At 46.5% G+C, this 1,153,433-nt stretch overlaps 13 protein-coding genes, 2 non-coding genes and 1 pseudogene across 30 annotated transcripts; 5 read left to right on the top strand and 11 right to left on the bottom strand.

Annotated features, from left to right (window-relative positions):
* Window positions 1–11,657: 11,657 nt before the first annotated feature.
* On the bottom strand, window positions 11,658–50,388 carry LOC135896839 (zinc finger protein 425-like). Of its 4 annotated transcripts, none has more exons than XM_065425322.1 (6): window positions 50,315–50,388; window positions 47,826–49,600; window positions 43,978–44,181; window positions 35,068–35,188; window positions 28,001–28,372; window positions 11,658–17,804 (listed from the first exon to the last, which is right to left on the bottom strand). In XM_065425322.1, the coding sequence occupies exons 2-6, from the start codon at window positions 49,529–49,531 to the stop codon at window positions 17,553–17,555; spliced, it is 2,655 nt and encodes an 884-aa protein (XP_065281394.1). In that variant the 5' UTR covers window positions 49,532–49,600; window positions 50,315–50,388; the 3' UTR covers window positions 11,658–17,552. The 4 variants fall into 4 exon arrangements, with proteins under 4 accessions (XP_065281394.1, XP_065281392.1, XP_065281393.1 ...); XM_065425320.1 differs by lacking the exon at window positions 50,315–50,388 and adding an exon at window positions 50,007–50,152; XM_065425321.1 differs by lacking the exon at window positions 50,315–50,388 and adding an exon at window positions 49,745–49,869.
* LOC135896838 (uncharacterized) lies at window positions 50,087–209,574 on the top strand. Of its 2 annotated transcripts, XM_065425317.1 has the most exons (16): window positions 50,087–50,226; window positions 61,172–61,466; window positions 72,269–72,378; window positions 102,322–102,481; window positions 105,796–105,959; window positions 116,752–117,016; window positions 128,111–128,176; window positions 140,384–140,724; window positions 150,399–150,573; window positions 156,971–157,112; window positions 162,204–162,389; window positions 164,142–164,409; window positions 171,117–171,329; window positions 178,715–178,934; window positions 187,045–187,208; window positions 204,736–209,574. In XM_065425317.1, the coding sequence occupies exons 2-16, from the start codon at window positions 61,223–61,225 to the stop codon at window positions 204,943–204,945; spliced, it is 2,928 nt and encodes a 975-aa protein (XP_065281389.1). In that variant the 5' UTR covers window positions 50,087–50,226; window positions 61,172–61,222; the 3' UTR covers window positions 204,946–209,574. The 2 variants fall into 2 exon arrangements, with proteins under 2 accessions (XP_065281389.1, XP_065281390.1); XM_065425318.1 differs by lacking the exon at window positions 128,111–128,176.
* LOC135896841 (uncharacterized) lies at window positions 64,660–67,019 on the bottom strand (annotated as a pseudogene).
* TRNAA-CGC (transfer RNA alanine (anticodon CGC)) lies at window positions 81,012–81,086 on the bottom strand. The gene has a single exon. It is a non-coding gene; the product is annotated as a tRNA-Ala (tRNA).
* Window positions 209,575–218,734: 9,160 nt separating the features above from the next.
* mRpL36 (mitochondrial ribosomal protein L36) lies at window positions 218,735–219,696 on the bottom strand. The gene is made up of 2 exons (XM_065425310.1): window positions 219,688–219,696; window positions 218,735–219,192 (listed from the first exon to the last, which is right to left on the bottom strand). Exons 1-2 carry the CDS (start codon window positions 219,694–219,696, stop codon window positions 218,803–218,805), a joined length of 399 nt encoding a protein of 132 aa, XP_065281382.1. The 3' UTR covers window positions 218,735–218,802.
* A 277-nt stretch (window positions 219,697–219,973) lies between these two features.
* Window positions 219,974–232,028, top strand: ND-13A (NADH dehydrogenase (ubiquinone) 13 kDa A subunit). Its single transcript, XM_065425342.1, has 4 exons — window positions 219,974–220,236; window positions 220,457–220,510; window positions 227,277–227,399; window positions 231,901–232,028. The coding sequence occupies exons 1-4, from the start codon at window positions 220,105–220,107 to the stop codon at window positions 231,973–231,975; spliced, it is 384 nt and encodes a 127-aa protein (XP_065281414.1). The 5' UTR covers window positions 219,974–220,104; the 3' UTR covers window positions 231,976–232,028.
* A 9,705-nt stretch (window positions 232,029–241,733) lies between these two features.
* LOC135896850 (F-box/LRR-repeat protein 12-like) lies at window positions 241,734–248,582 on the bottom strand. Of its 3 annotated transcripts, none has more exons than XM_065425343.1 (2): window positions 248,372–248,582; window positions 241,734–244,462 (listed from the first exon to the last, which is right to left on the bottom strand). In XM_065425343.1, exons 1-2 carry the CDS (start codon window positions 248,461–248,463, stop codon window positions 243,553–243,555), a joined length of 1,002 nt encoding a protein of 333 aa, XP_065281415.1. In that variant the 5' UTR covers window positions 248,464–248,582; the 3' UTR covers window positions 241,734–243,552. The 3 variants fall into 3 exon arrangements, 1 of the variants encoding a protein (XP_065281415.1); XR_011508629.1 differs by lacking the exon at window positions 248,372–248,582 and adding an exon at window positions 247,441–248,187 and having other exon boundaries at window positions 244,325–244,462; XR_011508630.1 differs by lacking the exon at window positions 248,372–248,582 and adding an exon at window positions 247,483–248,187 and having other exon boundaries at window positions 244,326–244,462.
* A 35,730-nt stretch (window positions 248,583–284,312) lies between these two features.
* On the bottom strand, window positions 284,313–372,264 carry Cpsf5 (cleavage and polyadenylation specificity factor subunit 5). 3 transcript variants are annotated; one of them, XM_065425340.1, is made up of 9 exons: window positions 372,106–372,264; window positions 348,191–348,328; window positions 312,039–312,239; window positions 310,689–310,752; window positions 308,204–308,293; window positions 307,108–307,163; window positions 300,479–300,554; window positions 299,121–299,235; window positions 284,313–284,571 (listed from the first exon to the last, which is right to left on the bottom strand). In XM_065425340.1, exons 2-8 carry the CDS (start codon window positions 348,280–348,282, stop codon window positions 299,125–299,127), a joined length of 690 nt encoding a protein of 229 aa, XP_065281412.1. In that variant the 5' UTR covers window positions 348,283–348,328; window positions 372,106–372,264; the 3' UTR covers window positions 284,313–284,571; window positions 299,121–299,124. The 3 variants fall into 3 exon arrangements, with proteins under 3 accessions (XP_065281412.1, XP_065281410.1, XP_065281411.1); XM_065425338.1 differs by lacking the exons at window positions 348,191–348,328; window positions 372,106–372,264 and adding an exon at window positions 312,406–312,607; XM_065425339.1 differs by lacking the exons at window positions 307,108–307,163; window positions 348,191–348,328; window positions 372,106–372,264 and adding an exon at window positions 312,406–312,602.
* On the top strand, window positions 314,392–724,627 carry MYPT-75D (Myosin phosphatase targeting subunit 75D). Of its 6 annotated transcripts, XR_010562827.1 has the most exons (17): window positions 314,392–314,713; window positions 411,318–411,438; window positions 507,957–508,071; window positions 561,630–561,668; window positions 619,449–619,559; window positions 633,352–633,634; window positions 694,563–694,633; window positions 696,198–696,343; window positions 703,501–703,604; window positions 707,177–707,301; window positions 707,403–707,528; window positions 708,299–708,374; window positions 710,572–710,689; window positions 711,149–711,260; window positions 716,510–716,815; window positions 718,262–720,976; window positions 721,771–724,627. XR_010562827.1 is itself a non-coding variant. In XM_065425335.1 (15 exons), exons 5-15 carry the CDS (start codon window positions 633,379–633,381, stop codon window positions 718,598–718,600), a joined length of 1,779 nt encoding a protein of 592 aa, XP_065281407.1. In that variant the 5' UTR covers window positions 314,392–314,713; window positions 411,318–411,438; window positions 507,957–508,071; window positions 619,449–619,559; window positions 633,352–633,378; the 3' UTR covers window positions 718,601–721,047. The 6 variants fall into 6 exon arrangements, 1 of the variants encoding a protein (XP_065281407.1); XR_010562826.1 differs by lacking the exon at window positions 561,630–561,668; XR_010562829.2 differs by lacking the exons at window positions 314,392–314,713; window positions 411,318–411,438 and adding an exon at window positions 493,937–494,080.
* On the top strand, window positions 375,466–378,153 carry LOC135896842 (uncharacterized). Its single transcript, XM_065425327.1, has 6 exons — window positions 375,466–375,750; window positions 375,811–375,919; window positions 376,565–376,702; window positions 376,791–376,860; window positions 377,025–377,138; window positions 377,912–378,153. Exons 1-5 carry the CDS (start codon window positions 375,470–375,472, stop codon window positions 377,072–377,074), a joined length of 648 nt encoding a protein of 215 aa, XP_065281399.1. The 5' UTR covers window positions 375,466–375,469; the 3' UTR covers window positions 377,075–377,138; window positions 377,912–378,153.
* Window positions 724,628–724,766: 139 nt separating the features above from the next.
* Window positions 724,767–736,998, bottom strand: Tcs3 (Probable tRNA N6-adenosine threonylcarbamoyltransferase Tcs3). Of its 2 annotated transcripts, none has more exons than XR_010562831.1 (12): window positions 736,727–736,998; window positions 736,381–736,500; window positions 736,158–736,259; window positions 735,761–735,834; window positions 733,528–733,623; window positions 731,391–731,440; window positions 731,245–731,323; window positions 731,035–731,134; window positions 730,874–730,930; window positions 729,858–729,933; window positions 726,819–726,936; window positions 724,767–724,872 (listed from the first exon to the last, which is right to left on the bottom strand). XR_010562831.1 is itself a non-coding variant. In XM_065425337.1 (12 exons), exons 1-12 carry the CDS (start codon window positions 736,839–736,841, stop codon window positions 724,833–724,835), a joined length of 1,008 nt encoding a protein of 335 aa, XP_065281409.1. In that variant the 5' UTR covers window positions 736,842–736,998; the 3' UTR covers window positions 724,767–724,832. The 2 variants fall into 2 exon arrangements, 1 of the variants encoding a protein (XP_065281409.1); XM_065425337.1 differs by having other exon boundaries at window positions 726,819–726,917.
* A 280-nt stretch (window positions 736,999–737,278) lies between these two features.
* On the top strand, window positions 737,279–792,268 carry LOC135896832 (meckelin). Of its 2 annotated transcripts, XM_065425312.1 has the most exons (30): window positions 737,279–737,549; window positions 740,620–740,708; window positions 744,255–744,354; window positions 744,499–744,583; window positions 744,666–744,732; window positions 748,247–748,327; window positions 748,850–748,912; window positions 749,056–749,192; window positions 751,174–751,279; window positions 751,366–751,452; window positions 751,588–751,650; window positions 751,978–752,035; window positions 752,137–752,226; window positions 752,796–752,934; window positions 754,082–754,190; window positions 756,462–756,518; window positions 762,441–762,539; window positions 763,035–763,133; window positions 764,335–764,421; window positions 764,962–765,108; window positions 768,308–768,496; window positions 769,525–769,665; window positions 772,646–772,726; window positions 777,976–778,092; window positions 778,355–778,471; window positions 778,944–778,974; window positions 779,778–779,866; window positions 780,080–780,182; window positions 785,235–785,377; window positions 792,130–792,268. In XM_065425312.1, the coding sequence occupies exons 1-30, from the start codon at window positions 737,372–737,374 to the stop codon at window positions 792,208–792,210; spliced, it is 3,033 nt and encodes a 1,010-aa protein (XP_065281384.1). In that variant the 5' UTR covers window positions 737,279–737,371; the 3' UTR covers window positions 792,211–792,268. The 2 variants fall into 2 exon arrangements, with proteins under 2 accessions (XP_065281384.1, XP_065281385.1); XM_065425313.1 differs by lacking the exon at window positions 748,850–748,912.
* Window positions 792,073–821,691, bottom strand: LOC135896833 (luciferin 4-monooxygenase-like). Its single transcript, XM_065425314.1, has 12 exons — window positions 821,483–821,691; window positions 817,300–817,486; window positions 814,092–814,299; window positions 811,514–811,620; window positions 808,564–808,766; window positions 807,862–808,027; window positions 805,382–805,553; window positions 804,112–804,212; window positions 803,851–803,995; window positions 798,314–798,571; window positions 797,111–797,293; window positions 792,073–792,292 (listed from the first exon to the last, which is right to left on the bottom strand). The coding sequence occupies exons 2-11, from the start codon at window positions 817,468–817,470 to the stop codon at window positions 797,160–797,162; spliced, it is 1,665 nt and encodes a 554-aa protein (XP_065281386.1). The 5' UTR covers window positions 817,471–817,486; window positions 821,483–821,691; the 3' UTR covers window positions 792,073–792,292; window positions 797,111–797,159.
* TRNAS-CGA (transfer RNA serine (anticodon CGA)) lies at window positions 794,748–794,820 on the bottom strand. The gene has a single exon. It is a non-coding gene; the product is annotated as a tRNA-Ser (tRNA).
* Window positions 821,692–843,746: 22,055 nt separating the features above from the next.
* Window positions 843,747–902,534, bottom strand: LOC135896837 (uncharacterized). Its single transcript, XM_065425316.1, has 10 exons — window positions 902,056–902,534; window positions 892,730–892,937; window positions 883,654–883,760; window positions 876,447–876,640; window positions 865,156–865,327; window positions 860,302–860,473; window positions 858,233–858,330; window positions 853,977–854,121; window positions 852,500–852,757; window positions 843,747–844,979 (listed from the first exon to the last, which is right to left on the bottom strand). Exons 1-10 carry the CDS (start codon window positions 902,188–902,190, stop codon window positions 844,843–844,845), a joined length of 1,626 nt encoding a protein of 541 aa, XP_065281388.1. The 5' UTR covers window positions 902,191–902,534; the 3' UTR covers window positions 843,747–844,842.
* Window positions 902,535–926,482: 23,948 nt separating this feature from the next.
* On the bottom strand, window positions 926,483–947,676 carry LOC135896834 (CKLF-like MARVEL transmembrane domain-containing protein 8). The gene is made up of 5 exons (XM_065425315.1): window positions 947,462–947,676; window positions 940,535–940,738; window positions 937,370–937,468; window positions 934,123–934,266; window positions 926,483–926,627 (listed from the first exon to the last, which is right to left on the bottom strand). Exons 1-4 carry the CDS (start codon window positions 947,582–947,584, stop codon window positions 934,195–934,197), a joined length of 498 nt encoding a protein of 165 aa, XP_065281387.1. The 5' UTR covers window positions 947,585–947,676; the 3' UTR covers window positions 926,483–926,627; window positions 934,123–934,194.
* Between the last annotated feature and the right edge of the window lie 205,757 nt (window positions 947,677–1,153,433).

Below are 1,153,433 nucleotides of genomic sequence, written 5' to 3' on the forward strand. Positions count from 1 at the left end.
TACATAGACAAAAAACAGCGCGTAGACGAAAAAGTACTCTATTTGCAGAATAAGACGTAATTCGATTCCTATTCTGTTCCAGGCAAAAGACACTTAATTCCATTCCCATTCCATCCCTCCAAGCGTTGTCCCCATTCCATTCCAGGGTCGCGAAAATGTCGAATGATTCCGCAGGCATATTCCAATTCTGGAGTGGTAACTCTACAACACTGGAGCGCATATAGTAATATGCAATGGCTGCAAATCTGAACAGGTTATTTTGAAAGCTTTGTACATTTCAATGTTCTCTGTTCTTATTTACATTTAAGCTGAAGCCATTTAAAGAATTGATTTTAATGCAAACTGAAAAAAAAAAGAAAACGAAGGCATTCTGGGAAGATGGTAATAACACTAGTAAGAATGTGCGATTCCTGTGTCATAATGAGATTAAAAACGATCCCTAGAGTTTTCATTGTATATAAAACCGCAATTGCTGAATTACACATATTTAATAAGTAGGGGTGTGCGAATATTCGAAACTTTCAAATAACGAATCAAATAGTGTACTATTCGATTTGGTCTTTGAATGAAATAGTTGCTATTCATAAGTGCGAATGTTTTCGAATACATTTTGTATACTTCAAAGCGTCAACTGTGCCCCATTAAACATAAAATTGAGCAAAAGTACAGTAAGTTTCAATCCTGCCGGCATAGCATAAACACAAAACATGGACTTGCATAGGGGAGCAGGAGGAGGAGGAGAGGATGTAGTCTGTAAGTGTCCACGTAGTCCATTTCGTCTGCTACTGAAGTGCTGATTAGCTGGGGGTGCCTATTTCTTTCCGACATAGAACCAGGCCCAGCCAATCAGCAGCACATGAAATGGATATGTCCAGAAGGTGGAGACTTACAGGAAGCCCCTCGCCACCCCACCACTCCCGGCTACGTTACTTCGGTAGCTATACTTTACAGGCTATACATACAGCGATCATTCGCACTTTTTCAAGAGTCCTGTGCATGCGAAGAAACTTGAGGAAACTACTTGTTTGCTCCTAATGCTCCATTTGGGCATTTAATAAAGAACGCTGTATAACATGCTTGGTAATGGCATAAACTTGCGAACTTTAATACTAGGATGTGAACATCGTTTTATATCAATTGTGATAATGGCTGTTCATTATTTGAAAACTATTCTAAAACTGCATTAGTAACACCTTGATGAGGGCTAGTTGGCTTGTATCTAGAACCGACGTTCAACAGCGAATAAAAAAACTTTGCCTTTAAGAGTGGAGCATGACAGCATTCAAAGATCCCCAACTGCTTCTCACGTTTCCCAGAAACTGGAATTTATGTAACTGTAATGTTTACCGGGAAACGCTGGCATCTAACGCTATGCATGAAAGCTAGATTTTCTACAGCCGCGCCAAACAAAGTACATCATTTTCAGGTTTCTGTTATTGTTTCGCACATTTAATATTTAAGCCTAAGAAGACATAACATAAAAGGCATGCGCTGTCACTGTTTTGTTTCATTACATTTGTTTGTGGGCTGTTATTCTCAAGATTCCGAGGAATAACTTTGTCAAGAATGCAAGACAAGGTGTGAGCAACTTTAGTGACAGAATGGAGTGGCGATATAACCCGCACATACCGCACGTCCTATAGTAAGGCATGGCATATAGGTATGAATACCTAAATAGATACGGTAATTTTTGCTCATGGACAACTCCGCCAGCACCGACACTAGATTTTCTGTGACATGGGGCCGTTAATGCTATCTCGTTACAATCCCATAATTTTAGACACTCACTCTCCTCTAATAAGACGCCAGTCTTTGCTTAGATGTAGCTTTAGAATGCTAAAATGCATGAAAGACACATATAGTGCGTTTCGAAAGACACTGCGTCCACCATTGCCAGTTAATTCAGGCACTCAAGGTGATACCCGCTATGTTAAATGCTAACTGCAACAAAATTTACTTTGGCTAAACTTGTTATAAATTAGTAGTATGTGCCACTAAAGCAATCCTGGCAAAGCTACAGGGTTGCTAATGGCACAGTTTTCTTATTAGCAGCCTTTAAACAGCACCTGGGTAGACGACGCGTGCACCTGGTGGTTGTCACTATGACGCAAGTACCAGTACACTACCTCCAAGATATTTCAATGCAGGACCGCCTTATCCCGAGGATCATGCCTCAAAGTCGCATGCTTTAGGCCATGAGTCACTTCCTGCGAGCAGTATCGACGGCATTTCTTTTTTTCAGTTTTGGTATCAAAAATGACTATTTTTTACGTTTTCGAAATGCTTCCGCCTGTATTTCAGGCGTTAAATTTTTCACGGTGGCTCCTTTATATCTACATATTAAACTAGGCTGCTTATACGGTCACAAATTTTGTTGCAGTTGGCCTTTAATCGGTGACCAAAATTGTTTATTTTCTGCAGGGTCAACGCTCAAACGCAAAATGCAACTGCAAGCAAAAAGTAACTGCCCTATTCACCATTTCCCACAGACCGTTACCAACACTTTACTAAATGTTTATATCTGTAAGAATGAATCCCAACCAAATAACTCAATTTTTCGCCTTGCTAATGCAAGAGATTCACATTTGCATGAAGGTCAAGTTCGTCTTGCCCACGGTTGTATGCTGCGTGATGTTGCGCACGATGGATATCGCTGTGGCTCAGGTCTGTTGCTTTTGCCGTTGAAATGCAATATGAACGACGGCTGCAGGCAACGCCACGACGCAACGAGGAAGCAGCTCGATATGCTTGGTCATCTGTTTCTGCCGACAGTTGTGCCATGACCTCTTTTGTGCCAATTTCTGAACACGATTTCCGGGATAGAGCGTGCATACTAGACATCACAGCTAAAACACCGTGCCTTAAACAACTAACCACAGGGAGTCTTCTTATATTAGCGCTTCCTGGGGCACCGGATTACATTCAGGTGACTTTTCGACAGTGCGATAGCCAACACCACGTAGGAGAGGGTGGTACAACATATGGAAACAGTAACACAGTCTTATTTTGTGTCGAGATGAAGCGGCGATGGGCATGCAAAACAAGCCAAGCAGCGCCTAACAAGGTGAAGATTTGCTCCATCGCAACACTCAGAGGAGCGATGATGTAGGGAAGCGCTTACGTGGCCAGCCGGTATCGCATTGACTAGTTGCTCGAAGCACTTCCGCGCGACGAGTGACGGATTCTAGATTTCCAGAAACGAGCGATCGAGCAACAAGAACGAGCGATTTGGTCGCGCAATGGCCGATTTCATTGCTCGAAGCCGTTGCTTGTCACTGCCGCGCACAAAATTGCTCACATTGGGTTTGGGCTTCAATGAAACACATCTACAGATGACCTGCACTTTATATTGCATTAACAGTTATGCGATACTTTGTGGCATACATATGTGCAGAGGCTACAGAAATTTAGGTCCAAGACTTCGTGCAATTATTTAAATATACACATAGGTGCTCACCAACACAAAATGCGTTACCAAGAGTATGCCTAAAATACGCATGAGGTTGTTCTACAGACAGTAGATTGCGCTACGCATTAATTTATCATGTTTCTTGCATTAACATAACGTGATATTTGATGGTGCAATGAATACGACGAAAACAGAAAAACCTTGAAAGTGTGTTTTTTGTTTAGTTCCTTTTTTTTTTTTCAGACGCGAGCTAGTCATGGCCATGGAAGAGCAACTAATTGACCTGGTAGGCCTGACGTTTGGGATAATACAGCTGCCTTACTTAGTAACAGTTACTGCGTCTTGCATTTATCTTTCTTTATTTGTTTGTTCAAGACAGATTTACAAGAAATAAAACTTAAGAGGTCTTGGCCAAAGGCTTCAGTTGCCTGACTGGGCCGAGCCACCCTTAAAGCTGCAGTAGTATCTGGCAACTAAGACAAATTAGTAACGAATACTGTGCCTTTTACAATTAATAAACATTAATAATATTTGGGGTTTTACGTGCCAAAACCACTTTCTGATTATGAGGCACGCCGTAGTGGAGGACTCCGGAAATTTTGACCACCTGGGGTTCTTTAATGTGCACCTAAACCTAAGCACACGGGTGTTTTCGCATTTCGCCTCCATCGAAATGCGGCCGCCGTGGCCGGGATTCGATCCCGCGACCTCGTGCTCAGCAGCCCAACACCATAGCCACTGAGCAACCACGGCGGGTAATTAATAAACATTCTAACTACATTCAGTAACATGTTAGTCACATACGCATCAATTAAGAGTTAAAGGTTCTCCTGCAGTAGCTCGGTGTTGGCCAATGTTATTGGCCCTTGGTGATCGGACGTCAGCCAATGTTGGGCCACTGTCAATACCCAAGGTCGGGTCTCTTTATGGCCTCAGTTTGGACCTTTTGCCAAGCATTTTTGTCCCGTTCAGTACATATGTGCATGACACCTGCACCACTCTTGACTTCTTACCATTTAGCCTTTAGTTCGCCTGGATGGCATTGAGTCAATTTTGGCAAGATGTGTTCACTCATGTATGATGTGCTGGGCAAAGGGACTGCAGTTACAGGTAAAAAAGCACAAAAATAAAGAATGCACCCTGCCCGCACAGTTGAGTACACATCAATGTATCTGTGGGTGCGGTTCTACCCACGGCAAGCTTTCCCACTTTTACTTATTGCGAAAGGGATGGAAATTTCGATCACACAAGTACACGCTGAATATTCGCAGTCTTGGAACACTGAAGCAAAAAAAAAAAAAAGAGACCTAGATATTCCAAAACCAATACGCAAGTGCACCTCTGTAATTACAGGGCATAACCATAGATTTTTCACTAGTTTTTGCATGCAATGCTGCAATGCCAGGCTTTCAAAACAGGAGAAGGGAGGGGGTGGGGGGGACAACGCAACTTGAATTGTATGGCAACCTGTCTGTGCCACCGGCAAAGTGTCAAAGGATGCACACTTCTGTTCTCTCGGGACAGCAGACCATGACAGGGGAACGTGTTCTCGGAAGATATTAATCCTCATATTTATGGCACATTGGGCTGGTCCTTTTCGAGTGCCACAGAGTGATTTCGCTCTGGCAGCATGCATCATATTTGACTGGTTAAAATCAAGCACTTTGAACACATTCGGCTTGTTCTTTAAGAGCGCCCATATCCAGCTAAAGTGCTCGGAGGCACTCTCACCTTCGACCTGGGGGTGCGACAGAGATTTGGCGGAGTTCCGGTCACGTGGTTCCTGTAGCTTCCGTTGTTGTCATGGCATCTGCTGCAGCAGTGTGTTGATGCCTGTGCAACTTGGTTGTTTGGAATAGAAGACGCAAACACAAGTTTCCTTTTCTGGCCTCAGATTGCTCTGGCGAACAGCTGCACGTTTGGCTTGGTCACGCTTTCTCTGGCTCCAATCAAGAGTAGGCTCCGCATCGTTGCAATCCAAGTTAGAGAACAGTAGGCACAGCCGAATGTGCCATTAGATTCGCCTTGAAGAAACTGACTTTCATATCTGGTTGACTCCGTTGAGCCACATGAACTGTTCAGTCCTGCCCCCCCCCCCCCCCCCCCCAATCACCATGGAGTGCCAAGTGATAGAGTGCTTTTCTGCACCCCCAACAAAAATGGAGAATTATGCTTGCGCCGTCGCTGCATGTCATTCACAAGCTATGCCGAAATACAAACATCAAATCAGGTAGACAGTGTGAGACGACGATGCAACAACATGACGAGGACATGTTTGATCCAATGTTTTAGATTCTCGATTCGTGTAGGGGGAAGAATGGTGGGGAGAGGCGTTTGCAGAGAGAGGAACTGTACATATGTAATATACATGCCACAGTACAGATATGCAAGTACATTTAAGGCTTCTATATCATGTCACAGTGACACATACCCCTTCTGGGGAATCGGCCAGGAATGGGTACATACCAGTGGTGCACATGAAGTGGCCCAAGAATGGTGGCAGATCAAATACAAGAAATTTCAAAGAAGCAATTGAATGTAATGTCCTATTCCATTAAGAGGTCTGTGTGCACTTATTAATACCAATGAGATGTTACACTTTTTTTTTTTTAGGCGACTGCTACTACATATAATTTTTTAGATTGCTTGTGGCAGATGGTACTACTTCAGTCCTTGAGCTGGATTACTTCAAAAGGTGGACATTACTTTAATGAGAAATCAAATTGAATAATCAACTAATTAAAGATATTAAGTACTTTACAACACATACATTTTGCAATTAATTGTAGCCAGTGAGTTTGCAAGGCACCATGATCACTCGAATGCACCTTTGTTTGTGAAACAGCACCGACAAATGACTTAGGCATTGGTGTCTCGCATGGGAGAACATGATTAATTTGGATGAACCTCAATACCTCAGCATGTCACATTCCTTGCATTTCGGCTAGCCGGCTTATTGTATAGAAGGTGCGATAAATGGCATTTTATGTTTGTACTACTACAGTGTGTTGCAGTTTTTTTGTTACCAAAAAGTGTTGAAATACAACGTACATGCTTCTTATTGAATGGATAAAATAAAATGACGAGTCATGCTTATATCCTCTACTCATACTATATAAGAAGCTACTTGCACTTAAGGAAAATGCAACCAAGAGTTTCAGCCACAGTCACCGCAGTTTAATAAAAACAGTACATGACAAATGTTACTTGAAGGCACTTGGATCACAATTCAGTTGCACAAAAGGACTAGGTCAATGAAGATATGAGACTCCATGAATCACCTTTGCAAAGATATGCAGTAAAGTGCAACTTAAAACAAAAGCAACTAAAACACCACTGAAATAGTAAAGGGGATCAAAAACACATATGGTGCCCACAAGATCAACATTCTTACATAAAGACTAAGCACAAGAACTACAAACAGCATCGCTAGTACTAATAGTGCTCACCGTAGCAGAATTCCTTTTTCTATGAAACATTTCCAACATAGCTCAATTAGACTTTTGACAAAAATAATCAAGCCTTAGCCAAAAAATGCATTTCTTTTGACACTGTGAAAAAAATACACACATAGCTGCCCTCAAAACCGATTAAGTGATGCAATTTTGTGGCATAAAATGCTAGCAGAAACTACTGAATCTAACTTAAAACAGCACACATCTCCTGATTCGAAACAAACAAAACAAAGGCAAGAGCTGTCCTCTTAGTTGCTATTTGAGATGACTACCACTCTTATAAAGGCAGGGATTAGCACAAGAGCCTATGATGTTCAAACCCCCAGACTGAACTAAACCAACTTCTAAGGCTCAACATTGCATCAAAAACTACTTTTGATCAAACACATACAAAAAAAGTTCATAAAAGCATTGGTAAAAACTGAATTTATGCAGGGCAAGGTGCCACCTTTCTTTGGCCTCTTGACATTAATGTGTACATCATCACTGCCAGTTGAAGTCAAGCTCTTGTGGCAGTATACAAGTTTACCTTTCACTAGATTTTTTTTTCCTCTACTGCAAGACACCTCGGTGTCTGCTTTACACCATTAACTGAATGTGTGGCATGTAAGCCCTCATTTTGTGTAGCCAGTAAAAACCTCGCAGGGGTTTCTACAGATTTTCCCAAATTCAAAAGGACTCGCCTTGAATTAAATGAGCTGTCTTGATCTTCTAAACCTCTGTGTCTACAACTATTAATTACAATTTAACTGCAACTGAAACAATTTACTTCACAAAATGATGCAAAATAAAAGAAAGATTCGATCTACTTGGCTAAAACCAGCCTGGTATGCAAACACTCTTTTAAAAAGCTTAGTAGCAAAAGTACACGTAACAACAGGTGGATAAATCTCACACAACAGCACAGAAGTTAGATTGTCACCAGAAGCAAGGCTAAAATGCAAGTCTAAAACAATGAAACAAACAACAAATAATGACTTTATTGTACAGGTCACTGCAATCACTCTTCAGCTCTGTTGAACTGATAGCTAGCTTGTCAAAAGCCGTACACACACTGAGCAAAAAGGGATAAGAAAGCATGAAAGCTTTAAAGTTTAAGTGTGTCCATCAGCTTAGTGACTAATATTGTGACACTTGGTAGAAGACAGAGTTACGTCACATAGCAAGATAGGTAAGCCAAATGTACTGTGATGTGAGCTAAAAAGCCAAGGACCAAGTTTTCAAGCAAAGAAACTCCTGTCAAATGTTCTCACGTTTACGTTTCCGATTCCAACGTAAAAAAACTTGGCGCAGTCAAATAATTAGTTTTTCAAGCTCACAAAATTACACAGACATTACATTGAACACAGAGGTCGCCACTTTGAGAACACTAAACACTGAACTACCACCATGAGAACTACCTGCAATTAAGTAGCATCAGCTTCCGAAGGCAGTTAGAGCGTGAAATAACCGCATGTAGAGAATTCAAAACAGATGAAGTGTGATCAACCAAGGTGCTGAGATAAAACTAAAAGAAAGAAAAAAATGTCAATTTTAGAAACCTGAAGAAAATGTTGAAGTACTTTAGCATAACGAGAAATGATAGTATGTTGAAGATTACTTGTTCAAAAGTTTTGTCTAACAGCTCGTGTGCTACGCATACTATTGGTTAATGGTTAAATGCAGCTAAGACTGCACCTTCAATACAAGAGATAAAAAAAATTAAGGAAGGCATAATGCCAAAGCAAGGCTTTGGAACTCACCATTCAGTTACTAACAATTTGGCAGCAAGCTCTAACGAGTGGAGTGCACCGCCACCCCTCAACTGAACAAGACGCTATGCTTCTAAAGAACTGCTGTGCAGTGTCAATGAAGCACAGTGACTGCTTCGGTCAGGGGGCAGCTCTGCCATCAACTTGCTGAAGTCGAGATGGAGCATCGAGTGGAGGTACATTCTAGAATACGGGGACAAGAGTGCACACTCACATCCCAACTCCAGGAATGGAAAACAGCGTTCAGCTGCTGAACTTTACTCTTCAGTAGTTTCAACAAGCCACAGAAAAAAAATGTGTGACATAAGGTGCAAGTAGGAGCCTGCTATGGCTCCTGCTTTCACGTTGTCCACGTTTTGCTCATCGTCTTGAATTTCCATCTCCCACCTTCCCCGTGTTTTCCCTGGATAAGGTGCAAGTGTTACTTTTGCATTAGGATTCACCAGTGCTTGCATGTTGTAGCTGCACAAGGTACAACACGCACAGTGAATCATTCAGAGAAAAAACATGCATGATTCTACATAATGCACTGACACAGAGTTTATGCCACCGTACATTTAAAAAAAAATCTTGACAAACCATGCATTTCACATACTTTACTGGTGCTAAAAGAAACAGAATAGTGCACGACACTGTTGCTATATGGCAGCCAAAAATAGAATTGGAGGAACCCTCAACAAGCAGCTAAGAGTATTACTGCAACCAAGTGAATCACATAACACTAAAGGGGGGGGGGGTGAACATGCAGGAAGAAATAGTAGAAAAAAAAAAAAGAGCATGGAATGGTAGTCTTGTTATAAAAAAAAATTAGATAGATTCAAAGATTGACTAGAAATGACTACAAAGCAAGCCTACCAAATACTACCACCAAAATGCAAATCTACAACAACCCACAAAACCAATTCATAATTGTTATAGTGACGAAAAAGCATAACAAAAGATTAACGTACTACATGTCACCACTCAGCTGTTCCCACCCAATTATACAAACCACTTCTGTCCATCCTAAAATAACACTGTGAAATTTTAAATGGGCTACATTTTAAAGTGCCATCATGTAGCCAAATGCTGTTATTGGTCTGGTACTCTTGCCTTTCATGTACTACTGCAGTGTTACTATTTATTAGTGCCTTTTCGTTTGCCTTTGAGTTCCACTTGGACATGGTACTAAAATTTGGCAAATTATACATCTAATTGAATTTATTGGCTCCAGATGGTAACATAATCGCCAACCTTTTGCATTAAAATTCATTGTTGTCTTTTATCACAACTTTCATACCAAAAGAAGCTCTAAAAAGTAATATGACAAGCATCATTTCACGCTCACAAGCAGGAGAGGGCCAAAGAAGAGGGGCAACACAAGGACGAGTGCTTTCTAACAACTGGTTTTATTTTCGAAGAACTTCCTGCCTAAATACCCACAGATCTGCGTGATCTAGTCAAACAGAGCACGCCTACAGCGCATATAACTCTTGTGATAAAATGCCGTGGACCAAAGCCACCCTGTCAACATAAAAACATCAAGGCGCATTTAACAAGCACTTACGATGAACATACGTTATAGATGTGATGACAACAGCGAATTTTCTTTATCCAGCAATGAAACAGAAGGATGGCTGATGCATTTTTCCTTTTGTTTTTCAATCCAGTGCGCTTCCACAATTTCTCTCGCGATTTGATTCTTATGCTTATACGAAATTATGGTGCTACTAAGACACGGTGAGCAATCGCGTTCTTGACAATGCATAGCCAAATGCATACCAGGGCGACCTTTCCAACTAGATAAGTGTTCCCTTAGTCTCGTGTTGATGCATCTCGAAGCCTGCCCTACATCAACACGAGACTAAGGGAACACTTATCTAGTCTGAAAGGTCATCCTGGTATGCATTTGGTTATGCATTGTCAAGAACAGATTGCTTACCGTGTCTTAGTAGCACCGTAATTTTGTATAGGCATAAGAATCAAACCGCGAGAGAAATTGTGGAAGTGCACTGGATTGAAAAACAAAAGGAAAAATGCATCAGCCATCCTTCTGTTTCATTGCTGGATAAAGAAAATTCGCTGTTGTCATCACATATATAACGTATGTTCATCGTAAGTGCTTGTTACATGTGCCTTGATGTTTTTATGTTGACTGGGTGGCTTTGGTCCATGGCATTTTATCTCAAGAGTTATATGCGCTATAGGCATGCTCTATTTGACTAGATCACGCAGATCTGTAGGTATTTAAGCAGGAAGTTCTTCGAAAATAAAACCAGTTGTTAGAAAGCGCTCGTCCTTGTGTTGCCACTCTTCTTTGTCCCTGTCTGTTTGCGCACAAAAAAGTTGTTAAATAATGAATCTGTTCCAACTAGGCTGACTCGCAGTTATGCTTAAGAAGAGTTGCACAGTTTTCTAGCTTCCTTGATATGTACCAAACACCAATTGCATAGCAGTTGACTGCCCACTGCCTCGAATGATGTCTCGCTATAGCAAACTTGATGTTGGGTGCCTGGAACTCGTTGTCCTGGTTATAGTGCGTGGCCTCCTGGCCTTATCTCCACTGCACTTGCACTTCGCATAAGCATGTATCTGGATTTTATTGTTGATGCAATCACTAGGCCCCTGCCTCCCGAGTTGGAGGCCGTATATTTTGCTGCTGCCACAACAGCTTTGTATCTGCTTCAACTCAATGCACTAAACCTTAAGCCAACAAATCACCAGGCCTCCAACTCCCAAGCTCAAAGCACTGAATTTTGCTTCTGCAATCAGTCGGCCTCTGCATTTCCAGCATGAACCTCTGGGCTACGCTGCTGATGTAAGTTAGCTTCGTGAAAGTGCACCCAGGCATGTTGTCTTCGAGCACAGCAGAATATCACTGGCCTCTCTTCAACAATGCGTCAAGTGAACTGCTCCCTCTCTGCAGCAGCCTGTTGATACCAAGTGGTTTGGCAGAGCTACGCTGCTTTATGAGAAGTGCCTATCTTGTAGCAAGCACAGCTGCTATATCCCAAGCACATATAGTAGTGCCACATGATCCGTTTTTCACCAGCTACACGCTCCTTTTTAAGCAATTACACAAGTGCACACATGCTGTGTAACCATTCTCTCTCTCCCTAGCTGTGCGCTTCTGTGTGATCATGCAACCAACAAGCTGAAAGTATGGCAACAACTAACCAAAATGTGTGCAAAAACAGAATATACCTCTAATGAACAGTACTGTGGAAATCCTTCCTATGTTACTGTGAAGCTGTATATGGCTAGCCGATTCATCTGTCTGTCTATAGGTCGCCTGTGCACCGAAAACTCCTCCAGTGCAACCCCATGTGCATGAAAAAAGAAAGAGAAAGAGAGAGGTGCTTGATTAGCCAACACCACCTAGATAGCACAAGGCCCGTTTACTCCAATCCATGACGTCATGCTACTTGGCCTGAAGTTTTTATTGACAAGGCTGGCGTGATGAAAGCGGTGACATCAAAATTACTGTTGCCTACTTGAGAGCATCCCTATTAGATTTTATGGCAGTCAGGCCAGATAACATGACGTCATGGATCAGAGTGAAAACGCCCTGTGCTACCTAGGTGGTGTTGGATTAGCTGCGCCAGTATTGACATTGTTGCTCTCCGTCGCAGCCGAGCGCATGCACAGCAGTTTCTCTCCGGCTCTGAAATGGGTAGGCCACGTGTCATATATACTCCTGAGGAGCAGGCAGCTTTCTATCAGCAACGCCCGGGGCAGAACCAGGAATGAGCTCGTCTGTGCCGTGCCGATGCTGCACTCCGGGCACAAGAACAGGCTCGTGCAGCCCAGCGCAAGCAGCAACTGCATACCGAGGATCCAGCAGCCTACCAAGTCGTCGTCTAATGAACCATCAGGATTATTCCAGTGATAAACACTGGGGCCGCACATTTCAGCTTCGCTGTTTAACCATCTGTATGAAGTGCTTGGGTGGTGACTCTTTTCCTGGAGAACTGAAACTACTGCTTAGGCACAAGCACATTTTGCTGGGGCACCTATTAGCAGACAGTGGTATAAAAGAAGCTAGTACCACAAGTGCTGTAACCAAGGATGATGCACTAGTGCATTAAGTAATTAAATATGACTACACTTACAACTACCAATATGGTCAGCTACACCAGAAAACAAATACATCCAGTAGGCTGGTACTTCCAGCATTTGTTAATGAACCCCACTGCCTGGGAGATACTCACGTTCAACTGTTACCCCTTCAACTAACAGAAAGGACAACTGGAGACCCATTACTATCACAGGCTCTAGCAATGGCCTCAGGTAAACTACCTTTGCTGCAGGTCCTCTCACATATTCTACAACCAAACCTGTATCTAAATATATGTACAGTGCGGCAATACAGGACAGATGATCAGAGGCCGATACACAGCACTCATTGACCCGGTGTTTCTATACTGTACAAATAATCAAAATGCCACACCAACATAGCCACTACCCCTCAGTACAATATCCCGGTGCAGCCCACTTGCCCATACATCTCACACTGTGACAAATTTAACTACAATTTAATTTGTCACTGATGGTCATTCCTGTGCCTTGGGAACAATTTCTGGGGTGACAGCCCCAGAATTACAACCTGCTGTTAGCTTCCTCAGCTCTGTGATATAAAAAAACTGGAAAGTGACTTATGTAGTAGCTGGTTATGCTGGGCAAAAGTCTTTGCAAAAACATGGGTGTTCCATTGGCATCTAGGGCTGTAATTATGCAATGAATCTATCTCAATGCTGTTCCTTTTCATGCTTTGTCGGTAGTCTGAACAACGCTCCTCCCACATTATCACTGTGATTGCCAATTGTGAACGGTGGATGATAAGGAAGGAATAGAATGGAATGAAAGGAATTCTTAAACTACACTGGCCCTGCCCTATAAAATCGGGGGACACTGTTTGTGGCTCATCAAATACCAAAAGGGCGCAGTACGGAATGAACTGGATCATATCAAGATAAGAAACTGTCAGGAACAGCAGACACAAGCACACAGCAGCCTGGCTGACGTGACACCAGCTTTATGTACCACACAGCAGTGAATCCATAGTCAACATCAGATGATGGCCAAGAGTGCCCAATATTCAAGAAATGCCTGTTGCCTCCTTACCAAGCAAATAGAATGCAGAGCATTTAGAGTCGGGCACATGCAGTGTCTCAGTGCCCAGGCCACAAAGTAACCAGTGCATTCCAGTTTGCAACAGAGACATAATCTAGACTGGGGGCAAAAACTGTGGTCTCTGCAAGCAGAACTAAAACTGCTTTTGTGGAGTGCCCCTCACAGCAGATAGCAAGAACTAATCACATTTTCCAGGGATAACTTCTTCAGGTTGTAGCAATGCCATTGCAGAATAAACATGCAAATCGTTGGTGTGCAGCAGTTGCGTACTTGTCACTTTTTTTTTTTTTAACAAAACATCTGAAATATAAAGGATAGCCCAACTTTAACGCTACAACTAAAACTAGGAATCCACAGAATAATTACAGGATTCATATTATAGAGCTGTAGAGCCAAGAGCTATGGCAGATTCAGACAGCATGAATGGCAAAATGGAATGCTTCAGCTGCATCCAACATATCACCTAGCCTTTTCTTGTTCTAATTACCTTCCTTGACATCATATATGGTGTTGTTTGCAGCATTTAATCTGCTCACCAAATGCCAAGAACTTCTAGAATTTTAGTCCATGAACCATAAGAGAGCTCTTTCATTAAGTAATCTGCTTATGTACTTACTTGATTCTCGGATACATGCTTTTGGGGGAAGGAGAGGAGGGATTTACTAAAATGAAATGCAGATTAGAAGTATAAAACAATGTTACACTAGCTGCTGTACGCTGTCGTTAGCATTAGGCCTGGCCCACAGAAGATTTTCCTGCACGCAAAAAGACACCATGCAGGCTGCGCACCATTGCTGTGTGCAACCGGTGCATCTACCAAACAGATGCAAAGCACCAGTGTGGCTAATGCAGTGTGTTCACTGCAAATGGTATGCTGACAATAACAAACTGCCTCACCGTAACTGGTTTTCCACTGTTACCACTGTTAACTGTTACCATACAGACAGTAGTTGGGAGTTAGTAGTTCAAATATTAATTGCATGACTAGCTACTGTTAAGGCCCTCCACTGATGGATTTAAACATCTCAACCACGGTTGGAAAGCACTGCCATGTGTTTGTCATACATTTTATTTAATTATTTATTTATTTATTATTATTTGAGTGTGCATGTGGCTCCACTCAGAGCTAGAAGTAGTGCCACAGATACACAAATACATAGACAAGCATAAAACTTGAGCATGGGTATGTGCGAATTGTGGACAAAGCCTTACCATGCTCCTGCATGACTTGTGAAAGCATATACAGTCGCCGACTGATTTTTCAGACTTGCAGGGGGCTGCAAAAATGTCTGAATAAACAGGTAGTCCAAAAAAAAAAGGGGGGGGGGGAGGGAACTTCAATGGTAAAATCAAATTGGTTGCTCTTTAGAATGCCAAGGGTAGGAAAAATTTGCTGAATTTCCCCCCATGTATTGCATCATTGAAATAATAGACAGCTTTAGCAGAGTGCTGCTGACAGTCTAATCTGCTCACGTTTCATGCATTCAGGCAGTGCAGAGAACTGAACTTTTGATAAGCACGTCATTCCCCGCCTCCCAGAAGGGCGAGCAACGCGCAGTCAGTTTGGCTGCAAACCAACAAAGAGACAAAGTTTAAACATCATCACGCTTTGCTTAATCGGCCCTGCAGTGGAGCATTTGGCAGTCTGCTGCTGGTATGAAAACTGTGCACATGCACACTGGTGTTCCTGCTGGGCAGCTGTGTGAAAATTGCAAGGATACACTAGGCTTAGCAGAGTGAAATGTATATGCACAGCTAATGCTTTCTATTATTTACTTGAAATACCGCGATGGTCGAGACAGCAGATGCATTTCCAAATTGCCTGTCACGCAGTCCAATGTGTGCTGTGCATTATTGTGAAGTGCAGGCAAATGTGTGCGACTTTGGCTGTTTGATGCAATCAGGTTAGACTGTGTTGCGCAAATTCATTTGTGGCTCTCTGCCGACATGCAAGCTTTTGCTGTTCTGTCTAGTCAGCACACAAACTTGCCACATGTTCATGGTACTAGCCAGCAGCAGATTGGCAGTGATCTGTGATCTTTGCTTATACAGCTAGTTTAGCCTGTGCACGTGATCACAAGTGTGACTGTCAAATAGGTCTACTGGTGCGAAGATACTAGTGGCGAGCTTCTTGAGATGGCTTGCCGTTATTCAGCTGGCGGCAAATTTTTGTCAAGGCCATACTGCCTACACACATACGCCTAATCAGCCCCACTTTGATATGATCCAGTGGTGAACATTTAGTGTAGACACTCTGGCAAAAATCTCCTAGTGACAGCCTTACAGCATTCTAAAAGTCATGTAATCACATCGCCAACAAAAGTGGCATATGGGGGACAACCTGATTGGCAGCAACTTTGTTCATGGCCACCATATCTGTGATGCACATCATCTCCAAAAAATTGAGTTACACCATATGGCATCCACACTTTCAGAGGCTGTTATACAGCAGTTAAATGGAAAACATGGCAGTGTCATGAGGAAATCCGAATAATCAACCAGGTCTGAAAAATCTATTGGAATCATAAGATTTCTGTGTGCAAGTCAAAGGGTGTATACTAAAACTGTGGAAGTTGAATTTTTCCTTATGTTCAAAATTGGGTGACCATTTTGATTGAGGGTGTCACATTTTTCTCCCTCTCTAGTCATTCAATTTAGGCACACACTGCATTCAATGGCACTCTACAACAGAGCGGGTATGGCACTCATGGAGTGCAGAAAAAGAGTCCGTGATGCACTGCGATTTGTGACAGCCCCTTCTTTCTGTGGCTATCTTGTGCTGCAACTGATAACAGTTTAGACAAAGCAACAATGCTTAAAGCGAAATGGGATGCTCACTGTTTTCCATGGAGCAGCACTATCATCACAGATCTGACAAACATGGTTTCTCTCATCCACGGTGAGAAAGGGAGGCAGCTGAACTATAGCACATGCTAGTTTTCTGAAGGTGTGTTATCAAAGCAAGGCACATGCAGCAATTAGAAACAGAAGAATCATAGAAAGGGCACCATGAATGGCAAGCCACACCAAGGTTCTGTGAATGTAGATAAATAAACAGTGTGTCAGCGCCATAAAGGTGGTTTCCATAAGGACATTGGTTGCAGCCTTTGCTATAAACCTTGACTATACAGCCACTGTGTAACACCAAATGAAGAACACTGAAGAATAACGCACATCCTGACAGCCTTTTCTACAATAACACAGTAATGAAAGGAAAAGTTGGCGTCCACTTTACAGTAGTATGAAGCTATTAAAAAAAAAAGATCAAGTGAATTCTGTGTGAATTTTTGCAGCTTTCCACAAAATTCATTTTCTTTATATGCTCTTGAAAAGAGCATTACCCTCTCACCGCATGTCTTTAGCATCTCACCACAGAGAGGGAAAGAGAAAAACTAAAGGAATAAAGAAAGCCATGAGCTTACCTAAAATAGGAAAGCTGCTAAAGTGCGACAACCATACTAACCAGCACTTCTGTACGACAGAAGTGGAAAATCTTGCTTCTAGTTCTACAGCACGCATAGCTCAACGACTTCTATGCATTGAGCTAACATGTGTCTGCTTTAACTCTGGGATGGACCTCCTGACACCCAAAGCACACACAAGGTGACGGAAATACGGCAGGTCATGCATAACCGCCTGTTTTGCTCTGGAATTAAGCAGACGTGGTGATGCGGTGGTATGCATTACATGTTATGCAGACTTATCTGAGGTGTGTTAGTTATTTTGGCAGCGTTCTGTGATATTAAATGGTGCTTAAATGTTGCAAACAGGCCCAAGAGTACAATTGAAGCAAAAGAAAGAGCTTAGCTTGAAAGTAGTAGTGGTTCATGAAGCAGACTGTGCAAAGCCAACAATGTCTCCCAAGGTGAGCGCCGAGGAAAGGTTTGGTGTCTGTTCGACAGAAGCTGGTGCTGAGGCTCCATTTAGCGACTGTGCCTCTGAAGAACTATGATCAGATAGGTGGGCTTTGTAGTTGTCTTCACGCACAGTCCGGAATGAACACAAAGGGCATGCAAAGAGCAAGCTGTCACTTTGACCTGGATGCTTGCGATGCAGGTGGCTCTTGAATGTACTGGACTGCAGGCAAAGGAAGAAAACACAATGATAATTCATTTGCATTACATATATGGCAATGTGACACTTATAAACTGGGACAAGCTAAGTGACAAAGATTTACAGTGCCTTCCCATGTAGCCTAACATATATTCTGGGATTTTACGTGCCAAAACCACAATCTGACTATGAAGCATGCCATAGTGGGGGACTCCGAATTAATTTTGACCATCTGGGGTTCTTTAATGTGCCCCTAAATCAAAGTACATGAGTGTTTTTGCAGTCAGCTCCCATCAGAATAAAGTCACCGCGGCCAGCAGCACAATGCCATATCCACAGTGCTACTGCAGTGCATTTTTGCATAACGATAGCTTGCAGTACACAAAATTGCATTCTGCAATCACAAGAGCTTTTCCACAACACTACTTTATGCAAACTAAAATAGAAGACACAGAGCACAGATAAACTATCTGCATCTTTGATGCACTGTACCTAAAACGAAAGTACAAAACTGGCCTCGGAGCCAACATGAAGCCAACAGTCCCTATCCAGCACTGATAACCTTTCATGTGCAAAATAGATGCATATTGTTAAAAAAAACATCCTCAGGCAAAAATCTGAACTTCCGTTGATTCAATCCTGATGGGACTGCCAAAACTCCGTCAGGTCGAATGAAACAAAAGGCAGAAAAAAGCTGAAACATGTCGTTTATTCACTTGCAGGGTGTCTACCAAGTTGACGTTTTCAAATTCCTTGAGTTTTCAGGTTTTCCCTGCGTGCCTTTGCAACATTTCCTGAGTAACACTGAACTTTGTTTTATGTTGAGATGGGCTGACACCACGTAGCACGATGCTGTCACTCTCTGGTAAGCATATTAAAAAATAAAAATAAAACGACTTAATACAGTTTGAATAGTAAGGAGTAGTGTTTATTTTATTCAAAAAAGAAAACAGAAAGGAGGGGTTACAAAAACGCACAACGAATAAAATATCTTCGAAAAATATGGTAAAATCCATTGCAAATTGAGTCAAACATTTTCAAATACGAATAAAAAGAGATGCATGCAAAAGCAAAAATTTTTGAAAATGAGCTATTTCTATCAATTGATAGCAAGCTCATTGGTGCAAGGCCCAAACTTTGTCACAAGTGAGATTCTCTCAGCAGCTGGAAAGTCAACCTCAACTGTCCTGACATAGCCTCACCCGTGCACGATGCCTCAGTGTTGCGTTTCGCTGCTTTAAAGAGCGTATTATGGTTTGGACGAGGAACAACTGCATCTAGGTGTCAGTTAATACTTTGCTTTCTGAGCTCAAGCTCCGTCAAAGAGGAGGCGGCACACTTCCTTTCCTGTTCATTTCGCAATGCATTGGTCCTTTCTGTTCTCGTCGTCGTTCTGCTGCGCGTTCGCCCTAAAGATTATTTGAAGCATCCTCTTGGTCACTTGTAAAGTCAACGTTCCATTTTTCGGGCTCCCTAGGGGCCGCAGAAATGTCCGACAAAATGAATGCATGTCTTTTACTGCCCTTAAGGACTCAAGCCACAGGTACGCCCGAGAAAGCTCTGAAGGCCTGGCAGTACACTCTTTAGGCATATCGGTGCTCATACTGTGACAGGAGATGGCGGGTGCACGCGTGTATAGTTGAAGAATACGTACTGTGTCCCGTGACAATGTGAGTGAGTGAGTGAGTGAGTGAGTGAGTGAGTGAGTGAGTGAGTGAGTGAGTGAGTGAGAGTGAGTGAGTGAGTGAGCGAGTGAGTGAGTGAATAAACTTTATTGCAGGTCCAGTGAGGACGCGAACTCGTTGCACACCCGGCTAGTCTCACGTCGGGACCGGCAGGTCTAGCCCACCGGCCCGGTCGCGGGCACGCAATTGCCCCTTGCTACACTTGTTAAGCTTCACCGCAATACTTTCGTGTATGCTTTACCACGTAACACTGGTGCACTGAGGCGAAGCTGAGTTTAGGAAACCGGCATTATGCAACGTGCAGTGCTTTCCGAGCTTCAAAGCTAATCGCGAGGATTACAAAGGCGCAGTCGGTGCCATTGCTGACAGCGGCAAATTCTTTCGATGAAAAATAGGGCACCGAACGGCAAGAACCTTAATAGCGAACATCGAAGCAGCTAGGCCTAGCATTCCCGCGGTGGTGGCTACGGCTACCAGCGGATCTGCGTGCGATGGCGCCGGTTCGAGGAAGCGAGATAATCAAAACAGCGGTGGTGGCTTTGATTATTGCCGATTCGGACATTCGGCCACGGCAAAAAAAATCTGGAAAATCAGACGGCGAAGGGCTCTTGCATTCGAAATTTCAGTGTTCATTGACTCTATGGGGTAAGTGGTGGTGCCATGAAGCCGTCCGCATTATCGGGCATGTCCCGAAAATCGGGCGTCCGGAAAATCGGTCGTTGACTGTACATTGGCAACTCCTCCAGCCGACGACACAGCGTCGAAGACGATTCGTTATGATTCCTATATTTTCCTCGAGCCAGCATTAGCGCGACTTTCGTTCCCTTTAAATAAAATTACAGCTAATTTTGTCTGATAGAAGCACAAATTCCCTGAGTTTTCCTTGAGTATTTCCAGAATATTAAATATCCCTGAGAATTCCCGGTTTTCCTGGTTGGTAGACACCCTGAACGTTTCCCTGAATGGCATTTGCAGGTTATGTGAGCAGAAATACAGAACACAAGCCAGTAGAAGCGCAATTGATATGATCACATTTCATACGATTTCAGGCACCAATTTAAGGTAGAAGGCAACTTCGAGACATTTGCGTTGGCTGCCGCTGCCGCTCCTGCGGTCACTTCAGCGACGAATGCAGAGATAATTGACACTGCTGGTGGCCCCATTGAGCATGAAGAGCCAGTAGATGAAGAGCCACGTGAAGTGCCAACTATGGTGCAGACGCGGAGTACCTACGCCTGCTGCGAAATAAGGTTGAATGCATGGGCGGCGACCAAGACCTCATGCAATGCTTGGTCAAATTAGGGCACGAGTTGCTCACATCCGGTAAGAACTTTATACAGCCAAAGCTCACTGCCTTGTTCGCACCTGAATAAAGTTTTGCTTCACTGAATATACTGTATTTTGACTTCCTTGGAGTTATGGTGCAATAGAAGCTCGACTACTTTAGCTTTCCTCGAGTGGTCGCTTATATCAAATTACTGCTTACAACTAATTTTTTTGCCGTCCCGCTGACTTCGTTATAATGAGGGATTATATTATAATGACGTTCCTGATGGAGCCATGGCCAGTACAACATCTTTAGAGACATTTACCTGCCATAAATTCTGCTACTTGTGTGCATGCACAGAGTTTATTGTTAAATCTGCTGCAAACAAGGAAATACAAACCCACACAGAAAGAACAAATTACCTACGCTTAGGGTTATTCGTTTTTGGGTTTTATATTTTTTCAAATTCGGGGGGTAAACATCGGGCGTTATTTTTCGGCTTGGTAATCGGGGAGAAATCAGGTTTTTTGTGGAAAAATTCCGCAATTCGGGTTTTATCGGGTTAAATTTGCAAACAAATAATTTATTCGATTTGCTCTAACCAGTGGGTAACAATTAGGGCTAGATTTCGGGCTGCTTTCAAGAAAATATTGCAAAATTTGGCGTTTCTTTGGTAATGAATTATTACTCGCAGTGAGAGGCAACGGTCAGTTTTAAGAAAAGAAACATTTTATTCACGAGGGCTGGTCATCGACGTTCTACACGTTCTTATTAACATACATAATCATCTGCATGCGCAACATCTCGGTTTCCATACGAGACCTGTCTGGTCTCTGCAGGTACCTTAGCTGAGAGAACGTTCGCTCAACGTCACAGCTGCCATTAGCTAGGCACAACAATGATAACGCTACATTTGCTAGCCTTGGGTAACGCACAGTTGCGTTGTTCCAAAAGTCCATCACTTCAACACCTTCATTTGTGGGGCTTGCTTCCAGCAAGTACTGGTTGAACTCCTCGCGAAGGAAGCCTACATAGTCCATCACGGAATTAAAGAGAAGTCAGTAGTCATCAAACGACTGACTCAGCAGCCGCTTCTGGAACGGATCGAGTACGGCTCCCAGTTTCCACAATGTCAACTGGTTTTCTTCTTTGCCAGAGACGTTCCGTTTCAAAGTGAAGTCCCATTTTGTGGATATTTTGGCGCAAAACTCTTCACAACAAGTTTTTACTAATATGGCACTGCACTTAGGCAACATAGACAAAACACCTTTCGCCCGATCACTTTTACCGATCATCGTGGAAAGCTCGTTGACAGTCTGCTGTAGCTTGACGCTTACGAGGTGATCGAAGCTTGGCATGAGGAGTTCTCTGCTTTCAAGCGTTTTCTGGACATCTAAAAGAGGCTCAAGTGCATCTCTAATTAAGACTGCCTTTGCATAAAGAACCTCTTTTTCAGAAAGTATCGCTTGAATAGCTTCCGCTTTGGTGCTATCATGCGAGCATTCAACGAGTTCTGTTAATGAGCTCTACATTTCTATGATGACAACAAGCGCTTTGTAGAAGCTTTGCCATCTGTTCGGAACTACAGAAGGAGGCTTCTTTGCATCAGCGCCAAACAGGCTATTAGAGGCACATATTTCGATGTACTTTTGGTGCAGCTTGTTAGCGTGCTTAAATAATGCTCCGAACTTGATCACTGCGGATCGAACATAAGACACGCAAGGTGACGAAATTGCATGGTCAACGCTCACATGGATCAAATGGGCTAAGTCCTTTACATGCAAGATGTGGATCGCTTCAGCTTCGCAGATCTCACGTACCATTTTTCACATGTACTCCGCGGAATCTGTGGCTACGGCTACAACATCCTTCCACGTCTTGCCCACAGTAAGGAGAGCCTTGCCGACTACCCGGGCCACTGTGTAGCTGTTCGAAGCATTAACTCTGTCGACGTCGACTAAACAAACCTGCGTCTTTTTTGCTTTTTGACTATAATAGCACAGCAGAGTGTTAATGGTAGGCACTCCGGTTATGTCAGGGGATTCGTCGACGATAACACTCACTTTAACGGCTTGCATATCATCACGGATTTTCGCCATGTCCTTGTCAAAAGCTTCTTTCAGGTATTTAATCCGAAGTCGTTGTCTAGTCGGCATAGTTTTAGCGGCCTTGCAGTATTTGCGTACGAAATCCCCCAGAGGTCCGTCCGCCTTATGCATGCTGATTCCACTGTATGCCAGGGCACGAACGAAGTCGTGAATCACGCCATCTGCTTCATTTTCTTTAGCACGCTGCCTACAGAAAACATCAAAGAGCTGAGATGTTCCCACCTTTTCAGCTTCTTGGACCGCCATCTTCAAATTCTTATGACGCGATGACGTGAGATGCTCGCGAATTCGGTCGTAGGGCTTCTTCACTGGATCGGTGACCATCTCGGTGTTGCAGTACTTGCACACCAGCGCGTGACTGCCTTCAGAGTCTTTTGTTGTAGTCTGTATATCCTCGTGTTCTTTGCACCAATCATCCAATGTCTTTCGTTTTCTTCCCATCGTGAACGCTAGTCAGCAGTGTTGCGAATGCACGACGTGTAAATATCGCTGCTGCGCATGCCCAAGCTGGAGGCGCTGTGTTCGGGACTCCGACGTTAGATGGCGCCACGGGGCCTGCAGTCAACGATTGTCTGTCTGTCGGCCACTTTGGCCGCCTCTCGCCTGCGCGCCAACTGGAGGCACAGCAATTCCGTGGGCACAGTTGTTTCAGAAATCGGGAAAAATAGGGTTTTAACCTATATTTTAGGAACCCGTTCGGGATGCAAAAATCGGGTAAAATCGGGTTTTACCCGAAAACGAACAACCCTACCTACGCTGCAAGCTATGCACACTTGCTGTTAAATAAAACAAGCCATGTAAAGGTTGTTCTGATGATGTATCGTTATTCCCATTCAAGCTAATGAGTATTGTACTAAACGCACTGTTATGCATAAGTAATAAACATAAGGCCAAAATTGCCTTTCTGTCGCAATCATGGTCAAGTTTAGGCAAGTCAGAGGCTTATGCACATTCTGTTACCCCGACATCCCATTTTCTTAGCACCTTTCTGCATCCTGGCAAAGCTCTCATTTCTACCACCTATATTGTCATTACAAACAAAATAATGCATCATGTATACTCAAACCTCCTTTTAACAAAATGAAATTGTCCTGCCAATGGCTACAATGAACTAGATTTGACTCTGAAACCCAAAAATACCCAACCGTTGGACACCGATACAATGCTTTCCACGGGGTTTGGCACTCGTTCACTGCAGCAGTTCAAAACTCCTATGTCCCCACGTTGAATACACTGTCGAGCAATACTGCTCTTTTTCACCACCCCGCGTAGCTGCACACCTATGCATCAGCATCAGCTCACTATTAGCGGCGAGAAATTGGAGTGGCGCCCTCTTGCGAGTGACGTCACGGCCAGGACGCCGCTCACTCCGGCTCACTCGGCGGTCGCGCGCACTCGTTGCCTTCGTGTACGCTTAGGGTATGGGTGGCTCGAGCCATAGTTCTTGAAGGATATGTCGAGTTCTTTCTGCTGCCATGCCTGAACCACTGTTCCTTCTTCAAAAGCGTGTGAGTCGAGAAAGTTTGCAGCTTGGATATCGCAAACTATGTAGCACTGAAGGGCTCTACTGGTTTTGCAATGCATATATTCGCCGTGTCTGTCCATAAATTTTGCGTAAAAAAAGAATGTCTGCAAATTCAATACGCGAAGTTGTGTACGATCCTTCACTAAATACGTAACATTCCTTTAGTACTTTGCAATGAGAGACATTTTACATGGAAGAAAAATCTTGGTACTATTTGGTGTCAACGTACGTGTTGTCTATGTTAGAAAGACACTGCCCTGCAAAGCTCTCATTATGATTCTTATTACTCTGGTGAGTTGTTCTTGTCAAATATAGGCACTTTATTAATGCGTAAAAGAATGAGGCGCGCATTTCGTACGAAAAAGTTTGCTACTACTTTCACCACTCTCTGAAACAAGCCCCCATGAAACGAATTGCTCATGACTGCTGACACGACAGCATGTCATGTAGATTATTACATAGTTAATTCACAAATACCATAGAAGCAATCACCTGAAAGAAAAGTGTTGTGGTTAAGATCAAGAGCCAATTAATAGCAAGCGATGAAATGTTTCATGGTGACCCTCAGTAGCCTTTATCGACAATATGGCGCTGACCTCAAACAACAGTAGCAACAGACTGTACTTATGATCATTGATCGTGAAACCCATCAGTGCCGTACAAGTTTGAATTGAAACCATAAAGCAGTTTTTTACAGCACCAGTTGCAATGCCTAAACTATACTCGAGTACTGCAGCGCAGCTTAGGCTGCCTAGAAAAGGAAAATTGAAGCACCTTCTGCTTCACCATTTCTCGATCCAGCGTTGTTTAACTCTACAACCGGAGAACTATTAGCTTCGTCAGTACATAAAAGAGAACCTCGCAAAACTTTGTGAGGAAGACACAACAAGCCTTACATATTTCACTTGATTTTTTACCCTCCACCCGGGAATTATATTTTCAATATGTCCGATACTACTAATGAATGACGGTTCGGCTTCTTTCTGGCTGCAGCCATACAGTCCAAAACGCATATTTCACTAAAAAATTTGGGCAGAGCGGCCTGTGTCAGATCGCCAAACAGATTCGTCATGTATATTCCTCAAGCAACAAACACCAGTAAATTGCTCAAGTAAGTTGAACGTGTAGCACGGTAAAGGGAATATATATTGGCACATTCCTTTTCGTATTCTGCAAACAGCTGTAAGACTCAATTAACTTTACTTCAAAAAACCGCTATTAAACACGCGAGAAACCGCCTAATTTTGAGAAGTAGTTGAAGAAGCAAATGGGGCTGGTAGAATGTAAACTGCAGTGTTACTTAAGCCCCAGTCTTACTGCCGAGTGTTTCTGTGAAGAAATGCAAAAATTCTATATTATACCATGAACTTCTTGTCGTGAGCAAACCTGTTGTGGCAGATTAAAATAGAGGTAAATGTTGTACAAGTCATACATAGCCAGTGTTTGTGACATATTTGTTGCACCGCTGCAGGCATAGTATCATAACTGGATTCTTATATGCCATGTTTTTGCGGTTGTCGATCCGCGCATGAAAAAGCCGCACTTGGCTGGTCTGCGCTCGTTCGGCTGGCACTGTAGTGTTGCCTTTGCCGTCTAAGAAACAAGCTCTTTGAATACATTTTCCCAAATGAAGACGTTGTAAAGATATATTTGAGACTGCCATAAGTATACAAGCAGAGGGAACGAGAGCGCACAAATGAAATCACAGCAGAAGGCGCCAGGATACCCCCTGAACTGCAGCAGACGACAAGCGTGAGTACTTGCCCTGACGTCACGTGAGAGGCGCTCGCAGCCCCCCTGTAGTTCGTTCTCGGGGCTAATAGCACTCCTCCACTGACCTCTCTCTCTTGCGTGCATCTGGTTGCGCGAGCTGTGCCATGCCCCGTGGCTACGTGCAGCGGTGCAAAAGATTCGTGTATTCACTTCCGCATGCCACGCAGGCAGGTGCAGCGGGGTGTGGCCTCCGAGATCTCCCCAGTGCAATCTCGGTGGTTACGTGCAGGTCGCGCCATGCTGTGTGGCTATGTACAGCGGTGCAGAGAATTAAGGCTCATTCACACCGGCGACTTGAGGAGGTCGCACGACCATTTGCGACTCGCTATCAAGAAGCGACCAAAGGCGACTGATGTTCACACTGGCAAGCCCGGCTGAGCGCGACCCGCAAGTCGCAATACCGGAGATTATCGTTCTCAGGGAGAACTCACGAAATCTACGCGGAATTTGCCGCGATGCGGGAGGAGGCGGGATGTAGACATATGAAAGATCACTTCCGGTGTGCCACTGATTGGTTTATCACTTTTGCGACCACGGTCGCGCGACTGAAAAATCGCGCAGAGAGCGACTGGCCCAAAATGGTCGCTTTGCTACCAACTTGGTCGCGCGACCACTGCCAGTCGCCGGTGGGAATGAGGCCTTAGTGCATTCATGTCTCTCTTTCTCTATGCTGTGCCACGCACGCAGCAGCAGCAGCTGGATTTGGCCTCAGAGACCTCCAAGGGCAATCTCGAAGGTCATGCCCAGGCCGTGCATTCACTTCTTCCTCTCCCTGTGATGCGCTGCGTGGGCTAGCAGCTGGGCGTGGCCTCATAGATCGCACTGGCATGGAGGCAGTCTCGGAGGCCATGAGCTGGCCGAAGTTCGCTTGCCTCTTCGATCACACAGTAGAGCGCCGTGTTGTGTGCCACATGCTGCTCGACAGTGATGAGCCAAGTGGAAAGCAGGCACGATAGACCACAATGGAACAGAAGTTTAGGCCCGTAGAAATGTACAGAAGAGCTCTGATTTCTGAGCAGACACACCAGTGAGCAAATGCACAGGGCAGATAACTTCTGCTCAATAATTCCCAGTCATTCAATAAGTATGGCTCACTTTTCAGCAGCCCATGTAGGAATTTAGTGTTTTGATTTATATGGCAAGTCTCGCTATGTTTGCATGCTCTTGGATCACATTTCTCTCCTTCAACGAATACATTGTGCAAGCATCTGTTGACATGCTAGTCCTTTGATTTATTACTGACATGTGGTGTCCCACATAACTGAAAGCAGTTGTTACTCATTTACAATGTCCTGAGTTGTCCAGATGTGCATTACACAGACAGCATCAGAGATTCCAAATAAATGTATATAAGCCTAATTTCACATCAAATTGGCTACATGCAAGCTTCATATTTCCATTTTTATAGAAATGACGAAATATTTTACATTTGATTGAATATTCGGAGGCTCTTTTTCTTCAATAATCATGTTTGATTTAATTTAGAGCTTTTGCTATTCGAACATGCCCACTATTTACATATGTAGATAACTACAGGGAAGCTGTACTATCATAATAGTAAATAGTAGGCAATGGCACTGGCCAATTACTACAAATGTGGTGAGGTGGCACACAGCTAGAAAATTAATCAAAACAAACTCAATACAGACTCTGCTAAATGTTGGACAACTTCCTAACAGTTGCAACCCCCAATGTTGCCACTAACATTCTTGCGAATGAGGCCTAATAGGCTTGAGGTACATATACATGTAATTGTGTGAACCACACAAAATCTTTTAAGATCAACCTTTCTGCATGAACAACAAAAGAAAAAGGGGGAACAATGAATGAAAATCAGGCGAGGAGAAAGTTCAGCAACCCACCTGGATGCAGGCATAAGGGCAGTGTGGGCACTTGTAGGGCTTGGTACCAGAGTGACGCATCTTATGCCTGCGCAGTGAGTTGTGGTCACCGGTGCGGTACTCGCAGAGGTTGCAAGCAAATGGCTTTTCCCCGGTGTGCTGGCGGAGGTGCATCTTGAGTGAGCTCTGTGATGATGCCCGGTGACCACAGTAGGAACAGAGGAACGGGCGCAGCTTTCTATGAACGGAGTCGCGGTGCAGCTGAAGCAGGCGTCGTACACGGAAGCACCTCCCGCATTCAGAGCATGCCTCTGCTGGCAATGAGTTGGTGCTACCATTTCCCTGAGCTGTTGCCACAGCTGACCACTGGCCCGAACCCTGCCTGTGGATTGCCTGCAATGTCAGGAGCATATAGCATACCATTATCTGTTATGTTCTCTGAATAAAATAATAACATCTTTCATTTGAAAGCAGTACTGCCTGCTATGAAAGAATGGTACAGGGACAATAAATGCAAATGCTGAATGGCACTAAGGTAAATTAGGTAAATAAGAACTGCAACTTTCTTGTCCAAATTGTCAAAAACAGATGTAAATTGTTTTCTACAACACCTTATGACCTTACAGCATACACGTGTTTAGGTGATTGTTGTGTCTTCAAGTACGCAGTAGCCTACTTGCCAAAACACATGTTTATTGCCACTTGCAACACCACAGAAAAGAACCACAAGGCACTTACGTGGCCGTCTTATATAGCTATACACAGCTACTAATCAGTGTCATCACAGACACACACACAGGCACGTGCATTATATCTCAGATACAACAATTCAAGACCTCAGCGACGTAAGAGTGCCACTACAAGTTCTATCTAAGGGGTGATGACACAACAGTGATCACCAGCGTTACAGAATTTTTTTCCATTGATTCTATTCAGTTAATATCCACTATCTCGGCGATAGTGGAGGCACAGTTTTGTGCAAGCCAATGGCAAAAGACAAAAAGAAAGAAAAATAAGAAATATCATTACAATATTTGTGTTCATCATATTAAAAGTGCAGCTCCACTGACTACACTTCATTGAAGAATTTCTTGCTGAGCTAGCTGGTGAATCATTACATGCACATTACACATGGACAGATACACACAAGAAAAAATACAAGTCTCTGGTTCATTGTTCATTTTCTCTGTTTTTCTTGTGTGCATGCCTATTCTTGTCTAATGTTAATGCATTAGCTTTTAAAGGGACCGACAACTGATGTTTATCGGATCCATGTTTTTTTTTATGTAACCATGTTTTCCTTACGTATTCATGACGTAAAGCATAGTGTCAAGGGTGCCCAGTCTTGCAGTGAGTACATCAAAAAAGCAAAAGAATATTTTTTATAGAAGCTTTTATACACAAACATGATCATGTAACACTGTGCCAAAAGCAGTGATAAGTGAATACAATAGTGATTGTATGCTGGCATGTGAGTGAAATTGACAATAGGGGCAGTCCCAGCATAAGAAATTTACCTTTTGCTTATCAAGGTGATCTTCATGCAAATCATGCTTTCAAAACAGTTGAAATATTGCTACAGAAATATATACATGTATTTTTCTATTTTCTGTCAAGCTGTATTTTATGTTCTGGTCATTTCAAAAAGCCAAATCAAGTACCGCTAGTAGCGCTTGTTTGGCAGTACGAACATGGATGTACGAGTTTTGTATCTCGCCAGAAGATAAAACCATAGACAAAACAGGGAATTAGCAAGCTCCTACATGTACAAAACAACTCATGCACTACTAGCCTACTACAGTATTAGCAGTTGTAGGCTCTAAAAATAGACACACAGACAGCACCACTCTCAGAGTCAGTGTGGGGTGAAAACTTCTTTGTGACGTTCATGTCATTCCTGTTTGCTACAGTACTGCCTGCAATGGCCTTCCAAATACATGCAGAGATTCCACTTATGCCACCACTGTCAAGAGTGTGTGTGGGGACCCCATACAAATTACCAAGAGCCAAAGCTCTGCAACAATGCTGTGGTTAGTGTATCCAGCTCCCAAATGTACATTATATTAGCCATGGGGTATGAGTTGGTGAGAACTCTTAGCTTTCTCTGCCCTTTGACAAGGGTGAAGCTGAGGACGATGATTATTACCATGACATGATAATGACGACTTCATGATGATGGGCGGAAGGAAGGAGGGGCAAACATAGCATACCTTTTCATGCTTTTAAAAGCTGTCACAGTAAAGCATGTTGCAGTTAATGTCACCTCACTTTGTGTACACCAATCAGTGATCTTGTAGAGCAGCTCTAAAGTTAGTATAAAGACTGTTGTAGCATGCAGTTTGATGCAGCTTTGTTTACAGATTCATGGCCTCCTCTATTTTTTTTGTGCCTGCCGAACGCACCCTCCGCGGCAGTCGGCGCACTTCGGTTTGTTACGCTACTGAATGCCGAGTGGTGGCGCTAGTCACGTTGGGGTCGTGTGCGTTCGTCTTCCGCGGCTGCACCACGTTGGCGGCCAGTCGCATGCGAGTATTTTGATCATTGTACAGTGGCAATTCAATCTCTTTGGCTCGCACGTGCAAAAAACTAAAGCTTCCTGGTTTGCGTTGTTATGACAGCACTGCTTAGGCACTGCTTCGTGCTTTAGGGACCGAAAATCGGCGACGCTCAACGCATGCTGATCCACCTGTCCCGTTCCACCGGTGAGCCAAGAATTTTGTGATTTTGTGTGTTATTTGTAGCCTGCACAAAGTCCTATATCTGTCTGTGGCGTACTGTGTGTACAATTCGAATATTTGTGGGCACATTTTCTCAGACTGACAGATCTTAGTTTTGTTATTGCGCTGAGCACGCTCGACGAATTTGTGTGGTTGCATTGAAAATTTTAAGCATGCGACTGTAATATCGAACGCATTGTTAAACCGCTGACCATTGCCTTGCAGGATTTAATGGCATACTGCTGTGTGCCGCTTTGCCGCTCAGATGGGAAAAGCAAGATTCCAGGCATCTCTTTCCACGAGATTCCGGCAGACATGGCGCTACGGGAACAGTGGTTGAGAGCCATACGGAGGGACAACTGGGTGCCGAACACTACTTCGAATTATTCAAGAGTATGTAGCCGGCACTTCAAGGAAACCGACTTTGCGGAGGGCAAGCGGCGCCGTCTCAAGAAAGGTGTAGTGCCCTCCTTGTTTCCGGAATACCCTTCATACATGAAGCCAAGGCAGTTTCAAGAAAGGGATACAGAAAGCATCAAGAAGAGGGCGTTTCCGAAAACCAAAGAAAAGGAACCTGAACCGGCTACAAAACGGCAGAAGTTGCAGGATGGCACAGATGCAGAAATGTCGGAGCACAACTGTCAAGAGGCCAGCCCGTCGGCTTATCCAGAAAGAGATGAACAGGCAAGACCTGAAAACGAAAAGGAATTACAGGAGGCTTCAAATAGCACAGATGCAAAGTTTTCACATCAAGCAACGCAAGTAAACGTTGGAGTATCTAGCCTACTTGCAACTGAAAGAACAAGATGGAAACGCAGAGAAAGGGATCTGAAAAAGCAGGTTGAAAAGCTTCGACATACAGTTGACCAGTACAAAACAGAGCTTGAAAAAATGAAAAATGATTGCAATTTTGGTGATCTGCAGTACATTCGCCAGCAGGCTGAAGAGAAGCATATTTCAGCTGTGTTTTTATTGGATCAAATTGTTAACTTTCGCCGAAAAAAGCCAACTTGGACTGAAGACGTAGTGCGCCACTGCATCGTACTACGCCACCTGTCAACAAAAGCTTATGAGCACACAAGGAGGGAAATGCTATTCAAGCTACCTAGCAGAAGCACCCTTCTGAATTACCTTGGGAGCAGCTCGGGCGAGACAGGTGTCAACCACCTAGTGCAAGCAAGACTGAAGGCTGAATTAGAAAAGCTGGATGCACCCCAATCTAGAACCTGCTCACTAATAGTAGATGAGATGCGGATAAAGCCGAAGCTTCAGTATAATAAGCAGCGAGATTGCTTTGTCGGTCAAGTCGACATGGGCATAGCAAGTGCACCTGACAGTGAGCTTGTTTTGGCAAACTCCTTGCTATGCTTTATCATAAATGGGCTCAGCACTACTTATAAGATTCCCGTTTCATACTTTTTTACGAAAGGGCTAAGTGGCTGTCAGCTGTCAAGGTTGCTTCTCTATGTAATGAAAGAAGTAGAAGAAGTAGGGTTCCGTATAGTACGCTTGGTGACAGATAACCATAAAGTCAACGTAAGTGCAATGAAAGAGCTCTGCGGTGGGTTTTTGACCTACAGAATTCCCCACCCATGCAATCCCGACCGAGAACTTTTCCTAAGCTTTGACTACTGTCACATAATGAAAAATGTGCGGTCCCAGTTTCTGTCACGAGACCTCGGCAAAGCTGGCGAGGTGTCTTCATCCCACCTAAAGAAACTGTATGAAATGCAGAAAGCATGGATTGTCAAGCCAGTAAGGAATTTGAGCAGGAAACATGTCTATCCAAACAATATTGAGAAAATGAATGTTAAGAGGGCAGTGGAAGTATTCTCTTCAGATGTTACTTCAGCACTCGAAGTTCTCGTGAAGCAAGCTGGCCATAGCTGCCATCCTGCTTTTGCTGGTGCAGGACCGACAATAACCTTTATGAGAAATATATATCGATGGTTCATTTTGCATGACACAAGTAACACCATGCAACATGTCCAGCAATGCTTTCCGGATGTGCGGCACTACGACAGCCCAGATGATGATCGCCTTGAGTGGCTAGAAGTTACGTTTCCCTTGTACATGGAGGAATTGAAGAGAAATACATCATCTCCTCGTGGATTCCTTACGACTGAAACATATGAAGCGCTGCTGCTCACGACATACTCCACTGTTCATTGTGTCCGCTTCCTTCTCACGAGAGAAAATTTCGGTTTTGTGTTAACAAGGAAGTTTAGCAGTGACCCCATCGAGTCATTGTTTGGGACACTCAGGCGGTCGGTCGGTTGCAATGACCAGTTGGATGTCCGTTCTGCAATCTCGGGGCTAGAAAAAGTTTTGAAGACGGGCATCGCAGCTGTGTCGCAGGACAGTAACGCTCTTTGCGCTGAAGAGCCTGGACCATCTAAGGGGGTTTTACTTGAAACTCCACAGGTGTCGAAGAGCTCAGCTGAGCTTCCAAAGCAAGCTGTAAATGTACTGGAAGATCTCAGGCGGCCAAATGTGGCAAAGTTTGCAACACTGCAAGTGTCAGCAACGGTTTATGTTGCCGGATATATTGCCCGTGTAGTTAAAGAGCATATTGAATGTGACAGCTGCAGTGCAATCGTCACCAAGCCTTTGACTAAACAGCCACTTCAGATGTTTACTTTTCACCAGGACAGAGGTGGATTGTTATACCCTTCAGACAACCTGCTCCACGTCCTAGAGACCCTGCGGATATTTGTCCAGACAGCACTTCAACACTGCCCAATGCTTCACAAACCTCTGCAAACGCTCTTAGATGCAGCTGTACCAGCTGTTTCTAAGTCTGGCTTTCTTCATTGCCCCAACACCCAGCACCACCATGATGTAGCTAAGTTGGTGTGCTCAAGATTTATAAAGCCGCTACTAGTGAACTATGCCTTTGCTGCCACTGACAAGAGTGACATCTACAAAACTTTCTTCCAGAAGCCAGTGTCGAGAAAATATGTCAAGTTGTGAACTGCTGATGCTTCACTCTGTTTCCTTTCCATGCTGGGAATAATTTTATTTCTTGTTTTGCTTAGAAATAAAAAGTTTGGTTTTTCTGTCTGACGTGCTTGCAGTGCTTAGGTACCAAAAATGATGCTCACGATCCTGACAAGATGAGCACACGTTCCTGACAAGAAGCAGCCAGCTTGAAACATGAATTATTCGCGAACGCTGATAAATTGCTCAGGAAATGCACAGAAAAATGCGCAACCTGCCTCACGAGCGGCGCGCGACCACCGCTCCGCCGCTGAAACTGCATGCGCAGCACCCCAACGTGAGTGGCGCCCCCACCGCGATGAGTGGCGGCCCCGCGCAACTGTATTGACGGCGCGCCCCCTTTGTTCGCTCCTTGATCCGGCAGGCACAGAGAAAATAAAGGAGGCCATGACAGATTTGAAGTTATAATGCATTTTTAAACTGCAAGCACTGTGTTGAATTCTATCAACATAAAGCAAAATTTTAATTTTCCCCATAACCTTATGACACATTTTGGTTGGTTGTTGGTCCCTTTAAACTTGACATCATCTGCAGTGTAATATCAGACATATGAGCCCATCTGTTGAATGAAGCAAAATTACTGTAATATGTGGAAGAAAAAGGCGATGCTGCCCACATACACAACTTGCCTGCTTTTGGAGTTTTATAAGTACACAGCAGACTCCCCTTCAAACGGCCTCTTCACCAAAACCCGTCGGAAATTTTGATTGCACTGAAGTTGTAAAGCACTATCCAGAGTGTTCTAAATAGCAAGAACTTTTCAAATCATGATGTTTAAGGTTGCAAAACTGTAAAGTGGGTTATGAGAAATGCTGTAGTGAAAGGCTCCATATTTAGTAATAGTTAAACAAAAGCAAACAAAATATTGAAAGATGATGGTGCAAGGAGACAAAATACCCTTTGTGCAGTAGGGGCTCTCTCTTACTTCCTTGACCTGAACCTCCAAGCAACATTGCCCTCCTCCCTTTTTTCCCCATTTGGAGCTGAGGGCCCACATGACATTTACATCACGACCCCATCTTCCTTTCTTTTCTCTCACTCTCTTCTTTTCTTGCTGCACAGTACAGCATGGGTGGCGGCTTTGCGCATTCTACTTTTCACAAGGATGCCCTTAGTTGTCGGCATTGTTGCTGGCCGCACATGTGGCATAGACACCAGTGACAATGCTTCTGCTGCCAGGGAGAGAGGCTCTTCCTGGAAAGGGCATCAATATGCTCTCATGTGATTGAGGTCTATCATTTAGTATGTGTACGTATGGATACCAAGCTTAATACATTTACACTCATATCAAATTGCATAGGTGCGCTAACATTCCTAGAAAAAGTTCTGCACATCATGCACTCACTCTGTACATGCTCAGCAAGCTATTACCTTGTGGTTTCGAAGCTGCTTTCCAGTTTTAAAGCCTTTGCCGCAGACATCGCAAAGGAAAGGCCGCTCCTCCCCATGAGTGCGCTTGTGTAGGTTTTCCAGCTTGCTCAGACTGTACGTGCTGCACCAGAGGCAACAGTTTTTTCAAGTCACAAAGTGACTTTCAGGGGAAAACAGTGAGGGGAAACAAGGACTGAGATACACATAAAATGAGTGCTGTCCATCGACAAGAGTTGATAGAAAGTGCTTGTATTGTATGTATTTCAGTCCCTGTTTCTTGCCCTGTTTTCCACTATTCACGCAATACCACAGTATCACATCCTTTTGCAGTTCACACAGTGTATAGACCATATATTGAATAAAGTCTTGGACTTTGAATAGAAAGCAATGCTTTCAAGTGCAACTGGCTAATTAATAGACCAGAGGTAGATGCAATGTAAGTAATGGATAAAACAGCTATGTTGTAAAAGATCCAGGGGGGCAAAATGAGGAAGAGTGGGGGGGGGGGGAAGGGGGGGCTTAGTGGCTTTTAAAATGTTATTTCAGTTCCTGTGTCCTGTGCTGCCCTCATTTCTACCAGCTGTCCCAACTAAATGTTACCAAAATTAAGAAAATAATGATTGCTTTATGCAAACGGCACTGACTGCATGTTCATGAAAGTTGTTCGTGTTAGTCACGAGTACACTTTCCATTTTGTGGAAATAAGTAAGTTTTATTCATTAACTTTTTATTAGCTTACTTAATTAAAAATATGTAAATTCAAAAGTAGTGGACGTTGCAAAGTGACTGATAACAATTTTAAGCAACCTATGTTTTGTGTGGTCCTGTTCTGTCAAAAAAAAAAGAAAGTCTGCAATATCTTAAAAATACCGTGTGACAATGCACCTACGTGCCAGAGACTACAACATACAACATAAACCGCATCAAATAAAGCCTAGGCTACCACACTGCGAATGAATGGCCATGCCCTTTCCCCAATGCCCCTGTCAGTAGTCTCAGGCGCACATCTTTAGTTCGCATCAAATGTAAACGCCTAGCTTTGTATGTGTTCAATATTAACCAGTATATATGACGATGAGTTTTACATCTGGGACTGCTGCTACCAGTGTTCCGACTCCGAAATTGGAATGACTCTGGAATCATTGCACATTTTCGCAACCCCGGAATGGAATGGCAATGGAATTACATCTTTTTCCAAAAATAGGGCACTTCTTTGTCAAAGTATGCAGAAGAACTAACCAGCCCACATTCAAACATTGGTAAGTCAGGGCCTAGAATCTAACAATAAAGCAGTATTTTAAGATGCCTTGGCAGATTACAAGCAAGGTACATATATAAGCAATGTGCCTACTACAATTCTGTCCTTATAGACTGAGTTGCTCTGAAGTTTGCCTCGATTCTTCGCGTAACCGCGGCTCTATGCCGTTGGTATCCTTTGTGTGGAACTACGGCAGTGGCATACCCCCCCCCCCTTGTGCATAGTTATTTTTTTTTTTACCTTGGTGGTGACTTCGCCCCGGCCGCCTGCTGTCTCCCCACCTTTCACTTTTGTTTATGCTTCTGTCCCCATCGGTGACTCGAACGCACATTCGAAAAAGCACTTCTCTAAGTTGTGATGCGTACTGATGCTGGTGCAATGCTTGTGTTCACAGCAAGCTTTCGCATACCAGCTTGCGCACCGTCTCACCTTGTACTCCTACCCCAACCCTTTTGCAATCCTGTCCCCCTTGTCTAGACACATGGATGCCTTTGCCCGAAACTCTGTCAACAAAGGTGTGCAGGTAAGCGCAGCACATAGTCGTACATGATGAACGGCACACCCTCTCCCTCCATACAGAGAGAGACAGAGAGAATAAACTTTTGAAAGCATTGGTTCAAGAAGCCAGCAGAAGCAGGAGAGGCCATATAACTGCTGCCATGGCGGCGCCTCCCCGAGCCACGATGCGACGATTTACGCCGACGGAAAATGCACGTTCACTCTGTTCTAGGGAGCTCTGTTCTAGGGTGGGTGGGTGAAGGTGGGGGGGGGGGGGGGGGGGAGGTTCGGGTGGCACTGCCGCTGCGCTGGCGCCTGCTGCTGGCTAGAGAAGCCCAATGGTTCATTCCGTAGCTTGCTCATACTGTGAATCCTAGACAATGCTTCAAAGCATGCCCCTCGGCTTTCTGTGCTAACACCCCCACCCTCCTTTCCAGCCTTCTATTACAAATTAAAAGCACTTCGATAACGCACTGCCACACTGACTCCTGTGCCAAGTGGCTCATGCACGCAGTAAATCTGCCAACATGGGACATTGGAAAAGTTTTTAAAAAATTACCTGAGAAGAAAACAAACAAGTTGCATGCTGCAAGCTTTGCTCCAAAACTATACATGCTGGAGTTGAAGTTTCATCTAATTTGATTTGGCACCTAAAAAGAAAGCATAAAAGTGAGTACATGCAACAAGAGAAGGAGTTGGTAACCCAGCCGAAGATAACTTCAGCCTTCCCCGCTGGGTACAGCTCTGTGCCTGTTCATCAAAAGGCTGCTCTTGACGACGCCATAACCGACATGATTTACACTGACATGGAGCCCTTTCGCGTTGTCGAGAGGGAGGCATTCACACAATTTGTAACGGTAAGTTTGACAATATTATAAGCTGCCTTTCAACAAAGTAACTGCTTTGTATTCTTTCAGATTCAGGTTGCCGTCCCGGGCTACAAGTTGCCATCGCGGGATGACCTCAGAGAGAAGTTCCTGCCCAGGAAAGTATCAACACCGCAGACCAAAATATTGTTCTTTGGCGAGTGTGGAGCATGTCTGTATCACACTAGAAGTGTGGACGTCGCGGTCTACGGAGGGCTTCCTTGCTGTCAAAGCAACATTCGTGGACAGCAACTTCACGGCTCACATGTTCCTCCTCAGGTTCCCTCACCTGGCGGCAACTCACACAGCTGCTCAGATCTGCTCCGAGTATGACGCAGTGTTGCTGCAGTGGAACATCACTGACAAGGTGAAATATGTATTTTCATACAATGTCCTCTCCGTTAACTTTTTTATTTCATTTTCCAGGTCCTTCGTGTGGTGACAGATAATGTTTCATCAATGATAAAGACTGAATAGGACGATGATGCTGACAATTTTGACAACTGCCCGGAACACTTAACCAAGGAGCTTTTATGCGAGTTCCATCAGTTGGAGAAATTTCGATTTGGCTGCACCGCCCACAGCCAGTAGCTTGCCGTAAAAGATCGTCATCTGGCAGCTATGCGCTATTAAATAACATATTGGTTTCATGTTTCGTGCATTGATACATTACTTATTTATTACTATATTCATGAACAATTGTTCAAGAGAAGCTTCGTTAAGTAATGTGCCATGAATGCATGCACAAAGAATGTATGAATATAATAATTGCAGTTTGAAAAGTAAGGGCAGACAGCTGTGCTTATTACAGCCTCAGTGTTTTAAAGCTTTATTATGCAACTACCCCCAGCTCATGTCTAGCCAAATTTTCGACCGTGCTTCGCTTTTTCGTCTTAGGGATTCGTGGTACATTTGCTGCCGTGGCCAAGGTCACAAACGCTGCTTCCCATCAAATAGTGGCTGTGGATCATTTTTCTGCCGCAGGCCAGGGACCAAGCTTACGCGATTTCGAGGTCTGCTCTCACCATGACAATCAACTGTTCTGAAATACCACTAAAGACAAACAAAAACAAAACTGGCACACCATGTAAAGAACACCCACAGTGTGCTGAAGTTACATTTTAAAAGATTTGGATTTGGTTGATTCCTGGTTCAAGCCATTTTTGTCTTATTGTATTTTGTGCTCCTTGCTATTTTTCTCCTTTCGTGATCTCCCTCTCCTTCTTTATTTTGGATTACAACCCCCCCTCCGCCCAGGAATGTCGCTCCTTCTAGTACAAAGCGCTCTGCCCCTAAATACAGTTGGTTGGTACATATGACCAGTCAGCAAGGCTGCAGTCTGCTGCTAGTATGTTTATTTTAATTATGAAGCCCATTTCATTAATAAAATACCAGCTGTTGTGCCATAGCCATGACATTATGTGCATGACATTTATCTCTCTCTAAAGAATAGGAAGGTGCTGCCTATGCATTAATGTTCACTCATTTTATTGTAGCGCTGGAGAAAACGCATTTGTCAGTCCCCACTTTATTTTGCCTAATGCAGTCTTGAAGAGAGTCAGTGCGTTGAGTGCAATACCGTATGAGATTGCATATGTCATCATTTTATTTCTAAAACTATTGCACATTGCACGTTTGCTGTTTGTGCTACCTGTACTTGCAGTGACAATATTCACTAATTGTCGTTCTAGCTTTATTTTAGGACTCAAATGCTGAGGAAGTCGTACAAAAATGCAGCACCATCTTTGCATCAATATGCAAGAGCACCGCCGACACGGAAGGTGTATTGAATGTGGCCAGTGTGCATTTGAAAACTCACAATGCGATGAGGTGGAACTTGCAGTTGTGAATGATGAGAACACTCATTAACACTTGTTCGAGTTATCCAGGCCTAACAGAAACTCTGCACGCGTGCAAGAAGGCTAAAGTGTCTAAATATGAACTGATGCTGGCAACAGCTTGATTGAGCTTCTCTCCCATGTAGAGGAAGCCGCGATTGCTGCAGAAAAAGCACGAGATAGTCGGGCTTTTGCTTCCTGCGTTGCAAATAACGAAGTTTCCCTTGCGGATACCTTAAAGGGCCCCTTACCAGGTCTGGCCATTTTGAGCTGACAAGCACAGAGCATACAATGCGCACCAACGATCACGTTTGTAAAGACTAACATCGCTACGCCCCGCAGAAAGGTCTGAAATTTCAATATGAATGCCGTTTTCCTTTCTCCTCGCGGCCACTGCGCTCCAAGCCGGACAGTGATGTTGCTTGTGGTGACATGCGACTTCGAGAATTATCCGAGGCACCATCTGTTATTTGTGTGCTAATGCTTGAATTCAGGAATTGAACTATAGAGAAATAATAAAACACACAAACGGAATGTATGCATGTTTTTTGCTTTACTTCGCACCGAAACAAGAAAGATGCACTTCTGCTTTGTCTGCTTGTTCCCACGGTCGTGCAGTCACATGCGCATACACCGAAACTATGCCATTTTCTACCGTGTTGCAGCGCGTGATCATGCTCTGCGATCCACTTGTTCTGCCTCAGTATTCGTGTAGCACTGAATTATACCACTAGTAATGTGTCCTTGTGCACAGCACACAACATTGTGTGCTGCGCGAATGAGACAACAGCTCGTATGTGACGCTGTCAGCGGAAGTGGGTTAAAAAAAGAAAAAGAAAAAAAAAAAACGAAAAAGGGGGAAAAAATGCGAGGAGAAAAAGAAAAGAATGAATGCGGGACCTGTGACGTCTGCGTCACACGTTCCTCGAGCTACAGTATGGGAGAATGCAGGGACGAAATTTCACTTGCAGAGGCTAGACGGGGCGAGTGGAGAGAGTGTCTTGCTTGGCAGTGGAGCCCGTCTGCTGAAATCATGGGTTCGCGGCACTGAAATATTTCTCTCTCGGCTATTAATGAGCCGATTTGAAAAATTTTTGCGGCAGAACACTGCCTAAAGGACATGTAACAACTTGCAGCATATGACAAAAACTTGCTATGGGGCCTGATGAGGGGCCCTTTAAGCAAAGGCACCCTTCTTTACAAAGAGGTGGCTGGAGGCCTACAGCTTAGCCTGGAGAAGTAGTTAGCAAGCACATGGACTGAGTCTGCTTTTTTTGATGGGTGCCCTCCTAGACCCATGGTTTAACTGTTCTTGGTGTTCAGCTGCAACAACCGAGCAGATGCGTTCTGCTGTGCTCGGGAGGAGGCCTTTTTTGGGGGGCAGGACAGTACCAGCACCATCTCGAATGCAGACTATGAAGCAGGGCCAAGCAGACTAATGTTTAAAAACATCGGGCAAAATGAAAATGCCCACAAAGACAACATGCCTGGATCCATTGCAGGGGAAATTTCTCTTTACCTTACAGAGGGAACTTGCAGAGACACGGTTAAGCCCCTGACTTATTGGAAAGCGAATGCTAGTCACTGTCTTTTGCTTTCCCCCCTCACAAGGGTAGTTTTCACTGTGAATGCGACGTCAGCTGATGTGGAACGGGTGTTTCCTACAGCATCCCTATTAATGACAGCGAAGCAAAATCGGCTGTCAAGCCCCTCTTTTGAGCAGCTCATGTTTGTGAAGCACTACACATAGTTAGGTAGAGGGCAATTGTTATCACTTTTTATTTATTTTTAGAACTAACCGTTGAAGCAGCCGCCCTTTACACTTCGGGTTTTGAAAACTAAATGGCGAAGCGCCCATTTCGCTCATGACATTTTGTTGCAAAATTTCGATGAATAAAACCAAAATAAAGCTTCTTTTTGCACCTTGCACTGCTTGCGACCTTTATTGCAGCATTTAAAGATGACAAGGACACCTAAGCAAAAATATGCGATGTCGTCATTTTAGCATTAACACATTTAAGCTTAAACAATATTAAAACATCGCAAGCTATTAAAGCATGCTGACCATGCAAATACTATAGGTAGCAGGAGAACTGCCCCTATGGGAATTAGTAGGGTGGTTGTAGTACTGTATGATATATGTCATCAAGCCACTACCCCTTGACTTTGGTAATGTGTTTTGCGTATTTTTGCGGTTCATAATGCGTCTGATGACATCAGCTTTATGGTGCCTTTAACGGTAACTCGATAAAACTACCAAGATGCATTTCCTACGTTGAGGAATTAGAGGAATGGAATTGAACTACCCGGCCATTCCTGGAGTGGGAATGGGTGAAGTGTTTTCGCTCTGAGGAATTGTAAGGAATGGAATTGGAATGGCATGGTGGCACCCATTCTACAACACTGGCTGCTACTGCTGGTGCGCAGACATGCCGTGTGGTGCATTTAAAAATTTTCCAGGATTTCTTTTTTTGTTATAAAAGATGTCTGCACAAGATCCAGGTTTCTTAAGTGCTGTTATCAGTCATTTATTGACACCTTCCACAACTTTCTCATGGACCCCATATCGATTAGGTTAGCTAAAAGTTAGCCAATTAAACAGGAATTACATAATTATTCCTGTATAATTTAATAAAGGTACAAATGACTAGCATGAACAATGCCCATCACCATACATAGAACATCATTTGCATAACTCCTCTGTTATATTTTAATTGGAACAGCAAGTAGATACTTTTCTGCACTAAGAAGATACTACTTTCAACTTGTTGCTAGAACACAGTGGAGCACATTTGAAAATTGAACAAATAAAATATAGATGTGAGGACAAATGTCACATTCAACACGTCTACTCTGCAAAGGATGTTTGCAGTATAATAGGGCATGGCCACCTAGCTTGAGCTAAGGTCAAGAAATATACTAATGCAATCTAAGTGGGAATGAACAACGTAATATCAGCAGTCATCCTTGACAACTTCTAGCATTTTGTTTATTTACTTAAGCACAATTTTCAAAATACATTGTTTAAACATTTGTACGTCATCACCTTTCCTTCTTCTTCTTTTTTTTCTTTACTTTTTATAGTGGGCAAGCTAAAGCGAAATGTTGGCATGTGGCAGGTGGCTTGCACAAGGTGTGCACGCGCTCCGGGTGACCCGAAAGCCCGTACCAGACCTGGCCCACAGGATGTGCTCAGGCAGCCCGACATCATATCGATTTGGGCTCGGGCTGGGCTCAGGCCACTGTGTCATTCTGTTAGGCAGGGCGTGCCTGGCCACGCACAGAGCCCAACTCAAACCCAGAATATGGATATTATTGGAGAAATGCCCTTGAGCCCAACATGCAGAATTTGTTTGAAGAATTTGAAAATACCTGTTTAAAGCCCGAGTCACTGGACAACTTGTTGTTCTTGCTAGTTAGTTACGATGTGGCTGTGTGTGTTTTCCGAATATAGTAGTCTTTGCGTGTTTAATTAGTTCTTAATTCAACATGGTAAATAACATTTAATTAAATCTGAAAAATTATTTAGTCCTTTTAACAAAGTCTCACAATGTCGGGCAGGGTCCAGCGGGCCCGGAAATACGGCCCGTGCACAACTCTAGCTAGCATGTCACTACTGTACTGTCCCTTAACATGGTACAAACTAATCAATCCAGTTCTTTATCAGACCTGATGAACCCAGTAAGGTGACAGAAAGTTCATTATGTTGGTGGCTGCTATAATGGTGGTGTCAGCCACAGCTCGGGCATGACACTGCATGCGCGTGCTGCCTACATTATTTGCTAAGTGATGCACAAGAACAGAGCTATATCACAAATTTTTTCCAGCCATCAAAAATAATCAGTGCTTTGTAGCTTTAATGGGGTTTCCAGGGTCTGCAGACAGTAAAAGTGATTCCTTCATGGCGTGTTTGAAAGCAGTGCTGTCATGATGAACTAGATGGCCTTGCAAGGTATATTCAGAATATTGCACGTCTTGCATTCAAGACAAAAAGAAATGTGTACATTGAAAATAGAACAATGCAAACAGTCAGGTTCAGCATCTTCAACAATAGTGTACCACTTCCTTAAATAAAATTTCAGACCAGGAAGCTCAGTTAATTATTCTTCATAAGCTGCTTATGTGGAGTGTAAGAAATACCCAGAGTTGCACGTTATTACAAGAAGCGTAGCAATATTTTTGTGCACATCCAAGTGAAAAGGCACATGTCACATTCTGTGCTCAATTGGTAGTCACATTTTGTGGTTTGCTGAAACAACTATGAAAGGCAGGGAGGATAAATAATATATTGATGCCAATACTTTGTGACCTTCTGCTCATGCAAGCAAATAGGTCTTTTTGTATCCCTTTTGTACTTTGCATCTCATTTTAACTTTTTGTCGAGTCATGTGTAACAATAAGCACATAATTGAAATTGCAATAATGTTGAATAAAGAAGGCACTGAAATACCGGAAGTCACACTGGTCACACTGATGAAGCTCCATGTCGCACAAGTGATGCCTCCAAAGATGCCCAGTCATGGTGCGCCATCGAAGACAGACCACTGAGCACTCAGGACAGGCGAAGTCTGGTGTGTCAGCTCGGTGACATTTAATATGATATTCCAGATTTTCCAGCTCACGGAACCGAACATTGCAGCCCTTACGCTCACAGCTGCAGGAAAAGAAGAGGAGGCAAGGAAAATATATAAAATTGACTGAATTATTACATATTAAAGAGGAGAAAAGATTATTTATTGTCTCAAACAGCAGTAAAATTGATTGAAGCCCTAGGTAAAAAGGAAGACAAGCATAAGGGCAAGCACTGAAATCAATTTATTGAACAAATGCCACATGTTTATTCATTTTGGTTATGAAGACTATCAAAACGTAATGAAAAGAAAAAGACCTGTGAGCCTAAAGGTAGCAGTAACAAGGCTATGATATATACGGCTTTCCATAAGGCATTATTTCATGCCTACATAAGACGAAACTTATCAATGATGGACACTACTTATTTACTTAATGTAATGGAATAATATCTGGTGCTGCTACTTAACTACGTTGGCTGCATTGATGATGAGATATTGTACAGCAAAATATTATTTGCTCAAACATAAACTGAACTCAAGTTTTTATGCGATATTTTTACAGCAAGGCCCTCCCAATGACCACTGCTACCAACAACGAAAATTTCAGTACCATGAACTTCAGTAAATGCGAATTTCTGTTGTATAAACTTTTTCTGCAACAATGTCCAGCCTCACCTGCCAGTTAATTCCTGCACTTCTTAGCTCCAAATTGCTGCTTTAAAGGATCCCTGAAGCACTTCACTAAATAATCATATATGGCCTCACTATTAAAGGTCATTGTCTCAAAAATCTCATGCCACAAAACTTTTTCGACTCCTTCACCTATAAGTGGAGTCATACCCAACTTTCTCTATTCATCTCTGCCAGCACAATGAAGATACACAGTGGAGAGGCCAAGAGAGTAAAGCCCCGGCCTAATGTTGAGTGTCGCAGCAGCGAAAGGGCTCGTTGCAGCACCCCATGGCGGCTGTGGTAGACTACGCTACGCAGCACGCTGCTGCCATCTCAGAAGCCACAGGCAGCTGACCCAGCTATGCGCAGTACAAAGATTAAGTTATTTTTCTGTCTTTTTGAGATTGCATCCATTTATTTTTAATTTCTTTACCAAAAAATTAGCAACTATGTATTACTGGGAATGCTCTCATGATCACGAAATCAGTCAATAGGATTGGTGGGCCAGCTGCTTTCGATGACACTGCATGAAAACATTGCAGAAGCGAGAGCAAGTGATCTTTTGCTGGTTTTGACATGATATTGTGAATTCCCTGCTGCATGCAGTGCAGCAATATTTGGCTCACATGTTCATGGCAGCCTTTAGAACAGATCGGCAGTGTTTTCTATGTTCAAGAAGTGTTTCAAGGCCCCTTTAAGTGCATGGACCCTAAAGCAATAGTTAAATATATTATTTGTTGCAGCTCTGTGGTGGCTATAATGTGGGCATTGAACTAAGATGGTTACATACCAACTTTTATAGAGTGCTGTAACAACAGCACCACCATAGTGGATGTGGCCTTTGAACACTTAATCATCAGCAAGCAGGAAACCATATTCTAGTTGTGTACAAGGAATTTGACACATCCACCGTCAGCAATGTCTGATATGAGTATAAAATGCACAACTGGGGGTGTATGCTGTAAGAGTCCAGCTAGTTGACTGCCCATTTCGGCTGCTGCTGATTGACAGAAGCTGTACGAGCAAGAAGGAAACGAGCACTCCTTGCCTATCTCCTTCTTGCTCGTACAACTCCAGCCAATTTGCGGCGATCAAAATGGCCAGTCGACTTGGTAGACTCTTACAGAATACCCCCCCTGGAGCCAATTATATTATTTCTGCAAGACAGTAAAGGTGCGTACTTTCGAAAAATGTAATATATGTCTGTGTCTTTGAATGCAAGTTAATGGGGCACTAAAAAGGAATATTAAGTCAACCTGTATTAATAAATTACATTCTTGTAATAGTAAACAGCCACTCTTACTGCGAGAAGAAATTTTGCGAGTCAGAAAAAATTCAGACAGGTGGCAATAACACTTTGAGGTTCTCACACCAGCTCACTATGAGGCTATGGATTTTGAAAGTGCCTACTCAAGTCTAGCTAATTGTTTATCAGTGAAGGAGCATTACATTACATTCTAAAGCAATCAACTAAGCAATTTAAGTTTCTCTGTGCCCAGTATGGCTTTAAATAGGGAGTTTTAGCTTGTCCAGTACTTTGGTTAACACAGGCAGACTGGGCGTTTTATCGGGGGGGGGGGGTGGGGGAGGGGGGGGGGGTAGGCGTAAACGTGAGTGGCCAGAGTGGTGCAGCCACCTGGTAGGGCAGAGCTCAACCAGACGAACAATGATCTAATACTGCAGTAATGAAGTGCATTCTTTTTCATTGCTAGTCTAAATTTTCGCAGAGGCGTAATTATGTCACGATTCGCCACTGCCGAAAACTTGGATCAGCAGTGAAGTAGAATAAAGCTGGTCGATACAATGTTAGATCTGTGTTTGTGTGGTTCAGCTGTGCCCCAAGAGGTGAGAGCGCCTGTCAAGCCACTCACATTTACGCCTCCCACCCATCCGCTAAGACGCCCAGTCCGCCTGCGTTTACCGGAACGCCAGACAAGCTAAACCTCTCTAATGTCATCAGTACTTTCTTAACAATGAAATGAAAAATGCAGTCGAGTGCGGCAGATAATTAGATGGGATAATGAGATTAAGAAATTAGTTAGAATAGTATGCGTTCAGTTCACACAAGCCAGGATAACTGAAAGATTGCTGGGTGGATGTCTTCTGTGTTTCAGCGAATAAGCGGACTGCGATGACTACTTTTCTTTGTGAAAGCAAGCTCGTGTATGTACGTTTCGCATGAAGAAACTTTCATTTGACTGAACGCCTTTTCGAGATGTTCTAAGTTTGTTGGAGTTGTACTGTACCTATACTTATAACAGTAGCATTACCAAAGTTGGGCACATAACCACATGCAATGTAATACAAATTTAGATACAGCTTTCTGAATGATCAACAAAAGCATGGTCATACTCTTAATGATAGCAGCTGAAAAAATGAAAGTCTAATTTTTAAAATTTTGTATTTCATGCCCAGTGGCAACGATGGCATCAGTATCATGTCTCAGATATGGCGATTTTGTTGACATATTGGGGCTTTGTGCAGCAAAGATAGCGAATAGTTGCCATGTTGAGTCTTTGCATACTTTTGACCTTAACGGGAATGGGAGGAGGATATACTTTGCCTCGACAGAGGATGCACACGCGTTCCCTGTTTGGCAGTGAGTGTGCCTTCCGGTGGGATCATGGGCACATGCAGACCTCCTATTGCACGCAAAAGATGCTAGGTCGCGGATTGTGACCCAAGAGTGCAGCCAAGCTGGCACGATATACCATCCATTGCATACTTTTGAATGTAGTACAACCATTATTTATCAACAATTCTGATCATATGCTGCAAGAATCACAGATGCCTTAGGAAGTTGGTGAAAGGAAGTTCATTGTGGTGTAGCCAATAATTTTTTTTTAATCTCATTAAGCCTCTACTCATGGTAGAGCTGCCTATTTTGAGTCCCAGAGGTGTAATATACCTACCTATCCAGCTTAGCTGAGTATTTCTCTTCAGTATCCTTTTAAAGAATAAAAGAAAAGCCAACTGAAAACAGTGCAACATTAAATACAATGTTCCGAGTGCATTCACAATAGCATGTTTAGAAAAGCAGGAAGTGCAAACTTACATAAAGCTTCCCTGTTCCCTGTTGATCTTTTGCCTCCAAGCCATCTGAGAGGAGGATATTGCCGAGTCACTCGTCTCATGTGGCAACGTCTTACGGCACTCTTCTTTCTTCTTTGGTGTTGTACAAATGGGCTTGACAGCCTGCTTCAGTGAACCAACGGCAACCTGACATGGAGGCCCAGCTCTGAACTCTGGTAGTGCAGGTGCAGGCTGCTTTGGGGCAGTATCTTGGGAGGGTGCAGACTCAAGTAATGTCACTTCTTCAGCTGGAGTGGAAGCTCGCATCTGGTCAGGCTGGTTAGTGTAGATCCACTCCAAGCGTATCTTTTTGGACTTTGCCTGGTGGGCTTGACTTAAATGACGACAACAATCATCAAGTGTGAAAAAGCCACGCCGGCACTTGCCACAAAGAAATCGCTTCTCTGCACGATTTATTGGTTGTTGACAGTTTTGTTGAACAGACTTTCTCTGCATAGCAGGGGCAAATTTCTTGTTGCCTTGACGATGGGACTCTGCATGTTTAATGGCTTCAATTTTTGATTCGTGGAGGAAAAGGCAAACCTTGCAACGATAGCAAACAACCTGTTCAACAAGGTTTGCAGCAGAAAAATTCTTCTTAGCAGCTTTTTGTGCAGCGTGCTCATTTTGCGCACTTTTTGGAATGGCGGTTTGAATAAGGTCTTGTCTTCTACTGTTGTCCAGGTCCTCAGAAGCAACAGGCTGAGGTAACTTTGAAGATATTGAGGCTGGAGGAGGAACTAAATTTCCAGTTTTATTCAATGAGTCACATAAAAGGCTTGAGGCTCCCTCAGCCGTAAGTTGCCTCTGTGTGTCGGAGAAAGATGGCTTGTTTAGTACCATATGCTGCATACTTGCCATATCACTAGAGTTTGTGTGACTGGCTGCTTTCAAAGAGCTGTTACTTGACCTTTCTTCTTGTACTGTGTGCACCTGTTGCGAGCATGGAATGTTACAATTTGATTTTGCAGTGCAATACAGGGCATCATCCAATAACCCATTTAGTGAAGATGGCTGTTCGGATGAAACGCTGTTATTTGGAATGTTTAAGAGTGGAATGCATGAGTATTGCTGGTAAGCAGATGTGATACTGTCAACGTCAAGCACTGCCTCTGTTGGCGCCATGTGCTGAACATCAATTCCAAGAGATGGCAACGATTCAGCAGGAGAGAGGTTTGACCTCTGGATGTCGCAATAAGAATATGTGGCTTCCGTTTGGTAACCATGATGCCGAGATTGTTCATTGATGTCGTGAATTTTAGTGCCGTCAACATGGTATGTTGCAACATTTTGACTTAAGCTGACTTGCATGTCATCGATATGCTTCTCCGAGGACGCTGCAGCACGAGGCGCCTCTGGGCTTGTCTGAGTGTTGGTCATCTGCGCCAGAAGTGCCCACAACTGCAAACCACCTCCGGCACGAAGCCCCGGTCGCAGCTCGGATACCGGTGGCAGGGCACCTGTTGACTGGGTGTCGGACGTGCTTGGGCCCAACATTCCGTTGGAAAGCCAAGTCGGTATAGATGAAATATGAAAGGTGCCATTCTGACTGCATGTTGTAGGAGTGCCCCCCGAGACGTTGGCTACTGAAGATTCGAAGTTTTCAAGGCAATGTGCAATTTGTGAAGCTTGACTAGATGCGGAAATATCGCAGTTGAGGATATCGGTTGACGACGCTCCAAAATCCATTGATGAGATTCTGCACAAGCTCTTGTAATTAGAGGCTTTTAAGCTTTACCTTCATGCTGCACTTGGCACCTGAAAGATGAAATGTCGTGTTCAGAATGACAGCCACAGTGACGACAATCTCAGTGAAGTAGTCTGCTATTAGTGGAGGTATCTCGCCTATGCACTCTCGATGCGATTTAACATTTTATAACAAGCCATAAATGAACTACACACGTTCGATTAGGAAGTACATCATCGGCACACGATCTCACATGCTCTACGCGCTGAGGGAAATTCAAAACCGCGGCACTGATTCCGTAAGCCTACGAGCACCTCGTCTAGAGGCTAGGGAGGTGAGCCCAATAAATAGGGAACGATAAGCACTAGTTTTGAATTTGTACAACATGCACAAGGAGAAAGTTCAATGCATCGGCAAGTAAAAAAATTGGCCCACAAGTGCACGTCTTTTATTTACAAGCAAAATAAATTTTGTTACCTAAGGTGCATGGTCGCGTATAGTCTCTACAGGGGTTCCAAATTTCATCCAATATGCCCAAGAAAAATGTGGTTGGGCTATCCAAATAAGAGCCATCCAATGAAAATTCGAGAAATAACCGCCATACCAAGGCAACGCTGCAATTCGCCTACTTTCAGCCAATGGAGTAAATGTGCGACAACACAACCAAGAAACAGCAATGGCGTCGGAGCGTGCGCAGGTAAGCTCAGGATGCAAAAATTCTGCCTTTATTGATCTTTAAACGAAGTCATCTGGGTCTCAAAATTAAAACATACACTTAAACATACAAACGATCGGTTTTCTGGTCATTCCAGTCAACTATATTGGCGTAAACACACCATACGGCCATGGCGGAAAGAGTATTATACCCTCACACCAAAGGCGTTTCTGAAAATAACCTCGACTCAAGACAAGAAATTTCGCTTCTATGGCCGGCGGATTGACGTCTGCTCCTACTCGGCGGTTTCAATTTGTGGTTGTAATAAAGTAGCTTAAACTTTAGGCGGAATTTGTTAAGTTATTGTTGTGAAACTACATTATATACGTTCTGTTTGTACAAGTAGTCGAGGAAAACGTGACTAGGCCTACATTATCGCTTTATCGCCATAGCTGCATGACATTTCAGTGTGTGTTGGTCCACAGCCTGTTTACTGTGCATCACTATTTTTACCGTTTCATTCTCGTGTGCTAAATTTAGAATTGTTGGCAGTTTTTGTTTCTTGTGGGGTAATGCAACTGCACATAGCAGTGACTTCAAACATATGCTGTGGACGTCCCTGTTTTGCTTTTGTTCGGTGTCGTGTTGCTCCATTCACTGGCAGGCTAGTAGTGCGTCTTTCGTAGCCTCACGCTTCTCACTATATTGTAACTTCTGAGGTAAATTTCTGTGAACCATTTGCCCTCACCAGCCTTCTTGTGACCGATGGGATAATACGAAGTCAGCGCCGTGTGTCTTTATAGTTGTACTGTAGCACGTCACCGTAATAGTGTGGAGTTCAGCTGTTGTGCTATTTCTGAGAACCTCGGATACCACCAATAGTTTACTTTCACTTGACATTCGTGCCTCGACAACGTTTCATTAATTGTGCTGGTGTGCATATTCTCTACGCTAGCACTTCATATTCTTGTTTGTATAAGATACTGGCCATGTTTTAATAAAGCAAGTGTTAACGTGCACAGGTGGTGCGTTTTTTTGAGTAGTTTGCATTTACGAGCAATGCAGACAAACATCGTGATTTGTTTACGAAAGCTAGTGCAAGTAGATGCAGATGCTGTGACCCACGTGCAGTGTGTGGAAATATCGTGGTTTCTGTTTCAACGCGAGCTCGTTTGGTGCTGTCCACACGAGTTCGGGACTACGTCAAATGGCGAAGCATGGGAATGCCCACGTGTGCCCTATCACCAGGTATTAAAGGAAACCAGTGATCCTGACCTGGTAACGCATAGAGCGATGCTCCGTTATAGCCCGACTTGCATACTGCTGCGTGCAACCGTTCTTTTTTCATTCTACACGGACTTGCGTTGTTACATGTGTTGAGACAACATATTTTCGCGTGGCACTTCCGGTAATAAATTAAATTTTGCAGTTTAATTTTACACTGAATACCGTATTTAACATGACAGTCTTAGCATTCAAGTGTCTGCACAGCACACAGCAGTAACTTTTTACGTCTCATGTTGACCTTGATAAAAAAATGTATCCGAAAGCCTGATTGTTGCTTTTCTGAATTCTCCCCCAGTTGATCTCTTCAACGCGATTATTTAAATATGTGAAACCAAATACTGTGTCGATTCCTAAAAACGTAAGCCTGAGCATGCGCTTTTAGCACTTATGATGCTTCTGTGAGAACTGTGGGTATTGGACACCTCTGAATTTGTCAACTTCTGCTTGCCACAGTAACGGTGGTCACAGTTTATTTTAAACAGCTGATGGAAGAAAATTTGATGCTGGAAATTTTTATGTACTGATATCTGGTGCATGTCTACAAAATCAAATCCTAATCATTTGTCTCGCCGCACCACCTTTCAGTCCTGAAAGAACTATAATTCTTTCAAAACTGAAAGGCAGTGTAGTGAGACAAATTATAGGTCTATCAGGACTGAAAGGTGGTGTAGTGAGACAAATTATTAACATCTGAATTTGTACATATGCACCAGATATCGGTACATAAAAGCATTCTAAGCATCAAATTTTCTTCCATCAGCTGTAGCTGTGGCTATTTGAAAGCCGTGCATTGTTGCTCATAGAGATTACACCTGTTCTTTCGTGCAGACTAGCGAATGAAATTTATATTCAAGGTAGCCTATCATGGTACTAGTTACATTTTGTTGGCTGATGTAACTATGTTAATATTTCAACTATACAAGATGTCTTAGTGAAAACAATGAGTGAATTCTTGTTAATTAGTCTATTATGCATTTCATTTTTTTGCAAGTGATGTCCGTCTTTTCAAGTAGGCCAGCTCATGGACTAGAATTAGAATTGTGCTATCTGCCGCAGAAAATTTTAAACAGATTTTGAAGGTGTTCACTGAAATACTCTGCATTAGCACCTGCTACATTTGCAGTCTGTTCTCACTAGTAAAGCTGGTGGTATGGCCTTTAGGGGTGGTGAAGAATTGATTGAAATGAGAGTAGAAATGATACGTGAACCTGACCTGGGTATTGTACGAGTTTTATTCCTTTTGGTCATCAAACAAAAAGCAAGAAAAAAAAATGGCATTTTTGCTTTGGCAGAGCCAGGAGTTGCTGAAGAATAATGGCTGACTTGGTGAATATTTAAATTCAAGAGTTTCACTGTGCTACCTTGATGGCCATGAAGTTATCTCTAGCATTTGTGTGTGCACGTATGTGTGCATATGTTGATGCTGCAGTTCATTAAGTTAGGCTCCAGACTACCATTCAGTTGATATGTCATTAAAATATAATTGTGCTAAGTATAGCAAGGGCTACTGTATTATATTTCATTGTGATTAAGTGAGAAGAGCCAGGACATTTAAGACACTGTTGTGCTCATTGACAGGTACTGAAGTTTTTCGTAGAGTGGTGCTATGTTTATGACGCATTCTGCCTCTGCCTGGAGACAAGTACACTGCATGGGTCGTGCATGCACAAGCTTGGAGTGTACTTTGTTGGTTTCCTGGGAGGCACGCCTAGGCCTCAAGGAAATTCAGCTTTTCTTTCTTTTTTTGTGGGGGGGGGATATACGGTCTTTGTTTAGTCTTTACTTCTCTCGCGCTGGTTCTTTAGGCCCGCTCATAAAGTACTTGCCTGCCTTGGTGGCTATGGCATTCTACTTCTAAACGAGGTCATCGGCTTTATTTCTTGCCACTATGATGGCATTCCAATGGCGGTGCAATGCGGGAACACTCGTTCACCAAGCTTTCAGTGCACATAAAGAGCACCAGGTGGTCAAAATTAATCTGGAGTCCTTCACTGTTTTTCACATCCCCTTGTTGCTTTGAGACATTAAACCATATCACTCAGTCATTGCTCATGGAGAGCTAGATGTTCCTTGGATGCCTTGACTCTAAGTTGCTGTGAAGGCTGTACTTTACATTGCATGTAACTTCTTTGATGGTGCATATAACTAGGGCCGTATTCTCAAACATTCGCCTTCTGTGATAGTTTCGCCGCTGCTATAGTCTCGTTCAATAAATCAAGTGACTGCTTACTCGTGACGTCAGCGTGCACTATCAATACACGCTGTCGAACGCTTCACATCACATGAGAGAGCGCACCATGCGAGTGCAGAGCGGCTCGGGTGTGTTCTTTTCGAGTGTAGTGGCCACAGTGCGGGTTCTGCTCACTGACTACGGTTGGTTACGGCTGCTTTAGGTAAAATAAATTGAATAAAGAAGTGTGAAATGTGTTATTTTAAATGAATCAACAAATATCGTCGCGAAACAATGCGTGTAAGGCGCCACCAATAAGGCTACTATAAGCCACCACCTACCTTGTCTCTACTACACTCCACCACCAACCAAACGCCAAAAGACGTGTTCGTTAATTCAGTATATGTCAGGAGCACCCATCGAAACCATGACATTAAAATGACATAGGCCGGAACTACTATACTACACTGTTTATTTTCCGGTTTTGCTAAAACTGCCAATCGGCGCACGCTGTTGGCGGAGGCGTGGCCAAGGCGATAGTTTCGCGGAAGGCGAATGTTTCAGAATATGGGCCCTATTCACTGAAGAGCAGCTTACATTTTGCTTTGTTTAAACTATAACAAACACTTGCTTTAACTGCCAATTGTGTAGCCTACGACAGCCTTATACACAAAATTGTACTCAATGTCTGTCATATATTTCAAGTTAGTGCAAAAAAGAGCCTTTAGGGTTTGTTTACACCATTAAAAGTGCTTATGTTAAAAAAACTCTGCAAGTGAAGTATTTGGGTGTTACACTCAGGAGTAACTTAAGTTGGGAACCCCATATAGATAATATTTATTATAATGCACTAAAAAAGCTGGTATTTTTAAAATGTATACTACTTCATGCGTCACCCACTGTAAAGTTAACAGCATACAAAGCCCTCATCAGGTCAAAATTGGAATATGCGGTCCTAATCTGGAGTCCGTATCAACAATATTTAATTTAATATATAGAAAGGGTGCAGAACTTAGCCTTGAGGTTTATCTATTCTACCTATTCGCGTCTCTCAAGCGTATCTGTCCTTCGCGATAGGGCAAAGATGAAAAAACTTGATTATCATAGAATGGTGTCCAGATTAAAATTTAATTATCAGCTTTACCAAGGTCAACTTAATATACCGCGTGAACATCACATAACTGAGCTGTCCATGCATTTGACTGTACACAATAAAACAGTTAGGCAACCATTTATTTACCTTAACATACATCAATATTCCCCATTACCTCATGCTATATCAATATGGAATAAATGACCACAAGTAGTTCATGCTTATACAACACAATCGTTCGTTCATATTGTGAATAATTTTTCTCTCGATTAGTAGCTGCACACAATGAAGAAAATTAATGAATTCTCGTGTGTGTGTTGTATTAAAATGAGGTAAAATGCTGAACGTGGTGAACTGTTGTGTGTGCATGCAATGTCACTGCTTTGTTGTCGAGTTTTGAACTACAACTATTGTTCTTACTTCATATTTATTGTTGATAGTTCAAAGTTGGAGATGCTGATGTCCCTGTATTTTTTTCGTTATTCTGTATTTTTCGATTTCTAGTCTTGTTTATTACCATTGATGTTACCACTCCTGCTTGGGCCCAAATAGGGCCTGCAGTATTTTAATATAAATAAATAAATAAAGTTCTCCCAGAAACCCATAAACAAGCTAGCGGAATACCTAACGATGACAGGGTTGCAACTGAGCCCAGAGAAAACAATTCACCCTCACCTAGGGGAAGGAAACTAGTTGTGCCAAGGTGCATTTCTTTATCTGGGTGGCATACAACTTCAGAGAACAACTGAGTTGACAGTCCAGATTCTGGGCAAACTAGAAGCCAGAAAGCCAACCTTCGAGAGCCTGCTCACGAAAGGACTGTGTGGGATAACTGGTTTCCCAAAACACGCCAAGGTAGAACTCTTCTAGTACTATAGGCTACCTAAGCTCAAAGCAATCGTGTGATTCAATGAAAGAAAACTGTAGGTGTACAACATCTACAGAGTCTGGCAGTAGTTTCCACTTGCATCACGGGACCTTGCTTGGGAACTGGAAGCCCATATCACGAGAATGGCACTTTAGGAAGATGTAGAAGTTTCATTACCAATCTGATGACGAGGGAACACAGTCCTGAAAGCCAGTTGAGAGCCCAAAGTATCAATGAAGAAACTTCGTTGAACAATGGCTCTGACTGTGCACAGATGCTGCTTGGAACCGGATGACTTTCACAGCTAGCTGTGGTGGCTACTGCTGACACTACAAGATACCTTAAGTTTGTGATAACAATTGTGTGACAGCAGTCTGAGCACAATTGAGATTGAACTTCAAGACATCTATGCTGTAGAGCGGTAAAAGGCAGCTTATGGGAAAAGTAAAGTAATGGTATACACATCCCTTGATGCCTTAAAGGAACCCTTAAATGATTTTGTCAGCTGTGTACAAATGTACTGAGTTGGTAGGATAGGTCCTTGTGACTGCCAAGGGTCAGATTGAAGTGCACTGCGCACACTGTGTAATTATTATTTGTTTCAAACGTCTGCATCACTACAGATTGTAGTGACAATGCTTTTCATGTTTTCACCCTCCTTTGCCCATTCTACGTAGAATGGGTGAGTAATGTCACTCAGAAGAGCAATCTGATTGGCTTTCCACGTAACATTATCAGCAATACTTCAGCTGTGCCATAGAACTAAGCTTCCTTATTATAGCATTGTAATGCAGTAATGTTTATACCTGTAGAAATATTTACACAAATGCAACAAATCTTTCTTTTTCAAACCAATGGTGCACTGATGTTGAGTATGTGGGTTGCCTGCGAGAGAAGGAATTGAATAAAGAGTTTCTTCCAAAATGCTGGAGACTGGCTAGGTTGCACAGAGGAAGGCAAGAAAGAATGCAACAAAAGTGTAGTGGTATTATTAGAAAAATCAAAAGTGCAAGAAAGACACTGTATGAAGAAGTGTCCAACTAGTCCACCTATCCGTCCTAAAAGTGTTGTAATAGCTGCTGGTGGGACATGGAGGAGTTAAGTCATAGGAGCATGGGTGCAGCAGTCTCTTCTGGCAGCAGAAACACATAGTACCAGCACTAGTGCTCCTATTCTTGCACTGCAGGTGTATGCAAAAAGTAAACTGCAGCAACCGCATGCTGTAGGAGATGCGAACACTGCAAGAAACTTAATTTTGACACCACCAACACCACAGTAGTAAGAAAAACTGTCAGCCAATCGCGCCTTTCTCTTTTTTTCCCCCCACATGCGCATGGGGTTGCGCTGGAGGGGTTTTTGGCATACAGGTGACAGAGGGATGGACAGACGAATCGGCTAGCCATATACAGCTTCGCTGTGAAAAATTTCTGGCTCCATTTAAGGGTACTGGCAGGAACACACCATAGAAAGGCAACAGAGGATGAGGTCTCTGCTGTAAATTAAGCATGGCTTGCAGCCGGGTGGCCCACCTGAATTGTGTATCAGGACATGTGAGCAACCTTGGCAATGAGGCACTAACTATATGCATTAATGAGGCACTTCGTATTCAAGTATGTCCTCTGCCAAGGTTTGAGCAACCCTGTCCATTTATCATGTATAACAGTGGGAAGGACTAAGGAAGCAAGTGAAATGCATTGTGCGAGACGATACCTGTGATTCCTCATCCCATACCAAAGGGAATTCCCCCCAAAGCACAAATTTTGGTACGCAAGGCATGCATTGGCTTTAGCCTAGCTGAAGATATCCTAGTCAAGTTGTTGGGTGGTAGACTTCCTTTAAATTGGAAAAACATTAGATTCAAGGGCCCTTAAAACTCCTTGAAAATAAATTTGCTCCTTGAATTCCTTGGGAAACTGGGATTGCTGATGGCTTTGGACATTCAAAGTAACAAACTCTGCATACGGGCTATGCCATTGACACTGTCTATTGGGGAACATTCCTTATTTTTGACAGTGTGGCTAAATGATTGCAATGGGGCATGTAGACAGCCACCAATGACAGGCTTGTTTAAATCATTGTTGCCATCGTGGAGCTAGACAAAGCCAGCTCAAGAAATCAAGTCGTGCCAGTTTTCTGTTCTTTTTGCTGGTTGGTTCACACCACTGCCATCATGGCTCCATTTAACGCTCTAGGCTCTAGAAATGCCTGACGGAAAGTAAGTTTCAGCCATTTGGCTTGAGCATCATTGAGTATCATTGGCCGAAGACAAACACTGCTAAAAAATCATGCCAGAAGGCAATTGACATTATTATCCTAATATAAATCTCATCGCTGTCTTATATTGACATTTAAAGCAAAGAGTGACTAGGTAATTACTATTCATTAATGCCACGGGAAGCATCACCAAATTTCCTCTCCCCTCCTGCCTGCTTTTTATTTACAGGAGTACTGATATGACATTTCTCACTCGTCATTCTTTTGCATTACATGCAGGTCTGAATATTTGATGCCCTAGAGGAATAGTGGCAAGCATTGGAATGACCTTAATAATTTACTATGGCCAAGGTTGGGCATTGTCTAAAAATGTTTTGCTTAGTTAATGAGAAATTTTTGATTGCATAATTAATTAATGAACTTTGTTGACTTACCATGCGCGAGCTCAATAAACCAAGAAAACTGATTATTTACAGTTGAAACTTGATTTAACGAAGTGATGACCGCACTCGAATTATTTCGTCCAATCGGGAAGTTCGGAAAATTGAGTATGGGATTTTTCGGTCCTGCAAAATCTAAAATGGTAACGTAGTGACACCCAAAAGGTACCGCAGTGTTCTATTCACCGTTAACCCACACCTGCGCATGTAAAAAGTCTGCAAGGGCGGCCGAACTACCGCTGTCCCTAGCGCTATCTGGTATGTAAGAACGCTAGTGACTGCTTAGCTCACTGTTCCGTGCATGGGCGCTGCGTGCCGCCTCATCAAAATAAAGCTAGGGCCATGGCTAGGGTGCCCAGATGTTTTAACACGATGGCGTTAGAGTGCACACTCGAAGAAAAACATGTCTGTGTCAATATTAGAAAGAAATCACAGCTTTTTTACTCATTTATTTCTGGAAAAGCTTCGTTAAATTGAGTTTAATGCAAGCTAGTTTTGTGAATTCGGGTTGAGAACATTTAACCTTAAGGGTACTTGTCGGGGAGTGGAAATTTCTTCGTTAGATTGGGAACTTCATAAAATCGAGCTTCGTTAGATCGAGCTTTAACTATATATAGACAAAGTTTGTAGAAAAATACAAACCATGCTATTTGAAACAACAGTCACACTTTTCACTCACACTTTTCAGTCACACTTTTCGTGCATGGACAAATCCAAGCATATCAAGCTCATTTAGGTCTAAGTGAAAGTCCACTTATGGAGGCGAAGCTTGTTAATCTTCTCTGGTAAGAAAGTTCCTTTGCCTACTAACAGTCATGCTGTACTGCACTGAAAAAAGGCAACTGCATGGCATATTTTTCCTGTGCTAGCTTGAAGTGCAGTGTAACTGGGTGTTTTCTTTCTTGAGACTGTGGGAAAAGATTTGTGAGGCGATGCCCCTTAATGTATGTGCTGCATAATTTCGCTAACTCTGTATTTCGTCATAAACTAAAACAAGTGCCCCCAGAAACTAAACTTCATGAATACAAATCACTCATCAGGCCAAAAATGGAATACGCGTGCACCGTCTGGGATCCGCATAATAAACACAATATTAATGCACTGGAAATGATTCAGTGGGAAGCAGTTAGGTTTATTTTTTCCAAGTACCGTATAACTGACTCACCAACAACTATCATTTACGATTTTTGTATACAGACATTACAACTATGACAGAAAATTCTAAGGATTAAATTTCTTTTTCTACTCAAAAATAACACTCTCAATCCATCCTGCCCCATATGCCCGACCATTAGCTGCAAGACAAACCAGAGATCACCACTCTGAATCCTTAACTCCCTAACAAACAAGAACCAATGCCTTCAAATTTTCCTTTTTTCCCCCATACTATTAAAGAATGGAACACACTACCATTATCATTCTTAAGCAGCACTGACTCAATTGATCTGATTAATTTTTGATCTGTTAATTTCGCAACAGAGATGTCAGTGTTTTGTTTGTTTTCTTCTGAATGATGTGTGATTATTCTGTGTAATTTTACCACTCCTGCTTGGGCCCGCATGGGCCTGCAGTATTTTGTAAATAAATAAATAAATAAATAAATAAGTAAATAAATGAAGAGTCCCTCAGCAGGCTCTGTTGGAAAATTTGGTTGTATGCAATTGTGAAACACCACCAAGGGAGAATTTTATTGCAAGAATTCTAATGTGCTCTATAGTAGCCGATATATAAACAGATGGAATGTTTGCCGAAGGGGCAAGCAGCACTATTGAGGAGGAAAGCATACAAACTTTAGTTAGAATTTTCAGCTATTTTTGCAGTGTGCATTGGTATGATATTTCCAGACACTATAGTTACCTCATGACCTACGCACCACATTTGCTTGTTTACAATGCCTTTAACCTCTTCAGGAGCCCTTTATTACTGTACACATTCCACACCTTTCCTAAAAGGTGTTGCAGGGCTCCTTCAGTGCATGGACTTGCATAGTCATTTTAGCCTCCGAGTGTCGCACAGTATACAATACTGTTCTGCTCTCGCAGTTTATGGTTGCTTGCTTTCTGTGGGTTTACAGAATTTTAATGCAATTAGCATTCTACGGGAACTTCAGCATTTTTCGGTATTATGTCTCCTTCTAACCTCTGTCACGCCAACTTAAGTCATTTGAGTATGTGCCTGAATAGACAATTTGAAAAGTAAAAAAATTTCAATAAATTATGGAGTTTTACATGCCAAAACCACGACCTGATTATGAGGCACGTCGTAGTAGGGGTCTCCGGAAATTTGGACCACCCAGGTTTCTTTAATGTGCGCCTAAATCTAAGCACACGGGTGTTTTCGCATTTTGCCCCCATCGAAATGCGGCCGCCGTGGCCAGGATTCAATCCCGCGGCCTCGTGCTTACCAGCCCAACACCATAGCCGCTAAGCAACCACGGCGGGTAATTTGGAAATAATTGGGCAATTGGGTATGCAAAACTGGGCATGTGCCGTTGGGTATGTGCCGCTCTTCGATTAAAAAACAAAAAGAAGAAGCGTGAGAGTGGATCCCAGCCACTCCACATGCCTCATCAAGCTCATTGATAAACACTCCGCACTTGTGCATATCACAGCTCTGTCTGCGCCTTTCACATTATCACTTTCATGATTATAATTGTCGCAGTAATCATCATCATAATGATCAGCATAACATATAAAACATATCCCCCATCACCAATTACACACCCGTCATAAAAAATATTGCTAATCGCATTAATGTTGCCAATCATCTAAAAAAAATTGATGTGCTGCCATTTTTTTTTTTTTTTTGCAAGCTTGTGCCAATAACTTCTATGTGTGTAGTGGTGTATTCTCAACATTGATATCGGGCTTGTTTGTTTGTTTGTTTGTTTTCCCTGCCCATTTATTTCTTTTCAGGCAGCAATGGCTGGGGCTACTGACACTGTGCTGTAGCTGCTTGCTGGGCGGATGGAGGACTTGGCACCACAGCTGGGTGGCATACTTGTTGGTGACACCAGCAGCGATGAGCCCAACTCACAGAGCACACTGTATTCTGGCGGCATCAGTGTCCCTGTGACCTTGGTGGTTTCGGGTGGCCTCCCTGACCAAGCAGATATGGAAACCCACAGCAGTGCCATGTTGTCCACTCTAGCACTACATACTGATGATGGTTGTGGCCCAGCAACACAATTTTTTCTTGAGCAACTAGCTGGTAAGAAGCAGAATGTTGACCACAAGTATGCTGCTAGGCTTAAATGTGACAATTATGTTGGGCTGCATAAATTTTAAATAGTGCAAGAGCTTCTGCTCATTAAGGGAACCAAAACATATGACTTTAGAATGTCTGGGAAGTATGGCATATACATAATATTATGTTAGCAGCAGAGAATGTGTTGCATGAACGTTGTATTAAATGAGGTTAGAATGTAGGGCAGTATCGACATACAACAAATGTGTGTTTTAGAATGCGTGCATTGAGCAAGTTGCCGCTTCATTGTGTGTGCACCAAAAGAGTTTGGTAGAAATATAGAGAGACATGTCTTAGGGGACCAAGGACGGCAATAACTGGATACGTGAGACATGTATCATTCAGTGCCATAAAATCTGGTCTCATCAACTTCTGGTCAACTAATCTTAACAGTTAAAAGGAATGGAGATGTTTACCCAGCTGTAGTTTAAAGCCGATGCCAGATGTGATGTGCATGAGTTGCACCCCTCCTTATCCCGCTCCAGGGAAGAGCATGTTATGCAGCACGCCAACTTTTAAGTGGGTCAAATATGAGGGGAAATAGAGCACACAGAGGAGAGTGTCACTGCCCCAGGCAAGTGAGAAGGTCTTGAGCGTTGATTGAAAAACGTTGCGAACCTGTTCCGGTAGCTCAGTGGCTATGGCATTCGACTGAGAATGAGAGTGTGGGCTCGAACGTCTTGAAGTAGAATATAAAAATGCTCATGTACAGCTGATTGTAAAGGCTTTAAAAGCACAGAATTCACACAAATGTGTAATTCAAGTGAGCAATGTGATATTTGTACAGGGATGTATCCTGCCCTGAAGGCAGATGAAGTGGCTGTGACGAAATTTCATTTTCTCACAAAGTTCTCGTTTCTACAACTTCTTTGAGAGTACTTAGATTTAGGCGTACACTAAAGAGACATGAAAGAAAAACACTGAGTTTAGGCTGAATATGTATTATGTCAAAACTCTATTTTCATTAATACAGTGGATTTTCTTTAAACGGAACTTCAATGACCAGTGAAATTGGCTCCGTTTATCAGGAGTTCCATTTACTGAGAGACAAAGCTTGAGCTTTGCATAAGTACAAAATCTACCAACCATGAGGATGGTGTTCCTTTTAAGCAGCAGTTCCATTTAAGTGATTTGCATTTATCGAGGTTCCACTGTATTGCAGTAAGAGTTTGATTACTGGAAGAGAAAATGAAAAACGAACTCTCATTTTTAAAATTTCGCACTGAAAATGCACTGTCGGTCTGTTGGTGTAATTTCATGGATAGATTTCTTAAGTCCCCTCCTCAGGGTATCGGAACGAGAAAGCAATTAAGGTGCATTTCCTGTACATGTGCTTTACATTCTTTAGGATGCCAATGTGCTGGAATTGGTGATGTTTGTTGGGAAAAACATAATGCAAAGATTCTAGATGAATGACAGGTTATTCAGATGCATTGCGCAGTTAACATCAATCCCTTGCAGTCATTGCATGCAAGTTGGCTGCCCTGTAGCAAAGGAAATGTTCTAACAGTCTGCACATGGATTCACGTCAGGTGGGCCATTGGCATAGCCTTCCAGCCATGTCACTTTGGCATGTGTGGTGCTGCAGGAAATTTGCTGTTGCACTCTGCTCATTTGTAAGCGTGATCCACTGGCCAGACTGTGAAAATGGTGGTGAACTGCACCCTCCCTGCTGCATTTATCGGTTTCAAATAGTGCAAAGTTGAGTCTCCTGGTAGTAAATGCACGAAGCCATTTAATTTGGCTGTCTCATTTGTGCTTTCATGAATGTTTTGAAGACAGGTGAGAATTAATACATGAGAATCTGTTGCAGGTGCTGCATGTCGCAAAAAAGGAACCATATGTGTTGACTTCGTATGCAGCGCACAAGGAGTTGTTGATGCAGCTTCCCTGCAGTGTTAAATTCACGAGACCTCAGGTTGCAAGCAACTGTTGCGAAACGTATCAATTTTCTTTACGGATAACGTCTCGGAACGGTGGCCCCTGAACATTGACATGAACATGTTATGGACAAAATCACTGGCTAGTATGGGTCTTCAGATTGTCTGGCTGTCCGACTCTGGTGTGTTAATTTACACTGGGATACATTTGAACTTGGGCGTTGTGCTACAGAGATCATCAGTAAGTCTAACAAAGAGATTGCTTACAGAGAGAATGTGGAGGCATAATTTTGTCGCTTTGCCATTCATTTGCTTGATAGCATTAGTCAAGTTTTTGTCCACATTCCCTCACTCCATGCTGTTGCTAATTGTTGATACCCAAACACCTGTTCTTCCTTCGTTTATTTGGGAAGTAGTTTCGCACGCAGTGTGTGTTCCGCAAGCTTTTTACTTAATCACATATTTTATTGTTGCTTCAAGTAACTTCAAGACCTGTAAATTTATTTGTATGGCAGTTTTGATTTTAAAAACATCAGTAAAAGTATCAGAAACTTGACATTATTGCTTGCTTTTGGTTTCAGCATGGATACCTTGTCCCAGTGAATGCGTATACCTTTTTCTGTTGAACACCAAAATAATGGCATAAATGAAGCCTGAATACACAGAAAAGCACATAAGACAAGTTATACTTTCCAGTGACAGCATTACTCGGTGTGCTAAGTGGTGACTTGTTCTGTCCAGTTAATTTCTTCGCCTGCCACCATGTTGAACCACTGTGCTTTCAAAGTTGTAGCGTAAGCCTACAGTGCATCTGCACCTATTGAGGCTCTTCTTGCTTACTTCTTTATACGAGTTTTCTTGTTAGTATAAAATGTAAGACCTGATTGATGTTTAGCGAAACACTGAACAAATTGAACACTTGTTATCCAGGAAATATATGATAGCCAGGGAATAGTACCTATCTGGAACATATCAGCGAGGTTCTAGGAGTCAGCTGTCATTATTTGTACAAACAAATGGGGAAGAACCTAGTGGTTAGTGTTGCCATCTGAACAAACAAGCAAAAAAAAATATATATATATATATATATACAAAATTAAGATACTTTAAAGATAATTAAAATTGAATAAAGTTTTGTTGGGTAAGGTATGCTTGGGGTCTGCTGCTCTGAAGGGTTTATCTGCTTATTGTCCCAACTTAAATATGGCCAAGAATTGAAAAATAATGAAATGCTTTTCGCAAGTAGTAGTAGTATAAGACTTTCATTCAGCCAAAAATTACAGGCCGAGCATATCGACCGCCTGGGCGGCCAGTCGACGCTGTTCTTCTTCACCTTCAGCGCCAAGCCAGTCGAGCCAGGTGGTGATGGAAAGCGAAGGGGGAGGGTAGGAACTTGATTGCTGAGCAGTCGGACAGTAGAATAGGCAATGGGATAGGTCTGCATAAGTAGACGGGCAGTTGGGACAGGAGGGGTCGGAGCGATAGCGTTAGAGAAAGAGGCGGGAAGGGGTAACCAGTGCATTCATTTGGATGTGCCGCAGAAGGCGAGCCTCCGGCACAGTGAGTGATGGATGAGGGGGAGGGTAGAGGCGCTTGTCGAGACGGAGCTGGAGGTAAACTTCCTTGATAGTGCGGCGCAGGGAGAGTCCCCCAGAATCCTGCGAGGGCCCCGACCAGGGGATCAACGGTGCCCGGTTAAAAACATCACGGGCGAGCTGATGGGCCAGCTCATTGCCGTCAATCCCCGAATGCCCAGGGACCCAGCGGAGGAAAACGGTGGAAGGTTGCAGTGCGGAGACCGCTCGTTCGACCTCTTGTTGGAGTGAATGGGGTAGGGTGCGGTTCTGTATGTGGCGAATGGCGGCTTGGGAGTCGGTGTATATCGTGTACTCTGGGAGCGAGGGCAGGGAGGGAAATGATTGTAGGGCATGTACAATGGCAAGGACCTCGAGAGAGAGTGCATCCGGAGGGTGTAGGTACGGCCCACTCGTGTGAGTTTCAGGTGCTGGGAGGTGGGGATGGTAGATAGCGTAGCCACAGGAACCTCGAGGGGCTATGAAAGAGGCATCCGTGTAGGCTACTCCCTGGGTAGTAAAGAGGGGGGAATGAAGCTGCGCGGCCGCGTGACGACGGCCGGCATGCAGGACAGGGGACATATTAGACGGGAGGGGGAGAATGCGAAGATTGGGCGCCGGGGTGGATTTTGGAGAGGTAAAGGAGGAAACGGGAATGGGAGAGATACCCGCCTGGGCCAGTAACCACTGACCCTGACGGGTAAGAGAAAGCCGGGCAAGCTGGGAGTCACGGTGGAGAGAGAGAAGAGAACGAAGAGGGTGGAAGAGGCCTGTGGCAAAGAGCTTAGCAGTGGAGGTGGTGATAGGGAGGTTGAGAGCTGCCTTGTAGAGGCCAACAAGGGCGGTTTCGAGGGTGTTAAGCTGAGTGTGGGTGAAGGAAACGTAAGGCACAAAGTACAGGAACTTGTTGAGGGCGAGCGCATGGGCAACTCGGCACGCATGAGCCTCGTGGAGGCCCGAGCGCCGAGTGACCACGCGCCGCAGGAGGTGAGTTACCGAGTGACAAGTCCTGACCGCGTGGTGTAGGGCTTGCACATTCTTGGCTGCATGTAACGGGAAGCCAAGAACTTTGCATTGGGGGACAACAGGAATGGGAGAGCCGGAAAGATGTAGGGAGATTAGGGCGTTGTGGGAGCGCTGGTATGAGGAGTAGTTAAGAAGGAGAAGCTCGGATTTCTCCGGAGCAGGTGACAAGCCAGCAGTGGGGAGAAAGGAGTTGATGAGATCGAGGCCACGTTGCAGGGTGTCCTGTACGTGACCGGGAGAACCAGACGAACACCAGAGGGTGATGTCGTCGGCATAAAAGATGTGGTGGAGGTCAGGAATCTGGGCTAGTTGGGAGGCGAGAGGGGTCATAGCAAGATTAAAAAGGATAGGAGAGAGAACAGCACCTTGAGGAGTGCCACGGGTGAGCGGGTGGGGATCGGACAGATGTGTGTCCACTCGGAAACGAGCCACTCGGTTAGAGAGAAAGGAGCGGAGATAAGAGTACATGCGGTGTCCGCAGTCTAGGGAGGAGATCTGAAGACAGGATATGGTCGTGGCACACACCATCGAAGGCCTTGCGGACATCAACAGTCACAAGAGCGTGGATCTGGCTGGGATTGGGTGAGAGAAAGGTGTGCTGGAGGATCAGGAACATGTCCTGTGCACAGACGCGCCGTCGAAAGCCGATAAGAGAGTGGGGGAAGAAATCTTTCGCTTCAATAAGATCAGAGAGGCGAGTCAAAGCCATTCGCTCAAGGGTCTTGCCAACACACGACGTCAAGGAGATAGGGCGAAGGTTAGAAAGGGAGGGAGGTTTGTCCGGCTTCGGAATCATAGAAATAAGAGAGGATGTCCAAGCGCTCGGCAAGCAGCCGCTGTCCCAGGCATTGTTGAAAGTCTGAAGGAGGAATTCCTTGGAGTGGTCGGGGAGGTTGCGGAGTGTAGTGTATGTGATGGTATCCTCACCGGGAGCCGAGCGAGAAGCATTAGCAGCCAGGGCAGCTTCGAGCTCCCGGAGAGTGAAAGGGCGGTCGAGGTCTGGGTTAGGATCGCCAGAGTAGGCTGGGTAGGAAGGTGTGAGAGGGGGTAGGAGATACAAAGAAGTGAGCTTGTCAAAGACCTCGGAGGGAGTCCCCTGAGTGAGGGCTTTTGCTAGAGTGGGAGCAAGTGCAGGCTTCGTACCTAAGAAAGATTTAAAAAGGGACCACGTGGATCGCGAGTGTAATGCAGAATCGAGGCCGTCACAAAGCGCACTCCAACGAGAATGCTCGAGGGACGTGCCATGGGCGACTATCTCGGCCCGCAGAGCAGCAATCCGAGAGGAGAGTTGGGCATTCTTGGGTTGGGAGCGCAAAGAACGTTGGAGACGTTTCATCCGACGCCATAAACGGAGAAAGTGAGGATCCGGGTCTGGGATAGGATGCCGTGAGCGAACGCGACGGCTACTGGTCGAAAGCGCAGCGGAGATGCGCGACGTCCAGTCATCGTAAGATTCAAAGGAGGCGGAAAGGAGATTAGTGCGAAATGCGTGCCAGTCAGTGTGAGTGGTTGAGTGCGATCGAGGGATGTGGGAAAGTGAAGCGGTAATATGAATGAGGAAATGGTCGCTGAGGAGTGTTTCAGCTGTGACCTGCCAGTGAAAGGAAAGGGAGCCCCGAGAGAAAGAGAGGTCGGGTGTCGTGGAGCGCTGTGAGACAGTGCCCGCTCGAGTAGGGGAGCCAGGGGTATTAAGAAGGGTGAGGTGGCGTTCCTGGGCAAGACAGTGGAGAAGGCGGCCGGGCTTGAGGGTCTGGGGGTAGCCCCAGAGCGTGTGAGGGGCGTTAAAATCGCCCCCAAGGAGGAGATGGGTGGTGGCGGGAATAGAATGAAGGAACTTGCCCAAGGCAGTGAACAAAGAGGATGTGGCAGGGGGATTATAGAAAGACATAAAGGCGAGTGAGATGCGCGATGAAGGTCGGTAATACACAACACCAACTAAATATTTACGGAGGCTGGAGGGGATATCAAGTGGCTCGACGAGGACGTCGCTGCGTACATAAATGGACGCAAGCGGCGTGCCCGTCGTGGCATGGTAGGCGCGGTAACCTGGGACGGTGCGGGCCGTCCGAGTCTCCTGGATAAGGAGAAAATGGGGCAGGGAAGGGCGGGTGAGGAGATACTGGTGGAGGGGGGTCTTATTGTGGCGAAGGTTTCGACAGTTCCACTGCACAATCTCGAGGTCCTCTCCAGGCGCCATGTTTACGATAGATTAGAGGTAGAAGAGTTTGCGGGGACACGTTCCTTCTTTTTGGCCGGGGGCAGTGACTCCTGGAGGGAGCCCAGCATAGAAGCGAATGATTCCAATTGCTTGGACTGGGTTTGGAGGGTGGCGAGGATCTGGACAATCGAAGTTTCGAGCTGAAGCAAGCGAGTGTGGTGTGCGGTGGTGGTGGTTTCTACCAGGTCAGCCAATGGGGCGACCTGGGCGTTAGGGGACGGGGTGATGAGCGTGGCAAGGTGCTCATTTAGCTTGGTAAGCTGGGATGTAAGAGAGGAGGTTGTTGTCTTTAGGGTTTGTGTCAATGCGTGGATTTGCTGTTGTAAATCTTGGGAGATGCGCTGTTGTTCGCGCTGGTGACGCTCAAGCATTGTGAGCCGGAGATCGAAGGAGCGGTTCTCGTCAGTCAGGGATGGCGAGGGTATAGTAGAGGAAGAAAGGGATGCTTGCACCGAGGGCCCTTTGACTATAGCGGCGTAGGAGCCTGGAGGTGATGGAGCCTGACTTGACGGAGATGCATGATTAGCGAAGGAGGCGGAGGAAGGGGTGGGCTTCGTGGCCCTGCGCAAAGCTGTGCGACGGAGAAACGCGGCTTTGGCACACTCGCGTTGTTTAGCGAGGAGGAAGGGGCAGGTGGGGTCGAGAGAGGGATGTGTGTTTACCTGGCAATGAATGCACCATGGTTGGGCACACGCGTGAGCGGTAGGATCTGCGGGTAGGGGTGCAGCACAGCGGCGGCACTTGGCCGGAACGTCGTGCTGAGGGCATTGGTGAGCACGGTGTCCCAGAGCAAGACAACGGGTGCATGTGGGGGGCTTAGGCTTATGAGGGCGGCATCGGAAAGCGACGCGTTTAAAATATACGAAGTGGGGTATGACGGTGCCAGCGAAGGTTATGAGCACTGATTCTGTGCTGCCCATCATACGAGCAGCGAGAATATCAGTCGTGTATGATTCAAGGTCATGCATGAGCTGAGTAGGAGTAAAGTGACCACCAACGTTATGAATGACGCCGAGGCAGGAAATGGGAGGATTGGGGGCATATGTTTTGACGGTGATTGGCTTACCGTGGAGCTGAAGATGCGTGAGAGAAAGTAGGAGTTGGGCGGTGAGAGGGGAGTGTGTTTTCAGAAATACAAGGCTCTGAGCTGGCTTGGCCTGAAGGGTGATCTCCGCGCTGGTTTTGGAGGAGAGATGTGCGGCGGAGACGATGGCGGCAAGCAAGTCGTAAAGAGGAAGCTTGGGAGTGAGGGTACCGGGCGGAAGCTGTATCCCAACTGAGATGAGCTCGGTGCGAGGGCGGGCGGCGGAGGCAGGTTTGCGGCTGGTACTGACGGTGCTCCAGCCGCTTTCTAATGATGGCGTATTATGGTCGTTGTCTGGGGACGACGTGAAATCCATCTCCGCCGACGAGTCGTCAGCCGGATACACAGGGGTCAAGGAGGTAGGGGCGACAGAAACACATCTCGAAACATTGGGAATGACGTTGGTGGGCGTAGAGTTTGCACTGTCCAGCACGGCAGAAGTGGTGGATCCGGTGGGAGCGGCTGCAACAAGCGCGTTCAGCTGCGATTCTGATGTCTGATTGCAGCACTTTACAACAGGCGCCAATGTGGCCGGAATAGACGCGGCGGCATCCGTGGCGGCGACGGTGAACGCTGCAGGCTGCGACACGTTTAGTGGTCCGAGACTCTTGGCGTCGCTGACAGCGTGGAACTTGGTCGTAGGAGGCATTGAGGCGACGAACGCCGACTGCGACGCGGCGGTCGAGTCAGAGCTCTCAGCGTTGCTCACAGCGTTGAACGTGGCCGGAATATGCACGGTGGCGTGTGCGGAGTGCAGGAACGCAGCCGGTTGAGGCAGGGCTGCCGGCTTAGAATTAGGCACGTCGCTGGTAACATTCAGCGTTGACAGAGTAGGCTCAGTGGCACCGGCGGCGGTAGAAGAGGAGGCCAGCGGGGCATTGGTGGCTGTCGGCTGGCGGGTCTTCGTGAGACGCTGCATGTCAGAGGTGCAGGCGCGGCGAGTTAGGGCTAGCGCGGCGCCGCGCCGCTTCGTAGATTTGGAGGGGCCTGGAGGGCCAGCCTGGCGTCGGACCGGGAGTCGTATGGTGTCCACTTGTGGCGGAAGTCTTCGTGAAAAGATGAAGAGTAGACCCAGGGGCGGGCAAGGCCCTGGACCGGGCCAAGGACGGGTGAAAACGGAGCACGATATGCAGCCAGATAACCAGAGTGGCGCCACCTCGTATTCTCTCCGCAAGTACCAATCAATATATGATGATAGATGTTCGTGCTAGTCATTAGTTTTTTTTTGTCATTGTGGACAAATAAGTTTAGTTAGTTGACTTTTAAATCGCATAATCGATAAGGCATCAAGGCAAAATTTGTGGATGAGGTCAAGAAATTACCAATAACGGTGCTTGCAGCAACCTAGGTATTGCTTGGTCCTTTTATCAAAAAATAAATAAATAAATAAAGGAAATGAAAAAAAAAGAAAGCCGTGAAATTTGTTAAGTACTATGTGAAAATGCGTAGGAGCACTGGTGGTTGCAGCAAGGTAAACCTCGTAAAAAATGAGCTTAGTCTATGGCAGTGGGAATGAGAGGCCATGCGCTATTTTCCCGGCGCGTTGGAAGCTTTCGATGCGCATCTCCGGACCTTATCAAACGCAAAGCTTTGATTTGTACACACATATGATGCACAGTGTACTAGGTGACAAGCTTGTTGAGAGTGCTGTTTTCGTTGCAGCATGGTGGATGCATTGTCACATGGTTTCTTTCTTTTTAAGCAGTAAAAAAAACATGCAGGACCCAAATTACCCTAAGGGCCCCTGCACCATATTTTAAGGCTGCCATTGTTGCTCTAGACCTTTTCTCAGCATGTCGAAGTATGTGAAGCAAAAATAGTTAGGATAAATTAATGCATACAAACCCAAGTTTTTGGTTGCAGAATATACAAAGAAAAGCAGGATAACCCTTGGCTCGAATCTTTGTTTCTCTGGATGCTACATTTTACTTTCCGATTATGTGGTCGTGTGACGCCCAATAGTTGCATAGCATCGGTGTTACGTAAAGGAAATTGATGTGCCATGGATGCCAGGCCTTCTAACCTAGTTCACGATGTCACCATAGCCTCCGTGACCGGGCTTCGCACATTCAGACCTTCAAGGCCATCGCGTCACTTCAATAGTTACAACACCTCCCATGAGGCAGCCATTACGTTTTAACTAATGAATACATTGCCACATAACGATGTCATGTTTGCCGCACAGAGTTCACAAAATTGCCGCATCGTAAAGCTGCTTAAGGTATCATCCAACAAGCTTTCTCGGGATTGTTGCAGGGTGCCTTTGAATGGTGTTATCAGTAATTTATTGATATCTCCATCTTTTTCGTTGATGGCTTATTGATGAGGAAAGGTAATTAAAAGTTTAGTATCTAAACTTATTTTTGCATAACAGAAGGTACTCATGACAAGTGTGAACAAGGCCTATCACTATACAGTGGATGCCGCTCGCATAAAGCCTTTTGTTATTTTTTAAATCTTGGCAACATATAGTTGGGATAATTGATATCTAGTATTTTGGAATGACAAGCTCATCCTTTAGTTAATATCAGGGTATGGGACCCTTCATCCTCTCCTACCCCCTGGGCACCTCATTGCCTCGCAGCCCCTCAGGGCCATAATTTGTAACAATAATTTTGGTTTTCTATTCTTCGTTTTTAATCCATTGGGCCGAGTGGCCAACCGCTGAGATAAAATTGTCATGAGGTCACCTTAACCCGAGCCATTCGCAGAGAGCCAAATGAATGGAAGATAGAAAAAATAGCATACGAGTTGTCCTGTTTTTTTTAACTATGTATGGCACTGTACTGGGGTGCCTCCTAGGGCAGGGAGTGGGTGGGCTGATTTCATACAGCATTATTCTTTGTGAGGCAGGGTCAGCCAAGGGGACATTTTTGTGGAGCAGTGTTTTTCCGTATGAACTACATGATTTGATGGTGCCATAACTGCAAATATCTCTCCTCCACCCCCACCCCCCTTATATGTCTTTTCCCTTTTTTTTCCAGATGGCCAGACACGCCTAAAAACTGCAGATGGGCATATGTTGGAAGTTGACATTGACCCAGGAACTGTTGGCCTTGTTCAAGGGAATTCTGGGGTTCCTGTGCTACTCCAGGTTGTGATATTTTGTCATCTCTGAATATGTTGAACTGTTTCAGAATGTTGTCTTCTTGAAACAAGCATAAATACAGATGTGCTATGTTGTAATGCTAGAATATTTTTATTGATATCAATTTTCTTTTTAATCATGTATGTGCCTGATCACACAGTGCAAATGGTTTAGGTTGCTCGACAGAAATATTTGTCACTAGAAGACAAACTTTTTTGGCAAAAAAGAACTGCAAAGTGTAACGAAAAGCCACATAGTCACTAAAAGCACACTTGTTGTTCACCACTGCAACTAAGGAACTCGCATTGTGCACAAACTTTTGTTATACAGTTAGCTTCCAAGGTTGTTCAATTAAAACTTTTGTAGAGATTAACTTGTGTGAGACTCACCCGGCAAGCATCAGTCAAAGAAAGGGATGGTAATTTTGGGCTTTATGGCTCACTATAAAAGCTATGGGTGCATTCATTGACTTTCCGTCAAAGTGCAGAGAAAGCTTCAGAGCCACGTTGCCAACAAACGCAGGTTTGTTGCAATGATCCACTTCCAATGATGCACCCAAGATGGACTTCGGTATATGAGTTGTGGGTTACGGGCAAAAAGGGCACGACTGCTGCTCTCGATTGACTGGGTAGTGGTTGACCGAGTTGCCAAGTTTGTGGCAGTGAAGGTCCCACATTCAACCCTCGCAGCCCTGTGAAGTGTCTACTGTGATGAAGAAGTGCTTTGTAGTTAAGTGCTTAGACTTGGGGGCTGAGAAGACACCTGGAGGGTGATCACAGGAAGGGCAACCAAGGTTCATTCTAGCAACGTGTGTTTGCACAAGACTCGACCCTGGGAGGGAGATGTGTAGGAAAGTAGCTCTGGTGCGCTAGCTATGCCTGCCATGTTCCCACCATGGCAGCGTATCCCCAGAGATAAAGTTTGGCGAATGGTGGTTGATACATGCAAACGGTATGAGGTACAGGGATGCACCTCGATCCTAACATTTTTTTTTTTTTAATTTGAAGCACTTTGCTTTTTACCGAGGGATTGTGTGCAAACCCAGATCCCCCAGAGCAGTAGCTCGATGATCTATCAGGCTGCAGACGGAGGTGTAAAATCAGTAAGTGCTTATCAGCGAGCAATAATTATCAACCGTACCATTCTCCTGTTATGAAAGCTAGTGCTTCGAAATGATTGGCGAGTGTTTCCCTTTGCATAGCAAGAGCTTGCTTATAAAAGCGAAAGCAGTGGCACATACACCAGTTTCATTCATGGATTCGTGGTGAGAACTCAGTGCTGCTGAAGAGAATGTGTAAGAGAAGCAGCATGCTGAGCAAGTGAGGCATAGCTATAGCACAAAGCAAAGGGCAGAGTGAGAGCATGTCCTGGTGTGGCAATGTGTGGCCGAGCGCAAGAGGTATACAGCAATGAGTGACCAAGCAGATCAGCATTACCTGGTGGAAAAGTGGGAAGCAAGGAGTGGGGGATAGGGGTGATAATGGAAGACTGGCAGGAAGGCCATCTCAAACGAATGTGTGCAGCTAAAGCGCAGCGAACAACGAAGCGATGTGGTAAAGCAATAAAGTATAGCTATGTTCTATAATTGTGTAGTGCGGCGCAAGTAAAGCCCCAAATAATGCTTTGCGTAACCCGGTTCCAACATGATGTGGACCTAAGCAACTTATTAAAGCAAAGTTTTCTTTTCAAACCCTCCTGGACTTACCAGATCGTGGCTGCTGGGTGCTGCTGCTGTCTAGCTCAATAGCTCATACTTAAAAAAAAAAAAAAAAATATGTGCCTGATGGTAGGATAAAACCTTGGTCCCCCAGTGTAGCAGCTCAGTGCTGTATTCATTAGGCCACAATCATGCATGTACTTATATCGTGCCAGTATGAACTAGCTCTTGGAGGTGATTACCTTGTGTGTCACATTGTGTAGCATGGGTGCATGAGAGCACATGTGCGCACGCCAGTTTCCTTTATGCCAAAGACGTAGAATAAAATGGGCAAATTTATAGCAGTTGATTAACCGCTTCATGAAAACTTAGCTTTACATCGATTCCAAGATGTGTGTTGGATCTGCATACATTTTTTTGTGAGTGTTGGTGGCAGTATAAATCAGAGCAACACCTCTATTTCTATTAAATTTTTTACAGCGCAACCAAGGGGTTAGAATATGTAACACGAAAAATATGGGAACAAAAGGAAGGTGTCAGTATGCTCAATAAGACCTTTGGGATCTATATAAAATATTACTCATTGAAAAGATTAACATTGTAGTGATCTGTAAAAAGTAATCCACAGTACTGGAAATGCAGGGTACTTAGCAAAACTGAGTTCAAATTTATCTAAAATGTGATGTATTGAAAGCAAGTGTGAGAAATGTTCTGCTAAGAAGCAGATTCATTGTTTAGATGAAGAATTGCAATGACTTCAAGTGAGGATGGCTGTTCACATTGTGTGATGTTCAGAGGCAAATATTTTTATTTAATGGAAATCATTAAGTGCGAGCTTGGGTGTCTCTGAATGCAGGACAGTAGAAATGAAACTTGCAGCATGTGACTGGTTTTAGAGAAAAGGTGATACTGGGTGAGGTTCAAGAAGAGTGCCAACGATGGTATGCATCAGCTACTTCTCATTGAACGACTACCACATGTTTGCTCCACAACCATGGTTGGGCTGATGCTCAAGGAGACAATGGATGAAGCTTGTGTACACTTGAAAAGCATTTAGTCTTACAATTGCGACCAACAAGCAAAGTCGCTTATTGTGCAAAAAATGCTTAGTGATTCCTCACAGAGAGTGTGTTAGGTGAAGAGGAATTTCCAACTTACCAACTGGAGACGGGGGATATGACAGTGAGTGAGCGGAATTGGTTGGAGGGCATCGACACATGCTTTTTGCACAGTACTAAAGAGGCATGGGTCAGCCTCATAGGATTTGGTGTTGCTGTTCAGGTAGCAATGCTACCGGTGTTTCATACAATGACCATTTTTCATCTACCAACTTGCCACTTGCTGAATGGGAGGCTTCACTAATGGTAAAGACAACCGTTTTGAAGTGCGCAAACTCAGCCTCCTTCTCTGAGGGAAATTGTATGCATCTTCGTCATCAGTCTATTTATGTCCACTCCAGGAGTGCTATAACGTAAAGATATTCCAAACTTTTCTATTCCAATTCTGCACTCGGCCCTCCGCGATTGGTCAAAAACTTGCTTGGACCACCCCCACTTTGCCTGTCTGTCACGCGACGTCACGAAAACCGCGATAGCTCCCCATCTGATATGACGTGTACCCATTGATTATACATGATTGGACCGAACAAAAGAAAAATAGTTATTTCTGATTTGACCCATTTTCGCCATTGGACTTCGGCTATTAGTAAAAAGATTTAGGGCTGCACTCGCTTTACCTGCCTGTCACGCGACGTCACAAAACTGCAAAAACTCACTACGTCAAATCGACGTGTACGTGTTAAAGATGCATTAATATGCCAAACAAAACTGAATTTTTTTTTTCTTTATAGCCGCAGGCTTCCTCGTTCTGAAAGGACTAAAAGATGACTGCCGCCGATCGCTCAGGCACCGGCTACTCGCACCTGCCAGAGAGCATGAGTTAGTCGCGCACAATAAAACTTTTAGCGTGGCCGTGTAAAATTTTTGAGCACTTTTGGCATGTCTACAAGATTGCTCTGCTAACTCTTCTATAGTGACCTCCTATAAATGAGGACAGCGTTTGATTGGTCTCTTCAGACAACCCTACGGGTCACCGCCTGATGCTTGCGTCAGCGGTTGCACAACTTTGACGTCAAGAGGTTTGAGTAAAAACATATTCGAATAGTTTCACGTTATAGGGTCCCAGGACAAAGGCTGATGACCAGCAATCTCCAATTACCTCTATCTTGGGCCATCTGACCCCATCTTATGCTTGCAAATTTTATAATTTAAAGTGTGAACTTTCGAACATGGTCTAGTTGGTATGACACTTTCGATTGTTTGAGCGTGTAGACAGTGAAGACAAACTTTGTGCTTACTTTCTTGTCCTTGTTGTCTAGGGGCTTATACAATACAAAGTATTTCATAATTTCATCGCATCACCTAGTTCTTCGCCATCGTTAACTGCGCTTTCCTTCTCTTGGCACCCATTCTGTAACTCAGATAGATTACTGGTTACCCACCCTATGCATTACATGGCTTGTCCAACTCCATTTCTTCCTCTTAACAACTTTTTCTGGCATCGCGGTCATGGGGGATGACCGCCTTTTCTGCATTTTTTTTTTCTCTTGAAGCACACGAGTCTCGCATAACAACTTTCAAACAGTGCACTTTTTCAAGCTTCTTCTACTTCAAGAGCACTAGCACCCTGCCTTTGGACTCCTGTGTCATGTGTGATAACATTTTTTCCTGATCCTGACGACCTCCATGACATAATATGTGCTGTATCTAAAAGTCTTCTATGGAAAGAAACTTAAGTGCTGTTCTCACTAGCTTGCAAGCATGGGATACCATATTTTATCCATGGAAAGTTCATATTGTGGAGGAAATGAAGCACTAGACTCCATTGTTACTCCTTATACAGTCTGCCATGTTAGTGAAGATGGTGTCCACCTGGAGTGACCACCTTGCTTGAAGGGTCTTAAAGGGCTGGTTTTTATAAATATAGCTTGCTGTGTAGTATAAGGAGTTTTGTGGTAATACAATCGCACCATGATAGTTTCACAGGCGGTGACAAATCAAATGACAACGATTTTGACATTGAAGTTCATGATACAATCAACTAGAGCATGCAAAGAAAGCTTTGACACAAGAAAAGCGCTGTGTGGGAGTCTCCGGGTGGAGGGTCTGATGAAGATTGAGGGGCTGATGAAGATTATGTTCCTCTCATGTCTGCGGAGGGGCCTATAATGAGTCAGTCCTAAAAATTCAACAGTGTTGAACCATTTATAGGCAATGGCTGAGTGCCGTGATTGGAATACCAATTTTCAAAACCAAATCAAGTCAAATTGAAAGGGAAGTTTTATAGCCAGTTTTTGAAGTACCAGTTTTCTCTCCTGATTTGAAACTGGCTAAGGTGCCTATCTTTAGTCTTACTGGCAACGACCATTTGAAGGTTGTTTTGGGAGAAATCATGCAATGGTTCTGTGGAGGCATATTGTTTAGGCACTTGAGCATGTTCACGAGAGGGGGCAGCCTGAGTGAGGAGAGCCCCTGCCAGTAAGTGCAGTGAATAAGAGGAAAGGCATTGCATTTCACAGGCGACCGACCAATGAGACCTGGTTATTGTACTGTATGTGGCAAGATAAAAACTTGGGAGTAATGCGATATAAGGTGCAAGACAGAGAGGAGTGCAGTCAGAGGATAGCTTCCCTGAGGTGTTCCAGCATAGTAGCAGTCTACAGGAAGCAGCAGAAAGAACACGCTGCACGTCAACAAGCTGGGATAGATGATGATGATGGAATGCTTAATTTAAAAAAATGCACACTCTATTCACATGACCTTTGTAGGACATTTTAAGTCTGGGAGAGATTTCCGATATTTTTCTTTTGGGCATGAACAGCCCTTAACTCACTTTTTTTTTTTTTTTTTTTGCAGTCTCTCCACCAGCATAGACGAGAAAAATGCTTTCCTTTCTCTAGGGGTGGAGAGGGGGCTACAACACTGATTTCGTCTAGATTCCAGAATGTTGTTGCGTCAGCTGTAAATTTAAAAAGCATAACCTGTAACAGCAGCCTCATTGATTTTGCAGTTTAAAGGTGGATAAGTGCAGCGTGAACTTGCTTGTTGATTACAGTCACCAGCAGAGTAAATTGGCAGTTCCCACATATATTTGGGAATAAATTATAAGTGTTCTTCAATGTTTACTAAAATGTCTTCACTGCCATTCTGTGTAGCTCAATGCACACTTACGCATTGGACGCCCTGGTCTCATTTTGTTTGCTTAAATTAGTTCTCACAAATCAACTCTGCAGAAACACGCAAGATGGAAGGAAGGTCTTGAAAGTAAAACTTGTCATCCACTTGATTGTAACAAGAAGGTGCAAAGGAAACCCAACCGGGGTTCAAGAACGAGCTTCACAGTTCAAAGAAAATTAGTTCTGGTTCGTAGATCGAACCCGTAACTAATCCCTTTTTGGGGCATTCGCTCCCCGAGCCAAGACAAATTTTTCTTCAGCTGCAAAGCCTCCTCTCTGAGAAATCTGCATTGGGTTTTCTTTGTTGCTTTGTGCTACAGTGGGTTGGATGACAATTTTCTCTTTCATTAACTTCTTTCTCTACACTCAGCTGCTAGTCTTAGTGACTTATTCGCTTCTGTGTAGCTCAATGTTCCTTGATCAACGTGTGATTTTGTACCATTTTGCACCCTTTACTTCTCTCTCAACACATGGCTACTTTTTTTGCTGACTTCTTCACTTCTTGCCTCTTGTTTTGCTTCTCTATTTGACCACCTATCCAGTGGCACGCACCTATTCTAGGGGACCGGCCAAGAATGTTCACATACCCAGTGCCACGTGCCTAATTGTTCACACACGTGGCCCAAGTTGCTGTATAGTTTGCAAGAAAGCAGCTAACAGCCAGCAGCTGCAAAGTGGGGGGAAAGAGACAAAGAAAGCTTTGGCTTAAAAAGTGATGGTTCATTGCAAAGGACATCTTTTGAGGATCTTTGATAGTGCTGCAAAATACTTCAACATATTTCTCTTAGTTGAAAATGAAGATATTAGTAAGGGCAAAAGTAAGGATAAGTAAGGGCAAAAACAGGATAACTTCAATGAATAAAAAAAAGAGCAAAAGCAAAAGATACTGGCAACTTTTGTTCAGTCATATGAAGTTCTCTATTGACAAAACGTTACATAAAGTCTAGACGTCAGTGTTACATGATAAGCATGGAGCCGCACCGATCTGTAGCCTCAGTTATGATTAGAGCCCATACTACTGCCACAGGCATGCTTCAGCATTTTTGTAAGCACAAAAGAAAGAGTAATGACAACTATTGGCCAGCCCCAAAGTATGGGTTCACCAATCGCAGGCCAACTTGGTCAGACACAACTCTACAGGTGTGGCCTTATCTTGTTTGCAGTACTTGTGGTCAACAAGTACACACCTACACAACTAATAGGAAAACACAGCTAGCAAAACAAATAAACATCATCTTCTCTCCTCCCAGCTGCAACATCTTTACAGTTCTGAACTTTTCCTGTCTATAAATTCAGCATGGGCATTATGTCGTTCACTACAACAGCATTCAACTGCAGTGTAATGCCATTAACTGGCATCAGACTTCACCGGAGTCAGACTGTTAAATCGAAACTTTTTCATTCTGGTTTCTGTTGTGGTTCAATGAAAACAGTTCATTTCCAGTTCAACTCTGGAGCAAAAGAAATATCGTTGAGTCTGGTTTAAGCCGGTATATGTTGGTTTGCAAAACCTAAGAGTACAGTAAAACCTCGTTAATACATAGTTTGTAGGGGAAGTGAATCAGGTACACACTAAGTGATGTACTAATTAACAGCTAATGGCAGATATGTAGCTGTAGACTTACCAATAAAAAAAAAAGTGTTAATTCTTACTCAAACACACCTGCAGACAAGTCTTATTTGCTAGCATGCATAAAAGGAAATTGTGAACTTTCACTTGTCACCGTGATGTCCTTGCACCAACGATGGCACCCTCAAACTCTGCAAGGCTGTGAGCCAGTTTCTCCATCAGGCCTTGCTTCTCTATGAACGCCCTCGTGACGGTCAATGCACTAGCCATGTTTGATACGGAAGGGACATCTATGTCGTCATTCATGACGACGCCGTGGAAGCACTAGAAGCTATGGGAGCAGGAAACCTTGTCATAGCTACCACGTTTTGACGTCACTATCGGTGGCGACTGCAGTCCGGGAAAAGTCCATGCGCCACATTTTTGCTATCTATGGTCTGCGCACATGGCATTTCGCTGATTACAAGCTTGTACACACCAAAAAATGAATTAACTACTATGCACTAGCCGCTTGGTATGCATTGATTGACTTAACCAATCTATCAGGTTCAGTGTAGACAGGGCGGGGGATTCATCGCGACTATATTTAACCAGAGTTATTAAGTGGGTACATATTAACGAGGTTTTACTGTAATTTCAGGAAAACAGCAGTTTATTTTGTATAACAGCTCAACAGTGCTACTGAGCTGCACAAAACAACTGAAAAAAAAGCTATGCTTGCTGTTCTTCATCCCGTAAGTAGTTAAAAAAGTGGCACTGTGGAAGCACTGTGTTATTTCTAATCTAGCTTCTTCAGTTTTCATACCAGCTTGACTAAGCGCGGCGGTCTAGTTAAGAAGTGCTTCTTTCAGCAAATATAACAAACAGCTGTTCCAACTAGATGTTGCCAAAAATGAAAAAATAGCGGAGGGACTTATGTAAACGGTGTTTACAGTATGCTGACGGGATTTTATGCTAGTCACATACATCATCATGTGCACAAATAAGTTTAATTAGTTTTCTTTTAAATGACATAATCGATAAGAGAAGAAAGGAAACCTAGGGTCCTGATTTTTTATTAGTCATATTATAAGAAGCCAGCAAACAATGACACAAAGGACAGCATAAGGTAAATTAACTGCAGTTCTTTATTGAAATAAAGAAATTATAAATAAATGAAAAGTGGATAAAAATACAACTGGCCCGCAGGTGGGATACGAACCCACATCTTTGCATTGCGCGTGCAATGCTCTTACCAATTGAGCTACCGCGGCACCGTTTTCCCATCCAAATTCTGGGGTATTCATGTTTATCTTCTAGAACTAACCCTTGGAGTGTCAACCAGCGCCATCACATGCCGCCTTGGCGGCGGATCTTGGAACACCCTTTCTGCCGCAGGCGTCACTTCTACGTGTACTTTTTGGGTGAAGGCAACTAGTCAGTCAGTAAGGGGTTGTAAGAAATTGTGGAGGATATTAATTATGGCTGATAACGGGATTTAAAGCAACATAAGAACATAGCCACAGTTTTGCATCTGTCTGATGATTGGTCGGTTAATATACCGCAAGATATGTTAGTGTTTATGCATATTAACAATGCATCAGCGTTTATAACTACTGCAAATTGGCCAACGAAGTTAGTGCGAGTGAGCACACCTTTGTTCTGCATAATAAGACAGTATATAACTGCATAACACCTGTACATATGGTGTAGACTGCTGGGTATCTCTAAAGCACATAGACCTCTTAATGGAGTAGTGCATGATATTGAATGGCTTATTTTATTAAGCGAAAGCTTTAGATGGCTCATGGGACAAAAATTTGTCCGTCCGGTGTTATGGCACCAAAATTCAGTGGCACCAAAATTGGGGGTTAAATCCACAGCCTTTGGCGTTAATTAAGGGACAGTTCATCAAGATATAGTTAATTCGACACCACGTACCCGAGCACACGAGGGTTGGAACCTCTCGCGTGTAGCCGTGCACGGCTTAGCCGTGTCTGGGGAAAGGGGGATCCTGGAGGTTGAGCCGATGCTGGGTGCTTGGACCTTTAAGGCCCCCCGGCGGAGGCAACACACCTCTTTGGCCTCTGCTTTGCATAGACGGCACCTCCAGACTGACCCACCTGTAGGAAATCGGCAGTCGCCTTTTCCTGTGTCTCTCTTCCTACAACCTTCGTCTTTCCCTTAGTACTTTCCACCATTCCTCTCTCCTTCTCTCTTCTATTTACTTCCTTCTCCTTGGCGGCAAGGGTTAACCTGGTGTATGTATCCAACCTTGGGTATTTTATATTGGGTTATAGTGGCTACGTACAGCTGGCGTCTGCGTTTCCTCCTGGACTCGTGGCATCTCCTTGTTGGGCTCGGTGGTGGGCGGCTGGCGTAGCTGCTGAAATTAAATTATTCTGCATGGCTAAGACGTCATTCCCCCCCCTTTCCGATCTTTCAAAAAGAGGACGCGCCGAAGAGACTTTTCAGCTATTCAGCCAGCGCAAAGAACTTTCCCCCGCTTTCTTGTGATACACGGTGAAGATCCCGAAAAGACAGGTTGAACTATCTCACCTTTCATCGTAGCTAAATGCCTTACCGACACACTAGGTGCTGGCTACAAAGTGACGATAATGAGCAGTGGCGACCTTCTTCTTGGGGTCCGCGACACTCAACAGCATGGCAAACTCTCTAATCTCCTAGCATTCCGTAATGTGGCAATCACCATTACTCCCCACCGATCATTGAAGACATGCAAAGGAGTCATCTCTGATGAAGAGCTATTGAGCCTAAGCGAGAAAGAGCTCCTGGAGGGCTGGAAAGAACACAATGTTATCCAAGTTCAAAGAATAAAGATCAAGCAAGACAACCAAGATATTCTTACTAAGCATCTCATCCTTACCTTTGCATCGAGCATGCTACCAGAAACCCTAGAAACGGGATATACCAAAATTAGAGTCGGGCCTTACATCCCGAACAACCCCCGAAGATGCTTCAAGTGTCAGAGATATGGCCATGGTTCGCAAAGCTGCCGTGGCCGACTAACCTGTGCAAAGTGTGGCGAACACGAACACGACTCAAACAACTGTAATGGCACACTCCGCTGTCCCAACTGTGATGGTGGACAACCAGCATACTCTAGAACTTGCCCTACATGGAAAAAAGAAAAAGACATAATCACAATGAAAATCAAAGAAAACATCTCTTCTCAAGAAACGCGTAAACGTGTTTCCTTTTTCCATACCTCAGGGTATGCTGGTGCGGCGCGCAAGGGGGCAACGTCGCAGCAGACTCCGGCTCCGGCCCAGCCCACAACGAGTGTGGTTGCGGCATTGCCACCAGCCCCCCTGGCGTCAGCAGCCAGCGCTGCTGTGCCGTCCCTAAAGGAGGGCCTATCGACCTCTGGGTCGGTGGCCTCGAAGGCCCTGCTTTTCAAGGCAAGGCCTACTCTGAAAACTCCCCGCTCATGTGAGCGGAACTCCTGCGGCTCCCAAGAGTCGATGGACACAATCCCGAGCCAGAAGGCGCATCTACCGCCTCGGGAGCGGCGTGAGTCTCGCGATCGCTCCAAGAAAGACAAAACCCATACCATAATCACGAGGCTTGAAAAGGCTCCGTAAGTCATTTCTCTAACTTGACTCCTCTTGACACACAGCATAAAAACAAGAACAATATGGCTACACAAATAATACACTGGAACGTTAGAGGTCTTATCCACAACCTTGATGACATTAAAGAACTCTTACACAAACATAACTCAAAGGTGCTCTGTGTTCAGGAGATGCATCTTAAATGCACACAAACAAACTTTCTTTGTCAGTACGCCATCTACCGTAAAGACTGCAACGAGGCGAATACCTCCTCTGGCGGTGTAGCAATAGTTGTAGACAAGTCCGTAGCTTGTCACCAGGTCGCCCTTCAGACGCCCCTTGAGGCAGTGTCAATTCGGGCAATTCTTTTTAATAAATTGATCACCGTATGTTGCTTATACATACCCCCAATTTTCATCTGGAAAAAAGTGATTATTATAACGTAATTGACCAGCTTCCGGACCCTTACATACTCGCAGGCAATTTTAACGCCCACCACACCATGTAGGGAGACTCGTGATGTGACGCGAGAGGTCGTTTCATTGAAAATTTTCTCGTGAACTCCGGTGCATGCCTCTTCAACAAGAAGGAGACAACTTATTATAATATTCGTAATAATTCATATTCATCGACAGACCTGTCTATTGGCTCGGCTTCAATTTTCCCGGACTTGCAATGGCATGTAATAAAAAATCCCTATAGAAGTGACCACTTCCCTGTAATGTTAAATTCAATGCCTCAACATGAATGCCCCCTACATACACCCCGGTGGAAACTAGCCTCTGCCAAATGGAATGATTTTAAGGAAGCAACTTACTTATAACGAGAACTTATCACTGGTTTTAACATAGACAATGCAGTAGCATATTTTACTTGTTTTATAATCGACGCAGCTGAAAAGTTCATTCCCCAAACACAAGGTCATTCTTGTAAAAGACGGGTCCCCTGGTGGAACGAACGGTGCAGACAGGCACGAAAGAAACAAAACAAAGCGTGGGATTTGCTACGTCGCTCCCCAACTGCAGAAAACCTCATAGAATTTAAACTGACAAAGTCACAAGGGAGGCGCACGCGGAGACAGGCAAGGAGAGCTAGCTGGGAGAGGTTTCTCTCGGGCAACACATCCTACACTCAAGAATCTAAAGTTTGGAGTGGTGTAAGGACAATAAAGGGGCAACAAATCCACCCTCTGCCCTTAGTGGACGACCACTTGGGACCTTGGGACCTTGGAGGACCAGGCGAACGCTCTGGGCGAACACTCCGAACATGTATCAAGCTCCACACATTACACAAAATCATTCCTCAAATATAAACACTTAGCTGAACTTAACACACGTGATCGTAAATGCCGTCCGGATGAACCATATAACCGTCTTTTTAACATTGCCGAGCTTAAAGCTGCATTCAGCACATGTAGAAGCTCTGCATCGAGAGCTGATAGAATCATCTATGACATGATTAAGAACTTACACGAAGACACACACATGACACTTCTGGCACCTTTCAACTCTGGGCTGCCGGATACCTCCCATCATCATAGAAGGAAGCTATTGTTATTCCTGTCTTGAAGCTGGGTAACGACCCTTCCCTGGCGGCAAGTTATCGCCCGATAGCTCTTACAAGTTGTCTTTGTAAGCTATTTGAAAAAATGAGTAATCGTAGACTTATACATTCCCTTGAACTGAACAATATGCTTGATCCCTATCAGTGTGGCTTCAGAGAAGAGCGGTCCACAACTGATCATCTTGTACACATTGAAGCAAATATCCGCGATGCATTTGTACATAAACAGTTCTTCTTATCGATATTCCTCGATATGGAAAAGGCGTACGACATGGCGTGGCGATACGGGATCTTGCGAGACTTGTCGGGCATGGGCATCCGTGGAAATATGCTAAACATAATAGAAAGCTATCTGTCCAAACGTACCTTCCGCGTGCAAATCGGCAATGTATTGACGCGACCTTTTATACAAGAAAATGGTGTACCTCAAGGAGGTGTGCTTAGCTGCACGCTCTTTATCGTGAAAATGAACACCCTTCGTGCTTCATTACTGCCAGCCATATTTTATTCTGTTTACGTAGATGATATACAAATAGGTTTCAAATCCTGCAACCTTGCAGTGTGTGAGAGGCAAGTACAACAGGGCTTGAACAAAGTATCTAAATGGGCAGACGAAAACGGATTTAAAGTGAACCCGAACAAAAGTTCGTGTGCTTTTCACAAGAAAGAGAGGGATCGTTGCAGATCCCAATATCGAAATGTATGGCCAGCAAATCCCTGTGAACAAAGAGCACAAGTTCTTAGGTATCATACTTGACTCGAAACTAACATTTATTCCACACATAAAGTATCTCAAGGTGAAATGCTTAAAAACAATGAACTTACTGAAAATTTTATCCCATACAACATGGGGCAGCAACAGAAAATGTTTGATGAATCTTCACAAAAGCCTCATTCGATCACGATTGGACTACGGTGCCATGATTTATCATTCTGCAGACCCGAGCGCGCTAAAGATGCTAGATCCGGTTCACCATTTAGGAATCCGACTGGCCACTGGCGCTTTCAGAACAAGTCCCATTAAAAGTTTGTATGTAGAATCAAATGAGTGGTCACTCCATCTCCAGAGAACATACATCAGCCAAACATATTTCCTGAAAGTCCACTCTAATCCTCAAAATCCGTGTTTTAATACCCTTAACGATATTACAGATGATACACTCTTTCGTAATCGTTCCTCTGTAAGACAGCCCTTTTCACTTCGTGTGAGGGAGCTTAGTGTTGAAATAGATGTCCAAATCCTCAACCATCGCCTAATGCCTCCAACTAAGCTGCCACCTCCTTGGGAGTGGCAGATGATACAATGCGATATATCTTTCATGCAATTTACAAAACATGCTCCAGAGATTGAAATCCAAATGCATTTCCGGGAGCTCCAATACAAACACTCCTGCATGGAGTTCTACACAGACGCATCGAAGTCACGCGAGGGGGTGTCCTATGCAGCCGTCGACCGATCCTTCTCAGAATCCGATGTACTGCATCCGGAAACAAGCATCTTTACGGCTGAGGCCTACGCACTGTTGTCGGCTGTAAAGCACATAAGGAAAACAAAACAAAAGATCTGTTATATATGCGGACTCCCTAAGCGATGTGAAGGCTTTGATGTCATTTTGTAAGCACAAAAATCCAGTAATCAATGAACTATATTCCGTCCTCTGTAAAGCATATATATATATAACCAGCATGTCATCATATGCTGGGTGCCGGGTCATAGGGGCATTGAAGGTAACATTCTGGCGGACCAGATGGCCACATCAATTGCATCCTATTTTGTTCATCCTACCGCTGCAGTCCCTGTCACAGATCTGAGGCCCTTCTTGCACAGGAAACTGCGAAACTACTGGCAACGCTTGTGGGACAGGGAAACAAATAATAAGCTGCACGTAATAAAGCCACAATTAGGGTTCTGGCCTTCTGCAATAAAATCACGCCGGACAGATGTCCTATTCTGTCATCTTAGAATGGGACACACATTTGGCAGCCGTAACTTTTTACTCACCGGAAATGACCCTCCAACCTGTGGGAGATGCAGGGAGAGGCTGACCGTCCTCCACGTCCTCCTGGAGTGTGGGAAAGCCGAATCTGAGAGAAGGAGACATTTTTACTTAGCATACCGTCAACACATTCCTCTTCATCCTGTAATGTTTCTCGGTCCAGAACCGCTTTTTAATACAAACACAGTCCTAGGTTTCCTGAGAGATGTTGTCCTACACGTTATTAGTCCCATACATTCGTAGCGCTTCCTCTCTTGAGAGGATTCCGCTGTGATAGTCATACTGTATAGCACATGCCTCCAGGCCCTTGTGTTTCAAGGGCTCTGGCGAGGCAGTAGTGCTCCAGGTAATTTTACCATCTCGCATATCTTTTATAATGCATCATTCTCTCACGATTGATTTTATTGCTCATAGAACATGTCATTACCATCGACATAATCTTATAACAGATGGATTTTACGCACTCTAGAGCGACTATTTTTAAGGCCCCTTTACAGCCACGTCTCATCAACCTCATTGAACTCATAACTACACTGCGAATTCATCAACACTGGCTTGGCGCTCTTTGGCCATACCTGGCCCTTGCGCCAATAAAAACCACACATTCATTCATTCATTCACTCATTCAAGATATAGTTAATTAAGGCACTTGAACCCAAGACCTTTGGTGTTATTCAAGGGACAGTTAAGATATTGTAAATAAAACTAGTGCCCACAACCTTTAGTGGGAGTCGAAACCATTTGGAGATATGAGCGAACTGGCCATATCTCCAAGTTGGATTCCAATTGACACCATGAAGGTTGAGAGTGGAACCCAGTACCTTAGGTGTTAATTAAGGCACTCGAACGCTCAACCTTTGGTGGAAGTTGAACCCACTTGGATATATGGGCGAACTGGCGATATCTCCAAGTTAGATTCTAATTGACATCGGGAAGGCGGAGAGTCGAAACCACAACCTTTGGTGTTAAAGGGACCCTGAAACGATTTTGACGATTTTCTACAAACATACTGAGTCGTTAGAGTAGGTCCTTATGATCATTAATTGACACATCTAAGTGCTCCGCGTAAAACATGTAATTTATTACAAGGTTTTAAAAATGCACATCGCTGCCGATCTCAGCACACTGCTCGGTGGAATTTTAAGCCGCCCCTACTCATATGACAAAAATCGCCCATATGACGTCAGTGGGGCGAGCTATCCAATTGGCTGACCAGAGTGCGTGATCAATAATTTTTCCAACTTCATGGCAAACAAATGATGTTTGTAATAGTTGGAATGTTAGTTCATTTGTTTTTATAAAAAGAAAGTAACATAAAGAGAATGCACAAGAACAATCTTTCAGTACACTTGAGCACTTCCGGCACACAGCAAGTGTCGTCTGCTTGGGTTACAGCGTGCTCCGTTTTTGACAAGAGCTCCGCGGACAGTGTCGGCCTGTCTTTTCACGAGCGCTATGATTCGACTTTGTTGCATTGTGGACTGCAAACGTAGCAACTGGCAATATGTCAAGCTGCGACATCGTGTCCCTCTGCAAGCCAGTAGATGAGCGGACTGGCTGCAGCGCATTGGACAGCCGCTATCCGATGGGCACCAGGATTTGCTTGATTGCGACCGTCACTTTACACCGGAAGATTACTAACACAATAGCGTTTCGCGAGTCCAGCATTAGGCTAAACGCAAGCACAAGGGGACAGGGCCTGGCCGTGTCCCGTTGCGTGTCGCTTCAGGGGATGAACAGAAGCGCAAATGTGAATGGTCTGCACGGTGCAGCCACCTGGTGGCATAGAGCTCAACCACACACAATAGCAGTAACAACATGTATTCTTCTTTGCTGCTGGTGTAAATTTTTGCAGGAGTGTAATCGTTAACACGTTGTTTTTGTAAATGTTTAAAATGTTTAACTCTTGGTTACAGCAATATTAGCTCTATCTTTGGTTGGTTAAGCTCTGCGCCAACGGGTGGCTGAACCGTGGAGACTGATCAGGCAGCTCACGTACGTCCACGCTAAAATTCCCTCATCAGCTTGAGTTTATGCCTTCACCGTTCCGTCGAAACGCTCTGCTAGTGTGTGATAACCGGAATACCAGACACGTTCGGCGCTACGACAAAATGCTCGCAACGCACGCTGCTTCGATAGCTCTCACTTGGGGTTGACGGCCAAGCCGGTAGCGGAGACATTTCGCGCGGGCTCCAAAACAACCGGAAGTGGACGATGTGACGTCGCATCGTGACGCAGAACCAGTGAAGGCGGAGCTTAGCCTCGATCGCTCGGCGAACTAGTTGAGGAGGAAAAGCATGGCTAGGGAGGAGGGTAACTTGTAATCGCTTGTAGCTCCATTAATACGTAACGCTTCACTTAAATTGTGGTGCGAATGTTCTACTTAAGCTGTACCCTACGCGTCTACAAAATTTGTCAGAACCGTTTCAGGGGCCCTTTAAGACGAAGTTCATTAAGGCACTCGAACCCACGACCCAACATAGAGATATGGGCAAACTGGCCATATCTCCAAGTTGGATTCCAATTGACTTTGTGAAGGACGAGAGTCGGACCCACTGCCTTTGGTGTTAATTAAGGTGAAGTTAATTAAGGTATGCTTAATTAAGCTAGAGTTCATTAAAGCACTTGAACTTATGACCTTTGGAGGGAAAAAAGTAATACAAAGTTACAACGCCTTAGACTGAAAATGTCAATAAATGTAATGAATGTCTTGTGAGCGGGCAGGCTTTTGCCTTCATCCTCTTTAGCGTATGCTAAAGTGACTGTCAACTTTTTGTTTTCTTAATTTGGGCTGCCCCATTTTAAGAAAATGTGCAGTGCATCCATTTATTGGATATGATTGGCAATGTTAATTTGATTGGAAATCTTTTTTATGATAAGTGTGTAATTGGTGATGATATGTTGCATATGTTAGGATGATTATTATGATAAACATTGTGTCCCCATGCCATCCATGAAACACAAAACCTTATGGGCACGTCATCTGACGCATGAAGTGGCAATCTCGCTGCCAACCACAATGCCGAAAGATACCACTACACAGTATGTCTTGTGGTAATCACTGCACAACAGTTTAAACTCCGCAGCAACCGCCGCTATCCATGGTATCGTGGCTGCAACTTAGTTGTAATGGCTATCCATCGCAGATTTATTAAGCAGCCACGCTCATTGTGAATTTGTCTCTTGTGGATGGGGTGCTATCGCTTCAATGTAATGCCCATGGTATCACCTTGGCACATCCCTTCTGGGAGATTGGCCAGGAATGGACACATACCAGTATCAGATACACATTGCCAAAGTTGTGTTGAGTTTTCGGGCACATAGCCAGTGGCACCATACCTAGTGACATAAGTTCTCTACTAGTCCAGACAGCAGCCAGCAGCATGTTGTCTCTTCAGGCAGAAACCCAGTGGCCCATGTTGTCTGTTTGGCAAAACAGCAGCCAGCGCATACTTAGTAGTCAAAGCTAGTAGACAACTTGGGTCACTGGGCTTGGGAAAGAGTTTAGATACTGCAAACTGGGTGAAGTTCCCAAAGAATGCTAATCATTTGATTGTTTGTTTGTTTGTTTGTTTGTTTGTTTGTTGAACCTTGCAGGCCCAAAGGGCATTGTGCAAGGCGAGTTACAAGATCAAAATGAATAACAGTGAACAGGGGGCCAACATTAGGCATTGCATGATTACAAAACATTACAAAATAAATCAGAATTAACAAAATAAACATAGACAATATGGAATATAAATATATGTAGACACATACAATAAATATAAGTACATAAAAGAGAGAAGCCTAGCATGGTACATGATACAGGCTAGTATGGTGCAAAGTATACATGGATTCTCCTAGCAGTACAAGCTATACACATGCTCATGGAAAGAAACATGATTTGTTAATGATGCAGTCGAATCGGGAAGATCATTCCAGAGTGATGTCACGCGTGGGAGTGCAGGTGAATTGAAAGCTTTTGTACCTCCGAAAATGCATGAAAAACTAACATGATTATGCAAATGCCTAGGCGTGCGCAGTGGAGTGCTAAGCAGCAGGGGTGAAGGCCTGTCTTTGTAGGTGTACTTGTGTAACAAGCACCAAAGTGAGACCAAGCAGCGATTTTCTCAAAGGCATGAGAATGTTTTCTTTTTTCATTTCACACATACTGGGTTGTTAGTTATAGTTGTTGGAGATAAACCTTGCAGCTCTGTTTTGTATTGTATCTAATTTTGTGATCAGATAGCTCTGGTGCGGCGACCTTATCAGAGATGCAAATTCAAATTGGGGCGTACATAGGTTACCTAAGCCAATTTACGGACATGAGCAGGCAATTTTTTCATGTTCCGGCAGAGATCATGAAGTGAGTGGGAGGCTTTAGCACAGACAGACGTAGTATGGTCAGGGCAGGTTTGGTGTCAAATGCCGAGGTATTTGCTTTAGCACAGACAGACGTAGTATGGTCAGGGCAGGGCAGGTTTGGTGTCAAATGAATGCCGAGGTATTTGCATTGAAAAGTGTGTATGCGCCATTGGATGCTCCATGCTCCAGCTTATGTAGATGCTTCCATCAGTTGGAGAGAGCACTTCCTCTCTGGACTGATGTGCGGGCGTATGAAGGACTGATGCAGGCGTATGCAGTGCTTTTGCAGGGAGGGTGGGGGGGAGGGGGGGGCTCATGCGTAGTTATGCTACTCCAACAAGCACTACGATGATGACCAGTGAGCTCTCTTTGGAAAAGTATGTAATTTTGAGCAACAAAGTAGTGTCAGATAGTGAACCTTTGTTCTGCTTTCCAAACAATAGACTACTACATCAAACCTGTTAAGTATAATGTTGGGTAATAGATGCATCTAAAATGCACAGACCTCTTAGTAAAAAAAAAAAAAGAAATGCACTTATAATAATGATTCAAGTACCAACAAAATTCCTTTGTTATAACCAATTTACACAAAAAAAAAATACGGAGGGGACAGTCATCAAAGAATTTTATTTAGACAGAAAAGAGTACAGTGGAACCCACTTGTGACATTACTGGTTTTAACAATACTCAGGTGCAACAATAAGCAGCAATGGTGGTGAACTCTTGCATGTATTCTATGGCCTACCTACAATTATGTTCCCATGCTCTGGTATTGCTTATAACAATTAAATCTGGCTACTGGGTGTTTGCTCCGAAAGAAAAGGAACGTGCAATCATGAAAAAAGAGAGAGAGAGAGCCGCTGCTATGGCCTGTGTGCCGCACATGCCTTTGCTGCATTGCCAGCCTCGCGCGCCGCTGTCCAATCTTCCTTCCACCCCCTGAAACATGAGTTGACAACGCTGATGGGGGTTGGCAAGGGCTGTCCACTCGTGTTTCAGAGGGATGGACAAAAGACAGAGGCAGAGGGGTATGGAGGTGAATGCAATGGCTCACATTGTTATATCGTTATATTGTATTGTTATAAGTGGGTTCGACTGTGCAATCAATTAGTGGCCTGGGAACATTGTAGTAAGTAGTTCATTTTACCATAAAACACACACAATCGTTCATGGTGCCACGGCTGTCTTTTGTTGTATCCGATATTGTGTTAAAGCAGGTATTGTCTTAAATGAGTTCCAAATGTAGCTCATGATTTTCAACAGCTTCCTTGGTTTTTTCACGTGTCTAATATTTGGCCTCCCCTTTCTTTGGGCCACTGACTATGGACCATTTTGGCACAAGGGGCATAGAAGAGTTAAATTTATTTACATATGTTTCGCATTTCTGTCTGCTTCCACCTCTCCTCACCATTCTTCTCTCGACTAACATCAAACATTACCTTTGTCCTTGTGACATTTCTGCTTCGTCGTCTCGCATTGTACATCCACATGAACTGCTACTTGCATTTTGGCATAGCTTGTGAACAGTGAAGTACATGAACACATACGTTACATGTCATTAATGTTGGGATCTGTGCAATGCATAAACACAAACATAAACTTTGCATGAGATGACACATTTCATTGAGTTAAAATAAAGACAATTGTACACATTGAGATATTTATGCATATAGCATTTAATTAACCAGTTTATTAACAAATTTTTTGTTTCACATAGGTTGCAACATATATGTTTGATCAGCATAATTTGCAAGTATTTAAGTCTCTTTACGTAGAATTTAATTAAGATGTTTGAAGGAAGCTTTTCCCAATGTTGATTCCTACAGGCACGTTGGATGTTCCATAATTTGATAATTCTTGCTGACACTTAGTTTAGACAGCCAGTATATACATAGGTCATTAGAGAACTATTTGGTAACCACCAATTTCAAATGTTCATTAGTGTATTACTAACATACCTGCCTTGTAATGGCACTATGCAGAAAGCTGCAATAATGATGCTGTCACTTCTAAACTGGGGTCACGCTTGTGTGTAATTAAAAACGAGGTAGCATGTTTGAAGCGCAAGTGCAGGTAATGCATGGATGAAAAGCACCAGAGAAGGCACCCAGCCTGAACTGAAAATTATCATTATTATTATTATTATTATTATTATTATTGTTGTTGTTGTTGTTGTTGTTGTTGTTTCAATTTTCTTATTGAGTAAGAAAAGTCAGCATTCCAGTTCTGTACAGTTCGCTCTTTTTATTTTGTTTTTATTTTTTTCTGTTTGGCTTCGGTTCGATACCCTGTTCATGGCAGCCATTAGCTGTACTGCTGACTGCCATGTCGACATCCAATAGCTTGACGTGCAACAGCTTCAACACTCACACTTTGAACCAACCGACAGGATGCAGCGAACATCTCTCTCTCCAACAAGTGTAATACCTGGCACTCAGGGCAGCACCAACTATAGCTAATAGTTGACAATCAGGAGACTTCGATTACTAGTAACAGTGGCCATTTCTGGGAAAGGATGCAGAGACATGACTGCGCAAGTAGACGTGAACCCTTGTCCGAGTGATGCAATGATTAGAAGCAAAATGAGATTTCATTACTCTATATAAGGTTGTTATTACAAAATGGAATGTACTGGAAGAGGTCCCAGAGTCGGAGATGGAATTTATACCTCCTATACATGGTATATACTAAAAGGAAAGTAACTTAGTTATAGCAACAACAGTAAAACAAAAACGATTGTAAAAACAAACTAAAAAAGAAAACAATTATAGAAACATACTAGAACACAAATTTAAAAAAGTTGTACAACAAAACTTAATTAATATACAATAAATGTGAACAAATTGAACAGAACAGCAGCATGTTTTAACAATTCCACAATTAGCTTTCCTTATGCTCAGTATTGACTGCCTTCTTATCATGGAAAACTGGGAGACACCACAACCACTTCAAACACTAAGTGAGAGCCTCTTACCGTCGTGTACTTAGATTTAGGTGCACAATAAAGACCCGCAAGTGGCCAAAAATTAATCTGGAGCCCCACAACAATGTGCCTCATAATCAGACCATGGTTTTGCAATGTAAAACCCCAGAATTTAATTTAACTAATTTGGGAACTGAAAGCTAATATAACTATAACAGAATTAAATGAGCAGCCCCCCCCCCCCCCCCCCCACACACACACAGTGGAACCTTGTTGATACAGTTCTGTTGCATACAATTTTCCTAAGCCAACATTGATGATCGACAACAACAGAAAATGACCCAATACAGGTACACTTCTTTTCTTTTCTTTTCTTTTCTTTTTTTTTTTACCAGTTCATATGTTCTCGAAAAACATGAACTTTCGGCACCAGCATTCAGTATATCGCCAAACTGCTATCGTATGATACGTTTTCTGGCTGCTAGACCCCATGTAAACAAGAAAAGGCACAACATGCACACAATCAAGAACAGTAGCCCCCCGCTGCAGCAGCTTTCCCGCAATACTTGCCTGCCTGGCTCACGTCATAAAGCCGGCGTCAGTTTCTCATCTGGAACCAGCAAGTCTACTCGTGGGTTGGTGCACACTGCGTTCACCAACACTACTGCAGTAAGCATCTTCACCCTATCTATTTGACACCACATGGGGCGTAGTGCCATTGGAATCGTACTGCATCCTTTTAATAGCTGATAACCTAAATATACCACCGTTTCCTGCTGCAGGTGGCACAAAGTGAGTGTCATTTTTCTTGCTGGCGGCATTATCGGCATTGTATTCTGGCGTCGCCCACCAGCTCAATTTCGTTTGTTTTCTGTCGCTGTCTTAAAGCACTATGCAATAGGATAACAAAATCGTGTGTATCGGGTCGTTTGGGCCCCACCAGCTAGAAGTGCGTTGAAGTCTTATGCTGTAACGATTTGCACAATGCTTCCCATTACGTAGATGGCAGCTAAGTTGTCTGTGAAATTTTTTTTGTGACTTTGGATTGTAACTTTCCCTGGTTAGTGTGTGTTTTTATCTCATTTTTCTCCCAAATGTATGAATGAGGTTCTGCTGTATATAGCTTTTTCTCACTGATTATGTACATCCAGAGATTGTCAGTTTCCTACATGTCTGCTATAGGGAAGGGGGGGCTAGAACGTGCTCAGTGATGGTGCAGATGGCAGTGCCTATGCAGCCAGCCTGTAAGGTGTCTATAAGAACAATGACAAGGTGAAAGAGAAATGAAAGAATTCAAGCTATACAAATTTGTGTGCCCTTATCTTTTTGAGACAAGTGTACTAGCTACCACAGGCTAAGAAAAACACCAAGCAGCACAAAAAGATAGAGCTCACAATTTGGAACTGTGCTGGGCTTGCCTTGGAGTTGCCATGTTAGCAGCCAAACATAAAATAGAAGCAACCGAATTTACTGTCGCATGTTCACATAGAGCTCCAAATGTACATGCGTGTGCATCCATTTCTAAGCATACAAAATACAATGGGTTCCAAGCTATTAACGGTAGCAAAAAAATATAAAATACAACAGGAAGAAAAAGAGAGCTCTCCCACACAGAACGTGCTGGACCTCCTTTCCTTTAAACTGTTGAAGAGTGTATTAAACCCCCCTCCCCATTAAAAAAATTTAACAAGCAAAACAAAGCAAGGCTACAGATTTTAAGTGGTCACATTGCTAAAGAAATTTGAACTGCTTGCTCAATTTTAATCAAATTTGTGGGCACGCTTACGAGCAATACTGAAGGGCTCTTGGCAATATTCATTATTCTAGAATATTTTCCAAGGTGTTATGGCTCTTGAACATTCACCTGGCTGTGTTTAGTGAGAAACGTTTTCATTCCATGATTTTGACAAAGTTTAGCATTCTTGTGCATATACAATATTACATTCTAAAAAGAGTTTGTGCCCATTGGGGCATATGTATGGTCCACAAAAATCTATTTTGTGTGCCTTTCCTTTATTGTATGCCGAGTAGTTCCAGGTAATGAACAGCATGCATTTTTTCAGTGTGACAGCATTCTTGACAGGAAAGTAGTAAGTGCAGAGTTACAGAGATTTCAAGAAAGAAAACGTAAGCAAGACAGGTGACACTTATTATTCGGGGACAAAGATACACCCCAAACGGTGCAAACTTTTTTTAGAGTGCAGGAAAACGGTACTGTAGAATCTATTTTTTTATATTTCACAAATTTTTCTAAGTTTATATGAGTGGCACTGTCAGTGTAACCTTTTGCATAAAATTGTGCCCAGGTATAGAATTCTGCATTGTTTTGTGGCATTTGCTTCAAGCATTCTTTCTTTTTTCTTTTTTGCCACATTTAGGTGTCGAGTACACTGACTCTCACATGTAACAAGCACTGCTGGTTGCTTTTATCCAGGTGACTTGTTTTGTGTTTGCCAGAAACTATTCCCAAATTTTCTCTGCCTTCACTTAGGTCCATTGTCACTTAGGTCCACTTAGGTTCATTCACCTTGGGAGCAGCCGAGTAGCTCAGTGACTACTATGGCACGTAAAAAGTCATCATCATCATCATCAGCCTGATTACGCCCACTGCAGGGCAAAGGCCTCTCCCATACTTCTCCAACAACCCCGGTCATGTACTAATTGTGGCCATGCCGTGCCTGCAAACTTCTTAATCTCATCCGCCCACCTAACTTTCTGCCGCCCCCTGCTACGCATCCCTTCCCTTGGGATCCAGTCCGTAACCCTTAATGACCATCGGTTTGAAAGTATGAAAGCATAAATAATTTTTTTTTAAATGCTCATTCTAGTTGAGACGTCCTGCAATGGCATCAGCCATATTTTTCACCTTGTCTCAGTTAAGGTTTTGTCATTCTGAAACAAAGGTGTGCGCTTGGAGAATAGGCTTGTTTCCAGTGTATGGAGTTATTTGGCTACTCTGATAAAATCCAAGTAGAAGTTAACAAAAGAAAGTAGTCCCCCGGCAAGCTGTTATTATTCCAAAAAACGTAATAACTCAAAGGTTTTAGTCTTGGCACATCTATCATAATACCTCCATAGGTAACAGAATAATACCATCGTGTACTGTGATGATGCGCCGATAAAAAAAGCCAAGGAAACACTGGAACATGCTCGGGGCATTGCTCATTCCACGCACTCTTCATGCACACTAGGGAGCTACAACTTACAGCATGCACCATGGCAACACCAGCATAGCGCAAGTTATGGCGAGATTGATCAATGTCTACAGTGCTTAGATTTGTAGGCACATGCACGAAACCTCGTTGAATATGAATAAATGTGCAAATGCATAAATGAAGCATTGTAAGGCTGGCATAACACCAAACACCAAGGCTGGCATAGCCTAAAGAAACAGTTGCGATGGCACCAACAATACGGCAGCATTCACACAGACTCCGGCTGAGGGTAGCTGAACGTGCACAAGAAGTCAAACTGAGTCCTAGCAAAAGAATGTGATGTCAAGAAGAAAAGATGTCTCATTTATGAGAGCCGAACAAAATATCAGCTGAGACAGAGATGTTGGAATGTGATGGCAATGAAGACATTAATGAGCCATTCGTCTAATCCATCATGCTTGACTTGTTTTGATCCGATATTCTCAACGTAAGGGATATTCACTGATTTTAGAACTAGCTTCTGTGTTGACTAAGGAAGGACCGAGCGTTTTACTGCTCAACAATAAATTTTTGCTTACCGCTACATATTGGTTGCAGACAAAAATAAGAAAGTTACTTCAACCAAAATTTGTCCTTGTGAACTGAACAGTGATTGTGGACTGTCAACGCAAGAACTTATTATTTTGAGCCCTAATTTGCCTCAGCGCATTATACACCAGGTTATGAACTACTGTCCAGAAAATATGGTACACAGCCAGGAGGCCTCGTTTTACCAAAGAGGCCCATACTAAGGCCTTAGTTCCACCAGAAGCAATAAATTTTATTTCCTCCTTGCCCTCCTCTTGATTCTTTTGCTGTACTTTATGAGCCAGTTAAGCATGCCAACCTACCATGATTTAAACCTTTAAAGAATTGGAATAAAGGAGGGAGACTTTTCCAGGGAAATCCATAGTTCAATGGTGATTTGCATAGTAATGAGTGCTCTTTATATGCTACAGTAACTTGTTCAATGAGCTGAAAGGGTCCCTCACTAGGTTTGGACTTTGCAAGCAAAAAAGTGTATTGTGTAGATCATGTTGTGGCGATCATATCGGCAAAGTGTTGCGCTGATGTATGCTGCGAAAGCAGTTGAAAACGAAAGCCTTTGTAGCCCTTCACTTCAGAAAACTCTACCACCCTGCTGGCAGGAACAACATTGCAACTCGTGCATTCATGTCATGCATCCCACCTGCAGCACATAAATAGGCAGTAGCAGTGTGAACTCTGAGATTCTTGTTGTACACAGAGCATGTAGAACTCCCACCAGAAATTTGCCATACAGCATTAGAATGGAAGAGAGCCAGAGAAAAAAAATCACCAACAATTACGATACTCCGTAATGTGAAATTTGAGCACAGCTCTATATGTGCTTTCATTTCTCAATATTATTGGCTGGCACAGACAATCTGTCACATGTGGCATGTTGCAGATGGAGCGAAGTGTCGTGCAACTGCATTGCTTGTGGGGAATCGCAAGAGCATGTGTGTGAGTGATGCTTGGGCGCGATTCACAGCAGCTGCCGCGGACAACCTCCGCTCATGCAGTGCTTTGTTTCCATACGAATGACGCGCACTACTCTGGCGCCATCTCATAGCCATCGCCGCTTCAAAGCCCCTTGTGCTAGCAGCACGGCACTGCGCTTTTCTTCTCACACTCTTGCCATAGCCTCCTCCTCCACTTTCCTCCTTACGCTCTCTTCGCTCTCGCAGGTTTCCCCCCTCCCCCTTATGCCCCACTGCACTCCGCAGTCGCTGTGCTCGTTTGCTCGGTTTCGAAGTAGGGCGCTGACGCTCGCCGCAGGAACGGGCACCTAGGAGCTGCACTCTAAAACAAAACAGGAGGCAAAGGTCATAGAAAAAAGTGTCATGGGCCCTCGGCTCCTCCAAGGGAAAGTGCAGCGGACGAGTGTTGCTTGTGTATGCTGATCAAGGCATTGGTGGAGAGCCCGTTCTGTGGGGAAGGGTAGCTCACATTATCACCTTGCAAATTAAAAGCTTTAGCTACAAGAGGTATCTTCCTCCTGTCCAACACATTTCTCAAGTCGTGTATGGCCAAGGCTGCCATTTGGTAATCTGGTTTTTATTTGTTTGATGGTCCTACAGTCCTCAACAAGCCTTCAGTGATGCTTTTAACATTTCCATTAAAAAGAAAAATAATTTTTTTTTTTTTTAAGGGAACGAGGTTCGGCGATTTGAACTTGCTGAACGTTGCCATAGAGCAGCAGTTTCAAGAACAAGAGGAAAGAGTTTTTTCTTTGTGTTTGGAAGCCTTGCAGGCAAATAACACAAGATCAGTAAAGTTGGAGAGAATTATTTAAAACATAATTTTTTTAATGGTTCTGGTAGTTTTGTTTATGCTCGAATGGCAAAATTTTATGATGGCCCCCCATCCTATTGCTGCTTGCAATTCCTAATTCCAGGATACCTGTGCAGGTGTTACAGAAATTGATGTTTATTGCAAATCTTACACGGTAATATTTTGACGCTGGTAATGCATTGTGTTTTGCCATGCATGTTGCTCTTATAGCCTGTTTTGCAGCCTTTTGATACATATTAACATTTTCAACCCTAGCTCAAGTTAAATCATTGTGTCTATATTTTTAGATTAATCATTTCTCTGCTGGTTCTCATGCAATGATATGCAGGAGATAGAAGCAAAAATCTACTTCACGGCAATTCTGTGTGCAACTATCAAATCTTTGTGCAGATCAGGACAGTCGCAAGGTTGTGCCAGTTTGCTTTGATGTGCAATTGTGAAAAAAGTGAAAAGGGTTGCAATATGTACAAGCACATTTGTAACTGTTGTGGTGGCTTCTACTCTCTGCACGGCTTAATTCTGCAGCAATTTGACTGCTCATTTTTCATCATGCTGAAGAGGTGCAGCAGATTTCCAAGAATAGTGGAAGCTACATGTGGCATGATGTACAGTTGAACTTCGGTATCACAAATCTTGATTTAGCACTCTCGACTTTGTTGAGGACGAATTATTTGTGTGCGTAATTTAATGTAATTCTGTACTGCAGTTTTGGTTTAACGAAGTTCTCGTGCATCATGTGCACATACCAAGGCTTCATGACAAGTAAAAAAGAAAAGAGGACAGGTCAGATGGATTTCATCATTTCTGCACTTCATTCCACGCACAAATGTTTCTGGTTAGTGTAATCAAGGTGCCCTCCACCATTTGTTGTCCCAGTAAGAAACCATGCGCTTTCTGCACCTTGTGAAGGCATCAGCAGTTTGGGAGGCTCAGTATGCAATATAGGGGAAAAAAATGAGTTGCGATATTTTGTTCTTTATACTGAAAGTAGCTCAGAGAAGAGGCCTTTTCTCTCTTTAGCAGCAACCATATGTATGAAAAATACCCCTGAGTGACGTAATTTTTGGTTGGCATCATCCAGTGTTGTCAGTGCAGTCATTTTGCTCTGCCGTGTAAGTGTAATTGTACTTGTACTTGTGGGTGAAATCTGGTCTGTGTGGTGATTGAATGAAGTCGGATCTTCATGTTGTGCATATTGCACTGGTTTTTGTGCAGAGTGATGTGGACACACTGATAAAATACATCAGAAACACATTCCATGTTGTTGCCGGCTTTTACTATCTCTAGTGGTGCCAAGAAAGCACTTTTCTTAGCGCAGTGAGAGCTCAGTTTGTTGCTACTGGCAGTCTCTGTGACAACCTTTGCAGAATTATATATTGCTCATAATGTGTAATAGATATAGTCATACCTTAATATAACAAACACAGATATAATGAAATATATTTAAATGTGTTTGTCACCTATGTCAGCATGTAATTACTATATGCATATAACATATACTCCATATAATGAACGTAGTTTAATGTTGTATTTTTCATTAATGAGGTGAGATAGTATTTCACTACAGTATTTCAAGCAAACAAAGAGATTAAAGTACCTTTGGCTTCTAGTGGTGCGCTTGGCAACATCTAACAGTGGTTTCAGCTATTACACATTGCCTGCGACACAGCTTTGCTCTCTCCTGCATAGTCAAAGGCCACCCATGGTAGCATTATGCCTTCAACACAATGCTACCATGGGTGTGCCTTCTGTTGAAATTATCATGCACAGTTCTTGCAGAATTTTATTCACAAATCCTTAATGACATGGTTTTAGCCACCAGTAGTGTTCTAGGATGCTTTGTGGAATTTTTCCTACTCCTGCCGTAAAATTATCTAATTAGTGAAATTTTTGTAATGATGTTTTGAATGAATGTATCACTTTGTTATATAGATGTCCTTCTGATGCAATTATTTGAGAAATGTCTATCATGACCAACTAGCGCTGTGATGAGTTATAGTCCTTAATCATAATTGTTGGACTGCAAAGCAAGAATGCAGCTGAAGTCGGGTAACTTAAAGGGGCACTAAAGAGGAATAATAAGTTTAGCTGTATTAGTAATTTATGCTTTTGCAATAGCAATATGACCAGTCTCACCATGAGAGGGGATTTGGTAAGCCAGAAAAGATGTAGAAATGAAAGACAAGTAGTGGTGCCACGGTGAAGTTCCAGCACCAGTTTACCCTGACTTCGTGGATTTTGACAGCATCTACTCGAGTCTACTTAACGGTTTAAGCAAAGTACTTCATTGCATTTAAAAAATAGCCATGTACTCAACTTACCAAGCTTGAAGAGATTTCCTGTGCCAAACAACCCTGAAACCAGAAAATGTGCTTAAATCTGTGACAGCACAGTGACATACCAGAGCAGAGGTTTCGACACAAAACACAAGGAAGGGAAGTTTGCCTTTCACTTTCTCCAGTAATTGACCAATCTTTTCCCACCAAGGTAATGAAAATAGAGTTTGAAATGAATACCTTACTAGTGTTCCCCTTTATGTCTCTTCACTTACCTAAAGCCTTGTATTCATGTTTCTGTGCCATAAATGCTTCCAGGTTTCACCTGATGGGACATTACTCCAGAGAGATGATGTGCAGATAGCATTGGCAGCATCGGGCGCAGTGGCTGATAACTCCACTGACAGCACAGAGGAACAACGCGAGGGAGCTGGCAGCTCTACACCTTGTGAAGACTCGGAAGAACCCATGTTTCAAGGTTGTTGCACTTACTTACTGGATAATGGCAGAGGGATAGCTACTACTGGCCAGCTCACTAAGATTTCATTCAGACTACTTAAGACGATATTGCCACCTGTAGGCATGTTATGCACACTTTAATTGGGAGTATTTTTTCACAGGCAAAGAAATGATATTTAAAAGCAAAATTAGAAACTGCAAAAAAAAGGAAGTTGATGAAACAGAAAGCCATGTTGGTGTGCACTGCATTTGCTAGTGTTTGCGACGTGACGTCCACGTCAAATCTTCATGAATTCTATTTGTTGGATATTTAAAAGGATAATTGTTGTGAAATATGGCTGCATAAACTTTTCATTGCATAACTGAATTGCTAAAATTAGTCAGTGCTATGGCGAAAAGAAGTTCATGTTTACTCACTGTAGGCAGAACTTCCCCTCAAATAAAACTGCTTCATATTTTTGAGTTTATTGTGCCACTCAAAGGTACTAACACAAAAGCTGCCTTGTAATGGCTGTGCTTATATAATAGCCACAGTGCCAACTTTTGAACTTGTATTACGTGATGCACGTGGTTGAAAGGATGTTCCACATCCACTGCCAAGGCTGTGACTCATGCTGGCTAACACTCTTACAGCACAAATACTCCCACATAATCCCATGCTCCCACATACACAAATACGTAAGAAAGTTGATGGTAGGATGGCTGCCAAGGCAGCTTAATAGTAAAGCAACACACGCATAATGTGGAAGATGTGGGTTCAGATCCAGCCTGTGGCATGTTGTCTTTTTGTCTACTTTCATTTCCCTTTTTCTTATTATTTCTACATTTGAATTAAAAATAACAGTTAATTGCCCCTATGCTTTTCCTGGCTTCATTGTTTGCTTCGCATGGTTGTTCCACTCAAGAACCATGTACGAAAGACGTTCCAAACATAAGTTTCATCCTTTATTTTCACATAGAAACTTTATTGCCCCCCCCCCCCCAAAAAAAAAATACACCATGGCATCATGAACTATACACCTTGCACTATTTTTCCACATCGTCACCACTGACATTGAGACATTTGTGATAGTGTGCAATCAGTTTCGGGAAACCACTCTGGTAAAACATGGCGCCCTGCGATGCAAGGTCTGAGACATGACCTCTTCACCATATACAATCAGTAGGCATTCATGGATGACGAACACACTAGTCCCAGATGCACATTCATACCGGATAACAGCACGCACTTCCATGGGCAACCACATTGTCAGCACACATCTGTCTGCCATCGTGATTTGTACTTGACTAACCTTGGGCATGCTGGTCTGCTGCTACTCTCTCTTCCTCGGCGCTCTGCGCATGCGTCACTCCTCCTCCGCTGACGCTCCTTGCGTTGTTGAACCAGCAATGGTCGGGGATTCTTACAGCGATTGTTTGTTTCACCTGGTGTACCATCTTCTCTTTCAAAAAATGAAAAAAATTACTTTTGAAACGTCCCTTGTAATAAAGCAAATAGATCCAAACTCTTGGGTAGGCATACCTTTTGGCTATTGTAAAAATGTGACTGCTGATGAAATCGCTGCTTTGTATTGGTTATTGCTTGGTGTTGAGTAGGTCTACAATTGCTGTTAACTTCTGTTTAACTACCTTGAAGTATTATTGCTTGTTCCTTCTTTAAGATGTGTGAAAGTCGCACGAGCAGTTTGATTTGACAGGTGAAATAGCCTTTATGTGGTGATAATACAGTAAAACATTATATTAGTAAAGAAACCAGAATGCGACTAAAAGGATTTTTGCAATGTTATGGATAAGTAAGGGCCATTCTAGAGAACCTTAATTTAGGCTATAATAAATAAATAAATAAATAATAAATAAAAAATGGCTGTGGCTTAGGTAAGGTTAAGCCCAGGATGCGAAGCATACTAGCCTTTATTTTAGTTGTTGAACCACTGTTTAGCCTGGTGAACTGCTGTTGCTTGGCTATATTTGGTTCGGCTAGACGAAGAAACAACTCATGCATTACTTCTTCGCCTTCAAGAGTGGAACGCGACAGCGTTCCCGTCGACCCGCCAAGGGGTGTAAGACAATGGGCTACAGGGCAGCGACTACGCGCCCCGCATTGGACGCGGTGAGCGTCGAGCAAAGCAGCGTTCGGCGCGGCAACGAAATGTGCGCCTGAGCAAGAGACGCACGCCTTAGAAACAGCGCGTTTCTAAGGCAACACCGCATTCACTAGAGGCGCTTTTGTACCGCTTTGAAGCGTTGTACTCGTGGCTCAGTGGTAGCGTCTCCGTCCCACACTCCGGAGACCCTGGTTCGATTCCCACCCAGCCCGTCTTGCAAGAGTTGAGCCAAAGCCACTTCTCCTCTGTCGTGACGTCACGGTGTCACGTGATTTCATGGTCACCGCCGCGCCTGAGGAGCTGGGTTGAGCCCTCGTAATATGCTTCGCATAATAATAAATTTGCTTCTTTCTTGCATGAATAGATTGCATTAATGAGTAACACAGGTGATTCTTCAGCTTCATTCACAGAAGGTCATGCAGTTGCATAGTGATCCATGTTGACAGAGTTAATATGTATAAGTTTTCATTTTACAGTGAAGCTGTATACCTCTACCGTCCAAGGAAATTTTCCTGTTGTTGTTGGCAGGGTAAGCAAAAAACTCCCCATATGTAGGCCGATCCCGGAGATAGTGCAATGCCGGGCCGACCTGCGGCGGAGGTGAAGCAGGCGTTAAGCACTCCCCATACATTGGCCAATCCCAAAGATAGTGCAATGCCGAGCCAACTCGGGACGGAAGTGAAGCAGACGTTAAGCACTCCCCATACGTGGGCCGATCCCGAAGATAGTGCAATGCCGGGCTTACCCGTGGCGGAGGTGCAGTTCGCCATTAAGGGACCCACATACACAGCTTCGCTGGTCATCCTTCATAGAGTGGAAGGGCACTAAGTTTTTTAATCTCGTGGAGTATGCTGCAGTATAGTTGTTAGTGATGAGAGTTTTAAGACGTTCACCATGAAAGCATAACCAGCATGACTTGTCGTTCACACTGCCCAGTTGAAAAAGAAATCCATATGCACCATAACTCCCACATCCAGTAATCCCATATGATTTGAGACTATACAGGGTCGTTATATAAAGCCAATACTTTCATATGGGTTGTTATGGTGTGCAAGTCTTTTCAATAGGGCAGTTCTGCTTTCTTTGTGAACTCTCATGGAATACTTGACGTTTCTGAGTATAGCTGGCAGCCACGTTGCATGCATTTGTGTTCACTGTTCACAGTGCAAGCAAGCAGGTATTTATTTCTGTGTGGCTCCTCGTAACTCTATAACCCATTCTTTTCTAGATGGGGAGCCGATGCCTCTACAAATGTACCTCCAGGTGGGTAAGGAAGCAGCTGATGAGAACAGTGCCTCCATGGAGGATGTTGTCCAGGCAAATACTGGCACTGCTGTTGCCATTGTCACTCCTGATGGTGATGAATCGGATGCTGATGAACTGCCAACGCCTGTGAGTGTGTTTCTTTTACTGGGTTAAGCTTGTTACTTTTGCAGGATTGATCTGGGTTCATGTAAAAAAACTCCCTCATAATGACCTAAACATTGAATATATCGAATCAGAGCATGCGACTGTCACTCTCCAAGAAAATACGTCATTCGCCGTCTCAAGTGCGGGAGAAAAAAATTATGCACGCACTGTGGGAATCTATGTATGCGAAGCTTTCTGGGCTGTTTGCTTTGACTTAAGATAATTAGTGGTGATGTGGACAGCAAATGTTTAATTGCTTCAACGTTTAGTCCAATATGAGAATGGTGAATTGATGCTAAATGTTGCCTTGTGTTCACCATTGCTGTTTGTCTATGTAGTCCACAGAATGCACACCGAGACATGTTTGTTTGAGGCGTTGCTGTCCATCATTGTTCATAACTCCTGAGAGGCTTGAACATTGTCATTGTCTCACATGGCACATCACATCGCAGCAGAGGTGTTGGCAGTATTACGAGGCTGTACATGTCGAAACCACAATTGGATTATGAGGCACGCCGTGTAGTGGCCGACTCCGGATTGGTGTTCTTTAATGTGCACCTAAACCTAAGTGCACGAGCATTCTTATAGTTAAACCTCCATATAACAAAGTCGGTAAAATTGGCAATTTGCTTCGGTGTATCGAAATTTCGTTGTATTAGAATTTTACTCTTTTTGTGTGTGTGTGTGTGTGTGTGTGTGTGTGTGTGTGTGTGTGTGTGTGTGTGTGTGTGTGTGTGTGTGTGTGTGTGTGTGTGTGTGTGTACAGTTGCCAATAAATTTTTCTGACACGGAGAGGGCCCGCAGAACTTTCGAATGATTGAGCAATCGAAAAAAGCAAATTTGAATGAGAAAACAATCCATTTTGATAAATTTGGTAGTCGGCGATGAATGATATGGTTTCATGCCACAACAGCGATGTCTTCACATCCGCGGTACGAATTAAGCGATGCTATCCACACTTTCGCGTGCACTCTGCCTCTGCGGCTGATAGCATCGCCCGCACTGGGACGACACCATCGGGAAAAGCGCCGGCAGCGGGAAGCGAATGCTTTGTCTGCCTCTCGCTCCAACAGGTCACCGAAACTCAACATTAGACAACCTCCAATACTAAATGCGCAGAAAGGTAGCTTACATGGTGCCACCCTGTCTCGGCATGCCCACTCTTTGCACACGTGGCAGATTACCTCTAAAAAAGGGTGTGCAGCTGCGTATGCGTACAGCTGTGCTTACAGTTATGCGCAGCCACAGCCATGACATGTGCCAACAATGTCGCCTTTTCTCTGTCCCGCTCTTCCCCCTTGTGTGGGGACTGCGAATGAAAAGGGGGCAAGCCTGTTATTCACTCGTTTCGTGACTGCACCAGTTCCACCAATACTGCCCTTTCTCTGTCTCTTCTCCCTGCCCCCTCTCTACCATTCTAACTACATTTCCTCAGGACTTTCGCGTTAGTAGAAGGGTAAGATAAGCACTGCAGTTTCTGCAATGCTTATGCAAGGGGTCACGGATAACTACAGCTGTCAAGGGGGTAGTGTGATGACGTCCAGGGAGCTCCAGAGGGCATTGTGCACATGCGACTCAATGGCAAGGCTCAAGCTAATTTCTCGCGTCGCGTTACCTCTCTGATACTCTCCTTCCATATATGTACATACTCTGAACCACTCCAGGGCACGGTGTGCAGGACAGCAGCAGCAGCAGCAGTGGAAAAGTCTGAGGGAAAAGCAAAGAAAGCTTCACTTTAAAAAATCAGACATAGCATCGAGAACACCGTTCTTAGTGATGCTGAGAAACAGCTCAAGGCATAGGTGAAAATTACTGCTTGCTATGCGTAGTCTTATTCTCAATAAATGAATTCCTTGCTTGTTTTCTTTTCTCCACTGAAAATAAATTTGTTTGCAGTCGAACCTCAGTATAATATATATATAAATAATGAACTATTGAATATGAAGAAGTTAATATAAAATTTGGTTGGTCATGCTTGAATTCAATGGAGTACTCTCCTGCTACTTTCAATCCCAGATATATCAAACTTGAAAGAGATCATAAAATAGTTTATACACGGTAGATCATTCGAAAGATGAAATATGCCTATCTGAAGCCGGAGACTTCCATACTTCTTATCTAACACCTCTGCACATCTCGGGACAGTTTCCCGAAATCATGAAAAACAGGAATTTACCAATTTGCTTCTCCAAGGCCATGTTGAACATACAAAAGTTTACTTATTTTTTGCAAGTGAATGTCGCAAGTCGCTCATGCTACGAAATGGTCCAGGATACCTTTGCTGCCCTGTCAGAGGCACCCAATCTGCGTTTATTTCGCATAGACCTGATCGCAACTTTTTTTCCCACCAATATATGCGTGTATGCTTATAATGAATATCGAATGTAACGAAAGTATTTTCGTAGCCAATGTGATTTCGTTATTACCAAGTTTGACTTATCATAAACGTATCCAAGAAGTTAAAGTTCATTGTAGGCAAGTTTGGGTATGCAGTCGAACTCACAACAATATTCAAGTGCCACGAAAACTCTATTGTTATAACTGATAATTGTTATAATTGGGTTGCATGAAAAAACAATCAAAATAGAGGGATGGTAGAGCTGTTGTGAGAAGGCTCTAAGGGGCGGTGGGGAGGTCAGTGCCCCGCCACAGCACCCTCCTCCATCCGGCTGCTGATTCTGTTCACTTGTTTAACTGTCTTACTCTGCTTCCTGCATGCTCTGATCACTTGTAACAAGCCGCAGCTGTTGGCGTTCAAGAATGGAAATGCAAGTGGGGTCACAGGCTGCAAGCGACATGCGGGCTCCGCTGAGGCATCGCTTTGGTGGCCCCAAAAGGGGCCGTTTAATAAATGCAGAAAATTTGCCGCATCATCCTATCAGCTTGAGAAATCCAGAAGAAATGCGACTCGCCACATACTTCTCACTGGCTTGCATGAGAAAACCCCGTGTCTGTCAGCCTTGCTTGCTTTACGCGAAGCTTGCCGACGTCCTTCTCCAAGGCATCCAGGTGCTCCACGTAGTGCAGCGCAAGGTCACTCGTGAAAACGAAGCCCCGGATGAACTGAATCATCTGCAGGACCTCCTGCGGGGACAACATTGAGAAAGCCTGCCCTACCACCATCATCGCTGCTGTCATCACTGTCACTGTCTGATGCAGGCATGTTCACGACAGTCGCCTCCTCAGTTAGAAGTTCTGATGCTTCTAATGCATCGTCCACATTTAGAAACCTTTAGGGTCCACCAGCAATCTCGTTGACTGTGGACCAGAGTTCAGGCACTGAGAAACCGCTAGTAGAGGACCTATTCCACCTCCTTATAGGCACCTTGTCGAACACGTTTACGCTTGTTGTCTGTTGAGCAGCTTTCTTTGTCAAACTTCTCTGCCAAGCGGATGATTGTCGACACTGTTGGTTGAGATAGTCCATACTTATTGACCAAGTAACTCACTTTTTTTAACCGTCCTTGTAGTCATTTGTGATACTGTTCTTTGTTTCCAAATCTATTGTAGTGCATTTTCTTTTCACCAGCAACGTCGTGCATTGCCGATGATCGGCGGGCAGGTCAGCCAGCTTCCGTTTCGGCGGCGAGTCAAACAAGGATGAGAAAACATGTGGCCAGGAACAACTTTAATGCAACCAACAAAGATAAGCACGAGCGATTCAATAAATACATTGGCATAACTGCACAGATTGCCATAGAATGCGGGGCCAGCAAGCAAGCTGAGAGCAGCAGCACAGTTGGTGCAGTCCATTTGTGTTACTCTGATACACCGATGAGGACTTAGTGAGAAACTCTTACGACACTATTTCAGACCCTATAAGATCAGCCGATGTATTGGCGCACTGGACTATGAGGTAGCGCCAGACAGTATTTCGCAATCGCAGAGCGGCGCTGCACACTACCTGAAGTTGTCCACGTAGTGCATCTTAAAGGGACACTAAAGGTTACCACAAAGTCAAGTTAAAGTGGTAGAGCAATGTTCTAGAGCGTCTAAGGCGTCAATATAATCGCGAACAGAGCTTTAGTAACCGAGAAATTGAGGTAAATGCATGACATGATTTGAGACCCCCCAGCGACATTCCGGTACTAGCCCGATGACGAAAGCACTCCTCATAATTTGTGTTACTAATGCTCAACTACTCGTATTAAAGATATCATTTCATTCGATTATAAGACGGAAGAAAATGCTACTTGTCTACGTCTACTCGATTCTAAGAAAAAATACCATTTTGATGTTATCCTTCCGTAGTATGGGTGGTCAAAAGGTTTCGTTTTCGCTCGACTCTGCGAGCTAGACTCTGTGCCGCGCACGCTTTGGAGTTTCAGTAGTTTCGTTATCGCGTCGTGCTGTGCGGGTTCTGCTGGCTCGCGAAACTTTCATTTGGAGCAAGCAGCGAGAATGCCACGTCCATGTGATGTCGTGGGAAGCCCTCGTTGTTTTCCTGCTCCGGAGAACCGGTGTCGAGGCCGCCGTCGTAGTACGCAACGACGCTGGCAGTGCGAGCCCTCAGCAGCAGGTTGCGCTCGTCAGTGCTGAAATCCCTGAAGTTGAGCCCAGCATCGCGAGCCAATCTGTCGTTGTCAGGGTCCATTGCGACGAACGCCGAAGTTTGCGTCATAGAATGAAGTACCAGCTTATGGTCGCACGTTTCTCCTTCCACTAGCCACCATACTCCCGCTTTCGCTCTGCTGTCGGCTCTGTCTTGGCTCTGTTTCTGGCCGCGCGCTTGCGTTTTGCGCAGAAAAGCCGTAGCGCCGCCTGCGGACGCCATTCTACTCACCGATGGCGCAATGTCACTATGAGACCATGATGTCAGTACTCCTTGATCGGAGGGCGGGCGATTTGAACTGTGCTAAAGGTACGCGGACGCTTCAGAACGCATTTTCTCTTAAAATAAGTCTCTGCTTGGCAAGAAACAAGCGTTTCGAGGTTTCTGGGATGGTATTTCAACAGTCCACGTTGACTTACTAGTAACCTTTAGTGTCCCTTTAAGCCTTTCTACGCCCGCTAACGAACTGAGGGACTTTCTTTGTTGCTTTGTTGTTGTCGTGGTTTCTTTATTATGCTTGGTTTTGTTTTCTCTTTCGGGTTTGTAGCATCGTGACAGTGCTTTTTATGGGGGAGGTATTGACACATGTACAGTCAAACCTCGATATAACGAACACGCATATAACGAATTATTGAATATATCGAACTCTTCCGAAATATTTTTGTCAAACACATGTATTTTTAACTTCCTATAGCGAACGCAATTTGGCATAAAACGGATACAACGAACTTCGCGACGCCAAGCCCTACCTCACTTTAATAGTAGGTGGCAGGCTTCGTTGCACTACAGGTGTGTTGTGCGGCGCAGCAAACGTTCAGGACTACCTCGCAGGCGCTGACAGCTCCACAGATGCCACGTCGTCATCGAGAGTTGACAGCCAAAGAAATCGTCCGCGTCTCACAACCGCTGACAGCGCCGCTTCAGCAGCGGCGTGATCGAATGTTGCTTTTGCGTTTTAGTGTTAGCAGTGGCGTGGCCGTCGTAGCGTTGTGTGGAGGCTCTTTCGGTGGTCGTGTCGAGTGCGGTGCGCGAGTGTGCGTAGTGCTGTGATGGCGATGAATGTGAAAAAAAGAGTGGCACTGACGTTAAAGACCATGCTCGAGATTATTCAACGTGCAGTGCTATTGAGGGCAGTGGGTTTGCCCTTGTTGAGTGTTTGCAAACTGTGGAACAGGGCGTGATACGGTATGCGATCAACACCAAGAAGCAGGCCGCGATAACGCAGTTTTTTGTGCGTAAATAAATGAACGTGACCCAAGTAAGCATCGTTCGAGTTGCTGTGCCTTCTCTGATTGAATTTTGCTCCTCTCGCATGTATTTTTTACGAAATTTTATATTACGAATTATGGATATAGCGAACTAATTTGCGAATTTTTAACTGTTCGTTATAACGAGGTTTCACTGTATTTGTTTATCTTTCTCAGCTGACCGTTTTTCACCGTCTAACAAACGTTATCGCTCAACGCAGGACTCACCCGCATGTATTGGAAGTTTGTCGAATGTTATCAATGGTTCTATTCTCTGTCTTTTTTCACCAAACCTTGTGTGATCTGATCGTACATGCGACGCAGATTGAGTAGTACTTTCTGGAAGATATGCTTATACATTCGATGACTCATGCATAAAAGCCGACACGCTTGACCTGCTGATCAGATTTCCATCGATCGCCGACTGTGTTTGCCGCTATCATTGTCCTTTGAGTGTGGCCTATTTTTCTGGGCATAGGTTCACTCAATAAAGAGTTAGTTTCACGATTCACAGTTTTGCTATTGTGTCCTTAACCATTACTACCACATGACAATATTTAACAATTTTTTGTGCATAAGCTTGTTTGTTATAACTGGGTTTTACTGTAACATAGGTATGTGTGTATTATATGTGACTTCATTATAACATATTTACACTGTATTCTTATACCAATTCCAATTAACATGATTTGTTTCTTTGACTGCTTTGTCATGTGTATCATTTTTGGAGCATTTTGCACTCAGTTTGAGATTCTGAGCAAAATGGAATTTAAGGGAAAATGCAGAAATGTACGGGGGGTTTTATGTTGTATGCGAGCATTTCGATGAGGGCAGAATGCAAAGCACTCGTGTACTAAGATTTGGGGGGTTTAAAAAAAACTATAAGAGGCCAAAATCAATCAAGAGACATCTACTGTAAAATATTATAGTCCTAATATTGTGTTGGGATGTTTAGTGACCCTAATCAATTAATGAATCAATACAGTCAATCATGTGTTGTGTAAGAATGCCTCTCAGCACATCTCTTGTTAATTCATAAGAGTTCATAATTTATAAGAGAGCTTAGCGAAGAAATGGATGTCCCAATTCTCGAACATTGCTTAATGCCTCCAGCTAAACTACTACTGACTGCCCTGGGAGTGGCAGGTGATATATTTTGATGTATCCTTTGTAGAGGTCACAAAGCACGCTCCTGACCTCGAAATTGCTATGCATTTCCGCGAACTTCAATCGAAGTACTGCTGTTCCATATTCTACACAGACGCGTCAAAATCACATTCTGGTGTATCTTACGCTGCTGTTGGTCCCTCTTTTTCTAAATCTGATGTTTTGAACCCCCTAATGAGTATCTTCACTGCAGAAGCCTATGCTGTACTGTCTGCAGTAAAACATATAAAGAAATTAAAACTTGACAGAGCAATAACATTCACAGACTCGTTAAGTCTCGTAAAAGCGCTGATCTCTTTACAAAAGTTTACAAATACGGTTTTCATTGAACTTTACTCACTCTTATGCAGCATTTATTTATCATATAGACATGTAATAATATGCTGGGTACCTGGCCATAGAGGCATGGAGGCTAATGTACTAGCTGACAAAATGGCCACATCACTCGCATCACTAGCTATTAATCCTACGGCTACTGTCCCTGTCACAGATCTGAAGCCTTTCTTGCGTAAGAAACTGCGAGACTACTGGCAACGCATGTGCGACGCGGAAACAAATAATAAGCTCCACGTGATAAAGCCACAGTTAGGATTCTGGCCCTCTGCAACAAAATCATGCCGAACAGATGTCCTATTCTGTCATCTCAGAATAGGACACACATTTGGTACCCATAATTTTCCACTCACCGTAAATGACCCTCCAACCTGTGGTATATGCGGTGAGAGGCTGACCGTTCTCCATGTCCTCCTGGAATGTGGGGAAGCCAAATGTGAGAGAAAGAGACATTTTTTCTTAGCATACCGGCAGCACATTCCTCTTCATCCTGTAATGTTCTTTGGTCCAGAGCCGCTTTTTAATACAAACACAGTCCTAGGTTTCCTCAGAGATGTTGTCTTATATGTTATTAGTCCCATGCATTCGTAGCGCTTCCTCTCTTCAGAGGATGCCGCTGCGATAGTCATACTATATAGCACTATATAGCACATGGCTCCAGGCTCTTTTGTTTCAAGGGCTCTGGTGAGGCAGTTGTGCTGAAGCAAATTTTGCATCTTTGATGGTCTGTATATCCTATCATTCTTCTGAAATGCAGTGTAAGGCTTATAGTACCCGTCATTAGTCATCGCCATAGTCTTATTGCACGTAGATTTTACGCACTTTACAGTGACTATTCTTTAGGCCCCTTTACAGCCACGTCACATCAACTTCATAAAACCCATCACTCCACAGCGAAATCACTAACACTTGCGTGGTGCTCTTTGGCCATACCTGGCCCTTGCACCAATGAAAACCACACATTCATTCATTCATTCATTCATTTATAAATTTTGCACAGAAATTTTCACCCTGTTGGTCTTTCCAAGTGTTAAAAGTGTTCATTGCATTTTTGGCCAGCAGCAGTGCGTGTGTGAGCTAGCATATTAAAGTAGCATATTTGGTAAGTGCATGAGTATTTAGTTGACAGAAATGCCATATGGGCAAACTTTAATTGTGCATTGTGCACCTCATTGAGATGTTTGACAAATTTTGTGTTCCACTTTTTTGCTTTTGTACGTAGGTATCGATTTCGTAATTGTGGTATGAAGCCTCAATACCTCAATAGCATCACCAATAATTAATTACTACACCTTTTATATGGCCCATTCTTAACACACATCAAGTGCAGTGCAGCTTTGGGTGTGAAAAGGAGACTCATCACATTACCAAAAGGGGAGATGGCAGTCACATACAGTCACCTACAACTTGAGAGCCCACTAGTCGGCCCGGTGCAGTGGTTAAACCATTGAGGGTTTTTGCCATACATGTACGGCACCACTCTTGTGTTTTATATTTTGTGTGTATTCGACACCACTGGTTGTTGAGAGGTGCTGCCATCTCTGTGGAGTTTCCCAAAGTGATATAAAATTGTGTTTCCACTCACTAGTGCACACAACTCGACTTGCTTATCTCCAAGCACATGATCATGTGGTCACGAGCACGTCGTCTACTACCTCCAAAGTCTATGTGGAGGAGATGCTATTGTGTTTTACAGCCGCCGCTATCACATTTCCAGTGGCCCGGTGCATCACAGCTCAGAGATATTAATCAGTTTTCTTTTTCTTTGCCTTTGCTTGCAGTTCACATATTCCTGTTCACTGCAATGTGTGCAGTTGTGATTTCAGTATGGCCGCACGCGGTGCCTCTTCTTGCTGTGACTACTTGAGCGTTTCTTCCTAGTCATTCCTGACGCATTTGTTCTTACGATGAAACATCTTTTTAAGACTGCAAATTGATAGCCATAAAATTTGCTAGACATTTTTCTTGACGTCTTACTGTATATCATATTTGTGTGTACTGTTGGTGCGAGTAAAGCGTTTTTGAGACAAAATATTGTTTGCAAATAAATTATTGCGGTATTTGTGAGTTTTCAGTCATTTCCTTCTACTACTGGAAACTGTAATGAAAAAATTGTGCAGATCCTACACACTGTGGGAATCTATGTTATGTGAAGCATACTCCAGGCACCTGGCTATCTAGCATTGTTTGGGGTTCCGCAAAAAGATACTAGGTGTTTCTGCAAATTGAATAATTGTGAGATGACAGTGGCATGACGACAAATGTTGTAGACGATCATGTGACAGCAATGGCAGGGTCTCTATGACAGCTTTTCGACGCGAGCCTACGACATGGCGATTATTGGGTTCTACACGAATTGTGATGTCATCAGCGACTATATATTGTATGATTGTATGTACCTGTGGCTATTTCATGTGGTGTATGTTAAAAGGACGACGGCATGTGTACTTCTGTAAATAAATGTTAGAACTGGGCAATCATGAATTCTGTACAACGTTGTACAGTATTTATGTAGCGTAAGCTCCTACAAGGAAATACTAGGCAAAGTGGGCCAGTGCCAATGATGGTGTATCAGTGTATCATGGCTTCTCAGAGCATGGGCTGTCACAAGGAAAGAAGATGACTAAGTGGCACAGGGTGCTCACACCAAGATAGTGCAGTCTAACATGGCACCTCAAAGCATGAGCTGTCACAAGGAAATAAGATGGCAGTGACATGGGTTAGAAACACCAAGTGTTTCAAAGCTTTGGTACGCGAGAAACGGGTGTGCAATCGTGGCCTAATGGTTAGAGCACTCGGCTACTGTGCTTGACGGCAGAGGTGCGATTCTCACATCAGTCACACATTATTTAATTATTCTTGAAGTGAGGGGAGTCAGCAACGTACCTTCTGCAATGTGCTAAGAATGAATGAAAGAATGCTTCGCATTAAAAATTGACCACAGGGGCCCGGTTTCCGCAAAAAAAAAAAATATGGACCACAAAGGGTTAAAGGCCATACCATGATTGTGTCGTTGAAAGGTGCCAAATCAGTTTTTCCACTTATGTGCTTCTCTTTGAAATGCAGGGGTACACGCTCTCCTCTCTTTTTCTGTTGAGTGTTGAATGGAGTCTGCTTTTGGCAGCATGTTCATAGTACCCATCGGTGGTGTCTGGTACTGTGAAACCACAACAGGTTTTGATAACATAATGAGTCTCTTATTTTTACATTCAAAGCCGCAGTTTACTTGGTGCACATTTTGAGCTGGCTGCATTAAAAGGTAACATATTTATTTATTTGTTGTGCTCTCTGGAATTGAGGCTCCATAGCATAATTACTGGGTCAATGGATATCCAATAAAGCAATAAATATGAGTCAATCTCTGTGCTCCTTTAACATGGTGTCCACACCTAGAACTGAAGTAAGGTGTATCTGGCACTTCCCTGCTTCTTAGCAGCACCACTAATATGATGTATTGTGCACCTGCTCTTTGCAGACTGTTGTTCGACGTGTAGAGCGAGTGGAACGTCTGGAGGATTTTATGGATGTGGTGACTACGTATCACTGCAAGTTCTGTAGCTTCTCCTGTGCCTGGCGCTCTGGACTTATGTCCCACTTCAGGAGTTGCCACGTGGCCCCATCATCAGGCAGCAGCCTCGATCCCATTGAGCGACCTGTTAACAGCAGACCCGCAGTAAAGCCAGCATCCAAAACTGTCCGAGCAGGCAGCAATGCAGTGGCTTTTGCCCTGACTACAACGGGTGAGAACCTACCACGAGTGCCCGCTCATGGTCAGGATATCCAATTTGTCTTCACAATAAATTTTGAAGCACCAACGACAAATTATTGTAGTGCCTCCCCACTCCCTCTCTCTCTCTCTCTCTCCCTCTCTCTCTCTCTCTCCCTCTCTCTCTCTCTCTCTCATTTTGCCATATTGTGCCATCCAGGGTGCCCAATCCTGGATGGCTATGCAGAACGGGCTGGGGAACATTTCTTATATTAACTTTTTTATTTGTAGTCATGATCGTGTTTATGTAGCCCTATGCTGAAAGGTTTGGTAAGCGAATGCAATTGCAATTGCACTCTGGCATGAGAACAACTGACTACATAAGTGACTGTAGCCGCAAGAAAGTAACGTTTTATCACCGCAATAATTATGTGGCTCAGGTTTTCAAACTGTTGAATTATTTCTACAGTAATATAATGGGTGTTTCATATAACTTCAACCAAGCTTTTTAAAAATATGCGGAGACGATTGAGACCAATGGTATATTGTTCATCTTCTTAGTTTGCTTGGTGTTACTTCTTGGTTAGCTTACATCTTTTTTGTGTAGTCTGCTGTGATAAAAATCAGAACCATGTAAGACTTGACAAAACTTGTAGCTCCAGTCGAGGACATTCCCCATCACCCTTTTGCTTTCTATATGTAGCAGAAAAATATAGCATGCCCCCCATGTTTGCGATCAGAAGAAAATGAGATGTGCAGCATATACCTTCACAGAAAGGAAGCTTTCATAGTGATAGCGGTGCTTTGATGTTGCCATTTGTACTTCATTGGTTACAGATGCCAAGCACACAGGGGCAGTATTCTTGCGCGATCACATTTAGAGATACTGACATCACTTTCACGAGATTTTGCCTGTTGTGTGACTCTTAATTGAACTTGTCAAAGTGTGTGGCCGACGGCGTTCCTGGCACTGTGCACAGATAGCAAGCTTGGCACAGTACTAGAGACGTAGGTGGCTATATAGGCTGATGCATCTGGTGCCGATTCATGCGAAATTCCACTAAAGTGATAGTTGATTGCCTGAGAATGCTGTTCTGTGTAGTCAAAGTTGAGCACAAGATGAGCCCACAGTAACCTTCATGGAAACATGCTCTGTCACCATCTTGTGATGGCAATGATACTGCCTCTGACGGCTCTGACGGTAGGCTGTTACCAAAGCCGCGAACGCGATTTAGGTTTCGTATCCAATTGTAACGTGCAGGCGACTTTTGAACCCATTTTCTAGAAAAAGAAAAGATGTGCATTAGATTCAGGTAAATACAGTACATGTTTGGTGGCAGGAACAAGTTCCAAGTAGTTCTGCAGATACATGTATAGCAGCAGTTAAACATTCGAAAAACAAACTTTTTCAGAACAAAGTGGTACCTAGTATCGCTCTGGAGGTGCTGCAACCTTTTGTGAAGTCTAAAAAATTTCTTATTGTGTTGTGCCACCCCATGGCTTGGTCCAGAACTGATATTTTGCTTCAATCTATGGTGGTTACTACCATGGTAGTTAGGAGTACTCTCACTTGGCCAAGTTTACTGCTGCGTGCTCTTGCTTGCACTTGCACACTTTATATACAGCATTCTCGTGCATGTCGTTTTGAGTACTTGGCATTGACAAAACTGATATTTATCTTGTTTTTTTATCACTCAAACCATCTGAGGTGCTTACCTGCATGACTTTCCTGTAGGCGTGTGACTATTTTGTTTACAGGTGAGCACACGCAAGGTGGTGATACTGTGATGGGTGTGTCTCTTTTACCAAGATGTGTGAGATCTGATAGAATCTCATCTACCAATCAAACAATTGGTTACTGCAAGTTTTTCATTTGCTTCATGTTTTTTATGGGTACCCCCCACTGAGTTTGCTTGTAGACGCTCACATGGCATGCCTTGCTATTGCTATATAAGCACGTGCCTGAGGCTGTATTCTGTAATGAAACACCTTATTTCCCATTCATGTGGTCCTTCATCATTGATTCAGACATTGCTTGAAGACTGCCGCACCACCCTCTTTGCTGGGATCGCCCCATTGGCACAACACATTATGAATTTAAAGAATGAAATGGAGTTTAACAAAAAACAGGCCTAAGTTTTAAACCTATTTAAAATATAAAAATAAGTTGTGTTAACTTTAATACATTTGTAAAATTATTATGCTAGTTTATCCATGTATTCAACAAAAAAAAACTATGTATAAATACGCACACACAAAATTTTGTCGCTTTAATGTTACCAAGACATTCTTTTTTTTCTGGAAATAAGTCACTATAAAAAATTTAAGTGAGCAATTAAAAGAATACAACTTTGGGTGGGGGGGACATTTCTAAAAAAGAAATGTTACCTTCAAAAGTTAAGAGTATGATGTCTCTTTAGACTGTCGACATCCTGTTCGATTCTATCAATATAGAGCATATTTGTTAAATTTTCACCACACTCTAATCACACATTTTGGTCATTTTGTCCCTTGATGTGCCATTAATTGAGAAGTAATAGGATATCTATATTCAAAATGTCAAGTACCATCTGTCAACTTGCAGCAAAACGCCATCCGTCATCTTGGTTAAGGCATGGCAAAACAAAACTGTTCGCTCTATAGCATGGGTACCTGCATAGCTGCTGCTTTCACCTTTGTTCTGTGGTGTCCTTCCACTGCTATTTGCTGCTAATGCTAAGCGTGGGCAGGGGTGGGACTCCTGCACCGAGCTGCGCCAGAACGGCTTCGGCATGTGTGCTCTGGCAGTGCTCGTGAACGGCAAGCAGAGTCATTCTCCAAAAAAGAGTGCAGCCGTTCGCGTCCCACACAGTTTCTCGTAATTTTCGTGCTTCTGGCAAGGGGCTGGAATGCAAGCGACTGCTCCCACATTTCGACGCTGTGGTCAGAACGGCCAGTGCAAATGTATTTAGAGTGTACTAGAATACGGTTGAGTGCGCCGAGCAGTGCAGCGCTCCCTAGCTGAGGTGCAAAACAACAAAAAGTAGGCTGAAGATGCCGTGAGCAAACTAGATATTAGGGACGTGCGTGCTGCAGTCTGTTCAATTGGCTGGCGTCTCTGTCCCCAGTTTCGATTGCAGCTCTCTGGGTCCGCGTTGAGATGTGGTGACCCAGAAGTTACATTTTTTCTCGCTACCATAATGAGCATCGGCATGGGAATATATAGTTCAATCGTAGTGCCACCGATGTTTTCCACTTTACAGGAAAGCATGTGCCGTGCCAGCCACTCAACCCACTCTTCCATATTCTGGTACACTATAGCTACAAAATTCGCTACACGTCATGTTGTACCTGTCTTAGGGGATGTTACTGAAATGCCCTTGAGCCTAGAACTTGATAGAAGTCTTAAGCAGGCAAAGAACAAGTACATAGTAAGGATTGATGCAGAAGGAAGTTTCTCTAAGCAGAAACAGCCAACAAATGCAGGTGAAACCACTTGTCAAGACAAGGTTGCAGAAGAAAAGAAAATGTTAGAAGAACAAGTGGCTGCAAGCAGGGCACTCCTCGCAAGTGCAGAAGAGAGGATTAGCACAGCAATGCAATGTAAAGATATGGTTAAGGTTCAAAGTGGCCATACTCTTCTAACAAAAGGCAACTCCAGCTTGGAGCTTGCACTCTCAAAGCTTCAAGAGGCGGAAAAACAGATTTAACGCGAAAAAAAAAATGAAGTATTAGGTGCTTTCTAATCGCTATAGTCTGTTAGAGATGGCTTTCAATAAACCATAATAATTCGCTTATTCTGGCTTCTTTGTACATTTTGTTGGTGAAGCACATTTCCAGGCATTTCACCCACACTGTTGAGACATGAAACACGTATTTATAAACAATGACCTGGACTACTTTCCAAAATTTTTGACTCACTATTGCAGAATGCAAGTATTTGGTGATGGCTACCACTGATGAAAAATCTACTGGCACTATTATCAAAATTTGCATGCACTAGAAGGTTTCAGTACCGGGGTAATCTGCTCCAAAATTCAGATTGTACTGCTCCAAACTGCTTCAAAATGAAATTTTACCCGCTCCCAATAGCTATAAAATGAAATTTAGCCTGCTCCAAGCTTCTCAAAAATGAAATTTTGTCTCCTCTTAACTGGTCTAAAATGCAATTTTACTTGCTCCAAAAATTGCTCAAAATGGCTTTGGGCTGTCCCAACCCTACAAAGGGATCCGTGGTAACGTTGGCAACAACCTAGGGCATCTCTCTGTCTCTCTCTCAGCAATGGCCATACAAAATAAGGAAATAAAATCAAATGTTTCTTGCTAAAGTGTGACCAATGCCAACAATGTTGCACACCTGGTGCTGCATTTAGCACATAACAGCAGCATTTAACTTGCATCCTATTTCCTCATATCTTTACTGTGACTAGCATAATACATTTTCCCACCTCACCTCTGAAAAAAAAAAAAGATTCACCGACGATTATAATACTCCCTAATGTGAAATTGGATTGCAGCCCTATATGTGTTTTCATTAGCTGATATATTGAGGCAAAGAATTTGAGTGAGACATGTAGCAGAGACAGAGCAGTGTCGGCTTTTATAGATGACTCCTCAAAGGTGCAAGTGTAATCGCTGGTGCCGCATGGCTTCCAGAGAGTGCTACACAATTCGTGTCGCAATATGCCGTATTGCTCAGTGGCTATGGTGTTGGGCTACTGAGCACGAAGTCGCAAGATCGAATCCCGGCCACGGCGGCCGCATTTCGATGGGGGGCGAAATGCGAAAACACCCGTGTACAGTGAAACCTCGTTAAACCGTAGTCAGCCGGAGCTCGGAAAAAGTACATACTAAACGGTAGTACTGTTTAAGCGAAATAGCATGAGATCGCCCACTTACCTGTCGATAACGGAACTCAGAGAGAGTGCGATGAAAGGGGAAAAAACATGCAGTATTTATTCACTTCGCGGGACGTAAGTGTTATTTTCGTTTGATGTCGCGGCGGCCTAGCATGACGACAGCGGCCTCAAACTTACTGAAGCTGCGTGCCAGCTTCTCAGCCAGCCCCCCTCTTCTCGGCAAACACTCGCACGGCACGACAGATTCCTCGTTGGCGTTACGTATTCTCCGTGCACGCGCGCAGTAGTGCTGCATAAGTCCCGTGGTGCCTTTTTCATTGCCGGGTGCCGGAGTTCGGAAAACTTTTCGTTTGGAATAGTTACGTTATCGCGCCCCTGTTCTTGCGATGATCGCATTCACGAGGCTGACGTAACGCGCAGCTTCTGCCACTGTCTGAATAGCCCGTGCTGTCGATTTCCGTGTCGTCCTCATCACTGTCGCTAGTTGACACTTCGGCAACAACAGCGGCAACGATGGTGAATAGTCGAACCTCGTAGCCAACATCTCTTCGCGGTCGCAGCAGCGCTGCCGAGCAACTTCGCATTCCAAATGCCACACACTGTAGTCAACAGCAGATCCATGTCGCAGGCCAGCGCCGACTTCTTCGTGTCACGTTCGGTAGCACGGACGATGTCTAATTTTTCTTCTATGCTGAGCACCCGGCGTCTTTTTTATCCTAGCTTTGACATGACGCGAGTCCTCGCTTGCACGACGCCACAACGCTCTCTGGCATGGCGTCCATGCGGCGTCGAAATGATGTTGATGTTGATGCGGCTTCACATGCAAACGCACAGGGCGCTTGGAGGCCGTTGTACCGATCTCTGAGGCTTGTTGTTCTGCCGGGCCGCCCGATGGAGACGACGCACCGCCATGTTTGCGCGACGAAAAGTGGAAACGCTACGTTTTAACCGATGCGTACGCAATAAGCTGGTACGGTTAATGCGGATACAAAATACATTATGTTCAATGGCCGCTGAGTCGGGGAATTGACTTTACTACTTTTAAACCGAAACTACTGTTTAAGCGGGTACGGTTTAACGAGGTTTTACTGTACTTAGGTTTAGATGCACGTTAAAGAAGCCCAGGTGGTGCGTTAAAGAACCCCGAGCTAGTGCGTTATCTGCCGCACCCCTGTCAAAGTATCACATCGCGTTTGGTCTTAGTTGGAAACAAGCTGCGATAGCTGCTGTCTTAGCGTTGATAAAGTGCATCTTTTTTTTTTTGCCACAAAACTTATCATAACAAAAGTGAATTGACGTCAGTGCAAACGTTTAAAGGAAAGGTGCATTTTGTTTCATCCCAGTCGCCATGTCTTTCTCTAATGAGCAGAAGGTAAACATGATCCTTACCTTGGCATCTGCAAATGACAACAAGAGGAAGGCCGCAAATATATATATCAGTCATGGAAGTGTGGCGGTAGACCAAACATAGTAACTATCATCAGTAATGAGGAAATCCTGAGACAAACCGGCAGCTTCAAGAAGCAACGGTGGAGGACTCCATCTTTGAATCCTAGCCTATACACAGATGTTCTAGCATGTATGGTCTCAAACCCTCATGCTAGCATGTGGGACGTGGCCGCCCAGATACCGATTTCCAAATTATCAGTTTGGACGATTCTAAATGACAACCTTTCACCCATACTATCTTGACCAGCACCAATGCTTAGAAGATAGGAACTTGTAGAATCGTCTAGATTTCTCTCATTGGGTCCTCACAAAAGGCCATGGGCCACCGGACTTTTTGAGCAATATCATGTGCACAGATGAAGCCAATTTTCGCAAGAGTGTGCCTAGATAAATTTGCGTAATGCACACTATTGGAGGAACTCCAATCTACACTGGGTTAAGCGCAGTCAGCACCAGTACCAGTGGTCGCTCAGTGTGTGGTTCGGAATTTACGCCGGTGCTATCGTCGGTCCAATCTTCTTCAATAACACACTGACTGGACAGCGTTACGTGAACGAAATCCTTGGAGTGGTGGATGAGTTTTTCAGGGAAGTCCCGCTGTCATGTCTTCCACTTCTCTGGTATCATCAAGATATGGCACCCGGACACAGCAGCAGCCAAGCGCGAAACTGGCTGGATACGACTTTTATGCGCAATAAATTGGAAGGCACGGGCCTGTAAATTGGGTGGCTAGATCACCTGACCTCTCCCCACTTGGTTTCTTTCTTTGGGGTTATGTGAAAGGCCGTGCTTACGTGATCGAGACAGACCTCATATTAGTTAAAGGCAAGGATAACAGATGTCTGCTGTAGAATTCCGGCATCGGTCATCAAGAAAGCCACTGAAGAAGTGATAAAACGGACACGTTACTGCGTAGCTGCAAAAGGGAGACCTCTTCGAACACGTCCTCTAGGCTGGTGTTCAGTGGAGCTTACGAATCATAGATAATAAGGGCACACTGAAATCTGATAGTTTTCTTTTTGTGTAGACATCCTGATATCCAATTCAGCTCATTTAGAAGTGGTATATTTACTTTCTTGAACGCATCGGTTTTGCCTTTTCTCTACTCGTTGGTCGCTTCCCAGTCTGTTTATTTCGCTTTTATTTTTTTATACGAACCTGTTTTTGCAGTACGTATACACTTTCATGAAAAATAAAATGCTCACTTTAATTTGGATTTGGTCCGAAGCAAGTTTCCGGCCCGAAACATAGACCCTTTTCATGCTTACAAACAGAGTTCCCACAAGACTTCCGGTTAAGCCCTCAGGAGCAACACAAGTTAGAATAGACTATAAACTTACAGGACCCTCCAGCTGGTACAAGTTTTGTTGAGGAGTTGGAGTGTTTGACAATGAATTCTATTGTTAAGTGCAAGAAAAAAAAAAAAAGCCCACGCATGAGTTCGACGCATGCTGGATGTTCTTTATATCTGAAAACATCAAGAATATGTGCCTACAGTATACTTTGTGGCAAAATAATTCTTTTTTCTTGGTTAACTGGACTCTCGACAATGGCTGACCAGAAGTTCTCTGTGGTCCTGAATGCACTGCTGCTATATCGCCGATGAAAAAGGGCTATGGACGTCAGACTCTGGAGTTTTGCAAGACGCGTAGTGCCACCTGCCGGTGCGAAGAGGCAGTAATTGAGTAGTGCGAAGCCCGATTCCCTTGCTAAGTTTCCTATGCAGCTAGCGACTATGAAACAACGATTTAACTAGATTTTGGTCCATATTGCGCGTGTTTTGCGCATTTAACACCCAGACAGAGAGCTATGAATTTCTGCACTAGTCGAACGTGCCGCCGAACTGCCATAAAGCGCTTGCTGGCTCAATTTTCGGACTGATGGAGGAAACGACGGCAACCGCGATAGCTCCGCGTGCTGCGAAGAAACGCCGCAATCAACGCTACTGTTGCGTTGTAAATTGCCATAAACATGAAGGGCGGAATGACAATGTTCAGTTTTACCGATTTCCATCGCGATCGTATGAAGAGGAAAGGCGAGAGCACTGGATATGGGCCGTTCAACCTGTTCGGTAATCGGATTACTTGCATTCCCCACAACACAGCGGCTCGCATGAGAAAGTGCAACAATTTTGTTCTTCTGTAATTGTGTTGCGTAGCCCTGACGGAGGACCGTGGTAACCAAGCGTAAACTCAAGAACTTGCAGCCGCCACTTCGTTGGTAACAGAAAAAACAATGTTGCGAACCATCCTGCTTATGTGCCATCAATATCTCCACCTTTTAGCAGATGTCCGCCTTCCACTTGACTCAAAAAATGAAACAGAGAGATTTGGCAGGTCAGCTTAACCAAGCATTTTGGTTCGTTTATGAATTCAAAATCCTGTCCTTGAGCATAGTTGTATCGTGAGCTCATTTCTACTTTCGGTATTTTGGATGTCCTGTGCCGATACAACAAGCACGCTTCGCAATGTGCTGATCCTGCTCGACGCGCATTTTTCAAATGTGAGAAATGAAGTTGCTTTAGGAGCACTGGACGAGTAATTGCAAAGTAACGCATGTGTGTAAAGAAAAAAACGTCGCATTTATTTACATTCATTTGTGCGCACTTGTTGCTCGAAGCGTCTGCGAAAAGTTCAAATTAAGGTACGAGCGATGCTGTAGCTCCTGCAAGAAAGAAAGATGCAGCGTGTAGGCACTGTAGGAAGCTTCCTTTGTTATGATCGCATGCTGTTTGCTGCCTTGGAAAACGTTTTCTGTTTGCTACCCTGGGAAAGGCTATGAAAGGATTTACTCTCTGTAAATAATTGCGAGACATAACATTACGATAAAATACATAAAAATATAGGAGATACTTGAGTCTTGTGTACAGGACATATTCATTATGAACCAATTTGAACTGCTTAGATTTTTATGCTGATATGCCTATAGACAAACCTGATGCTCTTTGTACTTGCGAGTTGCAGCACGCCGAAATTACACTTGAGACTTTATTTTATATTGTACACGTACTTCACCCTGCTGAGCTTCCTTTCCGAAGCGTGGATGGGCGGATGACGCTTTCCAGGTCCTTGATTTTTAGGAAACCGAGCCTCAACACAAACGAAAGAGAAGGGTCCATTGTGGCCTATGCACCTTCGCTTGCGGACAGCTCTCCTTGCACAACTCAGTTCGCCCCAAGGCTCCGATGGGGGCGCTGGTGACGGGTTTTTCTGCAGCGCCGCCTGGGCAGAGTCTGAGGTCTATAGCTTCGCATGCACACTTTCGATGTGGTGCGAGGAAAGCCGGGATTTCGAACAATTCTATATATACCTATCACATTGCTTTTCGCATTTTGTGCGTGGTCAGAGCAGCGCTTCGGCCGCATTATCGAGGGGCTTTTGTTATCAGCGTGATCAGTCAGCCTTGAGATACGGATAATACGTGTGGCATAGAAAGTAGAGGAAGGGACAGCTGCTAAGCCACGAAACCTGCTGTTGGTGCTCCTTCCATATCCTTATCAAGTTGATGAGCTGTCTCTTCGGGTTCGCAACAGGCGATGCAATTGCTTTGTCAGCTTATTTGAGGGTGCTCCTTTATGATGCGGGTTAGAGTGCACTCGCATGGTTTTCTTCATACTTCGTGAGGCCCTTTTTTTTTTCTTTCTCCACCTCCTTTCTCTTTTTCTTCTTTTTTTTTTCCGGGAAAATCTTGTGCGCCACTAGCACGTCGCTTAAAACACCACAGTTAGATGTTATTTTGGGGTGTCTACAAATACCTCATTAACACTTCGGAAATTAGGGCAGTCTTCTTGAGTTAGACAATTAATTGCAATTACCGAATTAAATCTCAATAACGAAAGAATTACTGGCAGCTACTCCACTGTACTGGAAACTAAGTTTTCTTCAAATGACACAACTGCTCTTTTTTTTTTTTAAGTATTGGTGCATGATAGTTGGGGAACGCTATAATGCACTCAGTAACCGAAATGAGGCCAAGCCGGAATCACTAGAAATCAGAATCAGTAGCAGTCATGTACAGGAGTGCTTACACTTGGGCTTACAGAAAAAGAAAAGAAAAAAAAAAGACAGAGAGGCTGCAGTTTCACCGGAAAGGTGGAGTTATTAGTGATAGCCAGGTATGTGACAATTACACGAAGGAAGATTACACCACCGAGAGGACTCGGGCTGTGAAATTGAACGGTCCCCTACTATGGAGGTCTTGTATGTACTGATATAGCGCCATCACTTCAGCACTAAATTCTTCGAGGTCACGCAAAGCTTCTTCAAGTACAGGAAATGTGTGCATGTGCGTGCGTGCGTGCGTGCATGCGCGCGCGCGTGTGTGTGTGTGTGTGTGTGTGTGTGTGTGTGTGTGCGTATATATATATATATATATATATATATATATATATATATATATATATATATATATATATATATATGGAGTTTGGAAAGCTGGTCAGCACCCCCCCTTCTCGGGAACAATGAAAACTCTCCGCCTATGGAAGTCGCAATGTCACGGTGATCCGGTTTGGGAACTGTAGTGTTGCATCACCACCCTTTTTTGCATCTCTTCAGTTTTACCAAACCTCTAACGGTAAAAGTGGCTGTTTTGCTATTTCAGTAACATAATTTACTGATAGAGCTAACTTGAATATTCATTTTTGGTCTACGTTCAGAGCCCCTCACCACGCCTCGTGTTGAACTAGAAGTTGTAAAGCACCATTCAGGGAGTGCTTTACCACAAGAACAGAGTTTAGTGGTAGCTTTGATAGAAGCAAATTAAACGTAGCAAGGCCATGATGGGAGGTGGCAAGCTCTCCAAATTGAAGTATTCATTTTAATTATATTCTAAATTTCCAGGTCCTGGTTTGAACACTGCTGTTGCTGGCGCTGCTACTGGTGCAGGAGCTGAGCCAAGCATAGAAGGTATCACTGTGTTATCACTTTGATAGGGTACGGAGTGTATGTTATGTGGAGCCCATACAATTAAACATCGATAAAGGCAAATACCGTTAATTCGACCTCAGTTGAATTTTCGCTTAAATCGGATGCACTGGAAAGTTTCGGTGAGAAACTTTACATTGGGGGGCTGTGGAAGGAAAACGTGTTTAGTTCAAATGCGAAAGCATGCTGCGTCAATTAAATCAACCCCCACCAGCACGCCTTCATGCATGGAGCGGTTACTAAAAGCTTGAAAATAAGAAATTCAGCAGACAGGGCTACTGCATCCCTAGGCGTAAAAATGCTTTATGTTGCTTAGTGACCAACCCTCCTGTCACCCCTAAAGCCATCCATTCATGTTTGTTTTGTTCGAGCCACCGAGAACAGATCTGCAGAACTTGTTCTTTGTTGTCTTACACTGAGGTAGTGTTAAAACGTGTTGATGCTCTTCCCCGCATGTTGGTTGAGTCATGCTTCAGAGCAAGAAAAAAAAAAGACATTGTAGGCTACTTCAAAAATTAAAGAAAGATACGAATTCATACATATTAGCACCGTTACGAATTCACCCCTTCGATGATATCGTTACATCGTGGTGATACGAAGCGAAAGTAGCCACACTTTAGCATCCACTCTGCCTTCGTAGTTTATAGTGTCGCCCGCAGTAGGACGATGCTATTATGAGAAGCTCCTTCAGTGGAGAGTGAATTCTTTGTCTGCCTCTCGTTTAACGCATCTCCGCAGCTCGACATTACGCAACATCTAGTGCTAAACACGCAGTACTAAACAGACGGGGAGACAGCACACATGATGCCGCAGCTTCTCAACATGCCCACTGTTTGCACACGCAGCAGATTACCTCTAAAAACTCATCCTCTAAAATAGGGTGCATGAGCTGCACATGAGCTCATCATCATCATCATCATCATCAGCCTGGTTACGCCCACTGTAGGGCAAAGGCCTCTCCCATACTTCTCCAACTACCCCGGTCATATACTATTTGTGGCCATGTTGTCCCTGCAAACTTCCTAATGTCATCCGCCCACCTAACTTTCTGCCGCCCCCTGTTACGCTTCCCTTCCCTTGGAATCCACTCCGTAACCTTTAATGACCATCGGTTATCTTCCCTCCTAATTACATGTCCTGCCCATGCCCATTTCCTTTTCTTGATTCAACTAAGACGTCATTTACTAGCGTTTGTTCCCTCACCCAATCTGCCCTTTTCTTATCCCTTAACATTACACCTATCATTCTTCTTTCCATAGCTCGTTGTGTCATCCTCAATTTAAGTAGAACCCTTTTTGTAAGCCTCCAGGTTTCTGCCCCATAGGCGAGTACTGGTAAGACACAGCTGTTATACACTTTTTTCTTGAGGGATAATGGCAACCTGCTGTTCATGATCTGAGAATGCCTGCCAAACGCACCCCAGCCCATTCTTATTCTTCTGATTATTACAGTCTCATGATCTGGGTCCGCGACCACTACCTGCCCTAAGTAGATGTATTCCCTTGCCACTTCCAGTGCCTCGCTACCTATCGTAAACTGCTGTTCTCTTCCGATACTGTTAAACACTACTTTAGTTTTCTGCAGATTAATTTTTAGACCCACCCTTCTGCCTTCTACTTTGCCTCAAGGTCAGTGAGCATGCCTTGCAATTGGTCCCCTGAGTTACTAAGCAAGGCAATATCATCAGCGAATCTCAAGTTTCTAAGGTATTCTCCATTAACTCTTATCCCCAATTCTTCCCAATCCAGGTCTCTGAATATCTCCTGTAAACACGCTGTGAATAGCATTGGAGAGTATCTCCCTGCCTCACGCCTTTCTTTATTGGGATTTGTTGCTTTCTTTATGGAGGACTACGGTTGCTGTGGAGCCGCTATAGATATCTTTCAGTATTTTTACATACGGCTCGTCTACACCCTGATTCCGTAATGCCTCCATGACTGCTGAGATTTCGACTGAATCAAACACTTTTTCGTCATGAATGAAAGCTATATATAAGGGTTGGTTATATTCCACACATTTCTCTATCACCTGATTGATAGTGTGAATATGGTCTGTTGTTGAGTAGCCTTTACGGAATCCTGCCTGGTCGTTTGGTTGACAGAAGTCTAAGGTGTTCCTGATTCTATTTGTGATTACTTTAGTAAATACTTTGTAGGCAACGGACAGTAAGCGGGCATATGCGCTCAGCTGCACTGAAAGCCACGGCTGGGTTAGAAAAAAAGTCCCGCAGGAGCCTGTTCCCCCCCCCCCCCCCTCCATTGAGTGCATGTGGTTGCGTCGCTGCGAGCGAGCTCCCCTCTCGCTTTTCCTCTTGCTTGCACAGGAAGACAGCGCTCATCAAGCTACCGTCCTTCACAGCTCATCCTTGTACTCTTTCACTGACACCCAAAGCTCAATACAGCTTGTGGGGTGCTATCCAATCCTGGTCATGGTGGCGGCATTTCGATGGGAGTGAATTGCAAAAACACCTGCCAACTGTGCATCAGGTGCACGTTAAAGAACCCCAGGTGGTAAAAAAATATCCAGAGTTCCTCACTACGTACTACGTGCCTCATAATCATATCATGGTTTTGGTACGTAAAACCCCAGAATGTAGCGCTGCCCCGCTTTGACAGTCAATCTTGTCAGCATAGAGCTTGATTTGAGAGGTGTGTTCGCAAGCAGCCACTTGTAATTCAACCATTTGACCATCTGCTTCCACAGAAGGTTCCATTTGTTGTCTCTGTATTCCTTCACAGTGGCAGTGTAATTTTATTATATTGAGATCATGTATAAACATACTTCGTTATATTGAGGTTCTAAAGACTGTTTTCTGTACAGTTGCCGTCAGATTTTTCACACTCCAGAAATTCGTACTTGGTGGACGTTCCGGACTTCATAAATGTACTGTCAGGGTTCCCATGGAGCTAATGCGTTTTTGTGACTGATTTTCTGGACTAAATTGCTTATTCCGAGCCATGCTACCATGGAGGAAGAAAATAGATAGGAGGGAGCATCGCACAACATGATTGAAGCCAAAACCTGTCTGCCAAACACGTGACTGCAAATCAAATCGCGCGGTTGATTTTAGTGTTCCCGCTCTGCAAGCAAAGCCATGGCAGGGCAATCGAACAAGCGCGCACTGAATAAAAACTACTGGCATAGTTACTTGGAACCAAACGTCTCTTCAAATCTCAATTCCTGCTCTGTGATCTCGATGCAAGAGGTCGCGTGTTGGGTCACCACATTCTCTTCACAGAGCGTTTACTTACCAAGACTGGCTGCGTTGCACTTTCTTGTCCTCAAATGAATTCCATTCGTGCCAACAACGATAAGTTTTTTTACTGGTTTCATCTCAATTTCACTAGGCTGATTTAAACATGCATGGTTTAGTAGTGGAGGCGCTATAGGCGAGCAAGCGGTTCCAATCAATGCTTTTTCTTGGCACGAATGTCTTGAAACACCATTTAGGCAAGCACCTTGCATGGTATAACGACCGTAATTTGGTGTTCGATGCAAGATGATCTAGGTGTACTGGGAGGATTCAAAACACTAAACTGTAATTTTTCTTTTATATTTCGTGAAAGGTGCACGAGGTGAGAAACGCTACCCTAACGATCACAAAGCTTCAGTGTTTTCCTTATGAAGAGACATTGAAAGCATATTAAAACAGATGCAAGCGTGTGGGGAAGCCAACTGCAGGCGATGAATGCTTCAAGCGGGACTTATGTTCCATGTCTCACGCAGTGTCCCCAACACAAAGGGTATACTACAGCTTTGACCGTGTTGTAGACATTTATAACAAATGTTTTGGTTATGCTGGAGAAAGAGATATACATTAAAGCATGATTAAACCATGCTGACCATATGGTTAATGTTGTGTCATTACGGATGTTCCGGGAAATACCAGTAATGTGGACAGTCAGTGCTATTGCAACACATGTATGATTCATATGTAAACGTCGCAAAACGTATAAAGGTTTGTTGTAAAATTATATGAAGTTCCAATTGTGTCGTACCAACTTCCCCAAGCATCTACTTTAGCAGTGATATAAAAGTTTGAAGAGCCAAATGTGTGGAGGGTATTTTTCTTAGGGAAAGTCAAGATTCTTAACAGCTGTACACACTTGCACAATGCAATTTATCAATGACTATGACAGGTGAACACATTGGTGTATATGACGAGCTCTAGCACAAATTTGATATTCACAATTGAAACGTTACAAAATCACGTCCTCAACCCAAACAGAATTGACGCAAGCACAAGTGCGACTCGTGATTCAAGAAAAATTTTGGGCCGGACCATTTTTACGGTAGTGGATTAGCCAGCGAAGCTGTTGATCACAGACCCAGCAAGTATGGCCAAGCTTCGCATCCAAAAACATTCCTTTTATTTTGGAATTCACCTCAGTGATTTCGAAGGAGGTGGCACCTCATGCTTCTGCCACTTGGATGCAGGTTCAAACGATGTAACTTGACGCTTACGAGCGGCCTCCAGTGCGTAATCTTCATTGGTAGCTTGCGCTCGATGCTGACGATTAGACTCTCGCATCTGCTCTCGCTGACGTTCTTCAGAAGCAAGGTCACTGGTCACATTCTCCTCTTTTGCACGGGCACATTGTCGTTGGTCATAGTCGCACCTCTGCTTTCGATGCCTCTCCTCATACTCGGCTTGTTCTTGGGCTGTGCGCACAATCCATGGTCTTTGCACTTTTCCCTTTTTTTTTTTAATTGCAACTGTTGCAATGGTCTACCTCTGCAATGTACAATCCAGTTCTTACACACCGCGACGGCTACCGCGGTGCATATCCCCATGTTTTCCCGCCACAACTGCTGCACCATTGTATTGAGGGCAGGTGACAGCAACGGCTGCCAGCATGGGTGCGCCACTGTACAGGTGCGCGTGGTGAAATCACGTGTCCTTTCTTTTTTCAGCGCCGTACTAGTGTTCGTTATCTTTTTTTGTTCACTTTACAGACGTTAGCCAGCCCAGATACAGCCCTACGAGACCACGCAGTGCCATCTTTTTTGTTCACTTTACAAACGTTAGCCAGCCCTGATAACTCTCTCTTTCTCTTCCTCCTCCCCCCCCCCTCCCACGACACCAGGCATACGGCTCTTTCATACAGGTCCGCCAGGTAAACAGCGTCACTGTAATAAATATAAAACTGTGATAGCATGCATACCTAATTAACGTGTTTGATCGATCGGCAAAAAAAACGACTGCCTGTGCTCAGATGCCTGTGCTCAGATCACAGGCTCTAGAAATTAGCAGCAGGGGTTATACCTTGCAATGAAATCAAAGCGAGCCACGCGAACCGTTCACTGGAAACAGTAGGGAAAAGCAGATTTGGCCATGTGAACCGACCAGCCTACTTGAAAGGCTGACCTTCCCTAGCGAAACAAAGGAAGCCGCGCGAACTGAACAGTTAACTGGAAACAGTAGCGCAAAGCAGAGCTGGCCGCGCGAAAGGAAGAGCCTACTTGAAAGGTAGATACAACGTGATTTTTAAGAGCGCGAAGAAAATCGAGCCATGGACTGAACAGTTTACTGCAAACAGTAGCGCAAAGCAAAGCTTGCTGCCCGAACCGAAGAGCTCACTTGATAAGTAGGTACTACGTGATTTTCCACAGTGCGAAGCAAAGCGAGCCAAGCGAACCATTTACTGGAAACGGTAGCGAAAAACAAATTTGGCTGCAAGTGCACAGAGAGCAAGCGCGACCGGCTCCGCGAACGAAGAATCGTGCTCTGGAACTGTCGTCTGTTGAACCGGAAGCGCCCAACTGACACTGCGTTCGTGAGCCTGTATGAGTTTATGCCTCACCTATTTTCCACTGCCTTGAGCAGGCTTAGCTTCCAGTGGCTCGCTCGATAGCCTTCAAGATTGGGAGGCGCATGCTATCAATAGAGAGTGTGCACCATCCTCCCATCTTGGAGGCCATGCCCGTTCTTCCTTAGCTGATGAAATGCTCCAGGGGATGGCACTTTTTTTTTCGGTCAGCACTATCGTCACAATCACTTAGTGCAGGATAAGTTTTTAAGTCTCAGTTGCTATTTTGCACGTGGTGTGTCCACTGAGTAGGTGCGTCTTGGAGACGTTATCACATCTTTGTGTGTGTTTGTGCGGCCTTGCATTTGTGTGATCAGGAACACCTCCTGTGCCTTTGCGGGAGCCAAGTGGTACAAAGTGGCTTGTTTCTTCTACCTCCACGGCGATCTCCCCCAACGGAGATTGCCAACGCGGTGACACTCTTGTCGACTGCATACAGAGACAACGTCACTCTTGCACAAATCCAAGCAAATCTGGGCCGCTATCTTGTACGCATTCGAAAAGCCGAAGTTGGGATTTGCCTCACGCAATTGATATCGGTCCAAACTGGAAAATTGCATGAGGCGAAACCGAACGTCGGTTTTTCAAACGCATACAAGATAGTGGCCCTGATCGCCTCCAAGTGTAGCATGAGGCAAGGCTTTATTAGAGATTTTTTTTAAGCCATTCTAACGCTACGGTCACACTTCGTCTCAGAGCAGGCGGAAGTGGCAAAAACTTTACAAAGTACGCCCGCCTAGGCAGCCAAATGAGTGGAAAACCAGGTGGTGAGCCTGATTGGTCTCGGACCGATTTTTTTCACCACGGCAAATCGGAAAGCCGCTCCGCTTCACCGGAAGCTGCACCAGCATGTAAACATCCTGTTGTAAAATTTAACATCTTCCGTTTTCATTGTCCATTTTAGGAAAAACACCTAGCTGAAAGTCAATGAATGAACATACGGCTTGAAATGGTGTGATGAATAGTGCGACCATGTAGACAAACCTACGTCGACTAGATGGATGTCAGCGAAAGCGGCAGTGGTTTCCACTGCAGCGGCAAAGCAAATGTGAACATCTTGGACATGCGTGGAAAAGATTTTCTGCTCGCTTTGGCCTTTACGCCCTCTTGCCGCTTTCCAAGTATGAACGTAGCCCAAGTCTCTCTCTCTCTCGCTCGCACATGTGTGTGTGTGTGTGTGTGTGTGTGTGTGTGTGTGTGTGTGAGAGAGAGAGAGAGAGTTCAGTACCCACGAGGTCCTGAAAATCAGTTGGCAACTGTAGAAGAGAGGTTCTAAAAACAAGTTAAATACTTCATTATATTGAGAACTTCATTTAAATTGAAGTTTGTTTTTTTATATTTAGGTTTAAATGTATATACTTTAAATATAAGATATAATGAAATCATAAGAAGCCAACAAACATGGACACGATATAACGAAAGTATCTTTATGTCAGATGAAACTACGGTGTAATGAGGTTTAATTGCATGCAGATGAAAGTCAAGCCTTCCATGTTGGTTTAATTTTTATTTTATTTTTTCAGATGCAGTACATTTATTAGAATCTATGTGAAGTGAAGCTTTCTTGAAGCAGTAAATGGAATGAAATGCTTGTATTTCTTCAATTGTTATTTATTTTAAGTATACCACCCACTTGGCCAATCTCCCATTGTGGGTATGTACCATATAGTATAGACATCGTCATTATCAACACGGAGTGATCATCTCAAATAGCTAGTTGACATAGGTTTGATATAAGTATATGTCCAATTTTTTTCCCATTGGATTAGAGCATTGGGATGCCATGCTAGGGAGCCAAAGTTCGATCCCAACGTTGAGCATGTAAGGTTCTTCTCTCTCTCTCTGTAAGTGTGACCTATTTGGCAAGACAGCAGCAATCGAGTAGCAGCCCATGGTCAGGGAAGTCCAACAGGGTTCACAAAGAAAGCTTCACTTAAATATTCAGTTTGCTGTGGTTTGTAACCACACATTATTTATTCATTGTATTAAAAAGATGCTTATTACTACTGGTAAACTTCTGGTACCATTGACGTGACCTGCTCAATGTGCTACAAAAGAGATTACACTATTTAAGAAATATGAATCATTAGGCTCAGTTCTGAAATCTATAGCATGGTCTTTTTCTCTCTGGCAGAATGTACTTTCAGCACTGCAGTGACTTTGACTATACAGTCAAGCTAGTTTATAACAAACTCAGTTCATTATATGTGAACTCGCCCTTAGATATGTGCAAAAATTAACGATGCTGAACCTGACATCTGCAGTTACAATTCGACACCACTTTGGTCTGAAAATCGGATTTTCGGTGTAATTATTTTCATTCCCAGCACTTTGCCCGCACTTAGCTGGAAGTTTCCATTAAAAACATTGTCTAAAGAACAAAATCATAAGCCATTCCACTCTGTGAAGGTAGTTGACCAGCGAAGCTGTTTAGCATATGCATGGAGGTGACACAAAATTTTGAACAAAAGTACGAACTGATTTATTGCCTTGATGGTCATTGTGACGAAAGGTACGCACATTCATTTATTGTCCTGATCGGTGTTCATTATTTCACTTGCAACTGCAATCACATTTTTTGGTAATGTCAAATCGATGCACGTACTCTGCTGGGTGGTCGGTTGGGCCAGATCAGTGTGGCATCCCAAGGGATATGTCTGCAACACGGAACACATAAACCGCTCCCTTTTTGGTACCAAGAGATCCACATTAAAATCACTGACAATGACAACGGGGATAGTGTCATCGCAGCTAATGCACGCAAAGTGAGTATTTCACTCTGAACTGCAATCACATTTTTGATAATGTTAAATTGGTGCATGTACGCCGCTGGGTTGTTGGTTGAGCCGGATTGGTGTGGCATCGCAAGGGATATGTCTGCAACACATGCGTAAACCGCTCTCTTTTCGGTACCGGCACATCCACAGTGAGACCACCGACAACGACAACAGGGGTAGTGTCTTTGCAGCTAACTCACACAAAGTGAGTGTCCGTGAACCTTATGGGACTATAAGTCGATGCACTTTTTGCTTGCAATAACCACGGAAAATGTCCCGAAGAACATGCACCCCATGCACAATGTCGAGTGAAGAAAATGCCGCACGAGAACGATTCTCAAAAACCACGGCCTACGGGAAGGGGTGCTCTTCGTAGACACCGCATGTTACCCCCAAAACTGGGACGACAGTGGTGGTGTCGGCGCTGACAAAGGTAACTCCCTCTTCGCAATGGCGGTCGTATGCACGGAAGGAAAGACCATAACTGCGGGCTCCGTAAGAACCAGATTGTCGGAGGCAGCGGAAGAAACGGCAATCGCATTGGCTGTAATCAAGAATCGGCAACAATACAAAACAATAATCAGCGAATCCAAGACGGCTATTAGGAACTTCACAAAGGGCTGGGTGTCCACCGAGGCGGCCAAAATCCTGAACCACAGAGCAGAAGACTTTAAGAATGGCAAAATTACACCCAAATACCTCAAATGGATCCTGGCACATATGGGAGAAGTAACCACGAATGCCCCTCCAAACCTCAACGAGAAGGCCCACCGAGCCACGCGAAAACTAACCCACCGCTGCACGGACAGTGACGGCCCAACACCCCGCAACCCCCAGAGAAGAGGGAAGGACTGCGCGGAGGTGATGGAGAACACGGAGGAGGTGACGACGAAGAAGCGATAAAAGACGATAGGGACAGACTGGTCACATACCACGACCTACTGACACACTACACGAAACAAAGAGAAGCATACACACAACCCCACGAACAACTCGACAGGTCTCAAGAAACAGATTGGAGAAGGTTGCAAACGAGAACGTTTCGAAACCCAGTACACTTAAACAGAGTAAATTCAACACAACACCCAGACGGGAGCTGCAAGCTTTGCAAGCACGAACACGCAGACATGGCACACATCTTATGGAAATGCACAGAGATCAAATCAGTATATGTAGAGGACAACATAGAACTGGACCTTCTCAAGGAGTGATGGCTAAGCGCTCTGACTAGCTCGGAACTAGACGACCAACTATGGGCTATCCAGCGGGCCCAGGCAGCGGTGGAAAAGCTATGCCTCACCGCACATGATGCCTGGCTGTCCTGAGTCCGGGCTGGCAACCTCGCAGGACGTTTTCCCATTAAAGCTTTTTCCGTCCGTCCGTTTTGCTTGCTTATGGGAGTATGAGCCATTGCTCACGATGCTGTGAGCCATTGATGATGACATTTTTCTACACTGTTCTGTATGTTGTATTCATGATTAGGAAGAATTTAAGCACTGTTCGATTCACTTTGCTGAGTGCTTGTAGCCTTTGCCTTGGGGGCTATGAGCCATTACATTTTTTGCTTGCTTACGGGAGCATGAATGCTTACAGGGGTATGAGCCACTGATGAGGATATTTTCTGTTCACGGAAAATAGAAATACACGGAACCCTAGCCATATACAGCTTCACTGTAAAATGTGGCATTGTAGCTCTTTCAAAACAGCACCCAGCCAGTTCCAATAACCTGTCATTTCGAAACTATAAGCGCAGCTGCCACCATATTTTCTTCAAAAGCTTGTGATATATTTCGCTATCAAGAAGACACAAGTGAATTCTGCATACAATAGCGAGGCGTTCTAGTTGGCTGGAAGTGGAAACAACTGTGGCATGCTGACATTTTGCAAAGGTCTCACCGTTATGGCTGCAGTAGCAGCCACATATGCACCAAGAGTTGGGAAGTTAAGTTTTATGTGTTGTTTCGGCCAGAAAAGTATGAAGTTCAAAAGAGAGTACCATTGCAAACCATTATTAGCAACGATGTAAACGTAGCATCGACGAACTGTGATCTGACAATGGCATAGTAACCGCTAAATCAGCAACTTAGTGCGGTAGCAACCATCGTATCGTATTCACGCCAACTCAGGCCGCATGAACATCGACAGCAACGATAAGATAGCAACGCTTGAGCCTTACTTGAGTGGCCGTTAATTGAAATTGCCCAAATAGACGCATAATGCACGCAATGCCACATGGAGAACTGCCTAGAAATGAGAGTGCCATCATCCTGGCTTCCAAGATTGCACGTGCTATCACACGAAGAACTACGTAAAGTGTGCCACTGCCGTGGCCTCCAAGATAGTACCAGCGTGCGCACCAGTGCTATCTTGGAGGCTGCTGTTGCCGTACGCTGTACTGCCTTGCCCTGAAGCAGTCTGGAGACATGCCTTGAAAGTATGGTTACCCTAGCATGGGTGAAAGCGAGCGACTTTCCTCGCATCATCTAAAATCTCTGCACGCTGCTCGCATTGTCGTCACAGTTGGACTGGAGCAGCTGAGGGGCACGCTGCCATGTGCCCAGTTCAGTCGTGCTTCTTTACTTCGGAACTTGTGCCCTCCTTTTAACGCGGGCGGTTTAAAGAGTTCGTTTTAAGAGTACAGTGCTTTTGAAAATATTCCTTATATATGGATGCAGTTTCAATAGGCAGGGTCAAAAAACATAGATGCAGTGAAATGTGGTAGTTATTAACAATAATTTGTTATATCTGGGATCGGTATAAGTGGCTTTGAGTGGATTACTTCAATGCAAGAAAAAAAGTTTTACCATTTCCCGTAGCCTTCAAGGGTCCATAAAGCCTTGCTCATTAACGTTTTCCGCGCGGATTTTCTTTCTACTTGCGGTATCACCCGTTCAGCTTGTTCACTACTAACTTATGTGTGGCCTAGACTTTTTGCTGCCACAGCAAACTCTTCAGCCATTGGTGCAGAGAATCACAATAGTTAGGGGTGTTAGCTCGTCATGCTGTGAAAATCAGGTGAAAAAGTACAATGTGACGATGAAGGGCTTCAAAAAACTCGTACGTATATGGAGGTCTGTCACTGCTAGGCACATTCAGTGAGAAAAAGTAAAGGTTTGGGGGGGGGGGTACAGAAAACAATTTTGTTGAAATTGGCTGTTGTGCTTTTCCACACTCGCCTGTGATAGAGCTCTCATGAAGAAGCCATGATACCCATTTTTCGAGCTTAATTATGCATTGCATGTTAAGTCACACGTGTCCCACAACAAGCTGGAAAAATTCATTGAAAGGTCATTTACCTCTCCTGCAAAAACTTGTGTATAGCTCATTACTGATCCTAGATGCCTCATCTAGTGAAGAACCAGAATACTATTCTCCGTCAAGGCCGGGCAGCCTGTTTCCAGGAACCTTTTGGTTCATTCCTCATTACGAACTGTACATGGTGAGCAAGTGGCTGAGGCTAGCAGCTTGTGGTGTATAATAATTACACACTCCTCTGCTTATTGAAAGGCAACATACGAAATGTGTGCACACAGATAAAATGTATAAAAGCAGTTTCTGTTGCCTCAGTTGACTTGCACCATATGCCTGCTTGTCTGCTGCAGTTGACACTGGTGCTACGCAGCCTGCAGTGACTGGTCCAGAGGAGCCTCCTCAGCCTCCCACCAGCACACCAGCCAACACGCAAGTCAGTGAAACTACATCAAAGCTGGCTACTGACACCGTACGCAGTCGTGCTCCTATGGATGCTTCCTTAGTGCTGGAGAGTGCACTGGCAAGTATGGTGTCCACTGGCAGCAGTGAAGTGCTGCCAAGTGGTAGCAGCCTGCTCCCAAGGGGTGAGGATGGTCAACCAGTGCCAGCCCAAGAGAGACACATTTTCATCTGTGGACAGTGCAGTCATGGCTTTGGCTCCCTGGATGAATGCAAGGAGCACATGGTTGAGGTGTATATTGCCCTATTTCCTATAATGTGTCCTTTTTTCTCTCCTTTTTACAGTGCACATTGTGAAGGTGCAGGTTGCTCAGTTTGCTGCTGATTTTCTTGAAAAGAGTTTTTATGTTTCTATGCAGACTCATCTTGATTTATGTTCCCAGTCAGTGAAGACTTCATTATGAGCTTGCTCACCTTAGTGTGCTCTCTTGCTGACTTACTGGTGGATTCAGAGTGCAATTTCATATTGCGAGATCATCGTGCTTAGCAGTGATGAAACTTGCCTAGGGCACTAAAAGGTGACCTGATTTTTTCACATGAGCAGTAGACATCATTGCAATTGGCCACTGAGCAGATCCTGAGCCTCTTCGATTTTCAGAGTTCTGGCAGCCCGCTGGCAGCCAGATGGCAGCCAGCTAGTTCCGGTTCTGATAAGAAGTCACGTGGGCTGGGATCCGAAGACAACCCGAACCTGCCCGAAGTTTGCAAAATCGAACGTTGGTACAGCTGGGTAAATGTAAACATGCTACCAGCATGGCAGCGCCCGGCGAGGTCGGCGCGCGCTCGGCGTAGTCGGCCCAGTTATGCGTTGCCAACTTGAAAATATATAGTTGCGTTCAGTGATACGACCACTTTCGCATGATTTCGCGCAAGCTCGGCGCAGTACGCACACTGGGCCAACCTCGCCTTGCGCAGCGCAACAGATGGCCTCCGACACGGCGGATGACAAGGCGCGAAATCGCGCCTAAAGGGACACTAAAGGTTACCAGAAAGTCAAGTTAAAGTGGTAGAGCAATGTTCTAGAACGTCTAAGGCGTCAGTATAATCGCGAACAGAGCTTTAGTAACCGAGAAATTGAGGTAAATGCATGACACGATTTGAGACCCCCCAGCGACATTCCGGTACTAAACCGATGACGAAAGGTCTCCCCGTAATTTATGTTACTAATACTCAACTACTCGTATTAAAAATATCATTTCATTCGATTATAAGACGGAAGAAAATGATACTTGTCTACGTCTACTCGATTCTAACAAAAACTAAGATTTTGACGTTACCCTTCTGTAGTATGGGTGGTCGAAAGGTTTCGTTTTCGCTCGACTCTGCGCGCACGACTCTGCGCCGCGCACGCTTTGGAGTTTCAGTACTTTCGTTATCGCGTCGTGCTGTGAGGGTTCTGCTGGCTCGCGAAACTTTCATTTGGAACAAGCAGCGAGAATGCCACGTCCATGTGATGTCGTGGGAAGCCCTCGTTGCTTTCTCGCTCCGGAGAGCCGGTGTCGAGGCCGCCGTCGTAGTACGCAACGACGCCGGCAGTGCGAGCCCTCAGCAGCAGGTCGCGCTCGTCGGTGCTCAAATCGCTGAAGTTGAGCCCACCATCGCGAGCCAATCTGTCGGTGTCAGGGTCCATTGCGACGAGCGTCGAAGTTTGCGTTATAGAATGAAGTACCAGCTTATGGGCGTCTTGCGCTGGAGCTTGAGGTATAGTAGCGGCGCCTGGTGGCGGTGCGGGAAACGACATCTGGGTCGGCTGTGGCGAAGCACGTTTCTAGGTCGAGTTTTGCGTCGATTCGCACTTTTTTATGCCCTGTTGCGAGTGCGAAAGGCTCGTCACTTCTCACAGACCACGCCGACCACGCTGCGAGCTCGCCGCAGCCTATAGTTTAACGAAAACGGACTTTCCGTGTGCCGTGGGACGTAATGTGGGACGTAATTAGTTTCTCCTTCCGCTAGCCACCATGCTTTCGCTCTGCTGTCGGCTCTGTCTTGGCTCTGTTTCTGGCCGCGCGTTTGCGTTTTGCACAGAAAAGCCGTAGCGCCGTCTGCGGACGCCGTTCTACTCACCGATGGTGCAACGTCACTATAAGACCATGATGTCAGTTCTCCTCGATCAAAGGGCGGGCGATTTGAACTGCGCTAGAGGTACGCGGACGCTTCAGAACGCATTTTCTCTTAAAATAAGTCTCTCCTTGCCACGAAACAAGCGTTTCGAGGTTTCTGTGATGGTATTTCAACAGTCCACGTTGACTTAATAGTAACCTTTAGTGTCCCTTTAAGTGATTGTATACTTGAAAGCGATAGCTTGAGGATCCCTGCTCGCAGCGATCACATCGCCGATTAACGAGTTGGCGTTGTGTCTTCACAAGACATGAAAAAGCAGGTTATCGGGTACGTCTCATACGCATAAAATTTCGTGCCGACCTGCTTGGGCTTCGATTTCAGAAATCGAAGCCCAAATTTCAGAATCGTTGTGGCTGATGGTGCTTCTCATTTTGACCCTAAGGAGCTGGGGACGCGGCTGGCGCATGAAAATGCACGCCATCTGTGACCAGCGAAATGTTTCACACGAAAAACAGCATTGGTCACGATCATGAGAGCAATACGCCAATTTACATGTGTCTAATGTACTGAGTGCAATCAGGGTATTCTTAGATCAGCGGCCTGCAGTTCGAACACATATTGGTTTTGAGCTGCCACCTAAGCATACGCGGAGAGACGGAGCGAACACGGACTAGCTGCAAATTAAGCCTTCACTAACTGCAGAAAAAGGAGATACATACATACCCAAGATATGTGAAAAGGAACGCCACCAGAGAAAGACGAACCCAAAATGTACCGCAATGTGTGAATGAGCGTCTACAACTTGCGTGGAACACGATGCAGATAGCATGCATACATGAGAGCGCGACGTGCCAGCTGATCACCGCGAAGAAGCCTTCAGGGGACACACACGCATACACACACAAAAGCTTCAAACGGTTCACCACGGCTCGTATCACACCACTTCGCTATGCGGAACAGAGCGTTAGCACCTGAAAAGGTAACGCTAGACGTAAAGAAATCCGAAGATGACCGTAAACAGTTGGCTGAGCAAGGTAAATTTAAGTCCTCAAGCGCCCACGTTGCAATCCGTGAAGTTCCTGTAAAGATGGCGGCGAGCGCCCATCACCTCTTTCACTCGTCTGTCAGCCAGAGAACTTCCAGAAAGCAGCCAGACCAAAATCGTCCTGGCAGGTTCTGGCATCCTGCGGGTAGCCAGAACCGTCCAGCCCGAGCAAAACGAACGCCTGGTGGAAGTGCGTCGCGCGGTGGGCGGGGCAACCCGAAAAAACGAAAATGCTCTGGCTGGCTCTGTCAGCCCGCGGGTAGCCAGAAGTGGAAAATCAAAGAAGCCCCCTGTCTTGCTTGTTCCGTCGCCTTCTATCTTTTGACATTTCCTCTAAGCACGTAGTAGCCACCCAGTGGGGCAAAATACATTTGCTTGGATTTCTTGAAGTTGCCAAGGCAGGACAGATCTTGGGGAAACAGGAAAGCACTCTTACAATCTGCCTGCAGGGGTACTGACCTGCAAACCTTTCCCAGCCCGCTGCAGCTGTTTCGATAGACCTGCGGGGGTAGCGACCTTCAAACCCTTCCCGGCCCGCTGCGATGAGTCGCGTTTGAGAGCCAACAATGCGCCTCCTGTGGACAGCCAACCGCGCCGGCAAGTCTAGCCACGTTCGACAGACCGAGTATTGTTAGTTGATTTGCTGTCGCCTTCATGGTCTACTTGGAGCAAGAGAACTCCTGGAAAAGGTGTTTTGCGGTGCTTTCTCACGGGTTCTAGAAATCGTCACAATCGATTGACAGACGCGGCGGCTAGCTGGAATCAAGAGACGCCAGCTGGGATCAAGCATGACAACCCATGTCTACGAGAACCCTCTCAACTCGGTGTGTTCAGTGAAACCAAAGTGCGGAAGTAAGTGTATGAACCCTCCCCTTCAAAGGCGGGTCCTTACAATTACGACGACTTTGGACATTCCGATTGGACGAAGGTTGGACGGCAGTTTTCCCTCACCTAGGGATCTAGCGAGGACAGAGGGTTTTTAAGCAGTTGTTTTCGACTGCTTGATGTGCTCGGCGTGGTTCGTGCTGTGTGCTTGGTGCTTGTTGTGTCGGCAGCGGCAGGCAAGCGGGGGGCCCCGACCAGCGAACGCGCGTCGAGCGCCGGCGCAGCGAAGGAGACTCGGAGCTACTGCTCCCGATGAAAACCGGAACGACGACTCAGCCGACCCGCAGCCGTTTATTCTAATAAAGGCTTCACACGCCAGATGACACCTCCTGATTGGTCCAAGCTCGTCACATGACAGAAGGGGGGGGAAGGGGAGCCATCTAGCTAAACAACTACAAAACATACATGTACGATGACACAGAGATCTGACAGGGGGCGACACTGTACTACATCATCCCCCCCTGGAAACAAAGTAAGCATACAGTGAAACGCGCACACAAGACGCGCACTTAAGTTCAAAGGCAATTTCAGTTCGTTCCCGCCCAAGTTCACATACACGTGCACCAGTCTTGGGCACCAAAACACAGGCAGTCACTCAAACAAAGTCTGACAAGGAACATGGCACAAAACTCACTGCACCGCAACAAGGAGCACTGTATACCTGTGTTAATGAAACGTGTTGACTGTCTCCTAAGTGTCACAGCGAGGCCCCTAGCCGTGGTATTTCGAAGACGGCAATACGCTCTACACTATAGAAACAAAATCATTGAGCCACGGAGGCCGTTTTTTGTCACAATGAGGACGCGTGCGTACCTCAGAAGAACTTTGGGGGTTGCGACGCGTATTGGTCGACTTTAAAGACCTAGTCGTCCCACTAGTATTTACCTCCCTCTGGTTGGACAATTGAATGTAGTTGTTGCTCAAAGCTGGAGAGGGTTGCCCAGGAAGCTCCTCTCGACGTCCTAACAAGTCCTGGGAGGCTACCGATTCCCCCACGGAATCAGAGACGACTGCTGACTGTGTAAACTCGGAAGTGATACAGTCAGACGGACTACTTAACTGAAGCTTATGAAAAGACGATGTCATGACAGACGAGTCATCGGAATGACTATCCAGGTTTGAGTACGAGTACAAAAGATCTTTATCACTTGTACACAATGTACTACCTGCTGGATCCTTCATCACTAGGGTTAACTTAGACACATGCCACGTCTTCCCATCACTGAGTAGAAAAGTAGATGGTCCTACCTGGGCCTTGACTTTACGAGGTTTACTGTACTTAAAAAATCCTTTCCTCTTAAATCTTATTCTGACGGTGTCTCCCACCTTGATACGAGTTGCCTGAGCACCTCTACGTTTGTCTACGTACTGTTCAGTCTGCCACTGTTTCTGCAAGACCCTTTCTTGAACGTGAGGCACAAGACTGTCCTGTTCCCGTAGATCTACACAGAGCCGCATGGTTCCATCCTTCTTGCGCACCACCACAAGTGGAGACACCCACTCAGAAGCCTCGACGCGCTCGATGACGTCGCAGTCCTCGAGACGTCGCAATTCATGTGTGACCTGGTCACGGAGAGCCAGGGGTAGTCGGCACAACTTTGAAGATACTGGTTTCGCATCTTGCTGCTGATGAATTCGGTGCACAAAGTTGTTGACGAGACCGAACTCGTCACTGGAGAGGTGATCATAACCCGGAGGTACACCTGTGGGGCTCTGTACTGAAGGAAGCGATGGTAGACGACATGTCAGCGACGTACCGTCGATCTGTATGCCCAAGCGTTGGATGGCGTCTAAACCCAGCAGTGATGTTCCTGTAGTCATTACGTGGAACGTGACGGAGCATGACCTTTGGAAAAACTGGACAGTGGCTTGAAACAGGCCTTGAATGTCGATGCGTTGCTTGGAGAAATTTTTCAAGTCCACTGTTGTTTGTGACAGTCTGTGCTGTCGACCAAAGTGCTTTCCAAAATCTTCGGCCGTCATCAATGAGACAGACGCTCCCGTATCCACCGGCAGTCGCATGGAGACGCCATTCACTATGACCGGAACTTCCAAATCTTTTTTAGTTTCAAAAGCGCTTACCGTCAAGACAGACGCGGACGGCTGCCCTGCAGAAGTTGAAGACATCGTCTCTGCGGTAGAGACGTGTTGAACAGTACAGGTTTTTCAGCATACTGATGCAAAATGGCCCAACGTGTGGCAGGCGTTGCACCGCCGGTTCCTTGCTGGACAATTCCTCTACGTTGCAATGTTTCGTGCTGCCACACCGATCGCATGCACCACGGTTCCCGGAGGAGCCATGTGCGAAATGTCGGCCCTCTTGGCGGCCTCCCGGACTACGTCGGCCATCTTGGCGGCCTCCCGGACTACGTCGGCCATCTTGGCAGCCTCACGGACTACGTCGGCCATCTTCATGGCCTCCTGGACTACGATGGCCATCTTGGCCTGTCGACGGAACGCCAAGTTGAGATGCCTCGATTCTTCGTACATTTTCGTTGCTGAACGCGCGGTTCGCTCGATACAAGGCTTCTAAAGAGCGTCCAATTTCTTCTGCCTTGTCCAGGGACAGGGTTTCGCCATGAGCTAATAACTTTTCGCAAACGCTGGCGTTCGCTACCCCATGTATTATTTGGTCTCGGACGCGCTCGTTGTAGGTTGTGCCGAAGTTGCACTGTACCGCCTTCTCCTTCAATGCAGTCACGAATTCCAGGAATCCTTCTCCCTCGAACTGCCTTCGACTGGCGAATTCGTGCCTTTCCGCCAGGACATTTGTTGACGCGGCGAACAGCCGGTCAAGCCACTGCAAGAGTCTCGGAAACTCTGATGCTGGCGAGACCGCATCACTTGACGTTGACGCTGCGCCGGTCAGCTGCCTTGCTGCTTCGCTTGAATCTGACGCTGCGCTGGTTAACTGCCTTGCTGCTTCCTGCTCCTCGTCTGCAAAGTACTTCCGTTGTCCCTCACGCCCGAGAGCGCTGACGAACGCGGACGCTCGTCGCGCGTCCGTCCAGTCGCCACTGCCGGCCGCTTCGAGATGGGCCTGAAAAATTTGTTTCCAGCGATACCAGGGAATTAACGGTGGGCCGGGCACTTCAAGAAAAACGGGAAGGTTCGCCGTAATAGCTATGCTGGGTAACGTGCAGGAGGCAAGCCGGAGCTCGCCGTAGGAATGGGCAAGGAAGAACAAAGGGGGCGAGAAGGCCTAGGCTCGGAAGCCTCGCGACGCCAAGTGCGTCGGCGGCGTTTGCAGGCCGTGCCGACACGTAAAGAACGCTTCACTTACGAAGCTCGTTGGTTTCCCGGGGCTTCGGTCGGAACCGCTGCGGGAATCCCATCCTCGTCGCCAAAAGATGTTGTGTCGGCAGCGGCAGGCAAGCGGGGGGCCCCGACCAGCGAACACGCGTCGAGCGCCGGCGCAGCGAAGGAGACTCGGAGCTACTGCTCCCGATGAAAACCGGAACCACGACTCAGCCGACCCGCGGCCGTTTATTCTAATAAAGGCTTCACACGCCAGATGACACCTCCTGATTGGTCCAAGCTCGTCACATGACAGAAGGGGGGGGGAGGGGAGCCATCTAGCTAAACAACTACAAAACATACATGTACGATGACACAGAGATCTGACAGGGGGCGACACTATGCTACAGTGCTTCTTCTTTCGTACTCCATTTGGGAGTCATGCTAGACTGATGAAATGTATATCCTGCCTTAATGTAAATATTGTAAATAAATCCCGTAGTCCTCGTTCTCTATGAGACCAAGTTGCTCCCTACAACCACGTCCCAAGCGTGGGTGAGTTGGACGATGGCATGGGCCAGCTACCACGTTTCATGCCAGACTACAACCCGTACAACTGGTTGCCAGTCATGGGATTGTCCTCCAACTCTTACAGCACAAATGGCACAGTGGACGTGTTGGGGTAGGCTTGGATCACACCACTTGCATACAGCGCCCCCTGTGACTGGCATTGCTCTGCTGCAGTGTACTAGAAGGGGGTAGTTTGTTCAGGGGTGGCACAAGCCATGTATTGCCATGAGGCCGAAAGTGTGGAAAAGTCCGGCACTTGGATGCCAGCCCATCCGACAGCAGTGCTGCCACCGCCAGGAACCGTCGCATAGGGTTTCCCGTTGCTCATTCCTGCTGCTGTCAGTTGTGTTAGTTGTTCGCCGCTAGCGTATGCATCAAACTTTGTGTTGTTTGTGTTTTTTGCAGTTTATGTAGTTCAAACGACGCATTCGTTTAAAATAAAAGCTTGCTTTTCCCTGAGGGGTACCAGTTTTAATTAAACACAGCGGTTGTTGCCACAATATAAAGATCTGATTGCAGTATAAAGTATTGGATTACATTTAATTATCCAGCTTTGAAATGCATGTAAGTGAAGCTTACTAATAATTAATTAATTACCAATTGCTGATCTAAAATTAATTAATTAGCCAGATGTTAATTACTCGTATATTTGGTTAATTAATCTTTAATCAGAACTAAGTGTGCTGTTTGCATTACTTGTATTACCTTGAATAATAGAGTAATTATGTAAATAATAATTTTGATTAATCACTTTTGCTATCTCCAACAGAGCGTTGATCCTGGGACTTCTAGAAATTAAGTAGACAATCTCTTTACAGAATATCCATGTATTGTTTGAGGGACATTTGAGGCTACGTGCAGTGCGCCACCGAAAGCGCCATCTCGTTTCTCTAGAACAAACTGCTCCGTGAGAAACATCAATACTACCCTCGCAGTCTTGAACCCTACACTGAAATTATGTTTTCAGCCGCTCTTGTAAAGGAATACTTGCCAAGAGATACCTATGTATACTTGCATATCAAACAACTCAAACATTTCATGCTCAAAATTTTGTGTTGGCATTCCTTTACACAAGTACAGTCGACCAAAAAAGTTTACGGACCAAGAGACTTGACAAAAAGCAGAATATCTCCGCAGCCTCCAAATGCAGCCTGGTATTTCCATTTCCAGCCTTTACTGGTATATGAGAACAATATTGTGATGTACAGTTTTACCGGCTGCTTTTAAAGGCAGCTCGTATATTTAGCATTTTCTGAGACCCCGTGGTCCGTAAACTTTTTTGGTCGACTGTACATGTTAACAATGTTTTACTATGTATATTTTGTGAATAAGAATATCAAAAAGGACAGTTTCAAATACATACCTGTTGGATAATGACACTCTTTGTCACTACCTGTATAACTATGTAAACCTTCATGGCTAGTGGAGTACCACATTTTCCAAATGTTGATCAGCAACCGTTGCTGGAAAACAACTTCATCCGGTTTTATGAAAGAGGTTATCTTATGTTTAGATACCTCTGGTCATGAGGGCATTTCTTTTGAGGCTCCCTGGCATTTCAATATGCATTGGTGGGCTTTTTAAATATTTCGGTTAAAAAATGGCCAACGATTACAATACTCCTTATTGTGAAATTTTACCGCAGCTATATACGTTTTTTTCATTTCGCAATGTATTGAGGCAGAGAATTAGAGACCGAAATCGCCACACCGACTGGCAGTAGGCCAGTGCCATCAGTGCTTTTGCAGAGGGAGGGGCAGTATGGGAACGCTGGCATGAGGAGCGGCATCGGAGCCAGCTGTGGAAGACAACGAATGTGTGAACAGTGGCACGAGCTCATTTGCCCGGTTACGCCGAGAAACGCCGAAGCTCAACCCAGGAAAGGGCGCCTAAGATCTGCGCTCTTAAAATTCCCCAGTAATGCTGTAATCTGTAATCGTCGCTCCACAGCTGTATAACTTGGCAGGTAATGTTGCGCAATCCAAAACTAGTGCATCCTAGGAAGTAACAAACTGATTGTAATTTTCCTCGCTTCTCAAGGTGCCTGCTTTCTGGTGTCTGGAAATTTCTGCTTGAATGTGGTTGTGACTTTAAAGTGCCCTTTGCAGGTACATGACTTAAAAGTTGCTGCTGAGTGTGGTGTAGAGTCAAAGAAGACTGCAACTGGCCGCAAGCGAGGCCGGCCACGAGTTATGCCTGAACTATCCAGCAGTGCATCTGGCACATCCTGCACAGCTACTACTGGCTCTGATGTGATCGAAGGTGCATTACAGTCTGTTGATGGTAAGTTTCAAGGCACGAATGCTGTGTACAGTTGAATAAATATCTGTACTACCAAATTAGCAGAACATACAAACTATTGTTGTGAAAATTTATGACTGTGGAATCAACCAAGAAAAAGAAAACGATGGCAGATTGAGCATCACGGCAGTTGAATTCTTGCACTTTACAAGCTGCTGCTCGGAAAAATCATCAGTATGACTACATACCAATAAGTCCATTTTGTTAAACGCGTAAAGAATGAGTGTCATTAACTGTGCAGTTTGACATGCCTGATGAAAACAAGTCTGGTTGTAGAAATATTGGTCCCAGTAATATTCCTTGTTCAACGCTGTTGATCACTTCATTCCTCAAAATGCTTGTGCACTTTGATTTTTGTGATATTCCTTGTTCAACGCTGTTGATCACTTCATTCCTCAAAATGCTTGTGCACTTCGATATATGTGATATTCCTTGTTCAATGCTGTTGATCACTTCATTCCTCAAAATTCTTGTGCACTGATTTATGCACACGTTAAAGGGCCCCTCACCAGATCCCATTAGATATTTTGTTTAGTATATTTTGGAAATTGTAAGGCACCACCTATGAAGGATTTTACCGAAAGAGTTTTCAGATATATTTTATTAGACAAAATAAGACGCATACAGGTAATTACAAATATATGTACTATTTCACGTACCTTACACTATTTTTTCACATAGTCCCCACACCGGTTCAGACATTTGTCCCGTCGTCGCACTAAATTTGAGATGCCCTTTTGTCAGTCAGCAACGCACACAGCCTCCCTGAACGCTCATTGTCATGCAAGTCTTCACGGCCTTTTGTAAACTCACAACACCATCACATCACACTTCTCAAAGCAAGACACCTTTCCCTATATATGGGCTGCATTTTCCTGTGCATTTCGATGGGCATTCATTCCTTGCTCCATAGCGAATCACTCTTCGTTGCTCATACGCAGTGGACGTCTGAAGCACAACTGCAATCTTCAACAACTGACAGCAGTGTTGTGCTGTGATCAGTCGAAGGAAGGTCCACCGCTGGGAGTGGATATGCTGACTCCGCATATACAGCCGTGATTTGACTAAAAAGAAAAATAGGGGCAAAGACTTTCTGATTTGCCCTCATAAAAAATTTTTTGCGTGTGATCTTGACTGTGCCTGGAAGTGGGGCTCCCTCAAGAGGAAGAGTTTGCAAGCTTTTGTTTAAATTTCAGCTGTTTTTGCACTATGCATCGTTTTAATAGTTTGCAGACTGGATTATCAGAGCATGATCTATGCACTACGCCTGGCTGTTTGCAATGTCCAGATCTGGTGAGGGTCCCTTTGGAGAACCCTATGTGGTCAAAATTAAACCGGAGTTCCTTTCTACGGTATGCCTCATGATCAGATTGTGGCTTTGTCATGCAATATTCAAGAGTTCAACTTGAAGCCTCTATCTTCCTTTCAACTTCTGTCTTGTTTGGATGCTCTTGTCTAGTAAGAGAGTAGTGAGCTCAGTTCACACAGCTATTATTCACATTCTTATTGTCTTGCGCTTTCCCAAGCTGTGAACATTAGCAGCAAATTATGCTTTTACTATGACAGGAGTTAAATGATTAAAATTTGGTTCTTCTTCACCATCAGTACATCCATCCTTTCTATTACACTGATGAGGATGACTCATTGACCATGGCGGCGGCCATCATCATTATTCTACCGTTGTCAGGCCACATCCTCAGACTCACCCTTTCATAGAGTGAAGAAAAAGATCACTTCGCTGACCAATGTCATTGCATTACATTACTCGAAGCCCCAGCAAACTGGCTTATGTAGCGTAACGTTTTGACCCACACGGTAGTGCCGGTGACCACACCTCTATTCTATCTCATCAAACAGTGAATCGCAACAAAATACCTCCATATACATACATTTAAACCTCTATATAACGAAGTTGGCTAAATGAGCAGTTTTTGTTATATCTAAATTTTGTTCTGTTGAAATTCGACCTTTTATGTAAATAACTACCATTGCCGATAAATTTTGCTCACATGGAAAGCGGCACCTTTTTTTTTCTTTTTTTTTAATCAGGCAATCGGAAAAAAAGTAAATTTGAATGAGCAAATGAATTCATTTTGTTCAATTTGAGATTTGACAACAGAAAGATACGTTTCATGCCGTGTTGATGATATCACAGTAGAATGACACTATCATAAAAACTGGCTGTAGCGTTGGGTGAATGCTTTGTCTGCCTCTCGCTTCAATGCGTCTCCAAAACACGAGGTTATGTAACCTCCAGTACAAAAATACCTGGGAAGATGCTGCATGCGGTGCCACATCATCTTGGCAGGCCCACTCGCACACGCAACAGATTACCACTAAAACTGGGCTTGCGGGCTGTGTATGCGCTCATCCACACTGACGCATGCACAGAAAAGGAGACACGTGCAGACCTGCCCTCACCTCCCCTCCTCCATGCATACTTGATCGCATTACTGCGATCTTGCTTCCCTCTCCTCCCCCTTTCCTGTTGCTCCTATGGGAGACTCTGCTCATCAGGCCATGATCCTTCTTTTACCCTCGCATGCTTTCACTCGTACCCAAAGCATACAGCGCGAGGGATGGGATGTTACCGCACTTGGACTTTACGCAGCACATGACGCTGCTCTGCTTCAGGGGTCCCTCTGGGTCGTGCGGCATGCAATTTGAGAGGTGTATTCACAAGCAGCTGCTTGTAATTCAACCATTTGAGCGTCAGCGTCTACGGAAGTTTCCATTTATTGTCTCGATATTCCTTCGCAGCGGCAGTGATATTTCATTATATTGAAATAATGTATGAACACATCGTTATAGTATTGAGATTTAACTGTAGCTGGCTCACCGGTATGTAAAAGCACACAGATAAGTTAATAGAATAGTGCATGATATTCAATATACAAACATAACACCTAAGATGTTGCAACACATTATGAACATTGGCAGAATGCGGTAAAGGTAGCTTACACACTTAAAATAAAGCTGCCCACCACTCTCACTGGAACTCGTGCTTATACAGCAATGTGCACTTGGGAGCCAAATGTGCTAACCTGGGCTATCTCGCAACACTCACTGTTGGTAATCTGTGCAGGGCTTTGGGCACCATACAGATCCTGAGCGTTCTGTGTCTGCAATGTCTGCATATATTTCAGACGCCACAACGTCCACCACAGTAGTAGCAGATGAGGATGACAATGTGTGCATTGCAGAGAAGTCCTTGAGAACAGTATTCTTTCTGAAAGCATGCTGCTGACGCAGTAAATGAGTTCAGTGCCAAAGAAATTGCTGAATAGTCTTCTTTGGCTCTTTCAGCCATTTTCGTGATCGGCAGGCAACCAGACTGTTGCTGCTGAGGGCGCATGTTCTCGCATAAATGAGTCTCGAATGCCAACTAGCTCTTAGAGATACACTTGTTGTCGTATTAGAGCTTTGTGGTGTCTGAAGGTTTAGATGCTGTGGTCGGTGGGGGTGCTGTGTCATGTTTCTCCACTGCTTGGGGTGACAGTTGCGGGCCTGTTTGTCGCTGATGTCCGCTGTATGTCGCTTGTCAAGCTGTGCCGTTTCATCTTGCCGGATCACCAAAGGTGCACTGAGACCGACTCCCTTAGTGCATGGGATCCGCATGATTTTAAAGCATATAGTCGAAGGAGTATCTGGCCTTCATGGAGTAAAGTGGATAAGAAAGCGCAGATGCACAGCCATTGTCCTGCCATTCTCGTCACACTGTCGAAATTCTCTTGTGTTCATATTGTCTTGCTCATGCTACCATTGTCATCATGCTGACATGCCATCTACCAAAACATGTCAATGATAATATGTCAAAGACTAAGTTCTTTTTCCTGTTAATTTCTTTTTCTGCTATTGCAACTCATCTAGGCAATAAGATAGTACAGGGTCTGTCCCTAAAGTTCATGCAAGGAGTATTCAAAGAAGTGGGAGAGGGTGTAGTGGAGCCGCTTTATCATTTTCTCCACTCTAAAGGACCTGGCTGAGCTCTAGTGTGAGGCGGCCTGCTGTTTGACAAGGCGGAATTTTATGTGTGCACTTTTTATTGCGGTAGCATTTACATGGACACTCCAGGTGAATTTTCGCTGTCGTTGTCACCGTGAGGTTCCGCATGAAGTCCAAGTGTGATAAGATAACGGATGCGCGCCGTCTGGTGTAGGTGCAAGGGAAAGCATGCGAGAATGAGCCGAGGAGGATGGTGGCTTGGTGCAGCGGTGTCTTCTCCCAGGAGCAAGGGAGGAAGGTGGGGAGGGGGCGCGCCAACTTTTCATGCGGGGCGAGGGTAGGGGGGGGGGTAGTGCGCACCCTATCTTGGAGGTAATTTGCAGTGGGTTCGAAGGCTTGCTGACCCGAGATAGCTGATGGCGTTGGGTGCGCGGTGTTTTCGCGTGCCTAGTTTGCATTGAAGTGAAACAGCACAAAGAGGAGTTAGCTTGCCGTTGCTGCCGCTCTTTATCACGCTAATGTTCTGACAGTAAATGGCCACAGTCATCGATTGAAATCTGTTCATGTCTGCCTGTGCGAACGTAATACTGCATTTGTTAATTTAATTAGTACGTCAATGTTTGCAGCAGTTCATATGATCAATAAGACTACTAACCTTACTTTATATAGCTGTCCAATAATTTCCTATCGCAATCAGTGCTTCACCTTTTGGGGGAAACTGGAACTCATTTTGTCGAAATGGAGGTGAATGAACGGACAGAACAAATTATCAGTATCAAGTTTATTGTGAAATTGGGCAATAATGGTGCAGAAGTTAATCAGATGTTGCAAAAGGCCTATGGAAAAGATGCCCGAAGGGGAAGAACTGTGTTCAAGCGTGTCCAGGTGTTTTCGGGAAGGCCATGAAGACACCAAGGACAATGCAAGGTCAGGACGCCCCTCCACTATGTGCCAAGATGAAAACGCCGATTGTGTGCGTTGTCTTATGCTCAGAGACTGCCAAATGACTGTTAGAATTATAGCAAAAGCACTTGGTTTGGGAAGCTCGTCCATTCACTGGATTTCAGCTGAAAATTTGGAAATGAAAGGTTTGCACCAAGATGGTGCCAGGTCTGCAGACTCCTGAGCTAAAGTTATGTTCCATTGATTGAAAAACATCAGGTGACTGTGATGAATTCTTTCAAAGGGTCGTCACTGGCTACAAAACTTTTACGATTATGACATCAAGTTGAAGTTGGAGACCAAGGGCAGTTTCTTGCTTCCCAAATGCAAACTGGTGCTCCAGGGGCACCATTTCGAGGACGTGACAACAATTCAAAAGGAAACGATATTGCTTCTCAAGTGCTTAACAGAAGAAGACTTCCAAGGATGCTTCCAGCAGTGGAAGAGATGGAGCCAGGGTATTTATCTGATGGGTAGCACAGTCAAATGCCTTTGTGAGGGAGTGCTCGGGACCTTCAAAATTCTTCACTATACAGGTCACTCGTGAAGATTACGCGCTGTTAAAGCAGGTTAAGCATGTTCAATAACAGAGAGCCTTTATTTTACATAAGTTTAAGAGGGACATAGTGAAATAAGTTACTTTTTTGTTGTGTGTGAACACTTCATTTGACTGAATGTGCGACTGCAGCTGACCTTATTCATTGCACAGAGGTTCATGGCATGCTTGACTGACCATTGCTATGACCATGACCATCGCTGTGACCATGACCCTCGCTCTCATATCTCTTGCTGTCAGAATTTTTGGTCTGTCTACTTGCTCTTCATCAGTGCTTCCTTCATTGACATTCATGCCCTTTGCACCATAGATGGCTTTGATGGCATTGTCAGTCATCAGTTACGGTTACATCATATCATTATCAACTGCAACATGTTCGTCAGACATCGCACTCTCTGGTGTGTGAGAACAAACAGCATACCAGTTGAGCAATCGCTGGAGCCATGCAACGGAACTATAACACTCGCTCGCATTGGTACAATTATCAAGTGTGCTGTTAGTGCTGCCTCCTTGGCTGTTTGATGTGGTGCTCATAATTTTTAAGTAACAAATCAGCTACTGGGGACAGCTAAATTCCTTCATTGTACAGGCAAATTCGTTGTAGTGGTTTTCATTATGGAGGCATTCAATATACATGTAGAAGATAGGAATTTGGCTGGGACATAATCAATCCTTCGTTATACAGGCCATTTTATTGTAGAGATGTTCGACTGTATTTTGAACATGGTGTACTTTACAGTTGGTGAAATGAATTTTTTTAATGAACTGTACAAACTTTTGGTACAGATACTGTATATGGCTGGCTGTGAATCCAGGGTTGGAAGAAGCTAGTGAAAAGGACATTCTCGTGTGATTTACTGTTAATCCTTTTGTGCCATCCTTGATATGTCTAAAGTAAATGTTTCTGTCTGTCTGTCACTCTCTCTTTTGTATTAGATGGGGATTTGGATGATGGCAGCAATGAAGCACTTGGCAAGCGTAGAGTACGTCCTCCCAAGAACCTCGAGGAAGACTACTTAGTAGCTCCAGCTAGAAGGCGGCGTGCAAAGAAAGAAAATGCTGCTGAGAGGCAATACAGGCAAGTAGTTTACTGATAGCTGGCCTCACAGATTGCACTTGACATGATCAACACCTCCACTGTTCAGCTAGGTAATGGTTGAGCACTGTTGAGCATTTAAAACTACCTTAATTACGCTCAATAGATTACAAAGAAAGTTAATAAACACCCAAAAGATTGTTTTTCACCCTATAAGAAAGTGATGGTGTCACTAGGGCTGGCGAGGAAAGACTGCCTGTCCTACGCTTTCAGTCTTATGGCTTCCAACCCAGCTGTCCTTCTACAGGCCTGAAAAACATAACTTCATACCTCACAGAGACATCGCTGTCCTACTTCTAAGGGCCAGTGAAACAAGAACATTAGTAAGCAAAAGGCCTGTTACCTTCCTAAAAGAAAGTCCGATTGTGTGTTGGTGTAGTGCATGCAGCACACTCCCCGTATGGTGTCAGCTGTTTGTTGGATGCCACCAGTAAGTAATGCTGACTGTAAATGCACAAATTCTGTTGTAGGTCTGAAGAGATTTTCACAGCCACATTTCTCTTCACCTCGACTTCGTGTACCCTGCTCTCTGCACTGGGGAAACTTTGTATAATCACCTCAATTGCCCAGTTGTTGTGGATAGCTTGTTATCTTTAAGCAGAACGACATTACTTTAGTTCAAGTTAAGGTTTGCTTCTTGCCACATTTAGCACTGCTGCAAAGTAGTTAGATATGCTGTATGTTAGCGCTTGCAAAACTTATTAGCCATGTTTTGAAACTTTACTGCTTTTAGAAGTTGCTTGTGTCTAATTTTCTGGTTCCCGTAGACATGCTTCCATGTTTCTGGGTTAAAGGTGACTCTGGAAAATAGGTGGTGGAACCTTCAGGATTAAACAAAGCAGGAGTTAAGGGCCTTTGATGTCCACAACTTTTGACAAGAAAGGTTAAAGATTATCACGCATAAGCCAATGATGGCATGACTTCTTGAACATTGAGTCGAGAATCGGACGTGCACTGCTGATCATTTGCTTCTATGCACTGTCCATATGTGATGCTTACGGTGGATTGAATCATCATCATGAGCCTGTTCATGTCTACTGCAGGACTAAGATCTCTCCCAGCGACCTTCAAATATCTCTGTCTTGTCCAGCTTATTCAATCTTATGCCTGCAATCTTCCTAATTTCATCACACCACCTCATTCCCTGTCGTCCTTGATTTTGAATCCCTTCCCTCGGAGCCCATTCTATAACTAATAGACCATTGATAATCTGCCCTACGCATTACATGGCCTGGTCAGCTCAATTTTTTAAAATATTGGCTACCCCTGTTTGCTCTCTAATCCACACAGTTGTTTTCTTTTCTATTAATGTTCGGCCTAACATTTTTTATTCCATCCATCATTGTGCGATCCTTAACTTTTTGAGTTTCTTTGTTAACTTCCAAGTCAAGTTTCTACCCCATGTGTTAGTATGGATATAATGTAATGATTGTACACTATTCTTTTCAAGGATAGTGGTAAGCTGACAGTCATGCCATGGTAATGCCTGCCATATGCTCTCCAACTCATTTTTATTCTTCTGTAAATTTGCTTCTCGTGATCAGGCCCCCTCTCAGTAATTGACCTAGATAAACATACTCTTGCGCAGATTCTAGAGGCTCAATGTCAATCATGAATTGTTGTTCTCTTGTCAGGCTATTGAACAGTACCTTTGTCTTCTGCATATTAATCTTCTACCCTACTCTCTTACACTTCGTTGGATAAGGTGCTCAATCATTTGTTGCAAGTTGTCTCTAGTGTTGCCGAACAGGACAATGTCATCTGCAAACCATAGGTTGCCGAGACATTTGCCATTGAGCTTTACTGCTAATCTTTCCTGGTCTTATAGCTTGAATACTTCATATCAGCTTGCAGTGAATAGCATTGAAGCAATTGTGTTTCCTTGCTTAACCCCTTTCTTGATTGGTATTTTTCAGCTTTTGTTGTGGACAATTACGGTAGCTATGGAGTCTGTAGAGATTTGCTAAGATAGTCTCTTATGCTTCCTTTAATCTTTGGATTAAATATCCATTTGCAACCATTTCTTGCAATTAACTTACCATTTTATGTGTGATCAATGCTATTTGCTTCAATTTGAAGTTCACTGCATGCTCCCATACAGTACATTTTACAGTAGGAGCATATTACCTTGACGGGTCCTCGCTCTGATGGGAACCTTCAGAAGTCATTTGCAATACTTGAAGTGTCCATTGATTTGATTGCCTCAGTGTGCACTACATGAAGGCCTAAGCAAGTGAAGATCACTTTCTAGCACTTGTTGCTGGCAATACTACCTCTCCTTCAGCGGTAGGTAATCATCCAGGGACCGAAAATATTACATTTGTTACACAAGACGGTGGATTGGGGGATGAGCTGTAGGAAAGCATAAAAAAATCTTTAGAGAGGCATTGTATGTTCCCCGCTGCATGGAATTGAGTAATACTCAGCTCGGTTGCTCACAGAAGCAGTCTCTCGAATCTAGTGTGATTTATTTACCTTGCTCAAAGAGTTTTTCAGGGCCCCTTAAAGCAAGCATATATGTGCAGAAAATTAACTGACCTGACCCTCAACAGTGAAGCGTTTGGATTTGGAAAAGGAGTCTCATAACTGTTAGGTGCAGCCAGTAGTGTAAGGGGTATCTCATCGTAAAGTGTTTCAGTATTTAGCTTGCGTGAACATGAAAGAGAATTCTCGAAACAATGCAAGACCTCGTTGTTAGTATGGCTTCAGGTATTTTTCTGACTACGTGAGCACACCTGTTTTACTCCATTTGTTCATTATTTTTTGCCTGTGTACTATTAGATGCTGTTTCCTGTCTGCATAACTTTGTGATGTATGTGTTCCTAGCTTAACCTTTCGCCAGAATGCACTTTGCCAGAAAATGGTCAAGAAACTTTAGTCAGGCATGTATATGTAGTGCAAAGTTTTGTGAGCCCTCGAGAGGGGTTTCACATTCATTGCTCGCTGACAGGCAGCGGACAGCAGAGGTAATTGTGGGCTGTTTATGTTTCTCAGCACTGTCTTACGCAGAAAACGGAACTAAATGTATTTTTCAGCTTTTAGTGCGGACAATGTCAACAAAGGAAATAAAATATTGAGAAATTTTGATGTGTGTGCAGTGGCTATATTTTTGCATTGTGCAGTAGAAATGGCCTAATTTTAAGTAGGGCTGGTACCACAATGTTAGAAGCATTCCTTATGCGATTTGCTGTATAAAAAAAAAAAATGTGTGCCACTGGTTCTTTTTTTTTTTTTCACGGCAGCAAACACCATTGACAACATTTGTAGCCTGCGCATCATGAATGCAAATCTTTTATGAAAAGTTAGCGTAAGATCTGTTTCATAATCAAAAAAGAGGCCAATTATAATTAGCAGCGCAGTGCTTTCTTCCACCAAGATACAATGACACTGACCAAAATAAAACTGTCTCGCGACCGAAGCGCACAGGAGCTCTAGTATGGTGCCCCTTGATACAAGCACTAAAATATAGCATTCTAATGCTTCCAAAGTAACTTTTTGGGTGCTAATAATATAGTCGGCAATTGTCAACTACAGCGGATAATATTCCTGGATAAAAAAATGCTATAACATGCCTCCTACATTGCTTGCGCTGCAAACCGTGCAAGCGTTACCAAGGCGAAGCAGTGTCACATGACCCAACTTTCGACACAAAAACAACGGCAGTGCCCGCACTTTCAGTGGTAGCCCTCGCACCCAATATGAGCGCTGTGCCACTGGTACCACGGCACATTTCCTTTTTTAGACGATCAGCAACGGAGCCAAAACATTGTGGCAGCTGCAGTGCAACAGCAACCCAGTACTTCGTGTCGCAGCAAAGTCCAAGAACTGACTTTTTACTTACGCTATCCACAAGTTATTAACTGAAACATTCTTCATGAGTAATTTGACTAATTATTTGGAAAATATTTACCGCAGATATTATAAATAGCCGAGGCAGTCGGCAACATTCGTGAGGGACTATATTGATGGTAGACACCACGCCTCTGTCACTGTTCTGCAAAAAAGGAATGTATTACAAGCAGTTATTTAGGACATCAGGAACTATACAAGTATTTATGTAGTGTTTTACAATACTAATCCTATATATCTGTAATATAACTGACGCTGAAGCACAGAAACGACATTGCATTGTACACTATGTGGTGCCTTAGCCTACCTTACAGCTCTCGCTGCAGTGCAAGTTTATTTTAAATTGGAGTATAGGGATGGGTCAAGCTTTCGCAGTGACTTGCCTTTTGAACTTGCTGGCCTCTCTGGACACAACAGATCTCTTCCAAAGATGTGTCCTGCTTTACAGTGTGAATGATATGTTTTGTTTAAGAGAGCGTCTCCATTGAAGCAAATTCTTCTTGTCACATGCTCTTTGCACCACAGGTAACCTGGAATAGACCTCTTATGGCACAAGCTAGCAATTTCCTGCTTGAAAATCTCTGAAAGTGTTAGGCTCTCAGTTGCTGCCTTTTGTTCACGTCAGTTTCAAAGGTTCTGACTTTGGGGAATATTTCTTTGTCTTCATTAAGATTCAGGAGGGTGAAGCATAGCAGTGGTCATTCCTCTTCATGTCATTAAAGAAAGTTGAGGTCTCAACATTTGTTTTTTTCCGAGCTGTGCTGCTGGAACCATTCTAGTGGCGTGGTTTGCTCAATTTTCTCCTATTCAGCAATGGTGCAAAGCAAGTGTATGCAGTTAACTGTCGCTCCCATACCAGACTGGATCAAAATCTGCAGGAGAGCCTTTGCTGGTTCATTAGAGGCATCACATTTGCGTTTCTCGTAGACCCGATCTCAATTCCGCCCCCCACCCCCCCACCTTTACCCTCCCGATGCAATCAGCGTGTATGCTTATAAATAAATATTGTATATAATGAAAGCATTTTCTTATTGGGTGGTACTTTGTTATGATGAGGTTCAACTGCACATTAAGCATAATCTCAGTTTGAAAGTTGTTAAAAATAAGGACCAGCATTGCACTTTCGCGGCTTTGCATAATCCAATAAAAAGGGTAGTATGTACTTGCTTTTCACCTACCGTATTTTCTTTTGCATGCTGGACCCAATGTCCCCTTTCATTCTAGGTGCGGGGAACGCAGTTGTGGTTACCGTTTCCGTACTGAAAGCAGCCTTGAATATCATGGGCGGTGCCATACACCCACTGGCACCCGACCATACCGCTGTCCAGAGTGTGGGGAACAGAGAGACCATTGGCGCAGCCTTGCTATGCATCTTTGGAGAAGTCACATGCTGGACTTGGACTTGCACAGGTGCATGTTACTTGTGCCAAATGCACTGAGTTTTGCCGTGCAGTGGCTTTTAGTTGAAACCAGAAGTCACCTTTGGCTAAAACATTTCTTGTTCCTGACTTGCCTGCAGTTACTTCACTTCATGCATGCCTGGTTTCATTTTATAGTTGAAATTGCATACCTAACCTCAAGCCCTGATCTGTAGTGTGATTTCGTGTTGGGTGCTTTCATGCTGCTCAACAGAGGAAGGCGACTACATTTATGATTTTGCTGTTAAACAGAATTAAAATGGGAAGACTTGCAGATGAGTTTATATTAGGAGAACAGTTCTTCCCTTGTACTATTTACTGGAAGTGATTTACTCTGAAGTGAAGTTTACCTTAGGGTAGAAGGGGACAAAATATTATTGAGTATGCCAAGCCATGCGTAGGCATTCTTGGGCAGTGTTAGAATTCTTGCTAGGTGCCTCAAATTTTGTGTAGTGGGACTGTGCATAGCACTGTTCAGCACTTTGAGAATTGCACTTGGCACTAACAAATTGAACATTTGCATGCAGCCTCTTGTTTCGAGACAGAACACAAAATGCAGAAAGGTCATCTGAAGGTTGTTTGTGTGCTCTCGTTATAGTGTATGGAATGGGGCAGTGTGCCGTCTGTATGGAAAAACTATGGGAGAACTGGGGACGCTTCTGTGATGACGCCACCAGTAGGGCGCTGCGATCAACCGGCGTGCCTAGTGCGCGAAATTTAAACACATTGTGCAAAACTTTCTGTATTTATAAGCTAAAATGCTCTCAAAACACAACTTAAATTCTTATAATTTGCAAAAAATAAATGATACAAACTGTTAAAATACATCAATAACGCCATCAATGCTTGCACGTTTCCGACTACAGATCATGCAGTCTGCATCGTCTGCTCAGCCAATGGCTGAGCGTTTCGGTTGCAGAAGACAGAAAGAAAAACTAGTCTACTCGGTCCGTTCAGCTAGCACGCATATGTTTTTAGTATTTCGAAACATACGATGATAAGAAGCCCGGAAGGAGCACCTGCACTGTGCCTGGTGGGTTGCATGGGATTCCTTTCATGTTGCGTCAGCCAGAAAGGAGGTTGCCATGTTTCACTGAATAAAACAAAGAAATGCGCACGTACATACACATACACAGATATTTAGAAATGCAGTGTTTCCCGAGCACATAAAGAATGTGCAAACGCGGCAGGAAAAACCACAGCAAGTAATCAGCGAGCTCCGTACGTACATGTGAACGTACATGCATGACCTCCGCGACCACAATAACTGCCAATCCCGGAGGTCCTGTGTTGCACCATTATTTTCCCTCTTGCCAGCAATGACTCCTAGCTGCAGTGACAGGTGGCGCTGCAGTAGACTGGTGTTCTCCCACACTCCCGGCCGTCATCGAAAAAAGAGCCACGTTTTCGCCTCCGGACGACACAGTACCCTATTCGAGTACACCATACTCTCGTTAACAGATTATTCAGAAACATGTGTTGTCTAAATTGCACGATTCAGTGGCATATTTTTGGTGTTCTCCACCCTGAATGTATAAGCCAGGAAACTGTCTTAAATCAGAATATATCAGCTAGGTCCGGCTGCTTTATGCACATTTACTTTTTTACTCGTGCATCAGCTGCACTGAAAGTATTCAGACCCAAATTTAAAAGGAAAGAAATGTGTTGCCCTTACATGAGAATGTAAAGTATTGTATAATAGCATGGTGAAGTGTGGCTAAAATGGATTCTTCTCAATTTGCAGGTGTGCTCAGTGCGAGTACCGGACATTCAGTGCTTTCAAACTTGAGAACCACGCACGAATTCATAGTGAGGAGCGTGACTTCACATGTGCCCAGTGCGGAAAGGGTTTCAAGCAGCTCTCACAGCTACGTAACCATCATGTTGTGCATTTGGACCGCAAGAACACACCACATAAACGTTGGTACAGCCAGCAGACCTGTGAACTGTGTCAGCGCACATTCTCGGACTCCAAATGTTTACGCAAGCACCATCAAGCAGTTCATGGAAAGGTAGTGTCACGGAATGTTCTTTGAAATGCATCTGCACAACTCTTAATGTCTTCTGCTCACTCGATTATTCTGGACCTTAGTTAATTTCTGAAGTTTTCTTGGGTGCCATAATTTTAGATGCATAAAATGCTGGTTAATGAAGCCAAAGCAAACAGTGCATTTTGTTTGCTTGATTTGCTGCCACACTGTTTGGGTCAAACAGTACACCACTTTAGTATTTTCCAATTCTGCACCAAACATCTGAAGGGCAGATGCTCCATATTTTGTGTTGACATACTGGATGGAAGGCAGCACAAGTTACCAGTCAAGTTGGGCTCTGAAAATGTAGTAGTAATTTGCCTTTCTATACACTTAGTAAAAGTACTTGGAAGTATGCTTGCATGATTAACAGAGGTGCACATTTTTTCTGTGGTCTACAATTCAAGTTTCAAGTGCCACTCTGAGGGAGGCCTTATTAAGGACCATAACCCATTAGTATTGAACCACAATTTATCTTAAAGTATAGAGAACAAATATTAAAGTTGTTTTTTCTGCAATGAAATGTAGGGAGTATACATCTGTGTTGAATTGTAATGGCACTTATGTGCATATATAATGCTTTACCAATATCAAAGAAAAGTTTTTTTTCTCCCTCTCCCTTTTTCTGTTCCATTAGTAGTCTTTAGAAATTACATTTAAAAAAAAAACAAGGTCAAATACTGTTTTTGGTGGTATCTGGATGTTTACTTATGAGCACACTTTTACATTGCACCGACAGCTAAGCAGAGACAGTGCACCTTAGAGCTCATATCCATGAAAGGTTTTTATTTCTCCACATTTGTAAGATGTGCACACATTAGACACTTGTATGGAATTTGCGGTGAACACACGCTGAGAAGCTCACTAAGGCCATGTACAGCTGCTCTCTGGCTATTAGCCCCGAGAATGAACTACAGGGGCGCTGCAAGTGCTGCTCGCGTGACGTGAGGACACGGACTCGTGCCTGTCGTCTGCTGCTGTACGGAAGCTTTCTGCGGTGTTTTCGTTTGTACGCTCTCGTTCCCTCTGCTTGTATATTTATGGCAGTCGTCTCAAATATATTTTTGCAACGTCTTCATTCGCAAAAATTTATTCGAAGAGCTTATTTCTTAGACGACAGTGCAGCTCTCAATTGCAACGCTACAGTGCCAGCTGAAGGAGCGCAGACCAGCCCATTGCGGGCTTTTCATGCACAAATCGACAACCGCGAAAACATAGCATATAAGAATCCAGTTATTATACCATATCTGCCGCGGTGCAACAACTATGTCATAAATGCTAGCTATATACGACTTCTACAATTGTTACCTGGGTTTCAATCAGTTGCTTAATGGCTATGGTGTTAGGCTGCTAAGCACGAGGACGCGGGATCGAATCCCAGCCACGGCGGCCGGATTTCGATGGAGGTGAAATGCGAAAACACCTGTGTACTTAGATTTAGGTGCACGTTAAAGAACCCCAGGTGGTCCAAATTTCCTGAGTCCCTCACTACGGCACATGATAAGAAAGAGGTCTTGGCACGTAGAACCCCATAGTTTAATTCTTCATTTATTTTAATCTGCTAAAACAGGTTTTCATGACGAGTAGTTTATGGTATATATTGAATTTTCGCATTTCTTCACAGAAACGCACGGCAGTAACACGACGACTTAACACTGCAGTTAATATTCCGCCAGCACCACTTGCTTTTCTAACTGCTTATCAAAATTAGGCGGTTAATCGCGTGTTTATTTTAAATCGCGATAATTTGAAGTAAAGCTAACGGAGACTTACAGGTGTTTTCAGAATACGAAAAGGAATGTACCAATATATATTCCCTTTTTTGTGCTACACGTTCAACTGACTTGAGCAATTTACTAGTGTTTGTTGCTTGAGGAATAGACATGACGAATCTGTTTGGCGAACTAATACAGGCCATTCGGCCCAAATTTTTTAGTGAAATATGCCTTTTGGACCGTATGAATGCAGCCAGAAAGAAGCCGAAGCGCCATTCATTAGTAGTATGGGACATGTTGAAGATATCAGTATTCTCCAGTGGAGGGTCAAAAATCAAGTGAAATATGTAACGCTTGTGGTAAATCCATTATGAAGGTTTGTGAGGTTCTCTTTTATGTACTGACGAAGCGAATAGTTCTCCATTTGTATAATTAAACAGTGCTGGATCGAGACATGGTGAGGCAGAAAGTGCTTAAATTTTCCTTTTCTAGGCACCCTAAGCTACGCTATAGTACCTCGAGTATATTTTAGGCATTGCAATTGACGCTGTAAAAGACTGCTTCATGGTTTCAGTTCGAAGTTGTCGTGAACTGCAGGGTTTCGCAAACAATGCCTGCCTCGCCATAACGACAGTCTGTTGCTACCGTGGCGTGAGGGGTGTGCCATATTGCTGATAAAAGCTACTGAGTGCCACCACGAAATATTTCATCGCTTGCATTTGATTGGCTCTCGTTTTTAACCACGAAACTTTTCTTTCGAGTGATTGCTGTAATGGTACTTGTGAATTAATTATATATGAAAATACTCTACATATGATTCGCCGTCATGTTAGCAGCCTTGAGCAATTCGTTTTATGAGGGCCTGTTTCAGAGAGCGGTGAAAGTGGGAGTAATCTTTTTCATATGAAATGCACACCTAACTCTTTCTTTTACGCATTAATAAGTGGCCTTATCTAACTATACTCGTCAGAGTAATAAGAATCATGATGACAGCTTCCCTGGGCAGCGTTTTTCTAACACGGATAACATGTTGACACCAATGACCTTCCTTTGTGTAAAATGCAATAGCTCTCATAGCTAAGCCCTAAGGTAATGTTAAATGTTTAGCGAAGCATCATACACAACTTCGACATTATTTTTACGCAAAATTCATGGACCAACAGGGCTCATACATGATTTGCGAAATCAGTACACCCCTTCAACGCTACATAGCTTGCGATATCCAAGCCACACATTTTCTCGACTAACGCGCTTTTGGAGAAGGAACTGCGATTCAGGCTTGGCAGCAGAAAGAAGCTGGCACATCTTTCATTAACCCTTTCGCTGTCAGACCTTTCTGGTCGTGACGCACCCCCAGTGTCGGCTTTGTTTCAGGGAACATGCATAACAGGAAATGAACATAGCAATTTATTTTTTATTATGATTGGTATACAAATAACATAGTCAATGCAATATGCACATTTCAGTGTTCTGCAGCTGTTGTTAGTAAACATCATCATCATCAGCCTGACCATAACATCCGTTCAGCATCCGAATCTGACGATGTGGAACTCACCTCTTCCTCGCATGAGACTCTGTCCAAGTCCGAATCCGAGCTCGGCTCGTATTCTGAATCGGAATTGAGCCACCGCTCCAATGAGCAGACGAAGCTCCTGTGCGCTCAGCCATCCGAAAGTAACCATGCGCAGAGAGGATGCACAGCCGCCCACCCAACAGAGAGAAATGGGATGTTGTGTGATCAAGAAGACAGAGGGAGATGGAAAAAGGCTAAAACAAAGTTTGAAGGGCTTTACTGCTGCAAGTCGGAAGCGAGGGTGCGGCGAGAGAGCGAAAGCAGCAATCAAGTCGCTCTTTTCGGAGAGGCAACGGCGCGTGCCCCTGAACTTTACGCACCGTAGCAGGCACACCAACAGAAGAAAAATAAGAACCTTCAAACCAGCAGAGATGGCAGAACAACCCTTGAACCCATAACCACACGCGCGACGCATGATACAGCGAACCCAGAGCCACCGCGCCACTCAGCAAAGAGAGAGGGGCGAGTGGCAGTCGCACCGTACTCTTCAATACATGTACTAACACAGGTCGAGGCGGAAATACGAACTTATAAAAAGAGTCAACAGATGGCGTGGCCAGTCCAGGAGCGCCAGCTTTGTGTTCAGGCGTGAAATTTTTAACGTACAATAGAGAATGTACCGGTAGGTGAGTGACACTGTGTGGGGGAAGCGCGAAGATGTATGGGTACGTCCGTGACAGCGAAAGAGTCAAGTACGGCTCGAATCACTCACACCCCAAGCACGCACCAAGAAAATGAGCGCGCGCGGCAGCCGAGCAAGCCAAAGCGAGCGGCGTTCTGGCCGGGACATCACTCGCGAGAGGGCGCCACTCCGAGTTCTCGCCGCTAATGGAAAAACAGGCTGACATTTTTCAGAGCGTTGCAGGACCAGTATACCACCAGTAGTGCAAAAGGTTAACTCCATTGTTAGCAAATTGCAAACATGCTTCGAAGTATAGGTAAGTGAAGATGTCAAAGGAGCAGCAAGGGTTTATGCTCTTGGCAGTTTTTGCATCTGGCCTCTATGTGCAGGAGTGAAGTGCGATCACTCCTGTTAACTACTACATCGGAAGTAGTGACTCTGATAGACAGTGTTGAGTAGACTTCACTGTTCACACAACCAGACACTGAAAAGTTTCATTTTTGGTGGGGCATTCACTAACGACTTGGGGAAGCAGTGTCAAAAAAGATAAGCATGCTTCTGATTGTTGTATAGTGTGGAAAACAACCTTATGTGCCTCTGTACCCAAAGCTATAGAGCCAAAATGCGCTGCTTAGTTATTCCAGAAGTTCATAGTCATCCATGAGTCCACGAATAAAAAAAATATTAATAAAAAGTAAAATAAAATAAATTAGTGCCTTAGTACTGAACAGGAATGAAGAATTCTACTATGTGAAGATGGTAATGGTCAGGGTGTTATTTAATACTGCATTGCATTTTATAAGCTTTGGACGGTAGCCACAAGTTAGAGAGCAACCATAAGAAATTTCTCTTTCTAAGCTCATACTGGCCTTTGTGGGTTCACTGAACACATGCGAAGCACTGAGTTATGTCACATGTAGGATGTCACACATATGGTATTGATGTGACAAATTGGACATGTTGGTACATATTTGAAAAAGCGGCGGCGCTACAAAGAAAGACATGGACGGAGACAGGACTACAAGGACGAGCATTGAACTTCCAACAATATGATTGTAAATGGTTCACGAAAATATAGATGCTGTCCGAGCTAGAGGTTATCATCTGCGCATGAGTAAATATGCCAGCTCTTTGTCTGCAAGGGTTCCATCACCGTGATGTAGCCGGTGCTCTTCATCCTGCACAGCTTTGCATCGAGTCAAAACGAATATGTATACTGTTTGCTGCAAGTGCTCAGAATGAAACCAAAGCCGCTGTTAATGCAATCATGGTTGGCAACTGCGCAGTTTTGAAGGCAACGGCCGGCGCACGCACTGAGTCAAAACGAAACTACTGCTTACCGCAGCCGCTGCAGATGAAACCGCGGTTGATATCTACGCAGCCATGAAGGCTTGTGACTGACGCGCATACAGAGTCAATATGAAGCTGTTGTTTGCGCAAACGGTGCCAGAGAAACGACGGCTGCTATTCATGGATGGCAACCTTGCAGTTCTGGAGGCATGCAGCCAGCACGTGCAGAGTCAGAACGAAAGTACTGTTTGCCGCAAGCGCTGTGGACAAAACAAATTAATCTAACATGAACCATTATGCAGGTATTGTTTGGTTCAGCCAAACTCCTGCAGGGACTGCTAGACACTGAGGCTTAGAGGGGCTATGTTTGCAAGAGTAACATAGTGCAGGCATGAACGTGTGTGCACCAATGGCGTGAACAGTGCCAGTGCCTGTAACAGTTATGGCTTCTGAAGTTGACAATGTGGCAATCTCGCAGATCGCAGACTGAGCACAACTGGGCTTGTCGCAGTAGTAGTTTACAATTGGAACAACAATGCTGCATAAGCGCCAAGAAGGAAAAGCTAAAAGCCAACAGAAGTTTTTGAGGGGCCATTTTAAGCCGACCCATAGGGAGAACTTAGTCCAGGAACCACATAAACCAGCAGTGTTCACATACGGTGCAGCTTATAGTGCTGTGGCTATCTTAAATCTCTCTCTCTCTCTTTCTCTCTCTCTCTCTGTCTTTCCAAGCAACGTGACAGCACTAAAAAATTTTGAGCTAGCTGGGTGAAGTCCCCGATTTCGTCCTTGTGCATCGATGTGTGCATTGGAAATAGGTGAAGTGTTCAGAAGGGCTCGAATAAAGCAAAAAAATGCTGAGTCATTGACACTGCTATGCAATTTTTCTCTCCTCCCCCCTTCATCTGGCTTATTTATTTCATGCCTCCATTTTTTAGTCATTCTCTTTGTGCAGTTTATATTAGGGTACACCTGGAATATTGGAATTTAGTTTCTGTGGGTCACCTTCGTTAATCTGTTGCCAGGTTTTCATAGTCCACTCGTATTTGTCTTAAGTGGAGTCAACTGTTTCTTTTTGATGGGACGGTAAAACTGCGCGAAAAAACAAGGACAAACGAAAGAAACAACACACCACAAGCGTTTTCTACCCAGTGGATGAGAAGCTAGAACTAACAATGTCCACAGTATGTGTTAGCCGGTAACATGGTTGTAAGCTTCAGCCAAAATTTTGAAAAAGACAAGCTAAAGGTGTTTTGTGATATCACTGTTGGTTGCAAGGCTTTAGTTGTACGCCAGATTTTGACTGCTTTATGTTGGGCATTTGATTACATTTGCCTTTCGAGAGGGGGGGGGGGTATTGCTCTTTTCTTCATGCAATTTTCATGGAACATGTTGCCAGTGTTGTTACTCCTGGTTATTACTATAGTGATTGCGGTTTCACGTTATGGCAACTGGTGTCAATGGGGACTTAGCGTGTAAACAATTGCAGGTGAAGCCATATGTGTGCTCGTTCTGTGGCCACATGTCTGCACGCAAGGCCATGTTACAACTGCACCTCCGCCAGCACACAGGGGAGAAGCCATTTGCATGCAACCTGTGCGAGTACCGCACAGGCGACCACAATTCACTGCGCAGGCACAAAATGCGCCACTCCGGTACCAAGCCGTACAAGTGCCCACACTGCCCTTACGCCTGCATCCAGGTGGGTTGCTCAGTATTTTCTTTTTCATTTTTCAGCTTTACTGCATATATGGTCATCAGTTATATTCGTCTATTTATTTTTCTCATTGTGCCCCGCTGTCTATTTCGAACAGGTGCACAAGAATGTTAGCTATTCTAATCTGTCCTAGAGCAAACACAGGCCTAGCCATAGTTTGTTGGTAGCGCAGGCAAGAATAACTGCTGTAACTGCCGCGTTTGATTGTTCTTCACTTGCCAGGTAGTGCAAGATTTAGTCTGTATGAATCCATGTGAAAAAAATAATAATAAGGAAATTTCGTCACACTGTACCAGTAAGTATAATGGGCAGTTTTAGATGTTTCACTGTGGACATATTGCCAGAATTTAACTGTATGCAATGCTTCGATGAAAAAACGTACTGAAATGAATGAATCAGAAAAACTGTTACTAAGTCGGATAACATTCTGATGAAACAATAGTGTGATGCATGGCAGAGCAACACTAAGGTAAATTAATCCTTTGCCATTTTTATTTATTTGCGTATTTGTTTGCTTATTTGCTCTGCAGTTTGAAGTTGTGATCCAGGAAGTGCACTTTTTACAAAGTACAATTTTAACAAAAGTAGCTTAAATATAGTTTATTACTAATCATATAGTAGAAGTAAAGCCTTCTGCATGGCTTTCTCTATAGACCTTTTTCCCAGTCTTAAAGGGACACTAAAGTGAAAAATGATTTCTTCTGCATCAGTAAATTACTGTTCTACAACACTAAAAACACCACTCTTACAACGCTAAGGCGTTGTATGCCAGAAAAAGCGTAAGAACGAAATACGGGTGGCGACGCCTACTTATCTCTTTCGGGACCGCCCAAAAGAAGGCAATTCTGAGACATGCTTGAAAATATTTTTTTATTCAATGAAATTTTTGCACTATCCTGTTGAAACATGCATCAAAATGAAGCTAAGTGATTGGACTTTTATTGCAGAAAAATTGAAATGAATAAATAGTATACATAACAGAAAGAAAATCTGAAAATGCAAATTTTTTTCTTCAAGTAAACAAACAAAAAAGTTGGAAATTGTTGCATATAAAAGTAAAAAGCAGCACTAAAGAAATTCCAGAATATACAAAATGTGCTAAAATACCTCTATGGCAACTTTGAGGCAAAAAAACTTTGCAAGTTTATGTATTTGTGTGTGTGTGTGTGTGTGTGTGTGTGTGTGTGTGTGTGTGTGTGTGTGTGTGTGTGTGTGTGTGTGTGTGTGTGTGTTCTCACACCACTGTTCACCACTCACTTCTGTGCACCCTACCCTCTCTGTGCCACTCAAGGAAGCAGTTCCGCGAAGCATTGAAGCAAAAATGTGTGTTGCAGTCACTGCAGAAAACAGTAGTCTTGGCCTCATTCTTGGTTTGTCAATAGCAAAGTTTACAATTTTTGCGTCTCTCCACTTTTTGGGGCTTCTGAAGTGGAGGCTTTGCAGGTGGTGGTGGAGGAGCACGAGTTTGCTTGGCTCCTTCAAGATGAAGAAGCTGTTGCACCAGTTCCTCCCTGAAAGCTAAATGGTCAAAGGAAGCATTTCTGGCCAGCTCAGGGACTTCTGGATGTAATTTGCGATGTTCTTGGAATAGTGTGAAACTATTCACGCATGCTATGTCGATGCAGTGGAAGAAGAGAGTCTTCCACCAGCGGACACTGCGCACCAGTACATTGTAGTAGCCAATCATCTGATCTGATTTGTCCACTCCAAGCATTCCAGAATTGTAATCGTGAATTAGCAAAGGCTTTGGGATAGAAATTTGGGTCCAGGTATTTCCACTTCTTTGTCTTCTTTTTGCGGTGACTGTCTCGTTGGCTGTGTGCATTGTGCTCATCATGTTTACTACGCGTCAGTCTTTCCATTGAAGATAGAGAATTTCTTGGTTGCACAACCATCTAATTTAACCTCGTTGAGCTTACCTTTCCCAGCGCGTGTCTTTCAATTCAGCAGGGAATCACCGGCGGTCTTTTCGCGTAGTCCCGCAAGCCAATCTTTTCCGATCCGAGGAGGTGACTGAACAGGTGTATGGAGGTTTAAAAAATTATCCATAAATATGTTGTAGCCCTGATCAAAGTGTTCTGCACACAGCTGGCAAACTACATCAAAAGCCAACCCGTGGGGCCCTGGCTGCTCGCGCTTGGCTGTGTATACAGCAAACTGCACTGTATACCCGGTGACCGGGTCCGCAAGAACCCACAGCTTATAGCCCTGCTTGGTCACTTTATCCTTGATGTACTGCTGTATCCCTGATCTCCCTTTCGATTTCACCATGCGCTCATCCACATAGAGGTCTCGATGAGGCTTAAATAGCTTTGCCGACACTTTATTCATGTGCTGTAGAAGCCACCACACCAAGCGAAGCTTTCCTTTTGACAGCTGGGTTACATCGTCCAAGTCGGCGACATGTAGCATCGCAAGCAGTGCTATGAAGCGACGCTGCGGCATAATTCGTGGTGGCAGCAGACCACTATAGATGCTTCCCACATTCCAGTACAGCTTGATTCGTGGTGCTTTCAAGATGCCCATGTAGATTATGAGGCCAATGAACTTTCTCATTTCACTTGTAGTGACTCTCTTCCCAAGACCTATCGGGACGGGCATGAGTGGGCTTCTCCAAGGTCTTCGTGTAAGCATATTTATTGGTGTTCTCGCAAACAGTCTGGTTAACTTCGGCCGAGAAAAACAGGAAAAAGAAGTCCTGGGCGGTCAGGAATCTCTTTGTGGTGCTTCGGAGTGCCACACCCACATCTTCGATCAGATGCACACCAGGTTCCTGCTTGGGAGAAAACTGAATACGCTTCTACCGCAGGGGCAGGATGTCGTTCCCGTAGGTTGTGGAAACCCTACCAAACACAGAAAAATAATGAGAACATATAGTGATCCCGCGTAAATACTCAAGAGCGAGCAGAAAGCAAAGCTAAATACTCACCTTCGGACACTAGTTGACGGTCCAGGATATCGCGACGCTGGATCACTCTCTGAACTGAAATCAGAGCTTGAGAATTCATCTTCGGACTCTTCGCTACTCGTTGTATCAGAAAAATCCGCAGTCCAAGCAGCTGAATCACACGACAGACGCTTCTTTCTTCGCGCGGCCTGACGTGACGTCGACGCCATGCTTCTCAATCTCGGCCGCCGCTGCGCCCAAAATTAAAATCTCTCCTACGTCGCCGCTTGCCGCGAGAGAGGCAAATTGCACAAAAACGAAAACTACAGATGTGAAACTACCCCACTAGATGGCGACACGTGTTCCACCGCGAAAATTTCGCGTTTCAGAGCGCGCGCAATTTGATCGTGCATTTTTGCACTATATCCGGACCGCGGTCCCGAAAGAGTTAAGTTCCTGCATCTGGGGGCTGTGAGGTCTTGGATTTTTATGCTGTTTTCTAGGGCCTACTAATTATATATAGCGGTACAGATTGACTACATTGTGTTCTGAAGGAACGAAATATTAAACATGGCAAGTTTCGGGAACCTTTATTCAGCCAATGCGGCCCAAATGCAAAAACACACTTTGGAATCCTTGACGTCACGCTGGGGTTTCGGCGCTGGGGTTTCGGCGCGAAATTCATATACTGATACTTGGACCTTCATTTTCTTATGTAATGATCAAACTATTTTTTTGAAATGACTGCCTGCAGGGTTCTCAAACAATGCTTCATTAGTCTAAGCTGATTTATTGTTTCGCTTTAAGGTCCCTTTAAAGAGGAAAGCAACAGAAGCGCAGGGGAGCATGAGTGCATTGCCATGTTTGTCCTCTCACAGGAATGTGTGATTCAAGTAGCTTTCTCTTTCCATGTTATGATGCCTGGTGATGCCCTAAAAAAATCTAAAATTTTTTTGCACACGTGTAACAGAAGCCAATTTTGAAGGCCTTGCTCTTGTGTACTGCAAGTACCGGAAGTGATTTCAGGAGCTGGAAATATGTCATGTTGCCATGTGTTGTCAATGGTCAGCCCGAGATGGCCTGTGCAAGCGTTCTCTGGTTTGTGTTGCTTTTATCGCGCGAGTTGAAGAATTGCAGGCACAAATCAATAAATTGAAATTTCAAGTTAATTAAATCCTTGGGTTTTACATGCCGAAGCTGCAATACAATTACAAGGCATGTCACAGTGGCGCACTCTGGATTAATTTTGACCACCTGGGGTTCTGTAACGTGCAACTAAATCTACATACGCAAGCATTTTGCATTTCGCCTCCAATGAAATGCAGCCATCACAGCCAGGATCAAACCTACGACATCGAGCTCAGCAGTGAAATGCCATAGCCACTAAGCTACTGTGGCGGGACAAATTTTGGGTTGAAATGTGTGTTGAGAGCCCAGTTTTATTGTGTGCATAACCATATTGGCCGCTATATTCTCAGGTATCAATGTCCCCGAAAGCCTTCATCATACACTGTGGGACGATAAATCGGACATGAGCATATTTCATGGCAGATAAGATTTTGTGGGCAAGACGTCTAATCAGGAGCCCCCAACTATGGCATTAATTATAGCCCATGTGTTTGCGTGAAACAATAAACCTTGTAATTTAATTTATTCCTAAACTGGTGGTAGTCTTGGAATTCCATGGAAATGTCTTGAGCATTTACCAGCTTGAGTTCCTCAATTCACTCATGAATTCACTAGTAAAGTGAAGGAAAAATTTATTAGTTAAATGTGCTCACTGGCAATAATCACAGAATTTCGGAATATCCTCAGCGGTGGCTTCGTGGCTATGGCATTGCAGTGCTGAGCACACGGTCACAGGTTTAATTCCTTGCTGCTACGGCTGAATTCCAGTGATAGAATGCAAAAACACTCATGTACCATGCTTTGGGCGTGTGTTGGAAGAACTCATGGTGGCCGAAATTAATCATCAGCCCTCCAGTACAGCATCCCTCATGACCCACTGTGCGTGCTGATGTGAAACTTGGCAAGGTTGAATAAATAATTTTTTTCTGTTGAGTCATCTACTTTTAATAACTTCATTTGTTACTGCAATATAGTTGAAACTCGATTTAACCCTTTGAGGGTCGAATTATTTTGAAGAAAACTTTCCCGGGTGGTCAAATTATTTTATTGCAGATATTGAATGTACAAGATGTATAAAGTCGGGAATAAATAGTAAAAAAAATTAGGGAACAGTATTTTGGTGTCGGCATCACTCAGAACTGCAATATGTTCAATTGTATTTTAGAGTGTGGTACTCCTTGAAACACGAGTCTCCGTGCAGCCGCAGAGAGCGAGAATACCTCATGAGCGGTGGTGATAAACGAGCTAAGAGCCGTGCCAATCAAGATAGAAATCAACTTCCGCCGCCCCTGTGATAGCGTGCCGACAAAGATAAAAATCACGCTTCGCGCGCCTCCGTTGCGGCGGAACCGAAACCGCGAAAGCGCGTTGCCGCTGAGAGCGAGAATACCCCGCGAGCGGCGGTTATAAACAAGCTAAGAGCAGCGCCAATCAAGATAGAAATCAACTTCCACAGCATTTGCAAAAGAGTGCCGACAAAGAGAAAAATGACGTTTCGCGCGTTTCCGTTGCGATCACGCGGCGAAACCGAAACCGCAAAAGGGGTGTGGCCGCAGTCTGCGCGACGCGCTGAAGCTTGAAGTCAGTTCCGTTTATCTCCCCAAGAAGGTAGCACAAATTTCAAATGCTTTTTGTAAGACCTAAGAGGTGGCAGCACCTCCCAGTAAGCGTGCATCGTCATTATGTCGCGAAATTTCAAACGGAGGGTCAAAACCGTACCCGTACGGCGAAGACCTTGCGGGACAGAAAACCGCCGCCGTACATGTGCGGCAAAAACCGTCAAAGGGTTAACAAAGTGATGACCATGCTCGAATTATTTCGTTAAATCGGGAAGTTTGTAAAATCAAGAAAAGAATTTTTCGGCCCTTCAAAATCTAAAATTGTAATGTAGAGAGACGCAACAGCTACCGCGGCATTGTATGTGCCGCTAATCCAGCCATCTGTTGCATAAAACCATGAAATAACACAAGCAAAAACAACAGCCATCCCTACCGAGGCGGTGTTGAGTCTGCTGTTCCGCGCATGACTGCGGCATGCAACCTCATCAAAATGAAGTTATGGCCGTGACCGTGGCACCTAGATGTTCTAACGCGATAGTTTTAAAGCGCATGCTGATGAATAACCCATCTGTGTCAAAATTAGAAAGAAATGAACACTTCTTTCACACATTTACTTCAGGAAAGACTTCGTTAAATCGAGTTAGGCCAAATTAGTTTCGTTAATTTGGGTTGATGACAACATTGAACCCTATGGGTACCTGTCGGGGAATAGAAATTTCTTCATTAGATCGGGAACTTTGTAAAATCGGGTTTCGTTGGATCAAGTTTTAACTGTACTGTGAATAGTGACTATGCTTTAATGCTGTATTCAAAAGGCTGTACTTGTCCAAGGTAGCATTTATGGGTGCGTAATGACTAGCTCAACTGATCCAAAATTAAGTGATTGTTGCACAGCTTTGAAAAATAATTGGTTTGCATGGTCTGTCCTTTCTTTCTTTCTTTCTTCCTTTCTTTCTTTCTTTCCTTCTTTCTTTCTTTCTTTATTTATTTATTTATTTAGTTAAATGCCAATCAACATGCCCCTCCTGCCCCCCCTTCCCTTTATTCCTTTGTAAGTTACTTTTTTTTTAATTTAGCATTCGCATAGCATCACTTTTATATGCACGTATCGTGCATTTTATTGTTCTCACTTGTTGCAGCAGCTCAGTGGCTATGGTGTTCTGATGCTTAGCATGAGTTTATGGGTTCGATTCCCAGCCGTGGTGGCTCCATTTCAGTGAGGGCAAAATGCTAGAATGCTTGTATACTTGCATCATATGGGTCCACATTAAAGAACCCCAGGCAGTTAAAATTAGTCTGGAGCTCTCCACTATGGTGTACCTCATAACCCACTACGCAGTTTCAGGATGTTAAACCTTATAATTTAATTTTATGAATGAATGTATATGAATGAATAAAATGTGCCACACTGCAAAAAAAAAGAAAGAAAAAAGATGGCAAGGAACTACTCTTGCTGTTTACGGCCATGCACCCAGTCGCCATCGCCACCAATTTGAAAGAACACTTCTCTTTTTCGTGCAGCAGCGCGTCGCCAAAATGACACTCAGCACACTGTAGTGCACTTGCTCAAAATGTACGTTAGTTTGTCTGTGGGATGGGTATTACTTATAGGCATGCTCACTCTATGTAGGGATATTACAATGCGTCCAGAACAGACTCTTTTCTTTTTTGCTTTCATGGTAATGTGCTCAACCAGTTATACTCTAGTGTGTTGATGTACCCAAATTTCCTACAACTGTGTAAGCTGAGCTACATAAAGCTTCTTCTTCTTGATCTTCTTTTTTTTTTTTTTCCAGGCTATCTCGTACAAGATGCACATGAAAAACAAGCATCCTGGTTTGGATGGATTGTATGCCTGTTCACTATGCAGTTTTCGTTCAGTAAGCAAGGAGAACTACACCAACCACATGTCAGACCATAAACGAGGTTTCCTTGCCGTGCCTGCTCAGCTTTCCAGTCCGAGCACAGCCAACTCTACAGCTAGCACTGAGGGCGAAGGACTGCAGTTGCCTGAAGGTACATGGCAAGCAGTGCTGAGTGATAAATTTGTCTGCTCCATTTGTGTGGGCAGAACCTTATTGTAAAAGGTCCCCTAATTTTGTGATAAAACTTCATAGAATAGTAACAAACATGGTATGTTTACTATACAGTAGAACTACCCTGAAACATTTCTTATGGAAGTATGAAAAAACATAATGCACCATCTGGAAAAATTTAACATCCGATAACGCTTGCAGCAGCATTATAAATGAGGCAAAAAGCTGCTCTCGCTCAAAACTTTATGTGAATAGAAAGTAACCAATTATTGAAAACCTGCTGATTAATGCTCGTTATCTCTGCTTGACAGTACGGCTGAACATCAAATAGTTCTATTTCATGCATTTGCAGCTGTAAATCGCTTAAGTGAAGCTTGTGATTTTCATCTGGCACTTGGGTCAAATATTCAATAATAACAGCATCTTTTCAAGCAGTCGCAACCCTTTTCAGTTTCTACGCAGCAATGTGTGTCAATGTTACCATGCAGCGTATCAAATACCATGACAGCATACGCAGATGAGACTGTGGAGCAACCACTTGGGCATCATTCCGCTTCCTCTTAGCTTTTGACATCGTCAGCCATGTTGAAATCAGCAACTGGTTACCATCTCAACATGGTGTTGGCATCCTACTGTGCCACTCAGCAATACTAGAAAATGAGTGTTTTCAGCGGCAACATGTGGGTGTTAATGTAGGTGCCACTGATGGACGATACTGCGGCGGCGGTGTGCTGTCGCAGTTTTTGGATGTCACAACCGGGGAGTCAAACGTAACAAACATGAAGCTAATATGCATGACCCTGTAATATATAAACAGTACCATTGCTTCAAAGCTTAAGAGCTGGGAAAAGACAACTAACAGGACTATATCAAGGAGATTCTACTGTAACAGGTGACTCCTTTTAGTGGAAATGGATGGAAACAACTTTATTTTGAATCCGGCAAATTTGACGACCCGAGCTCAGGTCTCCCATGAGGGGACTTCGAGGTCGTGCCTCGTCGCCGCCTCTCGGGCTTGCTGGACAGCCCACTCTTGTGTCTTGAGGTTGGTGCTGCGCAGAGCGGTGGCCCACTTCAACGCAAGAGCCTCTGGAGCTACTGCCATTGTAGCTGATGTAACACAACACTCCCACAACATGTGTGACTGCGTCGCTCTAGTTTCCTGATATAATTTGCAAAGAGCAGTCGGGTATTGGGGGGGGGGAAATGTGCTGCAGTCGCACCGGACTGGGAAATGTTTGTGTTTGCAATTGTCGTCAGATGAATGCCTGGCGACGTTTCAGCATGGGGTGAGGTGGGGGCAGCAACGGCCTGCCTAGCTGGTAGTGCTTGGTGATGTCATTGTACCTGACTAGGCGTTCTCACGTGTTTTGAACTAGGAGTTCTGAACTCGAAGAGGCGGACTCCGATTCTGCGCGGCGAGTCAGTTCTTGCGCAGAGCGGTGTGCTACCTCGTTCAAGTTAGTGGAAACAGAATTTTTAGAGAAGAAAATTTGAGCATTATGACAATTACACATCACTACTTCTCCCATGCTTTAATTGAGCAGTATATGGGCAAGCAGCCATTGCAAGGCATTAATTAACAATAATTTTTAATGTTATAATTACCCATCTTAAGGCTCATGTTACCACGGCTGTATTGCAAAAGGGGTGGTGCAATGGGAAGCTAAAGCAATTTACATAGCTTTAACGGTGTCATTTGTTGTTGAGATATTTGTCAATTAAAAGTCACATTTCTTCATTCCGATTCCAAAAGGAAACATAATGAGCATGCACATTTGCTTTCTTTAGGCCACCTTGTATTTCCTTAAGCTCACTGTCGGCGACAGACCATCGCTTGCAGTACAACTGTACAGTGATCACAGTAAAATGCTTTGCATTATGACCACACCAAGCATCATGTGATCAGTGCCTATGATGCTTATTTACTGCCCAGTTTCAGAATTTGAGCAAGGCCATGCGAATTTTCATTAAAAGTTATTACGGCAAAGAACGAGGCTCTTAATATCGTGAAAGCTGTGCTATCCTCTTGCAGGGTGCCCCTGCAATACTATCATAGCAACATAAGCCTTAAAGCCAGTAATTCAAGAATTAAGCAATTTAGTTAGTTAATGAACGAACTGTGATAGCTACTCACCTATCAAGTATTGTTGCATTAACAGAACAAGTGGTAAAAAAAACATTCTTGATGCAGTTAAATTCTTCTAATTTATTTATTTATTTGTTTTTCACTAATGGCTCATCAGTCATTAAAGCCTGGTCAAAGAAGACAGAGGATCACAGGAAGATAAAGAATTCAACAGTGGTTGAACGAGGGAAGTCGCTGGGGCCAATGTTTTGACAAGCGTGCGTGTCTTTATTAAGGCATAGAAGTATTGTTCGAAGATGGTGAGAGGTCCCTTTGTCGAAACATTGGTTCAACCACTTTTGATCACTGTAGAGCCCGGTGTAATCTAAAGCATTTTATTATGCATTTACGCCATTTCTTATGAGGAACCAGTATGTACCCAGGGCTTGTGCACCTCCTTGAAATCCTTGAAATACAGAAAAAGAGGTTCAAGGACCCTTAAAACTCCTTGATAATAAATGCGGTCCTGGAATTTATATAAAACTGGGGTTAAGGTCGGCGTTTGAACATTCAAAGCAACAAACTCCGCATAGGGACTATGCCATGGACACTGTCTATCAAAAAAGAACGCTAGATTAGTCTCTTTTGAGAGTGTCACTAAACAGCATGCCCACAGCCACCAACAACGGACTTGTTACCATTACCATTGTGTAGCTTGACAAAGCCAGATGAAGAAACCAAGCCATTCCACCATTTTTTTGTTTTGCTAGTTGGTTCACACCACAACCATCATGGCTCTACAGGTTGTTACACGTAACATGAGCCAAACTTTTAAAAACATGCAAATGCGACGTAGCTGGACTGCATGAAGGTATTGTTGTTTGCTGTTGCCTTGGAGATACTCATATTATTTTTTAGCATATCATCGAATGAGATAATTAGTCTTAATTAAGTAATCAATTTCTCAATTATTATAATTAGATGAAACGTGTCAATGAGAAAATTGTAGAGCAACATGAAAAACTCCCCATACAGCTTTCTGTTGCTCAACAAGCGCTGCATACAAGTGCTTTTCTGAGTGTAGAAGAAGCCTGTGAATACACGCAAAATGGCCATGCGACTTGCCGCTCGAGGCACTTCGCGTGTACTCGTGGGCTTCTTTCACGCTCGAAAAAACAGTTTTATGTGGCACAAATTGAGCAACAGAAAGCTGTATCAGGAATTTTTCATGCTACTGTACAATTTTCTTATTTACACTTTTCATCTAACTATAATAATTACAAGTTAATTAAGACTAGTTATCTAATTAGGGCAGAATGCAAAAAATAACCTACGCACCTCCAAGTGCCAGCAAACAAATTACATTGGTTCTGACCAGATACGTGGCATTTGCATATTTTAAATGTTAGACTCCAGTTAAATGAAGCACCCTGTATTCTTGAGCCCTAGGCTGTAGAAAAGCGTGGCGGAAAGTTAGTTTCAGCCATTTGGCATTAACACAAGTATGCGTGACTGAAGTGAGACACTACTAAACATCGTGCCAAAAGGCAATTGACGTCATTATGATGGGAAAATGAACTTATAAAAGTGACTTTAAGAGCTTTAGGTGTGTGTCCAACTCACCATCTGCTTTCAGTTAAAGGGACACTAAAGGCAAATGCTAAGTCGACATGGACTGTTTAAACACCATTCCAGAGACATCGCAACGCTTGTTTCGTGCCAAGAAAGGTCTTCGTTTACGAAAAAATTGCATTTGAAGGGTCGAATACCTTTTTCGAAATTTAAATCTCCCGCCACCCAACCGGGGGAGTGGTGATGTTGCATACGCCATCACGTCTCCTTGCTGCCGTTGGTGAGTAAAATGGCGCCCGGCAGACGGCGGCACCAAGCTATAGTGGCTAGAAGTTGTCACCGTAACCGAGCCAAGATAGAGCGGCGGATTCACCATCCACAACTGCTTTTTGGTCAAGTGGCGTAGACCGTTCGGGCATTCCGCGACATCACATGGAAATTTAATTCTCTGCTACTAGAAGCTTGTGCGAGTTTCAAAAGTCAGCAAAATCAGCGCAGCACTACGCGATCAGGAAAGTTGAAATGCGAAAGCATGGGCAGCGTAGAGACTAGCAAAAACAAAACCTTTCAACCACCCGCGTCATTGTCAATGGAAATTTCAATGAGTTCCTTTCTCTAAACATGAAATGGGACTAGAGAAGTAGCAATTTATTTCAATTCATAATACAATATGATGTTTTTCTGCAAGGAGTAGTTGAGTGCAAGTGACAGAATTTAACTCGGGAGTGCTTTCGTCATCGGGCAAGTGCTTGAATGTCCCGGGGGAGTCTCTAACCATGTCCTGCATTTACCTCGATTTCTCGATTAAGGCTCTGTTCATGATAATATTGGCGCCTTACAGATTCTCGCGCACTAATCTATCACTTTAGCTTGACTTAGTATTTGCTCTTTGGGCATGGCGGCCACATTTCGATGGAGGCGAAATGCGAAAACACCCGTGTATTTAGATTTAGGTGCACGTTAAGAACCCCAGGTGGTCGAAATTCCCGGAGTCCTCCACTACACCGTGCCTCTTAATCAGAAAGTGGTTTTGGTACATAAAACCCTGTAATTTAATTTTTTAAGTATTTGCCTTTAGTGTCCCTTTAAGTGAAAGTAGATTTCATTATCTTTTAGTGTATGTGTACGAATATGGTTTCTTCCCTCGCCTTGAATTGTGGCCTGTAGCTTCCTTGAAATCGTTGAACTGTCCTTGAATTTTGAGTCATATGTTCTGTACGAACCCTGTGTACCTCTTCTTGGTTTACTATTTTAATAGCATATAACTTAAAAGTATACAAAACCCAATGTATCTTATCTGCTCTTGAGAATCTGGTACAATATCTGGTGAATACAGTAAAAGCTCATTATAACAAAACAGGATATAACAAACTAATGGATATAATGAAGCAATCGTTATTCCCCTTGAAATTCAAATAGGTGCCCATGTATTGAAAACCTTGTTTTAACAAAGCTAAAATTTCCTTACAATGGGTATAACGAATCTTTCTTTAAAGTGCAGCTCTTTGGTGCCCATTCCTGCATTTTGCGGCGCCGTTGTGCGTCGCCATAACCAGCTCTGTAGCCAGGGCCAGTGCGCTGCTCTAGCTGCGCGCACTCCTGGCGCCATCTCTCGCGGACGGCGCGAGCCTTGCTCTCTTTGCTCGTCCAATGCCACCCATGTGCGGCGGCAATCACAGCACCGGCTCAGTGGCGGCTGATCTCGATGATGTTCTGCTGCCCAAGCCGAAACGCATAGCCGCCGTTCACCACTGTGTCTACCCCTTCCCCCCTCCTCTCCTCCGTTTGCTGTGGCTGGTACGAAATGTTCCGCACCAGACGGATTGTTCGAGGCCCACAGATGGCTTATAGTATAATCTGTCTCCCTATATAAGTAGTTTATTCTTAGCCAGTTCTTTCTGAGCCGTGAGTGAGGCAACCGGTGGAAGTCCTTCGTCTGCCGCTGCTGCTAAACGAGCTGCCCGAGCAGAGTCCCAGCGCCGTCGCTGCCATAATCCAGAGGTGCGCTACGCCGAACCAGGCATTGGTGCAGCAAGTCTAGCATATATCCATCTATTTCTCCGACCACAAAGCTACCTTCATGACAATCCAAGAACTGGGAGTGGAGTGTTTCTTGAAGAAGTGAAGAATAAAAAGTTGTAACTGCACATACATGTCTTGCTCGAATTATTTGCCTCAGTGTATAGAAAATCCGAAACAGCTGAAGAGCTGCGCTCAAATTTTGCTTTAGGAAGTAACGTAATCGTTGCCATCCCCCCCCCCCCCCAACACACACACAACGAGCATTTACTTATCATTTTGGTACCCGTCAGGTCAACGTCATAACATGCGACGTTCGCGTTTTCCGGCCTCCCTTTTCCCATGGAACTGGTGGACTCTTCCGCTCTTCCACTGCCTGCGTGGGGCAGCGCCGACTGGGGTTTTGTTGTTGCTTGTCATTGCCTCCATGCGCATCAACATCAGTGTTTCTATCGGTTCGTTCGTGCAAGTTCCCGCCGTCAGAAAGGAGATGGACGACGGCAAATGGAAGCATAAAACTATATCAATTGAGCAGAAGGTGGCTATGCTGAAAGCCGTCGAGTCCAGCTTGAAGAAGGAAAGAAGTGGCCGGTCATTTCGACATAGCGTTGAGCACACTGTCGATGATTTTGAGTCGCAAAGAAGCTGTCACCAGTGCTGTCGCATGGGCGTAAAAGGTGACAGAAAGAAGCTGCGAGCCACCGCTTTCGAAGCTGTAGAGAAGGCGGTCTTCAAGTGATTTTTGGACGCAAGAGCAAGCGGCACTCCTGTGAGTGGGGCACTGTTGTGGCACAAAGCGAGGGACATCGTGTGCATCATGGGGCACGACTATATTGTGGAGAGTGTAGGCTGGCTGCAGCGTTTCAAGGAGCGGCACGACATCGTCGGCAGGGCTGTCAGCGGGGAAGCGCAGTCCGTCCACCGCGAAGCTGCAGTGGTGTGGGTGGAGACAAACGTTGGACAGCTGCTAAAAAAATACAGTGCCAAGGATTTGTTCAACGTGGATAAGACAGCCCTGTTCAACCAGATGGTGCCACAAAAAACCTTGGCCCTCGAAGGTAAACGCTTCCAGGGCGGTAAGCAGAGCAAGGTCTGCATAACCGTGTTGCTTTGTGCCAACATGGGTGGGTCGGAAAAGGTGCCAGCCCTCGTTGTCTGCAAAAGTGTGTCACCATGATGCTTCAAAGGCAAACGAAAGCTCTAAGTGAGTTATGTGTCCAACCGAAAGGCTTGGATGACTAGAGAAATTTTCGCACATTGGCTGTGAGAGTGGGACGAACCGCTGGGCAAGCTGAACCGGAAGATATGCCTCAAACTAGACAACTGCATGGCCCCCTACACTGCCGCTGTGCTCAAAAACATCGAGCTATGCTTCTTGCCGCCAAACTGCACTGCATTTGTGCAACCCCCCGACCAAGTAGTTATCATGAACTAAGTCGGGCTACCGCAAGCGTGTTTTCGACTAGATTCTGCTCAATATGAGCATGAAGCGCTAGTCCACTATCAACTTGTACATGGCGATCGAGATGCTACAGGCTGCTTGGATGGCTGTACCGGCAAACACAATCGCCTATTGCTTCCGGCATGCCTCATTTGGCGTCAGCAGCGGCAGTTGCAGCGAAGATCTCGGTGCTGCCACCAATGAAAGTGCCGCGGGCGACCAAGCCTTAGCGTCGGGGGACGCTCTCCTTGACGTCGGCGTTGTGCCCGACTGCACCACCTTCTGCACGTACGTCAGTGCCGATGCTAACGCGGTGACAACGAAAGAGCAAACGGAGGCAGAAATTGTACGTGCGGTGACGGAGATGCCTAATGACGACAGCGACGAACGTGTCCACGACACCCTGGAGCCTAATATTGGCGAACCCAACGTTCCGACACCCGCACAAGCGCTGGATACGACAAACCTACTGCGCTGCTTCTTTGGCGCTCACGATGACTGCGAGGACAGGCGCGAAATAGCGGCTTCAGCTGAAAAATCCATCATTCACCTGAAGAAGATGAAGGACATGTTTTTCTGCGAAGTGAGCCGCCAGCTGGTATGCTGTTGATCGATCAGTGATGAGCCGTTTGGTGAGAATAAAGTAGCAATTCCTTACTGTCTTCTTCTCACTTGCCGTCTCCCCCCCTCTCCCGCGCGACGGCTGTTTTCTCTTTCGCATGGCAGGCTGCTGTGAGATTTGGTGGTGAGTACATCCTCTCCTGCTTGCTAATTGTGAAGAGAAATGGATAGTGACTATAACGAACTAGTGGTTATAACGAAGTAATTATGACCCCCCCCCCTTCGACTTCGTTATAACGAGGTTTTACTGTATTTTTGGACATACACTAAATTCAACATTAAAATTGATTTGGAGTGTACCAGGTTCAGTGAAGTGAAGTGATCTGTTCTGTTCATGCACCTCAGCTATTAATATTTGTTTTTCTGCAGGCACCCTGCAGCAGCTGGAAGGTATTCTACCGGGCAACTTAAATGCAGCTCAACTCATCTATAGCTGTTTAAGTGCCCTACAGCAGGAAGGGGGATCTGCCAACCTGCCTCCTGGTGTAACTACATACTCAACTGGTGATGGCACACAGACAATCACTATACAGGTATAAAAAAATATATATATATAAATATATATATGTATATATAGTAAAGTGTTGTGAAGTTCGTTAAGTGCACAATTCACATTTAAGGACTGCGAGATACACTAGACATTCAGTCAGTTGTGTCTGTCTGCTGTGCAGGTTTATGTTCAGTGGTTAAGCAGTGGAATTCATGCATCTCCGTGGACTATGTCAGGGTGTGATTTATGCTATATGCTACTATGAAATCCTAATTTTAGTCAATAAGATGGCCTGTGAAGCCTATTATGAAATGCCCGATTGTATTCAAGGGAATTGCTTCGTAGATTTTTGTTCCAGCCAACATTTTTTTAGTGGTGCTTGTATAACTAATTATTCACAAACACATGTTAACTGCGGCAGACTTTTCTTATTGTCACTCCTACTAAGCTGAAAGCCATGGTGGCATAATGATGCTGTGATGTTCCTTCCCACAGCATGTCATCGTACTGGTCTTCTATATTGGAGCAGTGCCATTGTCCCCCACTAACGTAGATACTGTAGTTCCACCACCATACAAACAATGAGATTTCTTAGTTTTTTATCGTTGGGCCTTGCTGCAGCTACTAAAAAAATAATGAATGAAAGCAACTTGACCTACATAGATATATATTTCATCAATGCTTGCACAGAATAGAAAAACCTCTATAATTTGGATTTCACAAAATGGGAAGAAATATCCTAATTTTTCCAAACATCAAATTATGGAATCAACCAAGAAAACAATATGCAAGTCTTTTGTGCATCAGCATGCTTTACTTTAGTCAACGAATGTGTTATTTCTGTTCATATTTTGCATAAAATCTGCATGAAAACTGCTTCATCATCTACTGAAACATGAGGTCTGAAAACGTGTTGGGAGAACTTGTACAAAATTTTTATAGAACATTGAGGCCTGTTCATCTTTATTCAAATAGACATGCTTTTTATTCTCAAATATTTTTCCTACTTCATCGCCAGCAGTGGCATAGCCAGAAATTTCGTTCGGTGGGAGGGCTCACTTTGTAGCTCGGCCTCCTCCATATAGAAATAGTCGAGGGATCAAATACGTTAAACATGAATATTAACTGCATTACCATTGCCAAAGATGCTGCAAATGAATTCTTGAACGATATACACTGCCAAGACAAGCAAAATATGTACTTTTCATAAAAGGGTATACTCCTATGTCTCAAAATTGTGCCCGAAATAACTGATATCAATGCTTCCCTGTTTTCTGTATATTTAATAAGTAAAGCACGAACTTCAGAACTAAGCCGCACGAACTTTAGAACTATGACACACAAACTTTAGAACTATATCACTTTGAAAACAGCATAGCAGTGCATGCTTCTGATGTGAAAAATGTAAAGGCAATGAAATGACTAAGTTAAGGACAAATATTTTAATAAAACTTTGTTAGCCTCCTTGCCTTTCTCTCTGTCATTGAAGAACCTTGTTTACATTTTTGTACATATGCAACAACCAGGGGAAAATCTCAATGATGCTATCCTTTGTTAGAATGTATGCGTAGGAACAGCTGTCACCGGTCGTGTATTGCCAGTAATTGCACCAAAATTATAGTCTAAACAGAGAGCACATATACAAAGCAGGAGTTCTGCAAAATATGCGAGGGCGAGTCAAATGAAAGTGAGCCAATGCGAATATATGACCAACGGGGTACTTTATTTAAAATAGTCTCCATGAGCATTTCGACAGTTGTCCCACTGACTAACGAGTCTCATAATTCCCATCTCGTAAAACTCCTTGGGTTGCTTCAAAAGATCTGTAATTGTCTCTTTCATGTCATCGTCCGACACTAGTCTGGTTCCCTTGAGCAATTTCTTTCAAATGCTCCCAAATGTGGAAGTCCCAAGGCAACAGGTCTGGACTGTATGGCGGATGTTGAAGCGTTTCCCACTTGAACTTTGCCAGTTTTGTATTAACCACATCAGCGACGTGGGGTCAGGCAATGTTGGGGAGCAAGATGATCCCATTGCTCAAATTTCCACGTCATTTGTTGTTGATTGCAACACGCAGCTGATCCGACGTTTCACAATATCGAAAACAATTGATAGTCTCTCCAGGTTTAGGAAATTCGATCAATAATGGCCCCTGACGATCGAAAAAAAGTTAACAACTTTCCGGCAGAAATGACCGCCTTTGCTTTCCTTGGGGGTGGTGAATTCAAATGTTTCCAGTGTAAGCTTTGCCATAGTATTTCAGGCTAGTAGTAGCGGCACCATGATTAGTCCCCGGTCACATTCGCAGATAAAAAGTCATCACCCTCATTGTGATACTGGATTAGATGAGTCAAGGCAGAACCGAACTTCTCCGTCTTTTGGCGATGGTTCAAAATCTTGAGCATCCATTGCGCACACAAGAGCCGATAACCGAGATGTTCATGAATTATGGTGTGACCCGAGCCATGACTTATGTTCACACGCCCTGTCAATTCATCTATGCTTATCCTCTGTTCTTGTCTAATCAGCCTTTGCAATTGCATTGGGGGTGATTGCACGGTGGCTTTTGCCTGGCCATGGATCGTCTTTGCAACTTTCACGTCCTTCTTTGAACCGTTTGCTCCAATGCTTCACAGTGGCCAATGAAGTGCAACGTGCAATGCACACGGCAGCCATACGGCGACTAATTTCTTTTTGGGAAACATTGTCATCTGTCAAAAACCACACCACACCACGCTGTTCAACTTTTGGAGTGTTCATTGTGTCACACAACCATGTTCAACCCAGTGTATGAGAGCATTAAAGAACATTTATCCTCACCCCTGCATGTCACTTTTGTAAATGAGATGCCTATATGTTATGTGCATGCCCCGCAAATGATGAGCCGAACCGTTATTGCACGGGGTGGGTTGGCTCATTTTCATGAAAGCATGTTGGCTACAATCGAATGCCTAATTTGAGGACCTAGTGTTGCTATCGAAGGAATATCAAAGAAAATGTGAGACGCTTGGTCCACAAAGAACTATACGCATACTGCTCGGTATCCTACAATGGTGAGACAAAATTTTTCGGAGAGGTTGCGCTCAAGCGAACGCTTTGCAATCCGTCGAGTCCCCGCAGTGCTGGCAGCGAGCGACTATGCAAGGCTGCGCTCAAGCGAACGTGTTGCTATCTGTCGAGCCCCCACAATGCTGGCGGCGAGTGACTATACACTGTTTCTTTTTCTCGCCTGCTAGCCAAAAAGCGTCCAATACTTTGCCAGGGCAAAATCCAGTCGGCCAGAGAAAAACGAATGCGCCATCGAAGTGAGTGGTCGATGCAGCATGAGGAAAACGCATGCGCTCTGGCTGGATCGGCAGCTCGCGGGTAGCGGGAACAAAAAAAATAGAGAGAAGAAAAAGAGGCTCAATGTGTCCTCGCGAATAAAGGTCCAAGTAGAAAAATAAATAAGAACTTAGTTACTTTTGCTGACTTTAGTGTCTTAACATGATGCTTTGGCGCAGGGGGAAAAAATGTTGATATTCTTTTCTGTGACATGACGGCACAAATGAACCACCAGCTTCGTCTCATCGGACCTCGCTGCATGCTTTGTGAACTTGTGTGACAGTATGTTGATTTGGCGTGTCCGTTTGTATGGTTCGATGTACGACTTTAGAAAACCCAATGCAGCTTTGGCGTCAAATGTTTACAACAGCATCAAACCCACAAAGTTCCGAATTGAAAATCTAAAGCACGACTTTGTAAATGTCATTGCAACTTTCACATCAGAAGGTTATCAGAACTTTGTCCCCATAATGTTTCAGAATTGAAATCCAAGCACTCCGTAGATTCGGCGGCCTTTGCGAGATGCTGCAACGAGCCCGCTCGCCATCAAAAGGCCCTTGAACCTTTGTGTTTGGTGGGGCTCCTTGCATTATGATATGTGACTCCCGATGCATGGGCAGTGCCGCGAAACCCAGCCCGTTTTCGCAATGTTCGCGCTAAAATGTCTTTTTGAGCGTGAAAAAGACATTCTAGACAAAATCTAGCATGATTTCCAGCGCCCGGAGTTGTTTTGGTCCCCACCCACCCCTGGCTACGCCCCTGATCGCAAGTGGGTCAGTTGCCAAGAAGTTGTCCATTGTGATGTAGTTGGCAAACAAAACTATACCGTATAGACTTGTGTAAGGGCCACACTTGTTTTTTCTCAATTCTGACGAGGTGTGACCTTTACACGGGACCGAAACCTTTTGTTTAAAGTGGTGCCGCTGTAGCCGGCAATTTGTGCGCACCCAGATCGCTGGACATACCATTGCGTCAGAGGTCAAGGCACAGCTCTCACCACCTAGTAGCGGCATGCGGAAGTATGCGGTGAACAAAAATTTGCTGATACGTTCACATGGCATCGGGCCACCAACTGCAATTGCTTCCTCGTTGGACTTTTTTCTTTTTTCCCAAATTTCGGGCTGCCATGTTGGGGGTGCGGCACTTACACGAGTCTATAGGGTAGAATAGACTTTGGTTAATTCGATTCCAGTTAATTAGTTTTTTCAGCTAATTTGATCCGAACCAAAGGTGCCAGCTAGCACCCATGCATTTTTATGGGTCAAAATGTTTCTTGTGTCGATCATAAAGTTGGCCCTTGCCAAATGATTTGAACCTCACTGGTCAGCGTGCATGTGCCTGCTGGCCCCAATGGTAGCGCTTCAAAAATGATAGCGAAACTGAAAATGAAAAATGAAACTGATAGCGCTTCAAAAATGTGCAAGTTGGATGTGGCTACTGTCTGTGTTGGTCAAGCTGGTAAAGGAGGAAGCTGGTTGGCACCATGTAACATAGTCAGATTGTAGCATATGAGCGCGAGCGCACACTCAAGCCCTGTCATGCACAAAGCGAATACTGCACATGCACACTACATTTGCATGTAGCTAGCGGTATGCTACGTAGCATAGATACTCGTAGCCGCTGCGAGGTGCTGCGATGAGTTCACTGGCTAAGTGCACTGAGACTCGCTGAGGACAACCATGTTTGGCTTACGTTTGGTGCATCATAGGCGCCAAAATCGGAAGTAGTGGCCATGTCTACATTCACATTCAAAAAGAAAATTTGAACTGCATGCCACTGTGACATATAGAAGGGCGGAACGTTGTGAGCATGCCCCACGAAGGCCGTGTTTGATTGTCAATAACTCCAGTCCTGCTGAATGCATTGAAGTACTTTTTGTGGCAAAGTATTTCTGAAACAGCATTTTTTAACTTGAAATGGATTTCTCCCCTTAGATAAAATGTGGTTCAGGGCCTCTTTATTTACAAATGTTTTATTCAAAAGATTGTACATGCCAAGCTAGCTGCAACAGTCCTACATGCGTCATTGGACGAATTGGAGTAGTGGTTAATCTAGGCATTGGCCCCAAAATTATTTGCAGTTCTAATAAATAGAGTTGAGAAATGCAGAATATCAAATGCAGTGAACTGCAAGGAGGGTGGCGACATATTGTGTTTCATAGACAGCAGTGAAAAGCTATCCGAAATAGACGACGATGGAAGCTAAATGTATAGAAATTTTAAATTCATGTCGATAAACTCTGCAGGTTTCATCTTACTTCTGATTGCCATTATTGGAGGCATGCTACTTTTCTTCTATGTTATATATATATGAACGAACTAATCCTTGTTTGGAGCAGGTATTTAATAAGTCTTTAGAAGTGCAGGTGCACATACAAATACAAACGTTCCGTTCAACATTTCTGTCCAGAATCATTGTTTATCAAGAGTGAATTTACAAGCATCGGTGTTCAATTTATACATTTTCGTTTGTGGGCAATGCCTATGGCTAAAATTTTTAAGCTGGACAATATGAGAACTCTGAATAAGGTCACAGTATTATCTGTAAAATTGGAGAGAATGCATAAGCCTGGTAAACATCTGTATGTACAGTCGACCAAAAAAGTTTACGGACCACCGGGTCTCAGAAAATGCTAAATATACGAGCTGCCTTTAAAAGTAGCCATTAAAACCATACATCACAATGTTGTTCGCATATACCAGTAAAGGCTGGAAATGGGAATACCAGGCTGCATTTGGAGGCTGCGGAGATATTCCGCTTTTTGTCAGGTCTCTTGGTCCGTAAACATTTTTGGTCGACTGTACATTTATGAACAAAAAAAGGAAGGCAGCAAAATTCCTGTTGGGGGAGAATACATTAAAAACAAGCATGCATTTATTGCGCTCACACACATAAAAAATGGGGGAAGAGGGGAAGAGGTAGAACAGCACAGCTCATGGAATGCAGAAAGGAGGGGGACACGTGTGAGCATGACCAACAAAGGAGGTGTTCTGGTTTCTATCTCTCTCTCTGTGTGGGTGCTGGTAAGGGTGCAAGGGTCCTGCGGCTGATACTGAAGGAATGCAAAATCACATTTTATGATGTGAGGAGTGGCAAGCCTCAGAAAGATGGTCCAGCTTTTATGTGTTTAATGTCACTGCATTTGTAGCAGGCATCAAGAAGACAGTCGTACAGAACCATACTGTGCCCACTATCTGCTCCAGAGTTGCACAAACTGCCTAAATTGAACACAGATGCTTGTAAACTTGCTCTTAACAAAGGCCGGTCCCCAACCAGGACACTCCCACAACTCACGAATCCGGCAACATTGATGCCTTCAGGTAGCATGTGTGGGTTTATTGACCAGTTGCCTTCACCCAAAAAAATCACATTCTCGTGATGCCTGCAGCAGAAAGGATGTTCCACATCCGCCACCAAGGTCTGCGAGTGGTGGCACTGGCTGACACTCCCAGGGGTCTACTAGGAAACATAAATACCTAAGAAAGTCGATGGGGAAACAGCACCATGGTAGCTCAATTGGTAGAGCATCGCACGCAAAATGCAAAGGTTGTGGGATCGTTCCCCACCTGCAGCAAGTTGTTTTTTCATCCACTTTCATTTCCATTAATTTATCGTTTCTGTATTTATTAAGCACAAGTAATTTCCCCTATGTTGTCCTTGGTGTCCTTGTTTGCTGGCTTCTTATGATATGACTAATAAAAATCGGGCCCCTCGGTTAACCCCCTCTCTTCTCGTTTATTATCACTGATAGTAATGTAGGATGTATACTCCAACAGCATGGGAGCTTATTAAACCCATATAGAAACAAAGCCATAGATGATAGTGGCAAAATTCTGCTGACACCTGTTAACAGCTGCCTCACATGTTGGTTATCCATACTTGATACAGTTAGGTCTTTAGTGCTGCCACTGTGTGGTGGAGTGACCATTGCAGCACCCTCTGCCTCTCCAGGATGATATAAAAAAGCACAAAGGGTCACTGCATATGCTGCACTGTGTCGTTTGGCGTGTTGTGACACCATGTACCCGAGCACACAAGGGTTAGATCCTCTCGCGTGTCACCGTAATAGGTAGTTGCCTTTTCCAGTCTTTTCCTCTCACTTTCCACCTCGCCTGTTTGTCTCCTCCTCATTCTGGTCCCGTCGTTTAGCGCTGTTTGAATTTTATTGTTCTCACTTCATTTACTTGCAATTCTTCAGGCAGCAAGGGTTAACCTGGTGTAGTTCATCCAACCTTGAATCTATTATATTAGGCTATAGTACCTATGCACAGCTGGCGTCTGCGTTTGCTTCGGGTCTCGCAGCGTCCCCTTGTTGGGCTCGGTGGTGGGTGGCTGGTATAGCTGCCAAAATATAATAAGTTATTGATGGCTTTAAGCACCTTTCCCTGACTTCCTGAACGCCCTCTTTCAAAAAGAGGGTGCACCGAAGCAACTGTTCAATTTTTTGCCCAATGCAAGGAATCCTTCCCGCGCTACCACGTCATACATAGTCAGTGCCCCGATAAACAGTAAGAACCCTTTCACCATTCACCGTTGCGAAAGTTCTCGCCAACATGCTATGTCCTGGATACAAAATCACTAAAATGGCTAGCGGCGAACTACTGCTTGAACTATGTGACCAGCTCCGACATGAAAAGATTCCAAATATTCCAGTTTTTGGTGGTGTCGAAATCACAGTGACACCACATCGCTCTATGAACACATCCAGAGGTGTGGTATCAGACGCTGATCTTTTGAATCTGAGTGAAGAAGAACTACTCGAAGGATGGAAGGAACAGGATGTTGTCAAAGTGCAAAGAATAACGATCAAGCGTGACAACAAAGAAATTCCTACAAAACATCTCATTCTCACCTTTGCTACAAGTATACTGCCAGAATCTCTCGATACAGGATACACAAAAACACGAGTAAGACCATACATTCCAAATCCGCGTAGATGTTTCAAATGTCAAAGATTTGGCCATGGCTCACAAAGCTGCCGAGGCCATCTCACTTGCGCAAAATGTGGTCAAGAGCACGCTTCCGACAACTGCAATGGCACGCCTCACTGTGTGAACTGCGACGGTGATCACTCCACATATTCCCGATCATGTCCGACATAGAAAAAAGAAAAGGATATTATTACACTGTAAGTTAAAGAGAACATAGCATTTCAAGAAGTGCAGAAACGTGCTTCATTCATTCATACCGTAGGCTATGTTGGTGCGGCGTGTAAGGGGGCAACACCGCAGCAGACTCCGGCATCTGCCCGGCCCACAAAGTGTGGCCGTGGATGTGCCACCAGCCCCCTGAGCGATAGCAGCCAGCGCTGCTTCGCCGTCACTGAAAGAGGGCCCATCGACCTCAAAGTTAGTAGGCACGAAGGTTTCATCTGTGCAGGTGAGGGCCTTGACGACAAACGCGCCGTTCGCAAAAGTGAACGTCCAGTGCCTCTCAAGAGGCAATGGACACTACTCCAAGCCAGATGGCGCAGCAAGCGCTGAAGGACCGCCGTCAGTCTCAGGTCTGCGGCAAGAAAGACAAACTCTGCATTGCGGGGCCCGAAAAAGGCCCTGTAATCTAAATCACCTTTCCTCTCTAAACACACAGCATATACTCTCTCCTTACTATGGAGACACAAATATTACAATAGAATGTCAGGGGACTCCTGCCTAACTTCTATGATGTCAAGGAACTCCTGCATAAATATAATCCAAAGGTGCTGTGTTTCCAAGAGGCCCATTTAAAACTTACACAGACAGGCTTTCTACCACAATTTAACATTTTCCGCAAAGACCGTGACGATGCTTTCGCTTCGTCCGGTGGTGTCACGATTATAGTTGATAAGCGTGTAGCGTGTCAGGCCTTGAAACTCTGAACGCCTCTTGAGGCAGTTGTGGTTTGAGCCTTACTGTTAGGAAAACTTGTGACAATCTCTTCTGTATACATACCACCAAGCTATCGACTCCAAAGAACAGAATTTCTTAGTCTAATCGATGAGCTGCCTGAGCACTACATACTCGTTGGGGATTTCAACGCGCACCATACTCTCTGGGGAGACTCTTCATGCGATATCAGAGGCCACCTAATAGAATATTTTCTTTTCTTAAGGTACATGCTTTTTAAATAAAAAGGAGCCGACATTCTATAGCACAGCACATGGCACATACTCTGCGATAGATTTAGCTATCTGCTCTGCCACACTTGTACCATGCCTAGAATGGGAGGTGGTTAAAAACCCATATGGGAGTGATCATTTTCCCATCTGCCTCAAAACTTTAGAACAAAATGAATTCCTCCCACACCTCCCTCAATGGAAAGTTGCATCTGCATATTGGGAAAAAACTTAGCAAATCACCCAGATGCAGCGAAATGCTTTTAAAAAATTTAGTGTGAACGATGCTATTGCTTATTTTACCGCTTTTATAATTGACGCTGCAATAGAGTGCATTCCACAAACGAAGTGAACTACAAAAAAGAGGCACGTGCCGTGGTGGAATGATCATTGCAAGAATGCGTGTAAGGAGCAAAAAAAAGCCTGGCGTTTACTACGTCAGTCTCCAACGGCAGAAAACCTCATCAACTTTAAGCACGTGAAATCCAAAGGCAGATGAACCCGTCATATCGCTAAAAGAGAAAGCTGGGGAAAATACGTCGCAAGCATAAATTCCTATACGCAAGAAGCAAGTCTGGAACAGGCTAAGAAAATTAATTAGTTGACAAGCCCACAATATGCCTTTGGTTGATGATCAAGGCTACAGCCTTCAAGAGCAGGTGACCACTCTGGGACAACATTTAGAGCGAGTTTCTAGCTCTGCGAACTACTCACAGTCATTCCTGAAACATAAACAGATAGCTGAAAGTAAGGCACTGAACCGTAAAGGTAGCCGAACTGAACCGTACAACCATCCTTTTAGCATTGCCGAGTTCAGAGCTTCCTCGAACAGCTGCGCGAAATTGGCACCAGGAGGCGACAGAATCGTACATAATGGTAAAACATCTTCACCCTGACACGCAGATGGCTCTGTTGTCTATTTTCAGCATTATCTGGGAAACAGCAGAAATTCCATTGGCATCGAAAGAGGCGATTGTAGTCCCTGTCTTGAAACAAGGTAAAGATGCGTCCTCTGTGGCAAGCTACCGGCCCATAGCACTCACAAGTTGTTTATGTAAACTCTTTGAAAAAATGATGAATCACAGGCTTTTACACTTCCTTGAATCAAACAAGCTCTTTGACCCATACCAGTGTGGTTTTAGGGAAGGCCGATCGACGACAGACCACCTCATTTACATTGAACCATATAATCACGATGCTTTCATACACAAACAGTTCTTTCTTTCTGTGTTCTTAGACATGAAAAAGGCTTACGATACCATGTGGCGATATGTAATTCTACGTGACTTATCGGAAATGGGCATCTGCGGAAAAATGCTTAATGTAATCGAAAGCTATTTGGTAATGTTCTCTCGAGACCATTTCTACAGGAAACTTGGGTACCGCAGGGTGACATGCTTAGCTGCACACTTTTTATCATGAAAATGAATTCCTTGCGCTCATCAATACCGCATAGTATATTTTATTCAGTATATGTTGATGACGTTCAGATTGGATTTAAGTCATGTAATCTCGCTATCTGTGAGCGACAAGTACAGCTTTGTCTAAAGAAGGTGTCTCTAAGTGGGCCGATGAAAATGGCTCACGCTCAATGTAAGCAAGAGCACCTGTCTTCTTTTCACACAAAAAAGAGGTCTCGTAGCAAATCCTGAAGTTGAACTTAAGGGGCAGCACATACCTGTGAGCACCGAACACAAATTTCTAGGCGTAATTTTAGACACGAAATTAACCTTTATTTCACACCTGAAGTACCTCAGAAACAAATGCCTAACAACCATGAACATTCTTAATATTTTGTCACACACAACATGGGGTAGCGATAAGAAATGCATCATGAACCTTTACAAGAGCCTCATTCGAACACGCTTAGATTATGGGGCAATAGTTTATCAATCGGCTAGCTCTAGTGCATTGAAGATGCTGGATTCTGTCCATCACCAAGGTATGCGCCTGGCGACCGGTGCCTTCAGGACAAGTCCTGTGGAGAGTCTACGTTGAAACTAATGAGTGGGCGCTTCATTTTCAGAGGTCGTACTCAAGTTTCATGTACTTTCTGAAGGCAAATGCAAGCTGCGAACATCCCTCTTACCCAAGTGTAAACAACATGACATCTGCAACTTTATTTAATAATCAACCGGCAGTTAAAGAACCCTTCTCACTGCATGTACGGAAACTGAGTCAAGAAATGGATGTTCCACTTTTTGAAAATCCTCTAATGGCTCCTGTCATGCTATATCCGCCGTGGCAATGGCAGCTCGTTGAGTGTGATACTTTGTTCGCTGAAATAACTAAGAACGCTCCCCAGGTACACATTGAAATGCACTTTCTAGAACTTCAGTCAAAGTACTCTTGCCAAGAATTTTACACAGATGCCTCAAAGTCGCATGCTGGTGTTTTGTATGCAGCTGTCGGCCCATCATTTTCAGAATCTAACGTCCTGCACCTGGAAACAAGCATATTCACTGCTGAGGCATATGCTGTACTGACAGCTGTTAAACATACCGAGAAAACAAAATTGCAAAATCTATTATATTCACAGACTCTCTTAGTGTCATAAAATCTCTAATGTCACTCCAGAAACGCAGCAATCCTGTACTCAATGAGCTATATTCGTTCCTGTGCACAACATAAACATCTAATCAGCACGTCATAGTATGTGTGGTACCTGGGCACAGAGGCATTAAGGGCAACATGCTTGCAGATGAAATTGCCACATCCATTGCAACGAAAGCTGGTAACTGCTGTGTAGGTATTCCTGCCTCAGACTTAAAGCCATTTTTGCGCAAAAAACTTAGAAGGAATTGGCAACAGAAGTGGGACACCGAATCCCCCAATAAACTCCATTTGATTGGGCCACAATTAGGAAATTTGCTACCGATAACAAAAATACGGCGAATCGAGGTCTTTTTCTACTGCTTTAGTATAGGTCATACGTATGGCACACACTCTTATCTCTTGACCGGTAGTGAACCTGCTATATGCTGTAGATGTGGCGAGGTACTAACCGTCCTCCATGTCTTGCTGGAGTGCAGAGAAATGGAAGCTGAAAGGAAAAAACACTTCCCTCTAGCCTACCGACAGAATATACCTTTTCATCTGCAATGTTGCTTGGTGCTGACCCATTTTTTCGCAGAAAATCAGATTTTAACTTTCTGCAAGATGTTAATTCATTGCAAGTTATAGGCCGAAGAGATTCGTAGCACAGCATCTTACCAGAGGCTGTTGCTGCAATAGTAGCATTTGGTAGAGCATGTGCCTACAGGCCCTTGCATTTAAGGGCGTCATTGAGGCAATAGTGCTATTGACATTTATATATTTTATTACCTCATTGCATCAGAGCATATCTTTTAAATTCGTAGAACATCTGAAAAGTTATTGTGACAATTTCAATAGATACAAATTTATTTTACCACTGTTTTTAGGCCCCTATACAGCCAGGTTACATTGTTATAGCCAACCATGATGCCATTGGTCATTATTTGCATCACTGACTACATTAAAACATTGCTTGGCGCTCTTTGGCCATGACTGGCCCTTGCGCCATAAAACACCACATATCATCATCATCATCATACTGTACTGTGTGGTCATATCTCTATTTCCTGCTACTTTCCTATTGTGTCACACTTTGTACTAAGCGAAGTCCGGTGCAACTGCGCTTTGAATAAATTGGTCCAAAATCTATACACTGCAGTCAAGACCATGAAAAACTTTGAATAATGCAATATTTTGAATAAAATTATTGTATTTTAAATAAAGTTTTTACTTTTTCAGTAGTAATTTTGAGGGTTAAAAGCCACAGTGTTTGGTTTGTGCCGTTTGCAAGTGCCATCTCATCAATTCGAAATTACTACATGAAGTTTTCTGTCCAGATGCTCGACTTCAGCAACATTGTAGTGGTGGACTTCAGAGCAGTTTTTTATATTGCCTCCTGGACCATGTCAATGTCGTTCATTGCTGCGCTGATGCCTTGTGCTCAGTGATATGCAAGTTTACATGAAATGTTGGTGATAGCAACGTATGCAATAAGTTGTTTACTTGAGTTTAAAGGGACACTGAAGGCAAATACTAAGTCGACGTGGACTGTTTAAATACCATGCTAGAAACCTCACAACGCTTGTTTCGTGCCAAGGAAAGACTTAGTTTACGAGAATATTGCATCTGAAGGGTGCGAATACCTTTTAAGACATTCAGGTCTTCGCCACCGAACCGGAGGAGTGGTGACATTGCATACACTATCACCACCCTTTGCTGTTGTCGGTGAGTAAAATGGCGCCCGACAGACGGGTGTACTGAGTCAAGTCAGAGAGGTGGATTCGCCGCTGCATCTGCTTTTTGGTCAAGTGGCATAGACCATTCGGGAATCCCGCGACATCACGTTGAAGTTGAATTCTCTGTTACTTGGAGTTTGTGCAAGTTTCGCAAGCCAGCAAAACCAGCGCAGCACTATGTGGTGATTACTGAAACGCGAAAGCATGGGCAGCCTCGGAGTCGAGCGAAAAGGAAACCTTTCGACTGCCTGTGTCGTTGTCAAGAGTAATTTCAAGCAGTTATTTTTTCTAAAAAGGAAATAGAACTGACACGTTGCGTTTTATTTCGTCTTATAATACAATGCAAGGATGTTTTGTGCAACCAGTGGTTGAGTATTAGTGACATAATTTAACTGAGGAGTGCTTTCGTCACCGGGCAAGTACTTGAATGTCTCGGGGGAGTCTCTAATCATGTTCTGAATTTACCTCAATTTCTCGGTTATTAAGGCTCTGTTCGCGATAATATTGACGCCTTAGAGATTCTAGAGCACTAATCCGTCACTTTAGCTTGACTTAATATTTACCTTTAGTGTCCCTTTAACCCTCCAGATTCCCTTTGACTTTCTTAGTGCAGCAATGACGAATCCAAAAAAATTAGTAAAACCGGAGAGCATCGTGCCTCCTTACTTAGTGCATTTTGCACAAACCAAGGAGCAAATTACTTTTTGGCTGCAGCCATATCAAGTCGATAATGTCTTTCAAAGTGTCTTGGTGCATAGCTGATTTTCTGAAAAAGATGGCTGTTCTTCTGTTTCTCCTGTTCCAAAGTGCTAGTTTTTATAATCCTCAACAGAGCAGGTAGTGAAAAGCAGTAAGTTGAGCAACTGACTGGTGCAGTGCATGTAGAGCCTGGATGTGCATTTTTTGCAGACAGCAGCTTGTACTCCATTCACTCCACCGGCTTGAGCTGACATCATCAGATCCTTAACAACAAGGGCTGTCCTTGTTGATTCAGTATATTGAAACAAAACAAAAAAACGCTAAACATTTTTTTCTGCAAGAGCCCCTGCCACTTTTGACTTGTGCGGGAACAAAACCTAGAGGAAGTACCTCAGTGCTTTCTGTTCCTTATTTAGATGTCTAACTCAAATAGTCAGTTGTGTGGTCCAAAATAGTGGTTGTTTTGTTCACCAATACCAAAAAACAGCATGCATCATTGACCTTTGAGGCAAGGTGTTCCCTAATGAGGTTAGCAGAAATTTATACAGTTTGGTTCTGTATTTAGTAAATATAGAAGAGCACAACGTGAAACACGGACAAAGAAAGAGGATGGTACGAGCGCCTCTTTCGTTGTCCGTGTCCCAGGTTGCGCTCCTTTATATTTACTGAATAGGCATTAACAAGCCCAGCTGTACTGGTTTTGTATTGTTGGACTTAGATAAAGGCAGTGCTAGGACAGCTCTTAAGGTGGTCATTAAAGAGGCCCTGGACCACTTTTTATTGAAGTCGAGAAATGCACTTGAAGTTAAATTAGACTGTGTCAGAAATACTTTGCCACAAGAAGTTCTCCAATGCATTTAGCAGAAGCGGAGTTAATGGCAATCACACATACCATTTGTGATGCTTTCACTCCTTCAATGAGATTTGCACTGCAAAAGCTTCAGCAGAGTGGGGTGTGCCTACAATGCTCCACCTACTGAACAACACTGTTGCGCGCAGTTCAAGTTTAATTTTGGATGTTCACGTAGGCGCTAGTGTTCCCAATTTTGGCGTCTACGACGGCCAAATGCAGTTGTCCTCAGCAAGCCGCAATGTAATCGGCCAGCGAATTTGTCACGGCACACCGTGACAGCCGCACTATCTATGCTACATAGCAGACTGCAGCTACATGCAACTGCAGTGTTTGCTTTGTGCACCACAAGGCTTGAGTGCATGCTCGCACTCATATGCTCCTGTCTGGCTGTGCTATGAACTGGCTTTGTCCTGCACCAGCTTGGCCAACGGATAGTTGCCACATCCAACTTGCGCATTTTGAAGCACTATCAATAGCTAATTACGAAGCGAAGTATGTGAAGGCGTCTGACCAGAAGCAGCCAGGAGTGAGCTCATGCTGGCAAGTGTGCATGTGGGCTGACCTTAAATTTCTCCTTGTTTGAGGCTAGTTGACTATTCAGAACTAGTCCTAATTACCCAGACCAGGTGGCTACGACACTGATAAACAGGGTGGCCAAAGTTTAGTGCTTATGCGGATGGCTGCGGCCGAGCGTGAGCAGACGATAGTCAGATTCTTCTGGAAGTACATAATTATCGAAATTCGAAAGCAGATCTTCGCTTACTCCAGACTGTTTAATAAACCGCGCCAATAAATTACACAGTAACAGTAGGAAGAGGTGCTCTGATCCAAACACCCTTCTTGATTGATGTCAGTTATTGGCCAATGGCAGCCGTGTATGGGAATCTGCTATATTACGAAATAAAGCATACAGAAAAGAGCGAGAAGCAGACTTCTGTTGAAAAGAAAGTGTTTGAAAGAAAGGCAACTTAGCACTCTGCTCACGAGATCCACACGCAGCGCATGACTCCAAAGTTTAACTGAGATGTTCACAGCAGCATGTGCTGTCCGCGGACTGGGTTTTTTCACCAAGCCCGAGGGGTGGTTCGGGCCACTTTGCAGACTTCACTACTCAAGTCATCGGCACACATAAGCAAAAGTGCTCAGAAATTTCCTTCATTACCCTTGGAAATGGTGCTTAAGTTTAACAGTCCACTGTCCTTATGGCTATGAAAGGACACCCTTGATGTCCATGAAAAAAAAAAAAACAGTTTTAACAATAGGCACTAGTTTCCTCTTGTTTTCATTGAATTGTGACTCTCGAGTAGTGGCAAGTAGCGCAGGATTAATGGGGATATAGGAGCAATGAAACGCAAAGCCATGGTTTCGTAACAACTAACCAGAACAATTTACCTGTGAAGTTATAGCTCGCATCGTCCGTTTGATCAATTAGACAAGGAATGCTGACTGAAAAAGTCTTCAAAAACAAAGATCAGCTGTCGCTTGTGCTATTTTGCTCTTTCATAGAAATCAAACGTTTCTAACATGGTTCCAGTGAGTAAATGATCTTGTCGCAAGGGCTCTGGCCCAGATGGCTGCCTTTTACCAAATCCACAGAAGAGGACACAAACTCGCAGTAAGCTTCCTTTAGAAAGGCAGAATAACTCAGCTATTGATATTAGTTGAACCTCATCAGCTTAGACTTTCATGTTATGTTATAATCTCACATATGCAATGTAAAGCATGCAGAAATATTGAATGAAGCAGCAGCACTTGCACTGAAAATAATATTTAAGCTTGAATTGCTGAAAAAGAGGCATTGCTTGCGTTTTATGCCCCAGTGCCACTGTCAAGTGAAGGATGCAGTGCCATCATTTTGTTTTTTATTATTGTTAGTTGTCGCCTAGCAGTCAGTTCTCACAGGGAAAGATGTAGCAGCGGCACTTGGAGAGAAATAATAGAATGGCATCATATTTGCTTGAGTACAAATTGCAGCTGCTGCACAGGCGATAGGCCATACACGAATAAATACAGTATGTGGGCCACGTGTTGACCAACAGAGGGACTGACTTGATTGGCAGAAGAAGTCTTGCAATCTGGAATATGCTAAAAAAAAAGAGCCCTGCTTTATATGGTAACTTAGTTGCTACTCCTTTTTGCCACTGCCGCCCTGTCTGTAAAAGCATTCCAAGTCAAGTATGCCTGGGGTAAGACTTGCCATAGGAGTTCAGTTCAGTTTCTGTGTGTTTTTACCTTTGTTACATGTGCAGTCACCTTTAATTAAAGTTCAGCACTAGTGTGTATTCTTGAGCACTTCTTATTGTTCAATGTGCATGTGCAATGGGTCCAGGTTCCCTCATCCACAGCAGGAGATGACAGCGGATCATCACTTCTGGCAACACCATCTGAACAAGACCAGTTCTATTTGACAGTACAACAACAGGAAGATGGAAGTATGGCCTACCTGAGTGGGGAGGGATTTTCGTCACAGGGAGCTGATATGGACGACGATGCTGCAGGCCTCAAGATCAGTGCTGTGCACTTCACAGGAAGCAGATAATGCTGTTTCAAAGGCTCCTATACCCTGGAACTGCTGCATGTGAACTGAAACAGGCCCAGAGTGCGGAAACTCAACTTTCACATCTGCATCATCATCGTTAGAAGCTTGATGCTCATGCAAACAGCATCTGTTGACGCCATGTGCAGCTTCTGTACTGCAGGCCTCACAGTTGTGCCATGAGTTCAGTTCAGTCTGTGATTAGGTTGTGATGGTGTGCTTTATGAGTACTATGGGGCTGCATTTTAACACATTTTTCTTTTGTGGTAGAACTGGAATGGTGGGCTTTGACCCCAAGTGCTGTGAAGCAGATTTTTTTTCCTCTTAAGCTGTCAGGCAGCCCATTGTTTTTACTTGTCTACAGATTTTTTGAATGAGGATGCTATTGCCAATTTCTTGCATGATAATTCAGACGAGCCTCTGGTTCAGCCAGACCAACAATTTCTGTTTTTATTTGCTAGATGAGCAATTGTTGTTTACTATAGAAACTAGCAGAAAGTATAGTATGCTAATTGTTTGAACAGTTGCTTGGAAAATGATGCATTGTACTATGATGCTGCTCTATATCACGTGGTGTAGTATGCATGAAAGGAAAAGCCCTACTCCGCAGTAACAATGAAAAAGTTTTGTAAATAGAGCATTGCGTGGGTTTCATCAGAATAATGCTAGTTTATTTTTTTGCTCGTTTTTGTTGACTATTAAATGTTGCTTATTTCAGATAGCCAGCGATAGAATTTTTTAACAAATGCTACAGGCTACTTTTCATGGTAGAGTGTACTGCGTGCCAGCTCATATTTACGTGTATTAGAGAGGTTTAGCTGAGCATTTAGCTTGCCACAACTGTTCAGGGGAAATGTCAGTGCATGTGCGTACAATGTTCATGCCAGCAGTGTAAGGTAGAAGAACACTGCCCTCATTCCGCTGCCGAAACAGTTGAGGAGAGCGTGGTAGTACGTCCACTTGGCTTCGTCATTTCGCAGCCAAGCTAACAGCGCGTTGCTAGCTTTTCTGGGAGATACCTTCATGAAAAATTCGATATCAATGCAGTTATCTGCAGTGCCCAAGTGTGTGAAAAGTGAACAGAGCAGACCGTAAGCAGCACTCAGCTATAACTGTCTGTCATGTGCAACTGAGCTGTCCAGTAGGCTTGAGTCATTGCTGGAATGTGGACTTTTAAGCTAGCACTCTACCAGAAAGGAACTAGTATAGCATATAATGAATGCCTTTTTGGTAATTTTTAATGTTACCATTGTTGCATTTTTTATTTCTTTGTTTGTTTGTTTGTTTGTTCCTTAGTAGAGCAAAGCAAATACTTCTGAAGTAAAGGCTTTGATGATGTTTTACAAACAATTTTGATAAATCTGTACTGGAGCTCAGCTTTGCAGTGTCCTTTTACATGTTGCGCTCTCACAAATTGCATCGACTAGCCATATTACATTGTGGAACTCGTTTGACGATGCATGCCGTCAGGCGAGCTTGTACTGGATATTTAAAATTGCAAAGCATAAACCAACACACAAGAAAAGAAAATGGAACACTGTGTTGAACTCACTGTGCTATGCTTTATGTCTGACGTTTGTCTCTTGTTCAACCTAGCATTTGTGTAATGCTTATATTTTACTATTTGTTATGTATTCAGTGTTGTGCAGCATGAGGTGGATATGATGTGAACACTGGAACACTGCAGCAGAACATGGCTTCCCAGTTGAGACAGATGGAGCAACTTGCACCGCTGCAAAAGTTTTATTTCCCTGCAAGGGAAGCTGATGTTGCCAGCAAAAGTTCGAGCAGTGATAGCATCACTGTGATGTGAAGAAATGCATTCATATGCCTACAGAATGTGTTTCACTGCTTCAAATTTATTATCATTATAATGAGCAAAATATAACAAGTATGTAGAGCAACAGTAGTTGCCCCCTTCCCCCTCCCCTTTCCTATTTCTTTACTTGAGCCTTGATTTTTGGGAACTTCTCAGTTTTGAATTTCCATATTTCAAATTTCAACCACTGTTAGAAACATGGTACTGTGGAAAATTTTTGTTGCAGCTGGCCTTTAAGTAATAATTAGCAATTCTATAGACGCTTTGCAGCATAGATGCAGCCACATTTGCTCACATGGGCATGCTAATGTAAGCGGCCTTGTGCTTGGAAAGGCTGGTCACGGAGCTGCAGTACGGCAGAGGAAGAGTAATACTTTTCAAAAACACTACTAAATCGATGACCCTTCGACCAACTGTACGTCAATCTAATAATGTACAGAACATGCAGTTAACAATTCCGAGGCGCCATCTCAGCATTTTTTATCAAGTGATATTAATTGTGAGGTGTATGCTGTGCATGATGAATTAGTTTCTTCACCGATAAAGGGCTTTTTACCAATGAATATAAGACTCAACAACTCTGGGCTTGCCTGGACATGAAAACTCATTAGCTGCACTGCATGTGTTTTACCTTTCGGAGGCATTTCATGATCTGTTGACATACACGATTTGCCTCGGTCTGCTTGGCAGAGCATGCTTGCGTCTTATCTACTTGGTATTGATACTATGGTTAACCATGCAGAAAGTTGCAAAACTCATTTCAGGACTCTTTATATGCCATATGCTATGGATATATAGCTTGGAGCACATCAGCAAGTGACAGCAGTTGGATGCCATCATCACAGCTATATTAATTAAACTACACTCGATCAGCGTGTATCCTTCATTGACTGTTGGAGTGGGAGCTAAGCAAGGTTTAAATAGGAAAGCAGCATGCTTTGGAATATACTGGAGCTAGCCTTAGGCGCTTCATTCCTTTATAGTTAGTAAAATGCATTTCACCCTCTATCTCTATTTCTAGGCAGTTGCACCTGTCTCCAAATAATGCAACTATTGTGGGTTTAAGAGTATTCTTGGTCAGTACAGAAAGGCGAGTTGTAACAGTTGAACTACTCGCTGCCATGGATAAGCCATACCATCGATACAGTATTGCCGCCCTAATGTTTCTTCAATTGCAACGTGTTTAAGGTGGAAAGAAATTTCCTATATGTAGTATTATTGCACTGATCATATGCGCATAACTGTGTAGAAATAGTGCAAAAGTCACGGAAAGCGATGCAAGAGTAGCGCTCGGCTGCGTACCATGCATAATTCTACTGTACATAGAGATGTCATTTTCACGATGCATAGTGATACAGAAGCCAAAATTGGTCATTTCTATGTAGGTCCGCAAATCCTTGGCTACGATTTTGTTGGGTCGCCTTTTTTGATGCTAATGCCTTTCGGCGCTTTTCGCTTTAGTGGGTAGTCAAGAAACGCTCCACACCGGGTGGAGCTTCGCTTGGCTACTCACAAACGCGAAGGAAAACGGCATTACTACAAACTCCTGCCCCTGCACTGCTGGATGAACTTATCTATTTATAGTAAGCAGCCATCTTTATGCAGCAAATGACGATGGCCTTTGCTCAGGCATGAGCTCTGTGTTTTGGTAAGGCCATCAATGCGTGTTGGTGGGCTTACACGAGAATACCAGACCGAGTCTCGGCTACCCCTCATTACAACTTCTTTTCTCTCACAGTGCCTGCCTGTATATATTTATTATCCTTTTTCTACAATGCAATTGCAGCAAGCATAGCTTTTTCTCCAACTCATTATATTTCCTTATCAAATGCCCCCCCCCCCCCCCCCACACACACACACACAGACACAGCGGATGGTAAACTGCACATCCAGTTGCCTTTGCCACACATTTTAGCCTTGCACAAGGCCGAAAATGGAAGGAGGTGTGCATGCAACTGGTGTTGCCGTCTCATTTCCAATGTGCAAACTGCTTGCTGCAAAGTGTTTATAGCATGGATTGTTTCTGTTGGCCATGGATTAAATGACCTTGCTCTGGCTGTGTTGGGTTTTGTCACCTGGAGACAGAATCTGTTTTGAAAATTACATTGATGAGAATGTAGTAGCAATGAGTGCTTGGTGCAACTTGATATTGTTATGTGGTGCATTGTGTTATGTGCGCATTGGCGCAAGTGGCGAAGAACTTTTGATTTTGTATGCAACTACAAAAGCTTTGTTCAAAAGCATGCCTACATGATTCAGTAGATCAGTTCCCCATTGTTTTCTCTAGTGCTGGATACAGGAAACAGCACAGCGAGGGTGGTTATGGCAGTTTACTAGACTGAAATGTAGTGTATGAAAAAAAAAAGGGACATACAGGTTAACACATTCTAGATTGATGTCTGTGGTAACTCACTTCAAAGGTATAGGTTGTATAAAAAACCCATATCTAGGACAACATAGCATTGTATTTGTGTTTGGAGCTGTACTAGCACAAATATTATGGCACTCTTGTACTAACAATAATGTGAATAGGTGCTGTCCTGTCATGAAATGTTGACATGGCTTCTAGGAATCTTCCAATGACCGAGCTTATAGGTCTAGTCTTTACAAGAGTGTACATATGTGTACATTAAACAAATTTCATTTTCATAATGCTGTTCTGCAGCTCTCCACATGTATTAGTGACATGCTGTAGACCCCTAGTTTTTCTTCCATGTTTCAAAGCGGTTAAGATGTATCGTGCCAGTTCTTGCTTAAATGTGGAGCTGGAAAATTGCAATCTTTGTATGAAAATAAACCTATTGGGTTGATTATTTGTTTTGTTCAGTCAGCCGAGTTTCTGCACCTTTTTGTGTGAAGACTTAAGTGTGCCTGAAACGCCTTTGTATGAAACCTGAGCAGGGGTTATAGCGATGAGCTGCAGCCATGCGAGGTCAACTACCCACCTGCTGGCAGTTAAAAAATATGGTGAGGAGGAACCCTCGTTTTGAAAAGGGGAGCTATCATTACCTTGTCGCTTTCTAGCTCCATGCACTTTGTAAGACTACAAAACTTCATCGAGACATTAGCAACTTCATGCTCTGTCTACAAAATGTGTTTACTCTTAAAGATTGAAGGGTAGTTCAAGGCCCCTTTGTGTGAAAAATTAGCATCTGAAGTCTGTTGCCAATTGCTGTGTGATAAACGAGTTGGTTGCTTTGCTCCTGCTGATGCCAGAGGCTTGCAGTTGCTTGCAGAGCTATTCACACAGCGGCCAAGCTTGCCATGTTTCGAAGGTCAAAACTGAGTGGAGGGAAATGACTTGTTGCTATATTCAAGGCGTGCTTCCAAATATATATAATGCAAGGCGACTTTGCGGAGTATATGTGATGATGATAATGATTTATTGGCATCGCCTTTAAAACGAGGCGATGACAGTCGCCTAGTCTGCTTGAGTTAATCAGGTATGCTATACATGCTTTTCATTCTAGCATTATTGTATACATATTAATCTTTTTTCTCTTCCTCAAAACTTCGATACCTACCTTGTACCACTACCTATGCCTGCAACAGATCTGGTCATATCAATCTTTTCGCAGCTTTTTTCCCATAAACGCTCTAAATGTATCTTACTTATCTCAACTGCTGACCAGTTGTTTACGTACACTTTAAATCCAAGCACTTATGGAACGTGTTGTTAGATATGGTGCCGTTTCCTGAGGCTACTTCAAGTTCCCCAGACCACATCGAATCGCAGCACAGCTAATTGAGGAATGCAGAAGCAGGAAAGCACATTCCAGAGGAGCGCCCGAGCAAACAAGTTGAAGGCCACAAGACACGTGCAAACAAGTTTGCGGCCCCCAGGTCGTGTGCCGCCGAGGAGCTATTCTCTGCTTGACTCTTCCAGAAAGCGAGGGGATAGCACGGCATTGTTGGAAGTAAAGTGGGTGCCAAACCAAGACGGCGGTAATGCGCCGTGACAGCCGGACGTGCCGGGAAGGCCCAAGCCTACCCCTCTTCGCCTTTGAAGAAGGCATTTGCCACCACTGCAGAGCCATACCACCGGGAGCAGGTGGGCCCTCGGACAATGGGGCATGAGCGCCCCCACTTCTCCTCCTTCGAAGAAGCGCATTGCAGGTCTGCGAGGCAAGACCGCAGAGAGCCGCCGGGTGTGACAACGCGATACGGGCGCCAACCATTGGCTGGAAATGGCGTCATCTGAGCGGACTCTCCCATTGGTCGAACGTGACGCGACTTCCAGTCCTCGAAGGGTTTAAAAGAAGCATTCCAGAGAGACCAGAGCATTCCCTGATTCACCTCTCTCGAACTTCTTGCCGCGGGCCGCAGCGTCCGAGTTGCTGCCGGCCCGTAATGACTGTACGACTGTTACTTGTCTCTCACCTCTCTGTATATAATGTAAAATAAACCCCCCCAAGTTTGGTTTTTTTCATCCCGAAGTCCGTCCCTCAACCCCTACAGTGCACATTGCCTATGGGTCTCACAGGGTGAATACCTTCTTTCAATTAGGATGCAGCAGACACATGACTCATCTTGTCAATATTTGCTCTGGTATGTTCTTTTTGTTAAACAACCAGCTTGAGCCTCAAATAAAAAGGCACTGCAATAGCAAGACACTGCATGTTGTTAATAATAATAATAATCTCTGTTCTTACAGAATGAGAGCGGAAGTAAGGGTTCAAAAGCTGCATGCTGCGGCTTGAGAAAACCTTATTATGCCCCACATGACAGTGTGGCGTGGAAACAGCTTAGGCTTGACAAGCGTACAGAAATACTGAAAACATTGGAACACACACTGAATTTGCAAATATACAAGAGTAAAAATACTTACAGTAGGGATCAGTACGAAAATATGCATGCAAAATAAGAGTAGGATTCAGCTTTTTCAATCCTTTTCGAAAGTTCGGCATAATTATTGTGGTCTTCAGTTTATATATATATATAATCTGTTTGTTTCATTACATACATATTTCAAAATTAACTTTCACCAGCTTTTCCTAGTGGATATTTTTTCACGTTGAAGCTTACCCGTTTTTTTTCTTTGGTAAATATTTGATTCACTAATTTTGTCGATGCTGAAACATTATCTGACTGCAGATGCTGCTTTTACCAACACTAGTTTCATCCAATACACAGAATAACTTCATTTTCAAAAAGTAGTCTGGAAAGCAATCCAGGAATCACGATTGTGTGCATTTGATATTCGAACACAAATGGAATGAAACTTTATTTGTGACATTACATGGAAGAACAATTCAACACACTTTTGTACTAAGCGAAGCTGTTAAGTGGAGTTCCACGACGGTTTTAATGCAGCAGGAGTAAAAGCCGGTGAAGTGGCAGCATCAATTGTCAGTCAAAGAACAGCCAGCAATACAACCTGCATCGGAGACTTGAATTTGCTGTAAGGTGTAATTATCAAGGGATAAAAAACAGTCACCTTGCATACTCCTCTTTCGAATAGACAACTTACAGCAATTTATCTTAGCCTTTTCAGGCAATGTGTTCACCAAGGTTGTGCCTCAACAACAAAGGCACTGATGAAAGTGACATTTAAAATGTGTTGCATCTTAATACACTTCTGATTTTAATTGTGCTGCAAGTTTGAATGGCGTGTGCAGAATGGTTTAGTAAAGAGTGGGAATGTAGGCAGTTTGGTGTTTTTACTCTGTGTGAGTATTTCAATGTATGCAGCTGGTTCACTTCTTTCATTGTTTTTCACAATTCGTTGCACCAGGCGCAATTTTCCAAGTGACTGGAGAGGTGCTTTTCAAGCCTGCTGGACATGAAATAGTTGATGTTTTTATATCTGATGTTACTGTACGAGTTTTTGCAAGTAGTCCATATTCTCTAAACATGACAAAACACACTAAAGGATCGAAAATTGTTAAATAAATTTGCAACTGTTTGCTTTTTGTGAGTTTGAAAATGTAGGAAATGCAGTTGAGGCAAGTTTTAAATTAACAGAATCAGTTAGCACCAAAAAGGGTTAGACATTAATCTTCAATTTTTGTTTCTCATGTTTGTTCTACTGGCCCATGTTGGAGGTAAATTGGGAGGGGTCCAAATAAAATAATATTTTGGGTGTATCGCATCTGAGCCTTTTGGCTGAGATCAGTTTTAGTATCTGTTCATACAAATGCAATTGCGACTTTTTTTTTTATTTGAACTTTTTTTAATGTGCATGTTAAGTGTAGTGTGTCTTAACTCACAATAAGATCTTTCTTTCTTTCTTTCTTTCTTCATTTATTCAAGACATTCCTTACATAAATGCCTTGGGGGACGCGACAAAAGGCACTGAACAAGCCTGACTGGGCCTCGCCACCCTTGGCAGCTGTGGTCACACAAGCACATAAATTAATAACAAAAAGTGTAAAATACAATAGCCGCAATTTGAAACACGGTAAAACTTAAGTGTTCTTCCTTCCTTTTTTTTTTTATTACGTCAGTAACATAAGTACAGATACAGTCAGATACATTGTACAGGTATGTCGAAACAACAGTCGTCCGAATACAGAAAATATATCGGAATTTCACAATGAAAAGTCAAGATACAGAGCAAGCGGAAACCACCTAGGATCAGACCAGCATGATTTTTAGTCTGCGTTAAGAAAAACATTTCTGAGCATTTTTCTGAAAATGCACTGAGGTAGCTGTAATGAGTGCTTCAGCTATTTCCGGATATTCGTTTAGAAGGTCTGGTATCATAAAACTTAGTTTTTGATCGCCATATTTTGTATGAGAATGTGGCCTGGGTATTAAATTATTTCATAGGCAGTACGGACCAGGCTTCACTTGATATTTGGTTTGGAAAGGTGTTGTTTGGTGCTGATGCAATATTTCTAGGGCCAGTTTATACAATTTCTGAATAGGCAGTATTTTATTTCATTTAAAGAAGGGTGTGGTGTCTTCAGAAAGTTCTGCATTTCTGATTGCACGCACCGCTCACTTTTGCAAGGAAAAAAGACTGTCTAGGTTGGTCTTGGTCGTTGTTGACCATACTAAGAAACAGTAACATAACCGGGAATGAAATAGCGCATAGTATATCTGCCTTTTCACCGCAGACAGGATATAATATCTTACTTTATTTAAGATTCTGTTTATTTAAGTTCAGCTCGCCCTAGCTCACTTCGGAGCTTGTTAACGTGAGGCGTCCATGAGAGGTTTTCTTGAAATGTCACCCCCAAAAATCTAACTGATACAGATTGTTCGATGGTAATGTTCTGAAATTTTACATCTAAGTTTACAGCCGGGTGGTTTCCTAGAGTAAATATTTCGTTTTACTGATGTTTTATTGAAGTCTATTAGATTGAAGCCACAAATCCAGACCTGTTAGCCATTCGTTAGATCGATGAAATACCTCTCTTACATGAGCACCTGAGAAGAATACATTCGTATCATCTGCATATAAAATTAACTTTGTATTTTTGTTCATGTTTACAATATCGTTAATGTATAATAAAAATAATGTTGGTCCTAGTAATGATCCCTGTGGTACGCCAAATTTTACTAGTTTTAAGTCCAAGTTTACGCCATTTGTACATGCAAATTGAGCTCTCGAAGTTAAGTAGCTTTTTATCAAATACCAAGCTTTGCCACTTATTCCATATGATGGCAATTTCTTTAAGAGCGCATCGTGTTGGACACAGTCAAAAGCCTTTCTAAAATCCAGAAATATTTCCAGGGTAACTATTTTCCTTTCAATGTTGTTTAGTATGTGCTCCTTTATTTCAAGAAGTGCACTTTCAGATGACTTGTTTCTCCTAAACCCGAATTGTTCGCTTACTATTATGTTGTTTGCCGTCAGAAAGCCAGAAAGTCTTATGTATTATGCTCTCCGCTATCTTTGCAAAGTTAGGAAGCACTGATATTGGTCTGTAACGGTTCTTGTCTTTAACGGAACCACCTTTGTGTATTACGGCCACACGGGCTAGCTTCATTGCGTTTGGGAACACTGCAGTTGAAAGAATAAGGTTTAGAATGTGCATAAGGCGGATGCTTACCATCTGTGCGACAGCTTTCAGTGGTCTAGCTTTAATATCGTGAGCTCCAGCGGCGCAATCATTTTTTAAAGCCAATATGACATCAGTTATCTCATATTAATCAGTGGGTAACATAAATATAGTATTTTGGCAGTGTGTTTTCACAAAATGTTTGCAAGGTATTTTAGCGCAGTCATCTGCGGAAGCACCCACATTAATAAAGTGTTCGTTAAACAAGTTTGCGACCTAGCCTCAGAGATTCATTTTTTTTTATATAATAAAGCTAATTGAATGGAATTTTAGTTTCTCCGTCTTTCATGGTTATTTTCCAAACTTCCTGTTGATGGGAAAACAACGGTCTCTTGTGCAAGGTTCGGGCTTCGTACCAGGCCTTGGAGAGTGTTATAAAATAACTTTTATTGCTCCTTTTAAACAATTGCAAATAAGCTCACAATTTTTCTTTTATCTTTATTATTTAAAGAATATAATGTTAATGTCACCTGTAGTTATCGAGAACATTAATCAGTGGTTTCCTAAAATGCACAAAACCAGAATTGCAGCAAATTAAAATAAAACCTGAATATTTGCATTCTATGCATCATTGTGCGTATTCATGAAAAATTTGGCAGAGATTGAGCCACATGAGGTACAAGTATTTTGTGCACAAGTGCATACACAGCATAATATAGGAAAAAAGAGAAAAACGAAGTTGAAAGTTTCAAAACATGCTATTACTATTACGGATTACCAATTTGCATGAAATTAGGCCAGAACGCAGACCAGTGTTTCCAGAAGTGTAAAGCATCAAAATTGTCCTGCTATATAGGTGGTATCCTCAGGACCCTTGCAAGCTTCTTCCTAGCCAGGCTTTCTTTGCTACACTGCAGTGATGAGATTTAGTTTCAGCTGCCTGTGTTTCAGATATTATTTTTTCTTCTCTAGTCGTTCCGAGTGAACAACTCCCAAGTTGGAAGAATGCCGAACACCTGTGGAACCTCCTCCGTCTTAGTGGCCTTTCTTGAACCACAATATGGCTATAGAAGTGACCATCTCCATAACAGTGTACGACGCAAATCTTGTTTTGGGGCACGGCAACCGAGTTTTGCTGTTTAGAGACTCGGCTGCATTTTGGGGTTTGCCCTGAATACAGCAAAACAGCTTTTCACTTGTCAGTGTCTCATATGCAGGAAGCATAGCCCATCACCTGAGCACTGGTGAAAATGGAAAATGAGCTGGTACCAGCTCAACCATGGCTGGCGCTCGTTTGTTGTTGCATCAAGAAAGCTTGCTTATCTGGGCAAAACTTGCAGTTGTGAGCTTCATCAGTTGAGCATGAGTGTAAGGATGAAGCTTCTACAGCTACGGTGCCTCAATTAGAAGCATTTTTCAGTCTTTTCTTGTTGGAGAAATGCCTTGAATTTTTCACGCATAAAAATAGAATGTTGAAGCGTAATTTTTCCATCACAACGTCAACAAAAAAATAAAAAAGCAAATGGGATTTTTTTTTTTAACCTGCATCTCCCCTTAAAGGCAAAATGCAGGCCTCTGTATAAAGCTTGCATATAGTGATGCAAATGAATACACTAGGGTATAGCAAAGGGATCGCACCAGATATAGTAAAACATTTGCGAGGCCTTGGGTACAGTTCAAGCAGTGACAAAACATATTCATAGGACTTCTGGAAGGTGTGCTACAGCTTCACTGTTTTTGATACCTGCAAATGTATTTTTTATTGTTCTGAACCGAAACCGCTGAACTATGCGAGTGAAAGTAATTCAGCTACAAATGAAGATCTGAGCAAGAAGGCAGACAAAGTGTGCAAAGCTTATATATTAGAAGCACTGAAGTAAATAATAAAATATTTTGCCGTAGTTCGAAGTGTTCACTACATTGTATGTTAGGCACATTTTTAATGTTACCAGCAAGTGTTTCATCAAAATACTGAATTATCGGCGATATGATTGATGCGGTGCTACTGCTATTATCCAAATTGGCTACATTGGATGCATTGTCGAATGCTTTTGCTTTATGAATGTCTGCAACAATGATGGTACGCAGTTATGCTGAACTTCTATCATCACATACAGTAGACGTCCGTTATTCGACTCCTGTTATTTCGATTTTTCGGTTAGTGCGATCCTAGCCAAAGGTCCCGGCTGGCGCCCATGCATCTAAGGGCCGCCCAATCTTTCGTTATTTCGAAGCTAAGATTGTCTTTCGCTGGATAATTCAAACTTGACCAGTCAGCATGCACGTGCCTGACATCTAGATTATCCCAATAGCGAGCCCTTTAATGGTAGCTTCTGTCTCGGCGGATATGGGGGACAGTGAATGTATAAATCACGTGTAAATTAACACAAGTCGTCTCCCGTCGAAAACGCCTATTTTCGGCCTACTCTAGGAAGCTTTTCAAGCGAGAAGCATAGCTCACAATGTCTGATTTTGGTATTTACCCGATTATAAGACGCGCTTTTTTTTTTCAGGAAAATTGTGGCGCCTGCACAGTGCCGATCGGACACGATACCAAAACCGCCTTGGCGGCGTTCAGATGCTTTACCGCATATCATACATTTCTTGCGGCGAAGCTGACTTTAAGAAACTGGTCGTCGTTCTGCAACACGTATTAGACCCACGCCCATTTTTCTCGCTACAAGATCGCGTGCGCTTGAGACTTCTACTTTGTTTAGAAGCTTTAATGCCATTTATACGTTAGTTATCTGCTTTGGACACATATAAAGTGGGTGCGCGTTTGATTCGGGGGCGGAGGGGGGGAACTGCTGCCAAATGGATCAGCGGTGTGTTTCAATGTTTTTCTGCATCTTGTTTAATTCGAACCGCCGGGTAATTCTGTTTTGTCGGTCCCGTCAAGGTAGAATTAACAGAAGTTTAGTATATATCCAATTTTATTATGAGCATTGTGCCTTCGGGGGATATCTTTCATCTAAACCCAGTCATTCCGTCTAGAGAGGAAACATTGTAACTGTATTGAAACCTTGGCATTCTTACTGTCCCACTTGCTAGCCATGTTGTGCAGAAGCCCCCATTTTTCGCATTGTGTACAAGGTACCCACAAAGTACAAGTTTTTGGAGCATAGGATTTAAGAAAAAGAATTTTTTTGCAGCTTACACAGCCACCTTCAAAATCAAAGGTGCAGTGAATACTTCCGCATACTACTACCACATTGTTTACCGTATCTTAAATTGTGGGGTTTAACATCCCAAAATTGCACAGAGGGACGCTGTAGTGAAAGGCTAAGGATTAATTCGGACTACCTGGACTTAATATGCACCCAATGCATGGTACGCGAGCATTCTTTCATTCCACCATCAGAATGCCATAGCCACTGAGCGACTGCATTGGGTACACTTATTTTCAGGTTCAGTGGGAAAGCCCAGAGTAAATTTTGTAGATATGGACTCTGAATACTGTTGCAGTCAAGTGTATAAAGCAAACAGTATACTTTAACCAAAACTATTTCCAAGACTACCATAGAAGGCAAAGCTGGTATACTAAATATGCTCGCATAGCACCAAATGCTTGCTGCTACAAACCTACAGCTTGACATACAGCTTAATAGATGAACTGAAGCGCACGATGGCTCCACACTCAAGTGCAAGCAACATTTTGTTTCTGCGAGGGCAGTGGATATATAGGTGAGAGGTGTTTGGTTCTTCCTAAAGTTCCTCCATGATACAGGGTCATTTTTTTTTTTTGCAAATTACTGTGCAGTGACTACAGGGCACTGAAATACACACTGTAATAAAGCCTGAAACATGTCCGTTTTTTATAGTGCACACGGTGCAGCATGAAATAGATTTGCAGATAGACATCAGCAAAATATATTGCAAAGTAGTTACAAGGTCAACCCAGTTGCAATACGAAGGACACAGTGCGCGGGGAAAGATATTACAGGTGGCACAACGTTGTTGCTATCCTTTGTACTATACTAGCAATTTCAATGTTGTTTTGAAATAAATATGGTACAAGCAGAACTTATGGCTTTGTAATGCCTAAAGCAAACGTGAGGTTTAATGCACATGTAATTACATTGCTCTGTCAATCTAAAAATTTTTTCTTGGACCATGCGTCTTGTGAGTTATTATCCAGAAGTGACGTTCGTCAGGCAGACGCTGTCTTTGCTTGTGCCTTCCATGCGTCTTGCAGAGCACATACCAACGATCGTCCCCTTTCTTGAAGTAGCAATCTTTGCATCGTTTCGTGAGGACGTCCATATCTTTAAATGTCCTCACTGCAACTTGCAATGGAAATTCTGCTATGTGCGGGCGAGTGAAAGAGCTGTCCCGATGGCCGACACTTGCAGCGAGGACGCTGAACTTTCGCACAACTGTGCTTGAATTGGTATTGAGACGGCGCGCAACGCTGAGCACGACCGCCGAGCGCTGAAGCAAAGACGTCATGGCGGCAGTAGAATTGCACGGACTTACACCTGCCTGAAACAAACGAAAGGAAAATCAACCACAAGATTACACAAATTCGAATTCTGGCCGCCAAGTGACAAAGTGAACCAACCAGGAAAATTAACCTCTTGGTCGCATTTCACAAGCTAGAATGCGGCCTGCAGAAATGAATGCTTTAGTGCCCTTTCACATAAAAGTAAATGTACTAGGTGCACTGTCTTGCCGCTTTGGCGCCGAAAAAGTCTGGCGTATCAACAAGCAAAGGATTACCTAGTATACATAGTGTTATCACCAAACATGTATAAAGTGGTCAGTCTAGCAACGGCAGCGCTAGTCTAAATGCCTGTCGGTAGGATGCTTGCTCTCTACTCGTGCTATTTCAGTACAACGTACCTGTGCTAGACTCTACCCTTCTAGCTGTGAACAGCTCAGCAGCACGCTTCGAGCTGAGACCACACACTACCAAACACAGCAGACCGCGCTCTTCACCTCCTCAACGATCTTCAACCATCTCCACATAACACTCACACATGCCATGCATGCCACACATGCAGCTGCGACTTGGCTAGTCAGCTGGCTGGCTTTGACTTAAATAATTCAATTGCCTGCCATTTGCAGTAGTGAAACAGCAAGTATAAAAAATTATTAGTTGGTTCTGCTACATTGCAGTATACATTTTATATTGCTTGTTAAATAAGTGCAAACGTATGTTCGGCACTTCGCACTTAGGGCATACATTGGGCTGATTTTGGTCTTCGCCTCGTCGCCAACTTTCTTCGCTTTGTCAGTTTCGGCTTCGGCCGCTTGTTAGCTGGAAGCCCTGGGAGTGGTTTTTTACGCGTTTTTGCATAGAGTTCGTGGTTTTTTGGCTAGCGTTGGTAGCGTTGGTGTCGTTGCTTCCGGTTGTGCAGTTCGCCACAGAGATTGCAGAGACCCGCAGAGGTCATGTATTCATGCATGCGAAATCCGTCGAAATTTGTTCAAGCGACACAGCGCTTGGCTATTCATTGTCGTTCAAGTTCTAATGTTGTGAAAGATGTGGAGCCTCCCAAGGATCCTGTAACGCATACTGGGCAGGTAACCGAGCGAAATCGTTTATGTATTTTTTTGTTGGCTTAGTCATTTCATTAATGCAGCTTGGAGCTTCGGCCTTGCGTGACATTTATGGTAAACAGTTAGTGCCCGTTGTTTAGCGCTCAGAAAGGATCGCGCGCGGGGTCAGTGGTCAGAAGTGAAACCCAACGGTTCTTGTGCTCCCGACCTTGTGGAAACTTATCAAACATCTTTCATTTTTCAGCACTGGGATAAGGATGATTATCGACTAGCTCGCTTTATGGACACCCCTAAACAGGTGAGATATACATGCAGCCACCGTTAATTATGATTAAGAGTTGTAATTATCTTTAAATTAAGAGCGCGAACTACTGGGACACGAGCTAAGGCACAAGACAGGACATGGCACTACACAAGCTAAGGCTCAAGAAAAGACAGGACACGGCGCTACGTGCAACTAGTTGCAAGTAGCGCCATGTTCTGTCGCCAGTACGCGCCCTGAATTTAACCATGCTTCCATACCAACTCGCCCATTTTTCATGTTTGATCAGTTGTAATTTGTGTTGGTTCTGATTGTGCTTAAGCTACTTCCATTAAATATTTGTGCTTTCCACCTTGAGAACTGCGGAGTTGAACATGTATTCGTGATCTTTCTAAACTGAAGTTTGCAGGAGAATTAAATGGTTGTGGTACAGTACATTAAGTAAGCATCTGCAAGTCATTACCAACATTTTACCACTATCCTTGTAAAGTTCGTGAACATTCTAATTTCACCCATGGGACTTTAAAATCCTGGAAGCTTAAAAAAGATGTTATGGTCTCAAGCTGCTTCACTGGAGAGATGTTCGACACCTGCACAAGCTCAACCATTTCACGAGGTGCTGCACCCTGCCATTCATTTCAGCAGTGCAGCAATGGTGCCCTCTGAACCTCACCTTTCGGTTCAGAATGTGCAGGGTTGGTTCACAATTTTGCTGCACCCTTTCTACTGTCGGTGCTGGCTTGGTGCAGTCCCACAGGTGTGAAGTAGCAGCACAGCACACATGCGCAAGCGTCCTTGAAACCCCACTTGTGTGTGTGCTGTGTCTACGCAAGCGCGGGGTGCAGTTACGCCTTAGGAGCCAATCATGCCAGCAGTTCAGGACCTCTCAAAGTAACACACTCAGTGCGCATTAGTCGGACAAAGCATAATGCCTGCACCATATCTGCACCTTGGCATTCATTTCGAGTAACGAGCTGCACCACAGAAATTGAGGTGCACTAATTCTGAACTTCTCTTGAACTGCTGTGAACTGCTTCACAGTGATGCAGGCGAATCGAACAAACCTGCCAATGCTGTCGTCAGCATGACTTTCTTGATACAGACGTGCGACAATGCCTCGCCACAGCCATTGCAGGGAGGGCACGCTAGAAACATAATTCAGCTGTAAAACTGCACAGTTGCTGTCCTTTTACTCCTTGACATCATTATTTATAGCTGATTTATCTGTTTAAATTTTTGTAAAATTGTGACAACAGGATGTCTGATATATGGCATAAGTTCCAAGCCCAGCGTAACTTCCTCACATACTTGGAAGAAGTGGCAACAGTATTGGTGATTTGAGCTGGTAAACAGCCATGCACTAGCATTTTAGCAAGCTAACTCTTTCATTAGCAACATAGTGTGACATGTGTGCTTCAACTTCAGCATACATAGGGTTCAGCACAGCTCCTTGAACATCCTGAGCCTATAGAGAATTAACTTCCAGAACTGGCAGCAAATTGGTAGGTGGCTGTTTGGCTTAAGAATGTAGAAGAACATGGTATCAGTGGTGTCTGGAAAAAAGTATAACAAGCAAGTCTACAACTCCACTCATTTGCCAGTGTAACAATGCTGTATTTGGCATGCCCTTGTTGAAGATAAGCTGGTAAAGGCCACACATAGCATCCTTTTGAGTCATATATATTGCACATTACACGCCTGAATTCGATGTCATAAATGGGGCTACACTTTAGTGTGAACTCGTGGCAATGAATCAAAACTTATGTTGAATTCGAATGGCGGAGTCGGAGCAGCCGACGGACTCCGCGAGCGAGCACTCGACTCTGGCGTAGAGCAACGCCTCCAAATCCGCGAGTGGAACACAACCTGCGCCGCCGGAGCAAGGCGGAAGCGGAACTTCTATCGCCAAGTTACCCAGGATGCCTTGCGTGTTGTCATTTCCTTCCGCTGTTTGCTCCCAGCACTGCCGCACCGGTCACTTGTCCCTTCAGCGCCGTTCACCTGTTGTTTTTTCAAAAGTGCGGAATGGATATCTCGCCAAGCGTGCAGCAGCTTTTGCTTCCTCGCGAGTCGTGACCAGTGGCGCCTCCCAGCAGACAAACGTGGTAAAGGAAATACGTCACGCAGAGTTCCGGTCCACTCCGCCGATTTTGGCGGAGCATCTTTTTCTGCTCCACGGAGTGACTCCCACTCTGAATCCACTCCGACTCTCTCATTGGAACACCTTACTCCCGCCCTCACTCTGTCATTGGAACAAACTTGCTCCGAAACGAGCAGAAAAACTTGCTCCGACTCCGCCATTGGAATTCAACATAATTCGCTCACTTACAAACTGCACATCTAATGCAAGCACTCACTGCAACTACCACCACAATAAAATAAACTTGGGGCCCGTATTTTGTAAGTACATGTATTCCATTTCTGCTATGCTTATTATCATCCATTGCACCAAGTGGACGATCATGGCCGTTTCCAGGGCGAGGCCTCTTCATGACGAAGGGCAGAAGAAAAAGCATTGGAAAATGAAAATCATTACACAATACAGCCCTTGCTCTTCCTTGTGCACATTTTTTGTTATACAATGCACAATTACTTGACATAGTTGTACCAACCATTTTGCCTTTCACAAATGCAGCCAATTCATCGTACTTTATAGCTCTGCCAACACTTGTAAACATCTCAGTATGATAACATAGCATGCACTGAAGTGCGAATGACTGCTAATTAGACATTATTATTAGAATTAGCTCTGCTGTGGTATCTTACTTTTGACACTGCAGCAGTGCTTCCAAAAGTTGACGCCTCAGAACTGAGGAATGTTTCTGTGGCTACACATGAATACAATTTTAATGCATTCATATTTTTGTTTGTTAGCAAAATTGAGGGCTTCACCTGGTGACAAAATTTTTCACCATAAATATATGCCTCAGCGGCATTTAATGTGGATTAATACCAAAAGCAACACTCCATTTTGCCATTAATCACCTGTGACCCGAATACAGCTATAGGTCATAATCACTTTTCAAGCTTGTTCTTGTCTACTGGTATGTTACAAACATGAGAAACTTTTTTTTTTCCATTTATATACCACAGTTAGCTGCCAAAAGCTGCATTTTTCATGTACGAGGAAGAGAACCATCTCCTCATGTTTGCTATGGTAAAAACTAAATATAATTGTCTAAGTGCAGAGATGAAGACGGAACTTCCTGTAGTACATTGCCATGTTGCTGCTGCATCCTGGATTTTCATGCAGTCTCAGAGAGTTCGAAACACACTTGATAGTTGCTTTCCGCTGTCTGTGAGAACAGAGAAGTCTAGATCAATTTAATGTCAAATTTCTCAAATTGGATGGCCGCAATATAAGTAAACAACTTATGTACTTTTCCACATGCACCGGACTTCATGTCCAGAATGAATATTCAGAGTAATCGCTGCCGAGTGAATTAAAAAAAAAGGAAATTCCAGGCAACGTGCAATATGTTGTACAAGGGGGTCTTAGGAGGTTCAAGATATTCAGGTGTGACATGTTGCGTTCCATTGTGTAGGAATAGTAAGACATTTGTACCCTATGCAGTTTTTACTTGTACATTTTTGTCGGGACATACATTTGTGCACCAAATCTAGCTTGTGAGCATTGTGCACTTTGTTTCTGAAGATGCACATGGGTAAGACGGTGGTAAAATATTTCGCCAGCAATAATGCACTGAAGGAGCACTCGGATGGGTATGGTGGTGCACTGAAACTGTTTGTTCATTTTTATTTTTGTAACAAATTAAGAGTGTGGGAAGTAAGGCACCAAGGCAACCAGTAGGCAAGCTCTCTCAAGTAACAAAGAACCTAATAAATAAACGACAAAGAATGAAAGTTTCTAACTGAAGAGATAAGGTAGAATTCGCGGAACTGTCAAAGCTGATCAACAAGGACAAAATAAGGTATATTCCAAATTATAATGTGACAAAGACTGAGGAAGCAGTAAAAAATGGACGCAGCATGAAATCAGTGAGAAGGAAGCTTGGCATAGGACAAACCAAGATGTGTGCATTGAAAGATAAGCAGGGTAATGTCATCAGCAATCTCGAAAATATAGTAAAAGCAGCGGAAGAATTCTGTACTGACCTGTACAGTACCCATAGGAGCCATGATACCTCCATTCAAAGTAGTGATGAACAGATTGCAGAAACTCCTTGTATAACTAGCGATGAGGTTAGAAGTGCCTTGCAAGACATGAAACGGGGAAAAGTGGCAGGAGAAGATGGAATAACAGTCGATTTAATCAACGATAGAAAAGACACTATGCTTTAAAAACTGGCACCCCTCTATACGAACTATCTATAGACTTCAAGGCTCCTAGAGAAATGGAAGAATGCCAACATTATACTAATCCACAAAAAGGGAGATGTTAAAGAATTGAAAAGTTATAGGCCCGTTAGCTTACTCCCAGTGTTATATAAAATATTCACCAGGATAATTTCCCATAGTATAAGAGCAACACTGGACTTTAGTCAACCAAAGGAACAGGCTGGCTTCAGGAAGGGTTACTCTACAATGAATCACATTCATGTCATTAATCAGGCTATCGAGAAATCCGCAGAATACAATCAGCCTCTCTATATGGCTTTCATAGATTACGAAAGGAATTTGATTCAGTAGAGACACCAGCAGTCATAGAGGCATTACTTAATCAAGGAGTACAGGATGCTTATGTAAATATCTGAAAAAATATCTACAGATTCCACAGCTACCTTAATTCTCCACAAGAAAAGTAGGAAGATACCTATAAAGAAAGGGGTCAGACTAGGAGAAATAATCTCTCTAATGCTATTCACTGCGTGCTTGGAAGAAGTATGCAAGCTATTAAACTGGGAAGGCTTATGAGTGAGGATCAACGGCGAATATCTCGGCAATCTTAGGTTTGCGGATGACATTGTCCTGTTCACTAACACAGGAGACGAGTTACAACAAATGATTGAGGATCTTAACAGAGAGAGTCTAAGACTGGGGCTGAAGATTAATATGCAGAAGACAAAGATAATGATGAATAGCCGAGCAAGGGAACAGGAGTTCAGGATCACCAGTCAGCCTGTAGAGGCTGTGAAGGAGTATGTTTACCTAGGTCAATTACTCACAGGGAAAACCCTGATCACGCGAAGGAAATATTACACAAGAATAAAAATGGGTTGGAGTGCATATGGCAGACAATGTCAGCTCCTGACTGGAAGCTTACCATTGTGATTGAAAAGAAAGGTGTACAATCAGTGCATTTTATCGTTGCTGACATATGGGGCAGAAACTTGGAGTCTAACAAAGAAGCTTGAGAAAAAACTAAGGGCCATAGAGCGATGGAACGAAGAATGGTAGGCATAATGTTAAGAGACAGAAGGAGAACGGTTTGGATCAGAGAGCAAACGGGAATAGCCAATATTCTACTTGACATTAAGAGAAAAAAATGGAGCTGGGCAGGTCGTTTAATGCATAGGTTAAATAACCGGTGGACCATTAGGGTTACAGGGTAGGTGCCAAGAGAAGGGAAGCACAGTTGAAGATGGTAGAAGACTGGGTGGGGCGATGAAATTAGGAAATTCGTGGGCACTAGTTGGAATCGGTTAGTGCAGAACAGGGGTAATTGGAGATCGCAGGGAGAGGCCTTTGTCCTGCAGTGGACATAAAATGGCTGCTGCTGCTGCTGATGATGATGATAATAATGATAATAAAGAGTGTGTAAGCCATCTGACACACTGCCAAGTCGGGACATATTGGCGCAAAAAGATTGTGCCAGCAAGACATCGCGAGCACAGAGAGCGGAAGCATGGCAAAGATTTGCAAAGTGATGGTGGCAAATAATCAAATCCCATCTGTTTAGTCAGGACTGCTCACCTTGCCAGTTTGTGTACCTCCAGCCGCTGCTGTAACGGTGTGAGCAGATTCAGTTCATATTTGAAAAAGGTGTGCCAACACTAGGCATACTGCAGTTTAATTCTACACATAGTGGCTGCTGGACAGTAAGGAGGGGAGTAGTTGACCTACAGTCTGTGAAGTGGAAAAATGTATATTTTTTAAATATTACATAAAAGACCACATACACACTTTTTTCTATCAAGCATCTACAAAATAACATTTGAACAGTGCATGTCAATGCTTTTGCTTTTTAACATGCATATGTTGCACTTGGCTGCAAAGCCTAATTATTGAACATCTCCATTTCATGCTCAGAAGTGAAGTTTTTAGGTTGTTCCTGATACAGTGTTCTTAATTTAGCCTTTTTTTGAAAAAACTAATATGCTCAGCAGCACAAGCTTTTTTATATTTTTGCAGTGGCCAATGGAATGTTCAATTTAGCCAACAATTTATGCAGGTGAAAGCACAAGTCGCCTGGGAAAAAACGATTTCTTGCAAAATTGTTTTGACTGTCTGCCAGACCAATTTGCAACAGTTGTTTTGTTTCGCTCTCAACCTTTCTGAGACACTGGCCAAACTGATTCAGAACAGTTTCACCAATTCGCTCTGGTGCAGGTTTAGCCACAAAATGTAAAGAATGAGAACACTGATTTCAGATCGCATTGTTCTATTTTGACAAAAATCAGTACTAGGTATGGTTTGACACCCTTGTGATGTAACATAGGGAAATTCACTTGTACCACTATATTAAATCACCTTGGTTGACAACTGGGTAATGAGAGGTCTTTGACGGACTGCTTTGTCCTGCATTGGACCTTTAATCGCACTGCTGCTGATTATGAGGATGATGATGACTATAGCATTGAGATTGCCACTGACCAGCCTTTTGTTTGCCTTATTTTTTCAGATAAACCCAAATTTTGCCATCAAGTTGATTGCAGAAGTTCCTCCCAAGGCAGTCAGCACCCGTACGACATGGTGTGATGGCGGCAGTGGGGCCCTTGGCCATCCCAGAGTTTTTATAAATTTGGTTAGCTTTTCATTCTGCTTTATTATGACTTGGTAGAGACAAAAGACAATGCAGCAGAATTGTTGTGCAATTAACACTATAGGTGCCCTTTGTGAAGCAGCCAGATGCTGTCTTGAAGGCACACTAAAGATGATCTTATGCTTAATTTATTTGCTGCTCAAAAATTTGATTTAGGTTTCCCTACGTCATGTTTTCAATTATTAACTTCAAGCAAGACATGAACCAATGGTTGAGGTGATTGAGGGTGTTACTTATTGCAGCAAGTGCTACCAGAGCCATGAGATGCCTTCAGCTTGGCCCAACTTCGTTATGCCAGTTTAGCTAGTTGGTCAAAATAGAGGTGGCTAAGGATATACCTGCGCATGAAGCACATGGCTCCTTCCATGAGTGAAGTCTCTCACGAGTGCACTTATGAAGAATGACGTTGGGAGTATTGCTTTTGCATGTTTAGAAAAACACCAACCCATAAACTATTTATTCTGGTGTGTAGAAATGCCAGCTCCCATGTACATTCCTGCACATTTAAACTTACGACATGATTTCGCATATACTTCTAAGCATGGAGTCATGTGACCATTTAGTTTCTGGATCATACGCCACAGGAGGCTGTACTGAAGGGAACCAAGGCAAATTTTTCATAAGCCATTTGTCGGCGTGCTACTTAAGAGCAGTGGTGTCATGACCGGTTATTCTTGTATCGTTCTGAAGCCTCACAGATGCAGATATGGAAAAATTGGCAGAAGTTCGCTTTCTGTTGAAAAGAAATGAAACGTGGTTGCAATTTGTTTCAACATAGCCTACAAAAATGGTAAGTTATCAACTAACCTCGCGATTTATTGATCCATGGGGTTTAACATCCCAAAGCAACACCGAGGGTATGGGAGACGCTGTAGAGGAGGGCTCTGGAAACCTCCTGGGTTTGTTCAATGTGAACCTAAATCTAAATACACGTGTTATCGCATTTTGTCCTAACCGAAATGCAGCTGCCATGGCTGATGATAAAACTTGCGACCTCATGCTCAGCATCAGAATGTCATAGCTACTGCGTTAACGTGGTTGGTCAACCACATCCACACACATTATTCTCGTGGCTCAGCAGTTCACACGAGCACCAAAGAAGTCGTGAGCAGCCTCCTCGCTTACTGCATTTTATAAATTAGGTAAATAAAAGCTCTGCACCTTGGTAGGATGGTACATCAGTGACCTATTTAAGATGGTCTACAGCATACATACAAAATTCAAGTTCACTTTGACCCTTCAAGAGGTGTTCACATGGGGTACATTTCCTGGGGATAGGAGATCCCACACAAGCAACCAGGATACATGCAACTGCTGGGCACTTATCTCTCCCTAGGTTTGTAGCTCTTGAACAAATGCTACCCCTTGTCAGCCGAGAACTCTGCTGGGCTGCACTGCTTAGTGAAGACATGACAGGATGCACTCTTCTTGTAGTGGGAAAATGGATTTCTCACTCTTGTAAATACCTCCTTAAGGCCTATGTCAACAAAGGCCACTCTGTGGCAGTGTGGCTATGGAGGCAAATCATGTCGTGTTGTTCGGGCACATTAGTTGTTGTTAAATATTGCGATTGTATTTTGTGTAATTGCAGTATGCCCCGCAAGTGTAGCCTGTATTGCAATATTTTTATTATACCACATGCCACAGCACACAGTGAACATGACAATGTCCAGGTATAAGTACATATACACGTCCACAAAGGTTTTCAGAATGTGGAAACCACAAAAACGCCATAGCACTGTTTAGTTACTTAAGGATGCAACTGGCACCTAATGAGTGCATTCTGCACTTGTGTGTAGAGCTTAAGCAGCACATTTCTTGAATTGTTGGCAGCTGATAGCTTAAAAGGGGATGTTGTGGACGCAGTGACTATCTTCTGTACCATACAGCAGTGATCCATTGCTGAAGGAGCGCTCCCACTTATTAGGATGGCTAGAGAACATGCAAAATGTGTCTAGAAATTTTTGTATGTTTGCACAGTTCAGTAAGCAGCACTTGATGGACATGTTATCAAGCATTAAGTATGAAGGAAACATCATATATGCCTGCAACTGCTGCATGAAAATGTTGAACAGTCTTGCCCCAAAGATTGAAGCACTGACAGCAATATCAAAGTTTATTGTTGTGCCTGAATTCCTCCAACAGAGTTCTAATTATATGCGGGTGCAACATATTGGTGTGATGCAGCATGCAAGACAACTGCTTCTGGGCAGAAGCAACAGAGCCTAGGCAGCTACCAGGCGTCTCAGTGCTGTTGGAATGAGGAACACCGCCAGTAGCATTGCAGGCGTCGCATTTCGATGGTGTATGAGATGAGACCAAAAGAAAACTGCCAGCGTTTATAGCTTTGAAGTGTACTGTTCTTTCTGCTTGGACTACTTCATGCACCACTGTGTAGTATATGCACACAGCTGCTCAGCAGGAACGTGTTTTTGCGCATAGCACTCCTGCCAGTAGTCAGAGGCAGAACGCTGCCCTGGCTCCTCTGCAGAGTATTTTGTGCGGAGCATGAGGGTGCATTCAATTTGCCGTCTCGTTTTTGCAGCCAAATTCACTGTGCGCCTATCGAAACCTAACCCTCCACATGCAGGCCATGCATATGCCCGATACTATGACAGCGTGACGACATCGGTGGTGATGGCGCGAATGCACCTTGAACATTAATACAATTGCTATCGCAATAAAACTGGCTTCACTACATGGAGTGAAGTTGAATCTGGCAAGCTCTTAAAAGCTGTTGGAACATTTTAGCACACTTTGTTGTGGATAGAGCACACTGCAAAATAAAAATGCAGTTAATACCTGCAGATACGTAATAAAACATTCAAAACACAGTCGACAGTGAACAATGCATTAATGAAAACTGTTGTTGCATCTTTCCCGGCTTTGCAATGCTGTGTACAGGTGGCTCACAGCATATACAAGAACAGCCAGTCATTGTTATTTGGCAATATAGGCACTACTACCTTTGTGGAAAGCAGTGATTAGTGTCTTAAAAAGCTATATAGTAGTATCACTACAATCTTCCCCTTGCTGTACAGAAATTTGGGTGGTACACTTGAACTTGACTGATTTTTCTGGCACCTTAAAATTATTTTCTTTCAAACAATTTCATACTATTTTGGCCATCAAGGTATGCAGTTTTTTACTGAATGGCAAGCCATCTCTCGTCTTATAGCAGCAGTTGGTATTACAGAGATAACTGCAACTTGTGCACCTGAATTGATGCAGCTGTGCAAGTTTCTTGGAATATTCAGCCTCTTCAGAAACTTATTACGCATAGTATGTATTGGGTACAGGGACACACAAGGATGAGGTGGCTTGTACAGTTGCGGAAGAGACTTCGTACTGATTTGTGTGCATCTCATGCCATGATTTGAGCTAACCTGCATGAAAATCATGACGGGAATTGGGAAAGGCTAAAGCAAGACAAAGGCTGCATGAGCCTATTCCCAAGAACCCTCACCCCATGCCCAAGGTATAGTGTGAGGGTTCTTGGGAATAGTCTCATGCAGCCTGTCCTCTGTCTGTCCAAATCTGTCCCTATGGAGTATAGGACAAGGCATGTATGAGCTTCAGTTAAACTGAAGATGTCGTAGCTAAGTGGCGAGCATACATCGTGAAAAGGAGAAAGGGAACTGTTGCTGAAGAAGGCTGCAAATGATAAGACACCACATCAGCCACCATAGTTCAGTGCACGATATACAGGTGTGTGCAAGGCTCGAAAATATCCTGAATGATATACGGATGCCATGCATCCATAGCTCCATCCCAGGCCATTTCCAGATGAGTCATCCAATCCTTGTGGGACTTCACCCTCAGAGCCAGCCTAACCAGATGACAGTAAAGCACTCAAACCATTTCCCTTACCCTGCCAACCATTACCCCAGCAATTAAGACTATAGTGCCAGGCCAAAGGCACCTGCTTTGGCCTCATTCAGAAGGAGCCAACATTCTGATGAAGTGTTCAAGTGGTTCCTACTGCAGAGTTGAGAGCATGCTGAAGATCCATGCCACAGGAAACCTGTCCATATGGAACGTTCAGCCACTCGCCAGAGCAATCCGAGGCTAAAAGCAGAAACACGTTAGCACTGCTTCTGTCGTATACAAACATGAAATCGCAAAGCATGCACTCACAAAACTCCCCACTGAAAAAGCTGCAGCACATGCATGCCAACAATGGAAGTTGCAGCAGTCTTGTGGCTTGAACTCTGTCGGAGCGGAGCAATGAACCAGGCACATGCTATGCATGCTGCAAGAGCATCTTAAAATGCTCAAAAGCAACCAGTCAGACGTACCAATAATGAGGCATGCAGCTGTCCTATCGTGTAGCTGTGCTTATTGAGCCAAATTCACAGCAACAAGTGCACATACTCGTGCTCATGTATGGCCTATTTAAAGGACTTTATATTTCTGGACACACCCTGTGTGTCATTTTCTGCAACACCTTGAAACTCTTGGCCTTTTTTTTTTTTTCCCGCAGGATGCACCTGGCAACCACACCTGCGGCTACTGTGGTCTCCGATTCTACCAGGATCACTCATCAAAGGGTCACTAGGAATGAGGATTGTACGACCTTATTAGGCAGAATAATAACCTTGTTATATGAAACATTTCTGTGTTGTCTTTTTTTCCATATAGTGTACAAGGACAACAGGAGATTTGTGTGCTGTCCAGAGGACAAATTCTTGACATATTTGCCACTGGTAGTGTTCCACGTTACTAAAGATAATTTGCAAGGTGCTGATGTTGTGTTAAAATTGTCATGGTTCTGTAATTTTAATCTTTGTCTAGCTGAGAACTTTTCAGCTCTCGAAGAATTTTGTCAGCATTTTCCTTTGCTTAATCATAACTGTGACGAGGTGTGTGTGTGTGTGTGTGTGTGTGTGTGTGTGTGTGTGTGTGTGTGTGTGTGTGTGTGTGTGTGTGTGTGTGTGTGAGAGAGAGAGAGAGACAATTGGTGCATGTTACATGGGCCATGTGAGTTTTGTGTGCACTGTCTGTCTGAGCATAGTATACATTATGTCAACCTGTAGTTGACATTAAATTTGTTAGAATCTAGATATAGAGGAATATGGGCAAGCATAGTTTACTGCGTGAGATAACTATAAAGGAATTTACAACCAATTTCTAAAAACCTTTTTCTGTACCACTAAGAAAAGCTTATTTTTACTTTATTAATTGAGCTTATTTAAATTTTCTTAATTGATTTTTTTTACTTTATTAAATGTCTGCATATCCCAGCAACACTGATAACTGAAAGCAATGAAAATACCAATGAGCTACAAAAACTAAAAACAATACATATTCTTCTTTAAAAACATTTGCCATTCTTACTAGTTATTGCACCATGGGCACTCACAAACATGATCGTAATACACAGATCAGTTAACTTTAGGGCACTAATCTGGGACAGTGACTTATGGAGAAAAAATGCTGCGTGGAAGGATTTCAGTGCAGTGTGCAGCTTCAGGTGCTCAAGGTTTTGTGCAATTCTTGTGCAATTCATTTAGTGCACATATTTTCTGGGATTAAAATAGGGCATACATAATTTGATATCAATGGTTTGACTGCTATTAAAGAACATGCTTCTTTCCAAACAGAACACACAGCTCCAAAATGCATGTTTGCCAACATGCTTAATAAACACTCCCATATGATACATCTAAACCAAGGAATAAATGGCCTTACAATGTGCTTACGATACCAAATACCTCGGCCAATGATTATGGCTCAATGAGCTGCGTCAGTGGCTGTGTCCGCTAAAACCTAAGATCCCCGCTGTCTTGATCTCGCGCAAGCAGCATTGCCCTGTCAACTTGTACCTCCTGCTTCAGTTGCTCTTGATGGGTCGAACGGTTGTATTTCGTTCGCATGCAGGAGAGGTGACGGCACGCTCATCGCTTGGCACTCATCAGAGATCCCCTGTCAGCCCACTCCTATGGAATGTTGTCATTCATTCATTGCTTGATCTCGACCTTCCTGAGGGCGTCCACATACAGGCCTATGCGCATGACACCGTTATCCTCCTTACTGGCAGCTCGCGTTTTCAACTGCAGGCCTTCGCGAAATCGGTCCTTACCTTGGTCTGTAATTGGTCTCGACAGAACAAGGTCCAAATCAGGTTTTTTTTTTCTTTTTTAACAACGGTCACGTTGGAACGTCAAAACGGCAGCCATCCATCCGACTGGCTGGCGCCTTCTTGCAGTGCAAAAAGGCGCCAGCCAGTCTTGGTTTGGTGTGGTTGCTTGGTGTGGTTTTTGACAATAAACTTAATGTCTTTGCCCACATTGAATATATTAAATCTAAATCTGAGGCATTGGCTGTTGGATTACTAAATTTTATCCGATTAAATTGTACGCTCCCTCTGGCAATTATTTGTCAGCTGTATAGACTGTCAGCTGTATGAAATCAAGAAAAAGAAATGGGCATGGGCAGGACATGTAATGAGGAGGGAAGATAACCGATGGTCATTAAGGGTTACGGACTGGATTCCAAGGGAAGGGAAGCGTAGCAGGGGGCGGCAGAAAGTTAGGTGGGCGGATGAGATTAAGAAGTTTGCAGGGACGGCATGGCCACATTTAGTACATGACCGGGGTTGTTGGAGAAATATGGGAGAGGCCTTTGCCGTGCAGTGGGCGTAACAAGGCTGATGATGATGATGATGTACAGACAGGCTTTGCTACCTGCAGTTGCATACGCGTCCTCAGTTTGGTGGCCTCCCTTCCCCTCCGTTCACCTCACCATGCATGTCCTATTGGCCTAGCGGTCCCTTCTCGTTGCCATGACGGGCGCCTATCAAACGACGCATACGTCGGCTCTCCATGTCCTGGCCAATTGCCCTCCACTAACTGTGGAATTGGACCGCTCGGCGGCGGAGTTTTCTCTATTCACACTTCGCCAGGCGACACATTATGGCCCTGCAGCTTTCACACCCCACTTAATCAACTTTCCCTGCGACCTTTGGAAGGAGCACCCTGATGACAAAGTCCGGTTTCCCTTAATCGCCTCACCTCTGGGACCCTGTAACGTAAAACTATTTCCAATATGTTTTTATTCCAATCTCCTGACATCACATTTGCGTTAACGCACACGCTCTCCTCGTTTATAGGAAGTCACTGTTGTTTGCTTTAAAAACGAATAACATTGCCAACACAGAGTGGCTTGTCTTATCTGATTGGCTGACAAGAGGCGAGGAGCACGCTCAAGAGGAGAGGGGTGCGATGGGGCCGAACCAGTGCACTGAAAATCTATAACCGGATGAAGAGGGTGGTGCTGGCGTCTGTAATTGGTCCGCTTTCCCTTACTTAGCTTGCGGTGGCTGGTCGAAAATTGCGGCGGCATGCAACGAAAGGTTAAGAATGCCGCTAAAACGGATCCTTGGCAAAGAATAGTTGGCAGAACGAGGTTGTAAACATGCCAAAAGTGCTCAAAGATGTTACGCGGCCACACAAAAAGCTTTATTGTATGCAAGTAAACCCATGCTCTCAGGATGGTGCGAGTAGCCAGTGCCTGCTGCGGCAGCCATCTTTTATTCCTTTTCGGAATGGGGCAGCGTGTGCCTATTCAGAAAACTCAGTTCAGCATGTTAATGCATCTTCAACGCATACACGTCAATTTGACGTGGCAAGTTCTCACGGTTTTGTGACGTCACGTGACAGGCAGGTGAAGTGGGTGTCGCCCGAAAACTTTTGACCAATAGCCGAGCGCTAATGGCGAAAAGGCGTCGAATCATGAACAACCATTTTTCTTTTTTCTTTCCAGTCATGCATAGTCAGTGTGTTCACTTCATATCGGAAGGGGAGCTATCGCGGTTTTCGTGACGTCGCGTGACAGACAGGCAAAGTGTGGGTGGTTCAAAAAAGTTTTTGACCAATGGCGGAGGGCTCATTGCAGAATTGGAATAGAAAAGTTTGGAATAGCTTTACGTTACAGCGCCCCTGAACAAGCCAATTTGCTTTCCCGGGTTCCCGTTCATCATGTTTACACGGATGGTGCCTTCACCACCACCACAGCAGGCACCGCATTCCTAGCACTTGATCGGTGTGGCCGTGTCGTCTGTGTGAACAAGTTCAGCAAAGTTGTTAATGCCTCTAGTGCGTTCGGCACTGAGATGTGTGCATTTGAGGAGGCCTTCGCACATATAGCTACCCTGCAAAGCACCGTATACTTGTACACTGACTGTCTCTCGCTACTTCTGACTTTGTCGCGGTGCGGGTGAACAGATGCAGCAAGTCAGGAGCGCGCTACGTTCCCTGTTACGGCATGATCCTGTTTCCTGTTATTTCACGTACCAGGAAATCGGGGCGTGCTCGGTAATGAGCGTGCCGACAGCGCCGCTTCGTCTGCGTGCTCTACTGGTGCTCTTCGGACAAGGGCTTTCTCCATTCGATTGATTCGAACGAGATTTTATGTGGTTGCCATGAATCAGTGGCACCAATACTGGCAGAGGGAGGGGAAGGGCACCTGCCTTTACACATGGGTCAGCAGTGTCCATTCTATACCCTGCTAGTTCCCCCCAAACCGCTTACTTGTCCAATTATTGACTGGGCATGGGCACTTTCCCTATTACTTACGCAGTTTCCTACTCGAAGCCACAAATTTGTGTGCGTGCGGTGCAGGGTGCGAGGTGGTGCAGCATTATTTTTCCACGTGCCCTCGCACTGCGCCAATAGCCGCTCAACTATGCTCCGAATCTCAAATTCAACAAGTGACGCCGTCGGCGTACCTTTCTTTTCTTCAAAACAAACGGCAGCGAGCCTTGCTTCTACAGTTAGCTCATGCCATTGTCAGTTCTGTGCCTATGCACCCCATCATATCTGCTTTTCCGGATGGCTCCTAATTCCTCTTGCTCTCCCATGGCCTCTCTCTGTCTCCCCTTCCTTTCTCTCGCGATATTTTATTCATTCATGTTTTCATATTACTTTCACATGTTTGTTTGCTATCATCTGCAGTGCTCATGCCTACTGTGGTGGGGTCTCTACCCCGCATCACATGACGCTAACTGCATGCTACATCTACGTTACCTTCCCTTCCTTTCCCCCTCTTCATTGCCTTCTTGCCACCCCTCTGCTGCTGCATATCATACTGCCTTACGTTGCTTGTTGGCACACATTTTTAATATCTGCCTGCTCGGTGGATGCCTTGGCTACTCGTGCTATCTGGCTTGCAGGCATATTAGCAGACAATGATGCTCCCAGCCAGGCCACCTGCACACGGAGCCTTGCGATGTACTTGGACCCCCCACAGCACGGATTGCATTTGCACACACTGTTCTGCTCTCTCTGGACTGAAGATGGCCGCTCCCCTTCTCTCTGGACTGTAGATGGCCGTCTTAAATCTTCAACATATCTGCAATAAACTTGCAGAATCATAAAGCATGCACATCACTGCCGAAGCTTAGCATTTAATGTAACCTATAGGAGCACGTTCTTCGGTGGATCCGTGCTGCCCTTTACTCGCGGCCTATTCCTTCTTCATACTCTGCTCTGCCTTCCATAAGTGGCTTCAGCTCCGCAAACCTTTATTTTTTATTTTTTATTGGCTTTTGTCTCTAAAAATCTCTTTTGGATTGTCAGCATGGACGATGCCTTTCCATTTATGTTACGATTGTTTTTTCAGCCCGTTATACCTTCGGGTGGTGCAGGCTTACCCTCACATTTCTTTTTATGTTCCTTTTCGTATTGGGGGAACAAACTTGGCAATGATTATGGCCAGTACAAGCACCATCACACACTATAGCGAAGTAGGTGCAATAAGCTTGCTTGCAATACCAAATATAAAAATTTGCTCTTCTAAACGCCTTTTATGTTGACCCTATTAGTTCCAAGTTCCTAGCTGTGCACCTAGTCACTCTGAAATAAAAGCATTCAAGTACTATGGTTTGCATACACATTTATTGTAGGTGTCATATATACATGTATCACAGCTAAGTTGTATAGTGATGAAGCGAGGGCACTAAGCACTAAACTGATGGCACAGTAGCAATGTCAGCTAGCATAGAAATGCAAATGTTTGCTTGAACCGACAGAAATAACCTACAGAGAGCTGTTGTACATCAATTATTGCGACTTGAACCAATTGCTAAACACCAATCTTAAAAGGAAAGTTGCGTGCCTGCTAGAGTTAGTTCAGAGTACCACAAAAGCTTTCATAGGAACTTAACACACAGTAAAAGTGGCATTACAAGGCTTATTCATTGCGTGAAGCTGCCCACTATCCACATGCACTGTAACACAACGTAAAAGATGGTGGCAGGTCACCAAAAACCTCAATGAAACAGTACCAGCATAGACAACAGAAAAATACAGCCATCACTATCCTGTTCATCAATACACTAGTGAATTCGGCTATTCCAGCTCTTCTAGACTTCATGGTGAGACAACCAACTAAACTGCACATCCTTTCTCACAAAAACTGCTCACACACGCAGTGCTACGCTCTGCAGCACAACACTTGCACCAAGTGAGAACCACGTCCACAACAGCTGAGAGCGCCAGTGTATCCAAACACTATTCCAAGTATCTCTTCAATATGTTAATACCAGCACGATATGTATACTCAAATAACATGCATGGGATAACATGTACATATACAATCTATGCACAGATTCTGCATAAAGGAAGTAAATAAGCTGAGCAGATCAGTGTAACCAACGTGCAAAAAAAAGGGGGGGGGGGGGACTGATGCAGACCAGTTCAAGCAAAAGTGAACAGAAACAGCAGAAACAACAGTTTCAATAAGCATTCATTCTTACCATTTAAACTACATAGTCAAACTTTAAAAAAGTTTTCCAAGCTATGCCACTACAAATGCATCTTTACAAACGATCTTTGCCAGGGCACTTCCAGCAGCATCATTTCATTTGTTGACACTTCTTATGCCTTCGGCAGGTTGTTGAAAGGCACACAATTGCATAATTGGCTTTTGAATGGTTTGAAATGCATAGACCACACATGCAAACCATTATAACAATCTCTTTTGAGTTTTCACTTATGTGCACAGACAACTTCATAAAAGCTTTATTCCTTTTCTATTGTAGCTGTGGGCTACAGATATCATAACAGGGACCAATACTAAACATTCGGACAGGATGTTTCGACTCTAGGTGTAAGCGTACACTCTCACTTGAACTTCATTGTGTATCACAGATCCTGGATGCTTTTCAAGGTGGTTTTCCCAAGATCAATTTTTCAATCGTCAGCTTCAGAAGTTCAGCCAAAGCTAGATATTTTTCTTTCAGGGGGATGCAACAAATAAGCTTAAATATCAACTATTTATTATTACCAGACTATCTACACTCTGTAGGGTCTCCTTTCGTTGATTTTGAATAAATACTAAAAATTCTATCATCTAGTTATGCCGAACAACTTGCAGAGACTGTAAATAGTCCTAATTCTTCCGCAGCACCTCAGTCAACATTTTTTTGACAGTACAATTTTGGCTTGAAGATATAACTGGAGAAGAGGCTGCATTACATGAAGCAACTTCTTTTATTGATAATCTTAACAAGAAAAACAAGTCCTGGTATTGACTGCCACCATGCAATTCACTGAACCTCGAGAAGAAAAAACTGCTTTTCTTGCAAAGTTATATATATATTAGATGATTTGACTTGTTGCCTTAATATGTGATTTCTGCAATGTGGAATGAAGTTCTACAGCAACACCTTGCACGCCATTTGAACATAAGTGGGACACATGATGCCTACTAGCAGATGGTCGAATAAGAACTGCCATTTGCTGCAACAGAAAATTCTATGCACCCACTGACAAAATGCAATGCGTATATATAAAAAAAAATTGTGGGGTTTTATAAAGCAAAACCACAATCTGATTATGAGGCATGTCATAGTGGGGCACTCCAGATGAATTTTGATCACCCGAGTTCCACTAACGTGCACCTAAACCCAAGTGCACGAGGGATTTTGCATTCCGCCCCCCTCAAAATGTAGCCACCAGGAATCAAACCAATGACCTTGTGCTTCACAGCACAATGCCATAGCCACCAAGCTACCATTGCAGGCTTGGGGAGCTTTAGAAGGCCAGCTTATGTTTGCACACTTACTGCAAAAAATACACATCATTAGGCATAAAGTTTTTTTCAGTGGCAACCACCCAGCTCTGGCTAAATATGCTATAAGTTATGACTGCCACAGCACAATTGCAGAATGAGAAAAAAAAATGGCAGGACCTATGTCACAATGAATGTTGACGTTAATGCGATTAGCATCAAGCGATGTAGCAAGCCATAGCATCAAGCGATGTAGCAAGCCACCATATTGCAACAGCTGAAATGCATCATGTATTAGTTGCGTACTGCAGCCGGGCTCTTCTCTCACGCTTCCCTCAGAACAAGCTGCGCCATCTAGCCGATTACACCGGTGGCACGCCAATGTATGCTAATGCTGATACTTAATCCCTCGCTCAGCACAGGCATTCATGACACAGCTCTGAAGCATCAGGCTACTGTGCTCAAGAAATTTGTGTGACACAGGTTCTATTCTCCCCAGCACTGGAGATATTTGAAAGGTTCTTTTTTTAACTAAAGAGCAGCATAAAGAGGCTAATAATGCTAATCACATTAATAGTTCGGCAAAATTTTGATGATACCAAAATCCTAAAATTAGTTTTTCTGCAGTACATGCCCCACAAAGCTTGCAGACATTGTAAAAATGTGGCTAGCAAGTGGATCTACATAGGAAAGGTATTCTGAACAGTTTGGTTTTACATTTGCTTAGTTATGACATTAAAGACATCACTTATATTACAAAGCTACTCTGCAATGACCACACACTCCAATCTTTAGGCTGCACCAATAAGCTTGGGCCTCCTCACCAAAGTTCATAGTCCAAAGACCAGAACATCAGAAATCCTTGTGCTTAGTGTTATATACAATGCTCAAAAAAGCATAAAAGTAACACACTCAACACTAAACTACATGAGCTAGGTTTACCCTGTACAACACAGAACCAAGGAACCACAAAAGGGATGTCAACACTACAGGCTTTGATGTTGACCTGGGGTAAGCAATAAGTGATGACAAACTGCATATTGTACCATGCACCACAAAGCGCCACAGCTTCTTGCACAATGTTTGCAGCAAGAGTGGCTGGTGCACTTACAGCCAATGCTTTTCATTAAAAACTGCATATTGTTAAAGGTTAAAAAAAAGTATGGGTTAAGGTGTGCACTGCACCCTGGCTGAGGCTAACAACTACATTAAGGCAGACATGTCTGCCTAGACTTTGGTAAAGACATCACCCCTTGGTTTTTAGCAGCAGACACCTTGAACGAAGTATAAATGCAGCCAAAAAACAGCACCCTCAAAACATGGTGCATTCTTCGAGAAGTCCTTGGCTGACCAGTGGAAGACCAAACAGGTGTTATTGTGTCTCAGTAGCTGTTCCAACACAGCACACAGGCTCTTGTTTTGCTCAAGGCTTAGATTTAAAAGTGATTTTTTTTTTCGAATGGACCTTTCACTTGAAATACAGCAAAGTGCACAACTTGATTATGAATAATAAATGGCGGCAATGTGGCCTCCAAAGCCAGGGAAAGGCAGAAATGAAAAGGCAATCAGGTTTACGCTTCATTTGCTTCCACCCTGTCTCTTTTTCATGCTCCACACTGTAGGCAGATTACTTTCTAGTTGGCGCATATTAAAATATTTCATGCTGCATTATCCCTTTGATTCCTTGCACTCTGATCACTCAACCATTTCACACCATAAGTGGGGAAGTAGTGAATAATTAATAAATAGACATGGCTTCTCAAATGGACGAACACACAAATGCTTGCATGTGTAAGGGCCAAAGCCTACAACACATATGGTCAGCTTCCCACACGGACACAAACACACAGGACCAAAATATATGCAGCAGCAGCTGCTACAACAGCTGCATACAAAAGCAATCAACATATGTTGCTGTGCGCAACATTTACTGCACATTGTTTTCTTAACAAAGTTATGAAGCCTGTGAGACTATTGTTCCCACAGGTCCTACTTCAATGAGGCCCTGCAATGAGTAGTATAAATAAGCAAAATCTAAAAGATGCCAGTTCATCGTTTGCCTTCAAACAACATTACAACACTGGCATTCTCAACACTGTAAAAAGAAAGTTACAATATGAGTCAAAAATTATAGATCAGTGAACTTTGATGCCACCAAACACACTATAAATAGCAGGAAAAGAAATGGTTAGCAAGCTGTTGCACAAAAAAATTGCTATAAATTTTCATCACAAGAAATTTCACCAGTGGCTTCTTGTACAAAATGCCAGTTGCAAAACGGCTTTATGTCATATGGACACTTAGTGCTGGCCTGCCAGCTACTTGTGAAGTTCCTGTCAGAAATAATAGATGCAATATTGAACTGCACATACACGGCATGTAACACATAAATACACAGATAGCAATGCAATGGTACTTGTATGGACAATGTTGTGGTATATCCTTCACTCCCTCGCCACACACAGTAAAATCAATCTGGCTTAGGCTGACAAGCTAAAATGACCGAAGAGGTGGGACATATACCTTTCAAGAGTCACAGTTTTCGAAGGTCGAGCATGTACATGCTATAACTGGAAAAAGTTGCTTACAAAAATATAACAATAAAGATATTACAAAAATAAAATGAAAGGTGAATAAAATTCTATACTTTCTTTGCTAAACCTTGCTCTTAGCTTATGCCTGTCTTGTGCACAGGTCACGTTACATATAAATGTAAATGCATTCTAGCACAAGAATAAAAGAATAAGCTATATAAGACACAAACTAATATGCAAACACAAATAACAATAAATAAAAGTGCGGCTACAACATGCAGAGGTAGGCAAATACATAAAACACCTCTGAAGAAACACTCAAGATTCACTGTTTGTCAATGACTGTGGCCACACTCTTCTCTAAGCAATAAAAATTTTCACCTCAGCTACAGTGCTGAAGTACCTTAAGTAGACATTTCGATGTAACAAACACAGTGACTTTCCTTTCTTACTCTGAACCTCAGCAGATGATCACACATTAAATGTTCAAGTTTGTGATCGGCAGCCAAGCATGTGGTGTTAGTTACCAAGCGCAGCTGTACTGGACTACAAATGCAATTTCACCACAGAGATTCAGTGCCTTTCAAGGCAGTAGAGGTGAGCAATATGCTGCAGTTAATGGTAATCAGATTCAGCCCAGATGCGTGCAATATTTTTCATGCTACACAAGCATAAAGTATAAAGAGTACAACAATTTAAACAATCCTGGATTCAAAGCACTTGTTATGCGGCTGTGTGATAATGTCTTCATGTTGCTTTTACACATACATGGCACAGTACCATGCTCATAGCTCTGAAAACCAAATATCTACAGCTTCTGATCCAACCAAAGTGCCAAAGTTAATACTGAACACCTCAATTCAAGGACAAATCCATGCCACTTCAGTGAAGCGACCACTCTGACACTGCAGCTGTACTTTTCCCTTGGTCATGGAGACAGCAGCAAGATGCACATTATCAGAAAATGAATAAAGGGAAATCAGACATCCACCTGTTCGTAGCAATTGCTACAAAGGAAACCCATACGGGTTCCTCAAAAGGAAAGCCTCATAGTTGAAGAAAAATTCATCCTAGTCCGGGACGAAAATTATCAGAAAATGTGCTATAACAGCACTGCATTGTGTGATAACACTAGAGGCACAAGCACTTCTTTCCTTTTTCCAATGCATTTTGCAAGTCTTGTGCTGCTATATGGCGGCAGTGTCAGCCAATGAGATGGTTACAAACATGGCCTTTCCATTAGCCTTTTTTTTTTCACGCCCTGGTATCAAGAAACCATTTCAGGGTCCCTTTGATGTAGCATAACAATGCTGCATCCAGTTTCTCTAGTAAGAAGCAAACTGTCTCTTGTCTGATCGGGATAGTCAACACCAGCTAAAGCCAATAGTTTGCACTATTACTCTAAATGAGCCCACTTCTTGGTGCCTGTATGGGCCACATGAAAAGTGTTGGTTCGGGCAAATTGTCATGGATACTGGTGTCCCTCCGGCCCTCTTCAATGTCTCAAACAATTATACTTCTGTGAGCTACCTAGCACACGAGGCACTCTTTAAGGTTGGCATTGCAGTCAGGCAGGACATGCTGCCTCTTCAATCTTGTAGTCGCAACCGGTCCACAGAATGGTTGCAGCCAACCCCCAGGTGAAAGCGCACTCCATCCACAAGAACTGTGCAGCCCGGTGGCACCTGCTTGGCAATTAGGGGACTATCTCCAATATCAATAAGTGTGTTCTCCAAGTTCAGCCACTGCAGCTGTGGGAAAACATCAACCAGCACCTTCATTGTCTGCACAGTAACCCTTGTGCTAAAGAGACAAAGCTCCTGTAATGAAAAGCACTTTCCTTTGGAGAGGTGCAAAGCGCCGATATCAGTAACTGCTGTGCTACCAACATACAATCTTTCCAGTGCAAATGCATTTTCGGCAATTGTGCGGATTGCCTCATCTGTGATCTTAGTGCCATCAAGGGCCAAGGTTTTCAAGTTATGGCCACGGCTTACAACCAATGCCACACCTGTGTCCCGGATGTCCTCACAGTATTCCAGGTACAGCTCGCGAAGGTTTGGGAGCTGTGTGACAAAGGGAATGTCCTGGTCTGAGACACACCAACAAAAGCTCAAGTCGAGAATGCTCAGGTTACGAATGGCCAAAAGCGAGAAGAACTGGTCCACTTGAAAAAAAGAGTGGCGAAGTGAAAGGGTCTTGAGAGTGGGTGGGAGGTCTCCCACAGTTACAGGGGCAAAGTCATCGAGAGTTGTTAAAAGAGCACTCTTGATGACAAGGGTGGACAAGTAAGGGCAGTGGGCTCGAAGGTCACGCAGAGCTCCTGGAGACAGGAAGAGCCCACAGTGCAAGAAGCTCGACACGTACAACCACCGAACAGAGTCTGTTAGCACTGAGGCCAGCCTGTCCATCTGCACTGAGCTGATTTCAGGTGCGCTGGCATCCACGCATGTCCACAGGGCTTGGCTCCGTGAGAGACCATACCAACGGCGGCAAACCCTGCCAGGGACACAGAAGTGTTGCACTTAGCTCATCACTGTCCGATATAATGCATTCACAACAATCACACACATCTTGTGCCCCTTCAGAATTGCTCTGGCTAAAGTAGAAGCAACAAGTGCATGAACAATGAGCAGTTATTAGAATATCTGCTCTCCTTTTTTTTTTTTTTCGCAATCTTACCAAGGAACAGACAATGAAGCCAGCAAAAGCACAGGGCAAATTAATAATGTTTAATTGAAATGCAGAAATAATAAAGCAAACTGAAATGAAAATGAACAAAAAGATAACTTGCCGCAGGTGGGGACTGAACCCACATTTTCTGCATTATGCGTATAGTGCTTTATCAATTAAGCTACCATGGCACCATTCTCACAGCCAGTTTCTTGAGTATTTGTGTAGGTGTGTAAGATTAGCTCTGGGAGTGTTAGCCAGTGCCACTAACGGCCTCAGGTGGCAGATCATTTTACCTCAGGTGTCATATAGTATGTCAATTTAGAAGCAGGCCAACTAGGCCCTTGTATGATACCTCATGGCATCAAGACTACCAAATTCAAGGCCCTCGTTATGCGATGAACGAAAAGAATAAGGGGTTCCGATGGCTTGACTTTTTTGCTAGTCGGAACTACCCAAAGTGGCTTCAAGTTCAGACGGACATTGAGATCACCCAATTCAGAGCTTTATCTCTGTATGCGACTGCCATTCAACACTTCTCTCATGTATACAAAACAAAGCTCTGAATTCACAGCACGACACAGAAGTTATCATAAGCACATCAATATTTCTTAGAACATATTTACATCAGTGTCATATGCAGTCTTGACCTATCTCATATGTGTGAGGACATGAGAAGGACATTCATTTTTCTTTTGAGTAGGAAATTCTTTGACATACGGTAAAACAAACAGTATAGCCATTTGAAATACCGTATAGCCTTGGTAAAGCAAAATCACTAAATTCAAAATTTAACAGCGTAGATAAATGTGCACATTCTTCAGGCTGAATTATTAACAATGTAGTGGTGAAAGACTCAGCACAGTATGAATGACAAAACTGCAAGACCAAGCCTCCCCCCAAAAAATGTCTTTTGTGTTTGTTCATTCAGCTTGTATATACAGGACTGTGAAGATGCCACCATTGCAGTATGGTGGGGTTTTTTCACCATGCACCACCCAGGGACAAAAAGCAGCTTTCTGACACTGATGCCTGCTGATGAGCAGGGTTGGCTCAAAAGGAGGTTGAGGGGTGGCAGCCGATCCCCCAATATTTCTGCTGCCCTCCCATCGACCCCCCTACCTCCTTAGAGCATGGTGTGCTAATAGAGTGCCCTCCTGTACCCCCAACAAAAATGCAAAATCATGCTGTACCCACCACCCCGAGCAGAAAAATGCTAGTGCTACAGCTGCTGCTAAGTCAGGAAAACATAATCCTGGTCTGTTAAAACATTGGGGATTAGGCAGTTGTAATGCAGCAAGCCAAGTCAAAAGATTTGATGCCAGAATTGAAAAAAAAAATTCGGGGCAGTGGATGACTCCACAAATGCAAACCGGGAAGAATGCAACTGCTCCTCTAGATTGAGAAAGGGCCCATAAGACAGACAAGAACTCTTCAGAAAAATACCAATGGCTTAGAAAGAAAGCAGTTTTGCATAACAATGTAATAACAAGCATATATGTTATGATTCTCCCACCAACCATTAGCACAATCAGGGCTTGCCATGCTCCGAACCAGAGTGAAACAAGCTCATCTAAAATGTTTGCATCAATTAATTCATAACCAGCTCCAAGATTGACTCGCCAAAATGTATCTCCTTTTCACAGTCTCGTGCATCACGTCAACAACATCCTTAAACCTTAAGCCACAATGACACTTTCAATATTCATTTTTTCCATGTGCAGTTCAATAGTGGAACCACCTTGATCCTCTGATTGCTAAATGCATGTCACTAACCACTTTTATCAGTATGATGGATGATGTAATTGATAAAAACCACTAACAGTTTCTTTCCTAATATTACATAACTAAATGGTATTGTGTAGATTCTGTGCAGAAAAACTGTAGATTTTTTGTGCACTACTACTTTCACCAGATATTGAATTGTTACTCAGCTACACTAGAATAAGACATTGTATTAGCTGCCTTATTATTTCTAATTATTGTTGTGAATAGCATTCTGTTAATATTCCGGAGTCCTCCACTACGGCGTGCCTCATAATCAGAAAGTGGTTTTGGCATGTAAAACCCCATAATTTTTAAAGCATTCTGTTAATATTAACCTTTGTTTGTGTATACAGTACTGTCCACCTGCCTTGATTTTACATGAGCCTGGCAGTATTGAAAATAAATAAATAAAATAAATAAATAAATAATAGAATGGTAGATTATGACATTGGGAGAGGCACAAGTGGACTGACTCGGTAAACACTGTACATATCTTCCCACCCCCTTTCTTTTCCAGCTAAATAAAACTTTCAATAAAACTAAAAGAATAACCATGCACTTCCATGCCTTTTTGAATTTCTCTCATTATTGTAGCTGTCTTGAGATTCCGCTGCTTTTATTTTGTACTAGGGACATCCTTACATTGAGGATTTACAATATCTTACAGCACTTTTATATGTAAGGCATTTCCAACTATTCATATATAATACCAACGCTTTCAATGTCCCTATGAAGGTATGCATACACACCGACTGACATAACGGGTCGTTATGCTGAGCAAGAAGTCGCGGGTTCCCCAACGCATGGTCCCGGCAGCCGCCCGATTCGGACGGGATGCAAAAACGCTCTAGTGCACGGTAAACCACTAAATGATCGAAATTAACGCGGAAGCCTCCACGACTGCATCCCCTTTGTAGCCCACTGTGCAGCTTCGGGAAACACCACGATTTTCTCTCAGTTTGACATGGACGCGGCTAAGTGCTCAGACTTTCACGACGCATTCACAATGCAATGCATAAGGACATATTGACACTCACGTTGCCACTGTTCACACTGGTCACACGAGGACAATGGCGCACCTGAATACAGTTGAGTTTCCCTAGGCTCGATACCGGTGAATTCGACCATGTTCAAACTTTCCAAAGGGCATCCGCAAGCGGTAAATACTCTGATAATAATTTTAATCGATTTACGTCCCGTAGTTCATGAACTTAAGAAAGTCAACTGCGTTGCACTTAATTCAGCGGGAAATGACCACGGTTCTGCTGAGAGCCAAGTCGCATGTATGAAACTGCCGTTGAACTCTTGAGAAGCAGTATTGCATCAAGGACATTAAATTGACTATCTCCCAGCCCTAAAGAATAGCAATGCCCTAAGGAATAGCAATGACTTGCGCTTCGATTGCGAGTGGCTCCGCCCACTCTATCGCTAGCAAATAAACCACGATTAGGAGTCGCACGGCTTCAATCTAGAACAGAGCAGTTCAAGCAAACGGGTAATCGCTTCAACGCCTATCAATCGGCGACTTCTCATGGATTACTACTGATACCACTGAATGCTCCCACAAGCCGCGAATTTTTTTGTTGACATTTGACTGCGCTAGGCGGCACCCCCTTCCGCAATTTTTTTCAGACGGCACAGTTAGATCGCTCCACGATGCAACGCCAAGAGCAATTTCAACACGAACAACAACACGAATTAGATCGCAGCAGTGTGCGAAAGGCGAACAAGGGCAGGCAGGACTACGCCTTGCTGAGACACTATAACAAAGGCTGCACACATGCACACACGTTCAGTATGCTAGTGCTCTAAGATTTGGTCATTTTTAGAAATAATACTGCTGCATACATAATTTAACTGGTGCAGCTGGTTTTACACCGGCTTTTAATTTTACGGTTCAAGACGGCTTTCGCAATGCGCCTCTTGGCAGCATGCTGGCAAGTCGAAACGATTGATCTGACCGCTCACCTTCCAACTTTGCATAGATCAGAGAACTTCAAGAGCCTAAATATCTGCAGAAGCACCACGTCGGGCAGTCCATCTGCATCGAATGCTGTCATGATACTGATTCCACGTATACGAAAAATCACATGTTGAATGAGAACGAAATTATTTGTAGACACAGCGAGGGCAATGTAGATAACACATAAAAGTTACATTTCCACGTGGCGCCCTCTCGCGGTTCTCCATCTTTCGCTAATACGCCAACCCGCCGTTTGGGCACAGCACCGGTGCAGGGACAGCGGGGACAGCCGTAGAATGGTTCCAACGTCCAAATACAAAGAGGTTTTGTAAATATATAACCTCCTTATTTCAATATTTACAAGAAACTCTATGGTGGTGGCTTTGGATGGCCCAACACCATTGCCACACTGCAGAAAAATCGACCTCGCTGAACTTGCGTATTGGCTAAATATATTGATACGGGAGCTGGACGTTTTCCATACAAAAATTTAACGTTTTCGTGGGTGAAACACAGACACTTGCGGAATGTTCAAGATAAGGAGGTTTTGAGCTTTATCGGCACATTTTATGTTGACATCAACCGCATGGCCAGGCTCTTGCGGAACTATGCGTGTGCAACAATATATAGTAAGATCCAACGCCTATGGAATATCAACTGCTGTCCGTATACATCTACAACTGCAGTGTACTAGTACACTGTATATACAACAATTCCTTACTAAAGTTTCCCCATTGAGTTTCATACAATTGTATGAAACTCTGAGTTTCACGATCATTCGCTCCTACATGCAGTGGCGTAGCTAGGTCACGTGGTACCCGGGGCCCTCAGGTCTTCTGTCACCTCCACCCCTCCCCCGCTGGGTGTAGCCGGCGGAAAGAGGGGTGTCTTCAGACGTATATAACCCCCCCCCCCCCCCAACTGGCGTAGCAACAGGGGGTCCGGGAGGCCGTGGGCCCCGGGTGCACGAGGCCAGCAGGGGGGGGGGGGGGTCATATACGTCTGAAGACACCCGAAAATTGTCGATATCCGCGCCTCCCTCGACTACACCCCTGGGGGGGTGACAGAAGAGCTAAGGGCCCCGGGTGCCAGACAACCTAGCTACGCCACTGCCCCCCCCCCTCCCTCACTGGCCCCTTGCATCCGGGGCCCACGGCCCCCCGGCCCCCCCTGTTGCTACGCCACTGCCTACATGTGTGTTTTCATCCTTCTTGGACAGGCTTGTAAATCGTAATGTAAGAAAAAATGAAGCAGGATGTACGTGATGTAAAATGAATTCTGAAAACTCTCGCCCATCTCGGTTTCAATTGTACACTCTGGGAGGAACCGCATGAATTAAGACAACAAAGATCAATTTTATAATAGTTACTGAAACTGGCAACACATTCGAGCCCTCACGTGCTGAGGAAGGTCGTGTTACGTACACAACCGAACAGCGCACGCCGACTGTCTGAAGCAAAACAGCCACTGCATTTTGCAGTGAAGTGGTAGCACGGAACTATGCCGAGCGTAGCGCAGGGGCCAATGTTATAAATTGAGGCTATAAAAAGGCTATAAAAAGTATGTTGTAGGCTGCTTCCGTATGCGAGGACACCCACGACGAGGTATTGGACGCTGCAAACATTTCAAAATAATTTTAATTTGCTATGTCGCACTAGGCTTAAAACACTGACATCAGTCAGACATAACGCCGCAAGCACCGCAGCTTTATTGCAGCCTGCGTCCGTGTCTTCCGCTGCTGACGTGTGATGATGACCATGGCAGTGCCGATGAAGGCACGATGAAGATGACGATGAAGTTGGCGATACATCACTTCTTCCCCTCTTACAGGTCCAAGCGTTCAGGAGGCCGTCGCTGTCGGGTCGATCTTCGTAACGGTGGCGGGCTATCCGTCTGGGCCACTTCTGGACTATGTCGCAACGTGATTGGAGTGCTATCTGCAGGGTTTACGGCTACCCTCTGTGTCGAGAAAGAGTCTGAGACAGTTCGACGTCTCACCTGGTCCAAGTGTCGCCGCTGAATTCCTTTCCCGGAATCAACAGTGACCATTCTGGACCCCAGTTGATCTCGCACTACTCCTGGTATCCACCTGCGACGACTTGTTCGGAAATCGCGCATCCAGACTGGGTCACCTGCCTGAACTGGAGACCCTCCAACTCGTGGTTGGATTTCTGGTGACCTTTCATCGGGAGCGATACAGTCCAGCTTTGTTCTTATTTGGTACCCCAATAAGAGTTCCGCCGGCGACTTTCCATCCTTGACGGGCGTTCGGCGATATCGACATAAAACCCGCGCTTTGCGTATTTTGAGGTCTATTCCGGGGTTCTTCTTTAGTCCTTCCTTGAGCGTACGCACAGCTCGTTCGGCTAACCCATTCGACTGTGGATGATAAGGGGCTGTTGTGAGTTGTTGCACATTGTTCCGTGCCAGAAACTCACGAAAAACTTTGCCCACAAATTGTGGTCCGTTATCAGAAACAAAGGTTTTTGGAAGGCCGAACCGTGCAAATATTGATCTTAGCGCGTTGGCCGTGGTTTGCGAAGTGGCAGTTTTCATTGGAATGGCTTCCATCCATTTCGTTTCCGAGTCGACGACGACTAAGACCATTTGTCCGTCCAACGGGCCTGCGAAATCTGCGTGCAGCCGGCTCCACCTTTCCCCGGTGGCTGGCCAGGCCAAAGGTATCTGTGCTGGTGGCATCGCTGAAGCCTGCGCACATGTGGAACATGAGTTCACCAGTCGCTCTATGTCGGAATCCAGTCCCGGATACCAAAACAACGTTCTCGCTGTGGTTTTCATGGCTGTCATGCCGGGGTGTGTCTCGTGCAAAAGCCGCAACACACGCCTTGCCGCCGCCAGGGGTAGAACAATGCGATGTCCCCAGTACACTAAATTGTGGCTGACTGTAAGCTCTGTTCTTCTGTTGAAGTACGGCCGGAGAAGCTCATGGCCCTGCGGAAGATATGACGGCCATCCCTGGGAAATCCATTTTTTAACTTGCAGAACTTGTCTTTAACTTGTCTTGTCTTTCTTTCTTGTCTTGTCTTGTCTTTAACTTTAACTTGTCTCGATTAGTCAGATGTTCAACCTCGCGGGCGCAAAGCGCTGTTTCCTCAAGAGAGTGGGCATACAAAACGTACTCGTCGGCAGCAAAGTCCCGCGGCTCCTCCATTACTGGCAAGGGCAACCGACTGAGGGCATCAGCATTGGAATGGTCACTGCCCTTCCGGTACTGCAATGTGTAGTTGTAGTTGCCAAGAAACAAGGCCCAACGCTGTATTCTTGCGGCCGCCATCGGTGGTATGGCTTTACCTGGATTGAATAAACCAGTAAGAGGCTTGTGGTCTGTTACTAAGACGAACTGATGTCCGTACAGGTAGTCTTTAAACCGGGCGACGCCGAATACCAGTGCCAAAGCTTCTTTTTCTAACTGCGAGTAATTGCGCTCGCTCTTGGTAAGTGTCCTGGACCGTAATCCGATGGGGTAGTCAACACCATTCACGCGGTGCGACAAAACGGCCCCAATGCCTACTGGTGATGCATCGCACTCCAGCCGCAGTGGCTTATCCGGGTCGAAGTGAGCCAGAAACTTGGAAGCCACAATTGCCTGCTTAACTTGCTGAAATGCTTTCTCCTGTTCCTGGCTCCATTGCCACTTCACTCCTTTGGATAAGAGAGCATGTAGCGGAGCTAGCATGGTGGCCAGATTGGGCAGGAACTTGCCATAGTAATTTATGAGACCGAGAAAAGCTTTCAGCTCACTCACCGACGTGGGCTTTGGGACTTCAACAACGGCTTTGATATTGTCGTCCTTCGGTCGCAGACCCTTCGCGTCGATACGATGACCGAGAAATGTGACTTCGTCTTGCCGAAACTTGCACTTTCCCTTGTTCAGTCGGAGACCATACTCCCGCAGCCGCTGCAGCACGGTTTTGAGCCTAGATGAATCATGTTTTTTCTCGGCGATGATAATGTCATCCAGGTACACCTGCACTCCAGGAATATCCCCCAGCAGTCCGTCCATTCGCCTTTGGAATATGGCTGGAGCAGAACTTACGCCAAACGGTAATCTGTTAAAACAAAAGAGACCCTTCTGGGTGTTGAGGACTGTTATCTTCTTTGCTTCCTCATCCAATGGCAACTGGTTGTAGGCTTGACGCAAATCCAAGGTCGTGAATACTTCGCCACCGTTTAACCTAGCAAAAATGCCGTCCACTCGAGGCAACGGGTATTGTTCTACCACAATGGCCGCATTCACAGTCATACGGAAGTCTCCACACAGTCGGAGGGACCCATCGCCCTTCAAAACGGGTACCACAGGGGTTGCCCATTCAGCGGTTTTTACCGGCGTCAAAACGCCTTCCGCGACCAGCTGATCCAACGATTCAGACATCTTATCTCTGAGAGCGTAGGGTACAGTACGGGCCTTAAAGAACCGTGGACACGCGTTTTCTTTCAATTGAAATGTGACCGGTGGTCCTTTGCACAGGCCGAGTCCCGGAGCAAACACGTCGGCATATTCGTCAAGCAGCTGTTGCAGACCTGCGCTGGCAGCCTGTATTCCAGCCGGTTGCAGATTCGCTACCACATTCGACAACATTGCCACTCCAACTTCATTAAATGCTTTGATGGTGTCTCTGCCGCACAAAGATGGTCCGGAGCGGTCGACCACTATGACAGTACCAGGAATATCTTTCCCGTCGCACGTAGCGGTCATGCTAAGCTGGCCGACAACTGGAAGTTCTCCCAAGAGACAAGAGAGCTTGAGCTGTGAACTCTCCAACGGAGGCCAGAGCTGCTTGTACTTGCGGAACACCGTTACGGGAATGACGCTTACAGGTGACCCCGTGTCCACCAACATAGTGAGCGGAACGTTATTCCAACTGATGTCCTTGTAAATAGGACTAACCTTGCGGATACTGGCTGCGTGATGGAGAACCGCTGTAATCGTGTTCAAGGCGTCGTTGTCGTCCGAGCTTGTGTCCTCTCCGGCTGCCATGGCGTACGAACCCTGGCGCCGTTGTCTTGCTGGATAAGATCCCTGCCGACGGTCACTATTTGTGCTAGTCAGGCACATCCGACGTAGATGTCCTCGTTTTCCACACCGGTGGCACACCGCGCGAAGGTGTTTGCACTCGTCCTCAGCATGCGATTCTTCACACCTTCCACACACGTCGCGTTGTTCCGGCTTGGGACGTCGCTTCGAGGAATGGCTCTTTTGTCGGGCAAAATGTACTTCTGAGTGCGCCGAGTTCATGCTCCTGGCATTTTCAACAGCTCTCTGTGCCGAGACAGCAAAGTCTTCAGCCTCTTCTAAGGTGAGCTTCCGTCGCGTCAGTAAATGGTACCGAACGTCTTCATCCAGCACTCCGCAAACGATTCGATCCCTCAACATGCGCTCCAATGACGTGCCGAAGTTACACTTCTCCGCTAGGCGTCGAATGTCCGCAATGATCGAAGTCCTGAGCAGCTTCCCCGTCTTGTTGCGAACGCATGAAGAAAGCATAACTTGCAGCGATCTCGTTGACCTCCGGAGCATAGTGATCTTCCAGATACCCGACGACTTCCTCATAGCTCAGTTCATTCACCTTTTTTGGTTGACACCGGCCCTGCACCACACGCACTGCACTGTCCGTGAGCGAAGCGATGAGCAGCGCTCGCTTCTTCGTTGGGTCCACGATGCTATGAGCCTCAAAGTACGCCTCCAGGCGAACGCGATACGTAGGCCACGTACCTTCTGCATCGGCAAATTCCAGTGGCCGTCCAGCACTCATGCTGACGCGGGTCTTCTCACCTAGCGACGCTAGGCCTCGTCGCCACTGCTATGTCGCACTAGGCTTAAAACACTGACATCAGTCAGACATAACGCCGCAAGCACCGCAGCTTTATTGCAGCCTGCGTCCGTGTGTTCCGCTGCTGACGTGTGATGATGACCATGGCGGTGCCGATGAAGGCACGATGAAGATGACGATGAAGTTGGCGATACATCATAATTCAGCTCCAAAAAGTCATTAAAAGCTCCTTCTCGTAGTAGAGACCCATCGCTAGCGCGGCATTTATGACGTCACAGCGGAGGAACCAAAATATTGACGTCATAGCGCACTAGCACAAAAACGTGACGTATGATGAGTAGCGATGAAATGCCGATTACGGAGCCTCCTGAGCCGAGCGACAGAGCATAGTAGGAGTAGATTTTAATGAACAGAAAGGAGGAGAGGTCGGCCTGGAGAGCGTGTCCCTGCTACTCCTCACTGGGGAAAGGGGAAGTGGGAAATACAGGGAAAGGTAGGTGGCGGGTGATTATGTTATGGTACAATGAGATACTTATACACGTTGTCCAATATGCGGGTGCGCACTGAAGACGCATACACGTAAGGGTAATCTTGTCCATCCAAAAGTAATATTGTCCCAAAAAGTTATTGCGCAAACACATTTAGTACTGACTGCACGTCTCACAGCTTCTAAAGGCGATCGTCTAGACCAGTCTCACTTAAAAAGTTCAAAAGTGATTTAATGGCACGTTGGGCACAGTGAACACTCCTCCACGCGCCCAAAAGCTTTTCTTCTGAAAAGGGGCGGGAGTCCAAGCTGTCAACTATTGATTTGAGTGTTCTTCGTTCGGCCGCATATTGAGGGCACACACAAAGTACGTGAGCTATTGTCTCGAGAGTGTGACAGACGCTACATTCAGAGTCCCGTGCTTGTCCAATCTTGTGAAGGTATCGGCGGGTGTATGCCACACCCAGCCGTAATCGATGAATGACTGTTTCCTGGCTTCTCCGCAACCGAAGTGGAAGCCGGAATTGTAATCCAGCGTCAAGTCTATGAAGGCGCTCTTGTCGATGTTGGGGGTTGTCCCAATGTCGTGCCGTAGAAGTTTTAAGGGATGTATGGAGCAAGGCGTTAATGTCATACCGGGAAAAATTAATTTTTATAATAGTTCCGTCAGTGTGCGCCTTTTTTGCTTCCGCGTCAGCCTGTTTGTTTCCAGCTATTCCACAATGGCCAGGAATCCACTGCAGCACGATGGTATGCCCGGAGTGAGACGCCTCAGCAAGTAGAGACATGATGTCATGAACCAGAGGACTATATGCGGTTCTGTCACTCATATAATTGCTGATGAGTTGCAGTGCTGGTTTTGAGTCACAGAACACTGTCCACTTCTCGAGACTCTGTTGCAGTATGCAGCGAACTGCTTCTCGAACTCCGGTCAACTCAGCTGCTGTAGACGACGTCCTGTGTCCTATCTTGAATCGTTGTGCGATCCCCATTCCTGGCACCGTGTAGGCCGCCGCGGAAGAGGTCTGTGTCACAGAACCATCTGTAAAAACATGTTCGTAATATCTATACATGTAAGCAATGTATGATAGCGCGAAATGATGATGATGATGATGAAGCCTCAGGTAATGGTACAATTAAACCCACTGAGGGGGATAGGCCACGAATCGGGTGGTAATATGTCTCAATACATAAAATAAAATAAATTGGTTAATAAATAAACAACTCGAAAAAAAAGAAAGGAAAACAAATAATCCAAGATGTAAAATAAACTATGAATACATGAGATGAAATATTGATCAATACTATAGTAAGCCTTGCGTTGATAGGAATGTTAAAAAAAAGAAGGATATACTTAAACTTGAGTAAGTTAAATTATGAATAGTATAGTAAGATTTGAACTGTGAATTTGTGCTTTTACTTTTTGAATTTCTAAACTGCAGTAGAAATAAATCAATTCTTCAAACTAAAAACTATTAACAAGGCATTCTTTTTGTGCCACATAGGGAATTATAAAGGGCTAGGCAAACGTTCCTGTGGCTATATGCCAAAACTGTTGCTCCAAGGGAGAGTATAACAGTGCTGCTTAAAGGTAATCCTAAATTTTGAAGTGGGATTTCTAGACATAGTTTTCGATGATTAGAAAACCGCTGGCATGATAATAAAAAATAATCTATATTTTCTGGTTCATTGCAGAGGTACCGCCAGACCACATCTGTGCAAGTAAAAATTAAGTGATCACCCGCCGTGGTTGCTCAGTGGCTATGGTGTTGGGCTGCTGAGCACGAGGTCGCGGGATCGAATCTCGGCCACGGCGGCCGCATTTCGATGGGGGCGAAATGCGAAAACACCCGTGTGCTTAGATTTAGGTGCACGTTAAAGAACCCCAGGTGGTCGAAATTTCCGGAGTCCTCCACTACGGCGTGCCTCATAATCAGAAAGTGGTTTTGGCACGTAAAACCCCAAATATTATTATTATTAAAAATTAAGTGATGGAATACGGCAACGCAGCCTAGTTAATGAAACTTCAAATTTCCGGTTAGGACACCATTGCCGGTTGCAAGAATAATTTAAGTGTAAAAAATCTGAAGATTTTGCTAATGACAGAACTTTTTTGTACTCGCTCAAAGAAAATCTCCGATATCTGGCTGCAGTAATGTGCGCAGTTGCCGGCAGCACAAATAGCACAGGACCTGCTAAAGAAGCTCTTGCTAAGGAATCGGCTTTTTCATTTATGTCAATGTCTAGTGGCCAGGGACCCATACTATATGCACTAAACTTAAGTGAGGTGGAGCTAATGAATAAAACGTGTTTCCAGTTGGCGACTTTGTAGACGCAGTAAGTGCGCTGCATACAGATAGAGAATCTGTGACGATAATAACTCTTGTAATATGAATGGGTAATTTCCGCAAGGCAAGAACTATTGCCAGAAGTTCGGCATGAAAAACTGATGTGTAATGGTAGGCGAAGTGAAAAAGACCAATTGAGGGATGGTGAGTAGATACCCACACCTGCCTTCTCTTCACACGAAGAAGCATCGGTCGCAATTGCGTTTATTTTGAAACGGGCCAAATAATCTTGTAAACGGTCATTCAAATATGTTGTGGGCAGAAATTTCGCATTGTGTGGAAAAATGTCTGCAAATCCAATTTTCAGTGACCCTGGAGACCTATGGAGCGGAATTATTTCTCTAAGGCGAACATTTAAAGGTGCTAATTGCGCTTGCACAAATACAATTTGCGGTGTATGGAACCGTGACCACGTGGTCTCAAAAAATGGACCTGGTTTACTAATAAATGCATATTGCCCACGTCGTAGCGAAGAATCATAAGCTCTTAAGTAGGTTTGAAGCGTAAGCATGCGGAATCGTGTGTGAAGAGTAGGTAGGCGCGCTTCCTGGTATAATACATTATTAGCAACGAATTTAGGAAGACCTAAACATAGTCGAAGAGCTTCTCTTTCTAATAGAACAAATGCTTGAGCCCAGCAAGCGGCATCTTCGACTTCTTCGTTATTCCAGGGATTGAGAGTCTCACCGTTGGCTTTGCCATCGTCCAGAGTGGAACTTGGGGTATGTCATACGGTTGGAAGTCCGATGGCAATAAGTCTTGCTGCGACAACGCGGCTTCTGAGTAGGCAGACACAGACCGTACGCTTGTGATGTTCGTAAGTGGATGAATCCTGTGTCTGGTCAGTAGCCTTAGGTGCACTCGCAATGGCTCATGTTGCAGATAAACTCGAGCTGAGCACGCACGTGCCTCTGCAATCGTGCCCCAAGTAGACGCACATAGTGGTGGTCCAAGGCAAATTCTCAGTGCGCGAGCCTGAGCACTTTCAAGTGTGCGTACAGCAGTTGTACAAATCCGAGAAAGTACAGGCGCACTGTAGCGGAAGTAGCCAACGAAAAGTTCCTGGTAGAGCTGCAGAAGAGATGACTTGGATGGGCCCCATAATTTTTCAGACATATGTCGAATGATCTGAGTAAAGCTGTCTAGCTTTTTTCTTAATCCAGAGAGGTGCTTCGACCAAGATAAGTCACGGTCGATGATGACTCCGAGAAACTTGTAGTGGGTTACTGAAGGTATAATCTTCCCATCAATCATAACGGGGTAGCAGGCCATTGACTTCCGTGTAAATGCCATGGACACACTATTTTCCGGTGAGAGCTGCAGTCCGCGACTGTTTAGGTATGTCGACGTTATCGACACCGCGCGCTGCAGCTTCGTTTGCACTTGCAAGCGCGTTAAGCTCGTGGTCCATATACAGATGTCGTCTGCGTACACAGAGACCGAGACTGTGCCTGCATGTTCTTTGACCAGTCCAATAAGAACGATATTAAATAAGGTTGGACTCAATACACCTCCTTGAGGCACTCCACGATAGACGGGGTGGTTCTTTGTTTCACCGTCTGGAGTTGTCATGAATATCGTTCTCTCTTGAAGATATTCATGACATCATGACATATTGACATATGGCATCATGACATATGAAGATATTCATGATATCCATGACAGATATTCATCACATGGCTATCCATTGATGCATACGTCCCCCGACGCCACATTCTTCTAGGGCATTTAAAACTGCATCATGTAGAACGTTGTCAAAAGCACCCTTGATATCTAGAAAGACAGCAGCCGTTAATCGACGGCGACGTTTCTGATGTTCAACAGTTGTTACTAGGTCAAGACGCTGTCGATTGACGACCTACCCTTTCGGAAACCTGTCATTGCGTCTGGATATATATTACGTTTCTCCAAAAACCACTCCAGGCGCGTCAAAACCATGCGTTCTATGGTTTTACCTATGCAACTGGCAAGCGCCACAGGTCTGTAGGAAAGCATAGCATGGGGTGTCTTGCCTGGTTTCGATAATGCCACGATTTTGCTTGTCTTCCAGTGTGCAGGCCCAGTTCCCGAGGACCAAGAGAGATTGTATAAAGCCAGGAGCTCTTCAGTCGCTCGAGTGCCTAGATGGCGCAAGGTAGAATAGGTAATGCCATCAGGACCAGGCGCACTTGAGTGTCTTGAAGAGGAAATCGCTGCACGTAGCTCTTGCAGCGTGAATGGGAGGTCGAGACGATCGTCCATTGTTGGAAAAGCACACCTGAGCACTGAAGCTATCGATGTTGTAGATCCAGAGCGGTGTATGCAGAAATCTTCCGCGATTTCCTTCTCACTGCGCGTCTGCATGATAGCCAAAGCTCGGAAGGGACGTAGCTGTTGTGGAGGAGATGGTAGTGCTCGTACAACATGCCATATTGTGGACAACGGTTTTCGTGGGCCCAGGTTGGTGCAAAAGGACCTCCAACGTTGTCTGTCGAGCTTGTCTAAGTATCTTTGAATTTTCTTTTGCACACGGCGTGCCGTCCTAAAGTCTGATATCAATTTAGTTCGCCTGTATCCTCTCGGCGCGACGTCGGACTGCCCGCAGCTCTTCATATATAACGTCAACGGATGTTTTTGAATTTGATGTTTGGATGATGCGTGTTGTTGCGTGCATTGCTGCTCTAATGCGCTCTTCAATCTCTTTCGGTGAAATTACACAGTTGCAGGATTCTTCTAGCTTGTTCTGAAAATCATCCCAGTCAGTGCGTCGCGTATGAGAACTTGGAAGTCTTGTAAACAATCTCAGTTGTACATAAGTAGGTAGGTGATCACTGCCATACGTTTCAGCATCTGTGCACCAGGCAGCAGAAGACGAAAGGCATCGTGAAGCGATAGCTAAATCGAGGCAACTGCTGTACGTTGTGCCACGAAGAAATGTTGGTGAGCCATCGTTCAGGATGTCAAGATCATGGCTGCTTGTGAAGTTAAGAAGTTGTCTTCCTCGAAAATTTGTGATCCTACTACCCCAAAGATGGTGGTGCGCGTTGAAATCACCTACAATAATATGAGGTCCTTGGCAAGAGTCAAGAACAAGTTTCAGGTGTCCAGAGTCAAATCTTCCCCTTGGAGAAATATAGCCACCGATGATCGAGATTATCCGGCACTTTAGCTTCAGTGTTATAGAGACGTACTCGTTGCTGCTATGCACCGGGACTTGGTTTAGCGAATACGTGAGGTCACATCGCACACATAGTAAAACTTTGCTAGTATTTCCACTTGTCCCAGACGCGAATTGTTCATATCCAGAGAGTCTAAATGGCGATGTCATATTCGGCTCGCATATTACGATAACTGGAAACCGATGCTTGAGCACTCTCTGTTTAAAATCTCCCAGGCGACCCCGTAGACCTCATGCGTTCCACTGGAATATTACGGAACCGCTTATCCTTTCCTGTAGTGACAACCTTGAAGTTGATGATGCCATGGCGTTTACTAGCTTTTATACAGCAGCAAGCACTGGTTCTAGTGCGTCGAGAATTTGCACCGCAGCCTTGGCAACGGGCGTCTTAACTCCGATGAGCAGCATTCGCAAGGAACGAATCAACTGTGCAAGCATTGCCTTGATTTGCCCATCCGACGATGAAGGTTCATGTTCACGCTGGCGTTCCGGCTGCACTTCTGTACTCCGAGATGGCAGGGAAGGCCATATAGTAGTGTCCTTGGTGTTCAGAAGAGTAGACGTGGTTAAAGGTGGCTCTGACGTTTGAGAAGTAGCAGGAGCGCGCGACGACTTTTCCTGGAGTACAGGTTGTCCTGTTGTCGATGCTGATCTCCTTCTGCGATTACGTGAGCGCCTCTGGCGGCGGTGGACCTTGGTAGCCGCTTCTCTGTGCGTAGAGCGATCTCGTACCATTTTTCTTAGCACGGAATTTTCAGTCTTTAATTTTGGACAGTCCTTCGACGTTGCCTTGCCACCACAGTGCGGACATGTCATCTTGTTCACACACACAGCATTTACATGCCCGATTTTCTGGCATTTACCGCACTGCACGGGCCTAGGGATGTATGGACGGACAGGATATCGCACATAACCCACTTTAACATGTGTTGGTATAAGGTCTCTCCCTCAAAAATGAGTTTTATGCACCTCGACCGTGCAAGACGGTGTGTGTCTGTGATATGGACAGTTGAGGAGATTAGCGTTGGGAGATCGTCATTATCAATATCTGTATCGACATAGTAGATAACACCGGCGGTGGGGCTGCCTCCACGTACGATGAATGAGCGGACAAGTATATTTCGTAGATCAGTTACAGCTTTCAAAGTGTCGAGGATGGTTCGTGTAGTCACATCAACAGTAAGTATATTTCTTCTGGGATTAATTCGGACCTCTCTGATTTTCCCTGGAGCCAGCCTCTCGGGATAGGCAGTGAGAGTTTGCCTATTGAGGGAATTGAGGTTGCCTGTAGCAGCGACGGGGATGTAGGCGATTGTGTACGCTTGCTGTGTGGGCGGCTTATTGTAGTTAAGCTCACTCACGCTTGATGTCCTACGAAGTTTCCTCTTCAACCGACGATTTGTGACCTCGGTATATCCGCCGTCAGAATCCATGTCGTCGATGTCTGAGCAGCTCGATGACCTTGGCAGAGTCGCGTTGAGGTGGTCGAGCGCAGCAGACCGACTTGCAGCTTGAAGGCCAGCCCCCAACCTTGGCGGCAGAGGAGGCGGAACGTCCGTCATTGCTTTTGATATCGTACCCGCCTCGGGGGCGTCGGCACGCACAAATTTAACCGAAAAAACCAGAGTGAAGCAGGACTAGCAGCTGATCAAGAACTCGTCTGCTTCGTCTTCCTATTTCTGCGTATACTTCCTCTCGACAGAGCATAGCCTCCACTATGACCGAGCTACAGGCATATGAAATCCTTTCTTCATGCAAAGAAGGGGTAAGGCGTGCAAACACGGACACAGGAGAGAAGTGGACAACGCCGCACGGCGGCCCGCAAACGGAAAACTGCGTGCGGCGAGTTGCCTTGCCGTTAATGTGGACAGGCCTTTCAGGTTGAGTAAGACTAGCCGGCCGAGTCCGAAAGGGGCCAGGATATGCGGCTTTCGTGTTGTCCGCTTCTCTCCTCTTGTGTCCGTGTCTGAACGCAGTTGCCCCTTCTTTGCATTATGAATCCTAACCAACTATAGCTCAGCTTCCTGTCATTCTAAAAATCCTTTCTCTATGCTACTGGCTTCTAGAACACTAACCGAGCTAACCCTGGCCCCTGCGCTAACCGAGACATGCACAGCGCTGTCGCGGAGAGCAGTTGACGTAGCATGTGCCACACGCATAGTTCGGTAGCTCGGAGCGGTCTCACGTTCGCTTGGCGTTTCTCAATGTGTAAAGGCCCGTCCACGTTACCGGCCCGGAAACTCGTCGTTTGCCGTTCGCGGGCCCCCGTGCGACGGTGGTTTTGCTCGCGAACGGCGAGATTTCCTTGCCGTAGAGAGGATGGCGTCCGGGACCCATTTATGCGGCAGCCGTACGGCGAAGCGATCAATCAGCGACCGAGGAGTGGTCACTCTGGCACCGACGGCAGCTTCACCGCCGCTGATCGTTCGGCGCCGCCGATATCGTCGCTAGGCCTTTTCCGGTTCACTTCAAAGCTAAAGCTTACGGCGCCTCGGAATGAATCACCGACTCTCACAAGTCACAATATTTTCTTACCGTTGTTGTCGCTCTTCGCAATAATTATAACAATCGCGACATGCACTTCGAATCGCCAGTTGTTTACCTCTGCTGGCAGAGCACGCGTATGCGCGAGCAGACGACGCATCATAATTTTACGTCACCATTTTTGTGACCCACGTGACCAAGCCGTGTTGTAATTCCGCTCCTATGACGTCATAGCATCACCCGGAGCCCAGAAACCGAAATCGCTCGGTATAATAATGCTATTATTAAATTATTTATCGGGTATATATGAATCCCGCGGTGTGTATCGTGCTTCCTGAAGCAGTACGCAACGCTTGAATTGAAGAACGCATGAACGAAAATTTTCATGTCTCCACCTCTTTAAAACAAGACTAAACATTAGGTAATGACAGAAATTGAATGCCAATAAGCAAGCATGTCTAATGCGTTTTCTTTCAGATTTTTACGAGGAGTTACTTTCTCTCTGTTCTTTCCTCTTTAAGTCCCCTAGCCCCAAGGCGCTGAGTCATGCTCGTTTCGTTTCGTTTCTTAAACACTGGCGCATAACCAATATGGGGGATTGGCCAAGCAGGCGGTTTTCCGTACGGTTATAAATAAAGTAAAACTAGATTTGAACACGTGAGACTAAAGAACTGTAAGAAGTGCAATGAAAATATTGTTAAGAATTTTGAAAAATAAGTGAACATAAAGAAATGAAATAATAGAAATAATTCATGATTTTAGAAATTCAGCAAGGTAATCTTTCTGTCTCTCTAAAAAAATTGTAAACTGCAAGAAAAGCATCCCTGTGGCTGGATCCCAGTGAAGTCGCCACAAAAGAAAGAATGGTTGGTGAGGTGAGCGATAGCCCAAGTTTGCTAAATGATCTTTCTAAGAGTTTTCGTTGTCTTAGAAAGCGGCGGCACGAAAGAAAGTAATGTTCGATAGATTCAGGTGCACTGCAAAAAGAACATAGAGGGGACATAGCGAGGTCAGACACCACCTCGGTATAGACGATCCAATCGAAAACATCGGAAATTTTTTAGACGAAAAGTCTGACCAGCAGCAAACCAAGTTTCCTGTAAAATAATAATATTTGGAGAATATGTAGAAGTAACATCATAATTCTGTTGCTGCGGAAAGTATGGAACGACAGTTCCACTGAATTACTGTTAATGTTCCTATAGTGAATAAATCCGAGCAACAGAGACTGCTTACTCTAAAACGCTCTTTTAAGAAGGCCTTCTTAGTCGGAATCTCTCGAACGTACTTTTTTGCCTTGGAGTTGGTGGGAGAGCTAGACTTTTTCTGTATCGGTGACTTTGTTCATTTAAGAGATCGGGGGTCCATATCTACATCTTGATTTTCCATGTCGGAGAGACAGAAGTGGTCAACTTTCTCATAAGTTGGTGGCTTTGATGAATCGTTATTACTCAATAGCTGCGCGGTCGATATTTTAATAGGTGGATTCCGCGGTAGACCCGATACCTGATCCGCAATGTTGGCTTTATCGGTTTGTTGAAGCGACGCAGATAGTTGTGAGGACAGCAGCTGAACAAGGGAGTCGGTGAGATTTGTCACAATGAGCTCCATTGCTTTCTCCAACGCCTTTTCTACGGAAGCTGCCACAGCCTGAGATTGAGCTTTCCATAAACTGTGTTTGACGGGCAGTTATACCAGCATACGCTTGAGTCCTACTCTGAATTTCTCCAATGGCCTCACGACGAGAGCATCGACGTCTTTCAATTATTTCGAGGATATGCACTTCTTTTGACCTTGCAGTGCAGTTAGGCTCATATGCAGGGTGAAGCCCACTGCAAAGGCAGCAGGACTCATTTCGTGAAGAACAGTCCTTTGAATTATCGCCGTCTCCACAAGTCCGGCATCGTGTGTTGGACCTGCAACCTTTTATGGTGTGCCCAAACCTCCAGCACTTTAGAGTGCACGGGGTGATAGAGGCTCAACTCGGTGTATAAGTGGCCATGCCTTGATTTCCGATGTGCGGTTCATTCCAGCAAATGTAGCAATGACTGTTTCTGTGGTCATGCGCTTATTATCAACGACACGGCTGCAACGATACACAGAAATCACGCCTGCCGCTGGAAACATTTCCAAAATACCTGCGGGACATAGACTTATGTCGACACCGCGTACTAGGCCTTTGGAACATGCAAGGTGATGAGGAATGAAACTGCACACCGGTGTTGTGCCATACTACGAGCACCACGTGGCAACCACGAGGTGACGGGAGCTGCCATTCTGCGAGCATAACGTGGCTACCACGAGGCGACGAGAGCTCCCACTTCTCCGCGACGAATAAAGAATTCGAAACGGGAGGCGACTTCAAGAAGCGCCAAGCCATCTCCGCGGCGCCCAGCCATCTCCGCGACGAATCAAGAATTCAACGCGGGCGAGGTCATCACCCTGCCCCGCCTGGTCCCTGCCGACGAGAACTCGCCAAAACCGGTTCCTGCCGATGAGGGGTTGCCGAAGGGATTTAAGGGAGAACCGGCCCATTGTGAGAACAGAGAGTCGCTTGCAGCCGCCCAGTCGGCCTGATGCGCTCCGATTGCTACCTGTACGATATATCATCCACTATCTGTAAATATTGTCTAAAGTTTTTCGTTTCTTCTTCGTCTGCGGAAAGAGTCCGTCTTTCGTCCTCAACGCCGAAGTCACAACACCGGATGAGTCGCAAAAACATCGCACTTCAGTAAATCTTGAACACAAATTATTGTCTGACGAACAGCAAATAATGCCCCCTCAGCCAAACTGTCGAACCTCGGTGATTTGTTGAAAATTGGCCGAGGCCATCCAAAATTTGGTTTGAATTGCCTTGGGATTTTTCATGCGAATCACTCCGCCATCACTCGGAACCAAAGCCACGGGTAAGCTGCTTGTCCCACTGCGTAAGAAAAGCTCCACCAGCAAATCAAAGGGAGGAATAGAAGCCGACCAGGTGGAAGCCTCCTGGCCTGGCGATGATAGAGAAATTGCAGAGAAATAGGAAATTACTCTGGCAAGTTAACAGATATTGGAACAAAAGGCTAAAAAACAATTAGGTAAAAGACACAGATCAAAAGAAAACCGCCAGCTACTTGACCAGAACCAGCGTCGTGAGCTCGAATCGCTTCGAAGCATGGAGCGCGACCCAAAACGTTTGCAACCCAAAATGGTTGCAGAAAATAGTGCCTCTTCCTCTTCACACACACACACACACTCTCTCTTATCTCTCTATCTCATTGAGAAATTGAGAAAATACTGGACCAAAGCGGACCAAAAGCGCAATTTTTCTTGTTTGACATATTATTTCAGAAAATTTCTACGGTGTATTGGCGCTTAAATAATTTTTGTGTAATGCAAAGCTCCGGGTCAATTCAGAAAACAATTGCACTAAACAAATCGATATTGGTGTTACCAGGAAAAAATGGTCAGTTTGGAAGATTTTTCTCAGAATGCGGGACTCCTAAGGAACTTTTTGACTGAAGTTACCGATAACCTTTGCATGTTGAAGACGAATCCTAGGTTCAGTAGGCGAAGTTGTGAAGCTTTAGGCTCTAAAATAATTTTCGTTTAATTATCATTTTTTTGCAGGACTATCTTTCGCGTACTTGAGCAAACTTTGAAAGCACGTCACATCAGAATAACTTTTTTTTTCAGCAAGATCGCGGGAAATCACCGTGAGCACGGTAGTAAATAGCCATGATTTTTTAAAGCGAAATTCGAGATGTCGAGCGACACGTCCGGGACATTACTTAGCGTGGAATGACTCTTAGCTATGTTTTTGTTTTGATACGTCGCCGACGCCTCTTCGTGTCTGAAACAAGCGAAGCTCAGCAAATCCAGCAGTCGCCGACCGCGCCCAAACCACGGGACAAACCAGCTGTTGCATTAATTTCTTAAGCTTTGCATTCATAAGAGAGAGAAAGCAAGGATAGGAAAGGCAGGGAGGTCAACCAGAAGAGCCCCCGGTTTGCTACCCTACACTGGGGGTGGGGAAAAGGGGAATAGAAAGAGGAGAAAAGGGAGAGAGTAAGCACTGAATGCGTGTGGGAGGGACACTATAAACGGTCTCTAAAGCAGGCGCACTTTCAAGTATTGCACTAGTGCCCGAATCGCTTTTCGTGCATGCATAACAATGTAAAGAAAGTGTATGTCATATAGTGCAGCACATCTGCACATCTTTCTCAATAAACGGAACTCCTGTTAATCGGAACATATTTCTCCGATCCGTTGAGGTTCCGTTTAACAAGATTACGCTGTATATTTTCACTGAGTATCGCAAGTTTTCAATTCAGTAACCCCATAGAAACATGTTATGTGCCGCAACACTGCGCATACTAGAAGTCTTTAAAAAAAGCCGACGAGTGTGTTTGCCTTCCTGTTCAGCGCTGGCCTATCTCTTATCATTTAGGGCCATGGCGGATTTCAATCTTCAAAGCAAAGGCGCAGATGCACGCTCAGCGCTGGGACCGCTCGGTATTTTTTATTTTTTTGCGATGTGCGTGCAAGCTTGCATTCTTTCGAAACACGATTAAGAGCACTGCCACCCAGACGCGCAAGAAAGCAGTTAAACAATTTTTTTTTTACTTCGCGGGCTTTTTTCAAATAGCACACTCTTGGACATTGTCAAATTCCGCACTATTGTCGAATTTGCCATCTTGTCAACTCTGATTGGCCCAGAGGGCTGCTGCGGCCTCTCTGATTGGCTCAGAATGCCACCATTACAGAATTTGACAATATGGCGGGATTTGACCATTTCCAGAATAGTATCCCAGAAAAAAAAAACCGTGTAAAAGATAACGCAAAGAAAACATGTAAAGAAAACTCTGCGCTGGCTACTTTCCTGTCGAGAATGCTATGTCACGCTAATAACGCGCATGCCGCTCGTGACGATTATTGTCGCGGGACAAGCTACCCTTTTAAGTTTACACCCTTTGAGTCGTATCTTGCCACACAACAATAAACGTCATCTGTCTTGTCCGCATTTCCTTTCTTTAACGCTGCGAGCCTGGTACTTCCTAGTAACGAACGGCATGCGCGTTATCAGCATGGCGTAGCATTGCCGACAGGAAAGTAGCGGGCGCGGCGTTTTCAAGAAAGGAAACGCCAGCAAGGCAGACGACGATTATTGTTGTGTGGCAGATACACACCTCAAAGGGTGCAAACGTTTTAAGAGTGCACGTTTAAAGGTGTACGAAGGGTATATTTTGCCTAATAATGGTCTAGGCGTGTTTTATTGTGGCATACACTCTAAGAAAAATCCCGGGGAAAACGGGAGTAACTGCGCCGTTAGTCCTAAAAAGGGCGCTTTCGTCCCTCAAAGGACTAACTGCATGAATGTGCGTGCCGTGTGCAAATTTCGGAGAGTAAGTGTTTAGTGCCTGCTCGGAAAGAGAGCAATGGGAGGACGAACGGCAACAGTTAAGTCGTTCTCGGGCATTTCTCGGAGCTAATACCGGACTTCGAGGATCGCGTGGCGAAGCCGTTACGGCCCCCGCCTTCATTTTTTTTTCACGCTTTTTTTTCTTTTTTGCGGCGCGGCGCACTTCCACTGACGGCGTCGCGAGCTAGCTGTTGCGATTGTCTCGTTCCGCGCAGCACACGATTTTGCGCGCTGTGCACGAGGACACCTGACTAGCAGTACAAGACTGTGCTACACGAATACTGAGGCAAACAAACGGATCACAGAGCATGATCCCGCGCTGGAACACGGTAGAAAATGACGTAGTTTCGGTGTCTGCGCACATGACTGCACGACCTGGGAACAAGCAGACGAAATGGAAGTACATATATGTCTTGCTGCGGTGCGAAGTAAAACAAAAACACGCAGACATTCAATTTTTGTTTTATTTTTCTAAGCTTTAATTCGTCTATTCTAGCAACATATTACACAAATAACAGATGCTGGCTTGAATAATTCTAGAAGTCACGTGTCACCACGAGCGACGTCACAGCGCGAACAAGTGTACGTAGGCGCACTGACCCCTAGCACATGTACGTCATCCTCCGGCTTGGAGCGCGGCGGCCGCGAGAAGGGAAAAGGGAGTTCGGTTTGAAATATGACATCTTTCCGCGGAGCATAGCGATGTAATACTTAGCAGACACGATTGTTATTGCGCGTTGTATGTTCTGGACTTGTCAGCTCAAAATGGCCACACCTGGTGAGGGGCCATTTAAGAGGAAAAAAAAAGCGCCAACAGAGAACATAAAAAGACACTCGCGCCTATGTGGGCTATGTGTACACTTGCTTTCGTTTTTTTTTTTTTTTCAGGGCGCCGGTTGTAGGATTTTGGGGCAGTCATAGTAGGCAAATGTTTTGTGGTACGCTTATTACTCTTTTATCTGTTATCAACGCGTTCAAGTTTATGCGGCATATGAAGCGCTGCATAAATTCGGATAAATAAACATGTCCTAGTAGCCTTCCAAGAAGTCGAAGCAGTACATCAAAAACACGCAACATGTACTCCAATACAGTTCGGTATATTTATTAATATTATTCGCATCGCATGTGCATGACAATAGATATACCAGGAGGGAAATGTGCAAAAATGAAATATACGAGATATTGATGGTTCAGATATTGAATGTTGCTACGAACATCAGCGAATGAATTTCATTACCTGCCTATGTAATGTTAATAAAGTCAAGCATATTGAAGTGTTTGAAGAGCTGATTCATGCTTAAAGAACACCACAAATCGCTGAGATAAAATGGCATTGCTTATCGCACAAAACAGCTCACAGCTTTCACCCCCCCCCCTTCTTTTTTACGTTTGAATGACAAGGCATGAGGCAGGGCATGTACTGGGGCGTTTCCGCACTTCCCCTTAAATTTCTCCCATCGCACCCTAACCCCTAATCGAGAGATACAATCGACCAATATTTGCGAGCTATGCTCAGACCTAGCCAACTTGCAACACATGCTTTGGCGGTGGCCCGCGTTACGCGACGGCGTCACGTCGTCCAAATGGGAAGCTACCCTAGGCAGCCCCGATCTTGAAGCACGGCTGTCCATCGGGCCCGCGACGCAACAGACAGGCTCGGTCATTCTGTACCAACGTGAGAGCGGCCCGCTACGTGCTAACGCGCGTTCCGAAGGACCAGAATAAAGTTTTCCCACACCATACCATACTGTCATGTACTCAAGTGGAACAAGCTAACGCCACAGAAAATCCGTTAGCGTGGATTTAATTTATGCTTATTCATCTTTAATTTGCTATATAATCGCAGTTACGCTTCCATGCGGCTCAACATGTCAAGTGATAAAGTCACGTGGTGCAACGTTGTCACAACGAAAGTCCCTTTATGAGCTTTAAAAGCCGATCTATGGACTTTAGTCACAACGTGCTATACAACACGTCTCCGTGCCCTTCCCTTCGCTCGCGATCCTCCTCCGGACAGCCATCCTGGTTATAGTTACTCTATATGGCTCCCACCATATACGGCAATTTTAATCTTCGACATCTGGAGAAGCTTGACAGACAGCGTTGGAGGGCTTTTTGTGGATCCCTAGATCCAAGACAGCCTCTATCTAATATCTGGCGGGTCATACGAAGTCTCCAGGCAACTCCACAACAAGGACACCCATGGGCGTCTTGCGCTGGAGTTTCAGGTATAGTAGCGGCGCCTGGTGGCGGCGCGGGAAACGACATCTGGGTCGTACCAGCTTGGGTCGTATTGAGCCCTGGCTGTGGCGAAGCACGTTTCTAGGCCGAGCTTTGCGTCGATTCGCACTTTTTTCTGCCCTGTTGCGAGTGCGAAAAGGCTCGTCACTTCTCACGACCACGCCGACCACGCTGCGAGCTTGCCGCAGCCTATAGTTTAACGAAAACAAACTCTCCGTGTGCCGTGAGACGTAATGCTGGGAGCAGAAGGAATCGGTGACGCCGATCCGGAGAGACCTAGCCCAGCCTCGAAAAGGCGTCACCGTCATTACTTCTGCGTCGTGGGCTGCCATGAACAAGAAGGCCTGAATCCCAACATCAGATTCTACCGTTTTCCTTCAAGGCCTCACGAAGTGGATCGTCGGGCGCGCTGCCTAGCTGCAGTTCGTCGCGCTGAGTAAGCGAAACTTCGCGCCATGCTGACTGCTTCGCCTGTCTTGAAGCTTGTTGGATTATCTGCGTTCTAAATTTCGGTCTTTGGCACCTACAATCCCTACAGCAGATCGACATAGCAGCAGGCATGGCTGGTAATTCACGATTCGAGACCCGGCCACAGCGACAATTAACAATTCGACCGATCACGAAGTGGTGAAGTGACCAGGCGTGTGCAAATGACCACAAATGGCCGGGCTGATTCGATGACAATTCACTGCCCCACAACGAGCAGCACAGGTTAGAGAGATAAATGTGCTCATACTCGACCTCAAGCCAGCATGTTGAGGCAGCGCAGCAAGGTAGTATTGATTACAGCAGATCGATGTTCGAGCGCTGTCATTAAAAGCTACATCAAGCGAGCAGCGCACGAGCTCGCGCTGCAGCGCGATGCATTGCATCAGTTATTACCAGTTACTAAAAGGGACAGATGGCCGCTACCACAACGCAGGCATAACTACTTGTTTAGCGGCATGCAGTCAACAAAGATTGCAGGAGGCCCGCCGTTTCGCGGCATGTCGAAAGACCGCTGCCGTCGCGGCGCGTACGATCGTGCGCTCGAGCAGTTCGTACATCGCGGCGCGTACCGTCGTGTGCTCGAGCAGTTCCGTACACATGATGCCTGCTTATCGCTGCGGTGAATTCATTTATAGCAAGCATTTCCTCGCGTTTGTGCGCCTGAATCTAGCAGCGTGCAAACCTTACCTGAAGTTCCACTTCGTACGCGACTCGCTTCACTTGCGATTGACACCGCGCTAAAACTTTGCCGCTTAATTCTTGAACGGCGTACACGTATTCGGCACTGCATAATTTAATTCTTGTCATTACGCAGCGTGCCACCCCTGAACAAATCTTCGGCGCCCGATATTCGCTGCAGGCCGTGAGACAACACAACCGAAAGTAACGGGTCCATATTGTAAACGTGCTTTCCGAAGCAGACGACCGAGCTTCGTACGACCCATTTTAGGACAGAGGGCGCTTTTTAGCACCTTTTTCGCAGCGCCCTCTGGGCAATGCAAGAGCCCCATTCCGTGCGGTGGCTCTACATCAACGCCGGACCGAATTGGAGGTAGCAGACGACTACTGTAAACTCATTGTGGACGCATCTAATGCAGTGACTTCATCCCTTGTCACCACCGTGCCCCCGTCACCTGATGAGCGATTCGAAGTACCGTTTACGATGCAAGAGCTTGACGCTGCGATTTCGGTCTCTCGACGCTCATCGGCACCAGGACCAGACAGAATCACGTACGCTGCACTCTGCCATCTTGGCACCGAATCACGACCTCTTCTTCTCTTTTTATAATACGAAGTGGGAAACAGGAAATGTTCTAGATTGTTAGAAATGCAGTCGCGTTGTAGCGCTGCTCAAACCAGGAAAGTGCCCTGACGAGCTTTCCTCCTACAGACCGATAGCCTTAGCCAGTTGCGTCGGCAAAGTAATGAAAAGAATGGTCTTGTCAAGACTGGAATGGTTTCTAGAGAAAAATAATTGCTTTCCTGATTTTATGCACGGATTTAGAAGAGGCCGTTCTTCTACTGACGGTGTTATCGACTTGGGGCGCTATTCTGGACATTCCGCCATTTTCTTTGATGCGTGACGTAGGCGCGACGCAAACAAAATGGCGCTGGTGGCCCAGTTTTGCTAACGTAACGTGACGCCAACTTGACGTTTTGCCTAAGAAACTAAAATGAAGGCACTGAATGTAGCGTTATCGGTAAAGCAAAACAGTTTTCCTCCGCAGTAAAAATAAAGCAGCTATCTCAAAGCGTATGATTATTCCGTCGAAAGCGCTTCTCGCTTCCGTCGTCTGCTGCGTACAAGCCATCGTCTGCTTCAATAGCTAGGATGCGTGTCCCCGGAAAATGGAATGAGTCATCGCATGTTGGTGCCAACGCGCTTGTTTTCTTTCTTGAGACAACATACGCGACCTACCAGTGGTGATGCCCGCACGTTCTAGGCCACGTTATCGCTATTTCGTGAAACGCAAGTGACTCAGCCCGACTCAGCTGGCTGAGGAACGGCCGAATATCACTGATAGCGTTGCGCGCGCCAGAGATATCCACTAGAGCGACGCAAGCGCCGGCGCTGCCATCTCTTGTTCATTTCGCTGGTTTCTCGCACCGCGGGAGGAAACTTCAAGGCGCCGCCTTGCGTACATTTCTTTTTATAAATTAGAAAGAGGCCGTTGTCGTAACGTCAGATTGTGCGAAAAAGCATTAATCTCGATTACAATACAGATGCAGCAGTGAAAAGTGGACAACATTGCTGAAAGTTTGCTATATTCAACCAATATTATTTCGCATAAACGCGTTCTTTTAAAAAACGATGGCCCCAAACACAAATGCCAACATCACCCGAGAGCGATGCAAATACTATGAGCACGCGTTATGAACAAAAGATTTTCGTGGCGCCAAACGACGGGGAAAATGTGGCGATACGCATTCCTCTCGGCTGCCATTGCATATGGCTGCCCATTAACATAATTCGCGCGGCTCGTCGCAGCCAAAATTATGGCGGAAAATCTCAGCAATGGCGGCCCAGCGCAACGTCACGCATCGTCAAAATGACGATTACGAAACAGCCCTTCCTGTGACGCTCCTCACGAGATATTCCTTCAGCCAATCAGCAAGCTGGCATGGCGCATATCTTGAATCGCCACCACATATTCGCGCAATTGCAGATGCATTGCACTGGCGTCTGCACGCTACCTCTCACATTCTTTTTGAAGCACTAACATCACAATATATCTGCCAAGGACCAAAAAAATGTATTAGTCCATAAAATTTGCAGCTCCACGTCACGTTTCGTCATCTTGATGAAAACGCAAAATGACATTTCGCAAAACTTCCGTTTCCCGGCAAAAATTTCAAGGCACGTGAGCTCGCCACAGCCAATAAGAGAGTAAACATGGCGGATAATGGCGGCTGTGCAGCCGCCATGCGTGTCCAGAATAGAACCCTTGGTCTCCACTGTTGAACAGGAAAGAAGTCGCCGTCGGTTAGTTGGAGCTGTTTTTCTGGATATTAAGGGTGCATACGACAATGTACTCCATTATGCAATCCTTGATGCACTGGAAGATTTAGACGTCGGTGGCCGGCTATATGCATGGATTGTAAGCTACCTCAGTGGCCGCACGGTGTATATGTCGACAAGTGATGGTGACACCGGACAGTACCATATACATCGAGGTGTTCCACAAGGGGGAGTTCTCAGTCCAATTCTTTTCAATGTTGCATTGGTTGGCCTTGCATCCGAACTTCCTAGCACGGTGAAGATTAGCACATATGCGGACGACATATGCATATGGGCATCTGGAGCCACCCGTTCCCAAATGCGTGCTAGGCTTCAACGTGCAGTGACAATCACAGCTATCTTCGGCGTCAAGGCCTCCAACTCTCAACAGAAAAATGTTCCGTGATTACATTCACGCGAAAACGAATGACCAGGTATCCGATCATTGTTAACGGAGTAGCGATACCTGCGGTTACACACCACAGATTCCTTGGCTTAGTCATAGACCGGGGATTATCTTGGTCAAGACACGTCGCCGCACTTAAGTCAAAGCTGAAGAGTTTTCACGTCCTTCGCGTCGTTGCAGGAACAAGATGGGGCCCCTCGGAGTCGTCATTACTCCAATTTTACCAAGCACTATTCGTAGGGTACATACGGTGCAGCATGCCGGCGCTCTCAAGCATGGGACTTAGCTGTGCGCACGAGCTGGAGAGCATTCAAGCTCAAGCATATATTGCGCACATGTTTGGGCCTCCCACGATGAACGTCAACCAATGGAACAATAGCGGAAGCTCGTGCTTGTCCTTTTGGGGTATACTTGCTCTGCGAGCCTCTTCGAATGTACCTTCGCGTGTTGACCCGACACAGGCACCATCCTCCGTCATCACTCCCTACTACCCACCCAGGTTTCCAGCTTTTCACGGACTATATCGCGCCATCAGAGTGTTTCGCCGTCAAGATTTTCTCCCGACTGTATTCCGAGAATACCCCCGTGGGTTATGCCTAAACCTGTCGTTACATTGCAGATCCCCGGAATTACTAAAAATTCATCCGTTGCATCTATTGGCCTCAGGCAACACACCCTGTTGCACATTTCTGCAAAGTACGGAGATACTGTACACGTGTATACCGATGGCTCTGTCACACGTCATATGCCTCCACTGCAGCCTTCGTCATTCCACATATGATCATCGCTCGGCGGTTTAAACTAGACCATAGCTCAACATCAACTGCCGCAGAACTTGTTGCTATCCGGGAGGCACTTCGATTTTTCTCCGAGGAGCCTCCTCACGCATGGACGATATTCTGCGATTGCAAGCCAGCTCTTCAAACGATTCACTGTGTCCTCAGACGGGGCCCGTATTATTCTATGGCTATAGAAATTACAGAGCGTCTCGACCTAGCAACTAGAAATGGCCACAATGTCACCTTTCAGTGGATACCCTCACACTGTGGCCTGATCGGGAACGAACAGACAGACGCTGAAGCGAAAACTGCTTTAGATAATGCTTGTGAAGTACGCATTCCGTTCTCAAGAACAGACACAAACGCTCTACTTCGTCGCGTAAACCGCAACTCTACGTTGTAACACTGGACCCAACCAGATCGACGACACAAGCGATTACACAAATGGGACCTTTCGTATGCCTCACAAGTTCAAAAGAAGCCACACGAGCATTGTGCTCCGGATTCGCCTTGGTGTCGCATTTACCAACCGACATAGGATAGGTGCCAGTGATACTAGCCCAAACTGTGAATGCTGCGAGGTGCCAGAAACACTTGAACATATATTTTGCGCGTGTCCCGCGCACGCGCAAGAACGACAGCAACTTGTCTCTTCCATTGCAAAGATCCATAAGAGACCGCTATCAGACGAGTTTCTTTTAGGTCCTTGGCCTAATGCAAACAGCGCAGCCCTGGTAACAAGAGCCGCGATAGCTTTTCTCCAAGCCACTGGGCTGGACGCACGACTTTATAGATGCCACAACTCTGTGAATTTGTATATACGCATCTCTTCCTTATATATCATCATTCATCAGCCCTTTCCCTCCCCGTCCCTTTTCCCCAGTTTCCCCAGTGTAGAGTAGCAGGCCAGAGCAAGTTATAGCTCAGGCCGACCTATCTGCCTTTCTGTAAATAAATTTCCCTCTCTCTCTCTTGGTTTACCACGATAGGTCACGGGCATCACAGCGACCACAAAGCCATAATTACTCTGGTCACGAAATAAACGTAAATACAAAATGAACACAATAGGTCTATTTCTGTTATATTGTTCTACTCTTTCTCTATATTTATATACAGCTCCGCTGGTTATCCACCGGCCTTCACCGAGTGGAATGGCTCCGAATTTGTTACTTCGTGCTGTAGCAAGAGACATGTACTTCCGTTTCGTTTACTTGTTCCAACGTTGCGATCATGCTTTTATCCTCTCGTGCCTGTCTCAGTGCTCGCGATTGTGGCACTGACTTGTACCGCTCATCGAGCATTCTCGTGCAGAGCACGCAAAATTGTCCGCAACGCGAAACGAAAGAAACGCAACAGCTCGCGCACTCGCCTCCTGAAATCATGGGTTCGTGGCACTTCAAATCTCTCTTCTGCATTAGTAAATTACCGTTGTACAACACCAAAGAACACCACTCATGGATTTTTGATGAAAATTGGCACAAATGTTTAGACTGTCTCCTTGATGCTTCCATAAAAGTTGCAGAGCGATACATTGGGAACATTTTTACTCAATTTTTATTGAGCAGAATTTTTCTCCCTCTTACTTTCTGGAGAGCTTGGGGAACTTTAAAAAAAAAAGTGATAGAAGGCTTGTTAAGTATTGACTGCATAGCTAAATGCATGCTGAAGGTCGTGACCACGATCGGCTTTATTACGAGTAATAAAGCCGGTCGTGGTCGCGACACTCTTGCATTTTTTTTTTTCGAACACAAATTTTTTGGAGTGCCATATTTTATGTTACCTTCACATCAAGCACACTTTCAGGGTAGACGAATAGCCATATCGCAAACTTGCAAAGGGTTAAGATACGAAAGCGAGAATGTCACGACCTGCTTTGCAGCCCAAGGGACGTAGAAAAAAAAAAAAAAGAAAAAACGATTATGTTATACGGTAACAAAGAAATCAGCTCCAGAAAGTGAGCAGAAACAGCAGAAAAAAACTTTTGAGAAAAACGGCTCTCAGTTTCACCTTCTCTTCAGTTCTCTAAAAGGAACCAAATTTGTAGCCTTTGGGGTGTTTTGTGATGTGGGGCTTCTTGTACATGTGGCCAGAGGCCACATCTACAAGTGACCTTTATAATTTTTTGACCTTCGAGGTCACCAATGTGACCTTCAATCATTTGCTTTTTGTGCGCTTGTTTCTGTATTGAGGAGATCGCTGAAGCGGCAAATTTGAAGACGGAGAAATGCGCTTTCCAACGAGACCAAGATGGTGGCGCTCGGTCGCGCCGTTCCGGAGATATTGCGGCTTGAAAAACGCTGTTCCCGATTTCCGCGTGATTTTTCGCCACCTTGGCTGATAAAACGAATCTTTTAGAGCACTTCTAAGCGGTTTACAGCGATGATATTTAGGTGTCAGATAGAAAAAGGGTTATAGAAATTGAAAATGTGATTTTCAAAAAATCTACTTTTCGGCAATTTTTCGCGATGCGAAAGCCGCGTCCCCCCTTAATGACCTAACTCGAAAAATTCTTGCAGCAGAACACTTCTTCGAGGGCACGTAACAACGTCCAATGGATGACCAAAACTTCCTATGTGGCCTGGTAAGGGACCCATTAAGTGCGGGTGTCCAAGTGTAGAACCATACTGAAAAAAACCTATACCTACCGTTCCCCCCATTCTTTTTATTTCAAGCCCTACAACCCTTCAAGCACTTTTGCTCGATTTGCAGAGGTTCACACTTGCCAAACATGCGAAAAACAGATTCTGACATCTGCGATTGCAAAAGAAGCGCTTGGAGAACACGTGCCTCAAACTACGCATTGAAAACTCTGTTTTTACTTGCACTTCTCAGCAGAGTATTTCAAGTGTTCAAATAATAAATATCAAACATCCATAGAAGCAAGCTCAACTGTACATTATGAACTTCTTTACTGCATCTGTACACGGCACCAATGATACGGAACAGGAAAGCAGCAAGACATTTCTGACGAATGAATTTTTTTTCTCAAAAAATTTTTTGTCTGGCAAGCCGAAGATGCCGCCCCGAGTCCAAGGACTTCGAGCCGCCACCTGAGGCAACCACAACAAAAACTGCCGGACCATTCATTAATAAAGTTTCTCCTTAACAAATGCTTCAAAATCACTCGAGCCAGAAAACTGCTTTTAAGCTGCTACATGCAAAAGTTCCCACACACAGAATGCCATGCAAAAGCAATTTCCTTGGGGCCCAAGTGCGCAAGGAAAGCAATGCTTCAGTTGTACAGAGACATGTATGCATTCCTTCCTTGTCATGTGCTTGGGTTGCAACGAAATTACTTTTGTGATTCGAGCTCTGACTTGTGCTAGCACGATCAGCAAGAGGGGCAACAAGGGATCCTTTGAACAGAGTGTTTCAGAGCAAGCTGGTGTCAACAAGGATATTTGAAACATGTCACAAAAGGCCTTCATATTAGCAACTGATTTGGTTTGAAGAATGCTATCAAGATACACAGGTACTGTGACAATTTCCAAACAGCAGCTGGTCAAAAACGAAGGGAGTTTTGGTAGATCTGGGTGTCTTGCTTTTACTCCGGCACCTGTAGAGGATTTGGTTACATCAAGGATGACAAGTATTGTGAAGAGTTTACAACTATTATTAAAGGGGGAGTGCTCTGCTTCAGCACCCAAGCTAGATTTGGTTAGAGACAAACAATGTCGCCAAGGTTCACATACTGTGACGAGTTCATAACAGCTGTCACCATCATGCCAAAATAAAGAGGTCTCGTATTTCACTCAGCACCAACAGCCTTGTGCCTGGCCATTCAATCCACACCTTTAATTTCAAAAGCTTGTTGGATGTTGATGACAACACACAGTAAAAATTTAAAAGGTGCTTAAAAAGAAAAAAAAGCAAGTGGAGGAAGAAAATACAGTGGAAAGCAAAATGTGTTGTCACCAAAATGCTTGGATTGAGTGCCAAACCGCAACAATAGGAGATTCAGCTATTACAAACAATAAGCAGATAAGTTCTGTGGAAATTTGCAAGGTCATGAATGGAAGGTTGTACAAGACTTCATAGTCATCGTCTAGATACAGTGGACACTTACTATAAAGCAGGTATTTTTGTAAACTACGATTCTGAACTTTCTCAAGGTCTTGTATAAATTTTTCGTGTAACACCATGCCAGTCAAGTGGACGACAAATTTTTGATCCTGTCCTTTCAGCTTTGATCTGTCCTTTTGTGTGCTGGCACCACTAGTTTGCTCTGAAACATGCTCTGGTTAAAGGTTGCATTTTTTACATGTACGAAACACTATAGTACACAATGGGCCAATTCAACAAGGACACAAGCTAAGTGACATTGCTGTATTGGTCAGGCAGCAGTCAAAAGTGCTGTCAAACAAGGATCAACTTTAGTTACCTAGTAGGCAAGGCTTTATATTCACTATTGTCATGACAGTTGCTTGACACAGTTAAAGCCCTGTTACAAAATATGGTAGTTTAAATGTGGAAACATCTGAACTTTTGTGGAATGAAAGCTGGGTCACAACTGAACATTTTTTAGAAAGGCAGCACAAAATACACATCTGACAAGGCTATATTTTTCTGGAGACATCCTATTTCAATGTAAATCCAGATGTTCCTTTCTGCTGCTCACACTTTACTGCAGATTTCAAAAACAAGATTACTCCACAGAAAACATGCAAACTGCAAAGCACAATCTCTGGACACACAATTTTTGGGCAAGTCAACAGAGATTTCATGCCACATCTTGCATCCACCCATCAGAACGGTGTAGAGTAACTACTAATTACAACCAAGCAAGTGACAAAAGGAATGGCATGTAATGCTTTATAGCTGTTAGAAATGTGCCACATATAAAAAAGGAAGTTGCTAGAACATGACCAGGAGCAAGGAGATACCATGGCACCATATACCAGTACATACATCCAAAAATAGAAAGTTGGATCAGAAGTATGTGCTTTTAGTGGCGATGCTCAATGCTTCATTTTCTGTGGCAAAAATTACCAGTTAAGTTTCAGCTCTGTTTCTAAATTTGTTTTTATTTTTTAAAGAAAAGGCAACATTTTCATCTACCTGACAGCTCTGTATACTACCAGCAGCAGTCACTGAAACTGTCACAGAAGCTCACCTCTGCAGAAACCACATGATCATGAAGTAATCAAATATTGACATAACATACACAAAAACATAATAATGCACTGTTCACCTATATGCAATAAACAAGTCAATGGCTTAACATGCAGTGGCTAATTTGTTGCAGTCGCTGCAACAAATTATTGAATTCTAAATATAGAGTTTGAGAATGGCAAAAGCAGACAATTTTGCCAATGGCAGAGTTTTTAATGTATAAGCATGCAAGTGCTGCTTTATCTGTTCAACTGGATCATGTCTGTGCACTGGGATAAGAATCCCAAACACATAATTTTGTAGTTGATTCACGCATTTATCATTCTTGTTTCAAATGGCCTACAAGCATCAGCAGGCTCGAAATGTATTTCAGTGCTTTTTGAAGTTCTTTGTAGGATCAGTGGCCCACTATGCCCCACACTGCCATCGGCAAAAGTTTCATGAGCAAAGGATCCAAGACAAAGCATTATTTATTTGTATCAAATGCATCTGCCCTCCAACTGAGAGGTGCAGTGGATGCTTTGCTGTACGACCATCACACTGTTCCAAATTTCAAACAGCGGGGCAAAGTTGCTTGAAAATAAATGTTTTTTCTTACTAATTTCATGCTTCAAGAACTAGCGTGATCGGCTGTACAGTCATACCTTGTTCACATGTACATGGTACACCGATATGAAAGGAACACTAGATTTGCGTTTAAACCGATAATTTCCCTTGTTCGTGCGCCGAAATAAAAAGGTAAATAATGTGGGATATCCACAACACAAGAACTGCGTAAGAAACAGCAGTGAGTGAGGCTCCAACTACCATGTTTGCAAGGATTGCTGTCATGACACAAATAAAGTGTTCCCTTTTTCATACTGGCAGAGACTGTACATCAGCGAATATCAATTACTGAAAAGTGGTGGTTTTTCATTTTTACGACAGTGAACTACACCAACAAAATCAACAAACATGGCAGGGAAAAAAAAACAATATCCTTCGTTAGGAAATGATTCACTTCAGACGTATACAACAGCATAATGTGTAAACTGCAGTCAAGCAAAGTACTGCTCAGTGACGTGAATACTCCACATTTTAATTAGGTGCGTGTGAATATAAAAAAATTTGAATATTAATCAAATACGAATACTTAGCATCAGATATCAAATCAAATAATGATATGCAGATGCATTTATTAGCAAGTTGGTTTATTTTAACATGTTGGAATATTGCAATTACACTGTCCAAAAAATTAAATTAGTAAGTCATTATACTAAAAGACTGGATTTGGCTGACGTTAGCTTTGGAAAACTGAGTAATTTCTATTAGTTGTCTGTTCTTGGCAACCTGCGCCTTATACCGCATCGATTTCCTGCTAACTCGGAGGCAGTTGACACTGTACCAGTCGTCACTCATCACATTTGCTGTCAAGCAACAAGCCCAGGATTGTGGGTGGAACTGCAAAAAAGAGTGCACCCTTGCCGTTTGCAAATCCGTGTCCCTTGCTATTGAGAGGCTGGCTTTCCTGCATAGCTTAGACGTCCTGTGGCTAAGCTTGTTTTAAGGGCGAAATTTCGCCAGGAGCATGAAATTGTTGTGGAATTCAGCACAAGGCCGGACACACTTTCTTAGATTAGATAGAAATAAATGCCAAGAACCTTGTTTGTTGCCGCAAAGCCAGCAATATAGTCGATTTGGTTCGAATATTCGTATCCAGTTAAATATTCGAAAATTTCCAATACCTAGTTTTCGAATCTGGTACGAATATTAAACTATAATATTCGATAATTTTCGAAATTTTCGAATATTCACACACCCCTAATTTTGATGCATGTGATGAACAATAAAAAAAAAGCTGACCAAAGTTACACAAATGCTGGGAATGACTTCAGCGCAAAGCAGGTACTATTGTGGACAATCTCCTCGACTTGCACAGAAAAAGACCTCTTGTTGCCTTGTCAGTGAAAATTCCGAGTAAAGAAAAAAAAAAAACAGCTCATACTCGATGCTGTTTGCTGCTGATGCAAACATGCGCTGTCGAGACTCCAAAACCACTTTTTCATAGATAATATGACAGAAAAGTGTTAAAAACAGCAAGCAACATATGATGCATGTGCAGAAAGGCTTGGCAGATTTGCTGGCTGTTGCTTAACAGCCTTCAAATGCTATCCCATGGGATAAAATTGATGAACATGCACACATACTCTGCTTAGCACATGAACAAAGCTTTGGACAAATAATGCACCTCTATACTCTATTGTATTCATATGGGAGGTTGTGAATACAATCAGCACACTCCTGTAGTGCAACCACACAGACACTGGCTGTGCAATCCTTCCAAATAAGCAAATGTGCACTTGCATGGTGCTCCTCCACAGCATGCAAATATGTGTGCTTTGGTGAAGACAGTTGCACAGCAACATGCCGCATGAAAAACAATAGGGTCTAGCATTCACTGCTTGCCTCTAGCTGGCATGCATGCTGAACCACTTCACTCGGATAGCCATACTTTTGAAACATCTGTTTACCACTTGAACTCGGCACCAAAAACAATCTAAAATTGTGAGGAAGAGCGATGGTGGAGGTGACTTGATCCACACTGGGTGAAAAAGGAAAGCCTCAGCATAAAGCCAACATTTTGACAGCAGGACTTTTTTTTTCATCAGGGCATCAGGGTTTCTTACAAGGACAAGTCCGCTGGTCGAAATGACTGCTTCAGGATTCGAGGCTTCCAGTTTCACAACAATAATGTAATGATTTCTCCAAAACTTGCATTAGGAAAGAACAATATCCTGTCTTCAATTTGAAATTATCCCATTTATGTTATTTTAAACACCATTGCATATAGCTGTCTGAAGAGATACCTTATTTTATTTCAGAGCTGTAACCTTACTATATCTTCCATGACTTCCATAAATTTGCGACTAAAAAAGCAAGGCACATATGTACTTATCAATAGTCTACTCTCATCAGTCACAAAAATTTGACATTCCATTTTCAAGAGTTTAATTAACCACTTCAATGACATGGAAAGGTTATCATCCGAGCTGAAGTTCCTCTTGAAGCTTTCAGCTGGTGTCAGTCTTGCCATATTGCTCAATCCAACTATCTACACAAACCTAAACACCACAACCATGCTTCCACAAGTGAAACTCAAGCAATGCTAATACTTGCTCATCTTATGCATTTGTGAGGCAAGTTAATAAAAGCTGAGTCGCATATTAATAAGTTATGTGCAAAGCATGTTGTGCAGTCAACACAATTTACTAGCACTTAAATACCAACGACTAATGGTACACCGCAGAAAAGCACACACAGCAACACACTTCCTGTAAACAAACTAAATTACACAATTCCAGTAAAGTATAGAATGCTTCAACGTGCAGATGTATGTGCCTTGATGAAAATGGAAAAGAAATAATGATTTATGGGAGCATGTGCATTTTGTGCCACCAAGAGGAAGAAACGCAGAACATGACACCAGCAACAGCTGGACTAGGTGCAATAGTTTCCACCACACTGGGCAGAACAGACAATTGGAAAGATGCACTATGCAGAATCAGCATAAACAGCAACACAAACAAGCAAAATAAATTGGGATCTCTCACACACACAGAAGAAGCGCAATGTAAAAACACAGTGTTGGTAATAATGCTCAATTTACAGATTGCTATGTCTACCTGGAACATGCCAACATTGCAATGTTAAACATAGAAATGTTCTGGCTTGTTCGTGCTCACATTTATGCTGAATGCACAGGCATCTGCTATATACAGGCACATGTCCCCAACTACTTTTTTCAGGCATGTTAGGCATAAGATACTCTGCACAACTAGTTTGAGCTGCAATCTGCTTGATCATCTGCATTCTGAGTTAGTGCTTTCAATCTCAAGGAGGAATGCAGCAGGCCCATTAGAATCATTTATGCTTTCTGAACTAGTTCAGGAGATTATGCTATTTGTTTAACCAGTCCAGCAAGGCAGCATCTGCAGGCCGCATTCATTTCATACAGTGCACATTTCCTGTACATATGCAGAAGAAATACTGCAGGTCTTGTGTATGAGGTGGCGAGCTCGCATGTTCTACACGAGCACGAAAAGTGCAGGTAAAATCAAGTGAACCTGGTACTAGGTTGATAACAGGCAATTCCTTTAGTCCATTCATGTTAACACAACATTTTCCACACATTTTCAGTCACAATCACTTATGCGTGTGCAAATAAAGGAACAAGAAAAATAAGCAGCATGACGATCTGGAGCAGATGCTGTAAAGCTAAAGCTTAGTAAGTATCTTTACACATTTATTCTAATACGAAATAAAATAGCTGGAGTGCTCTGGCTGGTGAAGCTGGCTGCAAATGAGTGGGCGCACTGGAGATGTGCTGGGCATGACGTCCCTTACTCATGGATGATAACAGAAGCCTTTATGAGAGCTCCCTATGGCCAGACTGATGTGTGAAATGCCAGAAGAGAAAGTTTTCTTTTGAGACGTCCAATTTCATTATTCACAAATAGATGAAGTTGAATCTGGAAAAAATATAGAGAAACATTAGCAACAAACCAAGCTGAAGTACCACAACTTCATTTCACAATAAGCTAGCATTGTAGTTGAAGCTACAGCTGGTGTTAGCCAATCAAAAGCACAATCATGCAAATGAATGTGTGCACATGCGAAGTGCATGTCCACACGAAGAGTTCAGTTTTGAGTGCTTGAGCACACCTCATAGTTGCCTCGCTACAGTGCGAGACACAGAAAAAAACTGCAGACTCCTAAGCCACTGCTGACATGAGTCTGCATACAGTTGCCCATAAGAAGGAAACCTGACAACACCATAACACAGCTTGAAAGGTTACAATGCCAAAGTTTAGATGTTCCATTAATTCTTTGCGAGAGTGATTTAGGACTAACAGAACCAAATCACTTGTCCGGGGCCAGTATAAGGTAACAATTTTATTCCAGGGATATTCCTTTTTGTGCTTCGTCAGTGGTCCGAACGGTGCTTCACCCAGATTATTACCATGGTCGTCTAGCCGTGAACCGTAGGTGATAAAGAGATAGAAATGAGTGGAAAAAAAAAAACAACCTTACATTATAGCAAACCTGACTTCTTTTTGTTTAGCTTGTTCACCTCTCAAGTTGCAGCTTTCAGGCAAATGAATAGATCGCAATACCAGTATGTGACCACGTTTGGCCTACCCCTGTTATGCCATGCTATACACGATTCCTTGCGATTCCAACAGGATTTTACCATAGGCTGGTTCCACGTACAAGAACTGTGCAACACAGAGTGGATGCAGCAGAGCTCTTTATCAGTGCCACCAGAAGCTGGTCCTGCATTACATCCCGTGCCGACACACCACTTGCAGCCTTCACTCACCATTCACTGTTTCACTGTCTGCACTTACATGTCAGCTACCAGAGGCAAGAACCACATGGATGCATCAAACGAATGAGTAACCTCTATTGAGCAGGCCTTTAAAGCTGCATTAGTTTGCAAACTAGCTGGCATTTTTGCTTGCAGACCAAATACCCATTATAATAGCTGTAGCATATGACAAGCAACTGTAAGTACAATATTACTGAACTCATAACTGCAAGCTTTTGCAGACAATACCATAACTGCACTGCAGTACTGTCTAATCAATGAATGCTCTATGATGGCTTTAGCAAATGATGTAATGTTAGAGGAGGTTATAAATTGCAAGCTTCCTTTTTGTTCGCAGCCAACTTTTGTGCTCTGAAATTAGTCGAATCCCGGGACAATGAAGTTCACTTCACAACGAAGACTTTTTCACTCCTCGCCAATGTCCCATAGAACACAGTGCATCGAAATTCCCTCCAAAACAAACTACTTCGCGGACACATTTTCACTTCAACAAAGTTTTTACGGAGCAGACATGGGCTAAATTATTTTGACTGTAGCTCATCGAAACCCCTAAAACTGTTTTTTCATGCCTTGGCAAACTATCGACCTTGATAGCATAAAAAAAAAAAAAAAACGCACACAAACTGGAGCTGCTTGGGCCATGATGCAATGTAAACGAAACAGAAAGCTGCCATGCCGCGTTGGTGATGCAATGCACTTTTATGGAGGAGCATCTGAATTCCGAGAAAACATTTTGGGTCATATTGCTAAAAAAATGGTGCACATACAAATAAACATGCAATAATTTTATTTTTATAGTATTTCTAATTGTCCATTTTTCTACAACGTTTCGTGAAAATGGCTAAGATGTACAACACCAATTACTATATGAAGTAGCGGTTGCGAGGTGAAATTCCAGTAGGGTGCAACGAGGCGTTTGGGCGATGCATGCTTGATAACGAACGATTGCCTGCCATTTGGTCATTGTCTCTCGAAGCTGTTGGATCGTTAGCTGAAGCTGGTCGCAGCTGGCAAAGAAAAAAAAAAAATGCTTTTGTCGCTAGAAGAAAAGCCCTGAAGTTATCGCCCAGGCTCAAGCTGGGAAGCAAAAATCAGTCACCACGGAACAATTTGGAATTCTGGCGAGCTCTCTTTTGACAATATTGAAGGACAAGGATGCTATAGCCAAAGCGCCTGCTTCAGGGACATCAGCAAAGCACAAGAAAGTGACTCAGCCGGTGCACGAGGCCTTGGACAAGGCAGTTTACACCTGGTTCGTGGAGATGCGGGCAAAGAAAATCACCCTTAGCGGTGATACTGTGCGGCAAAAAGCGCTGGGTTATGTCTGTGCGCTAGGAATAGATGACTAAGGCCAGCGTAAGTTGGCTGCACAGATTCAAGTCCCGCCACAGCATCATCGGCAAAGTTTTGTGCGGTGAAGCCACTTCGATGGATTGTGATGTCATCATTACGTGGATGTAAGCCAGCCTCGCAGGCATCCTGAAAGACTACGTACACCACTGGATATTTATAATGCCGATGAGACCGGGCTCTCCTACGAGATGCTGCCCACCAGGACCCTACATTTTAAGCGGCTGCGCTACCATGGAGGAAAGCACAGTAAGAAGAGAATAACCGTGTTCCTGTGCGCTAATATGGGCAGTTTGGACAAGTGGCAGCTTTTGGTCACTGGAAAAAGTGCCAAACCAACCTGCTCCAAAGGAAATCTGAGCCTTCCCGTGAAGTACATGGCTAACACTTGGGCGTGGATGACCTGAGCTATTTTCGGACAGTGGATCGAAGTCTTCGACCGGGACATGGGCAGTGTTAAGAACGGCCTGCTGACGTGCAAGTTTTGCCAGCCAGTTGCGACAGCAGGCGTCAACTTTTCCTGGAACGCCACCGCAAACCTCTAGCCACGGCGTCACCAAGTCGACTGTGTGTGGAGAACAATACGCGCATCCTCGACTTTCCGTCGCTGGAGCCAAGATGAGTGTGACGAAGCAGGCTTTGTGTCGGAACACGACACCGCCTACCCGGTCTGCCGCGAGCAGGGGAGTCCCCGAGGGAACGTAGTTCGAGGCCCCTTCCCACGCGCCGTTCGAGACGCAAGACAATGGGCAACCGGCCGCGCTGTGGGGGTCAACTCGGGGAATAAAAGGTACCTTTCCTGACGTAAGCCCCGAGTTCGGCGAAGACCACCTGACCTCAGTTGAGGACCATGAACCTGTGCGGCAATGTGTGTGTGTGTAATCCCTCGTGCAGAGAGGTGACTCATTTACGATGACTGGTCGAACGTTTCCCTCCCCTTGGGATCGAGGGAGGACCGAGTGTTTATAAACTGCTGTTGTGCGGCTGCTCGCGTGTACTTTCTCTTGCAGTCATGCTAGACTGATGAACAGCAACGTCCTTAAGTAGATACTGTAAATAAACCCATATTCCTCGTTCTAGATGAGAAGCAGTCCATCTCTTCATCAACGTTCTCAGCGTGGATAAGTTGGACGACGGCATGGGCCAGCTACTATTTAATTCATGCCCGACTCCAATCTTGACAGCAGGCAAGGCCGAAAGGTTTGTCTACTTTTAGACATTCGTTCAGCCCACATTATAGAGGACGCCGAGCTAGCAAACGTGCAGTTAAAAATTTTCCCCATGGAACTGCACCTCTGTCATTTAACCCCTCGACCAAGGGGTCACCCAGAGCGTCAAGTGGGCCTACCGTGAGCGCCTTATTCAAAGGCTGCTTCTGAACACGCAGTTGGGCCGCCAAACCGAAACGGAACTCTTTATGGCGCCCAAAACGATTGCTGCTTCGTGGTGCGCAACAAGAAGCCCCATAATCTGCAACTGCTTCTGCCATGCTGGGTTCACTGTGCAGGTTGCCGAGACTCCAGACCCTGAGAATGAAGGTAGCGACGGAGACGGGTTGCCGTCTGATGAAGTCGCAGCCGTGTGGGCAGCCCTGCAGGAAAGTGGAGATGTGCCCGCCGATGTACATCCCACCGACTAGCGTGTGGTGGTGCGCGAAGAATTGACAGACCAAGAAATCTTGAAGAGCGTCTGGGAAGACTGCTTCGTCGGACGAAGATGAAATAGCCGCGCAACGTGAGCCAGGACCACAGATTACATTGCAGGTCATGGATGCATTCGATACTATTAGGCATTGCATCGGGTCCCAGGACGATGATGAGGCAGTGGCTCTGCTGGTGGCGTGCGAGAGTCGCGTTGTGCCACCGCTTGGCAAGAAGTGCAAACAAGCTAAGCTGACCTATTTATGGAATTAAAGCTTGCTTTTTGCGTCAGCGAGTCACGTGTCACCTATGTATTTGATAATGTATCATGACAACGAATTTCTGTGACAACACAATTTTTCGCGTGCCCCACCAATTTTTTTGTAGCAGGATTCAACTGTGTTCAAATATCTTTGTAGTGGTTCTCCAAGCAATGAACTTTTTTTCCCATACAACCTGCTGAATGCCGCAACTCTGAACCCATGTTTTTATTCCTAGCATGTTAATGGAAACTATTAACCATGGATAGACATTTTTGTTGTTTGGGCTCATGCATACAGTGCCAGCAAAATTCAAGATGTGTAATATGGAAAACAGAACTGCAGATGACAAACTATGCAGATGCAGACTGACAAATCTATCTGAAGACCCATTTCGAATCTTTTAAACGAGAAATAGGGTTGTAAGCAACTGGACATTGCCAAGCAGGCTCCTGCTCAAAAATAATGAGCAGCTCCAACCCTATCACTTTCAGTCCTTATTGAGACAAATCCCAATTAATGACAGATTTTAGGAGCACTGAGAGAGCTGCCTAATCTTGGAGGTCATGCTGAGGCGCCATACTGATTCTTAACATTCCAGCTTCTGCATCATTCCTGGTGAGCGGTAAGGCTGTTTTTTTTTTACAGTGAAGCTGTTAGAACTTCGCTGCGTTTCTCTTGACATCCGCAGCTTCACTGAGATGGGGGAGAGAGAGCTGAGAGAATGAAAGCAGAGCATAAAAACAGCATTGCGATGTGGCAAGGATGGGTGGAGCCTATCGAGGGAGAAGGAGCGGTGGGGCGGGGACATAGGTGGCGTGACGTCATTGCTCTCCGATAAAAACCCAAGCGCTTGATTCGCGGTCCTCTTTCTTGCAGTGGTAAAAAAATTATGCGTGGCTCTGCTATCACAAACACCAGACACCAGCGGAGGTGGGGGAAGCGCAGCAAAAGTTAAAGTGTGCGGTTTGGCCCTACTTTACTGGCCTTCCCGCAGCTTTGCTGGTCTCTGGTGTTTGCAATAACAGAGCCACACATTTTTCTTTCTTTTTTTTAGTTTTGGGAGCAAAATAGTTTGTTAGCTTTTTAGCATGCATGTACTCGTACTTAAAACTAACTTTTGCACAGAGACTGTTCTATATTTACAATATCTAAAACAGTAATTTCTATGCAGTCCAAAACTTGGTTGCAGTTGGCCTTTTTGTGTTCTCGTACTCAAGCTTAGCTCATTGTGAATTTTCATAAACGAATAAATTTCCCTTTGTATGTCCTTAAGGGAGGAACTGGGCCTTGAGCAATACCATAATTGATATTGCTGCTACAGAAATGAAATTTGTAGGCAATATGTAACTTATAGTGCTTGATGCAAATATGTAATTAGTTTTTCTCTATATAATGAGAAAAATATTTTATAGAATTTTTCCTATTCCCATGTTTCGGTATGACTGGCAGAAAATGTTTCGCAGTAAGAAATGTAATAGTTACGCGAACATATTCCTGAACGCTCAAGGAGTGCATTAAGCATTATCTCAAGTATCTACCTTTGTTCTATCCAAAGTTACAAAAGTTCAAAGTTTTAACTTGACATGCAATATATATTTTCTTTAACTTCCTCACAATTTCGATATGCTTCAAGGTGCAGAAATGTGGTATTACAGACTTATTGCACTCCCAGGAGCCTAGCTATCAGATAAAGCAAAAATGATTCAAATTGGATGATTAGACAAGTAACTATGCCTCTTGAAAAATTGATTGCGAAAAAAAAAAGAGGAAAAAACTAGTCACAATGTGAAAAAAGCCTCTTATTCTCCTGGATGCATGAAATTGTCATAGCCAATGTCTCAGAAGGCTCCAGGGGAATAATCTGAATGGGGATTTCCTCACTGCCACCTCTTTGCAGCTGCTTGAAAAGCTGCCAAGGACAGTCCCTTTCTCTCCGCACTAACAACCTGCCGACACTCCTATTTAGGGGAGACACAGCTATTGATATAATATTCATCTTTAATCAATACTAATGAAGCTTTCCAACCGTATTAATATTTTTGTGCCTATTTTAAATATGTAATTCTTTTCCCAATAGGCCATTCACTCCTGAAGATAAATGAAATTCATTGCTCATTTGCAGAAATAGAAAAATAACCGCGCTACAAAAATTCATATTGGCACATGCCTAGTACTAGAAAGCATAAGAAACGCAATAGTAGGAATACAGTCGAACACGGATATATCGAACTCGAAGGGGATCGCGAATTAATTCGATATATCAAAAATTCGATATAAAAAATACAGGCCCAGAGACTTTACCTGTGGCGGACGATGACCTACCGATCGGCGCATTCAAGAATGACAACTATTTCCGCACACACGACGCAACGTAATTCTTTATTTGCGTGAAAAAAAATCGCTTATGTTGGTCTGCTTCTTCGCCTTGCAAATGAAATTAAAGACGCCAACCTCGATCTTATCGAGGCCGTTCAGGTGCGAAAGCCCGGTTCCTTCCATGTCGCCGCAACAACGGCGAATCAAGCTGAACGCTGCCGCCACTTCAGCGGCGGAGTACGAGCGTGTAGCCGCGTCCTCGTCCAAACGATCTTCTTCGCCACTCGAGCTGTCAGCCTGGGTCCCTCCGACTGCAGCTACAATATCCTCATCGGCGAAGCTCGCAACAGCCTGAACATTGCTGTCAACGTTCACATAATTGTCAGCAGACACTTCGGCTGGAACGGCAGCCGGGAAAGGGGACGACAACTCGCGAAACGCGTCGTCCATGCACTCGTTGTCGCCGTCGCCGTCTTCGCAGGTTTCAGGAAGTTTGGCTGTCACGAGGCCTGCCTTCCGGAAGCAGTTGGCCACAGTATCCTGCTTCACGTCTCTCCAGGCGCCCGTCATCATTTGAATGGCCCCCAGCAGGTCAACCTTAAGCTCGGTGCCCATGCGGAGGTTCACCAAAAGCCTATCAATGAGTCGCCTCCTGTAGCCGACCTTGAACGACTTAATGATGCCCTGGTCGAGCGGCTGCAACTTTGCTGTCGTGTTCGCCGGCAGAAACTTGAGCGCGATGTTTTCGAGCTTGCAGGTGGTGTGATGGGCCGAGCAGTTATCGACGAGGAGGCAAGCGTGACGCCCCGATTTGCCCAGTTCGACGTCCCACGCTTGCAGCCATTCTGTGAACAGCTGACGCGTCATCCACGCCTTCTTATTGAAGGCGTAGCGAACGGGGAGCTGCTTACAGTTTTAGAAGCAGCGCGGTGCCCTTGCTTTGCCAATCACAAAGGGCTGGAGCTTTTGAGAGCCATCCATGCTAGCAGCGAGCAGAACGCTCACGCGGACTTTGCTCATCTTGCCCCCGTGACACGTGCTGCCCCGGACGTCGAGCGTCTTGCTGGGCAGCATCTGCCAAAACAACCCGGTCTCGTCAGCGTTGAAGATTTCCGCGGATGAAAACTTCGCGCAAATTTCCGGCCATTCCTTCGAAATCCACTGCTGGATATCCTGGCTCATGACGGCTTCGTTTTCCCCAGAAATGGTTTTGCCAACTATCTTATGGCGGTTCTTAAACCTCTGCAGCCACCCTGTGTTGTCGGCGAAGTTGTCATCACCGAGTGCAGCGGCAAACCATTTGGCTTTAGCCATTAGCATTGGGCCATCCACCGGAATGTTCTTAGCCCGCACCTCTAAAAACCACGCATAGAGGGCCTTTTCAACTTTCTCGTGGGCAGGAGCGCGCACACGACAAGCTCCCGACGTTCGTAACTTCGCCGCTTTCGACTTTATGTCCGCCTTGTTTTTTTAACAAGGTGCTTAGAGTGCTCTGAGGAATCCCGAAGTCGTCTGCCACCGTCGCACTTTTCTCGCCCGCCTCAACACGCTGAATGGCTTTCAGCTTTGTCGCAAAGTCCAGGTTCTTGTGCTTCTTGACACTGCTTGTGCTTGCTGCGGCCATTGCTTCCGCGTCAGCTCACCACGATCCAGTCACACGTGTCTTGAGACGCACGCAAAACAATAATGAACACGAAACACAAGAACGCGCACAAAACAAAAAAATTCACGTGCGCAGCCACCGCCAACAAAGCGCTCGCGATGGCCACCTCCGAGGCCAACAGCGACGTACGAAAGGCACGAGTTGTGGTTGGCTGAGCAAAACTCGTGAAAAAGCAACAAGAAAAAAAAAAAAAAGGCAAAAGGAGGAGGCCACCGCCGCCTTCGTTCCTGGCTACCTTTTCCGAGCCGATCACTATGGTTACGCGGGGGAAGGATGAGAGACATTGGGAGAGAGAAAAATAAAAGCAGTTCCGCAAGCAGGGTGTTGCCGCAAGTCGGAGAGCGTGCGCAGCGGGAGTACCGTCTGAGCCTCCCTCCCTCTCGCTCTCACATTTTCCGAGCCTTTCGGGGGAGGCGCGGAGCACGCGGGTGCAGCGAGTGCCGAGATCACGCGGTGTTCTATATATCCAATGGCGGTTAAAAATATTGTTTGATATAAACGTACGAATTTCTATACTTTTACACAGAATTTTCAAGGGGATAATTTACGAGTTCGATACAGACAATAATTCGATATATGTGGGTTCGATATATCCGTGTTCGACTGTACTTTTTTGATATAACTAATATCAGTAACTCTATAGCAATTCAATCTTCACTGTTCCAAATGTGGGTTCCCTACTGTCTGATCTAAAGCAGAACTGAAAACTTTTAAGTATAAATTGCAAAATCTGTTCCTACCATTGTGTATTTTGAAAACCCAGCTACGAGCCACAACAAAAATTATGGCTCGACCTGCCTTGAAGGCAGAGATATCGCTGCCGCAAATCAGCAAGAAGTCAAGAATCGGTACTTTGAGAAAACGAGGGGAAAAAAAAAGAACATTCACTCAAAGTGCAGAATCAAAAGTGCAGAAGGAATTTTACAATATTTTGCAGTGAAAGTGGCTAAAAGCCACCAGGAATGTAGTCGCTCTTACCATGGCCACCCAAATCAAAAACATCGTTTAGTGCCGCTCGCCGATTCCCGGTTGCTTGCATCGCACGCGCGGCAAGGTTGCCGTTCACGCGGATCGAGCACCACGCCGACGCGACATCGCCGCAGCACGCGCACACGTAATAACGATCTTTACGGCGAGGCCATATTCCCGTTCACTTATGCATGCTGTAACAATACCGCCACACACCTTGCACTTGACAAACGACATCACTGCGTTCACGGAGTCCTGTTGACGATAGCGAAGCCTGCCTCGGTGTAGACTGGTGTGGCCGCAACGCCGTCGGTGCGAGTGAGCAAAGTCAACTTCCGCTTTGTTGCTGGCATTGAAGCAAGAACTTAGTTTTTTTAAGCATTCATCTCCCTCTGCAGTGGATCCGCACGCTGCAACATTGCAGCGTCACGCCGAACGCGGCCGCTGCTCGGAACACTTTCACTCTGTGAGCTGGCTAGGCTTGCTTCGGCATCGTACGCGGCTTCAGCATCACTTGCAGTCGGCGGCGGACTATTCTCGATGTCCTCTGAATGAATGGAACGCTTTTGAAAGCTATAAGCTGATCGCTTCTTTTTGCTTAACTTGTGCCTCGTGGCGAACTTCCCCAGTGGATCAGACATTGTTGCACACTTGTCACAAACCTACGGCATGCACCGTCGCGTCGTCTGCGCAATGGAGCAGACGACAGGAACCTCGCGCAGCCAGCGAACGGGATTGCGCGTTTTGACTTTTTTCTTCCCGGATTTTAACGTCCAGGCAAGCTGGCTGAGTCACTTTTGGCGGGAGATTGAAAAAGAAAGGCTCCTCTTCTTAACGAGACCAAGATGGCTGCGATCGTGCCGTAGAAAAAGAGCTACGCGCCATGATAAAAAAGGGTTATTTATGCGCATAATTCAGCTGACAGCAATGATATAAATTGATATTGCGAGTAAAATACTCTTCCGTGAGATGGGAAACTTGGTGAATTAAAGGATAGTAGCTATAGGTATTGAAAATGTCATTTTCAAAAAAATAGATTTTCTCTCAATTTTTTTTTGCCTCGGAACCCTTGAACCCCCTATTGATTAAACTTGGTGAAAATGTATTATGTGCTTTCACTTATGAACTTGCAATATCCCAAAAACCCAAAGTGTCAACTCAGATTTACTGACTTATCCAGAGTGTTATAGTTGCTGTCAGTTCAGCTTCCAACCAAGGTTGTAACATGCTCAAATAGAAATTTACTGATTGGCCTATATGCAGTAAATTAGCCATTTTATGTGATGAAAGTATGCTGAATTAGCACACAGGACATGCCAAAGTGAATACAACACAAAAATCAAGGACAAGGACTTACAGTCAAAACCTGCGACTCCGAAATTCTTGCGACAATGAAATATTTTTGCATACCCGGCAAGCGTTCATAAGATTCAGTGCATTTCGTACCTCTTGACAACGAAATGACCCTATACTACAACCCAACATCAACGAAATTTGCGATACCGTAACCCCACATTTCACCTATTCGCGCAAGGCTAGCAGGCTCCAGAATATGCTCAAATGCAATTGCTTAGCACTAAGATTGCATAATATACTACCACATTACACTTGCGTGGGAACCACCATTTTTGTTCACAAAAACAACCAAGCGCTGGAACACATCATGGCTGCTATCTTGTTTGTTAATCACTCGTTTGAAGTGGCAGCATGTTGCTACCGACGTGACGATGGTTTTTGCACAGCTAGTGCAGTGCACAATGTGCACCTTGGCAAGAAAAACGCAGCGAAAACAAGGAAATCAACGTCCCGCCGACTTGGAATTGTTAATGACGCTTGGGATGGCGGTTGTAGCATGGAGTGCCACACATCGGGCTTTGATTGAGCGCTCGGTTGCCCGGGAAGATGCATTCCTTGCTTCAAGAACGCTGGTTTTGGTGCAAACAGGCCATAATCTCGATTGACTGCTTTCGGGTATACGAGATACGACCACTTTTGCACTCGGCACCGGACGCGTCGGTGCCTACGGGCGACAGCATGCGCTGGAGCGATGCTGCTGCATGCTTGGAGCGCTGTTGCTCTGCATCCAGTGCCGAGTTACGCGAAATCTCACAATGATCCTATCTCCGAAAGCAATTGACCGAGAACACTGCCCCATGGCAGTGCTGCCACTGCTGATCGACGCATGCGGCGCACTTTGTACTGTCGGCAATGCCGGTTCTATATCCTGTGGGGATGCGCGACCCTCGCGCCTCCCCTGATGTTTTTCCCGCACAGCGCGTCTCCTGTAGTGCGGCTTCGCCGCACACGCGGCGGTCCGAGTGGTACAGGCGCAGTGCGAGAGATGGCGCTAGTGTTGCGCGCCGCGAGGTTTCTTGGGCGCCGAAAGGAAGGCGCTTGCTCTCTTGGGTTCGGGACGGGAAGCGTGCCGCACGTGCAGCAATGCTCTTCCCCGGCGGGTCGCCGAAGCAGTGCGGACATCCCGCGCGCGCGGCGACCGATGCATCTGCGAGACCGCCTCGCGTGGCCGCCTTCGAACGCGCCACGATTCGCGTGCACTATGCACGCGAACAACCCGGCGTTGGGATCCAGCATGGGGCGAACATATTCGCTCACGAGGACGCGGTGAGTCGGACTTCTAGATTTGTCGCGCGCCCATCGGCATGTTTTGTGGATAGCAACTCGGCTAGCAGGCACTGATGTATGAAAGGTGCAATAAATGCCCTTGTGACTGTTTGCACTACTGTGTTGTCGTTCCTTTGTCCCAAGAGTACGGTGGGAGAAATCCCACATCAGAACCCACAATCCTCAAACTAGCTTGCTAATGTAAGCTAACGAAATTTTGACAGTAAAGTTTTGTTCTGCGACGCATTACCTATCTGTGCTGTTTCATTCCGCAACAACGGAATTCTTGCAAAAGTGAATTTCTTCGCATTCCCCGCAGATTCCATTATTGTGAGGTTCAACTGTATCACTAACGATTTTCTACAATGAAATAATCAGCTAAGTAAACTTAATCATGTGCTCACAAAACAGGCATACTTTGGCACTTCTGACAGCGGCAGAAACATATTAGACCCTGTGCCGTATAATAGATGTGGTAAAACAATGATAACATATTAATTTGTGAGTAAAACAAAACAACCAATTTATTTATTAGCTAAGCAATCGGTCTCTATACCCACATCCAAGCATCTTACGCACGCCATAAAGAACATTCCCACACAAAACCAGTTCGCCTGCCCTGCTAGGCCTATTTTTCATCATGTGGCGCAGGGTTTAAGCTAAAGTGTGCAGTTTGGCTAATACAACCCTAATCTGCTACATTACTGCAATAAGGATGACCAGCACCTTGACCACGAACTTATTACGTGATCAAAAGTGCAAGAAGTACTAATGGGCTTTACTTATCCGTTTTTGAGAACATGTGTTTTGTGAGCACAGAACTTTTAATATGTGAAGCAGGAAATCGGTTATTTGAATTTTATGAAGCGAATAAATGAAGATAAAATGTCTATAATGGCACAATCAATGCATTTTTATTCAGGCAAAAAACTTCTGGCAATAAGGGGGTTAAGAAAAAATTTTTGATTTTTACATGACCATAGACAGTAACTGTGCTAAATAACTGAAACAATTTTATTTTTGCAGTACGTAGTTTTCCCCCCTCAGTGTAAAAAAGTTGGAACTCTACATTAACATGCCAATGCATACCTGCCAAACTGAACTTTATAATTAGTAAAAATCCTGAAGATATGAAATGTGGCATTGAGGATAAGCAGATGGCATGTATTTATTTAAAAGCTTGCTCTCAGCATCCAGATCGTCAGATACGTACACATTTTATTAACTATTATTTACTTTAAAACACAGCATACAAGCAGCAGCAAGCTTGGAAGAGCAGGGACTGACAGCATTGTTTTTTCATACTTTTTCAGCTGCAAATTTTCTATGCTTCAGGAACTTATCCAACTAAATAATCAGAATAAACTTGCTCATAGCAAACACCTTTCTGTTATACTCATATGGTATTTTGCATTGCTACTAGAGGGCCAGCACAAGTACCACCACAATTTTTTTTTTCATGCTTTTATCAATCTTGCACTGCCCCATTTTCAACAGCTTTAAAACATCTTCACAAATAGAACTTAGTTTTCGTAAAATTTGATGCAACATTCGTAATAATGAGCCCCAATTTCTGAAATTCACAAGAATTTAAGGAGAGATGGCAGGTGTGACAACACATCAGAAGGATAATGCAGGTTAGTTGACCAGGAGTGTGGGAGAGAGAGAAAAGCATAACCTTAAAAATTTACATATGTGGTCTCTAACCAGTTTTCTTTGACAGTAAAAATTCAAGCATGATCAATTGAGACATTAGCACAGTACAAGCACAGGGATCGTTCGCCAATAAGCAGTTTTTCACATTTGCAGCAACCTGGACTCTCACCGTCAAGATCTGTTAAAGGGACACTAAAGGCAAATACTAAGTCGACGTGGACTGTTTAAATACCATTCCAGAAACTTCGCACTGCTTGTTTTGTGCCAAGAAAGGACTTAGTTTACGAGAGAATTGCATTTGAAAGGTTCGAATACCTTTCTCGAAATTCAAATCTCCCGCCACCCAACCGGGGGAGTGGTGACGTTGCATGCGCCATCACCGCCCTTTGCTGCTGTCGGTGAGTAAAACGGCACTCAACAGACTGCGGCATCGAGCTATGGTGGCTAGAAGTTGTCACCGTAACCGAGCCAAGACAGAGCGACGGATACGCCCATGCAGCTGCTTTTCGGTCAAGTGGCGTAGACCGTTCGGGCATTCCGGGTCATCACATGGAAGTTGAATTCTCCACTACTAGCAGTTCACGCGAGTTTCGCAGGCCAGCAAAACCAGCGCAGCACTACGCAATCAGTAAAGTATTGAAATGAGAAATCGAGGGCGGCGCAGAGTCGAGCGAAAAGGAAACCTTTCGACTGCCCGTGCTGTTGTCAACGGAAATTTCAATGAGTTCTTTTTTCTAAACATGAAATGGGACTGGACAAGTAGCATTTTATTTCATCTTATAATACAATATGAGGATGTTTTTTTGCAACGAGTAATTGAGCACTTGTGACAGAATTTAACTCAGGAGTGCTTTCGTCATCAGGCAAGTGCTTGAATGTCCCTGGGGAGTCTAATCATGTCCTGCATTTACCTCAATTTCTTGATTATTAAGGCTCTGTTTGCGATAATATTGACGCCTTACAGATTCTCGAGCACTAATCCATCACTTTAGCTTGACTTAGTATTTGCCTTTAGTGTCCCTTTAAAGACTACACTTTTCAATACTAACCCAAACTTTCGATGATGCACACTACTATCTATTCTCAACGTTGCCATAAGGAGGCTATCATTTTGAAAGAACAGTGCGCAATAATGATGGTCTATGTTACACTGAAATTCCCAGCAGTTTATGTGAATTGAGATGAAAAGAGGCAATGCCTATGCAGTCACCTGCTTAAAGCCTGCGGGAGGCTGGAGATGATGGGGCCATATCCTTGCGCATTGTCGTAGAGCTCAAACAATGGTGCAGCCACCAACTTGTAGTTTTTAGGGACTGCAAAAAGCGCTGCAAAACAAAAGGCATGGCTGCAATGTATGTATTTATCCTTGACCAAAATGAGGCATTTTGATGTCATCATACACAGTTGGCAGCTACATGTGAACAGCCTGCACGAAGAGGCTGTTCAAACATTGACAACACAAAAGAATTTGTCCTTGCAGCTTAAGGAGTCACTTAGAAAGTTCCAGTTTTCTGCGATGCAATGTTTTGTAGTGTACAAATCAGCACATCACATTTGCTTGAAACCAGATTGATATATTAAATCACATGAATCTTGTGAGGCCAGCATAAGGTCAAGTAAATATGGTAACAAGCCCTGTCTGGACAAGCTATTGCAATGACCTCAAGAGTCCTTGAAAAAGAGAGAGCACGCTGCTTCTTGCAAGCAATTGTTGCACAAACTCTGTCGCCCTCGCACAGTTACAATATATTCTAGAATATGGGAAGTATAATTCAAATGAAATGCAGATGTGATATTCAGACTTTGCATGATACAGGAAGTATCAAACAAAGGTGTATGCAATATATGAAAATATCAATGCATGAACAAGGCAAGTTGCAACCTGAATTTACTGTGAATTCTTAAAAATTGCCTTAAAATGTTCATCAGTTCACAAATGCAAACATTCACACAATTTACGACATTACAAGACACTGCTAATACATTTTCAGATATAGACAAATACTACTAAACAAAAGTGCGACTATACTAATGCTCTGTGATGCTGCAGTGCCATCCGATTTCCAGACTAGCATGACCATCATTGTTATCTTAATTCTTTCCTTTTCTTTTCAACCACTGCTTTCCAGAGTTCTGTGTGGCTTGACCTCAGTGGCTGTTGAAGGCATGGCAATATTAATTTTGGAACATGCGACCAAGTTAGTACAGTACTGTACATCAATGCTTGCTGCTGCAATGGAACAGGGATAAGTCCTGCTCTGCAGACAGTTCATTACAGAGCTCGGGGAGGGTACTCGTGGAGACTGCACAATAAGAACTTGGTCACCGTATCCCTACACGAACAGTATAGACTGTACTTAGGCCAGCACTAGCTCGAGAGAAAAACTGAAACAGAGCGAAACCCCTAAGTTCCATTCAACATTTCTTAATTTGAACCCGCCACCTCGAGCTCAGCAGTGCAATGCCATAGGCACTGGGCTACTAAAGCCGCTGATGTATGTGTATTGTAGGTAGTAAGACAGGTGAAATGTGACAGATGCTGTAAATTGAGGAAAAAAGAAGTCTTACCCTTTTCAGGAAGCTGAACAAGGTACAGCCTTTTATGTTCTTTGGGCTTTGTGATATGCGGTGGAACATAGGGGTACTGAAAAGCCACAAGTTATCCGTTGAATCATAAAGGGCACAGGCAACAGACACTGAAGCAAAATGCAGTTCAACAAGTGAAATTTATTTAAAAAGAGCATATTGCAATAGCCACAAACTGAAGCATTAATTTTAAAATCTCAAATGAAATCCTAGTTCGGTACAAGGATTAAGAGGATGACTAAAGAGCTTCAAGCTATGTATGGTAATTCCCACATGCAAGCAAGTGCACACACATACACACAAATAAATGTGTTAAATAGAGCAAAAAAAGGCTAAACTAGAGGTCGTGCTGCACTGCCTAGACTAATGAGGCGAGATACTTGCAAGAACTTTCAATGGCAAGACGACCATATGTTTCAAGATGCAGCGCACGAAACAATGCACACAGCAGTAGCAACATCACTGAGCCCACAGATAACGATGATGTGGTGATTTTCGGCACAAGGGCCAGCTTACAGATGCAGTAATGAATGTGCCATCAGGATTTAAATGCATAAGTCCAGGCTTGCAAGCCCATATGCCACGTAGAGCTTGCCTATATCTATAATTTAAAATATGCAAGATTTACGTAACAAATCTTGCCTAGAGCCACATAGCTTAGGAGCTTCTAATGGTTTAGGAACTGGTGAAGCACTTGTTTCTCTCCTCCTGCTGCCAGCTCCCTCTCTGGTGGCTGTGAGAGAGGAGGATGGCAGTCTCCTTCCATGCCAGCACTCGCACTGCTGGAGACAACACACAGGACGAATTGGCCTACATGCATAGCCGCCTATGCTACCGCAACAAATATGCCACTTAAAGATTCTGTTCTCCATGGAATGTTACTTAAATATCCTTATTGCAAGAACATACAACTTCAAGTGCACTATTCCTTAATGGGAAGCTGGAACACTTTTTGAAAAAAAAAAAAAATGAGTTGTGTACGGCATTCTACAGTTTTGAGTTCCCTGAACACGAATATCTGGTTTTAAATGGGCGGAAACAAGCGCAAACGGCTGTTTTTTCATGAAAACGCGCACCAGCGCCTCAGGGTATCGCGCGAACGCCGCTGTTGCCCGTGATTGGTCGGGGCCGCTGTGACGTCACTCGCGGCAGTCGCCGGTCGGCGCCGCCGTTTCAGAGCGTAAGCACGCTGTTCTGTTCTGGCTCCATAGCCGAGTTGTAAGCATTTTGGAACGTTCTCGCCGTCTCGGACAGCTTGTATTTTCGGCGTACATATTCGAACCGACAGCCGATATGGAAAACGATGGCGGCAACGACGATGTTGAGTGTGTCAAAAGCGAGAGTGATGTGTGCACCTTCTCGCGCGTTGGAAATCTTAGCTGGTACGTATTTTTTTTTTTTCATGTAGCTGCACGTTCCAATGACGGGATAAATAATGCGCTAATGTGTCACTGGGAACTTGCTGCTGGAAGAATGCCGAAGCACTAACTTCTCATTAGATTGTAAACACGGGTGCAATTCCGCGATGCCAAGCACCTTGCCGCTGCTTGTCTAAGGTCCCGTGGTTTTCTGAGCGTTGATACATGATCGCGAACATAAGTGCCGCGTTTCAAAGCGCGCACATGCAGTGCTGCGAGGTACAGTCATGGAAGTCGCTTATCATACACATCCAGAGATGGCCAGAGGTATTATATGTGCAATATTCATACTATGGTTCAACGACTTTGCGATTGTGGCTCAATTAAGAATCGGTATGCGTGCTCCATGCTAGTGATGACATAAAGATATTAGGCAGTTTTAGCACCGCCGTGTGGTAAACACGATAACTGCAAGCGTACGTCGAATGTCACTAGGCAAGCCTATACTCCATTTCATACCTCAGGTGCAACGCTATGGAAGCTACGCACGAAGTCCGGTCACCAAAATTTATTACTGCGCGCGTTTCCGTCTATGCTTCGCAGCGTGCCAGTGGTGTTTGCTCGCGCGAGCATGCATGTGAACCTGCCGCGACGGGCTGCAATTAAGAAATGCCGAAAAGAAAATTGATTTAAAAGAACGTGTTAGCAGCCGTATTGTTTCTATGGGTAAATTCTTTTCTTTTTCATTCAGAACTGAGCTTATATAGGAAAAATTTTCTCAAAAATCGGGTCAAGAAACACCAAACTTTTTCTAAGTGCGAACGCAGCCACTGCAAGAAGTATCTCAAGCCTCCACAGCGTTGCACCTGATGTATGAAACGGAGTATAGCAACGTCAGCAACAATGCGTTTCCGCATTTGTCGTAAGGCTATCTGGCTATCGCGGAAATGGTCCGAGCACAGCACAGTTGATTTCGTCGGCACAAACTTATCTCTCCTCACTGCACTGCGCTGCAAGCTTCTTGTGCTTCGGGAACCTGTGAAACACCACATCGTCTCGCCCGCCTGTGTTCGTGCAGCCAAATGCTGCACAGAACGAGGGCATGTTGGGCGCCCTTGGCTGTAGGCACTCACGCAGCACCGAAGGAAAGAACAGTTTACGAAAATCGCAAAAGAAAACAAACGTGAGCGGCGGCGGCGGCGGCGGCAAATCTCTCGTAGCGTCGTTCAGTAAAGCGCAGGACGGAAAGAGGCATGCCAACACATGCCAACACATGCCAGCACGCCGGTCCGGCAGCTCGGTCCCCACGCGTGACATCACTCTCGCCGGTTCTTTCCTCTGGCAACCACCTCACCCGGCGCTCCGGGAAGCGATGGGGGCGTGTCCGCAGGGGTGATTTAGAAAGTGATTTCCGCCCCTTATATTAACAAAACGAAGAAAAAAATTTCGGAACCGTAAATTATTAGGTCTGTTCTTCCCAATCCCAGCAATTCATGGAAATTGAAAACCGTTTCAGCTTCCCTTTAAAGGGCCCCTGAAACGGTCCGGGCAAATTTTGTAGAGCGTAGGGTACAGCATAAGTAGAACATTCGCACCACAATTTAAGTGAAGCGTTACGTATTAATGGAGCTACGAGCAATTAGAAGTTACCCTCTTTCCTAGCCATGCTTTTCCTCCTCAACTCGTTCACCCAGCGATCAGCGCTAAGCTCTGCCTTCACTTGTTCTGCATCACGATGCGACGTCACATTGTCCACTTCCGGTTGTTTTGGAGCCCGACCCCGCCCGCGCGACACCTCTCCGCTAGCCGCTTGGCCGGTGACCTCAAGCGAGAGCTATTGAAGCAGTGTGCCTTGCGAGCATTCTGTCGTAGCGCACAATGTGTCTGGTATTCCGGTAACCACAGGCAAGCTGGTCATTTCGGCAAATGGCTGGAGGTAAAAACTCAAGCTGATGAAGGAACTTCGGTGTAGACGTACGTGAGCGGCCTGATCGGTCTGCACGGTCCAGCCACTTGTTGGTGCAGCGCTTAACCAGCCACACAAATCGCTAATAGTGCTCTAACCAAGCGTAAAACATTTTAAACATTTATGAAAACAATGTGTTGATGATTACACTCCTGCGATAAATACACACCAGCAGCAAAGAAGAATACACTTCGTTACTGCTGCTGTGTATGGTTGAGCTCTGTGCCACCAGGTGGCTGCACCGTGCAGACCATTCACATTTGCGCTTCTGCTCATCCCATTACGGCACAGTCAAGTGGCCAGACCCTGTTCCCTTGTGCTTGCGTTTACCCTAATACTGGACTCGCAAAACGCTATTGCGTTAGTAATCCTCTGGTGTAAATTGACGGACACAAACGCGCAAATCCTGGCGCCGATCGGATAGCGGCAGTTCGATGCGCAGCAGCCAGTTCGCTCGTATGCTGCCTTGCAGAGGGGCACGATGTCGCAGCTTGACATGTTACCAGTCGCTACATTTGCAGTCCACAAGGCAACAAAGTCGAATCATAGTGCTTGCGAAAAGACAGACCGACTCTGACCGCGGAGCTCTCGTAAAAATAGAGTACGTTGCAACACAAGGAGACGACACTTGCTGTGTGCCGAAGTGCTTAAGTGCACTGAAAGATTGTTCTTGTGCATTTTCTTTATGTTACTTTCTTTATAAAACAACAAATGAACTAACATTGTAACTATTACGAACATCATTTGTTTACCATAAAGTTGAAAAAATTATCGATCACGCGCCCTAGTCAGCCAATCGGATAGCGCGCCCCACTGATGTCATATGGGTGATTTTTGTCAAATGGGTAGGGGCGGCTCAAAATTCCGCCGAGCAGTGTGCGGCGATCGGCAACGATGTGCATTTTTTAAAACCTTATAATAAATTACACGCTTTACGCGGAGCACTTAGATGTGCTCAAAAGGACCTACACTAACGACTCAGTACGTTGGTAGAAAATCGTCAAGATCGTTTCAGGGTCCCTTTAAAAACCTTTAAGGCTGAGACATATAAATAATTGAGAAAAATTATTATTTACCGTCAATATGCAAAGCGTACCGAGAATAAGCATAATCAATGAAAAGAAAACATTTCGCATTAACTTTTTCAGCAATAGGAAGGAAACACTAGGCAGCAAATGAAGTAGGCTTCACCTCAAGCCTTAACTGCCTTCGCTTCGAATTTGTACCTATATGTGAACCATAGGTGAACATTTCACTTGCTTTACATCACTTGTGTGACACCACTTCAGCCGAAGATCTTGCATAGGTCAGTCTGCTCTGACTGCTTTCAAAAGAAAGCAAATTGTGTTCCAAACTTGTGTGTCACCCTGTGTTCGTGCACTAAACCAACAAACATCTAGGAACTCCAACACCGGAACTCTGCAAGAACAAAAAATGATTTTTTTTTCTTCTGGTGTGTTGAAAGTAAGCAACACTCCTCCATAAGGCTCCATTGAATAGCTTTCTAGAAGCATTCAGCTATTCACTTACATTGACAATTATTGTCAATGGTTCCTGAACAGTATTTTATATTCACGCTAGCCGTTTCTAGCTCATATGAATCTTGCGTGCACACACGTGTTTGTTCGGTTAATGTAAACACTGACAGTAACAATGTTTTCCAATGAGCACAACACACAATATTGCAGACAAATGTTGCAGTTGTTCCATAAAAGGCAATTCGTGTGTTTTAAGGTGAATGGAAAGAATCCCACTGCGATTTTCTAAAGACATGAAAGAGAAACAGCATTGCCATTATTCACCCAGTTCGTTCACCCTCCTTTTGAAAGAAAGCTGGGGCAAGCGGGCTTGAGCTAGTGCCTATATTCGCAGCCACACATTTCTCTCTGTCAACACCTTGCCACATAAAAGCTGCCTCTTTCAAACTAGAATGGCACAACAGTTAAAAAAGTGGCAATGGCATCAGTTTAACTACAGGAGAGCTGCTGCAACAATGAACTCCGTACATCTGTGCCGTACATTTCCACTGTACGTTTAATTGCCAAGACTCGACAAGTCTGCAAAATGTGCACTGCCAGGCAATAGTAGCGTACCAAGTAAAATAAAGTGTATGTCTATTCACTGCAGACACTGCCATTGTAACCCTGAATTTGAAAACTGCATCGTAATTTCCAAACACTGAGAACAGCTTACATGTGAAATCGTAGAGGCTGACAAGATACAGCGGCTGGGCGACCTTTGCATCAGCATGCCGTCTATTGCCCTCAGAAAAAACAAAATCAACTATCTGGCTGTGATGCAATAGGGGCTCATGTGTGACAATGCAAAAGTAGTTTTTTCATTACTTTTGCTCATGTATATAGTTCTGGCGATTTCGGAAATAAAGATCAGTTGAAATCAGCATCTGTGTTGTGTTCTTCCTTCAGCCATCTTTTGCGCTGTGCAAACCTGTTGATATTGAATCACCAACTCGCCCAAGCTTCCACCTTATCAAGTATGAAGCATAGGAGAAGGTTTTCCACCGCACATCTGAGGGAGTTTTCATTGCTTTACAAGCGGTGCCATTTACACACCTCTGATGATGACAGAGTACATGAACTACATGAAAATAAATCAATGAAATTATTTTTATTATTTTCTAGAAGTACAGTACAGCTGACTATTATAAGAGCTGACACCATTAAGCCAACTTGTCCAATAAGCTGTACACTTAAAGGGACAATAAAGGCAAATATGAAGTCAAGCTAAAGTGATATATTAGTGCGCGAGAATCTCTAAGGCATCAATATTATTGCGAACAGAGCCTTAATAATAGAGAAATTGAGGTAAATGCAGGACATGGTTAAGCCTCCCCGCCCAAGACATTGAAGCACTCCTCAGTTAAATTTTGTCACTAGTACTCAACCATTCCTTGCAAAAAATATGCCTGTATTGTATTATAGGATGAAATAAAATGCTACTTGTCCAGTTCTATTTCATTAAAAAAAAAAAGAACTCATTGAAATTACCCCTCACAACGATGCGGGCAATAGAACGTTTCATTTTTGGTTGACTCCGCGCCGTCCACACTTTCGCGTTTCACTAGTTTCGTTATCGCACAGTGCTGTGCTGGTTTTGCTAACTTGCGAAACTTGCAATAACTGCAAGTAGCAGAGAACTAAACTTCCATATGATGTCACGGGATGCCTGAATGGTCTATGCCACTTGACCAAAAAGCAGCTGCAGCAGCAAATCCACTGCTCTGTCTTGGCTCGGTAGCGTTGTCTGTCGGGCAGGGTTTCACTCACCGACGGCAGGAAAGGATGGTGATGTATGCAACGTCACCACTGCCCTGACTGGGTGGCTGGAGATGTGAATTTCGAAAAAGGCATTCAGACCCTTCAGATGCAATTTTCTCGTAAACTAAGTCTTTTCTTGGCGCGAAACAAGCGTTGCGAGGTTTCTGGAATGGTAGTTAAACAGTTCAGCTAGACTTAGTATTTGCCTTTAGTGTTCCTTTAAGGGGCATGTTTTAGTTTTTCATAGATTCAGCCTACTTCTGTTGAGCTGAACTTAAGCTTAACTTGAGCTGAACTTGGAATGATTTCCAATGCCCCAAGTATTGCACCTTACAGAGAAACTATTGCAACGATAATGACATAAGTTGTAGCAAGTAGTATTATCACCATCAACCTATTTTTATGAATACTGCAGGACGAAGGACACCCCCAGCAATCTACAATAACCACTGTCGTGTGCCAGCTGATACCATGTTACGCCTGCAAACTTCGTAATGCATGCAGTACACTGCAGGACAAATTATAAAGCCCAATATATACTTTTCCATGCATAAATCAAGTCATCAGCGCAACAATGCTAGTAACTGTACAAACCTTTAGTTTATCAAATGCCAGCCCCATTGCAACACAATCCTCAGAAATGCTAAGGCTAGAAACTAACTTAGGCAGTCCAGTGTTCATAATAATGAGCCATATAGCAAACAAGAATGTTAAGCGAGTGGCTCTGGTGAAAAAGGTGGCTACACAAATCACACACTTCACAATGGGTGGGCATGTCAATGGTGTTACACAAGGCTCAACAATGGAAATATTTTGAGGTCATGATGCAAGCTACTCTTCTACTGCAACCATACTGACATTTTCGGACAGTTGCATCCTGTTTTGGCAATGTCCACCAAAAAGGAAACATTTTTGCAGCATTCTGTGGTATGAGCCAGTCAAGTCCAGTCACAGCCATGCACACATTATAATGTAAAGGGTTGGCTGAGTAGCAGTAGTAGCAAGCCACTATTGCTTAGGCAAGCCAGTTGGAGGAAATTTCTCAGCAGCAATCATTGGACCATTCAAACAGTACATTTACTTGACTACGATAAGTTAGTCTAACCTGCGGGGGTTCAAAGTTTGGACGCCACCAGTTGCCAACAGTGTCTTCTATGACCCAATCCTGCTTTACACCATCTTGCCGGCCCAGGATCTGCACAATAACCCAAGTATTATGCTGTCAACCAAATCTTTTGATACACACGACTTTGACATGCAATAACAAGGCATGCATTGAATGTCTTATGCTACAGCTAATAACAGATAGTAACATCCCAGGCATAACGCCGAGTCAGCAGCCACTTGTGTCAGACTTCTGCAGACGCAGCATTTAAGCGCACACAAAGCTGTGAATGCGTGCTTCTGCAAAGGGCCAAGGTTGGTTCAGATTGCAGGAGCATGAATTTGCAGCGACTGTGAACGAAACAATTTTTCAACAAGAGTGCAAGCTGGGCCAGTTGGTACATACATGTATGAAGAAATAGCGCTTTTGAAAGGGGAAAAGATGACAGACACGAGCGCCAACTATCGACCATGTTTATTCGTATAGTGAAAGGCTACTTTTATGCGGTCCTCACCGAGAACATGACATGTTTACCAATTCACAATCAAGATACCACAACTCTTTCCTGAGCTAAGATACGGAGGGTTCATTGAGGCAGGTATTGCCAAACTTGTTGATAAAATAAAAATATCTGACGTCTTTTCTTCCCGTTTTCTTTTCAAGATGATCCATCTGCATTCACAAACATGCACATGGATAGAAAAGTGGCTACAAGGCACACCAGAGAATTTGCATGTTCTCGTAATCTGTCACACAAGGGCCTGCATGACCAATACAGAAGCAGTCACATAAAGGCATTTTGCAAACAATTTCCTTGGCACATGTCATGTAGGAATGGGCATGCTTTTCTTGTCACAGGGTTTTGTTCTTTTGTTGCCTTGGTTGAGCTTCCTGCAAAGAGTGGATAATTTATTGGGAACACTGAACAGGAGCCTCGCACCTGCCTTCTGTTAGACCTATAAACATTATGGTTGCTGGTCAGTGTTCATGTCTGCAGTTTTTTTCTAGCCCTGTTCAAAAGCGTTGTTCCCTCACCTCAATTTTTGAACCATGTCATTTCAGGAATGAATGCACCACAATATGCTGCTCTACACAATGACAGTGGAAAATACCAAAATATCAATTTTAATCTCATTATACCAAGCGGCTGCTATGTAAAATACTTGCTATGTAATTAATCCACCAAGCAGTGAATACACACACACAATGCACCTTCGAATTGCACTATGACAAGAATTATGATGTACAGGCAAGTAATATTGTTATAGAATATATTTTGTTAAGACATCAGGAGGGGAAAAAAAAGTGTATGTGGGGGTGGGGGGAGGGGGTAATGCGTATGGGGCGAGAATTCTTTTTAAAATTTGCATGTCTTATTTTGGCTGCTTTGACAGCACTGCTACAATGTTACTAAATTCTACAAGCAACAGCATCCTTGAAGTTCCAAGTCAGAAAAATGACTTCAGCCCAAAACAAAACTTGACAAATGTACAACAGGATGGCAAGTCACTACCACTAGGTCCCTATTGATTTTACCTCTAGGTGATGATTTAATCATTACCTAGGGGCGAATCATCAGTAGGGGCATAGTTGCAATTGCTTTCCATCCTGTTGTATTACCCTTAGGTGATGACTTCGCTTATAAGTCCATAATCCTTTAACTCAGCATCACTGCACAATAAAAATCACTATTAACACACCAATTCATCCTAAATGTTGAAACAGGTAACACCATGGCACTTTCTGGCACCTTACAGTGTTGGCAAATGGCTCTCATGCAGAGGTGCACTAGCACCATTGCATAGTAGGGCACCACAGATGCCAAGATGCAATTATTCTTCATGACAAGAATAAGAAGTGCACAAGGTGTCACTGGTGCAGTTTGCCCTTGACACTATGACTGCAGCAAACATCTATCGTGTAGTGTTTGCACAACCGCAATGTTGTTCGAGACATAGCTGCTGTGCTGAGTACCAGCACAGCAGTTGCATATTGTTGCCGTATGTCCGAGTGCCAACAAATAGACAAAAAGTTCCAAACGTTGCCGACGAACGCACAGCTCTGCTGATGATAGCACAAATGTATAAAAGCAGCTTGCCAAGTATTAAGCGCAATTTATTAACGTAACTGGATCAAATGTATTTCTTTCGTTTCTTTTTTTAAAGAAGGAGAAATACTTTGATTCACACTGGGAACAAATTGATGGACTGGTTTCATCACCTAGTTAAGATGTGTAACATATTACTTCATGTGGGCTAATTAATGAACAGGGATACATTTCTTTCCCTGTAAGAAAAAATTGCACATTTTGTTTTTTTTAATAGAATGTTCACAGAAGCTACGACAGGACACTCAATATTCCAGTAACTGGCATGAAAAAAATTGAGGCCAGAAAAACAAACAAATGGTTTCTTTTGGAATGTTAGCTGTCAAATAGCCAAGGCAAGGAGTAATCTTGTAGTTATTACATTTCCTGAATACCCACCTCAGTCATGAGTCGTTTTAGCCCCTCCACTTCATCTTCTCCCATGTTGAGTTCCCCGCCAGGTCTACAACAGTATAAAGGGATAGTGAGTGCAGATGCAACATGGGTGCATGTCCTGAACAAAAATATGCCAACAATGGAAACTTCTTCACTGCCACGAATGAGCACGAATATCAAGAATCATAGATGCATCCTATATCTCATACCTCCTAACTTCTCTTAAATATTAGGGCAAAGAATAAACAAATGCTTGGCATCCCAAAGCAACACTGGAATTATGGGCCTTAGTGGAGAGCGCCGGATTAATTCAGACCAACCGAGGTTCTGCAACGTGCATCTAAACCCAAGCACACAAGTATTTTTGCATCTCCCAATGGAATGGCAGCTGCTATCGAGGTGACTCGAACTCACGCTCAGTAGCAAAACACCATTACCACTGAGCCACTCTGGCGTATCAGTTTCATGGACAATAACGAAAATCTAGTAAATCCATACAGAAAAGCATGCACATCTATGGCGCTAGTTGGTTAGTGTGTGATGGTTTTATTTACATTAATGAATAAACAGCCTGGATCGCCAAACTCGCCCAAGTTAGCACCTTTCTCAGGCTTGCCAATTAACCTCATGAAGTTCAAGTGGCAGACTCTCATGAGCAAAGTCAGCTGGGGTAGCTACCCTCCCCAAAGCAGAACCCCTCTCGCAATGCCTCAACCATAACCTCCAAGGGACATTCCGCCTGTGCCATTACCCCCCCAAGTATACAGAATATTAATAGCATAGTGATAAGTTGCTCCTTAGCTTGATCAGCCTAGTTTCAGCAGCACCTTGGAAGCTGCAACTATGCCACCCACAATGAGCGCAGCTGCTCCACAGGATGATGCACAGAGCTGTAGCTTAGACAGATTGTTAGTTAACATGCTGTGCGACACTTCAAGCTTTTGAAAGACATTTGTCATACACTGGCAGCATTTCAAGCAGTCAGCTTTTCGATAAATAAGGGATGCTGAAAAAGGTTGTTCGGTGTCTCATTCTTTCAATGCATTGGGAGACAACAGCACCTTGTGAGGCTCGCAAAAACGCCACAATGCCAGGAATATTGGCAAATTCATCAGAACGGTGCAGGTGCCACTCACAATGAAAGGCCAGACAAACGACGGTGTTTGAACTTGCCTGCATAGGACGTTAAGCAGTTGGACTTGTATCTTGCTCTTATCACCGACTAAGTGCTATAGAACAGATATTTCTTGTGTTTTAAGAAGGGAAAAAAAAGTTCTTTAATGCGCCGCAAGTACGAGCCGAGTTGGTTCGCACAAACTCAGCAAGAGCACAACCTGTGTGGACACTACTTACAATTTGAAAAATGTGGTTCCCAGTTGTAATAGCAATACGTGAGGGAGACCATGCTCGTGGACCAGCAGGACACCCTCGACGGACCGCCGCATGCCAATCTTCTCAAACTCTTCCCGCATGCGCTGGAACCGCGCCGGCACAGAACTGTCTCGTTCATATAGCGCCTCTTTCGTGCCGAACGTATAGTTCGTGAGAGGATACCTTAAAGAAGGAAAACATGGCGTTTACACATGAGCATGAGACCTTAAACATGCACCAAGGACACTATGCGATTAGAGAAATGTATCGTGTCGTTTACTCCCGTGGCACCTATTGTCCCGGCGCCCACAGTAACATGCCAGTATTAGGATGATAATAAACTACTCACAGGTTGACAGTTCGGTTCAGTGTGAAGTTTAGTAGGTTAGACGGATTGGATCCCAAGTACTTTCCTGTGTATTGACTCTGTGGCGCGCTTTTGGGCCAGCCGGCTGAACCTGAGCGGCTTATATGCGTCGCCATTTTGAAGCTGTTCACAGACTCACGCACGCGCCTGGCTCCTGGCGGATGCAAACTTGTGTGCCAACAACTTCTGGGCGCCAGACGGCGGTACAAGCTGTTCAAAACCGAAACCGTCATGTTGCCACGTGAAAGCGTTTATTTAATAACCGAGGTTTTAAATTTTTACAGGATCACTTGAAGACAAGCTAAACATTATAAGATGCCGTAGAATTTGTTTGTTTTTAGTGCATTAAAAATGTCGAGTCTAATGGGTGGTTAAATACAAAAATAAACTGCGCTCAACCAATAGTTATAAAAGACAAATTATTGCTCTATACATTATAATAATAATATTGAATAAAGCTTTACTTATACGACGACATCACTACATAGCAACACTAACTGAAATAAAAAAAAAACGATATTATTGAATACCTTGCAAACTTGTTAAGAGATGGCGCGACCATCGGTAAACAAAAGACGCACGGGGCGATATGGCGGTTCCGGCGATAAATCCCCGCCGGCGATGTGTCTCAAGTTCAGGCGGCTTTTCATGGTTAATAAGTTACGGGCAGCTCTAGTGGAAGAGCGGCAGGGGAAGAAAATCAATACGCGTTCTGTGCATACTTCACAGCCGCCGCAGGCAGCTGGCAGCTAGATATTCCAGAACAGCTTTTACGAAATATTTCAGGCAGAGAGTTCAAATCTTATGAATGCGAAGATTTTCGAAATATGCTCCCGCGCTGCATAGAGCAGCATTGTCTTGAGATTAAAAAGAAAAAAAAGGTTTTTTTATTCCTTCGAATTACTGGCCAAGCTTTCTAAATGGTGCACCTGTTGGCGCTACCTGTGAACGTGGTTCGGCGCGCCTCCAGTCATCATATGCGTAACCATTTAGGTATCGATATGGTAGCCTGGAAGAACATGTCATTAATCACACTTCTATTCTACGGATCATTGACTTTTTTTTCCCTTTTTTTTTCTTTTTCCCCACTGCACATGGAACTCGCTACTTTGTTGACGTTTTCGTATATCTGATTCGTTTCGCTTATGGTATCCTAATATAGCAATCAATCTCGATAGCGCACTGACAATCAAAGAAATTCTCGCAATTGCTTCTTTTTTTCCGGATTGGCGTAATTTTGTATTCAATTATCCATTTTTCGCATCGCGTGACGTGTGTGGAAATCGAGAAGCGGGCAAGTGAGAAAGCGGAAGATGCTGTGACATTTGACGATACATTTTTGACACGCTTAAAACGGTTGCGCCTTTTGAGGTGTATATTTGTCCTACACCAATAATCGTCATTTGCCTCACTTGCGTTTCCTTTTTTCAAAACGTGGCAGCGCTCGCTATACTTTCCTGTCGAGAATGCTATGTCACGCTGATAACGCGCATGCCATTCGTGACTAGGGAGTACCGGGCTCGCAGCGTTAAAGAAAGCAAATGTGGGCAAGACAGATGACGATTATCGTTGTGGAGCAAGATAAGCCCCAAAGGCTGAAATTTTTTAAAGAGTGTTTATGGGTATACGCACTCCTAAAATGATTGCACCCTTTGGGGTGTATAATTGTCCCACAACGATAACTGTCATCTGCCTTGCTTGCGTTTCCTTTCTTAAAGACTTGGCGCTCGCTACTTTCCTGTCGAGAATGCTGTGTCACACTGATAACGCGCAAGCTGTTCGTGACTTGGAAGTACCGGGCTCGCAGCGTTGAAGAAAGAAAATATGGGCAAGACAGATCATTATTGTTGTAGGACAAGATAAGCCCCAAAGGATGCAACTGTTTTAAGAGTGTACCTGGTGTATCTTTCACTGACGCACTCTGATTGGCGCTAGCAGACGCTGCCGCGCAAGCGGTAGCAGACGACGCAGCTAGCGCGCGGTATTCGTCCGCTCAACCACCACCAGATGACACCGCCGTCAAAATGGCGCCGCAGGCATTTTTCGGTACTGTATGAGTCGGTGGTCGATGCGGCAGGTTGGCTCGCGCTACTCCGTCAGTCGTTTCCTTGTGAGTTCGGCCCAGTCCGCCGTCAAAGTTGTCGCAAGAGTTGCGCCCAGTGTTTTGCGAGGACGGTGCGGCGTCGGAAGTGCGTGACAGTGTTTCTGCAAGCATTTGAAAACTGTGTCCGTCAAGTACAGTCTCCGTTGCTAACCCTAACAAAAAGAAACAAACGGCAGCGGCTCTTAGGTAAGTCATGGATGAAGAGGGGGAGGGGGGGGGGGGGTATCAGAAAAGAAAGTTTTTAACTTCAGCGAAAAGTTACATTCTGAGAGCAATATTTTGTTGAATGTCGCCTAGTGGGAACGCGATGCGGATGTGCTCTCGTAGCGTAGTTTTGTTCGAAGCAAAACGTTTCGCAAGTGTGTGAGCAGCGCCTGAAGAAAGTTCTGTGGTGGCAGTTGGGGAAGTACGTGCCGCTTGGCCACAGGTGGTCGTACTACAGGTATTGAGTTGGCTTCGTCCAAGTCGCCTTCGCTCTTGGAACGGGACATGGTTGTTACCAGTTTTGTTGACTGCTATTCAGGAAACATCACTACGTGGTTACGACAACGGCAGTGTTTTTCGATGAGATGTTCTAGCCTCCACTGAACCAAGGTGATGTGTAATAATCTCGCGTGAGCAAACACCGGGTAGACCGCCGTTGTATCTGCTCGTACGCCTTTCTTTTCCTGTGAATAATTCCGGGGACAAGTAACGTGGCGTGGGTTCGACCATGTTTCATTTAGCGTGGCGGCCAAGTTGTCGGCATTAGTTCTCGGAGTTCTGTAGAACAAATAAAGAGAAGAATGAAATAAACGCTACTTCAAGGTAGGCGCCTTTTCTGCGCAAACCACCTGGCACTTAACCTCTGTTGTTTAAATCCCATGGACGCTTTTGTTCCACAGATATACAGGTTGTTGAGCTGGTGATATTCGCAAGGAGCTAGCGCGTTATCGCTTGGGTTGATTTTGATGCGTGACCATCGCTTTTGAGTGCTGCACGAAATCTGTTTCGCGGTGTTGGTAAAGCAAGCAAGCCGTTGTATTCACTGTAATATTGCACCAAAGTATGCCTGCCGTTTGTATAAAATGCGGGGAAATTTCGTTTACAAATGAGGCATTGATCGTTTTCGTTCGCACAGTAATGTTCGGATAACCTATGGTGTGGACGTTGTCTTTCCTGACTGCAAGTACCGCTTGCAACATTTGCCGACGTCACTACTTCAGTATTCCCCCCTAAATCGTTCAGGTCGCTGTGCTCGCGGCTGTGTAGCCGTGTAATCTGGCGGCATATAACATTTCATCTATGCCCTGTCTGTACCCCCCCTGTTTGTCACCCCTCCCCCCCCCCCCCACACACACGCACACCTTTATATGTGTGGTAAGCGCGCTGGTTTAGTACGATGGCTTTTTTAAGGCCTGAACGAGAAAAGCTTTTGAAGTACACTGACAAGAGTATGTTAGAATAATATATAAACGCAGCGTACGCGCGAATTGTCGCATTGTCTACATCTTTTCTAAATCATCGGTACAGAGTTACATGTCAATCAATATTTAGCTCCATGGTGTTAAAATAGGTTACGTTACCCATTATAACACCATGCTTAGCTCTGCGCCGTCGTGCACAACTGCGTGCGTATTTTAACGTCTGACCGGCTGCGTAGGCAACGCTTAAGAGACCGGGCAGAGGAGAATACTATAGGCCCGGAATAGTACAGGTATGGTAGTACAGGTTGCGCAACCAGATACGCGATTTCAGTAAAGCCGCCTTTCCATTATTTTTTTTTTTCATTTTCAATTTTGCTGTTTTGTCTCGTACCATTAATGATTGGTCGACGGGCTGTCGGCTGTGCGTCAACCACTCGCTGCTGTGAGCGTCCAGGGTGAATGGGCTTAAACAGGCTGTTGGCGCCGCTTCGCAGCAGGTCGTGCCTTGAATTGGTAAGGGCTTCACACAAGGCTGGCAACGTCTATTGTCCCGGCACTCGCGTTCTATTGGCGCTCGGAAGTCACGTGACAAACTGCCGGGAAAAAGAAGCCTGCAAGTGCCCAAGAGCCTGCAGATGTGCCCTATAACCTAACCAAACCTCTCGTGAGCCTGTAGGAGGCGAGTGCCGTGAGAAATTCGTTTCAGAAATTTTCCCGACTGCCGGCAGAATAGACGCTGCGCTTAAGGCTCGTACCGTCTGGCGAGAACCATTCCCGCGCATCAAGACTCTTGTGATCTCGAGATACCTATAGGGCCGGTGGCTGCGTACATCTTGAGCGTTTGGGACACCGTAGTTGTTAATGCCGGCAGTCTGCGCTGCTGTTCCGCGGCACTTATGACAGCTCGTCGATCTCGCGACTCCACACCATTAGTGGCCGTATGCGCATCTCAAGCACCGAACGCACAATCGGCACAACCTTGCGGCCTACTGCGCGCACGTGTAGCGTCGTCGGACGGCGCCCGAGGGCAACATCGCGCTGTGCCTGCTGGGCGACCGATTTGGACGTGTTGTGCCTTCTTTCTGGCAGCACGGCGGCGATAGATCTTGAGGCGCGTCAGACCCGGCTGACATGGAACACTGTCTTCGGCGTTGCGCGACTGCGTTACATCCGCGAGATGTCGACGGTGGTGTTCGTGGGAGCAGCCCGAGATGGTGACGCCTTTGAATTTGGCCTCAATGTGCGTTTTTCCATTGTCTGCACAACAGAGTAGCGCTGTTCGTGCTGGTGCAAGCATGTGTGCTTCAGTAAGCGCGCTCGGATTGTAGCTGTCAGCTCGCCCGTTCACGTGCGCCCCCCCCCTTCCCCCCGCATTCCTTGTAGCGTCGCGAGCTCTTTCTTCTTCAACACTTGTATTGTTATACGGTTAGTTGCGCGCATTGAGACGAAGTACGAGTCTTAATGGGCACTGGCTGCGAAAAGGACCCCTCCCTTAATCGCTGATGGCTTTGATTGTATGTGTTGTGCTCCTCCCACGTGTGATTAAGGTCGAGTGGGTTTTAGGGAAATGAACGGGATGTGCTTTCTTGGTTGCCCAACTGGTGCCACCAAACTTTTTTTTGCAATTGTCAGGTTTCCGTACGGTTTCCCACGGCATACTACCGTGTTATTTCATGCGTCGTCCGTCTGGCGTGTGCTTCTATACAGGACAAGGTTCCTCCTGACAGTGTGTCTTTCTGGAAGCTTGGTGTTGCGATCATTTTTGAATCCGGATAAGGAGCGAGCACGACCAGTATGTACATATGTTAAATTTTCTGAAGCACTGGGAGAATTCAGCAGTGCCTTCAGAGGAACGCCACTCAGTGTAATGCTTGTATGTGTATTGTTGCGGCTCGAGGAGGCGTTTGGGCCAGGAATCCACCCTGCACAGAGATGAGCACGTCTAGTGGTAGGAATGAAGGAAAAAGTGGTTATTTTACATTACTTACACTCGCTCCAGATACAAAAGCCCACTCGATGTAGGAGCGCATTGAACGACCGAGTTCACATCGGAACACGTCAGCACGCTCGCACTGCACCAAAAGTCTCTGCTTTTACAACCGTCGTCTTCCCTGAGACTGGACTAGGGAATCTGATGACTGTATCTCGGCCTATCACTATCGTCGAATCGGTCGCATGGCACCGCCGAACTCCACATCCGGTGTTGCACCGTGGCTGCCGCATATGGCGCGAGCGTGTAGCAGCCTGGGAATCCGAGGTTGACGCTGTTCCCGCGGTAGCCTTCGACATTGTGGTCAATTAGTTCAGCTTGTCAGGTGGAGCGAACCTCGCGGCAGTTGTCGCCTCGAAGTGAGCCCCTTTGGTTGCACGTCAGTCTATTTCGTGCCCCGCGTCGTCAGGGCGCGCGCTGATGAAAGGACTGCCTCGTGGAAAACGTCTAAGGATTGCTCATCGCCGTATTGAGACGTAACAGTATGTGAGCGCGCGATTTGATCTGTGCGGAACTGAAACACCGCCCGTAATGCGCGACGGCATACTTTCTTTTTTTTTTAGGCAACGCGATGATTGTGTTAAAGAACAGTGCATAACGGCGGGTGGGCTCCGTTGCCGATATTGTTGAGCCGGGCAGCTTGTGAGAAGCGGGCCACTTTGCGTGCGTTCGAGAGTTGGCACGTCACGCGCGCCCCCTTTCGCACGACGCTCTCGTCGGGCCACGAGGATCACCTTGAAAACGGCGCACCGAAAACCACGTACGGCTGTGCCCATGGCTATTCCGCGCGGTTTCTCGCCAGTAGTTTCGCTCGACTTTCTTGCGACTTAATCGCGGGGATTTCCTTCGCTGCCGTTAGCCATCAGTCCGGCGGGCGAGTATCGGAAACGGCGCGTAGCAGAGGGAGTCTGGGTCAAGAGAAAGCAACCGGGAGTGCCTCGCCCTGCGTGGCCGCGTTTTCCTTGTTCCGTTATGCAAGACGCCGTGCCTGATTAGGCCGGCGGCGCCGAACCCCCGAGGCTCTGTTGTCGGCGCACTGCCGCCGGTAATAAACGGGCGCCGACCAGTTTAGCGCCGGCATTGCCACCCGCAATGCAGCGCCGCCTTTTGTCCCGCGCTGCGTGTGCACGTAGCGCCTCATGCGGCGAGGCCGGAACCGCGTTTGGAGAACCCCTACAAGTTCATGCCAAATCGTGGACATGTGTGTGTGTGAGTGTGTCGGCCGCTGAACGAGAACGGCGTGGTTTTCCATTTCCTACGCACGAAGTCACGTATCGCCCATTTGGCCAAGTACTTGCTATTCAGGGGTGGGTTCCGTTCGTAAGATGTGCTTGTCTGTGGCCGGCACATTCGCTGACACCATTGGCCGGCCCGACTTCTTACATAGCCAAGGGGCCCGTCCATTAGTAATCAGATATTTTGAACGGAAAAGGTATGCGTATTTCACACCTGGGTAAAAATGAGCAGTAATGTCAAGAATTTTCCGTCAAGTATTTTTTTTTATCCCAGTTCATTTTATACATTTATGTGTTAGCAGTGAGTGAACGAAATTTTATTTCAAAATATTTATTCAGAAAAAAAAAAGATATTGTTTGCGTAACATGTTGTGGAGCGAAATCATTGCTTTGAGAAAAATAAAATAGTTCTCAAACCATGTAGATGACGTGAAAGAAAAAGTTTCGGGCATCCCTTTTGTCGCCGCTCCTAGAGTTTAAAAATATGAATATTGCACAACTAAGTATAAGAATACTAGGGTGCGATCTTGTACGCGTTCCAAAATAGAACGGAGGTGGTTCGTTCCAACGAGCCAAATACGATTCGTCAGTTTGAACCTTGCCGAACGCCATGACGTCAATTGTGACGTGATATCTGCTGTCGATCATTCCGTGTCGTCTGCTATCGGACGAACGGAACGGAACATACCGCCTATTTCGTGACGAAAAGAACGAACCGCCTCCGTTCTATTTTGGAACGCGTACAAGATCGCACCCCTAGTTACTAGTTACAAGAATAGAATCATTTATAGCAAAAGTGACTTCTGAAACCAATGTAATGTAGTTTCGGTTTCACACACACACACACAAACACACAGTGTGTTTCAGCGAACACTTCGAAATTTTTTTAAAGGTTGCCTGTGGCAGATAGCTCCATTATAGTTTATGATCCAGTGTACTCGAAGCGGCGGACACTTGCACAAAAAAATTGAAATGCGAAATCAAGTGATTAACGAGAATTCACTAATTAACGTTTTAACTCATTACATTACGGCCCATATTGCAATTTACGAATTCTAGCACTGGACTTCGCGAGGCGGATCCACTAGGAACGAATTCTCAGGACGACACCAGTTTCGAGATATAAATTCCTGACACGACGGCCGCATTTCTATGGAGGCGAAATGCGAAAACACCCGTGTACTTAGATTTAGGTGCACGTTAAAGAACCCCAGGTGGTATAAATTTCCGGAGTCCTCCACTACGGCGTGCCTCATAATCAGAAAGTGGTTTTGGCACGTAAAACCCCATAATTTGATTTAAATAGAAATTTCTGAACTTTGTGGAGAAATGCATTGGCGTTCCAGTTACTTGTGTGCTTCAGTGCATGAAACGACGTTTTGTTAATAAATTAACTGGAACGCCAGTGCATTTATCCGCAAAGTTAGGGAATTTATCTCGAAACTGGTGTCATCTTGAAAATTCGTTCCAAGTGGATCCGCCTTGCGAACTCCACGCCTAGAATTCGTAAATTGCAATGTGGGCCGTAACGTAATTAGTTAAAGCATAATTAGTGACTCTTTATTAATTAGTCGATTAGCGATGTCAATTTTTTGTGCAAGTGTTGTCCGCCGTTTCGAGTAGACCAGCTCCTGAATTGGAATTGTGATATCTGCCACAGGAAACTTTAAAACGTTTTTGAAAGTTTTCGCTGAAACACCCTGTATATCTGCTTCCTGCAAGAAAATTGGCATCTGAATGTGGCGTCACGTTTTAAACGACGTTGCAACTTTTCTCTAGTAGGATACAACTAAGAAAAACAGCAGTTGGCAACCAAGGCACACTGACCGCAGGGGGTTTGTGTTACTCCGCCAGCCAATCACAGAAGCAAATAAAATCGTCATGCGACCATTTGAATATGGCGTCGTACTTGATACCTCCGGAGCGTCTGCTGTTCACGAAGATCCTTTTCATCAGTGGAAGCGATGAGGTGTGCAACACACATGGACAAAATGTATGGAGTCTGAGCATTTCACACTTCAAAAGTCCGCGGTACAGTTAATTTCACTGCTGACTCCGTTTTACTCATGAAACTTCACTGCCAACTGAAGTGTTATACAGTTATAACTGTACAGTTACAGCTATAACTGTAACAAACTAGCCCTAAAGTACGTAAATTTAGCACAAAACAGCGCCCTTATAATCGCAGGATTTCGCACCGACCAAACTCAGACTTTGGATGTGAACCGTGACGCACCTTATGACAGTGTGTAAGACAGTTGGTATTGCAGAGATGGAGACTTCAATTTATGCACCTGAATGATTACAGCCGCACGAGCTTCTTGGGAGTACTCAACCTCGTTGAAAGCATCATGCGTAAAAGCGCTGTTTTCTTCGTCAGAGATGGCGACACGCTGACGCGTTTTTGCTGGATGACTGCACATGACAGGAAAATCAGTAGTTCTTCAAGCGTCCCGTTTGGATTAATACCGGGACCATAGCGCTTAGGTTACACGGGCAAGGAAGAACAAGGACGGGTGCCATCATGTCGTCCGTCCTTGTCCCCGTCACCTATGCTCCCAATAACTGTGCTAGATGCCCGTTTAATTTTTTTTTAGCCTGTCTCCAAATCTCACCAGGACTAGCAAATGGCGTGAGAGTAATTTTGAATGTTGTTACCTCGCAGTATTTCTGACTGGAATTCAGGATTTTTTTCTTCAGGAAAATAAATTCTGGCTATGAGGGGTTAAGACGTGAAATGAAGGTAGTGGACAGTGAAACAGGCACCCGGCCACAAAATATTACGGACCGTGAAATCTGAGAACAAAGCTGAATACTTCCCCAAGCTCATAACGCAGCCAGACATTTCGGGCCTCGACCAGAATATAACAACATTGTCGTATACAGTTTTACTGGCTACTGCTGCAGGCTGCTCGGGACTTGAACGTTTTCTGAGATCCCGCAGTCCGTAAACTTTGTGCCTGGGTGTTGTAAGAGTTGGGGTCGGGCATGAAAGAAGTGGTAGCTGGCCCATGTCGTCGTCCGACTCATCCACACTGAGGACGTTGTTGAAGGGAGGGACTTGTTCTAATCGAGAACGAGGAATATGAGATTTATTTGCAATATCTACATGAAGGGTAAAGAACGTTACAGTTCATCAGTCTAGCATGACTGAAAGAGAGCACACCAAGCAGCCGTAAACAGCTGCTTAAAAACACTCTGTCCTGCCTAGATCCCTAGGTGAGGGAAAACTGCCGTTCAACCTTCGACCAATGGGAGCGTCCAAAGTTACCGTAGTCGACCCGCCTTTGAGGGGGAGGGTTCACACACTTCCTTCCGCACTTGTTTCACTGAACACACCGAGGTGAGAAGGTTCCCGTAGACGGGTTGATACGCTTGACAAAGCAGGCGCCTCTTGATTTCAGAGTTGACCCCGCAGTTAGACGTCGCGTTTGTGCATTGACTGTGGCGATTTCTGGGGCTCGTGAGAAAGCACCGCTAAACACCCTTTTCTAGGAGTTCCCTTGCTTCAAGTAGACCGTGAAGGCGACAGCGAATCAACTAACAATACTCGGTCCGCCGAACGTTGCTAGACATGCTGGCGCCGTGGGGCTGTCGAGGAGGCGCATTGTTGTCTTTACAAAGCGAGTCGTCGCAGCGGGCCGGGAAAGTTTTGCAGATCGGTACTCCGGCAGGCCGATCGTAACAGTGTACATAACTGCCAACCTTCCCGAAATTTTCGTAACGTTTATGAATTCGAGCTCTTTCTACGATTTTACGAATGTTTTGTGAACTTTTTTGAAAGATGGGTTCAGTTCAAAGTTGCGGAAACATGGGGCTGCGCAAAAGAATGCATACAAGGAAAAAAGTTTGACACTATGTCGTCCTATTGTGGCAGCACTTCGAGCAAGTTTATTCGGAGAAGTTCCTTAAGCTGGGCGAAATCGGCAGCAACAAAGTCGTCGGGAGCGTCAGTGATATAAAAATTGTGTAATATTCAGTCAAAGTAAATCATCGTTATTAAAGTGCACGTGTATCCTATAAAAGGTTCAGAGCAAACGTGTCACGGCCACGGAAGAGTCATGAGCGGCCCTACAAATCTTACGCACGCTCACGCCTCAACTTAAAGGGAAAAATCACGTTCGCAGCATCATTGCTAATAATCGTCCTCAGTGTATCTCTGCGAACGGCAGTTACTATATAGCTTGTAAATGGAGGGTCGATCGTCTTCATTCGTCCGTCGCACTTCGATTCATGCGGGCGCGACGCAGCGTAAAATGACCAACCTATGCTGGAAGTTATATGTAGCTGTGATTAAACAACGATCATATATGATGGTTGCTAGAGTGCTCTTCTGAACCTTTATAAGTAGTGGTTAGAATGCTCATCGATGTCTTGTCAAGGCTCCTAACCACTACGCCACGGCCGCTTTGCGCTACGTATACTGTCGTGAGCAATACGAGCGGGAACAGAGGAGTGCGTGTCAGTCAGCCTCGAACCCTGCTGGCGATTCGTGGCGGCCGCCGTCGGAAACAAAGCGGAAAGGTGGACGCTGTTTTAATAACTGTTGGCGCTACCAGCATGCGTCTGTTTATACTAAGTGCAGAACATCGCCACCGCACATTGATAAAGCTGTTTGATATTGCGGTTACGGATGGCTTTGTGCACCGAAGCGTGGCCAATAGCAGCACTGTTTTGAAGCGTAAACATTCCAGAGCTGCTTCCCTGGGAAATCTGTTCGTCTGTAACGCTGGGCACTATGTACTCCATAAGGTATACATGATGTCCCATAGGGGTATATATGAATATACCTTACGCTAAACAAAGGAACAGGCGCTTAAAAGATGCGCTCCCAAAAAGAAAAAAGCATTACTGGAAAAAAAAATGGTCACTGCGCACGTAGCCGTCTTATCGGCTATCGGCGGCCGGTGAAATACCGTAAGCTGCCGTTTTCGACAAACGCAGGCGCGGTGGGAGTGCCAACAGTTAGCGGAAGAGCGCCCCCCTTTCCCCTCTGTTTTCGACAGCGCCATCCGCGTATCGCGCTAACTCGGTTTCGAGGCTATTTGCCACGCGTTCGCGTGTTCCCGCTCATATTGCTCACGATAGTACATATGCTTGTAATGAGTGCCAACGTGATCGACGAAGTTGTTGCCCTGCAGCGCGCTCTTCCTTCGCTCCACCTCTGTTTGCGTTGCGCTGTACGTGCTCTCTACGGTATTCGAGGGTTCATGAATCAAATGTGATAAAAAAAAAAAAAGCGCTGAAAGGCTAACTTGGCAATGGTCACCCGCTCGGAGGTTTCGCTATGTGCACGGCGCGCGGAAGGTCTCGGAGGCTATGCCAGACGTGTCTTGCACATCCTGTTTGCCAGTGGACGCTGCTACAGTGTGCGTCGAGAGTCACTGAACTCGAGGCGTCCTTTGATACGCGTCGGCTGTATGCATGCTCGCTGCACATTTAAATTGCGGGAGAGGCTCTTATAGTTCGCAGGGGTGCTTGGGGTGTCCTCAAGATCACGGGGGGTCCTCTAAAAGTATTGAGGAGTAGGGAGCTCATAAGTGCCGTTCGTAGTGATTGTGTTAGGGAAGCAAAGGGTAACGACCAGATGGCGGCAACGGTGCCCCGAAGTACACTATGGTATGTCGCATTTGTAGTTTAACTCTTCGCTGCGATGTTATATTTGTATTCAAAAAGGGCCGCGTAGCTTTTCCTTCATTTTTAAACATTTACATCATGGCGACAAAAGCTTTATCCGCTTTCCGTTTCAACAAGGGGGAAATCAAACTGCACAATCGCAGTCGTCGAAGCTGCAATGATTAAACACTGAATTTCCAGTCGCCTCCCTACCGAGAGAGGGAATTTGCTTTCACAGCTGCCCACACCTTGTTCACATGCAACGGACTCGCGCGCACTTGACGGTTGTTTTCGGAAACCCCCCGACGCCGTCCTGCCGGCTCACCGGAGCATCCGCCAGGTGTCGGCGTGGCACATACGTGAAGGTCGCGTAATCAGTCGGTGGCTTCGCGTATGCGATCTGAAGACCTGGTTCATGCGCTATCGTCAACAGGTATACCCTGCGGCAAGAAATCAAAGTTCCACTCGCTAACGACTCGCAAATGAATACTCGTAAGCGCAGTTTCAATACGGACGCATAGGACAAGCGATACGCGCAACTGATTGTGGCGAAGCGCTTGTCCTGTGCGTCGGTGTTTTCTCTAGTCCCTTCTTGAAACTGCGCTTACCAGTATTCATTTATTAACTTGAACCAACTATAGCCAGCAACGAATTTTGTGAACCTCGCAAAAAAGCTGATTGTTTCCCGTCTCTCTCTCTCTCTCTCTCTCGCAACCACCAGCGCTTCAAACAGCGTGGGCTCGATTGTTTATATAGTGTACAAGCTGTGTTCTTCGGGATAGCCTTCAGCTACATTTAAAATTGGTGCCCTAGAAAAATGGTTATTTTTCATAATTTATCTTAATGTTTTATAGCCCGAATTTTCTTGCCCGAAGAAAAACATTCGATTTGCAGTTACAAATACGTTTATGCGAGGTAAGAGCATCCAGAAATCTCGCACCAAATGCTACCCGGGGTGAGATTTGTAGACTCCTTTAAAGAAAACCGAAACGGGCAGCAGCACAAAACATTGCCTTTATATACGCGTGTTGTCGCACCGGACAAACTCGGACCTTGTAGGGCCCGTCTGGCACATTATGGCAGTCAGTAAAACAGCCGGTATCGCAGATATGGCGACTGCAATTAATGCATTTGAATGGATCCGGCCGCATGAGTGTCTTGGAGTGCTCGCCCTCGTTGGCAGCAGTATGCGCAAGACGTTGTTTTCCAAGTCAGAGGTGGTGACATGCTGGCGATTTTTTTGCTGGATGACCGCACATGGCGTAAAAATAATTTATCTCCCTTGATAAGCGTCCCGTTTGGATGTATAAACTCAGATTCCGTTATGTGGTTATTGTGTCAATTATCCGGGGCAGCTGACGGAAGCTGATGCTTTTTTTTTTCCACAAGGACGCTGCTGCACAGCACGGTGGCGGCCAGCGGGGCATACCTTAATGCCATCCAACCGCCGAGGATGGAGCGCTTTCGAAAGGATTGCGACGGGCACGTCGGGAGATCGATCGGGGCTTAGTCTTCACCCCGGTCGCCTTTCGGGCTGATTGGCGCCGCGCGCTCTTTCCCTCGGTCTTTTCAACCTAATTTGCGATCCGAGAGGGAAAAGGCAGAGTGACTTGACAGATGGCTACTAATGATGAGTTGGCCCTGCAGCGCGCCTTCCGATTCCCGTGGGACGGCGCGCGCCTGGCCTACGGCACCGTGCGTTGCCGTTTCCGCTTGTAGAGCGATGCACTCCCACCGAGCTGAGCACGGGGCCGCGGCAACAACGCTCGTGCGTTGGGTGCGCGCGAAAGAACCCCTGCAGCTGGTAGCCCTCTCTATACATGGCATCTCTCATAGCTCATCTTGCTGCTTTGGGACCCCATAGCCGCTAACGCAGCTTGCTGTCACCCGCGCCTGTGCATGCGGGCTGGTGAGACGCCGGTTCTCTCGCAGCGGTTGGCAGCTGGACGGGCGCGCCGAACACCTGCTCGCTGGCGTGAAACGGGGCCACCTCTCTCAGGAAGCGTGCTTTCCGCCCACGCGGAGCACGCGATGACCAGCGCGCTTGCTCGTGGGGTTTGTCGCGAAGAAACAGGGCTGCGCCAACGCGCGCCGTCTCCGCGGCGAGCTGCGTGTGGGGCATGGAGGGACCGCCTGACTTTGCGTTTCACCGTTGCACGTGTGCGTGCCGTTTTGCTGCTGGATAGCGCTTTTGATCGGTTCTCTCTGTCATCTGACCGCCTTCCTTCCGGTGCGGAAGTCTGAAACGAGCTCAAAATGGCCGGCGGCATTCTGCCTCGCCGCCGCATGTGTGTGGGTGACGAAAGGGCGTGTCGATCGGCCCTCGTGTCCATCGGCTGCGTGTGTGTGTTGCTGCTTTCACCCGGTAGTCTGCCGACGCGACCGAGCGCGTACCAGATGCATTGCGCGCAGCGTCAGACGCGTTGGCGCGCATCTCATCGGCCCAGCTTTCTGCGTGCGCGGGGCTTAGGCGTCGAGCGCGGCTGCCGGTAGCACGAACCAAGTGTGAGCGAGCGTTGTGGGCGTTTCTGGTGTCTTTCACGATGCGCGGAGGTGTTGTGAAGCCGCGTTGTAGGACACAAAAGGCGCTCGGCCCCAGGACGCCATTGCGCACGTCCGACGATGTGCGCGCGCGGTGCCCCATCAATCCGTCTGCGGTCGTCCCGGTGCGAAATTTGACCATCCCACCACGCTCTGGTGCGTCAGGCGCAAACGAGTTTCTGATACGCCGCTTTTTTTGCGCCCGCTACATCCGGCAGCTCGTCAGGAAAACTGAGTCGCGCGCTCGATCTGTCCGCGTTTGCGAGCGATGGCGTGAAGCGCGCGCCCGGGCGGACTCTCGGAACAGTGCAACTTCGCTCTCTGCGGCTACGCAGCAGCTCTTCCGAGAGGATTGCCGTTTGATGAAGAGCGCGCTCGTCTGGGGCGCAGTCCCTTACGCGGAAGCGATTTGCCGTATTTTGCAATGACCGATCTGATTTTCCCGCATTTCGTCCTTCATCATTAATTGCCGAGACAGTCTTTTGATCAAGAATAAAGAAAAAAATTGAGCAGCCATTCCACCTTGTGAAGGTGGCTGACCAGCGAAGCTGCTATGGTGGTATAAATTGTGCTAGTATAGAGCTTTGTTGGTATCTGACGGTACATATAATTATGTATAAGTAATTTATGCAAAATACGAAGAAATATCAGGCGCGCACTAGTAACGCACTAGGTCATGCATACACAGAGCTACCGCCGAATTGCTTTTACGACACCGCTCTAAACACGCAGGTGTTGACGACAAAATGTCGTTTAGGCGCAGGTGGCCGTTAAACCGAGCCTCGACGCGGGCGACGTTATGCGTTAACCGGGGCGCAGTGCGAACGAGTGCACGAAACGAAACATGGTTGTTTGTAATTTGCAATCGAGTATACTTCCTAGGTAATTAGCTGAATGAGACCTGGAAGGACTAGAGGATTATTCTAGCGGAAAAGCATGGGGCTGTCGGTTTCCCTCCCGTAGAATTAAGCCCATGTATCGACGGCAGACGGGAATTCCACAATATTTACAGCTTCACTGTGAACTACGCGATTATGAAGAATAAATGAAACTCGGATTAATGTTAGAGTCGTGTTCGCGGCAAATTGTCATGTAATTTGTTTAGGGATAGTTTCGACAAAACAAATCACAGCCGTTTTCTGTAACCATGCTCCCTCCGTAGATGCCCATGTATTGACAGCGGACGGGAATTGTGTAACGTTTAGAACTTCACTGTGAGCTAACTAATTATGACAAGTAAAAAAAAAAGTCGGCGTATTGATAGAGTCGTCTTAGCGGCCAATTTCAATAAATTTTTTCAGATACATTATATCTGAAATTGTCAGCTACAGAGCGTTCGCGAGAACGTTGGCTTTGCCGCAGGGCGTTTTCTGTTCGCCGCCACGATTTTTCCAGAGGTTAGCCATAGACAGCTTCGCTGTAATATGACAAAAAACAGAAAATGGGGTTGCTGCAAAGCACGACCCCGAGTGCTCACGTTCGTGTAACCTTGTTGTGCCTGCGTGATATTTGGATTGCACAGCCCAGAGTAGGAACAAAGATCTTGTTGACGTCAGTGCGCGTTAATGCCATTTGCAACTTTACGAGTTCTCTGAAACTTGCTCCCCTCTACGCAGATTTTCATTGATCGGTTGGCACGGCCGCCATTTGCTATGCAGGCACTGCACGCCGGCTCCTCTGATCTGAGCGTGCGCGTGTTTGATGGTCGATTTCACCTCGGCACTTGAACTCGGCGCACAGTAGCGATCGCTTTTTGCCTCCTTTTTGCCACGCTGAGGTCGTCCTTGCGTTTACAATGTTGCTTTGATTGTAACTTCGATAAATTTCTTTGCCAATAATCGGCAGGTGCTTCTTGCCATTTTGCACTCGTCGTTTTCGCTGCTAATAATTTATTCCGTGCTGCTCGTTGCCTGTAGTAGTGAAGTTGTTTTCACATCGTTAACAGCGTCCAGGTAAAACGGCGAGGTGCAGGAGTAGAGCGTTGTTACGAACTTGTACCGCTGCACCACGATTACGGCTTTGTGGTCCCGTAGCGCTCGTCACCCGTTTCGTGACAGAGCGTTGGTAGCGAAGACTCCGAGCCTGGCGTCGATGAGAATAACAAAAGGGACTTTATACATTATATACAGGTTATCATACAGGACATGAACGGGTCGGCACTGGGGCCGAGTGCTCACAACAAACGCGACTGTTCTCGCACGACGACGTCCGGCGAAAACGCGTGATACATCTCACCCCAGTCGGGAGCGACACTCTCTCCCGGTGGGTTGGCGGATCCTGTTTTTCAGGCAGCGCGTTGCTGCTTTTATAATCCCCGAGGAACCATTGTTACTCAAACGGCCCAATACAAAGTCAGCACACGACGGGCGTCCGAGGGGTCCAACCAGCGACCGCGCTGGCCACCCGGTTCAAAGTTCGCGCGCGCGGTGACCTCCAGGCAAAGGGAGGCGCGGCGCCGGGCTGTCTGGCACACGCTGACACGTCCAAACTTGCGGCTTGCCGAGGCTTCTCCGCTTCTCCCGCAGGACCGCTGCCTGACGGCTCAGCATCTTGACTTGTGAAGGGAGAATTAGGGCGCTCGCAGGATAGATTCTGCATCTTGCAGATTCGGAATCCGGGCTTGTGGTAATGGCACAACAGCATCCCCGCCCTCAGATAAGGCGCCGGGAAGACGAGCTGCCTCCACGTGGCTCGGATGCCAGGCGCGCACGTTCGTCAGGCTCGTCCAAGTTCACGTCCAGTGTCGGGACGCCAGGTAACTTCACGTGCCCAGGTCCGACTCGCCAGGACAGGAGCTCTGCTCACCACGTCGTCGCCAAGGCACCTTGACCAGCTCCGCTCGGGTCGTTCCTAAGACCTTGCTTCTCGCCACTGGTCCCGCTTGGTCGTTCTGCAGCTTGCAAAACCGACCGGCAAAAGGCAACACCCAACACGAACAAGTGCCCTCTGTCTCCCGTCAAACACCAGACAAGGCCATAATTCAAATCAACCTAACTAAATTGCTATCCCTCTTTTTGCTCCCGCTGCAACAAGAGGCAGGTGTACGATCTAGTACACAAGGCTCAAACAACCAGTTTTCAAATTAACAACACAACAAAATAGACAAGAAACAATTATTAATCAGCAATAATAATTACAAATGGAATGGTCCCCTTGAAATCGCTTTGGACCGAAAACATACTACTGAGGAAGCAAATGAGGTCATTCATTTTTCCCGGCGATATTTTCGCGGAATCCGAAGCTGCTTATATTTGCGACCCTGCTTATCCGTGTAGCGGCGGTACAATAAGCCAGATTCCTTGCCAAATGAAACCCCTTTTTTTTCACTCCCCGTTTGATGCTCTTCCTCAGATCGGCTAGTGAACAATCTTCCTGTTGCTCGCGAATCAGACTTTCTCTTTCAACTGCAGCCTGCTCCTGCCGGCTGGCGGAAACCGGAGCGAGTGTGGAGCCCGCGTCGCCTAATTGCGGCGTCGCGTCTATATCGCGGCTAGCACTGCACGCGTCACTCCCACTCACTTCCAGGACCCGCTCGTCTAGGCCAGCGTCCGAGCTCTGCCTCTCCCGTGACTGCTCGCCACTCAAGTTACCTTGATCAGTCCGTGTGCCGCACCGCCTTTCGCTCACCGACGCTAAGTCAAGCTCCCTCGACAGCGGGCGCGCCTTGGATCGCGTGGGGGCCATGTACGCCACGTCGGCAAAGAATGATTTGCCCTGATCCCTCAGCAGCTGCTCCGAGCTATTTGAGAAGAGGTAGGAAAATTGCTCCGGGAGGGCGGCTGACACAGCGGCTTCGGTGTTAAGTTTCCCAAACTCTCCTTCAATGATAACCGTTGCGATCGGTAAACAGACACTCTCCTTCTCGGCCACTTGCCGTATCCTAACGCACTCTCCCGTAAAATCACTCGAGGAGACGAAAGACGGGTGAACAACGTCCATAGTTGCTGCAGAGTCCCGAAGTGCACGGCACTTCTTGCCGTTTACCTTAATTTCCTGCACATAGGGCTCCAATAGACGTATGTTTTTGTGAGTTTCCTGTATCGTTGCAAAAGCAATTCTCTCTGGGCAGCTTGCAGCGATGTGCCCTTGCTTTTTGCAATTGTAGCAGGTTAACGGTTTCCGTTTTTCAAAAAAACGCGTCGTATCATTTCGCTGTTTTGTTGCAAAAGCAATTTTCTCTGGGCAGTTCGCAGCGATGTGCCCTTGCTTTTTGCAATTGTAACATTTCCGTTTTTCGGGCTTTCCGGAAAACCCAACTCTCCTATCTGCCTTTTCTACGCGCACTGCCTTGCTGTGCAAGCTGCGGCGGGTGTAATACTCTTCCGCTAACTCTGCTGCCTTGTTTAGCTTAACCTCCTTTAGCCTATCTTGCAGCCAGAGCCGGACATCCTCATCAATGCAACGGTAGAACTGTTCCAACGCGATGCATTCGACAATTTTGTCGCGGTCGTCGTAAACCTCTTCGCCCTTCAGCCATTCCACCAGGTCGGCTTTTAGACGAAACGCGAAGTCAACATTCGACTCCTTACCCTTTTTTGCATACCGGAACCTCTGCCGGAAAGCTTCGGGCGACAATTTGTACTTCCGCAGTAGCGCTTCCTTCACATCACTGTAGCTCTCAAACGCCTCTTTCGATAAGCAAGTTATTACGTCTGATGCCTCCCCAGGAAGCAAGGCTAACAGATTCTGTGCCCAGAGGGATCGCTCAATGCTATTCCGTTCGCACACGTGCTCAAATTTCACGAGGTATTTGGCCATATCCTCTCCGACGACAAAGGGTGGAAGTTGATCGCGTATTCTAGGAACATTAGAAGTGAGACCAGGCGCCGGCGAGTTATTTCGGATCTCCAACTCTTTCATTTTAAGCTCATGCTCGCGCCGTTCCCTCTCTCTCCTATCCTCTCTTTCCTCCTCGCGACGTTCCTTTTCTCTCCTTTCCTCCCTTTCCTCGTCGCGACGTTCATTGATACCCGCCAAGGCCTCTGCGGCTTCCTCAGCCGTTACGTCCCCAGTCCTCATGACCTCAAGGATCGCATTCTTTCTTTTAGTTGAGCCCAACTCAATGCCCAACTCCTCACAAATTTCGAGAAGTTCCTTCACCTTGTACTTCTCCATCGTTCACACTGTCCTCCTGCTGTTTACCCTTTTTGAATATACCTGCCGTACGCTACTATAATGCTACTAATAAGACATATGCAAGTATTTCACACACTGCCCTGTTTACCCCCTCAGCATCCCCTGGTTTTCAAAACACTCTTACTAGGCTTGAAACACACAAGGTTATCACAATGCAACACCAAATCCTTCCCTAAGCTACTATAACCTGTGTCAGAGAAAGTCTGGTGTTTGAGGTAAACTTCAGGCACTCACCGCGCCGAGGTGGCTGATGCCGGTCAATCCCGTAGCTGCCATCCAGTGTTACGACATCCAACCGGTGCCAGCAGTGTTACGAACTTGTACCGCTGCACCACGATTACGGCTTTGTGGTCCCGTAGCGCTCGTCACCCGTTTCGTGACAGAGCGTTGGTAGCGAAGACTCCGAGCCTGGCGTCGATGAGAATAACAAAAGGGACTTTATACATTATATACAGGTTATCATACAGGACATGAACGGGTCGGCACTGGGGCCGAGTGCTCACAACAAACGCGACTGTTCTCGCACGACGACGTCCGGCGAAAACGCGTGATACATCTCACCCCAGTCGGGAGCGACACTCTCTCCCGGTGGGTTGGCGGATCCTGTTTTTCAGGCAGCGCGTTGCTGCTTTTATAATCCCCGAGGAACCATTGTTACTCAAACGGCCCAATACAAAGTCAGCACACGACGGGCGTCCGAGGGGTCCAACCAGCGACCGCGCTGGCCACCCGGTTCAAAGTTCGCGCGCGCGGTGACCTCCAGGCAAAGGGAGGCGCGGCGCCGGGCTGTCTGGCACACGCTGACACGTCCAAACTTGCGGCTTGCCGAGGCTTCTCCGCTTCTCCCGCAGGACCCGCTGCCTGACGGCTCAGCATCTTGACTTGTGAAGGGAGAATTAGGGCGCTCGCAGGATAGATTCTGCATCTTGCAGATTCGGAATCCGGGCTTGTGGTAATGGCACAACAGCGTGAACGACGCGTTGTCGTAGCAAGTTGGCGCAAGTAGCTTTTGCATGAACTATTGCATTCTAGGAGTGTAGTTGTATGAAGGCTTTATATACGGGGTGTTTAATTTTTAAGTTCTACGCGATTTTTAAAAATCACCTGTTGAAGAGAACATAATTCTAGTCCTTCAGCTGGATTGAGAGATGTGGACATTACTAGCACGGAAGTATCGAAAACACGTATTCAAGTAATTAACAGGAATTTGCTAATCGACTTCTTAATTACTTTGCGGCACATATTGCAATTTACAAGATCTAGCCGATGAGCCTGCTGGGCATATCCATTTTAAAATACTCATATGTGGATGACACCATCTTCGAGATATGCGCCAACAAACTTGCGGTAAAACTGCACTTTTTTTCCACCTACAAGAAAGCGTAGTTTTATGCGTTGAAGCACAAAAGTAATTGGACCGCCAATGCATTTCTTCGCGAAGTTCGGGCATCAAAATCTCGAAACTATGTCGATCATCCTGAGCTCAGCTGCGCTCTAACGTTCTTATGGCCAAACCACTGGTCAGTTGCGGGCCTCTAGAATTGTTAGTACGCTTCAAGTATGCACACGGTACATAGCGGCGCGCGTCGTGGCACAACTTTACTGGCACTGGAGTGTACTAGAATATGACCGTTTTAGTACGCTCTACTCGTACCGAGCCTGCTTGGAATCCACCAATTCATTCAAAATTATTGTCGTCTGGTCTTCGTCATCACGTTTCTCGGGAGATTTGGTAGTCGCAAAGTACAGGTAGTCCGTCAGAGCTTGACAGCGCATGGGCCACTCTATAACAGCGCTTTCTTTATCGGAGCAGATAGTAAATCACCGTATGGCTTTCCACTTTTCGACGGTTTCGAATTTGCCTGAAACAAGAAAGAGCAGTGCGAAATGATATGAACATTTAACGCTTAGTGTAGTGTATATTATGTCCTTAAGAGAAAAGCTATAGGAAATACGATTTTTTTTTTTACCTGTTCCCCAGTTTAAACGCGAATGCGGCTGTGGGACTATTCTCAGGAGCGCCGTCACGCGCGCGAAGCTTCGCCTTCGTAGCTTATCCCTTCATTGCCACAGAAAGTGAGTAAAGCAGCGATTTCTCCTCGTTCCTCAAGAAGGCGGGTGACAGAAGCCGGGATACCATCTGTGCGACGTCACGTGTTGATGACGCATATTTATTTTATCGCGATATTCTGGGCCCAGTGTCACATTTTGCTGGCATATAGACTTCGCTTTCTGTGCGCCTGCAGTGATGCCGTGGCTAAGCTGAAGGCGCGGTTGTCCTCACAAGGATGCGGCGCTGAACGACAGGTTCTGGCCTTGCATGTGGTGCGTCAGAACTTCTCTTAGTTCTCAGGACTTCTCATTTGTCGTCTGTCCTCGTCTTTTGCGCCGTGCAGACACGTCGATATTTAGATCTACTGTTTGGTCTATCGGCTCTGCTGTACTAATGCCGGCTCATCTGATCGGGCTGACATTCGTACAACGGATGACGCCTTCAGCGATGAAGCTATTGCGTGAAACACGATTCCACTCGCATTTTTCTCAGTGGCCTAGTATAGCTACTACTGCTGCTCGTTGTATAGCGTAGTACATGAGCTATAGCAGAATCCGTACCTCTACCGGCATTTCGAAATGGGCAATATGCGTAATTGCGCTCGTGCTGACATCTCGGTTCACGTTAAATTATTCGAGAATGACAGAATCGGAGCCGTCATTACCTTTAAGGCTTCCATAGTAGCCGTATGTTAGTTTGGCGTGCGTAAATGCATCATTGTTTCACCATGACCTCTGAGATCGCTCGCCCAGGCTTTGAAACCTGCGCATGCGAACTCGGAGGTCACGCTTTCACGAATCGAGAGACGATGGGAGACGTTTCTATGCAGTGCCAAACGCGAATAACACCTCGAAACGGTGAACTACGAAGCGAAATCTTGTGTTCGCAGTTCTTTATAGTGTTGTGAGATTTGTTTAATTGGGCGTCACACGCGCGGCTATTCCTGGTCGAAGATGTACATTTAGAATTGCCAACAGTCCCGAATTTAGCGAGGCAGTTCCTACTGAGTAAATCTCCCAATACTTGATTTCACTCAGTCGGGGATGGCCAAATGTCCCGACTTTAGCCATATTTCTACTAAATAGCAATCAATAAGTCAAACTTCCTTATACTCTAATGCTTGACATCTAGTTTGCACATTGTTCTCTTTTGTCTTCTGTTGCATTGTCACACACATAAAAGTAGTTTCGTTCTTGTCGTGGTTCAACTTCTGTTGAACGCCCTAACCGCTCACAGTACGTCTATCTGTATTGGTAGCCGTGTTAGCCGGGCAAATGTTGCACCTTTCTTGTACATCGCGTAATGGTGGGACTAAACAAATGTATGGAAGAATGTTGCACGTGCAGACTCGCGGCTCCTGACACTGACAGTGTCGGTGGTCGCGGGCTCGCTGAACTCTTTTATGCGGTGCATGTGTGTTAAAGCACTGCTGCCTCCCTTACTCAAATTGTGTGTTCGCTTTCATATTGCTCGGTGCCATAGAAAAAAAAAGTACAGTCGGCCACGAAAGCCTTACGGGACACGGGATTTGCGAAAAAGCTGAAGGAGCGCAAAGCCAGGTCACATAGGTTAAGTTCCATCTGTAGTAGTAACTCCGTTCAACCTACGCAGTGATTCATTAAATTGGAAGGGCCATGCCGTAACAGAGCAGTATTCACAGTTGTCGTGGAACCGGTGTTCTCTGAACATTTGTGGCCGAGTGTATTGTTTAGTTATTCGTTGTTGGTTATACCACAGTACTTGACGCACACTGCCATGAATATAACGTTTCGCGGAGAACATACATCTACTCTAACTTTGGTCATTTCTGAAACACGCGGTATGCATGCGTCAGTCAGCAGTGCTCGGCTACCAATTTATTTCGGCGCGGGGTCATGTGGCCACCTCCGCAGAGTCGGCGCATCGCCGCTTCCGCGGGTTGTCGCGGTACGTTCGCCACTCGTTCGTCCCATTCATCGCGGCACGACAGCGTGTGCTGTGGATCGCAGTGTAATTTTTTTTTGTTGTTTCGCGTCAACTTCGCCATCGTTGCACGGGAATCGGCCTTAACCGCAGGCTCGCACGTCACGCGTGCCGGGGTCGTCGCATGCATCGGGCGCGTCGACGACGGCGTAGAGGTGGCCGCGCTTAGGTAACGCGAAACTGCGCCTCGTGTATCACTGCAGCGCCGCCGTTGCATCAGGCCCACGGCGCCGAACCGCGAGCTGCCCATTAAGCCGATTGTTACGCCGTCTGCGGTGTACGAGACGGCTTGAGCAGTGATACTGTAGGATAAATAGTGGCCGCTCGATTAGCTACAGCCACATGCAGAGAAAGAGGCTGGTGGCTTGTATGGAGAAATGAAGCGCGCAGTATCAAAGCTTGAAAAGAAAGAAAAGCGTGAAAGAAAAGGAACCGTATAGTTGGCAATGGCGGGGAACAGGACGATCGGGGGGGGGGGGGGTGCAGACTTGCGGGGCGTATGGCATAGAAAGCCAGCAAGGAAGACGAGTGTGCGCGTAGCCCCGTCTGGCCTGCTCTCATATTTCTGCAGTGGGAGGACGCAACCTGCCCTTTCATACTGTCTTAGAGAATTGTGAACGCTAAGGATTGAAAAGCGAAATCGAGGAGCACAAATCGAGAAAACTTCGCACTACGCTCGATGAATATTCAGCTTGAAGTGGAATGTAGTCCCGACAGCCTGTGGTCCGGGTGTTTCAGCATCGTCACAACACGTTGTGGTGCTGAAGCAGTCAGCTAAACGATTCATAGGGCATATGTCCCGTGATGAAGTCCCCCGACCTCATCTCGATAAAGATGAATGCACTTGCGGCTAAAAACTTGTTGACGAGGATGCGGCGTTGCACCCACGATGAGATATACGGATGAGTGAATGATCATGAGCTTAAACTTAGGTACAAGAACCCTCAGGGGGCCAAAATTAATCCTGAGTTCCCAATTACGGCGTCTGCCTAATAATGAGATTGGGGTTTTGGCACGTAAAACCACAGGATTCAATTTGTTTTTTTGAGTGATCGAGAGGAGAGTGAAGAAGTGCAGCTGTGTGCGTCAGGGCCCGAATTCACGATGACGACAACGTTCGTGGCTTCATTGCGTGCATGCATCCGCCTTGATGTTCAACTCGCTCGAAGCTTGAGGCTGGACAGGAACAGGGATGTATTTTTGTGGTTGCGATTAAAAAGTAAAGGCCGCCGCCTTACATTTTCGTATGAAGCAGTGCTTAGTGCAAGCGTGTACCGACAGTAATGTTGCGTTCTTTTTTTTTTATCACAGCATTTTTCTTGCACCATGGTTTTCCTTTCTGAAACAATCAACCTTGGTCTAAATGGCAACGTGACGTCAGACAGCTGCTCAAATCTCACGTAGGGCACAAAATTATACTACGGACCACTTTCTCTGACCGGGCATGAGGCCAGAGCTGTCGAGCCGAATCGGCGAATTTGATTGTCAGGTTTTAACTTGTTAGTAATGTTTATTTATTATATGCAAATTGTGCAACTAAGTTTAATGGCCGCTATTCACATTTGCCTCCACGTGGGAACCACGTAGTCGAGAAAGAACGTCCGCATTTAAAGCTGATCGCGTGTGTGCGCTTCCGCGATCGCATTCACTTCGCAGCGAGTTGCGTTGGGCTCATGTCAAACGGCGCAGCGGACTTTGATTTCTCGCTCGGACTGCGAAGTTTGGCCTGTATTGCGATTTGAGTGTCCGTGCGCCTAGGAGGGACGCTTCGCCATGGAACTGCGAAGTCGGGGCAAGCGGGAGAGAGGGAAAGAAATTGAGACACTACAATAGGATGGTGATGTTCACGCTATGTACTATACTCGCTGTGCTTCGGGCAACAAACAGGAGCGCGCGATGAAAAAGTCTCGGGCGCGTCCTTGCGTTCAGTACTGTGCGCCGTAGTCCGCATTGTCTCCGTACTTGTAAGTAAAACGAAGCGGTATTTGCAATGTTTGTTGGTGTACCGAACGCATTTTGATCAATTTATTTAAAGAATTAAACGAAAACCCCGCTGTCATCCAACACGATACCCGGTTTCTGGTGTGAGGTATATCAGATCGGCACACAGTCAAGTCGGTTTGCTTATCCGTCTCCTATCTCCACATTTACGAGACACGGCGGACAAACGTAAACCTTGCTGGTACGCACCCACAGGCTCAGTAAAAACCATCGCCACGATCGACATGTATGGCAGAGCCGGCGGTATAGAGTACTGTTAAGAATGGCGAGCTGCGAAACAAGATTGCCACACAGTTACGACAGGGCGACACGACGCGCACCTCTCCCTCTCCGTCGCTGCAGCTGGGAGGCGTTCGAAGAAGCGGCCTTTGCGCTGGAATCCGCCGCCTTCCTCCAGCCCCTTCGACATTGTGACGGAACTAGTTCGGTGCGTGAACAATGATTCCGGAGTTCCCCAACGCGGAGCTGATTTGACACGCATGGACAAGCTGCCGCGGGAACTACGTATTCTTGTGCTTCTCACGCTTCGGAGTGGCGCAGAACAACGAGCGACCCTCGATCGGCTCCGATAGTTCCCGGAACGGCACCCCGCGCGGTTGCCTCTGTGTACAGAGCGCGGTTGCCTTTGTGTACGTAAACTGGTCTGCAGTGCAGCGGCGAGTTGGTGATGAGTAAACGAACAGTCGCCGCGTCGTATGGCCGGCGGATCGAGTGTATAAAAACTGTGGTTGTGCGAATGCTGAGGACACTTCTCTTGAGCAGTCATGTTAGACTGAGTCACTTCTCTCATGCAGTCCTGTTGGACTAATACTCTTTTTCTCAAGCAGTCATGTTAGACTGATTTAGTTTCTGTAAATAAACCCTTTTACTCGTTCTCGATCAGAAACAGTTCTTCACTTCATCAACGATCTCAGCGTAAATAAGTTGGACGACGGCAGGGGCCAGCTACCTTCGAATTCATGCCGTACTCCAATCTTGGCAAAGGACCACGGACGATGGGATTGAGCCCCCAATCCTGACAGTACTCTGCGCTGGGAAAATTGTTCGTCGACCGTCTGTGCACGCTGTCGCGGACAACCACTGATCCATCCATCTATCGCTAATCGTGCTGTGCGTAGTTGCAGTCGACGGGAATTGCCTGGTGTTGGAGGGTCTCGGGACTATATATCCTCGAGTCCCGATGCCGTAAGCGGCATGAGAAGAGCCGGGGTGGGTAATTGTTTTTCAAGAGGTAGCTGCGTGAGGCACCGTCCTGAAGGGCCGGACCAAACTGAGCAGAGTTATATCGGGCATCAATGGATTGCGTGTTTTTTTTTTGCTTTTTGTTACTGCTGTACCGGTGAGATGGTTGCGATTGCGGGGCAATAGGTCGGTGATTGTGGGCCAGGTAGGGACAGGCTGCATGGCTACATTCCTCCTCCATACCCCCATCATTTTTTTTCTCCTCTGTGACGAAGCGTTGTGCAACGAACATTTCTCACTTCATACACGGGTCGTATTATATACCGAAACATTGGATATATCGAACGTGAATGTATACATATTCGCTTCTCCTTCCGTTAAAAGCGGGGTTGCTTTGCTATATGTAGCTCGACTGGCATCGCGCCGCAAGCGACATTTGCCGTAGCTCATTCGCTACCGTTGAAATGCTGTAATTTATTTTTCCTACTCCCCGATTTAAAATCCCAGCGAAAATCACGAATACTCCCCCCATTCTCCTCAAAGAAAAAGAGAGAAAAGGAAATCCCGACGCTGTGCTTGTCCCAGCCTCATCGACTGGTGGCTTGTCTGATAACCTCCACGACGCTGCCCCCGTGGTCGTCGGATCGGCGGCGCTCTTGCGCTGATGACATCTCTTCTTCAGTGCGCGTCGGCGTGAGCATTGCGGCGGAGGCGGACGCTCTTTCCTTTCTTTCGCGTGACCGCGTCGTTGCACGATGCGGGTCCAGTTCTTTTGCCTCCCGGATTTCGCGCAGCGTAGCAGCCGTGCTTTTGTTTTTTTTTGGCCTTGGAAAATGCAGAGGGTGCTTTGTGCAGCACCGCAGCAGCCTGCCCGCCTTGGCGGTAGGTTTTTGTGCTGCTTTATATCTGGTCATTCGTGAAAGCCCGCGCTTGCGCCACCACTTGCGCTGCTGTTGCTCTTCCCGTTTTTCTTGCCCGAACCATTAGAGTGCGGTTCTGAAGGTGCACCTCATTTCCTCGCGCGGTACAACGTCGCTCCCTTCCCCTTCGTTCTTTTCTTTAAAATCCCTCATCGTCCCGCCTATTTCTCGAGTCGCGCGCCTCAAAGAATAAAAGGAGCAGCGCATTTTCCAAAGATTCAACGTGCACGGTTCGTCTGCACCGGGGCGCATGACGGCGCTTAACCGTTGCTTGCAGGGAAAAACATCTGAAGGTGTCCCGGGTATTCCGTACTGTACGGAAGTACGCGGTTTGGTTTTATCCATCGCATCATTCGCGGAGTATGCGCGACGGTGTGCGGCACGATCGCTGCAGCCGTTGCGCATGCGTTGCACCCGTGAGCGGGAGGTGTTTCGTGTTGTTACTAGCGTTGTTAGATATGGAGCTGGTTCCTGCGATTACTTCGAGTTCCCCAGACCACGTCGGATTGCAGCACAGCTAATTGAGGAATGCAGAAGCAGGAAAGCGCATTCCAGAAAAGCGGCCGAGCAGACAAGTTTAAGGCAACGAGTTTACATGCCAACAAGTTCGTGCGCCGCCGGGATTAGCAGGTGGGCATCCGACAATGAAGCAGGTGCAGCCCTCCCCTTCTCTTTGTTCGAAGTGCATTGCCAGTCTGCGATGCAAGACCGCAGCAAGCCGCCAGGTGTGACACCACGACACGGGCGCCTACCATTGGCTGCAAGTGGCGTCATCGGAGTGGACTCTCCCATTGGTCAAACATGACGTGACTTGCAGTGCTCGAAGGGTTTATAAGAAGCCTTCCAGAGAGACCTGAGCATTCTGGGACATGCCCTGATTCCCTGTTTCACCTCTCTCGAACTTCTTGCCGCGGGCCGCAGCGTCCGAGTTGCTGCCGGCCCGTAATGACTGTACGACTGTTACTTGTCGCTCGTCCCCTGTATATAATGTAGAATAAATCCTCCCAAGTTGTGGTTTTTCATCCCGAAGTCCCGTCCTCCAACCCCTACATCTGGTTGGCAGCGGTGAGATCGCCTCCGAATACATCAGCTGGTGGCAGCGCTACGGATAAACCTTCGGCAAGAGAGATCGTAAAGAACCGGGAAGAGCGAAGAAGAGAGAGCCTTCGTCGAAAGAGGTCCGAAGAGACTGGGAGTATCGAAGAAGGAGCGAGCCTTCGACCCAGGGAGTCCGGAAGGAACCGGCAACAGCGGACGAACGAACCGGATGGCAGGGTGCTGCAACCGTAAGTGAGCGCGTGGTTTTTTTCCTTATGATTCGCCAGACTCAAAGGTTGTGTGTTCAATTTTGATAGTTCTGGGAATCGGGAGTTTGTTGCATTGTGTGTTTGCACAAATTAATAAGGAAAACAGTTTTAACCACCTGTCGGGGCAGCTGCCATGGATCTTAGAAGGTTGACGAGGTTAGACTTGTTGTTGGTGTGCGACGATTTGGGAGTTGAGGCGGACGAACGGATGAAAACGCCAGCTATCATAAAGGCGATTGAAGATAGCGGCAATGATGAGAAAAGCATTGAGCTTGCTTGGGAGGTGATACAGGAGCCACGGGAGCGTGCGCGTCGTGTACGTTTGCGAGAGCGTCGTGAGCTTAGGAGTGAGCGTCAGCGTGAAGAACGCGAGAATGAACGGAAGCAGGAGCTTCAAGAACTTGCTCTTAGGTGTCAGCGTCACGAACGTGAGAAGGCACGCGAACGTGAGAATCAACGTAAGCTTGAGCGAGAGGAAAAGTATGAGAGAGAGAAGGCAGCACTGATCAAAGAGATACAGTATTGTGATCAGTTATTGGCACAGAGACAACGGCTGTCTGAGAATTCTGTAGGTAGTACAGAGCGAAAGAATGAGGCAGCATCGAGCGGATTTTCGCCAGAAGCCGACAAAAAGAGTAGTGCCTGTGAGATTGGCTGCCGATTCATAAGTGAAGGGAAAAGGCTAGCTGCTAACGATGCCTTAGTGGCAATAGAGGCCGTTAAAGGCCAGAGTGAGAGCGACGAGGTGCTGTGCCAACAGATGACTGTAGAGACAGCTAGGCCAGCTGCGAACAAATTGGCACAGTTACCGAGCGTGTGCGTCGCTGGTAATGTTAGCGAGGTTGCTAGCGAGGAAAAGGGTACGGTTGACGCGCCAGACGCGAGCACCCATGTCAGGCCAGATCTGCGTGCAGAAGTGAAGTGCGAGCTGGACGATGCAGTTGAGAATAGTTCTCGGGGTGGCGAGCTCCGTAGCTCACGAGAGAACAACTGCATTGTTCAGGGATCGGTGCGGCTCTCCGCCAGTCTAGGTAGCCTAGAGAGGGATGATTCAGTTATTAATCATTCGGACTGTGCGCGTGAGACAGCGATCGATACCGACGGGCTGTGTGCCGAGGCACAGCGTGCGCTGGGCAATGTAGCAGAGGGCAGTTCGCGAGAGTGCGAGTTGTCTTACTCGAGTAAAGCCTGCTGCATTGTGCCAGAGTCGGTTGAGCTGTCCGCCAGTCGAGGCAGAGAGAGAGTAGATTTAAAAGTAAATCACTCAGACTGTGCGGGTAAGAGACCGATCCGGGCCGACGAAATGTGTACCGGCCAGCACGAGGCACGAGGCGACATGAAAGCGAGTGCAAAGAGAAAGCGCCTTAAAAAGAAGCGCGGTAAAAACCGAAAGTCGGTAATTAATGTAGCGCCGCCAAAGATGGCGAGAAACCCAAAAGGGCAGGGCGCGAGGAAGGAGGTGCGGTCGTCTAGGACGATGTTGACGCATCCAAAATGGTCGAGCCACCGGTCAAAGGGGGACCGCGAAGAATGTTCTGCGCGGACGCGGACAAAGGGCACGGGGCAGTTAAGCTCCTCGTCGTTCCGTAGTTCTTTTTATAGCTCAGCGTGCAGTTCGAAGAAACGCAAGGTGGCAGGACGAGACCAGGTGGGGAGTGGCGACGCGGTCAATCGAGTTCGTGTTGAAAGCGGGGCGCGGGGACGCAAATTGGCAGTAGACCGTAACGTCTTGGGGGAGCTGATAGTTAGTCAGCCCTTTTGTTGTCTCTCGGCAGCCAGAGTAGCTTTCAAGCCGCGACCACAGCGAGGACGGCTCAGAGTATGAGTCAGACATAAGCGTTGGGCAAGGGAGGCGAAGAGCCCTTCCGTAGAAATGGAGTGTTTGTTTTTTATTTTTGAGCATCGGAAAATTTCGCGATTTGAGACTAGAGTTTCTTTCAATGTGTAAAGTTTGAGCTTTGTTTGTGTTTTCGTTCGAGAAGCTCCGAGATTTGAAAGACGCGTTTATGTAAACATGTAGTCTCGCGAGATGCTCATTAATAAGTAAATAGGCTTTCTTTTTGTGTGTGTAAGTAACCTGAGGGTCAAGGTTATCGTTCAGAGGCCTATGGTAAAGCGCGTGTGTTATTTAACCTTCTTTCTTTTTAAGTATTTTTGAATTCTGCAAGGTTAAGCGCGTAGATTTTCAGTGAGTGCATGATTTGCACGGAGAAGCGTTCTTAGTTCCATTAGCGCGTGTCCTGTGTGGACGGAAGGAAGCAGACTTTATGACTGGGTTGCTAGTGTGTGCGTGAGGGCAGCCGTGTATTCTGACTTCTTTAGTGAACGTGCGTGGAAAGAGTTAGTAGAAGACGCATCATTTTAAGAGTTCCGCGGAGTGTGTAAGTCCCGCAAGTTTAATTGTTCGTTTATGTCACGTGTCCTGTAGGACTTTCAGGAAAGAAACGTGAGTAAGCGTGAATGAAAAGTTTGCCTACAATGCAAGTACGCGTTTTGTTTAGTGACCACAAGGCTAGTGCGCTTGTGATTACGTACTTGTGAGGTTGACCAGATTGTTCAGTGGCACCAATACGTGTGATAAGTACGCCACTGCGATAGATTGGAAACATGCTGTTCGTGTAGTTAGGCCACTTATGTAATGTTCGGCTGTTTTCATTTGTTGGTTGCATCGTCGACGACCCTTTTGTTTGCAACAACAATAGTAGTCTGGTCTTGTGGGCAATCGAGGAGAAATGGATAGCGGTTTGGAGGGGTGGTTGGAACTGTTTTGTCGAAATTGGGGAAATAAAAGATCAGGGTTGATTTTGACTCAGTAATAGTCTGGCGAGTCAGGGGTGAAGAGCCTGCGCTTACGCGTGGTGCAGCGCTGTGCTGTTTTGTTTGTTTGACGTTTGTTCTCCAGGGCCCAGGATCCCGAAGTTCGTCAAACGTGGCTCGACCCCAGTACCCTGCAGCTTCTATCAGCGTTCCTCATGGCCAGCGAATTGATTTCACCGGCCATTCAGAACAACCGGGGCGAGGACGAGCTGTTAGATATGGAGCTGGTTCCTGCGATTACTTCGAGTTCCCCAGACCACGTCGGATTGCAGCACAGCTAATTGAGGAATGCAGAAGCAGGAAAGCGCATTCCGGAAAAGCGGCCGAGCAGACAAGTTTAAGGCAACGAGTTTACATGCCAACAAGTTCGTGCGCCGCCGGGATTAGCAGGTGGGCATCCGACAATGAAGCAGGTGCAGCCCTCCCCTTCTCTTTGTTCGAAGTGCATTGCCAGTCTGCGATGCAAGACCGCAGCAAGCCGCCAGGTGTGACACCACGACACGGGCGCCTACCATTGGCTGCAAGTGGCGTCATCGGAGTGGACTCTCCCATTGGTCAAACATGACGTGACTTGCAGTGCTCGAAGGGTTTATAAGAAGCCTTCCAGAGAGACCTGAGCATTCTGGGACATGCCCTGATTCCCTGTTTCACCTCTCTCGAACTTCTTGCCGCGGGCCGCAGCGTCCGAGTTGCTGCCGGCCCGTAATGACTGTACGACTGTTACTTGTCGCTCGTCCCCTGTATATAATGTAGAATAAATCCCGCCCAAGTTTTGTGGCTTTCATCCCGAAGTCCCGTACTCCAACCCCTACAGCGTGCAAACCGGGGCGCTAATTCTCCCGAAGCAGCCGTCACTTGAACGCGCATGCCACGACCACCGTCGTGTGTGCAGCGCAACGAGCGCGCACGTCCCGGCGAACAGCGAAGCCGCCGCTTGCCCGCGCGGCATCTGCAGCTGAGCGAGGCCCGCTCTCTCTTCCTTATACTGCTGCTTCGCTGATTGCCCAGCGGATTCGTTCCGCCACCGCAGCCCATGGGATCGAAATAGGCGCCTGTGCTTTGCGTATGCTTAGCTTACTTTGGGGCGACGGACGTCTTCGCTGTTAATTACGCGCACTTTACAGCGCCAGTTGATTTGGTGGCTCACTTCTCTGGGCTCGGTTCGGATTGTGTCCACACTTGCCATTTCCCCGCCACTATCCAGTGTACTTGCTCTCGTCAAGAAGGGCGGAGAAAAGACGTCGTACGACTAAGTGCGCCTGTCGTTACCGTTTGATGTCGTTGGACGGGCAGAACGATGAGGTGCGTCTTGCACACTCGTTTAATGGTCGCGACCAATAAGGCCGCGTATGGCGGATGTGCCGCATTTCGATGGGGGCAAAATGCGAGAACAGCCGTGCACTTAGATTCGGGTGCGCGTTAAAGAATCCCGGGTGATCCAAATTATTCCAGAGTCCCCCGCTACGCTGTGCCTCATAATCAGATCGTGGTTTTGGTACGTAAAAACCCATATCCTTCTTTCAATGGCGGATATGTTGTGTGGATGTGCTGTAGCGGCTTTGCAACAAAAGAGAAGCTGCAGTCTTGCACGGCGACGATGCGCCGGTGGTAGCGCAACGTCATCGCCGACAGAGTTGCATAAGTTCGCGTCTGACGCATCTTTTGTCTGGTAAGCGTTGATCTCGAGTGCATTTGCGCGATTCTTTACGGAACAGACATCGTGCAGCAGGAGCCTTGGTAGTTCACCTTTGTCAAATCTCTTCGATTTCGAAGGACAACTCCGGCGATTTTTCCATGCCTACTGACCTTAATAAAATTTTGAATATATGTTCTCTTTTGCACTCTTGATTATTTGTGCCAAACTATATGGCTGCAAGTCATTTAGTTTTCCTGAAAATTAATTTTAAAGATAGGTTGCGTTCCTGACTCATGGCTTCCTACTCGCCACTCTGTGTTTGTGACGTCAGAGACTACACCGCCAGTGTCGCTGAAATCGTCGCTGAAAGGCTAAAGCACGAGACACATGGTGCGATTTTTCGTGCGATCGATCGTACGGCATGTCGTGTGCGACTTGCCGCATGCGGCGATTCGGGACACATGGTGCGAATGAGCGAGCGACGCGTAGCTCCGCCCAGAACCGGCGCCCCTGCGTGGGAGCTCGGAATGCTGCGTAACTTCGAGCAGAAAGTGAAAGTAAACGTATTTGCACAGCTCTCCTGTTTGAAACAAACGTTGTCACTATAAGCACGTCGAAAAGCACGCAGCTTTTCGAATGGTAAAACTACTGTGCTGACGGCTTTGCGGCAATAAGTTATCGCTTATAATCACTGAAATCTACAAATAAACTGTATAACATATACATAGCATATAACAGATAAGTTATCGCTCATAGTCACCTAAATATTTCTATATAACCCACACACAGTTGAAATGTCTGACATAACAGTAACATCATTGTTTAGCTAGGCCTTTTACACCTTTGTGCGTACGAGATTTATGCCCCATTATATAGCACACTTCAATAGCCTTACTATTCTAGTCCGATTCTTGTATTTAATTTATAAATCATGGCATGTATGCATAGTTCTGGCGATATTTGACCAAAGATACCCTTGCGTCATTATAACCCATCGATCATCAACTCTCTTGCAAGATGCGTTGATGCTTTAGTTTTCTTTTTTGTCAAATCTTTTGAGACTTTTTGACATTTCCGATTTGTTCCAAGCCCTAAAAGCTATATAAAGATACTGGCAAGCGTCAAAGCGTCTTAAATAATTTGCTGTTATACTCTACGAATCGGCTTGGGTTCCCATAAGGAAGACGCCACGGCACATCGCTGTATTCTTGCGAGCACATCCAGAAGACTCGCAGCAATCTTGTTTTTCGTTTATGAGCAACATCATCATACCTAGCCCTGTGTGTGTCAGATGTGCCTTCTTTTGTCCTTGTCAAGCTTGCGCTATAACAAAATAAACTATTTCTACACGACGTCAGCAATTTTCCACTGTATCATGACGTCACTGTAATGTACATAACGCCGGGTCCGCCATTTCAAGACCAACTTTAGTACAAAATTGAAATATATTTACCCACTTTTACGCTTGCTAAGTGTCATTCTTTTATGTGCCAGGAGCGTGTGGTAGAGTCGGTACAACTAGGAAAATACTACGAGTCGGCATTTCATTTTTAAAGCCTGCAGTGCCCAAGCACAGTTTGCTCGTCAAGGAAAATAAGAACTTCATTTTTATTTCTGCCCATGAAGAGCACAACTATAAAAAAATTTTAGTGATAGCTTAGTACAGTAACTAGTAATTAGTTTGCTGGACTATCCACATTTGTGGGGCACTTTCTCCAGCGTATCAGAAACACTGCTATAGGATGTGCGTTAAGTTTCCAGTACGTCAAGCATCAACTCAGCGGAGCGCATGTGATACGTTCTGCTTTACGTGATTAAGCACGCCTGATCTGGCCTGAGCTCGCCTGCCGAAGTCACTTACGTGATCGACCACGGACAGTGGGGATGTTGGCTGTATTGTGGCGGCGTGGCTGCTGGCACTGCGACGTCGGGTACTGTCGGCACCGGGCGCATGTTGCCGTGATGCGACTGGCGCCCAGCGCTGAAGTCCTCTGTTTCGCTGCAACAAGGCAATATGGCGGAATGCTGCGCGTGCCCAGAATATGGCACCGCTTACGCGTGTATTGCTGGTTGACAAACGTGTCGTATAATTCACTTTTTTAACGCATAAGCATTCTCGGGCTGCATCCCTCGAAAATATGGCCGTCCGTCGGTTTGTCTGTAACGCGTGACACGATGCGCCCCATTTACAGGGTGTTTCACTTGAGCCAAACTTTAAAAATATGCAAATGCCACGTTGCTGCACCCGACCAAGGTAATGTTGTTTGCGGTCCCTTGGAGATACTCGGATCGTTCTTTAGCATTCAGCCTGTTGGGAGAATTAGTCTTAATTAGTTAATCAACTTATCAATTGTTATAATTAGATGAAAAATGTCGATGAGAAAATTGTACAGCAACACGACAAACTTTGAGACAGCTTTCTGTTGCTCAGTACGTGCTACGTAAGTGTTTTTTTGCGAGCGTGAAAGAAGCCCTCGAATATACGCAAAATTGCCGCACGACTGGCCGCTTGAGGCACTTTACGTGTACTCGCGGCTTTCACGTTCGGAAATACTTTTATGTAGCTCGTATTGAGCAACAGAAAGCTGTCTGAGTTTCTCGTGTTGCCGTACAAATTCCTCATCTACAATTTTCATCTAACTATAATTGAAAAGTTCATTAACTAATTAAGACGAATTAGCCATTTAGGCGGAGCGCAAAAATAATCTGAGTATCTCCAAGGGACGGAAAACATTAGCTTCTGGTAACAATAAAATTCAAACAGCGCTAGACGAACAGGACCAGAAAGAGGAGACAAACACGTCTAGCGCTGTTTAATTTTATTGTTACCATGGAACACCAACTCGCCCAATCCGCTGTCCTTCTGCAGTTCACTACCTTCTGTCCAGCTACATAGCATTTGCATATTTTTTGAAGTTCGGCGCAAGTGAAACACCCTGTAGGTATGCATGGGGTCCTATGGGGATATACATGAAAATGCCTTTGACTGTGTAGGACTATTGAAATTTATGGTTATGGCTATATATAGAATTACTATAGAATATAATATAGAATATAATATAGAATATAATATAGAATATAATATAGAATATAATATAGAATATATAGGTATTACTGAAAGCGTATTAAGACGAATTAAGGTTGCTAAGATTAATTACGATGAAATTAAGCGTTGTGACGGTCAATCCAGGATAGTAGCCTGCGAAATGAAAATTAATGTAGATTAATTAATTCGCCCCATAAATTTATGGTAACGTAATTAAGCTTAATCAACATTAATGTTATTTAATACTAATTAAGAATAAGAGAATGATTAACGTCGCATTGATTAAAGGTAATCATGATCAATTAAGGATTATTAAGATAACTTACGCCTTATTAAGAATTATTAGAAGTACATTAAGCCAAATCATGATAAATAAGGCTAATGAAGATCACTTCGCATTACATTACTTAACCCCAATGCAGATTAGTTACGATGATCATTTCGCCCAATATCCCGACTAATTAGGTTCACGAATTCGGTAATTGCAACAAGTCTGCAAAAGTTGCAGGATAGTGCGTCATCCTCTCGACACAGTGAGACGTGGTGTGCGTAGCTCGGCCTCTCATTCGTTCGTTGCATGCGTTAGAGACGTGTCGGGACAGGCTTGGCCACGTGACGGCGACGTTTGTTCAGTTTCTGAATTGGTGCGGGTGAGTGCGAACGTGGGTGGTTAGCGCGCCGCAGAAACTAAGCAAACTACTCCATCAGACCACCAGTCACGTTCGGATTCGTCGGAGTCGTGTATGTGCGCATCATGAGCGAATGAAAAAAAGAAAAAAGCTTGCGCACTATCCGGCAAGTCTCAGTAGGGAGTTTATTCTGCAGTGTTTTTCTTCTGTTTTACCGTTGCAGATGACCCTTGTGCATGGCGCTGCCGTGTGCGTCCATGTATTTCATTTACAGCTCATGAAACGGTCGAAAATGTGAAATGAAATGTCCAGCTGTATTATAGGGCACAACTGAGCACTCATTTTCGCGTCTGGGCTTCTGAATTGGCGTTCCGCTCTCTACGGATATAGTTGAAAAAGGAAGCCTCGTTTTGTTTCACCACAGCGCATGGAATGTCCTCGAGAAGTGCAACTGAAGCTTATTATTATTATTATTATTATTATTATTATTATTATTATTATTATTATTATTATTATTATTATTATTATTATCTTTCTCAGTATGCTCAGTATTTCGGAACCGTGGAAGCCTCGGAGAAAAAAACGTGGGCGCGCATCCGCGTAGCCTGGGAAAGTAGCAGTATTGTGGATAAAATAAAAAGTGAGCGCACATTGTGGTGATTGATGGGGTTTAACATCCCCGAGGGATATATGAGGGACGCTGTTGCCGAGCGCCACCCACCTACTGCATCCATGTCCTCTAAAGGGCACCTGAGAGCTCGGTACGCGACCGTACTTCCATTCCGCCCCTTGCGGAATAGGCCGCCGCGATCGGGAATCGAACCTGCGACCTCGTGCTCGGCAGTACAACGCGATGGACACTGAGCAGTCGTGGCGGGTAAAGCCTCGATTGAACCGGAGTTCCCGGAAATTTCTGCGAGCAGTAGGCGTACGTGATGCGCACTTGTCGACAAACCTGCGGACCTGCAGCGCCCAGCTTTTCTCCACGCGTTTTGCGGCGCGCGCTCGCTGGCCGCTTTCGGCTTCCGCTCCGCGGGCGGTGCGGAGACCCGGGCGTGACCTGCCGCGCTGCCTGCGACGGCCGTCGGTCGCCTCCGGAAGTGCGCCGTGTGGCCGGCGTCGCCGTGGCTCCTGCGCGATGGCTGCATTGCCGCCGATCGGCCTCCTGGATCCACCCCGACCGTTTATTTTTCCTTTCTTCCCGGCGAGGTTCTCCGTTGCGTCATTCATTTCCGCTCACGCGAGCTGCATACTGAGCGGGCTTTGTGGATGGCGCGCAAGCGCCGTGGGAGAGGCGACGGGTTGCGGAAAGGAGTCGCTTTTAAGGCTATTTTGGGTGCATCGCTATTTGCATGGTATGCACGCCTGCGCGCATTCCTTTGGCCCGTTTCTATTTCTGTGTATTTTCCTCCGGAGGAGCGGATAGTGCGGCGCCTGCGCTCACCGGCCATAAAACATCGTCGAAGGAAACACGTTCCTCGCTTTGTCACACCTCCACTGTGAGTGTCCGAACAAATGACTTCTTCCGCATCTTGCAATGTCGACATTTTTCTCATCAAAACAGCAAATGGAATGCTGCGTTTCAAAAAGAAAAGAAAATGATAACGTTTTTTTTGTTATTATTATTTGCACCACGCGTAAAAACTAAAAAAAAATAAAGACACGTCTCCAAAGTTTCATGCATGTACATGACGAAAGATTGTCCGCTCCAAAAATGCTTGTGCTTATTCAGATCCGCGTCCGCAACCCGCGCACTAACTCGCCGCTGCAATGGCGCCGCGTTTTAGCACCAATCTACGAAGTATATAGCCTGTCCACTTGACACCGCAGGTGGAATTCACTTCGCAATGGACGCTGCATATGAGCGAACCATGGGATAGGGTCGTTGACGCGGATACTTCCGACTTAACGCCGATTAGTTGTTCCAGTGTGACTTCGCGTACGGCGACGCAGACGTGCTCTGCGTACTTTCAGTTGGCAAAGGGCCTTCCAGTGGCGCGGAGCGGGTCGGCGCGATCGCTGACCAGGCGGCGGCGCTGCGATAGCGTTCGGGTTAGTGTTCCTGTATATGCTCCCGCAGGGAGCATATACAGGAACACTAGTTCGGGTTAGTTCGGATCGGTCTCGGCGCATCGTCTGCCACTCCCTGAAAGGCGCCCGCCGAGCGACTACCACATTCCGTTAACTTTCTTATCCAAGAAGCGGAAACGCAAATTCGCTCTTATTTTACTTGGCTTAAGCGCCTTTTAATTATATCTGCATATTATAACAGAAAACAGCACGTGAGACAGGGCAAAAAAAAAAGGGGGGGGGGGGAGGCAAACACTGCACAATGCGCATGTATTCATTCCGCTTCCTGTTGTAAGCGATGTTTATTTTTCGCCAGTGTACTGCCCAAGTCAACCGAGGACCCCGTAATGCTCAATCATATTCCAACTATACGTGAACACGTCTTGCGTGGGCAAAAACTGCGGGAAAGCCTACAGAATCAACAACCAGCAAGGAAGCAAGAAAATATGCCTTGTCACTTTTATTTGATGTTGGGAAAGGAAATGTAGCAGGTAAATTATTTGCAGGGACATATTTACAATTGGAAAGCTACTTACAGTGACGGAGTTGTACAGGAAGCCTTCGCGCTATGGCTTTGCTTTCTTTGTGCCAGATGCGACCTTTTCTGAAGAGCTGAGGCTCTTGCAAGTATCTCTTGCGGCAAAATGCATTCGTAGCACTATAGTATGAATAGATGCTCTACATTAGTGGTACCCTCGTGAACGGGAGAACAGACACTTGTCACATCACAGTCCCCACGGGCGTCAAGAAGGGTGCGAAAAAGCGGCAGTTTCAATGTGTACAGTGCCCCCGGACTCCTTGAAATCTTAGATAATAACCTGGATGGTCGAAGCCTTCGCATCCCACGACTTAAATGTATACCGTCCTGCATAACAGCAAGCCAGGGCGCAGTTTAACGAGCTGACTTGGGCGCGTTCACGTCCATCCATGCTGCCACGCGCTTCAATTCTGTCGCACAAATCCCCGTCACTCTGCCAGGAAGCAACTTGGACAGGAACCACTGACCTTACTTTGAGCGGTTTTCTTGCTGACTTGGGCGCCTTCGATTTCGACAGGTGCCCGAATTTTTCCGACAGGTATGTTCGGAAAAATTCGGGGCACCGCGTGCTCCCTAAGTGTCCACCTGGCTCGCGGTATCGTTATGGTTTGATCGCTCATGACGTGCTGATAGAAGCTTGTGATCTCTGCAGGCTCAAAATTAATGTCACAAACGTATGTTTTTCACGTAAAAGCCTTAAAGTGTTCCCCGCGGAATCGCGCTTTCCCATGCTTTCGATATGTCAGGTTCCTTTGAAGGCTTAAACAATTGAGTCACTTTAATATACGCCAAAGAGGGTGAAGGCGAAAGCCCGTGCTGTCAAGATCTCGATGCATTCATTAAATTTCTTTACATTCTCATTCGAATGCGTTGTTGCTTCTTATGAATTGTTTTATCCCAACAAAGGTCGTTGCTTCGAGATCGATGTGCCGCAGTTCACGCTACCTTAATTGCGGCCTAATTAACACCAAAGGTCGTGGGTTCGACTTCCACACAGACTCGAGGGTTCGACTCCTACCGAAGGTCGTGAGTTGGAGTGTTTAAAGAACTGTATCTTAATTAACTTCGCCTTTTTCTCTTTTTGGCATGGTGAGTGGCATCGGATCTAGCTGTGGAAAACGACGACGAACGCGCGAGCAGCGGCACGAGCGCGTGTCTGCTCGAGGCGAGCCCACCGTGACCTTATGCACCGCACGCCGCCTTTTCCAGACCATCGGGGTTATGAGCCACTTAAGGCTGTCGCCTTAATAGATGTCGAGGAACGGAGCTTGCCGCCGTCGAAGCACACCCCGAACGACAGCCCGGCGCGCTGGACGTCGGAATGTCGAGAATCCGCGCTGACACTTCGCGGCATCCACTCAAATATACGTACGCACGATCACCGCACGGAGTTGCACGTTTGCGGAACGCGTTCAAGCTCGAAATACAGGTGGGATTAACGCGCAAGCACCAACAACGTATCAAAAACGCATGCCAGAGGCAAGCCCCGCTCTTCGAACTACATCTGAACTAAATCTCAGAGCAACGCCAGCGCCACCTCTCGCAACGGTGACAAAACGTGGCCGCCTCTCGAAGCCAGTTTGCCGCCTGAAAAAGATCTAAAAACGTTGCTGCGTATAGCGTCCCGCATTGTTCACAGCAGTGACCGTGTCGGCTGTGCACGTCCACCGGGACGCCGCCTGGCGACAGCCGGAAGGGCACTGTGCGAGGAGGGCGCCACGAAAACACTGGGGGCGTCGTCGGTGGGCGGGCACGCCGCGTGACTCGGCTACTTCTGGGCATGAGGTCGGTATTTCGATTCCAGCAGCCGCGGCGGGACACGTTTTCATGGGAACGGAATTCCATAGAACGCCATTGTGCCTTGGTTTCGGCTCGCGTTGCAGAACCCCACCACCGCCCGGGCCACGCAGTGTTCAGCTCGGTATCATGAACCTAGCCGTTCCTGTCTTATTTTCTTTGCCCCGGAGCGCTCTAGACGAAAGTGTGGACGACCGTATATCCTCTCCGCCGATATGAAAGAAAACGTGTCATGCGTGTTCAAACAGCGATTCTCGCGAACGTGCAAGTCAGAACTTCACTCTATTTCCAACGTTCTCCTGTTGAAGAAGCCCGCTCATGGAACTTTCTCTTTACAAGCACACACGCTAGTTACGGGCTTTAAGCACAAATGTGGTCGCCCAAAGTTGTGCGCGTCTCAATGTAAGATTGCGCGTGGCCAAAAAAAAAAAAAACCCTGAAAGAAAAATCCTGCCGCGATCTTATGGGGGTGGTGTCTCTCTCTCTCTCTCTCTCTGTGTGTGTGTGTGTGTGTGTGTGTGTGTGTGTGTGTGTTTAGGTAGGGGGGTGCTTCAAACTTTACATCGCGAATATTTCGGTAACATAAAGCGTTAGCCCAGCGGGAGCCGAGATCAGACTACGGGGCCTCCTTATATGAACCAGACATCGTAGTACCAGAGTCCTTGTACTAGTACCCACAGCATCGCCGCGTGAGAGGAAACAGAGACGTTGTGTTCGTTTTTCTGGCCCTTTTTGCGGCAACGTTATTTTCTTTAGCACGATGATCAGGTTACACAAAAAAGTATTCTTTTATTGCTCTATTTTAGTTAATTTCGCGATAGCAGGTTGATTACTACACGAGAAAGTGAAACTCAGATTAAATTTTTTTTTTCAAATTTCGCGCGATACCTCAGCGCGGTACGTCAGCGTGACGTCACGGATTTCAAATTAGTTTCTCGTGTTTATGGCATTGTGGTGGAGTAAATGTTGTCGAGAGTTGGGTAAGCTTTCAGTGTACGGTGTAGTTCTTTACCGACAAATAATTAACTAGGCCTGAGCAGTCGCCATCAAAATCCATGCCCGCGAAATACAAAAAAAAAAAACACACACACACTTGACATAACCGCTTGCGCGCCGTGATTGCAGCGTTCCCAAACTGTCTGCGTACAAATGAACATAGTAACTAGCAGGGCGTGCTGTCGCTTAAAAGGTGACAGGGCAGCGACGTAGGCATTGGCTGTGCGATTTTCGCCAGCAATGTGCTTCCCTCGCGGCGGTTCATGACGGCGATAAGCAAACGCGGCGGCAGCACACCCGGCTAAAGGCTATGTTCGTTTGTGCGCGGAGCGCTTGGGAGCAGTGCAATCAGGACGCGCAAGCCGACATGTCACGCGGTATTTGCATTTCGCAGGCATCCGCAGTACGCTGAAAAACACTAATACTTAATAGATAGAAAGTTAAACTGTCTAATCGGACGTTTTGCAAAGCGCTCTACAACTTCCTCATTGGAATGTTTGCCTAACTTCGTTGCTTCATAAGTTGGTTAATTAATATTGACTATCTAATTAAGCAAAATACAAAATATAGCGTGACACACTACACACAAAAGTGAGCAACATACATTTGGTCGCGTCGTCTTAGAGTGCATCGGCATACTTTTTTCGATTGCCCGATAATTCGCAAGAATTAAGCGGGAGACACACGGTCCGATTCGGTGTCCGATCCGGCGTCCGACGCGCCGGAACGGCAGCCGGAATCGAGGTGTTTTGCCGCGCCGAAGCGCCGGATCGGACGTCCGGCGTGCGACAAACCGGGCAGATTTTCATCGTCCGACGCGTCCGACAACCGCACCATCGTCTGGCCGCAGCCAATGACAGCGCGGCTGGCATGTGACGTTCCCTCCACGGAGGCGGCGCTGGCTGGCCGGTTTCTCGCAGTGTTTTTTTTTTTCTTGCCTGCTGCAGGTTGTTTCCGACACGAAATAGTTACCAGTTCAGTAAAATTATCTCGACGTGTGCCTGTTATTCAAAGCAACGCCTAGTACACTAGGACTAAGCTACTGGCGAGATCAGGAGCCACGACGCGAGAGCATTTCGCGGGCAGACAGCACACACCGACCGTCTGAGCGAGGCTGCTCGCTTCGCTTGCACGTTTGCCCTTCGCAACGACTGCGTCGAGTAGACCAATTGTATTTGATTACGGGCGACCTAAGTGTACAGTGTTAATTGTTTTGGCAAACATAAGCGCTTTTCGACGAGCTCGGGTTGGATCGTAAGCGCCGTCGGCCGCGGCGTCTGCCTAGCTAGGCCTACCGGCCCTATCGCTGGCTGTTAGCGGAGTCGTCAGTGGACGACGCGCCGTCGTGAAGTGTTCTGTCACTCGCAGGGGCATAACGTTATTGGCAGTGTTCGCGTAAAGCGACGCAGTGTTGTGCAGAGTTGTTTATATTGCGTTTCTCGACGTGGCTCTGAAGTCAAGCTGGAGGGCTGGATCTGGGCGGAGCTTACGCGCCGCTCAATCTTTCGTATGCACGCACCGTGTGTCCCGAATCATCGTATGCCGCATGCCGGAGCATGCGGCGCCGCACGTCGGATCGGACGCCGAATCGTACCGTGTGTCTCCTGCTTTATGCGGCCCCTTTCCGTGCAAGAAAAATGGATCGGCGCAACTGTACTGAATTGCACAAAAAGTCGAATTTCAGTGCAACGAAATTTCGATGTGAAAAAGCAAATTGCCGATTTTACCTACTTCGTTATATCGAGGTTTAACTGTATATCCACCGAAGAGCGGAAATCGAATTCGGCCCCACGAATATGCTGGAACATTCGGTTCCCTCTTAGCGCACTGAGGGTAATTCACGCACTTTTCGGGGGCCAGGTATATATCTAACCGTTTTCCCTCATACCTGGGTCACTGGGTCGAATGGGTAGCACAACGGGCTGCTGTGCTCAGGGAATAGGGTTCGAAGCCAACCTTCGGATCAGCTTGGATCACAGAGTACGTGGCGATGCGTACATACGTGCCGCTCTTCAACAGATACCTTTCACGCCGACATGGGTCACTGTAGACGCGGGACTGGGTAGCTACGCTGTTCGAAGAAACTCTTTCACGCCGACTTGGAGCACTGGGTATGTGCCACTCGGTCTGTGCTGTCTTCAATTAGCCTCTTCGATGCCTGCTTGGGTCATTGGGTATGTGCCAGTATGTGTGCGCCGCTCATCAATGAACGCCTTTCACGCCAACTTGGGTAACTAGGTATATTCGCTACTGGGAGTGTGCTGCTCTTCGACGAGGAAAAAGATCCCTTAGTTTTATCCGATGTTGAGTGTAATCGGGCCTACGTCACAGGAGTTCAATAACAGCAACCCTACGCTTTAGCAGGCTGTGCCGCAAATACACTGGGTATGTGCTGCTTTTCAATGAACGTCTTTTCACGCCATGTAGGGGTTGGAGGACGGGACTTCGGGATGAAAACCCAAACTTGGGAGGATTTATTCTACATTATGTACAGAGAGGTGAGCGACAAGTAACATTTGTACATTCATTACGGGCCGGCAGCAACTCGGGCGCTGCGGCCCGCGGCAAGAAGTTCGAGAGAGGTGAATCAGGGAATCAGGGGATGTCCCAGCATGCTCAGGTCTCTCTGGAAGGCTTCTTATAAACCCTTCGAGCACTGTAAGTCACGTCATGTTTGACCAATGGGAGAGTCCGCTCCGATGACGCCACTTTCAGCCAATGGTAGGCGCCCGTGTCGCGGTGTCACACCTGGCGGCTCTCGGTGGTCTTGCCTCGCAGACTGGCAATGCACTTCTAACGAGGAGAAGGGGAGGGCTGCTCATGCTCCATTGTCGGATGCCCACCTGCTAATCCCGGCGGCGCACGAACTTGTTGGCACGTGAACTTGTTGCCTTAAACTTGTCTGCTCGGCCGCTTTTCCGGAATGCGCTTTCCTGCTTCTGCATTCCTCAATTAGCTGTGCTGCGATTCGAAGTGGTTTGGGGAACTCGAAGTAATCGCAGGAAACAGCTCCATAGCTAACAGCCAACACTTTAGCGACCTGTGCCATGAATGCACTTGGCATGTGCGGCTCTTCAAAGCTCTAGCGAGCTGCGCCATGAATGCACTTGTTATGTACTGCTCTCGTCAACATGTGTCACTATAAGTATGGACCACTGTGTGTGCTGCAAGCCAGGAAACAATTGTCAGGCACCGGCGCACCACCTTTCTCGTTTTGGAGGCCACGCGTGAACTTCTCTGCAATGCCACTAGATGGCGCAGCGTTTCGAAGGGGATGCCAATAAATCATCGAAGCACAAGAGAGGAGCCCGGTTGCCGCATGAGGTGTTACTGAGCATTTGCCTGCACCGGCGCGCCATGCATTTCGGAGGCCATCTTCGGCGTCTACTGCTTCCGGCGCGGCCGTGCTGGCGCCGTATCTTGAAAGCGATCTGCGACGTGGCCTATGTGCGCGCCCACGCGGGCCTCGTCTTCAAAAACGATCTGCGATGTTTACAGAGTGCGCGTAGTGCCGGCAGCTTCGTATGCGCTGTGCTTTCGATGTTTCGTTCACGTTGAAGCGAGAGATGCGCGGAGATCAATTCGATCGTTGCAGCTACCGTGATTCCTCACTACAGTGTTTTCGCAGCGAGTTTCCGCGGTCATCGAGCGAGAGTGTTCATGTTTACCTGTGGGCGCGTGACGTTAATCGTGACGCTTGTTAATCGAGTTAGCGAATGTTTAAGTTTATACACTAAAAATTTCCACGCTTAATATCACGCTAAACCAAAAAAGTTTAAGCGTGACGCGCATATATATGAGTGCGGATGAGGTTTCAAGCACCACGTGACCGAAAATAAGCGCTACATTCCTTCATGTAAGCGTGAGGACAAGACTGTGTGCCATGGTGTTCAGTCTTGTGCGAGCGTGACCGACCCGCGTACGCGTGAGAAACGCCATTCACACGCTTAACATCCCGCGGAGCGCTCGCGCGGGATCTTTCCATCACGCATATAAAAATCCTAATAGGGGATCCGTTATATATGACATAATCTGCGTGACGTGTGGGCGAGTGAGAACGACGCTCTGCTCCTTCTCACTGCCCTGCGGGGAATACGAAACTTTTCTTGGGAAGGCTGAAGGAGACCGCGGTGCTTTGAATACTGCGCTCGACCATTTTTGGTGTGAATTTTCCGGCAGACAGCAACGGTCGACGTTCGATCATTGCAGCACAGAGCTTCCGGTCTAATCGACAGAGTTGGTGTGTGTCATCACGTTCACTTCTACAGACATTCATGGCGTACAACGCGGGTGGTGCATGCATACATTGTGCACTGTGCCGAGTTTATGAGAGAGAATCTACCGCTGTGTGACGGCTCCATAGCATTCCATATGGATAATATATATGTTGCTGTCCCTCACCTGTAATTCACGGACGATTAAGATAAATAGGTAAGAACTGCCTATTTGTCCTATGATTTCCGGCATGTGCTTGTATAATGTGTGGTGCAAAATTTGCCTTAATGGTGCATTTATTGGAAAGCGAGAACCTTTTGCGCGAGTAGTAGCCTTGATCGAAATAGAGCGTAGTCATCTTCGTGCTTTCTTTTCTTAAACAAATTTTAACGCAAATCTGTTGAAATCCTCTGTATTGTTCAGTTTATTGTGCTGAAGTACCAAATTGCCATGATTTGTTTTCATTTCATATTCGCTAGCTCACCATTCTCTCCGTGCCCGCTGCCGTTTCGCCTCGGGCAAGGGTCACGAGCTGGAAATTGCCACTGTGCATTTTGCGCCGTGCTTCTTCTCATGATGTAGAACTCTATTAGTGGCGCATCAATGTAGTATGCCGTGTGTGCCACTCATAGTATACCGCTGCCTTTAAAGTGAAAATTCATAATTTCATCAGCCATTTGTCGACTGACAGTAACCTGCATCTTAGAGGCGCTGCATGCTAGGCGTGCATACCACACGTGCTGCATAATTTGCAACCTCCATTGCACTGTGAGTGAAGATATCTATCTAGTATAGCTCCGCATATTTTACAGTTTGGGCGTTGAAGAGAGGAAGGGTGACGGTGTTTAATGAACATGAATATACTCTCCCCGTTGCAGTCTTGATTTCCAGCTGCAAACCCATCTATGCCCGCATCTGCTGCTGTGAGCAGGAAAACATTGATATCAGTGATAACACATCCATAGAAAAGGCACTATTGATGTGCCTAAGCCTTTATTGTATGTAATATATAACATATCTGGCAGCATATGTTACAATTTTTGTGCAATAACCTATAAAGCCAAGAACAAGCAAAGAAATACCATGGGCGCTAACAAAATTAAAGGATTTGTTCACTGCTTTGCGCGTTTAAATCAGTCTCATATAAATACTTACGCCTTCTCAGCGATGTGAAAATGCTTGAACTCTAACTTTTGTTTTTAAACATGAACGTTTCATTGTATCCTGTTTTCTGGGAATTGATGCTTTTAATAAAATATTTACTCCAGGAACAAATATGTCTTATTTTGTTTCGCTGCTTAGAAAGCAATAAAATGAGGAATTTAATGGAGGAAATGTCCTGACATCCTTATCCTGTACAAGGCTTGTTATCTTCGAACGCGCGGCGCCGCAGAGCTCGGTTGGAAGGGCATTCGACCTTTTGCGCTAGGTGATACCGAGGGACTTCGTTACGTTATATATTCATTGACGTCGTTGAAATGTGCCAGGCCTTCGCAAAGCCCCTTCTTAGTGGATTAGTTTCAGTGTCACCGGCGGGAGGGTCTTGCGCAATCTCTCTGCAGCATACTCGGCTTCTACTTCGATGGCATGCTGTCACTGTCAAGAGGTTGGTGAGCAAAGCTCGCTTCAGAGAAGCGACCCAAGCGCCCGAGCCGACAGGCAGGTACTTCGTTGTTTCCAATGCATGCAGACAAGGGGTGAGGGGGCATGCTCCTCACCCCATCCCCCCTTGCGCACCCTCTCTCAGCGTGGATAACGGTCACGCCAATAACCGTGCGAACAGGGGTCCTTATCACGCCTGCTAAGTGTGAAGAGGGGTTGCTGATCACTCCTAGCAGGCGTGATCGGTAAGTGTTGGCCTTTTCTTGCATCGCTTTCCACGCTGAAAGCTCGAAATGGCCGTAAGTCGAATGGCGGGGCATTTTAATGTACAGCTTTAACGGCAAACCACGAAAACAAATTTCGCGCCTTTGAGAACAAAATGACGTCACTTCTGTTATTAACGGATATGGCGTCACACACAAAATTGCCGCGCGACTGGCCACTCGAAGCACTTTGCGTGTATTCGCGGGCTTCTTTCAGGCTCGAAAAAACACTTTTATGTAGCACGTATTGAGCAACAAAAAGCTGCATCGGGAGTTTTTCATGTCGCTGTACAATTGTCTCATATACACTTTTCATCTAATTTATAATATTTGACAAGTTAATTAATTAAGACTAATTATCTAATTAGGCGGAACAAAAAGAACAACCTGAGGATGTCCAAGCGACGGCAAAGGACATTACCTTTGTTCTGTACAGCTACGTGACATTTGCACATCTTTAAATATTGGTGCATGATAGTTGGGACACCCTGTATAATGTCTGCTCATCGGTATCTTCAAGACTCACAGCTCTGATAGGAGTAGCGCATGATATTGAAGCCTTTGATTTCCGAGATACTTCAACTACATCGTTCTGGTATTTGCCACCCGATGCTCCGGCTTATACATGCATGCGCTTTTTACCGACGAAGTATTGGGAGTGAGTGCTTTTCTGTTCTGCGTAGTCAAGCATTAAGTTGCGGCATAAAACCTGTACATATAATGTCGACTTGTAGGTACGCCTCTAAAGCAGACAGATATCTTTATTGGAGTATAGCGCATGATATTCAGCGTTTTAATTTTCTTTATTTAAAGTTTTTTCCATGTTCGGGCGAGCCACTCTTGGGTAACTGGGTGTGCGCCTGTACTTGGCCAATCATCCGTATTGGGTATAGGTGCCACTGCGGTCCAAGGTACTCGGAATACTTAAGCATATTTAGTTATATGTGGCAAACACGTCACCATTCTCCCCTCGACAAACATATCACAAGTAGCCTTAGTCCTCGTCACATCGCTCTGACTGTGCATCCGCCTGATGTGGTGTTTGCGTTTCGGCCTAGCTTGTGAATGACTTAGTGCATAAACCTCAACATCGCACTAAGTTCCTGTGAGGCAGAGCACCGTAACATTTCTTCGCCTGAGTGCAGCTAATCAGTTGTCATGCCATTTTCGGCATCTATCGATGTCACCGCCGCCTTGCTGCTGTCGTCACACGCACGTAATTGCTCGTCTTACACGAACGTGTTCGTCCGTCTGTTGTTTCTAAGGGTGGTTTTAAGGCGCCGTCTGCTCACGCTTCGCAGAAGCACAAACGATGCTTGATGGCCAGCGACCTTCAAAATGCTTCGCATAACATCAATTCCCACGGTGCATGAGATCTCGAACATCTTCCCCGCCATCCCCTCATAAAGTCTCACCAGACACCCTGTATTTTGCCTGAAATCGTCGCACGCTTTACCAGTATAAGGAAGTTTTGTACGGTCATTCTATCGCGCAGCGGGTTTGAGTACTTGAGAACAGCGTCGTCTTCGGTCTCTTTCTTTCTTTTTCTTTTATTCTTTCTGTCTCGCGGTTTTCTCTGGCGCCGTGAAATTTGAATTTCCGGTTCACACATTTCCCCTACTTGATTCTATCAGTCTGCGTATAGGAGTGTCGGTTACTCTGCGACGCATAATTTCTTCGCGCATTGCGGCCGGCTCGAGCTCCTTTTAATGAAGCTCCAATCGCGAATGAAATCCGTGCCTTCGAGGCGGCTGCGCGTGAATTGCGCGCCTTAGGATGCAGCGGGCCCGCTAGCAACGACATACTGTCTTATAGATAGCCTGTGATTATCGCCTCTGAATACGTTGGGATGCCTCAAAGACTTTCGTCGTGCCACAGCTGCCGTCCCTATTGAAATTGGCTCGCGAAGACCGACATGGTATTATAGCGATCGCTCTAAGCGGCATTTTATTAAGGCGACTTTTTTTTTTAGTAAATGAAGTTTCGCGGGTTTATTAAAGCTCATATACAGCCGCCATCAAAATCAATTCGAACAATGAAAATACACTTATATTGGCTTAAATTTTACAAACATACAGGCTGTTAGGTGCAAACGTGAAATTCTTTGGAGGAAGACGCATTGAGCTTGTACATTCAAGGTACCCCAACCAGAAACCGCCAGCGTCATTCGCAGGAGAAACAAAAATGTGCTTGAGACGTGTTTGGATTAAAATTATTAGGGAGATTTTACGTGTAGTCGGCCTTGCACTATACATAGAGTAGGCGTATGTCAGGGCGTTCTTGCTCTTTTATTAAAAGCTGGTTACGCATTTTCGACTAACAACATTAGATTGCATAAATTATAGCGCTAGTCCGTATATCACTTATAACTATATTTTTCAATGTGATATAGGTAACCGCCATCGGTGTGCCTGTCGCAATTCTATGCGACACTCTATGCACCCCTCAATATTAGTGATTTGCAAGAAGAAACACCTTTATCGTGAGTGGATTTACAAGCACGTCGTTGGCAATGTGTGGGTTTCATGGGTGCGATTACAAAATAGGGCCCCTGAAACAGAATAAAACGCAATTTATCTAAAGGCCGTTAACAACCATAGTGGTATGCCTCAGATACGCATCTGACTTGTTCACCTTTCCTGTGAGTAAACCATCGTTATCTTGATAAACGGCTTGATGCGGCTTGGGGGCCGATGGGGCCGAGCGCGGCGAGGCATATTCTTTCCCCTTCGGCAGAAGGAGCGGCTGGTTCAACTATCGGCGACGTTTCAAGCTGTTGTCCTTTTTTTGTCATGCTACAGTGCATTTGAGTGTGGGAAATTCAGTTTCTGGACTTTATATTGTGGCTTGCACCTTCCACCCACAATGTTTCTTTTGGTTTGTACCGGTATTTTGCTTCGATGTTTGGTGCTTTGGTGTTCGTATCGCAAGCTACAGTGGTGGCGCGGGCCATGCCTGTGGACGTTTTTCGCCGCCTGTATGCGGCTAGTGGTTACGATGTCCTGACTGCTGTTCGGCAAACCCGTCAATGCCAGCCGGGGCCAGAAGCTGATTCGGTGCGATTGTAGGAAACAAGTGCATCTTGCCGAGCTGCAGTTAGGGCTACCGAGCTTGCGCGATTGAAGTGCCGATTTTTAAAGCCTATGCTGAGAATGCTCGTCTGGAACTGTGAAACCGGGCTATCCCCAGAGCAGAACAAGGCTTTGAAATCGAGTGACCGTGTCTGCTTTCATTACATGCGTTTTCTGTCCACTCACGTGAATGCATGCAATCTCTTTCAGCAGCGCCGCCGAAAGCGGGATTGCTGAAGCGGGATAATTAACCGTGCACTGAACGACGTCTCATAGGTCGGAGAGGTGGGAGAAAAGCTGGAGTGAATTGCACCGCGATTATGAGCTTCGATGGACGAGAAAGCAGCGTTACCGCCGGTGTTCCAATGTGCATGCTGAATATAACAGGAGGAAAATTGAAGCGACGCGGTGTCTACCGCAGGTGTAACACTTCAGTCGTTTTGCATACTTAAATACACGCTAATACATGCCACGGCAGCGAACGATCCCGCAACGGGCCGCCGCGACATCGTGGGGCCCCTTGTCGTGGCGTGGCGCCACCTGTCAGGGAAGTGCGAGGAGCGCCGAACACTATCCGCTCGCGACGTTGGGCGTAGTGTCGACACCTAAAGTTTATTTCTTACACCGTGGTCTGATGTGAAGGCAGGCGCTGGCAGAAATAGTGCCGAGGTTATGGGTTCGGCTCCCACCGACGGCAAGTTGTTTCCTTTCACTTTTAGTTCGTTCAGTCTTTCGAAAAATTTGAGGGAATGGTTACCCGTCATCTACAATAATTTCACCATAGTTTCATTAACTCGTTTAAAAAACAAACGATAACAAATTAACTTATTTTACCGTATACACTTCACGTGTATAATATAACCTTAAAAAGCCGACAAACAAGGACACCAAGCTGAGTACAGGGGAAATTCCTTGTACTCACTAATTAAACAAAGAAATACTAAATATAATGGAAATAAAAGTGAAAGAAAAGACACCTTGCCGCAGGTGGGGAACGATCCCACGTCTTCGCATTACGCGTGCGGTGCTCTACCAATGGAGCTACTGCGGCGCTGTTCTCCCATCCACTTTCTGGAGAATTTGTGTTACTACTAGAACTAACCCTGGCAGTGTTAGCCAGCGCCACCACTCACAAACCTTGGCGGCGGATGTGGGACATCCTTTCTGCCGCGGGCGTCACGAATACGTGATCTTTGGGTGAAGGCGACTGGTGAATAAACCCACACGTGAAACCTGAACACACTTGTTGATAGATAATGGCACTCTGTTATTCACGTGCCGCACCTGGTGGTGTGCCTCTTGCTGCTGCGCGGCTGGTAAGAAAGATGTAAACGAAACTGCTGTCCCCAGGCTTGACCTCTCAAGCGATAACAAAAAAAAAAGTCGCAGTTTTGTCGGAAAGGCAAAGCATCGACTGCGATAGCAAATTAGTAGACATCTGTACGAAGCAAGGATAGTAGTTTTGACGGCCGTATAAACTTGTAAACATTCGTTTACTAACTAAACAAGCATGGTGTCACGCGCGCACAAGCAAACATGAACACCTCATTCGATGACCGCGTGAACTCACTGTCAGAACTCTGGAGTGAGGAAGCGCCGCGGCAGCAGGGAGCGCATTGACCTTCGCGCTGCCTCACTTCAACGCGAACTAAGCGGCGAAAACGCAGCGCACACGAAGCTATGAGCCCTCGGCGCACCTAGACATAGCCGAGACTCTGTACTCATCGAATCTCGCTTTCAAAATGTGGCCCGCGTGGCTGCTCGATACGCAGCAACCGCTGGAGTTGTTGCGTATGGCGTTCTCCACCCTTCTACATGAAGGGTGGAGAACGTTACATTTCATCAGTCTAGCATGACTGAAAAAGAAAGCACACCGAACAACCGGAAACGGCTGCTTAAAAACACTCTGTCCTGCCTAGATCCCTAGGTGAGGGAAAACTGCCGTTCAACCTTCGTCCGATGGGAGCGTCCAAAGTCATCGAAGTCGACCCGCCTTTGAGGGGGAGGGTTCACACACTTCCTTCCGCACTTGTTTCACTGAACACACCGAGATGAGAGGGTTCTGTAGGAGTTGAAGGACGGACTTCGGGATGAAAACAAACTTGGAGGATTTATTTTACATTATATACAGAGAGCGTCAATTAACAGTCGTACAGTCATTACGGGCCTGCAGCAACTCGGACGCTGCGGCCCGCGGCAAGCAGTTCGAGAGAGGTGAATCCGGGAATGCTCTGGTCTCTCTGGAATGCTTCTTTTAAACCCTTCGAGGACTGGAAGTCGCGTCATGTTCGGCCAATGGGAGAGTCCGTTCAGATGACGCCATTTTCGGCCAATGGTAGGCGCCCGTGCGGCGGTGTCACACCCGGCGGCTCCCTGCGGTCTTGCCTTGCTGACTTGCAATGCGCTCTTCAAAGGCGGACAAGGGGGGGCCTTCAACTTGTTTGCTCGAGCGCTCCTCTGGAATGTGCTTTCCGCGTTTCTGCGCTTCTCAATTAGTTGTGCTGCGATTCGATGTGGTCTGGCGAACTCGAAGTAGGCGCAGGAAACAGTCCCATATCTAACAGTTCCCGTAGACGGGTTGATACGCTTGACAAAGCAGGCGCCTCTTGATTTCAGAGCTGACCCCGCAGTTAGGCGTCGCGTTTGTGCATTGACTGTGGCGATTTCTGCGGCCCGTGAGAAAGCACCGCTAAACACCCTTTTCTAGGAGTTCCCTTGCTTCAAGTAGACCGGGAAGGCGACAGCGAATCAAATAACTAGTTTCGTCGAACGTGGCTAGACTTGCTGGCACCGCTGGCTGTCCGCAAGAGGCGCATTGTTGGTTCTCCCAAACGACTCGTCGCAGCGGGCTGGGAAAGGTTCGAAGGTCGCTTCTCGAAGATTGCTAACACCGCAGGTCGATCGAAACAACTGCAGCGGGCTGTGGAAGATTTGCACTTCAGTACGCCTTCAGGCCGATCGTAACAACGCTCGAAGAAAACCCCATCTGCGTCAAAATTTGAAATCAGAGCTTTTTTTACTCATTTATTTCTGTAAAAGCTTCGTTAAATCGGGTTTAACGCAAGCTGTAAGTTTCGTTAATTCGGGCTGATGACAATATTCAACTTTATGTGTACTTGCCGGTGTTAGATACGGGACCTTTTCCTGGGCCTCCTTCGAGTTCACCAGACCACATAGAATCGCGCCACAGCTAATTAAGGAGCGCAGAAGGACCTATACCACATTCCCGAGGCGCGGTACGTACAAGCAAGTTGGTGGGGGGGCAGCCTGACTCCGAACCACGTTGCCATTGATTGATTTTAGCAAAGCGACACCGCGTGCTGCGGGAGTAGCTGTAGTAGAGGGCTCTGAACAGATTTTGGCCTGATATTATTTAACGTATACATGGACTGTAAGCACACAAAAGTTTGTGTTCTGGTCTCCTATGGGAATGTTATACCCGTGTCACACGGGCACTCACAAACTCTTCTAGGTTAAGGGAGCGCGAGACTTTCTAAGGAAGTTCGAGCCCATGGAAGTTGTGGTCGTATCACACGGCCAAATAAGGAGTTTTTAAGTGTAGCCGCCAGAGGCGCATTCAGGGGTGTTTGGTTTTTGTAAAAGTACAAGAATGTAACTTCTAATTACCCTCGTAGCTGTTATAGTTAACGCTCCTTCCATAAAAAGATATGCAACATATCTGATGCGAAAGACATGCATACACCTCATTAAGAATCAAAGTGTGCTCACTAAACGTAGCAGTGCTGACAGAGACGCTAGCCACCCTGTCCTTATCTGTGTTTTCCTTTGCTGCGTGGCGAGTTGGCCCTGTGTTCTGCTCCCCGGACCCCGAACTGCTGCAAACTATACTAAAACGCAACATTGCGTGCGTGGTGACCCCCTGAACCTTACTTTTATTTGTCTGCCCTGCCGGTGTCAAGTCACGAGTGACCACACCGACCACTGCGCGACTAGCACGACAAAGGCCGCGTTTACGCGAACCCAACGCGAGCGGGTCGAATCGGGAATCGGGCTGACCGAGCCCGACGTGACCGCGTTTACAGGAACTCGCTTCTGACGAGTCTGGACAACGACGGCGCACAGCTTTGAGCCAAGACACCAACGCGTTCGAACTGGGCTTCCGGTTCCATCTGCCGTCTGCAACAGTTCTCTTTCGTGGGTCTTACCGCTATGAAGAGGTTGCACTGCACAGTGCCTTGTCCTGATACTATTCCCGCTGCTGGTACGTAAATCGCAACGTCTCAATGTTCTCGCACAAGTTTCGGTGCAGGCGGGCCGGACCTATCCGCGTTTACATGCGCACTGCAGACGGGCTGGGTCAACCTACCCCGTGCAGTCGGGCTGGCTGAGCCTGTGGCGACTTTTGTTCAGTTCGACCGGCTTGCGTTTACACGAGCTCGACAGACATAGTTCAGCCCGACAAGCTGACTCGATCCGATTCTGTCGGGTTCGTGTAAACGCCATGAAATACGAGAAAAACAAAACTCTCGACCAAGGCCAAGCGGCCTTGGCCGAGGGTTTTGTGCAGAAGCAAGCGAACTGTTGCTGAATTGTGCTTTAACGCTCATTTACTTCAATATGACATAAACACGCGCAACATTAATTTTCATGCGAAAAATAATTAAATCATCAGTTTTACAAGTATGGGCACGAGAGTACTCCCTTCAGCCGCCTAGAGAGATCGCCGACCTTTGACGAAATGCCCCGTTGAACCCCCTTAGCGGAAGGGCGACCGTGTGACACCGAGTGCATGTCCCTCGATATAAATAAGGCGGAATTAAAAGGGAGTTTGCGGGTGCCCGTGTGACAGGAGTTTTACTGCCGCGGCAGGAAATCTGAGCCGCGTCTTCGTTCTCAGTGACTGAACATCACCAAACCAACGCGGCGAGTCTCTTGCTCTAAGTATCACTGCTTCAGCGGCCAGCTGCACTGCAATAGCAGTAACGCGCAAGTAGCACCGGTCCCGGGTGCATTGTTTTGCGAACGATAGCGCCTCTCACGTCCAACCCTTTTTTCCTCCCCGCATCAACAAGGTCTGCGCGCGCGTATTTTCGTGCTATGCTCCCAGAGGGTGCGGGGAAAAAGGAAGGGGGAGGGGGGGGGGCGGGGAGGCACTGGTTATGTCTCGCTAATGCCCATCGGATTGCTGGTTTCTCGCAAGTCGTGCTAGAAGTGCCAGAGGTATAGCAAGGTTGTTTGCCACACTTGCCCCTAATATAGCCGATCCGGAATGATAAATTCCTCGTCCATAAAGATTTAACGAACGGGAACGAGATACCATGGAAGTTTCATAAGGGCGGCGAGCGGATTGGCGTCCATTTTATATGTCGCTCTCGTTTCGCGCATTACGACCGCCGCCAGGCGAGGACGGCTCTCGTTCGAGTCGCTGGAATCGGTATTATTATATAACACTGCTGCCGCCACCATGTTGCGTTGTTTCCACATTGCCCCTCCCTCTGCGAAGGGGCTGAAGGCAGTGACCTGCTGCCAGGCGGTGATTTCGGTCTGAAATGTTTTTGCCTGAATGCGTCGTGAAATGAAAACGCGTATAAAGCTGCGCTCAAATTTCGCATTACGGATTATCGTAGTAGTCACACTTGTATACCCTTTGGTTACGTTACGTCCTGCCGGTCTGAATGAAGTACCACGCTCGATATATATCTCGCTTGGAGGCTGTGCGTATATATAGTGCAACACGCCGGTTTGTCAAACGATATGTGATGACTTCGCGCCGAGCATTTTCTGACGATGGTTGCGAAGCGAATTGTTCAATGAAGGCCGCTTCTCGAGGAAATGGAGAGAGAGAGAGAAACGGAGGAAGGGAGGGGTATTTCCGTCTCACCGCTGAACTGGGAAGGAATGCTCCTGTCATTCGGTCGTACAGTTTGCCTATTATGGTCGTGTTTGGGCCTGACGTTTGCAGTTGGTTGCTAAAGAACAGTATTACTGATGAAGCGATCGGTACACAAGGTATACTGTGCCCCCCCCCCCCCTCCCTTCTTTTTTTTTTTGTAGAGTCGTCAAGGTTACAATGAAATCTTGTTTTATGAACTTAAGTGACCACGATTAACGCGAAAAAAAATTCAGAAGTATGTTCAGTAAAGAAACATTTAAAGCAAAAAAACCAGTGAAAACCAAGACGCAGCACCTGAAAGAGGCCCACTGTGTGCCTCCTTCAGGTCCTGCGTCTTGGTTTTCGCTGTTTTTTTTTTGCTTTGAACATTAATCAACTGGCCCAGTGATTGACGCTTCTAAGTTACAGAAACGTACAGGGTATTTACACCCATGGAAATGTCCCGCGTATTCTGACATCCACTGCAGTCGTAGACGTTGAAAAATTGAGCCGCGAGCGACTGACCGGAAACGGTCACTCGTCGACCGAAGCGAGCATTTGCCACCAAGTCGGTTGCGTGGCCTCCGCCACTCGCGGGTGTCAATGCGCCCCGAGGATCGATGGGGGCGGAATGCAGAAAAAAGCTTGTGGACCGAGCTGCACGTCATGGGCGGAAATGTACTATAGCTCGGGAACTCCTTTCTAAATATATGGGCGCGGGGAAATTGCTTTGCTCGATATGTACTGAGCCAGTTCAGAAGATGATAGCGTATAAAGAAAAAATAAATAAAAATCGCCAAATGTTGAAATCTGAGCTACGTCTATAGGGACATATGTAGCGTAAAAGATCAATATACTACGCCGCTTTTGAGTGCGCGGCTAATTTTTGTATACAGTATAGGCAGTGACATATTAACTTTAAGCTTTAGTGAAATTATTAGATACCAACATCTAAACGATCGAATAGGAGACTCAGACTTTCTTTTTTTTCTTTTTTTTTGTGCGGGGTTACGGAAGTCGCCGGCTTTCTGCAAATTGCCGGTTTTCTGCAATTCAAATTTTCAATGCCCTAAATCAAAACTCGAATTCCTTTTCTCTTATGCGCAGCGTATTTTTTTCTTTTTCAGAACTGCTTAGCGCGATTGTGTAATGGAAGCATTACTGCGTCGTTCATGTGATGTCCGACTCTTCAATTACCGTATTTGCACGTAAATAACGCGACCGCAAATATAACGCTAGGGGGGACTTCCGGCCCCTGCGAAAAACATATCACGCTTGCGCGTTTCACGAAGCCGAACATAACGCGAGGAGCGTTCTGAAGCCGGAAATTTGAAGAAAAAAAAAAGAAATGAAGAAAGAAAACGCTCTCGTTATATTCGTGCAAGTACGGTAACCCGGATGATGTAACAGAACTGCGCTGGCCAACCACCAAACTGGGCCGCTATCTTGTACGCGTTCGAAAAGCCGACGTTCGGTTTCGCCTCACGCGATTGTCCAGGTTGCGCCAAAGTGCGAGTCTTGTTTCGCGGGTGAACGAAACTGCGTTCGTGCCCGTCTCGTTTTAAGAATTTCACCTCCCGCAGCCTCCCGCTTGTTTTCTTCTTCGTTCGACATTTCCTTACTAGTTGTCGCGGTACTGTAATAACGAACGGACCAGGCCGGTGCTCGAGGCATAGCTCCCCCTGTTTCTCTCACTCGAATACGGACGGCACTCACCGTCTCAGCTTTGACTTGCTCCGACGTTACCGTGATCCAGCGGTAGTTGAAAGTTCTCGCACTGCTTCTCGGTGGCGACGTACACATCTGCTGGCAAACGCTGTTGTTGCCTCCTTGATGAACACAAGCGCACGAGACGGGTTTGGCCACGTTGCCCAAGTCTAAACTTCGTCTTCCTTTATATGCGGCACGAACGCCTTCTCGCGTATTGACAAGCTCCTTAGATTTGATGGTGATGATCATTTATGCGCCTTGCACAATGGCACAGCCCACTGTAGGAGAAAGACCGCAAACCGGGTGGCGGGATAAATGAACCAAATTATATGGAAACAAACATATTAATTAAAGTGCTCACGAATTAAAGAAAGTAATGTGTAATAAAGTAGAAGAGGGGGGAAGGGGGCATCTGAAATAGACAAAATGCAAAGTCGAATGAGAAAACGACGTAATTCAATAAAAAAGTGCGCAACAGTGCCTCAGACGTACAAGGACCAACGCAATCGGGTAACTGCTTCCACTTGAGAATAGTACGCTGAAATTGGCGTAGACGACAGTGGCGGCCTTGTAGCAATGCCGCACTGGTGCAGTTTTGGTTGTGCACTACAGACGCGGCCACATGACGCCGCATGGCGACGCTAACGTTCCTGAACGTGTGTTTTGAAACGCGTGTGATTTAGCATACGTATTTTACGTATGTATATGCTAGCAGGTTATAGTTTATTTAGCTTGATGACGTATGTTGTGCTGCGCGTGCGGACAAAGGACTAAGTACAGACGTTTGTCCTGTGTTTGTCCGCGATTGTCCGTTGTCCGTTATCAAGTTTATAGCAGAAAGTCATGTAGGAGTTACGTGTTAAAGTTATACTACTGCAGAACTCCCCGAGTTTATAAAGAACTGACAGGGGTCCTCCTGTGGTTACATACATAGGCTAATTATACAAAGAGAGCAAGCAATAATGCTTTCTCTCATCGTTAGTAATCACTTACACTATTAGTTCTTTACAACAGTCGGCAGACTCCACTGCCCGCACGAATAATTAGCCATATCTGCAGCTGCTTATACGGGACAGCCAAACTAATTCATATTATTCGGCCATTTTTGCGAAAGCTCGCACACTCGCCGTTTTCATGGAAAGCTATGCCACGTGACTTGTCAGGATTGCAGAATCGGAGGGGCGCTTCCTCCGCACTTGCTGCGACCAATATGATCATATTTGCTAGCTGACATGCAGTAAACGGTGGTGCGAGCGGATGACAGAAAAGAATGGGATAATTTGCCACGCCAATTTACACCTATTCGTGCACGCGCGCAGCATTATGCTTTCGTGCAGGGTGGGGGGGGGGGGGTAATCTTCGAATCTATGAAGTATATATGGCACAGCCAAAGATCGGAACAGATCCTCGTGCGTCGCTCGCGCTGCAGACGGTTATATAAAACAGGCTTATAGCCTCATCTGGAACGCGAAGGCAGCTCAGGAACATAATCGCTTTTCGGGTCTGTTCTTAGTGCCGATTGGTATGTTACGAACTCGAAACAGCAATCTTTTGGTTTCAGTAGCACGGTTAGATGTAAACGCAGCAATGTCTCCATGTGTGTGAGCAAAGTAACCGTCTCCTAGTGTTTCTTCAGGTACAAAAATTTTCTTCGGCTAATCGCTGAGATGATGTAACGCCGATTGCGTGGTGTCGTGTATTGCCATGTTGATGCTGCATCCGGGATTTTGATCTTGATGTATTCCAAACGCACGTCACGGTTGCTTTTCGCCGCATGTGACTACACAACGGTGTAGATGAAATTAGTTTCAATATTCTCGAAAGCTGATGTCGACAATAGGATAAAGCCAATTTCGTAGGGTTCCTGAACTCATCTGACTTCATATCAGGGGTGACTTTTTTAAGTTATCGGTTCCAAGTTAAGAAGGATCCAATGTAATGTCTAATATACAGTGCTCAGCGATTGAAACGCGATACTCGGACAACATGGTGGCCGGTACTTTACTGCGCCATCGGTGGGCGCTGGTGACACTGAGACGATGCGTTTGTGTCACGTGAAAGCAAGAATCTTTTTGATGCATCGTAGCTGCATTCGGCCTCCTCGGCGATCACTCAGTGATCACCGGTGGCACAAAAAGCGCCGGTCGCCATGCTGTCTGATGTCCGCGTGTCAATCACTGAGCACTGCACAAGGGATCTTAAGATGATGTAGCACGGCATTTTAATGTGTAGCGAAACGCCTAACAGCTTATAGCTGTTTTACGCAAACTCGCTGAAGGTGTCAAATAATTGATTTGCGTGCGTAAAATAAGTGTTCGAAAGCATTTGTGGGACACTTTATTTCATGAATGTTTCGTTGATGGTCAATTCTTGAAATTAAGAGGTAACCTTGTGCGAGAATACTGCGCACGTTAAACTCTATGCAGAAGTTAGAGCTTCTTATTCCGCGACCTTTAGATAGCGGGTCCCATTTCAGGCTCATCTGTGGTGGACGCGATGCTAGTACGAGTGCCCTAGTTGCTTATATGATAAACCGGCGTGGCACGACTTTAGGACATGTTTTAGCATTAGGCATAAGCTGGTAAATTCGGCGTACCATACTTCGCGAGCGCGGGTCCCAATCGGTATTGCACAAATGAGTAAAGTATAAAATTTCGGTGGAGCCTCAGGAAAATTCCGGCGAAGACAATTAAATGTTGGCAGAACTTTCGAAAAAGCGTACTTTTTGTTGCTTTGTTCCTATAGGGGAGATTTGCTTTGAAGTACACGTCTCGGTACTCAGCTGTATTATGGGGCACATGCCCTGAATATTTCTCAGCTGAACTGACGTGCAGTTGCGAGTAAATGTGTATTCGTATTTAGCTGCGTTTATCGACATGCTCCATTTTTGACGCCGCTGCTGTATGCCATCCAAATATTAAATATACGATGCATCACTCGGGTTAATAGCGCAACGCAGTCGTACGCGGGCAAACGTACTTTGCAGGGGCGCGATCGGATATATTTCGTTCGATACGCGTTCTGTTCAGTTGCTGCAACGTCACAAATTGGCAGTATGCAAAATTTGTGACAAAGGGACGGAGAGAGCAGCCAATCAGCAAGCGGTGACCTCCCCGGACGTTGCCTCGTCTGTGGTCGTCTTGGGGACCATATAGTATAAACCGAAATGGTTTTCGCTTTCTAATAAACCAAATGTCTGTACGAAAAAAAAAATATATATTTTTTATTCTCAAGCTTAAACACGTTCTCAAATAGTAATGTGTACGACTATTACAATTTATTAGAATCAGTTTTTCTGCAAGGTCGCTAGGTGGTGTTGCGCACAGCGCGAGAAACAAAAAAGAGCGGTCTACTCGGCGCACTTTTCAAAATGTCGTCGCACCGAAACGTGCCGCTTGGCCCCCGGGTTTCGGCGCGTCAGAGGGAGCTCCTCCTGTCTTTAATGGAGGAGCACCCCGCCCTCGTGACGCCGTCGTACCCACTGGGGCCATCGCTCACAAAGGCCGACAAGGAGGCGCTGTGGGTCCAGCTGAAGGCGCTGCTGGATGCCGAAGGCCCTGCACGCAAGACCGTGCAGCAGTGGCAGGCCTTCTGGCGGAAGCAGCGGTTCTATGCGGGCCAGGCGCTGGCCCTTGTCAGGCAGCAGCAAAGGTGAGCGTGCGCGGATTCGTTTCAGCCGGTCGTCTCATACGCTCGGTTTGTTATTTACAGGGGAACCGGAGGCGGCCAGCTCGCTGGATTCTACGGCCGCATCCTGCAGCTAACCGGAACCGCGCGGGTGGATGGTGGGCGAGCCGCTGTGTACGGGCGTTCGGAAGCGGTAAGCACTGGCTTAGAATGCTATTATCGGCTAAGTGTTGTGAACTAGCACTTTGTGGCCGTCAGAAATTCGGCAAGCCAGGTTCAATGCGACGCGGCCTACGGTGACAACAAGCGTATTACGGTGTTTCGTTTGTCGTGACACGGTGTGTAGCTTACGTTAGGCGTCGAAAATATCCGCTTGCGTGTCGCGTCGAGACGGTAAAAAGTGGGTTTATTTGCCGACAAACGTTTTGGAAAAGGTCACCCGGCCCTAACGGTAGTTGACATGCTAGGGCGGTGTTGCTTAGAACTTTGTCGGAGACGGTCGAATCCGCAGTGGTGAAAGGACGCCCGTGAACTTAGATTTTGAGGCATATTAGAGGAACCTACGTGCTCGAAACTGTTTAAGATCATCGACTCAGGGGCATAGCCAGTGGCTGGCGCACCAAACACGCCCCCCCCCCCCCCCCTCTCTAGGGTCTTTGTGTGGATAGCATGCTGTTTTCAAACACCACTCGAAAAAACAAAAATTAGCTGCGCACTGCCCCCATTGCGTGCAGACTCGCTACATTAAACCATATCAGTTATGATTAGTAGCTGTTGGTACAAACATCGTTATGCGTGCAGATAAGTTTTGTGACACATTCTCAACACATGCTTACAGTTGGTCCCCCCCCCCCCAGATGAGAGCCTGCAGGCGCGAGCTCTCGCTGGGGTCTTCCGGCGCCCTCAGCCCATGCAGCCATTACCCGCCCAGCCTGCAGTTTCGGTTGGCGAGACGCCCGGCACCAGTGGCTTGCAGGTGAATTTGCACACATCGCATTTCTTTTTTTTTCGTTTATTGCACTCGGTGTCCATAAAGCAGTGTCTTACTTGAACGGGCTTTTCAGAGCGTTGCACGCGGTGCCGGTGGTGTGGCCGAGCAGGATGCGGCCCAGGAGTGCCTGAGTGCTCCAGCTCGTAAGTTGGAGTCGCCTTGACCTGTTAGCTGTACCAATATTAACAGTTTAATGGAATCACCCATCAGCATGTGATGCTTCTTACCATGTCAGTCCTTTTAAACATGAGTTACACAGGCTTCTGCTCTGAGAAAAAAAAAAACAGCATAACTTGTATGCTTTCAGCACCACAACGCCAAAGGCGCCGCCGAGTGCCGCCGGGCGGGTGCCCGTGAGGCCCTCCCACGCCTAGTGGAACTGAACACCGGGTGCAGTGAGCAGCAGCAACAAACCAACACGGTTCGTGGATACTATTTCTGTGCACTGCGGATATATCTCAAAAAGAGATAGGATGCAAACGGCTGTAGCCGAGAAATTTTTTTCAGTAACTTTGAAGTGCAATAAACAGCTATTCTGCCTTGAAATTAAACAAAAACTTTATGGCGAATGTGGGCAAATGGAAAATAAGGAAATTTATGGACGAATATTTGCTATTTTACAATATTCGATGGCGTGTCTTTCTATTGGGTATTTTCTTCAAAATTAATTCGTACCAAACATTTACTATTTGCACACTCCTACAGAAAAACAAACCTAAGTATGTAAGGAACTAAATCCTCAGCATACTCGCCAAGCACAAATGTACATTTTTCCAATTATAACGTCGCATCTGCACGCCTTCTTCGATCATTGGTTGGGGTATGTTTTGCATGCCGGAGCAGTATATAGGACAGAGAATCGCTGATACTGCACAATCGCCCGCCAGGCAAACTGGTGCGTAGCCCTGAAAATGGCTGTTTGGTTTCTTCTTACGAAGAGGTGCTTGGATGTGTGAGATGCGTTTGAGGAGGTGACAGAAAATGAATTCTGGCACCACTATGGTCTGTCCAAACCACGGGAAATGGTTGTGCGCAGAACTCGGCACCATTGACGGATGCCGCTGGGTCAGTGGATTTTTAGTGGAGAGAAAAGTGTTGTGCACGCCGAGACTCTCCATAAACAGAAGCTCCCAGCAAAGTGTCGGTAGCGAAGAATTCCGAGGTGACATTGGCGACGTATTTCTTCGTTTCCAGCTGATTGCGGAGCTCCGGGATGCGGCCACCCGCCAGGCTGTGGCCCTGGAACAGCTGGCGACCGAGGCCAGGCTCCACAGGGAGGCTGCAGACAGGCAGGCTTCAGCCCTGGAGGCCATCCTGCAGCAACAGGGCCAGGCGTTGCAGGAGCTGCGCAGCGTGGGGGCGCTTTCGCGGGCCATTGCAGCGGCACTGCAGGGGCGTGCACAACAATTTATAAAATTTTGCAATTTTTTATCTGCAGCAAAGGCTGCTGCAGTTTTTTTTAACCTGCAGCAAAGGCTGCTGCAGTTTTTTTTAACCTGCAGCAAAGGCTGCTGCAGTTCTTTTTAACCTGCAGCGAAGGCTTCTGCAGTTTTTTTTAACCTGCAGCGAAGGCTGCTGCAGTTTTTTTTAACCTGCAGCGAAGGCTGCTGCAGTTTTTTTTAACCTGCAGCAAAGGCTGCTGCAGTTTTTTTTAACCTGCAGCAAAGGTTGCTGCAGTTTTTTTTAACCTGCAGCAAAGGTTGCTGCAGTTTTTTTTAACCTGCAGCAAAGGCTGCTGCAGTTTTTTTCAACCTGCAGCAAAGGCTGCTGCAGTTTTTTTCAACCTGCAGCAAAGGCTGCTGCAGTTTCTTTTAACCTGCAGCAAAGGCTGCTGCAGTTTTTTTTAACCTGCAGCAAAGGCTGCTGCAGTTTTTATCTGCGTCAAAGGCTGTTGCAGTTTTTTTATGTGCATCGAAGGCTGTTGCAGTTTTTTTTATGTGCATCAAAGGCTGTTGCAGTTTTTTTTTATGTGCATCAAAGGCTGTTGCAGTTTTTTTAAAGTCTGCAGTGCATATTTTTTAAAAACCTGCAGCGAAGGTTGTTGTGTATAGTTTTAAATCTACAGCAAAGGGTATTGTGTATATGTTTAAACAAGCACCAAAGGTTGCCTTTTTTGTATACTTTCAAAAATATCGCATTCCACATGAGGGCACTTAAGAACTTGGCCTGTGCACTAGGTTTCGCGTCGCGACTTCTGAAATACTTGTGGGAGTTTGTGTATTGCTTCGACTTTGTTGTGCTATGCGTATGTGTCTGTGCAGAGGAGAGGCAGGCGCCTCTTAACGTCTGTACGTATATTATAAAATGACTCTTTTTTTTTTACCTTACAGTAAGGGCAACTTTCTTTTACTCAACTATATTATATCGCGCAGTTCCGATACAGTTTCAGTTCTAAGATGGCGCTCATGTCGTGCATTTTATTTTTTTAAGCAAGATTCAGTATTCCCACTTGCCGGCATTGCAGTCCCGATTCAAACAGGCTTTTTCGGACTACCCGCCAGTTTGTGGGGTGTTCACTTTGGCTCGGTGACAAACTCTGACACCGTGTTTCATGCACAGTTAAGCCGCTGCTTGTGCATAAGTGTTACGCAACATACTTCATAGGAAGGATAGCAAGTTATTGTGTGCTAAAGAGAAGGACATGAAAGAAGCACATGGCATATGCGCTTGTGTTATGCTTCTTTCTTGCACACAGTTTTTTTCCCATGCATAAAAAATATGCACAGTTCATCAGGATGGCATTGTGCACAAGCTTGTGCAGCCATAGGGTCATTCATTAAAAGAACACGGTTTCATTGAGATGGGTAGCTAATGTACAAGCTGTTATCGTGCCAAAAATATTGCACCAGACTGGAGAACATAGCAAACTGAGTCGTAGCGTGATCCTCCGGCGAGGAAACAGTGTATTGTATTGCTTCACGTTGACTTGATAATAAGTGACTAAGAAATTCACCGTGGCTAATGAGCGCACACCAATAGCGTGTTTGTAAACTTTGGCATACCGACAGCATTCGTTTCACTTTCTTTTCCCACCTGTCAAAAAAAAAAAAATTAACGTACCAAGCAGTTGCAGCATTTACATTGGCTGCTGCCGACGAGGTCGCAACAGGCGGCGGCGCACCCTCCGGAGGTGGTCAGCATGCACTCCCCGTGGTCCTTGAAAAAGGATCACCACGCGGTTGCGCTGCTGCTGGCCCCTCAGGTACAGCTCCCGCGATGGTGGCATCCGCACGGGTGGTGCTGGCGGGTCGACCAGATCTGCAGTCTGCTGGACAGCTGGAGGCACGTCACTGTCGTCATCGTCCTCTTCCGGGGCAGACTCACGTGCCGCCATGTTGTGAAGCTGCACAATGTTGTGAAGAGCTGCACAAGCGGCAATAATGATCGCCGCTCGATCGGGGTTGTAGAGCAGGGTCCGGTAATGCTGCAAGCAGCGGAACCTGCTCTTTAGGACCCCGATGCACCTCTCCACAACATTGCGCATGGCGGTGTGCTTTTTGTTGTAGAGGCCCTCAGGGGTGCTGCCAGCTGGATGCCCCGGCACTGGTGTCAAGAGCCACGGCTCCAAGGGATAGCCGGAGTCTCCTGCGCAAGGGCAGGGTGACAGTTTAAGCGATATCTACTTCATTGTGGCGCACATTTGCAGCACTTATCAAGCAAACATTGACCAGGGCGCAGTTCTGCTTCAAGGTATGCACGGAAAGGGTCCCTACGCCACACCAATGAATCATGACAGGACCCCGGGAAGCAGGGGTTGATGTCTTCGATCCAGAGGTCTGCATCGCATGTCTGCAGATTAAAAATTAGTGCAAACAGTTGTCGTACAAGTTCTTTAAAGCACTTTGTTATATGAACCTAATTGAATATCCGCACACTGTGACAGACTGTTCGAATATTGCTATGAACAAATCTCGGACATGGAAGGGCTCGTAGTTAAAGTTTCAACACGTGGACTTATTTTCGTCAGGGCACTAGACTAGCCCGCCGGTTAACTGCTCGAAACGTCACAACTTGCTGGCACCCCCGCGTTTACCCACATTACTGTTACATGCTTCAGCTGTTCCGCAACACCTCCAACTTGAAAAATTGCAGGCACAAAATTGGAATAAAAGAACTCCTTTAGTGCTATTAAATGGCACATGTATTGCAAGATGTAGCGCCCATCATTTAACATGTGCACATTGAACGAGGACGCAGGACGGCAGCACAGGACAGCGGGTACTACGGCATAATCCAGCAGGAGCGGCGTTTTGAATCCATCAAAATAGTGAATCAAGCTTCGGGGATATTCCGCGATTGAGCAACGTCAATTTCATGCGCTGTGGAGACCGCTGAGCCGCAGTGTGTCCCGTACCGCAAGATTTCATCACTGTTCCATAGCGATGTACCCTCAAAAGGAATCAATTCCCGTTGTGGATAGATCGATAATATCGCTCCTACTAGATTCTGTTGCAACAGTTTGAGTGAAATGGAAAATTACTGGAAAAAAATATTGGAATATTGGAATATTGAAAAAAAATATCACTAAGGATACAATGCAAGAATAATACTTACGATCATGGTGTTCATGGCGTAGAAACCCTTCCTCGACATATGTCTCTGTGTATCCCCGGGGCTCAAGCCTTGGGGCTGCTGTATGGCGATACGTGTGCCATCGACGTAGCCGAGCACACCGGGGATCATTCCGAGGCGCGCAAACGCCGCCTTTGCCCTGGCCTTCGCGGCTGTCGTGTGGGGGAAGTCCACCCACCGCTTTTGCCCGCAAACGACAGTTATGGCGTTTGCCACTTCGTGGATAGCGTCGCTGACGGACGACTGCGACAGGCCGATGAATTCTTCACTGCTGACGCCCCGCTGGAAGCTTCCCGTTGAGAAAAACCTCAGCGCGCACAACACCTTCCGCTCAGCAGAAATTCCACTAGCTCGCTGGCACCCGATGATGGGGTCGAGTTCACCGCACAACCAGCGCACCGTTTCTTTTGAGAAACGAAAACGACGCCAGAATTCGCCTTCTGTCATCTCTTCAAACGCATTTCGCACTTCCACCCGCTCTCCTTCCTCCTCAAGCAACGCCAGCGCAACAACCGAAGTTTCTAACGCAAGCGCCATTTTTCTCGAATTAAACTATGGATTGGATCCGAATGTGCTAGTCAGCTGCCGAAGCCGCCTTTGTATCTAATCCGACCACATGACGCGCCATGCCAAGCCGGTCTCGTAACGAGCGATGATTGCTCCAAACTTCTCAACTCCCGTCGCGTTCGGACGAAATGCTCGGTGGGCGGATGATTGACAGGAGCGTGTCGTCATTTTGACGTCACCAAAAACGGGGCCGCGGCTGGCGACGTCGGCGCGGAGTAGGCCGATTGCGCGCGCCGGTAACCGAACGAACGCGCCGAACAACCATTTCCTATCGCACCCCAGATCAAACATTCTACAGTATCGGTTCTGCTGTACGTTAATACTGTCGGGGTTATGATTTCGAAAACCCACTATCGGAACGCAGACTCGCCACCGAAATAGGTGTTTAAACGCAAAACCTCTTGTCGTCGACGTACTGACCATTTCATGCGAAATTCGGGTTGTGCTTGACCTTTGTGCGCTAGTCTTGCGCGTCGAAATCGTTTACTAAGCGCATTTGCACTGTGCGCTTCGAGTCTAAGCCTGACAACACTTACATATTGTTCGAAAGGTTTCTGAATTCTAGCTTGATGCTTCTGCGATCGAATTGTGAGCATTATTTGCTGAAGGAATTGCCATGTTCAAAGTCAAAGCCCAACTCTCTGGAAGGAAAACAAAAACGAAGACGTAACTTTGTCTATCTGACGTTACATACCGCTGAGTACATTGCTCCGAGTACAGCGGCCGTGGAACATTTCCAAGAGTGGCGAAATATCTACAGCAGCAAGGTGGATTATCAGCCACCGATTGCTTGAGCTATGCCCCCGCCCCTCTAAGGCTGGAGAAGTGGGGTCCCGCCATCTTCCCACCTTTCCTTTCTCGCTTGTTGACACGAACCCACAGCCGGAATGCAAGGTACTATCGCTACGACGCGAAACCGCGTGGCAAAGCGCTCTCTTCTCGTACTGAGCGCGATAGTGCGTCATTCACCTGTTGGCAAGTTCGTTCGCCTCCACTTTGATCACCGTCGTCTCTCACTGCTATGTGGTGTAGTTCGATGCCACCCTACAGGTGGCGTCCACATGTTCGCCCCAGCGGTGGCTCTCTCTATAACAAACAGATCTCGGAGGCATGTTTTTGCTGGCTGCATGCGCCGGAAGTGATGTGGAAGGCGGAAACATGTCATAGACGCCTTGTTTTAGACGTTGCTATGAGGCCTGTGGGTGCTGTGGCGTGGCACTACCTCCGGATTCGGGCTGCGTTACAAACCACAGTAAAAACTCGCGAGGGCACACATCGTGTACTGGCGCTAAGATCGGCCCACTAAGTCGCCAGCTCTGATAACGTGGTCTTGGGGAATGTCCCAGCGTTGATTATAGTGTCTCCAAGATCGACCCAGCTTACTCGGTGAGGGGAGGAGCCAAAAGAAAGTTCAGTTTAAAATAAAAGAAAGAACGATATTCTGTAGGCCTCTATTGTAGCCGAGAGTGCGTCAAAGCAGGAAGTGCAGATTTTTTTTTTCTTCTCTGTTCTCTCTTACGCGATAGTTCCTTTTTCCACTTGAGCCACTTCCCGTGGTCATTGATCGGTATAATGGCGTTTCTAACAGTAAACCAGCTCACTGACCGAGACATGTGGTGAGGGTGAGATAAGTATGTTTCTCGCCGAGTAGACTACGTCGGAGCGGTTGCGAGGCAGGCGAATCTCCTTATATGCCCATCTATACTGGCCCGTACGTGCCGATGATCGGCTTTTCTCTCTACTGAATGACGCGATGACGCAACCAACGGTAGCTAAATACTCTCATCGCAAGAAATACCCACCTTCAAGCACATAATTTGTTTATCAGGGCGACGCTTTCTTCGCTTTCTTTCCCGGGGTTTGGCGCGTCTGCTCAGTTGGTTTCTCGCAGGGTGAAGTGGGCCGATCCAGGATACGGTGTTCCGAAAACTGGGCCCATGCCAGAGCCTCGTAATTCATGGTCCTGTGGGCAAGCCTTGCCGTATAAACACCCGCACTGCTATCGCTACTTCGCGTGTCTGGCGAGACTGTCATAATTTTTTAGTCAGCCAGGCATATTCTCGGCCAAATTTGTGGATTGCCATTGCTGCGGTGTCCGAAGTGGTTGAAGGCAGATGCTTTACAGCGATCGTTTGATATGGCGCTTACTGATGTTTTTAGTCCACTGCGGCCGCGTCGTTCTATATGCTTATATATGCATGGCTGACATCGATACACTGCTCGTCCATGTGTCTACATAAACTGATAAGTATCCGGGCCAGTGTATAAGTTTAACACTTCACGTTACCGGAGAGAAAAACGAGACGGATATGGCGCGTTAGGCGTATATTTGTGAATGGAAGTTGCCTACGGCCTTCATGTCAAATTTAAGCCATCATCAGTGCCAGAACCCTAATGGCGTGTTTTTCCTAACAGTGCACTGTTAAAAGCCTTCTGTAATAAAAAAGTGAGAAAAAAAAAGATACAGCAATTTGTTAAGCGTATATATTTCTATTGTCTTCTACCGTCCCCACCGATCATTGGCTCAGAAGGCACTAAAGGCGCTTGTGTACTTTCTGAGAATGTCTTGTGCGAGCGCCTTTGAATCTGTAGCGCTGTTCGTGGGCGTCTGTCTACTCCCATCTCTCTTTCTCCTTCTTTCTATTCCCCTACTCTCTTGCCGTAGCGCAGGGTAGCCAACCGGACCCTTGACTGGTTAACTTTCCTGCCTTCCTTATAGATATAGATATATAGATATATAGATATATATAGATAGATAGATGTTTTTTGTTAGCTCATCTTTCTGTGATTTCACCAAAATTATATTTATTGCCTTCCCGTATTTTTCCAGAACAAAATAGTACATTCAATTAAGGTAGTGACTTTTACTCCTCTCATGACTAGCTTTTATGTCGCATGAAAAAGATCCTGAGATGCGGTTGTAACAGATCATACATGTATGCACGTGCAGATAAGCACGCTATCTAGAACATATGAGATGCGATCACTGACAGGGTATCCGGTGTCACCTTACCCGGCACTACGCCACACATCGAAGTATCCACTGTACCCATGCTCTGAGCGGTATGACTCGCCCTGATTGCAGCTGTATCTTATTCAGAAACTAAGGCCAATAGGCTTGCGCATATGAGGTTCAGCTGCCAACACTTGCGTAGTTTGGGAAGCCGCGCACACATGTTAAGGATGTTAAGAACGGCCCGATGACGTGCAGGTGTTGCCTGCCAGTTGCGACAGCAGCGGCAACCGTGTCTCGGAACGCCACCGTTACGCTCTAGCCTCGTCGCCATTGCGACTAAACGGGCTCGGCGGACCAAACGTTACTGAGCTCGTGGGAACGTGTGCTGAGACCCCTTCCCACGCGCCGACCAAGGCGCAAGACAATGGGCAGCCGGCGGGTGCGCTGCGGGGGTCAGCTTGGGGGAATAAAATGCCCCTACGGTGCCTCGTCAACTCGCCTACGGTGCCTGGACGACCGTTTCCGTCACCTGGATATCGGGGGAGGACCGAGTGTTTACAAACCGCTGTTGTGCGGCTGCTCAGGACACTCTCTCTCAAGCAGTCATGTTAGACTGATGTACTTTCTCAAGCAGCCATGCTAGTCTAATGTACTTTCTCTCGCAGTCATGCTAGACTGATGTAGATACTGTAAGTAAACCCATATTCCTCGTTCTCGATGAGAAGCAGTCCTTCCCTTCATCGACGTCCTCAGCGTGGATAAGTTGGACGACGGCATGGGCCAGCTACCTTCTAATTCATGCCCGACTCCAATCTTGACAACTGATTACGAGCGATGGGATTGAGCCCCCAATCCTGACAAGGATAATAGATAGACCTAACAAATAGCGTGTCGCTCACCGTATTGATGACACAGTTTTTTCGCTTTACCATATGTGGATCGACAAATACCTGACTAGGACCATAAACAGAAATCTTGTTTTTTTTAATATAACATAATCATTCTTCCATTGAAATAGCTTTTCTGTAGTTAAAATGGAAAATTTCTCTTTTTTTCGTCTTTTCACATTTTTCTTACATTGCGAGCGACCCTGTTCTGTAGGAGCCGGGAAAGTGGTGTGTCTGGCGTCACACAGCGGGTCGCTCTCTAGCCTACGCTGCCGGTGCGTCTCGTAACGGGTAGCTGGCCTACGCTACCCGGGCGTCACACGGAGGCTAAGCTGGCCCACGCGGTCGTCCACGCTTACTTGACGAAGGTTGCTTCTTTCGCGAAGAGCACGAGGTCGAGAGGATGGTGAACGGAACATGGGGTTTATTTACATTGGAAGGACAAACTTAAAATGTACTTAGAATGTTATGTACATAGAACAAGGGATACTCGTATTGGCCGGAGCACGGAGCGCAGTACATCGTTCTCCTAGCGTTAGCTACATGTGAGAAGGCTCCATATTTCTGGCGAGCACACTAGGACACCAAAGGTGTTCACTTTTTACCTCTCTGTCCTAAGTCCCTAGGCCAGGGAAATCCGCAGTCACACCATCTTCATATCGGAGCGCTCGTAGTCGCCTCGAGGGCGAGAGTGCGCACAATCCGGCACCTTTGTTCACGGAACGCCGTCGGAGAAATAGCCCCGGGCGCACACGGCTCACTGGCCCAGATGAAGAAAGGGATGCTGGTAAGGAGTATGATGGGAAGGGGTATCACGCTTGACTCCATTCGCGCGTCTTGACTCCTGGTATGGTCCAATAGCTACCGAACGGCGTATAACGAACGCACTTTCACAGGACTTCCTTGGTCTCAGCGTCGTAGTCGGCGACCAAGCGCCATCCATCAACCCCGTAACCGTCAAACGTGTCTCGCCTTGCTGTCGCCGCTGGTCTGCCCGAGGCGACGTATTCTGAGCCACACGAAGCAATTTGTCCCAGTAGGGCAGGATAGGCTGGAAGGTCGCTTCGCCGGCTGGCCGAATTTAACAGTACTAATTTCTATAGCGTGACTGCCTTTTCTAAAAGCAGACTGACCTTGCGGCCGGTTGGGCGCACAAGACGCTCTCGATTTAAATGTTGGGTGAAGTAAATGTACTCCACGTATAAGCAGTAGCTTCCTTGGGTTCAGCTCACGTAAGCATCAAAACTTGCGTAGTTTGCGGAAACGCTGACATAAAAGCAATAACTAATTTCACGTGTCACTGCCACTGTTTTTTGCTCGGAGCCAACGGGAGCACTTACCAGGACTATATCGACGCTCATGTTGAGGGACTCTTGTGATGGATGGCAAAGTTAATTCGCGTCTGAAGCAAAGCCCGAGATGTTTGTTGGGTTGGCCGATCTTCATCAGCATACTGTGCTACGTGCAAGAACCATTCATCTAAAATCCCGTCTTGTTACATCTTATCTGTCGTTTAGGCATCTTGCATCGGTCAAAGCCGGCTTCGCAATTGCGCGTCGTAATTCGTGTCTTCTTTTTTTTTTTCTGTGACCTTCGGCTGCAATTACTGACCGGCAGCTTTCGCCACGTTTCTTCTTGAATCGCCACATAATGTAACTCGCGGCGCCGTCTTGGATTGCGCGCAATTATTTGCACGCCCGTGCTCTTTATGGTACGCCATGGCGCTTAGATTGATCATACTTTGCCATTTTGCTTTCTTACGCATTTGACTTGCATCTGGGCATAACCGAGTACATTTCTAGGAAGGAGGGATTGACAGCGCGCACGCGCGCACACGCACGCACGCACACGCGCACATACATACATTGTCAGGATTGGGGGCTCAATCCCATCGTCCGTGGTCCTTTGCCAAGATTGGAGTACGGCATGAATTCGAAGGTAGCTGGCCCATGCCGTCGTCCAACTTATTTACGCTGAGATCGTTGATGAAGTGAAGAACTGCTTCTCATCGAGAACGAGGAAAAGGGTTTATTTACAGAAATTAAATCAGTCTAACATGACTGCATGAGAGAAGTGACTCAGTCTAACATGACTGCTCAAGAGAAGTGTCCTCAGCATTCGCACCACCACAGTTTTTATACACTCGATGCGCCGGTCCTACGACGCGGCGACTGTTCGTTTACTCATCACCAACTCGCCGCTGCTCTGCAGACCAGTTTACGTACACAAAGGCAACCGCGCTCTGTACACAGAGGCAACCGCGCGGGGTGCCGTTCCGGGAAACTATCGGCGCTGATCGGGGGTCGCTCGTTGTTCCGTGCTTAGGCCGAAGCGTGAGACGCTCCAAAATACGTCGTCCCCACGGCAGCTTGTCCATGCGTTTCAAATCAGCTCCGCGTTGGGGAACTCCGGAATCATTGTTCACGCACCGAACTAGTTCCGTCACAATGTCGAAGGGGCTGGAGGAAGGCGGCGGATTCCAACGCAAAGGCCGCTTCTTTGAACGCCTCCCAGCTGCAGCGACGGAGAGGGAGAGGTGCGCGTCTTGCACCCCTTGTCGTAATCGGGTGGCAAGGTGGCAATCTTGCTTCGAAGCTCGCCATTCTTGACAGCGCCTCCATGGGCCGGAAAGTCTCGACTGTCTAGCGCTGACAACCGCTAGGCAGGAAGAGAACGGCTGCTGGTCAGGGGGGGATTGATGTCTTGGCTCGCAGCGACCACTTGTGCATTGATGTCACCGCCCCAAAACATCCAACAAGGACAGGCAACTGCAAAATGAACCCCACAACACGGCTCTGCGCCGAGATGACGTGCATTGGCTCTCACTTTAGACTCGCTAGGCTTCAAAAAAACAACAACAACATAAGTGCAGAAACAAAAAAAATGCTGCATTTCACTATGCCAATTTCTGAAGCAAATTCCTGCTGACAAATTCAGCAATCATGGAGGGAATCCTGCTAAATGAGAGGGGATCTTCTTCGCTTAATAAAAGTTAACACTAGTAACCCTAAAATTTAGGCGGGACCCTCAAACGCAGAATTCAAATTAGCCTGCTCAAACCATCCGCATTGCTATGCAACTTTCCCTTCTTATATCTAACGGAGAAGTTGTACTGTTGGAGAGTGAGGCTCCATCGGAGCAAGCGGCCGTTTTTGTGTGACATTTGATTGAGCCACGTCAGAGGACAGTGGTCGGTCTCGAAGATGAACTTCGCTCCGTACAAGTAACACGACAACTTCTGGGCGGCCCAAACCAAACAAGCGCATTCCTTCTCTGAAGCGCTGTAGGCTTCCTCTCTTACATTTAGTTTACGGCTGGCGTAGAGGATAGGATGCTCCTCGTTATCGTCGCCGACTTGACTAAGTACCACGCCCATACCTCTGTCGCTTGCGTCGCATTGAACTATGAATTCCTTTGTGTAGTCTGGCGCGCGAAGCACAGGGCGAGAAACCAATAGCGTTTTCAAACTTTGGAAAGCGTTCTCTTTGTCCTTATCCCAGTGTACGTTACTCGGTGCTCCCTTTCGGAGGGCGTCTGTTAATGGACTTGCCAATTGCGAGTAATTCGGAATGTACCGTTGATAGTACCCCACAAGTCCCAAAAATGAACGAAGGTCCGTTTTCGTGCGCGGCTGAGAAAAATCTCCAATCGTCGCTATTTTCAGCTCAGCCGGCCGTCTCATGCCCTGACCGACAACATGGCCCAGATAAGTAACCTGCGAACAACCAAACCTACACTTTTCCGCTTTCATCGTTAAGCCGGCTTCCCTCAACCGTGAGAACACTTGTTTGAGGTGCGATACGTGTTGTTCCCAGCTGTCCGAAAAAATGGCCACATCATCAAGATAAGGTAAGGCGAACTCCTGCAAGTCCTTTAGGACAATATCCATTAACTTAGAGAAGCTAAACGGCGCGTTCTTCAGCCCGAAGCTGAGTGCGAGAGGGCGAAAAGTGCCTACAGGCGAGATGAATGCGGCATAGCGGCTGGCACTTTCTGAAAGGGGAACTTGCCAGTACCCCCGCACGAGATCTATAGTTGAAATGTATTTAGCAGCGCTAAATCTTTCAATTCGTTCCCCAATGTTGGGTATCGGGTACAGCTGATCCCTAGTGATGGCATTTAACTTCCTGTAGTCAACACACGGACGAGGGTCCTTGTTAGGGGTTTCTACGAGTATTAGCGGTGACGTGTAGTCACTCTCAGCGGGCTCAATAACTCCCAACTCTAGCATGCGCTGTATCTCTGCCTCCATAATCTCTCTCTGTCTTGGAGACACCCTGTAAGGTTTTGATCTTACTGGTTCGGTAGAGGTCAGCTCAATTTCATGCGTTATCAGTTCGGTTCTACCCGGCCGATCGCTGAATCTGTCGAGATATTCCCCTAACACCCCTTTTAGCTCATCTAGCTGCTCGGGTCTTAGAGCATGCGAGCTTACCGAGTGTTCTACTACTTCTTCTAGGCCGATTTCAGAGTTGGAGGTCGTCCTATACTCCTTAAACTTGGTACCAATGCCATCCGGCTCTTTGACGGTATAGTTAACGACTCCGCTCCGCTCTACATACGGCTTCATCAAATTACAGTGATATATCCTCACTTCCTTCCTGCGACCGGGCATTCTCAAAGCATAGTTGGTATCTGAAAGTTTGTGCAACACTTTAACGGGCCCGTCCCAGTGAACTTCAAGCTTGTTCTTTCTTGAAGGTTTGAGGATCATTACCTGGTCTCCGGCGTTAAACGTACGAAGCCTCGCATTCTTGTCGTAATAGAATTTGGCGTTCTTTTGAGCTAGTGCCATGTTCTTTCCGACTAGTTCTTGGGTTGCGCTTAGCCGCTCCAGTAAATTTAGCACGTATTCAACCACGGTTGGACTCTCCCCTCTTTCCTCCCACATCTCTCTTAACATTCTCAGTGGAGACCGGAGTGTCCTCCCATACACTAGTTCTGCTGGTGAGAACCCTGTCGCCTCATGTGGAACCGTTCGCAAAGCAAACAAAGTTGCCGGCAGACAGTTCTCCCAGTCCTCCTTGTGCTCGTAACAGAGCGCACGCAAAACTCGCTTAAGCACCGAATGCCACCTCTCTACACTGTTTGACTGAGGGTGATAGACAGAACTGTGTATTAACTTTACCCCGCACTTTTGCAAGAATGTGGAAGTCAGTGCGCTCGTGAATACTGACCCTTGATCTGCCTGAATTTCGGCTGGAAACCCAACTCGTGCAAACACTGTCAAAAGCGCGTCTACTACTTCGGTGGAGCTGAGCTCTTTCAAAGGGATTGCTTCTGGAAACTTGGTAGCCGGACACAGCATGGTAAACAAGTACCTGTAGCCTGATTTTGTTTTTGGAAGAGGCCCCACCGTATCTATTACAAGTCGTCTGAAAGGCTCTGTTATTAAGGGCACTACCTTCAGTGGAGCTTTCCAAGTCTCTCCTGGTTTACCAGAACGCTGGCAGGCGTCGCATGATCTTACAAAGTTTTCTACATCTTTGAAACAGCCAGGCCAGTAGTATTCCATAAGCAATCTTTCCTTTGATTTGTTTATGCCTAGGTGGCCGGACCACCCATTTCCATGACAAAGACTCAAAAGGTCCTCCCTATACTTAATAGGTATGACTAACTGATCTAAAATCCTACCCTTTCGATCTCTGTAATGCCGATACAACAATCCTCCTCTCTCATGTATCGTTACGTTGCGCCTACCAATGCCTTCTTTAGCTGTGTCACGTAATTTAGCTAAGCTCTCATCATTCTTTTGCTCAGCTGCCAGTGACTCTCTATCCACGCGTAAGAGTTGATCAAAGTTCTTTGAGGCCGGTGATAATAACGACCCTGTCTCGCTTGTAAGCGCGTCTGCTTGCTCTTCCTGCAGGCTAGAACTCTGACACTCTAGTGCTACGCTCTCATTGAGCTGGTCAACTGGCAGGCTCTCCTCAACTGTTCTTTTGTCCCTCGGGCCTAGCTCGGATTCGGGTATTGAAGCTATCCCCTTTTCTGCTTCAGCTGGAGGAGCTTGAGCATTTTCAGCCGAAAGCGCCGCGATCTTACGAGCTTGGCCTCGGGTCAATGCCTGTACTATGCCCTCTCCCAGTTTGAGCCCTCTGTCACGCAGTAACTGATTCGAACGATTCGAAAAGATGTAGGGATACTGCAGTGACAAAAATTTGGAAACTGCAGCCTCAGTCTCTAGCTCCCCGAATGGTCCACTGATTTTGACTTTGGCCATGGGCAGACACACGCTGTGTTCTTCTACAACCTGTTTTATCCATGCTACTTCTCCGGTGAAGTCATCTACCATCACGTAAGACGGATGGACAATGTCCAGCGTGGCGGCACTGTCTCTTAGCACTCGGCATGGTTTTCCATAAACTTGCAGGTCGTGGAGATATGGACTTAAAAGTTCCATATTCTCATCTTTTTCCTCCACGTAGGAAAAAACTACGCTAGACTTCTCGCAGTTTACAGCTATATGTCCCAGTTTGTGGCATTTGTAACAGCGAATTGGTCTAACAGATTCGAATTTTCTTTTCTGTTCTTTTTGTGCGGTTTCTCCGTTAAGTTTCTCCTCGCTCTTTTCTGCGGGCTTTTCCGCCATGTCTACTGGCTCTGATCGTCTAGTTTGCGCACCCTTTTTGAACGGAAATGGTTTCCGCGGTCCATTTCGACCGTCCCAGTTTCCCTCCTCGGCGTTCAACTTTCTACGGGTTGCGTACTCTTCGGCTAATTCAGCCGCCCTTTCCACAGTGTTTACATTACCTCTGTCTTGCACCCACAGTTTCACAGCTTGGGGGATGGTTTTGTAAAACTGCTCTAGACACATGCATTCAATGATCATGTCTCTGCTGTCGTACGCTTCCGCGCTTTTAAGCCACTCGACTAGGTTGGCCTTTAAGCTATATGCAAACTCCGGATAGCCCTCGCTATCTTTCTTGCCTGTGCTCCTAAACCTTTGCCGAAAAGCTTCGGCTGAAAGGCGGTATTTCTTCAGGAGACTAGCCTTAACTTTTGCATAATCATATGCATCCTGCACACTCAATCTGGCGATCACTTCCGCCGCCCCACACGGCAACATAGACAGCAACCGCTGCGGCCATGTACTCGGGCCGAAGTTCATCTTTTCGCAAGTCCTTTCAAAATTGCATAGGAACAAGCCTATGTCGTTCCCGACCTCAAATGGCTTTAATAGCCTGTCCATGCGGTATGATTCTGCCTCACTTGATCGTCCCAGAGCGCCTTCACTTCCTTGAGACAACTCCAAACGTTTGCTTTCAAGTTCAAGTTGCATTTTTCTTAACTCGCGATCTTTATCGCGTTCCTCTCTCTCTTGTTCTTTTCTCTCTCGTTCTTCTCTCTTTTTCAGAAGTTCAAACCCCATTTCAATTTCTTCCTCACTGGCCTTTTCGGAAATTAGCTCCAATAATTCCGATTTGAGCATTTCCTTGCGTACATCTAGGCCCAGTTCCTCGCCAACAATCAACAACTCGTCTCTCAGCAGTGTCCTTAACTCCATGACTGCTGCTTTACTGCCTTGATTCTGCTCTCTAAATCTAGCTAGGAAAACACAACCTAGCTAACACACAACAATCTAGCTTCCCTACTGTTCTAAACAGAACAACCACAAAATGAAGCCTAGAGAGTCAAAGCAAAAACCAAGCACTCACCGCAGATACAGCACCATGTCGCAAAGTCCATCTCACCGCTGTCAGCCAGTTGTCAGGATTGGGGGCTCAATCCCATCGTCCGTGGTCCTTTGCCAAGATTGGAGTACGGCATGAATTCGAAGGTAGCTGGCCCATGCCGTCGTCCAACTTAATTACGCTGAGATCGTTGATGAAGTGAAGAACTGTTTCTCATCGAGAACGAGGAAAAGGGTTTATTTACAGAAACTAAATCAGTCTAACATGACTGCTTGAGAAAAAGAGTATTAGTCCAACAGGACTGCATGAGAGAAGTGACTCAGTCTAACATGACTGCTCAAGAGAAGTGTCCTCAGCATTCGCACAACCACAGTTTTTATACACTCGATCCGCCGGCCATACGACGCGGCGACTGTTCGTTTACTCATCACCAACTCGCCGCTGCACTGCAGACCAGTTTACGTACACAAAGGCAACCGCGCTCTGTACACAGAGGCAACCGCGCGGGGTGCCGTTCCGGGAACTATCGGAGCCGATCGAGGGTCGCTCGTTGTTCTGCGCCACTCCGAAGCGTGAGAAGCACAAGAATACGTAGTTCCCGCGGCAGCTTGTCCATGCGTGTCAAATCAGCTCCGCGTTGGGGAACTCCGGAATCATTGTTCACGCACCGAACTAGTTCCGTCACAATGTCGAAGGGGCTGGAGGAAGGCGGCGGATTCCAACGCAAAGGCCGCTTCTTTGAACGCCTCCCAGCTGCAGCGACGGAGAGGGAGAGGTGCGCGTCTTGCACCCCTTGTCGTAATCGGGTGGCAAGGTGGCAATCTTGCTTCGAAGCTCGCCATTCTTGACAACATACATACACACTATATATATATATATATATATATATATATATATATATATATATATATATATAAAGAAATAAAGTTAGCTCGCGGTCGGATTGCGAACTGTCGTACGTGAGCTGACAAAAAAAAAGGGGTGGGGGGAGAGGGAGCTGGAAGCTTCTTGTGGGATACTTTCTCAGTTGTTGCAAATACCGGGTTACTTGGCGGGATTTTCGTTAGGGATCATGAATGCGCGTAATCTCAACAAGGGCGCATTCTAAACGGATTGCATCGGGCTACCTTGCTTAACGTAATATACAGTTCGAAAGAAAAAAAAATCAAATAAAACGTGCAATCTCCTCGTAAAAAAGTAAAAACAAGTTTTAGCTGTTCCTAAATTGTCGTATACCGCTTGCACACGCACACTTGCTCGTATTGCGGTGTATGGCGCTGAGCCGTGCAGCCTAAAGGGTTGCAGAAAATAGCGCATCTTCCTCTTCACAATACGTCTCTCTATGGACGCGAGGCATTGTTTGCTGACAAAGCTCCGAGCTTGACGATGATGACGTTGTGAGCACGTTTAGACGAGTGCCAATGCAGCAGAACTAATCCGGAAGGTGTACTCAGAAAGCAAGGGTACACACATTCTACACACAAAGGGGGGGGGGCATAAATCACGGTGGTCGTTTCGTTTACCGTTTGATTGTCGAGGTTGGTGGCCTCAGTGCTTTGCTCAGCTATGCACGTAAGTAAAGCCGGCTTAGCCTTTTATTAGTCGATCTGAGACGCTCAATGTATACTATATGGAGCCCGGGCCTCGGCATTATTAAGCAGGGTAGTGGAATGTTCAATAAAGGAGCTGTGTGAGCTATATACGCGAACTTTAGGGAGTCGTACCTGAGCGGGTTTACGGACCAGCGGGCCCAGTGGGCGAGCGGAGGCAACACAACTGTAAGAAAACTATCATTTCTTAGTATCTAAATGCCTAGCAAACACGATTGGACCTAGCCACAATGCCTCAAAGATACCGAGAGGAGTCCTCCTCCTCAAACTGACAAAGAAAGAGCAAGTTAAAAAGCTCGCTGAACTCGGCTGTATCGGGGACATTAACGTAGCAATATCTGCACATAGCTCGCTCAACAAGCAGGGGAGTAATATCAGATTTCCTGGACCTTAGTGAAAAAGAGCTGCTTGAAGGATTCAAAGAGCAAAACGTAAGTAAGGTACAAAAAATAACACTCGGTCTAGTAACCCAGGTAAGTAACTCGGGAATAGTGTCTGAATCGGTTGTCGCAGGACAAGTGTAATTGGAGACCGCAGGGAGAGGCCTTCATCCTGCAGTGGTCATAAAATAGGATGGTCATGAGGATAATGATGATGATGCGTGTCTGAAAAATATAAATGTTCTGTACACCGCCGTTCTTCGGATACAAAAAGAAGCTGAGACCAGTTCATCGCTCATGCCATGCGGTGAAGCAGTTCTTGGATCTTGTGAAGCATAGGTGCACTCCGCACTTTTCCATCAAAACGTCTAGTTTTTGTTCAACGTTGCGGTCCTCGTAACACATTTTGCAGTTCTGCCTTTTCGGCATCTTCTGAGGATGGTCCGATGAGAAGTCCAGGGAACGTACTTCACCAATTCGTCTACAGTCATGCACTTCTTCCAGGACCGATCGCACTCAGCGTAGCTGGGCAACTACAAGGTTATGCATCCAAGCATATCTTTTTGCATTTTTGCAGATACTCACCTCTGTGGAGAATAGAAAGAAATCCCACGCCGGTTGTAAACTGTCTTGCGCTGATCCGTAGTGCTGAGTCGAGATGTGCTACGGGCGGCTTTCTGGGCCCGAATGGAAGTTTCTTTGCGGCCGATGGCAGCACATCCCAACCAAGCGAAGTATGTACCATGAAGATAATCAGTAAAGCTCTCAGGTCGTGCAGAATGATTGGCAGATAAGCGCGCACAAGGAAGGAGACCGCTCAAGGCCGTAAAGGAAACTTGCCGGTGAACAGCTGTGGATGTCCCATGCTGACTCAAAACATCGTCGGCGTCAGAGCTTGAATCTGCTTTGTTGTCATCTTCGGAATTATAACTCGAGTCCTCATCACTAAATTCAAGTGCGGGTGTAGCATAGTTTCGAGCAGGACGCTATACTGGCGACACAGCCGCGCGGGACGATGCCATGGGAGCGACTTTCGATAACTGCGCATATTGACACTGGCAGCGCCCCTTTTCGGGATTTTACCAGAGAAGCGTTACTGAAACTCGTGGAAACTGGTTGGAAAAAAAAGCCAGGTCTACATGTTGGTCTTGCGGCGAATCTTCAGAAATACTTTAGCGGAATAAAATGACTCGGACTCTAAACCAAGGCATAGTGAACAGCTGGCGTAATTTTCGGTTAATTATCATTCTACCTTCAAATTCATGCCGGACTCCAATCTTGAAAACTGATTACGAGCGATGGGATTGAGCCCCCAATCCTTGCAGGCGTCACACAGAGGGTCGCTCTCTAGCCTACGCCGCCAGTGCGTCTCCTAACGGGTAGCTGGCCTACGCTACCGGGCCGTCACACGTAGGCTAAGCGGGCCCACGCCGTCGTCCGAGCTTTCTTGACGAAGGTTGCTCCTTTAGTACAGAGTACAAGGTCGCGAGGAATAAGGAACGGAACAGGAAAGATTATTTACGCAGGAAGGGCAAACATGTATACATAGAACAATGGGTACTCGTACTGGCCGGAGCACGGATCGCAGTACACCGTTCTCGTAGCATGAGCTCCAGGTCAGCAGACATCTTCCTGGGAGAGCACACACCAGGGCACACACAAGCTGCGCATCAAAGGTGTCCGCTTTTAACCGCTCTGTCCACCCTAGATCCCCAAGCCAAGAAAATCCGCGGTCACGCCATCTTCCACCCGGAGCGCTCGTAGTCGCCTCGAGAGTGCGCACGATCACTCCGGCACCTTTGTTCACGGAACGTCATCGGAGAAATACCCCCGGACGCACACGGCTCACTGCCCCAGAGAAAGAAAGGGATGCTTGTAGAAGGGATGTCACGCTTGACTCCAGTTGCGCGTGTTGGCTCCTGGTATGTCTCAGCAATTAGCTGGTTCCTCTGTCGATCAACTTTGGCGCCCAGCAGCGACCGTAAAGAAGCGGTGCATAGCGCACTTTCATAGGAGTTTCTCGGTCCCAACATCGCGGTTGGCGACCAAGTGTCATCCGTCAACCACGTATTCTTCAAAACTATCTCGCTTGGTGTCACCGCTCGTCTGTCCTATGGGACGTATTGTTAGCTTCACAATCCGATCCGTCGCAGTAGGGCAGGTGAGGCTGAAAGGTGATTTCCCCCGCTGGCCGATCGCAACATCCCTTGCACAATGGCCTCAGAAGCAATTAAGTTGGATCCTCCAGTGAGTGGAGAGTACATGCGAAAGCCCGCCTCCCATTTCCTCTGTCTCTTGTGACGCGATATTCGATTTCCCACTTCTCGCTACCCGCAGGCTGCCAGAGCCGCGCTTCACGACGTTCGTTTTTCTCGTGTTGCTCCGCCGTAACGTCCCCAGATAAACGAGCTTCGAGGTAGCACCACTTTTTCATCGAGCCGCCGCGTTCCTCATCCTCGCGCGGTCCGTCCATTGTCTGTGCGTGATTGTCTTCAGGTGTTCACGTGCCATTTCTACGCTCCCGCACTGATGAGCAATGCCCCTAAAAGGTCCCAAAGCTCTCTTACCGTAGCACGGCTACCCGCGGTCTGCCAGACCCAGGCGGGCGATTTTGGTCTGGCAGCTCTCTGAAAGGTCTCTGGCTAGCATATCATATTGACCGCAAATAAAAACGGGGACCGAGGGAGAGAACACATAAACAGCACGGGCGGTAACTTTCAACTGTTTTATTCACAGCAGCCCGTGGGCATATATAGGCAAACAGAACATGCGCAGATCGCAGCAAACAAGGATACACATTAGCTTAGCGTGGCAACCAATTATCAAAAAAATCTATTTCCGATTGAAACAACCTAATGGAGGTATCGCTAACACAGTCTTGGCCTTTCTTTTTTATGTGATAAGCCTCCATCAGTTCACGGGCAGTCTGGTCATGGCTTCTCCCTAGAATCTTTATCTCCTCAAAAAGAGGTGCACAGCGACAGGCATTGCAGTGCGCAGGTAAGTGCGCCAATTCATCTTTCGTTAACTTTTGTTAACGAAAGTGATGGAGGCTTATCACATAAAAAAGAAAGGCCAAGACTGTGTTAGCGATACCTCCATTAGGTTGTTTCAATCGGAAATAGATATTTTTGATAATTGGTTGCCACGCTAAGCTGATGTGTATATTCGCGTGTTCTATTTGCCTATATATGCCCACGGGCTGCTGTGAATAAAACAGTTGAAAGTTACCGCCCATGCTGTTTGTGTTCTCTCCCTCTGTCCCCGTCTTTATTTGCGCTCAATATGATATGCAGTAAATACTAACTAGGCCAAAGTGAAGTTCCTCTGGCTAGCAGATGACCAAAAGAGGCGGTGAGCGCTCGACGCCATCCGTTTGGGGACTCGACGGATTGCAACGCGAGGACCTTTACCTTGCTCACTCAAGTAACAACATCCACTTTCGTTTTTTTTTTTTACTTCTGGCGTTATCTTCCAAAGCCCGTTCCGCCTTGCGATAACGTGCAATACGAGAGGCGGCGAACACTTTTTTTTTCTTGCGTGCCGCGAAGCTTCTTTCCGTGAGTAGTGTTTCTGTATCCGTGAACAGCGCACGGCGCACTCATGCGTGCTATCTGCGTCCTGTCTCGCGGGTTGCATACACGCTCGTTCCCACTCATTACGGCGCCCTTTGGATTTATTTTTCTCATATTTGTCGCGTTTTATGCGGTATTATATTTTTCTGTAGTTAGCGAAAGCGATCGTGGCCGGAGCTAGCTAGCGTTCGCTCCGTCGGATTTTGGATGTGTGAATGGCGTAGAAACCGGTACGTGTTCCAACTAGGCCGTCGGTGTCAATGAAATGCACTGATTGGGTTATGGTCAGCTGGCCTATATAACCACACGTACGTTCGATTATTAATTGCTCTCGATCTTGATCATTGCTGTTTTACAGCGTGGCTATATATGACTCGGATCCCGGGATTTCTTCGTCTCCGTCGACAGAACAGTGGACAGGAAACCATACCACAAATCGAAGCGAAAAGTACCTATCTACATTAGAATTACGTATGCAAGACACACCCCAGTATTCGTTTCAATAAATAAAAGCACAAAACAAGCGTCAATACCACGTGATGGATGATAAGGCGCGTTCGAACAATGCAAAGCACATAGCGTTCGTCGCACGTGTTTCCCGGTAAAGATTACGGTTGGATAAGCTGTTGTTGCTGGGAAGCGGCAACTGTAGCATACGAAGCAGATAGTGCTGAAAGTGGTGACGTCACTACTTTCATACATAAAAGAACCCGCCAAGCAACTCATTGAATTTGTGTTGATAGCGCTATGGAAAGGCCACGCATAGTTAGGGCTCCCGAAGGGCAGCGTAAACACGATGAGTGGTCGCAGGAACAGCAACGTCAATATGCACAGCTGCAATACGCACGCACGCACGCGCACACAATCGTGACCACACAAAGCGATGCAGACAGTGTAGGCAAGGAAAGCACCGGGAAAATTAACTGTGGTTGAAATTGGAATGTAGAAAACAGTGAAGGAAAGAGAAATGAAAGTGGACGAAAAGATAACTTGTCGCCGGTGGGAACCGAACCCACAACCTCCGCTTCACGGCGTTACGGGATGCCATGGGCAGAAACGGATGCTCCACATGCGCCCAACGTGGCTCTGAGTGGCGCAGGCTAACATTTCTAAGGCTAGATCTAGTAAACATAAATACCCAACCTAGTGGACGAATTGATAGCCGTGGTCGTTGCATAATTGGTAGTGCAACGTACGCATAATGCGGAGGTTGTGGGTTCGGCTCCCTAGTGTGTGTGTGTGTGTGTGTGTGTGTGTATATATATATATATATATATATATATATATATATATATATATATATATATATATATATAATCACACACACACACACTAAAGATCGAATCTCATTCTTCAGTCTACATCAAGTACTTCATGCGTAGTCACTTCTTTGGGGTGAAATTTGATCACGTCACGCCGGTGATCATTGTCGGAGGCTTCAATGTGGACATTTCAAAACCGCAGCAGAAATGGTTTATCCAGTTCGCGATGGAAGGGTTTGGTCTCACGTGCTTCACCAATCCAAGTCGGCCAACCACTGTGCACAGGTCGTGTATAAATTTAACTTTAGCTAATCATCTTTCTGAAGCAGCAAAGGAAAGCCTCAGTGTTAAACGGAGCGATTACAAACCAGTTATCAATATCGTTGCAAAGAAATAAAATTTTAGTGCAGTGCATTTAATTGTCTTGCTTTCATTCATTTTATGTAGCGCATTCTAAATCGTTCAAGGCTACGTTAAACCACAGCTTCGCTGGCCAAGCACCTTCACAGCCTGGATAGGAGCCCAATAGGCGCAGCGGTGGCGTAGAGGTAACACACCCGCCTCGCGTGCAAGAGGTCCGTGGTTCGAATCCCGGTGCCGGCAATTTTCCACCGGATTAAAAAAAAAGAATCCGCGTGTTGATAAAATTGCACAAACAGGCCTGGAGTGTGGCCTGATCCCGGTGACCAGAGCCGGTAACGCACTCCCTCACCAGAGCAGGATTGGCCACCGTGGTGCAGTACTTCGCCACAACCTCCTATATGAACGCAACAATCAAACCCCGGCCCTCAGTCCCCAGCAGCTGCGAAGCAACTGACCACGGCGGCGGTCAGACCTGCGACGCAGCAGAGGGTGCTAAGAATCACTGGTTCCGGACAGGTCGCCATTGGAATATGAACCTGGCAACGTTTAACGCTAGAACGTTATCTAGTGAGGCGAGTCTAGCAGTGCTATTGGAGGAATTGGAGGGCAGTAAATGGGATATAATAGGGCTCAGTGAACTTAGGAGGCCAAAAGAAGCATATACAGTGCTAAAAAGCGGGCACGTCCTGTGCTACCGGGGCTTAGCGGAGAGAAGAGAACTAGGAGTCGGATTCCTGATTAATAAGAATATAGCTGGTAACATACAGGAATTCTATAGCATTAACGAGCGGGTGGCGGGTCTTGTGAAACTTAATAAGAGGTACAAAATGAAGATTGTACAGGTCTACGCCCCTACATCCAGTCATGATGACCAGGAAGTCGAAAGCTTCTATGAAGACGTGGAATCGGCGATGGGTAGATTGCAAACTAAATACACTATACTAATGGGCGACTTTAATGCTAAGGTAGGCAAGAAGCAGGCTGGAGACAAGGCAGTGGCGTATTATGGCATAGGCACTAGGAATAGCAGGGGAGAGTTATTAGTAGTTTGCGGAACAGAATATGAGGATAATGAATACCTTCTTCCGCAAGCGGGATAGCCGAAAGTGGACGTGGAGGAGCCCTAACGGCGAGACTAGAAATGAAATAGACTTCATACTCTGCGCTAACCCTGGCATCATACAAGATGTGGACGTGCTCGGCAAGGTGCGCTGCAGTGACCACAGGAATCTTACCAGTACTCACCTACGGGGCACAAACCTGGAAGCTTACGAAAAGGGTTCTACTCAAATTGAGGAAGACCCAACGAGCTATGGAAAGAAGAATGATAGGTGTAACGTTAAGGGATAAGAAAAGAGCAGATTGGGTGAGGGAACAAACGCGAGTTAATGACACCTTAGTTGAAATCAAGAAAAAGAAATGGGCATGGGCAGGACATGTAATGAGGAGGGAAGATAACCGATGGCCATTAAGGGTTACGGACTGGATCCCAAGGGAAGGGAAGCGTAGCAGGGGGCGGCAGAAAGTTAGGTGGGCGGATAAGATTAAGAAGTTTGCAGGCACGACATGGCCACAATTAGTACATGACCGGGGTTGTTGAAGTATGGGAGAGGCCTTTGCCCTGCAGTGGACGTAACCAGGCTGATGATGATGATGATTTTTCGTGTGGAGCTCGTCGCGCGCATTAAGGCTCTTCTCCTTCATAGCGCGTTTACCGCCCTTAATACGGACTCGGTGTGCACGAGATGTGACGTTATTCGTCTCTGGAGCAATCATGATATTTAGACCGTGGTGTCCGGGAGAAAACACTTCGTCCGGGTAGCTCGGCTTATTACGAGCTCGGGTAGCTCGGCTTATGTGTGGCTTTTCGGCGTTATTACGACGAAGGCACCAAATAAAACGACGGACGAAGGAAGACGACACAGGACAACCATGTAGGCCCACTTACAACTGAGCGTTTTATCTCTTGACACAGGAATAAATAGCTGTTTCCAAGAGTCAAAACATCAAGAAAAAACAGTGCTTTCATCTGCATCATGCTACAAAAACGCGATGCAGAACAGCTTCTTAAGTGCCACTCCCAAGATACGCCAGTTCCTTTGTCGATAGCGAAACTGAAGGTTCACTGATACAAGCATCATCACGCTTTTTGATCTCAAGCACTTCCAATATCTCCCTTGTCAGTTGATCATCTGCTTTGTTCAAAACAAAGGTTCTATCAAAATCTGGAGTGCAATTGTGAGCCTTACAATGAGCACTAATGTGACCTGAGAGCTGGTTTTCCATCTTATATCGATACTCATACAATCTGTCATTCAAGCATCTGCCCGTTTGGCCAACATATGATGAACCACACGACAAGGGAACAGAATAAGCTACTTTCTTTACACAGCCGACATGCTTCTGCCCCTGCTTTTTTTGCGCACCACTGTTTATTTTCCCGATGTCCTGCATTCACCTTGGCACGCATCAAACCAAGACATTTCGGAGCGGAAAATATAGCCCGAATACCTGCTCGTTTGCCTACTCTTTTCAGATTGTGAGATATGCCGTGAACATATGGGGTGATAGCAAACCTGGTTGCAGAAGGGCCTGCTTGACCCTGGTCTGCAATGTTAGATTCCTTGAGCTGTCCGAGCATTTTTTTCTGCAACAGATATGATCACATATTGATGATAACGTGCCCCTTTGAGGCGGCTGACCTGATAATGAAAACTGCTTCGCTGCCGATGCACACATGACATCTGCGTTGGTTAGACATGATTGAATGATGCCTCTTTTTATCAATTTTGAACAAGCTGAATTGAATGAGAGGATGGGTTTGCTAGCCCTCGGCTTGGAACTGCCAGCACACAGGACACGACGAGGAAGTGATTTGCAAATCTAGAAACCTTAAACAGTTATCGGCCGGAAGCTCGTGAGTCAGGGTTAGAGGATGCGGGGCTGTTTTAAACTCTGTCAGTACTAATGATGACTGGGTTTCCAATTCTGGACTGCCACAATCTAAGAACACTAAAAAAAAACAACCACAAATCTAAAGGTCTGCATCACATTTGTCCCTGATAAGCACATCGTTGCGTGATGTAGATGACGGCACTGTTTTTTCTTGATGTTTTGACTCTTGGCAGCAGCAGCTCCTGTGTCAAGAAAAACGCTCAGTTGTTAGTGCGCCTAGGTGGTTGTCCCGTGTCGTCTTCCTTCGTACGTCGTTTTATTTGGCGCCTCTGTCGTAATCATGCATAACAAACTCGCCCACCAGCACGTGCTCAGTGTTTTTGGGGTTGTTCACGATGCCGGGGTTTTGATTGCCGGCAGCATTCCGTACGGGTGCGCGGTATGCAAAGAAAGCATGCATGCCGAGATTTTGGACATATGGTAGGATTCTGCATTCGATGCGACGTACCACGTACCTGTCGTGCCAACAACCGCAACCGTTTCCGATAGGTGCCAACGGGTTCCGTCACGTTCGGAGAGGGGGAGCGGTCATGTCTCCGACGCGCCTTATCGGACACAGTGTCGTACAACGTGTCTCCCGCTTCACAGCGAATCAGAATTCATCCGAAGCCACCGACCGTGGTGTTTCGGAGGCGCAGTTGCCTAATGAGAAATGTCAACTAAAAAAAAAAAGAATGCGCAGAAACCCCTCGGGGAGTTGTAAAAGTATGCGTAAGCATTGTGCCACTTGCTAATCTCCACGCAGCCCGGTGTCATTATCAATGTTACGTAACTTGATTCGACGAGCATAAACCGTTATCAACCCTCATTGATCGTTATGAACCTTATCGAACATGATCCGACACTTATCAACTATTGTCGGTCCTTATCCACCTGGATGTCCAGCGAAGCTGTTGCAAAACCAGTACAATTGCTGAGGGGGTGTGCAATGCCTTATTGATGGTTCGGATGCCTGTTTCGAGCTTGTTCTTTATTGAAACGGATGCTGTTCTGTGTGTTGCATGGGTGATTTCAATGAATGTATGCGCTGTTCGCTTCACTTAATTTGCTGAGCGCTTGTAGCCTCTGCCTTACATGGGTATGAGCCATTACATTTTTTTGCTTGCTTACGGAGGTATGAGCCATTGATTACGGGGGTATGAGCTATTGAATTTTACTTAAGTGACGGACGCACAAATTTCTCGTGGGGTAGGCACAGAATTGCTTACGCATCTAAAACGTCGTCGAAAAGACAACGAAGTGCGTGAACGACAACTTATTACTCCTACTGATTACTACCACTGTATTGTGGGGCAGGTGTATTCCTCGAAAAGGGCACGAGCACGTCCGTCGCTGAGTGTTCCTGATTTTCCGCGGCCCTTCGTAATAGTGGCCCGCATCCGCCGCGGTAGCCCATTGGCTATGTGACGTTGCGCTGCTGAGCTCGAGGTCGCTGATTGGATGCCGGCCGCGGCGCAGCGGCCGCCTTCCGATGGAGGAGTGGGCGAAGTGCGAAAACGCTAAAGTGCATTGGGTGCACATTAAAGAACGCCAGATGGTCAAAATTATTTCGGAGTCTCGCACTACGGGTGTGCCTCATAATCAGATCGGTGTTTTGGCACGTAAAACCTCCGAATTGGAAAAAATTGTTACTGAAACAACAAAACGATGGGCCACGATGAATGGTTCCAAGTCGAGGCTCCGAGTATAGACGACCGCACGCCAAGTTTCATCCTAGACGCCAGCGCTCGTTTCTCCCCTGGCGGAGCGATTTCATCTCCAGCGGGGGTTTCCGTCGCCGCTTCCCTTCACGGTCGCGCCCGCGTTCAGTTCGCGCTGCGCGCGAAACGTCTCTTGTTTGCGACGGCACCTCTTCGGATGACCGGAAATTATTATTGTGTTGTTAACTGTCACGACAGCAATGTAAACATGAAAAGGTTGATGCCACCAGTGAAATTCTGCCGATTCACAAGAAAATGGTACGAAAGAAGCAGACGACAGACATGGATTACTGCGGTGCGCCGAGCGAAGTAAACATCTGGCAAACGAAGCGAGCTCGTTCATTGATCGCTCCTGAGTGTATGACGGTTTCTATATGTAACCCACGTGAAATTAATAATTACTCGGTACATAATCCTTTTATTCATATAAAAACTTTAAGTTAAACGAGCGCTTGTCCTGTCTTCTTTCTCGTGTTTCGTTTGTGTGTGCGCTGTCTAAGAATGGAAACCACGTCTGTTGTATGCGCTAGCAGTGGCCGAAGTTCACGCGTGCCGAGAAATTGAATATGTGCATGATGCATTGAACATGACCGGAGTTCATTCCCGCTTCACCACCGCACCGATTGATCGGGTTACTGGACGATACACACCCGCGTCTTGGTCGCACCGGCATTGCTGAAGCAGGAATGATTAATAATATACTTTCAACTTCCGTCTCTTGAGTACTGTTAAAAAATGACCAAGCTGTCTACATTGCTGCCTCTATTCCATATTGTAGGGGACGTACTAGTTAAAGTTGTGTGCGCATGTCGTACTTGTGCTATGCAGCGATATATCTTGTTTATTTCCGCACAGTGTCGATAGAAGTCCGTTGTTGCCATCAGAGACAACACGGATTTGTAGCAAACATAATGTGAGAAACTGCAAAAATGACTTTAGCTCGTAGGTGCCGTATGTATGTGCCGCATCGTATGTGCTGACGATTTTTGCGGCGGCACATACGATGTCGTTTCCAATTACCTCCTCAGCGTCCCTTACATGGTTAAAGACGCTGCCCTTTCGCCGCATTGCAGCCATAAAAATAATCGTCAAGCGTACCGATCTTCTTAAAGGCAAATATAGCGTGTGCAGTACGTTTGTTTCACACTAAGGGGAAAACTCGGAACGTATTGCGTCGCGATGCGGCAAGCAATGGAGTCGTGCGGCGGCAGCAGCTCGAGCAGGCGCACACGCTTGAGGGGCAGTGTCGTGATCTGCGTCGTCTGCTACGGCGCGCGGCGCGCGCTGGCCGCATTTTCGGGAAGCGTGGTACTGTCAGGGGCAGTACATCGATTTCATCGGTACTGCGGGAACTGAGCTGATATTCTTTCCTAAACGTACGTTGTGCGTCGCCACACTCTGATCCTTCATTGGCGATAATGGAGTTCCACAAACTTTTTTTGACAACATGGTTCATTTGTTCTTTCGAAAGGCCGGAGTACTGAGCGTGTGCACGTATATTTCTTCACTGTGTGTGCTACCGTAATGAGCAGCGACAAAAGGCACCAAGATGTGCGCGCAACGTGCTCAGTCTTTGTTTGACTCGAAAGGAAAACAAAGCACTCAACAATGGGAGTCGAACACGATGAAAAAAACGGACACGATTAAATGAACGTTTTAGGTTCAGACAATGAGCTGGAAGTGATTTTTCTCGATAATTATTCGCTACACCAGACAGACCCTGCCCGCCGGTGGGGAATTGGACACGTCACGCTCGGAACTTCAGCTAGTATCTCGTCATGTCCCCAGCGGCAGCGATGACAGCGCTCATCCTGGAAGGCAGTGAAGTGTAGAATGACTTGATCAGGGATGTGTTCATTCGCTGCACGTCTCAGTCACTGACGATGGTGGATCGAAGCCTATCCTCGGGCGACTGATAGAGGGGATGTTTCGCCAGAGATACTTTCAACGAGCCCCAGACATTTTAAATTATGTTGGCGCCCGGGGATTGAGGCGGCCGCTCCAAGAGAGTGACTGCGCGCTCTTCTAGCAGTTCTTGCACAGCACGAGCAGTGTGGATCGGCGTCCTATCGCGTTAGAATATATAGTCGCCTTCCAGAAACGGGCCGTCAAGAATGTATGGAATCAGTACGTCGTCTATGCCTGCCATGCAGCGATGAACTTACATTCGAGGCGTATCAGTGGGCGTCGCGCAACGCTTAGCAAAGAATACCGGCTCATTTCACGCAGTAACGATGTGATCAGCGCCCTGCACCTGACAGTAGAACGTTTCTCGACAATGCGGCCAGCGTGCGCCGCCGTAGCAGACGACGCCGTTCAAGATCCCGCCCCTCGAGCATCTGCGCGAGCTGCTGCCGCCGCCTGACTCAAGCGCTCGCCGCATCGCGATGCAATGCGCTTCGAGTTTTCCCCTAAATGTCAGAGAGACTGTACACCGCCCATCGAAGGAAATGTCCACGCGCACACACCGCGCGCGGCGCGAAACGTGCCCAAACACGCGCAGTGCAGGAGGCAATCAAGGCGGCGCGAACGAGAGATGGGAGAGGGGTACCACCGGCTAATAGAATTTTGCTCCGCATGCGGCGCTCTCAACGCCGGCGCAGCAGCGCCGCTCTCGGTGCCGTTCTTGTTATAGTGCAGGGGAAGGCCATTCTGGCGCGCGAGAAAGGCCAGCTGCTGGCGTCCCGCGGTCGCGGGTCCGCGCGCGTGATCGCTTTCCGCGCGGCATACTCTGTCTCTCCTTGCGTGCATGTGTGCCTTGCGCTCTCTCCTGCGTGTGCGGGCCGCTGGGTCCGGTGTCTGGACGTGCGGCCGATCGTTGCCATCGACCATTTTGCCTGCGGTCTGTTCTCGCCGTTCCTGCAAGCCTGGCGGCCCCCACACAATGCCCCCCCCTCGGCCTCCAATTTTTCCCTAGGCCACGGCAGCGTTTTAGTTGCCTGCGGTCGCGCTGGGACTCGAAGGCATCGACACGGCCACGTCACCCTGCTTTGGTCGCGCGGTTGAAAGAGTTGACGTCGAGGACGACGCGTTCCCCGTCTCCCGAACGCCTGTCGGTTCACGCCGGGTCCGCGGCTAGATTAAGGCAGCTGGATTTTTTGATAGGGGCGGTATGGAGTACTAGCGTGCCTCTTACTATTTTTTATCCCACTGCACCTGCAACTTCGTTCTGTTTTCTTGCAATTCTTTATCTTTTAGTTTTGCATTTTGACGTTGGCTCGCACTCCGTCACACCATATTTGTTGTCTGAACCGGCCACTCGGTGCGACAGATAAAGCAATGGAATAGAAGGAAAGATGTTTCGAAACGCGACTGTAAAAAAAGGTCTCTGTACAGCAGATGACGACGAGGTAGGATTACACTGGAGCGAAAGAGAAACCGGTCTCTCTGTTTGATTAACTGATTGATCGTTGCTCGGGAGTTTAACGTCCAGGAGGAGGGCTTCGAGTCATTAGACACGTCTTATGTATAGTGCAGGGCTGCTGGTTAATATAAGCCGACGAGCGTAATTGCATTCCTTCCAAATGGAATGTGGTCGACAATCGCACTCGCACTCTTCAATGTGGCAGTTCATATAAAAAAAAAGCCAGTTTTGCTTAGAGGTTACACGGACGTTACTTTGTGCACCAAATAGTGGGAAATTTATGTTCGTGACTGGATAACTGATTGCTATATACAAGAAGTATTTACAAGTATTTCTGAAGCGCGCTTTGATTTGACGTGAGAAAGTTCGTAAATCAGTTGGCTACGGAACTCGAATGAGTTCCAGTTTGTGTTGTCATAAATATTTAATGTTGGGCTTGACAGGAAACGGTGGCGCTATAATCAACTACTCTATTCTTATACGAACAGAGCGCGGCATGTGTCGTGCTTAAACTACTGATCTGATTTGAAACGGCAGAACACAGTCCATCAATGTTTGCCTATGCGAAATGTCACGTGCTTGGGTTTACAACGCTTTCCCGGCAGGGAAATATTGGCGCGTTTTCGGGGCATTCTGTTTATTTCAGTGTTTGTCCAGTCGATGTTGGCTGTCGTCGTAGCGTTGTTCTGGTCGTTCGCTGGCGGCGTCAGTCGTTCCCGGCATGTTGTTGACTTGAAAGATAAGTAAGGCTGTCAATTCGAGTGCAGCGCACTGTTGTTGTGCTGTCTGTAGTATATAATCTCTGCCATGTAGTGGCGACGTTCCTGCAACATTTGTCATGGGAGTGACATGCCCATAGAGCCAATGAGGACAATTTTTCTTTTGTCAGAAGCGCCTTGTGGCTGCGTACGTATAAAGCCTGTCAAATATAGTATATACTTATCGAACTTTTGGTTTCATGGCTTCCTCATAACTATTTGTTTTGTTTGTCCGTACTTGGGCAGAAGGTAATGTTGTTTTTGCTTTAGAACAAAACTTGAGAAGCTCCGGATGTAGCGCAAAACGTATTGCGCCACATCCACGACACTCTGCAAATCCATCATATGGCCGTGCTCGTTTGTCACGAGTCGTTTTGTGCTCGCCGCACTGCGCGCATTCTGCTGGCGCTGTCGGTCGCTTTGCAGATATCTCTCTCGCGCCATGACTGTGCACCTCATTATATTGCACTTGCAGGCGCGTGCATGCCTTCTTGCAGTTTCCAGCACAGTGTCATTGGCGGTGCGCATTGGCGGTCATTAACACGACACATCTGTCGTTTGTAATAACATTTTTATTCCTACGTGCGGAAATGCGCAGCCATATGTACAATTGTCATTGTGGAAATGTCACTACGCACCTGCAGTTCGGGGAAACACTGAAGAAATGCCTCTTGCGACGCTGTCGCACTACTTTGCGCTACAGTATACGCATGGTAAGTATGTCCGTGGTGGCACAAAGATGGTCGAACTGCAATGTGTAAGTTTTGGTAATTGATCCGGCACAGAAACATTGAACGCGGAACTTTCGCGATAAAGCGAATCGTCTGCGTCGTCGCCCACGTCGTTTTCTGCTGTCTGCTCTGCCCTTGCGATATACACCGCCTCGCTCCGCTGTTGAAAATGCTGCCGGTGCGCTAGCGCACCTAAGGCCTCCCACGGCCCAGTTCAAAAGACCAGCACTTAGGGCTGCGACTTCTTTGTGTTATATGTCGGCAAGCAAAACTAAAGCGTCCATGTATTAATATGTTGCATAAAAATAATGCGCTAAATAGGCTTAAGCTTGCCTCTGGATAGAGGTGCTGTCGTAGTTCGATCGTGCTGCCATCATCGGCGCGGCCGCGAAACTCGACATGTTTCTGCCCCTTTACTATCGCCGCGATAAGCTTGAATGCCTCCTTGCTTTATGCTTTGTAGTTTTTTAAGCCTGTTTTCGGTGCGCTCGTCGGCGACAGTCCCACACTGTCAAAACACACTGGGCCCGGATTGGAGGCACTTGGGTTGCGTAATTTCTGTCGGTGATACTCTGGCGATTCACTATCGTTTTCGTGATTGGCGACGTTCTTGTGTCGTCCAGTCGCAATGCTCAAATACGTAACACATCTTGTGATTCTATGGCTTAGTTGCCCATCCCCTGTTCCCTCCCACTTTGCTCGTTTTTCACTTATAATTTCCGTACAGAAAATTTTACCTTTGGTGACAGTATGTACCAGTTCGCTGCTATCAGAGCGTTACATTACAGGAAAGTCTGTTGAAATCGCTGACAGCGAAGCGCCACCGCGTGCCGCATGTAGACTATCTCCATTAAAGCAGCGATGGTGCTGCCATCGCTAGGTCGATGTCGCACAGGGAGTGTGCCGGGCGCCGTGGCCTCTGTATATAATGAAAGAAAGAAGGGCAGGAAAAAGAAAACAACTATGTTGGAGTCTGTCGAGCAAGCCTGGCTTTGTTCTTCAGATTATTTTTTTGTTTCCTTTTGCGGATGCGCAAGAGTAACGGTTGAAGAGCTTGCTTCAGCCACTGTTTGGTGAACATCGTCTAATTGGCGCCATAATTAAACCTAAGAGGCTGGCAAGGCGCTTACTAATGAAGATAGAGCGAAGGAGCGATTCGTGGCGTTGCCGTGTCATGATCGCCTCGTTGCCGCATCGCGCGGGTTGGGGAGAAGTATTGAGTGACCTCAGTTCCGTGGCTTCTTACTTAACGCCCGTTCACGTCTTCTCGTTTTCTTTTTTTCCAGATGATTGCGTGAGGGACCTCGGGCGACTGCTTCCACGATATTGGATCCTGGGCTGAGCTCGTCGTTTTGCCACCCTCTCCATGTGGCCGCCCGCGCATGGGATACCCTTCCCACTGGACAGGTACGGGGAGTTTCGACTCGTGTTCACCTCTTGTCAGCTGTCCGTGGGCGCACCTTCTTGTACGGAGAATGTGCGGCCATTTGCTTACAGCTGCGCCGCCCCATATTGCGCCGCTCTTGTGGTCGGAGCGCACAAGGCGTAAATTACGTGTGGACCGTCGCCACCTGGCGCCCAGCCATCATAGTTGCTTTGTAAAGAAAGATTGATGAAACTCAGGCACGCACGACACGTAGCATGCACACAGCAGAGTTTCTGTCGCCTGTACTTCCCGCCCTGCTCCTGTTCTTCCTTTTGACCTTTTTTGCGTCGCGCTACCCGTGCACTTGAATCACGCGTAGTTCTTTCCACGCTATACCCGTCGTGGTGGCTTAGCGGCTGCAGGTGTTGCGCTGCGAAGCACGCGCGGTGGCCGGCCGCATTTCGATGGAGACTAAATGCGAAACTGCCAGTGTCCCGTGTATTAAGGGCACGTTAAAGATCCCCTGGTGGTCACAATCTGCCGTCCACCGCTATGGCGTGCCTCGTAACCAAATCGTGGTTTTGGCACGTAAAACCGCGAAATTCATTCATTCTTTCCTCGCCTCTTTTTGCCGCAACGTTCGGTTAAAGTTACGCGAGTGAAACACGTGCGACTAAACTGGAATTTCCGTATTAGTTCAGTTTTGAGGTGTAACTTGGGGCCGTAATTTCTCATGTTCAGTTTCATTTCTCACTGCTTTCGCTCTGCGTCGCAGACTCGGTCGTGACTCGGACGGCGCTGCGCCGCCGTTATCGCTATGACTTGAACCACTCCTGGCTGCGTATAGGAGATGAATAGGGAATTGAATAGAACGTTACGAAATACGGGCCTTATAGTTGCAATCGATAGCTCAAGCTATACAGTAGCACGTGTGTCTATATACCACCGGATTTGTTCGTTCTGCTCGCTCTTTTCCGCTATTTACGTGTTCACGCGACTGCTGTATTTTTTTCCCCCCCAACGTGGCCAAATTTCTCGACGCGGCTGGTTGAGGGCGGTCGCGAGTTGTTACGTCATACATCACTTAGGCAACAGAGTCAATTTCGACGCGGCGCTTCGGGCAGCTTAGCTCTGAAGGAGGCGCGTTTCATCAAGCGTCAACGTGAACTCGAGGAGCCGCTATAGTGTCTCTTATTTTTTAATCTCCCCGAAGCAGAGGAGCCCGCGAGGGAGGACGGGCGGGGTCGGGTTGGAATCTTGATCGGCTGGCGCGAACCAAGATCGAAGGCCGGAATATATGGAGACGATAGCCGCGCCCTGGAATTCAAGCGGTGCGCGCGCTGTCCGAGCGAAATCTCGCCGAGTCTGCAAGAGATCGAGGAGCTGTCGCGCGGCGCGCTTGTCGTCGGGCAGTCGACGTCCTTTCGCTCCGGGCTCGCGCCGACTCGCGTCCGCTCGACCGGAATCGAAATGGACCCCGTGAAATTCCGCGACGACAGCGCGGGCCGCGCGTTTTCGGCGATGGGCCTCCGCGTCACGAAGACGGTGCAGCTCCTGTCAACCGTCACGAGGCGTTGAATGGGTGAAGCTGTTTGTGCGTAAGAACGACTTGTAGGTATTAGCGTGAAACAGCAGCAGTCACGGTATGTTCTCCGTACGTTGGGCACCGACGAACGGGAAGCTACGGGAGATTTAACCCCGTCCCGATACGGGAGCGTGCGCAGGAGTGTCGTAGCTGTTTCGCTGCTCGCGCACTCACGCTTCACCCGCACGGAGAGCTGGATTTCCGCTCTAGCTTTACCGTCACCTTCAGCGCCCGTCCCAGATGCCAGCTTGCTACACGCGCGCTATAGTTAATCCGCACTGCGTATGCGCGGCCAGGAGTGCTAATGGCGGGACGTTAACGCTATGCGCTGAACACGTTCTGCAAGCTATTTTCTACGTGCGAACAGCTTTGAGAATGCACCCTGTGATTTTGTCTGGCGACAACTCCAGCTTCGACAACAGCTGAGCTGATTCAATGAGCCTTCTGAAGGAGTGACGGCGTTGGGGACAGCTAGTGCCTCAGGAGCTTGCCCTGATGGATGGCCGCGCTTTGTAAGACTGTTGCGCCGTAGGGATGGTGGAAAACATTTAAGACTTGACTAATTGTTGGTGTGTCTTCGGCATAAAATAGACTTTCATTAAAGGGCGTAAGCCTCTGGCGTCCCCTAATTTGACTATGTAGTAATAATAATAATAATAATAATAATAATAATAATAATAATAATAATAATAATAATAATAATAATAATAATTGCTTTTGTCGGATGCACATCCTAGCCGGATGGCGTTGAGGGGCCTGGAAATCCGATTGACCATTGTTGGAGATTATTTTATATTGTCAAAAGAACGTCGCCAGGGACCCAAACTCCTTTCCGCAGGCAACACGCTACCTCACTTGTGCCCCCATACCGCTCTGTTTTTCTTGCCTTTCGCTTTGAGTACTCGTTCACGCTTTCCGTGTATATATTCCCCTCTTTAATCCATAGTCTTACGTAGGTATTTCTATTCAACCCTCAGTATTTTCGTTACTATGTGTTGTGGCCGTTTGATCACACGCGTCATTAAACAACACCCGCAGATCTGTGGGCGCTCTTCTAGCTTCGGGAAGTTTCGTACATCATTAGGCCAGACCGTTTTCTTAGTGTGCGATGCCAGGGATGCACTGCCATCCAGGCTAAAGCGGGCGTTTCTTCCGCGCGTGCTGTCACCGCGTTCGAGGGAAGACAAAAACAGGGTCGTCTCGTGTTGACGTCATGTGTCCGTGCTGCCACGGTTTAAACGTTAGCGAATGCCACTGTTCTGTTCAAGTCCTTTATCAGCAACATAGAAACGTGTGTAAACTGCGGTAAAGTTTGTTTACTTGCCGACAACATTGTCCTCAAAGCACTGGAACCGTTCAAATGTAGACGCAGCGGACGCGACGGCCCTGTTTGGTTAGCGGTGGTTGTCGCGTCTCTCATTCCGATGCACCGAGACACGTCGCGTAACATGCTGCGACGCAAGTTGGGGTACGAAGGGAGAGACTAAATCTAGACTATTGTTCTTAATCTGCACCGATACCGCTTCGGACGAACACTACGTCCCGCTACGTGTCGTGTATGCCCGCCTGCAGGCACGTGATCGCGCATCTCCCTCCGTGATTGGTCTTGGCGAAAAGAGGCACAATCCTAGAGCATTCCGGCATCGTACGTGTATGTATGTAGCGCGGCCGCCGTTGTTCCAAGGGACAAAAAGAAAGAAAGCATGCGTGCTTGAATACAGTTAGGTGCACATAGACGAAAAGAGGCAGACACTGCGTGATGTTTCGTATCCGTAAAAAAACGTTCAAGATAGAAGACAGGTGATTCGGCGACACGATGATAATGTACGAGTTACATAGGCGAAAAAGCAATAGTGACTGACACCGGTGGCGAGGAAGAACGCAATTGGCCCAAAAAGTGCCGAGACAATATTGAGGAAAATTATACGAATATAGGGCCAGCAGAATAGCACGAAATGGACGAGAGAAATGCTGGATTAACACATGAATTTTATTCGAAAAGGCGTGCTGTTTATCAGGTTAGGATAGGCGAAAATTTCTACGTTTTCCCTTATAGTTATACCTTGCTTTTCGCCATGCGCGGTGCGTGAAGAAATTGGCCGTCAGACTGTTTCTGATACATTAACCGAACTAACGCTTATGCAAACACTTCCTAGCTTATAAATGACTTTCCCTTCTATGATTCGCAGGTCCGGTGTTCTTTTTGGGGGGTGGGGGGTGGGGGGCGACTTTTGTTTCACTGAAATCGACTGTGCACATGCAGTCCATACGATGTAAAGCAAATTACCACTTGGGGATGCCTTCAGCGTTTCCTTTTATCCGTTTCCACTCTGCTGGCCGTACTCGTAGGATCACGAACCTAGTAGCTAACAAAGCTTCAGGTTCTTTCAACAGAAAAAAAAAAAATCTCCGCCGATAGTCTGAGCAAGGCGTGGATAAATGATAATGGGAAGTGGAAGGCCGAAGTGTGTCTTTTGTACGCACGCGCAAACACTTGCTTTAGTGACGAGTATTGCGCCTCGATCGTTTCGGGCAGTGCCGCTGTCTTATTGTAGAGAACAGAGCTGTTAGGCAGAGTTTAGTTTCCCCGACTGACCGAATCGAGGACTTGTTAGTGCAGCAGCCATGCGACGACCACACTTTTATTGGAGCCAAACGGTAACGTGCGCCTGTCTGTAAGCAACTGGGTGATGAGAAGTACATGAAGCTATAAGCACCATCAGCTTGCAACAGACGGCAGCCAGTGCGCGTTTTATTCGTTCCACGATGTCATTGCCGTGACTATTCAGTCACCACTGGGCTCAAGTGAGAGTTACATTGCTCTCATATTCCGCTGGAGCAATTCAGTTTGTTCTTGGAACCGTGGTCACTTTCTTCTATATAGTTGTGGCAGTTTTATGCCGAAAGCATATGCGAAAAGGTAGCTCTGGGATTGTATATTGCGACAGAGAAAGGACGCAGTGTAGGAACGTTGTTCCTCTTCAGTATGAATGTGTCTATCGCACATCTTTTGACGGGAAACGTCCTTAAAGTCGGTCAGAGGGGATCGCTTGCTAAAACTGCGTGTAACGAAAACGTTTGATTAACATTATTGCTGATATCATTGCAACCGTACTAGCCACGCGCCTTACTTTGGTATCGCTGTGTAGAGAAAAGCCATTAGTAGATTATGCGTGCACCGCGTGTACAAATGGCGCCGTGGTTCTGCATGCTTGACGCAATCGGAGCTAAATTTAGCCTCTCGCTCGAAGTCTCGCTCGAGAGAGAGAAAAAAAGTATTTTGAGACATAGCTCGGCAGCACGTTTGTCGATCCGAGCGGGGCTTTTGAGAAAGCTAAAAACAGTCATAGTAATGAATTCATCAAACTCAAACTTCTGCTCATCAGGAGTTGTAAGCCCGAGCTTGCATAGGGCAGTCTCGTGCGCCACCAAGAGGGTTCATTTCTGTATCTTATAGCGCCCAATCATGTTCTGCAAAACAAACAGGTCCACTATGAACAGGTAGCGAGCACGATTGCAAAGTCAGACCGTAAGACCCCTAATAGCTGTAACGTAAGTTAGGCATGTAGGCTCTCTAATGCGTGTAAATGTGACTTGTGTATTTGGTTACTTTATGAAGCCCATACACTGTCTGCAGCACGCCCAAGACGTTTCACGTGCCCCACTGTGGCTGCGTCCCTGATACGATCTATGCCCAATCTTCTAAATTTTTTAACATCCCGCACTGGAAACGGCTAACACTTACGTACGCCGCTGCGTTCTTTGTCGCTAGTGTTTTCAGTGCACTTTGGTCCTGCGGATACGGGAGATTTCTTTAGAAAAGTCTTGTCTCGAGCATTGCAGCAGGTATACTTCTTGACTTCAGGGGTATCTTTATTGCGATAGAGAAGATATGGACACTCAAGGCGCATTTCCGCCGTAGCAGTTGGCGTCGGCGCCGCCGTGATGTTCCGTATAAAGTTAAGTGCGATGCCGTCATGGCTGCGCGCCGTATGCTGTGGGTGCGAGTGAAAGCTTGTGAGGCCTAGCTGAGGATGGTGGCTCGATCTCGCGCAAGGGTGAAAGCGCGCCGTCTTTCATCGCGCGCCAAACATCGGGGGGGGGGGGGGGGAGGTGTCTTAGGCGGCGCCTGCGTGTGACGCGGCTGAGCACGGCCACGCGGGCCCTTTCTTGAAAGCTAACTGCGACGGCCGCAGTCTATGTGCGCCGAGGGCTTATAGCTCCGTGTGCGCTGTGTTCTCGCCGCTTAGTTCGCGTTGAAGCGAAATGCAGCACCAAGGTCGATTCGCTCGCTTCTTCTGCCGCTTTTACTCACGCCAGCGTTTTGACAACGAGTGTCCGCGGTTATCGAGCGAGATGTGTTCATGCTTGCCTGTGCGCACGTGCGGCACCATGCTTGTTAGTTTAGTTGGTAAGCGAATGTCTACAAGTTCATACGGCCGATAAAACTACTATCCTGACTTCTTAGAGCCGTCTGATAATTTGTTATCGCAATTGATGCTTCGCCTTTCGGGCGAAACAGCGACTTTCTAACTCTCACTCCTTTTTTTACTCCGCTAGTGAAATGAAGTGGCCGCTGCTTCCAACCCTCTCCTTTAGGACCCCATGCATTTGATCGGCTTCAGTCTTTCGCTGTTTTGTCTCTTAGCTCTGCCGCGCATCGTTGTTAGCCGTCTACAGGATCTTACGGAAGTGTAGGAAAATTTAGTTGCCAATATTAAAACATATTGACCGCGCAATGCGTGCACTATCAGCTAAATTCAAAGGCGGACAATTCCAAAACTATAATCCATTGCGTTCCGTTTCCAGGTTCACCCGCATTTGTAACAACAGCATAATTAAGACTCCGAAACGTACACTTGGGACTGCACGCTCCATGCTTAGATATGGGCTACAGAGCGATTGGACGTTGTAATTTCACGTAAATACATGTAACAAGTGTCGGAATCAGTTATTTCCTGTACGCGTTTTAATTTGTTATGGTACGTTTTGTTAATTTCTCACTTGTCTTGCCGACATCATTCGGTGCTTTATTATGATGGTATATATGTATAGCTTGCGACTTAGCTCGCAAAGCAGTTGGGAAGCGGGATATATTCTTAAAACGCAGCGCGGTTTGGCTTGTGGCTTCGGCATCGGGGCACCATATATGGTTAGACCGGCTGTGGTAAGGCAGCGGCGCGCTCTCCTGTGTCCGGTATATGACTCCCCAGCGTAGCTACAGCGGCACGTTCCGTATCGGGGCCGAACTCTGCAGCAGCCGCTGCTGTGCTGCTCGCGTGTCGTGTCGGAGGGCCGATTTTAGATGACGGGCATGTGCTCTGCTTCCGAAAGACTTCCGGGACATTGTTTGCTTTTTTCGCACGAGCAGAGGCGGGTTTGCGGCGCGGCCAGTGTCCCAAATATAGGACGAGGCGCGGCGGCACGCTCCACCAGCCGTGGCGGGCAAGGCTGCCTGCCGTCCGTATAGTATACGCGCGCGCAGCGCGATTGTGCCGGTCTTCGCGATTGTCCGGCATGTGATGCGTCCCCTTTCGTTCTTATGGCAGTCTGCACTCGCGTCTCTTACGCGATCACGTTGCATGATTTGCGGCAGAAGTGCACGGCTTCTTATGGGATTTTACAAATTGTCGTTGCATGTGCTGGGTGTACTGTATTCGGCACGGCACGTATTCATCACCTGCAATTCTGTGCAGGGCTGTATTGACATCTGCAATACCCGACCGGAGAGTGCGGTGCGTCACTTGTAATGCTTTTTCTGAACGTTTTATTGCAAAGGGACATCTCTCTCTCTCTCGCTGATACTTTCGAAACTACCAAGATTATGCTAGTCTTTTTGCTTCAAAAGGGAATGACCCGCTTGATACGCAGGAGTCGTCAGCATAAGGCGCTGCGAATGTTTCAGCTTCTAACTGCTGCTGACGCCAGCCCCTTGACCTTCGACGGATGGAAGGCGACACTCTGAAGCAGTCTGCGGACGAATGCCTGTTTTATGACTCGCGCCAAGTTGATAAGCGAATCCTTGCCGTATACGGCAGCGCTAAATCCACAATGCGTGGGCTTTCGCCATCGGGTCTAGTCACGCTGAGCGTGTCGTAAATAGTAAAGATCGTCTTATAGTAGCCGACTGACCTTTGTGATTTTTTTTTCTCTTCTTCTTGTCGATACGCTGTGCCGGCAACTTACACATTGAAGCGCGAACGGAGAGAAATTAATCGGGTCCCATATTTTGTAACATTCATTCGATGTTTTTATCGTTTTTGCTTACACGTCGCGCCGAGTAGCCAATTCAAGCGACGGTGGCGGCGCGTCCGAGTCAGTGGCGAAAGGCTAAAATAATGGAAAATGAGACGGACTGTAGAAAGATATTGCCACAGGACACACGTCACGCCACCCGCCGTGGTTGCTTAGTGGCTATGCTGTTGGGCTGCTAAGCACGAGGTCGCGGGATCGAATCCCGGCCACGGCGGCCGCATTTCGATGGGGGCGAAATGCGAAAACACCCGTGTGCTTAGATTTAGGTGCACGTTAAAGAACCCCAGGTGGTCAAAATTTCCGGAGTCCTCCACTACGGCGTGCCTCATAATCAGAAAGTGGTTTTGGCACGTAAAACCCCAAATATTATTATTATTGGTTATGTCTTGATCGCGTTATTGGCATGCGATATTCTCACGCTGCCTGTAACTTTGTGACATGTTTTCTCCTGGCACATAAAAAGGAGACGCTCGGGCAAAGCATGTCTCTGTAAGGCTAGATCCGGTCGTTCACTGCATGTCCTCTTCCTCCTCCGTGAGCCACCGTTGCAAATTGAGGCCAACCGCCGCGGTGGCGTTTTGGTGGCTATGGCGTTTTGCTGCTGAGCACGGGGCCATGGGGTCGATTGCCAGCTGCCGCGGGCGCTTTCCGATATGGGGCCGAATGAAAGATAACGGAAGATTTGGTATTTTTAGATTTGTAGGTACTCGCAAAAAAAAAAAAGGAAAAGGGAAACCCCGATGGTCGAAATCAATTTCATACACGGCCTATTTCATAGCTCGTCTGCTGCATTTGGACGTTATAACCTATAATGTTTAAATGTAGGCCAACCTGGATAGCAGCAGCAAACCCTAGTTTGTTCTCGACTTGCTTGTGTTTATGCTGATACTTCTGCAGCACCGTAAACTCTTTCAGCAAGATACAAGTGGTGACTGGTGCTGTCGTGCATGCATAACGTTTCCTGTGTACTCAGTGTCTTCTTTGCTCGTTCGGCTGTACTGTCTGTCGCTGCTGCCAGTGTGGGAAGGTTGAGCGCGAGCTTCCTTCCGGGGGGCTCGTTGGGAAAAACTCGGGGGCGTTATGAGTGCTCCATACTAGGCCTTGCTTTTGGTTTCGCACTGCCAGATTTTTTATGATCTGTGCGTGCCTTGAAAATGCCAAGAAGATCGCGGCAAGACTATGGAATGATCATTGACAATATTTCTGTATACGAGCATATAGCGCAGCTGTATATCCTCACTAACTCAGTCATTAACGAGTGCCTGCGCTCGTGTGCTGCGTGCGCCGTGTCTGTGGCTTGTTTTCTTTCCGTCAGCGAGCCATAAATAGCCATCGCCGTTCGTCGTACGTCTGTGCCGACCCTTTGGTTTTTGCCACCGTTTTCCCCGGCCTGGAAAAATTGTAGCTGTGGTGAAAAGTAGTACACTTTGGCGCAGTTCCATGGTGATTCGTGCGGGTGTGAACTTCTGTGGCGCCTTCAAAAGTTTCGCAGCACTGTGTAGTTATTCCCAGGAGACGACTGTGTTACGGTAACAAACGTGCAGCAACTTGCAACGTAAACCTCGTTCTGAATAAAGAGAAGATCAGACATCCACCCGTTCGTAGCAGTTGCCACAAAGGAAACCCGTACGGGTTTCCTTTGTAGCAATTCTTCCTGGTCCGGGACTCGAACCCGGGACAGCCGCCTTTCCGGGGCAGCCGCTCTACCATCTGTGCGAACCAGGCGGCTGGCAGATGGCAGGGCGAAGTCGAATTGTCGTGTTGTCGACAAAGTCGACTTCGCCCTACCATAAAATAATATGCCATGGATAATAATGACACACACACGCACGCACACACGCAGACGGTTTCCTCCCCGTGTCGAATACACGTCCGCCCTGTGGGCCCTCCTGCTTGTAGTCTTCGCACAACCTTAAATTTGGTCGGGCAGATGAGGTGCAGTAGAGACAAAGGGGACCGGCCCCATCGAACAAACGCAATTTAGGAGCGCACTCGCCGCGCCGTGGGCCTTTCCTGGGCCGCCCCCGTGCCCGGGATTTCATGCCCCGATATTTTGCCGGTCCCGCAAGGTCACGTCCAAAAGCTCGATTTGGTGCGGCGGCGCGTGCCAGACCGGTAGGTCTGTCAAAGTTTTCAAGACCTCCACCGAGGCATATGTTCCCCTGCAACGCAGGCATTGCTCGGTAGATGTAAAACTCCGATGTACATTAATTATTGAGTTCGAGTGATCTTGTTCTGTGCGGCTGCTGGTGCCATAGCTGGCAGCCGCGGCCATACGGGCCCACGAAGGCGATGGCTGACATTGGGAACAGTGGGTTCCACGCCGGGACAGTGAACACGGTCGCATGTTGTGTCGGATGAATCATGTAGTTCTGTCCGCTGTTTATCTTTACTTTTTTTGTTGTTGTTCCCATGGTACTCAGGTCGCTGCCGTCGGGTTAGTGCGCAGCTTGCAGCACACCGACACTGCATGCACGTCCCGGCACGGTTGTTCACGGGTTCCACAGCAACTCTTCTAGTGGCTTTGTTTCTTTTGAGAGAGGCTGTGCGTCGCACATATGCACTCAGTGCGACGTGACGTGCGCTCAAATATTCATCGCTAAAAATTGACATTTCTCAGACTCTGCGCACACTCTGTGTAGCCGCGCGACACAACAGGGGCGCTACACTACCCGGCACGCCGCGGATGCTGGCCTCCCCGTCGCCGCCATGCTTGTTCGAATGGAGCGCCCTCCGAGGGCCCTGCGAGACCCACTTTCTCTATTGACCGCGGGCGTGCTTTCTTTTCGCCGTGTAAGTGCAGTTGGTGGCCCCGCGGTGTACCCATTGTTCGTATCAATGCGCGCCCCGTTTCACCGACAATTAGCGGCGAGTCAACAATTCGCACTTAATTATGGAGGCCATGTTGCCTGCTTTCCTCTCAATTTTCTGTTTATCGCTGGTCACCGTTCGGCGCACGTGGTTTTGGCGCGCAGCGGTGCTCGCGAGGCAGTTTTGTGCCGGGAACAATGACTACGTTACAAAGCTTTTCGCCGGGCTTGAAAAGAGTGCGCCTGGTGCGGCAATTTGTTTTACTCGCTGCATGCGTTCGATATTTCCCGAATGGTGTGGATGCTGCTGCGCGGTACCGGAGTACACTTTCTTTTGCTCCGCTTTGCCACGCGGGTTTTGGCCCTTTCGCCGGTCGCTTTTGCAGCGCCCAGGACCAATAGGGAGTGCTGCGCTTTCTTGAGGCCGCCCGATTTTCAAGGAGCGCTTTCCTCTTTATTCCCCCGTGCGCCCAATTTTTTTTCTCCTCCTTCGGCGGCCATTTTTCTTTCTATCCCCCGCCTCTTCCACCCCTCCCCTCTTGTCGTCTGGTGCTGTTTTTCTTTTCGCGCCGCGCATCGGGAGAGATAAGTAAAAATAGCGTCGTTTCAAGAAAGAGATTGGCTGTGGAAGATAAAACGCTCGAGATACAGCCTGCTTTTGTTTGACCACCCACTGTTTGTGTTTAGCGCGAGCGAGCCCGCCGCTGTGCTCGCTCGTTCAACGCCTCGTCTAAGCTTTTAGTTTTCGGCTGGCCACTGCCGCAACGTTGCGCTGCTCTCGCACCCAAACCTCGTTGTTTTTCCTACGGTGCGCGTCTGGTCGGGCGTCGAGTAATGAGGGCAAAAGGCTTTTAACAAGAAGAAAAAAAGTACATGCTCTCAAAAACCGCAGCCGTTGGTGCTTGCCTTTCTCCTGCGCAGCGAAACGGGTGGCTCGGCGCGCGTTTCTTTCGCAACTGACACATTCGTTGCGTCTGCGTCCCCCCTTGACTGCGCTTGGAGCCGTTGCCGTTTAGGTGTATACGTGAACACGTTACGCGTGTCATCAGAACGGCGGCTAGCTAGTGTGTGGAGGATTCGGCGCGCGATAAAAAAAAAATGGCGACCCGAATAATCGAGCTCGATCGCTTCGCGGATTCTTCGTCTGTGTATTAATTTAGGCTATTTAAGCGCAGCGGTGAAAATGTGCGTTGGAACTGCATAATTTCTTATTTGTACTGCGAGATCAGAATGTGATTTGCCGATAGCATTTCGGCAATAGCTTGATTCACTGCGATGCTTGGCATGCAGTCAGCTAACACATTTTAAAGTCTAAGGAATTGCTCCTAAAAATAGGTTAGTCCCATAATTTTGTTGCACAACAAGTATTGTAACTGACTTTGGCTGTTATGTGTGGTTGTGCTTTTGTTGTTGACTCGCATCTTCTTTCTGTTGCTCGAGATAAGAGAGAACACGCTTATTAACAGATAAGAGAGAAAGAGGGGTCGACTTGAGGCATGTTTCTGTAGTCAGCTACTCTGTGCCGGGGGAAGATGTGAACAAAGTAGTATGACGGACTATGGTAAATTGACTATATGGGTATGCGAATAGTGGTTTTTGAGACCGAATCGAATAGAATACGAATTAAAAAAGTACGCGGATCCCACGCACTGTGGGGATCGACGTAAGCGAAGCTTTCTGTTCTGTTTGCTTTGATTCACAATAATTAGCGGCGATGTTGACGGTGTCTATTTAGTTACTTCAGCGTTTAGTGCAATAAGAGAGTGGTGAGTGGATGGCAGATGTTATTGTGCGTGCACCACTGCTGTTTGTCTGCGTAGTACGCAGAACACACAACGAGACGTCCCTGCTTGAAGCTTGTTGTGCGCCATTGTTCATAACCACCGAGAAGTTTAGTGTTGTCGTTAGTGTAGTCATTACGACACATTGCATCGTGGCATGAGTGCTAAACTTTACTTGAATTATGGGACTGTACGTGCCAAAGCCACAATCGGATTATGAGGCACGCCGCAGGCAGTGGCAGATTTTGACCCCTGGAGTTCTCTAACGAGCTCCTAAACATAGGTACATGAGCGTTTTTTTTTTTTTCGCCACCGTCGATATATGGTTGCCGTGGTGGATATCAAACCCGCTACCTTGAGCAATGCCATAGCAGCAAAGCTACGACGGCGGGCCGAGAAGTGTTGAAGCGCGAAATCTAGACTCTACGGTGCTTTGATGCGGCTTTGAGTCTGCACGCCGTGCGTCACTTGTCCGCTTGACAACTGACAAATAAATAATGGTGTTTATTTTCAGAAATATAAGGAACGTAACGTACCATGCACTTAAATTTATCCAGTTTGTCCGCAACCACTGTCGTGTCTAATGGTAGCTAGGGTCCCGCGGAGGCGTGCGCATCTAGGTACCCTAGTTACAGTGAACTAGAACCCTAGTAGTAGCGTCTCCTCGCCTTCTCACGTCGCCTTACCACTCTCCCGCCGTCCCTCCAATTATGCGAGTTGCGAGCGAAGAGTGCCAAGTTATTCACTATAGTTTGGTGACTGCGCGGGTTCTTCACATTCTCTGCTTCCTCTCCCCACTCCTCCTTACCATTCTATGTACTTGCCGTTTGGACGGTTGCACGTTAGTAGAACTAAGTCGGAAAGAAAGGGAGGGGAAGTCTGAATGCTCATCCATCAGGGAGCCAAATGGAAAAGAGTAAATTCGAAATGTCAAGATAATTTTTGGTTATCAGGTACAGTGAGTGGGAAAAAAAACTTGGCTGGGCGCTACGTATTTGTGGACCGAAAATAATTGCACAGAGAATGAAGGGTTAGTGGAATGCATAAGTGCTGATATTAAGTGTTTCGGGAATGATGCGGAAATTATCCTATTAGGTGACATGAATGTCCACTTACAGGATTTAGACGGCTATACCGACAACAGGAAGTCAATGCTAGACCTTTGTGAGGAACATAACCTCGTTATCGTGAATACAGGGCCTAAGTGTGAAGGGCAGATCACGTGGGAAGTGGGAAATCGGCAATTGACCATTGATTACTGTCTGATGACAGAAGGAAGTCGTGATAGGTTGAGAGAAACGGTCATCGATGAGGAAGGGTATAGCAGCCTAGGGAGTGACCATAAACGTATCATTCTGAGAGCGGGATATGTAGCTGGTAAAAAGAGCAAGGAGTGCAAAATGGCCTGTCCCGATTTGAACGCTGAACAAATAACAAATTTAATCACTAGAGTCGAGAAAGAACTTGGCAAATGGCCAAGTAAAGAGTGGGAATGTAGTGAGCTTCTAAGTGTAATAACGACAGAAATACGGAAAGAGAAACATGTTCGTTGGAAAGGAAGAAAGAAACCGAAAAGCTGGTGGAACAGGGCGATACGAGAAGCGATCGCAGAACGACAGAAAGCATCTCGAGAGCACAGGCAGGCAAAGAAGGCGCAGTTGCCGCAGAATGAAGTAGCCAGTACATGGGAGATATACCGGGAGAAAAAGTCTATGGTTCAACTTCTGGTGCAAGCAAAGATAAAAGGTGAAAGTGAACGTTGGTTGTCACAAATACGTGAGTAAAAGAAAGCCGCTCCTAGAATATTTTGGAAGCACATAAAATTATTAGGCAGGAAGTCTGGAACAATACAACAACATATCCTAGACGAAGATAGAAACAAACTGGAAGGAGAAGCGGCATTAAATTGCACCCGAAATACAACAGCCGCATCTCTCCAAGGGAATGACGAGGTTGTATATGAAGAAAAAAAAAAAGAGCATGAAAGAGACCCAGGTGGAAAAGGAGCTGGTGCTGACAAATTTCAACTGGAAGAAAGCCGAAGAGAAAATTCCTAAGCGCACAGCCACAGGGCTAGACGAGGTTCCCGTTAGGCTGATTAATGAACTAGGACCAAAAAGTAAGGAAGCTCTGGTGAAAGCAGTGGAAAAAACTTTAAAAGATAGACGAATACCAGACAGTTGGCGACAAAGTAGAATGAATTTAATTTGTAATGGTAAGGGGGAGAAAGATAGAATTCACTCTTGTAGTCCGTTGACCATGACATCGGTAATATACAGGCTAGCAATGTAGGCAATCAAATTAAAGCTGCAAGCATGGACAGAGAATAATGGCATTTTGGGAGAACTTTAGAATGGCTTAAGAATAGGTAGACGTTTGGATGGTAACTTTGTTTTTACTCAGTGTATTGAAATATCAAAAGTAGAAAGCAGACCGCTATATGTGGCCTTTTTAGACATTACAGGAGCCTATGACAACGTAGACCGCTACCTTTTTATAGGATATTCTGGAAGGGGGAGGCTTAGGTGACAATTTTCTACAGCTTTTGAGAGAGATTTACCTAGAAAATACCGTTTGCGTTGAATGGGAAGGGATGAGGAGCGAGGAGCGAGGAGAAAGTTGATATCGACAAGGAACTGAGGTAGGGGTGCCCTTTATCCCCATTGCTGTTCATGATGTACATGGTCAAGATGGAGAGTGCGCTAGGAGGAAGCAATATCGGGTTTAATCTCTCATACAAACATGTGAGTACAGTAGTAGAGCAGCAGCTTCCAGGTTTATTTTATGCGATCGATATTGTGTTGCTAGCTAACAAGCAATGTGATTTGCAACGTCTGGCTAATATGTGTGGACAGAAAGGCAACAATGTAAGTTTTAAATTTAGTGTTAGAAAATCAGGTGTTATGGTATTCAATGAAAACAGTGAACAGACAGTGGCAATACATGGCCAGGAAATACCTCGAGTAACAGAATATAAATACCTTGGTATGTGGATAAACGAAGGCAATAGATATATGAAAACACAGATAAATAAAACAATGAAGGGGAAGAGAAATGCAGCCATAATGAAGCACAGAGCGCTATTTGGATACAATAGGTACGAGGTGCTCCGGGGTATGTGGAAAGGTGTAATGGTTCCAGGAAATGGATATGGAAATGCGGTTGTTTGCTTTAAATCAGGCGTACAATCAGGACTCGATGGGAACCAAAGGGCAGTGGGTCGCCTTGCATTGGGCGCTCACGGGTAGAATACAAATGAAGCTGTGCAGGGTGATACGGGCTTGACTAGTTTTCAAGTGAGGGAAGCTCGCAGTAAAATTGAGTATGAAGAACGACTGAGGAATGTGGAAGAAAGTAAATGGGTTGAGAGTGTTGAGGTATGTGTACAGGAAAAACATTGATTCACAGTGGAGGAAAAGAACTAAGAAGCTTACCAACAAGTATGCGGCCTGTAGGGTGGGCAAAACGGCAACAAAGAACGTCAAGCAGAAAGTCAGAGAGGCTGGAATCTCATGGGTGGCGGCAATGGAAAAGAAACCGGCATGCCATGAGTAGCTACTTAAGAGGAAAAAACAAAATCGGGAAAGAAAAAATTTATGATAACTCAAAGGGAAGCATATTACTTTTCGAAGCGAGATCGGGATGCCTTAGAACACGCACTTATAAAGCGAGATATAAGAAGGAAGAAGCATGTGCTTGCTGCAGTAAAGCTAGGGAAATGATGGAGCATGTTTTATTAGAATGTGAAGACGTCTGCCCAGCGGTCGATTTAGGCACCACTGGCCTCCTTGAAGCCCTTAGGTTCAGCGAGAGCAGAAGAAAAGTAAGCGTGTCCGCAATAGAAATTAGAAAGAGGCGATTGGAAGATTGGTGGAAGAAAAATAGAGAAACGACAAAAAAAAAAACGGAGACGTACAAAAGCAAAGTTCGCAATAGGGGATCAGAAAATTTGGTTGTGGGAGTTCATAGAGTTTGTTTTTCTTCTTTTCTTCTTTAACCTAGGTTTAGGACATTAGGCAGTATAATAATAGCAAGAGCTTAGTGGCGCAACCCACCCCTTCGTTCCAAAGGGGATGCTCATAACATCCATCCATCCATCCATGCTTTTGCGCGGTGGTCACGGATAAATACAACCGTCGAGAGGCTATCGTGGCGACGCGCAGGGTGCCCCATAGGGTATTGCGCACATTCGACGCAGTGCAGAGGTCCAAACGAGTTACTCGCTTCGCCTTTCCTCTCTTCCTGCTCTCCTGCCATGTAATTAGACCCTCGGAACCACCCCCCCCGACGCAGCGCGCAAGACAGCCGCAGTAGCAGCAGTGGGAAAGGCGAAGGAAGAGGCGAATAAAGCCTCGCCTTACTAGCGCTAGAAGCGAACCAAATCGAATATCGATTTTTAATAGTATGCGAATAATGTATAGCCATCTCACCGTTAATATCAATTTTTACGTCCTGGAATTGACAACACAAAGTTTTTGTCATTACACTGCACATTATAAAACATGCTTTATTAAAAGAACAAAATGGGAACATAGGGAACAATAAAGGAGTTTGTTCGCAAATTCTGGGCTTTCCGGAGCCTACGCTGTCATACATTATCATATGAAGTTTAGAAAGGCAGCATTGGTGGCCAAATAATGTGTGTATGCCGTCGCGACCAAATCAGAAATGCGTGCCATCTGTGTTGATGGCAGAGCGAAAAAACAAATATTTTTTCTCTAGTTGGAATGGTGGTGGGCCCTTATTGTATCAGTATGCTGCGATGAAACGTATTCACATTTAATCCGACGAGAGACATAGGCGCTGTATATCTATGCATAATACCAAACAGTACCCACTGTCGAATGCTGTGTAAAACAATATTTTAGTGCGTGTAATCGTGTTTAGATGAATAAACGTAGCTGTATGAGCGACCCAGCGTGCTCTATAGTACGTTTCGTCCACTGTGGATTGGATGAAGGTTACCGAATTTCTGCTTCAATTTCATATTTTCTTGTGTACAGTTGACTTAGGGGTAGTGTTCGCAATATATTCGGATTTTTGAATAGTTACTATTAGATTCGAGGGCCTAGTTAAACAGGACAATATTCCATACGTCATTCGAAGGTTTCGAACGAATTTTCGCACACCCCTAGTAAGTTCACAGGGTAAATGAGCGAGAATGTGTACATGGCACGTGACCAACGTCAATTTTTCTGATGTCTACGAAGGAAGAATATATATATATATATATATATATATATATATATATATATATATATATATATATATATATATATATATATATATATATATATATATATATAGTAGCATTTCCGTGCTTCCGCGCCCATCCTGATTATGTCGCGCAGCCCCTTTCGAGTCGTATGGGTGGGGTGGACGCTCCAGTTTATTCGTGAGCACCTGAAGATAGTTTACCTTGTGTGCAAAAGAGGCGCCCTCGAGGTGGAAGATGAGCTAAACACTCACTGGCGCCACCATTGACAGCATGCGTGCCATTGTTGATTGACGAATGTGTTCGCACGTGCTGTCGGCCGCATACATTCTTGGAGCCACGGGAGCCATCGGCAGAAGTAGAGGAATACATTTCTCGCAGCCGTTTTCATGCGTCCTGAAACGGCCGTGTGCAGTTTGTACCTCTCTTCGCGTTTAAACACTGTTCCGCTCAGTTCCAGTTGTAGGAGCGAAGCCACAAAAAAAAAGTATGACAAATCGCCGCTTCCGGTCTGCGAAAACCTCCACGGTCACATCCACTGTATAGTGCACAAACCTCTACTTTGGCCTGTGTCAATAAGCTGCTAAGAGAAGTGAAATGTTGCGCAGCGCGTTGCAGGGGAAACAGTGTGAGGAGGACCCGTAAAAGTAAAATACGATGGACGAATTAGGTAAATCGTAACGAGGCACAGAAGTTTAGAGATAGCTGTTAAATGTCAGCATCACCCGATTTTATGTCGCCTGCCGGACAAAGGCCTCATCTAGCGATTTCCACTTGTCCTGGGTCAGTCGACTCCGTCCTGTGACTGGAAATTTCCTAATCTTATCACGTCACCTAGCAGCCTTCCGCTTTCGCATGCGTTTCCGTTCCCGAACAACATTAATTCGGGCCAGATGGTGCTTCATCCGTTCCCCCGCTCGTGATCGTCTTAGTTGGCGCTGTTCTTTCCTGGTTCAAATTTCCGTTCCCTTCGCACACATTGTGTTGATCAAATCGGCCACCGGTTGTAATCATGCTCTACGCATTACGCCGCCATAGTCCTTGTGTTCTGCCATCGTGATGTCTCCTATTAACGAGCGTTAATGAGCTCATGTCGCAGAAAAGCCGGTGTCGTCGGCGTTGGCCGTGAGCGAAAAATGGCGGAAGGCAATTCATAAATAAAAACAACTTGCAAGATGGGCTGGGTGGGAATCGAATCACGGTCTCCGGAGTGTGAGACGGAGACGTTACCACTCAGCCACGAGTTCGATGCTTCAAAGCGGGACAAAAGCGCCTCTAGTGAATACGGTGTTGCCTTAGAAACCTGCCGTAGAAAGTTGTACTGCGGTGTATATCGGTAATTATGAGCATGTAAATTACAGAAGTTTTAAATGCGTAGCGAAGTACGTGTCTGCTACATTTCTGATGCGCTTGGCGCGCACGCAGCGCCCTCTTGCGGCAAACACAGAAGACCCCCTCTTCGCAATGTACGGCGCTGCCCCGACACTTGGCGCGCGATTCGCCCGCGCGACGCGGCTCCTCCTCCTGCTCACAGCGCGATTCCTAGGAGTAGCGTCCGATGCGGGACGCCTCTGACATTATCGCTGCGCCGTTGCGCGTCTGGTGGGAAAGCGTCCCCTGCGACGTGTGCTGTGCTGCTGACGAGGAGTCATGCGTCTGCGTGGTGCCCCCGAGCGAGATAGAGGACGATCCCATCGAGGCGTCAGCCCCATGATCGCGTCCGCCTTCATGGGGCGTCGTGGCCCGGCTGTCCGTGTCGACCACGACGTTTGGCTCGCGTAGGTCGTTTCTCTCTCCCAGACACCGAGTTCTTTGGTTTGTTCCGCTTGCTCAGGCGCACGTTTCGTCTTTGTGTGACTCAAGAGCATGCCGAGCGAATGAGTGGGTGGTGCGAACGGGGTGCGATAACGCTATCGCGTTCCACTCTTGAAGGCGAAGCTTAAGCGTCCTACATTTTTTTTCTTCCTTCTGCCTGCCTTCCATTTCATTGTTTCTGTCCTCTCCTTCTTGAAGAGGGGACAGGCGTTCTGCACCTTTCGGTGACAGTCGCCAGCCTGCTCTTTCGATTATTTTGTTCTCTCTGAGTTCTCAGCGTGTTTCCAAACTGAATACTAATAATGAGCTGCTAAGTTCCGCGTCCTCTTCTTAATGTAAATGGCCCATGTTGAATGGAAATTTATGTCGCCGTTTTCTTGTCCCTTAACATTGCGCATTTCATTCACCGTTCCATCTCTCGTTGCCCGTCCTTCTATAGCTTCTCCTCAGATTTCTTTATATTCTCAAGTTTCAGCGCCACAGGTTAGTTATGCGTAGAATGCAATTATTTATATGTTTTCGCCGTGGTCCTCAGTGGTGCTGAGCACGCGATGTCGCGGGTTAGATTTCCGGCCTCAGCGGCCGCGTTTCGCTGGAGACGAAGTGCAACAACGTTCGTGCAATCTAGATTTAGGTGCACGTTGAAAAACCCCGTGTGGTCAGTTAATCCAGAGCCCTCCATTATACGTCGTCCCCGATGACCAACCATCTTGCCGTTTCGGGACGTTGTCAGGATTGGGGGCTCAATCCCTTCGTCCGTGGTCCTTTGCCAAGATTGGAGTACGGCATGAATTCGAAGGTAGCTGGCCCATGCCGTCGTCCAACTTATTTACGCTGAGATCGTTGATGAAGTGAAGAACTGCTTCTCATCGAGAACGAGGAAAAAGGGGTTTATTTACAGAAAATTAACTCAGTCTAACATGACTGTTTGAGAAAAATAGTATTAGTCCAACAGGACTGCATGAGAGAAGTGAACCAGTCTAACATGACTGCTCAAGAGAAGTGTGTCCAACAATCGCACAACCACAGTTTTTATACACTCGATCCGCTGGTCCTACGACGCGGCGGCTGTTCGTTTACACACCACCAACTCGCAGCTGCTCTGAAGACCAGTTTTCAGACACAAAGGCACACACATTCCGAAGCCCAAGCGACGGCGTTGAAGGTGGTGCCGTTCCGGAAAATCGACGCCGCTCGAGGGACGCTCGTTGTTTTGCAACATGCTGAACCGTGAGAGCGCAAAAATAAGACGTTCCCGCGGTAGCTTCTTCAGGCGTGTCAGATCAGCGCCGCGTTGAGGAACTCTGGAATCATTGTCCACACACCAAACTCGTCTTGTCACAATGTCGAAGCGGGCTGGAGGAAGGCGGCGGATTCCAGCGCAAAGGTCGCTTCTTTGAACGCCTCGCAGCTGCAGCGGCGGAGAGCGGGAGGTGCGCGTCTAGCACCCCTTGTCGTAATCGGGTGGCAAGGTGACAATCTTGTTGTGCAACCCGCCGTTCTTTACAGCGCCTCCATGGCCCCAAAAGTCTCGACTGTCTAGCGCTGACAACCGCTAGGCAGGAAGAGAACGGCTGCTGGTCAGGGGGGGATCGATGTCTTGGCTCGCAGCGACCACTTGTGCATTGATGTCACCGCCCCAAAACATCCAACAAGGACAGGCAACTGCAAAATGAACCCCACAACACGGCTCTGCGCCGAGATGACGTGCATTGGCTCTCACTTTAGACTCGCTAGGCTTCAAAAAAAACAACAACATAAGTGCAGAAACAAAAAAAATGCTGCATTTCACTATGCCAATTTCTGAAGCAAATTCCTGCTGACAAATTCAGCAATCATGGAGGGAATCCTGCTAAATGAGAGGGGATCTTCTTCGCTTAATAAAATTAACACTAGTAACCCTAAAATTTAGGCGGGACCCTCAAACGCAGAATTCAAATTAGCCTGCTCAAACCATCCGCATTGCTATGCAACTTTCCCTTCTTATATCTAACGGAAAAGTTGTACTCTTGGAGAGTGAGGCTCCATCGGAGCAAGCGGCCGTTTTTGTGTGACATTTGATTGAGCCACGTCAGAGGACAGTGGTCGGTCTCGAAGATGAACTTCGCTCCGTACAAATAACACGACAACTTCTGGGCGGCCCAAACCAAACAAGCGCATTCCTTCTCTGAAGCGCTGTAGGCTTCCTCTCTTACATTTAGTTTACGGCTGGCGTAGAGGATAGGATGCTCCTCGTTATCGTCGCCGACTTGACTAAGTACCACGCCCATACCTCTGTCGCTTGCGTCGCATTGAACTATGAATTCCTTTGTGTAGTCTGGCGCGCGAAGCACAGGGCGAGAAACCAATAGCGTTTTCAAACTTTGAAAAGCGTTCTCTTTGTCCTTATCCCAGTGTACGTTACTCGGTGCTCCCTTTCGGAGGGCGTCTGTTAATGGACTTGCCAATTGCGAGTAATTCGGAATGTACCGTTGATAGTACCCCACAAGTCCCAAAAATGAACGAACGTCCGTTTTCGTGCGCGGCTGAGAAAAATCTCCAATCGTAGCTATTTTCAGCTCAGCCGGCCGTCTCATGCCCTGACCAACAACATGGCCCAGATAAGTAACCTGCGAACAACCAAACCTACACTTTTCCCCTTTCATCGTTAAGCCGGCTTCCCTCAACCGTGAGAACACCTGTTTGAGGTGCGATACGTGTTGTTCCCAGCTGTCCGAAAAAATGGCCACATCATCAAGATAAGGTAAGGCGAACTCCTGCAAGTCCTTTAGGACAATATCCATTAACTTAGAGAAGCTAAACGGCGCGTTCTTCAGCCCGAAGCTGAGTGCGAGAGGGCGAAAAGTGCCTACAGGCGAGATGAATGCGGCATAGCGGCTGGCACTTTCGGAAAGGGGAACTTGCCAGTACCCCCGCACGAGATCTATAGTTGAAATGTATTTAGCAGCGCTAACTCTTTCAATTCGTTCCTCAATGTTGGGTATCGGGTACAGCTGATCCCTAGTGATCGCATTTAACTTCCTGTAGTCAACACACGGACGAGGGTCCTTGTTAGGGGTTTCTACGAGTATTAGCGGTGACGTGTAGTCACTCTCAGCGGGCTCAATAACTCCCAACTCTAGCATGCGCTGTATCTCTGCCTCCATAATCTCTCTCTGTCTTGGAGACACCCTGTAAGGTTTTGATCTTACTGGTTCGGCAGAGGTCAGCTCAATTTCATGCGTTATCAGTTCGGTTCTACCCGGCCGATCGCTGAATCTGTCGAGATATTCCCCTAACACCCCTTTTAGCTCATCTAGCTGCTCGGGTCTTAGAGCATGCGAGCTTACCGAGTGTTCTACTACTTCTTCTAGGCCGATTTCAGAGTTGGAGGTTGCCCTATCCTCCTTAAACTTGGTACCAATGCCATCCGGCTCTTTGACAGTATAGTTAACGACTCCGCTCCGCTCTACATACGGCTTCATCAAATTACAGTGATATATCCTCACTTCCTTCCTGCGACCGGGCATTCTCAAAGCATAGTTAGTTTCTGAAAGTTTGTGCAACACTTTAACGGGCCCGTCCCAGTGAACTTCAAGCTTGTTCTTTCTTGAAGGTTTGAGGATCATTACCTGGTCTCCGGCGTTAAACGTACGAAGCCTCGCATTCCTGTCGCAATAGAATTTGGCGTTCTTTTGAGCTAGTGCCATGTTCTTTCCGACTAGTTCTTGGGTTGCGCTTAGCCGTTCCAGTAAATTTAGCACGTATTCAACCACGGTTGGACTCTCCCCTCTTTCCTCCCACATCTCTCTTAACATTCTCAGTGGAGAACGGAGTGTCCTCCCATACACTAGTTCTGCTGGTGAGAACCCTGTCGCTTCATGTGGAACCGTTCGCAAAGCAAACAAAGTTGCCGGCAGACAGTTCTCCCAGTCCTCCTTGTGCTCGTAACAGAGCGCACGCAAAACTCGCTTAAGCACCGAATGCCACCTCTCTACACTGTTTGACTGAGGGTGATAGACAGAACTGTGTATTAACTTTACCCCGCACTTTTGCAAGAATGTGGAAGTCAGTGCGCTCGTGAATACTGACCCTTGATCTGCCTGAATTTCGGCTGGAAACCCAACTCGTGCAAACACTGTCAAAAGCGCGTCTACTACTTCAGTGGAGCTGAGCTCTTTCAAAGGGATTGCTTCTGGAAACTTGGTAGCCGGACACAGCATGGTAAACAAGTACCTGTAGCCTGATTTTGTTTTTGGAAGAGGCCCTACCGTGTCTATTACAAGCCGTCTGAAAGGCTCTGTTATTAAGGGCACTACCTTCAGTGGAGCTTTCCAAGTCTCTCCTGGTTTACCAGAACGCTGGCAGGCGTCGCATGATCTTACAAAGTTTTCTACATCTTTGAAACAGCCAGGCCAGTAGTATTCCATAAGCAATCTTTCCTTTGATTTGTTTATGCCTAGGTGGCCGGACCACCCATTTCCATGACAAAGACTCAAAAGGTCCTCCCTATACTTAGTAGGTATGACTAACTGATCTAAAATCCTACCCTTTCGATCTCTGTAATGCCGATACAACAATCCTCCTTTCTCATGTATCGTTACGTTGCGCCTAGCAATGCCTTCTTTAGCTGTGTCCCGTAATTTAGCCAAGCTCTCATCATTCTTTTGCTCAGCTGCCAGTGACTCTCTATCCACGCGTAAGAGTTGATCAAAGTTCTTTGAGGCCGGTGATAATAACGACCCTGTCTCGCTTGGGAGCGCGTCTGCATGCTCTTCCTGCAGGCTAGAACTCTGACACTCTAGTGCTACGCTCTCATTGAGCTGGTCAACTGGCAGGCTCTCCTCAACTGTTCTTTTGTCCGTCGGGCCTAGCTCGGATTCGGGTATTGAAGCCATCCCCTTTTCTGCTTCAGCTGGAGGAGCTTGAGCATTTTCAGCCGAAAGCGCCGCGATCTTACGAGCTTGGCCTCTGGTCAATGCCTGTACTATGCCCTCTCCCAGTTTGAGCCCTCTGTCACGCAGTAACTGATTCGAACGATTCGAAAAGATGTAGGGATACTGCAGTGACAAAAATTTGGAAACTGCAGCCTCAGTCTCTAGCTCCCCGAATGGTCCACTGATTTTGACTTTGGCCATGGGCAGACACACGCTGTGTTCTTCTACAACCTGTTTTATCCATGCTACTTCTCCGGTGAAGTCCTCTACCATCACGTAAGACGGATGGACAATGTCCAGCGTGGCGGCACTGTCTCTTAGCACTCGGCATGGTTTTCCATTAACTTGCAGGTCGTGGAGATATGGACTTAAAAGTTCCATATTCTCATCCTTTTCCTCCACGTAGGAAAAAACTACGCTTGGCTTCTCGCAGTTTACAGCTATATGTCCCAGTTTGTGGCATTTGTAACAGCGAATTGGTCTGACAGATTCGAATTTTCTTTTCTGTTCTTTTTGTGCGGTTTCTCCGTTAACTTTCTCCTCGCTCTTTTCTGCGGGCTTTTCCGCCATGTCTACAGGCTCGGATCGTCTAGCTTGCGCACCCTTTTTGAACGGAAATGGCTTCCGCGGTCCATTTCGACCGTCCCAGTTTCCCTCCTCGGCGTTCAACTTTCTACGGGTTGCGTACTCTTCGGCTAATTCAGCCGCCCTTTCCACAGTGTTTACATTACCTCTATCTTGCACCCACAGTTTCACAGCTTGGGGAATGGTTTTGTAAAACTGCTCTAGACACATGCATTCAATGATCATGTCTCTGCTGTCGTACGCTTCCGCGCTTTTAAGCCACTCGACTAGGTTGGCCTTTAAGCTATATGCAAACTCCGGATAGCCCTCGCTATCTTTCTTGCCTGTGCTCCTAAACCTTTGCCGAAAAGCTTCGGCTGAAAGGCGGTATTTCTTCAGGAGACTAGCCTTAACTTTCGCATAATCATATGCATCCTGCACACTCAATCTGGCGATTACTTCCGCCTCACACGGCAACATAGACAGCAACCGCTGTGGCCATGTACTCGGACCGAAGTTCATCTTTTCGCAAGTCCTTTCAAAATTGCTTAGGAACAAGCCTATGTCGGTCCCGACCTCATATGGGTTTAGTAGCCTGTCCATGCGGTACGATTCTGCCTCACTTGATCGACCCAGAGCTCCTTCACTTCCTTGAGACAACTCCAAACGTCTGTTTTCAAGTTCAAGTTGCATTTTTGTTATCTCGCGATCTTTATCGCGTTCCTCTCTCTCTCGTTTTTCTCTGTCTCGTTCTTCTCTTTCTTTTTCCCGTTTCTCTCTCTTTTTGAGAAGTTCCAATCCCATTTCAATATCTTGCTCACTGGCCTGATTGGAAATTAGCTCCAATAATTCCGATTTGAGCATTTCCTTGCGTACATCTAGGCCCAGTTCCTCACCAACAATCAACAACTCGTCTCTCAGCAGTGTCCTTAACTCCATGACTGCTGCTTTACTGCCTTGATTCTGCTCTCTAATTCTAGCTAGGAAAACACAACCTAGCTAACACACAACAATCTAGCTTCCCTACTGTTCTAAACAGAACAACCACAAAATGAAGCCTAGAGAGTCAAAGCAAAAACCAAGCACTCACCACAGATACAGCACCATGTCGCAAAGTCCATCTCACCGCTGTCAGCCAGTTGTCAGGATTGGGGGCTCAATCCCTTCGTCCGTGGTCCTTTGCCAAGATTGGAGTACGGCATGAATTCGAAGGTAGCTGGCCCATGCCGTCGTCCAACTTATTTACGCTGAGATCGTTGATGAAGTGAAGAACTGCTTCTCATCGAGAACGAGGAAAAAGGGGTTTATTTACAGAAAATTAACTCAGTCTAACATGACTGTTTGAGAAAAATAGTATTAGTCCAACAGGACTGCATGAGAGAAGTGAACCAGTCTAACATGACTGCTCAAGAGAAGTGTGTCCAACAATCGCACAACCACAGTTTTTATACACTCGATCCGCTGGTCCTACGACGCGGCGGCTGTTCGTTTACACACCACCAACTCGCAGCTGCTCTGAAGACCAGTTTTCAGACACAAAGGCACACACATTCCGAAGCCCAAGCGACGGCGTTGAAGGTGGTGCCGTTCCGGAAAATCGACGCCGCTCGAGGGACGCTCGTTGTTTTGCAACATGCTGAACCGTGAGAGCGCAAAAATAAGACGTTCCCGCGGTAGCTTCTTCAGGCGTGTCAGATCAGCGCCGCGTTGAGGAACTCTGGAATCATTGTCCACACACCAAACTCGTCTTGTCACAATGTCGAAGCGGGCTGGAGGAAGGCGGCGGATTCCAGCGCAAAGGTCGCTTCTTTGAACGCCTCGCAGCTGCAGCGGCGGAGAGCGGGAGGTGCGCGTCTAGCACCCCTTGTCGTAATCGGGTGGCAAGGTGACAATCTTGTTGTGCAACCCGCCGTTCTTTACAACGTGAGACGCCACAATTTTTAAATATGCTTTTCTGGTATAGGATACCCGTAAGCTGCCGTTCATGACTTGTACGCCGCTCATATGTGCTTCAGCCCGTTGTTGTTCGTCTAGAGAGATTTCTTTCTCTTGTTACGAGGTCCCTGTAGCTACTTCGCCTAGATTAGCGTTAAGCTGGTAAGGATATATCTTAAGCCCAATTTTGACGGCGTCTGTAGTAGGTATCACGATCACGGTTAGCATAGGTTTCTGCTAAATTTTCGTACTTTCTGTCGTTGTCGGGTTGTTGACACGTGCCGTTGTCGACAGGCCCGGGTATAGTGTCTCGCAGTAAAACACGCTGTGGGGCTAGTTGGTGCATGGATTTCAAAAGATGAAGCGCCAACAGTGACAGCACACTAAGAAGGAACAAAGACGGGACAAGGCGCTTTCTGTCATTGTTCCTTCTTAGTGTGCTGTCACTGTTGGCGCTTCGTCTTTTGAAAAATATAGTGTCTCCTCGGTGGCGCTTACGGCTTTCCTTCAAGTTTTACTCTACATACAGCTTTATCCGCACGTCTCGTAGAATGAGTGATAGCTCGGTGGCGAGTGGCTTGCAAGACCGGTTCATGCATTGCCCGGTGTGCGTGACAGCTTGACTCGTATCAGTGCTCGCTTCGTCGCCTTCTGCGGCTTAGAAGATAGCGAGGGCAGGTTGCAATACGAGAGTGTACACGTGTTTGGAAGGAAACTGCTAGGGCGGAGCTTTTCAGGTAGGCCCACGCATTTCCGGGAAGTTTGTGCTGTGTGCTCGTGCCTACTTCAACGCCTTATCGCGTTACGGGATGCTTGCGCGCGTACTCGGCACTACGGTTCCTCTATCGCTCCGCATCCGTCTTTGTTTTATGTGGTGTCACGTCGTCTTTACCGCCCTGTCAGGTTACTTCCCTCTCCTCAATCATTTCTTGAACTCGGCAGTGTTGCTGAATAGAACAATGTCATCTGCAAACCGAAGGTTGCTGAGATATTCGCCGTTGATCCTCACTCCTAAGCCTCCCCAGTTTAATAGCTTGAATACTTCTTCCAAGCACGCAGTGAATAGCATTGGAGAGATTGTCTCCCTGTCCGACCCCATTCTTTATAGGTATCTTCCTACTTTTCTTGTGGAAAATTAAGGTAGCTATGGAATTCGCTGCCAGCTGTCATGGTGGCGGGCAGGTCGTCACGGCAAGATGTCCTCCAATATATTCATACCAGTAAACCGCTTCGGTGATTGGACGTGAGATCATAGGCTAGTCTCCAATGACCGGAAGCCGAGATTGGGTCTGCGGGTGTCATGCCGGCAACGACCGCGAACGCTTTCGTGTTTTTGCGCTTACTGGAGGGAATGGCGAAAGCTCGCGGGTGGGGAGAAAGTTCCAAACCGAATTCGCTGATCACAGCCTAATCTGACAGCGTTACACGTGCACAGTGAAAGGTCAGCGCGCATATCTCCACTTTGAGATAGTGCGCGACGCACATCGAGCTGCACGACGAGCGACGGCGAACCGGCTCCGGCAGTGTCCACCGTCGCAGTATTTCAGTTAGATGGTTATCCGTGAATCGTAGCAAACGTTAGTAAATTTTTCATACCGCTGGCAGTATTTCTTTCCCTTTCATTTCTGAGAGTGCTTGCTCTATCCTAAAGGACACATTTCTAGGAGCGAGATCCCGCTGAAGGTTTTCGAAACGCTTTTGAATTCTGCACCTAGCACGTCCAAGTGCTTCCGTACTTTAAGCCACGGAAGGGCTTTTTAAGCACATCTTAAGACACCACCGCTTCGTCGCAGTCCACAGTAAGGACTGCGATGAAGGAGGGAAATGGGGGGGGGGGCGCATCTTTACTGTTTGGTTTGAATTTATGAAACAGTGACCACCTACGCATCCACATGCACTACCCACTGTAGAAGCCCCATATAATATAGTTTGCAATCGCTGCCATAAACCTGCTCCAAAAGCTCATTTTACTGCTCCGAAATGTATTTTTGGCTGCTCCATAAGCTTCTCCAAAATGGCATGGGCCAATAGCATCACTGAACTTCCAAGTCTGGTTTTCCCACAATTCAGGCCTCTTACTGCGCACAGCAGCCCTCAAACGCGCTAGAATTCCCTGGTAGACTCCCTTGTTTACAATCTGACTACGTGGGACAAATTCGTTACGGACGATGCCTTTGCAGTCAAAAAACACAACCAACATCACCCACCTTGATCTTGGACTGACTCATGATGGGGGTTTTTCCTTTTTTTTTCTTTTTCTTTTTTTCTTTTACGAAGAGACACTTGCCCGCCGACTGCGACGACTGCACCTTCGTTTCAATATCATGGCCATAAACCCACGTCTCATCGTCTATTATGACCCGCCGCGGTCGCTTAGTGGCTATGGTGTTGGGCTGCAAACACGAGGTTAAATTTAGGTGCATGTTAAAGAACACCAGGTGATGCAAATTTCCGGAGACCCCCACTACGGCGCGCCTCGTGATCAGAAAGTTGTTTTGGCACGTAAAACGCCATAATTTTTTTCGTCGTCTATTATGACGTTCATAAGGAAGTTTTCATTATCATTGGCAGTGGCAAGTAGTTTCTGGCTGATTTCAACGCGGTCTGTTGCTGATCGTCAGTCAGCAAACGCGGCACGAATTTTGCACTGACACAACGCGTCTCAAGTTCCACGCTCAAAATTTGATGACATGATTCTACGCTGGTGCCCACTTCATCAGCAACTTCTCCAATATGCTTGGCTAAGCGATTGAAACGTCTCTGTGAAAGTTGTGCCAAGTTTGTAGTAACATTTCACATACACACACGTTCTTCGAAGGAGGAGGAAAGAGAAAAGTAGAAGGCAGGGAGGTTAACCAGAATAACGTCCTGTTTGCTACCCTACACCGGGGGAATGGGAAAGGGGAAAACAAAGATCACAGGGATGTTTCATTGTCACTTGGGCACCAATCCGAATAACAGATTGTTCATGTGCTCACTTAATCGGCTTAATAGTCGGAGCGAAACGTGGCAAATGGTAGTTCGTTGTGTAAACCTGTTGCTACGTGATCTCAGTAGCCGCAGCGTGCTCCCTCTGCCGGTAGGTGTGCTATTTCAAAAGTTCCGTTTCTTCTTGAACACACCTCGCACATACATCCACTAACGCACTCCTTGCCCACTGACCGTCGTTTCCAAACCTTCTTGCTTTTTGACAATGCTGATACTGTGTTCAAACTTGGAACTGCAATGTTAAATAGGTGGCATGACCGTGATGTATTTTCCCAGCAGCAATGCCTTACAGTTTGATTGTTATTCTGAGCGGAATGTTGAACTGATCGAAAAATGTAGAGCGACGCAGTGATAATGGTCATTCCACTGTTATAACAACCAACGGATGAGTAATTCAAGCTACAAAAGAAGCGTTTGTTACGCTGAGTAAGACGGGCAACATTTTTGATTACTTACAGAAGCCGGGGACACGCGACTAGACCGTGTAAGGGCACGTATACTTAAGTCCCTCCTCTGTCCCCGGCTTTGTTGTGGTTCAGATGCTGTATTTAGCCCTTGTAGTGGTTCACATCGTACGTAGGTTTTAATGTTCGTTCTATTTCTGCTGTGGTAATTCAAGGTTAAAATGAGTAAAAGCCGGTCGGCTTAAGTATATCTCGTGTAATGGATGCAGTTTATGCAGGCACCGGTACGCTTGTACACGCGGATACAATAAGGAACGGTCAGTGGGGTTCTGCACCGCTGCTCTTGCTGAAGTGAACAGTGATCTGGTTGCCACGGCATGAGCCAGCGGGTTAAAGCCATTTGGAGCCGCATTGTTGAACTTTTCATTCCATTGATTCGTTCGATTAATTATTCGTTTAGTCTGTAAAGGACGACCTCTCCCGTATTAAGCCCTCGTGTACCACTTCGTTGATATCACTGGTTGCTATTAAGACTATTTTCATCGTCGCCGAAACTATACAATCGTACATACGTTATTAATGAATCCACTATAGCTGCTACCAGTTAGGTCAACTGCCTACGTGTCCATCTCTCTATTGTTAGAGTTGTCGGACAATCTCGCCGCTGCCACCAGTTGAAGGGGTTGTAGCTCGTAGAGGGGGAACTTGGGAGGAACTAGGCGTATGGGGTTTATTCACAGTATTTACATTTTAAACAAGATACATTGGGCAGTCTAGCGTGACTCCAAAATGGAGCATGCAAACGAAGCATACACCAAACGAGCACGAAGCTCCAAACACACTGACGAGCACGCAGCTCACGAGCACGACGACGAGCACACTCTAGCAGCCGACAACAGCTGCTTATAAACACTCCATTGGTCCCTAGTTCTCTAGGTGAGAGAACCGTTCGACCAGTCATCGAAGTTGACCCGCCGGGTGTCCATTATCTTGAGTCTTGAAAAGCCCGTCGGTTCCCCGAGCTGACCCCCGCAGCGCGGCTGCCGGTTGCCCAGTGTCTTGCGCCTCTAAATTCCAGAGCTGCCTTTATCCTGTAGTCGCCACGAGTGTCAGTAGACTGTGACGAATCCTGGGGCCCCCGTACCGCAAAGCCCCCTTTTGTTAGGGAAAGCTCTTCTTGCCGCAGAGAGACCATGACGACCCGGCAAATCAACCAGCAATACGTTGGGTGCCGAACGGGGCCCGCCCTGCTGTCGTCACCGATTCTCCGAACGAGGCGCCTGGTGGATTAGCGCTGTCGTCCTCGCTGGTTCTCCGAAGGGCGCCAGCACCGCTGGTCGATCGAAGCACGTGCAGCGGGCTGAAATAGCTTTGCAGAACAGTACCCCTGCAGGCCGATCCTAACACTATACACCTAATAATAAACTCCGCTAACCGAGCCCTTTAATACATGCGCCGTAACCTTCTCGTGGCACCATCCTCCGTGAAGCCACTTGCTTATAGAACTGCTGTGCGACCTACACTTGGTTATGCATTCCCCCTAGCCATTTGATCTCCACCTAACTAAATATCATTAAAGCCCCGGAATCAGACCAGAATCGTGCTGCTAGTTTTTTTTTCTCGACTTTTTCCTATAGCTCTAGCGTCTCCGCTTTGAAATTTGAGTTACAGCTACGTACTCTCGCTTCTAGCCAACGTATTTCACGCCTGTGTCTTTATCACATATTTTATTCCACCTCACATGCCAGCTCATTCAACCAGTACGCCGAGGCCATCGCACAAGTCATCCAGGTGCCATCCCAGACTGGAGTGTCCTTTCGAACGAAGTAGCACTCATTCACCATCTCCAGCTCTTCAAAACTGCTATCGAGGAAGGAGACTCATGTATATCATAAACCTCATTGCCATAAATTCCGCCCCTTTTTCGCCCACCCCTCATGTAATGTCCCTTTGATCGTACCCTAGGTACTACTACTACTGATGACGACGATGATGATAATGATGATGAAATTTCTCTTCCCATTTTTTCCACCCTTCGGCAGTAGCTCGCACTTCACCACACAACTGTTACGCCGGACGACATATTGTAGCGCGAAGGCACAGTCACAAAGAAGACACACAGACACACGTCACAGGCTGTTAGTAGCGCCTGTGACGTGTGTCTGTGTGTCTTTGTGATTGTGCCGTCGCTCTACAGTATGTCGCTAAACTGAACAGGATGGAAAACTTGAGTTAGTGGTGACTAATGGCAAATAAGCAACAGTGCACTGCAAGCGAGGACGAAGAAAGACACAATACGTGTTCCTTCGACGTCGTTTTTAGTGCGATGTTGCTTATTTGCCACGAATATGTCGTTAAGCAAACGCCAGCTTGCCCAACAACAAGACCTCCTGCAGAATGTTACGCCGGAATCGGTCGCTCGGCGTGAGAGGTAATGACATCTTAATGTACGGACCCCGCTGCTCATAATTCGTTCCCGTCGTGGCAATTTCGGTCTGTTGGTATTCTATAGTAAAGGAGCGCGAAGAGAATGCGGGAAAGACAGAGCGCTAACTTATTTCCTGTGTTCTTATCACGCTCTTGCGCCATGCAAAACCTTTACCATTGCTCCCATGTTTAGCCTCAAGTGTAATTGTAGATTTGGGCTGCTTTGGTACAGATTCATAGTATTCTAACAGTTCGATACATGCAGCAAGAAAGTAGACGATACGAAATGCTAGCTGACAACGAAAAGTTTTATTTTGACAAAGCAAAATGCAGGACGGAGGAGCTCGGTAGAAAGGGCACGAACAATTTCAGTGTGGCCGGGAAGGAAGGTACACTCGCAAATGGCAGATCAGTGGCACGATGCAATACACATTGGCGACTAACTGCTACAGAAGGCTAAGGAGCGTAGGGAGACGCCAGCTCTTGATGGGACAGAAAGAGCGAATGAGGTGATCCGTTAATGAAGGGGCGAGGGAGTTCGGGAGGGAGGTGAAGGTTAGGGTTGTAGTGAGTATGGGCCGGTGCGTGGGGGAAGGAAGGCAGGACGGGGGAGGGTGGCAAAGAGGCCGCGTTTCTTCGGGGGTTCTTTTTTAAACGCCGCCCAGGAACGTAGATAAGTTAATGACTGAGGGTGCAAATATAATGTTCAGAAGGAAAATGGAAAGAATGGGCCAACGCATTCGCATTTTAACTATATTGTGAGGCATGTGGCAGGCCGAAGGCCGAGACCAGAGCTTAGGGTGGGCTATGCCCAGCTGACTTGGTCGGGTTTTTGTTCGGTTTTGTTCGGCATCGGTGGTCAGCGCGTAATTGCCTGCAGGGGCGATGTCGCAACAGCGTTCCAAAGCTGCAGGTTTGGCGGTGAAGCATCCTTGGTCCAGTAGGACCGTCAGGCACAACAGCGCAGAACGACGGCCAGCGCACTACAGTGCGACATCCCGCTTCCTACTTGCTTTTTTGCGCATCCATCGCCGTGGCTTACGCTTCCTTTGCGATGTTTTGATAAAAATATTTTTCGTGAAAGGTTAGAAACCTCAAGTATTTGCAGCGCTGACAAAACATCTGCCCTTACTTGCTTATGCATTGTCGCCTGCATTTCCTAGTACCGAGTTGTGAAAGTTACGATGTGTATGTTACGCTCTTAGAGTTAGGTTCTGTAGGTGTTTGCAAATGCTCAAGAATGTGGAAGGGAAAGGGGCGGCGGGTTCGGATCCCACTGGTGACAATGTTTTTTCTTTTGCTTTCATTTCCCTTTTTCTTTTCAAAGCATTCAAGCTTATCGCAAATTCGACCCTGCTTTATAATTCTACATGTGCATAAAGAATTTTTGGCTTCATTGTTGCTCTCGTATCGTTTTGTGTGTGTGTGTGTGTGTGTGTGTGTGTGTGTGTGTGTGTGTGTGTGTGTGTGTGTGTGTGTGTGTGAGGGAGAGAGGGAGGGAGGGGGGAGAGAGAGACGCACCCGTATCGGGACGTTAGCAGCGACGATGACCCCGCTAATGTAGCTGCAAAACTCTGAGCAGTTGTCACTGTGAAAGGGCCCCTTGTAGTTCCGTCATTTGAGGCATGTAGGCAGCGTTTATAGATTACGGGCCCATAGAGATTTGCTTTCGCCAAAGCGAGGTGGCGGCGCCAACGAGTAGTGTACGGAAAACGAAAATTCTGTTCCATGTGTGTGCTTTATACCAGCGAGCGGTAAAGTTACAGATTGCCTACGTCTCCAGATTCATCGAAACACTTTACAGCGACGCTCTTATTGCGGCTAAGGAATGTCTGCTCCAAACCTGCTCCGAATGTCGACGAAATGGTTTTGAAGATGTCGTTGGAGCGAGTGGAAGGAAATGGACGATATGCAGAATTCTGTAGGCATAGTTTGACGTCCGCCTATTACTTGTCCTAACCAAGATGGTTGCGTTTCCACTAGTAGCACTGTTCAAGCTGAGACGCGTTTCGGAAGCTCGGATTGTGCGGGGAATGAAGGGACGGCAGGAGTGATGTCACCAGCGTGCATGTTGACACCTCAGCTGCAATTCTAGCCCAATGTCTGCTATCTTTGTTAAGTCATACTATAGGCTCGTGGAGAAGCGCCTTGCAGATTTCGCATATCGCCTTCTTTGGCATGTTAATTATGAGATGTCGGCCTAGTTAGAAGTGTGTGGCGTAGTTAGGCGCCTTGGGGGAAATTATTCGGCAATGCGTCCTTTCAGAACTACGAGGGTCGTTCAATAAAGGTTTGCCCTGACCGACTTTACATAATCTTGTATAAAATGTTTCACACAACGCTATATGTGCGTCTCTATAGGCCAGAAGAAAGAATTCAGCCCTATCCTAATAGTTTAGTCTTACAGGTCTAATACTTGAGGATGTGGGTGGGAGCATGTAGCCAATGGAACACAAGGCAATTATCAAGTTTCTCTTTCTCAAATGCAACACACCTTAACAAAATTGGGAAGGAATGACCTCGGTCTGTGGGACAAATTCTACATTGTGTGACGCCATTGATTACTGGTATCAGCAGATCGATATCTACACGGAACTCGGTTGAAACGGCAACGATTCCTGGTCGACCTCATTCAGCCATATAACAAAATATGAGGCTGCAATATGAGGTCACCGCGTAACCTTTCTAGGTCTAGCTGAATAAACCAGTATCAGTGTATATATAGGGTCTATATAAAGTATTGTTCAGAAACATCTGCCCGTGCGAAAAGTGTTGGCGCATTGGTTTCCTCGCTTCCCTTGTGTTCTCACAAGGAGAGCCGAGTGACTGTAGCCGTCAACATTTGACCACGTGCCTTTAAAAAAAGGGGGAAAAAAAGACACGATTACTTTTTTGCAAGCTTGACTGCACAGGATGAAGCGTGAGCTCAGTATTATGACCCAGAAACGAAATTGCCGTCTAAACACCGAAAGTATTATGATTCGCCATCGCCCTAAAGGACATGTATGTCTACGCTTGCACCACCTTCTCTTTGTCGGCTTTCCAAGCGCTTCTCGGGCATGCATACAGTCCCACCGCGGTCATTTTCCACCACCAGACGTTCGTTTCGGCCACGCTCACATCGATATCGTTTGTCCGCGACCACCGTCCTAGAACCAACGATACATACTCGTATCGACTGCTTCACACGCCGGCCTGAAGCAATGCCACTCTCTCACTTTACTGCAGTGTCCGTAGCCCAGGCCATCTTAAAAACCAAGATGCCGACAGATTTTGGGATCAGCAGGGAGTGGTGGTGAGAGATTTCCTGCAGAAAGGTGCCGCTGTAATGGGGACTTGCGAGGGCGAACCAGGAAGTCCTTGCCCCCTATTTTTTTTTTCCAAATTACGGCTTCAAATGCAGTCACCATATCCGTTCCCAGCGGTCGGCCTTTATTAGACCGGCCCGGCCTTATCTGCCGGTAGCTCTGCGGCACGGCGCTGCTGTCAGTTGTTGAAGATGGTGGTTGTGCGTCACACGTCTGCGGCGTACGAGCAGCGAAGTGCGATTCGTTTTCTGTGGAGCGAGGGACGAACGCCCATCGAAATTCACAGGGAAATGCATCACACGTATGGGATAAGGTGTCTCGCTTCCAGAAGTGTGAGGTGGTGGTGTTGTGAGTTTTCAGAAGGCCATGAAGACTTGCATGACGAGGAGCGTTCGGGGAGGCAGCGTTGTTAGATATGGAGCTGGTTCCTGCGAATACTTCGAGTTCCCCAGACCACATCGGATTGCAGCACAGCTAATTGAGGAATGCAGAAGCAGGAAAGCGCATTCCAGAGAAGCGGCCGAGCAGACAAGTTTAAGGCAACGAGTTTACATGCCAACAAGTTCGTGCGCCGCCGGGATTAGCAGGTGGGCATCCGACAATGAAGCAGGTGCAGCCCTCCCCTTCTCTTTGTTCGAAGTGCATTGCCAGTCTGCGATGCAAGACCGCAGCAAGCCGCCAGGTGTGACACCACGACACGGGCGCCTACCATTGGCTGAAAGTGGCGTCATCGGAGTGGACTCTCCCATTGGTCAAACATGACGTGACTTGCAGTGCTCGAAGGGTTTATAAGAAGCCTTCCAGAGAGACCTGAGCATTCTGGGACAGACCCTGTTTCCCTGATTCACCTCTCTCGAACCTCTTGCCGCGGGCCGCAGCGTCCGAGTTGCTGCTGGCCCGTAATGACAGTACGACTGTTAATTGACGCTCACCTCCTTGTACATAATGTAGAATAAATCCTCCCAAGTTTATGGTTTTTCATCCCCGAAGTCCCGGCCTCCAACCCCTACATCTGGTTGGCAGCGGTAGGATCGCCTCCGAATACATCAGCTGGTGGCAGCGCTACGAATCAACCTTCGTCGAGAGAGATCGTAAAGAACCGGGAAGAGCGAAGAAGAGAGAGCCTTCGTCGAAAGAGGTCCGAAGAGACTGGGAGTATCGAAGAAGGAGCGAGCCTTCGACCCAGGGAGTCCGGAAGGAACCGGCAACAGCGGACGAACGAACCGGATGGCAGGGTGCTGCAACCGTAAGTGAGCGCGTGGGTTTTTTTCCTTATGATTCGCCAGACTCAAAGGTTGTGTGTTCAATTTTGATAGTTCTGGGAATCGGGAATTTGTTGCATTGTGTGTTTGCACAAATTAATTAAGGAAAACAGTTTTAACCACCTGTCGGGGCAGCTGCCATGGATCTTAGAAGGTTGACGAGGTTAGACTTGTTGTTGGTGTGCGACGATTTGGGAGTTGAGGCGGACGAACGGATGGAAACGCCAGCTATCATAAAGGCGATTAATGATAGTGGCAATGATCACAAAAGCATTGAGCTTGCTTGGGAAGTGATACAGGAGCCACGGGAGCGAGAGCGTCGTGTACGTTTGCGAGCGCGTCGTGAACTTAGGAGTGAGCTTAAGCGTGAAGAACGCGAGAATGAACGGAAGCAGGAGCTTCAAGAACTTACTCTTAGGTGTCAGCGTCACGTACGTGAGAATGAACGCGAACGGGAGTATCAGCAACGTAAGCTTGAGCGTGAGAAAAAGAATGAGAGAGAGAAGGCAGCACTGATCAAAGAGATACAGCATTGTGATCAGTTATTGGCACAGAGACAACGGCTGTCTGAGAATTCTGTAGGTAGTACAGAGCGAAAGAATGAGCAAGTGTCTAGCGGACTTTCGCCAAAAGCCGATGAGAAGAGTAGTGCCTGTGAGAGTGGCTGCCGATTGATAAGTGAAGGGAGAAAGCTAGCTGCTAACGATGCCTTAGTGGCAGCAGAGGCCGTTAAAGGCCGTAGTGAGAGCGACGAGGTGCTGTGCCAACAGATGACTGTAGAGACAGCTAGGCCAGCTGCGAACAAATTGGCACAGTTACCGAGCGTGTGCGTCGCTGGTAATGTTAGCGAGATTGCTAGCGAAGAAAAGGGTACTGCTGACCCAACAGAGGCGAGCACCCATGTCGAGCCAGATCTGCGTGCAGAAGTGAAGTGCGAGCTGAGCGATGCAATTGAGAGTAGTTCTCGGGATGGCGAGCTCCGTAGTCCACGAGAGAACAACTGCATTGTTCAGGGATCGGTGCGGCTCTCCGCCAGTCTAGATAGCCTAGATAGGGATGATTCCGTTATTAATCATTCGGACTGTGCGCGTGAGACAGCGATCGATACCGACGGGCTGTGTGCCGATGCACAGCGTGAGCTGGGCAATGTAGCAGAGGGCAGTTCGCAAGAGTGCGAGTTGTCTTACTCGAGTAAAGCCTGCTGCATTGTGCCAGAGTCGGTTGAGCTGTCCGCCAGTCGAGGCAGAGAGAGAGTAGATTTAAATGTAAATCACTCAGACTGTGCGGGTAAGAGGCCGATCCGGGCCGAAGAAATGTGTACCGGCCAGCACGAAGCACGAGGCGACATGAAAGTGAGTGCGAAGAGAAAGCGCCGTAAAAAGAAGCGCGTTAAAGACCGAAAGTCGGTAATTAATGTAGCGCCGCCAAAGATGGCGAGAAACCCAAAAGGGCAGGGCGCGAGGAAGAAGGTGCGGTCGTCTAGGACGATGTTGACGCATCCAAAATGGTCGAGCCACCGGTCAAAGGGGGACCGCGAAGAATGTTCTGCGCGGACGCGGACAAAGGGCACGGGGCAGTTAAGCTCCTCGTCGTTCCGTAGTTCTTCTTATAGCTCAGCGTGCAGTTCGAAGAAACGCAAGGTGGCAGGACGAGACCAGGTGGGGAGTAGCGACGCGGTCAATCGAGTTTGTGTTGAAAGCGGGGCGCGAGGACGCAAATTGGCAGGAGACCGTAACGTCTTGGGGGAGCTGATAGTTAGTCTGCCCCTTTGTTGTCTCTCGGCAGCCAGAGTAGCTTTCAAGCCGCGACGACCGCGAGGACGGCTCAGAGTATGAGTCAGACATAAGCGTTTGGCAAGGGAGGCGAAGAGCCCTTCCGTAGAAATGGAGTGTCTTGTTTTTTTTATTTTGAGCATCGGAAAGTTTTTCGCGATTTGAGACTAGGATTTCTTTCAATGTGTAAGGTTTGAGCTTTGTTTGTGTTTTCGTTTGAGAAGCTCGAGATTTGAAAGATGCGTTTTATGTAAACATGTAGTCTCGCGAGATGCTCATTAATAAGTTAATAGGCTTTCTTTTTGTGTGTGTGTGAGTAACCTGAGGGTCAAGGTTATTGTTGAGAGGCCTATCGTAAAGCGCGTGTGTTATTTAACCTTCTTTCTTTTTAAGCGTTTTTGAATTTTGTAAGGTTAAGCGCGTAGATTTGAGTGAGTGCATGATTTGCACGGAGAAGCGTTCTTAGTTCCATTAGCGCGTGTCCTGTGTGGACGGAAGGAAGCAGACTTTATGACTGGGTTGCTAGTGTGTGTGAGGGCAGCCGTGTATTCTGACTTCTTTAGTGAACGTGCGTGGAACGAGTTATTAAAAGACGCATTATTTTAAGGGTTCTGCGGAGTGTGTAAGTCCCGCAAGTTAAATTGTTCGTTTATGTCACGTGTCCTGTAGGACTTTCAGGAAAGAAGCGTGAGTAAGCGTAAATGAAAAGTTTGCCTACAACGCAAGTACGCATTTTGTTTAGTGACCACAAGGCTAGTGCGCTTGTGATTACGTACTTGTGAGGTTGACCAGATTGTTCAGTGGCACCAATACGTGTGATAAGTACGCCACTGCGATAGATTGGAAACATGCTGTTCGTGTAGTTAGGCCACTTAAGTAATGTTCGGCTGTTTTCATTTGTTGGTTGCATCGTCAACGACCCTTTTGTTTGCAACAACAATAGTAGTCTGGTCTTGTGGGCAATCGAGGAGAAATGGATAGCGGTTTGGAAGGGTGGTTGGAACTGTTTTGTCGAAATTGGGGAAATAAAAGATCAGGGTTGATTTTGACTCAGTAATAGTCTGGCGAGTCAGGGGTGAAGAGCCTGCGCTTACGCGTGGTGCAGCGCTGTGCTGTTTTGTTTGTTTGACGTTTGTTCTCCAGGGCCCAGGATCCCGAGGGTTGTCAAACGAGGCTCGACCCCAGTACCCTGCAGCTTCTATCAGCGTTCCTCATGGCCAGCGAATTGATTTCACCGGCCATTCAGAACAACCGGGGCGAGGACGAGCTGTTAGATATGGAGCTGGTTCCTGCGAATACTTCGAGTTCCCCAGACCACATCGGATTGCAGCACAGCTAATTGAGGAATGCAGAAGCAGGAAAGCGCATTCCAGAGAAGCGGCCGAGCAGACAAGTTTAAGGCAACGAGTTTACATGCCAACAAGTTCGTGCGCCGCCGGGATTAGCAGGTGGGCATCCGACAATGAAGCAGGTGCAGCCCTCCCCTTCTCTTTGTTCGAAGTGCATTGCCAGTCTGCGATGCAAGACCGCAGCAAGCCGCCAGGTGTGACACCACGACACGGGCGCCTACCATTGGCTGAAAGTGGCGTCATCGGAGTGGACTCTCCCATTGGTCAAACATGACGTGACTTGCAGTGCTCGAAGGGTTTATAAGAAGCCTTCCAGAGAGACCTGAGCATTCTGGGACAGACCCTGTTTCCCTGATTCACCTCTCTCGAACCTCTTGCCGCGGGCCGCAGCGTCCGAGTTGCTGCTGGCCCGTAATGACAGTACGACTGTTAATTGACGCTCACCTCCTTGTACATAATGTAGAATAAATCCTCCCAAGTTTATGGTTTTTCATCCCGAAGTCCGTCCTCCAACCCCTACAGCGTGCGTCGCTGACTGACTGACATGGCACAGGGGCATCTCAAATTCAGTGCTGCAATAGAACAAATGTCTGAACTGGTGTGGGGACTATGCGGAAAAATAGTGTAAGGTACGCAGAATAGTACGTATATTTGTAATTACTTGTATGTACCTTAATTTCGCTAATAAAAAACAAGCGCAAGGACTTCCTTATTCGCCCTCGTATTATGCTAACTTGTTCATGAAATGGAAGGGAAGCCATTTAAATTAGCAGGCGTGGCATCCTGTCAAACGGCGTTCTGCATTTGCAAGACAATTGTGTTCACAACTAGCGTGTTGCACAAACGGTAGCAAGCTCTTGCGGATATGAAATTCTTCGCCGTATACCCCGTACTCCCCGGACCTTGTGCCCTCTGTCAAGAATGGCGAGCTGCGAAACAAGATTGCCACACAGTTACGACAGGGCGACACGACGCGCACCTCTCCCTCTCCGTCGCTGCAGCTGGGAGGCGTTCAAAGAAGCGGCCTTTGCGCTGGAATCCGCCGCCTTCCACCCGCCCCATCGACATTGTGACGGGACTAGTTCGGCGTGTGTGAACAATGATTCCGGAGTTCCCCAACGCGGAGCTGCTTTGACACGCATGGACAAGCTGCCGTGGGGACGACGCATTTTGGTGCGTCTCACGCTTCGGCCTGGCACGGAACAACGAGCGACCCTCGATCGGCGCCGATAGTTCCCGGAACGGCACCCCGCCAACGCCGTCGTCGGGCATCAGAGCGCGGTTGCCTTTGTGTCTGTAAACTGATCTGCAGAGCAGCGGCGAGTTGGTGATGAGTAAACGAACAGTCGCCGCGTCGTAGGACCGGCGCATCGAGTGTATAAAAACTGTGGTGGTGCGAATGCTGAGGACACTTCTCTTGAGCAGTCATGTTAGACTGAGTCACTTCTCTCATGCAGTCATGTTAGACTGATTTAATTTCTGTAAATAAACCCTTTTCCTCGTTCTCGATGAGAAACAGTTCTTCACTTCATCAACGATCTCAGCGTAAATAAGTTGGACGACGGCATGGGCCAGCTACCTCCGAATTCATGCCGTACTCCAATCTTGGCAAAGGACCGCGGACGATGGGATTGAGCCCCCAATCCTGACACCTCAGGCTACCGCCTCATTCCATCTATGAAGTTATTTTCGAAAATCGGGTAATTCGTCATGATGGCACGTTCATTGCCGAAACCTAGTAATGGCTCCAAGGCCAACGTGAAGACTTCTACAAAGGTGGGATTTCCGCAGCTGCGTAAAACAATGGCAGAAGTGTGCATGTGGCACACGGTGGCAGCTGTGTAGAAAAAGAGGAATAAGTACGCTAACTTTCAGGTGCTTCAGCCCAGAGGGAATTGGGTCGAGGGAAACGCCCCTTGTATATCGGGGCCTATCGATGGGAAACGCTTGGCAAGAATAGTGTGCCTTGATAAGAACCTACTGGAGAAATTTCAGACTTGTGGCTGAGGGGGCGGCGTAGGAAATTATCAAATTCGACCTAATTGGGGTTCTTCTCGGTGCTTGCCTGATAATTGTTGTTTGATCTGAAAACATATGCACAATTGAACGAGAGAAAAAAATTAAGGCAGGCATCGTCCTTGCTGAATACGTCATGCCAAGCATTTCTGAAAGGTATGAAAGGTAGACGACCCAAATCTGTACATGGTACGACGACGATGCTGTGGTGACGACTACATGGCGGCGATGGTATGGCGACGGCGTGACGACAACGTGATGCCAATGCTGGAGGGATGCCAATGGGATGCCGGTGGTGAAATGATTAGACAATGTGGAAATACGCTACACAAGGACGCCAATTCAGTGTATTTCACAAAAGTCGGGAAGGCGCGACGAGCCTGCTCGCGTCGAGACACGGAAGCCTTTGGGGTGCAAGCACTCGTGGAGAGTCGTACACACCGCGGACCAAGACGGTAGTGCCATAGTACATCGACGTGTGCTGCGCCATAGGATAGCAAAACACTTCATCGGTAGAGCATTCAACGTTTCCGAAAGCCTAGGCAGATTAAAATAAACTTTGTGCGTTAATGGGAATGTGCTCGAGCAATTTCTATGTTGTTTGTGTGTTGAGGGCGCCGTGGCCGATTTCGAAAGTGCCCTCGGGGCCTTTTAGAACACTCCTTCGAGCAGTCATTTAAAATTGCAGAATTGTTGCTGTAAGCAAGCAACTCAACATTTCTACTTTGGAACTTCGCTGACCTCACCGCTACAAAAGAAACGTTTTTACTGCTCCGAAAACTGGGCAGGCATTATGCAACTATTCCATTCGCTCGATTATATTTCTTTATAATATGCCGCTCATAACTGGTTGATCTCGGTGTTCAGACGGCGAGAGCGCCGCTCTGACTACTGACGAAGCGCGAAAAGAATTGGAATGGAATCGCTGCGTCTTTCCAGCTCTAGCTGCTCCGATATGAGGTAGGTACATCAATGCGTTCCCTATATTGAGGCTATCCTGGAATTACAGGTGTTCCATTTAACGATTAAGTCACGCTGGAACTAGAAACCTTAATACGATTAGTTTATTTTTTTATTTTTAAGCATTGCGTTGGGTATTGGCCGTGAGACGAGGCAGAAGGTGGAAGTTAGCCTCTGACGGGCTCCTACAGCCACTATGCGCACTATGTAGTCTCTTCCTGCGCAATGGGCGCAGAAGAGAGAGGCATACGTGTTGCCTAACGATAGCTAGAATGAATAATCGCTCGACTGCAACCAAAGGAAGTAGCAATTACGCAACTCATTGCTTCGGAACATGTCAAAGTATGTGATACAAGAAACTGCTTATGCATATAAAGTTAACTGAGCTAAGCGAGTAATGGCAGTGAAGTTTGTTCCCTGCACGTGTGCTGCGGTTTATGAATTCCCTTTCTCCTGCGGCTGTGTTTGTGTCGGTCAGACCGGACGCTGTATTAATATTTGTTTAAAGGAACACTTTAAGAGTTGGTCATCCGACGAGCGTTCCCACGTAGCGAAAAAGTGCACGGCTTGTGAAAGAAAGACAAAGGTGTGCCCTCCGCTTCTAGAAAAAAAAAAAAGAAATTTTAAACCTTCATAGGGATCGTCGTACACGGGAGCTGTTTGAGGCGTAAGTGTGCCAGCGTAAGTAAAGAGTTGTCTGCCTTCCTAAGGGCGACTGAAGCCCATTGCTGCTATCTTGACAGGAATGTTCAAACGGCATCTTCGTGTAACTCTGTGAGTCGACTACGTCTTTAGTTGGGTTGTATAGTTTCCTGGGAGAAATCCACCTTGACCCGAAGAAAGGCCCAGAATTCATTGTCCGGTCGTATTGCGTGGCTCTCCGACAGCGTTCGTGCATCGAAGTTGAGCTTCGAAGGATCCAACGAAGCTGGTTCGCCTACATAATACGGTGTTCGCGGAATGGTGCGCTATACGCGCGCTTCCGAGCATCGCTCGTTCATTGAGCCAACCGTGGCGTTAACTGAGGGTGCGGGCTTCTTTTCCCCTGCGAATGACTTGTTGCCGCGGCCCGCTGTCGGGAATGGACCAAGTGGGCTGCCAACGGGTTGTCTCTTTCGTCTCGGGGCCACCGGGCCGCGACTTCGTTGTCGACGACAGTGCGCTAATTAGCGCTTCCCGGGAGCCGGATCGCGCCATTCCAACTGGCGGACGATCATTGGCGCTGATTTACGGACGCGCAGCTGCCACTCGGCTCGTGCCGGCGCTGCTGCGTGTGGTCCGTGGCGAACCCTCTCTCTCTCCATTGTCTTGAGAGCTGCTTGCGCCGTGCACTCCCGATTGTGCATTAACGGAGCGGAGAAACTGAGGAAGTAATGAAGGGGCGGGGGGAGGCGTCGCTCTTTCTCTCTCCATTCTTTACGAGCGCGCTGCTGAGTTCGCGGATCTGCTGTTCTGCATCGTGATGCGGCCAGTAATTCGCCGAGATTGCCGATGGTGCAGTGATTCCGTTAAGTGCAATCAGCGTTGCAGCGGCCAAGCCACATGCTTACAGCTCGAGTTACAGCTTTCAAGTGCGCGCTCGCATCAACTGGCGTTTTTGTCATTTCGAAGTTTCTTCTGCTCTGGTGCTGTATGACTGCACACCGGGCGAATGAACAGCTGGCACCGCTTGCTTTGGATGTTTGTATGCCTTCAGCGAGACGCCCCTCGATCTTAGCTTTTCTTTAACTGTGTGTGCGTGTGTGCGTGCGTGTGTGCGCGCGCGCAATTGAAAATCACGACCGGAAATTTCAGTCGTATTTTAGGACCTTCTGTTTGACGTCCTGTAGTTCTTGATCAATACGAAAAAGATTGGTAGAGCTATTTATGACTATGTAAATTTGTTAGTGTAAGAAAAGTAAAAGTAAAAAAAATTATATGGCTGGGATTTAAACTTACCACCGAGCGCTTCTGAACCTAGCATCATACCAATGCGCCAGGCCGAACGTGGTTGTAGTTGTACATTTTTGACTATGTAAACAAAAAATCTGTATGCGCTGGTGTTTACATTTGAACGTTCATAGTGAATTTGCACTTTCACTCCTCTATGTGAAATGGCGCTTCTGTAGAAGAGCAAACGTGTTGTTACTATCGACAAGTAATGCGTAAAGTGCTGGAGCATTGATTTTGCTTTTCGATATCTGTATTAGTTAAGAAATTCAGAAATAGGCAACGGCAACCGGGGACGTACGCTGTAACGGTTTTTACTGCTAATTTCGACAGCCGTCTCTCGCTCCTTACACTTTCGAACGCGCATATAACATTTGCGATCAGTGTGAAATAGCTACATAGGCATTCGAGGAAAAGTGTTCGCTTAGACAGTGTACCGGTTTCCCACGGTAGCGCCTATGCCAGAATACTGACACCCGAGCGAGACAACTTCTCACGCATCTTATGGAGCAACCCAAAACTTCTTTTCCGGTTCGCAAAAGCTTAGGCAACATTTCTGGGACATGAAATAATGTGTCAGCGTAACAATACGCCCAAGTCCAGTGGTCTGTGTGTTCCATATTACAAAAAAAAAAAAGAGAGAAAGATACCCAGCAGTTGCCGCAGATGCGATAATTTCGATTGGCGGCCGATTTTCACGAGTCCGGTATACGGCGAGCTTTCTGTGTCGTGTCGTCACGGCACAATTACGACAATTGGCCACGTCGACTTTAATAGCGGTATCGGTGCTATCAGCCTTGCCGGATTCAGAAAACGCACATTTGAATACCGGGGAAAACTACAGTATACACCACCGATCTGAAACTGGTATAACCCGCAGTGGTTGCTTAGTGGCTATGTTGTTGCGTTGCTGATCACGAGGTCGCGGGATCGAATCCCGGCCACGGCGGCTGCATTTCGATGGGGGCGAAATGTGAAAACACTTGTGTACTCAGATTTAGGTGCGCGTTAAGGAACCCCAGGTGGTCCAAATTATTCCGGAGTCCTACACTACGGCGTGCCTCATAGATATTGGTTTTGGCACGCAAAGCCCCCTAATTTAATTTTTTTAACTGATATAAAATTTTGAAGTGGTGTGAAGGAAAGCGCGTCTGTCGCGACGTCATAACTGATGTTACGATAGAAAGTATATTTCTAACGAAGCGGTGGTGACGTCGTCGTCTCGACAGAGTTTCCAGAATCGTTGTCGGGATAGAAATGTTTTTTGCGACTTCAGAACTCTTGTTGCCGCGACAAAATGTTTCTGTTGCGACGTCAGGATTTCTGTCGTAACGTCAGAAATATCTGTCGTAACTTAAGAATTAACTGTCAGGAGCTCCTGTCGTACGACAGAAATTGCTGTAGTTGCGGCAGAAATTCGTTGCCTTTTTTCAACCTGGTTTAGATCACCTCCATATCTAACCAGTTTCGCAGATTGTACCTAATGGCGGGATTTGTTTCTCTCTAAAACAACGATGTATCGCACGTTGGCTGTAGTCGAGCTTACACAGATGTCTTCCCTTTCTCGAGCACAGTCTTCGATATTTGCTGCTCTGATCAGAATTTTCCTGTTGACGTTTCATTTCTGCACAATATTACGTGTTTCCACATACGAATATGCAGTAAGTACTCGTCACTCGACCACTACGCTACCAAAGCGACATGGAAGTTTCGCTGCGGCAGAATTTAAGGGGCTTATAACGCGCAGCCGGGCCATAACGCTATGCCTCCTTTGGGCCATCGTCTACGGAGAATATAACGCGCATGTATCGCCACGACACCGTGCTGCTCGGGTGAGTGCTCCATTTCCCCAGCTGTAAAGCGCGTGCGTTTGGACAAAGCAGCTGCAGAGACGCGTCTCTTTGGAAGCGTTCGCCATCTGTGCCGCTGAGGGCGAATCGCGGTCGCGGTACGCGTTCGTCATCGGAATGCGCGGCGCGAGGGTGCTATACTCGTGGGCTCGTAGCGAAATGTGTACGGGCACTTGTAATCAACGGCAAAAAATGGCACCGGTATCACTCCCCCCCGCTCTGCATTGCTCCTTTACTTTTGTGAAGGTGATGGTTGCGAATTTTGAATAGGTTCATCAAGGCCAGCATAATCTGACTATTCTATTCCAACGTCATTCCTTTTCGCTCTTTGAAAATGGTCCGAGCGGCGCTCTGCCAACGTTATCGCGGATATCGGCTGGTTGTGAACGGGGAAACGATAACAGAGGAATTAATCCAGGGAAAGGAATCCTTGCATTATAACGGCCCTGGCTTTCGCGTAAGATTTGCACGCAATTTTTGTCTCCTTAGACAGTCAGTCGCTGCAGAAGTTGGCGTATTGGTCTTCGTGAGGAAAGCTGTCAGGCGGGCTTTCAAGGGAAGAACGCTAGGGGAAGAAAACGTCGCTTAAAAGAAAAAGGGGGGACGTGGACTGGGGGTGCTAGACAAAACGGAAAACAAAAACTGCTGTGGTGTTCATTACACCACCTGACTACAACCCAACAGTCTTGAGAGTTCGAACTCCGACTGGAGACAAGGATATCTTTCTTTCTTTCTTTCTTTCTTTCTTTCTTTCTTTCTTTCTTTCTTTCTTTCTTTCTTTCTTTCTTTCTTTCTTTCTTTCTTTCTTTCTTTCCTTTTCTGCCCAGTTATATTGTATATGTCCATGTGTCTATATTCACAAGTCGGAGAAGTCTGCTGTACGGTCCAGGACCGGTCAGAAAGTTCGATGTATGTTGCGCCCATCATCATCATCATCTTTTATGTCCAGGACGAAGGCCTCTCCCTGCGATCTCCAATTACCCCATGTCCTGCGCCAACCGATTCCAGCTAGCGCTCGCGAATTTCCTCATTTCATCGCTTCACCTAGTCTTCTGCCGTCCTCGACTGCGTTTCCCTTCTCCTGGAACCAATTCTGTAACCCTAATGGTCCAACGCTTATGTAACCGGCGCATTACATGATCTGCCCAGCTCCATCTTTTCTCTTGATGTCAATCAGAATATCGTCTATACCCGTTTGCTCTCTTATCCTAACCGCTCGTTTTCTGTTATGCCTAGCAATCTTCGTTCCATCGCTTTTTGCGCGGTCCTTAACTTTTTCTCAAGCTTCTTTGTCAGTCTCCAAGTGTCTGCCCCATATGTCAGCACTGGTAAAATGCACCGATTGTACACCTTCTTTTCCAGTGATAATGGTAAGCTTCTAGTGAGGAGCTGACAATGTCTGCCGTAAGCGATACAACCCATGTTTATTATTCTATGAATTTCCTTCTCATGATCAGGGTTCCCTGTGATTAGTTGACCTAGGTAAACGTACGCCTTCAGGCTCTAAAGGATGACTGGCAATCCTGAACTCTTGTTTCCTTGCCCGGCTATTCATCATCATCTTTGTCGCGTAACATAAATATGTTTTCTCGTATGGTCAAATTGCAATCCGAGAGCTATCATGTCTGCAGGTTGTGTGCAAGTCATAATTTACTATTTTTCCACGTATTTTACCTTGAGAAATTCAAATAGTTCAGTAACTTCCTTGCGTCACATGCCTCGCAGGGGCGTCTGTGTCAGCAGGCGTTTGGTATATTACGACACCACGTACCCGAGCAGACAAGGGTTGGACCCTTCCGCTTGTAGCCGTGCGCGGCTTAGCCGTGCCCGGGGAAAGGGGGATCCTGGGGCTTGGGCCGATGCCGGGTATTCACACCGTTAAGGCCCCCCGGTGGAGGCAACACACCTCGTTGGCCTCTGCTTCACGTATAGACGGCGCCTCCAGGCTGACCCACCTGGGGGAAATCGGCCATCGCCTTTTCCTGTCCTCCTCTCCGATCTTCGTCGTTCTCTCTCGCCTTTTTCATCTTTCCTGTCTTCACCTCTTATCACTTCCTAGTTTCCCGGCGGCAAGGGTTGACCTTGTGTGGCTAGCCAGTCTGGGTTATGCTGTATTTGGTTATAGCAGCGATTTACGGCTGGCGTAGGCAGGGCTTCTCTTCAAGGAACCTTTGTCACGTCCCCCTGTTGGGCTCCATGGTGGGTGGTAGGCATCGCTGCCGAAGACCCCATCAATACTTATGGAAAATGCTTCTCTTAAACTCCCTGATCGCCCTCAGAAACGAGGGCGCACCGAAGATGTCTTCCATGCAGTTTTTCGGACGCCAAGTCCGCAACTTCTCACGTTTCCATGTAGTTCACTCGGAAAAATTCGACAAACCAGTGCGCACCATTTCACCGTTCCTTGTATCAAAGCGTCTGATGTTTTTGGTCCCGGTTATAAGGCGACGAGGATGGCAAGCGGTGATCTCCTCCTGGAGCTCCGCGATCAGGAGCAATACGAGAAGCTGCCGAAACTAGTGTCATTTGGGGAAACCCAAGTAATTGTAACCGCGCACCATACTATGAACACCACCCGCGGCGTTGTGTCGGACGATGACTTGCTGGAGCTGACTGAGGCTGAACTCTTGGAGGGCTTCAGTGAACAGAATGTCATTAACGTTAAACGAATTAAGATGAGGCGGGATGGCAAAGAGATCCAGACCAAGCACCTTATACTCACCTTCGGTTCAAGTGTCCTTCCCGAGTCCACCGAGGCCGGTTACGTCAAACTTCGTGTTCGGCCGTACGTGCCAAATCCCCTCCGATGTTTCAAATGCCAGCGTTTCGGCCACAGTTCGCAGAGCTGCCGAGGCCGCCAAACTTGTGCGAAATGCAGTGCCCATGAACACACCTCCTAATCTTGCGAGAACACTCTCCACTGTGCAAACTGTGATGGGGAGCACGCCGCGTACTCGCGGTCGTGCCCATCCTGGAAAAAAAAGAGAAGGAAATTGGGACAATTAAAGTAAAAGAGAACATAAGTTTCAAGGAGGCATGCAGGCGGGTTTCATACCTGCCCAAGAACACGTTTGCCGATGTGACGCGTCAGGGGGCAGCGACACAACGGCTACCGGCGGCTGTCCGACCCACAAGTAGTGTGTCGGCAGTTACGCTATCTGCCCCCGCGGCGGTTGCAGCTAGCGCTGCTCCGCCACCCCAGCAGAAGGGGCCATCCAACTCCGGGCAGGTGGCCTCGAAGGTCTCGTCGAACGTGCCGAGGCCTTCACGTCAAACAAAGCGCTCGGAAGAGCGCGTACCCAGCGCCTCGCAAGAGGCCCATGGTTCGAAGAGGCAGATCAAAAGATGGGTTTGGTTACATCCTGTTGAAGTGGTGCCAGGTGCCCACGGCAGAAGAAAAGGCGGCCGGTCACAACACCGCCGTCGCGCAATGAGCCTCGTCGCAAATGCATGGGACTCGCAGCGAATCCGTTGCACTGACGTTATGCTCTAAACACCTGGACCACTGCGTTTGCCACACCCGCAACACTGCGCAATACACGGAGTGCCGACTCTCAGCTGTGTCACCGATGAAAAGGTGCAAAGCAGCATTTTATTTTTAGCTTTTCATTGCGCCGAACATTACACGTCCCGGGGGTAACGCGACTGATAAATGAATTTTGAATTAGAGGTTTAACTCATCCTTGTGCGCGCACGCCTCTTGGCTTGTAATGTGACTGCCGGTGTTGCCACATGGATGCAACAATACGCAATATGGGGAGAGCTGGGTGTTCGTTTTTTTTTTTCAATTCCCAATGTTACTGTTTTCGTAACTGCACCCGTACGTCGTTCAATCCATCATTCCCGTGCCTTAGTGTCACGATGGCACATCGTCGGTGCTGTTTGTGGACCGTTCATTTTTCTGTGTCCGTGCTGCAGTCGCCGGCTCCTAGCTGCTGTGTGAGGCACGGTGCCGTCGGCGCAGTTCGACGTCGGCGCGCGAGCCGGTCAGAGGGCGGGAGTGCACTTTCCTTTGGTTGGAGTGATGTCTCCCCAACGCCCTCCCGCGCGCTCGGCCTGTTCACGCGCCGCTTTTCTTTCTTATTTTACTCGGGCTTATTTTTTTTTAATGACGAACAGTTTCCTCCAAATGACCCCTTTTTACGCTCTGTCTCAGCTGCGATGCGCGCATCTGAGCGGAGCAGTGCCTCTTTGTACCGTGCCCCAGCTATAAAATACACATACTGTCACGGGAAAGCAGGCAAACATTGGTCGTTTTCTGTGCCTGCCTCCATGAGCGCTGCGGCGTAATGGTCGCTCTGTTCTTGTCAAGTCCGCTCCTGTTGCCATTTTTCGAATACGTGCTCTGCACTTGTCAGAACAGAAAGGGAGGCAAATGAAATGGACAGCTGCTTTCTCTGAAGATCACTCTTCTACTCAATTTCTTTTATCTCACTCCCCTCGTTTTCCGTTTCTGTCCAGCCGTCAGTTCAAGTAGGCACACTTGTAGAGCCGTATGAAGAAGGGACTATCCAGGGTTTTCGAAAGCTCGTTAATGTCATACTGCGTCGCGCCTCCTTGTGAGATAAGACTGCTTGTTTTACGTAGTTCTTCCTGTTGACATTTTTATTTGAGCTACTCGCACGGTGGACGCTCGCTTGATATGATTACTCGCGTCTTAGTGGGCCTCTTGGGTGCCTGTAATCGCCAAATAACTTGCTTCAGTCCCTATAGCAGTTGCGCGTGCTCCATTCGTACAGCTTTCCAGAAAACGAAACCATCAGGTTTACAACTCCTGCACTCAGTAATGAAAAAAATATCAGAATTCTGTCAATTGCTGTAGAATTGATAGTGATAGTGATAACACATAGAAAACGGACAAAATACATGTGTTACACATCGCTCTCAGATATACCACTAATTTGTGAGTATAACTTTTGCAAGACCCTTGTAAACAATGCAACAAATTCATGTAAGATATAGATTGATATATCACATTTGTCCGCTTTGGATGCTATAACGGATGCAGTTTACAGAACGGTGACATCGGTTCTTGGTGAGGAGCTACGATTTTCTAAACTTCGTGCTTCTATTTCTTTCAGTCTTTCCATTTCTTTGCAATTCCTTTTTAAAACTTCATACGTTCAATCAAGATTCCGCTTCCAACAGTCACTAGAACTTAATGTTTTTTTTTTAAATGCAACAAATTTCATTAAAATCAGTCCAATGGTTATCTCAGAAATGCGTTTTTGTGTTCTGCATGTATTTGAACAGGCGTCATCGGAATTGGGCCCGAGCTAAAGTTTCCTCTTCAAGGTTTTCTGCCGTTTCCTTCAATGCGAGTCCCTTATGTAGGGCAAGCGGAGGTGCTGTTGAGGTTTCGTGCGAGCCATTGAACGTGTTGCGTTTTCTTCGGTGGAGCGTGTGGCGTCCAAGTTGAACCAGTTTTTGCGCTTTGTGTCGCACCGTTGGTGACGCGAACAACTTTGTCTTTATACAGCGATGTAGTTTGCGTGCTACGGGCAGATCAAGTGTACTGGCCTCAGTGATCGGGCTGTACATAATGTCGTTTGCGTGCGCCGTTTCTTAATCTTTCTTTTTTATGTCTTCGTGTAACAGGCCGGACGCTGGTCTCGCTGACCTATTGCTCCCCTGCCTTTCCTTTCTTTGCTACCTCTCTTTTATCACCATTTTCACGCGCACTGGAAGAAGGTCAGTCAGCCTTCGATTCGATCGCGGATTAGAGAGGCATATGACAACGCCTTGCCTATTAAAAACATTTTTTTTTTTCCGCGGTACGGTTGCCGTCTTCGTCACGCGCACGCTGACATGAACGCGCGCAGTCACATTTTCGGGCGCGTAGACACACTCCAAGAGCTTGAAGTGGTGCCGAAGGTACCCGAATAGCGGCAACAAGGATCGCGCCCAGGAATTGCACATTTTTACTCGGAAGGCGTGCTGTGCTCATGCTTGGGGCGTTCCGTGCACTGCCGTGGTTGTGAATCAGTGCATACACCACGCCGCCTGATTTCCGCTATATCGGTGCAGCAGAACGCTCGCACGTCTCAACCTTCGTACTTGTATCGTAAGGTTGGACATGCACACGCACGATTATTGGTTAACTTTTACGTCCCACACTGCGTATACGCTTTGAGGAATGTATTTGTGTCCACAGCCGTTAACGATCATGGCAATCGATCACAATTACCCTCAAGTATTGCTAATAAAAGCCGTTTTATCTCTGTACCTTCCAGTGCCCCAGTGTGTAGTGCATAAAGTCAGATTTTATTTTCTGGTCAACCCCCGTACCTTTCGTCTCTCTTGAAAAACGCAGTAGTAGAGACCTCTGGATTAGTATACCACTGCAATTTGCAGGAGCGTTTTCAATCCGCCCCCATCGCACAGTGGCCGCTGCGGCCGGTAATTGAATTCACGAATCGAATGCGCAGCCTCCAGAATCACTGCGGGCGTATCATCCATAGGCGCATTTCTCGTGAGTAGCGCTACGCTGAAATGTGTGGCACGGCCGTCCCGGGAGCGTTTCGTGTGGCGCGTATTGTTTAGAAAGGCTGCTCGTGTTTTAAGCCCTACACCGATATGTCTCTCGGAGCTCGTGTCGGGGAGTTCGTTATTAGGGCGCTTAACCTAAGGCATTGGCTTCGTTCGCCGGGACGGTATATAGGTGCGGCGTTCCGGCAATGCCGGCGGTTGCTGCTTTGAGCGCCGCGCTTGCTTATGTGTACGCGTATGTGTTTTCTCGACATGCGGTCCTGCTGCTCTAGCGGCGTGGCTAATCGCGTAAGTGGATCGTTCGACCTTGCTTGTTGCGGCGGCACATCCTGCTCCGTCGATGTCCGTGGGGCGCCGCACTGGCAACTTCTTCGTGTACGCTGATCTTCGGGGGACGGTGCAAGGAGCGGTTCCGTTCAGCGGAATGGGCACCCAGCTCGGCCCGCGCTGGAGACCAGCGCTACGCGCGGTATCTTCGTCGCTGAGGAGGAAGTGAGATGTAGCGCAGAATCGCCAAAAACGCGGAGCCGACGAATTCGAGCCAATGACCCGTCGTAAACGTCTAACGCCCTCCCGCCTTGCTGCCGCTGCGTAAGCAGGGCCCTCGTAGCGGTGCTGCTGGTGGTGCTGGTCGCGGCGGGTGCGTGACCAGGGCGTCTCGGCGCGTCGCAGGCCGGACGCGTACGCCCGCTCCTTTGGCTGGTTGCCTCCCGTTTTTTCGCGCTCCATTTCGGCCCGCGTGCCTTTCCTGTGGGTATAGTCTCTCTCCGGCGTGGTCCTGCTCGGGCTTTTGAGCCGGCTCACACGCCTTCTCGCCTGCGCGATTTGGCGGCATGTTACGCTGTGCTTTTTATTTCCCCTCTCGGTTTAGGCCTTTGTTTCTCCGTGGCGTAATTTGTGCCGTTTTGCACGCTCTATTTGTCCGCACGATCTTGTATCCGCGTTGCGACCGTTCTTTTATTTCTCTTTCTTTTTTTAAAATCCTGAAGGGGCGCCGTTCAGGCTACGTTGTTGTGTGTCGCACTTGAGTAAATACTGTGAGCGCTCGTTTAAAATCACTTAGGCCTAATCACTTCTAGGTGGAAATATACTGAAGCTGTCGTAAAAATCCGCCACGAGAAAGCGGAATATTTGGTACGCAGTATACCTCAGCCCTGGGCGTTTGAGACTGCATGTCTTCGTGCGGCCACAGAAGTTCGACGAAGACACCCGCGGAAGCGCAGAAAACAAAACTGCACCCTCACCGGAGTGGCTGCCTGGTGTCAAGAATGGCGAGCTGCGAAACAAGATTGCCACACAGTTACGACAGGGCGACACGACGCGCACCTCTCCCTCTCCGTCGCTGCAGCTGGGAGGCGTTCAAAGAAGCGGCCTTTGCGCTGGAATCCGCCGCCTTCCACCCGCCCCATCGACATTGTGACGGAACTAGTTCGGCGTGTGTGAACAATGATTCCGGAGTTCCCCAACGCGGAGCTGATTTGACACGCATGGACAAGCTGCCGTGGGGACGACGTATTTTGGTGCGTCTCACGCTTTGGCGTGGCACGGAACAACGAGCGACCCTCGATCGGCGTCGATAGTTCCCGGAACGGCACCCCGCCAACGCCGTCGTCGGGCATCAGAGCGCGGTTGCCTTTGTGTACGTAAACTGATCTGCAGAGCAGCGGCGAGTTGGTGATGAGTAAACGAACAGTCGCCGCGTCGTAGGACCGGCAGATCGAGTGTATAAAAACTGTGGTTGTGCGAATGCTGAAGACACTTCTCTTGAGCAGTCATGTTAGACTGAGTCACTTCTCTCATGCAGTCATGTTGGACTGATACTCTTTTTCTCAAGCAGTCATGTTAGACTGATTTAATTTCTGTAAATAAACCCTTTTCCTCGTTCTCGATGAGAAGCAGTTCTTCACTTCATCAACGATCTCAGCGTAAATAAGTTGGACGACGGCATGGGCCAGCTACCTTCGAATTCATGCCGTACTCCAATCTTGGCAAAGGACCACGGACGATGGGATTGAGCCCCCAATCCTGACACTGGTCAGCGCGCTGTGCTCGCACTTTACGAAAGAAACGGACTACTAAGACACCATCCCATCCCTCGTTTGTCTCGCGTGCGCTCTGGTGGCATTAAAATTTGTAATTTAAGCCTCCATGAGGTGAAAATGTTTGGGCGCCTGCAAATGTCTATGGATATATACGTAGCCCTTTGGTTACTCAGCACGTGTTCTCACCGAATGCGGAAGCGCTTGCTTCCGGCTGTACTCCGGTTCGCTGCTGGCGACGACCGATACGCCATGGCGATAAGGACGCGTTAAGCTTCACGCCGAATAAATGCGTATAGTCGTTATGCAGTTTTGCAGTTTTAAGATTTCTCGCATGCAGCGGTTTTCACGAAGCGACCGCGTTCGAAGAGACGTGCCACGTGTATGCATGCATTCCTTTAAAACTTCTCGCAAGTACATTTGCGGCACTTTTCTCAAGACAGCTGCCGTGGGGGAAGGGGTGGGGAGGCAACAGGAGCGCTTTGTACAAAACAGTTATCATTTTTACTGCGAAGCTGCTGCTATCCCCCGCTTTGCGGGTGTTGGCTGTATACGTGCCGTTTGTGCATGCACAAGGGTGCCATATGCCAGTGCTGTTAGGATTGGGGGCTCAATCCCATCGCTCGTAACCCGTTGTCAAGATTGGAGTCCGGCATGAATTAGAAGGTAGCTGGCCCATGCCGTCGTCCAACTTATCCAGGCTGAGGACGTTGATGAAGGGAAGGGCTGCTTCTCATCGAGATCGAGGAAATATGGGTTTATTTACAATATCTACATCAGTCTAGCATGACTGCGAGAGAAAGTACCTCAGTCTAACATGACTGCTTGAGAGAGTGCACTGAGCAGCCGCACAACAGTGGTTTATAAACATTTGGTCCCCCCCTCGATCCCACACACTGACACACTTCCTTGCGCGAGGTTCACGGTCCGGAGCCGACGTCAGACGGACTTCGTAGAACTCGGGGCTTACGTCAGGAAAGGTACCTTTTATTCTCCGAGCTGACCCCCGCAGCGCGGCCGGGTGACCATTGTCTTGCGTCTTGGACGGCGCGTGGGAAGGACCCTCGAACTACGTTCCAGCGAGCACTCCCCCGCTCGCGGCAGACCAGGGCGGCGGTGGCGGGCTCAGTAACAATAGTTGGTCCGCTGATCGCATTCAGTCACAACGGCGACGAGGCTAGAGCGTAACGGTGGCGTTCCAAGAAAGTTGACGCCGCTGTCGCAACTGGCTGGCAAAACTTGCACCTCAGCTGGGCCGTTCTTAACAGTGCCCATTCTTGATCAATCCCCCGCAATGCCGCTGCGACACAAGTGGTGCAGACGCTTCCAGTGTGTTTAGACATGTGTCGCACTTCTCTCTGTGCCATCCACACCTCGTCGACACTCTCCCCCTCCACAAGCATCGCCTTCCTGCTCGTCATGCGCGCTTAACAGCTTCGGCGGATGAGGCCGTGCTAGCAGTTGTAATCTCAGCGCTGACACCCGTTATTGCAATCGCACCGCTGGCACGAGTTGTTGCAAATGGGTCGCAAGCCCCAAGGGTAGCGTTGGCCTGGCGGCCTGGGGCACAACTGGAAGCATCCGAAGGTCCGAGCAAAGCATGAGTCGACTGCTAACAGAACAACTTGTTTATTCTAGCATCGCAAAAGAGCGGCCGGTCAGGTCGACCGAAGTGGAGAGACGGGAGAGCACGTAACTCAACGGAAGAAATCGGAGCCTCTCTCTTGGCGTCCGGGGGCAGCTGCTTTTATACTCTCGGAGTCGAGGGCAAGAAGGAAGGTCACGGGATGAGGCCACGTGACGGAGGGGCACGGACAAGCTGAGAGACATGTTGAGACGAGTGTAGTGACTCATCCGCCAGGCCGGCGCCGGTCAGACCTCCTCGCTTCACACTTGGGGAGCTCCTCTCCCCGGCTGCCGCGCTTTGACAAGCGTGGGCACCAACATGCACACACACACAAACGCACACACGAATACACGTGGCATCGAAACATGCCTGGACGCGCTTGGCGGGGAGGCGTCGCGGCAGCGCTGAACGGGCCCAAATGTCCGCCGCTTTGAATAAAGCTCCGGCGTCCGTTGCATCCGCGCCGGCTATACCGCGCGTCGTAGGCGAAACGTAACACAGTGCTAAATGCTACTGCTGCTATACCTTGCTCGCTCCGACGGGCTTTTCACACTGAAATACCTGCTCAATTTGCTGGTTAAACCTGGCAACTATCGTGTGCAATATTTTCATCAACGAATGCAAGCATTTTACATACCTGGCCAACTTTCGTAATTTTATCGTAAGATTACCGATTTCAAGAGGTTGCTTACGATTGTCGTATTCACGCCAGTAATCTTACGATTTCTCATTCTGAACCCATCTATAGGGCAGAGCTGACCTCAAAACATGATTTTAGGGTGCTATAGAGACACACGCGAGGGAGAAACACGCAGAACGCGCCGTGTGTTTGTCATGAGTCGCTCTGTCCGTTTTTCCCTTGCGTGTGTCCCTTTAGCGCCGTAAAATTGTTTTCCACATGGCACCAACTTGCCCAAGAAGTTTAATGAAAACTGATCTCTAATGATTACCAATGTAGTCGTCGACCAGTTCTTTCGGAGCCTGAATTTTCGGACCCGCTCGTTTCTTTGGACCTATTATCAGCCGCGATGATAAAAATTTTGGCCGCCGTTACATGAATATTTCACTAATAAGTATCTTTGAAGTTTTTTTGTTCTTAAAGGCAGACTGATTCGGCTGCGAATATGCAACGTACGCTTTCACAGTGCCTCTACAGGACAGAGTCAGCTGATTAAAAAAAAACAATAATAAAGTCTGCGTCTTGCGTAGAAAACTATTTTAGTATTTTTCACCAAATTTTAGTATTTCTTTTTGCTTCGACGGTAGTGTTTTTTTTTTTTTACATTTTACGGTTGGCAGGTGTGCCGCGAATGACGTGTCCGCACTCAGCGTTACTAGTTCAGTATGACCCAGTTCGTGAATTTACAGGCATATTTACTTCGGATCATGTTTAGACTCGTTTGCGATCTTTCAGGATTGCTCGAATTCACCCCGGCTCGCACAAGCTCAGATCAATGCCACCCACTCAGACTCACACTCACGCTTACGGGGGACTCACTCGCACCTGACTCTGAGTATTGTTTCATGAACTATTTCTCCGACCTCTGGCCGCTATACGCAGATTTTTGCTGCGCGTAATTCGATAACTTGCGTGTAAGAAAAAGCCTTGCGGACAAACGACTCGTTGTTCCCGCCATGGTAGCTTAGTGGCCATGGTTGGTTAGTGGCTTTGCTGTTACGCTGCTGAGCACGAGGTCACGGTTTCGACCCCGCCGCATTTCGATGGAGCGAAATGAAAAGAAGAATGTGCGTGTGCTTCATTTAGGTGCACGCTGAAGCACCGCAGGTGGACAAAAGTAATCTGGAGTCCCCCACTAGCGTGACTCATAATTAGAGCGTGGTTTCGGCAAGTAAAACCCGCGAAATTTAGTCAATTAAATTTTTAATGACTCTTAATATTTTGTTTACGTCGGGATACGTCGATTTCGCGCCGCCCTTCTTAACTGCACTTGTTGGCTCATATGCTCCTCGCAATCGCCAAGTGGGTGAGATAGTGTTGATACACTGTAGCATTGTGTCGCCTATGCGTTTACGTATATGTGTGCAGCATTAACGCACGGTGCGGTAATTTGCGCAAAGCTGAAGACGTGTAAGCAAGTTCGACAGCTGGACAATTTTGAAATAGTTCATGCTTGGAAATACAGCGTGAAAACGGAACTGCGCGACGAAATAGGGGACGGGGATGGGCGTCATCCCGTTTTCTCCTTTGTCCACCTGGCCCTGTTTTCGCGCAGTATTTTCAAGCCTGAAGGCTCGCACTTAGTGCCTCGAATACGCATTCCACAGTTGTAGCTAACGCATGCTCCTATATACTTGTGAATTTTATTTGCCTGGTAAGGTGGCGTCCCGCAAGTGACAGTAAGTTACCGCATAGTAAGGCCTTAGAGTGGGAGAGGAGGGGCACATTAATTTGTCACTCGACATATTGTCGCTTACCTTTAACCGGAGATAAATTACCCATCAGGAAGGTGCTTTTTGCGCGTGACCCCTTTCATCAAAGTTGGTCTCTGCTTCATACGCAGTTGGAGCCGCACCAAGCTTTTGTTCGATTTTTTGAGGGCAGTATAGAGAACCGCTTTCAGCCTTCCCGTTTTGTTCAGCCGTTCAAAGCGTTTTCAGTTGATAAGCCGCGATGATCAATCCGAGGGTGGTGTTATGCGTTGTTAGATATGGCGCCGTTTCCTGAGGCTACTTCGAGTTCCCCAAACCACTTCGAATCGCAGCACAGCTAATTGAGGAATGCAGAAGCAGGGGTGCCACATTCCTGAGGCAGGACACTTGCAAACAAGTTCGTACGCCGCCGGGATTAGAAGGGGCCATCGGACAATAGAGCCCAATCGTCACCCCTCTTCGCCTTTGAAGAAGGCATTTGCCACCACTGCGGAGCCGTACCACCGGGAGCAGGTGGGCCCTCGTACAATGGAGCATGAGCGCCCCTCCCCCCTCTCCACCTTAGAAGTGCATTGCAAGTCTGCGAGGCAAGACCGCAGAGAGCCGCCGGGTGTGACAACGCGATACGGGCGCCAACCATTGGCTGAAAATGGCGTCATCTGAGCGGGCTCTCCCATTGGTCGAACATGACGCGACTTCCAGTCCTCGAAGGGTTTAAAAGAAGCATTCGAGAGAGACCGGAGCATTCCCTGCTTCCCTGATTGACCTCTCTTGAACTTCTTGCCGCGGGCCGCAGCGTCCGAGTTGCTGCCGGCCCGTAATGACTGTACGACTGTTACTTGTCTCTCACCTCTCCGTATATAATGTAAAATAAACCCTCCCAAGTTTGGTTTTCATCCCGAAGTCCGTCCTTCAACCCCTACAGCGTGCTGGACCTCGCTCTGCTTGATGCGCCGATAGAAAGAAAAATATGCGGGACATTCTTGTGTATCCGCCGCGGTTTCTTAGTGGCTACGGTGTTGCACTGCTAAGCACCAGGTCGCGGGATCGAATCCCAGCCGCGGCGGCCGCATTTCGATGGGGGAGAAATGCGAAAACACCATTTTACTTAGATTTAGATGCACTTAGGAACCCCAGGCGATCCAAATTTCCGGAGTCCCCCGATACGGCGTGCCTCATAACCACATGGGGGTTTTGGCGCGTAAAACATCATTATTGAAGTTTGTCATTTCTCGGATTTGAAGAATTCGGTTATATGTATTTATGCATTCACATTGAAACCACCCGCGCAGGGACAAGAGCACCCAAGGACTGCTTTCACTCGCGTTTGTTCACCGAAATTCTGGCCCTGAACACTAGCGCAGACAACTCGGATACCGAGCACTGCGCTTCGCCTTATTCCCGCGAAGCTTTGTTTCGGTTTTGCTTCCATAATACTGTCAAGGGAATGCCGTGTGTCACAATAAAACCGTAATGTTTTAGACTAGCAGCAAAATCAAACTCTTTCAGCAGTATTGCTTACAAAAAAAATAAAGAAAATAAAACGCTTGTTGTTGGACATGCCGTTTCCTTTTTCAGTACCGTTTTCGTATTGGGCCATCATTGCTAAATAGACTTCTTTCGGTTTGTGTACGTGCATGCGCTTGCGTACACACACAGTCGACTCTTTTCGGCCCTTGCGGGACCGCTAGTTCTTCCCAAACTATCCGAAAGGTCGAATTAACGAAACAGCGGGGAAGTGAAGGAATTCAAACGATTTTCATTCCTTGAGGTAGTCTGTCGTCACTGACAGACTACTTGAGTAGAGTAGTACAATAAGTACACACGCCGTCGTAGGCGAGTGGCTCACAAACCTAAGTGCTTTTCTCGGCGCTGACAAAATCGTCAGAAGAGGCATCGCCTAAGGCACAGCGTATCTTCGTCATCACAGCAGGACAGATTGTTACCGTCACTGTCGTCTGCGAAGGAACTAGTAGCGCCATCTGCTGAATTACTTGTTTTCAAGACTTCAGTAACTGCAGCGCGCTTGCGGAGGGTGGGGAATCGAATAAACCGAAATGGGGACGTGCTTTCTTGTTAGAATTAAACGAATGTTGCTGCCATAGCACCGTGTAGTTTCTCGCAGGAACATTGCAGTGCGTTCGAATTAAACGAAAAGACTAATTAACCGAGGTCAAACTAACGGGAGTCGACTGTATATACGCGCACATGCAGATATTTTTATCTTTCTCACGCCTGAGCTAGACACTTCTAGACAGTAAGAGTGGGCAAAATGTTGGCGCGTTATAGTACTCCTGCATGTATTGATACCGTTTATCCTCTCCCTCTCCTGTCCTCCTCCCCTACCCAGTGCTGGAGTAAGTATGTGCGCGTCTGTCGGTGAGGTTAATAGAGGGAGCTAACGTGGGCTGAGATGTACTAAGTGGGTCCACTCTTTCGTCGGGACATACACTCACGCTTTTTCTGTACCGAAAACCTCTGTTGTGTGAAGCTTTGTTGCGGTGAAAGAAAGAGAGGAGGAAAGAGAAAGGAAATAGAAGGAAGGCTGGCGTAATGTCCGGCGTGAGACTGTACGCGGGTACTCGAAGGTCGTTTCCTTGCCGTAACTCTCTCTCTCCTTGCTTGTGTACCTTCCTCTGTAACGTTCTTTCTCGGGGCCGTGTGGTCGTCTCCGCGGTCTGGCTGGGCAAGGCCGTCCTTTGACTCGCGTCGCTGTTGGCCGCCGGCAGCGTCGGATTGAGCCGCGCGGTGTCGCTCCCTGCGTGACGGGCTCGCGCCGTGACGAGCGCCTTCTGCCTTGCCGGCGGCGGCGCACGCGGCGGCCGTTCCGCTCTCGTTGCACGCGGCCACGCTTTCGTCCTCGGTCGTGGCGGCGCGTTCCTTCTCCATTCTACCGGCCGTGCGCTGCGCATTGTTGAATGCGTAAGCGTGCCCAGTCGCGGATGAGAAATGCAACGCTTTGACATAATCTGCAGTGCTGGTCCGGCCACGGTGTCTTCTTTCTAATTGTTTTTGTTGGGCACTCACTGTTTTTCCAGAAGCGAAGAGACGCCGTCATTTGGTGCTGTTGATACGGAAGTAGTTAGGCTACTCCGTGCCGTGCACAACGCGCTCTGCCGGGGCTGGAAGAGTCGTGCAGGCGCGTTTAGCGCTCGCCTGTCGCCACTGCGCGCAGCTGTCAGATGCAGTGCTTCCGTTGGCAGCTTGCAGTTACTGAAATCAAGCGACTTGTAACGACCGTCGTTTTTCTTTCGGACATGTAGTACCCCAAGTGGAGAAATATGGGCTTTGCTACTTTGTTCGCCCGCCGTTTGTCATTCGTACTCATTGCTGCTGCGCGCTTCTCGAAGGCTGTTTCCCGTATTTTTCTTTTTAACTTTCGCTGGTATGTACACTTGTACTTGTAATATCTTGCTGACTCAGCAGTAGTGTGTTCCTTTATTTTTGCTGCGACAGGCAGTCAAGAACCTTGAAAGGGGAGTCCATCAGTCCTGTTCCGCCGCCGTTTTGCCGCCACCTCAACTTCACCTTGTTGCGAATAAAATAATGAAATGAAATCGCTTGACACCGTCTCTAAGGGGGCTAACTCGTGGCCCTGCGGCCATGTGCAGCTAATGGACGGACACGCCGACCGCATAGCTCTGACTCGACATCCGCGCGCGTGGCAGTTCATGCGGGATTTGTATAGCGTTCGCGACGCTGACTCAGAGTGGTGGCGTCCGTGTGTGTATTTAGGAGACAAACGCTGCTTTCGCCAATGGTAGCATGCAGTTGCAGGGCTGAAGAAAAGTCTGCAGATCCCACTCCCCGTGGCAGTCGATGTTATGCGAAGCAGTGTGCGGAGAGCCAAGTTAACGAAACGACCATGAGAGCACCAAGACGTAGGCGGCTGTTTCGTGACCTACATGACACGCATGTCAAGACATTCATGCCATGGCCTATCGTTTATGTTCGTCACGCACTCTTGTCATACTATGCCAATTTTGGTACATACCAGGTTAACCAAGTGACCATGATAGCACCAAGACGTAGGCAGATATAGATAGATAGATAGATAGACGGACGGACGGACTCTGCTTCAACCAACCCTTCAGCCCCATCTTCTGTCGCGCACTGCAAATTCCCCCCTTCTTCTGCGACATGTGAAAGAAACTGGTGCGAGTTTTGAAATGTGCTCACCAAGCTACACAACAAGCTCGCAGGGGATCGCGCGCAAATACTTGTGTACGTGCACTCGAACCCCAATGTCCGGAAGGCTTCGTCCGTGACACAGCGAAGCGTTGACGCGTCAAGCGGTAATGAATCGGACACAGATTGACACAAATGTCGTTCTTGACGCTTTGATGTGAAATCAATGTCATGACGTGAAATCGTGCCTAGATTTTGAACCCGGAAGCTATGCTGTGACTTTTGGGGTGCAATAATTATAATATACCCCCCACCCACCCCCCTAGCCCTCTCTGCACTTTCGGGACCAAACTATGCTATTTTTATTTTAATGCGTTAGGTTTTCTTTCTTTCTTTTTCTCGATCCAAAGGGTCGAAAAAAACGGAAGTTTTGAAAGGAAGAGATATTTCAGTGCGCCTTTTTTGGCAAATAGGGCAGGTTGATGCGGTGGTATGCCTTTTCAGTCGTCATGTCTTCACATGGTACCCGCCGTGGTTGCTCAGTGGCTATGGTGTTAGGCTGCTGCGCACGATGTCGCGGGATCGAATCCCGGCCACGGCGGCCGCATTTCGATGGGGGCGAAATGCGAAAACACCCGTGTACTTAGATTTAGGTGCACGTTATAGAACCCCAGGTGGTCGAAATTTCCGGAGTCCTCCACTACGGCGTGTCTCATAATCAGAAAGTGGTTTTGGCACGTAGAGCTTGTATATTGTCTTAAAGAGTGTGCGGTAATATTCTTAAGGCCGCAAGTATTTACACGAATTGCAACGAACCGTGGTAAAGCGGGCAGGAGGTGCGGTAGCCGACGGAGAGTGATCATAATATCTAACAGTTTTTGTGTACATTATTTCAAACTTGAACCCGCCGTGGTTGCTCAGTGGCTATGGTGTTAGGCTGCTGAGCACAAGGTCGCGGGATCGAATCCCGGCCACGGCGGCCGCATTTCGATGGGGGCGAAATGCGAAAACACCCGTGTACTTAGATTTAGGTGCACGTTATAGAACCCCAGGTGGTCGAAATTTCCGGAGTCCTCCACTACGGCGTGTCTCATAATCAGAAAGTGGTTTTGGCACGTAGAGCTTGTATATTGTCTTAAAGAGTGTGCGGTAATATTCTTAAGGCCGCAAGTATTTACACGAATTGCAACGAACCGTGGTAAAGCGGGCAGGAGGTGCGGTAGCCGACGGAGAGTGATCATAATATCTAACAGTTTTTGTGTACATTATTTCAAACTTGAACCCGCCGTGGTTGCTCAGTGGCTATGGTGTTAGGCTGCTGAGCACAAGGTCGCGGGATCGAATCCCGGCCACGGCGGCCGCATTTCGATGGGGGCGAAATGCTAAGACACCCGTGTACTTAGATTTAGGTGCACGTTAAAGAACCCCAGGTGGTCGAAATTTCCGGAGTCCTCCGCTACGGCGTGCCTCATAATGAGAAAGTGGTTTTGGCACGTAAAACCCAATAATTCAATTTTATTTCAAACTTGAGTGAGCTCTCTGAAGGCTCCACCATCTGGACTTCAACATTCTTTCAAGTGCAGTCTTAGTTCACTCTCGCTCAACTGACGCTGATCTTGACGTATGCCTGTACTGAATGTTCGCTCTGATCTGCTGAAGGATGGAAAGCGTTTGACATCTTTACTGTTAAATGATTACCTTGTGCAAAAACACGTCACATTAGCAGACATTTTTGGAGAGCGGTGGCATATTAGAGAACCCTTACACGTCTTGCTATCAAAGCGTCATTCGCTCAATTTCTGGGCGCTGCTTTGCCATTCCTCTGAGTTATCGGTGTTGCCGGTGTCCGCTGACTTCTGGAAAAGTTCGCAGATCGACAAATTCTGCTTGGAAACGTTGACACGTTTTTCGCATTTACGCTCATTTCGCGTCGCAATCAGTCTGTGCTGCAGTCAAGGCTCAGTGGTGTCCCATTCGACTCGTTCCGATGGCCGAACATGGGGCATTTAGAGCTGTACTCGTCAAGTGCTGTAGGCGGTACTCGCGTCAAGTCTGGGCGGTACCTTTGAAGCAGTCACTACAATGTCATTGTGTTCGAGAATAATACGACCCGCAGATAGCTCTGATTAGAGAGTTGTCGTTCCTTCCCCAGTTCTACACTGACTCGACCAGCTGGCTATATGATTATCTCTTCATGGCACACATTTATTCGGGCGTCGTGGCCATTTACTGTACCCAGCGCTCGCCAAATCTTACCGCATTCCACTGCTTTTATCTGCGTTGCCGAAACTGGGCCTTCTAGAAGCAAACAATGCACGTGCATGTCCGTGTGGCACGTCTAGATACCGACCGGTAACCCGAAGGTACGACTTAGTTGGCAGTTTTTACGATGTGTTTGATCCTTATAAGATGCGAGTTACGCGTTGACTAGTTTGAATGAATTTGATAAGACGCTTTATTGCTTTGAACCCTTTTACCCAACCTGGTCGTAGTTCGCATATATACGTCATCTACTTTGGGATGCGGGCGCACGTCGGTACCGAAATGCGCGCAGTAGGTTTGATGCGTTGCAGAGCTACAGTACACGTACATCTGTTAGCGTTGGTGCCTTAGCATCGACTGTGTCGCGCTGCCTTATTATGTTCAGGGGCCGAAGCTTTTTCCAGGCTATGCTCTTCCCCTTCCCGATTCGCAGCGTGCGCAGCCCGCAGACGGAAAGCCCTCGCTCCTCCATTCGTTTTCAAGCGCTGTCTCTGACCGTGGGGTTACGCCCCAAGGCTGGAGCCGCTTCGTGCGCGCGCTGGTGCCACAGCTGATCGCGCCTCTCGCTCGCCGGCCTGCGCCTCGTCTCCGAGAAGAGGAGGCGTGCACGCCGGTCCGTGCCCCGCTCGGCGGCGCGGACGATGGTGTGTCCGTGGTTTGTCTTTGTTTCCCGGCGATCGAAGACGGGGCCCGGCTTTAGCGCATTTTCACCGCGGAAGTCGGTGGGAAGGGGGCGGGGGATAGACGCTCGTTTATTTGCTGCTGGCTGCGGTGCTCCTTCGTTATACAGAACATCGCCTTTTCCTCCTCGACTGTCTGTTGTCCTCGTCTCCCTTTCACCTCTGTCGCCCCTCTCGTCCCTATTTTGCCTGTCTGTCGCAGCCTCCTGGTTGTGTAGGCCATTTCGGCGGCGGTCTTTGCTCGCCAGAGTTCATTTTGCGCGGCCGAGGAAGATAATGGAGTGTGCGGATCTTGGGTCGGCATGGAGGCTCCCGTTAGTTGATTCCTCCCGGGACGTCCGCGCCACTCCTTCAGAGTCTCCTAGCCCCTGCTTTGAGGAGACCACGCGAGGGCTCCCATGTATGCGTTGCTCTTCCTTGGGCCGCCGTCTCCATTTCAACCCGAGTCGGCGCGCGCAGCGGAGCGAGGGCTTGCGTTGACCCAGGGCGACCCTGCTTGTACGCGAAGCCGCCCTCGCGGGCTGAGCGCTGGAGTGGCGCGCAGGGAGCAAAACTTCATGGGAAACGCTGTTTTGCATTCGTAAGTGGCCGAAGTGGCAGTATAAACAGCCACCGAATCGTTCAATAGGCAGAGCCGAGCGAAAACGGATCGAAAAAGAAGCGACCTTGTTTTTCAGAAAGTTCAGGCTCTGTTTTGCTTTACCTAGTCCCTACTTATTTTTTTCCATCTGTACATTCTTCATTCCCGCCCCACGCGCGCACACAATTTTCTTTTCCTTTTTGTGCACACTTACACGCCGTTGAGAGGCGCTTATGGTGTGCAAAAATTCTTTCCCGTTTCGGTTTAGTTCCTTATGTATGCCTCAGACATCATGCATGTGGAGGAACCTCTTTCGAGGCTGTACGTCTGCGAGATGCACCTTACAGCCAGAATTCCGAATTGGACTGGTAAAATGGTATTGACATCTGCTTTAATTATATTCCGTGCGATAGGTCACCTGTTCAGACGTTGTTGTACTATGATATAGGTGCCCCTATCCGACTTGCGTTTATGAGGCGCTGAAAAGAGCATTAGTTTAGCAGACGATCTTGCAGAGCCTTGGCACCATTAAGCCTGCCACCCCCAAGGAACTTCCGGTCCCGTGCCCTATCGATCTATTATGCCGGAAAAAGAAGAGAGAAAAAAAAAAAACCTGTTTCCAAATTAGCTTAACGTGCAGAAGTATGCCCATTTATACGTTTTTGATTTACCTTATCGTGCCCAACGGCCAGATATACTTTTCCGTGTAATTTATGGCGAATATTTTTCTAATAGGATTACCTGCAGATAAGAGCTGTAGAAAATTGGCGGGGTTCCGTTCTGCAGCACAACTGCAGCTCGTCGTTGTCTTTTTTTTTTTGACCGCTCTATTTTTGTGGTGATGCGCCGCGGTAGCTCAGTGTATGGCGTTGCACTGGTGTGCTCAAGGTCATCTTAGTGCTGCCGCAGTACGGGCTTGTTGGTGTGGCATCTTGGAGTAGGATTGTGGGGCATGCAAACAAGGACGCAAAAAAGGCATACGAGAGAGACGGACACGGCGCTAACTTCCAACCATTAGTTTCTATTTCCGGGTACCGTACCTTACTACAGGTCAGCGATGCAGGTAACCAGTGCGTGATTAAGAAATTTTGGGGCCCGGGGCTAAAGTTGCCTCGGAGGAGGCACTGGGATGACGAGGATCACGTTAATCGGTCAAGATGGCAAATATTTTGTCCGTTGCAGATTTTTCACCAGCGGCTCTCAAGTTTATTCTCAGATGAAAGGTTGAATGCCTCAAAACATACGTACATACGAGGGAATCTTGTATCTTGATATAACGCTAGCAACAGGTCTACTTCGAGAAAACGTGTTTCGTTTCTTCTTTTGGGTTGTTATCTAATGTTTATGGTCTCTAACTGGCACGTGGCTATAATTTAACCGCGTTGTTAGAAATCTACAAACGGTGCCATTACCATCACCCGCGTGTTGTAAAGCAACAAACATTTTAATTACACATGGACACTTACAGAGTGTTTTTCCGAGCGTGAAAAAAGCCCGCGAATGCAGTTGTATCTATAGAATGGTGGAAAGGAGGGGAGAGAGGCGGCTGAGAATGAGTAGGACAGATGCAGTCGCGAAACGAGGGAATAACAGCCTTGCCACTCTTCGCTTGCGGCGGGGGTGGGGGGGAGTAACTGGGAAAAGGTGACGTGCGAAGGCAAGGAAACGCCACTACTATAGACACGCAGCCGGTTGCGGGCAAACTGGATAGATATAAGTTCGAGGCACGGTACGGTACGTTTCTGCTATTTGTGAAGAATAAAAACCGTGCAGTTACGTCAAGCGGTCAACTTACGCGGGGCGTGCAGAAGCATAGCCGCATTAAAGAGCACCGCATTTGTCTAGGCGACACAACGGAAGCGGTCGCACGCGAAACCAACACTTCTGTGCCCGCCGCGGTTCGGCTGCGGCATTGCTCGAGGTCGCGGGTTCGATCCCGGCTGCGGCAGCCGCATTTCGACGGGGGCGAAAAAAGAACGCTCGTGCACTTTGATTTAGGGATAAGCTAAAGAACACCACGGTGTCAGAATTAATCCGGAGTCGGCCACTACCGCTTCCCTCATAATCCGATTGTGGCTTTCGCACGTACAGCTCCATAATTCAATTAAAGGGACCCTGAAACGCTTTTGACGATTTTCTACAAACGTACTGAGTCGCTAGAGTAGGTCCTTCTGATCATTAATTGACACATCTAAGTGCTCTGCGTAAAGCGTGCAATTTATTATAAGGTTTTGAAAATGCACATCGCTGCCGATCGCAGCGCACTGCTCGGCGGAATTTTAAGCCGCCCCTACCCATATGACCGAAATCACCCATATGACGTCAGTGGGGCGAGCTATCCGATTGGCTGACCAGGGCGCGTGATCGATAATTTTTCCAACTTTATGGTAAACAAATGATCTTCGTAATAGTTGGAATGTTAGTTAATTTGTTTTTATAAAAAGAAAGTAGCATAAAGAGAATGCACAAGAACAATTTTTTAGTACACTTAACACTTCCGGCACACAGCAGGTGTCGTCTGCTTGTGTTACAACGTACTCCATTTTGACGAGAGCTCCGCGGTCAGAGTTGGTCTCAGTCTTTTCGCGAGCACTATGATTCGACTTTGTTGCCTTGTGGACTGCAAACCTATAGCGACTGGCAATATGTCAAGCTGCGACATCGTGTCCCTCTGCAAGGCAGCGTACGAGCAAACTGGCTGCTGCGCATCGGACTGCCGCTTTACGATCGGCGCCAGGATTTGCGCGTTTGTGGCCGTCACTTTACACCGGAAGATTACTAACGCAATAGCATTTCGCGAGTCCCGTATTAGGGCAAACATAAGCGCAAGGGGACAGGGTCTGGCCGCTTGACTGTGCCGTAACGGGATGAGCCGAGATGAGCAGAAGGGCAAATGTGAATGGTCTGCACGGTGCAGCCACCTGGTGGCATAGAGCTCAACCATACACAGTAGCAGCAACGAAGCGTATTCTTCCTTGCTGCTGGTGCGTATTTTTCGCAGGAGTGTAATCATCAACACGTTGTTTTTATAAATGTTTAAAATGTTTTACACTTGGTTAGAGCAATATTAGCGCTTTGTTTGGCTGGTTAAGCGCTGCGCCAACAAGTGTCTGGACCGTGCAGACCGATCAGGCCGCTCACGTACGTCTACGCCAAAGTTCCTTCATCAGCTTGAGTTTATGCCTCCAGTCATTTGCCGAAATGACCAGCTTGCGTGTGGTTACCGGAATACCAGACACGTTCGGCGCTACGACAGAATGCTCGCAACGCACGCTGCTTCGATAGCTCTCGCTTGGGGTCGACAGCCAAGCGGCTAGCGGAGAAGTTTCGCGCGTGCGGGAGCGGATTCCAAAACAACCGGAAGTGGACGATGTGACGTCGCATCGTGACGCAGGACCAGTGAAGGCGGAGCTTAGCCCCGTCGCTCGGCGAACGAGTTGAGGAGGAAAAGCGTGGCTGGGGAGGAGGGTAACTTCTAATCGCTTGTAGCTCCATCAATACGTAACGCTTCACTTAAATTGTGGTGCGAATGTTCTACTTAAGCTGTACCCTACGCGTCTACAAAATTTGTCCGAACCGTTTCAGGGGCCCTTTAAAATTTAATACTTCTGCCACGACGCGATGTGTCATGTGAGACAATGACAATACTGAACACTATCAGGGGTTATGAAATATGGCGCACAACAACGCCTCAAGCAAACACGTCCCCCTGTGTGTTCTGTGTAGTACGCAGACAAACAGCAGTGGTGCACGTAAGGTAACGTTTAACATCAACTATCACTGTCGTGTTGGACTAAACGAAGAAGAAATTAAGCTTTAGCCGTCGACATCACGGCTGATTATCGTCAGTCAAAGCAAACAACACAGAAAGCTTCGCTTACATCGATTCCCACAGTGCGTGGGATCTGCATAGCTTTCTTTGTTTTTCCACAGACGCCGCTATGGCGGAAGCAGTCTAGTAGATGGCAGTGAAGCTAACCCCTTGACAAGATAATGTCCCGCTACGATCTGAAGTCGTACAAAAATGTGCCGAAAAGTTTTCTGTGATCGCCCTTAACGTGGTAATGCGCGTCCCACACGATGCAGTCATTCCTTGATTTCACCAGCCGAGAGTGAAAGGAGAGCAGCTATTTTTGCCTGTGCCTCCTCCACGTTGTCAGACTAAACACCGCACGCAACAGCCGCGTCACATCAGGGAGGAGCTTTGTGCCGATCTTCACTGTCTTGCATGCGTAATCTTGCGAAGAGAAATTAAAATTTTGCAGCCGTGTATCTCGGAACACGAGCATGCTAGAAGAATTCTGCCAAGTGGAATTGCGTAGAAACGCGACTGCTTCTAACTTTTCAATACAAACATACCCGCTTACTGCAGTCACTAAAAATTTATTATTCAATTTTAGTATTATTCTTTTTTTTTTTTTGCCCGCTGACAGCGATACGGTCATCTCACTTTGTGGTCCCTGCCCTCATAACTTATTCGCATAGGATAACTTCGCGCACCTCTCGGCGCCTAATTTTAAGAAAACCGAAAAACTTAATTTTTACCACCCCGTATATTCGTACACTCGCCGCTTGCGGAGTTCGTGCTGGCGCCGCTAGAGGGCTCAAGTGTGTCCAGAGAAAAGCGATAGAGGAGCCCAACTCGCGTGCGCGGCTCATGCGTGACACGTTTGGGCGTTGACAGTGCGGTGTGTCGCTACATTGCTTCAACGCTGATCGCATTAACGTCGACATTCATCGTAGGGTGGGTCCTGCTGGCATTTATTGAAATAAAGTTTGGTCTCTCTCACTTTGTAACTTTTTCGCCAGTAGCCGTATATCTTCGATCAACCAGTCCAGCGCCAACCCCTCCACCCTTCTGGAAAAGAAAGAAAATGGGGGTGGGGAGACGGACAGTTTTTTAGATGTTGCGCCTGTCATCGTCGGGACCGCACGCATTCTAGCCGGCTGTAAGGTGGTGCGGCCATTGTTCAATGCGGCGCTGCTACCCAGGAATTAAAATTGCATCCACCCTCTTCTTTGAAGCCGTTGCGATCACTGTTTCTATCGTTTAAAACTCCCAGCGTATCTTCACTTACAGAGGTCACGTTTAGAAGACTTGATCAAACAGGGCAAGCGGCAGTTTCTACATCGTCAAAAAAATATTTCGCCTTTTAAGCTGAGCCGTAGTAACATATTTGTCACCGCGCTCATCTAAGTTTGGCTGTCCAATTGGAGTTTTTTTTTTTTATCGAAATCATGGCTAGCCCTGACGCGGCATGAGCATCTTGCCTGACGTCTACCTACAAAACCTTGTAAACCCAGCCGTTTAAAACTGCAGCTGGTAGAGCGGCTGCTATTTACCGAAATTGCCTGGCACAACTAAGTGTAGATGAAATTAAATGACACAGTTGGTTTCTGTGTAAAAATTGTTAATCCTTGGTGAGCAAGTGAACGCTTGGAGGAGGGAAAAGACCCCGGAGATTAAGCTTGCGTTATCCTGCGTATCTACCAAACTTTGAAACTTCGAACGAGCCTGAGCTAAAGCGCCAGAAGTCAGCAGAAAAGTCGGATCAATCGTCTTGGCACAAGTACATATCTTCAATTAACTTCGGCCGTATACAACGACCGTCGGAACAGTTCGGGATGCTTTAAGAACGTACCTGCTAAAGGGGAGGCTACTCCACATACGATACCTTCACTCTCAAGCACAGGCACCCAAACAACTTTATATGAGCAAGCCAAAATACTATAAAGGAATATACTTACGCTGTGTCTAGCTTTGCCAATTACTCAGAATGCAGTGTTGAAGTGCAAGCGCTCAGCAGAGAGAGATTGCCTACTACCGCTCCCTTAAACGGATCATACGGTGGACCACTTACACCGCAGGAAATTAAAGCATATTGCATTCTGTTGGCTAAAAAAAAAAAAAAGCGCTCGGCCGAATTTGCTACTCTCTGCTCATTCAGTTGCCCATACCACCGCGAGATGTGCTCAATTTTTAACGTGATGTGCCAATCGGGCCGGAATTTCCGTTCTTAAATGCGAAAAAGAATTTGAGATAATTTTAGTTGATGAATTAATTAATTTATTTATTTATTTACTGATATGGCGCTTCCTTCTCACCACCTCGTGAAGCGGGTTCTCTCCATTTCTTGCCTACACCCTCAATGCGTGGGGCGGGAAGGCTGTGCCTTTCACGTCGTAGCTATATTATTAGCAAGACTGGCGTCGTCTCGTGCAGTGCTTGTGAATTAACTGCAATAGGGGTGGGGCGCGGGTGACAGCGTATTAAAGGGTCACTAGAGTGGAATGTAGAAATGAATATCGAATAACGCCTTTGGAATATCAAAGCAGCCGATTTCACAGTGACGTCATAATTTATGGTACCGCCTGCTCGAGTCTGTAGTGAGTCGTCGTTTATCGGCACGGTAGCGAAAGGCTTCAACCTAGCAAGTTTTCCAGACTATGGCAGCGTCAAGACGACCAGAAATGCACCATCAACACGCCAGATCGTCAAGTTTGCGTGCGTCTGGTGCAGCAGCCCTGTACTCCGGCGTTCACTGGTGGAGTAGTGACAGCCCGTATGTTTCACCTTCTCTCCATTTCTCTCTCTCTCTCTACCACGTATCGCAGCGCGCACTCAATAAGCATGTTGCAATCTCTAGTTGTAGTCGATATCGCTCGCTCTTTGCAACATTCGAACAAAATAAGATTCTGTGGCGCGTAGATATCGGAACTCTTGGGCACGCACGCCTACAGCGGCGTGCGTGGCAAGGGTATACGCAACCTTGAGGAAGTTGAGATAAGCCACGCTACTTTTGTGGCAGTAGGTCGCGCCCGCCAGGCCGCTGTGATCTCCGCGCCGGGCTGTGCCGAGTGGGGACCGGAAAACGTTGCCGGGTCATGGGCGATCGTTTTTTGAGTTTTGCGGAAGTTTTAAAAGTCGCCGGCTGCAGATAACATAATTCGAGTCCTTGAGCTGGATTATTCCGAGAGGCGGGCGTTACTGGCACGAGAAATCGAAGCGCAGATTCAACTGATTAATAAAATCACCAGTTAACGTGCTTATTACATTGCGCCATATATTGCGATTTACTCATTGTAGCCGGTGAGTAGGCGCAAAAGCTTCCAAAGCTGTGTGCCCTGACTATTTGAGCCTGGCACTGATGACAGTCGTACTCGCAACCACATGTAGCCAGCAGAGGAAGGTGCAGAATAATTGTGGGTTCAATTGAAATGTAGAAATCATAAAAGAGAAATAAAAGTGGCTTGAGATTTACACGTTACCGAAAAAAAAAAGGTAACCGATTACAATTACTTCGTTGAAGAATGTTTTTGATTACAAGGACCAATAACTGAACCATGGAAATAATGAAACTACAAAAAGGTAATACTTTTACGTTCCTTTTCCTCCCAACTTTTAATAAAGAACCAGCTTGCCTGGCTATATTAGTTCGTACACTGCAGCCCATGAAAAAAGTTGCTTGCCTTCATTACATATTGTTTCTTTTGAATATGTCCGCCGGTTATTTTTCCTCGGTTTCTTGCTATATTCCGTCGCAGCGACACTGAAAACTCGCGTGATGTGCGCGCTGGAGGATGTGGGTTCGGCGTCCACCTGTGACAAGTTACCATATTTGCATGTAAATGATGCGATAAACGAGTATGACGCGAATGGGCACTTTCTACCGCACAGCAACAGGAGACGGTGCATAAAAGCGGATGCCTGCAGAATTTTATATATTGTTCCTGGGAACTGCCGTCGCAAAATAAAGTGACAGGGCGAGTGTCTTTGTCGTTGTCGGTGAGAACGCCGTCGTCCTCCGTGACACCCACGAAAGTTATTGGACAGCCAGCACTTCAAAAATGCCCGCTACGCGAACACGGCAAAGCTTTCATGGATTGCGCTGTTTAGCTCACTGCAGTTTGAAGCGTTCGAGCAAGTAAAGGGGGGGGGGGTGATAATCCCGAAGTATATCCGTGCCACGAACACGAAAATAACGCGAGGCGCTTTCCAGCTGAGCCAGAAATTCGGGGGAAAAAAAAGGTTATTCCTGCAAATACGGTATCTTTTTTCATTTTGATTTCCCTTTTCATCGCTTGTATACTTCAATTGAGAATGAAAGTTATTTGTCCTAAGCTTTCCCTCGCTACATTGCCTCTTGACGGCACAGTCGTCACTAATAAAAAATTTAGCTCCTCGGTTCCAGCTCATCTCGTTTAGTGGCAGTCTTGCGTATTTTTTCAATCCCCTCAGTTGTGAACAGGTTCACTTAAAGGGCTCCTCACCAGGTCTGGCCATGTTGAGATGACAAGCGCAGAGCATACATTGCGCTATAACGATCGCGTCTGCAGAGTATTACATCGCTACATGCGCGGAAAGACCTCAAATTTCAAAGCGGGCGCCGTTTTCCTTTCTCCTCGCCGCCGCCGCGCAGCGAGCCGGAGGATGACATACACGTGCTAGTGCGCCTATGCACATTGTTTGCACTGTGATGTCGCTCGTGGTGACACGTGACTTCGAGAATTATTCAAGGCAATACCTGTTGTTTGTGTAACACGTTGCTTAAATAGACGAATTAAGGCTTAGAGAAATAAAACGCACAAATCGAATGTCTGCATGTTTTTGCTTTACTTCGCGCCCGCAGCGAAAGAGATGTACTTCCATTTCGTCTGCTTGTTCCCACGTCGTGCAGTCGCGCGCGCAGACACCGAAACTGTCATTCTTCTGCAGTGTTCCAGCGCGGGATCAGGCTCTGTGATCCGCTTTTGTCTGCCTCAGTATTCGTGTAGCACTGACTTATACTGATAGTCAGGTGGCCTCGTGCACAGCGCGCTAAATCGTGTGCTGCGCGAAACGAGACAATCACAACAGCTCGCGCGCGACGCCGTCAGAGGAAGTGCGCCGCGCGGCAAAAAAAAAAAAAAAAAGCGGGGGGGAAAAAAAATGAAGGCGGGGCCCGTGACGTATGCGTCCCTAGATCTTCGAGGTCCGGTATGGGGAGAATGCAGGGAAGGAATTTCGCTTGCGGAGGCTAGACGGGGCGAGTGGAGGGAGTGTCTCGCTTGACAGTGGAGCTCGCCTCCTGAACTCATGGGTTGGCGGCACTGAAATATTTCTATATCGTATATGAGCTGATTCGAAAATGTTTCGGGGCAGAATGCTCCCTAGAGGACACGTAACAACTTCCAGCGTATAACCGAACTTTGCTATGGGGCCTGGTGAGGGCCCCTTTAAAGAGATGAGCTTCGCCCCTCATACACGGTGTGGTGATGTGTAAACTCTCGTTTACAGTCTTCTACAGCAATCTTGTGTACAGGTCTATTTGCCGGCCATTGGCGAAACGCACGGCTTCGCTCATGCGCTGTTGCGTCTTTTTGATTCGGTCTCTTCATTAGTTAGAAATGCTGAATGCGTGACTCGTCTTGTAGCCCGTCAAAACGCGAAGGGCGCGGCGCTCAAATTATAAAGCGGAGAAACACAGTTGACCTCAGCTAAATGGATATGATAGCCGAATCGCAGCCTCTACTGGGGAACGTCCCGCGCCGGCTGTTTCGGGGCTTGAAGCGCCGCTCCTTTCTTGTAGCGCTGTTCACGGCTCGCGATGTTGGAGACCTCGGTACCACGTCTCTTGGCGGCCAGCTTCGCTTTGTTCGCGGGCACGCAGCGCGACGCGCGAGATTCTCCACCAGGCAGTACGTGGTTTCGCGCGCAAGTGGGACCAAACTTGAAAGGAACTGGGTCGTTGTGCGGGGGAACAGAGCTAACGAGACGTTGCTCGTCGCCCTATTGTCTCGATGGGGAAGCATAATTTTCCTCACCTGTGGAGTAGTTGAATGTTGCCCATCTAATTCGCCGCTACAAGTTATTCAGCGTGCCTCCAGTGGAAACCTGCAATGATGCAAAACGCGCTGGAGTGTTTTTTTTATTGTCGCGCTTCTTCCCCATCTTCAAGGTGAGCCGCGTCAAAAGGCAGCGCGAAGTTCCCCTCGCTCCTTGCGTGCGCTGACAGGTGACAACGTCGGTGACGAATGAGCGCCCGTATTGGACCCCAGGCCCCGTGAAGAAGCAGCGCTGTATCCTGTGAGCCAGCGGCTCTCCCGATCCCACTTCCTTTTTACTTCAGGTGCACGGCGGCTTTAGCATCCGCGGCACGAGAGTTATGCTTCGAGCCCCTCGGAGAACAACACCGCGGGCGCTGTTGCGTTAGCCGGGTATCTTGGGGCATCATGAGAGCAGTTGATGACGAGAAGCCGCGGGCAAAAGCCTATATACCGCGTTCGTCGTTCGTCCGCGAACCACGCGAGTCAAGGTATGAGCCGGAGGTCTTCTGAAAGCTCCTATAGAACTCTTTCATCCTGGGTACCGGCAACATGTCTATTTTTTTTTCGTTCAGCGAATGTTTTAGCTGAGCTGTCAGCGTCAGTGTTCAAGCTGAACAGAGGTGGATGGGAGCTTCATTGTGTTCATTGTGGTCCTACAGGTAGTTCATGTTTTCGCGGCGCATTCTCGCCGTGGAAGCGCGCGTCGAATATTAGTGGTGTTTTTCTTGGTCTTCCACTTAATATGTATCAGTATCGGATTGTACCAGCAGCGGTTCTATTTAATGCTGATGCACGGCAACCAGGGCGACCGTTTGTCAATCTAATCGTCAAGAAAGTGTTTTCTGGCGCTATAGTATACATAAAAACAATTGCTAAAACAGTTATCGTGTGACTGGTCGGGCAAACATTGTCCGCCTCTTCCAGCATACCCGGTTTGAAGAGACGAAATTGCGCTGCCTGCGCTAGCCAGTTGAAAACTGGAAAGTCTTTAATAAAGAACGTAAGAGAAAAAGCGGCCAGTATAAAACTGCTATACTGCGTGTATAGCGGGTGTCCCAGTTAATTTGGACCAAGATTAAAAAACAAAATACAAAAAAACAAGACCTCTAGGGAAATCGTTCTGACTTCATGTACTTGTGTAGTCGTGTGTACTTACAGCCAGTATTCTTTCCATCACGAAGTATGAATTGCTTTTAATTAATGGGCTTTTTAATTATTGCTTGAATCCCAAACATATAAATTACAAAGTTGGAGGGCACCTCAAATAACCTCCGAATCAAGCATTTGTTTCGTGCTCAGCTTTGTCTCGTTGGTTTTCCCGAAAAAAAAAACGAAAGATAAAGCGCGAAACATCCAAAATACGAAATAGATACGCGTTCGCGCGCCGCGCTACTCGAGCGCTCCCAAACGATAAGCCACGGATACACGGCTTTACTAGCGGCGGCAGGTCGATACAGGGCTTCACGCTATGTGAAGGAAACGCGCGCAAGACAGATGACGATTATTGTTGTGGGACAAGATACGCCCCAAAGGGTGTAAATTTTTCTAAGAGTGTAGAGTGTAGCGGAGCCGTAGGGGGAGGGGGATTTGAAAGCCGGGAAACCGTGACGGCGCTATTGGGGCTGTAATTTTGCGCACTCGTTCTGTAGATAGGCGCGCCCGGAACGTAGGTTAATTTTGTTCCCTTTAGCAATAGGAACATTGCGCAGGCTATGTCCATCTAATGCGTTTTGGCAGATGTGTACTGCCAGCAAGTGCTGTTGTCGATTATGTAAATTATTTTTGCTTGACGTGTCAGTGCGTAGGTAATAACGGGAGATCTCAATGGTACAGTGCCAGTGACTTGCTCTTCAAGAAGACAGTCATGTCCTTCACGAATGGTCAGAAGGCTAAAATGATCCTGGCTCTTGGGGCGGCACACGGCGACAAGAGGAAGGCAGCCAAGCTATTCTGGATGTGGCATTGTGGAGGACGCGCTAGTCCGTCAAGAATACTTAGAACATCTGAAGTCCTTTGCGAGACGGGTATAGCTTCACAAGAAAAGCGACACAGGACTGCGATGGTAGTTAAAGAAGCGGAAACGGATGTTTTGACATTCTTAGCTGCGAACCCTCCAGGTAGTGTGCGAGACGCCAATGCGGAGGCTGGAACTTCAAGGTCGTCATTGTGGAGGATTTTAAAGAAAAGTCATATGCACCCGTACCATGTACATCATCAAAAAAACTTGAAGGCCGAGATTTTGAAAACAGACTTGACTTTGGCAATTGGATTTTAATGATATGGAAGAAGAACCGGACTTACTCACTCGCGTGCTTTGGACGAATGAGGCTAATTTCTCCAGAAACTCACAATTTAATCTCTACAACGCGCACTACTGGATTGATAGGAATCCCCACTGGCTGGCACAAGAACGACACCAATGCCAGTGGTCATTTAATATGTGGTGCGGTATTTTTGATGGCAACATCATCGGATCCATCTTTTTTGACAACACACAAACGACGCAACGCTACGTCAACGACATCCTCGAGGGCCTTGTGAACGACGTCTTTTGCAACGTTCCACTTGTGCACCTTCGGAACATCTGGTTTCAGCATGATGGTGCACCTGCTGTCAAGAACGGCCCGCTGAGGTGCAAGTTTTGCTAGCCAGTTGCGACAGCGGCGTCATATTTCCTTGGAAAGTCACCGTTACGCTCTAGCCAAACGGCGTCACTAAATCTACTGTGTGCGGAGGACAATGCCGCGTCCTCGCCTCTCCGTCGCAGGAGCCGAGATGAGTTCGACGAACCAGGCTTTATGACTGAACACGCCACCGCCGACCAGGTCTGCCGCGAGCGGGGGAGTGCACGAGGGAACGTAGTTGGAGCCCCCTTCCCACGCGCCGTTCAAGACGCAAGACAACGGACAACCAGCGGCCGCGCGGCGGGGGTCAGCTCGGGGAATAAGATGCGCCTTTCCTGACGTAAGCCCCGAGTTCCGCGAAGATCGTCTGACACCGGTGGGGACCGTGAACCTGTGCGGAAGTGTGTGTGTGTGTAAGCCCCCCTCCCGCAGAGAGGCGGCTCGTTTACGATGACTGGTCGAACGTTTCCCTCACCTAGGGATCGAGAGAGGACCCAGTGTTTATCAGCCGCTGTTGTGCGGCTGCTCAGTGTACTTTCTCTCGCAGTCATGGTAGACTGATGAACTGCAACGTCCTTATGTAGATACTGTGAATGAACCCATATTCCTCGTTCTCGATGAGAAGCAGTCCTTCCCTTCAACAACGTCCTCAGCGTGGATAAGTTGGACGACGGCATGGGCCAGCTACCTTCTAATTCATGCCCGACTCCAATCTTGACAACTGGTTACGAGCGATGGGATTGAGCCCCCAATCCTTACAACTGGATGTCAGCGCTGGGATCGTCCTACAACTCTAACACTGCGCATAGTAGTAGTCAGTCTCGAGCATGCCTCCAACATGCCTGGAGCTTTTTCCTGGACAGTGGATTGCCCGGCACGTACCTGTACCCTGGCCTGCAAGGTCGCTGGACATGACAGCGCTGCACTTGTGGGGCTGCGTGGAAGATCGCGTGTAGCAGCGAAACTACCACACCGGATACCCTAAAGGCAAAAATAAGCAGTCTGCCACGAGATTCCAGCGTCGTCTGTCAGAGCTGCTACAGCACAAGTATTGGTAAGAAGCACGCACTGAATTGGCTTCAGACGGTGACCTGTTTGAGCACGTGTTATATGTGGCAGTGGAAAATAACCGCTCAAAACTGGTGAGTAACGTGACTGTTTAACGCACCTTTATGATGTCGCCCTATCCTTACATAAAAAAGCCTGCGACGAAGATAGAAATAAGTAAAAAAGTTCTTTGTTTCGCCTCTTTTCCGGAGTTCAAGAGACAAAGGATAAATGGCTAAACCAGTTGCACCTTTGGATGTTTCTTTGTGGGCGGTTGAGACGCCTTACGTGCTTTTGGTTTATTTTTTAAACTCCTGAGCAGCTCATTTTTTTTCGAGAGCGGCCCTTATTTATTCTTGCGCCATTTTGCGCACTGCTTTTTTTATCATTGGTTGAATTTCTTTTGTAGCTTTGTTTCATGATACGTGAAGGTTAAAGCTATCCCGAGTGCCTCATGATCGAGCACAACATTCTTGTATCCGCAGATGTTGAGGCTTATCACACCACGCTGGTCAGGTCGCGAGACCTCTTGCGCCATCCTACATGACGGAGCCTTGTACGATGCGGCGATAAACGAATGCGGCCGTATATTTTTCAAAGGTTGCTTGGAGGCGCTGCTGTAGCGGTGGGTGAGCGCGCATCTATTTCATATTTCGCGGACTTTTGTTCTACGGAAGAACAACCAGGCACACTTAAATATAAAAAGCTCACTAATTAAAAGCAATGAATTAATACTTCGTGATGAAAAAATAAAGGCTGGCTGTAAGTACACATGACTGCCGCTACTATGCAGTCGGTACGATTTCTCTGGAGCTCTTGGTTTGTTTAACAAGTTAACTGGGACACCCCGTGTAGTATGCGCGCGCCGCGTAGACAGCTTGTGCTCGCGTAACGTTTAGACATCTCCATGCCTGCAAGGTCGAATTGCAGCACAATATCAGAACGTCAGCTCCTTCCTTCCCAGGACGGCGAATCGGGATATTCTCGATAACTCGACCACGATTTTCGAAGATGTCTCTTTGTAGAAATGTAGCCACAGGGGTTGACCCAGACGCGCTCCGTTCTTGACCCCGTTTCACTAACGTTAGCGTGACCACGAATTGAACAGTATCAGTTAAGTCGGATCGCTCTTTTCTACGCCCTGTGTAGTGTATACTCCCGACCTCAGAAAAAAAAAGAGAGAATTAAAAAACACAAGGCACGTCCCGCGCGTATAATATAGCAAATCGTGTGTCCGTTTTACCTTGCACTGTTTCGGCGGATGTCTGGAAAGGGGTGACCTTGATTCTTCGTGTGGATATATGGAGACCTTATTTCTTTTCTGCCCCCCCCCCCATCTTTATTTCTTTTTCCTCTTGCGGAGCTTTATCAAGGGGATGGATATGCGCTCTGGTTTCCCTCTTATCGTGTTACCTTTCTTTGTTTTTGTTTCTCTCTCTCCCTCCGCTGCAGCATGGTGTCCGCCACCTCTCTCGTCCGCCGCCGAGCGGTGAGCCTTCCATGCCGCCGGTACCTTTTTTTTAATTTTCATTTTCTCCTTTGTCGTTTTCTTCCCCCCCCCCCGCGTTTTTCTTTTTTTCTCTCCTATTCTCCATGCCTGGTTGTCGCCACTGGCGTTGTCTTCTGCCGGTCGGCCCGGTTTTTTTTTCTTCGCACGGTTGACCTTTGTTCCGCTCGTCGTCGTCTCCGCCTGGCCGTCGCGATGTGTCGTCAGTCGCGGCGGGCCCCACGGTGCCTCCTCGGGACCCCGTTTCTCGCGGCGCCCTGCTCGCCGAAGCCGCCGCCGTCATACGGCCGTCGCCGGGGGACTCGCGGATTCATTTCGATACCCACCAGTCGGATTTCTCGACCGGCCCACCTCTCCACATGTAAGTGCGAAGTTGCCTTTCGAAATCGGCTTCCCTCGGTGTGTGCGGGCCCGCGGTTGAATGAGTCTTCGCACAGGGGGTCAAGGTCGCTCCTCGGCGTAAACAGATTGCGCGTACAGAGAAGGCGTGTGAATTCCGTAGCTGGCGGTGCTCTCGCCGCCCCACGCGGTGCGCGGGAATGCGCTCCCAGCTGCTCCGTGCTTGTGGCTGCCGTCACCGTGCATTCGCTCTGCTTGTGTGAAGAGATGAGACCCTTTTCGAAGCTTTGAGGGTTTTTCTTGAAAACGAGCAAGGAGACAGCTGTGTCCGAGTTCTTCACTGGTTGTTCGATTCGCGGGAAATAAGTGAAAGGTACGTTGAAGATTTACAGGGCTTCGTGGTGTGAAACATGGTGACAACTATTTGCTTCACTGTATACGCTTGAATGAGGTAGCCGTAGCGTGCGACTCTGATCGTTGAAGGTTACGAAAGCGTGTTGCCTCGATGGCGGGGCCGTCCTGATTGTCAGGGCCGCATGTCGTGAAAAAAGGCCTATTGTGCGTGGTCGTACGTGTTGCGTCCAAGTTCAGTGCCTGTTGGTGGCTTGCAAAGCGCCGTGCAGTGTTATGCCTGTGTGATGTATCAGTACGTGCGCGTGACCACCGCCGAGGAAGCGGCGGGACAGACAACCGCGCGGGTGGTTTTCGGCGGCTTCATGGCGCAGTTCTAGAGGCCTGTGTGGTCAGTGCTGTACCGGTCGTGATCGCACATATAGGATGACGCGGCTGCTAGTACTGGCGATGGAAAGAATCACGAGAAACATTGCGCGAATGAAAATGCCTGTTAGCAGTCACGTGTACGGAACGTAAGCATGATATAGTAACACCTTGCCGAACACATGCCCGCAAGCATCTGCGTTTGTATCTCTAGGCAAGGAATGTGAAAGAAATGACCCAGTCTTTGCGGTATACACCGAGCTACCGCCATTTCGGGAAGAGCTGCACCGCCGTAAACATATCGCCTACACCCGGCGCGTAAACAAAGAGGCCGTGGTTTCCTAAAAAAAAAAAAAAGGGTGGTGCTGACTCTTGTGCTACCACGGGAGTCTAGGAGAAGCGCATATACGTTGTAAGGTTTTACCAACGGCCAGAGTGCTCGCGGATTTGCTGGTAATTTTGAGCAAACATTGGGCTATGGTCGAATTTATCCCCCGGGTACTCCCATGATTGCGTTTGTTTGCCGCGATCCACCGAATCAAGGTAGTAGCTTGCAATCGTGTTTTCATTTGAGCGCATTGGTCACAAGTGAAGTAGGTCGCAGCTTCGCGGTGACAATCTCTTTAAAATTCTATCATACCACCTGCGCTACATAAAACATGTTAGTAGCGTGTTTTCCTTACATTTGTAAGCACGCACGTGCTATACGCAGTCATGATGCAAAGATTAAATCAACTATCGCAGCTAAGCAATATGCTTCGTCAGAACAATTGCGCAACATCGCGGATCCCATTAAAAAGTTTCATATTTCACTCTCAGACGTGGCGCTAGACATCTATGAAACTATGCGCTTTACATCACCGCACAATAAACACATAACGAAATGAATTGATGTAAGGTCTAAAAAAAAGAAAAAAAAAGAAAGCGCATCGTGCGAGAAACTGTGCTGCGAACTCCTTTCCTTCCGCCTCGAATTGAAAAGTCAGATAATGTTCACTTGTAGAAAACGCAACTTTAAACAAGTCTACCTGACAGTTGCCTCTGCAGCTGTGGAACCTGCTGCTGGGTTAAGTATTCAATCTGCACATTGTTTATTACGCCTAATTTTCGGTTATTGCTGCTGGCAGCTGCTCGTACGGAGCAGGAGGAAACCAAAAGTGCGAAGGCCCGTCTCTGTGGCGTACCCACATTTCCCAGAAGCGCTTGCGCGGCCGTTAGCGGCGCTCGGGTGCCAGAAAAAAAGTTGTGGTGAGACGCGGCGACCCGTTTCGTTGAAGTCATGACCTCTGACACGTAGGGGACTTAAAGAACGCAAGAACGGGAACTGCTTATTGGACGAACTCGTGCACGCGAACGGAAATGTCCCAACTCCGCAGCGATGATACCGAGAGCACGGTCGACGCGGACCGAATCATTTGTAATCGGCCCGCTATGTATATATAGCGTCATTGTTTCTTTCGGAACAACTCTCGACGATTCGACAATGCGCTGCAATCATCGTGTACATGTGGGGGTTTCATCTGCGCTAGCTAGAGGTCTCGTGACGTAATCACAAGTTGATACCGCCAGCGTGTTGCACGCAGAATTGAAAGCGTGATAACGCATACAATGCCGATAGCAAACGAAAACAGGAAAACCCGTTGCGAAGAAAGGATACGCGTTAATATGTCATCCCCCCTACACACACACTTTCTACGGCATATGGTTGACACTATTATAATAGATGGGCGCGCGCTAAACTTCTGCTGTATGTTATTTCCCGCTTATCTGTGTTTCCCATGCGTCAACATTTTCGTTGCCTTTGACTTTTGGCAATGGACTTGCCGACATGTCATGTTGAATATTATACGTACTTTTCGCGGGTGATTCTTACGAACAAGATGACTATAAATTTGGACATCGTCTCATTATTACGTTGTAGAGTTTTCCCTGTTTCCTGTTGTTCAGTAAACGCAGAAAATTTAAATTAGAGGCACCTGTTACTAGAGGGGAGTCACAGATCATCCACTTGACTTTCGCAGTGAGGCACTGTATAAGTAGGCTGCACGTTTGTGTACAGTTGGCCGTGTCTTCTGTGTGTGCACGCGTGGATTTATACGTCACCCCTTTGATCCAGGACCGCTTGCTAAGCTGTGCTCCGTGGAACCTTTTCAGCGTTTCATGAAGGAACATGTCTTGCTTTTTTTAAAGCCGGCTCGCTCTCCAAGACGCACTTCTTTTGAGCCGCCACCCACGACGTTCTGTGGCTGAGCACAGTGCGCCATTAGAACGTCAACTTGCTTTTATCCATGTACAGTCAGTATTGCCGAGTAATGCACGGAAGAAGGCACTCTTTGTGGCCCATTGTTCTGCAGCCTAGCACATAAGTAGCTCGCGGAAATTCGGTTACAAAGACCCCCCTCGCCCGCAAAGAAACAAAATACTTTTCATTTAGTAAAAATAACAAAAAATGTAGAGAAAAAAAAAACTTGTTCCTGGCAAAACAATCTACATCTGAATCGGTACACTTGTCCAACCTTTTTTCCCACTGTTCGAAGCAACTCCGGAACTCATTCTTAATGCTGTTGAGTGACCCCTTGTTAGATACGGGACCGTTTCCTGAGCCTACTTCGAGTTCCCCAGACCACATCGAATCGTACCACAGCTAATTAAGGAGCGCAGAAGCACGGATACCACATTCCTGAGGCGCGGCACGTGCAAACAAGTTGGCGGCCCCCACTTCGTGTGCCGCAGGCGGAGCTATTCACTGCTTGACACTTCCCGAAAGTGAAGCGAGAGCCTGGCACTGTTGCGGGTAAAGTGGGTCCCGAAGCAAGGCGGCTGTAATGCGCCGTGAAAACCTGACGGCGTCGCCCCCATCCATCTATTGTGACGGCGCATTGCAAGTCAGCAAGGCAAGACCGCAGGGGGACCAAGCGGCGACTCTCTTCGCCGGGTGTGACTCCATCGCACGGGCGTTTACCATTGGCTGAAAATGGCGTCACCGGAGCGGGCTCTCCCATTGGGCGAACGTGACGTGTCTTCGAGACACCGAAGGGCTTAAAAGACGAAGACTGGGAGCAGCAACAGAGGATTCCTAGAGCATTCCCTGATTCTTCGCTTTCGAACTTCTTGCCACTGGCCGCAGCGTCCGAGTTGCTGCCGGCCCGTAATGACTTTAAGACTGTTAATTGACTCTCACTGTAAATAATGTAAATAAACCTCCCAAGTTTTCATCCCGACGTCCTCCTCAACTCCTACACCCTGCAAAGTTGTTTTCACCTCGTGCACTATGGCGAATCTCATTCATTTATTAGATTTTTTTCTTTAAAGATAATAAAAATTACAGGGAGCTTGGTACGATGAAAGGAGTGTGTGGGGAGCGCCGGCCAACCTTTGAGAAGCTATCACGTCGTAGACAAAGCATTGCGAGCCCTGTCAAGAACGGCGAGTTGCGCAACAACATTGCCACCTTGCCACCCGATTACGACAAGGGGTGCAAGACGCGCACCTCCCCCTCTCCGTCGCTGCAGCTGCGAGGCGTTCAAAGAAGCGACCTTTGCGCTGGAATCCGCCGCCTCCCTCCAGCCCCTTCGACATTGTGACGGGACGAGTTCGGTGTGTGGACAATGATTCCACGCGGAGCTGATTCGACCCGCCTGGTCAAGCTGCCGCGGGAACGACTTATTTTTGTGCTTCTCACGGTTCGAAGTGGCTCGGAACAATGAGCGACGCGCGATCGACAACGACAGTTTCCCGGAACGGCACCCCGTGCGGTTGCCTCTGTGTACGGAATGTGTGTGCCTTTGTGTCTGTAAACTGGTCTTCAGAGCAGCTGCGAGTTGGTGATGTGTAAACGAACAGCCGCCGCGTCGTAGGACCGGCGGATCGAGTGTATAAAAACTGTGGTTGTGCGAATGTTGGACACTTCTCTTGAGCAGTCATGTTAGACTGAGTCACTTCTCTCATGCAGTCCTGTTGGACTAATACTCTTTTTCTCAAACAGTCATGTTAGACTGAGTTAATTTCTGTAAATAAACCCCTTTTTTTTCTCGTTCTCGATGAGAAGCAGTTCTTCACTTCATCAACGATCTCAGCGTAAATAAGTTGGACGACGGCATGGGCCAGCTACCTTCGAATTCATGCCGTACTCCAATCTTGGCAAAGGACCACGGACGAAGGGATTGAGCCCCCAATCATGACAACTGGCTGACAGCGGTGAGATGGACTTTGCGACATGGTGCTGTATCTGCGGTGAGTGCTTGGTTTTTGCTTTGACTCTCTAGGCTTCATTTTTTGGTTGTTCTGTTTAGAACAGTAGGGAAGCTAGATTGTTGTGTGTTAGCTAGGTTGTGTTTTCCTAGCTAGATTTAGAGAGCAGAATCAAGGCAGTAAAGCAGCAGTCATGGAGTTAAGGACACTGCTGAGAGACGAGTTGTTGATTGTTGGTGAGGAACTGGGCCTAGATGTACGCAAGGAAATGCTCAAATCGGAATTATTGGAGCTAATTTCCAATCAGGCCAGTGAGCAAGATATTGAAATGGGATTGGAACTTCTCAAAAAGAGAGAGAAACGGGAAAAAGAAAGAGAAGAACGAGAGAGAGAGGAACGGGATAGAGAGAGAGAGGAACGCGATAAAGAAAGGGAGGAACGCGATAAAGATCGCGAGTTAAGAAAAATGCAACTGGAACTTGAAAGCAAACGTTTGGAGATGTCTCAAGGAAGTGAAGGCGCTCTGGGACGATCAAGTGAGGCAGAATCGTACCGCATGGACAGGCTATTAAAGCCATTTGAGGTCGGGACCGACATAGGCTTGTTCCTATGCAATTTTGAAAGGACTTGCGAAAAGATGAACTTCGGCCCGAGTACATGGCCACAGCGGTTGCTGTCTATGTTGCCGTGTGAGGCGGCGGAAGTAATCGCCAGATTGAGTGTGCAGGATGCATATGATTATGCAAAAGTTAAGGCTAGTCTCCTGAAGAAATACCGCCTTTCAGCCGAAGCTTTTCGGCAAAGGTTTAGGAGCACAGGCAAGAAAGATAGCGAGGGCTATCCGGAGTTTGCATATAGCTTAAAGGCCAACCTAGTCGAGTGGCTTAAAAGCGCGGAAGCGTACGACAGCAGAGACATGATCATTGAATGCATGTGTCTAGAGCAGTTTTACAAAACCATCCCCCAAGCTGTGAAACTGTGGGTGCAAGACAGAGGTAATGTAAACACTGTGGAAAGGGCGGCTGAATTAGCCGAAGAGTACGCAACCCGTAGAAAGTTGAACGCCGAGGAGGGAAACTGGGACGGTCGAAATGGACCGCGGAAACCATTTCCGTTCAAAAAGGGTGCGCAAACTAGACGATCAGAGCCTGTAGACATGGCGGAAAAGCCCGCAGAAAAGAGCGAGGAGAAACTTAACGGAGAAACCACACAAAAAGAACAGAAAAGAAAATTCGAATCTGTTAGACCAATTCGCTGTTACAAATGCCACAAACTGGGACATATAGCTGTAAACTGCGAGAAGCCTAGCGTAGTTTTTTCCTACGTGGAGGAAAAGGATGAGAATATGGAACTTTTAAGTCCATATCTCCACGACCTGCAAGTTAATGGAAAACCATGCCGAGTGCTAAGAGACAGTGCCGCCACGCTGGACATTGTCCATCCGTCCTACGTGATGGTAGATGACTTCACCGGAGAAGTAGCATGGATAAAACAGGTTGTTGAAGAACACAGCGTGTGTCTGCCCATGGCCAAAGTCAAAATCAGTGGACCATTCGGGGAGCTAGAGACTGAGGCTGCAGTTTCCAAATTTTTGTCACTGCAGTATCCCTACATCTTTTCGAATCGTTCGAATCAGTTACTGCGTGACAGAGGGCTCAAACTGGGAGAGGGCATAGTACAGGCATTGACCCGAGGCCAAGCTCGTAAGATCGCGGCGCTTTCGGCTGAAAATGCTCAAGCTCCTCCAGCTGAAGCAGAAAAGGGGATAGCTTCAATACCCGAATCCGAGCTAGGCCCGAGGGACAAAAGAACAGTTGAGGAGAGCCTGCCAGTTGACCAGCTCAATGAGAGCGTAGCACTAGAGTGTCAGAGTTCTAGCCTGCAGGAAGAGCAAGCAGACGCGCTCACAAGCGAGACAGGGTCGTTATTATCACCGGCCTCAAAGAACTTTGATCAACTCTTACGCGTGGATAGAGAGTCACTGGCAGCCGAGCAAAAGAATGATGAGAGCTTAGCTAAATTACGTGACACAGCTAAAGAAGGCATTGCTAGGCGCAACGTAACGATACATGAGAGAGGAGGATTGTTGTATCGGCATTACAGAGATCGAAAGGGTAAGATTTTAGATCAGTTAGTCATACCTACTAAGTATAGGGAGGACCTTTTGAGTCTTTGTCATGGAAATGGGTGGTCCGGCCACCTAGGCATAAACAAATCAAAGGAAAGATTGCTTATGGAATACTACTGGCCTGGCTGTTTCAAAGATGTAGAAAACTTTGTAAGATCATGCGACGCCTGCCAGCGTTCTGGTAAACCAGGAGAGACTTGGAAAGCTCCACTGAAGGTAGTGCCCTTAATAACAGAGCCTTTCAGACGGCTTGTAATAGACACGGTAGGGCCTCTTCCAAAAACAAAATCAGGCTACAGGTACTTGTTTACCATGCTGTGTCCGGCTACCAAGTTTCCAGAAGCAATCCCTTTGAAAGAGCTCAGCTCCACTGAAGTAGTAGACGCGCTTTTGACAGTGTTTGCACGAGTTGGGTTTCCAGCCGAAATTCAGGCAGATCAAGGGTCAGTATTCACGAGCGCACTGACTTCCACATTCTTGCAAAAGTGCGGGGTAAAGTTAATACACAGTTCTGTCTATCACCCTCAGTCAAACAGTGTAGAGAGGTGGCATTCGGTGCTTAAGCGAGTTTTGCGTGCGCTCTGTTACGAGCACAAGGAGGACTGGGAGAACTATCTGCCGGCAACTTTGTTTGCTTTGCGAACGGTTCCACATGAGGCGACAGGGTTCTCACCAGCAGAACTAGTGTATGGGAGGACACTCCGGTCTCCACTGAGAATGTTAAGAGAGATGTGGGAGGAAAGAGGGGAGAGTCCAACCGTGGTTGAATACGTGCTAAATTTACTGGAACGGCTAAGCGCAACCCAAGAACTAGTCGGAAAGAACATGGCACTAGCTCAAAAGAACGCCAAATTCTATTACGACAAGAATGCGAGGCTTCGTACGTTTAACGCCGGAGACCAGGTAATGATCCTCAAACCTTCAAGAAAGAACAAGCTTGAAGTTCACTGGGACGGGCCCGTTAAAGTGTTGCACAAACTTTCAGAAACTAACTATGCTTTGAGAATGCCCGGTCGCAGGAAGGAAGTGAGGATATATCACTGTAATTTGATGAAGCCGTATGTAGAGCGGAGCGGAGTCGTTAACTATACTGTCAAAGAGCCGGATGGCATCGGTACCAAGTTTAAGGAGGATAGGGCAACCTCCAACTCTGAAATCGGCCTAGAAGAAGTAGTAGAACACTCGGTAAGCTCGCATGCTCTAAGACCCGAGCAGCTAGATGAGCTAAAAGGGGTGTTAGGGGAATATCTCGACAGATTCAGCGATCGGCCGGGTAGAACCGAACTGATAACGCATGAAATTGAGCTGACCTCTACCGAACCAGTAAGATCAAAACCTTACAGGGTGTCTCCAAGACAGAGAGAGATTATGGAGGCAGAGATACAGCGCATGCTAGAGTTGGGAGTTATTGAGCCCGCTGAGAGTGACTACACGTCACCGCTAATACTCGTAGAAACCCCTAACAAGGACCCTCGTCCGTGTGTTGACTACAGGAAGTTAAATGCGATCACTAGGGATCAGCTGTACCCGATACCCAACATTGAGGAACGAATTGAAAGAGTTAGCGCTGCTAAATACATTTCAACTATAGATCTCGTGCGGGGGTACTGGCAAGTTCCCCTTTCAGAAAGTGCCAGCCGCTATGCTGCATTCATCTCGCCTGTAGGCACTTTTCGCCCTCTCGCACTCAGCTTCGGGCTGAAGAACGCGCCGTTTAGCTTCTCTAAGTTAATGGATATTGTCCTAAAAGACTTTCAGGAGTTCGCCTTACCTTATCTTGATGATGTAGCCATTTTTTCGGACAGCTGGGAACAACACGTATCGCACCTCAAACAGGTGTTCTCACGGTTGAGGGAAGCCGGCTTAACGATGAAAGCGGAAAAGTGTAGGTTTGGTTGTTCGCAGGTTACTTATCTGGGCCATGTTGTTGGTCAGGGCATGAGACGGCCGGCTGAGCTGAAAATAGCTACGATTGGAGAATTTTCTCAGCCGCGCACGAAAACGGACGTTCGTTCATTTTTGGAACTTGTGGGGTATTATCAACGGTACATTCCGAATTACTCGCAATTGGCAAGTCCATTAACAGACGCCCTCCGAAAGGGAGCACCGAGTAACGTACACTGGGATAAGGACAAAGAGAACGCTTTTCAAAGTTTGAAAACGCTATTGGTTTCTCGCCCTGTGCTTCGCGCGCCAGACTACACAAAGGAATTCATAGTTCAATGCGACGCAAGCGACAGAGGTATGGGCGTGGTACTTAGTCAAGTCGGCGACGATAACGAGGAGCATCCTATCCTCTACGCCAGCCGTAAACTAAATGTAAGAGAGGAAGCCTACAGCGCTTCAGAGAAGGAATGCGCTTGTTTGGTTTGGGCCGCCCAGAAGTTGTCGTGTTACTTGTACGGAGCGAAGTTCATCTTCGAGACCGACCACTGTCCTCTGATGTGGCTCAATCAAATGTCACACAAAAACGGCCGCTTGCTCCGATGGAGCCTCACTCTCCAAGAGTACAACTTCTCCGTTAGATATAAGAAGGGAAAGTTGCATAGCAATGCGGATGGTTTGAGCAGGCTAATTTGAATTCTGCGTTTGGGGGTCCCGCCTAAATTTTAGGGTTACTAGTGTTAATTTTATTAAGCGAAGAAGATCCCCTCTCATTTAGCAGGATTCCCTCCATGATTGCTGAATTTGTCAGCAGGAATTTGCTTCAGAAATTGGCATAGCGAAATGCAGCATTTTTTGTTTGCTTCTGCACTTATGTTGTTGTTGTTTTTTTTGAAGCCTAGCGAGTTTAAAGTGAGAGCCAATGCACGTCATCTCGGCGCAGAGCCGTGTTGTGGGGTTCATTTTGCAGTTGCCTGTCCTTGTTGGATGTTTTGGGGCGGTGACATCAATGCACAGGTGGTCACTGCGAGCCAAGACATCAATCCCCCCCTTGACCAGCAGCCGTTCTCTTCCTGCCTAGCGGTTGTCAGCGCTAGACAGTCGAGACTTTTCGGGCCATGGAGGCGCTGTCAAGAACGGCGAGTTGCGCAACAACATTGCCACCTTGCCACCCGATTACGACAAGGGGTGCAAGACGCGCACCTCCCCCTCTCCGTCGCTGCAGCTGCGAGGCGTTCAAAGAAGCGACCTTTGCGCTGGAATCCGCCGCCTCCCTCCAGCCCCTTCGACATTGTGACGGGACGAGTTCGGTGTGTGGACAATGATTCCACGCGGAGCTGATTCGACCCGCCTGGTCAAGCTGCCGCGGGAACGACTTATTTTTGTGCTTCTCACGGTTCGAAGTGGCTCGGAACAATGAGCGACGCGCGATCGACAACGACAGTTTCCCGGAACGGCACCCCGTGCGGTTGCCTCTGTGTACGGAATGTGTGTGCCTTTGTGTCTGTAAACTGGTCTTCAGAGCAGCTGCGAGTTGGTGATGTGTAAACGAACAGCCGCCGCGTCGTAGGACCGGCGGATCGAGTGTATAAAAACTGTGGTTGTGCGAATGTTGGACACTTCTCTTGAGCAGTCATGTTAGACTGAGTCACTTCTCTCATGCAGTCCTGTTGGACTAATACTCTTTTTCTCAAACAGTCATGTTAGACTGAGTTAATTTCTGTAAATAAACCCCTTTTTTTTCTCGTTCTCGATGAGAAGCAGTTCTTCACTTCATCAACGATCTCAGCGTAAATAAGTTGGACGACGGCATGGGCCAGCTACCTTCGAATTCATGCCGTACTCCAATCTTGGCAAAGGACCACGGACGAAGGGATTGAGCCCCCAATCATGACAGCCCGTGCGCTGCCGCGATGGAGAAACCAGTCACTCGAATTTGACAATTTTGCGTGTTTCCCTTGCACATGCTCTCCCAATAGCCTCAATACCTCTAAGTAAAAATGTTGATTGACACTCTGCTCAGGTGGAATTAATTCACGCTGCACAATTCCACAATTAAACGCCAACAACGTTTTTCTTGGGGAAGAAGGCGCGTCCTCAGTTGCCTCGATTTTTTTTCGATTTCGGTGTCATACCCGTAATACCAGCTTTTGCCGCCTTTGATTTTCGGAAGAAGGTTTAAGTCACTTTCGAAGTTTGGACGGGATTTTTCAAATCCTGGCACAAAATCAAACATATTCTCTCTCTCTCTCCTTTACATCAGTCTTGGTGCGCACGCGGAGCGCAGGGGGCTTCGTGGCAACGCTTCCCATGCACCCTCAAACTTTAATAAGAATAATATATGGGGTTTTACGTGCCAAAACCACTTTCTGATTATGAGGCACGCCGTAGTGGGGGACTCCGGAAATTTTGACCACCTGGGGTTCTTTAACGTGCACCTAAATCTAAGTACACGGGTGTTTTCGCATTTCGCCCCCATCGAAATTGCGGCCGCCGTGGCCGGGATTCGATCCCGCGACCTCCGTGCTCAGCAGCCCAACACCATAGCCACTGAGCAACCGCGGCGGGTCCCCGTAGTCCAGGTGTTCCGAAAACGCTCACACTATTTCTTCTATTTCGACATTCTGTAGTAGCGTGACCCCTTATTAGACTCGTCGGACGATCTCGCCGCTGCCACCATTTGTTAGAGTTGTCGGACGATCTACGAGCTGTAGGCCGATCTCACCGCTGCCATTCAGATGTAAGATTTGGCAGTCATAGCTGTAGGCATGAACTTGGGAGGAATTAGGTGAACAGGATTTATTTACATTATTTACATCTGAGACAAGACATACATCGACAGTCTAGCGTGACTCCCAAATAGTGCGCGCAAGACTAACATACAGCAAACAGCTTACGAGCACACAGCTCACGAGTACATTTCTAGCACGACAACGAGCACCCTCCAGCAGCCGACAATCGCTCCTTATAAGCACTCTGCTTGACGTCACAGTTCGACGTCATTGAAGATGACCCGCCCGTTTGGAGGAGGATGAGGGCTGTCGACTTGGAGGAGGATGAGGGCTCACAAACACGTGCCGCACACACACACACACAGGTGTAATGATCCGGAGCCGACGTCAGAGGGGCTTCGTAAAACTCTGAGCCGTCCCGGGTGGCGCGGCCGGGTAGCACATTGTCTGGTGTCTCGAAAAGCTCATGGGGAGCTTCCGCCAATTACCTCCCGTCGAGAACTCCCCTGAGCTGACCCCGCAATTAATTCATTGAGTGTATATGTCAAGTTTCATTTGTTGTCGCGTTACGGCGCGTTACGGCACGCTTATTTGGTGGATCCGGCTGTGTTTGTCTATAAAGTACGTTATGGATTTGCATGAGCAGTCCCGTGTACCCGCCCTAACACTTAACTAGAGTGAGCTCTAGCTTGGCCCTCTTAGTATGCGACATTATTGAAAAAACAACAAATATTGTGAGCCAGGGTAAACAAGGCGATACAGGGACGAAGAAGGAGACACGACAAACGTCAGAATCAGTCTTTAAGCTTGCATGAAGGAATATTTCGATTATGTGCGTGAATTGCAAAGTAAAAGACGAACATATATAGAACACGAGCTTCTGGAAACATTCCGGATTCGAGAACACGGCTGTGGACAATATTTACATTAGGGAATGCGAGAGGCGTGCGTATTCCGCTTGCGTACGCAAGCCGCCGGGGTCCCAGCAAAATCTGAGCAGACTTTTGGCTCTTGGCACGTAAGCCACTCGCGTTTCTTAATCTTACACTTTGTAATGTGTCAGCGTGTCGTCATTTAATTGTGCCCACCGACACAGAATGCAACTATCTATAGCAACAATGCACGAACTTCAAGTCAATTAATTTCAGTGGTCCGGTGCATGTGCGTCAATCGTCTGGTTTCATTTTTACTCTGTTTTCTTATTTGTAATGATACTCGTCGTCAACAAATGGGATGAAAACAAAATAATCTGCAAGACAGTGTCGTTATAGCGCATCACTGTTACTGCTTTTTTTTTTTAAGATGACGAAAAGGAATTAAGCATGCTTCGCAGTTACAAATTTTGACCGTGTGCTTCTGTTGTGCGAACAAACGACGAAAGAATGCTTTGCCCTTTCGATTAAATTCTAAGACGCAGAGATATCGGACACATCTGCATATGCGTGACTTCACGCCGGGCGAATTATAACCACCTCCGAACGTGCGTACACGTGTACGTAAGTACAAGTCGGCCTCTGAACCAAACTTGCCAGTCACTCGCACTGCCTGCGTTTCACATTTAAAGTTTCAGTCGCCGCTCGTTTGCGGTCTTGGATAAAGGTGTAAAGCTGACGTTTGACGGGACCTAACGTCTCAAGGCATAGCTGATGTGTGAGACACGTGCTAGCATACAGGGATCTTGAATAATTTCGGCGGGTGTTGTCGCAAGTCGTTTTATGCCAGAGATTCCCACAAATTATGTGCCCCCCTCTCCCCCTCCCTTGGTCTAAGTGCCCGGTGCACCGCTTACAGCGCTTCTTAATCTGCGATTAGTCCTGAGCGGGCTCTTCGGCTCTGGACGTAGCGTAAATGTCGCTCTCGCGTGGATATCGAAGTCCGTACGATAGAATAAGTCAGTATTGAATGGACAACCGTGGTTGTTTTGTACCCATTTCATTACTTCAGTGCTGTGATTTCCTGTTCCCGTTATATAACGGGTAATTGCGCCGCTTCTAACAAGTTTTACCGACGCTCTACACGAAGCTTTTTTACATTTCAATGGCTCCCGCCTCTCGAGTTTCTTTCCCCAGTGAGGCTTATTACGTCGTTGGTAAATGTCGTGCCCGAGATTTTATAAGCAGCTTCTCGCTAACACACTCGGATGTCGTTGCGAATATTCTTGCAGATGCTACTCGATCACCGGCGGCGTTTAACATATTGTTTGCGTCACGCGCGCTAATTACCTCTCTCCGTTTCTTCATTCGCAGGCCGTGAGAAGCAAGCCCGAGGCATCGACGTTGTGCCGAGACATCGGGAGCCAAGATGCAGCCGCGTTAGTCGACGAAGGTTCACCAACTCGGCGCCAGCGTCGGAGCAGAAAGCGTGCGTATAATGGATCGATTATCGCCCGTGGCGCATCTGTCTCTTCCCTTTGGCTTCTCATTTGTAGTTTTGGGCTGCGAATTCCTGTCCGTTTTCTTTCTGGTATTTCTCGCCCTTCTCGTTTCCTTTAACTCAGCCACATTGTTTCCGCCAAGGTTTTGCGAGTCGGACATCTTTGGATTGCTACTCGGGAGAGGTCAACGCCAAGTACGTGCTTAATAAGGTTTATTCGAGATCCACATTGTGGGGCTGGTTTTTAATATTTTTTTTCCTAACTTGCTGGCTGTTTGCTTTGGTCTTTCTGAGGGATGCTGACATTAGGGTTCTTTGTTGACCCATCACTGCTGACCTCGTGCCGTGTCGCCAACGGACCCTATACGACAGCATTCGTAGCACACATGTCGCCTATTGGATTTGCACATGTACTTACTTACTCGTACACCTGCGGTAATTGCGCCTCGCTGAGGCACACCTTTGTTATGGAATATATACCTACATTTTTCTCGGCACAGCTTTGCGGATAATCTGACCTGAAAACTTGATGTGCATTAGCGGGCCGAACAGTATATAGAGGGGGATAGCAAGGGAAGGCCGTTAAGTATCCTGTACCGTCTACCTTTCCACGAAGTCTGTACACAAGAGCGCATTTTCTTCGAAACATTACTCCGGCTTTCTACAGCTGCTACAGAAAACTGAAACTACAATCCCGAATCGTGTGCTCGAGTTAAATACGAGTGCCCGCGAAAATTTCCTTGGTGTCTGCGGCCTAGTTTGTATAAGTAAATATCGAACTAATAACCGAAGCATGGACGCAAAAGTAAAACTGATTGTACAGCTTTAGTCCGCACTGATGATTGTGAGGAAGCGGGAAAGGTGGTGCGGCGCGTGCAGAAATCTTGGAAGTGCCGTTCTAGGATTTACGCTATATATAGCCAACAAGTGCCCGCGTCTTCAGCTAAGGTGCTGTTTAAAGGCTGCTAATAAGAAAATAAACAACCATGCCTGGAGCTGTGAAAAGATTGCTTCAATTGCGTGTACTACTCATTCATAACGAATTTAGCGAAAGGGAAACTGCATTCTAGTTGGCCATATCACCCGCATTAAGCGCTGTTCGCGCTCATGCGTCCGCAAGTCGGTCACTGGCTCACGGAGCATACTGACACGTTCTCTTAGTCCAACCACCAACTTGCCGCGCACATTTCAGGGTTAATTAGTGTTTTCTACTGCAGTCACCTTCGCGTTTTTTGATCAGTCATGATTATTTAGCTCATCATATGCCTCATTGTTACCTTTGGTAACAACCATGTCAAGTGCTCTGGGTTGCACCATGCACTGTAGTCGGAGTTGCCAGAAAGTAACTGCCGGGATAGGAAGAAAATGTTGAGCGTATTGGACAGTCGTTGAAGCCTGGATGTTGAAGCCTGGATATATATATATATATATATATATATATATATATATATATATATATATATATATATATATATATATTCGTTGCTGGCGCGCAGGGCATGCGCAGCGCACGTAAGTGTTCAGCTCAGGCGGTGGTTTTGCGCCAAAGGCATTGCGTCGCTGGCGAGTGCTGTTGCGCTTTATTCTGTACCATGTCTTCCGGGCCAGCAGGCTTCGGCCACTATCTTTCTAGCTGGGACGATAGTTTTTCGCAACGGCGTGGTTCTGCAGGCCATTATCGGGAGCGCAGAGAGGAAACGACATTCCCAAGAGGATGGGGAAGGCGCCCTTTTTTTTTTATGCGGCTAATTGCTTATGGCGAATGAGGGAGGGGATGGGTGATTTGTCCCTTCTGTCCCCTCTTCTTGGCGTCATCCATAATGTGTGTTTCTGGGCGCTCACGTAGGCCAGCTTCTGGTCCGGTTTTTATTCCGCTTTTTTTCTGGGGGGAGGGGGGGTTGAGGGTGTGCTTGGGTGCTTCGTTGCGTTGCTGTTTCTCTTATGCGGAGGCTTGGTTTTCTCCTACCTAATTCGAGGCTGGCGCATTAAAAATGGAAGCGGACAAAACACTAGCTGTTATGCGCGCTCGACTGCAGTCCAACTTTGCAGTAGGACATGTGTTCGCGCGCGCAAGCCCGAGCCGTCTTTCTCTGCCGCGTACTTAACTACATTGAAACACCATGCCTCTGAGAGGTCGCATTGTTCCGTCGGGGCCGCTGGCGATGGCTCATCGCTACGGGTGCTGCGTCCTCCATCGGGTTCGTCCTTTTTACGTAATGCTTGCCAGAACCTCGGCAGATCTCGTTATCTCCGTGGCGGTGTATGTGAAGGGCTCGAAGGAAGAGGAGGCTTTTGTTTCTGATGTACGCGGCCACTACAGCTATTTCTGTGTCATTCCGTTCGGATGGATCGAAGCCTCGTTAAATATTTCCCCCCCCCCCCAATCTATCCCCCTCCTTCTCATCTGGAGTGAAAGCCTCCTTGATGACCTTAGTTTAGTTTTACCTTGGCTCTTCTAGAAGAATATGAAAAGAAAACGAAAAGAGAGAACCCGATTATTTCTTGTGCAGCCTATCTTCGATCGGAATTTGCCTGGTGATCGGGCTCTTTGTACCGAGGATTAATTGTTGTCGCGATGTTTTCACCGCGAGGAGCTCGCTTAAAGGAGGGAACGGCAGTCAGTTGCCCTTTTCTTTCTTGGGGTTGGTTCTTACATTGTCAAGTTGATGTCAGTGTGCGGGTTCAAAGGTATATAGTTTTCAAACTTAAAAACTTTAGTTGCAGGACCCGCCGTACGTGAGAAAAAGGAGTAATGGGCTATTAACCTGTTAGTAATGCCGCTCGACACGTGGGGTGATGAATTACCGCAAGTAAAACTCAATCTGTCGTCGGTTTTGATGGACGAAAGCAAACCGAAAATCACGGCGCACGTTAGTCCCAATGGTGCTGCCCTTATATTTATCGAGTTTACGCATATTTATCGACACGTTTGCGCATACACGACGAAACGCATTGTTTTTTCTTGTCTCTCTCTCTTGCTGTGCTCCTGAAGAATGTCGCAGAATCTTGGAGGTCCCTTGAAAAGGATGGCTGCATGTGACGAATCGCACGAAAATATTTTGACTTTAAGGACCCCTCACCAGGCGCCATAGCAAATTTTGGTTATACGCTGGAAATTGTTACGTGCCCTCCAAGGAGCGCTAAGCAGCAGGGATTCTTCAAATTGGTTCATTAATAGCCGATATAGAAATATTTCAGTGCCGCGAACCCATGATTTCAGGAGGCGAGCGCCCCTGCCAAGAGAGACGCTCTCCACTTGCCCCGTCTAGCTTCCGCAAGCGAAATTCCTTCCCTGCGTTCTCTCGTATACCGGACCTCGAGGATCGCGTGACGCATACGCCACGGGCCCCGCTGTCATCCCAACCCCCGCCCCCTCGCTTTTTTGCTGCGCGGCGCACTTCCGCTGACGGCGTCGCGCGCGAGCTGTTGTGATTGTCTCGTTTCGCGCAGCGCACGATTTTGCGCGCTGTGCACGATTTTGCGCGCTGTGCACGAGTACATCCGACTAGCGGTATAAGCCAGTGCCACAGGAACACAGAGGCAGACACAAGCGGATCACAGAGTATGATCGCGCGCTGGAACACGGTAGAAAATGGCATAGTTTCGATGTCTGCGGGCACGACTGCGTGACGTCGGGACAAGCAGACGAAATGGAAGTACATCTCTCTCTCTCTACGGTACGAAGTAAAACAAGAACACGCAGACATCCCGTTTGTGTGTTTTATTTCTCTAAACCTTAATTCGTCTATCGATGAAACAGATTACACAAATAATAACAGATGTTGCCTTGAATAATTCTTGAAGTCGCGAGTCATTAAGAGGGACGTCACAGCAAAGACGCATGTACGTAGGCGCGCTTAGAGTTACTGTTAGGGTTACTTAGAGTTACTATATACAGGAACACTAGGCGCGCTAGCACGTATACGCCATCTCTCCGGCTTGGAGCGCGGCGCCCGCAAGGAGAAAGGCAAACGGCGTTCGGTTTGAAATTTTAGCTCTTTCATTGGGAGACACGATACTTAGCAGACACGATCGTTAGCGCGCATTGTATGCACGGCGCTTGTCAGCTCAAAATGGCCAGACCTGGTGACCTGGTCCCGCGACCAGCTTTTTCGGCAGAACAGCACAGTCACCGAAGAGAGCGATGAACGGTCCATAGCAGTGATTTTGAAAGTACGTCCTCGAATTAGGCACCCGTTGCGCCTGCGCTTCTTCGACGGGGGCTACTGTAAGCAGGATGCCGGTGTTTGGGCTCCGTGCGCTCTGTTTCGTCACTCACGGACGTAATTTTTTGAGGCGCATGGGAGTTCTTGCACTACATTGCACAGGGCGGTTCACTCACCCGCAGCGCTGTTGCTGAGTGGGGCAATGGAGCGGAGCGTGTTTGCGCCATGGATTTGCTCGATTTGATAAAGCTCGGGGACGCTGCCTTTCAGTCATTTGTGAGATATTGCCCAACCATTGCCTGACTCGATGCCGCATTACCTAAATATGTGTGTGCAGTGCATACGCTGAGTCGTTATCTCTAGGCATCTGCGTTGCTGTGCTTTTTTCTATCACCCATGGATGTCGCCTATCTTGCGTTCGGGAGCCGAAAGAACCATCCACGAGTTGTCTGCTGTTTGAAGCCGCAGATAGGCAATGGACTCATGTCAGTTGATGGGCCGCGCTGGAAGGCTCTGTAGTAGGAAGATTGTGAATTAGTCCATTTACCTGCTTTAGCTAACATGTAGTAGCCTTCGTAAGTAAGCTTGAGTTAGACGCGGAATGGGTGGTGAGGCTAACGCGCACGTGTTCGATGTTCCGTGTCCACACGCTCATTGACCTCTAATTTGTACACGAAATATTCCTCGTTGAAGAACTTGATCATGCGGTAGTGCGTAGTTATTGTTTCGTATAGCCTTATTGCAGTATACATTTAGTACTTGTGGAACACCGGCTTCGGTAACACGCGATATTACATCGCAACATTGAACAGTATAAGCCGCCGCCACGGTGGACACGTTTGTGGACAGATTTCTCCTTGCTGGCGCACTCGTACGAATGTCTGAGCGGACAAATAAGCCGTAATTAGCGACGTAAAGGAAGGCAAACACGGTAACAGCACAGTTGCAACAAGTGATCCGCTTCCCGCTTGCATTCACTGCGAGGGACGCGTCCTGCCGTCGGCGCGTGACCACATGCACACCGAGAAATTCACGCCGACATCTGTCCCGGCCTCTTTAGTGGCGGAGCTCTGAAGTCGCCTCCTCGCCATATACACCAAGTGATGTGGTTTCTTCGGTCTTTAGAAATACACTATACCTAGCTAGACACTGCACTTCATTTTTGTGCCCTTGAGTAGGTTTGTGGAGCACCATTGAGTTTCCTATAATAGTACCTATAGAGGGAATGCTGGAGCCACCATCTGTGGCGAGTCTCCTATTGCATGTGCCGCAATGGGAATGCCGGGGTACGGCTCATCTTGAACGTGACTCGCGTTCCGCATGAAGCAGGAACGTGAGTGGCGTTCCTGCTTCATGCGTCTTATCACAATGTCGGTAGGTTATCCGCGGTATTTAATATCGTGCAATGTTACAATGATTCCCCATGATCACTTGGAAGGCATCTGTCGCATTCGTGTCGAGTTCAGCTATTACACGTATACTACAAGCGCATTGAATTTGGAGTTGCCCGCTACAAGTCACGCTGTATGGTTCATATAATGTTCCATCAGCGCAAATTGAAACGCGAACCGGAAAGAACTAATCGGAAGACCTGCTAGGCGTAATTACATTGGAGTGCAATGGGCAATTGATCCGTAGCCTTTTAATAAGTGCTTTGTATTCTCGAATGTACGTTTTGGAGCCTGAACAAAAGCCAATTACTAACACAGGCGGACACGCAATAACGTATGCTAGTCGCTGTAGACTTCACGTTTCAATTAATGCTGACAGTACATAACTACAAAAGCAAAAAAAAAACTTTGAACTATTCATGCAAGTGTTCGTTGAAATAACAATTAAATACCGAGTTGTGCGGCTGTTCCTGGCAAAGCGACCGATATGTGTGAACGTCTGTGGTTTCCACAGAACGTTTTCAGGGCGGCGCCTGGAAAAGAAATGCATAAAATGCTACCCGGTTGTCGCCAGTACATCCATTCTCAAGTAGGGCAAGCAAATCTCTATTTCTTTGTTTATTATCAACGGAGCTTCAATTTTTTTTTACCTAATTTCGTCGTCTCGGGTTCCGTTCCGCATGGGACAGTTGCTTTTAAGGAAGGCGACGACTGGAATGGTTACCTATAGCCTGGTAAGACACACCATCTCTTCAGTGTCACAGATAAAAATTGAGAAAGTGGGAAGATAGTCGTATAAGCAAACACGTAATGATTAAAAAGAACAATCGCAGCCACGGTCTGTCTTCCACTTAGTCCTTCATTGCCCTCTCGGCTTAGGTGTTTCCCGATAGCCTTTTGCGAAATTTTACGTTTTTGTTTTGTCAACCTCGCCTGCCTTCATGCTACTAGAGTCAATCTTCCTTGTGTTTTTGTAGCTGTACTTATCACTTCTCATTACGTGGCCAAACTATCGCTGCATTCTTTATTGAACCTTTCGCTGCAATGTACACACGTTTCTTGAGTGAACTGTCCTTTCTCACTCCGCCTGTACGTTTTAGCATCATTTCAACCGCTAGGACAATTTGGACGTCACCTTTCATTATCGATTTCATTTCGGTTCCGGGCAGCCGCGGGCCGTACGGAAGTCTCGGGTACGCCTTAGCCTTTAAAGTTCGTTGGCACGTTCTCGTCGCCGGAGCCCTTCCATGCTTCCCGAAGCCCTCTGACCGCTTCATTTATTATGCTGCTTTTCCTCACTAACGTTGAGTCAAGGTTCTCGACTAACATGTGCTCTCGATTGTTTCATCCAATCGATGTCTTCGCTGAAGTGATTTCTGTGGTTTTTTTTTTATTCGGCTTATTTTCTGTTTAGGTCCAGGTATTTTCTCCTGTACTTGAGCTTCGCATGAGCAAATTAGACTTTGCACGGATAGCAATGCCATCTTCTTTATACGGACGTTCCTACACATAGTACATGTAGTACATGTACGTTCCTACATGTAGTACATCGCTGCATTCAGAACGCCGGCGATACGTGCTTTCTTTGAGCTGTAGATGGTTGTATAGCAATGGCTGTATATGTATGTGATGTTCTGCTGTGCCTGCATGTGGGGGGGGGGGGGGGGTGTCGCAGCTCGCTAAAGAGCGTCCTCCTGTGTTCTCTCTCCACGATGACTCAGCGGCTGTGACGTTCTGCCTTCGAGCACAAGGTCGCAGGCACGGCTCCCGGCCGCGGTGGCGGCATTGCGATGGGGCACTTCAGGCGCACGTTACAGATCCCCTTAGGATCAAAGTTAGTCCGGAGCCCTCCAATGTATTTTGGGGCTTAATGGTCGGCAGGGTTTATTGTCCAACGCTCTGCGCAGTTTTGGGAGGTTAGGCGGCCCCATCGTTTAATTTTCTCCGCAGTAGGAGTCTCAATCACCGCGTCTCAGTCGGCATTCTTAGAGCCTTCAGTTCAGTCCAATCTGTAGGAAACCATCCTCGCATCGCAGTTCATTTCAGCGTCATCCTTCATTCATCTTTCCTTTTCCCTTTCCCCAGCGCAGACATAGCTGGTTAGACCGTACCAGCTCGGACCTACCTCTCTGAATTTCTCTAAGTAAACTCTCTTGTTTTGCGGGTGATATCGTAGTTCCTTACAATAAAAATGCAGCCGATCCAACGAGTTGGAATCTATATACAGCGAAGCTCTGTGTGAGTGCGTGAAGAGTCGAGACACGAGTTTGTGCTTATTGAATGTCTGCACAATGTGGCACCGAAGGCTTTACTCAGGCAACGTAGGGAAGCTAACGCAATGCCGCGGGTGCGCGCAGGCGAGCTTTCTGGTTTTTTTTTTTTTCCGCACGGCCGCGGTGATGATTGATGATGATTTAATGACATACCCTTTAAAACGGGGCGGTGACAAATAGTCACCTAGCCTGCTTGATTTAATCAGGTATACTATACGCGTTTTCTGTCTAACATATTTTGTATACATCTCCTTAATCTTTTTTCCCCTTTCAAAATCTACCTTGTATTGCCAGCTATGCCCGTAACGGATGCGGTCGTGTCTTCTCTGTCTTCTGTTCTTCTTTTACACGAATATTCTAAACGGCTGCTGACCGGTTGACACTTCCGGCCGCTTTAAACCCAAGCGCTTCTGGAAGGTGTATACGTTACCTATGGTTCTCACAGGGTGAATCCCTTCGCGTTCCATTAGGATGTGCTGAGCGCGGAGGCGAGCGCCATTTGGTGGTGGCACAAGGACTCGCACTGTGATGTCGCGCGCGTCCTCCGCTGTGACTGGCTGGCCTGTTCGGCCAGATAACAGCCACGCAGCGCCCACGGTCACGGAAGCCCTGCGAGGTTCGCAAAGGAAAGCCTCGCTTACAATGCCTATAGAGGGAAAAGTGGAGCTGCGCCGCGGCTGGTATGTATGCGTGGATTGCCAGGATGTGGTATAGATTCGGGTCGAAACAGTTCTCGCAGGGCCAGGAAACCGTCAGGACGCGCCTGGCTAGCACCCTTGCGCATGTCACAATGGTTCATTCTCTACTGAAACAGCTCGTAAATATATTTTTTTTCTGTAAGATTATTACACAAAAGCATTTTCTTTAATCACGAAGACTAGTGCTTGGGTGTGCAATTATATATGAAATGTAAGAAGTCCTGCCGGGCGGCTAAAGCTGGAGGACACGACAAGGTCTGTGCTCGCTATACGGCAGTTTGTCGTCTGTAGTATTTGGAATGCAGCTCTTGAGCGGTTTAGCGTCGACCGGCGTCCCTCGGCGCAATCGCGCTCGTCGTCTTCCGCAGCTGGCACCGATGCCGCTCATCATGCCAGCGTTCCCATATAGCGCCCCTCCCTCTGCGGAGGCACTGACGGCAGTGGCCAGTCGGTTCGGTGATTTCGGTCTAAAATCATTTGCCTCAATATATCGCGATATGAAAACACGCATCGGGCAGCGCTCAAATTTCGCATTAGGGAGTATCGTATAATCGTCGGACATTTCTTTCTCTCTCCCCCCCTCCCCCCCTTGTTGGCTTATGCACTGTAAGACAGTAAGCTCTATTTAAAGATGTGGTGGCGGGTGAATGAAAAACATTCTATGAAGATTTGAAGGTGCCTTTAATTAATCATCCATGACAATGCAAAACCTCATACACCCACATGCCGGCACTCCCAATGTGGCACAGTGCCACGCGTATAGGAAACTAGCAATGACATAGACGGTGGCGCCATATATTTCCCTCAATATTGCAAGGAACTGTACGATTGATATAGCCTGCTTATTCTGGGTATTTATGCGCGTAGACGAAAACGTTTTCATGTCAGCTGCTAGTGGCAATTAAATACATACGCACGCACGCACGTACGTGTGAACCGGATCACATCGGTGTTGAGGCGATGGCGATGCGCTCAGATACGATTGCACCGTCAGGACAAGCGGGGGCTCGTATGTGCTAACGGGGCACATCGACCGGAAGTGCGCTACTCTCCGTATCTGTGTGTTTGCGTTGTTCCTGAACGAGAAAGCCTTGCTATACTTTGGTGCAGTTTGAGACGTTATTTCACGGGGTCTTCCAGGCAACCTGAATGCCTTGGCACTGCCTTCTGCCATATAGCTCTACCGAAAGGCGCGCTTCGTCTTGTAAAGCGGGATGGGTATATTTTCTCTCCGTTTATTTCGAGTTTCTTGTTACCCGTACATATTCGCATAAGGCCACATAACGTGCCTTTCTCTCTCTCTCTCGTATATTCCATGCTTGCCGTTGTTCCATATGATCGATATAGTTCTCCGTTTTTCATTGCTGTATAAACTACCAATCTAAGGACCAGGATTGGTGTAATTGTCTTCTTGACTACGCGAAAATAAAAATAAATGTCAGGTACGTGTAAGAGCCGAATTATGCTTTGCTGGCGCGTAATTTATTGTGAACGGGAACAGAAGTTGCAGAGCAGCAACGTGTAATCTCTCTTATTTTCAATGTAGTGATTGCGACGAGCACGTTAAGTAGACGTATTGAGTCACCATTAAAATCGCGACGTATCCGGTGTTGCTTTACTCATTGCTAGCATTTGTGGACGGTTTCCTAAACTGGAGTAAGCATGTAGTTGTGCGGAGCTGTCGGTCACGGCGGGAGTGCAGAGATGCGCACCAGATGCGGGAGATTGTGGGGACGACGGCTTGATCGCGCTGGTAATTATCCGAGTATTGTGCGCGCGCGCTTGCAGCCTTTGTTCTGGCACTCGCATGCGCGTTTCGCCTGTCTGGGAACCCAGTGTCGTATACACAGTACACACGGAAGCGTTTTCTCATCTCGGTTACTGCGCCACACCCGCGTACACCGCCTTCCCCGCCCTGTTCGGGCCGTCTGCGGCCGCCGTGCGGAACCCCGCGCTGCCGGAAAACAGGCAGCCCGGGTGGCTGCGTCGTGGGCGCGCACCCGGGAGGCGGGCGCTGTGCCAAGATTGTTGCCCCTCTTCCCTCCTGCTCCACCCCTGTTCTTTCCTCGCCCATTAGCGCCGCTCCCAGCGCGCGCCGGCGGCTTGCAGAAATATTGTTGCGGCCCACGGAGGCGCTGTAGGGGTTGAAGGGACGGACTTCGGGATGAAAACCACAAACTTGGGAGGATTTATTCTACATTATGTACAAGGAGGTGAGCGACAAGTAACATTCGTACAGACATTACGGGCCGGCAGCAACTCGGACGCTGCGGCCCGCGGCAAGAAGTTCGAGAGAGGTGAATCAGGGAATCAGGGAATGTTCCAGAATCCTCAGGTCTCTCTGGAAGGCTTCTTATAAACCCTTCGAGCACTGTAAGTCACGTCATGTTTGACCAATGGGAGAGTCCGCTCCAATGACGCCACTTTCAGCCAATGGTAGGCGCCCGTGTCGCGGTATCACACCTGGCGGCTCTCTGTGGTCTTGCCTCGCAGACTGGCAATGCACTTCTAACGAAGAGAAGGGGAGGGCTGCTCATGCTCCATTGTCGGAGGCCCACCTGCTAATCCCGGCGGCGCACGAACTTGTTGGCACGTGAACTTGTTGCCTTAAACTTGTTTGCTCGGCCGCTCCTCTGCAATGTGCTTTCCTGCTTCTGCATTCCTCAATTAGCTGTGCTGCGTTTCAAAGTGGTTTGGGGAACTCGAAGTAATCGCAGGAAACAGCTCCATATCTAACAGCTCGTCCTCGCCCCGGTAGTTCTGAATGGCCGGTGAACTCAATTCGCTGGCCATGAGGAACGCTGATAGAAGCTGCAGGGTACTGGGGTCGAGCCTCGTTTGACGAACTTCGGGATCCTTGGCCCTGGAGAACAGACGTCAAACAAACCAAACAACACAGCGCTGCCCCACGTGTAAGCGCAGGCTCTTCACCCCTGACTCGCCAGGCTATTACTGAGTCAAAATCAACCCTGATCTCTTATTTCCCCAATTTTGACAAAACAGTTCCAACCACCCTTCCAAACAGCTATCCATTTCTCCTCGATTGCCGACAAGACCAGAGTACTATTGTTGTTGCAAAACAAAAAGGGTCGTTGACGATGCAAACAACAAATGAAAACAGCCGAACATAACTTAAGTGGCCTAACTACACGAACAGCGTGTTTCCAATCTATCTCAGTGGCGTACTTATCGCACGTAATGGTGCCACTGAACAATCTGGTCAACCTCACAAGTACGTAATCACAAGCGCACTAGCCTTGTGGTCATTAAACAAAACGCGTACTTGTGTTGTAGGCAAACTCTTCATTACGCTTACTCACGTTTCTTTCCTGAAAGTCCTACAGGACACGTGACGTAAACGAACAATTAAACTTGCGGGACTTACACACTCCGCAGAACTCTTAAAATGATGCGTCTTCTACTAACTCTTTCCACGCACGTTCACTAAAGAAGTCAGAATACGGCTGCCATCAACACACACTAGCAACCCAGTCATAAATCTGCTTCCTTCCGTCCACACAGGACACGCGCTAAAGGAACTAAGAACGCCTCTCAGTGCAACTCATGCACTCACTGAAAATCTACGCGCTTAACCTTAGAAAATTCAACACTTAAAAAGAAAGAAGGTTAAATAAAACACACGCGCGTTACGATAGGCCTCTCATCAATAACCTTGACCCTCAGGTTACTCACACACACAAAAGAAAGTCTATATACTTATTAATAAACATCTCGCGAGACTACATGTTTACTTAAAACGCATCTTTCAAATCTCGAGCTTCTCGAACGAAAACACAAAGCTCATACCTTTACATATTGAAAGAAATCCTAGTCTCAATTCGCGAAAAACTTTCCGATGCTCAAAATAAAAACAAAATAACACGTTTTACTTCTACGGAAGCTCTCTTGGCCTCCCTTTCCAAACGCTTATGTCTGACTCACTTTTGAGTCGTACCCGCGGTGGGCGTGGTCTGAAAGCTACTCTGGCTGCCGAGAGACAACAAAAGGGCTGATTCACTATCAGCTCCCCCGAGACGTTACAGTCTCCTGCCAATTTGCGTCCTCCCGTCCCGCTTTCAACAGGACCTCGACTGACCGCGTCGCTACTCCCCACCTGGTCTCGTCCTACCACCTTGCGTTTCTTCGAACTGCACGCTGAGCTATGAAAAGAACTACGGAACGACGAGGAGTTTAACAGCCTCGTGCCCTCTGTCCGCGTCCGTGCAGAACATTCTTCGCGGTCCCCCTTTGACCGGTGGCTCGAACGTTCTGGATGCGTCAACATCGTCCTAGACGACCGCACCTTCTTCCTTGCGCCCTGCCCTTTTGGGTTTCTCGCCATTTTTGGCGGCGCTACATTAATTACCGACTTTCGGTCTTTACCGCGCTTCATTTTACGGCGCTTTCTCTTTGCACTCGCCTTCATGTCGCCTTCTCGTGCCTCGTGCTGGCCGGTACACATTTCGTCGGCCCGGATCGGTCTCTTACCCGCACAGTCTGAGTGATTCTCACTTAAATCAACACTCTCTCTGCCTCGACTGGCGGACAGCTCAACCGACTCTGGCACAATGCAGCAGGCTTTACTCGAGTAAGACAACTCGCACTCTTGCGAACTGCCCTCTACTACATTGCCCAGCTCACGCTGTGCATCGGCACACAGCCCGTCGGTATCGATCGCTGTCTCACGCGCACAGTCCGAATGATTAACTGAATCATCCCTATCTAGGCCATCTAGACTGGCGGAGAGCCGCACCGATCCCTGAACAATGCAGTTGTTCTCTCGTGAGCTACGGAGCTCGCCATCCCGAGAACTACTCTCAACTGCATCGTCCAGCTCGCACTTCACTTCTGCACGCAGATCTGGCTCTACATGGGTGCTCGCGTCTGTCGCGTCAACAGTACCCTTTTCTTCGCTAGCAACCTCGCTAACATTACCAGCGACGCACACGCTCGGTAACTGTGCCAATTTGTTCGCAGCTGGCCTAGCTGTCTCTACAGTCATCTGTTGGCAAAGCACCTCGTCGCTCTCCTTGCGGCCTTTAACGGCCTCTGTTGCCACTAAGGCATCGTTAGCGGCTAGCCTTTCCCCTTCACTTATGAATCTGCAGCTAATCTCACAGGCACTACACTTTTCGTCGGCTTCTGGCGAAAATCTGCTAGATGCTTCCTCATTCTTTCGCTCTGTACTACCTACAGAATTCTCAGACAGCCGTTGTCTCTGTGCCAATAACTGGTCACAATACTGTATCTCTTTGATCAGTGCTGCCTTCTCTCTCTCATACTTTTCCTCTCGCTCACGTTCGCGTTCATTCTCACGTCCGTGACGCTCACACCTAAGAGTAAGTTCTTGAAGCTCATGCTTCCGTTCATTCTCGCGTTCTTCACGCTGACGCTCACTCCTAAGTTCACGGCGCTCTCGCAAACGTACACGACGCACACGCTCCCGTGGCTCCTGTATCACCTCCCAAGCAAGCTCAATGCTTTTGTCATCATTGCCACTATCGTTAATCGCCTTTATGATAGCTGGCGTTTTCATCCGTTCGTCCGCCTCAACTCCCAAATCGTCGCACACCAACAACAAGTCTAACCTCGTCAACCTTCTAAGATCCATGGCAGCTGCCCCGACAGGTGGTTAAAACTGTTTTCCTTAATTAATTTGTGCAAATACACAGTGCATCAAACTCCCGATTCCCAGAACTATCATAATTGAACACACAACCTTTGAGTCTGGCGAATCATAAGGAAAAAAACCACGCGCTCACTTACGGTTGCAGCACCCTGCCATCCGGTTCATTCGTCCGCTGTTCCCGGCTCCTCCGGACTCCCTGGGTCGAAGGCTCGCTCCTTCTTCGCTACTCCCAGTTTCTTCGGACCTCTTTCGACGAAGGCTCTCTCTTCTTCGGTCTTCCCGGTTCCTTAGGATCTCTCTCGACGAAGGTTTATCCGTAGCGCTGCCACCAGCTGATGCATTCGGAGGCGATCCTACCGCTGCCAACCAGATGTAGGGGTTGAGGGACGGACTCCGGGATGGAAACCACAACTTGGGAGGAGGTTTATTCTACATTATGTACAAGGAGGTGAGCGACAAGTAACATTCGTACAGACATTACGGGCCGGCAGCAACTCGGACGCTGCGGCCCGCGGCAAGAAGTTCGAGAGAGGTGAATCAGGGAATCAGGGAATGTTCCAGAATCCTCAGGTCTCTCTGGAAGGCTTCTTATAAACCCTTCGAGCACTGTAAGTCACGTCATGTTTGACCAATGGGAGAGTCCGCTCCAATGACGCCACTTTCAGCCAATGGTAGGCGCCCGTGTCGCGGTATCACACCTGGCGGCTCTCTGTGGTCTTGCCTCGCAGACTGGCAATGCACTTCTAACGAGGAGAAGGGGAGGGCTGCTCATGCTCCATTGTCGGAGGCCCACCTGCTAATCCCGGCGGCGCACGAACTTGTTGGCACGTGAACTTGTTGCCTTAAACTTGTTTGCTCGGCCGCTCCTCTGGAATGTGCTTTCCTGCTTCTGCATTCCTCAATTAGCTGTGCTGCGTTTCAAAGTGGTTTGGGGAACTCGAAGTAATCGCAGGAAACAGCTCCATATCTAACAGCGCGCGTCGCGGTCAAATGTTACATAAACAGCCGGCCCCGCGGCAGCTGTGCACCTCGGCGTTTGCCTGCAGTGGCACGAGAGAGATTAAACTCGGTGTTCCGTTCCAGTGTTTTGGACACCGCGGTAGTCTAGCCATCGCTGTCTGGCTCACTTGGAGTGTGGGAGAACCAAAACCCGCGGTGCTGCTATGCTTGCTCCTCAAACGTAATGGCCCGTTCCAGTCGTTACGCGTTGTGTTTATTAATTTGCTTCGCAAGGGTTGGACACTCCTTGAGTCGTTGGCAGTTTACTCCGCTGTTATTCTGAGCGTTCGCCACAAACTGCCCGCATATTTAGGCGCGATGGGCCGAGGAACGCTGCCGTAGCCGTAAGAGTGCTTCAGCTCGACGCATATTTCTTTCAGGGAGTGGTAACGCGAGAACATGCCACGCTGGGTTTCTATGTTGTGCTGGTATTCGCTTGTAAGTGTGGTCAACGCTTGGGATGCGCGGATCCGATGCGTAAGGTCATCTGGTTCCTCACATGTAGAAGCGAAATATGCCTTCGTGTAGTCGTGTTAGTTTTACGTGTGTTACTTTAAAGTGTTTACGCGTGACATTATGCATAACGTATGTCATCGTGCCCACGATAAAAGAAAAAGATGTTTCCTAATCCTACAAGTATAATGAGACAGGGCATGAACAGCTTGGGGACTCGTTAGAACAACTTGGTAAGTGCGGACGTTACCTGTTTTCTTTTGGTTGCCACTTGTTAGATACGGGACCGTTTCCTGAGCCTACTTCGAGTTCACCAGACCACATCGAATCGCACCACAGCTAATTAAGGAGCGCAGAAGCACGGATACCACATTCCTGAGGCGCGGCACGTGCAAGCAAGTTGGCGGCCCCCACATCGTGTGCCGCCGGTGGAGCTATTCACTGCTTGACTCTTCCCGAAAGTGAAGCGAGAGCCTGGCACTGTTGCGGGTAAAGTGGGTCCCGAAGCAAGACGGCTGTAATGCGCCGTGAAAACCTGGCAGCGTCGCCCCCATCCATCTGTTGTGACGGCGCATTGCAAGTCAGCAAGGCAAGACCGCAGGGAGAAGTAAGCCCTCGCCGATTGGCCGAAGGTGGCGTCACCTGAGCAGGCTCTCCCATTGGCCGAACGTGACGTGTCATCGAGACACTGAAGGGCTTAAAAGACGCAGACCGATCGAGAGCATTCCTAGAGCATTCCTTGATTCATCTCTTTCGAACTTCTTGCGACGGGCCGCAGCGTCCGAGTTGCTGCCGGCCCGTAATGACTCTAAGACTGTTAATTGACTCTCACTGTAAATAATGTAAATAAACCTCCCAAGTTTTTCATCCCGACGTCCTCCTCAACTCCTACAACTGGTTGCTAGCGGTGGGATCGCCTCCAAATGCAACACACTATAGTGTGGGAATAGTCGCTGAACAAAATGCGCTGACAGTAACGGATAATCCGTCATGGGTACTGTAAGGGGGGCATGAACTATATGTAATTCTAATAACGCGACAGTGTGCCATTTGCATTAGTATGACCTACAAGTTGTCAGTGTACAGAGAGTAACGAAGTGTGTATACAGGGTGTTTCAGCGAACACTTTCAAAAGTCGTTAAAGGTTGCCTGTGGCAGATGTCACAATTCTACTTCATGAGCTGGTCTACTCGAAGCGGCGTACTATACTTGCGCAAAAAATTTAGATCCAAAATGAACTAATTGATAAAAATTCACGAATTAAGTGTTCAACTAGTTATACTATGGCCCATATTGCAATTGACAAATTCTAGCCGTGGAGTTCGCGAGGCGGGGATCCACTTGGAACGAATTTTCAAGATTGCACCAGTTTCTAGATATAAATTCCCGAACGTTGCCGAGGAATCGGTCGGCGTTCCAGTTAATTCGTTAACAAAACTTCGTTTCGTGCACTGTAGCACACAAGTCCCAGTTGAAAAACACAACAGGAAATTTTACCAGTCTGTTGTATTTTGGGACGTTGTTTCTGTAGTTCTGTTGTCTGTAGTTCTGTTGTCTGTAGTTCTGTTGCCTGTAGTTCTGTTGCCTGTAGTGTGACGTCCTGTAGTAGAAAGTTCTGTAGTTCTTGATCAATATTTAAATAAAAATTGACAGAGATGTCCGTAAGATTATGTAAATTTGTTAGCACAAAAAAGAAAAACATAAGAGTAAAAAAAAATTTAAAAAAAACGTCTTTGCCCAGGATTCGAACATGCGACCTCTCGATTCCTAGCCCAGCATCTTACCACTGCACCACCCCTGACATGCTCTTCGAGTGTACGTTTTGGCCATGTGAATAGTACGACGTGCTGATGCACTGATGTTTACATTTGCATTTTGAGAGCCAAGATCCGCTATCACTCCACCGCGTCAAGTGCCGCATCTCTAGAAGAGCAAGAGTGTTCGTACCATCGACAAGTACATCGTGCAGTGCTAGAACATCGATTTTGATGTACGATATCCATATTAAATAAGAAATTCAGAAATAGACAACGTTGACTTTTAGGGTTATTACTGCTAGTTTCGACAGTTGTCTCTCGTTCTTTACACTTTTGAGCGCGCATATAATTCGTGTGTTCAATGCAAAATAGCTACATAAACATTCGTGGATGAGAGTTCTTTCTGACAGCATACTGGCTTCTCACGGCAGCACTGTATCAGATTAATGAGACCCGAGCGAGACAGCTTTTCACGCAACTTTGTGGAACAACCGAAATCTTCTTTTCCGCTTCGCATAAGCTTGTGAAATATTCCTGGGAAATTAACTAATGTGTCAGTGTAACAGCACATGTAAGTCCACAGGCCTGTGTGCCACATCTTACCAAAAAAAAAACGGATACGCAGCCATTCCCGCAGATGGTATGATTTTGATCAGCGGCCGATTTTGAGGAGGCCGGTAGGGCGTTGCTGGTGCCGCGTCGTCACGGCACAATTATAACTATTCGCCACGTCGACTTTAATACCGGTGTCGGTGCCATCGGTGTCAGCATTGCCGGCTTCAGAGAAGCGCGACTGAATACCGCGCAGGAGAAAAGTACAGTGTACACTACCGATGCAAAAACATACAATTTTAAAGGACCGCGACGGGAAGCGCTTCTGTTGCGACTTCGGAACTCTTGGCCGTCGCGACCGAATGTTTCTGCTGCGACGTCAGAATTGGTGTCGTAACGTCGGAGTCGCTGTCAGGATATAAAGCTGTTGTTCCGACTTCAGAACTCTTGTTGTCGCGACAGAATGATTCTGTTGCGAAATCAGAATTTCTGTCGTAACGTCAGAAATGTCTCCCAATTAAGAAATGTCAACAACTTCTGTCGTACAACAGAATTTCTGTAGTTGCGACAGGAATTCCTTTTGTCTTTTTGAACCGGGCACTACAGAAGCTTGTCGCATCACACAATTTCAGTGCACTTCTGTTGTCATCATTGGGTATATGTTGCGGCGATAGGTTTCCGTTGTGGAACAGTTCTCTGTAGTACAACAGAAGTTGGTCGCATTACATCAGGAACACTTCTGTTGTGACAATTGGGGGCCTGTTGCCACAATAGGTTTCTGTAGTATTTCAACAGCTCTCTGTAGCACTACAGAAGTTTTTCGGGTTACTTCAGGAGTATTTCTGTTGGGACAACAGGGTGCCTGTAGTGATGACAAATCTTTCTGTAGTACTACAAAAATCTGTTGTAGAGCTTCAGCTTTCTGTTGTAACAACAGACATACGACAGACTGTACTTCTGTAGTAGCAACAACAAATGTCTGTTGTACATCTGAAAAGTCTGTCGCTCCATCAGGAATCTGTAGTTACTACAGAAAAATCCTGTTGTACAACAGAAATTTCTGTAGTTGCGACAGGAATTCCTGTTGTCTTTTTCAACTGGGGTAACTGGAACGCTAATGCATTTCTCCGCGAAGTTCGGGAATTTATATATCGAAACTGGTGTCGTCCTGAGAATTCGTCCGAGTGGATCCGCCTTGCGAAGTCAACTGCTAGAATTTGTAAATTGCAATATGGGTCATAAGTAATTAGCTAAAAAGCTAATTAGTGAATTGTTAGTTAGCTGATCTTGCATTTCAATTTTCTGTGCAAGTAGTGTTCGCCGCTTCAATTAGACCGGCTCATGAACGAGAATTGAGCTATCTGCCACAGGCAACCTCTAAAAAAATTTGAAAGTGTTTGCTGAAACACCTTATAGGCAGGCCTTCAAGCTCGCCATAGGTGCCATTTTTCGGACTTGTGACCCAGGAACGCTGACCAAACTTCGCTCGATAGGGGCGCGGCCGGACGTTCTTAAAGGGATTTAGATTAAGGGAGCCAAGCGGCTTGCGTACGCAAGCGTAACGCACGCCTCTTGCGTCCGCTAATCTGCAGCTCTGCTCGAAGCTGAAGCGGCCCGGTTCCCACATCAGTGCGGCCGCCGTCGGGAGTGCAGGCCCGCCGGCACCACTGTCCGCTCCAATAAATGGGCGCAAGGCCTCCGTCAGTGCGTGTGATCTCTCGAGCGCGTCGCGCTGGCGACGCTGGCGCGGTGTGCTCAGGCGGACGCAGGCTACTTCGCCCGAGGAAGAAGCGCCGCTCGACGTCGATGAGGGGCGGCCGGTCAAGGAACCGTGGTGTACGCGTTGTGGTTCCGTGGCGTGGAAGCGCGCACCTCCGGAGGCGCGAGGCCTGCTGTTACGCGCCGCGGGCGCCTTCTTTCGCGCCTAATTGGATTTCGAACGTTTGCGGAAGAATGCTCGGCGGCCGCGGCGTGTGCCTGCGTGGGAGGAGAGCGAGACCGAGGTTACCCAATTGCTCCGGGCTTGCGTGCCTTTATCGACCGCCGTGAATAATAAATCAAGTGGCCTTCCTCGGCTCCTTATGAGCGGAGGCACTTTCGGCCTCCCGAAGTAGTAGTTTACAGCCCGTGGAAGGGCGACTCGCGCATGCGCAAAAGGTACACCCAGAAAGCGAACGAAGTCTGTTGTCGCGACCAGTTAAAAATTTTCGTGAAGATGCAAAAGAGAAATTTTCCACGAGGTGCGCTCGTTGGCCTCTCTCTCAGCTGAGCCCGCTCTCTTGTCGCTTCTGTGCTGCCAAAGGTGCCAACCTGCGGGGCGACGGGGCATTTCGCCGTGTTCCGCACCTCCCCGCTCCGCATTTGCAGTTTCCAGCTCCGGCTTGCAGTTTGTTGTCTATTTAACCATCAGCACCTACGTGCAGTCGCAGCGTGGTTGACAGCGGAAAAATGAGACGTCGGGAATCGAGCGCGAAAAGGAAAAGCCGCTGTCTCGTCACCGCTCGTGAACACCTCAGACACGCGCTTTCTGAGCGTGTTTGCCTTCTAGTCATGCTTGCGTAGAAGCATATATCGTCACATTATGTTCGCATTACCTGCGATCGTCTAAACTATATTTGCATAACGAGTTGGTGCGGAAACACAAGTTTTTGTGCCATGACTTCACAAATCGGCATGCGACACGTTTTTGCATTTTCAAGAGTAACAGCACATTCAGCCGTCAATTAAGATGCGCTCTTCACTTGGCCGTTTGGAAACGACCGATTTCTAATATCAGAAACCGAGCGCAAGTCACCGATGTGTCGCTATTTTTTCTCACGTTTCAGGCAGAGCAAAACCACATTTTTCACAGGTTAAAATTTGAACAATGGTTAAATTCGGTCCGCGACTTCATTTCAAAGGCAGCTGCACATTCACTAAGTGTTTTTTAATTAAACCACTTTACAGCAGCAAAGACGGATGTTCCTGTAGTCTTCAGCATTTACATTGAACGTCCCTATAAATTTACTGTCTTCACTAAGAAAGCGGAGTCGTTTTTACACACTTGATGGCAGAGGGGCGTGCGTTGGTCTAGGAAACCCTCAAGCTTGCGTTGGGCCACTTCTAAGCAACTTTCCTCATGCTGACAGGCTTACTGTAGATTGACGAAAACACTTAGCTAAATTCCCCCGTTTACATGCTAAAGGGCAGTGCGAGGAAAGTAATTTATAGGCTGCCTAAGAAACAATGTAAGCTAATAGATTACTTTTGGCAGCATTTATTTTATTTTATTTTTATTTTTGAACTGGAGCTTCGGAACAAAGCATATCTTCTGTGCGTGCAGCCACACGCGCACTTCCACATTTTCGTGACGGAGCACGTACTGCGTAATACCCTGCTTTTAAAAAAGAAAAAGAAAAAAACATCGTGAAAGATAGATTCGTTGGACGGCGAGGCTAAGCACCATTTCTCGTTTCCTGCTAGTTTCTTTGACTTTATTTATTTAGTTAATTAGTTTTATTTCAATGGCGCCACTCTTTAGTGGTTGCATAGTGGTGCCTGCGCAATACATCACAGTCCCTACACATTTAATGGCCAAAACATTCTCAAACCGCCCGCCTACATGCGGACTGGGGCGGACGCCTGCAGGGCAGATCTTGTCGCAAAATTTGGTGTACGCTGAATGAATGAATGAATGAATGAATGCTTTATTTAGACAATACATTGTCTGGGATGTAGGGGCTAAAGGCAGATGCAACTGCCTGACAAAGGCCCCCCTACCTGTACAATGCTCAAGGGGTGGAACATCATGAATATACAGTGGAACAATGTAGAAACAAGAAAAAGAACAAAATGTATGCGGCAAGCAATCAAGTATACAAAGAAGTAAGATTGTTACACTTTATACACAATATATCATCAGTAATGCGCGAGAACATGGAAATATTTAAACAAGCAAATAATACGTATGTGTGTTACAAAACATTATATAGCAAATAGGAGAAAAAATGTAAGAGAAAAAACGACTAAAATAAAAAGAAAAGTTATCGAGACCGTAAGGACAGTTAAGTACCATTAGGAACTTAGCATAAGATAATTCCTAACCTTTTTCTTTAGACTATAAGCAGATCTACATTCCTGAATCATACTAGCGATTTCTGAATTATTATTGAGGAAATTAGGTATTATGTAGGCGAGTGTCTGAGTACCATATTTGGTTCTAAACATAGGTGTTCTAAGTCTGTTATGCCTAAGGTGATATTGCGAGTTGTCGGATGACAAAAATGTGGACAGGGTATTTGGGTCATGCAGAATTTCCCTATGTGTATACATAGCAAGCCTTAATTGGAATAGAGAATCTATTGTGAGTATGTTTAGCTTGGAAAAGTATGGTGCAGTGTGGTCACTAAGTTGAAGGTTTTCTATGCAAAGCACAGCTTTTTTGTAGGATTATTAGCCTATTTAAATTTGTCTTAGTAGTTGTACCCCAGATTAGTAGACAATAGTGTATATGTGAATGAACAAGGGCATAGTATAGCTGTAGTTTTAACCATTTTGGCACCAAGGTTCTGGTATTATACAATATAGAAATTGACCTGCACATATTTGCATGTATCTTGTTTACATGTGGTGTTACATTTAGTTTAAGTTGATTACAAGGCAACCAGTTCGATAAATTATTTAACCATGTATTAGCTGCCTTTTCAAGATCAAATAAGTGTTTACCTGTAAAAAAAATACTTGTGTCGTCTGCATAGAGAACTATGTCAGGGGTTTGCGGTATGTTCACAAGATCATTTACATAAAGAATAAAAAATAATGGTCCAAGGATAGAGCCTTGCGGTACGCCATATTTTATCGGCTGTAATTGGGAATGGTAACCATTCAGGCTCGTGAATTGCACCCTGTTGGATAGATAACTGCGTATCAGATTTAATACCAAACCTCTAACACCGTAGTGTGGGAGATTGCGAAACAAAATGGGATGCTTAATAGAATCGAACGCCTTATTAAAGTTGAGAAATAAACCAAGAATGAATTGCTTATTATAAATATTATTAACTAATTGTTCTTTAATATCTAAGAGCGCCGTTTTGGTTGATTTCTTTTCACGGAAGCCAAATTGCTGCTTGGAAAGCATGTGGTGGTCGCCAATAAACTTCATTAATCGTGATTTTAATGTATATTCTAAAACTTTAGAAAATAAAGGTAACGCAGATATAGGCCGATAGTTATTGAAGTCATTATGGGAGCCACCTTTGTGAATTACTACCACTCTGGCTATCTTCATGCCTTCAGGAAAAGTACCCGTGGTGCAAGCTTGATTGCAGATGTGCTGAAGTGGGCCACACAGTAATTCAGCAACATGTTTAATTAGGTCAGCCTTAATGTCGTCATAGCCAGCAGCAGTATTTTTATTTAACAATATCAGATATGTAATTATTTCTAATTCACTACATGGAGTCAAGAAAATAGATTGCGCGCAGGAAGAATAAATGTATTGTTCACAGTCATTTGTTGTATTATTTGCCTGACCTGCTGCACCAGAAGTTAGAAAATGACTATTGAATTTGTCCGCTAGGTCGGCTTCAGTGAACTCAACGCCGTCAATGGTTAGTGTCATAGGAAGGCTACCCGCCGTGGTTGCTCAGTGGCTATGGTGTTGGGCTGCTGAGCACGAGGTCGCGGGATCGAATCCCGGCCACGGCGACCGCATTTCAATGGGGGCGAAATGCGAAAACACCCATGTACTTAGATTTAGGCGCACGTTAAAGAACCCCAGGTGGTCGAAATTTCCGGAGTCCTCCACTACGGCGTGCCTCATAATCAGAAAGTGGTTTTGGCACGTAAAACCCCATTTTTTTTCATAGGAAGGCTAGCCTTTGTTTTCCCTATGAGCAGACGTGCCGAGTTCCAAGCTTTCCTGGTGTTACAGCAGACACCAGCAAACCTTGCCTGATAATATTGAATGCGAGCTCTCTTCAAATCTGAGTTTAATTTGTTGCGAACTTTTTTGTACTCATGTAATAGAGATATGTCTTTTAGTCTAATGAAGTTATGGTATAGTTTATCTCATTCTCTAATTCTATTATAAAGATCTCTGTTAATCCATGGTTTCCTGGACTTGCTGTGCCTTTTGTAGTGTTGCAGTGGGAAGGCAGCATCATAGCAGTTCTTTACATGTTGTAGGAACAGTTCATACGATACGTTAGCATGTTGGTCACTGTACACATCACTCCAGTCAATATTTTCAATACTAGCATGAAATGTCGACATGGCATCGGTATTGAAGGAGCGATATGCTACAGGAGCATCGTTATCATCTTTTTCTTTTTTTTGTTGTAGGGAAAAAATAAAACACTGATAAATGATCGCTCAGGTCAGTTGTTAGCACACCAGCATTGACGACATTTCTATCATGGTTAGTTATACATAGGTCTAGTAGAGTTTCACTTACAGTTGTTATTCTGGTAGGTAATCCTATTAAGTTTGTGCACAAGAATGACTCAATGACATCTAAAAATTGTCTACTATGTGGGCTAAGTAATAGCAGATCAATATTAAAATCACCAACAAGGACAATACACAAATTTCTTAAGGACGAATATTCAAAAACTGTTGTTATAAATTCAAAAAAATCTTGAGTATCTTCTGATGGGGGGCGATACACTGAGGCAATCGGAGATGTTACACAACGAAGAGCAACATATTCATAATGTGCGCTAACACAACAAAATTCAGGAACCACCTCATATAAGATACCTTCTTTGATATATAGTGACACTCCACCACCCCGGCGATTCGGTCTATACACACCTTCATGTTTGTATCCTTCGAAAAATACTACATCGAACGCACATGAGTACCAGGTCTCAGTGAAGGCCAAAAAATGAAACGTATGATTTACAGTGTACTGTAGCTGAATCCGTACGAGCGAATAGCACACGCACTCGGATTGGGCGACACGGTGTGTTGACAGCTGGCAACCATTCAGCTGAGCAAAAGGTGTTCAAGGTTGGCAAATACCTTTCACAGCAGATGACACTGGCATATTTTTGTAGATGTGAGTTCTAGTTTCCACGTCGTGGTGAAAATGCAACTCTAGGCTGTTGCTTTTTGTTCTGCAGCCGCATGTGCTGCGTTGGCGCGGTCATCCTTGTTCAAAACACTGCACAGTCATGTTATCTGTGCCACCTTTTAAAAATATATTCTAGTCGCATCATGTCACAACATGGCATGCATCCTCGGATGACCACTTCCAGTGCGCGCTGCATTGGCTGGTTAAGCAAAACCTATCGCATCATCTAACGTGCCATGTTCTACGTCGGACAAAAGTGATAGTATCGCCAAAAGTCATTTGTCCGAGAATCACCATATATTGCTATCTACACTCGGTTGTGTTCGGCACGATGGTGCAGTTTCTGTAGTTGTGCTAGTGACAGCTTGCAAGAACACGCAGCACACGCATGACTGAGCACGTGTGTGTGGCTTCGAGCACAGCTTTCTGATTTTCCTATATTTGCTTGTTCATGCTTTTTCTTTTACTCTCCTAATGTCTTTTCCTTTTTTTTGCATATATATAAAACTATCAAAGACGAAGCATGACATAAAACAAGCCTTTTTGAAATTGAGAGCTTACTGCTTGTAAACTTTCTAAACAAAATAGAACCTTAACTGAAGCAGAAAAATAAAAGGTGTGCTCAACCATGATTGGAGTTCTTACCGTGTGTAAATATGTCGTGCATAAGCGGTTAACAAAAGCAAGAAAGTGAAAGTCAAGCAGTGAGCGTACAATTCATTATGACTGCCATGAAAGCAGTATGCATGTGTAATGGTTTAATTATGCAGATATATACTCATCAAATCTTTTGAAGGAGAGTATTTATATGAGAGAAAATAATAATCTATATTACTGATAAGAAACCTTATTTCGAGGGAAATCAAATAATTATTCTTTCTCGCCAGCCTGGGTGGCCAAAATGTTGCCTTTTTACTACTTAGAAAAGCATTTAAACAATGTATGACACATTACTAAAGTGCACAAAAATTAATCAGTATCATAACAGGCATGCTCCTTCTCTCAGCCATGACAGCAAACAAGGATGATCGACTTGGGACCGTTTGATGATGTCAGCATCATACATGCGTGTTCTATTTTGATTCATTTTCTTCTCTATATAAAAATAAGGTCGCACAGGATCAGTGAACTATTGTAAGCTCTATTCAGGTTATTTGAGCGAATTGGGCATGCGTTGCATGTTATGTAGTAACAACCTAGCTAGCTAATACACAGCTGTATTTGAAGAAAATGAAAAAATGCATAGCATAACATAAACAGTTGGCAGTGCCTGTATTTTATTTGAAACTGCGCATGCCGTTATACATCCAACAACAAAGCTCAAAACAACACTTCAGTTTGGCATTCAATACTTTGTTGTGGCAGTTGATTCCATTGACTGACGATGTATGGAAAAAATGAGCTATGAAAGATATTCATTCTACAATTAATTTCTCCTATTTTCCACTGATGATCATGTCTTCAAGATGTAAAATGAGGGGGAAAAAGATATGTTTCCCTGTCTAGTTTAACCACGCTACAATAAATTTTGAAAAGCATCTCTAATCGGATGTTTTTTCCTGTGCTGGCTTAAGAATTGCCATCCTAGCCCATCCTTACACTATAAGTTATGATTATTAGAAAGAAACTGAGCTGCGTGGTTTTGAACGAGTTCAAGCATACTGGAAACGTTTTTAGTTTGCGGGTTCAATACCGGACAGACATACTCTAATGTGGATCTTACATTAGTAAAGTAGTTCTCTAATTGTGGGAGCCGCTGTCTGTGCAGTTACGTTTGAATAAATTCAGCATTTCGCAAACTCTCACTGTTATGTATTCAAGCTGCTTAGTCCAAGTTAGGGCGGATGAAAAATAAACTCCAAGATACTTATATTCACTTACTCATGATAGCTGTACAGTATCTAATGTATAATCAAACAGGTATGCATTTCATTTATGTGTGAAGGAGATGAACAGACACTTACTGGTGACTAATGTGCAATGTGTTCTGCGTAAATCCACAAAATTGGTGTGCTCTATTATCTAGTCACTACTCAAGTAGTCAAATAAATGGCAGCCCCATGAACACTGTGAAAGAGAGCACAGAAATGTGCAATGAAGGGGCCACAGTGGCTGAGCCTCTGTGCCAAAGGTAAAATTGTTCCACAAGAAAACATGCATTGTGGTAAATTGGGTACACATTCACATTTACTATTCAAATCCGCACATCACAAATAATATCTAATTCCTTCCCGCATTGATCACAATTGTACCGACTTTATTGCAGCACTGTGGGTGTGGGTATGTAACCCACACACACAGTAATATAACCTGACAAATCAAGAGTGTGGTAATTCAGTACATTGAAATCAACTTTGCATGCGGCTTAGATGATGTAATCCTCCTACATATGGGTCACCCAAGTATCAGCTACTTTCTTTACTACTTGTTCGCTGTTAGACCTGAACTATATGGTGCCACCAGGCACTGCTGTACTCCTGCAGGCATGCTACAGGGTTTGTACAGGCGTTGAAGGCACAAATTCAAGGGTTTTTAAGGACTTTCATGGCCCCAAAAAGTTTTTTTCAAGGACTCATTTCAATACTCAATTTAGTACCCTTTATAGTAACACAACTTTTTTAAAACACGCTGCAACAAATTTATTTTTGAACACCAAGAAACAGACGCACTTACAGACTAGACTAGTTTAATAGTAAACTAAGGCAGGTCGTAACACGCGTTCATGAAAGCTCCTGAAGCTTTGTGATTATTTCTTGCTTGATGTTTAGAAGTTCTTCCGTCTTGCTTTTTGCCGTCTTCCTAAGGCAATTTGACTTCGCAATGTGCACGACGTCGCCTGTCTCTTCTGCTTCCTCAGCCAAGTTGTCTGCTGAAGCTGTAATATCAGCAACGGTTGCTTCAAGTCTTGCTTTCTTTCACTTTAAGGTATCAATTTCTTCCTCAACAAGGCGCCTCTTTGACTCCGTTGCTTCTTCAAGTTGCTCCTTCTTCTGTGCCTCCAGATATGCATGATAACGATGCCTTGCAGCTGAAACAGAGGTCCTCAACTCCTTTGTTACAGGAATGTTAAGGATGCCACCTGCCTTATCAACGGCGTCACATATAACGCGTTGCGAGACATATGACAGACTTTTCAGGTTTTCCACACAGACCTGCCGGTTGACACTAAATCCTCTTTCCACAGTTGCCTGGCCGTGGCTGAGCACAAGCAAATGTTGGACTACTGTCCACAGCTCAGCGTAGGATGGGTTCAACTTTAGGAGTTCTAAGAAAAAAATGTCTAGCCTGTCAGAGCTTTTTTCAAACAATCGCAGCTTGTGCTTCTCCATCTGCAGCATTTCGGCGTACTCAGAGAGAAAAGAGTCTCGTTGGTGATCGCTCAACCTTATTGCAGCGATGAGGGCATTCAAAACATTCTTGAGTCCTGCTATGCACTGGTTTGGCTTGGTGCACATTTGACGGGGATCCAATGAGGAAAGGCCTCTAACCAAAGGGAATCTTAAAGGACTCTTCTCAAGAACCTTTTTACACACACTAACAAGGAACTGCTTGCATTCCATTTTAAGTGCAAACGCATTTTTTGCACTGACCTTGGAATTCTTCAAAATTTGTTGAGCTGCATAACCAATGTCCACTTTCTCAAGTGGTGTGTGACTGTTCACGTCTTCAATGTTGATTTTCAACAGGCCTGCAGTCCCAACTGACGCAGAGAGAACTGAACACTTCACAAACTTTGTGAGAAGCTTCCTGACAATTGTTTCGAGGTCCCTTGCCAGAAGAAACACAAGTGGTTGGTTTGCCTGATAGTCCGTCAGGAAAGGTTTCAGAATTAGCGCAATTCCAAGGGCAAAGTTAAGTTTTGCTGGGACTAGTGGGTCACTGGAGAAACTGAGCAAGTTTTGAAAGGAGGCACATTTCAGCTGGTTCACTTCTTTCTTTCTTGCAGACTCAATGTAAATTCTCACACCAGGCCACAGTGAAAGGGCTCGTTCAATTACCGGAACGTTTTCAACCCAGCGATGGGCAACGTACTTAAGGGGAAATGCAGCCTGACCAGTCACTGCTACAAAGTCCTCTTGCCTCGCCGGGGAATCTTCAAACAAACATAGACTAGACAACAGAATGTCCACTCCCCACATGCTGGCAGTTACACCCGCCCTGTAGGCGTTGTGCACAACGTGCAGACCGCAAGTGCCTAAATCTAGGCATTGTACTTGATAGTTTTTTTGCAGGTGCTCCTGAAAGCTTCTGAAAAATTTCAAGTTGACATTCGGTCCGTCCATGGACACTTGTAGGATCTTAACAAGTGGTAATAGCTCCAGTGCCTTCAACAATTTATCCTCGATGTCATCTGCCGTCGCGTGGCCCATAAAAACGTATGTGAAGTGTCTTGTTGTTATTTTTTGAGATGCATCCCAGTACCTGACGTGTATATCCATCTGCTTCTAATGGAGGTAATCATTTGCGGATTCATCAAACAGAACGATGTAATAGTCGCACTTATCTATCGCCCGGTGAATGGATGATAGAAAGAATGGTCCAAGACCATGACATGCCAGGTACGCGCACTTTTTCTCCACATGTGAAGACCTTCGCTACTTCGCTATCGGGAAACATTCTCTTGGAACAGATCGCTTGTGTGGGCAGATGAGCTGTACGAGTAATGACACATGACAACTTTCAAAGCCCACAATATTTCCGCTTCTGTCATTAAATCGTGAGCCTTGCTTGCGGAATTCAAATTCGAGGACTGCGTTTCGACCACACAAACGGATTCACCACACTCACGTGATGTCACGTAGATCAACATGGAGCTACCTGCTGCATTCTTCATGCTCGCGCTGTCTTTTGAACTCCTCTTGTGGCTCTTCAGCGCAGACTCTCCCATCGTCGAGATGTCAAACACTTTTCCGCACGGTCTGCATCTAGTACGATGCAAACTCGTGGTGTCCGGCGCAATCCAGTCTTTGTACGCGTCATGGCTAAGCCACAATCGCTGGAAATTGCACTTCCCGGGCATTGCGCGCACACACAATTACGTCCACGTCCAGCGTGTGCTGCTATACACGTGCTCTGAATAAGCCAACAGGAGGCGATTAACAAGCGGTATGAGGACGGCAACTATAAAAACTGCGCGACCGTAGCGTAGAACGACAGAAAGCTGAGCTAGTTGGTAAGGATTCATTATGCAAAATAGAAGTGTTAGTGCTAGTTGGTAAGGATTAGTGCTAGTTTTCGCCTGAGTGCTCCCTTCAGTTGATAGTCGGCGTTCGTGTTCTCCACTTCTCTACTCTTGTGTCCTGTCTGCACGCCTCACTTCTATTTTGCATAATGAAGCGACCGTAGCGAACAAAAAAAAACATAACGACATGGAGGACGAACGAACGCCCGAACTGGACTGGATTTTCTTGGCTTGGATCGGGAGGCAACCCTCGCTTTCAATGTGGCCAGTTGATCAACGGGCAAACGCTGAACGGCGCCAATGACTATCATCACGAAATTCAAGGGTTTTTCTGGCACCACCAAATATTTCAAGGTTTTCAAGGCCTTGAAAATCACATTTTCAAATTCAAGGGTTTTCAAGGTTTTCAAGGACCTGTGCGAACCCTGTGCTAGAACAGCTTGGCTATGCACAAAAATCTCTTTCCATCACTACGAAATGAAGGTGGTGCACATTTGCTGTGAGAATATGATTATAACCATAACTGCTTAGCATTCAAAAAAGCCTTTGAAATGTAAGGGTTGGTGCTCAGCTTTGCTGGTGTGACATTTTACACTTACAGTGCAAGACCACATCGATGGATAGGAAGGACAACACAAATACTTGTGTTGTGACCTCCCAGTTGCAATGCGGGTAATATTCTATGGTTCCCTATGTGGTTTTTAGCTATAAACATGTGCAGAAATCTGTAAATTCGAAACTGTTTTAAGTAAACAGAGACACCATGAAAAGCAACATAACTATCAGGTGTACCTATTTTTTTGTTACATCAGGTCTTTGTGCTGCAGCTCAAATATATGTATGCACAATTTATAGCTGAAAACAGCATGTATTTCTCATTTATACCTTAGAATGATCAGTGTGAAAGATTTCTAAAGTGCCAGGCATACATATAGTTACTGGTCTAATGGTTACTAGTCCAGTCCTTTGCATACTGATAGCTATGCTTATTGCAACTTGAGTAGCACATTAATAATGGACTATTAGATGCAACATCCATTTTGTACCTTTCCTTTGATGTCCTACCCTCTGACACAGAAGACAAAAGTCTGGACTGGAATATTTCTTTACGTCATTAATCAAAAGGCAAGCAGGTTTTCGGCACCACACGTCTCCATTTTTTACACATGGTACTCATGGCATGTTCTGAATGTACATATATTGCCAGTGGTATATCTTCTTATGTGAAAATACTTTGTTCAACACATTTTTACCTGTATATTTTTAACTTACCCATAAGTTCTCTCTGCTCTACATGTACAGGTACCGCTTTCAGTAGTGGCATGTGTGCTGTGCCTTTATTAGTGCAGTAAATGTTGCGAGTGCTGTGAATTCATGAAATAGGAAGCCTATTACATGTAGACAAGGAACATGCAGGCGAGAGCTTCGCGACAAACCAGTATTCTAAAGCTTAGTTCCCCCTGTACTGTTGAATGGTTGTGACTGATATGCTCACGAAGGTTTGGGTCATTCACATTTCGAGTGATGAGTGACGGTTGCATAAGTGAAACATCTTCATCTGCCTCTGTCAGTGACTTAAGTACATGCGGCGGGTTAAGCTGTGCGATTATTGGTGTAGCTGAAGTGATGTATAACACACAGCTCCAGCACGTAATCTGATTGGCCAACAGCGTGCAAGAATCAGTCTTAGAATTATCGGTTCAGTGGTGGCTTTCCACTAAATTGACTGTTGAGGGAGATTTCACTTGATCAAAAAGCCCACGTGAGAATGAGCCTAGAACTCATGGGACCAAATGCATTCACCATGTATGACTGAAGAACAACACGTGGCAGAATGATGAGCAGTGGAATTAATCTCACTAGTATACAAAGTGTGTAGCTGCATTCAGCATTTCAATGCTGGTATCCTAAACACAACACTTTGAGCTGTTTAGATCGCATAATCAACAAGACCATTCCAATAAGTTATGACGAGGGCTAAATAAAAAGCTGCTGCCTCAGATACTGTCATTGGTCTTTTCTAAATATGCATTCTCACATGCAGCGGATACAGTCCATAAATTGCTTTGCATACTATTGTAACTAGCCCACATGATAAAATTTAAATAAGACCAGCTGAATACTCTATAGAATATTTTTTGATGGGGTCTAGTTATTGCGACATGTCTTGGTAGAAGTGCTGTTTTATTTACACACACATGCATGTAAATGCGAAGTCTGCATTCATTTTGTATTTACACGTTACTGTGTGCTTCAGATGACCAGCACAACTTATACAATCAAGACATATGTATTATATATTGTACAGGACTCATTCCTATTAGTTACACAATTAATTTTTTTCACATGCAGCAAGTCAATTGCCAACATAAGCTCATGTTAATCTAAGCTGGACTTGGGTATCATTTCCAGAATATGATAAAATAAAGAAGTGTCCATGTGTATGGTTCTAAACTGGATGGTTTGACAATATCTTATCTGAATGGGTAGTAAATTTATGCCAAAATAAAAATGTAGCACACTGACCAAGACAGTAGGCTAATATAGGGAGCAGATGTTCTGCCAGCTGAGTCAACTGAAAATTTTTGCCAGCAGTTTGTCCTCATTGGGTGGCTTCGATCACATAACTAATGCTGACATATTTGTGAGAATTTGTCTGTAGAATATTCTCACGACAGCCAATAGGCACCTTTATGTTGTCATAGCAGCTGAATTCTCAAGCGCAATGCACTGTGGCCATGAACATGCTAAAGAATGAGAAGAGATGAGACGCCTCTTTCCATAATGTGGCAGCATAGCTGAAAATGGTTCAGTTGATGAGTGGAACTGTGGTCAGTTCAATGAAGATCTGTGAAATGGCCTCTTAAAGCATCCAGTATCCTACACCCAGGAATGATTGGTGGTATTATGTTTACAGCTAGATGAAAGGGTACTGGAAAAACACATAGCAGGTATATTTTGCTGGCACAATCAGTTTAAGGCTTATTATTCGACGCTGACTGTTCGTGGAATCAACAAGAGGATAGAACCTAAAGCTAGAACCTCCTAGGCAGGTTATGCTGGTACTATTAATAAATTTTGTTTGCATTAAACTGAAGGCACGTGACAAAATGGGTGACACGAATGACATAGTGAACTAGGGTGGATCTACAAAGCAACGGCAAGCTTTCCTTTGGCTTACTGTGGCTGCATTAAACAAGAAAAAGGGGGTTAACTGAGGGGCCCGATTTTTATTCGTCATGTCATAAGAAGCCAACAAACACTGACACCAAGGACAACATAGTGGAAATTACTTGTACTTACTAACTGAATTAAAGGAAGGATAAATTACTGGAAATGAAAGTGGATGAAAAAATAACTTGCTGCAGGTGGGGAACGATCCCACGAAGGTTGTGGGATCGTTCACCACCTGCGGCAAGTTTTTTCATCCACTTTCATTTCCATCAATTTATCGTTTCTTTAATCTTTAAGCACAAGTAATTTCCCCTATGTTGTCCTTGGTGTCAGTGCTTGTTGGCTTCTTATGATCTGCCTGCATTAGTAATGTGACCATGGCTAGCCAGTCGAGAATAACTGTCAGCAAAATTTCTTTCATGCGATTCTGCTGGCTCACTATACCTTTATTCAGTCTTGTTTATTTTTACATGCGTATATTTTTTGTCATAAAATGTAAATTTGTACGGAATCGGAAGGAAGCATCCAGTTCTTACCTGTAATATATTCATCTACCATGCTACTGGTGTCTGCGCAAATAGACTTTGTGCATGATCACCAGCAAAAACTAAGCAGTTACGATTCTTGGGTATGCAACTGCTTGCATCACGAAACATAAAGCTATTTAGTGCAATCTAGAAATTCCTGCTATTCACATCAATTTCCACATGATAAAAATGATGGCTGCCCGAAATTCTCATTCATGACTTTAGTGCTCTCAGAGCACCACAGAGTGCCACATTTCACGACAGTGCCGTATGTCTTGAAGTATGTAACTTTTAAGATGTTCTCTAAATTCGCCTCACCGATATAAGCATCTTCAAAAGTGTAGTAACAACTTTTGGAACAAACGATACATGTACAAAGCTAAAAAGGCCGATCTGATAGGGCTTTCTCTATCGGGGTACTAAAATAAGAAAACTCTATCGGCAACACTTATGCGCAGTTCACTTCTGAGAACGCGCACATCGCATGAAACTAGAACTTTTACGCCTGGTACCACTGCAACACATCGTACATACAGAGTCCTGCCTATTTCACCGCATACATTTTAAAAAAGGTTTTGCGCTAACCGCTGCACTGTTCTTGCTAAAACTGTGCAGAAAGATAGCATTTTGGAGTCTACGTCGTTTAGTGTAACACTTGGCACAGTTGATTGCCTGTTCTTGAAGAAAAAAAGTGCAAATTTTCCTGCATTTATGGAGACACGAGCTGCTGCCACGATGGTGCTAGCATAATCTTGTTGTCGCCTGCTGGCAGCTGCACAAAGCAGCATTTCAGGGATTGCGCCCGCGTGTTGCTCGTCCCTGGAACACGCGACTATGGTGGCTAGAAGTTGTTAGGTGATGTAAACGGACTGCGAGCGCCACTCCTCTGATTCATGTCTTGAGTAGATGGTGCTGCTCTCCGTAGTGCAATGCGCGGGAGCGCCCGCCGCACTGGGCTGGTCTGGTCGCGAGCAGCGTTTAGCAATTTTTCTATGATTTGTGTTGAGAAGAAGTCCTATTTCCTGAATACAATGTGTAATAAATGTTGTTTTGGCAACCTGGGTTTCGTTGCTGAGGTTGGTGATTGTTTCTGCTGTGCTCCTTCATTAGTGGGAGCTGGCCGTTGTGAGCTCGGACATCGTATGAGAATCACGAGTTTCCTCTCTATTGTGTGCGGTGCGATAATCAATAGCTCTCAAGAGCTGAAACTGCATGTAGAACTTCATTCACTATAGGCCTATAAGTCCTCGCTTGCGCTTTTACCTTCCTGGCGTGAGAGAGGGAAGGTCTGAGGCGCTTCATACATTTGACAAGGTCTTCCTTGACTGATAGCGTACACACCGTGCCAGACAGAAGGAAGGTTACTTGATCTTTTACACCATATACAGAACATAAATGTTCTGCAAATCCATCAGCAGTGTTCTAGACATCATAATTTTCATCAAGAAGGCATATATCATTCTTTAGAAGAGTGAGGGCCCATGAAGCTCCAGAAATATTTTGAATTACGTGCCATGCTGGCTTTCAACACATTCAATGTGGTCATAGTGATAATAATAATAATAATAATAATAATAATAATAATAATAATAATAATAATAATAATAATAATAATAACCGTAGTGGTGATACGGCACCATAAACAGCTCTGAAGGCTAAAAAAAAGGCTGGTGCCTGTAGAGCGTCTGAAAGCCAGCCATCCAGAGCAGGAATTTGCAGAGTGCAGAAGACCCCCCCCCCACACACACACACACATTTGCAGAGCACTGCACACACGCACACATTTGCTCAATTGTGCAGAGCACTGCACACATGCACACATTTGCTCAATTGTGCAGAGCACTGCACACACGCACACATTTGCTCAATTGCAGAGCACTGCACACACGCACACAGTCGATGGGTGCACAACATGCAGGAGTACCAATTCAGTCTGGTCGCAAGAAAGGGGAGTCCGAATGGCCGGGGGGAGGTAGAGAAAGTTTTGTATGCTAGATATAAGCATGGAGTTGTGGTGTCGGGCCATACAGCCGTGATGGAGTTCAGGCTTGGCTGACCGCTTGTTCAGACGAACTGAAGAAGAAAGATGAGTGCTGTTCAGAGAGCCGTCAAGCACCCTGCAGAATAGACAGACTCGTGCAATGTGGTACTGCAGGGTGTGCCACTTGAGTGCTGAACAAAATCAAGTTTGTCAGTGATGTGACTTTGGTACAGGGACTATACTGGTGAGCAGTACTCAAGCTGTAGAAGAATGATAGAAGTGTAGAGTGCTTGGAAAACCTCAGGTCCACAGGGAAGGGAGACACGAGACACAAACCCAAGAATGTGACGACCCCTAGATACAGTGCCTGGTGACATAGTCAGAAAAGTTGAGAGAAAGGCTGAATGTTACACCCAGAATACAGCGTGTATGCTGTTCACTGGCATGATGTTGCAGTGGAAGTGTTAACTTGTTAATCAAACACATTCTGCAAAGATGCATTAGCAACTTGGTTTTAAGTTGATGTTTTTCCTGACTACAGTTTATAGTATCACAGCGAGAAACATTTGAGTGGAAGCTGAATAGATTTGGTCAGTTTATGCATACCGACTGCAGAAAGCACTGATGACACCTCTTCACTTTCCCCGCAATGCACTCGTACCATCTGCTCTCTCCATTTAAAGAAAAAAAAAAGAGAGAGAGATTAAAAGCCAATTACAGTTCCATTGACTCAGCATGTGCTGCTTCTCAAGCAGTCATAGAAGCAATCCTGGTATACGCGGCTGCATGCATAGTTCTTGCATTGATGGAGGTCCTCCTATGCATTGCACATGGTGCATGTATTGCAAACATATTTCTTTTTGCCGTGCTCAAGTATAAGGACACACTGACTCAAACATGATCGCGCGGTGTCATGTTTCCTTCAGTGCGTCAGCGTTCTTGAGTGCTGCACGAGCGATTTATCCCCAACTAGCCCATGCACTTCAAAAAAGTGAGTGAAGGAGTACTGTGAACATGTACTGAACTGGATTCACATGCGGAATGGAATAGCGCACCGTCAGCTGAAACGGACGGCGTGGCTGATGACGTACGTACTTCCCATTGTTCGGCTACTAGTGTCTTTCGCTTTCGTAAGTTATCTTTGCCTCTGGAACAGCACAGAGCTCGCCCGTTAAACTTGAGTCCCCCGAGACCACACAAAACACGCTGCGGTTCACCACCCGAAGTTCCACACGGTTCATTTACCACATCACGCACCACACGAAGTCAGGAGTGCCATATCTTAAATCGCTGCAGCGCCAGACGGAACTGAAAATTCATTTCCTTTGACAGAGTTTTTCAGCTGGGCTCGTTCACTCGCCGGTTACGAATTCGATGGACGCGCTAGGCCTGCGCGTAATGTAAACAACATCGGCGGTAGACGAGTGCTGATTATCCAGACTGCGGAGTTAAGAGGCGTGTTTCCATTCATTTCGAGCACGACAAAATACACATACACCAAGCACAGACGTTGCGGCGATCATGATTTCGTTGGATGTTTTAGCAGACGATCGCACTGAGACCGGCGGAATCCAGTGGGCAAGTTGGACTTCTCGGCTTCGTTCGATATCGGTTCGGGTCCACGTCGCACTGCCACAACCCACGGTCGGCGGTCGTGTCGTTGTCGGTCTACTATCACAACACTCGAAGAACTCGCACGATTGTTGGTGTCGGCGCACGGTGTCGGCGTCTTCGCATATTGGCGGCCATCATAGGCATAGCAGCCGCCGATTGGTTGACGCCGGCGACGCATCGCAGTCTCTGATTGGTCACCACGCGTCAGCTAAAGCCCGTCGGCCATCCCGTCGGCGAACTTCTAGCATCCGCAGCTGACAAAATCTCTGCGCGTCGTCACGCAACGCCCTGTTCCCATAGAGTTTCTCACTATAACACCTAGAGGGTAATCTGGCGCCACCGTCTATGGGAGTTTCTTAAGGGGGCACCGTGCCGTCATGGGAATGACGGTATATGTGTCTGCGAGGCTCGTGTTGACTGGTGTTGTAAGAGGCTTCGTCTAAAACGTGGATATGGCTACGCAAATAACGCGTTCTCAAAGTAAAATCTTGATAAAATGTTTCCATTCACGCATATTACATCTTTACTCACCCACGATGCATGACCAAGCGAAGAAAAGCAAGAACAGACGAACTGTTGCAAAGCGAGCGCGAACCTTGTCGTCTGTCCTCCAACTTTAGCGGCCCGCTGATACTTTTTACGTAACATGTAGTGGTACACACAATAACAAGTCCTCATAGTTAAACAAAACATGTTTTCGCGTAATAATAAAGCTAAAGCAGCTTTTCATGTGCTGTTTTAGTAGCAAATGAATCATTGTGACAGACAGAACGGTACTTGCCAAGCGCGTCTTCAAGGTGTCCTGTCTTTACGAGAACGATGCCAATCCGAATCCACAATATACCGGCATTCCCATGCATACCACAGCGCAGCAGCGCCAGATTTCCTTCGAGGTAATGTAGTGAGAAACTGCCTGTTCCCGAGTGACGTTTTTGACGTCATACGTGCGTGACTTAATCGTTTCAATATCAGGCTTCTGTGCTAGAGTTTCTGTGTTGGAATCCTGCCGCTGGACAGTTTTAATGATGTTCATTTACTATTTGTTACGCAGTACATTGTTGAAAATGACGCGTTTACGAAGTCACAAAGCCGTTTGAAGCCAAAAGGACGAAGTTTAGGCAACTCCCTGTACTTCCCATAATTCCCATACACTCTTAAAACGGTTACACCCTTGGGGTGTATATTTGTCCCACAACAATAATCATCTGCCTTGCTTGCGTTTCCTTTCCTGAAAACTCGGCGCTCGCTACTTTCCTGTCGAGAATGCTGCGTCACACTGATAAGGCGCATGCCGTTCGTGACTGGAAAGTACCGGGCTCGCAGCGTTAAATGAAGGAAACGCGGGCAGCACGGATGACGATTATCGTTGTGGGACAAGATACGCCCCAAAGGGTGTAAATTTTTCTAAGAGTGCACACTCTAAAACAGTTGCATCCTTTGTGGTGTATTTTTGTCCCACAACGATAATCGTCATCTGTATTGTCCGCGTTTCCTTTTTTTAACGCCGCGAGCCCGGTACTTCCTAGTCACGAACGGCATGCGCGTTATCAGTGCGACGCAGCATTCTCGACAGGAAAGTAGCGAGCGCCGAGTTTTCAAGGAAGGAAACTCAAGCAAGACAGATGACGATTATCATTGTGGGATAAATATACACCCCAAAGGGTGCAAACTGTTTTATGCGAAGCATATTAACGTAGGTTTCGGGCCTTCGCGCGACGCCCGGCGGTGGCCACCATTGACCCTGAAGTGGGGTCACGTGACATGACGTCACGTGATGACGTCACACAGGCTGCAGGTGGGGCCTCATATCGCGCCGTCGGTCGCCTCCCGGCGGTGGCCACCATTGACCTTCAAGTGACCTTCAAGTAGGTCACGTGACATGACGTCACGTGATGACGTCACACCGGCTGCTGATGGGGCCTCATATCGCGCCGTCGGTCGCCTCCCGGCGGTGGCCACCATTGACCCTGAAGTGAGATCACATGATGTGACGTCACGTGATGACGTCACACCGGCTGCAGATGGGGCCTCATATCGCGCCGTCGGACGTCGCCCGGCGGAGGCCTCCACCACGTGACGTCACACAGGCTGCAGATGGGGCCTCATATCGCGCCGTCGGTCGCCTCCCGGCGGTGGCCACCATTGACCTTCAAGTGACCTTCAAGTAGGTCACGTGACATGACGTCACACCGGCTGCAGATGGGGCCTCATATCGCGCCGTCGGTCGCCTCCCGGCGGTGGCCTCCACGCTTCGGTTCGCGCCGTCGTGCGCGACGCGGCGGCGGCGCCACCATCGCTGCATCACGTGATATGTGACGTCACGCCAGGGATGAAGCGGCGCGCGCCCGCCGTCGCGTCAGTCTCTGTGCCCGCAACCGCGCCAGCGTCTTTGCGCCGGGCGTGTATGCGGTCAAGATGCCTCCAAACGCTAAGGATACGCTCATCCACTGGGCTTAACTTTGATAAGCCTCCAATTTCTTTTAGAGTGTACCGCTACAACCGCTTTCATTGCAGCTCCCGTAGACACTAACGCCAGAGTTCCCTCTGGTAATTAATTGTATGAAACTCTGTGGTTTTAGGAATATATCTATATCAAAACGTTTATTAACAAAGAAAATAAAAGTGTAGAAAGCGAGTGGGTGGAGCCCCTAGTCCAAAATTAAGTTAAGTTATGGGGCTTTACGTGCCAAAACCACTTTCTGATTCTGAGGCACGCCGTAGTGGAGGACTCCGGAAATTCTGACCACCTGGGGTTCTTTAACATGCACCTAAATCTAAGTACACGGGCGTTTTCGCATTTCGCCTCCATCGAAATGCGGCCGCCGTGGCCGGGATTCGATCCCGCGACCTCGTGCTCAGCAGCCCAACACCATAGCCACTGAGCAACCACGGCGGGTAGCCCTTAGTCCAGGGCTCTATTGATATTGTAGGAAACTCCATGCTTTGCAGCAGCACGCACGAGACGTTTCACGTGCCCCACTGCGGCTACGTTATGGTGGCTACGTCCCTACCCGAATATTTTTTTTCTTTGAAATTCTCATTGCAAATTCCGAGTTTGATTTCATTAATTTTCAAGCAATCTTACATTATTGATTTTTTGTTTTATCTCTTTTATCGCCTTTTATTTATGCATATTTATCTTTTTTAACCGCCTGCTTCTAGGCCATTCCCGCTTATTGGGTATTTTCCGTAGTCGCGATCATCATCATCAGACAGGGCGCAAGACCTGTGCTCGAGCACATTGCGCGTGCACTGCGTTCTCCGACCACGGTGTTCTAACCAGCGGCAGACCGCTAGCCCTCGTTCGGCCTAGCTCCAGATCTCTTGCGGATACGAGGACGGCGCAACAGTTCGTGAGTGGGTCAGCTGAGCTCGGCTATCGTTGAGCCGAACGCTAGTGCGAACGCGGCCTGAGTTCCTGCCAGAGACTGATCATGCATCGTACCGCCAATGAAGTAACGTCGTTCTTCACGGACGCCCATGGCTCAGAATGTGTGTCTCGGTTCAAGGTCACTGTAGCGGAGGATGAGGTCGATGTCGGATGCGGTGTCCGCAAGGAATTCAAGTTGCGCGCCTCGTTGAAGTTGGCCACTCTTCGCAGATCCTCTTCATCCAGGGCTGGTCGCCGATCTTTTAGTCCGCTGAGGAACTTCTCTTCGCGTACGATCGACAGCGGCACGAAAAAGAGCGTCGTTACGGGGCTTCTAGCGGCCGAGGCGAAGCGGCTCGAGAATCAGGTGCGCTTCATCACGGAAAAGATCAGTGGTGACATCCAGATCGAGAACTGCCCACAGATGGAGTTGGTGGAAACTCTTCGGGAGCTTGGATACGATCCAGACCCGATTTTAGTGTGGGAAAAGGAGAGCATTGCCCTCCTACGACGGGGCCGGCTTCAGGAAGAAGATGACGAAACGGCTGTGGAAGCGGACCTGCATGGTCTCACCGTGTATGACTACCTGCTGGAGATGCCGTTGCGGAGTTTGACTCGCGAGCGCAGGGACGCCCTGTTAGAGGAGAGGAACGATGCGAAGGCTCAGGTGGCTGCTCTGCGAAGCGTGTCATTCGAAAACACCAGCGTAGTAGACCTGGACGCATTCTTTGCAAACCTGCTTGGTATTGACGACTCCGATGAACCGAATGACTCCTCCAGTGAGCACTCCGGAGAGACGTCGTCCAGGAACACGGAATCCACGCCGTCGACTTCTGCCTCGTCTGCGGTGCCTAACATTGGAGCACGCCGTGGATTCTGGACCACAGGCGGTGCCAAGCAACCTCGCGTCGCTGATGAACGTGCTTCCGGCGACGGCGGCCGACCGGTGGCGGCCAGGCCCCCTCAGGGTATGCTTGGCAAGATGATTCACTGCTGGTTCCATCATGACCCGCATCAGCACAGTGACTGTCCGAGGTGCTCGAACGGCGCTGGCGACGACACGTCGACTGCTGCTTCTTCGCGTCATAACAGACCGACAGCGGCTTCTTCTCTTCTGGACCATCAGTTTCCAAGTGCATCAGCGGGTTCGCAGCGTGAAAGGGCAGCCGATGCCAAGAAAGGCTTCAATGCGCCGGACAAGGCCAAGAATGCTCGGACCATGGAGAAAGCAGCTCGCGAGAATTCGCCGGCGCCCAAGAGGGTGCGGTTCGCTACCGACCTTGAGGAGGACGTACAGGCTAGGTCGGCGCCTCCTCCACCTGCCGGAGCCAGCTCTGCGTTTATGACGGACTACTACGACTTGGACACCGACAGCGACTGCTGAGGCGTCGAGGAGAATGTCCTTACGCGCTCGTGTGGCACATCTGGCAGTTTTTCTGCCGCACTTGTAAGCGAGCTCCCCTTACAAAGTGAATAAAGCACAAGTTTTTTTTCCTTTTTTTCCCCTTCTACCCATGTCGTACTGCCTCTTATTACTTGGTTTTCCTTCGGAGGCCTTTTGATTAAATAGAAGTGCCGTGGCCGCTCTAGCGCGTGTCCGATCGCGTGTCGGAAGCAATCCTTAGGCGCTGTCGTTGTGTCGGTATCTGGCGTCGAGGAGATGCGTGGCTTGCAGCGCCGGGACAGTCTCCCTGCCGACGGGTGATGGTCGGCCGTTTGGGACGAATGGTCGCTGAGCTCGTTCTGCGCATTCCAGGGCGGAGCCATCCATGTTTGTCCAGCTCGCGTGGTATAGCTGTGCCTCAAAATTACTTCCCGCTTCAAACTTGCTTCCCTGTTTTTTGGTGCCCGCCGTCGTATGCGAACGTTGTTCGCTGTTGGCACCCGAATGCGTTTCTGGCGAAGGAGGCGGTTTCTCCGCGAAAGGGAGCACCTTAATTTTCAAGTTCTCATAATCCACCGCGAGCGACGACGGGCGTATTGTGCTCTGCGCCCTGCTACAAGTGCAAGGGAGCATCTTGTCTTGCATTTTGACTTGTTGCAAGCTTGTTTCTTTCGTGTTCTTTTTACAGTGGAGCTGTATATGTCTACCCTCCCATAAATTTTGCGATATCCATGCCTCAAAGCTCCCGCGCCCTTTAGGAGGAGGCGAAACAAATTAGTATAAAGGCCCTCAATAGTTTTGAGGGACCTTAAACCAGTAGGGTATGGGGCTGACACCTGGCGTAGCAAGCGAAGAGACCACCCAATATCATAGTTTCATACAATAATTACTATTGGGAACTCTACTCTGGCGCTAGTGTCTACGGCAGCTGCATTCGGTGCGGTTCAGCCATCATGGGAAATACATGGCCTAAACTTCGTCCTTCTGGCTGCAAGCGGCTTCGTGATTTTGCAACTCCTCATTTTCATCAAAGTACTGTGTAATAAATAATTAAACATTATTAAAACTGTCCGACTGCAGGATTCGAACACAGTACCTCTAGCAGAGCAGCTCGACATTGAAACCGTTACGCCACGAACGCGCGGGCAAGTCAGTGCGTTGAGACACTTGGCGCGTTAGAATTTGGCCACCTTGACAGGCTCAACCGCTGCAATTACCAATTGTGTGTGTTCGCAGATAATGTGTGCAGTTGCGAGTATGCCGATCAGTGTGTATCATAGCGACCACAAAGCCACTGTGGCCGTCGTTACTATGACAATGAGTGGTGCACTAATGTCTTTACAGCAAGTTTTCTTACCGCGACACTTGCAGCTCCGCTGGTCATCTACCTTCGCAGGGTGGAATGGCCTTGAATTTTTTTTTCTTTTATTGATCCTCCCAACCTAAATACTTTGCCTTCTATGTCGTCTTGCTATTTGGCGTACTAGAGTTTTCTGTTTTACGCTTTCTACGAACTTTTGTGTATATAGTCAGGAGAGTATACGCGTTTTGTACTCATTCTCGTTTTTGATGCAGCGCGAACGCGTAGTGGAATAGAGTGGGGGAAATGACAACACATAAACGTTGAGTTAGGGTGCATATGAGAAAACATTTATTCTTTTCTCCCCAGTTTTCGGAGCACCGGAAATTTGTTTCTGAGGTAACGTTCTTAGTTTTCTTTTAATACGTCTTTATTTCTGCGTTTAATAGGCCAGGCCTTGCGGCAGAAAAGGGGTGCTCTATGGGGGAGGGGAGCTTTCTTTTGATTCTGTATACTATAGTATCGACGAATGTATAGCGTTGGGTGCTGAAACCCTTGTTGGCAAGCGCGAGGTATGCTTTTTCGCTTTAAGAAAATACACCGCCACAAAGACGCGGACTAAAAGAACATGTACGACGGACAGGCGCTTCATGTTAAACCAACTCGCCCACATCAAGCTTCTGCTGCTTCTGTTTTCGCTTGTATGTGTCTTTCTTTCTTCTGCATTTTTTAAAATAAACGTTCTTGGACATGTCAAACACTGTTACGGGCTTTCCTGTGCAGCGTGTAGTTCTGGGCCTTCGCGAAGCGCTTCCTGGGAAGCAACTAGGAGGGGTTCTGCTGTTTTCACGGACGCCGCTTCGCCGAAGGTTCCCGCGAACGCAGTGATACCGTCGTCAGCTGCGCCTACAGGTGCGCAGCGCTCCTAAAATATTCGGGGACATCACGTTTTTACCTACACCCTGCTGAACTGCGCGCAGGCTTTGGCGGCTAAAGGTTCGATTCAGTGTGTGTGTGTGTGTGTGTGTGTGTGTGTGTGTGTGTGTGTGTGTGTGTGTGTGTGTGTACGTGTGTGTGTGTACGTGTGTGTGTGTACGCGTGTGTGTGCGTGCGTGTGTGCGTGCGTGTGTGCGTGCGTGTGTGCGTGCGTGCGTGCGTGCGTGCGTGCGCGTGCGTGTGTGTGTGTGTGTGTGTGTGTGTGTGTGTGTGTGTGTGTGTGTGTGTGTGTGTGTGTGTGTGTGTGTGTGTGTGTGTTCGGACCCACACTCTCTACTGCGGGATTGGAAGGAGCTTTGCGCGCGTCGGCCGAGCCACCCGTTTCGCTTCGGGAACCCCCTCTCTCTTTCCAGTTACGATCTCGTGCTGCATTTTGAGAAGATGGAGCGAACAGTGTGTGGCCCCTGTTTCGTTTTCTTCTTGTGGGCGTCGTGGTCGTTCTCGAGCCCCCGTGGGGAGCGGGCTCGGGCGAAATGGACGGCTCAGAGAAGAAAATCGGTGCGCAACCAGGGTGCTCAAACTGAAGGAAAGGCCTTGCGCATGACTCCCTTGCAGTTTCTCTTTTCGCGCTTCTGTTCCCCTGGCACTGATGCGGCGCGCTTTGTTCTCGCAGCGGACGGCCATTTGGGGAATAAGGCGATCAGGAAGTGCTGGAGCTGATATTGCGGCTGGCACCCCGCGGTACCGAGAGTTGCCCCATTGCTCCCTGGTGGCCCCTCTTCCTGCGCCGCATGGCGTCCCTCGTTTTGATGTATTCATTTCAGGCTCGCCCTGTGCCTGCACCCACTGACTTCATGACTCCTCTCCGTTACAGTGAGCAACCGCGCCGCCGCCTGCGTTTGCATGAACCTGACAAAATTGGGTGGAGTCTGCTTGTCTGACCGAAATCCGGTTACCAGGTTCATGTGAAGGCACGCTAGCTAATGGCAAAGGGCCGAGGGGCGCGTCAGGACGGATTCGTCGCATCCCGGTTTTCAGGGATTGGTTTACTGGTCCTTTTACTTTTTGCAAAATGTGCCCATCTAGAAGCGAGGGGATTGGTTTGGGCCATCTCGGTTCACGTCGAGTTTATGTAAACAAAGCTACCGTGTCTGCAGAATTGTGTGTGGTTGTTGTAGGAAGGACGCCCGACAGCTGCGTAGGTCGACAAGTCACCCCTCTTTATCGCTGTGCACTCGTGTGATGCTATGCGTACAGTTTGCTGATTTGCTTGCATTTGTGGAAAGCAAGCAAGTAACAGCACTGAATAACAGGACGTGACTGAGACAGACGCTTCGTCTGTCACGTCCCTTTGTTCAGCGCTGTTACTTGTTTTCTTCAAACATGTACCGAGCAGCCCAAGTTAGCACGTTATTGCTTGCATTTTATTATTTACTCTGAATTGTAAGAGTGTGCCTAAAATACTTTGATGCATGGAACGCCATTTTTTTTTTTGTTTTCGTATGGTAAACCGCCATAGAGGAAGTGAGGCATAAAACAGGCCTTTTAGGAATTTAAAGTTTGCCTTCTTGTAGGCTTTCCAGACAAAATAGAGCCTTAACTGAAGCAGAAAAATGAAAGATACACTCAGCCATGGATGAAGTTCTTACCATGTGTAAAAATGTGTTGTATAAGAGGCTAACTTGATGTCACAAGGAAGTGAAGGTTATTCAATGTGAATGTACAATTCATTATGACTGGCGCAAAAGCAATATGCACATATTATGGCCACCTTATGCTGAGATACTCATGAGATGTCAAGAGGAGAATACTTATATGAAAGCAAATGTTAGCTTGTATTGCTGCTGACAAGACGTGTTTTCAGTGAAACCACATAATTACGTTCTTTCTTGCTGGCCTGGCTGGCCACTCTGCTTCCCCTTAACTACTTAGCCACACCTCGTTCATCACTTAAACGATGTAAAGCACATTACTAAAGTGCCCAAAAATTAAGCAGTACCATGACAGGCATGCTTCCTTTCTCAGCCATGGAGACAATCAAGGATGATCGACTTGAGGCTGTTTAATGCAGTCAGCATCATCCAATATGCATTCTCTTTTCATTCTTATCCCCTATATGAAAAACAAGCTTGCACAGTATGCAAAAACATCAGTGAACTATTGTAAGCTCAGCTCAAGTTATTTGAGTTACGCATGGGCTGGCTAGTGTAACAACCTAGAATACAGAGCCACATAAAAAAAAGGAAAGTGTGTAGCATAACATAAACAGGTGGCCAGTACCTGTATTTTATCAAAAGCAAACCAAGATCAAGTGATTAAGTTTCACTTTGAGTAAAGGGTCCCATGTTTGTGAAAAAGTTGATTTAATAAGTAGTTTGGTGATTGCCCTTGTTAATTAGTAGCTGCTTTAACAGGCACATGACAATAAAATAAGTTGCAGGCCCAAATGGTGCAAGGCAGGGTAGCACAAGAAAGTGAGGCAACATTTGTTGTCACTTTTTATTTTCGTAACAAATCAATGGATAGTGCCCTGGGTGCCACTTTTTGGCCAGTGTACAATGTGTTGTGTGTAAATTTGCAACACTTGTGCGTTATATTATCATCTAGTGACTACACGATTAACCAAACAAATTGTGCCCCCATGAGCACTGAAAGAGAGCAAAGAAATGCGCAGTCAAGAGGCTACAGTGGCACAGCCTCTGTACCAAACCTAAAATTGTGCCACAAGAAAACATTCACACGTGCCATTCAAGTCAACTCATCACAAGTAATCTTTCGTTCCTTCCTGCATTGCTCACCATTCTACAGACTTCATTGCAGCACTGTGTGTGTGGAGTAAAATAACCTGACAAATCAAAGCTGTGGTAATTCAGTACATTGAAAGCAACTTTGCATGTGGCTTAGGTAATATGCTCCTAGATGTAGGGCAGCTTAGTTTCAGCTGCTTTCTTCACTACTTGTTCAATCCTTGGTACTGCTGTGTTCCTGAATGCATGCTAGAACAGCATGGCTATGCACAAGCATCCCTTTCTGTCACTCTGAAATAACAGTGGTGCATATTTGCTGTCAGCATATGCCTAAAAGCTCAGCCTTGCATGTGAGACACTTTACATTTATAGTGCAAGACCACAGAGAAGGGCAGGAAGGGCACAGTACAAATACTTGCATTGTGAGCTCCCAACCACAATGCGGGTAGCTTTCTGTGGTTTTTCTGTGTTATTATTTTAATTTTCAATACTGTAAGCCTCAAGAGTCAAGGTTGTTCCAATTAACAATGCTTCTTGGTAAAAATGCATATTTAAACATCAATTCATCATACATAAGGCAAAACAGCATATTTATGATTAGTTTGTGGTGATGATGTCTGACCTGGTGGTCTCAAGTAAACTGCATAACCCAAGCTAGCTTATTGGGGTATAGTTGATAAAGTTTGTCTGGCTATTTTACTTTGAGCAGGCAATGTTGGAAGGCCAGCCCTGATATGCAAGTTGGTCACGGACTGGAATTGATTATACACAAACTGGAAATAAATATAACAGTTACAGTTGCATCTACCAACATGAGTCACATGAGTGTTTTATATATGTTTTGTTTTACATCGTAAGGGGCAGCTTTCAATTACCACCTTAAAAGGCCACGTTTCTTCTGTACTGATCCAGATGTTTTCAGTGTGGTCAATTAAATTAAGGTTACCTGTAATCGTCACTCCCCTCCCCACGTGTAGGGTAGCAAAGTGGACTCAGTCTGGTTAACCTCCCTGCCTTTCCTTCCTTCCTCTCTCTCTCTCTATAATCGTCACACCTAGATACTTGCTTTTATTACAGCGTTTTATGATGTTGTTACTTGCCTTAATGGAACAATTTACGAATTCTTTTTGTTGGAAACGCTCATAAAACTGATTCATCAAAATTTATTTGAATATTCGACTTATCGCACCAAAAATAAATTGCTAGCAAAGAATCATTCATGGTCATTTGGTCATTTGCTTCGCATGACAAAACAAAACAATCTTGCGCGAACAATCGCACATCTGCTGAGTAGGGATGGTCTATTTCTTTATTTGATTAACAATTCATTCATTATTTTAGCCTCTAATTGACTAATCGAAATTTTTGCCGAGCACTTTTAATAAGGTTGAAACGGTCATCTACTTTTGTAGGACCCTAGCCTAATGTTCGAGAGGTGGAACCAAGTTTGACCCGCCGTGGTTGCGCGGTGTCTGTGGTGTTGGGCTACTGAGCACGAGGTCGGGGGATCTAATAATTCCTGCCACGGCGGCTATCATTTATATGCAGTAGAAAGAAGAGCGGTCCTAATACTGATCGCTGCAGCACTCCTGACAACACAGGAAGGGAAGGGGACCGCTTAGCCACTATTTCCACAAATTGCTTCCTGTTACTTAAATACACCTGTATCCACTACTTAAGTTTTGTATTAATATTGATGTCACACTTTTTTTTTATTAGTTTTGAATAGGCAACCATATCTGTGGTTTTCGGCCATAAACATGCGAAGAAGTCTGTAAAGTATGAACTACTTTAAGTAAACTGAGATACCATGAAAAGCAACATAGTACTCAGACACACACTTTTTTGATTACATCAGCTCTTTTTGCTGCAGGTCACACACACACACACACACACACACACACACAATGGTTGTTTACTGGCATTGATGTTACGCTGCTAAGCACGAGGTCGCGGGATCAGATACCGGCCATAGCGGTCCCATTTCGATATGGGCGAAATGCAAACACACCCGTGTACAAGGGCATGTTAAGTGCAAGTGCATACAAGTGCATGTTAAAGAACCCCATGTGGTCAAAATTAATCAGCATGCCTCATAATCAGATCGTGGTTTTGGCATGTAAAACCCCATAATTTTAATATATATATATGTGTGTGTGTCTGTGTGTGTGGACTATTTGTATGCCAACAGTATGAATATGAAACAGTAGAACTCAAAATGATCAGTGCAAAAGATTTTGAATGTGTCAGGTGCATTCATATGTGTAACTTGTTTACTGGTCCAGTGCTTTGCACCCTGATGGCTATGTTTGGTGCAACTGGTTTAGCACACTCATAATGGGCAACTACATACAACATCTGTTTTGCGGCGCTCCTTTGATATTCTACCCTCTGACACAGATGACAAAATCCAGACTAGAATATTTATGTCAATATTCAAAAGAAATCGGCATTTGAAAGGTTTTCTGCTTCACACATCTCCATTTTCTGCACCTGGTACTTACTGTATACAGATTGTGAATATGCATGTATTGGCACTTGTGTATGTTTTAATGATAAACTTTTTTTCCGTGTATTTTTACCTTCATATGCATGAAATAGAAAGAGCCTATTATATGTAGACAAGAAGCCTGCAGACAGCAGCACCGTGATGAACCTGCTCAGATATTGGAACTACTCTAAAGCTCAGTTCCCACTTGCACGGTTGTGAGTGATTTGCTCTTGAACGTTTGGGTAATTCACGTATCAAGGGATGTGTGATAGTTGCATACGTGCAACATCTTTCTCTGTCTGTCAGCTACTTATGTATGAGTTAAGCTGTGTGGTTATTGGTGTACCTGAAGTGATGTATTCCATATACATTAGGCTTGACCAACAGTGGGCAAGAAATATTTTCGAGCTATTGGTTCAATGGTGGTTTTCCACCAAATTGATTGTCCAACAGAGAGATTTTACTTGCTCACTTGACTGAAAGGTCCAAGTGAAAATGAGCTCTACAAATCGTGACACCAAATGCAGTCGCCATGTATGATTGAAGAGCAACATGTGACAGAATGATGAGCAGTGAAATTTATCTCACTAGTGCACAAAAGTAGTGTAGCTGCATTCAGTATTTCAGTGCTGGTATACTTAAACACAAGATGAGTTGTTTAGGTGACATAATCAACAAGAGCATTTGACCACTTTAATAAGCAGTGTAAAAGGTTAAATAAAAAATAACTGCTCCCTCAGACACTATCATTGGTCTAAAATACGCTTTTCACATACAGGGGATACAGTTCATAAACTGGTTTATGTACAGGTATAAAATATTGTAACTACACCATGTGGATAAAATTTAAATGAGGCCAGCAGAATACTGTATTACAACATCTTCGATAGGGGCGAGTTCATATGGCATGTTTTAATGGGGTAAGTTGTACTGTTTTGTTTACATACACATACATTTTGTGTTTACGTGTTCCTGTGTGTGTCAAATGAGCAGCTGAACTTATACACTCAAGACATAAATATGTATTATATTTTTTACAGGACTGGTTCATATTGGTTATGCAACAATATCTTTTTCTCATATGTTGCAAGCTAACTGTGTGCATAAGTTAAGCTAATGTTGTTATTCTAAGCTGGGTTGATGTATCATTTCCTGTTTATAATACGACAAAATAAAACAAAAATGTGCCTATGTGTATGTCTCTAAAATTGATGGTTTGACGATATCTCGTCTAGCTGGGCGGTAAACTTGCGTAAAAAAAAAAGTAGCACATTGACCAAAACCACGCGGCTAATATAACCTGCGGAGGAGATATTCTGCCAACAGAGTCACTAAAAAATGTCATCAATTCATCCTCATTGGCTAGCTTTCGATCACATTACTAAGGCTGACATATTTATGAGAACTTGTGTTCAGAGTATTGTAATTACAGCGAATAGGCACCCTTAATAGTGTTATAGCAGTCAATTTCTCAGGTGCAAAGCACCGTGGCCATGGGCATGCCAATGAATGAGAATATGCAAGGCAACACTTTCTATAATCTGGCAGCACAGCTGAAAGTGGATGTTTTTTTTCAAAAGTAAAGATAAATGGGATAGCCACTTTAACCATCCAGCACCCACGAAAGAGCACTGGCAAAATACTTCATGGCCATACTTTTCAGGCATAAGTCAGTTTAAGGTACATTATTCAGCCCTGACTGTCGGCGAACTCAGAGGATAGAACCTAATGCACTTCCCAGACATATTATGCTGGTACCAGTAATAAATTTTGTTCATATTAAACTGAAGGCTTGTGAACAAAACAAATGACGTGAACCACAGAATGAACTCTGGTGGATCTACGAAGTAACGGCAATATTTCCTTTGGCTGACTCTGCCTTCATTAGTAACATAACTATACCTAGCCAGTGTGTAACTGTTGGCAAAACTTCTTTCATGTGATCCTGCCGGCTGCCAGCAGAATATCCTATATCGACCTTATCTTTGGTCAGTCTCACTTGTCTATTTTTACATGTATATTGGTTCCATCAAGAAACGCAAATTTGTACAGAGTCAAAAGGAAGCATCCAGTTCTGATCCATAATATGTTCATCTGCCATGCCATACTGGTGTCTGCTGAAACAGCCTGTGCTTGGGCACCTGCAAAAACCAAGCAGTTCAGATTCTTGGATATGCAAGCCAATTGCATCTCAAGATATGGAGGTATTTACTTCATGCAATCTGCAAGTTCCTGATCTTCACACCAATGCCCATATGGTAAAAGTGAAGGCCACCTGATATTAGCATTAATTACATTAGTACTCTCAGGTGCTTCCACATTTCATGACAGCACTGTATGTCTTAATACATGTAACCCTTAAGATGTACACTAGACTCTTCCCACCGATAGCAGTATCCTTAAAAGGGCAGTAACAACTTTTGAAACAAACAATACATGTAGGAAGAAAAAAAGAAAGCCAGTTTGACGGGGCTTCTCTGTCGGTCATAAGAAAACACGATCGGCAACGCTTATGCATGGTTTACTTCTGAGCACATGCACATCACATAAAACGAGCACTTTCATGCATAGCACCGCGTGACATATATATATATAATGATTTGTATCTTCTGTACACACTTCATAACAGCACGAACATGAGATACTTGGATGTCGCAGCCACCACGGTACAGCGCAGCCAGCCATACAGGTTTCACGCTGTAGCGCAGAAATGACAGCGATAATGAGTCATTAAATTTTATTTACTGTTGATTGAATTGTCACTTGTGAAAGTTGTTGGGCATTCACCACTTCGTGGCAACAAACCGCATACATAACACATAGGGGGATGTGCATATTTCGTGTAAAATGTTTGAGAAGTTTTGCGCTTATTGCTACACTGCTCTTGTTAAAATTTTGCAGAAGGATCAGATTTTGGATTCTACGTCATTGAGTATAACACTTGGCAGAGGTAATGGCCTGCTTTTTCAGAAAAAAAAAATGTGAAATTGCCTTTATTTATGAGGATGCAAGCTGCTGCCAAGACAGTGCTGGATGGATGGATGGATAAGGCTGAACCCTTTAAATTGGGTGGCGGAACACGGCATCTAGCCGTGACTAGCAGTGTGTTTTGTACTTAGTGGAGGGTGAAATTTCACTCTTGCCTTGATTTTCGCCACCAATCAGTTAAACTCCGTTTGGTTATTTCTACCCATTTAAAGACTACATTTCCTTCACTGTCTCGAAACCTCAATGCTTTGAAAAGATTAGCCCCGTTGCCTTCAACTGCAGGGTGAAGCCCTTTACAGAATAGTATAAGGTGTTCAGCCATTTCCTCCTCCTCTCCACATGCACGGCATAATGTCTATCCCTTCATACTTGACTGTACGTCTTAGTCCTCAATATTCCCGTTGTGGCATCAATCCCGTTGTGGCATCAAATAACAAAGAGCTTCCCCTAGAATTGTTGCAGATATTTTCTTTGGCAATTTCCTGCTTGAAAGTTCTGTGTGTTCCAAGTGCTGATTTCGTCTGCATCCTTATTTTGCACTGGCCCCTCTCTGTTTCTTTAACCTTTTCCTTAAGTGATGATTCTTGACTCTCCTTTCCAAATCCATCTTGCCACTTCATACCTATTGTAATTCCACAGTGCCCTATTTTTCATCACAGCTGCATTCCTGCTACCTTTAGTTGTGACATATTTTTCATGTTCCGTTAGGTACTCTGCCCTATTGTTTATCCACACGCCAAGATATTTGTACTTGCCCACTACCTCCAGCGTAACCTCCTGCATCCCATGCTCGCCACCCCCATTATGATTAAAAATCATGACTGCCGATTTTTCGTTACCCGACTTAAAACCTAATTTATATCCCTCTTTACCGCAGATGTCCATCAAGCCCTGTAAATCTTCCTTGTTGTCAGCCGTAAGTACTATATCATCCCCCTACATCAGTTCTGGTAACAACTGTTCAATCCCTTCTCCTTGCTTGAAAAAGAAAGGTTGAAGCCAAGTCCGTTCCTCTCTCATTTGGTCTCTAACCCTTGTAGATACAACATGAAACACAAAGGTGACAGAGGGCACCCTTGCCTAAGCCCTTCCTGTATCGCTATAGGCTCAGATACGGTTTTTCCCCATTTTATAAGCACCTTGTTACTTTTCTAGATATCATTTAAAAGATGAATTACTCCATCTTCCACATCTAATGTGCCCAGTATGTCCCACAAATTCTCTTGGATTACACTGTCATAAGCTCCATTTATAACCAGAAATGCCAGCCATAGGGGCCTGTTTTCTATTGCTGCTACTTCAATACATTGTGTCAATCAGAATAGAGTGGCCTCTAACCTCTTTTGTTTCCGGGACCCAGTTTCTAGTTCCCCCAGCACTTCCTCACTCTCCACCCATGCCTGCAGTCGGTCCTTTATAATCTGCATCACCACCCTGTAAACCACTGGAATCGCTGTTATGGGACGGTAGTTGTTTATGTCGGCTTTGTCCCCCTTTCCCTTATATATAATGCTCATCCTGCTTAGTTTCCACCCTTTGGGGGCTTTACCATCTGTTATCGTTTTTTTTCCACTATTTCTGTTCTTGTTTGCTTAGATTTTGGGCGCAATGTCTATATTAACGTAATTGAGATGCCATCAGGACCTGTTGATGTGCTACGAGGAACCCTCTTCTCTGCCCTTTCCCACTGTCGTTCAAGTGGAGCCACTGCACTAATTGGTCTATCTTCATCTTAAAAAAAATACATGCAACATTTCTTTATTCTCTAAATTTTTCTGTCATCATTGTTCTTATATGTTCCGTTGCCTCATCCCTAGCCAAACACCTTGAGCTGTAACTATAAGCCTCTGCTCTTGTTATAGGCTAGTCTTATTACTCAAGGCGTTGATATTTTTTCAAAATTTGTTAGCTGCTTTTCTATCCTTTTTTGTTTACTTGTGATAATCATTGGGTCCCCTTTCTTCTAATCTTCTCATTTACCTCTCCAACCACAGACAACCTAATTAACTTCAAGGTGATTAAGTCACAAGGCAGATGAACATGCCGCTGTACTAAACAGGAAAGTTGGGAAAGATACATAAGTAGCATCAATTATCATACGGACAAATGAAAAGCCTGGAACTGGGTGAACAAAATAAAAGGCCGTGAAACTCATCCTCTACCATTAGTGAATACACAAGTAGACACTCTTGAGGACCAGGCTGATTGTCTAGGAGCACATTTCGAGTACGCCTCCAGTACATCCAATTACACAGATACATTTGTAAAATACCAGCAACAAGCAGAGAGACTGGCTCTGGATCGGAAAAGCACATCCATTGTAGTATACTATCGTCCATTTAGCATGGCAGTATTCCAGGCCTCACTAAATTGTTGTAACAAGTCCACTCCAGGAAGTGACAGAATAATGTATGAAATTATCAAACACTTGCACCCTGGAACACACAGACCACTGCCACTCTTTAACTCCATGTTTTCTGCTCTCTACATTCCATCTGCCTGGAAAGAAACAATCATAATTCCTATTCTCAAAGAGGGCAAGGACCCTTCCTCACCCAGTAGTTATAGGCCAATAGCTCTGACAAGTTGTCTATGAAAACTCTGAGAAAATGATTAACCGGTGCCTCATCCCTTTTCTTGAATGCAACAGAATACTCCATCCCTTGCAGTGCGGTTTTAGGGAAGGTAGATCCACAACGGATCACCTTGCCTGCATCGAGACAAATATCCACGATGCCTTTGTGCACAAACAGCTTTTCTTGTCAGTATTTTTAGATATGGAGAAAGCATACGACACAATTTGGCGCTTTGAAATCCTTTGTGATCTGTCTGGAGTGGGAGTTCGAGACAACTTACTGAATGTGATTCAGAGTTACCTCTCCTATTACTTGTTTCATGTTAGAGGTTGTAACATTCTGTCTTGTCCTTTTATGCAGGAGGTTGGGGTTCCACTAGGTGGTGTACTGAGCTGCACTCTTTTTATTGTCAAAATGAACTCTCTGCACACTGTCATACCATGTACAATGTTTTATGCTGTATATGTGGATGGCAATCAGATATGTTACAAATCATGTAATCTAAGTATCTGCAAGTGACACGTACAGCTTGCTTTAAATAAATTGCCTAAGTGGGCGGACGAGGACGGTTTTAACTAAAACCTCAAAAGATACGTGCGTCCACTTCTTTGAAAAGAGGTATACTGCCGGACCCTGTAATAGATTTTAACGGAGAACGACTATATGCGAGCCGTAAACACAAATTTTTAGGTATAATTTTAGAGTGCAAGTTAACTTTTGTCCTGCAACTGAAGTACCATCTTAAAGCAAAGCGTCTCAAGGCTATGAATCTGCTGCAGCTCTTGTCACACACATCCTGGGGAAGCGACAAAAGATGCCTTATAAGCTTGTACAAAAGATTTAATATTATCAGGTCTTGACTATGGAGCAATAGTCTATAATTCTGCAAGGCGTAGTGCGATCCTATCCACCACTTAGGCATCTGCCTTGCTACAGGCACCTTCAAGACTAGTCCTGTGCAAAGCCTATGCGTCGAATCTAACTAATAGTCTCTGTACTCCCAAAGGACATATTTAAGCTTTTCCTATGCCTTGAAGGTAAAATCGGCCGTAAATCATCCATGTCATTCAATTCTTCACAACTTTTCCATGGCCAGGCTCTTTTGTAACCGCCCAGCCACTAGGCCTCCTCTGTCCCTCCGATTGGAAGCACTGTCAGAAGAAATGGGCATCCCCATTCTACAGAATGTCCTAATGGCTCCTACTAGGCTTCAACTGTCTTGGGAATGGCAGACCATACAATATGACATCTCTTTCGTAGAAATATCAAAACGAGCACCTGGGGCACATACATTTACATTCGCATTTTCTTGAACTTTGGGAGAAGTATTTGTGTATTGAATTTTATGCGGACGCTTCCAAATAATTTACTGGTGTTACTTACGCAGCTCTGGGACTCTATTTTTCAACGTGTGGTGCACTAAATCCGCATGCATGTATTTTTACAGTGGAAGCATATGCAATCCTCTCGGCAGTTAAACTCGTAAAGCAAATGAACATTACAAGAACAGTCGTGTCCACAGGCTTATTGAGTGTCGCTAGAGCTCTAGTGAGTCTGCAAAAGCACAAGAATTTAATTTATAATTAACTGTACAGCTTGCTATGCTCAGCTTACAAGGACCATCAAGTTGTCATAGTATGCTGGGTACCTGGCCATAGAAGCATTAAAGGCAGCATAGCTGCAGATGAAAGTGCCACGTCAGTAGCTTTTGAATGTACAAACACAAACATAGCCATCCTTGCCACAGACCTAAAGCCTTTCTTACACCATGAGTTGTGGAAATCTTGGCAGAGGCAGTGGTATAATGAAGTGTCAAATAAGCTACATATGATCAAACCAAGAATTGGGAAATGGATATCTCAGAAAACAACAAGACACAAGAAAGTGCTTCTTTGCAGGCTAAGGATTGGACATACCTATGGAACGCAGTCTTACCTCTTTACAGAAAGTGATCCTCCGCTACGTGATAGGTGTTGCGACATTCTTACAGTCCTCCATGTTTTTATTGAATGTGCTGAAATAGAAGCACAGTGTAAAAAGTACTTTTATCCAGCATATCGGGAGCACATCCCTCTTCACCCAGCATTCTTTCAGCATTCTCTGATTTTAGAACAGTCTTAAAGTTTTTAGCAGACGTAAGCACCGTAAAAGTTGTCTGGCCAGGCTATTTGTAGCGCAGCCTCGCCTTGCAGGCTGCAGCTGCACTGCAAACATTTTCACTGCACGTGCCTCTCAGCCCTTGGCCTCAAGAACCCTCTTGAGGCACTAGTGCTTTTGCATGCTTTCTATTATATCATCTCTTCATAACTGAACATTGCTATTCATAGCCCACATCATGAGTCACTGTCATTATTTTGATAATCATCTATTTTATGCAATTTACAGCAACTTGCTTTAGGCCTCTTTACAGCCACATATCTACTATTTGCAATTGACTGTTCATGCCATTCCTAATACATTGTTATAACCCATCACCATATGTCATAGCACTCTTTGGCTGTAGCTGGCCCTTGCACCATTAAACACTACACATCATCATTGTCTAATCTTCTCATCGATCAAATCGGATGCTTCCTTTCTACAGTTTAAGAAGCTATCCCATTTACTGTCTACATCAGTTTCTTGGTCACCCCTCTGTTTGGAATATCTGTGTTCCCTAGAGGCTTCTTGACGTTTCTCTGTGGCCTTCCTAACTTCCTCATCCTACCAGCTATTGGGTTTCCCTTTGGGCCCAACTTGTACCTCAGCAAGCTCTAGCTGAAATAGTCATGTTATGTTTGCGTATGTTCATTCTGTTTTAGAATCCCCAGAAATTACTTCCTCGATTCGTTGGGTTGCTATTTCGAGTAGCTTTTCTGAGTAAAAAATCCCACCTGGTTGTTCATCTTGCTTCCTTCTTACTTTCGTTTCTCTTCTAAGGTCAGCTTGATAAGTTTGTGATCACTAGCCTATCATACAGCCTATGTGACATTAGTGCATAATCTATCGTCAACTGCAGGCTCCCTACATCCCATGTTATGTGCCCTTCACACTTCTCAGTACTGTTACATACAACTAAGTCATGCCTTTCACACATACCTAGCAGCATGTTGACTGTTGAATCTTTGTACCTTTCCATATATTAAATGTGTGCATTCATGTCTCCTAGTATAATTATCTCGCACCCACCTCCTAGCTCATTAATGTCATTTGTTATGCATTCTCCCACTTTTTTCCTTGACATTTGTTCCTGTCCACAGGTACACAAAGCCAAGGAGCGTCTGCTCCCCTGCCACTTTCCCTTTTAGCCATAAATGTTCCTTACATACCTGTTTTACCCTTTGCCAATCCATAACTTTATGAATGAATGCCTCAATGCCACCCCCCTTTCTGCTCCCCTCTGTTCTATTCTAATATTCACATGCATAGTCAGGATTACAGGGTGGTTACTCCATGTTCCTAAGATGTCTCCATAAACCCGTATACCATCAGTTCCTCCTGCCTTAGCCGCTCTTCTATTTCCTCTCGCTTCAGCCCATTCCTACCAGCTTGCATGTTAATATACCCTATGTCTGAATTAACTTGGTACTGGTGCTTATGTCTATTTCTTCTCCTTCAGGCTCTACGTTTCTAGAGCCTTGGTGCCTCTCCTGGTGCATCTTTGTTTACACCGGTGGCCTCGGGGTTCCCTCCCAAAAAGCCGTTGCTTTGTGGCTCATCCTATTATCTGCCCTCTTGCCCGTTGCACCACTGTAGTGAATGCCATCCTGTGCAAAAGGCCTGGGAGCAGGGCTCGTACATGTCCCCAGTTTGCCTCCATTACGCCGTACACAAGTCGTCAATTCAGACCCCTAATGACACGATTAGCGTCAAATCGTTCGCCTACAGCCTGCGATTGCGGTTCTCTGGTTCGCGCTAGCTGGCCCTCCACCAGCAACTGTCGCGCGGCAACGAGTCCACTCCCGCTCCATCTCGTCCCGGCCCACCCGAAGCCTGCTGCGCTACATCGTCGTAGCGTTGTGGAGCCCCCGTGCTGGCGCCAGCTGCATTTCTACGGCCTCTAGGTGTCCCTAGCTTCCTGCCTGTCTCTTCGTTATCATAAATTTGTCTCTGCCAGAGACTCCGCGCTGCCTCGCCCCTCCACCTGACGCTGCTCCGAACCGGGATTACGCGCCGCCTGCGCCGATATAGACTACACCCGATCTTCCGGCTCGCCCACTTTTCCCGTTCATCTTTAAAGGTACACTAAAGGCAAATACTAAGCCACGCTAAAGTTATAGATTAGTGCTCGAGAATCTGTACGGCGTCAATATTATCGCGAACAGAGCCTTAATAATCTAGAAATTGAGGTAAATGCACAACATCATTAGAAACTCCCCCGGGACATTCAAGCACTTACCCGATGACGAAAGCACTCCTGAGTTAAATTCTGTCACTAGCACTCACTTGCAAAAAAAGCATCATATTGTATTATGAATTGAAATAAATTGCTACTTCTCTAGTCCCATTTCATGTTTAGAAAAAAGAACTCATTGAAATTTCCATTGACAATGACGCGGGTGATCGAAAGGTTTCGTTTTCGCTCGTCTCTGCGCTGCCCACGATTTCGCATTTCAATACTTTCCTGATCGCGTAGTGCTGCGCTGGTTTTGCTGGCTCGCGAAACTCGCACAAACTTCTAGTAGCAGAGAATTAAATTTCCATGTGATGTCGCGGAATGCCCGAACGGTCTACGCCACTTGACCAAAAAGCAGTTGCAGCGGCGAATCCGCCGCTCTATCTTGGCTGGGTTACGTTGATAACTTCTAGCCACCATAGCTTGGTGCCGCCGTCTGTCGGGCGCCGTTTTACTCACCGACGCCAGCAAAGAGCGGTGATGGCGTATGCAACGTCACCACTCCCCCGGTTGGGTGGCGGGAGATTTGAATTTCGGAAAAGGTATTCGACCCTTCAAATGCAATTTTCTCGTAAACTAAGTCCTTTCTTGGCACGAAACAAGCGTTGCGATGTCTCTGGAATGGTATTTAAACAGTCCACGTCGACTTAGTATTTGCCTTTAGTGTCCCTTTAGGCTCGCCAACTACAAGCTCTAGCAGGTTGGCCTTAGCCCCCTCCCTGAAGCAACTCGCTGATTTGAGTTTCGAGCTCCATCCTCCGCTCTCGCTTCACCTTCAGTGCCCCTTTGAGCTGCTCAACAATAGCTTTCCATTTGCCTTTCATCCGCCACACAGCCCCCTTTAATCCCTCACACAGCCTGCAGGCGACGCTAGCCTTCTCGGCGTCGGCTAAAGTCGCCAAGATGACTATCTCCGTGTGAATTGGATAACTAGTAAAAACCGCGTTAAAATAAACTGTTTTTGATGCGGCTGCTGCTTGGGCCGCGCTCCCCCGCTTCGCTTCGAGCAAGCGCCATGTTTGGCGTGTAGACATCACACCACAACCATTTTGGGTCAGGCAATAAGAGATGAGCAGGTACGTGTATCGAAAAGTTGCGTACATTTTTTTCGAGACGTCCGCCCAGCCACCCGCAAGGCGCAACGGAGCACAACGGCTTGCGCACTGAGCGAGTTTGGTCAGAGGCTTTTCAGATACGTGGAGTCGGTTTGGATGCAAAAAGACGAGGCGTAGTGACGTTGACGGTGCGCTCACCGTCAACGCTGCGCTCAGTCGGCTCGGTGGCGCAGCCAGGACAGCGTGCTGTCTTCCGCTGCTGGCGTGGTCGTTGTGCGCACGCTAGCGTTGCTGCTGGGCTGCTTTGTGTACGCACTGGCCTTAGCGTAATGGAGAGTAAACTTTTAAGCTAACGTCATCTAATGTTTCACTGGGCGCTGACTACAGCCGTCGATCTTATCTCGTGCACCATCGAGGTGGGACGCCTCCGACGCCACTGACAGCGCTCATCAGGCCGGCCTTGTGAGACGCTTGGTAGCGGCTAAGGCGCTCTGCCTTGTGTCCAGCATCAGTTGCCTCACGTGCTGCATCTTGCCAACATGTAACACGCCCGTGTAGTTAGAACACCGTCCGAGGAATTCAAGCGCAACATTAAACCTTCATATTGCTTTGAATGATTTGATCTGGCTTCGAGCGAAACTGCTTGCTTTTTTTTAACCGCGTAGCAGTTGAACCTTTTGTTTCCGCCGTGGAGAGTTACCAGAAAACTCAGCCCAGCTGTGCGCCGCCTCACGTTGCCTAGCAACCACCTGCGCGAATGCGAAGCCACGTAACCTCCTCGCACCTCACGCGCTTAAGGCGGAGTCGTGACGTCACAGGCTCCGAACAGAAAAGCTCCGAACAGCCGGCGTGGCGACACCTCTCGCCTCCTCTACTCCTTGCGTATGTGCTGCCGCCATGGGAAGACCGAAGAATCCCCGAAGGAGAAGCGGCTTACCAGGAAGAGCGCCGTACTGCCAAGCGAGCAGCGATGCATCGCCGCCAAGCTGTTCCGTAACATGCGTTGAAGCTGCCTAAGAAGAGGCGACGCCGAGTCGAGGATCCCGAGTTTCAGTCCAGGGTACGCGAGAGTCGGCGCCTGAACGCTCGACGTCGCCGAGAAAGCGATCCCGCCCTGCGACTGCTCGAAAACTTCCAGCGTCGAGCCCGCCGAGACAACTTAGCAAAACCTAGCATAACCTCGCAAAACCTACAAGCAACTTAGGCAAGCCACGTAAAAGCTACGTGATCCCAAGCTCCGCTGTTACGCGCAGCTTGCACCACTAGTGCAAGCTGCGCACGTTTTTAAAATGAAACTTCGCGCTGGAATCTTCCTCGTTTTTTCGCACTTAACGTGGCCAAGTTTCACGACATTGTGTATAATTTCTGTTGCGAATTGCGTTAATTTGTGATACACTACGCTTTTTCTTATTAATTTTTTTTTATTCGTCGAACTGTTAGGGCGCACGTAAGTTGCGCTTTAGGGACTCTAATGCGAAAACTTCGCCCCAAAGCTGCGTAAAAAGTCGGCATGTTAAACATGCGTAAAATTAAGTGTTGACTGCGCAGTCTATGGCGCGGCACCGGTCGCCGTTTTCGCGGGGCAGTTTGTTCTAGAGAAACGAGATGGCGGTTTCGGCGGCGCGCGCCGCACGTCGCCTCAGCGAGAGCGCGCGAATACGAAACCATAACCGCTTCCACCTTGCTTCTGTGCGATAAGCTGTCGGAAATGCAACTGAGTTTTCTCCAACTCACTGTGCTCCAATCATGCCGGATTGAATCATGTGGATTGAAGACGTGTGCAGTAGTTGGCTGCAAAGATAGTGACTGGCATATTAAGGAATCGAATGAATCTGTGTAGCCAAGTGAGCGGACCGTTGCTGCAACTGTCCGTACGGCTTTCTTCGGGGATACAGAAATTTGCTCATCCAACAGCGTTGTATCGCTAACCTTCAAAGAAAGTGCTTCAGCGCCGGAACGTCGGCAAGATGGAGTGCCGTTCGTTAAACAATGACAAAGGGAGTAGTGCCACTTCCTGTCATAGCACGTTTCGCGCATAGTATCTACACACATCTACCCCAACTGGCACAAAATCTTACGCCCACTCTATCGCCAACGTATCAATAAGTGAATGGGCGCACACTTGAATATATGGACACCATATACGCATAATAAATGACGGACTACAACGATAGCGCATGAATGCTCGAAGCTGAACGTTTCGTGACTGTCTGCAAGAGTAAGGGAGTTACTAGCGATAATTCATCTGTGCTACAAGGTATTGCAATGTACAAAATGGCTACGTTTCAAGCCTTGCACGCAGCAATAACAAATCTATCGGAATGGAGCACACCCGCGAGCGTTTAGGCAGAAATAATCAGACGGTGACCGCACCAAGGAAATTGAGAAGCCGCTGCTTCAAAATATTTGCCAAATGTAGAACGAAGAGCAAAACACACTAATCCTGATTGAATTCATCAGCGGAAAGTTTGGATAGCTTGGAATATACATATTTAGCCTCGCTTTTAAAGCAAGGACCATATATACGCTGCTCGCGCCGTTTGGACATAGCTTAATAACCAGCTTCCAAAGAGCTTTTGCATTGTTCTCTGAAGCTGTGGCCAAAGCTTTGTGTTGTCCACCTAGTCACCGCTTAGATCTCTTCCGAAACAGGTTTGCTCAGCCGCACCGGCGTCATACTCACACATTGTAAACGCGGAGGCAACGGAGGCAGTTGAGGAAAGCAATGGCCGCTTCACCACGTGATCAAACATGGCAGCGCCCACGCGATTGCCGCGAAAAGGGTCAATAGCTATTATAGTTCACTGCAATTCAGTTTTGTGAATCGGTAGGAAATTTCATGGCATAAAGACGGGTCGTACACAAACCTCCCGACGAGTTTTGTTAGCATGTTCCTGTGTTACCTGTTGTCGCTGCTTAATCTGCGTCTATCCATTGCGCAGATTGTGGTACTAACGCCTGGATTTCTGTGGTCGTTGCGTCCGAAATAGCGTCTATACTCGTGTAATGGCCGCAGGTGTGTTTCCGAGATTTGGGGTGAAAATCGGCGGTGCGGTCATTACATGGGGATAGGCACATTATTTTTGTAAATATTATCGGTGGTACTTGCCTTTATTAGAGTGCGCTAGAATATAGCTCACTATACCTTTATTTAACTACAGTACTTGTTTATATTGGCTCTGGCTATTGTTGGCTATTCCCGTAGCGCGTCACCTGCCCGCTGGAATAAATGGTGACCCGCCGTGGTTGCTTAGTGGCGTTGGTGTTGCGCTGCTAAGCACAAGGTCGTGGGATCGAATCCTGGCCACGGCGGCCGAATTTCGATGGGGGTGAAATCCAAAAAGACCCATGTACTTAGATTCAGGCGCACGTCCGAATTTCCAGAGTAACTACTTCGGCGTGCCTCATAATCAGATCGTGACACGTAAAACCTCATAATTTAATTTCAATTTTCTGAAAAAATGGTGACGCCTCACACGCCACCTACGGCAACGTCTCGGAACCAGCTGCTAAATCTCGGAGGCTGTGCTCTTGCTATCTGGAGGCGCCGACAACTCGGCTAGGCCGCCCTGTTGCCACCGATTAAAAAAAAAGAAAGAAAAAAAACTTCGCAATACTCGCACCACACAACAGATAACATTGCCAACCTTCTAAAAAAATCAAGGGTGCAGCTTGCGCACGGGTGATTTTGTAATATATTTTTTGGAGGGGGGAAGGATTTTAAGGAGTTCTGCGTGCGGCATTTACACGGGTGCGGCCATTACACGAGTATATACGGTAAGCGGTCGGCGCAACTAGCGCAGTCAAGTTGCAGCTGTTCCGAGCTATGCTGCCGCTGCGACGATAAATGTAAAGGCTAAACCCCATGAGCGCGATTTTGTGCGCGACGGCTTCGAGCGGCGGATCGGGCCGTCGCTTGAACAGATTGCTCGGTCTTGTCGCGCGATCGCCCGGTTCTGCAAATCTAGAATTAGTCGCTCGTCGCCCGGAAGTGCTATGAGCGACTAGCCAATAGCGCGAAGCCGGAACTGGATGTACATAACTCATGTGCTTCCGATTGTCGCACGGAACGAGCAAACGATTGAATTTTTATACGTGCAAGGATAAGAACCTACTGGAAGACTTTCAGAAATATTTTATGCTGCTTTTTACAGTAAAACACATCAATTTAAGTTAATAAATCACGCGTCACGCTACTTTCGGCGCCTATATTGCTACCGGCGACACTGCGGAGACCTCGCTCGAAGTCATCGCTCGCATGGGGTACGACTTGTAGGCGACGAGCGAACGCGACAGCCATATCCATCGCGTCGCTTGTCGCTGTCGCGTGAAAGATCGCTTGCATGGGGGTTTATACTTAATGCTTGTTCGCTCATTTGCACAGTTTCGAAAGGCTGGTGCCTGCACGGACCGCAATCCGCCTTTTTCCATTTTCCTGTGCCGCCCTCTGCCGCACGCTGCTGGAAACGTTTTGGAAGGGTGCCGAGGCTTTCGCCGCTTGATTTGTGTACCTGCGCGCATGTTGAGTGCGTGTCAGCTGCGTATTTCGTGGATCGTGAATCGTTATTAATGGCTTCTCCGGTGCAGAATGTCGTTCCTGGAAGGCATGAAACACTCAATGACTACTGAATGAGCAGGCCTGAGTGCACTATTGTGCAAACAGTGCGGCCGATAAAGGCACGCTGAGTTCCCTCTGCTGACACGGCTGCCTTGGATTTTGTTGGCGCTGATTTCTGCACTTGGAGCTCGCTTTTTGTACTCTTTTTAAGCATTTAGACGTTTCGCATAATTAAGAAGTCTTTGAGCGCTACTTTCCGCGCCGGATCTATCAAAGCGGTGCACTTGTTTACATCGACATCTACAGACACAGACCATTGTTAGCGTCAAACATTCTGGAAACGGTGCATCGCTGATATGAAATAATGTCAAAACTGTGCAAAACAGACATATCCGCATATGTGCCGTGTTGTTCCACCCTGAGACAAGTCAATATGAGCTGCCGATCCACTTAAACAACGGCGACTGTGATCCAGATAACATATTACGGGCTGTTACAGCTTGCGCGTACCATGAAACATTATTAGAGAAAACTGTGGTGGCATAAATTAAGCGCTCATTTGTAGGCCGTGTTGTTTCGCGAAAACGCGTATACCATCACTAATACCGTTGGTGTAACTGAGCGAGACGTTTGTTTATGCTGCTGTATACCGTATGCACCGTCTCTTGTTTCCTGTTTGACGCAGAGGTAAACAGTACATCTCTGGAATTGAGAGATGTGTCAGCATAACACGTACAGATCCACCCATCTACGTAGCGAATGCGACCGGCAGCCTACGGTGACGTACAGATGTTGGCACAGCGATGTGTCGCCGCTTTCCGCTTATTGTGTACGCGTCGCGCGAAGTGTAGTTGATTTGAAATCGCCGAAGACAGAACATTACTGTAAAAGCAGTTTTCTTCGTCCTATCTGCTTACATTTCAGTTCAAGTCGGCCGGTAGCGGCTGCACGAACACGCCGGCGCCAGACTTAACCTTCGCTAAACAGGATCAACATTGGCTTAAACTTCATATGCACGGCTACAGAGGGTTGATGCTTGTGCGTTTCAACTTCGTAGGGATGTTGTGACTCACTCTGAGCGCGATTAATTATATATTCGATGTCCGATCGCGCAGGGTTCGGCCGAACGATAATCGGCTCACTGATTTTGTCGATGCCGTCGAGAAAAAAGCACGCCGCAGTGCGACAACCCGCGCCTGTCGGTTGCGTCGTTGTCGGCCTGGTATGATGAAAATGCTTTCAGTGACGCACTGTACTGAACAGTCGGTCAATCGGTGACGTGTGCGTCTTGTCGGTCTCGTATCGGCCCAGTGTTGCCGTGCCTTAAACGAGTACGTGAAGTCAGACACGCGCTGCCACCACCAGCAAGTCAGGACCGACGCTGCAACAAGAGTTCATCAGCAACGTGATCTTTTTAAGTGCCGCCCAAGTGTAACACACGGGTTTTTCGTTAAATTTGCTAGCCATCAATAAAAGACGCACCTTATAGAAGCTAAACAACCTCTACTGAACCGATGGAAGGCCCAGAGACTCAACCGTAGGCTGAGAAAGAAAATTGGCGAAACCAATCGAGCGATAGAAGAGCACTGCAAAACCCTCTCTAAGCGACAGTGGGATGAGGTTTGCAACTCTATAGATGGCCGAATGAGAAAAGGAGGAACCTGGAATCTACTGAAGCACCTACTAGACGACAGCAAAACAAAATCGAATCAACGCCACACGTTAAGTAAAATCCTGCACGTGGCACAGAATGACTCATCCAAGTCAGAAGTTATTGCACAGCTAGTGAATAGGTGCCTATCCATCGAGCACACGCACCAGCCACACCCACCTCGATTGGAATATACGGGAACAAGCAACCCAACATTAGATGCTGAGTTCACAGTAGGAGACGTCAGGGTGGCTTTAGACGACCTCAACGGAAGATCTGCCCCTGGTCCCGACAGGATAACAAACAAGAGGCTCCGCAATTTGGATGACGACTCCATAGAGTACTTGACACAACTAATTAATAACATCTGGAAGAGCGGTGACGTTCTTGGTGAATGGAAGACTGCCCACACCATTTTTATCCCAAAACCGGGCAAGTCTCCTGGCCTCGAGAATTTACGACCGATCTCACTCACATCGTGCGTGGGAAAGGTTGCTGAACATGCAATACTGAATCGATTATCTCGGTACCTGGAAGAGCACGATGTTTACCCCCTCACACCGTGATCGGCTTCAGACCTGTTCTATCTACGCAAGATGCCATACTCCTATTCAAGAATAAAATAATGAGCCACAATACTATGGACATGAGAGCATTACTGGGACTAGACATGGAGAAAGCCTTTGATAATATCCTCCATACTTTTATACTCAAAACAATTCCGAACCTCGGTCTGGGTAGTCACTTTCATCAATATGTGGAAGCCTTTCTCATTGGAAGGATGGCCACGCTCAAGGCTGGGGACTTAACATCACATACGATGAAGCTAGGTAACCGAGGCACACCCCAAGGAGCGGTCATCTCGCCCACTCTTTGCATATATCCATGGTAGGTCTCGCCAGAAGTCTCAGACGTCGAAGGCATAGAATACACCATTTACGCGGATGGCGTCACAGTATGGTGTACTGGAGGCAGCGACGGAGAAAGAGAACGAAGATTACAAAACGTCATTGAAGAATACCTCGTTCCGATGGGACTCCGGTGCTCACCCAAGAAATCGGAGCTCCTACTATACCGACCTAAGAAACGAGGCCACAAACCCAGTGGATGGCTTCCTCCTGGGGAGAAAGACATAACGCTCTATACCAGGAGCGGAAGCGCCATACCAAGGGTGAATTCCATCTGCGTCCTGGGCTTGGTGAAAGAAGCCAACGGGTCCAATACTTAGAATCAAATGATTCTAAGTATCGCTAAGAAAGTGGACAACGCAATCAGGCTCATCAAAAGAGTAATTAATCGCCGACATGGGCTTGGAGAAGGCAACGTCATCAGACTAGTTCACGCCTTTGTGCTGTGTCACTTCGCCTACGTAGCAGCCATGCACGAGTGGCGGAGAGCCGAAAGAGACAAACTTAGTGCATTGTTAAGGAAGGTAATCAAGGTAGCTCTTGGGTTACCTATGTACACAGAAACTGAAAGACACGTGCAACTAGGGCTGCACAATACACTGGAGGAAATAGCAGAGGCACAAGAAAGAGCTCGGTTCATTAGACAGTCCATCACGCGATCAGGAAGACACATTCTGGTATACCAATTACAGGGCTACATAACCATAGAGTAATTCCCAAAAATCTGTGGAAGAATATCACAGTCATGCCTGTTCCAAGGAATGTTCACCCCATTCATAATGTGGGCAGAAGGCAAACCAGAGCCAAAGCCCTACTAGAGGAAGCTAAAAATCAGGCTGAAGGATGCTCGTTCGTCGACGCGGCTTTCATGTCAAATAGAGGAGCCTTCACAGCGGTCCTTCTGAACGGCTAAGGTGAAGTCATGAACTCTGCTTCCACGTACACCACTCAACCAGAAATTGCAGAACAGGCAGCTATCGCATTGGCACATTTAGACCTAAAGAGATCCGGATCCACAGCGATTCTAGGGCAGCCGTCCGAGCATTTGCCATAGGAGTAATCTCGGGACAGGCCCTGCCGATTCTAGACGGAAAGGTCGTCAAACCCCACACGATCATCTGGTTTCCTGCTCGTATGGGAGATATCACCGGTGCTCCCGCGAACGTCAACGAATCTGCCCACAATGCTGCACGAGGACTTGCCAACCGGGCATCCACAAGGCAAGAATATGCTGAGGTTCCAGATTGCAGGGGCCACCTCCTCACGTACAGCGAGCTAACCAAGCACTTCTACCTAGGACTCAGGGTCTTCCCTCCTCCGCTCAGTAAACTAAATAGAGCTCAGGCCATTACGCTAAGGCTCTTGCAAACAAGAACCTATCCGAACCCGCTTCTAATCAACAAGATCTTTCCGGAGTTCTCTACACCTACAACATGCGCTAAATGTTACAACACCATAGATCTTAGTCACATGCTGTGGCGTTGCTCCGCGTTGCGCAGTGACAAGAACAACCCTGGGCAGCGTTGGGACGCAGCTCTTTGTGGTCTCACGTTCGAAGAACAGCTATGGGCCGTCCAACGGGCCCGCGAGGCGGCCCAAAGACTTGGCATTTCGGTCCCAACGTGGGAGCGGTCCGCTTCGGGCCAGGAAACTAGCGCGACCTAATGGCCGGATCACAATAAAATTTTTCCATCCATCCATCAATGAAAGGCGGCAAGTACCTGGCTCACGATGCAGTCCGACCCACTCGGACGAAGCCCTGGCCACTTTCTGTTTTAAAGTGGAGTTGCAGTCTTATGCACCGCGCGTTTTCGACGCCGCACCGACGTCAAGCTACCAGTGGGGTTTCAGCGCAGAACATGGCACGAGTGTTTGGAGCAGCGCGCGTCCGAGCAGGGCGCATGCGCCAACGCGCCATGAAAAAGGCGGGTTGAGCTTGCCATAGGTGTAGCGCTTCCCTGCTTCACGCGACGCCGGTGTTCCTTCATGCCTTTGTGGTGACGATCTCCAAGCGAGTCCATCAAGCGGCCTCGTTAGCCGCCTTTCTCCAAGCGCTACTTGTCTGGTCGTCTTCGAAGCTCTGAGTTACAAACGCCGGAGAACGCCATGCGCGCTGCACACGCGGCATTCCTATCGCGACGCATCGCATTGGGCCTTAGAGCCAGCGCATGGTTTTGTATATATACTCGCAGTTGCTATGCAAGCGGGTGGGCTTGATTACGCGGGCAGCACCCCACACCCCTGCTTTTCGCCCAACTCCGCGTACCGAGATCCCTAGCTAAAGATGTCGACCAAAAGCTCTCCTAGCAGAGCACTGATGCATTACATTCGCACCAAAATGAAAGCAGATAGCAAACGCAGACTACTAATAAGAGCTATTCCAGTGCCCGTGTTTGACGACAAGGGCGGGTTTACTCGCACGCTAGAGGTTCTTTTGATCGAGGTTATGGCCAACGCTGCGTACACACTGGCTGAGGCGGCCGCATTTCGATGAGGGTGAAATGCAATTACGCTTGTGTAGCGTGCATTCGGTGCACGTTAAAGATCCCCATGTGGTAAGAATTAATCCGGAGCTCCTCACTATGTCGTGGCGCATAATTAAATCGTAGTTTTGGCACGTAAAACCCCAGAATTTAATTTAATACAGATGACAAATGGTAGCTAGCCACACAAGCTACAACTACGAACACTTATACCCGATGCAACATTGTCAGGAGTCATGCAGAGCAGACTTACAACACCTTATTTGGAGCTACGTAGCTTTTTCACAAGGGAGATCCAACATCCAACACTTACTGTACGGAGAAATTAGAACCCTAAGAAATCGAATACAAAACTAACCCTGATACATAGAAAGACATCACGACACATGACGAATAAAGTGGCCTGTTTCGAGTGGGGTAGGAGAGGTCGACCAGCCCATGTGTGAGCGACGGAACTAAACATGCACCTGCAAGTTCCAGAGTCGACATAAACCGGAAGACCAAAGACCGAGATGAAGGTGCACCTCAGCCAATAATCTGTCCCATTGTTGCGGCTCGAAGTGGCGTTTGGGCCAGGAAATCCACCAAGCCCATCGACGAGCACGTCCGGTAGTAGGAATGAAGGAAAAAGGTTTTTTTTCTATTATTTGCACTGGCTCCAGATACGGAAGCCCACTCCATGCAGGAGCATATTAAACGTCTGAGTTCACATCAGGACACGTCAGCCTCCCCTGCACGAAATGTCTCCGCTTTTAATACTATCGTCTTCCTTTAGCGACGACTAGACTGGGGAATCTGCTGGCTGTATCGTGGCCAATCACAATCGTCGAATCGGTCGCAATATGCCGCCCATGATATCGCACCGTAACGCCGAAATCCGCTTCCGATGTTGCTAAATACGCCCCCGCATATTTAGCAAGCGCGTAACAGTCTGGGAATCTGAGCTCGAAGCCGTACACGGTAGCATTCGACGTTGGCCCTTTTTCACCATTAGTTCAACTTGTCAGGTGCTGGTAGAAGGGCCTTTTGTGGACCCATCAGCAGTAGGTGTCAACGCTGGGTGGACTTCTGGATAGGTGTTGATAGATGGGTGGGGGTTGCCGTGTGGCAAACGTATACAGTAAACTCTCAGTTGTACGAACGTCGGTTTATCGAATATTTCAGAATAACGAACTTTTTAAAAATCCCCGGCAGTTTTCTTATAGATTCTGTGCAAAAATGTTTCACTTAAACGAATTTCGGAACAGTCAATATTTCAGTTTAACGAACTCGCTCAGAGGACCAAGGCTTATTTTTACGATCAGAACCGATGCCCGCCCTCATGAAACTGCCGCTCCAGCGGCAATGTAACGCCGCTGGCGCTACAGCGCCCCTGAAGAGGCGATGAAGACGAAGAAGAGATGAAGAAGAGGCGATGAAGACGAAGAAGAGATGAAGAAGGGGCGAAGAAGAGACGAAGAAGAGGCAACTGCCGAGCCAGTTTCAAGCCCTATAACTCTAGCTGAGGTTGTATGGTACATTGGAAAGCAGAGAATTTGTATCTCAACAGCAAGCTGTGCCAGAAGAAGCGTACAAAAACATTGACTCTTTGGACAGTTTTCTTACTTCCTGTGCTTTAAAAGTACAAGTGCAAAAGAGGATTACAGATTTTTTTTTTCTAAGTGAGAAAGGCAGCATTATAACTGTCATGAACCTTGTACTTGTTGATATGTACAAATTCCATTTCACACATTTCTAGCACTATGGATGCGATGTCTTTTGCTCCATGAATTGCACTTCAAACTTTTCACTCTGTATGCCATGTCTTATGTTGGTCTAGTGAATATTCAGTTTAGTGAACTTTCAGTTAAGTGAACTATTTCCTTCGGTCCCTTGAAGTTCACTCAAGTGAGAATTCGCTGTAATGCCCTTGGCCGTGTTGAGACGTTACACCACCTAATCTCCAACAGCGACCGAGAGCCGACCCCGTCCTCAAAATAAGGGTTTCATTCATTCATTCATTCATTCATTCATTCATTCATTCATTCATTCATTCATTCATTCATTCATTTACGCGCTGAGTGGGGCACGCGCACGTTGTCACGCCCAATACGGACCGTTTTATCAAAGACGCCACCATTTTACGATCACAGCGCCGTATATCGCCCGGTGCCATGCTGGTACGCGGGATCGCGCCGGAATGTGCACAGCGAACGTGCTGTTGACGACGTGTGGTGAGTTTTCGCATTTTCCTGAGAGATATCAACACGTTTTTGCGACTGGGAAACTTTCAGCATGTTACTAAGCTTTGAGCACACTCTAAGAAAAAAAGGAGCGCCCTTGCTCCGTTAAGGGAGAAACAGCGATGTCCCCTACGTTCGTCTTTAAATGGAGCAAGTTTCCTCCCTCATGCATGGGAGCAACGTGTCCTCCCTCTCCAAAACCAACATGGCCGACTCCAGGCAAGCGAAGCGATGGATGCGACTAAGCCTTCGAACTGTGCTAGTTCGCAGCTGGACAACAACGTTCGCGTCGTAAGCATAGTGTACGTTCTGATATTTGCAAAAAAGAACAAAAAAAAAGAAAACCTCTCGCTAAGCTTTCTTTGGCGCATACGAGGAACCAGGTGCAAATACGATACGATTTTGTAGCGATGCCTTCCGTTCGACTGCCACGCTTATCACCCACCGTTGACGGCCGGCTGATCATGTTAATAACGCGGGCGGAGCGTCGCTGTAACCACTGTCCAAGCGCGAAAAGGAATGGCATCGCTAGAATATCGCGGCGTTGAACATACGTAAACATCGGGATATGAAAAAGGTTTGCGGTCACTGACCAAGTCAAACGAAAAGAAAGACGTTTCGGAACCCGTACGGGTTCCTTGTTAATAATGAGGCGGACAAGACGAGTAGTGGCATATTAATGGCTAAGTTTGTGACGTAATGACTGATTGTAGATGATTGGCATACTTCCTGCTGCTCGGTTCATAGTACCGGTTGTCGATTGGATGAAGGATGACTCAAGAAGAAGCCGCGTTGTCAGATTTCGTTCTTTGGATAAAATTGCCGCGTTGTCACGATCAGTGTGATGTCCGGACGTATGCGCATGCTCAGCAAGCACGCTAGAAGCGATGTCTTCATTTCTGACGTCACGCTGGTGCTCCTTGAGTCGCCGTGTGAACTTGCCAGATATAGACCTGGCTGCACCTGCCGCAAGGAATCCGGTAGACAACCCCAGGGTTCCGAAACTTCTTTCTTTTCGTTTGACTTGGTCAGTATGGTATGGCATGAACTTTATTTAGGTCCTGAGGGATCAGTCTGGGACTGATGCGGGCTGCTCCCACGTCGGGACAGAGAGGCCGAGCCCCTCTGCCGTCACGCGAGCCCTCTGGACAGCCCTGAGTTGGTCCGCCAGCACTTCACTGTGCAGCATCCGCTGCCACCACTGTTCACCTCGAGAACCATCACCGGCTAACGCCAAGCAGCGGAAAAGCATGTGTTCTAAATCGAGCAAACCCCCACACTTACTACAATAGACTGAAACCCCGCAGTTCGGATAAATTGTATTCATGAGGACCGGGTTAGGGTACGTTCGTTGACTTGGTCAGTGACTGCAAACCTTTTTCACTTCAATGCCTGCCCAGACGAATTTTCGTCGAAACCTTGACTACTAAACATAGTGATATCCATACATCAATCCGTCGTGCGCGCGCGCACGCACACACACGCACACACACACCTTGTGTAAACAACGCGCTTAGCGCTACCTGGAGAGGCTTCGAATTACTAAACCGTATAGTTCCTACGCGGCCCGATAAATAGCGCTAAAAGCTGACGAAAAAAAAAAAAAAAGCTGCCATACCATTCTGCACTTTCCGTTCGGTGAAGTCACGACACAGCAACACAACACAGACTGCTCGAGTCACGACAGAGTAACGCAACATAGAAAACTGCGCACAACAGAGCAACCACAACACACGGCACATACACAAACACTGCACGAGCTCCCTACATCCATATGCCTTGGAATCTCCTGATATAGCCATGATGTTGTGACCTGCATTGCAGTACCAGCGAGTGACTCTGTTATACGTAATTCAGCAATAAATTTCGATAAGAATACTTGTGTGGGTATAGTCACCTGACAGGCACAGCAAATCCACACAGACCTGTTAATACGAAACCGCACTATAGTGAATGCTTTTGACTAGCGACTTTCAATTATCAACACGGTGACGACGGCTATCTAGCCCTTTCCCTTGGAAGCCGTAGCGGATGGCGCTTCAAGGGCCGCCGACGTTTACAAAATAGATTCTGTTGAGATCGCTTCAACGTTTTCTCGCCTAATTCCATACAGAAAAGGCAAACAATCTGCTATACGCGGCGTCCGTACGCCACTGCAAAGCGGCTACGTGCCGGCGGCCGGGCTTGCCGGGACGCTGAGGCCACTGCTTTCTAGCAAGCCTTAGAAATCATGTTTTGCCTTCCTGTCCACAGACTTCAAGTATTCGGCTACGTCGAGGACGTCGTTCGCTGCTACACGCTGAGCGGCTGCGTGCGATTTTAAGGATATTGGAGAAGAGCGGACGTAAATACTAGCGTAGCATCTAAGGAGGCTATGGGACAAGTTACTCGCCGTGATGTCAGAATACTACTTCATACGAGAACCAAAGATTACTAACCGCGGTTGGCGTGACTGGCCCCGTCTCACCCTTGGCGATATCAGAAGGCTAACTGCTGCTGTTTGTTGTGTTATATCCATCTCCAGGAGAGCCGTGGTAACGAAGATTGTTGCGATGGAGTCTACTAGGATACCACTACTATACCATAGCGTAAATACAGTGGCTGAAGCGTAACCGTCGCGACAAGTGACCGGGAAAGATAGCTCTGACTTTGGAATATGCCGTCTCTCTCCGACTGCCTCTACTGCAAAGCTGTATCTGCGCCGTGCTAGCCCTGCTTACTGCTAGAGAGAGGGTAGTTTCGCTTCGTACCGACGTTCGAGTTCGACAGCGCCCTGCAGCTTTCTAGAATGCCGGCACTCGAAACACTGCACAACGCTGCTGTATCCATGTGTGTCCCGTTAGCCTGGCCTCCCGTTCACGTCTCGGCACATCAGTTTGCCCCGTACCCTTGTGCCTTTCATTAGGCTTTTCGTACTTTGTAGTTTCAGTTGTCCCACTACATGTTATCCTCGAGAGTGCCTCCTTTTCTTCACAAACGCCGACAGCTTTATGTGCAAAACTGCAACGCGCGAGTCGGCAATTCGTAAAAGCTTTTTTTCACATTTATTTTCTGGATACTTCATTTTTGTACGTTTGATTGTACCCCGCCTTATAGGAAATACATTTTCTATTGTTCGCCGGTGCTTCCTGCCTCTGTAGTATCATGTGCGCTGTACGATGCATCACGGAGAAGCCGCCGCTGGCGGGCGGAGACGCAGACGAACCGGCACGCAAGGGACGTGGTTGCATGGTGCGCTCGAGCGCCTCCTTGCTCTGCGGCAGGGTTTGTGTTCCAGCTGTGGATTTGACGGCGTCGCTTGCGGCGGGTGCGCTCACACCGCCCTGCTACGTGCCGACGGCGCCAGCAAACGTATTTTGCTTTCGCTTCGAAGGCGTCGCGGATGGCGATTCAAAACGGCAACAAATGCATACATTTGAGATTGCTTAATCGTCTCCCCGTCCTAATTTAACGCATTAAAACAAGAAAGGCTGGCTGATATCTGCGGTGTCCAGCCCGAGATGCCTGAATACGGGCTTGTCTCGCTGTGCGTCAGCAGTAGGGCGCTGCTTTGTGTGGAACTATTCTATTATAGTATATATAAATAATAGTACTATAGTAATAAATAATATAGTATATACTATAAATATATAGTATATATATAATAATTATAGGTATCGCAGCTCCCGTTCGAGCTGGAGGTCCGACACTGGTGGTCGCTTGTCATGAAACGTTTAGACCTCAGGTTTTTTGCTACTTAGCATTACTTTCCGTCGAAAAGAAGTTATTGTAGCCGATGTTCGGGTCACCGGCGGCGGCGACGCAAGATGCGCACGCAAGGGAGAAACGTTCCTCCCCTTTTAATTGCCACAAGAGGGCGCGACATGTGAAGTGCGTGTGGAGGAGGAAAACGGCTCGTTCCTCCTTTGCCGCTCCCCTTTTTTAAAGAGTGTAGTCCCGATATTGAACGGCGACGAGCCTAGAGGCTCTGTCACAGCTCTGCGCGCGATCGAAACAGGAGGCGAGTCAAATCTGAACATTGTCGATACGTTACGTACGTGGATTGTGTTATTGTATCTCTAGCCTTGAACTCTGTGAAAGTATCAGGTGTCAACAATTAGAGGTGCCTCCGTGTGCCATGCGTTGTGTCGCACCAGCGTACTATCGTGAGCAATATGAGCAGGAACACAGGAGCGCGTGTCAGAGGCAATATGCCGCCAGAGGTGTGCGCCGTGTCAGTTTCTAGTCGGCGGCGGCGTCGTCATCGGCGGCGGCGCACGGCCATTTTCCGTTGGCGGCGGTGGCGCCGGCGGGGAAGCCGAAACCACAAATTTTAAAAGCCGTTTCTCTACAACCTTCTTTGCTAAATGGGGCCGAATCTTATAACGGTCCGGCAGGGGCACCGTTCGCTTGGCCTCACCTAATTGGCCAAATTTTGCTTGCGTCGGAGGCTGTCAGAGACAGCGTAGCGGCACCGCAAGTTATGATCACGTCACGCATCTGTCAATTATGTTCGAAGCGAACCCGTCGCTGGCTAAGAGCGGAATCTGTGAAGGGGTAGTCCGCCTTGGTTTCTGTTGCTGTGGCTTGGCTGTTGGCTTGAGACCCTGGCCGCGCGCGCCGGTCGCACGACCGCGGAGACGCGTCGCGCGCGCGTGCGTTGGTTGCTTCGGAGGCGATCACTTGCCCTTGTTGTCTGCATGGCGTTGCTCTTTCGGTGTCGACTACGGCCGGAAGCGCGATACCTGTTCGAAGACATGACGGATAATTATTTGCACCGCCCCTGCCGGCTTTCTAAGTACGCCTTTTGCAGGCTACGCTACGAACTGAAGGAGACTCGGGTGTAAACGTACCAGTGGTCATTCCACGCAAAGGGAGGAATTTCGCGCAGCGGTTGATCACCACCGGCCGGCGGCTCCTAGGGGTCGGTGGGAAGCGAAGCATTCATCGGAATGGCCTAGATCTCGGCTGCCGACGCTGTCCACGAAGTTTCTTTCGCAATTACTGTGTTGGCCGCTAGAAGGGCTGGGTCAGCTTTCCCGGGACCTCCGTTTCAAAGACAATGCCAAGGATCTATTTTCAAGGTGAGCTCGAATTCCCAGTGCTATCACCAGTGTGAATAGCTCGCAGATCGCCATTCAGCAATCAGAAGGGTTCAACCTAAAGAAATAAAACTATACAGTCAGGACGGGAAGATATTAGAGCGTTTTAGAATTCGGGCCACAAAGGTTTGGGACCCCAAAGAAATAGCGTCGAAGCCACTGCCCATGCGTGAACCGCAAACTGCGTATGGTTTGTGCGTCGGGCACGCTGTAAGAGTTGGCGTCGGGTATGAAATCGATGGTAGCTGGCCCATGCCGTCGTCCGACTCATCCACGCTAAGGGCGTTGTTGAAGGGAGGGACTTGTTCGAGGGAGGGACTTGGACGAGGAATATGGGATTTATTTATAATATCTACATGAAGGGTGAAGGACATTACATTTCATTAGTCTAGCACGACTGAAAGAGAATGCACACCGAACAGCCGACAACGGCTGCTTAAAAACACTGTCCTCCCTAGATCCCTAGGTGAGGGAAAACTGCTGTTCAACCTTCGACCAATGGGAGCGTCCAAAGTCATCGTAGTCGACCCGCCTTTGAAAGGGAAGGTTCACAGACTCACATCCGAACTTTGGTTTCACTGGACACACCTACGTGAGAGGGTTCTTGTAGACGCAGGTCTTGACCCAAGCAGGCGCCTCTTGATCCCAGAGCTGACCCCGCAGTAGCCGCCGCGTCTGTCCATTGACTGTGACGACTTCTGGGGCCCGTGAGAAAGCACCGCAAAACATCCTTTTTCAGGAGTTCTCTCGCTCCAAGCAAACCGTGAAGGCGACAGCGAATCGACTAACAATACTCGGTCCGCCGAACGTGACTAGACATGCCGACGCCCTTGGGCTGTTGAGGAGGCGCATTGTTGTCTTTACAAAGCGAGTCGTCGCAGTGGGCCGGGAAGGGTTCGGAGGTCGCTTCTACGAAGATCGCCAGCCCCTGCAGGCAGATTGTAACAGCGCTATTTCACTGATTTAGCGGGAGCCCCAAAAGCTGCCCCAAATGATTTGCGTAAACAAACATGGCGGCAGCCATCGAAGCCACGGCTCTAACCTAGCACTAAACTGAGCTCGATTCGTGGTAACGCGTGAAGTTCGCAAGCTGGGAAAAGTGACAGTGGTTATCGCTTTCTCTCAACTAGCGTATGTTATGAAGATTGATTCATCAGATGTCTCTGATTCCGAATTCAATTGTGGATTTCATGGCTCGTAGGACTAACACGGTTTAGCTTGGCTGGTGAAGGTAGATAAAGTTGGTTACTCAAGACTAAGCGCAACTAATTTTTTGCGGGTAATATAATAACCTCTATATTGTAATTAAATGCGAAAACACGAAACTAAGAATTCCTATTATCATAAGATGGTATATTTTATTCAATTATTTCTAATAGCTTTTTTTGACGCCGTAGTGGCGCTGTCAGCGCAAGAGGCTATCCGCAAACGCAAAGCCCTATTGTAAAACTCTTCACTCCTGCGTGCCCCAACGCTAACACCCGCAAAGCTTTTTGGGGCCCCAAACTATTGGGGCCCCTATTCTCAAACCTCTATTGTGGTGATCCCTTATTTGGCTGCCCCTTTTGCTCTAGTTCGCAAGCGCCGCACCTTCATCCTCAATTCCACGGCACAGCACGTACCGTCAGTAATACGCTCTTCGATTTTACTTCACGCAGGCAATGCAGGGCCCGTATATCGAAATGTTTAATTTCAAGTTCCACTGCTTCTATCACGCGACGCGCCGTTAAGAGATCGCAGCGATAGCGGCAGCGAGCGAGTTATGTCTGAGCCGATGACGAAGGGCGAAAAAAGAAAAATGGATATAATCGGCTAGTAAAGGTGGCCCTAAGAACTATTTCGTGGTTTTGTTGCGCTCGCTGCTTAGGAAGTGCTGCCAGTGCATTCCTGGTTCCTGGTGCGTGCTTCGTGCAAGCTCCTGGTAGCAGACGACATAATGCTGCGCTCTGCCAAGCCATTTACGCTTGCGATACCGCCTGTCGACTGAGAATGAAAAAGAATTATAATAACGGCTGTGTTCCAATACTCGCCGTAGACGGCTAAGTAGACGGCTAAGGAGACAGCGGCCATCTTAAGTCGCGTTACAATTCTCACGAAGACGTCAAAGTAGACAGCTTCCCGAAGACAGCATCGAAGTCAAAAACGATGCAGGCAGCTTTCCTGTCCAAACAAGATGGCGGTTGAGCAGGACACTTGGAAAGCCTACAGGAAGGTTGTCTGTGCACAAGAAAACGTAGGCGCGCTATCCTACGCCCTTGATGTACGCTACATCGTGTTTTTCGTAGGTTCGCAGGCGCAAAGACTTAAAGTAAAAAAGTAATGTGTGCTTTTCTCAACTTTTTCTTGTGCCGTGAGGTGGCGTCACGTCGCAGAAGCGTCTTCCGTACGTTTTCCGTACATCTTCCAGACGGCTAGAAACGCGTTCCATTACTTGGCATCGAAGCTGTCTCTGCTGTGTCCTTAGCTGTCTACGTAGACTGTCTCTGATGCTGGCCCAATTGGAACACACACAATGAATTCAAGCATTGTGTAAACGCCCGGCACCGCACGTTTATACTTTAGAACTTGCCGTATAATATTTAGATTATATTTTATATTCAGTTAGCAAGCAGAAACATTCTGCATATCCTCGATTAGCTCGTCACATGATTACGTATGCTTTAAGGCGGCACCCTCTCGTCTATTGGTCGCGACCCGCCCTTCTTCCACCTCGGGCTTGGGAGTGGCCCATTTACTCACGTAAGCGGCGAAGTGAACGGTTCGTTTGCCGAACCGTTATAAGATTCCGCCCCTGATTCCAATTCTGGCCTTTTCATACTAAGGCCTGAGAGGACCGTATACAGAGGTGTTGAAAGTGAGAGAAATACAAAACGTTTTGTAAGTCTTTTGCTCTTCAGCCGACCTATTAAGAAAAAAAAAAATGGGCACCTATATCTAAAAGCATCTATGTTGAGTGTGTTTGTAATTCCTTTCTCGACGAATATGCAGAGCCTTGCTGTTGCGTCGTAGTCGCAGTTGTTTTAGTTTTTGCTATGCCTTTGTTTATATGAGGTAGTTTTCCATTCAGCAAAGAGTCAGTGAATTCGTCTAACATTGCTAAGCCAGCACCGACACCCGTGAGACTCTAGATATGTTAACCTTGCTTCCACTTGTTCTGAATGAGATTGTGTTTATACAATATGCTTTACGGAAGAAAAAAAAAAGCACCTCTTCTATGACCAACTTTTGCTGTATTCAGCCCTTAAGCTGTCAACCAATCAGCAGATGTTATAACGCACCTTCCCGACTGAACAATAAGCGAAATCACTTGTTTAGAATATTAGTTATCCTTTGCTTATGTAACTCTCCTTATAACGTACTTTTTACCTGAAGAAAAAAGAAAGTACTTTTTTTTTGTGCAGCATTTGAACATACTTATTTCAGCTCAGATATGTTAAGATGAAGCAGAAAACAAGTTTGCTCAATTTACTAACTCATCACCAGGTTTAATGAACAAAGTGTGGATTAGTAGAAATGCAGGCAATGCTGGGATGCACAATTGTTTTTAATTATTTTTTTTACCTGCACGTCGAAACTGCCTTATAGTTCAGTGTAGCTATTGGTGTCAGTTGCATTCAAGTTTTTATATGAATGCAACAAAGAAACAGCACCATGCTGTGTATATATATATATATATATATATATATATATATATATATATATATATATATATAATGAAAAAGCACTTTCGAATGCAACGGCCAGAGCAATGCCGAAACTTCCAACTGGCATCTTAAACACATCGAGGCCAGAAATTTATATCTTGCTACAAATTGCATCTCACGGGTTGATGCCGCTATCAGGCATATCGCCGCGAATATGCCGCGACCAACCAGACGCACGCGGTGCGTTAAAAAAGTGTGCGCATTTAGGTCTCGCGTGGTGCCTGTACAAGGGCACCTCGCCGACACGAGAGAGTTCAGATACGAACTACTACTCTCTGCACCAGCAACTTTATTTTCTGAAGTAATAAACAGCCCGTGGTGCGCGGCGTCGGCCAGGCAGCTTGCCGGCGAAATTCGGCTTCACGGGGAGAGCCCATCCGAACTAGCTAGGGCAGCCGGCACACAATAGTGGCATGGCTTTGTTTACAGAACGAAAAATAACACACATTTATTTTCTCGGTCGGCACGTAGTGTTTCCATGATATGTTCGGCCTCGCTCAACTTCCACTAGAACGTTGGTTGCGAAGCACAATAATCTTAGAACACATTTGAACAGAATAACTTTAATGTGCGTGCATGAAGAAATAGTTCTTTCATTCGCACTATAGTTGGTCGACTCAAATACGCTTCTTTCATTCATATTTTCGAGTTTGAGCACGCGTGCTGAGTTCGTCGCCCTGCGCTACTGAAATCAGAATCTTCTGAACATAAACGCGACACAGCTGATGACGTCAATGGCTTTATGTTTATGCTGGCAATTCAAAGCCGACGCTTGTCTGCAACCGTGGCGGCGGAGTCCACGGAGTTGCCGCGGCGGAAGACGCACTTCGCATTCGCTTCCGATAGTTTTTTTTCGCAGCCGAACACAGCACAGTGATAGCCCGTTGACCTTTATTCATCTGACATCGAAGCAGTCACAGACGGGACGCGTTAGAATTCGCGGCTTGGGCGCGACACTATTGTGTAGCACCAAGAATTGCGCTTTTGTTGAATGTCTTTCTGCGGCCGAATAACCTAGCGAGGCGCAGCCCACTCGTCACATCCGAGCTTCACGGGCGTGCCAGAAAGGGAGAGCAAGGAGACGTATACAGATGCCCTAACTTGAGCAGCCGATCTCGGTTGACCGGTCACGTTCTTGGCGAAGAACGCGCGCTGTAGCCCGCGGCTTTCGTCTCTGGCGCGCCGTGCCGTGTGCGTGCGTAGAGAGCCACGACCGTCGTCTTTCATTAGGAAGCCTTCCATTTGCTCGGAGGTGGAGACCCTTTGTTCGCGGACGTGGAACACTGTGGCCGAAAATGGACTGGCTCTTCCCGGAGCTGTTCCATCTGTTTTCGGCTCGTACGCCACGATTTTTGGCTGCTTATCGAGAGTCTGTGCGTATTCTTTTCAGTATATGTCGGGTAATGGACGCGAGGATGAGCAGCCGTGACAGAGAATTAAGGGGTCGGGAGCGTTAGCCCCCAGAGTGATGGAAAACAGTTACGTGGTGCGGTGAGGGAGCTCATTGCAGGTTGCTCGCTTTGCCCTCTCTTGTTGCCGGGACGGCGTTTTCCTGCGGTGCTGGAAAAGCGCGCTGTTCGTCGTCGGCGGCCACGGGGCTGAAAGAGTGAAGCGAGCTCCGGTACGCTTTCCCCGCTGAGGCGCCGAGAACAGTGGGGCGCGCACCCGTTGGATCAATGCACGGTTGGGGTTGAGCAGCGTTCGTTGTTGGTTGTGCGACGTGGGAGGGAAGACGGAGAGCGTCTTGGATGTATCATTTCATACACGACTTCTCATTCAGCTCGACATTGAGAGCAGAGCACTCAAATTTAGGCTAGCCACGCTTCTTTTCGTCGTCGTGGTCATTAGGTTCCCTCCCCCTTTCTGGTATTCGTCCGCTTTGTTGTAATGCGCTTCGGTTTAGGTTTTGTCTCGGTGCGGAGGTGCACACCATCGTGAGCTCTTGTTGGCGCCTTGTTCTGCATAACCGGGTTCTTCTCGTCTCCTTTAGCTTTTGCTTTATTCCGACCTCCTCTTGGCTTAAAGCCCGTAGTTACGCTGCACGATGGTGGCTCGACCTCTCTTTTTTTTCCTTTAAAACTCTCTTCGTAGAGATTTCCAAGTCGTTTGACGTGCGCACATTTTGTTGAGCAGCCATTCCTCGTTTCTTCCACGACGCTTCGGTAGTGCGGAGGCAGCGTGTACAGGCGTGCTGCTATACACCGAGCATCGGCGCAGAACAACTCGCTGCTGCCAGGCTGCGGCGGTTTGCTGGGGCATGTGGCTGCCGCGGTATTCAAAGGCGCCCGTGCCCTGCCATCCGCGCCGTTCGCCAAGGGTACGCGCACGCTGTCACCGTGGAGCGCCATGTTCCTCATGCCGCGTCGATATTCAGCGAAGTGGTGCGAACGACAGCCGAAGGTAGGGGCGACAAAGAGGAAATGAAAACGCGAAGAGAATTATCGACGGCTCGGGTGTACGACGCTGCTCGAGCTGCGAAGAGTGCGCAGAGGAGCGGGGAGATGATGCGGGGCCGTTGGCGGCGGCGGCAGCAGCAGCTTACGCCCTGTTGTGGACATCCAGTATAGTCAACATTGCGGGCCGTGCGTGGTGCGCAGTGTCAGTTGTGGTTACTGTATTAAGTGCCTGCCGAAGGGAGTTCACGCTCGCCTGAGCACCGGCGGACAGCTACACTGATTTTAGGCCTCGGTTTACTTCGACCCATTAATGTGTCGCGAGAGCGTCCGTCTGCTAGGTTAATATACTTATGTCGCCAAAGGTTTCGAGCGGTGGGTTTCAGACACGTCAGCTTGGGCGTGGGGGAAAGTGTTTGGGGATGAAGAAAAGGAGCGTGCAAACATGGTTGGGAGCCGTCTATATAGATGATTATATCTTGGGTGAGTCAAGCGTACTGGGCATTAAATACTGTGCGATAATCAGCGATAAAACATTTAATCAAGAACATTTCGTGAAGTGATTTTTTAATGATTAAGTTGAGCGCACATTTCCAAGTTCCGGAGATGAGTCTGGTCAAGCGCCGAGGTATGCCTATACTAAGTAAAACAGGTAGCTTTGTGCCGACCCGCCGTGGTTGCTCAGTGGCTATGGTGTTAGGCTGCTGAGCACGACGTCGCGGGATCGAATCCCGGCCACGGCGGCCGCATTTCGATGGGGGCGAAATGCGAGAACACCCGTTGTTAAGAATGGCGAGCCGCTAAGCAAGATTGCCACCTTGCCACCCGATTACGACAAGGGGTGCAAGACGCGCACCTCTCCCTCTCCGTCGCTGCAGCTGGGAGGCATTCAAAGAAGCGGCCTTTGCGTTGGAATCCGCCGCCTTCCTCCAGCCCCTTCGACATTGTGACGGAACTAGTTCGGTGCGTGAACAATGATTCCGGAGTTCCCCAACGCGGAGCTGATTTGACACGCATGGACAAGCTGCCGCGGGAACGACGTATTTTTGTGCTTCTCACGGTTCGGAGTGGCACGGAACAACGAGCGACCCTCGAGCGGCAACGATAGTTCCCGGAACGGCACCCGCCAACGCCGTCGTCGGGCATCAGAGCGCGGTTGCCTTTGTGTACGTAACCTGTTCTGCAGAGCAGCGGCGCGTTGGTGATGAGTAAACGAACAGTCGCCGCGTCGTAGGACCGGCGGATCGAGTGTATAAAAACTGTGGTTGTGCGAATGCTGAGGACACTTCTCTTGAGCAGTCATGTTAGTCTGAGTCACTTCTCTCATGCAGTCCTGTTGGACTAATACTCTTTTTCTCAAGCAGTCATGTTAGACTGATTTAATTTCTGTAAATAAACCCTTTTCCTCGTTCTCGATGAGAAACAGTTCTTCACTTCTTCAACGATCTCAGCGTAAATAAGTTGGACGACGGCATGGGCCAGCTACCTCCGAATTCATGCCGTACTCCAATCTTGGCAAAGGACCACGGACGATGGGATTGAGCCCCCAATCCTGACAACTGGCTGACAGCGGTGAGATGGACTTTGCGACATGGTGCTGTATCTGCGGTGAGTGCTTGGTTTTTGCTTTGACTCTCTAGGCTTCATTTTGTGGTTGTTCTGTTTAGAACAGTAGGGAAGCTAGATTGTTGTGTGTTAGCTAGGTTGTGTTTTCCTAGCTAGATTTAGAGAGCAGAATCAAGGCAGTAAAGCAGCAGTCATGGAGTTAAGGACACTGCTGAGAGACGAGTTGTTGATTGTTGGTGAGGAACTGGGCCTAGATGTACGCAAGGAAATGCTCAAATCGGAATTATTGGAGCTAATTTCCAATCAGGCCAGTGAGCAAGATATTGAAATGGGATTGGAACTTCTCAAAAAGAGAGAGAAACGGGAAAGAGAAAGAGAAGAACGGGACAGAGAAAAACGAGAGAGAGAGGAACGGGATAGAGAGAGAGAGGAACGCGATAAAGATCGCGAGTTAAGAAAAATGCAACTTGAACTTGAAAACAGAGGTTTGGAGTTGTCTCAAGGAAGTGAAGGCGCTCTGGGTCGATCAAGTGAGGCAGAATCGTACCGCATGGACAGGCTATTAAAGCCATTTGAGGTCGGGACCGACATAGGCTTGTTCCTATGCAATTTTGAAAGGACTTGCGAAAAGATGAACTTCGGCCCGAGTACATGGCCACAGCGGTTGCTGTCTATGTTGCCGTGTGAGGCGGCGGAAGTAATCGCCAGATTGAGTGTGCAGGATGCATATGATTATGCGAAAGTTAAGGCTAGTCTCCTGAAGAAATACCGCCTTTCAGCCGAAGCTTTTCGGCAAAGGTTTAGGAGCACAGGCAAGAAAGATAGCGAGGGCTATCCGGAGTTTGCGTATAGCTTAAAGGCCAACCTAGTCGAGTGGCTTAAAAGCGCGGAAGCGTACGACAGCAGAGACATGATCATTGAATGCATGTGTCTAGAGCAGTTTTACAAAACCATCCCCCAAGCTGTGAAACTGTGGGTGCAAGACAGAGGTAATGTAAACACTGTGGAAAGGGCGGCTGAATTAGCCGAAGAGTACGCAACCCGTAGAAAGTTGAACGCCGAGGAGGGAAACTGGGACGGTCGAAATGGACCGCGGAAACCATTTCCGTTCAAAAAGGGCGCGCAAACTAGACGATCGAAGCCTGTAGACATGGCGGAAAAGCCCGCAGAAAAGAGCGAGGAGAAACTTAACGGAGAAACCGCACAAGAACAGAAAAGAAAGTTCGGATCTTTAAGACCAATTCGCTGTTACAAATGCCACAAACTGGGACATATAGCTGTAAACTGCGAGAAGTCTAGCGTAGTTTTTTCCTACGTGGAGGAAAAGGATGAGAATATGGAACTTTTAAGTCCATATCTCCACGACCTGCAAGTTAATGGAAAACCATGCCGAGTGCTAAGAGACAGTGCCGCCACGCTGGACATTGTACATCCGTCTTACGTGATGGTAGATGACTTCACCGGAGAAGTAGCATGGATAAAACAGGTTGTAGAAGAACACAGCGTGTGTCTGGCCATGGCCAAAGTCAAAATCAGTGGACCATTCGGGGAACTAGAGACTGAGGCTGCAGTTTCCAAATTTTTGTCACTGCAGTATCCCTACATCTTTTCGAATCGTTCGAATCAGTTACTGCGTGACAGAGGGCTCAAACTGGGAGAGGGCATAGTACAGGCATTGACCCGAGGCCAAGCTCGTAAGATCGCGGCGCTTTCGGCTGAAAATGCTCAAGCTCCTCCAGCGGAAGCAGAAAAGGGGATAACTTCAATACCCGAATCCGAGCTAGGCCCGAGGGACAAAAGAACAGTTGAGGAGAGCCTGCCAGCTGACCAGCTCAATGAGAGCGTAGCACTAGTGTCAGAGTTCTAGCCTGCAGGAAGAGCAAGCAGACGCGCTCACAAGCGAGACAGGGTCGTTATTATCACCGGCCTCAAAGAACTTTGATCAACTCTTACGCGTGGATAGAGAGTCACTGGCAGCTGAGCAAAAGAATGATGAGAGCTTAGCTAAATTACGTGACACAGCTAAAGAAGGCATTGCTAGGCGCAACGTAACGATACATGAGAGAGGAGGATTGTTGTATCGGCATTACAGAGATCGAAAGGGTAAGATTTTAGATCAGTTAGTCATACCTACTAAGTATAGGGAGGACCTTTTGAGTCTTTGTCATGGAAATGGGTGGTCCGGCCACCTAGGCATAAACAAATCAAAGGAAAGATTGCTTATGGAATACTACTGGCCTGGCTGTTTCAAAGATGTAGAAAACTTTGTAAGATCATGCGACGCCTGCCAGCGTTCTGGTAAACCAGGAGAGACTTGGAAAGCTCCACTGAAGGTAGTGCCCTTAATAACAGAGCCTTTCAGACGGCTTGTAATAGACACGGTAGGGCCTCTTCCAAAAACAAAATCAGGCTACAGGTACTTGTTTACCATGCTGTGTCCGGCTACCAAGTTTCCAGAAGCAATCCCTTTGAAAGAGCTCAGCTCCACTGAAGTAGTAGACGCGCTTTTGACAGTGTTTGCACGAGTTGGGTTTCCAGCCGAAATTCAGGCAGATCAAGGGTCAGTATTCACGAGCGCACTGACTTCCACATTCTTGCAAAAGTGCGGGGTAAAGTTAATACACAGTTCTGTCTATCACCCTCAGTCAAACAGTGCAGAGAGGTGGCATTCGGTGCTCAAGCGAGTTTTGCGTGCGCTCTGTTACGAGCACAAGGAGGACTGGGAGAACTGTCTGCCGGCAACTTTGTTTGCTTTGCGAACGGTTCCACATGAGGCAACAGGGTTCTCACCAGCAGAACTAGTGTATGGGAGGACACTCCATTCTCCACTGAGAATGTTAAGAGAGAATTGGGAGGAAAGAAGGGAGAGTCCAACATTGGTTGAATACGTGCTAAATTTACTGGAACGGCTAAGCGCAACCCAGAAATTAGTCGGGAAGAACATGGCAATAGCTCAAATGAACGCCAAAGTCTATTACGACAAGAATGCGAGGCTTCGTACGTTTAAAGTCGACTTAACGATGAAAGCAGAAAAGTGTAGGTTTGGTTGTTCGCAGGTTACTTATCTGGGCCATGTTGTCGGTCAGGACATGAGACGGCCGGCTGAGCTGAAAATAACTACGATTGGAGAATTTTCTCAGCGGCGCACGAAAACGGACCTTCGTTCATTTTTGGGACTTGTGGGGTACTATCAACGGTACATTCCGAATTACTCGCAATTGGCAAGTCCATTAACAGGCGCCCTCCGAAAGGGAGCACCGAGTAACGTACACTGGGATAAGGACAAAGAGAATGCTTTCCAAAGTTTGAAAACGCTATTGGTTTCTCGCCCTGTGCTTCGCGCGCCAGACTACACAAAGGAATTCATAGTTCAATGCGACGCAAGCGACAGAGGTATGGGCGTGGTACTTAGTCAGGTCGGCGACGATAACGAGGAGCATCCTATCCTCTACGCCAGCCGTAAACTAAATGTAAGAGAGGAAGCCTACAGCGCTTCAGAGAAGGAATGCGCTTGTTTGGTTTGGGCCGCCCAGAAGTTGTCGTGTTACTTGTACGGAGCGAAGTTCATCTTCGAGACCGACCACTGTCCTCTGACGTGGCTCAATCAAATGTCACACAAAAACGGCCGCTTGCTCCGATGGAGCCTCACTCTCCAAGAGTACAACTTCTCCGTTAGATATAAGAAGGGAAAGTTGCATAGCAATGCGGATGGTTTGAGCAGGCTAATTTGAATTCTGCGTTTGGGGGTCGCGCCTAAATTTTAGGGTTACTAGTGTTAATTTTATTAAGCGAAGAAGATCCCCTCTCATTTGGCAGGATTCCCTCCATGATTGCTGAATGTGTCAGCAGGAATTTGCTTCAGAAATTGGCATAGCGAAATGCAGCATTTTTTGTTTGCTTCTGCACTTATGTTGTTGTTTTTTTTTTTTGAAGCCTAGCGAGTCTAAAGTGATAGCCAATGCACGCCATCTCGGCGCAGAGCCGTGTTGTGGGGTTCATTTTGCAGTTGCCTGTCCTTGTTGGATGTTTTGGGGCGGTGACATCAATGCACAAGTGGTCGCTGCGAGCCAAGACATCAATCCCCCCCTGACCAGCAGCCGTTCTCTTCCTGCCTAGCGGTTGTCAGCGCTAGACAGTCGAGATTTTTCGGGCCATGGAGGCGCTGTTAAGAATGGCGAGCCGCTAAGCAAGATTGCCACCTTGCCACCCGATTACGACAAGGGGTGCAAGACGCGCACCTCTCCCTCTCCGTCGCTGCAGCTGGGAGGCGTTCAAAGAAGCGGCCTTTGCGTTGGAATCCGCCGCCTTCCTCCAGCCCCTTCGACATTGTGACGGAACTAGTTCGGTGCGTGAACAATGATTCCGGAGTTCCCCAACGCGGAGCTGATTTGACACGCATGGACAAGCTGCCGCGGGAACGACGTATTTTTGTGCTTCTCACGGTTCGGAGTGGCACGGAACAACGAGCGACCCTCGAGCGGCAACGATAGTTCCCGGAACGGCACCCGCCAACGCCGTCGTCGGGCATCAGAGCGCGGTTGCCTTTGTGTACGTAAACTGTTCTGCAGAGCAGCGGCGCGTTGGTGATGAGTAAACGAACAGTCGCCGCGTCGTAGGACCGGCGGATCGAGTGTATAAAAACTGTGGTTGTGCGAATGCTGAGGACACTTCTCTTGAGCAGTCATGTTAGACTGAGTCACTTCTCTCATGCAGTCCTGTTGGACTAATACTCTTTTTCTCAAGCAGTCATGTTAGACTGATTTAATTTCTGTAAATAAACCCTTTTCCTCGTTCTCGATGAGAAACAGTTCACTTCTTCAACGATCTCAGCGTAAATAAGTTGGACGACGGCATGGGCCAGCTACCTCCGAATTCATGCCGTACTCCAATCTTGGCAAAGGACCACGGACGATGGGATTGAGCCCCCAATCCTGACACCGTGTACTTAGATTTAGGTGCACGTTAAAGAACCCCAGGTAGTTGAAATTTCCGGAGTCCTCCACTACGGCGTGCCTCATAATCAGAAAGTGGTTTTGGCACGTAAAACCTCATAATTAAATTAATTAATTAGCTTTGTGCCGCATTGCCTAAGGATTGCTATGTTGGGAAATAAGTATAACTATATGGTCATCTGATCATCAATCAGTTAATTGAGAAATCTGCGGAATACAACCAACCGCTATATATGGCTTTAATAAATTATGAAAGGACATTTTATTTAGTAGGATGCCAGCATTGATGGATGCTTTGCGTAATCAATAATAATATGTGGGGTTTTACGTGCCAAAACCACTTTCTGATTATGAGGCACGCCGTAGTGGGGGACTCCGGAATTTTTACCACCTGGGGTTCTTTAACGTGCACCTAAATCTAAGTACACGGGTGTTTTCGCATTTCGCCCCCATCGAAATGCGGCCGCCGTGGCCGGGATTCGATCCCGCGACCTCGTGCTCAGCAGCCTAACACCATAGCCACTGAGCAACCACGGCGGGTTTGCGTAATCAAGCAGTACATGAACCATACGTTAATATTTTGGGAAATATTTACAGACTACACACTGATACTTTAATTCTCCACAAGAAAAGTGGAATACCTATCAAGAAAGGGATCAGTCAAGGAGACACAATCGCTCCAATGTTTTTCACTGCATGCTTAGAAGTATTCAAGCTATTAGACTGAGAAAGCTTAGGAGTGAGGATCAGTGGCGAATATCTCAGCAGCCTTCGGTTTGCCGATGACATTGCCCTGTTCAGCAACACTTGGGACGAATTGCAATAGATGATTGAGGATCTCAACCGAGAAAGTGCAAGAGTTGGGTTGAAGATTAATATGCAGAAGACAAAAGGTAATTTCGAATAGCGTGGCAAGAGAACAAGAATTCATGATCGGCAGTCAGCCTCTAGAATCTGCAGGAATATGTTTATCTAGGCTCATTACTTAAAGGGGACCCTGATCATGAGAACGAAATGTACAGCAGAATAAAAATAGGTTGCCGCATGCAGCAGGCATTACTAAATCATCACCGGGAGCTTACCACTATCCTTGAAAAGAAGTGTGCTATCATTGCTTTCTACCGGTACTAATATACGGGGTAGAAACTTTGAGGTTAACAAAGAAGCTTGAGAAGAAGTTGAGGACTGCGCAACGAGCGATGGAACGAAAAATGTGAGGGGCAACGCTAAGAGACATTCGATGGGGATTAAGGGAGCAAACGACGCGGGTGGCTGATATTCTAGTTGATATCAAGGGGAGGAAATGGAGCTGGGTAGGCCATGTTATGCGTCGGGCAGATAGCCGTTGGATCATTATAGTTGTAAAATGGGTGCCAAGGGAAGGGAAGCGCAGTCGAGAACGGCAGAGAATGAGATGGGTGATGAAATTAGGAAATTTCGCAGGCGCATGTTGAAATCGGCTAACGCAAGACAGCGGTAAGGGCTGGATCGCTGGAACCGACCTAAATCATGCAGTAGACATAAATATGGGCTGACGATGATAATGAAGTATAAACCCCAATGCATACTTATACTAAGTGTGGTCCTTCTTCCCACAACGACAATCTGCAATTTCTGAGTGTCAATGGGTGCGATAACATAATTAAACTTTAACTGGTGAAATAAAGCACGTATTTACGATTGTCGCACACCTTTTGGCATCCGCGTTAATCCGGCAGAACTTTCGATTTGTGTTCAAATCTCATATATTTAATGGAAACAGTCGTCGCTGAAGAAACAACGAATATTGGGGAACTGCTTTTCGTGAGCAGTGTAAGACGTTTACGGAAGGCTTATAGGCGTTATTAGCCAATAATCACCGCATATATATATATATATATATATATATATATATATATATATATATATATATATATATATATATATATATATATATATATATATATATATATATATATAATTTAATTTTATAGTGAATGCGTAATATTTCTATGCTATACGCGTCAGGGCACATGATTTAGGACCCTTATCCAGACTAACTCGTAAGCGTCAATGAAAGGCCTGTCTACGCCGCTCAACCCGCTTAGTCAGTCAGCCCAAGGTCATTAGAGTGTAATATGCCTAAAGGTTGTGTGACTACGATTTTCGCTCTTTTAATAGCTTATTGATGAACTTCTCGTTTTAGGGGTCTGGGGGGAGGAGTATTTCTTACCTCCCGGAATGGCGTTCGCTGTACATGTGTGACTGAAGCACCGTATAAGACGTGCACAAATCTTGGGGAATTTTTTTTCTCCCCGAGTGTCTGCTGAGACGTAAATGCACGAACGATCTTCTACAAACGGTAGTATTCTGCCTGAAATAATTATAAATAATATACGAGTACCCTTCGCATTGATCCAGCAAAACCCGTGGTTGTACTATCGGTGCTTGACGCAGATGAATGGGGATACGTGGGTCCGAAATGCGTCTGCGTGGAAGCGTTAAAGTGGCGCAGATGCGTGCATGCTGTGGCGCTCTATACCGACCGACGAGACCCGGCCGAAACGAAATCAAGACGGGTGGGTGATAATCGTGCGTCTAGCGCGAAGGCGGCGGTTTTTGCGAGAGTGTGAGGAAAATCTGCGGTTCTGGGTCGGCTCGTTGGCGATCCTGCTCGTGAAAGTCTTCGCGTATGGCTTCGTGGATAGCAACGGACGCGGGGGTATCGCCCTCCGCCCCCCTGCTTCTGCCGCCGTTATGGTCTTGCACTATGCAGCGGTGGCCACATCTTCGCACTCAAACGACGAACGGGAAGATGGAGGAATAACCAACGCGCTGTTGGCAGGCGGATAGGAGACTTCGCCGACGAAAGAAATATGGGCCGCGGTGCGTCCGACCTTGTTCGGTCGATGCATTGCGCGCTTCACTGCTGTTCCTATTGAGGAGATACATGCAGGCGAGTGCTTTATCATAGTTTGACACAAATTCAAAGAAAAGAAAATATACGCTTCCTTCGCAGTGCAAAGCATTCAAGCAGTACCACCATTCATTTCTCTGAATCTGTTTCTTTTAACAATGCCTCCTCCTCCTCCTCCTCCTCCTCCTCCTCCTCCTCCTCCTCCTCCCCCCATAAGACAACTATTTGAATGATCGGTAGGGGTCGAACGAGGGACGTCTCTGAAGCCACTGTTTTGACATGGGGACTTGTGTTCGTCAGGACTAATCCTCTTGTTCAAACGTGGGCTCCGAAGGGCTTTTTTTTTCCGCCACTGTTGGTCATTCATGTCCCCATCTTCCTGCTAAGCTCTGTCCTGCTTGGATGTTATATTGGGAGCAAAACTGGGCGTGCAAATTATTTCTTACTCCGCATTTGTATTCGAACGCTTCCCTAATTAAGTGGTTGTGCGATGCGAGGTAGGCGAGGGGTTGCGCGATTTCCTTCTCTGTTGTCACGGGTTGTTCGAACTAATGCACACGCTAACGGCTGCATTTCTCGCTTCATCTCTTGACCGAACGCCACACACTTAGTTACACTGCCGTGCGGCCAGGCAAATGCCCAACATTGCGGATGCTGTGTAGAAGGTTCGAGTCGCAATTCGGAAGACCGTGTACTGTTCGGCGACTGGACGTAGAGTACCACCGTATGGCGTACCAATGGCTGGACATGGAAGTTGTCGCGATGCCGCCAGATTCCACTGTGGGCCCTCACTTGCTCCCATCCTTTCGCCCTGTTGCGGCTTGGCTCGTTTCAGTTTGAGTTTGTTCATTCATAAAACAAATACATCTAGTATACAGACGAGGAAGCGAGAGGAATGATGGCAACCAAGGGGCTCTTACTTTTATTTTTATTCTTAATTTTTGGTTACGACCACATGAATGCAATGAAATAGGGGAAAGCAGAGGGGAAATGAACTGTTCTTGAAGCTGTAAGGTGTAGAGAAGGGAAATAAAAGCAGTGGAAAAAGACAACTTGCAGAAGGGAAGGGGGGGGGGGTTGTGTATACGTACTACAGTGTTCATTTTTTTTTTTTGCATAAAATTTTTCAAGATTGCCTGCGACAAATACCAAAATTCTAGCCCTTGATCTAAATTACTCGGTGAGGCGGCCATTGCTTCTACGAGAAATCGAAATTCTTAATGAAATAATTCGCATAATTGCGCTGCTTAACTTTTAATTAATCATTTTATGGCACATATCTTAATCTTCGAATTGTAACTAGTAAGTTCGCAAGCAGGATCCATTTTGGAACGAACTTTCTGGACTGCACCAGTTTCGAGATATTAATTTTCAAGTTACTCGGCGAAATGCATTGGTGTTCCAGTTGTGTGCTTGTGCTTCGATGTGCTTCGATGCATAAAACAGCATTTTCGTTATTAATGTAATTGGGACGCCGGTGCTTTCGTCGGACACTAGCAGTGAAGTATACAACATGGTATGCCACTGCAGTATTAGCTTTGAGGGCTCTCATTAATATCTGCTTCAGAAGATGTCGCTACCAGTTGTTGCTGCCTTACGCCTTTCCCGGTAAACCGCAAACAGTAAGAAATTTGCGGTAAAGCTGACACGCTCGAATTTACTCAGCCCCGGTACTCCCTCAAGTCATGTCAGGGGTTAGTCCCTTTGGGTAATGTATAGCCGCCGCTGAAATCGTATATGCGTCATTTGGAGAATGATTGTGTGTGTGTGTGTGCGTGTGTGCGTGTGTGCGTGCGTGCGTGCGTGCGTGCGTGCGTGCGTGCGTGCGTGCTGGGGGGGCATCAGCATCTATCTGCTGGCGCCGTTTGGGCAGCTCCGGTGCGCGTCCCCTCTCCCGCTCCGTTCTATTGTCTGGGCGCTCGTGCTTTGGCGATACTCCGCGGCCGTTCAGAACAGCTGCCGTCTTTGCCAGCGCCACGCGTACTCGGGCTTCTCTATTTTTACCTGAATGTTTCTTCGGCGCACGTCCTGCTGGAGAACGAACCATTGAGATCGTCTTAGCCTAGCGCCCGGGTAGCGACGGTCGCTCCGAGTGTCGTGCCTTTATTAAGCGACGAGGAGCGTTTGTTCTTTGCCGCGGCGCGAGCATCGGGCGCTGGTTCCCTCCCTCTCGTGGAGTGCGGTCGACTTACGCTCTGCTGGACGTTTTTTTTTCTTTCTTTTTTTTTTACAAACGCGGAGGCAGCAGTCCCCTCAGGGAGCTGTGCGTGTGTGCGCGCCAGGTCTTTAGGCTACCGTCTTCAATTTATCATTGTTTTGCGTCCCGCTTTGTATTTTTTTCCCTCCCGTTGTCTATATGGTGGGTCTCGTGTAGGTGAAGACATCCTTCATTGTTTTTTTTTTCATTCTTAATGCGTCTAATTTGTTTCGAATGGGAAAAACGGTGCGTAGCGCTTCGTTTACCAGGGAGACTGAATTCACGTTCGCGTGAGAAGTATCGCTTTATGGATGACGACGTTTCAAAATGAGCCAGCGCCTGGGCGACGGTGCTCATGCAGAAAAGGATAGGGAGTGGGGGGGAGTGCGAATTCTGAGGAAGAACGTGATGAAGGAAAACCGCTCCAAATGTAATACCTCTGGGCAGAAAACGGTGTGTGTTTTTTTCTTTCTTTTCAGTTTCCCGCGTCCGTTCAAACATCGTTGATGGCTTTTTCATTCGACGAGCTCGGTTCAGCTTTGTTCTCTGTCGCGCCGCGTGTTTTTTCAAGTCCGGCCCCTCTGTGTCTCTGGAAATTCACTCATATTTTCCACAGTTCGCGCTTGGCGCCTGTCAAAACGCAGCCGTAAATTGTGCGGTTTTCTATTTCCCTCTAATACATGGCCTAGCAGATGAGCTCCGCGTCTCCTGCATAATGAGTCGACTTTTTTCGCACATAGTATCGTTTCGTATCCTTTCGTCGATTTTTTTTTTCTGTTTCTTATTCAGCTCTCCCTACCTTCCCGCGCTGCTCCTTCAGTTCGGAAATTTTACTTCGTAATCGTATTCCAACGGTTACAATGCCTCCAAGATTTACATTTAAAAAAATGTTTCCTGGTCAGCTCTTGCGCATATATTGAAGTTCATTTATTGCATACAATAGAGAGAAAAACTTGAAGAAATGCATTTGGATCTCTAGCTCTAGACCAGCTGCGATCCATGATAAAACTATGTAGAGGAAGCAAAGCAATACAGTAGCACAGACACACGTATACTAAGCAAGAATAAGCACGTTACATCAAAGGAGGGAATACAATACAAAAAACCTTCAAGATGCAAACGGCATAATTACAAGTAAAGGACACCAGAAAAGCACGTGATGAATGTAATAAACGTAGGAGAAAGTCAAGAAAATGCAGTTTTAATGACATCTGAAAATTACCTACACGTTTAACTTCTTTGGTGAGAACGTTCGCTCGACTACTCCAACACTCTAAATTATGTGCTCATATCGTGGCCACCTCTGCATGGACACCGAGAACTAGGGAAGGAGAAAGGAAACACCGCGCCGACATGGCCGAAAATGCGCCTTCTCTACGGGCAAAGACGATAAAATACTACGTTGAAGCTATCTTATCACTTACCGATAAACCGGGGGGACGAAATAGGCTCATTGTTTCAACGAAGCTGTCTATAAGTTCTTAAAGGAAGAGAATTCTTTGCTGTCTGATCGTACGTTAATAATCGTTAATACTGTCATTGGATAAACCTTTAATGTATAACTTTAGTGGGCATGTGCAGGCTTGAAGTACGTAAAACATAATTATTCGCTGGACACCTCTTTCTTTCGCAGTGCGGAAACAAGTTAAGCGGCACAGCAATGTATACATGCCGCATAAGTAAAAGTTAATTTTGGTTTATTAATGATAGTAGCTAGGGATTACCGCATACATTCTGTTGTTTACTGCTATGAAACCGTGTTGGCAAAAATTACCACTTTATTTTAGGTTCCTTATTTTTTAACGAAGCGAGCCGTGGCGCGTACGCCCAGTATGCGCTTGCTGCGCTGTGGCATCCATCCCCTCCCCCCCCCCTCACTTATGACGTTCACTGCTGTCCTTTTTTGACATTTGACAACCACTGAGAATTTTGCAAAAACCAGACATCTCAAAAGTGCATTCGCGAAGGACCTGCGCTCTTCGTAGAACTTGGCACGTTCATATTGTGTCGTGAAACGATGCGACGTGTGTATAGACGGTATTGCTGGGCTAACAAGCATGTTGGGTTAGCATCGGTACATGCCGCACTAAACGTTACAATGGCTCTATGTTGGGAGGGACGAAGCCCTGCCAAACTATTGAGGAGGCTGGCTCGACATGGATCGTCAAAACCTGCGCGAACTTCTTTGCGGCGCGAGGCCGTTCAGGGTAGACCCATTTGAGCATTGGTCGGATATTCTTTCGCGAACGCATTGGCGGCCTTCCTTCGCGCCATCGTTGCGTAGTAGAGCATTGCCAACTGGGAACGGCCCCCTGCAGTCCCCTCAAGCATTCTTCGCCCCAGCGCACTTGTGCGTGCGGGGGAGCTAGTTGCCTACATCGCGGAGCGACGGTCGCGCATTAGCACGAACGTCTTAATTCGCGTGCTGCAGCCTCTGTATAGTAGGTGACGTGTGCATCGGATGTTTCTGTAAGTTTTGAATACGTTTGGCCGCATGCCGCTATAGACCCTTGAAAAAGCAATGTTGTCCGCTATTAGCTATGGCGTCGTTATAAAACGGCTTCTTCTGCACAAGTCTTGAATTGTTTATCACTGATTGAAAATCGGTGTTTCTGCGAGGTAAGAAGAGACGACTGTGCGCAGAGTTCGTGAGCCGACTTACGTGGCGCTTCTCTTTTTGTGTGCGTATGTGCTCGTGCGCGCTCTCCCGAGGTTCTCGTGCCTTCCGCATGTGCTGCAGCGCCCGCAGGCCCCGAGCTGCTTAGTAAGCGCGTAGCCGCTGCGATGGTCCCGCTGGTTGGGTGCGCGGCGTCACGCCTGCCCGTGATTGGCATTCTACGAGCACGTACACTTGATTGGCTCAGCTCTGAGCAAGTATGTGGGCAGCGCCCCGCCGCACTATAGACGTTTGTTGTTGAGGGCCCGCTGTGCGGTCTCCTTGTTCGGACGACAGTAGAGTCACGTGCCAGAAGTTATCTTCCGTTTGTCCGCACCTTATAACGTCTCCTGCGGTTCCTCCGTTTTCTCCTTGCCGACTGGATGTATAGCGGACCCGCCCCTTCCTTCTCCCCTCGCCACGTCCGTTCGTGTGATTTCCGCCCGGCATTACACTGGCCACGATTGTCGCTTTTGGCTGTTAGACTTGTCCGTGGAGGACGACGCTTCTTTGGATCGTCGTGTGGAAACAATAGTTTTCGAGTTCGGATGAGCTGTTCCACCGCGGTTGCCTTGGGGCTTGCGGCGTCGGCACTTGTCGACACCGGTGGGATATTGCGTGCGCACGTCCGCATCAGGTTGCGAGAGCACGCTCCGGGCCGGTCTGTGATTTCCGGAACCGGCGGGCATGTTGGTGGCCGGCTTGATGGCCGCGGGCGCTCAGCATGGGTCCGCGACTCGCAGGCGCCGGCAGTTTCGGTCAGCCTCAATACAGCGCTTTCTGTATCATAGTGACGATTTACTCTGAACCGTTTTCATGCTGTCAGCTGCCGAGTTCACGCTGATATAAAGCATTGAGACAGCCCGTGCCCACATGCAAATCGGATGTGTGAATGGAGGGTTTCCTGTTTATTATTTTTTTTGAACCATCTTGCGCAAGGCCGTCTTTCGCGAGCAGTCATTTCGCGCTAGCCGACGTCCTTTGTGCCCGTCTTTGATGCCTTAGCTGTAAGCTGGGTAGACTGTTTTAATCCTCATGTATAAGGATGAATGAACCTGATTCTTTTCATTTCTATGCTTTCTTTTTACTAAAGTCAGTCCCTTGTCCCCCCGCCCTTTTTCGTCTTGTATTTCGTGCCTTTTCATCTAAGTATATGCGCTTCGCCTCCTTTGTAGACGCTGGTTAATCCCATTGATATTAAACTGACCGAAGCTTTATGCACGCGCAAAAGATTGGCGCGTGCACTTTAACTTTTTCGCTTACACAGCGCAGTAAGCAATGAAATACTAGACCGGACGCGGTAGCCCATATGGCTGTGGCGTTGCGCTACTATAAGCACGCGTGGTCAATCCCGGCCGCGGCGGCCGCGTATATCGATGTGGGCTATGTGCAAGAACGTTCGCGTACTTCGATTTAGGTGCACGTCGAAGTGCCCCAGGTTAACAAAATTAATCCGGAGAGCCCTACTACTGCGTGCGGCGCCTCGTAATCAGATGGTGGTTTTGGCACGTAAAAATCAAGAATTCAGTTCTTGATATAACGCTGTGCTGGTCATCGTGATTCAGACGAGTCGGAAGAACGGGCTTTGAATTGGCAGCAGGTGACGCGCTCCGATTGCCCAGTTTTGCGCACAAAACGTTTCACTAGCGATGGTGGCGCTGTCCAGAACACGTGGTGCTTCGATGAAATTCGCTACTCGCTAGCGCTAACGCCTGCGAGCGGAATGTATAGGCCGCGCGCGTAAGCAAGCTAGCGCGCCACAGGAGTGAAGTTGGGCTCACTTGTGCGACCTCGCGAAGCGCGCTCAATTGGTCTCGGTTTCTTTGTTCTCTCGGCCCAGTCAGTGTGTCTCAAAATCCTGTGCGTTCATATAGGGCTGGCCGGACTTGCAAATGTCGAGCCGCATTTGCAAGTCTATCTAGTAGGTGACGATTCACGACTTGCAGATTTCCGGCTCAGAGGGCGTTCTTTCTTTCCGGACCGGGTTCTCGGGCGTGGCCGATGGCGCCACCCATCCCAGGCGTATGTGCACATGTGTCGAGCCGCAAAGGCGAGCGCGCGGCCAAGGTGTTCGATACGCATAACGTCGGCGCTAATGCGTGCCGCACGCCGCCATGGCTGCGAGCTTTTGCCACCATTTCTCTGCTCGAAGCTTCGATCCGCAATCATGTGCGTGCGCGCCGTATACGCAGTGGCCATTGCGCCATCTCCCTCGTTCGGCTCATTTCCGGATTGATGGTTTTTTTCAACAGTGCCCTGCGTCCAAGACGCGGCCTTTGTGGGTTTTCGCAGCTGCTCTGCTTCTTTTGACTCGCGCTCGGCGCTGAGAACCGGCAGCGTACACACCTGCTTTGCGAGTCACTCGTTCGCCAATGCAACGCAGCCTGCACCGAGTTCTGTCTGGAGGACGGCTGACAAGTCTGCAAGTTCATATTTTGTGTGTGTGTGTGTGCCTGTAGTTCAATGAGCACATTTTTTTGTTATTCTTTATTCAGCTGCACGTAGGCTCCCTCTTCGGTGAGCTTTGTCTGTCTGCCTGTCTGTGTGTAGGGCAGTGGGCACGCGCATACAGTTAGTTAAAACACATGCAGATGCTGAACCGTGCTCCCTTAAAGGTTGCAGAAAATAGCGCCTTTTTCCTCTTCACAATCCCCCTATCTAACAAAACAACACAGACGCTACATTGTAAACGAAAATAAACCCACCTGGGAGTTTTTAACAGGTGATGTACCCTAAAACCTCCCCTCCTCAAGTATTTTCTCCGATGTATGGGAGCAAAACAGCGCCATTCCCTCGTTTCACTCCGCTGGCTGGCTGCGGGAGTATTAGGGCGACATGACGCGATTTTACTCCGCTTAAAAATCTTGTTCTCCCGTGAAACTCCGACAGGGAGTTTTAAAAACTCCCCTCCGCCGAAAGAGCTTGGTCACGTGGCGCTTCCCATGAGGCTGTGCGCCTCACCAGCGACCGGGCGCATTCGGCGGAGTCGGCAGTGCTCATGGCTGACGGTTTGTTTACATCTGTGAAGTGTCGTTCCGTCACAGCGTTTCGTCAATTTGTTTCCCGTATTTCCTTCCAGAAAGTGTTATAGGCACGCCTGAAGCTCGCTGTTTCTCAGCTTCAAGTACGTTTGCTCTGATCACTTTGCTGACAAGGATGAATGCAAGAGCAACGTTTTCAAGTGCGGAAAAAGGCTTAGGTATACCTCGAAGCTGCTCACTGGCTCGTGATGTCGGCTCAGGTTCTGACTGTGTTTTCGTGCTGCGTGACCCTGGCTTGTGTTGTTCAGTACGTGAAATGCGACTTTTATGTCCTTTTGGGTACATGCTGACAACGTCTGGTGTAATGTTTGAAAGGACCGCGTAGCAATGGCAACAGCAGCCACTGTTCGAGCGACGACGTCCGTGCTAGTCGCACATGTATGACGTACCCCAAGTTCGTTGCGGTGCTGTGTTGCCAGTGAGAAAGATCGGAGTGCAAGCAACTGTTTTTATGTATCTGCGAACGGATATTTTCACCCGAAGAAAAACGGTAGGACATAAGTGTGCGTACTGTAAATAAAGCATCTTATTGAGCGATGTGCATCGAATTGTTATCGTGCATATAGGTTTTGGTCACGTCATTGCTTCCAATATTCCATTAACATTACGCTCTATCCGAGACACTGATTTAGACGCATGCCTGCTCGCTCCGAGTTTAGGCATTCACTCGACAGATCAGCTATGTAGCTCCTTTTCACAACCGAGAGATATTGCTTGGACGCGGAGCAAGTAGTGCGGTGTATAATATGTATGACTGCGCATTTTTCGGTGTTACGTCGGCTGCTGCGGGTCATGCTCACACGTAATAATTTGTTGCTACGCTACCACTATATCGCAAAAATTTAATTTTGCTATGAAGCAGACGCACTTACATTTTTCTTGCTTACTGTAACTAACGCACTACTTTTTGGCCGCGAACGCCGGCAGTGTGCGAAGTCGCACCAGCACTCAGAATAGCATGCTAATTGTGAAAATTTATGCCATTAACTTTTTTCTCTCACTATTCTGAATTAACAGTTTTGTGTTGATTAAGGTATTCTGTTAATATCAGAGAGGCACATCTCGTATGAACGAGCATGGGAGTCGTAATTCTGAAAGAAGCACAGCTGCTCCCTAGGCGGTTTAGAGGCACACAGTATCGTGGCTATATATACTGGCACCGTTGCCTCTTGGGTATCGCGTGTACGTGGGATGTCTTTCAAGTTTCTGCATTGGGCGTTTCTGAAATGTTTATGTATGTCATGATATATGTGCTTTCATTGACTTGTTTCGTCGAATTTGACGCGGTCTCGTGTGCATATTTCGAAATTTGACCAGCAGCCTCTGTATGTAAAGATGTTCGCGCAAACTGACGCGATGCCTCTTTTTATACTCCCGTTGCACCTCAAAAAAACTCCGTCCATTGCAAAGCAAAAAAGAAAGAAAAGATAGAAAAAATACCTCCATAATTCCACGCGAAAATTCCGCTCGCACGGAGTAAAAATTCTACTCCGATCATACGGAGCATAATAAACTCCGAACCGGGGGGTCGCTAGAGGACAAGCGTTATACTCCCACGTCGGAGTTATTTCCGTTTACAGTGTATGCGCTGCGATCACTGTTTTTGTGTTAATTTCCAAGAAATCTTGCCGTTCTCGGAGGACATGCCTGACCTAATTTTCTCTTAGTTCACGGAATATAGTACAAGCGGAATATGTCCCTGTTAATAAAGAGTTCTGTAGGAAAGCCTTCGCCAATTTGATAGGTGTGTCTTCTTCACATAGATGCGCACCAGAGTCACAAGCGTGTATGATGGCATGGCACGTTTTAATTCCTGACTGTGTCAGTGAGTAAAACTTCATTGCGCAGGATGGCTCTATTGCCTAGGGAGGTGGAGTTAGGGTAGGATCCTTACTGTGCGTGTGTGTCCGCGTGTGCGTGCGTGTATTTGCAATACTACGTATAATACATTTGGCGGCTAGGTGAGTCCGTTAGGCAGCTGGTTTGGCTATGGGATAATCGACGGTTAACTAACTCATCGACCTAGCGTTGCTCAGAAAATAAAACTACCTCTGGTTGCGCCACGCGGCCGCCAAAATATTACCCTTTCAAATATTTCCAAGTTTTAAAGTATAGCGTTACTCTGCTTTTGCTTGCTAAAACAGTACATGCATAATTGTAGTACTATTCGTTCTATTTGGGATATAAACATTGGCCGGGTTATCTTTTTCTTTTTGCCCGATTTGAACTTAAGTCTTTCCGTTGTTTTTGAGCCAGTTTTCGAGGTGCTATCCAATCTGGAACTTCGATTTGTCAGTGCATGCGATACTAGCAGCGTTTAATCAGACATAACTGTGTGCGGGTCGTTTTTCGCAGCTGTGACAGTCATTCGTCAATTCTGTGACGTTTACCGCGCAGAGAACCAGCAAGCGTTTTTTAAACAGGTATAAACCATTAGTAGTCGTTGCTCAACATGGGTACACTCGGAAACGTTGTGGCAGCTTTCAGTGTGGGTACATTCTGGCCTCTGTTCAGGTTCACAGAAGTCGATGTTCGGTCTCCTGAAGTTCGTTGGATGTGAATACAACGACGGGTGCGGTATTTAGGCATTACTACAAGTGTCGTATTCGCCGTGCAGAGCACTATGCGGCGACGACGAACGTATACGTATACATAATGTGTTGAAGACAACAGAGTAGATGTGGACTCGCAGCAATGCAAACTTGTCAGACCGACGACGCACGTATTCAATCAGATTGGGCCGTCAGCCGTCAGCAGCCGTAAGCAGAGCGTCTCCTCGTGGGGCACGGCTTTGCGCTCGCTGCGGCTTCCCAGTTTCGGTCTCGCGCGCTCTCATAGCCGAATTTCGTCGTGCCACAGCTCTGCGGGTAATTGCAATTTTCTAGATCCAAAAGTTGATATGGCTTATACGGAGAGCTCGCGTCAATTTACCTCCTACGATGAGCCCGCTGAAATAAAATTTTAAAAGTTAATTAATAAATGTTTGTTAATTAGCAACTAATTACCACGTATCACCCGTCAGCCCATGTTAGCAATCCCTGACAGCATGTATCCGAAGGAACCGTCCTATTATTTCAAAGCGGCTATTTTAAAATATTACTTCGTCTCCGTAGAAACACCCGGTATATGTATATCAAGCTGTGAAACTGACGTGTTCGCATACGCAGTCGCAGCCACTTCTTATTTTCTCGTCGAAATATAATGTCCTTTGAAATGCAGCTGCGGAAGTCTTCCTTCGATATAAAAGTGTTACGTTTGTTTTTGGCCTTTAAGTCGTATAAACGTTCTTGCATTCTTCGGGCTGTTTCCGGCGGCTATAGTGCGCCGGAGCTTTTTTAGTTCTTCACCCAATTGCGACAGTATCGTTGACGTCGTAGGCAGCTGACAGCATTGCGAAAGTTGGTTTTGTAATCATAAGATCTATGGCGAAAACGAAAAAGGAAAAAAAAGCTCTTTGAATGATAAAGGCATTTCAGGGACTCGCCGCTCCATTGCACAGTGGCAGCGATTTCTGCGAACTGACTGGCTATGCTGGCCCTATAGCTGGGCAGTATCGAAATTGCAGATCCTTCGTTTCAACATATTTTTGCAGCGGGCAATTTCGTTAGCTATTGACCCCTCCTCCTTTTCTTGCCTTCGATGCATCGCGCCATTGTTTTTTTGCGTAAGAGTCCAGGCCTGCAGAGCCGGTGTTTCAGCACCGTATGTATACAGTCGCAGTCGTCGATGGCAGACGCCATATGGCATGTACATTTCAACAAGCGACACATTGTAGTAAGTATGCATTTGCCGTGATAATTATCTGGCATACGGGCGGCCAACAGGCATTCACTTCATGTCGGAGCCACTTGCGGTGATAAGTGGAAAAATGGAAATGGCTTGTTACAGACCTTTAGCGTAGCAGAGACGTGCTTATGCACCAGAATCCCATTAATACCAGAGCACCGAGGGACATATATATGACTGCAGCGCTCGTGGTGACATTCTGCGACGGTGTAATTAACTGGAACGCTCTAGAGACATTTTTGTGTTGCACGATTTTTCTATTCCGTTCTCTGAATGTATGGGTTGCTGTGGAGGGATCTAGGTAGAAAATACCTCATCTGCTCTGTTTCTCTCTGCTTCCGTCTTACGCCAGCAGCTAAGCGGAGCGCAATTGATCATGACAAGGCGAATCAGAAAGCCTTTGCCCCTCTTTTTTGTTTTGTTTTTAGCCAAATTACGACTGTAAATGATCCATTCCCAGCGGTGGACCTTTCTTGGACCGGCCTGGCCTTATCTACTGGTAGCTCCGCGGCACGGCGCTAGGCAGTATAATAGCAAGAGCTTGGTGGCACAACCCACTGCCCCGTTCCAAAGGGAACGTCCATCCAACGCATCCGAAGGTGGCGGTTGTGCGTCACACGTCCTCGGCATACGAGCAACGAAGTGCGATTCGTTTTCTATGGTGCAAGGGACGAGCGCCCATCGAAATCCACAGGGAAGTGCAGCCCACGTATGGGGAAGGGTGTCTCGCTTTGAGAAGCGTGAGGTGGTGGTATCGTGAGTTCGCAAAAGGCCGTGAAGACTTGCACGACAATGAGCTTTCGGGGAAGCGATGTGCGTTGCTGTTTGACGACTGCGATTGGACAAATTTAGTGCTGCGATGGGACACGTGTCTGCACTGGTGTGGGGACTATGTGGAAAAAGTTTAAGGTGCGTAGAATAGTACGTATATCTCTAATTACTTGCATATACCTTATTCTTGCTAATAAAAAATAGGGGCAATGACTTTCTTATTCGCCCTCGTAGTAATGAACGCTTTGCGTACTTTGATTAAACGCACTATTGCAAGGTGTCGCTACAGCTCGTCGGCGCTCTTATCTACACATTCTAGCAACCACTTATAGGTCTACGCTGGCGTGTTTCCAGCCGCTCCACTGTACACAAACTGGTGAGATTTGGTATAACGAAAACGCAAAGTAGCGTACACGCACGCCAAAAGACGCAGGTACTATGATAAGCCACTCGGTTCGTTTTTGGAACGTAGCTGAGCAGGCTTGTTCACTTGGCATTAAGAAGCGGCATTTACTTAACAGAACTTTCCTCGTATCTGTGCATGTTCGACGTTCACATAGACGAGTTCTATTCGGTTGTTCCGCAAAATAAAGCGCCTCTTTTTCTCGCGAACCGCTCGTTGCCGCTGCAGTTACATGATTATTCCGTTATACTGGGGGTTCCAGCGAACACTTTCAAACACTTTTTAAATTTGCCTGTGGCTGATAGCACAATTTTAGTCCATGAGCTGGTCTACGCGAAAAGGCCGACATTACTTAAAAATAAAATAAATGCATAATTAACTAATAACAAGTATTCGTTAAGTTTTAACTTAATTATAGCTATCGCGAGCGAATTCGCCTTCGTGTCTCTCGCTTCAACGCGAACTGAGCGTCGAATGCACAGGGCATACGAAACTACAGGCACTCGCGCATGCTTTATTGGGGGCGAGGACTTACGGAGTCGCCATCTGTCGGAAGCGCCTCCCTTGCGTAGTATTATCACGCAGCGCGCTCCTCATAGGTTTCACTTAGGGCGTTCAATAAACACACCACTCGGCAGCCCTCCTGGACATTCATGTAAGTACTCTCAAAACGAGGGAAGTTTTGGCTGTCGACATAATAATCTTGGGCAAACTGAAGCGCGGAATCGTTTACAGACGCTATCTCTTTACCGAATACAGTCAACGCCACTGCGCGCGGTCGCTGCGATGGAGTCTCCCGAACCGGCTTCTTGCATGAAAGATAGGCAAATGCTGAAACTATGTTAAATATGTTCTTATAGTGGGTTGTCTGTATAACGAAATGGAGCGTAACAGAATGAAGCCTCAATGCAGTGATCGCACGAGTTCGCAGCGACCGACTGCGCGTCTGCATGCATGTCCGCGCACAATGTTTTGCTTTCGCTGTGAACGCGCTTTCGCACCGTGCCGTGAGCTATAGGCCGCAGCATATGAGCATTTGACAGTACACTAGCAACCATTGTTGCGTGGACGCTATCAGAACGGTTCAAAATAGTTTCGTTATAGAGACTTCGACGCCTACGGCAACTGCGATGTGCCGTCGCGAGAATTCAATCTTTTTTTGTCTTCTAAATTCTTGGACATTTCAATATTTCCCAAGTTGCGCCGCAGTGTATGTTTATCGGTCTTCTCAGCGTGCGATTTCCCTCTGCTTCTTATTCTTAATCCAGTGCATTAATTCATAACACAAACATGACCATATGCCATGCCTTTTTTTAATGTCCGTCTTACCGCTCCCTTTCCGTTCCAGTGAACTTGCCAGTATCTAGCATCAACAAGTTCATAGACCAAACCGTCATGACATTAGCCGGGCAGCGGGCGCGGGCGAGCGTCTCAGTACGCGTTTTCTGCTACTCACCGAACATCGCAGTCCCGGCGCTGTAGCAGAAATCTTCCTCGCGGCTGTGCTTGCTGCATACCCGAGTTGCAGCCGATGGCTGTCTGCTGGATCCACGTTTCGCGAGCCAAGCTTCACGCAACTCCTTGTCCTGCGGCTACGTGTGAATAAGGCTGCCACCGGGCTCCGTTGCGCACGTCCGGCACAGCGGCACCGAGCCTACCATGCTGCACGCCTCCAAAGGCTGCCACTACCTATTACAGTACTTTCAAATGTTGTCAAGCAGACACCCAGGGCGTTAAAGCCACACCACTTATTCAGAACCGCAGCGCAGCTGGGTCTTTAAACGTTCGTTTCCAGCTCGCTTCGTCGCTTCCGACGCGGCCGCGGTGTCCACGTGATTCCTCATGCCACGTCACGCCGACGGCGGCGCCAGCTTTTCCAGTGGTGGAGCTCGCCGCCAATATATACATGTGCACATCGCAGATCGTTTTGAAGATGAGGCCCGCGCGGGCCCGCACTTTGTCGAAAGCGCAGATCTTTTTGAAGATACGGCTAATAGAATAACCCCTTGCTGGGTTATTGCGGTTATATACGGCGGAATAGACCCCCCTTGCTTCGCACGCAGAAGAGGACGGTGCGCATCCACCCCGCCTTCCTCCCTCGCGCGCGCCAGATTGAGCCGCGATCGTAGGCTGACCCTCACAAGCTTGCACGTATACGGCGCGCGGCGACTGTGTTATCGTGTTTGGACTTTATACGCAACATCACGGCGACAACGATGGCAGAAATGTGCTTTGAGTGTCCATATAATTGCCATCGCAATAAAAATGTTGGAAGTGTTCGCTGAAACACCCAGTATATCGACGATGTTGCACATGGATGTGATGATGTAAGAGAGTATAGGGTGAAGCTGTGTAAGAATTATTTTCCGTAACTGCGCTATCGTGCGTCGCGCCGATCTGGCGATTGCGAAATGCTAACATTCGAGAACGAGATCCAGGGATTCGGATATGATCACTTGTTGACATGGAAGGGCCCGCGTAGTGACGTGTGTTTTTGGAAGCACTGCAGATGATGTGCCGTAGTGACGATTGTCTCGATATATGACTTTCGCGTCCCTCCCGTTCTCCGGGGTATACTGTCTGGACATTGCCAAATTGCGCGATATTGTCAAATTCGATATCTTGTCAGCTCTGATTGGCTGACAGGGTTGCTACGTACGGTCTCTCTGATTGGCTCAGAACTCCAGCATGGCGGAATTTGATAGCGTCCAAAATAGCAACGCTGGTGGGCATTTGCGCGCGTTTACGGTCACCGCCGCCGCCTGTGCCCAGCGTTGGCTTTGCCATGGGTGGCAGTTCAACTGTGCTCGCTGCACCGCTCTTCGTCACATGGCGTCGCTTCTGCTCTTCGCTGCTGTCTTCCAGTGCACAGCGCCGCACTATTTCATGTCATGTACTTTATACGTCATGTACTGATGCAAAAATAAACATCATTGTCATCATTGTCATTGTCATTTACGAGGTACGGACTCGCCGTTTTCAGCTTTGCTTTCTGAAATTTTTAAACTTTCTTTGGGAACGGGCCATCCCATTTGTCGTCCTGCGGACTGGCCCTTTGCTGGCTCCCTGCCCCGTTGATTGCCGGCCTCGCATTAATTACGACCCGCCAGAAGTTAGTCCCTTTTGCTGGGCTGCTCGCTCCAACAATTCTGCTCTGAAATAAAGAGAGGAACAAAAAAGGGAGGTGAAGGGGGAGATGGCGGCGCTGCTTCGCTGCTACAAATTTTCCCTTGTTACCGCCGTGCGCCCGGCGCTCTTCGTCTTGTTCACTTCTAACTTTCACGCCGTCCCTCCTTCCCAGTTCTGGAGCCCCTTTACAGAGGGCAGTGCTTGGATGTTGCTGGCTATCTCCTGCCTTTGCTGTCGTGATTGCATGCCGTGTCATCTCCGATTACACGTTCTGTCGTCGAGAGTTCAGACTGCCGACGAACTCGCGGAAGTTTCCCTCTTTGGTTCCGCGTGGACGCATTCGTTAACTCGGTGCCCTCTCTCCGTTGTCTCCTTCGTTGCTGATATTTTATTATGGTAATAGCGATCACTCGGTCGCAGTCGCCGCTTTGACAGAGGAGAGTCTAGCTCCGGGCGCCCTGCCGCTCTTCCTTTGGGGCTCAGCTCCATTTCGCGCTGTCGCTAGCCGCAGAGCAGGACTCGCAGTGAAAGGGCCGCCGTATCTTGTGCGGGTAGTGTTTCGCATGGTTCAAAAGAAGTGATTGGATGGGGTGGAGATGATTTTTTTTTTCTGTTTTTCTCGCGGGGCTTCGTACTTTTCAGCCGGTGCCTCAGATAGTGGAAAACGGGGCGCATGCGCTATAGAAAATGTATTTGTATATTGAAACATGACCCCTGAGTAAACAAAGTACAGTTGGTACGTAGATCAAATTTTGACTGTATTTAATGGTGGTAATGGTACTAGGTGATCTGCAGCCTGCAGTAATTAGGACGTAAGACAATTAGCAGAGTATAACCGCCATAACATTTGTTATTTTCGACATATTTGAAGGCAGAAGTCTAGCAAAATAGCTAATGCGATGACCACATTCTTATGTTTCGACTTATCCCTGTTTTCAAGTGTATCCACAGGCCAAATTACGTCTGAACTTTCGTAACATGCGGTTGGTGGTTTTGCCGGAGCGCTGCCTTCTGCTTGTTGGCCGAATTAATTTGCGCGAAAATGTTAGTGACCTCCTCGAGACTGTTGACGTTTCTGACAGTGCGGTCGCTATCTCTCCTATACAGAACACGTAATTCATCTTGCAGCGCTTGACATTTCCGCTTCGCCGCGGAGTTCTCTTGCGACGTCTTTCGCGTGCCTCTGCGCAAAGGGTTACATCCTGCAATGCGCAGAGCAAACTGTTTCATGTGGCGGCGCGTGTTAATTAGAACGCTGTTCTGACCGAACGTCCTTCTTTAACCGTTCATTAAGAGATTGTTCCAGCGTGGCGTTGCTGCCTTTCTGTTTATACTTCACCGCCGATGCTTTCGCCTAACTTTGCTGCTGTCATTGAAGCAAACTTGAGTGCATAGTTCGCTGTCGGTAGCAGAGCGCGCCGTTCGCGCACACGGAACATATGGGAGTGGTCTCGTACGAGTGGGTTATGTGAACACTATAGACACACTCGGGGCACACCTGAATGGGAATCACTGTGGAGAAACTGAAGCGCGGTGTCGTGCCCAATCGGCGATCTCTTTTGGAACCGTCAATATCTGGCACGCTGTGACGGACGCCTTGCAGGCACTTTGCATCACGTTCAGGAGACGTTGCCGTGTCGTAAGCACGCGCTCGCACGCGCCCGCGCGACGTTACGTTCGCGAGCCCTTTTCCATTAACTTTGTGATAATTGCGAGCAATCGGGGCCTCGCAACCCGGTTGCCCTACGTGAACGCTTGTACTGAACGGTTCCGGTGTGCGGGTCCGGTTGACAAACACTTTCGACGAAGGGACATTACCAGTGCACTATGGATACACTCTGATGTAGTTGCGTTGTTCGACATGTAGATAGCTTCATTCTTTCACTCTATTATTTCTACCAAGCATTTGCCGCCCCTACCCCCACCGCTGACTGCCAGTCGATCATGTGTCTAGTCATGAAAGTTAGGAGTGTGGTTAGCAGTAATTTCCTTTCCTTGCTTTTTTCTCTCATAAGTAAAGCAATCACTTCCGTATACTAGCTGTGTATGTGACTATATGTTAGAAAGTGAAGAATGTGTCAGGTCCTCGCAAATTGTTACTTCGATTGTTCGCTCGTGTATCAAACGGCTGTGCTGCTCGTTCTGCGCTTACCTCGCTTCGCCGAGGTTGCCTGCTCATAGTCTTGCTGCGTGCATGCAAGCGTGTTTCGTTTTACGTGATCTGTTCTTGGGTTACGCTCGCGCTCGGGGAACGTGCCGCACTGTGGGGCTGATGAGACGCTTCCTCTTGCAGGTGTGAGCGCCGGACGTCCAAAATGAGCCCACTCCCTGGCGGTCGCATCCTGCGGGGCCCGCGCCTCCCGCCGCCGCGTCGTCTGATTTGAGGCCGCTGCTGTCGTATTCGGTGAGTGTTGCGCTCCTCGCGCGTGGAACCAGTTCTGGCTGCGATAAGCATTGTTTGATGCAGCATCCTGACGCATCGTGAAGCGTTGTTGATTATCCCAGATGCCGGAACTGGCGTTGCTTGTTCGACTGCACATCGAATGTGGAAATGCGGATTTTTTTTTTGTGTGTGATTTAGTTTTCAATCTAGAGTTCGCTTATCGTTTTTTGTCTTGACCGCAACGTCCTGCATGTTGCACTGCAACGAGCGTGACACATCCACAACATTTACTTATACAGGCTGTTTTTTTTTCTTTTTACACAATCCAGATTTTTTTTTTCTTTTTACACAATCCAGATTTTTTTTTATATATAGAAACGCTACGACCGTGAGGCGTGTGTCATCCTCGCGTACGAGCTCTACGGCCAGCAATTCCAAGATGAAAGAGACACTCTCCTAAAGAATCTGCAAAGCAAGAACCTTCCGCATGCGCGCCTGCACCACCTTATATTTCCCGCGGGATCAGTTATAGCCCGAAAAGAAACTTCACGTCTCCTCATCGAGTTCTTAAGAGAGACTGGTTTGATGGACACATGGTGAAGCCCTTCAGCGGTACTGTGCGAGACGCTCGGGCGGAGCAATTGCCGGCCTTGTTCGCCAGGCTAAACCCGCCTGTTGCTACAATTCACCACCACCACCACCACCAGCTCTACGGCGACGCCGAGACACTTCACCGCTGCTAAAGTTACTCTGAAAATACTAATTAACAAGAATTTATTAATTACATTTATATTGACAGTGTTTATGAACTTCCGTCGAAATTTTATAGAAAGTGCATTGAAATGTTGTGCTTGATTTTTTTTTTCATCTCGCTTTGCTTTTTCTAATCTGTGATGTTTATGCATGGTCAGTTGTGGTGCTTGAATTGTAAGCAAGTAGAAAAACTGTATATCAGCTCTGCAGCTCCTTTTCTTTTACTAGTACTACAGTAGCAGCTGGTCAAGCTACCACGAGCATAGCTTTTTGTCCCTACTTTCCCTTCGTAATAATACTATATTGTTTTGTAGAAACAAAGCATACTTACTTCACTTAGTACTATTAGTGCCTTAGGGGCAATTGTTTAAATGGCGAATTTGAAGGCAGTCACGTTTCAATGTGCGCTCGTTTTTTAAGGATCTGGAAGATCGCAAATTTATCATTGAATTTCAACGGTAAATCCAGGCAATATCGAGACCGAGCGCCGCGGGTGCGCAGGGAAGGTGGCCGCGCTAACATTTCAGAGCGAAACGCCCCGTGACGACGAACGCGAGGTGTTTTGTAGCTCAGCGGGCCAGCGTAGACGCCAGTGCGCGTGCACGATACAGCATGCGCAGTGGCGTCTACGCTGGCTCGCTGAGCCACAACTATTCAATAGCTGAGCGGGTTTACGGGCCCAGCGGGCGAGCGGAGACGGCAGTGGAGCGCCGCGCGAAGCGTTTTAGCTCAGCGATTCCTGGCTCGGTCGAGCGAATTCAAGCGGAGTAAAGCGGAGCACTTTGCTGCGCCATCTGTCGAACAAGGTTGGGCTTTTTGTGAAAAAGATCAGCACGCTCGCTTCAGGTACTCGATCGCGGTCATCCACCTCAAATCGTCATGATACGGCCTCGTTGCTGAAACCTCTCGCAGGATGCAGAAGTCCTCTTAAGTGGTGAAACACCTCTAAGGCTTTTTCGCCTGCAGGCGAGCCAACGCCGCGTTTGAAGACGACGCTGACGACATTCCGCCGTTCTTGCGGGTGGTCGCCATGCTTGTTGCTCAAAAACGCTGGTCCGCTGCGCGCGCTCTGCTGGGGGGGAGACGAGACCAGCGAGCGAGCGGCCCGCTCTGTAAACACACGCTGGCCGCCCCAGCGTTACGGCACACGCGCAATGGCGTCCCAACTGGGCCGGTTGGCCCGTAAACCCGCAGAGCTATAACTCTCTGTTTAAACTGAACATTGCGGCCAGTCGCGTCACCTTCTGATACGGTGCGCTTTGCCTGGCAAGCATGTGCCGTTGTGTGTCGGGTCAGGATTTGCTGCGGCATGCTGTCGTTCACCCTTCGCCCCGCACTTCTTTTTTTTCATGGGGCGTTGTCGTCTGGCGCGCAGCGGGACGCTCCCAGACTCGATATTGACTGGATTTGGCCTAAATTTCGATGATGAATATCTCAGAATACTTGTGATTTCTTTTATTTCTAAAAAGGGTATTTCATAAATTGCGACGCTCTACGAGTTCTCCATATAAACAGCTGCCCTCAAGTTAATAAGAACGTTAGTTACCAAATGTTTGTTAGTCTTTTCAGAGTAATTTAAGCAGCGGCAAAGTATTTCTGGCTCACCGTAGAGCTCGTATGCATAGATGACAGGTATCTCACGGTCATAGCTTCTTTATGAATAATCTTCATTGTTGCCGATTGGGCTTGTTGTCGACGTGCGGAAGCAGTGAGTTGATGGCCCAGTGTAAGGGAATATGCGTGGACCATAGGCGTCTACGAAGCGCACACGCCAGCAACGCATCATCAGGTAATCTAATTCGCTTCCCCAGCGACGTAAATGAGTTGGGCAAATGCGTTCCAGAGGTTTCTCCTCGGGGAACCTGCGCTGTATCCGCTATAGACGTGCAGAAACACGCTAAACGAATTAAGCGTTTTGCCGAATTCAGGCCAACTCTTGCTGCACAGGCGGACGTCAAATTGACCTAGTTTGTCGTAGTCTTGAATGGGGGGCATGTTGAGCACAATATAGGACGAATGCACTGAGAGGAACAAACATGATAGCAGGTGCGCTTGTCGACAAAAAGTTGTTGTTAATAGCTTGTTGACATAAGACAGAAGGAGCGTACCTGTGTTGTTTTATGTGTTTCTCTTACTGTGTACTTCCGTATTCGCGCCGAGCATGCTCTTCGTTCAGTAATTACTCAACAACGTCATGCTTCGCTAGCTTTGTCTGTCTGCACATGCAGATATCGGGCCAGATAGAAATAACGTAAGTTTTGAGCGACAGCAGTAATGCGCACCATTCAAGCATATGCATTAGAACGTCTTCAGTACCGCTCGATGTCGTTCGCGCAGGCGCAATTGCTCCAACGCACGCGCGCCTCGTCACTCGTGGAGGATCACTCATCGGGCGATGCGAAAACTTCATTTTGTGCAACATTTTCCGCACGCATAGATGCGCACGTGCACGCAGCCGGAGGCGAAGTAGCGAATGGTTCCGCGCCACTATTCAAACCGCCATGTTGCTCTTCTGGAATTTCTTTTATTTCTCTAACAAGCGGGACTTTATCAGCAGAGGAAATCGTAATTAAATCAGGCGCTTCCATTCTGCAATTTAAATGGCTCGCGAACGGAATAACACGTATTTTAGTACAATTCGTCTCAAAAGTGTACTGCTCTCCTCGCCGGAGCCAACCAGCTCTTGGACGTCGCAGATCTGCGGTGGTCGGCGTATACGTTGACCACAAGATTGAGGCTGAAGCTCAGTCTGGCTGCAGCTGAATGCCGACGAGTGCAGAGCGTTGAGGCTTGCGGACGATACTGTAGTCTCGCAAACGCAGTGACACATGTAGAGGTGACGAAAAAAGATGACGTTGTTGAGGTTCGACGTGAAGAAAAAAAAAGTGAGTGGAGGGGAAGGGAATTAAGGAGGAGTTGGCAAACTGCCGCTGTCACTGTTTCTTATTTTTGACGAAGCTTCTTCCACGTATTTAGGGGAACATGATATTCGACGAAATCGTGCAGCCATTGTCTGGCCGTCGCGCCAACGCGCAGCAGCGAAAGCCTGAAAGCGTTTGGAACTCGTATTGGCCAATGCGTGGCTGTGTTGCTGCCTCTTCGCCTATGACAACGATGTTCGCCACAACAGACGGTAGACGATCGCACAGCTACTTTTGCCTTGCTTTTACGTAGTGTAGCCGTAAACCTCAAGCGCGTCTAGTCTCCGTTCTATTGAAGCTCGCGAGCTTGTCGTCCATAGTCTGGCTCATTTTAGGAGTGCCTTGGGAGGCTCGTTTTAAAGTGACGTTTCCAGGGCACCTGTGTGTCTGGACTGCGGGGCTCTCACTTTTGCACATTTTCGAGGCGCGAAGTGCACGTGCCCGCCCGTCGTTAACAGAGGCATCGACCACGACGACGTCCAGCATAATATGGAACCCTCGTAAGCACGCACACGCGCCGCGGTGGCTTATAGTGGCTATGGCGTATAGCGCTGCTGAGCCCGAGGGGGCGCGGGGTTCAGTGCCGGCAGCGTTTTCGACGGGGGCGAAATACAAAAAAAAAAAAATAAAGCACCCCGTGTACCGTGCATCGGGCGCACGTTAAAGAACCCCAGGTGCTTAGAATTAATCAGGCGTCCGCCACTACGGTGTGCCTCATAGTCATACCATGGTTTTGGCGCGTAAAGCGCCAGAGTTTAATTTTTTGACAGCTCACACTTAAAACTTGAATTGCGCGCCCGATGGTGGGATCGAACCTCGGTCTGCCAGCTCAGCAGTTCGATCACCGTCGCACGTGGTATACTTGCATTGCGCCAGCGCCAACTACCTCTTTGAGATGATCGCCGCGTGCGTCCCATTGCGTAGCACGGGTGCGCGACAGCCAGAGTGTCGAACCCAAACTTTTTTCTTGTTCCTGTTTCCCTTTCGGTTTGCCCAAAGTGGTTGAGTTCCAGTTTAACTTCGGAGCGAAAAAAAAAATACGGTTCAAATCAGTTCGAACCGTGGTTCAGTATCATTTGCACAATCGAACAGTAACTGCAGGAAAAGAACACAAACGTATTTTGTACAACTCGACGCTACTGATAAGCTGCACTGAATTATGCCTGTTTGTTCTTCAGGCCGCACGTAGTCATAAAATAATTATGCAGAACACCATTGCTGGAATGTATATGAATCGAGGATTTGTTGAGGGTTAGAGAGAGAGAGAGAGAGAAGGGGGGGGGGGCAGATAACGTATTGAGCAAACGCAGAGAGTGCTCCATTGTGTGCTACTCTGCTCAAGTAGAAAATGAATAGGTGGAAAAATAAGGGAGTGAGGGCCACTAATAAGGACGGGCAGCATCTTGAGAAAAGGCCGCCTTGAATATAGGCCTGTGTTAACTATTTTAAGCGAGCCTTGGTGGCTTGCCTCATTGATATCTCCGGTCGAAGGCCCAGTAACACTTTTTCATTGAACGGCGTTTTGTTAATTAGCGCTACAGAAGAGGTCAATTCCTGCCGCTCACGCTCACAGTCACACTTTTTAAAAACGCTGGTTCATGTTATGTAAAACACCCAGAATTTGCTCTAGATCTATTCTCAGCATGTCATAGAGCACAGAGCAAAGATGATTATGAAAATTAACACACACAACCCTAAGTTATTCTTAAAAGTAAGCTAAGTTGTCGTTCTACTAAGCTCTCATAATAATGTCGGGATCTGTTTCGATATTGAAGCGCGACCTTTCTGACGTAATAATGACGGTTTGCGAAGTTTAAGCTTATTCAGGGCCGTGAGCTCGGAACCAGCTTCAGGTTCGCTTACGTCACCCGCATATCTTAATTCTTGTGATCTCTTGCTGAGTGATCATTGCTCTCTATTGGTGGACCTAATCGATAACCACTTAGCTCCATTTACGTGGTAATTATTTGCATAGAAAGACATCCATGGCACAAAGGTGATTTAGAAGCTCACCTTAATCTTTGTGCATGGCTATTAATCACCTTATACCTCGCCGTGATATGGCTATTTGAACTAGGCGTTATTTCATGATGGGAGACCTACGTACTGTTCACGCGTTTCATCTTTTCTACACATACTAAATCGAGCCATCAGGGCCATCACTTTAAGACACCGCGATACGCGCTCTAGTGTCTGCACCACTGTGTCGATTTTCGAAACATACTTCGAACACGCGATCTCTTATATTAAATGTTGGTGTATTTGCTTACGTTGTACTAATGGCAACAGCCGTTGCCCGTTTGTAAGTTTTTCGTTAATTTGAGTTTGGAATGTTCTGTTAAGACCTCCATATCTGACTCTTAGCTTAAAACGGTACCTCTGGCTATTGATTTCCAACTCGGAATAATAACTTATATAACTTCGGCTCTTGACTTGGTATGCGCTGTAATTTCATTGTCGTAAATGTACTGTGTTTTAGGCTTCGTCAAAAATTGTTCACTGTGCATCGCCGTGAGCATTAGTTTTCTGCATAATAGTTCTGTGCAACTTTTGTTCAATTAACACAGGTCTATATTCAAGACCGTGAACGAACCCCTTTGCAGGCGATCGGGGATTCTCGCGTGATCGCACCCTACTATATGCCTATCCTCGTAATCACTCCTCGTGCACCTCTTTTTCTCATCATGCCTTCTGATAAGAGTAGCAGGCTACGGGAAATTAACCTTATAGGTCAACCTCCCTGCTTTTTCCCAGTGAATTATCTCCTCCCTCTTGTTCAATTTTGTTGGCTTTGTTTTCTGCATATTTTCTTATCTGCTTGCGCCTTCATCTCTATGTAATACGTACAGCCGGCGTGAGAAGTGTATGGAGGCGCGAGATCTCGGGAGCGATCTGAATATTTCCATAGCCGGGCGCACAAACTGAGCGAGAGCAAAACCTTTTTTTTTGTTTGTTTTCGCGAAACACGCTCGCTCCCCGCAAACTTTTGATGTCGACTGCGCTTATCTCGTTGATTGTATCCCGTTTAGAAGGTGACCTTGTAGTAGGTACCTGTTGCCGGAGTAATTTACTGCGTCTGTTTAATATACGCTGTAGTTCACGGAAAGTAAAACTACAAACGCTGCTCGTCGGCTTCGTTTGGCCGAAGCTCTTCCGGACGAGGAGGCTGCTACAGCCTTTCCATCCTGCGCGGCCTCACGGTTCTGAACCTTGTTCCCGCACTTGGCATTGCATTCGCCCCGATACTGCGTGCCGGATGTTATACCCAGCCCTTCGGAAGCACTCGGGAATCAAGTTTATCGCTTCCTGCATGTCTGATCTCAAGTTCGTGTGCGTAGGCGCTCCAGGGCTTCCGCTTGAGCTCGTCAACATGTCTGAATGACGTGATCGGGAATTTCGCTACCGTTTCGTCGCGTTTCCTGCAACCCCCAAGTTTTTCTCTCTTTTTTTTCTGCTTTTGAGTACCCCATTTTATGTGTGCGCGCGTATGCTTGCTTATGCACCTACCGTGAAAGCTGATATCCGAACGGGAGTGTTTTCTTCCTTTTATCGAAAGGGAAAAAGAAATATAGAAGGAAATGAAGAGGCACTTTGTGTGAGCGCCGCGAGGAAAAGAAAAAAAAAATGCGCGCTTTTCATCGTCGTGGCGCGCTTTCTTGTTTTCCCTGTCGGTCTTGCTGCTCCCCCGGTGCTCTCGCGGCGTCTATAGCGAGACGCTGGAGGCAGCGTGGCGCCACATCAGCGCGGGCCGAGGAGCCGCTGTCGTGTCTTTTGACATTGTTTTATGCGGCGGCCGTTTGCACTGCTGCAAGCCGCCGCGCTTGCTTGGTCCCCGAATGTTTGCGCCGGCCGGGTCTTGGCGCGCTTTTCCAACTCTGCCGTCGCCGCCCAAGCGGATCGGTCGGTATCGCTGGCCCGACGCAGGCGAGTGAAAGCCGACCGATGGGCCGACGCCTGCTCGCAGAGGAAAGAGCAGCCGGCGTCGTTCGGCTCGGTGTTGGCTCAGGCGCGCACGAAATTTCGGCGCGTGCCTACGACATCCCGGTACATTTCCGGCGCGCGTACACCGAGCCGTCTCTGGATATCTCGCAACCAGCCGCCTTCGACCCCCCCCCCTCCCTCCCCAGCGCGACTTTTTTCTCTCTTCTTGCCGGTATGACTTCCGCTGCTGATATCTCTGTTCCTCAGTTCGCACTTCGCATTTCTCTGCTCTCTCTCTCTCTGTCTAATATAATCTTCCAGGCCACTTCGCCTGCGTTGTACGCACTTAGTGCGGTGCACCAGTACCGGGAGCTGTCGATGCTAGTAGCCCAGGGGCTCGAAACCGAGAGATAAAAAAATAACGAGAATATTAGGCGCGTATTTCTTGCAGTTTTGTAGCTGAATTAACACAATGGATATCGCTCTTACTATTTTAACTTCCTAAAGAGATAGCCACGCGTCATTTGCCTTTAACCTTCAGTGGCCCAGCTCGCGGAACTCGGAATGGCGGATGAGAGATCGAGACGTGAATTCAAGTGGCGAGTCGACGTTCTTGAAACTGCCCCCTCGTTTTTCAGCATGCGTTTCTTTTTCTTTCGTTTTTTGAAGTTGTCACAGTAACTTTGACACGTGGAGCGAGCCGGAGCTGTCGGGACTTGTGCGCTGGTCGGGTTCTCCTGTCACCGGGCGTTCATAGTTCCTGTCCTCCTCTGTTAAATCGTCAAGCACGACAGGGCGCACATGGAAGCAGGACCGTCGGGAATCGATGCAACACGAGCGCGGATCGTTTTCTCCCAATGTCACTCTGTTGTTGGCAGCGCGTGTCGTGCTCTTTTTTTACCTCTCTCGGAGCTCCTACTTTCCGTGCTGTTTGTCACCGTCCTGGTGATAACTCTGAAGTGTTAGAAAAGGCCATGTCGCGTATTCGTTCCGCAGAGGAAGCTGACAACCGATAAGAAACATTTCTCGTTTGCGCGTAACTTCGCATAGGATTGTAATAATTGCTATGACGAGAGCGACAGCAATAACGGGCCCGTATTTTGCGAGAATTATTATCCTCGTGCTGTGTTATTTTTTGTCACATGTCCCTGCGAGTGGCCGATCCCAGCGATAGCGAGGGTGCAGCTTCGTGCGAGCCAATGACGAATGGGGAAGGAAAAGAAGGAAAAGGCTGGGCATAAATGGTTGCGAACCGTATAATGACAAACAAACGTGTATGCGTTGGCCAAAGGAACACCGATATCCCCACTTCCCCCGCTCACGCACGCACAAACATTTTACTCTTCCCCAGCCCCTGCCATCCGCGATATGAAAACTAATATTTAACCACTGACCACCGTACCTTGTCAAGAATGGCGTGCTGCGAAACAAGATTGCCACACAGTTACGACAGGGCGACACGACGCGCACCTCTCCCTCTCCGTCGCTGCAGCTGGGAGGCGTTCAAAGAAGCGACCTTTGCGCTGGAATCCGCCGCCTTCCTCCAGCCCCTTCGACATTGTGACGGAACTAGTTCGGTGCATGAACAATGATTCCGGAGTTCCCCAACGCGGAGATGATTTGACACGCATGGACAAGCTGCCGCGGGAACGACGTATTTTTGTGCTTCTCACGGTTCGGAGTGGCACGGAACAACGAGCGACCCTCGATCGGCAACGATAGTTCCCGGAACGGCACCCGCCAACGCCGTCGTCGGGCATCAGAGCGCGGTTGCCTTTGTGTACGTAAACTGTTCTGCAGAGCAGCGGCGCGTTGGTGATGAGTAAACGAACAGTCGCCGCGTCGTAGGACCGGCGGATCGGGTGTATAAAAACTGTGGTTGTGCGAATGCTGAGGACACTTCTCTTGAGCAGTCATGTTAGACTGAGTCACTTCTCTCATGCAGTCCTGTTGGACTAATACTCTTTTTCTCAAGCAGTCATGTTAGACTGATTTAATTTCTGTAAATAAACCCTTTTCCTCGTTCTCGATGAGAAGCAGTTCTTCACTTCATCAACGATCTCAGCGTAAATAAGTTGGACGACGGCATGGGCCAGCTACCTCCGAATTCATGCCGTACTCCAATCTTGGCAAAGGACCACGGACGATGGGATTGAGCCCCCAATCCTGACAACCTATGTAACTGGATCTCTGCTTACCGGCCTCAACAACTCGCCGTTTTGAAATGTAGTTTTATCGCTTGTCTGTTCTTCTTTTCTTTCTTTCTTTTCCACAGCTTGTGTCAAATTACGAGTTTTGCTTTAGTGTGCGACAACCGGCGGCCAGAATGCGTTGCACCAAAATTTTGCTTTATTTTGTGAACAGTTAGGCTGGCATGCGCATATACTTCGCTAAGATCTTAGATTTCTTTATCAAATTATTTAAAGTCGTCCCGTGATTAAACACGAACATTTGCCATCTCTGCGATAAATGTTAATGTATCGTAGGATTGTAGAGTCCAGACCTCAGTATTGTAGTTTTGCGACTTCCAAGTTCGTGACGTAGTTTTGATACTTCGTGAATGCTACAGAGGTAATTCGTGCAATATTTAGTTCGAGTGTAGTTAGCACCGAACATTCATTCGCATATTTTCTTAGGGCGGAAATAATTTTGTTAATTCAATTATTTTTTTTACAGTCAAGCGCATGTACACCTTCACACATTTGAGTCTAGTTTGCGGCATTCCCGATATATTACTACATCATTACAAGATGCCGTGATGCAAAAGCGCTTCATTCTGTTGCAGAACTGTTAACGCGAAGGATTCTTTGCCTCCTACCAAAATCTTTGTGGTGGCGCGATCACTTCCCGTCTCGTGTTATAGGGCTTCTTCAAAAAAAAGTTACTGCTAGAAACACCCTAGTGGAACTTGTCACGTGTTGCGTAAGCATTCGTTCCAATCGCTCATCTTGCACACGTATCTTATAATTGTCCTTCTTTATCTTGATGGGGCTTAATTAATGTAAGCGTAATTAATAATAATTAGACTTACGTCACCTTAGATACCCTTAATTAATCCTGATTAGCCACAATCTAATATTAATAATTAGAAATTAGGGTTATTCATTCATAAATATCCTTAATTAATTTTGGTTTTTAATTGGTACACCCTAATTTCTATTGATTAGACTAATGATTTAGCCGAACTAATTAGCAAGCGAGCGTAGTCGCATATTCGCAGTGCTCCGCCAATTTTTCCTAATTTCCCGAAAACGCTTTCAAAACGCGGCTCCTCGACCGACCAATATACTTCACCCTCCCTCCGGCGTTCCTGTACAACTTTTCAGCAGAGTTGTTGCCTCCAGCTCGGCACTGACAGGCACCGAGAGGCAAGCGTATACCCGCCGTTGCGGCCATAAGAGGAAGCTTTAGCTCGGGGGATCCTGTCTAGATACATGCTAAAGGAGAATTCGTTTTTCACGGCAACCACTGCACCAACTTTGACGAAATTTGTTGCATTTAAAAGAAACACTTAAAATCTAGTGACTTTTGATTTACAATTTTTGATTTAGATCAACTTTTCATTAAAAATTAGCAAATATCGAACATTTTCAGAAAAACGAGACTATGATCTTCATAACTATAACTCAGCAAGTAAAAATTATATCACAATTCTGGTGAATTGCATATGATAGTACATCTAAAGCGGACGAAATTGATAAAAAAAATTTAGTAATATCGAAATACAGCCTTTGCAGAACCCTTGTACACAACGTAACAAATTCACGTAAGATATAAATTGACATATCGCATTTGTCCGCTTTGAATGCTTTAAAGGATGCCGTTTACGGAACCGTGATATCTCTTCTTCATGCAAAGCTATTAATTTATAAACTTCGTGCGTCTATTCTTTTTCAAACTTTAGAATTTTTGAAAATCCTTTTCATGAAATTCAGGCCCTAAATCGAAATCCCGCTTCTAACAGTCACTAGAATTTAACTTTCTCTCTCAAATGCAACAAATTTAATGAAGATCGGTCGAGTGTTTATCTCAGAAAAGCGTTTTTGCGCTCTACATGTACTTGCATAGGCCGCGTCGGTGTTGGGCCCGAGCTAAAGCTTCCTCATAAGCCTAAAACTGCGGCGGCGATCGCGGAGATGAACGGAGCTCCGCCGGTTCCGCGGCGCCCCTTCCGGTTCCGGTGCCCCGCTCGCTGTCGTCTGCTCCCGAGCCATCCTCTGTCGCCTGCTGAGCCGCATGCATGCTGCCAGCAACAGTTTCTTCTGAACCGGAATATCAACTGCGATGTCGTGGAACCAACCATTCCACGCATCTCGGACCAGACCCCTAACTCGGCAATCCAGCCAACCCAAGTGAGAATGGACACTACGCAGACGAACAACCAGTCGGTGCCAACATCGAATGCTCCCGAACTCATGACCGCACAGGTAATGATGGACATTACGGCCTCGCCAATAACAAGCGCCCAGTCACCGCTACAACCTATATACTGCCTTCGAATCAATGCACAGTCATGTCACACACGGCACATTTGGTCAGACGATTTTGTTCTCCCAACCCATTCGACGTACTCAACCCCAGCAACAACCACATAAGCGACAGCAATTCTGCCCCGACAATCGCGCCACACTTCCAACCACTGTGGAGCTCCTGCGCGGCAGAAGTTGACGACCGCCCATGGCAGCAGCAACGAAAACGCACCAAAATTCAGAGGTCAAGTTTGAATACGTTTCCGCCACCTGTGACTCGCACATGCCATACGGTCCTGCTCCGACATGCGGAGCGTTTCGCCGTGTCGAAAATACCTCACGGAGTGCTGCGGGATGGTGTACTGGCTATTGTAGGCACTCAATCCCAAAATACCGCATCCGCATTCAGCCCGAGGCGAATTTCATTGCCATTGACGGATGGAACGCCTGCCTCATACCCCGTTTTCTCGGGATAAAAACTATTCAAGACGGAGTTGGAACTTTCGCATTCCCTCCGTACGAAGCAACGCCGCCAAACCATACCATCAGCATATTTCGTAGTTTCGGCGTTAAAGACGACGCACGCACGCACACGCACGCACTACGTGACCTACTGAGTTATTGCATCTTGTTGTAACACTGACGTAACACTTTTCTTGGTTCTGTTGTCGCAAGAAATAAGATCAGATTGTTTTGAAATTTCTTAAAGTTGCGTTGCTGTCCTGTATGCAATCATTTCTGTCAAAATAAGTTTCGTCGGTAATTTTTACGTGTCTATTTAATTATTGCTGAAGAGTTCGGTGTGCGCATTTGGGGGCCATTTGCGCTTTTACCGCTTTTCTGGTTTTCCTGAATGAAGGTGGCGAATATCCTTCTTTTTTCTTATTATCCGCTGCTGTGTGCTCGTGGTGCTGTATCTTTGCGTTGTGTTACGTAACACGTAGCTAGTCATTGTGCCAGAGGGACCCAGTGCCCTATAAGGCGTACTCATTTGCTTTAGTTCCGGTGTACCTGGGCATTTTGACGTCCTAGTAAATAGAATCGAACTTAGTCCCCTCCGCATCATCTTTTTCGCCTTTTATGCTTTAATTCCCTTACTGCCGTATAGTGGGTAAGGCAGTGGTCTGGCAATTCCCCCTTCGTGCCTTTTTTGCAACTCATTAGCAACGATTGAACACTATTTACTGGAATGCCGGCGTTTCTCCTCCCCGAGAAAAATGTCATTGGAAATTAGTGCGACAGCTAGGCCTGTCATTGAACACTCCAGTACTGCTGTCTTTCGGAGCGTCTGGGCATGGGCATCACACAGGAATGTATGCATCGCCATAGAAAAATTCATTATTGAATCAAACCGATTTCATTGCTGACCGTATTATTCTTCCTTTAATGTCTCATTTATTTTATATATTCCCTTTTTTTAATGACTGTCTACCGAATCGTTTTGAAATTTCCTCGCTGTAGTTTTTGCCTTTACACATAGGTAGAATCTGCCGGACTCTTGGCCTATCCCCGTGAGTGGGTATGCGCCAAACGCATTAAAGTCATCATCATCATCGTTATTGAACCTCGACGAGGCGCCCGCCCCCGCTGCACCTCCTCCCGGGGCGGTCGAGTGAGGCGAGTATAAATCGCGCAAACGTTGCCACCACGGAGGAACAGCGTCCGCATTGTGACGTGCCCCTATCGAGAAGGGCTAAACCCGGTGCAGGTGTACACCCGAGTATATGACGTGCCTTTCTGTTTGCGCAGGTGCGTCGTTTTTCGGGCGGCTACAAGATGGCGGACCACAGCGAGCTGGTGACCGAGATGAGCGTTGTGGAGAAGATGAGCACCCAGGAGCGGCTGAAGCACGCCAAGAAGAGGCGCCAGCAGCAGCTGAAGAAGTGGAGCCAGCACGAGCGCGAGCTGCAGAAGTCCAAGAAGGGCAAGGCCTCGTCGCCGGCCGTCGCGCCGCCGCCCACAGAGTACAAGGTGCACTTCGTCCCCAGCGTCATGCTCCTCGAGGCCGCAGCGCGGAACGACGTTGACGAAGGTCGGTACCCCTTATGTCGGTCTCGAATCTTTGATGTTCTAATCGAGAGAGGGGAGGTGTACTGGGTCGCCGACGGACGGGCACTGGTTCGGCGGCCGATGCCGTCCCCACGTGCGGAGAGCATTTCTCGCAGTACATGTGCCGTGCGCGAGCAGCCGGGGCTCGTACGAAGTAACCCCGAATACGCCGGCGGCAGTCGGGTGAGAGAACCTGACGCGCGCGCCGTTGGTGCGTCTTTCGCGTGAAAGTGCTGTGTTACATACCTCGTAGTTGGTGCTGACGTCTTGGAATACAATATACCGCATACAGGTAATATATTGTATTCCACTTTCGTTCCCTTTGTCCACCGTTAACCTAAAAGGACACTGAAATTAAAATAACTGAAAGGGAAACGATATGCAAAACAGTGAGGAAGCAGAAAGTGGTCACTGCAGTCATTTCGATTGAGGGTGCTACTGAGTCAAGAATTGACCATAATCCGGGTGATCCCCTCTCGCTGAGCTCATGTTATAGCTCGGTGATCTCCTCGATATTTATCCATTTCGCCGAAGTGGGCGAGCTTCGAGTGTCCTCGTTTAACGGTGTTAAAATCCCACTTCCCTTCGCAATCTCGTGCCCGGTGATCCTGGAGCAGTTTGGATGCGGACATGGCACTTAGCATTGTTTTATCACTGATACTATTTCCCCAACGTGCAGGCCTTTTGAGCGCGCGTCATGTGCACTCATATTCAGTGGATGTCCGTGACGTGAGAAGTGCGCGTTTTCCCTCCCTTCGCACTGACGCGCTTACTCTGCACGGACCGCTGGCGCCACTTTTTCTTGCGATAGCGATTATAGGGACACTCCGGGCGCATTCATGCTGTTGCCGTCGTCGTGAGGTTTCTTATAACCTCCAAGGGCGGTAACCGTCACCGGTCATCGTTTGATGTATGTGCGAGTGAAAGCACGCACATTAGTGAAGCCGACGATTGCGACTTAATCTGGCGCCGTAACTTGAAAGGGATCTGCAGGCAGCTTATACCTTTGTGCACGCTGTGTTCTCGCCGTTCTTGCGTTGAAGCGATAGATCACACGTAGGTCACTTCGCTCGCTGCTGCTGCCTCGCTTGCTCACACAGCGTTTTGACAGCGAGTGTCCGCACTCATCGAATATGGTGTGTTCGTGTTTGCTTGTGCGCGCTGACACCATGCTTGTTAATTCAATTAGTAAGCGAATGTTTCCAAGTTTATACTGCCGATAAAACTAGTATCCTTACTTCGTATAGCGGTCCACTGATTTGATATCGCAATCGATGCTTCGCCTTTCGGGCGAAACTGCGACTTTCTTGATCGATGGTATTAAGATGTAACAATGCCAAAAGCTTTGCAAATGAGTATGCTTCCGGTAGAGTGCTCGAAGCTGGCACTATGTTAAGACGTGGAACTCTTAATTTCCTTCTTTTTTATCTTACTGTGATGTTGAACATGGACTGCTGCCATACGCTGCGGAGAGAGAGAGAGGGAGAGAGAGAGAGAGAGAAGTTGCAGTTCCGCCCGAAAGTCGAAACATCTATTGCGATAGCAAATTAGTGCACGGCTATACGAAGTAAGGATGGCAGTTTTATCGGTCGTATAGTCATGGTAAACATAGGCACACTAACTAAATTAACAAGCATGGTGTTACATGCGCACAACAAAACATCAACACGTGCACGTGTGATTCGATGACCGCGGTAACTCGCTGTCGAAACGCTGGCGTGAGGAAACAGGCAGCAGCAACGAGCGAAGTGACATTCCTGCTGTCTATCGCTTCAATGCAAAGTGAGCGCCGAAAACACGCAGCACGCACAAAGCTACCAGTCGCCGACGCACCTAGCCTCTGCCCCCTACGCAGATGGCCCTGAAGATGTAGAGAGATTAGAGAGTTTCAGTTTAGGGGACGCAAGCGGCTTGCGTACGCAAGAACTAGGGGCCACGGTACTGCGCATGCGCAGACCTCCACGTCAGGGTCTGCGCATGCGCAGTACCGTGGCCCCTAGTTCGTGCGTACGCAAGCCGCTTGCGTCCCCTAAACTAAAACTCTCTATTTAGTTTAGGGGACGCAAGGCGTTGGGGCCCCTAGCGCTTTTGGGGCCCCTAGCGCTGTTTCTGCTTGCGTACGCAAGCAGAAACACGTTATAGGCTAGCGGCCCCAAACGCAAGCCGCAGTGAAGTCGCATGCGCTCGCAGCGCCGTCAACGTCTGATCTTTGCTGCGTTATCATTGTTTAAATCATGAAATCAAGCATATGAAGTAAAGCACATAAAACTATTCTTATTAAAAGCAGTTAATAGAGATGTTTAGAGTGTCCAGTATTCGGGTAAACGCAGGCTGGGGCGTTGGGGCGTAGCCACGAACAGGAGCGTCCTGTATGGTGCAGCCACCTGGTGGCGCAAAGCTCAAACAGACAAAAACAGCTAATATTGCTGTAACCAAGTGTATTTTGCTTTGCTGCGGGTATAAATTTTTGGCAGCAACACAATTACGCCAGTGCCGAAAATTTACACAGCGAAGTAGAACAGACTTGGTTACAGCAATATTAGCTGCGTTTGTGCGTTTGAGCTTTGCGCCGCCAGGTGGATGCACCATGCAGGCCGCTCCCGTTTATGCCTTCGCCCCAACGCCCCTACTGCGTTTATCCGAATACCGGACACGCTAGACCTCTCTAATATATGTAAAAAAGACGTCTGTCGACACTTGGTGAGATATTTATTAGATTATCTACCCGCTAGCTACTCGTAAGTTCTCCTACACCGCGAGAGTCACGCGGGTAACGTGACCACTTAGGGGCAGCGATGTTTGCGGCCGGCCAAACAACCCAAGGACGCAAGTAGACGTAGAGGTCTGCGCATGCGCAGTACTGTCGCCCCCTAGTTCTTGCGTACGCAAGCCGCCTTGCGTCCCCTAAACTGAAACTCTACAGCCGGGCGACCGCGCGCAGCGGCCTCATGTGCAGTTGCAGCTGGAGCAGAACGCTGCCCCCTGTCTCCCCTCTCCCCGGTGCCTCGCAACGTTGGGTGCCTCGCGCATGACGGGAGGCGGCGCGCTTCCTGTCCGCTTTCGTTTCATTCGCGCGGGCGAGATTGGGCCGCGACCGTCGGCTCCCCTCGTACGCCTTCACTCGCCCATACATCGTAGGGCGCGCGGGACAGTGTTGGCGACCTTGGACGTTATACGGAACCTCGCGGTGACAGCGGAAATACTCTTGGAGTGTGCATATAATTGCTATCGCAATAAAATTGCTGACGCAAGTGGAGATGACGGGCCCAGAGTTATTTTCTGCCGAGGCGCATGCAGTGCCGTCGTTTCACCAGTGGACTATACCTTTACGGCGATGGCCGCCTGCCAAACACGGACGAGCTGCAATATGTGCAGTCGCGAGGATGAAGCGGCGCCTCCGTCACATTCCGTGCGAGCAGGAAACAAATTTCGAAAGGCACTAGAATAGCATGAATTTTCTCCGGCCACTAGAATAATAATACACATGGCCGAGTTATCAGTCATTACATTGGCTAAAGATTATTGTTTAAAGCGACCAAGAGCGAAGAAGAAAATAAATATCAGCGTATCGTGTGAACTTGTCTGTACTGTCGCTTTTTTATACCAACATGCAGCTTCTCTTCAATCAAACACAATGCGAACACCACCTTGCGCATTATCGGGAGGGTACTCATTTATTTCCTTATTCTATCGTGTTCTTATTCGGCTTGACTATCCTACACTTCCATGTACAGACGCCTGCCTTTTGCCAGCAGAAGCCTGACCGGAATGGCGGAAGAAGGGCGCTTTTGCTGTTTGAGTCGTTCAGTTCAGCAGAAGGCTGTCACTCGAAACAGGGGAAATAAGCGGCAAAGACAACGGGGCAGAGGCGGGGAAGCGCTGCAAGGGGAACTGCGGCCGAATCGAGATTGCGTCGCGCTTGGAGACACCTGCAGCACCCCGTGGAGCGAGGCATGCTATATAGCTGTCGCCGGCAGTATATATTTCTGGCAGGGCCGGGCGCCGTTCAAACCGCAAACTCTTTCCGGCCGTAGGGAGCCGCGCGGGGATTGGCTGAACAAAGCGGTCGAAACAATGATTGGGACACGTGTAGTGACGGAGGGTGGGTGTTTAATCAAAGGAAAGGTGGCAAAAACCGTACGCATTGGGGACAACAGGAAAGCGCTCTTATTGAAACCGTCACTTTCGGAAAAGCTACTGCCTCCTTCGCTCTTCTTGGGATTCTTTTCCGCGCGCTCCTTTCTGGACATCTGGGTTAGCTTATTCTTAGACCTGGACTTTCGTTTATTCACATTTTATTTTGCTGGCAATTATATGAACACTCAACGCGCATTTTTGCCGTCGCCGTGATGTTCCGTATCAAGTCCGATGGCGATAACATTGTCGCCGCGCGCCGTATCCGGTATGTGCGAGTGAAAGTGTGCGACTGTGAGCCGACCATGGTGTGTTTCTCAATCTAGCGCGCGCAAGGCACCGAGGGTAGGGAAGTGGGGTGGAGTGCGTTCTACTCCTGTGGCAACAGCGTATGGCGTGGCCGTGCGGTGTAAGATTCGTCGGACGATCCCACCGCTGTTACCACTTGTAGGAGTTGTCGGACGATCTCGCCGCTGCCACCATTTGTAAAGGTTTGTAAATTCGCTCGCTGCTTCTGCCAGCTTTTTGACAGCGATCGTCCGCGGTCATCGATGTTGCCTGTGCGCGCGTTACACCATGCTTGTTAATGTAGTTAGTAAGCGAATGTTTACATGTTTGTACGACCTGTATTCATGTCGATTAAAATAGCGCAATAATCGCCTTTGGTTTCATGCCATCGAGGACCATCTATAATCGTCGGTGATGACGTGGGCAGCAAGCTCGACAGTCTGCAAGGAGCACTCTCCTCTTCAAAGCCGCCACGTGTTGTTTTGTGTTCGTGCCTGTTTTCACGTAGATTGCAAAAAAAAGCGTTGAGGGTGACTCTTACATTCGTAAGTCACTGTTTGATTCTGACAACGGCGAATCATGGCGCATGCTTTTCGACCGATGCAAGAAAATGCTCGCACTGCCGCTGACTTGCTTGCACGCGTTGAACAAGTTGAGCTACCCGCACACTTTTTCCTTCTACGTGATAAAACTGTTCAGGAAAAGACTTCAATTAACGTCTAAGTCATAAGGAATAAAGATGACGCACTCCGATGTGACCGAATGTTTCAAACAAACTATACTTAAGCGCTGGCTTGGAGGGTATGGAGATCACTGGAGATGGGAAGGGAGACGGTGGCTTGGAAGGGATTTTTGTCGTCTTAGTTAACCAGATAATTACTTGCAGATGAAATTTCGTCGTCGTTTTAGCGCCAGATGTGATGTCTCCTGACTAAATCTATTGAATTAGTAAGTGGAGGTTTTGAAGGGGCGTTTGTGAAGCCGCATGAGGGCGCCTCGGCTGGCACTCGTACGAAGGCACGCGCCCTGTTGAAACGTCGTTGCTAATTAGGGCTTTCCTCAGTTTTGACGCTGCGTTCTGAGAAGTCCGGGCGACACCGTGCATATACGGTTGCCCATGATGCGTGAGGGCGTGGCAGTTTGTGGACACCTTGAAGCTGCGTCGGTGAGGGGTTTTCCCCAGAGTCCCGTTAAAGAATTTGATCGTTGCTGCTACGTCAGTAATACTCATACCGACGCGGTTTAATGAAGTGGGGCGCGTATTTACGCCTAACATTTGTCACGGACGATATGCGCGCAGCCCGCTGCGCAGCGGGGGGATGCATTGCTGTCCAGTAATTCGCGCATGCAGTGCTTGGAGGGCGCGTTGGCATTGCGTCAGCACACCGCGGGCGTAGCGTCCGCTTCGGCGCTCTTCGCCACGCCGAGGAGGGACCTCGGCGTTTTCGTTCGCAGCCGCACAAGTGGGGAACCTTTGAAGCACGGCCCCGATCTCTTATTTACATGGTGCGGCGGTTCCGCGCGCGCGCCTTCTCTTGATCTTGTGTGCACCTGCTGTATATGCGCGAGGCGCTCCTGTTCCCAATGAGCGAGCTTCGCGGTTCTCGGTCGGCTCAGCGCGCTTTGGCCTTTGTCGAGTTCGAAGGCTATCCGCCGAGTAGATTATGCGGCCATCTGCGGAGCCGATCGAAATATGTAAATGAGTGGCTTGGCCGGCACCAGTGCCCCTGGTCTTGCGTCCCGCGACGAGGCAAGGGAGCGCCTCCCGCATATCGGCGCGGATGCGATCGAGACCAAAGAAGGCCCGGGTGCGCGTTTCTTTCTTTCTTCTTCTTTTTTTTTCTTTTGTGGCTCGCTGGCCGCTTGCCGACTTTCCCGTTTGGGTCTTGGCCGGTTTGTTTGCGCTCTCGGCCGCTTCCCTAATTTTCGTCCGGGCCCAGCTGCAGTTTCTTTCTTGTTAGTCCCGCATTCCTCCGTTCTCTGAAGCCGCGCTAAGAGCAGACTTCTGTTCGGGTGGATGACACGGAAGGGGACGGCTATCTCTGCGCGGCGTGACCCCGATTTTTTTTTACGCGGGCCATATTTCTCATCGTCCCACGCACGACCTCCCTCGGGCGCCCCGCGCTTCGCTCGCCTTCGTTTCTCGGAGCAGCTCCTTCGCCTCTCCGCCCTTTTCTGGGCCAGTTTGAAACAATGCCAGCGCGGTGGTCTTTGTGTATTGCGTGCCTCGCTACTGCGAAATGGCGCTAGCGTTCGAACCGCCAGTCCGAACGACACTGCCTTTATATGACGGGCTCATATTTGTGCACAATTATTCAATAAAGGAGTGGCGTAAGGGCACGAAGCATATAATAATAATAATAATAATAATAATAATAATAATAATAATAATAATAATAATAATAATAATAATAATAATAATTTGGTCCTCACGAGGGAGATCAGCAGCCGTGTAGGCTGGAACGCGTCTTACTGCCGTGGCGTTTGTTGTTAGATGTGACAATGAAGGGCAGATGTGTCGGCAGGTATGGCGTGGTGCAGCTTTATGTGGCGAGCCTGGCTAGGGTTGGTACGCTAGACTAGACTGCCATGGAATGCGGCCGGGGAGGAACCACGAGCTCGGTCTCCGCAGCAGAACGTCGTAGCCACAGCGCCTGCATGGAGATACGCCGGAATGGCATATTCCAATGCTCGCTTTAGAGCTCACCGGTAGCACGCTTCAATGTTCGTGTAATAATACAGCAGCAAAACTTTACGGAGAGGATGAGTGGGCTCGAATGGCGATAATAAAGTACGATTTTACCGTCCGATGTTTATTGAGTTTCATAGAACATATCGGATGCGTAGTCCTACCAAGGCTACAGTCTGTAATGTACTTACTACTACGAATAACTAGGTAAAAAGTCAACTAGTAGCAATTCTGTGAATTAGTAAATTGCGCGTTTCAATTTTTTTTTTGTTTAAGGGGCGTATACCTCTTCGAGGGAGTAATTAAACGCAAGGAGTATAATTGTGCGGTCTGCCACAGCTCACAAAGAAGTATTTTAAAGAGTTCTGCTTATATTAAAAAAAAAAGTAAGAACTTAGCACTTAGCTTCGAACATGAAATGAGCTCCCAAGACATTTCCGTGGGAGTGTGCTCTACGGAAGCTTCAACAATCCAGCTTTCAAGAACATCATCGAGTACTTGTAAATACCGAACATTCCAATTATCGAGTTGAACACGAATTGTTGCGGTATCGGGAACTATTCGTTTGTTCTTGGGAATTTGGATGATTCGCACACCGCCTTAACTTTGTAGCTAGGGATATCTTGGCATATTTGTCCAGACCCTACTGTTTAATGCTGCTTGCATTATATCATACTATACCATAGCCTACCAGAGAGGAAAAAAAAATCACGAAAAACACGTGCGTGTTGGTTTCGCCTTGATCGCGCCTCTTGTTGGCTTGGGTGTTGCGTGGCAGAAAAATTGCCTGTGGTTTAGCTCTGGTTAACCCTAGTTGAATTGCGAAAGCAAGAGCTGCATGGCTACGCTTCTTCTGGCGTCTCTTGAGCGCGTTCTCTCTTCCTCGCTCCGTTCTGTCGTTGTTGCGTCTCTTTCGCATTCTTCATAACGACTCCATACACTGAGACGAAGCGCATATATATATACCCCTCCCCCGCGAGGCGACACCTCCTCTCCCTCTACTCCAGTGGAGCACATCTGAAGCATAACTGCGAGTCGGCCTAGTTGGAACATATTCATGTTTATACTTTTTGTGCGCAAACAAACAGGGACGAAGAAAGGGGCAACACAAGGACGAGCGCTTTCTAACAACTGGTTTTATTTTTGAAGAACTACTTACTTAAATACCCACAGAACTGCGCGATCTAGTTAACAGAGCACGCCTACAGCGCATATGATACCCGCTGATCTGCGCGATCAAGTCAAAAGAGCAACGTCAATATTACATATAACACTTGCGATAAAAAAGACGTGGACAAAAACCACCCGGTCATACTAAAAACAGCAAAGTGCATAAAAAACAACCACTTACAATAAAATGCGTTAAAGATGTGATGATAGAAGCGAATTTTCTTTATCTAACAATGAAACAGAAGGATTGCCCCTTTCTTCGTCCCTGTTTGTTTGCGCACAAAAAGTATAAATATGAGCACATCTGGTGGAGCGAGCGGCGATGGCGGCGCCATCTGGTGGAGCGCGGCTGCGGCGTTGCTAGGCAACGGCGGCTCAAGGTCGTTCGTCGGTCACGTTATACGGCTGCCTGCATACGGCATACGGCGCGACGAGGCGAAATGGCTCGGTGGCTGGCGTAGTAACGCTTTCGCTTTAAAAAACACGCAGGCGAGCCGAGCGTGGCGCACACTGGCAGCTTTGCTCAGCAGACGCCATGCGCCGTTTCCTGAAGGGCCGTCGACCACTTTCAGCGGTACAGGTCCGCGGGCCTCGCCACGTTGAATGCGAACGATGTCAAGCGAGCGGCAGGACAAATCCATTCGCTGCCAAGCGTTGCGCCCGCGCTTTTCGGAGGCGCCGTCTCTTGGCGCTTCACGCACCGGACGGGTCTGCGTGCTGCTCGAGTGTTGGCGCTGCCCCTCTCTCTCTATCTCTCTCTCTCCCCCCCATTTTCGTTCAGTTTTGCCGACTGCCCTTTTCCAATCTCTTGTGCAGCGCGGTTGAGGTGCGAGACAGCTCTGCTGTCTGCTGTCTCGCACGAGACAGCTACTGCGCTGTATTTTATCCCAACCGTTCACCTCCTTCAACCAAGAATCTCTTTCGCGATCGGTTTCGATAGCGCGCCTTGGCCAGCCCCCCCCCCCCCCCCCCCCCCCCCCCCCCGTGTCAATGTGGCATGCACAAAACTCTGCCGGGATGTTGCCACACGTCGTGTGTATGCGCTGGGAGCCTAGGAGCAACATACGTGCCCGGGGGTTCTGCGCATTTGCTTGATCGGCCGTGTGTTTTACGCACGCTTGTTTCGCGCCCTTTCAACAGCTGACACGCACCTGCGCCGCCTTTGCTGTTTTCTTTTTTTTGACTCCCCGGGAATGGGCGTCGTTCGAAGGCATATGATTGAATTTGAGTGCGGTTTTCGAGGCGTGGGAGATAAACTAACAAACGCGCCTCTCGACGAATTCATTTAAGGTTAGAGAGCTTTGGCAGATCGTTTTCAGGCAACTTCAGCAGCTCAGCCTTTAGAATTGGCCGAGTACGTTTTAGCTGGCATCACTGTTTTGCGGAGGACACGACGTGGTGGCCTAATGGCGTTGCACTGCTGAGCACGAGATTGCGGGATCAAATCGCGACCACGGCGGCCGTATGACGATGGGGGCGAAATGGAAAAACAAAACAAAAAAACGCCGGTGTACCCTGTAATCCGTAAATTAATTCGTAATCCATCGTTACGGCGTGCCTCACAGTCATTTAGTGGTTTGGGCACGTAAAACACCAGAATTCAATGAAAAGGGTTTTGTTAAACGGACAAAAATCCCTTGGTTCGCGGTGGCATATAGGAGTGATAAATAAAATTACTCCGACAAAGAAAAACAATCTTAATTGTGTTCACTTACGTAACTAAATTTATCGCTTGAAAATTCATTACGTGAAATACTTGCAGGATGTCAGTTATTGAGTTTTTGTTTATTAAGGATGTGGCTCTACTGCGCAGCATACTTGTGAATCTAGCCGAGCACATATCCGTACTGTTACGTCTCAACACCAAAATGTCGTTAATTAGACATATGCCACATTGCAAACACCCACCCATCCATCAGCGCCTATCTAGACGTCAACGCAGCATGTACACCGACTGTTGACAGTTCCACAAAAGGCCACCACCCCACAATTACCTGACAGCCTGAAATAAGGATGAAAGGGGGGGGGGGGGCTACCGAAGAACGACCGCGACCTTGGTTGCTATCCTCCCGCACATTCCATACCATCGGGCTTCGGAGGCAGGGTTAGTGCAGAGTGTTGCGAGCATAAGCGTGGTATCGCAGCGGATTCGATTATTGTCAGTCTTCAGATTCCCTAGTCGACGCGCGTCTAGGGAAGACGAAGGTATTAACCCTTTCAGTATGGCTGGCGTACCGGTACGTTTCTGCGTTCTTGTCACGCCATGTCGCCAACGTACCCGTACGATCTCCACTCTCTATTGAGGACCATACTAAGAGTGCATTTGCCATTAATCCGTCTCATTTTTCTTCCCCTTCTGAATGAGAAAGAAAAAAAAAATGACGCTGGAGGGTGCGTTCCCGTCGAAACAACCCGACACTGAAAGGGTTAAAAGCGCAGACCTTTCGAGCAGCGGGACAGAGGGTCCTGATGCGAACTCGGACGTTTAACTTGCTCTGGCATGGAGTGGGCTTCCGTAACTGGAGCCGTGTAACTAAGCCAATAAACCCTTTTTCCTTCATTCTACCAAACTGACGTAGCCGTCGATGGGCTTGGTGGATTCTTTGCCCGAACGCCACCCTAAGCCGCAACAGTACACGGTGCTGCGTTGCGCTACCCAGCCATGGACGATAGCAGAGCGGACATGCATGCAGTACGTGAGGGCGCCCGCTCCGAGCTTCAAGCGCATCGAGCACGTCTCGAACACGCTGCTAAAACTGTCCAATGATTTGCAGCCACACAACTGTGCACCTGCGGTGAAACGTTCAGGCAACCACCGCCGAGCTCTGCACCTTTAAGTTGGGCTTTCGAGCGTGCGTTCGTGTCAAGCATCTAGTTAATTGTTCGCGGGCTTCGCCAACACTGTAGTGAACTGATTACACGCGACACTAACCACGTGTATTAGCTAGCTCTCGCCCACTTGCGCTCGCTTTTTTTTTTCGCTTGCTGCTGAACGACAACGAATCACTAAATTCAGCATACTGACTTGTAATAATTATCTGCAAAATGAAATCAAGGTGCTATCGAAAGGAGGAGCGATCGATGAAACCAAGATAAAGAGCATGGACCAAGCCAATAAGAGCGAGAATAGGTGGCCGGCTAGCTTATTCATGTACCTGTATTGGAAAAACGTTGACCCAGAATGAAAAAAAAAAGGGGGGAGGGGGAGAGGAACAGAGCGAGAGAGTATCCTGAGACTAACTAGTAGTAAGCATTACGTTAACGTCGTGGACAACGGCAGAGAGGAGGGTGTTAGAGATGTCGAAATAGTGTACGGATAGGCGTGCGTGATGAAGGTAGCTGTAGCAAAAATGGCATTGCTCAACACTGTTCGAATCGAGGGTGTTTGAGAACGGGGAGTTGTAGGAAATTTGCAGATGAAAATTATTCCTGCATAGCGTGTGAAAATGGGGCAGGGACCATTGAGCATGTCCCTTCAGAATTTATATATCCATATGTAAATTAGGAAGTTGTTATCCTACCCAAGACCTCGGCTTTTAAAGGCAGTCGGGGAAACGTACCTAAAATTGGCGGTGCAGATCAGTAAGGGAAGGATGGAAGATTGGTGGGTACAAGGGAATTTCCTTCCCTTTAAAAGGAAAGAAAATTTGTTTCGAATAATGTAGCTGAATGTATAAGCTTAATATTTAGCTATACCGGTAAGATATTGAAAACGAACTAGGTGCCATCTGCCACCCTCTGTTGCAGAAGCGGTGCTCATACCATCATAGTCGGGACAAGAATATAAATCCATGAACACAAAAATATTCAGGAAAGTGGACAGAGGGAATGTCGTCCCAATAGCTCAATTGTTAGTCTGTGGGTTATGTTCCCACTGGCGGCAGCCTATCTTTTTCTTCTACTTTCATTTTCCGTTTCGTTTAACAACAATGTGAAGTGTATCGCGAACCTAACCATCGTTCTTAATTGATTGTATACATTAAGGCACACAAACGTAGATAATGTGCATTCTGTACATTGTAAAAACCACCTTAATTTATCCTTACCTGACTTTATTATCTATTGGCCGTCGTAAAGCTACCACTAATCGTGCTTCCCTGATTCTGCTTGCAGGCTTGTCAGGATAAATGCCCCTTTGGAGTTGGCCCCATAATTCGATAACAGCACTCATGGACTTCAGGCTGCTGCTGGGTCACGTCGCTGTTGTTTCCGGCCCGCTATGGAGCCTTTTTCGGGCTCGTTTCTCGTATTATTCCGTCATGCCTTCTTATTTGTGTCGAGGCAGCTGAAGCGCATTCTATGGCCACCCATGGATATTCCGCTCGTGCGCCCACTGGCTGTGTATAGCGAGAGTATTGCCCCCAACGTATGCGGCAAAGCTCGGCGAACGGGGCAGAAGGGTGTGAAGCAAGGAGACGGCGCAGTGCGAATCTGTTCTTGGCGTCTGGCCAAACGCTGCGCTCGTTGCTTCCTTCCTTCTTTCCGTTTTCTTCCGTGGGCCACGAGGAGGAGCTGTTTGGACCGCGCGGGTTCGATAAATCGCAGTTTCTGACGCAGTCGTTCGTGGCGGGAGCGATATTGTTTACTTTCGCTACTACGGGTACGTGCACCCCAAAATGTTGTTGATAACGCAGTGCGGTTAAAAAGTTCGTTTAAAGAAAGTTACGCCAAAGGGCCGCGCGTGCGAATTTGGTACCTGACCCAGTTTAGCTGTCTCGCTGAAGAACTTGATTTATTTTGCGGGCGACGTTCCCCGCGAACTTCCTGTATGGGTGGCGCCGCCGATATCATACGCATTAGTAGACGTACACACACTTGCGCTGTCCGGAAATAGGTCGTGCGCGCGCTGGATCCTGGCTGATTGGTGTATGTGTGAATGCTTGATGTTGCGCTTTGTAGTGCAGGGCCAAGCGCTGTTGTAAACAGTTATTTTGTGTGTTTTTATTATCTCTTTTGTCGCTTTCTATACAGCGGCTCATTCACATGCGCCTTCAACTGCCCCTGTTAGGAGGGGCAGTCAGGCGAATGGATTCACTCTTATGGTAACGGTTCGTGCGCATGATGCACAGATAAAACACAAAGCCGTTCGCTCGGAAACGGATCTCTTGAATTTGCCACGCTTGGTCAAAGATATATAATAGCTCAAGGACGTGGGAAGAAAACGAAAGACAGAGCGCTCCTGGGCTTCTGTACTACATTCAACTATTCCGTAGTCGGCAACGCTTTCCCTTTGACAAAATGTCTACGAACAGCGCAGCTCCTTATATACGTCACTCCGTTGACCGTGTAGTTGTGCTTTGGAAGCGAACTAGTGATGCTTGCCGCGGAATGTAGTCCAAGGTATCTAATCGAATGCCAAATTGTATTTCCATGGCTATGTTGCAGCAACGTACTGGATATCTACTCACTGTCATTATTTCTAGCTCCGTGTTCGTGACAAGTCTCTTGGCATGTATGCAGAGCCACCTCTGGGGTGTACGCTCGATATAGGCTTTTCTAGTAATTGTACAGTGCCTGACTCTATACTAACGTGTGCGTTAGTCGATTGGAGCTATACTTTCGACGGCTGTTCTTGTTTTCCGGACGACGAGCACCGCGTGAATTGCCTTGAAGGTGACAATGGTGCGTATGTCTCCTTCTACAAGAATTTAAAACGGAGACTAATTGACCGACCCGTAGACATAAGTGTAGTGCGCGTATAGTGGTGTGTGCGTGTGCATACAGCTCCGTACCCTGGAAAGCTTGAGAAGTAGGGCCAATTACTTTCATTATCATTCTATTTTATGTAATTATTTTCCTTATAATTCTATTTTATGTGTAATTCTGTACATATTCTGCATTCATACACTATCGCAAAAACATTTCATCGCTGAACCGGGTCCTCCCCTTGCATCTCGACGCGCGGCCCACGTTGATAGCCTTAAATCTCGTCCGTTCCTTTTTTTTTTTTGTCTGGCAGCATCGTGTGATATCTCTTGATCCCAGTTGATGGATGGCGCGAACCTCTTTTCCGAGCGCGCACATTCACCGCTGCAATCGGCGCATCTGCCGGGCTGCAATTGGCGTTGCGCCGCCGAAAGAGATCGCGGCGCCGAGATCTCTCTCCGCTTGTCGCCTCCGCGTGCGCGACGCACCTCGAGATGCGATGGCTTCCGCGCCGTGCGACGTCAAGAGGGAGCCCGCCGTTTGCCGAGGCGTGCTTTATTTGAAATGCGATTTCCAGACGCGCGGGGCCGCCTTTTGGACGGGAGCCCTCGGGTTGCGAATTGCGTAGCGCCGGATGTGATGATGGCCCGCGTCTTGGCGCCGCGTAAACGTAGCCCAAATCCGCCGCTTTGTTTCGGGGCCTATCCGAGCTCGCTCCGCGTGCCTCGATCTCGCTGTGTTCCGCGGGTGTCGGCCACTAGCTCGGCGTGTCGTGCCCCGTTGTGGCGGATCGCGCGCCTTGTCGTTTGCGCCACGTCTGTATCTGCGTTCGCTCTTTCTCTCGCTGTTCTGATACAGTGTTGCCGCCTTTGCCTTACCGCACGCAGCGTGCTCGTCGTCTTATACCCCTGTCACACGGCACGTGTAATGTTATTCGCAGCAAATGAGATTACGTCTTAATGCCATTTTTGTTGATCTACACGGGCATAGCTTTGTGTGTCCCCATAAAAGAAAAAGAAAGAAAAATAAAGCGAATGACATTCGCAGCTATTGGCATTCACCCATTGAATGAGTTTCCCGAACTCGTGCAAGCGTGGGTTACGTAAGCTCGACAGGGGCTTGGCAAAAAATTACGAAATACGTTGAAACGAAATGTAATTGGAGTAAAGGTTGTCATAATTGCTGTTACGAACATTTAAATATTTTTTGACGTACTGCACGATAGTTGAAGTAGTTTGTGCAGCTGTATTCTTGTTCCCAGTCTTCGACTGGACGCTAGCACCTCTTGTCGGCCATGTTTATAAACGCTCATCTATTCTTTTTTTTTCATTTCTGCTTAATGTTTTCGAAGTGGTGTCTCGCCAAAGTCTATCCACCAACCACGGAAAGCAACCCTGCAGCTTCGTCAGCGGAGAATGAGAAGCGAAAAGCGCACGGAACCGACGACGAGACTCGCGCGCTGCCGAAAGTTTGGGAAGACCACCTCGCCGATTTGCGCAGGGCGAAGCGTAACCTGAAATTATACATGTCCATTGCCGACTGCCTGCGTGCCGATAAACATCGCCATCAATTGCGATTGCCATTTTGTGTACCCGTGTAGACAGGGAACTCAAGACCGCAATGACATTCGGTATAAATGTAGATTTACTATGAATGACATTACATGTGCCGCGTGACAGAGGTATTACTCTGTTAACGCGAAGCATCCGTGGCGAGTTCAACCCTGTTTTCTCTAACGACTATCCAGCCCTTTTCTTGGGCCGATCCCGAAGATAGTGCAGTCTTAAAACGTGGGCCGACCCCAAAGGACATGTGGACATGTACTACGTACATCCATTTCGCGTTCTTTTATGTTCGTTCAACTTCTTCCGTCAGTATACTAAGCGCACTACAATCATGAATAGTTATTCCCCTTTTATATTGGCTCCCGAGTGTCGCACAAGGATGTTGCATGTCTACTAGAAAGTTCTGTAGCCGCGTCATTGCAGCGCTTGCTCGCCGCCTTCTCGTGCGCAGGTTTTGTGTTTAACTTTTTTCGAGGGGTTGCAAGCTGGGCATACAGTGCCCGTCAGTTTTGCTCAATGTATATTCACATGCTTTTACTACGTCAGTATGCATGTCGGCTTAGGAAGCTTTAATTCTCCCCCCTCTTCCCCCCCTTTTTTTTCGATCGCATCCAGAGTTTATGAATGGTGATATCAGAAATAGCAGGATCTTGTGTATATGCTTCCCAGTTTTCTTTTTTCAGGTAATAAAATCTATCACGGTTCAGTGTACTCCTCAGGCCTTCCACTTGCCTTTCTCCCACTTAACCTCGAGCGTCAGCCCTTATTGTTCTTTTCTTTGGTGCCGCATAACTCATATTTGTATGTGTGACCGCTTTCTTCCCGCGACCTCCCATGCTCGAGCCGCAGGCTTCCCTCTTTCATCCAAAGCTGTAGCCCAGAGCCCAGAGAAAGCTTTAGCGGTTCGAAGGTTCTCGCGAAATTCCTCTCTCCCCCACCTCATCTGTTTTCATGTATGGCCGAGTGTGCCCTGATATTCCCGAGGCGCCCCCGGCGCGCTAGGATTAGGCGAGCGTCCGAAAGGGGTCGAAAGCGAGTGGTATTCATGTTTTGTGTGTGTGTGTGTGTGTGTGTGTGTGTGTGTGTGTGTGTGTGTGTGTGTGTGTGTGTGTGTGTGTGTGTGTGTGTGTGTGTGTGTGTGTGTGTGTGTGTGTGTGTGTGTGTGTGTGTGTGTGTGTGTGTGTGTGGAGAGAGAGAGAGAGAGAGAGAGAGAGAGAGAAAAATTAAAAAAGTAATCTGGCGAAGGAAGGCTCTTGAGTGAGAAAGAGTGGCGGAGAGAGATGGGGAAAGAAAGGAAAGGACGTGAGCTAGAGTCAGCGCGGGAGAAATCCAATAAATCAGCTTTGCCTGTTCGTAGCTTATACGCACCTGGCCAAATATAGTTCTTTCTTAGTGAGGTGTTTTCAGTGCTATTTGCGCGCGTGAGGGCCTCTGCTCTGCCACGACGCGCCGGGCCACCGAACCTTCCGCATTTCTGGCCCGCTGCCCCGCACGCGCCTTTGGAGAGGAGAACGGTTAAGATTGCTGTCTGTTATTCCGTTCCCTGTTCCTTTATAGGAGGATGCCGACCGCGTCCTGTTTCGATATGTCCTGGCGAGTCTACGTCGCTACGCATCTCCTCCTTGTGCATGCGAAGTATTCCTTCTGTGGAAGATGTATGTTTTTGGTTTTGTTCTGTTCTGTAATGCACATATCTTGGCTGCCGTGTATGCATGTCAGTGGGACTAGTTACTCCTCGCGGTTTTTTTCCATCTGTCGGTTCAACAGTAGTACATGTCGATCTGATGTCGTAGCCCTCTAGGCAACACTTCCTTATATTTACCCCCCCCCTCTCTCTCTCTCTCTCTTGCTGTTATGCTTCTGTCCGTCTCATCAAACATAACTGCATACTGTCATCTTCGTCACAATATCAGTTGTGTTTCTATAAGTGCCGTGCAATTTGCCAAAGAGCGCGGCGGTCATTTCTTGCCTATAATCACCGGGGGAAAAAATTTAAACAGCAAAACGCCACCGTGATTTCTTTAATGCTTAACTACCTCGAAATGTTTTTTTTCTTCTTTTTTTTTGTTGACCGTCCTTGCGGAGTCCTTTCTGAAATGGATCAGGGAAAGCACTCCGCGAGAACTTCCATTGTTCTTGGCCATATATTTATACGTTTTCGATTTTTGAAGCTCGTGTGTGTAGCCGGGAACCATGGACTGGCCTGCGTCGACCGACGGTCCGCGGTGACCCCTGGATAAGGCCGCGGCGTGCGACGAGAAAGATGAATGCTGTCCCCGGCGCGCTTCCTTGTCTGTGCTGTTGCTTTTTCGCGAGGCTCTTCCTTTTTCGGGGCCCCGTGGTGTGTTCGTCAGCCCTCTTACCCCCTTCTTTTGATATATTTTTTTTACTCGCTTGGGCAGTGAAGGGGGGAGGGGGCTGAGAAAGGTTTCGTTTTTATTTAGGGAGTGTTTTTCGCGAGCATTGTCATTTTCTTCTGACTGTGGTGGTGTGTCGCCCAAGTTCCGAGCGCACTTTCGTCTTGCTGCTCCCAGCCTGTGTACTAGACTAGGATGGCGGCTATAGCTTGGGGAAAAAAATACTGACGGGGCAGGCGGTATCGAGAAATGGGGACACACCGCAGAAAGTGGGAGGAAGGGAAAATAACGTCCTTCGGGCATTCTGCTCCTTCGACGTCCCTCTCCCCCCCCCCTCCCCTTCTCTTCCATTTGAAGCCGAAAGGGGGGATATGTGCGAGATGATTATGGGTCAGCGTTACGACGGAAGCGCATCTGCGGTCTTCTACTGTGTGATGTATCCGCGTTGAAGCGCCTTTATTGACCTTTTCCCGCAACTCCCCTCCCTTTGGCGTTGCTAAGATCGACTTCGCCACTCACTCCGTCTCCTCCTTCTCCTTGCGACCAGTTTCTAGCTCGGAAATCCTCCAAGCTCTACTGGCCATTTCGACTGAAACACCGACTGAAATTGAAACTGGCAGGGTTCTTTTCGATGTCGCTGATTGAACTGTCACAAACGCTGAAGTCGCTGTGGGCCGTACAGGGAGTTCCTCTAATAGGTTCTCTAACGAAGTGAAAATGCTTTTGTGCACTTTCTTTCTTTTCTCGCTCTCTAGGTCGAGGAGTACGGTCGAGGAAGAACTCTCACCCCGCAGGGATTGGTCACTTGCATTGCACTTTAATTGCGCTTACGCGGTGATGTAAGTAATAGTCTTTCCCGCTTTAGTAAGTGAAGTTAATGAGAATCAGTATCATGCGTATGTATTACGAAATAAATTGAAAGATTAACGAAGAAAAAGGAAATGATGCCAGTTACGCTTTGGCTGCGTAGGCTGTCGCTGAACGTGAGTAGCTCCGAAACTTATAGCTTGAATTATGTCAATATAGCATGTCGCACATACATAGACGCGCACGTACGCATTCGCGAACTCGAGAAAAGGAAACGCGCTTGCTTTCGCGTTTATTCTGGCTTGATCGCGTTTGGAATTTTCCTGCCAATGTATGCGTTTATTCCTCCTGTGACGGAACTTGCTGCAGTGATGTAGTGTCTGTATTGGAGGCATATACCATACTGGGCACTTAACGTCAGCTCGACCACATTATCACTTCAGGCCGGATATTTAGGCGCTAAATAAATTCTGTCCTAGGTGCCCATAGCAGCGACTGCAGTTCCAATTTAAGGTATTTATAGGTGCGAAATCCTCCTCCTTTAGGCATGTATAGGTTCAATTCATTAGGACTTCCTCTGTACATCCGATGATAAACTGATTTTCTAAGGAACACAGCCCACCAAACCTCTTAAAATTATAGGGTTTTACGTGCCAAAACCACTTTCTGATTATGAGGCACGCCGTAGTGGAGGGCTCCGGAAATTTCGACCTCCTGGGGTTCTTTAACGTGCACCTAAATCTAAGTACACGGGTGTTTTCGCATTTCGCCCCCATCGAAATGAGGCCGCCGTGGCCGGGATTCGATCCCGCGACCTCGTGCTCAGCAGCCTAACACCATAGCCACTGAGCAACCACGGCGGGTCACTAAACCTCTGTTTTCTTGAAATTCGTTTTATTTTATCGGTGAAACGGAATGAAGCAAGTTGCACAAGTTACAACATTTATCTGCAATCTAGTGAGACTAGACACCACGGGAAAAGTTGTGAAATCAGTCGCAAACAAGTACCACCTCAAGATTTGCGGCTTTCATTTGGTATGGTACACTCTAAAAACTAAGAGAGTGCCGGGCACTCCCTTTGAGGGAGTAGCGGCTTGTCCCATATTTCACTCTCTTTTCGAGAGTAGATCGACCCTCTTTGAGAGAGAGTAGGTCAACTCCTGTTGACAGAGTTTTGTTACTCCGCCGCAAGGGATTGCTAGTACTCTTCTGCAGAGTGATAATACTCTTCCCACAGGGAGTGCTAGTACTCTTCCGCAGAGTGGTAATACTCTCACCGTAGGGGTAATGGCACTCCACCAGACCGAGTACTTCTACTCCCCCAAACAGAGTGCAACTACTCTTCCCAATACCCTCTTAGCGAAGTCCTGGCCACGCATGCAGGCAGGAAATCAGATCAAATTAGGGTCGCTGATACACCGTTCTCTAGGCGGCTCCTCAGACTCAGTGGCCCGATTCCAAGCGGCCTTCAGAATAGGCGTGAGCAATGTTATGCAGGATTTTAAAGTCATTTTTCCTGGCTATTTGCTGCCTACCATGAGTCGTGACGGCTCGTAATCGGCCTATGCGTATGTGTCCCGAACGCCACTGCGGAGAAAAAAAAAGCTAATTCACATTTAATCCGCAAATATTTTCGCATATTTCACAATCAGGAGACACATAATCTAATTAGAACACAATAGTCGAGGGAATCACACACTTATGGAGAACCACATTGCTCTATACATCACGCGGATTCGAACCCGCGTACACTCGCATCTGTACAATTCAAAGCACACATCCTAACCGTTACACCACAAAGCCACCACGCTCAGTCGTGTTGTTTTAGAGCTTATATACATAACAAATGTATTTGAGGAATCGGCTGCGGTGGTTGGAGTTTCTCTGCAGTGTGCTGTGCTGTTGTGTACTGGAATACGTTTGCGTTTGCATCATTTCCATTCCTTGCTACGACTAATGGAGGAATACAACGTAGACGACGACGTGAGAACTATTCACGGCTTGTCGTCACCCCAGGAAAATAACAAATGTGCCGTTCAGCTCACGATCGAGTGCTTTTCCAGTCCATGCATTATATGTTCTCCGAAAATACGCGGATACAAAGTATCGTGCCAACCATCCACGTATGTGAATTTAAGTCGCGCGTATACTGGTGAGCATTTCTGTTTATTTTTTCCGCCAGTTCCATTCGTATGTGGTCAACTGCGATGCCAGTACCAGGCATTTCGACGTGCCTCACGCTGCCGTGTAGGCGTTCTTTTCAGGTGCATTAGTTTAGAGTTTGGTTCAGTCCGCTGTGAGCTGTTGTCCTGCATTAGCAGCGGATCGTTAGCGTTTTGAAGAGCACGCATTCCAGCATTTGGAGACTGCTTATGCCGATAGCCGCGTCACATGCATTGGCACGCATGTTTAAATGAGTAATGTGTCCACTTGTTACGCGTGCACTGCTCGTATCCTGTGGCAGTGCTCGTTCTAAAAGCTTCGAAGACCATCTACATTCATACGTGTGTTCAATATATATGCACAGGATAGACTTGCCGGCTAGTTGGTTGAGCATTTTAGAAGAAACAGCGCAACACAAGGACGACGCAAAAACATGGACAACACCACGAAGCGCTGGTGTGGTCGATGCTTTTTTTCGTCCTGGTGTTTCTTCTGTTTCTTCTTCCACGAAACACGCACACCACAGGTACGCGAAAGTTTAGGAGTATAGGGCGTTAACTTTGTTTTCCCCGTTTCCTCTCAGTGCCAATGGCACAATGCGTTGCCCGAAATAGCGCACGCTTACCCCCATATTCAGAAATGCATCATAACTTGAAGCCCATGCTTGACTTGATCTAAATGACGCAAGTCGTGAACGCACCAAAAGAAAGGCAGTGAGCGTCTGGGGGACGTTCGCACCAGGCGTCGTGTATATAAAGTCAAGCATGGGTTTTGTATTAATATACATTTCTGAATACGGGGGTTAGTCATCTACTTCTCACAGAAAATGTCGAAGAAACGCCCACCAAAACCAGGCACATTCGTAAACCTAACTAGGCAATACGAAGCTCCATAGAAAAAGAGTGGTATTAAAAGCTTTCAGTATTTTTCTTTACTCCAAAATGGTTGCGCTCTCGTGGTTTCAATGTACAGAGATGATGCAGCGTTAGCTAAAAAGCATGAATTTCCGAACTCCATGCCAAAATAAGCTTGTAAAATTATTTAGGTGCTAGAAATCAGGGTTTGTAGCGATCCTTGAAAACCCTTTATTTCTAAAATGCCGTTTTCAAGGCATTGAAAAGCCTGGAATTTTTAGAAGTACTGGAAAGTCCTTAAATTTGTACACTTGGCTAGACATAGCAGACATTGCCAAGTGTTTTTTTTTTCCCTTCTGTGACATTCTTCGCATGTCACAGAGAATTGTCTGTGGAGGTAATAGAAGGAAAGCGACATCCTTAAAGTTCAAATTACAAAGGAGCTGCAGATACCAGTTTTAGGCACATGGAACCGGCGACAAATGTACTTGGAGGAGCAGAAGCAGGAAGCTCAACGGTTGAGGCATTCAAAGAAAAGCCGTGATGAGTAAATTGAGAGCTACAGACACAATAAAAGATCACCTTTCTCCGGTGCTGTGTTGTTCCGCGATCTTGAGCGCGCGCGCGCGCGGTGGAGAACTCCGAGTGAAAAAGTAGAGCGCTCGCTACGCGTTCCTTTGAACTGCGGCGGCCTGTTCTCTTAGAAGCAAAACGATGTGTTCTTTGCTCAGCGTGCATGAATGATACATTGCCATGTTCGGGGCCAGCCACCTACAGTTGAAGCAGAAGATCACGCTACGTTTTGTTCTCTATTGCCGCAAGAGTAGAACTACTCTCTCTCTCTGAAGGGGGAGAGTGAAAAGCACATTTCACTCTCTCCTTGGTGAGAGAGTGAACAATGCATTTCACTCTCCTCGACATTTTGCGAGAGTAAAACGACGCTTTGAAGAGTGAACCGGCCTCTTCACTCCTGCGATACCCTTCCTAGTTTTTAGAGTGTAGGTGGTATACAGAAGAGCGCTCAACATCCACCGATGTTAGCGGGACATGCTTGAACATTCGATGATCCAGGGCCCTCTGGAGTTGCAGAATGTTCGCGCCACGGCGGCCGCATTTCGATGGGGGCGAAATGCGAAAACACCCGTGTACTTAGCTTTAGGTGCACGTTAAAGAACCCCAGGTGGTCGAAATTTCCGGAGTCCTCCACTACGGCATGCCTCATAATCAGAAAGTGGTTTTGGCACGTAAAACCCCATAATTTTTTTTTTGCAGAATGTTCGCCGCTCAGAACCTTTGACAACTATTTCATTACCTAAAACCCGGCGTTTCCGTCAGAGGCAGATTGAGGTTTCGAACTAACTCTTATCATCAACATGTCCGCTGTGGATGGCGGCGAACCTTTCCTGAGCGTCCCAAATGAGCCGCGCATTCCGAATTAGAATTGCGCCCGAGCATTCAAAATAAGTTTCTCGATGATGTTGCCTGAAAACATGCAGTGAGCGCACGAGTATACTAAGTCACCTTCAAGTGTATCGTCGTGTAGCGCAGTGTAGCGCAAGGTCGGTTGCATCGTGACTGGCGACGGGGAAGCGGCAGGGCGTTCTTACTCTCATCGGTAGCGCTCGCGTAGCAGCATGCATTTTCGCCGTCATCCGACGGGCGCCGACCTTGTTCACCGAACGCGCGCTTGAGAGCAGCACGATACCACTGCGCAAGCGCTCCGTCACGCGGCTTTTTTCATATTTCGCGGGGTTCTTTGCAATCCGGGAAAAAAAAAAAAAGGCTACGTGAGACGTATCGTAAAGGGAACAACTCGATCGGTGGTTTCTGAAGGTGCTTTACAAATCTGCGTATCATACATCGGGGTCTTCAGCGAATAAATAAATAGTTGTGTAATTAAGCCTAATTAGTGGGTTATGGGGAAAACAAAAAAATTTCAGTTACCATAGCCTATTGCGAATAGTATGCGTTCGGTTCGATTCGCTTCCGACGCGCCTTTCATTTTTAAATTCCTGGCTCAAGTTAGGTAGGACACCCTGTATATAAGTATTGCGACTCGCGCACGTAGATGACAGACGGAATTTTGTAGCCGACGAGGAGGAAACGAAAAGCTTTATACAATATGTACAACATAGCAGGTAATAGCACGTGACATCAAATGGTAGCATAAAGTAGCGGAGCCGAAGAGTGCACCACACCGACGGGGTGGCTGGTGGCAACTCTCTCGGTCCCCACAATGGGCCGGTTCTCCCTTAAATCACTTCTGCGACCCCTCGTCGGCAGGAACCGGGTTGGACGAGTTCTCGTCGGCAGGAACCAGGCGGGCAGGGTGATGACCTCGCCCGCGTCGAATTCCTGATTCGTCGCAGAGTAGTGGGAGCTCTCGTCGCCTGGTGGTCGCCAAGTGGTGCTCGTAGTATGGCACAATAAGGAACCAACATCGAAGTAGGCATTTAGAGGCGCGCTACAGGTGCCACTAAAATGTTTGCAGACCCATAGTTCATACTTATATGTCAAATAGGCACGGTAAGGACGTAAGGACAAAATAGGCATTTTACCTAAGGTTTCGCTCTCTAGTTATAGTTCGCTATTGCGAGGTAACGCTTGCCACACCTTCCCTCTAGTTATATTTGACTGCTGCAAGGTGACGTACACTACGCATGCGCGTTTCTTTGAATGTAGCGGGCTCGAGAATAATGAAGTTAGCCTCGCTAAATCGCCTGCGTCAACAAGAAACAAGATTGCTCAGCAGCTGCCCTTGCGGTGTTATTGTTTCTGGCTTGAAGTCATGATCCCGCCGCACGTAATAGAGCAAGGGTGCTATCGATCGGCCGCTGGGTCCCAAGATGGCTCTGTCCTTTTGACGAATGTTTAGTTCCCGTAGTGTGCATTGACAAATGGCGCACGTCTAGGTGGAAGTAAAAAAAAGTGCGCCCGCTAATGGCTTCGTTCTCGCTGGATCGCTCAGCACAAGACGTGGAAAACGCGGGGGGGGGGGGGGGGGTTACAGTCGAGGCTGTCGCGCTTGTTTTTTCTGCGCGCTTTTCTCGCAGAAGCACCTCGCGGCTGGCGATGCGTCACGCAGGCTTTCGTCGCGTGGTACGCTGCCTGCTTGTCTCGCCTACCCTGCTGAGGCCGTATTTGACGATACCGGCAATACGTTTAACGACTACTCCCATCGAACGTGTAATTTATTGAACGGTCATTTCGCGCGTATACGCTTGTGGGGAAATGCCTCTGGGTGGTTGTCACGAAAAAAACGTCCGAGGAACGCGGATGCGATGAGCATGCGCATGCGTAAATGCCGCCTGATCGAGCTTCCCGTTGTATTGTGCGTCGTGTTAATTGAATGATAAATTTCATGCCAAAATGGAGTATCCACAAGATGCACATCGGCGCAATCGTGGTATTGAAAATGTGTGCTTATTTCGACAAAAATTCTTGCCGTGGAAGTGGTTCTTCCGAAACAAGACTTTATGAGTGTCTGGAAACTCGTGGAGTTGCTGTACACTCTTAAGGATATTGCCACATGGCACAAACCGTTTATTTCGCGTCTTTTTTTTTTTGTATGGATAAGCTGCGTGTTTCAACGGCGGCTGTCTCTGATTATAAAAATATGACATTCTATAGACAATACTAGTTTTTGCTGGTATTTGCCCGAACGAACTGATCGCAATTGAGAGGGCGCATGCGATCTCGCAACACCCTTAAAATGGTATGCGTGCTTGAACTTTCACTCTTAAAGGGCCCCTCACCAGGTCTGGCCATATTGAGCTGACAAGCGCAGAGCATACAATGCGCGCTAACGATTGTATTTGGAAGTAATCACATCGCTCCGCGCCGCGGAACGGTCTGAAATTTCAATCCGAATCGCGTTTTTCCCTTTCCCTCGCGGCGACCGCGCTCCAAGGCGGACGCTGACGTCCTCGTGCTCCTGCGCCTACGTAATCGTGTCCGCAGTGTGACGTCGCTCGTGGTGACACGTGACTTCGAAAATTATTCATGACAACATTTGTTATCTGTGCGTTCTGTTGCTTGAATTGACGAATGGAAGTTTAGAGAAATAGTTAAAAACACAATGTCTGCGTGTTTTTCTGTTTTGTTTTACTTCGCTCCGAAGCAAGAGAGATGTACTTCCGCTTCGTCTGCTTGTTCCCACGTTCGTGCAGTCACGTGCGCAAGTACTGAAACTATGCCATTTTCTACCGTGTACCAGCGCCGTGATCATGCTCTGCGATCCGCTTGTTCTTCCTCAGTATTCGTGTCGCACTGAATTATACCGCTCGTCATGTGTCCTTCTGCACAGCGTGCAAAATCGTGCGCTGCGCAAAACCGGATCATCACAACAGCTCGCGTGTAACGCCGTCAGTAAAAATGCGCAGCGATAAAAAAAAAAGAAAACAGAAAAAAAAGTGAGGAGAAAAAAAAAAATGAAGGCGGCGCCCGTGACGTATGCCTCATGCGATCCTCGAGGTCCGGTATGGGAGAATGCAGGGAAGGAATTTCGCTTGCGGAGGCTAGACGGGGCGAGTGGAGGGAGTGTCTCGCTTGACAGTGGAGCTCGCCTCCTGAAATCATTGGTTCGCGGCACTGAAATATTTCTATCTCGGCTACTAATGAGCCGATTTGAAAAATTTTTGCTACAGAACGCTCCCTAGAGGACACGTAACAACAAAATTTGCTATGGGGCCTGGTGAGGGGCTTTTTATAGAAGTTTGCACCTGTTTTGGCGTATCGTGCCCCCAACAATAATCGTCGTCTGGCCCGTATTTCCTTTCTTCAAAGCTGCGAGCTCGGTACTTCCACGTCAGGAACGGCATGCGCGTCGTCAGCGTGACATAGCATTCTCGACAGGAAAGTAGCCAGCGCAGAGTTTTCGAGAAAGGAAATGTAAGCAAGGTAGATGACGATTATCATTGTGCGACAAGATAAGCCCCCAAAGCGTGCAAACTTCTTTAAGAGTGTTCCGCGTGATTCTCGTCTCGTGGTGACCTCGGAGCCGCAGGAAATAGAACAAATGTACGGTGGCGCAGCGCTCTGGCGCTACCGACACTTCCTTCCTGAAGTCTGTGTAGTATTGCGGATCCGCGGACGCCCCTCAAAAGGGGGTTCCGCGCTTCGTTCATGACCGAAGCTCAGTCTTCGGTTTCGTGACCACCGGTCCTCCCGATCCCACCCTTATCCCGTGAATGTCTTTGCTTTCCCCCCAGAAGGAAACACTAATGGGGCAGGGATCTCGGGGCTGCTTTCAATCAGGAGAGGTTCCTGCATTATAGTAGCCGGGCGTGCGCCGCCGTTGCATGGAGCGCGCGCCTGCGCTTTGCGTGCGCGCTCCCTCGCACGCGCGCGTCTGTGTGTACGTGCACGCTCTGATTGCACTGCACCGTGGCACTCGTGGAAGGAATTTCGGAGTGGTTATTACGAGCCTGTCGTTTGCGTATCGGCTTTTGCTTTCTTTGTTTTTTTCTTCTTCCGTTTCGTGGACCCGTCGTGTGAGGGGCCTTCCACTTGGTGAAAGTGTGTGTGAGAGAGAAACGCAAACGCATCGTCGTCAAACTTTTGCGTGAAATCTTCTCCTTTCAGGACGCGCGTACCCTGGTCACGCCATCGTCCGCCGCCGCGCACACGCAGCATAAGCTGGCCCGGCGAACCCGCGGCACTCCCCGCTCTTGTCTCGAGAAAAAACAGTTCCGTGTTTACATTGTGCGTTCTCTGGGAAAGCGTTCTTGAATATGCGCCCAGTGCAAGCGCCCGCTGACTATCCCCGTCTCTATATAATAGCAGTGTTATGTGCCCGGTTTCAGCTGCAGGATCGAGGCTTCATTTTTTTCAAAATGCAACGAAAAAAATATAATAAGCGGTTCGCGGATGCGCTACGAATGACACGATGCAATGCGGCCTTCGACAACAAGGTGTGTGCACTTAGCGCGAACATCGATCTCGGCGCCCACGTTGTGGATGTGGCGTTGGCACTTGCGGCGAATGCCGTCCGCGTTCCTAGTCAAAATATTTTCACGCTCGATGACACTGTTACGCATTGACATGCCGCTGTGTAAATCTTGCGGCTCTTTTTATTCCCTTCTTAGAACAGGATATAAGTGCACCTAAGGGTGCGGTAATTTCGGTTGTTACTTTTTGGCTGTCGGGTCATCGTATGTGCCACGCGCGCGCCGCTGTTAAAACACGCGCATGCGTGACGGCAGCGCGTGCACAGTGCTGTGCTCTTGCACACGGCAACTCGCCAGGTGCGCCGCGTCGTGCTCCGGGGGCCAATTCGCGCGGCCCGACTGTCGATCCCCGGCCGTGTGACAGGGAATCGGTGAGGAGGCGCCGCGGGACGCCGGCGTCGGTTATGAATCGTCAAAAACATCCCGCAAGGCCAGTAGCTTGCATCGCAGCCGAAGCGACCATATGACCAGGCCAACGGAACGCGCAGCCGGCATTGGTATAGACTCGGTGCAGCATACAGGAACAATCGTCGGTAATGGATTGCGAATGCAATAAATGTACCCAGCTGGGATGTATCGAAGCGTTGGAAATGGCTCTCGTACGGCGAATGAAATGCACCGGATGCAGCGCTTGCAAACATATTGGGTCGGTTTCGGGCAGTGGCAAAGCCAGACCTCTAGCACTGTGAAGGGCCAACTATAGACCAGCAACATGCCTTTCTGCTCTCTTGTTAAGTGGGGCACCATTTTGTATCGCGGACTTGTATGCGACCTGCAAATATGCGGTGATCGCGCTTTAGTGCCGGCCTTTTGAGAGGTGTGCTGTAGCGGCGTCTGCTCCTCACTTTTGGAACACGATTCGAAGCGACTGCTGTCCGCTGCCTTTGTGGCCTCGGCGACTGGCACGGAATGAGAATCGGGCGCTGCTAACACGCGAGAGGCAGAGCCGTACAGGTCCTGCTATTCCTGCCCGATTCCGCCCTCCTCTGCCGCCGCGTGAGGTGATAGATGAGTGCACTCGCAATATCCTGGCCGGGATTCTCGAGAGGCGGTGCAGTCGACGCCGCGGTCGATGGGGCTAATGAGACGGAAGCGCGCAGCCGTCCCGGAGCGCGCGACGCTCGCGGTCGCTGCTGCCCCGTCATGCCGCCCCCCTCTCTCTCTCTCTCTTTATTATTCTTGTCGTCTATTTTTTTTTTCCCACTCCGTCGTGCGCGATACGAGCTGCTGGCGGCGGCGCTTGGCATTGCGATCGGTGCTGTAAAAATCTCGGGTGCGGGAGTGACCCGTCTGATATATGGGGCCGTAAATGCGCGTGCTGAGCTGAGCGAGCGAACGCGGGCTCCTCTTACGCCGTAAGCGCCTGCCATCACTTGCCGGCCTCGCGCGCAGTATATACCGCGAGCCGAGCGTGCAGTACGGCGCCTTGGTTTTAATTAGCGATATTCAGCATCGCCAGTGTTGCATTCCCGGGCGCTGTTTACGGCGCGCTCAAGTTCTTCGCGATGTGAACGGGCTCTTTGGAGCGAGAATGGCACTTTTTGATGCTCTGTGCCGCAGTCATCGCCTACCGGCGCCTTCGAGAACCCTTTCAAGCGAGCGCCGTTGCTGTTTTTGCCTGCTAGGATGTAATATATAAACTGATAGATCAGTAAGTCTCCGTACGTTGTGTCGCTTGTCTAGACCGTAACCACTTGGTGGTGGAACAGTGAGACTCGGTTCGTCGTATGTGGGGGCAACAGTAAGGCGCTGTCTACTTGTTTATCGTCTGTGCTGTTCGGCAAGCCCCGCATTTGATTTTGTAAATAGTTTTGCTTCAGTATATCTCGCAAGTTTCTCATCTCCAACCTGCCTCTCGATTCATCAACGCCGACTAACACCTTGAAGACGCTTCAGCTTCAAAAAAAGAACACACGTTACCGGCTTAGAAAAAGGAAAAAAAAAAACATTACGGGCCACCCGATGCTAGCGCGTACCCGCCATCAGTGTTGACGGGAGTGCGCTCACTTGTAAGTTCGAAAGGTGTAAATCTGCGGCAAGCTTATGTTTTATTGCGATAGGAATTACCTGTACTGTAATTAATTAATTAATGTAATTAATTAATTAATTACATTAATTAATTGCTGTAGAAATCCACGTTGAGTATTACATATACTGTATTTAATTAATTAATTAGTTAATTAATTAATTAATGTACTGTAATTACTGTTCAATTGCTGCTCTACCGCTCTTCCTCGCGCCAGCGTTTTGACATCGATCGTCCGCGGTCATCGAGTGTCGCCTGTGCGCGCGTTACACCATGCTTGTTAATTGAGTTAGTAAGCGAATGTCTAGAAGTTTATGCAGCCGATAAAACTACTATCCTTACTTCGTGCAGCTGTCTGCTGATTTGCTATCGCATCGATGCTTCGCTTTTCGGGGGAAACGGCGGCTTTTGTGTTTGTTTTGATTTTACTTGTTTCGTGCGTTTGACGTACGATCGAATGGCATTCTAGGGTGCCTCCGTAGGCTTGGAGCTGATATTTTAATGAATTAGTTTTATTCATTTGTTTATTTACTTATTTAAGGTACCAGAAGCACCGCTGTTGGATGAGTTTTGTACGAGAGGTGGGCGACAATGCATCGAAGTAGGCAACACGCGGGAAACGCAGGAAAACGGCAAATGCAGGCAATGTAAAGCTCGGTAAGCCCGTCAATCTAAAGTACAATTTATCATTGAATACAGAACGGGTAGAAAGAACGAAATATAAAGTAAGCCTGCCTAAGGGTTACGAATACGGAAGACGGAAAGTTTCAGAGAATCATAAGTACGAAAACCTTGATTTAAAAATTCGCGAGTGCAATATGAAAATTTGGCGGGCCCTATGGACGAGATCTAGAAACATGCAATCTGAAGTACTAGTAACAATGCATTAACAAGAACACGAGGACCTAGGGGAGCTGCAGCCAATCGGTATACATACGTGCTGTACATATACAGGGTGATAATACTTAAGTTTTATGGGATATTTAAGCAGAGCCTGCTGCGGATAACATAATTCTAGTCCGAAGACTGAAATATTCGGAGAGACGGACATTACTTGCACGAGAAATCGAAACAAATATTCAACTAATTAACGAAAATTCACTATCTTCTGAATTAATTACTTTCCGGCACACATCCCAATTTACGAATTGTAGCCGGTGAGCGTGCAAGGCGTATCCACTTGGAATGAATTTCCAGAATGACGCAAGTTTGGGGTTATGCGCCATCGAACTTGGCACAGAAATGCACTGGTGTTCCACCTACTTTTTAAAACAAAACGCCCTTTTGTGCATTGGAGTACAAAAGCAACTTGAAAGGGCGCCCATGCCCACGTGTGGTGGCAGCAGCTATCGAAGCAGGTCGCGTTGACGCTGCTCGCGCCCAACTGGTCGCGCGTGACGCCCCTCGCTGTTCCACAGGCGTCCGTTGACTTTGGGCGCCGGCCGGAGAAGCGATGTGCCTCGACGAACGAGATCCGTCTTTGTCGTGCTCCGCCGTTGGCACTGCGCCCTCTTTCTCCGGCTTGCCGTTGTGCACCTCTTTCATGTAAGAACCCCCCATTGTGCCCTCCTCGGTCTACTGTTCCCACTTGGTAGCTCATCGCGCGGCCCTTCTTCGAGCTTGCCGACTCGGACAGCTTCACTTAACCCTGTCTCATTCCTTTTTTTTTTTTGTCGTGCTGCTTTTCTTAACTTTTACGTGTACGTACGCACCGTTGACTAAGGACCCGTGCAAATTTGTTTTCCGCTGCTTGCCCTTGCGTCGTTGATTCCTATCGCGTTTGTCTGTTTGAACATCTTTTCCTCCGGCCACTCTTCAGCTCTCCGACATTCCAGTACTTCTATCCCTCGCGTGTTGGCTTGCTGCTGTGCTCGACATGCCCTTTGTGAGCACTGGAGACGGTAATCACTTGCCTTTAGGGCTTTCTTTTTTTTTTGTGAAAATAAAATCTGTTCAGTTTCTTCTTTTGGCCCGCGTCATTGTGACGCCTTTAAAGAGCACCGCTCCCGCGAGTGTACGCGATCTCAATCCTTTGCGCCGCTGTGACTCCGCCGAGACTGTGCGCGAGGCAGTTTTATTTTTCTCTTCCGCGGCGGACTTCTTCGCCCCGGTTCGTGATTTTTCGCGATATCCTGGGACTCCGCGACGATTGCCTCCTTTTTGTCTTCTTGGTCACACAAGTGCATCTTATCTCTTCCTTTTCTTACGGTACGCGCGTCGTAATAAATCTGGAGGAGGGCCTTCCATGGAGCGCTACTTGCTGACTGTTGCTTTGCCAATATTCGAGCCCGCACGCCCGTAGATCTTCCCGCGTGTTTGATCACTCGTTCACGGTGACTTGAAACAATTTAGGGCACGAACGCGTGCGATTCTTTCTCTCTCGACTGTTTTGTTGCACGCCTTGTAGCGCTTATATGTAGGCGCCTTTGCACTTTGCACTCTGACTTTACATGCAAGTGTAATTTCGGCGAAGAAATCCACGTTTTTTTTTTGTTTTTCTCCCCGCTCTTCTTAGACTCCGACTGTATAGGCTGCCACGTGTGATCGCTCACGGTGATTAATTGCATGCGGAAGAATCGGACGTCCTTGGCACGCTCGCGCGATTCTCGGCTCGTAATGACGTCGCCACTTGTATTGAGCGGATTTGCTAGCCGAGGCTGTCGTTGGAGTCGTGGCGGGCTGGCAAACTCACTTCTTGCGCCTTTTCTCTCTCTAGCTTTCCTTTTTCGAGCATTCACGCGTAGGCCACGTGTGAGGGCGGTCCGAATGAAATAAAATGGGAACTCGAGCCTGGAGAAAAGTCGTCGAGCTATGTTCCGCGACAACGACATTCGGACAGAAAGGAGTATAGAGAGAAGGGAGAGAATGACGCGGCAGTCATCTCTGCTCTGTGCTAACGAATTTTAGATTTTCTTTCTCTATGCGGCACGGAGGTATTTATTTTATCTTTTAGTGGAAACAGTACGTGCGCAGCTGTTGGAGCGAAACAAAGCGGGCGCTCACGTGAACTCGCGCGCATCAAACAGAAACGTGCGCGCTTGTTGCGAGCGGCTGCTGTTTTGCTCTTTCCACAGTATAGTCGAGTTTTCGACGAAAACTCGTCTGGAGAGGGAACATACTGGTGCCAGGACAACGTGCAATCGCCAAGAATAAAATAAAAATAAAGAACTTACGTTTCGGGCCCCGTACGGGTCCCTTGATCACAATGAAGCGTGGGCGCGCGGCTATTTGTGGGGAAGGTGGCGCAGCGTGCGGGTGTATATCTCGGGAAGATTACCCCGCGTCCTGTTTATCGTGATATATCGTTGATGTGATAACATCAGAATACTCGTCGTACCGCGAAAATACAACTCACTCCGCCGCGTCCGTGCTGTGCGGGGAAGCCGCATGCCAGGAGACGCGAGCCATGCAGGAAATTCATCAGGCGACGGGGGAGAGTCGGGCGTCCCCGTTACGTCATATTAGGATATGACTGTGGGACTTTCGCGCGAGTCTCTTTCCGCCACAAAGTGTCGTTGCGGTCTGTGAACCAAGTTTTTCAACGAAGTGGTTGACCGGACGAACTCCAGGATTCGGTCGCTTAATCGACGTTCATCGTACTACCACGCACATCTTAAGAAAAGAAGACGTGCTCCCCGCTCTTCTAGCACTTTCAGCAGTTACCGACGTCTTAACGTTCCAGCAAATTTTTGTTTGGACGGTGTACGGGAACCGCTGCTTGTAGAGGAAGGCAGCATCCAGAAAAAGCTCTCCGGAGAATCTCTCGAGCAGCCTAAGGAATGAGCTAAGTGTCAGACTAGAACCAGAGAATATGATCTCTATAAAAGTTTACTTGTTAGTACGCGTAGTACGGCACCATTATCCGCGGTGTTGAAACCGGTTTATTCGCGCGTCTAATATGTTAGAAGCGCAGGGATTTTTGCCTCTGCCGCCGTGATTTTCGACGCATTTATGTTTAAAAAAAATTAACCACAGTTCTTTTGAAGTCTATGCTGAAAAATGATGGTCCCCTCTTATTTGAATCTTCGAACCGTTGCCTCTATTGTGTTCGTACTTCGCGCACTCTGTTGACTCTCGTTTGGCGTTTGTCTACCTAAGTGTTCCTCCTGTCAAGTGCGGGCGTTATGAGGGAAGCTGCACTACACCTTGTCGGTTTTCGAATCGTGGCGAAATGCGGTGAACCCGCTGTGGTGCCTCAGTGGCTGTGGCGTTCTGCTACTGAGCACGAGGTTGCTGGTTTGATCACCGGCCACGGCAGCCAAATGCCGACGGGGTGCGAATTAGGTGCACGTACGCGTTAAAGAACCCCAGGCGGTCAGAATTAATCCGGAGCCCTACACTGTGACGTCCCTCGTAATCTGATGTGTAGTTTCGGGACGCTAAACCCCACAGTTTGACTTTTTTTTTTTTGTTGCTAAATGCGGTAGCGCCGAGCGTCATCTAGAAAACGCTAACACATTGCAGCACTGAGTACGTACGCCCGTTTTGCGTCAAGAAAGTTGTGCCGCGTTATTGGAGGGCTTCTCGTAACCATCTTTCAGATCTGAATCTCATTCACGGTAAGCGGTATAGCATGCATGCAAAGGAAGCAGTTCGGTCACTGCTGTCGCCTGTCTGCAAGAAGCCTCCCCGTCTGGTGATGTGGCACCGAGCCCTTCTCGGCAGTGCCCAGCCACCGATCAGGAAGCGGTACTCAGTCTGGGTGGTCGTATCGACCGGGCCTCTGTGCGCCTTCATCGCGCCGATTCGTATCGGGCCGCGCGTACTGCGTTCGTATGTGGCACAGCTGGAATTCCTGTAGCTTACACGGTTCGAACAACTCTGTTGTGTCTCCGCGGGCATTTTGTCCCGTTTTCTCGCCGGGGCAATTTTTTCTTCTTCCGACCCTCAGCCGCCCGTGGTGGGGGTGGCGTCCGTGCTTTGACGAGAAATCGAAAGCGGGCGTCGTCAATGGAAAACAATTCCGGAACCGCCAGCGCACGACGGGAGAGTTACCAGCTGCTGGCCAGCCGGTTGTCTTCGCCGCCCATGCACGCTGCGGGAGGGCATCGATCAGGGCGCTAGGCCCAGGGGGACGTATCCGGACAGCCGCCATTGATGCGGCGTCTGTGGCGCCATCCATCTCTTGGCCCAACGCTCGCCGGTCAGCTTCCGGGCGGCGGTGTCCCGAAACTGGCCGCTCCATCCCCAAGGCTTCGCAGCCGAGTCCCGCTGCTGACGCCCCGGAAAGCACGTGTCTCGCAGTCCCCTTTGGAGCCGCTGGGCTGTCGCCTCTGGCTGGACGCGGAAGCGTTTTGTCCCGCGCTGACAGCTTCCGCCCTTCGTTTGGCACGGGAGCCGCCGCGGCCGGATTCGCGGCACTGCTCACGCTTGCACTATCGAGAACGTGTTGATTTCGAGGGACCGCCGAAAGACGGGCGTCGACGAAAGCGAGTGGCGTCGCCGGTGAACGTGTGTGGCTCCAAGTACATAGCACTAGTATAGGGGCGACGAACAGGCCTTATAGTGGTGTACTAGTGCGCGTATACCGAGCCGTGCACCAAAGGAACGTATATAAGTAATTCCACGCCAAATCAACAGACCGTCACAGATATAGTTGAAATAAAATTGAAGAGCCATTCCACTCTGTGAAGGTGGATGACCAGTGAAGCTGCAGCACTTCACACAAGGTTAGACAAGGGTACATGTATTTATTTTTATCATTTGATAATGGCAGTGACGATATCTTTCTGATTACTGTGATATACACTGATTGGTTCGGTTACAACCTTAGACAGAATCTTGGCCAAAGTTAAATTTATGCACGACCGTTGTTGAGTGACTTAGATTGATGTGGCACTAACTTCACACCAAACTCTTGTAGCGTAAACTGAGTGAAGCATTTATTTTCTGGTTTTGAAATGTTCTCTTTGAAGTCACCAACGGTGATCACAGGGGTAGTGTCATCACTGCTAACCCATGCAAAATGCGTGGTCATAAACTTCTCGATATCACAATTGGGTGTGCTTGGAGATATATGCACATTGTATATCACAATTCCGTCTTTCATTTGTACGGCACAGGCATCCCCACAGTCGGTGGCATTGTCCTCTTGCGAGTCAAGGGTGTATGGCTGTACATACATTTTGTCCTTTGAGTGTATGGCAACGGCTCCTGCTCGTGAGTCCATGTGCTGTTCATAGACTATTCCAGCATACCCACCGACTTGAAACAATGCATCTTCATTTATTTATTTCATTTATTATTTTTTATTAAGGGCGGAGTGCTAGAAGCCTGCCTCACCTCCGCCGCGGATCGGCCCGGTATTTCAATTTCCTGGATTGACCCACGCTCACCTTTTTTATCATTGTTGACGCACAGACGCGAAAAATACGTGGAACCCTAGCCGTATATAGCTTCGCTATAAACATTTACACATGTTTGTTGAAGTTAGAAACTCGTTCTGCACGTTTCGTTCTTGCCGATAATTTTCTAGCGTTTCGGCGAAAATTTATTGTTCTTGCCCAGCTGAGCTAGAAAGCACCAATCAACATTTTCTTTTTCGAAGGCATGTTGTGTGATTGATATTCAGATGGTGTGTATGTATGAGAAGATAGCGCCGTAGCCTGCTCCGCAGCCTGGCCTCGTCAGGCTCGTACCGTCAATTTTCTGCAAACGAATGCGATGAGAAGGTGAATTGTATTCGAAGCTATGCACTTCCGCGAGCGTCGGCTCTTTGTTTTTCGAAGCACCTTTCCGCTGTTGCTTCGAAGCAAAGCGAGCCTAAAGATGGCGCAGAGCGACGTGGCGTTGCACGGAGCCGACTGCGGCGGCGAGCCGCTAGTCTGCTCACCCCGACAAGTGCCGGCGGAGCGTCGCGCGGCACGCCGTTGCGGCAAGCCTGCCGTGCACGTTTCCGAGTGGCCGCAGAAGATGCAGTGCACTGCCGAATCGGTGGTGTTGTATACAACTCGTGTAGACAAAGAAATTGCCCCAAAGTTTCCTCAGTTCAGTTCCTCAGGCGAGTCTGTTTGAAGCGGGATTTGTCTCGGCGATATCATAGGAAGACTGAACCAAGTGAAGAGCATAGGCTGTTATATCCGAAAATATGTGGATTCGTCCAGTGGAGTGTGTTGCTAGCCGCCCGCAAATGGCTCCGCAGTTGCCTAAGCCAAATTGGACATTGTCACAAAGTGGGAGGCTTGGAACGAACTCTGTGCAATAAACACGAACCTGGCATGATTTGTTCAGGCAATCCTAACAACTTATCACCACTGCATAGCGACGGGCCCAAGAGTGGTAGGACACAGCCTTTAGCCCAGACCAGGTTCATATTTCGCCTTCTTAATCTTTAGTGGGCGGCGTGTACTAATTGTGACACGGAAGACGTTAAAACGCTTCCAATAGCTTTGTTTCTTTTTTTTTTTGCGCAGTACAAATTTTGCCGTGCCTTTATTTTAATAATCTTGGGCATCCTGATTCAGCCTGCTTTGCAAAAGTGGCCGGTGGCATTCGACGAAGAAGTAGCCAGGAACCGTTTTCTTTTTTTTTTTCCTTCCCTCAGCGCGCTCGGCCAGATTATGAATTTGCGCGTACTTTTCTCGTCTGCGATCGATCCCTGTGTGACGAAACGCCTTCGACAAGCAATCTTTCGGCACGATAATCTCTCTGCCGGATTAGTGGCTCTTAACCGACCAGCAGACAGCGGCCTGCCGAGTTGCGTCCCGCGTGTTTGGCGAAACGAGAAATCGCGGCTTTCTTGGATGAGCGCGTCCGGATTGTTCCCGTCGCGAAAGGAACGGCCGTCGCCACTGCGCGCTTTCCTTATTCTGCGCGCACCCCAATCTCGTCTGCGCAGAGGGTTGCTTTCTTGCAGATCGCTCCTGCGGTTTCGCTTCGGCGGCCCAGCGCTGGTCCCATCTGTGCGCACAAATCGAACGGCACTTCTAGCGTGCTGCGGATCACGGCGGGACAGCCTTTCCTCTCAACCATACTGGGGGCACAAAAGGTTCTTGGGCCCGTCTGGGAACGCATTAGCATATAAACGGGATCAGGTCGCCATGGGCCCTCGAGGGACGCGAACCGCGCCGCCACTCCTGTCGCAGTCGGTGTCGTGGGGACTGGCTTCGAGTGACCGCTCTTCGCCGGCGTTATTATTGCTGCGAGGCACTGATGCGGGCGACTCCACGGAGAGCGACGTCGTCGAGCCACTGAACAGAACCGTGCACTAGGGCGCGGTAAACACGCCCTAGTGCACGGTGAGGCAAGCGCAGGAGAGAGACGGGGGGAAAAAAAGGGGAGGGGGAAGCTACGCCAGCAGCATTGTCAGGTTGTGGTATACCGGGTGTTTCAGCGAGCACTCTTTCGTTTTTTCATATTTCCTGTGGCAGGTAGCACAATTCTAGTCCATGAGCTCGTCTACTTGAACAGGCGTACATCACTTACACAAACAATTGAAATGCATGATCTACTACCTAGCAAAAAATAACTAATTAAGCTTTTACCTAATTACCTTATGGCGCAAATTGAAATTTGCAAATTCTAGCGGGGGAGTTCGCAAGACCGATATACTTGGAACGAATTCTCAGGATGACACGAGTTTCGAGGTATTTATTCCCGAACTTTGCGGAGAAATGCATTGGCGTTCCAGTTACTTTCTCAAGAAAACGTTGTTTTATGCATTCAAGCACAAAAGTAACTGGAACGCCAGTGCATATCTCTGCAAAGTTCGGAAATTATCTCGAAACTGGTGTCATCCTGAGAATTCGTTCTAAGTGGGTCTGCCTTGCGAACTCCTCGGCTAGAATTTGCAAATTGCAATATGCGCTATTAGATAATTAGGTAAAACCTTAATTAGTGATTTTTTTGCTAGGTAGTGGATCATGCATTTCAATTTTTTGTGCAATATAATGTCCGCCTTTACGAGTAAAGTAGCTCATGGACTAGAATTGTGTTACCTGCCACAGGCAATTAAAAAAAAATTGCAAGTGTTCGCTGAAACACCCGGTATTCGGTGCTTTATGGTACTGTCGCGCCAAGGTAGCTTCCGCAAAACCAGGCGGTTGAATTTTGTCTCCAGTCCTCAAGTTCCGAACTTTCGTTTCTCCTCTCCTGGTCCTTCTGGAACAGCAGGGAATGGAAGAGCCCGTGTAGGCCGGTCAGAAATTTGCTTTAAGAAAAACGGGGAAGAAAATTGTTACCTACCCCATCATTAGATGTTGGGTTAGCAGAGTTAGGTCCTGCTTGAGGCACGTAGACTGCGGCAAGTAATGAAGGGACAATAGGGGACGACGTACAGCCAAGCCGGCTTCTGTTGTTTTGGTCGCGATTTTGTTTCGCGAACAAGGGCAAATTAGGAAACGAATAAATAAGTGTGCAGGTCTGCAAATAAGTTACGTCAAGGAACTACTTGCCATAGGGATTCTCACTGTTGTCGTCACTGCGTTTTCTTTCATTTTGTTCCTCTTGCTTCCCTGTTATTAATTTCTTTCTCTGTCCGCTTTTTTTCTTCCCCTTTCGTGAGTCTGGGTCTAGACCTTTTCGTCTTTTAGTGATGTATTGTGGCTCCCAAAATTAGGCACTGCGCCGTTTCATTTTCTCTCGATGTATTTTTCCGCTCCCTTCAACCATATTTGCTTTTTGTTTTTCTTTCTTTCGCTTCAATTTTCTGGTACTGCCGTCTTTGAGCGAGGTCTCAAGCAGAAAACAGTGAAATCGGTTGATAGAATGTCAAGGCGGATTGAATAACACTGTTTTGGCGAGGCTTTCCAATTTCGAAGGTTCCATGTTCAGCTGCGCTCTTGATGCACTGTATTCGATGCAGCACCACCGACTTGGGGTTCTTCTATTTTGTTTTCATTCGATGCGCGCACAAAGTGCTGGAAGCCTGTAGAAATGCGGCTGTCAAGTCGCGCCCAGATCCGCATCCGGTGAGATGTTCGGCGACTCGGCAACCGTGCGTCGTTCCCCCAGAAGAGCGCTCCTGGGGGGCAGTCTTTTCCGTTGTATTGCTTGACTTGCGGGAAAAACGGATTTGCAGTACTTTCTTGGTCGCGTCTACGGGGTTGAAGTTTGTGGTTGAAAAGTGCGTCCGTTGAATGACGCTCATTGTCACTCAGTAACGGGTTCACATATATTTTTTTAAAGGAAGCTAATCATAAACGTTTGCTCTAGGATAATAAATTTTTAATCTTCTTGCTTCGGAGTTCGAAGGTGTATTGCTATCTCAGATATTACTCCGGACCCGGCTGCCTATATGGCGCAGCTGAGCACGGCCGCGCGAGCCCTATCTTGAAAGCAATCTGCGGTGGATACGGAGTAGGCACGCCGAGGACTGATGGCTTCGTGTGCGTTGTATTCTCGCCACTTAGTTGGTGTTGAAGCGTAATGCAGCACGAAGGGAAATTCGCTTGCTACTGCCGCCGCTCTTCTTCGCGCCAGCAATCTGACAGCGACTGCCCGCGGTCACCGAGTACAGCTGTCTTGTATAGCTGTCTCATAATTTGCTATCGCAATCGGTGGTTCGACTTCCGGGCGAAACTGTGACATATTTAACGGCGTGAAAAGCAGTCACCGCGCAGAGAACACGACACACAAGCGTGAAATGCGTGTCAAGAAAGTCCGATGTTATTTCTCTTTATTAGTTTGTGTGTGTGTGTGTGTGTGTGTGTGTGCGCGTGCGTGTGTGTGTGTGTGTGTGCGTGCGTGCGTGCGTGCGTGTGTTCGCTCAGTCACTAACATATCTTCTTTCCTGCTCGCCACTGCCCCAGTGGAGCTACCAGAATTGAATAGGAACACCTAGAACTTAGTAGTAATTCTGCACCCCCTCTTCGTCTGCGCTTCTAAATGATGCTTCAGACGACTTGCCTATAGGTTTAGCGTTACTGCTATATCATCGTAGGTGGCGCTCAGGGTGAGCGATTGTTTGTAAGTCTCGAAAGCTAGATCCGCCTGCAGCCAATGACATCTCCCTCTTCCACCGCTTAATTCAGCGGCAGATTACGTGCACTATAGAGAGAACAGGACTGTCTTTCAATGGCGCAGACGCCCGCTGCGTACCGATGCAATGCACTGGTAGTGGATGCCTTTGATGCGATGCCTCTAATGTGGTAGCAGGCACGGTGTGCCTGGAACACTGTGTGCCTGCCGCGGCAAGACGCGTGTTTTAAAGTAGGAGCAGTTACTTGCAGCACTTCGGTTCATAATTTCGCACCTGTTTTTCGTTCGGTGGACTACGCATAGCGAGCATGCATGCTGCCATTTCACGCCTTATATAGGGCAACGTTATCAACACTAAGGCGCGGCTATACCTCTATCATCCTACGTTTTCCGCGGCTCCGACAACCAAGTAGAGGAGTGGGATCTGTGCGACCTGCAAGGTTTTGCTGCTGCTTCACTTCGCTTTATTTTGCGCGGCCCAGATGAGCCTGGGCCGCGCAAGATACGGATATTGTCCTCACGTTTCGGTCCCGTAAGCCCGTTGTACGTCGGCAGGATTGCTGATGCTAGCTTTTCTGACCTCGCAGTGGGGTCGTGGTATTATTTCGGCGTGCCGAGCAAAACGCGGGATCAGGCATCGTCTTCTTATCCTTGAGAGGTAGCGACTCCGCAGAGCGTTATCGAAGCTTCTTGGCGTTCTTTACGATTATTTGCTGTCCGTTGCGTGCGAACGTTGTGTGTGTGTATATATATATATTGCACAAATTGGTCGGGTGACGTGTCGACGGCTAGTGAATCTCGTCCGGCGGATGTCTCATCCCTCTCCCTACCACCCGCGACTCTGGTCTCTCGCGCGAAGCGTCCAATATTGGGCGCACTCGCGCCGGAGGCTTTATCGTAACTCGAACAGATCGCCCGCTAGCTCGTGGCCGGGTTGATGCTCCTGCCAGACCGAACGGCCGATATATTGGCGCGCCGGTGGATCAGGGAAACATGGCGCGCCGCCTGGCGTAAATAAATAGCCTTAAGTGTGAGTAAACGGCGCTGTCGGGACGAGGGCGCAGCCCGGCTCGGGGAGTCTGTAATAAGGGGTTGCACACCGTTAGAAAAAAATTACGCAGTTCCGCCCGAAAGGCGAGGCACCGATTGTGATAGCAAATTAGTAAATAGCTGTGCGAAGTAAGGATAGTTTTATCGGCTGTATAAACTTGTAAACATTCGCTTACTAACTAAATTAAGAATGATAGAATCTGTAAGCGTGACTCAACGAGGACGTAGAAATAGAAACAGACGCGCTGTCCTTGTGTGTCTGCTTCTTTCTACGTCCTTGTTCAGTCTTGCTTACACATTCTATCATGGATTCAAACCAACTAGCCCGTCAACGTGTTTTAGGTAAATTAACCAGCGTGGTGTCACGCGCGCACAAGTAAATATGAACACATCTCGCTCGATGACCGCGGAAACTCTGTGAACACGCTTGAGTTAGGAATCGCGGCAGCAACCACGAGCAAAGTGACCTCCGTGCATCTATCGCTTCAATGCGAACGAAACGTCGAAAGTAAGCACCGTTGTCCCTGATAAGCGATCGGCTCAAGCACGGTTGAGCGCGCTGCAGTGCGATAGCGCACGAGCGCAGTCACGTAGTTTTATTTCGTATTTCGCGGCCTTTCTTTAAATGCCGGAAAAAAATTACCACGCAGCATGTACGTTGCCGCAAAACTTTGGATCGGTCGTTTTTAAATGCCCTCTACAATGTAACGAAATGCACTTGGTCCTAAAGGGAATATTAAAATGTTTGCATAATTGATTTAGTTAATGAACTAATTAAGCGCATTATAAAATATCTAAGGAGCGCCACTTGAGGGCGAAGCATAGTTCGTTGGTTTCATGCAGTCGCGCTTAACCACTTCTTCTAAACCCTTGGTTCAAGTTACGTGAAGCACCCTGTATATATAATATAGTCTTTCGCAATGTGTATTAGTGGAGGCGTGTTCCCCTTGTTGTTCATAAGTGCGTTAACCTCCCTTATGGAAGAAGCATGTTATACTGCGATGACACAGGAACTCCACGGAAAACGCAAATAGCAACAACTTGCGCAGGCTTTCGGAGGGTCGGTATAGTGCAACGTGATGCGCCGAGCTCAGCAGCACTCAGCGCCAGTGAATTCCCGTCTCTCTCTCTCTCTCTCTCTCTACATATATATATATATATATATATATATATATATATATATATATATATATATATATATATATATATATAAATCTGTTTTGTTCTGTGCATTTTTGGTTCCTCGGCGGCGCTCTAGTTTCCAGCTGTGCACCGTGGTCGCTGGCCGCATTGTTTTTCGTACTTTGTTAGGGGTCCTTGGGGGGACGTCGTTTTCGTATGGCGACATTGCGCCATCAATTTCCCGACAGGGGGCTATACACACACCGCGTGGCGCTTCCCGCGTATGACAAAACACTTTACGGGCTCGAGACGCGGCACTGTTTGGCGGTGCCGGGGACGGAGGGAAGACGCCAGCCGGCGGCGTGCGGCCCTCGATGCTGAAGAAAGTTGAAGAGGCGGAAAGCTGGGGGAGGGAGGGGAGGTTCCTCAATTTTCTGGTGCACTGACTGCGGCCGAATAGCCGACGGCGACGGGCGCAGCAGCGCGCGGTTCGTCGGGCTCATTACGTCGGCGCCGACACATTGGGCGTGATCGTCGAATACGGGAAGGCGAGTGAGGAGGTGTCGTTATTCGAGTCGTCCCACTTCCAAGCGAAGGCACTAACGTCTTTAACTGTGCGTTCATTGCGCGCTAACGCTCACACGACTTGCGTTTGTCTGCCCGTATATCTCGTCCATGTCATCAGTCAGGTAACCGAGAAATCTGAGGAGTACAATCGATCTCCTGATATGGCTTTTATAGATTGTGAAAAGGCATTTAATTGATTCAGTAGAGAAAATATGTACAAAGGTTCCACAGCTACCTTGGTTCTTTACAAGAAAATATATAGGAAGTTACCTATCTAGAATGGGGTCAATCAAGGAAACACAATCTCTCCAGTGCTATTCACTGCATGCTTAGATGTATTCAAGCTATTAGCTAGACTGGCAAGGCTTAGGAGTGAGGATCAGCGGCGAATATTTCAGCAACCTTCGGTTTGCAGGTGACATTGTCCTGTTCAGCAGCCGTGGTGTCGAATTAGAACGAATGATGGAGGACCTTAACCGAGAAAGTCTATGGCTTAGCGGCTAAGCTGTTGTACTGCTGAGCACGAGGTCACGAGTTCAAATCCCGGCCGCGGCGCCCGCATTTCAATTGGGGCGAAATGCAAAAACACCCGTGGTCCCGTGCCTTGGTGGCACGTGAAAGATCCCCTCGTGGTCAAACTCAATTCCGAGTCCCCCACTACGGCGTGGCTCTTAATCAAATGGTGGTTTTGGCACTTAAAACCCCAGAATTAATTAATTCCAGAAAGTATAAGAGTTGCGTTGAAGATTAATATGCAGAACACAATGTTCAATAGCCTAGCAAGGGAACAAAAATTCAGTATAGCCAGTCAGCCTCTAGAGTCTGTACAAGTGTACGTTTATCTAGGTCAATTACTCACAGGGGACCCTGATCATGACAAAGAAATTCAGAGAAGAATAAAAGTGGGTTGGAGTCCATACGGCAGGCATTACCAAATCCTGACTGGGAGCTTACCACTGTGGCTGAAAAGTTTACAATCATTGCATTCTGCCGGTGCTAACGTATGAGGCAGAAACTTTGAGGTTAACCGAAAAGCTTGAGAACAAGCTATGGATCGCGCGAAGAGCGATGGAATGGATAAGTTAGGCCGTAACATTAGGAGACAAGAAGAGAGTGGTGTGGATCAGAGAGAAAACTGAGATAGCTGATATTCTAGTTGGCATTAAGAGAAGAAAAAATGGAGCTGGACAGGCCATGTAATGCGCAGGGTAGATAACCGGTGCACCATTAGGGTTACAGAATGGGTACCAAGGAAAGGGGGAAGCGCAGTCGAGGACGGCAGGAAACTAGGTGGGGTGATGAAATTAGGAAATTAGTGGGTGTAAGTTGGAATCGGCTAGCGCAAGTTTGGGTTAATTGGAGATCGCAGGGAGAGCCCTTCATCTTTTAGTGGACGTAAAAAGTAGGCTGACGATGAAGATGATTTAGTGGCCCTAAAGGGACACTAAAGATAGAAACGACACTAAAGATAGAAACGTACTAGATAGATACGTAGATAGTAAACGTAGATAGTAAATGAAGCTTCCACAATACCAAAAAGAAGCCATCCGTGCTGTTATAATAGATTTCGTAAGCCACTGAAAAGGAATAACGCAAGACGTCTGGCTCTGCTGCCTTGGAATTCCGGCATCAGCTTGTTGTGACGTCATGGATGTTGACGGCGTCTGCGTGGCACCAGTTAATGTTTTATCGACAAATATGGACGGCGTTGTATTTTAAAACAGTAAAAGACTTAGCAAGTTGTAATAACATTTACTGGCCCACGACGGTGCAAATACAAACGTATACTTTGAAATCCGTGACGTCATGTAGGCGTACCAGCGTTGTGGTTACGGCGCCAAATTAAAAAAAAATATATATATGAAATTTGATCTTTACGTATTTTCTCTTTTAATAATAAATGTATGACCGCGAATTGTACTAAATTAGAGATTTTAAGAAATACTTTGTCAGTTTAGGCTGACTTAAAGTTTCGCTTTATAGCGTCCCTTTTAAGTTTGTATCCTTCGACGTGTCGTGGACTAGTATTGCGAGTCGGGGTCAAAGACGAGAGACAGGCTCTTGAAGCCGACGAAAAGGAGACGAAAAACTTTATGCAATATGTACACGTAGCAGGTGCATGTACATATACCACAGAACTCCACGCCAAGGGGTCAGCACTTCTGTGGAATTCTGAAGGCTGTCACTGTATTCGTCGGGGTGCTCTGTGCCCCCGGACTCCTCCGTTCGATTCACGGAGAATGGTTGGGAATCCCTTGGAACTTTGAAGGAATTCAGCGGATGTTTGAAGGCCGGCACAAGGGCAACCACTTCAGGAGAACGAGGGGGAGGGGGGGGGGGGAGCGCCCGTTGCTCGATGATAGGCACACATTGTGGCGCAACAACTATAGTTACATGTTCACTTTCCTTTTCTGCGGTTGCGTTTGTTCGCTTCGGTTGTGTGTACTTCGCTGTTGAATTAAAAAAAAAGAAGCATCGAGTCCAATCTACAGAATGAAGTGCAATAACTATATCGTGCAAGATTAGGGAGAATACGTCGCTATTTGCGTTTGGCCAGGTGAACATGGAGTTCTGGGTTTGTTCATGGAGAATGTGGGTAGCCGAGTCAGTGTTTCACTCGCGTACATTGGGCACGTTCTTTTACTACAAAGCGACGGCAGTTATCCTCGTAAGCGCTTCCTCCATATGTCACACTCTTGTATTATGCATCCTTCGCAAAATGCTGCACCTGAACTCGTCTTAGACACGCACACGCGTTCCTTATGCGTGCTCGCGCGGTAGCGCCTGCATACAAGCGATCCTTCTACCCGGTCCGCGGATCAGCCTTTGTAAGTTCTAGAACATTGTAATACAGCCTACGGCGCCCATTTCGTCGTGTGACCATCCCGAATGAGCTTTCCAGTCATCTTTATATAGAGGGCAGAGAAACCTTCGAGTTTACGTCGAATAGAAGTGTTCCACGAGACTTGCTGTCTGATGGGAAAGCTGCACTCAGAAAAAAAGTAATTGGAGTTACTGAGTTAAAGTTTGAAACTATTTGTCACAGTATTCACTACCTAGGCAGTAGCGTGTCACGCGCCACTTCTTGTGACACATGCTAATGTAAAAGCATAATAGTGCGAAAGAAAGAGAGAGAGAAAGGAGAGCAGCATTTATCTATCATATTCATTACTCATTTATTATTGGCGCCTAGTAGTCGTGTTTACGAGAGACAACACGATGGTACAACAACTTTGGCGAATTATGTATTGAAAGTCATGGACGATCGATAAACGAGCACACACACATACAGAAGAGTTACTACGCGACATGAATTTTATGAGCGATTCCAAGAGTGCAAGTCAACGTGCCATTCGCACATACAGGGTGTTTCACGTAACTTGAGCCAAACCTTAAAGATATGCAAATGCCATGTGGATGGACCGAACAAAGGTAATGTTGTTCGCCGTCGCTTGGAGATAGAATATTTTTGCATTCCGCTTAGTGACATAATTAGCCACAATCACGCGCTGCGTTATGCCGCTCTCTTTTTACCATGCACCTTTCATGGTGGGAACCTTTTCGTGCTCTCGCGTTGGACTCGGTCTGCCTGGGGCTCGGCACACTCGCGGTTGTGCTGCGCCCTTCCGCCCTGCACCGCTTGCAGACGCCGTTGTCTTCCCGTCTCTGCACCCAGATGGCTCTGCAGCGCCAGTTTCCGTTTTCGCGTGCAGGCTGCGCCACCTCGGTGATCTGTGCAGAGACTCCTCTGCACGTCCGGAGGATCGACGAGATGCAGCAGTTTCGTGAGGCGTTGGAATGAATGACAGATGGCTATACAAAGCTGACATCCGGAAGGAGGGGGGCGGTCGCTCCTCCGACGTCTTTGTCCCGCCTCTCCTCTGTCTCGTGTAACGTCGCCGCACTTTCAAGTGGCACGAGCAACGCAGCGATCCGCCCCGTGCAGTTGACGCTGGCTGGCATTTATAGGCTGCGACACGGACGTATGCAAGAGCGCAAAGTGACACGCGTTTTAGTTCCATCTTTTTTTTTTCGCTCCCTTTCAAAAATGTTTCATTCGTCTGCTGCCACTGTGTCGTGACACTCGTGTTCTTTGTTTTTGCTAGGCTCGCTGCCGCGCACAGCTTATATTTCTCCCCGTTGTAAGCGCTGAGCTTCGCGAAGAAGTGATTGATCTGCGTCCGCCGTTTTTGTCCGCTTTCGCTTGAGCGTGGTTGCCTGTCACGCAGCGTTACTGCTGTGTTCTTGTCTTCTTTCCTCTTTCTCCCTTCATTTCTGAAACGATGCGCCGTCGAATACTTGAGCCGCCGTGGCGGGACTTCGCTGTGCGCTTATAATGGACTAGGTTGTGTATATACGCGTTGTTTTATTTTCCTCTCGCGTGACATCCTGGCTCCATAGCACGCGTGTGTTGTATTATGTTTAGTGCGAGTTTCCTGTGTTTAGTGACTGGAATTTTCCCCTGGCTCTGGCTTAGCGGTGTTAGATGAAGTGCAACATGCTACGGTGCGAGAGCCGATGGCTCGATGAAGTGAACGGAAGAGGTTAGCACCCATTTTATAAGGACAGTGCGGCCTATATCTGCATAGAATTGAGATTTTTAGAGAGCGGGATATATTGAAGGAAGGCCGACGAAGCAGCAGCTCGCCATTCTCCGCTCTCTTCTAACGGATCCCCAGTCTCTGCAAATTGAGCCGCAGCGGGAGCTGGCCTGTTCTTTCTTTCGAAGATTTATTGTGCTTAGGAATACTCGGTGTAGGGTTGGGAGCTGGCTAGGATGCCTTAATAGAACTGGCTGTTGCCATCGTGAATCTGGCGGCATGCATAAAAATGCGGTCGTGTATAAGCAGGTGGTCAGGGTCATAAAGCTTTACTGGATCAGATTCGGCTTCCTAAAGCTGAGAGTGCAGATGGGTTTGTACAGGTGTGCACGTGCACCTGGCTTGGATCGCGCAGTCGGTCATTGCAAAACGTGCAGTAAGAGTGGGGAGCGACTTGCGTTCACGCTTTATTGGACGCAGCACCGGTAGCGCGACGTCTCATGGAAACGATGTAAACCAAGATAAATATGAAAGGACTATACCTGTAATGTGCGGCTTGCGTGCCCCTGTCATCACGTCGCTAGTGTTTTGCCTCCGCGGGTTTAATCCAGTAACACTGCGACGAATCCCCAACTGCACATGTATATTATAGATATACCGTAGCGACTCTGTGACCAGGAGGACGGCACTGATGCCGGGCTTTGTGCTGACGAACGGTTACGCCATAGATGCGAGACAAGTCCGGCATTAACGCCGGCCTTTGGACCGAGGAACGGATACTATATGCGATGCAGTTGACCGAAATCCAGCGCGTCAGCTCAATTCTTCCCCCTTTTAACGAGCCCCTCTGCCGCTTCGCTAACCCTGGCTTAGCCTGCAGCGATTTCTCTGGCCCTCGCGAGCCACTGCTTGAGAAACAGTTGGTGCATGATTCCAAAGCAGCCGCATTTTTGCACTTTCCTACAGTATACTCGCTCATTGCATGAACCACCTATTTTGCAGTACGAGACTATTTTTGTCTTCAGATCAATTTGGAGTTCGTGGGATATAGGTATCTGGCCACTTCCGTCTCGTCAAATTAGGCGATTCCTTCTAGTGCACGCAGGACAACGAAAAAGGCGTCAAAAGGAAGCTTGGAACGAAAAAGACGCACCACATAAGCGTACAGCTATGTACGGAGCAGTAGTGGTGCGTAATGAGGGCAAAAAGGCCACAATGAAACCCAGATGCGCTCGTTCAAAGTGCGCGCGCCGAAAACCCGAACCGGAAGCGTGGCTTTTACTCAACGTAAAATGTAAGCCGATCCTGGAGTTAGTGTAGTCCTAATGCACCCAAGACGTTGATTTTCTTCTATGTCAACCGCTGTTGACTTCCCCTCTGTCTTTTGTGGGTGTGATCTCATGGCGACGTTAAGCAACAATTATTATTTCCAGCAATCATTAATTGGTGTCGGAGAATCCAATGTAATCTTGAGTATACGCAACTATACGCAGTTACTAGCGTACACGTTCCTATTTCATGTGAAGTATGAAAATCAACAAAGTGCACAGGTTAGATGCTAATACAAGGGCGAATCAGAAAGTCTTTGTCCCTATTTTTTTATTAGCCAAAATAAGACACATATAGGTAATTACAAATATACGTTTTATTCTGCGTACCCTAGACTATTTTTCTACATAGTCCCCACACCGGTTCAGACATTTGTCCTATCGCAGCACTAAATTTGAGATGACCTTGTGCTAAGTCGGCGGCGCACGCGGTCTCCCGGAACGCGCATTGTCATGCAAGTCTTCACGGCCTTTTGCGAACTCCCAACGCCACCACCTCACACTTCTCAAAGGGAGACAACTTTCCGCATGCGTGGGCAGCATTTCCCTGTGGGTTTCGATGGGCGTTCGTCCGTTGAACCATAGAAAACGAATCGCACTTCGTTGTTCGTACGCCGTGTACGTGTGAAGCACAACCGCCATCTTGAACAACTGACAGTAGCGCCGTGCAGCGGAGCTACCGGCAGACAAGGCCGGGCCGGTCCAAGAAAGGTCCACCGCTGGGAACGAATGTGTTGACTTCGCATTTGCAGCCGTAATTTAGGGGGCGGGGCAAAGACTTCCTGATTCGCCCTCTTACATATCTGCAGGTAAAAAACGCTTTAAGGCATTTCATTTATTTAGTATCAGGTCTGTTCAGGCGTTACAGAAAGGAGTGGATGACAACGAAAAAATAAACAAATAGTGAAAATAAACAAGTTGTTTAGTTTATAGGTGATTACAGATTGCACATTTGAACATTATTGGATCTTGTATTGAGATGATGGAGGTGGGAAGGTGATTCCAGTCCCTGCTAATACTGGGAGCAAACGATTGTAATACAGGTTAGTTCTTGATACTGGAACATTGACTTTGTGTCTGTGGTCAATGCGCGGCGACGCGTATTTAGGGGTGATTAGCAATTGGTTAAGATTTACAGAGGATTTGTATACGGCTAGGATTCCGGTGCATTTTTGTTCTCCGGGAACAAAACTATCATCATCAATGGCATACCCCCGTAAGAAAGCAAGAAATGCAATGGCTCATAACCCTGTAAGGCAGATGCTACAAGCACTCAGTAAAGGGAAGCGAACAGTGCTCTAATCACGCATACAACATACAGATCAGCATGTCGAAGACTGTCCTCATCAATGGCTCATGCCAGCGGTTATATACGCGCAGGCGAAATTCTCTGTTTTTTCTAATAAAGAGCCCTCTCTCTCTCTCTCTCTCTCTCTCTCTCTCTCTCTCTCTCTCTCTCTCTTTCTCTCATACCCCTGTGAGCAGTAGCTCATACCCCTTAAGCAAGCAAAAAATGCAATGACTCATAGACCCGTAAGGTTCATGGCTACTCACTTTGCCTGAATTAGCTGCGCTGACACTACCTCTGTTGTCGTTGTCGGCACCGAAAAAGGGAGCGGTTTATTCAAATACTCATAGTCCGGTGAGGTTCATGGCTACTCACTTTGCGTGAATTAACTGCGATGACACTACCCCTGCTGCCGTGGGTGATTTCAATGTGGTTGTGTCGGTACCGAAAAGGGGAACGGTTTACGCGTTCCGTGTAGCAGTCATATCCCTTGCGATGCCACACCGATCCGGCCCAACCGACCATCCAGAGGCGTGCGTCCATCGATTTGACATTATCAAAGAATGTAATTGCAGTTGCGAGTGAAATAATGATCACCGACCAAGACAGTAAATAAGTGTGCGTACCTTTCGTCACGATGGCCTCCCACCAAGACAATAAATAAGTTCGTACCTTTGTTCAAAATTATGTCTTCTCCGTGTCGTGTGCTAACAGCTTCGCTGTTCAACCACCTTCACAGAGTGGAATGGCTCATGATTGTTAATTGGTTTAATATATTTCGTGATATACACATAGACGGGATTTGATGGTGGAGAGACAGGTCACGGAGGTGTAATGCGTTTTCATTTGTGAAACGCATGCAGTCCGGGAGTAATTCGCTGCGATAAACCTAGAAGAGCGATTCTGGACCGACTCTAACATTGACATAAGAGGGTTAGTGTGCGGGTCCTAAACACTTGACGCGTGCTCTAGTTTAGAGTGCACGAAAGTCTTGTAAAGTAATAGCTTTTGTGACATAGGAGCAAGATAAAGGTTACGAAGAAGAAAGCCAAGTGTTCTGTTAGCACTATTTATAATGTGATCAATATGCGTCTGCCAGTAAAGTTTATCAGTAATATGTACACCCAGATATTTCTACGTGCGAACGAGTCTGAAGGAGCTGCCATTAAGAGAATAGATATATGGTTCAGGTGGTTCAGTCATGCGTGCAATTCGCATTGCTTTGCATTTGTCAATGTTTAGTTTAATTTGAGTATGGCATCAGCTGGAAATGTTATCAAGGTCAGACTGAAGGGTCGATGCATCGGTGGTGTTAGACATTTCTCTGTATATAATAAAATCACCCGCAAAAAAATTCATACAAGAATTAACCAAGTTTGGAAGGTCGTTAATATAGATAAGAGACGAGGTCCTAGCACAGATCCCTGAGGAACACCTGATTTAACTGGACGAGGCGGGAGTCATGCTCGTTAGTTGTTACGTACTGTGTCCGGTTGCTTAGGAAAAAAACTCGATCCATTAAACTGTATTGACATGTAGATTTAGTTCATTAAGCTTGAAAAACAGATGGGGAGGGAGTGTCAAATGCTTCAACAAAATAATATATATGCAGTCTACAAAAGCTGAACGATCCTAGGTAGCACGTACATTATTAGTAAATGATAACAGCCGACTCTCGCTAGAGTGATGTTTACGAAAACCGTGCTGGTTAGCTGTAGAAAAAGAAATTGATTCTAACAAATCTGCAAGACAGGAACAAATTACTTGCTCTGACAGTTTGCATGGAATGGAGGTGAGCGAAATGGGTCTGTAGTTACTTTGGTTGTGAATATCACCAGATTTATGCACTGCGATCACCTTTCCCACCTTAGTGGGAAAGGTTCCCACCGTAGTGAGGAATCCTTTAAAGACGGCGAGAAAATATGCTACAATATAATACCTGGAAAGGTTTCAGTACTCTTTAAAAAAACTTCTAATTAATTTAGTCAGTACTCGACGAAGTCAATTTGGCTTTCCTGATATGCTTAATATTGACCAATTTATTAAAACTGGTTCCATACGTGGAAAGGTTGAAGCAGGAATTTCGGGAAGCTTATGCGATGATGAATCGGCAAAATGCGACGAAAATGTTTCATTGAGTACGTGACAGCATTGCTCACGAGGAACTGTAAGCCCGCTTACATATTTTATGGTATTATATTTACTGCTTTGTGTGTTTATCACACTCCATATTTGAGTGGTTTAGTGGCTAACAATGTAGGAAGAGTAGTGTTAATGAAAGTAGGCTTAGTGCGGCCAAGAGCATTTTTGTAATCTGAAGTGTTTTGGAAGCCCTGCAACGATTAAAAATGCGTTTTTTTTTCTTAATTGGTACACGGCTCAAAGATACATTAAACCAGGGAGCCTGTTTACAAATAGATATACGATGAATAGGAATATACTTTTCTTTGAGAGTCTTCACTTTTGTTTTAAAGGATTGATTGATTGATTGATTGATTGATTGATTGATTGATTGATTGATTGATTGATTGGACTTAACGTCTCAAAGCAGCATTTGGGCTACAGAGATGCCCTAGTGAAGCGCTCCGGAATAATTTTAACCACTTGGGGTTCTTTAACGTGCGTCTAAATCTAAGTAGACGAGCGCTTTTGCATTTCGAATTTATTACTGAGAAAAGAGACACCTCATATGTTTCCTTTCCCAATAATGACAGAAAAAATATTACCACCCCAAATTTTGTATTACAATTCATTTATCTGCTGCCGTTGTGCAGTAAATAAGCTTCGTTTTCTTATACGTTGCCTCTGAGTGACACTTAATTCTTTGGGATCGACTGAATATGAGAGCCGGTAAAACGGTTATTCGCACTGATAGCGTTGCTTCAGAGAACTCCAGTTATTTCACCCGCCGCAATCGCTTAGTGGCTATGGTGTTGGGCTGCTAAGCATGGGGTCGCGGGATCGAATTCCAGCCACGGCAGCCGCATTTCGATGGGGGCGAAATGCGAAAACACCCGCGTACTTATATTTAGGTGCACGTTAAAGAACCCCAAGTGGCCCAAATTTCCGGAGTCCCACACTACTGCGTGCTTCATAATCAGATCGTGGTTTTGGCACGTAAAACGCCATAATTAAGTTAACTTGAGGGATTTTGCATGCTTTGCAGTACTACTACTTTGTCTCGTACGAACTGTTTGTCATTTCGTTAGCCATGAGTGTCTTCTAATGCGTTAGAACCACTGACATTATTATAGAAGTCGTATTCCTTGCTTTTTTCTTTCTTTTAGGGGGAGGGAATGGGGCTGTCGCTCATTTCACTATAAGCCATAGAAAGAATGCACTTTTCGCCTTAAATAAGGATTTTTTCCCCTTTCAACGAATTCTTTTCAAAGAAAAAAAAAACGGTGGTATGGCAGGAGTGTATCTCTGCTTGGTCCGAGCAAGAAGCTGTTTCAGAAAACGCGTTCCACGGGCTTATTGCATGCGAGGGAGGGGGAAAAAAAAGCTACCCATTGCTTATGTTCGGCCACGTACACGCACGATGAGGCGTGTGCTTGTTAGTCGCGAGGATCTCATCAGTGGCAAGTTTAGCAGTGCGTGCCTTGTGTGTGACTGATACAAAAACGAACGAAGCAGGCACGTTGCGTATAGGCTGGCCCCCACTTCACTACCTTGATTTAGCCGAAGAATGATTAACATGCGTTGGATCCACTGGTGCAAAGTGGGTGCTGCACTAGGAAGAAACGATCAAGCTCGAGAGCCAGGACTCCGACCCTGGCGAGGAACAACGTGGACAAACAGATGGGTTGGGCAGGGAGACCGTCCATCGCAGATGAGTCAATTACCCCAGTTACGGCAAGATTGAAAAATATCAGTACGATAAATGTGAACAACTGTAAAGGATGGTAGAGAGACAGAGCTCGCACAAAGACAACCACAACAAACAGCGAAACTGACGGAACAATTAAATAGGCAAAACGAGATGACTATGTTACTGCTAGCCAAAATCGATATTTCACATTTATCAGTACGATAAATGTGAACTGTAAAGGATGATAGAGAGACAGCTAGTAAATAGACAACGAAAACAAACAGATGGCGAAACTGACGGAACAATTAAATATGCAATACGAGATGACTATATTACTGCTAGCCAAAATCGAAACTGAAGAAACTAACAGACAGGCGGAAACGAACGTAAAGCGCAAACTAGCTAAGCGGGACACTCGGTCCGAGACGAAGAGCCTACAAGAGGCGGAGGGAGAACCAACGTGGTTCAGACCCCCACAAGAGGTCAGTAACACGGTGGCGCAACTCGCATGCGAAATGGCGCGGCTAGCAGTGCAAGTGGAACAAGTTTGCTCAGAGATGGCAAAGACCAGCGCGAAGGGCAGCAAACTGGAAGCAAACGTCAACAAACTCACGCTCGCAAAGAAAAGCAGGAAGAACGCCCCGTACAGCAAGCCAGGGACTGAAATGCACCGTATACAGGCAGCAGCCTGGCCCTGACCTAAGATGGCGTAGCGAACTAAGATTAGGGGGAGGAAGACACGACGATTCTCCACTGGAATTGCCGGGGCTTCAGGAACAAAGTGGGTGAGCTGCAACAACACGTACGTTCATTCGATAACAAACCAGACGTGATAGTATTGCAATATATAAACCAACGACCCAGATTTCCTGGGTATTTAGCGTATGTGGATCCGATGGGAAAAGGGAAGGCAGTATTGGGACGCAATTGTATAGCGGCGACCCACACCTGACTTGCACAGCGGGGATGCGAACACACCCGCGTGGAGCAGCACAGTCGAGGCATAGGATACACGGAGAACGTGTGTATACTGAACATGTAGGCAGACCAAGAATGGAATACACATGGCGGGAACGATACAGGACGCAGTGAGTGAGGTAGGCTCTTACTGAAGGATTTCAACGCCTCTCACACGACGTGGGGATACCGGTTCTGTTCGAATAGAGGGAGAGAGCTTGCACATTTCATAGAACAGTAAAACTTGACCCTATACTCAACGAGCCCGACACCCCCATCCGCACGAGGACGAGCACGGCCAGGGACACCACGCCGGACCTCTCGCTGCTGATGGGAACTCTGGACGCCTCATGACAAAACGTGGGAACGAATAAGGGGTCGGACAACGACATAATCAGGATGACAATCAGAGCCCTACCCTCAAGTTGAAGATGGGTACGGGCGAGGATTACCAATTGGGATAAGCTAAGAAATGAGCAAGAAGGATCGGATGGGGAAGAAGGGACAGGAAGGCAGACATACGAGACCTCGGAAGAACAGCAGCTCGCCATCGAAGAAAAACACACGCAAAAGATCGCGACCACTCGCCATGCCACCCGGGTAGTCGCCAGACTGGCGCACCTGTGGGAAATAAGCGAGAGACTGCCTGCATGTCATCTGGTCGATGAGGTGCCTGAGGAGCTTACACGTTTTGAGAATGGATAGGGTTCCTTAACTTAAACTAACTTAACGCAGGAAAAGGCAGAGACACAACGAGAAGTTACCCATTCTAAAATTGCTAAACTCCATGTATCCCACTCGCTATAGGGCCAACTGCCCTTGGTGCGGTGGCATACCCACCCTAATACACGTAACATGGGAGTGCTTTAAGTGTCCTCATCGGCCAAATAGCAATGGCACAATGGAGCAATGGGAGGCACAACTCGTCCGTTCCGACTTGGCAGGACAAACTTCCTTAATTAGCCAGGTCAGGCAGGTGGCAGAGGCCAATGGAGGCCTGGACTGAGGCTCCGCCCACCCCTCCTTAAAATCTTTTCCTGTCAAATAAAGTTTATATATATATATATATATATATATATATATATATATATATATATATATATATATATATATATATATATATATATATATATATATACGCAAGAGGATAAGGGAAATAAACAAGGCGGCAGAGTACGCGGCGGAATTATGTAAAGGAGGCTGGCTCGATCTGTGCGACGGCCTGCAAGGAACCCTATATCCACTCTGAAAGCGTGATACCTCCTCAAGCACCTCATCGAGCCGATGACAAGCAACAGCGAGACAAAGAGGAGTATGGCGCTGACCTTGAACAGTTACGACGGGGACGTGGAGAAATTAATGGAAGACTTGAGAAATGCACCAAGACGGAAAAGAGCAAGAACGGCTGGGACCGTACCGAGGCGGGCCCAACGAGGAATTGTATGAACCCTTTACGGGCCCGGAGCTAAGAATTTCCATAGCAGAGAGCAACCAGAAGAGCGCTTCGGGGCTGGACAACATCACGTACCGACTACTGAAGAACTTGAGTGACAGAGTGAGAGAAGAGCTCCTCAGGCACATGAATGATGACCGGGAGAGCGGCAAACTGCCAAGGAGATGTAAGGAAGCAAAAGTCAGGTTCATTCCAAAACCGAGAAAGCCCCAAACATCAACAATCTGAGACCCATCTCCCTCACGTCCAGCGGGGGCAAGGTGATGGAAAGGATGGTGTTAAGCAGACTACAGAGACACTTGGACGTCACCAGTCAAATGCCGGACGCTATGTTTGGTTTCCGAAAGCACCTGACCGCGCAGGACGTGTTCATACAGTTCAAAGAAGAGATCATGAAACAGGCCACGAGGCACTCGCCACGCGCCATCCTGGCACTTGACCTTAAGGGGGCGTTTGACGCGTCTCGAATGCCAACGTCCTGACCAACCTCCAGGGCACTGTCTGCGGAGAATGGGTCTTCATTTACGCGCGGGGCTTTCAACGGATCGGAAAGCGAGAATCACAGTGGGGGAGAAAGTATCCCCGCTCATCGAAATGGGCAGTAGGGGGACCGAGGCTCAATCAAGGCTCAGTCCTCTCGCCCTGTTCAACATGGTACTCCTGAGCCTGCCCTAGGCGGTCGAAGCAATTGAAGGCTTGGGGCACGCGTTCTGCGCCAACGACATCTCGCGGATGAATGCAAGACACGCTGCAGATGGCGGCGGAAGTGGTGGACAAATATAAAAAAAAAATGCGACCTAAGATGCTCGCCACAAAAGTTGGAACTGGTAATAGTCCGGCAGCGGGCGCCTAAAAGTCTCAAGGAAGACATCAGAGTGGTGCTAGATGGAGAAGACATTGTGCTGGGCCCCAGTGTCAAAATCCTAGGACTAGTGATACAAGCGAACAACAAGGCGGAAGCGTCTGTTAAAAAGCTAAGGGGTATGACGGAGCAAATACTCCACATGCCCCGCAGAGTGGCGACGATACGCAGAGGAAGGAAAGAGAGCGACACCCTGAGGCTCGTACAGGCCTTCGTGGTGTTCTGAATTAAGTACGTGGTACCGTATCTCCTGCTGAGCGCGGTCGAAACGAAGCAGATCGACGTGATAATCAGAAAAGCAATCAAGCATGCCATTGGAGTTCCGATGAGTGCCTCCACGGATAGACTCATGACGTTGGGCTTGCATAACACGGCGGACGAACTGATCGAGGAACACCGCTCCCGCCAGAAGCATCGCCTAAGTCAAACGAAGGCTGGCAGAAGTGTCCTTAAGAAGATCGGCTGAGAGGAGACGAGACAAACAGAGCGAGGACAACTATCAGACTACTGGCTCGAAGCTATCAAGGTGAAACAACTCGTCATGAACGTGAGCCCAACACACCACAGCGGCAGATGGGAGGCGAGAGAAAAGACGACAGGCTGCTGGCTGGTCAGAAGGGAGACTGACGCCTCCGAAGACAGAGGAAAAAGTTGGGCGACCGCAACGGTGACAACCAAGGATAAGCTGTTAACGTGCGCGGTAGCAAAAACAAACAACGTCGAAGAAGCGGAAGAGGTGGCAATTGCTCTGGCCCTCACCGTATCGGGCAAGACCAGAGTGGTCACAGACTCACAACAAGCCTATAGAAGCTTCCAGTCGGGCTGGGTAACCCGGTTGGTGCTTCGGGAACTCAAAGGCAAACAACCTTCGAAAGGGGAAGCGATAGAATTAATCTGGGTTCCGGCTCACTGCGCAGTGGAGGGCAACTGGTTTGTCCTCCAGCAGGGCCCGAGCGCTGTCACACCGGGCCACAGCCGCGGAAAGGGAGGAAGAGAACGCAAAGAGCCAGCCACTGGTTACGTACGTAGACATAGTGGAAAATTACAGAGACGAGAAACAGCTTTCCCGAGCGACACCCCAAGTTGACGAGGTAGCAGCAGACAGCATATAGTGTTAGGATTGGGGGCTCAATCCAATCGCTCGTAACCCGTTGTCAAGATTGGAGTCCGGCGTGAATTAGAAGGTAGCTGGCCCATGCCGTCGTCCAACTTATCCACGCTGAGGACGTTGATGAAGGGAAGGACCGCTTCTCATCGAGAACGAGGAATATGGGTTTATTTACAGTATTTGCATGCAGTTCATCAATCTAGCATGACTGCGAGATAAAGTACGTCAGTCTAACACGACTTCTTGAGAGAGTGTGTCAGTCTAACATGACTGCTTAAGAAAGTGAGTCGAGCATCCGCACAACAGCCGTTTGTAAACACTCGGTCCTCCCCCGATTCCAAGGTGGCGGAAACGTTCGTCCAGTCATCGTAAACACGCCGCCTCACCGCGGGACGGTTTACACGCACACACACACCACATAGGTTCTCGGTCCGAAACCGACATCACACGAATTTCGTAGAAGTCGGAGCGGACTCTCGCAGTGCGCCCGGGTAGCCATTGTCTTGCGTCTTGGTCGGCGCGTGGGAAGAGGTCTCTGACGACGTTCCCGCGGCAACTCCCCCAGTCATAGCAGAACAGGTCCGCGTTGGTGGGATCGGTAACAATAGTTGGCCCGCCGAAATCATTCAGTCACAACGGCGACGAGGCTAGAGCGTAACGGTGGCGGTTTCAGCACAAAGCCTGCTTCGTCAAACGCATCCTAGCTGAAGCGACGGAGAGTGGAGGACGCGCGTATTGTTCCCGACACAAAGTCGACTTAGTCACGCCGTGGCTAGAGGTTGGCGGCAGCGCTCCAGAAAAGTTGCGGCCACTGTCGCAACTGGACGGCAAAACTTGCACTGCAGCTGGCCGTTTTTAACAATAGGCAGATTTAGAGTCGCACCCGCACCCCCGCATACTAAACCGCACGTACCCGAGCCCGTACGCGTAGGAGTGCCCCGTGTGTCAGGAGCCAGGAACATTCCAACACATGATAGGGGAATGCAGTTTTAGCCAAGAAAAGGCACCACTCCTCACTAACCCCAACTCCAACATGAGCTCCTGACCCATCCCACCGGAGGTCTTGCTTTCCAGCCCCGCCCTGGAACACCAGGTGCGCGCCTCGTAACCAGCGGTCAGGTGGCGAGAGCAGCATACGGATTCCTGTGATGCGCTGAATGAAAAAGCTCACTAAATAAAGTTTTTCATTCATTAATTCGTCGGAAATGAAACGGTCAGACGTTCTTAGTAATGTTTTTATCGCGCTGAGATGTTTTTTGATCGCTTAAGAGCTGTCATTACCTAATGCAGTAATTTATTGCTTCCCTGGTGCTTTATGTTTACTCTTGTCTGGTAAGCTGCTCGTTTTTAAGAGGAAGCTTTAGCTCGGGTGCTCCTATCTAAATACATGTAAAAGGAGAATTCGTTTTTCTCGGCAACCACTGCACTAAATTTGACTAGGTTTGCTGCATTTAAAAGAAAAACTTAAAATCTACTGACTGTTGGTTTCGAATTTTTGAGTTAGGCCTTCAATATTTTATAAAAAATTGACAAAAATTGAAAATTTTCAAAAAACGAAACTATCAAGTATACAACTCTGTAACTCAACAAGAAAAAATGATATCGCAATTCTGTAAATTGTATCTGATAGCACATCTAAAGCGGACAAAATTGATATGTTACACTTGAACCTCAAAAAATGTAATAATATGTAATTACAACTTTTGCAGAACCCTCGTAAACAATGTAACAAATTCACGTAAGATGTAAAATGACATACAATATTTGTCCGCTTTGAATGATCTACTGGATGCCGTTTACAGAACCGCGATATCTGTTCTTGATGCAGAGCTATTAGTTTGTAAACTTCATGCTTCTATTTTTTTCAAACTTCTGAATTTTTGAAAATATTTCTAACAAAATGCAAGCCCTAAATCAAAATTCTGCTTCCAACAGTCACTAGAATTTATCTTACTCTCTCAAATGCAACAAATTTCATCAAAATCGGTCCAAGGGTTATCTCAGAAAAACGTTTTTGCGTTTTTACATGTATTTGAATAGGCCGCGTCGGAGTTGGGCCCGAGCTAAAGCTTCCTCTTAAGTGTCATGATTTGTTCTTTCGTAATCTTTATCAATGGCTACACGACTGTCTGAACGGCTCTATGCTCGCTGGTTGTGTTGTGCACTTTCCTGAGCTGTTGGTGTTGGGCACAGGCATCGAAACATACCGCAGCCATTTACTCGTCTGAACTTGTCGCTCGCCCTTTTTTGTTCTTTTCAGTCCGGCGCTTGCTGATGCTGGGAGTGAGTCCCGATTCTACCAACGAGGACGGGCTCACGGCATTGCACCAGGTATTGTGCGCAAATGGTTACGACACACTTTCTGGTAGTTTCCTCTGGGCTCACTTCATAATACGTTGTTTAACTTTGGGCTGTTTCAAAGCACTTTCGGCGGTCTTGCGCTGAGCGATTTTCCTTTCGTTCTTCTGCGTCAAGCCCCCACGCCGACCCCCGGTGACTATTTTCTTTTTTAAATTTAAACTTTCGTCGGAGAGCAGTATGTGGTACGACTGCGAAATTTGAACTGCCTCACACGTGCGTAAATGCCAAACTGCCTTATTCTTCAATTGTCTGGCTATGCTTTCAATGCCCTGCGAAAATGTCTTTTCGATATCGCGATGAGAAAGCGCATGGTTCTTGCAGGAAAACGGCCTGCGTTCTTTACCCCAACTCACCAAGTTGCGGGCAAATATAGCTATGCTCGCGATTTTCTTGCGTGTAGCTGCATTTATTTGCTTAGATGATCTAGTTCGGCAAGCGTAGATTAGCGCCTCCAAATCATTTCGCCACCGAGTCACGTCTCCTTCTATACGATGATGATGCAAAAACACGGCTGAGATTTTGTTCCTCGGAGGCAATGAGGTCCGTCGAGTTGCGCAAGCTCTTTCGGCTACTAGAGGGGCAGCAACCATTACGGATTTCTGCGGGAGGAGCGAAAGGACAAAGCCCTCCTATGCCCTTACTCCCCTGCGAGTTAGTGTATATATACCATTTTCGTTATCTGGTTTGCCGTTATTGGAACGGCAGTAATGGCATAGCCAGCGTGATGCAGAGGCCTCCGTTTCTATGGTGCGGGCCGAGAGTCTGGCAACTTACTGCTGCGTTAGTGCTTTGCGTAGCAGCGATGGTGGCTTCTTTGTTTCCAGGGCAGTGCGTATACTGACGCGGTTTCCACATGCACTGTCGGATGTGTATAGACGCACTTTGTACGAAGTTTAAACGGAACGTGCGGCTGTTGCTTCCGTGCCGTGCATCCGTGAACAGCAGTCGCGCTCCGTTTTTAGCACGGCAGTGAAGGCATGCGAGTTGCTAGGTGCTGCAGAGAATTCTGCAATCTCCAGGGCATCCAGGGCTTGCGACCATCATGTGTACGTAATAGCTACGCGTGGGTCCTCTCGCTTTTGCCCCGTCCGTTGCGGCGCCGGTGTGGCAGTTTTGGCCAGTCGGAGGAACCTCATGGGATTAAATCTCCAACTGCGCACGCTGCCGCAACACACGTGCACGCGTGCACCGAGCTTAGCCGAATGACATATCGTAAAGTTCTCTGCGACGGCCGACGTACGCCACCTTCCGTATATGTCGCCTTCGTGTCCACTCAAAGCAGAAAACCTGCACCATTTGAGTCGTGTGCGCCACACGTGAACGCAGACAGCTTATTCAAGGAACATGCTAAACGCGTTGACCGTGTCCCAAATTGAAATGCATTGTGTGTTTGCCTTCGCGTGTCACGGCTTAAAGGGCGCAGGCCCTCTGTCATACGGGAGGTACGGCTGACCTTTTCCCGTCCGCATCGCTAGTGTTTACTACGCTGGACCGTCGCCTTGGCGTAACATGGTGCGTGATCGTGTCTGCGCAGTGCTGCATCGATGACAGCGAGGAGATGATGAAGCTGCTTATCGACTTCGACGCCAACGTGAACGCGAAGGACAGCGAGCAGTGGACGCCCCTGCACGCGGCCGCCACCTGTGGTCATATTCACCTCGTCCGCTACCTCATCTCCAGGTCTGTCTGTCGCCGGCGTGTGGCCACGCTTGCGTTGTCAGCAGTCGCGGCACAAGACCGGTCTGTGTTTCGTGCGTCCCTGTTATGGTTGACCTGATAAGTTAACGTGTAACAAAAGGACAGATTGCCGGTGCAAGGTTTTTCAAGTACACAAGCACACACACGCTCTCGCGCGCACCGTGTGTTTTTGCGACGACTGTCTCTTAATTATTAGAAATATGGGATTCGAGATGCAATAATACTTCTTGCAGGACAAGGTTCGCAACAAGAGCCGACAAGAGAAAACTAATCGCGAGCTCTTAGCAAATCGACTTTGAAATCCTAAGCACGCTGCCGCGAAGAGTTCGTTATTTTCAGCGTGAAACCGAAACCAAGGGTGCGATCGGAGATCGTTGTTCGGCGCGTTCGTTCGGTTACCGGCGCGTGCGATTGGCCTACTCCGCGCCGATGTTGCCAGCCGCTGGGCGCGGCCACGTTTTTGGTGACGTCAAAATGACGACACGCTCCTGTCAATCATCGCGCAACCGAGCACGTCGTCTGCTAGGCGCCGAACGCGACGGGAGTTGGGAAGTTTGGAGCGATCATCGCTCGTTACGACACCGGCTTCGCATGGCGCGTCTGGTGGATTGGATTGGATCCAAACGGCGGCTGAATAGCACGTTCGGATCCAATCCATAGTATAATTCTAGAAAAATGGCTATAGTGTACTTCTAGTACACTATAAAAATGGCGCATGCGTTGGGAACTTAGGTTGTTGCGCTGGCGTTGCTCGAGGTGGAAGGAGAGCAGGTGGCGGAGCGAAACGCGTTTGAAGAAATGGCAGACAGCGAATTCCGGCGTCGCTTTTGTTTCTCGAAATAAATAGTGCGTTGGCTGTACAGCGAAATCGGCCCCATCATCGGTGCCAGCGAGCCACTGGAATGTTGTTGCTGCCTCTTGAAAAGTGTGCCGCTGTTCCCATCCTTTCTTTTTTTTCCTTTTTCTTCTTACTGTGCGCTACACCACCTAGGAATGACACAGAGAAACTAATAGCTATGAATTGCAGTAGTCAAATGTACTACTATTTGAAAACGTGTTTGAGTTTGAGAAGAAAAAAATATATATTTTAGATAAAGATTTCATTAATTGGAAGACGAGAAACATTTCGATTTGTAGTATACTGTCTGCAAGCAGACAACAAACGAGGGAAGTAAACTGTCGGGGAGTTCGCTGCTTGCCGATTGGCTGCTCTCTCCGCCCCGTTCTCAGACATTTTTCATACTGCCACTTTGTGACATTGCAGCAACCGAACAGAACGCGTATTGAACAAAGATCTCCGATCGTGCCTCAAGTGCGTCGGAGCGCGCGTAACCACGCCCTGTCAAGTGGTGACGCGACAAGGCACGTTGCATACCGTGGCGTGCCGGCCAGAGTGGTCAGAATGCCAAGCTTTACCTACGAGAGGCGGTCTTGGTTTATAAGGCCCGCACTTGTCACCCGAAAAAGGAAGCGAAGTCATTGGCACTGATCGACAGCGGGTTCACATGACTGATCATCGAGGGCCAGTTCTTTCAGCCAATGGCAGTTAGTTGTGGCAAGGTTTTCTTTTGTTTTATGGTGTGGCTGTAAAGCTGATTCAAATGGGTTGTGAAGCTTTGGGCGAAAAACGGCCCAGAAGCAATAGGTCAGGCTCAAACTCGTAAAGGCTCATGGGATGCATCCGCTGCTCGCCGCTTCCGGTTAAACAGATGCCGGTTTCCGCACATGACTCTGTGTTTGCGGGGCTGGTCGCGCTTGCTCTCTCTGTGCCTTCATCGCAAGGTATCGCCCACGCTGCTAATTTCTAGATTCTTTGATGGTCATGTCGATGACTGACCTCGAAATCTGAGCGCAAGCATATATATATATATATTTAATATATATAAAAACAATATATATTTTTCAGCCGATCGATCGAACACGTGAATTAGCTAGGTGTGCTGTGACAGTTTCGTGCTTGTCTTGGATGAAGAGTCACACTTGTTCTCACATCAGTTCTGTTCGGGTCGAGTATGTGAGTGATTTTGTAGCATTTCAGTCGTGAATATCAGATTTGTGCAAGAGGCTGTCGTATACACTAATGTGTTCACCTGTCACAGCCATTGATAAACTGCGTTGCTTAAGTGCGCACGGCTGCTAAGAAAAAAACGGCCCAGAAGCAATAGGTCAGGCTCAAACTCGTAAAGGCTCATGGGATGCATCCGCTGCTCGCCGCTTCCGGTTAAACAGATGCCGGTTTCCGCACATGATTCTGTGTTTGCGGGGCCGGTCGCGCTTGCTCTCTCTGTGCCTTCATCGCAAGGTATCGCCCACGCTGCTAATTTCTAGATTCTTTGATGGTCATGTCGATGACTGACCTCGAAATCTGAGCGCAAGCATATATATATATATTTAATATATATATAAACAATATATATTTTTCAGCCGATCGATCGAACACGTGAATTAGCTAGGTGTGCTGTGACAGTTTCGTGCTTGTCTTGGATGAAGAGTCACACTTGTTCTCACATCAGTTCTGTTCGGGTCGAGTATGTGAGTGATTTTGTAGCATTTCAGTCGTGAATATCAGATTTGTGCAAGAGGCTGTCGTATACACTAATGTGTTCACCTGTCACAGCCATTGATAAACTGCGTTGCTTAAGTGCGCACGGCTGCTAAGAACCTTGACTTTCCCTAAGAAAAATATCATCCACACATTTGGCTTTTCGAACTTTTAGATCACTGCTAAAGTAGATGCTTGGGCAAGTTGGTATGACATATTTAGAATTTTATATAATTTTACAGTGGACGTTTATACATTTCGCAACGTTTACATATGAATCACATAAGTGTTGTCTTGCAAAATAACTTGCCGTCCACGTTACTGATATTTCCTAGAACATGTGTAATAACAAAAAGTTGACCATGCGGTCGGCATGGTTTAACTATGTTTTAACGTAGTATCTCTTTCTCCAACTTCATGCAACATTTGTTATAAAAGTCTCTAGTGTTCAAAGCTGCAGTATACCCCTTGTGTTTGGCACACTTTGTGATTTTTGTGTGAGATATGGAACGTGAGTCGTGCTAGAAGTGTTCGTCGACCGCATCTGGCTTCCCCGCACGCTTTAATTTGCCGTAATATGCTTTCGACGTCTCTTTATAAGGACAATACTACAGCCTTGTGATCGTTGGCACGAATAGAATTCATTTGAGAACAAGGAAGTGCGACTCGTCATTCAAGATGAGCACGAAAATGCGACAGCACACATAGCTAATTCACGTGTTCGATCGATTCGGCCAAAAAATATTATTTTAAAGCACTGCCTATACTAAAATTTCATGGTCAGTCATTGATGCGACCACCACAGGCTCTAGAAATTAGCAGCATCGGCGATACCTTGCAATGAAAGTGCACAGCGAGCAAGCGTGGCCAGCACCCGCGTACGGAGAATCGTGCGCTGGAACCGTCATCTGCTGAACCGGAAGCGCCGAGCAGACGACTTGTCCCATAAGCCTTTGCAAATTAACGCCTCACCTTTCATAACCAACACCAGCAAGGGCGGTCATGAGAGCAGGGATTGAAGCACGACTAGGTGAGGAGGGAACAAACATTGTTAAAGAAAAACACCTTTTTAATTAAAGACCAGACACAACTTGAATACCGTATAACCTCATTGATACGTTCCTGTTACGTATGTTTTCCTGGCGCCAACGTTTGCAATCGAGGACAAAAAAAATGAAACAATAGAATTATGCTCATCTTTTTCCGGTTCATACGTTCCTGGAACACAGAAAGTTTCGGCACCAGCGTTCAGTACGTCGCCAAGCTGCGATCGTGTCATACGTTTTCCGGTCGCTGGATCCCATGTAAACAAGAAAATGCGCAAGGCGCGCACGATCGAGAACAGTATATAGCTGCCTGTGCGGCAGCTTCACTGCAATACTCGCCCGCCCGTCTCACGTGATAACGCCGGCACGCGCTCGGGTTCTCACTTCGGTACCACAAAATCTCCGGGGTCATCGCGCACGGCATTCACAGCTATCGCTGCCAATCCTATTGCGACAAGTATATTCCCCTATTTGTAGCATATTCCCCTATAAATTTAATATGTGCACGATGCATTGTACATGACCGGAGTTCATTCCTGCATCACCACTGTACCGATCAGCCGAGTTACTGGATGATACACGCCCGCGTCTTGGTCGCGCCGGCATTGCTGAAGCAGAAATGATCACTAATACTTTGAACTTCGGTCTCTTGAACACTGTTAAAAAAATGGCCAAGCTATTTACATTGCTGCTTCTATTTTATATGGTAGGGGACGTACTAGCTAAAGTTGTGTGCGCATTTCGTACTTGTGCTATGCGGCGATATATTTTATTTCCACACAGTGTCGATGGAAGTCCATTGTCGCCATCAGAGACAACACGGATTTGCAGCAAACATTTTGTGGGAAACTGCAAAAATGACTTTAGATAACACGCATCGTATATCCGATGATTTTTCTGGCAGCACATACGATGTTGTTTCCAATTACCTGCTCAGCGTCACTTACATGGCTAAGTAGACGCTGCCCTTTTGCCGCATAGCAGCCATAAAAATAATCGTAAGCGTAGCGATCTTCTTAATGGCAAATAGAAGTGTGTACGCCATCTCTCGAATAAAATGTCCACGCACACACACGTAGGCACACACCGCGCGGTATGAAATGCTCCCAAACATGCGCAGTGCAAGAGGCAATCAAGGCGGTGCGAACAAGAGATGGGAGAGGCGTACCACCTGCTAGTTGAATTTTGCCCCGCATGTGGCGCTCTCAAAGCTGGCGCAGCAGTGCTGCTCGCGGTGCTGTTTTTGTCTATTGTGATAAGCTTCTGCACCTACCTGTTTCACAGTGCGTGGCGCGTAGTGCCATTGGTAGCGTACTGCGCGCTTTTAGTAGGCGATAATCCAAACGCACCGCTGTTCCCAGCTGCATCACGTGGGCAACACATTTCGCTTCGGTGGCATCCGACGTCACCCGCCAACTCGATTTCGTTTCGGTTTCCCATCGCCCTCTTAAACCACCACCCACAATAGGAAAACAACAAAATACACCTCGGGCCGCCGGAGCACCAGTGCACCAGCTCGACGCGTGTCTGCGTCTCATGCCGCAACAATCCGCGCAATGCTTCGCATTACGTGATGTCAACAATAGTGGAGCCTGTCAAACTTTTTAGTTAATTCGGATTGTACATTTTCCCGGTTAGTATGTTTTTCTTGCATTTTTTTGCCAGTACGTATGAACGAGGTTCTATTGTATATTGAAAGAAATGAATTTTTAAATTATTCTTATATCCATCAGGCCAGGAAAGAAAACGATTCTTTCAGTCTAAAATTAGACATTAATCCCTGTTCTTTAGTGTCTGCTAAAGAAAAAAAAAAGTGTATACATACTCCTATCAGTTGCAATGAAATGCAGCTCTTGCAGCATCCAGAAAGACTTGCTCGTAAAGTTTGCCTGCTACTACACGCCCCCTTCACACATTCTGTTGTTTTCTCCCACAATGTTTGTCTGAGTTGTAGTTGCGTTGTGCTCGTGAGGTGTGCCTCATCATGGGTAACACGTCCAGTCAGGAGTAGTGAATTACGACCGCCATATTATTTTTCACTCAGCTGCCTCCATGTGGCTGCACTGGCCGGCAGGCTTGGTGTCCGACGATGCGACAAGCATTGAACACCGAAAGCGCCCTAAAGGTTCGCAACTGCCATTGTGCCAAATTGCAGGACACGTGAAAGTACTGCCCTAATGACAGGCCACCAAAATAAGTTTTGCGCCTTCGAAACTAAAATGGCATCGCTTCTTTTTTTAAGGGATATGGCGTCATTCTATTTTCTGTTCTGCCTGAAGTGTTCTCTTGTCACACAGATGGCACTAAGCCCGATGAACCATCCATGAACTGCCATGTTTTGAATGTATGGGCTTCTGTGGAAGCTTTGCTACCACATATATTTACCTTGGTGGGCGTTTCGTGTAATGCAACTTTAAGGCATGGCTACGCGCTCTCCTGACACAGTTGGTTTCAGTTTTGCGTTGAAAATGATTTGGAACTTTTCACGCCAACATGCTTTAAATGGTGGTTTTTCATCCAATTAAAAAGGAAAGTTGCTGTGAGCTTGCCAATAGCTACGAATTTCCAATTAACATTGGAAGCATAATGCTGGCAATTAAAAAGAAGTTAACAAATATTAATTAATTAGGCTAATAAATTACCCACGAGGGAGTTTTTCTTTGTCCGTCCTTGTTGCAAATCTTGTCCTGCAAAAGATACTATGGCGTCTTAAGTCCACTATCTTCAATATAAACAGCCATCGCTGAAACATGTTACATATTATCTAAAATGACCAGTCCGTTCATCCCACTTGGAAATACCACTACTGCAGCTGTGCTCTCAATCATACTTTTGTATTGTCCACTCATGGCAACCACTAAATAAATTGGTCGCTGGGATGAATGAATGAATGAATAAATAAAACAAAGAAGTAAATGAGTAAGAACGGGACGAGATGTGCGAGCCAGCCTTCCGTATCACCGCATGACAAAGAGATGTCCTTTCTAATTGACAAAGATTACATGGTCATTTCCTTGCTTATTTGTTTTTAAATTTTTGTTTCAGCAAAAATTGGTCATTATGCATTTATACCTTTGTAAGACAGCATACGCCCTTCCACTGAAAAACTAGTGCTCAGTACAATTTTTTGCTCGTGTCGTGTGGTCTCCCTTTCATCCTCGTTTATTTTTCACACTGAAATTTCAGCATGAATACGTACCAACATGCTCAGTTTACCTTTATTCTATATAGACCCTTATTTGCCGCTGTGGAATTGCTTTTTTGGACGATTGCCATATAGACTCTTTTGAAAGTGATGCAAGGCCGGAGTAATTAATACTCCATATACTAAATGTTGTATTGATGGCATACACATATGTTGGTGATACGAACACATTGAGCACGGTAATGCAGATACATGCATCTGTACAGACATGCCCATTGTGGTATAAAATTGAGAAAATTGATGTCGAAGTAAGTAAAATCCTCGGGGGTGTTCGGTCTGTCTGCTATATTGTTTGTGTGTCACATAAAAAAAGTTTAATCATGGGGTTTGCATTATTCTCTTACAGAGGTGCTGACCTCTTAGCTGTCAATGCCGACGGCAACATGCCATATGATATATGTGAAGATGAGCCGACACTAGACTACATTGAATCTGAGATGGCAAAAAGAGGTAAGTTTGACCTGTACTTTTATCCTTTGTTGTCAGCAGAACAAATGTTGGCTAGTTTAGTTGTGCTTTGGCTTCATTGGTCTTGGTGAATAATTACAAAACTCTTGTTACATTACCTCTGAACTGTGTACTCTTCTGAGAAATCGCATATTTAGGTCATAAATATCTGGGATATCTGGAAATAATGAACCTCTTAAAGCTTCTGTCATGCACAACATAGGGCAGTGATAAAAAATTTCCATTAACTTGTACAAGAGCCTTGTCCGCTCTTGTCATGACTGTGGTGCTATAACCTATCGCTCCGCAACACCAGGCACATTAAAAATCCTAGACCTAGTTCATCATTTAGGTATGCGCCTCTCGACTGGTGCCTTTAAGACAAGTCCTGTAGAAAGTCTCTACGTAGAATCAAACAAGTCCTCACTCCATCTACAGAGGTCATATTCCAGCTTCATATATTATCTGTAAGTAAACTAAAATCCTGAACATCCTTGTTTCACAACTGTAAACTATATGTCCTGTGCCATACTTCTCAACAATCGGCCCACAGCAAGGGAGCCCTTCTGACTGCATGTGAGGAATCTCGGTGAAGAAATGTGTGTTCCACTTGTAGAGCACCATCTAATGCTTCCAGTGAAGCTTTCATTGCCGTGGCAGTGGCAGCTTGTGGAATGTGACATGTTTCTTGAAGTCAATAAGCGTGTTCCTGAGATGCACATTCGAATGCATTTCCTTGAACTTTGGTCGATGTGTTGCTGCCCGGAGTTTTACACCGATGCATAGAAGTCACATGCTGGTGTGTCTTATGCAGCAGTCGGTCCGTCCTTTTCAGGTTTCGGCATTCTGCATGCACAAACAAGTATCTTTATGGCTGAAGCATATGCACTATTATTGGCTGTGAAACACCTCAAACCGTAAAAACTATGAAAGGCAATTATGTATACAGACTCTATAAGAATAGTCAAGGCTTTAGTGTCACTAAAAACGCATTAAAATACTGTAATTATTGACCTTTATACATTCTTGTGCACTGTTTATACATGTAATCAACATGTCATAATGTGCTGAGTGCCTGGGCACAGAGGCATTGAGGCTAATGTGCTAGCTGATGAAATCGCCACATCCACAGCATCAAAAGATGTCGACTCTTCCATAGCTCTCCCTGCCATAGATTTGAGACCTTTCATTCAGAAAAAATTAAGAGACTATTGGCAATGCTTGTGGAGCACCTAAACCTCATATAAACATTATCTAATTAAGCCGCAGTTAAGCACTTCCCCATCACAACAAACAGGATGTCAATAATCACAACAAATTGATATCCTGTTTTCTCGACTTGGAATAGGGGACACATACGATACACACAACTTCTTGCTGACTGGTGATGAGCCTCCTACATGTGGTATATGTGGTGAAAAGCTGACTGTCATCCACGCGCTTGTGGAATGTCGGGAAGCAGAAATCGAGACGAAAAAGCACTTCCCTTTAGCATATCGGCGGAGTGTCCCATTACACCCAGCAGAGTTTCTTGGCACAAATGCACTATTCGATAAAAAATATGTTTTAGATTTTTTAAATGACATTCTTACACTGTACATTATCAGTCTAAAAGTTGCGTAGTACAGCTTCTACCAGATGCTGCTGCTGCGTTAGCTACATCTAGTATAGGACATGTCTCCAGGCCCTTGCGTTCAAGGGCCCTGATAAGGCAACAGTGCTATTGTAATTTATATTAGTATATCATCTTTTAAGAGTACATGTTGTATGTTTATATTATACCTCGCAAGTCATTATCATTATTTTACTACATATATATTTTACACAGTTTACAGTGACTGTTTTTAGCCTCCTTTACAGCCATGTCACATCTACCTCTCATAATTCATCGCTCCATTGCCAACTAATTAATGCTGACCTCGCGCTCTTTGGCCACATTTTGCCCTTGTGCCACAAAACATCATCATCATCACCACCACCACCACCACCACCACCATCATCTAATGATTTGTTTCAAATTTCAGAAAGTGCTGAAAAAAAATGAACCGCAGAGAACAAAAGAATAATTTATTTTAATGAGAAGTGCTGGGAATGAAGGAAAACTGAGATGAAAAGATGCATACCGTAGCATGGTATCGCTTTCTACAAGTTAAACTTATTGCTGGGGATCAAAGATAGCTGTAGTAACGGCTGTGCCATATGGAGTAGTAATAGCTTTGTAAAAGTAAGTATCTGTAAACTAACAATGCACAAGGTGTTTCCGCGACTTCATTGTCACCTTCTCATGGCACAGGTTCCAGTTCCTTTTGTTCTGTATTTGAATTCAAAAACAATGGTGATCAGCGAGGGGAACATTGACCATGGCCTTTAGTTTTCTGCTTGACCATCTTCTCTGTCAAAGCAAGCTGGCCAAGCTAGGGACTTTGAACTAGCTCAGAGGCCTCTGCATCATGTGTTCAGCTGATCTTAACAACAAAAAAGAGTGCTTATGTTGGCTGTATAGCACTAAATTACCAGATCATTGTGCAAGTTATGCAAGGGCCAGGCTGAGATTTATGCTATGCTCATGTCACAGGGAACTCATTGTAATTAAGGAAAATTTGGTCCAACACCTTGTACCTATTTATTTATTTAATTATTTATTCTATATTTTGTTAATGTATATTGTTAAGGTCTTGATGAATGAAAGCAATTCACACAAGCACGAATGAAATTGCACTTGATAGTACTAGCTAAAGCATAAAAGCCAAAATAATGCTCAGTCTTAGGTGTGTGTTAAAGGTCCTAATTATAAAGCATAGCAGCCATTACTGAATATTGGGTAATACATGTCCAGCACAGTTTTTACTGGTGCTGTCACCTTGGATTACTGCAGTCACTAAAGTGCACATTTTGTGTCATTATTTTCGGACAATTTGCAACGCACACGTCAATGTCTGATGGCACCTCTAGTGTAAGTTTTATTCAAGACTTCCCAAAATACTAGGGAAGAACAGTTGAAACATAAACTCGAAGAGTAGTCTCCGTGCTATTCAGGGGATGCATTTGCTTGTCGAAACACTGTGTAATTTATGTTTGGCAGCATGTAAAGAAAACCGTTGTCTGAATTGATTGATTTCTTATTATGGGGTAAAGAAAGAGTTGCTAGTCCGACATCTCAATCATTTATTTGCATCGGAAGATCCGCACATATTGATAATTTTACCCTGCAGAACATGCCTGAACATGTCATCTCTTGCCATCAGCCTTTGTTGTTGCATAGTGTCCATAAATAATTTCTCATGACAGCACCGTTAAACGCATTGCTTTTTTGTAGCCTTAACACATATTCAGTGGAATTTATACATGGATATTCCAGACAGTGACTGCCACCACTTAATGTTGTTCAGCTTTTGCTTGGCCACTTGAGTCGGCAGTGGTGCAGTTTTATTTTTTCCAAGCTTAACCATTCCTGGGACTCGATTTGTGCTTGCAGTCTTCATAGCTTCAAATGAAGAGGTTATTTGTAGTTCTGCTGCTCGGTTTGCTAATGCTGTCAACATATCCTATCATCTCCCTTCCCTCCCAATCTCCAGGCATCACCCAGGAAATGATTGATGAAACCAGGGCAGCCAATGAAGTAATGATGCTAAGTGACTTGAAGGGCCTAAGTGACGCGGGCGGTGACTTGGAATTCAGGGATGAGCAAGGTGCCACACCTGTAAGTATTCAATGCTCATATGTTGTGTGTAAATGTATGCTACATGTAGATGAAGTGGCCTTATCTACTTGTTACCTCATTGTCCTCATTTCCGTTTCCAGTTGCACATTGCAGCAGCTAATGGGTACGTGTCTGTGGTCGAGTTCCTCCTGGATCAGCATGTGTCAACAGATGTATGCGACAATGACCAATGGCAGCCGATTCATGCAGCAGCTTGCTGGGGTCATGTGAGTGATGCTTCTTCTTTGCTTTCACCTTTTTCTTCTTCCTCTTTTTTTCTACTTTTGCAATGGTGTACCAGAAAAATTTCAATGATGGCCCACCCAGAATAACAGTAAGTTGAGATGACTAAATGGAAAGGACCAAGGGAGTGTGTGTCTCCAGCCTGGCCTCAGCTGCGCATGGCTGTCGGGGTGGCTGAGCTGATATACAGATTGAAAGTAATCTGAGCCGGGGGGGGGGGGGGGGGCTTCATGTGCGCTGTTTTCCAGCGTGTTTAGTTCTGGAGGTCGTGTAATCTCGTGTTTCGATGACGCATTGAAACAAAAGGCAGCCGAAGCATTCACTCCCCTGTGCCTGTGCTTTTCATGATAACTTCATCCCACTATGATCAGCCGCTGTGGCATAGTGGACGCGAAACCTTCGCAGGCTTCACTTTGTACTGCTGATGTGAAGATATGTTGACATGGCATGAAACTATATCTTTGGTCTCAGACTCAAATTCAATGAAATAACCTTTCTTTTTTCTCATCTAAACTTCTTTCCAATTGCCCAATAATTCAAAAAATTTTAAGGCCTCTTCTATGCAAGAAAAATTTGTCAGCGACTGTACTTATTTGCATAAAAGGTAGAATTTCAAGATAACGAAGTGCCGATTTACTGATTTCGTTGTATTGAATTTTAACTGTATCTAATACATTGTTTTACTCAGAAAAGTCTGCATAAATGTGATAACAAAATATAGTCAATGTGTTACATATTTCCTTCTTGACCGCAGCCGGACGTGTTGGAAATGCTGGTACAGGCTGGTGCTGACCTGAATGCACGCACCAAGAATGGCGAGACACCATATGGTAAAGATTTGCTACCTCTATGATAGTGTATCTTTCGTGCACTCTTCACTAGATTTATTGTGCTTAAGATGCAACTCCACATGATTAATAAGGTAGATAATTTGCATAGCTCAGTTTTTTTTCTTCTCACTGTGCAAACATGGGAGTGTGATCGTAAGAATCTCTGTACTAGTACCAAACGTTCCTTGTATAAGGTGATTCAAGGTTGTCTGCAATGGAAGCACTAGAGCAATGTGACTGCTTAAAACCTTATTTAGCTTTCTTTTAATTGCATATATTCAGGCTTCTCTGATTATAAATTACTTCTCAAGTGTTTTTAACTAATTTACTTCATGCTTCACACACGCAAACCCCATTTTACAACTTCAGTAAGGAATATATATGCGTCTTAATAGCAACTTCAGTGTGCAAAAAAACATTCGCACACAGAAACACCAAGAAAGGATCCCCCTTGGGCATTTGTGTGTGTGTGTGTGCATGTATTTGAGTGCATTTTCTTGTGTTCTGAAGCTGGTACCAAAATGGATTACAAACTAGCCCAGCTACAAGTTCCTTTAATATGGTCATTGTCATAGGCATTGGTCATTGCCACAAATGATACAGTAAAAAAAAGAAAAAAATACTGAGGAAAATGCTTTATTTTGCAGTGGTTCAAAATCATCACTTTCGGTAGAAGAATCGTTGATAACAGTGTCATAATCCTCTCTGCTTGAAGAGCAAAGCTTCACTTTGCTGCTTTCACTGTCACTCCCACTTTTAGGGTCAAACAGCGACTTTCTTTTGCATGTGCGACTCATGTACAAGCTGTCAATGCCAGACGTCATATTTTAATATCTCCTACCAGTAAGGGCCAGAAGAGCACCATAAACGTGGACTTCATGTGCTGACATGGTGCTGCCATCCATGTAGCAGAACTAAATTTGAGTGGCCGTGCTTCGTTTGTCCAAAATTATGTTCACCAGTAAGCATTCACGAGCTAGGCTGGTCCAAAATGCTTAAGGGGTTAACCCTTTGAGGGTTGATTTTTTTCGCCATGTGCGACCACCCAGGGTCGATTTTTTTTATTGTACATTTAAATTCTTCAGAGAGACCTATTTCGGAAAAAATTTACTGTAATTTTTCTAGGGTGACCGTAAAGTGAGAAAAAATGTTTTCCATTGGCATATATGTACTGTTTATTCATGAAAAACAACAAAAAATAGCAAATAAAGTTATAAGAATAAAAAAAAAATGGCGCATTGTTATATACAATGTCCACACGAGAAGAATGCGCACACGAAAATTGTTCCCAAATCTCAAATGTTCCTCTTGCACTAATATTTATTCAGCGTGTGGTAGTCCTTGAAGCATGGCTCCACACAGGGCGGTTTGTTGCACACAGCGCACATGTACCTTGTGTCCTTGCGATATTTTTGCTGCCGAGTGGTGTTGGCGCATACGTGGCACCTCCTCTGGGTACTGCTTGCCTGAGCAGCCGTGGGAGGAAACTTCTGAATGAAGTGCCAAAAAAGGAAACGCATGCAAGGCGGCATCCTTCGTATGCGGACCCCTGTGAGTAGCAAACGAGCGAGTAACAGGCGGTCACCCTTTGAGTGATAACGAGATAGCCATCAGTTTTGCGAGCGAAAGAAGCCGAAACCGCATGCGGAACAAAACCAAAACTAACCGCCGCGCGCTTGCAAGGGCGCCAATGCGCGAGCGGTATCAGACGCTCCAGAGCAAAAAAAGAACTATACAACGAAAACCGAAAGAGAGAGACTCGAGAAAAAAATTCCATGTATTCCCACATAGTGGCAGCACATGCCAGGCAAGAAAAAGTTAGGAAATTAGCGCGCCTTTTAAACGTACAGACGGCGCTGTAAATATACGGCATCGACCATTTTCGGACCTGTTCGCGGCGCCGTATATTTACGGCGTCGACCCTCAAAGGGTTAATGAACAGTTCTGTGACAGTGGATTCAAAGAATGCTTTTGTCAAGTTCTTTCTTATGTTGGGAAGGGAAAGCCACAGGCATTTTAAATTAGTCTTACGAACACTGTGTCGAGCTTCTATTATGTTTTGTGAGAAACACCTGCTACTGCTGATGTTAGCTTGTTTGTCTTATCAGGCCCAGTCCTTGGCTTATAAAATTCAGATATGTAATGTGTGAATGAAGGCCCCTAGACATATGAGATTGATTGCTGCTGGTTGCTGCAGACATCTGTGAAGATCCTGACCTGAAGGAGAGAATTGTGCAACTACGAAGTGAAATGGAAACAAAAAGGGCCATGCAGCCAAACAAACTGCGGCGTTCACAAAGCCAGAATACTCGCAGGTAAGTGTTCCTTGAAAATGAATATGAAAGTTTGTTGTAACGTGCACTGTAGTAAGCTTAAGCTTTTCTACTTCTTAGCCAATTTTTCTTCAGAATGTCTGCTAGCTTAAAAAGTTTGATTTGATATGTCTTGCTGGCTGCAATGGCGAACATGAAGAGCTCCTAGAAAGCTTACTGTTTGTTGCTGCAGGGAACTTCAAGGAATGAAGAATCTTATTGCAGTTCCTGTATCTGCATTGCTGTCAAGCAAATGTAATGCTATCTGCAAACTTTACAACAACTTTCAGATTAACTTTGTTTTACCTTTCTGCTGAGACATTCTCTTGCATGGCTATCAGCAATACTGTTTAGGTGATTTTTGAAGGCTAGGCTTGAAGATGTAGTCACTATAATGCGTTGATGTTGACTAGGGACGTTATCTTACCATGCCATCCTATTTACCAATGACTACATCTGCAGCCAATCGGTGCGTCGAACAAGCATCCGTGAGAAAGGCATGATTTCCCGCCGAGAGGCCCGTGAGGAAGCCCGCATCCGCCAAGAGCAGCAGGCACCACTGGGCAAGGATGAGGTGAGTACATTACTTCAAGTGGCAAGGCAGTGCAGAGATGTGTAGACAGACTTGCTGGAATATCTGTGCCAACTGCTCACTGTCAAGCTTTTCACCTTCTTCCCATGTACTGAACAGCTGAAGTGAGACAAGAAAGAGAAAAAAGACCTCATAGACACCAGTGACTATTTGGTTCCCTTAACCTAATTAACTGCTAACTGCAGTAATGAGCACTCCTAGCAAGCTTATGTTACTAGGCAGAATCATATGTGAGAGATCAGGGAAGCTTTCACACGTCTTACTAAAGAGGATCCACGCCACTATGCCACACAGCACCCTTTGGGTTTCTTTCTTGCGATATGTACTGCTCATGTGTTCTATCCTCTGCTGCTGCTGCTGAGTACACCCTGCTCTGAATAACGGGCTTACTAAATATTCCTAATTTTTTTCATTTTCAGTGTGCACGTTGGCTCATAGAGATACTTGTGCAAAGTTTCAGCTTCAAATCTTTCTTCCCGTGTATGCACACAGAGCCTTTATAAAAGGGAACGCGCAGTTATGTGACCTGCACTCCTTGTCGACTCACCAGCAGGCAACAGGCGACTAAGATAGGCTCGACAGCTTCTAGCACCAGCAATCAGCAGCCAGAAGAACTGCAAATGACAAGCCATTGCTACAGTCGAGTAAAAAAAAGTTCAAAGCGGCACCTCGAGTTGCTGCTAGCATCTGTAAAGCTTCTTGCATTCACCCAGTGGTGGCACCATAGCGGCTGCTGCGGATCATAGGCTGCACACTTGTGCATTCTTTCATAAAAGCACCGTGTGTACATTGGAACAATGTTAAGATTTTCACTGTTTTACAAAGCATCTTAGTAGCCCCCGTAACACTTTAATTTCTTGTACATCTCCCAATTCCCTTTGGGACTTGAAATTTTCACCACGTACTACATCTTAGCATGTTTTCCTGAATATTCCAGTCCTAATCAACTTCAAATTTTTTAATTTTTTTTTTTTCAAATGGCTATTGGTTTAGTCTCTCCATTGTCTCTGTGGTGCACTTCAATTAGACTTCGATCATTTCTTGTGACCCCTCTACCAGTTTTCCCACATCTTTGTAACTGCTCTGGTATATTCTGCAAAGAACTCACTCGATTTCCTCAGTTTCACTCTAGTTCTGCTTTTAGTTATCTTGCAGGAATTTTTTAAAACATCCCAATGGCTATTATTTCACTTTGTCATTTCTTGTCACTCCTTTTCATTTTTTGTCACTCCTACAGTTAGCCCAGGTTTTTTTATTTCGCCTGCATATTGTTCACAATGCCCCCAACATACCTGCAAAGATTCATCCTAATCTGCACTCTCACCAGCTATCAATGCTGGTTGCTTGATGGTTGCGCTGCTGCTTTTATGTTGCATCGTGTCATACCTGAGCGTGATGAAAGAACAAGTACTGTCGGCCTGTTTTCCAGCTCGTAGCTGCTATTCATAGCAAAACAGCTTACAAATACCAGCTTGGGTCATGATTTATGATTTACCGCATTTTCCGGTCTCTAAGTAGTATCCCCCTCAAAATGACAGTTTTTCAAAAAAAAAAAAAACGGTATATAAGTCGCACCAGCGTATAAGCCGTGCCGTTCATTCAGTAAGCGATTTTAAAAAAAAATACAGCGACGTTTCACTTCGTGAATGCGGGTCACAACACAAGTTTATCAGTGCCATTCCTATAGAATTGTGCTATTCTATAGCGGCATTCCTCTAAGTGCCATTCCTATAAAATCGTCCCAGCGTACCGTATGCTGTATGTGCAAGTGGAAGCTGCTTCGTATGATGGTGAGCTGAATCCTGCACAAGGGAGGAAAGCGGGAAGGCAGCTCGGGAGGGAGGGGGCTTGTACTCTGGTAGCAACTGCGTAGTTTGCGCAGCGGTGCACACCGTATCTTGAAAGCGATCTCCAGATGTGACGACTTCAGAGTCAGTTGACTCGCGGTCGGCGTGCCGCCGCTTACGTTGCTGGTACATACTTTTCGCACGGCACCCGCCGTGGTTGCTCAGTGGCCATGGTGTTGGGCTGCTGAGCACGAGGTCGCGGGATCGAATCCCGGCCACGGCGGCCGCATTTCGATGGGGGCGAAATGCGAAAACACCCGTGTGTTTAGATTTAGATGCACGTTAAAGAACCCCAGGTGGCCGAAATTTTCGGAGTCCCCCACTACGGTGTGCCTCATAATCAGAAAGTGGTTCTGGCACATAAAACCCCACAATCTTTTTTTTCTCGCACGGCGCTTGGCAACTCGATCATGAGAAGAACCTGGTACCTCCATAGTGCGCACACAATCCATAGCAACTGCCAGAGGAGGTCAAACCAGCGTACTTCGCGTGGCCATAACATCCAATCCGATTTTGATGGGAGTTCTTTCCTGAAAAAAAATAAATAAATAAAAAATTGTATAAGTCGCACTGTTCTATAAAATGCACTGACGAAAAATTCCGAAAAAAAAACTTCACTTATACGCCGGAATATACAGTACTTATGGAAGTAGTGTAATATTATGGTGGGATGTAGGTATTGCTCCGTGTCTTGATTTACTAGGCCAAGTTCCCAGCTTTTTGTCCAGGCTTGTTTTTTGTTTCTTCTGTCTATATCGCTTGTCGTGGGATCCCAGATGTAGAATGCCTACACAGAGAAAATGGAACATTCAACTGGGTAATTTATGCTAAATTTGGTGCATGTTTGTTTCCTTGTTAGTCCCTCCATGTTGTTATGTCTATGCGGTGTGACTTGATTCTAGAGGTTAAAGGAAGCAGCATGTCCACTGGTTTGTTGATATTGAAGGTGTGTTGCTGCAAAAATCTTTGAAAAACCATGAAAATAGAATCTCGCTGACTGCGCATAGACAACATGCAGCCTTTCCAAAATGCCACTATACTCGCGGACAACTTTCTGCGGCAATGAAAGGAAAGCTACGGGGGCGGAGCTTCTGTACCTGTGATGCGCGCGCCAAGTAGTCCGGCAGTGTTTGGCAGTGCTTTTAGTTTCTCGGAACAGACGCTGAATTGACGCAGCTTCCATGTGCGACGGTTTCGCTTTTGCTGTCAGATGCAGAATGTAGAAGCCGCAAAATAAGTCAACATTCAGTGGTGTATTTGGTCTTATTTTGCTTTTCAAATAAGATGCTTATGATTTCTCTTCCGTAGCTTAAACTAATGCGGTTGAAAATATGGGACTTACTTCAGAAGCAATCTTGTTTGTGCACGCGTTGGCTCCATAGCGTTCCTTTTATTGCCACAGAACATTGTCCGCAAGTATGGTAATATTTTTTCGGTCACTTCTGCGTGCATCGGCACCAGAGACGTTGCTGTCTAGGGGCACTGGTGGTGGTAGCGAAAACAGTTATTGCCAAACAAGTGCAAGGGGGGTGCAAAACACCCCTTGTATGGCATGAGGCAGCCCTTAGGGGGCCATCCTTATAGAGCAAAGGAGAGCCCTTGGAGCGCTATCCGCTTAAGGGCATTGGCAATGATCCGACGCTGGTCTGTAGCAACTGAGCTGGCTAGAAGAGTCTCCGAGTATGATTCCGCCATGGTTGGAGCTGGAAGTTGTTTGAAGGTAGGGCCATGTGAGGAGGACGTGAAGAAAGTCTCCCGGTTTCCCGCAGAGCTTACAGGAGGACAGGAACTGGTCGTCTGGTTGGGGTAGCAGGCATGAAGGAGAATAGGGTACTAGCACTGTGCCAAGACAGAATGCTTGGCACAGAGTCATGGCGATTGATCCTGATCCAATATTTGAAGCCATTTATCCTAGCATAACCATTTTCAGGCATACAAAAAGCTGATGCTGCTACTTTCTGCATAGTAATGAATTCCAGACGATCTTACTTCGAAAACCAAAACTACCAGAGGGCGCAAAATATTGTCACGCAATTAGCAGACGCCCACAAGTGACGTGGCATTTACACCTCCCTGTCGCGCGAGCATGAAGCGAGTGTCTTTATCAAGCGGCAATCTCACTGAAACGCAGTGGACTCGCATGCTGGCATCTTTTGATCATGCGCTGATTGCACCTGCTCAAAAGTGCCTATCATCTTGCCCAAGGTACCGCTGTGACCATGTTGATTGTTACTGACAGCGTCCTACATGAGAGGGGGGGAAATGGGGTGCCTCGATGTTCTACTTGCCTACAGTGAGCGAGGAGGACAGGAAGGCATCCTAGAGAAAAAGGAGAGCGCGAACTCCCAGTTCACAGCTGCTGTGTGAGGCCACAACAAGTGGCAGCGAGCAAGTGCATGTGACCGGTGATAGACAACAAAGGGGGAATGATAAGCTGGGAGCGCAGCCCAGCGCGGCGTCTGGCACAGTTAGCGATGCCGCCAGGTCAAAAACAACTGCAAGCGACATTGCTCCATTGCCTTTTTCCTGGCATTTTCAAAATCGAGATATCCGGAGTCCGGCGCAAAAGCTTTTTAAGATGAGAGGCGATGAACATATAAGCTGAAACCACGGTCGAAAAAAAATTTCGGCTTAACCGATGTTTCAAGCTACCAGAGGTTTGAGTTAACGAGGGTTTACTGTATTTGTTGCACTCTTGAGGTACTAGAACTTCATGCCATTACTGGGTTGGCGGCTATCCATTAAAGAACTAAAACAAGGCAATAATTTTGTTTGAGTGCTCTTTAAGGTGCCTAGAAACTAAGTAGTGGCTGCAGGGAAGGAGCGGACAGGATCAGCGCCGAGTGTGGCCAGAGGGAGTTAACTGTAAAACTTGAACAAATCCATAATTTATAACCAAGTTGCTTCGAAATAATTTCTCCTAAGAAGGAATGATGACCCACTAGGTAATGATGCAATAGCATATGCTAAACAGATTAATGCTGTGTTGCCAAGGGAGGCTACTAACATGGTACCATTGAATCAAGGCAACATGTGCCATAGTCAGTACTTAAGTGAAAGGTAAATACTTGTAATTTGACTTATGCCTAACATTGTGATCACTTGGAAAAGTTATGCAAGAACAATATTTTATTTAAAAAATTCATAATGGTGCGCAGTTGACTCAGTTTACTCCATGTAGTGTAAAGTATATTGCTAGGCCCGCCATACAGTTCATAATTCATTACACGTCACTCTTTTGCTGCTAAAATTACCGATGAAGCAAAGTTTTGTACTTTGGACCTTCTGTAAAAGCAGTCCAGTGCTCCTGTAGCCATGTGACATGTCTCCACTTTAGCCTTGAACCAGGTCAAGTGTATTTTTTTCTTTGTCTCTCTGGGACAGGATGAAGAGGCAGTGAGGAGAAAGTCTGAAGGTGATGTCATGAATGGCGACTCTGGCTCATTGACAAGCCCTGGTAGCGAGAGCGAGCGACCGGCCAACACAGTCTCATCTGTGCCACTGTCATTGGCCTCTCCAACCACTGCTGTGGAAGTGGCAGGGGCAGCAAGTTCCCCGAATCGTTGTGGCTTGGAAGGAGTGGCTGACCCAGGGTCATTGGGGTCACTAGCCCCGATGCCCCCGCCGTCATATTCTGAGGTCTCGCCAATGCCGGCAAGGCACCAGGGGGGCGCTGCGGAGGCAGTCAAGGTGTGTATTTACAGTGCTCGTAGGCATGCCGAGTTTGAGCTTGCACTCCTGATACTATTCTTAAGCATTGGGTACGTGAGCCATTGCCAAAAGGAAGTGATGTTACTACAGCTGTGGTAAATAATATACTATACTAGTACTACTTGGCCTGCTACTACTTAGTAGTCTGCTTTATCAGTAAGTGCAAATTCTTGGAGCAGCCGCAGATTAGCTGGGGTTTGGAATGTCTGCCGGATGAGCAATTAAGTGGTGGCCAAAGTTTTCTTTTTATTCACCCTATGGCAAGGGTGCAGAAGAGGATGAGGAGGTGGCCTGACAATGACTTGATAATGACAATGATTTGACGATGGCGATGACTCTGCCATTGTCATCAGTGTAACGGAAATGACTGACGGACCGTTTCCAGCTTCTCACTGTGGCTGCATTAGAAAAAATGCATGTAGTGTCATAAAATTTTATATACCTTGCATATCATATCTGCAAGTGCTTTTTTCTGTGTGAGAAGCTTACTCTGTATTCTAGAACGTTCCTCCACTCAACACTCCACTTCAACTCGAGGGAAGTAGATAGCAGCCCCTCTCCTTGACAGAAGTGGTCACTGCTCTTCCTTAACACTCCATGGAAATTCTTGAGAAGCACAGTCTCATTTTCGGTCAAGGGGTGGCAGTGTGCTCAACTCGGTGGAGTGGAGGAAGAGCATTGAATTGAGTGTTCACTTGAGACATTGGGGTTTACAGATGTGACTGAGCTGCCTTTCCTTTTATCTTGAAGTGGTATTTAATTTGTTCTGTGTCATCAATTAACTGGTCCTGACCAGAAATGAAGCTAACAAGGGTCGAAGGCTTGAGCTGGTTGGTTATTCATAATTAAAACTAGGTACAGTACAAAGGACAAGGACTAAGAGAGACAACACACACAGCATAGTGTGTGCCATCTTAGACCTCGTCCTTCGCTCTGTACATGGTACATCAGAGCCTCTGATGTTGGCTACCATGAGAATTCAAAGGTGCCGTAGCTACCCTTCTTTTGCTTCATTTTTCCATCGCCTTTGTTTATCTAAGCTCCCTCCTTGGAAAATGACATTTGCTGTTCCATGGGAGTAACTTAGTAGTCTAGCTTGCTTATTGTTTAGTATGGACAGCTGGGCTAGTTGGTTATGATTAGCATTATGAAACATAGTTCCAGCGCACATTTGGACACGGACGAGGAGAGAAAGAGAAAGAAAGTTGAAGTCTGGCGTTCGTGTTGTCCTTCTCTTCTCGTCCGTGTCCAAATGTGCGCTGGAACTATGTTTCATAATGCTTGCTTATTGTTTGCCTTTAGTGTCCATTGAATGTGCAACTTTTGCATATGTTGACTGTCTGTGAAAAACCAAAATGTGTGCATTTAATCCATAGCTGTCCGATGAAGGTAGCTAAAGCATTAGAATGTCATTTTGCAATGCAGGTGGAAATCCACGTGACCGTGAACACTCAACAAGCATCTGTAGGCTTCTCACCTCAGAATGGAACACTCTCAGACTTGAAGAAACACAGGGCCGACCTTCGAAACAGTCGTGGCTCCCTAACACTGTCTGCCTCACAGCAACAGGAAATAGTTGGCAAAATGGCAGCGTCTGCCACAGCACTGGGACAGAATGGGCACCAGCACCATTTCAGTGCCACTGTTCGAAAACCGAGCTACGAAGCTCCTCCATCACCATCGACGTCCCTTCGGCGTTTTCGTAGCGATCCTTCAGAGATAGTGGGTGAACCGCACCGTAAGGACTGTTGTGCTGTCATGTGATGATGCCAAAAGGACAGCGAAGAAAAGAAAAAAAAAAGAAAAAAAAAAGATATTTACCTTTGAGTTGTCAAACAATGCACTTGCAAAAGCATTTGCACTTCTCAACATTTTCGACGTTGCGATGACGCGAAACACGGTGCTTGTGCTCGCGACCGCAGTGAGCTTCATGGTGGGTAATGGTTCCGGTTAGAGAAGCTAGTGATAGGTCACCCCAGGTGCGCATGTGCCAATATATGATACACGACGTGTTGTCCAGAAAAATGCTTATACTTTTCCTTCTAGAGGTTGTTGTAATTCCAGGCAGCCTAATACGATGAAAGCCACTGTCCAAATTTTTTGGCATTTTGTGATGGGCTTTCATGTAAACAAAACGTAAAGGACATTCAGTGAATTAAGTCCAAAGTGCAGGTAAATGTGCCAATGGACAATTTATTTTTGCTTCAGTTCATTGTGTGCTCCTTGTACCAGCACATTTTTACAACGAGTGGATTTGTACCGGAGATGCTCAAAGGGACATATATGCGATATATTCAAGCCATAGTGAGTGGTTAAGTTTTTTGCCAGCAGTAGTGTGCGATTTTTTTCGGAAATCATGTCTGCATTAGAGTGAAGCTTTTCTTTACGCTGTACCTTATAATAAGATTATATAGCAGGCATCTGAACTTTCCACATATCGAAAGTTTAAACAAACTACCAGCACCAAAAGATTATTAGGACATTTTCCATGAAAGAAGTGAACTTTACCACAGCTTAGGCACACAGCCTAGAGCAAAGTGAAAATGAAATTGGGACTGCAAACCCTGGTTTTGTGGATTTCACAGGTTCTGCATCCTTTAGGTACCAACACTACCTTTGAAAAGTGAACCATTCCATAAAAGTAATATAATGCTGCTGCAGTCTTGCCTGTTGCCTTTACAGCTGTTTTATTGCAAAGGAATCGGTTAAACACTGTCTCGTTGCCAAGCTTGATGTTAAAGTTCAAGTGGTTGTTGCAGCTTTACAAGTGACTGGAAAGTGAATTTGTTTTGTACAGCAGCGAAAATGCATTTAATATGGTATGTTTTACAATGGAAAGGCTTTTTCTGTCAAAGTAGGCAGTGGAACTAATTTGGTCCTGTTGCACGTAGATGAATTCACAGTTCAGACAAGGTGTCACAATGACTTTTCACTTTGCATTACGGCATGTTGTTGACATGGCCACCACCATTTTTTCTTTACATGGGGGTTTATTAATGCATATGCAGCTAATGACATCGTGCCTGAAGAACAGAAGTACTGAGATTATCTCGGGACATTTTCTGTTTGGCTTCCAATCAGAATGCAAGTAGAACCTCGTTGATACATTCCGGTATGTTATGTATTCCCTGTTCTTAGGCTCTGAAAATGCTGGTTCCATCTAGTTACCATAGGGTAATTCGTATTAGCTTCCCGGTTACGTCCAAAAACTGCAACAGTGCACCACTGACATGGCATCATCAATCAGCGGTGCTTGCATTAACTGTCACTATTGTGACCTTCGATACCTTGCACAGCTATTTTGATATACACAGCTGTGTGGAAACTGACGAAAGAACTGTGTGTGCTCAAAAAGAGGCGGTTATTGTTATTTGACACACATGCCAGATGGAAATTGTAAGCTTCATTTAGTGTGATTCATTGCTACAACCGCTCCAAAAATGTTTAATGTAACTGCCAGCCAAGTAGCAAAAGCAAGTTTTACGTAATGGGTTTGCAATAGTTAATTTGCTTTCTACCAAACTTAAAATAAAGTTCTGTGTAAGAGTAACTTTTTGCCTCATTTGTACCATTGCCACAAGTGTTCTTGGATGTTACATATTCCCGATACCATTCAATCTTTTTTAAGTGCTCATCTAAGAAGTGTAGTAATGAGGTTCTACTTTATAGTGTAAATGCAGCATCTTGTTTCATATACAAGTGTTTAGAAAAGAAGAATGGGGCTGTTGCACTTTCTCTGGTCCACATGCTTATGCCACATGACAAGTCCTCACTACACTCCACATAAATATTCCTACCAATCTGCATTCTGTATAAACCATTTTACCTTGGTTTACTAGACATTGCCATTCTAAACAGTAGCCTCTATCCATAACGCACTTGGCAAGAGCAAATTAACAAACTCGTCTAACACTATAGAAAGATTTAAGCTAGTTTTGTTTTGAAATTTGGCTTGTATTGATAGCTAGAGTGGAAAAAAATTCAAGCTTTTACTTTTTGAATTTTGTGCTCAAATTGTGACACCAATGTGATGTCATGTATCTCATGGCATTTTCATGGATGTTTACCATTTTTGTGCATTCATATAGGAAGAGTTCCCAGCAGCTACAGCTCGCGAGCTTTTGATCGCATTGGAATGCAGTTTAACCCTTTGAGGGTCGAATTGTTTTGAAGAAAACTTTCCCAGGGGGTCAAATTATTTTATTGCGGATCTTGAATGTCCAAGATGTATAAAGTCGGGAAAAAATAGTAAAAAAAAATTAGGAACAGTATTTTGGTGTTGGCATCACTCAGAACTGCAAAATGTTCAATAGTATTTCAGAGTGTGGTATCCTTGAAACACGAGTCCCCGAACAGCCGCAGAGAGCGAGAATACCTCATGAACGGCGGTGATAAACGAGCTAAGAGCAGTGCCAATCAAGATAGAAATCAACTTCCGCCGCCCCTGCGATAGCGTGCCGACAAAGATAAAAATCACGTTTCGCGCGCCTCCGTTGCAGCGGAACCGAAACCGCGTTGCCGCTGAAAGCGAGAATACCTCGCGAGCGGCGTTATAAACAAGCTATGAGCAGCGCCAATCAAGATAGAAATAAACTTCCACAGCATCTGCAAGAGAGTGCCGACAAAGAGAAAAATTACGTTTCGCGCGCCTCCGTTGCGATCACGCGGCGAAACCGAAACCGCAAAAGGGGTGTTGCCGCAGTCTGCGCGACGACGCGCTGAAGCTAGAAGTCAGTTATGTTTATCTCCCCAAGAAGGTAGCACGAATTTCAAACGCTTCTTGTAAGTCCTAAGAGGTGGCAGCACCTCCCAGTGAGCGTGCATCGTCATTATGGCGCGAAATTTCAAACGGAGGGTCGAAACCGTACCCGTACGGCAAAGACCTTGCGGGACAGAAAACCGCCGACGTACATGTACGGCAAAAACCTTCAAAGGGTTAATCCTCCAATGTGGGTAATTGACTATCACCCAGCAGCCACTGTCATAATTTGACATCATGGGAACAGGAACTTCAGGCTAGTGTTGTTACACACATAAACATATATATATTTTTTTTGTGTCTCTGCATATTTCCTGGCTTGCTCTGCAACCCTCAAATTATAGTAAGTATGACATACTTACCATTACAGAAGTGCAATGTTTAATAGTTCTCTTTCGTGCCTCTTTCAGACTCCTTTGTTTATAGACCGATTGCCAATACATGTATGGTGCTCCAGTATACAAAGTTTCACGTTAACTGCCCAGTGCTCTAGATGACGTACACTGTGTGATTGGAAGAGAATAGCCTGTACAGTGTTGATTGATGAAATTGTGTGTGGCAAACATAGTGGATGGCTTCCTCTGTTGCGGGTACTAGCTTGTTCAGGCCGATGCCAGTGTTCATTAATCATGCAAGTTGGGGATGTAGCATTGGTAGTAATCCTAGTGCATCTCAAGCTTTATTTTTCTGCTTTGGAACTGGATTTCTAAAGTAGTTAGAACATTTTCTTTCTAATAAGAGTCAATCTTGTCTGCACTGTGAAAGATTATTGCTATTTTAACCTTCGAAGTCAGTGAGCAGCTGTATTTCAGGACAGGTATAAGAGGCACTAAACAGTATGGCTTGTTTAGAGCCTTTGTGCCCTTCAGTCTTGCTTCAGATGATGGTGAAGCTGGGGCATTTCTGACATAGGAAAATTATTAAACATGTGACAGCTAAAAATAACCTAACACTAGCATCATTGAACGCACAAAGTTTGTACTTCGGTGGCAATTTCTTTTTTAATTTTAAAGTAATGAATGGGTCATTTTTGCTTCAAATGGCACTTCAGTGGGCATTTCAGAGCTAAGTGCTTCGCTTTAACGCACATGATATGTAGGGGCTGGTTTGAGCTTCAAAAATACACACATGTACCCTATGCTGCCGCGTATTTTCCATGAACGTGTTTAGTAGTAGTGTTTTAACTAATCCTTTCATCTATTGTGTACAGTCGGCACTACTAGCTAGCCAGCCATTAGCTTACTCATGTTGACTAAATGTAGAGTTGTACACTGTAGGTCAATTTTAATTGCAACTCTGAACATACTTCCATGGAGAACTGTGTGGGTGACAAGTTATTGCTTGTTTGCTTCACTAAGCTTCAATTCTTTGAGAATGTTGGAGCTGTGAAGTGTCTTGTCCTCAGTGGGACCATTGTAAGAGATGCAGAATGTTGTGAACACTGCACCTTGTTGACCTGTCTCTTGACAGCTGTATAGAGTTAGATGGGTTTACTGCTGAAATCTTTTACCACAAAGTGTGGCTCTCCATAATTTAGGATGACTGTTTTCCCGGTATGTGCTGGCCTGAATAACCTTTTTTTTTTCAATCCTCCTGGCATTTTTTTGCCAGCATTTCTTTTCTGTGTAATATGTATAAATATAGCCAAACAGCAGAGAAGCTGCATGCTCTGTAGTCTTAAAGATATAAACCTTGTTTTGTTGTGTTTATGCTACATTTTGATGTCTAGTGCAGCAGTCGTAAGCATTATATTATATTTTAAAATAAGAAACTTTCATCATTCCACCAGACAGACATGCCCAGGATTGTGAAAGGCTGCCAAATAGAAACCAGAATTTTTTTTTTCAGATACGTTGTTCTTGGGGAACATTGTTTTTTTGCTTTTGTTGCAAGGGAGAAAATTTCTTCATCTGAGTGATGTTTTTCCCCTTCTGTTCGCAGAAAAGAAACACTGTAGGAAGGGCACACTATTTGATGAAAATGTTGAACACATATACGATTTTTTTTTTTTTGTGTGGCATATATGTCTGCAATGACATTGTTATGCCTATGCTACCAAAAGATGAACCTAGTGACAATTAGTCTGAGCATGTTAGCAGCATTCCAGTTTGGGTGTTTGAAGTATCACCAGGTCTAGCCAAAGCTTCTTTAGATGCCATCCTGGTTGGTGCCAACAAGTTTTAACCACCAAGTTTATAAAGGCCAGAGACAAATATTCATCTGCAGGCATAGTGTGGGTCCTTTTTGGCATCTTGCTTGCGGTACTTTTAGGCTGGTTACATAAGGCAGTAGTTGTGCCGCGGTTTGTACTAGTGCGTACTGGTCAAAGACAGTGTCATTTCGGACGACTGCACTGCCCTAAGTAGTGGCCTTTCAAGTGCAGTAAATCACTGCCTTGCTGCAAGCACCCATAGCCAGCTGGTACCAATCAGCTTAATGTCTAGACTGTGTGATGCGACAAGCTCGTTTGATCTGCACACATATTGATGTCCTTTTAGCTAACAGTCCGTGCATGAGCGTATCTTTGTACATTGCTACATGCACTGTTTGGGAGTACTCATCGGATTGTGTTGCCAACAAACTGGAAGTCCTCAAGCTGCTGTGACAGTGGCACACAATTGTTGCCAACGTAGCAACAGTTGACAGAATCCACTGTAAAACTGCCATGTTGCAATCAGCCGGTGGTAGTTATGGCTACCACCTCAAATGTAACCTGCTGTATCTAATTTTGAGCAGTTGTTGTCAAGCATCGTCAGACGTGTTCCTGATTACGTATTGCACAGCAGTGTGACAGAAGCATGAAAAGTTTTAGGCTGATTGGAGCCTTTTAAAATGGGCTGGCAGCTCATATTGTGTTCGTGACGATTACAGCAACTGTGTTAGTTTTCCGTGAATTCTTGACCAGCTCTCCAGCCGATATGGATTTTTTCCTTTCGGCGTGTACTCTGCTGTGCAGCTGTAGCAGAGTGTTTCTGTAACTTGTGCACTTTCTTCTCTCTTTAGAAGGCCATGAATAAAACCTGGGAATACTGTTTGTTGTGGTATTATTCTCTTTACAACTCTTTTCTGAATTAATAGTTGAGCTTCATGAAAATAATCTCTATCCAGATCCTATCCTGCCACATTTACAATGGTGCTTTTGTGCAGGCAAATATACTGCAATAGTTGAACTTCTGTAGCAAACAGTTTGTGTTTATTAAAACAAGGCTTTCAAAGTACCTATCATACAAGATAAGCTCAGTCTCTCCATGACACCTCAACTTCATCAGTTCGATACCTGAAAAAGACATGAAAAATGCATAAGGTAACAGGTTGGTTGAATTAACATACCAATGAGTAGCTTTATGCCACTGAGTTGGGGTACACAATTCTCCTGAAGAAATTTCTAGCAAATACTAGCAAAGGTGCCACCTTTGTACTGCTGCTAGCACTAGCGATACCTCTGGTGCTCTATTTACTTGCATAATTCTCGCACTTCTTTCACACAAACTTTATCCGAAGTTGGGGTGGTGCGATAAGTGCATGGGGAAAATTTTCCGAGGAAAGGTTCTAGGTGCTAAGCAGAAAAATGGCAAGTGAAGGGGCTGTAAATTGCTGTTCTCACACCAGCCACTGTAAGCTCAAGATATTACAACCCAGCAACTTTTGTAGTGAGAGAGGGTCTACACTAGCAGGAATTGCAAAGGCCCTTTATTAGCGGACAGTAGCTGAAGCTGCAGTCACTAAACTAATAATGCGATTCTGGGCCGCTATATTCAGGGTCTGTGTCTCCTCCAACACTGCTTATTGTTTCGTCACTAGTTGCATCACCACTATCGACACTGATGCCAGGCTTCAGCTTGAAACGAGCCATGTAGCTTCCATATTGCCCTATGGCAAAGTGACACAAAGACAAACAACGCCGGCCTTACCTGTCCACATGCAACTTGGAACTTCACAAAATTACGGAAACCTTGCCACTTGAGGTTTCGATTGGATTGTGGTTGCATGCAATGACAGTGTGCTTTGCTTCTACGTGCTACCATTGTCACCGACTTGAACAAGCAGACGACAGTTGCTGCAGCGATTTTCGAGCGTGTGACAATTACTCGAGGAAAGAAAAAAAATTTTTGATGGCCAACGTGCATGGTGCGAGAATTATGAAAGTAAATAAGGTGTATAACAAGTTCAATGGTTCACAAACTATTCCACCAAGGGTGTGAAAAAAGTTATTTAAAGCTGTATTACGAGAATAAGAGGACCCAATTGGGTTTCGTGGTCACCACTGAAGCCTGTTTATGTTCAGTGATGTTTCGCTGTTGTCTTGCATGACTGCTTGAATATGCCAACCCCGGAAATGACTTGATGAGCAAGGTTTGATACTGATGCAGCAACATAATTTATTTCAACCAGGCATCAAAAAAAGTTCTCTACAAATGGTGCACGCAGACGCCACACATTCTAGTTGTGTGTTGCCTGTGAATTGAATTGCCAACTTGCCCAAGCTCCCACCTTGGCATACATCAGTCATCCCATATAAGGGTGCGTGAATATTTGAAAATTTCGAATAACAAATTGAATAGTGTCATATTCAATTTGGTCTTCGAATCGAATTGTCACTATTTGGAAATTCGAATATTTTTTAAAATACTCTTCATATTTCAAAACATCAACTGCACTTAAATAAACATAAAATTGGACCAACAGTGCCGTAAATTTTCACCCCCATGGGCATAGTATACTCATAAAACATGAGAACTAGCATAGTGGAGCAGGCTATGTCGCTTAGGTAGCCATGCTTTACATTATGTATAGCAAACATTCGCACACTGTGAAGAGCTCTGTGCATGCGAAGAAACTGCTTGTTTGCTCCTAATGCTCCATCTGAGCATATAATAAACACCACCACATAACAAGCTATGTAATGACAGAAACTTGCCAACATTCAGATTACTGGGATGTGCATTTTGCTTTATATTAATTGTGATAACAGCTATTCATAATTTCAAAAGTATTCTATATTTGATTCGATTCGCCTTTGACACTACTCTATTCATATTCGATTCAGTCTCAAAAATAAGTATTCGCACACCCCTATTCCATATGCATTACCGCCTAACAAGAGTGCTGGAAATTTCACTAAACTGTAACTTGTGTGGAATAATCAAACTGCATTTAGTTTTTACTACTGTCTAAGCATTGCAACCAGCAAGTACAGGTCAGAAATAATCATGTATAAGTTACCGTTGTGTGCAGGTCGTTTCTTCAAAGGGGGTTACTTGGCCCGATCGAAACATTTCCCAGCCAGCTTGAGCAATCATTGCTCCATTATCGATGCAAAATCTGCACAAAATTTGTGCGTCTGTTACGAGATGAACAGGCCAGTTATTCGTAACCGAAACACTTCAACAAAAATATTTAAGAACACAGCTTGCCACTGTTACCTGAACATACTGTATGAGCAAGACTTTTTCTTTCACATTTGCAGTTTATAATATACCAGGTGTTTCAGTGAACACTTTCAAATAATAAAAAGAAAAAATTGCCTGTGGCAGGTAGCACAATTCTAGTCCATGAGCTGGTCTAGTCGAAGAGGCGGACTTTACTTGCACAAAAAATTGAAATGCTAATTGACTAATTAACAAAAACTCACTTATCAAGTTTAACTAATCACCTTATGGCACATATTACAATTTACAAATTTTAACCAGAGAGTTGTATGCATGAAAAAGTCAAACTGGCAGATGCATCAATCAGAGACTGAAGGAGCATCAATACAACAACACCAAAGTAATCTTGGGCCATTTGGGCATTCATTTCCCAAATTGTGGCTGCAATCCAATGTTTGAAAGTACTTCTCTTTTGTATAATGCTCATAGTAGGTTGACAAGGGAAATCGTGGAGGCCTATGAAATTGTGAAATGAGAGGAAAGGCGAGTAAGCAAGCCTTCAGTGTCATCTGAACGAGATACAATTTGTTGGTTTATCGCTGTAACTATTGCAGTGTATGTTTTCATCATGCCTTCGATGCATGTAGTTTTTCTATATGCACTACTGAATGTTTGTCTCTTTTGTTTCCACTTGTTCAGTATATATTTATCGGTCGTGCAAAAATAAAAATCTATAGCTGAAAGCAGCGCTGTCCCCTGTGTGTGTGCGTATTTCTTTCTACGTCCCTATTCAGTCACGCTTACACATTCTATCATGAATTCAAATTTAAGTTGGGGCTGATAGTATGCCATAAAATTGATGCTGCAGACACTCCTAAACACTACACTGTGTTCAATAAATGTACATTTGTCAGCAGCATTTTTTTTCCCCTGTAGAAATGCTCTAACCAAAGGGCTGACATATGATTTGTGACCAAAAATGAAAGTGGCCACTAAGTTACCAGTAAAGTAGGTGAACTGACTGGCCTCATTATTGCAAACGCACTGCTGGTTGTTAGGCCACTGCTGCACACTGTTTGATGCTGGGCAGCCAGCACTGCAAAGCTACAGCAATTTTTTGCGCTGCCTTCATTCATGGCCAAACTAATAGTGCTTGACATAATGAAATGCCAAAATGCTGTACAGCGAGTTTTCATTCTGTTTCAGCTGAACGGTATGACACATGCATCCTTTCTTTACCGGTATGTGTAGAGCTGTATCTGTTGAACACTGACCAGTATTGACCAGTGAAAGTGGATGTGGGAAAATCTGTGGGAGCACACTTACTAGTGTTGCTTTTTTTTTCATAATCCATAGTTGAGTGTATTAATAATTTAAATGGTGGAAACATCACAGCATGAACAAATGTGCATTGCTATATGTGAAGCATTGTGCATCACATAAAAATGTAGATAAGCACTACTAGAAACGGTTATTAAGAATGTGGACCCTGAACTGCTGGAAGTGGGGGACTGTAAGCAACAAGTAAAATTTTAGGGCTGGTATTGCATAGTTGATAGTAATCCATTGTGATAGTGATAGTAGGGTCCATTATGAAAGTAATGCGCTTTATTTTATTATGACGCGACTATCCATGGCAGTGCGGTAAAACCGCTTGGGAAATATAGCAAGGGTTCAGTCCTGCCAACGCAGCCGGTCGCCAGTTTACTCGGAGCAGTGTGAGCGGTTAACACGGCAATGGAGCGTTCACTTGAACAGCGATACGCTATCAAGTTTTGCATGAAGGTTGGGAAGAATGCAACCGAACATTCCAGATGCTTCAAGAGGCCTTCAAGGACGACTGTATTTCAAGGTCACAGTTCGGGAGGTGGCACAAGGCGTTCAAGGAGGGCCGGGAAGAGGTCGCTGACAAACGCTGTTCTGGACGGCCAACAATGACCAGAACTGACGAAAACATGGATTGTGTGCACGAAGTTTTGCGTTCAGAGCATCGATTGAGCATCCAGCAAATTGCTTTGCTGACACCCTACACTTGGCCACATTTGCCGTACATGGGATAGTGACCGAGGACCTGCAAATTCGCAAGGTCTGCACAAAACTTGTGCTGAAAGTGTTGAAGGAAGATCAGAAAGAACTCCAAGTTTTGCGCTGTCAAGAATTCTTAAATTTGATTCAAGATGAGGTGGACTTTTTTAACTCTGTCGTAACAGGAGACAAATCCTGGATGTTCGAGTACGACCCAGAATCGAAAAAGCAGAGCAGCGAGTGGCACACAAAATTATCCCCCGCCCCAAGAAAGCGCGAATGAGAAAGTCTCGCATCAAAATGATGCACACTGTCGTCTTTGACGCCCGAGGAATCGTCCATATTGAGTTTGTACCGCAGGGAGAAACTGTCAACTCAGCCTTTTACCTGGAGGTGCTCAAGGGATTGAAACGCCAGGTCACGCATGTGAGGGCTGACATCAAAGACATGGACAAGCTCCACCATGACAATGCCCCCAGCCACACGTCATTCATCGTTACCAACTTCCTGGCCCGGAGGAACACCCCGGTAGTCCCCCATCCCCCTTACAGTCCCGACCTGGCTTGTGCGACATCTTTTTGTTTCCCCGACTGAAGAGAGCGCTGAAAAGAAAGCATTGGGAGACCGTGGAAAACATCCAAAAGCATGTTACAGCGTTCCTGAGAGACATTCCCGTCGAGGACTTTCAAGGTGCCTTCCAGGTGTGGCAGACACGTCTGCGCAAGTGTATTGATGCTGGGGGAGAGTATTTTGAAGAATTTCAACGATTTGTACAGGTCCAGTCAGTAAATCTATTTTTCCCAGAAAATGCACATTACTTTCATAATGGACCCTGTACATTGGTAGAGCCCACAGATGCAAGGTATACCTCTCATCCGTGGCAAATAATTTGGCATTGCGTTCTTGAGCCATGATTCCCATCATTTCCTGTAGTCTCTTATTACCTAGGAGCAGAGAAAAAAAAATATTGCACAAATGTTAATTTGCATTTTTTTTTTCAGTGCACACTTACACATGCAAGTCCTGTAGCTCTAAAGCAAGTGCAATTTATGTTTGAGGTATATTGTGCACACCCTTTGAAAGTGAAGACTTCCAAGAATGAATGATAGTCAACAGCTTAACAGCAGCACAAAAATATAGAACCATACATGAACAGTGAAAGAGATGTTGGTGAACATTCAGTCTCTCTTTGTTCTGCCTTTTTGAGAGTTTGTTGTAGTGCTGACAAAAGGCATAAAAAAAAATGTATAGCTGCCGTAAATGAACAGCACATGCATGCAACATAATTCTACTTTGGGAGCATAGCTTTTTGGGCTTGTTGGTGCATGATTTAAATATAAGTGAATAGTGTGCGGAGGACGAGACAGTAAAATTCGCATACACACAAACAGTACACGTGCTAACTTCCAACAAATGTTATTTTTCACATACATCACTTTTATAAGCCCGAAGAAGGACATATTGCTTATACAACCGGTATCAGTGTCTCAGAAACGCCAGCTCTTTATTGCAGAGGAAAATAGGTGTGCTCACAGATGTGCGTCCTAGTCTATTTTTTCAGCTTCAATGATTTCTCGAGTTACGCTGTCTTTGCTCCTTCCTATGACAACATATTTATCAAGCAACGGCTTGTACAATTTTTGATCAGCAAGTGCTCCTCCTCGCCTATACCTGATATTATGAACATGTTCCATAAGGCGCTCGTTCAAGCACCTATCAGTTTGTCCGATATAGTGGTTCCCGCATGACAAGGGAACTTGATACACGACACCTTCACCACAAGCGACGTAAGGTTTCCGATGTCTGACCATGCATCCTCGCACTTTGTTGTTGTTAGTCTTTCCTATTTTGCACAGTATGGCAAGTTCACAGCTTCTTACTTACAGCCAACTCCTCCAACAATGAGTACTTCATCAGAACCAGTGTGAGCCATGGCCCTTTCTAGAAAAAGAAAGAAGGAAAGATACTCTATGCAAGAATGTGCATTCAAAAACAACCCCAAAAATATGCCTCAAAATAATGTTGGCTTTACTGATCACATTTACCTGTAGTTTCAACAAGCATTGCAAAGACGGTCTCTTGTAAAGAAAAACACAGGTCTTCAGCTGTGCACTGACCCTCACTTAAGAGAGACTCCGCTTTCTCCTGAAATGCAGTATGCACAGTTTGGATTTTCTCATGGCGTACAAACTTGACATTGGAAAACTGTGTAAACTGCAGGATGGTAAAACAGACGGAGAGCATGGCTGGCAAACCTCAATGAAGGAGAGCAATCCTGAAAATGAGACGTCCATGCCTTTGACAACGTACGGGAGTGGAACCAGTTTGGTGCCCCTACGATAAGCCAAAAACAAATGTTCATATTCCTAGACCCAAGGCAGCCGTGCATCTTGTGCCTTACTTTTTTGCCATTTGCTCTATGTTGTAGCCAGGACTTGGATCATTCGAGAGCTGCAAAAATGGTTAAAAATGTTGAGGACAGGTTATATAGACAGAAAAACTTACTGCAACCAGCAACCAAATAAGCACAATGTGCTGCTTGCAGTAGCAATTCGTACTACTTTTCTCCACAAAGTCAGCTGACAGAAATAAACAAGGTAAAAGTGAAACTCTATGCATGTTTGGTGCTTACAAGTGCCAAAATAGCCCTAAAAGTTACACAATTGCACTGTGCTAGCAAGAACTGACCAATAATACCTAAAGTGCATGGAAATCTGTGAAAACATTCACTTCGTATGAACGTGTAAACTACTGGGCCTCATTTTACACCACTTAGAAGAATATTGAATAATTTTACTAAGCTCAATAACAAACACTTTTTACATGGCAGACAAAGAACCTGCTGTACTGCTAGAATGCACCCATGAAAAGGCAGCAGATCGTGCAATGAGCAAGCTGAACGATGACTAACAGTATGCACCCCCCCCAATACAAGCATGCACGCTCGCTCACTCACTTGTAAGCTTCACTGCACTTGCTTGCATTAGTTCATTCACACATCAGGGCTAGGCTGTCCAAAGTATGGTGCCTGCCATATCTTTAATGTTGCAAAGGATTTCATTTGATTGTACACACATGTGAACATCCCCACTGTGGGCCTAGGCCCACTGAAAATTGAACCCAGTCCTACATTTCTTTTGCTCCTCAATATGCTTGGCAAGGTAATGTGCTGCAAAGTAACTATCTTCAGCCAATCCACCTAATCAAGTGCTCCATATGCTGCCAGGTTAAGAAATATAGCAGTCCATATTTAAACACACCCTACTCAGCTGCTTACTTACCTTTTGCATTGCCCCTTTACAGACAGGAAAGATTAATAACATCACAACCCATTCAATGCCTTCGTAGCAAATGTTGATTTCTTACACAGCAAGCCAAAAGCATGATATTGTAGTGTCATGAAACAAACAGTGTCTGTTCAGTAGGCGTCCTTCTCTTGTTCCAACACTTCAATTATTTTTTTTTCACTTCCGCAGATGTGATCACACATACCGTAACAATATCTTTTACATAACAGTCATAAACGTGGGAAATTTTTAATGCATATATAAAGATTTAGTTACTTCTGTGGACAACAGTAATTATTTAATAATATTTTATTAATCGGCTTGGCACCTGAGTCTTCTGACACAGCATAAGCTGAAGTTACTGCTCTCAACACTCCTCTGTATTATATATATTTTTTAATAATGAAAATTTTTAAACATAGGTGTATGGTCCAATGTTAGTCGTATTAATTAATGCATACTAAACATTCTTAAGCATACAACATTTGTGAATTTTTTTTGCCTAGAAACATGCTTTATGCAATATTCAGGATCATGCTACAAAGGTAATATGAGAGCTAGAGGGAAAAAATTATCAGGCTCAGACATGAAGTGCCTAAGCAAGAGAAAATACCCTCAGTTTATCCCTATGGTTCAGTACTTCTAGCTTTCTTTATAAACAAATAACATAACACTTAGTGTGCTACTGCCAGTAAACATTACTACACAATAAAATATCTAAGTTTCGTGTTCTCCATCTGCTTCTTTTTTTCTGCAACTATTGTCACAAAATTATAAAGCTGACTTTTGTTAATTTGACCTTAGTGGGACAAGCAAAATTGGTTAGAATTAACAGAATTGCTCAGGCAGCAAAGGCACAATTTGTTGTGACATTTGAATACAGCTAAATCACAAGGAAGGCTGAATTAACCATTGTAAATAAGTCAGCAGCAGATGGCAGGTGATTAATCCTGTATTCTGTTGCTTATATTGAAGTGTTGCTTGCAAGAAATGAAGTGACATAGTGGGATCACTTTGGCTGCTACATAATACATAAGAGACCAAACTAGAACAAATCTCGCAGGTTGAGAAAGGGATGCAAGCATGAACTCGGCCATGGCTTAAACGTCACTTAAAATAATGTCAGCTGGCGAAGGAAGCAACAGGTCAGCCCTGTTCATGTTTATAAGTCATGTCCGGTCAAACACAAAATGACATAAAATGTTCCATAATATAAGCATGGAAAGCTAGTGAGTCACTGCTCTGACTTACTTTCAGGACTCTTGCAAACCTGTCCAGGCAATTTCCAACAGCAATGTCAATAGTCTCTCCAAAAATCCTATAGCACTTCTCACTGTATGCTATTATCTAAAAAAGAAAAAGACCCCCGAAACTTCTGAGACCTGACACCACCAGTATGCTGTCAACAGAACCATTTCACAACACCGCAGACTGCTAACACAGGCATTAAATGAGAGACCAAACCACTTTTGAAACCAAGAATTTAAGAAGGGCATAAGTGGTTACGCTCAAACCATATGGGTGCTTAAAGTACTCTGAATATTGAAAGATATGTACTGACAATCACAATGGTGAACCCTACAGGCAGACTTTTAATGGGATTGATGGCATAACCATAAAAAGATTTTGTGAAAAAGTTACCATTCAGTGACTGACAGCCATCATAGAATCCTTGCTTTCACATTCAGGGCATCCAGCTGATTTTAGGCAATAAAACTAGAACTGTGATAAAACTATGTGAATTGTGTATGTTGCCTATTTGCTTGTAGCATCTTGGTTTCCATGAATGTGGCTGCCGTTATTCCACACTACCTTGCACACCTCACTTAGCATTACCAAGTAGCATTAGTAAGTACAAGTAATTTCCCCTGTGTTGTACTTGGTGTCATTGTTTGTTGGCTTCTTATGATGATTAAAGATCAGGCCCCTCGGTTAACCCCCTTTCTTTTCGTTCATTACATAATGAGGGTGTCGAATCCGGCAACGTTGATGCCTTCAGGTAGCACGTGTGGGTTCATTGACCAGTTGCCTTCACCCGAAAAGATCACATACTCGTGACACCTGCAGCAGAAAGGATGTTCCACATCTGCCACCAAGGCTTGCGAGTGGTGGCGCTGGCTAACACTCCCAAAGTTAGTTCTAGTAGTAAAAACATAAATACCCAAGAAAGTGGATGGGGAAACGACGCCGCGGTAGCTCAATTGGTTAGAGCAATGCACGCGTAATGCGAAGACGTGGGATCGTTCCCCGCCTGTGACAAGTTGTTATTTCATCCACTTTCACTGTCATTCATTTATAATTTCTTTAATTCAATTAGTCAGTACAAGTAATTTCACTTGTGTTGTCCTTGTTTGTTGGCTTCTTATGATATGATTAGTAAAAAGCGGGCCCCTCAGTAAACCCTCTTTTTTCTTGTTCACTAGCATTACCAAATTATTTATCCCCCAAACAGAACAAAAAGCTCAAAGCAAGAAGATTTATCAGTAAATGAGACCAGGACGATAGCACTGCATGCACTGAAGGAAGTGACGTGCCCTTAATGGATACTTCCAAGGATCAAAATCATGACACTAGTGCAATCACGCAGAAAGGGTCTGTATTAAAGGAGTACTGACGGGCACTTTCAACTCTTAATTTTTGTGTTAAATGAGAATTTGAGACCTCTAAGCCCCAGAAAAATATTCACAAGCCTCGGAGTGCCCTAAATAATTTAATATAATAGCTTTTCCACAGCCAGCTTCAGTTTCATTTCCCAAGAGGTTAGGTTTTAGTAAATGCATTCCAGACACATGGAGTTCAATAGTCATATTATGCTTTTTAATTCTGCACTGCATTTTTTCAGACTTCAGTATTGTGTCTTACATATACTTTCTTTTCAAGGCGTAAACACTATCAATTTGGAGGAATACTTGCAGCTGCAACTGTTGTATTCTAAATAGAACTTCTATAGCGAATTCACAATGGCTGAATCTACAAAGACTGAACGAGGACACAGGGTCTGCTTAAAGAAATTTCTGCAATGCTAATGCTGGCATAGGAAATAAAATTAGAATTGGCGCTATAACTTAAATAAAGACAAAGCTACCTAGAAAAACTTGTTCTAGCTTATGGCAACAGATAAATGATGAAGCTGTCAGCAGAAAAAGCAAATAAAGTGGTAAACTGCGACTATGAAAAAAAAAAATCTGCCAAGGATCTGGCATGAGCTATTCTAGAAAACTTTTTGAATAATTTAATAAAAAAAGGTAAACAAAATTTTTTTCTGTTACATTACTGCAGTTTTGGACGTGTTGGCAAAAAAATAAAATAAACACCAACAGCAGCATAATTCTTTTTTTTTCTTTTGCAAGTTGCAAAGCAGTCGACAAAGCTGGAGGTCATGTTATCTTAGTGTCTCCCTCTGGTCTTTTGCATTGTTTTCTACACAACGTGCGCGAACTAGCACATTTATGCACATGCTGACAGAACTATTGAGGTCGTTCACCTGAGTGTTGCCACCGCTCACATATAGTACAGCCGGGTTAGAAGCTCCAGTAATTAGGCGCCCCATTTCGATGTCTTGAATGCAGAGCGTCAAGGAAGCAAAATGTTTAAAACTGGGCGCATTGATTGATGTTTATTTTAACGGCAGCGCGAATGAGACGGCGGCACACAGAATGGAAGCACACAGGACAAGTGCTTGTCCTGTGTGCTTCCCTTCCGTGTGTCACCGTCCCATTTGCACTCCCGTTATAATCAACAAGGAAGAAAATGACGGGGCTTGAAGGAGACTGCATGGCAAAGGAGGTGGTAGTTAGTTGATATTCTTTAATCTTCCAAGAAACGAATTGCTCTGCAATGAAACACTGATCAGCATCCTTTCAAAAACGCAAGAAGGATACGACCAATGCAGTGGTTGACACCTATAATTGGCTTGTTCCATAGCTGTGCAACTGTTCTTGCAACCACGGCAACAGATACCAGAGGAGCTCCCATACCGGGTCCTTGGGAAAAAAAAAAGAAAAGAAAAAGAAGACAAGTATATGTAGTAGACCGATGAAAGCTTTCCGCTCTTTTTTGTTACTGAGGGAGAAGATTCAAATGTATGTGTGGCAGTTAACTTGCCTTTAGTGTAGCATACAACGTCGATTTCATTTGGCGTCACGTTTGCTTCTTGGAGTGCTTTCTCAAGAACGTCTAAAATGTGTGCTCGGTGGTGCAGAGCTGTGTCTCTCGGCTGAAACCCTAAAACAGCGGAAAAGTTACTCAACAGAAAGAACCAGAGCTGCGAGTTCGGGATAGGCAAGCTCTTCACATCCATGAATTTTAGGATTCACCCGAGTAATGTCATTCGCGGCTCACTAATTCTGCACGCCAAATTATCGAAGGTATTTGAACATGGCAATTACTGGCACAAATGACACGCCGTTTCACTAGAAAAGAAATTATTTAGAAATAATCAGCAACATACCTTCACCTGGTGGAGTAATGTAAGTTACTCGGGGATTTGACAGAACCTCGCCATCGCGTATTATACCAACTCCCAACTTGTTCGCGCTCCCTTCGAAGCCGATCGCTACAGTCATGTTGACTTCTACAAGGATTAACAATCAGTCAACTTTGCATTCTTTGCAGTGCTACACTCTAGCACCGCTTCGGGGTTTACTTCGCTCTTGTACACTCTACTCACAGTAGTGGCACGGCGCACGGCGCCGCCACCCCGCCACGCTCAAAAATGCTGTCTTCGCGCTTGCTTGGCTAGTATTGGCTAGTTTTCACTGGTGGACATTTTTATTGAAGCACAACGTGGGCATATCTATTATAAAATTTTATTATTAAAAATTTAAAGAAGTGCTTATATATTGTGGTTTATAGCTGATAGTTAATAAAATATTGTGGTATGACGTCACTGTACCCGCTTGGCCCGCTTCAAGAGAACCGGTGACGTCATGGCCACTTTGGTCGCTTGGCCAATGCTTGGCCACCATGTGCATAGCAACGGTTGCTAATGGAATGGTTAACAGTCAACAAAAGCATGCTTGGGAGCCGTGGATGGCGGTGTTCGCGAAATGCTTCGTCTTTTAAGTTGGAAATACGCTAATTGCGACTTGAGGGAATGCTGTTCATAATTCCTATGTGGACCTTCATAGCTGTCATCGACTCACGGTACCTGAGTACTTACCACACGCCTAGCGAGTGCGACAACTCGAGCTATTTCGACATTGTCGCTCTTTCGTGTGTCAAATGTGGCGCCAACAGGGGACAGGAACACATGCAAGTAGCGTCGAAAGATGGTTTGTAGAGCTCTTGGCTCTCTGCAACTGTTTCCTTAGTTTTTGTACCTGTTTAGGAATGCTGTGAGCGGGCTAGCAAACAGCAGTCGCATGACACCCTGCATACTAGTTGTGCAGGAAAGCACCCTGCGCTGCGAAGAGCGCCGCATCACTTAACACTCGCGTTTTTGAGCGCCGTTCTGTGTTTTTCCGTCATAGCAAGCGTTTGCAATCATGAAAGTGAATGTCATTGTTCGCAGCAGCTCGAAACATCTGAGTACTTTCGTTGCTAAGCTTTCCACTTCTTTGTTCGGTCTCGACCGCATCATGTGCGTGTGACAATATTTTTGGTCGGCCGTTCTCTTTGTTCTAATGTTTATTTTTTTATTCGTGCACATGGTGATGTGGCTGCCACAATTATTACAAGTACTTGTAACATTCTGTGGGCTGCTACACGCCTTTCCAATGGTTCGTGTTAAGGCTTGTTAGTGAATATGGTCATAGATCGTGAGGCTTCTCACAAGATCCAGTTCATACCTCGTCCTCAAATTGCCTGCCATGGCGGCTGTGAAGGAAAATGTTGCGTTTAATGCTGTTTGGCAGTTGTAGTCCTTCACGTTTAACGCTGTTTACCAGTTCTTCAGTTCAACATGAAAGCTTTACAAGAGTGCTTTACAGTTGGGTCTTATTACTCTCACCGACCCGTCTCTCCTTATCCGTACTTAGACTGGCCAGGATAACAAGCTGATTGATTGACGGTGTTTGAAGCTTCAGAGCTGTACAGTCGGCCATTAGGAAAGCCGCAGTGGTGTGGGCTCAATATATGTGTTTGGACCCCCTTGGGATCTTCACCTAATTGCATTTGCGCATTTTGCGTACCTCCCATTGCGGCCGACATGGCAGGAAGTCAAACTCGCGACCTCGTGCTCAGCAACAAATCGCAATAACCACTTCGACGGGTCCAAATGACAGGCTGGGCTGCTTAGTTCTTCGCTGAACGTTAGAAGGAAAATGAGGCGGAGGCATATGTGCGTGACCATGCTAACGCAGCGGCGGTAGCCAGACCAGACCGTGGAGGTATGGGTACCGTCATTCCTAGTCTATCTGGTCAAGAATCAAGATTGAATGATTAACTCTGGATTAAATTAAAAACCGCTTAAGGCATGATATAACTTTGTTAGAAAGCTGAATACATTTGAAGGAACAGCTAATGGCATGAATTTCATTGTGGTAGCTTTAAACAAACTCTGTCGCACACATGCATATATTAAAGCGAATCTTTCTTTGCCTCTTTCCAGTGGTTAGGCGTAAGTCTTCGTTTCCTCGTCGCATATCTTTGTGGATATATATAGATAGCTTTGGGCCACTGCATATGTGCCCGAATAGACAACTTGCCGCTGTCTGTCATAGTAGACAACCTGGGTCACTGAGTATGTGCTGGTACAGTGTACTAGATAGTACACTGTAGTGCTGGCTGCTACCCACTTGGTGCTTGGTGGTTATGGTGTTGGGCTGCTAAGCACGGAGGTCGCGGGATCTAATTCTGGCCACGGCGGCCGCATAACCAGATCGTGTTCTTTTTTTCACGTTAAACCCCATAATACATACATATATATATATATATATATATATATATATATATATATATATATATATATATATCTTTTTTTATTTTCTGGCTGCTGTCTGACCTTGCAGAGATATATGGCACTGGGAATTTGCCCATTCTTGGCCAATTTCCCAGAATAGATGTGCCGCTGTGACACAAAGGGTGTGAAGCCTTCAATGTATTTTGATATATGCCATACTTCTCTGGGCTATATGCACCTCTCATCTACATTCTTCCCTCGGCAAGCATCATACATCGCCTTCACCCTCGTGATGTAGACAGCTAACAGCTACCGGTTATGTGCGTGTGTTGTCTGCTACTGCTGCTTTTTTCTTTGTTACCTCAAAGGCCCCTAGTTAAGGAGTATTACATGAGGTGTGGGTCAATTTTGCGGATTATTACTTTCAATAGAATTTTTGAAAGTGGCAGAATGGGAGTGCAGCACGATGTGGGTAGACAGCTCGTTCCACTTCTTTGCTGTTTGTACAAAAAAGGATCGGAGATGCATCCGCAGAAATGCGTGTGCTGTGAGGTAAACAGTTTTGGAGTGGCTTGTGCAACAGGAACTGCGATGAGCTGGTGGGATGATGGAACAGCCTAGCTGCGAGCGAGATAACTTTATTTGGAATCCGGTGATTGGGAGGCCGGGGCCTGGGGCCGCCTAGATGACCACTGGAAGCTGCTTGCTCCCGTATGGTCTCCATGGCTCTCTACACGGCGCAAAGTTTGTCTTGGAGTTCTGAGCTGAGCAGCGCGGCCGACCACCGAGCCCGTAGATTTTCCGAGAAGACTGCCATTTTGTGTTTGTGTTTGAGTTTCCACGTAACAGAATTATGTTTTTTCGTATATTAAAATTTCAAGCCGACGCTATCATGTCTGTAGGTTGTATGTAAGTCGTACTTTACGATTTTTCTACCTATTTTACCTTGAGAAATTCAATTAGCTCAGTAATTTCCTTGCGCTACATGGAGGGCATGCTTGGTTGGGTGTGCGTGGTTCGAAATTCTTTTTGCCCAAGCGACATCCGGCGCTGGACGCCGACGCAGCATTTTTTGCGACACAGGACTCTTAACGTTATCGCGTTAAAATATCACTGTACAGCGCAGAAAGGACAGGACGAAGGCAGTGGGGACGACACAGCTCTGTGGGTCGGCCCTCTGTCTTCGTCCTGTCCTTGCTCAATTACCTACGCTCGTAAACAAAATTTGGTGCCGACGAAAATCCTGAATATGTTGTGCAATTTTATCTTTGATTTCACAGAGTAAAGAAACCAAGCGATAAGAAGGGGCAATCGGGTTGCAAAATTTATTGAGTCATAGCAGTTTGTTACACAGAAGCCCGTCTATTGCATTGTTGGGGCTAACTGTGATACTGTGTCGCCATGTCATTTAAAAATGTGCATAACAAATGTCCTTACTGCTACCTAAATTCTCAATGCATTCTATAAAATCAGACTAATATTACTTTTATCATTGCTTGCAGGTTCGTCGTGCCAATGTATTCACCAGCACAAGATCATTTCTCATGAAAGTGCCACAAAACTGTCGTGTGCTTCATGCCCTCCTGAACATGCAAGTATCCTTCTTGTTGAGAGCTTTCACCATTGCTGTCACAAAGCATGACATGCACATTGTGTGGCAGCTTAGTATGCAATAGCCTTTTTGTGTTGGCAAGCTCGATGACCGTTTATACCGAAACCACCCATTTAGTTTCTGTATCTATATTTTTCTTTGCGCAGTTGTCCATTATTAAATTGTGTACAGTGCTCGTACACATTTGGTCATGAGCAGCGATGCCAGCTTAGCGATTTGCTAAATTTAGCATATTTTTCTTTTTCTTCTTTTTGGCGCTTATAGAGAAGAAATGTTATTTCGGCGGGGAGTGGTCTTCTTTTTTTTTCGCTGTCTTAAGTGCTACAGACGTCGCAAACAAACCGTTTCACCGCGCCTTTTTTGAGACAAGGGGATATTATCGTAATCGTTGTTTGATATCCTGTTTCTCATTATATGATGCCTGCATTCACTGAATGAGAGCTCCAGCAGTTTCTGAATTTCAGATAGTTGAGAGTATTAGGACGGCCTGTTGACTTAGGGCACACTCTTAGAGAATTTTACCTTGAGAAGTGACCCCAGTGAAATGCACGCAAAATTCGGGAAAATAATGCAACAGCAGTACACTCGAGAACAGGTTGCTTCAAGCGCCCTAGGACACAAAGCGAGCGAAGGGGCGCTATGGCAAGGCACGAGGTAATATGTAACCCATGTTCGCTAGTTGTACAAAAAAGAAAGAACGTATATTAAGATTCAATATGTATCGTTTGTTGCTTGCTGCACGAAAAGAATGCTGCCTTTTTTTTTCGATGTCCTTGCTTCCGTTGTATGCTGTGCAGGTGCAATAAAATTTACATACGGAATATATTCCCGATCGTAGCGTGCATTCAGCGGGTAGTCTCGGGAGCCGAGGATTTCTGGTGTTAGCTGTTCATCACGGCTCAGCTTACGGGTTTTCTCATATTTAGTTGGCAACACCGGTCATGAGTGCTTCCCGACTCAGAGTCGGACCAGAGCTGTAAGCGGTGATCCGTCCTAGCTGTCGTATGTACTATCATGCGTCAAGATTTAAAAATATACAAATGTCACACTGACGGACAGAACCAAGGTAATGTTGTTTGCCGTCGCTTGGAGATACTCAGATTATTTTTTCATTCCATCTAATTACATAATTAGATTTAATGAATCAATAAACTTCTCAAATATTGTAATTAGATGAAAAGTGTTAATGAGAAAATTGTAGAGCAATGCGAGAATTCCAAATACAGCTTTCTGTTGCTCAATACGTGCTACATAAAAGTGTTTTTCCGAGCGTGAAAGAAGCCCTCGAATACGCGCCTCGAGCGGCCAATAGCGCGGCGATATTGCGTGTATTCGTGGCCTTCTTTCACGCTCGAAAAAGGACCTTTAAGTAGCACATTTATGTAGCACCTACATTTAACACGTTGAACCCTCGCAATGCTTCTTTTTTTTTTTGCGTAGCAAGCTGCGCAAACCTTCCAGTAACTCATTGGCTGCCTGCGACTTGTCAAACGTTCATTACTGAGTGCCTGTGGCGTTCTGCTGCTGAGAACGAGGTCGCGGGTTCGACTCCCAGCCGCGACGGCCCTACTTTAATGTTGGCCAAATGCAAAATGCGCTCGCATACTTATGGTATCTTCGACTGGTCGCCTCCCTCCCCCGAAGCAGAGTCGGGCGGATACGGCGTTCCCCGAGCTCAGAGGTAGAGGACAAGCGCGCAAGCCGAACGTGCGACCATAGGGTGCGACTCGCTGTCGGAGGAGGAAATGGCAGATGCGAAACCACGTGACTACTGCCAACGTCCGATGTTTCGCCTATCCAAAGCTCCCGGCGCTGCCGGGAAAACCGGCGGACGCGCTGGCGGGACGAGCATTCGTCGAGATGCCAGCGTGCAGTGGCCTAGGTTGCCTAGGGGACGGTGGGCCGTCGCCAGCAGCAGCGACGCGGCGCTGCGATGACGTTTCAATCTCGACGACTGCTCCGACGACAGGGCTCGGAGCACCTCAGAGCGCTCGAAGATGAAGGAGAGCAATCGAGAAGAACCAGCCGAACGCTGGGCGCGCACCCTCTTTCAACTAGCCGAAGACAACGCCGCTCGCGAGAGCGCTCCTGAGCGCTCAGGAACAACCAGCCGAAGTCGGCATTAGATTCAGCTTCATGTTAAAGAACCCCAGGCGGTCAAAATTGATCCGGAGCCCTCCACTGCAGCGTCTCTCATTGCACCAGTGTTGTTTTGCGAGGTGAAACCCCGTGAATTAGTCCATCTTAATTATTGCATTTGGCTCATGCGTAACTGACAAGGTTTTATTGTAAAGGCGTCCCATTTTCTGTCCAGTGTAGTGACAGCTGGGATTCTGTTAACGCTATGCACTAAGTTGGGCTTTAGCAGTGCCCGATAGGTGGGGCCTCAAGTGACCGACGTATGACGCCAGCCACTAATTCAAAAGAGTTTGCTGTTGGGCCGGTTGGCATATGATATTTAGATTGGAAACGGCACAGATAACAGGACAAGAAAGGAATACAGACACATTCGTACAGCCTGTGTTCGTGCAGCGGCGTAAGTTTGTAGTTTCATTCCGGATTATGTGATGTCTGCAAGGGCACAGCGACAGCCACCATTCTATAGCTGCGGGCAGTGCCGTCGTCGCTGTGCCGTCAACGTTGGTATTCTCAACGTACACTTTTTCTGGTGCCACTCGATCTGTGCGCCTCGCCGTTTTCGGGCGCAGAAATACCACTCCCCGGCTCCCATAAATATCGTCTGTCAACGGTGAAGTACAAGTAGTTTCTAAACAAACGAGGTGACCCGCCCTTTGTGGCTGCACTTTCTGTAGCTCGCTGCAATATTGTTTTTGTTAAGGGGTTTTCCTGGCCCGTTCAAGTCCTTCGTGCGCATATCGTTACTGCATCATCCGAACCAACTCTCAGAACGACGTTGCGAGAAGGCGGCAGAGGGAAAATAAATTGACAGGGTATGCTACAGTGCCTCAAACGGCGTTGCCGTCTGCACGATTTTTAATGTCTTTGTCGACGTTGTGCACAGTACTGTAATACATTGTCACCTTAGCAGACATTTCGAGTGTTCCGCACGATGTCTTGCGTGTATTCTCGAATTACTATAACGGTGGTAGACTCCTGGTCTACTCTCCGTTTCCGCGCAACACTCAGAGCAAGATACTCTGGGGGAGAATGTAGGATGACGTTGTTTTCACCGAAACCATGCAGTGTCAACCCTCCTATAGATACATTTGCTGTCACGTGTCAGAAATTCGCTGAATCTCGGAACAAATGACTTAAGGGAACTTGTAGTTTATGGAATTAGCTAGAAAGTCGTTGTATGCCGGTCTGCCCGCCGCGTCTTTGAGTGCTGCGCCGTTTTTCTTTCTTATTTTTTTTCGCTTGTCGCTTTCGTGATGTCCTGTAACAGGCCATGCCTCGCTGTTTTGTCACGCTGGCGATGTGCATCGGTTCCATTTATGTATGCATGAACTAACGGATCCATGATCATGCGTCCGTCCTGAATGTTTATGCGTAATTTCCTTTCAGGTAACGTCACTAGATGGCTGGGACTGTGTTCCATGTGCAGAGAACTCACCTTTTCAGCCGACCACCGAAAGTTGCAGCCCTTGCATGAACGGAGTATACGGTATGATCCCTTTGGCAAACGCTCACTGCTGTAAGAACACAATCAACTCTGTCAGTTTTACCTTGAGAACCACTTTACATACAGAGCTAGCTATGATCAAACATTTCTGTACCAGTGCGCATTTAGTTTCCTCTCATATTTCAGAGGAAGTGACTGGAAGCGATGGTGTCAAAAGGCTGGAATGCACCCTGTGCAATGCGGGGACATGGCCTAATACTGACAGCCAAAAGTAAGGCGCGTAGTTACAGTTGTGCTCTTTCTAGCACATTTGCGTATGACACTTGAATACAATTTTATTTTCTTCTGCACAGGTGTGTGACCTGCCCAGAAGAATTTTTGGTTGCCAATGGAAGCGTCTGTTCATGTCCAGCTGACAAGGTGCTGTAGTTTGAAACAATGGAAGGGTAGAATGATGCTTCTGTAAACACTAGCTAAGAAATTTAAACTGCGAGGAACACAATCCATCAAAAAAGCTTTTTCCGTGAATGTTCTTATAAAAGCTGTAAATTTTACTCCGATCGATATTGCCTTTTGGCCTGACTACAAATAACCTAAACATCATAATCAGCAGAATTGTACCATTATTTTTTGTAACACCACAGCTGCTACCTTTAAATGTTATATTGCATACTGTTATTAATATTAGTACCAGGGTGTCTACCAACCGGGAAAACCGGGAAAATTGGGAATTCTCAGGGAGTTGTAATAGCCTGGAAATACTCAGGGAAAACTCGGAAACTTCGAAGCTCGAAATGCACGATTGAATAATTCCGGTTTCCGAAAGTGAGCTTCGCCTCAGTATAGCTATGTTACGCGGTGAAGCATACGCGAAAGTATTGCGGTGAAGCATAACAAGTGTGGGAAGAGGCAATTGTCACGGGAAGCAGTATGTATTCGTTAATTATACACGCGTGAACCCGCCGTCTCCTGTCACAGTATGAGCACAAATATGCCTAAAGTGTACTGCTAGGCCTTCAGAGCTTTTTCGGATGTGCTTGCGGCGAGTTTAGCCCTTAAGGGCACTAAAAGACGTGCATTCATTTTTTTTCCGACTGCTTGATTTTTCGGACGTTTTCGCGGCCCCTAAGAAATCCGAAAAATCGGACGTTGACTGTACAACTGACCAAGAGGATGCTTCAAATGATCCATGGGGTGAACGTGTGGCAGAAGGAGGATGAGAACAGAAAGGACCGGCGCACTGATGAATTAACGGGAAAGGAAGCGTGCCGCCGCCTCTTTGAAGGAACTTGAGTTCAGAAAACAAAGTGTTGGCTGACGCCGAGATGCAGTCGTCCCTCATCCAAACCAAAATAAAATCTTTAAAGCAGTGAAACCCAACACTAAGATGTTGTGTACGGGCTGAGAGTATGTCAGGACAGTTGAGGTTGACTTCCCAGCTGCTGAGACAGAATCTTAGTTGCGACAAAGTTCAGGCCTCATGCCGATGAGCTTGCTATCAGTTGATAGAAGCAGCTCATCTTCGAAAATATTTGCTTCTGCATGCATCTCCTTTTTATTCGTATTTGGGAATGTTCGACAGTGTGTTTAACCGTTTTCGAATATATTTTTTTTCGCTGTGCATTTTACTAACCCCTCCCTTCTGTTTTCTTTTTGAATAAAATAAACACTACTGTTTACTATTCAAACTGGATTAAGTCGTTTTTTTTTAAATTTTTTAAACATGCTTACTAAAGAGTACCACCATAGGGCGACATGGTGTCAGCCCGTCTTCACAAAAACGAAGTTCTGTGTCACTCAGGGAATTTTGCAAGGGCACTCAGGGAAAACCGGGAAAACTCAGGAAATTTGGAAATGCCAACTTGGTAGGCACCCTGTTTACTGTGGTAAAAGCGTTCTCTTTATGCACTCACACTTCTGGGAATGCGACCCGCTCAAGGTTACGCGCTTGCGTGTTAAAAGTCACATTGAACCTCGATATCACATTGCCGCCTATCTTAACGCCGAGTAGAAAAGTTGCACAGGCGCCTCTGGGTTTCTACGGGGGTGTTTAGCGTAATGATGCACAACATTTGCTCGCATGCTTGTATTCAGAGCAGGGGTCAACCTTTACTTCGAGGCTAACATTCAGCGGCAAATAAATTCTTTTTTTTTGAAATGTTAGGATTTCTCGTTTTCGAGTACCTGTTTGATACAGGCATCTGAATGAATATTTGTCTGAACTCTGCAACCTTTTCATGCTTGTACAGGGTGTTTCACGTAAGTTCAGCCAAACTTTAAAATTATGCATATGCACATAGCTGGACCGAACGAAGCTAATGTTGGTTGCCGTCGCTTGGAGATACTTATATTGTATTTTTTTCCATTCCGCCTTATTGTATAATTAGTCTTAATTATTTAATAAACTTTTCAATCATTATAATTAGATTAAAATTGTCAATGAGAAAATTGTAGAGCAACATGAAAAAAACTTCCGATAGAGCTTTCTGTTGCTCATTACGTGCTACATAAAAGTGCTTTTCCGAGCGTGAAAGATTGCAGCGCGACTGGCCGCTCGAGGCAGTTTGCGTGTATTTGCCGGCTTCTTTCGTGCTTGGAAAAAAATACTTTTATGTAGCGCGTATTGAGCAACAAAAAGCTGTATCGGTAGTTCCACATATATTTTTTCCTTTACACTTTTAATCTAATTAGAATAATTGAGAAGTTGATTGATTCATTAACACAAATTATATGATTAGGTGGAAGGCAAAAAGATAATCTGAGTATCTCCAAGCGACGGCAAACAACACTACCTTGGTTCTGTCCAGCTACGTAGCATTTGCATATTTTTCAAGTTTGGCTCAGGTTAAGTGAAGCACCGTGTATGTTTTTAAGTTCATTCGTTTATTTAGCTTAGACAGCGTCCACGAGGAGCTCGTGGCGAAGACCAAAGTGTGCCTGACGAGGCCCCGACCACCTTTATGCACATACCAGTACAGTTGTGTGTATATGTGATTCACAGAATACCGCCGGATAGATAAATCTCTAAAGCCGTGGAAGCTACCTTCAAGCGGCAGCTTTCTTTGGCTTTGGTCACTTTGCGGTTTGTGCGTTTCTGGCCGCTTATAGGAGCAGAGTCAACTGGGGCCCCTAGGTATGCGCTGGCTGCTGTCTTGCCAAGCAAACATTGGCCACTGGGTGCGTGCCCGAACAGGGGCACTGCGTATGTGATGTCGGTATGTGCCCATTCTTGGCCAGAATGGATGTCCCAAGGGGTCGCAAGGGGTATGTAGCCTGAAATATAATAAATCGGTAGCACCCCATCTGCAACAGACACCTAGCTCCGCCTCGAGCGCGGCCTCTTGATGAGCAACGATGTTGCAGCCAGGAGGGATACAGTGGGCATTGCTACGCAGCTTCCACGGCGGTGTTGCTATTTAGGCAAAATATTCTATGCCGTGGTACTATTTGGTGCTGTGGTTGGCCATGAGATTGCCACTTCGCGTGTCTGCGGACGTGTGCATAACGTGTCGTGATTCACGGATGGCATTCACATATAGAGCGGGCCACGCATGAAAGCTATCGCTGACATTGACAATCACCTTCGGTGGTTACTGCGAAAGTGTTTTTTTTTCTCCATATCCATGTTCCGACAGACAGTCCAGCGTTTTCAAGATACGCTGCTTTGGAGACTCTGGATACGTAACGACGGGAGTTCATCTTTCTTGCCCTGCTACCATTATCTGCAGTGGAATATATGTATAATTCATATAATTCATATCATATATTCATATAATTCATAATTATGTATAAATTATATAATTCATATTATATTCATATAATATGTGAATATGTAATGGCCGTAGCGTCCATTACACAGAGCTAGAACGTGTCCTAATCTGAATTGCGTGGCGCAAACTGCGGAACCAATTGGAATATTTTTTTTTTATTTCAGTATATTCACGTTGCTGGAAGCTGCATTCCCGCGGAAAAGGTGGACGCCAACATTGATTCATTATACAGTGTCAAATATCAGGTACAGTAGAACAATGTTATTGTTATACGTATAAGCATTCGGGTCCACCGGTAATCTAACCTACGCATTACATGACCTGCCCAGCTTCATTTTTTTTCATTAAGAGAAAGAACTGTAGCTGGGCAGGTCATGTAATGCGTAGGTTAGATTACCGGTGGACCATTATGGTTACAGAATGGGTGCCAAGAGAAGGGAAGCGCAGTCGAGGACGGTAGAAGACTTGGTGAGGTGATGAAATTAAGAAATTCGCAGGCGCTAGTTGGAATCGGTTGGCGCAGGGGGATGTCTTCGTCCTGCAGTGGACATAAAATAGACTGATGATGATGATGATGAAGTATTCGGGTATCGTGCTTACAACTGCTGGCGGCTGTATCAGCATGAAAGTTGTTTCTCGCCTGCACACCTCAGAAGGCACCACACGTGCTGTTATGCTATAGCACCGCACGCTTCCATAGGTACATTCTGCTCAACTCGTGTCTAGTAAAAAAAAAATGAAGATAATTACATTGTTATCATTATTAGGGTGGTAGCATTTCATCAGAAGCACTTCGGAGCCTCCTTCTGCCTTCACTCTACAACTGCAAGGTAAGCATGTCATCTCAGTTGAGGGCATGAGTCATGCGTGTAATCCTTGCGGCGAACGTAGCACGACGGCTGCCAGCGATAGGTCTCGCAGCCCAACGCAGAAACGGACTGATTGCCATTTTGAATATTCTTGACTGTTTCAGGAACACGGCAACGAAAGTGCATGTGAGGCACTTGCCAACCTCTGTGTTCTCACCTTGTATCATCGAAGCTCGGAAAGCGCCATCTGTGACAAATTTCTTGCACTGAGCGAGCCGTCTTCGGGGCTCAAAAAACAAAGGTAGAATGTTGAACTGAAAGTTAAGCGTGTCCATCTTGTTTTATGGTAGATGTTTAGTACCTTAGTTGTGGAGCTCTCAAGTTATTGCTATTATTATCATATACTTGCATGACAGGGCTCTTGAATGACATGGTCCATGCCATGTCCGTTGTATTACACAATAACGTGCTTCCCCTATTCTTTTCATTAACATCGTTCAAATTTATTTTCTTCGTTTAGGCTGGTCCAAATGTCATTTTTGTTCTTGCACTACTTGACCTTATGTTTCACCAAGCAATGAAGTTTCTTTTCACGAAGACGCTATTGGTTTCTTTCAGTAACAAAGTTTATTGTGTCTGACTGACTCTTGTCTTTAGCGCCTTAATTAAAGCTTGCACAAGGCATTTAAGGTGCGATGAGTGTCATTCAGCATCATTCGGACGCCCAAAATGATTTGTGAACAGCAAGCGCCTAGGCATACCGTAAAATTATGAGAGATGGCGCACCTCGGGAGACGTGTCCTACTTTTTTGTTTTTGGTATCATTTTATATTTTGGGGAAAACGGTGGAGGATGACTAATGGCTGTAATTTTGGGCTATCTAATTGACCGCGGAAGTAGCCAAGGGTGACGTGGCAGAGACCGGGAATAAGCGAACTATGGGCGTCTCATTGCTCAAAGAGAGACACGGTTAAAGGGACTGACTACCATTTTTCATGGCACCTATTTTTTAATGCAATGGAAAGCTTGACGTTCAGAGTGTGTAATCATGATGTGGTAACGCGGAAAACGCCGTGGAACATTTTTTATCGGAATGTTTCGATCTGCAGTGAGGATGTAGTCGTGCACTTATTATTTTGTTTATCAAGCCGATGTTCCTGCGATTCATGTTTTCCAAAGTGTTAAAGTATTTCTGCTATAATAGCTACGTGTTTTCTTGGTTTACTGTCCAATTGTTCTGGTATTTAAACAGTCAAAACGAAACCAATCGGATCGAAAACGAAACGACGCTTTTACACGTGATACACAGTTCAGCGTGTTGCCGCAGTCATGCGTGCGCTTTTGATTTCCGAAGCATAGAATGAAGCGCGAGTTTCTAATAATATAGCAACCGTAATATTGAGCAATAATTATGTTGTATTTAATAACAGCCGACTTACGTAGAATATCATAGACTACATCCAAAGTACGAATATTTCACCGCCAGGCCTCGCCACTTACTGGTTTTTCAGACTTCCAAATTTAAAATTATAAATCCTACTTAAATCGTAAACAGCGTGCTGGATTCTATCACTATAAATCATGGTCATTTCATTTCCCCTCAACGTCTCACAACACATTCTGGCCAGTTGTTAGTCCCTTTAAGGTATCCCCGAGCCCGTTACGAAACCCCGAAGAGCTCCTATAGTGTCCCCGTTCTGACAGCGCCTGATACAGGAGCTGTTATGCAACATGCCACAGTTGGAACTTTGTCGCATATCAGCTCGTATATACGCGTGACTACTTTAGAAAGGTGAAATAGCTATTGTGTTGTGTTAGCCTTCTCTGTTCCCCGTTGTATTCTTGGTTGAACAATGGAAAGTAGCGCACTCCTTATTTTGACTCGATTTGCTCGGTCGTAATTTTACGTACGTGAAATTTGCTCGGAGAGCGTACCGACAAACAGCCGGGATCCACTCATAAGAACAGAATCGCTGCGAAAGCGCTGGGTGTGCATTTTGTGTCGATGGAACTCGGTTCAGCACTTTGAAATCTGTTGGCATGGCATCAGGCAAGCACGTCCAAATCATGCCTGTCAGTCACGAGTTGTACTCGAACAAAAGCCTCGTTAGCTCAGCCCCTTTTGATATGGCTGCATCTGAGCGCCCACAACACTGAACGCCCTTTTTGTATATACAGAGGCCGAATTCATAGCGAATCATAGCACCAGTGTTCACAGAGCTCGCGGCTTAGGTGTTGGCAACCATAAGATGTTCACCTGTGCCTGCTATTCACATGCGCAGCAACCAGCGGGGCTTGCCGTGGCTGTTTTATTTGGATGACGATGCCAGCCTCGTTATTTCAAGGACGGACGTTCCAAACCAGTTCACTATAAAGCATTGGAAGAACGTAAGCTACTTCTTGGCGCTAGTCCGGTGTATTTCATGAGCCTGCCTAATCAAGACGCATACCTGTTCCGTCCTTTCTGCTTTCAGTCTTCTTACCTCCATTTTATCGTTGCCAAGTACAGCCTTGAAGGAAAGCTTACTACCATAGGGCCACTGAGGATAAGGGAGCTCAGCGTGAGTGCTTGCTTGTGCGTTTTGGGATCCCAATAGAGACTGTAGGGGGTAATAATAATGTAGGGACCATATTTTTGTTGCATCATCATTATCTACGACTGCCGTAAGATTGAGAGCTGTTCATCTTGTCCCTAGTTATGCGGTACGTCTCTGGCGAATAAGGATGCGCTTCGATTTGGAACCACGTTTGCTGAAAAGGTGAGCGAGGTACCTTTTTATTTCTCTCTCTCTTTCTTTTTTGCTTTGAGGCCTATTATGGAACTCGAGAAGTTAACAGGCGTTTGCTATTATGTGTTAAAGCATTATTTTTATCAGGCGATAACATTGCTGACAGTATTACGAGTCGCGTCTGCGCTTATATTTATGCAATGAATCGGTACAACGAAAAACTATTCGTGTGCATTTCATTATAATTTTTTCTCGGGGGTTCCGGGAGAATTCTACGCATGACTTACTAACTTCTTGTTTCGGCTTGGCGAACTTAAGACAAAGGGATAATAGGGTGCTATTTTACGTTTACTTTAGTGCCAAAAGCCAACTAGAGACCTGTGGGATGAATCGCTCCTCGTGTTCTATGACGTTTGTGAGTATTGTAACTTCAGGTTTTTTCAACTTACTTACCTCTTACATTAATCTCATATTGACAAGATGTTCACGATGGGAGAAATAATTTTCTTTTGTCAGTCTTAGAGGGCAGCCATAATGGTGTGAAGAAAATTTATCCAGTCCCGGTGAAGATTGAGAACTTTGAAAAGAACTCAAGAAGAAACAGTGGTAAGTCACAAGAGCACAAGTGCATGAAGTTGGGCTAATTTTCTCGACAGTGCAGAAGGCGGGCAAAGTGAGACGGGCCATGCAGTGGCTGTGTCGTTTGTGTGCTGTGCTGTTATTGCATTGCTGATCAGAAAAGAATGCACTTGTCGCCTCCGGGAAAATTCTGGATGCCATTATTAAAAATTCTAGGGTTTTGCGTGCCAAAACCAGGATCTGATTATGAGGCACACCGTAGGGAGGGACTCCGGATTAATTTTAACTACCTGGGGTTCTTTAACGTACGCACAATGGACGGAACACGAACATTGTTGCATTTCGCCCCCGTCAAAATGCGGCCGCCGCGGCCGGGATTTGATTCCGTGGCCTCGTGCTTGACAGCGTGACAGCGCAATGCCATAGCTGCTAAGCGAACACGACGGGTGGATCCCGTCGTCATACGCAAGAAAATACATATACACAAAAATGTGTAGCGTTAGTTTCCAATGCGTGACGTACAAGCACCCATGTAACGTTGCCATCTTTCATGGTTGACCTTATGACTTTGCACGTCATGATTTGTGTGTTTTCAGAGGACGGAGCGTCATCTTGGCAGCTGGTCAGAAGATTTTTCTTGGTTGATCCCATCACTGGGAAGGACAGCGACAGCGCCTCCCGAAGCGGACATCCCAAGGCCAAATTTTTACGCTATGCCGAGAAAGTAAACTTGCAGTGAGTATATACAGGCGATGTTACACGAAGAGGACGAGCATCTCAATTCTGGGTTTTGTGGGAACTTCGGGTCTCACAAGAGTACCGACCACCGCGGGTTCGAGCTTAGCGAGCCACAGGGCCGCGTCAGCCGTCAACCTCTAGCGCCGCGCGCGAGCTCAGGCCACAAGGGGCTACCGAGCGATGCACGCAAGAACGCAGTATTGTCCTGAGTTGACGGAAACCGTTTATTATATCCGGCGGCACCCGACACTGCACAAACGCCCGGTCCTATGGCGGCGGGAAATCAAAGGGGTCCCGCAAGGGCGAAAAATATAGTCGGGGGCGCCTGTAGCACGTCGCTGCGAGAGCACAGGCTCAAGCTGGGACACGCCGCTAGGAAAAGTCCCGGCGGCTATGCTACTTGCACTCGCGATAACCAATGGGCCAACTCGTGAGAGCTCGGCCAATCTCTCTCGGCTTGGGCCACCGATAAGGGCGGCTCGGCGTGGTACGACTTCGCGCGAGCACTAGGCACCCGTTCGTCGGCTTAGCGTCCGGACAGGATCAACACGAGGTACGCGCTCCCCGCATGGGCAAAGGCACTGTGCGTGAGCTCAGTCCTAGTCACAAAGGTGTCGGCGGACGAGAGGAAGCATGCACGTAGCCGGCGCAGTCCCAAGGAAGAAGAGACGCTACTGCCATAGCATAAAGAACCAACTCTACCGCCACGAGAGTAGCCGCCAGTGGCCCCTCGTGACGTCTTAGCCCCGCCATCGCCGCGAACCATGGCGCGTCGAATTCCCCAAATCCCCACAGTTTTTAATAACTAAAGAAACATTGTCAATATTCCTGGTGCAACGCACGCAGTGCTCCGGGGCTGTTTGCGCAAATAAGGTATCCACAAGATGTGCTGCGCAATGGTGTCGCAGCGCCATACCGCTACTCGTCGCTTGCCTTTGCCACTGTCCCGCTTGGTATTTTTTGCGTGGATAGGCGGCTTAGACAAACTATATTTCAGTCAGAAACGTTTTAATCACTGTTTGGCAGCCCTGCACAAATGTGTTAAGGGGCTAATGCGCTGCCTGTATGCTATAGGGACCACGTGGGATCATGCCTTTAAAGGGCGACGCGTATTTTTCCTACTTTATTACTTTTTTTTGCGCAGCATCACGCTCCACAAGAAAGGAAAGCCCGGCTCCATACACCCGCCTCTTATTACCATCGGTTACGCCGAAGCTTCGAGGGATGCCTACGAGCAGAACGCCAAATTGCCGGTGAGTGTCGGAGGCGCGATCCTCATGCATGGATGACCACGCCGGGGCAAGCTTCCCAAATGAGCTTACGGAGCTTTCCAATAAGTGAACAGGAACACTCAGAATTACTTTCAAAGGGCTTTCGCTGAGAGCGCAGTAATACGTACAGCCCATTGCGGACGACGACAAACATCGAAGAAATTGCACTCAATTGGAGCTCGGCATGCCTCTTGTGAAAGCATCCCTTTCTTTCTGTATGTGCGGCTTTCCCCCTCCGACCCGTCCGCGAGTGCGTTAATTGGGACATATGGTACAGTCGGCGGGCGCGTGGTACCGCATGTTCAGTGCCTCTGATGTAAGACCACTAATGGTGCTCCTATGACGTCAACTTTATCACCCAGGGGGTCGTGAACGCGCTACACGCTCCATTGTTTAAGAGACACGCATATGGTGTTGTCGGACTCAGTGACACATCAGTCTGCGTTCTGATTACAACAGCGTCAACAAACTTTACCAATTGATCACACTTAGTGGGTATATTTTGTTGTTTATTTATTTTATTATTTACAGCATACTGCAGATCTTAAATGGGACCTGGCAGGAGAGGCAAAATAAAAAAAACAATACAGCAACAAGAACAACAAAAAGCACAGCAAATTACATTGCAGTAAAGAGAATGCGTAAAGAATGACACATAGCAGGAACAGGAAGCAATCAATGTGCAACTGTCAATAAGCAACTTTGTCAAAGACATCAATACTGGTTAGTGGATAAGTCGGGAGTAAATTTCATTGAGTTATTGTGCGCGGAAAGAAACAGTACTTAAAAACATTGACTCTAACGTTGTACGACGTTAGGGATTCCGCCTGATGATTTCTTGTTAGGCATGTTGTGGTGGACTTAATAAATGGATGGAGAGTTTGTTATTTTTGATCAAGAAAAGTAACTTCAATCTTAGAATTTTTCTTCGCATTTCTAGTGTCTGCATGTTATGTTGCGCCATGAGGGTGGTGGAAGAGTCAGTAGAGCGGTATTTGTTAAAGATAGATCGAACAGATTTTCGCTGGGTCCTTTCTAACGCCTCAATGTTATGCTTTGTGTAAGGGTCCCAGACGGCGCATGCGTACTCGAGTTTAGGTCTGATGATTGAGGTGTAGACTGAGAGCTTTGCGCTACTAGGGGCAGCTTTTAATTTGTGCCTGAGGAGGCAAAGTTTCTTGTATATATTGTATGCAAAGCCTTGTATATATTGTATGTTTGCTTATTTTTGTATCTGCTCACGTAGCCCCCTCCTGCTTGGACAGATGTCCGCAGTATTGTGAAAATAAATGAAAATAAATAAATAAAAGCTGACGTGCATATGTTTGATATATGTTTATTCAAACTAAAATTATTGGTTATAGTAACACCTAGGTATGTGTATTCATTAACTTCCTCGAGCGGGTGAGATGGAAGGTTATATGAAAATGGTAAGCTACTCTTTTTATTGGTAACTTTCATGAAGACTGTTTTGTAATTGTTAAGCTTCATGTCCCATTGATTGCAGCAGGAATGAATGTTCTGAAGGTTAGAATTAAGAATGGCTTGAACTTCAGAAGACCTAATATAATTAAACAATATACAATCGTCGGCAAAAAGCTTAATCTGCACTGGTTCACTAATTATATAAAAATGTGATTTATGTATATCAAAAAGATTAATGATCCCAGCACACTTCTCTGCGGTACGCCAGAAGTAACTGGGAGGTAGCTGGAACAATGAGAATCAGTACTGACGAACTGTGCGAGGTTAGAAAGGTAAGCAGACACTCAGTTAATTATGAAAGAAGGAAGCCCAGTAGTTTCAAGCTTACATATTCGTTTTGCATGTGGAGCAAAGTCAAACGCTTTATTGAAATCTAGAAAAACAACGTTGTATACGGGGGAAAAAGAGAGAGAGAGAAAAAAAGAAATCGTGCTTGAGTCGTCTTGTCAGTAATGATACGCTTTATAACGGTGCAAAGCTATAGTTGCTACTTTTAAGCTGTCTCTTATAAAGAATTCTCACTTATGCTGTTTAATCGGTTTTCATATAGCAGAACTTAATTTAGCTCAAATCTACCGAGATACTGTTACCGGAAGCATTTTCCGAACATGTGACAGTCGTAGACCATAAGTGATGCGAAAATTGAATGTTGAGCAGTAGTCTGCGTGTCAACAGTTTTTTTCAAATGGTTTCTTTTTCGTTCCTATTATCTCTGGTGTGTAATAAGATGGCGTCGGATACATTCACACTATTTATCCTTTCTCTTAGCTGTCGTTCTCAATCACCTATTCGTCAGACTTCAACCAGGCGGCGCAAGATATGCCGGTAAGTTTTGCTGTGTTTCTGCTGTCATCTCCATTACCTTCCACACTCATGTTCGTCTACTGCCACAGGAATGGGAGGATGACGGAATGAACGAAGACGAGGGGTAGTGAGAGGAAAAGAATATTTAAAAAGATGCACGTATCTAATAAGAAGGCGAGTTCTATAACGAGGGCTGCATAGGCACACTATAGGCCCATACGTCATGCAATGGCGGCTTCGGTGGATGAATGGATGCTATGAGCGTCCCCTTTGTAACGGAGTGGTGACTTGCCCCACCACGTTGCCTAATGCCCTAACTATGTTAAAACGAAAAAAAAGAAAAGGAAAGAGAAAAGAAACCCACGATGAATTTATATAACCAAACTTTCTGAACCCCTATTGTGAACTTCCTTTTTGCGCCTCCGTTGTTTGTCGTTTTCCTAGTTCCACCAATCTTCTAATCGCCGCTTATTAATCTCTACTGCGGACGTGTTTACTTTCCCCCTGCTCTCGCTTAACCCAAGGGCTTCAAGAAGGCCATAGATGCCTAAATCAACCGCTGGGCAGATGTCTTCACATTTTACTAAAACATGCTCCATTGTTTCCCTAGCTTTACCGCAGCAAGCACATGCGTCCTCCTCCTTATATCTTGCTTTATAGGTGCTTGTTCTAAGGCATCTTGATCTCGCTCCGAAAAGTAATGAGCCTCCATTTGAATTATCATAAATTGTTTCTCTCCTGATTTCGTTTTTTTGCTCTTAAGTAGCTACTCATAATAGGTTTCTTTTCCATTGCCGCCACCCATTAGATTATCTCAGCCTCACTGACTTTCCGCTTGACGTTCTTTGTTGCCATGTTGCTCTCCATACAGGTCGCATACTTGCTGGTAATCTTCCTAATTCTTTTCCTCTACTATGAATCAATGTTTTTCCTGTACAAATACTTCAACACTCTCCCAGCCCATTTACTTTCTTCCGTATTCCTCGGTCGCTCTTCGTAATCAATTTTAATGTGAGCTTCTCTCACGTCAAAGCTTGCCCAGCCCATATCACCCTGCACAGACTCATTTGTAGTCTTCCCTTGAGCACCCAATGCGAGGCGACCCACTACCCTTTGGTTCCCATCGAGTCCTGATTGTACCTCTGATTTAAAGCAAACAACCGCATTTCCATAAGTAAGTCCTGGAACCATTACACATTTCCACATACCTCGGAGCACCTCGTGCCTATTGTATCGCCGTAGCTCTCTGTATATCATTATGGTTCGCATTTCTCTTCCCCTTTGCTGTTATTGTTTTTTCCTGTGTTTCCATAAATACGTTGCCTTCGTTTATCCATATACCAAGATAATTATATTGTCTTACCCGAGGTATTTCGTGGCCCTGAATTGACACTGTCTGTTCATTGTTTTCATTGAATACCATAACACCTGATATTTTAACGCTAAATTTCAGACCTAAATGCTCGCCTTCCTGTCCACAGACATCAGCCAGACGTTGCAGATCGCTTTGCTTGTTAGCTAGCAGCACAATGTCGTTCGCATAAAACAAACCTGGAAGCTGCTGCTCTACTACTGTACTGCTTGTTTGTATGAGAGATCAAACCCTATATTACTTTCCTCTTGCGCCCTTTCCATCCTCACCATGTACGTCATAAAGAGCAGTGGGGATAAAGGGCACCCCTGCCTCAGTCCCTTGTTGATATCAACTTTCTCGTCGCTCTTCAACCCTTCCCATTCAACGCAAACGGTATTTTCTAGGTAAATCTCCCTCAAAAGCTGTGTACAATCGTCGCCCAAGCCTTGCCCTTCTAGAATATCCCACAAAACGTTGCCGTCTACATTGTCATACGCACGTATCATGTCTAAAAAGGCCACATATAACGGTCTCCTTTCTACTTTGAATATTTCAGTACACTGAGTAAGGACAAACAAGTTATCATCCAGACGCCTACATATTCTGCAGCCATTCTGAAGTTCTCCCAAAATGCCATTATTCTCTGCCCATGCTTGCAGCTTTAATTTAATTGCTTGCATTGCTAACCTGTATATTACCTATGTAATTACCGATCTCAACGGTCTATATGAGTTAGTTCCATCTTTCTTCCCCTTACCTTTATACATTAAATTTATTCAACTTTGTCGTCAACTTTGTGGTATTCGTCTATCTTTTAAACTTTTTTCTACTGCTTTCAACACAGCTTCCTTACTTTTTGGGCCTAATTCATTAATCAGCCTGACGGGAACATCGTCTAGCCCTGTGGTTGGGCGCTTAGGAATTTTCTCTTCGGCTTTCTTCCAGTTGAAATTTGTCAGCACCAACTCCTTTTCCATCTGGTTCTCTTTCATGCTCTTTTTTTTTGCTCAAGCACAACCTCGGCATTGCCTTGGAAAGATTAGGCTGTTATATTTCGGAGGTAATTTAATGCCGCATCCCCTTGCTGTTTGTTTCCATCTTCGTCTGGGATATGTTGTATTGTTCCAGACTTCCTCCCCAATAAGTTTATGTTTTTCCAAGATATTCTAGGTGCGGCTTTCTTTTTCCCACGTATTTCTGACAACCAACGTTCACTTTCACCTCTATCTTTGCCTGAACAAGTATTGGAACCATATATTTTTTTCGCCCGGTATATTTCCCATTTTCTGGCTACTTTATCTTGCGGTAACTGCGCTTTTTTTGCCTGCTTGTGCTCTCGGGATGCTTTCAGTCGTTCGGCGATCGCTTCTCGTATCTCCCTGTTCTACCAGCTTTTAGGCTTCTTTTTTCCTTTGCAACGCGCATGTTGTTTCTCTTTCCGTATTTTTGTCGTTACTACACTTAGTGGCTTGTGGAGGCTTGGCAGCGCCTTCTACATTTGACAGGGCCAACTTTCCCGTGGAAAAAAAGTCAACATTTGCCGTTCGAGGCTTGTTGCGCCAAGTCGTCCACTGCGCCAGCTCACATCACATCACATACACAGAGCAAACAACAGTACAAGGGAGAACATTCGCCACAACATCGCGTCACAATCCATTACGAATACACCGATCTTTATTTTTATCCCTCATTCTATAACGGCAGGCATTACACCTGTAAAACTTGAGGGTTTCGCATGAATTCAGAGCAACTAGGTTCACCCCGATTTTCAACCAAGTACCACATGCATGTGTTCTTAGTGCCAACACACAGCTGTTATTTCGGTCTTAAGATGAAATGAACATTAGCTTGAAATAATTTACAAAAACTACATTTTAACCTTGACTAACACAGCACGCGTGCAACCTGTAGTTTTTAGCTGGTACTGAAGACATAGCTAAAACATATGCTTTAGTGAAAAGGCAGTTAAAATTCACCGACGATTTCGATACTCCCTAATGCGAATTTTTAGCGTAGCTCTATATGTGTTTTCGTTTCGCGATATATTGGCTGTCGCGGATTATCTGTCTCGTGCGGCACATTAGAAACGGAGCGAAGTGTGGCGCGACTGCCTCCCTAATCTGGAGATTGCGAGAGGCAGCGCGTGGGTGACGCGGGGGCGCGATTCACAGCAGCCCCCGCAGACATACCTCCGCTCATGGCAGCGCTTTGTTTCTATATACTAGGTGTTTCAGCGAACACTTTCATTTTTTAAAAATTGCCTGTGGCAGATAGAGCAATTCTAGTCCATGAGCTGGTCTACTCAAAGAGGCGGATATTACTTGCGAAAAAAGTGAAATGCATAATCGACTAAAGGCGCCCGTTTTGGGGGCGAGCGTCGGCGTCGGCGGCGTAACTGAGCGAACGAGCACTGCGAAAAATGAAAGAACGAATGCGGAGCCGGAGATGAAAGACGCGAGCCGCGAATTGCGGAGACCAATGAGAACAGCCCCTTCTGTGACGTGCGCGCGGGAAACTGGTGTCATGCGGACCCGCCCGACTGCTCGATCCGTCCTCGTATCTGGTCTCCGCCGAAGCGCTCCTTTCGTACTATCGTCTGCTCGCGTCAGCTCTCGCTCGCACTTGTTTCAATTGTCATGGTTTGCGATTGATTTGTAATCCGATTCTGTACGCGACGCGAATTGTGTAATACTCTCTGGAAGCCACGCGGCACCAGTGATTAGACTGGAACCTTCGACGAGTCATGTATAAAAGCCGATGCGTTGACCCGCAGATCAGATTTTTGACGATTGTCGACTATGCTACATATCTCTCTCAAATTCCTTGCCTCAATATATCGCGAAATGAAAACACGTATACAGCTGCGCTCAAATTTCGCATTAGGGAGTATCGTAATCATCGGTGAATTTTTTTGTATATTACTTTCAATGCCATCGTGCACCATACTGTATCACGGTGTACATGTGTCAAATAGTGTAAATTTGTTGCTGAACAGGCTCCGCGAAATTTTTCATTTCACTTTTCAGAAATTGGAAATACTCGATTTTCTATTCGATATCGGACTTTGATTTTTCTCAAATACGCATGTTCGCGATTTGCTGAGAAAATTTTTGTATTTGAACAACCCTATCAATTTCTATTATTTTGCTCTTGGGCTGTCAGGATTGGGGCTCAATCCCATCGTCCGTGGTCCTTTGCCAAGATTGGAGTACGGCATGAATTCGAAGGTAGCTGGCCCATGCCGTCGTCCAACTTATTTACGCTGAGATCGTTGATGAAGTGAAGAACTGTTTCTCATCGAGAACGAGGAAAAAGGGTTTATTTACAGAAATTAAATCAGTCTAACATGACTGCTTGAGAAAAAGAGTATCAGTCCAACATGACTGCATGAGAGAAGTGACTCAGTCTAACATGACTGCTCAAGAGAAGTGTCCTCAGCATTCGCACAACCACAGTTTTTATACACTCGATCCGCCGGTCATACGACGCGGCGACTGTTCGTTTACTCATCACCAACTCGCCGCTGCTCTGCAGATCAGTTTACAGACACAAAGGCACACACATTCCGAAGCCCAAACGACGGCGTTGGCGGGGTGCCGTTCCGGGAATTATCGGTGCCGATCGAGGGTCGCTCGTTGTTCTGCGCCACTCCGAAGCGTGAGAAGCACAAAAATACGTCGTTCCCGCGGCAGCTTGTCCATGCGTGTCAAATCAGCTCCGCGTTGGGGAACTCCGGAATCATTGTTCACGCACCGAACTAGTTCCGTCACAATGTCGAAGGGGCTGGAGGAAGGCGGCGGACTCCAGCGCAAAGGCCGCTTCTTCGAACGCCTCCCAGCTGCAGCGACGGAGAGGTGCGCGTCGTGTCGCCCTGTCGTAACTGTGTGGCAATCTTGTTTCGCAGCTCGCCATTCTTAACAGGGCTCAGTACGGACGACGATAAAAGGGAACGCGGGAAGGAGGGAGGACGCGTTGAGGCATCGCACCGCGTGACGCACACCATTGCGACGGCAATGCATAAGACGACCGTATGGCTCCTGTAGTTGTACAACATTAAACTTCATTGATATTTTTAAAGACTTTGATTTTTCTCTCCCATGTGTGAGAAGGCTAATTTCTTCCACTTCCTGACAAAGACTACACATGCGCCATGCGGACAAGTCGGTATACCATTCTGCAGCGTTTCGCCATATAAGGCAGGGTAAGGTTTACTGTGCTAAACCGGTTCGCGAACCGTTATATGCTTCTATTTCTCTGAACCAGAACGAAAGTGGAGCGTTCTAAACCCGAGCCGCAATCGAACCGGCATTTTTTTAGTTGCGTCACCCTGCTTTAAAGCAACGTCGGCATACATCTATTTGTTTCGTATACACTAGTAGACTTCTGTGTACTTTCGCGAAATATTTTTTTTTACTTTTGGGTTGTAGGCTTTTCGATTTTGCTTTAAGTATCTGTGCTTTACATCGCTGATTTGTTTTTTGAAACACTTTGTGAGAAATTCAAGAGTCGCACTTTGTAATCACGGCACACCGAAGGAATATCGGTTCAAGGGCAATCTGTTCATGTCAGCACTTTGGTGACCTTTGCAGATTGCATTAGGTGTCCTGAGCGCCTTTGCAATTCTGTGGGCCTGCATTCAGACCTGGAGCTGGACCCGAAGATCAGGGAAGCTCTCCATTAACATTGTGGTGCGTACTGTGTGGACATGACGTCTATGGTGTACTAGTTCGGCCAATATAGTATGCTCACAATGCTGTAGTGCTTTAATCTAGGCACATTGGTTGCAGAACTTTCGTATATTTGTCACTGCTTTCGCTCGGAGTTACACGTGATTCAGATTGATGTCTTACTGCTGCAATTATTGCTTACCGCAATGCCTGCACACGCAGAGTACGCGTGTACTGTGGATAGCTATGAAACCCGCAGAGGCACGTTGACAGCCTTACAGTGAACATTAATTGAACCAGCTGTTTTTGCGCCGGTGTTGTAGCTATAGACTGTGGCTGTACTAACATGCTCGGAATTCTGTAAGCAACGTCTGAAAATGAGGGAGTGGTGTCTTAGAACCGAAGACTGCTACTTGAAGGTCAAGTGCTCCACGAAATATAAAGAGCGACGTTGTTAAGGAAAGGAAATTTACGAAAGACTGTTGTATTGTTTAAGCTTGTTTTCTTTCTCTGCAGACTCTCGTCAAGCTCATCATATACACTTGTTCCAGCCTGTCCAGTGTTTTCCTTGTGGTGGTTCTTTGTACATGCCTTAACTGGCTTTTGATGTATAAGGTAAGCAGTCTTTTTCTTTTTTAAACACAGAGCTGTATTATTTTCTTCGAGGTTTGCGCTCGATGAAATTTTAGCGAGAACTTACTGCACTAATGCGTCCGTGGGTCATTAACGGCAATATTACCCAGCATTTGTAGCCGAACCCTATCATGTAGGCAGCTCTGATAACGAGTTGCAGTGTGCTATGATAGATCGATATAGACCCTGAGCTCCGTGGTTTGCATAGGTGAAGCTACAGGAAAAACGTGCGGCTTGCTGAACTTTCATATCACTCGATCGCTGGAAATCGAACTCTCGGTCTGGCCAAACAGTTCTTGCTGACAGCTTACTAGGGCTACTCCCACAGCCGATTTTACGGCACTTGCCTCTCCGTGGCCCTTCGACGCTATCCACATGGGCGTCGCATCTGATGCAGGAAGCATCAACGTGCTGTACATCAATCAAGTTGTCTGCTGTTCCTTTTATAGCAATCAACGAGGGGCGAATAATAGCGGCCCTATGCTGGAGCCAACGTTTCCACAAAGGGACTTCTTCCCTTGTTGTTATACAACTCTCGGGGACCTCGTCGGAATGCTGGCTCCGCGCTGAGGCTTCCCTTGAATTATGGGGTTTTGCATGCACAAACCACGATTTGATTATGAGGGACGCCATAGTAGGGTACTCCGGATTAATTCTGACCACCAGGGGATATTTAATGTGCCCCCAATGCAGGGAATATGGGCGTGTGTTTTTTTTTCTTTTTTTACATTTCGCTTTCATTGAAATGCGGCCGAGATTTGATACCGTGACCTCGTGCTTAGAAGCGCAACACTTAGCAGCCGCTAAGTCACCGCGGCGGGTGCTGAGTCTTCCCTTGTTCGGTCATCTGTAAACTTCTTGAATCTACATGCGAGAACTTTATCTTGTGTGCTTCTATAGCAGGTATTTTTCCTTAGTTCAGAGTTCGCACCTAAACACTCCCCGTTTTTGTCGTCGTTTTCATGTAATTAAATCAAGTGAGATTTCTGGTATGTTAAACTTTCTCATTGCACCGTCCATGAAGTCGGCATCATACATGACTCTGCCGTTTTTATTTATGCGATAACCCATTTTACCTGTCAGGCGGTTCCCCACCAAGTTTTCTCTCGTTGTATGGTTTTTTGCATTTCCGCGAATTCTCATTGCGTGACGGTGCCCTTTTTTATTGCGTTGTCTATTGTAGCTGCAGGATGTTGTTCACATGCTTCTTCCGAGTCCGCATCAGGAGAACAGCATCGAACTGTACATCATCTTTGCATTTGTCATGAAGGTAAGTTGATCACTTAGTCTTTAATAATAATAATAATAATAATAATAATAATAATAATAATAATAATAATAATAATAGTAATAATAATAATAATAATAATAATAATAATAATAATAATAATAATAATAATAATAATAATAATAATAATAATAATAATAATAATAATAATAATTTTCATATTACCATGTTGGGGATGCGAGGAGAAACAGCTAAAGGACCAGCTTGATTAGCTCCTACCTTTATCTGCAGAGCGTTAAGAACATTCCATTTCAGCTTTTAATTCTCGTTTGCGTATTGTATCATATATTGAAAGAAGACAATCCGTGCGGCATAGCTCGATGATGTTTAGTGCACGGAATTTTAGTTTGGACGTAGGTATATTATGGCGTACCATATTTCATCCTGCATAATCTTTTTTTTTTTTGCGACAGTGCGGATTCTACGTTGCCATGTTTTATGCTTGCGAAGATATTGCATAACACGAAAACAGCGCTATATTGGAACTACAGACAGATCGTGTCGTTTCCTCTTTCTGACCAGACGTTGTACCTGCTCCACGTCGTGTTTCTTCAGAGCAGCGCGGACATTTTCTTCTTAGATTGGGAGAGACCACACGCTACGTCAGGAATTCCGCGCCCGGGTCGCAGGGAAGCTCCACGACTCTCCGTGGCTGGAGATGGCTCGCAGGTCAGGCCACAAGCCGGGTGATGCCTCGGCAGTGTTTGAAGCTACTTCATGTCGTCTCTTCCTGTTTCTTAACCTGAATTGCGCGCGCACTAGCGTCATCGAGGAGGAGGAGGAGTACACGTTTATTCAAGCAAGATGAATAAAAGATACAGGCTTGCTTCTTTCTTCCGTCTTGTAGCCTGCACCCGCGGGGGGAATATTTCATTTCAGTGCTGCCTGCCGGGCTCGCCACACCAACTGTTGCTGTTCGCGCGGGTTCGAACTGGACAGCACGGCCTCCGACTGTGTGGTACAGTGACGCGCGCGCCTCTCAGTGGGGGTATATATATATGCATAGAGGGTGGGGTGAATAGCATTGTATAAGATCAGGTGGCGCTGCGACGCCACGGTGTTTCTAAAGCCCCACGCGTTTCACTGCGATTCGATGGGAATGCCGATAAACAAGAGATGGTGATTATCGCAATCATTAATTAGTTTGGAATTGCACGTGTTGCAACCAGAAGACGTTGACTTCTGCTGCTGAAAAGTTGTGCGTGGGGAAAGGTTAGTCTGAAGTTGACGCCAGGCGACGGCGTCTTCGCGGGGGATAGATGCGGCGGGAGAGACGGTAGCGTTGGAGGATGGTGTTGCGCTGCGTAGGTATACGGTCCACCTGTAAGTCACGGTCTTGATGGTGCGGAACCCGGGTAGCGTATGATCGGGTGACAGCGTGGGCTTGCTGGTTTGCGCGAAGACTTTCGTGGCCAGGGGTCTATACAATTTCTACCTCGAGGGGAAAAGATGCGGAAGCGCCATGGATACGGTGGGCTGCAGCCTTGATCCGTCCTTACCCAAAGCTGCGGCAAGCAGCTTGAGATTTTGTGATGACTGTGATTTACTCATGTGCGTGTCGGCATGCTGTCAGTTTACTGTCCGTTGCCTACAAAGTGTTTACTAAGGTCAGAGTCCTTCCATTTTGGAAGGACTCTACTAAGGTAATCGGAAATAGAATAAGGAACACCTTAGACTTATGTCAACCAAAGGACCAGGCAGGATTCCGTAAAGGCTACTCAACAATAAACCATATTCACACTATCAATCAGGTGATAGAAAAATGTGCGAAATATAACCAACCCTTATACATAGCTTTCATTGATTACGAGAAAGCGTTCGATTCAGTCGAAACCTCAGCAGTCATGGAGGCATTGCGGAATCAGGGTGTAGACGAGCCGTATGTAAGAATACTGAAATATATCTATAGCGGCTCCACAGCCACCGTAGTCCTCCATAAAGAAAGCAACAAAATCCCAATAAAGAAGAGCGTCAGGCAGGGAGATACGATCTCTCCAGTGCTATTCACAGCGTTTTTACAGGAGGTATTTAGAGACCTGGAGTGGGAAGAATTGGGGATAAGAGTTAATGGAGAATACCTTAGTAACTTGCGATTCGCTGATGATATTGCCTTGCTTAGTAACTCCGGGGACCAATTGCAATGCATGCTCACTGACCTTGAGAGGCAAAGCATAAGGGTGTGTCTAAAAATTAATCTGCAGAAAACTAAAGTAATGTTTAACAGTGTCGGAAGAGAACAGCAGTTTACGATAGGTAGCGAGGCACTGGAAGTGGTAAGGGAATACATCTACTCTATTCTTCTGAAATCTATTCTTCTGAAATAATCAGAAGAATAAGAATGGGCTGGGGTGCGTTTGACAGGCATTCTGAGATCATGAACAGCAGGTTGCCATTATCCCTCAAGAGAAAAGTGTATAACAGCTGTGTCTTGCCAGTACTCACCTACGGGGCAGAAACCAGGGAGGCTTACGAAAAGGGTTCTGCTTAAATTGAGGACGACGTAACGAGCTATGGAAAGAAAAATGATGGGTGTAACGTTAAGTGATAAGAAAAGAGCAGATTGGGTGGGGGAACAAACGCGAGTTAATGACATCTTAGTTGAAATCAAGAAAAAGAAATGGGCATGGGCAGGACATGTAATGAGGAGGAAAGATAACCGATGTTCATTAAGGGTTACGGACTGGATTCCAAGGGAAGGGAAGCGTAGCAGGGGGCGGCAGAAAGTTAGGTGGGCGGATGAGATTAAAAAGTTTGCAGGAACAAAATGGCCACAATTAGTAAATGACCGGTGTAGTTGGGAAAAGTTTGGGAGAGGCCTTTGTCCTGCAGTGGGCATAACCAGGTTGCTGCTGCTGCTGATGATGTGGCGGCATACGAAGGCGAGGGCGACGACCGTTTCCTCTGCTTCGGTGATGCTTGTGTATATAGGTGAAGGAGGCCGACACCACTTCTTGCTGGTGTTAACAGCGCAAAACGTAGATGGGACACGAGACGAGAAGACACCACAAGCGCTGATTTTCAACAACGTTTTTCTGAAAGAAACACAGCTTCTTATAGCTTTGCCCACACGTGTCCCAGACACGTCATTGCACATCATGTGAAACACGCACTCTTTCGCACCCAAGAAAGTTGCGGCAGGCGGTCGACGTCGATCACGGTGGATCGACGTCGATTACGTTGGAAGTTGACGTCCATCACGCTGACCGCTGGCCGGTGGCGGCGTCAGTGTACAGGGTATTTGGCAGTGTGCCTTAACGTTTCTGAAGGGCTCTGGGTCTAGCCTGGCGACGATGGGTGCCATCGAGATGCTCAGCAGAAACCGCCGCTTTCGCATGCCGCGTATTTGTGTTAATTCGGCTAGACCGTAGAACATTTTTCGAGACAGATTCCTGGGCTATGACCCCATATGTGTTGTAGGCTTCCAAAGCAATGCGGACATCACTGTAGTTTATGAAATCGGCTAGCCTTAATGACCCATTGTGTAGGCGTGATGGGAAGCCAGTGCTTCCCTGCCTCCCTTTCCATTCTTTCTTTCTTTTGATCCCTTTACCGCTTGCTCCTGAGTAGTAGGGTAGCAAACGGGAAACGCATATGGTTGACCTGCCTACCTTATCTTTATCTCCACCGCCTCCTCCTCCGCACAGTTGAACGAAGTCCTGCGCCTTGTATTTATTCAAGAGCATACCGCACTACTCACCACCTTGTGTCCCTTTGTGTCTTCTTTTGTCCCGTCTTTGAATCGCGCTGCCATAACCCTCTTGAATATGCATTACCAACAAGCCCACATTGCGACCCTCGGGAAAAAAAAGGCAACTGCCAAGCATACGGAAGTCTTTTGTGGAACGATTTCATGCTGGTGCATTCGCAGGCCGCTGGACTCGGCGACGCGAGCAGCAACAGCTCCAGCGTGGTGGTCGCCGACCACAAGGGCGGCGAATCGGCGACGGCGGTCAGCATCTGGCGCTCGTACTTCGTAGCCAACGAGTGGTGCGAACTGCAGTGCCATCGCAGGGTTTCACTCTCTCTGCAGCTCCTCACGCTGCTGCTGCTCCTCAAGGCGAGAATCGTTGATGCGAGCGGACACAGGCTGTCGCCCACGCAGTGTGTGCATTTAGTGTTTGTTCTGAAAAAAAAAGAAACCGGAAAAGAAAGGGTCACCTGGCATTGTAACAAACAAAAGGTGGTAGGAGGTGTTAGGGGTCAAGGATCAGGCTGTGAGTGCCACGATCACCGATATATTCGATATCTCAAGTTCCTAGCGCCAGTATTTCAGCGTAAACAAGGCGGACTTTTGAAAGACGTGCACTTTTAGCGTAAAATTATTCCATTTGTATATTTCGGTGTGATCCATGCCTAACTCTAACTACTCGCAAATCTTGTTCAATTAACAACCTTTTTAGGCCAAGGTGTGTGTGTGTTTCAATTACTTGCTTGACCAGCCTACTAGTTAAGCTAGCACGGTGAAGCAACAGTGCAGTATGTTTCTTCTTATTCGCACAGCTGTTCCTCGGCCAGTTACATATTTCAATCGCTGGCGCGTTACTTGCCCCTTGATAGATGGATTTCGGTGCTGTCAAAACAGACACCAGGAATAGCGGTAGGCAAGTCGCCATGTCCCTTTTCACAGAAGGGAAAAGAAGGCAGCGTATAATGTGAATTAACGGAAGAGCTGTGGTACAGAGGGAACGCTTAAACCGCTATCGCTTCCAAACTCGAGGAATGTGTCATAATGTTCCCGGGGGAAACACACGCCCTAATGATCTTGACACCGCAAAACCACTTAGCTCGCATCATCACACGCCTACAGTCATTCATCATCAGTGTCAACTCCGGGTGCGCTGGTGTACACTTTTGATGTGTTTCGTGCAATAAATTGGAGTTGTGCGCCAGTTAGACCGTATGCGGCTTTGTCGAGAGGTTGGAAATTGTGGCCCTCATGCGCGAGGCCCGGGCTTGATTAGCGTTGTCGGAAAGTGTTTGCATGTCCGCGCACAAGTTCCCAAACAAAGGATATATATACACGCCTCTTATCACTGTAATTCTATCCAATTATAATATGCTTCTTTGTGCGTTCCTATGGTGTAGGGCCTGGGACTGGAGTATGTGGCTCTTGCAAGCCCCGAGAGCTACTATTCGAGGACTGTGAAGAACGCCGACATCCCGTTTAGCGCCGCCTGCCGTTTTGCTCTTTCTGCGTCCCTGTACCTGCTCATTGCTCTGTTCCAGGTAGGATTTTATGAAGCCGAGACTATTCCTTAGTACTCGACTCATTTCTCAACTCTTCTTGACAATTTAGTAGAGTTTCCGAGCTACCAAGTAGAATGCACGAATACAGGGACGTGCATATTTGACTTATCATGTTCGAAAAAAGATTTTGCGCTTACCGCTTCACTGCAGAAGGGGGACATTTTGGATCCTGCATCGTTCAGTATAGACATGGCACAGTTGATCGCCCGTGGTTTTTTTTTCAATGCAATATTTCCTTCTTTATGGAAATGGAAGCTGCTGCCGCGATGGAACTGATTATTATTATTATTATTATTATTATTATTATTATTATCATTATTATTATTATTATTATTATTATTATTATTATTATTTATTGGTGTGCCCTTTGAAACGGGGCCGTGACAAATTGTCACCTAGCCCGATTGAGTTACTCAGGCATGCTATACATGCTTTTCATTCTAGCATTTTTGTGGGCATCTCTTTAATCTTTTTTCTCTTCCTCAAAACTTCTCTATCTACCTTGTTCCGCTACCTACGCCGGTAATGGATCGAGTCGTATCAGTCCCTTCCCTGCTTTTTTTCCACCAGGGCAGCTATTTCGTAGCGATGCCTTATGCCTTATTCTATGCTATTCATATATCATCCACCACACACGGCCGCCTGATCGCGTTGATAATATGGGCAGACCGTCGTTCTGACCAGTGGCCAAGCGCGAAAAGCCTGAAAAGGCATAGAATCGGAAAAGGCATCGCTACAAAATACCGGCCCAGTACTCTAAACGTCTCTTGCTTATCTAGACTGCTGACCGGTTTATGCTTCCGCCCACTTTATATCCAAGCGCTTCTTGAAGGTTTACGCTACCTTACGGGTCTCACTGGGTGAATACTTTCGCATTCCGTTAGGTGTGCTGACTGGTCTCCGGATTTTCGCTGCAGCATACACTTGTCTCATCAAGACTCTGGTGTGTCTCTATCCTTATAGGCCACCAGATCGAGCCTCAAATAGCAAGGCGCTTTCCTTCGTCTAATAACAGATCAATTTTGACCACCAGGACTCGCGCCCAACGCACGGTACACGGTTGTCATTGCATTTCACCCCCATCGGTTTGATGCCGCGAACTCGATCGGGCTTAGCAGCGCAGCGTCAAAGCCACATCTTGATGCGGTTCACTAGAATATTCACGTGCCATACTAGTCGCATTAACACCTTTCTAAGCAATATGCGTAGTAGAAACCAGCAGTATACTACTGGCAAGTTTTGAGGCGCATGCACGGAGAATTTCCGATAGGGGCGGTCAGCCGCTTGAGCGTGTATTATTTTAAGGATCACTGCTTCGTATACGTCTGCGGTACTTTAACGCGAAAGAGCGCTCCATGCCGTATCAGAAGTCAGCAGGTTGGAGAACCACACTAAGTGGAGAGTACCCGTGTGTACACTCATTAGCGCACGAACTACCCGTCCTTCTCCCAATTTCTTTTTCGGGGCGGGGGGTCTTTTATTCTTTTGATAAGTTCAGAGTATACCCAACTTAACTCAGTCCACGGTTAACCGTCCTCTTTCATGAACAGAATTCGCAAAAGGCACGTCGCCTTGAAGGACGTTTTGGCGTTGGATAATTTGTGGCGTTTATATAATGCCGGAATTACCGGATGACGTTATTCGCTACCGAGGCGCTTCGTATTTCGTTCATCTCGTCTACGTGGTGGCGTAAGCGCGCCACAGTTGCGCGCGTGCCGCGTGCAGTGCGATTGTTATTGTTTGGGTGTAATAATAATAATAATAATAATAATAATAATAATAATAATAATAATAATAATAATAATAATAATAATAATAATAATAATAATAATAATAACGCACTGCGGCATCCGCGAGGATGCCGTATTGCGTGTGCATTATCCATTCCAGATAATATTCCTTTAGTTTATCGCGATACAGGGCCGGCAGTCTCACTGACAGGGATTCACGCATTCTTCTTAAGAGGAAGCTTTAGCTTGGGCCCAACTCCGACGCAGCCTATTCGAATACATGTAGAAAGCAAAAACGTTTTTCTGAGACAACCCCTGAACTGATTTTAATGAAATTTGTTGCATTTGAGAGAGACAGTTAAATTGTAGTGACTGTTGGAAGCAGAATTTCGATTTAGGGCTTGAATTTTGTTAAACAGATTTTCAAATATTCGACCGTTTTAATAATATAGAAGCACGAAGTTTACAAATTCATAGCTCTGCGTCAAGAAAGGATATCACGGTTCTCTAAACGGCATCCATTAGATCAGTCAAAGCGGACAAATTCGATATGTCATTTTACATCTTAAGTGAATTTGTTACGTTGGTTACAAGGGTTCCGCAAAAGCTGTATTTCCATATTCCTAATTTTTTTTATATTCAGGTCTAACATATCAATTTTGTTCGCTTTAGATGTACTATTAGATGCAATTCATATAATTGTATTATCGTTTTTGGTTGTTGAGTTACAGAGTTGTAAACTTGATAGTTTCGTTTTTTTAACATTTTCGATTTTTTCTAATTTTTAATAAAAAATTCACTGCCTAACTCAAAAATTCGAAAGCAACAGTCACTAGATTTTAAGTTTTTCTTTTAAATGCAACAAACCTCGTCAAATTTGGTGCAGTGGTTGCCGAGAAAAACGAATTCTCCTTTTACATGTATTTAGATAGGAGCACCCGGCCGAGCTAAAACTTCCTGTTAACACTGAGAATTCTGCTGTTGCACCTCTATGTGTCTATGGAAACCTTGCCTATATAATCTTGCCGCTAATGTAGCGTTTTTCTAAACTTTCTGATATTTCTCACTACTAAAGTTTTCGTACGGGAACTAAAGCTTGGAGTCCACAATCTACCCCGTGAACATAGCGCGGCTCACACGACGCCAACTGCATGCGCACTAGAAACATTTCTCGTGTTCCTCAAGTTAGGCGATAGTGTTTAGCTGAACGTTCCGCCTCACTTTTTCAGGTTGTCTTGCAGAAGTTCATCTACGAACGATTTTATGAAGACAAGCTTCAACACTTTATTGACCTCTGCTCCGTCAGCAATGTACGCACACGGAAGTATACTTTCCTTGCATGTGTTACGCTATGTCGCTAGTTCTTTTTTTTTCTTTTCGTGATTCAGTCACACGTTGTTTAAATTAAAAGATTATGCGAGTGTGTTTCGTGTTGCGTAAAATTGCGTTTAAAAGAAATGAGATTCAATTGTTCTAGGTCCTCTAAATAGTAAGATGAGGACGACGGAAGCTACAGACTAACCCGCCGTAGTTGCTTAGCGGCGAGATGGTGTTGGGCTGCTAAGCACGAGGTCGCGGGATCGAATCCCGGCTATGGCGGGCGCGTTTCGATGGGGGGCGAAAGCACCCGTGTACTTAGATTTAGGTACACGTTAAAGAACCCCAGGTGGTAATCAGACGGTTGTTTTGGCACGTAAAACCCCATACTTTAATTTTTTAAGCTACAGATTGCAGCATTTTTACTGGTTCTGGGCCGCGATTTTGTAGCGATGCCTCCTCCCGATGCTAATGCCTTTCGGTGCTTTTCGCGTTCGTGAATGGTCAAACGATGCTCCGCCCCAGGCGGAGCATTGAAAGCGGCCACTCACGATCGCTTAAAGCGCCGAAAGGCATTAGCATCGGGAGGAGGCATCGCTACAAAAATGTCGGCCCTGCTCACTCTCACTATGTCGAAAATACACAATTCACATTATTACGGTCAATATAGAAACTGCAAAACACTGTCCAACTTTTGTTTGATGTCGCATGGACGCGTTTTATTTATTCGAAATGTGTTGGCAACAAATATGTCGCCGACTTCTCTAGAACATCTGCAACCTCTCGCTGTCGCCCATGAGTGAGCACAAACTTTCTTTTTAATAGCCCTTAGTTTTCAAGACGCAAACATGCACGGAAAGGCCGTGTCTGCAATTTCTATTTTAAATAGGTTGTAAATTGTTAAATTCGTTAGTTTATGGGCTTTTGTGTGCCAAAACCACGATACGTTTATGAGGCACGTCGCAGTGGCCAGGATGGGGTAGGGGCGCTCCAGATTAACCTCAGCTACCTGGAGTTATTTGACGTGCACTCAGCGCATGGTAGACGATCGTTTTTTGTATTCCCTCCCCATCGGAATGCGGCAGGGATCGTACACGTGACTTCGAGCTAAGCAGCGCATCGCCATAGCCACTGGGTTACCGCGGCGGGTGGGTTGTAAACTGTGCATTGTGCCGAAAGCTTATAGACCGTTTACAGCGGTTAGCTTACGGAGCGCAAATAGGTGGCGTTACTGGCTCCGACGCCATGTGACGCCTTTTGAGTGTAACCGAACGCGAGAATCGCGGCAGAAGGGGAATGGGCTTGTGATAATTCTCTCGAATGTGTAGTATAACATATGGCACGTATGAAGCAAAGGGTAACGTGGTACGCCTGATAGATGTATCCTCCAACACTATGACATATCAGCGTACCTTGCAGTACCAACAATAGGAAACGTGATTTCTCAGGTTGTGTAGACAGTGGCTTAATTTAATAAATAAATGGTTATCTGTCATATATGAATGTGTGTTTTTACAGAGTATAGGCTATTCAACTTTGTAAAAAAAGATCTGCAGCTCCGTTATGAATGTGATAGGAACAGTTACGAGCGTGAGGGAACTAGGAACGATTGAGTGCCCTCTCGCAAACTTTTGATGTCGCTGCACTGTCATGCTTTCAACGAACATTTCGCGTCCGGTAATGGGCATTTTATTAACAAGTGCAAACAACTAGTCATGGCTCGTACGCACGCGTAATGGCAGTGGATTGCGCATGCAGTCATGATAATAAACCGAGAACGTTTCGTGTAAACATATTTTCCTGTGTTGTGGCAAGTACACGAATTAAAAAGATGTTGTTTCGCTGCAAACTTTGTTTTCAGCTTGTAAAAAACTAACGAAATATCCTTAACCTACTGCTGTTTCGTTCAAGCGCAATACACCAAGGCAACGTTGGACGCCGTAGTTTAATTACTTCTATCTTTTTCATTATTCTAATGTCTAATTCGGTGACCGATATGCTAACCTAAAGTTTACAGTCACTGAAGTATCCTTACGTGATCTGAATGCGAAAGCATTAGGACTTATCTAAGTAAGTTACTACCTCTAATTAAAACTCCGCCTTAATCCACATTAATCCACCTCAATCCACTTTAGTTCACCTTAATCCAATTTTGGGAGTGGGCGTCTATTTGGGAGTCTGTCGGACGCCGTGGCTGTTCACCGTGGGATTTCGCAGTGCGAGCTGCAGCAGGTCCAGCACCGGGAACGTGCATTTCTCTTCCCCTTTGCTGTTATTGTTTTTTTCCTTTGTTTCCAGGTATCTTTCGCTTTCGTTTATCCATACACCAAGCTTTATATATTCTTTTACCTGAGGTATTTCCTGGCCCTGAATTGACACTGTCTATTCACTGTTTTCATTGAGTACCATAACACCTGATTCTTCAACGCTAAATTTCCGGCCTAAATTCTCGACTTCCAGTTCACAGATATTAACCAGACGTTGCGTATCACTCTGCGTGTTAGCTAGCAACACAATGTCGTCCGCATAAAACAAACCTGGAAGCGGCTGCTTTGCTACTGTACCCGCCTGTTTAATAATAATATTTGGGGTTTTACGTGCCAAAACCACTTTCTGATTATGAGGCACGCCGTAGTGGAGGACTCCGGAAATTTTGACCACCTGGGGTTCTTTAACGTGCACCTAAATCTAAGCACACGGGTGTTTTCGCATTTCGCCCCATCGAAATGCGGCCGCCGTGGCCGGGATTCGATCCCGCGACCTCGTGCTCAGCAGCCCAACACCATAGCCACTGAGCAACCACGGCGGGTTACCCGCCTGTTTGTATGAGAGATTAAACCCTATATTATTTTCCTCTAGCGCCCTTTCCACCCTAACTATGTACATAATAAACGGTAGTGGGGTTAAAGGGCACCCCTGACTCAGTCCCTTGTTGATGTCAACTTTCTCCTCGCTTCTCATCCCTTCCCATTCAACGCAAACGTTATTTTCTAGGTAAATCTATCTCAAAAGCTAGGTAGACTCGTCGCCTAGCTTATGCTGCAGAATATGCAGAATATGCAGAATATCGTATGCAGAATATCCAACAAAATGTTGCTGTCTACGTTGTCATACGCTCATAAAATGACCAAACAGGCCACATATAACGGTCTCCTTTCTACTCCGGATATTTCAACAGACTGAGTAAGGACAAATAAGTTATCATTCAGGCGCCTACGTATTCTGCAGCCATTCTGAAGTTCTCCCAAAATGCCATCGTTCTCTGCCCATGTTTGCAGCTTTAATTTATTTGCCTGCATTGCTAACCTGTATATTACGGATGTAATAGTCAACAGTCTATATGAGTGAATTCTATCTTTCTCCCCCTTACGTTTATAAATTAAATTCGTTCTACTTTGTCGCCAACTGTCTGGTATTTGCCTATCTTTAAAGATAAGCGAAAAACGTTTAAATTTAAATGTTTTTCTGCTGCTTTCAACAGAGCTTCCTTACTTTCTGGACCTAGTTCATTAATCAGCCTAACGGAAATCTCGTCTAGCCCTGTGGCTGTGGTCTTCGGAATTTTCTCTGCAGCTTACTTCCAATTGAAACTTGTCAGCACCAGCTCCTTTTCCGTGTGGTTCTCTTTCATGCACTTTTTTTTTTCTCAATTACAACCTCGTCGTTGTCTTGGAAAGATTCGGTTGTTATTTTTCGGATCTGATTTAATACCGCGTCCCCTTCCAGTTTGTTTCCATCTTCGTCTAGGATATGTTATTGTATTGTTCCAGACTTCTTGCCTAATAAGTTTATGTTTTTCCAAAATATTCTAGGTGCGGCCTTCTTTTTCTAACGTATTTCTGACAACCGACGTTCACTTTCACCTTTTATCTTTGCTTGAACCAGTATTTGAACCATCGATTTTTTTCTGCCGGTATATTTCCCATTTTCTGGCTACTTCATTCTTTGGGAACGGCGATTTTTTTGCCTGCCTGGAACGCCTCTTAGAGGCGTTCTGTCGTTCGGCGATCGCTTCTCGAATCTGCATGTTCCACCAGCTTTTCGGTTTCTTTTTTCCTTTCCAACGAGCATGTTGCTTTTCTTTCGGTACTTCTGTCGTGAGGATGGATGGATGTTATGAGCGTCCCCTTTGATACGGGGCGGTGGGTTGCACCACCAAGCTCTTGCTATTACATTGCCTAATGTCCTACCTAGGTTAAACAATTAAAAAAAAGAAAGAGAAACCACTGTGAACTACCGCACCCAAATTTTCTGATCCCCTATTTCGAACTGTGCTTTTGTACGTCTCCGTTTTTTGTCGTTTCCCTACTTCCACCAATCCTCCAATCGCCTCTTACTAATCTCTATTGCCGACATGTTTACTTTTCCACTGCTCTCGCTGAACCCAAGGGCTTCAAGGAGGCCAATGGTGCCTAACTTGACCGCTGGGTAGACGTTTTCACATTCTAATAAAACATGCTCCATAGTCTCCCTAGCTTTATCGCAGCAAGCATATGGAGGAGGTGAGGAGGCGAGCGCCATCTGGTGCTGTTTGAAGGAACTCAGCGGCGCACGCGGCGCGCGCCTCCCGCTTTGATTGGTTGAGTTTTAGACTGCGGCTGCGAATAAATCGCGGGATTCTAGTCATGTACAGCTTCGCTGTAAAATAAGTATGCTCAATCGGGTATCGCTTCATTGGAAAACGCACACGCGCCGACGTGGAGTATTCGCCCACCGCGGTCAGTGTAAAATTAGGCTGCATGAGAATAATTACCAGCGCTAACGTTCTGTTGGCGCTTTCCGACGAAAGCCGTTGCATTTCTGGCAAATAATTATAATTCATCCAGAAAGTGAAAGAAGGTCGTTTCTGTGTGGACTCATCACGTCGTTAGGGTCGCTAACGTCGTCCGCTATCGGGAAGGAGACGCCATAACGCGCTCAGTGGCGGCGGGGTCACGTGTTCAAACATGGCAGCGCCCATGCAGTGATGCTGTAAACGGTCTATGTATTAACTACTGCCTAAAGAAGAATATAACTATTCCTTAATGCCAGCCCGTGCCTATTGTCGCATGGGGTTGGAAGTGATGGAAGAGTATATATAATGGAGGGGCGAATCGCTGTAGAAGATGGCATTAAAAAAAAAGGGGGGGGGGGGGTGTTCACGCTAACCCTTTCTCTCGCCTCATACTTCAATGCCAGTCAATAACTGTGCCCAGATTATTATGAACTCGGGCCTAATCGTACTGTTTGTCGCCTTGTGCAGATCAGTGTGGTCATATTTGTCCAGCCGAAGTTTGGGTACTACATTCACGGAAGATCAGCTCAGGGCCATGCCGACGTTTCGATGAAAGAGATGCACGAACTGCTGCGCAGAGAAGAGGTAAGTGTAGAAAACAGCATGCAGCAGATATTTCGTGCGAAAACAGGGACGGGTATACAATTCGGAGCTTATGCGATCACAGCAGTGGTGTTTCGGTGGGAATCGATCACCACGAATAATTGAACGCGGGATGCGGGGATGTTGGCACCGCATATATATGGAGAGAAGCTCGACATGCGGTGCCAGCTGTGGGCCGCTTATGCACAAAAATGTAATTATTTAGTGTTCGTGGCACTATACATACCTGTATTTTAACATCCAGGAGGACCTCTGCGGCCATAGAGGACTGCTGCCTGACACGGAACAACAAACTTTTCAGATGACACTTCCAGTTCATGTTTACGAACAGTACTGCCGTATGAGGAGACCTCTTTCGACAGTACGTAACAAATTCTTCTCTCTCAGGTCAGCTTTTTAATCCTGGATGTACAGGCACAGTCCGAAGTATAAGGACCAGGCGCAGTGTGGCTTCACTAGAGTTGTTGTATCTGCTTCCATGTACAATAAATCTACGCCTTGCCATACGCCTTACTGACTTGGAGCGCAACTTAGCATCACAGGTTGAAACGGAGACCGGCCCCCGCGGCCATAATCCTTTGGTCTGTTCTCTCGTCCTCGGCAGCTTGTGCGAGGCTGTAATCAGAAAGTCAATTCTGAAAGCACTTTCTCGGCGCGCACTACAAATGGCACGGCAATCCATGACGTTTTACTACTGCGGTGCCCAGCTTGCTTCTGAGTGCACCTGTACAGGAAGAACTAAATATTGGTGGTGACATTAGCTGCCACTTTTTTCCGCCGTTTGATTCTTCGTATTGGGAGAACTCATTGCTCACTGTTTCTTTTTTATTTAGTATGCACAAGCACCCGAAAGAATGCAGAATGGTGAGTATCAATATATATCCTGTTTTATAGCCTGTATTCAATTTCATATATGGGGTGTTTTCTTTAGCTGCACCAAAGTTTTAAAAACTACATTTAACAGATAGCATCATTCTAACCCTCGAGTTAAGTTATTCGATGAGGCGGCCATGATTTCTATGAAAAATCAAAAGGCTTAATTGAATAATTAACATAATCGCACCAATTACATGTTAATTAATTACATTAGGGCACGTATTTATAGCTACGAAGTGTAGCTGGTGAGTTTACCAGACCTATCCACTTAGAACGAATTCTGAGGATAGCACCGGCTTGCGGTAAACTTGCAGTAAAAGTGGACTCTAGAACTTTTTTTATTTTTAGAAAATGCTGTTTTATGCATTGAAGCACAAAAGTAGCTGGAACACCAATGTATTTCGTCGGACGCATTAAAATAAATATCTCCAAACTGGTGTAGTCCTGAGAATTCGTTCCAAGTGGATACGCCTTGCGACCTCATCGGCTACAATTCGTAAATCGAAATATGCGCCGTAAAGTAAGTAGTAAAATGTTAATTAGTGTAATTGTACTAATTATTCAAATAAGCATTTTGATTTCTCGTCGAAGTATTGGCCGCCTCGTCGAGTAATTTAGCTCGAGGGTTAGAATTGCGCTATCCGGCACTGGCAATTTTTAAACATTTTGTGCAGCTAAAAAAAAAACAACTGTAGTATATTATATATAACTCAACAAGGTTTACACTCGCGTTTTTGCAGTTTTAGGCAAAAAAAGGAAACATCCTTACTAATATACGTTATATTTTTCAGGGGACGGTCAACTTTCAAGGGTCAACATCGACACCGTAGTGAACACTTACAATGTCGTAACAAAATTTTTGTGCGCGTTCCTTGATCATGTGAGTGGGATCATTTCTGTACTAATTGTATTCATGCGTTATACTTCACACAGCACGCGTTGTGTACCTTTCCAAAGTAATATGAAGGGCTTTCTGTCAGCTAAATACGTGCTCCGGGGCTGCATTTTCTGTAGCAGTGTCGTATAGTTTTGTGCATCTAACTCTTAAGATAATGCATTCTTTCTACATAATTGACTTTTTTATTCATTCCAGTCATTAAAGGATGTTGATTACACGGTGAAAGACCGAACAGTTCTTGAAAAGCTTCTTGATATTGAGTTGAATGATATTGTCGACCGTGGCTTCTTTTACAATGGTAAGTACTCTGTCGTTGCATTGCAGTGAAAGTAAATGTGCCTCGTGAACTGGCGGCCAATCTGTGTCGAGCAAGTTGATAACGGATAAACAAATCCAAACAAATAGCTGTAACAGCTTTAGCCTGTCCTCCAACATGCACGAAGAAATATGACTGCTAAAAATGCGCACTTGTGATTCGAGATGTGTTGGTAACAGATAACGCTAATAAGGGTGTAGGTATCCAAATGCTAATACCGGGCATAGGGCTTATCACATACGTTTAGGATGGTACAGTGGGTGAAATGAAGTGAAATATGCTGTCGCCTTGACTGTTCTCAGCAGGCTTGTCGCAACACCTCGCGTGACAGATTGCCCGCTGGAAACAAGGCCGAAATAGTGGAGGGTTTGCCACCATTGACAACATACTATGTGCTAGGTAACTGTCGTTGTGGGACTGGTCGACGCCCGCGTCGATCAGTCCACAACAAGCTCGAAGCGTTCTGCGCAAACGTCCCGGAAACAGTAGTCTCTGCGTGCTCGAGCTGGGCATAGCCATGGCAGATCAGGACATGGACACGTAAGAATGAACGAGAGACAGACACATTGGTGTTCAAGACATGTGCCATAATGGGCGGGGGGGGGGGGGGGGGGGGAGTATTCTGTAAGTGTCCACCTAGAGGACATGTCCACTTTGTCTGCTGCTGAAGTTCTGGTTGGCTGGGCTGGGGTACGCGTGGGAAAGGAGACAGGCGCCACCGCGCCACCAGCCAATCAGCTCTTTAAGTACATGTTCTGGTGTTGTGCTACACTTCATCGCAATCGAATACGGCGGACCAACAAAACCGCATCACCACCCTAGCTCGCTCCGGGACAGGACGAAATTTTCCTCAACTTCGGTGTTTTCTATGTTTTTCATAATTTGATACCTGCTACTCTCAAGCGGATGACTATATTTCCATTTCAGGCTATTATAGCCGAGTACGGGTGCCTTGAGTCCCACTACGATGCGATTAATTTGGTCAGTAAAGCGTCAGCTTGCGCTGGTTGGTTAGTCTCCATGCTTAAAACAGCTTGAAAGAGATTAATGAGAAGATAAAACAACCTCTTGTCTGATATTCTGACTCGTCTGCGTCTCAAGTTTTACGCTGTTTACGGAGTGTTTTCTTTTTACTTCTAAGAATGCCCGTTCATCACTACTTGAGTGCTTAGTGTCTCGGTGTGGTGCATCGTTTGTCTTATGCGGATATATTAATGCTCACCATCTGCGGTGGTATTCCCGTCCCCAAGATAATCGTGAAGCAGATATTAACGAGCTTATTATGAAAAATGATCTGCAGATACCGAATGACGGTTCACCTACATGTATAGGGAAAGCAGCATTGCACTAACCTTGCGATAACGATGACAGATGCGTGCTTATAGCTTGGTCATGCGAAGCTGACCCGCGGGGCTTGGAGCCCGTATTCACAAAAAGTTCTTACGCTAAAAGCGTTCGTGCCAGCCAATGGTGATGTAGGACATATTATTAGCCAAGGCGATCACCCTGTGAAAAACAGCACTTACGAACGAAAAGCTTTGTGAAATTGGGCCCGAGATCACCTACTCATTTGGTTAACGCCAACCCATACTGTGGGCCGCAAGACAGCCGTCTATACAGCGACAACGTGGGAAAAGTTTCGTCTGCTGATCTCAGAGGCACCATCTCAAGATAGTCTGTTCACACTGATGAGTGAGTGTTTACGAGCAACGGCAGTACAACGACGATGGAGTGTCGGCAAACCAAACTCCGATTTTAGGCTTTTGCGGCTCCACGCATGTCGACGCCGTGCTTATAGGCGTACACAGCGCTCTAAACGACACACCGACTGGACTATGTATAATCGCATTGATGCAGCCGCACGGCGGCATACAAAACAGCTTCTTCGCAAGAGCTGGGCATCCTTATGTAGTTTGCTGCCTTCTGGAAGTGGGTTTGGAAGTGTATGGCGCATACTAAAGGTTCTCCGCACTCCCGAAATCTTTAAGAATCCTACGGCTGCATTGTGCATAGCTACTGGCCAGTCACCAAACGTTCTAGCGGAGGCATTCGCAGACCTTTTCGTCTCTCCTGCATCCAGTGACACCACAAATGGCGACCTTCCTTCTTTGACAAGTCAGATTACCATAACCGCTTCCTACAGTCTAGCCTGCCAGATGGACGAGGCAGACTTCACTCTTGAGGTGATGCGACACGCGCTCAGCCTCTCCAAACGCCGCACTGCCCTAGGTGAAGACGGTGTGACGTATCAAGCATTGAGGAACATTGATGCGCGTTTTCATGACCACATATTGGGCGAGTATAATGAAGAACGGAGAACGGGTGTAATCCCTGCTGAATGGAAATCGTCCGTTGTGATACCGATTTCAAAGTCCAGGCTACCTGCAAGACACCTCAAGTCATACTGGCCAATATCCCTAATTTCAAATGTCATCAAATTAGTGGAGCGAATGGTCCTGTTTCGCCTATATATCAGGCTAGAGAAGCGAATTTTTTTTTCCCTGGTGTCATGAGTGGCTTTGGGTCGTCGCCTTTCGGCTTTGGACAGCATTCCAGACCTTGTCACAGTGCTCTAATTTGCTAGAGGAAACAAGCATTTCGCGTACATGCTCTTTCAGACTTTCGACTCGGTTCCGATTATTTTCGTTCTTACAATCGCGGGAATTTCGGGACGCCTGCTCCGCTTTGTGCACAATTTTCTATTAGAGCGCCGAATGAAAGTGCGTGTCGGAAGCGTAACAGGTGAATCCCGCACTATGAAGTGCGGTGTCCCACAGGACAAATTTTTATCGCCGCTTCTGTTTAACGCCATACTCGCCGCGTTTCCAAGTCGCTTGCCTTGGGTTAGTGACTTCCCTGTGAGCATAGCTATTTATGCAGATGACATTACTCCGTGGACAAGCGTCCCTTCTCACCTTGGTCCGTGGCTTTGTACAAACTTGCAAAGAGCTCTGAACGCGACTTCGGAGTACTTAGGTGAAGTTGGTCTGCAGATATCACCTGCTAAGTCGCCTGCAATAGCATATCGTCCTTTACAGCGTGCTCGTCGAACGCTGAGCCGACTGTACCTTGACGAAACGCCGATAAGCTGGCTGAGACAACACCGTTATTTGGGCTTAATTGTGGGTGATCGCATCTTTTGGCGTCCTGCCGGTAAATTCCGTGATGTCGCAATCCTTCCTTAAGTCTGGCCGCTTTGACTGCTAGAAAAGCTGGCTGCGATCAAACAACGCTTCTGCAGGTGTACCAGTCATTTGTACTCTCAGGTATGATGTATGCGTTACCAGTCCTGGGTGTACCGCCTAGTTTGATGTCCCAACTGGAACGAGATCATCGCGTTGCCCTTCGACGAATGCTTGGATTACCTCGTGAGACGCTATCTGTTGCATTACTCACCGAAGCGCATCAGTTACCCCTGAGGCTGCAAGCTAACCGGAGAGCTCTATATCATATTGAACGTCTGCATCGCGTATCAAATGGTCAATCGCTCCTTGATCGTCTGATTCACCACCAGTTTTCTCGTATGGGAAAAATGGTGCCAGTATTTATGAACATTGCTGACATTTCTGAACATGCTGCTTCAGTTACGCCTCCGCCTCCGAAAGATATCACCAAACATGGATTTCCCGTTTACGTCACAATCCCTGACGCACACAAAAAGTCTGATATGCCTGTTTCGGCAATAATACAATTAGCTCAGTCGCACATGTTCGAAAGATTTCCAGATTATCTTCAATTATTCACAGATGCATCTGTATACAACGACAGTCAAGGCGCCTCTGCAGCTTTTTTCAGCCCTTCGACTCAAGTACGGCGTATCTTTCAAATACCTCATCCAACTTCGTCAACAACTGCGGAGCTAGCAGCGAATAATGTTGCACTGAAATACGTGCAAGAGGAGTTAACTACATCGAAGAGTGCCATCTTTACGAACTCCCGTGCTGCCCTTAGCAGGTTATAACGCAGTGATATTGATTGTCCACTTGTGCGCAGCATTACTGACTCTGCGAGCGAAATTTCATCACGTGGGGTATCTCTCGTTGTTCAATGGATACCTTCACACGTAGGAATCGCCGGGAATGAAGAGGCTGATCGGCTTGCTTCAACTTGCGCTCATAGCAACTGTGTCTGCTCTGAAATATTATGCAAGCTTGATGACGCTCGTCTGCTGATTCGTTGCCACCTACTCAAGAAGCATCCAGACTAGCGCGTCACAAATGAAACGTTCCCGCCCCGTGTTCGTGGTCGAGGCTTGCGTCGTCGCGCTACAGCGCAACTACTCAAGCTAAGGGTTGGCTGAGTGAACGTGTGCGAACGTTTATACAGACTAGGACGTGTGGTCAGCCCATCGTGTGCGTCTTGCGGCTGCTGCGAGACATTTCAGCACCTGGTATTGGAGTATCGCGCTTTCAGTGCGCAGCGCATACCTCTAGTGAGGGACTACCATCTCCTTGGCCTGCGGTGTACGACACTCGACGAATGTTTGTACGCCAATGGTTGTGCGTCTTGACGCGATCAGGCTCATAGCGCTCTATTTACTTTTCTAGAATGAACTAACCTAGGTTCACGTTTTCTTCTATTTCTTCTATTGAACATTCTTTAGTAGCGTGACCTGCAGTGACCGACCTTTTGTGCGTGACCTGTTCTGTGTGTTCTATTTTATTCTTTGAGATTTATGGTCTTGCTCTTTCTCTCCTCCCCTCCTTCCTATCTTCCATTTATATCTTTCTGTTTCCTCCTTGCCTTGGCGCTCTTTGGCAACTTCTGGACCTTGTGCCAATAAACTCCAATCATGATCATGCCTCCTCCTTTTTGAAGAGTAGGCAAGCGTTGTGCCCCTTCCGGTGGCATTTGTTAGCCTGCTCCTCGCTTTCCCTTATCTGTCAAGTGTATATATATGTTTTCAACATAAATAAATAAATAAATAAATAAATAAATAAATAAATAAATAAATAAATAATCACTGCATGTGTGTATTGTCGGGAAAAATGGATGTTAAGTTTAGTTTTTTCACAACTGCATTTTGTTTTGCAGATAATGGTCATTCTTTCGACGCTGTGATCTATCATGGCCACGAGTTCACGCTCGTTCTCTGGGATCTGCTAATGTTTTGTGTTGTCGATTTTGCTTCGAGTGACTTCATCCTGGCTGCGACGCTCACGTACGTTGTGGACAAGGTGAGCTGTCAAGAGACCAGTTACTAAAGCGCCCATCCATGCTTTCTTAGTTGAGAAAGAGAGAGAAGAAAGAAAAGAGAAAGGCAGGGAGTTTAACCAGAACGGGAAATCTAGTTTGCTACCATACACTGGGGAAAAAGGCACGCAGAAAGAAAAGACGAAAGCTACTGTTATGTGAAAAGGAGTAGCCACACGGGTACTCCGATGGCCTGTGGGCTGAGGAATATCAACGGCAAAGGAGTATCTCCTTTTTGGTAAGGATCTCTTGCGGAATTGAAGAGAGCCCAACTCCTTTGCGGGCCTAAAAAGATAACCCCGTTCGCATCTATTGAACCACAGAAATCTCGAAAAAGAAAAAGGGTGCTCTAATAATAATTTTAGTGCCTGTAAAAAGGATTTTATAGATATCAGTGACGCGGTTTGACGAGATACACTATTTTTCCAACCTTTTGTGTTGTAAGTTTCAGTTTAACGAATGAGTTTCATGGGCTTTGCTGCGTTGCTTACTAGAAACATATAAAGGAGACCGCGCCGCACCGTGTGTCAGCGCCGAAGCTTCTCTAGATGAGGGGATTCGTCAACTTAAAGGAAGGGGGTTTACTTCAAAGGACTTTAGTTCGCTCGTGTGTCGGGGGCATAAATCTATTTCGTTTAATTTCATTTCGATAAAAAGAAAAAGAGAGACAATCAGCACTGACACGATCACGTTGAGTCACCATCACCTCACATTATCGCCGCACATGGTCACGTGTTGCACAATGAAGACCTATTCAGGCTGAAACCGCTTGTGCAGGTATGTTGTCCTTGAAAATTGTAGCAGTGCCTTCGTCGTCTTCTTTTGCGATGGCTTGAGGTCAGTATTCTAAAATGCTTTGCTCTCATGATGGTCTGCGTTCAAAGCGAGATAGCGCAGACGCAAACGATCGTCTCTGCGCAGTGCAGCGAGGGCAGTTGCGGCCAAAGTCATCACGCGTAGCGCATAACGCACCTCACGAGTGTGCTTTGGCGGCCCGACTGGTTTGAACGCAGTTTGCGCGCGGCGACTGATGCTTTCGTAATCGAAAGTTTGCACCGCGTGTCATGTCTTGCTTCTTTTCGTCGGCGACAATTGGGATCTCCGTCCTGGTGTTGAGATCATGCGCCGGTGCACTCCCTTCATCACTTTATCAGAGGTGGTATCTTAATATATATTGGGTGAGAATACCCACTATTATTATTTATTTACCGCATGAAAGATAGTAAGCCATGTACAAAAAAAAAAGCGTTGCTCTTGTGCTTTCCCCGCTCCGCGGTGGTTATTAGCCCCGAAGAAATGCTTAGACAAGGGCTACACATCAGACCAAATGTTATGGAACTTGTGTGACGCAGCATCGCGTGTCGCTGATACATCATCTGTTCGCTCGTGTAACGTCGTTCTTCTTTGTCCCGGTTGGTTTGTTCCCGCTGTAAGTAAAGATGCACCACTTCAGGCAAAAATGAGGTTCCAGTAGTAACAGCTGTCTGTCTAGTCGCCCTGTTCTCGTACTGAAAGCTCTGTGACGAAATATTAAATAAATATAGCAGCGGGTCCCAACAGGTATTCTTTCTAGCCGTACGCCACGTTTGTGTCTCCGCTCGCCGCTTCTGTACACTGGTGAAGCACTGCTGTGATACGGTACTGGAGGGCAGCTTCCTGGCGAAATCGTTTGCCCACTTACCATCAGTGTATAAAACTGCATTACCACTGTTTTCGAGGACGAGCTCCACTGTTCGCAATAAATGTAATCGGAGTAACGGTATACGTTGTAGTAAAGCATAAATCGATGTATACTTAAGTTTTGCGCTTGTGTGAGCAAAGCTGCAATGTACTACGATGATGAAGAAATTACGGCCACTGACCAAGTCAAGGTGAAAAAACACACAGAGACGTTTCGGGACCCGTACGGGTTCCTTGATCACACTCTGAGTGTGATCACACTCTGAGTGTGAGAGTGTGATCAAGGAACCCGTACGGGTCCCGAAACGTCTCTGTGTGTTTTTTCACCTTGACTTGGTCAGTGGCCGTAATTTCTTCATCATCATGTTACCTGACCAGACGAACTTTCGTCGAACTCTTGACTAATGTACTACGATGTGAACCATGACGACGATGTAGTACTTCAGAATGACAATATGATAGGAATACTTACAGGTTCCCTGACAAAAATGTTCTTTTGCCTCTGTGATCAAAGTGTGTTCGCGCGTGCGTTAAACGTAAACTAAAAAGAAACACCAAATCAGGGTACGCTGATAGAGTATTTGTTGGAAACTCTATTTTTGTTAATTTTACAGCAATGGGTTGATTACAAGCAGATAAAATTAAGGTAAAAAATTCCCTTTCTTTAGTTTTGTGCCGAAACCCCTAGCGTAGGTGCATCAGTGGGATGTCATGGATTTCAAAGTATTCCTTCCTATAGACGGTTTCGCTCGCGCGATAACAGCAGCGAGAGTGCGGCCCCAAGAAACTTCCGGTCACGGGCCTTATCAGTCTATTGCGTCGGAACGCATATAGCGTTTTACAGCAAAGCTGTACAGGGATAAGATCAGGAGCTTCGTGGCGTCTGTGTGCAGAAACTGTCATCATGTGGGCCGTTCCTGGTGATAGTGCAGAAAGTGTCCAAGCTCAATGACACATACCCCTGTGGGCTCGGGGACCTGTAACGCGCCCTTGAACTACCTTTGTCACATCTGGGAACCAAGCTATCATCATCAGCAATGGCTCAATCGTCGTCGTCTTCTTTAACAGCTGGCTCCGTTGCTGCTCATCATTCTAGCTTACAATTTCACTTCTCTTCTGTGGTCGTAATGGGGAGGACGCGTTTACGGAGGTATGAACCATTACTTAGGGGCTATACGAGCCATTCGTCATCTTACGTGACAGACACATTTAATTACAGATGTGATACGCGAATGTGTGTGCGTAATCGTCACGATGACCACAGATCAGGACAATAAATATGTTCGTGCCTTTCTTCAAAATTCTTTGTCAGCTCTGTGTCGTCCGCTAAATAGTTTCGCTGGTCATTCATCTTGACTGAGTGGAATGGCTTGTGAATTTTTTAAGTTGTTTCGCTGTGCGGAAAGTCTGTTTTTAAATTTCGAAATAAAATACATGCACAGTACCCCTCAAAACTAATACATACATTTTTCTGGTATAACTTGCGGTGACCTTGACCTGTAAAATTTTCGTTATGTACAGAGGAAAAGTGTTGAAAATCTGCGGGCTTAGACTTTTACGCACTCCTGCTACTCAATATTGCCGCCAATGCCTTCTTGCTTGCTACATTTAGCGGGCTACGTCAGTGAGTAAAGCCGGAAGTCGTTCAGGGCCGATGCTCGTAAACAGCGAAAGGGTCTATTAGGCCGTTGTGGCGCCGTTAATGTAAATATTTTTTTTGGTATTGTCGAAGGGTAATTTACTAATACAGCTGGAGTAATTTTTCTACGCACGCACGCACGCACGCACGCACGCACGCACGCGCGCACGCGCGCACGCACGCATAGTAAAAAAGCCTTACGTAGCTCCTGTTTCTGGGGTATTGAACCCACTATATGATGTCGTATTTGGGTACATTTTGTGTTTGCAATCGAGGATGTGCAGTTTCCTATTTATCCCGGAAGCGGCTTTTCTCGAGGGACGGGTCCCCGCTGGCTTCTGTCTCAGGAAAATTGCGACATCGCCCGACATGACTCAACACGGGACAGCACATATACATCGATTTGGCATATATGCGCATAGCCATCTCTACTACCCCTGCACTTATACTATTTGTCGGGTCTGTTCTCTACACAACGAAACAGCAAACGCTACCTAAATCTCCTCACCGCAACAAAGCCCGCGTCATTCCTTTAATAAACCGAATTAATTCCTTTGGCTTATTCGGCTTAGAGTGGAGAACTTTCTGTGTTTCTATTTCGCCAGTTTTCGTCGCCGAGCGCCAAATCGCTTTTTGAGGCGCACGTGTTCTGCCGCGAGAATTTTGTCTCAAGGTTTAGCTGTCGTCGGTGGTGGCGTTGTGTGGCGTTTTTGCCGCCGCGAAATATTTTCTTGCCTTTTAGTCCATGCTCTAGAAACTTACCCTGCTTCCATGGGCAAAACACATTTCAATGTCAAGTACGTTGCTCCGCGATTGAAACGTGATACTCGGGCCATGCCCATGGCGGCCGGCGCTTTTTGCGCCACCCGTGAGCGCCGGGTAATAGCTGAGTGGCCGAATGTAGTCACCATGCATCGCAGAAAGGTTCTCGCTTTCATTTGATGCAGAAATGCACGAGCTCGGTGTCCCCAGCGCCTACTGGTAGCGCAAAAAGTGCCGGTGGCCACGCGCTCCGCGCATCGCGGTTTCAATCGCTCAGCACTGGTCTTGACAAGCAATTTGCGACTACCAGGAAAGCGATGCGTTGTCTCAGGTGTAGTTGCAAATAGCCCGAGGACACGCCAACGAGCTAGCTAAAAACGAGTGGGCGATGTTCTGTGGAACCCTTTCAGGGACTCTGGGAACGACCAGTACGTGGTGAGTACTACGGAGCATTCTAGACCCGATGAGCGCACGTACTGAAAATGACAAGAAGCTCCAAAATTATAGCAGACAACTTCGAGTGTACGGAAAAACTAGTCGAAGCTCTTCAGAACAAATGCATGGGACTCTCACCCGCGGCGGGATCGCCCTACGCGATGAGACTATACGCAGGGGAGGCCAATCCTAAATTAGATGAAGAAATAACGTATGCGGAAGTGTACGAGGCGCCACAAGCCGCAGTCAAAAACTCGGCACCGGCTACAGATTCGATGACAAATTCAGTATATCTAAACATGGATTCGGCGGCCCTAGCGAAAATAACAAACATTTTCAATAGCGATTGCTGGGCCAAGGGAGACTTGTCCCAAGAATGATATTTGGCTAAAATAATCATGATCACCAAACCACAAAAGAATCCCTCGATCGATACACTCCGACCGGTATCGCTCACGTCCTGGCTGGGTAAGCTCTATGATAGGGCGATCAATATCAGTACATTGCAGCGATATCTGGAAGAGCGGAGCTGGTTCCCGCACTCCATGATAGGATTTCGCGTGGGTTCATCTTGTCAAGACGCGTTCCTCTTACTTAGGGACGAAATTTTAACTAATATACCGTACGGTGACGAGAAGCTAGTCCTATAGCACTGGAACATTCGACAACATCTCTCACTCCGCAACACTCGAGGAACTCGAGCCCACGGTTTGTGGTGAGCGCACATTCAATTATGTAAAGGTGTTTCTTTCCAACCGCGAGGCGAGCACCAGTATTGGCCAAACCGCATCGGATATATTTAAAATGCATCACAAAAGAACGACGATACCCTAAGGCTTGTACAGGCCTTAGTGGTTACTTGAATCACGTATGACTTAGCTTACCAAATTCTGAACAGGGAGGAGGAAAGGAAACCTAACACGATAATCCCAACCGCTTTCAAGACGGCTCCGGGCATGCCTAAAGTACCTCCACGGAGCGCATGCTAGCTTTGGGAGTGCACAATAATTTCGACGAACTGAGGCAGGCCACTCTGATGCCAAAAGGGGAACTCCTCAGCTTCCCAAAAACGGGTAGGGCAATATTGACTCGACTTAATATCGCAGCATACCCTATTTATATCACCGAAATGGGTATACCTCTCGCTCTTTCAGTGAGATCCAAAATTACTGTAGCTCCAATTCCGAAGAACGTGCATCCTGAGTACAACAAAGAAAGGCGCAACGCACGCGCACAATACATTCAATCGACGTACTCTAATAACCATAGGTATAATACGTACTACGTATGCACTACACGGACGCAGCTACGTATGCAGAGGGGACTGGGCAGCGCTATACCAAAAGGCGTATGCCCTGGCAGTCGTGAACGTGATCTGCCAACACCAAATAACCGCGTCGCACACGGCGGGATCTTCCACCTCAGGCGAAATGTCAGCAATGGCGATCGCACTCGCTCACGCGGAGCGTTTGCGAACGGACTCGGTCGTGGTGACGGACTTCCGGGAGACATGTCGCATGTTTCCCAAGAGGCACGTGACTGCGACTAGCCTCGCGATAATCCCCGAATTCTTCAACAACCGTCATCGCCTACTCTGGTGCCCGGGCCATGCGTGGGTTCAGGGGAACGAACAGGCTAACGTGGTAGCTCGAGGGTATACTAACCGAGCGACAGCGTCCTCGTCTAACCACAACCACTCCCACTATCCCTTTTAAAATACCATCAATTTAAATTCCAAAGACGTCCTTGCTCATCAGCGCGGAGTCCGCAGAAAGTACCCGCCGCCTGACCTACAACTTAGCGGGGAAGAAGCTGCCGATTGGTGCAAAATACGGACGGTTATTCCCCCGTTTAAAATTGCTAAACGTCATGTATCCCACTCGCTATAGGGTCAACTGCCTTTGGTGTAGTGGCATACCCATCCCAATACATGTAACCTGGGAGTGCACAAAGCACCCTCATAGGTCAAATAACAGTAATACTATGGAGCAGTGAGAAGCACAGCTCGCCTGCTCCGACCTGGCGAGATAAAAGTCCCTAATCAGCGAGGTAAGGCGGGCGGCAGAGGGCACAGCAGCGGGCATATCACACGGGCACAAATCACATTTTGTAGTCCTACAACTTTTTTATCTTTCTTTTTTTGCAGTAAATTGAGATGACGTATTTGAAATGTCAAAGATTATATATTTGTCTCCAGTAACGCCAGTTGTTTTATTACAGATGCTGGAAGGCCTGCGACGATATCTTAGCCGACGGAACCTGGTGAAGAAGGCGCTCGTAGACGAAAGGTTTCTGTGGTGAAGCGATCAGACGTCGAGTGCTGGAAGGCCACCGACAGCGTCCATGCCGTTACACTTGCTGGCCCTGAACTGGCAGGTGGCGTCTGTTGGGAAGGCATATGAAATCGACACATCAGAGTAGGGCTGTGCCAACGTGGAATAAAAAGGAGTGGTACAGATAAGTGAAGCTACAGCTGCAAGTTAAGTGATAACGTTACGAGGTTTCGTGCGCTGCAAGCTTTAGCAAATCACTAATGCTTGCTTTTGTAGTGGTTTACTATACAGAACATCTCCCTGCTAACTTCAGCCAAGTTTTTTAGGCAATACAGATGCCATATACGCGGATAAAACTGACGTACAGATGTGCTCCAGTCAATTAATTAAATAGCTCAGGACATACATTCATCTTAATTTTTTTTTCGTACATATTCAAACAATGAAGTTCGAGGGTGTCGTGCAAAACATCGAATTAATCTGTACGCACCACGCTACTTTTCCTCAACCGTTTCTTGCCCGTTGAATTAGAAGGCGCGCTCAAACGCCCTGCAAATGAACGAACTCGATGCCCTGCCTGATCCGGCACCCTGGTTGAAGCAACTTGGCCGCCATAATTTCACTGCTGGCCGGCGTCACTGCGCAATGGCCTGATAGCAGCGTCTTCATAGCTCCCTTATCAATATCGCCGCAACCGCGCTCGCTTTCCCGACTTGGAGCCGTGGCGCAGGAACGGTGGCCGATAGGAATGTCGCTGCCGTCCATAGGCTTTCCTACAACAGCTACTAGAGGGAACTCTGGCGCTAGCGTTTATGGGAGCTGCAATGGGAGCGGTTGAGCCAGCGTGGGAATTGTGGGAAGTATGTGGGTTTGCCTAAACTTCGTCCGTTTGACTTCAAACCGGCTTCGTGACTTTGCAAACTCGTCATTTTCAACAGTGTACTGCGCAGTAAATAATTAAATACCCATTGTTAAAATTGTCCGATGGCAGGATTTGAGCACAGGGCCTCTAGCACAGACGCCCGATATTGAAACCATTACGCCACGGACGCACGCATCGACAAGCGACATGTAACGCCCTTATTGTTTATCGCGGGCAAGCCAGCGTGTTGATACGCTTGGCGTGTTTTGATTTGGCCACTTCGACAAGCTGAACCGTTGCAATTAGTAGCGATTGCGCGTGTTCGCAGCGTCTTCTGCACTTAGAAAAGTGGAGACTGCTCTAAAATTTACGACAATGAAGTCATACAAAGCGTAATAAATGAATTCTCAAGAACGTCTGAATCCACAAGCACAAAGACCAGACAAATCCATGTACTTCTCATAGTTCTCTCTAATGTATTGTAGAAAACTCTATGGCTGCTGCCGAAATAATGGACAGCCCAGAGAGAGAGAGAGAGAGAGAGAGAGAGGACAAGAGAAGGCACACTCGACGCGTCTACTAGCTGTGCCTTTTTTTGTGTTGTCCTCCCTGCGCTCAAACGCCTTTAGTCAAGATGCACCAACAAGCCCACACCGCCATCATTATCGCGCTGATGAGGCCATCGGATAGTACAGTCAAGTTCGTTGGTTCATAACACACTTAAGAGCAATCTAGTGATGATGCAAAAGCTTGTCGCCGTGGCGAAATTTTATTGCAAAGACTCGTCTTTACCGCGCAAAACGAAGGTAGGTAAGCGTGGCGGCGTGGCCGGGACATGCACTAGAGGGCTCGTTGGTGCGGGCCGCGACGTAGCAGTGAAGTATAGCTGATCTCGTGCAGTCTGGCTTCATAAATATCAACGAGATATGACGCCGGAGTGGATAACTAGAATAATTGACAACGGTAGCAGAGTATTACATCGAGTCGAAGACTGGTAGTTTTGGGGGCAGCGCAAATTGCAGTGGACATTCTCTTACACGCGAGGTGTCAGGGAAACAATGGGAGGCAGAATGACGCCACGCGGCCACCCCTCGCAAGCGAATGTTTCGTACTACCGGTCCTGCTACCATATAACTGAGCCGTGCCTCCGAAACATGGAGGAATTTTAAAACTCAGCAGATCACGTGACCTCCGGCGCGCGGAAAGAGAGTGCGCGTCAAGGCATCAGCACCTTAGCTGCTCGTCCTCGCAGAATCGGCCTGGCACATGTCGATCTCCCTTTCCTATAACCTTTCGCCGCTTCAGCTGCCCTGCAGGCGTTGCGCTAGACTCTGCGTTCGACGCCGTAACGCGAGACAGGCTTCGAGTGGCAGAAAATAGGGGGTTATGTTACTGGCACTGTGCAATCGCTAATCGTATTTTTTCTCGCCGCCCGAAGCGGGCTGGAGGAGAATGAAATAGCATGCGTATATATATATATATATATATATATATATATATATATATATATATATATATATATATATATATATATATATATATATATATATATATATATATATATATATATATATATGCATTCTATTTCATGCGTATATTCAAACACTGACACCAAGGACAACATAGCGGAAATTAGTTGCGCTTAATAAATGAACTAAGGAAACGATAAATTAAGGGACATTAAAGTGGATGAAAACACAACTTGCCGCAGGTGGGATCCGAACCCACAACCTTCGCATTTCGCGTGCGATGCTCTACCAATTGAGCTACCGCGGCGCCGTTTTCCCATCCACTTAAATATATATATATATATATATATATATATATATATATATATATAGTAATCGAACACTGCATTAGTAAGTGGTGGTTTGGCGGGCTCACTGAACTCTCGCAAAACTTGGCGCGTGCTCTGTAACGTGCGCGACGCAAACTTGGATAGTGGTGGCGTCTGCGCATGTATTGAGGAAGTAACAACAGCAGAGGTTACACTCAAGCAGCAGCTCGTGCGCTGTCTGAGACTTCTAATATCGGAGTCACTCATGTGTGGTAGAGCAGGTGACAGGGAAGGAAGTTGTGGAGCGAAATATGTAGAAGGCAGAAGGGGAATGCAAACGCGTAGGGCAAATAGGAGCGAAGAAATGAATGTGACTGCCAGTCAAATGGCCTGGGGAGCGAGAGTCGCAAACGTGTTATTCACGTATAAATCACAAAAAATCAACCGGCATTGACGGCTCTTCGCCATTGCCGATGTCAGGCCTCTCGGAGTGAAACCCTGGACTCCCTATTTTATTGTTCTTTCATGCGCTTTCCATTCACCACGGGAATTGCGTAAAAACATTCTAAACTTTGCAAATACGTAAAGTATCATCTATAGGTTAACATCCTTTCTTGGCCTTGGGTACATGCCATGTCTAGAAACAGAGAGATAGAAATGCAAGAGCGAGTGGTTGGCAAAGCATATCTGTTTTGCTGCATGCAGCGCCTCAGAAATTGATTCGCGGCTCAGAAACTGCCTTTGCCAGAACGGTTCGGCATGAATAAACTTTTGTAAAATGCTCATAAAATCAAGCAATCTGTTTATTATCATTTGATTGTCTCTTTCACAAGTGCAGTGCAGTGGAATCTGCGAGTCGCGATTCGTTTCACATGGTGCAAGTTTCGTGCCGAAGGAATTCATAGCATCTCTTGCAAGTTGGCGGAGGCGAAATACGTGCCTGTTTCGAGAAGGAAGCGCTGGATAAGCAGGAACAGGGAACCAAACTGGCCTTAACCAGTTCGTGAAGTGCAGATGCAATCGAGTGGGCCCCATGTCGTTGCGTCAGGCTCCAGCTCGTGGACTACGGTTTTCGCGACGCCTATCGTAAGACACCATCGCCTAAGGAAACGTGTTTACAGAGTGAAGCGCCTTTATAAATGACCCGCTTCGCACACGTAAATCATTAAACTCAGTGTTGACAGTGCAAAGTTAAATAGAGCTTAACTTTATCTGTCAAACGAATATTGTGATTTGTCGTGCATTTCAAGTTCACCTCGCCATTACTAAACCGCAACAGAAGAATTTTGCTACCAGCCCGGTAAAACATCTTCTTCGAGACTCGATATGCACTCAATTATGTGCCGGAACAAGGTTGATGGTCAGCTAATAAAATGAACGGCAACATTTCCCTTCTGGAATTTCGCGTCTCAACCGCAGCGCCGGTACGTCTATAACATCACGTACTTCGAGGTATTTTCGTTCAGGAAAACGTCTCAAAACACGCTGTCTAGTCTTCGCAGCTTCTCTAGGATGCAGTTTAGAGCCCTCGTCTATCGACACGTTATTACCTATTCCTGAGCATGCCCTATCAAAATCTCATGACGTCACGAAGGGCTATAGTGAGGGAACTTCGAACCCGTCTTCCATTTTTTGCGTCTTGTCTGGCTTATGGAGACTGCGCTCACGATAAGACTATTGTTTCTGGTATCCCGGAAGCGTTATTTACAAATACAGCTGAACAATTTCTTTTAAGTGTTCCTCAAAAAAAAAAAAATGTCCACGATATTGTAGCTCGTAAACATCGAAGTAAATGTTAAGCCGTATTAGTAAATTACACTTCTGCAACACCAAAATGACCGCTCTTACCATAAGGGGTTTTTAAGTAAGTTTGAAAGGAGTCAAAAATATAAAACTGGCGCGGGCGCTGCGCTGACGTTCCTACACCACCTCGCCGTGACGTGATGGAATTTGACGGCGCCTAGTTGCGTCTGTGTTTGACTTGCTTGTCGGTAAAGAGGAACTACGTCGCATTATACAGGAATCAAAGACTTGGCAAGTTTTGGGAATCGTTTTTCTGCGCCAGAATGGCAGAATACGAGGAAGTACTTTCAAATACGCGACAACATTGTGCCGACGTATACCGGCGCTTAGGATTCTAAGGTTATTTCCCGCCAGATGAATGGAAAATCACTTTTGATGTAGTTCCGTGCAGTCTCCACGGATTTACCCCGGTTATTTAGTATCCCTTTAACACGACGTAACCAAGACTGTACGTTTGAAGAGAAGGTACAAAATAGTGTGCACTACCTTGATACACGAGCTCTTGGACAACGTTGGATGACCGCGTCGTAGTTTCCTACTGCGATGCCTGCGGGCGTTTCGCGTAGGTGTCCCGCAAAGCGGCACGTAGTGGCTTGCCCGTGAAGGACTTCGGAATGCTGCTGACAAATTCAAGTCCACCGTGCAGATGCTTCTGGTAGCTTGCCTGATCTGTGACGGAAATAATCCACAGACATCAAGAACGGAGTAAATTCATTTCCGATTTAAAATAAATGAGACAGACGCTGACAAAAAGCTGCAGCATTGACTTCTCTCACGGAGTGATGACGATGACCCTGATATAATATAGGTATAGTTAATCCAATGTCTGTCTGTATATATACCGCAATTCACTTATGATTTCATACGTGCGCAGATCTGCCAGATGTACACTGTTACATCAGAACCAGTCACGATAGACTATGAAATGGCATGCTTAAGAACCGTAGCATGCTTGATAAACGAATTATTCTTTTTACATTGTATCAATAGCATGTAAATGATAAAAATGATAATTCCAAAATTGTACACAACATCAAGATCAGGAAATTAAAGAACTAGCTCGAACACATCTACGGAATTTGTAACAGTATAGTTGCATCTGCAGTGAAGTTCATATTTTTTTATCCCATCATTATCTCGAGTTGCCGTACACATTATGCTGATTCGCTTCAATTTCATGTGCAAGGTCAAAGTAGCCATAATTCGCTTTTCTGTAGGGGCACATTGCTGAATAGTAAAATGGTACAGTAGTTTCTGCATATTCTGTAAATGGCGGCAGTCTGCGGAAAAAAAAGAGAGAAGCAAAAGAAAAAAGGACAAGTAGTTAACTAAAGGTGAGGGCGACAAAAGTACTTGGCCAACTATATAACCTACATCACTCGCTGTAATAAAATACTTCTTTGGCTGAGCCGCGCAGCTGAGCCAATTTCGGCAAGTATTCGTTGATTGTTGACGCGAGCCTTTAAATAAAACGATCGAAGAGAAATCTTTGCGAGCATTCAATTTGCCAGATCTGACCATCCGTTTTCTCCAGACAGTATCTTTAGCCTGTAATAAAAAAAATTCAATGCCACTGTATTTATTGTATTTAGTAAAATAAGGGAAAATTAAAGGGCACGCTTCGTAGTGGGTTTCGATGCTACATGGCCGCCGTAGATTAGTGCTCGCACAAAGAATCGGCACGCATACCAGCCACAATGTTCAAGAGGGCATCCTTGAGCGTCTCGCTTGGCTCGTGGCCTTCGTTCAGCATGACGAAAGCTCTCGCCGCCTCGCCGTATTCGTCGTGTGGCACACCGACCACGGCAACGTCGTGAACAGCCCCGTGCTGCCGCAGTAGCCCTTCGAGCTCGGCGGGAGGCACCTGCTGATCCATGCACTTGATCAGGTCCTTCATGCGGTCCGTGATGTAGAATAGGCCTTGGTCGCTGTAGTAGCCCACGTCACCTGCGCGTGAACGTTCGTCTGGAAGATTATGAGTGCTCGCGATTTGACACACTTCCGGTGTATTCACTCCGGAACAGTGCGAAACTGGGCGTTTTGAAACATATTCGCGGTCTTCATCTCTACCGAGCGTTCGTCAGGTGCCTATAGTTTACATGAAAGCGAAAGGTGTAGGTCGAACCAGCTGGCGGGCCGGGCGAGGTCATCCCGACTCGTCAGCTGTCGTGTTTACGCGAACCTGACTTAGCGAGTCAGACAGCAGCGTTTTTCACGACCATGCGCGCCCTGAGAATGAGGGAGATTATCCCCAGCGCAGATAAAAAAAAAATCGGTGGCGTTTCAGCAATAAATGCGAGAGGAATGCGCTGGCATTTACGTCCCACCTCTTTGAGGCCCCGTATCCATAATTTAAACCACGTTCACAACACAGCAAAGTGGTGTTCAGGAGCTCACTCGACGCACCTCCTGCCTCTTCGAGAAATGAAGTGCGACAAACGTTGGCCCTGAGCAGACCACGGTCAGTTGCAATATATATATATATATATATATATATATATATATATATATATATTATAATAATATCATACCATCATCAGCCTATTTTATGTTCACTGCAGGACGTAGGCCTCTCCCTGCGATCTCCCCTTAACACTGTCCTGCGCCACCCGATTCCAACTTGTGTCTGCGAATTTCCTAATTTCATCATCCCACCTATTCTTCCGTCGTCCTCGACTGCGCTTCCCTTCTCTTGGCACCCATTCTGTAACCCTAACGGTCAACCGGTTATCTTAAAAATTAAATTATGGGGTTTTACGTGCCAAAACCTCTTTCTGATTATGAGGCACTTTGTAGTGGAGGACTCCGGAAATTTCGACCACCTGGGGTTCTTTAACGTGCACCTAAATCTAAGTACACTGGTGTTTTCACATTTCGCCCCCATCGAAATGCGGCCGCCGTGGCCGGGATTCGATCCCGCGGCCTCGTGCTCAGCAGCCTAACACCATAGCTACTGAACAACCACGGCAGGTCACCGGTTATCTAACCTACGCATTAAGTGGCCGGTGCAGCTCCATTTTTTTCTCTTAATGTCAATTAGAATATCGGCTATCCCCGTTTGCTTTCTGATCCACTCCGCTCTCTTCCTGTCTCTTAACGTTGTGCCTACATTTTTCATTCCATTGCTCTTTGCGCGGTCCTTAACTTCTTCTCGAGCTTCTCTGTCAACCTCCAAGTTGCTGTCCCATATGTTAGCATAGGTCGATTGCATTGATTGTATAAGTTTCTTTCTAATGATATTGGCAAGCTTCTAGTCAAGATTTGACAATGTCTGCCGTATGCACTACAACCATTTTTATTCGTCTGTAAATTCCCTTCTCGTGATCAGGATTCTTTGTGAGTAGTTAACCTAGGTAAACGTACTCCTCTACAGACTCCAGAGGCTTACTAGCGATCCTGAACTCTTGTTCACCCTTGCAATGCTATTGAACATTATCCTTGTCTTCTGCACAATAATCTTCAACCTCCCTCTTACGCTTTCTTTGTTAAGGTCCTCAATCATTTGTTGTAACTCGTACCCAGTGTTGCTGAACAGGACAATGTCATCTGCAAACCGAAGGCTGCTGAAATATTCTCCGTCGATCCTTACTCTTAAGCCTTCCCGTTTTAAGAGCTTGAGTATTTATTTATTTTATTTATTGGTACCTCAAATACCCCATTTGGGGTTTTACATGAGGGGTGGGCATTTTCTTCCAAGCATGCAGTGAATAGCATTGGAGATACTGTGATAATTATAAATAACATAATATATTTAATTGTTTGCGTGCTAAAACGACAATCTGATTATGGGGAACGCCATAGTGTGGACTACGGATAACTTTCTTGACCGCCTGGTGGGGCCCTTTAACGTGCATCCAATGCACAGTGCACGGGCATTTTTGTATTTCGTCCCGATCAATTATATATATATATATATATATATATATATATATATATATATATATATATATATATATATATATATATATATATATAAATATATAATATAAATATAAATATATATAAATATTATATATAAATATTATATATATATATATATATATATATATATATATATATATATAAATATATATATAATATATATATAAATATAACATATATATATATATATATATATATATATATATATATATATATATATATATATATATATATATATATATATATATATATATATATATATATATATATATAAATGTTATAAAGTCTAAAGAAAGAAGCAGGACATTGAATTGGATAGGAACACGCGGAGTAAGAAGTGAACAAGGTGCTCTAGGGGTCAGGAGCCTTTGCTTCTCTCTCTTACAATGGCGCAGTCGTCTAACACAGAGATTTGCGAGGACCTGGCCTCCAGCAGACCGCCGGGACAGAATGGTTCTCCGCGAGTCCCCGCGACACTGCCTGAAGACGGCGTTCAGGCCTTCTCCGCAGCTTCAAAGTATGGCGGTGTTCAGCGACTCGCCGACGTCGTCGCCGCGCCTGTTAAGCAGCTGCAGAACATAGCGTTGTTCTGTCAGTTGGAGGTGCCGCCCGTGCAACGAAAGCAACAACCCTGCTTCCAGAGTTCAGCGGATTCCAGGACGACCCCGACATCTGGATTCGCGCAGTGAACTCTCGCCTCCAGCCACGCTTGGCCAGCGGACATCAAAAAGCATTCGCGAAAGAACATCTGCGTGGAGCCGCTCGGGCGTGGCACCTCTACGAAGGGCACAACAACTTAACGTGGACCAGCTGTAGTGGCGCCTTCATAGCTGCATTCAGCAACCTTCCTAGCGCCTCGTCTTGAACCCGAACTGAACCTGGTTGCTGATCCACCTTTTTATTCTGACAACCACCCACCCGTATGTGTTCCGTTGCGGCGCTATGCTGAAAGAAAGCGTGCTGTTATTGATGAACAAGTGCAATAAGTGCTAACCGCTGGAGTCATCCGACCATCTTCTAGCCAGTGGGCCGCTCCAGTACTCCTTGCTCGAAAAAAAAGAAAAAAAAAGAAAAGAAAAAGGTACCACGCAGTTTTGCGTTGACTACGGAGTGCTGAATAAGCATAGCATACCCGGCTCGTATTCACTGCCCCCATTGATGACGCCATCGGTATGGTAGGGAATTCAAACATATTTTGGTCACTTGATTTACGTGCGGAGTATTGGCAAATCGAGGTTGCCGAAGAAGACATATTTAAAACTGCGTTCCATACTCCTTCGGGATTGTACGACTTCAGCCGCATGCCTTTCGGATTGCGTACTGCTCCGTGCACACTCTACTGGGCTCGCTTAAAGATAAAACCTGCGTCGTGTACTTGGACGACATTTTAGTCGTCGGTACAAGTGAAGAAATCTTCTGAAGTTGGATGACGTTCTGAAAAAGTTGTGTACTGTGCGATTCAGGTTGAACCGAGAGAAGTGTCAATTATACCTGCCTCGATCTCTTACCTCCGTTACACTATCTCACAGTGCGGTATCCAGCCACACCCGAGAGGATATCAGCGGTCGGTAGTCAACTACCCCATGCCAATTTCTTTAAAGCAGGTGTAGTCATATTTAGGTATCGCTTCGTATTTGATAAAGTTTGCAGAAAATGTTGCAACTGCGGCTCTTCCCACGGACCTACTCAATAAAGGAGTGATGTTTGAATGGGACCCATCACAGGAAAACGTTTTTCAAGTCCTCAAACATCAGCTTATTTGTTATCCAGTGATGAGCCACTTCAATGAAAAATGGGCCACCCTGATTCATACTGATGTCAGCCAGGTTGGCTTGGGAGCCGTATTTGTTCCGCGCGACCCTATGGAAGGGAACTTGTCGCATACGCCAGCCGTAAGCTGTCGGATGTGGAAGTGGACCCTATATGCGAATTCCTCGGCTAAAATTTGTAAATCGCAATATGTGCCATAAAGTAATTACTTAAAAATTTAACTAGTGATTTTTGTTTATCAGTCGTTTATGCATTTCAACTTTTTGTGCAAGTAATGTCCGCCTCTTCGAGTAGACCAGCTCATGGACTACAATTGTCTATCTGCCACAATTGTCTATCTATCTGCCACAGGCAATTTTTTTTTAAATTTTGAAAATGTTCGCTGAAACACCCGGTATAGTGCAAATGACGGTGGCCTGCTACACACACACACACACACACACACACACACACACACACACACACACACACACACACACACACACACACACACACGCACACGCACACGCACACACACACACACACGCGCGCGCTCTTCTAAGCTCTTCCATCCCCTCTCTGCATCTACCACGTGATCGGCTTCCCACATGTCACAGCACACATACACTTTTTTTTTCTCTTTGACACTCCTAATGCTAACGCATTAAAACCAACTCCTCCTCACCTCAGTGACCCGGCTACTGTCCGGTCATCGTGGAGACCAGCTAGCGATCGCACGCACCTGACGAGTGGATTCTGGGTGGACTAGCTGACTCGCCAGTGATTTCTGACGAGGCCTGGGTTGCGATGAAAGACAATAGCACTCGAAGCGAGTAAGAACGTTTCGAGTGCTGGCAAACAGGCAGCGCTATACCCGAGCCTTTACGCACACTATAAGCGTGTGCGAACGGGAAATGTATTGACATAACTTCGGCATGAGATTGACGTAAAGAAAAAAAAAGACTAAACAAAATAAAGCTTACATATCGGTGCTATTTTCGCTCTCACAGCAACAAGGTATATTTAATGCTTGTCGTCGCTGAATATGCGTGCATATTACCTCCTGGCGAAAAGAGCTTGTAGTCACGTCACTCTCACGCATGATGGACAGCCAGCACACACTCTTCACTGCCTTGTTGCGTATACTGGGCTTGTCCGGTTAGGTTACGTTAGCTTCCTATTTTCATCAACAGCAGAAGATTTTAACAAGACACGCTAATTGTGCTTAAATAACGGCGCTGAATCCTAGGCATATATCACAGTAATTAAGGGCAACATCAATTTTTTGAGAACTTGCTTCAATGCGAATACGTATGTAATACGTATGCAATGCAATGTAATGTAATGTAATGTAATGTAATGTAATGTAATGTAATGTAATACGCTTCTTGTCCGTAGGAACGCAAGATTGTTTATTAGAAGAGATACCTCAGTTGCAGGATGCCTATAGCCGAACTGCTTGTAAAGCAAGTGTCGTGTAGCATGCCTGTCAGCGGTGCTCATAAACTGAGTACATGGGATGTGGCAATTTTGTGAGGAAGGTAACTTTTGCGCACCTGTTTTTAAAAATCCCTCCTCGTCGTAGAGTTCCGCGGTGGCTTGATTGTTGTTCAGATATCCCATAGCGCAGCACGGGCTCTTAATGCGAATTTCTCCACGCTGACCAGGTCCAAGTTTTTCTCCTGTGCTCATGTCCACGACCTGCAGGTGAATCACGTTAACGGCAGAACATCAACTGTAGCGACCGGTGGGTTGCATATCAGCAAAATGTATATCGGGTACATTAGGTGAAACTGGGAATACAGATGCTTACTTACTTTGAGGCTAGACATGAAGTTAGGCGCCCCGATGCAGTCGCTACCAACGCTTACTCCAAGAGAGTAGGTTCCAGCGCCGAAGCTCTCCGTCAGCCCATAGCCTGTGTAGACGCGAATTATTATACAACGCCATATGTGGCTTGCAGTAGACGGATGATGCGAACGATAGCATGGACAGTCATGAAACTAACTTACATACAGTGCGGTCAAAGCTGCACTAGATATTGACTCCGTCGTTCACATTTGCATTCGGGAATCGAAAGGAAACGCAACACGGTGACGCAGATCAGCTTAAGCGCTGTCTAGTGAGAGTGAGGGTAAAGCATGGATGGTGTGGTACGCCTTTCACCCTTTGTAAGGAATTGGGTAGGATGTACTTGATACAATTATTTGGTGCCCTCTGCGTTAAGCTTAATCGGTTGTTAGTGTTTCTTCAGATCTATGTATCAGAGGCCGACACGTTGCATCCTTCCTTTCGTCGGTTTTCTCCTTTATTCATGGTTGTTTGACGCAATTCCTCAAGCTCTTCACTGAAGGCAGTTTACGCGGAAAAGAAATTGGCGAAGAAAGTGGCAAACATGGCTCCTCATGACAAACGTCAGAGTACACATATTTTCATCGAGAAGCTGGAGGACTTCACCGCCCGAGACTAGTGCAGATAGCAAAGCTGTCTCAAATTACACGTTTTTCGGAATGTCTGCCGTCAGAATTTATACGCTTATTTTTCCAAACTAAGCAACCTGGCTCACTGCTCGTCATGGCGTCGACGTGCACGTAGAAGTTGGACGTGGTACTAATAATTTCATTTTCCATGTTTTATCGCGATGTCCCGCAAATGGTGTAGAGGCTTAGCTGCAGGTTACCTAAGACAACAAACGTGGCTCACATTTACGCAATTGACATCCTGGAAGATATTGTGATAGTATTCACATTTTCCACTACGTAATTATTGCTCAATCACATTACTTATCGTTGCGTCGAAGAACGCTCTTGTCACGAACATTTTGCTGCTGGCGCCGGACTACAATGTTGTATAACTGTCGCGTGCAAGTTTAAAACACAAAAATATGATGAATTATCGTTAATTCGAAGTTAACTGCCACATCTTGGTAAACTTATCATGGTCCAGTATCTTATACTCGCACTCAGTGTCTGCCTATACTCCATCAGATGAACCTAAGCTTTCCGTTTTAATGCTTTCTAGATGGATGTATCCCTTTCAGAAACATATGTCCTCCATAGATTATTTACGTGTCCACAAAGTGCTTACCTTGCCCGACCGCAAAGACCTTTAGCTTGGTCCGGGCCTCAGCTACTAAGTCTGGCGGCGCTGTGCTTCCAGCTAAACTAACCATCATCAGGCTGCTCAAGTCGTACTCCTCTAGCAGTGGACTTTTGAGCATTATTCTCAAGTATGTTGGAAACTGAAGCAAGAATGAAACCTGCAGAAGAAAGGCAGAAAAAAATATCAGTTTCGCCCAAAGGCGAAGCACTGATAGCGATAGCAAAGCATTAGACAATTTCACGAAGTAAGGTTATTGCTTTTATCGGCCGTACGAATTGCAGTAAACATCACTTAATAATTAAATTAATAAGCATGGTGTCACACGCGCACAGAGAAACTCTAACGGATCTCACTAGATGACTGCGAGCACTCGCTATCACAACGCTATATGGCGATGAATAGCGCTGGAAGCGAATGCTTTCGTGCTGCTCTGACTTCATCGCGTCTGCCAAACTTAGATTACATGACCTCCAAAACTAGACGAGCGGGAAAACAGCACTTATGAAGTGGCCAGACATCTCGTCTTGTCGTTAGCCTTTGCACCCATTGCCAACTACTACCGAGATTCGATGCGTGGGCCACATATACGCTCAGCCGCACGGACAGTCATGTGCAGCCACGGCCGGGCTAGAGGAAGAGACGCCCGCTCTTCTACCCTAGCGCTCGCTTGATCACGTGACTTACAACATTGGACGAGCGCTCGGGTAGATGACGCACTCTTAGACAAGTTTGCACCATTTGGCACTTGTCACCTAACAATATGCGTCATCTGTCTTGTCCGCATTTCTTTTTTTAACGCTGCGAGTCCGGTACTTCCAGGTCGCGAAAGGCATGCGCGTTATCAACGTCAGATAGCATTCTCGGCAGAAAAGTAGCGAGCGCAGAGTTTTCAAGTAAGGAAACACAAGCAAGGCAGATGACGATTATTGTTGTGGGACAGGCATGACTGTCTCTTCTAACACTTTATTTGCGCATTACGTTGACCTTGCAATCTCTCTTTCCATTCCAGTGAAATATTGATTGCAGCTGTCTCCGTATTTCTGAATGTAGACTCAGGAAACCACACACCGGAAGCTAAAACTGCAAACCTGAAGTGCTAGTATTGTGACCAGAAAGCAGCAGTAAATTTCCTCTTCGGCACTGCGCCAATTTAAACTCCAGTTTTTTTATTAGTATCTATCTTGTGCTAACTGTGTAATCGTACGTGTAGATGTATGTGTAAATTAAGCACAATTATTTAATCGATTAAAAGAAACAGGCCATTATACGAACAGCATTTATGAGCTATCGAAGGGGCTTAACGTTGCAACTGATGCTTGCTCTTTGAAACCACTAGGCAGGCGGTATATGTTATAGACATCAGCGCGAAAAGACGCGCAGCGGAATTTAGTTAGCTGAGTTAGGAGAATCAAATAGTCGAGATTGCCAGCTTTCTCTTAATTGATGCCCAGACATCCTGAACAACTCATGCCTTATAAGAAGACAAGAGAGTGGTTCCTCGCGGGGTAAGCCATTATATAAACAGGCTTCTGTTTCATAGCTATAGGCCTGGGTATCGCCACGTAACACAGACAAAGGAAGAGCCTGTGTTACGTCGCGCTGTCCAGACATTGCGATGAATCCGCACCCACTTTCTCACCTTTCAGCCATTCTGCAGGCTTCTGTTTGTAGCTGCAGAGGATACGCGCCGACGAACAAATGGCTGGATGACTAATGAGAAAATTGTAAACCATCCTGGAAACTTCCTGATCCAGCTTTCTGTAGCTCTTCGCACAAGTTACGTGGGACACTCAGTATACGGCCATTCTGCTTCTCGGTAACAGACCCTAAACACTAGTGACTGTCGGTGTACTCAAACTGCCTCCTATTACAAGGCTACAATCCAGACTGCAATTACGCAGTGTTACCGCTCGTTACTGTGACCGCCGTAGTTGCCAGACGCGCGTGTGTTCGCTCATGAGCACACGGTACCTGGCATACAGCTGTCGTAACGGTAACTGCAACACGGTAAACGCTTTAATTAACAGCTCATAAATGTGGTGTTTGCTTTCTCGGAGTAAGTAGGTTATAGGCGTATTTGTGGCACCTCTTGTGGGGTGGCTCCTGTTTTGCCATAATTCTTTGTATTGTGAAGAACTGCATAGACTTGGTGCATGCAGGTCCCGTGTTGTATACTGAATGTTCACAGCCGCAGTAATAATGGGCAGAGTTGATTTGTGCAATGACGTATTTTCAGCAGCTAAAGAGATAAAGTTCACAACACCACTGACATTATAATCCGCAGTTTGTGAATAAGCAAAATGCGCGTTTAATGAACTATTTTGATGATGCTCTTTTTGCATTTAGTGCTCTGATTTTCCTTCAAACACCATACAAAAATGGTCATAGACATGCAGATATATTTGAAAATTTGCTTTTCTTCAGTTACGCTCTTGATGCAGACGCACCATATATAAATCGCATACCTTATGCTTAGCGATGGCAGGGATGAGCACATTTGGATCTGGGCAGTCTGAGACGACCAGCGTGTCTCCTCGACTGAGGACGCTGTTCAACATGAGTATCCCTGACGCGTGAGAGAAAGGAGCCGTGCCCATGTGACGACCTGGGCGAGGGTTTTTCGGTCCTGCCCTACTTGGAACGAATAAAAACAAAACAAAAGAAAAACGTCGTCGTTATTTGACATCATGACGTGATTTGCTATGAATATGAGCAATGAATTGTGAGCAATGAGGGTATGCTCACTCCCACATATGACAGTTTATTCTCCAAACACACACACACACACACACACACACACACACACACACACACACACACACACACACACACACACACACACACACACACACACACACACACACACACACACACACACACACACACACACACACACACACACACACACACACACACACACACACACACACACACACACACACACACACACACACACACCAGAAGTAAGTGTCTCTCTGTCTCGAACACTGCTGCCTTGAAATTAGGGTTGTGATTATTCAATGGTCGGACAAATTTGCTGCTTCTTCTATTATTATTATTTTTCAAAGCCACATCCACACGTATGCAGGAACAGCTTCTGCTACCCACTGCAACTATGATGTGCAGTCCATCGCCAGTAAAATAAAAGCAGGCACCGCGGTTCTTACCCCGCCGAGATGTATTGGGCGACGACGTTCCTGTGCGAGATCATGACTCCCTTGGGCTTGCCTGTGGTGCCACTCGAATACAGGACGAACAGCAAGCTGCCGGGGTCCGCAGCAGCCGGCGGTGCCTGGCGCTCCGACAGCGCTGTCTTTCGCAGCGACGCGAACGGATGCGCCCCGGCGTGGCTGCCGAACACCACCAGCGTCTGCGGTGTTGGGTTCAAAGCACAGACGGCACGCACAACTGAAATGCGCACTCAATTTGCAAGCGTTACTCCACGCCGCGGGGGCTCTGGGGCGTTGCGCTGCTGAGCACAAGGCTTCAGTGCCCGACCGCGGCGGCCTCATTCCAATGGGAGGAGAATGCAATAAACGTTCGTTACCGTGCTTTCGATGACGGTTAAAGGAGCCCGAGTGGTGAAAATTATTCCGGAGCCCTCCGCTATACGGCGTCCTTCGTAGCCCAACTGTGCAGTTTCACTACGCTAAAGACCCCGCATTTTTTAAAGTGAAGCTTTCTGTGTGAACCCTCCTGTACTTTCCTGACCGTGGGTGCTCCCTTGCCAAATAGCTCATCCTTAAAGGAATAAATTATGTGCCAAATGGTGGGATCGAACGTCGGACCCCAACACGCCAGCCCAATGTGATTTTTATCTTACATGGTATTTGCTGCATCATGTATAATGCTATATGTCAGAAACGTGCAAGCACTAGCCAATACATCACATATTAATGGCTCAGAAAGGACCTATGAATCAAGATGTGCATACCATGCACCAAATAAAAACTACAAGTATTGCATTTAGGGTGGCTACGACAAGCCCCTCATCAAGAGGTGGTACCGGTTCGGCAGAAACTCTGTTAGGTCATACATGTACTTCAAGTGGCCAATCCTTTGAGAGTACGAAAATTTCGACGAAACAGTGGGCTCATCGTTTTGGGGTAACATGCATGTCTGGTATTAGCTATGTAGTCCAATTAGGAGAAACATATCAAATGGCAAAGTCTTTGTGAAGTGCAATCATGTTTGGGATGGTTATGCAGATTCCAAATAAAGTCTTTCATAAAAGTAATTTGAAGCACACCCCAAAACAATATTAGCTTATGAAGCAATGCTTTGCTTTGCTTCATAAGCAAAGCAAAGCATTGCTTGCTTTGCTTGCATTGCTTGCAAGCAAAGCATGCTTGCAAGCAAAGCAATGCTTTGCTTGCAAGCATTGCTTTAGAAAAACGACGCCTGGTTAATGGCGCTGCACTTCAACGCCTGCTGAAGACAATGACTGAAGCACATCATAGCTGTTCTTAAGAAACAATGGCATGGGAGTGGCAACGAAAAACTCTGGCGAAGGCGGCGAAACTGGGTACTGGGAGCATCGGTGGGGGGGAGGGACGGTCAAAATCAAACTGCTATGAAAACGTAACAAAATCTGCAGTGACGTGGACCGAGGGTTGGCGATGAGTTCAGATATTTCTTTGGAAAACGTCTGGGGTACCTCCCGTTGGTGACGCATTTCTTCAATGAAGCTTAATTTCGAATTTATCATTAGTTTTATCATTCGCTGGGACCACTAAGGAAGACGTGAGTGCCGTTAAGATAGCAATTTGATTAAGAACACAATGTTTTTTTCTCGCTTCTATATGATGTACTAGTTGCTATGTAGATCAAGTCAATTTTTTCCCACCCGCTACGAGGAACAAGTGCCAGTGGCGAATCAGAGCACAAAGTTTTTATGTAATATCTACTGAAGATAATGCGTCTGATTCAATGCTAGTGAATATATTGATGCCACATTTATTAATGAGTCATTTATGGGACACTCAAACACGTGGTGAAGTAACAGACTTATCAGGTGCGTGTTTATGCAATCCATTCCTTTGTTTTAGTACGTCATATCGTCTGTAATCTTTTCATGGTTTCGCAATGAACATTTTTCCGTATACCACGCGCTTATCGAGTACGGGGGAGTCGGCGGATGAAATATTGCTGTAAAAACATATACGAACTTTCCAAGTTTCACTATGCTGGTCACACGTAATTGATTTTATTAAACACAACATTATTTCCCGCGCTATATCCTTTCAACTCTTTTAACTCCTTTGTCCCATGGTCTTATTATCATCCCACGTTCAAAACTGAAGCAACTACCGCCGTGGCATCGTTGAAGTCATGTCGTTAAAAACAGTAGTGGTGTAACGTAGTCATATGTATTTCAGAATTAGGGGCACCAAGTCACTCTGACGGCAGCTTTCGGAACGAAAAGGTCGTGTATATATCCAGGCTCGCAAATTACAACGCATATAAATTACGTTCGCGGATCAAGACGCTTGCATGGTAATTGCGCATTTGAACAAGCGCAACGCAGCTGCCGAGAAAAGCTGCTGAGTTATGATTGCTCATATTTTTTTAAACATTTAGTTACTCGCCGACTAAGCATAAACGCCGCTTTCTGCGCACATGATGAGGACAGAGAAGAGGCTAATACACACGAGCGCAGTCTCTTCTCGTCTTGTGCGCAAAAAGCTGCATTCCTGTCCTACCAACATGCCCAAATAGTCACCTTAGTGACTAAGCATAGCTTTGAGCAAGTGCCCCGGTTTTCGTTAAATAGAAGCCCCTTCAATGAAGTTTCCGTTATTGAAGGGCATTTGTTTCACGAGTCTCGAGATGATTATTGGCAAGAGCCAGTTGTATGTTAACTTTAATAGTGGTGCCAAGCACCATGCAAAAAAAAAAAAAAGGGTTCCCCTTTGTAATTGGTTTTGTCATACTGCTAATGTGAACATGTGCACAAAAATACTGATGGAAAACGTCATCTTACAGTCTCTACGCGAATTAAGAGGCGTTGACGCTCTCGTGATCTTAAATATCCTGTATCACCTTCGTCAAATACTGATAACTGCAATCTGTGTTTCAAATACCGCACGACGGGAAATAGACAGGAATGTGACGTACCTTGATGGACGGGATCTCCTTCTGGGCAGCGACAACTTTGTCCACATTGTCTTCGTCACAAAACACAACGCTGGGGCTGGAATCTTGGAACTGGTAGCAGCACTCGCCTACGGGAAGAGGAGGAAACACGTGGACTTGCAACGGTCGCTTTACGATGCGTGAAAATAGGCCTGCGAGAGTTTCACACGTCCAGCGCGGCGTGCAAAATTGCATCGAGATATCATGCGTGTTGGGCACTACATTCGGCGCCTTCCTTACTTTCCTCACAATCGTTCCATTCATCAACGCCGCGGGATAGATTAAATAGGGGAATAGCACGATTCTTCGCCAATGATTCGATCGTATTATAGAACTAAAGACAGACACATAATGTAACAGCGCCATTTTGGCGACTTTAAACCAGGATATAAACCAAGAGAGAGAGAGAATGGAGGAAGGAAAGGCAGGGAGGTTAACGAGACTTTGTCTAGTTCGCTTCTCTTCTTTTTATGTCCTCACCGCCCAAAGCCGCGCTGTTACATGTCAAAAAACGCAGAATCAACTACATCAATATTTGACGTGAAAAGGGACTTCTTTAAGTGCTAGCTCTCTGTTATTCGTTGGACGTAAACGTGCATGTAGAAAGAGTGCGTGTAAAGCAATTTGTGAAAGGGAGGGCTGGATGCCTCCACGCTTGTGCCATGCAGTCCCTCCTCGTGTACGTCAGGCCACATTGGCGTTTCCTGCCGTTGGTGTAATGAACGTGTTCTCCTTTTGCGATGGTCAGTGTGGGACAGGGGCAACCCACGTGTTTTCACTCGTAACCTAGCCGAATATTTTGAACGTGCGCATAACCGACGACATTGTAAGATGCATTTAAAGCATTCTGCGGTGGCCTTCTAAGCAGACGAGTCGCAAAATATGTAGGAAGTAAAAGACACACATAAGGCCGCATTGTCAATGCTGAAACACATTCGCGCAGTGAAAATCGTATTTCAAGATCGAGAGTTGGGGCCTCCGAAATCGCGCGCGCGTTGCCACACCATGGGAGCTTACTCGCTTGTTATGATTATCACATGCAGCATGAAAGTTCACCCTGTCCCCCTCACTGCTCCCCGTCCTACTTGAAACAGAAAGGCAGGTACCTGCGCCCATATTTTTACCTGTCCGGAGGGAGCGGGAGTGTTGATTTGAGCCAACGAAACTTGTAATGTATTACGTTGTATTTTAAAACCCGTACATTAAATTATCTGAGACTCCTAGAAATATATAGACACATTTTAACAGGGAATCAACGACTCAACAAAGTGAAGCGGTGCATTTTTGAGAAGTTGCACACAGCCGCCATTGTGCTATAGAAATACGCATCTGGAAGTCAATGCATTTAACTTGCACGGGTGAAAACATGCCTCATTAATCAGAAGACGGCGATGTGCATAAAATCATTAGCATAAGTGATTATTGGTATTCCACGTACAGCCAATATTTTTATTCCCCGCCGCAGTGTAAATGCACGGTGCAGTTCGGCGAACGGCCAAGAGATGCGCTGTGAATTATTGGGACCTACTTCACGTAACCTGAAAGCCTAGGGTTGGCACACGGTAGAAAATATGGGAAACATAATGGCAGCCTTACTACTTACAGGGCTCGTAAATCCAGAGCGCATGACGGGAAAATAAAATTTTGAAATACGAATAAAAGCAACAACAATAAAAGAAAAAAGAATTAGGCAGATATGCTCTCAAGAAGAGACAGGTAACAACACCATTTCCTGTCGTCACTGGATGGAGGCAGGATATGAATGGATGCAATGGCCCTCGTGGCAGATTGTGAGGGATGGAAGTAGCTCGCCTAACTCTTTGTCCTTATAAACCATCTGAGTCGTCCGTTTTTTTTTATTATAACCAATAAAACTCGTTCTCACTCGTGACACCTCCCCCACTTCCCGTAAGCACGGTAACAAAGATGAAAAAAAAGAAGTTAATGCTGCCCTCTTGAAAAACAGTGCCGTGTTTTATTCCTTTCATCTCGTGTCCCTGTTCCCTAGCACTGGTATCGCATGAAGTCAAACCAACAAGCCGAACGCAATGTGAAAGCAACCTCCAAGGAAGAAGCACACTCGGAAGAACATGATGTGAGATCGCGTAGGTATAATGCGGAAAACAAGAGGTCGCCTGGCGCTCAGTTAAACAAGGAGATGATAACGCAAAATGCTGCATTTGTGCTATAACAGAAAAGAAAGTAAGATATAGCGAAGGAAAAGACGCAAATAACAAGCCGGAAGTAAGACGGAAATAAGAGTGCATTTCCCATTTCGTGCTTTTATTTGTCGACCTCTGTACAGGCGTTTGTGCAGCATTGCAATGTCAGTGCTTGTTCATATTGTGTTTTCCTTCCTCTCTACCTCAATTCTCTCTCTCTTCAACGTCTACTTATATCCCCTCTTTGCTAAAGAGTTGGCAGGCGTTGTGTCCCTTACAGTGGCCTGTAGTTGGCAGCCTGCTCCCCCGCCATTTCCCTCTCCGTCCGCTGTACAGTATGTTCGATTTCCTATCGAATAATATTAGTAACACCGTGACAACAAATGTGCTTCACTAACGCTGCGAAAGGTTGGGCTTTGCGAACACGACGCGGCCTCCTGCGAGCACAACACCGTAGAAAGCGACGATGGCGTCCAAACTGGTGGCGCAGTGGAACCCCGCCATGTCTCCCGGTCCGAAGCCCAGGCAGCGCAGGCCGGCGGCGACGCGGGAACACTGCTCTTCCAGTTCTCCATAGGTGCACTTCTCGTCCGTGCTATTCTCGATCTGTGGTTGGGGCAAAATAATAAAAAAAAGGAGAGGCGTAATAAAGACAACGAGCGAAAGATACGTGCGGACACCAGCTGATAAGCCCTGGCGCTTCGCCCAATTCACCCACTTTCTCTGGCAGCGAAGGTCTACAGTGTAGGTCGGGAAGGAGGAGTCACGCAGAGGTCCGCATTTATTTGGCACCGATAACTTTTTGCGGGAGTGCTTAGCGCCCCTGCAGGACCTCCTTGTTTCTTGACGTAGGGTAACTTATTCGTTGACAGTGCAACATTATTCTTGCACTGATTCACCTAAATTTAAACGCCACTCCTTTGTTTCGATGGTATGCCACGGTGGTGTAAAATTGTTTAAACTTAATAAATGTTTATTGCATTAATTTGTTATCTTAACGCTGAACAAATTCTGGCCAGAATGCATGAGTCTGCTTACAATGTTAATACTATTTAAATTCTTCTACACGAGGACTGCGTAAGTATTGACACTTACATTCGCTATGGAAGTGACACTTTCGAAGCATTTCATGTTCGTATCGCGCTGTCCAATAATATTCGGCAGTGTGCATGTATACAATGTTCGGTGCACTACCTGAATGCATAGTGCGATTCACTGCGTTAAGCGGGATCTACATTCGATGCTTATATAATGTTTTCAGGCGCGCAGGGAATACTGGAATCGAAAGTCGGCATTCTGACTGCACTCTGAAAAACAAAGGCATCTTCGCTGGGGCCGTAATGGTGATAAGAGTACACGCTGTTGCAGGTTGCTTTTGAGCGATAACGGAAGAGAGATAGCGTGCCGTGGGCAACGCTGCGTCCTTCGCTCCCGTTATCAATGCCGATATCCAATGTTTCTCTTTGAACAAGCTCACCGAGGATGTCACTGAGAGTGTCCTGGCTCACAATAGCGAACCGGTGTAGAAAAACCTGCTCTGGAATGTCTCTGTGCATGACTTTAAGCGGAGGCTCGTGTGTTCCGCCTTACGCTATTATCAATGCCAGCACCCTGAATCCAACGTTACGGCCTTTCATGATGCCACCATAATGACAACATAATGACAACATAATGACAACACTCGTTCACTTATGAAGACTTGGTTCCCTTAGTATACGCCACGATGGCTCCGTGGATATGACATCCTGCTACTGGGCCTGAAATCGTGCGTTCGATTCCCAGTCGCGGCGGTCGCATTTCGATGGAAGCGGAATTAATGCGCGGTCGTGTACCGAGCCTTGATTGCACATTAAAGAACCTCAAATGGTCAACAATAGTTTGAATTCGTTCGCTTCGGCGTCCCTCATTACCTACCGCGCAGTTCCAGGACGTTAAACCATGCAACTTTCCTTGCTTTTTCTTACACCAACTGCGTGAATGGCATCTTTCGGCCTTGCACGAGGAGAAAGAGAGAAAAATAATATTTACGTTAAAATTAACTAAATGCTACACCAATGGCATCGAATGCACTCATAATCTCACAACCTAAATCGTTTGTAAAGAAGAGCATATTTGTCGGAAGCACTGGAAACAGCTGAAGGTCTTTTTTGTCCTGGCTCGGCTTTCTGGGATTAAGAATGTTCTCTGCTGTAGAAAAATCAACTCACTTATATCAATTACTTTCATGTGAACATAGAGAAAGATAAGAATGTTTAATGATACGAAGAGCAGCGAGGTCGGCTTGAGGTATATTCCTCTAGTTAGCTACCCTGCGCTGGGGGAAGGGGAAGGAAAAAGGAACAAGATGGGTGATGATGACGAAATAGGTGGAGAACACCATGCGGATGTATACTGGGAGTCTAAATTCGAGACCCGCGTTTTGAAAAAAACAACAACAACAACAGCTAAGGACTGGATGACTCAAAATAAAATTGAGAGCACCGCCAAGTATCTTTGGTTAGTGTGTGGGCAAGTCTACTGTACGGGGTAATTGTTCCTTTTTCTCCTTTTTGGTTGCGGAACTTGAGCAATATGACACGCACTCTGGCCACGGTTGGCTGTCGAAACGAGCAAGAGCAACAGAGAGCATATGTCGGTCTCGCTGTTATTGAGGCCAATCTCATAGCACGACGTCTATATCGATTCAAGCAAATGACATTGTTGGAACTGTGGAGATTCAGTGTGTGTCGCATAAATTGTAAATCTGGGATTTCTGCGCTGAATTTAGGGTGGTGACGTTGACATAAGTATCCGCTGAGTTTGCGGCGATATAAGAACAGAACGCGAGTGTCTGAAGAAACCGAGTGTGTGAAGTTACAAAGAGAAATATTGCTACATTTATTGCACATTCGCTCTTTTTGTACATTAATTTGGCAGTCAGACGAAAAAGCTTCTTACGCTTTTTACAGCTAAACAGCTTTTAGTAGTTCGGTGCAGGGTTTCCGGATTCTCTGTGCGCGCGTTACGAATATAGCCGAGTGAATCACCGTGGGGTATGGGCCAGTGCACTGCTTGCAGGAATGCTCACAGAAATTACACCGCTAACGCGCGCTCCTATAGCGGAATCTTTCGCTAAAGTTCATCGCGAAAGTTCTCAGAAAAGAAAAAAAATGCATGCAGGATAGCAGAGGGCATAGAACTGTGAATTTATGATAGCATGTCTGAACACGAGCTCAGACCTCAGCAAATGCTTGCACAGTATCAAGTAGGCTACGCTCAAGAATACGCATAAATATTAGCAGAAGGTTAATGTTTAAAATAAGTGTGCATGCTTTTCTCTGTATATTACAAGGTATGCATGTAACACATGCACAAGTCAGTGTTATTTTAATGCTTGAGTTTTTTGCTTCATCATTGCTTAATTTTTGCTTGTTTTGCACTAATCTGGATCGAACCCGTGAAGGGCATGCTCAGTTTGATGCTGCTGCATGGTACTAGCATATACATGCATTACACTGTGTTGTCATTATCTCTCTCTCTCTCTCTCCGCGGAGTGGTGCACAGCGTTTCAGGGCACTCAATCGGGAATTTCGGGCGTTGAAATACCCTGATGGTTCGCGCACTCACCAGCGCAGTTCGGTCGGCAAACTCCTTCCATGAGTTCCGCAGGCACGTGGGGAAGTCACAGTCGGGAATAGGAGGCTCTGGAGCAGTGGTACGCACGACATTGTCCTCTATCACTGTGGCCGGGCCACGCGGTGCTTGCTGGGGGCCCTTTTGGTTTTGCCCGTCAGTCATGTTGTTCTTGCTGTAACTGGAGGCATGCATCACAACTTCAAAGGTGGGCCTACGTGTAACGGCACATATACTGAGTCCGGCATGATAAAACATTGGATGGTAATCAAGAGATCGGCGCACGGAAACCAACCATAAAGGGAAAGAAATATGCTGATACTGGCGTGGTCTGTTCATGTTTTCAGCTTTAGTACACTCTCCATCTATCTGCCAGGCGTGTGAACATTCTACCGTGCATTTCACGAAACACTAAATGTACAGTTTCCTTGGGCAGGCTCCGCAGAAAGAGACCAAGCACAGCTTATGTTGAGGAGGGATGCCGTTAATTTGCCCCGGTTACAGGAGCGCTACTTGAGCTAGCTGCCGTCACACGAAAATAATCGAAAGACGCTCGAACTCGAGACAAAAGGAAACACATACGTGTAGGGCGGAAGAAAACGGAAGTTAAAAATGGCAGAGAGGCGACCTTCCACGATAGAATTTAGCTGTGGCGGCACGCTTGAGATGGATAGGGTGGGTTTGCTTCACGCATATTTTTGACATACCCTGCTAAATTTTACAATTACCTGAGTTACTATATGCCTAAGAAAATTTACCAATTGAAATCATTGAAATACGCTATTTGAAATATACGCAGGAGCCTCGAACACAAATGACTTTTCCTTGCGTTTTATACTCTGGGTATACAGCATATATAGGGTCATTCGTTATATTTGGTTTAATATTTTCTTTAGATCCAGATAGATTATGGGGTTTTACGTGCCAAAACCACTTTCTGATTATGAGGCACGCCGTAGTGGAGGACTCCGGAAATTTTGACCACCTGGGGTTCTTTGACGTGCACCTAAATCTAAGCACACGTGTGTTTTCGCATTTCGCCCCCATCGAAATGCGGCCGCCGTGGCCGGGATTCGATCCCGCGACCTCGTGCTCAGCAGCCCAACACCATAGCCACTGAGCAACCACGGCGGGTCTCTTTAAATCCAGGAGTTACAAATCGGTCATTATATATAAAAAGGAAAACCGCAGTCTTAAGCAAAATTACACCCTTTGGGTCGTATCTTGCCACACAGCAATAAACACCATCTGCCTTGCTTGCGTTTCCTTTCTTGAAAACGGTGCTCCCACTACTTTCCTTTCGAGAATGCTCTGTCATGCTGATAACCCGCATGCCGTTCGTAACTTAGAAGTACCGGGCTCGCAGCGTTAAGGAAAGGAAATGCGGACAAGACAGATCGTTATGTTGTCAAGATACGTCCCAAAGGGTGCAATTTTGCTTAAGAGTGCGGGGATAAATCAGGGTTTCAGTGTCGGCAGCCCAGAGTTCGGAGTTTTCCTGCTAGCTTTCAGAAACGACGAACACAGGCAACGTCTTGTGTCCAATTTAAACAAGCGAAACCACCCGTAAGGACATATATTGACAAGGAGAGCTACTCGCAAGTCATGTGATAAACGCATATCTGTACAAATACTCGTAAGCAGGCATTATTTGCACTTTTCAAAGAAACCACATAAGCAAAAACAATAAATAGAGGGGTGGTAATCGATCTTTTGTATACTTTGATCTCTGTACTTTTTTTTGCCAAATGAGGGGAAGAAAACGCGAGTGCTACCTCGCGGCTACATTCGGATATCGCCGGCGCGCAAGGAGGAAGCGCGGAAACATGCACGCTTGCAGTCTCGGAGGGACGCGCATGCGTGCAGGCATTGGTCTTGACACCAGGGGTTCACCACTAAAAGGGGAAGAGGGTCGCTTTGCCACGCGCTCGCACATCCCGCAAACTTTTGCTGTTAACTGTACCTTAATTGGGTCATGTCATGGCGACCGTTCGCAGCGTAGAGCAACGTCAGCAGCGCCGCGTTCTCTAGATTTGGGTATAGTGCGCGGTGGCGTCCAGGCCAGCACATGAACGATGTTCTCGCGGCTTCGATATCATCCTTCAGAATGCACATCAGTAGTTCAGCAGAAATACGTAGTGCATGAATGATTCTGAGCTGGGCTTTCCTATAAGGATCCAAAACCGCGTGCCGTGCCATCATACATTAAGCTTAAAGTCGTCATTATTGTGGACATATTGTTCAGTGTCCTGCCCCGTTGCCCCGTTGTTGCCCCGTTGTTGCCCCGTTGTTGCAACGTCCTACTGGTGCCCAGCAGAAAGCGAGCGACTTGGCGCGAGTTACGATTGACGGTGAGCGGCGGCATCTTCGGTGGTACTAAAATCTGCTACGAGCCAAACACCGCCATGGCTTGTCTGGAAACAGTCGTACACGCTGGGAGAGTCAATGGCATCAGAGGGGGTTGCCTATTGCCTCGCCAAGGCTGGCTCCCTTTTACGAATTTTCTTTCCCCCTTCTGGACGCGCGAGGCGCACAATTATATGTCGAGTGAGATTCCTTCGCTTGTTTTCAACTCTGAATGGTGGCACAATGATGAGACGTGATTTTTCGACATCGGCATTGCATCTTGCCCTTTAGGAAAGAGTGAAACTTTTTGAAAAATTGGGTTTAAGCCTGTTTTCATCATGAAACTTGTTCGCGGTGCGAAAATCGGGGATTATGTGGTTTTACTCGAAAACGAAAGATGCTAAGTATGTGTAATTGTTTGAATCTTATTGATCAAATAAACAGCGCGAATATGCTAACTACTACAAAAAATTGGTTCCAGAAATTTGTAGTGGAGAGACGCCGTAGTGGAGGGTACCGCTGCTGGAAATGGTATCCGCGACCACGTGCTCAACAGTAGAATGCAATGGCGGCATAGCCATCATGCCGAGAACTAAATTATAGGGGGATGGTTCTACCAAAAGTTTCGTTAAAGTTGGGTTACCTAATCGTATGTACGGCAAGGAACCTATACAGGCGGAGCAGCACACTGCATATATAATGTAATGCTCATACAAACAGACTGCACCATGCACCCTCCGTTTAGATGGAAACGAATCCTGAAACAGCTTTACTACAACGCGTGGAAGTTCCTTTTACTTCTTTTGTTAGCTGCGGAACACGAGCAAATGACGCAGCCTCGGATATTGAGAAAGCCTATACAGTACAACATGCAGCACGAAGGAGGCAGATGTCTATGTGGTCTCGCCAGAACATAAAATTGGAATGGAACGTGAACCCTTGCCACGAGGGGCACACAGTGCTCAACAACTGCTCGGTAGCCTTCACGCTTCACCAGACCGCACGTGCATGAGACGAGAATTAGGGCACTCGGGAACATTCTCTGTGAAATGAGGGGACAGATGTGGCGGAAAAAGAGCTGCCGAGCCAGAAAAAAAAAAAAGAAGGTTGTGCGATTGTTTTGTCGCAGTGTGTGCAAGTGATCTACCTATACTATCGATGGATCGAAGATACGGTTTACTGGAGTCGTCGAGAATCCTTGTAGCTTGGTATGCAAGCGTCCTTAAATAAAGATAAATTAGGGCTATGGCATGCAGGTGCAAGCGCAGAATTATCGAATATTTCAGTTCAGCCCTGCGTGCTCTGGCTGCGACGTGTACACTGGTATCCTCGTGTCTCCAAAGGTGCATAATATTTCTTTGCTGGCTTTACCGCGTTAGTGTAGGATTGTTTGGCCTCTTCGCGGTTACCTTAATAAAGAACCCTCGCTGATTACAAGATTGGCCCACTGTACAGCATGTAGGATTGGGCATTAAACCGGTAATACTTTACACCACTTGTTACGCCCGTTTCTTTTCTTAGTCAACATCGTTTTTGCGCTGTTTATCCGTCATCATGCAACTGTACTAACCCGCCCAACTTGCCGCACTTTTAGGGAATGCTATGTGTTGTCGGATAAGCACAAACAATAACTCACACATTTCTACAAGACACAAAAATATCACATTGGTCATGTTAAAGTGTGCTTTCAGTGAATGTTTTATACGACCCACATACACATGGAGTAACTTAATAAACAAGCAATGCGCTCATCACAGGTCAGGCCTCAAATCCGTCGGTGCCATGAATTAGACTTTCGATATCTAAAGGCGAGACAGAAAGTGCACCTCACCTGTCCGAGCTCAAGTCCGCCCTATTCCCACCGTTCTGTCAACGGCTTCGATTGAAGTGCGCTGGGATATACACCGCGACAGCAGTCCGTAAGAGTGCCGTGTACGAGAGATAAGAGCACCAACCGTCAGTTACAGCAAGACAATCACTCTCGTTTGCGACCTCGGCGATGAACGCTTCCGATAATAAATCGGCCCTCCTACGGAAGCACGCCCACGACGTCACGCCAGAATACCCCGGTGATCTATGCTCGCGCGTGTTCGGCCCGTCAGCCCGAGATTGCGCGGATGCAGTTGACAGCGCCGGAGCGGTTCTCGTCGTCGGTTCCGACAAGCACTATTTGCTCGGCGATACGTCTAGAACGACGACACTCCCTCATTGCCAGATGGCTTGGGGACACTCAACCGGAGATGGCTGCGCCGTTTTTCCTCCACCAGCGGCTGAAGGATACTTTTGGAGCACGAATGCTGTAGGAGAAATGGACTGAACCTTCTTGTACAGTTGACTGAATTTACTGACGCGCTACTATAACATTAGGCTTTTATTTTATTATTCCTGATCACACGTGCCCATAAGTGGCCCATAAGTATAAGAATGCCCATAAATAATGAATAAAGCAATTGATAATACAAACATTGTCTTCATATATGAACAAATGCGAGTAGACATATAAAGAAAATTAACATTTGTCGTATGTCATTGGCCGGGGACAACGTCCCTCATTACAATGCCGTGGCGTTGGAGGAAACGATGGATGGGTGCAATAACACGAACATGTGAGGAAACTGTAGTACATGACATGGCCGTTCATGTTGTATACGGGTTTACGAGGACGAATGATCTCCTTAATTTACCTTAGCTGACAGAAAAGAAGCGTAACGCTTCAATGCCTCTTGATTGTGCAGGCTCGTTGGCCATATTCAAATTTGAATTTTTTTCGCATGTTATGTAGCCGATGCAGGTAGGTTTACACAGTAAAAGCGCTAATGCAATTTCAGTCATAGGTGCTGCACCTGTGTGTATGGGCGCCGACTACGAAAGAGGGAGGGGGGAACTCGCCCCAACCCCATCCGGAAATTCGCCATGGCTGAAGGTGGTGGGCGGAGCTGGGCTGGCGCCGACCGGCTCATTTTTTTTTTAAACCTAAAGGTTCTTTAATTTCCGCTCTACTCGCCTCCGTGGTGCGATGTCGTTGCGCTACGCAGCACGAGGTAGCGGGTTTGATGCCGTTCGCGGCAGCCGTATTTCAGTGGGGGCAGAATGCGAGAACGCTGTGTGCTGTGCTTTGGGTGCCTCATTGAAGAACTTCAGGTGGCCAGAATTAATCCGGAGTACCCCACTATCGCGTCCCTCTTTGACTGACTACGCCTTTTCATGACGTTAAGCCGTACTATTTAATTTACACTGGGGAACGCACACGCGGAAACACACGATACTATATATATAACTTCAGACTTCAGTGATCCCTACGGCAGAATCATTCTTCAACGACGTGAGAAATGGACATAAAGGATACGTGTCGCAGCATTATTGCTTTGCTTTCGGTTATACAACGCTGCGGGCTTTTGAAGTAACTCTTCAATGATTTATATTTGTCAGCGATGCAAACATTGATGGAAAATATGCAAAACTTGCCAAAATGAAGCCCGTCCGCGCTCACTCGGGCTCAGAGTCAGTAGCGGTCACGCGCGGCCGGTTTCTTACGAACTCACACTCATAAATATCAGGGCGCTTACCCACAAAAAGCTCTTACGCTAGGATTGTGCGTGAGAGCAGCTTTTAACCAATCCTGACGCTAGACATATCATGCATGAGGGAAGGCGTCCGAGTAATGGCAAATAGGTCTTACGAGATAAAAGCCTTATAAATTGAGCCACAAATCCAGCCTGACTCTTCCTCCACGGTGGTTCACTGGTTTCAGTGATGTGGTACAGCTGAGAACGTTGTCGCGGATTCGAGGTCACTCGGATTTAAGCTCCCCCGGGCTGACAATAACGTGGCCATAGGACATCGGTGACGTATGCAGTGCGCGCTTTTCTAATTCGTTTTTAATGCGAACATTCTTAGTATTTTAGGACCAGATTTAGTTACGGTTTTCTAGTGATCTAGCTATCCACATATCTCACCAAAAATGTGGGCCGATTCTTAAGGAGGTAGTGCAATATACAAAAATTCACGCAGAAACACCTCTGGAAGTTTTCTAAGTATACGTAAGCACCGTGCCACTTAATCATGTCCACACAGCTCGGTATCATTATCAATGTCATGAAATAGACCGATGGAAGGACGGGTTTCCAAATGCTTACGCATTTTAAACAATGCGTGCTGTTCGCTCAGGTATGTGCCCACTGGGTATGTGCCGCTCTTCAGTGAACCTCTCAGAAGCCAACTTGGATAACTGTGTATGTGCCACTGGGTATGCGCGGCATGGCGGCACCACAAGAAGGCGCAGCATGTCCAGAGAAGCCCGGCTGCAGTGCGCGCCTCACGCATGACGTGTTTCGGCTAATGGCACACTTGGTAGCCACTGTGGAGGCCCACGTTGTTGCGTAGAACGTGAAATCTATGTCCTCGAAAAATATTTACCAAAGATTATGCGATATGGTTTAGAAAAGAAGAGGAAAGGTTCAACAACAGCAAGCACTTCGTCCTACTTACACGAGTTGTCTTGAGCAGGTGGCACCAACTGATAGAGTTGGTTGCCCTGTACAGTAAAGTTCTTCCTGCATGGAGGGATTCTTGCGTGTAGCAGCCACCAGAGTTTAAACGCCACAAAGACACTTGGTGGTATACAAATCGGGTATTTAGAGCATTTTCCGAGGTCACCGGAGCAGCGCAGCCGGAGAAAGTTCATATTTAGGTCGACTCGCAGCTGCCGCTTCCTGTTGCGGATTTTCGTGTTGTCCAAAATTGGCGCTTCAACGAACGGAAATTTTGAGTACCGTTAAGGGGGAAACTCGCTGCGCAGCCGAAGAGCATATCTTATTCTTTGGGCAGGGCAGAAATAATCAGGCATAGCCTCCCTTTTACAGTAACTGGAGACATTGTGCAAGTGCAGACATCGCCCCCCCCCCCCCCTTTTTTTTTTATATAATGCTCGAAGTATGGGCGTTCGCTGCAACTTCAAATGGTAAAGGAAAGCATCGCGTACTGCTTCGTTGAGAGTGGCGGTTATTTAATAGAGGTTATTCTGGTTTCGCTCACTAATTAAAGAAGAAGAATCCTATAATTGGCTACCAAGAAAATTCCCTATTACACATCATGGCTTGTAAGCCAGCACTGTTAAAATACGTGCAAGAAACAACAAGATAAAAATGTTAAGAGGGGTCCCACATATAGAGACCTGTAAACGCGTAAATAACAGAATTGAATTCTTGGGTTTTATGTGCCAAAACCACGATTTCTGTATAGGGCCCACTTCTATTCCTTGTGTTTGGAAATATTTCGGATGTAATCAACAGTAGCATTAGAATGGTTGCTAATGATATCATTTTGTATACTAATTTGACAGACCAAGAGGATTCCACACAACTTCAGGAAGATCTTGATCAAGTTGAGGTACGGTGTAAAAATAATTAGATGGTACTAAACAGCAACAAGTGTGTTCACGTTAGCTTTACCAAAGTGTCGACAGGTTCACGAATCAGCACGGTTTAAACAATCAAGTTTTTAGGAAAGAGGACAAATACAAATATTAGGACGTCACGTTTTCCGAAGAAGGAGCATGGTCTGAACAAACCAACAGTGCTGTTAGCAAGGCAGGAAAAGCCCTTTGCTTTCCGCAAAGAAACCTTAAGCACTCCCCATACGTGGGCACATCCTGAAGACAGAGCAATACCAGGCTGACCCGTGGCGGAGGTGCAGTTCGCGATTCAAAGGCTCTCATTCACAGCTTCGCTGATCATCCTTCTTCAGAGAGTGGAAGGGCACTGACTTTTTTTCTCTCGTTTGATCTATTCCTGCATAATCACTGTGCATACATAATATCATATGAGGCGTTCTCGTGGTTTTCGTGACGCCTCGTGACAGACTGGCGAAGTGGGGGCGGCCCGAAAGCTTTTTGGCCAGTCTTGGACGACTTATTGCGGAATTGGAATAGAAAACTATGGAATAGCTTCACTTTGTAGCGCCTCTATTCCAATCTGTTTTTATTCAATATAATGACGTCAAATTTACGGAAGCACCGACGAAAGCATCGGGCGGTGACCCGAAGCGTTGTTTCAATAGCCCAGCCAACCACTCTACTCGCTTATGGGAGGTCACTTTTGTTTGCTTTCAAAGCGAATAGCATTACCCACCTTGACACGTTCTTCTTATGTAACTGGCTGTAACGAGGCGAGGAACACGCAGAAGTGGAGAGAGATTCGTGAAGCCTGGATAGCTAAGTGAAAGTAGAAAACCGGATGAGGATGGTGGGGGTGTCGGTACCTGCGATTTGCCCCCTTCCCGTTGCATAGCTTGCGGTGGCTAGTCGAAAATCGTGGTGGCATGCAACGGAATGACAACAATGCGACTAAAACAAATCCTCAGTGAAGAAAAGTTCGCAGAGCGATGTCGTATACGTTTCGGAAGGCATGGACAACGTTATATTGCCACGAAAATTAGTTTATTGTGCGCGAATAACTCCAGCCTCCCCGGCAGCTCCGAGTAGCCAGTGCCAGATTGATAGGCGGGCAGCGATCTTTTATTCCTTTCGGAACCTACGGCAGTCTTCGGCTGTCCTGAAAAAAGAAAATACTCAGTTTTGTTCGGCATATTAATGCATCTTTATTTCACTCAGGTCACTTTGAGGCGGCTAGTTTTTGCAGTTTTGCGTTGTCCCATGACAGGAAGGCAAAGTGGGCGCAACCCGAAAACTTTTGGCCAATTGTGGAGGACTAACGGCGAAAAAGGCGTAAAATGATTTTCTCTTTGTTCAGTCTAATCCTGCATAATAAGCGTGTATACGTCATAGCAGATGGATAGTTCTAGCGGTTTTCGTGACGAATTATCTGACGAATCGTGGAGGGTTGATTGCAGAAATTAAATAGAAACATTTTGGGATAGCCTTATGGCATAGCGCTTCAGGTGTCGCGCGTGTGTTGTTCACCAATTACATTTCCAAAATTTGTGCTCACTCAAGCAAGGGGCTGCTTAAAGGCAAATATAATTATAATTAAAGGCAAATATCAATTCACATAGCTCTGTTCGCTTTTTAGGAACCTTGTGTAAAAATACTGACCACTTAAAATTTTATTGAGCTCATGTACACAAGTGAACACATTGGATTGTTAGCTTAAATGTTTCGGATGAATATGATTAGGATTGGTAAATCTGATCAATCCAATAAAGTTTTCTTCATTTCTGACTAAGTGGGTTAAAAAAGTTAACCCAATAGATCGTAACAATGAACCAAACAATTTGATGTTTTTATTGATTTAAGTCAGCAAATAACATTAAGACTAACAAGACTGCCGATATTATTAACATTAATATTAGTAACATTAATAACAAGACTGCCGATAAATAAAGAGTTTGAATTTGAATTTGAATATTGAGAGTTTTTAAGGTAAACTAAAAAAAAGCAAAAAGAAAGAAAGGGCGTTATTTGAATCGATACGTACTGCCTTTAATATCATGTTGGCGACACCTTCCTTGAGGGAGCATAGATTTTGGAGAACTGGGCCCGTATTCGCAAAACGTTCTTGCGCTAAAGGCGCTCGTGCCAGCCAATGGTGATGTAGGACATATTATTAGCGAAGGCAATCAGCCAATAAAAAACAGCACTTGCGAACGGAAAGCCTTGTGAATTCGGCCCGTGATCCTTGAGCGAAACGTTGTACCGCACTTCAAGGAATCCCAAGAGCAACGCCCTATATTTGCCGTAATGGATAGCCACGCATTACAAGTACCACCCCATTGTTGAGTAACGATAACGCATGCATGGGCACGTGCAATGTATCATCATTGTGCGATTAGTTTCGCAATGAGCCAGTTGATAAGGCAGCGGTAAAATTCTTCGCAAACGATAATGCGCTTACGAAGCACTTGGACAGATACGGTGGTTCACGGAAACTGACTGTTCATCCGCGTCCCGTGAAATCAGTTTGACCAAAAAACAAAGCGTCAAGCAGAACTTTTGAGAAAGAAATAATGAAACAGATGTATGGAACTTAATTGTGGCTTTTCAAACTAAATAATTTCGAACAAAAATACTTTTCTAAGCCCTGATTCAGCTACTGTGCGCGCGCTTGACCACTTTCGACTCGATGTGCAGACGCTGCACGTATTTCAGGCCATACTGGATACGCTATATGTGGGCCCACTCGAGAATGTTGTATCTTTTTCGACAAGAGATGTTTATCGAATAAAATGGTCCTAACTTTACAGCATACATGTGAAACACATGCAGTGCACTTATCTTGTTTCTTTATATTCTAGTCATGCGTTCAGGAGCAGAAACGCGAACGCTGCCACCCGGACTCTGGAGAGCAGTGCGGCGTGCAGCAGCCTCGAGGCGTAGGTCTCTCCCTCGCCGAACATGGGGGATGGGAGCACACTTCTGATCTATGGCAAGCCTTCCTGGCCTGTATTCATAGGATCCTCAGGGGCCAGACTGCCGATTTGTCAGTGCCTTAGCGTCTGGACCCACTTGAAACGGGAAAATGTGCATAAAAAAAATAAGGAGAAAGGAAAAGAAAAGTAGGAAGGCGGTGCAACCTGCAATTGAAGTAGATCGAACGTAATTTCTTCCGGAGAGAGTTAGGGGTGAGAATGGGGCCGAGCCACTGCGCTGGGCACTGTATGGCGTGATTCGTTGCGTGAGCGGAGTAGGAGGGCGTCGGGCTGTTGAATTTTTTTGACTGCACCATCTTCAGGGTCGGCCAACATTTTAAGACTGTACATGCCCGTGGGAACAGCCGACATTTTTGGACAACGATATGGCTGAAAGTTGTGTGTGGCCTTTAATACCGCACGCAAACAAGCATAATGGTGAGCTGGAAGCCGGGTAAGTTGTGCCCTGAGAATGTCGACGCCTTGTACATTGTAATAGGGCAATATCGTGCTGTATGATGATAATTGCCGCTGTGGGTGCGCAGTTGTGAATACCGAGGCGCGTCCTTAGAGCTAGAGCTTGTACAGCCTCGAGTTCACGCAGGTTCGTTTTGCAGGTGCTGCCCACAGTAGAAGCAGGCTGTTGAATTACAATACCAAGGAACAGAGCATTCGAAAGTAGCGGCATCAACCCTGCAGATGTGCCCCGTGACTTTCCGCTAATAAACTTGAGCATGTTGCTGTTGTTATAGATAGATACTTGGGCTTTTCCTTCAAACATAGGACAGGCCAGCGATTTAGTGTCGAGCCCGTGTCGGGCTCAACACTCTGCGTTGCGGCCCTCCATAGTATGTTTAATGGTGAGTCGCTGCGCTATCTGCAGTCATTACGAAAAAAATATGTTTCAGTCAAAAACTACGTATCCACTGAAATCTGCAGCCTATTCCTACGTCAGCCAAAGCGTTAACGATATGATGCGTTATTTTGGTTGAATGTGCTTTTAATCTAAAAAAAAAACAACGATGCTGTGGTCCAGGTGTTTCAGACTTTCTTGACGTTGAACAAATGTGACCAAATCGACCCCATTGTGGCTGGAAGCCAGTCATAGCGTCTGCGTACACGTTGTAATATTCCAGGTACTATACCGGGAAAGCAGAAATATTTGTGTAATATTGGCGTTTTTCGGTGACAGAACTAACTACTCTCTATATTTGTAAAAAACAAAAACAAAATTTATAATCTTGTAATATGAACAATGTTGATGTCGTGCCCAGCACGAGCAAGACCTCGTAAGGAGGTCAATCTCCTTTTTCTCCTTACTTGCGAAAATACGTTGCATTGTACGAAAAATGAATGAATGAATGAATGAATGAATGAATGAATGAATGAATGAATGAATGAATGAATGAATGAATGAATGAATGAATGAATTGTAAGTGGACGTTGTGAAGAAAAAGAGAGAGTCTGAAGGAAGACAATGAAGTTCCAGGGGTCTTTTGCCCTCGGTCTCGCCGATTACACTCCTGGCGATAATTTTGGCCATCAGAAAATTGGGTCCACAGATATCCAATGTAACAGTGGTTACAGACGCGCTTTCGGTCTGTACACATTTAACTTTTACTCATTGGTCACGCCTGTTGAGTACATTTTCAACTCTTGTCCCAGACAATTTGTCTGAAGTCGGCTTTGTCTGGGTCCCCGGACACAGTGTAATCTTTTTAAATGAATCAGCTGACTTGCTCGCATCGTCATCGCTAAATGGTCCGTTGTAAATGTTCTTCCTGATTTCTCTTTTGTAAAAGGAGCTAGATTCAAACACCTTTTATGGTTGAGTTGTAACAAATCATCCATACTTTCCGCAGATGAGTATCGACATTTAAAATTTCAGTGGAACGCGAGCCTATGCCTTTCACGCCAATGCGAGGTGACGTTAGCAAGTTACCGCTGTAGAGTTCCCCGCCTAAGCTTTTTCCTTCATAGATCTAGTTAATCCATAACTAACCTCTACTCTTTTTGTAATAATCCAGAAACTATTGACGATTTCTTTCTTGCCGCCGCTTCTCCTCCCTCCGCAAATTGTTTCTCATATTTCCAGCTAGTAAACTAGGTTTAGCACTTACAACACCAAGCATTTTCTCTTTTGGTGCCTGTCAATAAGGCCCAAGCCATGGTTTGATGATTAGTGCTCTGCACAAGTTCATTGACGCCTCTGGAAGGTTACGCTGCTAGGGTACCGACTGTGGGGCATTTTAGATTCTTCTTCTTCTTCTTCTATTTCATATATTATTATTATTAGTATTAATCACCTTTTCAGTTTAATCTTATTTTTATTTATTTGGTTTATGTATACATACTCTCGAAATCTGTATTATCAGTTAATTGCCAAATGATTTGTTCTAAATGCTCACGTTTAACCGTTTTGGTATGTTGGGTGTACGTATCAATCTCTCCAGTGTGGCCTATCCACATCATGGGTATGACCAACATTTTGAGGCAACAACAACAACAAGATGGCTGACTTAATAGCCTAGCCCTACTGTGTCTTATTACAAATTTCCGCAGCCACATACTTTCTGTGTTTACATTCAAGTCGAGATGTGGGTGGACTTCATCATCGGAACAAATGATCGCGGTGATATCCGAATCTTGGCTGCAGCTCCCCAAGATGAAGAGGAACAAGCTCTTCCGGAAGCAGTGAGAACCGATGCAGTTGTCTCCTATGTAAGTGCTGGAACAAAGCTCATATGATTTCATTGCGAAAGAAAAAGCGAAGCTGAATATGAAACTTCAGGATTATGAGAATTTTGTTCTGACTCCAGTTCGAAACTGCGCGAAGCCTGCTACCATTGCTTCGTCTGACAGCGGCGCCAACCCCATCTCTAAGTTTCTTGAAGTGCAAAAGAAACAGAACAGACAGCAAAATGAATAAATGCGTTTGCTTGTAAACGTGACTGAAAGAGGAATAAACAGACCGAATCTCGAACACGTGAAGCCAGATATATTTGATGCAGTGCAGTAGTCGCAAGTTCTGGCTAACATCTTATGAATATGCCTCCAATGAAAACTACTGGCACAGTGATGAAGAGAAAGTGAAAAACATGCCACTATTCCTGTCAAGAATAGTGAAGGGTTGGTACCAGCACGTACCCAGGGCCCTCCCCCCCCCCCCCCTCCCCGCCCCGAAATTAAGCGGCATAACCCCCCCCCCGCCCCCTATTCGCCCACGTCACCACCCTCACACACATTTCTAAAGCGCCGACACATCAATCTACTCGGCGGTCAACATTTTGCTGCCTTTTACAGCGTAAACAGTGTATGACTAACTTCCGTAGTTTTTTTTCGGTGTCCGTTGACAGAAAAAATCATCATGTGAGCCGATCCTGGTAATATGCCAAAAGGGTCCAAGATCAATGGTACATACCCCTGTGGACTCGGGAACCTGTAACGCGCCCTTCGGAATCTTCGGGATGGGCCCACGTATGCGGAGCGCTTAATGCCTGCTTCACCTCCACCGAGGGTGGGCGCGGTAATGCAATATCTTCGGCATCGGCCTACGTATGGGATGTTGTTAATGCCTGCTTCACCTCCACCGCGGGTCGGCCTGTCATTTCACTACCTCCGGGATGGACCCACGTATGGCGAGCGCTTAACGCCTGCTTCACCTCCGGCGCGGGTGGGCACGGCATTACAATATCTTCGTGATCGGCCTACGTATGGGGAGTTTTTAATGCATGCTTCACCTCCGCCGGGTGTCGGCCCGGTGTTGCGCTATCTTCAGGAGCAGCGCGCACGTATGGGGAGTGGTTAATGTCTGCTTCACCTTTGCCACGGGTCGGCCCGTTATTGCACTATATTCAAGCCAACCCGCAGCGGATGTGAAACACTTTGCTGTTCGTTTGAGAGCTTTGACTGTCAACTTTCGCTACCATTCCGTCTTCACAGAGTAGAACAGTTGTCAATTTTTTCACTCCTTCTGGATGGCGGTAGTTATCAGCATCTTTTGTGGTGTGGAGGCCAGTTTTCTCATCGATTCGGTGCTCGCGCAATTAACTCAATATCAATTCAGTAGTCACCATCTATTGCAGCAGGCCGGGCGTAGTTTATTGTTTTAGTTGCAGCATTTTATTTGTGATGCCCAACCCAATTTTTATTTCGCGATCTATTCAACGATCACGCGCAGCGCTGTTGCTTCGTTAGTTCAACCTTCTTTGTTTAGACTGATCCAGGGGCCAGGAAAGAGATTCGGTTCATAATCAGCTGGTCTATATGCTTGTGGAATGAGTTGTGGCTGGAGAAAAAGACAATTGCATTTAACTTTTTCTTTTGCTTCATTATTTCCTCGAGTGACGGCTCGCCGCGACGCTGGCAGATCCTCGGAACCATATATTCGCGATATGCGTTAGATAAGGTGGAAAATAAAATATTGCGAAACAGCGTCCAACTTCAGACATTGCAATAACACTTCAAACCATAAGCAATATGACTGTCACCCGTTACCTCGCCTGGTTTTTCCCTAATTGTACAGCACTTTTCAAGCAAAATTGGCAACTGGGAACAAGAGTCGCAAGGAGATGAGAAATTAAGCTATCTACTAAGGGAAAAAGCCAAGGTGACAGCCAAACAGGGAGGAAAAGCGGAAACTGTTTGGAAGAATATTTATTAATCAACATCTTTCTATTTCAAAAGGAAGTAGAGAAAATGCCGCCGGATGTGGAGAATAATTCCGTGTGTTTTGAATGACGCTGCTACAGTTATCAATTGAGCCGCCTGACGTAGCCAAGGAAGGAAAAAGTGGAGAAGGAAAGGCAGGGAGGTTAACCAGTTTAGCTTAACCGGTTTGCTGCTCTACACATAGGAGCGGGATGGGGGGATGAAAGATGGGGAAAGGAGAAAGAGAGAGAGCACATAGCACAGCACACACATCGTCCATTAGAGTCCATCACTCTAGAGTGGTACGTGATGTCACTGTCACAGCCGCTTGTCCGATCCCGTCTCTTTCAAAAACCGAAGTAGTCCCTTCGTCACCTTCAGCTGCGATGTCTTCTGTCGGCGGCATGGGAAAATCATTTCGAGGGACAATGGTCTAGTGTCAAGGTGCGCTAGAACGGATGCCAGGGACTGTCGGGACTGATGCAGGGACTGCCAGGGACTGACGTAGTCACTTCCGTGTTGTGCTAATGGGGGTGTTTTTCTAACCTTCCGTGGTGGGCGCAGTACGTCTAGAACCGCAGCGTCCTGCTCTCTACGCGGTTTTACGGGACTCGTGACCACGCATCGTTACGTAACTTCCCAAATAACAACACGAGTCGGTTTTGGCACCTGGTAGAGCAGTAAACGAGGGATCCAAAAGAACTGTGATTGTTGCAAAAATAATCATTTCTTTGTAATTATTCCATAGCTAATTAAAGAAACTCTACTAGAAATCTTTATTTTGCACTTTCGCTTGTTAACTTGTTCTTTCTTCCTGCCCATCTTTCATGCGCGAGTCCATTTGATGTGGTTCGCTGTTTGCCAAGTAAAGAAGAGGTGTATCTCACAGGCATACCTGTGAGATACATGTTATTTCAATTCTCTTTGCGGGTTTACTGGTATTTATGGCGAATGGTGGGATTACTCACATTGGTACTAGCACAAGTACCCTCCCCCTCATTTGCATAGAAAAGTTACCTTGGGTTGTCCCCTCCCGAAAAAAAAAAATCCTGCGTACGTGCCTGGTTGGTACGAATTGCGTGCTGAGGCTCACACCAACAAGCCTTGGACGCAATGCAAGGAAAGTTCTCTCGCCTTTTTTGGCGAGAACAACGTATTCTTATGGGACAAAGCTATCGCATTCAAGTGAAAATCTCGATCTACACTCAGCTATATTTATGAGAGAAGGAGGTTACTCCAGCTGGCTGACTCAACCTTGCCTGAAGCGTCCGTGGTTCCGCTTATCATTCATGGATTGAGTCCAAACCTTCAGAAGCAAATACAAATGAAAGGGTCCGAAACGGTTGAAGAACTTCTACAGGTAATGCGAAACCTCAACCTAGAAGATACAGAACCCCAGCGGCAACCCATGATGCCTGGTGCAAGGTGTCCAACTACCACATGAGCTGATGAAAGACGCCCACTTGCAAGCTGGAAGCCTATCGCTACTCCTGTGTCCTTTCTGACTGACCAAAGAGGCTCAAGCCAATGTGAAGATTGAGATGATGTGACAAAGAACTAACTAAAGATGGCTTCGTCTTCTGCCTGACGACACCAAGAGAAGTTCTTTGTTTGTCCCATGCAAGCCTGTTGTAAGTACATATCTGTTTTTGCTGATGGAAAGAAAAGGAGCACGTTAGTTGACAGCGGAGCAAGCATCACAATAATAAATGCACGTATTGTTGACACTGAGAAAGTACAACAGGGACGGCCTGTACAAGTACATGGATACGATGGAAGGCGAGATGTTCACAATAAATGTACATGTGTAACCATATCCTGTTTCGGCAACAAGGTTTCTGCGCAAGTGCTAGTACTCGACGGAGTGTCCTATGAATTACTCCTTTCACGTCCAGCCATCAGCGCACTTCGCCCTAGCATCTACTGGACTGGAGAAGTAACCGCAGAAAAATTTGCCACAGCCTGAGCGCTTCTTCAGCTTCGTCTTCGAGGAGCCTGCGGAAGCCATCGTCAGGTGAAGATGTTAAGTTGCTTGACCCGGTATTGCTTTGCTTGGAGCGATATCCCAAGGCAACTACCCAGTTTGAGGTGCCATTTAAGTTAGGTGATACTACAGTGATGAGAAAAAAGCCCTAAACTATGTCACTGGAGAAGAGAATGTGGCTGAAGAAGGAAATTCAAAAGATGCTGGATGCCTATAACATTCGTCCATCCATGTCTACATTGGCCTCACCCATCACTATTTCACCTAAGGAAGACGGAAGCCTCCGACTCTGCACGAACTACAGGCAATTTAACAAGCAGACAGAGCTTTTCCTTTCCCTATGTCATGAATAGACTCTATCATAGACGAGACGAGTGGATGCAGAGTGTTTTCGCGTATTGATTTATGTAGAGAATTCTGGCAAGTTCCACTTCCTGAGGAATACAAGAACTACTCCGCGGTCATAACGCCCTTTGACATCTATGAGTATAATCGACTCCCGTTTGGACGGAGGAACTCAGCCGCTTGGTTACAGAAGACGATGAACGACGTTTTGCGACCGTTTCAGGGGAAGTTTTGCAACGTGTACATCGACAACATAATAATTTACTCGCGGAATGAGGAGAAGGACTCATAGCAGCTTGCTAGTGTACTGCAAGCACTGAGTGATGCAGAGGTCAAGATTAATGACAGGAAGTGAGAGTTTTTCCAAGAAAAGGTTGTATTGCTAGATAGAGTATTTGATGGCCAAACCAAGACAACAAAGCAGGAATCAGTCGAATGACTCTCAAAAATGCAGAAGCCGTATAACCTACATTATTTGCGGGTATTTCTCGGCTTCGAGGGCCATTTTCGGTCATTAATTAGATATTATGCGGCGAAGACAAAGTGCCTCGCAAAAATGACCAAGCAGAATGTGATTCTGTTTATCAAAGCCTTGTGGAAATGACTTCGTCTGATCCGATTCTGACGCTTGCAGACTTCAAGTTGCCCTTCGAACTGAACACCGACGCTCTTATTACCGCACAGGTGCAGTGCTTTACTAAAGGGATACAGAAGCTCCATGAAGCCGGCAAAAGAAGGTCGTGGAGTAATATTCGTATACATTTTCTAAAGCGCAGCTCAATTGCACGATTACGGAGAGAGAAGCTTTGGCAGTATTACTGGCCGTACGCTATTTTAGACCTTACCTTGATGGTAGGAGCTTCACGCTCTTTACTGGTCACCAAGCCTTTACTAATATCCTTAACTTCGCAGAGCCTAGGGGACAATCATGAGGTAGGTGAGAGAGATCCAGCAGATTGTGTTCGTGGTCCATCACAGACCTGGAGAACACCTCAAGGATTCCGGCTCACTTTCTAGACTTGCGGTAACCCCAGATCAGGAAAATATCAGCGCAACTCTGCTGTGGGAGGGAAGTGAAGAACTGGAGTATGGGAGGTGCGGAGGCCCGGAGATCCACGGATGCCACGAATCTTGGAACTTTATCACGACTCTCGGAACTCTGGTGGGCACGACGGGTTCACGCAAACTTATCGCAAGATTCTTCATCGTTTCCGGTGGAAACACATGAACGATGACGTCCAGCGATGTGTAGAGTCTTGCCATCAATGTGAAGTCCTCAAAGCCTAGTACCTTCTGAGAACAGACGAGATGGTTCTACCTCAACGTTCTGACATACCGTTTGAAGTCGTCCAGGTGGATTTTGCAGAGCTCAAGAAAAAGGCTGCAGGAGTAAGGAAAACACAGTCTTTCCTGGTGGCAATAGATCAGTGCACTAAAATAATGATTGCATGATAGAGAAAGGAAGACGCAAACAACGTGATTGCCCTTTTCAGCCGAGAGATGTTTAAGCATACTAAAGTAGTAATATCAGACAATGGACGAGCATTTGTAAGTTAGCGTCTGCAAGAGTGGGGGAAGGAACGAGGACTTGTTTTGCGATGCTGCGCGCCCTGCCATCCTGCAGGAGATGGCATGGCTGAAAAAATCATACGAGACTTGAAACACTTTATTTCTATATATACGGCATTCAAAGGCGAATGGAAGTGCTGCTTGGAGGCCACTGTAGCTCATTACAATCAGTCGCACACTGCGAGCATCGGCTGTAGCCCGTATTTTGCAGCATATGGAAAGGCACCGGTGCTCTCCGCTGATCAACAGCTCGGTATTGCTTACCCCCTGCAATTGCGCGAGAAGCGAAAAACTGCGGAAGCACACCATTGATACCGCGAACATATGAATAGATATTACGAGCGCTGCCACAATACGCGGGTACCTAGTACACAGCTGAACGATTTGGTACTCGTCAGAAAAGGTCTTCTGGGTGCGAAGTTGGTGTACATGGGACCGTGTAGCGTGTTGCAAACTACAGCGCAAAAAGGTGATCTCAAGGGACTATGTTACGCCAGTGATGACGGCGTGCTCGAGTTTGCGACTATTGGGAACGTCTTTATGTATCATGCCAGGACGGATGAGTCTTTAAAGAGGGGGAGTGTACGTGGACGTTGTTAAGAAGGTATAAAGGGTCTGAAAAAAGACAACGAAGTGCCAGGGGGTTCGGAATAAAAATGGCTGACACCATAGCCTAGCCCTACTGTGTCTCATTAAATGAATGAATGAATGAATGTGCGTCTACGGAATCATTTTCTTCATCCTTTCAATGCAATTCGCCAGAGCAATAGGACGGTACGTTGACAAATCTAGCGTGGATATACCAGGCTTGAGGAGCGGAACCAAGTGGCCACATTTTCATTCATGTGGACCCAAAGCATTGTACCAGGACCCGTTGCACTGGCCTACAGCAACACGAGCGGTGCTTTCTGGCGACGGTTTTCCAGCGCCGTGTAGGTAACCGGATAACGCCCAGGCGATAAAAAGCGTTTATAAAAGCCAGAGCCGCTTGAAGCCAGAGTTCAGCTTGTATTGGACGTCGCTTAGCTTAAATCGAGACCCCAGCCCGGAAATTTTCTGGGAATGAAGCCTTGGTAATAAATAATTGAAATTCAGCTTTACTTCGGCAAGATCGCCTTGGAAAACGTCCCTGGTCAAGCATGCAGTGGTCTGGAAACTTATGACAAGTGTGGTGCATGCTCTTTGACATCGAGAAAACAAAAGGCTTTTAAAAAATGCGTGTTTTCAGACGCAGTGCAAGGTTCTCGTGGAGCACCGTATTTTACGTTTTTGCTTGCAGACGTATCATCGACTTCACCATTAGTCTATACCTGTAAACAATTCCGAGCAACGCACCCCATTAATGTACACGCCGTCTGCCACTCACTATGCCGGCTCCGGTTGTGTGACATTTTCCTGCCATAAAATTTCCACAGGGCGGACTGCGCAGGAAAATGTTTCTTCGCATGTACATTTTCCTCGCGCTAGATACAGTGACCCGAGGACGTGCATAGACAATTTTATATTTCTTCCGTTCTTCACCGGGATGTCGGCGGAAACCGCTTACTCTTTGACAACCAAGGTTGTGGCGGTCATCGCCGCTATGACAGCGGCTGTAAATGAGCATCCGAGGAGCTGACTCTATGCAGTACTCATGCCCAAGCACGCCGTGGTACAACCAATGCATATCTCCGCCGAGTAGCTGAGCTTCCTATCGAAAGGCAAAACCGCGCCACGTGCCATTAAGGGGTCATATAGCATGCAAGACGTGCTTACTTAAACAGATCACGAAAAGAAAATGTGTGCAGCGCATTAATATAAAAAAATGACCACTAGTATATCGAGTGATCATCTTAAAGCTTTGCATATTTTTTTTTAAAATCACCTGTGGCAGATAGCAAAATTCCATTCCTTGACCTGAAAGAGCCGGACATTATTCACAGAGCTCGCAGCTTCTTTCATGAGAAATCGAAACACATAACCGACCAATTACTGGAAATTCGCTAAACATGCATATTTCAATTTACCTTGCAATACGGCACTTGCAAGACGTATCCAGTTAAAATGAATTTTCAGGATGACACAAGTTTCGAAATATTTGTTGCCTTTGTGTGTGACGAAATACATGCGTGTCCCACTCACTTTCGTGCTTCGATGCATAAAACGGTGGTAGGTTAAAAAAGAAGCAACAGTGCATTTTTACCACAGGTTTCATGGCGCATATCTCGAAAGCCATGGTAATCCTCGAAATTTGTTCTTAGTGCGTGTGCCTTGAAAAATAACCTGCTACAATCCGTGAGTTGCAGTATTTACCATAAAGTAATTAATTAAGAAGTTAACGTGTGAATTTTTGATAATTAGTTGAATATGTGTTTGGATTCCTTGTAATAGTTATGTCTGCCTCTTCGAATAATCCAGCTCGAGGACAATAATTGTGCTATCTGCCACAGGCAATTCTTGAAAATTCTGGTAAACTTAAGAAGGATCACCCCGTACGTATGCACTTTTCTGTTCTATATACGTTTCTTCACTATATTCTTCACTATACCCGTCATGACTATATCTGCGAAAGAATTCATGGATGTTTAGGACAGCGTATTCGGGACCGGCGTTTCTCTACCCTATAACCGTTAGTTGTCTACATGCGGGTTGACTATAACAAAGTTCTGCAGTATGAGCGCTATGTATAACAAAGGGAGTGGTGGCTTTGTTCCTTCCTACTCCCTTTTTTTTTTCTGAAGTCTGTTTCGTCATCGCGCTAATTTGCATTCATAATCGGTATGAGACTCGACATCAGTCTTGCCAACTTTCGAAGCCAGTTTTCCCCTGATTCAGACGAAAAATTCCTTATATGTCGCTAGATTTCTGCTAGAGGTGGTTGTTCGAGTTTGTGAATGTTTTCTGTAAAGCTAAATTTTCATTTCAGTTATGAAAATCGACTACAAATTTTAGTTGAATTTTATTTATGTTCTAGATCTTTTAAAAAAATGAAGCCATTGCTTTCAAGCTGAAATGATGGTCCGTGACGCCTAAACTTAAGCTTGTCTTGGCAGAAACTGACCGCGAGATAAAACGAAAACGAGCTGAATGTCAGTCTGATCATCGGGAGACCAGAATGCGCTAGCAACGAGTATAGAAAGCAGATGAAGTGTCACGCTTTAATGCGACTGCAGTGGAAAGCGGACGCACGTTAGCCAAGGCTACAGGAAAGGTGCACGTGCTTGTCGTTCTGCATAAAGAAGGTACAAGGCGAAGTAAATTACAAAATAAAAAAAAAACACAATTTCATAGCAGGTAAGCTAGAATCTAAAGATAGAGGTTAGAGAGACTGGCAAGATTTTATCAAAATGAAAAAAGTATGTGACTTTGACCTACCCGGTTCTAGGTCAATCCCCCAGTGCGGGTACGTGCCAATATCTGTAAGGATCTGAATCTACATCTACACGGTGCAAGTTGTTCTAACACCATCGCCACTCGCCACAACAGACCGCGTCAAGAGTGCCACTCGTTCACGTTGGCTGAAAACTACTTTCAGAAACACTTCTTAAACGATGACATCGGTTATGTGCTCAGCGTCTGGTAACAGCCTTTGGTCCTGCTTGAAGTCTCACTGTGTTCACCGCAGAAGACATCTGCAAGTTTGTACTTTGCTTTACATGCAAAACAACTTTGGACATCGACAATGTGCCAAGATTTACACGGAACCTTACTTCAATTATAGGAAACATGAGGGGTAAACCTCCCTTACAGAATTTGGCAGTGTCACAACAGTGTGCCACTTCGCGTACGACACCAATGCAAAAGATGTGCAATAAATTTTTCCGGCATGCTGTGTACTGACCACTACGCTTACGCTCTCACAAGTCATATACGGCACCGCAGACGCGACACCAATTTTTTTTTCTTCCCTCCATGCCAAAACTCAGCAGAACACGTGAATTCTGGTACGTTGTCCAATGGTTTTCTGCCTATGGGTGGCTCCCGGTAAATTTTACTACACTCCTGCATGGTCTGCGGCTCAGCGCCACGACAATTTTGTCGTGCTCAGCGCTATAGGCTTATGCGTCCGCCTACGCCAAGCTTTGCCGGTGCTCCTGTGTTTGATATTGCAGCTGTAGTGGGGAATACGTTTGTTTCGCCGGTTACAGATAAATATTTCATTCAAGGTGCACAGAAATTGAGAGCACAGTCATAGGTGCGAACGGTTAAAGACCAGTAGGAGTGCTTCGTTCATGAGCCAGTGCCTCCGAACCCCGTCGCTTACTTGGCGAAACTCATTCACAGCGCTGCAGTACGACCATAGATCATACTTTACATGGCAATGCGAATGTAATTTGCGGTGACTGAAATTAAAACGTGCCATCACGTCAGCAATTGCATGTATCGGCCATCAATGTTGTTATGGAGGTTTCTCACATCTGAGGTTTTTTTTCTCCGTGATTTAGCACAGAATTTATCTAGATTTCAGCAAACTGCCTTGTTTCCCTAAACAAGACCTATAATCCATATATCTAAGGAAAGTTTTTGAGGGTTGACAGCACTGCTTGACATCTGCCTGATATCCAGCTGGCCTCACCACCATGGGCACTAAAACTTGGGTACTACTACTTTAGTATCACATGGGTACTACTACTTTTAACATTTTTGTCAAACCTGCTAAACTTATTCGTTTTCTCTATTGAGTTCAGGAAAATAGATGATCGTCTTCTGAGTGAATAGACTATACTAGAGCAACATCCGCACCGATCACCGGTGCAGAAGGCAGTGAAGGCACTTTTGTGCTTTCTGAGAACGTCTTGCTTGTGGGAGGGTCTTTGACTCTGTAGTGCTGTCCGTGCATGCACGTCACTCCACATCTCTCTCACTCTCCCTTCTTTCTATTCCCGTTCTTCCTTCCCCCAGTCTAGGGCAGTCAATCGGACTCTTGACTAGTTAACATCCCCTCCTTCCTTTTATCTCTATCTCCCTCTCTATTGTAATATCGCAGTAAAAAATTAGAAATGCGCTTCAGCACATGATATCATTGCAGTCGGTGCAAGGTAATACCGGTCTGCACCACGTCATAGCTGCGTAGATGCCGGGGCCCAGGTGTCGAACGCTCTTGCCGGCGGTGCGACGGTGGGTGAGGCGCTCGGACAACCGCTTCCTTTGATTGGTCTCTATCTGTCACGTGGTTACAGGTGCGTGGAAGACGCTCCGGCGCGCACGAACTGTCGCGCATCGCCCGCGAACTCGCAGAGGCGCGTAGACGCGAGTCTGCGCGCGCCGGAAAGCGCGCTTGTAGTTCTGGCTTTACTTTTGCAAACGCCTGTACATGCGCATTTGCCGCCAACCAAGCTCCGCTGTGGCACCTGCATAATTCGAGTGAAACTGACATTTTAGCGAATTTTATCTGAGAAGAGGAGTAGCACAAAGACGGGTGTAGGATCTTAAAATCACAGGAAAATTATTTGGTGCACATCGCTACTTTGTTCTTACTGACATTTCGTAGAAAGATCGCATTTGATAGTCCGAATCATTTAATGTAATAATTGGTCCAGTTACTTGTCTACATTTTTTTTTGCGAAAAATGAAAAGATGCCTTTGTTGATAGAGAAGCAAGCTCCGGCCAAGGCGATGTTAGCATAAACATGTGTCGCCGCCAGTCAGCAACTGCGAAAGCAGCCGCTGCGGTAGGGTCGCCATGTGTTGCCCGCTTCTCTGGAATACGCGGCAACCCTCCCGGAACGGCTGCTTTCCGCCATCGCTACCTTGGCAGCTGTTTGCAATGCTTCCCCATAGGCGGATTCAACTTTGTATTTCTTCCTTAAAAAACGGGCAAGGAATGTCTCAGTTTCGCCAGAAAGGTGAAGCATCGACTGCGATAGCAAATTAGTGGACTGCTACCTATACAAAGTAAGGACAGTAGTTTTCTCGGCCTTTAAACTTGTAAATATAGGCATACTTATAAATTAACAAGCATGGTGTGACGCACGCACAAGCAAACCTGCACACATCTCATTTTCATGAGCGCGGAAACTCACTGTCAAAACGTTGCAGTGAGGAAACGCGGCAGCAGCAGCTAGCGAATTGACCTTTCCGCTACCGCTCGCATCAACGAGAACTTTGCTGGGAAAACACAGAGCAGCGCGGACTCTGTACCCTTCGCAGATGACTTTCAAGACACAGCGGCCCGGCCGGGTGCGTGCGACCGCGTGAAGTAGAACGCGACCCTTTCCTACGCTCCCCCCGAAGTCTTGCGCGCGACGGAAGACGGCGCCCTTCCTTCCCGCTTTCCTCCGTTGCGTGCGCGAGATTGATCAGCGATCGCTGGCTCACCCTCGCACACCTTCCCTCGCACATACAGCAGGTGGGGCGCGGCGACGATTTTATCGCCCTCGGACTTTACATGGAACCTCACGGCGACGTCGAAGCCGACAGCAGAAATGCGCCGGGAGTGTCTATGCGATCGCTATCGCAATACAGAGCAACGGATCAATTACAAAAGGTCGCAGTTTCGCGCGAAAGGCAAAGAATCGACTGCGATAGCAGATTGGTAGACAGCCATACGAAGTAAGGATAGTATTTTTGCCGTATAAAAGTGTAAACATTCGCTTGCTAACTAAATTATCAGGCATGGTGTCAAGGCGCACGGCAGATATGAACACATCACACTATATGACCGCGCACACTCGCTGTCAAAACGCTGGCGTGAGGAGTCACGGCAGAAGCAGCGAGCGAAGTGACTTTTGTGCTGTCCATCGATTGAACGCAAACCGAACGACCAGAACACACAGCGCGCACAAAGCCACGAGTCGTCGACGCGCCTAGACTCTGCCCTCAGCGCAGAAGTAGACCGCGTGCCGCCGCAACATACGCAGTTACAGCCGGAGTAGAACACTGTCCCCCCCCCCCCCTCCCTCCCCGTTCGGCGGTGCCTCGCAACGTTGGGTGCCTAGCGTGCGAGGCAAGATGGCGCGCTTTCTCCCCGCTTTTCTCCTTTTCGCGCGGGTGAGATTGAGTCGCGATCGTCAGTTCCCCTCGAACGCGTTCACTCACACCTACAGCGCTGGGCGCGGTGCGAGCGTATTATTGCCCTTGAACATCGGAACATCACGACGACGACGACGGCAAAAATGCGCCAGGGTGTCCATATAAACGCTATCGCAATAATAACTATACAATAAAATTTTTCTGCAGAATTTCAGTAAAAAAAAAGCAGTGGTAAGAGCAACATTAGTTGTCTTCGATTTTATGAGAAAAACGTAAGTGCGCGTATGCGAAATCGACAATCCTCATTGTGCTGAGCAATTCCCTCAAGACCATCTTTGTTCGGCACGTAATTTTCTTTTTTGTCTACTATCGACATGGCATCCCATTCGCACTTAGTGGCCAAGAGAAGTCATTTTGCCTACGTCTCGGTAACTTTATTTTATTTAACGATTCAATACAACGGAACACTGAAGCGCAGCGCTGCGGTGTCTTAGAGGGGCTTTTCAGCGTAGGCGGCGATATCAAAAAGAAGAGGGCAGGCTCTCTATCACTCACAAGAAAAGAAACTCTTTCCGGTGGCAAGCAAATGTTTTGGTTATTCGGGATTTTGCTGTTTGACAAAATTTGTTTTGTTTGAGCAGTGTCTTGTATATTGAAAATATCTGGAAAGTAGCACAATACTTTTCGTACTATGGTAGTTTTAGAATTTGAACATTTAGTACTCTATACAGAAGTAAATTACCCGCGCAGTATTTAGTCTCTTATTTTAGATATTTTCCTTTAGAGCCCTATGCATGTCTTTGTTTGCAACTAAATGAAACCTCACATGTCCTTATAGATAAGGTTGCCTTGAAGTCATTTCCTTCATTCCTCAAAAGATACACTATATGGCAAAGAAATTAACATTTTAATTGTATGTTTAGAGGTGACAGCATAACATTTCCTTCAGAAAGAAAGAATTTTCAGGTACCCGCTTCAGGAAAGGCGTAATTTCACGTGGAACCAACACGTGAAAACTACAGATCTGTTGCGCGTTTCTGACCAATCCTTGATTTTTGAAGTGAGATAAAAAAAGCGCTAAGTGATGTTTTTTCAACACGGTAACTGTGTTTATAGTGCATCAGCCGCATGGCATGCTCCAACTCGGATTTCCGCAGTGATCGCCCTTAGAACAACGATTTTGTGTTCCCTTTCGTACTGGTGTGCGTATAGCACGAGTGAAGAAAGCCAGCGAATGCGAGTGCAAGAGCGTGTAAAATCATCGTTCAAGGGACGGATGGCTTCTTCGACCCGACTTGAGCTCTCGCAGTGGGTGCTCCAGAAAGCTGTCAAAGTCTGCGAGCTGCCTGGCGTTGCAGGTAGGCGTTTCGCAGGTCCCTGCGCAGGTTCTTGCCAGTGTCAGACTTCGGGATGGTCGACACAAACTCCACGCCTCCATGGAGGTGCTTCTGCGGGGCGGTATTCGCTGCAACAAAAAAGATGCCCGGTTGCAGAATCTTTAAACGCAGGACGTTTGTGAAGAACGTTTAAACGGGACAGCCGCGCATTCTCGTATTTCTACAGGTCTTGAATTCTGGAGAAATTCGTGGGAGATTTACCCCCGTGTTAAGAAACGCATCTTAACTTGACGCCCACGCTGGACTTGACTTAGATGACGCCTATGGTGAACGCACCAAAGGAAATGCAATGAACGTCTTGGGCGCGTTCTGAACAGGTGTCGCTTATATCAAGTCAAGCATGGGCTTCAAGTTAAGATGCATTTCTGAATACGGGGGTAAGTGAACTGCCAAGCGTGAATAGTGCTAAGTGGGGACACACTTAAGGAAAATACTCCCATGTAAGAGATGGACTTTCGCGCTCCCTTCTCACTCGTTAGTGAGACGAAGGCCAACGTAACTAGGGGCTTGCAAGATCTGAAAGCTTGGCGAGTTGGTTAGAAAGAGAAACGATACACAGTGTGAGCACGACACAAAGGCCGAAGGCGAAGGCGACGTTGCTGGAGCGCTTGGCTGCATGCAGCAACACTATACGCTTGACGAAGTTTCATTGTTGTGACAAAGGAAACAAGACAGCCCCCGTTCAGTGCTTCCCGGTAGGTTCCCACGCCTTTACATTAAGGCGTGTGCAAATATTCGAAATTTCAAACATATCAAAAATGAATTGAGTACTGTTTGGTTTGCTATTTGACTCGTACTCAGATTGAAGGTTTCTTATTGGGAAGTTTATTAGACCGGATAGCACTGTTCTGGATAACTACGGTTGTTGGGGGCGTTAGACAGGAACAGCTAGGCAAGTGCCGCCTGCAGGTGGACGCTTCGTTGGACAGACGTCCAAACTTCGACAAACGAGCTTCAGCTATAGCCCATGTATATTAGTATGCCTTCTTCAATTATATAAGCGCGTATTTTTTCGTGTCAGCCTGTATAAGTACCAACGAAATCAAAACGTTTGCACACGTAGTGTTCGTGGCTTTCTTTGTGTGTTAATATGCACGTCACCCTCCGTAATCTTTGCCGTGCTGTGATAATAGTGGCTTTTGATAAAAGTGCGATTCTGGCTGGTAGCCCACATGGATCAACGTAGGGTACTCATTCTCGAACCAAGCAAATCACCATGTAGTTCCCATGATAAATACTTGATCACAGAAGTGGGGGAGTTTAGTTTAATTTTAAGGTTTAATCAGTTCGGTGTACGAGAGAAGAAGGGAAATCAAGGGGCTCGATTTTTGTTAATTACGGCCACATGAAGCTAACAGACCATGAAGACAAAGGAAGCATCGGGGAAATTAGCGTTGGTTGAATTGGAATGTAGAAAATACTAAAGGAAAGGGAAATGAAAGTGGACGGAAAGATAGCTTATCACCGGTGAGAGCCGAGCCCATAACCTCCCCATTGCGCGTGCGTTGCCCTACCAATTGTGGTACGACGACGGCTATCAAACCGTCCACTAACTTGGGCATTTATGTTTGCTAGATCTAGCCCGGCGAATGTTAGCCAGCGCCACTCAGAGTCATGGTGGGCGAATGTGGAACATCCTTTTTTGCCCTATATGGCGTGACGTAACACGTGAACTTAGGAAAGTAGGCACGTGTCTAATATATCCTCGTATGCTACCTACTGACATCAAGAATGCCAGATTCGAGACCCTCGCTATGAATGAATCAGAGAAGGGAAACCGAGGGGCTCGGCTATATATACTGTAATGAAAATACAACGGGAGTTCGACGCTTGAACTGGTTCCAAGCCGTACACGACACACCCAAATCTCAGCCGTCCCAAAACCAATTATGCCCATGACCTACTGCTATTATATCCTTCTGCTTGCCCTTCTCACCCTTCTCTTCCTCTTTTTCACTAGCGTGTTCATTCTTACCGGTACACTATATATATATATATATATATATATATATATATAATGAGAAGCCAACAAACACTGACACCAAGTACAACATAGGGGAAATTGCATGTGCTTAAGAAATGAAATAAATTAATGATAAATTATTGGAAATTAAAGTGGATGAAACTCCCACTCCCACGGTTCTACTAGTACACATAAATACCAAGGAAGTGGATGGGGAAACGCCGCCGCGGTAGCTCAATTGGTAGAGCATCGCACGCGACATGCGAAGGTTGTGGGTTCGGTTCCCACCTGCGGCAAGTTGTTTTTTCATCCACTGTAATTTCCAATAATTTATCATTAATTTATTTCATTTCTTAAGCACATGCAATTTCCCCTATGTTGTACTTGGTGTCAGTGTTTGTTGGCTTCTCATTATATGACTAATATCGGGTCCCTCGGTTAACCCCCTTTCTTCTCGTTTATATATATATATATATATATATATATATATATATATATATATATATATATATATATATATATATATATGCGTGTGTTCTCTATACCTGGCGTTCTCCATATATCACGCGCTTTTCAAATTTGTAACGCTTTGCGACTCGATGACAAGAGTTTTGTACCTTGTATCAGTTATGATTTCTTGTTTGTGAAACAAATATGTGTGTTGGAAACGTAGTCGCATTTTCGCGGTGTGCGAGGAATTTTTATGCGTAATATAAAATTTTAGGTCAAGATGAAAAAATACTCGGGACCCGTTTTGCGACTGTCCTCATCTGAACAGCTGGCTCGTCCCTTGTTGTAGTGCCAGCAGTGGCGCTTTCCCATTAGGCTGGTGCGTCGTTCGTGTACACTGGGAGCATTTCAGATAGCAGATGTAATTAGAGATCAATGCCAGAAATAGGTTTTCCCGACTGGATTAAAAAAAAAAAACATGCTGTACGCGCTCTCGCGTGCTTGCTCCCTCAACATGCCGTAGTAGGAATACGGAGGCAGGAGCCCAGAAAACTCAAGGTCAACTCATTTCATGGCAAAAAAAGATGCAAGGAAGACGCAATGTGAGTCACTCTTCTTTATTACAACAAAAATAACGAGTTCAGAGATCAATGTGAGCGTGATCTTTATTTTATTATTAGAAGGGGACGCATGGTTGGGAAGACCATACATGGGTTTTAAAATAGGCTCAATTTTTTTCCGTTAAAATAATATAATGCAATATGTTTTAGCAGTGCTGAATTTACCAGGCTTGGGTGGGTATTCTATAAAATTTTCATAAAAATTGTCGATGATAATTTATTTAAAACGTCTCTGAAATATTCCAATTCTTCCATTTTCGGCATTTTTGGGGTCCTATAACGATACAAATACATGCTGTAGTTGCATACTCCTTTTTTTTAGCTTGCGAGAAACCTTCTGAAGATTAGTCAGAGATATATTTCACCTTCATCCCTTAGCTAAAATAGCCCCCCAAAAATCCCTTATTTCTGGGTCAGTCAGAGGCAGTTGCTCATAAAACCAAAGTTTGGCAGTTTTTCAAAAACATACTCCAGGTCACATAAACTGAACTTCCCGTGGGCTAATAGTAATACGGGTCTAAATTTGCCGAAAAAATTTGGCAGGTCACATTGAATTAGTTTTAGAATGACAGTCGTTCTAAACTTTAAAATTTGCAAGTCTTCAGAACGCTTTTTTCCATCTTTAGTGAAATAAGAATTTTTTCAAGAAATCCGCGTTTCGTTTGTGTCTTTATCTGAACACACGCAGATAGAAAGGGCACCGGTACAGTGGGATTTGCTACCATATTAAATTAGTGAGGTTTGCTTTGTTTACAAGCGCTGCTTCCATTGCCCAGAGATAATTAGGCCGCTTCAGTTCTAAATGTGTGAATGACGAGTGCCACAACACAGCACATAACTATTAATCCAACGTAATGATAAACACTATAGTCGTAATATCTAACCACCGCGTTATGAAGGCGGCTATACGGCATAATAGACCGCGGGTGAGACGAGGTAGGTTGCAAAGATAGAAACAGGGTGTATTCAGTGTGGTTATACGGATATTTTCATGCAAAAAGCGTAAGTTCAACACTTTTTGCAATGCCTATAGTATGACCGTTAGGCTAGTAAAAAATAATTCATTTACAGACTTCTCGTCAGTGTGGTGGTGCAGCATAGTTGGATTTCATGATGGTCGAGGCTATAGCGTTTGTCCCTCGCGCTGCTCAATGTGCGTCGCACGTCGCCGCAATTCTGCGAAACGCAGATGTCGCATGCGACCATGACTACACGACGGTGGCAGTTTAGGCTGTGTTGCGCAAATTCATCTTGGTGCTTTCTAACTAGATACGCGCGCTTAACCCATTACGTTCAGTAGGCGCACGGACGAACTTAATCGGCACGCCCGCGTTCCCGACACTGCTTCTACGGCCCTCAGTCTAGCCCGTGCCTATAATCCCGGGCGTGATCACTGATGATCCGAAAACTTGACAACAAGATAATCCCAAAAACCGGTCTGCGGCATGGCGGTTTCCCCATTTGCCTGGTCTTGAGTAAGAATCGTGCCAATGGCAATGCGACTTGCTCACTGAAACCCAAACTTTCGAATGTACATGTTTTTACATCTATGTTCGTTCAGGATGTACTTCCAAAATTACTAATACTCAAATTCGATCCGAAGCCAATACCGAACAGGCTATATAATATGTGGCCGAATATTGAAAAATATTTATTTTAATTAATTTTAATTTTATTTACGGTACTGATGGCCGTAAGGCTGTTACAGAGTGGGATTTAAGGCATCGCCAATACAAAACTTGGTGTTACAACAACAATAAGTTGTCAAACACACAAAGTGGGTGTTACAACAGTAAATTACATCGATTAAGTGTCAGTCATAGAAAGCGGGTAAAAGTCATAATTTGATGGTACAACAGTGAATTACATCACCGAAGTATCAATCATAGAAAACAGGCAGGATTTGCGCCGTAGTATAACACTCCAGCAATTCATTCTGAAATTACATCAATAACGTGACATTTATAGAAAACAGTTAAACTATGAATTTTAGCAGTAATATAACACCTTGACAATCACTCTTCTAATTCATGAAAAACATTCGAATTTATAAAAGAGACGATATGTGGTATATCTACTTGTTAATAAAAAATAATATATATGTACAAGAATGGGAGCAAACATAAATTTTCAGGTTTGCAATGATGTCATTATGAACTTTTCGAAGGTTTCAACTGAGGTGCACTGCACAACCGATATTGGCAGGCGTTCCAGTCTCTTATAGTTCGAGGTAGGAATGAATATGCATATTCGTCGATATGTAGTTGTGACACAACGAATATTGAGTCATGCTTCTTCCTGAGAATTCGCTTTTTTGGGGGGAGCTAAGTAATCTGCAAGGCTGTTGTTAAAATGGTGTTTAGAAAGCAGAAATAAGAATTTTAGTCTTACCACTAGGAGCTGCTGGGATAGAGGCAATTAATCAAAAGCTTAATTAGCTATTTTTTAGTAATTAGTCCATACTGCATTTCAATTTGTTTTGTGCAAGTAATGTCGGCCTCTTCGATTAGATCCGCTCATGGATTAGAATGGTGCTGTCTGCCACAGGCAATTTTCAAACATTTTTAAGGTGTTCGCTGAAATACCCGGTATAGCATTCGAAGATAAGATGCCTACAATTCTTGGGCAGCGCACACACAAACGAAACACGAGAAAGAAGAGAGGACAAGCGCTTGTCCTGTATTCTTTCTCGTCTTTCGCTTGTATGTGCGCTAGCTGCCCAAGATTGTATAGGTTTCAATTCGCCCTCGTTTCAACCCTTCCATGCCTACAAGCCAGCATTGTAACCCTGTACGAACCTGTGACATTGGCTTAGAGAGCTCAACGTATTTTGTGTAATCCTGCTGAGTACGACAAAAAACTACGCAGGTCCCACGCACCGTGTAAATTTGTGCGTCAGTGATTTTTTTTTGTGGGCAAGAACCATCACCGTAGAGTTTAAAATATGCCACCAGAGAACATGACAGATGGGCTCGCGCTACCGAACGGCGGCCGGACCACAGGCGTGTTCCGCTACTAACCGAGCCACGTTTCCAAGTGTCTTGGACATTGGGCACGTGGAGAGAGCGAAATTTCATGCTTCACGTGACATAAACCAATGTTAGAAAAAATTGGCACATCCAATGGGAATACTACCAACGGCATGTTGTTCGTAGTCGTCTTGACTTACTGAAAATATTTTAAGCGTGATTAGTGAGCAAATTAGAAATTAGTCAAGTACAATTATGCAATCCTCTAAAATATTCGTTTAAGCATAAGTTGCATTTGACAAGTTGTAAAGCGCGCTCAGAAACACCCAATGAAATTGGTTACGCTATCACTTATGTGTGTTTTTTTTTCGCGGGCTCTGAAAAGAAGCGATGAGATATACAATAAATTGCATCAAGGCGCGCTTGCGCATATGGATTCAAGCGCTCTGAATCCTGTTTCCAAAGAACAAAGCCCGCATATCCGTAACTAATAATAATAATAATAATAATAATAATAATAATAATAATAATAATAATAATAATAATAATAATAATAATAAAAAAAGTGATCGGCCATAGCGGGCTCACAAGGCCAACCAAGAAGCCATGTCCCCACCGTCGTTGTGAAGATGGAAATCCGCCACGGCAATAAATGATATGATGAACCCCGCACTGAGGAAAGACGAAAACACGGCCGCCGGTCCCCCTTTTTTCTTTCTTTTTATGATGGGCATGCGGGCTTCACTTATTGGTCACATGATAGAGAGGACTGTAATCCGGACGTGCAAGCGCGCATTGACATATCACTCTCTTTTTTATCTGTTGCAGGTTTTCTTCTGATCCCGGAAGAAAGAACCACGTAAGCATAATTGAAATAAATTTGTTGTTTTCTCCTGAACACGAACCTTGTGAAGCACAACTTCTGCGAAAAGAAATATTCAAGCCTTTACGTTTTGAACTTCACTAAATAGTTTAACAGGTCCAGGTGAGAATACGAACCCAGAAGCGATCCAGAACGAGCAGATGTGCAGCCGCCGCCGCCGCCGCCATGGCCATCTCAAACTGCGATATTTTCGTTTTTCACTTTATTTTCTCGTAAAGCCGCTCCAGGGCGTTTTCCCGCTGGACAGATTATACCGAGGGATATACACAGGAACACTACCGCTCCACTAACGTCTCACCTCCAATGTTCTTCCTAAACGCAATTTTTTTCCAGTCTCCCGTTCGTTCTCCTAGGGCGCCTGGATGTCGTTCTCACCCGAGGCTCCGCCCGGAGCGGCGGGCGAGGAAGACGTCCAAGAACCGTGTACGCTCTCCTAGATTCAACGCCTCCCTTTAGGGAAAAGGGGGCCCCCACAGTAACTCAGTGCTCTCAGCTTCGCTGGAATCGAGGCACCCTCTGCCATATGCCCTCTGCTCTCCAGACGCTGCGCCCCCTGCAGGCGCTGTGCGGCAGAACGTGCAGGCCGCAGGCGAAAAGTGGCTTGAGGCAAAGAATGCGCCGCATTAAAAGCCATACTGACGAAGACAAACAAGCCAAATTGGCTCACATTCCCCTGAACATTTAACGCCCACCAGCGTCTCACCAGAGACGAGGGCTCGTAGCTCGGCTGCGGTGGCCTCGCTGGGCGCGTATCCAGCGTTCAGCACGACGAACGCCCTGGGCGCCTCGCCGAACTCGGAGTGAGGGACGCCCGCCACGGCTGCCTCCTTGACGGCCTCGTGCTGTGTCAGCACTTCCTCGATCTCGGAAGGGGCCACCTGCCGGTCCATGCACTTGAACATATCCTTGATGCGGTCCATCACGTAGAACTCGCCGGACTCGTTGTAGTAGCCGATATCGCCTGTCCGCGCATATATGCGTACGTGAGGCCACGCTTCTAGTGCACATTCTTAATGTCCTCGGTGGCAGGCTTGCAGGCCCTCATGCGCGAGGCTTCCTATATCTATCTGCTTTACCCTACAGAGCGCCACCGAGAGCAGATTCTTTCTCGTGTAAATGAATTACAATTACAATCGCATGCACGCACATGGAAGGGCCCAAGCACATTACTACACACACACTTGCACACAAACGGGAGTATTTGGCGAATTCAACAAGACTGTTAGTGCGTTAATATTCCAGTGCGGAACTTTGGCGACTTTAGCGACTATTGAGTTGCTCGAGCGAAAGAATCAGGACACATCATCAAGAGTACTACATGATCACTCTGCTTGAGAGAGAGAAAGAGCGAAATACAAGAGTAGAGATTGTCGGCGCATCCTCAGTGAGAGGTAAATTGAAAAAGCCGCATCGTTACTTATTTATATTATTTAATGCATGTGACGAAATGTGGGCGCCTCTTAGAGATGCCGGCAGCTGCTGCGCTCCGACGTGGGACGAAATAACTCAGCGGAAAAATACGGACCAATAATTATGCAAAAAAAGAAGAGTTAGGCAGAGTTCGTGCCACCGGTTCCCACGCTATCACATTCACAAAACGAGTTCCGACACAGTTGCTGCCCCAGAAAACAAATTAAGTTTGGCCACCATTAAAAAAAGAAAAGCAACTACATGCAGAACATAATTCCACAGTGTCCGTGTATATTAACTGCATACGTGGTGACACGACAAAGCGATGCGTGGAACGTGGGCACAGCTGTTCGGCGAGATGTGCTATTGTTTCACAGAGCATGAACAAAAGAACGCGATGAAACAATTTGGGACTGTTCTTTTTTTTTAATCTGAGGGTTTTACGTGCCAAACCAAGATATGATTATAAGATACGCCGTAGTAGTGGACTCCGGAATAATTCTGACCACGTGGGGTTCTTTAACGTGCACCGGGAGGTTTTGTATTTCGTTACCATTGAAATGCGGCCGCCGCCGCTGGGATATGATCCCGCGCCCTTTGGCTTAGCAGCGCAACAAAGCACTCCTCGTCGAAAGAACTCGCATATGTCAGTTCGATACACCATAGGCGATGGTCTTTCTCCACGAAAATCATTGCCCGCCATAAAAGTGCGTGTTCGAAATACGCTGTACAAATGTACAAAGGGGTGATTTTTGCTAACTACCACATACCAGTCCGTATAAAACCGTCTTCGTCATAAAGGTTGGCTGTGGCCTCGCTGTTGTTCATGTAGCCACTAACGCATGTAGGGCTTTTTATGCGTATTTCTCCTGTTTGCTTGGGGCCCAGTTTCTCGCCCGTGTTGACATCAACGACCTGCACGAAGGAGGAACAATTTGCAACAACCTGGCCGTTCCATGAAAAGAAAAGCAATAGGCCAAAAAATTAAAACTCTGTATACATTCAAACGCCGTGTGCCATCAGCCGGTGGTTGACAGAATGGTTCTGTCAGCGTCTCCAGCTTCTACGCTTGTCAAGCTGTCAAAACATGTTGGCGTTTGTCGCGTCAGCGTCGATGCTGGTCGGCAAACAAGGCAGTCTGCTACTGAAGTTGTCTGAAGACCACCTGCCGACTCTGCCCATCGTCAGCATCGGCGTCTAATTGTTGGCGTAGTGTGACAACGCTTTAAGGAACCCTTCCGCCTGTTCAAGAGACACTAAATAGTGATACTAAATATGCTAAATAAGTTTTTGAGGGTAAAGTAGTCTTCCAAGACTGTAGCTTGAGTCGTTTCGCGAAAAAAGATTTATCATTCCCGAAGGTGATTAACTCTTTCCCTAGCGCGAGAAAGGCAGGACACTGCGCCAAATTTACCGGAAATATTCTTTCGCTCAGATGTTAGAGCTGTTTCTTCTCAATAAAATGGCATGATTATTTCAATTCAATGGGGCTCCTTTACTTCACAAATTGCGAATAAAGATAGGTTGAAGAAGGCTTCACTGCCTAGCGTTGTTATCTTGCAAAAAAGCGTTTTTCAGGGTTTGATACAATACGAAACATGCGAATACGAAGAAAAAATAACCTAGACGTTGCAAAAACATGCATGTAAATAGTGGCTATTTGTATGCAGCTCCTAAAGTAGTTAGTAGGCCGTCTTCGTTTGGTAGAATTGCGGCCAGCCGCAATGTCTTTTGGGCGATCCATAGAATAGTCGTCATCAGGCTCCTCAGATGAGAAGACATCACTTTCTGTTTCCGTGCAAAACTCTACAGAGCTGTCGTCTAATGAGGAGTCACCAAAACACATTCTTTTACACTCGCTTTCATCGCCTCGCTTCGAGGAGCCAGCCGAGCTTTATGCGGGGATGTAACGGGCGGCATTATAATGAAAGACGAGACACAAATGGCTCAACGTGGACAAGTCTGACCATCTAGTGTCAGGAATAGCAACTAGATGCAATAGGACGAGTATAGTCGTCATATGTTCACTACGTGAACAATTTTTGTTTATGACGGCTATAGTAGTCATTTGTTATATTGGTACGAGATTTCATGACGACTATAGTCGTCAGCGGAAGGTAAAGATGTTAAAGGAGTACTGACTCAAAAATTCGAAGTCGAGTTAACGTGTGAGATCGACCTTTGTGGACCCACACACACCGTCTGCAAAATATAAACGGCGAATATAGCGTAGACCATATCTAAAATGAATTTTAAAATACGCGCGCACGCAGCCAACCGCAATACGTAGCACCTCGCGAAATAGACATGAAGGAAGGAATGTAAATAACCGAGAAAACGCTACGTCGTGAGTTTGCACTGCCGTCGGGACGCGTCCTGCGAGCAAGTTTCTCGCCGCTCCTATAGCCGCGGTGTTTGTTTGTTTTTCTCCACTGAAGGCAGCCCAAACAATCAGCTAAAATTTGTTTCCGACACGAAAAAACTCAGAGTAGGGTGACCTCGAAAGTGTGCATCTCATAAAACGTTGCGCGAAATAGCAAATCATTGGCGCGATTTTGACTCGCAAACGGTCAGCGCAGCCACCGCTGCAATCGTCTCTGCGAAGCGGCTCGCCTGGTACGGACGGCGTAGGGAAAACTAATTGTACTGTCACTTATAAACGACATAAATGTGCAGACGTTGATTGTATTGACGAATATAGCTGCTTTATTGCGAGCTGCCGACGGCTCTTGCGATCCGTCGGCCTCGGATCTGACGACCAGTGAGATAGGCCTATACCGTTCTTCAGCGATCGCCTGCTCGCCTGGCTTGCTCGTTCGCTACCATCGGCGTTGATAAGCGGCAGAAGTGGTCCAAGTTCGTGCGCGCCGCTGGACGATTAGAATAGACGCCGTTGAAGAGCAGCCAAGCCAGATTTGCTCATTTCATTTCGAGCGTGCCTGGTATAAAGGAAACCCGCCGAGCTTAGAGCAGTCCAATGATCTTCCACCAAGACTGCGTGCCCCCAAGACTAATGCTGTGCGGACTATTACCCCGTCTTGTGCCCTGCTCCGGAATATGCTTCGTTCCCAAAGCGCCCTCGACGAATGGTTCATACTACTTACTTGTAGCGGCGCGTACGCATATGGATAGCTATCGCTAGCCGCACTTTCCAACTCACTGTTTTGTAGTGAATTCAACCAAAAGTGGTTGGTCATCTCTAATACGGCGGCGACTCCCGCCTGCAAGAAATAGTCACCACCTGAGGACAAAAACGAGGACGACGATGATGGCGAGGACATCGCAAATCACGTGCAGGTGTAGCAGACGAATGATAGCAACACGAAGCTCGCGTGCCGGCGAGCGCGCTGGCGTGCGTACGTCACAGTTTTGTGCGATCACGTGCCCAGCTGTGTTTACATAACTGCTTTGGCCGTCTTGTTGCTCTCTGAAACCGATACTTGGACTGGTCGCTACAAACAGGACTCAAAATAATTACCTGTCGTGCTCTGAAGCAAATGATGTTTCGGGCCCTGATTACTGGCTCATTAGCTACTTATTGCAGAATATTATTGCAGATAGGAAATTTTTGTGTCAGTACTCCTTTAAGGTCACACTTTCATTTTCCTTATTTTGCACAGAACCCCGGCTCCCGTATGCGTCAGTGCAACGTCACGAATTTCGATGTATTTTCACGTACCTTGGCCATTTTGGAGCAGAAAAAAGTTCTTTAAGTTTGCTAGATTTAGCCTTGAGTTTCTCTAGCATGTAATGTAATCTTTATTTACCGACAATTAACTTGAGCCGTACAAGCATTGTGGAAATGTATGACGTCAAGGCCAGCCGGAGCGCGTACATCACGGTCACGTGTCCATCAATCTTTCCCTGTTGCGCTTTTTCTGGCCTATAACAAGGCACTTTGAGAAGGGTATTTCGGTTACATCAAAAGAAAGACTGACCAATACAGCTTAACACAGCACTGCCGGCACCCCGCAAGGAAGACAGTTAGTTTGGCAGCGGTTATAGGCACAACCAAGGAAAGGCTCACGTGGCCAATCATCGCATACACGTGACCTGTCGTCCCAATGTGCACTAGCCATTCTTTGGCGAAACAAAGGGGACATAGAGCGTGCTAACCAGGGAAACTAGAAAGCTGCGCTAAAGCGCTGCTTTCTTGAACTCGGCCTGCGGGAAGGTTTTATTACTCACAACTTGGAATTTAGGGCAATGAACTACAGATCTGAACTGAATTGAAGACGCGCACTGAACCAATTGTCAGGAGTACGTGGCCCGTCGCCGCCGCGTGTACTCCCCATACCGAGGAGAAAGGAACAAGACGAAGGGGGTGAGGAAGACGACAAGGAGGGACAGACGACAGACGTGAGCGGAAGCGGGTGATACGAGGAAAAGACGCGACAAACCTGGTAAAGTTGTTACCGGCTGCTGCAGTGAGTATCATCTAGGCGATATCTTCAGTGCGCCTGGAGCACGGTAATAACCGAAGCTGGTTCTGGTGCAAATAGGAAGCGAGTTTGGCGAAAAGAAAGGCAGCAAGGCGTGCCTGAAGCTACCGAAAAACACGGCGGAGCATTGGGAAGGGGGCATGATCGGGTGAAGTGCGAGAATATTAGCAAAAGATTGTGGCCTATAAATCCCACAAACGAGGAAACGGCAGTTAACTACAAGTTCACTCTCGCGGCATATTTAGTGCGCTGCAACGTCCTTGTCCAATAGCTACAAGTGGCCGCGCAAGGAGCGATTGCATTGTGAATGTCTGAGCTGTCTATGGGGAAATCCTGCTTGGCATTCTTTCCAGCACTTCCTTTTCTTCTTGTGCATGTTATTGTTATTCTTCTTCTTGTGCATGTTGCTGTTGTTGTTGTTGTTGTTGTTGTTGTTGTATTATTACTACTATTACTACTAGTATTACTACGCTGTGTTGTTTAGCAAGTTCTTCAGCGTTTAGTTTTCTCATATACAAGAGCATTAAAGAGTCACCCCCCTTATTTGCCTAAGTTGCTCGCCAAGATACAACAAGACTACTTACTTTCACCTTTGTCATGGCCGTCGGTGGGCCAACAGTCTCATAATCTTTTCCCTTGTGCGATATCATTCCAGATCCAAAGCTCTCTGACATGCTGTACGCTGAAAACGAGGAGAGATAGCAGATTTTGGAACAGCGCTATGGAACTAACATTACGTTCATCTTTCGTGTGAATTCAAGGAAATTGTTAGCGCACCTTTCCTATTAGCTAAGTTCTAGATAATCTTTAAATCGCAAGACAAACAGAGTAAGATTTTCATAATGGAATAAGTACAGGCTGTGGAGCAGCTGGTGTTTGCAAATCAACTAGCTTTTTGAGTGTTACCTCCAGAATTTAAGATACGTTTCAGCTTCAGTAGTCGTTGAGGTTTCTCGCGACTTTCGAAAAATGCCATCCCGATAAGCGTTAAATAGAACCCCAACCCAATATGCCTAATATTCTCAGAGCGTATACGTCTCGAAAGTTGTGCTATCGAATTTCTATCGAATGGCTTTGCATACTTGATGCCTTCAACTTTGCATTACAGTCTGGCCAGAAAATGGTAGCTGACAGACTTAATGACCGAATTTTAGTTAATTATATAATTGATGAGTAAATTTCACCCTAGAGCATAAGACAAGCAACATTCGCATAACTCACATATGCAAGCAGCAATATAGCAATCACTGATAAATGTAAATACTTAAACCGTTACTTTGGGAGCCGTTAGTGTGGCCTACTCGATATAGAACCTATAATGATGAGGCACGTATCATTCATGTCCATTTCACACGTCGTTGAAAACGACTCTACCGCAGATATCACTGGTGTCTGTGGGTTTCTCAACAAGTAAAAAAAAAAAGTTGCAAACTTGTGCGACCTTACAGAATCGCAGCCCAATTTTCAGTATAGCTGTTTCTTTCGAGCAGCTGCATTACAAATGTCAGGTGCTTGTAATTAAACCACACACACTGAAACATTGGCCGCATGTGACACCTGTTTGTACTATCGTCCACATATAACGCTTTATAGCACTCAATCGCTTTTTGCTTCATTGCGTTTGTCTTTAGAGCTGTTTTATCACGTTGCCGCAATAACTCGCCCAGCTGTTCTCACCTTTACTTAAGAAATTTCTAGCCAATGCTGTACTTAACCCACTTACTTTTAACTTCACGTGATCACCAACCGTATAATGTTGTCCCAACAAATCCTAAGAGGTTCCCTCTTAGGATTTGTTTCCGAAGGGTTCGATAAAAGCTGAGACAGAAACGAAGGGAACGTTTCGAGGAGTTCGTGGCGCGAGGAGGCCAGCTGCTCTCCCGCAAGCTGAGATTCTCCCTCATTGTCTCGACCGAGGCCCACAAGCGATGCATATACCTCCCTCGCCTTCTCCCATATAGGCACTGGGAGACCGCGTGTCGTTTAGGTAAAGGAGCCCCGCCCTCCTTGTTTTTACTTTAACTCTTCATTTCTTCCTGCTATAGGCGCATTTCCGGTGGCGTTTTTGCGGCCTCAGTGTTTCACTGCCGAATGCCCGTGTTCGCGTTGCGGCTGACTTTATGCGAGACCAACATGTCTTAGTCTCTGACGTCACTGTAGGCGGGACCTGCGACGTGGCACGCTACACTTGGGACGTCGTCCTTCCTGGCGAGGACAGTGGCTGCTTTAAGAAAGCGGGCGCGCCGGCTCTTTCATGAATTTTCAGGCGCTCAATAGAGGCGTTCAATAATGTCCATTTCGAGGGCGCGATGGTCGCCGCGTGATTTACGTGCTGGATTTTTATTTTTTTTTGCTCAGGGTGGGCCAACCTGTTCAGGGGCCCTTTGAAACACATATCTCCCAAATTGGTTAAGAACAGGTATTGTACAAGCTGCGTATCGCCATAAAATATGTACAGACCTCTTCAACGACGTTTAAGGCCTCCATACCGCGGACTTAGAAAAGGTGTGCAGCCTTCTTGTAAATTCTTATCTGTTGATATATTTTTAATGGTTTACAATAAACAAGCTTTTACATCAACGCATGGATTTATTTATTTATTTATTATTTATTTATTTATTTATTTATTTATAATTTTTGTCTTAATTCCTACCTTGTCCAAAATGGTCCAGGTTGAACTTTTGCAGCGTCTCTTCGACTGTCACGGATGGCGTAGCACTTCCGCCCACGTAGACCTTCTTGACGCTGCTCACATCGTATCTTTCCAACAGTGGACTTCTGACCAGCTTCTGAAGAATGGTTGGAAACTGGAACATGACAGTGCCCTGAAGTGGAGGCACGGACAGCTGGCGTTAGAAAATGAAGCTGGCTTTTGTATGGAGACTTATACTGACTATGAGGAACTCGGTGTGGCCAAGAAATGAAATCCGAGTATATGTGTTAACTAGAGCCGTACAGGCATCACTTTCCGACTTTGTGCATCAAACTGCAATGAAAATGTTGGCTGAGAGCTATACAAAAGCTCAATACAAATCGACTACAGCATGTTTGACGAAGAGTATGCTTAGACTGGACGGAATTCACTGAAACGAAGACACTCTTTATTTTCATGCACCACAAATCTCCCTGAGACCTGAGCCATAAATCTAATTTATTATTGGCATAGTAATCCAACAGCGCATCTATCAAGCACTTGTGTATGAGCTCCTGTTTCTAGGGGGCTGTAATGACTGGATCCCCGTGTGCTGGTACTTTATTCGACGTTATATGAATGGTTCGTGTCTAGCGATAAATATTTACAACTCTACTCTCTCGCTGAATTTGTAATTTCTAGATATTGTGGACCATCAGTCGTCATGAGAAGTTTCATTGTTATCTATTTGTGGCGAGGCAACTAAATTATGCTGTGGCTCGAATTCGTCAACGCCGAAGTTCGCGCAAGAAAGCGAAAGCCGCTAACGCAACTAGGGCATAGCAACAGTCAAAGGATGGCATTGTGGAGCAGCATGTGCAAGCTCACACAGCTCATCCATAATAATAGGAATATTATAATAGGAAAAGAATAGTACCAGATTTGGTTTAACTTATCCTTTAAATAGAAAAAAAAGACAAAAAGCTTGTTCCGGAACATCTGCCATCGACATAAATGAAATAGCGTTAAGAAGCGACTGAGACTATATGCATTTCAATGAGCATGATGAATGATGATGAATTGCACCTCGTGAAATAGACATACATGAAACGTTTCGTTCGCGAGACCAGAGCACTGCATTCTCAGACTGCAGCTCGGCCTTACCCGAAAGCCCGGGCCCGGAGCGGCCTCGGGGCGGACTCAGGCATAGGTTATCCGAGCTCGGGTCGGGCTCCAGCTTTAGTCGGACCTGTTATGGGCCCGAATATGGTATTTGTAACTTCGCAAGACTGTCAAGACTACACAATATGGCGGCGGAAGGAATCTCACGATGATTTTCGACGGTAATGCGTTAGCATTGAATCAATATAGGCGTGAGGCGTGTATATTCATGAGGCGTGTATTGCAGTGGGAATCCTCTTATGCGCTTCCCTAACAACTCTCGGTGTCATCTAGCGCCGCCCAGGCGAAACCTGCGCGTGGCCTCCCGATGATGATGAAAAAGTTTATTTATCCCTCTTTAAAGGGAAGGGGGCAATGGAATAGAGGGTGGGGGAGGAACTACTTGAAGTAGGCCTCCTTTATCCTCTCAGCCCACTCCAGGATGGCCTCCTGAAGCTCGGGCCTGGAGCTGCGCAAGGCAGCCTCCCACTGCTCCTCACTAGATATTAGTTGCTTGAGGAAAGGGGGAAGGGGGTGCTTGGGGTACCCCCACATGATGTGGTTTAAGTCTGCTTTGGGAGAGACACAGAATTTACAAGAGGGAGAAAGGTAAATGGCGGGATGAATGCGGTGGAGGAGGTAAGGGGACGGAAAGGTGCGAGTCTGCAGCTGTCGCCACAGAACTTCATACCTACGCGGGGATTTGCCCATGAGTGGCGGAAAGGTTAAGCGGTCTAATCGGTAGTGTGTGCAGATGTCGTGGTAAGTAATAAGTCGATCCCGCGCTGTAAACGGCGCCTCCTCCGTGGCGAGGTCCGACACATCTGATGCCTGAGCCCGGACGGTAAATCCTCTGGCACTGGCATGAGCCGCCTCGTTTCCAGCAAGGCCCGCATGCGCGGGAGTCCAGATGAATGCCACAGTTTGATGGAAAGGATGGGTCAAGAGGAGAGAAAGGGCTGGCTTAGAGACCCTACCCGCTCCGAAGTTATGTATTGCTGCTTTGGAGTCGCTAACGATAACTGATGAATTTGGAATTGTGAAATGCATGGCGCGCTAGTGCGTGCGAAAGTTGAGACAGCGTCAGGCGGCAACCGGACTCCCTTGATGATGATGATGATGATGACGATTTATTGGCATTCCATTTGAAACGGGGTGGGGCGCAATCGTCACCTAGCCTGCTTGAGTTACTCAGGTATGCTATCAATGCTTCTCTTTCTAGCACTCTTGCATACATCTCAAATCTTCTCTAGCTACCTTGTACCTTGCTTACCCCGACTGTTGACCGATTGATTCTTCCGTCTACTTTAAATCCAAGCGATTCTGGAAGTGGTACTTTACGTATACTGGTCTCACCGGGCGAATCCCTTTGCGTTCCATTAGGATGTGCTGAGTGGTCTCCGCATACATAAGCCTCATCTATTTGCCAATATTTGCTCCGGTATGATTTTGTCTTTTCTCTCGCTCACGCTGCTCCATCTAGTAGCACAGCCGAGAAGTTCACGCGTTGCCTCCGAGACGAGAAGCCTGACACGCCGTTGCCTGCGAACACTGGGCTTCTTCGATTTTCCACTTCTGGCTACCCGCGGGCTGCCAGAGCCAGCCAGAGCGTCTTCGTTTTTCTCGGGTTGCTCCGCCCACCGCGCTACGCACTTCCGCCGGGCGTTCGTTTTGCTCGCGCTGGACGGTTCTGGCTACCCGCGGGCTGCCAGAACCTGCCAGGACGATTTTGGTCTGGCTGCTCTCTGGAAGTTCTCTGGCTAGCAGACGACTAAAAGAGGCGATGGGCGCTCGCCGCCATCTTTACGGGGACTTCACGGATTTCAACGCGGGCGCTTGAGGACTTAAATTTATCTCGCTCAGCCAACTGTATACGGTCATCTCCGGATTTCCTTACTTCTAGCGTTATCTTTTTAGGTGCTAACGCTCCGTTCCGCATCGCGAAGCGGTGTGATGCGAGCCGTGGTGAACCGTTTGAAGCTTTTGTGTGTGTGTGTCCCCTGATTGCTTCTTCGCGGCGGTGAACAGCGCGCCGCGCTCTCATGCGTGCATGTTATCTGCATCGTGTTCCACGCAAGTTGTAGACGCTCATTCACACATTGCGGTACATCTTAGTTTCGTCTTTCTCTGGTGGCGTTCCTTTTCACATATTTCGTGTATGTATATCTCTCCTTTCTCTGCAGTTAGCGAAGGCTTTGCAGTTAGCCCGTGTTCGCTCCGTCTCTCCGTCGTATGCTTCCGTCTCTCCGTCGTATGCTTAGGTGGCAGCTCGAAACCGATATGTGTTCGAACTGCAGGCCGTTGATCTAAGAATACACTGATTGCACTCGGTACATTTAGACACACGTACATTGGCTTATTGCTCTAATGATTGCGACCAATGTTGTTTTTCGTGTAAAACGTTTCGCTGGTCACAGGCGACGTGCATTTTCACGCGCCAGCCGCGTCCAGCTCCTTAAATGAGAAGCACCATCAGCCACAACAAACTTTCTGAAATCGAAGCCCAAGCAGGTCGGTGCGAAATTTTATGCGTATGAGACGTACCCGATAACCTGCTTTCTCATGTCTTGTGATGATACAGCGCCAACTCATCAATGTCGCCGGTGGGCGACGTGATCGCTACGAACAGGGATCTTCCAGCTATCGCTTTCGAGTATACAATCACGATTTCGCGTCTTGTCATCTGCCGCGTCGGAGGCCATCTGTTGCGCTGCGCAAGGCGAGGTTGTCCCAGTACGCGTCCTGCGACGAGTCGCGCGAATGCGATCGTATTCCTGAATGCAACTATACATTTTCAAGGTGGCAACGCATAAATGAGCCGACTACGCCGAGCGCGCGTCGGCCTCGACGGGCGCTGCCATGCCGGTAGCATGTTTACATTTGGCCAGCTGTACCGGCGTTCGATTTTGCAAACTTCGGGCAGGTTCGGGTTGTCTTGGAATCCCAGACCACGTGACTTCCTGTCAGAACCGGAACTAGCTGGCTGCCGTCTGGCTACCAGCGGGCTGCCAGAACTGTGAAAATCGAAGAGGCCCACTGAGAATTCTTCCCGCGCTTGCCGCATCCTTAGTGGTAAATTCTCAGTGCCCTAAGTTGGCATCAAAGGGGTTCGTTGAAGGTTAGCACAAACCGAATGGCACACACCCAGTACTCTAAGTCGGTGTCAAGGAGTTTCTTCGAGCAGCTGTACCCACTCAGTCCCGCGTCTACAATGATCCATGTCGGCGTGAAAGGTTCGTTGACGAGCGGCACGTATATATGTTACATTGCCACGTAATCAGTGGCCCAAGTTGGTCCAATGGCTGGCTTCGAACTCTGTTATGTCACCAAAGCAGCACGATGCTCTACCCGTGTAGCTTAGACCTTATTAATTTGGCCACCTGGAGTTGTGTAATCTGCACCGCAGTCCAATTACGCGAGCGTTCTTGCATTTGGCCCCCATCGAAATGCAGCCGCCGCGACGGTATAAAATCGGTGACCCCTCAGTTTCGCTGTTCACAGTAATTGAGTGCACGTAATCGAACAGTCACTGGAGCCTGGCAGTTTTCTTACCGCTGGTCGTGCCGAGTGGTCGATCCCAGTGCTAAACGGCGGCGACTGAGCGAATCACCGAGGGGGGCAAGAATGAAAAATACAAAGAAGTCTACAAAATACGGCGCTTTCTTTTGGAATATATAAATGTCTGTGTTTACGAAATGCCCTGTATTCAATTACCTTGTATTTCTCGATAGCCGGCAGAACATCGCATGGCTCGGAGCTTCCGACGATCACCAGGCAAGCGCCGCTTGCGAACACGGCGTGATTGAAAAGCAGGCCCGACACGTGCGTAAACGGCGCAGTTCCCAGTAGCACGTCGTCGTTGACAACCGGTTGAGTGTTGTCGAGACTGCTCGAGGAAGGAAAAGCACATCTGTAACTGGTGGTCCCTATCCCTGCGCATTACTGATGGATACCACGGATAGCCTACGCATGCACCTATGATAATTTGTGCCACGGCAAGCTTTCGAACTAAAAAAAGCAAATGATTAGCTTGTCCGTACTCTCCTCCGCGTACATTCTACACTAGCCCTTGTAAGCCCCTTCAACAACCTTCCGCTGAGAATGTTGAGGGGCCAGACCCGAGCTGTGTAGCCAATTACAGTACATCCAGCGGAACCTTTCTATGTCCCCCCCCCCCCCCCCCGCCCTTCTAAACAAGGAACAATAAACGCTAAACTGCTGAAACGCTTGTACAATTTCATGAGCCTTTCAACGTATACAGTGCCATTGACGTACGTGACCTTGCACATCAGTAATCGCGTCAGGTGTGCGTTGACAGACTTGCACTAGCAAAGCGCAGATACCACGCACCTTGTTTAAGCCTCCTTGATCGCTGTGGGATGGTATTGCGGCGTAAATTGGTCACTGGCATTTTTTTTGCGTAATTAGACATACAACAAGCAAGAAGCTTAAAACGAAGTGATCGAAATAACAGAGCACAGTAAATATTAGTCGCTATTGCAAGTAAACTTTTCCGTATCTACACATATCGGAGACACAAACGACACACAAGTGACTTCAGACAAGATGTATCATGGACCAATCCAAACACTAAGTGTACTTTCCTTTCGGAAGTAAAAGTAAAAGTGACGTTAGTGAAGATGCGACAATGTTTGCGAAATGCGCTGGCACCAGTGCTGGCACCAATGCTACCAAAAATGTGATAGCATTCGCAGGAGCTGCATTGAAAAACCAAGGTACTACTTGTTGTCCTCTGGGAAAATTTGCCCACTCGTGCAAGCTTTCCTATAACCCGCCTTCCGGTTTGTCCTGCATTACATCTGGTACGAATCAGGGGCGTAGCGTAGGGCTACGGTGCTGCGCTGCTCTGCTCGAGGTCGCCGGTTTTCAAATTCAAATTCAAGTTTATTTACCAGACAATATGCTGGAAGGTCCGCTGGGCTAAAAGCCGTAAAAACGGCTTGACGGGGCCCAGGTAACCGTTACATGGCAGCGGCTATACGAGGTGCGGTGGAAAAGGACTAAGATACACTGTTACAAAGGCAAAAATGAAAAAGATGCAGAATACATTGCGTAATATAACATTCATAAATCACACAAATACACTTGAAATACGATGCATATGCCAATTTCGACACATAGTACCGCATATTTACACTCACACAAACACACTAAAAATGTAGCAAAAAAAATTAATGTTTTTAATAACCGATTTGCAAGCAATATTATATATAGTAGATATTTGTAGATACTGAATCTTTTACTAGCAAACAATAGAGCAAAAGAAAGAACGTAACTGTTTTTTACTGCAACTGGTTGTGTTTTCATACGTGTTTAGTGTTGTTGGGACGTTGTATGCCAAAGTTTGATATTTATAAGTTGTACGAAATCGCGGTATAGACCATATTTGGGTGTTTCTTGTAGGTACTGTAATAACACGACGCTCTAGACATGATAAGGCTGTAATAAAGTCCGAGAGTTCTCTGTTTGAAAAGTACACTGTGTTCAACAAGCGGTATGAGTAAATATTGTCAACCCGAACTATATTGAACCTTTCAAATAATTTGCATGTGGTTCCCAGACGTTCAATGTTTCCAAAGTAGCGAATTATCCTTTCTTGTAGAACAGGTATTTTATTTATGTTTCTTTTTGTTGTTGTGCCCCAAAGCAACGTACAATAATTTAAATGTGAGTTAAATAATGCGTGATATATTTGAAGTTTGGCCTTGAGTGGCAGCAGGCTACGGCAGCGAGAAACGACTCCTGTTACAGATGAGATTTTCCTACGTAGGTAATTAACGTGAGCATCCCAACTTAAGTTCGATGAAAAGTAAACCCCAAGTATTTTATGCGTATCAACAATATCTATTTGCTGTGAATCAAGAATTAACGGCTGGTGAGTAGGCACTATTTTATTTTTAGCATGAAATATTACAGCTTTAGTTTCATTTGGATTAATATTTAGTCTATTGATTTTTGACCACGAGGAAATCTTCGAAAGTACGTCGTTAGCTCTGGATATTAGATGAGGCAGGTTAATGTCAGAGATTAGTATCGTTGAATCATCTGCGTATATTACGTACTTAACTGTTGTGTCCGTGTTCACGATATCATTGATATAAACATTGAACATCAGGGGGCCCAGAATACTCCCTTGCGGTACACCGCGAGTGATAGGTAAGAATGACGAGCTACATTTATTAATGTGTACACTCTGGAATCAGTTTCTGGAATCAAAAGCCTTGCTGAAATCTAAAAAAATACCGAGTGTGAATTCGTTTTTTTTTCAATGCGCTGAACTATAGCTTCTTTCAGTGTCAGCAGTGCAGTTTCAGTAGACGTGCCGCTTCGAAAGCCAAACTGTGCATCTGTTAGGACATTAAATTTATTGAAGAACCGCGTAATTCGAACAAAGATAATTTTTTGTAGGCACTTAGAGAAGACAGGAAGGACAGCAATATGTCTGTAATTACTTTCTATAGATATATATATATATATATATATATATGTTACGATCGCCTCCCTTAAAGATGACTGATACTTTGGCTCTTTTCATAGCTTCTGAAAAAACTCCAGATTCGATTCAGGCACGTACCCAGGATTTTTTTTCGGGGGGGGCCCACCACCTCCATCATCATCATCATCATAATCATCATGTTTTATGTCCACTGCAGGGTGAAGGCCTCTCCCTGCGATCTCCATTTACCCCTGTCCTGCGCCAACCGATTCCAACTAGCGCCCGCGAATTTCCTAATTTCATCGCTCCACTTAGTGTTTTGTCGTCCTCGATTGCATTTTCCTTCTCTTGGTACCCATTCTGTAACCCTAATGGTTCAACGGTTATCTAACCGGCGCATTACATGACCTGCCCAGCTACATTTTGTCCTCTTGATGTCAATTAGAACATCGTCTATATCCGTTCGCTCTCTGATCCAAACCGCTCTCTCTCTTAACGTTATGCCTAGCAATCTTCGTTCGATCGCTCTTCGCGCGGTTCTTAACTTGCTCTCAAGTCTCTGCCCCATAAGACAGCACTGGCAAAATGCACTGATTGCACACCTTACTTTTCAATAATAATGGTAAGCTTCCAGTCAGGTGCTGGCAATGTCTGCCGTATGCGATCCAACCTATTTTTATTCTTCTGTGAATTTCCTTCTCATGATCAGGGTTCCCTGTGATTAATTGACCTAGGTAAACGTACTCCTTCACAGTCTGTAGTGGCCGACTGGCGAGCCTGATTTCTTGTTCCTTTGCCCGGCTGTTTATCATTATCGTCACCTTCTGCATATTAATATTCAACCCCACTCTTACACTCTCTCTGTTAAGGTCTCCAATCATTTGTTGTAACTCGTCTGCATTGTTGTTGAATAGAACAATGTCATCGGCAGACCGAAGGTTGCTGACATAGTTGCCGTCGATCTTTACTCCTAAGCCTTCCCAGTTTATTAGCTTGAATTCTTCTAAGCACGCATTGAATAGCTTTGGAGAAATTGTGTCTCCCTGTCTGACCCATTTCCCTATAGGTATCTCCCTGCTTTTCTTGGGTAGAATTAAGGTAGCTGTAGAACCTCTGTATATATTCTTACGCGAAGGACGAGCCAGTAAGACGAGAAACTATTTACAGATTATATTTACAACAACGGTTGCAGCGCTGACCGGTTAGATTCACAGCGCGAGCCCAGTTCGTTCTTCCTCCTCTTTTCAGGAGTGATGGCGCCCACGCACCTCGTTCAAACAAACAAATACCACACGCATGTAGCAATATTTTTCAAGCTTTTTACGTAAGCGTTCTGTAGTCCTTGATTACGTAGTGCCTCTAGACTGCTGGTATCTCTACTGAATCAAATGCATTTTCGTAATCTATATAAGCCACATAGAGAGGCTTATTGTACTCTGCAGATTTTGCGATAACCTGATTGATGACATGGATGTGATCCATTGTAACGTATCTCTTCCTGAAGCCAGCCTGTTCCCTTGGTTGACAAAATTCAGTGTTGCCCTTATTCTATTGGAGATTATTTTGGTAAATATCTTATATAATACTGGGAGCAAGCTAATGGTCCTATAATTTTTCAATTCTTTAACGTCGACTTTTTTGCGGATTAGTATAATGTCTGCATTCTTCCAGTTTTCTGGGACCCTTGCAGTCGATATACACTTCGTGTAAAGAGCCGCCAGTTTTCCAAGCATTATGTCTTCTCCATCTTTGATTAAATGGACTGTTATTCCACCTTCTCCTCCCGCTCTTCATCGTTTCATGTCTTGCAGCGCCCTTCTGACCTGATCGCTAGTTATAGGAGAGTTTCTATATCCTGTTAATTACTGTTTCTAAGTGAGGTATCGTGACTCCTCTGGGTACTGTATACAGGTCAGCTTAGAATTTTTCCGCTGCTTTTACTGTATCTTCGAGATTGGTTATGATATTATCCCTCTTATCTTTTAGTGCATACATCATGGTTTGTCCTATGCCAGGTTTCTTTTTTACTGATTTCAGGCTGCGTTCATTTTTTTACGGCTTCTTCAGTCTTTCACATGTTATAGTTTCAAATATCAGTTATTTTCGCCTTGTGGATCAGTTTTGACAGTTCCGCGAATTGCGTAACGCTGTGCGGCCGCCAGTCCCATACAACCGCGTAGAGCGCAGGACTCTGCGATTCTAGACGTACTGCGCTCACCGAGAAAGGTTAGAAAAATACCCACATAAGCACAGGAGAGATGTGGCTACGTGAGGCGGTTCGACCGATAACTGTAGAAGCGTCATTCAAAGCAAGTAATTATTCTCCACTTCCGGCGGCGTTTTCTCTACTTCTTTTTTTTAAAAAAAGATGTTGATCCATAAATATTTTCATAAACAACGGTTAACATTTTTATCATTCCCTTTTGCTTGCAGTTTGGTTGTTGCGTTGGCTCTCTCCCTTAGTAGATCGCTTAATTTCTCAACTCCTTGCGATTTTTGTTTCCGGTTTCCAATTTTGCACGAAAAGTGCTATACAATTAAGGAAAAACAGACGAAGTAACTGGCGACAGTCATCTTGCTTATGGGTGCAAAGGTTATTGCAGGGTTTCATGATGGACGCTCTTTCACATCATTTTATTTCCCACCTTATCTAACTGGCTTATCTAAATGGCTCCGGGCATCTCTCAGAGTCGCGGCGAGCCGTAACTCAAGGAAATAATGAAGCAAAGGGAAAAGTTAAACGCAATTGGTGTTTTCTCCGGCCGCAACTCGTTCCATGAGAGTACAGACCAGCTGAGTAACAGCCGCATCCCTCTCCTGGTCCCAGGATCAGCCTAAACAAAGAAGGTTGAACTAACAAAAGCAACAGCTATGCGCGTGACGGTTGAATAGATGGTGACAACTGAGCGCATCTCGAGTTAACAGCGTGGGTGCGGAGTCTATGAGAAAACTGTCCATCACATTACAAGAGATGCCGATGACTACCGCCGTCTAAAAGGACTGAAAAAGGCAGCATAATGCTGACCGATGAACAGCTGCCAAGTCTCAACATTAATCTGGCGGCGCTTTAGGAATGTGTGAGGAGTGGTGGCGTGGGTGGGGAGGGGGGGGGGCTATGCCACTTGATTTCGGGGGGGGGGGGGCCGGGCCCCCCCGGGCCCCCCCCCCCCTGGGTACGTGCCTGATTCGATTATTAAGTTAAACATATGTGCAAGAACTTCTGTGATGAAATGTATAACGTGTTTTATAGGAGAGATCTGCAAGTTATCGGCATCGAGTGATTTAGTATTATTTAAGCACATAAAAGTCCAACACACTTCATTTTTATCTGTTGGATCAAGAAAGATGCTTTGCTTCATATTACCGCGTCCTGTAGCCAATTGCATATGTTCATTACATGGAGTTACTGCGTTTAGGAAGTGGTAGTTGAAGTGATTTGCGAGTGGTGTGCCAGTTCAATCACGACCGCCAAGTGTTAAGGATTCAGGCAGAGCATGTTTATTTTCACGCCCAAGTATATTATTCATGAGCTTCCAAGTGGCGTTACATCGTTGTCGACTAGCATTTTGAAAAATACGACGATAATAGGCTTCTTTAGCGCGTGTAAGTTCTGCATTTAGTCGATTTCGAAGTTTCTTAAATTCTTTCAACACTTCCATAGAGCGTGTGCGCAAAAATGAATGATAACAGATATTTTTACTTTTTATCATTTTCAGATGCTCACGGGTGACCCAAGGTTTTTTAGCCTTTTTACAGGTTTGAAAGTTTTGAAAGGAAAATGTTTCGCGTAGATACGAATAAAAATTTTAATGAAATCATCATAAGTGTCATTTGCAGTTTTCTTCTCCTTTACAGTGGACCAGCTTTGATTCATTATGTCGTTTTTGAATAATTCAATACTCTCAGCTGTTATTTGTAGAATAATCAGCTGCTCCTGTCGTAAATGTTTATTTAGTGGTTCGTTATCGTAATTTAGAAAGACAGGACAGTGGTCACTAATATCAGATATAATAGTACCTGCGCTGTAGACAATAGTGTCAATATTTGTCACAATAAGATCTAAAGCCGATGCTGTGGAGCATGTAATACGAGTGGGCGTCGTAATTAAGTTAGTTAGCATGTAATACGAGTGGGCGTCGTAGTTAGTTAGTAATTTAGTTAGTTAGTTAGTTAGTTAGTTAAATTCCGCGGTGACAGCATTTCGATGGGAGCAAAATCCAGAAAAACACTCCGTTGTTTAGATTTAGCTTCATGTCAAAGAACTACAGGTAGTCAGAATTTAACAGGAGACGCCCCCCCCCTCCCCACCCCCAACAGCATACGTCATAACCAGAGCGTGGCTTTGGAAGGTAAAACTGCATAATTTAAAATATTAACATGTCAATGGGATTTTGTACGCCATACTCTTTCTATATTCAACAAAAGTTTTTCTATGCTTCTAGTCCCCAATAAGAGCTAGGCGCCTCGCTACAGTTCATGCCTTGCTCTGTTTTGTCTTTTGCGCTGTTATTACGATATTGAGATCAAATGTGATAGGCCATAGCGTCTTGAGCCAGTATTCGCCGCTATACACATCCACCGTGTGAAGAAGCAAGCGTTCGCATTCCGAGACACGCAGGAAACACGCAGTATCCTTTAACATCGGAATTCGGAAAACATTTTCGGTATTAAGCATGGTCCTCCAATGAAATGAATGGAACATTTACCCGTAGCACAAGTGGATTGCTTCTGAGGTGACATGATCATGCACACAGGCATGCAGACCGTACTTTCATCGATACTCTTCCAATGATACGACAGTGCCACTCCGGGCGATAACTTCCGCAAATACACGAATGTGCACAAGGCTTTCAAACACGAGCCACTGCTATATTTAAGTCACCTCTTAGAATAGTCACTTCTTAGTCACTTGTTAACTTTTCGTTTTCGGTGCATTCTATGAATTACGAACAGATGAGGATATTATAGATATGCAATATTCACGCTGCCTTTGGTTACAGCTATTAGGATATTTGTTGATGAGGCCCGAAAACAACATTAGAACTACGAGAAACGCAGTATTTGAAGGCTCCTAATTAACTTTAACCTCCTAACGTGCGCCAAAAGTGTGGTACACGAAGGTCTTTGCATTCCGACTCCATCGGGAATGCGGCCGCCGTGTACGGGATTCGAATCCGCGACCTCTTGCTCAGTGACAGAATGCTTCGACCACTGAGTTATCGCGGAGGGTGCGTCTACAACAGTGCCCACAGTGCATGACTAAATTAAATTCTTGGGTTACACATGCCAGAACCAATATCTGATTATGCGGTACGCCGTAGTGGGGGACTCCGGGTTAATTTTGACCCCCTGGGGTCCTGTACCGTGCACCCAATGCACGTAACACGGACGTTCTTGCATTTCGCCCGGATTGAATTGCAGCCCCCGCGGACGGGATTCGATCCCGCGACCTCGGGCTTAGCAGCGCAACGCCAATGCCACTACTGGACTGCGGCGGGTCGGTGAATCAGTAGATGACCGAAACTATACCAGGTGTCCAAAAACAAGAAAGGGGCTGGCAGATGGAATGGCACACTGTGGTATAAACTTTTTTAAAACAGGGTTGAAGTACCTCAGACAGGCTGGCCAACGTTTCGATAGGTGGACCTATCTTCGTCAAAGGCGGCCTCGTCATCCTCGGCGTGTTAGTTTTAAAGGGTTAGTGCAGTGACGTCACGTGCGGGTGTTGTCGCTGGCGGCTGGTTTTAAAGAGAGAGATTACAAGAGGGAACAGGCGCTGCCGTCCGACGTCTGTGAGCCTCATTCTCAAGACGAAGGGACAAGAGCGTGAGAGTGGGCACGCGGGGAGGAAAGAAAAGAAATAGAAGCAGAAAAAAGGGGAAAAGAAGGAAAAAAAAAAGCAGGGGGGTGCCAGGGCCGTACCAAGACACAACAAAGGGGGGGGGTGAAAGAAAAAGAAAGAGAAAAATGAAATCTTTAAGAAATACGGGGGCTTGGGAGCGTGTTGGGGATGCGAAGGGTTAGGAGGTAATCCGGGGGAGTCGTTGGCGGCATGTTTTTGAGGCATTAGAACGGCCGGTCAAGCAATAGGTCGAGTAATTTTGAAATAGTTAAGGTGGCGACGGGGAGTCTGCGGTGCAATGGTGGGGAGACTGAAAGGCAGCGGCATGGTCTTTCAAGGGGCACTGCCCCACGCGCTTAACGTAGGTGTCGTTACGGCGGCATCCAGAAGGCGATGGTTGAGGCGCCGAAAAAGGCATATTGACTTCGGAATGTGTTGTCGAGGGGGTTTCAAAAAAAAAAAGACTAAAAAAGGGGTAAGGGGGAAGGGGGGGGCGAAATCGGTATAGCAAACAGGAGGGCGACGCGTGCAGAAGCGGGCGCGGGCAAGTGTACATGGAAGAAGGGGATCGTAGTACACTTGGTATAGACGTAAAATCCTGAAAGAGTACATTAAATTGAGTAGTAGGCAGGAAATTTTTTTTCCTTTTCCCTTCCTCCTCTCTCCCCCTCTCCCCCTTTTTTCCTCCGAAATGAAAGAGTAGGTGAGGTTAAGAATTAAAGTTGGCTGGTGGCCTAATGTGTTTTGTGTATTGGTTGATGATATGAGAGTTTCAGATTTAAGTTACAGCTTTTAAAGATTCTAAATTGCCGCGTGCCAAATTAATTCCTGTCGGGTGTAGGCAATTAAACTTGTGTATGAGGTATGATTCCGTGTACTTCCTTTCGCGAGGGGAACGGAAATTTGTTTGTAGTATATAGAGCCTTGCTTTGTCAAACATATGTCCATGTTCATTAAAGTGGCTGGCTACTGCTTTGGGTAAATTGTGTTTTGTGTCCGCGCGGTGACCATTGAGTCTTGTATTGATTTGTTGTCCGGTCTCACCTATGTATTGTTTGCTACAAGCGGCGCATTCTAGACAGTAGACTACATTGCTTGATGTGCAGGTGAAAGCCGAAGTTACTTTGTGTGTGTAATTCGACGCTGTACTTTTTACTGTAGTAGTGGATTGAATGTGTTTGCATGTAGAGCACCTGGGGCGACCACAGGGATTGGTTCCCAACTTCTTCTTTTTCTGTAGTTTGGCGTGCACAAGAACATCTTTAAAATTAGTGTTGCGTCTGTAGGCTACTCTGGGAGGGTCGGGAAAAATCTTCTTAAGTTTCTGGTTGCTGGTGAGAATCGGGTAGTATTTACTTAGGATGTTATTCACGTTTGGGAGTGCGTTTGAGAATTTAGTAGTAAGAAGAGGCGTTGTTGTTCTTGTGATCTTCGGGCGGGGCTTGAGGACCTCGGCTCGATCAAGTTTGGTTGCAGCGATGTAAGCTGTTTGAAGGTCACTGTTTGGGTGGTTCCTGTTTGATAGCGTTTCTTTAAGGTGATCGAGTCTATCTATGTAGTCTTGGTTTTCAACGCAAATGCGACGTAGTCGTGTGGCTTGGCCTTTAAAGATGCCTTGTTTGCAATGTCTGGGATGGTGGCTGGTATATTCTAGGTACTGTTGTTTGTCGAAAGGTTTCCTATACAGCGTTGTCTTTAGTTCACCATTGTCAATGTATATTGTTGTGTCCAGAAAGTTTATGCGCTCAGTTGAGGATTCTGATGTGAATTTTATTGTTGGGTGAACGTTATTTTTTCCTGCACCAAATTTTTGAAAAATTGCCTGTGACAGATAGCACAAATCTTACCATTGAGCTAAATTACTCGATCAAGCCGAGATTAATTCTAGAGAAACAAAAACGCTTAATTCAAGAATTAACATGATTGGAATAATTAACTTAATAATTATTTTACGGCACGTATTGCAGTTTACGAATTGTAGCCGGTGTGTTCGCAAGGCGTATCCACTTGGAAATAATTATCAGGACTGGACCAGTTTCGAGATACTATTGTTCAAAGTGCCCGAAAAATACATTGGCATTCCAGTTACTTTTGTGCTTCACTGCATGAAACTATTTTTTTTTTTTACGTAAGTGGAACAAGCGTGTATTTTTCTTGCAAGTTTGACCGCGCATATCTCGAAACTGGTGCAATCCTCAAAATTCGTTCCAAGTCTATATGCCTCGCAAACGCACTAGCTACAATTCGTAGATTGCAATAAGTGCTGTGAACTAATTAGCATAAAACAGTGAAAATGTTTTCATTACTCAATTCTGCATTTGATTGCTCGTGGGAGTAATGTCCACCTCAAGTAATTTATCTCAAGTGTTAGAATTCTGCTATCTGCCACAGGCAATTTTTTACAAAATTGGTGCAGCCAAAGAAACAACAACAAAAATACACCTTTTATGTAGGCTAACTTCTCAGCTATAACCGCGGGTTCACGGGAGAATGTCAACACAGACCCGGGCCCAAGAGCTTCCAACATAATTAGAATATGATTCTCGTAAACGCAAAGTGATTCGGTTCATGAAGAGGGGCTTCTGCCTCTTGCGACTAATCCGGTCGTCATACTAAAGAACGCAAAAAGCAGCAAACAAGATGGTCGCAAGGTAGCGCAAACAGGAAAGAGAAAGGCAACAGGGAAAATGACGAAGTTGTTCTTACCTTGAACAGAATAAGTGGGCGACAGCGTTTCGGTGGGACAATATCGCAGCCTTCGGTAGCCCCGTGGTGCCGCTCGAGAAGAGGACAGCCAGCAGGCTCTCCGGGTCCACCCTGGGGAGGGAAGCCGCGCGGGGACTTCGCCGTATCATCGAAAAGGGCACCATACCCTCGCGCTGACCGAAGACCACCAGCGTCTGCAAGGCAGCCCGGCGACGCTTGATCCAAGAATTTCATCCACAACCTCGGTAAATGTTTTTATGATCATATAATAAGTGCTATCGACATGCCTGAGACATCAACACGTGCACGTAAGCAGCTGCGCTCCTGGCTATTTCGCGCGCCTTAGTTCAAGCGCTTTCCCCATACAGTAGGTATGCGGTCCGTATAGGGCTGGATGTCAGAGGGAGAGTTACGTTGAAAGTGTGGCGTCATGTGTCGGCGCAATGCTTCGCAGTTCCCACACAGATTAGACATTTTTGCGCGTCTGTAATCTTCGCAGGTTTCAAATGAGACATTTCTATGCGCCAGTAATTTTTGAAACCTACGTAAATGTATCTCCATTTTCAGACAACTAAAAGCGAAATATTTCAAGGAGTGCTGCCTCACAGAGATGCCTTACTTTGATGCATGTTGGTGCTGGTTTTGGTGGTGTAATTTTGCTGTCGCTCCGCACTCTCTAGCGTCGACCTCAGAACTGACAACAGTTCCGAGCAGATAACGAGACGAGCTCAAGACCACAAGGAAATTTTAGATACAAAAGGAAGACGAAGCGCTTATCCTGTGGAAAACATCTCGCCCGTCTTTGTGCCTTTCTGGACATGTCACTGCACTTGTGGGGTCTACCGCCTCCTGTATCGTGGTGATGGATGCACAACCATCCAGAGGCCCCTGCCGGGTCCCGTTCACCCGCGGACCTCGCCTCGAGGAAGCGAGGAAATACATTGAGCGATAACGAAGACACAGAGCGGTACTCTGCATCAGGTAACGAGTTTTCGGAAGACAGCCTTCGATTTGTCCAGTACCGCAAGGCCAGACAAAGAATTATCAACGTATCTTCGGCGTCAAGTTCCACCACCGTGAAAACTGCGTCTCAACGAAGGCCTCACTCCATCCTGTTTGCGCCACAAAACGCTACTGACAAGCTTCGCGTCCTCAACAGGCAATCGCTCTCTATGTATTCAGAAAACACCGTGCTGAACGAAATCAAGGATATAAGGATAAACACTAGGAGAAACATCCTGGCAATCGCTGAACACACTACAACATGTAACGTAGCTGGGTAACATCAAGGCCCGATCCATCGTGCCAGTGAATGGTGCCACAATAACAGGAGTCATATATGACATTGACAATGAAATACCTAACGCAGACCTTCCAGTTTTCATAAAACCAACGAGTGAACACAACGTCATTGTGCAGGGATAAGGCTCAAAGTTGACTGTTTTCCCTCCTACGTGAAGGTTGGGCCCTTTCGCCACCAGGTTCGACCATTAATTCAAGGACCAATGCAGTGCCTCTTCTGTCAGAGGATTGGCCATGTGGAGGGTGTTTGCTGAAATTCAGCCGTGTGCCCTCGATGCACCGAACCTCACTCAGAAGACAACTGCAGCGCTACCTAGTTGAAGTGTCCTAACTTTCAAGGTGATTACTGCGCATCTTCCAAAGTCTCTTCCAAGTCAAGAAAGAGATCTCCATTCTCAAACAAATGGTGAGAGACAGCTTTACCCGAAAAGAGGTCACCAAGAAGTCCGGCGAAGGCGACGTCACCATCGAAAGCCCTCACGACGGAAAATATCAACTTTTCAAGAAAAGTCGACTCGTCAAGCAGCACCGTCAGCGGAAGTTTCCAGTACCCCAAAATCTCATTTCGGAAGGGAGAAAAACTGCCAGATCTCTCTCTACAAAGGAATGGCCGCCACTTACGCGTATACGACCGGCAGAAGAGCCACAGCAGAAGCCGCCCCCAGTACAGCAAGGTGCTGCATCCGAGGAGTTGCGGAAAACAGATGAGCAAGTGATAGCTCTTCTTAAGCCTTTAATGAATGTAATTCGCGTGTTGCTAAACAACATGTACACACCGACTGCCAGAAGTGCGCTTCAAGTACTGGACGCTTTGAGTCCGGTGCTGGCAACCCTAGAGTAGATCATAGCTCTCCAGCCACTGTCTTTCAGAGTTGAGGTCCGAAAAGCAGCTATTTCTCAGTGGAATGCCCGCGGACTCAGAGCCCGCATTTCTGATTTCCGTCGCTTCGTGCATGCCAATGTGTTTCCCATTATCGCCATTTGGGAGCCGAACTTATCGAACACGATCAGCCTTTCTGGATATGAATCATTTACGCCGTCAACTGTTGGCGATAACGCTAAAGTTTTGGTGTTTATTCGCCGTGACCTCACTTACATTCATCAGCCTGTGCCTCCTAAAGACAATAATCAATATATATGTCTAACAGTAACGAAAAAAAATTCCTTTACTGCTGTGGGTGCCTACCTATCTCCGTCAAGTCGATCTGGTCACAAAAGACTACGAGACATCCTGTCCTCAACTCCCGATCCGTGGGTCATTATTGGAGACTTTAACACCCATAATACATTCTGGGGAAGTTCAACGATCAACGCGAGAGGTGTCTGGTCTCTTTCGCCTCCAAAAATGAACTTTGGTTGCTGAATGATGGAAGTCCTACGTTTCTACGTGGCTCCACATACAGCAGCTGTCTTAACTTGGATTTTGTCTCACAAAGAATTGTCAGACGGGCTGGGTGGTTTGCGGACATAGAGACGCACGGAAGCGACCATATCCCCAAGTGCGTCAAGATCAGAAGTTTGGCTCATTCCAAAATGCGGGATACGATCCAAGAGTGTAGTGGACTAAATTTCAGAATTTCATGGAAGAACACTTTGAAGCCAATCCATCTTTCGACTTGGAAGAGGCAACCGACAGCACGGTGCAAGACACTATGCATACTCTCAAATGCTCTTCGAAACTGACGGAATTCGATGTGGAACTAGAACGACTTCGAGCGATCCGACGACGTGCTGAACGAAGATACCGACGCACGAAGGCAATGGACAAATTACGGACCGCTAGACGCACGCAAAAGAAGACACAGCTCCGGTTAGACAAGCTCGAATCGCAACGTTGGACTGCCCTCTGTGAGTCGCTAGATCCACGCAAGCCTCTATCGCAACTATGGATAACGGTGTGCGGTCTCCGGACACTCCCCGTACAGCGATTCCCATTCAAGGTGCTTGCCCTCTCTCAAAATAGATCGGAGATTGACGTGGCAGAGGAGTCCTGCGCCAGACTATCCGGCCAACTCACAGGTCGTAACATTCCACCGCCTTCGAGTAGTTGTCTGCCCCCACGTGATTACTGCATGGATGTACCGTTCTCAATCCACGAAGTTAAGGCAGCATTAGTTTTGTGTGGCCGTACATCAGCGCCAGGACCTGATGGAATTTCCTACTGAGATCTGTGTCACTTAGGTGAGCGAGCGAGATTTGCTTTCCTTGAGCTGTACAATGAACCTTGGTGAGCTGGCACGTTACCCATAAGCTGGAAGACAAGTCGCCTTCTTCAACTGCTGAAGCCTGGCAAGTCGCCGTTGGAACTCTCATCATATCGCCCGATCGCTTTGGCAAGTTGTGTGGGCAAAGTAATGGAGAGGATGGTCGTGGGACGCCCGGAGTGGTACAAACTACAGCGTAATAATAAATGGCCAAAGACTACCACAACACCTATCCGGATGCCATGGCGCGCTTTCGACGAGGTCGATCATCGATCGATAACGTCGTCGGCCTGATCACCTACGTTCAGCATGAGAAATGCCGTAAGCGTCTTCACGCTTCTTTGTTCCTCGACGTCAAATGCGCGCATGACAACCTTACGCATGAAGCCCTCCTCTCTACTCTCAAAGAGGTAGGAGTGGGTGGTTGGATGTTTCAATGAATACGTAGCTATCTCCCCATACGATCATTTTTGTAAACACCGAGGAAGGTCATACTTTTCTACATTATAGCTACCGCAGCGTCCCCAAGGGCGGTGTATATAGCCCTGTGTTATTTATTCAAACCCTAATTGCACTTCTTGAGCACGTGCCAAGCACAGTCAGGCTATCAATGTACGCGGATGACATTTGCATACGGACGTCTGCAGTAACACGCCTAATGGTGAGAGTGAGAATTCAAAGAGCTGCCACCCAAACTTCTATTTACCTCCGTAATCGAGGCATGGTAATTGCCTCCTAGAAATGCGCACTAGTGCCATTTACACGCAAACCCACGAAAAACTACAGCGTAATGATAAATGGCCAAGGACTATCACACGTTCGGTCTTACAAGTTTCTAGCTTCTCATGGAGCCCTCACGTACCATACGTGAAAGAAGGCTGACAGGCATCTTACACCTGTTCAAGTTTTTCACTGGCGAGACTTGTGAAATCTCGGCAAGTGCTATTGCTACAACTATACAGGGTGCTTTTTCTCGGCCTTCTGCGGTACAGCTTGCCAGCAATAACCAACACAGGCAAAATGATGCTACGTGTGAATACAAAGTTTTTCGGCTTGCGCTCCGGATCTTTCTAGGCCTGCCTCAGAGTGCATCAACAGTGGCGACTATAGTAATTGCTAGAGACCACCTTGTCAAGACCCACATTGAAATTGAAGCGCTGAGGACCTATATACAGCATCTTGCCAGGACTGCTCTCCACCACATAGCATCTCTACCAGCGAACAGACCACGCACCTCTTTCAGCCAAACGATAACCGCACATGGTGAATCAATGCCAGCTTGTTTCACTCCTGCTGCGAAGCCTTCGATTCCTCTATGGTGCCTCGCTCAGTGAAAAATCAACCTGACGATACCTGGCATCACGAAAAAAGCTCATCTGTCATCACTAGCCCTTAAACAGCTCACGTTACTACTTTTGTACAAGAACTACCGGGATTCTGCGCACATTTACATTGATGGATCTGCCCTGCCAAACAGCTCCGCTGCGGCAATCGCGATACCAGCCAAAGTTACAACCATCAAATTTAAGACGACTGACGCGACAACATCGACGGCAGCAGAGCTCGCAGCGCTCCTTACCACCTTTCATTGCATCGGTGATGAACCGCCACACAAGTGGACGATCTTCTGCCATTCAAAGGCGGCACTGCAGTATCTACTGTCCCCTTTATGACGAGGACCGCGCGAACAGCTAGTATTCCAGATTACAGAGACGATGCACCATATAAGTGATGCAGGCCGTGAAATAACTTTCCAATGGCTTCCAAGTCACTGTGGGATTATCGGCAATGAACAGGGCCGATCAAGCTGCCCGTACAGCTCATACTGAGGCCCACCAAGTACCAATACCACTTTCTAGAACGGACTCAGTACGGAAGCTCCGCCTGCTTGCTCGCCACTGCACCATATATACTATACTCCCTTGATCCCACATTAAGCCTTCGAGTTCCATCAAAGCTTCGTCGTGGAGACGCCACGCTTTTGTATTGACTGTGGTTGGGCGTTGCTTTTGCCAAAGCCTATGCGTTCCGCATAAGGATGGCCGACACCGCAACCTGTGACCGCTGCGGCCATGAAGAATCGATTGGCTATATTTTGTGCGACTGCCCGCAGTACAGTTCACAGAGGGAAACCCTTCGCCTCAAACTCAACCAGCTGGACGACCAACCACTATCGGAAGAAGGAATTCTACACCACCGACAGGACCTAACGTCCCAGAAGAAGGCCGTGCAAGCGCTTTTGCGCTTCTTGCGATCTACCGGCCTTCGTGAACGTCTCTAACTGGAACGCCCTTTGTATGTGTGTCTCTCTGTGTGTTTTTTTAACCCTTCCCTCTCTGTCCTCTTTCTAACCCCTATCTCCCAACCCCAGTGTAGGGTAGCACACCGGAGACTAAAATGTGGTTACCCTCACATCCCTTTCCCATTCATCTCTTTCTGTATCTCTCTAGACAGTATAAGGCTGCGTTATAACGGCGCTTGCAAGAATAAACGTATCCAGCGATTAGCGTTTTCAGAGCGAACACTTTTCTCCAATGAACTATTCAATACGGGCTACCCGGTCTACCCGCGGAGACACCCAGACACGTCCGATGCCTTTGGCAAGGTCGGACGCTGCCAGGGAACTTCGCCTGCTTGCACGCAAAAAATCACAATATCTGTGGATTTTAAGTGCCTTCAGTTGCCGAATACATAAGCATCACCCCTTGATACTGCTACAACTTCATTCTAGCCTTTCGCGTGGTGAAACAACCTTGCTGTGACGCTTGTGGCTGGGAGGCGCGTTCACGAACGCTTACTCCTATCGTATAAGAATGGCCGAGAGCTCGGTGCACGACTCCTGTAGGTGCGAGGAAACTATCGAGAACCTATTGTGCACCTGTCCTCGAGTTGACGTACAATGCCTCTCTCTCGGGACCACTTTAAACCGACTGGACGCGAGCCCGTTCTCAGAGTCAAAGGTACTAGGACCATGTCCACATCCATCACTGGCAGAAAAAGCGATTCGTGCACTACTACAACACTTGAAGTGCACCGGCTTAAGAGACCGCTTATAATGTACCTGTGCATCCTCACACGTGCACTCAGTGCTTCCTCTCTCCCTCTTTTCCTCTTTCTATTCCCCTTTCTCTCGCCACAGTGTAGGGTAGCAAACCGGGCGCTTATCTGGTTGGCTGGCCTTTCTATCTTTGTTCTCTCTCTCTTCTCTGTGCGATACAGGAGAGAGGAAGAGGTGAGCTGCGCTTGAACAATGTCATTTAAAGTTTCGTACATATATGTGCGAGTCAACAAATCGCTTCTCATGTTGCCCTTGATATGTTGCATCTGTCATCAATGGAAACCGGCAAAAAAAAAAAGAAATAGAAACTCGCGGAAACCATTGTATATAGCCTTAATAATTCGTGCCTTATGATAGCTGGGCGAGGGTGGCGGGGCAAAAATTGCAAGTTAGAGAAAAAGATTAGACTGAGTTCTGAAACTATCGCTTAATTTTATCCTCTAGCGTCCAAAGAACATGGTCGTGATGTCTTATTTTAATTATATTCAAAGGAAAATTATATTATCAGTTATTCACGCGGCTCCCAGTTCAACGCGATCGTGTTGCCCAAGTGAGGTCTAAAGGGAAGTCCGTGTCCTCGTCATTATAGCACGTCTTCGTCAACCAAATGTAAAGTTCCGTGATGAGGTGCCTCTTGGCTTACCTTTACACTGGGTATTGTCTTGCAGGCCTCCTGTGCCTTAGTTGCGTTTTCTTCATCGCAGAATACAATACAGGGCTTTGTTTCTTCGAAATCGTACTTCACCTCTCCTGCGCAACAATGACAAGACTTGGTGTGAATACTTAAGAACAAAAGAAACAGAGAAGAAATATATATTTGGGACTATTTGATTTCAGAACCAAACTGGGTTACCACCGAAGCTGGGGCCGCTGAGCTCCATAAGTACATGTGAAAGTCGACCCAAACAAGTGTGAAAGTACATGGCATTTGAATGTGTATTAGCTATACGGAAGAAGAGTAAATTTCGACAGCACGCAACCAGAAGACAAAAAAATGTTTAGCGGATGAGAAACGCGACACAGCGCCCAACACCGACCACAGCGTGCATCTAAATCGTGAGAGGCCACTAATAAAGCTCTTGCTCGACAGCACGTGAGTCTGGAAAAGCTACTTGGCGTTCGAGAATGAAAGCGCCCGTTCGAGTAGGAAACGGCAGAAAGGACCAAAGAAATTATTCTGGATTATTAAATAAATGATGCGCTTGAAGGCGCACATTTGTTGCAGTGATGATATTTAGGCAGCATTTTGTGATTTTGTGGCGTAATTTCGTAAAGAACAGAGCCGGCAGCCGGCACATATATAATATTAGTAGAGATGGCTGCACATATATGCCATCTCGATGTATGGGCGCTGTCTTGTGTTGCGCCATGTCGGGTGATGACGTGTAGTTTCCGTGAAGCCGAAGTCTGCGGGAGACTTCGAGAGAAAAAAAAAACACTTCTACGGTAAAAAAAAAATACGGTTCCTAATTCTGACCAGGCTAGTGGGATACGATAATTACAACAATGGCTCACAACCTATACTCACTATGGAGTGATGATGGCCAGTAAGCAGCGGTGCTAAAAAAAGAAAAGAAACCCAGCCGCGGCTTACACACGGGGCCGAATGTACGAAGTATTTTGTTCGTAAGTGCTCTTTGCCATTTACCAGACACATTAGGTAATAATATGTCCAACATCACAACTGATTGACAGCTGCTCCTACCGTAAAGAGAGATAGCGTAGCACCTTTTTTTGTTAGTGTAGAGGCCCACATTGTCTGCCTTCCTAGCTATCCGCTCAGCGAGCTGTTGTTCAATCTCATTTCATGGGCACGTACACATCTAACTTGCCTTTATCGAGATGGCCGGTCTCGCGCTAGCAGCACTGTCGAAGCGGAGATAGGAAAACTTGCATGGTGCGAGGAAACGAAGGATGCTGGGATTGTGGATTGAAACCTTATTTCCAATACTAGTTAGAGGTCAGCCAGCTTAGAGAGCCAAACTACGTACGTGGAGAAACGCACTTGTGGAGTTTCTCATGTCCCCTTTGTCAGATAATGATAAAGCGGGCGTCTCGACCTGATTAATAATGTTCGCGATCCGTATGCTTCCCGTGACACATGGACAAGCTACTATAAAAAAAAATGTACATGTCCTATAAGGACTTCAATTTCGACAATGTTTGCACTCCCATCCGCTATTTGCAGCGGGATGTTGGAGTGGCGCTCTCTTGCGAGTGACGTCATGGCCAGGAGGCCGCTCGTTCCGGCTCGCTCGGCTGCCGCGCGCGCTCGTTGGCTTCGTGCATGCTCGGGGTATTAGGCGCGCCAGCCGTACTTCCCCAAGGATGCTTCGGCTGCTTTCTGCTATTACGCCTAAACGGCAGTTTCTCTTTCGGAACTGCGTGATTCGTGAAAAATTTGCGGCCTGGTTATGGCAGTTGAAGAGGTCTATTGCAATGTCTGTAAATTAAGCATGGAAGATTTTGTATGCTGCTTCGCTCGCAATATAACGTTCTCATAGTACTTAGTTATAGCAAACATTGTATTTCACTCAGTACGGCCATCTTGGTATTTCTTTCCTTTATTTGTTTCCATTGCTAAAATACAATGACGAGGGCTAAGATAAAAGCTGCAATGAGGCAGCTTGAGGTGCCCTTAGCCCCCGTGTTACATGGTGGCAGTGAGTAGCGCAATCAACCGTTCGCAAAGAACATTACATATAAATAATACTTACAATCATCAATCAAGAGACTTTTCTATGACGGAACAAACAAACAAGGAACAAAGAAATGGGATAAGGACAAATAAAAGCAATGCAGATAGTAGGCACCACCAGATTACATACACTTGGCAATACATAAATAAAAGTTAAAATCGCGTACACTTGACGATGCATAATTAACGGTGAAAAGTATCGATGGTCGATTATTATTGTAATTATTAAGTGAAAGAAAAGGACGAGCAAAAATTATGTCATTACAAACAGTAACAAGACACCCATGTGAATATAGGTGAGAAAGGAATTACGCTTGATTCATTATTTAGGAGAAGGTTCTGATAAGTAACGACAGTTCTGACCGTGTTATGTTAATGATGTCAATACCAGCGTCATGTAATGTATTAAGCAGTCTGGGTAATTTATTTTTCGTCATTTGCAAACCGTAGTTAGTTCTTGAAGGGGGTATAGACCAATATTCTCCGCGTCGGGTAATATAGGTAGCTGTATTTCTTTGCAGACAAGCAATTTCATTAAATACGCTGTTTTCAGAGTTTGAGTTTGAGTGCCATGTACGAAGGAGAGAGCGGTTGTATAGAGAGTAGATTGTAGGTATGTTGTATTGTTTAAAAAGGTGTTCACTGTGACTGTGATATGGCACATTTGCAATTATACGTACGATCTTTTTCTGTAGTAAGTGTATTTTTCTGAGGTTAGTTTCAGTTGTTGTGCCCCACACAAGGTGTGTGTAATTAATGTGTGATGCAAATAGTGAGTGATAAATTAATATTTTTACGGATGTTGGTAGACGATATCTGTTCTTGTTTAGCATTCCTGTGATCCGGCTAAGCTTTTGTACTACAGAGTCTACTTGTCGATCCCAGTTTAGCGTACTAGAGAAGTATGTACCTAATACTTTAATTTCATTTACTATTTCTATGCTCCCTTTGTTCATCTCTAAAGTGTGTCTTTGTGGAATCTTTGTGCCTTTCGCATAAAAGATTACGGCTTTTGTCTTATTTGAATTTAATTTTAGATAATTTTCTATAGACCATGAGGATATGTTCTGGAGAAACTCGTTTGCGCTGTTTATTAAACTAGTATAAGATGCCGATGAAATGAACACACTAGTGTCGTCTGCATATATGATAAATTTTGCCTTGGGATAGATCAGAACAATATCATTTATGTATAGGTTAAAAAGTAGCGGTCCAAGAATGCTTCCTTGTGGGACTCCTGTTTTTATTTCTCCAGAAAACGATTTAAAGTTATTTATGTGCACATATTGCCGTCTTTTTTCTAAATATGACTTAATTAGCTGCAGTGGGAGGCCCCTGATACCATACCTATCAAGCTTTGTTAATAATAGGTTATGATTAATATGATCGAATGCCTGAGTAAAGTCTACAAATATACCTATTGTCAGTTGCTTCCTTTCAAAATATTGCAGTATATTGTCTTTCTGGTGTAGTAGTGCTAACTGTGTTGATTTGTTTTTTTGAAAGCCATACTGAGCTTTCGTGACAACGCGATATTTTTCACAGAAGGATGTTAACTGTATAAGTATTATTTTTTCAAGTCCCTTAGAAAAGTGCGGTAAAATTGATATGGGGCGATAATTTTGAATATTGAGCCTGTCAGCCTTCTTATATATTGGAATGACTTTAGCAACTTTCATTTTTGATGGAAAGATGCCTTCAGCAATAGAGATATTATAGATATGAACTAGAATGGGGGCTATATCATGTATGACATATTTTATGGGCTTTATCTGCAGGTCGTCTGAATCACAGCTTTTAGAGTTTTTCATCGCCATAAATACAGAGCAGACCTCGTCAACATTAGTTGGATGGAAAAAGATTGTGTGTGGGTTTCCAGGTAGGGAGAGAGTGGTTTTCGGGTGCGTATGCGCTTGTGTTTCTCTGTTCAGGAAGTATTCGTTAAACGCATTCACCATGTCTGTTTCGGAGACTAAACGACCTTCTAGGCTAATTTTTTCAATAGGTTCTGCGCGTTGTTTCCGCTCCAATATATTATCAAGGTTCCTCCACAGTTTTTCTGAGTTTCCATCACACAATAAAAAGGATTGTAGATAATAGTTATCTCTGGTTTTCCTTATTTCCTTGTTTAGACTGTTCCTGAAAACTTTAAATTCTTTAAGATCAGCAATTTCACGAGTTTTAATGAATCTGGCGTACAACTTTTCGCGTTTTCTTATTTTCTTTAATAGCTCTCTTGTTATCCATGGTTTTCGGCACGACTTGGGTTTATATTGCTGGACGGTGAAGTGTTTCTTATATATAACTAAGAATTTTTCAATGAAGATATTGTAGGCTCTTTCTGCATTATATTCCTCAAGTACGTCCTTCCAACTTACTGGTGTAAACATTATATATCCATGTTAGCTGTATAATGCTTGCGAAGCTTTAATCAAGATTCTTATTGCTCTGGTGAGTTTTTCCAGTATAATGCGGCCACTGTATTAATGTCTGAAAGAAAGAGTGCAGTGCGCATTTTATATGGAAAAATTTGCTACCACTTTTACAGTTCATCGAGACAGGCCCTCAGAAAAAGCATTGTTCATGGCTGTTATAACAAATGCGTGCATGTATAGTACATACTTCATGAATACCATAACAGCAATCACCCGAAAAAAGGTGTCCTGGTTAAGATTGAGAGCTGAGCCATCACGAGCTATGCAATGTCTCATAGTGGCCTGGAGCAGCGTTTATCTAAAATATGGCAGACCCCTCCCGCAACGGTACCAATCGACGGTCGTTATTGTGTTATGACGAGGCACGCACTGTTAGCGAAACCCATACGTTCACTACAATTCCGAACTGAAACCACAAAGCAGTTCTCTAGAGCGCCGAATGCACTGCCAAAAGAACACGCGACGCACTGGAGCGCTGCTTAGGCTGCCTTGAAGGGGAATATCCAAACACCTCCCGAATTACAATGTCTCGAACTACCATGGTGTTTACTGATATGAATGGAGAATAATTCGGTTCGTCAGTCCATAAAACACCGTCTCATTCATGCCTTTCTCCTGCCTCCTGCCTCCTGCCTTTCTTTTGGTTTCAAGAAAGGCATATTTCTTTTTATTTCAAGAGAAAGTTGAAGGATTCATCGGTGCGCTCCCTCTTCAAGGAGCGATCAGGGAGTGGGGGAAACTAGAAGCCATAAATAGGATTACGGTATTCGGCAGGAATACCCGCCGCCCACCACGGAGCCCAACCAGGGGACATCACAGGATTACAAATATTATATTCTGCATACGCCAGCGGTACGTTCTTACGTACGTAATATATATATATATATATATATATATATATATATATATATATATATATATATATATACCCAAGACTGGATATATTATACAAGGTTAACTCTTACCGCTTAGAAAATAGGAAGTTAAAAGAAATGAATAGAAGACAGGAAAGACGGAAAAGTGGGAGAGAAAGGTAAATATTGGAGAGGAGGACAGGAAAAGGCGACTGCCGATTTCCTCCAGGTGGGTCAGCCTGGAGGTGCCGTCTATGTGAAGCAGAGACCGAAGAGGTGTGTTGCCTCCGCCGGAGGGCCTTAAAGGTCCAAACACCAGGCATCGGCTCAACCCCTAGGATCCCCCTTTCCCCAGACATGGCTGAACCGCGCACGGCTACACGCGGAGGGTTCAACCCTCGCGTGCTCGGATACGTGGTGTCACAACACACCAAACGCCTGCTGACGCAGACCCCCCCCCCCCCCCCCCCTGCGGGGTTTCGCAGAGCTAATACGCCGCGTAAAGCTATGGCTACAGTCACACGCATGCCGGGTCAGTTATGTAGCCGTAGCACAATATGTAGAACACAGCAGGTGACGTGAAAAATCAATCAATCAATCAATCAATCAATCAATCAATCAATCAATCAATCAATCAATCAATCAATCAATCATGTATTTCATCATCATCATCATCATCATCATCATCAGCCTGGTTACGCCCACTGCAGGGCAAAGGCCTCTCCCATGCTTCTCCAACAACCCCGGTCATGTACTAATTGTGGCCATGCCGCCCCTGCAAACTTCTTAATCTCATCCACCCACCTAACTATCTGCCGCCCCCTGCTACGTTTCCCTTCCCTTGGGATCCACTCCGTAACCCTTAATGACCATCGGTTATCTTCCCTCCTCATTACATGTCCTGCCCATGCCCATTTCGTTTTCTTAATTTCAACTAAGATGCCATTAACTCGCGTTTGTTCCCTCACCCAATCTACTCTTTTCTTATCCCTTAACGTTACACCTATCATTCTTCTTTCCATAGCTCGTTGCGTCATCCTCAATTTGAGTAGAACCCTTTTCGTAAGCCTCCAGGTTTCTGCCCCGTAGGTGAGTACTGGTAAGACACAGCTGTTATAAACTTTTCTCTTGAGGGATAATGGCAACCTGCTGTTCATGATCTGAGAATGCCTGCCAAACGCACCCCAGCCCATTCTTATTCTTCTGATTATTTCCGTGTCATGATCCGGATCCGCCGTCACTACCTGCCCTAAGTAGATGTATTCCCTTACGACTTCCAGTGCCTCGCTGCCTATTGTAAATTGCTGCTCTCTTCCGAGGCTGTTAAACATTACTTTAGTTTTCTGCAGATTAATTTTTAGACCCACTCTTCTGCTTTGCCTCTCCAGGTCAGTGAGCATGCATTGCAATTGGTCCCCCGAGTTACTAAGCAAGGCGATATCATCAGCGAATCGCAAGTTGATAAGGTATTCCTTATTTGTATTGTATCTATTAATTTTTATTTATTTATTTATTTATTTGTATCATTTATTAATTATTATTCTTATTGTATTGTATTAATTGTATTGTATGTATTTACTTATTTCCTATTCAAAGCTACTACACCGAATTATCATATTTTGGCTACTGTGAGGGCTGGCGTTGCCCGATAGTTAAAACTCCATTCCTTTTTATAACGCGATAGCGTTAAGGGCCCTGTGTCGCAGAAAATCCGGCGTCGGCGTCCGGCTTCCAGAGTTGTACTTCACTTCGGCAAAAAGAATTTCAAACCAAGTTCCGAACCACGCATACCCAACCACTCTTCGACCACCATAGTTGCTCATACCTTGTCTTTCATTCTTTACAAAGTTATTCCTCGGAATTTCGAGAATGACAGCCCACGAACAAATGCAGTGGAAAAACTATGCAGATCCCACGCACTGTGGGAATCGATGTAAGTGGAGCTTTCTGTGCTGGTTGCTTTGATCGACTAGAATTAGCGGGGATGGGGACCGTCGAAAGCTTGATTTCTTCAACGTTTAGTCTAACACGAGAGCGGTGAGTTGATGTTAAACGTTACCTTGCGTGCACCACTGCCGTTTGTCTGCGTGGTATACAGAACACACAGGGAGAGGTGTTTGCTTGAGGTGTTGCTGTGCGCCATATTTTATAACATCTGAGAGGGTTGAGCTTTGTCATTTCCTCACATGGCACATCTCATTGTGGCAGAAGTATTAAACACCAATTGGATTATGGGGCTGTACGTGCCAAAACCACACTCGGATTATAAAGCACGCGTAGTGGCGTACTCCGGATTAATTCTGACACCATCATGTTCTTCAACGTGTCCCAAAATTTAAGTGAACTTGCGTTTTCTATTTTGCCCCCGTCGAAATGCGGCAGCCGCAGCCAGGGTCAAATCTGCGACTTCGAGCAATGCCATAGCCGCCAAGCTACCGCGGCGCGTACAGAAGTATTGATTTGACGGTCGACCGCTTCCGTAGTGTCGCCTCGACCCTGCGGTGCGCTTTTATTAAGGCTTCTCTGCTTTGCACGCCCTGCGTAAGTTGCCCGCTTGACATATTTGCATGGCGTTTATTTTTCAGAAATAGCAGGAACGTACTGTACCGTACCTTGAACTTAAGCTTATCCAGTGGCCTGCAACCGCTGTCGAATAGCAGTAGGGTTTGCTTGCATTCTACCGTAACCTTCTCCCCCACTCCCTTGTATGGAAACTACCTCTTCTCCTCCCTCCTCTCTACAGTTCTATCTACGTCCCCTCTGGACTAGCACGGTAGTAGAAAGGGAAGAGCTGAAGTTTTTGCAATGCTTTTGAAGGGGTTCAAGGATAATTACAGCTGTAAAGAGGCTAATGTGGCGACGCCCAGGGAGCTTCAGAGGGCATTGTGTACATTCGAAACGGTGAGGTCCAAACGTGTTTCTCGCGTCGCCTCTCCTCTCTCCCTCGCTCCTGATACACACGCTCTGAACCACCCCCCGATGCGGTGTGCCAGACAGCAGCAGCAGCCGTGGGAAAGTCGAAGGAAGAGGCAAAGAAAGCTTCGCTTTAAGAAAATCTCTGCATGGTTAACCGGCGAAGCTGAAATGTGCGGCCCCGCCATTTATCACTGCGTTAATACCGACAGTTCATTAAACGATGGCTTGGTACACTGTCGGATCCTCGGTACGCAGTTGCTGCTTGTGCTCGGCTGCACGAGCCTGTTATAGTGCCCGGGCTGCAGCATCGGCAAGGCGTAGACGAGCTCGTTCAAGGTTCTGCTCGCGGCTTCGCTAATCGAAAGCTGCCTGCTCCTAAGGGGGACGTATGACGCGTGGCCAACCCATTTCGGAGCCGGAGAGAAGCTGCTACGCGCGCGTTCGGTAGCGACGGAGAGCAACGACGTCACTACGGGCGCAGTCAATCGTGCGTCTCTATTTCTAGTTTTCTTTTTCGCGCATGCGCATGGGGTTGCGCCGCAGGAGTTTTCAGCGTAAAGGCGACAGACAGACGGACGGATGGCCGAATTGGGCAGCCATATACAGCTTCGCTGTAAAAGAAAGAACTGGAGAAGTTAAGGATGTTGACCAGCCGAAACATGCAAAGTGGCCACCCCAAGTGGTCAACACATGCGATGAATGAAACGCTCTTTGCAAGTTAAAAGTAATTGATTCGTGCAAAAAACAAAACCTGAAAAGCAAAACAAGAACGAGCGAGTGAGGGAGAAAGTAAAAAATAGAAAAGAGAAAACTGACGTGCTGTAAGGCTCGCCTTGGCAAAAACCATGGAGCCGCCGGCGAACGCAGTGCCGTAGAAGGCGACCATGGCATCCAGGCCAGTTTCACAGTGTATGCCAGCCATGTCTCCTGGCCTGAAGCCAAGGCTGGCGAGGCCGGCAGCGACGCGGTTGCAGGCATCCTCGAGCTCACCGTACGTGTAGCGCTCATCCGTGTTGCTCTGCACCTGGCAGTCAGAAACAGGATTTCAGACACTGCTCGCCAACGAGAGTGAGAGACGCAAAAGTGACAAAGAAAGTGACAAAGAAAACGCCGAGGGTATTCAAAATTCCGCAAGCTAGGGTGTTATGAAGGATGCGCCGAGTTTTTCGTTCGCATGAGTTTTACCTGAGTTTGTTCAATGACAGTCAGTGAACGGAGATAGCATGGAACGCGCCAAAATAGCAGGAAAAAAGAAAAGTCGAGAAAAAGCCGCGTATGACAACATGAGCGCACCATACGCAGCATACTGCTTCCGCGTTTCAAGCAGGCTGCGCAACGAAACGCGCCAGCGCCGTGTATTGTTATCAACGTATTATTGCAATTTAGCAATAACATGCTGTCCAGCTGTCTATTTGCGCACTTGCCGTGAGCATATTGCCACGCCTTTCTCGGGCGCGTCAAGGGTGTGACTCCTCTTTAGGGCATTATCGTTCTATCCTCGGTCGAATGCGAACAGTGCACATGCAGCGCATTCATGCACCTACACTTTACCCCAATGTAATACGTTACAATACAACAAATAAAATAACAAACATTTTCTTTCTTAAAGTATCTGTTTTTCGTTTTGACTGCTATATAAGTTTCTGATGAAAGACGGATAACGGGCGAATTATTAAATTTTACACTCTCTGCCGCGAATGGCGACAGTGAGGCGAAAGCTTACAAGTGGATACATTCTAAAGTGTCGCACGCATGACAAATTCATACGGTAAACAGTCGCCAGGGGTGCTGCAGTGCTATTCTCGATAAAGTAAGCCTTGACAATCATTTGACCATGCCCCGTTCATTAGGAGGGGGTTGGCAACGCAGCGTCACGGCATTGCTGTCCGCCCATGCGCTTCACTGATAGTAGTCCTCAGTACATCACCGATGACAGTGCGTTGTCCGTGTTTCATTTTGGCGGTCAAAACTGTTGGTGCCACTCAGTTGAGCACCGCGTCGCTGTTGCCGAAAAGTAAGTTACGCGTGGCCCAATCGCGGTGGGTGCGCGCACAAGGGTTACATGCCTCGCGCGGGGCGTAACCCTCCACTCGGTGGCCCCGAGACGATAGTGCAAATTGACCAGTGCCTTCTTTTCGGCAAGCAAAAGTACAATCGCGGCTGCCTGATGACAGGCGACAACGAACCACCGAGCCGCCCAAATTACGGCGGCTTTGCAGATGTGCGCGACCAGAGGGGAGCTGCGACTTTTCAAGGTCGACCGACGAGGCGCGGCGACGCTAGGCTCCATTATTGCAGCCAGTGTTCAACCGGGTACCATTATTCGCAGTGTTGAATGGGCCGCATTACAACTGTCTCCAAAATTTAGCGGGTGGTAACGGAGCGAGCCTCAACCTGCGTTGCGAGACATTAAATCACAACCTGAACTTGGGGGAACCCCATCGCGGGCACTCACACACAAAAAACTGAAAGTTCTTGTCAAAAAGTCTATACTAGCCACCTCGTCAGCGGCGGGTACAGGGTAACAGCGCCGCTACTGGAGTCCAACCTGACATGGATGAGGTGGCAATTAATAAACGGTCACGCGCGCTGAACAGACCCTTTCTTGCGTTTGTTAGAGGCCCTGGATCGCTCGGGGCTACCGACTATAAAGATTCTTTCCTGTGGTTGTGAGAAGCTATAGCTCGGTGCGACCTAGTATGAAGGTGCATCACAAACGAAAAGCAAATAAAGCCTAGTTTCTTGACCCTACCGAGACGGCAAGGCTTTTGCGGTTTCCGTTGTGGACGCGCGGGGCAAAGTCATCAACTGTGCTTCCGTCCGGACGACGAATCACGTGGGGCCATTGCACTCGCCATGCAAGACTGAGGGAGAGAAAGGTTGTATAGCGATTCAAAAGTGGCCGTCAGTGCATTCCAGAAAGGTCGGGTAGCCCGGCAGGCAATTCAAATTCTGAAAGTCGCAAAACACGGCGACACCTCCATGCACTCCATCCTTTGGTTCCCTGCCCACGTCGGGGCGATGAAGGGGGTTCCTCTGTACCTCAACGAGTCTGCCCACGAGGCTGCGTGTGGCTTTACCGACCACGCTGCCCTCGGATCGGGCGACTCTCTCCCCGGACACAGAGACACTCCTATAACGCACAATGAACTTACGAAATTCTTTTACTTAGAGAGAAGGGCTTTCCCGCCGCCTCACTCCAAGCTAAGCAGGCCGCAAGCGGTCACACTCAGACTCCCGCAAACGAACTCCTACCCAAATCCGGCGGCATATATCCAGAGATTTACCCAAATTGTTCTTGTGTGGCCTGTGGTGAGGTTGCTACTTTGCTTCATATGCTCTGGGAGTGCGGGTCGCTGGGCCGGAAGTTCACCAAGGAAGAGTGGGACGCGCTCCTGCGAAGTCCCGTCTTTGAGGACCAAATCCTGGCCGTCCAGCGCGCCCACGATGGGGCCGGCCGACTAGATCTGTCAGTCTCGTCATGGGATTCGCCGGGTGCGCGTTTTATCGCGTTTTGCTGGACCAAATAAAAGTTCACTCACTCACTCACTCACTCACTCACTCACTCACTCACTCACTCACTCACTCACTCACTCACTCACTCACTCACTCACTCACTCACTCACTCACTCACTCACTCACTCACTCACTCACTCACTCACTCACTCACTCACTCACTCACTCACTCACTCACTCACTCACTCACTCACTCACTCACTCACTCCTGACCCTTTGCTTGAATGAGTGTTTTCCTACATTCCAGCGGGCTTACACGGTAAGCGCGTGGCCACCTCTGCGCTAGCGGATGCTCATTTTGTCTTGCAGCCTTACTTTTGCGCGAGCAATGAGTGATCTGTCGGAAAGCCCACTGCGAAAAGCAGACGCACATCAATCTGGCTCGGAAATGCGAGCGCAAGCACGTAGCGAGCCGTGCCACTCCAATCCAGAGGAAAGAAGAGGGGGGGCGTTTTCGTGGTATAACGCGACACGTATTAAATCACAAATTAGCCTAATAAACATTCAGTGTACATCTCGTAAGCTTTAAAATGCCTGTAAGGCACATAAAAGTGACTAATAATATTGTACTAAATGTCTTTATTTTATAACTTGCTTGTGCAGGTAATCCACTCGGTGTAACGACAAACAAGTGGAAGACGGCACCGCCATGCACCGACGGTATGATCACGTGAGCCCGAGTTTGTTTTTGCTGTGACAGAGTTGCTAGCGCGAACAAGATTAGCGAAAAAAGGTGAGACAGGACAGTCAGTTGAAATGTAGCGCTCTGTCTTGTCCCACCTTTTTTTCCGTAGTCTTGTTCGCGCTAGTAACAATGTCACAGCAAATGCATCAACACCAACTAGCCCAACTTTCTGCGTTAATTACTCCAGTTTGTTGACCACCTGTGAGGCAACGCCTAAGGGATGATGGCTACCCAGAGTGAATCTAGATAAACCAATGAAACAGGAGGCCTGCCGAGGGACAAGCTTTGTTTTGGTGCCATTCGTTGTTTCATCTTGGGCGTCGCCAGAGCTCGTGAAGATCCCGAGTTTCGCCAAACTCGGCGCATCCAGCATAGCACTCCTGGATTTCTCACACACCCAACTTGCCCGTAACCAAGACGACTATGTTCCCAGCTAGTAGCACTGTTAAACCTGGGACATTCGTTTTCGAAGCTTGGGTGGTGCGAGGGAGGTATGGCAGCAGAAATGGTGTCAGCAGCCCGCATGTTGAAACCTTAATTACGATACTAACCCGAGGTCGGCCATCCTGTTATGTTAAACAAGGTGTTTGTTAAACGGAATTTCGCATATCCCGTATTCCCTCGGAATTCGAACTCTACTGCGCCTTTTTAAGGCACGTTAGCTATACAGTGAGAATAAGCAAAGCCCGATACAAGGGCTTAAGTTCCTGACATCGGTTACCAAGGAGTAAGAAGGGAACTAGACAAAGATGTATTGTTTCTCTTCCCTTTGCAAGCAGTGCTAAGTGCATCCTTGTTCAGAAGCTGAACACCTATGCACTCCGCACAAAACAAGCTCTTACCATGTGTAAACTTATCCAGTCAAGGTATAGACAACTTCGCCACATTCTTTCAAATATCTGTATCGCAGCATCCAGCCGAAAAAAAAACATGAAGGAAACTATGTCTGGTAATATTGCTCCAACACGTAAGCAGACAAGATCGTCACAAACCACAGAAACTGTACCCCACTAGTCCATTCTGTTTTTACAAAGGTCCGAGCATAATTTTGCTGCAGAATCCCTAGACTTGCAGCGAAGGGCGCTTCATCAAGCGAGTTCAGTATCCCTGTTCATCCGAGATCCCGATGTCGGGAGCCACGCTCATGATCGGTCGATAGTCGAAGCCGCTACCACGAGAGGCATAAGCGAAAACTTCTCGTTTCTCTTTTACTTTCTCTTCCCTGTTTCAAGCGGATACGATAGTTGCTGGCGGCCATTTGTCCTATCAATGTGGAAACCAAAGTCCCGCTGTAAAGGAGAGCTGATGAGCATAATTCATTGTTTCCTTACTTTTTTGCGCCCATGAAATGAACACGAAGTATCTTACGTCATACCGAAAGTACCTAAAAGCCGAGAGCGCTATAAATACACCGCGCCAGAGTCACCATCAGTGGTTCAAAACTGTTAAGTGGTGCCCCTTTTGAAAGTTTGCGCATAGGCGCCGTTGAACGTTATGACGGTGTTACATAGGCTTAGCTGCAGGGGATCAGGTAGAGAGGTCGGATGCAGCAGAACGAAGGAAGAAAGAAATGTTCCAGTTACTTATGTGTTTGAACGCATAAAACGACGTCTTGTTAAGAAAGTAACTGGAACGCTAATGCATTGCTTCGCAAAGTTCGGGAATTAATGTCTCGAAACCGGTCTCATCCTGAGAATCCGTTCTAACTGGATCCGCCTTGCGAACTCTGCGGCTAGAATTTGTAAATTGCAATATGGATCGTAAGGTAATTAGCTTAAAACTTAATTAGTTAATTTTGGTCAGTTTAGTCGATTATCAATTTCAATTTCTTGTGCAAGCAATGTCCGTCTCTTCGAGTAGACTAGCTCGCGAACTAGAATTGTGATATCTGCGATAGGCAACCATCAAAACTTTTGAAACTGTTCGCTGAAACACCTAGTATATATATTTGAATATTTTCTCACTTGTACACAAATTGAAAGAGACAGCTTGTGTAGAGTCAATTTCGTTAAAAATTGACTTATTTATTGCTTGTCGCAACCTGACAATGAGTGTGACAAAACAAAGCGATCAGATGCGCGTACAGCGTTGTGTTCGTTGAAGGGGAGAAGTGGGGTATGATGATGATGATGATGTATAGGGTTTTGTGGTGCAAGGGCCTGTCATGGCCAAAGAGCGCCAGGCAATGGTGCTATGTACTCGGTGAGAAAGGTAACAACAAAAGGTATGGTGGCTGTCTATGTCGAGATAGTGTGGCTGTACAGAGGCATAAGACAAGAAGCGGGGTATAAACATGTTAACATAATGACAATGGCTTGTGACTTGTGCTGTTAACCTAAAAGTTATACCATGAAGGTGTGAGGTACTAAAAATGCATATATGTCAGTAGCACTACTGCCTCAACAAGGTCCTTAACTGAAAGGGCCCGGAGGCAAGTGCTATACAAAGCGCTGCTTTCGCAGCAGGAGCCTCTGATTAGAGGCCGTGCTACGAAACTTGTGGGCCTAGAATTTGCAATGCGAATGTAATGCAAGTGTGGTATCTCAACGCTCCACATAGATATAGAGTGCTCACTTGCATCGATATCTCTCCTTCGAGACTCCAATAAGTGTTATTGTTATCTCTTCCATACGAAGAGAAACGAACAATCGACAATTTGGGATAGTGAATTCTCGAATTGAGTGCTCATAAAATAGCAAGGCCTATTTGACTCGTATTCAAAATTACGAATATTCGCAGCAACGTCGCCCCAGCCGCGCATGTTGGCACAGGAAGGCGACCAGCTGCTCTTATCCGTTAGGTTTGAGGAACGCAGCACGAAGGCGCGTAAATTTATGGCGGTTGTAAAACTCGCCGTATGCGTTAAGATCAAGGAGGGAGGAAAGCGTAGGAGAGGCCTCGGCCAGCACGGATGTGTTGGAGAAAGTGTGGCGGAAGTCACTTGTTTTTCGCGAAGGAATACTGGGACTGGTACCCCAAATGTCAACGTTTTCATAGCAAACGCGCTCCTCAAGCTCTCGCTGCTGCTTTCGGCCTCTGAAAAGTTATGTAGATCCGATGCACTGTGAGGAATGCATTATGTAACCGCACAAAAACAAGGGACAAAGAAGGAACACACAGGACAGGCGCGGAACTTCAAGTTCCACGCCTGTCCTGTGTGTTCCTTCTTTGTTCCTTGTTTTTGTGCGGTTGCATGATGCGTTCCAATAACGACCACCAACTAGCCCGCTTATCCCTGTTAAATATGCACTGTGAGGATCGATGTTACTTCAAGTATTGTGCAGGCGGTTGGCTATAGGACCGTTTGAGGCTCTGCAAAGCGTTAGCAGATGAACAGACGTTATTTATGTAAGGCGATAAATTGTGCGTGTGACACTAACGTGTGCTTTATGACAGCAGCAAGGTGACAAAGAAAGTATGACGGCGACCGCGATGGTATAGCGGCTTAGATTTTTGGTACTCCGACGAAGAAACGCCACAACCTGTTCCGTGGAGACCTGGGGCCTATGCCAAGGGCAGTTCAGTATAAGGGAGATTAGCGCGCTCTCGCTTTCAATAGCAACTTGTTGAAATGCGATGTGACGCACGCGGAGTACCGATGTAAGGTCAACAATCATTCGCGCATTCCAATGGTGTGTTTGTAGCCTATACAATGGAAACTTATGAGCGCACACATAGCCTCTCTTGGGTTCGCTACAGCACGTGATGCACACGCCAATCACCTCAAAAGCGCTAATTGGCACGAAAGAACTGTTAATACCAGGCACCCTACGGTGCTATCAATATACACAGCTTGCGTGTGACTCCGCGTACGCTGGCTTGTTCGTGCGACGACAATGTTTATGGACCACGGCCACGGCCTGGACCATTACGGCAGCGGTAGGACGCGAGCTTCCCAGCTGTTCGCTCAGAATACCGCCAACTTCAAATATATCTTGATTCACATGTGGGAGAAATTCTAGCCTGATCCGCGGACTGCAGCTGTCACGTGATCACTTTACGCAGGCGCCGCAGGTGAAAGTCACATTCACGTGCATTCACACAGCCCTAACGCGCTCAAATAGTCCGAATGCGTACTTTAGACGCCAGCACTTTCGCGTTGCCGCTTGCCCGTTGCCGAAGCACCGCAGGCGAGCGCGTTCTCATCTGCACATAACTCATGGTGCGAGTTCATATAGGCAACGAAATCCGACTGTCGCGTGTGCTTTTATCGTGGAGAGATCACCAAAGGAAGAACTCGTCTACGCGACCGCGAACGCTATTCCACACCAAACAGTTAGTCTAGCGAGCCAGACCAATCGAACCCATTTTCACAGACTTAAGCTAGACGACAGACGACCGCCAAACGGTTTAATGGCTGTGGGAAGCGAATTTTGGCTTAGGCAGTCATTTTTTGGTATTCTTGAAAATCGCAAAATTAAAATTAAAATAGAAAAAAAATGGAACACATTTCGCACGAAGTTTACAACTCTATAACTCAGCAGTAACAATCGTTATCGCAATGAAATAAACTGCACCTAATAATACATCCAGAGCCGATAAAATTGATGTATAATGCACCAACCAGCTCGCCGTGGTGGCTTAGTGGCTACGGCGTTGCGCTGCAAAGCACGAGGTCGCGGGATGAATTAAATTGACCTCTGGAGCATTCGCGCTTACGTTAACTATACATAACTTTTTACTCAACAATACTGAACGAGATGCCGTATCATACGCTTTCCGGAAATAAAAGGAGCAATCAGATTGAGTTCTCAAAAACGACGTCGTGGTAAAATTCAGGCAATTGCGTAGTGCCTAGAAAACCTATATCTCAAATCTACGCAGGTGTGCCGCAAAAGAAATCCTATTCCATAGAGCTGTTTGGTTTGCGCAGAATACACATGTTCGAGCACATTACGTCATGTAGGCGTAAGTGAAGTAGGCGTTTAATAAATGGGATGTGAGCATGTTTAGAACCACTCCATTAGTTAACCTGCACTCCTTAGAGTCCGTAAATATATAAAAAAAAATGTTAGGTTAAAACTAGAGGTGGACGAATATAAACTCGTTCGAATATGAACGGAATACGAATAGTGTGGGTTGAGTATCGTGTCGTATAGTCAAGGAAAGGTGCATATATTTACAGCAAGAACATTTATTTCAGAATAATCCGGTACCGAGCCTGTGCTGACTTGTAAAAAACGCTAAGGCCCAAACAATGAAACGTTCCTTTCCTTCGAGCGCTTCCTAACCTTACGTGAGGCCTCTCCTTATAGCGAAGGACCGATGGAGGAAGCAAGCGTACTCTGAAAGCTCCCTTCACCCGTCCGCACGTAAGCTCCTTTGTTACTCACCTTTGCTGCACTATATCGGGGGGTGCCGGAACTACCGCTATCACACCATCTCATATATGACTAGGTGTTCTTTTTTAACCAGTTTACAAGAAATGCCTCGGCCAGGAGCCCAGAGGGCACACTTCCATACCCCTAATATAAGTGCTCCGGAGTGACGAACACCAACGTCCGAGTCGGCTTCACGAAACGAGTACTTCTTGAACTTGAAATTGAAAGCGAGTTAATGTGTGGCTAGAAAGTGCTTGTAGTGCGCTCATTGACTGCCCAATTTTCCAGGCTGGCACCGCATGCTTGTCTACACAAATTGTTCAACGTAACTTGAAAAGAACACACCAACACAGAATTATAAGAGAAAAGTCATTGCAACATGCACTAAACACCATTACCGGCATGTTCCACGGCACTTTCTCTCCGTTCTTTGTTGCGCATAAAACCATGAATAATAGGAATGGTGTAGTTGGGCTACCAACGTGTCGAACAGCGCCAACGACGCGGAAGAGAGACAGAGAATCAAGACAGCGTCAGAGTGTGCACCGTCTCTCTTATATCGTCGTTGGCGCTGTTGCGCACCTTCACGCGTGAAGACTTATTCCAATCGAGTCACTTACCAACGCTGTGCGACCTTTGAATTTGCCCCAGACAGACCTCAAGTAGGTCGCGTAATCGGCGTCCGGCACCGGCTGATGTGGCACAGATGACCTCACTACCCGGTCTTCGATAATCGGTGCATCGCATGCGTCCATGTTACTCTGCAGCTTGCACGAGTCTCGCCAAGCCGTCGGGCTCAACGTTTTCGCCGGGAAGGAAGCGACCGCGTCCTCAGCGCGCAATGTCGATACGAGCCTTCCCGATGCGTGTTCTTTCCTCGCGAAGAGTGGTGAGTGGGGCTGTATAATGGGCCGCAAAATGCCGGTCTTCAGCCACTGAAAACGTCCATCCGTTGCCGACACTCGATCAACCTCTTTTCGCGCCAAGGTCAGTGGTGCACCCCACGTATCTATATAGTCTGTCGTGACGAATACCGGTCCCCAGACTGTTTATTCTTGCTTCAAGTCGTTTATCCTGCTTCGGTGAGCCAACCCCCTCATCTATGACGAGTGTCTGCTAGGCGACCATAATTATCTAGCCACTGGGGAAAAAAAAAGTAAGTGTGGTTGGGAAGATAGGCGGGCTGTATAGATCAGACTGCCGCCAGTGAACGCAACTGCCTTACGACATGGCACACTCGAAAGATAGCGAGACCTACCTGCAGGTGCACTGCAATCAGCGCACACTTGTTTTCGAGAGACCCATCGCATCAGCGGTGAACTCGAGCGATCATGAACGCAGACAAAAACTGGGGTTTACACTCTGTACGAATCATTACGAACCGATCTGTTAACACTCGCGGTGATCGCTTTGAACAAGTGTTAGGAACACGGAAGATCATTATCAGGGCGCACTAACGCGTGTAGGTGATTAAAACATTTTTATAAGATAAACAAAAAGAATATGAAACCTTTGATCCTCACTGTGTAGGGGCAACGTAGCGTCTCGATACACTCGTCAGTAAAACGAGTTCTTGGGCGAGTTGGTAATTTATTATATGCATAACAGCAGCGCCAAAAAAACATACACAAAAGAAAGGAACACTGTCAGAGACGGACAATCGCTGCACTCACAATTGATTTTATTCCATGAAAAGAAGTTGAATATAAAGGCTGCTTCGCGCATGCGCGTTCGGAGATACAGAACACGTGCCACCACAACCCCCCCCCCCCCCCCCCCCACAGAGTACATCTTATCTTGCTGAGAAAAGGACTATGTAACACAATTGACGTATCACTGATGCAGTCAGTGCCCTTTCTCTTTATGTCGAAGGCTTCCAGTAGCTCTTGTTCGGTCTGGTCTTGGCCCCTACCTAATACCCTCGCACTCTCACAATGCGCCGAACACTTCTTGCAGGAACAGCAGTGCTGTACTAAGCGCACGTCTTCGCTGTTTTCTAAATTTTGTTCATGCTCCCTCAGCCGATTGTTCAGGCATCCGCCAGTTTGGCCTACGTAGGCTTTTCCGCAGGACAGCGGTATCTCGTATACCACTGCTGATTGGCACCACACATCTGGCCTGGCATTTTTTTTTTTCATATCCACCTTTTGCGGATCCCTTCCCGGAGATACGAGAGCATAGACTGGATAGCTTTTCCGGAGCGGAAAAAACGAGCGGCACCCCAAACCTGCCCGCAGCATTCTTCAGATTGTGCGAAATTTTGTGTAGGTAGGGTACCTCTTCCGGTCGCAAGTTTCTTTCCTCTTCCCACGTCTTCAGGCTCATCGTGCGCTTCTTCACTTTCTTCAGGAAGGTCTTGGCAACAGCCGTCACGACCGACTGAGTTTTAATAGTCAATTAGAAAGATTTTTATCTTCTGGTCACCCTCAGTCGGTGAGTCTTGCTAAACTATACTTCATGTGGAACCATCCACGCTGGAATCAAGGCCAAACTAGATAAATTAATTTTTATTTCGACGCTGAAAGTCGGGAAAGGATTACGTCAGTCGAGAGCAGCGGCGTAACGCTGCAACCGAATAAGTTGTCCGATAAATGTCTTGTCTGCTGACAATAACACGTGCTCTGCGGTAATCAAAACTTATGCCCACGCTGCTATTGGGGTTTCCGTGCCCAAAGAAATAATTTCTTTTGCGAGTAACCGGCCAGCTTGTGCTGTAAAGTTGCGGGGCAGCATTCACAACACGCATCATCACATATGTCATATATGGCCTAGTCCTACTACCGGCACGTTGCCCCCAGCACATTATTGCGTACTTTTCGCGCCCTCTTCCCCCCTACCGACTCCTTCTGGGAGTGCCGCGTCTCACGTCCATGTGATATATATATATATATATATATATATATATATATATCTTAAATTTAGTACATATACTTGCGGCAAATCCCGCGATTAATAGCAATAATAATGAAAAGTGTAAATTCTCTTGCGTTATCGTTTTTCTCAGAACGCTTGTCTGCATGAGCGCTGCATGCATGAGTCTGCATGCACGGAGACCGAACGCTAAACCCTTAATGGACCAAATAATGTTTTCTCTCTCTCTCTTATTTGGACCATCGTGACGCAGCAAAACTTCTTTAAAAGTAGATGAGTTCTCTCTTTGGCTCTTTTTAGAATACGGTGTTGTCCAGCCTTACTCATAGAGAAAGAGAGAGAGAGAAATATAAGAGAGGAAAGGTAGGGAAGTTAACCACACGCACGTCCGGTTTGCTACCCTGCACTGTGTGAAAGGGTGTAGGGACGAAGAGAGAGAAAGACGAGATAGAGAGAGAGCACAGTTTCGTGCACATTTGAAGGTTCTGTTGCGTGTGCCAAGGTATGCGTGACCGGCAGGAGGTCTTACCGCACTTCACACAGAATCAGAGACAAGGAGAGCTTTCTCGGCGAAAAACTCTTTACACAAAGTTTACATGTTCTAGTGGTTATCAGCAGAGAGCAACGGAGCAGCTACAAGCTGCTTCAATAACACCACTCAGTCCCCAGATTCCCCAGACAGTCCCTAAGGACGAAACAAGGTCGAGAGAGAGAGAGGGTCCTACTAGTGTTCCTGTATATGCTCCCGCAGGAGCATATACAGGAACACTAGGTCCGACCAGCCTCCGTATTCCTGACGCCACCCTCGGTGGCCGGCGCTTCCTGGAACCCTGCTGCGGCGTCAAGCCAATCTGGCGCTCTGTCAGAGTGGTGCGCCGGGCAAGTTTTATGCCCGGCATAGGCCAAAGGGAACCAACTGTAAGGCATGGGGTCGAAACACAGCCCTCCTTTGCAAACCACCCCAAACACGGTGGGAGTCGTCCGTGGTGCGGGCGCCGCCGGACGCGAGGGGGGGGGGGGGGGGGTTCATTGCTGCCGGCAGGGGGGCGGGGCGGGGGGGCGAATGGCAGTCCGTGAGCCGGCGGCCGCTGTCGCTCGTGGACGCCGTGCGGTCGCGAGGAAACCGGAGCCGCGCACGCAGTCGTCGTGTGTCCGAAGCAGGTACCATGCGGACATGAATGCAACCTCCACGGTCGCCACACCGTAGCTCTGGCTTCCCGTTAAGCAAACCCCAGGGCGCAAACATAACAGTTCGCACCGTGTCCACACACGTTTGTCAGGGCCTGTCGACTTAAGGTACAGCAATAATGCTTTCGTGGCTTTCTGTGCCATCGACATGTACGGACATGGTCCAAGGATCTTCATTTCCGCAAATAGTCTAAGGTTACCCAGTTACCCAGTTGGTTCAATGCTGTATGGAGAGCTTCACGGTGGACGTCCTACTGGGGACAGAGACATAGGATGCGTTCAATCGTTTCTTTAGTTCCACAAGAGTCGTACATGGGCGTATCCACCATTCTAATGCGGAACGAGAAGGCCTTCGTAAATGCCACTCCGAGACAGAGGAGACACAATACTGTCGCCTCAGAGCCAGAAACTTTTGATGGCACTTGAAGCTTTAAAGGGACACTGAAGGTTACTATGAAGTGAAGTTAAAGGGATAAAGCAATGCTCTAGAATGCCTAAGGCGTCAATATAATCGTGAACAGAGCTTTAGTAACCGAGAAATTGAGGTAAATGCAAGACATGATTTCAGACCCCCCAGCGACATTCCGGTACTAGCGCGATGACGAAGGCACTCCTCATCATAATTTATGTCACTAGTACTCAACTACTCGTATTAAAAAGATAATTTCATTAGTTTATAAGACGGAAGAAAATGCGACTTATCTGCTTCTGTTCGATTCTAAGAAAAAGCATTTTGACGTTACCCTTCAGTAGTATGGGTGGTCGAAAGGTTTCGTTATCGCTCAACTCTGCGCCGCGCGCGCTTTGTAGTTTCAGTTGTTTCGTTATCGCGTCGTGCTGCGTTGGTTCTGCTGGCTCGCAAAACTTGCATTCGGAACAAGCAGCGAGAATGCCACGTCCATGTGATGTCGTGTGATGCGCGAACGATCCGCGGGACTTGGCCAAGGGCAGTTGCAGCGGCGAATCCAACTTACCACTGGGTTCCAAAGAATGAACCTATCCATTCGAAGTGGTTAAGTGCCGTGCCTCTGCCACAGCACGTTGGCAAAGAGCCGAAAATTGCATAGTGTCCTCGCTGCACTTTCGTCCAGAGGATTGCGAGTTCAACGCCGACTTACTGAAGTCGTGGGGAGTGCTTTTCAAAGCAATGCTTTCCCGTCGCGCTGTTCCGTCGGTCTTGCCTGCATTCTCCGAAGCGCAAGAACAACTGCAGGTCGAAGACGGGGCGGTGACTGCGGCATTTGGTTTTCACGAAGGAAAAGCCACAAATGTGCGAATATGTACAGCCATGACATACAGTTGCCGTCGTAGTAGTACGCAACCACGCCGGCAGCGCGAGCCCTCAGCAGCAGGTCACGTTCATCAGTGCTTAAATCGCTGAAGTCGAGCCCAGAATCGCAAGCCAATGTGTCGTTGTCAGGGTCGTTCATTGCAACGAGCGTCAAAGTTGGCGTCATAAAATAAAGAACCAGCTTATCGTCGCGCGCTTTCCCTTCCGCTATCCATAGTTCCGCTTTCGCGCTGCTGTCAGATCTGTTTCTGGCCGCGCGTTTGCGTTTTTCGCAGAAAAGCCGTAGCGCCGTCTGCGGGCGACGTATTTCTGGGATGGTATTTCAACAGTCCACGTTGACTTAATGTGTCCCTTAAAGTGTCCCTTTAAGGATGGATCAAGCCTATGAAGATGACACTTCGGGAGGTTCAGAGAAGAACAGTATTCGTGTGTCTGAGCTTTAGTCCCGATATGAAGCTTTCTTGCCGCGTTGGTCTGGATGAGGGGAATGGAACTGGTCGGGCTTCCAGATGGGCTGCCCAGGCGGCTTCGTCATGGAGGCTTCGTCGCAAATGCACGCAAAATTGTCGCGCGACTGCCCGCTCGAGGCACTTTGCGCGCATTTGCGGGCTTCTTTCACGCTCATAAAAACACTTTTATGTAGCATGTATCGAGCGAGAGAAAGCTGCATTAGGATTTTTTCATGTCGCTATACAATTTCTCAGTGACACTTTTTATCTAACTATAATAATTGAGAAGTTGATTAATTAATTAATTAATTATGACTAACTATCTAATTAGGTGGGATGCAAAAAATAATTTGAGTATCTCCAAGCGACGGCAAATAACATTGCCTTGCTTCTGTGCAGCTACGTGGAATTCGCATGCTTTTAAACTCTGGCTAAAATTAGCTAAGACATATATATATATCGTCACGGTGAGCTAGTGCAGGAATTTGAAGGTAGCGGTGCCACGTACCCGTCTTTTGTTCTTGGTTTCTTCTGGTTTACCAGGCATGCTCTCATGATAAGAGTGAATATTTTAGTATTGTAGAAGGGTGACTTACTCAAACAGCTAAAAAAAAATCTATTTTCTTTAAATACCGGAGGAAGCTAGTGCGAACGCGGAATCGGAAGCCAAGAGACTTTTCAATAGAGCAAAGGGTTTACTCACATACGTTTGTAAAATTCTGGGGCCACATTAACGAAGCTTTTCGTTCGGAAGTGCTCGTTTCGATTGGAATTTCCCCTTTACTAATAATATGCCCGACACCGCGGTTGACGAGAACATGTTGTTCAGAACCGTTCTAGCGTAGCAACTTTGTGTGTGTTTCTGTATGTAAGTCCCGGTTTTCGCATGTGTACGTATTTTCGGCAGTGCATGTATTAGACTGATCGCGTTTATTCGGCAGCGGATAAATATTTCGCATGCAATAACTCTTATCACAGAACTTTCTCTCACGTGAGTGCCTGTTTGCGGCCATTGTCTCGTTGTCATGCCGATAGGAATCACGAGTGGTGGCTCCCGACCGCCGGGCAAGCGAAACATACTCTTAAGAAATTTTTTCTTTTCTATTTGTTTTTCTGAAAGCACGCCCCAATTATCAATCTTCAAGAATACTTGCTTTTCTTTTTTTTCCGTATAGGCCACCGCCTTCACTGTTATCTTCTTTGTTGTGAACATTGAGCGGCGAAACTTTATACAAGCACCATGATTTCCCCATTCAAGCAAACGATGCCACTTCAGTGATATTCATTGAGCTTTCTTTTGTTGCTTGCTAATTGTGACTCATTTTGCTTGAAGCGATCGAAAAATTTACGAAAATTGACGAAGGTCACCCGTTAGGAGAACAAAGGACAAGAATGTCCTGTTTGTAATTACATCACCATGGAAAAACAAAGAAAGAAAAAAACAAAGCAAAACACGAAAAGAGGAAAACTGATGTAGCAGTTTTGTATATTGTCCCTCATAGAAAACTGAGCTAGCCAAATTGCACATATTGCACATGACTCTAAAACTGACCAGTGTATTGCAAGCGCAACTCATGCGACCTTAGCGTACCCGTCTTAACAAATTCCACGAAACCACGTTGTCAGCCTTGAGTGAGACATAGACTCAGGGAGAGAGAGACAGAAGAAACGGTAAATTCAGGGAAGGGAATCAGAGGGGAAGATCGGGTTGGCTGCCCTACGCTGAGGAGAGAGGGGCGGGGGAGGCAAAGTGCCAGTAAAGTAGAGCGGGAGAAAGGGAGCACACGCACACAGTTACATTCGGTCACTATCGCTGCATACTATTACCGCACAGCACAGTAGCACTTATAGCACTATAAACACCAGTTCAGGCTGCAGCCGTCTTAGACACGGACTTATAAGGTCGGTTTGCTGCTTGCTGGCATTGTTTCCATTTTGGTGCACGTTACCTCTGTCTGTAGATACATATTTGCTCTGAATGCGATAAATATAATATTTCAGCTGTTGTGTAACGCTATTCAAAGACCTAAGCGTAAATATTGCTGCAGTGAGTGCATATAAATGTTTTTTGTTGCTGTTACAAGACGCCCAAGACCGGCTGAAGTTGAGGTTGCACGAGTTAACGCATGTGCACACAACGCATGCGCACGCACGCAGAAGTACGCATACAGTTAAAAAGCTGGCGTTCCACTACAGTAAAAATAACGATCTAGGGGTGTAAAAACAAGATGGACATAAGAGTATGCGTGTAACAAGTTTGATAAATATCTCTAAATTATCGCACAGCTTTTAGCCATGCGGCACTTTTTTACTGTGTAGTTGCCTCAAATAAACCAACGAGAAAATAAATGGTGAGTCCAACCGAACGAGTAGTATACTAATTAGGAGTGGGCGAATATTCCAAGTTTCGAATACGAGTCGAATAATACTCGCTAACTATTTGTATTGGAAAAGGAAATATGCGGTATTTTAGGATATCGAAACGAACCAAATATCTCGCAACAACTGAATGTTAAAGTAATGTTAATGTTAAACGCAGAACCAAGAGGGGTAATGCAGGCTTTGTTTTTGGTTTTGTGGCGGAAGCGCACATGATAACCTGTCATTTCTGCTTGTATAGTCTATCATTTATCGTTTTTAGTAGTCTTGTCATGTAGCTTGGATCCGTTGCATTGCATTCACGATATGTCTTGGTCTACCACGGAGCGCGTCAACGACAGAAGTTAGTGCAATCGCTGAATATTACTCTATCATAACGCACATTACCAGTGAAACAATGCGTATGCACATAAGACATTTCGCCCGGACCCCTACCCACCACCTGGCAAGTCTTCCAGTAGAAAGTCCGCACATGACATTGAGTGAAACTGTCTTCGTGCACCGTGCCTCTCTCAGGTCAGGTTACGCACCTGCGGCAAGCCCTTCTATTCCTCCATGGTGTGTGAGTCGTACAGTAAACCTCAGAATCCCATGACTTCAGAAAACGTCGGACTTGCTGTCTTCTGAAATCAAGCAACTTAGTTTACTTACCTCTTGTACAAGAAATACAGGGACTGCACTCACGTCTATACTGATGGCTCAACCACATCAACCAGTTCTGGTGGCCCTGCAGTTATCTGAACAAATGGAATAACCCCGCGGTTCAAGACTTCCCATATCAACACGTCTGCAGCTGCAGAGGTCGCGGCTCCCCGCGATACGTTTCATGTGGTCAAAAGAAAATCCTGGGAAATTGGATGTCTCGGATTCAAGGCCGGCCTTACAATGTATACAGTGGTTTCTCTGACATGGCACTCATGGTCAACTGATGCGCGAAATCGTGGAATTTATCCATCACTTCAGAAAAAAAGGCCATGATATCTACTTTCAATGGATAGTAGGCATTTGTAGCATCATTGGAAATGATGACGCAGATAAGGCAGCTCAGATTTGAAAACAAGAAGACTGATGCATCCCTATTGCTCTCTCAAGAACAGACGCTACGAGAAAGCTTCGCCTTCTAGCATGCGCACTCTCGTTAGCTGAGTAGAATACTGCGCATATAGGGCGCACCTGATTGCACAGATTGCACCCTTCGCTGCAACTTGGACCTCCGGCCGTCTGTTCTGTGTCGGCAAATGCAAGCCAACAGGGACGTTGGAAATATTAGCGAAAGTGGCCAGCCAATGAAAAACACCGCTTACGAACAGAACCCTTAGTAAATTCGACCCTACGGCCACTGCAATCTATTCATGCACTTTACCCGCTGTGGTGGCTTAGCGGTTAGGGCTTTGAGCTAATAAGCACGAGATCGCTGGATCGAATCCCGGCCGTGGCGGCGGCATTTAAATGGGGGCGAAATGCAAAAACCCCTGTGTGCCGTGCACTGGGTGCACTATAAAGAATCCCAGGCGGTCAAAATTAACCCGGAGTCTCCAACTACGGTGATCATCATCATAGGATCGTGGGTTTGGCACGTAAAACCCCGGAATTATTTTCCTCATCCACTTCTGGTGCCAGCACAATACAAAAAAACTGGTCCAATCTGGCTTTTGGGTAGCTATTTTTTCTGCTTTGGACCAAACTACAAGACGCACATTCTCAGTGCCTGCGATCTACAAAACGCGTCACGTTAGAAAATTTCAAATCCGGCAAGGTTGACTTGGGTGCCCGCTACTCCTCATACGTGCCACCCATTTTATATATTAATGCATTGGATCCGTTGTATCCTGTATATAATATATTAATGCATTGAATCCGTTATATCCTGTGTATACTTAAAGAAGCTTCAATGCAAGAACAGAGCGTCGTTGCGTTGCTTTTAACAGACAAAAATTTTGACATAGACTGCAATTCATGCCCATGTCACATCGCCACATTGGATGTATTATATTGCATTCGCTTTAACGGCTATGAAAAGGAAAGCAGTCAAAGTTAACAGGTCCGCCTGCAACAGGCGAAATTCTGGTGACGAATTCACAGAGCCCACTTACGTGTAAATGAGGCAAAAATGTCCCCAAATATTAAACCTTTTTGAAGTTCACTATGCGTACGGTGCTCACCACTGTACAAACAAGCGCTGTGGTTATCCAGCGACACGTAATTGATACCACAGATGCGGACATTCGTACTTTCACCAAAAGTAACCGTGAATCCATTCTTGAAAGCAAAGCTGTTGTTGGCGCTGCCGACGTAAGACAGGATTCCCGCGATATGACGGTAATAGTATTGCCTGGGACAGATCAAGTTGCGGCTGTTTTACACAATGGAACGCGCTATCCTGGACGATTTCTCAAAAGGCGTGCATGACTCGTGTGCGCAGATGCTGAGCGCGATCGTGTTGTTAAAGCACTGTAATTGCCTTTCTGGACTGCGTTGCACAGTTTAACACATTATTGATTTAAGCGTGCGCTGCTTTTGGAAGACAGCAACTGAACTGCTCATCGGTGCGGAAGAATTCTTGGCTGGCTCCGAAGCTCGATATGATGTGCTTATCCAGGCTTACGGTAGGTGCGTTTAATATTCACGAACACGCTGCGCGATGTTGCAGAACAAATGCGGTAGCCTTCCATAGACAATTGGCAAGTTCATCAGTCATGTAATTCGTGTTATAGCCTCAAGCTATTTTGTTGTTTCTTACAAAGCATAGCGCAGAAGGAGTTCGGAAAAAGGAGACAAGACAGGAAAGACGCTGTTTTTCCGAACCTCTTATGAGCTCCCCTTTGCTACATATGTCGAAACAACTGCCCAACAGCTGATTACTCTATTCTGTTGTTGTTGTTGTTGTTGCTGCTGTTATTGTTGTTGTTTGCAGTAAGCCTACCAACGGGGATGAGGCCGTGCATTACTTTTTCCAGACGTTTCTGAGGCTATGCTCTTCCATACCAGATGAAAAAAAAATGGTTGCATTTTAACAATTTGCTCTGGTTTTGCTATTATACTGTATGCCATTATATTACTGCTTCGTGCAGTTGGAGAAATAATTAGGAAGGCATTAGTGTATGTTTTCGCCATTTCATTGATATTGTTGTTTACAGTCTGGAAGAGTGCAAGCATATGAATGCGCAGGTGACAGTCATGCTCATGATGTGGAACAGGACGTTATTGATCCCATATGGAACGAGAACACAAAAATTATGTGCTTATCTTGTGGATTACTTAGAAAGTAGAGCATGGTTAGTGAAGTGCAATCAAGCTTACCTCAGGAACGGACTTGACTGCATGAATCGTTTTGCAGACAGTTGTTTGAATAGAGAGCGTATACGGATATTCAACTGTGTGAATAACAACTTCTAGGTGAACAACATCTCTCGGGTTGGTTTATCTTTACTGATTCCAATACATGGCCAAGGTCTAAGTGATCATGGTGCATGGTACAATCGGTCTGCAGGGTTACAGTACAAAGCTCCCTAGGGTCCTTTGAAGAGAATGCGACATGATACAGTATGGTCAAGCGTTCAGAGAGTTTCCGATTGAGTCATTCGGTGTAGAAAAAAAATTGCCTAAAAGAATAGGTCCTCCAAGTTCGGGTTATGCGTGTCCCCGGAATTTTCCTCGTCGTTTATTGCATTCCACCAGGACTCAGCCGATGCCATGCTACCCTACATTTTCGATAAAGGCTAGGAGTAGCCTTTGCAAAATATTTTGCATTCCGCATTGGTGTGCCTGGCAGCGCTGTCAGTGATAATTGTGGTCTAGAGGAGATATTTGAACAGAATGTGCGCTTTTGTGCTCAATGTGCAGAGACAAACGATCGCGACGGTGTTCACTCGTATCGACGGCAGACCATTGTCAGAACAAATGATTTTAAAATGCTGACCCCACAAGCCGTCGCAGCAGAGGGCTACGAATTCATTGTTGCAGTTCTTATGGGCAACAAACCTGCATGAACGACTCTAACGTGCACTGACAAGCGTCAACGGTTGTGCTGTGCTGTGGACAGCAGCGATTGTGTGCATGTGCTCTGTTTCTGTCGCTTTCACTCTTTTCTTCTTCCCTTTCTACACCCCCACCCCTCCCCCACATCCAAGTGTGGTGTAGTAAACCGGATTTTTCTTCTGGTTAACCGCCCTTTCTTTCATTTCTGTCTCTCTGGCCTCGTCATTCCTTTCACGATGTATTCCGAATGCGCGCTTACCGTGCCCGACAGAACGCGGATACGTGTATCATCACGTTTAGTGGCGCTTTGGTTCGATTGATCAAACGAACACTGGGTCATGTGGCAGGAAAATCGACCGCTAACACATTCCCGTAACCTTTCGTACGTGAACTCGCTAAATGTCTGTATTTGCGTTCCTTTCTGCATCTGCTGCAGCAACGCGTATTTCATCATAGAACGGAATAAGCATTTGTGAATGCCACGCCGAGCCACTAGCGGCTGAGTGAAATACACCAAGCCCTCACACGCGTGTTACGTTTGTGAAGACTTGTGTAAAAAAAAGTGCGCTTTTACTGTCCCCATTAGTTACCTTGACTTCCATTTTCACCCTCAGACGAAAACAATTGATTGTTGCACAAACAGCTAATATCTATGGGCACCGTTCGCAAAGCTTTTTGTTTGTAAGGGCTTTTCACCAATGGCTGGCTGTCTTCGCTCAGCATCACGATCGACTGACGCCGTCCTTTACGAACAATTCTAGCATAAGCATATCTTCTTACTTTCTGTACTTTTACGAACGAAAAGCGATATCAATTGGTGATAGCGATATGTGATATTGGGCCCTCGTTTACAAGCGTCGCTCGCTAGTGGCTATGGCCGCGGTGATAGCCTTGCTTTAAAGGGACCCTGAAACGATTTTGGCGATTTTCTACAAACGTACTGAGTCGTTAGAGTAGGTTCTTCTGATCATTAATTGATGCATCTAAGTGCTCTGCGTAAAGCGTGTAATTTATTATAAGGTTTTAAAAATACCCATCGCTGCCGATCGCAGCGCACTGCTCGGCGGAATTTTAAGCCGCCCCTACCCATATGATGCAAATAACCCATATTACGTCACATGGGCGAGCTATCTGATTGGCTGACCAGGGCGCGTGGTCGATAATTTTTCCAACTTTATGGTGAACAAATGATGCTCGTAATAGTTGGAATGTTAGTTACTTTGTTTTTGTAAAAAGAAAATTCCTTAAAGAGAATACACAAGAATAGTTTTTTAGTACACTTCAGCACTTCCGGCACACAGCAAGTGTCGTCTGCTTGTGTTACAACGTACTCCATTTTGACGAGAGCTCCGCGGTCAGAGTCGGTCTCAGTCTTTTCGCGAGCACTATGATTCGACTTTGTTGCCTTGTGGACTGCAAACCTAGCGACCTGCAAACCGCGAGTCCAGTATTAGGGCAAACGCAAGCGCAAGGGGACAGGGTCTGGCCGCTTGACTGTGCCGGGATGAGCCACGAGATGAGTAGAAGGGCAAATGTGAACGGTCTGCACGGTGCAGCCACCTGGTGGCACAGAGCTCAACCATACACAGTAGCAGCAACGAAGTGTATTCTTTGCTGCTGGTGTGTATTTTTCGCAGGAGTGTAATCATCAACACGTTGATTTATAAATGTTTAAAATGCTTTACACTTGGTTAGAGCAATATTAGCGCTTTGTTTGACTGGTTAAGCGCTGCGCCAGCAAGTGTCTGGACCGTGCAGACCGATCAGGCTGCTCACGTACGTCTACGCTAAAGTTCCTTCATCAGCTTGAGTTTATGCCTCCAGTCATTTGCCGAAATGACCAGCTTGCCTGTTTTTAGCGGAGTACCGGACACGTTCGGCGCTACGACAGAATGCTCGCAACGCACGCTGCTTCGATAGCTCTCGGTCGACGGCCAAACGGCTAGCGGAGAGGTCTCGCGCGGGAGGGGGCGTGCTCAAACAACCGGAAGTGAGCGATGTGACGTCGCATCGTGACGCTGAACCAGTGAAGGCGGAGCTTAGCGCCGCTCGCTCGGCGAGCGAGTTGAGGAGGAAAAGCATAGCTAGGGAGGAGGGTAACTTCTAATCGCTTGCAGCTCCATTAATACGTAACGCTTCACTTAAATTGTGGTGCGAATGTTCTACTTAAGCTGTACCCTACGCGCCTACAAAATTTGTCCGAACCGTTTCAGGGGCCCTTTAATGCTGGTTACTAGAAGCCTGCTGCGTGCGTGTGCTCGCAAACGTGTGTGTTGTGTCTGTGGTTACGAACGTTTTGCGATGGGCACGCTCTCTGAAAATTGTATCCTAAGTAAACACGCCTCGTGCTATTTGTCACGCTTCGTGTACCATCTGTGCTGCCGCACAAACGGTACGCTCCTGCTGCTGCAGGTGGCTCAAGCACGGGCGATGCGTTTTCGCGAATTCGTCGCTACTTCTATTATCATCGAAGAATCCCGCGAGCCCACCCTCAAAGAGGCTTGCTGCTTTAGGGAGTGTGGTTATCGGAGGGTTCAATGCTCTCCGTACGTGTCCTCCACGTCACTCAGATTACACAGCTCCACCGCACCCTGACCTCACACAAGTGGACTGACAGACCGCGCAATCAAATGGGGGTAAGTGACAAGCGGAAGTGGCCCCGATAGCGTTCGTCGCTTCAATGCTTGGCAATGGAACCCTTAAGTTCACGTGCTTGATAATTCTCCAAGCGCGCAAGCCTAGTCTTATCTGGAGGTGGTGTTGGTATAGTCAAGTCACACAGCTGCTTTTTGCAGTCAAGATTCCTTATCTCACTATGGTGCTTTATCGTAATCGTGGCTACGGTGCATTCTGCGTCAGAGCCGCAGCGGCGAGATAACCTCCCAAATGCGGCTTCGGTCCTCGTGGTCCTCGAACTTTGTTCTTTGCAAGATTAAACTAGAAGTGATAGGAAAATGAAATGTCTCGTTTAAATCAAAGGCAAAAGCGTGGGGTATGGTTTAGCAATGTTTCATTAATCTTGTCTTTCAAGAAAATTAACAGTACTTTGTATGAGCCTTTCTGGTATACATACACACACACACACACACACACACACACACACATATATATATATATATATATATATATATATATATATATATATATATATATATATATATATATATATATATATACATATATATATATATATATATATATATATATATATATATATATATATATATATATATATATATAGCAAGCATAGAATATAATCAATAGGAGCACAGTATCCGGCACAGAGACAGTTCAAAGAATAGAAGCACGTAGGAAAAAAATTGCCGCGGTTGAACGCGGTTACACCAAGTTTATCGGGCGAAAGCACCGTTTTGCTTGCATAGGGAGAACCTAAAAAAATAACGCAAGTCTGCAACTCCCTCCCTGATACCATGATCAAGAACACCTTGGAAAATGTGCCTATGAGATGCCAAATGTGCATTCTAGCAGGTGGTCACGTCTTCGAGCAAGCATTTTAATTAAAGGGCGCTTTTTGGATTGAAGGTCACTGGAAAATCATTCCGGCCCCTAACGCCACCTCCCCACGCAACCCCATTACACTCCATCGGCAGGCTGCCAGCTCTAGCCCATTTCTGCCAGCTCCTGCCCCCCCCCCCCCTTTCATTTCCAGCATAAAAAAAACTAAAGCTATGTTCTTGTTCTCTTTCGCCTCCTTAGACGCTTTGTCGCTTCGGCACCGCTCGGCCAGCAGCACGCATTTGCGCCGTCATGCGATAAAAGCCGCGTGTCCAGATACCTACACCAGACATAACGCCCTGTCGCGGGCTTCTCGCTGTAGCCGACCGTGTTCACCCATCGCACGCTTGAGAGAAGCACAAGAACACTGCGCAATCGCCTCGTCATGTGGTATTTTTTCGTATTTCGCGGGCTTTCTTTGGAACGCGCTAAAAAGGACCACGTGAGATATATCGTGTTGGAAACAATTTATTGGGAGGTTTCTCAGGGCGCTCTAGAACTTTTTGTATGACGCTTGGGGTGTAATACTTAAAAAGTTGATCAATTAAACATAGTTAATCCATTAGTTAAGGGGAAAATCAAAATTAGCCTGAGTAACTGTAGACCAGTGCCAACATTATGCATTCGGTTCAACTCGCGTCCGGTGCGCCTTTCATTTTTAAAACATTGGCTCAAGTTATGTGCGACAACATATATATATATATATATATATATATATATATATATATATATATATATATATATATATATATATATATATATATATATATATATTCGCTTTTCATTCGAGCATTTCGTATTAACTGTATTAATTTTTGTATCAATCATTTGCCTGATTTTATTATTCATTTGATAGGATTAATGAAAATGGGGCCCCCTGTTTAACCCCCTTTCTTCTCGTTCTTTACATAACGAGGGTCTCGAATCCAGCAAAATTGATGCCTTCAGGTAGCACGTGTAGGTTTATTGACCAGTTGCCTTCACCCACAAAGATCAAGTACTCGTGACGCCTGCGGCAGAAAGGATGTTCCACATCCGCCGCCAAGGTTTGTGAGAGGTGACGCTGGCTCACACTCATAGGGTTAGTTCCAGTAGTACCACATAAATACCCCAGAAAGGGGATGGGAAGATGGCGCCGCGGTATCTCAATTAGTAGAGCATCGCACGCATAATGCGAAGACGTGGGATCGCTCCCCACCTGCGGCAAGTTGCTTTTTCATCCACTTTCAATTCAATTTAATTATAATTTCTTTATTTCAACTAATCAGTACGAGTAATTTCCCCTAGGTCGTCCTTGGTGTCTTTGTTGACTTACCGTATAACATTTGCCTTTGTAGATGACGTTAATGTTGCTATCACGCCATCCAACCGGAATTTTATTCGTCTTAATCACTTGTTCTGCGGCATTAGTCAGAAGTGCCTTGCTCTTCGGACCCAGGTGTTTCATTAGCTGTATGGGGATTCCATGGGGCCCTGTGGCCGAGTTATTAGGGAAATTTTCTTCTGCTTTTTTGCAGTAAATGTTTTGTATGTTAAATTTTGATCTCTCAGGCTTCTCTGTTGTTGCTGGATCTGTTTGTGACTGAACAACACTTTCATTCCTACCGAAGTTATCCCTCGTAACGTCTCTGATTTACCGTAGCACATCGTTTTTTTAGAAGATGTTACCTTCTTCATCGCTTATGCACGGCGGCCGCATTTCGGTGGGGGCGAAATGCGAAAACACCCGAGTACTTAGATCTAGGTGGTCAAAATTTCCGGAGTCCTCCACTACGGCGTGCCTCATAATCAGAAAGTGGTTTTGGCACGTAAAACCCCATAATCTGATCTTCATCCCTTATAGCCATTTGCGAATTCTTAGTCGGAGCTCCGGGTTCCAGAACCTTTTTGGTGCGCCATTGTCTCTTTTATGAATGTGATGCACCCATTCACTTGTGCATTTCATGTTCTCTTCCACGGGCTCAGTCACTCCTTTCTTCTTTTCTTGGTATTTGTTCCATGTAAGGAGGACCTCCCCTTCGTATATAATCCCACAGTTTTAGCTTCGCAACGATCCCTAGACGCCTGATTACGCTCTTCTATAACTTGCTTTATTTCCTTGTTCCACAACTTGGGTTGTTTCCTTCTTCCTATAAAAAAAAAAAAAACATTTTTTTTTTTGCCATGTCAGCCTTATTTCCTGCTGTATAGCATCTACCAGTTTCTTAGATTCCCAGACTGTTGTAGGAAATGCCTCCACTTTCATCTCTGTTTTTTTGCGGTATTTGATATTTGCTTTTTAATAATTTTTAGAAATTCTATCGCCCATATTTTAAAGTTAAACGTTTATGATCGCTACCCACACTAACTTCTCCATGTTCATCTATCATCATTTGGTCTAGTCGTTCGTAGACCGTTTCTGAGGCTAAGGCGTGTTCGATACATGAATGCCTGCTTCCGCACTGCCACGTTACCTGTCCATGACACTTATTATCCATGTTAACTACTATAAGGTTCTATTCGTGGCACAGATCTAGCACTAGGCAACCGTTGTAATCAGTACAAGCGTCTTAGTCCTCCATGTGCACATTCATATTTCCTGCTAATACCATCTGGCCCGATTTCCTGAAATCATTAATATTGCTTCTAATGCAATCAATCAATTCTTTATTTTTATCTCTGCTTTCACTAACTGTCTGTACATAAGCTACTTCAAGCCACATCTTTTTTCCTTCCCATGTGCCACTAATCCATAAACATTTTACCCTTTGCCACTTAATACTTCGCCTAATTAGCATGCCTCCACCCCTCAGCCTTTGCTTGACCCAGTCATATTGTTGCACCCTTCCCATACATAATTGCCAATAATAGGCAGCTGCTGCAGATTTTCTAGATGCGTTTCGGTGAAGGCGTACACGCTAATAGCTTCGTCATTCAGCTGCGTTTGAATTTCCAACCATTTCTACTGCTTACACATTTAGGCATGCATGCATGCATGATGGATGGATGGATGGATGGATGGATGGATGGATGGATGGATGGATGGATGGATGGATGGATGGACGGACGGACGGACGGACGGACGGACGGACGGACGGACGGACGGACGGGCGGTCGGGCGGGCAAGCGGGTGGGCGGGCGGACGGACGGGCGGACGGACGGACGGATGGATGGACGGACGGACGGACGGACGGATGGATGGATGGATGGATGGATGGATGGATGGATCCTATGAGAGCTCCATATGAGACGGGGTGGTGAGTTGCGCTACCAACTTTCACTCTTAATTTGTCTAATGTCTTACCTATCTTTTTAAAAAAAAAACACACTAAGAATTCCCAGCCTCAGACTTTCTGAACCATTATAGCGAACTTTGTTTTTGTGCGCCTCCGTTTGCAGTCTCCCTAATTTTCTGCCACCAAACCTCCAATCGCCTCTTTCTGATCTCTGTTACGGACGTGTTTACTTTCCACCTGCTATCCCTGAACCCAAGGACTTCAATGAGGCCAGAGGAGCGAAAACCGGCAGATGGGTAGATATCTTCCCATTCTAATAAATTATGTTCCATCGTTTCTCTAGCTTTACCCAGCAAGCACATGCTTCTTAGTCCTTGTTATAACCTCGCTTTACAACTACGTGTTCTAAGGCATCCTAATTAAAAGCTACATTATGGGGTTTTACGTGCCAAAATCACGAACTCATTATGAAGCACGCTGTAGTGTTGCCTTGGGAATAATTTTGGCCACCTGGGGTTGTTTAACGTACGCCTAAATCTAAGTACACGAGTGTTTTTGCATTTCTCCCCCATTGAAATGCGGCCGCCGTGGCCGCGATTTGATCCCGCGACGTCATGCTTAGCAGTGCAACGCCAAAGCCACCAAGCAACCACGGCGTGTTCTAGGGCATCCTGATGTCGCTTCGAAAAGCAAGGAGCTTCCATTTGAGTTAACGCAAAATGTATCTTTTTTTATTTCGTCTTTTTCTTTCGAAGTAGTTTCTCATAGCGGGTTTCTTTTCCATTGCCACAACCCACGAGATTGCCTCAGTCCCTCTCACTTTACGTTTAATGTTCTTTGTTGCCATGTTGCTGACTATACCGGTCGCATACTTGCCGGTAAGCTTACCAATTTTTTTCCTCCACTGTGAGCCAATGTTTTTCTTGTACAAATATCTGAACAATTTTGCAACCCAATGACTTTCTTCCATGTTTCTCAGTCGTTCTTCAAAATCAATCCATTTAACTCTGAGCTTCACCACTACAAAACTTGTCCAGCCCATATCACCCTGCACAGCTTCATTTGTAGTCTTCCCGTTAGCGCCCAATACGAAGCGTCCCACTGACCTTTGGTTGCCATCGAGTCCTGATTGTACCCCTGACTTCAACCAAATAACCAGATGTCCAAATGTAAGTCCTCGAACCATTACACTTTTCCACATACCTCGGAGCAGCTCATACCTATTGTACCCCCATAACGCTCTGTTTTTCATTACGACCACTATTTCTCTTCCCTTTAGCTATTCTTTTTTTTTGTGTGTGTGTGTGTCTGCAGCTATCTATCACCTTAGTTTATCCATACACTAAGGTGTTTGTATTCTTTTACCCGAGGTATTTCCTGGCCCTGTATTAACACTGGTTGTTCATTATTTTCATTGAATACGACAAAACCTGATTTTTCACGCTAAATTTAAATCCTAAATTCTCGCCTCCTTGTACACTTTGCTTGTTGCAAGCAGCACAATGTCGTCCGCATAAAACAAACTCAGAAGCTGCTGCTCTATTATAGTGCACGCCTGTTTGTATGAAAGATTAAACCCGATATTGATTCCTTCTAGGTTCCCTTTCCATCCTTACCATGTACCTTATAAGCAGACATCATAAAGAGTAGCGGGGATAAAGGGCACGCCTTCCTCAGTACCTTGGCGATATAACCTTTCTCCTCGCTCCTCATTTTTCCCCCTTCAAAGCAAACGATATCTCCTCAGTAAATTTCCCTCAAAAGCTGTATAAGAGTCGTTGCCTATACCTTCGCCTTCCAAGACATACCAAGAAACGTTGCGATCTACATTGTCATACGCTCCAGTATTGTCTGTAAAAAATCACATCTAATGGTCTCCTTTCTTCTCTGGATATTTCTATACGCTGAGTCAATGTTGTGCCATTGTCCTCAATTTCAAGCTCAAAGACAGTATTTGTCCGACACATTGCGGAAACTAGACGATCGTCCTCTGAGTGAACAGACAATATTAGAGCACCGTCCCGACCGATCATCGGCTCAGAAGGCAGTGAAGGCACTTTTGTGTTTTCTCAGAACTTCTGGTTTGCTCGAGCGACTTTAACTGAAGTGCTGTCCGTACACGTACCTGCACCTTCTCTCTCCCTTCTTTCTCTTCCCCTTCTCCCTTCTCCCAGTGTAGGGTAGCCAACCAGACTATTGAGTGGTTAAAATCCCTGTCTTCCTGTATTCTCCTCTCTCTCTGTCTCTCTCTCTATGCGCTGAGTGAGAACAAAGAAGTTATCATACAGACGTCTACCAATTTTGAAATCATTCTGAAGTTCTCCCAACATGCTATTTTGTTATGACAATGCTTGCAGTTTTCTGCAAGAGCAACAACCATGCAGTCCCTCTCGCGGCAGCTTAGGCCATCATTAGAGACCGGATTAAGGGGAAAAAGCCCATTTGTTCGTGGCCCACTAAGGCCCCACCCCTTTTGGCGTATAAGCACATCCATAAAGTGGGTTCAGAAATGGCTTAGGGCCAAACAATGAAACGTTCCTTTCCTTTGAGCGCTTCCTAACCTTACGTGAGGCCTCCTTACAGCGAAGGACGGATTGAGGAAGCAAGCATACTCTGAAAGCTCCCTTCACCCGTCCTCACGTAAGGAGCGGTTGCCGCCACGCCTGGGTTCGAGATTATCTCTTAAAAGCTTTAGGCGAACACCCGAACACCACTATTCAATAAAAAAGGTTGTATCGTCGCACAATCTTTAAGTTGATGAGCTAATATAGAGAAGCGTGGACGCTTTTTTTCTAGTTTTGTTTACTAAACTTAAAGAAGTAGCGCATTACAGTGCGAAACTTGATGTGCTCCAGCAACGCTGGCACACCGGCGTCGTGCAACGCCTAGCAACGCCTAGGAACGCTTCCATGCCGCACGCGTGACTGAAACGAACGTGCCTGGCAAAACGCTCGCGCTTCTCCGAAGGTGGGCGACAGCGCGCATGCGCAAGCAAACGTCGCGTGGTTAAGCAGTGAGGCGAAGCGCTCGTTCAGGGCCAGGAGCGGCGTGAGGACGCATGAAGGTAGCTTGGCCCAAACAATAAAACGTTCCTTTCCTTCGAGCGCTTCCTAACCTTACGTGAGGCCTCCTTACAGCGAAGGCCTGATGGAGGAAGCAAGCGTACTCTGAAAGCTCCCTTCACCCGTCCTTACCTAAGGAGCGGTTGCCGCGTGCCTGGGTTCGAGATTATCTCTTCAAATCTTTCCGCGAGCACCATTATTATATTAAAAATGTTTATCGTCGCGCAATCTTTAAATTGAATAGCTAATATAGAGAAGCGTGGATGCTTTCTTCTAGTTTTGTTTACTAAAGTTTTAAAGAAGTTGCGCATTACAGTGCAAAACTTGATGTGCTCCAGCAACGCTGGCACGCCGGCGTCTTGCAACGCCTAGCAACGCCTAACAATGCTTTCATGCCGCACGCGTGACTGAAACGAACATGCCTGGCAAGACGTACCGTGCTCGCGCTTCTCTGCAGGTGGGCGACAGTGCGCATGCGCAAGCGAATGCCACGTGGTTAAGCAGTGAGGTGAAGCGCTCGTTCAGGGCCAGGAGCGGCGTAAGGAAGCACCAAGGAAGCCTTCACCGAGGGCCCCTCAGTAAGGAAGCTTTCAGAGTGACATAAGGTAGCCTCACCGCAATGAAGGCTTCCTTAGTGAGGTAAGGAAGATTTCATTGTTTGGCTCCTTATGCTGAGGAAGTACCAAGGAAGCCTTCACCGAGGGCACCTCAGTAAGGAAGCTTTCAGAGTGACATAAGGTAGCCTCACTACAATGAAGGCTTCCTTACTGAGGTAAGGAAGATTTCATTCTCTGGCTCTTAGTACTGAATTAACATTGCCTATCAATCTCTGCATGTGTACTTTGCGTCTGTATATGTACGCCTACTTTCGCTTTTAGCACCTGGATGTGCTTCTTAGGGCACTCTTTTTGTTTCGAAAGCAAGTTTGGTCACTTCTTTAAGACCTGCAGCAGCAATGGCAGACGCTGTTACGAATGGTAATGCACCTAGCAATGTGGCCTAGAAAATAAGCGCTTTAGTTGTCGACGTTAGCTGAGCTGTTGAGCGCCTTTCACCATATGCCTGACACTTATAAGCGGTACCAGAGGAAAATATGACTAAATGTATTATTCTTCTGCAATACGCACGCTACTCCACGTTTGTTACACTGCAGGTAGGGACTTGAGAGTAACGCGGTCTTGTTTTTCAGCACCTCCGCTGCTCTTGTAGTTGGACAGACATGCTTTGCCGATTGGTGGCTCATCCAAGCTCTGCTATAGATGAACCACGAGCTTCACTCCTCACTGCACCCTCCCCTGCTTTTTAATGCGAAAGCATTACGCGAAAATACGGCGTTGTCTGCGGCGTGACGGAATGATGGTACCAAGAATGGCCGATGGCGAAGAGTAAAACGACATCAAGAAGTACTCGAATTGACGTCAAAGATTTCAGGGAGGTTTCTGTAAACAAAGTGTATTATTGCCTTTCAAAGGAAAATTGGGCAAATTTCCATCCTGGTGGGAATCGAACCCAGCCCTCGAGAGTGTGAGACAAGCACGCTTCCCCGGCGCCACTGTGGTCCCACGGTTCCGGTTGACCAAATGTGCACCTAGTGCTTGCGTCATTGCACACGTCACGTCGCAGCCATCTGGCTGACTGAAGGTTGGCGTAGTGTGTGCGTGGTTGGGCGCGTGACGGCGCAGCCGCTGGGTAGGAGGTGGCGCCTCGCCACGAGTGTATAAAATGAGCGTATAAAATGAGCGTGTAAAATGAGCGTGTAAAATGAGCGTGTAAAACAAAAAGTATTAATGTCTAACTGAATGCCGCTGAGCGGTCCTTCGAGTTATGAAATCCTCGCGGGCAAGCGAGCGCGTTGAGACTCTTGGCGCGTTTTCACTTGACTTTACCGAGGCGCAGTTAAAACTAAGGCAAGAGCTTGCGTGGACCAGGAACGCGCGGAAAAAAAATTCCCCCAAAGCGACTATAATGCTTTCGCATTCCCACACTCAAGCAGTCTTAATTGTCTGCCCAATTTTTTTTTATTATATGCAAGGAGGTACATACTTTCTTGCACCAATGAGTGATAAAAAGAGAAACACCTTGCGAAAAATAATCATAGTGATATACAAGAAAAGCGCATAAGGAAGAGCTGTGAACAATTGACGAGTAGTGACGTAGCTATCAAACCATATGCACCCTAACGCAATTTTATTGCACCCCATGTGTGTCACAGCAGCTGCCGAAAGTGTTTGTGCAAAGTTTGAGTCAGTCTAAGGTATGAAAGATGGACTTATTTTTTTGCTGAGAGAAATTTTGAAGTTTCATGTTTTTGGAGTTTTATGTTTTCGTGCGTAAGGGACGATGTTTTGAACATCGTCCCTTACGCTATCTCTCGAAATTCACCGCAGTGTATCAGCGTAACTAAATGGGTAGCATTAAAAAAAAGTTGATTGCTTTTCTTTCTGATTACTGTAGTACCGTTCTTGAGGAATAAGTTACAAACAATATCGCCACATTGGCACCGCAAGTGAAGGTCACCTCACACTGGTGGATAATAATAAGGACAACATCGTGTTGAAAATTTTGTATGTTAGGCAACCACTTTCTTCAGCATGTTAACAACGACGACCACAATAGAAAACGATCACAGCGTTTGTTTACCTTCTCTTGTTCCCTACCTAGTCAGTACACTGAAACATACTTCTGTTGGTCGAGAGAGGTGAGATGTCTAATGGGAACAGGAAACGTTTACCTGACCGCAGTCCCGGCATGCTGCTCTACGTGTGACGTGCAAGCTGAAATGGCACAAGCAACAAGCACGAATACACAAACACATCACTAACACGTCTGCACACAAAAGTATATACTATTAAAACATGACCACCGTTAACAAAAAAAAAAAGAGCTAAGCGCGAGATAGCGGGTTCGATTTCCGAGGTCACGGCGGCCGCATTTCGATGGTGGCGAAATTCAAGAGCGCTTCTGCACCGTGCATCGGGTGCTCGTTAAAGAGCCCCAGGTTGTCAAAATTAACATGCAGTACCTCATTACGGCGCGCCTCAATCAGATCGTGGTTTTAGCACGTGATAACCCAGGATTTAATTTTTCTTAATGCCTCATTGGACGAAAAACAGCAACGCGCGCTCTTTATTTCATATATAGCGCTGAAATACACAGGTAAAGACTCCAGTTTCATCATACTGTCGTAGCCGGTTATCTTGCAGTCCTACGGCAGAACTCTCCGGGTGTTCGGTATTCCAATGTCTGGAAGGAATAGGGAAAAAAGACGAAACAAAAACAAGATAGCGTCACGTGACACGGTCAGAATACAGTGTCGAGGAAAGATAGCAATAATTAAATTGTCGGCAAGTGTAGTTAAATCATATCAGAGAAGAACACATGGAGAAACTACCACGCATTTCTAATTGCTCTCAGCAAAAAAGTGATTGATATGTTTGAAATATCTAACTTCACAGAAGACCCATAGGGGGGTGACAGCGGGGGGGGGGGGTGACAGAGGAGGGGGGTGACAGAAGACCCATAGGTCTTCTGTCCCCCCCCCCTTCCAAGGGTGTAGCCTGCGGAAAGAGGGGTGTCTTCAGACGTATATGACACCCCCCCCCCCCCCCCATGACCCCTTGCACCCGGGGCCCACGGCCCCCAGGTCCCCCCTGTTGCTACGCCACTGTTCGTTAGTGCCCAAGCTTTCCACCAAAAATGAAGTGGGCACGAGAAGGGATTACTCTAGGCAATGAAATATATGTGAATATAAGAACGCCGGAGTGTTAGCTTTTTAAGTACGAATTAAACTGACATAGGTGCACAATTACATAATCCTAGAAATACATAAGTGTACCAGGAACCTTAATCCCGAGAAGGAAATTTACAGAAGAATAAAAATGCTTTGGAGTGCCTGTGGCAGGCATTACCAAATCCTGACTGGGAGCTTAATAACACTTGTTGAATAGGAAAGTGTACAATCATTGCATTCCACCGGTGCCAACATACAGGTTATAGACTTGGAGATAGGCAAAGAAGCTCGACAACAAGTTAAGGACTGTACAAATAGCGATGGAACGAAACATGCAAGGCGTAACGTTTACAGACAGGAACAGTGCGCTGTGGATCAGAGAGCAAATGGGGTAGCCCATATCCTAGTCGACATTAAGAGAAAAAAAAAATGGAGCGGGGCAGGCCGTGTAATGCCTAGGGCAGATAGCCGATGGGCCATTACAGTTGCAGAATCGGTGCCAAGGGAAGGGGGACACGCAGTCGATGACAGCAGAAAACTAGCTGGGGTGATGAAATTACGAAATTTGCAGGCGCAAGTTGGAACCGGTTGGTGCAGGACAGGGGTAATTGGAGATCGCAGGGAGCGGCCTTCGTCCTGCAGTGGACATAAACAATAGGATGATGATGATGATGATGATGATGAAGCATACAATTGCTTTCAACAAACATGAGCTACATTTTATTTAACGGCGCGGAAACGGACATAGCACAGAGGACATGACACACAGAAGGCTGTTTTGTCTGTGGGGTTTCTGTTTTCTCGGCGTTAAACAGAGCGTACTGTACAGTAAACCACACCAGCTTGTCCAGCAATAATTCCATCTAAGTGCGCTACGTGCATCGACTGCGGGGAGCTTTTTTGCGATCGCTACAAAAGGTAGAGCAACAATGACGCTTCCAAGTAAGGGTATGAGAATAGTAATTTTCGAGACCTAATCGAAACGAATTGAATAATGCGAGAAGGAATCTAATATAACATCGAATACTTTTCGAGTGGGCGCGGCAGGGGCACAGCGACAATGCCGCTCACGAATCCTTTCCTGTTTTTCGTTCAGGCCGTGCTCTTCATCTGCCCGACACCCCCAGCCATCGAGACATGCTTCGGCCTTTCTGCGGCTGAGACGACGGAATACTGTATCTTCAGGCCTACCAGTCCACAGAGATGCGATATCAGTGACATGCTCCCGGACATGCGCACATGGGCACCGTTACTTGCCGGATTTTCCTCGCCGTCATCGGTTACGTCAGAGTTTTGGCAGCATAAAGGTCCGGCCACTTCGCGGATTCCGGCCAGTGGGCGCGGCAGGGGCACAGCGACAATGCCGCTCACGAATCCTTTCCTGTTTTTCGTTCAGGTGAGAGACTATCGCCTAACGTATACCTATCGCAGTGACAATGTTTGCCTCTTGCTTCTGGCGTGCCCACGGTCTTTGAGTGATATGCTTACTGCGATTTACCATTGCTTTGTGAATCTACTGCCTACCTGTGGTGACGTAGAGACTAACCCGGGACCGTCTACTGCAGAGATGCTTCAGACCCTAATTGATGATGTTCGTGAACTTAAACACACTGTGCAAGCTACTAACAGCAAGGTTAACGAAACAAGTATTAAGCTGTTTTCAATTGACAAGAAGCTTGACGATATTTCTGCTACGGTGACTAATTACACGAGCAAGGTTGACGAGCTTCAGTCAGAAGTCGAAAAACTGGCTTTGAAAGTAGACGACTTGGAGAATAGGAGTAGAAGGGAGAACTTGATTGTATATGGCATAAAAGAATCGACCGAAGAAAATTGGCAATCCCTCGAACAAGTCGTGACTAAAAACATTCTGACTGACACTCTAAAGGTTCCAAACGTGGCTATCGAGCGTATTCACAGGATTGGCCGCCCAGCCGAGGGCAGATGCCGACCCGTCATATTCAAACTTGTGGATGGCAGAGATAAGGCCAATATTTTGAAGAATTGTAACAAACTGAGAGGCACAGCCTATAGCATATCGGAAGATTTCTCCCCGCGCGTACAAACAATCCGAAAGAAGCTCTGGGCTGCTGCTGCTGAACACAGGAAGAAAGGTGCCAAGGTCGTGCTGTCATTCGACAAAATCAAAATTAATGGTAAACTGTTCCAATGGGACGACACTCATGATAAAATAGTCCCGCTAGCTTCACAATGACGGCCTAACTTCGGAAACAAGAGTCCGCTTAAGAGCCGCAATTATATCACAGAGACACAGTTCAAAGCGAGTTCTCTGTTCTGAACATTAATGCCCGTAGCATCCGGAATAAAACAGAAGACTTCGAAGGTCTTCTTTTAACGTATGAGCCTGATGTTGCAGTGCTCACCGAAACGTGGCTCCATGATAACATATCCGATAAGGATGTGATACCTCATTCGCACGAAATTATCCGCCATGACCGCAGTTCTAGAGGGGGTGGGGTAGCCATTGTGATAAAGAAAGGAACAGATTACACGCTTGTACCACACCATACTAGCATAGAAATGGTCTGGATCCGACTTCATACTTGCAAACACAGCATCTTTATTGGCGCCGTTTATAGGCCACCAAATTCAGATCTAGGTATGCTCGAGACGCTGTATGACTTTTTGAATGAGCACAAAAAGCGATATTCACATGTCATTTTATGTGGTGATTTTAACTTGCCAAAAATCAACTGGGAATCTTTGAGCGTCTCATCTTCATGCCGGCATTCTGATTTGCTACTCGATATTGCCTTTTCTTTTAATTTGAAGCAGGTTGTGGCTGAACCATCGCGAGTTACTGCTACCACGGGCTCACTTCTAGACCTTGTGTTTGTGTCTGATGCTATTGAAAGGCTGGGTTTCACGGTTAATATTATGCCTGGTATATCCGACCACGATTTAGTGCTTTTCAAAACCAATATGGCACGACCAATCACACGCCAATCAACAAAACAATTTTACGATTTCAATAACGCTGAAGACGAGAGTATTTTAGACCTTCTTGAACAAGAATACGACAATTTTTTTGCAAGGTACAGTGAAGGCCACACAAGTCCGAATGAATTGTGGTTGAACTTTAAACGTACGGTACATATGTGTATTCATCGGTACGTCCCGCTGAAGAAAAAGAAAATTCATAGCCACAGCCCATGGATTACACGAGAAATAATTCACCTAAAACGTCGCGTAAGCAGACTTTCCCGTAACATTTCGAGGGCTGCACACAGTACTGTGGCGTCACTTCGTAGAGAGCTAAGAAATCAAATACGACAATCAAAATTCCAATTCATTAACGTAAAACTACACAACTTCCTCATTAATGACCCGCGAAAATTCTGGACTTATCTAGCCCAAAAAAAGGACCCCATACACAAATTGACAATAAATGACGTGGACGTTAGTGACGGACAACAAATAGCGGCAACGTTCAACGACTATTTTTCTTCTGTGTTCCTGCGGGGTGGTGGTCCGTCTACCAATTTCAGATCAACCAGCTTCCAGGTACCCGATCTTACCATAGGCGAAGAAGGCATTTTTTCCGCCCTTCTACACCTGAATACAAAGAAATCATCTGGACCAGATGATATTCCGAACACGTTTCTTTCCAGATACGCGGAATGGTGTTCAAAATTCCTCTTTATTATATTCCGTACTAGTCTACGAGAGGGTGACGTTCCCAGGGATTGGAAGCTGGCTAAGGTTATTCCTGTGCACAAATCTGGTACAAAACTCCATGTCGCTAATTACAGGCCAATTAGCTTGTTGTGCACCGCAGGTAAAGTGATGGAACACTTTGTTTTCAAACACATCGCCTCATCCTTGGAAGACAATAACTTTTTTTCTGAAGCTCAACATGGATTTCGTCGCGGGTTATCTACTGTGACACAGCTAATTCACACTACCAATGATTTCTGTAAAGCCCTTGACAAAGCAGGACAAATAGATGCCATTTTTCTGGACTTTGAAAAAGCCTTCGACCGCGTACTGCATAGTAAACTTCTGCTAAAACTTAGACACATCTTACAGAATCAACAAATTTTACAGTGGCTTGATTCATACCTATCTCACCGGCAACAGTACGTCCAGATATCCAGTTCAAGCTCACCCATCGCTCCAGTATTTTCAGGAGTGCCACAGGGCTCAGTCCTTGGGCCGCTTCTTTTTCTTATATAATTAAATGACCTAAAACTTGACTCTCCTGTGCGGGCCCGTTTTTTCGCAGATGACTGCGTAATTTATCACACAATTCTCACCGAAGGTGACCAGCTCGTTCTAAATAACTACTTGTGTGCTGTTAGTAATTGGTGCCAAAACTGGTCGATGACATTAAATGTCACGAAATGCAAACAAATGACCTTAACCCGAAAGAAAGATCCACGGAAGTATTCGTACAAAATTAATAGCGCTCCTCTAGAACCAGTAGAACAATTTAAGTATCTTGGCGTAACGATCAGCTCTAACCTCAGTTGGAGCCCCCACATTAAAAACATGGTTTCAGTAGCATCCAAAAGACTATGGCTAATAAGACACCGGTTAAAACATGCAACCACTAAAACGAAACTTGTAGCTTATACTTCGCTCGTGCGTCCCCTACTGGAATATGCTGACGTGATCTGGGATCCGCACACTAAAACAAATGTAAAAAGTATCGAGGGGGTTCAGAGAAAGGCACTGCGATTTATACACAACGCCTACGGAAGACAGGTATCGATATCTGATCTTCTTAGCCGCTCCGGTCTTCCTACCTTGGAATCTCGTCGAAAAATGCACCGTCTGAAGATGCTATTTGCAATAATTAATAATCATACTAAATTAGACTTCCACACTTACATGCAGTACAACAGAACCCGACAGACTCGACACAAACACGACAAAACAATTATAATGCCTCAGTGCAGAACCAACACATACAAGCTGTCGTTCTTTCCAAGAACGATAGCAGACTGGAACAAGTTGCCCTACGATGTGGCCACCTTATCATCACCCGATGCATTTTTTTCAGCAGTCAGTTCTAGCCAATAACCTTTGTGAGCTCGGTTTTTTTTTCTTTTTTTTTTGGATTTGAATGTAACGCGTTTGCATCTTGTTTTGTTTGCTTTGCTTCGCAGTGCCTATGTGGTTCTGTCTTATCTGTTACTGTTGTTTTCTTGATGGACCGTTAATATGAAAAGCGTCATGTACCCACTCCTGCCCTGGCTACCAAAAGGCGGCCGGCAGTATTGAATAAATAAAAATAAATAAAATAAATAAATATTTATCGAATAACGAACTGCTGTTTTCACCATTAAAATAAAACTATTTTCACTTCCTATAGGGTGTTCACAACTAAGGCAAGTTACTTTCAATATATCGCACGTTATGAAGCGTTGTTTACTACAAATACAAACGGAGCATTAGGAGCAAATAAACAGTTTATTCGCGTACTCAGTACTCATTCGTGAGTGCGAATGATAACGGGTAAGCAGGAAAACTTCGGCTCCCCCTGCGACGTAACGTGCTGCACTAGGTAAATTCTCATATTTTATGGCTACTATGGCCACCGAAACGAAATTTGTGACGCTTTTGCTGCAAGTTTGTGCTTGTTGGCACACAGTTGGCGATTTCAAATACTCGAAATCAATTCGAAAAATATTCGTATTTGCATAGTGACTATTCAGTTTGAAGACCGACTCGAATAGGGCAATATTCGTTTCGTTACTCTAAAGCTATATACATACGCACAACCTTACTTCCAAATTAATTGCGCTACTTGAAATCATTCTTCGGTAAGTGCAAGCTTCATAAAACCCACGTAACTATTCTCCTACTACACGCGCAGTATAAATGAATCCATGTATGTCTTGGTAGGAACTAAAATATTCTGGTGAACTCTCTTTCCTTTTGCCTTCTTCTGTCTTTCCTTCCCTCGTCTCCTTTTCTCCATGCTGTGTGCACGCGTGTATGTGCGTGTACGAGTGCGCGCGCGCGTTTTCCCTATTTTGGCCACAGAAATACAGAGTTTTAAGTTCAGCCCTTTAGAAATTTCACGTTGGAACTTTTGAAAAGGCTTTCAAAAATGGTCTCCTGAATTAAGATGTTAAAGATGTCAAGAGATCTGATTATTATGAGGCTTTGCGACAACTGCAATAAAAAATCATGAGCCATTCCGCTCTCTGAATGTGGATGACCAGCGAAGCTATGTAGCACACGAGAAGAAGGTGATACAGAGTTTTGAACAAAGGTGCGAACACATTTATTGTCTTGATCCGTGGTCATCGTGACCGAAGGTACGCGCACACTTTTATTTCTTTACATACGCGTTCGTTCATGTTGCACATTGGTTATATACATTCGTGTTTTAATTTCGCGATATATTGAGGCAAACAATTTAAGACCGAAATCACTGCACCGACTGTCAGTGGGCCAGTGCCGTCAGCGCCTTCGCCGAGGGAGGGGCAGTATGGGAACGCTGACGTCACGAGCGGCAACGGAGCCAGCTGTGGAAGACGACGGCGACGAGCGCGTTCGCGCGGTTACGCCAAGGGACGCCGACGAATCATGCGGTAGAAGACAACGAACGCGCGAGCAGTGGCACGAGCCATTGCTGATGATAGTTTTTGCTCCCACAGATTTGTTGACGGACACGAAAAATGCACGGAACCCTAGCAATAAACACCTTCGCGTTAATGTTAATAACGCAAGTTCTACGAAAAACGCTGAGGCACACGCAATCAAATAAACTCATACTGATGTATTCCGATCGGGAAGCCGGGACCTCAACCGCTGCCAAAGCTTCCACTTTATCTACTGCGCGTATAGCTTCTTCGCGCACAAATATATTCATTTGCTGTAAACTTCTGACGCCCGCGTACAGGGAAAGCAATAGGCAAGCTATAAAAAGTGCACCTTTACTTTTCCTCAAATTGATTAGGGGGTCTTATGACGTAATGAGTCATTTAAGGCATGAATGCTTTTGTCTATGGTATGACTGGGCAAAATACTTACCTACGTAACCACAAACTTCAAGTGAAGAGGCAGTGTGTAGAAATTGAATGTTTGGTCGCCTCAGACGCGAAATCACTTTTTCCTTTTTATGTAGACGAGGACAGCGTGCAGGCCGTGAAGAACTGCGCTGATTATGGCGAACACCTGCAGAGTACAGAACACGGAAAGGGAACCCTCAAAACAGCGGGAAATTTGCGAAATAGTAAGGGCTTCAATAGTATGGGCTATGCTTCAAACTATGCAATGTAGGAGTCAATGGCTTCTTCGACTGTGCTACAACAACGTTATGAACAAGTGAAAGATAAATAATTTAACAAATTCTTAGTGAGCGCTGAAGACGTTCACTTTTTACGATCAGAGGGGATCAACTTATACTATATCTGCAAGGTGGAGTGAAACGCGCATTGTCCCGAGCCTAAATCTACAAAGCTTAAAAGGCAAGCCTCACAACTAATGTTCGGCGGCCAGCCAACGCAATAAGGATACTTCCATCACTTTAAGCAATACGTGCATACAATGATAGCAATGACCTATTGCCCGAAGCAAATAGGTAACCTATCGGCTGTCAAGGGACCCATCTCCATGTTGACTCTTTCACAGAGATGGCGCTGCAGGCGCGTCAGTATGCTACGTATTTGCTTATCTGCGATCCAAATTGTTGCCACCAGATATGCCGTAGCCATCCGTCCTTAGATACACCACTGACATTGAGTGCTCTTTGAACGAAGGACAGCTGCTGGGAGGCGCGCCAGGTCCTGCGTGAAATGATGCTGGGCACGTCCAATGATTGACCATGGTAATGCCGCCGGAATAATACGGACATGAATATATAAAATTACGTGCACTGGCGTCAATGTATAGACTCATAACTTGTATAAAAGCTGTAGCTAACCAAGTCAGGCCACTAGAGTTTTCTTGCGGACGCATTAAATTGCCTATCTTCGCTATCATAAGCATCAAGCGCGCTGCAATTCTTAGGCGCTGGCGATACAGATTCACAATTCGCGACTGGTCTTTTTATAGAGTGCGCTTATATTTGAGGCGCTTATATGGTCATCACATAACGGACCCTCAGCTGTCGCTGTCCGTGTTCGCTGCGATACGCATACAAATCAGCTTTTTTATCCCAGAAGCGGTTTTTGTCGAGGTCTCGAGTAGCGCGGATGCAGCATAAATTACGTCATCGCTTGACATAGTGGCACCTGACTTGCCTAAGCGTGTCCGCTTCAGGTAGAACCGGTAACCTATCATTATAACCCGTTTGCCGTCTTCACGGGAAGTGAATGTTGCTGCAGACTTTCGCTACACTTTATTTCACCTCGCCAGCAAAGTTCGGACGTTAGCTCGGCGGCCTTTTGAGATTGGTACTCGATATCGTGAGATGAATGCCTAGTCTATGGTCCCACACAGACAGCTCGCGATGTCACTGCAAGAAAACGGTTGCGCAATCTGTCACCGCTACGGTAGAACACGGTGAAACCCGCCGCGCGGTCTCGCCATGTGTCACGCCGCGCGATGACACATGGCACCACAATTTCGTTGCAGAGGAAATGGAATCTTTTGAATCACGCCGGCTTCAGGCCACATACGCCAGCATATATGCTCTGCTCGCTCGTGTACGGACGCGTCAAGTCAGTTTCATTAATTTTCGTGACTCCTTAACTTATCGGCGCCAGGTACCCCCTGTCGGGTCCTGCCTGGGAGACGCCCGCTGCGCGCTGACGCGCGTCCTGCAGGCCCTTTAATAAAGTTTATCCAATACAAATCCTTAATGAATCATACAGGTGTGAGCTCCTCGTATCTTAACTTTATGCTTCAGTGAAGTTTGTACAACCAAGTCAACGGGGCTCGCAACTTTTGCGGTAAGCCACTTCGGTTCAGCAATCAAATATACATAAAATATTAAGCATTTTTTTTACGTGATAGTGGTTTAATACACTCGTTGTCAGACATTAAAATCCACTGGTTTCATCTGCATTCGCTTAACAGTCGCACTCTATGCGCCCGCGGATGCGTCCCGTGCGAACGAACGAACGATGCAGCAACTCATCGCGCTGAATACAAGTTAAAGCTCACACCTGTACGTAAAAACGATGCATTCGGTTCCTGCATTCAAAGTTTCATCTCTGTAACTCCTTCTCATCTGCCTTTCGCGACAGTTTTAAAGATCGCCCGCAGGCCCACAAGCGCGGGTGAACTTTTAGAAGATGGCACTGCTACACGAATTGCTGTATATGAAGGCGGCGAGGACATGACAAGAAATAGAAGTGCCAAAACTAAACTTGATAGCTGACGCTGCAAAATAAGTGTCACCGCGCATATACAACAGACTTGTACACGTTGCAGAAAAAAAAAAGGGTAACCAATTACAATTACTTCATTCAAAAGTGTAATTTATTACAGTTACCAGTTACTGCCCAAGGAAAGTAACTGAGGAATTACTCAATCGATTGCTTCTACGTTACTTTCCTCTGTACTTTCATTAACATTGCACAGATACAGTGAAGCGGACGAGCTGGCATAGCACTTTCAATGCGTCTTTGTGCCACCCTTAATTCACCACATTATCTTCACGAACAATTGCTCTCCAAAATGTTCGTCGGTCACCTTCCCTCGTTTTCTTGTGGAGTCATCAGGCAGCCAGACACCGAAAACTCGCTCGATGCGCGCGCTGGAATGAAGGGTGGTGCTGTAATGCACGAACTCCATGCGCTGAAGACTGTGATTATTCAATGCCGCGATGCTGTTGTTAGGGTCATGTGTGACGCGTAGCGCATCAATGTTGCTGTGGCTTGGAGGAGGCGCTTCCGGTATGACCAGTGAAAAGCATAAAAAATCATGCGCGTGTGATTTCCTGGCGATAACCTATACGAAGTCATGGCCGTCGCTATCGAGGCAGCGCCGGTGATTCGTCGGCGGCCTTGCTAGCGCGTTACAAGATGAGGAGCCTCGGATTGGCCTATCGGAATGTGCGCATTCGTCAGCCTGCTGCGTGGCACGTCCGCCTGGCCATTCTACTGTAGTTCCAACCGAATTCAAGTTCTCAAAGCTGCGTCGCCTGTTGTAAATAAATCAACTGGTCACATGTAATTATCTGCAGTAAAAGGTAACTCAATTACAGCGAGCGATACCCAGTAAAAAACAATCGATCAATTACAAAACTACAAAAAGGTAATTGATTACAAGAAATTAAATACGCGTAATTCTTCACGAGCTAGTTATCAGCACCAATAGTGCGGAAGCTCACCCCAGCTGCGGTTGCCACGCTCTGACCAGCTTCCAGGGCCAGTAGCGAGATGCCGCCGCTGAAGTAGAAGACGAGTCCGAAGGCTTCCAGCAGAACGTACTGCATGCGGAATGCGACAGCGATTTTAGCGTGAGCCATGCTTGCCATGTTATCGCAAGTTCGAGGATGCACAGCGCAACGGTCACAACAGGGACAAAAAAGGAGACACGGGTGAGCGCTGTGCGTGTCTCCTTTTTTTTTTGTCCCTGTTCTCACCGTTGCGCTGTGCACCCTCCAAGATGCCTCACCAACTAGCCCAAGCAAGCGCTTTGCTCAGTTTTCGCAAGGGTGCATTAATAGCGGCTCCCACACGTATAGCGGTCTAGCGGAGACCGCCTCGCGCGCTGTTGTCCCGCCCCGTGTATTGTAAACAACTCGGTTCTTGCCGACGCTGCTCGCCATTCGACGAAGAGCCTCGACAAGCAGCGATAAGACATCCACAACTGTACCGGACTCAGATTCATGGAGTCCGTGGCAATCCAAGCATATTGAGGCTGCATGCCCCTATGCACGAGGCGAGCAAGATGACTGCGAATTTCCCCTTTGCGTGTGCAGAAAGGCAATGCCACTATACATTTTCTTTTGCTTAGGTATGCTTTTCGATGTTTCTCTTCTGTCTTTATTTTTCTCTTTTTTTGCCTGCAGAGGACGCGGCTCGTCTCAGGTAGGAAAACAAGCTGATCATCGACGTTGATAATTAGTCTACCGGAGTCAATACATGTCTGAATTCTGAGAAACACGGGGATGTTTTGCGAGAGGTGGGCGGCCAACAAGGCGCGTACGTTAGTCTTCCGGAGTCGACAGATGCTTGAATTCCGAGAAATACGGGGCAACAGCAAAGTGCCACTGAGCCAAAGTGACTCGAGCGGCCAGTCGCACGGCAATTTTGCATGTATTTGCGGGCTTCTTTCATGCTTGGAAATACACTTTTATGTAGCAGGTATTAAGCTGCCGAACACTGTATCGGGAGTTTTTTTATGTTGCTCTACAATTTGGCATTTACATTTTTCATCTAGCTATAGATATTCGAGAACATGTTTAGTTACTTAAGACTAAAAATGTAATTAGGCGGAGAGCAAAAATAAGCTGAATATCTCCAAGCGATGGTAAAACTATTACCTTGCTTATGTGCAGCAACGTGGCATTTGAATACCTTTAAAGTTCCATTCAAGTTACGTACAGCACCCGGTATACTGTACAAAGTATGTATTTCGCACTTGATGTGCCCCACTTAATTGGGCGACATCCAAGAGCGGCGCTAGTTAAAGTCAGTGGAGTACCAACTAATTTTCGCGTGGATGTGGGGCGTAAGTCATCTCTCTCTCTCTGTATATATATATATATATATTATATTACAATGTTATTGATGTTATAATATTAATATTATATTATGATATGATACAATATTATTGTATCAGATCATGTATCACTCATTTCCCACCCTACTAAAATCCCGACCAGGGATTGTACTATTTATGAATAAATGATGAGACGCTCGCTCATATTATCTGTGTCTGCCCGCGATATAGTGCCCAGAGACAAGTGCTGTGCAGGGTATTGGACCAGTTGGACAATCGTCCACTATCAGAATTCAAAGCTTTAGGTCAGTACTCCCTCAGGAGGCAAGCTAAAGGCATTACTCCCGGTACGCTAAAGGCATTACTCCCGTTATTAAGGTTCCTGCGGTCTGCGGGGCTTGACGATAGACTGTAAGAACGCCGCCCCCTACCGCTCTGCAGTGTACGCGGTTTGGTCATGCTCGTCTCTATTTCTTTCTATCTCCCCCTTCCGCTCTCCTCCTCTTTTTATCCCCCTTCACCCTTCCCCCCGTGCAGGGTAGCCGATCGGAACTGCCTCTGGTTAACCTCCCTTCCTCTCTATGCATCCTTTTATTTCTCTTCTTAAAGGAAACGGGACTCATTGAAAAACAATAGAATGCGCAAACTGATGATTTCTTTTTTATTATTATTTTTTATTATTTATTATATTTAACCTTCTCTTGTTTTCTTATCTTTTCTGGCGCTCACTACATCCCTCTGTGCAGGGTAGCCAACCGTACGCTTAATCTGGTTAACCTCTCTGCCTTTCACCTTTTGCTTTCATTTCTTCCTTGCGCCGACTAAACTAAATATAAAGGAAAAAGAAATCTTGCGCCACGCCAACGAATCTTAAATGATTATCTGGTTAGGCAAGCACTTGAACAAAAGCCCCTCTCCCCTGGTTCACGGCAACGGCCACATTTAAAAAAGCTTTAAGTGTGCCGCAGCTGAGCCACCTGCGTGGCGATTTTTCATTAGCTTCAGTGCCGTTGTGCTGCCGTTGTACGTGAGTGTCGAAAAGCCCGAGTAAGCAGAAAATGGGGCGGCGTTTCCTGTATTTTATGTACGCTCGAACATTCCGGCTTTAATTCGAATGTGAATACAAAAGTCCATGTTATTCGATTTGCATTCGATTACAGAATTCACTGTTACAGCTTGTTGAATGTTCGTTTCTGTTCGAATTTAAGGGTCAATACTTCTTGCAGTCGGCATGGAGAAAGACAAATTGGCGCCCATTGCCCAGCAAACGCGTCAAGTGGAGCAAAGTGCCACTCAATTTCCATTCGCTCAGTATAAGGATGCCTCATCTTAAGACAGCTTACGAATTTGCTTCCTCAATTCAGGCAAATCAGTTTATTATTTGGAGATTCTGGCCAATTTTGCATTCCTTTAAAACGATGCGCCGTGATGTATATTATTCCACTTTGCTCTGTTACCGAACACGGCCCCCTCTACATGCATCTGGTTCCGTTCCCCTGTTTCAGTAGTGTCACAGTGACAGTGTACCAGATGCCAGATTTCCCCTGATTTCAATTCTTTCTCATTTACAACCTCTTCAGTTCACTCGACATACAATTCTGAAAGGCATTACATGTATCGAATGATGCAATAAGCCTTTCTTTTGAATCAACCGGACACTATACAACCTCTATAAATGAGAAAGCATTCGGTATTTGATTCAACATTTGAGGGTTTCTTTCTCGAATTCCATCCAATTCACATGAGAAAATTTCGCTATTCAAACAACATTTTCTACTTCTTTTCTTTTCGGTACACAGTGCAAGGCACCTGTGACGCGGAGACTTACGAACAGAGTGCTGGTCACGTTGATTCCCGTGTTTGAGAGCAGCGAAGAGACGAGCACAAGCAGCGACACGAACCAGTACAGGAACGACACGAAGATGACGTAGATGATGCTGGGCTCAGGCTCGACCCTAACCACGAGTTTGGACAGCTGGTACACGTAGACGCGGCTGCTGTATGCCAGTGCGAACGTCAGGATGCCCGTCACCTGCGAGGAGTGTGCCATACGGCCGCTTCGTGAGTGCTCTGTCACGCTCCGCTATACCGGCAAGCTAGGCCTGGCGCTATACACGTTGAAAGTAATTTGTGCAGGATTTTTTTTTTTCGCTCACATCGCTAACCCATTTGGTCTGTGGTGGGATAGCACCTATGGCGTTTGTCGTGCGGTCTGCTTTTATACGAGGCGATCATGTTTAAGTTTTACGGAATTATTTAAGGTCACTTGTTGCAGATACCATGATTCTAGTCCTTGAGATGGATTACTCAGAGAGGTGCAGGTTGCTTGCACGAGAAATGAAAATACATTTTCAGCTTATTAAAAAACTGCACTAATTAACTAAATCAATTACTTTACCGCACATATTGCAATTTACGAATTGTAGCCGGTGTGCTTGCAAGGCGTATCCACTTGGAAATAATTTGCAGAACGACAGCAGTTAGGAGATAAGCGCCATCACAGTCGACGTAAAAATGCGCTGCTGCTCGATTTACTTTTTTAACAAAACGCGCTTTCATCCAATGAGGCGCCAAATTATCTCCAACGCCCGTGTATTTCGTCCCACACTTTGAGAAATAATACCTCTAAACTAGTGTTACCCTGGCATTTAATTTCAAGTGAATACGCCTTGCAATGTCACCGGCTACAATTCGTAAATTTCGAAATGTCCCGTTTAACTAGTTGAATATGTGCTTAGATTGCTCGTGCTAGCCATGTCCACCTCATCGAATAATCCAGCCCAAGGACAAGAATTATGCTACTTGCCACAGGCCGTCTATATATATATATATATATATATATATATATATATATATATATATATATATATATATTCGGGAAATGTTAAAAACGCTAGGGCCGTACGGCGCTAATTTAGGCCGGAGGCGAAGCGGTACTGATCGTAGAGCTCGCTCAAGGAAGAACATGCGGCGGCAAAAGCCGTAACGCGACACTCTGAAACCTCCCAATGGCTTGAATGCATTCTATCGCCTTCTTTCATCCATGGTTTACTTGCGAGAAAATAAAAATTTACTCCGGGGGCCGGGCGCGCTTAAATGCGATAAGTCAATAAGCAAAGAAGACCAGTCAGTTAAAAAAAAAAATCCTTTCGTCCGCTTTAATGCCCAGCACCGGAATAAATTGAGGAGCTGAGCTTTTGCCACTTGTGGTGTACTATTGTGGCCGCCGATGTAGCAGTGCGCAATTACGTTTGATTTTTGAGAGCGATTACACAAGGGGTGTCAATATATAATCATTTCATCGGGATTTAGTTCCCACGCTATATACCTTCGATGCTGTTCTGTACTCTGTATGGTGTACCAATCTACGCTCTCTTTATGTTCCCTAGCGAGCGGAGGAAACAGCTTTTAACAACTGAAATTTATTGAAAAAAAAAAAAGATTCCACCCTTTCAAGTATTAAACGCACGCGCTTACAGCGGCAAACCAAAATGTTTTTTTTTTAAACAGAACATATGAAAGACAGTTATAAGGTGAAGACAAACATACGTTAAAGCTCTATGGGGATATCACTTGCGAACACCTGTGACAGCATGCTCTTCACGTAAAAAAAAAAGAAAAGACCAGTAGGGAAACTGCACATTGCCTGTTCAGATACGATAATTCTTTGTCCATCAGATGCACTGAAGACCCACTGAGCCATGCATCAGTGAGGGCTCTGATTCGTATCGACTGAATGTTCTAGTGATGTTGTGCGCGATTCGCGTCGTTCTCCCGAGTCAAGGGCGCCCCGCTCTCCGCACCATATTCTCCGGCGTCGAGAATTCCCAGATTCATAAGGGCACGGGTAAAGGAAAAGAGCGCGTAGGAAACGCACTGTTTATTCAGAGCGAAAGAAAAAGAAAGCACTAGTAAAACTCACGGTCTCGAAAGAAAAAAGAAGTCCATCTCGTTTTCTTCAATCATATCCGGGTACTGCGTAGGTTACCTTCAACGGCGTAAACACCCGTTAAGGCTAGAATACATGGAGCGAATATGCGACGAATCGTCGGCGTTCGACGCCCGGCGGCGTACGCGCGACGCGCGGCGGCGGAGAAATCGTCGTTCGCCGCCGATCCAGCTGGCGCAGAAAAATTCGTCGGGCGTCGGCGATACCGGAAGCGGCAAACGAGCGGCGCCCCAAAGCGAGCCAATCAGGTCTCACTATCCGCCCCGACTTCCGACCTGGCTTCCCCGCTTGTCCGTGTATCCCGATTCCGCTCTATCGTTCACGCTGGTCTCCCGCTTTTCGTGTTCGTGGTATCCAAAGAGGCGAGGCTGGAATTTTACGACAAATTAATTTCGGCTATTCAGAAGCGTGCCATCCTGTGGGACATTTCTAAACAAAATTTTACGCGTTTTTAGAGTGTTCCGCAATTCAAAAACAAGACTAATTGTCCTTAAAGTATTTTTTTTTGTCATGTGTTTCACTACAGCGCTTTTGCCTCATCTAGCCACACTGATAACAACGCCGCGGCTCGCCGGCGGCGGCCGCCGTGTCTTCGCTCCATGTAGCGCAGCCCGACGAACATACGGTGTCGCGCCGCGGCTGATTTTCTGCCGCCCGAACATCGTCGTGAAAGTTCGCTCCATGTATTCTGGCCTTTATGCGTCGCCGATAGCCCGCGCAGAGAGTTTTCCTGAAACCCTGCTCGACCGTTGCGGAACGAGTCACACGTAGCGATGTGCCGTTTCCTTCTCACCGTCTCCCTTTCGTTCATTTCTTTGTCAACACTGACGCTCCGTTTTACCGAATTAGATAGTGGTAGAAAATATCTGCCTCTTCTTGGCAATCGTGTCTCGATGACGCTATACGAGGTTTCCTGGCACAAGGAGCCAATGAGGGCCAAAATTGTGTCCTCTAGCCATATGTTACTTGTCTATAGGGCGTATATATACTTCGTCTGTAAGCCGTGACGCCAATAACGTTACACGAAATAGATAAATTAAGTTAAGCTATAGATCGGCATATGCCACTTCCAGAATACGAAAACGCTCGCTTCTACATGAACCCAGGCTCGGTAAGCCCCGCACAAAAGACGAAGTAGAATGGCGACAGTCGGCTTCAGATTAACCCGCACCAGATCAGTGCAAAGCCGCGGATTTTGCCAGTGCCTGCTTCCAGACACGTAACCACCTATCAATTAAATACATTGATTTTTGAAATCATCAAGGACACGATCTGGCAAACTGTTTTGCAGCTTAACAGCACAAAAAATAGCCCCACGGAGCCTGTGCCATCACTGTGATGCCACCGCAGGTCGGCGAAATTCGAGAAAAGCAAGTTTGGTCTTCATTTGCTCTATTAGCAATCGATGGCTTTCAGTCGAGTTTTGAAAGTTTAAAATTTAGTGCCTTTATGTCTTCAGTCTCTCTCTTTAAGAACAGAGTGACTGTTGTGGGTGTGCTTACGGCATGTTTATCGTCATGAAAGCGTTCTCTGCGTAGCGAAGTTATCCGTTACTTGCGGCCGGTCGGAACAGCACTCGAAAACTCCAGAGTTCGGCGCGCCTTATAGCTTCGCCCGAGTTTGAGCTACGGTAGTTGCTGAACTATGATAGCGGGGAACGCGCGAACGGAACGGTTAAGAATACTCCTGAACAAAACTACATACACGCCAGCCCGAGCGCTCGGGCGCGCCTCTTACTCGCTGTGAACACGCAGAACAGTGTACTCCAACTTTGAAGCGCCGCTGCAGCGCTATTGGCCAGTTAGCGCCAGTCAGCCAAAGCCATGTTAGCCAGCGCCACGCACTCGCCCTCTACCGCATTTTGCGCTGTTCGAAGTGAAGAAAAGCAGCAATAGTTCGCCCGTAAATTGAGCAGTCAGTTATTGACACTGTTTATGCGGGCAGATAATCTCAGTCTTTCGAATTTCGGGGCAAAAGTTAGTTTGACAAATTGCTAGTATTTCGCCGAACATAAGCCCACCGGACTTTTTTGCGATGGCCTATACGGGACGAACGGTAATATAGGCATTGCGATGATTTTGTGATGTAAGGAATTATGGGTAATAAACTACATGGAAGAAGCAAAGTTCATCGAAGGGAAAAATTGCCCTGCGCCCTATACTGTAGCACGAAGCTATGAAGGAAACCCATACAGGTTTCTAAGAAAGAAAGCTGCTCATTTGAAAAATTCGTCCTTGTCTGGTGGATGGAACCCGGAAGCAATGGGACGGTCGCTCTATACCATCTGAGCTAACCAGAAGGCTAGCAGATTTTAGACCGAGGGCGAACTAGTCGACAACTCGAACTACTGAGTATGACAAATCAGTTCTGCGGGATCTCGCAACGTGAAATAACGTTCATAAAAGGAAAAACAATGTATTCCACCATCTGAGAAACCCGCAAGGGTTTCCTTTGTAGCTTGTCCCGTCGAAGGTATTCCAACATGCGGTTTGTGTTGTTCAGGGTAGAGGCGGGTTGAAAATCGAATTTTTGTTCAAAAATTTTTTTAACATTTCAATCTCAAAATTACGCTTCAGCATTCTGTTACATAGGTAAAATAATCAAGGCGTTTGTCCAATCAGAAGACTACGAAAATATGATTCTAAGTGAGGCATGGTTCATTTTTCTACTCATAATCAACAGGCGAGAGTCGCAACCACACGTTTTTTTCCAGATTATGAGCTTTCCTGGTGTAAACACAAGCGAGTAGTAACCCTAGCTGAGTTGACACCAGCCCGTCCTACACGTTCGGCCATATGCTTAGGCGAAGGCTGCATGCTGCCTACACATGAGACAAGCGAGAAGCTGTTTTTTCGCTGTATTCAGGGCAAACACCAAACTGCCGCTGAGACTTTTAATACAAAGATTTGGTTGCTGTGCCCCAAAACAATATTTACATCACGCGCTGTTGTGCAGGCAACCATTTCTATAGCCATACTGCGGTTCAACAGAGGCCACAAAGGTCACAAAGGCTTTGAGAAGGTTCTGCAGCTAGAGTCGGTAGCCCTTCGAGCTCGGGAGTTGATTGCTCTGAGCAACTGCAGAGACCAGAGAAGACCAGACAAGAACATAAAAAAATATTTGGAACACAGGCAGCTGAAGCTGAATCTCGTCACTGCAGCGTAGTAAAAGAAGCCCGACTGTAGGAGGAAGCTCGCGAGGGTCCCAAGGGTAGCACCTACCTGGGTACCCTCGAGGTACCACGTACCTCGAGGGTACCACCTGGAAAGGCATGGTCTGCATCCCAGCAATTTTCATGCAAATTAATAATCCGCACTGGTAATGAACGTGTTTACAAGCTCTCAACTGCGTCTTTCTCTTTCTCAATATTACGCCGTTTTTCTTTTACTATATAACTATTTGTGGATAAACATTTCTGTACTTTATGTGACTGAATCTGGAACATATCTTGCATGCGCATAATGCAACTCTTTCTTTCATTGTAAGTTGCAATAATTTGCGTCACGTGAATTTTAGGATACCAATCATCAATGTTCTCCATAACTATAGCGAATATAAAAAATAAATAAATAATAAAACAAAAATAACATAATTTTATGTTTATTTGCAACCACGTACTTGTTTCTAAGCATTGATCTGGTATCAAGCCTAAACCTTCCACAACAAACATTACTTTTCCCACTTTCAGGAAGCAGACAAGCAGACAAAATATGGAGAAAATAAAGTGGTATGCAAAAACTAGGAGAGTAAACTCTATATGATGCATGATTTCCACTCAATAAGCTTCATTATTAAGGAAAATGAATCTCTGAGGCGTGTCTCCCTTAATTATTAGTTTGATATAGGGTACGCAAGATAATGTTGTAGTTATGTTAAGCCAGGGTAACGGTGGGAGGATGCAGGATTAGCAGTGGCATAATTCACATGTTCTGCAGGCAAGATTGACCCAAAAGTAACCCTATCGTAGGGAGCGTGGTAATTAATTGTGGAATGTTGTTTATTGGAATCAGTGCTCGAAGTAATTGCTAAATAAGGCAGTAGGGAACGGACGTATTTCCCGCACTAACATGAGATCGTGTTAATGCGAAAGACAGTCTGTGGTCACAGCTGTATCTTCACTTTACCAGTTTTTTTCTAACACCATGTCATTATAACGCGTTGGTTGTCACTGCAGATCACAGTGCGTCCAGTAAATTTCGTAAAACATTCGTCAACTAAGACGTGAATCTGGTTGAAGTGCATGCACAGAGGACAGCACACGTTTTCATAGCTGGCGGACAACAGATGACATTTAGCGAAATTTCGTTGAAGAGGAAACGACAGAACGAGTAACTGAGAACGTGCAGTCACACCGCGCCGTCTCTGAGCAGATGCGCCAAGCACCGGCGCAGCTGCGCGGAGAGAGCGAGGTGGATGTCTCGGCGAGAGGGGGGAGTCGATATATCGATTCCCATTGCGTCTGCTCGCAGCGGCGTGCTTCGAGCAACACGTATACCGACGGTGTGACGCACGCCGCGCGCGCCTTCTCCATCTCGCCCCGTAACGCGGGAAACACAGGGGCACCGCAGAGGACCGCCGCGGTATATCGCGACGTGACGGCGATTCGTCCCCTGAATTGGAAGCCGTCGATGCAGGCGCTAAATTCGCGCGGTGAATCGGGCCAAGATGGAGCAGGCCGCAACCGGTGAATGAGCAGCTTTGGGTGCGGCCGGAGGCGCCGTGTTTCTCGAGTTATTTTTCCAGCCTCCCGCGCCGCAGCACGTTAGCGCGGAAAGGCATGCGGCGATGCATGGAGGTGTTACTTGCGATTTCGGCGATGGTCAGAATTCCGCACGGCGAGTTGAGGAACGATAGGGAGAGCGCGAAGGAGAACGACGGCAAGTCGTCGTCGGCACCGGCAAACCAGACGTCAAGCCGGGGCAGCCCCATGATGATTCGCGTGTGCCCCGCGGCGCGGCGTCTGCCGTCGGCCTCTTCGGGTGAGCGCGGCGCCAGCGCCGTTTCTTCCGGCCGCGGGTGGTTCGAGCGGTGGGCAGGGAGGGGGGGCGGACGGCGCGCCTGCTTGCCTTCAAACGGGCGCACGCCCACGCGCCTGTCGTAAGCGCCCGCGCATCCGTCGCCGGGCGCTTGTTTTCCTAACGCGCCGCCGGGCCCGCAGCGCTTATCGTGCTCCGTCAGGCGCGAAGATATTTTCGTTCGTGCAGCATTCCTGAGCGAGCCCTTCGGCACGACCGAGCGAGTCACATACTGGGGCTTCGTGGAGGTCGCTAATTGCCTTCGTGGATCAGGCCCTCGCCGAGCGGTGCTAGCGCGCGACAAACAGAGCTTCGTCCTATATCGGCCGAACGGCGTTAGGCCGGATGCGAGATTGCGGGAGACGCAGTTCACCCTAGCGGATGCAGCCGTTGCTTAATGAATGCGGCACCCTTCCGTGAACACGGGTGGCGCGTGGCCTCTGCGGCCGGACCCTGAGGACGCTAACAATAAGTAGGTAGCAATTTGAGATACTTAAAATAATGCAATGTCAGTTATCCAATTTTGATGTGCACAACTGACTGCCATGACCGAGTACCTATGGGCAGATATTACAGCATATCTCCGTAGTGTCATCTTAAGACTTACGGCTTTCATTGGCCTTCTACAAAAGCCTGTATTTTCCCACTGCTATAATAATGTTTAAGAACACTGCCTATGTAGCATCAAATAATAAATGCTTTGTAAGACCGTGCCATAATCATGTTAGAAAAGCAGAGCATAAGACCGAAAGCCATGGTATTAACTTTTTATGAACGTCATCTCACAGCATAACTCCTTCGTCATATTACAAAAATCTAAAAACGACATCTATAGAACAGCTATCACGTTAAAGTTGTGCCATCAGTTCGCCTCTGGCATGTCCGCGCTTGACGGCCCAAGGTTTCATGCACCACGGAGGCGGCAGCTGAAGTGGGAGAAGCCGCCTCGGCGTCGGGGCAGCTGTGCGTCGCCGGCCGCCCGAACTAGTGTGCATCAGAGGCTCGTAGAAGGCCGGGCCGCTCAAGACCAGGCCGTGATGAAGAGGAAGTACATAGCGTTCCCGGGGACGGCCGCCGTGACCGAGGTGGCGGTGAACGCAAGGAAAGCGCCCAAGGTGGCGAGCGTCGGCGTGAGCACAAACGGCAGCCAAGCTTGAGTCGGTACTTTGGAGACGGCGCGATCTCGTTCATGGCTGCCGCGTCCGAGGAAGTCCAGGCCACCCGTGCCAGCTCCGGCGCCGACGGTGCTGCATCCATGGACTCGCCGGTGCTTCGAAGGCCCAGAGCTTCTCGTGACGGGGCCCCTGCTTTCCGTCGTGGTTTCGATAGGTCGACCGGCCTTCTTGCGAACTCCCTGGACGCCAATGCAAGCTGCAAAGGAGCCCAGCCACATGGATGCAGGCGTAAATGTAGAGCCAGCCACATAAAATGGAACTCTGGCACGCACGGTCGTCTTCTTCGTCTGCCTCAAAACACGAGCGGCTCTAAAGGAAGATGAAGATGATGATGATGATGATGGCTTTGATATGTTTGGCGCATAACCATTCATGGGGATCGGCCAAGAGTCGGGCAGATTTAACATATTCTGTAAGGTAGCTAAATTAAAAAAAAACTATAATTTTGACGCTTAAATTAAAGCGAGGACAGCTCAAAAGACTTCAGTAGACAGCCATTAAAAAAGGTATACATAATATAAATAAGGCAATAAAAGAGGAATGAAATGAATGATACGGTCAACGATGAAATCGGTATTATATAATAATGAATTTTTCTGTGGCGATGCACACATTCCTGTGTAAGTGCCCAAACACAGACGCTCTGAAAGACAGCAGTACCGGAGCGTTCAATGGCAGGCCGAGCTGTCGCATTGTAATTTCCAATGTCATTTTCCTCAGGCAGGAGAAGCGCCGGAATTCCAGGGCAGAGTGTTCAATCATTTCTAATGAGTAGAAAAATGGCACAAATCGGTGCATGTCTAAATTTAGGGGTGCGGCTCGACAACGCAGCCTCGTTAATGTCACTTCCGTCTGTCAGGTTTCGCGAAATGTCCTGCTCCAAGGTAAGTAGTGTAGTTCCGAGGATGATGTCTTCTTATGTTTTTCTTTTTATTTTTCTAATTCTACACATCATACAAACATTTTCCTGAGAATGCCCCAGTGCCGCTCTTTTTCTCAGCGGCAATATTTGCAACTATCGATTGGAACTCTACTTTCTATGCCCAATGCGCCTCTTTCGGTATTCGTTTCCGATTAATCTTCAGACAGGAAATGTGCATTATTAGAGTCATCAAACCAGATAAGTTAAATATAACTTGACCTATAAAGTTAAGCTGCACACTCGGTAGGGTGAAATTTTTCCATAAATTTTCCAGCGCAGCGTTCACGTTCCTGTATCTGCGACCAAAAGCGAGGCACCAAAAGAAAGCAGCATGGACGTGTTCATGCATACGGACTTAGCGGAATTTCTCAAATTCCTCGTCTTAAGTTGGAAAATCTATTGTTGTCCGATCCTCTCTTTCCTTCGTTTCTTGCTCCCCCATCACGCACCTGGGTTTGGCGGTCGTCGTCGTTTCCTCGTCGATTATATTTGTCGATTTTTGTGGACAACATGGGGCACTAGGTGGGTTCCCGAATAGACAACTTGCAGTTGCTGCTCTCTGGTCTATGTCTACGTCTATGTCTATGTCTACGCACCCGTTTTTAGCCAATAGCCCTGAATGGATGTGCAACTGTAACACAGAAGGTATGGAGCCCTAAATGTGCTTAGATATGCGTCGTACTTCTCTGTGTGGTCACAATTCCTCCCTCCACAAGCAGCACACATCATCTTCGCCCCAATGACGCCTACAGCTAACAGCTACAGGCGACGAAGATGCGCTCGAATCATCCGCCACAGCTGTCGCTATAATTCTGACAAGCTTCGAATCACTTAGAACCCAACGTTGCATTGAACCTGCGTGTAGAATTTTTCCTACATTTATGAAAAAAATTGAGGTAACGGAAATTCTACTCAAGCATTGATGTACCGGTATCACAGAGACCTCGGAAAGTATAAGGACGTTTATCACGTGAAAAAAAAAAAAAAAAAATATATATATATATATATATATATATATATATACACATATATATATATACATATATATATATATATATATATATATATATATATATATATATGTATATATATATATATATATATATATATAGAATCTTTAAGAGGAAACGTGAAAGATTTGGCTAGGTTCACTCAAAGCAGGTTTTCTACTCGTCAAAAAGTCGCCCTGTCGTGCTTTGATCTAAGAACAAGTACTGCGCGCTGCGGCCTGACGAGAATGTGCCATTATTTCACCCAACGCTCACAAAAATAAAATTAGTATACCTGTTGTATATTTGCCTGTGTATTTTGTGGTTACGGACTGGATTCCTATGGAAGGGAAGCGTAGTAGGGGGCGGCAGAAAGTTAGGTGGGCGGATGAATATAAGAAGTTCGCAGGGACAACATGGCCACAATTAGTACATGACCGGGGTAGTTGAAGAAGTATGGGAGAGGCCTTTGCCCTGCAGTGGGCGTAACCAGGCTGATGATGATGATGATTAGTTGGTGTGAAATCAATACAAATTTTTCATGAGTTCTTGAAATTCTTCCCGAATGAGTAGCGCGTCGTCATACGTGCCCCTAAGTCCTTCGACGTTTTGATCTGTCGCGGAACTTTCCTCTCAAATTTTCATGCTTTTAGCTCGATTTGTGAAACTCGATGCTAGTGTTATGTAGTCTTACACTTAATTCAACTTACGCTCCGAGACTCCTATTGGCAGCTCTGCTTCTGTTCTTCTGCTAAGCTCGGCTCAAGTAGAATACTTTTCCACACTGGCATGGAAATTGGTCAGATTTTTATTATCTGTCATGTCTCCCCGCCCAAAGGTTGGATCCTCTCTGTAAATATTATTTAACACTACAGCGCGCAATAACTTCCAATCAGCTGACAGTTCTGCTTTCCCAGAATTTGTCCATTGGTTCGGAATTTGGCAGCAATCATTCCCTGGAGTTGTTAATTGGTCTCAGACCCGACAGAAATCTGTCCCACGGCACAACCGCAACAGTCATCAGTTCTGGCATAGGTCAACGATCGCTCCCGTCTTCGGCCGTGTCCACAGACATAGATCGGCGTGTGAACAACAACTGCTATGCCGGTGTTCGTTTTCATAACAAATTGCCGTACACAGAATCTCCGGGTTCAGACTCGTGATGCCTTGGGTATAAACAGTGGAACACTAACGTAAGGCGCATTTCTTGGAATCCACTTCTTGCGCATCGCTTTTACGTAAACCACGTGGCTTGGAGGTGACGACCCCAACAGAAGTATGCCCTGCAGACATCCGAATGGCGAACGCCTTTTCCACGCCAAGGCGTGCTCTGCCTCTCTGAATCCATGCATCAAGACGAAGGAATGTGCAAGTACCGTGCGCGGCAAGTGGTTTGGCTGTTCCGCAAGTGGAGCCGTCGACTCTGTATGGTTGCAGCAACCCCGCCGTCGCCAGCCCGCTTCGTTCTTAAGGCACCAAGCACTGTTTACGGCCGCTTGCTTGGCGCCAGCTCGTTCGGCATGTTACGTTTGGCTTGACACTTTTGATCACATTACGCTTCTAGTAGCGCTGTATGTGTAACATTTATGATGATACGGGCATCATATTGTATCGTCCACGCATCAAGTTTGGTATCCAAACTTAATTAAACTAGCTTTGGTTGCCCATCAGCGCGTAGAAAACACCCCGTATACACCAGAATAGAAAACAAGGTGACTTGTAGAAAGTTAGGAGCTGGCAATTAATCTTTATTTTAAAAAATGAACGTTAGCATATACACATACAATTGACAAAGTGAAAAGTAGGTGAGTGAAAATTAGGAAGGGATCATGATCGCGACTGCGCCACTAACAATGTTTTCGACTCATTGTACTTTGCAAGTGTTAGCGAGGTACCGAAATTCTTTATCACTAGGAGCGATAAATGCTTGAGCAATACGCATGTCACATTTCCTTATAATATGCAAAGCTTCAATGACCTCACGGGTCAGCTGGTGACAAGGCGAGATGGAATGGTCGTGTCACAAAACACGGGGAATAGAGTGAACGCCTGTGCTCTTGAAATAATATGTTCATCCGTATTTTGCTCTGGTCAATGTATGTGTTTCAACGCGTTAAGAAGAGCTGATAAACGATGCCAGTTTTGCACGTAGCAAATTTCGATACGTGGCGCACAAGCACCCGCCTGCTATACTGCAGATGCTCCAGGAATGATTTTTCTTCTCTCAATCTCTCCCGCCCCTTTTTCCCCTCCCCCAGCGAAGGGTAGCCAACCGGGTTCAGTCCTGGTTGAGACCCCTGCCTTTAGTTTATCTTTTTCCTCCCTCTCTCTCTCGTCAGGAATGACTGTTCGTGGTTGCTGAACACAACACAATAGATATAAAGAAGTTGCATTTCATTGAAGAAATTATACACGGTAATGGCCATCAATACATCAACCACTCAGTGATTGATTAGTTAAATAAATTCTGCTATTAATATATTTAGCAGAATTAAGGGGCTCATTGAAATCACACAACTTAAATTTGCTAGTTTTTAGACGCGCCTCTCTTTGCTAAAGAAACCTGAGACTAGCACTAATTTCTTGACATTATGACGAGCATGTGACGCCCCTTCGGACAAAATTTTCGTCGGCCCGCCAGGCTCGGCGGGCAACATTGATCACCGCACCGAATAAACACCGACGACTACAGCTGCTCGCGCTCAGTCATCGTTCACCGCCACGACGCTGCGGAGCTTCTCTCACGAACGGCGGCTTATCGTGACAGAATATGTGACCAAACTTTCCAGCAAAACGCATTCGTGTTCCAGTTCACCATTTCCTCTCTTTAGAACCTTGTCTGGTCATGATCTATTATACTGTGACTGTGACAGTCCTATGCAAAATTTAGACAAAGTTTAGCTTGCTTCATTAGGTTGGATTAACAGTACTTGATACGTCATGACGCACACATGAGCATATGCTAATCCAAATGAATTTAGGTCCATACCTTTGTTAATTTGTCCAAATACACAGGGGCTCATTGGTACAACCTGTGAAATACCCAAGTACGGCAACGTATATTCCTGACGTTGGAAATAAATTACGTGTCACGCCGCGACTTTGTTCTGTATGTGCTTTCTCGTGTATCGTTCCTTCCTGGCTGTAGTGTGCAGGGCTCGGAGATTCATTTGAACACGATAATCGGATCTCGTGGAGGTCGGCGCTTCTTGCGCCACCGGTTAGCGCTTGATCACTGGCAGGGCACCGTCACAATGCGTCAGAAAAGCCCTCGCTTTCACCACAATGCATGAGCTCGACATCTCCAGTGCCAATCGGTGGCGCAAAAAGCGCCGGCCACGATACAAGCCGACTATCACGTTTGAAGGGCAAACATTATAGCAGTAACAAAATTGAACGAGATGAAATGGTCGTGTCACAAAAAACGGGGAATAGTGTGCAGTCCGTTTTACACACTTCGCTTGAAAATGTAGCCAAGCGTAGCTTTTCCTTTCCCTTGTAGGCAACCGAGGTCACGCGAGAGAGAGAGAGAGAGAGAGAGAGAGAGAGAGAGAGCTTGATTGTCGCTTAGTGGGTTACTGAGCAGGTGGCCTAGTTGGGTAAGAATGTGCCGTCGCTGTTGTGTCAGAATATGGCGGATTTCCTGACAGCGTTTGTAGATGGCCACTAGTTTATCAACTGCGTTGTGGCAGCCCCTTTCGAGGAGGCGCCGGTTGCTGGGATTAGGGGGAACGCTCACAGCCAACTTGGTGCCTTTGCATATCACCGCGTCCTACTCGTCTTTCTGCTCCTGTGCAAGTCCAGTGGGAAATGTTAGGGGAGGTGGGATATTAACAGGGAGTCGCAGCATCTGAACATATACGTTTCTCTTAGCCCACGAGAGTAATCGGAAATAACGATGAAGCATGCCGAGAACTTGTTCGCCCTGTTTTAGGAGGTGATTGACAGTTACATAACCACCATCATCTTGCTGATGGAATGCACGCGAGATTACCGAAGGAAAACTACCTGAAAAAGAGCTCTCGTGTATTCAGTGTCCGCTACATTGCAAGGATTATCTTTTGTTTATTGTTTATTTTGCCTGCTTTCTTGAAACATACAGTTGCTCGAGCGAAAGGTGATCATGACGGAAACCGTATTGCTTTTTTTTAATAACAAAGCTCAAACAGGCGGTATTTAACTACCACCGTTATAGAAAGAGTATCCAATCAAAATGCAGTATATACTCGCAAGTTCCGAGAGTTCGGATGGGAATACGCCTTGCGAGTTCACCGGAAACAATTCGTAACTTGCATTATGTGCCGTAATGTACTTAATTAAAAAAGTTAGCTGCAGAATGTTTTAAATTAGCCGGTTATCCATTTCAATTTCTCAAACAATTAATGTCCGCCTCTTTGAGTTATCCAGCTCAATCACTGTAACTATGCTATCTGCCACAGGCGATTTTTAGAGGAGTGTGGATACCAAATTCTCTGGTGACGATTCTTCACTTTTGGGTAACACACAGCATCTTCTTTTTCTTCTCTATGGGATTTTACGTACCAAAACCACTTTCTGATTATGATACACCTACGGGAGCATAATAACGACCGGCGTAGGCACAATCGTATCCTCAGTAACGAAATATCGCGGAATTTCAGCCACGCAGTTTCTCGTTTCAATATTCTCTCCAGCAGGGTTGAATAACCTTTGAATGAGGTAAACGTGAAGTACCCGACGTTACGACCTGAGGTCACGTGAACCACCAAAGTGTTGACGACTGAAAACTCATGCGTCGTCCGCTCAATTTCATACGTGTGCCTACGTTCGTCGACGTTGGAACCTGGTGCAAGACGCGCACTTGGGTCTCCCGAGCGTGTTTCGACAAACCCACTTGCAGGAGCTCTGTGCATATGCATCACCATCGGCGTATTTAACGTCACGCTATTTTGATCTCAACAATGTCGTTTTCATGACGGCTATCGCGACGAGTCCAGAGAAGGGACCCAGGTTTAATTTCGAGACTTTAAAATTGAAATAAATTGCCTATTAGCAATATGCTGTAAATCATACTTTGTCGAAGCGTTCTTCGTAGGGTATTCAAAGTTTATGCTGTATTCAAGTCAGCCTCCAAATTTGGTGTGCACACTATGAAAATTCTGCATGGTTTAAAAACATGCACCCGGTATATTAAAAGGAATTTAGTGCCCTTCCACACTGTGAAGAAGGATAACCAATGAAGCTTTATTTGGATTACTGTATTGACAACTATATTGATTTATATGGTTATTGCTGCATTCCATGAATAAACACACATACACGTAACATCGTGATTGTTATCGTCTTTATTTTGTCTCATTCGTTACCACAGTGAATATAGCTTTGTTCTCGCTGTGGTACACCGCGATCGACTGTTCTGCTATGCTAGAAACATTTTTGACAAAGGTTAAACCTGCACACGACCAGTGACGCGTGGTCGGACCATTGCCGTCCGTGTAGCGCTCAATTCCAAACCGTTCCAGCAGGAAGGATACAATCCACTTACCCTCGCGTCGCGCTAGGTCGACGTCAATGTCCACGATTGGTGGGTAGTCTAATGCGTTCCATTATATTTTTCGACCCACCAATCGGAGCGAAGGAGCGCCGCCATCCCACGTTTTATATATGACCACGGAGGTGACGTATCATAACATGGTTGATGAGATTATTACATTCAAGGCGAGCACCGCGACTGATAACATGAAGGCGCCATACATTCTAGACGGCACTTGCACAGGGACACATGTTTCATCAGAAACCTAGCCATATACATATGCACTGTAGAATATTGTCTGAATATATATCGTCTGGGTTGGATTCCGCCCAGCACTGGATAAATTTGGAAGATTTCTTTCTTTTTTGTGTGTGAAGCGGGGGTCTAGTTGAATAGCGGCACATAACCAGTGGCCACTACTCAATGACCCATGTTGTCATCAAAAAGATTCATTGAAAAGCGGCACATACTGTGTGTCAGATGCCCAGCGGCTCAAGTTGGTCCGATGGTCGGTTTCGAAGTGGATCCGGCTCCGTCAGCTCAGCAGCCCCGATGTGCTACCCGTTATAACACGGATTACTACCCACTGACCCAATAAGTTGGCGGGAAAACGGTTAGAGACAAAGACCAACCAAGGTAAATACACATAGTAGCGAAGCTTCCATAGAAACCCATACGCTCAAAACACGGTGGTTCATCGGGGGTTCATTGTGCTTAGCGCCATCTGTGTGAGCAGAGAACACTTCCGGTGGAAGAAAAAATAATGGGACGCCATGTCCGTTAAAAGCAGAAGTGACGTCTGCGCGAAATTTGTTTTTGGTGGCCTGCCATTACAGCTGTACAATCGCCCAATTTTTTAACCTGAACGCGCGAGCATCGACCGGCCAGTCGATAAGCGCCGTATAACGGAGTACAGCGGCGAAGTGTGCGAGAATACGCCTGGCAGAGGGAAGCTGCATTGGACTGTGCATTGCGCGCACGCGCGTATTCTCGCACACTTCGCCGCTGTACTCCGTTATACGGCGCTTATCGACTGGCCGGTCGATGCTCGCGCGTTCAGGTTAAAAAATTGGGCGATTGTACATTCAAATTCCACGACCTTCGACTTCATGGGCGTCCCGAGCTTTCAGCAAGGAAATCAATGCAGGAAAAGGTGAGCCCTGCCAGTGTCGAAATTGTACCGCTGCACAGAGCGTGCTTTTTTTGGAGGCCGACGAAAGCTTTGGGCGTATAGTGCTGCTACCATCGTCGGATGCCAAGCCCGTCGGCCACGCAGTCGCAAGAAAACAGCTAAACTAAACGATTATCTGGTGGTCGTAACTCACTACTTTTCAGTGAACAGGTTAAGAAACGATGAAAGAACCTGCGCCATCAAATTCAGGCAAACGTCGACAAGCAAGACAACGCAACGTGTGAGGGGGGCGTATTGTTACAGTCGAACTTTACCAACGCCCTTTTCCGCAGACTTGAAGAGAAGCATTGCAAGTGATAGCGGCGTCAACTCTTATGGTGGGCGATGAAAACAGGGGTTTATTGATAATGATCAAGTGAAATAGAGCTGTCTTTTGTTTACTCGCAAGCGCATTTATTATTGAATATGAATTTTATTTTCCTTGAATTAATCTGTGTTTCGATTTAACCAAAAAAACACCTTTTCCTTTCCGAATGTTTGTTTCCTACTCAGATTGTCGCGCTTCAATCGCTGCTCGTGTAGCCACCCCTGCTGATGTAGGTGACAGTTTGTTCTGCACGGCCTTTTACCCGAAGCTTCGCGACCTATTTGGATCGACCTGGGACCGACTGACACACAGAAAGATTGGCACCAGAAATTGCTTGCACTATGCTAAGAGTACACTATGCATGCTAATTGCATTAAAAGACAATTACCGCAACAGTATTTCAACCAATCTAATACCTTAGCTCTCCTAGTGCAGTCACTAGAAGAGCTCAAATGCGCCACCTGCGTACCGCGCAGTGGACTAGATCTGAGCGGCCCGTAACATGGCACTCTGCGTCTATCTGACCAAGAACGTGAAAAGCGTACTGAGCAGAGTCTTAAGGAAGCATGGCCCACATTCATGCTAGGCTTTTCGCAGAATCTGAGATATGCAATCGCTGAAACCGGCTCCGCCACTCGCACTTGCTCTATTCGGCTGCTCACCATTTTAATGCGAAAGCTTGCCAAGATAGCAGCAAATGTGTCTGCTCCTGATTCACAATGAAAGACAAAATTATTGCATATTTATAACCGGAGCGATGTAACCGACTGTGTGAAGCAATATAATCGCGAGCCTTAGCCGCACATCAATTCAGTTAAAGCGTTTCGCCATCAAGGAAAAAACCCGAAACCATTTACGTTCTCTAACAAAGTTTCGAACGCGATTTCCTCAGCACGGCCGCCCGAAACTGTACCCATTCAAACCATGGACTATACGCGCTGACGTAAGTTGGCGGGAAAAAGGTTAGAGACGCAGACAGACCCCGGAAAATGGGTAAAATACTTTAAGAATGCTAATCGCGTTAAAACGCTTTAAGACATGCTTTCAGCTTTCTGCTATTACACGTTATCTCGCCCAGTTGCAGGGATGTCATATCGTCGGGGTTCAATCAAATCATTTTAATGCTCCCAGCAGGAACCCCTGGCTTTGATGCCATAGGAAGTACAATGTTAAGTATATTGTATCAAGAACCTTCTAACGGTAAACTAAACTTAGTGAACTATTCGATTAAAAACGCATGGATACTTGTTCAGTGGAAGGCGGCTAAAAGAGTACCATTACTTGAAAAAGAAAAAGGGGAGGGGGAAGTATATAAGCTGGACAACGTCAGACATATGGCCCTGATTTCTGATGTAGTCTAGCTTATATATATAGTTCGTCTGGGCCATCTAACGAATTGTCTTAACGAAAATGAGCTATTGAATCCCAGTCAAATTGGATTTAGGTCTGTCTGTTCAATCTGGAATGCGTGTACAGACATTGACAGTCAAATTCAACTTTCACGGTGCAAGAACCAATATGTGGCATTGGTTACTCTTGATAAAGCTAACGCTTTGAACAGCGTTGGACACTCGATTTTAACAGACCGAATACAATATCACAGCTTCCCTTAATGTACTGGAACATGAATAACTGTATTTTTAACGGATTGAGAATTTCTCTGTAGTCAAGGCGGCTTTTCTTCTCATAGGTACAAGCAAACACCACGTGTGCCTCAGGTTTCTGTCCTCTCACCGGGTTTCTTCAATATCACGCTTTGCACAGTCCCACGACACCAATGTTCTAGTACTTACGTTTACGCTGATGACGCTGTCTTTCTTCCAAGGCTGAGAACATTCATTCATTTTTCCAGATATTGCAGGCACACTCAAGTAATCTGCCATCCTGATTGGATAATTTACTCATTACCCTCAGTGTTAATAAGTGTGCGGTTTTCCTTGTGACTGACCCAGTGTGTAATTGTTATACGGCAAGTATAATAAGTTCAGTTACCTTGGTGTAATTTGTGACGATCTCTTAATTGCCGCCCGCAAATTGATTATGTTGCTGTGCGATCGGATCACCGCGACAGTTGAGCGACCGTAGACCAGGCATGCGTAGAAAGGCACTTCTTTATGATATATCAAATGCCCGCCCATCATGTCCTGTAGCTCGGTTGCGTTTTATTTTCCGGGTCTGCTGCCGCGTACAAGCTTGGAGCGCTGATGCTCTTGGAACGAAAAACGTTGAGCTCGTGCATAGGCCGGCCCAAGTTTGTGGCAAACACGGTATTGCACTCGGAAGCGAGAATTCCGTCCCTTTCGTGCCAACTTCGCCTGCTGACCATACGATGTTTTTTAGGACTTTATGACTAATCTTTGAGACGATCGCAAATAACATGCTTCACAAACCCTTATCTTTTTTTTCCTTTACATTCACCTAGATTCGCACACACTCCAGGTTATCTTATTGCAAATTTTACTGGACCCACTTAATGAGAAAATTATATATACGTTCTCAACTAATGATTATTCTGGCTCCTTCGAAATATATTCAGCAGTATATTCCCAAACAATGCTAAGCTACTCCCATATCGCGCTCTAAATGGACTACATTTAGTTAAATTAGCGACAATTTCAACAAACGTTGTCATTGTAAATAACGCATCAGAGTGTGAAGTAATCTCAGGAGTTCTTGTCTGGAAATTGATTGGCGTTTCTCTTTCCAACTGCCAGGTTTTACACTTATTGTTTGGTAGAGTTCATATCAGCAATTCTTGCCCTGCATAAATTAAGTGCTTTAAATACTCCAGAGAATATTCTCACAGATTGTCTCTCTGTATCTTATTCCGTTTCCGCATCCGGTAACTCTCCTCTATTATGACTATTCCATTATTTATACTCCCGGCTCATTTGCGATATATTGGATTAATTTGGGTGCTTGCTCCCAAAGGTTTGCTTCTGAATGATAGTGCGGACTCATTGCTAGGGTGGCATATAACGACCCCGATCTTCCACCACTAGTACCATTATCTGCATATTTCACTGCGGTTAGATTCCTGTACTGTTAAACAAGCGTCGCCTAACCGCGTTTTAAGCGTTTCTCCTGTATCCTTGGCGTTGCAAATCATTCTATACACGCAGGCTTGAGGTCTCCCTCACAAAATTACGCTCTCAGATTTTCTGTCTGAATTTTTTATCGACACCTCAAGCATTAACTGTCCGTCTACTACAAACGAATACCTATCCCAATCCGTCGCTTTTACATAAAATATATCCGGATACTTACACCAATGCTACCTGCCACGATTGTGGAGAAATAGCCACGTTGGACCACATGCTCTGGCGGTGTGTCCGGTCACGCCCTATCATCGAAACAGCTCGGCCAGATGGGAGGCGGTTCTCCGCAGCCCTCTTCTGGCTGACCAATTCTGGGCTGTCCAGAAGGCCCACGATGCGGCCGAGAGGCTCGGCCTTCCGGTTCCCACGTGGGAGCGGCCCGCTTCGTGAAGACTCACGATCTGCAGGACCTTAATTATTAAAGTTTTACCGTACCATACCATACCAGTCTAGTTTTCGGCATTCCGCCCTCTGCATTTTATGTAACTAGCTGCAAACAATAGATCACTTCGTTTTCTCCTGCCGCGGCTTTACTATACTGAGAAAAAGAACCTTTCAAGTTAACTTTAGCAAAATTGGCCTCGATCTGACTATTTCCTTCATACATTCATTATGAGTTTTCACTCTCTGATACACTCACAGGTATGTTTGCGCCGCCATCTAGGACTTCTATATTAATTCGAAACGCTTGCCCAAATAAATATCACTCCTTTATAATAATTATTTTTAGTACATTCAGGCTACGTCATTCATTTTCTCGCATCTGTCGCATTGAATTTTGCAGTGTTTGCGAATTGGGAGGTGACATTTAATTTTTACATTTTTTAAGCGTTATCAACCTGAGCTTTAGTCAATATCACATAGTGAGTATGCAGCACACATTCAGAGGACAAGAAAAAACAGAGCCGCTCGTGTTCTGAGACAGCAGAAAAAGGAAAAGGAAGACGTGCACGCCAAGGTTCCATTTCATGTGTCACTGCACCTTCGTGACTTGCATAAGCGTCAAAGAAGTTCGCAAGGAGTCCGGTCGACCTACTGAAAGCACGACGGAAAGCATGGGCCCCGTCAAGAGAAACTCTGGGCCCTCGAAGCACCGGAGAGACCATGGATGCAGCACCCTCTGCGCGGGAGCTTGCGGTGGTTGCCTGGGCTCCCTCGGAAACGGCAGCCATGCACGATATCGCACCGCCGCCAAAGTAGCGGCTCAAGCTAAGCTGCCATTTCTGCTCACGCCGACGCTCGCCACCTCGGACGCTTTCCTCGTTTTCGCGGCAATCTCGGTCACGCTGGCCGTCCCTGCGACCGCCATGTGCTTCAACTTCATCACGGGCCTGGTCTTGTGCACCATTGCCAGCGCTTTGGACGAGCCCAATCGACCACACTAGTTTGGGCTGCCGGCGTCGCACAGCTGCCGCAAAGCCGAGGCGGCTTCTTCCACTTTAGCTGCCGTGTCCGTGGTGCCTGACAACTTGGGGTGCCAAGCGCGGACTTAAAGAAGGCGAACCGATGGCATAGCGTCAACGTTGTAGCTATATTATCGCACCTGTTTTTATATCTTTGCAATATCGCAAAATAATTATCCAGTGATATTGCGCTAATAAAATCTTTTTATCCCGGCCTTCGATGTTATGCTCTGCTTTTCTAACATGATTATGTACCGCTGTTACAAAAGGTTCGATAAGGTTTAAACTAGAAAATAGGTGGACCCCTTACCTTCAAGTGAAAGCTAAGAAAACGAAGAATCGCCGAAACTCATTTACTTTGCAGAGATCTTTGCAGCTTTACGTTTCTAGCAGCCATCATCATCTTCCTCGGCCATCTTACATACATGGCGCGCTCCGGCGCGGGTGTCTCGTGTCTCGTGACACGTGCAAGGTTAGAAGCAAAAATGAATACAAGGGAGCTGCTTCTGCTCTTGCTATAGGTCCAAATGGTTCTCAAGTCTTTCACTCGCCGACTCACTCATTGTTGTAGCCGACCTAACCTCGATCCCTATAGCGTGGTCACCCGGACGTGATTGTACGGCGAGCACGACGTCATGTACGAGGCCGTGAACGAGAGAACGACGACCAGCGCATAGGGCCTCGGCATTGTTGCATCGTGCACAGTATTCAACACCATATTAATGTAGGCACTGCTCAGTCTCTCAGCGTTTGTTCCATCCTCTTTCTCTTTTTTTCATGTGGCCACAAGCCTGCGCATTATAATGTCACTGCAGTCGGCATCGACGCCTTATATAACACATCCCCTCTTCCAAAAAGAAAAGAAGATAACAAGAAAAGAACTGTTGTCCGTTACTGCATGACGTATTTCTGCTGCTTCTTCGGCGTGTTTTTATTACGGGCGCTTCTTCCCACGCGCGCTTCGCATCTTGTTAAAGGAAATGAAGCTTGTTGCATGCGCTCTGCAGCAGGTGGTTCAGGGTCCAGGGGTGGATTTTCATAGTTATCCGCGCTTGATACGCCAAGTTGAGATGCATGATTTACAGCTGCAATAGCTGAATAATCGGATGCCGGTGACCGTTTCATGACAGCGGAGGTACTGAATTTCATTTTGCTGATAACTTCACGGTGAATGGCCGTTAATATGGAAGCATTCCACCCACGCCCATCTTCCAAGAGGTAAGAGGAAGGTCCGTGCTTTCAATAATTTTCTTGGGCGCAGAAAACATTGGAGATAGCTTCCCATGAACTGCAGGTAATTGAACTCGCACGTAATCCCCAACGACGAAGTTGGGTTCCTTGGCTCCGCGCTTTTTCATCGGTTTAACTCTTCGACTTCATTTGCTTGCTCTTGATGCGCTGTCTCAGCTGCTGTAGTGCCTTTGAAGTGTCCGCGCTGAAACATTTGTCAGGCAATCCCACAATGTCGAGTCTCGTTCGTGTTTGGCGTCCATGAAGAAGAACAGCGGGCCCAACCCCAGTAGTGGCATGAGGCGTCCAGCTATGTAGTTTGCAGGTAATCAAACATCGTTGTTGTTATATCATGGCGTTCGGAAAGGGCCAATTGAAGAGGTGACTTTAATACTCTGTTAAATCTTTCAACCAAACGATTAGCTTGCACGTAATACACAGAAGAGTTGTAATGCGTGATTCCATGATCTGTGAGGAATTCTTCAAAATTCGCTGAAGCAAGTTGTGATCCATGGTCGGATACGATACCACGTGGATATCCTTCTCTTGGAGAAAGCTCGAGTAGGATTTTTTTCACTGTAGACGTGGTCGCATCCCGTACGAAAGCCACCTTTGGCCATTTGCTGTAATTGTCAATAAATATAATAAAAAAAGGCAGTTGGCTGAAGCTTGCTTGAAAGATCCCACAGAGCCTACAGCGACTTTTCCCAGGCTTTCTCGGGAAGCGTGACAGGTCGCATTGACATTGGAGCTACAGGTGAACGTGTTCATTTGACACATGACTGGCAGGTTACAGATGTGGGTGCAAGCTCTCCAATGTTATTATCCATGCATGGCAACCAGAACGGCTCTCTTAGACGAGCTTTGGTACGACTAGTTTCTGGGTTTGACTCATGAGCCTGATCCATAAGTCGGCGTGTCAGAGTTGTAGGCACAACAACCCTATCACCCCGGTACAGAATGTCATCAACAGCAGAGAGCTCATAGCGCACACAAAAGTAAGGTAGCAGATTTTTGGCAAGGATGTCTAGTCAGGCCAAGAAGTAGTGGTAAACTGCTTAACTTGAGAGATACCGTGATCGGCCGGCGCTTGCTTCCTGAAGATTTTGCATGGTAACTACTGGGCACAAGAGACATATAAGTTCTTCTTCGGGTGCATCGTGGTTGAAACTCAGTACGGCCAGCCGGGAGAGTGCGACAGCGACGACGTTTTCGCTACCCTTCCTGTATTCAATGATGTAGTTGTAGCACAGAAACCGTGATGACCAGTGCGCAATCCTTAACGGACGGTGACCTGTGCCTTTCGTTGAAAGAAGCGTAACCAATGCAGCGTCGTTTGTCCCTAAGATGAAAGGTCAGCTCCACAGGTAAACGTACGAGTGCGCGCAGGCCTAGACGCAGGCAACGGCCTCACGTTCACCGACTGAGTACTTCCGTTCATGCGGTGGCAGAGTACGTCAGGCGAACGCGACAGTTTGCAGGGATGCCCCGTTATCCTGCTGCAGTACAGCACCTCATCTGTATCCTGAGGCATCAGTTGTAGCATACACAGGTAACTGAGGATCAAAAAGTTAAAGAACTTCGCAAGATATTATCAACGTTTTCAGCTGCTCGAAGCCGCTTTGTGCTGCCGCAGGCCACGCGAAAAGCTTATTTCCTCAAAGCAAAAGTACGCATTGCCTCCACAACATCAGAAAAATACGAGATAAACTTGGAGTAGAAGCATTCAAGTCCCAGCACCGAGAGAAGTTCATTGATATCTTTAGGTGATGGTGCCTTGGTTATAACCTCGATAGATGACATCAGTGGCAATAACCCTTTGGCGCTGACAACATGGCATAGGAAAGCCAGCTCTGCGACGTCAAAAACACATTTATGGTTTAGCCTGAGGCCAGCATCAGAGAGCCCTTTGAAAACACTGCGCAAATTGACTAAGTGATCGTCTCGGCAGCGTCCATACATGATCATGTCCTCAATGTAAAATATGACGCATTTGCATCCTTTGAGGATCACATGCTTCATCTTCTGAAAGGCCGACGGTGCCGATGCAAGTCCGAAGCAAACCCTCTTCAAGCGAAATAGTCCGTCGTGCGTTATAAACTTCGTAATGTCACAACTTTCTGGACTTAGCGGTAACTGATGGTATGCAGAAGCTAAATCTAGCGTGGAGAGTCCTTGTGCACCAGCCAAGCTGTTCAAGCGTTCCTCAGTTTGTGACAAGGGAAAATGTCGTCTAACCCCGTCTTAACCGTTTCTCCTGAGTATCGACACCTCCTATGTCCTTCGCGTAGTAAATAATTCTACACACATAGGCTTGAAGTCTCCCTCACCAAATTACGCTGTCGGATTCCCTCTCTGAATTTTCTACCGACCCCAGTTTAGTTTGCGGCACTCCACCATCTGCATTTTCTGTAACGAGGTGGAAAACAATAGACCACTTCGTTTTCTCGTGCCGCACCTTTGCTATACTGAGAAAAAGAGCCTTCAAAGTTAACCTTCGCAATATTGGCCAGGATCTGACTATTCCGTTCGCACTTTCATTATGAGCTTTCACTTTCTCATACACTCACAGGAATGTTTGCGTCACTGCCTAGGAATTTATTATTGATTCAAAACGCTTGTCCAGTTAAATATGATTTCTTTATCATAATTATTTTTATTACATTCAGGCTACATCATTCATTTTCGCGCATCTGTCGCATTTAATTTTCCAGTGTTCGCGAATTGTGAAGTGAAATTTATTAATCAATATTAACATGAGCCTCAGTGAATATCACAATGTGGGTATGCACAACACATTCAGAGGACAAGAAGAGCCAGAGCCGCTCGTGTTCTGAGACAGTAGAAAAAGGAAAAGGAAGACGTGTACGCCAAGGTTACATTTCATTTGGTAAACTCCAACGCGCAAATTGTTAATTCCCTTGTTATTATTATTATTTTTATGCACCTAATTGAAGTCCAGATTCATGGTCAATCCCCCACTGTGGGTACGTGCCACGGCCACTCAGGACAACAACAACGGCACGGCACCTTTGTGGCTTGCATAAGCGCCAAAGAAGTTCGCAAGGAGGCCGGTCGACCTACTGAAAGCACGACGGAAAGCAGGGGCCCCGTCACGAGAACCTCTGGGCCTTCGAAGCAACGGCGAGTCCATGGATGCAGCACCGTCGGCGCCGGAGTTGGCGGTGGTAGCTTGGACTCATTCGGACGCGACAGCCATGAACGAGAATGCGCCGCCGGCAAAGTACCGGCTCAAGCTTGGCTGCAATGTCATTTGTGCTCACGTCGACACTCGCCACCTTGGGTGCTTTCCCCGTGTTCGCCGCCATCACGGTCACGCCAGCCGTCCCCGCGTTGTCCGTCTGCTTCATCTTCATTACAAACCTAGTCTTGACAACCATCGCCGGCGCCTTCGATGAGCCCGATCAACCACATAGGTTCGGGCGGCCGGCGTCGCACAGCTGCCCCGACGCCAAGGCGGCTTCTTCCACTTTAGCTGCCGTGTCCGTGGAGCCTGTCAATTTGGGGCGCCAAGTGCGGACACGCAGAAGGCGAACAGATCGCATAATGTCAACGGGATATCAGTTCTGTCCAATCCGATTTTAGATTTTTGCAATATGACAAATGAATTCTACAATGAGACAACGCAGATAAAATGTTTTTGTCCCGGCCTTGGATGTTGTGGTTTGCTTTTCTAACATGATTATGTATCGCCGCTATAAAAGGTTAGATACGGTTTAAACTATAAAATAGGTCGACCAATTACCTGGTAGTGACAGCTAAGAAAAAGAAGTATCGCCGAAACGCGTTTACTTTCCCAAGGACTTTGCAGCTTTACGTTGTTATTGTTGTTGTTGTCCTTAGTGGCCGTGGCACATACCCACAGTGGGGGATTGGCCAAGAATCGGGCGGTTTAATTAGGTGCCTAAAAATAATAATGATAACAAGGGAGTTAACAATTTGGGCGTGTGAGTTTAAAAGTAAACGTTTCTAGCAGCCGTCGTCGTCTTCCTCGGCCGTCGTATATAAATGGCGCGCTCCGGCGCGGATGCCTTGTGCTCGTGCCTCGTGTCTCGTGCCACGTGCGAGATTAGAAGCTAAAATAAAGAAGAATAAAAGAGAGCTACTTCTGCACTGGCTATCGGCCCGAATGGTTCCCAGGTATTTCGCTCGCCGACTCACTCATTGTTGTAGTGTATCTAACCTCGGTCCCTATGACTTGGTCACCCAGACGTGATTGTACGACAAGCACGACGTAATGTACGAGGCCGGGAACGAGAGACGAACGACCAGCACATACGGCCTAGCCATGATGCAGACTCATCTACCGTCCTTTTGGAGACAAAATCCTGCATCCTGGTTTACTCAGGCGGCGGCCCTCTTCGACCTTTGGCGCATTACTTCGCATCGCGTGAGCTTCCTCCACGCTGTTTCGGCACTCACCGCTGAGGTAGTCGAGGAGTGACGAGACGTTGTAGATGCACACAACTACACCAACCCCTATGACAACTTCAAAACAACATTGCTGCAACGCAAGCCCGTGTCCATGTGCAGACACCTCCAGCAGATTTTTAATGAAGAGCAGCTCGGCGACTGTCGACCGTCAGAACTTGAACGTCGTGTGCGGCGTCTCCTCAGTGACTGTAGGCTGGACGCAAATAGCCCGCTGTTGTTGGAACTGTTCCTTCAGCGCCAGCCGCTAAATCTCGTGGGCGCAGTAATTGGCTACCACACCGAAATACACGCTCCCCGACAATCTTGCAGAGCTGGCCGACCACGTTGCTGATAATTCAGCAAGAGGTACTGTGGCAACAACGAGCGTTCCGCTTTCGAACCTCCAAGATCGGCAGTCTCGCCTTGATTGCTGAACTTGCTGAGGCCATTACTGCACTACGGTCATCGCCCAACCGTCGTCAGCCGGACCGTAGTTACCGTTCCAGATTCCCTTCCCGGTCCAGTTCCCGGTATGGCCCTCCTCTGTGCGAATATTGCTTATACTACAAAAATTCTGTGCCAGCGTAAGCCAGTGCCGTTTCCCTTGCAGTTGGCAGGGAAACATGCCGCAAAGTCACTGATGGTGGCCGGTGACTCTTGCCGTACAACAAGGCGCCTGTTCTACGTTACTGACACGATTGCCACATGACAATTTCTCGTGGACACAAGTGCAGAGGGCAGCGTCATTCCTGTCACCCGACGAGAATTCTTCTCACCCGACATTCCTGTCACCCGGCCCCAAAAAAACCGCGCCCCTTCAAGCAACCAACAGCTTCTCTTTCCACACATATGGCCAGCGCTTTCTTACCATTGACTTTGGCCTCCGACAAACCTTCTAAGGGATGATCATTGTTGCAGATGCATGCACGGCCATATTCGGTGTGGATTCTCTTACCTACTTTGCCCCTAGTGTTGACCTCCGAGCTCGTCGCCACATGAACGCGAAGACTAAGACCCCTATACAAGGCATCCGCGCGCCCATGACTTCACCCATTAAATGGCTCCACAGATACCATCATTTGAGCTCCCGTCAAATCCTCCACATTTTCCAGCCACCAGGAAACCTTCCAATCTTGATCTGCCAGTACGTCACAACGTCACGCATCATGTTGTCACCACAGGCCCCCCCTGGTGTTCTGCCGACCGAGATGCCTCGCTGGCAACCACCTTGCCATCGCAAGGAGAGAGTTCGACCTGATGCTGCAAGTGGGAATCACCCGTCCTTAGCCGAGCAGTTGGTCTTCAGCTCTGCACATGGTGCCACAGCGTGACCCAGGGGATTGGCGCCTGCGCGGCGACTACCGTGCGCTCAATCCACGCACCTTCCTTCACTGCTATCCACCCCCTCACATTCATGTTTTCGCAGCCAACCTAGCTGAAACGATGATACTCAGCAAGATAGATTTAGTGAACGCCTACCATCAAATCCCTGTTGAGCCAGCGGACATGCCAAAGACTGCAACTGCGACAGCATTCGGGCTTTTCGAGTATACGTGCCCATGCCAGTGGGACTGAGAAAGGCTGCTCAGACGCTCCAGAGGTTTATCAACGGTGTCACCCCGGCACTCCGCTTCGTCTTTGCATACCTGGATGACCTCCTGTTGACTAGTATTTTCCTCGAGCAGCATAGCAAGCATTTGCGCCTGCTATTTTCTCGGCTCCACAAACACGGCCTTTTCATCAACTCCGCAAAGTGTGTCTTGACACACTTTGACTTCTTGACACACTTTGACATTGACTTCTTCGGACACCATGTGACTACCGAAGGAATCGGACCGCTGAAAAGAAAGTTGAAGCTCTGCGTGAGTTCCCTCGCCCAAAGTCACTGCGAAAGCTCAGTGAATTCCTTGGACTGCTCAACTGCCACCGCAGTTTACTTCGTATCATCGCCCCAATAATTATACCACTGACCGAACTTCTCATCACCACTAAACCTCCTTCCCCAGCTCCCCGAGTGGATGCAGCTGTTGCTTAATGCGGCACACTTCCAGGATTGACATAGATATATTTTACAAGCTACAGAATATTCATATGCACATCTGACTGTCATGGCCGAGCAGCTGCGGGAGATATTATAGCATATCTCCGCAGTGTTATCTAAGATATGCGGCTTTCAATGGCCTTCTATAAAAAATGTAATTTTCTCACCGCTATTATAAAAGTTTAAGAACATTGCCTATATGTGATCAAATAATAAATACTTTATAAAAGCGTGAAATGATCCTGCCAGAAATAAAGAGTATAACACCGAAAGCCATGATAGGAACTTTTAATCAGCATAATTTCAATGCCTAACTGTTGCGTCATATTAAAAAAATCTAAAATTCACTTCGATAGAACAGCTACCACGTTAAAGTTATGCCATCAGTTCGCCTCCGGCATGTCCGCACTTGACGCCCCATGTTGTCACGCACCACACAGACGGCAGCTGAAGTGGGAGAAGCCGCCTCGGCGTCGGGGCAGCTGTGCGACGCCGGCCGTCCGAACTAGAGTGCTTCAGCGGCTCGTAGAAGGCCGGGCCGCTCAAGACCAGGCCGTGATGAAGAGGAAGTATATGGCGTTCCCGTGGACGGCCGGCGTGACCGACATGGCGGTGAACGCAAGGAAAGCGCCCAAGGTGGCGAGCGTCGGCGTGAGCACAAACGGCAGCCAAGCTTGAGCCGGTACTTTGGCGCCGGCGCGATCTCGTTCATGGCTGCCGCGTCCGAGGGAGTCCAGGCCACCCGTGCCAGCTCCGGCGCCGACGGTTCTGCATCCATGGTCTCTCCGGTGCTTCGAACGCCCAGAGCTTCTCGTGATGGGGCCCCTGCTTTCCGTCGTGGTTTCGATGGGTTGACCGGCCTCCTTGCGAGCTTTCTGGACGCCAATGCAAGCTGGAAAGGAGCCCATGGCACAGGGATGTAGGCGTAGATGTAGAGCCACCCACATAAAATGGAACTCTAGCACGTGCGGTCTTCTTCGTCTGCCTCAAAACACGAGCGCTCTAAAAGGTGACGCTGATGATGATGACCTTGAAATGTTTAGAGCATACCCACTCATGGGGATTGACTAGGAGTCGGGCACATTTTACATATGTGTTAGGGCAGTAAACTTAAACATGTATAATTTTGATGATTAAATAAGAGCGAGGAAAGTTCAAAACGACTCAGTGGACAGTCATTCAAAAAGGAGGTACATATAATAGAAATGAGCGAATAAAGGAGGAATGAAATGAATTACACAATCAACAATTGAACCTGTATTATTCAAAAAATATTTTCTTGGGCGATGCATACATTCCTGTGAGTGCCCAAGCACAGACGCCCCGAAAGACAGCAGTACTGGAGTGTTCAATGGCAGCCCGAGCTGTCGCACTGTAATTTCCAATGTCATTTCTTTCTCAGTGAAGAGAAACGCCGGAATTCTAGTAAGTAGAGTCCAATGGTTTCTAGTCAGTTTTAAAAGCGCCACAACGGTGAAATTGCCGTACCAGATCGATACATGTATAAATTTATTGGCGGAATTCGACGACGCAGCCTCGTTAATGTCGCTTCCATCTGTCTGGTTTTCCAAACTTTCCTGCTCCAGGGGAATTGTAAGTGGTGTAGTTCCGAGGATTATGTCTTCTGATGTTTCTCTTTTGTTTTTCTAATTCTACACATCCCACAAACATATCCTTGAGAACGCCCCAGAGCCGCTCTTTTTATCAGCGGCAATATTTGCAATGTTCCTTTGAACTCTGCTTTCTCTGCCGAATGCGCCTCTTTCGGTATTCGTTTCCGATTAATCTTCAGACTGCGATTGTGCGTCATGACAGTCACCAAAGCATATAAGTGAAATATAACTTGACCTATAAAGTTAAGCCGCAAAATTGGTGGGGTAAAATTTTTCCATAAATTTTCCAGCGCAGCGTTCACGTTCCTGTATCCTTGACCAAAAGCGAGGCACCAAAAGGTAGCAGGATGGACGTGTTCATGCATACAGACTTAGCAGAATTTCTCAAGTTCCTCGTCTTTAGTTGAAAAATCTATTGCTGTCCGGTCCTCACTTTCCTTCATTTTTTGCTCCCCCATCACGCACCTGTGTTTGGCGGTCGTCGTCGTTTCCTCGCCGATTATATTTCTGATTTATGTGGACAACATGGGGCACTAGGGGGGGTCCTCGAATAGACAACTTGCAGTTGCTGCTCTCTGGTCTATGTCTACGTCTATGTCTATGTCTACGCACCCGTTTTTAGCCAATAGCCCTGAATGGATGTGCAACTGTAACACAGAAGGTATGGAGCCTTAAACGTGCTTAGATATGCGTCGTACTTCTCTGTGTCGTCGCAATTCCTCCCTCCACAAGCATGACACAGCATCTTCGCCTAATGACGCATACAGCTAACAGCTACAGGCCACGAAGATGCGCTCAAGTCATCTGCCACAGCTGTTGCTATAACTATGGCAAGCTTTGTATCATTTAGAAACCAACGTTGCGTTGAACTTGCGCGTAGAATTTTTTCAACATTGTTGAAAAAAATCTGAGCTAACAGAAATGATACTCAAGCATTGATGTACCGGTATCCGAAACACCTCGAAAGAATAAGGACGTTTAACAGGCAAAAAAAAAATATTCTTGAAGAGATTCGGCTAGAATAACTCAAAACAGGTTTTCTAGTCGTAAAAGTCGCGCTGTAATGCTTTGATCTTTGAAGCGGCGCTACGTGCTGCAGCCTAACCAGAACTTGCCGTTAATTTGACCCAACCATGTTAAAAATAAAATCAGTATATAGCTAGCGAACACATCTGTTTACTAGTTACCTGTGTACTTTGTTTCCTTCTTACTATATGGCTGTACTATAGCCAAGACATTCCAATACTAGTAAGTGCTGCCGTTACAATCAAGAAAGGTGGTCTTGTGGTTTTGCTATCGGTAATAACTTTGCTAGTAAGACTAGGTAACGACGATTGGTTTTGCTAATTAACGGCTAGGCCCCAACTTTGTCACGAGGCGATTCAGCGACGATTGTCCATAACTAATAAAGATAGAAGATTTGAGTGAGAATGATCATTTTTGCTGCCGGAGACTCATAGCAGAGGCGGACATACGAATTTGTGCTAGTAACGCTAGAAATTTAATTATTTACCGCATTTCCACTAACTAACCAATGAATTGATAGTTGTGAGTGTACGTTGTTATATTGCATAGCTGAAGTCATCCGCAATGCAAAGCGCACGCTTTTGATAGAAATGCAGCTCTTATCCTCACTTTCAATAAATGTGTCCTGAAGGCCTCCAATGAAATGTCTTCCTTTTACTGTTAACAGTTAGGCGCACTGCGTTATTCTCATTCGCTGAAGAACGTGCGCGTTTTAAGTCGAGCAGAAAAATCGGTCTGATATGGCAGATTGTAGAAGAAGGACGAAGTGACTGCGAGCCAGAACGCTATTTTTCTAGCCCGGATATTTTCGGATGCAGCAAGCTGCCAGCCTGCTGGTATCAAGTTTCAAGGTGGGAAAGGATTTTTCGCTACTTTACGAAGCGTTTTCGCCCGAGCCACGAAGACGCCGCGTTAAGACGCTGCGCACGCCTATAGAGCCAAGCTTACGCAAGCTACCGCACGCCAGGTCAAACAATACCCAAGCACTGTTCACCAGTTTTTCGCCAAGCAAGGAGGACCAGGTCGAAGGATAGGAGATGGCCCCCTAGGAATTCCGTAGAGTAGCTGGCTGGTGCATGATCAGCTCCAATACCCGGTCCGGCCCCAGCACATCGCGGGATAGACCTAAGAACGAAGCCTACTCCCGCACCGGCGAGGGAGACGGTCGACAACCGCCGCGACGCCCGTGGAACGTAAAACAACAAGTACTCAAGGCCAGCAGAATGCCGGCCCTCCCGAGGAACGACATCAAGTACGACTCGAGTCTCATACAGCCTGGGACTGCTCAACGAGGGATACAAAATAAAAAACCTCCTCGTCACTGCAAGAGGAGATGGTGTTTAAAAAATATATCTGCTGCACGCACGTGTAGGCGGAACGGCGGACATGAAACTACTGGCCTTTGCAGAACCGAAAACTAGATTGAACTTGGCTGAAGACAATCTGTTGCCGGACAACATTCGTTGGCTACGTCAAAATCGCTGCGGTTTGCGTGTGGTCCGCCGCCAAAACTGAAGCGGGAAAAGCCTCGACGATTTGTTGGACCGCGAGGGCCGCGGTCTTGCGCGGTGGTCCGCACGAACTGGTGACGCCTTATCACGGGATGGGCTAAGCGTGGTCCAACAGAGCAATTTTGTCCGTCGTGTGGATTGGCCTATATCACATCTGCTGTTGCTTTCGTGATGGCTGACGTTGGAATTCTACGGCAGACATCTGTAATATGCTTGTCTTGAGCTAATGTGACGTCCGCCTCGATCATGTAAACGCGATCTTTCACATAACTCCAAAGAAACAAATCGAGTGCAGAGAGGTCAGGTAACCTAGGCGGCCAGTTTATAGGCCCGTGCCTTCCAATCAATTGCACATGAAAAGTCGCATACAGCCAGTTTTGTGCTCGCGTGCTGCTGTGTGCTGGCGCCCCATCCTGGTGATACCACAGACGTGGAAGACGTCACAACGGGACTTCGCTCAGAAACTTGTCAACCACTCCTTCAAGGATTTCGTCCACGTAACGCTGTCCAGTGAGTGCGCGATCAAAGAAATTTTAAATTAAAATTAAGTTAAATTATTTATGCGGTTTTACGTGCCAAAACCACGATCTGATTATGAGGCAGGACGTAGTGGGGGACTCCGGAAATTTGGACCACCTAGATCCAAGTAAACAGGTGTTTTCACATTTCGCCCCCATCGAAATGCAGCCGCCATGGCCGGGTTTCGATCCCGCGACCTCGTGCTTAGTAGCCCGACATCAGTGATTAAAGAAGATGAGACAGATTAGAGCACCGGCGTGACTTCCGAAGCACACATTGAACGGCCACTGGTAATGGTGCCGAGTGCGCTTTACCCAGTGTGTATTGGAGTCACTGCAAAGTGGGCATTATGCAAACATACCTGGCCATTTCTGTTAAAATTGGCTTCATTTGTGCACATGATGTTGCTCAGAAAGTCTGGTGACTCATCGGCTTTTGTGATGACCTAATTCGAGAAATCTAGACAATTCCGCAGATTCCTGTCTTCCAAGTATTGGTACAGGTTAAGGTGGTACGGGTGAAAGGCGGAGTCATTTGGAAACCTCCAAACAGATGACTTGGAAATTGGTACCTGGGCGGCCACGTCCTGTATGCTTGCACGAAGGTTTGAGCCCATAAATGCTAGAACATCCGTGCTTAGGCTAAGACCCACAGATTGAGTCCACCGCCGCTACTTCTGGAAGGTGCCCGTTTGCCACAGGTTTTCATAATTTCTGAAGATAGTCGATGCGTTCGGTCTACCGCCACACTTGCATGACTGATATGTGGATATTTGCAGCCTTCCTATTGTTGCCATTTGCAGCTCCCTAGGCAAGGATCATGTTTTCGTTCTGCACATTAGAGAAAGACATGGTGACTGGAACGAAACAAATGCACATTTAAACCTGTGCACTGACGTTGTCGATTCGCTTTTGTGGTGCCATGTTTTGTGGCAACAAAAGAAAAAAGAAAAAAAAAGGATCCATGCACTTTAAGCTGAGACAACAGCTATCACAGTTTGTTTCCAACCAAGACCAAACGCGACGTGTTGCTTCAGCCGGGGCGCTGCAGATAAGGCACTAGCACGATCAGGGTGTTCTTTATTTCCTTTATTTCGTTCTGGCTAACTCAAATGGAGCTTGTTCGAGGGCGCTGCTTTATGATGCGGGTGGGAGCGCAATGAGGTGGTATTTTTCAAATTTCGCGGGGCGTATTCATCAGTCGGAAAAAATTAGTACGCAATTAGTACGTCCCTGATGATATCGCAATTAGATGTCCCCTGGCTGTGCCTAGAAATGCCTCATTGACACTTAGATAATTAGGATAGTACGTCTCGAGTGAGATAATTAATTACAATTACCTAATAAAATCTCAGTAATGATAAAGTAACTGGCAGCTACTTCACTGTACCGGAAACAATATGCACTAGGTTTCCTTCGAGTAACGCAATTGCTCTATTTCTAAATCTGGGTGCATGGTAGTATATTGGGGCACCCTGTTTATATTTATGACCTCTGCGTGCAGGCGGCGATGTTTTCATCCCTTATAAATGATGTAAGTTATTAGAAGAGCTTTTTTATCGTGAGTCGTTACTATTGTTTACTGGAAAGAGAAGCAATAATGAGACACACATCATTCACGTGCATTTCACATGCCGTTGATAAACGACTTTGCCGAAGGGGTGACTGAAGTCCGCGCAGGTTGTTATGATTGGGGGTTCAATCTCATCGCTCGTGATCCGTTGTCAAGATTGGAGTCCGGCATGAATTAAAAGGTAGCTGGCCCATGCCGTCGTCCAACTTATCCACGCTGACGACGTTGATGAAGGGAAGGACTGCTTCTCATTGAGAACGAGGAATATGGGTTTATTTACAGTATTTATGTCAGTCTAACATGACTGTTTGAGAGAGAGTGTCCTGAGCAGCCGCACAACAGCGGTTTTTAAACACTCGGTCATCTCCTGATACCCAGGTGACGGAAACGGCCGTCTAAGCACCGTAGGCGAGTTGATCAGGTACCGTAGGGAAGAACGAGGCACCGTAGAGGAGAACGAGGCACCGTAGGGGCATTTATTCCCCGAACTGCAGCGCACCCGCCCGCCGCCCATTGTCTGGCGTCTTGGTCGGTATGTGGGAAGAGGTGTCAGTTAAAGTTCCCGCGGCTCAGTAACAATAGTTGGTCCGCCGAGCCCGTTTAGTTACAATGGCGACTTCGTCAAACTCGGCTCCAACGACGGAGAGTCGAGGACGCACGTATTGTTGTTCACACACAGTCGACTTAGTCACGCCGTGGCTAGAGGTGCGCGGCGACGCTCCCGGAATGTTGCCGCCATAGTTGCAACTGCGTGGCAAACTTGCACTGCAGCTGGCCGTCCTTAACAAGCTTTTTTCAGGGTCAAATAAATACCGAGCACTATTTGAAGCAGGTGAGCATACAGAAAATATTAATTCTCTATGCATAGGCTATCCATACCTTGAGAAATATTTGTAATTGGCTACCTGCTTCACTTTGAATGATACAATAAACTTTACATTGTGTGCATATTTAAATATATGGTGTATGTGCGTCGTGTTTACAGTGGAAATTTAAAACAATATTGAAGTGAGTAAATACGGACGAGGTAGCCGGCACTGGTGCTTCTATTGCGCTTGTCCTCCTACTATCAGAATTTGCAGAAAGCAAGCGACAGTATTAATTAAAAACCGTGCATGTCCGCGCCAACAAGGATGCAGTAAGCTATTAGCCACAATAACATTTTAGGTGAAAAGGGTCAGGCAAATCAAAATAAACCTTACATGATGTGGATGACGAAACTATGCTAATGACATTTTGGGTGGGGGGGGGGGGGGGTAGGTAGGCTTCGGCATCGCCGTGGTGGGGGTGGGGCAGAGTTGCCCCCCCCCGGAAAAACTCTGGAGGGGTCACTCTGCCCCCTGCCCCCCGTAGTCGGCGCCTATGCCACGTACAGTATCGTTCCAATCATCCTCTACAATTACTATATATAAAACAGGAAATGTTGATTACGGTCATTTTTTTTCTTTGCCGCCTCTGTCTTCTTGTGCACGCCCTTTCAGTCCACTTCGTGTGTGAATTAGTTCTTTTTTTTGTATGGTGAGCATTGAGGAGCCGCATGCAGAAACAGATTTACATGGGCGTTCAAGAGAAACGTTGTAGAGTTCGCCGCAACTAAAGGCAACATGGCCGCCCAGCGCCAGATTGGCCTTTCTGAGAAAAGCTTGCGATATTGACGTGCACAAAAAGGAAAACTGTCGACGCAAAAGCCACGTGAAATGTCCATATCGTGGGTGTCGTGTAGTACATCCACAGTTTGAGGACGCGTTTGCGGATCTTGTATGAAACGAAAAGCTACAACGTCCTTGGAAAAGTAAGCATGTTCGGGCGATTCTTTTTATTGGCATAGCAATTATATCGACACTCCAGGTGCATTGTTACCGTCGCCATCGCCGTTCGCGTCGCTGTGATGTTCGGTATAAAGTAATTAGTCGAGAACACGCGCACTGCGCGCCGTATACGCTATGTGCCAGTGAAAGCACGCGAGGGGAGCCAACGATTGCGCTCTCAATTACACGCGCGAGGGAGGAGAGCGGAGAGCAAACGCGCCGTCTTCCGTCGCGCGAAAGGCCGCGGGGGATGTGAGGGAGGGAGGGGGGAGGCGTTGTGCTGCGGCAGCAATTGCACATTTCGCGACAGGGCGCAAGCGTAACTGACGATCGCGGCTAAAATTCGTGCGCGAAAGGGAAGAAAGTGGGGAGGCAGAGCGGGAAGGAAGGGGGCGGCTTCTGCCCCGCAGCAACTGCCCACTTTGCGCGGCGGCGCGTGGTCGCGCACGTCGTATCTTCACGGTGATCTGCAGACGGCTCATACCGTTGTGCGTGCTGTATTATCGCCCCTCAATTTGCGTTGAAGCGATAGACAGCACGACGGTCATTTCACTCGTTTCTGCTGCCGCGCTTGCTCACGCCAGAGTTTTGACAGCGAGTGTCCGCGGTCATCGAGTGTGATGCGTTCATGTTTGACTGTGCGCACTGGCATCATACTTGTTAATTCAGTTGGTAAGTGAATATTTCTAAGTTTATACGGCCGATAAAAGTACTATCCTTATTTCTTATGGCTGTCTGCCAATCTGCTGTTGCAATTGATGCTTCGCCTTTCGGGCGAAACTGCGACTTATTTCTCACATTTTCACTTCAACGTAAGGGGTATGGCCTTTTATCGAGTCTAAACGGTGTAAAACATATTCTAGCAGGGCTACATTATCATGTTAGAAAAGCGGAGCATAACAACGAAGGCCGCGATAAAAAGATTTTATTAGCGCAATATTATTGCTTAATTCTTTTGTCATATTGCAAAAATCTAAAAACAGGTTCCATAAAACAGCTACGACGTTGACGCCATGCCATCAGTTCATCTTCTGCGTGTGCGAACTCGACGCCTCAAACTTTCACGCACCACGGAGGCGGCAGCTGAAGTGGGAGAAGCCGCCTCAGCGTCGGGGCAGGTGTGCGACGCCGGCCGCCCGAACCAGTGTGCTTCAGCGGCTCGTAGAAGGCGGTGGCGACGGTGGTCAAGACCAGGCCCGTGATGAAGATAAGGCACATGTCGTTCGCAGTGACCGCCGGCGTGACCGAACTGGCGGCGAACGCGAGGAAAGCGTCCAAGGTGGGGAGCGTCGGCGTGAGCACAAATGGCAGCTTAGATTGAGCCGGTACTTTGGAGGCGGCGCGATCTCGTTCATGGTGGCCGCGTCCGAGGAAGTCCAGCCCACCGCCGCCAGCTCCGGCGCCGGCGGTGCTGCATCCATGGACTCGCCGGTGCTTCGAAGGCCCAGAGCTTCTCGTGGCGGGGCCCCTGCTTTCCGCCGTGGTTTCGGTAGGTCGACCAGCCTCCTGGCGATCTTCTTTGACGCTTATGCAAGTCACAATGGTGTCGTGCCAGATGAAATGGAACCTCGGCGTGCACGGTCTGCTTCTTCTTCTGACTCAAAACACGAGCACCTGCTTCTTCTCCTTCTCCTCTGAAATTGTGATGCATACCCACTGTGGGATATTGACTATATGGGAGGCTCAGGTGAGTATTTTTAATAAGTGTAGAAATTAAATTTCACAATTTCACATGATCGCATTAAAATTTATGCTGTAATGTGTGTCTGTATTTCTTATTTTATCGTAATACTCCAGATTTCTGTAGCTTGCTTACGATTGTCGTATTGACGCCAATAATCCCTAACGCTAGTAGCACGCTAGGTTATCTGCGCACAAACTTTCACGCCGTTCCTGCATCATCAAAGCTGACGCTCTACAAAACACTTGTTCGCTCAAAATTAGAATATGCCTCGGCCATCTGGGATCCCCCTCGAGCATCACTGACCCTCTCTTTCGAAGCCATGCCCAGAATGGCGCGTCTAGCTTTATTTTATCTAATCACTCTCGTCATGCTAGTGTAACACTCACGAAGCAAAGCCTTAACATAACGTATCTTTCAGTACGTCGGGCATACAGTCGCCTCTGCCTTTACCACAACCAGGTATTAAAAGAGAAACTTTTATTTCCTCGTTCTAACTTTTCAACCCGCAGCGATCACCTTCATAAAATTTTGGTGCCATCTTGTACGAACGCGTACTGTTACTCGTTTTTGCCTCGTATACGTGCGATGACTGGAACCACCTTCCCGCGTCGGTCGCAACTATTGCAGACGCATCGAAATTTAAGACTGCTGTTCTCCATGCCATCTAACAAATCTTTTATTAATTGTCCTGCCTTCTTTTTCTGTGTATGTACCACTCCTTTCTGTAGCGCATGCGGGCCTTGAAAGTATGTACAATAAATAAATAAATAAATAAATAAATAAATAAATAAATAAATAAATAAATAAATAAATAAATAAATAAATAAATAACTCTACAGGCTTTTGGTAAATTCGCAGCTTATTAGTGGCCTGCGCGGACACTAGACAAACATGAAACGTCTAAGTAACTGGTTTACTTCAAGTTAACTTGTGTTATAGCGTTGCAAAGCGCCTGCGGTATTTAAAATCCACTCGACAGCTTTAGTGGGAATTTAAGTGACATTTTTGTCTCACTTCAGAAGAGCCCGTCAAATAATCTCTGCAACACTGGATTGTAATGGTTCATTATTTGTGACGGATAATGACGGATAGTAATGACAAAGATAACTCTCAAAGAGACATTTTTCAGCCGGTAAAAATGCAATAATAATCTATGTAATATATATATATATATATATATATGAGTTTCGGCTGCGACTAACCGGTTGGTCGCACAGTCTCGGCGATCGCTGCGATTTGCCGTGGAAATTGCGCGGAGAGCTATTTCGCCGATTTGTTTTGGGAAATTGCGTCTCGCACAATAAAAAAAATGGCGTCTCGCACAGAATAAAAAACGTATACAGCAGGTTCCATTCTCCCATTTCTAGGTGTTCGTTGGCACGCAACGCAGCAAATGAAGTGCATTTTCGAGTTTGCTTCGTGCACCTTCGGGAATTGCCGCGAGACAACGTGGCCTTTTGGGGTCCTCACAATTTTTTCTTGTTGAATAGCATACAAAAATCGCGCATATGGAACAACTTAAATAATTTCAACCTCCGCAAGGGGAAATCACAAGACAGCAAAGCACCCGAAGTCTAGACGTTGTGCCGAACGCGGTACCGTTTAGCTGCATTTTCTTGTCGGTTTTCAAGCGTGAATTTCCCTATGCATCTTGAAAGGTTATCTTACCTCACTAACTTATTAAATTTCACAGAGCAAACGTATAGGCTATCGTACTGAATTCTCTACGATATCATTAGCTTTGTGGCTCGAATAAAGAGCGTCGTTAATTTGTTTTGGAATATATCATGCAAGTTGCATCTTTTCACTGGAGGATATCTTTCCTTGCACAGAAACCAATAAACATTGAATATGTTGCTGGCTTTGTATCCTTACTGCACCAATATTAACACTTCCTTTAAACGGCAATTAACTCTACAGTTAGTAAATTAAGTAAATTATTCGATTGCTAAAGTGACACAGTGACAACCTACCGTGCTGCACCGTCATGTAAAACTCGTGCAACAATGCGAAAAGCAGACAAACAGCCTCTTCTTGTGGAGATGAAACAGCAGAAGACAACACGATAACGGAAAGTAAATCAAAACTGAGCAGTGAAGTCAGCCAGTTTCATCCCTTCCTGTGAATCTTCGAATTTGTTAAGTACAAACGGTTCTTGCACATTCACACCTGATCAAATGTACAGAAAAATCAATGCCTTACATGTTTCTAATAACAGTTTCTATTAAGTTTGTGCTCACATATATCAGTGTGTAAACCAATATAACGATATCCGCTGTGATTACTACGTTCATAAGTAATGAAATACCATCGCACTTCAAGAACATATCACCCTGGGAATTTCAAAGAAATTTCTGCCTTTCAACTATGCACAATATGCGGTTTATTATATAAAGGACCACAAACTGCTTTTTTTGCAATGACAAACTTATTCCAAGATTTACCTAGATAACAGGCAAGAAAACAACAACAAATCTGTCGACAAAATTGTTGTTCAATCTATTCCCCTGCCGCTGTGGCTTAGCATTCTGTTGATAACACTAGGCGAGGGGTTGAATTGCCAGTCATGGCAGTCGTATTTCAATGAGAGTCATAGGTAAAAAAATTTCTTCCACTTGGATTTAGTTCATCATCCTTTAATGAACCCTTAAACTTCCAAATACTTTGGCATAGGGGGGCATGCTTATGCAAAATCTAACACCAATCGAAACCAAAGGGCGCAATTGTAAAACAAGCGTCTTTTCTGATACTTCGAGATTGTAAACATTCATTGCTTCAATATGTATTTTTCAATATAACTGCACAAATAAGCATGATTAAGCATAGCAATCTATTTATCAGGAAGCTGGTTCCACAGATGTATAAATGTCAAGACATGAATCCTCATACTACATGATGCACACAGCACCAAGAAAACATCTTTCCAGAGTTGCTCCTGCTGTGAGATATGAGTGGACCTGAAGAAGCAGACGCTTTCTTACAGGGCATTGTGTAACACCGCTTATGAAAGAATGAAGAGAGTGAAGAGGCTTTTAACAGCAGTACCTCATGCGACTCTAATAAGAGGAACGATGAGCAAGAAAATTTCTGGTAGAGCACTTAAGTTCAACAATAACATTTTGAGAGACAGAAAATGCCGGGTGAGAGTTGGAGGTACATTTGGCCCACCGACACCAACAACACAGGCATACTACAAGAAGTACTACAGTCTATGGGAAAGCTATCACATACAGAAATCGAGAATGATGCAACAAGCTCTCGACAACACTGCAGACTTTCTTCACCAATCTGGCCTCTCGGTTTCTGATAAGTCAGCTTACATCAACGTCGGAAAAAAAGACTAGAATCCAGAACTACGCCAGATTGCACTTTGTGCTCCACATAGCTGGACAAATATACACGCACGTGAACATCTGCAAATCCTCAGCTAGTGTAAGACCATGAGGGCAGAGCCAGCACGTGGGTGAAACAATTACGCCATGCCTGGACGCAAATTCAACACATGGCGAAAAGAATAATCTCGAAATCATGGGGGGTGGACGAGTGGATACTATGGAAAATCGCCGATGCTGTGCCTGTTTCCAAGGTATTGTGCGGTATGAATTACCAGCAGCGCACAAAAAAGACAACTCATCGAATACAGGCATCGGGTAACAACAGGTCTTTCCAACATCACCATGCTTGAAGACTTTTATGAGTAAAAGCAAACGAACAAGCACTTAGAGTAAAGTTGCAGCCTGCAGCACAAATTGTTTGCCTGAAGAGCTCAGAACGTGCATTAGGAAGGAACAGCGCCAACTAAGCCGATCACGAGAGGGAGAAGAACACAGGACAAGCGCCAACTTCATCTATCTTTATTTACCGAAAAATAGAGCGGCAACGGATATAGCGGATAGCGGCAACCATGCAGTCGCCGCTAAACCCTTTTTGCTTCTTCATGCAGTTCATCGTGCTCCTTGGAGTATGGCTGTATCCCTCGACCTGCGCATGTGCGGTTTCACCAGTGCTCATCTATAACGACTCACCGACACCGTTGCCAGTCCTGCTATCTGACGCAAGAGAAGATCATTGGTGCCAGCAAGTAATCCAGGGTGCCATCTTCATACCTTTGCACACGGATTCACAGCCGCCAGGAGCGACATCTCCCTTCTGGCTCTACTTAAGCAGCTGCCTTCGTCCGGCCACTTTCAGTGGGCACGGGATAGCGGCAACCATGCAGTCGCCGCTAAACCCTTTTTGCTTCTTCATGCAGGTCTGTGAAGCTCCGTCTCTTTACTCTAAACGTACAAGTAACGTCTGTCTGCTGCTTTTCCCGTGCCCAAGTGTATTTTTTGCCTCACTGTGTGAAAGTGCGTTTGTTGCAAGGCTACTCATGCTATTGGTGACGTTGAACTTAATCCGGGACCCGCAACTGACGCGCAGTACAAAGAACTCCTTGCAGCCATTTCTGCCCTTTCAGCAAAAATAGATTCACGACACACAGAGGTAATGAGTGGTCTCGCCGAATTAAAGGAAAAGCAAGCTCAATTAACTAATCAAGTTTCCGATTTAACCACTAGATTAACGACAGTTGAATCGCTTGTTGAATCACTTGAGCTTAACCCGTCGTCAGCTGACATACCTGCAGTTGTAGCTCACGCCGTTAAAACTGAAAATGCCTCCCTCCTGACACGTCTCGATGATCTGGAAGATCGCTCCCGCCGGGATAACTTAATATTTTATGGTATTTCTGAAACTCCGTCAGAAACATGGGCACAGTCCGAAAAAATTGGTGTGTGAATTTTTGTCTCATCATCTTAAGTTTGAGGTCCCCGAGAATATGGTATGTAGAGCCCACCGACTTGGCTCGTATACTGCTAATAAGACTCGCCCGATTATAATGAAATTTTCTTGCTCAAAACTAAATGATAAAATTCTGGCACTAAAATCTAATTTCAAATCCACCGGGATATCTGTGGGCGAAGATTTCTGCCGAGCAACGCGCCAGTCTAGGAAAAAGCTGCTTGATTTTGCTAAGGCATCAGGACAGACATACTCAATACGGCTAAAAAGTTAATTTGAACAAGAAGTGCTACGTTTACTGTTCTACCACTGACAATGTATGCGAAGTCAGCATGCCACGTGCAGCACGCTCTTCTGTTCGGTCGCGTCAAGCTAACGAAGGAAATGGTTCGACATAGCTAGCACATGCGCAATCTAATAACACCATATCTGTTTTTGTCACTAACGTGCGAAGTCTACTAAATAAACGTGCTGCGGTGTCCTCGCTGATTGATTCATGCGCTGCTGACATAGTATGTCTCACTGAAACATGGCTCTCGGCTGGGATAAAAAATAGCGAAATTTTTGATTGTGAAAAACTGTATTCATGTTACCGCTGCGATCGTGGTGTGCGATCAGGTGGAGGTGTCTTGATTGCGCTTACTGAAACGCTCACATCGAGCTCAGTTTCCATAGAAACACCACTTGAACTTGTTTGCGTGGGCGTTGTACTCGACAACAGAGATGTTATTTTTTGCACATGCTATCGCCCTCCTACTGCTTCGACATCATTTTGCGATGACCTTCACGACGCATTGAACAAATTAGTTGTCAGATACCCTAACGCTCCCCTTTTCCTTCTTGGTGACTTCAACTTTCCCGGTATCATTTGGCGTAACGACACGGCAACGTCCCAGTCTTCTCAGAGTACCCAGTTTATAAACACTTGTTTGGATTTCCACTTCACCCAGCTTGTACTGAAACCAACGCGCGTGTCTGCCTCCTCATCTAACATACTAGATCTGATTCTCACTACGAACCCTGACACAGTTTCCCCAATTCTTTACATAAAAGGCGTAAGTGATCACCTTGCACTCACTTTTCATATCAACGCACGGGCTCCTGACTACGAAGGTGATCCGCGATTACAGCAAAGCCGAGTTGGCTTCCATTACCGCTGAAATGGAAAATTTCGCAGCTTCTTACATCGCTAATTGCGATCAGCGCTGTGTTGAAGAAAACTGGTGCATTTTCAAAAATAGATTGTTGTCATTAATCGAACGTTTCGTGCCGCAAAGAACAGTCGCTTGCAAGCCACGGTCCCCTTGGTTCAACCCCTTTCTGAAGCGACGACGTAACAAAAAAAAAGCGATTGTTTCGTCGCGCAAAAGCTTCATGCAGTGACGTTGCTTGGTCCGCTTACTACCTCACTGAAAGTGACTACAACACAGCCGCCGCTAGTGCGAAACATCATTTTTATTCTGTTACCCTTCCGTCCATCTTGCAAACTAATCCTCGTAAATTCTGGACAATAGTTAACGGTACTCCAAGCAAAATAATCCAATTAACATACCCAAATGCTCAACCTGTTGCTCCTGAAGAATGCTGTAATGTATTTAATGATGTGTTCTCTTCACATGTTACCACAATGCCACGTGGATTACCGCTTGTATCCAATTCTGGTTTTTCGCCCATAGATCCAATCTCTATTGACTGGGTTGGTGTTAGCTGCCTAATAAACAATCAAAAAACGTCCTCCTCTGCCGGCCCAAACTGTCTGAACTCAAAAATTTTGAAGTGTACTAATGTATTTTCTGCTGTTATTTTGTCACACATTTTCACTCAGTCATTACAGCAGTCTGTTCTTCCACACGACTGGTGCGTGGGAAAGGTGATTCCAGTTCATAAATCAGGTAACACACACTTACCAAGATTTACAGGCCTATCTCACTAACTAGCATTTCATGTAAAATTCTTGAGCATATAATATATTCACATTTGGCTGAGTTTTTAGAATCAAACTCCTTTTTCAACCCCTGTCAACATGGTTTCCGTAAGTTTTTTTCCTGTGAAACACAGCTCTTAACATTTACTAATGATCTCTTTGCAATTTCTGATCTAGGTACCGACATTGACTGCGTATTTCTTGATTTTGCGAAGACCTTTGACTCTGTGACCCATGATTTACTTCTGCTTAAGCTGTCTCAACTTAACTTGGACGCAAATGTACTCGAGTGGATCAAAAACTTTCTTTCTAACAGGACGCAGTTTGTAAACACTAATAACTGTAATTCTCGGTTTTCTAACGTACCAGCAGGTGTTCCTCAAGGGTCAGTCCTCGGTCCACTTCTCTTTCTAATCTATATAAACGATCTTCCGAACTGCGTTCTTTCCTCTTCCATAAAGCTTTTCGCGGATGACTGTGTTCTTTACCGTGAAATTACTAATCCTTCAGATTCCCAAGAGCTGCAGGACGACCTTAACCGCGTAATTGAGTGGTGTTCTAATTGGTGCATGCAACTAAATTCAAATAAATGCAAGGCCATGCGTATATCTCGTAACACTGCCACGCACACCTACTTTATTAATGGTGCACCTGTGACGTCAGTTAGCTCTTACAAGTATCTCTGCCTTCACATATCAAGTAACCTTTCTTGGCACTCGCATATTGACTATGTTACTAAAAACGCTAATAGCATGCTTGGTTACTTACGCCGTAATTTTAGCTCTGCCCCTTCTTCCCTGAAGCTAACCCTTTATAAAACTTTAGTTCGCTCCAAATTGGAATATGCTTCAGCCATTTGGGATCCGACTCAGTCGTCATTAGTTTCTACTCTTGAAAGTATTCAAAACCGCAGTGCACGCTTTATATTATCTAATTATTCTCGCTATGCAAGTATTTCTTCAATGAAACGAACTCTTAACTTACCTGATCTTTCGTCACGCCGCAAATCTTCCCGTCTCTCCATTTTTCACAAAGTTTTTCACTTGAACCCCCTTTTAAGAGAGACCCATCTTGCGCGTCCGTCTTATATTTCTACCTGCACTGACCACAGCCTTAAAATCGGGGTGTTATTGTGCCGTACTAACGGGTACACTGACTCATTCATCCCCAGGACAAGCACGGACTGGAATCGCCTTCCCGCCTCAATCGCACTCATCACCGACCCTACTAACTTCAAAACCGCCATTCTGAATGCCTTTTGTTAATATTTTTTTTAACTTTTGTTAATACTTGTTTGTATTTTTTACTGCATTACTTCTTGTTTTGACTCCACTCCTTTCTGTAACGCCTTCGGGCCTTGAAAGTACGTGAAATAAATAAAAAATAAATAAATAAGGAAAATCACAAACATACGCACAATGACCATAATGCATCATCTGCCAAACCGTTCTAGATAGGACATTTCGCTTTTGAAGAGGGTCACGGAAGTATCACTAACACAGTTTTTTCCTCTCTTCTTTATATGTAATGCTTCCAAAAGCTCACGTACGTTTGTTTCCCTGATTCTGCCAAGAATCTTTATCTCTCCGAACCATGGTTCACACTTCTTGCAGTACAGGCATTGTTTCCACGGCGAATTTTCTGCCGCTAAACATCCAAACCACTAAAACCATCCAGCGCACGGTCGAGACGCCCGAAGTCGACCGCCGGCTCTTACACCTGTGGGAAGCCCGTGAGGGCCTCCTCAAACGGTGGAAGCGACAGCGGTTAAACCGGAAGCTACGTCTACGAATCGAGAAAATAACAGACGAAGCCAGAAATTACGCAAACGAGCTGACGCATCAAAATTGGGTACAGTTTTGCACCTCGCTCAAGGGTACCCTGAGTACGGCGCAGACGTGGGCCATCCTACGTTGCCTGATTGAGCCCGACAAGGCGAAATCGACAACCAGTCGGACGCTCCTAGAAATCGCTCACAAGTTCCCCGGAAACGACCAGGATCTGATTGACACCCTAATAACCAGATACCTTGGAAGCGACGCCATACAACCCTGCCTCCTAAAATATGAAGGAGAACCAAGACCAGAACTGGACGCTCCCATCACGGAGGAAGAGGTGTATGCCGCGGCACGAGCCTCACAGCGCAACACTGCTCCCGGAGTTGACAAAATCACCAATGCCATGATTAGAAACCTGAGCCCGATGCACATCCAGGACTTCACCGAATACCTAAACGAGGAACTCTGGAGCAAGGGCCACGTACCGAACGAGTGGAAACACGCGGAAATCGTGACCATTCCCAAACCCGGCAAGAAGCCCGCGATCGACGCCCTGCGTCCCATCTCGCTGACTTCGTGCCTCGGCAAGCTATACGAGAGGGTCATCGAAACCCGCCTCCAACATTACATAGAGGACGGTGACCTCTTCCCGCACACCATGCTTGGCTTCAGGCCGGGACTTTCTGCGCAAGATGCGTTCCTAATCCTAAGGGAAGAAGTTCTTAAGGGCATCCCGAAGGGAGGAGAACATCTCCTGCTCGCACTCGACCTAAAAGGGGCCTTCGATAACATCTCTCACGAGGCCATTCTCAAGGGACTGAACGACATCAGCTGCGGGGAGCACATCTTTAATTACGTTAAATCGTTCTTGACGGGCCGGACGGCAACCATCGGAATTGGCCAGACTCGATCGGATACGATCGACGTGCCGAACAAAGGAACACCGCAAGGGGCGATAATCTCCCCGATTCTATTCAACGTCGCGATGCTAGCGCTGACCAAAGAGCTGCGGAAGATCCCCGACCTAGGTTACGCCCTGTACGCAGACGACATCACGCTCTGGGCCACCAAGGGCTCCCTAGCGCGAAAAGAGGCGACCCTTCAAGAGGCCGCGACGGCCGTGGAGAGATTCGCGGCAGCGAGCGGGATGCGTTGTGCGCCAGAAAAGTCCGAGGTGATCCGGGTGCACGGAGGAGGAATCTACAAGTCTCCTGGCCCTATCGACCTCTATCTTGAGGGCCAGAAGATCACGGAGGGCAATAAAACTAGGATTCTGGGTTTTTGGATCCAGAGCAACCTGAAAGCCTCCCACACCATCCAAACCCTAAGGTCTGCCACCAACCAGGTCTCGCGGATTATAAAACGAATTACAAGAAGCCGCAAGGGCATGCGAGAAGAGGACACGCTTCGCCTCGTCCAGGCTCTGGTGATCAGCAGAATCACGTATAGCATGCCGTATCACTATCACTCGCTAAACAAACGCGACCAAGAACAAGTCGATGCCATCATCAGAGGCGCGTACAAAACGGCCCTGGGTCTCCGTGTCACCACCTCAAACGAGAAGTTAGAGGCCCTCGGGATCCACAATACCTTCGCTGAGCTGTCGGACGCGGTTATGGCTTCGCAAAAGACCAGACTGCAGAAGACGGCGGCGGGCAGAGCCATCCTCCACCGGACCGGAACGGCAACGGAGCTCCGTGCCCTCGATGGGCAACGATCACTCCCGCCTGAGGTCAGAAGCAAAATCAAGGCGAACCCGATACCGAAGCACATGAGCCATGAACTCCATGAAGGACGACGCAAGGCTCGCGTCGACAGACAGCGCCGACAATTCAAGGGTGACCCGTGCGTAACGTACGTGGACGTGGCGGCGTACCCTGTAGGGGGCCTCTTTGCGGTAGCCGCCGTGAACGGAAGAGACAACTCCTTGACCCTCGCGGCCTCCGTAAGGGCAGAGACCCCAGCTGCGGCTGAGACCATAGCCGCGGCACTGGTAATAAAGCAAGAAGACAGGGTAGGCAGGGAAGTCCATGTCGTTACCGACTCGCAACAGGCCTGCCGTAACTTTACCAATGGACGAACACCGCTTCTGGCGGCTCAGATTCTAGGCCCGAGGCTGCAAGAATACCATCAAATCACGTGGACGCCGGGCCACGCGGGTCTGGAGGGGAACGAGAGGGCGAACGCCCTAGCTCGAGCGCTAATCAACCGAGCGGGGCACGACGAATCGTCTCATCAATCCCCACCATTTACCTTCATGCCCCTGCCGTCCAATTACTGCGACCGACTCGAGATCCAGCGACTCAACCGCAGGATTTATCCTCCGCCTCACAGAAAGCTCAGCACTGAAGATGCCGTAGCTCTCCGACTTATTCAGACAAACACATTTCCTAACCTACACAAATACAGTAAAATGTTCCCACATACATATCGCGGCATCTGCCCCTGGTGCGGCGACACACGCCCTACACTCTTCCACATCTCGTGGGGGTGCGGGGGCAAACCTCAACACTTAAAGACGCCTAGCACGCAATTTGAGCGGTGGGAGGTACAGCTGACCGGCGATACCCTGGCGGGACAAGAAGCTCTCGTCCAGCAAGTACGTCGAGCAGCCATGGCCAGTGGAGTCCTGGAATGAGGACACCACCCACTCGACCTCAAGAGCAACCACCTCGATGGTTCTAATAAATGTTTTTTCTCTCTCTCTCTCTGCCGCTCGGTCACACGCATTGCAAGTTGCACAATATTGCGAAAGATGCCCACCTCCTTCTTTCAGCGACCGCACATGCTGAGCTGCACGGTCATTCATGCATCTACCCGTTTGGCTCACATAGCTTTTCCCGAAGGCCAAAGGTATTTCATATACCACACCGATGCAACCCTTTACAAACTGCTTTCCATGATTTTTGGCGCAGCTGCTCCTCGTACCCGCGCTCCCGACGCGGGCGCAGAGCTGTGCCTGTTTTCGAGGAGCCGAAAACACGACTGGGACGCCGTGTCTGTTTGCCACCTTTTTCATATTGTGGGCTATCCTATGTACATAAGGAACCACTTCCGGCTTCGCAGCTTGTTTTTCTTGCGCGCACGGCTTCCTGACCTGGGCACCTTTATTTTTTTGCAAGGTCGCTTCAGCCACTGCTGTGATAACCGTGCTCTGTATGTTCGTCCGTTTCCGCGTCCGGTAACTTTCCTCTATTACGACTATTCCATTATCTATACTCCCTGCTCATTTTTGATGTATTGGATTAATTTTGGTGCTTGATCCCAAGCCTATGCTACTGCATCATATCGCGGACTTATTGCCAAGGTGGCATTTAACGACCCCGATCTTCCCAGTGGTACCATTATCTGCATATTTCACTGCGGTTAGATTCCTGTTTTGTTAAACAAGCGTCGTCTAACCCCGTCTTAACCGTTTATCCTGAGTATCGACACCTCCTATATCCTTGTCGTAGTAAATGATTCTACACACGCAGGCTTGAAGTCTCCCTCACCAAATTAAGCTGTCGGATTCCCTCTCTGAGGTTTCTACAGACCCCAGTTTTGTTTGCGGCATTGCACTGTCTGCACTTTCTGTAATGAGGTGCAAACAATAGACCACTGCGTTTTCTCGTACCGCGCCTTTACTATACTGAGAAAAATCACCTTCAATGTTAACTTTCGCAACATTGGCCTGGATCTCGCTATTCGCGTCGCACTTTCCTTATGAGCTTTTACTCCCTGATACACTCACAGGAATATTTGCGCCGCTACCTAGGAATTTATTAGTGATACAAAATGCTTGCCCAGTTGAATATTATTTTTTTATGATAATTATTTTTAGCATATTCAGGCTACGTCATTCATTTTCTCGCATCTGAAAAAGTGAAATTTATTAAGCAATATGCACGTGCGCCTCAGTGAATATCACAATGTGGGTATGCGCCATACGTTCAAAGGAGAAGAAGAAGCAGAGCCGCTCGTGCTCTGAGACAGCAGAAAAAGGAAAAAGAAGACGTGCACTCCAAGGTTCCGTTTGATGTGGCACAGCACCTTTGTGGCTTGCATAAGCGTCAAAGAAGTTCGCAAGGAGGCCGGTCGACCTACCGAAATCACGACGGAAACAGGGGCCCCGTCACGAGAACCTCTGGGCCTTCGAAACACCGGCGAGTCCATGGATGCATCACCGTCGGTGCCGGAGCTGGCGGTGGTGGCCTGGACTGACTCGGACGCGACAGCCATGAACGAGAAAGCGCCGCCGGCAAAGTACCGGCTCAAGCTTGGCTGCCATGTCATTTGTGCTCACGCCGACGCTCGCCACCTTGGACGCTTTCCTCGCGTTCGCCGCCATCTCCGTCACTCCGGCCGTCCCTGCGACCGTCATGTGCTTCATCTTCATCACGGGCCTGGTCTTGACAACCATTGCCAGCGCCTTCGACGAGCCCGATCAACCACATAGGTTTGGGCGGCCGGCGTCGCACAGCTGCGCCGACGGCGAGGCGGCTTCTTCCACTTAAGCTGCCGTGTCCGTGGCGCCTGACAATTTGGGGCACCAAGTGCGGACACGCAGAAGGCGAACAGATCGCATAATGTCAACGGGATATCAGTTCTGTCCAATCCCGTTTTAGATTTTTGCAATATGACAAATGAATTATACAATGAGACAATGCAGATAAAATGTTTTTATCCCGGCCTTGGATGTTGTGGTTTGCTTTTCTAACATGATCATTTATCGCTGCCATAAAAGGTTAGATACGGTTTAAACTAGAAAATAGGTCGACTGATTACCTTGAAGTGAAAGCTAAGAAAAAGAAGTATCGCCGAAACGCGTTTATTTTCCCAAGGACTTTGCAGCTTTACGTTTCTAGCAGCCGTCGTCGTCTTCCTCGGCTGTCGTTTATAAATGGCGCGCTCCTGCGCGGGTGCCTTGTGCTAGAAAAAGAATAAAAAAGAATAAAAGTATTATAATAAAATAAATAAAAGTATTAATAAAAAGTATTAAAAAGAATAAAAGAGAGCTGCTTCTGCGCTTGCTATCGGCCCGAACGGTTCCCAGGTATTTCGCTCGCCGACTCACTCATTGTTGTAGTGTACCTAACCTCGGTCCCTAACCCTTTCGCTGTCGGACCTTTCTGTCCGTGACGCACCCCCAGTGTCGGTTTGGTTTCAGGGAACGAGCATAACAGGGAATGAACGCATCAATTTATTTTTTATTATGATTGGTATACAAATAACATAGTCAATGCAATATACACATTTCAGTGTTCTGCAGCTGTTGTTAGTAAACATCATCATCATCATCAGCCTGACTATAAAATCCGTTCAACATCCGAATCTGACGATGCGGAACCCTCTTCCTCGCATGCGACTCTGTCCGAGTCCAAATCCGAGCTGGGCTCGTATTCTGAATCGGAATTGAGCCACCGCTCCAATGAACAGACGAAGGTCCCGCGCGCTGAACCATCCGAAAGTAAGCGCGCGCAGAGAGGATGCGCTTTCAGTCGCCCGCACAACGGAGATAAATGGGACGTTGCGTGATCAAGATGACAGAGGGAGATGGGAAAAGGCTAAACTAAGTTCGAAGGGCTTTACGTTTACTGCTGCAAGTCGGAAGCGAGGGTGCGGCGAGAGAGCGAAAGCAGCAACGAGTCACTCTTTTCGGAGAGGCAACGGCACGTGCGCCTGAACTTGACGCGCCGTAGTAGGCACACCAACAGAAGAAAAATAAAAATCTTCAAACCAGCGGAGATGGCAGAACAACCCTTGAACCCATAACCACACGCGCGCGACGCATGATACAGCGAACACGGAGCCACCGCGCCACTCAGCAAAGAGAAAGTGGGGAGTGGCAGTCGCACCGTACTCTTCAATACATGGAGTAACACAGGTCGGGGCGAATATAGACCAGAACACGCTAGTCTCGCACCCAGACTAACCGAACGCATACTCTCGCACCCGGGTTGCCCGGTCGACCGGCGCCATTTTGTACTGGGCTGCCAAAGTGTGTTCGCCGGCGACCAGTAGACATGGCAAGCGCCAGCTCTAGGGCTCCAAAGTGCGGAAATGTGCCCGTTCACACGGATCAAAAGTAGAAGAAGTCATCTGGGCATCATTGCGTCGTGTTTGGATGCCAAAACAACCAGCGGAAAAGGAGCAGGTCGCTTAGCTCTGTTTGCGAAGAGCACAACACACGTAGGGAATCGTGCCGGTGCGGTGTTTTCAGCCTGCGCCGATTTCCATCCGCAACGAAGAACGCCAAGCTGCGCCACCAGTGGATAGCTGCAGTGAATAGGAAGAACTACCAACCCAGTGAAAATGCACGAGTGAGTATTCGATCTGTGTATATTTTGGTGCCACGTTCAACTTTGCGCCCTACGAACGTAATACGTGTAACACGCAGGTTTGCTCCGAGCACTTTCTGGGCAACAAGCCTACAGAGCAGAATCCCGCGCCGGTGTTTCGCCTTGGCTATAACAAAAAGGCAAGCCTTTTCGTGTTTTCATTCAGGCAGAGCTCCCGACGGTTAAGCGGAACAGTTGAGTTTGCGGTTAGCGATACTTGCAGCTGGTGCACGGAATGACCATTAAGCGTGAACGACAAGTTGTAGGTCTTGCTGGTGAGCGTTATTGCTAGTGAAAGTAAACCGAAGTCTGCTCGTCACGTAGCATGCGTCCACAAAAACGTAAACGACGACTACTCGTCGCCGAAGGTGTTCTTGCAGCGCACCTACCTTTACGAGCTGGTGCTGCAGGTGTCATTCGTAACGAATTCATTTGAGCCTCCTGAGCTCTAAACTGCGTGCGGGCTGTTATGCGGGGCAAAGCGCAAAATATTTCCGTTCATATGGCGAGGAAAATAAGGTGCTTAATCATTCTTGTATTTTGTAACAAAATTTTGATCGTTCTCACTAGTTTTTTTTTGTTTTCTTTTCTAAGGGAGCGCCAACAATCCGATGGCCTCGCACAAGCGAAACAGGTCTGGTACCAGGTAGCTGCAGTTGGTGGGGCTAATTTCTTGGAATGCAGGTGCGGTTGTTGTGTTGTACCAAAGGGGTCCAGATGATGCAGCTTTAAGTAGGGATGGTAATTTTACGTGCCCTGTCATGGTTTGTGCAACTGTACAACACCTGTATCTGTCATGCTCGCCCTGTTATACGGGCTTTGAATGCACATGTAGTTGAACATTATAACTACTGTAGTACCTAATTTTCCAATGAGTGCAGGTTTAGCATCATATGCTGCTTGTTCGAGTGCTGTAGGCTTTTGTTCTGAATGTTGTACTCTTAAGTGGTTGCAGGATACAATTGGCCTGGTGTATTTTCTATTTCATTTTGAGAGGACTTTATATCTTCGCAACAGTGATGGCATGGGAAAGAACTACAGCCCTTCGTACTATAACACCTATTTTGTTTTCAATGTGCAGGTGGTGAAGGGCAGGCGTCTGCTAACCAGGCAGTCAAACGACCTCGCCAGTTGGTTGCCAAACGCGGCCAACCCAGTAGAGACCATGACAAACAAGACCAAACTGAAAGTGCAGATCACAGTGTTCTGCGTGCTTTAATAATATATGGCACCAACACAGTGCTGTAAATTCCTTCACAGGTTACGTGCCAAAAAGCTCACACGTGTTCTAGCATATAGCGCGCGGTTTGTACAAACGTAATAGTGTACCTACCCAATGTATTCGCTTCTGCAGTCTGCACAGCACTCAGTGTGGCCATTGCGGACTTGCATGAGGTCTTGAAGTTTGATTGAATCCAGACAGCGAAAATGACAGGTTAGAAAAAACGCGAAACACGCCTTCCGCCCAGCTAAAAAGCCCAAGTTTCGCTTTCGCGCCGGGTCGCATCTCCCGCCGTGGCAGCCCAGGCCTGCTACTTCGCGGCGCTTGGGATAGATGGCGCGACCGGCGCTCATCAATATGGCGGCGCCCTTTGAATTCACGGTGTTCTGGTGTATACGACCTTGTAGAAAGAGTCAACAGATAGCGTGGCCAATCCAGGAGCGCCAGCTTTGCGCTCAGGCGCGAAATTTTGAACGCACGATAGAGAACGTACCGGTACGTCAGTGACACTGAGGGGGGGAAGCGCGATGACGTACCGGTACGTCCGTGACAGCGAAAGGGCTAAGAATTGGTCAGCCAGACGTGATTGTACGGCAAGCACGGCGTCATGTACGAGGCCGTGAACGAGAGACCAATGACCAGCGCAGAAGGCCTAGCCATGATGCAAATTCATCTACCATCCTTTTGGATACAAAATCCTGCAGCCTGGTTTACTCAGGTGGCGGCCCTCTTTGACCTTTGGCGCATTACTTAGCATCGCATGAGCTTCCTCCACGCTGTTTCGGCACTCACCGCTGAGGTGGTCGAGGAGTTCCGAGACGTTGGGGATGCACACATCTACACCAACCCCTGTGACCACTTCAAAACAACATTGCTGCAACGCAAGCCCGTGTCCATGTGCAGACGCCTCCAGCAGATTTTTAATGAAGAGCAGCTCGGCGACCCTGGACCCTCAGAACTTTAACGTCGTGTGCGGCGTCTCATCAGCGACTGTAGGCTGGACGCAAGTAGCCCGCTGTTGTTGGAACTATTCCTTCAGCGCCTGCCGCAAAAATCTCGTGGGCGCCGTAATTGGCTACCACACCGGAATACATGCCCCTAGACAATCTTGCAGAGCTGGCCGACCACGTTGCTGATTATTCAGCAAGAGGTACTGTGGCAAGAACGAGTGTTCTGCTTTCACACCTCGAAGATCGGCAGCCTCGATCGCCTTGATTGCTGAAGTTGCTGAGGCCATTATTGCACTACGGTCATCGCCCAACCGTCATCATCCGGACCGTAGTTTCCGTTCCAGATTCGCTTCCCGGTCCAGTTCCCGGTATGGCCCTCATCTGGGGGAATATTGCTTATATTACAACAAATTCCGTGCCAGCGCAAGTCAGTGCCGTTCCCCTTGCAGCTGGCAGGGAAACATGCCGCAAAGTCACTGATGGTGGCCGGTGATTCTTGCCGTAAAACAAGGCGCATGTTCCACGTTACTGACATGAGTGCTAGACAACATCTTCTCGTGGACACAAGTGCAGAGGGCAGCGTCATTCCTGTAACCCGACGAGAATTCCTGTCACCTGTCATTCTTGTCACCCGGCCAAAAGAACCGCGCCCCTTCAAGCAGCCCACAGCTCTTCTATCCGCACATGTGGCGAGCGCTTTCTTACCATCGATTTTGGCCTCCGACACACCTTCTGAGGGATGATCATTGTTGCAGATACATGCATGGCCATATTCGGTGTGGATTCTCTGACCTACTTTGCCCCTAGTGTTGACCTCCGAGCTCGTCGCCTCATGAACGCGATGACTAGGACCCCTATACAAGGCATCCGCGCGCCCATGACTCCAACCACTATAACGGCTCCGCAGATACCGTCATCTGAGCTTCCCTCGAATCCTTCACATATCCCAGCCACCAGGAAACCTTCCAATCTTGATCTGCCAGTACGTCACAACGTCACGCATCATGTTGTCACCACGGAACCCCCCCCCCCCCCCCCTGGTGTTTTGCCAACCGAGGTGCCTCGCTGGTAACCGCCTTGCCATCGGAAGGAGAGAGTTCGACCTCACGCTGCAAGTGGGAGTCACCCGTCCTTCATCGAGTAGTTGGTCTTCACCTCTCCACATGGTGCCAAAGTGTGACCCAGGGGATTGGCGCCTGCGCGGCGACTACCGTGCGCTCAATGCACGCACCTTCCCCCATCGCTATCCACCACCTCACATTCATGTATTCGCAGCCAACCTAGCGGAAACGAAGGTACTCAGCAAGATAGATTTAGTGAAGGCCTACCATCAAATCCCTGTTGAGCCAGGGGACATCCCAAAGACTGCAATTGCGACAGCATTCGGGCTTTTCGAGTATACGTGCCCATGTCACTGGGGGCTGGGAAAGGCTGCTCAGAGGCTGCAGAGGTTTATCAACGGTGTCACCCGGGCACTCCGCTTCGTCTTTGCATACCTGGATGACCTCCTGTTGGCTAGTATTTTCATCGAGCAGCATAGCAAGCATTTGCGCCTGCTATTTTCTCGGCTCCGCAAACGCGGCCTTCCCATAAACTACGCAAATGTGTCTTTGTCATCCACGACATTGACTTCCTCGGACACCACGTGATTCCCAAAGGACTCACACCGCTGGAAAAGAAAGTTGAAGCTTTGCGTGAGTTCCCTCGCCCAACGTCACTGCGAAAGCTCTGTGAATTCCTTGGACTGTTCAGCTGCCACCGCAGTTTACTTCCTATCATCGCCTGATCGAACTGACTGACCGAACTTCTCAGCACCACTAAACCTCCGTCTGCAGTTCCGCCAGCGAAACAGCTGTTCTTTAATTACAGCGGCACACTTCCAGGATTGACATAGATATATTTTATAAGTTACAGAATATTCATATGCACATCTGCCTGTCATGGCCGAGCATCTGCGGGAGATATTACAGCATATCTCCGCAGTGTTATCTTAAGATATGCGGCTTTCAATGGCCTTCTATAAAAAATGTAATTTTCCCACCGCTATTATAAAGGTTTAAGAACATTGCCTATATGCCATCAAATAATAAATACTTTATAAAAGCGTGAAATGATCATGCTAGAAAAACAGAGCATAACACCGAAAGCCATGATAGAAACTTTTAATCAGCATAATTTCAATGCCTAACTGTTGTATCATATTAAAAAAATCTAAAATGCACATCGATAGAACAGCTATCACGTTAAAGTTATGCCATCAGTTCGCCTCGGGAATGTCCGCACTTGGCGCCCCATGTTGTCACGCACCACGCAGACTGCAGTTGAAGTGGGAGAAGCCGCCTCGGCGTGGGGGCAGCTGTGCGACGCCGGCCGTCCGAACTAGTGTGCTTCAGCGGGCTGGTCGAAGGCACTGGTGACGGTGGTCAAGACCAGGCCCGTGATGAAGAGGAAGCACATGGCGTGACCGAGATGGCGGCGAACGCAAGGAAAGCGCCCAAGGCGGCGAGCGTCCGCGTGAGCACAAACGGCAGCCAAGCTTGAGCCGGTACTTAGGAGGCGGCGCGAGCTCGTTCATGACTGCCGCGTCCGAGGGAGTCCAGGCCACCTGTGCCAGCTCCGGCGCCGACGGTGCTGCGTGCATGGTCTCTCCGGTGCTTCGAAGGCCCAAAGCTTCTCGTGGCGGGGCCCCTGCTTTCCGTCGTGCTATCGGTACGTCGACCGGCCTCCTTGCGAAGTTTCTGGACGACAATGCAAGCTGGAAATGAGCCCAGGCGCATGGATGTAGGCGTAGATGTAGAGCCAGCCACATAAAATGGAACTCTGGCACGTGCGGTCTTCTTCGTCTGCCTCAAAACACGAGCGGCTCTAAAGGATTACGATGATGATGACTTTGACATGTTTGACGCATACTCATTCATGGAGATTGGCCAAGAGTTGGGCAGATTTTACATATTCTTTGAGGTAGAAAAATTATAAAAACTATAATTTTGACGCATAAATTAAAGCGTTAGACATTCAAGAGGATTCAGTAGGCAGCCATTACATGGAAGACAGATCAAGGCGGAATAACTTGGTTTTTCACGGCATACCCGATTCCCATGAGTCATGACTGCAAACTGAACAAAAAACCGTGGATGCCCTGTCGTCAGCTATGGGAAATGCCTTGCCACCAAACTCAGTTGAACGGGCGCATCGAATCGGGACTTTTTCAAACATAAAATGTCGTCCGGTTATAATGAAACTAACAAACTTCAAAATTGAGGAGAGCATACTTTCGTCGCGCAGCCAGCTTAAAGATAGTAACATTTCAGTAACTGAGGACTCCTCGCCTGCGACAAGGCTCGCTCGAAAAAAGCTTCTCGAATTTGGTAAAAACCAGCCCAATTTCCCCCTCATTTAAACTACGTTTTAACAAGCTTTTCATTGATAATCAATGTTTTGATGTATGATTCAACAACTGACAGCGTTAATCAAGTTAAAATAGTGTTCCAGATCACGCAAGCGCACCTGACAATCTGTGTCATCATCCTGCTACATAGCAATGCGCAAAGGGCAATGGCGTATCTTTAACACCACAAGTCTCCGTGCTTGTTGCAAACGCTAGAAGTGTGTTTCGGAAACGCGTGGAACTAGAATCGCTCACCGATGGCTGTAATGCTGGTATCATTGCATTAACAGAAACGTGGCTACAACCCCATGTGCAAGATTGTGAAATCTTTGACTTGTCTCGATTTCATGTCTTCCGTGTCGATCGCACTAATCGCAAAGGCGGAGTCGTACTACTCGCTATTTCAATATCCCTGCAAGGACATCAAGTCCACTTATGCTGTAACCTGGAAGTTGTGTGCGCGTGCGTCGATATCGGTTACCGTAAAATTACGATTGTTATCTGCTACCGCGCTCCATCCTACCCATCCACTTTCACCACTGAGCTTCACGATGTGCTTACCACCCTTACTTTGCGGCATCCTTCGAACCCCATCATATTATTGGGGGATTTCAATTTCCCCAACGTATGTTGGACTACTGAACCTCCGCACTGTTATCCATTTTCTTCGCAAATTAACGACTTTCTTGATCTCTGCTCTTTGTTTTCCCTAACACAATTAGTATTAGAACCAACGAGGATCTCGGAAAGCGCTGCTAACCTACTTGACTTAATATTATGCTCTCATCCTGGCATAGTTACCAATGTTTCATGCTTACCGGGCTTAAGCGATCACCTGGGTCTTTCTTTCAACATATTATCTCCTGTGATAAAACCAATTGTTGAAAAAAAATAATTTACCACTACGATAGGGCAAACTTTGACGATATTAATATTCATCTAGCTAATTTTCTTCATCCTTTCCTAAGTCAATTTGATGATCGCACGGTTGATGAGAAGTGGACCGTTTTCAAAAGTAAGATACATGAGCTCACCGACAAGTTTATTCCATCAAGCGTAATATCCTGCAATGTTAAGAAACCCTGGTTCAATTCCAAGTTAAAAAGGCTTTCAAACCGAAAAAAGCGACTGTATCGAATAGCCAATAAAAGTTCTCTGGCATCGAAATGGGACGCTTATAAGGAGGCAAACAGTACTTACACAGAAGCTATTCAACTTGCCAAAAAGACATTCCAAGTACACACTTTGCCCACAATGCTTGCGAATAACCCTAACAAGTTTTGGCGTGTTATTAACCCGTCCGAAGATAATTCAATCACGTTGATTGATTCCAATGGTTCACCGGTACCCGAAGATGTATGTCCCCATATCCTTAACTCTGTGTTCTGTAACAACTTTAGCGTATGTAGTAACCCTGTGCTTCCAACTCTCGAGTCTTGCAATTGCCCACCTATGAACTTTATTATCATTGAACCTCTTGGGGTCGAAAATGTAATTAAAGGTCTCAAGTTGTCATCAAGTCCTGGTGCTGATTTGGTTAATGCGAAATTCCTGAAAAATACTGTTGTTTATTCATCTGTTCTGCTTTCGAAAATTTTTCAGCAATCCTTAGATACCCATCGGCTACCTGCAGATTGGAAGGTCGGGAAGGTGGTCCCACTTCATAAGTCCGGTAGCAAACATTCGCCACTCAACTACCGCCCCATTTCCCTCACAAGCATTCCTTGCAAGGTTCTTGAACATATTCTGTACTCACATTTAGCAAAGCACTTACACAATAATTCATTTTTTACAAAAGCACAACATGGTTTCCGAAAAAACTTGTCATGTGAAACCCAACTTCTTTCTTTTACTCACAGCCTTCATCTTATTCTCGACAAAGGTTTTTTCGCAGACTGTGTTTTCTTTGATTTCGCCAAGGCCTTCGACAAAGTGTGCCATAAATTACTTCTATTTAAACGTAGTAAACTTAATCTTGATCCTCACCTGTTTGCATGGCTTGAACATTTTCTCTTTAATCGGTCACAGTATGTTGTGTTAAATAATCATATGTCCCCATCTAACCCTGTAGACTCTGGTGTGCCCGAAGGATCAGTTATAGGCCCTCTTCTTTTTTTAATTTACATTAACGATTTACCCAATGACGTTTGTTCTAATATTTACCTTTTCGCAGATGACTGTGTTATCCTCCGTGAAATCTCGGACAAATCTGATCACAAATTCTTACAAGACGATATAAACGCTATCTCTAACTGGTGTGACGTATGTTTAATGCAACTTAACCTAAGTAAATGTAAATGTATGCGTGTAACTCGCAGCCATATTCCTTCGCCGAACTATTACCTTAATGATACTCCCCTGGAGGTCGTAACCTCCTATAAATACCTAGGCGTCCACATAACCTCGTCACTTTCCTGGTCGTTGCACATCGACAACGTAATTAACAATACTAATCGCATGCTAGGTTATCTTCGCCGAAACTTTTCTTCTGCTCGTACATCATTAAAATTAATTCTATACAAAATGCTTATTAGGAGTAAAATGGAATGCGCCTCGCCCATCTGGGACCCGCACCTCGAAACCCTTACTCAATCACTTGAACTAATCCAAAACAATGCCGTACGTTTCATTCATAGCAATTACAGCCGTACATCAAGCGTAACTGCCATGAAAAATTATTTGCTGCTTGCTCCTCTCTCAGCCCGGCGTTAGTGCTTTCGCCTTGCTTTATTTCATAAACTATATTTCCACAATTCGTACCTACGCGATAATCTAATATCACCTCCTACCTACATTTCCTCTCGCATCGACCATTGCCATAAGGTTGGAATCATTCCGTGCCGCACCAGAACCTGTAACGAATCATTCATTCCTAGGACCTCTCAGGAATGGAACCACCATCCCGGCGCAGTTGTCGCAATCAAGGACAACTCAAAGTTTCGTTCGGCCTTATCAGACATCATTACTCCCGGATGCAATTAACTAATCACATTTGTTGTTTATTGCTGCTTTGTTTATTTACTTGTGTATGTTTTTTTTACCCACTCCCCTCTGTAATACTTCGGTCTTGAGGGTACAATAAAATAAAATAAATAAAAATAAGAGCTATATATAATATAAATGAGGCAATAAAGGAGTAATGAAATGAATGATACGGTCAAAAATGAAATCGGTATTATATAATAAGGAATTTTTCTGTGGCGACGCATACATTCCTGTGTGAGTGCCCAAACACAGACGCTCTGAAAGACAGCAGTACAGGAGTGTTCAATGGCAGGCTGAGCGGTCGCATTGTAATTTCCAATGTCATTTTCCCCTGACAGGAGAGGCGCCGGAATTCCAGGACAGAGTGTTCAATCAATTCTAATGAGTTGAAAAATGACACAAATCGGTGCATGTCTAAATTTAGTGGTGCGACTCGACGACGCAGCCTCGTTAATGTCGCTTCCATCTGTCTGGTTTTCAAAACTTTCCTGCTCCAGGGGAATTGTAAGCGGTGTACTTCCGAGGATGATGTCTTCTTATGTTTCTCTTTTCTTTTTCTAATTCTACACATCCCACAAACATACCCTGAGAACGCCCCAGAGCCACTCTTTTTTATCAGAGGCAATATTTGAAATAATCTTTTGAATTCTGCTTTCTCTGCCCAATGCGCCTCTTTCGGTATTCGTTTCCGAATAATCTTCAGACTACAATTGTGCGTCATGAGAGTCACCAAAGCAGATAAGTTGAATATAACATGACCTATAAAGTTAACCTGCACAATCAGTGGGGGGAAATTTTTCCAGAAGTTTTCCAGCGCAGTGTTCACGTTCCTGTGTCTGCGACCAAATGCGTGTCACCAACAGAAAGCCGGATGGGCGTGTTCATGCGTACGGACTTGGCAGAATTTCCCAAATTCGTAGCCTATGGAAAATGTGTTGCTGTCCGGTCCTGTCCTTGCTTCGTTTTTTCCTCCACCATCACGCACCTAGATTTGGAGGTCGTCGCTGTTTCCTCGCCGATTAGGTTTGTCCATGTATGTGGGCAACATGGGCTACTAGGTGGTTTCCCGAATAGACAGCTAGCAGTTGCTGCTCTCTGGTCTAGGTATATGTCACTGAGTCTGAGCCGTTTATTACGCGCCCGTTTTTATCCATACCCCTGAATGGGTGTGCAACTGTAACACAGAGGGTATGGAGCCTTAAATGTGCTTAGATATGCGTCGTACTTCTCTATGTCGTCACAATTCCTCCCTCCACAAGCATGACACAGCATCTTCGCCTAAGGACGCATACAGCTAACAGCTACGGGCCACGAAGATGCGCTCGAGTCATCCGCCACATCTGTTGCTATAACTATGGCAAGCTTTGTATCATTTAGAAACCAACGTTGCATTGAACCTGCGCGTAGAATTTTTGAAAAAAAAAATCTGAGCTAACAGAAATACTACTCATGCATTGATGAACCGGTGGCCGAAAGACCTCGAAAGTATAAGGACGTTTACCAGGCGAAAAAAAAAATAATATTCTTGAAGAGATTCGGCTAGATTAACTCACAACAGGTTTTCTACTCGTCAAAAAGTCGCGCTGTAATCCTTCGATTTTTGAAGCGGCGCTGCGCGCTGCAGCCTGACGAGAACGTGCCATTAATTTCACCCAACCCTGTTAAAAATAAAATTAGTATATAGCTAGCGAACACATCTGTTTACTAGTTACCTGTGTAATTTGCTACCTTCTTACTATATCGCTTTACTATAGCCAAGACATTCAAATACTGGTAAATGCTGCCGTTACTATCAAGAAAGATGTTTTTGTGGTTTTGCTATAGGTAACAACTATGCTAATAACACTAGGTAAATACTATTGGTTTTGCTAAGTAACGGCTAGGCCACAACTGAGTCGCGTGGCCGTTCAGCGATGATTGTCCATGACTAATAAAGATGGAAGATTTGATTGAGAATGATAATTTTTGCTGCCGGTGACTGATAGCAAAAGCGGACATCCGAATTTGTGCTGGTAACGCTAGAAATATATTTATTTAATACATTTTCACTAACTAACCAATTAATTGATTGTTGTGAGTGTACGATGTTATTGCATAGCTGAAATCATTCGCAACGCAAAGCTCACCCTCTTTATAGAAATGCAGCTCTTATCCTCACTTTCGATAAATGTGTCCTGAAGGTCTCCAATGAAATTCTTCCTTTTCCTGTCCTTACGGCGGCATCCAGATATGGCGATACTCTGGGTTCAGGCGCCGAAAAGGCATATTGACTTGAGAATGTGTTGATGAGCGGGTTTAAAAAAAATAGAGAAAAAACACGAAAGAGGAAGGGAAAAGAGAAGGGGAGGGGGACCGAAACCAGAGCAACAAACAGGAGGGTGACGCGCGCAGAAGCGGGCGGGGACAAGTGTACGTGGAAGAAGGGGGTCGTACAATTGATATAGACGTACAAACCTCGAAAAGTACACTAAATTGAGTAGTAGGCAGGAAAAAAATTTTCGAAATGGAAGAGTAGGTGAGGTTAGGAATTAAGGTTAGCTGGTGGCATAATGTGTTTTGTGTCTAGGTTGATGATATGAGAATTTCAGATTTAGGTTCCCGCTTTTAAAGATTCTAAGTTGCCGCGTGCCAAATTAATTCCTGTCCGGTGTAGGCAATTAAACTTGTGTATGAAGTATGATAGCGTATACTTCCTTTCGCGAGGGGAACGGAAATTTGTTTGTAGTATATAGAGCCTTGCTTTGCCAAATATATGACCATGTTCATTAAAGTGACTGGCTACTGCTTTGGGTAAATTGTGTTTTGTGTCCGTGCGGAAACCGTTGAGTCTTGTATTAATTTGTTGTTCAGTCTCACTTAGATAATTACGATAGTACGTCTCGAGTTAGATAATTAATTACAATTACCTAATTGAATCTCAGTAATGAAAAAGTTACTGGCAGCTACTCCACTGTACCGGAAACGATATGCACTAGGTTTCCTTCGAGCAACACAATTGCTCAATTTCTAAATCTGGGTGCATGGTAGTATATCGGGGCGCCCTGTATATATTTATGACCTCTGCGTGCAGGTAACGATGTTTTCATCCCTTGTGAATGTTGCAAATTATTAGAAGAGCTTCTTTTTTCATGAGTCGTTACTATTGCTTACTGGAAAGAGAAGCAATAATGAGACACATATCATTCACGTGCATTTCACACGCCGTTGATGAAAGACTTTGCCGAAGGGGTCACTGAAGTCTGCAGCTTTCTTTCAGGGTCAAAGAAATACGGAACACAATTTAAAGCAGGTGAACATAGAGCAAAATATTAATTCTCTAGGCAAAGGCAATCTATACCGGCAGAAATATTTTTTATTGGCTACCTATACTTCTCTTTGAACAATATAATGAACTTTGCATTGTGTGCATATTTAAATATATTGTGTGTGTGCGTCGTGTTTACAGTGGAAATTTAAAACGATATCGAAGTGAGTAAATACGGACGAGCTAGCCGGCACTGCTGCTTCTAATGCACTTGTCCTCCTACTGTCAGCATTTGCAGAAAGAAAGCGACAGCATTAATTAAAAGCTGTGCACGTCTGCGCCAACAATGATGCCGTGAGCTATTAGCCACAATAAAATTTTAGGCGAAAAGGGCCAGGCAAGAAAAAAAAAAACTTCAAATGATGTGGATGACAAAACTATGCTAATGACATGTTGTGTGTGTGTGTGTGTTGGGGGGGGGGGGGGGCGTGTGTAGGTAGGCTTCGGCATCGCCGTGGTGCGGCTGGGGCAGAGTGCCCCCTCCGGAAAAACTCTGGAGAGGGCACTCCGCCCCCTGCCCCCCGTAGTCGGCGCCTATGCGACGTACTGTATCGTTCCAATCCTTCTCTACAATTTCTATATATAAAGCAGGAAATGTTGATTACGGTCATTTTTTTTCCTTGTCGCCTCTGTCTTCGTCTGCATGCTCTTCCAGTCGACTTCGTGTGTGGATTAGTTCTATTTTTTTTGTATGGTGAGCATTGAGGAGTGGCATGCAGAAACAGATTTACAGGGGCGTTCGAGAGAAACGTTGTAGAGTTCGCCGCAACTAAAGGCAACATGGCCGTCCAGTGCCTGATTGGCCTTTCTGAGAAAAGCTTGCAATATTGGCGTGCACAAAAAGGAAAACTGTCGGCGTAAAACACACGCGAAATGCCCATATCGTGGGCGTCGTGCAGTGCATCCACAGTTTGAGGACGCGTTTGCGGAGCTTCTATGTAACGAAAAGCTACAACGTCCTCGGAAAATAAACATGTTTGGGCGTTTTATTGCCGTAGCAATTATATCGACACTCCAGGCGCATTGTTGCCGTTGCCGTGATGTTCGGTATAAAGTATAAATTCGAAAACACACTCACTGCGCGCCGTATACGGTATGTGCCAGTGATAGCACTGTAGGGGAGCCGATGATTGTGTTCTCAATCTTGCACGCGCGAGAGAGGAGAACGGAGAGCAAACGCGCCGCCTTCCGTCGCGCAAAAGACCGTGGGGGATGTGAGGGAGGGAGGGGGGAGGTGTTCTGATACGGCAGCAATTGCACATTTCGCGACCTGGCACAAAGGTAGCTGACGATCGCGGCTCAAATTCTCGTGCGAAAGGGCAGAAAGTGGGGAGGCAAGGCTGGAAGGAAAGGGGGCGGCTTCTGCCCCGCAGCAAATGCCTACTTTGCGTGGCGGCGCGCGGTCGCTCGCGTCGTATCTTGACGGTGATCTGCAGACGGCTGATACATTTGTGCGTGCTGTGTTATCGCCACTCAATTTGCGTTGAAGCGATAGACAGCACGTAGGTCATTTGCTGCTGCGGTTGCTGCTGCCGCGCTTGCCCACGCCAGCGTTTTGGCAGCGAGATTCCGCGGTCGTCGAGTGTGATGCGTTCATGCTTGACTGTGCGAGCTGACATCATACTTGTTAATTCAGTTGGTCAGCGAATGCTTCTAAGTTTATATGGCCGATAAAAGTACTCTCCTTACTTCATATGGCTGTTCGGGCGAAACTGCGGCTTTTTTCTCATTTTTTGCTTCAACGTAAGAAGTATCGCCTATTGTCTAGTCTAAACGGTATAAAACATATTCTAGCAGCGCTACATTATCATGTTAGAAAAAAATTTTTTATTAGGTTTAACGTGCCAAAACCACTTTCTGATTATGAGGCACACCGTAGTGGAGGACTCCGGAAATTTTGACAACCTGGGGTTCTTTAACGTGCACTTAAATTTAAGTACACGGGTGTTTTCGCATTTTGCCCCCATCGAAATGCGGCCGCTGTGGCAGGGATTCGATCCCGCGACCTCATGCTCAGCAGCCCAACACTATAGCCACTCAGCAACCACGGCGGGTATCATATTTGAAAAGCAGAGCATATCAACGAAGGCCGCGATAAAAAGATTTTATTAGCTCAATATCATTGCTTAATTCTTTTGTCATATTGCAAAAATTTAAAAACAGATTCGATAAAACAGCTACGACGTTGACGCCATGCCATCAGTTGGTCTTCTGCGTGTGCGAACTCGACGCCTCAAATTGCCACGCATCACGGAGGCGGCAGCTGAAGTGGGAGAAGCCGCCTGGGCGTCGGGGCAGCTGTGCGATGCCGGCCGCCCGAACCAGTGTGCTTCAGCGGCTCGTAGAAGGCGGTGGCGACGGTGGTCAAGACCAGGCCCGCGATGAAGGCACATGTCGTTCGCAGTGACCGCCGGCGTGACCGAACTGGCGGCGAACGCGAGGAAAGCGTCCAAGGTGGCGAGTGTCGGCGTGAGCACAAATGGCAGCTTAGATTAAGCCGGTACTTTGGAGGCGGCGCGATCTCGTTCATGGCTGCCGGGTCCGAGGAAGTCCAAGCCACCGCCGACAGCTCCGACGCCGACGGTTCTGCATGCATGGTCACTCCGGTGCTTCGAAGGCCCAGAGCTTCTCGTGGCGGGGCCCCTGCTTTCCACCGTGCTTTCGATAGGTTGAGCGGCCTCCTTGCGAACTTCTTTGACGGTTATGCAACTCACAAAGATTCGTGCAAGATGAAATGGAACCTTGGCGTGCACAGTCTGCTTCTGCTCCTGCCTCAAAACACGAGCACCTCTGCTTCCTCTTCTTCTCCTCTGAACGTGTGATGCATAACCACTATGGTATATTGGCGATGGGAGGCTCAGGTGAATAATGCTTAATAAGTGTAGAAATTAAATTTCACAATTTCACGTGGTCGCATTCAAATGTATCCTGTAATTTTTGTCTGTATTTCTTATTTTATCATAATATTCCAGATTTGTATAGCTTGCGTACGATTGTCATATTGACGCCTATGAGCTCTAATAACCTCTAATGCTAGTCGCACGCTAAGCTATCTGCGCACAAACTTTCACGCCATTCCTGCATCCTTAAAGCTGGAGCTCTAAAAAACAACTGATCGCTCAAAATTAGAATATGCCTTAGAATTAGAATATAGAAATTGGAATATGGACATTTAGTGGAAGGTGGTGGACCTTTTGTAAACCTGGAACTCCGAAGCTGGACGATCCCTGTCACATTTCCCATGCCTGAGGAAACTAGTCCAACCAATCCACCCCAGGCACCGCCTCCAGTAGTCTGTCCTGGTGCGCCACGCGAACGGGATCCTCCCATATCCAATGGCACTTTCGATCATGACGTAGAGGAATGGCTGTCATCGTAGAACCGAGTGAGGGCCCACAACAAATGGACTAAATAAATCACTCTACAGCCTGTTGGTAAATTCACTGCTTACGACTGGCCTGCACGGACACTAGAAAAACGTGAGACGTCTAGGTAACTGGTTTACTTCAAGTTAACTAGTGTTATAGCGTTGGAAAGCGCCTGCGTTATATAAGAACCACTCGACAGCTTTAGTAGGAATTTCAGTGCCATTTTTGTCTTCCTTCAGCAAAACGCTTCAAATTATTTTTGCAACGCTGGATTGTAATGATTCTTTATTTGTGACGGATAATCCCGTCTGTCAATGACAAAGATAGGTCTCACAGGGACATTTTTCAGCCGGTAATAATGCAATGATAATTTATGTATAATTTATATATATATATATATATATATATATATATATATATATATATATATATATATATATATAATGAGTTTCGTCGCACCCGGAAGCGGAAGTGCGATTTCCGTCGCTTGCGACGAAAATCGCAGTTCCCGAATTTCCGCGGCGACCAACCGGTTTGTCCCACAGTCGTAGCGATCGCTGCGATTTTCCGTCGAAATTGCGCGGAGGGCGATGACGCCGATTTGCTTTGGGAAATGGCGTCTCGCACAACGATTGCAATGCGCGGAGACGTGGTTTGCAGAATTCGGTACGTACGCGAAAGAAGAATAAAAAACCTATACACCAGGTTCCCTTCTCTCATTTATAGGTGTTCGTTGGCACGCAACGCAGCAAATGAAGTTCATTTTCGCCACGAGACAACGTGGCCTTTTGGGGTCCTCACAATTTTTTCTTGTTGAATAGCATACGAAAATCGCGCGTACGAAACAACCTAACTAATTTCAACCTCCGCAAGGGAAAATGACAAGACAGCAAAGTACCCGAAGTCTAAACGTTGTGCCGAACGCGGTACCATTCAGCTGCATTTTCTTGTCGGTTTTCAAGCGCGAATTTCCCGATGCTTCTTGAAAGGTTATCTTACCTCACTAATTTATTAAATTTCACAGAGCAAACGCATAGTCTATCGTAATGAATTCTCTACGATATCATTAACTCTGTGGCTTGAATAAACAGCGTCATTAATTTCTCTTGGAATATATCATGCACGTTGCATCTCTTCAATGAAGAATATTTTTTCTTGCACAGAAACCAATACACATTGAATATGTTGCCGGCTTTGTATCCTTACTGCACCTGTATTAACATTTCCTTTAAACAGTAATTACCTCTACAGTTAGTAAATTATGTAAATTATTCGATTGCTGAAGTGACACAGTGACAAGCTACCGTCCTGCACCGTCATGTAAAACTCGTGCAACAATTGCGAAAAGCAGACAAACAGCCTCTTCTTGTGCAGATGAAACCGTAGAAGACGACACGTTAAAGGAAAGTAAATCAAAACTGAGCAGTGAAGTCAGCCACTTGCATCCCTTCCTGTGAATCTTCGAATTTTTTAAGTACAAACGGTTCTTGCACATTAACACCTGATCAAGTGTACAGAAACATCAATCGCTTACATGTTTCTAATAACAGTTTCTAAAAGATTATGATCACATATATAAGTGGGTAAACCTATATAACGATATCCACTATGATTACTTCCTTCATAAGTAATGATATATCATGGCACTTGCAAGAACATATCACCCTGGGAATCGCGGTTTATTATATCTGCGGTTTATTATATAAAGGACCACAAACTGCTTTTTGTGCAATGACAAACTTATTCCAAGTTTTACCTACATACAAACAAGAAAAAAAAAATATGTAGACAAAATTGTTGTTCAATCTATTCACCTGCCGCTGTGGCTATAGCTTTCTGTTGATAACACAAGGCGAGGGGTTCAATTGCCAGTCATGGCAGTCGCATTTCAATGAGAGTCATAGGTAAAAAAATCTCTTGCACATGGATTTAGTTCATCATCGTTTATTGAACCCTTAAACTTCCAAATACTTTGGCATAGGGGGGCATGCTTCTGCAAAATCTAACACCAGTCGAAAGCAAAGGGCGCAATTGTAAAACAAGCATCTTTTCTGATACTTCGACAGTGTAAACATTCATTGCATGAACATATATTGTTCAACATAACAGCACGAATAAGCATGCTTAAGCATAGCAATTAATTTATCAGGAAGCTAGTTCTACAGATGTATAAATGTCAAGACATGAATACTGCATCGTGCACACAGCACCAAGAAAACCTTCTGCAAAAGTTGTCCCTCCTGAAAGATATGAGTGAACCTTAAGAAGCAGAAGCTTTCTTACAGGGCATTGTGTAACACCGCCTATGAAGGAATGAAGAGAGTGAAGAGGCTTTTAACAGTAGTACCTCATGCGACTGTAATAAGAGGAACGATGAGCAAGAAAATTTCTGGTAGAACACTTATGTTCAACAGTAACTTTTTGAGAAACAGAAAATGCCGGGTGAAAGATGGATGTACATTTGGCCCACCGACACCGACAACACAGGCATACTACTAGAAGTACTGCAGTCAATGGTATACTACAGTCTATGGGAAAGCTATCACATACAGAAATCGAGAATGATGCAACAAGCTCTCGACAACACTGCAGACTTTCATCACCAATCTGGCCTCTCGGTTTCTGATAAGTCAGCTTACATAAACGTCGGAAAAAAAAGACTAGAATCAAGAACAACCCCAGATTGCACATTGTGCTCCACATAGCTGGAAAAATATACACGCAAGTCAACATCCACGAATTCTCAGCTATGGTAAGACCATGACGGGAGAGCCAGCACGTGGGTGAAACAATTATGCCTTGCCTGGACGCAAATTCAACACCTGGCGAAAAGAATAATGTCGAAATCATGGGGGGTGGACGAGTGGATGCTATGGAAAATCGCAGATGCTGTGCCCATATCCACGGTATTGTGCGGTATGAATTACCAGCAGTGTACAAAAAAGGCAACTAATCGAATACAGGCATCGGGTAACAGGTATTTTCAACTTTACCATGCTTGAAAGCCTTTACGATAAAAAGCAAACGAACAAGCGCCTAGACAGAGTAATGTTGCAGCCTGCAGCACAAATCCTTTGTCTGAAAAGCTGAGAACTTGGATTACGAAGGAACAGCGCCAGCTAAGCCGATCACGAGAGGGAGAAGAACACAGGACAAGCGCCAACTTCATCTATCCTTATTTACCGAAAAATCAGCAAATATAAGGGAAATCACAGACATAGGCACAATGACCATAATGCATCATCTGCCAAACCATTCTAGATAGGACATTTCGCTTTTGAAGAGGGTCACGGAAGTATCACTAACACAGTTTTTCCTCTCTTCTTTATATGAAATGCTACCAAAACCTCACGTGCGTCTGTTTCCCTGATTCTGCCAAGAATCTTTATCTTTCCGAAGCATGGTTCACACTTCTTGCTGTACAGGCATTGTTTCCATGGCGAATTTTCTGCCGCTCGGTCACACGCATTGCAAGTTGTACAAATTTGCGAAAGATGCCCACCTCCTCCTTTCAGCGACCGCACATGTTCAGCTGCACGGTCATTCAGGCATCTACCCGTTTGGCTCTTATAGGTTTTCCCGAAGGCCAAAGGTATTTCATATACCACACCGATGCAGCACTTTACAAACTGCTTTCCATGTTTTTTGGTGCAGCTGCTCCTCGTACCCTCGCTCGCGGCGCGCGCGCGGAGCTGTGCCTGTTTTCGAGGAGCCGAAAACACGACTGGGACGCCGTGTCTGTTTGCCAACTTTTTCATATTGTGGGCTATCCTATGTAACATACGGAACCACTTCCGGTTCGCAGCTTGTTGTTCTTGTGCGCACGGTTTCCTGACCATTTCACCTTAGATTTTTTGCAAGATCGCTTTAGCCACTGCTGTGATAACCGTGCTCTGTATGTTCTTCCGTTTCCGCGTCCGGTAACTTTCCTCTATTCCGACTATTCCGTTATCTATACTCCCTGCTCATTTGCGATGTATTGGATCAATTTGGGTGCTTGATCCCAAGCATATGCTCCTGCATCATATCGCGGACTCATTGCCAAGGTGGCATTTAACGACCCCGATCTTCCCAGTGGTACCATTATCTGCATATTTCACTGCGGTTAGATTCCTGTTTTGTTAAACAAGCGTCATCTAACCCCGTCTTAAGTGTTTCTCCCGAGTATCGACTCCTCCTATATCCTTCTCGTAGTAAATGATTCTACACACGCAGGCTTCAAGTGGCGAAGAAATGGCGTGCTTCGGCGCGGGTGCCTTGTGCTCGTGCCTCGTGTCTCGTGCCACGTGCGAGATTAGAAGCTAAAATAAAAAAAGAATAAAAGCGAGCTGCTTCTGCGCTTGCTATCGGCCCGAACGGTTCCCAGGCATTTCGCTCGCCGACTCATTCATTGTTGTAGTGTATGTAACCTCGGTGCCTATGACTTGGTCATCCAGACGCGATTGTACGGCGAGCGCGAGGTCATGTACGAGGCCATGAACGAGAGACCAACGACCAGCGCATAGGCCCTAGCCATGATGCAGATTCATCTACCGTCCTTTTGGAGACAAAATCCTGTAGCCTGGTTTACTCAGGCGGCGGCCCTCTTCCACCTTTGGCGCATTACTTCGCATCGCGTGAGCTTCCTCCACGCTGTTTCGGCACTCACCGCTGAAGTGGTCGAGGAGTTCCGAGACGTTGTGCATGCACACAACTGCACCAACACATATGACCCTTTCAAAACGACATTGGTGCAACGCAAGCCCGTGTCCGTGTGCAGACGCCTCCGGCTATTTTCAACGAAGAGCAGCTCGGCGACTGTCAACCGCCAGAACTTTAACGTCGTGTGCGTCGTCTCCTCAGTGACTGTAGGCTGGACGCAAATAGCCCGCTGTTGTTGGAACTATTTCGTCAGCGCCTGCCGCAAAAATCTCGTGGGTGCCGTAATTGGCTACCACACCGGAATTCATGCCCCTCGACAATCTTGGAGAGCTGGCCGACCGCGTTGCTGATTATTCAGCAAGAGGTACTGTGGCAACAACGAGCGTTCCGCTTTCGCACCTCGAAGATCGGCAGTCTCGATCGCCTTGATTGCTGAGCTTGCTGAGGCCATTACTGTACTACGGTCATCGCCCAACCGTCATCAGCCGGACCATAGTTTCCGTTCCAGATTCTCCTCCCAGTCCAGTTCCCGGTAGGGCCCTCATCTGGGCGAACATTGCTGATATTACAACAAATTCCGTGCCAGCGCAAGTCAGTGCCGTTCCCCTTGCAGCTGGCAGGCAAACATGCCGCAAAGTGAATGATGGTGGCCGGTGACTCTTGCCGTACAACAAGGCGCCTGTTCTACGTTACTGACATGATTGCTAGACAACAATTTCTCGTGGACACAAGTGCAGAGGGCAGCGTCATTCCTGTCATCCGACGAGAATTCCTGTCACCTGTCATTCCTGTCACCCGGCCAAAGAAACCGCGCCCCTTCAAGCAGCCAACAGCTCTTCTATCCACACATATGGCTAGCGCTTTCTTACCATCGACTTTGGCCTCCGACACACCTTCTGAGAGATGATCATTGTTGCAGATGCATGCATGGCCATTATCGGTGTGAATTCTCTGAGCTACTTTGCCCCTAGTGTTGACCTCCGAGCTCGTCGCCTATGAACGCGACGACTAGGATGCCTATACAAGGCATCCGCGCGCCTATGACTTCAACCACTAGAATGGCTCCACAGATACCATCATCTGAGCTCCCCTCAAATCCTTCATATTTCCCAGCCACCAGGAAACCTTCCAATATTGATCTGCCAGTACGTCATAACGTCACGCATCATGTCACCACAGCCGCCCCCTAGTGCTCTGCCGGCCAAGATGCCTCACTGGTAACCACATTTGCATCGCAAAGAGAGAGTTCTACCTCATGCTGCAAGTGGGAATCATCCGTCCTTCGTCGAGCAGTTGGTCTTCAGCTCTCCACATGGTACCACAGCGTGTCCCAGAGGATTAGCGCCTGCGTGGCGACTACCGGGCGCTCAATCCACGCACCTTCCCTCATCGCTATTCACCCCCTCACGTTCATGTATTCGCAGCCAACCTAGCGCAAACGATGGTACTCGAAAGGCGGCTCAGACGTTCCAGAGGTTTATCAACGGTGTCACCCGGGCACTCCGCTTCGCCTTTGCATACCTGAATGACCTCTTGTTGGCTAGTAGCATTTGGCAAGCAAGTAGCTGGCAAGCAAGGATTTGCGCCTGCTATTTTCTCGGCGCCACAAATGCGGCCGTCTCATGAACTCCGCAAATGTGTCTTTGTCATCCACGACATTGACTTCCTCGTACACCACGTGACTCCCAAAGGACTCTCACCGCTGGAAAAGAAAGTTGAAGCTTTGCGTGAGTTCACTCGCCCAAAGTCACTGCGAAAGCTCAGTGAATTCCTTGGACTGCTCAACTGCCACCGCAGTTTACTTCCTTTCATCGCGCCAATTATTATACCACTCACCTAACTTCTCAGCACCATCAAACCTCCGTCCGCAGTTCCCCCAGCGAATGCAGCTGTTGCTTAATTAATGCGGCACACTTCCAGGATTGACACAGATATATTATATAGTTACAGAATATTGATATGGACATATGACTGTCATGGCCCAGAAGCTGCGGGAGATATACAGCATATCTCCGCAGTGTTATCTTAAGACATGCGGCTTTCAATGGCCTTCTATAAAAAATCTAATTTTCCCACTGCTATTATATATGCTTAAGAACATTGCCTATACAACATCAAATAAATACTTTATAGAAGCGTGACATGATCATGCTAGAAAAACAGGGCATAACACCGAAAGCCATGATAGAAACTTTTAATCAGTATAATCTCACTGCATAACTGTTGCGTCATATTAAAAAAATCTAAAATCCACATCGATAGAAGAGCTATCACGTTAAAGTTATGCCATCAATTCGCTTCGGGCATGTCCGCACTTGACGCCCCATGTTGTCACGCACCACGCAGACGGCAGCTGAAGCGGGAGAAGCCGCCTCGGCGTCGAGGCAGCTGTGCGACGCCGGCCGTCCGAACTAGTGTGCTTCAGCGGCTCGTAGAAGGCCGGGCCACTCAAGACCAAGCCGTGATGAAGAGGAAGCACATAGCGTTCCCGGGGACGGCCGGCGTGACCGAGATGGCGGCGAACGCAAGGAAAGCGTTCAAGGTGGCGAGCGTCGGCGTGAGCACAAACGGCAGCCAAGCTTGAGTCGGTACTTTGGCGGCGGCGCGATCTCGTTCATGGCTGCCGCGTCCGAGGGAGTCCAGGCCACCCGTGTCAGCTCCGGCGCCGACGGTTCTGCATCCATGGTCTCTCCGGCGCTTCGAGGGCCCAGAGCTTGCCGTGACGGGGTCCCTGCTTTCCGTCGTGGTTTCGATAGGGCGACCGGCCTGCTTGCGAACTTTCTGGACGCCAATGCAAGCTGGAAAGGATCCCAGCCACAGGGCTGTAGGCGTAGATGTAGAGTCAGCCACAGAAAATAGAACTCTGGCACGTGCGGTCTTCTTCGTCTGCCTCAAAACAGGAGCGCTCTAAAAGATGATGATGATGATGACCCTGATATGTTTAGAGCATACCCACTCATGGGGATTGACTAAGAGTCGGGCACATTTTACATATGTGTTAAGGCAGTAAACATAAAAATATATAATTTTGACGAATAAATTAGAGCGAGGAAAGTTCAAAACGGTTCAGTTGACAGTCATTCAAAAAGAAGGTATATGTAATATAAATGAGGAAATGAAGGAGAAATGAAATGAATAATACAATCAACAATGAAATTTGTACGATTCCAAAAATTATTTTTTTTCTGGCGATGCATACATTCCTGTGTGAGTTCCCAAGCACAGACGCCCCGAAAGACAGCAGTACTGGAGTGTTCAATGACAGGCGGAGCTGTCGCACTGTAATTTACAATGTCGTTTCTTTCTCATTGAGGAGAAACGCCGGCATCCTAGTAAGTAGTGTCCAATGGTTTCTAATCAGTTATAAATGTGCCACAAATGTGAAACTGCCATACCCGATCGATAAATGTATAAACTTATTGGCGGGACTCGACGACGCAGCCTCGTTAATGTCACTTACGTACGTCATTGGAATATGAACCTGGCAACGTTTAGAGGTACCCTGAAACAATTTTGATGATTTTCTACAAACGTACTGAGTCCTTAGAGTAGGTCCTTCTGATCTTTAATTGACACATCTAAGTGCTCCGCGTAAAGCGTGCAATTTATTATGAGGTTTTAAAAATGCACGTCACTGCCCATTGCAGCACACTGCTCGGAGGAATTTCAAGCCGCTCCTACCCATATGACGTCAGTGGGGCGAGCTATCCGATTGGTTGACCAGGGGGCGTGATCGATAATTTTTTCAACTTTATGGTAAACAAATGATGTTCGTAATAGTTCTAATGTTAATTAATTTGTTTTTATAACAAGAAAGTAATATAAAGAGAATGCACAAGAACAATTTTTCAGTACACCTAAGCACTTCCGGCACCCAGCAAGTGTCGGCTGCTTGTGTTACAACGTGCTCAGTCTTTGACGAGAGCACCGTCACTGTCGGTCTGTCTTTTCGCGAGCGCTATGAATCGACTTGGTCGCGTTGTGAACTGCAAACGTAGCGACTGGTAATATGTCAAGCTGCGACATCGTATCGCTCTGAAAGCCAGTAGATGAGCGGACTGGCTGCAGCGCTTTGGACTGCCGCTATCCGATGGGCGCGAGGATTTGCGCGATTGCGGCCGTCACTTTACACCGGAATTTTATTAACGCAATAGCGTTTCGCGAACCCGGTGTTAGGATAAACGCAAGCGCAAGGGGACAGGGCCTGGCCGTGTCCCCTTGCGTGTCGTTTCAGGGGATGAACAGAAGCGCAAATGAGAATGGTCTGCACGGTGCAGCCACCAGGTGGCATATAGAGCTCAACCACGTACAGTAGCAGTTACAAACAAAATGTATTCTTCTTTGTTGCTGGTGTAAATTTTTCGCAGGAGTGTAATCATTACCACGTTGTTTTTGTAAATATTTAAAATGTTTTACACTTGGTTAGAGCAATATTAACTCTTTCTTTGGCTGCGCCAAGTTCTGCGCCACCGGGTGGCTGGACCGTGGAGACCGATCAGGCAGCTCACATACATCTACGCTAAAGTTCCTTCATCAGCTTGAGTTTATGCCTCCACCGTTAGGTCGAAACGTTCTGCTAGTGTGTGATTACCGGAATACCAGACACGTTCGGCGCTACGACAGAATGCTCGCAACACACCCAGCTTCGATAGCTCTCACTCGGGGTTGACGGCCAAGCGCCTAGTGGAGACGTTTCGCGCGGGCGGGGGCGGGCTCCAAAACATCCGGAAGTGGATGATGGTACGTCGCATCGTGACGCAGAACCAGTGAAGGCGGAGCTTAGCCCCAATCACTCGGCGAACGAGTTGAGGAGGAAAAGCATGGCTCGGGAGGAGGGTAACTTGTGATCCCTTGTAGCTCCATTAATACGTAACGCTTCATTTAAATTGCGGTGCGAATGTTCTACTTAAGCTGTACCCTACGCGTCTCCAAAATATGCCCCAACCGTTTCAGGGGCCCTTTAACGCTAGAACGTTATCTAGTGAGGCGAGTCTAGCAGTGCTATTGGAGGAATTAGAGGGCAGGAAATGGGATATAATAGGGCTCAGTGAAGTTAGGAGGCCAAAAGAAGCATATACAGTGCTAAAAAGCGGGCACGTCCTGTGCTACCGGGGCTTAGCGGAGAGACGAGAACTAGGAGTCGGATTCCTGATTAATAAGAATATAGGTAGTAACATACAGGAATTCTATAGCATTAACGAGTGGGTGGCAGGTCTTGTTGTGAAACTTAATAAGAGGTACAAAATGAAGGTTGTACAGGTCTACGCCCCTGCATCCAGTCATGATGACCAGGAAGTCGAAAGCTTTTATGAAGACGTGGAATCGGCGATGGGTAGAGTGAAAACAAAATAAACTATACTGATGGACGACTTCAATGCCAAGGTAGGCAAGAAGCAGGCTGGAGACAAGGCAGTGGGGGAATATGGCATAGGCACTAAGAATAGCAGGGAAGAGTTATTAGTAGAGTTTGCGGAACAGAATAATATGCGGATAATGAATACCTTGTTCCGCAAGCGGGATAGCCGAAAGTGGACTTGGAGGAGCCCGAATGGCGAGACTAGAAATGAAATAGACTTCATAATCTGCGCTAACCCTGGCATCATACAAGATGTGGACGTGCTCGCCAAGGTGCGCTGCAGTGACCATAGGATGGTAAGAACTCGAATTAGCCTGAACTTGAGGAGGGAACGGTAGAAACTGGTACATAAGAAGCCAATCAATGAGTTACCGGTATGAGGGAAACTAGAGGAATTCTGGATCAAGCTACAGAACAGGTATTCGGCTTTAACTCAGGAAGAGGACCTTAGTGCTGAAGCAATGAACGACAATCTTGTGGGCATCATTAAGGAGTGTGCAATGGAAGTCGGTGGTAACTCCGTTAGGCAGTATACCAGTAAGCTATCGCAGGAGACGAAAGATCTGATCAAGAAACGCCAATGTATGAAAGCCTCTAACCTTACAGCTAGAATAGAACTGGCAGAACTTACTAAGTTAATCAACAAGCGTAAGACAGCTGACATAAGAAGTATAATATGGATAGAATTGAACATGCTCTCACCAACGGAGGAAGCCTAAAAGCAGTGAAGAAGAAACTAGGAATTGGCAACAATCAGATGTATGCGTCAAGAGACAAAGCCGGCAATATCATTACTGATATGGATGAAATAGTTCAAGTGGCTGAGGGGTTCTATAGAGATTTATACAGTACCAGTGGCACCCACGACGATAATGGAAGAGAGAATAATCTACAGGAATTCGAAATCCCACAGGTAACGCTGGAAGAAGTAAAGAAAGCCTTGGGGGTTATGCAAAGGGGGAAAGCAGCTGGGGAGGATCAGGTAACAGCAGATTGAAGGATGATGGGAAGATTGTTCTAGAGAAACTGGCCACCCTGTATACGCAATGCCTCATGACCTCGAGCGTACCGCAATCTTGGAAGAACGCTAACATAATCCTAATCCATAAGAAAGGGGACGCCAAAGACTTGAAAAATTATAGACCGATCAGCTTACTGTCAGTTGCCTACAAACTATTTACTAAGGTAATCGCAAATAGAATCAGGAGCACCTTAGACTTCTGTCAAGCAAAAAACCAGGCAGGATTCCGTAAATGCGACTCAACAATAGACCATATTCACACTATCAATCAGGTGATAGAGAAATGTGCGGAATATAACCAAGCCTTATATATAGCTTGCATTGATTACGAGAAAGCGTTTGATTCTGTCGAAACCTCAGCAGTCATGGAGGCATTACGCAATCAGGGTGTAGACGAGCCGTATGTAAACATACTGAGAGATATCGATAGCGACTCCACAGCCACCGTAGTTCGCCATAAAGAAAGCAGCAAAATCCCAATAAATGAAGGCGTCAGGCAGGAAGATACGATCTCTCCAATGCTATTCACAGCGTGTTTACAGGAGGTATTCAGAGACCTGGATTGGGAAGAATTGGGGATAAATGTTAATGTAGAATACCTTAGTAACTTGCGATTCGCTGATGATATTGCCTTACTTAGTTACTCAGGAGACCCATTGCAATGCATGTACACTGACGTGGAGAGGCAAAGCAGAAGAGTGGGTCTAAAAGTTAATCTGCAGAAAACAAAAGTAATCTTCAACAGTCTCGGAAGAGAACAGCAATTTACAATAGGTAGCGAACCACTGGAAGTGGCAAAAAATCTACTTAGGGCGGTAGTGACGGCGGATCCGGATCATGAGACGGAAATAATCAGAAGAATAAGATTGGGCTGGGGGGCATTTGGTAGGCATTCTCAGATCATGAACAGCAGGTTGCCATTATCCCTCAAGAGAAAAGTGTATAATAGCTGCGTCTTACCAATACTCACCTACGGGGCACAAACCTGGAGGCTTACTAAAAGGGTTCTACTTAAATTGAGGACGACGCAACGAGCTATGGAAAGAATGATGGGTGTAACGTTAAGGGATAAGGAAAGAGCAGATTGGGTGAGGGAACAAACGCGAGTTAATGACATCTTAGTTGAAATCAAGAAAAAGAAATGGGCATGGGCAAGACATGTAATGAGGAGGGAAGATAACAGATGGTCATTAAGGGTTACAGACTGGATTCCAAGGGAAGGGAAACGTAGCAGGGGGCGGCCGAAAGTTAGGTGGGCGGATGAGATTGAGAAGTTTGCAGGGACGACATGGCCACAATTAGTACATGACCGGGGTTTTTGGAGAAGTATCGGAGAGGCATTTGCCCTGCAGTGGGCGTAACCAGGCTGCTGCTGATGATGATGACGGCTGTCAGGTTTTGCAATATTTCCTGCTCCAAGGGAAGTAGTGTAGTTCCGAGGATGATATCTTCTTATGTTTCTCTTTTCTTTTTCTAATTCTACACATCCCACAAAATACCCTGAGAACACCCCAAAGCCGCTCTTTTTATCAGCGGCAATATTTGCAATGATCTTTGGAACTCTGCTTTCTCTGCCCATTGCGCCTCTTTCGGTATTCGTTTCCGATTAATCTTCACACCGGAATTGTGCGTCATGAGAGTCACCAAAGCAGATATGTTAAATTTCACATGACCTATAAAGTTAACCTGCACAATCGGTGGGGTGAAATTTTTCTATAAATTTTCCAGCGCAGCGTTCACGTTACTGTATCTGCGACCAAAAACGAGGCACCAAAAGAAAGCAGGATGGACGCGTTCATGCATACGGACTTGGCGGAATTTCTCAAATTGCTCGTCTTAAGTTGGAAAATCTATTTTTGTCCGGTCCTTGCTTTCCTTCATTTTTTGCTCCCCCATCACGCACCTGGGTTTGGCGGTCGTCGTCGTTTTCTCGCCGATTATATTTTTTGATTTATGTGGACAACATGGAGCACTAGGTGGTTTGGAGGTGGTATGGAGCCTTAAATGTGCTTAGATATGCGTCCTACTTCTCTGTGTCGTCACAATTCCTCCCTCCACAAGCATGACACAGCATCTTCGCCTAATGACGCAAACAGCTAACAGCTACAGGCGACGAAGATGTGCTCGAGTCACCGCCACATCTGTTGCTATAACTCTGGCAAACTTTGTATCATTTAGAACCCAATGTTGCGTTGATTCTGCGTGTAAGAATATTGTTGAAAAAAAAATCTCAGCTAACAGAAATGCTACTCAAGCATTGATGTACCGGTAACCGAAGGACCTGGAATGTAGAGGGACGTTTACCAGGCGAAAAAAAAATAATATTCTTGAATAGATTCGGCTAGATTAACTCAAAGCAGCTTTCTACTCGTCGAAAAGTCGCGCTGTAATTCTTTGGTTTTATAAGCGGGGCTGCGCGCTGCAGCCTAACGAGAACGTGCCATTAATTTTACCCAACCCTGTTAAAAATAAGATTAGTATATAGCTAACGAAGACATCTGTTTAATAGTTTCCTGTGTACTTTACTACCTTCTTACTATATCGCTGTACCATAGTCAAGACATTCCAATACTAGTAAGTGCTGCCGTTACTATCAAGAAAGACGGTTTTGTGGTTTTGCTATAGGTAACAACTATGCTAGAAACACTAGGTAAGAACTATTGGTTTTGCTAAGTAACGGCTAGGCCACAACTGTGTCGCGTGGCGATTCAGCAACAATTGTCCATAACTAATAATGATAGACGATTTGAGTGAGAATGATAATTTTTGCTGCCGGTACGTGACTCATACCAGAGGCGGACATTCGAATTTGTTCTAGTAACGCAAGAAATATAATTAATGAACACATTCCCACTAACTTAACAATTCATTGATAGTTGTGAGTGTATGTTGTTATTGCATAGTTGAAGTCATACGCCATGCAAAGCGCACCCTCTTTATAGATATGCAGCTCTTATCCTCACTTTCGATAAATCTGTCCTGAAGGCCTCCAATGGAATGTCTTCCTTTTCCTGTTAACAGTTAGGCGCACTGCATTATTTTAATTCACTGAAGACCGTGTTCATTTTAAATCAAGCAAAAAAATCGGTCTTATATGACAGATTGGAGAAGAAACACGAAGTGACTGCTAGCCAGAACGCTATTTTTCTAGCTCAGATATTTTCGGATGCAGCAAGCTGCCAGCCTGCTGGTATCAAGTTTCAAGGTGGGAAACGATTTTTCGCTACTTTACGAAGCGTTTTCGCTCGAGCCACGAAGACGCCGCGTTAAGACGCTGCGCACGCCTATAGAGCCAAGCTTACGCAAGCTACCGCACGCCAGGTCAAACAATACCCAAGCACTACTCAGCAATTTTTCGCCAAGCATGGAGGTCCAGATCGAAGGAGAGGAGATGTCCCCCGAGGAATTCCGTGGATTAGCTGGCTGGCGCATGATCGGCTGCAAAACCCGGTCCAGCCCCAGCGCATCGCAGGATAGACCTAAGAACGAAGCCTACTCCCGCTCCGGCGAGGGAGACGGTCGACAACCGCCACGACGCCCGCGGAACGTAAAACAAGTACTCAAGGCCAGCAGAATGCCGGCCCTCCCAAGGAAAGAAATCAAGTACGACTCGAGTCTCATAAAGCCGGGAACTGCTCAACGAGGGATACAAAATGAAAAAACCTCCTCGTCATTCCAAGAGAACATGGTGTTTAAATATATATCTGCTGCACGCATGTGTAGGCGGAATGGCGGACATGAAACGACTGGCCTTTGCTGAGCCGAAAACTAGATTGAACTTGGCTGAAAACACTCTGTTGCCGGACAACATTCATTGGCTACGTCAAAATCACTGTGGTTTGCATGCGGCCCGCCGTCAAAACTGAAGCGGGAAAAGCCTCGGCGATTTGTTGGACCGCGAGGGCCGCGGCCTCGCGCGGGCCTACGGCGGTCCGCACGAACTGGTGGTCCAAAGAGCAATTTGGTCCGTCGTTTGGATCGGCCTTTATAACGTCTACTGTGGCTTTTGTGATGCCCAACGTTGGAATTCTACGGCAGACATCCGTTATATACATGTCTTGAGTTAATCTGACGTCCGTCTTGATCATCTAAACACGATTTTTCACATAACCCCAAAGAAACAAATCGAGTGGAGAGAGGTCAGGTAACCTAGGCGGCCAGTTTATAGGCCCGTGCCTTCCAATCTATTGCACATGAAAAGTCGCATACAGCCAATTTTGTGCTCGCGTGCTGCTGTGTGCTGGCGCCCCATCCTGGTGATACCACAGACGTGGAAGACGTCACAACGGGACTTCGCTCAGAAACTTGTCAACCACTTCTTCAAGGATTTCGTCCACGTATAACGCTGTCCAGTCAGTGCGCGATGAAAGAAATTTTAAATTAAATAAATTTTAAAAATTAAATTAAATTAATTATGCAGTTTTACGTGCAAAAACCACGATCTGATTATGAGGCACGCAGTAGTGGGAGACTCCAGAAATTTGGACCACCTGGGGTTGTTTAACGTGCACCTAGATCTAAGTAAACGGGTGTTTTCGCATTTCTCCCCCATTGAAATGCAGCCGCCGTCGCCGGGATTCGATCCCGCGACCTCGTACTTATCAGCCCGACATCAGTGATCGAAGAAGATGAGAGATTATAGCAAAGGCGTGAATTCCGTACGGCACATTGAACGACCACTGGTACTGCTGCCGAGTGCGCTTTACCTAGTGTGTATTGGAGTCGCTGCAAAGTGGGCATTATGCAAATATATCTGACCATTTCCGCTAAAATGGGCTTCATCTGTGCACATGATGCTGCTCAGAAGGTCTGGTGACTCATCGGCATTTTCGATGACCCAATTCGAGAAATCTAGACGATTCCGCAGGTTCCTGTCTTCCAAGTATTGGTAAAGGTTAAGATGGTACGGGTGAAAGGCCGAGTCATTTAGCAACCTCCAAATAGATGACTTAGAAATTGGTAACTGGGTGGCCACGTCCTGTATGCTAGCACAAAGGTTTGAGGTCATACATTCTAGAACATCCGTGGGTAGGTCAGAGATTGAGTCCTCCACCACTGTATCTTGAAGCAGCCGGTTTGTCTCATCTTTTCATAATTTCTGATGATAGTCGATGCGTCCCGTCTACCGATATATATTTGCAGCCTTCCTCTTGTTGCCATTTGCAGCTCCCAAGGCAAGGATCATGTTTTCTTTCTGCACATTAGAGAAAGACATGGTGACTGGAACGAAAGAAAACGCACCTTTAAACCTGTGCACTAACGTTGTCAATACGCTTTTGTGGTGCAAAGTTCTGTGGCAACAAAAGAAAAACGAAAAAAAATCCATCCGTGCACTTTAAGCTAAGACAACAGCTATCACAGTTTGTTTCCAAACAACACCAAACGCGACGTGTTGCTTCAGCCGGGGCGCTGCAGATAAGGCACAAGCTCCACCAGGGAGGAGGAGGAGGAGGAGGAGGAGGAGGAGGAGGAGGAGGAGGAGGAAATAACTTTATTGGGTCCTCAGGAACCCCTCCCCACCCATTCTTGGTTTAGTGGTCGGCAGGGGTCGCGGGTCGCACCCACGTTGGGACGGGAAGCCCGTGAGCCTCCGCCCTTTCGTGAGCCCTCTGGACGGCCCGGAGCTGGGTCTGGTGGTCGTCGCTTCGCAGGGCGTCCACCCAGTCTTCTTCTTTAGTGAACACGGTGCCGCTTAACGCGGAGCATTGCCAGAGCATATGCGCTAGCGAGCAGTACGATGCGCCACAATCCGGACATTGCGGCTCTACTTCTGGCGAATAACGGCTCAGTCTGCCTCTCGAGGGGAACGACCCTGTTTGAAGCATTCTGAATATCGATGACTGTGGTCTAGTGAGTTTAGCGTGGGGCAGCGGGAAGGTTCTCCTCGACAGCTGATAGGGCGTTGTTATTTCGTTGAAGGTGAGCAGCGGGTCTCGGTGCTCCCCTCCCTCCCCGCCACTTCGCTCGCCACGATCGCCGCGGTGCGTGAGTCCTCGCGCGCGTCCGTGCGCCAGCTCGTTGGCGTTGGGAAATTCGGGGGGCACGTCGGCCCCCATCTGGGCTGGAAACCATTTGACGATGTGATGACCCGCGGCTCCCTCGCTGCCGAGGACGGCCGCCGCTGCCCGCGATATCGAGCCCGAGGCGCATGCTCTGGCCGCCGATCGCGAATCTGTGTACACGTAAGGACGTTCGGGGTCCCTCACTGCTATGGCTATTGCCACCTGTTGTTTTTCTTTATTTCATTTTTTTCGTTCTGGCTAACTCAAATGGAGCTTGTTCGAGGGCGCTGCTTTATGATGCGGGTGGGAGCTCAGGGAGGTGGCATTTTTCACATTTCTCTAGGTGTATTTATCAGTCGGAAAACAGTAGTACGCAATTAGTACGTCGCTGAAAATATCGCAATTAGATGTCCCTTGGCTGTGCCTACAAATTCCTCATTGACACTTACATAATTAGGATAGTACGTCTCGAGTTAGATAATTAATTACAGTTACCTTATTGAATCCGAGTAATAAAAAAGGTACTGGCAGCTACGCCACTGTACCGGAAACAATATGCGCTGGGTTTCCTTCGAGTAACACAATTGCTCTATTTCTAAATCTGCGTGCATGGTAGTAAATTGGTGCGCCCTGAATATGTTTATGACCTCTGCGTGCAGGTGACGATGTTTTCATCCCTTATCAATGTTGCAAATTATTAAAAGAGCTATTTTTTTCATTAGTCGCTACTATTGCTTACTGGAAAGAGAAGCAATAATGAGACACATATCATTCAGGTGCATTTCACACGCCGTTGATAAAAGACTTTGCCGAAGGGGTCACTGAATTGCGCAAGTTTTTTTCAGGGTTAAAGAAATACTCAACACAATTTGAAGCAAGTAAACACACAGCAAAATATTAATTCTCTAAGCATAGGCGATCCATACTTACAGAAATATTTTTTTTAATTCGCTACCTGCTTCTCTTTCAACAATATTATAAGCTTTGTATTGTGCGCATATTTAAATATATTGTGTGTGTGCGTCGTGTTTACAGTGCAAATTTAAAACAATTTTGAAGTGAGAAAATACGGACGAGGTAGCAGGCGCTGGTGCTTCTAATGCGCTTGTCCTCCTACTGTCAGCATTTGCAGAAAGAAAGCGACAGTATTAATTAAAAGCCGTACACGTCCACGCCAACAAGGATGCAGTAAGCTATTTGCCATAATAAAATTTTAGGTTAAAAGGGCCCGGCAAGTCAAATCAAACCTCAAATGATGTGGATGACAAAACTATGCTAATGATATTTTGGGTGGGGGGGGGGATAGGCTTCGGCATCGCCGTGGGGAGTGGGGGGGGAAGCAGAGTGCCCCCTCCGGAAAAACTCTGGAGGGGGTCCTCTGCTCTCTGCCCCCGTAGTCGGCGCCTATGCCACGTACTGGTATATCGTTTTATTCCTTCTCTACAATTTATATATGTAAACCAGGAAATGTATATTACGATCATTTTTTTTCCTTGTCGGCTCTGTGTTCTTGTGCACGCTCTTCAAGTCGACTTCGTGTATGAATTAGTTCTTTCTTTTTTGCATGGTGAGCATTGAGTAGCGGCATGCAGAAACAGATTTACAGGGACGTTCAAGAGAAACGTTGTAGAGTTCGCCGCAACTAAAGGCAACATGGCCGTCCAGTGCCTGATTGGCCTTTCTGAGAAAAGCTTGCAATATTGGCGTGCACAAAAAGGAAAACTGTCGGCGTAAAACACACGCGAAATGCCCATATCGTGGGCGTCGTGCAGTGCATCCACAGTTTGAGGACGCGTTTGCGGAGCTTCTATGTAACGAAAAGCTACAACGTCCTCGGAAAATAAACATGTTTGGGCGATTCTTTTTATTGCCGTAGCAATTATATCGACACTCCAGGCGCATTGTTGCCGTTGCCGTGATGTTCGATATAAAGTATAAATTCGAAAACACACTCACTGCGCGCCGTATACGGTATGTGCCAGTGATAGCATTGTAGGGGAGCCGATGATTGTGTTCTCAATCTTGCACGCGCGAGAGAGGAGAACGGAGAGCAAACGCGCCGCCTTCCGTCGCGCAAAAGGCCGTGGGGGATGTGAGGGAGGGAGGGGGGAGGTGTTCTGATACGGCAGCAATTGCACATTTCGCGACCTGGCACAAAGGTAGCTGACGATCGCGGCTCAAATTCGCGTGCGAAAGGGCAGAAAGTGGGGAGGCAAGGCTGGAAGGAAAGGGGGCGGCATCTGCCCCGCACCAAATGCCTACTTTGCGTGGCGGCGCGCGGTCGCTCATGTCGTATCTTGACGGCGATCTGCAGACAGCACGAAGGTGATAGACACGACGGCGATAGACAGCACGAAGGTCATATGCTGATGCAGTTGATGCTGCCGCGCTTGCTCACGCCAGCGTTTTGACAGCGAGATTCCGCGGTCATCGGGTGTGATGCGTTCATGCTTGAGTGTGCGAGCTGACATCATACTTGTTAATTCAGTTGGTAAGCGAATGTTTCTAAGTTTATATGGCCGATAAAAGTAATATCCTTACTTCATATGGCTGTTCGGGCGAAACTGCGGCTTTTTTCTCATTTTGTGCTTCAACGTAAGGGGCATCGTCTATTATCTAGTCTAAACGGTATAAAAAATATTCTAGCAGCGCTACATTATCGTGTTAGAAAAAAAATTAGATAATGGGCTTTAACGTGCCAAAACCACTTACTGATTATGAGGCACGCCGTAGTGGAGGACTCCGGAAATTTTGACAACCTGGGGCTCTTTAACGTGCACCTAAATTTAAGGAAACTGGTGTTTTCGCATATTGCCTCCATCGACATGCGGCCGCTGTGGCCGGCATTCGATCCCGCGACCTCGCGAGCTCAGCAGCCCCACAGTATAGCCACTGAGCAACCACGGCGGGTATCATATTAGAAAAGTAGAGCATAACAACGAAGGCCGCGATAAAAAGATTTTATTAGCGCAATATAATTGCTTAATTCTTTTGACATATTGCAAAAATTTTAAAACACTTTCGATAAAACAGCTACGACGTTGACGCCATGCCAGCAGTTTGTCTTCTGCGTGTGCGAACTCGACGCCTCAAATTGTCACGCATCACGGAGGCGGCAGCTGAGGTGGGAGAAGCCGCCTGGGCGTCGGGGCAGCTGTGCGACGCCGGCCGCCCGAACCAGTGTGCTTCAGAGGCTCGTAGAAGGCGGTGGCGACGGTGGTCAAGACCAGGCCCGTGATGAAGATGAAGCACATGTCGTTCGCAGGGACCGCCGGCGTGACCGAGATGGAGGTGAACGCGAGGAAAGCGTCCAAGGTGGCGAGCGTCGGCGTGAGCACAAATGGCAGCTTAGATTAAGCCGGTACTTTGGAGGCGGCGCGATCTCGTTCATGGCTGCCGGGTCCGAGGAAGTCCAGGCCACCGCCGACAGCTCCGACGCCGACGGTTCTGCATGCATGGTCACTCCGGTGCTTCGAAGGCCCAGAGCTTCTCGTGGCGGGGCCCCTGCTTTCCACCGTGCTTTCGATAGGTTGAGCGGCCTCCTTGCGAACTTCTTTGACGGTTATGCAACTCACAAAGATTCGTGCAAGATGAAATGGAACCTTGGCGTGCACAGCCTGCTTCTGCTTCTGCCTCAAAACACGAGCACCTCTGCTTCCTCTTCTTCTCCTCTGAACGTGTGATGCATACCCACTATGGTATATTGGCTATGGGAGGCTCAGGTGAATAATGCTTAATAAGTGTAGAAATTAAATTTCACAATTTCACGTGGTCGCATTCAAATGTATGCAGTAATGTTTGTCTGTATTTCTTATTTTATCATAATATTCCAGATTTCTAAAGCTTACGTACGATTGTCATATTGACGCTTATAAGCTCTAATAACCTCTAACGCTAGTCGCGCGCTAAGCTATCTGCGCACAAACTTTCACGCCGTTCCTGCATCTTTAAAGCTGGAGCTCTAGAAAACAATTGATCGCTCAAAATTAGAATATGCCTTAGAATTAGAATATAGCAATTAGAATATGGACATTTAGTGGAAGGTGGTGGACCTTTTGTAAACCTGGAACTCCGAAGCCGGACGATCCCTGTCACATTTCCAATGCCTGAGGAAACTAGTCCAACCAATCCACCCCAGAAACCGCTTCCAGTAGTCTGTCCTGGTGCGCAACGCGAACAGGATCTTCCCATATCCAATGGCACTGCCGATCATGACGTAGAGGACTGGCTCTCATCGTACAACCGAGTGAGTGCCCACAACAAATGGACTAAATAAATCACTCTACAGCCTGTTGGTAAATTCACTGCTTATGACTTGCCTGCACGGACACTAGAAAAACGTGAGACGTCTAGGTAACTGGTTTACTTCAAGTTAACTTGTGTTATAGCGTTGGAAAGCGCCTGCGTTATATAAGAACCACTCGACAGCTTTAGTGGGAATTTCAGTGACATTTTTGTCTTCCTTCAGCAAAACGCTTGAAGTTATTTTTGCGCCTGTCCCGTCTCGCTTGCTGTGTGTTGTGTTTTTTCCGCGCCATAACCCTCTTCTGGAAATATGCACCAACTAGCCCCCCAACAAGTATTATTTTTGCAACGCTGGATTGTAATGGTTCTTTATTTGTGACGGATAATCCCGTCTTTCAATGACAAAGATAGGTCTCACAGGGACATTTTGCAGCCGGTAATAATGCAATGATAATTTATGTATAATTTATATATATATATATATATATATATATATATATATATATATATATATATATATATATATATATATATATATATATATATATATATATATATAATGAGTTTCGGCGCGCCCGGAAGCGGCAGTGCGATTTCCGTCGCTTGCGACGAAAATCGCAGTTTCAGTGTGACTGCGACCCCCGAATATCGGCGGCGACCAACCGGTTTGTCCCACAGTCGTAGCGATCGCTGCGATTTTCCGTCGAAATTGCGCGGAGAGCGATGACGCCGATTCGCTTTGCGAAATGGCGTCTCGCACAACGATTGCAATGCGCGGAGACGTGGTTTGCAGAATTCGGTACGTACGCGAAAGAAGAATAAAAAACCTATACACCAGGTTCCCTTCTCTCATTTATAGGTGTTCGTTGGCACGCAACGCAGCAAATGAAGTGCATTTTCGCCACGAGACAACGTGGCCTTTTGGGGTCCTCACAATTTTTTCTTGTTGAATAGCATACGAAAATCGCGCGTACGGAACAACTTAAACAATTTCAACCACCGCAAGGGGAAATGACAAGACAGCAAAATACCCGAAGTCTAAACGTTGTGCCGAACGCGGTACCATTCAGCTGCATTTTCTTGTCGGTTTTCAAGCGCGAATTTCCCGATGCTTCTTGAAAGGTTATCTTACCTCACTAACTTATTACATTTCACAGAGCAAACGCATAGTCTATCGTAATGAATCCTCTACGATATCATTAACTCTGTGGCTTGAATAAACAGCATCATTAATTTGTCTTGGAATATATCATGCACGTTGCATCTCTTCACGGCAGAATATTTTTCATTGCACAGAAACCAATACACATTGAATATGTTGCCGGCTTTGTATCCTTATTGCACCTGTATTAACATTTCCTTTAAACAGTAATTAACTCTACAGTTAGTAAATTATGTAAATTATTCGATTGGTGAAGTGACACAGTGACAACCTACCGTCCTGCACCGTCATGTAAAACTCGTGCAACAATTGCGAAAAGCAGACAAACAGCCTCTTCTTGTGAAGATGAAACCGTAGAAGACGACACATTAAAGGAAAGTAAATCAAAACTGAGCAGTGAAGTCAGCGACTTGCATCCCTTCCTGTGAATCTTCGAATTTGTTAAGTACAAACGGTTCTTGCACATTCACACCTGATCAAATGTACAGAAAAATTTATGCCTTACATGTTTCTAATAACAGTTTCTATTATGTTTGTGATCACATATATCAGTGTGTAAACCCATATAACGATATCCGCTGTGATTACTACGTTCGGAAGTAATGAAATACCATGGCACTTCAAGAACATATCAGCCTGGGAATTTCAAAGAAATTTCTGCCTTTCAACTATGCACAATATGCGGTTTATTATATAAAGGACCACAAACTGCTTTTTTTGCAATGACAAACTTATTCCAAGATTTACCTAGATAACAGGCAAGAAAACAACAACAAATCTGTCGACAAAATTGTTGTTCAATCTATTCCCCTGCCGCTGTGGCTATAGCATTCTGTTGATAGCACTAGGCGAGGGGTTGAATTGCCAGTCATGGCAGTCGTATTTCAATGAGAGTCATAGGTAAAAAAATTTCTTCCACTTGGATTTAGTTCGTAATCCTTTATGAACCCTTAAACTTCCAAATACTTTGGCATAGGGGGGCATGCTTATGCAAAATCTAACACCAGTCGAAAGCAAAGGGCGCAATTGTAAATCAAGCATCTTTTCTGATACTTCGAGAGTGTAAACATTCATTGCATGAACATATATTGTTCAACATAACAGCACGAATAAGCATGCTTAAGCATAGCAATTAATTTATCAGGGAGCTAGTTCTACAGATGTATAAATGTCAAGACATGAATACTGCATCGTGCACACAGCACCAAGAAAACCTTCTTCAAAAGTTGTCCCTCCTGAAAGATATGAGTGAACCTTAAGAAGCAGAAGCCTTCTTACAGGGCATTGTGTAACACCGCCTATGAAGGAATGAAGAGAGTGAAGAGGCTTTTAACAGTAGTACCTCATGCGACTCTAATAAGAGGAACGATGAGCAAGAAAATTTCTGGTAGAACACTTATGTTCAACAGTAACTTTTTGAGAAACAGAAAATGCCGGGTGAGAGATGGAGGTACATTTGGCCCACCGACTCCGACAACACAGGCATACTACTAGAAGTAGTGCAGTCAATGGTATACTACAGTCTATGGGAAAGCTATCACATACAGAAATCGAGAATGATGCAACAAGCTCTCGACAACACTGCAGACTTTCATCACTAATCTGGCCTCTCGGTTTCTGATAAGTCAGCTTACATAAACGTCGGAAAAAAAAGACTAGAATCAAGAACAACCCCAGATTGCACATTGTGCTCCACATAGCTGGAAAAATATACACGCAAGTCAACATCCACGAATTCTCAGCTAGGGTAAGACCATGACGGGAGAGCCAGCACGTGGGTGAAACAATTATGCCTTGCCTGGACGCAAATTCAACACCTGGCGAAAAGAATAATCTCGAAATCATGGGGGGTGGACGAGTGGATGCTATGGAAAATCGCAGATGCTGTGCCCATATCCACGGTATTGTGCGGTATGAATTACCAGCAGTGTACAAAAAAGGCAACTAATCGAATACAGGCATCGGGTAACAGGTATTTTCAACTTTACCATGCTTGAAAGCCTTTACGATAAAAAGCAAACGAACAAGCGCCTAGACAGAGTAATGTTGCAGCCTGCAGCACAAATCCTTTGTCTGAGAAGCTGAGAACTTGGATTACGAAGGAACAGCGCCAGCTAAGCCGATCACGAGAGGGAGAAGAACACAGGACAAGCGCCAACTTCATCTATCCTTATTTACCGAAAAATCAGCAAATATAAGAGAAATCACAGACATAGGCACAATGACCATAATGCATCATCTGTCAAAGCATTCTAGATAGGACATTTCGCTTTTGAAGAGGGTCATGGAAGTATCCCTAACACAGTTTTTTCCTCTGTTCTTTATATGGAATGCTTCCAAAACCTCACGTACGTATGTTTCCCTGACTCTGCCAAGAATCTTTATCTGTCCGAACCATGGTTCACACTTGTTGCAGTACCGGCATTGTTTCGGCGGCGAATTTTCTGCCGCTCGGTCACACGCATTGCAAGTTGTACAATGTTGCGAAAGATGGCTACCTCCTTCTTTCAGCGACCGCACATGTTCAGTTGCATGGTCATTCACGCATCTACCCGTTTGGCTCACATAGCTTTTCCCGAAGGCCAAAGGTATTTCATATACCACACCGATGCAGCACTTTACAAACTGCTTTCCATGTTTTTTGGTGCAGCTGCTCCTCGTACCCTCGCTCGCGACGCGGGCGCAGAGCTGTGCCTGTTTTCGAGGAGCCGAAAACACGACTGGGACGCCGTGTCTGTTTGCCACCTTTTTCATATTGTGGGCTATCCTATGTAACATACGGAACCACTTCCGGTTCGCAGCTTGTTGTTCTTGTGCGCACGGTTTCCTGACCATTTCACCTTAGATTTTTTGCAAGATCGCTTTAGCCACTGCTGTGATAACCGTGCTCTGTATGTTCTTCCGTTTCCGCGTCCGGTAACTTTCCTCTATTCCGACTATTCCGTTATCTATACTCCCTGCTCATTTGCGATGTATTGGATCAATTTGGGTGCTTGATCCCAAGCATATGCTCCTGCATCATATCGCGGACTCATTGCCAAGGTGGCATTTAACGACCCCGATCTTCCCAGTGGTACCATTATCTGCATATTTCACTGCGGTTAGATTCCTGTTTTGTTAAACAAGCGTCATCTAACCCCGTCTTAAGTGTTTCTCCCGAGTATCGACTCCTCCTATATCCTTCTCGTAGTAAATGATTCTACACACGCAGGCTTCAAGTGGCGAAGAAATGGCGCGCTCCGGCGCGGGTGCCTTATGCTCGTGCCTCGTATCTCGTGCCACGTGCGAGATTAGAAGCTAAAATAAAAAAAGAATAAAAGCGAGCTGCTTCTGCGCTTGCTGTCGGCCCGAATGGTTGCCAGGTATTTCGCTCGCCGACTCACTCATTGTTGTAGTGTATCTAACCTCGGTCCCTACGACTTGGTCACCCAGACGTGATTGTACGGCGAGCACGACGTCATGTACGAGGCCGTGAACGAGAGACCAACGACCAGCGCATAGGGCCTATCCATGATGCAAATTCATCTACCATCCTTTTGGAGACAAAATCCTGTAGCCTGGTTTAATCAGGCGGCGGCCTTCTTCGACTATTGGCGCATTACATCGCATCGCGTGAGCTTCCTCCACGCTGTTTCGGCACTCACCGCTGAAGTGGTCGAGGAGTTCCGAGACGTTGTGGATGCACACAACTGCACCAACACATATGACCCCTTCAAAACGACATTGGTGCAACGCAAGCCTGTGTCCGTGTACAGACGCCTCCAGCTATTTTCAACGAAGAGCAGCCCGGCGACTGTCAGCCGTCAGAACTTTAACGTCGTGTGCGGCGTCTCCTCAGCGACTGTAGGCTGGACGCAAATAGCCCGCTGTTATTGGAACTGTTCCTTCAGCGCCTCCCGCAAAAATCTCGTGGGCGCCGTAATTGGCTACCACACCGGAATACATGCCCCTCGACAATCTTGGAGAGCTGGCCGACCGCGTTGCTGATTATTCAGCAAGAGGTACTGTGGCAACAACGAGCGTTCCTCTTTCGCACCACGAAGATCGGCAGTGTCTATCGCCTTGATTGCTGAGTTTGCTGAGGCCATTACTGCACTACGGTCATCGCCCAACCGTCGTCAGCCGGACCGTAGTTTCCGTTCCAGATTCCCCTCCCGGTCCAGTTCGCGGTATGGCCCTCATCTGGGCGAATATTGCTGATATTACGAAAAATTCCGTGCCAGCGCAAGTCAGTGCCGTTCCCCTTGCAGCTCTCAGGGAAACATGCCGCAAACTCTATGATGGTGGCCGCTACGTGACTCTTGCCGTACAACAAGGCGCCTGTTCTACGTTACTGACATGATTGCTAGACAACAATTTCTCGTGGACACAAGTGCAGAGGGCAGCGTCATTCCTGTCATCCGACGAGAATTCCTGTCACCTGTCATTCCATTCACCCGGCCAAAGAAACCGCGCCCCTTCAAGCAGCCAACAGCTCTTCTATCCACACATATGGCTAGCGCTTTCTTACCATCCACTTTGGCCTCCGACACACCTTCTGAGGGATGATCATTGTTGCAAATGCATGTATGGCCATTATCGGTGTGAATCCTCTCGATACAAGGCATCCGCGCGCCTATGACTTCAACCACTAGAATATCTCCACAGATACCATCATCTGAGCTCCCCTCAAATCCTTCATATTTCCCAGCCACCAGGAAACCTTCCAATATTGATCTGCCAGTACGTCATAAAGTCACGCATCATGTCACCACAGGTCCCCCCTAGTGTTCTGCCGACTAAGATGCCTCACTGGTAACCGCATTGCCATCGCAAAGAGAGAGTTATACCTCATGCTGCAAGTGGGAATCATCCGTCCTTCGTCGAGCAGTTGGTATTCAGCTCTCCACATGGTACTACAGCGTATCCCAGGGTATTCGCACCTGCGCGGCGACTACCGGTCGCTCAATCCGCGCACCTTCCCTCATCGCTATCCGCCCCCTCACATTCATGTATTCGCAGGCATCCTAGCGCAAACGATGGTGCTCGAAAGGCGGCTCAGACGTTCCAGAGGTTTATCAACGGTGTCACCCGGGCACTCCGCTTCGCCGTTGCATACCTGAATGGCCTGCTTGTTGGCTAGTATTTTCCTCGAACAGCATAGCAAGCATTTGCGCCTGCTATTTTCTCGGCTCCAACAACGCGGCCTTCTCATCAACTCCGCGAATGTGTCTTTGTCATCCACGACGTTGACGTCCTCGTACACCACGTGACTCCCAAAGGTCTCACACCGCTGGAAAAGAAACTTGAAGCTTTGCGTGAGTTCCGTCGGCCAAAGTCACTGCGAAAGCTCAGTGAATTCCTTGGACTGCTCCACTGCCACCGCACTTTACTTCCTTTCATCGCGCCAATTATTATACCACTGACCTAACTTCTCAGCACCATCAAATCTCTGTGCGCAATTCCCCCAGCGAATGCAGCAGTTGCTTAATAATGCGGCGCACTTCCAGGATTGACACAGATGTATTTTATAAGTTACAGAATATTCATATGCACATCTGCCTGTCATGGCCGAGCAGCTGCGGGAGATTTTACAGCACATCTCCGCAGTGTTATCTTAAGATATGCGGCTTTCAATGGCCTTCTATAAAAAATGTAATTTTCCCACCGCTATTATAAAGGTTTCAGGACATTGCCTATATGCCATCAAATAATAAATACTTGATAAAAGCGTGAAACGATCATGCTAGAAAAACAGAGCATAACACCGAAAGCCATGATAGAAACTTTTAATCAGCATAATTTCAATGCCTAACTGTTGCGTCATATTAAAAAAATCTAAAATCGACATCGATCGAAGAGCTATCACGTTAAAGTTATGCCGTCAGTTCGCCTCTGGCATGTCCACACTTGACGCCCCATGTTGTCACGCACCACGCAGACGGCAGCTGAAGTGGGAGAAGCCGCCTCGGCGTCGCTTCAGCTGTGTGACGCCGGCCGTCCGAACTAGTGTGCTTCAGCGGCTCGTAGAAGGCCGGGCCACTCAAGACCAGACCGTGATAAAGAGGAAGCACATGGCGTTCCCGGGGACGGCCGGCGTGACCGAGATGGCGGCGAACGCAAGGAAAGCGCCCAAGGTGGCGAGCGTCGGCGTGGGCACAAATGGCAGCTTAGGTTGAGCCGGTACTTTGGAGGGAGTCCAGGCCACCCGTGCCAGCTCCGGCGCCGACGGTTCTGCATCCATGGACTCGCCGGTGCTTCGAAGGCCCAGAGGTTCTCGTGGCGGGGTTCCTGCTTTCCGTCGTGGTTTCGATAGGTCGACCGGCCTGCATGCGAACTTCCTGGACGCCAATGCAAGCTGGAAAGGAGCCCAGCCACATGGATGTAGGCGTAGATGTAGAGCCAGTCACCTAAAATGGAACTCTGGCACGGACGGTCTTCTTCGTCTGCCTCAAAACACGAGCGGCTCTAAAGGTTTACAATGATGATGACTTTAACATGTTTGACGCATACTCATTCATGGGGATTGGCCAAGAGTTGGGCAGATTTTACATATGCTTTGAGGTAGAAAAATTATAAAAAAGTATAATTTTTGACGCATAAATTAAAGCGTTAAACGTTCAAGAGGATTCAGTAGGCAGCCATTATTAAAAGCTATATATAATATAAATGAGGCAATAAAGCAGTAATGAAATGAATGATACGGTCAAAAATGAAATCGGTATTATATAATAATGAATTTTTCTGTGGCGATGCATAGATACCTGTGTGAGTGCACAAACACAGACGCTCTGAAAGACAGCAGTACAGGAATGTTCAATGGCAGGCCGAGCTTTCGCATTGTGATTTGCAATGTCATTTTCATCAGGCAGGAGATGCACCGGCATTCCAGGACAGAGTGCTCAATCATTTCTAATGAGTTGAAAAATGGCACAAATCGGTGCATGTCTAAATTTGAGGGTGCGACTCGACAACGCAGCCTCGTTAATGTCGCTTCCATCTTTCTGGTTTTCCGAAATTTCCTGCACCAGGGGAATTGTAAGCGGTGTAGTTCGGAGGATGATGTCTTCCTATGTTTCTCTTTTCTTTTTCTAATTCTACACATCCCACAAACATACCCTGTGAACGTCCCAGAGCCGCTCTTTTTTAGCGGCAATATTTGCAATGATGTTTTGAACTCTGCTTTCTCTGCCCAATGCGCCTCTTTCGGTATTCGTCTCGAATTAATCTTCAGACTGGAATTGTGCGTCATGAGGGTCACCAAAGCAGATAAGTTGAATATAACATGACCTATAAAGTTAACCTGCACAATCGGTGGGGCGAAATTTTTCCATAAATTTTTCAGCGCAGCGTACACGTTCCTGTGTCTGCGACCAAAAGCGTGTCACCAAGAGAAAGCCGGATGGGCGTGTGCATGCGTACGGACATGGCAGAATTTCCCAAATTCGTAGCCTATGGAAAATGTGTTGCTCTCCGGTCCTGTCTTTGCTTCGTTTTTTCCTCCACCATCACGCACCTAGATTTGGAGGTCGTCGCTGTTTCCTCGTCGATTATGTTTGTCCATGTATATGGGCAACATGGGCTACTAGGTGGTTTCCCAAATGGACAGCTAGCAGTTGCTGCTCTCTGGTCTACGCATATGTCAATGGGCCTTTGCCGTTTAGGAAGCACCCGTTTTTAGCCAATAGCCCTGAATGCATGTACAACTGTAACACAGACGGTAAGGAGCCTTAAATGTGCTTAGATATGTGTCGTACTTCTCTATGTGGTCACAATTCCTCCCTCCAGAAGCTGGACACAGCCTCTTCGCTTAATGACGCATACAGCTAACAGCTACAGGCAACGAAGATGCGCTCGAGTCATCCGCCACATCTCTTGCTATAACTCTGGCAAGCTTTGTATCATTCAGAAACCAACGTTGCATTGAACCTGCGCGTAGAATTTTTTTAACATTGTTGAAAAAAAAATCTGAGCTAACAGAAATGCTACTCAAGCATTGATGAACCGGTGGCCCAAGGACCTCGAAAGTATAGGGATGTTTACCAGGCGAAAAAAAAATAATATTCTTGGAGAGATTCGGCTAGATGAACTCATAACAGGTTTTCTACTCGTCAAAAAGTCGCGCTGTAATGCTTCGATTTTTGAAGCGGCGCTGCGCGCTGCAGCCTGACGAGAACGTGCCATTAATTTCACCCAACCCTGTTAAAAATAAAATTACTATATAGCTAGCGAACACATCTGTTTACTAGTCACCTGTGTAATTTGCTACCTTCTTACTATATCGCTTTACTATAGCCAAGACATTCCAATACTAGTAAATGCTGCCGTTACTATCAAGAAAGATGTTTTTGTGGTTTTGCTATAGGTAACAATTATGCTAGTAACACTAGGTAAATACTATTGGTTTTGCTAAGTAACGGCTAGGCCACAACTGAGTCGCGTGGCCGTTCAGCGATGATTGTCCATGACTAATAAATATAGAGGATCTGATTGAGAATGATAATTTTTGCTGCCGGTGACTCATAGCAAAGGCGGACATCCGAATTTGCGCTGGTAACGCTAGAAATATAATTATTTAATACATTTTCACTAACTAACCAATTAATTGATAGTTGTGAGTGTAAGATGTTATTGCATAGCTGAACTCATCCGCAACGCAAAGCTCACCCTCTCTATAGAAATGCAGCTCTTATCCTCACTTTCGATAAATATGTCCTGAAGGTCTCCAATGAAATTCTCCCTTTTCCAGTTAACAGTTAGGCGCACTGCATTATTCTCATTCGCTGAAGATCGTACGCGTTTTCAATCAAGCAAAAAAATCTGTCTTATATGACCGATTGTCCAAGGAGGACGAAGTGACTGCGAGCCAGAACGGTATTTTTCTAGCTCACATATTTTCGGATGCAGCAAGCTGCCAGCCTGCTGTTATCAAGATTCAAGGTGGGAAACAATTTTTGGCTACTTTACGAAGCGTTTTCACCCGAGCCACGCAGACGCCGCGTCAAGACGCTGCGCACGCCTATAGAGCCAAGCTTAGGGAAGGTACCACCCGCCAGGCCAAACAATACCCAAGCACTATTCACCAATTTTTCGCCAAGCAAGGAGGACCAGGTCGAAGGAGAAGAGATGTCCCCGGAGGAATTCCGTAGAGTAGCTGGCTGGCGCATGATCGGCTGCAAAACCCGGTCCGGCCCCAGCACATCGCGGGATAGACCTAAGTACAATAAGCCTACTCCCGCACCGGCGACGGAGAGGGTCGACACGCGCCTTGACGCCCGCGGAACGTAAACCATGTCTCAAGGCCAGCAGAATGCCGGCCCTCGCGAGGAACGACATCAAGTCCGACTCGAGTCTCATACAGCCGGGAACTGCTCAACGAGGGATACAAAAAAAAAAACCTCCTCGTCATTCCAAGAGGACATGGTGTTTAAAAAATATATCTGCTGCACGCACGTGTAGGCGGAACGGCGGACATGAAACGACTGGCCTTTGCTGAACCGAAAACTAGATTGAACTTGTCTGAAGACAATCTGTTGCCGGACAACATTCGTTGGCTAAGTCAAAATCGCTGTGGTTTGCGTGCGATCCGCCGCCAAAACTGAAGGGGGAAAAGCCTCGACGATTTGTTGGACCGCGAGGGCCGCGGTCTTGCGCGGTGGTCCGCACGAACTGGTGACGCCATATCACGGGATGCGCTGAGCGTGGTCCAACAGAGCAATTTGGTCCGTCGTGTGGATCGGCCTATATATCACATCTGCTGTGGCTTTCCTGATGGCCGACGTTGGAATTCTACGGCAGACATCTGTTATATCCTTGTCTTGAGCTAATGTGACGTCCGCCTCGATCATGCAAACGCGATCTTTCACATAACTAAAAAAAAAAAAACAAATCAAGTGCAGAGAGGTCAGGTAACATAGCCGGCCAATTTACAGGCCCGTGCCTTCCAATCTATTGCGCATTAAAAGACACACACAGCCAGTTTCGTGCTCGCGTGCTGCTGTGTGCTGGCGTCCCATCCTGGTGATACCACAGACGTGGAAGACGTGGCAGCGGGACTTCGCTCAGAAACTTGTCAACCACTCCTTCAAGGATTTCGTCCACGTAACACTGTGCAGTCAGTGCGTGATAAAAAAAAATTTATTAAAAATAAATTTAATTAATTTAATTATGCGGTTTTATGTGCCAAAACCACGATCTGATCATGAGGCACGCCGTAGTGGCGGACTCCGGAAATTTGGACCACCTGGGGTTGTTTAACGTGCACCTAGATCTAAGTAAACGGGTGTTTTCGCATTTCGCCCCCACACACTAAACATTTTTACGCCCTTATGGGTGTTAATAGGGGTGCTTTCGGCATTTACACCCATGCTCACACCCTTCTAGCACCCTTTTCGGCCAAAGCACCCTATCACAAGGGTGGATACCACACATAAGGTGTGACTTTGCTCAAAGAAGGGTGTTAAATCGACGCCTGAAGGGTGCTGAACGTATTGATGCATAAATCTGAGTAACGTGTACACGTCCACGCATTGAGCAATGTGTGTATGTATTGCATTTTTAATGCGAAAGCGTTTCATGGCCTTTCAGGTAGGAAAGGTGGCGTTCTCCGCAACAACAATCCATACGGGATCCTGCTCATGCCAGTCTTGTCATTTCCCTTGTAAGCATTCAGAACCGTGCCGCCCGCTTTATTCTCTCAAATTATTCACTTCATTCTAGCGTCACGTCCATGAAAAGAACACTAGGTGAACCTGATCTTTGGTTACGTCGCAAATACTTCCGTCTCTGTCTTTTTCATAGAATATGCTAATTTAACCCTTCTCGTAAAGAAAATCTTTTCACCACACCAAGTTCTCGTCTCGCATCGACCATCAACACAAAATTGATGTGCCATTCTTCCTTTTTGCCAAGAACAGCCACTGAATGCAACCGCCTTCCCGCCTCCACAGTCTCAATTTGTGACACCACTAATTCAAGGTCGCCGTTCAAATTATCGTATGGTTTGATTTTCTATTTTTGCGCTGCATTGCAATTATTGCATATTTTCACCACTTCTTTCTGTTGTGCCTACTAGGCCTTGAATGTATATAATAAATAAATAAAATGTGAAGTCATCACCATCTTGTATGACGTCAGTAGTGATACAGAAGGTAGTAAATACATCAACGTTAAGTATGAGCAATTATGGGTAAATAATGTGAAATAATGTGAATAAGGGTGGAATAAATTGCATTAAGGTTCGTACAAACTATAGCACGGTGGATTACGGGAGATTAAGGTAGAATTGTGAAGAACACGTGACAATGTATGAACTAACCTATCATGGTCACGTGACAATTGCAAGTGTAGATGCGTGAAGCGATTAAGTTTTCCCATTCCTAAGTGACTGTCGATATTTCTTCGAGGATTGTGATGTTACTGGCATGACGGCCACTCCAAAAATGTATCATCCAGAAAAAGAAGGCCCTTTCACTTACAATTCCATTATCATTATTTTTCGTGCTCACAGGAATATTAACATGCAATTAAACACTTCTAGAAAAACTGCAGTAGCAGAGCGAAAACACGAGAGCAACTTGCGCAATTCCGCACTAATATTTCGGTGCCCTTAATAGCCCAACAAAAAGTGGTGAAATGGAAGAAGCTGTTTGGATACATTGCTGAACAAACAGGGACGTGCTGTTGGACGAGCCTCTGCTGTACAATGGCATCAACGTACAATTTGCATGGTGAATCCATAAAGAAGACTTATAGAGGCGAGATCACGTTGGAAGTTCTCAAACCCGAATTTCCACGTACCTTGCCTAATTCATTCAGAGGTTTACTAAGCTACTGATCTGCTGTCTAAGTGCACCCTCAAATACAGCTTGTAAGGCTGAGCCTATATATTAAGGGCTGGTGTCGTCAACGCTGTAATTTCTTATCCAGAGCATACGCACTTGCAAACGCAGTCTTCAGTCTCCTCATGAATGTTTACGCGTCGCTGTCACACGACCAAGATGTGAGCGTCTTTATCGAGCCATGATATCGCTGAAACTACGCTGTGACCTCGCAAAGTTGCTTCGTTCGGACGCAGCGAATAATCTAATTGCACCAGCAGAAGAGCGCCGATCGTCTCGCTCACGGTCCCGATTTGTGTACTGTACCCTCAGTGATGCAGCACAGACTGCGCCCCCCACCCCAAAATAAAATGCCCGGCACAAAACGTAGTAGCAACTACCCGCCTCACCGCTCTAGTTAGAGACCACAACGAAGCAGCAGCCAACAGGCGGCCATGCGAGCAAGCAAACCTGTCAGAATAAACGTTCAATTTGCGCGGCCGCCCCATGCCCAATGAAAAGCGACCGGAAGTGACGGCCGACGCTGTACCATCACTTCGGCGCGCGGCAGGACGGGAAGGCGGAAGCTGCGCCATCATGCTCGTTTTCGCGTGCGTTCGCGTCGCGCGCTGTGCGAAGTAATTTTAAACGTGTGATTAGTTTTGCGCGCGGGGTAGAAAAAGATGTGGCCCATGCTTTGTGTATTACTCGTGCCGCACGGGGAAGGCCGCTAGGGGGCCCGAGTGAGCGGACGCGTTTATTATCGGCTCCGCCAATTTCTGGTTCCTGTGCCCAGCTAAGTCCTTTCCAGGACCCACCAAGGCCCTCAACGGATCCTGGAAGGTTCACGGACCCCAAACGCTACCATCTTTTGGATGTGTCCAATGACCTCGGTGAGCTACCTGATGAAAATGTCTCTGGCAGCCACGCCGCTGCGCTAAGCCTCGCCTCGTCGAGGCGAGCCTCGCCGGTGCGCCGCGTTCCTCACTCCCCAACAGCCATGGAGGAGCCCGTGGATGGAGAGACCTCGAACCCGTCGGACTGCCACCCTGGTGAGTGGAAAACTGTGCTCCATGCATACCGTAATCGGACCACGGATTCGAATTCGCCCCCAAAACACCCGGTATCGGCCACCGTTCAACCTAAACCAAGCGCCAGCAACGCCGGCGCGCCACCGGACGCTGCATCTGGGAACAAACGAAGCGCGTTCAAGGAGACGCCACAGCTCCTACGCATGACGCGCGTCGTCGTCCATAGAAGCAAGCAACTCGCCGCACTGCCGGCGGGTACCATCAGAGTAGTCTTTCGCCCGCGAGGCGGCCTCTCCCTGGAGAAGATCCCGGCTCCCAGTATCCTGCAGGCACTTCACTCGACCCTCAGCTGCTCAGTGATAGGCGAGTTGCACATAAGGATCCATCCAACTAACAACACCTTTACAGTGGCGACGGTAGCGGAGGCAACAGCTCTCGCTTTGGTCAAAATCCAGCAAATTACCTTAGATGGACTACAATACCCGGTAGCCGCGTACATCGCGGCCCCTCCAGCGGCAGTCAAGGGCGTCATTTCCCGGGCCTACTGGAACGAGACACCAGAACAAATCCTAACTGACTTACAATACAGAAACCCGGACGCTAACATTATAGCGGCCCGACGCATGGGTAAAACAACGTCCATCTTAATAACTTTTGCCTCAGGTCCCGTGCCTCACACAATTAAATATATGTGTGTGGTACACCGCTGCACCAAATACCAGGGAAGCCCCGATGCCTGCACAAACTGCAGGAAGCCTGGACACAGGTACGACGTGTGCCCTCTCCCGAAGGCTGGACTGTGCCCGCGGTGTGGCGAGAAGCACACCCCTCAAGAGACCCCATGCACGCCAAGCTGCATTCTTTGTGGTGGTTCCCACCTTACCGGTACCGGCTCGTGCAAAGCCAGGACCCCTCCACCTCGTAGACAGACCGCGTCGAAACCCAAGCAACCAGTGCCCACGCCAAAGGACTTTCCACCGCTAGTGTCTCATCAAGATCGCCAGCGAGCCTGGACCAAGCCCACCAGTACACCCCAAACCTCACAGCGGGAGGAAGAGATAGCTCTCCTGCGGGAAGAGGTAAGGCATCTTAGGGCAGCCATTAATTCCATCCCTCCTACCGTTTCTCCACCCACTCCTTCACCAACACCCCAAACCTCTTCACCTACACCCCAACCCTCCACACCCCCTCCACAAAAGAAACGCAGATCAGAAGACATTCCAGACATGGATTCTAAATTACAAAAATTTGCCCAACAGCTCGAAGCCAGTATTCTGGCTCAGACTCAAAATTACATTGAAGCCGCCATCACTAAGCTTACAGAAACTATTATCAGTCAGGTAACCTCTACTATTCTACAACAAATTCCACAAATAATTGCTGGAATGCCTTCACATATCCCAGCTAGCAACCCCACAGCTGCTCCCATCCTCCGCCCCCCCACCCTTCAGCATGGCCCAGTTGACGGGCAATAATCTCCAATTAAGCATCCTACAATGGAACTGCAGGGGGTTTCGTCGCAAACGAGACCCCCTGCAGCAGCTCCTCTCTGCTTCCTCCACACCCCCTGATATAGTAGCACTTCAGGATGCTGGCACAAATTTATCGCTGCCAGGATACGCTCTGGTACCCTCCGACACCACTCCAAACCCCAGGGTTACGACGTATCTCCAACATTTCGTACCATACACTTGTCATGTACTAACCTCGCCGGTAGCTCACACATTCATAGAATTAATCCCCTCCACTCACAGATCTCAACCCCTCTTCATCCTCAACTGTTACCTCCTCCCGAGGCAACCGGTCTCAGATTTAATCTCTCTAATTAAAGCCGCCTCCAACGCTGCAAAAAAGGACCCCCTCATTATATTAGGGGACTTCAACTGCGCACATGTAGACTGGGGGTACACACGCACTAACAAGAGAGGAGCGGAATTGCACAACACCCTTCAGATGCACGGCCTGTCCATATATAATGATCTGAGCACACCTACAAGAATCGGCAATAGTGTCACTGCCGACACAAGCCCAGATCTTACTTTTGGTCGCAACCTTCCCACACCAGTGTGGACAAACTCAAATGAGGCCCTGGGCAGTGATCATTATATCATAACTATACAGCTTGATTTCGCCATAAAAGCTAAAGCCTACCGTGTCAGGATTACCAGCTGGGATAATCTTCGGAAGCACAGAGAGGCCAAAACATTAGAATCCCCCTTTAACCTCCACACATGGATGACAGAGCTGAAACAGGATGTCCAGGCATTCACGCAAACATTAGATGCCACCCCCGAGACTCCCGTTGCAGACAGTCGCTTAGCGCACCTACTACAAGCTCAAAGCAGTATCCTCACACGCTGGAAAACCCAGAAGCAAAATCGGAAACTTAAGCTAAAATTAGCGCAACTACAGAAACAAATAGAAGAACACAGTGCCGCACTCAGTAAATCTAACTGGCACCAATTATGTGACGGATTACGAGGTAATCTCTCCTCCACCAGGGCCTGGCATCTTTTGCGACATATGATAGACCCCACTCAAACTAAAAAGCAAACTCGGCTCACACTAAAAAGACTTACCCATAAACATCGCCAAAATCATCAAGCACTGTTACGCCAACTCCAATCAACTTATACCACTGTGGGCCAAGCTGTATCATATCCCGACTATGTAGGCCCCGATCAACCCTCCCTCGACGCCCCCATTATGGAGGTTGAAGTCAGAGCAGCCCTTATCAAGCTCCGAAACTCAACCCCTGGGGAGGACCAAATCACAAATGTCATGCTCAGAAATTTAGATGACCGTTCAATTTCCCTTCTCACCGACTACTTCAATGAGTGCTGGGAAATGGGGGTGCTACCTGCTGAATGGAAGCACGGGAAAATATTATTCATTCCTAAACCAAACAAGCCCATTAACGCCCAAAACCTCCGTCCCATTTCGCTGACTTCGTGCTTGGGCAAACTGTTTGAGCATGTCATCCTCACCCGTCTCACGCAACACATGGAATCCCATGGACTATATCCCCATACTATGGTAGGATTTCGATCCCACCTCTCGGCACAGGACGCCCTACTGCAGATTTCACACGCTATCCTCAATGACATGTTACATCACACCAGAGCAATCCTGGCAGTCGACCTCACCAAAGCATTCGACAAAGTTACACACAGCGCCATCCTGCAGGGCATCCAAGAGCTGCAGTTGGGGCCTAAGACCTACAACTATATCCGGGCCTTCTTAAACGGTCGCACAGCCTCACTGCATATAGATGATATACAGACCCCCCACTTCACGCTTGGTAACATTGGTACCCCGCAAGGGGCGGTGTTATCTCCCTTCCTCTTCAACCTCACCCTCATCCCCCTGGCCAAGGCTCTCAGCCGCATCCCGCACTTAGGACACACACTTTACGCGGATGATATAACGGTCTGGACCACATACGGCTCGGATGGCGACATAGAATCGACCCTTCAGGAAGCCGCTACAACTATCGCTACTCACGCGGCAAACATTGGGCTTGAATGCTCCCCCACAAAGTCAGCACTCCTCATAATCCGCCCGCGGCGCGTCCCTACCTCCCCCATCACTATCTACCTGCATGACACTCCCATACCGCAAACACCTACCCTCCGCATTCTTGGCCTGCATTTACAGGACACGGGGAAAAACAACCTTACCCTGAAAGCACTAAAACAGTCCACTTACTCAGTCATCCATCTTCTTAGAAGGGTTTCACATTCACGAGCCGGTCTAGACGAAGCAGATAATCTGAAGGTGCTGCATGCCTTTGTGCTTAGCCGCATTCTTTACGCCACTCCTTACCTGAACCTCTCCTGTTCGGATAAAGACAAGATCAATGCTCTTATCCGCATGGCTACCAAAGCAGCGCTAAACTTACCAAAGAGCACTAGCACGGACAGACTCTTAAAATTAGGAATGCACAACACTATACAAGAACTTATAGATGCACATCGCTACACACAGTACCTTCGTCTGGCTGGCACGGAAACTGGACGATATATACTGGATTCTCTGGGAATTCGCATACCGGCACACACGACAGACTTCATCTCTCTCCCTCGAGCCATACACTCCGCGCTTATCCTGAAACCCCTTCCTAAGAATGTCCACCCTGAATACCATCAATCCCGCCGAGTCGCGCGGGCCAAAGCTCTCCATAAAGAATATGGCACTTTAGAGGATGTGCGCTGGGTGGACGCCGCGTGTGGTACAGACCGTTCAGTAGCTGTGGCTTATCATCCAGAAGCCCCCCCATTTACCCATTTGATAGACCCACCTTGTACCCCGGAAGAAGCAGAAGAAGCAGCTATAGCAATAGCCATTGCCCAAACCAATGCGGCTTATATACTAAGCGATTCCAAAACAGCCATTCTTAACTTCGCCCGCGGACGCGTCCATCCCCCCGCGTGGCAGATATTGAGAATGTGCACCCTAAATCCCGATAGGTGTATTGAGCTCGTGTGGGTTCCGGCTCACTCTGGCAATCCCGGAAATGAGGCCGCCGATAACATAGCCCGAGGACTTATTTGCCGGGCAAATGGCGACCCCAGCCGGGATTTCTCGAGGGAGCGGGCACACACGTTCTCAGAACTAACTCAACAAGCACGCCTTGCCCGTCGACTCTATCCCCCTCCCCACCCCCGCCTATCCCACTCCCAACAAATCCTCTGGAGGCGACTCCAGACGCGAACTCTTCCTACCCCTCAGCTTCTATCCCACTTCCGCCATGTTTCCCCAGAGTGCACTCTCTGCGGAGAATCGCACGCCACCCTTGACCACATCCTCTTCGGCTGCCCTGCCGATCCTCCCCCGCAGGGACAGCCCGCCATCGGTACATGGGAGGAATGGGAGGCCCTCCTTGCGTCGCAGGACCCGGACGCGCAACTTCGCTGTGTGAACCGGGGTGCCAGTGCCATGGCCCTACGTGGCCTGGACACATGCGCGTAATGTGAGGGCTGTGCGGTGGCCCTGAGACCTTGTACGGTCCAAACTCACTTGCTTAATAAAGTTTTCCATCCATCGTGCCGCACTTCAAAGCAAAGCGTTCGTACGCACTGGAAGATGGATCCACGAAGGCTGAAACGAGAAGTTGCAACGTGCCCGGTCGGTAGTAGTGGCATGATGGAAACTTTCAGGCAAGTGCCCGTTTATTTGGTATTTGTTTTGTTCGCTTTAGAAATATCTCACTGTGATCTCGTAGCATAATTCATAATTCGCTAATGTAAGAGCAAGAGCAGCTGCACTCCTACTAGGGCAAGTTAACTACCTCGATCGCGTCCCGTGTGACTAATGTTTGTCAAATTTACATCGGGCGTGGTGCGCCTGCATAGTTACGCTTTGTTTCTCAGCGCTTGAATGTTCATTGATGTGATTCTCTTGTGCGTTCAGCGCGGCTGCTTGTAATACGGTCGTTCGCACTTCAGTTAAATGTGGTCGACCACTTTTGCGTCGCGTAGAAAAGGACTGGCTTAGCCACCTTTCGAAGGAACCGGCGCGGTATTGGTTCTCCCTGATGCGGTCGCGTGCTGCTGTTGCTGCTTGCCGGACGCCTTCAGCATTTTATCGGCTCGCTTTGTCTGTGCGTGTGCGCGTGCTCGCGCTCGGCTTGATTTGTGTGTGCGTGCGTGCGTGTGTGCGCTCAGCTCAGCTCGCTTTGTGTGTGTGTGTGTGTGCGTGTGTGCGCGCGCGCGCGTGCGTTCAGTACATGCCGGTTTGTATGGGCCGGCGTGTTTGCGCGTGTCTAGTGCGTACGTGTTTTGTGAGTGTGTTGTCTGTGGGTCGCTGTGTGTGCGTGCACGTGTTAGCGTGTCTGCCTGCATGCATGTATGTGTGCTTGTTTGTGTTCATCAATGTGCGCGTGCGCGCTTTTGTGTCTGCGCTTTGAGAGTGCGTATACTTGTGTGTGCGTGTGGATGCGTTTTGTGTGCGTGCGTATGTATTGCATGAGGCCGGTAGAGTTTTACTCGCAATAAAACTCTTCCGATTTGGTGCAGCGAGTGTTCCCGCCTGAAAGCCGAGTTTGGTTTCAAGCCACCCTGGACAACTGCTGTATGAGGCGCCGTTTCTCGGGAGGACCAGTGGGAAGGCGCCAAGTATACGCTTCGTCCTTTTTCCTCCCATGCCCTGATGAATCGATATCCTTGTTTTTTATTGTGAAAGGAACGTTACATCCAGAGCATAAATAAATGATTAAGAAATCTGGTAGTGTGTTTCGCCATTACAATAATTCCGATCTTAAAGACGTGGATTTCCCATTAGCCCACATTTCTTTTGATGCAGACAACCGCTGAAATTGTTAGCGGCAGGTTATTCGAGGCGTTCTACGTATATAGCAATTGTCTTCAGGAGCTTTAATGAATATTGAAAATTTGAAGTGTTGTGCTTTAGAGGTATCATATATAAGCTTTAGGTCTCCGGGTAATTTGCATGCCCTTCAAGAGCTGTCGCCTATAGCCCTATTGAAATTCGTAACTACAGTATGGAGCACTGGGGAAGCTAGAAGGCTTGTCCTGGCTCTCGAGAAAGTGTTTAAGCTGGAGGTGTAGGTTGAGGAGTTTGGGGTAGGTAACACAAAGGATTTTTTATGCCTTAGCAGTAGGAGTGACACAGGATAAAAAAATGTATCTGTGTCAAGCACAGGAAGCTGCTCATGTGGTAGAAGCATGTGTGTGTGTGTGTGTGTGTGTGTGTGCGCCCATGCATGCGTGCGTGTGTGTGAATTCTCTCCTCAAAAGGGAGTATGTGTGTAAGTGAGCTATTTCATTGCTGGTCTGTTTGCCAAGAATTGGCAAGAAAACACAATAATCAATTTAACTTGAAATAATAAACATCAAAGCATACTGGCATACTGGCGACAGCAGCATACAAGCATGCAGCTGTGTGACAATCTTAATGCATGACTGCAACATCTGGAAGGAGGCTTCTTCTTCAGTAAGCAGCACAAAGTCCATATTCTTGGCTTTGCTCATGCAAACCAAAAAGAGACTCATTGCCAATGATCTTGTCTTTTGCTCTAATAGCATTTGTTTATCTTGTACTTAGAGCGTCGTTTCTCGCAGGTCATGCAGATGGTAGCAGCAATTTCACAATGCCCAGCCTTGGCGCCCCCCATTAGGAGCAAGCCACTTGCGTTCGCCTTCAGACAGATGGTTAACGTCATCTTGAAAGCGGTTGAGAAGACAACATTGTAAGTAGATATAGTTGTGTAGTGTAATATAATAAGTCAAGTTATAATTTAAAACTCAGGCTCCTTGGCCACCTAAGCTTGATATGATGTGCAGTTGTCGGTGGTTGTAAATATTGCCGATGGTACAGTGCATACTGCAGGTATGACTGCTGATCCAAAGTATACATTTGCATTTTCTTGATGGTCTTTCATAATGAGGATTTTCTTTGTGCAAGAATGTTCACAGAATGCCGGGGCATTGTAGCATCATATTCTTTATTGTGCATTAACTGCTAATTTCGTATGACCTTCCTGCTACCAATTTATTTGCAGGAAAGGAATATTTGTTTACTCTCTGCAATGAGCTTGTTATTTGCTCATTGCATTACAGTCTTCTACCTTTAATTTATTCCCATATAATTATCAAAACCTTAAAATTTCAGCTGTTTTTATTTTGAATACAATATCAAAATCAAAATGCACCGGATTGCAATCTAGACTGCACGGGATTTGAAGAAATTACAAGAAACCAGGACCTCTCGGGAGCGTTAAAAAAACGTTTCCGCAGGTAATGTGCCTAATTATACTGAGCTAGCTGCTCACGAAAATTGCAAGTATATTTCATTTCACATAGTTTTGCAGGATATAGCAGGCCTATCATAGTCTCTGAGCACAACCTTACCTCATTTGCATCATGAAAATGTCTCATGCTTAATTTGGGACAAGTTTTGAAAAATGAATGTATCATAATTTTGAAACTACACAAAGTATTGGTTGAGGCTAGACAGTTTTCAAACAACTTGACCATGTTGAACTTAGCCATTACAGGACGGAAAAAAAAACATGCACAGGAGCACTCATTCAATGAAATGTGATGCTTGTGGTTATTTTCCACATGCAAAATGTACTTTTAAGCGAGAGAGGGCAGGTAGCCAATTTACAACCATTGTGACTCATGCGGATCGTAGCAACACAGGATGAGAAATGGTTGTCTCTGAGGTTCATTCAATATGTGAAAACTCATATACAGTACCCCCCCCCCCCCCCATGAGGGGTAACCGTGCAATATGTTTTGGGCAAGAAAGACGATTGTTTTAGGAGACAAGAAATTTCAGGCTCTAGTTGAGAGGCTACAGAAAGAAGGACCATGTAAATAGTCACAGATTAACATAAACTTCATCGGAGTGGCATCACAGTTTAGAGCATGAAGTGGGAGCATGAGGAAGGATCATAAGCTTAAATAAGGGAATACTACTTGTCAGTGCATTGCCAAGCTAACCCATTGAAAGAAGGGGGCGTGCTCTAAGAAAAATAGTTGACAACACATGCTAAATTTTCGAGGAAAGTATGCCAAAATGCCCATTCTTACTAAATTAGTAAATAAGAAATACACGATAAATTTTAGGATTCAGAAAGTGTCTAATAAACCGCATTGGAGAGTTGGATATTGTTGGGCTGGATGCATGTATTGCAGGGCAAATGAGAATGCCAGTGGGGATTCCCTCATTTCCATTTTGTGCGCACTCTCTGTAAAACAGTTCTCTTTGTCTCCTAGTGTAATAATGTTGTGTAAAAACAGTCATTTTTTAATGCCTTGTGCATTTCACTCTTAATGTGCCATATCCCGTAAGCTTCTCACCTGCAGTACTTATAAAGTGTAATGCAGATATATTGCAGATTTCATAATGTCAATTTTGTATTAAGGTAACATACACACTCTTGGACAAATGTCTGTTGTTGAGAGATGTCATTGGTAGTCTTTAAACTTTATTCACTTTTATTTTCTATGGTGAAAAGGCTACTGTAAATCTATGTTTTTGCTGCTGTATGTGCCTTGTGTTCACAATGACATAGTGGTTTAGCGTTCACAGTAACATGCAATTCCTTAATTTGCAAAATAGAAACTTCTCCTACCTTTCACTTGTTTTGCCCAGTTGCCTGAGCGGTGCATTCTGCCCAGTCACAATAATTAAGTTTGTTACTTTGAGGAGCTTGTTGCTTTATCAAATTTTCCGCAAAGTACATGTGTAATTGCACGGACTGAATTCTCATGATTCTCTTCTTATTTTGCTAATGCAGGCTGCAAGATTCCAGCAATGCCATGCGCTGCATTTATTGGTCAAGATGCTCAGAGAATGGAGTCCCTGCACCTCGTGGTTAACCGTGAACATTTCTTTTTCTTTTGGAAAGCTAAAGGCCATTTGCTGCATCACTTGCATTTTTGCAGCTCAGATGTGTACTATATTTTTCTAATTTTGAATCAATATTGGCTATTCAGTATAAAAAATGACGTACAGCGTGAAGGACAAGGACTGCGAGAGACACGCTCCACTGACTTTCAACAATATTTTATTGCGTTGCCACATCGTGTGTGTATACACAGAGGGGTCATGCGCAGAAAATGAAAGCCAGACACAAGGGGTGTTCTAACAGCAAGTCATTGTAAAAAGAACATGGTCACTTGAAAAAAAAAACATCACAATTTCTATCTGTTTAGATACAAAATTTCACTAGGGGTCAGCGTGATAGAGGGGGCACTAACGCACACACTACCCAGTTTTCTGGTGAAATCAGCTTCAATAATTTACCGGGTGAGCTGTGTCTCGCTAAAACTTCCGTATCTTAAAGAGGGGCATGCAGCCGCAGTCCCGGCAATGAATGCCCAAGTGGCCTTGAACAGTGTTATGGACGTTGTTAAAGTGCTCTCTTAAACGATCATTTAGGCGCCTGCCTATCTGTCCAATATATTTACTGCCTCAAAATGGGAATTTGGGAAACCACATTCGTTGCACACATCGCAAAACGTTTTCTGTGCTCGGCAGAGCAACAACTCTGACGTGATTTAGGCGCGTTTACACACTTATAGAGCCTTGCCAGCTTTTCCGGGGCTGAGAAAAGGACTGTGATTTCTGCAGGTTCCCTAATCTTTTTTAGCCTATGGGAGACATCATGAACATACGGTAGCACTGCAAACCTGTGTCTTTCAACCGGCTGGTTCCTTGACCGAGCGCGCTCATCATGTTTTGTGCACTTCAGAAGCTGTTCTGCTATGGCTGAAATTAATGCCAAAGGGTTAGCCAACCCAAGAAAGGCAATCAGCCTGTGCAGCAACGCTATGTTGCATCTCTTGTGAGCAAGATTTATTGAGGCTGTTAAGGAGGCAAAGCTTCACAATATCTCATTTGACTTTGTTGGACAGACAGGCAGGCGCCTAAACAATCATTTAGGAGAGCACGATAACAACGTCCATAACACTGTTCAAGGCCACTTCGGCATCCATTGCTGGGACTACGGCTGCATGCCCCTCTTTGAAGGTACGGAAGCTTTAGCGAGACAGGTCATCAGGGAAACTATAGAAGCAGATTTCACTAGAAAACTGGTTAGTGTGTGCGTTAGTTACCCCTCTATCATGCTGACCCCTAGTGAAGTCTTGTATCTCAACAGATAGAAATTCTAATGTTTATTTTTTTCAAAGGACGATGTTCTTAGGACAGTCACTTGCTGTTAGACACCCCTTGTGACTCATATTCTGCGCATGCCCGCTTTTGTGCAAATATACTCGATGTGGCAACGTAATTAAATATTGTTGGAAGTCAGCGCAGTCTGTCATCTCTCGCAGTTCTTGTCATTCAAGCTGTACGTAATTTTATCTCATTAATTGCAAACTATCCCAAGAAACTACCCTTGTTCAGTATAATTATAATATTTGATATGACCATTTGCTGGCAAATGTTAACAGTGTGATATTTAACTTGAACTTTTGCATGACTGCCTATGCCTGTGTTCTTTTAGTAACCAGAGTATGGCTAATTTATTAAACCATATTTGCTAATTTGCATGCTCACATGCTATAGCATGCCTTAATCTTGAATTACTGCATCTAAGTGCAAATAATTTAGAAATTTACTATGTATTTTAAAACACTGTCCACATTTTGTGCTCAGCAAAATCGTTTAATCAACAGTGGTTTGTTTTTATCAGGCCTCCTATACTGCACTTTGCACCCAGGCACTAGTAGATGTGGAATATGCACTCTTGATTTATAGTAAGAAAAGAACCTATTTTCAAACTACATGTTGTATATGTACCAGTGCCTTCGAGTTACAAAACAAAAATTTATAGAAACTAGTATTGTAGTTAGAAAAACCGCTACACAGCACCTTTAGCCCAGAGAACTGTCGTTTCACAAAAGAGGACAAACTGTAGGCACTAAAAAATTCTACGTATTTTTTGTGCTCAAGTAATTTTGTTGGAAATAGAAAATTAGCAATAAGGCTCCTGGCATAAACCTCACTTAAAGCATGTCTATGCTTGGAAAGTATTCTTTCAATCTGAAAAATGTTGGCCAGTTATGCTTTACATTGACTTTCCAAACTTTTCATAATGCTTTGCGATTACATTAGTGTACAAAATAACAGGTGTCTTTCTTGTGCATTTGCTCTGCATTTCAATTGCTTCCCTAATTCACCTTTGCAATATGCCTTTTTTTAAGGCATCAAAACTTCAATTTTCGTTCACTGGAGCCTAATACTAAAAATTTATTCCTTTATGTGGCCCAAAACACTGCGAATCAACCCAGGCTCTTTCAGTGCCGCTATACATAGTTTCTTCTCTAATAACAGATTTGATCAATACATATATTTTAGGTACCTTTGTGGGGAATGTACATGTTCTTGTACTTACCGATGTGTTTGGTGATTGTGCATGTTTATATTTCATGTGATTTATGTATATGTTGTACTCTGTATTGCAGCATGCAATAAATATATTTGCGTTTTCTTGAAAATGCAGCATATATCTTACCAGTCTGTGTTGCATGTTATTTGGATATGGAAATCGTGATAACCTTGGTGTTGATATACATGCTCAAAAGTGTCCAAGTTTGCTAGGTTGTATTTGTGCAGTGAAGACAGGTTTTCCAATATACACCATGAATTACTAATATGTAATGTGATCCACACGTATAGGTGTTGTGTATGCCCATCGAAGCTTCAAGGCCGGCTGTTCGACAGTGCGTTTGGTAGCCGAACTTGAACCTTCTGGCACACGCAGTAGTTGCGCGTGGATCGCTGTACATAGTAGTAATTGAAGGCGTGTACTGCCGAATCTACCTTCCATACACGCTAGAAATAAAAGGGTCTACACCCTTCCAACACCCACACAGATGGGTGTTAATTTGGACGAGCACCCTTACACCCTAAATTTATTTTGCTGGACACCCTTCCTTTAGGGTGCTATAGTGGCACCCCAACTCTAGGGTGTAGACAACAGCACCCTTAGGGTGTTCGTCTGGCGACAAACTGATTTACACCCTTAAGGGTGTTAAAATATTTAGTGTGCATCGAAATGCAGCCGCCATGGCCGGGTTTCGATCCCGCGACCTCGTGCTTACTAGCCAGACATCAGTGATCTAAGAAGATGAGACAGATTATAGCACCGGCGTGAATTCCGAACCACACATTGAACGGCCACTGTTACTGGTGCCGAGTGCGCTTTACCCAGTGTGTATTGGAGTCACTGCAAAGTGTGCATTATGCAAACATACCTGGCCATTTCTGTTAAAATTGGCTTCATCTGTGCACATGATGTTGCTCAGAAAGTGTGGTGACTCATCGGCTTTTGTGATGACCTAATTCGAGAAATCTAGACAATTCCGCAGGTTCCTGTCTTCCAAGTACTGGTACAGGTTGAGGTTTTAGAAATTTTAAATTTAAGAAATTTTAAATTAAATTTAAAAAATGAAAATAAATAAATTATGTGGTTTTACTTGCCAAAACGACGATCTGATTATGAGGCACGCCGTAGTGGGGGACTCCGGAAATTTGGACTTACTGGGGTTGTTCAACGTGCACCTAGATCTAAGTAAACGAGTGTTTTCGCATTTCTCCCCCATTGAAATGCAGCCACCGTCACCGGGATTTGATCCCGCGACCTCGTATTTAGCAGCCCGACATCAGTGATCGAAGATGAGACAGATTATAGCAACGGCGTGAATTGCGTACGACACATTGAACGACCGCTGGTACTGGTGCCGAGTGCGCTTTATCCACTGTGTATTGGAGTCACTGCAAATTGGGTATTATGCAAATATACCTGACCATTTCTGCTAAAATTGGCTTCATCTGTGCATATGGTGCTGCTCAGGAGGTCTGGTGACTCATAGGCACTTGTGATTACTCAATTCGAGAAATCTAGACGATTCCGCAGGTTCCTGTCTTCCAAGTATTGGTAAAGGTTAATGTGGTACGGGTGAAAGGCCAAGTCATTCAGAAACCTTCAAACAGATGACTTGGAAATTAGTACATGGGCGGCCACGTCCTGTATGCTTGCACGAAGGTTTGAGGCCATAAATGCTAGAACATCCGTGCGTAGGCTAAGACTCAAAGATTTAGTCCACCGCCGCTGCTTCTGGAAGGTGCCAGTTTGTTACAGGTTTTCATAATTTCTGATGATAGTCGATGCGTTCGGTCTGCCGCCACACTTCCATGCCTGATATAAGTGTATTTGCAGCCTTTCTCTTGTTGATGGTGTTGGGCTGCTCAGCACGAGGTCGCGGGATCGAATCCCGGCCACGGCGGCCGCATTTTGATGGGGGCGAAGTGCGAAACACCCGTGTATTTAGATATAGGTGCACGTTAAAGAACCCCAGGTGGTCGAAATTGGCGGAGTCCCCCACTACGGCGCGCCTCATAATCAGAAAGTAGTTTTGGCACGTAAAACCTTATAATTTAATTTTTTCCTCTCGTTGCCATTTCCAGCTCCCAAGGCAAGGATAATGTTTTCGTTCTGCACATTAGAGAAAGACATGGCGACTAGAACGAAACAAAACGAACCTTTCAATCTGTGCACTGACGTTGTCGATTCGCTTTTGTGGTGTCGGGTTTTGTGGCAACAAAAGAAAAAAGAAAAAAAAAAGCATCCGTGCACTTTAAGCTAAGACAACACCTATCACAGTTTGTTTCGAACCAACACCAAACGCGACGTGTTGCTTCAGCCGGGGCGCTGCAGATAAGGCACTAGCTCGATCAGGGTGTTTTTCCTTATTTCCTTTATTTCGTTCTGGCTAACTCAAATGGAGCTTGTTCGAGGGCGCTGCTTTATGATGTGGTTGGGAGCGCAATGAGCTGGTATTTTTCACATTTCGCGAAGCGTATTCATCAGTCGGAAAAAATTAGTACTCAGTTAGTACGTCGCTGAAAATATTGCAATTAGATGTCCCTTGGCTGTGACTACAAATGCCTCATTGACACTAAGGTTTAAAGTTTGCAAACAGGGATAAGGTGCCTCAGAAAGGCTGGCCAACGTTTCGATAGGAGGACCTATCTTGGTCATAGGCGGCCTCGTCATCCTCGGCGTGTCAGTTTTAAAGGGTTAGTGCAGTGACGTCACGTGCGGGTGTTGTCGCTGGCGGCTGGTTTTAAAAAGAGAGACTACCAGAGGAAACAAGCGCTGTCGTCCGACGTCTGTGAGCTTCGTTCCCAAGACGAGGGGACAAGAGCGTGAGAGTGGGCACGCGGGGAGAAAAGAAAAGAAATAGAAGCAGAGAACAAAAAGAAAAAACGAAAAAAAGAGCGGGTGGGAACCAGGGCGGCACCAAGACAGAAAAAAAGGGGGAGAGAGAAAGAACAAGAAAGAGAAAAACAAAATTTTAAGAAAGACGGGGGCTTGGGAGCGTGTTGGGGATGCGAAAGGTTAGGAAGCAGTCAAAGGGAGTCGTTGGGGGCATGTTTTTGTGGCATTAGAAGGGACGGTCAGGCGGTCAGTGCGCGAGTAACACAAAAGACAAAAAACAAAACATGTGTTGAAAGAGTAACTTGAGTAGCATAGCAGCAAGACGTCGAGTAATTTTGAAATAATTACGATGGCGACGAGGAGTCCGCGGTGCAAGGTATGGGGTGACTGTGAGGCAGCGGCATGGTCTTTCAAGGGGCATTGCCCCACTCGCTCAACGTAGGTGTCCTTATGGCGGCATCCAGAAATGGCGGTACTCTGGGTTCAGGCGCCGAAAATGCATATTGACTTCGGAATGTGTTGATGAGGGTGTTTAAAAAAATAGAGAAAAAACACGAAAGAGGAAGGGAAAAGAGAAGGGGAGGGAGACCTTAACCAGAGCAACAAACAGGAGGGTGACGCGCGCAGAAGCGGGCGGGGGCAAGTGTACGTGGAAGAAGGGGGTTGTACAGTTGATATAGACGTACAAACCTCAAAAAGTACACTAAATTGAGTAGTAGGCAGGAAAAAAATTTTCGAAATGGAAGAGTAGGTGAGGTTAGGAATTAAGGTTAGCTGGTGGCATAATGTGTTTTGTGTCTAGGTTGATGATATGAGAATTTCAGATTTAGGTTCCCGCTTTTAAAGATTCTAAGTTGCCGCGCGCCAAATTAATTCCTGTCGGGTGTAGTTAATTAAACGTGTGTATGAGGTATGATAGCTTATACTTCCTTTCGCGAGGGGAACGGAAATTTGTTTGTAGTATATAGAGCCTTGCTTTGCCAAAATATGACCATGTTCATTAAAGTGACTGGCTACTGCTTTGGGTAAATTGTGTTTTGTGTCCGCGCGGTGACTGTTGAGTCTTGTATTAATTTGTTGTCCAGTCTCACTTAGATAATTAGGATAGTACGTCTCGAGTTAGATAATTAATTACAATTACCTAATTGAATCTCACTAATGAAAAAGTTACTGGAAGCTACTCCACTGTACCGGAAACAATATGCACTAGGTTTCCTTCGAGCAACGCAATTGCTCCATTTCTAAATCTGGGTGCATGGTAGTATATCGGGGCGCCCTGTATATATTTATGACCTCTGCGTGCAGGTAACGATGTTTTCATCCCTTGAGAATGTTGCAAATTATTAGAAGAGCTTCTTTTTTCATGAGTCGTTGCTATTGCTTACTGGAAAGAGAAGCAATAATGAGACACATATCATTCACGTGCATTTCAGACGCCGTTGGTAAAAGACTTTGCCGAAGGGGTCACTGAAGTCTGCAGCTTTTTTTCAGGGTCAAAGAAATACGGAACACAATTTGAAGCAGGTGAACATACAGCAAAATATTAATTCTCTAGGCATAGGCAATCTATACCTGCAGAAATATTTTTTATTGGCTACCTATACTTCTCTTTGAACAATATAATGAACTTTGCATTGTGTGCATATTTAAATATATTGTGTGTGTGCGTCGTGTTTACAGTGGAAATTTAAAACGATATCGAAGTGAGTAAATACGGACGAGCTAGCCGGCACTGCTGCTTCTAATGCACTTGTCCTCCTACTGTCAGCATTTGCAGAAAGAAAGCGACAGCATTAATTAAAAGCTGTGCACGTCTGCGCCAACAATGATGCCGTGAGCTATTAGCCACAATAAAATTTTAGGCGAAAAGGGCCAGGCAAGAAAAAAAAAAACTTCAAATGATGTGGATGACAAAACTATGCTAATGACATGTTGTGTGTGTGTGTGTGTTGGGGGGGGGGGGGGGCGTGTGTAGGTAGGCTTCGGCATCGCCGTGGTGCGGCTGGGGCAGAGTGCCCCCTCCGGAAAAACTCTGGAGAGGGCACTCCGCCCCCTGCCCCCCGTAGTCGGCGCCTATGCGACGTACTGTATCGTTCCAATCCTTCTCTACAATTTCTATATATAAAGCAGGAAATGTTGATTACGGTCATTTTTTTTCCTTGTCGCCTCTGTCTTCGTCTGCATGCTCTTCCAGTCGACTTCGTGTGTGGATTAGTTCTATTTTTTTTGTATGGTGAGCATTGAGGAGTGGCATGCAGAAACAGATTTACAGGGGCGTTCGAGAGAAACGTTGTAGAGTTCGCCGCAACTAAAGGCAACATGGCCGTCCAGTGCCTGATTGGCCTTTCTGAGAAAAGCTTGCAATATTGGCGTGCACAAAAAGGAAAACTGTCGGCGTAAAACACACGCGAAATGCCCATATCGTGGGCGTCGTGCAGTGCATCCACAGTTTGAGGACGCGTTTGCGGAGCTTCTATGTAACGAAAAGCTACAACGTCCTCGGAAAATAAACATGTTTGGGCGTTTTATTGCCGTAGCAATTATATCGACACTCCAGGCGCATTGTTGCCGTTGCCGTGATGTTCGGTATAAAGTATAAATTCGAAAACACACTCACTGCGCGCCGTATACGGTATGTGCCAGTGATAGCACTGTAGGGGAGCCGATGATTGTGTTCTCAATCTTGCACGCGCGAGAGAGGAGAACGGAGAGCAAACGCGCCGCCTTCCGTCGCGCAAAAGACCGTGGGGGATGTGAGGGAGGGAGGGGGGAGGTGTTCTGATACGGCAGCAATTGCACATTTCGCGACCTGGCACAAAGGTAGCTGACGATCGCGGCTCAAATTCTCGTGCGAAAGGGCAGAAAGTGGGGAGGCAAGGCTGGAAGGAAAGGGGGCGGCTTCTGCCCCGCAGCAAATGCCTACTTTGCGTGGCGGCGCGCGGTCGCTCGCGTCGTATCTTGACGGTGATCTGCAGACGGCTGATACATTTGTGCGTGCTGTGTTATCGCCACTCAATTTGCGTTGAAGCGATAGACAGCACGTAGGTCATTTGCTGCTGCGGTTGCTGCTGCCGCGCTTGCCCACGCCAGCGTTTTGGCAGCGAGATTCCGCGGTCGTCGAGTGTGATGCGTTCATGCTTGACTGTGCGAGCTGACATCATACTTGTTAATTCAGTTGGTCAGCGAATGCTTCTAAGTTTATATGGCCGATAAAAGTACTCTCCTTACTTCATATGGCTGTTCGGGCGAAACTGCGGCTTTTTTCTCATTTTTTGCTTCAACGTAAGAAGTATCGCCTATTGTCTAGTCTAAACGGTATAAAACATATTCTAGCAGCGCTACATTATCATGTTAGAAAAAAATTTTTTATTAGGTTTAACGTGCCAAAACCACTTTCTGATTATGAGGCACACCGTAGTGGAGGACTCCGGAAATTTTGACAACCTGGGGTTCTTTAACGTGCACTTAAATTTAAGTACACCGGGTGTTTTCGCATTTTGCCCCCATCGAAATGCGGCCGCTGTGGCAGGGATTCGATCCCGCGACCTCATGCTCAGCAGCCCAACACTATAGCCACTCAGCAACCACGGCGGGTATCATATTAGAAAAGCAGAGCATATCAACGAAGGCCGCGATAAAAAGATTTTATTAGCTCAATATCATTGCTTAATTCTTTTGTCATATTGCAAAAATTTAAAAACAGATTCGATAAAACAGCTACGACGTTGACGCCATGCCATCAGTTCGTCTTCTGCGTGTGCGAACTCGACGCCTCAAATTGCCACGCATCACGGAGGCGGCAGCTGAAGTGGGAGAAGCCGCCTCAGCGTCGGGGCAGCTGTGCGATGCCGGCCGCCCGAACCAGTGTGCTTCAGCGGCTCGTAGAAGGCGGTGGCGAAGGTGGTCAAGACCAGCCCCGTGAAGAAGATGAAGCACATGTCGTTCGCAGGGACCGCCGGCGTGACCGAGATGGAGCTGAACGCGAGGAAAGCGTCCAAGGTGGCGAGCGTCGGCGTGAGCACAAATGGCAGCTTAGATTAAGCCGGTACTTTGGAGGCGGCGCGATCTCGTTCATGGCTGCCGGGTCCGAGGAAGTCCAGGCCACCGCCGACAGCTCCGACGCCGACGGTTCTGCATGCATGGTCACTCCGGTGCTTCGAAGGCCCAGAGCTTCTCGTGGCGGGGCCCCTGCTTTCCACCGTGCTTTCGATAGGTTGAGCGGCCTCCTTGCGAACTTCTTTGACCGTTATGCAACTCACAAAGATTCGTGCAAGATGAAATGGAACCTTGGCGTGCACAGTCTGCTTCTGCTTCTGCCTCAAAACACGAGCACCTCTGCTTCCTCTTCTTCTCCTCTGAACGTGTGATGCATAACCACTATGGTATATTGGCGATGGGAGGCTCAGGTGAATAATGCTTAATAAGTGTAGAAATTAAATTTCACAATTTCACGTGGTCGCATTCAAATGTATCCTGTAATTTTTGTCTGTATTTCTTATTTTATCATAATATTCCAGATTTGTATAGCTTGCGTACGATTGTCATATTGACGCCTATGAGCTCTAATAACCTCTAATGCTAGTCGCACGCTAAGCTATCTGCGCACAAACTTTCACGCCGTTCCTGCATCCTTAAAGCTGGAGCTCTACAAAACAACTGATCGCTCAAAATTAGAATATGCCTTAGAATTAGAATATAGAAATTGGAATATGGACATTTAGTGGAAGGTGGTGGACCTTTTGGAAACCTGGAACTCCGAAGCCGGACGATCCCTGTCACATTTCCCATGCCTGAGGAAACTAGTCCAACCAATCCACCCCAGGCACCGCCTCCAGTAGTCTGTCCTGGTGCGCCACGCGAACGGGATCCTCCCACATCCAATGGCACTTTCGATCATGACGTAGAGGAATGGCTGTCATCGTAGAACCGAGTGAGGGCCCACAACAAATGGACTAAATAAATCACTCTACAGCCTGTTGGTAAATTCACTGCTTACGACTGGCCTGCACGGACACTAGAAAAACGTGAGACGTCTAGGTAACTGGTTTACTTCAAGTTAACTAGTGTTATAGCGTTGGAAAGCGCCTGCGTTATATAAGAACCACTCGACAGCTTTAGTAGGAATTTCAGCGCCATTTTTGTCTTCCTTCATCAAAACGCTTCAAATTATTTTTGCAACGCTGGATTGTAATGATTCTTTATTTGTGACGGATAATCCCGTCTGTCAATGACAAAGATAGGTCTCACAGGGACATTTTTCAGCCGGTAATAATGCAATGATAATTTATGTATAATTTATATATATATATATATATATATATATATATATATATATATATATATATATATATATATATATATATATATATATATATATATATATAATGAGTTTCGTCGCACCCGGAAGCGGAAGTGCGATTTCCGTCGCTTGCGACGAAAATCGCAGTTCCCGAATTTCCGCGGCGACCAACCGGTTTGTCCCACAGTCGTAGCGATCGCTGCGATTTTCCGTCGAAATTGCGCGGAGAGCGATGACGCCGATTTGCTTTGGGAAATGGCGTCTCGCACAACGATTGCAATGCGCGGAGACGTGGTTTGCAGAATTCGGTACGTACGCGAAAGAAGAATAAAAAACCTATACACCAGGTTCCCTTCTCTCATTTAGAGGTGTTCGTTGGCACGCAACGCAGCAAATGAATTTCATTTTCGCCACGAGACAACGTGGCCTTTTGGGGTCCTCACAATTTTTTCTTGTTGAATAGCATACGAAAATCGCGCGTACGAAACAACCTAACTAATTTCAACCTCCGCAAGGGGAAATGACAAGACAACAAAGTACCCGAAGTCTAAACGTTGTGCCGAACGCGGTACCATTCAGCTGCATTTTCTTGTCGGTTTTCAAGCGCGAATTTCCCGATGCTTCTTGAAAGGTTATCTTACCTCACTAATTTATTAAATTTCACAGAGCAAACGCATAGTCTATCGTAATGAATTCCTCTACGATATCATTAACTCTGTGGCTTGAATAAACAGCGTCATTAATTTCTCTTGGAATATATCATGCACGTTGCATCTCTTCAATGAAGAATATTTTTTCTTGCACAGAAACCAATACACATTGAATATGTTGCCGGCTTTGTATCCTTACTGCACCTGTATTAACATTTCCTTTAAACAGTAATTACCTCTACAGTTAGTAAATTATGTAAATTATTCGATTGCTGAAGTGACACAGTGACAAGCTACCGTCCTGCACCGTCATGTAAAACTCGTGCAACAATTGCGAAAAGCAGACAAACAGCCTCTTCTTGTGCAGATGAAACCGTAGAAGACGACACGTTAAAGGAAAGTAAATCAAAACTGAGCAGTGAAGTCAGCCACTTGCATCCCTTCCTGTGAATCTTCGAATTTTTTAAGTACAAACGGTTCTTGCACATTAACACCTGATCAAGTGTACAGAAACATCAATCGCTTACATGTTTCTAATAACAGTTTCTAAAAGATTATGATCACATATATAAGTGGGTAAACCTATATAACGATATCCACTATGATTACTTCCTTCATAAGTAATGATATATCATGGCACTTGCAAGAACATATCACCCTGGGAATCGCGGTTTATTATATCTGCGGTTTATTATATAAAGGACCACAAACTGCTTTTTGTGCAATGACAAATTTATTCCAAGTTTTACCTACATACAAACAAGAAAAAAAAACAAATATGTAGACAAAATTGTTGTTCAATCTATTCACCTGCCGCTGTGGCTATAGCATTCTGTTGATAACACAAGGCGAGGGGTTCAATTGCCAGTCATGGCAGTCGCATTTCAATGAGAGTCATAGGTAAAAAAATCTCTTGCACATGGATTTAGTTCATCATCGTTTATTGAACCCTTAAACTTCCAAATACTTTGGCATAGGGGGGCATGCTTCTGCAAAATCTAACACCAGTCGAAAGCAAAGGGCGCAATTGTAAAACAAGCATCTTTTCTGATACTTCGAGAGTGTAAACATTCATTGCATGAACATATATTGTTCAACATAACAGCATGAATAATCATGCTTAAGCATAGCAATTAATTTATCAGGAAGCTAGTTCTACAGATGTATAAATGTCAAGACATGAATACTGCATCGTGCACACAGCACCAAGAAAACCTTCTTCAAAAGTTGTCCCTCCTGAAAGATATGAGTGGACCTCAAGAAGCAGAAACTTTCTTACAGGGCATTGTGTAACACCGCCTATGAAGGAATGAAGAGAGTGAAGAGGCTTTTAACAGCAGTACCTCATGCGACTCTAATAAGAGGAACGATGAGCAAGAAAATTTCTGGTAGAACACTTATGTTCAACAGTAACTTTTTGTGAAACAGAAAATGCCGGGTGAGAGTTGGAGGTACATTTGGCCCACCGACACCAACAACACAGGCATACTACTAGAAGTACTGCAGTCAATGGTATACTACAGTCTATGGGAAAGCTATCACATACAGAAATCGAGAATGATGCAACAAGCTCTCGACAACACTGCAGACTTTCATGACCAATCTGGCCTCTCGGTTTCTGATAAGTCAGCTTACATCGACGTCGGAAAAAAAAAAGACTAGAATCAAGAACTACCCCAGATTGCACATTGTGCTCCACATAGCTGGAAAAATATACACGCAAGTCAACATCCACGAATTCTCAGCTAGTGTAAGACCATGACGGGAGAGCCAGCACGTGGGTGAAACAATTATGCTCGAAATCATGGGGGGTGGACGAGTGGATGCTATGGAAAATCGCAGATGCTGTGCCCATATCCAAGGTATTGTGCGGTATGAATTACCAGCAGTGTACAAAACAGGCAACTAATCGAATACAGGCATCGGGTAACAGGTGTTTTCAACTTTACCATGCTTGAGGGCCTTTATGGTAAAAAGCAAACGAACAAGCACCTAGACAGAGTAATGTTGCAGCCTGCAGCACAAATCCTTTGTCTGAAAAGCTCAGAACTTGGATTAGGAAGGAACAGCGCCAGCTAAGCCGATCACGAGAGGGAGAAGAACACAGGACAAGTGCCAACTTCATCTATCCTTATTTACCGAAAAATCAGCAAATATGAGGGAAATCACAGACATAGGCACAATGACCATAAAGCATCATCTGTCAAAGCATTCTAGATAGGACATTTCGCTTTTGAAGAGGGTCATGGAAGTATCCCTAACACAGTTTTTTCCTCTGTTCTTTATATGGAATGCTTCCAAAACCTCACGTACGTATGTTTCCCTGACTCTGCCAAGAATCTTTATCTGTCCGAACCATGGTTCACACTTGTTGCAGTACCGGCATTGTTTCGGCGGCGAATTTTCTGCCGCTCGGTCACACGCATTGCAAGTTGTACAATGTTGCGAAAGATGGCTACCTCCTTCTTTCAGCGACCGCACATGTTCAGTTGCATGGTCATTCACGCATCTACCCGTTTGGCTCACATAGCTTTTCCCGAAGGCCAAAGGTATTTCATATACCACACCGATGCAGCACTTTACAAACTGCTTTCCATGTTTTTTGGTGCAGCTGCTCCTCGTACCCTCGCTCGCGACGCGGGCGCAGAGCTGTGCCTGTTTTCGAGGAGCCGAAAACACGACTGGGACGCCGTGTCTGTTTGCCACCTTTTTCATATTGTGGGCTATCCTATGTAACATACGGAACCACTTCCGGTTGGCAGCTTGTTGTTCTTGTGCGCACGGTTTCCTGACCATTTCACCTTAGATTTTTTGCAAGATCGCTTTAGCCACTGCTGTGATAACCGTGCTCTGTATGTTCTTCCGTTTCCGCGTGCGGTAACTTTCCTCTATTCCGACTATTCCGTTATCTACACTCCCTGCTCATTTGCGATGTATTGGATCAATTTGGGTGCTTGATCCCAAGCATATGCTCCTGCATCATATCGCGGACTCATTGCCAAGGTGGCATTTAACGACCCCGATCTTCCCAGTGGTACCATTATCTGCATATTTCACTGCGGTTAGATTCCTGTTTTGTTAAACAAGCGTCATCTAACCCCGTCTTAAGTGTTTCTCCCGAGTATCGACTCCTCCTATATCCTTCTCGTAGTAAATGATTCTACACACGCAGGCTTCAAGTGGCGAAGAAATGGCGCGCTCCGGCGCGGGTGCCTTATGCTCGTGCCTCGTATCTCGTGCCACGTGCGAGATTAGAAGCTAAAATAAAAAAAGAATAAAAGCGAGCTGCTTCTGCGCTTGCTGTCGGCCCGAATGGTTCCCAGGTATTTCGCTCGCCGACTCACTCATTGTTGTAGTGTATCTAACCTCGGTCCCTATGACTTCGTCACCCAGACGTGATTGTACGGCGAGCACGACGTCATGTGTGAGGCCGTGAACGAGAGACCAACGACCAGCGCATAGGGCCTAGCCATGATGCAAATTCATCTACCATCCTTTTGGAGACAAAATCGTGCAGCCTGGTTTACTCACTTGGCGGCCCTCTTCGACTTTTGGCGCACTACTTCGCATCGCGTGAGCTTCCTCCACGCTGTTTCGGCACTCACCGCTGAAGTGGTCGAGGAGTTCCGAGACGTTGTGGATGCACACAACTGCACCAACACATATGACCCCTTCAAAACGACATTGGTGCAACGCAAGCCTGTGTCCGTGTACAGACGCCTCCAGCTATTTTCAACGAAGAGCAGCCCGGCGACTGTCAGCCGTCAGAACTTTAACGTCGTGTGCGGCGTCTCCTCAGCGACTGTAGGCTGGACGCAAATAGCCCGCTGTTGTTGGAACTGTTCCTTCAGCGCCTCCCGCAAAAATCTCGTGGGCGCCGTAATTGGCTACCACACCGGAATACATGCCCCTCGACAATCTTGGAGAGCTGCACGACCGCGTTGCTGATTATTCAGCAAGAGGTACTGTGGCAACAACGAGCGTTCCTCTTTCGCACCACGAAGATCGGCAGTGTCTATCGCCTTGATTGCTGAGTTTGCTGAGGCCATTACTGCACTACGGTCATCGCCCAACCGTCGTCAGCCGGACCGTAGTTTCCGTTCCAGATTCCCGTCCCGGTTCAGTTCCCGGTATGGCCCTCATCTGGGCGAATATTGCTGATATTACAACAAATTCCGTGCCAGCGCAAGTCAGTGCCGTTCCCCTTGCAGCTGGCAGGCAAACATGCCGCAAAGTGAATGATGGTGGCCGGTGACTCTTGCCGTACAACAAGGCGCCTGTTCTACGTTACTGACATGATTGCTAGGCAACAATTTCTCGTGGACACAAGTGCAGAGGGCAGCGTCAATCCTGTCATCCGACGAGAGTTCCTGTCACCTGTCATTCCTTTCACCCGGGCAAAGAAACCGCGCCCCTTCAAACAGTCAACAGCTCTTCTATCCACACGTATGGCTAGCGCTTTCTTACCATCGACTTTGGCCTCCGACACACCTTCTGAGGGATGATCATTGTTGCATATGCATGCATGGCCATATTCGGCGTGTATTCTCTGACCTACTTTGCCCCTAGTGTTGACCTCCGAGATCGTCGCCTCATGAACGCGGCGACTAGGATGCCTATACAAGGCATCCGCGCGCCTATGACTTCAACCACTAGAATGGCTCCGCAGATACCATCATCTGAGCTCTCCTCAAATCCTTCATATTTCTCAGCCACCCGGAAACCTTCCAATATTGATCTGCCAGTACGTCATAACGTCACGCATCATGTCACCACAGCCCCCCCCCCCCCCCCCCCCCCCTAGTGTTCTGCCGACCAAGATGCCTCACTGGTAACCGCATTGCCATCGCAAAGAGAGAGTTCTACCTCGTGCTGCAAGTGGGAATCATCCGTCCTTCGTCGAGCAGTTGGTCTTCAGGTCTCCACATGGTACCACAGCGTATCGCAGGGGATTCGCGCCTGCGCGGCGACTACCGGTCGCTCAATCCGCGCACCTTCCCTCATCGCTATCCGCCCCCTCACATTCATGTATTCGCAGGCATCCTAGCGCAAACGATGGTGCTCGAAAGGCGGCTCAGACGTTCCAGAGGTTTATCAACGGTGTCACCCGGGCACTCCGCTTCGCCGTTGCATACCTGAATGACCTCTTGTTGGCTAGTATTTTCCTCGAACAGCATAGCAAGCATTTGCGCCTGCTATTTTCTCGGCTCTACAAACGCGGCCGTCTCATCAACTCCGCAAATGTGTCTTTGTCATCCACGACATTGACTTCCTCGTACACCACGTGACTCCCAAAGGACTCAGACCGCTTTAAAAGAAAGTTGAAGCTTTGCGTGAGTTCCCTCGCCTAAAGTCACTGCGAAAGCTCTGTGAATTCCTTGGACTGTTCAGCTGCCACCGCAGTTTACTTCCTTTCATCGCGCCAATTATTATACCACTGACCTAACTTCTCAGCACCATCAAACCTCCGTCCGCAGTTCCCCCAGCGAATGCAGCTGTTGCTTAATTAATGCGGCACACTTCCAGGATTGACAGAGATATATTTTATAAGCTACGGAATATTTATATGGACATCTGACTGTCATGGCCCAGAAGCTGCTGGAGACATACTGCATATCTCCGCAGTGTTATATTAAGACAGGCGGCTTTCAATGGCCTTCTATAAAAAATGTAATTTTGCCACTGCTATTATAAATGTTTAAGAACATCGCCTATACAACATCAAATAATAAATACTTTATAGAAGCGTGACATGATCATGCTAGAAAAACAGAGCATAACACCGAAAGCCATGATAGAAACTTTTAATCAGTATAATCTCACCGCATAACTGTTGCGTCTTATTAAAAAAATCTAAAATCCACGTCGATAGAAGAGCTTTCACGTTAAAGTTATGTCATCAATTCGCTTCGGGCATGTCCGCACTTGACGCCCCATGTTGCCACGCACCACGCAGACGGCAGCTGAAGTGGGAGAAGCCGCCTCGGCGTCGGGGCAGCTGTGCCACGCCGGCCGTCCGAACTAGTGTGCTTCAGCGGCTCGTAGAACGCCGGGCCACTCATGACCAAGCCGTGATGAAGAGGAAGCACATAGCGTTCCCGGGGACGGCCGGCGTGACCGAGATGGCGGCGAACGCAAGGAAAGCGTTCAAGGTGGCGAGCGTCGGCGTGAGCACAAACGGCAGCCAAGCCTGAGTCGGTACTTTGGCGGCGGTGCGATCTCGTTCATGGCTGCCGCGTCCGAGGGAGTCCAGGCCACCCGTGCCAGCTCCGGCGCCGACGGTTCTGCATCCATGGTCTCTCCGGCGCTTCGAGGGCCCAGAGCTTGCCGTGACGGGGCCCCTGCTTTCCGTCGTGGTTTCGATAGGTCGACCGGCCTGCATGCTAACTTCCTGGACGCCAATGCAAGCTGGAAAGGATCCCAGCCACAGGGCTGTAGGCGTAGATGTAGAGTCAGCCACAGAAAATAGAACTCTGGCACGTGCGGTCTTCTTCGTCTGCCTCAAAACAGGAGTGCTCTAAAAGATGATGATGATGATCACCCTGATATGTTTAGAGCATACCCACTCATGGGGATTGACTAAGAGTCGGGCACATTTTACATATGTGTTAAGGCAGTAAACATAAGAATATATAATGTTGATGAATAAATTAGTTCGAGGAAAGTTCAAAACGGTTCAGTTGACAGTCATTCAAAAAGAAGGTATATATAATATGAATGAGGAAATGAAGGAGAAATGAAATGAATAATACAATCAAGAATGAAATTTGTACGATCCCAAAAATAAATTTTTTTCTGGCGATGCATACATTCCTGTGTGAATTCCCAAGCACAGACGCCCCGAAAGACAGCAGTACTGGAGTGTTCAATGACAGGCGGAGCTGTCGCACTGTAATTTCCAATGTCGTTTCTTCCTCATTGAGGAGAAACGCCGGTATCCTAGTAAGTAGTGTCCAATGGTTTCGAATCAGTTTTAAATGTGCCACCAATGTGAAACTGCCATACCCGATCGATAAATGTATAAACTTATTGGCGGGACTCGACGACGCAGCCTCGTTAATGTCACTTATGTCCGTCATTAGAATATGAACCTGCCAACGTTTAGAGGGACCCTGAAACAAATTTGACGATTTTCTACAAACGTGCTGAGTCCTTAGAATAGGTCCTTCTGATCAATAATTGACACATCTAAGTGCTCCGCGTAAAGCATGTAATTTATTATGAGGTTTTAAAAATGCACGTCACTGCCGATTGCAGTACACTGCTCGGCGGAATTTCACGCCGCCCCTACCCATATGACGTCAGTGGGGCGAGCTATCCGATTGGCTGACCAGGGGCCGTGATCGATAATTTTTTTCAACTTTATGGTAAACAAATGATGTTCGTAATAGTTGTAATGTAAATAATTTGTTTTTATAAAAAGAAAGTAACATAAAGAGAATGCACAAGAGCAATTTTTCAGTACACTTAAGCACTTCCGGCACCCAGCAAGTGTTGGCTTCTTCTGTTACAACGTGCTCAGTCTTTGACGAGAGCACCGTCACTGTCGGTCTGTCTTTTCGCGAGCGCTATGAATCGACTTGGTCGCGTTGTGAACTGCAAACGTAGCGACTGGTAATATGTCAAGCTGCGACATCGTATCGCTCTGAAAGCCAGTAGATGAGCGGACTGGCTGCAGCGCTTTGGACTGCCGCTATCCGATGGGCGCGAGGATTTGCGCGATTGCGGCCGTCACTTTACACCGGAATTTTATTAACGCAATAGCGTTTCGCGAACCCGGTGTTAGGGGAAACGCAAGCGCAAGGGGGCAGGGCCTGGCCGTGTCTCCTTTCGTGTCGTTTCAGGGGATGAACAGAAGCGCAAATGTGAATGGTCTGCACGGTGCAGCCACCAGGTGGCATATAGAGCTAAACCACGCACAGTAGCAGTTACAAACAAAATGTATTCTACTTTGTTGCTGGTGTAAATTTTTCGCAGGAGTGTAATCATTACCACGTTGTCTTTGTAAATATTTAAAATGTTTTACACTTGGTTAGAGCAATATTAGCTCTTTCTTTGGCTGCGCCAAGTTCTGCGCCACCGGGTGGCTGGACCGTGGAGACCGATCAGGGAGCTCACATACATCTACGCTAAAGTTCCTTCATCAGCTTGAGTTTATGCCTCCACCCTTACGTCGAAACGTTCTGCTAGTGTGTGATTACCGGAATACCAGACACGTTCGGCGCTACGACAGAATGCTCGCAACACACCCAGCTTCGATAGCTCTCACTCGGGGTTGACGGCCAAGCGCCTAGTGGAGACGTTTCGCGCGGGCGGGGGCGGGCTCCAAAACATCCGGAAGTGGATGATGGTACGTCGCATCGTGTCGCAGAACCAGTGAAGGCGGAGCTTAGCCCCAATCACTCGGCGAACGAGTTGAGGAGGAAAAGCATGGCTAGGGAGGAGGGTAACTTGTAATCCCTTGTAGCTCCATTAATACGTAACGCTTCACTTAAATTGCGTTGCGAATGTTCTACTTAAGCTGTACCCTACGCGTCTCCAAAATTTGTCCCAACCATCTCAGGGGCCCTTTAAAGGGAAGCTGAAAGGTTTTCCAGAAAAAATGAGTGAACATCTGTACATAATGGTTTTCAACCCTCCGAATTCGAATATCGTATCCAAATTGAGCGAAAGAAAGCGCAAATATATTTTATTTTGACGAAAAGTGCAGCAGCGGACACGCCCAGCTCGTGCGTCTCGTTTCCGCCTGTGACGTCAACTCTGCGTCGTGACGTCAACTCTGCCGCTGCCGACCGCTGCCGCTACACATGAAGCGCGGTGCCAGGTAGTTTGGTGCTGTTTTCTGAGACGGTAATGGAAAATTTAGAGAGACTGCGTCTTTCTGAGGAGTTCGGCGTTACTCCCTACATGTACGAGCCGATTGCGAAGAGCCGGCCTCTCGAAGAAGCAAACGATGCTGGTGCGAGCAGTGCTTTAGACGCGAACGAAAGCAAAGCCTTGTGATCTCCTCGTGTTGGAAATGCTCTTTAGTGAGTGTGTTTTTTCCAAAGCGATCTAGTGATCTCGGCGATCTTTCGGTGATCTAGTGAGCTAGTTTCCGGTCAAACAACTGTAGTGTTGTGTTCCTGCATGCCTCCTCGTGGAACGTAAGCGGGGATGCGATCGTCGGCATTTGTGCGCTGTCCAAAGCTGTCGGCAATCTACAAAGACGGTTTAAACGCGCGAAAAGCTTCCCGGTTCATGCGGTACGTGTAGCGACCTTCATCTGTTGACTACCACTCACGTTGACTACCACTCACGTTGACTACCACTCACGTTGATTACCACTCACGTTGACTACCACGCACGTTGACTACCACGCACGTTGACTACCACGCACGTTGACTACCACGCACGTTGACTACCACTCTACATACACGCAGACGCACCAACAAAGGAATGCAGGGTCGAACGAAGCAGATACACGATGGCACGCACGCAGAAACAAGCGCGGTCAGGCACGGTCGCGGACGCTGCGAAGGAACGAAGCAGAGTTGACGTCACAACACCGCGGTTTCCGGTCTCCGCTCCGCTCGCTCACTCAAAGGGGGGCGGAGCTACAGCGCAATTTCAACCGACGATTACGTCGCTCCTAATTGAAAAAAAAAACCCAAATTTTACCGACATGGTTTATAAGGTTCCCGCATCCGTATATGAGCGTCTTATTGAATTCGACAGACTCTTCAGCTTCCCTTTAACGCTAGAACATTATCTAGTGAGGCGAGTCTAGCAGTGCTACCGGAGGAATTAGAGGGCAGTAAATGGGATATAATAGGGCTCAGTGAAGTAAGGAGGCCAAAAGAAGCATATACAGTGCTAAAAAGCGGGCACGTCCTGTGCTACCGGGGCTTAGCGGAGAGACGAGAACTAGGAGTCGGATTCCTGATTAATAAGAATATAGGTAGTAACATACAGGAATTCTATAGCATTAACGAGTGGGTGGCAGGTCTTGTTGTGAAACTTAATAAGAGGTACAAAATGAAGGTTGTACAGGTCTACGCCCCTGCATCCAGTCATGATGACCAGGAAGTCGAAAGCTTTTATGAAGACGTGGAATCGGCGATGGGTAGAGTGAAAACAAAATAAACTATACTGATGGACGACTTCAATGCCAAGGTAGGCAAGAAGCAGGCTGGAGACAAGGCAGTGGGGGAATATGGCATAGGCACTAAGAATAGCAGGAAAGAGTTATTAGAATAGTTTACGGAACAGAACAATATGCGGATAATGAATACCTTGTTCCGCAAGCGGGATAGCCGAAAGTGGACGTGGAGGAGCCCGAACGGCGAGACTAGAAATGAAATAGACTTCATAATCTGCGCTAACCCTGGCATCATACAAGATGTGGACGTGCTCGCCAAGGTGCGCTGCAGTGACCATAGGATGGTAAGAACTCGAATTAGCCTAAACTTGAGGAGGGAACGATAGAAACTGGTACATAAGAAGCCAATCAATGAGTTACCGGTATGAGGGAAACTAGAGGAATTCTGGATCAAGCTACAGAACAGGTATTCGGCTTTAACTCAGGAAGAGGACCTTAGTGTTGAAGCAATGAACGACAATCTTGTGGGCATCATTAAGGAGTGTGCAATGGAAGTCGGTGGTAACTCCATTAGGCAGTATACCAGTAAGCTATCGCAGGAGACGAAAGATCTGATCAAGAAACGCCAATGTATGAAAGCCTCTTACCCTACAGCTAGAATAGAACTGGAAGAACTTACTAAGTTAATCAACAAGCGTAAGACAGCTGACATAAGAAGTATAATATGGATAGAATCGAACATGCTCTCACCAACGGAGGAAGCCTAAAAGCAGTGAAGAAGAAACTAGGAATTGGCAAGAATCAGATGTATGCGTCAAGAGACAAAGCCGGCAATATCATTACTGATATGGATGAAATAGTTCAAGTGGCTGAGGGGTTCTATAGAGATTTATACAGTACCAGTGGCACCCACGACGATAATGGAAAATAATCTACAGGAATTCGAAATCCCACAGGTAACGCTGGAAGAAGTAAAGAAAGCCTTGGGGGTTATGCAAAGGGGGAAAGCAGCTGGGGAGGATCAGGTAACAGCAGATTGAAGGATGGTGGGCAGATTGTTCTAGAGAAACTGGCCACCCTGTATACGCAATGCCTCATGACCTCGAGCGTACCGCAATCTTGGAAGAACGCTAACATAATCCTAATCCATAAGAAAGGGGACGCCGAAGACTTGAAAAATTATAGACCGATCAGCTTACTGTCAGTTGCCTACAAACTATTTACTAAAGTAACCGCAAATAGAATCAGGAGCACCTTAGACTTCTGTCAAGCAAAGGACCAGGCAGGATTCCGTAAATGCGACTCAACAATAGACCATATTCACACTATCAATCAGGTGATAGAGAAATGTGCGGAATATAACCAAGCCTTATATATAGCTTGCATTGATTACGAGAAAGCGTTTGATTCTGTCGAAACCTCAGCAATCATGGAGGCATTACGCAATCAGGGTGTAGACGAGCCGTATGTAAACATACTAAGAGATATCGATAGCGACTCCACAGCCACCGTAGTTCGACATAAAGAAAGCAACAAAATCCCAATAAATGAAGGCGTCAGGCAGGAAGATACGATCTCTCCAATGCTATTCACAGCGTGTTTACAGGAGGTATTCAGAGACCTGGATTGGGAAGAATTGGGGATAAATGTTAATGTAGAATACCTTAGTAACTTGCGATTCGCTGATGATATTGCCTTACTTAGTTACTCAGGGGACCCATTGCAATGCATGCACACTGACGTGGAGAGGCAAAGCAGAAGAGTGGGTCTAAAAGTTAATCTGCAGAAAACAAAAGTAATCTTTAACAGTCTCGGAAGAGAACAGCAATTTACAATAGGTACCGAAGCACTGGAAGTGGCAAAACATCTACTTAGGGCGGTAGTGACAGCGGATCCGGATCATGAGACGGAAATAATCAGAAGAATAAGATTGGGCTGGGGGGCATTTGGCAGGCATTCTCAGATCATGAACAGCAGGTTGCCATTATCCCTCAAGAGAAAAGTGTATAATAGCTGCGTCTTACCAATACTCACCTACGGGGCAGAAACCTGGAGGCTTACTAAAAGGGTTCTACTTAAATTGAGGACGACGCAACGAGCTATGGAAAGAATGATGGGTGTAACGTTAAGGGATAAGGAAAGAGCAGATTGGGTGAGGGAACAAACGCGAGTTAATGACATCTTAGTTGAAATCAAGAAAAAGAAATCGGCATGGGCAAGACATGTAATGAGGAAGGAAGATAACAGATGGTCATTAAGGGTTACAGACTGGATTCCAAGGGAAGGGAAACGTAGCAGGGGACGGCCGAAAGTTAGGTGGGCGGATGAGATTGAGAAGTTTGCAGGGACGACATGGCCACAATTAGTACATGACCGGGGTTTTTGGAGAAGTATCGGAGAGGCATTTGCCCTGCAGTGGGCGTAACCAGGCTGCTGCTGATGATGATGACGGCTGTCAGGTTTTGCAATATTTCCTGCTCCAAGGGAAGTAGTGTAGTTCCGAGGATGATATCTTCTTATGTTTCTCTTTTCTTTTTCTAATTCTACACATCCCACAAAATACCCTGAGAACACCCCAAAGCCGCTCTTTTTATCAGCGGCAATATTTGCAATGATCTTTGGTACTCTGCTTTCTCTGCCCATTGCGCCTCTTTCGGTATTCGTTTCCGATTAATCTTCACACCGGAATTGTGCGTCATGAGAGTCACCAAAGCAGATATGTTAAATTTCACATGACCTATAAAGTTAACCTGCACAATCGGTGGGGTGAAATTTTTCTATAAATTTTCCAGCGCAGCGTTCACGTTACTGTATCTGCGACCAAAAACGAGGCACCAAAAGAAAGCAGGATGGACGCGTTCATGCATACGGACTTGGCGGAATTTCTCAAATTGCTCGTCTTAAGTTGGAAAATCTATTTTTCTCCGGTCCTTGCTTTCCTTCATTTTTTGCTCCCCCATCACGCACCTGGGTTTGGCGGTCGTCGTCGTTTTCTCGCCGATTATATTTTTTGATTTATGTGGACAACATGGAGCACTAGGTGGTTTGGAGGTGGTATGGAGCCTTAAATGTGCTTAGATATGCGTCCTACTTCTCTGTGTCGTCACAATTCCTCCCTCCACAAGCATGACACAGCATCTTCGCCTAATGACGCAAACAGCTAACAGCTACAGGCGACGAAGATGTGCTCGAGTCACCGCCACATCTGTTGCTATAACTCTGGCAAACTTTGTATCATTTAGAACCCAATGTTGCGTTGATTCTGCGTGTAAGAATATTGTTGAAAAAAAAATCTCAGCTAACAGAAATGCTACTCAAGCATTGATGTACCGGTAACCGAAGGACCTGGAATGTAGAGGGACGTTTACCAGGCGAAAAAAAAAATAATATTCTTGAATAGATTCGGCTAGATTAACTCAAAGCAGCTTTCTACTCGTCGAAAAGTCGCGCTGTAATTCTTTGGTTTTATAAGCGGGGCTGCGCGCTGCAGCCTAACTAGAACGTGCCATTAATTTTACCCAACCCTGTTAAAAATAAGATTAGTATATAGCTAACGAAGACATCTGTTTAATAGTTTCCTGTGTACTTTACTACCTTCTTACTATATCGCTGTACCATAGTCAAGACATTCCAATACTAGTAAGTGCTGCCGTTACTATCAAGAAAGACGGTTTTGTGGTTTTGCTATAGGTAACAACTATGCTAGAAACACTAGGTAAGAACTATTGGTTTTGCTAAGTAACGGCTAGGCCACAACTGTGTCGCGTGGCGATTCAGCAACAATTGTCCATAACTAATAATGATAGACGATTTGAGTGAGAATGATAATTTTTGCTGCCGGTGACTCATACCAGAGGCGGACATTCGAATTTGTTCTAGTAACGCAAGAAATATAATTAATGAACACATTCCCACTAACTTAACAATTCATTGATAGTTGTGAGTGTATGTTGTTATTGCATAGTTGAAGTCATACGCCATGCAAAGCGCACCCTCTTTATAGATATGCAGCTCTTATCCTCACTTTCGATAAATCTGTCCTGAAGGCCTCCAATGGAATGTCTTCCTTTTCCTGTTAACAGTTAGGCGCACTGCATTATTTTAATTCACTGAAGACCGTGTTCATTTTAAATCAAGCAAAAAAATCGGTCTTATATGACAGATTGGAGAAGAAACACGAAGTGACTGCTAGCCAGAACGCTATTTTTCTAGCTCAGATATTTTCGGATGCAGCAAGCTGCCAGCCTGCTGGTATCAAGTTTCAAGGTGGGAAACGATTTTTCGCTACTTTACGAAGCGTTTTCGCTCGAACCACGAAGACGCCGCGTTAAGACGCTGCGCACGCCTATAGAGCCAAGCTTACGCAAGCTACCGCACGCCAGGTCAAACAATACCCAAGCACTACTCAGCAATTTTTCGCCAAGCATGGAGGTCCAGATCGAAGGAGAGGAGATGTCCCCCGTAAAATTCCGTGGAGTAGCTGGCTGGCGCATGATCGGCTGCAAAACCCGGTCCAGCCCCAGCGCATCGCAGGATAGACCTAAGAACGAAGCCTACTCCCGCTCCGGCGAGGGAGACGGTCGACAACCGCCACGACGCCCGCGGAACGTAAAACAAGTACTCAAGGCCAGCAGAATGCCGGCCCTACCAAGGAAAGAAATCAAGTACGACTCGAGTCTCATAAAGCCGGGAACTGCTCAACGAGGGATACAAAATGAAAAAACCTCCTCGTCATTCCAAGAGCACATGGTGTTTAAATATATATCTGCTGCACGCATGTGTAGGCGGAATGGCGGACATGAAACGACTGGCCTTTGCTGAGCCGAAAACTGGATTGAACTTGGCTGAAAACACTCTGTTGCCGGACAACATTCATTGGCTACGTCAAAATCACTGCGGTTTGCATGCGGCCCGCCGTCACAACTGAAGCGGGAAAAGCCTCGGCGATTTGTTGGACCGCGAGGGCCGCGGCCTCGCGCGGGCCTACGGCGGTCCGCACGAACTGGTGGTCCAAAGAGCAATTTGGTCCGTCGTTTGGATCGGCCTTTATAACTTCTACTGTGGCTTTTGTCATGCCCAACGTTGGAATTCTACGGCAGACATTCGTTATATACATGTCTTGAGTTAATCTGACGTCCGTCTTGATCATCTAAACACGATTTTTCACATAACCCCAAAGAAACAAATCGAGTGGAGAGAGGTCAGGTAACCTACGTGGCCAGTTTACAGGCTCGTGCCTTCCAATCTATTGCACATGAAAAGTCACACACAGCAAGTTTTGTGCTCGCGTGCTGCTGTGTGCTGGCGCCCCATCCTGGTGATACCACAGAAGTGGAAGACGTGGCAGCGGGACTTCGCTCAGAAACTTGTCAACCACTCCTTCAAGGATTTCGTCCACGTAACGCTTTCCAGTCAGTGCGTGATCAAATAAATTTTAAATTAAATTAAATTTTAAAAATTAAATCAAATAAATTATGCAGTTTTACGTGCAAAAACCACGATCTGATTATGAGGCACGCAGTAGTGGGAGACTCCAGAAATTTGGACCACCTGGGGTTGTTTAACGTGCACCTAGATCTAAGTAAACGGGTGTTTTCGCATTTCTCCCCCATTGAAATGCAGCCGCCGTCGCCGGGATTCGATCCCGCGACCTCGTACTTATCAGCCCGACATCAGTGATCGAAGAAGATGAGAGATTATAGCAAAGGCGTGAATTCCGTACGACACATTGAACGACCACTGGTACTGCTGCCGAGTGCGCTTTACCTAGTGTGTATTGGAGTCGCTGCAAAGTGGGCATTATGCAAATATACCTGACCATTTCTGCTAAAATGGGCTTCATCTGTGCACATGATGCATGCTGCTCAGAAGGTGTGGTGACTCATCGGCATTTGTGATGACCCAATTCGAGAAATCTAGACGATTCCGCAGGTTCCTGTCTTCCAAGTATTGGTAAAGGTTAAGATGGTACGGGTGAAAGGCCGAGTCATTTAGCAACCTCCAAATAGATGATTGGTAACTGGGTGGCCACGTCCTGTATGCTAGCACGAAGGTTTGAGGTCATAGATTCTAGAACATCCGTGGGTAGGTTAAAACTCAGAGATTGAGTCTTCCACCACTGTTTCTTGAAGCAGCCGGTTTGTCTCATCTTTTCATAATTTATGATGGTAGTCTATGCGTTCCGTCTACCGATACATATTTGCAGCGTTCCTCTTGTTGCCATTTACAGCTCCCAAGGCAAGGATCATGTTTTCTTTCTGCACATTAGAGAAAGACATGGTGACTGGAACGAAAAAAAAACGCACCTTTAAACCTGTGCACTAACGTTGACAATACGCTTTTGTGGTGCAAAGTTCTGTGGCAACAAAAGAAAAACGAAAAAAAATCCATCCGTGCACTTTAAGCTAAGACAACAGCTATCACAGTTTGTTTCCAAACAACACCAAACGCGACGTGTTGCTTCAGCCGGGGCGCTGCAGATAAGGCACAAGCTCCACCAGGGAGGAGGAGGAGGAGGAGGAGGAGGAGGAAATAACTTTATTGGGTCCTGAGGAACCCCTCCCCACCCATTCTTGGTTTAGTGGTCGGCAGGGGTCGCGGGTCGCACCCACGTTGGGACGGGAAGCCCGTGAGCCTCCGCCCTTTCGTGAGCCCTCTGGACGGCCCGGAGCTGGGTCTGGTGGTCGTCGCTTCGCAGGGCGTCCACCCAGTCTTCTTCTTTAGTGAACACGGTGCCGCTTAACGCGGAGCATTGCCAGAGCATATGCGCTAGCGAGCAGTACGATGCGCCACAATCCGGACATTGCGGCTCTACTTCTGGCGAATAACGGCTCAGTCTGCCTCTCGAGGGGAACGACCCTGTTTGAAGCATTCTGAATATCGATGACTGTGGTCTAGTGAGTTTAGCGTGGGGCAGCGGGAAGGTTCTCCTCGACAGCTGATAGGGCGTTGTTATTTCGTTGAAGGTGAGCAGCGGGTCTCGGTGCTCCCCTCCCTCCCCGCCACTTCGCTCGCCACGATCGCCGCGGTGCGTGAGTCCTCTCGCGCGTCCGTGCGCCAGCTCGTTGGCGTTGGGAAATTCGGGGGGCACGTCGGCCCCCATCTGGGCTGGAAACCATTTGACGATGTGATGACCCGCGGCTCCCTCGCTGCCGAGGACGGCCGCCGCTGCCCGCGATATCGAGCCCGAGGCGCATGCTCTGGCCGCCGATCGCGAATCTGTGTACACGTAAGGACGTTCGGGGTCCCTCACTGCTATGGCTATTGCCACCTGTTGTTTTTCTTTATTTCATTTTTTTTCGTTCTGGCTAACTCAGATGGAGTTTGTTCGAGGGCGCTGCTTTATGATGCGGGTGGGAGCTCAGGGAGGTGGCATTTTTCACATTTCGCTAGGTGTATTTATCAGTCGGAAAACAGTAGTACGCAATTAGTACGTCGCTGAAAATATCGCAATTAGATGTCCCTTGGCTGTGCCTACAAATTCCTCATTGACACTTACATAATTAGGATAGTACGTCTCGAGTTAGATAATTAATTACAGTTACCTTATTGAATCCGAGTAATAAAAAAGGTACTGGCAGCTACGCCACTGTACCGGAAACAATATGCGCTGGGTTTCCTTCGAGTAACACAATTGCTCTATTTCTAAATCTGCGTGCATGGTAGTAAATTGGTGCGCCCTGAATATGTTTATGACCTCTGCGTGCAGGTGACGATGTTTTCATCCCTTATCAATGTTGCAAATTATTAAAAGAGCTTTTTTTTTCATGAGTCGTTACTATTGCTTACTTGAAAGAGAAGCAATAATGAGACACATATATTTCACGTGCATTTCACACGCCGTTGATAAAAGACTTTGACGAAGGGGTCGCTGAAGTCTGCAGGTTTTTTTCAGTGTCAAAGAAATATTCAACACAATTTGAAGCAGGTGAACATACAGCAAAATATTAATTCTCTAGCCATAGGCTATCCATGCCTTCAGAATAATTTTCTTAATTGGCCACCTGTTTCTTTTTCAATTATATAATAAACTTTGTAGCGTGTGTATATTTAAATATATCGTGTATGTGCGTCGTGTTTACAGCGGAAAATTAAAACAATATTGAAGTGAGAAAATACGGGCGAGGTAGCCGGCGCTGGTTCCTCTAATGCGCGTGTCCTCCTACTGTCAGCATTTGCAGAAAGAAAGCAACAGTCTTAATTAAAAGCCGTGCACGTCCGTGCCAACAAGGATGCAGTAAGCTTTTAGCCATAATAAAATGTTAGGTGAAAATAGCCAGTCAAGTCCAAACAAACCTCAAATCATGTGGATGACAAAAATATGCTAATAATATTTTCGGTGCGAGGAGGGGGGGTGGGAGGTAGGCTTCGGTATCGCCGTGGGTGCGGGGGGGCAGAGTGCCCCATCCGGAAAAACTCTGGAGGGGGCACTCTCCCCTGCCCCCATAGTCGGCGCCTATGCCACGTAGTGTATCGTTCCAATCCTTCTCTACAATTTCTATATATAAACCGGGAAATGTTGATTACGGTCATTTTTTTCCCTTGTCACCTCTGTGTTCTTGTGCACGCCCTTCCAATCGACTTCGTGTGCGAATTACCTTTTTTTTTCTTTTTTATGGTGAGCAATGAGTAGCGGCATGCAGAAACAGATTTTCGGGGGCGTTCAAGAGAAACGTTGTAGAGTTCGCCGCAACTAAAGGCAACATGGCCGCCCAGCGCCAGATTGGCCTTTCTGAGAAAAGCCTGCGATATTGGCGTGCACAAAAAGGAAAACTGTCGGCGTAAAACCCACGCGAAATGCCCATTTCGAGGTTGTCGCGCAGTGCATCCACAGTTTGAGGACACGTTTGCGGAGCTTCTATGGAACGAAAAGCTACAACGCCCTTGGAAAAGTAATCATGTTTGGGCGATTCTTTTTATTGCCATAGCAATTATATCGACACTCCAGGCGGATTGTTGCCGTCAGCGTCACCGTTCGCCTCGCCGTGATGTTCGGTATAAAGTCTAAAGTCGAGAACACACTCGCTGCGCGCCGTATAGGGCATGTGCGAGTGAAAGCACGGTAGGGGGGCCGACGATGGCGCTCTCAATCTTGCACGCGCGAGGGGGGAGAGCGGAGAGCAAACGCGACCTCTTCCGTCGCGCGAAAGGTCGTGGGGGATGTGAGGGAGGGAGGGGGGAGGCGTTGCGCTACGGCAGCATTTGCACATTTCGTGACCGGGCGCAAGGGTAACTGACGATCGCGGCTGAAGTTCGTGCGCAAAAGGGAAGAAAGTGGGAAGGCAGAGCGGGAAGGAAAGGGGGCGGCTTCTGCCCCGCAGCAACTGCCTACTTTGCGTGGCGGCGCGTGGTCACGCACGTCGTATGTTGACGGCGATCTGCAGACGGCTGATACATTTGTGCGTGCTGTGTGATCGCCCCTCAATTTTCTTTGAAGCGATAGACAGCACGAAGGTCATATGCTGATGCGGTTGCTGCTGCCGCGCTTGCTCACGCCAGCGTTTTGACAGCGAGTGTCCGCGCTCATCGAGTGTGATGCGTTCATGTTTCACTGTGCGCCGTGACATCATACTTGTTAATTCAGTTGGTAAGCGAATGTTTCTAAGTTTATACGGCCGATAAAAGTACTATCCTTACTTCGTATGGCTGTCTGCCACTCTGCTGTCACAACCGATGCTTCGCCTTTCGGGTGAAACTGCGACTTTTTTCTCATATTTTTCACTTCAAGGTAAAGGGTATCGCCTGTTATTTAGTCTAAACGGTATAAAACATATTCTAGCAGCGCTACATTATCATGTTAGAAAATTTTTTTATGGGGTTTAACGTGCCAAAACCACTTTCTGATTATGAGGCACACCGTAATGGCGGACTCCATAAATTTCGACCACCTAAGGTTCTTTAACGTGCACCTAAATCTAAGTGCACGGGTGTTTTCGCCGCCCTCGAAATGCGGCCGCTGTGGCCGGGATTCCATCCCGTGACCACGTGCTCATATGCCCAACACCATAGGCACTGAGCAAAAAAGAACCCGCCGTGGTTGCTCAGTGGCTATGGTGTTAGGCTGCTGAGCACGAGGTCGCGGGATCGAATCCCGGCCACGGCGGCCGCATTTCGATGGGGGCGAACTGCGAAAACACCCGTGTACTTAGATTTAGGTGCACGTTGAAGAACCCCAGGTGGTCGAAATTTCCGGAGTCCCCCGCTACGGCGTGCCTCATAATCAGAAAGTGGTTTTGGCACGTAAAACCCCATAATTTAATTTTTTTTTAGCCACTGAGCAACCAGGGAGGGTATCATGTTAGAAAAGCAGAGCATAAGAACGAAGGCCACGATAAAACGATTTTATTAGCGCAATATAACTGCTTTATTCTTTTGTCACATTGCAAAAATCTAAAAACAGGTTCGATAAAACAGCAACGACGTTGACGCAATGCCATCAGTTCGCCACCGGCACCTTTGCTCTTGACGCCCCATATTGTCACGCACCATGGACACGGCAGCTGAAGTGGGAGAAGCCGCCTCCGCGTCGGGGCAGATGTGCGTCGCCGGCCGCCCGAACTAGTGTGCTTCAGCGGCTCGTAGAAGGCGGTGGCGACGGTGGTCAAGACCAGGCCGTGATAAAGAGGAAGCACATGGCGTTCCCGGGGACGGCCGGCGTGACCGAGATGGCGGCGAACACGAGGAAAGCGCCCAAGGTGGCGAGCGTCGGCGTGAGCACAAACGGCAGCCAAGCTTGAACCGGCACTTTGGAGGCGGCGCGATCTCGTTCATGGATGCCGTGTCCGAAGAAATCCAGGCCACCGCCGCCAGCTCCGGCGCCGACGGTGCTGCATCCATGGACTCGCCGGTGCTTCGAAGGCCCACAGCTTCTCGAGACGGAGCCCCTGCTTTCCGCCGTGCTTTTGGTAGGTCGACCAGCCTCCTGGCGAACTTCCTTGACGCCAATGCAAGCTGGAATGGAGCCCAGTCACAGGGATGTAGGCGTAGATGTAGAGCCAGCCACATAAAATGGAACTCTGGCACGTAGGGTCTTCTTCGTCTGCCTCAAAACACGAGCGCACTATAGTCGGATACAACTTTAAAGAAAAGGGGGCGTTTACTCCTCCGAGGTGATGCACGCGAGCATCCACCAATGGGCGCGCACTCTGGACCGACGTCATGCGCTGGACGGCCGGTGACTTCGCCGCATCGGTCATCTGGGCGGGGCCTCCCCTTTTTTCTAAAGTTGTATACGACTATAAAAGATGATGATGACGATGAAGATGGTGATGATGATGACCTTGATATGTTTAGAGCATACGCACTCATGGGGAGGAGGTCTAATTGGTTAGAAATTAGCGGTGGCAGATGGGGTCGGCCGTCTTCACGGTCTTATTCCCCATCTGCGCAGGGGCGACGCCCCTACTCCAGGGCACCACTGAGGGTGGCTACTCGGTGAGCGTGCCTTACGAGTCCATGCTGGACTTTCGAGTCACTGCTGGAGAGCACCCTCTCCCACTGCTCCGCACTCGGGTCTTTTATTTGAAAGAATTGTTGGTTCTGAACGCATCCCCATTTAATGTGATATAAGGTGGGCTTGGCGCCGCACCAGGCGGAAATGTCTCTATACTGGGTGGGAAACATCTTGCTTAGTGTGTTTGCAGCCTCCTCCAAGAGGTTGCTTCATGTTGATTTAGGCTGTTTTGGGGTGGAGGGTATTTGATTCGGACCCCCTTATAGCAATTCAGAATGTCTGAGTAGCTTGGGTTGACTGGTATGGGTTCCTCAGCGTCGGTGCTTGTGGCCGCTCGGTTTGTGTGCTCTCGAGCTGCCTTGACCGCCCTTAGGTTCCCTTCTATTCCAGCGTGTCCCGGTACCCAGAAAATTGTATGCCTGACTTTGTTGTTAGCCCTGCAGGAGCGGAGGATGTGAAGCGCTTTGCGTCGTATTCTGCCGTTCATGTAATTCCGACACGTAGCTTGAGAGTCGGTGAGTATTGTTAAAGACCTTTCGAATCGGTAGCCCTCCACTGCCGCTAGAGCTACGGCTATTTCCTCAGCTTCCGTGATCGAGTAGTCCTTCATTGACGCGCTGCTTATCTCTTTGTAGTCCTGGCTTACTGCTATCGCAGCTGTCTTTACTATGTTTGTGCCTCTTTGCTTGGCGTATACTGCAGCATCTGTGTATATTGTTGTGTTTTGTTGTCGCCAGGTACTTTTCGACGTATTTCACCCTTGCGTCCCTTCGCGCCGTGTTGAGGTTTGGGTCCATGTTTTTGGGTAGGGGGCTAACAGTGTATGTTTTCCGATATTCATCAGGAATCCCTTCCCTTCTTTTGGTTTCTTTGATTGATTCCGCGAAGCCTAGCCTTATTAGCAGTTCCCTTCCCGTCTTGGTCTGCTGGAGTCTCATGAGCTGTGCAATACTTTGGGCTTCTTTTATTTCTTCGAAGGTGTTGCTTAAACCGAGTGCCATTAGTTTCTCTGTCGATGTATTGTTCGGCAGGCGAAGTGCTCTTTTGTACGCTTTGCGTAAAATGGTGTCTACTTCTTGTATTTCCTGTTTGGTGCAGTTGTAGTACGGGAAGGAGTATGCGACCCTGCTGACCACGAGGTTGCCAACCAGCTTAAGTGTGTCTCCTTCTTTCATCCCATATCTCTTTTGTGACACCCGCGTGATCATGCGTGCTATTTGGGTTGTTGACTGCTTGAGTGTTTTCAGCGTGTGGGTGCAGCGCTGGTTGGATTGAACCCACATTTCAAGGATCCTGATTTGTTGGCGTTCCGGTATCGGCTGCCCCTTTAGCCGCATGTTAAGGCTTTCTTTGCTTTTCTTGCCCCGTGTAATTCTCAGAAGCTCGGATTTCTCCGTTGAGCACTCAAGGCCTTTTTCGCCGACGTATTCTTCCACTCAAGTGGCTGCTTCTTGCAGATAGCTTTCTTTTTGGCACAGAGACCCTTTAATGGCCCAGGTGATGATGTCATCTGCATACATGGCGTGTTGTATGTCTTCGATTTTGCTTAGTTTATGCCCTAGGCCAATCATTGCGATGTTAAGGAGTATCCCCTTGGAGAACCTTGGAGTGTCCCCTTGTTTGCTGTGCGAAATTTTCGTGATCGGATCTCTCCCAAACCTATTGTTGCTGTCCTATTGTAGAGGAAGGCGTTGATGTATCCGTGTACTTTCTTCCCGCAGTCTACGCTGTTAAGGCTTTCCAGGATTGCCGCGTGGCTGACATTGTGAAAACCTCCTTTTATGTCTGGTGCCATTAAAACGTGTTCTCCGTTGTATGGTATGTTGCTGAGAACCTCATGTTCAATTTGGAGAAGGAGATCCTGTGTCGAAAGCTTGGATCGGAAACCGAACATACTATGGGGGTATAGCTCGTTTTCCTCCATGTAATGTTGTAGTCTTTTTGTTACTATCCTCTCATATAATTTGCCTAAGCATCATGTGAGGGAGATTGGTCTTAAGTTTGTTACTTGTAGGTTTTTGCCTGGTTTGGGGATCATTACAATCTCGGCGTGTTTCCATTCCTCTGGTACCGTTTCTATAGCCCAGTGTTGGTTGAGGAAGGTGGTGAGTTGTTCCACCAGTTCGTCCCCTTGGTTTCGAAAAAGTGAATTTCTGATTTTGTCCGCGCCCGCTGCTGTATTCTTTTTTACGCTTCTTATGGCCGCGTATACCTCTTCTCTTGTGATTGGCCTGTCCAGCAGGTCGTTTTCTTTCCCTTTGTATTGTTGTGTGTAGACCGCCGGGTTGTCATGTCCGAAACATTTGACCGTGACCTGCTCTAGCAGTTCAGAGTATGGTCCCTCTAATTGGTGTACCAGGCGGTGTATGGCCTTATTGTTTTCAGATTTTGCTTTTGTTGGGTCCAGGAGCGCCTTGAGTATGTGCCACGTTATTGCGGTGCTAAGGGTTCCGTTTAGGGACTCGCTAAGCTGTTGCCAGTTTTGCCTAGTCAGCTGAGCCGCATACTCCTCCACCTCCTTGGTTATCTCTGCGATTTTCTTTTTGAGCTTCCTGTTTAGCCTTTGTTTTTCCCATCTTTTAGTGAGCCCGCGTCTTGCCTCCCATAGCTTGAGTAGTCGCGAGTCCACCTCAGGAGTTTCCTCTGTTCTTTCTATTTATTTGGTGCACTTCTCGAGCACCTCCCTGAGCTTGTTTCCCCAGCCTTCTAGGGACTCGATGTTTCGCTCTAGTTTTGCATTCCTTCCTGAAGGCATTCCAATCTGTCACCTTGGTGGTGCCAATTTTGCATTTTATTCTTCTGGTTGCCAATTGCGTTTTTACGGTGTAGTGATTGCTGCCCAGATTCTCCAGCAGGTTTTCCCATACCGCCTTGTCTGTTCCCCGGATGTATGTCAGGTCGGGCCATGTGTCGGAGCTTATGCTGTTACATTGTCTTGTTGGCCTACTGTAGTCTGTCATGAGGCTGCAGCCGTGTATATATCTGCTGCTTCCTTAACTTGTATGCCTTTCTTGTCTGTTTTTTTTGAAACCCCAGGTCAGATCTTTGGCGTTGAAATCTCCTGCAATCACTAGGGGGTTTGTTTTGGCTAATTTGCTCACTCGTGCAAAATGTTTGCGGAAGTCCGCCTCTTTTTCGCTCGGAGGACTATAGAGATTTGTGACAAAGACACTGCTGTCTTTTCTTTTCTTTTTTTTTGGAAGGATATCGACAATACCGTGGTCTGTGTCTCTGTCGGCTATGCTGTCGTGTGCTATGGTGGTGACGAATTCACTGCTTAGTATTGCTGTGCGTTCTTTTTCATAGCACGTGTAGCCTTTGAGCGTTGGTGTGGTTTTTCCTTTCTCCTGTAGTGGTATGATTTCTGGTGGTGTGAGTTGTGTGTTTATGTATTGTAGGAGTTGCCCTTGTTTTTTGCGATAGCCCCTGCAATTCCATTGCCTAATTTCTATTGTTTCGTGTCTGGCCATGATTAGTCCTCGATGTTAGACGCGTTGTAGTTTTCCAGGCCTATGTTCTTAGGTTGAATTTGTCTTTACCTTGTTGTGAGATTTGTTGTTTGCGTTGGTTTCGGATCTCCTCATCCAGTATTGCCATTTTGTGTTCTATTGAATTTGTTTTCTCTAGTAGAAACATCATAAATTTTCTCATTTGGTCTTCGAAAGATTCTGGTTGCTGTGGTTGTTGTTTTGGTGGAGTCTGCAGTGTAGGGGGACTACCGGTCCTTTGATCCTGCAGGGCTTTAATTAGCTCCTCCAACCATCTTTCTAGCTGTTCTATGCGTTTGCGATATGCTTCGTTTTCCTTTCTAAGATTTTTAAGTTCCTCTCCATTATTATTATCTTTCCCAGAGTGCAGAGATGGTGTTTTGGGTGGTCCCCAGCTCACCTTAGCGTTGTCTTTGGTCTTCTTAATCTGTAGTTGTTGTACCTTGTGTTTCTGCTGCACCCTCGTGGGCGGGGGCTGCAGTGGTGGGAAGGAGCTGTCCCTGGCTGGGTTTCTCGCCTGGCTTCTCGACTGGCTCCTGGCTCGGCTATTCGAGCGGCTCCGGCTGGCTCGATCACCCACCGAGCTCAGCCATCTGGGTCGGCGCTTGCGGCTGCGGCGCCAGCCTCGGCGTTGTTGCTGCTGCTGATGCGGTTGTTGGCGGCCTCGGAGCTCCTTGGTGTCCTTGAGGCGCCGCTGGCAGTCCCTTGTTCCAATTAGGTGGGCTCCTCCGCATACCAGGCATTTCGGTTGCAATTGGCCCCCCTCTGGGGGGCCAATTGCAACCGTTAGGTTGTTAGCGGTGTCTCGTTAGCTTTAGCGTTAGCGGTGTTAGCGTTAGCGGTGTCTCGTTGTCTCGTTGCTCAGTAGGGGTGGGTCTTGTACTCGCATGCCCCAAAAATGACGTATTTGTGCATGAAAGGGCAGTCCAAAGTGACAAGTGGAGTCTCCGATTTGCCCAGCATTCTGGCGCTCAAGATCTCCACTCCTTGGGTGTGTAGGCGCAACTTGGATTCGAGTAGGTCCGCCGCGATTCCCGGGGGTAATCCGTGAATAACGGCTCTTTTGATGTCTTCCGATAGCGCCACGTAGGCGTTCACGTCGTAATTTTGCCCGTCAAAGTTGAGGCAGTTGATCTTCCTGTTCATCCCGGCTGATTCCTCATCCGAGGCGCTTGCGATGGTGATGTTGGAACCTGGCCGGAATCTCACCAGGAACTTGTCTTCTCCGAATTTTCGACCACACGCTTTCACGATAGCGCGTGCCGCTTGGTACGTCTTCGGCTCCTTAACCTTCAGCCCGCGCCCATGGGCCGAATAATGATCTTCGCGTCGTTCAACGGGAGCGGCGGCAGTCTCTGCCTCGACTGCCTCGCAGCGCTGCTCTTTTGTCCTTGTGTCCTTTACGTCACGCCTGCTGCTGTCGCCGGCGCCACCTTGATATTGTTCTCGGCGGCGTGGGGCTGACCCTGTTTTAAAATGAAAGCGCCCTGCGTAGCGCGCTTAAGCCCTTTCTTCTGGCGTCGGGAATAGTAAATTTGCCAGTAAAGTGTTGTAATATAACATAATATAATATAATATAATATAATATAATATAATATAATATAATATAATATAATATAATAGTAATAAATAGTAAACTGCCACCGCAGTTTACTTCCTATCATCGCCCCAATTATTATACCACTGACCGAACTTCTCAACACCACTAAACCTCCGTCCGCAGTTCCGCGAGCGGATGCAGCTGTTGCTTAATTAATGCGGCACACTTCCAGGATTGACACAGATATATTTTATAAGTTACAGAATATTGAAATGCACATCTGACTGTCATGGCCGAGCATCTGCGGGAGGTATTACAGCATCTCTCCGCACTGTTATCTTAAGACATGCGGCTTTCATTGGCAGTCTATAAAAAAATGTAATTTTCCCACTGCTATTATAAAAGTTTAAGAACATTGCCTATATGCCATCAAATAATAAATAGCTATTAAAAGCGTGACATGATCATGCTAGAAATACAGAGCATAACACCGAAAGCCATGATAGAAACATTTTATCAGCATAATCTCACTGCGATACTGTTGCATCATATTACAAAAATCCAAAATCCAGATCGATAGAAGAGCTATCACGTTAAAGTCATGCCATCACTTCGCCTCGGGCATGTCCGCACTTGACGCCCCATGTTGTCACGCATCACGGAGGCGGCAGCTGAAGTGGGAGAAGCCGCCTCGGCGTCGCTTCAGCTGTGCGACGCCGGCCGTCCGAACTAGTGTGGTTCAGCGGGCTGGTCGAAGGCACTGGTGACGGTGGTCAAGACCAGGCCCGTGATGAAGAGGAAGCACATAGCGTTCCCGGGGACAACCGGCGTGACCGAGACGGCGGCGAACGCAAGGAAAGTGTTCAAAGTGGCGAGCGTCGGCGTGAGCACAAACGGCAACCAAGCTTGAGTCGGTACTTTGGAGGCGGCGCGATCTCGTTCATGGCTGCCGCGTCCGAGGGAGTCCAGGCCACCCGTGCCAGCTCCGGCGCCGACGGTTCTGCATCCATGGTCTCTCCGGTGCTTCGAAGGCCCAGAGCTTCTCGTGACGGGGCCCCGGCTTACCGTCTTGCTTTCGGTACGTCGACCGGCCTGCATGCGAACTTCCTGGACGCCAATGCAAGCTGAAAAGGAGCCCAGCCAGATGTATGTAGGCGTAGATGTAGAGTCAGCCACCTAAAATGGAACTCTGGCACGTACGGTCTTCTTCGTCTGCCTCGAAACACGATCGCTTTAAATGACGATGATGATGACGATGATGATGATGATGATGATGATGGCCCTGATATGTTTTGAGCATACCCGCTCATGAGGATGGACTAAGAGTCGGGCACATTTACATATGTGTTAAGGCAGTAAACTTAAATATTTATAAGTTTGATTAATAAATTAGAGCGAAGAAAGTTCAAACTACTCAGTCGGCAGTCATTCAATAAGAAGGTATATATAATATAAATGAGGCAATAAAGGAGAGATGAAATCAACAATACAATCAACAATGAAATTTGTATGATTCAAAAAATAAAGTTTTCTCGGGCGATGCATACATTCCTGTGTGAGTGCCGAAGCACAGACGCTACGAAAGACAGCAGTACTGAAGTGTTCAATGGCAGGACGAGCTGTCGCACTGTAATTTCCAATGTAATTTTTTTCTCGGGGAGGAGAAACTCCGGCATTCTAGTAAGTAGTGTCCAATGGTTCCTAATCAGTTTTAAAAGTGCCACAAAGGTGAAATTGGCATACCAGATCGATACATGTATTTATTTCCTGCTCCAAGGCAAGTGGTGAAGTTCCGAGGATGACGTCTTGGTATATTTCTCTTTTCTTCTTTAATCCTGCACATCCCACAAACATACCCTGAGAACGCCCCAGAGCCGCTCTTTTTATCAATGGTAATATTTGCAATGATGTTTTGAACTCTATTTTCTCTGCCCAATACGCCTCTTTCGGTATCCGTTTCCTATTAATCTTCAGACTGGAATTGTGCGTCATGAGAGTCACCAAAACAGATAAGTTAAATATAACATGAGCTATAAAGTTAACCTGCGCAATCGGTGGGGTGAAAATTTTCCATAAATTTTCCAGTGTGGCGTTCAAGTTCCTGTATCTGCGCCCAAAAGGGATGCATAAAAAGAAAGTAGGATGAACGTTTTCATGCACACGGACTTAGCGAAATTTCTCAAATTCCTCGTCTTATATTCGAAAATCTTTTGCTGTCCGATCCTCTATTCCCTTCGTTTTTTGATCGCCCATCACGCACCTGTGTTTGGCGGTCGCCATCGTTTCCTCGCCGATTATATTTGTGATCTATGTAGACAACATAGGCACTAGGTGGGTTCCCGAATAGACAACTTGCAGTTGCTGCTCTCTGGTCTATGCATGTGTCACTGGGTCTGTGCCGTTTAGTAAGCTCCCGTATTTAGCCAATAGCCCTGAATAGATGTACAACGGTAACATACACGGTATGGAGCCTTATATGTGCTTAGATATGCGTCGTACTTCTCTGTGTCGTCAGAATTCCTCCCTCCACAAGCATGACACATCATCTTCGCCTAAGGACGCATACAGCTAACAGCTACAGGCCACGAAGATGCGCTCGAGTCACCGCCACAGCTGTTGCTATAACTCTGGCAAACTTTGTATCATTTAGAAGCCAACGTTGCGTTGAACTTGCGCGTAGAATTTTTTCAACATTGTTGAAAAAATCTGAGCTAACAGAAATGCTACTCAAGCATTGATGTAACGGTAGCCGATAGACCTCGAAAATATAAGGACGTTTACCAGGCGAAAAAAAATTATATTCTTGACGAGATTCGGCTAGATTAACTCATAACAGGTGTTCTACTCGTCAAAAAGTCGCGCTGCAATGCTTTCATTTTTGAAGCGGCGCTGCGCGCTGCAGCCTGACGAGAACGTGCCATTAATTTCACCCAACCCTGTTAAAAATAAAATTAGTATATAGCTAGCGAACACATCTGTTTACTAGTTACCTGTGTACTTTGCCACCTTCTTGCTATATCGCTGTACTATAGCCAAGACATTCCAATACTAGTTAATGCGGCCGTTACTATGAAGAAAGGTGGTTTTGTGGTTTCGCTATAGGTAACAACTATGCTAGTAAGAGTAGGTAATGACTATTAGTTTTGCTAAATAACGGCTAGGCCACAACTTTGTCCCATGGCGATTCAGCGATGATTGTCCATAACTAATAAAGATAGAAGATTTGATTGAGATTGATAATTTCCTTATTTCCTTTATTTCGTTCTGGCTAACTCAGATGGAGCTTTTTCGAGGGCTCTGCTTTATGATCCGGGCGGAAGCGCAATGAGGTGGTATTTTTCACATTTCGCGGGGTGTATTCATCAGTGGAAAAAAATTACTACACAATTAGTACGTCGCTCAAAATATCGCATTTGGATGTCCCTTGGCTGTGCCTACAAATGCCTCATTGACACTTAGATAATTAATATAGTATGTCTCGAGTTATATAATTAATTACAGTTACCTAATTGAATGTCAGTAATGAAAAAGTGTTTGGCAGCTACTGCACTGTACCGGAAACAATATGCACTAGGTTTCCTTCGAGTAACACAATTGCTCTATTTCTAAATCTGGGTCCATGGCAGTAAATTGGGGCACCCTGTATTTATTTATGACCTCTGCGTGCAGGTGACGATGTTTTCATCCGTTATAAATGTTGCAAACTATTAGCAGAGCTTTTTTTTCATGAGTAGTTGCTATTGCTTACTGGAAAGAGAAGCAATAATGAGACACATATCATTCACGCGCATTTCACACGCCGTTGATAAAAGACTTTGCCGAAGGGGTCACTGAAGTGTGCAGGTTTTTTTTCAGGGTTAAAGAAATACTCAACGCAATTTGAACCAGGTAAACATACAGCCAAATATTAATTCTCTAGGCATAGGCCATCCATACCTTCAGAAATAATTTTTAATTCGCTACCTGCTTCTGTTTCAACAATATAATAAACTTTGTATTGTGTGCATATTTAAATATATTGTGTATGTGCGTCGTGTTTACAGTGGAAATTTAAAACAATTATGAAGTGAGAATATACGGACGACGTAGACGGCGCTGGTGCTTCTAATGCGCTTGTCCTCCTACTGTCAGCATTTGCAGAAAGAAAGCGACAGGGTTAGTTAAAAGCCGTACACGTCCGCGCCAAAAAGGATGCAGTAAGCTATTAGCCATAATAAATTTTGAGGTGAAAACTAAGGCACAGGCAAATTAAAACAACCCCTAAATGATGTGGATGACAAAACTATGCTAATCATATTTGTATTTTGCTAATGATATATCGCCGTGGCGGGGGGGGGGGGAAGCAGAGTGTCCCCTCCGGAAAAACTCTGGCAGGGGCACTCTGCCTCCTGCCCCCATAGTCGGCGCCTATGCCACGTACTGTATCGTTCCAATCCTACTCTACAATTTCTCTATATAAACCAGGAAATGTTGATTAAGGTCATTTTTTTTTCTTGTCGCCTCTGTGTTCTTGTGCACGCTCTTCCAATCGACTTCGTGTGTGAATTAGTTCTTTTTTGTGTGTGTTTGTTGAGCAATGAGTAGCGGCATGCAGAAACAGATTTTGAGGGGCGTTCAAGAGAAACGTTGTAGATTTCGCCGCTACTAAAGGCAACATGGCCGCCCAGCGCCGGATTGGCCTTTGCGAGAAAAGCTTGCGGTGTTGGCGTGCACAAAAAGGAAAACTGTCGGCGTAAAAGCCACGCGAAACGCCCATTTCGTGGGTGTCGTGCACTGCATCCACAGTAGAGTTGACTGTTGGGCTAGTTGGTCGTCCATATTTGAAGTAGTAGCTTAGCGCAAATAAAACCACGAACACAAGGGAGACAGACAAGGCGCTTGTCCTTGTCTGTCTCCCTTGTGTTCGTGGTTTTATTTGCGCTAAGCTACTACTTCAAATATGGACTGCATCCACAGATTGAGGACGCGTTTGGGGAGCTTCTATCGAACGAAAAGCTACAACGTCCTTGGAAAGTAAACATGTTTGGGCGATTCTTTTTATTGCCATAGCAATTATATCGACCCTCAATCCACCGCGGATTTTTGCCGTTGCCGTGATGTTCGGTATAAAGTCTAAAGTCGAGAACACACTCGTTGCGCGCCGTATAGGGTATGTGCGAGTGAAATCACGGTAGGGGAGCCGATGATCGTGTTCTCAATCTTGCACGCGCGAGGGAGGAGAGCGGAGAGCAAACGCGCCGTCTTCCGTCGCGCGAAAAGCCGTGGGGGCTGTGAGGGAGGGAGGGGGAGGCGTTGTGCTACGGCAGCGATTGCACATTTTTCTACAGGGCGCAAGGGTAACTGACGATCGCAGCTCAAATTCGCGTGCGAAAGGGAAGAAAGTGGGGAGGCAGAGCGGGAAGGAATGGGGGCGGCTTCTGCCTGCAGCAACTGCCTACTTTGCGCGGTTGCGCATGGTCGTACACGTCGTATCCTGACGGCGATCTGCAGACGGCTGACACATTTGTGCGTGCTGTGTTATCGCCCCTCAATTTGCGTTGAAGCGATAGACAGCACGAAGGTCATATGCTGATGCGGTTGCTGCTGCCGCGCTTGCTCACGCCAGCGTTTTCACAGCGAGTGTCCGCGGTCATCGAGGGTGATGCGTTCATGTTTCACTGTGCGCCCTGACATCATACTTGTTAATTCAGTTGGTAAGCGAATGTTTCTAAGTTTATATGGCCGATAAAAGTACTATCCTTACTTCGTATGGCTGTCTGCGACTCTGCTATCGCAATCGATGCTTCGCCTTTCCGGCGAAACTGCGAGTTTTTTCTCATATTTTTCGCTTCATTGTAAGGGTATCGCCTATTATCTAGTCTAAACGGTATAAAACATATTCTAGGAGCGCTATATTATCATGTTAGAAAAAAAATATTTATGTGGTCTAACGTGCCAAAACCAACTACATAATATGAGGCACGCCGTAGTGGCGGACTCCGGAAATTTTGACCACGTGGGGCTCTTTAACGTGCACCTAAATCTAAATACATGGGTGTTTTCGCATTTCGCCCCCATCTAAATGCGGCCGCTGTGGCCGGCATTCGATCCCGCGACCTCGCGAGCTGAGCAGCCCAACGGCATAGCCACTGAGCAACCACGGTGGGAGCAACCACAGTTAGAAAAGCATAGCATAACAACGAAGGCCGCGATAAAAACATTTTATTAGCGCAATATCATTGCCTAATTCTTTTGTCATATTGCAAAAATCTAAAAACAGGTTCGATAAAACAGCTACGACGCTGACGCCATGCCAGCAGTTCGTCTTCTGCGTGTGCGAACTCGACGCCTCAAATTGTCACGCACCACGGAGGCGGCAGCTGAAGTGGGAGAAGCCGCCTCGGCGTCGGGGCAGCTGTGCGACGCAGGCCGCCCGAACTAGTGTGATACAGCGGCTCATAGAAGGCGGTGGCGACGGTGGTCAAGACCATGCCCGCGATGAAGATGAAGCACATGGCGTTCGCAGGGACCGCCGGCGTGACCGAGATGGAGGTGAACTCGAGGAAAGCGTCCAAGGTGGAGAGCGTCGGCGTGAGCACAAATGGCAGCTTAGATTGAGCCGGTATTTTGGAGGCGGCGCGATCTCGTTCATGGTGGCCGCGTCCGAGGAAGTCCAGCCCACCGCCGCCAGCTCCGGCGCCGGCGGTGCTGCATCCATGGACTCGCCGGTGCTTCGAAGGCCCAGAGCTTCTCGTGGCGGGGCCCCTGCTTTCCGCCGTGCTTTTGGTAGGCCGACCAGTCTCCTTGCGACCCTTTTGACACTTATGCAAGTCACAAAGGTGTCGTGCCAGATGAAATGGAACCTTGGCGTGCACGGTCTGCTTCTTCTTCTGCTTCAAAACACGAGCACCTCTGCTTCCTCTTCTTCTCCTCTGAACGTGTGATGCATACCCACTAAGGTATATTGGCTATGGGAGGCTCAGGTGAATAATGCTTAATAAGTGTAGAAATTAAATTTCACAATTTCAAGTGGTCGCATTCAAATGTATGCTGTAATTTGTGTCTGTATTTCTTATTTTATCGTAATACTCCAGATTTCTATAGCTTGCGTACGATTGTGGTGTTGACGCCTATAAGCTCTAAAACCTCTAACGCTAGTCGCACGCTAAGCTATCTGCGCACAAACTTTCACGCCGTTCCTGGATCTTTAAAGCTGGAGCTCCACAAAACACTTGATCGCTCAAAATTAGAATATGCCTTAGAATTAGAATATATAAATTAGAAGATGACGTTTGGTGGAAGGTGCTGGACCTTTTGTAAACCTGAAACCTGGAACCTGGAACCTGGAAGCCCAAGCCCTAAGATATGCCTTGGCTTACCACGCAGTGCATCAACGGCTGAAACCATTGCCCTTGCGCAAGATTACCCAATCAAGATGCATATTACCGTTGAGACAATGCGTATGCATCTCAGGCATTATGCTAGGACCCCTTCCCAACACTTGGCGAGCCTCACTGCTGCAAGGCCCTGCTCGACATTTAGCGGCATTGTCAGTGCACATCGTTCGTCGTTTACTTCAGGGTACGCACCTGCGGCCAAGCCAGCGTTTCCTCCGTGGTGTTTGAGCCGTCCACAAGTGCATCTCATGATTCCACGACTACAGAAGAAGACAGATCTACCGGCCCCTGCTCTAAAACAGCTGAGCTTACTTCTGCATGAAAAGTACAGAAGCCACGTCCACATTTATACAGATGGATCAACTACGTCGTGCAGTTCCGGTGGTGCCGTGGTGGTTCCAACGCGAGGAATGACACTGCGCTTCAAGACATCGCATGTCACGACCTCAACGGCAGCAGAACTAACGGCCCTGCGTCGAGCACTGGAATTCATTGAAGCTGAAAGAGCTAGAAATTGGGCTGTGTTCTGTGATTCCAAACCCCCATTACAGTGCACGCAGTCAGTTCTTCGACACGGATGCCATGACCAACTGACATACGAAATCGCGAAACTTTACCATGATGTCCAACAAAAAGGTCACGAGGTCATTTTTCAATGGGTACCTGGCCACTGATTCCTCCGATAACGCTGCTCGTACAGCACATCATGAAGAGCAGAGCGTTCCGATTCCGCTTTCGAGGACAGATGCCGCTAGGCAGCTTCGACACCTGGCACGCAGTCTCACACTGACCGAGTGGAACTCGCCAAACTTACGACTTACACGACTGCATCGACTAAACCCCTCCCTGCAACTCCGGCCTCCACTCGAACTTCCTCGACGTGAAGCTACGCTTCTCTGTCGCCTTTGGTTAGGAGTTGCGTTCACAAAGGCATACTCTACATTGATTGGAGTGACTGACAGTGGAGCATGCGAGGTCTGTGGCACGGAAGAAAACATCGACCACCTGCTGTGCCACTGTCCACGATACACCCCTGAGAGACAAGAACTTGCCAAAGCTTTTCAAAAACTGGACAATCGGCCGCTCTCTGTGCAGGTGCTGCTGGAACACCGCCCCCATCGCCCGTCGGCCCAAAAAGCGGTGAAGGCACTTTTGTGCTTCTTAAGGACGACGGGCTTGTGCGACCATTTGTGACTCTAATTGCAATTTCTGTAAGGCCACACACGTCAGCGAACTCACTGCAATTTCCTTCTTTCCTTCCATCCGCTCTCTCCCTGTTATCTTTGTTTTCCCCCTTTCCCGTTCCCCCGGTGTAGGGTAGCCAACCGGACGTGATTCTGGTTAACCTCCCTACCTTCTTCTTATCTCTTTCCCTCCTCCTGGAACTCCGAAGCCGGACGATCCCTGTCACATCTCCCATGCCTGAGGATCCACCCCAGCCACCGCCTCCAGCCACCGTGGTGCGCCACGCGAACGGGATCCTCCCATATCCAATGGCACTGCCGATCAATGCGTAGAGGACTGGCTCTCATCGTACAACCGAGTGAGCGCCCACAACAAATGGACTAAATAAATCACTCTACAGCCTGTTGGTAAATTCACTGCTTATGACTGGCCTCCACGGACACTAGAGAAACGTGAAACGTCTAGGCAACTGGTTTACTTCAAGTTAACTTGTGTTGTAGCGTTGCAAAGCGCCTGCGTTATTTAAGATCCACTCGACAGCTGTAGTGGGAATTTCAGTGTGTCTCCCTTCAGCAAAACGCTTCAAATAATTTCTGCCACGCTGGATTGTAATGGTTAATTATTTGTGACGTTTAATCACGTCTGTCAATGACGAAGATAACTCTCACCGGGACATTTCTCAGCCGGTAATAATGCAATGATAATCCTTGTAATATATATATATATATATATATATATATATATATATATATATATATATATATATATATATATATATATATATATATATATATATATATATATATATGAGTTTCGGCGCACCTGAAGCGGACGTGTGCGATTTCCGTCGTTTGCGACGAAAATCGCAGTTTCAGTGTGACTGCGACCCCGGAATTTCGGCGGCGACCACCCGGTTGGTCACCCAGTCGTAGCGATGGCTGCAATTTTCCGTCGAAATTGCTCGGAGAGCTATGTCGCCGATTTGTTTTGCGAAATGGCGTCTCCCACAACGATTGTAATGCGCGGAGGCGTGGTTTGCAGAATTCGGGAAGTACGCGAAGAAAGAATAAAAAACGCGTACAGCAGGTTCCATTCGCCCATTTATAGGTGCACGCAACGCAGCAAACGAAGTGCATTTTCGAGTTTGCTTCGTGCACCTTCGGGAGTTGCCCCGAGACAACGTGGCCTTTTGGGGTCCTCACAATTTCTTCTTGTTGTTGAATAGCATACAAAAAAAGCGCGTATAGAACAACTTAAATAATTTCAACCTCCGCAAGGGGAAATGACAAGACAGCAAAGTACCCGAAGTCTAAACGTTGTGCCGGACGCGGTACCGTTCAGCTGCATTTCCTTGTCGGTTTTCAAGCGTGAATTTCCCGATGCATCTTGAAAGGTTATCTTACCTCACTAACTTATTAAATTTCACAGAGAAAACGTATAGGCTATCGTACTGAATTCTCTACGATATCATTAACTCTGTGGCTTGAATAAACAGCGTCAATAATTTGTTTTGGAATATATCAGGCACGTTGCAGCTCTTCTCTGGAGAATATTTTTCCTTGCACAGAAACGAATAAACATTGAATATGTTGCTGCTGATATCCTTACTGCACCTGTATTAACATTTCTCTAAACGGTAATTAACTCTACAGTTAGTAAATTTATTATATTATTCGAATGATGAAGTGACACTGTGACAACCTACCGTCCTGCACCGTCATGTAAAACTCGTGCAACAATGCGAAAGACAGACAAACAGCCTCTTCTTGTGGAGATTAAACCGTAGAAGACGACACGATAAAGGAAAGTAAATCAAAACTGAGCAGTGAAGTCAGCCAGTTGCATCGCTTCCTGTGAATATTTTATTTTTTTAAGTAAAAACGATTCTTGCACATTCACACCTGATCAAATGTACAGAAACATCAATGCCTTACATGTTTCTAATAACAGTTTCTAATAAGCTTTAGATCACATATATCAATGTGTAAACCCATATAACGATATCCACTGTGATTACTACCTTTATATGTAATGAAATACAATGGCACTTGCAAGAACATATCATCCTGGGAATTTCAAAGAAATTTCTGCATTTCTTCTATGCACAATGTGCGGTTTATTATGTAAAGGACCACAAACTGCTTTTTTGCAATGACAAACTTATTCGAAGTTTTACCTACATAACAGGCAAGAAAAAAAATCTGTAGACAACAAAATTGTTGTTCAATCTATTCACCTGCCGCTGTGGCTATAGCATTCTCTTGATAACACAAGGCGAGGGGTTGAATTGCCAGTCATGGGAGTCGCATTTCAATGAGAGTCATAGGTAAAAAAATTACTTGCACATGGATTTAGTTCATCATCCTTTATAGAACCCTTAAACTTCCAAATACCTTAGCATAGGGGGGCATGCTTATGTAAAATCTAACACCAATCGAAACCAAAGGGCGCAATTGTAAAACAAGCATCTTTTCTGATACATCGAGAGTGTAAACATTCATTGCATCAAAGTAACTGCACAAATTAGCATGATTAAGCATAGCAATCAATTTATCAGGAAGCTGGTTCTACAGATGTATAAATGTCAAGACATGAATCCTCATACTACATTGTGCGCACGGCACCAAGAAAACTTTTTCAATACTTGTTCCTGCTGAGAGATATGAGTGGACCTTAAGAAGCAGAAGCATTCTTGCAGGGCATTGTGTAACACCACCTATGAAAGAATGAAGTGAGTGAAGAGGCTTTTAACAGCAGTACCTCATGCGACTCTAATAAGAGGAACGATGAGCAAGAAAATTTCTGGTAGAACACTCATGTTCAACAGTAACTTTTTGAGAGACTGAAAATGCCGGGTGAGAGTTGGAGGTACATTTGGCCCACTCACACCAACAACACAGGCATACTACAAGAAGTGCTACAGTCTATGGGAAAGCTATCATATACAGAAATACCTCCTATATGAACAACACAATCAAACCCCGGCCCTCAGTCCCCAGCAGCTGCGAAGCAACTGACCACGGCGGCGGTCAGACCTGCGACGCTGCTGAGGGTGCTAAGAATCACTGGCTCCGGACAGGCCGCCATTGGAATATGAACCTTGCAACGTTTAACGCTAGAACGTTATCTAGTGAGGCGAGTCTAGCAGTGCTATTGGAGGAATTAGAGGGCAGTAAAAGGGATATAATAGGGCTCAGCGAAGTTAGGAGGCCAAAAGAAGCATATACAGTGCTAAAAAGCGGGCACGTCCTGTGTTACCGGGGCTTAGCAGAGAGAAGGGAACTAGGCGTCGGATTCCTGATTAATAAGAATATAGCTGGAAACATACAGGAATTCTATAGCATTAACGAGAGGGTGGCAGGTCTTGTTGTGAAACTTAATAAGAGGTACAAAATGAATATTATACAGGTCTACGCCCCTACATCCAGTCATGATGACCAGGAAGTCGAAAGCTTCTATGAAGACGTGGAATCGGCGATGGGTAGAGTGAAAACTAAATACACTATACTAATGGGTGACTTTAATGCCAAGGTAGGCAAAAAGCAGGCTGGAGACAAGGCAGTGGGGGAAAATGGCATAGGCACTAGGAATATCAGGGGGGAGTTATTGGTAGAGTTTGCGGAACAGAATAATATGAGGATAATGAATACCTTCTTCCGCAAACGGGATAGCCGAAAGTGGACGTGGAGGGGCCCGAACGGCGAGACTAGAAATGAAATAGACTTCACACTCTGCGCTAACCCTGGCATCATAAAAGATGTGGACGTGCTTGGCAAGGTGCGCTGCAGTGACCACAGGATGGTAAGAACTCGAATTAGCCTAGACCTGAGAAGGGAACGGAAGAAACTGGTACATAAGAAGCCGATCAATGAGTTAGCGGTAAGAGGGAAAATAGAGCAATTCCAGATCAAGCTACAAAACAGGTATTCGGCTTTAACTCAGGAAGAGGACCTTAGTGTTGAAGCAATGAACGACAATCTTGTGGACATCATTAAGGAGTGTGCAATGGAAGTCGGTGGTAACTCCGTTAGGCAGGATACCAGTAAACTATCGCAAGAGGCGAAAGATCTGATCAAGAAACGCCAATGTATGAAAGCCTCTAACCCTACAGCTAGAATAGAACTGGCAGAACTTTCGAAGTTAATCAACAAGCGTAAGACAGTTGACATAAGGAAGTATAATATGGATAGAATTGAACAGGCTCTCAGGAACGGAGGAAGCCTAAAAACAGTGAAGAAGAAACTAGGAATTGGCAAGAATCAGATGTATGCGTTAAGAGACAAAGCCGGCAATATCATTACTAATATGGATGAGATAGTACAAGTGGCTGAGGAGTTCTATAGAGATTTGTACAATACCAGTGCCACCCACGACGATAACGGAAGAGAAAATAGTCTAGAGGAATTCGAAATCCCACAGGTAACGCCGGAAGAAGTAAAGAAAGCCTTGGGAGATATGCAAAGGGGGAAGGCAGCTGGAGAGGATCAGGTAACAGCAGATTTGTTGAAGGATGGTGGGCAGATTGTTCTAGAGAAACTGGCCACCCTGTATACGCAATGCCTCATAACGTCGAGCGTACCGGAATCTTGGGAAAATGCTAACATAATCCTAATCCATAAGAAAGGGGACGCCAAAGACTTGAAAAATTATAGACCAATCAGCTTACTGTCCGTTGCCTACAAACTATTTACTAAGGTAATCGCAAATAGAATCAGGAACACCTTAGACTTCTGTCAAGCAAAGGACCAGGCAGGATTCCGTAAAGGCTACTCAACAATAGATCATATTCACACTATCAATCAGGTGATAGAGAAATGTGCGGAATATAACCAACCCTTATATATAGCTTTCATTGATTACGAGAAAGCATTTGATTCTGTCGAAACCTCAGCAGTCATGGAGGCATTACGGAATCAGGGTGTAGACGAGCCATATGTAAAAATACTGAAAAATATCTATAGCGGCTCCACAGCCACCATAGTCCTCCATAAAGAAAGCAACAAAATCCGAATAAAGAAAGGCGTCAGGCAGGGAGATACGATCTCTCCTATGCTATTCACAGCGTGTTTACAGGAGGTATTCAGAGACCTGGATTGGGAAGAAATGGGGATAAAAGTTAATGGAGAATACCTTAGTAACTTGCGATTCGCTGATGATATTGCCTTGCTTAGTAACTCAGGGGACCAACTGCAATGCATGCTCACTGACCTGGAGAGACAAAGCAGAAGAGTGGGTCTAAAAATTAATCTGCAGAAAACTAAAGTAATGTTTAACAGTCTCGGAAGAGAACAGCAGTTTACAATAGGTAGCGAGGCACTGGAAGCCGTAAGGGAATACATCTACTTAGGGCAGGTAGTGACTGCGGATCCGGATCATGAGACAGAAATAATCAGAAGAATAAAAATGGGCTGGGGTGCGTTTGGCAGGCATTCTCAGATCATGAACGGCAGGTTGCCATTATGCCTCAAGAGAAAAGTGTATAATAGCTGTGTCTTACCAGTACTCACCTACGGGGCAGAAACCTGGAGGCTTACGAAAAAGGTTCTACTCAAATTGAGGACGACGCATCGAGCTATGGAAAGAAGAATGATAGGTGTAACGTTAAGGGATAAGAAACGAGCAGATTGGGTGAGGGAACAAACGCGAGTTAATGACATCTTAGTTGAAATCAAGAAAAAGAAATGGGCATGGGCAGGACATGTAATGAGGAGGGAAGATAACCGATGGTCATTAAGGGTTACGGACTGGATTCCAAGGGAAGGGAAGCGTAGCAGGGGACGGCAGAAAGTTAGGTGGGCGGATGAGATTAAGAAGTTTGCAGCGACGGCATCGCCACATTTAGTACATGACCGGGGTTGTTGGAGAAATATGGGAGAGGCCTTTGCCCTGCAGTGGGCGTAACCAGGCTGATGATGATGATGATGACAGAAATCGAGAATGATGCAACAAGCTCTAGACAACACTGCAGACTTTCTTCGCCAATCTGCCCTCTCGGTTTCTGATAAGTCAGCTTACATCGACGTCGGAAAAACATAGACTAGAATCAAGAACTACCCCAGATTGCACATTGCGCTCCACATAGGTGGACAAATATACACGCACGTCAACATCCACAAATCCTCAGCTAGTGTAAGACCATGACGGCAGAGCCCGAACGTGGGTGAAATATTATGCCATTCTTGGACGCAAATTCAACACCTGGCGTAAAGAATAATCTCGCAATCATGGGGAGTGGTCGAGTGGATATTATGGAAAATCGCAGATGCTGTGCCTGTATCCAAGGTATTGTGCGGTATGAATTACCAGCAGCGCACAAAAAAGACAACTCATCGAATGCAGGCATCGGGTAACAACAGGTCTTTCTAACTTCACCATGCTTGAAGGCCTTTATGAGGAAAAGCAAACGAAGAAGCACCTAGACAAAGTAAAGTTGCAGCCTGCAGCACAAATTCTTTGTCTGAAGAGCTCAGAACTTTGATTAGGAAGGAACAGCGCCAACTAAGCCGATCACGAGAGGGAGAAGAACACAGGGCAAGGCCAACTTCATCTATCTTTTTTACTGAAAAATCAGCAAAAATAAGGAAAATCACAGAGATACGCACAATGACCATAATGCATCATCTGCCAAACCGTTCTAGATTGGACATTTCGCTTTTGAAGAGGGTCACGGAAGTGTCACTAACACAGTTTTTAGAGCGCAGCTCTTTGGCGTCCGTTCCTGGGTTTCGCGTCGTCGTCGGCGTTGTCGTCGGCCTCGTAACCAGCTCCGCCCCCCTTTCATCCCCCCAGCGCTAGCAGCGACCGACTGATACCGCTGGATGCCGCTGACGCTGCTAGAGAGTCAAGATAACGTGACTGCATAGAACACCGTCGCCACCATACAGAAAGAGGAGGAAAGGGTCCCCCCCCCCTGTTCTTGTGTGGCGGATAGGGTGCTCTTCAGTTGCCGACGCGCCGGTTATTTCACGTAGGCCCCGGCACGTCGACGAATACGTGACCACCTTCCCACGGCTAGACCTGGTTCTTAGCGCTGCGGAAGCGAGGGTATCATATTGTTTGTGTCGGCATCGGCGGCGTTGTCCCTGAAACCAACTCCGGAGCTGGGGTTGACTCACTATCGGCGTCAGCGGCATCAGTCAGTTGCTGCTATCTCTTCCCTCCTCCCTTTATCGTGTTGTCCGCTTGCTGCGCGCGCTTCTGCCCCCATCGTTTGCCGCTGGGTGTACACGCCGCCCCCCTCCCCCCTCTTCCTGCGAGTCTCCGGTTGTCAAAGCGCCGGCTCGAACTTAATTCCTTTCTTCGCTCCTCCTCCAATGCAACCCCTGTGCGGTGGTACCAAGTCGAACATATATCAGTCTATTTCTCCGACCACAAAGCTTCCTTCATGACTGTCAAGAACTGTTAGTGGAGTCTTTGTTAAAGGAATACGTGTTAAAAATAAAAAAAAAATTCTGTGATAGCGCATACATGTGTTGCTCGATTTCTTTGCCTCAATCTATCGAAAAGGTGAAACAGCTTATTTGCTGCGCTCAAATTTCGCATTAGGAAGTAACGTAATCGTCGGTAATTTTTTTCCTCTCTTTTCTATATGGAGTGCTTCGAAAACCTCACGTGCCTTTGTTTCCCTGTTTCTGCCAAGAATTTTTATCTCTCCGAACCGTGGTTCACACTTTTTGCAGTACAGGCATTGTTTCGGTGGCGAATTTTCTGCCGCTTGGTCACACGCATTGCAAGTTGCATAATATTGCGAAAGATGCCCACCTCCTTCTTTCAACGACCGCACATGCTGAGCTGCATGGTCATTCATGCATCTACCCGTTTGGCTCACATAGCTTTTTCCGAAGGCCAAAGGTATTTCATATACTACACCGATGCAGCACTTTACAAACTGCTTTCCATGTTTTTTGGTGCAGCTGCTCCTCGTACCCTCGCTCGCGACGCGTGCTCAGAGCTGTGCCTGTTTTCGAGGAGCCGAAAACACGACTGGGACGCCGTGTCTCTTTGCCACCTACTTCATATTGTGGGCTATCCTATGTACATACGGAACCACTTCCGGCTTCGCAGCTTGTTTTTCTTTTGCGCACGGCTTCCTGACCATGGCACCTTTGATTTTGTGCAAGATCGCTTCAGCCACTGCTGTGATAACAGTGCTCTGGATGTTCGTCCGTTTCCGCGTGCGGTAACTTTCCTCTATTATGACTATTCCATTATCTATTCTCCCTGCTCATTTTCGATGTATTGGATCAATTTGGGTGCTTGATGGCAAGGCTATGCTCCTGCATCATATCGCGGACTCAATGCCAAGGTGGTATTTAACGACCCCGATCTTCCCAGTGGTACCATTATCTGCATATTTCACTGCGGTTAGATTCCTGTTTTGTTAAACAAGCGTCGTCTAACCCCGTCTTAACCGTTTCTCCCGAATATCGACACCTCCTTTATCCTTGTCGTAGTAAATAAGTCTACACACGCAGGCTTGAAGTCTCCCTCCCCAAATTACGCTGTCGGATTCCCTTTCTGAATTTTCTACAGACCTCAGTTTTGTTTGCGGCATTCCACCGTCTGTATTTTCTGTAACGAGGTGCAAACAATAGGCCACTTCGTTTTCTCGGACGGCGCCTTTACTATACTGAGAAAAAGAACCTTCAATGTTAACTTTCGCAACATTGGCCTGGATCTCGCTATCTTTCCCTCTCTGGTGCACTCACAGGAATATTTATTGATACAAAACCCTTGTCCAGTTCAATATGATTCCTTTATCATACTTGTTTTAGTAGATTCAGGCTGCGCCATTCATTTTCTCGTATCGGTCGCATTGAATTTTCCAGTGTTCATGAATTGGCAAAGGAAACTTATTAAGCAATATCAACGTGAGCCTCAGTGAATATCACAATCTGGGTATACATCATACGTTCAAAGGAGAAGAATAAGCATAGCCGCTCGGGTTCTGAGACAGCAGAACAGGGAAAAAGAAGGCGTGCACGCCAAGGTTCCATTTCATGTGGCACAGCACCTTTGTGGCTTGCATAAGCGTCAAAGAAGTTCGCTGGAGGCCGGAAGGCCGGAGGAAGCTTGGTTTCCATGTCATTTCCGCTCACGCCGACGCTCGCCACCTCGGACGCTTTCCTCGCGTTCACCGCCATCTCCGTCACTCCGGCCGTCCCCGTGACCGTCATGTGCTTCATCTTCATCACGAACCTACTCTTGACGACCATTGCCGGTGCCTTCGACGAGCCCGATCAACCACATAGGTTCGGGCGGCCGGCGTCGCACAGCTGCCCCGACGGCGAGGCGGCTTCTTCCACTTCAGCTGCCGTGTCCGTGGTGCCTGACAATTTGGGGCAGCAAGTGCGGAACCGCAGAAGGCGAACAGATCGCATAAAGCCAACGGGATATCAGTTCTGTCCAATCCGGTTTCAGATTTTTGCAATATGACAAATGAATTATACAATGAAACAACGCAGATAAAACGTTTTTATCCCGGCCTTGGATGTCGTGGTTTGCTTTTCTAACATGATCATGTATCGCTGCTATAAAATGCTAGATACGGTTTAAACTAAAAAAAAATATCGACCGATTCCCTTCAAGTGAAAGCTAAGAAAACGAGGTATCGCCGAAATGCGTTTACTTTCCCAAGGACATTGCAGCTTTACGTTTCTAGCAGCCGTCGTCGTCTCCCTCGGCTGTCGTATATAAATGGCGCGCTCCGGCGCGGGTGCCTTGTGCTCGTGCCTCGTGTCTCGTGCCACGTGCGAGATTAGAAGCTAAAATAAAAAAGAATAGACGAGAGCTACTTCTGCGCTGGCTATCGGCCCGAACGGTTCCAAGGTATTTCGCTCACCGACTCACTCATTGTTGTAGTGTATCGAACCTCGGTCCCTATGACTTGCCACCCAGACGTGATTGTACGGCAAGCATGACGTAATGTACGAGGCCGTGAACGAGAGACGAATGACCAGCGCAGAAGGCCTAGCCATGATGCAGATTCATCTACCATCCTTTTGGAGACAAAATCATGCAGCCTGGTTTACTCAGGTGGCGGCCCTCTTTGATCTTTAGCGCATTACTTCGCATCGCGTGAGCTTCGTCACGCTGTTTCGGCACTCACCACTGAAGTGGTCGAGGAGTTCCGAGACGTTGTGGATGCACACAACTACACCTACCCCTATGACCACTTCAAAACGACATTGCTGCAACGTAAGCCTGCGTCCGTGTGCAGACGCCTTCAGCAGATTTTCAACGAAGAGCAGCTCTGCGACTGTCAACCATCAGAATTTTAACGTCGTGTGCGGCGTCTCCTCAGCGACTGTGGGCTGTACGCAAGTAGCCCGCTGTTGTGGGAACTGTTCCTTCAGCGCCAGCCGCAAGAATCTCGTCGGTGCCGTAATTGGTTACCACACCGGAATACATGCCCCTCGACAATCTTGCAGAGCTGGCCGACTGCGTTGCTGATTATTCAGCAAGAGGTACTGTGGCAACAACGAGCGTTCCGCTTTCGCACGTCGAAGGTCGGCAGTCTCGATCGCCTTGATTGATGAACTTGCTGAGGCCATTACTGCACTACGGTCATCACCCAACCGTCGTCAGCCGGACTGTAGTTTCCGTTCCAGATTCCCTTCCCGGTCCAGTTCTCGGTATGGCCCTCATCTGTGCGAATATTGCTGATATTACAACAAATTCCGTGCAAGCGCAAGTCAGTGCCGTTCACCTTGCAGCTGGCAGGGAAACATGCCGCAAAGTCACTGATGGTGGCCGGTGACTCTTGCTGCATAACAAGGCCCCTGTTCTACGTTACTGACAAGATTGCTAGACAACAATTTCTCGTGGACACAGGTGCAGAGGGCAGCGTCATTCCTGTCACCCGAGGAGAATTCCTGTCGCCTGTCATTCTTGCCACACGGTCAAAAAAACCACGCCCCTTCAAACAGCCAACAGCTCTTCTATCCACACATATGGCCAGCGCTTTCTTACCATCGAGTTTGGCCTCCGACACACCTTCCGAGGGATGATCATTGTTGCAGAAGCATGCATGGCCATTATCGGTGTGGATTCTGTGACCTACTTTGCCCCTAGTGTTGACCTCCGAGCTCGTCGCCTCATGAACGCGACGACTATTACGCCTATGCAAGGCATCCGCGAGCCCATAACTTCAGCCACTATAACGGCTTCACAGATACCATCATCTGAGCTTCTCTCAAATCCTTCACATTTCCCAGCCACCAGGAAACCTTCCAATCTTGATCTGCCAGTACGTCACAACGTCACGCATCATGTTGTCACCACAGGCCCCGCGTGGTGTTTTGCCGACCGAGATGCCTCGCTGGTAACCGCCTTGCCATCGCAAGGAGAGAGTTCGAGCTCACGCTGCAAGTGGGAATCACCGGTCTTTCGTCGAGCAGTTGGTCTTCAACTCTCCACATGGTACCACAGCGTGAACCAGGGGATTGGCGCCTGCGCGGCGACTACCGTGCACTCAATCCACGCACCTTCCCTCTTCGCTATCCACCACCTCACATTCATGTATTCGCAGCCAACCTAGCGGAAACGAAGGTACTCAGCAAGATAGATTTAGTGAAGGCCTACCATCAAATCCCTGTTGAGCCAGCGGACATCCCAAAGACTGCAATTGCGACAGCATTCGGGCTTTTCGAGTTTACGTGCCCCTGCCACTGGGGCTGAGAAAGGCTGCTCAGACGTTGCAGAGGTTTATCAACGGTGTCACCCGGGCACTCCGCTTCGTCTTTGCCTACCTGGATGACCTCCTGCTGGCTAGTATTTTTATCGAGCAGCATAGCAAGCATTTGCGCCTGCTATTTTCTCGGCTCTGCCAACGCGGCCTTCTCATCAACTCCGCAAATGTGTCTTTGTCACCAACGACATTGACTTCCTCGGACACCACGTGACTGCCAAAGGACTCAGACCGCTTTAAAAGAAAGTTGAAGCTTTGTGTGAGTTCCCGCGCCCAACGTCACTGCGAAAGCTCCGTGAATTCCTTGGACTGCTCAACTACCGCCGCCAGTATCGTAGCCAGAAATTTCGTTCGGGGGGGGGGGGGGGGGGGGAGGCTCAAGTTGCAACTCGGCCTCCCCCTTAGGAGGAAGCTTTAGCTCGGGTGCTGCGATCTGAGTACATGTAGAAGTTTCTCGGCAACCACTGCACCAAATTTGAAGAGCCCTGTTGCATTTAAATGAAAAACTTAAATTCCATTGACTGCTAAGCCGCTATCTTATACACGTTCGAAAAGCCTACGTTCGATTTCGCCTCAGCGATGGGACTAGAATGCTCTAGGCCGCGATATCGGCACAGCCTGGACAATCGCGCGAGGCGACATTGAACGTCATATTTTCGAACGTGCACAACATAGCGTCCGTAGTTTCAAATTTTTCATTTACGTTTTGAATTCGTTATAAAAAATTGGCCAAATTCGCACATTTTCAGAAAACGAAAATATCAAGTTTAGAACTCTGTAACTCAACAATGAAAAATGATATCATAGTTCTGTGACTTTCATCTAATAGCACATCTACAGCGGACAAAATTGGTATGTTACTCATGAATCTAAAAAAAAATTTAGTATTATAGCAATACGGCTTTTGCAGTACCCTCGAACACAACGTATCCAATTCCCGTAAGGTACAAAATGACAAACCAAATTTGTCCGCTTTGCTGTTTAAGAACCGCAACATGTGTTCTTGATACAGAGCTATTAGATTTTAAACGTTGTGCTTCTATTTTTTTCGAACTTTCGAATTTTTCGAAATATTTTAAACAATATTCAGGCCCTAAATCGAAATTCCGCTTCCAACAGACACTAGAATTTAACTTTCTCTCTTAAATACAACAAATTTCATTCAAAGCGACCCAAGGGTTATCTGAGAAAAGCGTTTCTGCGTTTTATGTGTATTTGAATAGGCCGCGTTGGAGTTGGGCCCGAGCTAAAGCTTCCTCTTAAACATTTATCGAGGGATCAAATATGTGAATAATAATTGCATTGCCACTGCAAAAGACGCTGCAAACGAATGCTTTAAAGGGGCGGAGACATCAAAATTTTCGTTCATGCGTTTGTTGATTCAAACGTTGCGTCATGCTTCAGGGAGCACGATACACACAGCGGGATTCATATATATCCGATAAATAATTTAATAATAGCATTATTATACCGAGCGATTTCGGTTTCGGTTTCTGGGCTCCGGGGGATGCTATGACGTCACAGAGGAGGAAACGCAACATGGCTTGGTCACGTGGGCCACAAAAAATAGTGACGTAAAACTATGCCAGCTGCGTCGTCTGCTCGCGCATACGCGTGCTCTGCCATCAGAGGTCAAGTGGCGATTCGAAGTGCATGTCGCGAGTATTATAATTATTGCGAAGAGCGACAACAACGGTAAGAAAATATTGCGGCTTGTGAGGTTCGGTGATTCATTCCGAAGCGCCGTAAGCTTTAGCTTCGAAGTGAACCGGAAAAGGCCTAGCCACGATATCGGCGGCGCCGAACGATCAGAGGCGGTGAAGCTGCCGTCGGTGCACAGAGTGACCACTCCTCGGACGCTGATTGGCCGCTTCGCCGTACGGCTGCCGCACAAATGGGTTCCGGGCCCGTGCTCTCTACGGCTAGGAAATCTCGCCGTTCGCGAGCAAAACCGCCGTCGCACGGGGGCCCGCGAACGGCAAAAGGCGTGCGGCGAGTTTCCGTGCCGGTAACGTGGACGGGCCTTCACATTGAGAAAGGCCAAGCGAAAGAGAGACCGCTCCGAGCTGCAGAACTATGCGACTATGCGAGGAGAGAAGCGGACCACACGAACGCCGCATATCCTGGTCCCTTTCGGAGTCGGCCGGCTACTGCTTTACACTCAAACGTGCAAAGGCCCGTCGGCACGGCAACTCGCCGCACGCAGTTTGCCATTCGCGGGCCGCCGTGCGGCGTTCGTGTTGTACACTTCTCTCCTCCTGTGTCCGTGTCTGCACGCCTTACTCCTTCTTTGCATTAAGAAAGGATTTCTATATGCCTATAGCTCGGTCATAGTGGAGGCTATGCTCGGTCGCTCGGCTCAGCAGGCTCCGTAATCGGCATTTCATCGCTACTCATCATACGTCACGTTTTTGTGCTGGTCTGCTATGACGTCAATATTTTCGTTCCTCCTCTGTGACGTAGTAGCTGCCGCGCTAGCGATGGGTCTCGACTACGAGAAGGAGTTTTTAATGACTTTTTGGAGCTGAATTAAAATTATTTTGAAATGTTTGCAGCGTCCGATACCTCGTTCTGGGTGTCCTTGCATACGGAAGCAGCCTACAACATGCGTTTTATAGCCTCAAAATTTGGTGTCCCAACCCCTTTAACACTACGCACTGTCAAAAGAAGCAAGATATGCGATTTTTCATAAAAGAATATACTTGTTTGTGCCAAACATTTTTCCCAAAATAACTGATATTATAGCTTCCACGTTTTTTGTCTATTTAATAAGTAAAGAATGCATGACGCGAGCTTTATAACTATATCAGTTCGAAACTTGCAAAGCAGTGCATACCGTTGATATGAAAAATGTAAAGGCCATGAAATGAACAAGTTGAGGACAAATATGTTAATGTCATTCTTTGTCTTATATCTTTGTCATTCAAGAACCATGTTCAAGAACGGCCAGTGAAAAATCTCAATGGTGCTCTCATTTGTTCCAATGTATTACGCAGTAGCAGCTGACACCGGTCGTGTATCGTGAGTAATTGCACCGAAATTATAGTCGCAACAGAGAGCACGTATAAAAATCAGGAGTTCTGCAAAATGTACGAGGGCGAGTCAAATGAAAGTGAGCCAATGCGAATATATGACAAGCGTGCAGGGCACTTTATTTAAAAGTGTTCTCCATGAGCATTCAGACGTTTGTCCCATTGACTAACGAGACCCGTGATTCCCGTCTCATAAAACTCCTTGGGTTGCTGCTTCAAAAAGTCTGTAGCTGACTATTTCCCGTCAGCGTCCTACACGAATCTGGTTAACTTGAGCTGTTTTTTCGGTTGCCCCAAAATGTGGAAGTCGCAAGGCGACAGGTCTGAGCTGCATGGCGGATGTTACAGCGTTCCCCACTTGAACTTTACCAGTTTTGTTTTAACCACATCAGCGAAGTGGGGATGATCATTGTCGTAGAGCGAGATGACCCCATTCCTCAATTTTCCACGTCGTTTGTTCGTGATTGCGACATGCAGCCGTTCCGGCGTTTCACAGTATCGGAAACAATTGATAGTCTCTCAAGATTTGGCAAATTCTATGTAATGGCCCCTGACGACCGAAAAAGAAAGTCACCACTTTTCCGGTGGAAATGACGACCTTTGCTTTCTTTGGGCGAGGTGAATTCGAATGTTTCCACTGTAAGCTTTGCCGTCGTGTGTCAGGCTCGTAGTAGTGGCACCATGGTTCGTCCCTGATCACAATTGCAGACAAGAAGTCGTCACCCTCATTGTGAAACCAGTTCAGATGAGTCAAGGCAGCGCCGAGCTTCTCCGTCTTCTGGCGGTGGTTCAAAAGCTTGGGCATCCATTGCCCACACAAGAGCCGATAACCAAGATGTTCATGAATTATGGCGCGAACCGAACCGTGATTGATGTTCACACGCTCTGCAAGTTCATCGATGCTTATCCTCCATTCTTGTCTGATCAGCTAAACAACATTTGCAATTTTGTTGGGGGTGATTGCACGATGCCTTTGGCCCGGTCTTGGATCGTCTTTGCAACTTTCACGCCCTTCTTTGAACCGTTTGCTCTAACACTTTAAAGTGGGCAATGAAATGCAATGTTCAACGCACACGGCAGCCATACAGCCACTAATTCCTTTTTGGGAAATAGCTTCAGCTGTCAAAAACTGCACGGCAACACGCTATTCAACTTTCGCAGTGTCATTTATGTCATGCAACCATGCTCAACCCAACGTATGAGAGCATTAAAGAACCTTTATCCTCACACTTGCATGTCACTTTTGTAAATGAGAGATGCCTCTCTGCTTCGCGCATGCGACGCAGATAATGAACCGAACCATTATTGCGCAGGGTGGGTAGGCTCACTATCATTTGGTTCGCCCTCGTGCATTAGAAATGCGAAGACACAAGGGGATATACAAATGCGAGGATACAGCTTCATAAAGGGAAAAAAGTGTCAGTGCAAACAAAGTTCAATGCACGTATACACAAAACCTCGCAGCAGGGTATTTAAATATATGTATAAATATCCAATAAATCTACGTATCTAAGAGAAAGTCACTGTATATATATCGTCAGACAAGGCAAATAAACATGTTGCGCAACCACAGATTCACAGAATCCTAGATCCCGCTCCCATTCCATCCACTTCCCCCGATGTATCGCGCTCGACGCGTTTGCTTCCCGCTTTTCTCCTTTGCACACACAAGACTGAGTCACCATTGTCGGCTCACCGATTCAATCCCCCCCCCCTCCCTTACGCTTTCACTCGTACATACAGCATGCGGCGCTCACGATGTTATCGCCCTTGGACTTTATATGAAACATGAGGACGACGGCAGGAATGCGCCTGGCGTGTCCAAATTATTGGTATCGGAATAATATAAGAGTATGCGGCAACTGAAGCGTCCCGTGGCCCATTACCTTCCGCAAAAGAAGTAACAAAATCAAACTTTAACCATGCGACAATCCGCTTCGCCGCAACAATGTATTTTTTTTCCTCTTCTTGGGCGGGGGCACCGAAATGAAGAAACGCAAAGGAAAGTATGTTGGCTGCAATCGAATGCCTACTTTGGGCACCTAATGTGGCTATCGAAGGAATATCGAACAAAACGTGCGACGCTTGGTCTACCGAGAACCACACGCATACTGCTCGGTATCCTAAACCGGCGAGACAAGACTTGACGGAGAGCCTGCGCTCAAGCGAACGCGGTGCAATCCGTCGAGTCCCCACAGTGATGGTGGCGAGCGACCATTGTTTCCTTTTCTCGTCTGCTAGCCACTTAGCGTCCAAAACTCTGCCAGGTGAAAATCCACTTGGCCATAGCAAACCGAACGCGCACCGAAGTGCGCCGCGCGGTGGTCGGGACAACACGAGAAAAACGTATGCGCTCTGGCTGGTTCTGGCAGCTCGCGGGTAGGGTAATGAGAGAGAATTAAACTTTTATTTGAAGTCGTGACTTGTCAGTCGAGGTACGTGGGAGGGTCCCTTATTACAGGTACCCTCTGGCTTGGATCGCCCTCCGGGCCCGGGCGACTAGTTCGCGCTGGTCGACCAGGTCCGACTTGGAGATCGCAGCCTCCCACGTTTCAGCGAGGAGGTTTGGATCTGCGTCTGCTGCTATTAGTTGTGTCGCTGTGATGCTTGCTCGGGTGTTCTTGCATTGCAGGAGGAGGTGCGCCAAGGTGTCAGGCACGTTGCAGTGTGGACAGGTGTAGCTGTATAGCGTCGGGTGGAAATGATGCAGTAAGATTCCTTCGGTAAAGGTATTGCTCTGGAGTCGCCTGTAGTCGGTGCCTTCGTTTCTTGTTAGTTGGGGATGTGGTGGAGGGTACACCCTGCGTCCAAGCCGATAGTGTTGTAGTAGTGCTTGGTAAGTTAACGGTATTGTTTCCGTTTCCTCCGCTGATTTGTGTGGGTGGGACCTTTCTAGAATACCGTGCGGGGAAGCCCGCTTGACGCTTGCGCGGGCCGCGCTGTGTGCCGCTTCATTCCCCTCGAGTCCCTCTTGTCCCGGAACCCACATGATGCCGGTGTAGGGGGGAGGAGTATCGTCACATTTCAGTAAGTTGATCGCTTTGGTGGAGACCCTGCCTTTCATGTAGTTGCGTGCCGCTGTTTGAGAGTCGGTGAAGACCACTATGGCATCCTCGCTTGTATGGGTGGCGAGTGCTATAGCGGCCTCCTCAGCTGTGTCCGCGCATTTGGCGAGAATTGTCGCCAACGCCAGTGTCGTCCCCCTGTAGTCTGTGACGCTGATGGCGAAGGCGTTTCGGCCCGGATACTTGGCTGCGTCCACGTAGCGAGCCTGCGGGTCGTTACGGTGCTTGTGTCTGATGGCGTTTACCCTGGTGAGCCGTCTGCGCCGATGGTGTTCTGGATGCATGTTCCGAGGGATCTGAAGAACTTGTAAACATTCTCGCAGCTTCGATGTGATCTTTTCCTTACGTTCGCCATCGTGTTCTATGTTGGTTACGTATCCTGTGCGTCGGAGGACTGCTCGGCCTGTGGTTGTGAGCTTGAGTCTCTCGATCTGGTTGATGAGGTGCGCTTCCGCGAGTTCTTCCCAGGAGTTGTGAACTCCCATGCGAAGCAATCGGTCAGTGGAGGCGGTTGTCGGTAGTCCTAGGGCGAGCTTCGTGGCCTTTCGCATTAGAAGGTTTAGCTTTTGTTTCTCGGCTGTCTTCAGGTTGAAGTAAGGAGTTCCGTATGTAATGCGGCTGTAAAGGAGGGCTTGTACCATTTGCAAAGTTTCGTGCTCTTTGAGTCCATTGCGGCGATTGGCCACCCGTCGTATCAGATGAGTAAGCTGTGCCACGGTGTTGTGTAGCCTGGGGAGTGTGGCGGAGCCGGACCCGCCCTTGTGTATATGGACTCCGAGGACTCGAAGTGAGTCGACCTTCGGTATCGGGACTCCCTGAAGAAGGACTTGCGGGTCCGGAGCGTCGTGGCTTGGAGGCCGGCCCCGGGTGCGTGCCCCGAGTACTAACAGCTCGGATTTATCTGGCGCCCAGTGGAGGCCGCAGGTGTTGAGCTACCGTTCGATGATGTTGACCGCCTCCTGAAGACGGGTCTCCTGTTCGCCCGTGCTCGCGCCTCTCGTCCACAGTGTGATATCATCTGCATATAGAGCATGGGATATCCCTGGGACGGCGTCTAGGAGGCGGGGGAGGTTGAGGAGGGCCACGTTGAAGAGGAGTGGCGAGATTACCGAACCTTGTGGCGTACCCCTGTTAGGTAGGTGAAATGACTTGCTTCGGAGGTTGGCAATCCCCACCATGGCCGTACGGTTGGTGAGGAAAGCGCGCATGTAGGCGTATGTTTTGGCACCGCAGCCGATATCGTCTAGATTACGGAGAATGGCTTCATGGCTCACGTTATCAAAGGCGCCCTTTACGTCTAGCGCTAGAATGGAAGACTTGCTGTGTTTGCTCAAATGGTCAAGAATATCTTCCTTTATCTGGAAGAGGACGTCCTGCGTGGAGAGCATCTGGCGGAAGCCGAACATGGTGTGCGGATAGCGATCGTTTCCCTCGAGATGTGTGGTGAGCCGCTCGTTGACCATGTGTTCAAACAGTTCCCCGGCGCAGGACGTAAGGGAGATGGGGCGGAGGTTTGCGATGGAGATGGGTTTGTTTGGCTTGGGTACCATGGTTACCTCCGAGTGTTTCCAGGCTGTTGGTAGCTCGCCCTTAATCCAGCAGTCGTTATAATACCGAAGGAGAGCCGTCAACGCCCGAGGGGGTAGCTGTCGAAGGTGCTTGTTGGTTACTCTGTCTTTGCCACTACAACGCTTCATCTCATCGGACCTCGCTGCGAGCTTTGCCAACTTGTCTGATAGTGTGTTGATATCGCTTGTCTCGTTGTGTGGTCCGATGTAACACTTTAGAAAAGTCAGGGACCCTTTGTCGTCAAATGTTTATAACAGCATTAAACCCACAAAGTTCCGGTATTGAAAATCTAAAGCACAACTTTGGAAATTTCAATGCACCTTTCCCATCAAAAGTTTATGAAATTTATACCCATAAAGATTTGAAATAGACATACATGCGCTCCGTAGATTCCGCAGCCTCGGCGAGGTGCCACGGCGAGCCCGTTCGCCATCAAAACGCCCTTGAAACTTTGTGCTCAGATGCGCCTGATTGCGTTATGTCACTCCCAGTACATTGGAATGGCCGCGAAATCCCGCCCCACTTCGCAATGTTCGCGGTGAAATGTCTTTTCGAGCGTGAAAAGGACATTCTATACAAAATTTAGAATGATTGCAGGCGCAGGGGGTTGCTTTAGTCGCCGGTGCTAGGACAGCACTAAAAAATTTCGGGGGGGGGGGGCTGAAGCTCCATAAACCCCTCCCCCCCACCCTAGGTTCGCCCCTGGCCACCGCAGTTTAATTACTTCCTATCATCGCCCCAATTATTAAACCACTGACCGAACTTCTCAGTACCACTGAACCTCCATCCGCAGATCCCCGAGTGGATGCAGCTGTTGCTTAATTAATGCGGCACACTTCCAGGATTTACATAGATATATTTTATCAGTTACAGAATATCGATATGCACATCTGACTGTCATGGCCGAGCATCTGCGGGAGGTATTACAGCATATCTCCGCAGTGTTATCTTAAGACATGCGGCTTCCAATGGCCTTCTATAAAAAATGTAATTTTCCCACTGCTGTTATAAAAGTTTAACAACATTGCCTATATACCATCAAATAAAAATTACTTTATAAAAGCGTGACATGATCATGCTAGAAAAACATAGCATAACAGCGAAAGCCATGATAGAAACTTTTAATCAGCATAATCTCACTGAATAACTGTTGCGTCATATTGAAAAAATCTATAATCCACATCGAAAGAACAGCTATCACGTTAACGTTATGCCATTAGTTCGCCTCTGGCATGTCCGCACTTGACGCCCCATATTGTCACGCATCAGGGAGGCAGCAGCTGAAGTGGGAGAAGCCGCCTCGGCGTCGGGATAGCTGTGCGACGCCGGCCGTCCGAACTAGTGTGATTCAGCGGGCTGGTCGAAGGCACTGGTGACGGTGGTCAAGACCAGGCCCGTGATGAAGAGGAAGCACATAGCGTTCCCGGGGACAACCGGCGTGACCGAGACGGCGGCGAACGCAAGGAGAGCGCCCAAGGTGGCGAGCGTCGGCGTGAGCACAAACGGCAGCCAAGCTTGAGTCGGTACTTTGGAGGCGGCGCGATCTCGTTCATGGCTGCCGCGTCCGAGGGAGTCCAGGCCACCCGTGCCAGCTCCGGCGCCAACGGTTCGGCATCCAAGGACTCGCCGGTGCTTCGAAGGCCCAGAGGTTCTCGTGACGGGGCCCCGGCTTACCGTCTTGCTTTCGGTACGTCGACCGGCCTGCATGCGAACTTCCTGGACACCAATGCAAGCTGCGAAGGAGCCCAGCCAGATGTATGTAGGCGTAGATGTAGAGTCAGCCACCTAAAATGGAACTCTGGCACGTACGGTCTTCTTCGTCTGCCTCGAAACACGAGCGCTTTAAATGATGATGATGACGACGATGACGATGATGATGATGATGATGACCCTGATATGTTTAGAGCATACCCGCTCATGAGGATGGACTAAGAGTCGGGCACATTTACATATGTGTTAAGGCAGTAAACTTAAATACCTATAATTTTGATGAATAAATTAGAGCGAGGAAAGCTCAAAACGATTCAGTCGACAGTCATTAAAAAAATAGGTATATATAATATAAATGAGGCAATAAAGGAGGAATGAAATGAATAATACAATCAACAATGAAATTTGTATGATTTAAAAAATAAAATTTTCTCGGGCGATCCATATATTCCTGTGTGAGTTCCCAAGCACAGACGTCCCGAAAGACAGCAGTACTAGAGTGTTCAATGACAGCCCGAGCTGTCGCACTGTAATTTCCAATGTAATTTTTTTCTCTGGGAGGAGAAACGCCGGCATTCTAGTAAGTAGTGTCCAATGGTTTCTAATCAGGTTTAAAAGTGCCACAAAGGTGAAATTGCCATACCACATCGATACATGTATAAATTTATTGGCGGGACTCGACGACGCAGACTCGTTAATGTCACTTACGTCTGTCAGGTTTTGCAAAATTTCCTGCTCCAAGGGAAGTGGTGTAGTTCCGAGGGTGATGTCTTTGTATGTTTCTCTTTTCTTTTTCCAATTCTAGACAACCCACAAACATACCCTGTGAACGACCCAGAGCCACTCTTTTTATCAGCGGCAAAATTTGCAATGATCTTTTGAACTCTGCTTTCTCTGCCCAATGCGCCTCTTTCGGTATTCGTTTCCGATTTCGGATTCGTTTCCGACTGGAATTGTGCGTCATCAGATTCACCAAAGCAGATAAACTAAATATAACTTGACCTATAAAGTTAACCTGCACAATCGGTGGGGTGAAATTTTTCCATTATTTTTCCAGCGCAGTGTTCACGTTCCTGTATCTGTCACTAAAAACGAGGCATCAAAAGAAAGCAGCATGGACGTGTTCATGCATATGGACTTAGCGGAATTTCTCAAATTCCTCATCCTAAGTTGAAAAATCTATTTTTGTCCGGTCCTCTCTTCCCTTCATTTTTTGCTCCCCCATCAAGCATCTGGGTTTGGCGGTCGTCGTCGTTTCCTTGCCGATTATATTTGTGATTTATGTAGACAACATGAACACTAGATGGGTTCCCGAATAGACAACTTGCAGTTGCTGCTCTCTGGTCTATCATCAGTCACTGGGTCCGGGCCGTTCAGTACGCGCCCGTTTTTAGCCAATACCCCTGAATGGATGTGCAACTGTAATACAGACGGTATGGAGCCTTAAATGTGCTTAGATATGCGTCCTACTTCTCTGTGTCGTCACAATTCCTCCCTCCACAAGCATGACACATGATCTTCGCCTAATGACGCATACCGTTAACAGCTACAGGCCACGAAGATGCGCTTGAATCATCGGCCACATCTGTTGCTATAGCTCTGGTAAACTTTATATCATTTAGAACCCAACGTTGCGTTCAACTTGCACGTAGAATTTTTTCAAGATTGTTGAACAAAAAATCTGAGTTAACCGTAATCCTACTCAAGCATACCGGTAGCCGAAAGACCTCAAAAGTGCAAGGACGTTTACCAGGCGAAAAAAAAATAATATTCTTGAATAATATTCGGCTAGAATAACTCAAAACCGGTTTTCTACTCATCAAAAAGTCGCGCTGTAATGCTTTGATTCTTGAAGCGGCGCTGCGCGCTGGAGCCTAACGAGAACGTGGAATTAATTTCACCCAACCCGGTTAAAACTAAGATTAGTATATAGCTAGCGGATACATCTGTTTACTAGTTTCCTGTGTACTTTGCTACCTTCTTACTATATCGCTGTACTATAGCCAACACATTCCAATACTAGTAAGTGCTGCAGTTACTGTCAAGAAAGGTGGTTTTGTGGCTTTGCTATAGATAATAACTATGCTAGTAACACTAGGTAACGACTGTTGGTTTTGCTAAGTTATAGCTAGGCCCCAAGTGTGTCGCGTGGCGTTTCAGCGACGATTGTCCATAACTAATAAAGATAGACGATTTGAGTGAGAATGATAATTTTTGCTGCCGGTGACTCATAGCAGAGGCGGACATTCGAATTTGTGCTGGTAACGCTAGAAATATAACTATTTAACCCATTTCCACTAACTAACCAATTAATTGATAGTTGTGAGTGCAAAGCGCACCCTGTTTATAGAGAGAGAGAGAGAGAGAGAAGAAACTTTGTTAATGAATGGCCGGCAGTTTCGTTGTGGTGGCCTCAGGTGGCGGCTCGAAGTCCTTGGACTCGGGCGGCATCTTTGGCTTGCCGGACGGCCCAGAGCTGGTCTGCCAACTCTCAACTTTTGAGAGCCGCCTCCCAGCGGCGGCGACGCCGATGGAGAAGGTCCCCGGCGGCCCCCGCAGCTGGGGGGGGGGGGGTGGGGGGGGCGTCGGGGAGAAGCGAGCTCGCGTGTTCCCGTACTGTGGTAACGGCCGCGATTACGGACGCGTCGCGAACGGATGTGGTCCCATTACCGTGGTTGCCGGCACATTCCCAGAGCATGCGTCGCAGCGTTGCTCGCTGTCCGCAAGCTTTAGAGGCATCTTTTGAATATAAACCTGGGTAGAAGTGATGTAGGACCGCGGAGCTAGGGTAGCTGTGTTTCTGGAGCAAGCGTAAAGTTACGGCCTCATTCCTGTTTAACTTGCCGTGTGGTGGCGGGAATGTGCGTCTTTGGAGTCTGTAGTGTTGGGTGAGGTCTATGAACGTGGTCAGGTGGTCGCCCCACACCCATTGCGATTCTTGTTGCCGCATTTCTGTTGTAGTGTCCCGATCAGGCAGATCCGATGCCCAGCTCTTGGGGGTGGGGGCGGCGGCCACATAATCTGCGGTGGCTCGGCGTGTGAGACCTCGAGTCGTGGCGTGGGCCGCCTCGTTGCCCGCGAGCAAGACATCGGTGCGTGTCGGGGTTCTTTCGATAAATGTATCCTGAAGGCCTGCAATGAGATGTCTTCCTTTTCCTGTTAACAGTTAGGCGCACTACATTATTCTCATTCGCTGAAGATCGTGCGCGTTTTAAGTCAAGCAAAAAAATCGGTCTTATATGACAGATTGTAGAAGGAGGACGAAGTGACTGCGAGCCAGAACGCTATTTTTCTAGCACAGATATTTTCGGATGCAGCAAGCTGCCAGCCTGCTGGTATCAAGTTTTAAGGTGGGAAACGAATTTTCGCTACTTTAGGAAGCGTTTTCGCTCGAGCCACGAAGACGCCGCGTTAAGACGCTGCGCACGCCAATAGAGCCAAGCTTACGCAAGCTACCGCACGCCAGGTCAAACTATACCCAAGCACTACTCACCAATTTTTTGCCAAGCAAGGAGGTCCATGTCGAAGGAGAGGAGATGTCTCCCGAGGAATTCCGTGGAGTAGCTGGCTGGTGCACGATCAGCTCCAAAACCCGGTCCGGCCCCAGTGCATCGCGGGATACCGCCGCGACGCCCGCGGAACGTAAAACAAGTACTCAAGGCCAGCAGAATGCCAGCCCTCCCGAGGAACGACATCAAGTCGGACTCGAGTCTCATAAAGCCGGGAACTGCTCAACGAGGGATACAAAATAAAAAAAAACCCTCCTCGTCATTCCAAGAGCACATGGTGTTGAAATATATATCTGCTGCACGCACGTGTAGGCGGATTGGCGGACATGAAACGACTGGCCTTTGCTGAACCCGGCTGATCAGGTAACCTAGCCGGCCAATTTACAGGCCCGTGCCTTCCAGTCTATTGCGCATGAAAAGTCGCATACAGCCAGCTTCGTGCTCGCGTGCTTCTGTGTGCTGGCACCCCATCCTGGTGATTTCACAGACGTGGAAGACGTGGCAACGGGACTTCGCTCAGAAACTTGTCAATCACCCCTTCAAGGATTTCGCCCACGTATAACGCTGTCCAGTCAGTGCGTGATCAAAGAAATTCTTATTTAAAATAAGTTAAAATAATTTAATTATGCGGTTTTACGTGCCAAAACCACGATCTGATTATGAGGCACGCCGTAGTGGGGGACTCCAGAAATTTGGACCACCTGGGGTTGTTTAACGTGCACCTAGATCTAAGTAAACGGGTGTTTTCGCATTTCGGCCCCATCGAAATGCAGCCGCCATGGCCGGGTTTCGATCCCGCGACCTAGCGATTAGCAGCCCGACATCAGTGATCGAAGAAGATGAGACAGATTATAGCACCGGCGTGAATTCCGAACCACACATTGAACGACCACTGGTACTGGTGCCGAGTGCGCTTTACCCACTGTGTATTGGAGTCACTGCAAAGTGTGCATTATGCAAACATACCTGGCCATTTCTGTTTAAATTGGCTTCATCTGTGCACATGATGTTGCTCAGAAAGTGTGGTGACTCATCGGCTTTTGTGATGACCTAATTCGAGAAATCTAGGCAATTCCGCAGGTTCCTGTCTTCCAAGCATTGGCACAGGTTAGGGAGATACGGGTGAAAGACCGGGTCATTTAAAAACCTCCAAACAGATGACTTGGTACCTGGGCGGCCACGTCCTGTATGCTTGCACGAAGGTTTGAGCCCATAAATGCTAGAACATCCGTGCGTAGGCTAAGACTCAAAGATTTAGTTTACTGCCGCTGCTTCTGGAAGGTGCCCGTTTGTCTCAGGTTTTCATAATTTCTGATGATAGTCGACGCGTTCGGTCTACCGCCACACTTCCATGACTGATATGTGTATATTTGCAGCCTTCCTATTGTTGCCATTTCCAGCTCCCAAGGCAAGGATCGTGTTTTCGTTCTGCACATTAGGGAAAGACATGGCGACTGGAACGAAACAAAACGAACCTTTCAATCTGTGCACTGACGTTGTCGATTCGCTTTTGTGGTGCCAGGTTTTGTGGCAACAAAAGAAAAAAGAAGAAAAAAAGCATCCGTGCACTTTAAGCTAAGACAACAGCTATCACAGTTTGTTTCCAACCAACACCAAACGCGACGTGTTGCTTCGGCCGGGGCGCTGCAAATAAGGCACTAGCTCGATCAAGGTGTTTTTCCTTATTTCCTTTATTTCGTTCTGGCTAACTCAAATGGAGCTTGTTCGAGGGCGCTGCTTTATGATGCGGGTGGGAGCGCAATGAGATGGTATTTTTCACATTTCGCGGGGTGTATTTATTATTCGGAAAAAATTAGTGCGCAATTAGTACGTCCCTGAATATATCGCAATTAGATGTCCCTTGGCTGTGCCTACAAATGCCTCACAGACACTTAGATAATTAGGAGAGTACGTCTCGAGTTAGATAATTAATTACAAATACTTAATGAAATCTCAGTAATGACAAAGTTACTGGCAGCTGCTTCACTCTACCGGAAACAATATGCACTTGGTTTCCTTCGAGTAACACAATTGCTCTATTTCTAAATCTGGGTCCATGGTAGTAAATTGGGGCGCCGTGTGTATATTTATGACCTCTGCGTGCAGGTGACGATCTTTTCATCCCTCATAAGTCGTTATCATGAGTCGTTAGTATTGCTTACTAGAAAGAGAAGCAATAATGAGACACATATCATTCACGTTCATTTCACACGCCGTTGATAAAAGACTTTCCCGAAGGGGTCACTGAAGTGCGCAGGTTTTTTTCAGGGTCAAACAAATACGCAACACAAGTTGAAGCAGGTGAACATACAGCAACATATTAATTCGCTAGGCATAGGCTATCCATACCTTTAGAAATATCTTTTGGCCACGCCGGCCGCATTTCGATGGGGGCGAAATGCGAAAGCCCCCGTGTACTTATATTTAGGTGCACGTTAAAGAACCCCAAATGGTCGAAATTTCTGGAGTCCTCCACTACGGCGTGCCTCATAATCAGAAAGTGGTTTTGGCACGTAAAACACCCATAATTATTTTTAAATAACTTTTAATTGGCTACCTGCTTCTCTTTGAACAATATAATAAACATTGCATTGTGTGCATATTTAAATAGATTGTGTGTGTGCGTTGCGTTCACAGTGGAAATTTTAAACAATAGTGAAGTGAGTAAATACGGACGAGGTAGCCGGCACTGGTGCTTCTAATGCGCATGTCCTCCCATTGTCAGCATTTGCACAAGGAAAGCGACAGTATTAATTAAAAGTCGTGCACGTCCGCGCCAACAAGGATGCAGTAAGCTATTAGCCACAATAAAATTTTAGGTGAAAAGGGCCAGGCAAGTCAAAATAAACCTCAAATGATGTGCATGACAAAACTATGGTAATGACATTTGGGGAGCGGAGGTAGGCTTTGGCATCGCCGTGGGGGGGGGGGGGGGGGTGGTCAGAGTGCCCCCTCCGGAAAAACTCTGGCAGGGGCACTCTGCCTCCTGCCCCGATTGTCGGCGCCTATGCCACGTACTGTATCGTTCCAATCCTACTCTACAATTTCTATATATAAACCAGGAAATGTTGATTACGGTCATTCTTTTTTTTGCTTCTCGCCTCTTTGTTCTTGTGCACGCCCTTCCAATCGACTTCGTGTGTGAATTAGTTCTTTTTTTTGTATGGTTAGCAATGAGTAGCGGCATCCAGAAACAGATTTTCAGGGGCGTTCAAGAGAAACGTTGTAGAGTTCGCCGCAACTAAAGGCAACATGGCCGCCCAGCGCCAGATTGACCTTGCTGAGTAAAGCTTGCGATATCGGCGTGCACAAAAAGGAAAACTGTCGGCGTAAAAGCCACGCGAAATGCCCATTTCATGGGTGTCGTGCACTGCATCCACAGTTTGAGGACGTGTTTGCGGACCCTGTATGGAACGAAAAGCTACAACGTCCTTGGCAAAGTAAACATGTTTGGGCGTTTCTTTTTATTGCCATAGCAACTATATCGACACTCCAGGCGCATTGTTGCCGTCGGCATCGCCGTTCGCGTCACCGAGATGTTCGGTATAAAGTCTAAAGTCGAGAACACACTCGCTGCGCGCCGTATAGGCTATGTGCGAGTGAAAGCACGGTAGGGGAGCCGACGATCGCCCTCTCAATAGAGTGTTTATTTGAGCGTGTTTACGGCATGCTCCGCTCCGAGTCGCCCCCCTAAGCCACAGCGGAGCGGCGGGCGATTTTCACGTTTTAGTAGAGTGTTTTAGTTGAGCGTGTTTACGCTGCGCTAAGCAGCTAAGCGGAGCGGAGGCGCGAATGCGCATGCGCCGTCCGCTTAGCCGTAAACGGGCTATCGGAGCGAGGAACACGGTCCGCTGAGAAGCTGCCTGAGCGGAGCGTGCTGCGCAGCCCTTTGGCTAGCGTTGACGTCAGAAAGGATTGGACTGGATGCAGAAAGCAAGCGCACTGGCTATCACGTGGCGTTCCCCAAGACGGCGTTTTGTATTTCATTAGGTAAAATGGACCGGGAAGGCATTACAAGCGCACGTCTATATACTTCATGGATAAATAAGTTATATATACACATATATATGTTTTACTGTATAAAACTGATAAATAGGTGTTTTTATTTTCTTTCATTACCCTGAATTTGGCCAGAGGGCGCTGCAACTACGAAAGGTCCGCTCCGGTACCCTAAACGTACAACTAAAACGTGAAAATCGCCCGCCGCTCCGCTTTGGCTTAGCGGGGCCACTCGGAGCGGAGCGTACCGTAAAGACGCTCAACTAAAACACTCTAGCATATTTAGCGCCAGCAAACAAGGACGTAAGGGAGACGACAACACCATGCGCTTGTGTTGTCGTCTCCCTTACGTCCTTGTTTGCTGGCGCTAAATATGCTTTCAATTTACCAACACGCCCAACAAATGGTAAAACACTCTAGTTATACATTTAGCGTAGCGGAGGAGACTTTTCGTAGTTGCAGCGCCCTCTGGCCAAATTCAGGGTAAATAAAGGAAATAAAAACACCCCATTCATCACTTTTATACAGTAAAACGTATATACATATACATAACATATTTGTCCGTGAAGTATTAGGCGTACGCTTGTAACGCGTTACCGGTCCATATTATCCAGTGGAAAATATAGCGCCGTCCTGGGGAACCACGTGGCAGCCAGCGAGCTTGCTTTTTGCACCCAATCCAATCCTTTCTGACGCTAACGCTTGCCAAGGTGCTGCGCAGCCCGCTCTGCTCAGGCAGCTTGTAAGCGGACTGCGTTTGTCGCTCCGCTAGCCCTCTTGCGGCTAAGCGGAGGGCGCATGCGCTTTCGCGCTTCCGCTCCGCATAGCTGCTGAGTGGAGCGTAATAACGCCAAACTAAAGCACTCTAAACTTGCACGCGCGAGGAAGGACAGCGTAGAGCAAACGCGCCGTCTTCCGTCGCGCGAAAGGCCGTGGGGAGATATAAGGGAGGGAGGCGTTGTGCTGCGGCAGCAATTGCACATTTCGGGACCGGGCGCAAGCGTAACTGACGATCGCGGCTAAAATTCGCGCGCGAAAAGCAAGACAGTGGGGAGGCAAGGCGGGAAGGAAGGGGGGCGGCTTCTGCCCCGCAGCAACTGCCTACTTTGCGCTGTGGCGCGTGGTCGCGCACGTCGTATCTTGACGGCGAACTGCAGACGGCTCATACCTTTGTGCGTGCTGCGTTATCGCCCCTCGATTTGCGTTGAAGCGATAGGCAGCAGGAAGGTCATTTGCTGCTGCGGTTGCTGGTGTCGCGCTTGCTCACGTCACCGTTTTGACAGCGAGTGTCCGCGGTCATCGAGTGTGATGCGTTCATGTTTCACTGTGCGCGCTGACATCATACTTGTTAATTCAGTTGGTAAGCGAATGTATTTAAGTTTATACGGCCGATAAAAGTACTATCCTTACTTCGTATGGCTGTCTGCCACTCTGCTATCGCAATCGATGCTTCGCCTTTCGGGCGAAACTGCGACTTTTTTTTTCACATTTTTCACTTCAACGTAAGCGGTTTGGCCTATTATCTAGTATAAACGGTATAATACATATTCTAGCAGCGCTACATTATCATGTTAGAAGAGCAGAGCATAACAACGAAGGCCGCGATAAAAACATTTTATTAGCGCAATACCATTGCTTAATTCTTTTGTCATATTGCAAAAATTTAAAAACAGGTTCGATAAAATAGCTACTTCGTTGACGCCATGCCATCAGTTCGTCTTGTGCGTGTGCGAACTCGACGCCTCAAATTGTCACGCATCACGAAGGCGGCAGCTGAAGTGGGAGAAGCCGCCTCGGCGTCGGGGCAGCTGTGCGACGCCGGCCGTCCGAACTAGTGTGCTTCAGTGGAACTGGTCGAAGGCACTGGGGACGGTGGTCAAGACCAGGCCCGTGATAAAGAGGAAGTACATGGCGTTCCCGGGGACGGCCAGCGTGACCGAGATGGCCGCGAACACGAGGAAAGCGTCCAAGGTGGCGAGCGTCGGCGTGGGCACAAATGACAGCTTAGGTTGAGCCGGTACTTTGGAGGCGGTGCGATCTCGTTCATGGCTGCCGCGTCCGAGGGAGTCCAAGCAACCCGCGCCAGCTCCGGCGCCGGTGGTGCTGCAAGCATGGTCTATCCGGTGCTTCCAAGGCCCAGAGCTTCTCGTGACGGAGCCCCTGCTTTCCGTCGTGCTTTCGGTACGCCGACCGGCCTCCTTGCGAACTCCCTGGACGACAATGCAAGCTGCAAAGGAGCCCAGCCACATGGATGTAGGCGTAGATGTAGAGCCAGCCACATAAAATGGAACTCTGGAACGTACGGTCTTCTTCGTCTGCCTCAAAACACGAGCGGCTCTAAAGGATTACGATGATGATGACTTTGATATATTTGACGCATACTCGTTCATGGGGGTTGGCCAAGAGTCGGGCAGATTTGACATATGCTTTAAGGTAGAAAAATTATAAGAACTATAATTTTGACGCATGAATCAAAGCGATGAAAGTTCAAAAGGATTCAGTAGGCAGCCAATAAAAAAAGCTATATATAATATAAATGAGGCAATAAAGGAGGAATGAAGGGAATGATACGGTCAAAAATGAAATCCGTATGATATAATAATGAATTTTTCTGTGGCGATGCATACATTCCTGTGTGAGTGCCCAAACACAGACGCTCTGAAAGACAGCTGTACCGGAGTGTTCAATGGCAGGCCGAGCTGTCGCATTGTAATTTCCAATGTCATTTTCCTCAGGCAGGAGAGGCACCGGAATTCCAGGACATAGGGTTCAATCACTTCTAATGAGTTGAAGAATGGCACAAATCGGTGCATGTCTAAATTTAGGGGTGCGACTCGACAACGCAGCCTCGTTAATGTCGCTTCCATCTGTCTGGTTTTCCCAAATTTTCTGCTCCAGGGGAATCGTAAGTGGTGTACTTCCGAGGATGATGTCTTCTTATGTTTCTCTTTTCTTTTTCTAATTCTACACGTCCCACAAATATACCCTGTGAACACCCCAGAGCCGCACTTTTTATCAGCGGCAATATTTGCAATGATGTTTTGAACTCTGCTTTCTCTGCCCAATGCGCATGTTTCGGTATTCATTTCCGATTAATCTTCAGACTGGAATTGTGCGTCATGAGAGTCACCAAAGGAGATAAGTTAAATATTACATGACCGATAAAGTTAACCTGCACAATCAGTGGGGGGAAATTTTTCCAGAAGTTTTCCAGCGCAGCGTACACGTTCCTGTGTCTGCGACCAAATGCGTGTCACCAAAAGAAAGCCGGATGGGCGTGTTCATGCGTACGGACTTGGCAGAATTTCCTAAATTCCTCGTCTATGGAGAATGTGTTGCTGTCCGGTCCTGTCCTTGCTTCGTTTTTTCCTCCGCCTTCACGCACATGGATTTGGAGGTCGTCGTTATTTCCTCGCCATTTAGGTTTGTCCATGTCTGTGGGCCACGTGGGCTACCAGGTGGTTTCCCGAATAGACAACTTGCAGTTACGGCTCTCTGGTCTACGTATATGTCACTCGGACTGTGCCGTTTAGTACGCGCCAGTTTTTAGCCAATAGCCCTGAATGGAAGTGCAACTGTAACACCGACAGTATGGAGCCTTATATGTGCTTAGATATCCGTCGTACTTCTCTATGTTGTCACAATTCCTCCCTCCACAAACATGACACAGCAGCTTCGCCTAATGACGCATACCGTTAACAGCTACGGGCCACGACGATGCGCTCGAGTCATCCGCCACGTCTGTTGCTATAACTCTGGCAAGCTTTGTATCATTTAGAAGGCAACGTTGCGTTGAACCTGCGCGTAGAACTTTTTCAACATGGTTGAAAAAATATCTGAGCTAACATAAATGCTACTCAAGCATTGATGTACCCGTAGCCGAAAGACCTCGAAAGTATAAGGACGTTTACCAGGCAAAAAAAATAATAATAATAATATTCTTGAAGAGATTCGGCTAGATTACCTCAAAACAATTTTATACTCGTCAAACAGTCGCGCTGTAATGCTTTGATTTTTGAAGCGGCGCTGCACGCTGCAGCCTGACGAGTACGTGCCATTAATTTCACCCAACCCTGTTAAAAATAAAATTAGCATATAGCTAGCGAACACATGTGTTTGCTAGTTTCCTGTGTACTTTGCTACCTGTTTACTATATCGCTGTACTATAGCCGAAACGTTCCAAGACTAGTAAGTGCTGCCGCTACTATCAAGAAAGATAGTTTTTTGTGGTTTTCCTATAGGTAACAACTATGCTAGTAACACTAGAGTTGATGTTCGCCTCGACGTCAGTGAGGGAAACTTGAAGATATTATGGATGTCGCGAAGTCACATTAGATTTCGATGGGGGCGAAATGCGAAAACACCCGTGTACTTAGATTTAGGTGCACGTTAAAGAACCCCAGGTGGTCGAAATTTCCGGAGTCCTCCACTACGGCGTGCCTCATAATCAGAAAGTGGTTTGGCACGTAAAACCCCATAATTTAATTTTTAAGTCACATTACAGTGGGCAAGCCAGTGACGCTGATTTTAATGGGGTTAACTGTTTATTAACATAGAATAGGCAAGTAATAGAAAGGATAGTACTTACACGGACATCACTACGAGTAGCATGTTAGAATTTTTATCTTCTTTCTCAGCCGAATCTCCACCGTATCTCCTCCAACGGCCCCGTACACACCTAAAAGCATCCCCAGCAACCCTCTCGCCCTATCGTTCGTCCAATCACACTGCGGTGCGCGCAGTGTGCACACAACGGGGTTCCAAAGTGACACTATCGGGAGTTACAATACGTCCAGGCCGTTGCCACAAATCCTTTGCAGTGTAACGAGTCCCCTTTTGTCTCACAACCTCGCAAAAGACACACTTCCCCGAAGAAAGTACTTCCACGCTCTGTTGGGGCATCTGGACAGTTTGCGAATGTCTCGGCACAGTGCGGTTCAGCGACGAGGGGTTGACTTCAAGGCCAGGGCACTGCTTCCTCGAACCGACTGGCGGAAGCCCGACACACAGCCACCGCGCCTACGCGCTCTTCGTTGACCGCGAGTCCCCCACCCCCGATGGCTATAAATCGCCGCCGTCTTGGTGTCGAAACATGCGTCTCTTTTGACCGCCCCGCGCGACCCTTGCATGCAGCCGTCCGCACAAACAACGCCGAACTCCACTCCTCCCCACCAAGAATGTCGCGGGGATACTTGTTGTCAGCGTGACATTTCACACACACACGACCCGCACACACCAACCACATAGCACATCACGAATGGTCCTTGCAATTCACAACGGAAGGGCACAAATCTGCTCTCAGGTCAACCATGCATCCGCGGTAGAAACAACAAAAATAGCTTCGCCGTCGACCTTGAGGTCTGTCGATAGCGGCGCCAGCGAACACTAGAATTGGGCACATGCGTCCTAACCCGCATTCACTCACACGCAAGCCTATACACACAAGCACTTAGCAAAGCCACCGTGGCTGCGCACTTCCCGTATCAGGCTTTTACTCCCCCTCCCCGTCATCTAATCGCGACAGCGCATCTGCACATCGGTTTGCCGTGCCTTTTATGGGACCTATCTCTGATTCATACTTCTGTAGCGCAAGTGACCAGCGCATCAGCCTTGGGCTGGTGGATGCGGAGCCGGCCAGAAACGCTTCGTTCGAGACCTTTGTTTGAACCGAAGCGTAGGCCTAGCGTGAATTTTGATCGCTACCGTCGGCGGCATGCTTTCTTGAGCGAGGTGACGGTGGCTGTAGTGTGTTTGAACATGTCAACATGCTAAGCCTTTTCGCAAGTGTTTTTTTTTAATAGCATCCTGCATCTGCATCCTGGTCTGCATCCTGGGAGAGCGAGGCTGAGCGCCCGCGGAGCAGTGGCAAGCCTGAAGCGAGTGAGTACGGAAGCCTCGTGGGTGGTGCGAATTTCTTATGTACATAGCTTCTTCTATCTCTTTGACTCTGATGAAGTCGCGGCTCTGGGAGCCGGGTGGCCGCGGGCCACGGGTGCCACTACGGGCTGTATGGTATTGCGGCCTCGCACCGGGCGCTCCGACACCGTTTGGTACGGTGGGCGCCGTCAACTCGGATGTTGTGTGCACCGAGCGGAGTAGGATCACCTCACAGAGCTGACGTCTCCTCGCGGCTGCCTGTTTTGCGCCCATTTTGGGTGTTGTTTGTTGGATGCCGGTTGTTGTCAGAGTAGCGACGCTTTAGGCCTAAGGCTTTACGAAGCTGCCTGTCGCACGTGGAGAGACATAACCCGGTGGACCGTGGCCTTGAGGGGTTGCACTTTGCGTCTCTCATTCTAGTTAGCCTCGCACGAATTGAAATTACTCGTTCGACTCAAGAAAGCGAGCTTCGTTCACGTGAACTTAGCATCTGAGTAGCTGCCCGATCTTTTGCTAGCCGAGTTGAACATCGTACCACGTGGGCGATGCGCACACAGAATTCCTCTCCCTTGCACTACTTTAGTGTTCACCGAGTGTGTTGAGTTTACGCAGCGTGATTGGAGTCACCCCTGGCTTGCTGTCACCTGCACATCGCCTGCGCTGCTGCCTCGGACTACGATCGAGCCACCCCGGGCGATGGTGATGCTGTGGCCAGTTCGGCGCAGCGACTTCGGCGGCCTCCTGTATCCAGCTCACAACCCTCGGCGGCGGACAAAAGAGCCGGCGGTCACCGACAGCTACGGCGGCTCTGCCAGCAGGGCGCGTCGGCGCGAGCGACGCTTGCTCGTACCGACTACTGCGTCGTCGTCTCCGGAGACCTGGCCTGGAATCGTGCCGTCGAGTCTACAAAGCTGCTGCTATGACCGGCGGACGCCAGCGGTGTACCCAAGGACAGTCGGCTCGCATGTTATGGATAGCGTGTAGACAGTTCTTCGGCGCGACCACTGTTGCATGTACTATCTTGTTCGCGAAGCACGGGTTGACGTTAGACCGTGTCACATGTTTCGCCGGAATAAGAAGTGATTTAAGGTTGGGGGGGGATGTGGGGATGCGCGACTCTCGCGCGTCCCCTGATGTTTTTCTCGCATAGCACGTCTCCTGTACTCCCGCTTCGCCGCGTGGCCTGCGTGACGCCCGCGGCGGTCGATGTGGTTGAAGCGCAGTGCGAGAGATGGCGCGAGTGTTGCGCTGCTAACACCGCCGACAGGCGAGGTTACCTTGGCGCCGAAAGGAAGGCGCTTGCTCTTTTTGGGTTCGGGAAGCAAGCGGGACGGACGTGCCGTGCCGCGCGCCGACCGATGCTTCGGCGAGACCGTCTCGCGTGGCCGCCTTCGAACGCGCCACGATTCGCGTGACAATACACGCGAACGACCAGGCGTTGGGATCCAGCATGGGGCGAAAATATTCGCTCGCTTCCGGTCGCGGTGAGTCGGACTTCTAGATTTGTCGCGCGCCCATCGGCATGTTTTGTGGATAGCAACTCGGCTAGCAGGCATTGATCTATGAAAGGTGCAATAAATGCCCTTGTGATTGTTTGCACTACCGTGTTGTCGTTCCTTTGTCCCAAGAGTACGGTGTGAGAATCCCACAATGCTCACGTAAGACATCATTCATAATTCTCTGAAAAGTTGCGGCCGAGTTTCTCAGCCCGTACGGCATGACTCTCCAAGCATACAAACCTTTAGGTCTAGCAAAAGCAGTGAGTCGCTGCGACTCCTCCTCTAGAGCGATCTGCCAATACCCCCTAGTCATATCTAGCACAGATATATAGCTGGCCCACGCTACCTCGTACAAGAACTCAGTCATATTCGACATAGGAAAGCTGTCAGGCTCTGTCACTGCATTTAATTTCCTGTAGTCAACACACATCCTTAATGAGCCGTCTTTCTTGGCTACACACACTACTGGATGTACGAAGGAGCTGTCTACCGGATACACGAAGCCGCAATCTTGCAGGTCAGCAACCTGTCGATCAATCTCGTTGCGGAATGCCACTGGCACCCTGTACAGTTGTGCTTTCTCCCGTGTTGCATTTGGAAGCAGTGCAATTCTATGTGAACCGGCCAAGCATTTACCTGGTCGTTGAGAGAATACCTCCTGAGCTTCTCCTAAAACTCTAAGTAGCTCGTCACACTGTCGCGCCGTTAATGCCTCGTTCACCACTTGGAACTGTACGTTTTCTTCCTTCACTCTAGGACAGGGGGCATGCGTCACTGCACCGAACTCTTCGTCCGATTCAAACACTACGCCTACGTTATAGAATCTCGCCATGTATCTCGCCAGATGAGCCTTATGTAAAAATACTGAAAGATATCTATAGCGGCTCCACAGCCACCGTAGTCCTCCATAAAGAAAGCAACAAAATCCCAATAAAGAAAGGCGTCAGGCAGGGAGATACGATCTCTCCAATGCTATTCACAGCGTGTTTACAGGAGGTATTCAGAGACCTGGATTGGGAAGAAATGAGGATAAAAGTTAATGGAGAATACCTTAGTAACTTGCGATTCGCTGATGATATTGCCTTGCTTAGTAACTCAGGGGACCAACTGCAATGCATGCTCACTGACCTCGAGAGGCAAAGCAGAAGAGTGGGTCTAAAAATTAATCTGCAGAAAACTAAAGTAATGTTTAACAGTCCCGGAAGAGAACAGCAAGTTACAATAGGCAGCGAGGCACTGGAAGTCGTAAGGGAATACATCTACTTAGGGCAGGTAGTGACTGCGGATCCGGATCATGAGACGGAAATAATCAGAAGAATAAGAATGGGCTGGGGTGTGTTTGGCAGGCATTCTCAGATCATGAGCAGCTGATTGCCATTATCCCTCAACAGAAAAGTGTATAACAGCTGTGTGTTACCAGTACTCACATATGGGGCAGAAACCTGGAGGCTTACGAAAAGGGTTCTGCTGAAATCGAGGACGACGCAACGAGCTATGGAAAGAAGAATGATCGGTGTAACGTTAAGGGATAAGAAAAGAGCAGATTGGGTGAGGGAACAAACGCGAGTTAATGACATCTTAGTTGAAATCAAGAAAAAGAAATGGGCATGGGCAGGACATGTAATGAGGAGGGAAGATAACCGATGGTCATTAAGGGTTACGGACTGGATTCCAAGGGAAGGGAAGCGTAGCAGGGGGCGGCAGAGAGTTAGGTGGGCGGATGAGATTAAGAAGTTTGTAGGGACGGCATGGCCACAATTAGTACATGACCGGGGTTATTGGAGAAATATTGGAGAGGCCTTTGCCCTGCAGTGGGCGTAACCAGGCTGATAATGGTGATGACGATGTATGGCCGCAGGCGTTTCGCATGCACCCACTGCGTTCCCTCTTCAAACTGCGCAATATAACTGTTGTCCCGCTTCTTCTCCTTTATTACCGCTGGCCCTTTCCATTTTGGCTGCAGTTTGCCTATCTGACCACCATCAAGCACTAGAACCTTATCACCTATGACAAATTGCTGTTCCCTCGCCCTCAAATTGTACTTCTCCGCGTACCTTCTTTGAATCGGCTCAGAATGCTCATTAACCTTAGCCGATGCTTCCGCCATCTTAGTCCTGAGATCCCACAAGTACTGCGCTGCTAGCTTGTTCAACCCCGTAGGTAGTGTCCACTCTCCAGTCCATGCTTGCCGAAGGTTGTCAAGCGGCCCACGCGGTGCTCGGCCAAACATCAATTCGAATGGCGAAAGTCCTGTTATATCATGAGGCACTTCCCTGTACGCCCATAACACGCAGGGAACGTAGCGGTCCCAGTCCCCTTTGTGATCATGGACAACGTGCCGGAGCATTGCCTTAAAGGTGCCATCGCACCTTTCAACAATGCCGTTGCTTTGCGGGTGCTCTGGAGTGGAAAACCGCATCATCACACCTAACCGCTCCATGAGCTCCTGTGTTAACCTTGACACAAAGTTGGTGCCTTGATCACAACAAATCAGTTCAGGCGTCCCGTATCGCGAGAACACTTCTATCAAAGCCTGACACGTCACTTTAGCAGTGAGGCTCCTTAAGGGAATCACTTCCGCCCACCTTGTGCATAAGTCCACCACACTCAAGGCATAGCGGTGCCCGCGCCTCGATGCCGGGTCAATTGGCCCTACACAGTCAATGTATACAACCTCAAAGGGTCGCTCAGGCCTCGTCGATGGGGTGATGGGCACGTTTTCTTTAAATGACGATCGTGCAAATGTCTGGCAAGTATGACAAGTTCGACAGTGGCGCTTTACATCCGCAACTATAGTAGGCCAAAAGAATGCGCTCCTAAACCTTTGCTTCGTCTTTTTCTCAGAGAAGTGGCCGCCACTGGGTCTATCATGCGCAAGCTCTAAAACTTCCTTCCTTTTTGATTCGGGCAACACTAATTGCCTGTGCAGTTGGCCGTTAATTCTCTCGTCATGAAAAAAAGCATACCATCGTGTACTTTCATTCCATGCGTACCATCAACTGCTTGCTTCCATGCTTCACACAGCGAGTTGTCCTCTTTCTGCTCGACCCTGAAGCTGGCATCAGGAGATGCATCACCCGAACCCATAGCTCCGTTTCCAGCCAGGCCTATATACGGACGCAATCATAACATCCTCCTCCGCCTCTTCGTCGTCATCGAGCTCTGAACCCCCTTCCGGCCAGTCTGCGACTGCATTTTCTGTGGTGATAAACGCTTGCTCGAGAGTGGCTCTATCCTGCGCTTCTTCATCCAGCTCCATTTTCGCACTTTCCAGAAGTTCGTGTGCCTCTGGCGTTAACAATGCGCCTATGCCTTTTGACAACACATCATTGACTGCACACAGCATCAGCACCTGTTGGTGTCTGCATCCTCCTCTCCGGCTAGGGATAGTGGTAGATAAAGCAGGTCAGCGTCAACAACCTGACCAACAGTTATCTCTCCACCTGAATCGAGACAAGCCCTGACGGAATTCTCCCCAACTTTCATATCGACCCAGTTTAACACCCCCGACGCGGCTTGCTGGTTTACCTTATCACACTGATCCAACAACGGCCGAAAACTGTCAGATACAATTATCTCCGCCCTCGCTACGATTTTGCTGCTCTCTTGCTCGGGCTGCACCTTCTCGAAACCGTGCCGCGAGTCTGGACAATTGGACAATTGGACAATGGCATAGTGTCCAAATTTCTTGCACTGGAAGCATCGAATTGCTCCCGTTCGAGTTTTCTTGCCTGCATTCCCTGTTTGACCACTCGTCTTCTACACGCGTCTGTCTCCTTCACAGAGTGGCTTATCCGAACGCTCTCGGGTCCAGCCCACGCGTCTGCTTTCCTCATATGTCTCGGCTAGCTCAGCTATTTCGCTAGCAACAAGCCAGTGCTTGACTTCTTTCTGCATTACGTATGTCCTTACTTCCTCTTCTGTCCTTACTTCCTCTTACTGCCCCGCGCGACCCTTGCATGCAGCCGTCCGCACAAACAACGCCAAACTCCACTACTAGGTAACGATTATAGGTTTTGCTAAGTAACAGCATGGCCACAACTGAGTCGCGTGGCGATTCAGCTATGATTGTCCATAACTAATAAAGACAGAAGATTTGATTGAGATTGATAATTTCCTCATTTCCTTTATTTCGTTCTGGCTAACTCAGATGGAGCTTTTTCGAGGGCGCTGCCTCATGATGCGGGTGGGAGTGCAATGAGTTGGTATTTTTCACATTTCGCGGGGTGTATTCACCAGTGGGAAAAAAATTAGTACGCAATTAGTACGTTGCTCAAAATATCGCAATTAGATGTCCCTTGATGCGCCTACAAATGCCTCATTGACACTTAGATAAATAATATAGGACGTCTCGAGTTAGATAATTAATTACGGTAACCTAATTGAATGTCAGTAATGAAAAAAGTTACTGGCAGCTACTCCTAGGTACCGGAAACATTATGCACTAGGTTTCCTTCGAGTAACACAATTGCTCCATTTCTAAATCTGGGTCCATGGTAGTAAATTGGGGCGCCCTGAATATATTTATGACCTCTGCGTGCAGGTGACGATGTTTTCATCCATTATAAGTGTTGCAAATTATAAGAAGAGCTTTTTTTTTCGTGAGTCGTTACTATTGCTTACTGGAAAGAGAAGCAATAATGAGACACATATCATTCACGTGCATTTCACACGCCGTTGATAAAAGACTTTGCCGAAGGGGTCACTGAAGTCTGCAGGTTTTTTCAGGGTTAAAGAAATACTCAGCACAATTTGAACCAGGTAAACATACAGCAAAATAATTATTCTCTAGGCATAGGCTATCCATACCTTCAGAAATATTTTTTAATTCGCTACCTGCTTCTCTTTCAACAATATAATAAACTTTGTATTGTGTGCATATTTAAATATATTGTGTATGTGCGTCGTGTTTACAGTGGAAATTTAAAACAATTTTGAAGTGAGAAAATGCGGACGACGTAGCCGGCGCTGGTGCTTCTAATGCGCTTGTCCTCCTACTGTCAGCATTTGCAGAAAGAAAGTGACAGTGTTAATTAAAAACCGTACACGTCCGCGCCAAAAAGGATGCAGTAAGCTATTCGCCATAATAAAATTTTAGGTGAAAAATTAAGGGCCAGGCAAATTAACACAAACCTCAAATGATGTGGATGACAAAACTATGCTAATGATATTTTGGGTGAAGTGGGGGGATAGGCTTCGGCATTGCCGTGGCAGGGGAGGGGGGGAGGGGAAGCAGAGTGCCCCCTCCAGAAAAGCTCTGGAGGGTGCACTCTGCCTCCTGCCCCCCTAGTCGGCGCCTATGCCACGTACTGTATCGTTCCAATCCTACTCTACAATTTCTATATATCAACCAGGAAATGTTGATATACGGTCATTTTTCTTTTGCTTCCCGCCTCTTTGTTCCTGTGCACGCTCTTCCAATCGACTTCGTGTGTGAATTAGTTCTTTTTGTGCGTGTGTGTTGAGCAATGAGTAGCGGCATGCAGAAACAGATTTACAGGGGCGTTCAAGAGAAACGTTGTAGAGTTCGCCGCAACTAAAGCCAACATGGCCGCCCAGCGCCGGATTGCCCTTTCTGAGAAAAGCCTGCGATATTGGCGTGCACAAAAAGGAAAACTGTCGGCGTAAAAACCACGGGAAACGCCCATTTCGTGGGTGTCGTGCACTGCATCCACAGCTTGAGGACGCGTTTGCGGAGCTTCTATGGAACGAAAAGCTATAACGTCCTTGGAAAAGTAAACATATATGGACGATTCTTTTTATTGCCATAGCAATTATATCGACACTCCAGGCGCATTGTTGCCGTCGCCATAGCGGTTCGCGTCGCCGTGATGTTCGGTATAAAGTATTAAGGCGAGAACACACTCGCTGCGCGCCCTATACGATATGTGCCAGTAAAAGCACGCGAGGGGAGCCAACGCTTGCGCTCTCAATCTTGCACGCGCGAAGGAGGAGAGCGGAGAGCAAACCCGCCGTCTTCCGTCGCGCGAAAGGCCGTGGGGAGATATGAGGGTGGTAGGTAGATATGAGGGTACAGCAGGCGTTGTGCTGCGGCAGCAATTGCACATTTCGCGACAGGGCGCAAGCGTAACTGACGATCGAGGTAAAAATTCGCGCGCGAATGGGAAGAAAGTGGGGAGGCAGAGCGGGAAGGAAGGGGGGCGGCTTCTGCCCCGCAGCAACTGCTTACTTTGCGCGGCGGCATATCACGTCGGCGGCTTATCACGCTTACGTCGTATCTTGACGGCGATCTGCAGAGGGCTCATACCTTTGTGCGTGCTGTGTTATCGCGCCGCAATTTGCGTTAAAGCGATAGACAGCAAGAAGGTCATTTCGCTAGTTACTGCTGCCGCGCTTGCTCACGCCACCGTTTTGACAGCGAGTGTCCGCGGTCATCGAGTGTGATGCGTTCATGTTTTACTGTGCGAGCTGACATCAGACTTGTTAATTCAGTTGGTAAGCGAATGTTTCTAAGTTTATATGGCCGATAAAAGTACTATCCTTACTTCGTATAGCTGTCTGCCACTCTGCTATCGGAATCGATGCTCCGCCTTTCGGGTGAAACTGCGAATTTTTTCTCATATTTTTCCCTGAAACGTAAGGGTACCGCCTATTATCTAGTCTAAACGGTATAAAACATCTTCTAGGAGCGCTACATTATCATGTTAGAAAAAAATTTAATTATGGGGTTTAACGTGCCAAAACCACTTTCTGAATATGAGGCACGCCGTAGTGGCGGACTCCGGAAATTTTGACCACCTGGGGTTCTTTAACGTGCACCTAAATGTAAATACACGGGTGTTTTCGCATTTCGCCCCCATCTAAATGCGGCCGCTGTGGCCGGGATTGGATCCCGCGACCTCGCGAGCTCAGCAGCCAAACAGCATAGCCACTGAGCAACCACGTTGGGTATCATGTTAGAAAAGCATAGCATTACAACAAAGGCCGCGATAAAAACATTTTATTAGCGCAATATCATTGCTTAATTCTTTTGTCATATTGCAAAAATCTAAAAACAGGTTCGATAAAACAGCTACGACGTTGACGCCATGCCATCAGTTCGCCTTCTGCGTGTGCAAACTCGACGCCTCAAATTGTCACGCATCACGGAGGCAGCACCTGAAGTGGGAGAAGCCGCCTCGGCGTCCTGGTAGCTGTGTGACGCCGGCCGCCCGAACTAGCGTGATTCAGCGGCTCGTAGAAGGCGGTGGCGACGGTGGTCAAGACCAGGCCCGTGATAAAGATGAAGCACATGGCGTTCGCAGGGACCGCCGGCGTGACCGGGATGGCGGCGAACGCGAGGAAAACGTCCAAGGTGGCGAGCGTCGGCGTGAGTACAAATGGCAGCTTAGATTGAGCCGGTACTTTGGAGGCGGCGCGATCTCGTTCATGGTGGCCGCGTCCGAGGAAGTCCAGGCCACCGCCGCCAGCTCCGACGCCGACGGTTCTGCATGCATGGTCACTCCGGTGCTTCGAAGGCCCAGAGCTTCTCGTGACGGGGCCCCTGCTTTCCGCCGTGGTTTCGATAGGTCGACCAGCCTCCTTGCGAACTTCTTTGACGCTTATGCAAGTCACAAAGGTGTCGTGCCAGATGAAATGGAACCGTGGCGTGCACGGTCTGCTTCTTCTTCTGCTTCAAAACACGAGCTCCTCTGCTTCCTCTTCTTCTCTTCTGAACGTGTTATGCATACCCACTGTGGTATATTGGCTATGAGAGGCTCAGGTGAATAATGCCTAATAAGTGTAGAAATTACATTTCATAATCTCACGTGGTCGCATTAAAACGTATGCTGTAATTTGTGTCTGTATTTCTTATTTTATCGTAATATTCAAGATTTCTATAGCTTCCGTACGATTGCCGTATTGACGCCAATAAGCTCTAATAACCTCTAACGCTAGTCGCGCGCTAAGCTATCTGCGCTACCCGCCGTGGTTGCTCAGTGGCTATGGTGTTAGGCTGCTGAGCACGAGGTCGCGGGATCGAATCCCGGCCACGGCGGCCGCATTTCGATGGGGGCGAAATGCGAAAACACCCGTGTACTTAGATTTAGGTGCACGTTAAAGAACCCCAGGTGGTCAAAATTTCCGGAGTCCCCCACTACGGCGTGCCTCATAATCAGAAAGTGGTTTTGGCACGTAAAACCCCATATATTATTATTATTAAGCTATCTGCGCACAAACTTTCACGCCGTTCCTGGATCTTTAAAGCTGGCGCTCTACAAAACAGTTGATCGCTCAAAATTAGAATATGCCTTAGAATTATAATATAGAAATTAGAATATGACATTTGGTGGAAGGTGCTGGACCTTTTGTAAACCTGGAACTCCGAAGCCGGATGATCCCTGTCACATCTCCCATGCCTGAGGAAACTAGTCCTACCGATCCACCCCAGGAACCTCCTCCAGCAGTCTGTGCTGGTGCGCCACGCGAACGGGATCCTCCCATATCTAATGGCACTGCCGATCAATGCGTAGAGGACTGGCTCTCATCGTAACAACCGAGTGAGTGCTCACAACAAATGGACTGAAGCTGACAAGCTTGCTTACGTAAGATTCTACCAATCCGGGGTCTCCCATCTTTGGTTCCGCAACCATGAGGCTGACTTTTCCACCTGGACAGCATTCCGAACGACACTTCAAGAAGTCTTCAGTCGCCCTGCTGAGCGCAAACTTCGGGCTGAAAAACAGCTTCGCTGTCATCCCAACAAAAGGGCGAAACTTTTACGAGCTACATTGAAAATGTAGTTGACATTTGTCGGCGTATCAACCCAGATATCACCGAAGATGACAAGGTCAAGGACATCTTGAAAGGCATAGAAGATGACGCCTTCCAAATGCTCTTGGCAAAGAATCCTCAGATGGTCAACCAACTCATAACGTTTTGCCAGAGCTATGAGCAGCTGCGCAAACAACGGCTTTCTACGCGCCGCGCTCTTGCTTTCAGCTCTGAGTGATGGCGTCAGTGCTACACCTTGCAGTTCAGGAATGTTCGACCAAATCAAGCAATTTGTACAAGAAGTGGCACGCCAACTCTCTCTTCTGCCAGTCAGTCCAGCGTCAGAGTCGCCCTTGTCTCCCGATCTCCGTCAGGTGATACAAGAACAAGTCACTAACACCGTACCACTTGCTCATCAACCGCCTCCCACGCCTGCTCCACTTACGTACGCTGCCGTTGTCACTAATCCAAGGGCTCCGTCTGCAGCTATTCAACCCAGACTTACCAGCGCCTTTCCATCACCTCCGCAAGCGGCTGCAACATATGCACCTCCAAGCAGCTAATGGCTGTCACAGCAGCCCGTGCGTCCACCTCGCCAATATTTCCATCAGTCTCCGCCCGCTGTTCTCAATCCATGGCGCACCCATTACAACCGGCCTATCTGGTATTCGTGCGGCCTACCTGGACATGTAGCACGGCTCTGCCCCGGCGTAGGTGGTATCCTTCGGATTCTCTGAGGGCACAAGGCAACAGTTTCGACTCTCTTACCCATTCCACTTCTGCCGCTCAGCCCTTCGAAACCTCGCCTCCTGCTTAGCGAACCTTCAATACCCGTCGGTCTCCGTCTCCCCGTCGGCGTTCACTGTCGCCCCTTATTCGTCGCCCTGAAGCTATCCGAGAGAAAAAATAAGGACCGCAGTTCCGAAGGCAAGAACTGTGATTTCAACGAAGTCCTCAAGACCTCATTTATTTCCTGCGAACGTCCTTGAAGTTTATGCAGAAGGTATTGCCGTCCATGCGCTTGTAGAAACGGGAGCAGCAATATCAGCGATTTCGGACCAGCGACGCCATATTCTGCGATTTCATTACCTACAGCAAGCGCTGCGCCGATCGCACCCTCAGGGAAGTGTACGATGCGTGTTGTTGTAAGCGTCACTTTTACCATGTTGAGTTGGTGGTTCTGCCTCACTGCTCCCACGCCATGATTTTAGGACGGGACTTTCTGTCCTCCCATCATTCCGTTATAGATTGTGCCCATGCTGAACTCGCGCTGTCGCCATTCGGCCACAGCGTTTTTCAAGATAATGATGACTCTTCCAGTCGTGTGTTCGTCACCTCCGACACCGACATTCCTCCATACTCTGCCGCACTTGTACCCGTCTCTTGCGTTGGTTTTTGCGACTCCACAGTTCTTTTCACGCCGTCTAAGCTCGCCGTCATCCCTTCTTGCTTCCTTTTGCCCTTCTTGCGATTCGTCAACGTTCCAGCGCACTTTATGTATCGAACCTGTTTCCTTGCCCTGCTAGCCGGTTCCACGATGAGTGTCTTGGTTATGCTGACGAAATCGAACCAAGATTCCTTTACGATATGCCTGACGACCCCCTTCTGCTCCGGTTGACCCTCTGGCCTTTCAAGTTTCTCCTCCCACGCCGCCGTGTGACCCAACATTTTTCCGGTGTATTGATCCCAACCTCACTCCAAGTCAGCACGCCCAGATCGTCGTAATCCTTGACGGCTTTCGCACGTCATTCGACCTACAACAATCTCACTTAGGCTGTGATTCCACTGTTGTCCATCACATCGGCACCGGCAACCATGCGCCTTTACGCCACAGGCCGTATCGTGTATCCGCCACTGAGCGTAGCGTCATGGCTGAACAAGTTGGAGACATGCTACAACTCAGCGTCATACAGCCTTCGCACAGTCCCTGTGCTTCTCCTATAGGGCTGGCCAAAAAGAAAGATGGCACATTCGCCTTTGCGTGGACTACCAGCGACTCAATAAGATCACCCGCAAGGTCGTTTATACACTACCTCGTATGGACGACGCGCTAGACTGCCTCCAAAGCGCCGAATTCTTCTCATCTTTAGAATTACGATCTGGGTACTGGCAAGTGGCAGTGGCCGAGTCAGACCGTCCAAAAAGGGCCTTTATCACACCTGACGGTTTATCTGAATTCAGCGTGATGCCATCTGGCCTATGTAACGCGCCTGCAACATTTGAGGAATGATGGACAACATCTTGCGCGGCCATAAATGGCAGATTTGCCTGTGTTATCTGGACGACAGCGTCATATTTTCACCGGATTTTCCTTCCCACTTACTTCAGCTTGAACGCGTCCTCAAGAGCATCGCCGATGCTGGCCTCCAGCTTAACTTGAAGAAGTTACGCTTCACTGCTCGGCAGCTGGTCATCCTCGGCCATGTCGTGTCGAAAGAAGGTGTACTCCCTGATCCTGCGAAACTACAAGCTGTTGCCCAGTTTCCGCGACCAACGACCTTGAAAGAACTGCGGAGCTTCATTGGGCTAGCGTCATACTTGCACCGTTTCGACATCGGCATATACATATATAGCATCGACATATAAGGCATCGACATATATGGACCTTTGCCAACCACAACAGACGGAAATCGCTGGGTAATCGTGGCCATCGACCATCTTACGCGCTATGCGGAAACTTCCCCTTTGTCCAGCACTTCTGCACGTGACGTCACCTGGTTTCTCCTGCGCCACGGAGCCCCCAGGGAATTGCTTAGTGACAGAGGCGGCGTTTTCCTCTCCAACGTCATCGAGGCTCTCCTCAACGAATGCCGCATCATTCATCGCACCACTACTGCATATCAGTCCGCAGACAAATGGCATGACCGAGTGCTTTAATCGCACTCTTGGTGACATGCTGGTCATGTACGTTGCATCCGACCAAAGCAAATGGGACCATATTCTACGATTTCTGACCTACGCTTATAATACCGCCACGCAGACTACCACGGGATTTTCGCCCTTATTTCTCCTGTTCGGACGCAAACCTTTTTCCACAATGGATACTATCCTTGCATACCGTCCTGACACCACGAAAACCACTACCTTATCCGAAGCTGTTGCACACGCAGAAGAGTGTCGCAAGCTATCCCGTGTATTTACGGCAGAAGAGCAGCAACGCCAGAAGCACCATCGAGAAACTTACCATGCCGTTGTATCCTATGCTCCTGGCTCGCTAGTGTGGCTTTGGGTTCCAGCCCCTACCCCTGGACTGTCACCGAAACTCGCGTCGATGTACCAGTGCCCATACCGCGTGATCAACCAAACATCTCCAGTCAACTATATCGTGGAACCCCTCGAGCTACATTTGGATCGTCGCCGTCCAGGACGTGAAATTGTGAATGTCCAGCGTCTAAAGCCGTATAATGACCCGCCTGTGTTGTCCTACCCGTAGGTCGCCGGGACGGCTTCCTTTTCCGCGTGGGAGATAACTGTACTGTAAGCTAAGGAGCAGTGGGGCTGTGGCTTGGAGAGAGAGAACGACGACGAGAGAGCCAAACCGTGTTTCGGTGCTCGATCGGCTGTATTACCTCTCGCTGCTCCAACATTATAGTCGCGAACGCCTACTGCCAAAGTGCTCCACGGCAATATAAATAAATAAATAAATAAATAAATAAATAAATAAATAAATAAATAAATAAATAAATAAATAAATAAATCACTCTACAGTCTGTTGGTAAATTCACTGCTTATGAGTGGCCCGCACGGACACTAGACAAACGCGAAATGTCTAGGTAACTGGTTTACTTCAAGTTAACTTGTGTTATAGCGTTTCAAAGCGCCTGCGTTATTTAATATCCACTCGAAAGCTTTAGCGGGAATTTCAAGGACATTTTTGTCTTACTTCAGCATAACGCTGCAAACAGTTTCTGCAACACTGGATTGTAATGGTTCATAATGTGTGACGGATAATCACGTCTGTCAATGACAAAGATAACTCGCCGAGAGATATCGTTTGACCTGTAATAATATATATATATATATATATATATATATATATATATATATATATATATATATATATATATATATATATATATATATATATATATATATATATATATGTAGGTGAGTTTCGTCGCACTGGAAGCGGAAGTGCGGAAGTGGGAGCGAAAAGCGATCGAAGCGATTTGCCGTAGTCATTGTGCGGCGAGCTATTTCGCCGATTTGTTTTGGGAAATGGCGTCTCGCACAACGATTGCAATGCGCGGAGACGTGGTTTGCCGAATTCGGTACGTACGCGAATGAAGATTAAAAAACATGTACAGTAGCTTCCGTTCTCCCATTTATAGGTGTTCGTTGGCACGCAACGCAGCAAATGAAGTGCATTTTCGAGCCTGCTTCGTGCACCTTCGGGAGTTGCCACGAGACAACGTGGCCTTTTGGGGTCGTCACAATTTTTTCTTGTTGAAAAGCATACAAGAATCGCGCGTACGAAACAACTTAAATAATTTCAACCTCCGCAAGGGGAAATGACAAGACAGCAAAGTACCCGAAGTCTAGACGTTGTGCCGAAACCGGTACCCTTCAGCTGCATTTTCTTGTCGGTTTTCAAGCGTGAATTTCCCGATGCATTTTGAAAGGTCATCTTACCTCACTAACTGATTAAATATCACAGAGCAAAGGTATGGGCTATCGTACTGAATTCTATACGATATCATTAACTCTGTGGCTTGAATAAACAGCCTCATTAATTTGTTTTGGAATATATCATGCACGTTGCATCTCTTCACTGAAGAATATTTTTCCTTGCACAGAAACCAATAAACATTGAACATGTTGCTGTTTATATCCTTACTACACCTGTATTAACATTTCTTTAAAACGGTAATTAACTCTACAGTTAGTAAATTTAGTAAATTATTCGAATGCTGAAGTGACACAGTCACAACCTACGGTCCTGCACCCTCATGTAAAACTCGTGCAACAATGCGAAAAGCAGACAAACAGCCTCTTCATGTGGAAATGAAACCGTAGAAGACGACACATTAAAGGAAAGTAAATCAAAACTGAGCAGTGAAGTCAGCCAGTTGCATCCCTTCCTGTGAATATTTGAATTTTTTAAGTAAAAACTATTCTTCCACATTCACACGTGATCAAATGTACAGAAACATCAATGCCTTACATGTTTATAATAACAGTTTCTAATAAGCTTTAGCTCACATATATCAATGTGTAAACCCATATAACGATATCCACTGTGATTACTACCTTTATATGTAATGAAATACCATGGCACTTGCAAGAACATATCATCCTGGGAATTTCAAAGAAATTTCTGCATTTCAACTATGCACAATATGCGTTTTATTATATAAAGGACCACAAACTGCTTTTTTGCAATGAAAAACTTATTCCAAGTTTTACCGACATAATAGGCAAGAAAAAAAATCTGTAGACGACCAAATTGTTGTTCAATCTATTCACCTGCCGCTGTGGCTATAGCATTCTCTTGATAACACAAGGCGAGGGGTTGAATTGCTAGTCATGGCAGTCGCATTTCAATCAGAGTCATAGGAAAAAAACTGCTTGCACATGGATTTAGTTCATCATCCTTTATTGTACCCTTAAACTTCCAAATATTTTGGCATTGGCGGGCACGCTTATGCAAAATCTAACACCAATCGAAACCAAAGGGCGCAATTGTAAAAGAATCATCTTTTCTGATACATCGAGAGTGTAAACATTCACTGCATCAAAATAACTGCACAAATAAGCATGATCAAGCATAGCAATAAATTTATCAGGAAGCTGGTTCTACAGATGTATAAATGTCAAGACATGAATGTTCATACTACATCGCGCGCACAGCACCAAGAAAACTTTTTCAATACTTGTTCCTGCTGAGAGATATGAGTGGACCTTAAGAAGCAGAAGCATTCTTACAGGGCATTCTGTAACACCGCTTATTAAAGAATGAAGAGAGTGAAGAAGCTTTTAACAGCAGTACCTCATGCGACTCTAATAAGAGGAACGATGAGCAAGAAAATTTCTGGTAGAGCACTTAAGCACAACAGTAACATTTTGAGAGACAGAAAATGCCGGGTGAGAGTTGGAGGTACATTTGGCCCACTCACACCAACAACACAGGCATACTACAAGAAGTACTACAGTCTATGGGAAAGCTGTCATATACAGAAATCGAGAATGATGCAACAAGCTCTAGACAACACTGCAGACTTTCTTCGCCAATCTGGCCTCTTGGTTTCTGATAAGTCAGCTTACGTCGACGTCGGAAAAAAAAAAAGACTAGAATCAAGAACTACCCCAGATTGCACATTGTTCTCCACATAGCTGGACAAATATACACGCACGTCAACATCCACAAATCCTCAGCTAGTGTAAGACCATGACGGTAGAGCCAGAACGCGGGTGAAATATTATGCCATACTTGGACGCAAATTCAACACCTGGCGAAAAGAATAATCTCGAAATCATAGGGAGTGGTCGAATGGATATTATGGAAAATCGCAGATGCTGTGCCTGTATCCAAGGTATTGTGCGGTATGAATTAGCAGCTGCGCACAAAAAAGACAACTCATCGAATGCAGGCATCGGGTAACAACAGGTCTTCCCAACTTTACCATGCTTGAAGGCCTTTATGAGAAAAAGCAAACGAACAACCACCTAGACAGAGTAAAGTTGCAGCCTGCAGCAATAATTCTTTGTCTGAAGAGCTCAGAACTTGGATTAGAAAGGAACAGCGCCAACTAAGCCGATCACGAGAGGGAGAAGAACACAGGACAAGCGCCAACTTCATCTATCTTTATTTACCGAAAAATCAGCAAATATAAGGAAAATCACAGACATACGCACAATGACCAAAATGCATCATCTGCCAAACCGTTCTAGATAGGACATTTCGCTTTTGAAGAGGGTCACGGAAGTATCACTAACACAGTTTTTTCCTCTCATCTTTATATAGAATGCTTCCAAAACCTCACGTGCCTTCGTTTCTTTGTTTCTGCCAAGAATTTTTATCTCTCCGAACCGTGGTTCACGCTTCTTGCACTACAGGCATTGTTTCGGTGGCGAGTTTTCTGCCGCTTGGTCACACGGATTGCAAGTTGCACGATATTGCGAAAGATGCCCACCTCCTTTCAGCGACCGCACATGCTGAGCTGCACGGTCATTGCACGGTCAGGAGCCGGTGCACGGTCAGGAGCGCTGCACGGACCGGTGCACGGTCAGGAGCCGAAAACACGACTGGGACGCCGTGTCTGTTTGCCACCTACTTCATATTGTGGGCTATCCTATGTACATACGGAACCACTTCCGGCTTCGCAGCTTGTTTTTCTTGCGCGCACGGTTTCCTGACCATGGTACCTTTGACTTTTTGCAAGATCGCTTCAGCCACTGCTGTGATAACCGTGCTCTGTATGTTCGTCCGTTTCCGCGTCCGGTAACTTTCCTCTATTACGACTATTCCATTATCTATACTCTCTGCTCATTTTCGATGTATTGGATCAATTTGGTTGCTTGATCCCAAGCCTATGCTCCTGCATCATATCGCGGACTCATTGCCAAGGTGGCATTTAACGACGCCGATCTTCCCAGCGGTACCATTATCTGCATATTTCACTGCAGTTAGATTCCTGTTTTGTTAAACAAGCGTCGTCTAACCCCGTCTTAATCGTTTCGCCTGAGTATCGGCACCTCCTATATCCTTGTCGGAGTAAATAATTCTACACACGTAGGCTTGAAGTCTCCCTCACCAAATTAAGCTGTCGGATTCCCTCTCTGATGTTTCTACAGACCTCAGTTTTGTTTGCGGCATTCCACTGTCTGCATTTTCTATAACGAGGTGCAAACAATAGACCACTTCGTTTTCTCGGACCGCGCCTTTACTATACTGAGAAAAAGAACCTTCAAAGTTAACTTTCGCAATATTGGCCTGGATCTCGCTATTCGCGTGGCACTTTCATTATGAGCTTCAGCTCTCTGATACACTCACAGGAATATTTATTGATACAAA

Source organism: Dermacentor albipictus, chromosome 1 (assembly GCF_038994185.2).
Source record: "Dermacentor albipictus isolate Rhodes 1998 colony chromosome 1, USDA_Dalb.pri_finalv2, whole genome shotgun sequence".
Taxonomy (NCBI): domain Eukaryota; kingdom Metazoa; phylum Arthropoda; class Arachnida; order Ixodida; family Ixodidae; genus Dermacentor; species Dermacentor albipictus.

Coding starts and splice junctions, on each gene's coding strand:
- LOC135896839 (XM_065425322.1), bottom strand. CDS start 49,531: ATGGATTTTGGAGCGTCGTCAACCGATATCCTCAACTGCGATATTTCC. Junction 44,182..47,825: donor AGGGAACAGGGAAGCTTTAT/GTAAGTTTGCAC, acceptor CTTTTCCTGCAG/CTGTGAGCGTAAGGGCTGCA. Junction 17,805..28,000: donor GCCCTTATGCCTGCATCCAG/GTGGGTTGCTGA, acceptor CTTTGCCTGCAG/TCCAGTACATTCAAGAGCCA.
- LOC135896838 (XM_065425317.1), top strand. CDS start 61,223: ATGGAGGACTTGGCACCACAGCTGGGTGGCATACTTGTTGGTGACACC. Junction 102,482..105,795: donor GGAAGAACCCATGTTTCAAG/GTTGTTGCACTT, acceptor ATTCTTTTCTAG/ATGGGGAGCCGATGCCTCTA. Junction 178,935..187,044: donor AGGACTGCAGTTGCCTGAAG/GTACATGGCAAG, acceptor GTTTTTCTGCAG/GCACCCTGCAGCAGCTGGAA.
- ND-13A (XM_065425342.1), top strand. CDS start 220,105: ATGTATTCATGCATGCGAAATCCGTCGAAATTTGTTCAAGCGACACAG. Junction 220,511..227,276: donor TTATGGACACCCCTAAACAG/GTGAGATATACA, acceptor TTATTTTTTCAG/ATAAACCCAAATTTTGCCAT. Junction 227,400..231,900: donor CCAGAGTTTTTATAAATTTG/GTTAGCTTTTCA, acceptor TTTTTCCCGCAG/GATGCACCTGGCAACCACAC.
- LOC135896850 (XM_065425343.1), bottom strand. CDS start 248,463: ATGACAGCATTCGATGCAGATGGACTGCCCGACGTGGTGCTTCTGCAG. Junction 244,463..248,371: donor GATCTATGCAAAGTTGGAAG/GTGAGCGGTCAG, acceptor TGTCCCTGGCAG/GGTTTGCCGCCGTTGGTATG.
- Cpsf5 (XM_065425338.1), bottom strand. CDS start 312,539: ATGGCGACGCATATAAGCCGCTCAGGTTCAGCCGGCTGGCCCAAAAGC. Junction 312,240..312,405: donor CTGAACCGAACTGTCAACCT/GTGAGTAGTTTA, acceptor TCCTTCTTTAAG/GTATCCTCTCACGAACTATA. Junction 310,753..312,038: donor GGAACCACATTTTTCAAATT/GTAAGTAGTGTC, acceptor ATACTGTTGTAG/ACCTGGCGGGGAACTCAACA.
- LOC135896842 (XM_065425327.1), top strand. CDS start 375,470: ATGTCGTCGCACCGAAACGTGCCGCTTGGCCCCCGGGTTTCGGCGCGT. Junction 375,751..375,810: donor CTTGTCAGGCAGCAGCAAAG/GTGAGCGTGCGC, acceptor TGTTATTTACAG/GGGAACCGGAGGCGGCCAGC. Junction 375,920..376,564: donor TGTACGGGCGTTCGGAAGCG/GTAAGCACTGGC, acceptor ACATGCTTACAG/TTGGTCCCCCCCCCCCCAGA.
- MYPT-75D (XM_065425335.1), top strand. CDS start 633,379: ATGGCGGACCACAGCGAGCTGGTGACCGAGATGAGCGTTGTGGAGAAG. Junction 707,302..707,402: donor ATGAGCAAGGTGCCACACCT/GTAAGTATTCAA, acceptor TTCCGTTTCCAG/TTGCACATTGCAGCAGCTAA. Junction 711,261..716,509: donor CACCACTGGGCAAGGATGAG/GTGAGTACATTA, acceptor TCTCTGGGACAG/GATGAAGAGGCAGTGAGGAG.
- Tcs3 (XM_065425337.1), bottom strand. CDS start 736,841: ATGACTGTAGCGATCGGCTTCGAAGGGAGCGCGAACAAGTTGGGAGTT. Junction 736,260..736,380: donor CGTTGTATGCTACACTAAAG/GCAAGTTAACTG, acceptor TTTTTTCCCAAG/GACCCGGTATGGGAGCTCCT. Junction 731,441..733,527: donor GGTTTGCAAGAGTCCTGAAA/GTAAGTCAGAGC, acceptor CCATTTTTGCAG/CTCTCGAATGATCCAAGTCC.
- LOC135896832 (XM_065425312.1), top strand. CDS start 737,372: ATGCTGTTCATAATTCCTATGTGGACCTTCATAGCTGTCATCGACTCA. Junction 752,935..754,081: donor GCCGAGAAAGTAAACTTGCA/GTGAGTATATAC, acceptor TTTTTTGCGCAG/CATCACGCTCCACAAGAAAG. Junction 763,134..764,334: donor ACTGGCTTTTGATGTATAAG/GTAAGCAGTCTT, acceptor TGTCTATTGTAG/CTGCAGGATGTTGTTCACAT.
- LOC135896833 (XM_065425314.1), bottom strand. CDS start 817,470: ATGACTGACGGGCAAAACCAAAAGGGCCCCCAGCAAGCACCGCGTGGC. Junction 811,621..814,091: donor AAAGCCCAACCTTTCGCAGC/GTTAGTGAAGCA, acceptor CTCTTCCCGTAG/GCGAGTGCTGCTACCAGTTC. Junction 798,572..803,850: donor GGAGGGATTTTTAAAAACAG/GTGCGCAAAAGT, acceptor GTTCACGCGCAG/GTGACGTGGGCTACTACAGC.
- LOC135896837 (XM_065425316.1), bottom strand. CDS start 902,190: ATGGACGCATGCGATGCACCGATTATCGAAGACCGGGTAGTGAGGTCA. Junction 883,761..892,729: donor CAAGGCGAGCCTTACAGCAC/GTCAGTTTTCTC, acceptor ATTGTTGCGCAG/GAGAGGTGAAGTACGATTTC. Junction 860,474..865,155: donor CGGCTATCGAGAAATACAAG/GTAATTGAATAC, acceptor CCTCCACTTCAG/GGCACTGTCATGTTCCAGTT.
- LOC135896834 (XM_065425315.1), bottom strand. CDS start 947,584: ATGGGGCTGCCCCGGCTTGACGTCTGGTTTGCCGGTGCCGACGACGAC. Junction 940,739..947,461: donor TTCTGACCATCGCCGAAATC/GCAAGTAACACC, acceptor CACTCCTCGCAG/GTGACGGGCATCCTGACGTT. Junction 937,469..940,534: donor ACGTGACCAGCACTCTGTTC/GTAAGTCTCCGC, acceptor TTCCGCATGCAG/TACGTTCTGCTGGAAGCCTT.